The 1,100,729-nt window shown below is 47.6% G+C and overlaps 27 protein-coding genes, 4 long non-coding RNA genes, 6 other non-coding genes and 1 pseudogene across 93 annotated transcripts; 19 read left to right on the top strand and 19 right to left on the bottom strand.

Annotated features, from left to right (window-relative positions):
- The first annotated feature begins 30,634 nt into the window (after positions 1–30,634).
- On the top strand, positions 30,635–59,173 carry Doc2b (double C2 domain beta). Its single transcript, XM_006977529.4, has 9 exons — positions 30,635–31,180; positions 39,682–39,761; positions 44,415–44,489; positions 45,810–45,919; positions 46,009–46,135; positions 49,386–49,543; positions 54,298–54,379; positions 55,318–55,414; positions 55,881–59,173. The coding sequence occupies exons 1-9, from the start codon at positions 30,808–30,810 to the stop codon at positions 56,015–56,017; spliced, it is 1,239 nt and encodes a 412-aa protein (XP_006977591.2). The 5' UTR covers positions 30,635–30,807; the 3' UTR covers positions 56,018–59,173.
- A 2,527-nt stretch (positions 59,174–61,700) lies between these two features.
- Positions 61,701–76,121, top strand: LOC121831364 (uncharacterized). Of its 2 annotated transcripts, none has more exons than XR_013041752.1 (3): positions 61,701–61,757; positions 65,536–65,685; positions 73,569–74,306. It is a non-coding gene; the product is annotated as an uncharacterized LOC121831364 (long non-coding RNA). The 2 variants fall into 2 exon arrangements; XR_006074738.2 differs by lacking the exon at positions 61,701–61,757 and adding an exon at positions 75,989–76,121 and having other exon boundaries at positions 65,548–65,685; positions 73,569–73,619.
- Positions 64,009–103,293, bottom strand: Ywhae (tyrosine 3-monooxygenase/tryptophan 5-monooxygenase activation protein epsilon). 2 transcript variants are annotated; one of them, XM_076542909.1, is made up of 7 exons: positions 103,131–103,293; positions 100,213–100,853; positions 79,883–80,082; positions 75,420–75,526; positions 74,305–74,511; positions 71,448–71,584; positions 64,009–64,953 (listed from the first exon to the last, which is right to left on the bottom strand). In XM_076542909.1, exons 2-7 carry the CDS (start codon positions 100,274–100,276, stop codon positions 64,901–64,903), a joined length of 768 nt encoding a protein of 255 aa, XP_076399024.1. In that variant the 5' UTR covers positions 100,277–100,853; positions 103,131–103,293; the 3' UTR covers positions 64,009–64,900. The 2 variants fall into 2 exon arrangements, with proteins under 2 accessions (XP_076399024.1, XP_006977466.1); XM_006977404.4 differs by lacking the exon at positions 103,131–103,293 and adding an exon at positions 66,612–66,656 and having other exon boundaries at positions 100,213–100,390.
- On the top strand, positions 80,944–81,048 carry LOC121831841 (U6 spliceosomal RNA). The gene has a single exon (XR_006075445.1). It is a non-coding gene; the product is annotated as a U6 spliceosomal RNA (small nuclear RNA).
- Positions 103,294–117,513: 14,220 nt separating the features above from the next.
- On the bottom strand, positions 117,514–147,435 carry Crk (CRK proto-oncogene, adaptor protein). 2 transcript variants are annotated; one of them, XM_076542906.1, is made up of 3 exons: positions 147,054–147,435; positions 134,114–134,649; positions 117,514–121,075 (listed from the first exon to the last, which is right to left on the bottom strand). In XM_076542906.1, the coding sequence occupies exons 1-3, from the start codon at positions 147,292–147,294 to the stop codon at positions 120,938–120,940; spliced, it is 915 nt and encodes a 304-aa protein (XP_076399021.1). In that variant the 5' UTR covers positions 147,295–147,435; the 3' UTR covers positions 117,514–120,937. The 2 variants fall into 2 exon arrangements, with proteins under 2 accessions (XP_076399021.1, XP_076399022.1); XM_076542907.1 differs by having other exon boundaries at positions 134,284–134,649; positions 147,054–147,434.
- Positions 147,436–147,460: 25 nt separating this feature from the next.
- On the top strand, positions 147,461–152,230 carry LOC107401264 (uncharacterized). Of its 2 annotated transcripts, none has more exons than XR_013041751.1 (4): positions 147,461–147,694; positions 147,878–147,902; positions 148,729–148,853; positions 151,951–152,230. It is a non-coding gene; the product is annotated as an uncharacterized LOC107401264 (long non-coding RNA). The 2 variants fall into 2 exon arrangements; XR_013041750.1 differs by having other exon boundaries at positions 147,508–147,694; positions 148,729–150,194.
- A 5,155-nt stretch (positions 152,231–157,385) lies between these two features.
- On the bottom strand, positions 157,386–180,603 carry Myo1c (myosin IC). 4 transcript variants are annotated; one of them, XM_006977398.4, is made up of 32 exons: positions 180,384–180,603; positions 173,585–173,740; positions 173,376–173,491; positions 172,724–172,922; positions 172,562–172,642; positions 170,936–171,115; positions 170,756–170,854; positions 170,436–170,549; positions 170,283–170,354; positions 169,814–169,933; positions 169,612–169,694; positions 169,319–169,424; positions 169,132–169,212; positions 168,784–168,875; positions 165,863–165,957; positions 165,733–165,779; positions 165,554–165,634; positions 162,943–163,048; positions 162,725–162,842; positions 162,082–162,195; positions 161,928–162,004; positions 161,559–161,627; positions 161,376–161,460; positions 161,117–161,276; positions 160,475–160,558; positions 159,991–160,084; positions 159,841–159,896; positions 159,573–159,708; positions 159,420–159,490; positions 159,230–159,327; positions 159,034–159,133; positions 157,386–158,706 (listed from the first exon to the last, which is right to left on the bottom strand). In XM_006977398.4, exons 1-32 carry the CDS (start codon positions 180,456–180,458, stop codon positions 158,680–158,682), a joined length of 3,192 nt encoding a protein of 1,063 aa, XP_006977460.1. In that variant the 5' UTR covers positions 180,459–180,603; the 3' UTR covers positions 157,386–158,679. The 4 variants fall into 4 exon arrangements, with proteins under 4 accessions (XP_006977460.1, XP_006977462.1, XP_042138343.1 ...); XM_006977400.4 differs by lacking the exon at positions 180,384–180,603 and adding an exon at positions 179,516–179,693; XM_042282409.2 differs by lacking the exon at positions 180,384–180,603 and adding an exon at positions 179,512–179,656.
- LOC121831363 (uncharacterized) lies at positions 180,488–181,326 on the top strand. Its single transcript, XR_006074735.2, has 3 exons — positions 180,488–180,605; positions 180,689–180,936; positions 181,103–181,326. It is a non-coding gene; the product is annotated as an uncharacterized LOC121831363 (long non-coding RNA).
- Positions 181,327–182,227: 901 nt separating this feature from the next.
- On the bottom strand, positions 182,228–202,855 carry Inpp5k (inositol polyphosphate-5-phosphatase K). Of its 2 annotated transcripts, none has more exons than XM_006977397.4 (12): positions 202,352–202,855; positions 200,327–200,434; positions 199,927–200,035; positions 195,952–196,068; positions 195,444–195,619; positions 194,771–194,882; positions 193,681–193,790; positions 185,301–185,487; positions 184,347–184,484; positions 184,002–184,085; positions 183,774–183,878; positions 182,228–183,605 (listed from the first exon to the last, which is right to left on the bottom strand). In XM_006977397.4, exons 1-12 carry the CDS (start codon positions 202,402–202,404, stop codon positions 183,546–183,548), a joined length of 1,359 nt encoding a protein of 452 aa, XP_006977459.1. In that variant the 5' UTR covers positions 202,405–202,855; the 3' UTR covers positions 182,228–183,545. The 2 variants fall into 2 exon arrangements, with proteins under 2 accessions (XP_006977459.1, XP_042138344.1); XM_042282410.2 differs by having other exon boundaries at positions 199,927–200,028; positions 202,352–202,792.
- A 2,297-nt stretch (positions 202,856–205,152) lies between these two features.
- On the bottom strand, positions 205,153–249,040 carry Pitpna (phosphatidylinositol transfer protein alpha). Its single transcript, XM_006977395.4, has 12 exons — positions 248,853–249,040; positions 244,256–244,286; positions 237,847–237,995; positions 231,440–231,531; positions 226,702–226,709; positions 225,647–225,721; positions 222,375–222,458; positions 215,659–215,736; positions 215,403–215,513; positions 214,561–214,683; positions 208,559–208,626; positions 205,153–207,644 (listed from the first exon to the last, which is right to left on the bottom strand). Exons 1-11 carry the CDS (start codon positions 248,870–248,872, stop codon positions 208,582–208,584), a joined length of 816 nt encoding a protein of 271 aa, XP_006977457.1. The 5' UTR covers positions 248,873–249,040; the 3' UTR covers positions 205,153–207,644; positions 208,559–208,581.
- Positions 249,041–263,132: 14,092 nt separating this feature from the next.
- Positions 263,133–308,550, bottom strand: Slc43a2 (solute carrier family 43 member 2). Of its 9 annotated transcripts, none has more exons than XM_042282407.2 (14): positions 308,302–308,550; positions 307,311–307,526; positions 296,841–297,048; positions 295,442–295,497; positions 294,329–294,405; positions 278,538–278,630; positions 276,632–276,765; positions 276,325–276,527; positions 275,872–276,018; positions 272,420–272,558; positions 271,048–271,177; positions 267,214–267,287; positions 265,909–266,032; positions 263,133–265,472 (listed from the first exon to the last, which is right to left on the bottom strand). In XM_042282407.2, exons 2-14 carry the CDS (start codon positions 307,468–307,470, stop codon positions 265,311–265,313), a joined length of 1,707 nt encoding a protein of 568 aa, XP_042138341.1. In that variant the 5' UTR covers positions 307,471–307,526; positions 308,302–308,550; the 3' UTR covers positions 263,133–265,310. The 9 variants fall into 9 exon arrangements, with proteins under 9 accessions (XP_042138341.1, XP_076399017.1, XP_076399015.1 ...); XM_076542902.1 differs by having other exon boundaries at positions 308,397–308,459; XM_076542900.1 differs by having other exon boundaries at positions 308,386–308,454.
- A 7,175-nt stretch (positions 308,551–315,725) lies between these two features.
- On the bottom strand, positions 315,726–331,756 carry Scarf1 (scavenger receptor class F member 1). 2 transcript variants are annotated; one of them, XM_006977392.4, is made up of 11 exons: positions 331,434–331,751; positions 331,054–331,112; positions 330,713–330,814; positions 329,422–329,944; positions 322,722–322,940; positions 322,246–322,374; positions 321,243–321,346; positions 320,989–321,106; positions 318,528–318,649; positions 318,287–318,433; positions 315,726–316,978 (listed from the first exon to the last, which is right to left on the bottom strand). In XM_006977392.4, exons 1-11 carry the CDS (start codon positions 331,631–331,633, stop codon positions 316,134–316,136), a joined length of 2,568 nt encoding a protein of 855 aa, XP_006977454.2. In that variant the 5' UTR covers positions 331,634–331,751; the 3' UTR covers positions 315,726–316,133. The 2 variants fall into 2 exon arrangements, with proteins under 2 accessions (XP_006977454.2, XP_076399014.1); XM_076542899.1 differs by having other exon boundaries at positions 316,639–316,978; positions 318,287–318,396; positions 331,434–331,756.
- Positions 331,757–331,935: 179 nt separating this feature from the next.
- Rilp (Rab interacting lysosomal protein) lies at positions 331,936–335,223 on the bottom strand. The gene is made up of 8 exons (XM_006977390.4): positions 334,883–335,223; positions 334,717–334,810; positions 334,520–334,626; positions 334,245–334,430; positions 333,824–333,969; positions 333,343–333,465; positions 332,684–332,767; positions 331,936–332,403 (listed from the first exon to the last, which is right to left on the bottom strand). The coding sequence occupies exons 1-8, from the start codon at positions 335,102–335,104 to the stop codon at positions 332,259–332,261; spliced, it is 1,107 nt and encodes a 368-aa protein (XP_006977452.1). The 5' UTR covers positions 335,105–335,223; the 3' UTR covers positions 331,936–332,258.
- A 532-nt stretch (positions 335,224–335,755) lies between these two features.
- On the bottom strand, positions 335,756–359,192 carry Prpf8 (pre-mRNA processing factor 8). Its single transcript, XM_006977389.4, has 42 exons — positions 358,800–359,192; positions 358,152–358,320; positions 356,759–356,923; positions 356,391–356,609; positions 356,063–356,275; positions 355,821–355,946; positions 355,623–355,728; positions 354,897–355,087; positions 354,656–354,775; positions 354,382–354,571; positions 354,150–354,269; positions 353,917–354,051; positions 353,464–353,593; positions 352,961–353,157; positions 352,495–352,701; positions 352,217–352,380; positions 351,948–352,074; positions 351,642–351,834; positions 350,490–350,677; positions 350,088–350,326; positions 349,738–349,884; positions 349,341–349,551; positions 348,615–348,731; positions 345,816–346,063; positions 345,521–345,700; positions 345,196–345,331; positions 344,914–345,083; positions 344,629–344,758; positions 344,372–344,518; positions 343,885–344,045; positions 343,139–343,330; positions 342,506–342,743; positions 342,266–342,394; positions 340,626–340,739; positions 340,376–340,549; positions 339,918–340,111; positions 338,812–339,051; positions 338,576–338,717; positions 336,758–336,898; positions 336,511–336,650; positions 336,204–336,406; positions 335,756–336,075 (listed from the first exon to the last, which is right to left on the bottom strand). The coding sequence occupies exons 1-42, from the start codon at positions 358,897–358,899 to the stop codon at positions 335,921–335,923; spliced, it is 7,008 nt and encodes a 2,335-aa protein (XP_006977451.1). The 5' UTR covers positions 358,900–359,192; the 3' UTR covers positions 335,756–335,920.
- A 14,550-nt stretch (positions 359,193–373,742) lies between these two features.
- Tlcd2 (TLC domain containing 2) lies at positions 373,743–384,257 on the bottom strand. 4 transcript variants are annotated; one of them, XM_076542898.1, is made up of 6 exons: positions 384,025–384,257; positions 381,952–382,116; positions 377,839–380,430; positions 377,303–377,385; positions 377,019–377,101; positions 373,743–376,505 (listed from the first exon to the last, which is right to left on the bottom strand). In XM_076542898.1, exons 3-6 carry the CDS (start codon positions 378,066–378,068, stop codon positions 376,056–376,058), a joined length of 846 nt encoding a protein of 281 aa, XP_076399013.1. In that variant the 5' UTR covers positions 378,069–380,430; positions 381,952–382,116; positions 384,025–384,257; the 3' UTR covers positions 373,743–376,055. The 4 variants fall into 4 exon arrangements, with proteins under 4 accessions (XP_076399013.1, XP_076399012.1, XP_076399011.1 ...); XM_076542897.1 differs by having other exon boundaries at positions 377,839–380,737; positions 384,025–384,242; XM_076542896.1 differs by having other exon boundaries at positions 377,839–381,169; positions 384,025–384,235.
- A 7,428-nt stretch (positions 384,258–391,685) lies between these two features.
- On the top strand, positions 391,686–406,692 carry Wdr81 (WD repeat domain 81). Of its 2 annotated transcripts, XM_006977387.4 has the most exons (10): positions 391,686–396,226; positions 396,959–397,066; positions 397,313–397,503; positions 397,637–397,827; positions 398,763–398,928; positions 399,005–399,170; positions 400,868–401,554; positions 402,314–402,459; positions 402,762–402,941; positions 405,553–406,692. In XM_006977387.4, exons 1-10 carry the CDS (start codon positions 392,581–392,583, stop codon positions 405,871–405,873), a joined length of 5,802 nt encoding a protein of 1,933 aa, XP_006977449.1. In that variant the 5' UTR covers positions 391,686–392,580; the 3' UTR covers positions 405,874–406,692. The 2 variants fall into 2 exon arrangements, with proteins under 2 accessions (XP_006977449.1, XP_015851664.1); XM_015996178.3 differs by lacking the exon at positions 405,553–406,692 and having other exon boundaries at positions 391,721–396,226; positions 402,314–402,467; positions 402,762–402,935.
- A 1,552-nt stretch (positions 406,693–408,244) lies between these two features.
- On the top strand, positions 408,245–416,574 carry Serpinf2 (serpin family F member 2). 3 transcript variants are annotated; one of them, XM_006977386.4, is made up of 11 exons: positions 408,245–408,382; positions 408,864–408,968; positions 409,422–409,488; positions 409,659–409,697; positions 409,804–409,866; positions 410,135–410,336; positions 411,034–411,177; positions 411,326–411,529; positions 412,081–412,223; positions 414,579–414,783; positions 415,554–416,574. In XM_006977386.4, the coding sequence occupies exons 2-11, from the start codon at positions 408,958–408,960 to the stop codon at positions 415,961–415,963; spliced, it is 1,488 nt and encodes a 495-aa protein (XP_006977448.1). In that variant the 5' UTR covers positions 408,245–408,382; positions 408,864–408,957; the 3' UTR covers positions 415,964–416,574. The 3 variants fall into 3 exon arrangements, with proteins under 3 accessions (XP_006977448.1, XP_015851673.1, XP_042138334.1); XM_042282400.2 differs by having other exon boundaries at positions 408,350–408,429; XM_015996187.3 differs by lacking the exon at positions 408,864–408,968 and having other exon boundaries at positions 408,278–408,382.
- Positions 416,575–426,638: 10,064 nt separating this feature from the next.
- Positions 426,639–437,774, top strand: Serpinf1 (serpin family F member 1). The gene is made up of 8 exons (XM_006977384.4): positions 426,639–426,685; positions 430,309–430,396; positions 431,894–432,092; positions 432,623–432,778; positions 433,226–433,429; positions 434,310–434,452; positions 436,725–436,935; positions 437,399–437,774. Exons 2-8 carry the CDS (start codon positions 430,316–430,318, stop codon positions 437,656–437,658), a joined length of 1,254 nt encoding a protein of 417 aa, XP_006977446.1. The 5' UTR covers positions 426,639–426,685; positions 430,309–430,315; the 3' UTR covers positions 437,659–437,774.
- On the bottom strand, positions 429,700–504,602 carry Smyd4 (SET and MYND domain containing 4). 10 transcript variants are annotated; one of them, XR_013041746.1, is made up of 13 exons: positions 504,244–504,602; positions 498,911–499,056; positions 475,534–475,678; positions 467,693–467,782; positions 464,047–465,208; positions 449,328–449,510; positions 448,729–448,892; positions 446,013–446,145; positions 445,043–445,159; positions 444,793–444,916; positions 443,412–443,552; positions 437,884–438,089; positions 429,700–430,584 (listed from the first exon to the last, which is right to left on the bottom strand). XR_013041746.1 is itself a non-coding variant. In XM_006977383.4 (12 exons), exons 2-12 carry the CDS (start codon positions 499,042–499,044, stop codon positions 430,563–430,565), a joined length of 2,415 nt encoding a protein of 804 aa, XP_006977445.2. In that variant the 5' UTR covers positions 499,045–499,056; positions 504,244–504,570; the 3' UTR covers positions 429,700–430,562. The 10 variants fall into 10 exon arrangements, 8 of the variants coding, with proteins under 8 accessions (XP_006977445.2, XP_076399005.1, XP_042138333.1 ...); XR_013041749.1 differs by lacking the exon at positions 475,534–475,678 and having other exon boundaries at positions 504,244–504,572; XM_006977383.4 differs by lacking the exon at positions 437,884–438,089 and having other exon boundaries at positions 504,244–504,570.
- On the top strand, positions 461,552–461,654 carry LOC121831847 (U6 spliceosomal RNA). The gene has a single exon (XR_006075450.1). It is a non-coding gene; the product is annotated as a U6 spliceosomal RNA (small nuclear RNA).
- On the top strand, positions 500,023–502,975 carry LOC143266914 (uncharacterized). 2 transcript variants are annotated; one of them, XM_076542895.1, is made up of 3 exons: positions 500,023–500,938; positions 501,759–502,199; positions 502,490–502,975. In XM_076542895.1, the coding sequence occupies exons 1-3, from the start codon at positions 500,747–500,749 to the stop codon at positions 502,499–502,501; spliced, it is 645 nt and encodes a 214-aa protein (XP_076399010.1). In that variant the 5' UTR covers positions 500,023–500,746; the 3' UTR covers positions 502,502–502,975. The 2 variants fall into 2 exon arrangements, with proteins under 2 accessions (XP_076399010.1, XP_076399009.1); XM_076542894.1 differs by having other exon boundaries at positions 500,732–500,938; positions 501,759–502,975.
- A 23-nt stretch (positions 504,603–504,625) lies between the features above and the next one.
- On the top strand, positions 504,626–558,171 carry Rpa1 (replication protein A1). The gene is made up of 17 exons (XM_006977382.4): positions 504,626–504,778; positions 511,256–511,306; positions 512,251–512,329; positions 512,962–513,070; positions 525,630–525,718; positions 536,688–536,780; positions 540,324–540,456; positions 541,615–541,717; positions 543,326–543,394; positions 543,520–543,712; positions 543,847–543,986; positions 544,310–544,458; positions 546,907–547,039; positions 550,131–550,307; positions 552,412–552,519; positions 555,853–555,939; positions 557,180–558,171. The coding sequence occupies exons 1-17, from the start codon at positions 504,746–504,748 to the stop codon at positions 557,276–557,278; spliced, it is 1,845 nt and encodes a 614-aa protein (XP_006977444.1). The 5' UTR covers positions 504,626–504,745; the 3' UTR covers positions 557,279–558,171.
- Positions 558,172–591,276: 33,105 nt separating this feature from the next.
- Rtn4rl1 (reticulon 4 receptor like 1) lies at positions 591,277–662,776 on the bottom strand. The gene is made up of 2 exons (XM_006977381.4): positions 662,578–662,776; positions 591,277–592,744 (listed from the first exon to the last, which is right to left on the bottom strand). The coding sequence occupies exons 1-2, from the start codon at positions 662,588–662,590 to the stop codon at positions 591,420–591,422; spliced, it is 1,338 nt and encodes a 445-aa protein (XP_006977443.1). The 5' UTR covers positions 662,591–662,776; the 3' UTR covers positions 591,277–591,419.
- LOC143266913 (uncharacterized) lies at positions 619,514–840,244 on the top strand. The gene is made up of 4 exons (XR_013041745.1): positions 619,514–619,590; positions 730,303–730,480; positions 732,671–732,796; positions 836,290–840,244. It is a non-coding gene; the product is annotated as an uncharacterized LOC143266913 (long non-coding RNA).
- Dph1 (diphthamide biosynthesis 1) lies at positions 666,512–678,371 on the top strand. The gene is made up of 13 exons (XM_006977379.4): positions 666,512–666,607; positions 670,395–670,547; positions 670,649–670,712; positions 672,227–672,348; positions 672,893–673,050; positions 673,193–673,314; positions 675,042–675,110; positions 675,458–675,614; positions 675,740–675,840; positions 676,808–676,886; positions 677,284–677,430; positions 677,581–677,687; positions 678,231–678,371. Exons 1-12 carry the CDS (start codon positions 666,547–666,549, stop codon positions 677,668–677,670), a joined length of 1,323 nt encoding a protein of 440 aa, XP_006977441.1. The 5' UTR covers positions 666,512–666,546; the 3' UTR covers positions 677,671–677,687; positions 678,231–678,371.
- Ovca2 (OVCA2 serine hydrolase domain containing) lies at positions 677,790–678,870 on the top strand. Its single transcript, XM_006977380.4, has 2 exons — positions 677,790–678,015; positions 678,231–678,870. The coding sequence occupies exons 1-2, from the start codon at positions 677,832–677,834 to the stop codon at positions 678,728–678,730; spliced, it is 684 nt and encodes a 227-aa protein (XP_006977442.1). The 5' UTR covers positions 677,790–677,831; the 3' UTR covers positions 678,731–678,870.
- Positions 688,179–692,087, top strand: Hic1 (HIC ZBTB transcriptional repressor 1). 2 transcript variants are annotated; one of them, XM_006977378.4, is made up of 2 exons: positions 688,179–688,311; positions 689,780–692,087. In XM_006977378.4, exon 2 carries the CDS (start codon positions 689,800–689,802, stop codon positions 691,942–691,944), a length of 2,145 nt encoding a protein of 714 aa, XP_006977440.1. In that variant the 5' UTR covers positions 688,179–688,311; positions 689,780–689,799; the 3' UTR covers positions 691,945–692,087. The 2 variants fall into 2 exon arrangements, with proteins under 2 accessions (XP_006977440.1, XP_006977439.1); XM_006977377.4 differs by lacking the exon at positions 688,179–688,311 and adding an exon at positions 689,241–689,427.
- On the bottom strand, positions 692,855–946,134 carry Smg6 (SMG6 nonsense mediated mRNA decay factor). Of its 6 annotated transcripts, none has more exons than XM_006977374.4 (19): positions 945,995–946,134; positions 941,587–943,339; positions 940,783–940,975; positions 940,102–940,212; positions 936,082–936,188; positions 935,544–935,622; positions 925,573–925,683; positions 924,797–925,009; positions 884,209–884,270; positions 874,572–874,717; positions 822,134–822,250; positions 818,350–818,518; positions 807,139–807,340; positions 717,780–717,956; positions 713,855–714,001; positions 700,851–701,004; positions 697,822–698,033; positions 697,462–697,543; positions 692,855–694,621 (listed from the first exon to the last, which is right to left on the bottom strand). In XM_006977374.4, the coding sequence occupies exons 1-19, from the start codon at positions 946,080–946,082 to the stop codon at positions 694,491–694,493; spliced, it is 4,254 nt and encodes a 1,417-aa protein (XP_006977436.2). In that variant the 5' UTR covers positions 946,083–946,134; the 3' UTR covers positions 692,855–694,490. The 6 variants fall into 6 exon arrangements, with proteins under 6 accessions (XP_006977436.2, XP_015851652.1, XP_015851651.1 ...); XM_015996166.3 differs by lacking the exon at positions 945,995–946,134 and adding an exon at positions 945,516–945,656; XM_015996165.3 differs by lacking the exon at positions 945,995–946,134 and adding an exon at positions 944,215–944,423.
- On the top strand, positions 934,946–935,037 carry LOC121831873 (U6 spliceosomal RNA; annotated as a pseudogene).
- On the top strand, positions 944,419–967,478 carry Srr (serine racemase). Of its 13 annotated transcripts, none has more exons than XM_015996170.3 (10): positions 944,419–945,765; positions 946,216–946,383; positions 953,960–954,182; positions 961,976–962,147; positions 963,787–963,913; positions 964,099–964,202; positions 966,066–966,185; positions 966,279–966,353; positions 966,775–966,984; positions 967,230–967,478. In XM_015996170.3, the coding sequence occupies exons 4-10, from the start codon at positions 961,980–961,982 to the stop codon at positions 967,443–967,445; spliced, it is 1,020 nt and encodes a 339-aa protein (XP_015851656.1). In that variant the 5' UTR covers positions 944,419–945,765; positions 946,216–946,383; positions 953,960–954,182; positions 961,976–961,979; the 3' UTR covers positions 967,446–967,478. The 13 variants fall into 13 exon arrangements, with proteins under 13 accessions (XP_015851656.1, XP_042138326.1, XP_006977437.1 ...); XM_006977375.4 differs by having other exon boundaries at positions 944,440–945,765; positions 946,216–946,388; XM_042282392.2 differs by lacking the exon at positions 946,216–946,383.
- On the bottom strand, positions 966,608–980,227 carry Tsr1 (TSR1 ribosome maturation factor). 2 transcript variants are annotated; one of them, XR_013041741.1, is made up of 16 exons: positions 979,797–980,174; positions 979,253–979,700; positions 978,984–979,087; positions 977,870–978,089; positions 977,637–977,771; positions 976,796–977,220; positions 975,176–975,335; positions 974,648–974,805; positions 972,931–973,124; positions 971,844–972,006; positions 971,532–971,642; positions 970,400–970,532; positions 968,704–968,866; positions 968,138–968,278; positions 967,966–968,040; positions 966,608–967,866 (listed from the first exon to the last, which is right to left on the bottom strand). XR_013041741.1 is itself a non-coding variant. In XM_006977376.4 (16 exons), the coding sequence occupies exons 2-16, from the start codon at positions 979,347–979,349 to the stop codon at positions 967,688–967,690; spliced, it is 2,412 nt and encodes an 803-aa protein (XP_006977438.1). In that variant the 5' UTR covers positions 979,350–979,700; positions 979,797–980,227; the 3' UTR covers positions 966,608–967,687. The 2 variants fall into 2 exon arrangements, 1 of the variants encoding a protein (XP_006977438.1); XM_006977376.4 differs by having other exon boundaries at positions 968,704–968,820; positions 979,797–980,227.
- LOC121831926 (small nucleolar RNA SNORD91 family) lies at positions 970,201–970,292 on the bottom strand. The gene has a single exon (XR_006075521.1). It is a non-coding gene; the product is annotated as a small nucleolar RNA SNORD91 family (small nucleolar RNA).
- On the bottom strand, positions 971,330–971,420 carry LOC121831927 (small nucleolar RNA SNORD91 family). The gene has a single exon (XR_006075522.1). It is a non-coding gene; the product is annotated as a small nucleolar RNA SNORD91 family (small nucleolar RNA).
- A 258-nt stretch (positions 980,228–980,485) lies between the features above and the next one.
- Positions 980,486–1,020,606, top strand: Sgsm2 (small G protein signaling modulator 2). 4 transcript variants are annotated; one of them, XM_076542884.1, is made up of 24 exons: positions 980,486–980,639; positions 985,741–985,816; positions 999,199–999,361; positions 999,586–999,747; positions 1,000,021–1,000,088; positions 1,000,185–1,000,330; positions 1,000,590–1,000,724; positions 1,001,229–1,001,353; positions 1,001,847–1,001,914; positions 1,002,686–1,002,846; positions 1,002,997–1,003,123; positions 1,004,641–1,004,775; positions 1,008,523–1,008,676; positions 1,009,692–1,009,756; positions 1,009,840–1,009,985; positions 1,010,424–1,010,552; positions 1,010,830–1,011,012; positions 1,014,694–1,015,077; positions 1,015,329–1,015,453; positions 1,016,193–1,016,275; positions 1,016,431–1,016,540; positions 1,017,984–1,018,080; positions 1,018,670–1,018,837; positions 1,019,057–1,020,606. In XM_076542884.1, the coding sequence occupies exons 1-24, from the start codon at positions 980,583–980,585 to the stop codon at positions 1,019,143–1,019,145; spliced, it is 3,156 nt and encodes a 1,051-aa protein (XP_076398999.1). In that variant the 5' UTR covers positions 980,486–980,582; the 3' UTR covers positions 1,019,146–1,020,606. The 4 variants fall into 4 exon arrangements, with proteins under 4 accessions (XP_076398999.1, XP_076399001.1, XP_076399002.1 ...); XM_076542885.1 differs by lacking the exon at positions 980,486–980,639 and adding an exon at positions 980,950–981,110; XM_076542886.1 differs by lacking the exon at positions 1,004,641–1,004,775 and having other exon boundaries at positions 980,487–980,639.
- Positions 1,020,607–1,023,604: 2,998 nt separating this feature from the next.
- Positions 1,023,605–1,039,705, bottom strand: Mnt (MAX network transcriptional repressor). Of its 2 annotated transcripts, XM_015996164.3 has the most exons (6): positions 1,038,720–1,039,705; positions 1,033,094–1,033,688; positions 1,032,576–1,032,617; positions 1,032,298–1,032,409; positions 1,027,122–1,027,314; positions 1,023,605–1,026,931 (listed from the first exon to the last, which is right to left on the bottom strand). In XM_015996164.3, exons 1-6 carry the CDS (start codon positions 1,038,790–1,038,792, stop codon positions 1,026,102–1,026,104), a joined length of 1,845 nt encoding a protein of 614 aa, XP_015851650.1. In that variant the 5' UTR covers positions 1,038,793–1,039,705; the 3' UTR covers positions 1,023,605–1,026,101. The 2 variants fall into 2 exon arrangements, with proteins under 2 accessions (XP_015851650.1, XP_042138321.1); XM_042282387.2 differs by lacking the exon at positions 1,032,576–1,032,617 and having other exon boundaries at positions 1,038,720–1,039,250.
- Positions 1,039,706–1,041,554: 1,849 nt separating this feature from the next.
- On the bottom strand, positions 1,041,555–1,097,315 carry Mettl16 (methyltransferase 16, RNA N6-adenosine). The gene is made up of 10 exons (XM_006977372.4): positions 1,096,544–1,097,315; positions 1,093,900–1,094,027; positions 1,083,787–1,083,986; positions 1,079,652–1,079,792; positions 1,074,006–1,074,121; positions 1,070,699–1,070,841; positions 1,061,380–1,061,449; positions 1,060,010–1,060,099; positions 1,054,049–1,054,222; positions 1,041,555–1,053,923 (listed from the first exon to the last, which is right to left on the bottom strand). Exons 2-10 carry the CDS (start codon positions 1,094,025–1,094,027, stop codon positions 1,053,324–1,053,326), a joined length of 1,662 nt encoding a protein of 553 aa, XP_006977434.1. The 5' UTR covers positions 1,096,544–1,097,315; the 3' UTR covers positions 1,041,555–1,053,323.
- LOC121831849 (U6 spliceosomal RNA) lies at positions 1,056,786–1,056,891 on the top strand. The gene has a single exon (XR_006075452.1). It is a non-coding gene; the product is annotated as a U6 spliceosomal RNA (small nuclear RNA).
- On the bottom strand, positions 1,091,846–1,091,991 carry LOC121831922 (small nucleolar RNA SNORA48). The gene has a single exon (XR_006075517.1). It is a non-coding gene; the product is annotated as a small nucleolar RNA SNORA48 (small nucleolar RNA).
- Positions 1,097,316–1,100,729: the final 3,414 nt, after the last annotated feature.

The following is a 1,100,729-nucleotide window of genomic DNA, read 5'->3' as shown; positions in this document are numbered from 1 at the left end:
AAAAAAAAAACCAGAGCCAGATACTGGGGTAAATGCTGAGAGATCAGAGAGACAAAGGAACAAGCCACAGCTCCCCTCACCAACTCCACAAATCCTCTGACTGAATGTCTCTGATTCCTCAGCTGAATGGTCTCCAGCCAAAAAGGGGCTCAGTTCCTGTCTCCTCATGCCTTACATGCCTTTCTCTGCCCAGCCATATTACTTCCTTCCTAGTGCTGGGATTAAAGGCGTGTGACTCCCAAGTACTGGGATTAAAGGTGTGTGCCACCACTGCCTGGCTGTTTCTCTCCTAGACTGAATCAATCTCATGTAGTCTAGGTGGCCTTGAACTCACAGAGATCCAGATGGATCTCTGTCTCCTGAGTGTGTGCCACCACTGCCTGGCCCCTATGTTTAATCTAGTGGCTTGTTCTGTCATCTGATCTTCAGGTAAATTTTATTAGGGTACACAATATATCAGCACAGGGTCCCTGTTAAATGAAAGGGAGAGGTACCACAGGGTCTCCTAGCCCTGTGTGTCAGGGGCTTTGGAGCATCACACCCCCAGGATATGGGCTGAAAGCGTCTGATCCCCTCAGGGGTGAGAACAGAGGAATATCCCTGTAGGCAAGCCCTGGTGCCACAGATCTGTATGCTAAGCTGGGCCTCACCATGGAGACATTCTGTGTGTACATGTATGTGTATGTGTATGTGTACATGTATATGTATATGATGTATATGTATATGATGTATATGTATATGTGTTTGTGCGCACTAATGTGCCACACGCCAGAGTACATGAGCACGTATATGTGAAGGCCAGAGGTTGATGCCTGGTGTTTTCCTCCACTGCTCTCCACCTTATTTTTTGAGACAGAGTCTCTCACTAAACCTGGGATTCACCCATTAATTGGCTAGGCTGGCTGGCTAGCAAGCCCCAGCAATCCTCCTGTCTCTGCCTCCTTAGCACCGGGGTTACACACAGGTGCCACCACACCCCACTTTTAGATGTGTTCTGGGTCTGCATCCTCACACAGCAGGTACATTACCAAATGAGTCTCCCCTCCTCGCTAGCCTTACTGGCCAGATTTATTTTTTTTAAACTTGTGATTCATTGACTCATAAGTGTGTGTGTGTGTGTGTGCGCGCGCGCGTGCGCGCGCGCGCTTGTGAATGCCAGAACTACACATCCTCTATCACTGTCCACCTAGTCTTTTGAGGCAGAGTCTCTCTGTAAGCCTGGGCCTCTCATTTTCTTGTATAGGCCGGAAACGATGAGCTCCCAGTGATCCTCCAGTCTCCACCCTGCTCAGAGCTGGAGTTACAGGAGTGTGAGGAATGCCTGGTATGTTATGTGGGTGTTGAGATTTAACGCCAGCCTCACGACTCCACAACACTACACTGTCCAGCCTCCCCTACCTCCGACCAAGCACCAGGGGCTGCAGGCACTCATGTGCATGCCTATCTCTGGGAAAATACTTCGTTTTTGCTTTTTCAAGATTTCATTTTCATTTATGTGTACGTGTGTATGTCTCTGTGTTTATGCCATGAGTGTGTGGGCATCCAAGGAGGTTGGAAGAAGGTGTGGGATCCCCTGGACCTGAAGTAAAAGGCTGTTGTGAGCCACCTCACATGAGATATGGCTGCTGGGAACAGAATTGTGGTCCTCTAGGAGAGCAGTAAGTGCTCTTGACCTCTGAGCCCTCCCTCCAGCCCCTAGGAAAACACTTTGAAAAGCTAAACGTAGATAAACCTGGAAGTGCCTTCACACATGGCCACCAAAGAGACATTAGAATGAACAGCCTTATGGAAAAGCAGAGAAATGAGGTAGAGAGGGGATTCCCCAAGGGAAGCCCCATCGAGAGGCTGATGGATAAATGTGCTGTGGGCACACAATAGCCTCCCCTTACCTCACTAACCGCCCCCAGTGCTTCCACACGACCAATGCCTTACAGAAATGGATATAAGAGGGAGGAGACTGAATTTCTGTGACTCAGAAACTTGTATCTGGACCCGTGTCCACCCTAACAAAGAGTTTACTAGACATATGTCCACCCTGACATATAGGGCACTGGACCTGTGTCCATCCTGACACACAGTCCACTGCACCCATGTCCACCCTAACACAGCACTCACTGGACCTGTGTCCACTCTAACAAAGAGTCCACTGGACCTGTGTCCACCCTGATACAGAGTTCACTGAACCTGTGGCCACCCTGACACAGAGTCCACTGGACCCATGTCCACCCTAACAGAGTTCACTCAGCCAAAGCTGACTTCAGAGCCAGAGGTGCAGCAGAGAGCCCCTTACCCCCACCCCACCCCACCCCCCATCAGCAGTGTGAAAAAATCTTAACAAAATCTGGGAGGATTATCAACGAGAACTGCGGTGCACATTTGCATGAAATGAGACTGGAGAGCACAGCCAGCACCTGCCATCCTCCTGCTCCTAGTGTTGGGAGTTTGCAAAGATGCCGGATTTTCCACATGAAAGTCAGGAAAGCTCCAAGGCGAACTGAGGAGAGCTGATGGCCCTAAAGAACTGACACCTAAGAACACAGATCTGGGAGGCCAGCCTTTCCAGTCAGCTCATTCCCATGGCGCCAGGAGGTGGACCTTACTCCTCCTACCCTGCTTCACAGACAGAAACTGAGGCTGGGGGGCGGGGTTAGGCAACTTGCACAGAACAGAACAGCCAGCAGAAGGCAGAGTGAGGATCTGAGCCCAGAGCTTAAAATCTAAAGCTTCATGCCTTCTGCCCCTGTGATGAAACCCGAGATAAACAACTTAAAGGGAAAAAAAGTAGGGCTGGGGAGATGGCGGAGTCGGCTTGCAGGCATGAGGACCTGAGTTCCACTCCCAGAACCCACGTAACTGGAAAACAGTGTGTTTAGTAGACAGTGCTTGAGGATTGACATCCCAGTTGTCCTCTGCCTTTCATAGGCAGACGCACACACTTGTGCACTCACATGCACAGGCACACACACGCATGCACGAGCACACACACGCATGAGCACACATGTGCGCTTGCATACATATGCATGCACACATGTGTACACACACACACAGAGGAAGGGGTTATTTTGGCTCACAGTTGCAGAGGTTTCAGGCCATGGTGGAGTGGCCCTGTCATTCTGGCCCATGGTCAAGCTGAAAACCATGGTGAAGTGTATTAGTCAGGATTCTCTAGAGGAACAGAACTTATAGAATGAATGTGTGTGTGTGTGTGTGTGTGTGTGTGTGTGTGTGTGTGTGTGTGTGTGAAAAGGGGCTTTATTAGAATGGCTTACAGGCTCTGGTCCATCTAAGCCAACATTGGCTGTTTACTAATGGAAGGTCCAAGAATCCAGTGGTTGTTCAGTTCCCAAGGCTAGATGTTTCAGCTGGTCTTCAGTATATGCCAGAATCCCAAAGAAATAAGCTCTAATGCCATTTGAAGGAATGGACTTGCTAGCGAGAGCGAGAGCAAGCAGGCAAAGAGAGCAAGCTTCCTTCTCCCATGTCCTTTATAAAGGCGCCAGCAGAAGGTGTAGCCCAGATTAAGGTGGATCTTCCCACCTCAAAGATCCGAATAAGGCCGGGCGGTGGTGGCGCACGCCTTTAATCCCAGCACTCGGGAGGCAGAGCTAGGCGGATCTCTGTGAGTTCGAGGCCAGCCTGGGCTACCAAGTGAGTTCCAGGAAAGGCGCAAAGCTACACAGAGAAACCCTGTCTCGAAAAACAAAAACAAAAAAAAAAAAAAAAAAAAAAAACAAACAAACAAAAAAAAGATCCGAATAAGAAGTGGGTCTTTCCACTTCAAATGATTTAATTAAGAAAAAGTCCCTCACTGGGCTGTGGTGGCGCACGCCTTTAATCAGGAGGCAAAGGCAGGCAGATTTCTGTGAGTTCGAGGGCAGCCTGGTCTACAGAGCGAGTTCCAGGACAGCCAAGGCTAAGAAACCTTGAGAAGCCAAGACAGAGAAACCTTGTCTCAAAAAGAAAGGAAGGGAGGGAGGGAAGGAGGGAAGGAGGGAGGGAGGGAGGAAGAGAGGGAGGGAGGGAGGGAGGAAAAAAGAAAAAGAAGGAAAAGGTACTTCACAAGTGTACCCATTGGGTTTTAATTAATTCCAGATCTAGACAAGTTTACAATCAAGAACAGTCATCACATGGTGGGGGGGGGGGGTGCGCGTGCGTGCAAAGCTGCTCAGGTCATGTGACTGAGAATTGAAAAGAGAGAGAGGAGGCGCCAGGATTCCAGCAGCCCTTCAAGGACACAACTCCAACAGCCTAGCTTGCTCTCAGTAGTGCCAGTACTTGGGTACCAGGGCTTCAACCCATGAGCTTTTGGGGGAACACTTAAGAGCCAAACCATAATACTCATCTGCACCATCTCCTAAAGATTCTGAACTTGTCAAAAACTGAAGTCAGCCTGTGCAGCCTTGCTCAGTCCGCTGGCCCAGGGTCCGCTGGTCCAGGGTCCGCTGGCCCAGGGTCCGCTCAGGAGCCACCTAGCCTTCGGGAACCTTCTTCCCATTCTTGCCAAAGGCTTTGCCTTCCTTGGACACAACCTCCCCCACACCCAGCTGTAGATCCCAGCAGTCCACTGCCACCCCTGCCTCCAGGAGAGAGAGCCCTGTGGACCTCCACAGGGCACATGACTCTGGATTAAAAAGAAACAAACAAACAAACAAAAAATGCCCACTGGTCTCTGTCCTCAGCCCCTCCTCCTAGGTCTCCGATGTCCCCTCCCTCTCCACACACCTGCAGACAGCATCTCTCCTTTTCCCAGGTCCCTTTTACGGCAGAAAATGGTAACTGCCAGGCCTGGGTATTTCCAAGCTGAGAATTCAAACAGCTTGGGATGGAATGGGTTCCAACAGCATCAGCTAATGGAAACAACAGGATGATAAATTAGTCCAGGGGGAGAGTGATTTTTCCTTATACCCTGCTTGACTCAGAAAACACTGACCATACTAGAAATCGGAGGAGTCAGAGCCCAAACCTAGAAAAAGAGAAATACCAGCTTTCGGCCTACCACTGGTCTGCAAATATGAATGATAGCATGAGGTGAGGCCAGGCTGGGCACACAGCTGGTCCCCAGTAGACACATTCCCCCGAGAGGTCCCAGGCTCCCAGCTAAGTGATGAGGCTGGGGTTCAAGGACAGGAAGCTGAGGTCCCAATCAGTCCCGCTTGCACATGTCAACTCTTCCCAGCTCTGGCACTGACTCAACCTTAGACAAGTAACTTAACCTCTCAGAGCTCAAGTTTCCAGAAATAACAATAGTGAGGGCGACGTGAAGTAACCTATGACACACACTCAGGGTGGCACGCGGGAATGGCGGCTGTTGCCCGGCCATGTCACACCCTCTTTCTCTGCCTGCTCCCATAAGCAGAAGGGCACAGAAGAATTTCGGGGACTAGAGGGGCCATAGCAGGGGGTGAGGGGCAATACAGCAGGAAGAGGATTTGGATGCAGGACCCTGGGACCACGTAGGACCCCAGGCCCGTCTCAAAGGAACGGCTCCCACTCATGTAAAACACCATTCATTCTGGGGGACTCAGCCTGAACCCCCACCTCCCCCCAGCCACTATGTGCCTGAATGTTCTCTATTCTCTAAGGCTTTCAAAAAACTGGAATTTATTATTTCCCTCACCTGTTTGGATTTTGTTTGGTTTTATGATTCCTTTTCAAAAACAATTACATGGGGCTGGGGATTTAGCTCAGTGGTAGAGCGCTTGCCTAGCAAGCGCAAGGCCCTGGGTTCGGTCCTCAGCTCCAGGAGGGGGAAAAGACAAAATAACAAAAACAATTACTTTGTGTGTGTGTGTGTGTGTGTGTGTGTGTGTGTGTGTGTGCCGTTGTGCGTGTGCACGCTTGCTGTGTGTGTGATGTATGTTCATGTGCCGTGGCCTGCATGTGGAGATCAGAAGACAACTTCTAAGAGCCAGTTCTCTCCTTCTACTACATGGGATCTGGGGATCAAGCTGAGATCTGGTTTAGCAGCAATACCTTTTACCTGCTGAGCCGTCTCGCTGGCCCCCATGATTGCTTTTTAGCGAGTTTCGTGGAACTCTTCTTTCTTTTGTGCTAGGATTGAGCCCAAGGTCTTACACCCAGAGAGCCTTCATAGGAAGCTTTCCAAAATGAGCAAGGAACATCATTTTTCCAGTTAACATGTTTCTTGTAAATTTTAAGTTATTTTTCAGGTGCTTCAGAAGGAAGGGGACCCCTTTGTATCCCCCTACCACACACACACACTAGATAGTCCCAAGGAGCTGGAGCCCCAGGGGGCTCCTAAATGGATGGACCAAGAGGCCAGGCCCAGAGGGCCCCCCCTCCTCTGCAGAAGCCAGCACCCTTGGGGAGGCCAGGCCTCTGCTGGTGGATCTGAGATAAACAGGTCTGGCCAGGTCACCGCTCTGCAGCAAGACCACATTCAGGATCTGCACCAAGCTCTGCTCTGAAGCTGGTTCTTACTGCTGAGAAGCCTTTGATTCCTTCCCTTCCCAGCAACTGGCTGGCTTCCCAGGGCTGCAGTGGCCTTGAAGTTGACTGCTGGATAAGAAAAAGAGCTTTGCTCACTTTTGTTGTTAACTCCATCCAGGGTCTGAGCCAGAGCAGAAAGACCTCAAACATCCGAGGGAGGCTTCCTCGACTGGATTGTGTGGGCAAAACGCAGGTGTGAAAATGAAGGACGGAGCAGAAAGGAGAAATTCCAGAAAACAGAATTCCAGAGCACCCCAAAGAGGCTCGAACTTGAGGGGTTCCATAAGACAGCAAATTGCAGAGTTTAGTCAAGTCCCAGCCATGCTGGGGCTCAGTGCTGGGTTGATGCCTTGTCAACTAAGAGCTGGCCAGATAGCACAGGGGTAAAGGCTCTTGCCATCATGCCTAACAACCTGAATTTGACCCCCAGAACACAGAACCCACATGGCTGAAGAAGAGAACAGAGTCCTAAAAGTTGTCCTCTGACTTCCACATGCTCACAAGCACACACACACACACACACACACACACTAAATAAAAATTTAAAAATTAACTGCCAACCAAGAATATAAAAGCAGCTACCACCAGGTGTGGGGGTTCAGACTTGTAATCTCAGCATTTGAGAAGTCAGCCTGGGCTTCAGAGTGAGACCTTGTCAAAAAAAAAAAAAGGGGGGGGGGAAGAAAAATATAAAACCATAACCATATATAAAATCAACCTCATTTCAGGAGAAAAGGAGCAATTTGAGAAAACAGCTGTCTTAGTCTCTAATCTACTCCATTTCCTCTGCTTCTCCTGGATCTGTGTCTGGTGAGAAGGCACTTCATCAAAGGCCTGTCAGCTTGGCCCAGCTCCCCCAGGGCAGGACCACACCTTAGGAACCAGATGCCAGAATTCCTGGGTTCCAGATCGAGAATAACTCATTGGACAGTCTGGGCAAGGTCCCTGTCCCTGGCTTTGAACATACTCTTGCTGGAACAGAACTCTACAGATGCCTCCGTGCCTCAGTTTCCCCATCCTGGCAGTGGCAGTAGTCAGTATACCCACCTCCTGGACTCTAGAGCAGGCAGATTGCATGTGCTCACTCCATGCCTGAGGTGGTATTTTAGGGAGGCCCTACAGCCTTCTGCAGCTCTGTGGAGGTGAAGAGGCCACTGATAGGAAGATCTTTGGGTGGAAGTATGCAGGGCAGTGGGAAGACAGGCTGGGTCCCATTTCTGACAGCATGGAACCAGTCAATCCCTGAGATCACGCTAAGCTCTGTTTCTGAAGGCCCAAAGCATGCACCTGAGCAGAAGAGGGGACCCTACGGCCCGGCCCTACAGCTGGAAGTCACCCTTTCATGGAGAGACTCTGTCAGAGCTCCACCAGGGGACCCCATCACGTACTTAACACCAGCTCACACGTACACATATCCATACACTGAAGAACACACATGTGTAAGCATGTATATATGCACTGTGAATGCACACATATGTGCACACACACCACTCTGCAGAACAAAGGACCTCTCAACACCAACTCTGACTAGTTAAGTGTTTATAAAACAATTTGTGTATAGCTGAGTACATGCCTGTGCCTGTGTGGGCACACCTGTGTGGATGTGCATCTATATGACTATGTCTACCTATATTACATGCATGCCCATAATGCTGTATACAGGCATGTGTGTTTACACATATTCACATGGGTAAGTGCATTTGCAGATGTTTCAGTGAGTATAAGAATCCGTCCTGATGTGTCTTTCCCCATCCCCATACCCATCTATCTGATCACACTTTGTTTCCTTCTCTGTCAGGAAAAAAAGGCAAGTATGGTGGTGAGGCTGAGCCAAGAGGGATCATAAGTTCAAAGCCAGCCTAGGCCACATACATAATTCCAAGCCAACTTGGGTTATGTCTCAAAGAATAAAATAAAAGGGCCAAGCAGAGTGGCACACACCTATAATTCTAGCACTTGGGAGGCTGAGGTAGGAGGACTACTGTGAGTTCAAAACCAGCCTGAGCTACATAGCAAGTACCAAGCCAAACAGAGGCGGAGAAAGGAGAGAGAGAAAAATAGAAAAGAAAAAGAGAAGGAAAGGAGACTAGCCAGAGGTCAGCCACATTTGTGAGTCACACAGACTCAGTGTAAGTCCCAACTCCGCCACTACCTGTCCCTGGGGTCCTGAGCAGGCCACTCAGCTATTTAAGCCTGTTTCTCATCTGTGTGGGATCACAGCCTTTGCCGGGCCACCCTTCAGCAGTGAAAATCTGTGGTCCCAGGACTAAATCGCTGACTGGGGCTGGCCTGGGGCTCAGCATGTCTGTCAGTCTCTGGGAGGGTGACCTTGGGCAGCTTCTCATCCTCCTCTGTGTCTCCTGTCATTGTCTCCAAAACAGCACTTTTTCCAAGTTGTCGTAGGAGTAACTGAGGTAGCATAATGTCCCCCAGAGCATGGGTTGGCACCTACCAGGGGCTTCCTGAGGGAAAGGGATCAAGATCTGTCCAAAAGCACTTGAAGCAAAAGGGAGAAAATGCAATGCATCTGGCTGCCTTAGGAGAGAGAGATGGGGATGTTCTAAAACTGGATTGTGCTGACGGGTGCACAGCTCTGTACATTTGCCCAAAATCGTCCAGTTGTATACTTGGTTTACAGTGCATAAACTATACCTCAGTAGGGCAGCTTTTAAATGTCCACTTAGACACGGGAGAAAACACAATGTGCAGGGTAATCGGTGCAGGAGTGCTGTCATTTATGCAAAGTTCTAAACTATGCAAAACAAATTTATGTGTTAAAAATACGCAACTCTGCCTGGCATGGTCTATGTGAGTTCCATTACTGGGCCTGCCTCCTGGGGTAAAGCTGGAACACAAGAAGGGAAGTTTATATCTGTGATATTCTATTGTATTTATTTATTTGACTTTGGTTTTTTGAGACAGGGTTTCTCTGTCTAACAGCCCTGGCTGTCCTGAAACTTATTCTGTAAACCAGGCTGGCCTCAGACTCACAAAGATCTGCCAACCTCTGCCTCCAAGTGCTGGAATTAAAGGCGTGTACCACCACCACCCTGCATATTTATTTATTTTAAACCAAACATTCACTTTAACTTTTTAATTCTCTGCCCCCCACCTCCGTGTATGTATGTGTGTGTATCTATACAATTGTTTGGGTGGGTGCCTATACGGGCCAGAAGAGGGCATCAGATTCCCTGAAGCTAGAGTTACAGGTAACTGGGAGTCACCCAAATGGGTGCTGGGAGCTGAACTTGGGGCCTCTGGGAGAACAACAGGTGTTCCTCTCCATCTCCCTGTATTTATATTTTTAAATGGGCAGGCAATGGGCTGGAGGGATGGCTCAGCCATTAAGAGTGTGTATTGGAGAGGAACCTGAGTTTGGTTCCCAGCACCCACATCACAACTGTCTGTCACTCACGGCAGCTCCAGGAGATCCGATGCCTCTCCGACCTCCAAGGGCACCTACACTCTCTGCACATATCCACACACGTACACATAGTTAAAAAGAAAATAAATCTAACTTTTAAAAGACCAGGGATGCTAGGCAGAGGCATCACATAGATCAGAGTGTAATGTGAGGGACCAGTCGAGGGGGGAACCCAGGGTCTCACCTCATGCCTGGGAAGGTCACAACACTGATGTGTACCATGCTCTTCTACACATCTGAACTTTACATGATTCTGTATGCTATACAGCCTCAAAATGTTAGCTTCTGCCAGGGATGGAATCCGGGGCCTTCATATGCTAAGCACACACTGCCATTGAGTTAGACCCTCAGCTCCGCAGTTACAATTTTTTACGTTTAAAAAAAAAATCTCTAAAAGAGATGAATACACTGGTGTGGGTGGGTAGGTTTTCGAGTTTATCATGTTAGTCTATGTACTCTCGAAAATCAAAATTCAAAATAAATCAAACAAAATAATTGCCTTCTGAGATGAGATGAAGGTTCCAGATGGAATCCAACACCTTTGGGAGATTTATGTGTTTTTAAATGTTTATTGTGAAGGAAATGTCTGTGTTGAAAAGGGAAGGTAATTGGCAAGGAGCCCTGGCTAGGCCCTCCTTCCTCCACCACTGTGGTCCTGGGGCTGCCCTGGCTCTCTCCAGTGCCCAGGGACAGCCCGCCCATCAGGCTCCCAGGTGATGGGGGGTACCAGGCAGATGCTGCAGAAGGCCCTGAGACAGCCTCCCTGATTTCCCAGGCTCTCCACGTCTCGCCTGACGGATGACCCTCCACTCTGCCTCCTCCTTCCTCGGAATGCTGCTCTCTCCAAGGCCATCCGCTGGAGTGGGAGCGAGCTGGTGCAGGCAGAGAGGAGTAGGGCTAGCCCCAGGCTAGTGGGCCTCCGCAGGCCTCAACTCCCAAATGCCCTGTCTGTAATCCTGCAGCCTGGATCAGCTGCCTCCTACCACTGTGAGCTGAGTGCCCATAAACTGGGAGACAGCCAGCGCCAGGTCCCTGTCCCTGAGGAGCCTGCAGACACTGAGCAATAAACAGGAGGGAACGTGGTAGCTTCCTATGGCTGTCTCTGGCATCTCGAGGAGCTGGCCTTGAGCTAAGACATACAAAATGAGAATGGGCCACCTTGACGGGGGGATGTCCCAGGGGTGGGGAATTTGATGGTACAAAGGCCCTGAGCTTCAGTGCATGGACTTAGCCAGGCATGAGATGGGGGTTAGGAAAAAATAAACAGAATTAGATTCTTTCTAAGAACTAAGTGTTCTCTGGTTCTGTCAGAGGTGGCTACTAGAACCAGGGTGCCAAGGAAACAACCCCCAAAAGACCCCCCTGTGGCCTCACTGGCGTGGACTTCAAGCCCTAAGCCAGACAGCCAGAGTAGTGCTGCTCTGGGGCCCAGTGGCCACTAGCGTGGCAGTCAGAGATGAGGCTGAAATGAAGGATCATGAGGCCTAGGTCTGCAGCTGCATGCTGGCCATCCAAAGCATCCAGGTGGTGCATGGGGGCCTCGCGGGGGGCATCAGTGGCAGCTGGGGTGCAGCATCAGAAGGAAGCCTCCAAAAGGAAGTGGGAGGTAGCACTACTGAGGACAGAGGACGGTGTAGGCTGGGGTGGATGACAGGGAAAAGGTGGTGGAGCCCGGTTCCTCTCGGATCTGTATACAGGGGAGCAGGACCTCAAGGCAGGGCAGGCCTGAGAGCAGCGTGGGATCCCAGCCTTGCCATGAAGAGCCCCTAGGAACCCAGGTGGAGAGCTGGAATCACTACTGTGTGAGAGGATCCTGAGAAACACAGTATGGGGCATCCCACCTGTGGCCAGCATCCTGGTCCCCGACCTCCAACCTAGCTGCCAGCGGGGCACCCTGTCTCAAAGACTGCAGATCAAGGGACTGCCATGTTCAAGTATCATTTTGTATTTGTTGTTTTTTGTTTTTGGGGTGTGTGTGTGTGTGTGTGTGTGTGTGTGTGTGTGTGTGTGTGTTAAAACAGGTATAACATAATCTGGGTGTGGTAGCTCATAGCTGCAAACCCAGCACTCAGGAGACTAAGTGAGGCAGGGGAATTTCAGATTTGAGGCCAGCCTAAACTTCATAGCAAGACCTGGCCACAGGTAAATAAATGGGATAATATACTTTTTAGCTTAAGGACAATTTTATTTGTCTGTCTGTCTGTTGGTTTATGTGTATTATGTTTGCCCACATGAGCCTGTGTACCACATGCACGCAGGAGCCTAAGGGGCTAGAAGCAAGCATCAGAACCCCTGAAACTTGAGCTAAGAATTTGAAAGAAACCAGGCAGTGGTGGTGGTGCACGCCTTTAATCCCAGCACTCGGGAGGCAGAGGTAGGTGGATCTCTGTGAGTTTGAGGCCAGCCTGGTCTACAGAGCAAGTTCTAGGACAGGTTCCAAAGCTGCATAGAGAAACCCTGTTTTGACAAATAATAATAATAATAATAATAATAATAATAATAATAATAATTTGAGAGAAAGCAGGCAGGCAAACCTTTTGAGCTAGGCATGAGCGAGCCATCTGAGGCAGAATTGAAGGTAGCTCCTAAGGAAGAGTGAGAAAGCCTGAAGAGCCAGAGAAAACATGCTTAGGCTTTGGCCTGTAACCGAAAGAGATGAAGAAGAACAAGACTTTCCTGAAAATCAGGCCAACTCAAAAGAGCTGCATGGCTTATCATAACCATTTTTACATAAGCAGATCAGTGTGCTCACAGTGCTGTCCAATCATCAGCAATATCCACTTCCAGAACTTTCTAGAACCTTGCATTCATTAAACAACTCTTGGAAAACTATTGGTGGGTCTCTTCGTTTTTGCTTATTTTTTGTTAATAAAATAATGCATGCACACACTAAATTAAAATACGGTTAATTTTTGTTGTTTTTGTTTTTGTTTTTTTGAGACATGATTTCTTTGTGTAAGCCTTTGTCCTGGAACTAGCTCTGTAGACCAGGCTGGCCTAGAACTCACAGAATTCCACTTGCCTCTGCCTCCTGAGTGCTGGGATTAAAGGCGTGCACCACCACTGCCCAGCTAAATTTTTTAAAATAGTAAATTTAAAATTTTAAAATCTGAGAAACAAAAGGAACTTTAGTGCATCAAGAAATCAATGCGAGAGACATTCAGGCCCAGCGGAGGCCCACAGAGGTAGACGGGCCCAGCGGCAGCCCGCTGAGGTAAACGGGCCCGGCGGCAGCGGCCGACAGGGACATTCAGCCCCGGCGGCAGCCGGCAGAGACATTCAGGCCCAGCGGCGGCCCATAGAGGTAGACAGGCCCGGCGGCAGAGACAAGCAGACGCAGGTAGGCCTGCAGCGGCGGCCCACGGAGGTAGACGGGCCCAGCAACAGCCCGCTGAGGTAGACGTGCCCAGCGGCGACAGCCTACAGGGATATTCAGGCCCGGAGGCAGCCGGCAGAGACATTCAGTCCCAGCGGCGGCCCACAGAGGTAGACAGGCCCGGCGGCAGAGACAAGCAGACGCAGGTAGGCCTGCGGCGGGGGCCCGTGGAGGTAGACGGGCCCAGCAGCGGCAGCCGACAGGGATATTCAGACCCGGCGGCAGCCGGCAGAGACATTCAGGCCCAGCGGCAGCCCACAGAGGTAGACAGGCCCGGCGGCAGAGACAAGCAGACGCAGGTAGGCCTGCGGCGGCGGCCCGCGGAGGTAGACGGGCCCAGCAGCAGCCCGCTGAGGTAGACGGGCCCAGCGGCAGCAGCCGACAGAGATATTCAGGCCCGGCGGCAGCCAGCAGAGACAGTCAGGCCCAGCGGCGGTCCACAGAGGTAGACAGGCCCGGTGGCGAAGACAAGCAGACGCAGGTAGGCCTGTGGCGGCGGCCTGTGGAGGAAGACGGGCCCAGCGGCAGCCCGCTGAGGTAGACGTGCAGCGGCCGGCAGAGACATTCAGGCCCGGTAGCGGCCCCCAGAGGCAGACAGACCCAGCGGCAGCTGACAGGGACATACAGGCCCGGCGGCGGACCGCAGAGGTAAACAGGCCCAGGGACGGAGACAAGCAGACACAGCTTGGAACAGGGACGCCCCTAACCCCAACATCTGGGGAAGAAGCTATCTCCGTGGGTCAGAACCAGAACGAATCTGAACACTCCGTCTGAGGACAACCCAGGGCCCAGCTGCTGATCCTGTGAAACCCAACAACTTGGAGGTGTTGGTGAGACTACCCTGCTCAGCTGAAACCCATCTGGGAGAGGATTCAGATGCCTACAGTTTAAAGTCTGAAGAAACAAGATCAGCTGAGGAGTTGACAAATGAACAAAAAGTGACCTGAGAACACAGAAGAAGGCGCTACCCAGACACCAAACCAGATCACCAGAATCATAAGTATATAATTCACCGATCGAAATCAGCTGCCCCTGAAGAAATAGCCCAAAAGCACCAATTTAACCAAGAACCCCTACTAAACCAAGACTAAAAATTAGAACAAGAGAGGCACTCTCAGACACAGACACCACCTGCACCTCACAGAGGAAGAGATGAGTAGGCGCCAGTGCAAAAATACAGGCAACAACATAAAGACCTATATGGCAACATCAGAACCTAGTGATTCTACACCTGCAAGACCTAAACATACCATGACAGAAGAAACAGAAGAGATCAACCCTAAAAATGACATTAAGAAGATGATAGAGGCCCTTAAAGAAGAAATAAAACATTCCCTCAATGAAGAAATAAAAACTTTCCTTAAAGAGGAATTGAAAAACTACCTTAAAGAGGAAATAAAAACTTTCCTTAAAGAGGAAATAAAAAACTCCCTTAAAGAGGAAATAAAAACTTCCCTTAAAGAGGAAATGAAAAACTCCATTAAAGAGGAAATAAAAAACTCCCTTAAAGAAATGGAAGAAAAAACGAATAAAAAATGGGAAGAAATTAAAGAAAGCCAAGAAAAAGCAATTAAACAGATGAAAGAAACATTCCAAGATCTGAAAAATGAATTTGAGACAATAAAGAAAACACATGCTGAGGGAATGCTGGAAATAGAAATCCTGACAAAACGAACAGGAACTACAGAAACAAGCATAACCAACCGATTGCAAGAGATGGAACAGAGAATCTCTGACACTGAAGACACGATAGAGAAAATAGATTCGTCAGTCAAAGAAAACAATAAAGACAAAAAAGTCCTAACACAAAACGTCCAGGAAATTTGGGACACCATGAAAAGACCAAACCTAAGAATAATAGGGATAGAAGAAGGAGAAGAATACCAACTCAAAGGCACAGAAAATATATTCAACAAAATCATAGAAGAAAACTTTCCTAACCTAAAGAAAGAAATACCTATGAAGATACAAGAAGCTTACAGAACACCGAATAGGCTGGATCCAAAAAAAAAGTCCCCTCGCCACATAATAATCAAAACACTAAACACACAGAATAAAGAAAAAATATTAAGAGCTGCAAAGGAAAAGGACCAAGTAACATATAAAGGCAAACCCATCAGAATAACACCAGACTACTCAATAGAGACTATGAAAGATAGAAGATCATGGACAAACCTCATGCAGACACTAAGAGACCATGGATGCCAACCCAGACTATTATACCCAGCAAAACTCTTAATCACCATAGGCGGAGTAAACAAAATATTCCAGGATAAAACCAGATTTAATCAATACCTGTCCACAAACCCAGCCCTACAGAAAGCACTAGAAGGGAAAATTCAACCCAAAGAAGCTAAACACATCCATGAAAAATCAAGCAATAGATAATCCTACACCAACATACACCACAGAAGGACAACACAACACAACCAAAAAAATAACAGGAATTAGCAATCACTGGTCATTAATATCCATCAATATCAATGGTCTCAACTCACCTATAAAAAGACACAGGCTAACAGAATGGATTAGAAAACAGGACCCATCCATATGCTGCATACAAGAAACACACCTTAACTCCAAAGACAGACACTACCTCCGAGTAAAGGGCTGGGAAAAGGTTTTCCAAGCAAATGGACCTAAGAAACAAGCTGGTGTAGCTATCCTAATATCTAATAAAATAGACTTCAAACTAAAATCAATCAAAAGAGACCAGGATGGACATTACATATTCATCACAGGAAAAATCCACCAAGATGAAGTCTCGATTCTAAACATTTATGCTCCAAATACAAAAGCACCCACATTCATAAAAGAAACACTACTAAAGTTTAAAACGCACATCAAACCCCACACATTAGTAGTGGGAGATTTTAACACACCACTCTCACCAAAAGATAGATCTACCAGACTGAAACTTAACAAAGAAATAAAGGACCTAACAGATGTTATGACTCAAATGGACCTAATAGATATCTACAGAATATTCCATCCTAACACAAAAGAATATACCTTCTTCTCAGCACCCCATGGAACCTCCTCAAAAATTGACCACATGCTTGGACACAAAACAAATCTCAACAGATACAAAAAAATTGGAATAACCTCCTGTATTTTATCAGACCACCATGCCTTAAAGTTAGAACTCAATAACAACAAAAATTATAGAAAACCCACAAACTCATGGAAACTGAATAATACCCACCTGAAACATCAATGGGTCAAGGAAGAAATAAAGACAGAAATTAAAGAGTTCCTAGAATTCAATGAAAATGAAAGTACAACATACCCAAACTTATGGGACACTATGAAAGCAGTGCTAAGAGGAAAATTCATAGCTCTAAATGCACACATAAAGAAGATGGAGCAATCCCATACCAATGAATTAACAGCACAACTGAAAGCTCTAGAACAAAAAGAAACAAACTCACCCAGGAGAAATAGACGCCAGGAAATAATCAAATTGAGGGCTGAAATCAACGAAATAGAAAACAAGAGAACAATACAAAAAATCAATGAAACAAAGAGTTGGTTCTTTGAAAAAATCAACAAGATAGACAAACCACTAGCCAAATTAACCAAAAGGCAAAGAGAGAACACCCAAATTCACAAAATCAGAAATGAAAAGGGAGACATAACAACAGACAATGAGGAAATCCAGAGAATCATCAGATCATACTTCAAAAACCTGTACTCCACAAAAATGGAAAACCAGGAAGAAATGGACAATTTTCTGGATAAATACCAAATACCAAAATTAAATCAAGACCAGATAAACCATTTAAATAGACCAATAACCCCTAAAGAAATAGAAACAGTCATCAAAAGTCTCCCAACTAAAAAAAGCCCAGGACCAGATGGTTTCAGTGCAGAATTCTACCTGACTTTCAAAGAAGAACTAATACCAATCCTCTTCAAAGTGTTCCACACAATAGAAACAGAAGGAACACTACCAAACTCTTTTTATGAGGCTACAATTACCCTGATACCCAAGCCACACAAAGATGCAACAAAGAAAGAGAACTACAGACCAATCTCCCTCATGAACATTGATGCAAAAATACTCAACAAAATATTGGCAAACCGAATCCAAGAATACATCAAAACAATCATCCATCACGACCAAGTAGGATTCATCCCAGGGATGCAAGGATGGTTCAACATACGGAAATCAGTCAATGTAATACACCATATAAACAAACTGAAAGAAAAAAACCACATGATCATCTCCCTAGATGCTGAAAAAGCCTTTGACAAAATCCAACACCCCTTCATGATAAAGGTCTTAGAAAGAATAGGAATACAAGGAACATTTCTAAACATAATAAAAGCAATTTATAGCAAGCCAACAGCAAACATCAAATTAAATGGAGAGAAACTCAAAGCGATACCACTAAATTCAGGAACAAGACAAGGCTGTCCACTCTCCCCATATTTATTCAATATAGTACTAGAAGTTCTAGCTAGAGCAATAAGACAACAAAAGGAGATCAAAGGGATACAAATTGGCAAGGAAGAAGTCAAACTTTCACTATTTGCAGATGATATGATAGTATACATAAGTGACCCCAAAAACTCTACCAGGGAACTTCTACAGCTGATAAACTCCTTCAGTAAAGTGGCAGGATACAAGATCAACTCAAAAAAATCAGTAGCCCTCCTATACACAAATGATAAAAGGGCTGAGAAAGAAGTCAGAGAAACATCACCCTTTACAATAGCCACAAATAATATAAAATACCTTGGGATAACACTAACTAAACAAGTGAAAGACCTTTTTGATAAGAACTTTAAATCTCTAAAGAAAGAAATTGAAGAAGATATCAGAAAATGGAAGGATCTCCCATGCTCATGGATAGGTAGGATTAACATAGTAAAAATGGCAATCTTACCAAAAGCAATCTACAGATTCAATGCAATCCCCATCAAAATCCCAACACAATTCTTCACAGACTTGGAAAGAAAAATACTCAACTTTATATGGAAAAACAAAAGACCCAGGATAGCTAAAAGAATCCTATACGATAAAGCAACCCTTGGAGGCATCACCATCCCGGACCTCAAACTCTACTATAGAGCTATAGTAATAAAAACAGCTTGGTACTGGTATAAAAACCGACATACGGACCAATGGAATCGAATTGAAGACCCTGACATTAATCCATGCACATATGAACACCTGGTTTTTGACAAAGGAGCCAAAACTATACAATGGAACAAAGAAAGTATCTTCAACAAATGGTGCTGGCATAACTGGATGTCAATATGTAAAAGATTACAAATAGATCCATATCTGTCACCATGCACAAAACTCAAGTCCAAGTGGATCAAAGACCTAAACATAAATCCAGTTACACTAAACTTAATAGAAAAGAAGATAGGAAGCACTCTTGAACGCATTGGCACTGGAGACCATTTCCTAAATAAAACACCGACAGCACAGACCCTGAGCACAACCATTAATAAATGGGACCTCTCAAAACTGAGAAGCTTTTGCAGGGCAAAAGACACAGTCAATAAGACAAAAAGACAGCCAACAGATTGGGAAAAGATCTTCACCAACCCCACATCTGACAGAGGATTGATCTCCACAATATATAAAGAACTCAAGAAACTAGACATCAAAGCACTGAACAGTCCAATTAAAAAATGGGCTAAAGAGCTAAACAGAGAATTCACAAAACAAGAACTACAAATGGCTGAAAGACATTTAAAGAAATGCTCAACATCCTTAATCATCAGAGAAATGCAAATCAAAACGACTCTGAGATACCACCTTACACCTGTTAGAATGGCTAAGATCAAAAACACCAATGACAACCAATGTTGGAGAGGATGTGGAGCAAAGGGAACACTCCTCCACTGTTGGTGGGAATGTAAACTTGTACAACCACTATGGAAATCAGTATGGCGGTTTCTCAGAAAATTAGGAATCGAACTACCTCAAGACCCAGCCATCCCACTCTTGGGCATATACCCAAAGAATGCTGATACATACCATAAAGATACATGCTCAGCTATGTTCATAGCAGCACTATTTGTAATAGCCAGAACCTGGAAACAACCTAGATGCCCATCAACGGAAGAATGGATGAAAAAAATGTGGTACATATACACAATGGAGTACTACTCAGCAGAGAAAAACAATGAAAGCATGAAATTTGCAGGCAAATGGATGGAACTAGAAAAAATCATCCTGAGTGAGGTAACCCAAACCCAGAAAGACAGTTATGGTATGTACTCACTCATTGGTGGATTCTAGATATAAAATGAACAATCAGACCACAACCCATAGAACCATAGAGGCTATATATATAGCATGGAGGTCCCTAGGACGACTGTGGCATATAATAAATTTCAGTTTTACTCAATTATTGAAAAAAAATAGCCAAATGAATGGAAACACATGAACTATGAACCAAAGACTGAGGGGCTCCCAGCTGGATCAGGTCCTCTGAATAGGTGAGACAGTTGATTGGCTTGATCAGTTTGGGAGGCATCTAGGCAGTGGGACCAAGTCCTGTGCTCATTCCATGAGTTGGCTGTTTGAAACCAGGAACTTATGCAGGGACACTTGGCTTAGTCTGGGAGGAAGGGACTGGACCTCCCTGGACTGATTCTACCAAGTCGATCACAGTCCTCGGGGGAGGACTTGTCCTGGAGGAGGTGGGAATGGAGGGTGGGCTGGGGGTAAGGGGAGGGCGTGGGAGGGGGGAGAATAGGGGAACCCATGGCTGATATGTAGAACTGAATGGTATTGTAAAATAAAAAATATATATCACAAAAAAAAAAAAGAATGCAACAAACAAAAGCCAACAGCTAAAAAAAAAAAAAAAAAAAAAAAAAAAAAAAAAAAAAAAAGAAATCAATGCAGCTTCCACATCAGACCTACTGAACTCTTAAAAATGTCTTTTTCTGTTTCTTTTTCACTTACTTGTTGAAGGGGCCCACTTGAACTGCAGCATGTATGTGGCGTTCAGAGGCTAACTTGTGTCAGTCAGTTCTCTCCTTCCACCATGAGGGGACAGAAGTCGGGTCATCAGCCCTGCTTCCTCCTTTTAAAGGCTACATGATGTTCCATCCATACCGGAGAACTGTACTGTATTAGTCCCATCCATACTGGAGAACCGTACTGTGTTAGTCCCATGCTGACTTTAACTTGCCACATTCATCTACTGATACCACACACCCACCATCAGCAGCAGCAGGAATGAACTAGCACTAGTCAGAAAGACAAATCGAGTGTACATGAGACCCTTCAACAGCCCTCCAAACAGCTAAGATCTAAGTCTGATGCTCCGGTGTATAGGAGGACCTGGAGAGAGCAGTAGGAAGTGAATTGCTGCTGGGATGGAAGTGGTGGTAACCAATTTGGAGAGCAGTTTGGCACTATATCTCCAAGCTAAAGATGCACGAGCCTGAGCTGGCAAGATGGCTCAGTGGGTCGAGGTGTTTGTCAAGCAAGCTTGATGACCTGAGTTCAATTCCTGAAACCCTAACTCTGTGACAGGAAGAGAAGGGGACAGGTGTAGCTAGAGTTTTCCTGCCTTGCCCACAGTCAGGAAAAATCTTTGTCACCCACAAGTCCCACAGCCGCTCAGGCCCAACCAAGTAAACACAGAGACTTATATTGCTTACAAACTGTATGGCCGTGGCAGGCTTCTTGCTAACTGTTCGTATAGCTTAAATTAATCCATTTCCATAAATCTATACCTTGCCACGTGGCTTGTGGCTTACTGGCATCTTTTCACACTGCTTGTCAGGGTGGCGGCTGGCAGTGACTCCTTCTGCCTTCCTGTTCTTTTATTTATCCTCTCTGTTGGTCCCACCTATACTTCCTGCCTAGCCACGGGCCAATCAGTGTTTTATTTATTGACCAATCAGAGCAACTTGACATACAGACCATCCCCCAGCGCAGCCAAGTGCAGACCATCTCAGACACCTGCACTCAGGCCCATGGTCCTAATCATCCTCCATGCGGACCTGCTGGGTAAAGCCATGAGGAACCCGAGAACAGGCTCCCACAGGACATACAGAACATCCCACAGCAGACAGGTGTAAACACACTGTGTCCTCCTTGAAGATACCCAAAGGTAAGCCATTTCCAACCATGTCCTACTGGTTATGTGCTCCTGGGGAAGAGGAGCTGGAAACTCAGCCAAAAACTTCAGCTAACTGCCTCAGTTTCCCAAGCTGGTTTCTGCTGGATGCCACGAGAACCAGATGTGATGATGTCATCTCTGTCCATTGAAACTGATATTTTACTTGGATACCTCACCTGGGGAGTCACTCTGCCCTGCCGGGGGACTTTGGGAGGAACTCCAGATGGCCTTAATGGGCCATCCTCAGTTGGTCTCGGCTGAATATTTTGAGTACTCAGTGAAATATTTTCCTAGCTACATACTATTCATTATTTAGTCTTTTACCTTGGCTTGCTATATACTTACTGAATCACTCATTCAAAAACAAAAACATGGCTATTGTAGATGACTCTCCAAATTGTGCAATGTACCTGTAATGGCAGCACTCAGAGGCTGAGGCAGGAGGATCAGCAAGTTCTAGCAAGCATCCTGGTTGCTTTCTGCTCTGTGATAAATACCATGACCAAAAGCGACCTGAGGAGAAAAGGCTGCTTCTGACTTACAAGTCCCAATCACTGCCCATCACCGAGGGGAGCCAAGGCAGCAACTCACAGGCGCTGAGGCAGAAACCGTGGAGTTGTGCCGCTCACTGGCTTGCTCCTCATGGCTTGCTCCTCATGGCTTGCTCATACAGCCCAGGAAGGACCACCTGTCTAGGAGTGGCATCACCCACTGGGGCTGGGCCCTTCCACATCTAATCATCAGCCATGAAAATGTCCCCCACTGACTTGCCTATAAAGCAATTTGATGAAGACAGTTTCTCAGCTGAGATTCCCTCTTCCCAAATATGTCTAGGTTTATGTCAAGTTGACAAAAACAGCCAGCAGAGCCAGCCTGAGATATATAAAACTTTAAAAAAAAAAAAAAAAAGAAAGAAAGAAAAAGAAAAAAGAGCTGGGAAGATAACTCAGTCAGCATAAAACAATTTGAATTTGATCCAGCATCCACATAAAAAGCTGGGTGCAGTGTTAGGCAGTTATAATGCCGGTGATAGGGAGGTAGCGACAGGCAGGTCCTTGGGGCTCATCAGCCAACCAGCCTAGCCTAACCGGCAAGCCCTAGGTCCCAGGGAGAGACCCTGTCTCAAAGAAAACAAGGTGGATAGCTCCTGCAGAACAGTACCTAAGGTTGATCTCTTGCCTTCACATGCACACACACATACATATATGCACACACATACATACATGTACACACATACATATATGCACATATACATACACACATACATATATGCACACACATACATATATGCCCACACATACATACACACATACATGTATGCACACACATACATATATGCACACACATACATGTATGCACACACCAAAATTGTTGAATGAGGTCATGTACAGTATGATAGCACTTATATGAAGTTTTGAACCATACAAACAATACCAGATATTATTTATTTACATAACAAATATACAAAATAATTGTGTGGAATAACAGAATCAAATTCGAGACAGTCCTTGCTTTGGAAGAAAGCACTGTGATGGAGGAAAACTAGTATACCCGAATTTCAAATACCTTTGTAATTTTTTTTTTTTTAGACAGGGTTTCTCTGTGCAACAGTCCTGAGGACCCAGGTTCAATTCCAAGCACCCACACAGCAGCTCACAGCTGTCTGTAACTCCAGTTCCAGGGTACCTGACATCCTCATGCAGGAAAAACACCAATGCACATAAATTAAAAAAGAAAGAAAGAAAAAGAAAGAGCACTGGCCTGATGGCTTATAGTCATTTGTAACTCCCATTCTAGGGGATCCAAGGCCCTCCACAGATACCAGGTGAATACACATACATGCAGGCAAAACACCTATATATATATAAAATAAAAATCTTTTTTTGGCTTTTTTTTTTCAGACAGCATTTCTCTGTGTAGGCCTGGCTATCCTGGAACTCACTTTGTAGACCAGGCTGGCCTCAAACTCAGAGATCTGCCTGCCTCTGCCTCCCAAGTACTGGGATTAAGGGCATGCACCACCACCACCCAGCCACATTTGTAATTTTTTTAAAGTATGAAAATATAGATAAGAATGTTGATCATTTTAGTCACTTCAGTGGGTTGCTGTACGTCCAACCAGGGCCTACTGAATGCTAGGCTCACCCCCTGGCCCTGGGCTCCCGGCCACCACCACCCTTCACTTTAACTTAAGTATTTCAGTAGCATCACCCAAGTTCAAAGGGTTATGCCACTGTCCTTGTTACTCCTGAAACTTTCCTTCATCACATTCAAGCTCTGTACCGCTCACAATAACTCCCCGTTCTCTCTATTCTTAACTTTTTGTTGTTGGTTTTTTTTTTTTGTTTTTTTTTTTTTTTAAAGACAGGCTCTCATGTAGCCCAGGCTGGCTTCCAACTGGACATGTAGCCAAAGATGGCTTTGGACTTCTGGATCCTCCTGTCCCACATCCCTAGTTCTGTGATTACTAACATGAGCCAACACACCCAGGCAGTTGTAGTTGTTAAAGACAGAGTCTTTCCGCAGGTGGCGGCGGCGGCGGCGGCGGCGGCGGCGGCGGCAGCGGCAGTGGCACACACCTTTAATGCCAGCACTCAGGAGGCAGAGGCAGGTGGATCTCTGTGAGTTTGAGGCCAGCCTGGTCTACAGAGTGAGTTCCAGGACAGCCAAGGCTACACAGAAAAACCTTATCTCAAGGAGAAAGAAAAAAGAAAAAAAAAGACAGGGTCTTTCTGTGTTTCCCAGGCTGGCCTTGAACTCCTGGACTCAAGTAATTCTCCAGCCTCAGCCTCCAGTGTACCTGAGACAACAGAGACGTGCCACCACACGAGGCTCCTGTGTTTAGTTTTCCAGGGAACCGGAATGGTTTCTTGTGAAGGCGGCTGATGGGTGCAGACATTCTCTACTCTATATTCCAGGCATTTTTATATGAGAACACATCCTCTAAATTTAAGAAGTGAAGCATACTATAATTGAAAGTTACCGCTTGCATTGTTAATACTTTTGAATTGCATCATTAATCCAAAGCCATTTGCCTGGGGTTTCAAAATTATTAGTTTGTGTTTCTTCTTCCCCGTCCCCCACCCGGTGCTGGAGAATCAAATCCAATGCCTCACACGGTCTAGGCAAGCACCCTATCAATGAGTCACGCCCTCAGGCCCATTCGCCTGCCATTCTAGCCCACTTACAACACTGCAGTGTTCAATCCCATGCTGAAGACTCCTTGAACCAAAGCTTTGAACTCTAGAAACCTCTCACCTGGAAGTGATGTACTGTCCCAACCTAAGCCTTAGGCCACACCTTCCTAAGCCCTGTGGGTCATTTCTGGGGATTCCCAAGGACACACACTATGCCTTGTATGACATCTGGTCTCCTGTAGAGATGATCTGACTTTGGGCTGTCTCTCTTAGCAGGTAAACCTGCCTCTGTCCAGGCTGGCAGCCTATATCCTCACCAGCACAGAGAGGCAGAGTCCAGCCCTGGCTGGGATAGAGGGAGGGGCCTAGTCCTTCCCCACCTCTAACATGTGGGGGCCAAATATCAGGAAACCTGGCTGTGAGAGCCAGGTCTGCCTCATCGAACATGGAGCCAGGCCCTCCATCTCCCCAGGCCCCCAGTTCTGGGGAACAAGTGAGGTGAGAGGCTCCCAGCCCCACACTCTATGGGTGTCGCAGGAGAAAGGGAAGTCAAACGCCCTCCTTGGGCCATTTAGCCCATTACCAAAGCTCCTGAGCATTTGACATCTGCAAAACCTCATTAGGTAAGTGTTAACTTGTCCCCTCTGCTAGGCCTAGCACTTGGAAATGTACTGTGACGAGGGTGATATGTTTATGAGAATGTACATGATAAATTATCAGAAAGCCACATTTTAACGTCGCTTAGCACATCATTCACCCTGCAGCAGACACCAGCTAAGGGCACACGCTGAAGCTGACTGGCTGGGGCTAGCACTCAGGCTAGTGTGTGTGTGCGGAGGTACAAAGGAGGCAGATGCCCCCGAGAGTGCCTGGCTCCCAGTCTTCCTGACTCACCCTCCCTCCTCCAGACCCTAAAGAAAACCGGGGCTTCACTTCGAAGCCAGCCCCTGCAAACGGCAGCGCGGGCTAACGCAGAGGAGGCGCTAGGTAAACATTGGTTGGAATGTGGAGTCATGAATAAATGAACAGACAAGAACCCCAGGAGGGCACCTCTCCACCGGCCAGCAACAGTGTTTGGAGTTGCCCGGCAGGTCTCTCCTTTGAGTTAAAAATCCCCATTAATACAATGACGTCTATCAGCACAGCCTGGCAAGGGTTCCTTCAATCAGAGAGGGAAGGACAAGCCGGAGGAATAGGGGGTCAGGGAGGGGAGGCCGGGACCAGCAATGTCCTTTCCTCCCCAGATACAAGTATACTCGCTAGGGACACCAACCAAGGACATCCAGCCAACTGCTGAGTAGAGGCTATGTCCACAAAAATGCATGTCACCTGGCTGGACGGTGATGGCTCATGTCTTTAATCCCAGCACTCGGGAGGCAGAGGCAGGCGGATCTCTGTGAGTTCGAGGCCAGCCTGGTCTACAAAGCGAGTTCCAGGAAAGGCGCAAAGCTACACAAAGAAACCCTGTCTCAAAAAACCATTTAAAAAAAGACAAAGAAATGTATGTCACCTACAAAAAGGAAAGGCGTTCACTGTTCATTCTGGGCCAAGGAGATCAAAAAAACTCCTCACTCTGACTCTGCCAAGTTCTTCTAGAAATGCCCCTCCAGATGCCATATCCCATAACTCCTATCCAGCACGTACTTCCTCAGAGAGAACCGCTAAATGGGGAGAGGTGCTGTCAATGGTCTGTGTGACAGGTGTGAACTGTGGGGGAGGGGCCACCTGCAGCTTGAGCGTCACAGTATCAGACCATTAGCACCTCCTAAGCCAGCAATTCGCAGCCTTTGCTGTGCACAAAAATCATCTCGAGGTGCCTGGTTAGACACATCTGGCACTGCACACACCTATTCTGGGTCAGTGAGGGTGAGGTGGGGCCCTGGAATCTGCATTCTCCATAGACATCCATCAAGGCGGGACAGACAGCCCAGACATCCTTCGTGGAGTCTATTTTAGTTGTAGAGGACCTTTGAGAGAGTCTGTGTGGGGGAGCAGACTGTACTCACTGAACCTTGCGGGGGGAGGGGGGCGGGGGGGGGAGGCAGTTCTGCTGTGGAGCTGCCCACCCCCCCAGCAACATGATTGATTAGGCTTAGATCTATCCAGCTGCTTAGAGATCCCCACCCCCCTGCCAGCTGGTACTCGGCACTGGCAAGAACATTCACTTCTCAACAGGTTTCTGTCTGTGTCCTCACCCGGTCCTGGCAACAGACCGAGCGGCTAACTACATTCACCGGATAGAGAAACTGAGGCAGGCACATGGCGTAGGAGGAAGTCTGCACCCAGGAGACGAGTCAAGAGAGCCTGCTACCAGCCAGATAGTGTGCTAGGCATCTTCTGTCCAGATTCCCTTTAATCCCGGGACTGCAGCAACTCACACAAAGTCAGACACAGGGGCAGGAAGACCAGGACGCAAGTCTGTCTCAGTCCTAAGCCATGGTCTTTCCAGAAACTGGACCTCTCTCCAGAGGACACCACTTCAACACTCCCCGCCTCGTGGGTCCATCCCATGTCAGCAGAGCTCACTGGTGCTAATTCAGACTCAGAATGGGCCTCCATTCTGCCTGCTGCCAGAGTCTGGCCTGCACACCACCTTTCTTCAGTGGGTATCTTAGGCTCCCCTGGCTTGATGCTTTGTAAGCTAGGACCCCTTTCTAGACTTTTCCCAAAAGCTAGCTTCTACTGGGTCAAGAACCGGGGAGCTACTCACTCTCCTGCTCTCCTAGAAAGCCACTTCCTCAAAAGATCAAGAAGCCAGGAGGAAGGGCTGGAGAAATGGCTCAGAGGTTAAGAGCACTGGCTGCTCTTCCAGAGGTCCTGAGTTCAATTCCCAGCACCCACATGGTGGCTCACAACCATCTGTAATGAGATCTGGTGCCCTCTTCTGGCCTGCAGACTTACATGCAGTCAGAACTGTGTACATAATAATTAAATAAATGGAGAAGGAAGAAGAGGAAGAAGCAGCAGCCAGGAGAAACTGATCAGGCCCTCCTCTGTCCCAATCTCCCCACAAGCCCACGAGTCAGACTTTGACTTAAAAAGCACACAGGATATACCCAGGCTCCTGTGCCCAGTCCCACTTGCTAGCCCCTTGCCCACCTGAATCCTCACTTTCCCTGCTTGCAAGATGATGCTTCCCCTTTCTTGTTCTTCACTGAAGAAACTGTGGAGACTGTTCTGCAGCTGTATTCTGAGACAAGCAGCTGTATTCTGAGACTCTTGTCTCAGAATACATCATTTCACGATGCAGCCACCTCTTGCCACTTCTGGCATAGGGAAAGTCACAGTGTGCCCGTGTAAAGGACTAAGCCCCTTTGGTCATTCAAGAATGACAGCCCTGCTAAGACCAGGTGCCTCTGTCCCTCCTGGGACTTAGAATCTCAAGAAGGCTGAGTCGGCTCTCCCAGCACCCAGACTGCCAGGCCAGTTCACTGCCCTGTCATCCCTGAAGCTCGGTCCCCCACGCCCATCCCCACTCCATCTGGCTGTCCCCACCCCAGAAGCCTCATGAGGATCCTGGAGTGCAAGGCTTCACCCCTGCAGCCAGCTCCACTCTGAGCCGTTCCAGCTCTGCAGGGGTGAGGAAAGAGAGGGAGGGGAAAGGAGAATGGAGACATGAAAAAAACAAACAAACAAAACAAAACAAGCAGGCTGTATTGTTTGAGAAGGGGTCTTGCTGTATCGCCCTGCCTGGTGTAGAACTCACTGTGTAGACCGGGCTGCCCTCAAGCATGTGGCAATCCTCCTGCCTTTGTTTCCTGGGTGCTGAAATTAACGATCTTTGCCACCATACCCAGCCCTCAGTTAGATGATTTTTTTTAAGATTTATTTGTTTATTATATACACAGTATTCTGTCTGCATGTATGCCTGCAGGCCAGAAGAGGGCGCCAGATCTCATTACAGATGGTTGTAGGCTACCATGTGGGTGCTGGGAATTGAACTCAGGACCTCTGGAAGAGCAGCCAGTGCTCTTAACCCCTGAGGCATCGCTCCAGCCCCTCAGTTAGGTCTTAATTGCAGCTCTCAGCAACCAGCAGTCATCCTGAGCTGTTCTCTGTGCCTGGACCTCAATTTCCTTAGCTGTAAAATGGGAACAAGAATCTCTGGCTCCATGCTGGACAGCAAAAGAATCAGTGAGCTGGTGACTGGGGCATATGGCAGAGTAGGACATGGTTTCCAAAGACAGGTGGTCCCTCACGCACAACAGCCAGGCCCAGGAGAGTCAGCTGAAATCCAGTACTCAAGAGGCTGCAGCAGAGGACCAGAAGTTGAAGGTAAAGCCTGGGCTAAGGTGAGTACAAGACCAGCACAAGCATCTTAGTGAGACCTTGTCTCAAAATAAGAACTGTAAAGAGGACTAGGTACAAATTCAAGACCAGACTGGGACAGAAAGGGGTTCAAGGACTACTGGGCAACGTATGGAAACCATTTCTCAAAATAAAAACCCCGAGGGCTGGTGGTGTAGCTCAGTGGTAGAGTGTGCCTAACGTGTGTGAGACCCTAGGTTCAAGCCACAGGACCACAAAGAAAAACAGGAAAATAATAAAAGGGGGAAGAAAGCATGGAATTCTCCATCACTTCTTACCAGTGAGCCTGGTCTCTTAAAAGGAAGAGAAAAGAAAGGCAGCCTCGTGAAGTCCTTCATACCAGCCATCCTCAGTGCTAATGTGGAGCTTCACCACACTGCTGTGAAACTGGAACTAGTCCCATTTCACAGATGAGGAAACTGAGATTTGGGGGCTCAAATGATGCAACTGAGAGCAATAGAGGAGGCTCTCTCCTCTCCTATCTCCGGTCCTCACCTTGCATAAGACTCGTGGTTAACACCCTCATTCAGACTCAATAGAACAGTGGTCCTCAACCTTCCTAATGCTACGACCCTTTAGTACAGTTCTTCACATTGTGGTGACCCCCCCCAGCCATAAAATTATTTTCATTGCTACTTCATAACTGTAATTTTGCTACTGTTATGAACTGTAATGTAAATATCTGCTATTCGAGGCGATGGGTCGCGACCCAGAGGTTGAGAACCGCTGCAATAGAGCGCTACAGCCAAAAATGATAAGCCTCTCCCACACGTCAGTGAAAACCAGAGTAAACAGGATTCCATCCACGCCAGGCCAGGGCTCACTGGAGACGCACCTGTGCAAGCAGCAGCCTGTTCCCAGCACAGCTGTTCCCAGAAAGGCGGCAGGGATTTGTTTGGTTGCCTGGCCAGGGGAGGCGCGAGTGTGGGGTTTGCACCCAGACTCAGTCTCTACCCTTACCTGCTTCCCTCTCCCAATGCTGACCATGCCCTGGTCCAAGTCCTCACCCAACCTGTTCTTGTGGGTCTTTCAACTCACTCAGAGGCTGAATGAGGATCCCCGGTCCAGGTCACAGCAGCTCTCTCTTGTACCGCAACCTGAGGGGAAGTAAACAGACTGTGCCCGCAGTGACCTGGGACAGCCTAGGGTGCACATGTCATGCTAGGATGTAAACAGCCTGTTCCTGTCTTCCTGGGAGAGTAATCCTGTGGCCTGCCCACCTTCCTCTGCACCGGAGGGGGATTTTGAAGAGTTCATGTCCACATGCCCAAATGGCTTCTGTGGCTGCGGGTTCTGTTAGTTGAGCACAGCACGGAGGACTGTGTCCTGGGCATCCTTGGGAACGTGTTTCTTGGGTGTATGTGCCTGCTGGGGAGGTGCACTGTGCCACGGCATCTGCCACCACTGCATGTGTCTGTAGCCTGTAGCCCCAACGGGTGACCGTTTCCACTGAGTGTCTCTACGCGCGTTTGTGTGTGTCTGTGTGTGTGTGTGTGTGCAGTGCCCCACACACCTGCGCCATGTCCTGCAAGAGTGAAGGCAGCCCCTCATGGGCTGGCACACAGGAGAATGCGTGGCACGCGGGTCCCGGCTTGCGATGTGCAAGTGAGGGAAGGCTCCGAGTGGCCCTGCGCGTCTCCCGCGTGTGTGTGTGTGTGTGTGTGTGCACGCGCGCGCGCGCCCCGTGTGAGCGCGAGTGAGCGATTGCTCTCCCGGCTCGCTCGCTCCCTCGTTCTCTCCGCGCCCGCCAGCCCGCCCGCCCGCGCGCGCAGCCCGCACACTCACCGCTTGGTTGCTGCCGGGTGACGCGGGCTGGGCCCGCCCCCTGCTGCCGGCCCCACACTCACTCGCACCAGCCGCCGCCAAGCAGGCAGCATCCGCGTCAGGGCCGTCCGGGGGCCACGCCGGCGATGCCCGCAGCCCCCGCCGCGCCCCGCGGGACCCGCTGAGTTGTCCCCGGGCCGGGGTCACACCGGGCCGGGCCGGGCCGCGCGCGGCGGCGTTGCCTGCATGACCCTCCGGCGGCGCGGGGAGAAGGCGACCATCAGCATCCAGGAGCATATGGCCATCGACGTGTGCCCCGGGCCCATCCGGCCCATCAAACAGATCTCCGACTACTTCCCCCGCTTCCCGCGGGGCCTGCCCCCCACCGCCGCGCCCCGCGCCCCCGCGCCCCCGGACGCCCCCGCGCGCTCGCCTGCAGCCAGCGCCGGCCCCCGCAGCCCCTCCGACGGCGGCCGCGACGAGGACGAGGATGTGGACCAGCTCTTCGGAGCCTACGGTGCCAGCCCGAGCCCCGGCCCCGGCCCCAGCCCCGCGAGGCCGCCCGCCAAGCCCCCCGAGGAGGAGCCGGACGCCGACGGCTATGAGTCGGACGACTGCAGTAAGTTTTCCCAGTCGCCCGCCGCTCGCCCCCTCCCCGCGCCCGGGGCCCGGTAGGGCATGCGCCGCTGCCGCCGGGCACACCCGCACGCGAGAGCTGGGAAGTTTGGGGGCGACCTCTGGGAGCACCCCGTTTCCGGGCCTCCGCTCCCCTGAGCGCGCCCCGCACCCCTTCTCGGCCCGCGCGCCAGGAGCTCCAGCGCGGGCGGCGGCTTTTGTTCCCGGGAAGGGCGGAGCTGCGCCCCGGGAAGACACCAGTTGCTGCGGGCCGCGCGGTGGCTCCCGGCCCCAGAGCCCTCTGCGGGCCGCCCGGAGAGGCTACCGGGCGAGCTGGGGACCCTGTGGCGGCTAGGGCGGGCCCAGCGGCCCGCACCGCGCCGCGGCTTTGCTGGTGCGCGCGGGCCGAGGAGCAGGACCGCGGGCTGCTTGTCCTTTGGAAAAACCTTGGCGGTTCCTCCTCCTGCGTCCCCGGACCCCACCGCCGCGCTGGCCCTGGCCGCAGACCTTCGCCCACCTGTTACGCCGGCTTCCCCGGGGCAGGAGGGTCCCCAGCCGCGCCCCCTCCTCCAGGACTCAACCCCAGGGAGACAGCGGACAGCAGGGTCTCCCGAGCCAGGCCAGGAGCACTCTTGGCGTGTTGTGTGGTCCCTGGGGGTACCTGGCCCGGCCCACCAGGGACCATCCCGGAAGCCATGGAGGGAAGAGGTTGCAGCAGGAGCCCAATGGGTTTACTGGGGGGTGGGGGGTGGGGGTCACTTCATGGAAGGGCCCCAGCCCAGCTGTGACTCCAAGCTGGTTCACTTAGACCCAAAGAGCCAGCCTCAAAACCTAGTCATGGGCGCTATGGAATGTGGGGAGTGCGGGTCCCACACCAGCTTCCCCAAAGCAAAAGCAGCCCCTCCTCTGTACAACATCGGTAGTTTGTGCCTGGCCTGGGTGTTTCCCGGGGCCTCCGGGCTAGGGCCTGGCTTTTCCCCAGCATAACATGTGCCTCTCAAAGCTGAGGATAGGCGTTCACAGTGCCACCCTGGGAACAGATTCATTTCACTTCAGAGCCCATCAGCAGAGGTGGATCAAACCCCAGCTGGGAACAATGCCTTTTGTGTGTATTCTAGGCCTGGACCCTCTCACCGAGGCCCTCCTCCCAAGCATAGTGGCTGGGGAGCAGGCCTCACTCTCTGCTGTCCTGCAGACTGCGGGAAAACTGGGGGGGCAGAATTGATTAGAGTCCACAGAGCTGTGCCCTGGATTTACTCCTTTGCCCAGTTCCTGGCACAGAGTGCCAGGATCCAGGCTGACTGGCCCCTGGGGAGGTTCTAACCAGGACCGCAGTCAGCACCCTGGGGGATCCAGAGACATCCTGGGAAGGAAGGATAGAAAAGAGTTCCCATTTCTAGCCTTCTGCCTGCAGCCAGGGGAGTGAGCAGGTGGATGAAGCTTGTGCCTGAACTGTAGGCCACACTCCAGGTGCCATAGAGGCCCAGGGGATGACATATGGCCAAGAGGAGAGAAACCTAGTCATTTTGGTTATCCTGAAACCCACCAGAAAAGAATAAAACAGACCAGAAGCCCCATCTCCTGCCGGTCAGCTCCACAGCATTTTCCCAGTTCCGTTTCAGCAGCAGGGAGTGGTACAAACCCTGTACTGTACTGAGTCTCTGGGCTCAGCCACAGGTGTCCTAGCTGGGGACAGGCTCACAAGCTGGGTCCCAGATACAGCTTTCTCAGCTGAACCCGGGGGCTGGCCACACCCAGATCGCTGTGACACTGTGACACACTAACAAAGTGTAGTTAAGAGGCCTGGAGGTCGCAGTGCTGGGAAGTGGGTCTGGGGCTGAGCCAGGAGGTTCGCAGCGCATCCCACTGAGAGCGTGAGAACCGGGGCTCTCCTGGGTGAGGAAACACTGAGCAAGACCACTCTGTACCTGGTATCCAAGGCTGTGCACCCTCTGAGCTCATGACAACCAGATCCCTTGGAATAAGCCTAAGTGATTCAAGCCAGATGGTTCATTATGGCTTTAGCCAGGGTTATGCTATTTGCTGCTCTAATTATTGGATTATCTGTTCGGACAAGAAGAAATGAGGACGGTTGCTCTGTTGTCCAAGCAAAGGATAAAAACAGTTTGCTTCTCTGTGTTCTCCGCTTTAAAAACCCCTCCTTTGCCGGTCACCTCAAAGTGTGTGAGCATGGGCACATGAATACACACACACACACACACACACACACACACACACACACACACACACCTTTCATTCCTTGCTGAGCTTAGAAGGCCAGTGAAGGAGTCACAGCATTACCCTAGACCTCTGCTCCCGAATGTCCCAAGCTACTTGCTCCCCATCTGCAGAGGGAACCCGGACCCCAAAGCTGCAATGACTAAGAGGCTTCGGGTTGCAAGTACCATGAAATCAGTCCAGAGTAGCTCAGCCCAGCAGGGCAGCCAAGGTCCTGCTGCAGATACCAGGGTACACTGGAGCAGCCCGCCAGCATTCCTGGTGACGAGGCTTCTGTCAGTCCTGCCACTCAGCCAGCTCTTTCCCTCTTGAGCTGAAAATCGGGACAGATTTCCTCTCCTCAAGGGCATATGGGTGAGGAACATCAAATGTAAAACACAGTCACAGTGATGCTCTCACTCTCCATCAGCTGAGCAGGACCCTCATGATCCAAGGTGGCTGCTGTGGGTCCAGGCATCACATATAACAATAAGGTCCTAGATTTGATTTAAAAAAAAAAAAAAATTTTTTTTTTTCTACTCTCATGTCTAGGATCCAGAAAAATCTCTCTAAGAAGTTCCCAGGAGACCTGTCCTTTTGTCTCATTGGCTAGAGTTGTATCACGTGTCTGTATTCCCAAATGACTCACTCAGCTAGGTCAGGACCGGTGCCCACAGAGGTCTGGAGCAAGGGTGAGGTGGGGAACCATTGCTGGGTCTGCCTGGAAGGTTCTCCTGGGCATGGGCAGATTCCGGTTACTGATCTATGTGGCTTCTTCCTTCACCCAGAACTTCTGTGGGCCTCAGTCACGTTCTGCCCAGCCCTCCGTCATATTCTTTCCCATTCAACAGTGCAAGGCCAACTGTGTGTCGGGCTCCCTACAGGGGCCACGGAGAGCCAAGCATGGGCTGGACCACACACATGGTCTTTAGGCCGCTCACAGAAACCCAGCAAAAGGACCAGCAGGGAGTGGGGGGGATAGGGAGGCAAACATCCGCAGAGGCCTCGGCTCTGAAGCTGGGCGGGAGGGGAAAGACTAGCAGACTGAAAAGGGGTGTGTATGTGTGTGTGAGGGGGGAAAGGAACCAACGTGTCAGAAACACAGACAGGGAAGAGTGATGAGGTCAAAGTGAGCGCATAGGAAGGCTTGAATGCCGAACCAGGGAGGTCAGATCATGTCTGGGATGCGATGAATTGTTGAGCTGCTTGAAGCGAGGGGATGAAGGAGGTGGCTGAATCTGGGCTCTGTCTGCGGGCTCTGTGAGTGACGCTGTATCTGTCACTTACTCCTCGTCACCCTCCCCCAAAGTGCCCGCCTAGTGCGGCGCCTCAGCTTCCTCACCTGTGACCTGCTTTCAGATCAGGCTGGAGGACTTTCTATGAGTTCCTGCCGATGAAAACCAGCATAGTTATTGTATTTTTAGTGGATGTGTTTGTGTGATGTGAAGGGGTGTGTATGCCACAGCACACAGGTAGAGGTCAGAGGACAACTTTGTGGAGCCGGTTTTCCGCTTGGGCGTGGATCCCGCCCGGGGATTGAACTCGGGTCGTCAGGCTTGCAAAGCCAGGACTTCTACCCACTGAGCCTTCTTGTCAGCTATTTTAGAGGCTGACATTTTTCTTCCAAATACAAGACAGAAAGGACCGATTTCTGATTCCCAGGGGTGAATGGGCCAAGTGAGTTCAAGTGCAGACCAAGGTCACGCATGGCCAGCTGCCTGTCTGCACAGGCCCTGCTGGGGAACACTCAGCCTTGGAGGAAGCAACAGGGGCCTGAGCTTGATTCTCTCTGAATTAGCCCCATTAAAGCGCTATAATTATCAGCAAGCCGGTGACAACTCTCAGAGGCCCATTAGTGACCAACCTTCATTATGTTTCCAAAGATGTAAACTTTCATCAGGGCACGTGATCTGAGTGGCTCTGAGGGCAGGGCCCTCAGGATCCTGGGACTCGCGGAAAGGCACTCTCTCTTGTCCTTCGAGCCCCGCTATGGCCACCGCTGCCCCTCTGCTCAGGCCCTTCAGATTAGCAGTGAGTCCCTATCCGGCCCCTGCCCCTGCCCCATTGCTGAGGCAAGAAGAACCCAGGGCCCTGTTCATGTGAGATAAGGGCTCTACTGCTGAGCCATTTTTTTTTCCCCTAGCTGCATCTTCGGGACTTCAGTTACACAAAATGGTGAAGAAACGCTTTCAGGAAGCCACTAGGTTTTTAAGACAGAATCAATCGCCAGCTTTGCTGGGCCACCCTCACTGGGCCGCCTCCCCTCTCTGAGCCTCATTTCTACAAGTGAAAAGGGCGAACTGTGGGCCCTGTGTTCCCTGAGACAGCTCCTCCACACATGCAGTTTCTCAAATGGTGACCAAGCTTCCGATGACAAGGTAGAATTTCTTCAAGGACTTCAATGGCACTAGCTATTCATCAGTCCTTTCCTGACCACACACTAGGCACACTGCTCTTTTTTTGGTGGTGGTAACAGGTGTTAGTGTCCCAAGAGGCCCGTTCCCTGACTTGTCTTCTGGGGTTAGGACACAGGCAGACATCACGGAGTGTGTGCTGTAACGTGGCATCACACTAAATCCTTCCTGCTGGGAAGTGACTGGACACCAAAGCCATTTGAGTGGCTCCACCGTGAGCACTGACCATCTGCTGCTTGCCGGCCCCCTAGGTGCCTGAGGCAGTGTCCTCGGGGTGAGGTCATCAGGGAGCAGGTAGCCTGAGCTGGACGGCATGCAAAACGGACTGTCATGTGAAGCCACCAGCTCTGCAGAATGGTATTGCAAAAGCCCAGCTGGGCGGCTGCAGTCAAGGCTGTGGTGCTTTGTAGCATCCTTACCCTCAGGATACTCACCTGCAGCATCCTTACCCTCAGCACCTTCTCCTGCAGCATCTTCATCCACAGTATCCTCACCTACAACATCCTCACCCTCAAGATACTCACCAGCAACTTCCTCGCCCTCAACATCTTCACCCTCAGGATCTTCACTCACATCTTGTCCATGGCATCCTTACCCTCAGCATCCTCAGTTATGGTATCCTTATCTGTAGCGTTCTCACCTACAACATCTTCACTTGCTCACCTGTTGGAAGGGAGAGAGGATGCTGCAGTGTGGTCTTCACGAATGCATGCATGCATTTTCCACTAGGGAAGGATACTTGCAGCACACTCCCAACCTAGAATCTCTTAGTCTGAACACAATTCTATTATTATGAAAGAAAGAGCTGTTTGTGCTTCCAGAGGCAGGAGTAAAGGGAGGAGGCAGGAAAGTGAGGTACCACCTAGGAGCCCCAGTGGAGCAATCACCTCACCCCCCTCTATGTGGCTGTGACTGTGACCCACAGCAGAATCATTGTAGTCATAGCAATGACTCTGCTTATGCAGAGGAGCGTAAGTGATCGCTTCTATAGCATGTTCCCAAAGGCAGGGAGAAGGTGATCCAGTTTAGGGCAGACCCTTCCAGAAAGTCCTTAGAGGGGCAAACCCAGAGCTCTAGAAGCATCATCAGAGTATGGCTGCTGTTCCTGTAACCACCCGACAAGCCCCATGCGCCACAGGGTAGTTATAGTTGTCTCCAGGTTGCGCATGAGGAAACTGTCTGCAGTCACACAGCAAGGATATGCAGAGCGAGGATTTGAACCTGTAGAGGGCAACAGCAGGTGTCATCCTCCACACTCACAACTGCACTGTAGAAAGCGACAAGAACATCACCTTGTTGGGATGTAGGGAACCCGACACGCTTCCACATGTCTCTCAGAACAAAGGGAAGTGCCCCTGATGTACCTACCCCACGTCCCTCCAGACACAAAGGCTATCATGATGTGGCCTGCCTTTGTTACTAAAGGCAGACACAGTCCAGAAGTGTGTTCACTTAGAATCCATCTAAGATCCAGTGCAGGACCTTGATGAGGACAGAGGCCCAGCCCAGCCCGCCCTTCATCCCAGCATCACTTCAGCCATCAACCCCCATCTGCCAGATGCCTATGGTTATGATGTCCCCTCCAAGTCCCTCGTACTATTATCTGTTGGTTCCTGCTATCTCGGGTCAGGCATCGCTTCCTCCAAGAGGCCTCCCCTGGTGGCCCCGTTCACACTGGGGCCCAGAGTCCCTTTTGAAGCTCTCCCAGCTCTTGGCTCACCAGACAATATTGTGACCTGTCCAGCAGTTGGGAGCAAATCGGGGATTTGGAGATATCTAAGCATGTGTATCTTGCTGTCTGGGGACTTCAAAGGTTTCCCTCACTCAGACTCTTGCCCTCTTGCTGGGAACCCTCGGGACATGGCAGGCCACAGCTGTAGCAAGTGACTGTTCCTAAGGTGGCAGCTGAACCCAATTATTGCTGCATCCTCTGCCTGGCCCTTGGGACTTACCGATGCTCTTGAGAGACTTGGGGGCAACCGCATGAGGACCCAGCTGCCTTGTCGCTGCCCACTGAGGATCTCCCGGGGCCAGGAAGACCAGGGAGCTATATAGTGTCACTTGTCACCTGGGGCTCAGTCAACAGCCAGCCAGTCAGGCTGGTCAGGCCCTGCAGCCTCTCGGAGCTGTCCTCTGCCTTCTCATACCACTGTGTGTCGTTGCTCGTGTTGGGGACCCAACCCAAGCTGTCTGGTTCACCATAGTACCTCCAGGGGAAAGGACAGACTGCACAAAGTGGGGTTCGAGATCCCCTTTCTGAGCCACCTGCCTGGTTGCGATCAGGTTACCACTCGTGGGCCTTAGGTGATCCACCCGGAATCCCTGAGCCTCCTTATCTGACAGTGGCTGGATGGAGTCCCTCCGAGGAGGCTGGAGTGTTTCGTGGGGAGAGCCAGATAAAGAGGTTGGCATATTGTAGCTGCTCCGTTGTCCCGGCACCAGCCACTGAGCTGGATACAATAACATTCCTTATTGGTTAACTTTTCTTGCTGGGAATTGAACCCGGGACCTCTACTACGACTACTAAGCCCCAAAGTTAGTGAATGGCACACCCTTACACCTTCACCTGTTACCTGGAAGGAAGTTATGCTGTTAACACGTGCAGACATTTACTGTCTCTGGCAGAACTTGAAGTGTTTGTTTGATTTTGCAGTGCTGTGGATGAGCTGAAGGCAGCACAGGCTAGGCCAGTGATCTGCCGCAGAGCCACACTCCTGCCTGCCTGAGTCTTTGCTTTATTCCTGAGGCTTGTGGGTTGGCCTAGTGAGGGCCAGTTTTGAACCTGTGCCTCCACCCTAAGCCCACCGCCAGTGGTCCTCAGCACTGTGGATCTGTCCACCTCCTTAATCTCCATACGGAAGTCATCTGTGTAATTTAAAATGGCCTTAGTGCCATCCCCGTGTGGTTCCGCTAAGCCTTGCCGTAACCGTATTTTGCTTGCTTTAACTAATTCCAGCCATTTAGAAGCAAAAATGATTTTGCCTTTTAGTTTGTGCAGCAGCCTGAAGACAGAAGCTGGAGACAGCTGGTGTCCGTGGGGGCAGAGACTGTCACCTGTGCACCATGTGAGCATGCCAGGAAGCCAGCTCCTCCAGAGTCATGTTCACATCGTCTCTTTTTTAAATTAGTTATTTGCTTATATTTCTTTTATTTGTATGGTTATTGTGTGTGTATGCATGTCTGTGCACCACTGTAATGCCTGGTGCCCACAGAAGCCGGAAAAGAGAGTCAGATCCCCTGGAACTGGAATTACAGATGGTTTCGAGCCACTGTGTGGGTGCTGGGAATAGAACCTAGGACCCCTGGAAGTGCAGCCAGTGCTCTTAACCATTGAGCTATCTCTCCAGCCCCCAACATGCACATTTTCTGAGGACTATGATGGACATATTTGCCTTATGATTCTTCTTCCAAATAAACTTTATTTATTCATTTATTTATATGCTTATTTTTGAGCTAGGATCTCACTTTGTAGCTCTAGCTAACCTAGAACTCACTTTGTAGACCAAGTTGGCCCCCAACTCAAAGGGATCTATCTACCTTCCTCTGCCTCCCAAGTGCTGGGACTAAAAGCAGACACCACCAAATAAATCTTTTAATCTTGAAAACAATGTGACTGTCGGGCCCACGAGATGATTCAGCTGCCAGCTCTGGTGACCCAAGTTAAAGCTCTATACCCCACATTGTGGAAGAAGAAAACTGACTCCTGCAAGTTATCCTCTGGCCTCCACGTGCCTATCCTGGTGCACGTATGTGCACACACATGCACAAATAAACACACGTAAAGTAATCATAATGCTGCTATTGGAGCCACCCAGGGGAGGGCGTTGCTCCACCCATCCAGCTGGTGTGTGACCCGCATCTCCTTCTCCCGCAGCTGCCCTGGGTACGCTGGACTTCAGTCTGCTCTACGACCAGGAGAACAACGCCCTGCACTGTACCATCAGCAAGGCCAAGGTAGGCCCAGCGCCAGCTGCAGCTCACACCTCAGGACAGGGGCAGGGTCCTGCCTGTCCCTTCTGTCCAGGCTTCCTGGTGTCCCTGCTATGTGGGGTGCAGCTGCCCACTCCCCAGACTGGCCCTGCCCGGTAAAGCATGTGAGGAAAGGACTTTCAGAAGGAGACAAGAGTGGGGATGTGGAAGGCCAGGCAGCCTGGGAGGGGTCACTGCAGGAGGAAGGTGGGGGGCCTGTCTTGCAGAGTGTGTGTGGGAGGGGGGAGTTGATTGGATGCTACTGTCTCCGGATCTCCCCACTCCCAAGTTCCAGCCCCTAGGCTCCCTGAGCCCCTAAGCAGCTCCAAGCAGGGTGGTAGCCACTGCGCCTGAGCATCAGAGGCCCTGTAAGCCTTGCTGAGGGGAGTCAGGGACATCTGCAGACCGAGTGTGGCCTGGTCAGGTCTTACCCTGTGGTCCTCTGCGGATCTGCCCTTGAACCCGCGTCTGTTGCATGTTCTCAAGCACATTCTTCCCTTCACACTGCTCCCTCTGGGAGGAAGGTGCCAAAATTGATGTTTTCCCGAAAGGTAAGGGCCCAGGTGGCCAGTAGAGACCCTCGTAGAGCTGTGGAAGGGCCTGAGCCAGCCCAGCACACAGGGAGTAGCTGCCAAGACTAGACCTCACCCAGCATCCCTGCCCTGCAGCGTCTCTCTGTGCTTCTTTCTGGCCCACCCTGCCACTGAGGGGCTGCCCTTGGCTCTGTGCCTGCCTAGAGGGACAACCCACACCATACCGCTATCCAGCCTGTGGAAGGCCATGGGCAAGCGTGGGGTTGTCTCCATGGGGCTTGGGGCCCAGGTTGGGTACTTGAAGGCCCAGTCACTCCACCCTGTGTCTCTGCCCACTCCGCTGACACCTTTAGGCTGTGATAGCCTAGGGAACAGAGCTGAGCTCCTGGTGAGCCCAGCCTGGAAAGGTGGAGGCAGGCTGCAGGGCCAGGCAGAGCACCCCCCCCCCCCCCCCCCGGCTTAGCAGAGCTTGTCTGTGCTTGGGGACCAGCTGTCAGACCACTCTAGTGGAGCCCAGCTTTTCCTCCCCATCTCAGAATCCAGGGTTCCTGCTGCCTTCTCCCTGCTCCAGGTGTGTGTGTGTATGTGTGTGTCTGTCTGTCTGTCTGTGCCTGTGTGCGCAGATTACATGGGTGCTGGTGTGCACAGAGGTGAGGACCAGAGGCCTCTGAACCATGGTGGCCCTGTTCTTCTCTGTAAATGTCTACAAAAAAAAGGGACAGGCCTAGGAAATACTGGGGCCCCAAAGAAGATCCACAGAGTGTCAGCTGAAGCAGGGCCCACACTCAGTCTTTCGGGGAGTCCGCATAACAAGGATTCCCAGACTGCACTCACTCTCACTTGGTGTCTTAGTTAGTTTTCTGTTGCTGGGATAAAACACTGACCAAAAGCAGCCTGGGAAGGGTTTATTTCATCTTCCTGCTTTTAGTTTATCATCCAGCAAAGTTGGGGCAGGTACCTGGAGGTAGAAGCTGATACAGAGGCCATGGAGGGGTGCTGCTTACTGACTTGGCTCAGCCTGCCTTTTTGTTTGTTTGTTTGTTTGTTTTTTTTTTTTGTTGTTTTTTGTTTTTTTTCCAGACAAGGTTTCTCAGTGTCGTTTTGGTGCCTGTCCTGGATCTCGCTCTGTAGACCAGGCTGGCCTCGAACTCAGAGATCCGCCTGGCTCTGGCCTCCTGAGTACTGGGATTAAAGGTGTGCACCACCACCGCCTGGTCTCAGCCTGCTTTCTTATACATGACCAGGACCACCAACCCAGGGGTGGCACCACCCACAGTGAGCTGGGTCCTCCCACATCAATCATCAACCAAGAAAATGCACCACAGTCTTCCCACAGACCCATCTAGTGGGGTCATTTTCTCAATGACTGTAACTTGCCTCCAGTTGACATACAACTAACCGGGGCACTTGGTCACCCTCACCCCCAGGTGAGAATGTGTCTCAGTTTGTTATCCGTAAGCAGGACTCACCACGCACCCTGTGTGGCTACTGAACCATGTAGAAGTAGAGCACTGGAAACCTGGCATTTTATGTAACCCCGTCTTGCAGGGTAGTGCCCAGTGGATGTATCTATCCACAGGTGGACCTCAGGCACTCACCTCCGAGCAGTGCCCAGCAAAACCCCGAAGAGCCACAGTGCTAGAAGACCAGTGTTACTCCCCTACACCCTGGTTTTTCCAAGGCAGGGTTTCTCTGTGTCGCTTTGGCTGCAGTGGAACTCACAGAGATCCACCCGCCTCTGCCTCCTGAGTGCTGGGATTAAAGGCATGCGCCACCACCGCACCGGCACCGTGTTCCTTCATTGTGATAAAATATCACACATGTGAACTCAGCGGCGGAATGCCGAGATGGCTGCGTTGCGTCACCACTGACCCTCCCAGAGCCTTCTCAGCTTGCCGAACTGAAATTCCTTGCCCACGAAACAGCTGCCTGTCGCCCCTTGCCTCTCCTTGCCCAGCCCAAGCTGCCCCTCCCCACTGTCACCAGGGACCTTGTAGGTACAGAGTCATGCAGTTTCTGTCCCTGTGTACCAGGCCGACTCACCAACTGGTGTCTGTCCCCCCTCCTTCAGGCTGAGCACTGAGCCCCAGCTTTGACTGTCCAGAAGGTTCCACTCCCGAATGCCTAGCAAACAGCAAGCTCTGGGCGGTGCAGGGGCGACAGGAACGTGGTTTGAGGAGCGTCTACCTTCCTTCCTGTCCCCTCAGTGCTGGTAGTACTGTCGCACACAGCACCTCCCCTGTCCCTCTCCAGGACAGTGGCATCTGCTTTGGTCTCATGGGAACACAATAAGCTGACGGGATCTGCTGGAGACAGCCCCTTTCCCACCTCTGGCTGAACTCGGCCTCCTACCCCCTCTCTGGGTTCAGTCAGCTCCTGGGGCTGTGCATACAGGAGAGGTTGGGACCTTGCCATGCTGCAGGGCATACCCCAGACTCAGGGCCAGCAAGGCTGCCTGAGCTAGGGAGTCCCTGGAGGGACAGCCACCCAGCCTCTGGCTGAGCCCACCAGCCCTTGCTTCCAGCCCAGTGTGTGGCCCTCTGCTGTGTCCAGGGACCTGCCAGGTGGAAGGGTGTGGCAGTAACAAGGGACCACATCACAGGCTGGGGATCCGAAGGACAGAGCAGGCATCATGACATCCAGCAGCCCCCTGCCCTAGCCAGTCCTTACGGGTGCCCAGGCCTCAGAAGTGGGGCCTGCAGTATCTCTGGTTAATCTCCTGGCTCAAAGATCTACAAGAGAAAAGAGGAAGAGTGATAACATTGTAAACGTGACAAATGGGCGTGCAGGAATTAGAGAAATAAAACAGGAGCCGTCAGCTACCCCCACCGGATCCCCAGGACACCTGCTCAGTACTCCCTGGGGGTGAGGAGCTACCAGGTGAAGCTAGCTGGTGTGAACATCACCCTTAGCAAGGCACACACACTGCCTCCAGGTCAGGCCCCAGTAGCTCTGGGCCTGGCTTAAATCCCCACCCTTCCCCCAGCTGCTTGTCTGATATCTTCTGAGGGGGTGAGCAGGGGAGGGAGGTCCCACCCCTTAGCCCCGCATCTGCATCCCTCCCTGCTCTGTGCCCCTCAGACTGTGGGAATGAGTAACTCTTCACCCGTGATGAAGCTGACACTGTACTGTGCCTGGTCCACTAACTCGGCAATGCATGGGCCGTGCCCTGGCTCCCGAGCCTAGGCCTGGGGCCACAGCAGAAGAGAAGCCAAGGGTGGGTGCCCTGCCTGGGCCTGGGGCCACAGCAGAAGAGAGGCCATGGGTGGGTGCCCTGCCTGGGCCTGGGGCCACAGCAGAAGAGAGGCCATGGGTGGGTGCCCTGCCTGGGTCTGGGGCCACAGCAGAAGAGAGGCCATGGGTGGGTGCCCTGCCTGGGCCTGGGGCCACAGCAGAAGAGAGGCCATGGGTGGGTGCCCTGCCTGGAAGCTCCTCCAGGCCCAATGAGCTAGACCTGGGAGAAAGGTCTGGGGCACCTGGCCCAGGAGCTGAGCCATCCCTTCTTCATCCATCTGGAATGTGGGCCATGCACACCTCTGCTGCCTCCCTCGCCCCGTGGGCCTTCACTGAAAGGAGAAAACAGGATTCCCAGAAGGTTAGCTGAGGCCCTTGTGGGTCCCTCCCCTGAGCTGTACATTCCTGGGCTGGTGGCTGAAATCAGAGTTAGCAAGGGGTGCCATCTTGTGGAAGGACCCTCCATGGCAGGCAGCCTGTGACTTCCAGGGATACCAACTAGCAAACGCAGAGGGAAATGGCTGGCAGTCTCGGCTGGCCTCCCAGACTTGGAACAAAGGCTGCCACAAGAAACGTGAGGACGAGTATAGAGCCAAATCATGGAGACTCGGGGTCAGAGAAGGAGGTCCCAACAAGGAGTAGTGGGCAGGGAGACCGGCCTCCCCAAGTTTAGCGTGAGCTGTGTCTTCTGGGTCCAGTTGTCAAGAAGGTAGAGAGTGAAATGAGTCGGGGCCAAAGTATGGGGGAGGGAAGCTTACCCCACACTGTTTGGCCCTTGAGAACCTCCCGTCCTCAGGGAGATGGGAGATGTCTCGGAGGAGGCCCTTTGTGTCCTTGTTATCAACTCTCATCCTCTCTGGTCTCTGCTCAGGGCCTGAAGCCGATGGACCACAATGGACTGGCTGATCCCTACGTCAAACTACACCTGCTGCCTGGAGCCAGCAAGGTGAGGGCCTCTGCCCCAGACATGGTACTGGCTTGATGCTCATGGCCTCCCTGGGACCTCATGAGTCTGTTACGTATCTGCTATTTGGGCCTCGGGAATGTCCAGGTTACATTGCATATGAAGCCATTTGAAAATGTATATTATATTTAAAAAAAAAAAAAAAAGGACTCAATGGGGTCAGGTGTGACGGCGCATGCCTTTAAATTGCCGCACTCAGGAGGCAGAGGCAGTCAGATCCCTGTGAGTTAAAGGTCAGACTGCTCTACATACATAGAGAAATCCAGGCCAGCCAGGGATGCATAGCGCCTGCCTAAAAAGGAAATACTGTTAAACAGGTTTCTTGGTGGCAGGACCTGTCAGAGCCTTCAGTCTGCTGATTCTGTGGCTTCATGAAGGGGACTGAGTGGGTAGCATCAGCCTGGTTTATTTGACCACAGAACCCCTGTTCCTGCTCCCCTGCTGGGTGGCCCCCGCAAGCGGATGAAAACACAGAGGCTGTGGTCCACCCACAAGGCTTTCACTAGGAAAGCATGGGTCCCAGGCAGAATGAACAGCCTGCATAAAGGGAGGGATGGGGACATCAGGTGATCCAGGAACATGGTCCAGTTGTTGTTGGGAGTGGTCCAGTTGTTGCTGGGGACATGGCCAGTCTTGATAGGGATCTCTTTTGTAATGGTGTATGTGGTGGTGGGGAGCATCTTTGGTTAAGCTAATGCCTCTTAAGCTGGACACTTCACCTTCCTAATGGGAATGAGGCAACATGGCAACTTCCTACCCCATGCAGAACCACCCCATAGTCACCACCTCTACCCTGCTGTTGTCCCCGGGGTCTAGGGGTGGGATGCTCCTCATGTTAGCTTTCTGTAGCTACCTCAACCAATTTCCACAGCTTAGCCGTTTAAACACACGGTCGCCTTCCTGTTCCACGGGTCACCAGCCAGACAGGCTGCACTGACTAGACCAGAAGTCAAGACGCCGACATGGGCTGGTCCATGCCGAGACAGTCATTCCTTTTCTTTTCCAACTTCCCCAGCGGCAGCCCCTGCCCGGGGTCTGAAGCCAGCGGAGTTCCCGCTGTGCTGGTCCTGTCTCTCTTGGCTATCTTTTGCTGTCAAAGACCTCTGTGACCACAGGGGCCACTCACATGCCTCCAATAAGCTTGCTGTTTTTAAGTCAGCAAATGAACAGTGTCGGTTTCACCTCCTGCCTCAGGTCTCCCCCACTGGGTCAGATAACGGCTCCGTGGGTGGAGGGAGCAGGCCGGCCAGCTTTTTGGCCACACTCGTTCAGGACCAGTAAGATCTCTCTCTGTCTTTCCAGGCAAATAAGCTCAGAACAAAAACTCTGAGGAACACGCTGAACCCCACATGGAACGAGACCCTCACTTATTACGGGATCACGGATGAGGACATGATCCGAAAGACCCTGAGGTGGGTGAGGGCCCCCGTGCCTACACCCCACCCGGGGACACCCTGCCACTTATGAATTCCCACTGACTGTGGAAGCCACTCGCCCCCAGGATCTCCGTGTGTGACGAGGACAAATTCCGCCACAATGAGTTCATCGGCGAGACTCGAGTGCCCCTGAAGAAGCTGAAACCCAACCACACCAAGACATTCAGCATCTGCCTGGAGAAACAGCTGCCGGTGAGTGGAGGAAGGCTCCGGCACCCCAGCCAAACGGGAGTTTACTGAGCTTCTACCCTGTGCCGATGCCTGTGTTCTAGGCACCATTGCAGGGACAGAGAAGGGACTCGCTGCCTGTTGATGGGGCAGGGGCAAGGCTAATTGGTGGAGCAGAGAGCACAGTGGACGGAGCAAGCCTAGGAGGGGACGCCACAGAAGTGGCAGGGGATCATTTCACCCTCCATAGAGGTTGCTAAGCTAAGGTGCAAGCGGAGGGTTAAATCTAAGACCTTGTGTGCGTAAGCAAGCACTCTTCCACTGCGCTACATCCTCAGCCCCTTGAAAATTTTACTTTTGCAGATTTTAAATTTTTCGTGTGTGTGTGTGTGTGTGTGTGTGTGTGTGTGTGTGTGTGTGTGTGTGTGTACACACAGTGGATAGATGTATGAATGTGTAAGCCTGTGGTCAACATGGAACATCTTCCTCAATTGCTCTCCACCTCATTTTTTGAGACAGGGTCTCCCACTGAAGCCCGAGCTCACTAACTGGTCTGGCTAGCCACTGAGCTAGGATTCTGTCTCCACGCAGATTTGAGCCACTCTGCCCAGCTTTCCAGTGATGCTGGGGATCCAGACTTACACAGCTGGCACTTGACTGGCTGGGCCTCTCCCCACCCCCTGGTAACTGTCCTATGAAACAGTCTTGCTAAGTTCCCCAGACTGGCCTCGAACTCGCTTGGTCGCCCAGATTGGCAGTGAACTCTTGATTCTCCTGTCTCAGCTTTCTCGGTAGCTAAGAGTACAGGTCTGTGTCTCAAGGCAGGGCATGGCGATACCTTAACAGGTTCCCTGCCTGCTGGGCTCCGGCTGACCAAAGTGGGGGAGGGCGGGGGCTGGAGCCAAGTACCAGATAGAATGAGTGGGGGCTGGCTGGGGACAAAGGCGGTTCCAGGTCTGGGGCCTGGGCGCACAGAGGGAGGAGAGAGCCATTCACGAGGGGCAACGCAGTTGGAACATGTTTGGCCGTGAGATGCCCAGAGGAGACAGCACATAATTCTTTCTTAGACACTGTAATTGTTCGGTGTGATGTCAGGGCAAATCTGACCCCGGCTGCCTTCAGCAGCTGAGCCCTCTGACAGTCTTGGTGTGTTTCTCTCTCTTGCCTACCTCCTCACCACTCCCTCATCTTGCTTATAGAGGCTGAGGGGCAGGGAGTCTAGGGGAGCCCCAGTGCTCAGGGCCAAGACAAGCTAAGCCCTCCATTGCCCAATGCTCAGGACATGACTGTCTCCCCAAACCCTGAGCCACGGGAACAGCAGTGAGGAGGAAGTCCAGCATTTAACCCCTGTAAACCAGGCTTGGCAGGGTCTGGAGCCTGGGACATGGCCACTCAGCAAGCTAGGCCCAAGCCCAGCCCTGGGAATCCACCCCGAGCTGAGACACTGCCTACGTGCGTAACCTCAGATTGTTTTCTCATATCACATTCTCTCCACTCAAGTGCAGACGGGTAGAACCTTTGCTGGTGTGGTATGAGCCACTTGCCAGGGGTGGCCCAAATTTTCCAAATGGCCTGCACCCCTCAAGAAGGCACGACCAGCTCCTGTGATGCTTTATTGTCCATGAGTCCTGACCTCGGATATACACAAGACTCAGTGGGGCTGTGGTGGTGCAGGCCTTTCGTCCCAGCACTTGAGAGGCAGAGGCAAATGGATCTGAGTTCAAGGCCAGCCTGGTCTACTGAATGAGTTCCAGGACAGCCAGGGCTACACAGAGAAACCTTGTCTTGAAAAAAACAAACAAAACAAAAACAAAAAGCCCACGACTCTGTGCACATGAATGCATGAGTGAGTAGGAAGTGTATGTACACGTGTGCACACTGTGTGCAAGTGTGTACATGTGTGTGGATCTGGACACATGTGTGTTGTGTGTGTCCCTGGGGCATGCTCTGGCCATTGCTAAGCCTCCCGTGAATGTGCCGTGTTGCTCATTGGCCAGCTTGGAGAGACACACTGACCACAGGGTGACATTTGGGATAACCACTCTGGTTGTAAGGACATAGTTTGGTGGTTTTAGGTTTTATACTCTATATTACTTGTTCTAAGTAAATACTTGGTTCCGTGGTGGTCAATGAAGCAGTCTAAAGTATGGTCATGTCATCTGCCTTTGAAAACATCTCTGCTCCTATATATACACGCAGAGCCCAGAGTCACATCCCTGCACTGTTGGTCATTGGGTAGAGAAGGATGCCGAGGCTGCATTTGAATTCAGGGCGAGTGCGGGGATCAATTAGCCATGTCTGCTCTGGGCATTAAAGTTGGAGAAAGGCCTGTGGGTCCCAGGCCTCCATCCCTTCCTCATCTCACAGGACTCTCATCTCCAGGAAGGTTTGGACCTGGCCACATAGGGACTCAGGTCAGTCCCAGGCAGAGCACAGCTGCAGGCAGAGGCTGAGCCTGTAAAAGAAGGGCCTGGCAGGTCCTGAGGAGGCACCCTCAGGGGACATGGGCTTCCACCTGTGCACGTCTGGATGACTTTAGGGGAGCATGGGAAATGGAGAGGACTCCCGCTGTCAGGACATGGAGGGATGGGATGTGGAGGCCTCGAGCTAAAGTCTCAGCCTGAAGTAGGTCCTGGGTCTGCTTGGGAGGGGCTGGCCGTCTTCCCACCGGACTTCTAGCTGCCTTGGGGCTCAGAAAGTAGCAAAGCTCTGTCATTTAGGCTATTGGGGGGGCACCCTGCAGAATTCCTGGGAGTAGGCGAAACGGAGCAAAGACATGGAGGAGAGCTTCACTAGCTCAGAGCTGACGTCCACAGAGAGGCTTCAGTGTGAAGAAGGCCGAGCAGGCCGGGGCAGGCTTCCTACCCGGGTCATAAATGCATCAGGCCCTGCAGACAGGCCGTCTCTGTCCCCGACACTCACTTTTCCTGCTGTAGGCAAAAACAGCTTCCGGGGAGATGGAAGTGGAGGGGCCAGGCTGTGCTCCAGAAAAACTTTACTTAAGGACACAGACGTTGCCTGCCTGTCTCCCCTTGCTCCCCGCCTTCCTTTCTTTCCAAGCTGGAGATGGACCCAGGGACCTCACTTGTGCTGGGCAAGTGCTGCACCGCTGAGCTGCACCCCCAGCCCCCGGGTTCCATAGACCTTTGTATGTCCCAGCCTGGCTGAGCGTCGGCGAGTGGACACCAGGAGAGTGAGGTTCTGGACAGCCTTACTGCTTAGCCAGGAAGGTGGAAGCAGACCAGGACAGCAGAGTGACCACCCTCTCCTACAGGTGGACAAGGCAGAGGACAAGTCCTTGGAGGAGCGGGGCCGCATCCTCATCTCACTCAAGTACAGCTCCCAGAAGCAGGGCCTGCTGGTGGGCATCGTGCGCTGTGCACATCTGGCCGCCATGGACGCTAACGGCTACTCAGACCCCTACGTGAAAACGTGAGTGTGCATGCGCCCAGGCCTGTGCCTGGTTCCCCTGCTCTCCTGCGTGGCTGGAGCTGGAGCCCGGCATGACAGTCACTAAGAGGGTCGCCTCAGAGCAATGGGGCTCTGTTCCCCAGGGTGTTTTCTTCTGGGTTCCTTTTGTGAGTCTGGAGTTAAGGGCCAGCCATCCCATTTCACAGATGGGGAAACTGAAGCCTGCAGAAGGGGCACCCACAGGGAGAGAGAACAGTCCTCTCTTTTCGGTGATGGGAGGACATGGTCACATGTATTCCAGGCTGCCCCTGATTGTACTGTGTAGCCAAGGATGACCCTGAACTGGATGGAGATCACGCTGCCCCTACCCCCTGACCGCTGCAATTGAAGGTGTGAACCACCACACATGAACATGCAGTGCTGGAGATCAAACCTGGGGCCTAGGGATGCAAGGTCACTAGTGAGCCAGGCTCACAAGCAAGTTGGGGGAGGAGGCAGGGCCAGTGCCAGGAGCCAGGAGCCTAGGGGGGCCGGCAAGAGACCTTTGCCAAGTCTTCTTGTGTGTGCCCAGCCCTGTCTACCCTCCCTACCACTGACGGTAGCACTAAGGACAGACACTGGCTAGAGTTTGTACAGTGGCCTGGGTCCCACAAGGGTAGACCTGGCTGGGTCAGGCTGCACTCAGAGATCCAGGAGGCAGGCAGAAGCGGGTGAGCTTTTGGAGACGAAGGTGACAGATGCCAAGAACCCACCCTTGATGCCTGGAGCTCTTCACAAATGATGTGAGTTGTCACTGAGTTCACAGGAACACTCTCCAGAGAGGAGCCTTGGGGAAGAAGTCAGCTCGACTCACAATCCCTGTAACGTAGTTCCAGGGGCTCTGACGCCACCTTCTGGTCTCAGAGGGCACCAGGTGTACACATGCAGGTGCTCACAGATATACATAAAATAAAAACACAATTTTAAAATCTAAAAAAAAAAAAAAAGCCTTCTTCTGAGCACATGCAGACTTTTTCCTTGTCATTATCCCCTAAGCAACAGAGTAACGGCCATGTATGCAGCATTTCCGTGGCTTAGGTATCAATACGTGACCTAGAGACCACTTAGGCTGTGGCAGGTTCTGTGCAGGCGCCAGCTCATTTAATGTAGGAACTTGGGCATGTACAGATGTGCCCTGGAGTGCATCTTCCACAGACACTGAGGGCCACTGCACTTCTTGAACCACACAGTGCAATCCTGAGTGGAGACAGGGAGGCATGGAGCGGCAGGATTGGGAGGTCAGCGGGGTGTGTCGTCCCCCACCTGTCACGCTACATTTCTCTTGGGACAGAAATGAGATGCAGAACCAATATGGCATGAACATTTTAAACCGTGTTCAGTGCCAGTCTGCTGGGTGGACTCCAACTCCAGGTCATGTAAAGGGTGGCGCAGAACCTAAGGTCTTCCTTGGTGCTGACTTGCACAGACAAATTGACTGAAGCCCTAACAGGATGCTTTCACAGTTCGAGGCTCCTCCCTGCCTGAGACCACATCAACACTTGTTACCTGTCTCTGAGTAATGATGAGGAAAGGCTGGAGAGGTTAGTACAGGTGAAGTTTCTTCCTTTTTCTTTGAGTGATGGAGAGTAGGGATTGAGACAAGGTCTCACTATGTACCCCAGGCAGGCCATGAACTTGTAATCTTCTTGCCTCAGTCTTCCAAAAACTGGAATTCCAAGGGTGCACCACCAAATCCAACCCTGAGATGGTTGAATCTGAGGGTCTAGGACCAGCAGATACAGAAAGTCAGCTGTTTTGCTCTTACCCGAGAAGTTCCTTAGCTCCTGGCATCCTCTGGCCTGTTGTCTATCCCAGTAGCATCTCTTGTTGTTGTTTGTTTTTGCTCTTTTGGGATACTGACCCCCCAGCTCCCAAATAAATCACACAGGGAGGCTTATTCCTAATTCTAAATGCCCGGCCTTAGCTTGGCTTGTTTCTTGCCAACTTTTCTTAACTTAAATTATCCCATCTACCTTTAATGTCTCTGGACTTTTCCCATTCTCTTACTTCTGTAAATCTTACTCTTACCCTGTGCAGCTAGGTGGCTGGCCCCTGGAGTCCTCCTGCTCTCGCTACCTCCTCCTTTTTCTCACTCCTCCATCTCTCTTCTTGCTCCTCCCAGATTTCTCCCTCTATTTATTCTCTCTGCCTGCCAACCCAGCCTGTTTCTCTCTTCTGCCTCGCTATTGGCCATTCAATTCTTTATTAGACCATCAGGTGTTTTAGATAGGCAAAACAACACAGCTTCACAGAGTTAAACAAATGCAACATAAACAAAAGTTACACATCCTAAGATAATATTCTACAACAGTCACCTTCCCCAGATTTCACAGCAAACATCAGATGGATGCTGTCTCAGGCCAGGCTTCATCTGCAATGAATGATTTGTCCAAGGTTCACCCTCACAGTACATGTACTGGAGACTCCATGGCTGCATAGCTCTCGACATGTATGTAAAACATGAGTTCATTGTTCATCCGTTTGCCAGTTGAAGGACATGTAGGTTGTTTAAATTTTGCATGATTGTGTGTAAAGCAGCCATTGACATACAGTTCAGGCAAGGCTGTGCACACATGAAATCTCGGCACTTGGGAGGTGGAGGCAAAGGGTGAGGAGTTTAAGGCCAGCCTGGTCTACACAATGAGTTCCAGGGAAGCCAGGCTGTATAACAAACTATGTCACAAATACAAAACAAATCCGAAAGTGTTTGTGTGGACATACATTTTCATTTCTCTTTCTTACCACCAATCCTTGTTAACGTGTACTTTCTTTTTTTCTTTTTTTCAAGACAGGGTTTCTCTGTGTAGTTTTGGTGCCTGTCCTGGATCTCTCTCTGTAGACCAGGCTGGCTTCAAATTCACAGAGATCCTCCTGGCTCTGCCTCCTGAGTGCTGGGATTAAAGGCGTGCGCCACCACTGCCCGGCTAACATGTACTTTCTAATATGTGTTTTAACAAGGCAGTATTGTATATGTAACAGAACCTCAACTTGAACTGAGTGTGATGGTCACATCTGTAATACTAGCACTTAAGAAATGGAGGCAGGAGGATCAGGAGTTCAGGGTCATCCTAACTATCCTAAGAGACTAAAAAAAATAAAAGTTCATGGATGTGGAAGTCAGAGGACAACAGGACAACTTGTAGGAGTCCTTTCTCTCATTCCACTGTGTGTGCTCTAGGCAGAGGGATAGGGGAGTATCCACACTCACATGGGTGGGCTTGGGCAGCAAGTGCAAAGCGCCCAACTCTGTCCCACCAGCCAGCTCACAAATAACCACACAGAGACTTATTGTTAATTATAAATGCTCGGCCAGTAGCTTAGGCTTGTTCCTAACCAGCTCCTATAACTTAAATTAACCCATTTCTATCAATTTACTTGCTGCCACGTGGCTCATGGCTTGTTACCTCATCTTGTACATGTCCTACTTTCTCTGCATCTGACTGGTGATTCTGCCCTTCTCCATCCCAGAGAGCTCTCTCCCTGTCTGCAAGTCCCACCTAACCTCTTCCTGCCTAGTGATTGGCCATTTAGCTCTTTATTAAACCAATGAGAGCAACACATCTTCACCATGTATAAAACGATGGTTCCACAACACCCAGCAGCCTGCTGGGCCTCCAGTAAGGATTTTTAAACAACAGCACTCAGCTTTTCCAAGGCCAGAGTTTGGCAAAAAACCAGGCAAGAAGCTTGACTCTTGTTGGCGGGCCTTTGGGCATGCTAAACCTCGAGGAAACCAGTCATCCACTGTGTTGAGGTCCCCAGTGCCAACCACTGAGCAGAACACACTTAGCAGAAACAAGGCATTTGTCACACAGTTGTCTGTGCAGGGACAGGGTGGGAGATTCTACGAGAGTTCAGAGGCCTCCTGCAATCCCAGCCTGTGAATGACCTCCCTGTCGTGGAGAAAGGAGATTGAGCCTGGCTTCCAAGCACCACTCTTGCCAGCCATGTGACCTTGGGCAAGGCACTCCACCTCTCTGGGCCTAGGGTGGATTAAAGCCTATGGAGGGGCCGGGCAGTGATGGTGCATGCCTTTGATCCTAGCACTTGGGAGGCAGAGGCAAGTGGATCTCTGAGTTCAAGGCTAGCCTGGTCTACTGAGTAAGTTCCAGAATAGCCACAGGTACACCAAGAAACTCTGTCTTGGGGGGAAAAAAATCTAAGGAGGGAGGGGCACGAGTTTCACCATCCCTCTGGAGGAATCATCCCTGATAACGGCCAAAAGAGAGCCTTCCTCAAAGGCTCCAACAAAGGAATGATGCTTGCCCAGCTCCAAGGGTATGCTGAAAAATGGAATTTTACACTTAAAAAGAATGGAGTTTATGGTGTGTGAATTCTTAATAAATCTGGTGTTGAGGGGGTGTTTAAGCTCTTAGCTCTTGGGGCTGGAGCTAAGAATAGCTTGTAGAGCATTTGCCTTATGTGCAGGAGGTCTTGGGTTCGGTGTCAAGCACTGCAATGTCCCCCACCCCCACCCACTTAAAAAATAAAAACGACAATTCCTGAACAAGGGGCAAACCCTGCTTTACAAAACTGGCTTTCCTGGGGGGGGGGGTGTGCGAGCTTTGTAAAGATCAGATTTCCAGAGAAAACAAAGATACATCCTCTTCCGGGGACGCAGGTGTGCTTGGGTAAACATGCAGCCGCCTCAGTGCTGCCCACAGGTGGGCACTCTGCTAGCACCATCCACAGGCCACAGCGCTCCCCAGCCTGACTGTCCCCAGTTATCTTTCCAGATACCTGAAGCCAGATGTAGACAAGAAATCCAAGCATAAGACCGCAGTGAAAAAGAAAACACTAAACCCGGAGTTCAATGAGGTATAGCCAGGCTGGGGGGGCGGCGGCGGCTGGGCTTCACGAGGGGATGTGGGGCTCCCCTGGGCTGGGTGGGGGTCTGGAGGGACCTGGTTTCCAAAGGGGCACTGTGGGAACTGGAAAGTGATGAGTGGGTGGGGAGCAGCTGCCGGAAGCGCCCTCAGTCATGGTGGGTAAGGGCTCCACCGGATTGCTCGGCAATGGGGACGCACATGGGACTGAGGAACCTTCTAGAAGGTCTTGTTGATGGAGGTAGGGGTGAGAAAGAGGGAATGTTGAGCGGCTCCTGGGTTCCCGGGTCCCTTCTAGATGACAGGGTTGGGAAGGGAGGTATGAAGACAATGGGGAGACACTCTAGGTGGGATGTGAGGATTCAAGACACCCCAGGAGACGTGGCAGGACAGCTGTGAATACAGTCAACACAAAACCACAAACTTACTAACATTCTGTGGGACTTTTTTGCAGTTTGTTTGGAACTCAGTTGCACAGTTCTCAAACTTGAACTTGGTAGATGAGAAGGTCACGGCACAATGCCTAAAGGCCAGACAGGACAAGTGGGTGCCCAGGCCTTCAGAACAGAGGGTGGCACACAGGCTGGGGCTCTTCACTGAGCAAGTCGGGAGAAACACCAGAGTGCCTCAGGCCTGACTCAGCCCAGGATTCACAGGCAGAAGCCAGGGCAGCCCTAGAGGACAAGGGGAAGGATGACAGAGACTCTTCACTGGACGATTAATTGCAGCCAGGGTGTCTCACAGCATCTGGGGGCAGCTTCTGGAATGGAAGGGCAGGGGGGTGGAGGGTGGGGCCTGCTTAGTCTCCCATCAGGCAGAAGCGGCAGACTGGCTAGAGGCATCACACACTGACCCCTTCGACCCCTCAGCACATCACAGACCCCTCTCAGCCATGTGGCCTTGGCTCTAACACCCTCTTCTGGCCAGCAGGAGTTCTGTTATGAGATCAAGCATGGAGACCTGGCCAAGAAGACCCTGGAGGTCACTGTCTGGGATTATGACATTGGCAAATCCAATGATTTCATCGGTAAGGAACACAAGGGAAATGCTGTTTAGCCGTGTGCCTGTCCTGGGCAGATATGGGTCCAAGAACCACTCACCCCTAGTGCATGGGACCTCAGACTGTACTCGTGACAAGAGACGGGCCCAGAGAGGGAAGGGGCCCTGGGAAGGGCTCACAGCGATTGGTGGGGGACTAGAGTGATGACGGTCAGCACCTGAGGCTGGACTCAGAGCCCGAGTCTCTGGTGGTTGTTTCCGGTGCACAGTAGGCCACTGCAGCCCTCCCTTCCCTTTTCCGTCCCTAATGTGTGTCGCGGCACCCTGCCCCACACTGCTCTGGTCCCTGGCAGAGGAAGAATATGACATCAAGCACCGGGTCAGGTGGGCGGGGTGTGGCTGGAAGCCAGATGCTGTCCACCCACAGCTGGGCCGGAGGGAGGGCCCAGACAGAGTCACTGCATCCCCGGCTGCCCCTCTGGCCTCTTCCACAGGTGGCGTGGTGCTGGGCATCAATGCCAAGGGCGAGCGCCTGAAGCACTGGTTTGACTGCCTGAAGAACAAGGACAAGAGGATCGAGCGCTGGCACACGCTCACCAACGAGCTCCCGGGAGCTGTGCTCAGCGACTGACTGTCCGATCTGCTGCCACCCACCACGCCACCCGGCCCACACAGGCCCCGCCCTGGGCTTTCTCAACTGCCATCAAGGGCTGTGGCCCTCACAAGGGGCAAGGTCCAGGTTGTCTACTCGGACACAGCCACTGTAGCCCCCTGCTTGGAGGCCACAGAGCATCCAGCCCTGCCCCGTTGGAGGGACAAGAGGACACAACATTGGACCCGTTTCAACCCCCTGGGGCCCAGGAGGGCTGGAGCTGGGGGAAATTCTGGGCCTCAGCTCCGCCCAAAGGAAGGGCTATCTAGGGTGAGGACCTCTTGGAGGTGAGGGGTGGAACACATGCTGCAAGCTCAGAAGTTGGGGTACCCTGGCTGCCTGGGGACCACAGAGGAAGGACTATGGGCCGGCGGAGCCCAGGACTCGAGGACAGACAATGTAGCCAACTGGAGCTTCCAACGTCCTCATGCCTGGTATATTGATGGACAGAGCCTGTGAGCCTCAGGGGCGGGGAGTCCCTGGCTAGCAGAGGATCTGGTCTACACATAGCCACAGAGGAGTGAGGCCCACAGGACCAGCCAGTTGTCTGCAGGGGCTGTGGGTACTGCTGACCGCTAGAGGGTGGAGGGCAGGGAAGGCGTCTTGGCGGGAGTCGGGGTTCAGCGCAGCCTTGAGAAGCCAGCTGTGGCTCTGAAGCTAAGAGAAAGCCAAATACAGAGATTAGGAGGCCTGAGGCAGATGCCAGGGGACACAGACAGAGAGCCATGGGGGCCCAGGGTTGCTCTGGGGCAGCATTAGGTTTTGAGGCAGGAGCTGGGCTTGGGAATGTGTACAAGCACTCCAGGGAAACTGAGGTAGACTCTTCAAACCCAAGCTCTCCCATTTGATCTTGCTCCCAAGGGGGCTCAGTACTCACTGCTCCTGTTCTCAGCAGAAGCCTCTTTCCCGCAGCGTAGAGAAGAGAAAAAGGGACCCTACTAGCATGAAAAGGGGCAAGAGTTCCTCCTGCCTGCCCACCTCTCCCTTCCTCATCCCCTCAGCTCAGGCTGGTGTTGGGTCCCTCAAGACTCCATGGCATCCTAGACCTACCAAGACAGTGGGTTGCCCTAGGAATAGCGGTGGAAGTCAGCGCCTTGTTTGGAGGAAGGTGTAGGGGTGTGGCTTCTGCCCCCAGGAGCTGAGAGCTCTGGCCTCACTTTCTGGGGTAGGGTGCCACACATGTCAATCCTGAAGCGCCCAAATGTCTCCTGCCAACTGGGGCTCCAGGAAGACAGGAGAAACGGAGAACCAAGGAGTTCCATCACCATCTCAGAGCCCCATTTGTTGAACCCATCACTGGGTGACAGGCACGGAGGTCCCGAGAGGGAAGATACCCTAAGCCCAGCACCCTCCTACAGCTAAAATAAGGCCCCGGGACCACGGGTCATGATCCAATCCCAAGTGCTCCCCAGCCTTCCCCACTTGGCAGGGAAGAGGTCTCTGTCCCCCACAGCACCTGGGCACCTGTTGCTTATAGAGACTGGGTTTCCCTCTTGGGAAGGCTTTGCCTATGTTAGTGCACTGACAGACACTCTCTCACTGACTCTTCACCATCTTGGGGGGGGGGGCACAGTGGCTTTGTCAACCCACTTTACAAATGAAATGGTCTCAGAGAAGTTGGTAAACTTCTAGGGCCACCAAGCTGGGAGGGGCTGAACCAAGTTTTAACCCCAAGCCCTTTGAGGCTGAGGACTCTTTACCCTCCTGAGCCTCGGGGGCTTGGGGAGGTCTGTTACAGACGCATCTCCTTAGTGCCGGGCACCTTACCCTCGAGCTGGCTTTGAAATCATCTGTGCCATTTAGAGTTTACCAAAAGACCACAGCCAAGCCCTGGAACTCGGCTGCCCTACGCCTAGCCCGTGGTCAAGGGACTTAGTACCAAGGTTGGTGTTTTCCCCCCACAGCTAGAAATGGGAGCCTCTTGGGGCCCAAGGAGGGCGTTTCAACACACCTGGTTGAGCTGAGTAATTCAGTGTTTGGCCTTCGGGGTGCCCTGTTCTGAGAGGAGCCTGGCAGCCTCCCTGATGATACAGAAGTGTTTGTTAGACATTAGGTGACTGCCGAGGCCCAGCAAGAGAGCACGCTCAGGTGGGACAAGAACCTGGATCCCTCTGTTGTCCCGGGCAGTAAGTGGGCATGGCCTCAGAGATGGTCCTTGTGAACCCTGGGTGGGAGACAGGGCTTCTAGCCAGCTGGCTTACGTGTGAGTGCCCAAGCAGGAGCCCACTAAAGTGATGGAACTTTCCCGGGGTCCTGGCTGGTCTAAAGCCCCAGTGCATTCCATCTCTGTTAAAGCTCTCTGAGAAGTTGCAGAATCAGTTCATCCTTTCACTCCAAACGGGTATCTTGCTTCTAGTCCAACAGCGCTGCAGAGAGGAAATCTGATACCAAAAACAAAGGTCATTCCAAAGTCCTGTCATCCACCTAGCGTCCTGGTCTCCGCCGTGCCCGCCGCCACCATTACCATTAGCCAATCCCCGAACGGGCCGTCTTCCAACCCTGAGGCGGTGACCTCCTGACCTCTAGTGGCGAGAACGAGGAGCTACACCTCCGCGGCCGGCCCGCCTGCCGAGCCCGGACCAAGCATGTCCCACCCTGTCCTCCAGCCAAGCGAACCTCCCGATGCATGGACGCTGGCTGTCGTCGACGCGGCCTCGTGCACTGCTTACAGTTTTACTACCACGTGACGGCTGCGGAGTACGTCCTCAAACTGCAGCGCCACGACACAATTTTTGTACTTTTCGTCTGACCTTCCCGAAGGTGTCCTTTTTAAGTCTTATTTGTTAATATTTATAACGATATATAACTCAAAAGTAAATGGAAACATTGTACTGTGATCGCACTGGCCCGGGAGACTCCTTGGAAGATCTGGAGGGTACAAACGAGAGGGAACTAGGATTTACATGTCACGTGTACTCTTTGTTTTCTGAAATGGTCTCACTTGTAAACCAGGCTAGTATCCAATTTATGGTGATCCTCCTGCCTCACATTTACCCTTCACTAAGATCCCATTTGAAACAGGCTCCCAAGTTACAGATGGGGAAATCAAGGCTCATTAAGTTCAAATATATATATGGGGCTGATCAGATGCACTTGCCACACAAGCTTTGGGACCTGAGTGTGATTCCTAGAACCCAAATTAAAAAGGCAAGATGAAGCCGGGCAGTGGTGTCCTACACTTTTAATCCCAGCATTCCAGAGGCAGAGGCAGGTGGATCTCTGAGTTCGAGGCCTTCACAGTCTAGAGAGGAAGTTCCAGGGCTACACAGAGAAACCGTCTCAAAAAACAAAGCAAACAAAAAAGGGCAAGATACTGTCTGTTGTGGCGCACACCTTTAATCCCAGCACTCAGGAGGCAGAGGCAGACTCAGATCTCTGAGTTTGAGGCCAGCCTGGTCTACACATCCAGTTCCAGGACAGCCAAGGCTACATAGTTAAAAGACCCTGTCGCAAAAAAAAAAAAAAAAAAAAAAAAAAATCAGGATGTAATGTGACAAATTAATAATCCCAGTAACTCCTGGTGCCAGATGGGAAATGGAGATAGAAAACTGCCCAGAGCCTTCCTGCCAACTAACCTGGAATAAACACCTGAGAAACAAGGTGGAGGATGAGAACAGAAGTTATCCTCTGACCCCCACACACCTGAGCCAGCTTGCACACTCTCACAACCTGCCTCCTTCCCTTCCCCACCCTTTCCCTTCCCTCACTTAAACACACACAATAATTTTTTTTAAATAAGTTAAAATGTTTGTGCAAACCACACAGGGTTCAAGTCCAGATCTCCGGAGATGTGCGGCAGGATCGGTGTTACTGGCCAGCAGGAACAGGGCGGGAACAGTGTTAATGCTGGGTACCTGGGAAGATCATGTGGCCTCCCCAGATGGATCTGATGGACTTGAGGGGCCCAGAGAGGGCACTGGGGGTGGAATACCTGTTCCAGGTGGAGGGAACAGAGGCAAGCTTGGTATGGGAGGAAACTTCAAGGAGCCCAATGTGACCAAGTGGAATGGGCAAGGAATAGGGCAGAGTACCAGAGGTAGGCTGTGTACGACTTGAGAAAAACTGGCCAGGGACAGCTGGGTGCTGGTGGCGCACGCCTTTAATCCCAGCACTCGGGAGGCAGAGGATCTCTGTGAGTTCGAGGCAATCTTGGTCTGTGAGTTCCAGGTCATCGAAGGCTACAGGTAGAAACACTGTCTTCAAAAACCAAAACCAGGACAGGCATGTTAGTTCATGTCTATACTTGAATTTGGCTGAAGATGTGCCAACCAGATATTATCTCAAAGAACTTTGTTTCACTGATTCTTCCTACTGTTTCTCCTACTTCCACTTAGGTCTAGTGATCGGCATCCCTTCTGGGGATTTGCCCCTGTTGAATCACGTGAGACCTAACTACCCATGAACGGCCCTGTGCAATGCTTTCATTGTGCCCCATAGGTTTTGGCATGCTGGTTTTTTGTTTTGGTTTTCATTCAATTTTAGTTAACCTTTACATTTCCAGTGACTCAGTATTCCAATGTGTTGTTCACTCTCCAGTTTGTGTGGTATGGCTGGATGGAACAACAAACAATCCATACACAGTAAACAGACTGCTCAGTTGGTGAAGAGGTAGCTTTGCAAACACAAGGACTTGCTTGGCCACCAGAATCCATGTTTTTGAAAAGCAAGCAAGCAAACGCGCGCGCGCACGCGCGCACACACACACACACACACACACACACACACGCACGCACGCACGCACGCACGCACAAAATCTCTTAGGAGAGAGGCTGGAGATGGTTCCAAGGTTGAGAGCACTAGCTGCTTTTCCATAGGATCTGGATTTAAATCCCACCCAACAGCTCACAAATGTCCAATTCCAATGACGATGTGACTGTATGCATGTGATGCACAGCTATACATTCGTGCAGTCAAAACACTCACTTTTTTTTTTTAAGCAGGACTGTTGGGCACAGAGGAATATACCTTTAATCTCAATACTCAGATTAAGGCAGGAATTAAAGGCCAGCCTGGTCTACACCGGCAGTGGTGCACACCTTTGATCCCAGCACTCAGGAGACAGAGCCAGGCAGATCTCTGCAAGTCTGGTCTACACAGTGAGATCCACGACAGGCACCAAAACTACACAGAGAAACTGTGTCTCAAAAACAAAAACAAAACAAACAAAAAAAAGGCCAGCCTGGTCTACCAGCTAAAGCAACGTGACAAGACCCTGTCTCAAAACAAACTGACAAAACTGTGTTGCAGAGACAGCTCTTCCAGATGATGGAGATTCCCAACATCCACATGGTGGCTCACAACAGTCTGTAACCCCAGTTCCAGGAGTCCAACACTCTTCTGGCCTCTGTGGGCACTGCACACACACGGTACAGACACACGGACAAAACATCACTACACATAAAAATGCAGATGTAACTACGTTTCTGACTGAATTCAAAGTTCAGAGGACACTACAAAACCAAGAGCTCCAACTCTGGGCGACACCCTTGGCAACCCAACCCTGGGCAGTGGGAGTGACTATCCCTGCGGGCTCAGGACCTTCACAGCCTCCTTGCTTGCCTATCTCTTAGCATATGAGATCTCTCTCCTGACTTCATAATTACTTTGGTAGATTTCTCTGTGGCCTCATGTAATAAAGGCTGGCCTGTCCATTCACTATGTAGCTGAAGCTAGCCTTTGACCTGGGATCCTCGCTTCAACTTCCTGGAGTACTAGGCAGGTTGGTTTTCTCCTTATCAAATTTGCTTGGAAATGCTCACGGAGGGCTGGAGATGTAGAAGCCGTTTAGGGAACTTGTTCTTACAGAGGATTTCTAGCAACCACAGGGAAGCTCACAACTGCCTCTAACTCCAGTTCCAAGGCCTCGATCGGACTCCTTCAGGCTTCTGTGAGGAACAGGGACATACACAGAGGAGAAACACTCATACACATAAAACTTAAAAACAAACTTGGCCGGGCAGTAGTGGCACATGCCATTAATCCCAGCACTTGGGAAGCAGAGGCAGGAGGATTTCCTAGTTTAAGGCCAGCCTGGTCTACAGATCCAGTTCCATCCATAACAGCCAGGTGTAGAGAGAGAAACTCTTATTTTGAAAAAAAACAAAAAAACAAAAAATGTTAATGCTCATGCCTCTTTTTAGAAAGTTTGCTCGCTACAGGGAGTCTACACACTATGGACAGTGGCCAGGTTGGGGTCAAGCCTGATTGGTTCGTGCTGTCCACTGTGCAAACTCCAGGTTTTACCCTCAGCACTCCTACACCACTGCTGGTGTGGTGGCACACACCAGTACTCCCAGCACCTTGGAGAAAGAAAGTTCAGTCATCCTTAGCTGAATTCCCAAGCCAGCCCGAGTTACATGAGACCCCAACCTCACAACAAAACTAATGAAATTAAGACATTATTTCATCCTAACAGACTGTGTGGGGACTACCCCACAGAAGTATCAGGCTCTCGGGGATAGGGGTTGTTTCTGTTTTTGAGAGAGCTTTTTTTTTTCTTTTTCTTTTTCTTTTTTTCTGGGCAGCCCTGGCTGTCCTGGAACTCACTCTGTAGACCAGGCTGGCCTTGAACTCAAGAGATCCGCCTGCCTCTGCTTCCCAAGTGCTGTGAGATTAAAGGTGTATGCTACCACCACCTGGCCTCAGTTTTGATTTTTAAAGATACACTATTTTTAAAAAAATCTTGAGTATATACACCACATGCTTGCTGGTGTTTGTGGAGGGCAGGTGTCAGATCTGCTGGAACTGGAATTACAGGCAATGGTGAGTGACCAGTTCTGGGATTTGGGTTCACAGAATGTATTCTTAATCACCGGGCCATTTTTCCAGCCCTGTCTCCACTGTTTAACTAGATCAAGTCCAGGAGTCACACAGGCATTAGTGTTCGGTGCAGTAACTCTCTGAATGCCTGCATTACCTAAGTGCCTTAAAAAACTGTCACAAGGCTTTATGACTTTCTTGATCTGGAAATCGTATGCTGGCTTATAAAGTGATCAATCATCTGAAGACCCTCTTATGCAAAAGGAATTCACAAAGTCATTATTTCAACTGCTGGCATGTCCTAAAGATAAAACTAAAATCTAGCCTGTGAATGCTTTTAATCCTAACAATTTGGGAAGGTGAGGCAGAATGGCACCTTTGAGTTAGCTAGTCTATGTGACTGTGACCTTGCATAATAACCACGGTCCTCCTCTTTGAAAATCAAAAAGCTGGGCCCCATCATCCACTAAGTAGTACAAGAGTAGCGTGACATTTTAGAGAAAGTGAACCGTGGGGCGTGTTTTCCAATCGCAAACATTCTTTCAATCCCAGCACTGCAGAGAGATGTTTTCTGACTCCGGATAGTCACAAGCGCGCCGTGCTGCCCATGCCAACACTCACCAGTGCCTACTGCAGAACTGGATACACCTTGGGAGGGGTTCTGAGGACCTCCGGCCTTCAGCAATGGGAAGTAAGGGAGACCCACCCAAGTGCACACACTACCATCCACACTGCCTCTGCACAAACTATGCACATGTTGCAGATGTTTCTGGAAGGACGATCCTAACAAGGGAGGCAACTGCTCTCTTCTTACCACTGGCTTTGCAGTGAGGAGTGTACTTTTACTTTAGACCGAGGAGGGTTATTCTGACACACTGAACCTTATCTAGTTGTACACCCCAACATTACACAACAGAAAATGATCCATAGCTACACCTGTGTTCAATAGGATTGTTGTACTTTAATGATAAACTTAAACATAAATATTGTGTTGCTAACTCGTTTGAAAGACAGGACATGTAATCTACTGGCTTGGTTGTTCAATACCACATTACAAGCAGTTTCCCCACACCCCAAGTACATATCACTGGGAACAAATGTTTTATGGAAGATAAAATGGGGGAATATTTTCACATTCAGACAAACAATACTGTCAAATATGTTTGGACTAGAGATTTTATTTTAGAAGTATAAAGGATGGAGGCGTAATATATTTGGCATTTTTAATTTAGGTTTGTTTTATTTAAGTTTAATGTTAATTCCATGCTGTGTTTCAGTAAGAACAATACAGATTCTGTATCTGTGGCTCCAGTCAGATATCCAGTAGTACAAATTAGCTTCAAGTTACACATACTGAACAAAAGAGGTTGAGCGAGCGAAGGAGGAGGCGGGAAGGAGGCTGAGGAGCAGGGGAGGAACAGTTGAACACGCATGCAGGCTTCCATACCACCTTCAATGCTAACCTGCTTCAGAGGGGAGGAGTCGGCAAGAATGAGCAGCCCCGGATTGTTGAGCTGTTACCAGCACCGTGCTTTCCAGCAACACTTCAGCAGAGTTCCCAACACATTTACAGCAAAACCATTCCAACAAACCCCCCAACACCTCAAGCTAACACCCATTAAGTTGAAACATTGGTATAAAATTCAATTTCAACAATTAAAAAGGAAGAACGACAGCACATGTGCCTCCATCGTGTGATTGATCTTTCTTAGATCATCACCTAGAAGTCTAATGGCTCTCAAACGTCATTTCCATTTCTAATGATGATCTTGCCGCATGTGGCTGGAGACAATACAGTAATGCTGAAACAGCCTCTATGCAGTCCTGTTAGTGTCGTAAAGAACCTAAAAGCTGGGACCAGTAAAATCCACAGAAATTCACTCTTGCCTTTAAGAACTTCTGAAAACTGTTTGTTGTTTTAAAAAAGGGGGAGGGGAGAAAAAAAAAGAAAAAGAAAGAAAAACAACAGGGCAGGAACCTAAATTCTGAGACCAAATGTGAAAGTCAAATTTGGTGGTTCTCAGTGACAATGGGGAACTTCCAGGGGAGGGGAGGGGAGGGAGGGTGGTCAGAGATGTGTTCTCTTGTTGGCTTTATTATGTCTCACTGATTTTCATCTTCCACATCCTGCAGCGCTTCTTTATTCTGCTCTTCACCTGTAAGGAGGAACAAGGCACAATGACTTCACTGTCACATGCTCTAATGCTCACAAAGACACCAGTCCAATCCAAGAGTTCCTAGTTTTACTACAATGTTAGCAAACTCAGCAGGCAGAGCTTCTAACCTCACATCTGAGGTGCTTAAACCAAGAGCTGCCAACCACAGTCCTGAAACAGTCAAGTGTTAGAGGATGATAAAATTAAGACTTTGAAAGGCTCAGAAATCAAACGTCTCTGTTAAACAAGCATAAAGATCGCTCTTACACAGTGACCTTCAAGCCTTCGTGTGTTTCTTGGGCCAAAGAGTATTTTGCTTTTTACTTTTTGGGGTGGCAGGGGAGGGACAGACAATCTACTCACAAGCTCAACATCAGCTATCCTTCAAGGGAATAAAAGCTCCACACGATTCTACGGTGTTTGGGGAGGATGTGCTACTGTACAGGAATACTTCTTTGTGTGGTGGCCGGACAAGCCCAACAGTGGATTCTTTCCTTCAGGGTCAAATACCCGGTCACTGAGGCTATCCTAAAAGGGCGTTTGGGCCAGCTCTCATGCTCTTTCTCTTTTTCTTTGAACTAGCCTGCCAAGTTTCACATTTCAACTGCACTATGACATGCAAGAGAAAGCCAAGTCTACTCACTGGAGGGTCATCTACCTACTTATAAGCACTAATCAAGTCAGCCATAGTAAGAAAACATGCGAAGCTTTTGCTAAAAAATGATCCAACAGGTAAAAATTACATTCTTTTGTACATTATAATATGGAGAATTACTAGTTTGAATAAAAAAGCCCACTCAGTTTACCAGAGGGTAGGGTATATAGCATGTACTTAGCATCATGCATAATGCTCTATGTTCAACCCCTAGCAATTCAAAAATAAGAACACACATAACCACACACTCAGTTAACTGCTACTAAACCAATTTTTAAAATGCTACTAAACCACTAAAAAAAGAGAGCAGTCTAATAATAGAAACAGCTTAGATGATAAGCTTTGCATTTATAATGTGTAAACATGGAGCATTTATACTAAGGCCAGCTTTTAAACAGTGACGCATCACCACAGCAGTAAGCATCAAGTTAAGAGCTCTAAAATTTCTTGTAGTAAGAAGTTTGACATTGATGTGTGATTAACAAGTCAGGTCTTTATCAAAGCACAAAAGGTTCAAGGCCAGCCTGAACTACATACTGAGACCCTGTCTCAAAAATGAAAATTGCTTGAAGCACATGGAGGGTGGTTTAACTTGTAAGACAGAGAAGACATGCAAGGACAAACAGAACCATCTCCTAGGAAAGAACGGAGGGAGGCCAGCCCTCCAGAGCAACGCATCCAAGCTCACAGGCTTGGATGTTCAGTCTCATTTGTAACAGAACACACTGGCCAGTGTGCTAACAGAGCACAGGAACACACACAGGCTACTGGCAGACATGGCAAGAGTCTCAGCCACTCAGACACAAGTCATGAAAGTCACTGCATACATAAGGCACACCCAATAAATAGACAGGCAGGGAGCAGGCCATGGCTGCCTCCAGACTTAGCACCTGAGAAGGTAAACAGGTGAGGAGTCTGGGAGGACAAACAGGTGTACAGGCGGCAAGCGTGATTAGTGAGAAGAAAACAAAGCCGAGCTCCCTGCACCACAGCAACGACTTACAAAGTAGTTCTAAGGGAAAGAAGAGGTGGGCTTTCCTTTAGGAATCTACAGTCAAGAAGAGAGGGAGGAGGAGAGCAATCAGATGAGCACATTACAGGAAAACCAACCACAACAGGACAAAGGACACACCCACGAGTCCCGGGAGTCAGCCTTGGTCTTTCCACCTGAAGAAACCTCAAGAACTGACCTGTCCTTTACTCCTAAGAAACCTTTTGGAGGTTTTGCCCAATCCAGGAGAAAAAGGAGCAGACAGAACATACACCTTTCCTCTCTATGAAACAGTCCTTTTAAAGCCGGGCGGTGGTGGTGCACGCCTTTAATCCCAGCACTTGGGAGGCAGAGCCAAGCGGATCTCTGTGAGTTTGAGGCCAGCCTGGGCTACCAAGTGAGTCCCAGGAAAGGCGCAAAGCTACACAGAGAAACCCTGTCTCGAAAAACCAAAAAAAAAAAAAAAAAAAAGAGAGAGAGAGAGAAACAGTCCTTTTAACAGTGTGACCCCACTAAAGAATCTCTGTGCTTCACACATGTGCTGCAGCATGCACATGGGCGTGCACAAGCACACGGCACACATGCACAAATTTTTTCTTTAAAGGATTGTCTTCCTGGGCTGGTGAGATAGCTCAGCAGTTAAGAACACTGGCTGTTCTTGAAGAGGACATGGGTTCAGTTCTCAGCACCCATGTGGTGGCTCACAGCTATCTGTAATTCAAGTTCCAAGTGATCTGACTGACATCCTCTTCTGGCCTCTGCAGGTACCAGGCAGGCAGGTAGGCATGTAGTACACAGGCAAAACACTCATAAAATAAAACAAAATGTTCTAATAAATTAGACCAGTCATTAGCATCCTCTACAGGAAAAGACATACAAGTAGGTAGGTAAAAGAGCACATCATTAGACATTCTCAATTCAAACATTTAATAACACTATTTTCATGACCAGCAGTAAAATAAATGGGCTAACTTTAGCTAGGCGGTGGTGGCACACGCCTTTAATAGTAGCACTTGGGAGGCAGAGGCACATAGATCTCTGAGTTCCAGGCCAGCTTGGTCTACAGAGCTAGTTCCAGGACAGGCTACAAAGAAACTCTGTCTTGGAAAAAAAAAAAAAAAAGATCAACAAGAGTGCTCTAACTTAAGCTGAATGCTGGAAAACTGCTAATCCCATGACAGAAATGTTTCCACATGGAAGAACTCAGCTGTAAAATGCTTGCTATACATGCATGAGACCACATAAGAAAAGGCAGGTATGTGGTACACGCTTTGAATCTCAATGCTGAGATGGAGAGATCTCTGCAGAATTGGGGAGCCACCCTAGACAATCAGTATGACCCAGAGCAATGACAGACTCTGTCTGAAGTGTGTGCATGCACGCACACACACAAGGTGGATGGTACCTCTGGCCTCCATAAATACCAAACTCCCCCAACCCACAGAATTTTTAATAATTTATAGGGCCCAGTAAGATGGCCCATATAAAATGACACTGTCATGCAAGCCAGACAATATAAATTCAATCCTCAGAACCCAAGTAAAGGTGGAAAGAACATGAGCTAGGTGTGGTGGCACAAACAGAGGCAGTTTGTAGAACTGAGATTGAGGCCGGCTTGGTCTACACAGAGAAACCAGGAGCACACCTCACCCTAAGCTGTTATCTTCAGACTTCCACGTGCATGTACCCCATGCACACCAAAACAAAGTGAAGTTTAAGTAAATCGAGTTTAAATTTGTACAAATTATATTTCATTTATTTAATGGGGGAGGGCACAAGGTTTCACTATGCAGTCCGGGCTGTCCTGGAATTTACTGGTATACCAAGATGGCCTCCAGCTCAAAGATCTGCCTGCCTCAGCCTCTTAAGTGCTGGGATTAAAGGCAAATGGCTATATTACTTTTATTGATGATTAGTTCATCACTGATAATGATAGTTTACAGCAGAATTATAAAATTCGAGCTTTGTAAACTTCGTAACTTAGCAACATTTTAATGATGGAGCTCAAGTAGGCCTCAAATTTATTATACTTAGGAAAGTAATCTACCAACTGAAAATCTTAAAAGGCATTTTGGGCCGGGCGGTGGTGGCACACGCCTTTAAACCCAGCACTTGGGAGGCAGAGGTAGGCAAATCTCTGTGAGTTTGAGGCCAGCCTGGTCTACAGAGAGAGATCCAGGACAGGCTCTCTCCAGGACAGGCTGTTCCTACCTCTGTCTCGAAAAACAAACAAACAAAAAGCATTTTAGAGACTGGCAAGATGGCTCAGTGAGTAAGAGTTCTTGTTGTGAAAACAAGAAGACCCCCACTCCAAATATCTAACACCCACATAAAAGCTGGGCGTGACTGCAAATGCTGACAACCCACATGCCCACATCATTCTGTGCCTCCACATGTGCCTAAAGTACCAACACCGACGAGGGTACGTATATGCCCCCCCACACACACACACTAGTAAAATAAATAAAATGGCCTCTTTTTTTTTTTTTTTTGTGATTGTATTTTATTGAGACCAGGTTTCTCTGTGTAGCCCTAGCTGTCCTGGAACTTGCTGTGCAGACCAGGCTGGCCTTGAACTCGCAGAGATCCGCCTGGCCGCCAAGCTGGGATTAAAGTTGTGCACATCACTATAGTGGCTCTATCAAGATGGTAGAAAAATGTGTAGGCAGTTCGTATCATGTGTCTCATCACAACACTTGTCTTGTAATACATTAATACTTGATGACTTAGCTTTTAGAAGCTGAACCAAACAAGTTCTTGTATTAGTAACACAAGGTAAAGTAAAAAAAAATCAAACTCCATTTTGCCAGAGAAAGGAAATGGATAGCATTCATAACCCAAGCACACTTCCAAGGTCAATACAAAGCATGTCAATCTAAGCAGAAACTGTAGTTAGAAGTAAGTTATTAAATAAGTTTCTGCCTGAGTAGCACGCTTAACATGACTACAATTAAAACAGAAACTAGTTTGGTGGTAGCACACGCCTTTAATCCCAACACTTGGGAGGCAGAGGCAGGCGGATCTCTGTGAGTTTGAGGCCAGCCTGGTCTACAGAGTGAGTTCCAATAGCCAGGAGTGTTACACAGAGAAACCCTGTCTCGAAAAAACAAACAACAAAACAAACAAAAAAGCACAGATAAATTTTGTGGTGGGAGACGATTCAGTGGTTGGGGAGTGTTTGCTGCTCTTGCAGAAGGCATAAATTCTATTCCCATCGTTCATGTGGTGCTTAATGGCCACCTGTGATCCGAGTTCAAAGGGATCTGATGCCCTCTTCTGGCTTCCCTGGGCACTGGACATGCATGAGATGTTTATGCATGCATACTAGCAAAACACTCCTCATTAAAAAAAAAAAAAAAAAATCAAGAAATCTTGGGGCTGGAGAAATGGCTCAGAAGAACACTGATCGCTCTTCCAGAGGACCCAGGTTTAATTCCCAGCACCTACATGATGGTTCACACCTGTAACTCCAGTTCCAGGGGATCTGACCACCTCTTCTGGCCTCTGAAGCCTACAGGTACCCATGTGGTACACAGACATATATGCAGGCAAAATACCCCTACACATAAAGTAATTGTTTTTTTTTTTTTTTTTTTTTTCGAGACAGGGTTTCTCTATGTAGCTTTGCGCCTTTCCTGGGACTCACTTGGTAGCCCAGGCTGGCCTCGAACTCACAGAGATCCGCCTGGCTCTGCCTCCCGAGTGCTGGGATTAAAGGCGTGCGCCACCACCGCCCGGCTAAAGTAATTGTTTACTAAATAAATCTTATTTAAAAAAAAAAAACACTAATACAACCCTGTATCAAAAAATAACAACAAAACCCAAAAAAATCTCTTTGGAGAATGAAGAATAGTGAGCTAAGTGTTAGAACATGTGCTTAACATGCACAGGGACCTGGATTCTACCTACACACACATAGACACACACACCTTAGAAATCTACAAATACGATCAACTTCAACTTTTATATTTGAAGTTAAAAATTACACGTGCATGGCCCAAACAGCAATTACTCCCCCTCAAATAGTAACTTTGCAAATGAAAATCCAAAACCAGACAATACCAGAACTCTTAAGCATGGACCTAAGGACAGATCATTTTATTTCTTGTAGAACCCTAGAGGAAAACAGTTGCTTTTTAGAGAAAAAGATTTCTACAGAGGGATCAGGGTACAGCCAGAGGTAAATCATGTACCTAGCACCATGCAGAGATGTTTCATTAATACCTAATAATGCCATATAATTTTATAAACAACCTCTGCTAATTCCCTCCCAACTGAATTTCGAGAAGATAAAAGGAAATGATGGGGGCTAGAGATGTCTCAGTGGTTAAGATCACTGCCTGCTCCTCCACAGGACCCAGGTTTAATTCCCAGCACCCATATGAAAGCTTACAAACATCTGTAACTCCTGTTCTAGGGGATTCATCAGTGCCTTCCTTCTGGCTTCTGAGGACATTCATGCAGTACACAGACATATGTCGACAAAACCCTCAAACACATAACACAATTTAAGTTTAAAAAAATACTATAAAAAGGACATGTTTCCTGTCATTTTGTCGCTACAATGATTAAAGCAGTATGAGAACTAACAAATCATTATTAAAAGGCAAAACTTTTACAGCTTTAAATACTGGCATAATATTTCTACACACATCTGAAATTGTCAAACAGGCCTTGTACTTTCTATCAAGGGCCAAAATGGCACTTGGGCACCATTCCCTATAGAAGGAATAAACTTTAATTATTGCAGACAGGCTGGAGTGTGAATTATACACAAAGATTAAGAAAACACCAAAAGAGTTCTTAGAAGAGGCAACCACCGAAAGAGAAACATCTTGGCTTGCTTACCATCGCCCTGCATGTCTGAGGTCCAGAGTGTCAGGTTATCACGTAGCAGCTGCATGATAAGCGTAGAGTCCTTATAGCTTTCTTCACTCAGCGTGTCCAGTTCTGCAATTGCGTCATCAAAAGCTGCTTTTGCCAACCTGAAATGAATGCACCGTCAATACTCAATTTATAGCAAAGACAGCAACAAAGGGCTATCTCTCAGGTACTCTGGCAGCCCCACTGAAACAAAGGGACAGACAGACAGACAAATACAGAAAGACAACTTGGAGATTAAAGGCGTGTGCCACCACCCCCGGCTGCAAGATAACTTTGACTAGAAGTATGTTAAGACTCAGTATTTTTGTTCAGGTTGCATTTAATTCAAATAAAAAACTTTTTAAAAATGTATTTTTAGAATTCTGTATAGATGCACCTGAGGGTCAGGTGACAAACTGTCCCAGCTGCCTCTCTCTCTCCATCACATAGATCACAAGGACCAAACTCAGGCTAATCCAGCTTGATAACAAGCAGTCCTACCAACTCGGGCATCTCAAAGAGATGCTCATGTGCCTTTTTAAACATCTTCCTATACAAAGCAAGATGGGCCTTGGAACTTCAACCCTAGCCCAGAGTATTAACAAACTATATGAAGGCAAGATCTACGTTATATACCAGCTAGGGTGTCAAAGTGAGACTCTATCTCAAAGAAGTTATATAAATTGTCTCAGCCTTTCATTTCAAGTGATATTATTACCTGAGGCCTGCACCACCTCACCTAGCTTATTAAAAAAAAAGAAGTTTTTGTTTTTGTTTTTTTGAAATAGGGTTTCTCTGTGTACTCCTAGCTGTCCTGGAACTCACTCTGTAGACTAAGCTGGCCTCAAACTCTCAAGAGATCTGCCTGCCTCTGCCTCCTGAGTGCTGGAATTAAAGGCATGCACCACCACCCCATCCACGATTTATTATCATGATTATACGCATTTGTATGTATGTGTGCAAGAGTACAGGTGTCAGATGAGGCCGGAGGCATCAGATCCCCTGGAGCTTGGGTCACAGGCACTTGTGAGCTGCTTCATATGGGTGCTAGAAATAAACTCAGGCACCCCAAAAGTACATACTCTTTAAACTGAGCCATCTCTCTAGCCCCAAGGCACTAATTCTTAATACAATGTATATGAACTATGACAAATAGGTTAGACTGTGAAAACACTCTGTATAGTCGACCACCCCAAACCTCCACCAAAATATATGTGTGATAAAGATATTTTTCTGCCAGGCAGTGGTGGCGCACATCTTCAATCCCAGCACTGGAGAGGCAAAGGCAATAGGATCTCTGTGAGTTCCAGGCCAGCCTGGTCTGTACAGAAAGAGTTCCAAGGACAGCCAGAGCAACAAAGAAAAAACCCTGCCTCGAAAATCCAAAAAGTTTGAATATCTTTGGATAAAACAAATGTGGCATATACCTACAATGGGTAAAATTCAGAACCCACTCCCAAAGGAGAAGGGGGGGGAGATTTGTTTTGTTCAATGTCTCATGTAGCCCTGTCTGGCTCTGAATGCCTAGTTGTCCTGCCTCCATCTCCAGAGTGCTGGAATCACAGGGCTGTACCTCCACCCCCAGCTTTTAGAAGAGGAGGATTGAGACAGGATTTCACACTGTAACTCAGGCAAGAGTTTGGGTGAAGTGATGAAAACGACTTGAAATGGCTAGTACTGATGGTTATAAAAAATTGTGAACATATTAAATTCCACTCAATTACACACATGAAAATTGTTACAATATATTCTCTGTAGTATACATGTTTATCAGTACAACATTCTTTAATTTGCATTCATTATTTAAAAACTAGAAACAAGTTGATATAAAAATTGAAGAAAGGCCGGACAGTAATGGTGCACACCTTTAATCCCAGCACTCCAGAGGCAGAGGCAGGCTGATCTCTGTGAGTTCGAGGCCAGCCTGGTCTACAAAGCAAGTTCTAGGACAGGCTCCAAAGCTACACAAAGAAATCCTGTCTGGGGTGGGGAGAAAAGGGGGCTGGAGAGATGGTTCAGTGGTTAAGAGTACTGACTGCTCTTCCAGAGGACCCGGGTTCAATTCCCAGCACCCACATGGCAGCTCACAACTGTCTGTAATTTCAGTTGCAGGGGACCGGACATCCATGGCAAAACACCAACACACATAAAATAAAGGTAAGTAATTTTTTTTTTTTTGAAAAATGGGAGAAAAGGAGGTTGGCGAGATGGCTCAGTGGTTAAGCGCATTCATTTACTGCCCTTCCAGAGGATCCAAGTTCAATTTCCAGCACCCACAATTTGCTCACAACTATGTGATGCCCTGATTTGTTTCCTAGGGCCCATCATAGGAGAAAGAGAATCAATTCCTGCACGTACATGTAAACACACACAAAGTGCACAGTTTTTAGTGTGACAACAGTTTCATAAACACCAGTGATAATATAATTATATTAGAAAATATTTTTTAAAAATATGTTCATGATGGGAGGTGGTGGCACATGTCTTTAATCCCAGCACTTGGGAGGCAGATGCAGGTAAATTTCTGTGAGTTCCAGGACAGCCTGGTCTACAGAGTCAGTTCCAGGACAGCCAAAGGCAACATAGAGAAACTCTGTCTCAAAAAACAACAACCAAAAAAAGTTCACCAAGAATATTGTAAGCATTCCCAGGGAAGTGAGGTGGTCAATGTCTACAATTCCTAACAACCGAAGAATGAGACATGAGAACTCAGTATCAAAGGTAGGCGAGGCAAGCTATCAAGACCCTGTCGTAAGCCCCTCAAAAGCTGAAGGACCACACCCTAGTACATGATGAAAAAGGAAGTCGACTACAGACGGGAGGGAGCCCCTCCACCACTCACCTGCAGGCCCGGTCGGGGGAATTAAGAATTTCATAGTAGAATACGGAAAAGTTGAGAGCAAGACCTAAACGAATGGGGTGCGTTGGCGGGAGTTCTGTCATGGCGATGTCGCTAGCGGCTTTGTAAGCCACGAGGCTGTTTTCTGCGGCCTCCTTCCTGTCATTTCCTGTGGCAAACTCGGCCAGATACCTGTGGTAGTCCCCTTTCCTACGACACAACAGCAAATCAAACCACAATTAAAAATACTTCTTGGAGCCTGACAATTTTTCTCTAGTACATGACAAAATACAGTTAACAATTGAGATATATACTTCTTAGAAACTTTAAAAATGACTTCAGAATCCATCTCTTCTTTCCTTAAGGATTTCCTATTAAAAATTATTGGGAAATTCCCACAGAATATAACTGAAGCAAAAATCACCTGAGTAGCATAAAAGTGTCTCCCAAGAGCGGCACACGTTCGTTCGTCACAATACACATTTGTTGCTGTCACTGAGGTGCCAAGACACCTGGAGCTCTGAGCACGATGAGCCCCGACTACTCCTGAGCTATACCCAGCCTGCTAATTTCTCCAGAAAGTTAAGATTATACTGTGAACTTTGCAGCTTTAGCTAAGAGGAAGGAAGCCACAAAAGCAAAAGACCCAGGCAGGGCGTGCTGACATATAACCCCAGCATTTAGGAAGATAATAGAGGACTACTCCAAAGCTGAGGGCAACCAGGGCTACATGGATAGACCTTGTTCTCCAAATAAACTGGGAATGGTGGCACACACCTTACTTAATCCCAGGACACAGAGATCTATCTGAACACAAGGATCGCATGGGTCTGCCATATTGAGTTCCAGGCCAGTCAAGGATATAAACAGTGGGGTGGGGCTGGGAATGGTAACAGCGACCAAAAGCTAGGTATTTTGTACAATAGTCTGACAGTCTCAACAATGTTAATTCTTCATTAGTACTGTATTTGCTAATTAAAATTAAAACTTTTAAGTTTTGGTAACTAACCCTCCAATATTCAACTATTTTAAGTCAAAATTGAAAACCTACATTTAAAAAGTTATGGTTCTAAGGCTAACTTTAAATCTCACATTTTCCCTTCTAGTATAGAACCTACATTTTATAATAGAAAACCTTGGACTCGCCAGTGTTAGCTGCTGGAATGAGGTGTTTGTCCAGTACATCCAGAATGTCACAACAGATTAACTTGAGCTCAGTTTCAACCTAGGGAGGGAAAACATCAGATTAAGTTTGGCCATTCAAAAGTCTTGTTATACTCTACCTAAGCTTAATCTGAAGAGCCTAGTCTTAAACAGAACATCATATCTGTTTTCAAACTCTTTCCCCAAAACCTTAGGTTGACAGAAAACTATTCAGAGTAAACAGTCTCTTCCTCTTTAAACCATGCACACACCCACAGTTCACCTAAAGAATCAATCACCAGTGAGTCAAACAAGCAGTGGTAGCTCACGCCTTTAATCCCAGCACTCAGGAGGCAGAGCCAGGCAAATCTCTGTGAGTTCAAGGCCAGCCTGGTCTACAGAGTGAGTTCCAGGACAGGCACCAAAACTACACAGAGAAACCCTGTCTCGAAAAACCAAAAGAAAAAAAAAGAAGCACCTGTGAGTAATATGCAACGTTCTTCCTAAGTGCTAGGTACTTACATGAATTAACTTCCATTATAAGGTACCAACTGTAACAGCTACACTTTCTACATGAACTACACTTGGAAGTTACTAAATCCCAAGCAGCAGGGCACACCTGGAAGGGATTGTTCTTGGTATGATCATTTGAAGAGGGAGACTCGCCCTAAATCCGGATCATGAGGTCAGAAGATCCACCTAAACCACCTCCTGGGAGCAGCTCCCATAAAAGGACAAGGAAGAAGGAAGCTGGTGCTTTCTCAGCCCTTACTCTCGATGACAAGTTCATCTATCCCGAGTCATTTCTTCCCTAGTGCTAGAACTTACACTACGGGATTCCACCGGGGACTGAAACCTGGCAGTTCTCAGACCTCCCAAAGACTCCAGCACAGACTGGGAATGCTGAGACATCCAGTCTTGTGGACTGAACTACTTTTGAATCCTTGGCCATTCTGTCAGGACACAGCTAATGTTGGACTACTCGGGCCACAGCCTGTAAGGGGCTCTAATAAATCAGAAATGTGTGTATATTCATTTATTTTAAAGATATGCCCAAAAGCCATCAACTTAAAAGAACTTTAAAACAACAGGAGAGTGAACCAGGGAAATGTTAGGGTGCTGCCTAGAACAGACCAACACCCAGCACCACAAGTACATAAGGAGAGGTGGGTGACAGGATCTGAACTAAAGCATTTAAGACAAAGTCCAAAAAAACTCAAACCTAGACAGTTTGTCTTCAGTACTAATATGTTCCAACAACCACTTACTTCATTGTAGAGATCAGAACCAGCTACAACAGCAAGAGTCCAAATTAAATGTCAACATGGATCTCTATTGGTTTGTAATGACTAAAGCACATGGCATCTCTGAACACATTAGGGTTTTTGACATAGGTTATGTGAGGATATAATGAAATTTGTGACACAGTCATGGGAATATCTGATGTTGGTATTTCTAAAGAAGGGAATCTGAAATGCCAACAAAAATGAGAAGAACACAGGAGTGCTTATGACCTTCCTCAATTTCTACGGAAGCTAGGGTAAATGATGTTCCCATACCTCAGACTTTTTCTGAAAACAAGTGACATTGTGCTTTATATGAACGTTATATAACACGCTGGCCTGTGGAGCAGGCTTCTCTACTGAACCATAAGCTCCTAACTATTGTCAAAGCAACTGTAATAATAACACTGAGCCTTGTGCAAATTGCCCCAGGGCATCAGGCCACCTTGCCTGGAGTCTCTAGTCTCCAGCTTACAGCTCTTCCATCACTAGGGAGGAGAGGCAACTGGCCAACCTCACCAACATGTTCCTCCTGCTCTCCATTTCCTATAATTCAGACACTTTAGGGCATTCTTCCCTTTTTCTTCTGTAATCTTGACCTTAGTTCATTAAGACTGTGCCTCTCTGGTGGCTTTGAAGTTGAAATCGGGTCGCTATGTCGTTCTCCTACAGCCTTACTCCAAAGCTCTCCTTGAAACCTCCTACTCAGCTTCAACATCACTGCGTACCTCCATGTCCCTCTCCCTCATTCACAAAGTAACTACAGTCCACCTTCTTTCCAGTGACCTGATCCATCACCTTGGTATAAACAAACCACTGATCTAATCTCCTAACCTCCGCCCTGCAGTGGACAGTCCATCCCTGGCCTCCTCCTTTTCTTTCTAGTTCCTTAGTCCTACTAAGAAATTCATCAAGACTACTTCAGACTTTTGGCTTCATCTCCCAACTGACCAGTTTTTCCCTTGTCTCCTCATCACATCCTACAGTCTTTTTGTTTTGTTTTGTTTTGTTTTTCGAGACAGGGTTTCTCTGTGTAGCTTTGCGCCTTTCCTGTAACTCACTTGGTAGTCCAGGCTGGCCTCGAACTCACAGAGATCCCCTGCCTCTGCCTCCCGAGTGCTGGGATTAAAGGCATGCGCCACCACTGCCCGGCTTACATCCTACAGTCTTAACCATAATTTTTCTCCATTTCTTCATGCCTAAGTAACACCAAATTGTCTGTCAATCCATATTCTTTGTTCCAAGGTATCTGAGGGCAATGATAATCCCAACTTACCTCTGTAAGATCTCTGGCATGTTCCTTAAGCCAGCTGTATCTCCAGTTTTATTACCTATAAATTGGGTTAATAGCTACCTTTCCAGGGTCACTTATTTTCTTACTTCTTAATGTTGCTAAGGATTAAGCCCAGAGCCTTACGCATGCTGGGCAACTGCTCAGCATGAACTAGGAGGCTCCCATGTTTGTATATAAGTATACTTACAAACTATCTGAAATAACTTCATAAATTCTTTTAAGAGTGTTGAAAGCCCCAATAGTTTCTACTGTTTAAAAAAAAAAAAAACAACCAGCCAGGAATGGGGGCTCACGCCTTTAATCCTAGAACTCGGGAGGCAGAGGCAGGTGGATCTCAGTGAATTCGAGGCCAACCTAGTCTACACAAAGTGAGTTCCAGGACAGCCAGGGCTGTTACACAAAGAAATCCTGTCTCAAAAAACAAACCAGAATGAGTCTCCATAAAGACAATAATTCTGTTTCATCAGTATTTATACCCAATTATTTAGTACACAGAGGCATACAAGTATTTATCCAACTGGCCCATATGGGGATTGCAAGATGGTCCAGTTGGTGGGTGTTTACCACCAAGGCTGATGGCCTGAGTTCAAGCTCCAGGACCTGCAATTCACGAAGTCACCCTCCCCTCTACACGTGCACCATGGCACTCCCCGTGGACATGTACAAATAAATGCAAACACTGAAGTTGCCCTATGTGTTCACTAGGAGTCAGTGAAGTGCTTTACAACAGCCACAGCAGGAGCAACAGTTCCATCTGTTCTTCACTTGTGTGTGTGTTGGTTAAAACTTAATACCTGTGCTGGACACACAGCTCAATGGTAGAGTGTGCACTCCAAGCCTAATCCCTACACCCCTCCCTCTCAGGATACTTCCCCCTCTGCAGCTCTAAAACAAACAGTTCTTGGCTTTATTCTCAAATACTCTCTAGTCTGTAATTTCTAACCAAGGTTAAGTGAAAAGTTAAAAATACAAACTACATTTACTTTTGTACTTATGCAGTGTATATTAGGTAGTGACCTAAAATACCCATGTCTAACACAAATCACTTGAAGCTATAGGCCTGAGACTTAGCCAGATATCAAACTCAAACACACACACACACACACACACACACACACACACACACACACACACACACACACACACACACGTGTCTCCTTTCTCTCCCAGATAGCAAATATAAACATAAGAAGCAATAATTTAGGACATTCAGATATCAACAACTCTTATTACTTCTGCCACAAATGTTACTATTTGTGACAAATGAACACTACCCTGACTTGGATAAATGTCTTCTATGCTTTCTGACAAAGGGTGTAAGCAGTTTTGCTATCTGACATGGACCCTGCACTGTCGTCCAGAGACTTGGGGTCCATTTCCATCAAGGACAGAATCCTCTGAAACTGAGTAAAAATAAACTTCTTCTCTATGTACACTAATCAGTTCTAACAGATATACAGAAATTAATGGTACCCAAACCGTAAATTAGCCCAGTGTCATCTATATTTGAGAAACTATCATCTTTTAAAAAACACTGTATTCAAGCGGATGCCTTTAATTCTAACACTAGAGGCTGAATCCAGACTAGTCAACATATTGAATTCCAGGCCAGCCACAGTTCCAAAGATAGACTCTGTTAAGAGTACTGGCTGCTCTTGCAGAGAACCCAGGTTCAATTGCCAGCATCCACACTGCAGCTCACAACCACCTCTAACTCCAGTACCAGAGGAGCTGACACCCTCTTCAGGCCTTCAAGGGCACCAAGCACATACACGGTAGAGAGTGAGGCAAGGCAAAGTGCTCAACGACATTCAAAATAAAACAAGACAGTATCAAGTCAAATCAAATGGTAACATCTCACCATTTGCCGGTACTCCCGAATCATCTTTAGTTTGTCCTCTCCTCCCTTGTTTTCTTCCTTCTGTTCAATGCTGCTGATTATTCTCCAGGATGCTCTTCTGGCTCCAATCACATTTTTATATGCAACAGATAAAAGGTTTCTTTCTTCAACTGTCAGCTCCACGTCCATCCCTGCTACTTTCTTCATTGATTCCACCATTTCTATGCAGGAAATGGTAAAAGGAGACTATAGATTTAACATGTTTTGTTGACCCATCCCTTTCACGGTTATCTTTTTTCCCCCTGCAAAGCTAATAAAAAATGAGATAATTAGGGGAGCTGGAAATCCAGAAGAGGGAATGCATGCCTACAAACATAGCACAGAGGCTGATGCAGGAAGGCTGCCTTAAGTTCAAAATTCACTTTGAGCTATAAAAGTATAAGACCAGTCGGAGGTGATGGTGCATGTCTTTAATCCCAGCACTTGGGAAGCAGAGGCAGGCAGATCTGTGTGTTCAAGGCCAGCCTGGTCTACAGAGCTAGTTCCAGGACATCTAGGGTTGATACCCAGAGAAACCCTGTCTTGAAAAAACAAAAAAAGGCCGGGCGGTGGTGGCGCACGCCTTTAATCCCAGCACTCGGGAGGCAGAGCCAGGCGGATCTCTGTGAGTTCGAGGCCAGCCTGGGCTACCAAGTGAGTTCCAGGAAAGGCGCAAAGCTACACAGAGAAACCCTGTCTCGAAAAACCAAAAAAACCAAAAAAAAAAAACAAAAAACAAAAAAAGGGCCGGGCAGTGATGGCACACACCTTTAATCCCAGCACTGGGGAGGCAGAGGCAGGCGGATCTCTGAGTTCAAGGCCAGCCTGGTCTACAAAGCTAGTTAGTTCCAGGAAAGACTCAAAGCAACACAGAGAAACCGTCTCGAGGGGGGAAAAAAAAGGGTACAGGACCAGCCAAAGCTACATAGGAGGGTCCTGTCTGAAAACAAATTAATTAAAGGAAAGGTGCTCACTTAGCTAGAACACAAAAGCCCTGTTTAATCTGGAACACATATCCTTCCCAATAAAAAGTAGTTTACCAGGCTTGCTTCAGCAACACATATACTAAAATTGGAACGACACCGAGAAGATTAGCATGGCCCCTGAGCAAGGATGACACGCAAATTCATGAAGCCTTCCATATTTTTAACTATGTCCAAGGAGGAAGCGACCAAGAAATAAAGTTTCCCTCATGTCTGTACATAGCGGGCTGCCTGTGGCCTCAGGTGGATCAGCCATTAAAATAAAACAAGCCTTTAAAAAAAAAAAAAAAAAAAAAGTAGTTTAACAAAAATAACTTTATAATCACCAAAATAAATGAGTCAAATCAAGCATTGGAGTCAATCTCAGAAGGCCAAGCCATCAACAAGTTAAGATGTCAGGGAGACCTTGTTTAAAATAAAAATAATAAATAATAATAATAATAATAAATAAAAACTGTGCAACAATGGCTCATGCCTGTAATCCTAGAACCAGGAAGCTGAGATAAAGGATTTCTGAGTTTGAAGACAGTCTGTTTCAAAAAAAAAAAAAAAGTGGGAAGGGGACACACTATGAATTCTGCTGGTGTAACTTTTGGTAATTACTGTTACCACTAGATGGCAAGCAAAGAAAAGGGGCCAGATAATCTGAGATATTCCAAGTATAGCAAGAAATAATAAATACTGACACTTTAAGAATAATAGCCGGGCAGTGGTGGCGCATGCCTTTAATCCCAGCACTCGGGAGGCAGAAGCAGGCGGATCTCTGTGAGTTCGAGGCCAGCCTGGTCTCCAAAGCAAGTTCCAGGAAAGGCGCAAAGCTACACAGAGAAACCCTGTCTCGGAACCCCCCCCCCCCCAAAAAAAAGAATAATAAAGGAAAAACTGAAAACATATAAATACTGAGTATTATAAAGAAAGGGGGGAAGGGTAGTTTACAAAGGTCTTAATGACACTATTACCAAATAGACCTTTAGATTTACTAATTCAGGATCCCTAGTGATAAGAGCCAAGAATCTATACTTTATTAAAGTATAGGCATACAGTCATACCCTGAGAGTAATACATTAGCCAACAGTTATCACAATGAATGAAGCTACATTAAGCCAAATGCAGTAATAGTTCATGCTGTAACTGTAACCCCTGCAACTAGGATAGTTAGAACCTGTCTCACAAAAACAAAACAAAAATTAGAGTGAGTCTTCCAAATTAGCAATTTGAGTTTCATGTTCCAAAATCCACCCCTTTACGGCTGCTGAAATGACTGAACCTAGCCAGCCAGGCCTTTTACACACTAGATAAGCACTCAACCATTAAGCTACACCTCCAGCTTCCCACTGTGGTTTTGGACTGCTAATGATGTTAAGACTTTTGCCCCATGTTCTTTCTAGTTGCTATTTTGACTGCTCTCTTTGGAGAATGAACTGTGTTCAGATACTTGGGTGGACCACCTAATTTTTCATAAATTGTTAAGTGACCAATTATAAGTTATTTTTAAGATCCCAACCAATTCAGGCCCTTCACCAGCAAGAATGAGTCCAGGGTCTAACCTCCTCTGTCTACTGAGTGCTTTATAAAAACCTCCATGTCAGTTATCCTATTCTTTTACTACCACCCTACCTAATCTTAGTCTTCTTCAAAGCTGCACAAAAGCTGCCTGATCCCCAACTCTGGACCAACCTGGCCATTCAAGGATTCCTACTAACTCATTAACATAAAATTCCTCACTCAACATATCTAGCATTTCATGAAATCTCTGCAGCAAGGACTTCATCAATTCTAAATAAACATTTCTGTAGCAGGGTAAGGCTGTCATGTATCTGCAGCTGACATAATCAAAATTTCTGAACCAGAGAATTGAAACTCATGACTGGATCACTACTTGGGGGTAAACAGGTCTCCTCTTCCCACCATGTGGGTTCTAGGAATCAAACTTAGATTTTGTGAGACTTCATAGCAAGAACCTTTACCTGATGAGCTATTTTGCAGACCATGAACACATTTTCTTAAATTATTTTTTTGAGGGGCAGGGGAGTATAAGCTGGGTCTTGATAGGTAGCCCAGGCTGGTACCAAACTTGCACAAATCGTCTTACATTTGTCTGGGTGCTGAGATTAAAGGAATGCCCCCACTCCATTTCACTCTTTTTTTTTGTTTTTGTTTTTATGCAAGTGTTTTGCCTGCAAGTATGTCTATGAACTACATGCATGCTTGGTACCAAAGGCTAGAAGGCAGCATCAGATCCCTTCAAATTGGAGTTGCGATGGCTATGAGCTGCCCTAAGTGCTGGGAAGGCCGGGCAGTGGTGGTGCACGCCTTTAATCTCAGCACTCGGGAGGCAGAGGCAGGCGGATCTCTGTTGAGTCAAAGGCCAGCCTGGGCTACAGAGTGAGATCCAGGACAGGCACCAAAACCACAGAGAAACCCTGTCTTGGGGGGAAAATAAAGAATGCTGGGGGAAAGCAGTCAGTGCTCTTAACCACTGAACCATCCATCCAGGCCCTCTATGAGACTTTTGACGGCTTGAGGACAAGGAGTGCTGGCTGAAAATCACTAATGCACAAAAATTCTGAAACATAATCTCCACACATCAATAGGCATGTTAATTAAACACACTAGACCTGTTGTGTTCTGAGTCATTTTTCATTCACTGTGTGGTAAGTCTAATTAGATATCCACTACACTGAACAACTATCTGAGACAATTTTATGGTTTTAAGGTTGCTGCTAAGATTATCAAATGTCATTTGCCTTCATTTAATTTACCCAATCCTATACACAGATACCTTTTGTTGCTGTGCTGGGGACAGAAGCTAGAGCCAAGTAATCTACCACTGAGCTACCAACATCCCCAGAGCTCTCATCACTGAATCTTGGTTCTTTGGTCTCTCTCTCTCTCTCTCATTCATTCATTCATTCATTCATTCATTCATTCATTCATTCATTCATCTAACTCATCCACTTAAAGCACCTTAATGGAGGCACTATTTCAAAAGCTCTCTTCTCCATGTATTACTAGATCAGTCTTCTTAGAAGATCTTCCAACACCCAACCTGTGGTGGAGTGAGTTCCAGGATATCCAGGAGTACACAGAGAAACTCTGTCTCAAACCCCACCCACCCAAAAAAAAGCTGGGTGGTGATGGCACACACTTTTAATCCCAGCACTCTGGAAGTAGAGGCAGATGGATCTCTCTGAGTTCTAAGGCCAGTCTGGTCTACAGAGCAAATTCCAGGACAGGCAGGGCTACACACAGAGAAAGAAACCCTGTCTTGAAAACCAAATGAACAAAGAAAGAAAAAAAAATCTTCTGACACCCAGCAGGTTGGGTCTCTCTACACATCCCTGGCTGTCCTGGAACTCAGATCTGCCCCTCTCTGCCTCTGCTGGGATTAAAGGTATGCGCTGCACCGCCCAGCCCAAGATGATAAATCTTAACTTCTCCCAAATGGAAAAAATGTTCACCAACTATTTCATAATTTTAAAGACAAGAAAACTGAAGCCAAAGGTAATCTGCTTAAACTCCCAGCAATAAAACCAAACAACACAAGTCCTGAGTACAAGGCCAGCTGAGGTTACAGGAGACTGTGTGTGTGTGTGTGTGTGTGTGTGTGTGTGTGTGTGTGTGTGTGTGTGAGAGAGAGAGAGAGAGAGAGACAGAGACAGAGACAGAGACAGAGACAGAGACAGAGAGAGAGAAGAGACAGAGAAAGACAGGGAGGGAAAGACAGAGAATATGAGAATCATCATATATGGTGGTTTTTGAGACAGGGTGTCTTAAGAGTTTTCTACTGTTGTGAAAAGACACCATGACCACGGCAACTCTCATAAGGAAAATATTTAATTGAGGGGGCTCCCTTACAGTTTCAGAGGTTCAGTCCATTATCATCATGGTGGGAAGCATGGTAGCATGCAGGCAGATGTGCTGGAGGAACAGCTGAGAGTTCTACATCTTGGAGCCAACAGGAAGTCAACTGACTCACTGGGCAGTATCTTGATCATAGGAAACCTCCCCCATAGCAACACACTTCCTCTAACAAGGCCATACCCACGCCAACAAAGCTATACCTTCTAATAGTGCCACTCCCTGAGATTATGGAGGCCAATTATGGTCAAACTATCACACAGGGTTTCTCTGTGTAACAATTCTGGCTGTCCAGGAAATAGCTTTGTAGACTAGGCTTACCCTGAACTCAAAGACATCTGCCTGCCTCTGCCTCCCAAGTACTGGATTAAAGGCGTGCACCACCACCGCCCAGCAAAAATAAATATTTAAAAAAATAAAAATCACAATAATTGGGCTGGAGAGAGATATGGCTCAAAGATTAAAAGCATTTGCTGCTCTTGCAGAGGACCTGGGTTTGGTTCCCAAGCACCTACATTGTACATATACATTCGTGCAGACAAAACACACATATATAAAATAAAAATATATGGCCAGTGCTCTTAACCTCTGAGACATCTCTCCAGCTTTCATGTGTGTTTTAAGAGAGCCAATTAAGGGCTGGAGAGATGGTTCAGAGGTTAAGAGCACCGATTGCTCTTCCTGAGGTCCTGAGTTCAATTCCCAGCACCCACATGGTGGCTCACAACCATCTGTAATGAGATCTGGCACACTCTTCTGTATACATAACTAACTAACAAACAAACAAACAAACAAATAAATAAATAAATAAATAAATAAGGGCTGGAGAGATGGCTCAGAGGTTAAGAGCACCGACTGCTCTTCCAGAGGTCCTGAGTTCAATTCCCAGCACCCACATGGTGACTCACACCCATCTGTAATGAGATCTGGCATCCTCTCCTGTATACTAAATAAATAAATAAATAAATAAATAAATAAATAAATAAATAAATAAATAAATCACATTTTAAAGGGCTGTCAAAACCAGGTGGTGGTGGTTAATCCTGGCACTTGGGAGGCAGTCAGGCAGATCTCTGAGTTCAAGGCCAGCCTGGTCTACAAAGAGTTTCAGGACAGTCAGGGTTACACAGAGAAGCCCTGTCTTGAACCCCCCCCCCCACACACACACCCCAAAAAAAAACCCAGCTGTCAAATCAAGTATCATTAAAAATAGCAAAGAAAAACCAGGCACCAGGCATGGTGATACGTCTTTAATCCCAACACTTAGGTGGATCTGAGTTCAAGGCCCTCCTGGTCTATAGATCGAGTCCTAGGACAGCCAGGGCTATGCAGAGTATCCCTGTCTCAAAAAAAAAAAAAAAAAGCAGATAAACCATTACTTCTGACTTTAAGTCAAATGGACTGGTTTATGTTTTTTAAAAAATTTCTATGATTAATGGTAAACAATAACAAACCTATTTGAAATAGGCAAGTATAGATGCTTTTGGCAAAAAGCATTAGTATTCACTTGAACCTATTAAGTAATAACTACAATGAGGATGAGGGCTGGCAAAGTGGCTCATCTGGTAAAGATACTTGCAACAGATACCAGGTGACCTGAGTTTGATTCTTGGAAGCCAAGGTAAAGGTGGCTAGCGGAGGTAGAGAACTAACTCGACAAAGTTGTCATCTGGTATCTCCACATACACGTTTGCACATACCCACACTCCATTCATGCTCACAGGCACGAACATATAAAAAAAAATTAAGACCAGAATGAAAGCCTGACATTTGTTCATCATCTTGTATCTGTCTTCTTTACTTGGAAGAAGGCAAGGGATAAGTAACTGCCTTTAACCTACAGTCACCTTGAATACCAGGGAGAACAAAACCTCAGCACACGACCTCAGACCCCCAAAGTAGAGAGCACCCTAGAACCTTGTATGAACCAGACTGGCCCCCTTGACAGTGACAGAGAAGGGATTGCTCCAGAACACCTTGGAAACCACAACCAAGGCAAAGCTCAACCAAACCACACCCTCGTTTGCTGTGCTTGCCACTACCATAATTCTTCCTTTATTTAAAGGCCTAAAGGACAGGTGGTGGTGGTGCCCACTTTTAACCTCAGCCCTCGGGAGGCAAAGCCAGGCGGATCTCTGTGAGCTCAAGGCCAGTCTGGTCTATAGAGCAAGCTCCAGACAGCCAGGGCTACAGAGAAACCCTGTCATGGGGAAAAGAAAGGGGGCAGGGGTAAGAAAAGAAAAAGGCAACAGTGAGAAGAAACATGGGACCATGTGAACGAACAACGTAGTTATCAGTCAACAGGAAAGGAGGAAGATTCCCTAACCTCTGTTCATCTGTTCACATCTCAAAACTATATGCCTAAGACATCTATTGAAAAGAAGAAGGGCTGGAGAGAGAACTCAGCAATTAAGAGCAGTTGTTCCAGCAGAAGACCCAGGTTCAGTTCCTAGGACCCACAGGGCAGCTCACAGCTATTCCCCAACACCAGTTCAAAGGGTCCTGATACCCAGTCTTCTGATCTCCAGGCACACAAGTGGTGCACATACATACATATGGGCAAACACACATATGTAATTTTTTGTTTGTTTTTTTCGACACAGGATTTCTCTGTGTAGTTTTGGTGTCTGTCCTGGAACTCTGTAGACCAGGCTGGCCTCGAACTCACAGAGATTCACCTGGCTCTGCCTCCCAAGTGCTGGGACTAAAGGCGTGCGCCACTACCGCCCAGCTACATATATAATTTTAAAAAAATATATAGATGACCATATAGCTATAAGAATCAATTAAGTTCCTAAAGTTTTCCATCTAGCTATTTATTTATTGTTTGAGATGGAATCTTACCTAACTCAGGCTAGCCTTGAATTCTGCTATGTATTAATTAGGAGCTAGGCTCTTGCCTCTGCCTACAAAATGTTGGGATTATAGGCATGCATACATGACCGCTTCTTTTGTTTATTTAGAATTATTTTACATATATGAGTGTTCATGCTTGCATGTATGTCTGTTTACCACATGCATGCTTGGTGCCTGAGGAGTTCCAAAGAGAACACAGGACCCCCTGGAACTGAAGTTATAGATGGTTGTGAGCCTCTATGTAAGTGCTGGAAATCAACCCTGGGTCTTCCATAAGAGCAGCAAGTGCTCTTAAATGCTAAGCCATCTCTCCAGCCCATCTGTTTATTTTTAGAGTCAAGGTAGTCTGGAATTCTCTATGCAGCCAAGGATGACACTGACTCCTGACCTTCTGCCTCCACCTCCTGAATTAAGTCATTAGTCTTTTATAAAGCTTTTAGTTCAGCTAACTCTGATGCCTGCCTATAATCAGCACAAGTCAGGCAGAGGTTATCAGGAGTACCAGTTCAAAGTCAACCTGGGCCATATGGTAAGACCTGTGTCCTCAACCCCATAGATAAATTTAGGTATATACACAAAGCAAAACTTAGTCCAGGCACATTGTAGAGCATATGGGCACCCCTGAAGTTCCAGCTACTGGAAGGCTAGGGAAGACAACTTGAGCTCCCCCAGAAACATATATCCCCTCCAAAAAAATAAAAATAAAATAAATCAAGCCTAAGCAACATAGTGAGATCTCATTTCATCCACAACATAGAAGGGGCCCAGTGAGATAGCTTGGTGACCCGAGTTCAATTTCCACAGCTGGAGAAGAGGAAGGAAAGAACTTTTGCCAAGTTATCCTGACTTCCACATGTACACCATCATTATTGCTCATACATATGTATATATCATATACATACTCACACAAGTGTAAGAAAAAGCTTTATTTTTTAAATTACTTCTATGTGCGTGGCTGTTTTGCCTGCATGTATGTCTACATCACACACATGCAGTGCCCTTCATAGGCCAGAGGTGTCAGATTCCCTGGAACTGGAGTTAAAGACAGTTGTGAGGCACCATGTTGGTGCTGGGAATGGAATCCTGAGCTCCTAACCACCCACCAAGTGGACTCTCCAGTCCCGGGGGAAAAAATGTTAGAACAACACTAAGAGGCAAGAAAGTCTGAGGAAAGCATTTGTCTAGGGATCTTTTTAGAAGTCCCCTAGGTTCAATGCCCAGTACAGTAAAATTTGCAAATTCCAGATTGGAAAGGCTGAGTCAGGACCACTTGAGGCTAAGAATCCAGCCTGGGCAACAATGAGATTCCACTCAAAACTGAGCTTTTGCTCAGTGTAGATTACTTGTGTAACTAGTGTGTGCAAGGTCCTATGCCAATTCCCAGCACAGCAAACGGTTTGCAATCCCAGCAGCTAAGAAATGGGAGAGACAAGAAGAGGATTCCTGGAGCTTGCTGGCCACCCACCATAACTTACTTTATAAAGTAATGGTCTCTCAAAGAGTGGGAAGGCACCTGAGGAATGACATCTGAGGTTGTCCTCTAATGCACACATCAAAAATAATGTTCCAGTCTATAACTCACTGGACAAAATTTCTTTCAGAAAAGCAAGTCCTCAGGTGTAGTGACACACAAAGGCAAAAAGGATCTCCAGTTGAGGCCAGCCTATGGGACATAAAGAGAAAGAAGCGGGGTGGGGTGGAGTAGGGAGGTGGAGAGGCAAACAGAAGGGGAGGGGAAAGCAAGCAGGCAGAGGCAACTCATCAGTCCCTATGTAAGAAAAACAGGTCCTGAGACTAAGGAATGGCTGCCTTGCTCCCATTTCATGGCTGAGGTTCAGCTGCCCCACTTTCCACTGCCTCCTGGTGTCTCACCACTGGAAAATATACTCAACCAACACACTCATCTTCATATAAAAGCAGCAAGACTCAATGAAATTAAGCCAAAAAGCTGTTCAAAGTAACTTTATGTACTTACTGTGTGTGTATTCACTCATGTGCAATTTTACAAGTACATGTGGAGAACCTCAGCCACCCTCAGATGTCACCCCTCAGGAACCATCCATCTACCTTGGTTTCTCTCTCTCTCTCTCTCTCTCTCTCTTTTTTTTTTTTTTTTTTTTTGGAGAGGGGAGTAGGGCAGGGGGTAGGGCTAGGGGTTCAAGACATAGTTTCTGGGTAGCCATGCATGTCCTAGAACTCACTCTGTACTCCAGATTAGCCTAAACTCAGGGATCCACCACCAGGCTCCTTCCTCCTTGGTTTTTAAAAACAACTTCTGTCATAATCCTAGGGCTCAGCAATCAGGCTAGGGTGACCGGTCAGGAAACCCCAAGGGATTCACCAGTCTCTGCCTCCCCAGAGACGGATGACAAGCATACTGGAATGACAAGACAAGCAACAGACCTTTTGACAGGGTGCTGGGGCGTACACTTGGTGTCTGTGATTGCGTGTCAAGCACTTGACAGACTGAGCTATCTCCCCAGGCCCCCAAAGCAATTTCCACATTATAAAATTAAAAACTAAGAATAGTGCTTCAATGAGAGGATCAGCAGTTCAAGGCCGTGTAGGCGAAGAAGAAGCAAGTTCAAGGTTAGCCTGAGTGAGCTATGTGAGAGTCTCTTAAAACAGAGGAGGGAGGAAAAGGAGAAACAGCCTAGGTTTTGACTGGTATTTATAATACTGCACAAACATCAAGTGTGAAGTGGAAGGAATACCATCTTTAGAGTAAATAGACTAAATAACAGTAATGTTACCTATTTGTCCTCATTTAAAAAAATTTTTTTGGAGGGTGGCGGCTTGAGACAGGGTTTCTCTGTGTAACCCTGACTCTCCTGGAACTTGCTTTGTAGACCAAGCTGGCCTAGAACTCAGAGATCCTCCTACCCCTGCCTCCTGAATGCTGGGATTAAAGGGGTGTACCACCATCGCCCAGCTAAATCTTTATTTTTTTTTTTAGATTTTAAGTGCATGTGTTTTAAAATTACTTACTTTTATGTGTTTGTGTTCCTGGGTGTATGTATGTGCTCTCAGTGCATGTGTGACTGTGAAGACCAAAACAAGATGTCAGACGCCCTAAACCAGAGTTATGGCAACTGTCAGCCACTACGTGGGTGCTGGGAACCGGCCTGAACCCTCTCCAAGAGCAACAACTGAGCCCTGTCTCCAGCCTCTCACTTGAACACTTATCTGAAAAGCGAGCGGCACCTGCTTTACAGAGCTGCGTCTTGTTCTTGAGGCAGGATCTCGCTATGCAGCCTCAGCAGGCCTGAAACTTGCTCTTCAGACAAGGCTGCCCTCCAACTCAAAGATAATCCAGTCTCGGCTCCAAAATGTTTTGATTAAAGGCATGTTTTATCCTGGTTATTCAAAAATGTTTGGGCGGCAAGGGCAGATCGCTTCAAGTTTGAAACCAGCCTGGTCTTCTACATACAGAGTTCCACGTCAGCCAGAGTGACATAGTGGACCTCCTTCTATTGCTAAGGTCTCACATAAGCCAGGCTGGCCTCAGCACCATCAGAGCCCAGCTGGACTGTTTTGAGCCATGACAGAACAGCATTTAAGAGTAGTAGTTAAAGCCAGGAGGTGGTGGCACAAACCTTTAATCCTAGCACTAATCTGCCTCCTCAGGAAGCAGAGGCAGGAGGATCTCTGAGTTCAAAGTCAGCCTGGACAGCCAGGGTTACAGAGAGAAAGCCTGTCTTAGGGGGGAGGGGGAACTAACTAGCTTGTCTTACTTAGGGTTTCTATTGTTGTGAAGAGACACCATAACTCGTATGTTTTACATAAAGGAAAACACTGACTGGGGCTGACTTACAGTTTCAGAGGTTTAGTCCATTATCATCATAGTTATCATCATGGTGGGACGAGGCAGCATGCAGGCAGGCACAGTGCTAGAGAAGGAGCTGTGGGTTTTACATCTTGATCTGCAGGCAGCAGCAGCAGGAGTCTATGTCCCACACTGGGCATAGCTTGAACATATGAGACCTCAAAGCCCATCCCCACAATGACACACTTCTTCCAATAAGGCCACACTTCCTAACAGTGCTACTGAGTCTATGAGGGCCATACCTATTCAATCGCCACACAGCTAGTCAGACAAAATAAAACCAGCATCTCTGCTTCTTAACACCGTCCAGTTGATTAGCTGGTAGGCCAGCTAGCTCTACTGTCAGCAAGTACAATTTCCTTGACTTTTCCCAGTGCCACTTTGGAAAGGGTTCAATTTTTCTTTTTCTTTTTTTTTTTTTTTTTGTTTGTTTGTTTGTTTTTTGAGACAGGGCTTCTCTGTGTAGCTTTGCGCCTTTGCTGGGACTCACTTGGTAGCCCAGGCTGGCCTCGAACTCACAGAGATCCGCCTGGCTCTGCCTCCCGAGTGCTGGGATTAAAAGCGTGCGCCACCACCGGCCGGTCAATTTTTCTTTTGATCTATTTTGTTTCCTACCAAATGCAAAATTTGAAGCAAGTCAAAATTCTCAGAACTCAGAACTACAATATCTGTGGTAGAAGAACAAAGCTTAGTAAGCTTTTTTTTTTTGGTGTGTGTGTGTGTGTGTGTGTGTGTGTGTTGTTTTTTGGTTTGATGATTCCTTTTGTTTTTTTATGTGCACTGGTGTTTTGCTTACATGTATGTCTGTGTGATGGTGTCGGATCCTCTGAAACTGGATAAAGTTGTGAGCTGCCATATGAGTACAGGAATTGAACCAGCCAGTGCTCTTAACTTCTAAGCCATCTCTCTACTCCTGGGAAATTTTCATTTAAGTGAGAAAACTAGCCTGGGTATAGTGGCATGACTGGAAACAAGACCCATGTCTCAAAATAAAAATTAAGCCAGGCATGGTGACACACAGCAGAGGTAGGTGATCTCTGTGAACTGAAGGCCAGCCTGGGCCTACATGGCAAGTACCAGGTTAGCTGGGTATGGTGGAACACGCGTGTGATATTCCACTGCTTCAGCAGAGGTGACAGAGTGACTGTCACAAGTTTGAAGCCAGCCAAGCCCACAAAGCAAGCAGCAGACCATCCAAGAAGAGAGACCCTGTCATCGCCAAGAATAAAAAAATAGGGACTGAGAAGACAGCTCAGCCCATCAAGTGCCCGCAACACAGAGTGAGGACTTGAATTCTAGCTTCAAAACTTACACTGAAAAAGAAAGAAAAAAGAAACCCAGTAATGTCAAATGGCAAGTTCATACCAACTGTTCCAACACAATCATGAATAAGTATTTTTTTCCAATACATCCGGGTTTCATGATAAATTTTGAAGATCCCTTTGTCCTAACTTGCTTCTAGTGAGCTGAAACAAGCCCCTGGAAGTACTCTTGCAGGCCTGGCTGAGCATCAGCATTTACAGAATGAGCTCAATCCATAAAGTTACGTGGGCAACTCCATCTACCAACTTGGATGTAACAGTACTTTATTGTAGCAAACTAGCCACAGAAGGAATAACTACATTGTAGTGCTGCAACTGATACCTTCTGGAGGATTCTACTTTACATTCTATTAGGTTCTATTATCTCTGGACTATTTGAGATACTAATCATATGCCCACCCACTGCCCCTCCAAAACTGTTTCACAATGGTTATTTAAGGGCATTCATGTAGAAAAAAAAAAAAAGAAAAATATTTTAGAAGTACTCTGTATAGATGTGTGGCATTAGCTACAGCCCAGAAACACTGATATTATCAGCCAAAAAGGCCAGGCCTATAAGCCCTGATTGGCCTGGAACTCACTATGAGATCAGGCTGACCTCAACTAGCAGAGGTCCTCTTGCCTCTGTCTCAAAAGCACTGGGATTAAAGGCATGTGCCACTATGCTCAGCCTTAGCTAGGGTTTTGGGTTTTTGTTTGGTTGGTTGGTTTTGTTTGGTTGGTTTTAGTTTTTTGAGACAGGGTTTCTCTGTGTAGCTTTGGAGCCTTTCCTGGAACTCACTCTGTAGCCCAGGCTGGCCTCGTTTTTCTTATTCGGTTTTAAGACAGGGTTTCTTTTTAGCTCTGGCTGTCCTGGAACTCACTCTGCAGACCAGGCAGGCCACAAACTCAAGAGATCCACCCTGAGTGCTAGGATTAAAGGCATGCACCACCACTGCCCAGCTAACCAGGGTTTTCAAGAAAGATGGGAATCTTGGTTGGTACAACCTACCAGTAACCTAGTGGCTCAGGAGGCTGAGATAAGGAGGGCAAGTTTGAGCCTAGGCTGAGCTGGGGGGGGGGAGGGGGGGGATACTTCTTCACTGATCCACAGTACCAGGAGGAGGAGGAAGGAGAGAGGGATGTCATGGAACCTGAATGTGAATAGACTGCATAAATACCTTATTCATTATGCCTTAAGATGGGATTTTGAAGTCAAGATCAGATTTCTATAGAAAATGCTAAGATACTTTATTTTCAGGTAAATCATAAACATCAACAGGCTCTAGAGAAGTCACAAGCATCAAGATACCACTACCTAGCCTGTTGTGCTGCTGCTGCTGCTGCCTGCACTCAGGAGGCGGATCACCAATTCAAAGCCAGTCTGGGTTACACAGCATTTTCATTCATAGGAGACCCATTCTCAAAAGAACAGATACTACAGGGTGGAGAGATGCTCATGATTAAGAGCACTTGCTGTTCTTGTAGAGGCCCAGAGTTGAGCTCCCAGCACCCACATGGTGGCTCATAACCATCTGTAATTTCAGTTTCAGGGGATCTGACACCCTCTTGACCTTCAAGGGCACCAGGTGTGCACATGGTGCACATTCAAGCAGGCAAAATACCCGTTCACAGGAAACAAATCTTTAAAAAAATACAATTTGGCCAGGCATGGATGGTGTCACATGCCTTTAATCCCGGCACTCAAGAGGAGGAAAGCACACTGGTCCTCAGGTCAAGGACCACATGGTCCAGCTCAATGTACTATCTGACTTAGCTATATGAAGGAACTTTTTTTGTTTTGTTCTTTTGAGACAGGGTCTCCTATGAACATCAGACTAGAATTCTTAATCCTCCTTGTCTCATCTCCCAAATGCTGACTACAGGCCTGCACCACCAGCCTGGCAATGTACTACTCCCAACTCATTTTTCTGAATCACTAAAATGGAAATAACATTCTATTGGTCAATATTTTGTGTCAAGTAAAGAGTATTATGAAAATGGCCTGAATATTATAAAGCTTTAGAATTCATCCTTTATGCAGCCTGTCACTAGTTTGTATACAAACAAGTAGTTTTGAAATACAGGAAAACTAACTTGCAAAATCAGCCTAACAATCCCTTTAAAAAAAAAAAGCTTCAGATCACATCAGGGTACTCAAAAACAACTTTTAACACATGAATTTACTGAACCAAAATTTCAGTGAGTGTACCAAACAGAAATATTCAAACACTTCCTAGACCTGGGAAGTAGCTCAGAAGCAGAGCACCTGCCTATCGTGCCCATGGCCCTGGGCTCCCCAGGACCTGAGAATAGTGAATAACCGATTCTCTTGACCAAGCTGGCCGATCAGTTCTCAAAGGCCCATTTTCCTGTGCTTTTGCTTTTATTCCCCCAGGCAGCACATGAACCCAGCGCATTGCCTGTGTTGAGCAGGCACTCAATCACTGAGTCAACATACCATCACCATCAGCCTGACCACCTGAGTTCAAGCTCCAGGACCTACATGGTTGAAAGAACAGTTTTCCATTAATTGTCCTTTGACCTACACACACCACACAGCACATGCCGACCCACACGTAACACACATAGACAGCTGGGCATAGTTTCTAAAGCCTTTAATCCCAGCACTCAGGAGACTAAGGCAGTTGGATCTCTGTGAGTTCAAGGCCAGCCTGATCTACAGACTGAGTTCCAAGACAATCAGAGCTACATAGTGAGACCTTGTCTGAAAAAAAAAAAAACAAAACAAAAACCAGACAAATTTATTTAATAAAATTTAATAAAAATTAAAATAAACAGAATGCTTAGAGAACATCCACTGCAGTTAAAAAAAATCACTTCAAATACACAGCGATTCAAAAACAAATATGCACAATACTGTACAAAAAAATTAAAGTGTAGCTGTGGGGTGGTGGCAAACACCTTTAATCCCAACGCTCAGGAGGCAGAAGCAGGCAGATCTCCATGAGTTCAAGACCAGCCTGGTCTGCAGGACAGATATCCAGGACAGCCAGGACTACATAGAGAACCCTGTCTCAAAATAAACAAACAAACAACAACAACAAAAAAAAAAACCTGAAATGTACAAAAAGAGCATGCCTTTATTTTTGGAGGGAAGGAGCTGAGACAGTGTCATGTACCCACAAATTCACTACATGTAGCTGAAGCACTTGGGAGGTACAAATGAGGACCTCTGTGCATTCCAGGCCAACATAATAGACCCTACCTCAAAATAAATGAATAGATAAATGAGTGTGTGTTCTCCATCCTTCCCTAACTAGCACAGTATGTTCTTAGAAATGCGGCTTTGGTGTTTTAAACAGCTCTCAAGTCAATGACTCAGAACAGATGCATTTCTGGTGTGTCAGTATTTAGAGTGACCAGAGTGACTATGGGGGTGGGGGGCACACAAGCCACACCCCATAGGGCCAATTCTTTTTTTTTTTTTTTTCTTTCCTTTTTCAAAAGACAGAGTCTGATATCACTCTGGCTGGCCTGATGCTGTCCGCACCTGCCTCCTGGGTGCTGGGACTGACATGCCACTCCACCTGGTTATCTGTCTTTTTCAGACAGGATTGCATAGCTCAGGCTTGTCTGGAACTCCAAGAGCCTCTTCCCTTGTCTTCTAAGTGTAGTTTAAAGGGATTTGCCACCATATTAACCCCAGTGAGCCAATCCAAGCAGGATGAAAGTTATTAGGAAAGGACAAAAACAGAACTACCACACAAGCTAAATATTACCTATGTTGACCACTCTGATGCCTGAAAATAGGAAAAATACTCCAAAAAAGGTCAAACTCTGCTTGGGAGGCTGAGGTAGGAGGGCAATGGCAAGTTCAAGGACACCCTAGGCAACTTAGTGAGACTGTCTCATAGAGCTGGGTAGATATAGTTCCATGGTAGATCACTTGCCTAGCATGCACAAGGCCCCCAGTTCAATCCCAGCAACGCACCCCCTTAATTTTTCTATACTAATGTTTTAAATGTGTGAAAATTATGATTTGGTTGACTATAATGTTAACTTGATTAATATGGCTACAAGTATACAAAAATATCTCTTAGACTACTGACTTGTTAAAGAGATTACTAAATTAGGCTGGGTGTTGTGGAGCATTCCCCAGCACTCATGAGGCAGAGGCAGAAGGATCTCCGTGAGTTATACAGCCTGATCTATATAATGAATGTCTTCTAGGACCATCAGGACTCTTTAGAAAGACCCTGTCTCAAAACACCAAGAGAGAGAGTGAGAAAAACATTAAACTTACTGAAGTGAACACTCCTAGTCTCAAGCTTTGATATTTCCTATATAAACCCCCAAATGATTCTGTTCTTGAAACATAGCTTCTCACCTCCTCTTCCAAGACCATTAAATAATAATCTATATAGATTGATTTCAATTCCCTATGGAGAGAGTAAAAGATACTTTAGGTACCGGATTCTACATAGCATGCAAAATACAAGATAAACCTAGGACAGTAGCAAGAAAGGTCAGCTAAAAAGCCAACATTTACATGGAAGTACCCAAAACTCAGGATTCTAATGCATTCTTGCTACCCCTCGTATTTTCCTCAGTGGTCACTCTGTAGAACCACTTCTGTTACACAAACACACTGCATCAATGCAGTCGGTAAAGGAGCGATGCCGTTTCCTGACTGCCTTCCCGCCTCTCCCTTTCAACTGGATCCCTTCCTCATGCCAAATCACGGATGTGCTTCCTATTTCCTTCCCTCCTTTAGAGCCTGGAAGAGGACAGAATAACAAGTCAAAACCAAGTGGCTTGTCTACACTCCTATGCTCAATAATCAACAAGGCCAGGCTTGGGTCAAAAACAGTCAGCACTCAAATCGCAACTATGATTTAAAATTAACTTGGAAGCTACAATCATATAAGCTTCCAAATCCTTTCTAAAATGACTTTTAAAAACAAACCAAAAATCGTCCCCTATACCGGGGTGTGGAGGGGGGGAGGTGTTATCACATTCACACAAAGCCTTAAATCCCCAGTCTTCCAATGTACTTTTATGTTTCTTCCCAAGGACACTAGATTAAGGCAAAGAGAAACCTCCAATGCTAGCAAACTCTTCTGGTTATAAACGCACTAAAATGTAGGGCCAGGTAGGTGGCGGCGGCAGCAGCACACACCTTTAATCCCAACACTCGGGAGGCAGAGACAGGCGGATCTCTGTGTCTTCGAGGCCAGCCTGGGCTACACAGTGAGTTTCAGGAAAGCCAGGACTTTGAGAAACCCCGTCTCGGAAAACCAAAAAAAATAAATAAAAATAAAAAACCCACACTACAATGAAAGCTGACCTTGAGCTGCATTTATTTGTACTTTCCTCATCCTACCTTCTCCCACTCCCAACAGAAGCCCAGAACAGTGCAAACTGCAACTTCAGTCTTTAAGACAAAATTTAGTTCAGTATCTAACTTCCTACATTGGAGGTTCTGAGGCCCTCTGTTCTACTCTCCAAATGCTGGAACAGTAAATTCCAACAAGACTCTAGGAGGACTAGTTCAAAAGCTGCCACAGGACCCAAGTGGCATTCAAGGAAAAGGGTCTGACCTAACTTTTGGAAAACAAGTGGCTTAAGTCATCTGGAAAAAACCTGAGGAGCAATAGCACTTAATCTCAAACATGTCTCATCCCATCCTAGCCCCCAAACATTAAATCTCATGGACCTGTCTGCCATAGTGTACATGCCTTTAATCCAAGCACTCAGGAGAAATACAGGTGGATCTCTATGAGATCGGGGCCAGCCTGGTCTACAAACTGAGGTTTCAAGAGCAACCTAGTGAGACCCTATCTCAATAAATAAACAAACCAACCACAGGAAGCACATATGTGATTTGTCACTTTTTTAAAAAAAATACTAGTTTGATGGATATTGCCTAACTCAAGGTATCTAGGTACAAAATTAGGGGAAAGGACGGCATAAAAAATGCATATAAATTGCCTACAACTGACTAAACACAATGGATATTTCAATGAAATACTGAAGAAAGGTTAAATTCAAATTTGCACGAGCCAAGGATATAACTAATGACAGAAAGCACTGACCGAGCATGGACAAGGGCTTGGGTTCCATCACTCAGGGTGAGGCAGGTGTCAATGAACAAAGAGTAACTAGTAAAATGTGTACATAAAACCATTCGCTTAAAATAGATAAAACAGACCTAGAATGTATCTGAGTGAACACTTGTGTTGCATGCATGCAACCCTGGGTTCCAACTCCAAGCAGGCAACAATGAAGTCATAAAACAGGAAAAAAAAAAAAAAAGAACACGATGTCATAATTCAAAATCCCCAAGCCTCAACTTGTTCAAAATAAGTAAAATCCCCAAAGCCAAGCAACACGCCATTTTCCAAACTTGGGTTGCCAACCAAAGGAGTGTTACTAAACATTTTTCGAATGAACTATTTTTCAACAGGTCTTTCCATGTGTCACAATGCTGAGTGTGCATAGTAAAGTCATTTTTATTTTACAAACGAGTAGACTGAGGCACGGGCACTGTAAAGGGCCATCGGTACTACAGAGTCCTGGCAAGCTTGGTCTCCTGTAGTCTATTCTATCCATCAGAACTCGGTGCTTCTGAAGGTTGAAAAAAAAACAAAAAACAAACAAACAAAAACCCGCAGGGACTTGGGGATGTCCTGGGCAAAGAACACTCGCAGCCTGAGCGAGGAGGGTCTGCACCTCCCCGGATGGAGGCGAGGCGGCACGAGAGCCCCCGATCCCCTCCACTCCCGAGCAGCGCCGGCCTACGGGAAGAAACCCAATCGCAGCATCTCGGCGTGCCTCCACCCAAGGACGATCTGCAGTGATTTCCACGCGCGCCACCCTCACCCAAGACGGCTCCCCCACCACCGGGCCCGAGCGGCCGTCCGCTCCCGAGCCTTCTCTCCTTTGTGAGGCTCCGCAGGCCGCCGCCCCACACTGGGCCTCGGGGGAAAAGCCACCGCCCCCACCCGCCATATTTCCCCGAAAGGCGCCCGCGCGACGGCTCCCCCGGATTCCGCCCGCTCTCGGGCGGCCGCGGCCGCTCCCCGCACCGCCCCACCCGAGGGCCCTCCACTGCCCGGCCACGGTGCCCAGAGCTCCCGTGGGGGGACGGCGCGCCGGGGGGACGGCACCCGCCATCGCCTGCCTCCCTCCCTCCCTCCCTCCCTCCCCCGTCTCCCCCGCCCGGGGACGCGCCCTCCCCCTCCAGCCGCCATTTTACAACCAACTCCTCCACCCTCCGCCCCGGCCTGCGGGCTGGCGAGCGCCTGCAAGCTCGGGACACCGGAGGGGGGTCAGGTCCCCGGGCCCGGAGACTCCCGCCGCCTCGGGGGCCCGCGGGGCCAGGTCCGGCTTCCCGACCCACGTCCCGGAGCCGGGCTCGGCGGCCCTGCCGCCATTTTGTCTCCGGTCCCCGGCCTCCGTGGGCGGCGGCGGCGGCGGAGGGTCCGAGGCTTCCAGCCCCCCGACGCCCCCCCGGCTCACCGTCGTATCGCTCGGCCTGCTCTGCCAGCTTCGCCTGGTACACCAGATCCTCCCGATCATCCATAGCGGCAGCGGCTCCGGCAGGGTCTGCGCGACGGATGGAAGCGGATTAGCGGCTCCGACTCTCTCGGCGTCTCGCTCCGCGTCCGAGCAGTAAAAATGGCGGCGCCTCAATCCGGGACTTCCGCCTGCGCACGCGGACAACTGCTCAGCTCTATGGCAACCGCTCCCTGGCAACTGGAGCGCGGAGCGGGGGGGGGGGGGGGGTTGGGAGGGAGGGGGAGGAGAGGCGGGTCCGGGAGTTCGGCGCCAGAAAAGGCTGGAACCAGCCCGACGGACGGGCCCCTCCTCCGTCGGCTCAGCGGGCGGCCCCGCAGCGAGGCGGGAACTGCAACTGCGGAGAAGAACGGCCCCGGAGAGCCTGAGGGGCTGGAGGCGAGGTCGGCCCAGACGGGGCGAGGGGAATGAGCCCGGAGCCTGTCCCGTGGCCGCGGGTCGAGGACTGGCCTGCCGAGGAAAGACAGAGCGAGAGGCTTTTGATGGGTTCTTGCAGCCGCAGGCCTTCCTCATTGAAATCCACGCACTGTGCACTCCTGCACGGTTTTTCTCATCCGTACGCCTTTTTCAGGTCCTTTTAACCTCTGTGTAAAGAATTGAAAGGTGGGGGACTGGAGAGATGGCTCAATGGTTAAGAGCACTGGCTGCTCTTCCAGAGTACCTGGGTTCAATTCCCAGCAACCAAATTGGCAGCTCACGACTGTAACTCCAGTTCCAGGGGATCCAACACCGTCACACCAATGCACGTAAAATAAAATAAAGTATAAAGAACAAAAAAAAAAAAAAGAATTGACATTTGAGCAAGGGAGGGCTCCAGTCGTTATTCATCAGCTTTTCTTTTGCTCACACACTGTATTTTCTTCTCCCCTTCAGCCGTATTCTATCACTTTGGCCCATCATAGGCAGGATTTTTGTTTTAAAAAAAATAAAACCTGGTTTTAGCTGGGCGGTGGTGGCACACTCCTTTAATTACAGCACTCCAGAGGCATTGGCAGGCAGATCTCTACGAGTTCTCGAGGCTAGCCTGGTCTACACAGTTCCAGGACAGCCAAAGCTGCACAGAGAAACCCTGCCTCTGAAAAACAAAACAAAACAAGTCCCAGGTTTTGCCTTGGATGGTGTCGCATGCCTTTAATCTCAGCATTAAGGAGGCAGGAGGATCTCTGAGTTGGGGACCAGCCTGCTCTATAAAGTGAATTTCAGGTCAGCCAGGGCTATATTGTGAGACCCCCCATCTCAAGAAAAAAAGAAAGGAGGAGTGTCTCTGTGCGTGTCTGATTCAAGGGGAAAGGGGGAAAGAAAGTGGCATGCCTAGTTTGGAGCAAGGTGCACTAGAGGTGGAGTAAGGGCAAACTGACATTAATTAGCTAGAAATAAATAAATAACCCTCAATGGGCATTGCTTCTCTGGCAATGGCCATCATACTCTGCTTCCCAATGGATTTTCAACATCTTATTCTTAATATCTGTTGCTGAGCCGTGGAGGAAAGGGCCTCAAAATAAGTGTGGAATAAAAAGGTTGGAATCATTTGGGCAGTGGTGACACACACCTTTATTCCCAGCACTCTGGAGGCAGAGGCAGGAGGATCTCTGTGAATTCAAAGGCCAGCCTGGTCTACAAAGTGAGTTCTGAGACAAGCCGAGCTGTGGCACAGAGAAACTTGCTGTTTCGAAGGGGAAAAAAAAGTTGGAATCAAATTACCATAGGCCTGAGGTCACAAACCAAGAGGCGTGTGTCTTAGTCTGTGAATGGAGGAGAATTGTTATTTTGTTGTTGCTCAAGAGCTGGGGACAGACCCGGGGCTTCCAGCATGTGCTTTAACATTGAGTTATAGTCCTGGCCGGGGAGCTCATTTTGATGGTTCTGAGTGGAAGGTGACAGCACCATAATTACACTGAAGAAAAGCATTGCACATTTGCAGAAGTGATTCACGCCTATAATTCTAGCACTGTGGAAAAGGAGACAAGAACTGCAACAAGTTCTAGGCCAGCCTGGACTAAAATAATACCCTACCTCAAAACACACACAGAAAAAAAGAAAACATTTCAGTAAAGCAAAGCGGTAATTGAACAAGGATGGTAAATTATCATATTACAAAAGATAAGCAAAAGGTAACTGATGATGATAGCCTCTGGAGAGAGAGGAAAGGATGGACAGGAAGAGCAGCACAGAGAGGCCACGAGACCAGCTGTGGGAAATAATGCAAAATTTGATTTCCCATCTCTGGCCAGCCCAGTCTACAGAGCAAGTTCCAGGACAGCCAGGTTTACATAGTAAGACCCTATCTCAAAAAATACAAAGAATAAAGCCGGGTGGCGGTGGTGCACACCTTTAATCCCAGCACTCTGGAGGCAGAGCTAGGTGGATCTCTGAGTTCAAGGCCAGCCTGGTCTACAGAGTAAGTTCCAGGACATCCAGGACTGTTTAACAGAGAAACCCTGTCTCAAAAAAAAAAAAAATACAAATAATAATAATAATTGAATAAAGAACAGGACTCTAGGAAGAGTTGCTGGCTGATAAGATACAGAGGAAAACATTAGTTCTCTTTTAGCACATGATGTTTCTGAGGCTGCCCCCAAGGTTATGCAGGTAGAATAACAAGCATGTAATTGAAAAGGAGCATTGACAAACCCAGCATAGTGGTATACACCTGTAATCCCAGCACTGAAGACACCACAGCAGGAAGATTGGGAGTTCAAGACCACCCTCAGCTACACATCAAGTGTAAACCCTCCCTGGGTTTTGCAAGATGCATTTTCCTAGCAATCAAGATATTTAAGTATATTATATCACTTAGGTTATTATATCAGGTTGGTTTTGTTAAGATTTATTTATTGTAATTATGTATATAGGGATTTTACCTGTACAGAGGTGTGCATCATGTGTGTCCAGTGCCCTTGGAGACCAGAAGAGGACTTCCTTGGATCCCCTGGTAACAGATGTTGGTAAGGCAGCATGTGTGTGCTATGACTTGAACCCGGGTTCTCGGCAAGAGCTCTTAACTGCTGAACATCTCTCCATCCCCTGTAAATAGTTTTTAAAAATCGGGTTGGAAAAAGCAACTGAAGGTCTACAAAATAGAAAATGTAACTTTAAAAAATCTGGAGGAAGACAGGGAGTTTGAACAAAACCAAACAAATAAACACTCCCTGAGTTACATGAAACTGTCTCAAAATAGAAAGACAGACGGACGGACGGACCGCAACCCAAGAGGCTATCCAGGTGAAGCAGCATGTGTCCACAGTCCCAGCCCTTCAGAAGCTGGAGATCACTTGAGTTCAGAAGTTCGAGGCCAGTCTACAAAACACAGACCCTTCTTCGAAAAGGAGAGCAGCGAGGCTTTAAGGGAGGAGTCAACAGGATGGCGCAGGGGGTGAAGAACTTGGTGCCAAGAGGACCAGAGTTCAACACTTGGAGGCCACAGCGTAGAAGAGAACTGACTTCCTCATCCATGCCACAGCACATACGTGTGCATACACACATGTGCACAATAAATAAAATATAATAAACAAATACAAAATACGTAGAGGTAAAAGAGAACCAAACATAAAAAGTCAGGAAATCAGTTTTTTTAAGTTAAAGAATGATTTTTAAAATTTTTATTATCAGCTTGATACAGTACAAATTCTTATCCTAATAGTGAAATGTTTCATTGAGGCTTGCCCAGTGATCAAGTAAAACCAAAACTTACTATAAGCCACAGTCATCCTAGGGCCCCCCTGCTATATAGCCTCCCTGGTTCTGTGGGTTGCAGTCTGATTGTTCTTTGCTTTATATCTAGAATCCACTTATGAGTGAGTACATGCCATGTTTGTCCTTCTGGGTTTGGGTTACCTCAGTCAGGATGATATTTCTAGTTCCAGAATTTTAAGATTTCTGTTTTCATCTTCATGTATGTGCACCACGTGTGTGTGCCTGGTGTCCTCACCAGACCCCTAGAATTGGAGTTATAGACACAAATGGCTGTGAGCCATCGTGTGGTGCTGGGAACTGAACCCAAGTTCTCTGCAAGAGCAAATGCTCTTAACCACTGAGCCATCTCTCCAACCCCTTGAGCTACATTCTCTCTCCCCTGTGTGTGTGTGTGTGTGAATGTACAAAGGGGTATTTACACATGTGTACAGATGCACATGTGTAGAGGTCAAAGGTCAACCTCAGATGCTCTTTAGAAGCCATCAACCTTGAGATTTTAGGCTCTCCCACTGGGCTGGAACTCCTTGACTAGGATAGACTGGCTGGCAAACCCCAGGAAACCACCTGTCTCTGTGTCTCCAACTCACAAGCACGCACCATCATGCTCAGCTTTTTAGGTGATGCTGGGGATTGAACTCGGGTCCTCATGACTGTGTGGCAATCACTTTGTTGACTGCGCCATCACCCCAGCCCCATTTTTGTTTTTGCTTTGTGTATGTGTTTGTGGTGTGCATGTGTGTGTGTGCATGTGTATGTACACACATGGGTGTACATGCCTGTCGAGATCTGAGGTGACCACTGGGTATCTTGATCAATCACTCTTCCCCTTCTATGCTGCCGTAGTATCTCACTTGAACCCAAGGCTGGCTAATTCACCTAGTCTAGCTGGTGGGTTGCATTTGGAAGTTTGTTTCTGCCTCCTTCTCACTGAGATTACAGGCAAGAAAACATACCCACTTAGCTGTTTGTTTTTTGAGACAGTTTCTGTGTGTAGCCTTGGCTATCCTAGAACTAACTCACTCTATAGACCAGGCTGGCCTCAAACCCACAGTGATCTTCCTGCCTCTGCCTCCCAAGCACTGGGATCAAAGGCGTGCGCCACCACCGCCCGGCTAAATCTACTTTTAAAAGGTAAGAACTGACTGGGCAGTGGTGGCGCATGCTTTTAATCCCAGCACTCGGGAGGCAGAGGCAGGTGGATCTCTGTGAGTTCCAGGCCAGCCTGGTCTCCAAAGCGAGTTCCAGGAAAGGCGCAAAGCTACACAGAGAAATCCTGTCTCAAAAAACCAAAAAAAAAAAAAGTAGATTTAATTTAATTTTTATGTGGGAGTGTTTTGTCAACATGTATGTATGTGCATCACGTGTGTGTCTGGTGCTCAAAGAGGTCAGAGAAGGCATTGGATTACTGGAACTGAAGTTAAGGATGGTTGTTGAGCTATCATATGAATGCTGTGAAACAAACCCAGGTCCTCTGCAAGGGCAAAACAAGTGCTCTTTACCTGCAAGCATCTCCCTAGCCCACAGACTGTATTTACTTAAACAGTGAGCCCAAACAACCCCTTCCTTACATTGCTGTGAGAAGGATATTTTATCACAGCAGCATGGAAGGGAACTAAGGCATGGAGCATATCTAATACCCAGGCTTGACCCCTAGCACCACAGAAATGGGATGCCACCACAAGACTGTAATACCCATATCTGGGAGGCCGAGGCAGGTGGATCTCTGTGTGGATCTCAGTGACAGCCTGGTCTACAGAGGAACAAGTTCCAGGACAACCAGGGCTATAAAGAAAAATGCTGTCTCAAAAAAATACAAACAAAAAAAAATTAAAAAAAAATTTTAAAGACTGTAATACCAGCACTTGGGAAGTAGAGGAAGAAGGATCAAGAATTCAAGACCGACCTTGGCTACATAGAAGTTTGAAGCCAGCCTGTGTACCATGAAATCATGCCCCCCAAAAAGAAAACAAGGGCTTGTGAGACAAGTCAGCAGGTGAGGGCCCTTGCTGTCAAGTCTGATCATCTATGTTTGAGCCCTGGGACCCCACTGGTGGAAGGAGAGAACAGACTCCTGAAAGTTCTCTGAATTCTGTGCCAACTGTCATACATGCGCCTCCATACATGTAAATAAACGTAGTGTGATGGCACACAGCTTTAATCCAAGCACTCAGGAGGGAGAGACAGGTGAATCTCTGTGAGTTCTCAGCCAGCCTCATCTATATAGAGAGCTCCAGGGTAACAGGTCTACCTAGTGAGGCCATGTCTCAAAAATAAATTTTATGTGAAAAATCATACAGAGGCTCAGGAGATAACTCAGTGGATAAAAGTACTGACTTCTTTTGTAGCTCACAAGCATCCACAGCTCCAGTTCCAGGGGATGCTAGGAAGCACTCTTCTGGTCTCCTAGGGCACAGGTAGAGTGAAGACACATACAGGCAAGACACTCATATACATAAAATAGCAAAATAAATAAAAATCATGGGTCCATGTAAGATATCTTTTTAGGCAAGCCTGGAGACCTCATGGTAGATGAGGAAAAAAAGACTCCAACAACTGTCGGCCGACCTACACACACACACACACACACACACACACACACACACACACGTTATTCTCGTGCTCACACACATACAGACTCACACACAGACAAATGAATGTAATTTTAAAATAATCTCGTCAGAAGTATAGCACACTCCCGTGACCCCAGCACTAAGGATGATGAAGAGGAGATTCGAACCCGTGAATAGAGCGGTGGTTCTCAGCCGCCCTAGAGGACCCTTTAATAGAGTTGTAGTGATCCCCACCCATAAAATTGTTTTTGTTACTACTTCATAACTGTACTTTTTGCTGTTATCAATCATAGCGTAAATATTTGTGTTTTCTGGTGGCCTTAGGCGACCATAGGGGTCTTGACCCACAGGTTGAGAACCACTATTTATTTATTCAATAGATAAATAACAAATAGTTTATTCACCACTACATTAATAAATAAGTAGATGAATAAAACCCCAAAAAAGAGAGTTGGAGGCTAGCCTGGTCTACATAGGTAAAATGTTTCTGTTGTGACAGGGGTCTTACTGTGTAGTTCTGAGTGTTGTCAAGTCCACAGTGTAGACCAGGCTGGTCCCAAACTCACAGAGATTGCCTCTGCCTTTGCTGCCCGAGTGCTGGGACTGGTCAAAGGTGTGTGCTACCATGCCTAGCTGTGAAAACAAATCTTTTTTATTTTAAAGGTCTATTTTATTCATTTCTTTTGAGATAGGGTCTCACTAGATAGTGCTGGCTAGTCTGAACTCAATTTGTTGACCAGATTGACCTTGAACTCACAGAGATCTGACTGTTCCTGCCTCCTGATTATAGATGTGTGCCACCACACCTGACAAACTTTATTTAAACAACTAAGCCAAGTATGGTGCCACAAGTGTGTTCTCCCAGCATTCAGGCGGCTAAGGCAAAAGGATCTACAGTTTGAGGCTAGTTTGAATTAATCCTGACAAGGCACACATATAAATTTCTTTTTAAAAATAGAGCTTGGAGCCAGGCTATGGTGGAGCACACCTTTAATCGCAGCACTGGAGAGGTAGAGGCAGGTGGATCTCCATGAGTTCAAGGCCAGCCTGGTCTACAGAGCAAATTGCAGGACAGTCAGGGATATACAGAGAAACCCTATCTCAAAACATAAATAAATGAATGAATGAATGAATGAATGAATAAATAAATAAATAAATAAATAAATAAATAAGTAAGTAAGTAAGTAAGTAAGGCTTGGGGTATAATTTAATAAAAGACCAGCATGAGCAAGGTCCTGGGTTCAATGTTCAGGAAAGCAGAGTTTTTGGGGGGGTTTTGTTTGTTTGTTTGTTTGTTTCTTTTTTAACTTATTTATTTATTATATATGTCTGCCTGCAGACCGACATATATAATAAATAAATAAATTAAAAGAGGGCACCAGACCTCATTACAGATGGTTGTGAGCCACCATGTGGTTGCTGGGAATTGAACTCAGGACCTCTGGAAGAGCAGCCAGTACTCTTAACCTCTGGGCCATCTCTCCAGCCCCTTGGTTTTTTTTTTTTTTATTTTTTATTTTTCCAAGACAGGGTTTCTCTGTGTAGTTTTGCGCCTTTCCTGGATCTCACTCTGTAGACCAGGCTGGCCTTGAACTCACAAAGATCCGCCTGCTTCTGCTGGGACTAAAGGCGTGCACCACCACCGCCCGGCTGTTTTTTTTGTTGTTGTTGTTTTGTTTTGCTTGTTTTTTTTTTTATTAAGATGTATTTTCCGCTGGGTATGGTGGCTCATGTCTTTAATCCCAGCACTCAGGAGACAGAGGCAGGAGGATCTCTTGTGAGTTTGAGGCCAGAGTAGTCTACATGGTGAGTTCCAGAACAGCCAGAGCTATGTGGAGAGATCCTGACTCATAAAGAAATAAATAAACAAATAAATAAATGCTGTCTTTAATCCTAGTACTGGAGAAGTGGAGGCAGGGAACTGTTCCAAATACAAGACCAGCCTGGGTCACAAGTCTAGGACAGCCACCAGAAAGCCAGGCTGTATCTAAAGGTAAACAAGCAAGCCAACAAAAGTCTTAAGTACAGTCACATAATCGTGTGAGATACATTTTAAACTTCCTAAATTCTCTTTGAAAGAGATGGTAACACTGACACTTGGTAAACACTCTTTGGAAAATGAGATACTGAGATGTAGCAATGGCTGTGACTCAGTAACCCTACTCCTGGGAATCTGTGCTAAAAATAACTCAGTTGAAGCCAAAGACTCATGGAGATAACTTTGTAAGATTTTCCAATTGCTGCTGTAACTACCACCAACTTTGAGGCTCAAAACAACCCATATTTATCACCAAGTTCTGGGAGAGGACTAATAAAAAAACCTCACTGCCAAAAGTGGGGTTCATGCCGGAGGCTCTGAGAAAGAGCCCTTCCCTTCCCTCTTTAAATTTGGCCTTCATTTATGGCCTTGCTCTATCTTCAGAGCATCTTTTTTTTTTTTTTTTTTTTGGTTTTTCGAGACAGGGTTTCTCTTGTGTAGCTTTGTGCCTTTCCTGGAACTCACTTGATGGCCCAGGCTGGCCTCGAACTCACAGAGATCTGCCTGCCTCTGCCTCCCGAGTGCTGGCATTAAAGGCGTGCGCCACCACCGCCCGGCCCTTCAGAGCATCTTACGGCACATCTACTACCATTAGTTTTTGTGTTGGTGGTAGTTTATTTTTAAGTCAGGGTCTAACTATGTGGCTCTGGGTATCCTGGAACTCTCTCTGTAGACCAGGCTGGCCTCAAACTCACAGAGATCCACCTGCCTCTGCCTCCTGAGAGCTGGGAATTAAAGGCATGGCCCATTATGCTTGGCTTCATTAGTTTATGTATTTATTTACACATTCATTTATACATTCTTTGTTTTTCTTTTCTTTTTTTTGAGATTTAAAATAATCTGTATTTTATTTGATAAAATCTCAAACATTAGAAAAACAATAATATTTATATAAAAGTTATATCATTCTGAGCTCAATATCTCATCCCTTAAAATATAAAGAAAATTATGCAGTGATTTTGACAAAATATGGCTATTAATAAACTATTCCTGTCATACATTGTCTTCACCTTTTTACTTATTACATTCATCTATTGTCAAATTAATCCTATATCATTTAAATATATGATTTCTGTGTAATTCTGTTTAATACATTGCTATATATGTACATGGTTTTCCAAGGAAATTTTATGTCAACATAAATTTTATTTCTTGGTAAAATATTTCTAAAATAACACCGAGACAGGGTTTTTCTGTGTAGCTTTGCGCCTTTCCTGGAACTCGCTTTGGAGACCAGGCTGGCCTGGAACTCACAGAGATCCGCCTGCCTCTGCCTCCCGAGTGCTGGGATTAAAGGCATGTGCCACCACCGCCTGGCTGTTTATTTTTCAAGACAGGGTTTCTCTGTGTAGCCCTTGCTGTCCTAGAACTTGCTCTGCAGACCAGGCTGGCTTTGAACTCAGAGATCTGCCTGTCTCTGCCTCCCGAGTACTGGGACTAAAGGCCTGCGCCACCACTGCTTGGCCTTACATTTTTTTTGTTTTTGTTTTTTGAGTCAGGTGATTCTATATAGTCTTGGCTGGCCTGCCTGGAACTCACTATGTAGAGCAGGATGGCCTCAAGCTCAGCGATCTACCTGCCTCTGAGGCATTAAGGCATAACCCACCATGCTCAGCTTAAATTTTTTTTTAAAGATTTATTTATTTATTTATTATGTATACAGCATGTATGACTGCAGGCCAGAAGAGGGCACCAGATCTCATTACAGATGGTTGTGAGCCACCATGTGGTTGCTGGGAATTGAACTCAGGACCTCTGGAGGAGCAGTCAGTGCTCTTAACCTCTGAGCCATCTCTCCAGCCCAATTTTTTTTTTTCTTTTTTGATACAAGGTTTCTCTGTGTAGCCAAACTCAAGGGACTCACCTGTCTCTGTCTCCCGAGTGCCATCACTACCTATCTAAATGATTTTTTTTTTTTTTTTTTAAAGATTTATTTATTCATTATGTACACAGAAGAGGGCGCCAGATCTCATTACAGATGGTTGTGAGCCACCATGTGGTTGCTGGGAATTGAACTCAGGACCTCTGGAAGAACAGTCGGTGTTCTTAACCTCTGAGCCATCTCTCCAGCCCTAAATGATTTTTTAATTATGTGTTTGTATGTAATGTGTGTGTGCATGTGACCACAGGTGCCCAAAGAAGTCTGCTGTTGTGAGCCACCTGATGTGGGTACTAGGAATCGAACTCGGGTATTCTGGAAGAGAAGTATATGCTCTTCACCGATAAGCCATGTCTCCAGCCCCTATTAAGTTTTGACATTTTATTAGCGTGTATGTTCATGTGTATGGGCACACAGACTTGCAGCATTGAACGTGGCGGTCCAAGAACACCTTGCTGGAGTTGGTTCTCTTTTTATACTCGGTATGTTCCCAGAACTAGAACTCATATCACAGCCAGATACAATAGTGCACACCTTTAATTCCAGGACTCCAGAGGCAGAGACAGGTGGTCTCTGTGAGTTTGAGGCCAGCCAGGGACACGGTGAGAGCCTCTCTCAAATGGGGAGAGGGCTGGAGAAAGCGCTCAGTAGTTAAGAGGACTATCTGTTCTTGGAGAGGACCAGGGTTCAGTTCCCAGCACTCGCATGGTGGCTTGCAACCATCAGTAACTCTAGTTCCAGGGGATCCAATGCCCTTCTGTTTCCAAAGGCATTGCATGCATATGCATTGCATACACATACATACACACAGGCAAACCATTCATACACATGAAATTAAAAAAAAAATAACCAAACAACTCAGGTCATTTGTCTTGGCAGCAAGTGCTTTTACCTGGTGAGTCATCTTGTAGGCCCCTAATGACTTACTAATAGAACATCAGTAGCTCCCCAACCAGAGACTTCTGCAGCCACAGTCAGAAAGTGGCTGGTTACTGCTGTAACAGTGATGCCACTATTTCAGGCATGGCATAAACTATCTGTCAGGTTAGTAGTGTGGAACACAGAGTGTGGTGGTTTGAATAGGAATGATTATCATAGACTCCCGTGTGAATGCATGGCCCATATTGAATGGCACTATTAGGAGGTTTGGCCTTGTTGGAGGAAGTGTCTCACTGTGGACACAGGCTTTGAGGTCTCATAAGCTTAAGTCTGGCCAGTGTGACACAGTCTTTTGTTGTGTTTTTGAGACAGGGTTTTTCTGTGTAACAGCACTGACTGTCCTGGAACTCACTTTGTAGAACAGGCTAGCCTCGGAACTCAGAGATCCATCTGCCTTTGCCTCCAGAGTGCTGGGATTAAAGGTGTGCGCCACCACTGCCTGGTGTGACAGTTTTTCCTTCTGCTGCCTGTGGATCAAGATGTAGGATTCTCAGCTCCTCTCCAGCACCATATCTGTCGGCATGCAGCCATGTCCCACCATGATGATAATGGACTAAACCTCTGAAACTGTAAGCCAGCCCCAATTAAATGTTTTTCTTGATAAGAGTTGCCGTAGTCGGGGGCTGGAGAGATGGCTCAGAGGTTAAGAGCACTGGCTGTTCTTCCAAAGGTCCTGAGTTCAATTCCCAGCAACCACATGGTGGCTTACAACCATCGGTAATGAGATCTGGTGCCCTCTTCTGGCCTGCAGGGATATGCGCAGACAACACTGTATACATAATAAATAAATTAAAAAAAAAAAAACTTAAAAAAAAAAAAAAAAAAAGAGTTGCCGTAGTCATGGTGTCTCTTCACAGCAATAAAACCCCAATTAAGACAGGGTTCAAAGCTGAGTACGACTGTTGATGACAATTGTCGCCAGCAGAGGCAGGTTATCTTTCAGCACTATAAAAACCAACAGAAAAGCTTTCTTTTGATCCAGCTTCCTTTTACTGTGGACCAGCTTCGAAGCTTGTCTACACCTTTTCTGATTTAGTACATTTTGTAATTATTTATTTGTATGGGTGCATGCCACAGCATGCATGTGGGAGTTAGAGGGAAACTCATGGGAGTTGCTTCTCTCCTTTCATCCGTGGGTCCCAGGGATGGAATTCAAGTTGTCAGATATGGTTACCTGCCGAGCCATCTTCCTGGCCTTCTTGCATTGTGAATAGAAAGAAGGTGTGATTGAACCAGGCAGTCAAGGATAACCCAGAAGGATCTTCCTTGTGTCAACATTCAGATCACAGAAGCCACATCCTTTCCATCAGTAAGATAACAAACATCCTTACAGCTCCCAGGGGTTGGAATGTGGGCATCTTTGGGGGAACATTATTCTGTCTACCCCAGGGTAGATTTTGTTAGAGTGGCTGACAATATCATCATCACACACAACATGAGTAACATAAACTTCATTTTATCATCTAATATCAATCCCATGCTCAATTTCCTATGACTTTCTCAGGTGTTGTTTTTGTTTTTTTTATATAGTACATGTATCTTTATCTTTAGTGTTTTGCCTGCATGCATGTATGTGCATTATGTGCATGCCTGGTGCCTGCAGAAGTCAGAAAAGAGCATAGAAGTCCCTGGAACTGGAGTAACAGATGGTTGTCAGCTGCCATGTGGGTGCTGGGAATCAAACTCATTTCCTCTGCAAGAGCAACAAGTGCTCTTAACCCCTGAGCCATCTCTTCAGCCTGGATATTGGTTGTTGTTGAGACAGAGTCTTACGGTGTGGCCCTGTCTGGCCTAGACATTTTGTAAACCAGGCTGGATTTGAACTCCGAGATTCCCCGATACCTCTGTCACCCCAGTGCTAGGATTAAAGACATGTGCCATCATGCTGGGCTCAACTTTGAACTTCTGATTCTCCTGTGTCTACATCCCAAATGGTGGAATTAATAGGGCATGCTGGTAAAAAGCTTTAATCCTAGCATTTGAGAGGCAGATCTCTTACGAGTTTGAGGCTAGCCTGATAGTAGATATAGGACTATAAAGTGTCTCACTACAACAAAAAGAAACAAAAACACCACCCACCCAAACCCGACAATAAACAAATCAAACCAGCCAATCAAACAAGAAACCCAAATGCTGGGATTACAAGCTCACATCATCATACCCAGCTTCTACGTGACAAGGATCTCATCCAAGACCTCTTGTGTGCTGGGCAATCACTCTACCATCTCAAGCATATCCACTGCCCAACCAACAGTATTTTTATGATAGGCTCACGGGTTTCTTATTTTGCAGTACTGGGGACTGAACCCAGGGCCTCACACATGCTGTGCACACTCAGTATCCCGAAGCTGCATCACTGAGGTGTTGCTTACATCATACCACTCACTTTCCATACAATTCAAAGATACTTTAGTATACAAACTGGTATAACCACAGTTACAAGCTAGCTTTAAGTCATTTCTAGTATTTCAGAGGCCTTTGTTTGCTAGACATGGCGGTCATGCACATAATCTTAGTATGCAGGTGGTTGAGGCAGGAAGGTTACCATGACTTAAAAAGGCAAACTTAGGCTACATAAGTATGTGAGCCTCCAATAAGACTACTAAAACTACAACTAATGAGACGTCCAGATGGCTAATCGGGCACCTGCTTCCAAGCCTGATAATTTGAATTTGAGCCCCAGGACACACATGGCAGGAGAGAACCCCACTCCTAAAGTTGTCCCTTGACTCCCATATACATGTCACAGCATGCACAAACACATGTGCACACACATACACACAAAATGAAACAAAAGTTTGAAGAACACATCTGGCCAGGCACAGCGGCACACGCCTTTGATCCCAGATCTTGGGAGGCAGAGGCAGGCAGATCTCTGAGTTTGAGGTCAGTCTGGTCTATATAGTAAATTCCAGGACACCTAGGGCTATGTAGTGAACCCATGGCTTAAAAAGGGGGGCTTGGGTGGACCTGTGAGCACTGTGAAGTGGATGTGATCGGGGTGCATTAAGTGAAACTCCAAATAATATTATGTTTGTAAAAAATTAAAAATCTAAAAACTGATAACTACCCTACTCAGTCTTTGCCATATGCCCTAAGAAATCTGAATCTTAGCATAGATACATGCATGTCTGCCTATTGCCACTCAATTTTTTTCCCTTTGTTTCTTTTCTTTTTCTTTTTTCTTTTTTTTTTTTTTTTTTTTTTTTGTTGTTGTTGTTGTTGTTGTTGTTGTTCGAGACAGGGTTTCTCTGTGTAGTTTGGTGGCTGTCCTGGAACTCACTCTGTAGACCAGGCTGGCCTCGGACTCACAGAGATCCGCCTGGCTCTGCCTCCCGAGTGCTGGGATTAAAGGCGTGCGCCACCACCGCTCGGCCCATTGGTTTTTTGAGACAGCATTTCTCTGTGTTACCCTGGCTATGCTGGAACTCTGTAATCAGGCTGACTTCAAACTCAGAGATTTGACTGCCTCTGCTTCCTGAGTTTTGGGATTAAAGGTATGTGCTGCCACCACACAGCTGTCATTCTTGAAGCAACCTAGGAATCAACGTAGGTGTCCATGAATAGATAAATGGATATGAAAATGTGGTACATATACACAACGGAATTTAGGCTGGAGCAATGGCTCAGTGGCTAAGAAAAATGTGCTGCTCTTGTAGAGGACCTGAGTTCAGTTCCTAGCATCTATATCAGGCAGATCACAACTGCCTGTAACTAGTTCCAAGGGATTCAACACCCTCCTCTGGACTCTGGAAGCACCTATAAACACATGGCACTCACTCACACAGACACACACACAACTTAAAATAAAAAGTTTACAGGAACATGCATGAACCTGGGAATTACTGAGGTGAGCAAACTGAGGAAGACAAGCAGCCCATGTTCTTTCTCATGCAGATCCCAGGGGGTTCCTTTTTTGGGGGGGGAGGGCAGGGTTTCAAGACAGGGTTTCTCTGGTTCAAGACCAGGCTGTCCTAGAACCCCGAGATCAGCCTGCCTCTGCCTCCAGAGTAAGCACACCGCAGCAGCTGCCCCCACCAGCAGCAGCAGCACCCAGCTTTTACTTTCCAAGTATATGCATTTATGTGGGAGCAAGTGTAGGGAGAGATCAGAAAACTAGAAAGGGGTCCGAGGAGGGAAAAGAGGCTCTGAGAAAGGAAATCGTGGTGGCGTCAGTGAAAAACGTCCCCCATAGGGTTTCTCTGTGTAGCTTTGCACCTTTCCTGGAACTCACTTTGTAGCCCAGGCTGACCTCGAACTCAGAGAGATCCGCCTGGCTCTGCCTCCTGAGTACTGGGATTAAAGGTGTGTGCCACCATCGCCCGGCCTTATTCTTTGTTTTAGCACATGACTCTTGAAAATATTTGGGCCCCTGGCTCAGGTCAATTCTATCAACTCACCTTGGCATTAGGATATGGTCATGTCCATGACTATTACACATAGATGGGATTCACTAGGGTCCTACCCTGTTACTTTCTTTAGGATCTATAATACCAAAAAATACCAAAAGACCTAAATGATAATAGAAGAGATATCTCATGTATGTACGCATGTGCCTCACAGGTGTGTCTGATGCATGAGGAACCCAGAACCAAGCCTAAGTCCCCTGCAAGAGCTGTAAGTGAAGTTAACGACTGTGGCACCTCTCCAGCCCTGAATAATTTGAATCTATTAAGCAATTTCCATATAGTATTTGAGAACAGAGCATGTTGAACATAACCTTGATGCTTTGACAAGTGGGAGTCAGCCTTTTTGAGTGTGGCTAATGCTACAAACTCAAAGATGTAAACCAGTGGGGCTGGAGATGGCTCACAGCCTGAGTTCCATTCCCAGCAACTACAGGGCAGCCTACAACCATCTATAATGAGATCTGGTGCCCTCTTCTGGCCTGCAGGCATATACAGACAGAACACTATACATCATAATTAAAAGAAAAAAAAAAACTTTAAAAAATATACAAACCAGCCGGGCGTTGGTGGCGCACGCCTTTAATCCCAGCACTCGGGAGGCAGAGCCAGGCGGATCTCTGTGAGTTCGAGGCCAGCCTGGGCTACCAAGTGAGCTCCAGGAAAGGCGCAAAGCTACACAGAGAAACCCTGTCTCGAAAAACCAAAAAAAAAAAAAAAAAAAATATACAAACCAGTAATGAATCATTGTTTTTAATAGTTAGCAAGTAACAGAATTACCTTCCCTTCTGTGGAAACACACACACAAAGGCTGGGAAGTACCCACCCTTTTAAGAACAAACCACGAAGAACATTTTGTATTTCTGCAAAGGATCATTAAGTAGATGTGACTGAACCTTGTTTTTGAACTTCTGTAAGACCAGGGATGCTAGGGAAGCAGCTGAGGTGACCGACCTTCTGTCCACATTCTCCAGCACACCCTAGTAAGGAAAACATTCAACACCTGTATGGTTTTGTGGTGCTGGGGGCTGAAGCCAAAGCCTCATTCATATTGGGTATCCACTCTTCCCCTGAGGCCCAATGTCAGCCCTCAGCAACAGTTGACTCCTGGGAGGGAGCCAAGCTCTGTGCGAGGCTGAAATCTGAAGAAACAGAGACATTAATGACTCTTGCCTTGCTGGAGTTGTTATAGTTGAGCTAAACAAGCACAATAGTATGTAGCTATCGCCTGGATGGTGGTGGCACAAGTCCTTAATGCCAGGAGGCAGAGGCAGGAGGATCTCTGTGAGTTCAAGGCCAGTCTGGTCTACAGAGTGAGTGCCCGGACAGCCAAGGATACACAAAGAAACTCTGCCTCAAAAACCAAAAGGTGTCATTTGAAAGGAGCACCATGAAGGTAAACATAACATCTCTAAGGACGCTACATTTAAGCTGGAACCAAAAGTAAAGATGTGAGTGTGTGCGGTGGTGGTGGGGGAGGGGGTCTGGTCCACGGGGCACGTTGAAGACTGGCACGTTGAAGCTCACCGTCTTTACAGCCCAAGTGGGGGCAGAGCTCCTTTAGCTCCTGCGCCTCCATCTGGGCCTCTTCTCACATTTTTACTCAGGCAACCCCTCTCCACATTTATGAGGAGAAAACTTCATCCGAAGTTTCTTGAGTTACTAAACATGGGCCGTATGAACACTCTAAGAGACTATGTAAAGGAACCCAACGTTCAACACAGTAAACAAAAGTTGGACAGTTTATTTTGTCACAAGTTGAAATACACTTTATCTACCTGTGCTGTTAAACAGCTTGCATATGCCAAAGTTGGACCCCCCGAGGAACCTGCTTTAGTTCTACACTGACATACTCCTAAGTCCACAGCAGCAACTATGAGGTTGTGTTGAGTCTAAGGCAGTGTCATATAGGCAATAGGTACAATTTGTCCCTTGGGTATTTAGTAGATAGGGGTCTTGCTAGGTCATGCAGGCTGACCTCCAACTCCTGGATTCAATAATTCCACAGCCTGGGAAGAGCTGGAATGATGGGGACATGGCACAGCACCATGAAACTATAGTTCCCAATACTAGAGAGAATGATGTCAATTTGGAGTGTACACATACTTTGGGGAAGGGTGGCATGTACGATCTCCTTTTGTCGTTGTTGTTACCGTCAGAACCTTCCCTGTGCATTTGCTACTTACACTAATGGAGTACCTACACTAACATTCTGAAGCCTTCAAGCTCCCATCACACTGTCGTCGGCGTTGTCTTACACTCACATATACCCTTTTCCAGACGAGTCTGGTATTCTGTTCACAACCTGCTTCCTTTCGATTTCATAGACGATTTCCTTCATGTTCCCCTCACAGCCGTATCATCCTTTCTAGTGATCCCACACAGCATACCTAAGGATTAACCCCATCTTTAAGCAATCCACCATGTATGTAACAGTTTATATGACTATTGACGGGCAGTTGAGACACACATCTTCTATTCCTTAAAACATAAAGGTTTCACTCTTTTATGACAAATATTCCAAGATTATTTTCTCCAAAAGATCACCAAGCCAAACATTTGGCCATACTTTTATTTACTACATATACTATAAACATATACAATACATGCTACAAAAAAAAAACATTTTTTAAAATTTAACTGTCAAGAAAGTGTATAGTGTTATAATACAATGGCACATGTTCATATTTTATTTCAAATTGGTTTGCTTATCACCCATTTCAAACCATTAATAGTGAAATGTTACTTGTGGAAAATTAAAATTATCTATTTGCATTATTAATAAACAATTCCAACAAATTAATAAGAATTAACCATGTCAAATATTAGTATCCAAAAATGGGCTCTTGCAGAAGTGATTATATAAAACATAGCAGCCAATTTCAGTTTATTTTGCTCTGTGACAATGTACATATGCACTTGACTAGGATTCTAGCACTTGCTATTTTTGGAAGATATTTGTAAGAAGTCCTTTGATCTCTTGAGGTCCAATAACTGCTACACCCAGCCAAATTCAACCAACGGTTCGTGTAATGGCTCTGAACATTAGTCACTGAGGAGTTCTTCTGATCCCATCAACACCACACACAATGCAGACAGTACAAGCCAGCATCAAAGGCAAAGAAAATACAAACATTCAAATCAACTGTGACAAGGATTTTCTACAAGTAATTAAGATGCCATAATTTCAGGGACAGATTTTTTTTTAATTTAATTAATTTATTTATTTGTTTTTTGAGACAAGGTCTCACTTTGGAACTCTGACTGTCCTAGAAGTAGCTCTGTAGACCAGGCTGGCCTCTAACTCAAAGACCCACCTGCCTCTGAGTGCTAGGACTAAAGGCGTGTGCCACTATGCCTGGCTTAGGAAAACAAGATTTACTGTGCACTGGGATTTACAGTATCTATCTATACTAACTGAAAACTGAACCAAGTAGTCAGGTGGAATATGTCACATACTGCAGATCTGCCACTCAACATCATTGAGCACCTACTATGTACTTAGCACTGTGCCAACATCTCCAAAGTTGAGTTTTAATGTCTTTATTGATACCTTAGAGTGAGGTAAAAATGTATTACATTAGCGTCATTAGTTTGCCTGTGGTAATGTATGCAATCCTATGCCAACTGGTATCCCTGGTCATGTAACAAGCTTCTGCACTCTGCTCACTCTTTCATACAAAATTTCTACACACATGTGCTAAGCAATGTGCTAGTCACTGCAATACCATGATTTGGTGTATGTTCAAAGAATGCAAGTTCATCATATTAATCTATACAGGACAACTAAGAAGGTACATTATTTTTCTAAAATGAAGTTCAAAGCAACGTATAAGGTATTTCTATTGGTCATACCACACCAGAGACCAGCAAGTGTCTTTAGCACCCAAAAGTCTCATGTTACAGTCTAAAGAAACCCTAAACCATTTGTGGCCTCACAGGCCTATTCTCTGGAGCATCTGACCCCACATAAATCATTCTACACTTTAAAGGGTTTATAAACTAAATCTGGACAAAAGGAAAACCCAAATGAAGGCAATTTATAATGTAATGTACTTCAAGAACTATTTTGACCATGTAAAATGATACATAAGGAATTTATGACTGGCACAGTTTTCAAAGTACTAATCCTACCCCAATGCATAGAATTCTAATCTGCCTTTTATACAACTTGCACATGATGCAGAGGGCAGAGTTTGGCCCCTGATACCTTCTACAGGATACAATATGGGATTGGTCCTTCCACTCCAAGTAGAATCTGAGAACTCCTAAGTATCCCATTAGGATACTAGTAATCAGGAGAAATGGCCCTGCCGGATCCGTCCCATCAGCAAGGAGTCTCTTAGCTGTGGTAGCAGTGTGAACCTATGATGCCCCCTTGGGGGAAGGCAGAAAGCTGGGAGTTTCTCCACTGAGTGAATCCAATACTGGCTTAAAGCTATGCACTGAATAAAGTGCTCTGCACATCCTGCTTCTCATCTGGAATGAAGATATTCACTATCCTAAGAATCAGGCCACTTACAGGTACAGGGGAAGAGAGTAACAAGGAAAGAATCCAAGAAAAAGTATGAAGCATTGACTGGGAAGGAAGACAAATGACTCGAGTAGTGTTCTCAGAATCCTCAGGATTTGAAATGTCAGAATGAGTCATACAATGGTCATGGTCCATAAATGCAAATGCAATCCCACTGGGTAATATTCACACAGTGCATGATTACTTCATGGGAGTGGGAGGGAACAGTCTGCTGCCTTTTGATAGTATGGTTTCAGAATGAAAACAGAACCACTGAAGAAATCAGGGTAAGCAGTGTGTAACATTCTTTTCCTGACCATCAGTTTTCCACAGGTTGATCTATACTGCCAAAGAGAAAGGAGGCAAGGTATTTACCTCTTCTCATACACGCATGGCCACTACCACCAAAAATTGCCAATTCAGAAGTTAACCACACAAGCCCTCCAGTTTCGTACCCTGAATATGGTAAATACGAGTAAGAATGGAGTAATTCAGTCTTTAAAAAGATCACAGGTAACAGAATGCTTATATAAACTAGACTGCTTTTGACACCTGTAAGAAAATTGTATAGATGGCAATTGGGGGGAAAACCAGATTGTTCCCATCTGTCAGCCAACTGTTGAGCTATACTCAGCTGAAGTCCTCATCAGGATTCTGTTGATCCAGCAGACGGACATGTGTGAATGGGAAGTGACCACGTTTGCCATTACACTCCCCTTCCCACTGACCACTCACATTAATCTTCGTAACCTTTACCAGCTCACCGACCTGCAGGACGAGAATAAGGAGAGCACTTTATTTCCAGTCAAGAATGCAAGCTGCAAATCTCCATTCTCTGTTAGGCATACCCTGCCCATGTGATTGCTCTAGGGCTGATGTTATAGAAATGGCTACTCACTACCTCCCCAGCCCCAGCCACCAGACTGGTTACTTGTGGTTAATGCAGGCAAAAGGAAAGAGTGTTGTTAGCAGTGGAGAAAGACACTGAGAATACAGAAAAAATGATCCTAGAAAACGACACTTCCTGTGAACTCAGCATGTCTAGATGAGCTAATCTTCCTTTTCTCTGGTCTACTATTCTCAGCAATTCCCTACCCCACCCGACAAGCTCTGGCTTAGGGACTAACACCCAGTTCTTCTTGGGATAGCATGCACAGGTGGTAGCATGGCCCAACCCCCTACCTTAGCCCAACTCTCTCATACACACTGTGGCGGCCACTGCTTACACAGCACAAGGCAACCACAGCAAGCTCACTGCATTTGGACCCAGAAAATGAAGTGTTCTTACTATTTTTCAGCCCAGGCCAAGTCTAGAGAAGGTAGAGGCCAAAATGCCAAATCCTCTCAGTTCCCAGCAAATGTCAACCCTCAAATCTACTAGCTGACTTGCTGCTCCTTAAAACAGCATGTATTCATTACTCAATCAGGGACAAAGGAAACAAAGTCCATTAACTACTATAGCTATAACCAGCTAACTATCACCCCTTCTATTTATAAAATCAAATATAAAGTTTTAACAAGATATAGCTCCACCTTGCCATGAACTTAAGACAAGGTCAGTCTGATAAATAGATTCACTGAGGCAAAACCCTAAACAAACAGCACGGTGGTGCATGCTGTAATCCTAGCCCTGGGACACAGGAGGAGGAAGACGATGAGTTTAAAGCTATCCTCAGCTACATGGGAAATGGGAGGCACGTGTGCCGGACTACACAAGTCCTATCTCAAAAGAGAAAATGTAGAAAAAAAAAAAAAAAGAATAAATAAAACACAACAGAGGACCCTGACTAAGAAGCCAGATGGGGACCACTGTTTGCAAGTCCCTTGAGCTTCACACTGTTCCTGTCTTCTGAATCTATTTTATGGTACAATAGGGTATTTTAGAAACATTAATTTCTAATTCTCATAATAACCCTCCAGGATAAGAACATTTTTTTATTTTATAGACAAAATGGAGGATTAGGACAATCATGATAGTCACAAAGCCAATGATTTGAACTCAGAGTTCCGTGACACTGAAGCTCACTGTGCTATTAGATCAGGAACCTTGAAGCTCTGCTGTATGAGGCCTCATGGTAAGAACTTCTCTTGGGAGTTACTGCGTAAAGCCAACTCCTGTGAAGACCCAGGGACTCCTAGAGAACCAGTCTAATCGCACTAACAGAGAACACTCCTGCTTACTGGTTGGTCTGTAATTTCCCACGAAAAAATATGAAAACCACAAAGGCCTGATGTGTTTGTTCGAACAACATAAAAACAGAACAGGCCGGAGGGGAGTAACAGAAATAAGAGTAAGATACAAAGGGTGAAAAAAAGAGGGCAGCTCCAACCGCAGTGCCATGAGGACTGGGCAAAGGTGGGCGAGGACCACAGACCACACGCATCCAGGCCTAGACCCGCTAGCAACTATCTGGCTCCAAGTCAGACATCCAAGTTAGCTGACTGACGACCACAGATTTTCATATAGTCTTCAAGGACCCAAGACATTTAAGTACAATTTCACTTTTAGTAAAAGTAATCTTTGGCTAGGGTGCACCTCCATGATATGGCATGCACACAGCATAGACAAGGCCCTAGACAACTGACTCAAGGGAGCAGTCTAAAGTGCTGGAAATGTGTGAAACGTTGACTTGCATCATACAAGTGTCCATATCTGTAAATTCACTGAACTGCACATTTAAGTTCTGTATGTTACCAAATGATTTTACACCTCAGTAAAAAGTGGGAGGGTATCTGTCAATATTTTACTTAGCTTTTCCTAGGTGTTAGATCATCCCATCTGTCATCAGGCCTTTTCTCTTTTAAAGAGAAATGGGAAGTTCCTACAGAGCCAGGCATCACTAGAGGACAGAATTGTGTGTACACAATGTATCAAACAAGAGCTATCAACAGAGCCATCTTTTCTTCTCTTTCTTATTTCCTATGGGGTTGTTTTGTTTTGAGACAGGATCTCCTCACTATGTAGGCCTGCCTGCCTCTCCCACCCAAATGCTGGGATGAAAGGTGTGTGCTACGATGTCTGGCTTAAGAGCCCCCCCCCCCCCCCCCTTCTTCGAGACAGAGTTTCTCTGTGTAGCTTTGCACCTTTTCTGGAACTCACTCTGTACACTAAGCTGGCCTCGAGCTCACAGAGATCCTCCTGGCTTGGCCTCCCAAGTGCTGGGATTAAGGGCATGTGCCACCACTGCCTAGCATCAGAGCTCTCTTTAAGATATAGATTGCCGAGGTGGTGGAGCTCAGCTTTAATTCCAGCATTCAGGAGGCCAGTGGCAGGCACATTTGAGTTTGAGGCCAGCCTGGTCTCCAGAGCGAGTTCGGGACAGCTAGAGCTACACCGAGAAGCCTTGTCTCTAAAAAACAAAACAATAACAAAAAAAAAACTATATATTTTCATTCTCCTAATTTCACTCTACAAAGGAGACTCAAGAAAAACTGTATCTTACTCTTTTTTTTTTTTAATTATCTATTTTTATTTTATGTACATTGGTGTTTGTCATGGCTGTTACGTCTCCTGGAATTGGAGTTGCAGACAGTTTCAAGCTGCCATGTGGGTTCTGGGAATTGAACCTGGGTCCTCTGGAAGAGCAGTCAGTGCTCTTAAACATTGAGCCAGTCTCTCCAGCCCCCTGTATCTTATTCTTAAACACAAACTTCATCAATCAGGAGTGAAAGACAAACATCAACAAAATGTAAATTTTTTGTTTGTGTTTTGTTTTTCTGTGTAACAGCTTTGGCAGACTCAGAACTCACCAGGCTGGCCTCATACTCACAGAGATCTGCCTGACTCTGCCTCCCAAGTGCTGGGATTAAAAGTGTGTGCCATCACGCCCAGCAATAATTATCTTTTTTTTTTTTTTGTTTGTTTGTTTGTTTGTTTTTCAAGACAGGGTTTCTCTGTGTCGTTTTGGTGCCTGTCCTGGATCTCGCTCTGTAGACCAGGCTGGCCTCGAACTCACAGACCTGCCTCTGCCTCCCGAGTGCTGGGATTAAAGGCGTGCACCATCGCTGTCTGGCCGATTGTCATTTTTAAATGGAGGTACATATAAGTAGTCAGCTGGGCTAATAAAACTCCCTCAAGTGGCATCAACTACAAATACTTCAAAAAGACAATTATTAAGATAACCCTTTGTACCCCATAGGGTCATCCTCCTGAAATGCTTCGGGGCTCTTGAGGGCAAGGGCAAGGGCCAAAGAGAGCATGATTAAACTTAAGAGATAAGGGCTTCCAGTGAAGCCTCACAAGATGGGTTTCCCAACAGTTTGGGGGGAAGAGCAGCTGTCAATTCTGGGGTATCAAGAGCAATTCTTGCTCTGTGTCAAAAAGCCAGACTAAAAAAGGAGGTTTATTTGGGTTTCCTGAGCCAGTCAGGTGGCTCAGGCTGACTTGACACTCACACAGCCGAGGATGCACTAACTGCTGCTCCTCCTGCTCCTCCTGCTCCTCCTGCTCCTCCTGCCCAGACCTCCTCACCTCCCCAACGCTGGTATTATACGTATGCAGCACTGTGTCTGGCTTTTGTGCTATTTTATTTATTTTATTTTTGTCTGTTTGAGACAGGGTCTTACAGTGTAGCCCTGGCTGGCTTGATCTCATATAGACAAGGCTGGCCTCCAACTCTCAGAAGTCCTCCTGCCTCTGCTCCTCCCAAGTATAAGTGCCACAAAGCCAGTAGAATAAAGTATCTGCCCCAGAAATGCTATATGTTCTCTTTTTTGAGACAAAGTCTCACTATGCACTCTTGGCTGGCCTGATACTTCCTATGTTGACCAGGATAAATTTGTGATTATCCTCCTCTATCAGCCTGCTGGATACTGGAATCATGGATATAAGCTACAACCCACAGTAAAATGTTACAATCTTTTCTTGTTTTGTTTTTCAAGACAGGGTTTCTCTGTGTAGCCCTGGCTGCCCTGGAACTTACTCTGTAGACCATGCTGGTCTTGAATTCAAGAGATCCGCCTCCTGAGTGCTGGGATTAAAGGCATGATCTATCACCACGCAGCCAATTTTTTTTTTTTGGTTTTTTGAGACAGGGTTTCTCTGTAGTTTTGGTGCCTGTCCTGGATTTTGCTCTGTAGACCAGGCTGGCCTCGAACTCACAGAGATCCACCTGGCTCTGCCTCCCAAGTGCTGGGATTAAAGGCATGCACCACCACTGCCCAGCTCTCATATATTTTTTAAAATTTATTTTTATTTCATGTGCACTGATGTTTTGCCTGCATGTATGTCTGTTTGAGGGTGTTGGGATCCCCTGGAGCCAGAGTTACAGATAATTGTGAGCTGCCATGTGGGTGCTGCAAAATGAACCCCAGCCGTCTGGAACAGCCTTAACAGTGCTCTTAACTGCTGAGCCATCTCTCTGCCCATTATTTCAAATTTGAAATGAGCCGGGTGGTGGTGGCACACGCCTTTAATCCCAGCACTCGGGAGGCAGAGGCAGGCGGATCTCTGTGAGTTCGAGGCCAGCCTGGTCTACAAGGCAAGTTCCAGGAAAGGCGCAAAGCTACACAGAGAAACCCTGTCTCGGGAAAAAGAAAAAAAATTTGAAATGAGACAAATAAATAGAAAACAAAAAGTCAGTTAGAATACATGGTACAATACATATAATCTTAGAATGCTGGAGGCTGAGCCAGAAGACTCATTGCTAGCCTGGGTTACAGTAAGATTCTAGTCTCAACATTAACTACGAAGACAAACAAGAAATAAAGAGAAAGCCGGGCGGTGGTGGCGCACGCCTTTAATCCCAGCACTGGGGAGGCAGAGCCAGGCGGATCTCTGTGAGTTCAAGGCCAGCCTGGGCTACTAAGTGAGTTCCAGGAAAGGCGCAAAGCTACACAGAGAAACCCTGTCTCGAAAAACCAAAAAAAAAAAAAAAAGAAATAAAGAGAAAAAGACCTTCACACGGATTATCGAGACTCTCAAGAACTGTTAATTAAAGATGACCTTTAAATTCTGATCTTCCTGTTTCTACCTCCCAAGTACCAGGATAATAGGTGTGTACAACCAGAGGTTCTGATGACTTTTTCTCTTGATACAGCATCTTTCTAACCTAGTTGGCCTAGTATTACTAACTATATATTACTCTAAACTGGCCGTGAACTCAGTAATCCTTAGCTTCACAAGTGCTGACTTTATAGGTCAGCTCAGTTTCTTTTTCTTTTTGCTTTTCTCTTGGGGAGGGAGGGTCAAGGAGGAAAGAGCTTGCGACAGGGTCTTAACCCTGATGCTTCCCCAGTGTCCCGAGCTCCAAGGACTCTTTGACCACTGTTTGTTGCTCCATCTGGTCCTCTCCCTCCCGACTGATTCTCTAACATCCTCTAGAGCAAGCCTGAGGATGAAGCAGACAGTGACCTATAAAGGGGACTAAACAAGGCTATTGGCTCCCAAGAAACTTAATGAACTCGTTTGTTTCCTGGCTCTGTCCCACTACCAAAGTCAGCTGTGACCCTAGTGAAGACATAATTAAACCTAGAATAGTCTGGAAACAAAAGAATACCCATCTATCCTCACCAGAAAGTCTTAGTAACAATGAAAAAGAAACTGGAGTCCAAACAGCACTAAACTCTGAAATTCACTAACTAGGAGGCTATCAGGGAACTATGTGAGCTCCTTTGTGGGTACACCTCCAGGTGAATCTTTTCAAAAATAGGTTTTGTCCCTATTACCTAAAGGAAAGACAGCAACAACTGCCAGCTTTCCTCCAATTCAGACCTGCAGGACTCCTGTGAGCCCCGAGCAGGACATGCACACCAGCACAGGGACAGAAAAGCCAGGGAGAAAGAAACAAGAGAAGAGAAACAGCGGCCTCCGTGTGCCAGGGAGCCCAGAGGTTCAGAGCAGGTGTTTTCTCTCATTCTTCATGGTGTGTATTTTAAATTAGCTCTTTACACTGGCATACACATGGAGGCCAGAGACAACTTGACCATAGGTTTCCAGGATGGAACTCAGATCTTAGACTTTGATGGCAAGCGTCTTTACCTGCAGAATCATTTCACCCATAATATATTTTGAGACAGTGTTTCTCACTGAACCTGTGCTCACAATTTGGCATGGCCTAGCTGTGCAGTGAACACCAGGGATCCTGTGTCTGCCTCATCCAGCTGCTAGAATTAAAGGCACATGCTGTTGCTCCTTGCTCTCTATGTAGGTTCCAGGAATCCAAATTCAGATACTAAGTCCTATGTGGCAAGCGAAGTAAGCCATCTCCCCAGCTCTGTCCTAACATTTTTTAATATAACGAAGACAAACAAAAGAATACTTTAAGGGGGTTGGGGATTTAGCTCAGTGGTTGAGCGCTTGCCTAGCAAGCGCAAGGCCCTGGGTTCGGTCCTCAGCTTCAAGAAAAGAAAAAAAAAAAAAAAAAGAATACTTTAAGATTTGTCTGGGGAGAAAGTTAAGGAAATTATAGCAATCTAAGGAAGGAGTCAGCAAATCATGGCTTCTAAATCAAATCCAGCTTACTGTTTTGTAAACAGTTTGTCATTCCGTGTGTCTGTGCCTGCTTCAGAAGTTAGAGGACAACTCTGTGGAGCCGGTTCTCTCCTCCCCTACTGTAGGGGTTGGATGGCTCCATGGTCTCTATTCCTAAGGACTCCGCTCTGCCACTGTAACCAGAAGGGAGTTATAAACAAGACAACAAGTGGAGCCTGGTGGGTTCCAATAAAGCTACTAGTGAGCTAGCAAGACGGTAAGAGAGCTTACTTCAAAACCTTAGGGCTTGAGTTCAATTCCCGGAAGTCAAGTAAACGTGCAAGGAGAAACTCAGTTTGGTGGTGTACACGTTTAATCCCAGTACTCAGGAAGTGGGTAAATCTGAGTTCCTGAGGCCAACCTCAGAACTGTGAGTTCCATGCCAAGGGTACACAAATGATATCTAAATAAACAAAATCGAAAAAGGCTGAGAACCAGGCACAGTGTCTCACACCAGCTGTAATCCCAGCCCTTGAGAGGCTGAGGCAGAAAAGTTGCCTTGAGTTTAAGATGAGCCAGGGCTATAGTTGTGAAAATCCTGCCTCAAAAAGAAAAGGCTAGGTAGGGATATATATATATCCTAGCATGCAAAGCCTTGATTTAATCTCCAGTACCATTGAAAACAACAAAGCTGAGAGCTGGGCATGGTGGCGTTTACCTTTAAACCCAGAATTTGGGAGGCAGACAGACAGATCTATACGAGTTTAAAACCAGACTCGTCTACACATCGAGTTCCAGGCCAGGACTATATAGTGAGACCTCATCTCAAAAACAAACAAATAAATCCCTGTGTCCACAAAGAAAAGCTAAACAGAAGTAATTTTCTGGTCAGGGGGTGTATCACAGTGATAGAGCACTTGCCTAGCATCCATGAGAGGCCTGGGTTCAAATCCCCATACTACAAAATTGTTTTTCCTAAAAATTAGTATTATAAATGAGACCGGAAGTCCCCAAACTTTGTAGTGCCAGAGGCATGGCACAAACCATAGGAGTGCCAAAATGTGTTTTAAGCTGTTGAGGGAAACACAGGAACACTTGATCTGCACTGAGTTACTTGGCAGAGCTGGAGAGATGGCTCTTCCAAAGGATGTGAATTTAATTCCCAGCACCCACATGGCAGTTTACAACTGTCTGAGACTCCAGTTCCAGGGGATCTGACACCCTCAAACAGACATACATGCAGGCAAAACTCTAATGCACACTAAACAAATAAATAAATCTTTAAGAATAAAATAACCATCCAGGGCTGGGCAGTAGTGGTACACACCTTTAATCTCAGCACTGGAGGAGGGCAGGGCTCACCAGAGGCAGGCAGATTTCAGTGAGTTCCAGGCCAGTCTGGTCTACAGAGCGAGTTCCAGGACAGCCAGAGCCATGCAGAGAAACTCTGTCTCAAAAAACCAAAAGCAAACAAACAAAAAAACCATCCACCTTCCAGGCAGACATGGTGTCAGCACTGGAGACAAGCAGGAAGATCAGGATAAAGGCCATTTTCAACTACATAGGGAAATGAAGAACAGAGTGTGCTACATAAGGCCCAGTCTCAAAAATACCAAGGTATGAACAATGGTCACCAAGCCAATGAGTTTAGTCCCTGAGTGTAGTGGATACATGGTGGAAGGGAACTGACTCCCAAGTTGTCCTCTAGTCCCCACATGTAAAGTTATTACATGTGTGTATTCCTAAAAAGAAATATATAAATGTAGTCTTTTAAATTAAACAAACAAAGGGCTGGAGAGATGGCTCAGAGGTTAAGAGCACTGGCTGCTCTTCTAGAGAACCCAGGTTCAATTCCCAGCACCCACATGGCAGCTCACAACTGTCCATAGCTCTGGTTCCAGGGGATCTGACACCTTCACACAGACATACAATACATGTAGGCAAAACACCAATGCACATAAAATAAAAATAAATTATAAAACAAGGAAGCAAAGGTGAGTAGGATGTGACTATGAGCACAGTACAAAAATGTCATAAAGAAACCCATTATTTTGACTGATCACTCAAAAAAAGTGTATGTAACTTACAGATATAAATGTGAAGTGAGAAATGAGAGTGGAAATGTTCAACATGGTCACAAGGTACGATAAACTAGGAGGTGTCTAACTGATGTACACATCTCACTAGGTAAAGTATTAGTTATTCAATGCTAAACTAAAAATATCTTCTTTTAATTACATTTGCTTTTAAAAACAACCATTATGTAATAAAAGTACTTGAGACTGAATCCAAGCATAGTGAAAGGGGTCTGTAATCATAGCATTTGGGGTCAAGGGATACACCTCAGTGGTAAATCCTGGTCCAGACCCTAAGTTACTAATGAAACAACAAAAAGAACCAGTTATAAAGAACAAAAAAGTATTTAAGAGGCTAAAGCAGGATGATAATGTTCAAGGCCAGCCTAGACTTTACTGACTTTAAGATCAGGCTATGCTACATTAAAAACTCATAAAAAGTTTTTGAGTTCTCAAAAAAAAGTTATTATGAAGATACCAAAGACATTTTTAATATTTGAAAGATGGATTTGTTATTTCCAAAGTCCTCTGTGTGTGTTGCTAGGGATTAAACCCAAGGCCTTGTGCACACTACAAGAGCGCTCCAGTATTGAACCGCAGACCCCACGAAGGCCGTTCACTCTAGGACTCTATTAAATAGAGTCTGGCTTACACACCAAGATTCTGTCCTAAAAAGCAGGGGTGGGAGCCGGGTGGGGGTACAAACTTTAATCCCAGCATTCGGAAGGCAGAGGCAGGCGACCCTGTCTCAAAAAAAAACAAACAGAAAATAACAACAACAAAAGACAAAGGGAGGGCGGGGTGTGGTGACACACAACTTGAATCCCGGATTTTGGGAGGCAGAGCCAGGAGGACCAACCTGGGCTGCATGAGACTCAGCCAGCCTCCAAAAAAAAACTAAAAAGGGAAAAAAAATCATCTTAAAAAAAATGTTGTCATTTCTGTGTTTTCAAGGGCTTAAGATCCCCTTGGAACTAGACTTCGAGCAATGAGCTTCCTGATGTGGAGAACCCAGGTCCTCTGTAAGAAATAAAAATGATCTTAACCAATGAGCCAAGTCTCTAACCCCCACCACCACTAATGAACTTATTTGAAAGCAAACAAAAAGACCACATCTATCTGCGTCAAGGAGGACTGCAACACTGCTAGGAAAACAAAAAGAGACTGTATCTCTGGATTCAACATCTCTAATGCCTCCAACAGTCTGAATGTCACTCAACCCTACCCCAGGAATCAGGGACAGCATCTGATTATGTAGCCCAGGCTGGCCTTAAACTTGAAATCCTCTTACCTTCACCTCCATCATGCTGGGGTTTACCATCACACTTGATTCAACCTGTTTGCCTAGGAGTTTTTTCCCTACAGCAAAGGAGAGTTAAGGTTCCTTCCCACTGAAGAGTTCTCATATGCCAACTGTTTTTGTTTTTAAGACAGAAACTTTGTTGCTCTGACTGTCCTGGAACTCACTATATAGACCAGACTAGCCTTGAACTCACTGAGATCCAAATTCAGAGATTAAAAGCATGTACCACCATGTACAGCCTAAGCTATTTCTTCAAGCATGTAAGAAAGGTGTTTTAAAGCCGTTTTAGGGTATCTGTTTTATATTGAAAGAGGCCCTTTTTAGTAATAAACATATATAACTCAAAACTAACTAAAAAGAAATTTTATGAAATCACACCAGTTTTCAACTCAAATCTTTATCCCCCAAGATTTTTGTAGTATTTCATAGCAGAAAAAGCAGTTCAACCACTTTTAAGCACTGGTGCTATTAATTAACAGAGACATCCTTAGAAATAATCTTTCACTGGCCTGGAAAAATGGCTCAACAGCTAAGAGCATGTGCTGTTCTTGCAGAGGATCAACATTCAGTTCTCGGTACCCATATGATGACTCACAACTATCCATAACTCCAGTTTGAACCTCATACATACATGCAGGCAAAATATTCACACAGGTAGAATAAAATCAACAAATCTTTTTTTTAAATTGGCAAAGAAGTGGAAAACAGAAGTGAAATTGACACAGTCACTATCCTCTTCTGGGTATGCAGTGACCTGGTCCAGGAACGCCGTTTTCCCACTCCAGTCTGTTAATAAGATCCACAATCAATGATAAGTGCCCACACATGCTAGATGTGAGCATCATCCCTCAACTTCATGAGCTGAAAAACTTGCTTTCTTTATCTTCTAAGCAGTGTGACCTAGACAACATACACTCCATTTCTCAAAGCCAAGACATGAACTTTAAAGTTAAGACATAATTTCAAATACAAACTTCAACAGGAGTGTGATGGCTCATGCCTATAATCCTAACACTTGGGGGCTTCTGCAGGAGTATCATAAATGGGAAGACAGCCTGGGCTACATAGTGAGCTCCAGGCTAGATTGGGCTAGAATGAGTCCCCATCTCAACAAAACAGAACATTTTAAAAAGCTGGAGGCGATGGCACATGACTTTACTCCTAGCATCCTCTCTGTATGTTCAAGACCAGCCTAGTAAGTTCAGGACAGCCAGAGTTATATAGTGAGACCCTGCCTCAAAAAACCAAAAATTATGAATAAACCAATAATACAGTTTTCAGTTAAACCTAGGAAACTCAATTAACTTAATTTACACACCCACTAGATCAGAAATGAAAATTTCAGGGCTGGTGAGATGACTCAGTGGTTAAGAGCACTACCTGCTCTTCCAAAGGACCAAAGTTCCAGTCCCAGCACCCAGGGCATCCAATGCACTCTTCTGGCCACTGGGCATATGATATATAGACAGATGGAGGGAGAACATCCATACACATATAATAATTCTTTTGGGGGAGGTTGAGACAGGGGATCGGTCTGTGTAGCATTAACTTTCCTGGAACTCACAGAGATCCGCCTGCCTCTGCCTCCCAAGTGCTGGGATTAAAGGTGTGAACCACTACACCTGGCAAATAAGAAGAGTAAATTAAAAAAAAAAAAAAAATCAATCAAATGCATTAACATCAGTCTGGTTCAAATAAATTTTTGCTCCTTCTGTGGACTAAGAGTCTCACTTACAGGCAGCCCCTACCCCAACTGTAAGAACACAACCCAAAGGAAAGAGAAGAAGCAAGTCACCAGAGTACTGTACCCCTTCCCCGCTGCTGTATTCCCATAACCCCAGGCCATGCTTATGGGAGCTGGCTACCTATTCACTCAAGTCAGTCCATGGGTAGGCTCTGAAAGACGGGCCAGCAGGCCGCCTCTGCATTCAAACAGGTAAGAGACAGTGCTGAAGAGGAACAAAGGGATAAATGCAATGAATGGCAGGTCACAAGAAAGGCTACGATGGGTTAATCCCAGCACTCGGGAGGCAGAGCCAGGTGGATCTCTGTGAGTTCGAGGCCAGCCTGGTCTACAGCGTGAGATCCAGGAAAGACGCAAAGCTACACAGAGAAACCCTGTTTTTTTTTTTTGTTTTTTTTTTTTTTAAAAAAGTCATTCAACTGACTTCTCCATTCCAACACACTAAGCAAAAAAGACAATTAAATCTGTTTTCTGTAACTCACTCTCTTATGTTTATGGCTCAATTTACATCTGCACACCACTATTTCCTCCCTATTCTGTGTGTGTGTGTGTGTGTGTGTGTGTGTGTGTGTGTGTGTGTGTGTGTATGTGTATATGTCACACTAGCCACTAAACCCAAGGCCTGCTCAAGGCCAGCATTCAGCCTTTCCTGATTCATGTCAAAAATAATTAATAGTAAGGCTATCCACTACAATAAAAGCAGCTTTTGACTGAACTTGGTGGCACACACCTCTAACCCCAGCATTTGGGAAGCAGAAGCAGGTTGTTCTCTTTGAGTTTCAAACCAGCCTGATCTACAAATTGAGTTCCAAGATAGCCAGGGCTACATAGACACCCAGTCTCCAAAATAGAAAGAAAAAAAATTATGAAAAAATCCCACTTAAGTATATTGCTACATATCACTTATTACATTCTAATCTGTGTGAACCCATCTTGTAGACAGCGACAAACAGAAAGCAGGAAAGAAGTTAGGATAGAGGTGAAAAAAGTTACTTCATGTTAATTCCTATGAATTCAGGTGGTTATTAGTCAAAATAGGTTTAGTAGATCAATCAGAACATTCAGTTACACAGTTTTAAGTTTACTCATTGCAAAATAGGTTTTCTCTAAAAGAGAGAAAACCCACATAAAATGTCAAAATCAGTATTTAGTGGTTTGACATCTACAACATCACAAAGCTGGTACCGCATCAGCATTCCTACAAAGCTGTAAGAGGTCTGAAAGGGAGACCCTGTAGCAGATCTCGTCTTTCTACATTTTGCACATTATGTACCTCCAAAGCCAAGGCTGTCTTGTCGTAGGCATTAGGGACTCGCTTCTGGATAACCCTGGCATAAATGGGCCCATTCTGGAGGTTAGGGAGCGGAGTGTTGACGCTGGGTTGGGCATAGGGCCCAGGCTCCGGCCCACCCAGTGGCTGTGGGTGGGAACCCTCCTGGTTACCTCCAATCAGAGCCGATACTGAGGCGGAGGCAGGTCTATACTTCTCCACGTAAGGGACTGGAATCATCCCCCTCTTTCCTTCGCTGTCCTCTGCATTCCACCACTGCTCTTCAGGCTTATCCCGGATTCTCAGGATGTCTCCTTTCTTAAAGGGAAGATCTTCTTCATCATTCCCATTAAAGTCAAAAAGGGCTCGAACATACTCTGCCTCCTCCTGCCTGAGAATCACTCCACTACCCTGCCTGGATCTGGAAACTGGTTCTATCAATGTTGTAGTGTCCAAATAGTGTATTTTGTAGAATTCCAGTAAAGCAGGCAATGAATCAAATTCTTGATCTCCTATTCGGAGCCGGGAGGGACTCACTCCTGGAAAAAACAGAGCAAAGTGTCATTTGAAGGTATACTACACTGCATATGAAACAGATTTTTATGTATTTCTCATATATATCTAGTCAATATTGGATACAAAACCCTTTCTTCACAGTGCAAATGGGTATCACCCTTTAACACTGAGTATCCTCTTCCAGGGGACCCAGGTTCCATTCCCAGCACCCAAATGGTGACCTCACGACTCTAACTCCAGTCTCAGGGGTCTAATGCCCATTTTCTTGACTCCTTGGGCACTTGGCACCCACATGATGCACAGATATCCATGCAGACTAACACCTATGCATATAAAATAAATAAAATAAGCATCCTCTGGAAAAAAAAAAGACAGCCATGACAGGCCAGGCCACTGGGTTCGCCAAGATAGTACAACACATGCACTTGTTGGTCATTCTCCCAGTGTTCTGCTGCTACCCCATAAATAAAGTAACCAAATGTACCCTACAACCTCAGGAAATACAGCAAGCTCTCCTTTTGGGGGGGATGGGGGGTTTGAGACAGGGTTTTTCCTTGTAACAAATTCGCCTGCCTCTGCCTCCGAAGTGCTCGGATTAAAGGCATGCACCACCATGGCTTGTTTTTTTGGGTTGTTATTTTGAAACATGGTCTGTGTAGCCTTGGCTGATGTGGAACTCATATAGACCAGGCTCCCACAGAGCCATCTGTCTTTGTCTATCAACTGCTGGGATTAAAGGCGTGTGCCCTGGCCTCAAGCTGTCCTTTTTAATAGGTCCATCCATGCAACTGCTGCCGCATGAGATGAGAAAAACTTGGAACCTACTCTAAGGTCATACATCACCATCACTACAATGTACAATTCCGAAGATGGCATCAGGTTCCCTGGATTTGAATTACAGATGGCTTTGTGTGATGACATGTGGGTGTAAGGAACTGAACCCAGATCCTCTGCAAGAGCAGCAAGTGCTCCTATTCACAGAGTCTCCTCAGACCCAAAGATTTAAGTATGAATGTGTGTCTGTGTGGAGGTATGTGCACGCAGGTACCTATAGAGTTCAGAAGAGGGATTTGGATATTGGATATCCTGTAACTGGAGTTAGAGGTAGTTGTAAACTGCCTGGTGTGAATGCTGGAAACTCAACTAGGGTCCTCTTTAAGAGCAATGTATCTCCATCCCAAGACCATACTTTAAAAACAAAAAGTAGCCAAGTGGTAGTGGTGCACCCATGCCTTTAATCCTAGTGCTGGGGATGGGAGTGGAGCGAGGCAGAGGCAGGTGGATCTCTGTGACTTTAAGGCCAGCCTGGTCTACAGAGCGAGATCTAGGACAGCCAAAGCTACACAGAGAAACACTGTCTCACAATCTTCCCCTCCCCCAGTCCCTCAATCTATTCTTTGGAGAAAGGAAGATCAGGAGTTCCAAGGTCATCTTAAGATGCATATGAGTTTAAGGGCAGCCTAGCACATGAGATCCTATCACAAAAACATGAAAAATGGAACTAAGGAGATGGCTTTATTGGGAGAGTATTTATCTAGAATTGCATTAAGCCCTGAGTTTGATACCCAGTACCACATAAACTGGTATGGTGGTACACGTCCATAATCCTAACACTCTGGAAAGTACAGGCACAAAGATCAGATGTTCAATGTTATCGTCAGCTATATGGGAAGGCGGGGAACAGCCTGGGATACATAATAACTGTACCTCTAACCCTCCATCAATTTCTGTTCAATCAATGATCCGAGAGAAAGGACCTAACAGGAATACTTAAAATACTATGCCACAGTTGGGTGGTGGTAGTGCACACCTATAATCCCAGTACTTGGGAGGCAGAGGCAGGAGGATCTCTGTGAGTTCAAGGCCAGCAAAGTCTACAAAGCGAGTTCCTGGACTGCCAGGGCTACACAGAGAAACCTGCCTCCAAAAACAAACAAACGAACAAAATAAATAAATGAAAAAAAAATTCATGACAACAATATGTGTATGTCATAAATACAGAGCACATTTTTACTGAGTCTACAATTCAAGAACAGTAAGTGAAGATATATCAGCTCAAATGAAACAGTTTAGGGATGCAGTTTAGAGGGCTTACATAGTCCACCTACGTAAACACTCTTCAGGGAAACTGCAACATTAACTCAACAGTTCTAAGGATTGGCCTACAGAGATGATTTTTGGAAGCTTAATTAATTCTTACTTATTTAAGAAAAAAAAATGCAGGCAGTGGTGGCACATGCCTTTAATCCCAGCACTTGGGAGGCAGAGCCAGGCAGATCTCTGTGAGTTCCAGGCCAGTCTGGTCTACAGAGTGAGTTCCAGGACAAGCAACAACAACAACAACAAAAAATTACACGTAGAAACCCTGTCTGGAAAACAAGAGAGAGAGAGAGAGAGAGAGAGAGAGAGAGGGGGGGGGGGGGGAGGGAGGGAGGGAGGGAGGGAGGGAGGGAGAGAAGGAGGGAGGGAGGGAAAGAGAGAAAGAGAGAGAGAGAGAGAGAAAGAGAGAGAGAGAGAGAGAGAAAGAAAGAAAGAAAGAAAGAAAGAAAGAAAGAAAGAAAGAAAGAAAGAAAGAAAGAAAGAAAGAAAGAAAGAAAGAAAGAAAGAAAGGAAGGAAAGAAAGAAGAGAAACTGGAGCCACCACTGCTGGCTGGTTTTTTTTTTAAAGTATTGTGTATGTGCATGATGCATGATTGTAATCAGGGGACAAAGGCAGAGTCAGTTCTTGCCTTCCAGCTTTATGTGGGCTCCAGGGGTCAAACTCAGGTTGCTAGGCTGTGGACAAACCCTTTGTCCACTGAGCCATCCCACCACCCAGTGGCTGTTTTTTAAAACAGGGTGTGTGAGTCACCATGCCTAACTTTACATATATTTTTAAAATTTTTTTTAGATTTATTTATTATGTATACAGTGTTCTGCCTGCATCTCATTACAAGATGGTTGTAAGCCACCATGTGGTTGCTGGGAATTGAACTCAGGACCTCTGGAAGAGCAACCAGTGCTCTTAACCTCTGAGCCATCTCTCCAGTCTCAATTTTTTTAAGTATTTGTTTTGAGACAGGGTCTTCACTATGTGGTCCTGGCTGGCCAGAAACTCACTATGTAGACCAGGTTGGCCTCAAAATCATAGAGATCCAGTTGGTCCTGCCACCCAAGTACTGGCATTGAAGGCATGTGCCAAGTCTAACCTATTTATTTGTATTATTACTGTATATGTGTGCAGAGGTCAGAGGACAACTCACAGAGGTTGGTTTTCTCTTTCCACCCTACTGGGCCAAGGTCTCTCTTTTTTGCTGTGCCTTGTAGTCCAGGCTACCTGGCTCCTGAAATTCTCGCTGCCCCCATGTCACTTAGGAGTTCTAGGATTACAGGTGTGAGCTACTGGATCCGGCGCTGTCACATGAGTTTTAGGGAGGTAACTCGGGTCACCAGTCTTCTCTTGGCAAGGGTTTTACCACTGAGCCACCTCACATATTATTAAAATTTTTTTGAAATTATAGACCCTGTGTGTGGGTTCCTGTTTCTGTCTGTGTTTGTTAGTAAGAGGACAATTCTAAGGGGTAGATCTCTCACTGTACCATGTAGGTCCCAGGGATTGAACTCAGACCACCAGGCTTGGTGACAAGAGCTTTTATTTACCTGCTGAGTCATCTCATCATACATTATTCTTTTTTTAAGATTATTTTGCCAGGTGGTGGTGTCTCAGTACTAGGGAGGCAGAGGCAGTCAGATCTCTGAGTTCAAGGTCAGCCTGGTCTACAAAGCGAGTTTTAGGACAGCCAGGGCTGCACAAACAAAAAAACAAACAAAGATTTGTTTTTATTTATATGCATGTGCCTGTGTGCCATACCAGCTATATATAATAGGTGCTTCTTGAGGCCAGAAGAGGTCAGATCACCTAGAGCTGGAGTTACAAGTGGTTGTAAGCACTCTGATATGGCTGCTAGGAGCAGAACTCTGGTCCTCTGGAAGAGCAGGAACCAATCTTAACTGCTGAGCCATGTCTCTGGCCCCTGTGTGAATTATTCTTTTTTTTTCCTAAAGATTTATTTATTTATTATGTATACAGAGGAGAGCGCCAGATCTCATTACAGATGGTTGTGAGCCACCATGTGGTTGCTGGGAATTGAATTCAGGACCTCTGGAAGAGCAGTCGGTGCTCTTAACCTCTGAGCCATCTCTTCAGCCCTCTGTGAATTATTCTTAATCAACATACATGCTTAACTCTAAAATTAGGGAAAGGGGTAAAATGAAATTCTACTTCCAGCTTTAAGCAACTGTGAACAGTGTGATGAGTAAGAAACAAAGGATAAGCTTCAGAAGCTCCTCCAGCACACAAGTGAGATGTGGGCTCGAACAGCGGATCAGCAGTTAAGCATGCATGCTGCTCTTGCAGAGGATCAGGTTCCCAGAAACTGCAACTCTAGTTTCAGCAGATCCAACACCCTTTGCTGGCCCCCAAGGGCACCAGGCACAAAAGTGGTGCATATGTGTGTGTGTGTGTGTGTGTGTGTGTGTGTGTGTATACACATACATACATATACATACATACACACACACACACATACACGCAAAACACATAAATCACTTAAAAAAACACATCAAAGTTTAATTCTTTTCTTGTTCTAATGCTGCTAATGCTGCATGGTATAAACTGGCCTTTTTCTTTTGGCTTGGCAATCCCAAACTAACAAAATACAAGCAAAGCGGTAAACAAAACCTTTGACACACTTGACCTGCACACTTCTATGGTGTTAGCACTACAATAATGGAGGGATGCCTAATTTGACTACTTGGCAATCAGATATATGGGGCAGGCAAATTTCACTGATTGCAACCCCAGAAGGAAGAAAAGGAAAAGAATGCACATAAGTCACAGATAAGCCCAGACCTCACCACAGTTATGAATTTGGGTTCCTTTTCCATCCTTCTAACCACAAACAGCCAAAGGCAGGAAACAGAAGGGAGGGAAAGGAAGGAGATACAGTCAGTCAGTCTGGAGGACAGAACCAGCTACAGAGCCTATAGCTTCAGAGCTACCCGGGACTCGGAAAACTTCACCCACTCCATATCAAACCTCGTGAGATTCTGACTGTGCAGTGCAGACATTGAGATCGAACCTAGGTCCTCACAAATGCTAAGCAACTTTCATTTTGAGAAAAGTTCTTAATAAATTGCCCAGATTAGCCTTGAACTTACCATGTAGCCTAGACAAGGCCTCAACTTGTAATCCTCCTGCCCCAGCCTATCAAGGAGCTTGAATTATACAGGCTTACATCACTAGGCCCTGGCTTGAGTGTGCAGTTATGAATTAACATATCAAAAAATAAGTATTAACGGGTGTGGTGGTAAGCGCCTGTAATCACAGAATTTAAGAGGCCGAAACAGACTATCCTAATTTCCTGGGCACCCTGGTCTCCGAATTGAGTTCCAGGCCAGCCAAAGATACGTAGTGGGACAAGTAACAAAATAAACTAACAAAAATAAGCAAACAGTTGGATTCTTTTTTTTTCTTTTTGTTAAGTGCTTCTCTGCTATCTGTAAAACCAATTACTTTTAAGCTTTTCAAGCCTCAGGTCACATCAATTTTTACAATGTCATTCCCCCAAAGAATTCATAACACCTGAGGGCACTGTGCTAAAACTGGCTAGGTAACTTCTGGCAAGATCACCAAGAGCTGCTCCACCATCAACCCTTCCAAAATTACACAGCACTTCCTCTTTCCTTCATTACTGTTCCTTTCTTCCTCCTCCTCTGCCTATAGCATTTACAGAAGTTGCTTAAATAAATAAATAAATAAATAAATAAATAAATAAATAAATAAATACCCAATACTGGTCTAATACAAAGGCTGCTGCCTTCCATTTAACAAGGAATTCTGAAGACTAAGGAGGCCTGGCATGATAACATGTGCCTATAACCCCAATATCTGGGAGGCGGAAACAGAAGTATCAGGAGTTCAAGATCATTTTTGGCTACATAGGGGAGGTTCCAGGCCAGCCTGAGCTACATGAGACCATTTTAGAAAATGTAACAAATATTAACAATAAACAAGGGAATAAAGACTATGCAAACAAGCCGGGCGGTGGTGGTGGCGCACGCCTTTAATCCCAGCACTCGGGAGGCAGAGCCAGGAGGATCTCTGTGAGTTCGAGGCCAGTCTGGTCTACAGAGCGAGACCCAAGACAGGCACCAAAACTACACAGAGAAACCCTGTCTCAAAAAAAAAAAAAAAAAGACTATGAAAATAAAAATCTTCTAAACACAGTGGATATTGGCATGGTACTTTACAGATTCATGCTTGATGGAATCAGATTCTCATTTACTGGCTGTTACAACTGCTATCTAATTCCTTCTGTGTGCCTCAGTTTCTTTGTAAAACAGGCCAAGCACCTCTCTAATAACTTCTAAAGTGGCCAGTGCCATGCACAGAGGGGGAGACAAGATGAAGAGACCAGCCTAATCTCAAGTGAAACCTCTCCCGAAAGCTAACATAACAACAACTCTGCCTTTAAAAAAATGAGCGGCGGCGGCCAGACAGCAGTGGCGCACGCCTTTGATCCCAGCATTTGGGAGGCAGAGACAGGCTGATCTCTGAGTTTAAGGCCAGCCTGGTCTACAGCTAGTTCCAGGACCACTAGGGCTATACTGGCAACCTAAGTTTGATCCCTGAAATCCATATACCCATTGAATGAGAGAACCAGCTCTCACTCATCTCCACACATGTACCTCAGAACATGCAACCCACCATATGTATATCATGCAAACACACATAACAATAAAAATTTACAATAAATAAATTTTATTAAAAGGCTGGGAGTCAGCAAGATGGCTCAGTATAGGTAAAAGCATTTTCCTGACAACCTTAGTTTGATCCCTAAACTCATTGTAGAACAGACTCCCACAATTTTCTCTTTGATCTCCATATGGGCCCTGTGGCACTCATATGCCAGGATATACACACAAAATTTTTAAAAATGTACAAAAAAGTATACCATGGATTCTAAACAAGACGAAATTTCAGCTTCATCCTTCCTCAAACCCTTTCAATTCCTTAAGAAATTTCAGGCTGGGATGATGATTCAGTGGGTAAAGCTTGATGCACAGGCACAAGGATCTGAATTTAGACCCCCAGCATCCACAATGAAAAACCAAGCTTTGTTTCTGTAAACCCAACACTGGGAGGCTAATGCTGAAGAATCCCAGGGGCTCATGAGCCTACCAGTCTAGTCATTTGGTGACATTCAGGAATAGTAAGAAATCCTTTCTCGAAAAATTAAGTGACAGCCAGGCGGTGGTGACGCACACCTTTAATACCAGCACTTGAGAGGTGGAGGCAAGCAGATGTCAATGAGTTCAAGGCCAACTTGGTCTACAGAGTGAATTCCAGGACAGCTAGGGCTCCACAGAGCAACTCTGCATTGAAAACAAAGTGACAATCAATAGAGGAAGATGCCCAACACCACCTCTAACCTTCATCCCCAGGCACACACAAACACATGCACATCACAGACCCAACTCCAAGAAAACTTCAATTCACCCAAAAAATTCTTTGAACTACACTTGTGACAGAGAAGACTCCACACTATCTTGATAACTCTCAAGAGCAGAACAGTTGGATAGGTCCGACAAACTCAGAATTCTCTCCTGGAAATCTGCAATTCACAGGAGCACAGTAAAGCTGGTAGCAAGTCTTACAGTGAATAAACCTGTTCTATCTGACCATGGGATTTTTTTTTTCATGAAGTCTCTCAGTAACTACTAAAGAACTCTGGAGAGAAGCAGGAGAGATGCTCAGCAGTTAAGAGCACACGCTCCTTTGCAGAGGACCTGGGTTCAGTTCCCAGCATCCACATGGTAGTACACAACCACCTGTAACTCCAGTTCCAGAGGACCTAATAACTCCTTCTGGTCTCAGCAGGCACTGCATGTACGTGGTATATTTATATACTTGCAAGCAAAACAATCATATATGTAAGATAAAAATAAAGAAAATCTTAAAAAAAAAAAAAAAAAAAAAAAAAAGACAAGAAAGAACTTCTCTGGAACCATTAGATTAGAGGGATACCCTGACCACCCATCTCCAAAGTGAGGTAAGATGATCACAGCCTTGTATTAAGATGATCAGTTTGTATTAAGTAAACACTCTTACCAGTAAGCTACATCCCCAGCCCAAGGAAAGCTCTGAGGCTCCCTCACCCTCGAGGCAACAGGTGGAAAGCTTCAATTGTGCAGCTAACAACAATTACAATGCTGTTCCCACGGACCAGACCCAAGGCCCTTCACACCTCCAGCACTCCACTCCTTTCTACTCAGCAGGACTCCCTAAGTGGTCCTGTGTTTACCAACCACACTGTGCATGCCAGAAAGCCTCTCAGAACTGCCTTCTAACATCCTTGTATTTTCTTTTTTCTTTTTTGGTTTTCGAGACAAGGTTTCTCGATGTAGCCTTGGTTGTCCTAGGACTCACCCTGTAGATAAGACTAGCCTCAAACTCAGAGATCCACCTGCCTCTGCCTCCCTGAGTGCTGAGATTAAAGGCATGAGCCACCATGCCCTGCACATCATTATAGTCTTAATAATTATAACCTGGGTATTTACTTAATATGCCTTCCACATTCAAGAATTTTATATATCTGAATCCATTTACTCACTGCAATAGACCACCCTATGAGGTGTTGCTATTTTCCGACTTTCACAGAAGAAACCAAAGCAAAGTTTAGGGGAAAAAAAAAAATCACCCAAAGTGAGTATGAAGTGGCAGGTGGGACTGGAGAGATGGCTCAGCGGTTAGGAGCAATGGCTGCTCTTGCAGAGGATCTGGGTTCAATTCCCAGCACCCATGTGACTATTCACAACTGTCTGTAACTCCAGTTCCAGGGAATCCAACAACTTCACAAACATACATGCAGGCAAAACACCACACATGAAACAAAAATAAATGTAAACACATAAAATAAGTGGCTGATAACTAACTGTCACTAGAATATGTATGTCCAGTGTGGTGGCCCACACCTTTAATCCCAGGCAGAGGCAAGTGGCTCTCTCTGAGTTTGAGGCCAGACAGACTTATAAAACGAGACCCTGTCTTTAGATTACACACACACTTTATTCAAGTTTGGTTTTTTGGCCTCCAATTCACTACATAGGCAGAGATTATTTGTACTGTGAACTTTCTACCTCCACCTCCCAAGTGCTGAGATTACAGGTCTGTGCCACTAAGCCTGGTCTGTGTGATGTAGGGGACTGAAATTGGAGCCTCCAGTCTTACTAGAATAAAGAATTCTATCAACTGAGGTACACTCCCAGCTTCTCATTCAGTTTAGGTCTCTATCAGTCAAAATCTAGTCTTTACTGTTTCAAACAGAAGAAACTAGTGGATCAACTGTTCCAGGTCTTCCCAATAGGCTCCTCTTGAAGCCCAACCTTACAGAGCATGACCAGTCAACTTGAACAAACTTTCCCCTATGGCTCTGGGCAGAGTCAAGATGCTCCCAGGCTATAGCAGCACAGGAGATGATCTGTGGGAGCTAAGGATCTATGCTAAGTTCAATAGAGTCACTGAGCTGGGCCTAATGGCTCAGGCCTATAATCCCAACATCAAGGCAGAGGCAGGATCTTTGTAAGTTAGACGTTAGCATTGTCTATATAGTGAGTCCTATGTAGGAACGACAAAATTATCCCATCTCAAACAAACAGTTATTGGGATAAGGTGACAATTCCTGGCCTACCTTACAGAGTGTGTGTGTGTGTGTGTGCGCGTGCGCATTCATGATGTATGCATGAATTATGCCGGAGTGGGAAGGTCATAAGACAACCCTTAGGAGTTGATTTTCTTACTCTACCTTGGGATCCAAGGATCAAACTCAGATCCTCGGACTTTCAAGACACGTGCTTTTACCTAGTGAGCCATCCTGCTGGCTCTTATTTTTATTTATTTAAAATTATGAGCTGGGTAGAGGCAAGAGGATTTCTCAAAGTCAGCCTGGTTTACATAGACAGTTGCAGGCCAGTTAGGGCTGCACAGTGAGCCTCTGTCTCACAACAAGAGAATGGAGTTTCCTGTGTGCACTTCAGGGATCCCAAACAAATAAACAAAGAATAACAAAACTATATAATGAAGGGTTGGGTCAGTTCTCAGTTCACACTGTCTAGCTCAAATTCTGGTTTAGTTATAGACTGAATGTATGACCTTACAAGTTACTGAATTTCTAGTTCCTCATCCGAAAACTGAATATTTTAGTAAATGGAAATTGCAGTACTTCACTCACTATAACGTTACTGACAGCCACTTATATAAGACACACAAAGCACTCAGCAAAGCATATGGCATACCATAACTAGTCAGTAAGTGTTAGCTATTAATATTATATATGCCTCTCTAAAACTCAGGTAATTCCTGTGTGGCTTTTAAAAAAAGAGCTTAATGGGGAGAACAAAGATTAAGCAACCATCATAAAGTAAAGACAGCAAGTGAACTGACTGCCCGTAGAGAAAATGGGGTACTTGATGAAACAAAATGCCACAATGCCAATGAACTTTCCACACCTCACCCACAAACTGGCAAGCTCCTCGCCTAGGCCAACCATGTATTTTGAAAAGGTGGAGCTGCTAAGATATAAAACCACAATGACCAGGTATAGAGAAAAATCAAACTAACAAACCTGCCTGATGCTATTCCCAAATTTTGTAACAAAACACACACAGAGAAAGCTGAGGACTGAAATTTTTACCCCACTATTGGGAATAAAACCCAGGCTGCCCAAATGCTAGGAAAATAAACTACCACTGAACTACATCCCTAATCCCACCCACTAAGCTTACTTTTTATTTTGAGGCAGAGCATTACTAAGTTCTCCAGGATAGCCTGGAACTTGTAAAATCATCTTGCTTCAGCATCCTAGGTGCTAGGATTAGAAGCATGAACTACGAAATGGGGCTGAGAACTGAATTTCAATGAAAACATACCATCCTAGTATGGCACTTAACACAAAACAATAGATTATCTTGCAGATAGCACAAAAAATAGAATTTATCTTATTTAGGGCAAACATGCTATATTAATATTCCTATCTTATATTATTAAACCTACAAGACTTAGAAAGACCTAAATGTGTAAACTAAAAAGATCTCAATACTCACTTTTTCCCTTAACTTGTGTGCTAACAAAAAGAACTGTCTATCCCACCTCCTCATTTCTGGCCAAACTGAGTTAACTTAAGTCAGGACTATCCTAAAAGGGCAGGTCTGCTAAGGTTAGCCAAGGAGTCTTCATTCATGAGACTGGCTCAGATCTAGGAGGAAAAGGCTTGCACTTCAAACATCCAGAAAGCAAGAAGCTTGGTGCTATTACATACATACACAGACAAAGGTCACTTTGCAACTCAGAAACCTCAAGTACTAAGTGCATGGATTTCCTTAACATTGCCAAGACAACTCCAATAACATGGGCAAGACAGTTAGAATTCAATGATCCTTGACAAGGAAGACCCAGTGGTATAACCAAAATTCTTCGTGTTATCTTCCAGCCACGTCTGTTCTTGTATCCTGGAAGACTTTGACCACAGTACCAACTCACTGAGCAAGAAAAGATCCAGAAGTACATGACTGACACTGACTGTTTAAACCCAAGGAGAATGACGCTCCACTCACTTCCACGGTTGTTCCCATTGGCTTATACCTGGTTTATTTTCTGAAGGAAAAAAAAAAAATCTTTCTTCCACTAATCACTTTGAAACTAGAAACTCTAGCTGCAGCAGGCAATCCTTTGGACACTTAAAACCTCTTGAACACAGTTTGCCAGCTGGGTTTCAATTACGCTGGGCTGGTCACAGAGGCTTTTTTCTATTACCAACTCACTTAGTTCACCACCTTCGTATTCCACAAGGGAAGAGCACGGTAAAAAGATTTTGGAAAAATGCCCAAGAAAGGAAAAAACCAACCGGCTTCCTGAGGGTGTCTCCATCCCTCCCAGCCAGCCAGTACGTGGTGACTTCCTACCGAAGGCCACCAGCGCTAACACTGCAGGAAACGTCTCAAGCCTAAAAGCCACTTGTAGAATTAGCAGATCCATTCTGGGCACCTCTGCCAAATTATGTCCCCGCAACATCCCCCATTAACTCTTTGTCCCCAAGTTGCCCAAGTTGCTCGGCCCTGCCCTGCCCTTGGGCCTGACCCTGGCGCTCAGCCCCACCCCGGGGCCGCCGCAGTTCCCCTTCCCCGGCTCCCAAGGCACACCCAGAGGCCTCGGTGAAGCAGCTCCTCCTCCCCCACAATCCCGCTTGTCGGTGGGAACCAGCTGGAGCTGAAGGCAGCTCCCCCGCCAGGGCCACGGCTGCCCTCTCTGCCCACGTCTCTCCTGCCGAAGCAGAACCGAGTTCCACGGCCCTCATCCCCGCCCGGAGCCTCCCGCCCGTCTGTCCCTCACCCGGCGGAGGCTGAGCGGGCGACGGAGGCACTGGAGGGCGCGGGCCGCTGCTGTTGATGATGTAGTGGGAGACACGCGAGTTTTCGGAGACGCTGAGCACATAGTCCCCGGGGCTGGTGCTCGAGTCCCGCACCAGGAACACCCCGTGCCGCTGGCCCTGCAATAGCGCCACCGCCTCCTGCCGGCTCAAGCGGCCCCAGTACCAGCTACTCCGTTCCTCCGAGTCGAAGTTGCCCGCCATGGCCGCCTCCGCGCCTCCACGCTGGGCCGCCGCCGCCACGCGCGCCCCTCCAGCCCTGGCGCCCGCCGCCCAGCGGACCGGCTCCGGTGTCAGGCTCCCAGCAGCGCCCGAAATGGCGGCGGCGGCCGCGGGCCTTCCCCACCGGAAATGACGCGCTCTCTACCCGAGGGAGGCTGCCGGGAAGGGGACCGCCGCCCGCCATTGGGAGAAGGGAAACGGAGTCCTTGGGGCCCGCAGTGCGCATGCGGCTTCATGGGCGTCGCCTCCTGGTCCAAACTCTGACCGCCGAGGATGGGGAGGCGGAGTCTAGGACTAAGGGGCGGAGCCTCAGTCTCTTGGCTGAGTGATCTGTGTTGGACAGATTGGTTGGTGGTGAAGGTCTTTCGCCCAGGACCTACAGGTAGCAACTCCAATACAAAGACTGGAGTAGAAAAGACGGTGTGGTTCCAAGATGTTAGCCTCTGTCAAAGCTCCCTGACAAGCTGTTTTGTTTTGTTTTTTTCTGTTGTCTTCAGTTTCCCCCGAGGCCAGCTGAAGTTCGCGTTATTCAGTAACAGTCATAGACATTGCATTTGCCTTGCAGGTGCAGTGGTGACCCAGACTGGGCCGTAAGTCACCGAATTCACAGACCAGTGGGAGGAACCAGGAAACAATTAATGACAAAGGAACGCCCAAGGCTGTGATGGGGAACAGGGATACAAAGAAATCGACTAAGTAGTCTGTAGAGGGATCCAAAGGACGGGGTAAAGGGACTCAAGACTGTAATCCCAACACTTGGGAAACTGAGACCGGAGGATTACTGCGAGTCTGAGGCCCTACCTTACAAAACCTAAACAAGCCGGGTGGTGGTGGCGCACACCTTTAATCCCAGCTCTCGGGAGGCAGAGGCAGGCGGATCTCTGTGAGTTTGAGGCCAGCCTGGTCTACTGAGCGAGATCCAGGAAAGGCGCAAAGCTACACAGAGAAACCCTGTCTCAGAAAAACAAAAACAAAAACCTAAACAAAGAACAGCAAACCGGGGTCCACAGATGAGGAGGCACAGGTTGGATGGTGGGGTGTTGAATGGCAGGTGAGGAAGGTACTCAATGCAAAGAAAGCAAAATGCTCAGACAGGCAAAAGAATGGAGTTCTCCCTATTGACGTTCCCATGTCTCCCAGCCAGGGCCTTCTCAATTTTCAGCTTTAGCGATGGGTATCTCCTGCTCTTACTCCCTGTGATCATGATCATCTCTCTCAATTTTCTTAAATGATTTTTTTTTTAAAAAACAGTGTTTCTCTGTGTAGCCCTGGCTGCCCTGGGACTCACTCTGTAGACCAGGCTGGCCTCAGACTTAGATATCTGCCTGCCTCTGCCCCCCAAGCCACCAATGATGCCCTGCTTGAAATGAAATCTTACTCTGTAGCCCAGACTGACTCAAGATCCTTCCACTCCAGCCTCCCCAGTACTGGGATTACAAGAGCACAGCACCATGCCTGGCCACAATTGCCGTGATTCCTGTGCACAGCCTGCCCGAGGCTGCTCCGGAGGCTAGTTTGCCGGATGGCACTGCAACATCAATGTAAGTTTTCTAAATACCAATCTGCTGTTACCCTGCATAAAACTTTGAAAAGCTTTAAAACTTCCAGTTTAGGGGCTGGAGAGACAGCTCAGTGGTTAAGAGCACTGACTGTTCTTCCAGAGGACCCAGGTTCAATTCCCAGCATCTACATGGCAGCTAACAACTGTCTGTAACTCCAAGATCTGACAGCCTCACACAGACATACATGCAGACAAAACACCAATTGATGTAAAAAATAAATAAATAAAATTAAAAAAAAAAAACTTCTAGTTTAGCGCCCAGCATAGAATGGAGCTAGCCTCATCCTAACAGCTCCTACCTGAACCTCACATAATTTCACTGTCCAAGGGCTGCAGCCTCGGTGTGGTTTTCTGTGATCACCCTATCACTCCCTTAGCACTGCATCCACATTATTTCCATTACAGCTTTTACCCCTTGTCCTGAAAGTTTTCACTTACCGGCCCATCTGTGGCTCATGCTAGAATTCTTCAAAGGCCAGGCATCTAGCTAGGGAAGTCCCACTACTGGAGAGACTGAAGGAGGAGCCAGAGGCAGCCTGGGCAACATACTGAAACTGTACCTCAAAAAACCCAAATCTAGTCTAGAAAACCTAATATTTTTTAATAACATCTACAGGGCTGGAGATTTGGCTCAGTGAGTAAAGGTACTTGCCACCAAGCCTGATGACCTGAGTTGGATCCCTGGGAACCACAGAAGCAGAGAACTCTTGTGGGTTGTCCTCTGACCTCTGCATGCTCCACCACAGCACATGCATGTATACCCACGAACATCCACACCAATAAATAAACTGTAAAATAAATTGGGGGTGGGGTGGGTGTTTCGAGACAGGGTTTCTCTGTGTAGCCCTAGTGGTCCTGGAACTCGCTTTGTAGACCAGGCTGGCCTCAGACTCACAGAGATCCACCTGCAGGAATTAAAAGCGTGTGCCACCACTGCTGGCTTCTAAAATAAATTTTAAAATATTAAAAAATAATAATAACAGCTCTCCTGTTTAGTCAGGAATCACTACCAGGCATGGTGCTGGATGCTTTTCTACAGACCATCTCATTTTACACTCACCCCAACCTGAGGGGCTAATATCTTTAAATTGCCTAATTTTACAGATAAGGAAAGTGAAGCTCAGAATTGAAGTTAATTGTTCTGTTGAAGCATGAGTACATACAGATACCACAGCACTCATACAGAGGTCGGAGGACAGCGTTGTGAAGTTGGTTCTCTCCTTCCACTGTGAGGGTCCTGAAGATTTATCTCAGGCTGGGTGGGCAAATGACCTTACCCATCGACCCATCTCAACAGCCTGAATTTTCATTGTTTGTTCAGGTTTGTTAGGTTTTTGTTGTTGCTTTGTTGTTTTAGGGGGGATCTTGTGTGTGCACGTGTGTGTGTGTGTGTGTGTGTGTATGTGTGTGTGTGTGTGTGTGTGTGTGTGTGGTGGTGTTGTTGTTGTTGTTGTTATTTTTGTAAGGCAGGATCTTTCTGTACTCCTGGCTGATCTAGAACTCACTATGTAAACCAGGCTGGCATCTGCTTGGAGGATATCACAGAACAGAGCACTCTCCTTCCAGATCTGAATTCTAGCTCCTCACTTAGCAGTCGCAAATGTCAAGACAAGTGCAACCTGGGGGACAAGTTCTCTGGGATAGCGCTTGCCTAGCATGCTAGAGGCCCTAACTTTGCTCTCTAGGACCCATCTCAGCATGCTGGCACACACCTATAATTTCAGCACTTGAGAGTTAAAGACAGGAAGATCAAGGCCAACCTTGGCTACTTTATGTGTTTGAGCTTAGCATGAGCTACATGAAACCTTGTCTGAAAAACAAACAAGGCCCTATGTGGTGGAGGCAGATACAGGTAGAGCTCTGTGAGTTCCAAGTCAGCCTGGACTACGTAGGGAATTCCCGGCCAGTGTGGGCTATGTAGTGAGTCCCTGTCTCAAAACAGACAAACAAAAAGCCCTAAGCAAAAGTTATCCTTGGCCTAGTGGGGAGCTCAGCTCTTCCGTGGCGTGGCCGGGGCCAGCCCTATAAAAGACTGCAGGGAAAAGGGCCCTTCTGTGTTCTCAGTGACTCATCTTGACTTAGCTTAGTCACCAGGAACCAGCAGCAGAAGTCACTCAGTGTGAATGCTGGCCCTGGGGGAAAAGGACTATCTGCTGTCCCTGTTCAGGACTGCAGGGCTTCAAGGCAGGGCCTTACCCAGAGACTGTCTGAGAAACTCCAAACCTGCTTCCTACGATAAACAAAAAGGAGAGATCTGTTTTTGTTGTGTTTATTTGTTTAGACAAAGTTACACTATGTAGCCCTGGCTGTCATGGAACTTGCTGTGTACATCAGGCTAGCCTCAAACTCAGAGAGATCTATCTGCCTGCCTTTGCCTTCCACAGGACAGAGTATTTATTACATAGCCTCATGGCTTTCAGACTGGCCTACAATTCACTACATAGCTATGGATGACTTTGAACTTCTTTTGTGTTGTTGTTGTTTGGTTTTTGAAACAGGGTTTCTCTGTATAACAGTCTGGCTGTTCTGGAACTTGCTTTGTAGATCAGGCTGGTCTCAAACTCACAGAGATCTGCTTGCCTCTGCCTCCTGAATGCTGGGATTACAGGCATGAGCCACCACTGCCCAGCTTTTTTTTTTTTTTTTTTTTTTTTAGTTTTTTTGAGAGAGGGTTTCTCTGTGTAGTTTTGGTGCCTGTCCTGGATCCCGCTCTGTAGACCAGGCTGGCCTCAAACTCACCGAGATCCGCCTGGTTCTGCCTCTGGAGTGGTGGGATTAAAGGCGTGCGACACCACCTCCCAGCCGGAAATAAATACTAAAAAATAAAAAACTCTCCCCTAAACCAGGTGTGGTGGCTCATATCTGTATCCCTAGCATTCATAAAGCAGAAGCAGGGAGGATTACTGCAAGTTTGAGGCCAATTTGGTCAGCGTAGCAAGTTCCAAGTTAGCTAGGGCTAAGTAAGTAAGAGTTTCTCTAAAACAAACAACATAGAAAAATTGTTTCAAATAACCTTGGACTTTTTGATTATAACCTGTTTTTATGTTCAAGCTATCTGTGTATTATTTCTCCTGCAGTTGTACATAGAATGTTTTTACATTCAAGAAAAGAAAAGAAAAATCGTCGTCGTAAGTGCGCTGGCGAGCAGGCTCAGCAATTAAGAGCACTTGCCTTTGCAGAAGATCTGAGTTTTGGCTTGCCAACACCCACATGGTGGTCCACACCCATCTGAAACTCCAGTTCCAGGACATCCAATGTTCTCTTCTGATCTCCACAGGCATCAAGCATACATGTGGTGCACATACATCCTTGATGGCAAAACACTTAAACACACAAAATAAAATAAATTATAACTGAGCTGTGTGGGAGTCTGTCAGAGTCCAGCTCCGACCTGTGGAAGGGTTCTTGGGGGGAGCAGAGAGGAAGGAGGAAGTATTAGATAGAAAGAGAGGATAAGAGAGACAGAGACACAGGATAGCTTCGGGAGGGACCAAGTTTATTCCAAAGGGCTTTTTTTTTTTTTTTTTGGTTTTTCGAGACAGGGTTTCTCTGTGTAGTTTCGGTGCCTGTCCTATATCTCGCCCTGTAGACCAGACTGGACTCAAACTCACAGAGATCCGCCTGGTTCTGCCTTGTGAGTGAAGCAAGCTCAGGTTCTCTGATCTTGAGTAAGGTCTCACTAGGAAGCCTCTGTGGGCCTCCACAGAGCTGCAAGTACGTAGGGAAACACCATCAATAGCGAAGACTTAGCTGCTCAAATGTGACCTTCCTTGACAGGAACAATCTACAGCACAAAGCCAGGAGTGTAGGATCAGGAGTCGCCCCACAAGGAGAACTTAGCAGGTCCCCTGCTCCCTCTCCACAAGGAGAACTTAGAAGGTCCCCTGCCCCTTCCCCACAAGGAGAACTTAGCAGGTCCCCTACCCCTTCCTCCCTCTCCTCCTCCTCCTTTGGACCTAAGGAGCCGGAGGACTGCAGTCACAGTGGCCGTGTTGCCTTTTGCTTCTTGATAAGCCTGAGACCTTCCCTACAGAGGAAATGGCCTCCTTAGGAAGGGCTCCTGATGTGGATGCGTTGGGGCGGGAAGGAAGGGAGGAGGAAATGCAGAGGCAGAGGGGAAGGGAGGAGAGAAATGGAAGACGGTGTAGTGCACGAGCCAAGGGCACCAAAGCCTTTGAGTCTCTACTATCTAGTAAAAAAAAAAACCCAAACCAGTCCTTATTCTAGTGACAGAGAAGCAGGAGGTGGACCAGACGGCCTACACAGTCTGTCCTGTGTCCCCTAAAGCCACCAGGGCGGCCTCATACAGTTGCGTACCACACAGCTTGGAGTGTAATGCAGCAGAAGTACCTAAAGAAAGTGGTTTTCATGATAACAAAGAGGAACACATTCAGGACAACAGATACATAAAGCTCAAAATAAAGTATTAGCTCTCAAGGTCATAGAAAAAAATGTGTAGACTTTTAAATTAAAGTTCTCCCTGGGCAGTGGTGGAGCACACCTTTGATCCCTGCATTTGGGGGACAGAGCCAGGCAGAGCTCTGAGTTATCCAAAGCAAGCTGTGCATAGTGACCTTAATCCCAGTACTCCAGAGGCAGAGGCAGGTGCATCTCTGTGAGTCTGAGGCTAGTCTGGTCTATACATTGCTTTTTAGAACATCCAGGGCTGTGTAGAACTTCTGAACAACAACAAAAAAAATAAATAAAAATAAGGGAATGCCCCACCCGCCAAGTTCAGTCTTTTTATTTATTTATTATTTTATTTTACAATACTATTCAGTTCTATATAACAGCCACAGATTCCCTTGTTCTCTCCCTTCCTGCCCCCCTCCCCTTTGCCCCAACCCACCCCCCATTCCCACCTCCTCCAGATCAAGATCTCCCCCAAGGACTGGGATCGACCTGATAGACTCAGTCTAGGCAGGTCCAGTCCCCTCCTCCCAGATTGAGCCAAGTGTCCCTGCATAAATCCCAGGTTTCAAACAGCCAACTCATGCAACGAGCCTAGTACCTGGTACCACTGCCTAGATGCCTCCCAAACAGATCAAGCCAATCGACTGTCTCACCTATTCAGAGGGCCTGATCCAGTTGGGGGTACCTCAGTCAGTCTTTTTTTTTAATTTGTTTGGTTGGTTTGGTTTTTGTAACAAGGTTTCTCTGTGAAACAGCCCTGGCTATCTTGGAACTTTGGAGACCAGGCTGGCCTCGAACTCACAGAGACCCACCTGCCTCTGCCTCCCGAGTGCTGGGATTAAAGATGTGCACCACCACCGCCCAGCCTTCCTTTCCTTTTGTGCCCCCAGTGCTGGGGTCAAACCCAGGACTTTGTGTTGCTACTTAGTCTTTTACATCCACATTCCATCTCAAGACTACCCTTCTGCTTTTTTAGACAAAGTCTCACTACGTAGCCTGGGTTGGCTTTAAATTGGAGATCCTCCTGCTCAGCTTCCTGAGTGCTGGGATTACAGGTATGCGCCACCACGATCCCTACTCCCCTTAAAAGGAAAAAAGTAAATGTGGTTTTGCTATGTTATTCCAGCTATTGCTGAACTTTTGGGCTCAAGGTAGCTGGGACTAGGTAAGGACCACTTTTTTTTTTTTTTTTTTTTTTAAGGATTTATTGTTAACCAGGTGATGATGACACATGCCTTTAATCCCAGCACTTGGGATTAAAGCAGAGGCAGGCAGATATCTAAGTCTGAGGCCAGCCTGGTCTACAAAGTGAGTTCCAGGATAGCCAGGGCTACACAGAGAAACGCTGTCTCAAAAAAAAAAAAAAAAAAAAAAAAAAAAAAAAAAAAAAAAAAAAAAAGACAAAAAAAGATTTTTATTTCATATATACAGGTGTTTTATTTTATTTTTTTATTTTATTTTTTTTGGTTTTTCGAGACAGGGTTTCTCTATGTAGCTTTGCACCTTTCCTGGAACTCACTTGGTAGCCCAGGCTGGCCTCGAACTCACAGAGATCCGCCTGCCTCTGCCTCCCAAGTGCTGGGATTAAAGGCGTGCGCCACCACCGCCCCGCCGTTTTTTTTTGTTTTTTTTTTTTTTAAGATTTATTTATTATGTAGACAGGAAAGGGTGCCAGATCTCATTACAGTTGTGAGCCACCATGTGGGTGCTGGGAATTAAACTCAGGACCTCTGGAAGAGCAGTCGGTGCTCTTAACCTCTGAGCCATCTCTCCAACCCCTATATACAGGTGTTTTGCCTGCATGTATGTGTATTCAACTGGTATCTGTGGAGGACCTTGAATCCCCTAGAACGGGAGTTACAAATGACTATAAACCATCAGGCCAGTGCTTTTTTTTTTTTTTTTTTTTTAAATTTATGTGCATTGGTGGTTTTCCTGCATGAGGATTTCAGGTACCCTGGAATTGGAGTTACAGAGAGCTGTGAGCTGCTGTGTGGGTGCTGGGAATTGAACCTGGGTCCTCTGGAAGAGCAGCCAGTGCTCTTAACCACTGCACCATCTCTCCAGCCCCCCAGGTCAGTGCTCTTAAACACTGAACTATCCTTCTAGATCCTATTATTATTCTTATTATTTTATTGTTATTGTTATTTTGTGTGTGTGGGCAGTTGAGACAGGGTTTTCCTGTGTAATAGCTCTGGCTGTCCTGGAACTCACTTTTTAGACCTGGCTGGTCTTGAACTCACAGAGATCCACCTGCCTCTGCCTCCCCAGTGCTGAGATTAAAGGTGAGCTTGATGGTAAGGCAGACATTAAACAACAGCTCTGGGAACACAGGAAGAGACACCAAGAGGGTCTTAGTGTATGTACAGGGCTGGGAATAGAGGGGCTAGATCTCCACAAAGGACAGTAACATATTCCCAATGGTATCCTGTCTGTGGGACTGTTGAGAATAAGTCAGTTCACTTTGTTGCAGTGTAATGCATGCCCCCACCTTCTAGTAAAGTTACACAGGTGTCTTTTTGTTTTTTTGAGACAGGGTTTCTCTGTGTAGTTTTGGTGCCTGTCCTGGATCTCACGCTGTAGAGCAGGCTGGCCTCGAACTCCCAGAGATCCGCCTGGCTCCGTCTCCCGAGTGCTAGGATTAAAGCCATGGGCTGAACCTTTTTTTTTTATACCCAAGACAGAATTTCTCTGTGTACCCTTGGCTGTCCTGGAACTCACTCTGTAGACAAGGCTGGCCTCGAAATCACAGAGATCCGCCTGTCTCTGCCTCCTGAGTGCTAGGATTAAAGGCGTGCGACACCACCGCCCGGCCGATCAACCATTTCACTGGCCCCTGGTATATTCCCCTCCCACCACCCTCCCCGGAAATTAGCAAGGGAGGTATTAAATGTAGATATGCTCACAAGACCACATCGGGCCCCCAACAGTCACACACTGTGGGTACCATATTCTCTGGGAACTTGTGCCTTACAAGCCCTGGGTGAGCAGCACTAAGCCTCTCCTCAAGCCTGCCTCTTGACCCTGCATGCAGTGTGCCATGACCCTCCCCGCCCTCAGGCTCCTGAGTGTTCTACCACCCAGCGGTGAGCAGGTGGCTGCTTGCGGCGTTCAGTCTTGCCTTCTGCAGAGAGGAAACACAGGTTGTCTTTGAGGGAGTCAGCCCTTCCCCCATTTTGGTCCTTGCTCTTGGGTGTGGAGCATGCTTTCCTTCTAGAGGCAGGGCAGGCATAAGACCCAGGCCTGGCCAATCACCATGTTCTTCTAACTCCGATGACTAGCGGTCAGAGCATCCCGTTCACTCTAGTGCAGTGAAAAACCACCTCAGAGACTTTGTTAGAGAAGAAACATGTCCTGCTCCTGATAGGATAAAAGCCTGGAATTGATGGCAGTAGTTGTTCCCGCCAGTATGTGGGGGGTGTGGGGGGTTCCTTCAGTGGCACCCAGAGACGGTTAAGCCTAGATCTGGTCCCAGACATACTCCTAACAATGTCTTTTGGACACCTAGAAGCAGCCCTCCCGAGGACAATAAAATGGCCATTGCTGACAAATGCACTTTTCCACCCAAGCCACTTTGTACTAGGTTCATCATCCTGGGACTGGGGACAATCCTCTGAGCTACCTCAAACACCAGCTTCTTTAGGAAGTGCTGACCCCTCCCCTCCCGTCTGTCTTGCACCGGCATAGGCTTGTACTGCCCATGCTAGGCCTCCTCCATCCAGCCATACCAGATGGTTGTTTGTCCAAAGCCAGGGCCCTGTGCCAGGTTGATCGGCGTTTGGTGGACAGTCCATAGTACAGCCACTGGCTCCTCTCTCGTGTTGTTGAGACAGGCTCTTTCTACATAGCCCTGGCTGTCACAACTTGGTATCTAGACCAGGCTGGCCTAGAAGTCACAGAAATCCAGTCCACCTGCTTCTGCCTCTGAGTACTGAGATTAAGGTGTGCAATACCACACCCAACTTGGTTTCTCTATTGCTCCTAAGGGCTCCCTGTCTCCTTCTGCTGCAGCACCAGGTTCCTGGCTGCCTCCTAGGACCACTCCCCCACCCCCCCACCCCCCCCACCCCCTGCCCCCAGCACTCACAGGGAAACTGTGTTGGCAAACACATATTGCTTTATTTAGTGTTTCTCTGGATTGCAGAAGTGTCAGCAGTGGGCTGAGGACCCCAGAGGGAACAGAGGGAGCCGGGCAAACCCAAGGCCCTCTGAGGTGGAGAGAAGCAGCAGAAAGGGTGATGGACGGCCCTGCAGCTCCTCCAGGGCTAGCCCTGGCCCCATGCTCCCAGGTCACGGATGTGTCCAGGCCAATAAAAACCCTACCATCCTGAAATTGGGTCCAAAGTGTGTGTGTGTGTGTGTGTATGAGGAGGTTGCCATCCTAAGGCAAAGACCCAGGCAGAAGACCCCCTCCCATCTGGTGGCTCCCAAGGGTGATTGCTGGTCAGAGAGCCAGGTGCATACTTAAGACATGACCCTTGCTTTATGGGCCTCCCTGGCCCTGGGAAAGGCAGTGAGGTGTGCTGAGGACAGTGCTTCACTTTAGGATTTGCCCCAACCTGCTGCTAGGCAAGCCTTCCTTGTGTGGCTTGCCTGTCGCCAGCTGGGTGACTCCAGGGGCCTGGACTAGATGATTTCTCTGAAGTCTTCCAAACTTTAAGACTTTTCCCCCACTCCAGGATGCCCTCAGACTGAGGTGGAAATATTAAAACTTTTTTTTTTTTTTAAATGCTGGGGATTGAACCCAGGGTCTCACACATGCTTAGCACCAGCTCTACCACCGGGGTAATCCCCAGCCCTAAAAAGGGCATTCTTAAGGCAGGAAGATGGGGTAAGGTGGTCTCAGGCCCCAGGGGGAGGTCAGAGTGGGCCTGCAAAAGGTGCAGGTGGGTGGGTGGACAGACAGACAGACGAGGTGTCAAGGGAATAAGGAGAAGAGGCTTGGCCAGAGAAGAGGGCCCCACAGCCTAGCCCACCCAATCTTTTAGCTACATTCCTTTCCCTATTTGAGTCAGGAAAACACATCCAGTGTGTTTAGGGTAGGAAAATGGCTTTTTTAAAAAAATAGTTTCCTATAAAGCATCAAAAAAATCTCAGAGAAAACTTCAGTTAAAATTCCCTTCTCTCAGACATTTGGCATCAGCAGAGGGCTGGCCTGGTCTGCTCAGGCCCCTGCTTGTCTATTGCTGTGGCCCGGCCTGGCCCACTCCTGGGGTAGCTCCCTGGCCCCCCATCACCTCAAGAGAGGGTGAGCAGGAGGCAGGAGTTTGCAGGTGGGCTTTGGGGGTGTCCCTGGATCCCTGACTGGAAGCTCGAGTCTTTGGTAACTGGGAGGGGAGGAGGGAAGAAGCAAAGCATCGGGAGTCAGGAGGGGTCCACTGGTGCCTTCTTCATCACCGGGAATTCAGCCGAGGGGCCACCTAGTGGGGGAAGCCTAGTGGTGAGCGGAGGAACTGCAGGTACTTAGAGGCTCTGGGGAGATAGGCCTGCAGCAGGTTGTGGCGAGTTGAGTACCTTGAGGCCTTGGTACTGCACTTTTCTATTCCCACAGCGGTACCTACTGCTCTGGCCAGGGTGAACTGCCCCACACATGTGTCCCTGCACCGTCCCCATTGCCCTCCTTACTATAACCCTTTTATGGCCACCAGAGGCATGGGCAGGCATCAGGGGAGAGGGGACACGTACTCCAAGGAAGGCTTGGCCATCAACGGCTCTACCTTAGACCCAGGTCAGCAGGCCTCACTCACCACAGCCAGGTGGCCGTTCTTAGCCTTGGTGATGAGAAGCTCCGAGCCAGACGTGAAGTCGATGATGCCATCCCTGCCTGGCCCCCCTGCGAATGTGATGCTGGAGGCAAGGAAGAACGTGAAGACTTGCTCACAGAGACGGACCCCCGAGGCCGGGCCTTTCCCAGGGCCCACGAGCCACCCCAACGTGCTTCACCTGCCCTGGTTGATGTTGATATTGTTGACGCGATCGGCACTGAGGGCCGTCTTGGTTAGCGTCTCAATCACATGATCACTCTGCAGCACCACATCTCCCTGGTGAGCGAGATGCAAAGAACGAGTCAAGCCTTGTTGAGGGCTAGAGGACCCGCCCCCTCTCCAACTCCCAAGTCCCAAGGGGGGTGTACCTTTTGTTTATTGTCCTCACGCTGCACATGAAGCACAAATAGGCTGTCACTCAGGCTACTGACGGAGATTCCTGAGAGGGGAGGGCAGAGGTCAGGGAGCGACGGTCAGAGCAGGGCTCCTCCCCACCCCCGCAGGCCTCAACGCTGGCTGACCCGTTAGGTTGGTGTAGTCGATCCTCTGCTTGACTTTGGCGTCTTCCACGATGACCACGGCACTGGGCGTGAGCAGCAGCTGCCGGGAACGAGGTTTGTAGCCCTTGCGGTCATATTTCACCACTGGTACAGCGTACTAGAGACACACAACAGTGTGAGGAGCAGGGCGCGGACTGAGGAGCTCCAGGGACGACTTCCTCGCCCACGGCTCTGGCCGATGGGCAGAACACCGCGAGGGCTGCTCGAGTCGTGACGGGTGGGTTCTTACCTGGATGGGCTCAGAGCCCAAGGCCTGAAGCACCCTGGGGCTGATCTCTTCATTGCCTGTAACCAAGATGGGGAGAAGGAAGTTGGGGCAGGCCTGAAGGAGACGTCATGGTGCTGGAAGGCTCAAGGGGTTGAAAAGTGGGGGGCTTACCAAGACGTGTGCTAATGAAGAGTCTGGGGACACTCTGGGGGTAATTGTCCTTCTTGCCCTTGAAAATCTCACTAGCCACAGCCTTTTGCTGCAGCTGATGAGACAAAAGGAATCAGTGTCAATGGGCTGGGGACCCAACAGCTCCTCCCTTCCTTACCCACTGTCCCCACCAAAGAAGGCACAGAGCTCCCCAGGAGTTATGACAGGGTCCTCCTCCTCATCCAACACCATGTTGGTAAACACAGGGTACATCGACCATGGACACTGATCAGTGAGTGTAAAGCTGGCCCAATCAAGGCTCTGGGCAAGCCGGCCCACAACATGAGTTCTATTCCCTTCTCCAAACTTTCTGCAGCCTCCACGGCCTGTGAGAAGCCCAATGAAGGGCCTGGCCTTCTTCTGAGGCTCCAGTGTTGACCAGGCAAAGTGCCTGCTGTCCCCAGAGCCCCCACAACTAAATACTTGCTGCCCCTGCTCCCCACACCTGCTGCTTCCACTCAGGGCTGATACTCCGGCAGTATTTCCACACCATGTTCTTCATGCACAGCTCCCGTAGCAGCTCTGAGGCCTAGGGAAAGAGTCGGGTCAGACCTCTTTCCAGCCTGCCTCCGTTCCTACTGAAAACCCCCAACAGGCCCCTCAAGCCAGACAGCCCTTTGGAGTATTTTCTCCCTCGGGAACTCATTCTCTCTTCTTTTCTTTTCTTTTCTTTTCTTTTCTTTTCTTTTCTTTTCCTTTCCTTTTTCCTTTCCTCTTTCCTTTCCCCTTTCCTTTCCTTTCCTCTTTCTTTCTTTCTTTCTTTCTTTCCTTCCTTCCTTCCTTCCTTCCTTCCTTCTCTCTCTCTCTCTCTCTTTCTTTTTTTTTGAGACAGGGTTTTTCTGTTGCTTTGGAGCCTGTCCTGGAACTTGCTCAAACTCAGATCCGCCTGTCTCTGTCTCCTGAGTGCTGGGATTAAAAGTATGCGCCACCACCACCCGGCTGGGAACTCATTTCACGGCCCAGCTCTACTTCCTCTCCCTGCTGCACCCTCCCTGGCCACCTCTCTGGAGACATGATAAGGACACCCCCTGGCCCCTGCTAAGTGCTGTGATGGATGTCCCTAACTCAGTATGGAGAGCCCACAGACCTCTCTCAGGGCGGGTGGGGGTGTGGGCCAGGAGGTGTCCAGGACATTCCGGGGTAGTTGCCGCCTCAGGTTAAGTAAGAACGACGTGCGCACGTGGTCCAGGTAGAAGGCATTCTCAGGGCAGCGGGGTGCATGGCGTAAGATGAAGCCACGGATGAGTCTGGGGGTGGGAAGCCCACACAGCTGGGGTGAGAAACCTGGCAACAGGTCCCCACGGTCACCTTCATCCAGTCCCCCCTCACGGCACCCCAGCACTCACCGACGGATCGTCTGCGCTGCCCATTTCCTCTTGGCTGCCTTTCTCCGGCCCAGTGTGCCACGCCACCATGACTGGATACAGATGGCTGTGGAGACCACATATGGCTGACCTCTGTCTTCTCACTGTGGCGGCCCATCCATCCCCTAGACCCTGCCCCTCCCAAAGACCCCTGGGACCCCACACCTGATCGCTTCACTCGGAGGAATTTCTGCCGCCAATGAAAGCCCCTCCAGGCTGCCTGGATCTGGGTGGCTGTGGTTGGGGAAGAAAATTAATGGTCAGAGCTCAGCACCCCTAGGTGAGGCCTGGCATGGTCAGTGGCATGAGTTACGTTGAGGAAGGAAGGGTCTGTGAGAGGCAAGTCAATGGAAGACAGCGGATGAGTGTGGGGCTGGGTTTGGACTGGGGCGGCTGGCGGCCTTTCTTTGCTGGGGGCCAGGAAGGAGGAAGGACAGCTGAATGAGGGTGGGCAGGTTTCCTGGGAAAAAAGCCCAAAGGCAGTCATTTCCATTCCCCAAGATCCCCACGGGACAGCAAGGGTGAGTCTCTCACCTAGGCTCTGCCGTCGGACCTCCAGGGAATCCTCTGTGGCAAACAGCGTCTTGGGGAATCGGATGAAGATCTTAGTCCTGGGAGGGAGAGCCGTGATCAGCCTCTGGGTACCAGCTCCTTCATCCTCCAGGCCCCGGGAACAGGTCCCACTCACCGGCCCATTTTGTACTCTTCTGGCTTGTAGCCCAGGTGTCTGACCAGCACTGCCACCCCATCCTGGGGCCGTCCTGCCCACGTGGGCCACGTCTCTGGACACAGTGACTTGTACCTGGGGATGGGGAGAGCGGGCATGTACTCAGGCAAGCCCAAGCCAGTGCGCGCTCTGGAGGCCCCTTCTGCTCTGCTGGGTGTCTATAGGGGCTTTCACTCACTGGTACATGGTACACATGCCTGAGGGTCCCCATTTTAAAGGTGGGGGACTGAAGCATTCCCATCTACCTAAGGCAGAGATGGGATTCATATCCTGGTTCATGTCCCTCTGAATAACTACAAAACCACAACATCTCTGAGCTCCTGTCACCAGTTTCTGGTGGCAGCCTGTCAACGTGCTCCTCCTGTGTGCCCCTCACCAGGGGCTTCAGGACGGTGGGGTTGTGTGTGTGCACCTTGTATCTTCTTTTCCAAGACTAACACTAGGCCCATAGCATAAAATGGCTCCTGGCCTGGATCCCATCGCAGCTGAGGGCCTCTGAACCCTCGTATCTGAACTCGAGCCATGAATGCCCCTCCTCCCTCGCCGTTCCAGAAAGTTCTGATCCTCCCCCCTACCCCATTCGCGGTGGGCTGACCCCACCCACCTCTGTAGGAAAGCCTCATATTTGCGGCGATAGGCGAAGCCGGCTCTGCGCACGCGCAGATTCTCCATAAGTCCCAGGTACTTCACCTGGTGTCGGATAAGCACCTCATCAAACCGACCTGGGAGGAAGACAGCGGAGGTGGTCCTCGGGCTGTCACTGGAAGGCAGCGTCACCACCCAAGAGGCACAGCTCACTGCTCCCGGGGCCAGGGAACCTACCAGGCTGTTTGGCATCATTTGGCTTGATGCATCGGATATAGGCAGGCTCCTTAGACTTCAGGATCTCCACGAGCTGCAGGAGGCTCATCTTGAACTGTGTGGCAACCTGGTGAGCCAAGGGGGTGTAGGTCGGCTGGGGCTGGGCGGAGGCCACTCATGCCTGCACACACCGCCCCTCTTCTTCCCATCACTCCTACCTCACGACAGAAAGGGCCACACTTCACCTTAGTTCCTTTTAGCTCGTTAGAGACCTCAGCTTTTCTAACCCAGCTCTTTGCAACGCCACACCCCACCTCTTTTTTTCCCCCTTTTCCTTCTTCCTAGTACTGAAGAACAAAGTCAGGGCCTTATGCTTATTAGGACAGAATCCCGCCACTGAGGTACCCTTCCCCCCTTATTTTTGAGATAATTGATCACTCTGAGGTAAAGTGCACTGGGGACAATCTGGAAATGAGCCCAAAGGGAGATGGTGTTGGTGGGAGACAGCAGGAGAGAAAGGCAGTTCAAGCAGACGGAGGATGGCTAAGCAAGGGCTTGACACCCAGGGAGCTCCAGTCCTTGCAAGGACTTAAGGAAGGCAGAGGCAGCGCAGCAGAGAAGAGGTCTACCGGAGAGACTAGACTTTATCTTTAGGGAAACAGGGCCAATGAGGAATTTGGAGTCAGGGAGCAGCAATGGATGTGTATGTCTGGTTATTTCCACAGCATTTGTGTGGAAGATGGACTGGGAGGGGCTGGTGGGGAGCTAGGAGACTAGAGAAGAGTTGGTTGACTGGTTCATGGGGACTGACCTGGACCACTGGTTATAGGGGCAAAGGAGAGGGAGTTGAGCATTATTCAGGCCACAAAAATCCACATCACCCAACTGGAGAAGTCCCTGGCCCGAGGGACCAGGTGGAGAGTGATCCCTGTCTCAAGTCAGGGACAGAAGAGCAAGGGGCTTGGCCACAAAAGGGTCCACTTGGGGACATCACTGGATACAGAAACCAGAGGCATGCTACAGAGTATGGGTATGGAGGGTCTGCAGGTGTCCTGAGTATGGAGATACTGGCCTGTTGTGGAATATCCCTTTAACTATGTAAAGATGTGTTACATTTGTTTATGTTGCAGACTATTGCTTTAACTATGTAAAGATGTGTTACATTTGTTTATGTTGCAGACTATTCCTTTAACTATATAAAAGTGTGTTACATTGGATTACATTGCAGACTATTCCTTTAACTATGTAAAAGTGTGTTACATTGGTTTATGCTGCATTTGTTTAACGATGTAAAGATGTGTTGTTTTGCCTGCCTGAATGGCCAGTAGCTGGGCAGAGGAGGGATAAGCAGAGCTGGTGGGCAGAGAAAATAAGTAGGAGGAGGACTCTCGGCTCCATGAGAGAAAGAGAGGGAGATGCCTGCGGTCAGCTAGCCAGCCAGGCCGCTACCAGGCAGCCAGACACCAAGGAAGCAGTGAAACTAGGACACACAGAATGAAAGAAAGGTAAAAAGTCCCGAGGCAAAATGTGGACGACGAGGATCAGGTTAAACTAAGTTACAAGAGCTAGCAAGAAACGAGCCTAAGCTAAGGCCGAGCGTTCCTAACTAATGATAAGTCTCTGTTGTGATGGGAGCTGGTGGGCAGCCCAAAGAAAGTCTGCTACACTGGCTGGAAGGACGGAGTCAGGACAGCAGAAGCAGGGTCCTGGATGGGCACCACAATGTCTCTGTGAGCCAGCTGGAAGTACCCCGGGCCTCTCTCCCTCCTGACCTGGAGCTGTGAGGACCTCTTCTGGCTCAGCCCAATAGTTGTACCTCTGGCCTCAGCTGGCTGAAGGTCCCCTGCATCTGGCACCACTGGCCACATCTGCCTTTTCCAGCCCCTCCTCCACTAAATTGTTCTTTTCAACTGTCTGGCTTTCCTTGGCCTCTGTGTGGATGTGGATGGTGGACACACAGGTACGCTGCCTACAGAGCCCTCCTACAGGTCTACTTGACAAGCACTTACTCATTCTCTCGCCTCAAATGCTGCCTTTGCCTTGGAGCCTTCCCAGATGCCTCCCCCACCACCCCTGCAGGCAATTCACTCCCTCTTTATAGTTCCCAAAGCACCCATGCACCGGGCTGTGAGAGCAGCTATTTGTTTGATTCCTCAGAGCTGAGAGATGTCTGCTGACTAGATAGATACACACAAGTGCCCAGGCAGGCTGGGGTACCGTGGGTACCCATACAGAGAGAAGCAGGCAGAATACAATAGTCTACATATAGAGAATGGTGGACACACGGGTATGCACTTAGAAAGACAAGGGCTAGCAAGGTGGCTCAGTGGCCAGTCTGACACCCCCAGTTTGATCCTGGAGACATATGCCGTGGAAAGAGAGAACTGACTCCAATAAGTTGTGTTCTGAACTCTACTCACACCATGGCACATGTACCCCCACACACATACATACACAAATAAATAAATGTAATAAAAAATTGGAGGGAAAAAAAAAGCCAAAGACGGTTGTGAGAGCAGACACCCAGGTACGTGCCCACGGGTGTACACACGCTCCCGGTCACAGTGCCATCTGGGCTCTGGTCTGTGCTTGGGCACACACACACACCACTCCAATGTCATAATCTCCGCACCGTCTCTGGTCGCTTCTTGTCACTGAGCTCATTCCTGTCAAAGCACTGGCTCATGATGGGGTTCATCGAGCTGCACATGGTCTGTGAGGCAGAAGAGGGGTCAGGGCTGAGCAGAGAGTCGGAGAGGCTTCCGAACTGTGGGTACCCAACCCACCTCAGCCCGCCTGTGTCTTCCTCACCTCCTTCAGGTTCCGGAAGAGAAGGTCATTGTTCTTATCCAGAAACCCTGCGAGGGGAAAAGAGACGAAGGGTGAGGGAGTGCCCGCCCCCCCCACCTGGCCCCATGGGACCCAGCCCCAGGATCCTCACCAGTGACACTGTAGGTCACCTCTCCAGCATAATGAAGAAGGCGGAACTCCCCTCGACCTAGCGATTTCCTGGTCTTCTGGTCAGCGAGTTTGTGCCTGAGGGTGACAGGGAGAGGAAGCTACCATTTCTGACCTGGGGCATGTCCCTGCCTGTTGACAAAGCTTTAGGAGCCATCCAGGAAGGAGCCAGCAGGCCCTGGGCTGTCCCACAGATTGCACACTTCGTGGCAGACTGTGCAGGCCTGAGGCCTGTTGCAGAGTTCACAGAAGTTCAGAACGGTAGACAAACTTGCCTAGAGGCCAGCCTAGCTCCAGGAGCTATGAGGAGGAACTTGGGCTTAGGCATGCCAGGCAGTCCAGGCATAGGGCTGATTTCATTGCCTCTGGCCTCTGCCCAGCTGTTTAGAGGGAGGTAGAGCTGCCCTCTCCATTTTCAGAATGGAATCTGTCCCAAGAGATTATTTAAATTCTAAACATGCTTGTACCCTCTAGCCCATTTTTTTACTTTGAAGAACTATTCTGAGCAACTACCCAGAGATGCAGGTGAAGATTGAAAGCCTCAAGAAGAATGTGGTGGCCTTGCTCTCACATCACAAACCTGGAGGGTGAGCTTCTGGGTAGCTCAGTGGTAGGATGCTTGCCTAGCATGTGTGAAGCCCTAGGTTCCATTGTCAATACCGGGGGGGTGGGGGTGGGAAGCAAGAACAAAAACCCAGTGGGGTGGTGGTGGCACATGCCTGTAAAGCAGAGGCAGGCAGATGTCTGTGAGTTTGAGGCCAGCCTGGTCTACATAGCGAGTTCCAGGATGGCCAGGGCTACAGAGAGAAACCCTGTCTCAAAAAACCCAAACAACCACTGGGCGTGATGGCGCACAACTTTAATCCCAACACTCAGGAGGCAGAGGTAGGCAGATCTTTGTGAGTTTGAGGCCAGTCTGGTCTACAGAGTAAGTTCCAAGACAGCTAGGGCTGACTGTTATATACAGAAACCCTGTCTCGAAAAACAAACAAATAAACCAAAAACAAACCCTGGAGAAGCTCACTGGGGCCCTCAAGGCAGGGTGAGAGCTGCAAAGTCCCCATGGGTCATAGCCCTCGAAGGACATATTTTGGAGAAATTTTTCCACTTGATACAGGAAAAGCCCTAGAACATAACATTATCCTGAGCCTCATACACAGTAAGTTCCTGACTTTGGAAAAAAAATGTATAGGAACAGGCAGGAAGGAAATGCCTGGGATTGTTCACAATGATGACCTCTGGGAAACAGGGTCACAAGAGGCTTTGCACACATTCCAACTCTCTCTAATGAGCAGCATTTTCGTAATTATGTGAATTTTATTGTTCAGTGTGATGGTACATGCCTGTAACCCTAGCACTCCGGAAGCAGAGGAAGATAGGATCAGGAGTTCAAGGCCATCCTTTACAGTGAGTTCCAGGCCAGACTGGGCAACATGAGACCCTGTCTCAGAAAATCAAAACCAAGCCGGGCGGCAGTGGCACACACCTTTAATCCCAGCACTCTGGAGGCAGAGCCAGGCAGATCTCTGAGTTCGAGGCTAGCCTGTTCTACAGAGTGAGTTCGAGGATAGCCAGGGCTACACAGAGACACTTGGAAGAGAAAGACTAACCAGTACCAGATACAGTGGTGAAAGCCTTTAAGCCCAGCGCTCCAAAGGCAGAAGCAGGTAGATCCCTAAGTTCCAGGTCACCCAGGACTACAATGATATTTTGCCTCAAAACAATAGCCCCCCTCCCCCCCAAAAAAAAATCCCTTCAAATGTTTTCCCTGCTTCCTTCCTTCCTTCCCTCTTCTTCTTTTTTATTTTTTTAGTTTTTCAAGACAGGGCTTCTCTGTGTAGCCTTGTCTGTCCTCATTCTGTAGACCAGGCTGGCCTTGAACTCACAGAGCTCTGTCTGCCTCTGCTGTCCCAGTGCTGGGATTAAAGACATGCACCACTACCACCGCTGGGCTGGCTGGCTGGTTGGCTTGCTTCCTTCCTTCCTTTCAAATAGGACTTCACATTATAGCACAAGTTGGCTTCAAACTGCAGCAATCCCCATCAAGCACAAGCAGAAACAGTTTTTCATGTACTTGGCTTTGTTTTTTTTTTTTGTTTTTTTTTTTTTTTTTTTTTTTTTTTTTGAGCAGGGTCTCTCTATGTAGCCCTGGCTGGCCTACAACTTGCTCTGTAGACCAGGCTGGCCTGAAACTCACAGACATCTGCCTGCCTCTTCTCTGAAGTGCTGAATTAAAGGCATGCATTTCATGCTTGGCTTCATGTACTGTTCAACAAACAATGCTCAGGACTGTTGAGTCCAAAAGCCTTGGGACATTCATCCCAAGCTCTCCAATCTAAATAGATAACATAACCGTGACCAAATGAGTAAATCTTTCTGAGTTTTGGTAAGATACAACACAAGAAGCATCCTTATGGGGTTCTGTAAACTAGGAGGTGAGGGGTAGGGGTGCCCAGTTTGTGTGCTGAGCTTCCTCACTTTACAGAGAGTCCTTTTGTCTTTTGTTTTGTTTGTAGACAGGATCTCAGGTGGCCTGGAATTTGCTATGTAGCCAAGATGGCTTTGATCCTGAGGCCTCCTCCTCCCAAGTGTAGGACATTCCTTATATAGAAAGCAATTTACAAATGAGGGAGCTTAAAAACAAACAACTTAGCAAGTTTCATTCTCAGAAAAGGAGGAAGGTCCAACAGTGGCCTTTCGTAACTGCCAACATCACCACTTTCTCCGGTGATTAACTTGTGGCTGGTGGTTTGGTTTGGTTTGGGTGCTGGGGACCCAAAAGGAGTCCTGTGCATGCTGGGTGTGCCTTCTACCACTGAGCTATGCCTTCAGCCTCACAGCTGGTGTCGCCCCTATGGAGGGACCCCGGCTGAACCTGAGCCCCGGCCCCAGCAGCTCACTCACGTCAGGAAGTGGGGGTGGTGCTTGACAGTGTCCTCCAGCTTCTCCAGGAAGGTCAGGTCTGTGGCCTCCCCAGGACGCAGACACTCTTCATCCTGCAGAGCAGAGCAGGAGGTGAGGGATTTATTGGAAAGGAGGTGATCCAGAGGCCATCATGCAAGAAGTCATAGGCACAGGAGAAAGGGGCAGAGCTTAGGGAGCCCTGACAGAGAGCCTGCGGCCTGGGCCAGTACCTCACCTTACCCTGCCCAGCCCCACACTCGGACCCAGCCAGCGGACACACTTGGGACAGAAAGGAGGGAGGTTTCCAGGCTGTCTCCCACCCTGAGGCTACAAGAGCAGAGGATGTACCAAGATGGAGATGATGCCCTTGAACTTCTCCTCGACCAGGTCACAGATGATCTTGTTGTTGAAATACTGGACAGGTTCCCACTGCACAGAATGAGAAGGGCATCGATCACCGGGTCCCCCCCTCTCTCCTGGGAGCCCCAGTGCCTCGCTTCCCATGACATGCAGGGTACCCCAGGCATGCACGTACCGCAATACCCTCTGCCTCGTATTCCTCCTGCTCAGACTTGAGCGTCAGCTCGATGAAGAGCTGCTGCAGCTTCTCGTTGCAGTAGTTGATGCAGAACTGCTCAAAGCTGAGGGACAGTGGAATAACCCGCAGTAGTGCCGGGGACAGGGAATGGACGGGAGCAGGTACAAGCAGCAGGGCTGAGAGATGCCAAGCAGGGCCATGGCTGGGAATGAGAGGCAGGGCACAGAGGAGGGGGCCAGAACACAGACATTAGCAGACAGACTGGCGAGGCTCAAAAGTGCAGGACTGACCTGTTATGCTGAAAGACTTCGAAGCCGTAAATGTCCAGGAGCCCGAGAACGGTGGTGCTTCGCCAGCTGGGACTCTCGGCATCCTAGGGCCAGCCAGTCAGCAGACAGCATGGGTCCTCATGGTCTGCCCCAGCTCCCAGCTACAGGCCTCCCCGCCCGCCCTCCCTGCCTTCCTTGGAAGCAGCATGGACTGAGTACTCACCTTAGAGGCCAGTGACCTGTTGATCTTTCTGACCAGCCAGGAGAAAGTGCGGCTGTACACAGCCTTGGCGAGAGCGTCCCTTGCGTATGCAGCCTGTTCAAGGTTCAGGGGGCTCAGGAGCTGCCGCAGAGGATAAAACAGGAGGTGAACGCCACAGACACCCTTCCTTCTGTCCTACCTCCCCTCAGACCCAGGCACCAGATAAAGGAGTCCTTACCACCCCGCCTCCCTAACTCCATTAAACCAGAGAGTGGCGGTGCTATTTAGGACATCATAGGGAAGCTGTATAGGGGTCTCATTCTTGGAGGTGGGAGCCCTGGCCAGCTCACTGCACCTCTCTCTAAGCCACCTGCATCACGCCCCTCCGGCACTACTGAAGACCCTGAGTAGACCAGCAGAGAGGAATGAAGGGACGAGGCTCCCTAGGACGGCTCACCTCTCCTGTTTCTGTGGCCAGTCTGAGTCTTACCTCTTCCCCCTTGGCGATGATCTTCCTGTGAGTCAGGGCTTCCCTCAGCATTGTGCCTTCCACGCCAAGGAGCTGCCAAGGGTGGGCACAGTGAGGGGCTGGTTTCTCTCACCTCAGCTGCCCCTGTCCTTGCCCTCTGCCCGCCACACTCACCCTAGTCAGATACTTGAGCTGGTTCTCAGTAGTGACCTGGGCATTGCTTTCCTCGTCCGCAGCAAAGTGGATGTTGCCCAAATGCAGGACGCTGGCCACGATGCTTAGCAAGTCCTGAGGCGGCAACAGGGGCGTGTGGTGGTTATGAGGTCAGGGAGGTCAGGGCCGCCCATGAGGACAAGTAGGAGATGCTCAGATCCCGCAGGGAATGGTTGGTAAAGCACTCAGGAGGGGAAGGGAACTCCAGGTAGAAACGGGTTCCAAAAGAAGTGGGTGAATTTGGGGTGGGAGGGGAGGGGGGTCCACAGAAGCGCCCTAACCTCCACTTCATCCTCGGTGAAGTCAATGACTGACAGTGCCTTCCTGACGACCTTCCAGTCACTCTTGTCATTGATGGAGGAGACTTTGGCACACTGGCCCTGGAGAAAGAGCAGAGCTGGCAGCCGGCACTGGTGCTGTGCCCCCCTGGGTGGCACCCACCCGGCCGGCTAACTGCTCACCTTCACCAGGTACAAGTAGCTCTGGGGGTTCCGTTCCAAGCCCAGACGACGAAGAGTCTCCTCCTCACCCCCCTCCAGTAGCTGGTAGAAGACGTGGAAGTTCCGCTCCCCATGATTCTGGTGTACCACTCGTGACTTTTCCAGGAGGTAACTGAGGATGTGGCCTCCCACAGGGGCACCCTGTGGGTAGGGTGGGGAACAGGGATGGTCAGCTCGGTCAGGAGAAAGGACCCATCTTCCTCTTCTCTCCTGCAGTAGACCTGGGCTCTAACTCTAGCTCTGCTACTGGGTAAGTGGGCTCAGGCACCCACTCTGGCCTCAGTTTCTTCATTTAAGAAATGGAGACACAGCTCTCACCTCTGTCAGCACACACACATGTGGCGCGCACACACATGTGGTGCACACACACAGATTTAAGGGACAGCGAGAGAGATTCAACTCTATCCACTTCCGAGTCATACTTGTATGCCTGCCAGGCACTCCAAATTTAACAAGCCTGCCCGTGCATTCCAGCTTTTTCCTCTCCCACACCAACTCCAGCTCGTGCCCGCCCATCTCGATCAGTGGCAGCTCTGTAGTGCAAGTTCTTCGGGAGGGAAGGCTGTGGTCCTCCCAGAAAACTTTTTTCCCACCTACTTCCTATATCTAAACTAGCAGTTGATCCTGCTGCTTTAACCTTGAAAACACCCAGAATCTAACCTCTGCTCTTCACCTCCATGACTACCACCCCGATTTGAGACGCTCATCTGTCACCTACATTATTACATCAGCCTCCCAACCGGTTTCCCGGCTTGGCTGGGTTCCTCTATCATCTACTCCCAACAAAGGCTAGAATGACCTTTTCAGTAGGAAAGTTGCATCACGACCGGCTACTATTCAAAACCCTCTCATGATTTCTTTTCACTTAGCTGAAAAAAAAATTTTTTTTTTTGCAGGGCTCTCTCTGAGCATAGCTTTCCATGTAGCCTGTGTTCTTAATATGATTTAACGTCCTTGTTTTAATTCCCACACTAAGGCAGGGGGAAAAAAAAATCTTTGCAAAGACCTAAGAGACCCTGGCTGTCTGCTCCTGTTTTCCTGGTACCTTGCTTCCTCCTGCGGCCTCTGGCTTCACTGTAGTCTTTAAACACACTAAAGACTCCACCTCTGCAAAGCCTTGGACCGCAAGGCTACCTGGCCTCATTGCCCCAGGCATCCGCTGCGCTTGCTCCCCACTCCCACCGAGTCACTGCTGAAATGCCACCCCCGAGTGAGGACTTCCCTATCTGCTTTAGAACTGCAGACCCAGGTGTGGCGGTGCAGCCCTGTAATCCCAGCTACTCAGGAAGATGAGGCAGGACAGTCGGGAGTTGAGGAGCAGTCTGGATTACAAACTGAGACTATCTCATTAAAAAAAAAAGAAAAAATTCCAGCAGCACCCCCCTTTACCTGATTTTATTTACTGCTAAGTTATTATGTTTCTGTTTATCACCTATCAGTCCGGGAGACAAGATCTGCTTGATTTCACTGCTCTAACCGTAGCCCCCCCCGAAGAGTGCCTGGCACACAGTAAGTCCTCAACAAATACCGAACCTCCTGAATGGCACACCCGACCCCCTTCTAATGCTTCAACACACCCACAGGTACCTTGAAGTCAAACTGCACGTCCATGTACTTCCCGAACCGGCTGGAGTTGTCATTTCGGAGAGTCTTGGCATTTCCAAAGGCCTGGGAGTGGATGGAAATGTGAGGAGAGCCGGGTAGTTTCTTCTCGTCCTACCCTCTCCTCAGCTGCTGCCATGCCCTCACCTCCAGCACCGGGTTGCTCTGCAGCAGCCGGTCCCGAACGGCACCACCCCGCTCGGGGGCCGGGCAGGTCTCCGCGTAGAACTGTAGTAGTCTCTTGGTGGCCTCCGTCTTTCCCGCTCCACTCTCTCCAGAAATCATCACTGCCTGGTCCCGCCGCTCAGTACGAAGCGCCCGGTACACGGTGTCAGCCACTGCAAACCTGGGGAGAGGTTTGCCGAGAGTTCGCGGGGGTGGGGTGGGGGGTGGGGGGGCACCTACATCTGATTGGACCCCTCTTATAAAATGTGGGGGCGGAGGGGTGGACCTCCACAGCTGAGGATGGGGGCCGAGCTCACTAGCACATGGAAGTCTGAAAGGATCACTCCGGGTGGGGTGCTAGCCAGGTGCAGCATGTTACAACAGTTAAAGGAATAAGTCACGAGGGGGAGCTGGGGTTGGGAGCCTGGGGGGGGGGACGGACAGGACCCAGAGACTCATCTATGAGAACCGAGGTGACTCTGGGATAAGCAATCATGGGATTCCTCACAGCTGTGAAGGGTGAGTCAGTCACCCAAGGCAGGGGTCAAGAATCATTTCGGAGTGGGGGTTGGGTGGGGTCATCTTGCATGACGATGGGGGAGGTCACTCCTGGGAAGGTGAGGGGATCACTCACAGGTGGGGAGGCACTTCATAGAAACTGACTCCACGGTAACGTTCCATATGCTGCCTACTGTAGATCTGTAGGTCTCGGTAGGGGTTGACGGAGACCAGGACGGGGCCGATGTAGGTCTGGGGGACAGAGAACGGTCAGCAGCTTGTCCTGAAGGCTCCTGGTGCCTCCTTCACCCCAGGTCTGTTGCCCCCAGCACCACCCATTCTCACATAAATGAGGTTCTCCCGGAATCGCCTCCGCAGGTTCTCAATGAAGGCAGCCTCACTGGTGAAGTTCTCCAGCAGAACAAAGTCCTGCACCCCCACCCGGTCCCGGGCGGTCAAGGCGCTCTCCATGGTCACCCGCACCCCGTCACTGCCCAGGGCCTGTGGAGAACCAGCCACGAGACAAAGTCAGAGTTTGCAGGTTAAGGCAAGGCCACGTCTCCAACCCCGCCTGCAGGATGTGGAAGGCAGGGACACTTGGCTACAGAACACATTTGGGACGCACGATTGGGTCACACTGCGCACATGGGCCATGCACAAAGCCCACAGGAGCACCCGGGACCCGGCAGACACAGAACGAGTGCATGGAATTCAGAGAGGCGTAGTTTCGTGTGGAGAAAGGTGGGTCATGAGAATGAGCTCCTGAGAACGGAGTAAAGAATGCTGTGTTGACCTTGGACAAATCTCCTTTCTCAGGGCTGCTTTCCTTCTCGGAAGAGGAGTGAGTTAGTTCAGGTGACCTCAAATCAGCTATGTGTTACAGGTGCTTTGGAGGACAAATAGTTCAGGGTGAACTATGCAGGCAGGGACAGGCCATTTCTCCTGCTCCTACCGACCCCAACTCCCCAGGGGTAGAGCTGCTTAGAGACCAAGCAAGAGCCCATCTCCCAGGAGAGGGTTTCCCCATGGGCCACCACCCCAGCTGGACTTACCACCCACCCCAGGAGGGGGGTGGCCTGCCCTCCCTCAGCTGGAGCCACTCCCTGAACTCCAGCTGCTCGGCTCCCCACAGTCCCTCCCCGGTTGAGAAGCCTCAGGAGGTGGGGGGTTCTACCAGGGGAAAACCCAGCTGCCACCCAAGGGTGGGGCAGGAACAGGCTTAGCTAGACCCTCACGCCATGTCCAGGGATGAGGTTTCCCTTTACGGAGGGTCTGCAGGTTCCAGAAAGTGCTAAGAGTCAATGAAGAGGAAGGTATTGGGTGCAGGGAGGTCACTAAGTCTCCCCCGACCCTAGTAGATCAGGAGCTCTCTGCTCCTCGGTCACCCCTAAGAGCCCGGGGCCTGCTTCCCTCACACCTGCCCACCACTCACCCACCCAGCCCGAAGCTGCTGTCAAAACCACGGCCGCAGCCACCGCCCCCTCGTCCTCGGGTGAGGAGTCTCAGCCATCACCAGGGGCGACCCGCATGGCCCTGGGTCCGAGCGTTCTGCAGCCTTCTCCGCCTCGGCCTCCTGCCCTAGCAACTTTCAGGGACGTTTTCCACCGAAATTCCTGGGCCGCGCCTGATGCCTGGCTAGCCCAAGGAGGCGCTGCGGGCCACCGAGCGACACCCAGGACCCCCATCCCACCCTGGCCCCTGCTCACCGACGCCCGGTAGCGCATCCTGCCCGACCTGGCGCCCCGCTCCGCTGCCCGCGCTCTCGGTCCGGGCTCGGTCGCGGCGTCAGCGAGGGAGGGGCCGGCCCGCCCCCCGCACCGCCCCTCGCAGGCCCCGCGGCTTCAGGGGCTCGGAGCCCTCGACCCCGGGGTCCCTCTGCAGCCGGCCGAGCCCGGGCTGGGTGGGAGGGGGCCGCGGGACCTCAGAAGGGGGCGCGCGAGGGGCGGGGCCTCCTGCGTGCCGCGGGCTCCGCCTGAGTCAGGTTTTCCAGGAGGAACGTCGTTAGTTCCAGGGTGGGGCCCGGAACCCGCGCGGCCGCCGCGTCTACACGGCCCCGGAACTCACTTCCGGGCTCGTGTCTACAACACGGGGCCGGACACCCCGCGCGAGACCAGGGCTGAAGCCCGTGGGTCACCGAGGAAGCAGGATTTCCCTCCCCACCCCCAACCTCGAGTCCCGGGAAAGTTAAAAATAGAACGAAATGTCCAAATACGGCCGGCGCGCCTGGACAGGCGGAGCCTCTGTGCGGGACACTGTCCACCCCCATACCCACTCCGGGAGGACCAGCTCCATTCTTGAAACCCCTAGGAAAAAAATTGTTTGAGACACAGTCCCACTACGTAGCCCAAGCTGGCCTGGAACTCAAGAGCCTCCTGCCTCAGCCTCCCGGGTGCTGAGATTACAAACCTGTGCCAGGATGCCCGGGGAGAAAATCTCTGGAAAGGTCTCCTGCCCAGCAAAGAACACAAGCCCTAGGGCCAGGGACGGCAGCAGGGTGCGATCCCTTTTTTTGCGCAGCATGGCCCCTATAGAAGCCTGAGTTTCCTGGGTGGGCAGCCACCTTCTGACTTCCTCGCATTTGCAGCCAATACCTTTATGCTCCATCCTCAACATCCTTCTTTGGGCTCAGTGCCCCAAGGGCTCCTCTCATCTCTCTTCCTTTCTGGTCCCTCTAGATCCCCCCATTCTCTCTACCCAGGCTGTCTCCCCAGTCCAGCTTCCAGCTGGCTCTCTGAAGGCACCAGCCCCTTTTAGGTCCGAGCTGTGTGTGTGGGGTGTGGGGGTGGACTCTGGCTCAGTTGCCACCACTTATGGCATATTGATGTCTAAGGGGAAAAAAAAACAAAAAACATCAAGTCTCTTAACTTCTTAGGAGGCAGACGGTTCGTCTTTAAAATGAGGCTAATACCTGCCAAAGGAATTGTTGGGTTGCCTGAAATGAAGCACTTAGGCACCACCGCCCAAGCCTTCAACACCACTACCCTCTTCCTCTTTCTCCCAGCCACGCTCCTTCTATACACATGCTTGGGGGGTGAGTCCACTCTTCATGTCTAGTGGGGAACCCCCCCGCCCCGTGCGCCTCTATCTGTCACTTGCAAAGGGTTCTCAAGTGTCTTATCTGTTTCTCGCCCGATGTTAAGAACCTGAAGCATATACCGAGGATACAGACTTGTTCTAGGGAGGAAAGGTAGGGTAAGGACCCCAAAGCGCCAAGGCGCCCCACCCCTTGGACGGGGACTCCCTGGGGAGACGGTGCGCCTGCGACAGGTGCTGGCTGCAGCCTCGAGGGGAAAGATGGTTCATTACTTCACGAACAACAGCTCAGGCTGAGCCACAACCCAGGGGTGGGGGAGGCGTGAGGCGCCAGCTGGGAAATGGGGCCCTTTGGAGCGGGCCAGGGGAATGGGTGCCGCAGGTGATGGGTAAAAAAAAAAAAAACAGGGCAGGGGAAGCGCCCTCTGCGATGCCCCGGCTTTAAAAGCATGGAGAGGATACGACTTTCAGCCCACCCCAGAGCTTTAGAAGACTTGGGGCGGGAGGGTTCCGAGTACCCAGCAAGAGCAGGGCTCCTTCCCCTCCCCCTGTGGCGGCCTCAGGGAGCTGCGGCTCGGGCCAGTGGAGTCTGGGTGGGAGGGGCGGGGCGGAGGGGGAGGGGCTTCGGGGCCGCAGTGCCCGCCCCGCCCCGCCCCGCCCCGCCCCGCCCCGCCGCGTCAAGCGGCTGGAATGAGGGGAATCCGCGTGCGGAGGGGTCCGGCGGGCTTCACCCGTCCCGAGCGGCGCAGCCGCATTCCTGGGATGCCCGCTGGCGCCCCCGCAGCCACCGCCCCGCATCGGAAGGAGGGCGCGTCGCCGCCGCCCTGTGGGCCTGAGGCCAGCCACAGTCCGGGCAACCTCCCCTGGCCTGCTCCACCTCTCTGGGCAGAAGCGTGAGTCCAGAGAGGGGAAGTGAAGTGGGGAACCCAGGGTGGGAGGGACACCGCCATGCCAGGCGCTTCCTGCGTTCTGAGCTTATGTCACTCCCGTCGGTGCCCGGCGCCACACCATGAGTTCTGTGTTATTATTATATTTTAGAAAGGGGAACTGAGACTAGGTAGGTGAGATGCCTTGTTCAAGATTTCTACACTTCTAGGACGGATGGAACCGGAACCCAGGACCCCTAATACTACTGCTGGGCTGCCTCGATCCCTCCCAACAGTTAACAGGACTGCGCTGACAGTTTTCCTCAGGGACCTAGCACAGGGACCTGTGTCCTATGATTACTGATATATATGCTTTAGGGGTGGCAGCTGGGGAACAGGTGACGGCCACTGGGCCTCACAGCATGGCCCTGCGCTTAAGGTTGGCTGCAGGCTGGAGTACACCATATACCAGTGAGTGACCCAAGACTTAGTCTGGAAAAGCACCTCTGGTCTCCTCCTACCTGGGCAGATGTGTACTGGAACTACAGGGAATGGGATTGACATTCTGGGCCATTCAGTGGCCCTTACCCAGTGCTTCCAAGCCTGATCTCTGGTGGAGTTAAAAAAAAAACAGCCACAAATGTTCCCGAAACCCCCAGGGCTGGAGGAACTGCTTTCAACAACCCTAAACTGACTTCCACTGAGGCAAACATGGCCTCTTGGAGCAGGGGAAACAAAACCCCAGCCTGCCTGGTAGCTCAGTGTTGGGCACAAGGCAGACACTCTTGTTCTGTCCCACTCTATAACCTAGGCTGACCTGGGACACCACAGTCTCCTGCCTCAGCCTCCCTAGTGCTGAGACTACAAAAGTACACTCCCACACCTGGCTTACTTTAGATTCTCGAATCCATTTTAGGTGTGGGCCCAGGTTGCCCCATCAGGGAGTGTTAGAGGCTTCAGGCTTTGGGGAACTGTGAGGGGAATGAGGACAGGCAGGGATGGGGAGGGTTTTACTCACAGGACCCACCACTCGAGCTCCAGAACCGTGGATCTTTGGTCCGCCAGAGACCTTTATCTGTGAGTCCAGCAAAAGCTAACAGAGCACCTTGCCCCTGAGAGTTTTCACATTCACTGTCCTCCCAGAGAGTGAGGGCAGCATCTCCAGCTGGTAATCATGACCTGACATTCAAGGCCGGTCCTCCTCCCTCCATCCCTCACACCTGTCACCGCCTCCTAAGACCTCACTCCTGCCTCTCCATCCTGCTCCTCTTCTGGACCAACACAACAGCCTCCTAACTGTTCTTCCCATCTTCCTCCCACCAATCAAAGCTCTGGCCTATGGCATTTACAAATGCAAATGTGACAGTCTCAGGTTAATGGAAGGGAGGTTGGCAGAGCACAGCTGCCCACGTGCAAAGCCTGCCCTTCACACTCACTGCTTCTGGTCAAACCCTTGCGAACGTGCTCAGTTTACTCCACTGCTCCTGTATGAATCTGTGACCACACAGGTAGTCCCCTCCAGTCCCTTCTTTCTCCACACTTTCCCCACTACCACACACAGTCAAGAGGTGCTGGTTGTACCACTGCTGCCAACCACCAACCACACGGAACTGCATGCGTCTGTGGCTTTGCACCTGCAGCTTCCTTGGCCCAGCTCACTCGACCTCCCCACCTCACTTAGTCATCCCCGAAGAATCAGCTTAGACATCACCTTCTCCATAGCTCCTTCCTAATTTCCCCCAACACACAGCCTCCTCATCGTCTGTTTCCTTGTCAGACTCTGCCGGGAGACGGCTCCGGTCTTAGGCAAGCACCCAGCCAGGCACTCGCTGGAGATTCAATAACCCCAGTGGTGGGCGCCTGCATGAATGAATGAATCTCAGAAGCCAGGAGTGTGAGCAAGAGGCTGGCGCGTGCCGGAATTGAATAAAACAGTGGGCCAGCCATTCATTCCCCCATTCATCTCTGAGCCCCGCACCCGCCTCATTTCTACAAACGGCTCGCAGGGATCACTAGCACGCCTGGGCTCCGGGGGCGAAGGACGGGAAGGGGCGGGGCTCGGCCAGTTTCTCCGGAACCCAGAGCAGGGGCAGGGAGGGCTGCGGGAGTGGCCCAAAGGGAGCACCGGGAGCCTGGATCCTGCGCCCGCGCTTTACCCGCGAGCGTCCCCAAGAGTCTGATCCCCAGTGCCTCCGGGTCCTGGGATCCTGCACCAGTTGGGCTGAGCGGATCTTGTCTCAGCAACACCCGGCCTGAGACAGCACGACCACAGCTCTGGCCGCTGAAGGCGCCCAGCCGCCTGCCCCTTCCTCCGGCCAGCTGGCCGACGGAGGCCACCCGGGACCCTGTGGCCGCTTCCCTTCCCACGCGTACCCACCGGCTCGGCTCTTCGGGTGTTCGGGCGGGGGCTGGGCTGAACGGTGTGGCCGCCTCGGGAGTCCGCGGCCCCGGCACGCTCTCCCCGCCCAGGGCCCGCTAGGGGCCGGGCCGTCGCCTATCGTCATCCCCCGCAAGGCCCAGACTCAGGCGCGCGCGCGCGCGCGCCCTTGGGCCCCGCCCCGTGTTGGTGGCCCTCCCCAGGGCCCGAGCCGGCACCCGCCAAGGCTTGGTGCTGCACTTCTCTACCAACCCGCAGGACGAGACGCGTCATAGTTACACTCGCGCGCGCGCACACACATTCCTCCGGTAGAAGACCAGACTCACGCTGTAGTGCTCGGTGGGCGAGAACACCAGATGCGGTTCTCTGTCCCCAAACGAACTAGACCCTCATTCCACTGCCTTGCGTGCTAGGCCAGCCCTTCCCCATTTCTGATTTTCTCTCTGCCTTCACCAACCTTCTCGTTCCATGCCGCTTGAGTTGGGCAATGCCAGTTCTGCGTGTCCGGCAGGGAAAGAGAAGACACCAATTGTACTGTGCGCCTGCGACTTTTATATGTACTCGTCTTTTGGCGTTAGAGCACTGTCATCTTGCTATCTATGTTGAGTTTCCAGCTAAGCCCATTTAGGTTCAGGGAGCTGGCGGAGGAATTCAAACCCAAACCTCCGCTTTGAAAAAATTCCTTGTAGTAGCCCACAATTCCTTATCCCTTCTTTCCACTTACTCCTTCTAATAGTTTCTGTCCCCATCAAAGATCAGAACAGGTCCTCACTGCTCATCCCTTTCCAGATGGATGTACTGGAGGCCGCCCGGTCCAGGAGAGACCCTACCACCATTCCCCCCAGCCCACAGTATCATCCCAGCTTACAAGTTTGCCTGGCCTGTGGGGATGGACCACGCGGATGATCTCCCCTGTTGGTATCAGTTCTACTTGAAGTGCCATTCCGCTGTGTGGAGCCAGCCTGCAGGACGCAGAAACTGCCCAGCGTGCCACTGGCTCACACTGGGATGGCCAGTTGGTTCTGCTTCAACTCCAGCCCCAGGGGATGTGGCTGGTCCAGCTTCTCAGGACACAGCTGGAGCAGTCCAGGTCTGATTGGGAGGTCTCTTGGCCAGAGGGTTGGGGCAGGAAGAGGAGGGGCTGAAGGATGGAGGAAATGCCTGTTGTCTCAGGTAACCAGAGGAGCTGATGCATCCACCCATGAGGGACCCTGGGTTCCAGGTCAAAGGTTAGGAGACAACCCCCGCCCCCAACTCCTTTCCCAGCAAGTCCTTGGCAGGGCCTCTCAAGCTGCCCTCTCAGATCAGCTCGAGTGCGGAATAACCATTCCTCTAACCAGAGGCACAGCTTTCCACAAAGCCGAGAGGATCCTTTATGTGGCATTGCTCCTCAAGTCCCTTCAGCTTGGCCGCCTCTGAAGGTAGTGAGCCTTACCCTCCTTTCTCTTTCTTTTCTTTCTTTTTTTTTTTTTAAGAGTTTGAATGTTGTCTAGGCTAGTCTTGAACTCCTGGACTCGAGATCCTCCTGCTTCATCTGAGTGTTGGGAGGACAGGCATGTGCTGATTACTTGTTTGTTTTCGAGACAGGGTTTCTCTGTGTTGCCCTGGCTGACCTGGCACTCACCCTGTCGACCAGGCTGGCCTCGAACTCAAGAGATCCAACTGTTCTCTGCCTCCCAAGTGCTGGGATTAAAAGTGTGAGCCACCACTTGACTACACCTTGTTTTAGAGGCCGGGGCTGGTCCTGCTAGGCAGAAGGTGGTATTAGAAACAGCAAGAGGCTCTGCCCATCTCACTGCTGGAGCCTCAAGGTAAGTTCCTGGGTCCCTTGGGTGTGTACCCCCTGTTTATTTTCAACTGTACTCGCCCCCCCCCCCATACACACACAGTGTTCCTGTTTTTCTGTCTTCATTGTTGCTAAATCACAGCTGACATTTTCCTGGCCTGGGATTGAGCTCTGGGTCTCCAGCCATTCCTTATAGGAAATGAGAATGGGGAAGTCAGGGGGAAACAGACTTTTCCAGGAGAGGCTGGCATGGGAGGGGCGGAGGACCCCTGGGACTATGCTGACACTGATGATCGGGCACCTTCCTTTTCTCCCTCAGCTTCCCCCGCCCAGGAAAGGCCTATAAAGCTTCCTTCCTCTGGGAAGCACATCTATCCAGGGCAGGCTCATCCCAGTGGCCACACAATGGCTCTTATCAGTCGCGGAGCCAGGCAGAGACCCAGCACACACCAAGTCTCACATATTTCCTGTTTCCACCCAACGGGTCAGGGGTGGGCCCAGAACAGCCATATCCTGCCTAGGACCTGAGAGGGAGCAATCCCCTTCCTTTTTCCGCCTTTCAATCACAGCTGAACTCGCCCTTCTCAGTTGAGGAGGGACCTGCACCGGGACATTAGGACAGTGTTTCTAAGTGTTGGAGGGGTGGAGGTGAGCTTGTGGAGGCGGGTTGGGACCCCTGGGCCCTAGAGCCAGCCCCAGGGCTTCATGAGTCAGAAGAGCGGTGCTATCAGCACTAGTGGTGTTTTTGAAGGGTTTTGGCAATGGTTCTCTCAGTGACTTGTCAACAGGCATATCATTTATATTTTCTAGATAACCGAGACTCCTGTGGGTAAGAGAGAGTAGGATGGATCACAGATGCAGGTCCAGTCTCTAGGCCCCATGCCTATATTCTGGTCATGTCCCCCATCAAAGGAGTCACATACAAGTGTAAAAGCCACATTTATAATTATCCCTCAATGTAACAACTCACACAGAACAGACAGCTATGGCTCACTAGAAGCCTGGGGGTGGGGTGGGGTAATTCTTTTTTTTTTTTTTTTTCAGAGCTGAGGACCGAACCCAGGGCCTTGTACTTTCTAGGCAAGCGCTCTACCACTGAGCTAAATCCCCAACCCCATGGGGTAATCCTTAACACTCGGTGGCTGCCAGAATAGAAGACAGAACCTAGAGTAACTGGAGTGACTCTCGGTCTCAGGTCACAAGACAGATGTGAGAATTACAGAACAAGACTCCCTGAGTGTCTTCCCTTGGGAGAATGGGTGTTGAATCATACTGGCAGAAGGCGATCGGCAGGAATAGGGACAGGCTATATCTACATGGCACCTGCAGAATGCTGAGGCCTCTTGCTGCTAGGTCCTTCAAAATGTCCTGAGCACAGCTCCTCTGCTGTTTCCCATCTAGGTCCCAGTAGGGCCCAGAGAGCAGAGCAGTGTTTTCTCTATGACTCATGATAGGAGTGGTAGCAGATGAGCTTGATCTAAAGGACCACCCAAGAGGAATGTGGCTGTGGCTCCTCCAACATCTGTGAACCCCTTGTAAAGGGCAGGTTGGGGACATGGGGCCTCACTTACCTGCAAAAGCTAATCTGAGTCTATGCAACCTGCTCTGCTTCGGCCCTAGAACTTCCTGCTCAAATTCCACGTTACAGGGTAGAGGTAGGTATACCCTCACTCAGTAGTCATGTGCTTCAGCTGCAGACAGGATCTCAGGGCCTCTGCTCATCCACATGGGGACAACTATGAGATGCCAAGACTTTGGGAACCCAGTGCTACTTGTTCCACCCAATTTATGGGGCCTGTACAAATGTGAACATCCCCCCATCCCAGGCCCAAGGTCCAGGATGGCGTGATAGGAATGCAGGCCTGTGCCAAATGGGGCATGTGCCTGGCACGGCTACTTGGGTGTGAGAGGGAGTGTTTGTGTCAGGGGAAAGGGAGAATAAAGACCTGGCATGCAAGCTAGTGGTCTTTTTCATATGCAGTGGACTGTCCCCAAGTCTTCACCATTGACACACTACTTTGTTTCAATCACATCTCAGTAACAAAAACCTGTATTAAATGGCTAGTTCATCTGGCCTGGAGAGAGCAGAAGAGTCTGGCTGAGCTCCCCTGGGAGGTGGGGAGCTGGAGGATACTCAGCTGCCTCCTCAGGGGCTGGGCCAGACCCAGCGCTCCTGGCAATGCTGAGGCAGAGCTGGCTTCCAGCTCTAGCCTCCGCCCTGGATTCATTCACTCCCATCTGGGCTCAGATCTGTGGTTCAGGCTCACACAGTGCGTCATCCCTCAAAAAGTAGCGAAGCGGGATCTGCAGGGTAAAACAGGTAACAGAAGAGGTAAGCAGAGAGCTCTTACCCACTTTCCTAATGCCCCCACTACCCAACAGATACAGCTCCACAGGCATAGGATGCCTCCCAGGTCTGTGATCTCGAGTCCTTCAAAGTAACCTTCCCCTTTTCCCGCCAGCACCCCTTACCTTGAAGGGTTGACTTATCCCTACTATAGAGTGCAGATTGTTGCTATAGTAACAGAGAAGAAACTGGTCCTCACTTTCAGGGACATCGCTGATGTTGATGTATACCTAGGGCAACAGGAACAGTGTCAGCCCTAGGGCCCTGGCCCTTCCCAGTATAGCAGTAAATTAGCCAACACTTCCTTCCAGAAGACAAGAATATTCAGTCAAGTCTGCATGCTGGAGATGTACCTGGTTTGGGTTGTTGCTACAGGAGACTTGGTTGTCGCCAACCCAGACATAGGAGACATAGTCATTAATGTGGCGCATCCCTACCTGTGAGTAGAGATCAGGCAATCAGTCAGTGGTTGAGGAGGGTAGGAGGGTATGAGAGCTGGAGAAAATCCTCCTGAGAAGGTGGGCTGACTGCCGGGGCTGGCCACTGCACTGCCTTTCCTTCCCCAACGGGCCCTAAATTAGTAAGGCTCTCTGGAATGAACAGGGGTGAAGTCCTCAGTGGTCTCTGGCTAGCTCCCGTGAGCCCCCATGGTGGACAAACTACGGATGAAGGACTCCCTGCCAGGCTGGTCACATCACCTTATACAGTCCGATCCAGTCCCAGGGACTGCTGAGGAACTCCGGAGTGCTGGCGTAGCCGATCAACATGTCGTTCTCCATGGTCCACAGGCATTCAGGCATCATGGTGACCAGTGGGACAGACATCAGGGGGTTCATCTAAACACAGGGGCGGGAGGCCGGCTGAAATCCTCAAGGCAACTGCTCCTTACTGTTCCTTACTCTTTCCTTCTAGAGTGCGGGGGGGCAACACAGACCCCCAGAGCACTGGGCATAGAACTTTGCTAAGCTAGTCTAGCTGACCCTAGCTGACCAGCAGGAAAGAGGAAGGCCAAAGGGGCTTGTCAGAGGGAGCATTTGCCCTGTTGTGGGAACGGGTCTAGAAGCAGGCAGACAGCCCAGAGCTGAGGGTGAGGGTGGGGAAGAGGGACCTGCTTGAAGAAAAGCGGTCTGGAAGCTGCTCTTTCCCAAGGTTTTTCTCTCCAAGGCCCCAGTGCAGTTCTGTGGGGAAATGCTGTGGTGAGAACAGCTGTAAAAATGGGGAACGGCCAGTGCTGAGGCGGAGGGAGCTGACGGTTAAATGTGGCCTGCACTGCCTTGTTATTAGGTGGCAAGATAGAAAGGATGGAGAGAGCTCCCTCTGCAACTTGATCTAGATACAATTAGGACAGATAAAAGGAAGTTCTACTTCACATAGTAGGTAATAAGCATGATGGAACTCATTAACCTCAAGGGAGAGCACCCAGAGGAAACAGAAGCCTCTTCACAAAGGGCCTGAACACGTTTTTGACAGAAAGAGCCATCAACAGCTCCTCAGAAACACTGGGATACCTGATCTGAGAGGAAAGGCAATCATGTCTTTCTACAGGTGTCTCCTGCAGACTGCCTGACATTACAGCTCAGCCCTAGAGGGTTTGGAGGTGTGGCCCGGCACAGCTACCCCTCTGCCAGGTTTTGGCAAGTCCAGAAGTTCACCTCCAAGTTGAAGGTCCCAGTGACAGGCTTATGGTCACTGATGGTGTACGTCATGTGGCTGGTGTAGCTCTTTAGCATCAGCGAGAAGTAGGAGGTTGGCAGACTGGAGACCATGGGGCTGACCTGTGGCTGCCGCTTCAACCTCCACAGGATGCGGTCAGTCCATGCAGGCTTGCGTTTTTTCTCACTGGGGTAGACAAAAGAATGGGAGGAAGAGGAGCTGTCGTGATGGCAGAAATGTGCCTCCTTGTGCCTGCTTCAGGGTCTACTAGCAGTCCAGGACTTCTGGGCTGCAACTGGAGGAAGCCCGGTGTGGCAGGGCAGAGTATCCAGCAGAAGCAGCAGGAACTGACCAAAGACCCTCCGCCTAAGCCCACATTTTTATGAACTAAACTCTGATTCAGGAATATTTCATTCAAGGCACTTCTGAAAAAAAAAAAAAAAGAAAGAAAGAAAGAAAGAAAAAAAGCAGAAAAGGACCTAGGTTGGGTTTTGAGGTTGTAGAGACTCAGACATGATTGGGGAGTGCTTACCACAGGCTTGTGGTTAGTATGGCTACCACTCACCCTTTACGGCAGGGAGACTGAGTCTTAGAATGGGAGTAACTTTCCCAAAGAGTTACTAAGTGGTATGTCCAGGACTCTAGGCCAAGCAAGCAGCAATGACCGCAGAGCACTCGCTCTGAGCCACCAAGCTAACCCTCTGAGGCTCCAGCTTCCTCATCTGCAAAATGGAGATGGGAACAGTTGTTACCTCACGGGCTGCTAAGATGACAGATGAGCTGAATCACCTCTAGATCTAGAACAAGCTTCTGCATGAAACAGGCCCTCTGTAGAACTCGGTTATTGTGGTTAGACAGGGTCTCCTGAGTCCAGACTGGCCTCAAACTCTCAGTAAAGGTGAGGATGACTTTGAACTTCTCATCCTCCGGCCTTCATCAGTGCTGGGAGTACAGGTGTGTGCTCCACGCCCAGTTTATGTGGTGCCAGTGACCAGCTTAGGACTTTGTGTACCTGCTAGGCAAGCCTTCTACCAACTGAACCACACCCCGCGCTCCCACTGTGACTCTGTTCTCAAAAGTCATCACAAAGTGCTCGAGGTTCTGAATTCAAACCCTTATAAAACTCAAAACCGTGTAAGTAAAGTATGGCAGCATGCATCCGAAAACCCAGTGCTAAGGAAGGTGGAGGCAGGCAGACCACGGGAGCTCACCGGTCAGCCAGTATAACTGAGTTGGTGAGCTCCAGGTCAGTAAGCGGCCCTGTTTCAAAAAATGAGGGGGGAGCCAGGTGTAGTGGCACACACCTTTAATCCCAGCACTCGGGAGGCAGAGGCAGGCTCATCTCTGAGTTCGAGGCCAGCCTGGTCTACAGAGTGGGTTCTAGGACAGGCATGGCTGTTACACAGAAAATCCCTGTCTTGAAAAACAACGACAACAAAGCTTTCTCCCTCTGGTGACAGAAGCATCTGACCCCATCCAGCTCCACCAGCAGCTCCTGGGTTGACCACTCACTAAGCTCATCCTCCACATAGGGACACAGGCGGGGGCAGGCCCTGTGATGGTGAAGAGAGAGCCTGGGAGGGAGGAGAGCTGCTACTTCCTTCAGCAGAGGATCCCTTTGCCCACAGCAGTAAAACCTCATCTGATGATTCTCTACTTGAAAATCTTAAGCGGCCAGCCAGATGCCTCAGCCTGTAAGTGCTTGCAGGAAAGCCTGAAGGCCTGAGCTCCATTCCCAGAACCCACGGTGGATGGAGAGAACAATTCCTGAAAGTTGTCCTCCAAGCTCCACGCCAGCTCAGTAGAATGTGTGCATCGTCCGCGCACACACACAATACTGTTTTTACTAACTAGTCCAATGGTCTGCTGTCCCTTAAGCAGCAGCACACCCTTCAACAAGTGAGGGTGATACCATGGCGAACTCGGCTCTGGACTCAGAGGCCTATGGCCTCAGGCAAGTGAGGTCACCTCTCTACCTCTCAGTTTCTTGAACTTTGAGATGGAGTGATAACAGCACTTACTTCAAAGAAGCTGAGGCGTCAAGGAGTGGCCACAAAGTGGAGACTCTGGCTAAACCATCTTCTGCTTGTTAGGTCCTAAGGTTCTCTCTAGATTCTCACTCCTCTGGTTTTTTTGTTGTTTGTTCAGAGTCAGGGTCTTACTATGGACCCCTGCATGGCCTGGAACTCACTATGTGGACCAGGATAGCCTCGAACTCACAGAGAAATACCTGCCTTTGCCTCCCCAGTGTTGGGATTACTGGAAAACTACCCAGCTAATCTCTCCTTAGTCATCATGAACATGAGATGCCCAGTGAGGCTTACAATTTGTTAAGAGACACATGAATGTACTTCTCCTTCAAAGCACAGCTTCTCCTCAACTCTGAGATGGTTAAGAATCCAGACCTGGGGCTGGGGAGAGATGGCTCAGCTGTTGAGAACACTGGCTGTTCTTCCAGAGGACATGGGTTCAATTCCCAGCACCCACATGGCAGCTCACAACCGTCAATAACTCCAGTTCCAGGGGATCCAACACCATCACACAGACATACATGCAGGCAAAACATCAATGCACAGAAGAAATAAAAACAAATAATTACAAAACAAAACCCAGCCCTTCTATCATGTTAGTGTCCTCAATCCTGAACCAAACTCTGCCTCCTTCCTCCTCAGTACTTCTCAGCCAGCCCTTCTTTAACATCTGCATTGTTCATCTTTTCCACCAAGGTTTACCATATGGCAGGCAAGCAAGATTAAGAAGCAGTGTCAACAGGGCACGTGTGGTGGTGAATGTCCTTTAATCCTAGCAGAGGTAGGTGGATGTCTGTGAGTTCAGGGCCAGCCTGGTCTATATAAATTACAGGCCAGCAGGAACTATACAGTGAGACCCTATCTCAAAACAAAATAAAAACAAAAATCAACCTATCAAGCCAGAGTCAATGAGACTGTTTTAGCAGCGCTGGGTAGAACCCAGGGCACATGGCCGAGAACTATCACTGAGCCACACCCCCAGTTCCTGGAGCTTGTTTGACAAACAAGACAGGAAACAAAAGACAAATTAAATGTTATTGTATCTGCTGTTCAAGTTCTACATTTCTTATAATTTGAAATGGATCCTTAGTGTACTATGCACTGTGACATCTGTCTTATTGACTGCTCTAATCGCTCCTAAAATCCTGTCTTTCATCTTTTAAAAAAAGATTTTTATTTTATGTGGATGTCTGCATGTATTTTTATGTACCATGTGCATGCAGTGCTCACAGATGCTCTGGAACTGGAGTAACAGACAGTTGTGAGGGGCCATGTGGGTGCTGAGAACCAAACTCGGGTCCTCTGCAAGTGTAACAAGTGCTGTGAGCCTCTGAACCATCTCTCCAGTCCCCAGGGTCCTGTCCTACAAGTCACATTTTTCTAAAGCTGAGAGAAGCTACTCTGTCCTGGTGGAAGCAGGATGCTTGCCCATATCTGCTGACTACAAAGGCTGTGTACCTTCACTGTGCTTCATTCTGTCCCTCCCCGACTTCTGTGAACAGGTTAACTCCCTTCAGAGAAGACACAACTGTCCTACAGTGTAGGTCAACCTCACTAAGGCTTTCTAGCTGAATGGTTTGTGTATAACTGTTTCTCAAATGAATGAACGTGCCTTCACTTTCAGAAAACTAAAGCCACAAGATACTGCAAGATTCTCTAAAGATTCTAAAAACCAAACCAAAAACCACAACAACCACAGAACCAATCTACTGACCCCAGAATAGCCGTGGCACATGGTACTCTCTGCTCAGTTTCTATGTAAGAGAGCACTTTGCACTTCAGCTCCCTATACACAGCTCCCTATTCACAGCTCCCTGAAGTCTGGAGTATGGTTAAACTGGTCATGTGCTTAATGTGTCCGCGACAGTCTTGACTAGCTTTGATCATAATACCCTCTGCTCCATGCCCATTCTGCATCCATAATGGTTACTGTAACAACACCCGTTGCAATCCCGACTCTAACAGGATTTCCCGCCCTGCACCCAGCCCCTGCACCCTCCCCTGTAATGGAGCTGACCTCGTTTCTCATTACACTTTGGCTCAGGACACTGCATGGCTGATGAAAGCTGAACTCTATGCTCTGCACAGAAATCATTCACAGTCACTGCGCACAGCGAGACAGACACAGAAGTCACCTTCAATCACTCAGGACAGCCACACAGGCCAGGCTCTTGTTCCCACAGGTGCTACTCATGAGTGCTGCTGCTGGACTAGAGAGCCTGGGCCTCTTCTCTCTAAACATTGCTGTCTCCTCCTCCAGGATGCTCTCCTAGGGCTGAGGTATACAGAGCTCAGAGGCAGAATACTTGCCTAGTCCATGTGGGGCTTTGGGTTCAACCTCTCACTGCAAAAACCAACCAACCCACCCACCCCCTTTCCTTGACAAACAGAATTGACCCCTCCTGTCTCTGGCTGCCAGCTTCCTTTGGCACTTCTTCCAGTTCTGGAAACATACTGGCTGACTCCTAATCAAGCTAATCATGACTTTTTGGCTCTCCCTGCCATTGGTGGGTCCCTTTGCTAGTCTGGCTTGAATACTTTTCTCAGGCTCCTGATTCAAACATAAGCTAGGCAGTGTCTTTATACCTGGGATGAACATAAATTAGATCCAGGTTTTGCTCTGGGTAGCAAGAGGACAGCAATGGTTCACTGGGGTTTATTTTGTTTGGCAGTGTTCGGTATCAAACACATGAAGACTCTACAACCGGGCCAGATCTCCTGCCCTTTGGCTTTTGAGAGAGGACCCTATTATGTAGCCCAGGATGGCCTAGAAGACATGAATGATCCCTATGCTTCTGCCTCTCAAGTAGCTGGGATTATATTTTATTTGGTTGGTTTTTTTGTTGTTGTTGTTGTTTTTAGCATGTGTATGGTGTATTTAGGTTTTCGTGTGAATGTATGAATGTGTGCAGAGCCAGAAGTTGGTGACAGTCTCTCTTCATTGCTCTTCATCCTGGTTTTTTGTTCGTTTGTTTTTGTTTTGTTTTGAGACAGGGTTTCTCGGTATAGCCCTGGTTGTCCTGGAACTCAGAGATCTGGCTGCTTCTGCTTCCCTAGTGATGGATTAAAGGTGTATGCCAACATGCTAGGCTTTCCATCCTCTTTTTGAGGCAGGATTTCTCACTGAATCTGGCAGTTACCATTTGTCTGGTCATGGTCTGGCTGGTGAATGAGTTCCTGGGATCCCTGGGGTTACAGGCATCCACTTTAAAATGGGTGCTGAGAATCTGAACTAGGTCCTTACGTCTGTGCAGCAGCACTTTACCAACTGAGCCCGATTACATAGCACGTCCAAGCTCAGTGGCACTCCAGAGCAGTGGAGCTTCCTGGCACTGTTGTCCGAACTGGTGTGCCTGCTTTCCAGGCGGGCTCAGCAATGTCCACCACAGGAAGTGTCCACTGTTCCTGCCGAGACATCTCTTTATGGGCTCCAAGTACCACTGAAAACTCATAGCTCTGCAGCAGGCAGACCTAGATTCACATTCTTCCCAAATCACAAAGTCTCTTCCTATTGCCTTAGAAGTACCTGACATCCATTCTCCTTATTTAAATTTACTTATTATTAAGGACTGGTAGTTGGTGGTGGCGCATGCCTTTAATCCTAGAACTCAGGAGGCAGAGGCAGGTGGATCTCTGTGAGTTCAAGGCCAGCCTGGTCTACAAAAAGAGTTTCAGGGCACATACAGAGAAACCCTGTCTAGAAATACCAAAAATAAATAAATAAATAAACAAATAAATAAAATAATAAAAACAATAAATTTACTTATTATTAGTGTGTATGCTTGCCATGGCATGCATGGAGGTCAGAAGACAACTTGTGGGATTCCCTCCACTGTGGGTTCTGGAGACTGAATTCAGATTCCTGCATGACAAGCACTTTTATGCACTGAGCCATCTTACCAGTCCTCCTTTTTTATACAAAGTGTATGTGAAGAATGAAGTGATGCAAGGTTTTTTGCACAATGCCTGGGACATGGTAAGAGCTCCATGTCAGTCACAACGAGCTAGTATATAGTAATACACATCTGTCTCCTTCTTAGTGGTTTCTGGTTTTGTTGTTTTGTCTTGATTCTCCCCTTTTGCTCGTGCTGGACAGACTGGCTATGAATTACTGGGGTGGGGTGTTCTGTTGAAGCAACTCAGGGCTTGATACATGCTAGGCAAGTATTATCCCAGAGCTACAGACGCAGCCCTCCACTGAGATGAAGTACCATAGGTGAAAAAGCACTAGCAAGCCAGAGAAGCAGATCTGAGCCCTGCTCCCCCACGAGCTAAGCCACCTGAGGGCTGTACTTACTACCTAACCACCCTGTCAGACCTGGCCAGTGCCAGCCCGGAGCCAGCTACCTGCAAGGACTTCCAGTCTGCTGGCAGGCTCTCTGCTATGCCCTGGGGGAATTATACCCTACGTGTCAAGGATTGAACACAGGGCCTTACAGGAGCTGGCCAACTCTTCTCCCACTGAATTACAGGTCCAGTTCACACTGAGGTCCTGAGGTGCTGGCCTCCAAGGCCCCAGCCAGTTCTCGAGGCCTTCCGGATTCCACGTTGCTGCTCGAGTTCGATGAACAGCTGTAGAGACCAGTCTCCCTGCAGCTGGGACCACATCAGCCAGCCAGAGCCTGTCCTCTTACCTACTTCCCAGCCTGCTCTGCTGCCAGGCTGCTGTTTCTGGAGCGCACCGCCTCTTCTTGTGGGGACTGCCCTCGCCACAGCCCTTCCCTGCCTTGCTCCATTCTTGAAATGGTGCACCTTTTCCCTGTCCTTCGTAAAGACATTTGGGCTATCAAGCCATTCCCATACATGAAGCCCACAGCTACCTTTTGCCCTGGCTTGCTGTGGAGATACCTATTTCCCTTTTAACAACAGCCACTTTGCTGGTCTCGGTCTCTCTCTCTCTCTCTCTCTCTCTCTGTCTGTCTGTCTGTCTGTCTGTCTGTCTGTCTGTCTGTCTGTCTCTCTCTCTCTCTCTCTCTCTCTCCAATAGTCTTACCCTAAACTGGTCAAGAACCTGCTGCCAGAGCTATTCTTGCTCTCTTAGGTTTCAGTAGTGACCTGGCCCTTTCTCAGCTTCTTATAAAGTTCTTCAGGAAGACACCACCCCACCTTAGAGACCAATCTAAGTAATAATCACAGATGTCACCCGTGCTCACTGGGTACCAGGTCCTGGGTTAGGCAGGTCTCAGCCAACTCTGAGCCCCATGAGTTATGTATACTGATGACGCCCATTTCATGACTGAGAAGCTCAGCGCTAAACCACCGTGCAGCTGAGGACAGCAGTGTGAGGAGCAGCTCGGTGTACCTCCTCTGTACTGTTCTCTGGGAACTTCACTTTTTCCTTCCTTTCTTTCCTTTGGGTGCGTGGTGTTTTTTTTTTTTTTTTTTTTTTGTTGTTGTTGTTGATTTTATTTTATTAAAATATTTATTTATTTATTATGTATACAGTATTCTGTCTGCATACACACCAAGAGGGCATTGGATCTCATTATAGATGGTTGTGAGCCACCATGTGGTTGCTGGGAACTGAACTCAGGACCTCTGGAAGAACAGCCAGTGCTCTTAACCTCTGAGCCATCTCTCCAGCCCTGTTTATTTTATTTTTACTCCATGTGCATTGGTGTTTTACCTACATATATGTCCGTGTGAGGGTGTCAGGTCCCTTGGAACTGAAGTTAGAGACTGCCATGTGGGAGCTGAGAATTGAACCTGGGACTTCTGGAAGAGAAGCCAGTGCTCCTAACCACTGACTCAGCTCTCCATCTCTGGGTGGGTGGTTTTTTTAAGACAGGGTTTCATGTAACCCTGTCTGGCTTTGAACTTGTTAGGATGGCCTAGCCTGCACCTCACGAGTGCAAATGTTACAACTGTGCAAAACCATGTCTGATTTTCCACTATTTTTCATTTCCTTGTATGGTATTTGACACACTCAGAGTCTGGGGCAGGGAAACCTAATGTGATAACTACCTTAGGTAACACTTTTGTACCCTTGACGGGGGACTAGAAGGCCCTGGAAACTGTAGGTAGGGTCTCTGGGATGCTCTAGTGCCTTCCCTCCTAAGTAAGGGCTGCCTCTGCTCTTGCCTATGCCCTTCTCCTTCATAACCTTTGACCCTATCCTCCACTCTTGCCAACACCAGTCTTCCCTTCCACTCTCAGAGCAACCTGGGAAGCTCCCATAACCAGTGCCCAGGGAAGGGCAGGACAGTCCACACTGAGAGCTGATGGCTGGATCCATTCCTGCTTCCCTGATACCTCTGTTCAGTGGCACACCCGGACCTCTGCCCTGTGCCCAAAGCTGGCTGGCATACTTAGACTTCCAGAGCCTCCTGGGCACCGATTTCCTCCTCACCTGGTGTCATAGTTGTTGGAGTGCCTATCAAACTTGTAGGTGGGTGGAAAGAGCAGTGGACCTTCCTGGAACTCCCGGAGCAGCGGGTCCCGTCTCTTGGCAATGGAGAGCTGTAGATAAAGACACAGTTCCCATGTTCCTCCAGTCCTGATACATGTCAGCACCGCCCTCTTCTTGTCACTGCTTCAGCGACCCCCACAGCTCCTGAAAACGGGACTTCACAGGACCAGCAGAAGCAGCTGGTGGCCATTTTCCCTGTCTATCCTTTCTCAGTGGAGAACAGACCTTGATTTCCAACTGTCTGGGGGTCACTAGAAGGCTTGTGTCGGGGACATAGGAAAGGCAACGCCCCAAAAGGGGTGGCATATTATCTTCCAGAGGTAACCAGGCTTGGGACACGGGAGGCAACAGGGATACAAGTAGGCTGATGCATGTTATAAGGCCAGTGCTGGCCAAAGCTAATCTGGACCACCACCACCACCACCCCCCCACCCCCCACCCCCCACCCCCGCGCCTTGTTTTTAGGGGGATGCTAGGATTTCACACGGTAGCTTAGACTTGGCTGGAACTCGTGTAGCCAAGGTGGCATAAAATTACAACAATCCTCTTGTCTTAGTCTCCTGAGTCCTAAGATTACAGGGGTGAGCTGCCAATGGCCAGCCTGGCTCCCTATTCTTGAGCATGCTCATGGTTTCACGAGGTGAAGATCAGTACTAACAGTATGGCCACCCCACCTCCATGTGCAAAACCTGGCTGGACTCATCTTCCCACCCAGAGGGAAGGGAGAACAGATCCCAGCCAACTGGAGCATTGCTGCTCTCTGGACATTTCCCAGACCTCCATGACAGGTTCAGATCACACACACACACGCACGCACGCACCCCTCCCTCTGCTCACTTCACACACACACACACACATACACACACACACACACACACACACACACACACACACACACCCCTCTGCTCACTTCACACACACACACACACACACACACACACACACCCTCTGCTCACTTCACACATACACACACACACACACACACACACACACACACGCACACACACACACCCCTCTGCTCACTTGGTACCTGGTCCTTCTCCCACAGCTCACGGTAGCACTGTCTTGTTATACAGTCCTGAACAAAGAGCAACCCAAAGTCCTCAATGCGAAAGTTCATGTCTCCAAACCACAGAATGAGGCTTCAGGGAAAAAAAAGGAGGGCACCTGAGGGTTTGTGATGAGGTCAGTGAAAGGTACAGGCCCAAGGGCTGCTGGGGAGGAAAAAGCTCAGGGGCGGGTAAGAAGCTAGACTCTAAGACAGCAGCAGAGATGAAGGCCAGGCAGGACATGCTCGGGACCAACAGGACAGTTCTTGGCACCAATGCTATTAATTAAGTCAAAGGACGTGCACCGATAAAGCTATGGCAAATACAGAGTGGCTCTAGCCTGCTGCTCCCCAACTGGCCATCTGGACAAGCTGAGAAACAGCCTCCGTGGTGAACTCAAGAACCACAAGGGGCTTGACCTAGGATGTTTACAAGTGTCTGGGGTTTCCAGGAAGGACAAAGAGGCCAGAGGAAGGTAGACATCAGGCAGGCAAAGCTGGGTGGTACAGCAGATGGGTGGGACATCAGGAAAGGGGTTGGGAGGGCCGGGAGATGGAGCACTACTGACTGGCAGTGAAGAAGACTCAGCAGTCAATGCTAGCCTGGGCTGGCGTGGGGGAGGGCAGGGGTGACAGTTTGCAGCTGCAGGCTCACTCATGGTCCAGGATGTTGGGAATATCATATCCCTCAAAAGTCTGACTCTCCAAGATCCGGTCAAAGTGCTCCAGCCGCTGCTCATTGTTGGACATGTGGGGAGGCAGGTGGCAGTTGATGATGCTGACATAGTAGCCATACAGCTTCAGGCAGATGTTGACTCCCCCTTTGTTCCCCTGGTAGGACAGGTGGGAAGAAGGGTGGATTGTATACACATGCCCCTTTTCCCATCCTAGGTCTGAGGGGAGGCAGTCTCACCTCCCCCAGGATCTCAGCCATAGACACCCAGCTTCCCAGCTAATTCTTCCATGCACAAAGCCCAATACCCCAATCTGGGATCTCAGGAATATCCAGGCCCTGCTGGGATGGCAGGGTTTGGGTCGGGGCATGGGGTAGGTATGCAGGGTCCTAGGCTACACAGAGTATCCAGACTCAGTTCATCCCCCGATTTGCTTAGCTCCAAAGCATCCAGCCCTTGTCAGCGCAGATGAGAGAGCTCAGTCCTTACCCAGTACCCGTAGAGGCCAGTAGGGGTAGATTTTGTAGAGATGATCTGGATGTAGGGCAAATGCTGATACTTGGCAAAGACCAGTAAGAGAAGCCCCTGCATACGGACTTGGGAGATCTGCAGCAGAGGGCAAAGGTCATTCATTAAACTGCAAAGGCCAATTGTATCCCTTCTAAGACTGACTAGGGGGACTTTTAAAAGAGTCTGGAACCACATGCAAAGCCTGCCCAAGAGTCTACAGAACCCAGGGTGCGTCTGAATTTCATTCTTTTCCCTTTTCTCTCTCAGCTGTCCAACAGTGCATTCTGGGAGCTGCAGTTTCAGTTGCTGCTTACGGTCCTGGGGATGGAGGAGAGAGAACGGGCTTCTGGGGGAGCTTGGCACTAGAAAAGCACTACTCTTCCCCCCCAGCCTATGCACAACTGGGTGCTCTTCTCACAATGCTGTCCTAAGAGCCTCTGTATACTCCCCCATCTCTCAGCCTCTCTTCTCACAGATGAAGCAGGAATAATACCATGCCAGATGGATGTGAAGACATTATTTGTTGGCTCAGTGATATCTGAGTGTCTGTATTCAGGTGAACACTGTAGAAGTTATCAGGTGTGCTATTCAGTTGATTTCTACCTTATTCCTTTGGGACAGGGTCCCTCATTGAACCCGGAGCTGGGCTGGTGACCAGGAAGTTCAATGATCCTCCTCTGTCCACTCTCCCATAGTGTTAGAGTACATATGGCCGTGTTTGAATTTTCCTGTGGGCTGGCTTCTGAACTCACATCTCCAGGCTACTGCAACACATGCTCTAACCATTGAGCTCTCTCTACATCCCTCCCCTTTTGGAGACAGGATCTTGCTAGGCATCCTAGGTATACCTGGGACTGACAACCCCCTGCAAGGCCTTTTGAGTGCAGTGCTGGGATTGCAGGTGTGTGGCCCCATACCCATTTTTGCTTAGGGATTCTTTTTCTTGATGCAGGGTCTCTCTGTGTTGCCCTGGCTGTCCTAGAACTTGCTCTGTAGACCAGGCTGGCCTTGAACTCAGAGATCTGCCTGCCTCTGCCTCCTAAGTGCTGGGGTTAAAGGCATGCGCCACCACTACCCAGCAGCTTAGAGATTCTTAAACATAAGCAAAAACAAGAGAGAAGCTTCTAGGGTGCTGTTCTGAATCTTGAGTTGACCAATGACAACTCAAATACAAAAATCCATTGACTCTACACTTACTGCACCCATCCACTTTTCTTCCTCCCCCTCTCCCCCCAATGCTGAGGACCAATTTCAGAGCCCTATGCATGCTGGGTAAGCATCTGAGCATTTTTCTATACATGTCCTAGCCCAGTGAAAAAGCACCATGAAAATGGGTGTGTGTGTGTGTGTGTGTGTGTGTGTGTGTGTGTGTGTGTGTTACACAGAACTAGAATGCTAGACATGTGGCATACACTGTGATCCTAGCACTTAAGGGGGTAGAGGCAGGAGGATCCGGAGTTTAAGGTTAGTCTGGGAAACAGGAGACACAGATGCAGAAATGTAAATAAATAACTTCAGACTCTGTGGCTGAATGTCCACGAAGGCAATGTACACGGGATGGAACTGAGTGCTGAGGACAGGCTCCAGAGCTGGGGAAAGTACCTAACATCCATGGAGAGGCTTAAGCTTTCCCCCAGCTTCAGCAATCACTGTCCCTGACTTGCTGATGTAGGACTGAGATTCCGGAGGCAGGGGAACTAGGAAGACTGTTTTGGGATTGCCAAAACGCCTACTATTGGTGGCTGCAGAGGTGGGGTGGGAAAAGGCCATCCCTAGTGACCCTCTCTCTCAGGGCTGGACTGTCTACACCACCACTCCAGTAGCTGTTTCCGGAGCGTGAGGTGCAAAGGCCAAGGAGGAAATCTCGGGGTGGAGAACTACACTGGGGCCTTCCAGGAATTATGAAACCTGATCCCACAGTCCAAGAGCAGCCCTAGCACAGTGGAAGAGTCAAAGTAGGGGGAACCCCAAACTCAGTACTCAACAAAGGAGGTACCGGAGCCTGAGTCCTCTGAGGTTGCTACAAATGTATATACTAACCTACCCTCTACCCTAAGTCTTCAGGTTTTTGGGGGGTGGGAGTAGGGGGAGGGTTAATAGGAATTGAATCTCTGACCTAGCTTTAAGTGTTTTACCACTGACTACATCCCAAGGTTTCTATTTTTCCATAGTCACAACTATCTATGACAACAGAAGCCTGGGCAGGACTATATTACGAGGGACCAAATCCCAGGGTCAGGACAGAAACCAAGAAACTGGTAAAATTCAGGAGAAGACTGCATTTAATCCTAACTAACAGAGCAGGTTTGGGCCACTGGGCTTCAACACAAAGCCCAGTCCACTTTGTGAGTGAGCAGCAGGAAGTGGGAAAAGAGCAGGGAGTGAGGGCAGGGGCAGTTGAGACCAGGAGAACGGGTGGGGCTGTGAGGAAAGGCCAGAGCCTTCCAGGGAAAGTCCAGTGCAGAGACCAAGGAGGAGGGGCTAGAGGAACCGGCAGGGGAGGACCAGACACTGGACAGCAAAGAGGTCCCCGAGTTCTCAATCCACAGCTGGTCGATTCCCCCAAGGGACTGACTGCCTGTACATAGGGCAGGCGAGGGGTCTGCTTGGTTCCTAGACTTAGGCTAGCTCCCCATTTTAGGAGGCCACATGAGTAGGATGGCTTGTGTCCCTGCCACAAGCTGAGCTAATTTCCTTGGCTCCATTCCACCAATCCCTTGCCAATTAGTCAAGGCTCGAGGAGGCATGGAGTCTTGGGAATAAATGAGCACTGAGAGGGGAGGTTCTTCTCTCCATTAGGAAATAGCTCCAAATCTCCTAGAAGAGGCTTCTCAGTTTGGTGGGGGTGGGAGTTGGGGTTGGGGGGACCAAGGGTTCTGGGGCTGGCATTATCAAGTCTCAGGAGGACTAAGCCTTGTATTTCTCCTCAGAGGGCCACACAGCTGTTGCTCCAGCATCCCTGAACCAATCAGGTAACAGAATTAATACTGAAGAATAAAACTTATCCTAGAAAGGGAATGGAGAGAATTCCAGTATTTCCAAGCAGCTGTGAACTGGGCACTCTGAATAGGTGTTTGTGCGTTCACTGTGGGTGCAGGCAGAAATAAAACCCAGTGACCTAAAGCCTTCCTGCCATTATCCTATGGTTTAACTGGTCCCTCAGATTAAGAACTGCTTTCCGGACGGGCGGTGGTGGCGCACGCCTTTAATCCCAGCACTTGGGAGGCAGAGCCAGGTAGATCTCTGTGAGTTCAAGGCCAGCCTGGGCTACAGAGTGAGTTCTAGGAAAGGTGCAAAGCTACACAGAGAAACGCTGTCTCAAAACAAACAGAACTACTTTCCATTACACCTGTCTTCCCCTCTCCTAACTTCCAGGCCCATTAGAACTTGATATTCATGTGATATCAGCAGGTTAGCCTGGGGATTACCTGTCAGTCTTAGCACACACTCATAGAGCAGTAAAATATGATTGTTTAGAGCATGGGTTAAAAGGTTCAAAAGATCTGGATTCAGATCCCAGAAAGCCCATGTAATCTCTGAGCCCTGGCTTTATCTGTAAAGTATTTCAATTTCAAGAGTTAAGAGTGTAAAACAACAGATACCAAGAGCTTATTTACAATGTCTAACACCAAGCGAACACTCCATAAATTGCAGCAAGTACCACACTCATAGAGTTTACGCTGGGCAGGAAGCCCTGCTGCATTTCTACTAGGAATTCTCCCAAGGTGATAAATATCCAGGTGTAAAGTCATAGCTCAGCCTGAGGTACCCTGGAACACACAAGGCAGGCTAGAGTTCCAGGGAGCCAAGGGTAGCGTGAGCTTTAAACCTTTTAGTGAATGGGAAAGAGCCTGAAAAGCTAAGTGAAAGAAAGAGAAACACACCAGACAAGCAATTGGGAGTCAGTGAAGGTGACACACACATTCCTCCATTGCTCGTTAACTTTGAACTTACCTTGACAAAGTTCAGAGGGGAAAGCATATCCATGAAGAAACTGCTCCATGGGTCTTCAAAAGCAGCATCGGAAAGAAGGCTTATGAGTCCAGAATTCATTTCCTGCAAACTGACCATTCCAAGTCAGAGGCTCATCCTCTGGCCTGGAGGACACCGCTTCTCCCATAGACATCTGGTACTGACCTCATCATACTGTCAGACCCGGTTCTGATGACCAAGATTTCTCCCTTCCCTAGCTGTATGGGTGTTGATCTCCAATCCATAAACATTGCTGACTCAGGACAAGAAACACAAGGCTAGACCCAATAAGGATGATAGCCCCTCACCTTCAGACTCCAAAACGAAGGGAGGATGGGTTACATCAGTCCTCCACAGGGATAGAGGGCCTTCAGATACCTACCCAATGATATATATGTCCAGATTCAGGTCTTTGTTGTTCAGTTGAAGCAGGTCACTGAGGTCCACAGTGGGGGCTGCTGAGGCCACATTCCATGTTATAACATGTATACTGTGGAAAGGATATTAAAGAAAGTCACGGAGAAAAGAGGCTAAGGAATGGACAGGGGCCTAGACCTGTTAATGGTTCCCACTTCAGTGATCATGGGAAATGTGTCTACATTTTTGTTAGTCTGTTGTTCTTGAGACAGAGCCTCATGATGCAGCCCGGGCTGGCCTCCAACTCCTTAAGTAGATCAGGCTTGCCTGGAGCTCACAGGGATCAGCCTTCCTCTGCCTCCTAAATTCTGGGATTAAAGTTGTATACCACCATGCTCAGCTTGTTTCTGCATCTTGTGGTAGGAAAAGAGGAAAAGGAGCAATGGACTATGAAGCCTTCCCCTTCCCCTTCCCCTTTATCTCCTGAATCAGGAATCTCTTCCCTTGAACTGGTTCCTCTACTCAGGTTCACAACTGCCCAGACCCCAGCAGCACCTGACACACAGTGCCAAAGGGAATGCGAGAGGTGTTTTGGCCAGGAAAAGGAGCAAACACATGATGAGTTGGACAGCCATTGGCCCTCCCAGCTAGGTACACCCCACCCATCCTCTACGGCTCAGCAGCTCCGTACTTCCTCTCCTCAACCTACGGGTTCCGCAGAGCACCTAGAAGGCATCAGAGGTTGACAGTACCTGATGGTAGGCCTCAGAGCTACAAGAACAGGAATTTCAGAAAGAACAAAACAAACAGCATATTCCCTTCCTCACTCCTACCCTACCAATCCCCAGAGTACAACAGATTCTACCAAGGCCGTCATGGAGCCTAAGTACAAGTTTCTAAGTAACAGGCTTTTCAATCTCTATCTCAACAGTCTTCTCTCTACAGGGAAACATCATCAGTTGGGGAATAACATTCCAATCTCGGCTCGCTACAAGTCCCAGACTATCAGGAGAAATAATCAGCAGCTCTCAAATACCACACATCCTAAACTGAAGTTCAGGAGAGTCAACACTTGGAGAGCCCTTGAGTGAGCATATTACTATAGCAACGCTCCAAGAAGCCCACACTGTGCCCAGGACAGAGCAAGCAGGAGCTCAGACTCTACAGAGATAAAGCCTGTGAGTTCCAGAAATACCGAGGCACTGAAGCACAGGACCCTGAGGATCCTGAAAGGGAAGGGCAGGCTGTTCTAAAACATCTCTTGTCCATCAGACCCTGTTCTTAGAGGTACATGTTCTAAGAAGTGTGGCTTGTAAAAAAAACATTTCTTGGCTAGCTTAAAGCAACTTCCTGCCTCTCCTTATGAATATAAACAAAATAATACAAAAGCCACCTTTTCTCAGGCCCTCTGGGAGACTGCTACTTCGTCTGTTTACGGTCTCCCCCTGCTGACCAACAGAGGATTAAGGCAGGTGACCCTTTTACTCAATGGCTCTTGTATTCCCAGGCCCTTAACTCGAAGTGGATAAAGAAGGAAATTCGGGATTTGTCATCCCCGTTCACAGTTTTGATGATTAGCAGCAAATCCGTGCACCATGAGTTCCGCTCAATAGGACGATTAGCGGTGTTCCTCGTGATTCAAGATCAAGCATGAGCCCAGGCTCCACTTCTCTAAAGGATCTTATCTAAATCTGATTTCTAGAGATCATAACCGGATCAAGAAGACCCCATGAAAAGTACGAACAAATTTTCTATTCTACAGCTGAAGGGACGAATGTCTTAGACGCTTAGTAGGCTAACACTGTGCTCCAAAAACCAACTGGGCACTTGTTTGGGAAGCATCTGCAGTGACCAAGGCGGCAGCCCAAGTTTAGGGCGGGTATCAGGTCTAACGGCCTCTTCAACACTGGCCTGGAGGACTCTGGCGGTCCAAACTAGGGCGGCCCTGTAGGCCTGTCCTCTTGGTCCCACTGCGGTTTGGTACCCAGCCCCACAAATCAGACAGGATCGAAGACAGCGAGTACCGACCGGCCTACAACTGCGTCCTCACCCGAGTACACTGCCTTTCGGGGCGCTCGGCCTCCGCAGGCTCGCAGCCGACATTATTCCCACGCCGTGACCCGGTCGGCTCGTGTCTCCGCGCTCCAGTCCGTGCGGGCCGGAGCAGCCCTCGGTGGCCGGTATCAGCTGCACTCTTCTTCCCTCCGGGTTGTTTTTCTTCCGGATTCTGACTGTGCGCCTCGGCTTCCGTAGGGGGCGGATCGTGAGCGCCCAGGACTGTGGGGTGCGGTTGGGGCACAGAGGCGGGACTCCCTAGCAGGGAGGAACACCCAGAGGCGGAGCGGAGACGGGCTCGGAGGCGGAGAGAGGCGCGTCCTGCGTGTCGTCCACCCCCGGCGCCACACGCCCCGCACCGACCGACGTACGAGTGGGCGGCGGCGCGGCCGCCCGGGCCCCGCACTCCCAGCCTGCCTCGCGCCAGGGCGCAGGCGGGAGGAGCGTTGCGGCGGGAAGTTGCAGTGGCGCGCGGCCTCGGCTGGCTCGAGACGGTCCCGTGGCGTGCGGTCCTCCCTGCCGTCTGCCCACCCTCGGAATCGGGGAGTGGGCAGGGTGGGGACGCCCAGGGTAGTCTGTCCGGCCGCCCGGCCTCCCTCACCCTACACTTCAAGTAATTTCCGTGCTGTTCCGTGGCACCCTCAGGAGGGTCACAGAGCGCTTGCACCCTTTTAGGTGACTAGCGGGTCGTCGTTTTGGTTTTACTTTCCCGGGCCAGTCTCGCTGTTAAGTCCTGGAGCTTGTTATGCAGACCAAGCCGATCCTCCCACCTCAGAGCCGAGATTACCTGAGTGCACCACTACGCCCAAGTCAAACCTAGTTTTGCTGAATACAAAGCACGTTTTGGGATTTGGGCTCGGAAAATGAGCCATCAGTGAATGAAAAACAAGTCGTTGCTCCTATATGGTGTATATTCGACTGATCATGATTAGTTAATCTGACAAACTCACCGGTTTATTTCCTCTAGGTCTTTGGTTGTTTTTTTGTGGGCGGGGAGGATTGTTTTCAGAGTTCTGACTTCCCCCCAGGAAAACGAAGCTTCATGAGATTCACACTGGAAAGCCAAGTTAAAAATCCTGCTCTTGCCGGGCGGTGGTGGCGCACGCCTTTAATCCCAGCACTCGGGAGGCAGAGGCAGGCGGATCTTTGTGAGTTCGAGGCCAGCCTGTGCTACCAAGTGAGTTCCAGGAAAGGCGCAAAGCTACACAGAGAAACCCTGTCTCGAAAAAACCAAAAAAAAAAAAAAAAAAAAAAAAAAAAAAAAAAATCCTGCTCTTTAGCCCCGAACAGTGGTTCACACCTGTAGTACCAGCTACTCAGTGATGCCCCGTCTCAAGAACCCACAAACATCCTGCTACTTTAAATGTATGTTCTGGAACCAGGCATAGTGGTGTGTAATCTAATTCAAGGACGCCGAGGCAGGATGATTACTCCCCAAGTTTTGAGGCCAGCTTGAGCTGCTTAGAGTTACAGGACATTAGGACTGTGGTGTGATTCTTTCTCGACCTGGGTTTGGTTCCCATCACCCACATAACCATCCTAACTCCAATTCCAAGGGATCCGAGGCCCTCTTTTGATCTCTCTGGGTACCAGGCATCCCAGTGGGGCACATTACTCTCAGAGAAAAATAAAATTAAACAAAACAGCAGTCTTGTTACTGTTGCCTGTCCCCACTTGCAGTGAAATTAGTAAACCTGGTCTAGTATTCTCTTTAGACCAGGCTGATCTCAAACACAAGAGATCCATCTGCCTCTGCCTCCCAAATGCTGGGATTAAAGCCCTGCAGCACCATGGATGGCCTTTAAACAAGAGCTTTATTCTAATTATGCATGGGGGGGGGGTATGTGGACAGGAGCGCAGGTACCTGTGAAAATTTGAGGCATCAGATCCCCGTGGAGCTGGAGTTACAGGCAGCTGTAAACTGTAATGCAGGCGCTGGGAACTAAACTCAGGTCCTCTGAAAGAGCAGTACATGCTCTCAACTGAGAGCCATCTCTCCAGCCCGTAAGTGCAATTTTCTTTTTTCTTTTCCAAAGCCCAGGCATGCTTTCCCTGATGCTTTGGGTTTTTTCACTCTTTCTACCCAACCTCTTCACCATGTGGCTGCTCCCAGAAGGTAGAGTTTTCTTTGTCTTCAAATAGTTGCCAAGATTTACAGCTTGCCTGCCCTGTTGTTCTTCCCCAAAACTAATAAAATTGTCCACAACTTAAAAACAAAACAAAACAAAACAGAATAATGGTTGGATGGTAGTGGTGGACACCTTTAATCCCAGCACAGCACTTGGGAGGTAGAAGCAGGCAGATCTCTGTGAATTTGAGGCCAGCCTGGTCTACAGAGCAAGATCCAGGAAAGTCAGGGATACACAGAGAAACCCTGTCTTGATAAGCCTGAATGAATGAATGAATGAATGAATGAATGAATGGAGAAGCCTGGATAAATAAATAAGTAAATGTATTGCATAGTAGACCAAAGAAGGAGACAAAAGCCAAAATGGCTAATTGAGAAATGCATTGTTGCATAAGTAAACTGAACTGACAAGGGAGTATTTTGACTTTTCTTCATGCTTGTTAGGTACTACCACTGAGCTATGCCCCCAGCCTGAATCCATAATGTAGTGATTTTTTTTTTTTTGGACAAGGAATACTTTATTTACATAAAATTATTTTTCAGAGGTACCATTGTATCTTTTCATAATCCTATTCGGGTAAATTGGGGACACATGAGTAGGAGCTTTAAGGATAGCTAAATTGAAAAATGGACATAGGAACATCACTAATAAGCTGGACTCCAAAGAGCTCTGTCTAGGATTTTATTAGACTGCTTTTTTTCCCAATATACCTGTATTGGAAGATTGAGACAAAAAGGCACAAACTCACATGAAATCAACACGGTAATCTAGTCAGTTCTACAAAGTGTGGTTTGTAAAAGAAGCAGCACTAAGAACCACCCCAAGTTAATTCAGGGCCCAGCAGGGACTGGAAAAGGAGAACTTAGGATACACACATGCCCACAACACTGACCCTGTCCTGTCCCTCCCCAGCGCCTCTCTACAAGGAGGCCAGAGGCCAGCAGGCCTTGTGCAGAGACAGCAAGTGCTGCTTTTATTTGCTGTAGGACCTGGAAGTCTAATGGGAGCAGCCAGTCTGAAGGGGCATGACACCCTCGGGTATTATCGCCAGACCTGAGCCCTCCGAGTGCTAGTCAGTTTTTGGGGGTGGGGGAAAGGGAAAGGGGATAGTTAAAAGCCAACAGTTGCCCAGCAGCAACACCACCCATGGACTGGGACAGACCAGGGACACCCCTCTTTTTGTGTTTGTTTGTGTGGGCAGGAGCCCAAAATCCAGGCTGATCTCAGCAAATTCTAGTTGGTAACATTTGGATGCTTTCAAATGGGAGCAACAGGTGGGGATGCTGGGGGAGCCAGAGGAAAGGCAGGTGAGAGCAAGGCTGGACCGGAGCTGATATGACTGATATGTGTGGATCTCCAAGTGCTGAAAGAGACAATTATCTTCTGAGCTCACACACATAACAACTGCCTGCTTAGAGTCGCAGTTCCCTCCAGATAACTCACATCTGGACTGCAACCTAGTTCATGAAGAAGGAGAATCTTTAAGCACAAATATGACTGACAGGTAATACAGAGCTTGTAGGGGAACATTTATGTTCTTCTCCATTAGGAATGCCTCTTCTCCAACTTTCCCATACTACTAGCAGTTGAGATGCTAATCACCAACCCAGATGCCCCAAGAATGTTCCTAAAGACTCCACAAGGTGAGGAGACTAATACAGAGGAGATTTCTGTAACAGGGACATCGCCTGGTCTCAAAAGGACCTCAATGAGGGTCAGAGCTAACTATTCTGAGGGGCCCCAATCTGTCCACCCTTGCTCCAGGAGGACCACAGGGAAGCATCCAATCCACATGTCACAGGTGCAGTCCTGTGAGACACTCCCTTATTGCACTTAGAAACGAGTAAGGCAAGCAAACTGACCAAAAACAAGATCCATTACTCCGTCCTTCTTCCTCCCTAATAGACTTGGTCTCTCTCTAACGGATACCCAGGTTAGCGTGGGCTTGGATCACTACAAGGCTTAGGACATGTCCGGTGACACAACCATATCACACTCTCCCACCAGGAAGGCATACTCAGTTTCTGCTGATCTAGAAAAACTAGGAGGCAGGCGTTCAGTAGCTTCTACTCCCCCAGAGCCTGGGCTTCACCAGCCTGCTATGGTAAGAGTTCTAGGCTGCAGTCACGGATTGCTTTTGATTGTCCAGCACAGAACTCAGCACGGGGCAGGATGCCCGAGTTCTCGATCTGCAAACTCCTCTCCAGTGACTGGAAACAGGAAGGGACGTGTTTTGCTAGGGGAAAAAAGCTTTTTGCATGCTTGTTTTGTGCAGCATGAAAAGACCAGGACTCTTGCATCCTACCAGCCTCAAAGAGGACAGGGACCTAAGAAAGCACAAATAGGATTATTGCTGAGTGGCAGCACCAGCCCAAAAGGGAAGAGGAGCATGGACATATAGGCTCCTCGGGTCTGACCGGAGTCTACAGGCCATACTGGACAGTTCTCCAGGTGGGGAGTGATAGGTTTCTTGTAGGCTCTGCAAAGAGATTCAGATAGAGTGGGCAACAGGAGGGCTGAGAAGCCGAGATATCTAAGAATATTAACCAGAGATGCAAGGACTCAAGGGGGGTTATTTATTATTTGCTAAATTTCCTTAGACTGGCTGGGCCTTTGGGTACCTTCTCGGTGCTTAGAGAGATTACTAGGAGCAGAGGTCAGGGTTATGAAGCCATGGTCTTATTGTGTGGAACTGGGGCCAGGCATCTGTATTTTTAACTGCTCCTTTCTCCCCAAGTGAATACTCAACCTTGCCAAAGATCTGCCCAGGAAGCAAAATAGCTCAGTTTATCCCAAGGCTGAAATAAGTGAGCTTAAATAATCATAGCACAAAAGGCAGCTAATTTAAGACTAAAAATGTCACTTGGAAATAAAGGGGGGAGGGCACACAGAAATGGGTCAGGACACAATGGAGAGAGGGATGAGCTGTAAATACAGCAGCGTACGCCATATATCTTAGAGGATCAGGCTCCCGCACACACAGGCTTTGTAATACCAGACGGTCTATTTGTTCACAATGTTAAAGGGCATCTAGAAACAGCTACAGTAGGGATTGAAAGTTGCCTGAAGAATGAGCACAGAAAGGCTGCATCCAAAGACGGCCTGCCACTCAGGAGGGTGGAGCTGCTGGGCCTTCCTGTTGACCACTGTCTTGCAAAACTAGAAAAGAAATAGAAATTGTTAAGGAAGCAACAAGGGAAACAAAAGCATGCAGTAAATCATGATGAGCGGAGGAATTTCAGGGGGAAGGACGCCAACTGGTGGAGGCCCTGGGGAGAGGGGGTGCGGAGGCCCTGGGGAGAGGGGGTGCGGAGACCCTGGGAGAGGGGGTACGGAGGCCCTGGGGAGAGGGGGTACGGAGGCTCTGGCAGTGACTGCAGAACTGGCATCTACTTAACCCTCCCCTCCCATCTCCCAGAAGCTGCTTAAGCACATGGGTTAGACTGGGGGTGGTGCCTGCCTAGCACGCACATGGCCCAGGGTTTGTTCCTCAGCACTGGAAGAAAAAGAACCATAGAACAGACGGAGAGCAGAAAGGCCCTAGGTGTCCTTAGGCTTTTGGTGCTAGAGGGAACTGTCTTTGATGAAGTAATTTCCTCACAGCCTGACTAGGGGCAGAGCCATGTTTCATTCTGTGCTGCAGAATGAGTCTTGGGAGTATACAGGCACCCTAGAGAAGAGCCAGCATTGGGATCTAACAGAAGGACGGGCCTTAGGAAAAGCGACGGGTAAAACAAGGACACCCCACCCTGGCCCTATGACCTGGTAAAAAGTCTTCCAGCACCTTTGATGAAGACAGAGCTACTTGAACTGTGCTTCTACTGCACACACGCCTCTTGTCTCCACCCTGCCATGTCCACCTGCATGGGTCTTTATAAAACATGCCCCTGAAAGCTAAGAGCCAGAACTCTTTTCTGTGGAAACCTAGGAGTTCAGTCGCTAACATGCCGTCACCGCCATTACTAGAGTAAAGGATGAGGAATGAGGTAGATTTTCTCAACCACAGTGAGGTCCCAAGGCCCTGAGGACTGTATTTTATGACATGCACGGCGGAAATGAAATTCAGTACATACAGTGCAGAAGGGGGTGGGTAGCATTAGTCATCGGCTGTCATTCCTTTCACGGGGTCCTTTTGTCTCATCTAGAAGAGAAAAAGCAGAAAGAGATTGAAAACTTGTGTTGCTGATGGAACTCCACCATAAATGTACCGACTTCTCAGACCTGCCAATAGATAGGACAGGACATTGTGTGTATGCACACAAAGCAAAAATAATAGAAGCCAGCTTTAATCCCAGCACTCGGGAGGCAGAGGCAGGTGGATCTCTGTGAGTTCAAGGCCAGCCTAGTCTATGGAAACCCTGTCTTGAAAAACAAACAAACAAACAAATAATAGAAGCCTGCATAAATAATTGCCGAGACCACTCCATTTATAGTTCTATCACAGTCCTACCATCTACCACAACTTAAAGATTCACTAATGCTAAGCCAGGACCTATTTTCTGGTGTTTTTATTAATTTATTTACTTACTTACTTAATTTTTAATTCCTACTTATTTTTATTTTTGAAGCTCAAGGACAATTTTATTGGAGTTTAAGAGAAAAATATACTATGGGTTACATGAAGACCCTGGCATGCCAGGAGATGGAAAGAAAATCATGCCTTTTAAGTTAAGTACAAAATAGACTGCTCATTTTTATTTTATGGGCATGAGTATCTTGCCTGCTTGTATGTATGGACACCATGTGTGTACCTGGTGCCCAGAGGCCAGAGACAACGTTGGATCTTGTTACAGAGGGTCCCAAACTGCCATGTGGGTGACGGGACTTGAACCTCGGTCCTCTGCCATAGCAACAAGTGCCCTAAACCACTGAGCCATCTCTCTGGCCTCTAGACTGCTTATTAAGAAAGGAAAAGGCACTCAAGAGTGGGAGTGGGCTAGAGAACTGAGGAATTAGCCCCCAAAGCCTATTAGTTTTTAAAATTAAAATTATCTTGTGGGATGTGAGGCTGGGGAGTGGGGCACGTGCATGTCATGGCACACATGTGGAGGTAAATAAAGAACAACTTTCTGGAGTGGGTTTCTCCTTGCATTTTTATTTGAGTTCCAGGGACTGACCTCAAGTCATCCGCCTCTCTGTTTCTATTAAGATGAAAAAAACCAGAGGGAGCTTCCTGGTGCTGGAGAGCTGGCTTAGCAGTCAAGAGTACTTGCTGCTCTTGGCAGAGGACCTGGGTTCGACTCCCAGCACTCACATGGCAACTTGTAACCTCTATAACTCCAGTCCCAGGCGACCTGAATTCCTCTTTTGGCTTCCAACAGGCACCGTGTGCGCTTGTGGTACACATACATACTACGTGTGTGCAGGCCAAACTCTCATACACATAAGTCAATCTAAAAAAACTTTTTTCAAAAAGATGCAACTTCCTGTCAAAGAATGTGGCCACTTCCCTTCCTGTCAAGGGACAAGGGGTGCTACTGAAATAACTCACTGTTCTCATTGTTTTAGACTTCTAGTAAAATGTCCTAAGAATGCTTATTTCCTGTTCCTTGAAGCCTATATGATAGGCTTTTGTCTTGTTTTATTTATTTATTTTCCGAGACACGGTTTTTCTGTGTAACAGCCCTGGCTGCCTGGAACTCACTTTGTAGACTAGGCTGGCCTCAAACTCACAAAGACCCATCTGTCTCTGCCCAGTGTTTTTATTTTTTGGTTTGGTTTGGTTTTGAGGGTCACTGTGTAAGCCTGGTGGATGGATTACTCCCATGTAAAACCAATGATGGTGCATGTCTTTAATCCCAGTGTCACAGGGAATGTGAGGCCCGGGGAGCCTGCTGGGGGATGAGGGAACTAAGACGACTGTGATAATTTTCACAACCCCATCTCCCAACTCAGCTTTTTATTATTATTTTGGTTTTCTGAAGCAGGGTCTCATGTACCCCAAGTTGACCTCAAACTAAGAATGACCTTTAAATTCTGACCCTTCAGCTTTTGCCTCCCCCACTGCCAGGACGACAGGCATGTGCGACCACGCCTGTCTCTGGCTGCAGTTTTTGTTTGATACTTAAATATCACAATAGTCCTGAGGAATTAAACAGTATTTAACAACAAAGCTACTACTGTGTTTTAATATATTGGCTGGCATTCCAGATGGTCTGCTCTGGGTACATCTCTGTCAGTGGAAATGAAGAGCTTGCCTCTGCAGAAGCTATGGGAATCTTTTTAAAAATATATACTGCGTGCGATGGCTCAAAGTGAGGTCAGGTGACAGGTGGTGAGAGTCAGCTCTCTCCTTCCATCATGCATTGGGGTCCCAGGGACGGAACTGCGGTCATCAGGCTGCACAGGCCCTTCCTTATGGAGCCATCTCACAGCCAATGTCAAAGTTGGACGTTCTCTTTGGCTGCTCTGAGTTAGGTACAGAGTGGCTTCTCCTTATCAGCCTAACCCTGAAACACAAACCCACCATAACTCAAAGCTTTGAACTCCAGATGTGGTGTCTGCTAGACACTTCAATACAGAGATTTGTGTGATCTCTGGGTAACATCCAGAGGTCAGAACCTAAACTAAAACTGATAGGGAGCTAGCAGTCAGCAACCAGAAAGGGTCAGGCGATGCGCCTGACCCACATACAAGGAGACAGCGACGTAGCCTCTCACGTAAGACACATGAGCAAGGATGTCGTGCAGCCTTTCAGCTTACCACACGGGGCCAACTTCAGAAGGGATGGGTTGTAGAGAGACAAGAAAAATTATGGGACAAGTGGAGATGACCCATAATAGGAAAGAAAGTACAACAGAATCCTTTTGGGGTTTTTTGAGACAGGTATCTCTACATAGCTCTGGCTGTCTTGGAACTCTCTACGTAGACCAGGCTAGCCTTAAACTCACACGTCCACTTGCCTCTGCCTCCCTGGTACTGGGATTAAGGCCGTGTACTGTTATGCCTGGCTACTACAGAATCTTTTTTTTTTTTTTTTTTTTAAGATTTATTTATTATGTATACAGAAGAGGGCACCAGATCTCATTACAGATGGTTGTGAGCCACCATGTGGTTGCTGGGAATTGAACTCAGGACCTCTGGAAGAGCAGTCGGTGCTCTTAACCTCTGAGCTGTCTCTCCAGCCCCTGCTACTATAGAATATTAATCATGCTGTGAACCTAACTAAATGTTTTAGAGTCCAATAAACAGAAAACAACTTCTTACAATGTTTTAAATGAGTTACCAGTCTCAATGCACACAGAGCATTAATGGCCGGGCCCAGGGGCGTTACTCCGTGCACTACGGTGTATCCTGAGACCCAGCCTCACTTGTCCTTGACTACAAATCTAACCACCGCCTGGACTTCTGGGTTCATGCTGCCAGGGGCGTCTGGTGACATAACTGATGTTGTCATATGCCAGTAATACTGTAAGAGCTCATTAACTATTAGCATCTATTAATAAGAGCATACGTAGTACTCAGGAGGCAGTGAGTGCCACAGAGGTCATCAAGCAAGCACAGGCTGGTGGGGAAGCTACGTCAGGACCCCAAGTGTTGGATACGGAATTGGACCCAATGACTTTGTCAGGTGTGATTCTACTTTGGTCATTCTGAGCCTCATAAGAGAAGGCAAGGCAGTAGAAGAGGCAGAAGAAAAAGAGGGGGAAAGGATCAAGGAGGGGAGGGAGGGAGGGAAAGAGAAATTGCTTTCTTACAAATAGTATTTCCTGGAATTTTTCTTTTTAGAGAGAAACAAACAAACAAACAACAAACCAATCCCTAAACGAATCTCTTAATACCTTTTTTCTTAAATCTTATTCTCACACAGGAATGATGGTGCCACCTGCAAAAGGACTAGATTTCTGACAGTGGTGACTGTGGCCCCCGAAAGGTAGCCCCACATGCCAGAAGGACAGAAACGACTCCGAAGTGTTGTTTTACACATATATACATACACATATGAAATAAATAAATGTAGTTTAAGGGGGTGTGACAACAAAACCTCCTTAAAAAGGACCTGTGCTAAGAGTAGTATGCATTGGTGTAAAGAGAACTGACATGAGACAGGGGGATGAACAAGAAGTAACAATGCAGGCTGGAAAGACGGCTTAGAGGTAAAGGGCACTTGCTCTTGTACAGGATCTGGGTTTGATTCCCAACACCCACATGGCAGTTCACAGCTACCTGTACCTCCAGTTCCAGGGGATCTGATAACCTCATCTGGTCTCAGACACCAGGTGTGCATGTGATATACAAACATATATGCAGGCCAACACTCATAAAATACAATACAATAAATAATCCACCTAGCTGGAACCCACCTTTAATCCTAGTACTCAGGAAGCAGAGGCAGGCGGATATTTGTGAGTTGTGAGTTCAAGGCCAGCCTGGTCTACAGAGCGAGATCCAGGACAAGTATCAAAACAACACTGAGAAACCCTGTCTCAGGGGAAAAAAAAATTAATTCCAAAGAGGTCCCTTGCATTGACACTTCCCCTGGAGGGCAGTGAGCATCTCAGCTACCAGCACAACCCTCTATAGAATGGAGGGCCATTTCAAGAGGACCGGGCACATATCAAAAGCCCCAAATCTGAGGACTACCAAGTTTGAGATGTGAGGAAGGCAGACCCTAAGATCATCTGGAGACTTCTGCCAAGGATTAGAGCACAGCTCTTTTAATTTATTTATTTAGTTATTGGTGCTGTGGATGAAACTCCAAACCTCACCCATGCCAACAGTCAAAGAACATACAAAGATTAGTAAATGCTTCCATGAAACCCAATTACTTTATCCTGGCCATTGCCAGGTAGGGGGAGGGGCTAGAACATTCCCTGCCAAACCCCACCTAAAATCTTCCTGCTGCTCCACTTGCTAACTTTTTGGGGTGGGGTGGGGCTGGGGTCATGACTAGAGTGACCAAAAGATTCAAGCCTCTTTCTCACGCAGGGAGAATCATCAGTTACTTCAGTCTATAACTTCCTGAGGACCCTTACCTAAGAACCAAGGACTGTGCCCCAATTCCTGCCACTTGCCTGTATATGTGACTGAATGAATCACCAGAGCATCCACCTTCGGCAGGAACCAACTTGCACACACTTACTACCCGTGAGTCAGCCCAGGAAGAACGTCATCCCAGAAGGTGAAAACAGCTCCCTGGGAGGCTCTAGAAAAAGGCGGGCTTCTGGGCCCAGGTTCAACCCTAGGCCTGCACTGTGAGGTACTGAACATCTGTGTCCCCTGCCCCAAGGCACCTGAACCAGGCCCTCAGCTGAGGCCCGGCAAGAGAGTGGGTGAGGCCGCTGGAAATCACATCCTCACTGGACATGCGGTCAATCAAAGAGCAACGGATGGAGCTACAAGAAATGGGAGCTCCCTGCCTCAGGAGAGCGGAAGGACTCCGCTGGCATGTGGCCCCAAGTCAGACAGCACTGTCACCAACAGGTCACAGCACAGCAGAGCTGAGGTCTCGGGTGTCCCCTGCTTTAGCTCACGATGCCTCCTCACACTGCAAGACAGCACGTGGACAAATGCAAAGCACGGTGTCTGGTGGTTCACTGAGCATCTCCGAGGGGCTCTCTCGGGGAAGCTTCCTTAAATGAGGCAAGAGTGCGGGTCTTCAGGCTCCCAGAGAGCAGACTGCCCTCCTCCTGGGATCCATGCCAAGCTCAAACACAAAAATCCTCCAACCTGCAAAACGAGCTCTCAACCACACAGAACAGTTGGCTTCTGCATGTGCTGCGGCTATCCCCTCTAGGTAGCCGGGTGAGGTGGGCGGTGGTACTGGCAGATCAGCCTAGCCTGCCTGACCCCAGGGTCACCTCAAGGTCCACAGCCTAGCACCATCCCCCACACTGAAGACTCACTGCAGCGGCTGTATTACTCCCTGGCATCAGGCACAGACGACCATATTTGTCTCTGCGGCTGTGCCAAGACCTCAGCCACACTGTATTTCCGAGCACAGGCTGTTCTCCTTATAGTTCCCACACTGCCTAGCAGTAACCTTATCCACAAGAGTTAGATTTGTCCTTCAAACAACAGGGTAATGGTGCTCTTAGATGTGTCCAAACACTAGTCTCCTTAACATCGCACTCACCTCATCCAGCTGTCTCTTCGTCTCTTCCTCCATCCTCCGAATGTCATCCATAGTCAGATCAACCCATTTATCGAGCCAACAGAACAGCTGCCTGTGAAAGTTTGTAAACAGACGCTTCTCTTGCTATAAAAAGAGGGAAGCAGTCATAACCCAGAAGGTGAACGCTCCTGCTACAATACAATCCCTCTCACCAGGGTCTCTATTAACACCCACAGTTTAACGGGGAGAGGGCAGGATGATGGCTGGCTGCCTTCCTGGACCAGACCCAGGTCAGTGACCTCTGCCTTCCTGTGTCTGGCAGGTAAGTGTTGCAGTGAGGATGGCTGTCCATCTCACAGTTAGGCCCCCCGTCTCAAATACTGCCAAGACAGGCAGCTCATGGGATCTGGCCAAGCCAAGGCCCCTAACAGCTGCCTCAATTCCTACGGTCTCTGGTGCCTCCGGCCGGGTTAGGACTAGGCAGCAGCTGTGAGACGTGGTTCAGACTGTAATTCTAAGATGTGAGAAGTTAAAGGCTTAGGTCTGTCCAGTTCTGTGATTCAGGACACTGTGCCTCTTGGCTCACAGCACCTCTTGCCTTTTGGCCCCAAAAAAGGAAAGTGAGTTTTATTCATAGTCCAACCACAGCAAATCCTTTCCCGCTTCCTTCTTTCACCTCAGTTTCTTTCCCTGTCACACGTGGTGCTGTAGGTGACAGCTTGAAACCGTAGGACAATACGCTCAATGGAAAGGAGGGACCGAAGATTCCAGTGCTAGCGACTGAGGAACAGGTCACAGCTCCTGAGCCAAACTGCTCTCCCCACACACAGACAGACACATGGGAGCCCATCCTGCAGACTTACCTTATGTATAAAGTTTTCCACTTTGTTCTGCAAGCCCCACCACTTGAACTTGACCGTAACCAGTTTGTATGCACACATATATGGGCAGTCTTTCTGATTTACAAGTTCTTGCTGCATTAGAAAGATACCCAGAGGCAGGCTGGTGACTAGAGAGAAAGACCCCAGGCTGTCCGAACCCCACTCACACCCTCCCTTCATGAGGAGAGGCCCGCCCACAGCATGCCCGGCCCCCTGGTGGTAAGGGTGCAAACTGTACCTTCCAATTTGGGCCCAAAGGTCCCCGTCCTGTTTTGACAGATTTAAATTTTGCTGGGTCTTCTTCGGCCTTGTAGTCCTGATAACAGTGGAAATGGGGTTGGAAGAGAGAAAGGGAGGGGAGGGAGGATGAGGAAAGAGCAAACTGATCCTCAGAGAGCATCGCACAGCACTTCTTTTCGGTTTGCTTTGACACAGGTCTCTCTATGCAGCCCTGGCTGGTCTGCACCAACTAATTAGATCAAGCTGACTTCGAACACACAGACGTCCACCTGCCTCTGCTAACATGCCCAGCTAGAGCAGTTCTTGAAGTTACTGGTGTACTTTCTGGGAAAATGTTAGAGCAAGATAAGAACTGTGCTGGAGATAGTTTTATGTTAACTTGACACAAGCTAAAGTCATCTGAGAGGAGGGAACCTCAATTAAGAAAATGCCTCCAAGCCTGGTGGTCGTGGTGCATGCCTTTAAACCCAGCACTCAGAAGGCAGAGGCAGGCAAATCTCTGTGAGTTCAAGGCCAGCCTGGTCTACAGAGTGAGTTCCAGGATAAGCCAGAGCCACACAGAGAAATCCTGTCTTGAAAAACAAAAACAAAGAAAAGAAAGAAAGAAAAAAGAAAAAGAAAATGCCTCCATAAGATTGGTCTGTAGGCAAGCCTGTAGGGCATTTTTTTTAGTGATTGATGGGAGAGGGTCCAGCCCATTGTGGGTGGTGCCATCTCCAGGCTGGTGGGCCTGGGTTCTTTAAGAAAGCAGGCTAAGCAAGCCATAACGAGCAAGCCAGTAAGCAGCTCTCCTCCATGGCCTCTGCATCAGCTCCTGCCTCCATGATCCTGTCCTGTTTGAGTTCCTGTCCTGACTTCTTTCAATGATGATGTGGAAGCATAAACCAAATAAATCTTTTTTTTCCCAAGTTGCTTTGGTCATGGTGTTTCATCACAGCAATAGTAACCCTAACCAAGACAAACTGTTTACAATTGCCTCGAAGTAGAGGTCTGTGTGGTTTTCCCTGCCAGGGCTCGCTTACAACTTTAGCTATGGAAGTGTCAGCAGACTGTCTGATCAAGCAGTGTGAAAGTGTTAAAGACAGAGGCTTTTCAACTTAGGTGAGCATCCAGATTACTAGGGGAGACTTTCAAAACACACATTTCTGGGCCATGCTACTTAAACCCCAGAGACTTAGAACATCTTCAGTTGAGGACAACATGAATTTTTCTTTTAAAAATTTATTTTATCAGCTGGGTGGTGGTGACACATGCCTTTGATCCCAGTACTCAGGAGGCAGAGGCAGGTGGATTTCTGTGAGTTCCAGGTCAGTCTGGTCTACAAAGCAAGTCAACTAGGGCTGTTACACAGAGAAACCCTGTCTCAGGGGGGGAAAAATTTTATTTTTTTTTGGTTTTTCGAGACAAGAGTTTCTCTGTGTAGTTTTGGTGCCTGTCTTAGAACTCACTCTGTAGACCAGACTGGCCTTGAATTCAGAGATCCACCTGCCTCTGCCTCCTAAGTGCTGGGATTAAAGGTGTGCGCCACCATCGCCTGGCCAAAAAAAATTTTTTTATTTGAGGCCAGAGGAGGGTGTTTGATCCTTTGGAGCTGGAATTACAGGTCCTCTGTGAAAGCAACAAGCACACTGAATCACTGAGCCATACCTCCATCCTTTTACTTCTGAAATTCTTTTTTTAAATTTATTTACCTTTATTTTACGTGCATTGGTGTTTTGCCATGGGTGGCTGGTCCCCTGGAACTGGAGTTACGGACAGTTGTGAGCTGCCATGTGGGTGCTGGAAAATGAACCAGCAGCGTTCTCTAGAAGAGCAGTTAGTGCTCTTAACCACTGAAACATTTCTCCAGTCCTTAAATTTTTTTACATTTACTTATTTGTGAGTGTGTGTATGTCTGTCTGTCTGCATGTCCACAGGTGGAGGAGGGCAGAGGACAGCTTTTCAAGAGATGGCTCTTCCTCTTATTACGTGGATCCCAGAGACCAAACTCAGGTCCTTGGGCTCGGCGAATCCCCCTATTGAGACATCTTGACAGCCCGCATTGTTCTTTTATATTGTAGCCCAAGATGATCTTGAACTTGTGGCAATCTTCCTGCCTCAGGCTTCAAAGTACTGGGATTAGCAGCATGAGCCACCACACCTGGTGATTTTTCTTCTTACACATTTCAGGAAGCTGGACACAGTGGCGAATGTCTGTAATCCAGCACCTAGCATGTGGGGGCAGGAGGATCAGGAGTTCAAGGCCATCCTTGGCTATATAGAGAATTCAAGGCACACCAGGGCTACATGAGATAATATTTCAAAATAAGTAAATAAATAAATAAGTATCTTCAGATGATTCTAAAACATAGAGCTGAGAACAACTAGTCATCATTCTTAAAACTTCCTAGTTTAATCTTCTGGTTTGTTTTAATAACATGAATACTGGTGTGGACACTCCTTTGAGAAGGCCACAGCTCTTTACTCAGGTAGGTATTACTTTCTTCTCTTAGTCCCTGTAGTAAAAATCTACAATAAAATCTCTTGTAATGACTCTGACTCTGCTTCATAAAATCCAAGTTTTAAAAGCAGCGGTAAGTCGGAGTGGCGGGTGAAGGTGTTTGCTGGTCGCCAGTTCTAACAGACTAGTTGCATCCTGGGATTGCTCAGGGACAGGATGGAGCTGGCTCCAAAAATTGCCCTCTGACTCCCACACACCTGCCGTGGTAGATAGATGCCATATTTAATACACAGAGACAATAAGTAAATAATAAGTAAGTAAATGATCAAAAACAAATTTAAAAATAAAAAATAATTACTGGAAGTATTCAATGTTTAGAATGTACCCTCTTGTGTATTACTAGGCCGGCTTCATTTAATATTATCTGTTCATCTAGTTTGGATTTTTTGTTTATTTGTTTGTATTGCTTTCCTGAGACAGCTCTGGCTGTCCTGGAACTCACTCTGTAGACCAGGCTGGCCTCGAACTCAGAGATCCTCCTGCCTCTGCCTCCTGAGTGCTGGGATTAAAGGCGTTTTGGATTTTGTTTTAGAGGCAGAACCCAATGTAATCCAGATTGGTCTCAAACTTTCTACACAGCTGAGGATGGTCTTGAACTGCTGAGCTTCGTTCTGTCCCTTCCCAGTGATGACCAGGAATTACAGATATGAACCTATTTTTTTTTTTTAGATTTATTTGATTTTTAAATGTATGAATGTTTGCCTACATGAATGTATGTGTACCACATATGTGGCCTGTTGTCCACAAGAGGTCAAACTGCTCAGACTGGAGCTACAAAAGACTTTAAGTCACCATGTGAAACTGGGAACAAGTGTATTAACCACTGAGCCATCTCTCCAGCCCCTTTACTTATCTATTTTTAAATGGAAATTGATTTTTTTTATAATATTCTCTTGATGAATTATTTCTTTTTTTAAGATTTATTTATTATGTATACAGAAGAGAGTACTAGATCTCATTACAGATGGTTGTGAGCCACCATGTGGGTGCTGGGAATTGAACTCAGGACCTCTGGAAGAGCAGTCAGTGCTCTTAACCTCTGAGCCATCCCTCCAGCTCCCGGAAAATGATTTTTAATACACACACACACACACACACACACACACACACACACACACACACGCACATATTTGTGACAGGGTCTCATTATGTAGCCAATGTTGCTCTAGAACTGTATACATAGACGAGATTGGCCTTATATTTTTAGAGCTCTCCTGGGATTAGAGGCATGCACTACCACATTCAGCTGAAATGAATTTTTGTTTTGTTTTATTCTGTCCCCCCCCCCCCAAGGCAGGGTTTCTCTGTGTAGTTTTTGGAGCCTGTCCTAGAACTCACATTGTAGACCCAAGCTGGCCTCAAACTCACAGAGCTGCACCTGCCTCTGCCTCCCTCTGCTGGAATTAAAGAAGTGTGCCACCACTGCCTGGAAAATTTTTAATTGATACATTAAAAACATTAAAAAAAGTACCCATCTTTACAGTACCATGTAATATTTGATACATTTATACATTCTGGGATGTATATATCAGGTTAAATGTATCTACTCAAACATATATTGTTTCTTTATCAACATTCAAAATATTTAAACTCCACTATCATCCCTACAGCCATTCTACTGTATAGCAGCAAAGCAGAGCTTACTCCTAACTGCAAACTGTACCATGGAGCAACCTCTGCCCTTCCCTCAGTTACAGTACAAGCCATCCTTTATGTTCAGTACACAAGGCTTTAGTTTTCAGTTGTCCTATTCTACTGTCTAATGTGGGTTCATTACAGCAGCTACTCAACAAAAATAAAGATCATAAATCACACACGAGGAAAATTATTACTATTTAGTTGAGACAGAGTCTTGTATAATCCAGGCTGGTTTTGAACTTAATATGTAACCAAGGTTGGTCTTACACTTCTGATCCTCCTACCTCTACTTCCCAAGTGCTAAGATCAAAGGTATATACTACCACATCTGGCTATATTATTACTTTTTTTCCCTTTTTAAAAAATATTTATTATGTATACAGTGTTCTGCCTGCATGTGTCCCTGCACACCAGAAGAGGGCACCAGATCTCATTACAGATGGTTGTGAGCCACCACGTGGTTGGTTGCTGGGAATTGAACTCAGTTCAGTACCTCTGGAAAAATAGTCAGTGCTCTTAACCACTCATCGATCTCTCCAGCCCCCTATATTATTACTTTTTAAAGACTTTACTATCTTAAAAATTGTGTGTGTGTGTGTGTGTGTGTGTGTGTGTGTGTGTGTGTGTGTGTGCGCGCGCGCGCGCGTGCAGGTGCCCTCACAGATCAGACCCTTCTACAGCTGGGATTGTAAGTGAGCCGTCCAATGTACAAGCTGGGACGCCAACTCTTGTCCTCTGCAGGAGCAGCATGTGCTCTTACCACTAAGCCACCTTTCTAGCCCTTTACATCATCATCATCATCATTTTTATTATTATTTTGTGGGGTTTGTTTTATTTTTTTTTCAAGCCAGGGTTTCTTTATGTAGCCTTGGTTGTCCTGGAACTAGCTCTGTAGACCAAGCTGGCCTCAAACTCAGAGATCTGCCTGCCTCTGCCTTCTGAGTGCTGGGATTAAAGGTGTGCGCCACCACCTTTGTTTGGTTTTTTTAAAGACAGAGTCTCTCTATGTAATCCTGGTTGTCCTGTAAGTAGCTATGTAGACCAGGCTGCCCCCAAACTCACAGAGATCCACCTGCCTCTGCCTCCCAAGTGCTGGGATAAAAAGGCGTGCATCACACAACACCTAACCAGGTTTATTGTTTTTTACTATTCCCTCCACTCCCACAATAGAGATGGAAGTTACTCAAATTACATAGTTCTTATTACTCTAATATTTGTGAAATATATTCACATATTCAGTTTGAGAAAACTCACCTGGCCATATATTTATGATGTATTTACTTTGCTATGTATATTGTATTTCAGTAAAAAGGGTTGTTTTGTTTTTTGAAAGTCTCACTAGAAGCCCAAGCTGCCCTAGAACCTAATCATCTTGCTCCAGACTTCTGAATAATGCGATTCTAGGCATGTGCCATCACCCTGGATATGCATCTTTTTGGGAATGCCCCAATGAAAACATCTCAGTCATGGCTGGTGAGATGACTCAGTGGTAAAAGCTCTTGCCAAGCAAATCTGATGACCTGAGTCTGATCCTCAGAACCCATGGTGGAAGAGAACAACTCCAAGAGCTATAATCTGACCTCACATGTGTGTATTATACAGACACAATAATAATAAACAAAAATAAGGTTCAATATGTAAAGGTACTTGCCACCCAAGCCTGGTGACCTGAATTCGAGTCCACACAAAGGTGGAAGGAAAGGACTGATTCCATCAAGTTGTCCTCTGATCCCCCCATTATGGGTGTGTATACACGTATGAGTGAGTGTGAGTGCATGCATGTAGAGGTCAGGAGACAGCTTGAAGGAGTCCTTTCTTTCTACCACATAGCTAGCAGGGATCAAACTCAGGTTGTTAGGCGTGCGTATGAGAGTTTTACCTACAGGCATGTATGTGTACCATGGGTAGTACCCATGGCAGCCGAATCCAAGTCTTCTGCAAGAACAATAAGTGCTCTTAAGCCCTAAGTCATCTCTCCAGCCCCGTGGCCCAGAGAACTCTTAACACTGACTTTAGAAATAGCCAAGTCAGAAAACTTAGTGAGACCCTGTGTTACCTGAGCAGTCCAGTGGTGCAAACCTTTAATACCAGCACTCAGGAGGCAGAGGCGGGTGGATCTCTGTAAGTTCCAGGCCAGCCTGGTCTACAACATGAGTTCCAGGCCAGGCAGAGCTACACAGAGACCCTGTCTTGACAAACTAAAAACTAACAGAACAAACAAATAAATAAATAAAACTGTTACCAGGTATGGTGGTACACAACTTTAATCCCAGTACTTGGGAGGCAGAGGCAGGTAGATCTCTCTGAATTCTAGGCCTACCTAGACAACACAGCGAGACCCTTCTCAAAAAGGAAAACAAACAGTAACAAGAGTGCTGGGCATGTAGTTCAGTGGCAGCGTACTTGTCTAGCACGTGGGAGGCCTGGATTAACCAGCAGTACCATAAAAACAACAACAATAAAACAAATGATGCACACCAGAGAGAACTTCCTTCTGAGCCAAGCTGGGTAACGTTCCCTGTTCCTTTCACATTTACAAGTCACTTCTGCACCCCTAAGTCTTAAGGAGCACCTACCTTGCTAAGCACTTGGCTTCGATCAGCAATGTCTATATATACAGCTTCCACGTGTTTCCATGTCTCAGGCTCCAGTTTATGCACCTGCAAGAAAACAGGCGAGCACTTGTTATGCACGTGCAGCTCTGTTAGAGACAGACGTCCTTACCTGAAACGACAGCCAGAGACAGATCTCCCCACACCACTGGTGGGACATTCCTACTAGTAAAGAATTATTCAAGGGTTAAACATCTACAATCTGAAAACCCAAAACGATTCCAAATCTAAAACATGGCATAGTGAGCTGCCATGAGGCCACAAATAGAAAATTTCACAACTGATTTCATATGGTGGGCTACAGTTAAATGTAAGCAGGCTAAAGTGTCAAGTAAAATACCTTCAAACTGTGTATATAATGTATATATAAAACACAAATGATTTGTTTATATTTGGGTCCCTCCCCCAATATATCTTGTTACTTGCATACCTCCCAAAATCTAAAGTCTGAAAGCATTTCAGATAAGCACGACTTAAGCTTACAGTTGGTACAGAGTTATTCAAATGTGCCAGAGATTGGACAGCAATGGGATCTGTCTTTAGACTCAGTTCACTTCAGCAGGCTCCACCAAATACCTGCACTGTTCCCACTGCACCCTGGGAGAGGACTCAACACCCCTGGATTTGCTGCCTTTTCACAAATTCAATGTACAAAAGGTTACAATAAAGAATAACATTTCTGGCTGGCCGGCGGTGGCACACGCCTTTAATCTCAGCACTCGGGAGGCAGAGCCAGGTGGATCTCTGTGAGTTCCAGGCCAGCCTGGGCTACAGAGCAAAATCCAGGACAGGCACCAAAACTATACAGAGAAACCCTGTCTTGAAAAACGAAGAAAAAAAAAAGAGTAACATTTACTTTAGCTCATCTCCCACCCCAACCTCAACTCTAGTAATAGACAATACAGTCCGTGTGCAGATTTTCCTTTAATACCAACAATAGCATATATATATATATATGGGTTCATAGATGCTCTTCTTAGCTTTATTTCATTTTTATTCATATGTATGTGTGTGTTTGTGTGTCTGCAATGTGGGTGTGTGGGGGAGCCGTCAGGGGCCAGAAGAGGGTGTTGGGGCCCTCAGCTGGAGACACAGATGTTGTAAGCTACCCAGTGTGGGTACTTTGAACTGAACTCAGGCACTGTGGAAGAGCAGTAAGAGCTCTTAACCAGGGGCTGAAGAGATAGCTCAGTGGTTAAGAGCACTGAATGCTCTTCCAGAGGACCTGAGTTCAGTTCCCAGCACCCACATGGCAGCTCAAAACTGTATGTAACGCCAGTTCCAGGGGACTCAAAACCCATGGCAAAACAGTAATGCACATAAAATAAAAATTAAAAAAAAAAAAAAAAAGAGCTCTCAATGGCAGAGCTATCTCTGCAGCCCCGCATCTCATCTTTTCTCTCTTCTTTCAGACGAGGTCTCTGTTCTGTAGCCCTGGCTGTCCTGGAACTCAATGTGTAGACCAGGCTGGCCTCGAACTCAGAGACCCGCCTGGCTCTGCCTCCCTTTTGAGTGCTGGGATTAAAGGTGTGTGCCACCGCCGCCCGGCTTTTTTAATTTCTTTTTCAAATTTTTTTAACATACTCGATCCCTAACTCCTATTACCACCCTTTGCATCCTCCCACCCCTCCCACCCAACTTGGAGATTATTTCTTCTTCTTTCCTCATCCAGTGCAGTTTGTGGACTACTGGGAGTGGGGGCTGCCTGCCCCACTGTCTGGTCAACCTGCCATCTTTAAAGAAAACTGGCCGGGCAGGGGTGTCTCAAAAAAGAAAAAAGAAGAGAAAACTGAGTCTATGTGATGGCTATTCTTGGTTATCAACTTGATTACATCTGGAATTAACCAACCCCAATGGCTGGGTACCCCTGTGAGGGATTTTCTTTAATTAAATCATCTGAAGTGGGCAGGTCCTCCTTTAATCTGGACCACACCTTCGGTGGCAGCCTATCCAAAGGACATGAAGAAGGAAGCACTCGCTCTTTGCCTGTTTGCCCTCTCTTTCTGAGGGGCAATTAGAGTGAAAGTCTACTCCTTCACCGGCACTAGAGTCTACTTCTTCAGGATTCCCACGGATACTGACCACCAGCTAAGTCATCCAGCCTTGTGGACTGAACAACTCCTGGATGCTCAGACTGACTGGACCACAGCCTGTAAGCCCGTCTAATAAACTCCCTCCCCTTTTTTCCTCTCTCTCTCTGTCTCTGTCTGTCTCTGTCTCTCTCTCTCTATTCTGTCAGTCCTGTTCCTCTAGAGAACCCTGACTAACAACATGCTCTCACTTTCTCAGTAGCAATCAAATGCCAATAGCTCCTCAGTTAGTGGAGGGATGGGTTTGTTTGCTTGCTTGCTTTTGAGACATGAGAACAGAACCATGTAAGCCCTGACTGTCCTGAACTCTCTCTGAGGACCAGGCTGGCCTCAAATTCAGAGAGCTGCCTGCCTCTGCTTCCTGTGTGCTAGAATGAAAGACGTGTGCCATCATGCCTTGCTAGGGTTTCTCTGTGTAGCCCTGGCTGTCCTAGAACTTACTCTGTAGCCCAGGCTGGCCTTGAACTCACATAGTTATGCCTGCCTCTGCCTCCCGAGTGCCGGTATTAAAGGCGTGCGCCACCACTGCCCGGCTTCCCCCAGCTTTCTAATGGTTGCACGGTATGTCACTGTTTGGCTGCACAATCTATTGGTGCCCCACTGATAGGGTCTTTCATTGTTTTGGATTTGTGCCAAATCTCCTTGTATGCGTTATTTCACAGGTGAAAAAACAGTCTCACACATGCCTAGATGTAGAATTGTGAGTTGAAAAGAGCAGGAATATACTTTAAATTTGGAGAAGTACTGCAATTATAATTTATTTATTTACTTGGCTTTTCGAGACAGGGTTTCTCTCTGTAACAGTCCTGGCTGTCCTGGAGCTTGCTTTGTAGATAGAGCAGGCTGGCCTCTGCCTCCTGAGGGCTGGGATTAAAGTGCCGGCACAATTATGATGTTTTAAAGACATCGTTCCTGGGTATCGGAAACTGCATTTTAGACCAATCCCAGCTCTACAGGAAAGCCCAGCAAAGAATCTTAGAGATGACATTCTGCAAATCAATGACAGGAAACTGCACTGTAGGGCAGTCTGGAGAAGCCTTTCTAGCCAGGCAGAAGAGAAGCACAGAGAGGACCCCGAGGCAGGAGGCAGAGGTTACAGGGCGGAGAGATCTGGCAAGGGCCTGGGGCTCGAGAGGTGATACTTACATTCTCCTGGGTGCCAAGATCCGGCTTGTGCCAGGTTTCAATTTTAATCAGAAAGTCTTCTTTCATGTACTCATTCTGGAAGAGGGAACAAATACCTAAGGTCGGAGCTAGAGGGTCACCACTCCCATAGCTGGGGGGTCACACAGCCTGAAGTCCTGGGTGGCCCCAGAACTAGGTCTGCCTCGCACAGATGATCACCCCAAGTTTACAGAGGAAGAAAATGAAGTTCGAAATCTTAGGTGACTTGGCTGAGGCCAGAGCTATCGTACAGAGAGGCCCAAAGCCCCTCCTTGTCTGAGTTTAGAATTCAGTGTTTAACCAGTCTTCCATACGACTTCATGCACAGAATGCAAATGTACCCAGCAGCCCACAAAGTCTGTAGCTGAGGAAAGTCTTCACGCTGGCCCCTTTCTCTACATCAAGTCCTTTGCTGAGGCCAGCCCTCTATGCAGATTTGGCCCCCTCCCTTGGTGCTTTTCAAAAACTGTAACACCTGTTTAAAAAACATTTAATCAAAGGAGCTCCATGAAGGAGGAAAAGAGCCCCTTGTTCCCTGGCAGGGATCAGTGCTGCAGCAGGGACAAGCACTTGGCGGACTGTGCTGAAGAGTGAGAGCTGGGGGATAAGGGCTGGTTCTGGAAGAGCAAGCTTGGTGATGTCACAATGTTGCCAATGGTCAGTGCTCACTGGAGTCAGCAGATGCCCAAATGGGACAGGAATGTCACATTCAGGCTGGCTGAACTGAGACGTCTGTACAGCCCTGGATAGGCATGACCTTAGGGAACAAGGGAGAGCCTCAATTCATTCTGTACCTCAGAGACTCAGAGTCAGGTCTGACCTGGCCAAGCCACCATGAGTCAATGCAGTTAAAGCACTGCCTGGCAAGATCCTCGTTAAGACTGAAACGCTTGAGCCTCGACACCCCCAGCATCACCGGAGGGGAACGAGAACAGCCAGAACATCTAGTGCAGGTATGCCTTTATTTCTCCTTTTCTTACACATCATCTAGAACTCCAATCCTCCTACCCCCACCCCTCCCTGCCAGAAATACTTACTGTAATAACTGCTCCGAGGCAAGGACATGGAAAAAAGAAAGAAAGAAAGATTAATGAAGAGACCATGAAGAGCAAAGACTTCTCCACTCCCCATGGCTTCCTCCATACTGACCTCTAGCCCCAGCTTGCATTAGGAAAGCCTCAGTGCATCAACCCCTCCTTCCCCCAAATTCATTCAAAGTCCCAAGGGACCAAATCTGGGATTTAATTAAGATGACGCCTATATGGGCTTCTTCGGACTCTCACTGATAGAACAAGGGAAGGGTGGTCTCTGATCAGCTGACGCCCTGAGGCCCAATCAATCTCCCATGAGAGAATCACTTGGGTGCCCCCACCCCCGGGGGACACAGAGCAGGGTCTTCCAAGCCAGGCTGTCTTTCTGATGGTCACCTCTTTCCTCACACTGTAACCAAACCTCGAATGCTCTATGCTCCTGCCACTGTAATGGGATCCCTCGGAAAGCACAGGTCAATTATTTATCAGAGAAAATGACTGCATCTTCCATGTCACTGGGGAAGAGCCCAGCTCTCCTCCGACAGCAGCTCAGTTCATTCTGTACCCTCCCCTGCGTGCAATCCCAGTTTCTGGTAATGCATATGCTGTTTCTGGAGTATGCAGAGGGCCAACAAACTCCATCACCCCAAAAAACAAACAAAAAGGTAAGACTAACACTCATGCCATGGAATCGGGGAGCTTACGGCACAAGGGCTATAAATTACCTTGTGCACAAACAGCCCAAGATTGTCAGGAATTTCCCCGAGCCCAACCAAAGACACTGGAAGCACCAGATTAGGATTAAACTAGCAACTCCTCTATTAGCACCCTGAGAAAGTCACTGGGGACAATAGAAATAATGGGTACAAATATGCATCCAAAGACGCCAGTCTGGCAGAGACTCTCATGTTGCCATAGAGACAGTAGCTTCAGGCTGACCTGGTGTGATGACCCTGGACATTAAGCTTCTCCTACCAGCTACCATATTTGGACTCCACATTCTCTAAGACACCCTCTCCTAGTCTGGCCTCTGTAGGACACAAGAATCTGCTGCCTTGACCAAGCTGACTGACTGCACCATCACACTGTGTTTTCCTACTTTAATTTCTTTTCTATGTGGAAGATTCCCAAGGAAAGACCGTCCTGATCAGCAAATAGTGTCTAGTTTGACCCATAATTCTGTACTTCACTACCACTGCAGAGTCGGATGTTTGAGGTTTTTATGTTAGTATGTGAGCCACTGAGAAACAGATCCACCACATTCTGAAAAAATTGGGTTTCTAAACCCCGGAGGGTGAGGACCCTGCTCTCAGCCTTTAGTATCAACTCAGGTGACTAACTTCCCTCTAATCCTATCCAATCTCCCTTCCCTCCCAAACGTCTCTGTATCCACATCAACTACACAGGAAAATGGGGTTTTCCCAATAAGACTAATAATGCATCTTAGAGGGATTTTTTGAGACAGGGTCTTGCTATGTATGTACCCCAGTCTAGCCTTGAAGTTGTGACCCTCCTGCCTCATCTTCCTGAATGCTGAGTTACAAATATTTACTGCTATGTCCAGTTTCTTAATATGATATTTTAAAAGCCTGATTTAGTGGTACCATCTGCTACTGAGGAAGAAGACAAGGGAACATATTTCTCCTCTTCACATTTTCATTTCTCAGCCTGACCTATGGGTTTCAGGAGAAAAGAGATGGAAATAAGTGAGAGAACAGTAGACTTGATGATGATGGAGCACACTAAATCCCTTTTCACCGCTCCCAGAATAAGGCTGGAGCCATCCCAAAGGCAGGGGGGTGGGGTGACTCCACACTCCTTTCTCCAACTCTCCTCAAACTTAGATGTACTCAGGACAAACTAAAATGCTGCCACTAGTAATCTCTGTCCCGCTGGCCTCCAGGGAGGATGAGAAGGAACCCCTCATCTGTTCTATCTCGTATTTTAAAAGAGGAGGTACCCAGATGAACAGGTCTAGGAGTCGGCATCCGTATCGAGTGGATCCCACTAGGAAGCTGGTGCTCCTAAGAAAGTACCTCCCCCCCATCTCTTCATGGAGGATTCTTTCTTGTGTCAAGGATGGATGTGTGAACTAGCGTTACTGCGCAGGAAACTGCCATGCCAGATGCAGCACATTCTCCCAAGGGTTACACAGCAGACAACGCATCCCTCAGCACAAGCTATGTACCCAGAAACCCATGCTACGTCTGCCTCAAGCTGACTACGATTCTTACAGCGCATGCTCAACATGACTATTAGACATCAAGGAAAGTCACCTTTGTCCCTATGCCAGACACACCCTGCCATACTCCACTTTTTTTTCCTCCTTAATTTACTGTGCTGGATCAGATCCAGTGCCTTGGGCTGGAGTAAGCACTTTACCAGTTAACTACACCCCCAAACCTGATCTGGACTATCAGGGGTGGTTTACAGGGTAGGGATGGGAATGTGAAGGGACAGACGTGAAAAACAGAGTCTTTCTACATAGACAGACTGGCCTTAAACTTGCAGAAATCCAGCTGTCTGTCTCCCAGGTGCTAGGATTACAGGATTGTGCCACCATACCTAGTTCTTGCATACTGTTTTTTAAAATCATGAATCAAAGCTCAGCATGGTGCTACAGGCCTATTATCCAAGTACTTGGAAGGTATGAAAAAAGGAGGATTAGGAGGAGTTCCAGGCCAGTCCCAAACTCTTCTAAGACCAGCCGGGGCTACTTAAGACCACCCTTCAAACACACACACACACAACTAATTCTAAGCATGTAACAGTTTCCTGTCCAGTGCATACAGAGTAGGAAAATTTGCATTTTCAGCTACAACAATGAAACTGTCCACAGCCTACGGACCACCACTGATTGTGTATCTCCTGATGAAAGGTCCTTGAACTTATATAGGGCCATGGAAGCCTGGAGTGGGCAATGACTTCAGTTACTCCCAAAGTCCACAAGATAAGGACACACCTGGGTCACATAAGGATTACATGCTTATCAGATGCAATCTAGAGAATAAACAGCCAGGGAAGCAGTACCGGTGAGCAGAGACTGGCAAGACTAAAGCCAGACAGTCTGTGCCCACAATGGAAAGCTAGCAGGAGGAAAGAACGCTGACCTTGGAGGTGGCTTCAGTGGACATTTAGGGTTCCCTGGCATGTGAATCAGTGCCAGCATAGTCTAAGAAACCTACTCCTAAGCCAGGGGTCATGAGTCACACCTGTAACCTCACACAAGAGGGCTGCTACAAGTTTAAGGCTAACTGGGGCTATACAGAGAGTTCTAGGCTGCTGAACTACAGGCTGAGACCCTTCCTGAGGAAGGAAGGAGGAAGAGGAAAGGGAGAGGGAGAGAGTTGAGGGGAGCTATCTCTAGATAGTCCCTCAGACCTCAGAATCTCAGAAAGCTGGGTCCAGGCTACTCAGAAAGAATCCCAGAATGTGTTCTAGAATAGAAAGTATCTCTACAGAGACTCCAATCTTGCCTTCCTTTCTAAAACTGAACCAGAGATGATTCTACCCCCCTGCTACATAGTGAATTTCCTATGTAGACCAGGCTGGCCTCAAATGCACGAAGATCCAACTGCCTCTGCGTCTTAAGTGCTGGGATTAAAGGCATGCGTCACCAAGTTCAATGTGCCTCCCAAATATTTCCGATCTGTAGTTTATAAAATTCATGGATGCAATGCCCACAGACACTACTGGCCAGCTATACATTCACATGATAGGCTATTATGCTATTATAAATATTAAGAAACAACAGGGGAGCCTGCATGGGACCAAAGTAGGCCCGCTGCATGTGGGTGACAGTTGTGTGGCTTGGTCTGTCTTGGGGCCCCTGGCAGTGGGACTAGGATTATCCCTGGTGCATGAACTGGCTTTCTGGAGCCCATTCCCTATGGTGGGACACCTTGCTCAGCCTTGATGTAGGGCGGAGGGACTTGGTCCTGCCTCAACTTGATAGCCAGGCTTTGTTGACTCCCCATGGGAGGTCTTACCCTCTCTGAGGAGGGGATGGGAGACCAGGGAGAGGGGGGAGAACTGTGGCTGGTATGTAAAATGAAATAAAATTTAAAATTAAAAAAAAAATAGAAACAATAGGGTGCTGGAGAGATCGCTCAGTGGTTCAGAGCACTCCATGCTATTTCAGGGGAACTGGATTCAGTTCCCAGCACCCACAAGGCAGCGCACAATCACATGTGAACCTAGTTCTGGGTGATCCAATGCCCTCTTCTAGCTCTGTAGGCACCAGGAGTGGACATGGTACAAATATATACATACAGGCAAAACAACATACACATTAAAAAATTAAAAATAATTTTGAAAAAAATTAGCAATTTTTTTGCCAGGTAGTGGTGGTGCACACCTTTAATCCCAGCACTTGGGAGACAAAGGAAAGCAGATCTGAGTTTGAGGACAGCCTGGTCTACAGAATGAGTTCCAGAGCCAAGGCTACACAGAGAGACCCTGTCTTGAAAAGCAAAAACAAACAAACAAGAAAATCAAAATTGTCAAACTAACCCCAAATGAGAGGAGTTTGTTCTGTGCTGTCTCTGGCTGTGAATATCAACTTAGCTAAGTAGTACGGATAACACCGACACACGCTCCTGAGCCTTAGGGACCCCCCACCCCCATCCCTTCACCGGCTTATTCTGAAAAGTAAACACAAACCCTGACTCACCCACCTCCGGCTCCCTGTCCACTTCTGCCCACCTCGGGCCCAAATCTCAGCTCTGGGCAGCTCCATACTCACCGGTTCTGCAGTAAGGGTAGGCATTCCAGGCTTTCTCATGTATATTCAGGGCTCCTTCTGGGGCCAGCATTCGAACAAACGTGGGTACTTTGCTGTAGTGAGAAAAGAGGTGATGAGCAAAAAATGGAGGCAAGAGAAAGCAGCTAAGTTTGCACAGCAGTCCTCGGCCCCTGCTTTTTCAGTGTCCAAAGCTGACATGCACATTTCCTGAGATGAGCAGGCTACTGTGCTGAAGAAGCCACCTGCCCGCCAGAGCCTGACACCTCGGCTTGACCAGCACCTGCTCCGCCACTCACCATGAACAAGAGCTTCTGAGACCCTGGGCTGCCTGCTGCCATTTTTCAGACATTTCTTTCTCATTATACTCATCCAGAGCCCACTGGGAAATCAGTACATCCAGGGTTCGACTACACTCACCAGCTTAGGTCTCCCACTGGTGGGGCCAGCCGACTAAATTAGAAGCAGGGTTCCAAGGGCTGAGAAGACAGCTAAGTCAGTACCTCCCTGAGTCTGGAGCCCCAGCACCCAACATAAAAAGCTAGGTGTGGGATGGAGAGATGGCTCAGTGGTTAAGAGCGCTGACTGCTCTTCCAGAGGTCCTGAGTTCAATTCCCAGCAACCACATGGTGGCTCACAACCATAGTGAAATCCAGTGCCCTCTTCTGGCATGCAAGGACACTGTATACATAATAAATAAATAAATCTAAATAAAAAAATAAAAGTTAAAAAAAAAAAAGCTAGGTGTAATAACACTGGTGACCCCAGTGTTTGGGGCTGGGGACAGAGAAGGGGGATTCCTAAAGACCACTGGACAGCCAGTCTAACCATTAGTTCGTTTAGAGACCCCACCTCAAAAGTGAGGGGGCTGGGAGTGGTAGCACACTCCTTGAACTGCAGCACTCAGGAGGCAGAGGCAGGAGAGTCTGAGGCTAGCCTGGTCTACAGAGAGAGTTTCAGGACACCCAGGGCTACATCTTTTAGGTGATAGAGGAAGGCACCCAACATTGATCTCTGACCTTCACCTGCACACACACATAGTAATTATGATATCAAACCACCTGGTCTATTTTCCCAAGTTCTCAGGGAACAGGGCAGCCTCACAGTCACCTGCCTCCCAGGATAAGTATTTTCTTCTCCCTTCCCGCTTCTCCCCTGCCCCCTCAGTTTTGTCTCTGTCTCTTCCCCTGCCACAGAGTCTCACGTATCCTACACTGGCCTCAATCTTCCAACCCTTCTGCCTCTACTTGCCAATGTTAGCATTACAAGCACATAACAGCACACTCAGTTTATGTGGTGCCAGGTATCAAACCCAGGGCCTTGACCATGCTAGGCAAGCATTCGGCCAACTAAGTGACATACACAGCCCTTCTTTCAAAACAAACAAAAGTCTCCCTCTGTAGGCCAAGTATGCAGAGTGCTTTCTGTCAACTTGATACAAACCTAGACGTATCTGGGAAGAGGGGCTCTTGATTAAGAAAATTCCTCCAAAAGACTGGCCTGTAGCCAAGTGTGTCAACATTTTTCTTGATTGATGGCTGATGTCACAGGGCTCAGCTCAATGTGGGTAGTGCCACCCCTGGGCAGGTAGTCTTAGATGGTATACGAAAGCAGTCTGAGCAAGCCAGTAAACATCCTTCCTCCATGGCCTCTGCTTCAGGGGCTACCTCCAGGTCCTTATCTGGAGGTCCTGCCCTGACTTCTCTTGATGACAGACTATAATCTATGAGGTGAAATAAACCCTTTCCTCTCCAGGTTGCTTTTGGTCACGGCGTTTATCACAGAAAACAAACAAACAAACAAAAAAAAAAAAACCAAACCCTACCTCAGATCCAGGCTACCCTTGAACTCACTATGTAACCAAGGCCGACCTTAAACTTAGATACCCTTGTCTTTTCTTTTCTTTTTTTCTTTCTTTTTTTTTTTTTGAGACAGGGTTTCTTTGTGTAACCTTGGCTGTCCTGGTACTCTCTCTGTAGACCAGGCTGGCCTCAAACTCAGAGATCCAGCTGCCTCTGTCTAGCCAGTGCTGAGATTACAGGTGTGCACCACCACACCTGGATAATAATATTTTCTTCTATTCAATTTTTCCACTGTTTTTAAAGGTTCATTTATCACCTTTATGTGTATTAGTGTTTTCCTTACATTATTTCTGTGCTCCATGTATGCCCGCCCAGGCCATAAGAGGGCTTCAGACCCACTTGAACTCGAGTTACAGATGGCTGTGAGCCACCATGTGGGTGCTATGAAACAAACCCAAGTCCTCTGCAAGAGCAGCCAGTGTTGTCAGCCCCCGACCATCTCCTCAGCCCCCTCTATTCAATTTTCCTCTCATGTTACAGAACAATATGTATGGTATGTACCTAGTTTTCTCTAAGTACATAAATTCCTTCCTTAGTCCGCCCCCCCTCAATGTCACTGGGATGGGTCTCACATATGCTAGGCAAGTACCCAAGCACTGAGCTCTGTGTGTGTGTGTGTGTGTGTGTGTGTGTGTGTGTGTGTGTGTGTGTGTGTGTGTTACTGGGATGGGTCTCACATATGCTAGGCAAGTACCCAAGCACTGAGCTGTGTGTGTGTGTGTGTGTGTGTGTGTGTGTGTGTGTGTGTGTGTGTGTTACCGGGATGGGTCTCACATAAGCTAGGCAAGTACCCAAGCACTGAGCTACATCTGCAGCCCCACCTTTCTTAGCTTTTAGATGGGAGCTTACATAATCTTCAACAGGCTCTAGCAAATTCGTCACCTTTATTCACGCCTCCAGCCTAAGGGCTAGCCCCACAGCAGACAAGACTCCGAGCCCCCAGAGCAAACCTCTGTGAGTCTTTACACACCAATCCACACTCATCTAGGTAACCGTTCTGTGTGCCAGGCACTGGATCCCCAGGAACCAAATGGTCCAGAGGCAGAGTAATGACAGTCCTGGAAGACCGTGCTGGAATAGGGTGAGCACGGGGCTCTCAGGGGAAGGGCACTGTAAAGGCATGGTGAGGGAGGCCAGTCAGAACACATGAACACGTGGTGCAGGGGTGTGTGGGACGTCAAACAGGACCACAGTGAGGCAGAAAAGGCAGGGAAAGGAGTTACTGCAGGTCTAGGGGCGGAGTCACAGGGGCGTGGAAATAAGTGAGGCAGCTGCACTTCATCCCCAGGACAAAGGGAGGCTTTCCATCTACGGCTTTCGAGAAGACAGCAGCACCGCTCCTCCAGACAAAACGTTCACCACAGAGAACTGGAAGGCGAGAGAACAGCTAGAGACTGCGGGAGGAACTGACGCCAGAGAAAAGGAAAGCAATGTGGATCTTAGCCATGTTAAGGGGATGGAGGAGGGATCAGACCTCATTCCAGAAAGGCTTTCGGGCCAGGGATTCTCCCATCTTCCTGTTCACTTACTGTGCCCAGCTTTTACATGGGTTCGGGAATTTGAACTCAAGTCACAGGCCTGTATGAAAAGTTCTTATGTGTATGCATGCATGTCTGTGTGGGTATGTACACGTGGGTGCAGGTGTCCACGGTGGCCAGAAGACACTGGATTGTCTAGAGCTTGAGTCATAGGCAGTTGTGAGCTACCTGATGTGGGTGCTGGGCACCAAACTCAGGTATATTCTACAAGAGTAGCTCGTGCTCTTAACTGCTGAGCCATCTCTCCAGCCCTACTGAGTCTTTTTTTGTTTTGGTTTTTGTTTTGTTTTTCGGAGACAGGGTTTCTCTGTGTAGCTTTGGCGCCTTTTCTGGAACTCACTCTGTAGCCCAGGCTGGCCTTGAACTCACAGAGATCGCCTGCTCTACCTCCCAAGTGCTGGGGTTAAAGGCGTGCACCACCACCGCCAGCTCTGAGTCATTTCTTAAACAGTCTGGTTGACTTCCATTCAAGTTGGTAAATGCTCACAGATGGTTTCAAGGCCCTTTGGGTCATGGTTTGCTATAAAATTGTTTAGATTTGGGATTCAGCAAATATGTGTGGTTTACTATAAATTCCAGTACACAAGTGAGTTCCAAAGTTATTTGAAAATACTGGGGAAAAAAATTGCCGGGCGGTGCCTTTAATCTTAGCACTCAGGAGGCAGAGCCAGGCGGATCTCTGTGAGTTCAAGGCCTTGTCTACAGAGTGAGATCCAGGACAGGCATCAAAACTACATGGAGAAACTCTGTCTCAACAAACCAAAAGACAAACAAAAAAAATCTTTCAATAAATTAAAAGGGGAGGGGTGGCTAGAGAGGTGGCTCAGAAGTTAAGAGCAAGTGCTGCTCTTCAAGAAGATTCAAGTGTGGTTCCCTCCAAAGGTGTGTCACACACACACACACACACACACACACACACACACACACACACACACACACACGATACACAGAAACATAAATAAAAATAATAGGGTATCTGGGCATGATGGCGCACATCTTTAATCCCAGCACTTGGGAGACAGAGGCAGGTGGTTCTCTGAGTTCAAGGTCAGCCTGGTCTGCAGAGTGAGTTCTAGGCCAGCCACTATATTTTTGTCATCTTGGAAAAAATATTTAAATGTTGACTAGAGATGGCTCAGTGGATAAAGGTACTTGCTACCAAGCCTGATGCCCTTTGTTCAATCCCCAGACCTACGTACTGGAAACGAGAAAAACAAGTCCTGAAAGTTGTCCTCTGACCTCAACACACATGTAGTACACTCCAGAACTAACACACACACACACACACACACACACACACACACACACACACACACACACACATACACAAATGTAAAAAACAGTGGTAAGGGGCTGGAGAGATGGCCCAATGATTAGGAAACATTGTTTTTGTAGTTTGGTTCTCAGCATCCTCATCAGAAACCCATAAGAGCCAGTAACTACAGCTCCTCCAGGGGATCCAAACCTTTCTTCTGGCCTCTACAGGTATCTGCATTCACATACACATAATTCAAACAAAATAAATATTAAAATGCCATAGCTGGGCATAGTGGTATAGACCTTTAATCCCAGCACTCAGGAGGCAGAAGGAGGAGGGTCTCTGTGAGTTCCAGGCCAGCATAGTCTACAGAGTGAGTTCCAGGACAGTCAAGACTGTTTCACAGAGAAACCCTGTCTCAGGGGGGAAAAAAAATCAAACAAACAAACAAAAAAGAGCCAGGCAGTCATGGTGTACACCTTTAATCCCAGCACTTGGGAGGCAGAGGCAGGCTGATCCCTGTTAGTTCGAGGCTAACCTGGTCTACAAATTGAGTTCCAAGAAAGGCACAAAGCTACACAGAGAAACCCTGTCTTGAAAAACCAAAAAAAAAAAGAAAGAAAGAAAAAAGAGAGAAAGGTACTAAACTTTTTCTGGCATCTGATTCAACAAAATTAGAATTTAAATACTATCTGACCTAACAACTACACTTTTTACTGCATTTACTACAGATTTATAAATATATCAAAAGAAGTATGCAGAAGTAGTTCTGCAGGAGTCTTAAGCATCTGGAAATTACTATAAACTATATCTCAGGAAAGGGCTGCTCAAACAGCTTACAGCATCTGGACAACAAACCCTGAGCTGGACCTTCTTAATTATGTTACTTATTCATTGGGAGGTTTTGGTTTCTTTGGTTTTGTTGGTGCTTGTTTTGCTTGTTTGTTTGTTAGACATTTTGTAGCCTAGACTGCCCTGGAACTAGTTACATAGTTGTAACTGGTCTCACACTCACCATCCTCCTGTCTCAGCTTCCCAGGTGCTGAGATTCTGAGCAAGCACTATCATGCCCGGTTCTTCTGCATGCTTTGAAAGAATAAGGTGCCAGGCGGTGGTGGTGCACGCCTTTAATTCCAGCACTCAGGAGGCAGAGGCAGGTGGATCTCTGTGAGTTCCAGGCCAGCCTGGTCTACAAAGCGAGTTCCAGGAAAGGCACAAAGTTACACAGAGAAATCCTGTCTCGAAAAAAAACCAAAAAAAAAAAAAAAAAAAAAAAAAGAAAGAAAGAAAGAAAGAATAAGGCAAGAGGGGCTGGGGAGAGAGCTAAGGGGCTGAGCACAGCCGTTAAGTGGCTGAACCCCAGCAACCACCCAGGCAGGAAATGCTGTGAAAGGCAGCTATGATATGAGAGATAACTATGGAGGAAAGAACAGGGTGATTAGTATGGTATGCTCAACACCTAATAGAGGAAACCAGTGCCTGTTTATACACACTCCACACATACTCCTGAACTCAGGACAAGGAAGGGCCCACAAGATGCCAAAACAGCTCAAAGTAGCTTTTAAGGACGGAGAGCGTGATCGGACTGGAGCTACTTTTTTTTTAATAACAAAAAATCTTTAAGTAAACAAAGAAGTACAACCCATAACCAATCCGAGAGATGAAGCAACTTGGGCTGCCAGTTTATAACCTGGAGACACTCCCAATTAGCCAATACCCCCATATTCCCGCCCAGCCACCTGGGGCACGTACCTCTGTAAGTGGTAGATCTTGTGTGTGTACTGGCCTTTCTCGCCGTCATCCTTCTCATACGGCTCGTTCACCAGGACCTCCACACCTTCCCCACCACCAGTTTCATTTTTACTGGCTTCAGCCACAGAATACAGCTGCCCCACTTGATACTAAAAAACCAGAGAGACAGGCATTATTTGCAACAGTTACACTGGAGTCCAGGACCTCCACCTGCGGTTCACGGTGGCCCTTGTCCAAGTCTTTCCAAAGCAGTGGAGAACTCTGCACCGCGGCATCTCTCCCTTTTTACTTTTGCTTCCTTCTACCACTTCTTTTCCCCCCAGTGCTAAGGATCGAACCCAGGGCCTCAAGCATGCTAGGCTGCTCAGTAAGTGCGCAACCACTGTGCCATCTCCTCAGCCCTCTGTTTGGTTTTCCTGCAGCAACCTCTCAAGTAGCTGGGACTGCAGACTCTCTTTACCCATCAGAAGTATTCAATTTCATCTTCCCAGTTTTACAAACCCACGAGTTTGAAGAGACCATAGACTATACTTAATCTCGCAGCACCACCCAGAAAACATTATAGAGTCCAAGGTCTCTTTTGGCCTGGACCCAGCTCTGGTATCAGACCCCAAAACAGGATCTGTTAGTTGCTAAAAAATCTCTCTATCTCACTTACTTAAACAGACCCTAAAGCTAAGCATAGCATCTCATCCTTGTAAGCACTCAGGAGGCTAGGGCAGGAGGCCTGCCGAGAGTATGATGCAGCCTGGGCTACAGCGAGTCCCAGGTTACCTCTGGCTACAGTGTGAGACCCTGTATCAAAAAACAAAACAAAACAGCCAGGCGGTGGTGGTGGCACACGCCTTTAATTCCAGCACTTGGAAGGCAGAGGCACTCGGATCCTTGAGTTTGAGGCCAGTCTGGTCTATAGAGAGTTCTAGGATAGCCAGGGCTACATAAGAGAAACCCTGTCTCCAAAAACAAATAAAAAGCAAAATGAAACCCAAAAGCAACAAGAAAAATTAATACATAAATGATCAGAAACCAAGACTCGGACTTCCTGTCCAAGAAAGTCGTCCAGTGTAGCCCACAACCTCAGGCAAAAACTGGCTCAGCCCACTTGCTTTTTCTCCTGTGTGGCTTTTCCTCAGTCTGCAGGGCCCTCAAAACCTCACAAACAAGACATCTCCAGATTTCCCCATTCCTGGTAGGTCAAAGCCATGCTCCTGCTTCCTGCATTACAGATCCCTCCCCCAGGCTCGGCTGGCTTCGTGCCCCTCTGCCTTGGCAGTTGCTAGATGGCAAAAGCCTGGTTTTCCTTTATTTGGGTCACATGTCACCCTATCAAGTCACCGGCCTTCTCTGACCCCTTGGGAGGCTTGGTGTGGACTGATGACTTAGCAGCAGTGTCCGGGCCACTCAACTCCTAATCCTAAGAGAAGTTATCTGGAGACGGAAAACATGGAAGACTCTGGGCACAGTGGCCTGTAATCTCAGCACTCAGGAGACAGAGGAGGCGGATTTCTGTGAGTTCAAGGCCAGCCTAGTCAACATAACAAGTTCTAGGACAGTCACGGCTACACAGTGAGCTCATGTTTCAAAAACAAAATAAATAAGTAACAAGAAAGAAAGAAAAGGAGCAGTGCAGAGAAAATGAGCTGTGACAGAGCAGGGAAGCACATTATTCCAAAAGATGCGTCTTCCTCATGGTCACCAAGGGCAAGAGGCCAAGGAAAAGCCATTACCCACCTGCTGGGGTGGACACAGAGCTTTCCTTGTCCTCTACACCCTCCCCTGAACCCCTGGTACCCCAGGGCTAAGACTAGGGGTGTTCTCTCCCAAGGATTAAAATCAAGTGGCTGCAGCTCTGGCCTCCACCACTGACTCCACTGTGAGGCACTGTTGTGAGCATGAGCAGGTCTGCTCGTCACCCCGGGAAGCCCTCTCACCTCAGCTCCCTAAGCACTGCGAGGAAACTTCTAGGGACATCTAGAAGAAAAGGCATAGTTGGCTGCTTACCACAAAGCCTAAAACGCCCAGCACAGAACGCCAAGAAAAGGCCCAGGTAAGTGATCAAGCTCGGCTAATCCCATCAAGAGGAGCATCTGAGAGAGTGAGCCAGTTACCTAGATCTTGCTAATCCTGAGCAATGAGTGCTGCTTTGGGGGCTCATGGACCCCACGCTAGCCCCTGTTCCTTTCCAGTCCTCTCACCTGCTGAGACACACTTGAAACCCACATCAAGTGGGTCCCGGTTTGGCTGAGCCAGACTCCTCATAGGAAGCTGCAGGAACTCTGCTCTGGAGAGTCGTGAGGACACGGAGTGACTGACTCAGCAAATCCGAAAGGGCAGGCTGGGGAGAGGGCCTGCAGACAGGACTAGCTGCAGCTTTAGTGGTGCCCCTTGGGGGAGGGGCCGCGCTGGCAGAGACCTTGGTCTTCAGGGATTCCCTTCAGCTGCAGGAAATCACAGGGCGGGCCCTAAGAGGATCAGTCTGCGTGCTGGCCTCTTCCCCTTTAATCTCTCTTGATATGCTGATCCTTTAATCCCAACGAGACAAGTGAGGCAGTTTTGTTAATCCAAAGAGGTAAAGAAGACAGATCTTCACGTCACAAGGTCCCCTCTGGCTGGTCCTGGGAGGCTGCCAGACTCAGGATTGGTGGCAGTAAGGGTGGGGATCAGACCACAAAACCTGATACAGAGCCCCAGGGAGACCACCATTCCAACTTCCTCAGCCTGAAAACCATGTTACCTTGCCCTACAGAGTTGCCCCCTCTTCCCATAGACTAAGTCACTCATGACGCAAACCAGAGAGTCTGCCACTGGGTAATCAGTGAGTAGGAACCGTGGGGGAGGAAATGTGGAGCAAAACCACTGAATGACACACATAATAAAAACACAGTTAGGCTCAGTGGCCCACACCTGGGATCCCAGCACACACGAAGCTGTGCAAAGGGGACTGCCATGAATTTAAGGCCACCTTGGGCCACATACTGACCGCCAGGCTAGCCAAGAATATACAGTAAGACTTTGTCTCAAAAAAAAAAAAAAAAAAAAAAAAAGCAAGAAAAGCAGCACTCTGTTGACCCGCCCATACAGCCCTGTCAGGCCAGGTTCATGAGGAATGATGCCATGCGTCTGCCTGTCCACACAAGGTGGGCCAGGAACCGCTGGTGGACACACCCATATGGAACAGTGCTTTCTTGTCTGCTACAGGATGCCTGGAAACCCGAGGCAGTGTTACACTAAAGGTTCTGACCAAACAAGCTAATTCTGCCCCCAAATATCGATTCAGGTCATCAGCATGACCATAAAGCTATGACCTTCTCCTTTCCTTTTTTCCTCCCCAAATCAGAAGCTCTAAGGGACTCAAGTCTCCAGTATAGGAAGTGAATCTACCAGTCACATGATGCTGGGCCGTTCTCATGGGAACGATGAGTCAGAAAGGGGTTACTGACAGAGACGCTGTTCCTTACTTCTTCACTCTCCCCATTCTAGAATTTTCTAATCATCTGGAACGAAGGTTCAAGCTACCAAAGGAGCAGCGTCACCCCTGCAGCCCTGCTGCTTTCCTGTCAATGCCTTCTTGCTAAGAGCAGGCTGACCAGCACCACACAGACAGACAGACTCTGAACCAGCGTGCACTTGCCAAGCTTTGGTCAGGCTCTGTCTCACCACTTCCTCCATCCCGCAAAAACAACGCAAGCTAAAAGCTGCCAGCCGAGGATGTTCTCAAGGTGGGCATTTCCCCATCCTTCCAACCGTGGGGCCAGCAGGAGCGGTCAGAGCAGCAGAGGGGTGCTCCCAGATGACTCCAGCCCCGTTCTGCAGCACACTCACAGTCTCAGCCACTGGCCCATCAAGAGACTCCCCACAAACTGATCCATCGTACCTGAAATCCCACATGAAGTCAGTCCCACACTCCTGAGGGACTTTCTGATTGATCCTGCACAGCAGTGAGACAGCCATTGGACCGCCTAAGTTTCAAGGTAAGGGACACAGAGGCCTTCTGTTAGGAAACCATGTTACATGCCCTTCTTGTCTGTTTTTCGAGACATGGTTTCTCTGTGTAGCCCTGGCTGTCCTGGAACTCACTCTGTAGACCAGGCTGACCTTGAACTCATAAAGATCTGCCTGCCTCTGCCTCCTGAGTGCTGGGATTAAAGTCATGTTCCACCACCACACAGACTTTTTTTTTCCACTTTAGAATAGGTTCTCACTATGTAGCCCTGGCTAGACTGATATACGTAGGTCTGTGTGTAGATCAAGATGACCTTGAACTCAATATTTTTTAATATTGACAGCAAGGCCCTCAGAGGAAGTGGGTTGACTCTCCCAAAGCTAATACCCAGGCACCTGGTTTTATCTCAGTTGGTTCCACATATCACAGCATCTATCTATTATTTTTTCCTTAGGTTCCTCAATGTATATATGTGTGTCTGTCTGTCCATCTCCTCCCTCCTCCCCACTACTTATTTGTTATTGTTTTATTTATTTTCTTTCTCAAGACAAGGTTTCTCTGTGTAGCCCTGGCTGTCCTAGAACTCACTTTGTAGGTCAGGCTGGCCTTGAACTCAGAGATCTGCCTGCTTCTGACTCCTGAGTACTAAGATTAAACTTAGGCACCACACCCGGCTTTATTTTTCTTTCCTGTTTCTTTTTGTTTGTTTGTTTTTTGAGACAGGGTTTCTCTGTGTATCGCTGGCTGTCCTAGAACTCACTCTGTAGACCAGGCTGGCCTCAAACTCAATGTTCTGCCTGCTTCTGCCTCCTGAGTGCTGGCATTAAAGGCGTGCACCACCACTGCCCAGCTTCTATTTTTTAATTAATTAATTTACTTGATTTTGAGATGGAATCTTGCTATATATGCTTAAGCTAGCCTCAAACTCTTTATGTTAATTCTTCTGCCATTGGCACCCAAATGTCTCTTTTATTTCTCAGACCATGTTCAAGTTCACATCTGTCCCTCTTTCCCAGATCTCCGTAGCCTTTCTGAAGGACTCAGTACTCCACTAGAGACAATCCTCTCCGAGACCAATGCATGGGCATCACTCATGGGGGTGATTTGTCTCATCTAAATGCTCCCACAGGGCTGGAGAGATGGTTCAGTGGTTAAGAGCACTTGCCCACATTAGAGGACCTGTGCTTGACTGTAAGCACTTACAATGGGCAACTCACAGCCCCTGTGACTCTAACCCCACATATATTACATACACATACACACAAAGAGAGAAACACACACACATAAAAGCAAATGTTTAAAGAATGCTCGGGCTCGGCTAGCCTGCTTTCATTTCTTGGAGGTCCAGCTTCTGTGTGGAGTGCAGGAGTTTCCTACGGGCCCTACAGGAAAAAGAGAGGGTGCCAACAACTGGGGAAAAAGAGAGGGTGCCAACAACTGGGGGTTCAGGCTGGCCTTCGTTTCACTGGAAGCTGGGGTAGAACTGTGGATTCAGGAGAAAGTCGAGAACAAGCTTGGCCAGGAAGGGAGAAGAGGAAGTTCAGAGGAAGGGTGGGACAAGGGAGGCTCCATGACAGCACTCTGCTATCCAAGAGACAGCTCTGAGTCAGCAGGGCCTATGGACTTTCTTGTGGCGACTATTGCTGCCAGCTCCACAGGCACGGGGCTGTCAGGCCTCGGAACCATAAAAGGACGGGACAAACCAAGCCCATTTGTCATCTTCTGCCCGCCGTAAAAGGAGGTTTCGGTGCCTTGGTCTTTCCAGCAGCCACCTAGCATGGCTGGGGACTCAAGACACTTCTGGTCTTGCTGGTTTGCTTCTTAGCAGAGAGCACCATTAACCAGAAAGCCCTGTCCTCAGCCTAGTCATGGAGGTCCCACACATGCACACTGCAGCTATCAATCACATGTCCCGCGTAGTTCAGTCCCAGCAGACCCAGAGCTGCTTGTCTCTGTTCAAAGCTATCCAGCAAGCCAAGAGCTTGAGACTGGTTGTACTCAGGTACCAGATTCACCACAGAAGTGCCTTCCTATCTATCTATCCATCCATCTATCTATCTATCTATCTATCTATCTATCTATCTATCTATCTCTATCTATCTATTGTTTTGGTTATTTTGTCTGTTTAGTTTTTTTTTTGCTTTGTTTTGTTTTTTGAGACAGGGTTTCTCTGTAGTTTTGGAGCCTGTCCTGGGACTCGCTCTGTAGACCAGGCTGACTTCGAACTCAAGAGATGCCCCTGCCTCTGCCTCCCGATTAAACAAAGGCATGCGCCACCACTGCCTGGCTAGAAGTGCTTTCCTTTAGTAGAAGTAACATCAGGAGTATCTGAGCTGAGCCTCAGTTATCTCTCTATTAGAACATAAATGAAAGCTATACCAACAGTGGCCACTCGCAGCCCAACTAAGCAATGTTCGCACGTTCTTATGAACAACTATGGATGAGGCGAGGGGAAGCAGGACTTACCTCATCTACTGACACAGGCAGGATGACTCGACTACAAAAGAAGAAAAGAGAGCATCAAGTCCAGGCCCGAGAGCACCACCCCAGCACAGGCTCCCATGCTTTGCTGCATCCAACCCCCCACTCAGTGACAAAAGCCAGCAGGGACTGGCCCTCTGGATGCTTCAAGGCTGGGGTCCCCCTTGTCCTGGAACCCCGTTTAGAACCCTGGAGTTCAGGGCCAACCTGAACTTCCCACCCCCTGCTTTGCAGCCCACTCGCTCCATCTTCCTCCCCTGCTCCCTCAACCTCTCTTCTCCAGCAGGACTTGCTCGTGCATCTAGTAAAACAGAAGCTAACAGAGAAGGCTCATCATGAGGACTCCGAGGCAAAGAAGGCGGCCCCGGGGATGTGCATCAGCAGACCCAACTTCCCAACATCAGCCCTCGGGGTCCAACCAAGGCTGTGAAGGGGACAATTCCCTAGAGGCTTGGCCAACCCTAGAGCCTCAAGTGCCACCCCCTCTGCCCTCTGAAGGATGGTACAATGCAACTCCTCATGCAGCTCTGAAGAGGATAGCCAGCTCTGACCTCCAGGAGCTAGCCAAAGGCACTCCAACCCCTCACTCTCTTTCCTCCTGCATTTTGCCAGCCTCCAGTTGCTGGAAGGTACCACGAATAAGCTGATAGAGGGCTGGGCAGTGGTGGCGCACGCCTTTAATCCCAGCACTCAGGGAGGCAGAGGCAGGTGGACCTCTGTGAGTTGGAAGCCAGCCTGGTCTACCGAATGAGTTCCAAGACAGCCAGAGCTATACAGAGAAACTCTGTCTCCCCTTCAAAAAAAAAAAAAAAACAACTGATAGAGAACTCCTGACCAGCAGAGTCCTCAAGAGGGTCAGAGCTCCAGAGAGCTGAGAGGACCGGAGCCACTTCCCCAGGTGGCTTACACTTGTGACAGACCAGTGCTGACCCCCAGTTCAATACTGGTCAGAGAGATGAGAAGAAAAGCCTCTTGAGCCGGGTGGTGGTGGCGCAGGCCTTTAATCCCAGCACTCGGGAGGCAGAGCCAGTCAGTTTGAGGCCAGCCTGATCTACAGAGCAAGATTCAGGAAAGGAACAAAGCTACACAGGGAAACCCTGTCTCAAAAAACCAAAAAAAAAAAAAAAAAAAAAAGAAAAGAAAAGAAAAAGAAAGGCCTTGACTGGTCTAAAAAGTCAAGCCACCCAGTACTGAGGAGGCAGAGGCAAGTAAGCTCTGTGAGTCTGAGGCCAGCCTGGTCTACATAGTTCCAGGCCAGCCAGAGATACAAGGTAAGACCCTGTTTAGCAAACAAAGAAAGCCGGGTGGCAGTAGTGCACACCTTTAATCCCAGCACTTGGGTGGCAGAGGCAGGTGGATCTCTGAGTTTGAGGCCAGCCTGGTCTACAGAGCAAGTTTCAGGATAGCCAGGGCCACACAGAGAAATCCTGTCTCAAAAAAAAAAAAAAAAAAAAAAAAAAGAAAAGAAAAGAAAAAAAAAGAAAAAGAAAAAGAAAAAAAATCCAAGTAAGACAAATGGAGATAGGCATGGTGGCACACACCTTTAATCCCAACATTCAGGAGGAGGAAGCAGGCAGATCTCTGAGTCTAAGACCAACCTGGTTTACAGATTTGAGTTCTAGGACAGCCAGGGCTACAGAGAGAGACCCTGCCTCAAGATAGATACATAGATACATACATACATACATACATACATACATACATACATACATACATACATACATACAATAAGACAGTCACTGGGCCTTTAATCCCAGCACTCGGGAGGCAGAGCCAAGCGGATCTCTGTGAGTTCCAGGCCAGCCTGGTCTACAGAGCAAGATCCAGGACAGGCACCAAAACTACACAGAGAAACTCTGTCTCAAAAAAACAAAACAAAACAAACAAACAAAAAGACAATCAAGAGCCAAAGCTAAGACTCTCACTTCTCAGAGCCTTTCTGGAACCTGCTGGGCCCTCGGCATCTTTGTGCCCTGGCTTAGTAAAGCATGGGCATACTCTTTCGAGGGCCAAGCATGGCTCTTTGCTCCAGGTTGCAAAATAGCTTGCTAGTCCCTAGTCCTACAACGTTCTCCTGGGCAGCAAGAAAACACACAGTGAGACCTGGGGAAAACATCACAGGAAAAGCCAGGCATCAAGCAGAAAAAGCACCAGGGGGGGAAAAAAGCTCCAAGTTCTTTACTGTCTGCTAACTCCCTTCCGATACTCCCTTTATAGAAAGCCAGCGGCGCAGAGAAGTGCTTCCAACTTAGAGGGCAGAATTTCTGCACCCTCAGAAAAAAACTTCCTGGAAAACAATATGCCTTTTATCTTCAAGAACACAGCAAAAATCACATCGAAGAATTTGCAGAAACCAAATCAGGGAAAATCCTGCTGGAGGAAGTGTCAGAAAAAGCAACAAGGACAACCGTCAGATCCAAACCTCCCCTCCAAAGAGACTAGTTCCAGCTAGTGCCTTCAAGGATGCTCTGAGCCTGCTTCCCTTACAGCCGCACACCCAGACATTTCTCCCTTGCTCCCTCGGAACCTCAGCCGCCATAGGGGACACCTGGGAAAGGAGAGGGCCACAGAGGCCCAGCTGGGCCAAGACTGAGGCATCCTCACCATGGCATGACCTTCAGTTGCCTCCTCCTCAGAGCTGCAGAGCTGCAACCACGGCCCCTTGCCTGCCTGTTTCGCATCCTGCCCCCTCCCCAGGGGTGGGCACAAGCCCACTAGGAAGGAAATTCAGATGCAGGTTCTACATCACCAGCACCGTGGGCCTCTCCCTGGCCAGGCTTCAAGTGGGGAGGACAAAGAATGGGAGAAGAATGCCTGCCTCCCAGATTGACTTCATCTCTTCAGAAGGGTCCTTCCTTCCCCTGCCTGGCCTTTTCAAAACTCTACAACCCTACAGACTGTAGGATTCACGTGGGAATTTTTTTTTTTTAATCTGAAAAGTGAGACAAGCTCATTCGTTGGGACAGTGAGGATTAAAATACGCAAAGTGCACCCACCATGTTCTCCTCGGAAAACACTGGCACCCAAGTGCTCTTGTTCTTCACCTCATAAAGCTCCGAGCGCTGGCTGGATTAACACTGGACATGGAGAGAGGCGACAGAGCCTCCAAATCATGGTCTCCGCCCGCCAGAGTCAAGATGGGGTGACATCTGACTCTCTACTAGTGGGTCATTCAAACGACACACTATGACATCTGAAACACCTCCAGGGGCACATGGTGTGAGGACGACAAAGTGCCCTCACTGGCGAGGGAGAGTCCTCTGCACACTCAAGAGTTTCACAAGTTTCCCCGTACTTGGCCAGTTTCCGTTTCTGAACTTCTGGGGCTTAGGTCCCAGTGCTGCCCCCTTGCCCTCTCCTTTGGGGGACCTTAGTTTCACAAGAGTCTATACACACACATCCAATCTCGCCTGGGATGGTCACTTGGAACCATGATCCTCAGGAATGGGTCACACTGTCCGAAAGGTTTAGCAATCCAAATAACCCTACCTGTCAGCCAAGCCCCTGGGTTTCAGGAGCAATCATCTAGCAAGCCCTGCCTGTCCTCCAAATCAATAGCTCCTCACCCCCAAAACCAAACAAACAAACAAAAAAACTGTGAGGATCTTCTCAATTCCTCCAAGCAATTTCCTCATCTCTTTGTACCCAGACCCAAATCCACTGGAGACTGGATGTCCCCATCCTGGTCCCCACCACCTCCATATTCATTCTTATACTATCGTTCTGGATGGTCTTGTGCCCTGCTATAACTTCCTGCCCTTCTCTATCACCGAAACTCCTTCACATCGCTTCAGAACCTGCCCAGTATTTTCCAGACTCCCCATTCAAGGGCTGCCAAGTCCTAGGCAGGCGTCCCGAGCTTTTATCAAAAGCCGCCTCTTTTGCACCTACTACTTAGGTACCGTGCCACTCCGGCCATCCCCACCCAGCCAGCCCTGTTATCTCAGTCCCCTAGGCTCTTCCTCCCTCCCCATCACCCAAGCCCGGCCTTGACTTAAGTCCTTTTTTCTGCAACCAATTATTACAATCCTTCCTCTGCTGCCTAAGGCAGCCACTGTCCATGCCCCAGGTTCCGCCTCAGCACTCCTCACCACCACCTCAACTCCATTCCAGGAGCTAGCTCCCTTATCTGATCTTCCCTGCCCCTTGGTACATACAGCTCAGCCTCAAACCCCTCCCCACCGTCAGCCAACTCACCGGCGCTGCCTGCCCTTGTCCCACTGCTCCTTGGTCCCTTACACTACTCAGTCTGCCCCTCCATCCCTCCTTGCGCCCACGGTAGGGTCACACCACATCCAGCGCTCTCCATTCCTCGGGCCCCTCCTCATGCCCCCTCTGGCTCTCCCTGTCCCCTTGACCCCTCCTCAGGCCCTGTCCGGCCCGCACCGGTTCCTGGCCTCCTCTCTGGCCTATTCGACCCCACCTCAGGTGCTGTCTGTCACCCTCTGGCCCCTCCGCCCCTGCTAGGCGGCCCAACAGCCCCATCCGGTGTTCTCCATCCCCCGGCAGGCGATCTGCCTCCGCGGCCGTCATCTCGACCCTCCCTTCCGCCTCGCTTCCGCACAGCCGACCCGACACTCACTACTCCTTGAGCAGCACCATGTCGCTTCGCGGCTCGGCGGCTGCCAGCTGCCAGCCCGGCCTTCCGCCCGCTTCCCGGCGGCCGCTCTCCCGGTGGCCCGGCCCGGCCCGGCTGCCTGTGCGCCTTCGTCGTGGTCTGCTCTGTCTCTGCTGCTCTCGCTGCGGTCGCCGCGCGGGCTCCTGCCGCCCTGCCCTGGCCTCGCCACCTCCCGCGCCTCTGCCGACGCCGCCCGGAGCTCCGGTTCCGCAGCGCCGCGCGGGGGCGGGGCGTCTCTGCGGCAACCAGAGCGTCAGACGCAGCACTGCGCGCTGACCTCACGCGGGGCGGGGCCTTCCCGAGCCCGCCCCTCTACCCTTAAATGGGCCGTGGCTCCGGGTCTATGTCAGCGTCCTAGCTGGGTCCCAGGCGGTTTTGGAACTCAGGAATTAAAGGGACACGTCTGGTGTGAATGCGCCTCTGCAGCAGGAACTGATGCGCCTGAATGCCTGGACTTCGCGAGAAGGTGTGTTGAGAGTCCAGCGTGTCAAAAATAAAATGAGGGGCTTGGAGATTTAGTTCAGCCATGAAGCACTTGCTTAATTTGGATGCACACACACACACACACACACACACACACACACACACACACACACACACAAATATAAAAAACAAACCCCAAACAAAAGTGTGTATGTGTTCTCTAAATACTTGACTCCACAACTCCACCAGAAAGATACTGTTTACTGCCCTCATTTACAGGAAAGAAGGCAGCAGAAGAAAGATTTGCTCATTATGGCTTCTTCATGATTTTTTTTTTTTCTTTTTCTTTTTTGAGACAAGGTCTCACTATATAGCTCTGGCTGTTCTGGAACTCACAATGTATACCAGGCTGGCCTCGAACTCACAGAGATCAGCCTGCCTCTGGTTCCTGAGTGGTAGGTGTAGCTGAGACTCTAGCCTGGTGTCTTCTCATCCATCCAATAAACATTGGCTGAGGGTCTGCTGTGCATCTATCTATCCTGGATAGAGAGAACAAGACTGGTACTATCTTGCCTTTAGGGGCTGGAGGTCAAATGGAGGGGAGGCAGGTGATGGCTGAAGGTAACAGGCATTTAGAATGAAAGGGGCTGCCAGGCCTGTAACCCTAGCTATCTGGGAGCTCAGGCGGGAGGACGAAAGTTCAAAGCCTGCTCAAACAACTTAGTAAACCACTGCCTGGTGTAAGGAGAGGGCTGAGATACAGCTCAGTGGTCGGGCACTTGCCTAGTATGCAGGAGGCCCTCGGTTCAGTCCTAGAACCACAAGAAAATGACACAGGAGGGTATCTGATGTGTGTGAGGAATCCCAGGCAAGCCATTCCAGAAGACAAGACTTATGGGTAGATAGATCTACGAGATGCTGGGGAGTGAAGAACAGAAAATAGTGAGCAGATCTGTAAAGGCTGCAGTCAAGGAGAAGAGGCTGCATTTGGGGACTTGTCCTAGTCTGGTTTTCTGTTGCTGTGATAAAGACCACAACCAAAAGTAACTTGGGGAGGAAAAGGGTGATTACATCTTTGAGGTTAGAGTCCATGATGAAGGGAAAACAGGGCAGGGACCTGAAGCAGAGGCTATGGAGGCATGCTTGCTTACTGGCTTACTCAGCTGCTTTCTCGTACAGCCCAGGACAGCCTGCCCAGGGGTGCTACCCCCCACAGTGAGCTGTGCTCTCCACCAATCATTACTCTAGAAAATGCCCTGACAGGCTTGCCTACAGATAAATCTGATGGGAACATTTTCTCAACTGAGGTTCCCTCTTCACGGGTGACCCTAGCTTGTGTCAAGCTGATACACACACACACCAAAAAAAAAGAAAGAAAGAAAGAAAGAAAGAGAGAGAGAGAGAGAGAGAGAGAGAGAGAGAAAGAAAGAAAGAAAGAAAGAAAGAAAGAAAGAAAGAAAGAAAGAAAGAAAGAAAGAAAGAAAGAAAGAAAGAAAGAAAGAAAAAGAAAGAAAAAGAAAAGAAGAAAAAAACTGACCAGCACATGACTAGAAAAGATAACTGGAGCACTGAGTTTGGAGGTGGAGAGCTGGGAAGGGCTAGGTTCCTGGCGGGTGATGGCAATGTGGGTTACAGGCCATGGGAGAGCATTTGAAGATTTCAGCAGTGATAAGAGATTTATGGCTGGGCGTTGGTGGCGCACGCCTTTAATCCCAGCACTCAGGAGGCAGAGGTAGGCGGATCTCTGTGAGTTCGAGGCCAGCCTGGTCTACAGAGTGAGTTCCAGGAAAGGAGCAAAGCTACACAGAGAAACCCTGTCTCAGAAAAAAAAAAAAAAAGAGAGAGAGAGAGAGAGATTTATGATATGAAGCTTCCCTCTGAATGCTGGGGGCAGGGAGAGAAGGAAGAAGAGAGGGCTGTGTCAGGACAACAGTGACAGACAGGGACACCAGTGAGGAGGCAGTTGCAGAAGTCCAGGGAGAATTCAGGGCAGGGGAAAAAAAAAAGGCCAACAGTAGTGGTGCACGCCTTTAATCCCGGCACTCGGGAGGCAGAGGCAGGTGGATCTCTGTGAGTTCGAAGCCAGCCTGGTCTACATAGTGAGTTCCAGGACAACCAGGGCTACACAGAGAAACCCCGTCTCAAAAAAAATAAAAAGGAAACAAAAAGAAAAAAAAAGAAAATTGAGGCTTGTTGACAAATTGGCCAAGAGGGCAACAGGGTGAGAGCAAGGGAGGAAGTGAGGAAAACTGACAAGGTTCAGGCCTGGGAGCCTGAGTGACTAGTACTGCATTCAGGGAGAACGCCAAATGGGTTGGCAGACAGGTGGGACTCACTGAGAGCGGGGTGCTTGAAGGGTATATGGGCGGGGCAGCCAGGCAACTACCCAAGATGGTGGCTCAAGAAGGAACTGGGAAACAGGTGTCCAGACGGCTACCCAGCTGTGACGGTAACCAGGGCCGCCCTAAGTGTCCCATGGATTGGCCATTCACTCATCAGACTCTGGCATGAGCAACGATAGCTCCAGAAATCCAAGGCAAGGACCCTGAGAGAGAGCCAAGATCCAGGGAATGGCCTGACCCCTGGTCCCCCAGGCCTGCAGCCCGGGGTTCTTTCTCCTCCACAGCATCAATGGATAGTACTCTAGAAAATGCTGGCTCTCTCCAGGAAGTAACCAGATCCTGCCCCCGCCCCTGGGAACCTGCAGTCTAGTTAGAGAGACTACATTTACTCATTCACTCAATAAATATTGATTGAGCACCTGGCCCTGTCCTGGGTCTTTTTCGAGGCACTTAAGACACAAGGGATGACCAAGCAAACAAGATCCCTCCCTGAAGGGAGGGAAGCGCAACACAAACAGACAGAAATGGCTTGCGGGAGAGACCCGTGTGAACTGGGTGACTGGTCTTGGGGGCAGCATTAACGGTGATATTTAGACAGAGGAATTGGTGCTAATTGGCCGATAAAGGCTGAAGCATGAGCCTGGAGGACAGTGCTGCACAGGAGGGGAACTGAAAACACAACCCAGCATCAAGGCGGGAGACGGAGCTGCCCTGGCAGGATGCTTGCCTGGCACTCACCAAGTCTTGAGTTCAGTATCACAGAAACCAGTTCTGGTAGCTCATGCCTGTAATACACTTCTGAGACAGAGACAGGAAGAGTAAGGTCGTCCTCAGCTACCCATTCAGTTTGAAGCTGGTCTGGGCTACACAAGACCCTGCCCAAATAAATAAGTAAATAAAATAAATAAATTAAAATAATAAATTAATAAAAGAAACCAAAGGGCTAGAGATATGGCTTAGCTTGGTTAAGCGTGCTTGCCACATTCCAGAAGACTGGAGCAACTATGTCAGCACCCATGTCACCCAGCACCCACGTCACCCAGTACCCATGTCACCCAGCACCCATGTCACCCAGCACCCACATCACCCAGCACCCATGTCACCCAGCACCCACGTCACCCAGCACCCAAGTCACCCAGCACCCACGTCACCCAGCACCCAGCACCCATGTCACCCAGTACCCACGTCACCCAGCACCCATGTCACCTAGCACCCATGTCACCCAGCGCCCATGTCACCCAGCGCCCATGTCACCCAGCACCCAGCACCCATGTCACCCAGCACCCATGTCACCCAGCACCCACGTCACCCAGCGCCCATGTCACCCAGCGCCCACGTCACCCAGCGCCCACGTCACCCAGCGCCCACGTCACCCAGCGCCCATGTCACCCAGCGCCCATGTCACCCAGCACCCATGTCACCCAGTACCATGTCACCCAGCGCCCATGTCACCCAGCGCCCATGTCACCCAGTGCCCATGTCACCCAGCACCCATGTCACCCAGTACCCATGTCACCCAGTACCATGTCACCCAGCACCCATGTCACCCAGCACCCATGTCACCCAGCACCCATGTCACCCAGTACCCATGTCACCCAGTACCATGTCACCCAGCACCCATGTCACCCAGCACCCACGTCACCCAGCACCCATGTCACCCAGCGCCCATGTCACCCAGTACCCATGTTACCCAGCACCCACGTCACCCAGCACCCACGTCACCCAGCACCCATGTCACCCAGCACCCATGTTACCCAGCACCCACGTCACCCAGCACCCATGTCACCCAGCACCCATGTTACCCAGCACCCACGTCACCCAGCACCCATGTCACCCAGCGCCCATGTCACCCAGTACCCATGTTACCCAGCACCCACGTCACCCAGCACCCATGTCACCCAGTACCATGCCACCCAGCACCACATCACCCAGCACCCATGTCACCCAGTACCATGCCACCCAGCACCACGTCACCCAGCACCCATGTCACCCAGTACCATGCCACCCAGCACCACGTCACCCAGCACCCATGTCACCCAGCACCCATGTCACCCAGCGCCCATGTCACCCAGCGCCCATGTCACCCAGTACCCATGCCACCCAGCACCCAGCACCCATGTCACCCAGCTAGCCACCACCTGTAACTGTAGCCTCCTGGGGATCTGATGCCTCTGGCCTCCTCCTGCTCCTGCATGCCCATGCACACACACACACACACACATAGACACATGCACATAATATTTTAAAATAATTTTAAAAAATCAGGGGGCTGGAGAGATGGCTCAGAAGTTAAGAGCACTGGCTGCTTTTGCAGAGGTCCTGAGTTCAATTCCCAGCAACGACATGGTGGCTCACAACCATCAATAATGAAATCTGTTACCCTCTTCTGACATGCAGGGATATATTGCAGGCAGAACACTGTATACATAATAAATTTAAATAAATAAATCATGAAAATAAACAAAACAGCAGGCGGGAGTGTCACACTCTTTTAATCCCAGCACTCGGGAGGCAGAGGCAGACGGATCTCTGTGCATTCAAGGCCAGCCTGGTCTACAGAGCTAATTCCAGACATCCTGGTCTACACAGAGAAACCCTGTCTTGAAAAACCAAAAACAAATAAATTAAAAATAAAAGCCAGATGTGGTAACACAAACCTTTAGTCATGGGCACTTGGGAGAGAGGCAGAGGCAGGTAAATCCCTATGAGTTAGAGGCCAGCCTGTTCTACATGGTTCTAGGCCAACCAGGGCTACACAGTGAAAATGTCTCAAATAAACAAACACCACACACACACACACACACACACACACACACACACACACACACACACACCAGAATATGTGAAGATTCCTCACATACATCAATTTGAAGTAGTCTGTGACAAAGGTGACCATGGATGACAGGAGGGTCAGTGCTGGTTAAGATTTTAGGAGGTGTCAGACAATGGCAGTACACGCCTTTAATCCCAGGATTTGGTAAGCAGAGGCAGGCAGATCTCTGAGTTTGAGGCCAGCCTGGTCTACAGAGCAAGTTCCAGGACAGCCAGGGCTACACAGAGAAACCCTGTTTAAAAAAAAAAAAAAAAAAAAAAGATTTGAGGAGGTGTGGAGGCAACTTGAGCTGGGGTAGACTAGGAAGGTCAGCCTCTGCAGAGGGAAAGCACTGGAGCCACGGCTGGCCTCCTGAGTTGGGGGCAGAGGCCAGAGCAGCACATGCTAGTTGCAGCCAGTGGAGAAGGAGGAGGTAGCCCGCAGACAGGACTGAGCTTGGGACTTTGGGTTCCCTTTGTGAGGTTCGCTCTGATAAGGGAGCAATCAGGGGGCCTTGCGAAAGTCCTAACTCACCGTCCAGCTTGAACCTGGGAGGCTTGCTATTCCTCCTTGTCTCTTTCCTTTCTCCAAGCACTTCAAAGTCCCCAGGATAGGTCACCCCACCCTCCCTGCTTTACGGTGTCTACTTGGAAGGCAGATTCTGTCTTCGGAATCCACGGTGCTGTCATCACACTTAGCAGGATGAATCATTTCCTCTCTCAAAGATTTGCTTATTTATGGGCATTGGTGTTTCGTCTGCATGTATGTCTAAGTAGGGTGCCAGATCCCCTGGAACTGGATGGAGTTCCAGTTTTGAGTAGCCATGTGTGTGCTAGGAATTGAACCCGGGTCCTCTAGAAGAATAGGCAGTGCTCTTAGCCACTGAGCCACCCCTCCAGTCCCTTTTTTATTCTATTGTAATTTTATTATTATTATTAATTATTAAAGTTTTGCATTGTAGGGGCTCAGTGAGTTAAGGTACTTGTGGCCAAGCCTGACAACTGAATTCTCCCGGTTGTCCTCTGAATTCCACACGTGTGCTGTGTGTGTGTGTGTGTGTGTGTCCGTCCATGTGCCACAGTGTGTGAGTAGAGGTCAGAGGACAACTTGTGAAAGTCCTCCCTTCCACTGCATGGGTCCCTTGGACTGAATTAAGGCTGTCAGACTTAGCAGCAAGCCACTACATCCACACACTCATCTCACCAGTTTTTTTGGTTTTCATTTTTCAAGACGGTTTCTCTGTGTTTGCTTGTTTTACACATTTTGAGTTGTGGGATTTTTCTTGTTAATTTGTCTATTCTATGTAGCCAAGGCTAATCTCAAACTGACTGTGTAGCTAAGAATGACCTTGATTTTCTTTTCTTTTTTTTTTTTTCTTTTCTTTTTTTTTTTTTTTTTTTTTTTTTGGTTTTTCAAGACAGGGTTTTTCTGTAGCTTTGCGCCTTTCCTGGAACTCACTTTGGAGACCAGGCTGGCCTCGAACTCACAGAGATCCACCTGCCTCTGCCTTCTGAGTGCTGGGATTAAAGGCGTGCACCACCACCGCCAGCTGACCTTCATTTTCTAATCCTGTCTCCTCTACCTCTTGAGTTAGCATACTTGGTTTATGTAGTGATGGAGGTTGAATCCAGAGCTTTATGCATGCTGGGCTAACACTCTAGCATCTCAGCCACATCCCCAGCCTCTGAACTCTGCTTCCTAAATCACTTTTTTTACCCTGGCAAGCTTGGTTCACCCAGGCATAGTCCTTCAGATGCAAGGATCACGGATCACACTGTTTTCCCACTGCGCCCCAGTCTTTACAGCTTCCTCCCAACATACATCCCTGGTGCCTGATGCCTGGGAGTCCCAGCCCCAGCACTTTCCTACCTGTGTGACGTTGGGTTAGTTACTTAACCGGGCTGTGCCAAAGCTCTTCATTCATAAAATGAGGACAGTGGTAAGTGTTACAAATGGGCTTACAGGGACTCATTAGAGGAGCCGGTGCATCAAAAGCAGGTGTGCAGCATGGGATAGGAGTTCATGTTATTTTTATTATAGTTTTTTTGAGACAGGTTTCTCTGTGTAGCTTTGGAGCCCGTCCTGGAACTTGCTTGGTAGACCAGGCTGGCCTCGAACTCACAGAGATCCGCCTGCTTCTGCCTCCTGAGTGCTGGAATTAAAGACATGTACCACCACCACTGCCTGGTAATTTTTAATTATTTTATTATTTTCTGTGTCTGGGTGTTTTGCCTGTATGTACGTCTATGTACCACTGTGTGCCTGGTACAGAGTAAGTCAGAAAAGGGCATCAGATCCCCCAGAACTGGAATTACAGACAGTTGTGGGCTGCCATGTGGGTGCTGGGAATCAAACTCTGGTCCTCTAGATGAGCAGCCAGTGCTCTTAACTGCTGAGCCATCTCTCCAGTCCAGAGCACTGACTGCTCTTCTGGAGAACTTGAGTTCAGTTCCCAGAACCCATGTCAGGTGAGTCACCTGTAACTCAGCTCCAGATACTTCTAGCCTCTGAGAGCAACAGAACTCGAATGCACATATCCACGTACAGACATACACACCTACACACAATTAAAAAGGATAAATGTTATCTTCAAAGATTTTTAGCCAGATGAGGTGTTGCATGCTTTTAATCCTAGCACTTGGGAGGCAGAGGCAGGCAGATCTCTGAGTTCAAGGCCAACCTGGTCTACAAAGTGAGTTCCAGGACAGCCAGGGCTACACAGAGAAGCCCTGTCTCAAAAACATTTTTATCTTGTGCATGTGTGTGTGCCTGAGTATGTGTAGCATATACATGAGTACAGGTACAGGGGGGGGGCAGACAAAGGTGTTGGACCCTTAGGACAGGAGTTATAGGTGGCTGTGAGCCACCTGATGTGGGTGATGGGAAATGAACCCCGGTCCTTGGCAAGAGCAGCAAGTATTCTTATCCGCCGAGCCATCCCTCCAGCCCCTATTTATTTCCGAGACATGATCTCACTATGTGGCCCTGGCAGGCCTGGAACTTGTTAGGTAGACCAGAGTAGCCTCTCTGCCTTTAAGCACTGGAATCAAATTGTGCACTCCCACAATGAACTCCATGTTATTCTCATGGGGCAAGAGTGTTATGAGGCAGGATGGACCTTACTATACATCAGAGCTTCTTCTGCATACTTCGACAGGGAAGAGAAGGGGCTCTGGTCTCACTTGTCTGTTTCTTTGCCTCTCTCTGGCTCCATCCATACCTCCCGGTCTTCACTCCTTGTCACTACCAGACACCCCTCCCCTCTTCTCCTTTCTGTCTCCTTTCCTTCCTTCTTTCCATCCGTCCGTCCTTCCTCCCTTCCTTCCTTAATCTCCTCTCTTCTCTACACCTTTCTCTCTCTGGTCTTACCCATCTTTGTATATTCTCTCTCTCTCTCTTCTCTTTTGTGGTTGCTGGGAATTGACACTGGGTCCTCTGGAAGAGCATCCAGTGCTCTTAGGTGCTGAGCCATCTCTCCAGGCCCCTCCTCTCTGGTTGTCTGTCATTGTGACTGGACTCATGGGAGCATACCTTTAGCCTATGTTTCTTTCATCTTCTCTTTATCTCCCTGCCTCCCTCCCTCCCCCTAAGCCCTTGCCCTTCATCTTTGTGTCTCTGGAGCTCATGGCTCAGCCCGTGAAGTCTCCCCGGGGTTCACAAGTCTGGCTGGCCCTTGCTTCACTACCTCAGTTACAGCCCCACCTGTAACCCATCTCTGCCTATCTTGGGCAGACTGTGTTTCACTGTTTCCATTTTCTGCCCTGCCTCTGCCTAGCTGGCTAGGGTGTGCTGGTCTCCTGGCCTGTTCCCCCCACTCCTTCTCTCTCTGGCTTTAAGACAAGGCCTCCCTCTCTAGCCCAGGCTAGCCTCAGACTCATGATCCTCCAAGCTGCTCCTCCGGCTCCAGCTGCTGGCATCACGGGCGGGCACCACCACGCCTGGCTCTGTCTCTTTAAAGATTGGGCAGCTATTTCACACCAGTGCCATCTGAGTCCCTGGAGGGATAGCGGTGACCAACAGAGGGCTCCTGCCAGCTCTCAAGGAACATTCACTCTGGTGGTAGACAGACACCGGACAACGAGCAGACCAGGCGGCAGGTGGGACTCGGTGGTGAGGCCCTTCGCCGGCTTGAAGCCCTGAGTCCTGTCCCCGGTACTTCAAAAAGAAACAAAATGAAAACAAAAAACCCCTATTACCCATGACTCAACTGATCCTACTGGGCACAGGAGTCCGCAGGCTGGAGGGCAAGCTGCTGAGAATCCCTGTCACTAAATAGGGACCTTGTGCCCCTCAGGAATTAGACTCAAGTGTTTAACCCATTTACTGTCTTTGAGCCGCATTCGTTATGAGCCAGGCTAGGAGAGACAGAAATAAATAGAAGCAATTAAAAAACAAGACAAACAAACAAAAAAACCCTTGTGATGCTGGAGGGAGGCACCATCTGCTCAGCCTGGTTTGGGCAGGACGGAGGCCCTGGTGTCCCGTGAGGCAGGGGGACCCTTCACCTGCCCTCTCCTCTCACACGGCCCTATATAGGGTTAAAACAGATCTGCGCGGTTGTGATATTTTTCTTTAAAAACTTATTTTGAGCTAACATTTGAAAAGGGCGATATTTTATGTAAAACTCAGGATCCCTAGCTTCTCAGGGGAAAAAAATATCAGACGATCTGGCCCCATGGGGCGCATCTCCACCTGACAGGAACTGGCTTGCCTCCCTTAAGTGGGGGCTGCTGTCTCCACATCCTGGTTCGTCCTTGAGGCCGAGATCAAAGTCAAGCTGCTCCCGCCTGGCCACAGAGCTTACCCTGTGGTTCTGCTTATCCTGGAGAAAGAGAGGTCTGTGTTGTCTCCATCCAAATCGGGGTGGGGGTGGGAATGGTGATAACACAGACCGGGCAGGGGCAGAGGCCACCTTCGACATTCGCAGGCCTCCCCTCCCCTCCTAACATCTCTGCCCTGCATCACTTCCTGAGTGGTCCCATCCCTCTGACTGCCCCCTCTGCTGGGTTTCAGGGCCCCTCCCTCACAGGCTGCAGTGAGAACCATGCTTCTTCACACTACGGGCAGGGAGTCTGAGCAAGCTTGGTGTGATCCCGGCAGAAAGAGACATGGAGCCACAGGCTTTCTCAGCCACTCACAGCATACATTTATTAAGTGCTTACTGTGTGCCAAGGAGGATGTTGGGGGCTAGGAACGGTAAAGTGACAGGGAAGAGCCAACGTCAGCTGATGAGTCATCAGTGACGCTATGTGACCCTGGTGAACATAAGAAGAGCACACCTTCAGGCCTCGCTCTAAGGCTTGGGCTGGCCTTTGACACGGCCTGGATTCTGACCTGCCTCGATGCTCCTAGAACAGAAAGGGATGCAATGGACCTTTCCTTCCTGCCTCCAGGTGTTACAACACACAGGCACCCTTATGCATGTCTCAACACAAGGCACACCAGAACATCTCAGAACACACACATACATACACACACGCAGATGTTACAGCACACAGGCACCTTACACATCTGCCTCAACACAACATATCCCAGAACATACACACACACATCCCAGAACATACACACACATCCCAGAACACACACACACACACACACACACACACACACACACACACACACACACACACACAAGACCCAGCCAAGCAGTCATTTTAAAAGCTAGTACAGAAGGGCGACCCCAGGGCTGGGACTTTAGACCTCAAGACTCTTTGGCCAAGCCTCTTACCAAGGTGTGAAAGACGAAATGGAGGAGTGGGCAAGGGGAGACCTTAAGGCTCCACTGTAGGAGTTCTGAGGGGAGGGGACCGGGTCAGTCATCTTGTCAGCGTCCTGTTACATGAAGGAGGGGCGCCTCGTTCCCTGTACTGGCTGCCTTTCTCCAGGGCCACAGTGGTGAAGTCTCTGCCTCAGGCTGCTACACACACTGTGTTCATGGGATTTAGCTACAGGTCCCCTTAGCCACACTGTGAGGGCACGGATGCCTCCATTTCATTGTAGGAAACGACGCTCAAGCTTTCCCGGAAAATGAGGTGTGGCTGCTAACCTCTGTGCTTCCCTCAGAGGACGGTCAAGGTTAGGAAGGGACCCAAGGTCCTATCTTGGAGCTGTCCATGTAAGAATGACTCACTGCAGGGACCAAGGGGCACAGATGGTGGCTGTGGGGGCAGGGCCACGACGCCCTCCCAGAGGACACGGACTCTCCTGAACACTCAGGAGACTCACACCCTAGGGCTCAAGGGTGAGTTAGAGCCACGAGGATACAGTCTCACCTTGACCCTCAACTCAGGGAAGGGCTACAGCCCCAAGATAAGCAAGCTCCCCTGAACCTCGCAGGCCGCCACGATCCGTGTGTGAGGGAAGTAGCCAATACACTTAGGTTGGGCCCTGGTCACTTACACAGCCAAGGAACCTCACTGCCTCCAGAGCCCATGGGAACCTATCTTAGTGCCCTCCATCGGGAACAGCGCCGAGGCTGTAATGGACCCTGAAGCCTGGCTCTGTGGAGACACTACAGAGCTCTGAGCAGGACACCCTCACCACAGGCTGTCATAAGCTTGTCCCCACCCATCACCAGTCACTCCAGATGGTGTGTCTGCCTCGGTTCACACAGGTTGACAGGAAAGTACAACAGATCCCACTGAGCAGGGCATGTCGGTGTACACCTACAATCCTAAGCACTCAGGAGGCTGAGGCAGGAGGATGGCCAGGTCAAAGCCAACTTGAGAGACAAGTGGGATCCTGCCTCAAAGCAAACCAAGAGGATTCGCCTTCCTCTACTTAGCTGAATGTGTTTGTGCTACTGTCTGGGAGGGGGGGGGGGTTCTGTGCATATGACTGCAATACTGGGTATGTGTCCTTTTGACTGCCCAGGCTGTACAAGACCATGATAAGGGTTTACAAACAAATGGGTTTTTTTGTTGTTGTTTTTTGGTTTTTCGAGACAGGGCTTCTCTGTGTAGCTCTGGCTGTCCTGGAACTCGCTCTGTAGACCAGGCTGGCCTCGAACTCAGAGATCCCCCTGCCTCTGCCTTACGAGTGCTGGGATTAAGTGTGCACCACCATCGCCTGGCTGTGTACAAGTTTTGACAAGAACTTCTGGATGTGGGCATGGGGACTCAGAAAGTAGCCCCCAAGGGCCTGTGCTTTGTCTTTGACCTTAACGAAGATTGGAGCCAGCTGTGAAGAGGCCCCTGCAGAGCATGATGAGGGCGGAGGCCCAGGGGACGCCGTTCTTCATGAGTGCCTAGACCACAAAGGAAGGGCTTCCAGAGGTGCAGCGAGATCGGCTCTGCCCGTCCTCACCAAGTGAAACCACAGGCCGGGCATCACTTCCTGTTCCTTCCACCTCCAGAGCTCACAAAACTAGGGGAAAGATGAAGGATGGGGTCAAGGGTGCCTCTGCCTGTGTCTAGCCTGTGCTTCTGTCCCTATCTCATGGTCCTTCTCTTGAGGTTCAAGTCATCAGGGAATTATTCTTCCAAGTACCTGTCAGCCTCCATGGCTCAAATGACCCTTGTGCACACAGCTTGCCCCGTACCTGAGAGAGCTTTGGCTCCAAGACACGGCGGCCATTCTGAGCTTGCATCCCTTCTCTGGGTTTTGCTCCTCTATTGAAAGGCTGGCACCCCTCGGACGGTCTGGCCTAGGCGGCCTTGGCTGCTTTAGTGACTGAGAGCCACATGAGAGTCCTTGTTCTCACTGTGAGCAAGTTACTCTCCCTCTCTGGGACTGTTTCTCCAAGCATTTACGCCACTCCAGGCTGCTACCGTGATTCAGAGACACTAGGAAAACACGTCGACTTTGTGCCAGGTCAGGGCGGAATGGCCCTTGACCAGGGAGTTCCCGACTCATCTCGCCTGCCACACACCGTTCCCTGCTGACGCCTCTGAGCCTCAAACAATGTTGGCTCTGGGCTCTTTTCCATCTGAACGTCTAGTTTCTCAATCCTAGGATATCCCCTTAAACTGTCATGGTCAAAAGGTGTGGCCCCTCGGTGTGGCCGGGGCAGCTCGTGTCATGTCTAAGCAACCTCAGTGTGTCCCTAGCAGGGAGGGGCTTGGTCAGTCAGCGACCCCTCAGGCCACTTTCCTCCTCGCTTGTGCATCTGAACTGCTGGAAGGCACCAGAACCAAACCAAGAAACCGGTGAGACCCACAGCCGACAGTCTTTTTGCTTTTTTAAAAGATGGCTCTCCTGAAACCCTGGTTGGCTTCAGACTTACTATGTGACCAAAGATGACTTCAACACTTGATCCTGATGTCACCACCTCTCAAGTGCTGGGTCAACAGGCATGTGCCACCATGCCCAGTTTTATGTGAGCATCAAACTCAGGGCTTTGTGTAAGCTAGGCAAACATGCTACCAACTGACCTATATCCTCACCCTGCCCTGGAGTCTACAGAACCTTCTGCAAGGAGCCACTGTGTGACACACGCAGGGAGGGCGTGGCTGCTGTGACCAGTCACCCACCACTCAGCCGCTTGTCACAGTCTCGTGTGGGAAGCACGGTCCCAGTTCAGGCTGAAACAGTCCTTTCCGACCGATGCTGGCATTACCGGCTTGTGCCGGATTTCCACAGCTCTACCAATCCCACAGCAAGGCATAAAACTTCCAGTTTTCCTCACATCCCTGTAAACACTAGTGGGTTTTCTTTAAAAAAAAAAAAAAAAAAAAATTTAAAGACAGGGTCTTATTGTGTAGCCCAGCCTAGCCTCAAACTCACAGAGGATCCTCTTGCCACCACATCTGGTGTTACACCCCTTCTCAGACAGCTGCAATGTTCACAAACATGGGGGGAAGCTGTGTGTCCCCAAACCTGAACACTCAACACCTGACCAGAAACTTTCCAAAAAGAAATAGCGGGCGTCACAAACTATCGCTCTGATAGTGTTTCTGGAAAATGCCAACTCAGTTCTTCTGGGAAACAGAGCCTGAGGCCCTGTCCATGCTAAGAGTGAGCTCTACCACTGAACCATGGGAAGCCACGGCGAAGGGCTTCCAACAGCTCATTGTCGTGGGGGTATCATTTGAACAGACTGGAGTCAAGACTTCAGTTCGCTATTACCACAGAGCCTGGACTTGGCCTGTGTCCACCCTCACCCCATCCTAAAGTTATTTAGCCTATGGTTCTCCTGGTCACCACATGACAACCCCTGGGGTTATGAGTTGACAGGAAACGGTGGAGGTGAAGGCTTCTGGGTCAGCCTGCCCAGTTGGAACCGAGAGCAGAGGGACAGCCCACACTTCCCCACAGTCCCATCTCCCTGGACATGTCACTCAGGACACAGCACCCAGGTGCAGCGGGGTTTATCATTAGCAGACCATCTGTAGTCTCACTGTGTGAGACTGGAACTCTCCATGTAGACCAGGCTGGCCTCAAACTCTCGGCCGGCTTCAGCCTTCCAAGTGCTGGGATTAAAGCCCATGCCACTACAGCTGGCCTTTTCTTCCTGGCAGACTCTCTTGTCCTGCCTTTCCCCTCTCAATCTTAAAACAGGCACATATGTGGTCAACTGATGTGAGGGTCATCCATTACCAACAGGAAAATGGATTTATTGCTTCATAAAAAGAATCCTGATAAAACTTAAGAGAAAACCATAGCCTTAAAAACTAATCCACCCCTCTGGTCACCCCAAGAGGTCTCAGACAGGATCTCTAGGGGCTGTCAATGTAAGTGGATTACTGAACCAGGCAGGCCAGCTCGGCTTCTCCCACAAACAGCTCCTGTGCCCTGATAAGAGTCTGCCAGCAGGGGGCACTGTGACCACACGGCCACACACAAGGTCCCCATCATAGAGCAAGGCTGACTCTCCCATCTTGAATCTGCCTCAGGCCTGGCTGGCTTCTGGCCTGGTCCTTTCCCGCAAAAGCAGGCCCTGGGGCTCCCCTCCTAGCATGTATGCACACGTACACACACACACACACACACATACACACACACACACACCCTGATTACTCGCTAGCCCTCTTCCCCACTTAGGCCTGACTGACTCTCCATGCCCCTCAGCCTCGGCCTTATTTCCACCCCAGAAAAACAGCTGTGTGGGGGTGGAAGGGTGCCTCTGTGATGTCCCCTCGGTTCTCTTCAGGATGCAGGCGGGAACAAGGGTGGCAGTGGAGATGGACTTCCCCCACTCTGAGGAACAAGCCTTGCCCATGGCTCCTGAGGCTTTGTGTAACTGTTCCGTCCTCCATCCCTCCCCCAGTCTGCGGCAGAGGGGCTTCTCCACAGGCCTTTAAGGAAAGGGCAGGCCGGGGACTAGTCATGGGGGGCGGGGTGGGGGGAGCATTGGGACTACAAAGGGTTAGCACCAACAACAGGAAGCGGGTCCTTCCTTCCTCAGGCAGCCACAGACTGGCCGGGGAGGTAAGGGGCCAGGAGAGGGAGTGAGACGGTGCGGCCTTTGTCCTCAGGTAGGCGTGGTCGGTGGGCATGCAGCGCAGGGACAGGTAGTGTGGGGAGAGGATGGCAGACCCCTCTGCTTTGGCAAGAGGCAAAATCCAGATCAGCGAGGGAGAGCCTGCTCGCTAGGGGCTTCCCTTGGCTTCCGGGTACAGGCCCCACGGAGATCCAGGGCCCCAGAGTCCCTGGGGTGACCGCCAGGCCAGGCCAGCCTCGTTTCTGGCAGTGGGAGGCTCGTCTGTCTCGGGCCCTGTCCTGTCCCTCCACACCTGGCTCCACTGGCAGGGCCAAGGCTTGGTGAGGAAGAATGGGCTCCAGTGCAGTGAAGGGCAGGATCCAGGGAGCGCACGGGATGCTCTGGGCGGGAGATGGCAGCAGCGGTCAGTCACTGAAGCACAGGCAGGAGGCCGCAGCTCAGAGGCGCGGGTGGGTGGGCGGGCACTACACGAAAGCCTCCCGGTTGGACGAGCCATTGACCTTAAGGTACAGCTTGCTGTCTTCCCTCTGCTGCTGCAGCTGCCTCTCCAGCTGGCGCCGGTAGCAGATCAGGTAAAGTGGCAGGCAGAAGCCTAGCATGCTCATGACGAGCAGACCCACGTTCACCTGGGAGGGCGGGGAGGGGGCTGGCATGAGGAGCTGTCTTCACCACGGGGCAGCGCCCGCCCTCCCACACGCGCAGGTGAGAAAAGAAAGTTAAACAGGGAGGCTCAAGAGGTCCCGGGGCTGTCAGCCCACATTCCAGCATCTCAATTCCCTGCCCTCCACCATGTGCCACTCAGCAGCCCTCAGAGGCTGGGCTGGGCTTGGGACAACTCACAATCCCTGGACTAGAACGCTGCTGGTCTTTGCTGGTCTTTGGATGGAAAGCCTGGGATCCATCCCAGAATCAGGTCCAGAAAAGCCATTTTTCTCCTGCCTGGCCACCGCCCCACAAGGGACCCCTTTGGACTGGGTTCTGTCCAAAGCTCCCAAACTACCTCTTATCCTTGGGCCTCCCCTTTCCCAGGAGCTGAATGGAGAGACACCGGAATCTTCTTACCCACAGGGGGTCTCCTCCGAGAGGACCCATCATGGCCAGAAACAGCGGCTGCTGCAGGAGAGCAAAGAGCGCGCTGACCAGAGACTGGAGTCCTGTGAGGCTACCAAACTGTGTGGAAGGGTACCTGTTGGGGCAATGAGACCCGTCACAGCCAGTGCCAGTCACAGGCTTCCCAAATCCCTCACTGGCCTGGCTCGGGTATGCTGGTAACCGGGGCTGCACCATCGGTGCCTGTGGGAAGAGGCAGGCAGGACCAGCCTCAGGATGGTCGGGTGCCGGCCGGCCCCTGAGGCTTCGGACTCTGGAGAAAAGCCTCTCCCATCCTCAGACGTGCCCTCGGCCTGGGGGTGTAGGACTGAGCGGAGTGGAAAGCACGGTGCCAGCAGAGTCTGCGGCTTGGGAAACGTTCCCAGAAGCAGGTCGGAGGCTGAGCCTGGCTCTGCTGTCCCCCCCCCCCCCAAAGGCATTGCACAATCACGGAAACTCAGCATCCCAGCTCTTGCCCAGTGACTCCCTCACACTCACACCCTGCCAGGGCAGCCACAACTTCCTCCAAGCCTGGGGCAGGGGGATAAGGCGAGGGACAGGCGGACCTGGAATAATCCCTGTAAGATGTTGCTCAAGGGAGGGAGGAGTCCTGGGCTTAATCTCGGGGACCATGAGGCTCTGCTGCCCCCGAGGTATGAGGGAGCCCTGGGCAAGTACGAGCGGCATTCACCGTCACAGGCGGTGGATGACAGAACTTGGGTGTCAATTTGTGGGCCAAGCCCTGGGCAAAAGGAGGAACAGCTGTGTGGCTTCTTGGAAAAGATGTAGATGTCACTGCAGGCAGAGTTCAAGGAGATTGTGGCCGGCAAATGGGCCCTTTGAAGCCCTGGGTGAGGACAGCCCAGCGCTTCTGGGACCAGTTATCCATGTCACTGCCCCTACTGAGGACTATTTACACTTCAGTATTTAGCTTCCGGCAGCCAGAACCCAACCCTGTCCCGGTGAGCAGCCGGGGACAGTGCCAGGACTTGGCTGACCAGCAACCCCGGAGGCCCTAAGGCACTGACCCCAGCTGAGAGACTGACTTCGTGTTAAATGCCATGGCTTGTGGGCACCCAACTGTCTGCCTACCGTTCCCCCTGCTGTCGGCACGTATGGTGGCCTTTCCTGACACAGACAGCAGAAACCCTAGTACTCGTCCCTGATACAGGATGAAACATGCCAGAAGGGGAGGACAGGCCAGCTTCAGGGTCTCCATGCCACCAGCAGTCCCCTGGGGTCAGGGCCACCACACCACCCAGAGCTTCCAGGACTTACACAGCAGCATACAGGCCCCCTACTGCAGAGTGGATGAATCCTCGCACAATTGTGTGCAGGACGAAGGAGAAGATCTGGGGGAGGGAAGCGGGAAGAGCGTGAGCAGGAGACCCTCTGGACCCCCTCTGTCCTTTCCCCCTGGCTCCCGGGGACTCAGGCACAGGAACTAGCGCCACCTGGAGTTGGCTGCTACCAGCTCTCCAGTGCAGGGTGCTTTTTTGGAGGTGGGGGGCAGGGTGTTGGTTTTTGAGATGAGGTCTCACTGTGTATCCCTGGCTGGCCTAGGACTCTCCATGAAAACCAGGCTGATCTGGAACTAACAAAGATATGCTTGCCACTGCCTCCACAGTGCTGGGATTAAAGTCATGCACCACCACCATGCCTGGCCTTTGATAAAACTTTTTGTAACATTTAAAAAAAAAATTAGTAGTTACAGTCTGATAACCATATGCCTGTGCGCGCGCGCGCGCGCACACACACACACACACACACACGTATATATGCATACATATTTAATTTTATTTATGTGTATCAGTGTTTAGCCTGAATATGTGTGTATGTGTGTGTGTGTGTGTGCGCGCGCGCGCGCGCGCGCGCGCGCGCAATGTGTGTACCTGGTGCCAGAGTACAGAAGAAGGCACCAGACCCCTTGGAACTGGAGTTACAGACAGCTGTGAGTCACCGTGTGGGTGCCGGGAACCAAGCCCAGGCCCCTGTACAAGAGCAGCCAGCGCTCTAACCACTGAACCACATCTCTCCAGCTCCTCACTTTTGTAATTAAAAAAAGATTACTGGAGAGACGGCCCGGCAGTCAAGAACACTGCCTGCTCTTCCAGAGGACCTGGTTCAATTCCCAACGCCTACAGGGTGGCTCACAACTGTCGTCAGCAACTCCAGTTCCAGGGGACCTGATGCCTTCTGGCCACTGTAGGCACCAGGAACCGCACTTGGTACACAGACTTACACATGTAGGCAAAACGCCCAGACACACACAAAAAAACATCAAACTTTTCTCTTTAAAAAAAAAAAATGACATCTTTTTATTTTCGGTGTGCAAGTGTCACGGTGAGTGTGTGGAGGTCAGAGGGCAGCTTTCAGGGGCTGATTCTCTCCTTCCGCCATGTGGGTCCCAGGGTCAAAACCCCAGGCTTGGCAGCCAAAGTCCTTCACAACTAAGCCACCCTGAGGACCCTTTCATGAGTTTTGTAGCCAGTTGCTAAATGGTCATTACGAAAAATTAAATTACATAAACTGACAACTAAGAAACTAGCTGGGGGGTGGGGGGTGGGGCTGAAGAGATGGCTCAGCAGTTAAGAGCACTAGCTGCTCTTCCAGAGGACCTAGGTTCGATTCCCAGCACCCACATGGCAGTTCACACCTGTTTGTAACTTCAGTTCCAGAGGATCCGACATCCTCACACAAACATACATGCAGGCAAAACACAATAATCATAACATTTTTTTTTTAATTTCAAAAAAAAAATGAAAAGGAACTAGCCAGGCATGGTGGAGCACACCTTTGAACCCAAGCACTCAGGAGGCAGAGGCAGGCAGATCTTTGAGTTTGAGGCCAGCCTGGTCTACAAAAAGAGTTCCAGGACTGCCAAGGCTATTACACAGAGAAACCCTGTCTCAAAAAACCAATACATAACATAAAAATAAGAAACTAAAAGCTACACAAGAGAAACCCTGTCTAGAAAAACCAAAATAAATAAATAAATAAATAAATAAATAAATAAATAAAAAAATAAGAAACTAAATTGACTGCCTTAAAACAAAGGTAACCGGCCGTTGGTGGCACACGCCTTTAATCCCAGCACTTGGGAGGCAGAGCCAGGCGGATCTCTGTGAGTTCGAGGCCAGCTTGGTCTACAGACCGAGTTCCAGGACAGGCACCAAAACTATACAGAGAAACCCTGTCTCAAAACAAAACAACAAAACAAAGGCAATCAATGATCAGAGTTTATCAATTGCTAATTCTTTCACCAGAATGACTACTGTTTGTTCTGAAGGTCTCTTCCATATATTGTATATTATCAGCCATGGCGAGAGCATGCATGATGGCTTAAGATCCCCTTACCCAAACCTAAGAATCCATATCTATGTGAGGATTTTCCCAGAGGTCTCCCTGCCTGGTGATGCAGCCCTACTGGCAAGTGGCTGTCTTTCTCTGCCTCGTAAATCTCTACCACAGGTTTTGAAAGGCCTCTTCCTGTCAGCAACCTCTGAGAAGGCCTTGTTAGTTAGTGATCCCTGAGAGGCACTAGCCTGCCACCCTAGGGCCAGCCCTGTGTCGGTCCCTTGTTTCATCAGTACGCATCCCTGCCATCGTGCAGTAGCAGCGAGGACCTGCTGCCGGGACTGGGGGTGGAGGGGCCAGGGCCACTCCTGGCAGGCTCAAAAGGCCATGCAGACGTGGGTTTACACAGCCCCGTCTCTTCCTTCGCATGCTCTGCTGCCTTCACAACTGGCCTTCAGTGAGAACTGAACTAAACAAAAAGTGGACAGCTGTCTGCAACTGAGCATCGTCCCTCACCTGGACAAGATGATCATGACAGGGGTCTGTCAGTGTCTCCCCCCTGGAACCGGTGCGAGTCTCCCAGGGCTCACTCTGGTCTGCACACCCAGCATGTATGTATGACAGTACCTGTGGGTGTGCACACCTGTGTGCACAACGTAGCTCAACACCTGGCATCTTGTAAACAAAGAGCCTCTTTATTTCCTCCTGGAGCTGGCGTGAGACATATCTGCACTTGGGTTACACCCACTGGGAAGCAATATTATCAGGTGCATCCCCCCTTCACCTTGTAAACTTGGGTCCCAATAGACTGCTAGAAATGTCTTCACAGACCCAAGGGTGGGGCCAGGCAGGTGCAAAGTCTACTTGGCTTACAAACTCTAGCAAGTTAGGCTTCAGAACTCAGAAATCTTGTGCAAGGCGAACATGATGGTGCATTCTTGCAATCCCAGCACTTGAAGGGCCAAGGTAGGAGAATCAAGTCTGAGGCCAGCCTGGGCTACACAGAAAGACTCTGTCTCAAAAGACACAAGAAATCTTGTACAGCCAGGTGGTGGTGGTGGTGGTGGTGGTGGTGGTGGTGGTGGTGGTGGTGGTGGTGGTGGTGGTGGTGGTGGTGGTGGTGGTGCACACCTTTAATCCCAGCACTCGGGAAGCAGAGCCAGGCGGATCTCTGTGAGTTCGAGGCCAGCCTGGTCTACAGAGCAAGATACAGGACAGGCACCAAAACTACACAGAGAAACCCCATTTCAAAACAAAAACAAACAAACAAACAAACAAAAAACCAACAACAACAAAAACCCTGCCAGAAAAAGAAATCTTGTACAAAGGAAGTAAGCCTTTGAACCTTGACACCCAGCCAGGACCTGGGTCATTCTCTGTTCTCTCTAGGATAACAGTCATGTGGACACTGTTGTCTCTGCCACTAAGAAGGCTGGGATTACAAGCGTGTGCCACCACACTCAGCCTTGGCCAAATCTCTTTAGCTATCAGATTTCCAGCGTCTGAGAAAATGCAAAACCGCACAGTTCCAGGAAACAGACGGTGGTGGTGGTGGTGGTGCCCATGGTGTGCAAGGCGCCCAAGGACAGAGAAGAACAATGTGCCTTCCTGGAGAAGAGTCCTACGAAAGAAAAATTGGTCTTCGAGGCTCACCGTCCTCTTCAGCCCAGAGTTGGGGAATAGAGGAGGCCAAGCAGGCCTCCAGCAAATACTGGCAACTGGCTGAACTGAATGAATGAAGTCACATGCACGTTTTAGCCTCTACACATCCCTCATCTGTGTCCCCTCCCCTACATGGTCTCTCCCCAGACCTACCTGTAGAGGCAGATTAGGAATGAGGCAGGTCACCCCAAAGCCCACGAGCAGCACATTCGTAAAGGCAAAGGCCCGCATGGCATTTGTAACTTTCTGGACCTGCCTGTCTCGTTTAGGCTTCTTTTCACCTCTGTGGAGAAAGAGCACACAGGACTTGGGGTGGGGGTGAGGCTCCCTGGGGGAAGATGGGCCCCCCAAAAAGCCAGATCTCAGGGATCCCAGGATGTGGACTGATGCACGTTCCACGGGCCACTCCACCACACTTAGATCGGCACTGGGGACGCTCTCTGGAATGCCCTCTCACCCTCTCAGCTGGGCACGGGCTGATTCAGGGGAGGCTCTCACAGCCCAGAAGATGGCGGCGTCACCCCGCAACCCTGCTCAGTGAGCTCAGCTGAGGGGGAGGGGGAGGAGCAGAGCGTGCCGCAGCGAGGGTGCAGCCAAGCTTCGCTGCACCTGTATCTTGCAGGAAGCTGGTAAAAGGCCAGATAATAAGCCAAATGAGGGAGCGAGCTGGTTTCCCCTTGGGGGGCAGGATGGGGTGAGGAAAATAAGTACACAGCAGATGGAACCAGGGTGGCAGATAGCCTTCTGGCTCGAGGGCCTAACCTAGATAACAGCCTCTGTAATTATTTCCCTGTGGATTAACTCTTACTGATTCCAGCCACGCCACCCACACTGAAACCCCCATGGATGATCACAAAAATGAACGGCAAAGGTTCAGAGGAGGGCAGCGATTCCCAGGCCCACCACTTTCTAACTATACCCCCTCTGTAAGAGGACTCCAACACCGAGCCCTTACCCTCTCCATCTGTAAAATGGGTACAACACTAACACATGTTGCATCATGGTACTGAAGCTGAAGTGAGCCATTGTGTGTTAAGTGCTCTTGGCACTGGGCCTGATACAATAAATAACAGCCTATCACATGCTGGGAGTTGTAGATGAGAGCACTTAACTCACCCTCTGATCTTAGAGCCCAGCCCTTCCATAAAGCAGGCCTCCAGAGCCTTGGTTAATCTTTAGAATCAGCACGTCATTAGCACACCTGGTTGGAAGAGCTTACAACGCAAGTAGGTAGAGTGAACCCCAGCGGCAAGGGGCTTCAAAATAGCCCCCTTGTGCGGCCTGTGCCAACGACGTCAGTGCCAGGCTGGGGTGCTGGGTTTCCCTCTCCTCTCGTCTACCTCAGGAGCTCCCACACTTCAGCACGTCAGAGAGTTTCCACGGAGGTGGGGACAGTGGGTGCGGGGCTCTCGGGGGTCCTGAGCGCACTTCGGCCCCTCCTGACCTAACACGCAGGATAACCCGGTTGTCTTTCTCTGGGGGCCGAGAGTGGGCTGTGGTACAGAGCGGGCTGTGGCCTACGTACTGGGTGCTGTCTTTCTCCTCGGGCTCTTCGGAGGTGTCTTCACACTCTTTCAGCCTCCAGTCCATGATGTAGCCGATGACAGGTGCTGTCAGCAGGCAGAGCAGCTGGAGCGCGCCGAAGATGGAGGTGTAGAGGGCAACTGGGAAGAGGGATGGCATGTCACGGGAGCTGCCCACAGCCCCGGGGGACAGCTTGAGTGGCATCTGCAGGCTCTCAGAGGTCTGACTTGGAGCCCCCTGGTCACAGTGGGCTGAGGGATCTACAGACCTTCTGAAATCAAAGCTAGCACAAGGGCCAGTTTTCCTGTAACAGCTAATGAAACCCTGCATGTCACAACGACGACCCCTCCCCCACACCACCATTTCAAGAAGCCATTCTAACTTGGAAACCACAAAATCACCAATGCCCATGACCGGGCTTTATATGGGACCGACCATCATTTTCTGTTTCCAGAAATGGACCAGGAAGGCACCGTTCTCAGGGACTCTGACGGCAGGGCTTCCCATCTTCAAAGAGACTTAACATCGTCAGGGATGGGGGACGAAAAAAATAGTTGACCACTAAATGTTCCACCCTCACCCCGCCAGTTTGGTCAAGAGGGACGTTTGGAATTTGAGAATGGACGCCCCTGGGCTGATCAGAGAGGAGCTGCATGGGGTACTGCAAGGTTCCCTGAAACAATCTCCTTGCTTACCAGTCGCCATCACTTCATCAAGAAAGCAAAGGTAGAAAAACAGAAAGGAGACGTCAGTGGTACAAGCACAAAAAGACAGGAGATGGGCTAGACCAGGCTAGACCAAGGCCAGGCAGGACACACTCCCCTTCCCAGGAGACCCCCTAGAGCACCCAGTGAAGGCCTTGCCCACTCCAGCTCCAGAGATGGATTGAGAGAGCCCAGCCCAGCCGACATCCTCCTGGCTGCTGGTTACTCATCACTGGCAGGCTGGTGAGTCAGGCCTGTGGCCCTGGCTAGGCACCCTGACGGGGGAAGTGGCGTGCTGAAGACAGAAGGCCTGGCAGCATCAGCGCTACCATGTGGCGCTGTGGGGACGCCGCTCTGTCACTGTTACCCCCTGCTGCACTCAGAGAGAAGGAAAGGTCAAAGGAGCCATGCCAGCCGCACAGTCATCTGACACCACACTTCTCCCTAGACAGCCAGGCTTCTCCCTCGCTGGCTCCCTGACCCTAGGGCAGCCCTTCCGAGCAGAGGCAGGTCTGTGGATGCTGGCTGCCAGAGACTGGGGGGAACAGAGCTCCTGCCTGCTAGCCTCTCGACTTCCTCTCCCGATTCCCTCTGCTTCTGGAAGCTGTTTTTGTTTTGTTTTAAGAGTCTCGTTGTACAGCCAAACTGACCTCAAAATCATAATCCTCCTGCCTCAGCCTGCCTAGCACCTGAGATGACAGGAGTGAATCGGGATGTCCATCTTTTGTTTGTTTTTCTAACACGGTTTGTGTAGCCTCGGCTGTCTTGGAACTCACTCTGTAGACCAGGCTGGCCTCGAACTCAAGAGATCCACCTGCCTCTGTCTCCCGAGTTCTAGGATTAAAAGTAAAAGTGCGGCCACCACCTGACATTGGATGTCTACCTTAAAATTGACCTTTTTTTTTTTTTGAAGTCAAGTTCTCACTACGTGTAGATCTGGCTAGTCTGGAACTCACTGTGTATATTGGGCTATCGAGCTGACCTTGAACTCACTGAGATTGACCTGCCTTCATCTCCCAATGCTGGGATTAAAGGACTGTGCCACCATATCTAGCAAAATCAAAAAGAAAATTAGGGCCAGGGAGATGCCTTAACAGCTAAGGTGCTTGTCACACAAGCCCCACACCCGAGTTGTCTCTGAAATCCACGGGGGGGGGGGGGGGGGGGCATTGGGTGCTCCTCAAAGTTGTGCTCCGAGATCCACATGCGCAACCAGCGTCTTTACCTGCTAAGCTGGTCCCAGCCAAAGACTTTTATTTAAGTGACATACCAAAGATTAAGCTGGTGTGATGGTAATTCCAATACTTGGCTGAGACAGGAGAACCCCTATACAGTGAGACCAACCTGGTCTACTAAGCAAGCTCCATGCCAGCCTAGGCTACCACATCTCAGAAAAACAAAAATGTTTTACCGCACAGGGTGGTCCACTATGTGGCAGTCATAGGTACAGAGGCTGAAGTAGGAGGGTGGCTTGAGAGTCGAGGCGAAGCAGCAAGCAAGACCCACTCAGATACACTCTCTTTAACCCAGGCAGGCCTCCAATTTGCTACGTGACCTCGGGTGACTCTGAACGTCTGATCTTCCTGCCTCCACCTTTGGAGCGCTGGGGTGATAGGCATTCACCACCACATCATTTATGCGGTACTAGAATGGACCCTGGGCTTCATTCATGCTAAGAAAGCACCAGCAAGTGAGCCACATGTCCAGTTCGAGACCCCACATCTTAAAACAAACCAACCAATCAGAAAGATTCCAGGGGTACAGAGTCGGAAATTACCACTGGACCCAACAAAGCTAAAGGTCCTTTTCTCCCGGAAGGACCCCGAGGCCACTACTGTGCCCCATCATGATTTCTGCTCGTTACAGTCAGCGTCTTTCCACTTTCTCTCTCTGCTGGGGAGCCAGTAGGTGCCTGGAGCTTTTCCCTCTGTGAAGGCAGGCCTTCCTGTCCCTGTGGAAAACTGGTATTTGGCTCCTTGCAAGGACCGCGTTATCTTTCCCTCGGTAAAAACAAGTTAGCCAACAAAAGAAATCGGCAGGCTGGCGAGGCCGCCAACAAAGACGATTTGCCCAGTGTGTTTGTCCTGCTTGCTCAGGATGACTAAAGCTGAGTCAGCCAGGCCCTGGGGAAGTACTGACTTTCTCCGCGCAGCAAAGCCCCTCGTCAGCTGAGGACCTGCTGCTGTTTTCCTGTGGGTTATCAGTTCTGTTTCCCAGAGTGAACAAGCCTCAACTGGATTACTCGTCCCTGGGAAGCCTCTGTTTTCCCTGGTTCCCAGGGCGGGACACTGGTCCTAGAATGGGCCTCCCCTGACCCAGAGTCCTCTGCCAGGACAGAGGTCCTTCCCTCAGCCCCCAGGTTACCCAAGCACCAAGCCAGTCCCTTCAGCTCAGGGATGTGACTGGGCTGGGCTGGGCTGCTGTCTTCTGCTCTGGGCGGTGTTTTCGGTACAGACACAGCCCTCAGCCCTCCCCCCTGGCACTGGAAACATACGCCCCACACCCTAAACACATGAGCTATTTCAGTCCCTCCCTCCTCAGCCTGGAAACCCTGATGGGGACGTGAAAGAAGAGCCAGGCCGTCTGACGACACAGCCCTGACAAGCCAACAGGGCCTCGGACACTGCCCTTTCACAGCCCCGCTGACCTCCCTTCAGTGGGTGGGGCTGGTGGGCTTCCCTTGGCTGGTGAGGGCGTGTCAGCACCGCCACACCCCGAGGGGGGACATCGAGGCCCAGGCGACACTCACCTGTCTTCTGGTCACCGCTGACCAGGAACTCAAGGATGCTGTTCATGGCCCCCATGTAGAAGATGAGCCGCAGCTGCGTGACGCACATGGTGACCAGGCTGAGCAGCAAGATGGGGCTGAACACGCTGTGCATGAACGAGGGGGCTGCTGTGGGGAGAAGACACGGGGCTCAAGGCCAGGAAACGGGGCCCATCCAGGGCCCGGGGAAGGGAAGAAGGCCCCACGCGCAGGCCGTGCGGTGAGGTTCGCGGTGTTGACGCTCATCAGCAGATTCCCTACACTCAGTGGCGTGTGTCTGTCAGACAGGACAGGTGGTGCCTCTGCCCCTTTGAGACAGAACAGGAATTCAGCAAGAGGACACCCAGAGAGGCTCAGCCAACGATTCCCAACCGAGGGGGCCCTGGGCTCACCCCCCCACCCCGCCCCGGAGGGCGAGAGTCGGGCGTCGGGTACCTGCGGCGTCGGGCTGGCACTTCACCTCCAGGTCGACAGTGGACAGGCACAGCTTGTGGCCCTCCTGCAGCGCGGCCTGTTCCTTGGCGCTCCTCATGGAGCTGCCCACGCTCAGGCGGCGCCCCACCGTGGTCACCTGCTTGTAGAACTGCTTCCCTGTGATCTTGTGGTCGAAGCCCAGCCAGCTGAACTTGATCTTCACCCTAGAGGCCACAGGAAGGGGGGGGGGTCTGCTGCTGCTGCTGCCACCCGGAGACCCTGGCGGGCGGGTGGGCGCGAGGGCGGGGCAGAGAGCGCGCCCACTTACGAGTAGTCCATGTCCTCTGGTCCTGGGAAGGGCTCTAGCGGCCAGTTGAAGAAACAGTTGAGGAAGACCAGGCCGGAGCAGCCAGCCCAGACCACCAGGATGACAACGAAGGAGGCCCCAGCGTCGTAGATGAGCTGTCCGGTGAAGGGACAGAGTTATCAGTGGGAGGCCAGGATGGGCAAGGGACAGCTGGGAGCTCCTTTTTGTGCTGGGCTGTATGAAAAGGCACAGCCTTTTCATGCTGAGCTGCTTGGCCGTCAGAAACCCTGTGTTCTGATAAGCCCAACCTTTCTGTCCCTGGAATCCAATTCGAACCAAATGTCACTTTTTTTTTTTTTTTTTTTTTTGCTTTTGGAGACAGGGTTTCTCTGTGTATCCTTGGCTGTCCTAAAACTCTCTCTGTAGCCCTGGCTGGCCTCAAACTCACTGTGGAGTCTTGAACTCTTATCCTCCTGTTTCTACCTCCAGAGTGTTGGGATTACAAGCAGCCTGGTCATTCTGCTGTTGGACTCACTGACTGTCAGTCAGTCTAGTTCCCCAAGGACAGGAACCTGGCAGCCTCATCCATGGATGTTTCTCTAGCCTTTAAGAATACAAACGGTAGATGCTCCAAGATACTCAGGAGACCAACCAACATAGCTCCTTCAGCAACTCCACGGAAGGGCGCTTTGGCCAGGGTAGGTGGTGATCCTGGCAGAGGACAGACTGCTGTGCATTTTAGCATTGATTGTCGCCTTTTTTTTTTTTTTTTTTAACTAGGAACTGAACTTAGGGCCTCCTGTGTGCTGGCCAAGTGTCTACCAGTAAGCTTTACCCAGGGCCCTTACAAAACTGAGAGACAAGCCAGGCAGCGGTGGTGGTGGCGCATGCCTTTAATCCCAGCACTTGGGAAGTAGAGGCAGACAGATTTTTGTGAGTTCAAGGCCAGCTTGGTCCACAGAGCTATTTCCAAGACTGCCAAGTCTACACAAAGAAACCCTGTCTCAAAAAAAACAAACAATAAAACTAAAAAACAAAAACAAACAAAACCAAAAACCTGTGAAACAATTATTGACTAACTTGCCCAGGTTACCCTTGAACTTATTATCCCCTCCTGCCTCAGCTTCCTTAGTGGTTATGATTACAGGTTTGTGTCCCCAGGCCTGTCTTGATCGTCCTCGGTTCTCCCCAGACCCAGTGTGAGGGTCCCCTAAGTGTCCTAGCATGTAGCTGCTCAGCTCCCTAGGATGGAGCCCAGCATGTAGGAATATACAGAAGACAGGGAGTGTCAGCTTCCTCCACCGTCCAGGAGCAAGAGAAAGGTCACAGGATGGCTGGCCCGATTCCTGCCACCCGCCACATGGACCCCAGGCTCCCAGCCTGCATCTGTGGCTCCCTTTCATCTTCACAGCACCCCATCCCCCTAAAGTCAGCTTCACCTTGATGCCAGTGCCTCGGGAGGGAAAAGACCCTGGTGACACCCTGGGTGTCAGAACAGGGGAGATTGTAAGCCTAGGCTCTTCCTGGTCCCATGTGACTTCCACAGGCTCAGAATCCTGCCTGGGAGGGAAACAGCTGGACTAACTTGGCGGCCAGCAGAGCTCTGGCTAACTGAGAGGCTGGAGACCAGAGGGAGGCCAGCTCACTCACCCTGCTGTCCCTTCCCCAACCAGCCTGTGGTCACACACCACAGCAGGCCACTCAAGCCCTCCCCTGCTGGGCCCAGCGGGGTTTCTCTTCTCACTCCTGTGGTGCCAGGTGCATCCTGCCTAGGTGGGAGGGGCAGTTGAGGGGCATCCCTAACAACCATAATGCTTTCTCAGAGAGGCTGCAATGGCCTAGGCAGAGGCCTCTGCCTAGATGCTGGGAGAAAGCATGAGGTGGAGGGATGAGGGTGGGGGATCACACTGGCTGACCACACTCTCACCTTGATTCCTGGGAAGGTAACTGCTGAGGAGGCGTAGGATCCAATCATCAGGGCGATAAACGTAGATCGAAGATCACCGAACATATTGGGCAGCTGAGGGATTGGATGGAGGGAAGAAAGGCTTAGGTCACAGGTGTGTCTCATCTTTTGACACTGTGACGCAACACTGTCATCTGCAAAACGCATACCAGAGAACTATGCAATCGTCCACAGGAATGGCAAGAAGGCCTCGTTTTAAGTAAGCCTAGCACTCTGTGCTGGGCTGCAATCATGGCTGTCCTGGGCTGAGTAGGACTAGCCTGAGGGAGGAGGGGAGCGAGCACCTAACAACGGCCAGACTTCCCAGCTCACCGCTCTCCCTCTGTGGGATTCGCAGCACAGCAGACGAGGCAATTGTCACTAACTGCAAGTTTTCCTTTCCGGACAGAGATGAGAAGGGGCAGAGGTAAGGAAGAAATCCAACTCCGGAAGAAAAGACACGGCACTGTCTGCACACTCCCCACCACGCCTGACAGGCCAGGGCCCTTACCGTGTCTGCCCTGTTGAAGGAGGTATCAGAGAGCAAAGCTGTGGGCCGTAGGCTCCCCTCAAAGGGAAAAGGCCCGTTAAAAATAAGACTCTATTTGGGGAAATGAGTGTCATCTTATAAATAAAAATATCAGAGTCCCAGAAAGGACCAGATGTCAGCAAAAGCTGCTTTCGGTTTTGAGAGTGTGTTTCTGGAAGGCGCCCACCCCAATCCTAACAAGGCAGGTGGCTCCCCCATGCCTGCCTCTGAGTTTTTCCATGTGAGTAGAAGATTCTCCCCAACTCAACACTCTAGCCTGGGAGTCACCTGGCAGGCACCTCCAGAAAGCCAAGATTAGGAAGGCCCAGGTCTGTTTTTAACGTGAGCGCCCTGAGCATGGTACAAAGCAGACGCGGGCTCATCTGAAATGATTTCAAGGCCAAACCTCAACGGCTCTCAGGCCTGGTAAGACACCACAACACGAGCTGGAGCTGCCGCTCAGCAGGTAAGAGCACTTGCCCTTGCGGAGGACCTGGGTTTGGTTCCCAGCACTGGCAGGGTGGCTCACAGTCACCCTTAACTCCAACACTTTCTTCTGGCCTCTGTGTACTGCACACATGGTACACATACATATGCACAAAAATGCATATGGACAAAAAACGCTCATACACATAAAATATCTAAAAAAGGAAAAAAAAGTATAACGTGTTGTTGATTGGTCTTTGGTCTTTTGGGGGGCCCACCACCCAGTTCCCAAATAAATCACACATGGAGGCTTATTCTTAATTATGAATGCTCAGCCTTAGCTTGGCTTGTTTCTTGCCAGCTTTCCTTAACTTAAATTATCCCGTCTACCTTTTGCCTCTGGGCTTTTCCCCTTCTCTTACTTCTGTAAATCTTACTCTTACTCTGTGGTTTGCTGTGTAGCTGGGTGGTTGGCCCCTGGAGTCTTCCTCCTTCTCCAGCTACTTCTTCTCTTTCTCCCAGATTTCTCTTTCAATATATTCTCTTAGCCTGCCAGCCCTGCCTATCCTTTCTCCTGCCTTGCTAACGGCCATTCAGCTCTTTATTAGACCATCAGGTGTTTTAGACAGGCACAGTAACACAGCTTCACAGAGTTAAACAAATGCAACATAAACAAAAGTAACACACCTTAAAATAATATTTCCCAACACCATTTACACTGGGCTGGTGAATAGAGCACAGGGAATAAAGGCTTTTGCCATCAAGCCCGACAGCCTGAGTTTGATCCCAGGATCCACAAGGTACCAGAGAATTGATTCCCAAGTCATCTTCTGACCTCCCAGAGTGCTTCCCTGCCTCCACAAAATTAAATGAAATGAAAGTGACCACTACACAGCCATTGACGGACCCCAACACACGGGACAAAGTACACCCTCCCCACAGCTGGGCTCCCATCTCAGGAGCCCGTACCATGTCTTGAAACAGTGCCACTGGTGCTGGGGACTTTCTGAGAGTTATGTCCACACGTATCTCACTTAATTCAGCCAGTGTGTGTGAGACTAAGCTAGGCTCCTTATTCCTTTACTTCCTGGGGTCATTTTTTTTTTTTTATCAATGTGACTGCAGCCTGAGCACAGAGGCACACACCCAGAATCCCAGAACTCAGGCGGCTAAAGAGAGAGCATCTCAAAGTTCTAGGCCCGCTGAGGCTCATAGCAAGACCCTATCAAGATGAAAGGCCATTCCTTGCTACTAAAATGGGGGTAGTTGGGAAGCTATGCCTGTCTCTCATGATTTCTGCCTATTTTTTTGCTCACGATTAAATAAATAAGCAATGAACGTTACCAAAAAGATTTTAAATGCCTATGCTCCAAGATAGGCAGAAGCAGGAGGATCACTACAAGTGTGATGCCAGCCTGGTCTACATAGTTAATTTCAGGCCAACTAGGACTGCTACATAGAGCAAGATCCAGCCTCAAGAAAACAAAGGGAAGATGCTGAGCATAACATTGCAAGTGCTGATCCCAGCACTTGGGAAGCAAAGGCAAGTAGGTCTTTGAGTGTTTGAGGCCAGCCCAGGCTACAGAATGAGACCCTGTCTCAGTAAAATAGATAGATAGATATGACAGATGGATAGATGGATGGACGGACGGACGGACGGATGGACGGACAGAAATACAGAATTCAGTGGGAAAAGGCACCTTCTACCAAGCCTGACAACCTGAGTTCAACTCAAGACTCACAAGGGAAGGAGAGAACCAACTCTCACAAACTGTCCTCTGACCTCCAAAAGGGCAGGGCATGCTCACACAGACCCACTAGGGTGGCCATTCTAACAGGATGTAACAAGAGTTGGTGAGAACCAGGAGGAACTGGAGCGGGTGTAAGCTTCCAAGAGGAAAATGAAGCTGTATCTGTTTTGGAAACAGTTGCGCTTTCAGACAGTTAAAACAAAATAATTTCATAACCCAGAAATTCTACTGCTAGGTACATTCCTAAGAGAAATAAAAGTATGTGTTACACATGTATGTTTAGGACAGCATTCTACATTAAAGAAAAAAAAAAGAAAATAACCTAATGTCCACCCAGATGAATAGGTAAACAAAAGGCGATATACACATAATTACAAAAAGGAGAGAAAGCAAGTAACACAGGCAACCATAGGCGCAAACCTGGAAAAACAGTAAGCTAAGAGAAGCTAGGCACAGAAGACCCCACGTGGGCTGGAGAGATGGCTCCTTCCAGCACCTACGTGGTGGTTCCAGGGGATCTGATGCCTTCTTCTGGACTCCATGGGCACTGCATGCATGTGGTGCACAGACACACATGTAGACAAAACCCCTTTATAGATTAAAAGCAATGTTATATATGTGTCCATTGTATGGAATGTCCCAAGTTGACAAATCCAAAGAGTGGAGTAGTGACAGGCAAAGGCCAGAGACCACAGAGAGGATGGCCAGCGGGCACGGGATGACTGTTTGGGGTGATGATGCAGGTGATTGAAACGATGACTACACACCTGTGTGAATACACTAACCCTCACAGATAGCACACATGCTATGTGAGATGAATGTGAATTATAGGTCATCGATTCTTTTCAGAATATTAGTAAGGAAGAGGACTATTTTGGGGGGAATCACAGGACTAAAAAGGACCATTAACAAATCTGTAAGTTTTATGGTATGAGGCCAGGGTGAGCAGCCAAGTTTCCTCCCGAATTCTTAGCACACCAAAAGCGTTTTCTTGCCATTCTAGACTTTCTGGGAAGGGTAAGGGGGACAAGTGAGGGACATAGGAGACAAAAGAAGTGTGACATGGCTAAGTGTGCACAGACACACCCAGGTGAGCATGAAAGGTAACTGTGCTCGCTGCACACCTTCCTGGAAGGGACACTCCAGTTCAAGGCCATCCCCGGTTCCCAAACACACGTGTTCACGCAGCAAAGCATGTTTGGAGGAAAGGCATCCATGGAGCCATGGAGGAAGAACTCAGAAGGTTACAGCTGCCTGTGTGGAAAGGAGGAAGTACACCTGCAGGGGATTCTAGACCAGTCAGGGCACGTGGAGAAAGGGAGAGATCAGAGGGATGAGAAGAGCAGGCAGAGGCCAAGCGACAGTTCTCCTCCAGGCAGGATGGAGCTGGGAACTCGGGCATGAACTCATGCACACAAAGCTATTCTGCCCTTAGGGAAAATTCCCCACATCACAATCAGCCCCGAGCAGAACCTCTTCAATGGAGCTAGGAAATGCCCCCAAAAAGCAGACCACATGGTGGTTTGTCCTTTTGTCTGCCTTCACGCCAAGGCTGCCTTAACGTTCCCCCAAGACAGCGGCTTGAGATGAGCATGCAGCCTGCTTTGATCTCCTCACACGAGACTCAGGACAGGGACAAAGGACTGCTCCCCTGTTCCTGAGGAAACAAACCATTTGCCCTGTGCAGGATTGATGGCATTAGGTGAGCTGTCCTTCCTGTCTACCTGCCTGGAACATTCCTTTCCTGATTTGTTCTTTTGAGACAAGATCTCCCATGATCTTTCAATCTTGCTACCCAAGTCTCTCAAAGTGCTGGAATTACTGGCATGGGCCACCACACCCAGCCTCCTACCTGGAACAGTGTTAACAAACCGAGAAAATCCATGTTATTTTGGTCAGTATGCCATTCTTAGGGCAGCACAGAGCCTCAGGGTAAACCACATTAGACAGCTTCCCACCAACATCTCTATCTTGTATTTTCAATTATGAATATTTTTCCTAATTAGAAAAGGAATGCATGTCTATTGTAAAACATTTGGAACAAAAAAAAAAAAAAAAACAACTTATGGATGAGTTGGGCCTTTCCTTCCACCATGTGGGTCCTAGGGATTGAACCTGGGTCACCAGGCTTGGCAGCAAGCCCCTTTACCCACTGAGCCATCTCACCAGCCCAACATACTCTTCTATAAACTTTTTCTTTTTTTTCTTTTTTTAGGTAGTTGCACTGTGTTGCCAATGCTGGTCTTGAACTCCTGAGCACAAGTCATTTTTCTGCCTTAGTCTTTCAAATAGCTGGGACTACAGGTGTATACAACTTTCTCTGTATAGCAGCTCTGGCTGCCCTGCAACTCACTCTGTAGAACAGGCTGGCCTCAAACTAAGAGAGTTTGCTGCTCTGCTCTGCCCCCAGAGTGCTGGGACTAAAGGCGTGCGCCACCACCACTTGGCTTCCTTACTCCCTTTTTCTGGTTAGTATTTTGCTTTATTCTATGCGTGGGTGTTTTGCCAGCATGCATGTCTATGCACCACTTGCATGCAGGTACCCAAGGAGGCCAGAAGAAGGTGGTGGATGCCCTGAGGCTGGAGTTACAGACGGTTGGGAGCCGCCATGTGAGTGCTGAGAATCAAAGCCAGGGCAGTCCTCTAGAGGAGCAGTCAATGCTCTTAACTGCTGAACCATCTCTCCAGCCCCTACACCCTGTTTTTCCGCTTTTGTTTGTTTTTGACATAGGGTTTCACGTAGCCCAGGTTAGCTTCAAACTTGCTATTAGGGGCTGGCGAGATGGTTTTCTGGCACCAGCTCCCTAAGAACTAGGATTACAGGCATGCGTCACTAACTTTTCCCTTCTAACCCGATATATTATTATAAAGTGTTTTCTAAAACTACTTACTGTCCCTTTCTGACTCAATCTGAAATGACTGCCTAGTATTTCCTTATCCAAATGGTCTATAATTTAGGAAACCATATCTCTGGCTTTAGACCTTAGGTCCTTTTACATTTATTCATAAAAAGATTCAGAAGCCAGGAGGTGGTAATGCACACCTTTAATCCCAGCACTCCGGAGGCAGAGGCAAGTGGATCTCTGTAAGTCTGAGGCCAACCTGGGCTATAGAGTGAGTTCCAGGAAAGGCTCCAAAGCTACACAGAAAAACCCTGTCTCAAAAAAAAAGGAAAGAAAAAAAAAAGATTTCGGTCAATTTTGGGGGCTCGGGGGGCAGTACCGGGACTGTAATGAAAGGCCTGTGCACCTTAGGCAAATGCTCTATTACTGAGCTACATCTCCAGCCTTCCTCTTACTTTTTCTTTCTTCCTTCCTTCCTTCCTTCCTTCCTTCCTTCCTTCCTTCCTTCCTTCCTTCCTTCCTTCCTTCCTTCCTTCCTTCCTTTCTTTCTTTCTTTCTTGTTTGTTTTTCGAGACAGGGTTTCTCTGTGTAGCTTTGCACCTTTCCTGGAACTCACTCTGTAGCCCAGGCTGGCCTCGAACTCACAGAGATCTACCTGGCTCTGCCTCCCAAGTGCTGGGATTAAGGCGTGAGCCACCACCGCCCGGCCTCTTACTTTTTTTTTTTTTTTAAACAGAGCCTCACTAATTCATCCAGGCTGGCCTTGAACCCACTGCAGCCCAGGCAGGCCTTTAACTTACAACCTCCAACCCCAACCTCCCAAGTCACTAGGGTTACAGGTCCTGGACTGCTAGGCCTAGCTAATTTGCCAGGGTCTTAAAAACCAGGGTCTTAAAGTACTACCTGTGATGGCCTTGAACTCATGATCCTTCTGTCCCCGCCTCCTAAGTAGCTAGATCCTGAGCTATCACACTCAGCTCAACAATAATCTCAAGGATGAGAGTGAGTGCAGGTGCCTTTTAGCTCTTCAAAGGACAGTCCTCAAAGGAAGCACTGTTACGGAAAAAGGAATGCATACTTCCTTGGGATTTACAATGCTGACCAACTGCCTTCCAGAAGAGATGCGCCGATTGATAGCCCACCAGCAGCGTGTGTACCTTCCTCCTCTGCCACTCCACCAACACTCTGGTAAAATGCGCTTGCCTGGTACGTGCCAGCGCCCCACATCCAATCCTCGGGACCATGCACTCAAAACACACACTTAGCTGCATATATGGGTGAAATTAATTACTGACAGTTGATCTGGAATAATCTGGATAGTGGTATAAATGAAAAAAAAAAAAAGCCCTGCTTATGCCCTTCTACAAAGATTCCTTTCTATATTCAAGACAGGCATGGTCTGAGAGCATCGGTTTAGTGGGAGAGTGCTTGCCTAGCATGTGTGAGGTCCTCGATTTAATCTGCAGCACTAAAAAGGTGTTTTTGAGGAAGAAGGGCTGGAAGAAGGTATCAGAATATAGAAAGAATATCAGCAAGGCACAATAATATAAGCATATAAGCATGTCCTGATGTAACCTATTATTTTGTATACTAAAAATTAATAAAAATAAATTAGAAAGTAAGTCATTCAATATGTTGACATATTGTAAGTATGCTTTTCTTTGTAATCTAATTTCCTCTTAGTATATAAGAATTTTTTTTTTTGTACTTTTTGTTTGTTTGTTTGTTTGGAGACAGGGTTTCTCTGCAGCTTTGGAGCCTTGTCCTGGAACTTGTTGTATAGACCAGGCTGGCCTTGCTTGAACTCACAGAGATCCACCTGCCTCTGCCTCCCAAGTGCTGGGATTAAAGGCGTGTGCCACTGCCCTCCTCCCCCGGCCCTTTTTCATACTTTTTTAAACAAAAAAAATTAACAAAAAGCCATATTTGAAATAGGTGATCAAGCCGAGTATAATGGCACAGTTCTGTAATCCTAGAACTTACGTAGTGAAGACAGGAGAATACGGTGCATGAGGCCCGTCGGGGTTAAATGAGTTTAACTCTGTTTCAAAAACGTGGGGAAAGGGAGAGAGCAAGATAGTCCAGGTGTGTTTGGTTTAGGGACCACCGAGGACCATTGAGGAGGACCACTGAGGACCACCGAGGACCACTGAGGACCACCACCCTTGTACTGACTGAAACTGTAAGGGGGGCAAGGCTGACCTTGACTCATGAAACCCAAGGCATAAACATCCCAATAGAGCGCTCACAAGAGGGTAAGGCCCAGAAAGAGAGGGTTTCCCTGTGGTACTGGTTACCTTGTACCTAAGTGGTAACACTAATTGTGCTTTCTCCCTCAGCCTGGGAGAAAGCTGTCCTGCCTGCTGGAGCTCTCCCTCATTGGCTGGCTCAGGGGCAGCCTGCTCAGATTTCACTCCCATTAAATAGTATGTATACTAAACAGCAACTATTTTTAGCACCTGCTTCCCATAGCATCTTTAAAACCCTGAAAGCAACTGTCTAAATGCTCCTTGTCATGTTCATTCAGCGCATACAAAACTTTCCGAGTCTAAGCTGGGCACGGTGGTGCACACCTGGAATCCCAGCCCTGGGGAGGTAGAGGTGGAAGGCTCAGAAATTCCCAGCCATCCCCGGCCAGCGTAAGTTACACGGGACCCTATCTTAGACCAAAACACCCAAGAGTCAAGGAGCTCCCTCCCCTCCAGCTAGTAAAGGACAAATACAGGACTCGAATGTGCAGCCAGATCAAGGCCTGGTACGGACGGCACTTGTGTGTGGCTCGTAAGCCTTTCTCCTCACGTCATCTCTCTCCCTTCCGTGTTCCTTATTAAGCGTCCTGTCCGATTCCAGCTCACGGGGATTCTTAATATCGCTTCAGACGCTCCTCTTACACCTACCAGCCTCAGCCCTCAGCTGACCCCTGGATCCAGGACCACACCACCCAGGGATGTGTCTGCATATGGACTCGCCCTGTTCCTTCCAGGTCTGGGTCCCCTGTCTCTCTGGCCTTGTCTCTCCTTGCTGACTCTCTCCTGCCTCTGTCCAGTCTCAGCCGACAGAACGATGCTGCGGGACGGCAGTGAATGGAGTGAGTGTTAAGCTGACCGCCTTAGCGGGGCCTCGAGGGCCTGCTGGAGGGGAGAACCAGCTCTGCTGCCAACTGGGAAGCTGGAGCCGAGCTGCGGTGCCAGGTGCCAGGGGAAACACTCCGCAGGAAGGCATGCTCCCAGGTAGGGCAGTTCAAGGCCCTCTCCCAGCTCTTGGTTTCTTCTCACAGTCGCTTTGCTGCCCCTGTTCTGCTGGGCAAAACCTGTCCTCCACGCCTGGGCTCCTGGGCCTCATGTAGGCCTTCCCTGGGCCCGATGACTCACGCTCCCTGGGTCCCTCAGCTGTACCGTAAACAGGCCCAGCTGTGCCACATTCCCAGTGGGGAAAACAGCAGCTGCAGGCCGCCGGTCCCCTGGTGTTCAGGCCACTGGACAAGAATCCCCAGAGGCCACGGCCAAAAACAGTTCGGACCTTCTTTCTTAGGGACCCTTTTTTTCACAGGAACCCTCAGGGGAGGCTGTGGGGTGACACTCCTTGTCATATCCGAGGCCTCCTGAATCCACTCGCCCTGGGGATAGATACACCCAGACTCTCTATGAAGTCAGAGCCGAGCAGTGGGTGGAGGCTAACATTTCTAGGCCTGTGGTCCTTTACAGAGACGACTCTTGTCCCCAGGTGGCTGGTACACACACCCTGAGTTCAGTAAGGAGCCAGTCTATCTTGTCCAGACTATCTAACCAGGAGCTAGTCTGGACAAGCGGACTCGGCAAAGCTGGGCTGTTCCTTAACCGAAACAGGCAGGCACCCCTCAGCACACATCACCGGGAAGGTCCTTGCGGTCACCTTTCTGCTTCACTGGTGCAGGGGTGGGGAGGGAGAACTGCCCTCTCCCAGCCGCCTCCCGTTCCACCTGCCAGGCCCGGATCCCTGCCGACACCCCCACTGCCTCCTGTCAACCCTGGCACATGTCACGTGGCGCAAATTCATGAGGCAGAACCCCTCTGATGGTCAATTTTTCCCAGGCCAATGGCCATCAGCTGACTGTTTTGGCTTCCCAAGGTAAAGATGGAAATAGGAAATCAGAGCCTACGTGGGCTCTGGTACCAAGAGAGTCTACCTGCCTGGCACCTGGGCTCTCCAGGTAGGGAAGCCAACGAAACCCTGCCTGGCTGTAGAATGGGGCTGAGCAGGAAGGCTGCTGGGTACCCCCACCCGCTCACAGGCGACCATTTGCTTCCACACCTCCCTGGGGTCTTTAAGAGAGGGATGTGCATTCTGATCTCTTCAAACTCCAATCTAATTCCCTTGGGATCATTTCTTGCTTGGGTTTAAAGCCAAACTTCAATGAATAAAATGGGAAAAGCCCACAGAGAGATATTTTTTTTTTCCCCTGAACATTTTGTAACCACTTTTCTGTGAGGGTTTCAGACCAGAGCTCCCCATCCCGCCCACGCTGACAAGGGTCAGGGTAATGAAGTGGAAAAGATATGTTCACAATTTTGGCTGCATCTGCTCCCATCTCTAAGCAACCCAAGCCCTGGATTGTGGGGTGGCGGCCCAAAGACGCCGGCCGGTGTTTGTGCTTCAGCCGATGGAGCGAGCTAAAGGGCTGAACAAACTAGAGACATTAAGCAAACAGACTGGAGTGTGCTGACCAGATGTCCGGGGGAGGCCAAGGCTCCACACCACGGGGTGTGCCTGCACGGTGAAGAGGCGTGCACCTCCCTCAGGGATGCCCATGCCCCGTGCTGCCAGAGACCCGAGAGAACCAGCCCTGACGGTTAGATCGCCTCCGAACCTCCACACTAGAGGAAAGGAGGACAGGGTATAGACTCCCAAGGCTCTGTGACGGCGGAGGGTAGGAGACGAGGGGGGGGGGTCTGTGAGGAAAAGGCATTTTGCCAACTTGGGGCCCCTTCTCCACCGATGGGTGTTAACAGCCCACAGCCCAGGTCATACAAAGCCCCTTGGGCCTGAGAAAGTCCCCACATGAGGGTTTCCCTGACAACACATTCCCCCACATTCCCAGGTTATCAAGGAGCCATTCTCTGTTTAAAAGCCCTTGTAGATTTGATTTAGGGAGTTCTAAAGGCAACCTTGAAGACTCCTTTGTCCCCAAAATGAAAACACGGACGGGAGACACAAACAGAAAGTGTCATTGTGCTGCCAGTGCTGAGTCTCTGGGAGCCGGTCCTGACAGTTCGGCTTTTTAAAGGCCTGGGCTGTGTCAGAACCAGATTCAGCTCTGCTCAGCAGAAAGCCAGGGACGTCACCTAACAGCTGGAGTCCGTCCTCAACAACCCGCTTCTTATTCCCTTTCAGGGTTTAGTCTCATGAGAGATCAGGTCCTGTGGGAAGGCTCATAGGACAAGGGAATGTCCAAGGAGAGCCCTCCAGCCTGGGGGCGGGGGTGGGGGAGGGGTGGAGATGACTACAAAGGACTTAGAAGGCTAGCCTGAACACCCAGAGGGTACTGGGGGGTCTGTGGGGGTGCTGACCCTCTACCCTCAGGTGGAGAACAGTGGAGCTTCTTGGAACTTCTAGACTGAAGGCTGGCAAATGTTTTCCATAAAGAGCCAGACAGTAAACATTTCTGTCTTTGTGGGCCATATGGTCTCTGTCATAACAGCCCGACTGCCACTGCGGCATGAAAGTGTCCACAGACAACACGTGAGAAACCCCACATGATGTTGTTTAAGCCAGGCCTTGTTTATAAAAATGGGCAGAGGTCTGCACCTGGCCCTGGACAGCGGTTCACTGACCCCTGCACTCTAGATAAAGACAAAGAAGTCAGAGGACAAGTCCTACACCTCCCTGTAAGGATGGAACCCTCCTACCAAAGGCTTTACACGGTACCTGCTCACCACCTAGCCAGGTACCTGGAGTGGGTGGGAGAGCCAGGAGCTACCAGAAAAACACACACACACACACACACACACACACACACACACACACGATGAAAGTAACCAATGTGCAAGCCAATGCCCCTGGGCAGAACATGGACACTGTTTGCTTGGGGGCTAAGTGTGGTGAGATTGTGTTCCCCAGTGCATAGTTTTTCTGGAGCCTATTCACGGACTATATAGAAATCTAAAAACCCAGGATTTTTACTCCTTCAGAGAGATTGTTTGTATTTCAAAGAGTTTTGTTGTTGTTTGTTTTTTGAGACAGGGTTTCTCTGTGCAACAGCCCTGTCTGTCCTGGAACTTGCTCTGTAGACCAGGCTAGCCTTGAACTCACAGAGAGTGTTGGGATTAAAGGTGTGCGCCACCACTGTCCCACTTCAAAGAGATTTTACAAAGTGAAAAGAAAAAAAGAAGAAAATTTGATAAATGATGCAAAGCAGCAATTCACTGAAAAGACACAATTACTAATATAGAGGTGACAGGCGCCAGGGATGGTGGAACACATCTGTAATCTTAGCACTTGCGAGTTGGAGGCAGGAGGATCAGGAGTGAGGGCTAGCCTGGGCTACACAGAAAGTTCAAAAGCAGCCCGTGTTACATGAGACTCAGTCTTAAAAATAAAGAAATAACAAATAAAAAAGAGGTAAGAGACTGTTTTGTCTCACTTATGATTAAAGAAAAGAATTTTAACTATGGCATATAAATTTTCACTGTGTCAAATTGCCTGTTTAAAAGATGAAAGAGGCACCTTTTTATTCCTAGCACATAGGAAGCAGAAACAGGCTCTGTGAGTTTGGGGTCAGCCTAGTCTACACAGCAAGTTCCAGGCCAGCCAAGGCTACATAGTGAGACCTTAAAGAAACAAAACGAAAATAAATAAGTAAAAGATGAAAGAGGACCAGCAGGATGGTCTATTTAGTGTATAAAGGCATCTGAGACTAAGGAAGTTCCTTCCCCAGAGAGAACCAACTCAGAAAGCCATCCTTAGACCTCCACATGAAGCTTCCTGTGCCTGTGCCTACAAACACACACAACAATCAAATCAAATCAATAAATAAATGTAAAAAAAAAAAAAAAAGCTAGAGATGAATGCAAACCGTGGTGGTGCACTAGCTTTGGAGCCAGTCTGTCCTGGAACTCACTCTGTAGTCCAGGCTGGCCTCAAACTCACAGAGATCCGCCTGCCTCTGCCTCCCGAGTGCTGAGGCTGAAGGTGTGCGCCACCACAGACAAATGGATGAAAAGCACCACGTGGGGAGTTCCTCCTAAGACATCCTATACAGTCTGCAGTGCTGGTGCATGCTTTCGTCCCTTTCTATTTTAAAACAACAACAAAATAAGAGAAGTCAAAAGGATACTTATGTACTTAGGAGTTTATCAGTTTCTTTCGTTCCTTTGTTTTTTGGTTTTGCCAGACAGTGTTTCTCTGTGTCATTTTGCTGCCTGTCCTGATCTCACTCTGTAGACCAAACTGGCCTCGAACTCACAGAGATCCGCCTGCCTCTGCCTCCTGAGGGCTGGGGTTAAAGGCGTGCGCCACCACAACCCAGCAAGTTCATCACTTTTTCCTAAAAGCACCTTGGACGTCAGCTTCCACCTTCACTGTAAAGGCTTCTTTAATGTGGGGAGACAGTGAGAGGGAATATGAACGGGCAGCGAGGTAAATATGTGTGAAAATGTCACCATGGAATCTACCGTTCTGTATGCTAACCAGAAAGAGTAATGAAAAGGAAGGGTGCACACACACAAAACAAAGGCGTGCTTTTCTTCTTCAATGTTCTTGTTTTGACTTGTGTGTGTGTGTGTGTGTGTGTGTGTGTGTGTGTGTGTGTGTGTGTGTGTGTGTGTGTTTGAGATAGAATTCTGCTATGTAGCTTAGGTTGACTTTAATCTTCCCGAGAACCAGGATTGCATGCACATCACTGTATCTGCCCTACAGGATTTCTTTCCTTTTTAAATTTAATTTTAATTTGAGACAGAGTCTCTCTGTGGTTCTGGCTGTCTGGGAACAAAATGTGTAGATCAAGCTGGCCTCGAACTCACAAAGATTCTCCAGCCTCTGCCTGAGTGCTGGGATTAAAGGTGTGGGCCACCACAGCAGGCTGTATAGGATTTCTTAGAAGGAACTCCCCACATGGTGCTTTTCATCTATTTGTCTTTTGCTGTTACTGTTTGAGGCAGGGTCTGGTGGAGGCCATGGTGGCCTTGAACTTCCTATGTAAGTGAGAATGGATGCTGTTACTGTTTGAGGCAGGGTGGCCCTGAACTTCCTATGTAACTGAGGATAACCTTGAACTTCTCCTGATCCTTGCTCCTACTAAGCGTAAGGATTGGAAGAACATGTTATCATGTCTAGCTGTCCTTTTTATTATTTCAGGGGTACAGAGTGCAAGGTCTCATCCTGTGGCCCAAGATGGCCTCAAAGTCACAGCAATTGTCTCACCTCTGCCTCCTGAGTGCTGGGATTACAGGCATGTACCACCACACCCAGCTCTTTTTATAAACGCAGTGCTGGGGTTGGTAACCAGAGTCATGTGTGTGCTGGACAAGCACTCTGCCACTGAGCTACACCCCAGCCCGGATTCACCCCACACTTCACCATGACTAAGCATTGCTCTGCACTCTGACGCCTGAGCCTGAGTCCCAGGACCATCTCAAAGTTCTACCCCTGAAATTCGGATCTGCCCTAACAGATGCCCAACATGACTCCAATAACAAGGGCCGAGGGCGATGAGGCCAGGTTTTGATTTTTCATCTTGATTTTAAAAAGGTTAGTGGTTTTCATGCTGTCCAGGAACAAACAGAACCACACATGACTCCTGTTTCACGTTTACATAACCCAGTGGGATTTGTGTACTTTTCACAGTGTGAACATATTTCTCACTGTTTCAACATTTGTTTTCCTCTGGGATTATGAGAGGGGAGAAGATATCTATTTTGATTTTAAATGTATCTGATTTTAAAAAACCAAAATAAAAATGCGCTGACAGGCCGGGCGGTGGTGGCGCACGCCTTTAATCCCAGCACTCGGGAGGCAGAGGCAGGCGGATCTTTGTGAGTTCGAGGCCAGCCTGGGCTACCAAGTGAGTTCTAGGAAAAGGCGCAAAGCTACACAGAGAAACCCTGTCTCGAAAAAACCAAAAAAAAAAAAAAAAAAAAAAAAAAAAAAAAAAATGCGCTGACAGATACAAAGTAAACCCTGAGGGCACCAGCACAGGTGGAGTAACAGCACCTGGGTCTGTGTGTCCCTCACCCTCGGACACCCACACCCAGGGCTCACCACACACGCTGCCTACACTGGGCTTTTTTTACAGAAGAGAATGCAGTGAACTTTCCTTGTCCGTGGACATAGGCCCAGACGGGTAATCCTCGCTGCCAGGGAAAGCACAGGAAAAGGGGGCGGAAGATGTGGGCCCGCAGGCAGGTCACAAAGATGCCAGCACCTCTCCAGGCTCGTTTATCAAAGGACCAGAAAGGTCCCAGAGCGCTCAGGGCAAAACCTCCACAAAAGGCCTCTCAGCCCTCAAGCGTAATGGGAAATCAGAACCAGAATGCAAACAGCAATGGCGGTAGTGTATCCCCAGACCTTCAGAGGTAAACTGAGTCAATAGATGTCCCTGTTGATAGAAGCCTGGCCGGGTAAGTCTGCAGTCTTCCCTTGGGGAAAGATGTTTCTATTCCTTCCTTAACTTCCCTCAGCCCCGCCTCCAGCCATCCTCCCAGCTTAAAAAGAACCCATTTTGTGGCATCCTGGTGGTCCTGCCAAGAGCACACTCCACATTCCAAGAAAGGGTTCCACCTATCTGGCCAGACATCTGTGCCCTAGCCAAGAAGAGTGCCACAATGCTGCCACTCAGTTCCAGGCACCTGCAAAGGTTGGGCTGGCTGGGTGGTTCCAGGACAGGCTTGTCCACAAATGGCACTGTTAGCCAGAGTTCCTGGAGAGCCTCGGGACAGCAGCCATGGCAGATGAGAGACAACATGGGCAACGGCCCTTGTTTTCCCTGCTCCTGTCTTCTGGGACAGGGACCTGCTCCTTCAGGCCAAAGGCAAGGCCAGAGGCAGCTGCAAGGCACCCTGGGAGTCACACCTGCCTGCTTTGGAGCCAATGAGAATGGCTTTGCTGTCAGGCCCAGAACCCTTGGCCCTGTAATGCATGGGACATCCAAGCATATAGGGGAACAGAAAAAAAGGACTTGGAAACCAACAAATATGCCTCAAATCCATTATTCCCTCAGCTGAAAACGTTCCCTAACAAAGCAATACTTACTGTTAATGAGGTGAACGTCATGCACATCCCCCCAAAGCCATTCAGAGCCAAGGCGATGAAGATGAGCACGGAGAGGGCTGTGGACAGACAGAAAGCCGTAAGGAGGGGACACAGGAGCAGTGTTCCATACTGAGAAGGCTACAGATGAGCTAAAAATAAAGGACAGGCCATCAAGGGTGAACGACGCCTGGAGAGCACGCTCTCCCTCACCCTCGCCCTCCTGCCTACCTCATGGAGCTTGAGTTCTAGAAAAAGACGAACGCCCACTCTCTTTCCTGTTAACCCAGCAGCATTCAAACGGCCCCAAAAAGCTGCTCCAGATAACAAAACCCCAGGTTCCTGAAAATCAGCACACGAGCCTGGCCCAAACGTTAGTGAAATCCAGGTCTTATTTTGGTGTTTTAAAAGCCCTTAAACGCCTTGACTGGGGATGGGATCCAGGTGTTTCCCGAGCTGTTTTTCAAGGGCTGGCCCAGGCTGCCGGGAGGGCTTGGCTCAGCTGGGTGTGGTGTACCATGCCTGTAATCCCAGCCTTCAGGCTGAGCCAGAAGGACGACAAGTTTACGGCGAACTTGGACTCAGTCTCAAGTGTCCAAGTGCTGGGGATAGTTCCTCAGTAACAGAGCACTTGCCTGGCATTTGCAAGCCCTGGGTTCAATTCCCAGGACTGAAACAAAAGAGGAGGAGGAAGAGGAGATGGCCCAACCTACCACTTCTGTACCACGGAAGGCCATGCCCTGTAGCTGGCCTGCTCCATAGAGCTTGTCTTTCAAGTGGCATCAGTGAGGCTACCACGGGGGACTGGGTTGGTGGCTTGGGGATGAGACAGGAGCCTCACAGACCCTGAGAACATCTCTCACACTTCTGCTTGGGGTGATTATTCTTCCTAGCCATGCAGTTGAAAGAGCTAAATCCTAGGCAAAACACCACCACCAGAAAGCTGGCCCGGCCACCCGTGAGCTAAGTGAGTAGGGGGCTAAGAGGTATCCCTTTTGGCTTGAACAGGGAGCACCAAGCCTAAGATAGCATCAGAGAAGAGGCGGGCCAGTGAGCACCCGTGGATGACAGCACTTCCCCCAGCGTCGGGAGAAAAGGGAGAAAAGGCACACTCACAGTCTGGGCTACTTGCTCCATATGCAATCAGCAAGCAGGAGACGGCAAAGCAGGCACTGGAAGCAAACAGAAAGTGTACTGTTGATACTACGTTACAATTGCTGTGACTACATAGTTATGTGGGGGTATTTACTATGTGTCACTTCAGAACATTTATAATCACTACTTAACAATTCTAGGGAGACCAGCGAAGTATGCCTCATGAGGCATGCAAGATCATCCAGGAGGAGGATGGTCTCTTAGGATTTATTTTCAGTGCTGAGAATTGAACCCTGGGTCTTTTGTGCTACACAAATGCTCTACCACTGAGCTGCGCCCTCAGCCTCATTTCATACTTGTTAACATTTCATTCATTTTGCTAGGCGGTGATGGTGCTTTCCTTTAATCCCTACCCTTGGGAGGCAGAGGCAGGTGGATCTCTAAGTTTGAGGCCAGCCTGGACTATAAAGTGAGTTCCAGGACAGCCAGAACTACACAGGAAACCCAGCCTCAAAAACAAAAACAAGGCCGGGCGGTGGTGGCACACGGCTTTAATCCCAGCACTCAGGAGGCAGAGGCAGGAGGATCTCTGTGAGTTCGAGGCCAGCCTGAGCTACCAAGTGAGTCCCAGGAAAGGCGCAAAGCTACACAGAGAAACCCTGTCTCGAAAAACCAAAAAAAAAAAAAAACCAAAAACAAACAAAAAAACTTTATTCATTTTAATCAACTGGGTAACTTTATTCTTACTTTTTTTTTTTCCAGTGCTGGGGATAGAACCCAGGGCCATGCACATTAGGCAGAGTTTCATGTGCAGCAATTCTCACCACCCCCTACACACACACACACACACACACACACACAGGAGGAGGAAGAATGATACATGTATACCTAATCTACATTTGCATATATTCATACATGTTGAAAACTGTTTTCTTCCTGGAACAAGTTTAAGACCAAAAGTCTTTGGAAACCCATGTTCTTTTCTACTTTTACTTTTACTTTGCCGTGTACAGACACACACGTGGTGGGTGTGTGCATTCCATGGCATGAGTGTGGTGGTCAGAGGGCACCTTGCAGGAGTCAGTTCTCGAGCTTCCACCATGGGGGTTCCAAGGACAGAACTAAGGTCGTCAGGCTAGGTGGCAGTGTCTTTACCTGAAGGGCCATCCTGATGGCCCCACAAACTAACCTTAAAGACCAGACAAGCGAGTTCAGTCATCACAGATGGGCGTGAGGCCTGCGGCTTGCATGTAGAACTACTGATTGATTCTACGCCAGGGAGTGGAGTAACCCTGCCTCAGGCAGGCACTTAGGGAGCCCCACGGTGCACCTGCTCGCACGTTCCAAGGTTGCCTACATCAGGGAATGAAGCTCAGGGGATCACCTATCCTTATCCTGGCCCCCAGGCACCCATACTGACCTGCCCAGCAGCCTGAGCTTCCTTGGACCATACTTGTCCATGATGATGCCCAGAGGCAGGGTGATGGCACTGAGCAGGAAGGAACCCACGGTGAACGCCAAATTCAGAATCTCATCTTGGGCTTTGCAGCTGAGCCAGCCATTCACCAGGATCACCTCCTCATGATCTGGCTCTGCCGTGCTCCCGACGGTGACATTGGTGACATTCTCTGTGTGCAAAAAGAATGAGAACGTGGCAGGCATTCGCAAAGACCTAAGAGTCAGATGCACCCTCAGAACTGTGCCACTGAGAGAGCTCGTCCTGGGAGCCTTGAGGCTCCAGCAACTGACAAGACAGGGCTTCTTCCCCCAGACCCCCACAGCAATCATGCAGATGTTTTCAACATTTGTAGAAATCACAGACCATGCCAGGCGTTGGTGGCGCACGCCTTTAATCCCAGCACTCGGGAGGCAGAGGCAGGTGGATCTCTGTGAGTTCGAGGCCAGCCTGGGCTACGGAGTTCCAGGAGAGGCACAAAGCTACACAGAGAAACCCTGTCTCGAAAAACCAAAAAAAAAAAAAAAAAATCACAGACCAATCAAAGAATCCAATAAAGAAAGTCATTCCTCAGAAAACACAGAGGCTCGTCCACAACTTCAAGGGCTTCATGTGTCCCTTGACACCAACCATTAGACCCAGATTAGGACTCCCGTTCTCGAATGATGGTGAATGCCTGTTGTCTAAGCAGGAGGATCAGAGGTTCAAAGTCATCCACAGATAATGAGCCTGAGGGCAGTCTAGGCTACATGAGACTGTGTCACAAGGGAAAGTTGGTGGTGGGACAGGATGGCTCAGTAGGTACAGACACTTGCTTGTCCTAGAACTCACTCTGTAGACCAGGCCTGCCTCTGCCTCCCGAGTGCTGAGATTAAGGTGTGTGCCACCACTACCCAGCAAGAGTTTTCTTTCTTTCTTTCTTTCTTTCTTTCTTTCTTTCTTTCTTTCTTTCTTTCTTTCTTTCTTTCTTTCTTTCTTTCTTCCTTCCTTCCTTCCTTCCTTCCTTCCTTCCTTCCTTCCTTCCTTCCTTTCCTTTCCTTTCCTTTCCTTTCCTTTCCTTTCCTTTCCTTTCCTTTTCTTTTTTGGTTGGGCTTTTCAAGACACGGTTTCTCTGTGTAACCTTGGCTATTTTTTTTTTTTTTTTGGTTTTTTTCGAGACAGGGTTTCTCTGTGTAGCTTTGCGCCTTTCCTGGGACTCACTTGGTAGTCCAGGCTGGCCTCGAACTCACAGAGATCCGCCCGCCTCTGCCTCCCGAGTGCTGGGATTAAAGGCGTGCGCCACCACCGCCCGGCTAACCTTGGCTATTTTGAAGAATACCTTTCTTAAAAGAAAAAATCCAAGGCCAGGCAGTGGTGACACATACCTTTAATGCCAGCTCTCAGAGGCAGGTGGATCTCTGTGAGTTCAAGGCCAGCCTGGTCTACAGAGAGAGACCCTGTCTCAAAAAACAAAACAAAACAAAAGAGTGACTTCCATTCTAGAGTATCCTATACTCTACACCCAATAACAGTAGCTCAGGGTCCAACCTTGGCTGTGGAGCCCCAGGCTATCTCAAGCATTCTCAGTAGCTCTGTCCACAGCAACACACGCAGCCAGTGTGGAGGAGGACTTAGGAAAGATAAGCTGCTGGTCTCACCAGAAAACCTAGGTTTTCCACAGCCAATCTGAGCAAACTGGATGGGCCTCTTCGCCTCTACTTCTAAATCACAGCACAAGTCACGTGACAGCTTCCACCCTCGACTTTCCATACCTCCAGCTACCACACATTATAATTCAGAACCAAAGATTGGACTTCTTGTTTTGTTTTTGAGGTACTGGGGACTGAACCCAGGTCCACGGGGACATAAGGCAAGCTACCTACCACTTAGCTGTACATCCAGCTTGAGTTTTTGTTCTGTGAACAGCACACAGTTATTTTTCTCTCGTTTATCGAGATGTACCGTTCTTAGTTCTCTTACTGGAGCCCTGGGTTGCTGGCCACCCCCTCCCATGACCACATCCAGAGCCTGCCCCACATCCAGGGGGCACATGAGTAGCCCCTCCAAAGTTCAACCAGATCCAAAAGAACACAAAAAGGGAGGGAGAAAGAAGCACTGCCCTAGCAGGAGGGGTGGGGGCGAGCTGGGCACGGGACGGAGGGTCTCCTCCCTGGGACCCACTCTTTACGTGTTGCTGACTACTCCTGAAGAAACAAGCCGACTGATTAGCTTAGAGGCTCCACCAAACAGCCAAGGATTAACTGCCCGCCTCCCAGGTGCAGCCCTCTGTTGCCAGGACTGCTCAGATGAGGACTACAAAGCCTTCCTAGGCCTCTAAGAGCCCCACAACTGAGAAGAAAGCACTTGGAGTGACAATGGCATATGCAAGCTCTGAGCAATAAGCCGTGGTAGGGGCAGGCAGAGACTAGGATGGCAGGAGCTGCCTGGGTTCTAACTTCCCTGCCCTGCTCCCTGCACTGCGTACCTTTACAGGTGGGACTTGATCCGGATCTGTCGGTTCCCTTATCTGTGAACTAGACATAGTATAGCGGATCGTACATACCTCTAGAGCTCTGGGGATGATCCCGAGAAAAACCAGCTGGCATTCTAGAGCTCCCCACGGGCATGCAAAGTGTTTGGTAAATAACTACTGTTATTGCTAGTGTCAGTTATGCTGGGACTCAGGATGGGGTGATTTAACAGGATGGCAGCTTCTCACAGTGGAACACAGTGCTGGTCAACGTGTGATAGCGTGAGTGTGTGTTTCGTTGCCCACTGGGCTGAGTCTGAGGCTCCACACTGTCTTCTGTCTACTGTGTCGTGTCGCATTATCTCAGCGGGCCCTTGCCACAGTGGCTGTTTACTGAATGAGTGGTAACAACGAACCAGATTCCAGGGGCCAAAGGGGTCAAAACGGGGGAAGGAAACAGGACATGTAGAACCAAGCTGACCACAGAGGGACTTGGGATAACAGAGCCACAAGTTAACAGCCTGAACTCACAAGCAAAACCTTCCAGGACAGACTCCCAGCCCCGCCACTTTGAGTCCCCTTTCCAAGACATCTTCCACACTGACAGCCCAAACACACGGCAAACAGGGTTCTCGGGGCCATTGGTCCCGTGTGTTGCTGTGTCGGGCAGGTGTGAGGCAGCTCCTGCAAAACAGGAACCGGCCCTGCAGTACGGGGAGCGGGAGCGGGCCTCCACCCAACGGTGAGCATTTCCAGGCAATCGTGCAGGTTTGACAGCCAGCACAGATGAGGAGTGGGCAGGTGGAGGGGAGCACTCCCGCCAGGTGGAGGGGGAGCACTCCCGCCTGAGAGACCTGACTGTGCAAGCCAGTGACTTGCACTCAAGAACTTTAAGTGCCGTGGGCTCTCTGAGGACACGGAACAGGGGAGGAGGGAGGTTGTGGGGGTGGGGGGCAAGGCCATCCCAGGGGCTCACACCACTGAAATGACAGCTTCAGAGACGCAATGCTTTCTGACCTCCAATGGCACCAGGCACACACGTGGTGCATATAAATACATTCAGGCAAACATTTATACACATAAAATAAAGTAACAATTATTATTTTTTTAATCCTAAGATAGGCCAATAGATGACTAACAGGTAAAGACGCTTGCCACCAGGCAGGACAACTTGAATTCAATCCCTAGGACTCACACGGTTGAAGCTGAGAACCAACACCCACAAGTTGTTCTGACTTCCACGTGCACACCGCAGCTCACACACACACACACACACACACACACACACAGTCCACAGCTCACACACTCTCCACAGCTCACACATACACCACAGCTCACACACACCACAGCTCACACACAACACACCGCAGCGTGTACACACCACACACACACAACTAAATGTAATTTTAAACATTAAAATCCAAAGGCACTCTCAGTCTCCTGATACGGTAGAAGTAAGGACGAGGATGACCATCTGAAGTTATCTGACGATCTGTTCAGTCTACAACTAGGCACAGGGCCTCCGAGGAGAGAGGCTGAGGTAGAAGTAAGGGCCTCCATCCTTCCCTCCTTCATGCGGGAGCCCCGATACCCAGGAGCAGGGACCAATGCTTCAAGCCACCTGTATCTGTTCTTAAATCCTTGCCAATGGGGCCACCAGGCCTCTGCTCATCTCCCTCCAGAAAGTGACGTCTAGTCACAAATTATCTGGGGTTGGGGGAGCAAAGAGCCTCTTTTCTCTGTCTAGGGAGCAACTTGAGTGCCCCTTACGTGGGGCTGAACCTTCAGGAGTCTGGAGTTCTGTCAGCAATAAACAGCCCCCACACACTGTCTTGGTCCCAGCAGATGCCCAGTCATCCCCAGGCTGCCCAGTCTTCTCCCACCTGGCCACAGAAAGCCGGGAAAGGGACAAACGGATACGTCCCTAGGACATGTCAAGCCCCAAGGTGTCCCCTGCTCAGTCTAGAGTGCAGCCATCGCCAACTCAGCTCAGGCCAGCCTGTCTGGGTCCCACCTGCACTGGTATTTCACAGGTGCCTCGACCGACCGTGGGGTGGTCTGAGCAGCCAGGACGCGCGCACGCTTGGCCAGGGAGGGCTCAACCAGAAGACAGGCGAGGAACTGGTGTGCCAGAGTGTGCTGAGAACAGGGCTGCCGGGCCAGGAAGAGAGAACAATGCCCTGTACTGTTGGCTCCACTCAGAAGACTCACAAACAAAATCTTAACAGCGGAGGCCGAGGAGGCAAGAGAGTTCTGTGACCCCACTCAGGGCTCCCCTTGGCTTCTCTAGGGTCAGAGAGAGTCCTCCCCTCACCCCAGGCAAACAGAGTGAGGAACTCCAGAATATCTCCCTGATGGGGACGAGGGACCAAGAGGCACATGGCTGGAGTCAGCCTCTGCGTTCCTCAGCAGCTCTTCCTCAGGCTGGTGACTGAGCCCCTCCCCTCCATGGTGCTGACCACGGCCGGGCCAGCCCTCCTGAGGGTACCTGCCCCAGCATCCCCTGCCTCTCTCCCATCCTTAGTCTATCCGGCAACAGGAAGCAGCATCTCAGCCCAGCAGGGGAGATGTGGGTGAGAGGTCGCCTAAGCCACGGAGCAGGCAGGACACAGGACACAGTCAGAGCGCCACTGGCCCCAGCAGCAGCAGCAGCAGCAGCACCCTGCTGTGGACAGCCTGTGTCCTGGCCACCGTGTTTGGTAGAAGTCATTCCTTGGGCCGCTGAGTACCCTTCTCACCCTGACCCCATATTCCACAGCACTGTGTGTGGAACTGCAGGGCAGGCGTGTGTCCTGAGGAAGGTCGTGGGGAACCAGGCTCTCAAGGCGTCTGTCTGTCAGGGCCCGAGACTATGATTACGCTGTCCTTGTGGGTTAGAGGCAGTCTGGAAGGTGGAGACAACAAAGCTGGGAAAAAGCTGGGCCCCACCAGACACTCTTCCTATCACCTAGTGAGAACGGGGCTGTTCCGTGGCTTTCCCACAAAGCCACGGAAAGCCAACCCATGCCCGACAGGACCTTCACGAGACACTAAGACAAAATAGGCCAGCAGATGTCAGGGAGGGAAATCAGGTCATGGGAAGGGTAAGGGTGGTGGCAACAGACAGGGCGCTTCTTTTGTGACACATTTTCTGAGGCTGTGGGTACCAGCTTTTAGGCCTCTTACTGTTTCTTTGGGAATTTTTCTGAAATCAAAATAAACTAGGGGTGAGCTATAACTGTAGCCAAGTGCCAAAGCGATTACCTGGTCCGAGTGAAGCCCTGGGTTTGAGTCTCAGCATTGAGAAAACGAATAAAAAAACATACTGGGGTGAGAGAAGTAAAAACAAGCCCAGTCTGGTGGCACACACCTACAAGCCCAGCACCTGGAAGGCCGAGGCACTTCCAGGCCATTCTAGTCTACATCGTGAGTTCCAGGCCAACCAGGCTTACATAATAAAACCCTGTCCAAAAAAAGAGAGAGAGAGAAGACAGGATGAGTCAAGAGGATCATGAGTTCAAGGCCAGCCTGAGCTATATAGTAAGGTCCTGTCTCAAAGAAAAATAGAGACAGTCGTGCTCATAAGCAATAAAAGTCCAAAGTTAAGTTTCCAAATGCTATCCATCACTGGCTTGGAGGTGGGGATAAAAGCCCGTAAAAGGGAAGACCTTGGAGTAGCACAGATTCTCCCTGTCCACGTCTCAAGTCTGGCTTTGCGCTGCTTCCCGGGGGACAGCAGCCCCTCTGCCCTCAGAGGCCCAGAGTCTTGTGCCTTGCTGTCAGGGTGAGAGGTCCTGCCAGGTACCGACTGCCGGTGAGGGCCAAGACCAGGGAACTGAGGCTGGGGGGTAAAGCACCCCTGTGCAAACAGGAACATTAGCGTCTGGTCCGCAGGACCCGTGGAAAAGCTGTGAGCTCTGGGCTCAGCAAGAGACCTGCCCCAATGCATTTTTAAAAGAGGACAGGGACCGAAGAATCCTCATGTGGCCATAAATGTGAGAGCATGGACATGAACGTGCGCAACAGGGGTCCGTCTTCATGTGCAGGGCTGGGCTGAACTCCTCTAGCAGGGGCCACGGAGATTTCCATCTTCATAGTCCTCATTCCGCCCACACCCAGCATATGGCAAGCCTTCAACTGTTCAAGAGCCTCGGAGAGGTTCACTGAATTCTGGCAGGCCGCTGCCTCCCTGGCCTCCTCCAGCCTTGAGAACCAAATCCCGTTTTCCTTCCTCCCGGCCCTTCCACCTGCCCAGTCATCTCCCTGCTGTACCAGTCTTTTCTGTCTTCCCCTCCAAGGTGTACGGCATGGCTCTCCTCCCGCTCCACCACATCAGCTCACCCTCCCTCACCCTCTAGGCTTCTGCCTTAACTTTAGGAAGACCTCCCACCTGGGGACAACCAGATCCCCCCACCAGGGTCTCACTCCCACCACCCTCCACTTTACGGAGTCTGTGTGTAAAGACTTGTTTGTGAGGAACCCCTAGTCTCACTCATCAATAGGGTTTATTAAGCCAGATGTGGTGGCACATGCTTTTAATGCCAGCACTTGGGAGGCAGAGGGATCTCTGTGAGTTCAAAGCCAACCTGGTCTACATAGTGAGTTCCAGGACATTCAGGGCTACATAATGGAGACCCTGTCTCAAAACAAACAAACAAACAAACATAATGTTTACTGAATGTGTGAGCTAAATAAGAAGAAACAATATTCACAGATACCCCTAGCCCAAGCTGCCCCTGTCAAAATCCACTAAAAGGCCAGGTGTGTTGGCACACACCTTTAGACCCAGCACTCAGGAGGCAGAGGCAGGTAGATCAGCCAGCCCAGTGGACACAGTAAATTCCAGGCCTGCCAGAGTTCTATGATGAAACTCTGTCTCAAAAACAAAACAACAACCCAAAACTCCACCAAAGAACAAAAGAGAGCTGGGCAGTGGTGGCACGTGACTTTAGTCCCAGCACTTGATCTGTGAGTTTAATGCCAGCCTAGTCTACAGAGTGAGTTCCAGGACAGCCAAGGCTACATAGAGAAACCTTGTCTTGAAAAACCAAAACCCAAAACCAAAACAAACAAACAAAAAAGAACAGAGAAAATGAAGAAAGAGGTTGTGTCAGGTGAGTAGCTATGGTGGTCATATAGGGGCCAGAGGACCCAGCTTGGGAAAGCCCCCCTTTTCCAGTACTACACACCCAATGGTCCGCACCAGGAAGACAAGAGAGGTCTCTAGTTGCCATTACCAGGTGAGTAGTTACAAAACTCATGAAACGCCCAGCCCAGCTCCCAAGCACTAGCCCCTGTCCAAGCTGTGACAGGCCAAGCGAATCTGCGGGGCAACAGAGAGGCAGGGAATTCCTTTCCTTTCCCCACAACCATTGAACTGGAACCCAACACCACATCTGTAGCCAGATTCTGGCTAGAGTCCCAACACAGTTCTGAAAACCTTTCAACGGGTTCAGGCAAATTTCCCCTGGTGAACAAACTCATGCCATCAATCTTAAAAACAACAAAAAGCTGAGATTCGCATCTCAATCAGCTATACGCAGGTCAGCTCTTTAAAGGTCTAAAGCAATCAGCTCAGCCATCCACTGAGGTGGACAATGTTGGGCCACAGAGCAGATCTTGACCCTAACCTAGCCAGGCACTCCCAGTCAAGGAAGCACACAAGTTTCTGGTCCCAAAAGTCAACAGGTTACTCAGACTCCAAGAAGCAAGGAGACTAGAGAGATAAGCTTCACGGAATCAGCAGGCTTTCCCTGCTGAGGATGCTAGGTCAGCGCGTTTGCCAGATAATCAGAAAAGCCAAAATCAGACAGAGGAGCAAAGGCACAGGATAAGAAGTTGATGTTCAACCCACAGTCCTGACCCTTCCCCTTCCCTCTGGTTCACAGGAATGACCTGTCAAGTCTCCCGGGCACGTAAATACCAGCTCAGCGCTATGCGGGCACAGTCTCTGGAAGGGAGAAGGTTTCATCAGGAAAGCAATTTCCAACCCCGTGGTGCCCCTACCGTCCAAGAAATTGTGTAAGTGGACAATTTGACTTCACCAACACCGAGAGTCAAAGAAAAGAAAAAAGGAAAGAAAGAAAAGAAACTCTGACCACAACAGTCCTCTGGTCTGGATGAGACACTAAAAGTGTTGTCTGAAGAGGGTGATTTTTTTTTTCTTTGTTTTAAACTCCCAGTGCACCCTGCAGCAGAGAGAAAGACCATTCACCCCTACCTATTTCTTCCCAAGGGGCCACTAATTTCCTAACATCTCTTAAGCAGAACAGAAAGCTCAGTCAGGGAACAAGGTCTGACTCTCTCATCTCAAGATTTCTTGCTGATGTGGAGAAACACCCGCCAAGAACCCTTAGGCTATTAGGAAATATTTTTGAGTGCTAAAGGCTAAAGGTTGGTTATAAACGATAGACTTTCTGCCCTCTCCCAGATGGCCTTTGAATCCCCTCCCTTTCTCCCGCCCTTCCCCTCTCCTGCTAAGCTCTGTACGTACACTAAGACTCCTCTGGGCAGGTCAGAGAAGGGAAAGGAAAATTGACTCAGAGTTACAGGGAGTGGGAGCGGGTCCAGAGCTTTCTCTTCCTGCTAAGAACGAGAGGCTGGGTGATGTCGCGTAGGCTTGTGATCTCAGCACCCAGGAGAAGGAGATGAAAGGATTACAAATTAAAGGCTAGCCTGGGCTACATAGCAAGATACTATCTCAAAAAGAAAAGAAAAGGGGGGCAGTGGTGGCGCACGTCTTTAATCCCAGCATTCAGGAGGCAGAGGCAGGCAGATCTCTGTGAGTTCGAGGCCAGCCTGGTCTACAGAGTGAGATCCAGGAGAGGCACCAAAACTACACAGAGAAACCCTGTCTCGAAAAACCAAAACCAAAACCAAAAATAAATAAAAGAAAGAAAATCACACACACACACACACACACACCACCTTTAGAGCAGGGTGGTGGTTCACAGAGAAACAAACAAACAAACAAAATCACCTTTAGACGTGGCACTTGCCCCTGGGCTTGTCAACCTCATGAACACTCACCCGGTGGAGGAAAAGAACCATCAACCAGGAGTCGGCAGCCTCTGACTCTTCACACAGTGCTCTGCCCCCACCCCCACCCCAATGAATAAATACAAGAAAATAATTTAAAGAAAAAAAATAAACTAAAACGGCTCTGTAAATAAAAAGGCATGCTAGCAGTGACCTAAGGAGTCAGATCCGGGCCGCCTCCATCCAAGTGGACTCAAGTCCGGGGTGGGACACAGCAACAAGGACAAGAGGCATTCCTTACAGGGATGCCTAAGGAGGAGGGAGAGGTTAGTAGTGCCTGGGCCCTACGGCTGGGCTGACTCTCCTGAGCTGCGGCAGTCAGGGTGGGGGGACAGTGGAAGATGAAGGGGTACCCCCAGGCCGCCTTCAGACGGCTAAGGGAGCTAACCCAGCATCCTTTTCCTCACTGCTCCCCCTCCTCTTCCTCCCTACTATGTTTTTGGAAGCCACGGAGATGTTCTCACAGTTCAGGAGAGGAAATGGCCTTTGGAGAATCATAAAGCAGCAAAAATAGACAAGAAATTATATCTTGGCAAGCCCTTAGGAGACTCCATAATGGCCTGACTTAAAAACATGTACATCTAGATGAACCTTCCTTCGGGTGGAGGCGAAGCCACTTCCTCTCTCCTGCTGCACCCCGGCCGAAGAATCGAGTTCCTCTTTCTCATGCATGTTTACTGCAAGGCCCCAGAGGGCTGGGAGGCGAGCAAGGCTCCTGACTGCACGCAGGGTCCTGACTCTATTACTCTGCAGCTTGGGCACATGGAAGACTGGTCCCAGCCTCAGTTTCTCCATCCACAAACGGGGACGATGATAATAACATGCACCCAGAGAGTTGGACCAGGATCAAACGGGCCTTTGGGCATTGGCGCAGCAAGCGGGCATTGCTTAGCTCCTCACCACCCCCCACCCTCTCCCAAAGCCCCACTCTGGGAACCTGCCGCCCCTGACCGAGGCATCCTTCTCACCTGGCTTCGTACACAGGTAGGAGTAAAAGCCCTCCGACTTGAGCATGATGAGCAGCGAGCCCCATCCCAGGAGGACTGCCGAGAAGAGGAGGTTTTCCAACACAGCCGTGCAGGCCATCCACCAGCGGCGCCGATGGGCAGTGGCCAGGGTGGGCGCCATGGTGCGGTGTAGCGGCGGCGGCGGCGGCGGCGGCCCGGCTCGGGCTCTGCAGACACCTGCGCACAGACCTCAGCTTCAGCGGTGGCTCTCTACCCAACCCGTGTGGCCGCTGGCGCACAGCGACCAGACTGTCAATCCCGAGGAGCCCAGGCTGTGGGTGCACGCCGCAGAAGAATCGAACCCCATCTTTGTCTGGGACCTGGGCCACCCTGAACCCGCGACGGGCCGGTACCACTACCTTCGGCTACGGTGGGGCCCTGCGGACCAAGTGAAGAGGCTTCCCACTCAGTTCACTCGGAGGTAAACTGAGGCATGGCAGCTGGGAAGGGACTGACGCATGCTCAAGGACGGGGAGCTGGTCCTGGCCCCAAGCAAAACTGAGTAGCTAGTATGGGGGCCGTACAAGGAAGCAGTTTGCCGTAAGGGCACCTGAACAGAGGCACACCTGAGAGCTGCCACTCCCAGGGACCGACCGGCTCCCGCCCGCCCGCCCGCACTGAAGACCCTTCCCTAGAGCTTGTTCCTTCAACCACAAGATCAGCGCAGGGAGCTCCGGAACGGCCCGCCCACGGCGCCTTTATTGGCGGGACCGCAAAGGAACTGCTGCGCCATTGGTCAGGGTCTAGGTCGCTAGGCGCTACCGCCACGCGAACCCCGCATGGGAGAGGCGAAGCCGGTTCAAACCGGCGGCGCGAGCCGACCGCGCGACCCCCGGGCCGGGCTGCTCCCCTAGCGATTCGCCCGTTTCCATAGACACAGGCCCCGTCCCTCCATCCTCCCGCTCTCCCTTTACGTCTCCCGCCCGGTGCCTTCCCTCTGAGAAGCCTGCACCTTTCCCGCTAGCCCCGGCCTGCGAGCCGCTTCAGGGTTCCCGCACCCTCGTCGGGAGCCCCGGATCTCGGGAGTCGAGCTCACCCGGCTCCTACCGGTGTGTATCGGGCCCGCCCGGCGCCTTTTCTGTCCCCTTTATTTCCAGCCCTTTTATTCCTACCCTAAGATGAAAAACACTGCTGCCCGTTGATTGGCTGAGCGGGGCTGGAAACAGGCGTCGGCCAATCAGCAGCTACCCGCCCGCCCCCCGGCGAGCAGAAGCCGGTTCCGGCCGGACTTGGGAGACAAACAAGAGGAATGGGGGGGCTGGGGGGCGGCTTGGGCAGGCCCGGCTCTACCCAGTGGAACTGGAGTGCCCCCTCGACCCGGAGCCCCCGCGGGCATCGCCCCACGCGCTGCTCGGAGCCCTCTTCCCGGTCAGATCCCTGGGTCAGCATTTCAGGGAGTCTTGGTCCACCCTGAGCTGGGCTCCAGCCCCGTGTCGCTCGCTCGGCCCGCCGTGTAGACCCGGGTCCCCACCCGGAGAGAACCACGGTTGGATGCTCCTGCTCCGCGAGCCATTGCTGCCCTTTTGTGCGGCGCTTGCCCGGCCCGCTCCTCGGGCTTTGTCCGCGGGTTCCTCGCTGCCCTGCCCCAGTTGTCCTAGCCAGGCGCTGTCTGCGGGTATCGGCAACTCCCGACCCAGGCAGGTCCTGGTGTCGGGTACCGCATCCCTGCTAGATCTCCCGATTCACCGGCCCCTTGCCCCCAGGTGCCTCCTGCCTGGCCCAAAGTCGGTGTCTTTTAAGGATCTGTAGTCCGGTTTTAGGACCGAGACGTCCCTGGTCATCCATCCAGACGCCACCGTCCCCATCCGGTGCCCGTTTTTCTCGGTGCCCTCGGAGACCAGTGTTCAGACCGGTCACCTTGGTGCGCCCTGCCCTCCCTCCCTCCTTCCCTTTTCCCAAACGTCTCTTTCATGTGGCTGACACACTCACTCTGCCACCCCTGTGGGCTGTGGGCAACTCCGGGCAGCTGGGTCTAAGTCTGGCTTTAGAGAGCGAGCGCCACGGGTCGCTAGGGGTCTGGAGGGCTCCAGCCTTTCTGTATCATCACCAGAACTGCACTGCCCCGAGGACCTGCCGGTGCGGGAGGTGAAGCCTCGGCTCGAGCGGTTCACTTTCCGCTATGTCTCCCTGACCAGAGGCCCTAGCCTCCCCTCGGAAAACACTCGGCGTCCCTCAGATTCTCCATACTTCAAGAACTGACTTGCTTTAGGGCTGTGGGAATCCCCCCGAGCCTGGCTCTGCTTCCCTCAGTTCAAGTGCGCCCCCTGGTGCCCTGAACCTTCGCCAGCCGTCCTGCCAGCCCATGCCTTGGTCTAGGCTTGTGCGTGGGTTTTGGGGGTCTGATGACCCACTGTGCAGAATCCCACAAGCTCCAAGTTGGACCTGCCACCTGCAGATACACTCAGCCCTTCAGCCCTTTCCCTGAGCCCTCTGCCTGAGGACTTTCTCCAGACATATCTCTAAAATGTTTTTCTTAAAATTGTGCCCCCCTTCTTCCTCAGATAATAATAGTACTATCTATTTTTTTTTTCTGGGGAGGAGGTGTTGAGGCAGGGTCTCACTATGTAGTTCTGGCTGTCCTGAAACTCACTATGTAGACCATGCTGGCCTCTGCCTCCCGAGTGCTGGGTTAATAACATCTAATGAAGTTAGACACTGTGAATTTACCTCTTCAACAGAAAAGTTAGATAATCTACTGTGAGTCTCCGCTTCCCTCCCCCTCCCCCCTCTCCCTCCCATTGCATCAGTATAGCCAGGCATTCGGTTTATCTAATCTGCCCATTTCTGTCCCTGGGACGCAGCTATTCATCCAGCAATCTCTGCATCTCATAGCCGCCTCGCAGGGAATTGTGGGGAATGTAAACCTGACCTTGATAAACCTGACCTCTTGCTAGATCCTGCAGAAAGCCTCCACCATTTGTTCGGCTAGATAAAATTCAAGTTCCCCAACTGACTCACCCATGCTGCTTTCTACACAGCAGCCTTTTCCTCCTCCTGCTCCTGGGTGCTCCAATCCCGTGGAATTGCTCGGGTTCTCCATTTGCTCTTCTCTCAGAACTAGGGGCCCTTTCTTGGGCAGCACCTCCTCTGGGAAGCCTTCCCTAGCCACACTCTGTATTGCCTGTAGCTCTTTTTGTCTGATGTCTGTAATGCTTTATAATATGTATCCCCATTTTCCTCTCACTGGAAACTCCTTGGGGGCAGAAATGTCTTAGTCATTGGTACTTCTAGCCCTTCATACTAAAGTAAACTCGAGCTGCTGTACAGGACAAGTTTGTGGGATGGAACACGAGCAAGGGAAAAGTAACAGGTTCTAGGACACAAGATCACGCACCACTGGAGGATTATGGTAGTGTCAGTGATGATTACCTTTTATTGATAGCTGGACTTTTCCTAGGTGCTTTGACATCCTCTGTGTCAACCATCCTAGATATAGCCATTATCCTTATATTCCAGATGAAAGACTGAGGATTTAGGTGGCTTTCCCAAAGCAATGAAACGTGAAAGAAGTCACTGTTGAGATGGCCCAGGTCCATCTGAATGAAACTTTTTGTTTTTAATTTGGGAGTGCCGAAGCTAGACTAGGAGGGTTCTTGGCAAATTTGTAAGCCAGGAGTTGCAGTCCACGAGTGCAATCCCAGCACTTGGGAGATAGAGGCAGGCGGATCTCTGTGAGTTTGAGGGCAGCCTGGGCTACAAAGCAAGTTCCAGGACAGCCAGGGCTACACAGAGAAGCCCTGTCTTGAAAAAAAAAAAAAAAAAAGAATAAAGTCATACTGCCTGGCTTGAGACCCTGAAAGAAAGAAAGAAAAGAAAAGAAAATTGTAAGTCATGTCTGGTGGCTCACACTTATAATCCCAACACTCGGGAGAATGAAACAGGTGGATTGCCATGTGTTCCTGGCTGCCCGGGATATGTATTGAGTTCCAGGTCAACCTGAGCAATAGAATGAGACTGTCTCAAAAACAAAAAGAATTTAATATAACCAGATAATATGTAGAAAAAATGCAGTCACTTTAAAGGTCTGAAAAGAACCTCAACCTTAGAATGAACATAGAAATTCAAATAGTAACAAGACCTCTTTTTTTTTAAAAAAGTTCACCGTGTTTTGTCTAATGTGCACCACATGCATGCATTACCCAAGGAGGCCAGAAGAGGGCATCGGGTCACCTGGAACTGGAATTAAGTGGCTGAGTGGCCAAGGAGGTGATGGGAACCAAACTTAGTCCTCCTCAAAAGCAGCAAATGATCCTAACCATGGTGCATGCATGTCTGCGCACCAGGAAAGGGCATGGGATCCCATGGGACTACACTTAGAAGATTGTGAGCTGCCATGTGAGTGCTGGGACACAAAAGATACTTTTCTATAAAGGGGGAGGTGGTGCTGGGTATCAACCCCAGGCCCTTACATATGCTAAGCAAGCTCTCCATCTTCGAGTTACAGCCACAGTCCCGATGATGGGATGATGGTTTTGGGTTTGGTTTTGTTGTTTGTTTTTCTGAAACAGACTTTCTCTGTGTAACCCTGGCTATCCTGGAACTCATTGTATAGACCAGGCTGGTCTTCAACTCAGAGATCCACCTGCCTCTGCCTCCGGAGTGCTGGGATTAAAGACAAGAGCCAGCACCACCCAGCTACTAGTTTTGGTTTTGTGTTTGTTTTTCTGTACTTTTCTGTTTGCATGCATGAGTACACATACTCGTACATGTTCATGTGTATGCACCTTCATATGGAGGAGGCCAGAGTTCCGTATAGGGTGTCATCTTAATAGCATTCCACCTTATATTTTGACCCACTGTGTAGACCAGGGTCTCTTATTGAACCTGGAGCTTCTAAAGTAGGCTAAGCTGGCTGGTCTGCAAGCCTCAGGGATCCCTGTCTCTGCCTTCTCAGCACTGGAATTAAAGATGCTCACATTGTTCTCAATGCTCCAACCACCACCGCTTTGGGTTTTGTTTTTCTGAGATAGGATCTTTCTATGTAGTCCAGGCTGGCATGGAATCCTCCTGCCTCTGCCTCTGTATGGGTATGCACCAGCATGCCTATCATTTTTGAATGAATAAAGAACATTTTTTGTTGTTGCTAGTCTAACTTGGGATGTATGCCTGTAATCCCAGCACTTCAGAGTCTAAACATGAAGATCCAGAGTTCCAAGCCAACCTTGGCTATCACAGTAAGACTGTCTCTAAATACTGAGCTACTATTTTTAACCTGTCAGATTTTGTGTGAGGGAATAAGTACTCTCATCGTTTTTTTTTTTAGGTTTTTTTGTTTGTTTGTTTGTTTGTTTGTTTGTTTGTTTTTGGTTGGTTGGTTGGTTGGTTTTTTGTTTTTTCAAGAGAAGGTTTCTCTGTATAGCTCTGTCTGTCATGGAACTCACTCTGTAGACCAGGTTGGACTTGAACTCTGAGATCTACCTGCCTCTGCCTCCTGAGTACTGACATTAAAGGTGTGTGTTGGCCGGGAGGTGGTGGTGCACGCCTTTAATCCCAGCACTTGGGAGGCAGAGGCAGGCGGATCTTTGTGAGTTCCAGGCCAGCCTGGTCTACAGAGCGAGATCCAGGAAAGGCAACAAAACTACACAGAGAAACCCTGTCTTGAAAAAAAAAAAAAAAGTGTGTGTCACCACAATCACCCAGTACTCTCATAATTTGTAAGAATACAAACCCATACGGTGTTTTGGAGGGCCATTTGGAGTGAACATATACATTTCTTAATGTTCTTATCAAGTGCTTAGCATCTCACTCCTAAGCAAGTGCTTTAATATACTCTCAACTCCACAGTATCATTTTGTATTGAAACAATTAGAAACAACTACCCAAGCCAGGTGGTGGTGACACACACCTTTAATCCCAGCACTCAGGAAGCAGAGGCAGGCACATCTCTTGAGTTCAAAGCCAGCCTGGTCTACAGAGTGAGTTCCAGGACAGCCAGGGCTACACAGAGAAACCCTGTCTCAAAAAACCATAAGAAAAAAGAAAGGAAAAAACAAAATACCAAAAAACAACAACAACAACAAACAAATAACTGCTCATGGACAGGAGGGGTAGCTTATGATCTGTGTTATTTTCACACAATGGAATTCCATGTATTTTGTTTTTGAGACAAACCTAACTGGCTCCAACGTGCTATGTAGCCTGAGGATAACCTTGAACTTCTGCTCATTCTATCCCCATTTCCTGCTGCTGAGGTTAGGGTCATGGACCACCACATCTGTTTTGTTGTTGTTGTTATTTGTTATTGTTTCTTTAGTGCCATCACATTTTATGAGAAAACTTTATATTCACTGACACCTAAAAATAAAGCTAAGTATGGTTACACATGCTTTTAATGCTGGTACTAAGAAGGTAGAAGCAGGTGGATTTCTGTGAGTTCCAGGCCAGTCAGTCAAGGTACATAGTGAGATCCTATTTTAAAACAAAACCAACCAACCAACCAACAAACAAAACCCATAATTTGTAAGACAGCAAAAGGGGTGCTTTTCACCATGTATCCTGAGACAGAAAGCGAGGCTGGCCACGTGGTCCGGTGGGTAGAAGCACCTGCCCACAGCCTCGTGACCTGAGTTCCATCCCTGGAATCCACAAAGTAGCAAGAGAGAACCCATATCCAATAGCTGTCCTTGAAGTAGCATTGGAAAGGGTACATGCACAGGAACACACACACACACACACACACACACACACACACACACACACACACACACACACACACATAGTCTAGAGAGCTGGCTCAGGGATTAAGAACACTTGTTCTTGAAGAGGACACAGGGTTTGACTCCCAGCACCCACAGGGTGGCTCACAGCTGTCCGTAACTCCAGTTCCAAGGGATCCACTTCCCTTTTCTGACTTCTGAGGGTACCAGGCACACACATGTGAACAGACGTATGCAGGCAAAACACTCATATACATAAATCTTAATTTTTATTTTATTTTATTTCATTTTGGTTTTTTTTTTTTTTTTTTTTTTTTTTGAGACAGGGTTTCTCTGTGTAGCTTTGGAGCCTGTCCTGGAACTCTCTAGAGACCAGACTGGCCTCGAACTCACAGAGATCCTCCTGCCTCTACCTCCCGAGTGCTGAAAATAAATCTTAATTTTTGTTTTGTTTTGTTTTACGATACAAGGCTTCTCTAGGTAGTCCTGGCTGTCCTGGAACTCACTCTGTAGACCAGGCTAGCCTTGAACTCAGAGATCTGACTGGCTCTGCCTTCTAAGAGATGGGATTAAAGGTGTGCCCTGCCACTGCCTGGCATTAAAAGAAAATCCAAAAGAAAAAGAATTTAAAGAGAAGTTGGGATCAGTGATATAGTTTGGCAGTATGTAGTGGGTAGCCGTTCCAGCTTTAACCTGGAAATACCACCCTCTTTGAGACTTTGGTAACTGTCACGCCTACAAGACAGAGATGAGAGAGGACCCTTGAAGACCCGGGATCTGGATGGGGGAGCTCTCTTGGTTCCTGGACCCTGGATGCTGGAGGTAGACTGAGCAGAGTTCTCCAGAGAACACCGCCGGACTGTGCCACATCTTTCCCAGACCCTGTAACCTATCCCTTCACTTGTAAGTTACCGCACAAAATAAACCTCCCTTTTAACTACGTGGAGTTGCCTTAATATTTTAACCAATATCAGTAGGGCGGATGCTTGGTATAAATGAGGCCCTGGGCCTAGTCTCAATACAGAACTGAAAATACAGTAATGGGAGAGCAGGAACTATACTGTGGCCTGTGCTTGTTACTTACTTTATACTTTCATATATCAGGCTTTTAAAATGTTTGATTGTTTTTTCATATGTGTGTGTGTTTTGCCTGCATGTGTGTTCTGTAAGCTGCTTCATGCCTCCTGTCCTCAGAGGCCAGGTTCTAGAAATCAAACCCACATCCTCTGGGAGAGCAGTCAGTGCTCTTAACCACTGAGCCATCCCTCCAGAGCCACATAGCAAATATTTTAAAATAACGTATTTAGCCACTGTGCAGAAACCAGTTTTAAGAAATACTTGTTCCATTGGGCTGATGTGTAGTTCAGTTGGTAGCACGCTTGCCTACCATGCCTGAAGCCCTATGAAGCAGAAAACGAAGGTTGTACAGGCCAGCCCTTGGGGGATAGAGGCAAGAGGATCATAAATCCGAGGACGTTCCCAGCCACAGGACAAGTTTGAGACCAGCCTGGGCTAAATGAGAGACCCTGTCTCAAAAAGGGATGGCTAGCAAAGTGGCTCAATGGTTAGAAGCACTGGGGTCACAGGCCTGGCAACCTGAGTGCCATCCCCCAGACTCACAAGGTGACAGACAGGAAGGAACTAACTCCCAGGACTTGGCCACTGACCTCCACATGAATGTTGTGGCACTACCCTCCCACCAAATAAATGAATTAATAAATTTTCTAAGAGAAATACTTGTTTAATCAATCTTTATCATCGGACATTTAGGTTGTTTTCCATTTCAGAAAAAAAAAAAAAAAAAAGATGTTTTGAAGTGATGGAAAGAGCAGTCTTGGGACTGAATCCAGGACAACAGAGGAAGAGCCCTGCAGCTACCTCCTTCCGCTCACCCCATTCCACAGGGTCTCTATCCAGGCCTTCCAGCCCCATCTGGGGACACTGCCAGGGCCAGACCCACAGCCAGGTGGCCTCTAACCCTTGCCTCTCCCGGGGCACAGTTTCTGCTTCGTCTGTCGCAGCCTTAGCATCCGTTCCGGCACAAAGCCTGATCTGGTCCATAACAGTTTCAGCGGCTTCCCCTCTCCACATCCCCATCCAGTCTTTCCATTCACCAAATGCGGGGTCTTCAGTGCTTTGGTGGCACAGACCTGAGTGCAACATTCTCATAGAGGGGCTCCTCCGGCTCCTTCTCTTTGGCCTGCCTCTGGGAACCCTGTCCCAGGGAGCTGTTCTCCGAGACTGGCTCCTGGACGGTCTCTAAGCTCTCAGTACCATCTCCCGGACCTCTGGATGCTTCCTCTGGCCTAACCTTGGTATACTCTATGGTTCCAGAGAGCATGGCATCTGGAGCTGAGCCAGAGCTCTGGGAGAGCCCAGGGCTGCCCAGGTTCCGACCCGGAGATCGGCGTAAAGGCTTAGCGATGGCACTCTTGACCTTGGGTGCCTTCTGATCTTTCTGGTTGTTTCCCAAGCGACGGATGACAGACCAGACAGAGCCCTCGGGTTTCTGGGGTGACCCTGCCAGCATGTAGATCGTGGCCACAGAGCCTGAGCCCTCCTGGATGCTGCTGCTGGTGGTTTCCACACAGTCGGCCACTGTCTGGTTACTAGGTGGGAGTTGGTGGTGACTAGTGGTGGCCTCTCTGGGGCTTGTGGCAGTAGGAGCATCCTCCTCTGTATTTGCTTGCTCTAGGCCTGCAAGCTCCTCGGCCTCCTGCCCTTCAGGACGTGACTGAGCACCTCTGGAGAGTCTCTTGGGTTTTCGGATGGGGCTGGAGAGATCCCCAGAGCCTCGGCCATTCTGTGACGTAAACTTAGTACCTTCAGCAAAGGAGACGGATGGCCTCTTGGCCCGAGCCAGGCTGGAGGTGCGAGGGATGGGGAATGGTGTGGAAGCATCCTCAGGGGCAGGGAAGGGGCCTCCAGGAAGGCTGGCCGTTGGCGACTCTTTTGGGGCCACAGAGACCATTTCTGGCAGGGGAGAAGACAAAAAGAGCTTGTGTAAGGCTAGGCATGCTGCTCTAATCCGTTCTACCTGGAGCACAAAAGCCCAGAATCTTCCCAGAGGCCTCACGAAGTGGCAGGGAAGAGTGAGGCAGGGAGGGGCTGGTGCAGTGAGCTGCAGGCCTTCCCTCTCTTCTCTCTACCCCTCCCTGCTTTGAGCCACTACGGCACAGGGTCCCTTTTCTCCAAAATGCCATCACTACGGCCTCCTCATCACTTGCTAATTCCTACTGATTCTTCTAGACTCACTACAGCTATTACTAACAGACACGTTCCTTAACCCGGGCTACCCCAGACATGGGTAGCGTCGGGGTTCCTCTTTTTTTACCTGTCCCACTAAAGCAGGACTATTGTGACTGTCCTCTGAGCCAAGTAGCTGCCATGTTGGAGTGTTGAGCTGTGTCCTTGGAAAAGGATTATCCCTGCTGCTTATGTCCTCTTATGGAGGGGTGGAGAGGGTCAAGAGACCCTCACCTCAGTATCCAGCCCTTCCTACTACCTGTTATGTGCCTGGTTTTTTGTTTTTGTTTGTTTGTTTTTTAGCTTAACACCGATGCATGGGTTAAATGCATGTGGCCTCTGGGGAGGGGCTAGATTATGTAGGCTGGGGAATACACAGGAGAGGAGGACTCCGTCAGTATGGCTGGGTAAGCCCACATCCCTATGGGTAAAGGCTTTCTAGGTATGGCCTATTGCAGGGAGGAGCACTCATACCCTATAGATAAACCCTCATTATATGGAAAACAAATAAATTTGTTGGCTCCCAGAATAAGCTTTGGTGGCATCTTGCCTCAGTTTGTTGTTGAGACCTTAATTTTAGAAGAAGGGGTAGATATTGCTTATGTTTTCCCCCAGAAGGAATTTTAGGACAATTCTATCCTCTATTGTCTGGTAACATTTTTTTTTTTTTTTTAAAGATAGGGCCTCTCTACATACCTCTGGCCATCCTGGAATTCACTATGTAGACCAGGCTGGCCTTGAACTCACCTGCCTCTGCCTCCCAAATGCTGGGATTAAAGGCATGCGCCATATGCTCAGCATGACTTTTCTTTTTACTGCCCAGCAGACCACAGGCTGGGGGAGGACAGGACTCTCCTTTGTTCTGAATTTGTTCTCAGAGCCAGAATCAGCAAATGGAATAAGCAGGAAACACATTCACTTAAGAAGCACAGACAGCTCCGGGATGGTCCGAGATGGGCCAGGTTGTGGGGGTGGGGGGCTGCTGGAACGGGGGGGGGGGTGTTGCTGGGGTGGGGGAGGGGCTGCTGGCACTACCTTCTCGAGGCGGCATGAAGTTGGCGTGACCTTCGTCTTCTTCTCCGGAGTCAGGATCAGAGGAGAAGGAGTCATCAGAGGCCCAGCCGGCAGAGGGCGGCTCGATGAAGCTGTGGTTGAAGGGGACTTCCGGGTCGTGGTGAGAAACTGTAGAGGCTCCAGGTCAGGTCTGCGGCCGCATGGGAAGCCTTGCCCCTTCTAGGCCCTAGACCCCTGACCCTGACCCCCAGTGCCCACTTACCTGTCACCCAGGGTAGCTTGTAGTTACTGAGAGAGCCACAGGACAGCGCGGAGCCCAGGCTGGTGAGGGCCCCCCACACCTGCTGCTTCATTCTGAACAAGGGAGCTCCAGTTCTCTCTGGCCTGAGAGGATGGCAGAGGGAGGGTGATCAATGTACAGGACCTAAGGGGGCCCGGGCCAGACTGACAGGGTGTGACAGGTGACTACATCCACTTCAGTGGCCCTGCATTGATGATAGAATAAAACCCAAACTATGGAGTGCTGCAGAATGTTTGTTTACACTGTGAAGGCATGTGTCTTTGCCAAGGTGTCTTCTGGTTGTTTTAATAAAGGGCTGAATGGTCAATAGCTAGGCAGAAAGAGGTTAGGTGGGACTTCCGGGGACAGAGAGGACTCTGGGAAGAAGAAAGGCAGAGACACTAGGAGATGCAGAGCAAGCAGGATGTGCCGGAGGAGGGTAACAGCCACAAGGCAGAATGTAGAATATACATCATTAATATAAATGAGTTCATTTAAGTTATAGGGGCTAATTAGGAACAAGTCGATCTACAGATCGAGCTTTCATAATTAATAAGAAGTCTCTGTGTCATTATTTGGAAACTGGTGGGTGGGACAAAGGAAGATTCGTTACAATGGAGCCCAAAATCTAAATCACAGAAGGCAACATGGCTCTGGAACAGTTGTTCTAACCCATGGGTCGCAACCCCTTAAACAAACTTCTATCTACCAAAATACTGATATTACAATTCATAACAGTAGTGAAATTACAGTTATGAAGTAGCAACAAAAATAATTTTATGGTCGGGGGTCACCACAACATGGGGAACTGTATTAAAGGGCCACAGCATTAGGAAGGCTGAGAACCACTGCTCCAGAGCCAGGCACTAAACATGTTGGCTCTGATTGCACTTTCCTTGGCCTCCGTGGTAAATCTGACAGACCATTGGCAGTACTAGGTACCTGCCGTGGTTTCTCAAGAATGTAGCTTTTTGTGACTTACCATCCTAGCTGAGTCCCAGGAACTGACCTTTGTTTCCACTTTACTCCCCCGCCCCCCAAACTGGAGTGACAGCTTGTCAAATTTCTCTGACAGCTTTTGGACAAGTCCTCATCTTCAGCCGGGCAGCGGTGGCACGGAAGGCTGATCTTGTGACATCGAGACAAGGGTCGGGGCATAAGAGAATCCACTCAGTTCAGAAGCAAAGGGAAGAGATCAGATCTCAAAACATCAGGAAAGCCTGACACGGTGGCGCACGCCTTTAGTCTCAACACTTGGGAGGCAGAGCCAGGCGGATCTCTGTGAGTTCGAGGTCAGCCTGGGCTACAGAGTGAGTTCCAGGAAAGGCGCAAAGCTACACAGAGAAACCCTGTCTCAAAAACCAAAAAAAAAAAAAAAAAAAAGTCCTCATCTTCTTCTGGGGGTGGGGGATGGGCTGCTTCTCTACCCTCAGGCTATATGCCCACCAATGAATGCCCCACAGCACCGAGGATAAAATCAAAGATTAGGGTCTCGTATGGTGGCACATTCCCTGAATCCTAGCACTCAGGTGGCCGAGGATGAGGATATCCAGTTCACGATAGCCTGAGCTACACAGTGAAGTATTTTCTCAAATACAAGCAAGCAAACAAGGCTAAGGTGTAGCTCAGCAGCAGAGCTCCGGCTCAGCATGTGCAAGCCCTGGCTATGATTGCTAGCATGATGGAGGAGGGAGAGCACTGGACAGAGAGCAGTGAGCCAGGCAGGGCCTCCCTGTGAGCCACGGGCAGCTGAGATACCACGAGTCTCAGTGGCTTAGTAAACTGAGGAAAATGATCCTCTCACCACTGCGTTCCCTATTCCAAACTCCCATGATGTGGTGAGTGTCCACGGGGCCAAGAGAGAGGAAGGACAACGCAACAGATGAACACATCTCCCGGCCGGGGCCTCCCGGGGCCTGAATAATCCACCCCTCAGGCTGTGGTCTCCGCAAAACCACAGCTCAGACTTTTTCTCTTCTCTCTCTCTCTCTCTCTTTTTTTTTTGAGACAGGGTTTCTCTGTGCAGTCCTGGCTGTCCTGGGAACTTGCTCTATAGACCAGGCTGGCCTCGAACTCACAGAGATCCACCTGCCTCTGCCTCCCAAGTGTTGAGACTAAAGGCATGTACCACCACTGTCAGGCTTTCCTGATGTTTTGAGATCTGATCTCTTCCCTTCGCTTCTGAACTGAGTGGATTCTCTTATGCCCCGACCCTTGTCACGATGTCACAAGCTCAGCCTTCCGTTGCGGGTCCGACTTTGAGTCCCCAGCCACTCAGTAACCCCTGCTCATGTCCATGTGACTCAGACACTTCCTTGTCAAAGGTTTCTAAGGGACACAAGCGGTTCCAGGCTTCAATCTGTACTAATGATTGCTACCTGAAGTGTGACAAGTTCAGGCCTTCCCCACCCCAAAAAGAACACACAGAACGGCCAGTGTTTACCTGTCCTTGGGGTCCAGTCGGTTAGCTGAGTAGCAGTAGACACAGCCGATGATACCCAGGAGGAGGAGCAGCAGAGGTACCAGGATGCCCGCAATGAGGGCGTTTTTACCATGACGGCCTAGGGACACGGGAGATGGTTACATATTCAGTGCCCTCAAGGATCCTGTCTCTGAAGTGGGTCCAACCTTCCCCCAGAGGAGACTCCTGAAGACCGTGGGAAGGACCAAATGCTCCCCCATCTTCTCTCCACTTACCCAACTGGCAAGCCCCAGACACAGGGTGGCAGAGCCCCTCTGGACATTGGCAGGGGATAGAGCAGTTGTTTCCATGGAAGCCAGATGGGCAGGAACTATTGCAGCTAGGGTAATCAGAAAGGCAGGCTGAGGGTACCACAGGCAGGGTAGATCTCTGGGTACCTCCCCTGGCCCCTGCCAGGACGACCCCTCTGACTTCTAAGTCACATGCTAAGTGGCCCTGCAGTGTGGAGAGTCACAGTGTGGAGAGACTTTGGGTAGGACCCACCTCTGACGACCCTCATCCCTCAGTCTTAATGTGGAGAAGCAAGGCACCGTGCATCAGGACCTGTCCCGCCCCTAATGCCCTGGACTTCCGTCCTTCCTCTATAAAACTAGTCTTCTCACTTGACGCTGTGTGTGGTCCTTTAGATGGACACCTGACTGGAGATGCTGGCTGCTTGACACCCAAAGTACAAGAGGAACAACATGGGGTCCGGGTCCGACCCCCAAGTAAAGTCTTCATCTGAATAGTGAGCCTCCACCCCCTTTTTCCCTGATTTTTTCTTCCCTTTAAAAATTCTTTTTATTGTTTTCTTTTCTTTCTTTCTTTTTTTTTTTTTTTTTTTTTTTTTTTTTTTTTTTTGGTTTTTTGAGGCAGGGTTTCTTTGTGTAGTTTTGGTGCCTGTCCTGGATCTCACTCGGCTGGCCTCAAACTCACAGAGATCCACCTGGCTCTGCCTCCTGAGTGCTGGGATTAAAGGAGTACACCACCACCACCCGACCTACTATTTTCCTTTAAAACAAAACAAACAAACAAAAGTCTCATTTACTTCTTAGTCTTTTTAGATTAACCTCTGACTTTCTTCAGAAGGCGCCACCCCACACAGGAGAATTAACGTCTTAGGGTTGGAGAGAGGGTTTCTGGGAAGCAGAGAGGCTCAGTGAGGGATGTTTAGGAAACCTTACACAGAGGCCTGACCTCATCTCCCATAATTCCCTATCCCCAAGGCCTTGTCCTTACCTGGTCCCCCAGTAGCCAGCACTGCAGACACACTCCCCTGTCACCGCATCGCAGGTCCCCTGAACACAGTCCGGGCACACAGAGCTGCAGCCCTCCCCGAAGGAACCCAGGGGACACCGGTTCTCACATCTGGGGCCACAAAAGGGAAGCAAAACTCAGCACTGGGAGGGCAGAAAGGCCCTACAACTCCCCAAAAGGTCATTCCCCTGCAGCAAAGCTCTAGTATACACGGCCTGAAGCTGGAGCCAAACCCAAGTGGGTGACAATTTCCAGGTCCCTGAAGGGAAAAGGAAAGGATGGAGGGGGAGGCAGCTAGATGTATACCCTTCCCAGAGCCCCTCCGAACCCTCTCTGCACCTCAGCAGGGCCGGAGGCTGTCCCTGCGTTGTGTGACTGTGAACACCACTCTCCCAGAAAAAGCAGCTGAGAGGAAGGGTCTAGGAGACAAATGTATCCCGAGGAAGGTAACCCCTCACCTGTGCCCTAGCCAACCAGGGTCACAGCGCCGGCAGTACCCGGTCTCTGCATCACAGGGCTCTCCAAGCGAGCAGCGCGGGCACTGCTCCTGGCACCTCTCACCAAAGGTGCCGGGAGGGCACGGCTGCTTGCACTGTGTCCCGTTCCAGCCCGGCTTGCACGACTCACAATTGCCCGTGACTGGAGAACACGTGGCATTCGGCTTGCAGTGGCCACAGCTGGCAAGACAGAGGGTTCATGGGCTCAGTGGGGGCAGACTGGGGGCCATACCTTCCAACCTGTCAAGTTCCCACTGCCCACTCAGGCCTCGAGACACTGGAGAACATCCAGGTCCCAGATGGATGAGTCAAGCTGAAGCCGCACCTGTCTTGTACGTTGGAAAGGTCAGATGGATCATCTCCGAGGGCTCACAGGCCTCCGCCTCACTCCTGAGACCCCTGTTCTGTGACTCACCCTTCCCTGGGTTCACAAGGGATGCCAGAGGCTACCCGCCCAGCCCCGGCAGTCAAGTTACCACGCCCCCTCTACCTCCCTCTCACTCATCTCTCTTCCTCCCCTCTCTCTGTCCTGTTTCCCATACCACACAATCTCTGAGGCTAGGACAGAGAGGCTGGGGACAGGGACACATGCCACATGAGGAACTGCTTAGGAGGCTGTGAGAGGACAATCACTTGAGCACAGGAATTTGAGACTGGCCTGGGCAACACATAGACACCTTGTCCTTTTTTCTTTTTTCTTTTTTATTTTAAAGGTATATTAGTTTAACTATAACAGAAAAGTCTACAGACTCATTCTTCTTCTTTTTTTTTTGTTCTTTTTTGTTTGTTTGTTTGTTTGTTTTTTGAGACAGGGTTTCTCTGTGTAGCTTTGGAGCCTGTCCTGGAACTCACTTTGTAGCCCAGGCTGGCCTCAAACTCACAGAGATCCGCCTGCCTCTGCCTCCCGCGTGCAGGAATTAAAGGCATGCACCACTACCGACCAGTGACTCATTCTTCCTGAACACACACATGGTACAGCCCTGGTGGCCAGTAGAAACCCTGTCTTTTTTTTTCTTAATGTGTATGGGTATTTTTGCCCACATGTATGTCTGCACACCACTTGCATTCCTGGTGACCACGGAGGCCTGAAGAGGGCTTCAGATCCTCTGAAACTGGAGTTACAGATGATTTGAAGTCATCATGTGGATGCTGAGAATCAAACCCTGGTCCTTTGCAAGAACAGCCAGTGCTCTGAAGTGCTGAGCCATCTCTCCAGCCCCTAAGACTCTGTCATTTCAAAAGATAAATAATGCTGGCTATAGTGGCACACACCTTTAATCCCAGCACCAGGAAAATCAGGTAGCAGGGCAGAGGCAGAAGCAGGCAAGATCTCTGTGAGTTTATATATAAGAATGTACTTATAATGAACTTCTTGTACTAAATAGTATAATATGATCTATATAATTAGGCCTTCTCTCAGAAAGAAATACATAGGCAGCTGGGTGTGGTGGTGTATGTCTTCAGGTAGGCAGACCTCTGTGAATTTGAGGCCAACCATGTGCCCATTCCAGGCCAGCCAAGGCTGTTACACCAAGAAACCCAGTCTCAAAACCAAAACCAAACACAAAAATACATAGGCGCCAGAGAGATGGCTCACAGTTAAGAACAATTGTAAGTAGTGGCTCTCAGCCTGTGAGTATCGACACCTTTGAATGACGATTTCACAGGGATCGCATATCAGATAGCCTACATATCAGATATTTACATTACAATTCATAACAGTAGCAAAATTACAGTTATGCAGTAGCAACAAAATAATTTTATGGTTGGAGGTCAGCACAACATGAGGAACTGTATTAAAGGGTCGCAGCATTAGGAACCACTGTTGAGAACCACTGTTGTAGAGGAATAGGGTTCAGTTCCTAGTACCCACATGGTGACTTACAACTGGATGTAACTCCAATTCTAGGGGACCTGGGGTGCCTTCTAGCCTCTGCAAGCACTGGTGTATAGACAAACGTGTTGGTAAAACACCCACATGCAATAAATAAAAATAAAGATTTTTTTTTTTTTTTTTTTTTTTTTGGATTTTTCAAGACAGGGTTTCTCTGTGTAGCTTTGCGCCTTTCCTGGATCTCGCTCTGTAGACCAGGCTGGCCTCGAACTCACAAAGATCCGCCTGGCTCTGCCTCCCGAGTGCTGGGATTAAAGGCGTGCGCCACCACCGCCCGGCGATTTTTTTTTTTTTTTTTTATTAAAAATAAATAGCTGGGCAGTGGTAGCGCATGCCTTTAATCCCAGCACTTGGGAGGCAGAGCCAGGAGGATCTCTGTGAGTTCAAGGCCAGATTCTACAGAGCGAGTTCTAGGACAGGCTCCAAAGCTACACAGAGAAACCCGGTCTCAAAACACCTAAACAAACAAACTAATTAATTAATTAATTAATGGACCAGGTGGTGGTGGCACACACCTTTAATCCCAGCACTCAGGAGACAGAGACAGGAGGATCTCTGAGTTTGAGTCCAGCCTGGTCTACAGAGCAAGTTCCAGGACAGCCAAGGCTACACAGAGAAACCCCTGTCTTGAAAAACCAAAATAGATAATAGATAGATGATAGATGATAGATAGATAGATAGAAAGAAAGAGCAAATAGAAACTATTTCATCACGATAGTTTTAGGATTAACTCATCTTAATTTTCCATTCTGCTAGTAGGAATTTGATTCTTCTCTCCAGATATTTAATCACCTGGGATTCATTATCAGGGAGAAGAGGTGACCATAAAATCAGTTTAGCTGAGCTGGGTGTGGTGCCTTCTGCTCATAATCCCAGCACTCAGAGGCAGAATCAGGAAGACATCTGCAAAGCCAACACCAGCCTGAGTTACATAAAAAGTCCCTGTTGTTAAAAAAATTCAGTTTGACTGATTCTGATTAGCACTCAGAAAAAAAAACAAAAAAACAAAAAACACTACAGCTGGGAGAGGTGGCCAGGACCTGAACCCCAGTGCTCAGGAAGCAGGTCTATCTGGGCTATGGAATGAGACCCTGCCTCAAAAACATCAAAAAGGGGGGGGGGCAGCTAGGAGGGTGCATGCCTGTAATCCCAGCACTTGGGAGGTAGAGGCAAGGAGCGTCAGGGGTTTGAGGCCAGCCTGGTCTACATGAGATTGGAACCCACACAAGGAGCGTCAGGGGTTTGAGGCCAGCCTGATCTACATGAGACTGGAACCCATACCACACCAAACCAAGCCAAAGACAGAAAGGAGAAAAAGAGAAGAAAACAAACAAACAAAAAAGGCTATAGTAATTCTTATTTTTTCATAGTAAAGCCTGAGTTTTATGTTGTCTGGTTACATTTTGACTCATTGTTTCAAATACAGCAGGTATTATGGGATATAATGTCTTGCTCTACATTTTCCTCCCTGACTTTCTGGTGATGGGATTGAACCTAGGGTTAGTGAATGTCAGGCCAGCTCTCTACTACTGATCTGTATCCCTGAACCCATTCCTTTTTTTTTTCTTCTAAATATAGTTTGTTGCTACTTTGTGGGGAGGAGAATCATTGAGACAGGGTCTTCATGTAGCCCAGGCTAGCCTCAGACTTGCTATGTTGTTAACGATGATATTAAAGGGATCCTCCTGCCTCTAGACTGTTACTACTGATCCTACATAATCTTGCTACCTCAGTGTGCAGCCCAGGCTGACATCAAATGGTGCTGGCATAACTGGATGTCAACATGTAAAAGATTACAAATAGATCCATATCGGTCGCCATGCACAAAACTCATGTCCAAGTGGATCAAAGACCTCAACATAAATCCAGTTACACTAAACTTAATAGAAGAGAAAGTAGGAAGTACTCTTGAACGCATTGGCACCGGAGACCATTTCCTAAATATAACACCAGCAGCACAGACACTGAGCACAACAATTAATAAATGGGACCTCTTGAAACTGAGAAGCTTTTGTAGAGCAAAAGACATGGTCAATAAGACAAAAAGACAGCCTACAGAATGGGAAAAGATCTTAACCAACCCCACATCTGACAAAGGACTGATCTCCAAAGTATATAAAGAACTCAAGAAACTAGATATCAAAATACTGAACAATCCAATTAAAAAATGGGCTAAAGAGCTAAACAGAGAATTCTCAAAAGAAGAATCTCAAATGGCTGAAAGACATTTAAAGAAATGCTCAACATCCTTAATCATCAGAGAAATGCAAATCAAAACGACTCTGATACACCACCTTACACCTGTCAGAATGGCTAAGATCAAAAACACTAATGACAGTCAATGTTGGAGAGGATGTGGAGCAAAGGGAACACTCCTCCACTGTTGGTGGGAATGCAAACTTGTACAACCACTGTGGAAATCAGTATGGTGATTTCTCAGAAAATTGGGAATCGAACTACCTCAAGACCCAGCCATCCCACTCTTGGGCATATACCCAAGGAATGCTCAATCATACCACAAAGATACAAGCTCAACTATGTTCACAGCAGCACTATTTGTAATAGCCAGAATCTGGAAACAACCTAGATGCCCGTCAACTGAAGAATGGATTAAGAAAATGTGGTACATATACACAATGGAGTACTACTCAGCAGAGAAAAACAATGACAGCATGAAATTTGCAGGCAAATGGATGGAATTAGAAAATATCATCCTGAGTGAGGTAACACAAACCCAGAAGGACAAACATGGTATGTACTCACTCATAAGTGGATACTAGATATAAAGCAAAGAACAATCAGACTGCAACCAACAGAACCGGGGAAGCTACATAGCAGGGGGGACCCTAGGATGACTGTGGCTTATAATAAGTTTGGGTTTTACTCAATTACTGGGCAAGCCTCAATGAAACATTTCACTATCACTATTAGGATTAGAAATTATACTGTATCAAGCTGATAGCAGAAAAATAAATACATAAATAAATTAATTAATTAAAAAATATATGTAGTTTGTTGCTACTTTGTGGGGAGGGGAATCATTGAGACAGGGTCTTCATGTAGCCCAGGCTAGCCTCAGACTTGCTATGTTGTTAAAGATGGTATTAAATGGATCCTCCTGCCTCTAGACTGTTACTACTGATCCTACCTAGTCTTGCTGCTTCAGTGTGCAGCCCAGGCTGATGTCAAATATGAGACCCCTATGCTTCTGCCTTCCAAGTGCTGGGATTATAGGCCTACCCCAACATAACAGGCTGGGCAGTAATTTTTGTTTGTTTTTCTTTTTGGAGAGTCTCACTTATGTCATGCTGGCTGGCTTGAACTTGCTATGTAAACAAGGCTAGGAACTTGCAGCCTCACAGGGAATCCTCTCACCTCACTCTCCTGACTGTAGGGATTATAGAGATAGATAAATATAGATATAGATAGATTTTATTTTTGAGACATGCTGTGGAATGTCTTTCTGTATGCTGTGAATATGTGTTACTCCCATTGGCTAATACATAAAGCTGCATTGGCCTATGGCAGGGCAGGATGGAGCCAGGAGGGAAAATCCAAGAGAGCTAGTGAGAGGAGAAAGGGGAGGAAGGGCAGACGCCAGCCGCAGTCCAAGGAGCAACCTGTACTGGGACGCAGGTAAAGCCAGGAACACGTGGTGATACACAGATTAACAGTTATCGGTTGAGTTAAGTTGTAAGAGCTAGCTAGTAAGAAGCCTGAGCCATAGGCTACATAATTTGCAATTAATATTAAGCCTCTGAGTGATTATTTTATAAGCGTCTGTGGGATGGGGTGGGGTGGGACCAGAGAAACTTATGGCTACAGAGACAGGCTCTTACTATGTAGTTCTGGCTGGTCTGGAACTATGTGAACCAGGCTAGCCTCAAACTCAGAGATCTGCCTGTCTCTGCTCACCAGAGCTGGGATTAAAGATATGCACTACTATGCTCAGCAATATATAAATATGAAATATAAAGTACAATATACAATATATATATATATATATATATATATATATATATATATATATATATATATATATATATATACTGTATCAGCAGTTCTCAACCTGTGATCATGACCCCCTTAGGGGTTCAACAACCCTTTCACAGGGGTCACATAGCAGATATCCTGCCTATCAGATATTTACATTACAATTCGTAACAGTAGAAAAATTACAGTTATGAAGTAGCAATGAAAACAATTTTATGGTGTGGGGGGGTCACTCCAACATGAGGAACTGCATTAAAGGATCGCAGTATCAGCGAGGTTGAGAACCACTGCTCTGTATGCTTGAGTATCTATGTGGAGGTATGTGCACATGAGTGCAGTTATCGGCCAGTGGAGGGCAACAGAGGTAGGTGCTGAGACCAACACTCAGGTCCTCTGCAAGAGCCGTCTCTCCAGCCCAGTGGTTTTCACTTTGTTGTTGTTGTTTTGTTTTTGAGGCAGGGTTTCTCTGTGTAGCCCTGGCTGTCCTAGAACTTGCTCTGTAGATCAGGCTGGCCACCAACTCACAGAGATCCTCCTGCCTCTGCCTCCTGAGTGCTGGGATTAAAGGTGTGCGCCACCACCACCTGGCTTCTACTTTTTAACATTAATGGGGCTGAGAGAAGTAGGCATGGGTAGACGTAGATACATTGGGTTTTTTTTTTTTTTCTTTCACTCCTGCCTTATATGCATTTTGGAGATCGCCTGAGAGACTCCCCTCCACACACCTGTCTTCTTTCTTGCCCCCCCCTGCCTGCAGCTCCCTGCCCCCCTCACCTTTCTCTGCACTGTTCTCCGTAGCGGCCAGGGCTGCAGGGCAGCTCACAGCGGGCTCCGTGGAAGCCAGGAGGGCAGGAGCAGTGGCCGGAAGTAACGCTGCACTGGCCTCGCACACACTGGCACCTCTGGTTACACTCAGGACCCCACCAGCCCTGCAGGCAGCTGCAGTAGCCAGAGTCCTGATTACAGGGCGAGTTGTGACATCTGCACTTGAAGCTGCAGCGGCGGCCCCACCAGCCAGGCGGGCACAGGCAGGCTCCGTTGTCCTGGTTACAGCGCGCTACTGGGTTGCATTGGCAAGGACGGTTACATGCGGACGACCACCAGCCGGCATCGCAGTGGCACGCGCCTGTCTTTGGGTCGCACCGTCCGTGGGGGCCGCAGTTGCAGGGGAATTCACAGCGACCACCCCAGTAGTTAGGCTTGCATTGGCACACACCAGTGTACGGCTCACACTGGCCATTGGGATGGCAAGGGCAGGTCTCCCGGCAGTCAGGGCCCCAGTACTGGCCTGGGCAGCCTGTGAGGTTAGCAATGGGAGATAAGTGGGTTTAAGCCTGGGCACAGGTCCTCGCCCTTCCCCTTCCTCAAGGAAAAGGACAAGGGCCTGCTCTTCAAGAGCCAAGGACAGACCCTGGGAACACCTGGCAGTCTCTTCTCCTGGGACTCAGCTCATTTCCGGCCCCAGATTCAGATGATAAAACTCAGCCTTGGCTTTTAACGTCTATTTCACATTCCAGAACACAGATCTTGAGTTTGACAGGGATGTGTCCAGACTCACAGGTGGATGGGATTTCATTCATGTCCCTTCCCCCTCCCTGCCGAGGTGTCCCCCTACCCTTGGTCGTCACTGACACCTGGATTTCAGGTAGAAGATGCCCACCAGGATGGCAGGAAAGTCCATGTGTCCCCTTTCAACCCAGGGATTCGTGGTACCTACTACTCACCCCTTCTCGGGAGCCTAGTCCCGGCTCCGGCTACCCTCCACTCAAGTATGGGGTGTAGTCAGCAGGGATCGTAGACCTATGACCCCCCACCACCTCTGTATTTCTTCTTACTGAGAAGTTAGAAGCAAAGGGTACCGATAAACGGGGTCTTACGGCGGTGGGTAAAACCAGGCCACCCAGGGCATCTCCTCTGACGCCTGCCCATTTCTGAACCTGTTTCCTCCGCGACCTTTGGGGGATTTTGACCTTACACCTCTACGTTTACATCTCTGTTTGCGTTGCCCACTTCCTGGCCCTCACTCGCTTCTGCCTAACAACTTCACCCGGCCCTCGAAACTCACGGGAGCTGCATTGGGCTCCGAAGAATCCAGGTTTACATCGGCAGAGACCTGGCTTCACGCACACCTCGTCTTTCCTGCAGGCATCGGGCCCCTCACAGATGGCTGAAAAACACCCCACCCAGGCTGGAAAGGACTGGGGCACAAACAAGGGGCAGCCCTCCTCTCCCCCCCACTCCTGGGGCTCTGCTCCCTTCAAAGCCCTCCTCTTCGTGCGGGAGAGGGGCATGTGTCACAGGGTGGACACCGCGTCCAGGGCTCAGGAGGGGAGCTAGTGTAGGAAGAAGGGTTTACTGGGTCATATCCTTCCTTTCTTTGGCTAGGGGACTGTCCTGGCTACTCACGGATGGTGCATTCCCGATCTTTCTGCCTCCAGCCTGGACAGCACTGGAGCTCGGAGGGGCTGCAGGGCAGAAAGGGGACATCAGGGTCCCCATAGCGTGGGTCACAAATGCTGGCTGCGGTGTGGGGGTCTTCTCCAGCCCCACTTAGGATATCTAGCCCTGATGTCACAGACCATAGTCATAGTATCCATGTTCCCAACCCCCTCTTTTCTCCTTCCCTGACCTCCCCACCGTCTGCCCTGGCCAGTTATTGCCTGCCAGGCTGCCCCTCGGAGCCCCTTCCTTCAGGCCCATGACCTCTCACTCGCCTCTTTATTTTCCGAGATGACTCAACCCTAGTCAGCCACCATCTCTACCGGTCAGACTCCCACAAGACCCACCTGTCGCCTCTACAGACGTGCTGACCGGCTGGGTCTAGTGTGGATCCCTGTGTCCCCTGAGTCCAGAGCAGCAGCAGTGGGACTACCAACCCTAGTCCCATGGCGACCAGTGCAGTAGGAGGGTCCGGTTTGATCTGGTCCCCACAGCGCCCAACCCCCTCCCGGCTTCCTCCCAAGGCTTTTCCTGAGGAAGCCAGCATAGGGGCGGGCTGCTATGAGGTACCTCCCTGAGAAGGCCGGCAGCTGAACACTCAGAATGAAAGCTGATGGTGGAGCCTGAGTGGCCTTAGCCTAGAGGAGGCCAAAAGATCGAGGCCGCGGGTTCCCTAAGTATTGGAGACAGGCAGAGTGCTGGGGTGAGGGTGGGAGCCATACTCCCGAAATAAAGAGACGTTCCTCATCCTCAAAGAGGCTCCACGGAGACCTTTCATGAAACATCACCATGCCCCTGTTCCTGGCTGGGCTGGGAGGTAACAGACCACCGACAGACAGACAGGGAGCATTTTTAGGGGTATTATGGGTAAAAGCTTTATTGCACTGATCACCTGCATAAGCCTCAGGGAGGGAGGCAGGCAGCCCTCTGTCTCTCAATGGGCAAAGTGGAGCTCAGAGACACTGTTACCTCTGGCTCTGAAGTGTGGGACAAAGATATCAAGAAAGGGAGAGAGGCTGCAATCCCATCATGCCTAGTGCAGGCTAGGTATAGAGGGGAGCCTCGTCCTTGTTTGAGGTCACACATCTGGACACAACTGGAACTCAAAGTTAAGCCTCTTAATAGCCGAAGTCCTCGGAGCAAGATGTTCATCGGAAGCAGAGAAGGACTAGTCAGGAGTTGGGGGCTGGAAGGCTGCCCACGGGTTCCATGTGGGGTTGCTGTGGGGTCTCTTCTCCTTCCTGTAGCCTGCTGGGAGCTGTGTTGCTGGTCTCAGTTTCAGGGGCCTCAGTTTCACCCCGATACCATAAGCCAAAGCTGGAAGGAAAACCAGGAGAGGTGTCAGGGTGCAGGCTGAAGGCAGAAATGTCTGTCATGGGTATAGGCTGAAGGCAGAGATGGACGGGGAAGGGAAGGGGCTTCGGGGGGAAGAGGATGGCACATGGTCACAGGGATCTGAAGGTACTTAGGGCAAAGGGGCAGAGGGAAGACAGATCCGGGAGAGCAATGTGAAGGCAGAGGGGCAGAACAGATGGGTGGAGAAGAACCAGGCAGGCCCCTCCTCCACCTCCTCCTGCCCTCCCCTCCCCCAACATACAAATTCTGTATTCTGGATCCAGGAACTAGAGGAGCATCATCCTTGTCATTGGAGAGCAGAAGCCACGAGTCATCCTCATCATCACTAAGATAAAGACAAAAGGGCTTAAGGGACAGACACTGTGAGTCCAGCTCATGTGGAGCCTCCTGAAGGACTTTTAGGAGCGTCAGGGGGAAATGGAGTGGCTACAGAGGCCTCAGGGCGGGAGAGGGGACACGGAGGAGACACAGGACATCTTGAGGCTTTCACTTTCTAGCCTGGGCACCAGGAAAGCCACAGCTTCCTTTAATAAAGAGACCCAGCCAAGGAAGGGAACAGAAATGAACGTGGAGAAGTGGCATTAACAGTTTCTTCAGCAGGCCGGACAGCAGCCAGGGCAAATGGGAGCCGCGGGTTCCAGAGGGAAGGATGGACAGGGGAGGAAAGGATGGACGGGGGAGGGAAGGATGGACGGGGGAGGGAAGGATGGACGGGGGAGGGAAGGATGGACGGGGGGAGGGAAGGATGGGCGGGGGGGGGAAGGGTGGAGGGGGGGGGAAGGATGGACGGGGGACAGCAGGGTCAATGAGGTGCAGGGCATGGCTAGGCTGGGTCACTGGGCACAGTAGAACTGCAGCAGGCAAAGGGTTCCTGCAGTGGGTATGGAGACAGGATCTTACCTGCTCTCTGCTTCCTCTGGTGTCCCTAACATCTTGGCCTTGATCTTCTTCCGCTGTCTCTTGACTGCCACCTTCATGGCTTCAAGGAGAAGCCCAGGGACCCGGTGATCCGTGAGCAGCTCTCTAAAGAAGGGTGTGGAAGGGGGAAGAAAGTGGGAATGCCAACAGTAGGTTTCAGTTGAGTACCTGAGCTCTGCTCTGTTTCCCCGGGAAACACCTGCTAACACCTCTGAACTGAGCTTAGATGGCCCCTCCTCAGAATACTTCTGGCCTGCTGCTCCGGCTTGCTGGCCCTTGGTGCTGCCCTGTTTGAATTAGGTTCCAGAAGGGCAGGGACTATGGAATTTATTTCTTTCCAGTGCCTGAGCAGGACACTGGCAAATATCACTACTGACTCTATAAATGATTCAAAAAAAAAAAAAAAAATGAGGTGGGGTGACCTGTGGCTCAGGAACAGGGTTCCTAACTTCTGGCCCCTCACCGCTGGAAGTAGGCCAATTCCTCCTTGAGCAAGAATACGTTGGCTTTGAGCTCATTCCGCTCCTGAAGGATCTGCTGAAGCTCCTCCCGGCTGAAGCCACATTGAACGGCCTCTGGAGGGTGCTCTGGCCGCTGCTGGGTATCCACCTGTGCAAGGTCAGGCATGGTCAGAGGGCAGCCTCTCTTAGCCCTCCCCTAAATCCCAGCGCTCACAGTAATGTTAGCCGAAGTGTCTAGTAGGAAACCTTAAGGAACAAGGTTGCTGCTGCAGTAGGTGGTGAACTACTGCTGCAACAAAAACTCTGTTGCTGCCTTCCGACTTCCTGCAGACCTTCTCTATACTGCACGGCACACCCAGGCCTGGCCCAAGCGCTGGATGCTGTGAGCTCTGGGATGTATGCTGACTCCGCTCCGGCTCTCACCCGGTCATCTGGGGTTGCCGCTTCAGGCTTCAGCCTCTGTTCTTCCGCCAGCTGGCTGGAGCCATCCTGAGCTATTTGGCGTTCCCTCTCCCGGTCCTGCGCTGCCCTGAGTTGGGTCTGCACTGCGGCCAGCTTGTGCCGCAGCTCCGAGTTGACCAGCAGGAGGCGCTGCAGCTGCTCCTGCAGCTGGGGGTGGAGCGAGAGAGCTAGTGGGCGGGGCTCCGAAGCGCGCCACGGCTCCGCCCCCTCCGTGCCCGCCTCCGGTCGGCCCTCACCGCCTCGGTCTCTTGGCTCCGGCGCATTAGATCTCGGCTGTGTGCCCGAAGCTCGTCCCTCTGTCGGTCCGTCACTTCCTTGAGCTGTCGCAGCAGCGCGCGCTCCTCTAAGGAAGGGGTGTTCTTAGCACGGGTCTCGGGGTGCGAAGGCCCCGGGTGCCCCTAGCTCACTGTGCTCCGGCGGGACCCGCACTCACCCTGCGGCCCTGAGCCCAGCTCCCGGCGGAGACGCTGGTTCTCCTCGCGCAGCCGCCGCAGCTCCAGTTCAGCCTGCTGCGCGGACACCTGCAGCTGGGGGGACCGGGGGACTCGGGGTTAGGGCCTGCTGGCTGCCAGGGGTAAGAGGAGGGGCCGGTGACTCACCGAGTCCGGCGCCGGCCCCACGGCGGCCTTTTCCAAGAGCTCCAGCGCCCGCACCACTAGTGGCACCAGCCCAGCCGCTGCGTCGGGCCCGAACCGGCGTGCCAGCTCCTGCAGCTCAGTGCCCAGGGCCCCCGCTAGATGGTACACGAGCTCAGCGGCTGACCCCGCGCCCACAGCTGAGCCCTGGCTGGGTGGCCCGGGCGCTGCTCTCCTGGACTCCATGTTTCCTCTCCTAAGGCCAAAAGCCGCCCCTACCCTCAACTGGGGCAGGAAAAGCCAAACAGTTCCGGCCCAGGAAGTTTAGGGCCCTAAGGGGCGGAGTAGAAGTGACAAGGGAGGAGCAAATGGAGAAAAGGGCCTTGGGGTGGGAGAGTGCCCTGGGCCCCTTGTGCCCTGTTCTGGTCCACCTACAAGGTCACTGGATACAGGACGACAGCCAGCTTCCAGGCAGGTATCCAAGAGCTGAGGACCAGGGCTGTAAGTGGTCACTTTAGGCAAGCCCTCCCCATAGCGCCTGACCAGGCTCCACCCCTGGACTTAGCTGCCAAGCACTCCAGAGAGGTGAAAGACTGAAGGTCAGCAAACAGCCTCCACTGGACTGCAGGGACAGCCGCCAGGAACGACCAAGTTTACAGATGGAGTGGGCACCTCAACTACAGGACCAGAGTCCAAAAGTGATGTGGAAAACAGGTGGTTTCCAGGTCCAGAGAAACAGCAAATATGGTCATAGTAGAGTGTCTCTCTGAGTCTAGAGCCTCAAAGCCCTTAAGGCGAGGCCCAGTACCTCACTGTGAATTGCCCAAGCCAGTCCCCAATCCCCAAGGTTATCTACACCCAGAATTTGAACTCATAAGAGCAAGAAAACAAAAGCACTCCTATTTATACAAAATTTATTACATTTTGTTCAGGATTACAGTCTATCAACAACACCAGCACAAAACAAAGGGGCCAGGCTGCTGAATGTCAGCAGCTTGTCTGGGGAGGGTACGAGAGGCTCCAGCCTTTGGGACTCTGAAGCAGAAGGAAGCAAGGACAGGACTAGGCGTAGAGGTCCTCTCTGTCTGCAGAGTAGACCTCCCCCTCCTGCAGGAGGGCAAAGTTGAGGAAGTGGGAGGGCCTGTGGACCTCGTGGTAGAATTCCTTGGGGTTTGCCAGCTGCAGCTCGTATTTCATGTTGGGGTCATGGCGAACACCTTAGAGGGAACAGCAGATGTTAACAAGGGTCTGCCTGCCTCACCAGCCTGGCCTGGGCAGGCTGACCCCAAGAGCCTCCCCCTTCCCTGCTCACACCTCTCGTGCTGTCTGCCACACAACCACGTACCCATAAAGTTGTAGTTCCAGGAGGACTGGGCAGGAACCATAAAGAAGCCGAGGAATCGGTCTGACAGGAGCATCTGGACCCTCTCGTAGTGCGAGGGCAGGTAGCCTTTGGGGTTGTTGCCTTTGTCCGTGTTCTGTCGGCCCCACTCATAGCCACTGGGGGTCAGCTTGTAGGCTGTCAGTGTGCAGGAGCCTGGGGTGAAGCTGCGGGGAGGGGAAAGACAGGCTGAGAGCTCAGGCCACCAGTCCAGGTCCTGACCTGCAATACCTGCCCTCTAGTATTTCCACTCAAGGAGGCCCACACCCACCTGCAGGTGATGATAATTGTCTTCTCGCCATCCCAAGATGGGTTGTCCGCCATGATCTTGGCATGAGTGGTGACATCTTGGGGTGACAGCTGGGGAGACTCATTGGGCTGAGTGTGGATCCAACCTAAGGGTTCCATCTCCTGCAGGCAAAGAGCAACACAGAGCTGTTCACCCCATCTGCAGACAAATGCCACCCATCAGGGTAACCTGGCAGTAAGTTCAATTCCCAGGCTCCACCATCACAAACCTTGAGGTACTCATGCTGGGGCAGCTGGCTGGGCAGGTGCACAGTCTGGTGAGTGCCCCACTGGGGCACCATCACAATACAGCGGATCTCCTTCACCTGAGGGTTATCTGGAGGGCTCACCCCGTACAGGTATCCTGCAATCTAGAGATGAAGGGATCAGAAACTATTCTCAGTACCAACTCGGAATGCCAGAATTTCTTCCCATTCCCAAGAAAAAGGTGGTTTTTCAAAATACAGTTAAAAACCTCTGGGGCAGATCATCCGGTTACTTGTTTAAAATGTTACACACAAACCTCATCTCAAACTGTCCCCAGGATCTGGGAGAATCAAACTTGGGTCATTATGTTTGGTGGCAAGTGCCTCTCCCCTCTGAACCCCAAACTTCTTAAAAATTTATCATTGGAGCTAGAGAAATGGCTCAGTAGTTAAGAGCACTGATTGTTCTTCCAGAGGACCTGGATTCAATACCCAGCACGCACACGGCAGCTCACAACTGTCTGTGATTCCAGTTCCAAGAGACCCGACAACCTCATACAGGCATGCATGAAGGCAAAAACAATGCATATGAAAAAACTAATTTAAAAATATTTAATGTACTGTTTTATGTATGTGTATAAAAGAGGACTTGTGCACACTAAGTGTGAAGGTCAGAGACAAGTCTGTGGCCTCCTAGGCTCTCTCCTTCCACCTTTCCAGGCTTCAGGGGAACCAAACTCAGGGTGTCTGGCTTATGTGAGGCTCTTTACCTACTGAGCTGTCTATCTCACCAGCCTCGGCTTGGCTGGTTTTCTTCTCAAGAAACGGAATCCAGGGCCTTGAGCATGCCAGGGAAGTTTTCTGCGACTGAGCTTTCTCTACAGTCTTTTTCTTTCCCCTTTAAATTTCTCTCTCTCTCTTTTTTTTTTTTTTTTTTTTTGAGACAGGGTCTCACCAGGTAGCTCTGGCTGTCTTAGAACTCACTATGGCCTCGAACACACACGGCACTGTGTTACAAAAGATTTTCTTTCTTTTTTTTTTTTTACTTTATTATTATTACGTGTGTACCTGTAGATGAACGCATGCCATGGTGTGCATGTGAGAGTCAGGGGATAACTGAGGAGCTGGTTCCCTCCTCCCACAGTGGGATTTGGGAACTTGACTCAGGTTTTCGGCTTTGTGCAGCACACGTTTATCCTCTGAGTCATCTGCTGTCCAAGGGTTTCTGGGTTTTTAGTTTTAAAACTTTTAAACATATACCTATTTAGTGTGTGTGTGCATGAGTGTGCATGCGTGTCACACTGGACATATGGAGGTCACAGGACATTTTACAGGAGTCAGTTCTCTCCTCCTACCCTATAGATTCTGGAGCTCAAAGTGTGGCCAGCAGACTTGGCCGCAAGCACCTTCGCCTACAGTCGTTTCACCAGCCTGACATTTTCATGCAGGTTTATAACGGGTTTTCAGTTATTTCTTTGAGAAAGTTTCATTTGGTACTGGCTGGACCACAGAAACTGGCTTTGAACTCCTGATCATCCTCTACTTCTCAGGAGCTTGGGTTAAAGGCCTGTGCCACCACACCAAACTAAGATACAGCTGTCTCAGTTTGTAGTGAAAGCTGGCCTTTAAACTTACAGCAGTCCTCTGCCTCAGCTGTCCAGGTGCTGAGATTAAGGCATGTACCACTAGGCCCAGCTGAGTTTAATGTTTGTGCTGCCTTTTTCAAGTTATTCATTCATCCATGAATCTTGAAACCAGCACCTCAGAGTTCCTGGGACTATCAAGTGAAATTACACACAGACTAAGTGGGCTCACACATGGCTCAGCTGTGCGCTTACTCACTTGGGCACGCAGATCGGATATGCAGATGAACTTCTTGAGCACATTCTTGGGAAGAATGTAAGTGTAACCAGTTTCCTTGATGTCATCAGATGAAACGTAAATGTGATTGGTCCGCAGATGCAGGTTGGCAGCAGAGATGGCCCTACATAACAGACAGGAATGTCAGCATCTCAGCCCAAGCACATCCGGCAACATGGATGGCCTGGCCACCCCTACCTTCTTGCCCCCCACACTACCTGACTCTCCATTCAGTCTTGGATGAGAAGGTCTGGGTCTCGTAGTTGCTAGTGGTGGAGGTGATAATCTCATCACCATGCTTGTTGACAGTCCGAGTCTGTGTGGCAGTGAGCTGGGACTGTTCCTTGGTCTGCTTCTCAATCTCAGCTATCTGCTGCCGCTGCTGTGACGGTGCCGAGATCTCCATTCCTAGGATGATGTCTCGAATTTCTGACTGGGTCAGTGACGCCACATTCACACTGTGGGGACACGGTAAGTTAAACAGGATCCCTCCCCAGTCACTTTTGCCTTGATGGCAAAGGAGGACCAGGCAGGCAGAGCATACTTTGCCAAGATAATCCTCAAGTAACGTTTCTATTTTTAAGGGCAACTTATGGGAGGTTTCTCCTCCACCTGTGGGTTCTAAGAATTGAAGTAAGGCCCTAAGTCTTGGTAGCAAGCATCTTTATCCCCTAACTATCCTTTGATGAAATGGAGATATAGTGACACTGTGAAGAATTACCACATCCCAAGCAGCACGACACAATACACACATGTACTTTTAGCTACTCAGCATCTGTAACTTACTTTTCTTCAACAAAAATTGCCCCCATACAGGATAACTCTCACAAATGGAAACCCCAAATTGGGTGTAGGGATACACACTGATAATCCAGCACTTGGGAGGTTAAAGCAAGAGTAGTGTTGGGAGTTCAAGGCCAGCCTGGGATACATAATGAAACCCTGTCTCAAACACAAGAGAAATTAAGAGAGCAAGAGCAAGAGAATGCATCTGTTCAAAATGGCATCAGTACCTTCACTGAGAATAGTGGTCAATAGTGAGACTGGATATTGACTTCATTTTTTCCTAAGTACCTCTGAGATGCTATTTTTCTTTTGAGACATGACCTCATGTGGCCCACCTCTAACTCATGTACTTAAAAATAACATTGAATTCCTGATCCCCTTGCCTCTACCTACCAAATGCTGGGGTTATAGGCATTACCAAACACAGCTAAAAAATCTGAGAAACTTCTATGGTTTAAAGCTCAAAACCCCAGAACCTCTACCCCGAGCGGCGCACCTTGCCCTGTCTGCACTGTGGCACCTGACCCTCCCTGCTCACTTGTTTTTCTTGCCGTAGTCGGCCAAGATCAGGTCCTTGAGCTGCACCTCCACCTTGATCCATTCCTCGTCAGTCAGTGTGGGCCAGATGTGGTGGGGTTCTGTGATGGTGGTTTTGTCAGGCTTCAGGATCACCTTGGCCCTATCATTGTTCACGTGTAAAGCACGAAGAATCAAGATGAGCCGGGAGAAAGCCTGGGAGGAGATGTGGAAGAGTGTGAGGTCATCAGCCTTATGGGTATTTCCCCCCTTACCCTGTCCTCATGGGAAAGCAAGCACTATTTCCAAATTCTTAAGGCGCCAACCCCTCACAAGTCAAAAGGCCTCACTCTTTGTACGCACAGCTCAAGAATTTGAAAATGACCTCATCAAGTGTCTTGTGGAGATACTGAGGCACAGTATCTTCTCTCTGTTCCAAATCCACCCCAGAGAGACCCTCTTCCTAAGGAGTCAAATTACCGTGTAGGAGGAGATAGTCTTGAGCCAGTCATCGTAGAGGTTGAAGAGAACCATCTGAGGCTCTGTGGCTTTAAGGATGAGATCCCCAAACTTCTCCACCTTAAGACAAGCCTGGAAGGGGAGCTGGAGCTCGGATCCTTTGATCACAATGTTGGGGAAGTCCAGCAAGTGTACCTAAGGCAGAGTTCAAGGTCAGGGAGAACGCCCAGAGGGCTCGGGCCTACTTTCGTCTACCGTGTTCACCTCTCACCTCCAACGGATCCAGCATGCCCTTCCTGGTGACGATGATCTGCTTAGGCTGTTCCTCCACAGGCAGAGATCGGATCAGGGCAGCCACTTCCTCAGCTGTCTTCCACTTGGCCAACTAACAACCAAAACAAAACAAAGCTGAGTCTACCTTCCTCAATTAAATAGAAAAAAACATCCTAATTTTGAACATTGACTGTTTCTATAATGAACATGAACACAGTTGCTTAACTTAGTAATTAGAAAAAGGTACCTACATGCTTAATGATGAATTATAGTTCAGAAACAGCAAAATAAGACAGGGGCCAGAGCAGAGTTTGGTTCTCTCACCCATACCAGGCAGCCCACAATTAACTGCCTCTAGCTCTAGCTGCAGACCCAATGCCTCTGGCCTCCGTAGTTCCTCTCCCCTACATGTAACCACACACACACCCCACAATTAAAATAAAATTATATTTATTTTTTGGAGACATGACCTCACTCTGCAGTCCTGGCTCGCCTAGAACTCACTATATAGACCAGGCTGACTTCAAAGTCATGAAGATATACCTACCTCTGCTTTTCTTTTCTTTTCTTTTTTTTTAAACTTTTATTTATTATGTATACAGCATGTATGACTGCAGGTCAGAAGAGGGCACCAGATCTCATCACAGGTGGTTGTGAGCCACCACGTGGGTGCTGGGAATTGAACTCAGGACCTCTGGAAGAGCAGCCAGTGCTCTTAACCCCTGAGCCATCTCTCCAGCCCCCCTACCTCTGCTTTTCAACTGCTAGGACTAAAGGCATGTACCAGCATGCCCAGCCTAATAAGATAATTTTCAAAAAAATCTAGGTCTTGAGTTCAATTCCCAGCACCCACATGGTGGCTCACAACCATCTGTAATGAGATCTGGTGCCCTCTTCTGGCCTGCAAGGATACATGCAGACATTATATAATAAATAAATAAATCTTAAAAAAAAAATACTAAAGCTACATAAAGAAATGAATCTTGATAGATAAGACTGCGGTGAACCAAGTAAAAACAAGAGCTCATTCTAGAAAGAAAAATATGGACAAAGCCCTAGAAGTGAGATGAGCATTGAGATTTTGGGAGAGTAGGATTTTGGAATAATTATTAAGAGGACTTGTAATTATCATGCTATATGTACTATAAATATAGAAAAGAGAATCGTGACTGGGTAGGTACAGCCCAGCCTGGCATCAAATGTCCAGGAAGCCAAAGGGTATACATTCCCTTTATAAAGAAGGCCTTCACACGCTTGGACCTCCTCTAAGAGCGTGAAGAACTGACTCAGAGTCGGGGGTTTACCAGGCAAGTGTGAGGCCACAGTCTGGATTCCCAGCACCCACTTAAATCTCAGGCACGGGCACTCATAACCCTAATGCTCAAGAAGCCAAGTATGCTGACAAGCTCTGCAGATTCACACAAAACATGTCTCCGTCTCTTTGACTGTGTGCAGCCCTGGCTGGCCTCAAACCTACGGCAATCCTCTTCCCTCTGCATCCGAGTACTGAGATGGCACCACACCCAGCAATGCCATCTCTCAATAGAGAAATAGGTATGTTTTATCACGTTCCCCCTCCCCCTACCAGGAATGAGAGGCAGCAATGTTCATGGCCTCACTATTATTTTTGCGGCTTACCTGACCCAAACGCTTCTGTCCGGCCCACACAGATGTGTGGATTATCTTGAGGAAAAGCTGCCCTGTGCGTGGGTTGAAGATGAAGATGGCCCCATTGATGGGTTTGGTTGTCAAGTTCCCCTCAAAGGTCTAAAGAACAAGTGTATTAGTTAGCATGGACTGGACATAACCAGCCCAACTTCATTCATCCAGTGGGTACACATGCTCTCACAGGCATTTGAAGTCTGCATGCTCTCTCACCTTGTGGATCGTCACTCTGTAGACATTGGTGTCATCCACAAACCAGATGATCTGGTTAGAGAAGAGTTCACCATAGTTCTGAGAGGACAGGTAAGGTTCAGTGGGCTCAGAGGAATACAGCTGGAGTCCTTTGCGGATCCGTTCCCGTAACACATACAAGGCAGGGTTTGCCTTCATGATCTTGGCCATAGCCTGCTGTATGAGAGGCTTGCTGCCTGGAAACCAGTTTCCATAGGCACTGTGAGGATGAAAGGGTCACAAGAACTTAAACATAGGCCAAAGGCTCCAAGGAAAAGGTGAAGGGACAGCAAAGGGACGGAGCCGGTTGGCCTGCTAATGCATGTACATCCGAGAGAGAGTCAGTGACCCAGGAAGAAAAAACCTCGTCTTAGCCAGGCAAACTAAAACTGGTGTAAATGTTAGCTCATGCTAACGGGTAGGGTGTGGTGGGACACACATTTAGTACCAGCACTTGGGAGGCTCAGGCAGAGAGATCTCTGTGAGCTTGGGGCCAAGCTGGTCTACACAGTGAGTTCCAGGCCAGCCAAGGCTATGTAGTGAGACTGCTTCAAATGAAAGAAAACACAGAAGGTACAGGGCTAATGGAAACCCTGCTTCTGAGCCCTGGCTTACCTGTGTAGATTATAGGCCAGGTCGATGGCGATGAGCACACCTGTGGGCGAAGGGTAGATGCTCATGTTGTCTGTGGTATAATCCAGGAACTTGGCCCGGGCGTAGCGCTCAATATCATGGGAATCATAGTCCCCCCAGCGTAACTGGATGTCAATCCAATACTTCTGTGTAGTTGTGCTGTCCATCACATCCCTAAGGGCGGAAAAAATTCAAGTTTCCAGGAAACCATAGCATAAGCAATGTCTCAGAATCATAAGAAGTCCCAAACACTGCACTTAAATCTCAAAACCATCTCCTTTCTCATTTGAGGTCAGCAAGACCCTTAGCCAGGGTGGTGATGGCGCACGCCTTTAATCCCAGCACCCAGGAGGCAGAGGCAGGTGGATCTCTGTGAGTTCGAGGCCAGCCTGGTCTACAGAGTGAGTTCCAGGGCATACAGAGAAACGCTGTCTCAAAAAATCAAAATAAAACAGAAAACAAACAAAAAAGATTAGTAAGACCCCAAGCAATTGGCAGCTGTGACTGTTGGTGGGTTACAGGGTAACACTGCCTCCAAGTTTAAAAGGATGTCAGAGTTGGGAACGGTGCCTACTCTTGTACAGCACTGCGGGGGAGGGGACAACAGGATTATAAGGTCAAAGCCAGAAGAACAAAACGAAAAGGGCATGGCTAATCCCTTAAGTAACATGGCTATCATAGTAACATAAAGTTCCTGGGTACCTAAAGCTGGGCCACAAGACACTTACTTGGAGTCTGCCAGCAGTGAGGGCCGGGAGACATTCCACTTATAGGAAGCGAAGAGTAGTATATCAGCACAGGAAGAGTTCATCTTGTACGATTTTCGGGGATGGATTGTCTCCTTCTGTACTGTTTCAATTTCCAGAGCATCCAGTTCCTGGTCAAAGACCTGGAGGGAAAGATGGAAGATTGGACCTCATTACAGAAACCCATTTACAATGACAACTGATAGAATTTTTATGAGGCAATAAGAGTCTAATCCTTAATGTGTCCAGGATAAATTTCCCATACTCAAAAGAGCAAGCTGGCTGGGCATGGTGGTGCATGATTTGAATCCCAGCACTTGGGAGGCAGAGGTAAGCAGATCTCTATGAGTTTGAGGCCGGCCTGGTTTACGTAAGGAGCTCTAGGCCAGGGTCACATAGAAAGACTCTCAAAAAATCAAAACCAGCAAGCTAATGTAACTCTGATCTCTCGGCTTCCACTGCTACCCACCTGACATAAGTCCATCACGATGCTCTCATGGATCTTCTGCCACAGGTGAGCTCGGAATATCTGGATAAGAGAGATCTTCAGTGTGGGGATCTTGCCATGCATGAAGATTCCTGTCAGGTCCAGCTGTACCTGGAAGCCTACGTATACCTGCCAGGAAAGAGAAATAACATTAGAGATCAGAGAGGCCAGTTCTTAGGACAAAATGAAGGCCACAGAAACACCTTTTCTTATCTCCCATGTTGGACAATCACACTCACATTGGCTCGATTGATTGTTGGGGACCACCAGAGGGTGAATCTACGATTAGGAATCTGGTTTAATCCTGATCGCTGAGCATTGGTTAGCTTCTTCCACTTCATGGACTCCTCAAAGCCACTGGCTTTCTCCCTGAGGGGCAGAGGAACCAAATAAGAAGACGCCCATGCATCTCCCCTAGATGGCTAACCCTCACAGGATAACTGAGAAGCAGCAGACCACTAAAGCCCAGTAGAAGGAGCTCAAGTGGTTGTGACGAGTCCCTGTAAAGAGGACAGAGTCCTTACCAGAACAGACCTTCCCAGGTAGGGAAGTAAGTGCCCTTGAAGAGAGTGTGCTCCAGAATGCCCTCCACACCACCCAGGGCCTGAATCATGTCTGTGCGGTAGTTGTTGAGGTTCCAGAGCTTGCCATCATGCCGCTGATGTGTCCACCAGAAGGGGTTCTGCTTCAAAACCTAGACAGTGCAACAAGGATGGTGAAGCTTTGGGTGCCCACCACCCCAAGTGACAGAGATGCCAAAAGCTATCCTGATTTAGAGAAATCCATCCATTCACCACTCCATATACCTGGTACTGCTTAAAGTCAGTTCGGACACGCCAGCCCTTGTCATAAGCCAATGTGTGCCGGTCCTTCTGGAAGAGAGTATTGATCCTTGGAATGCCTCGATCCCATGAATCTTCTAAATCTTCTAATGTCAAACGTCTGCCAGAAAAAAATAAAGTCAACATCCTTTCTCATGCAAAGAGAAACATTCGACATTCTTTGGCCAAGGATGAGTAGAATCAGTCTTAACTCCTAAAAACATACTCTGCCCATGACCTCCATGTAAGACTCACAGTGTTGTGATGCAACCCCCAGTCCTTAGATTGGTATATCCTCTCAGATGCCCACCTGTTCTGAGCAATAGCCTCCTGTCTCTTGAGTGCATACTCAGCCCAGACCCTTTGAGAGTCAATGAACTCGCTCTCCCACGGCTGTATGTAGCGGTACAAGTTGGGAATCAGTTGGTCTTCTTCATGACTCATTCCTGAACGGAAGTGTGTGATACCTACATCTGTTTGCTTGGACCACCTGTTTTGGGAAAATCAAGACAAGGGATAAAAGTAAAATCAAAAGTAACGAAACACCCACTCCCCTCGGAGTCTACATAATGAGACTAACACGAAAGTTGCGAAGCAAGCCCTACCTGAGGTCAGACTGGGGGATGAGCACATGGCCCATTGAGAGCATGCCAAGCCCACCCAGCTCTTTAGGGGTGTAGAACACAACAGGAGGAAACCGACTTGGCATCTTGGAGTTCAATCCAATCTTGATACGTGTCTGGATCTTGTTTTCACACTTTACCAGTAAGTCTAGGAGTTCCTGCGTATTTACCACGGCCTCTCGAAAGTATGTCATAAGGCCGATGAGAGCTGTGTTCCACTTATTCACAATCTAAAGTTAGTGGGAAAGAGTAAATGCCACATGAGCAATGCAGGCCTTCCAGATCTAGTTAGCTACATCTCTAGTACAAGAAAGCGTTGATCTTAAAAACTAAACAAACGCCGGGCGGTGGTGACACACGCCTTTAATCCCAGCACTCGGGAGGCAGAGGCAGGCGGATCTTTGTGAGTTCGAGGCCAGCCTGGGCTACCAAGTGAGTTCCAGGAAAGGCGCAAAGCTACACAGAGAAACCCAGTCTCGAAAAACCAAAAAAAAAAAAAAAAAAACTAAACAAACAACAAACAAACAAAAACAACGAGGTTGCTAGTTCACACCCACCAGGATAGAAATAATCGAGAGAAAGAGGACTGGGCCACTGTGATGGTTGGGGGGAGGGGGGGTAAAAGGACTGTTATCAATCCTGAAGACTTGGGCGCAACCCCCAAAACCCACAGAGTTGGAGGAAAGGACCCACTTCTGCCTGTAATCCCAATTCTTAGGAGGCTGAGTCAGAAGGATCAAGAGTTCAATACCAGTCTGGATTATCGATAAAGTTTGTCTCAAGTAAGCAAACAAATAAACAAAGGAATAAAGTAAACAAGTTCAAATCCAACATTATGCTCTCATAATCTCTAAAAGCACTCTGTAAAATAATATGGCTAATTGACTTACTATATGCACTCTTTCATTCCTTTTCACAAAAGCCCCCTGAGCTAGAACTACGGTTACCCTCACTTTACAGAGAAGGGGGAGAGGGCGAGGGTCTCAACAGACCCGACAATCCAACTCGACTCTAGATGTTAGAGTCATGTACATTAACCATGATTGGGAGGTACCTCCCTCGATTCCCAGTCACTCCTCCATCAGGCTCTGAGCAGTGCAGAGACAGGAGGGTTGCTGGAGCTCACTGGCTTCCAGTCAAACCCCAAGCTCTGGGGTAAGAGAGCAGCACAGCACCCCATCCTCCCCAAGTCTGTCTGTCTGTCTGTCTCTCTCTTATACACACACACACACACACACACACACACACTCTCACACAGAACCTTTTAAAGGAGGGGCAGCAGGAATGGGAAGAAAACAAAAAAGGGTAAAAAGAGATAAACACGGTTATAACACATTGTACACACAAGTGAATTATACAAAAAAAAAAAAAAAGAAAAGAAAGGAAAAAAAAAAGGGAATAAAAGTAAAAAGCCAAAAACCAAAACCAAAGGCCTGTCTTGACGTACAGCTCCCTCTTGGAGGCTTCTAACTATCTACTCCAGCACTGGCAAACTGTCCTTACTGTCTCCACTCACCTCCCATAAAGTCTCATCCACACCATCTGGCTTCCATCCCAACTAGTTCTGAAATAGTTCTAAGGTCAGCAATGACGTCCTCACTGCCAATTCCACTGGCTCCTATTCATCCTTATCTAACCAAACTGTTCTAGGCAAGCGACGCTGTTAAACACTTGCTCAATTCCAGACACCAGTTCCTGACAGCCTTGACTGCCCACATCCCAGCACTGTCTCGGTTCTGCTCAGCACACCTCAGCGCTTCCCATCATCCTAACCTGCCCTTCCCGTCTCACTCTCCACTCATCCTGGGAGTCTCATGAGTCTTGAGCTTTCAACCTTTACACCACGAGACTCCCAGATCTATCCCTTCCCCACACCCAGGGGAAATGACAGTCTCTCAGGACATGTTTGGTTCTAACACAGGGACTGTTCCTGGCATCTGATGGGGAGACGCTGGGGGTAGTGCCAGACAACACACGACATGGCTGAAAGTGTCCATGTCATGAGTGTGTAACATTCCTTTGGCCAGGTGTGCTGGAACACACCTGTCACCTCATCACCCATAGAGAAACTGGGCACAGCAGCACATGCCCAAAGGCCAGCCAGTCCAGAGATGAAGGCAGGAGGAACACTGAAGACCAAGACCAGCCTAGGTAACACAACAAGACTCCATTTCACCATGGGGGTACAAAAACCAAGTGTGGTGGTGCATACCACACCTGGATTCTCAGCAGTGACGGGCTGAGGCAGGAAAGTTGTCTCAACTTTGAGACCTGATCCACAGCGGCCCTCGTCCCACAAATAAACCACCCAGAACTGACATTCTAAACTACTACACAGTAAAGAGGCCGGGCAGTGGTGGCACATGTCTTTAATCCCAGCACTTGCGAGGCCAGCCTGGTCCAGAGTGAGTTCCAGGACAGCCAAGGCTACACAGTGAAACCCTGTCTCAAAAACCCCAAAACCAAACAAAAACAAGCCTAAGGGAAAATGCAAAATAGATGCTTTTGTTAAAATTAAAATCTCTTACTTTTGCCTTAATCTAAAGTCACCAAAATAAAATAAAATCCTCAACCCCCCACAGATGCAGTCTGATCAATTCTTGTGGTGAATTCTCGGAAATAAAGCCCAACTGACCCAACACTCTAGGTTGCCCTGCAGAAAGCATGGAGATTACCACACTAGGCAGAGCTGGGAAAGAGCAAGCTCCACCTGGGGAGGAGTGGAAAGGGAGGGGGACGGACTGAGAATGGCAGGGAAGGGAGGCTTAGGGACCTACAGACCTTGGTAAAGGTGGTGGAGCCAGAGGCCATTAGGATCTGACGCACTCGGTTATGGAAGCGCTGCATCGACTCATCATCCACACGCAGGAAACACTGTGCTGTCCGTTCCTTGGTAACCTAAACCATAGAGTCAGTGTTAACTTGTCCCAGAACTTCCAGAGGGGCTGGCGACATGGCTTAGAGCAGGCAACGATGCTTGCTAGCGAGCCTTATTTCCTGAGTTCCATCTCCAGAACCCACAGAGCGGAACTGACTACAAGCTGTGCTCCAACCTCCACCCAAGTACCATGGCAATAAACAGAGGTGAAAAGAAACATGGTAGTGCATGCATTTAATCCCAGTAAGCACAGGCAGGGATGGATCTTGGTGAATTCAAGGCCAACTGGTCTATATAGGGAGTTCTAGGCCAGCCATCACTATACAGTAAGACCTTGTCTCAAATAAAATAAAATAAAAAGAAAGAAAGAAAACAGAGAGAACAGGCCATGGTGGCATGTGCCTTAATCCTAACCTGTGGGAGGTAGAGAGGCAGACTGGTCTCTGAGACAATCAGGGCCAGCCAGGGTTACAGAGAAACCCTGTCTACACAAGCAAGGATTAACTGTGATCACCGCTAAGCTCAACCCACCCAAGGCTCACGGAGCTGATAATAAGGTATTTCTGTTCTTCACCCCAGTGATGCCAGAGTTACAGGGGTGGTGAAGTGATGTCCTTTCTAGGCTCTACCTCATTCTGCAGGTTCCAGACCCCATCCTTGTGGGTGAATTCTTCATAGCTGGTACGGCACTTAGGCAGGATACGGCACTCAAAGCCACACATGTTGAACAGTAGGTTGGGGTTGTCTTTGCTGTACACAGACACAAAGCTGTTCTCCCACTGCACTGTAGTCACTGATCGTGGCAGTCGGTTCTTGATGTCCCAAAACACTGCCCGACCCCTGTCCAGAGAACACATAGAAATTTCAGTCTGTTGAACACATTTGCATTCAAAGACCAGACAGAAGACACCCCAACAGGTCTATATTCCTCCTACCCAAGACACACACAACCTCCTCAATATTAATTGCTTTCTGGGTCCCTAGGATTGGTGTCCTTTAACTCTTACAAACCCAACTGAGACTCACAAGTTGACATCATGCTTCATGAGGCGCATGCGTGCATCTCGGGGCCAGCATTTCTTATTATTGTAGCCAACAATGTTCTCATTATTGGGGTCTGGATGCTCTGTCAGGTAACGCTGGATCAGATCTCGAGCCTCATCTGCCGTGAACCTACATTAAGGAAAGGTATATGTTGAGGCCCAAATACAGTAGGACCCTTTGAGAAGGCCAGCTCCATGGGTGGGGACCTCATGCCACTCTAGACTTCGTTTCACTTTACAGCCCCAACTCAGTCACTAGTCAACTAAGCCAAAGAGCCAGGCAGGGCATGCTTCAGTATTCTGCAGGCCAGAGGATCTGTCCGTGTTCTTTACCTGAAGAAAATGTGGATGCGATCAATGTATCTACAGAAGAGGCGGATCGGGTGCGCAGCCTCAGTGGCTATGTCCTGGAAACTGAGAAAGTCATTTGGCATCTGGGGAGGCCCAGCCATCTCACTGGCCCGGTGCAATCCCAATACAAGCAAATCCATCACCAAGCCATAGTACTGTACAATGAACGAGGCAAACTGCAGGCCTCTGATGATCCCATATGAATTTGTATGGTTCATGTCCTAGGAAAAAAAAAAAGAACCACAACTATTAACTAGGGCTAAGGATGGCTGTGTGTGGCCCAGGTGCTTCAGAGTCCACTCTCCTTCATTCTCCCTCAGCAAATCCTAACTCAATGGGTCAGACAACCCCTTAACACATTTTTGCTACTTCTCCAAGACGGACCTTATAGTTAATGACAACATTGTTCTTGGCTGTCATGTAGTCAGCTATGTTGTGGTCCACAATGAGTCGCAGCAGCCTATTCAGCAAGGTCAAGTCGATCTTTTCATACATCTTCTCAAAGCGGGACTCCAACATGACATTGCACTCGCCCTCACTGGTCTCCCACACATCCTGCAAGTTATTGATACCTAAAAAAAGCAAAAAGACAGAGCTATTGCTGATTAGAAATTCCTTTTCAGGTCTAGTAACCACAGCAGCTTTCAACACATTCCAAAACCCTCTGTCATCCATCCATCCATCCATCCATCCTTCCATCCATCCTTCCTTCCATTCTTCCATTCATCCATCCTTCCATCCATCCATCCTTCCATTCATCCATATTTCCATCCATCCTTCCATCCATCCTTCCATCCTTCCTTCCATCCATCCATCCTTCCATCCATCCATCCTTCCATCCATCCATCCATCCTTCCTTCCATCCATCCTTCCTTCCATCCATCCATCCATCTTTCCTTCCATCCTTCCTTCCTTCCATCCATCCTTCCTTCCTTCCATCCATCCATCTTTCCTTCCATCCTTCCTTCCACCCATCCATCCTTCCTTCCTTCCTTCCTTCCATCCATCCATCCACCCTTCCATCCATCCATCCACCCTTCCTTCCTTCCATCCATCCATCCATCCATCCATCCATCCATCCATCCATCCATCCATCCACCCTTCCATCCATCCATCCATCCATCCTTCCTTCCTTCCTTCCATCCATCCATCCATCCATCCATCCATCCATCCATCCATCCATCCATCCATCCATCCATCCATCCATCCAGGCTGCTACAAGTGTCAGCTTTGCTCAACAACCATACTATTCACTTTTTTGTTTGTTTGTTTGTTTGTTTTTTCAAGATAGAGTTTCTCTGTGTAGCCCTGGCTGTCCTGGAACTCACTCTGTAGACTAGGGTGGCCTTGAACTCAGAGATGTGCCTGCCTCTGCCTCCCAAGTACCGGGATTAAAGGCGTTCGCAGCCACCACCAGGCAGTATTATTCACTCGTATCATGAAAAAGCGTCAAATGACTATGCAGCCTGGGTAGGAATTTTTATATAGAACTTAGTTCCCCCTTTCTCTGTGGGATGCTAACCCCGACAGTTTTACCTTGGCACCACTTGTAAACAAGCAGCGGAGGTGGTTCTGTGTCAGCAGGCTTGATCCAGGGCGGGAAAAGACGGCGCTTATCTGCTTCATACCACAGGTACTGGTCCAGGTAGGCGTCAGTTATTTTCTCCAGTGGCTCTACATCATAAACTGGCACCAGGTGGCTATAGAGATCCATAAACTCAATGCCCACCTGTGGGAGAAGGAACCTGGCTCACATCAATTCACCTAGTCAACCTGGCACCCTCTAGATGCCAAGAATAAATAGCATAGACCAAAAGAAAGCTCAGAGAGCATCTCACTCACTTCTTTAAAGGCTCTCTGTGTGAGGAGGTGACGCTTGATGCGGGACAAAGCCTCATGGGGGTTGTCGTAGGCTTGCTCGATCAGACCCAGCTCCTCCCTCTGAGACTGGTTTAACCTAGACTTCACACTAACAAAGCAAAGGAAAAGGTGGATGAGAAAACCCAAGAAGATGCTACACCAGAAGGATGACACCTTTCTTTGGACTCTGACCACAACGCCATTCCCTCCCCGTTACCCTCCCAGCGGGAGCCCTCCCCTCCACTCCTCACCTATAAGCTTCCTTGAGGCGCTCCAGAGCTAAGATGAGCAGCTTGGTGTCGTGCTTGTAGGAGAGTGGGGGGAATGGGATGGGAGAGAATCTACGGCTCTCCAGCCAGTGCACAGTGGTAGTATACACTGCCACTGCCTCTTCTGCCGTAATGTACGGACCATCCTGCAAGGGGAGCATGAAGCTAGTCTCCCACTATCGTCCAAACCAGTACAAAGCAGGACCCCATCTGCAGCCCCCTTACCACCCAGTCCTCACACCCGGCCTAGCTGGCCCAACCTTCAGGTAATTGTGCTGCCGCTCCTGCTCTGCCTTTAGGTACAGGCGGGTGAGACGGCCCAGGTTCTTTTTGCAAACAGTCTTGTCTACAGTCGCCCCACGGCGGATTCGTTCACGGTTGTAGTGGGCAGTATTGGTCCACCAATCAGCCTTGGCCTTGACGTACCGAAGAATCATATTCTCAATAGGTGTTGGCAGTCCTGGGACCTGAAAATACAAACACAACGGAAAAGTAATAGGAGCTGAGCACAGTGTTTCACCCCTGTGTTCCAGCATAAAGGCAGATAGATCTCTTGAGTTGAGGCCAGCCTGGCCTGCACAGTTACAGGTCAGCCAGGACAACACAGTGGAACGGTCTTAAGAAAGGAGGGGTTGGGAGCGATAGAAGGTTGACATTAAAGGTGCATTAATCCTAACCTCGGGAAGAGGAACGGCTGTGCCTCCTTGGAGGCGGAGGAAGGCCTACCTTCCAGGGAATGTTGGCCTTCCAGCAGCGCCAGGCCTCACTGAGATGCTGCAGAATTGTCCGGGCCTTGTTCTGTTTGATGCCTTCAGGCATCATGTCCAGAATGTCATGCATCACAGCTGCCCTGAGCTCGAGGTCAAAATGGGACTCCACGCGTTGCTTTGTTACTGTCTTCGCCACCCCCTTTGAGTGACGGCCTACGAGTGAAGAGGCCAGAGATTCGATCAATAAAGAGTAACAAGTGTCCATATGCTCCCCACATGCAAAAAGACAAGCCACTTCAGACAGTCACAACCATACTTGGGAGGAACTTCTGCTGCGAATGCATGAGAGCTCACATCCCACAGAGCAGCCCCAGAACCACACTACTAGGTCAGACTCATCTGAAACAAGCGAACTTAGAAGCAAGACTAGACGACAAACGCAGACAAAAGCAGGGACAGCAGGCACCCCTCATCTACCCGTGAAGCAGTGAGACGCCATGGGTAGACAAAGTCACTTACCTTCAAACTGCCGGGCCAGAAGGTTGCCCAGCCATCGCTCTAGCAAAGGGGTAATTCCACGCATGAAAAACAGCCAGACTCTCCAGCCAGCAGCCCAGAAACCACAGCCGGGGCCTTTCCCTACAGGGCCCTGCAGTCAAGCAGAAATCAGACACATAAATGAACAATTCTTTTACAAAAAGATAGAGGTGGAGAAGGAAGAGCCACTTGTCAGGCTGCTGAGGGGACAGGGTAAATGTTCTGGAGTCCACAAACTCTAGAACAGGGAAGCGTATGAGAACTTCAAGGAGAAAGTGAGGCTCCTGCATGGAATGAATCAGTGGTAGGTTTGGGGGGAAGTGCTGAGATCCACTAAGTATGGTAATGACACAGTCAAGCGATTCTCTCCAAGGAGGTCCCGGGGAAAAGGCCAAACAAGGAGCAGTGAGAAGGCAGGCAGAGGGCGGCTCTCACCGTGTTGAAGCGGTAATAGATGAGATGTTTCAAGTCCTTGCACATGCGGATCTGGCGCATCAGTTTGTATTTGTAGCGATACATGCCAGTCAACTGGCCCACGTGGGCGAATATATACTGCAATCCATCTGCCAGCTGCAATAAAATCACCCTCAGACTTAGAGCCTGAGCCTGCTCCACAGCCTTCACCCTGCCTCCCCAACTGGGCAGAGGTCCGGGCAGCATGGCCTCACCTGGAAGGCATCCACATTGCCCAAGCGATACTGCACATGACTGTCCACAACCAGCTTAGTTAAACGCAGTACCTCCCGACACAGATGGAAAGCATTTCCAAAACGAGATTTCTTTCTTTCCTGAAAAGGACAAGAACAGAAAGAACATTAATGACAGTGGCCACAAAAGGAGGTATGCCACAGTGCCACCCACCCCTAAGCCCAGCGGAGCCCCGCGGTCTGATGCCGGCACCTTGGTGGTGAGCGTCTTGACAGGCTTCAGGTTGAAGTTGTAGTCCAAGTGCAGGTAGTTGAGGTTCTTCCGGTGAATGAGGAGGTTGAGCATGTTGTAGCCCTGGCGGCAAACCTGCAGCCCCACCTCCACCCAGTCTAGCTTTGTGGACTGAAAGAATTTGGTAGCTTTGAACGAGCGGAACAGATACCTGGGTGAGAATAAAGGAGAGAGTTAAAGCTGGCACATGACTCGTCTACAGCGGAAGTTGTAGCAGGGGCCTCCAGCACCTTACCTCTTCTTCTGGGCTTTCGGGGGCCGATGTTTGAGGGCATTCAGCACATAGTACTTCAGCAGCTTCTGATAGGAGACTCGCACCTTCACAGGCTGCCCAGCAGGACAGTGCTCCCGATACCTGGTTAAATTAGCCCATCAGAGAATTGCCCACCTCTCCTTCCAGACACTCTGGGAAAGGCTGCATGCCCATCCAGATGGAGTCTTTTCTCTACTACCGACCCCTTAGGTAGAAACCTTACCAGTTCTTGACAAGGGGTATGTCCAGGGCCCGGCGGGTACGACCAGAGCGTAAGTTAAAGGGTCGTGGTGCCCACAGCAGGGCAATGCCATTGGCTGTATTGTCTGTATAGAGGGGTGTGTCCTTCAGGAAGGGCTCCACAAACTCCGGAAGTTCAAATTCCTCATCATCATCAGGCAGTGGTTCCTGGCTCTGAAAAAGAAATCCTCAAGGGTTCATTTTCCACTCACTGAGCACAGACTTGAGATGAGCGGAAAACTCTCTGGGATGAAGCGTAGTAACTACACAGGTCACGAAGACTGGGATGCCGGACAAGAGAAGCCCTAAAGAGCCTGGCAAAGGAGCCAAGGGAGCCAAGAACAAGACAGGCCTAACCAGGAAACCAACCCTTCCGCTTTCCACTAAAAGCCTCCCAGAGAGCTCCCGTGCCATACCACGGGAGGTGCCCGCTGCAGCCAGTTCCCACCAAGGGCCAATGAGCTCAGGGAAGGAGGCCTGAAACCCCAGCACTTAGGAGGAGGCCAACAGACGGACTGAGAGTACAAGACCAACCTGGAACTACACAGTAATTCTGTGCCAACCTGTACTATGCGTCCAAAAAAAAAAAAAACAAAACAGTGGGGTAGAGGTTGGTGAGGCAGAAAACGTGCCTAACATGCACCAGACCCCAGGCTCATTCAGGACTCTCACACCCCCGCACCCCCCAAAGCGTAAGATTTCCTCTTACCTTGACTGAGTGTCTATGAGAGATCGGGTTGATCAGAGGATCAAAGTAGAAAGCTGGCAAATCGGGATCCTCGGTCTTGATGAAGACCACGTTAGGAGTGTGGTACCTACAGGGAAAGAAGAGTCAGCCAACCGTCTGCTCTGGCCCAGACCATAGCCGGCTTTCTCCTGTCTAACTGCTGTGTTCCAGGCACCTTACCAGGTCAGGTGCACATGGTGTGGAAGGTTGTTATACAGGTAAGGAAAAGCAATCTTGTACTCAGTACGAATAGGCTGGCGGATGATGATCTTATTAATATCATTGAATTCATTCCAGTCTTCATCCCTAGAACCGGAAATCAAGTGAGTAGTCTAGTTCCATTGCTAGCCAAGGATCTTAAGGATAAGGATTAGATTTTACTACATACAAAGTGCCTAAAATTGATATTCTCCCCAACTTACTGTAGGTTGATGTCTCGAACCAGAGGTTCAAATTTGGGTCCTCCAGGAATGGCCATATTGAGTGCCTTAGAGGTAAAGAAGGCCTTCAGATCAAACAGGTAGAAGTAGTTGTCATCCACCAAGTCAGTCAGAAGCTGATTGGCCAATCGGTAGAGAGTGGACATCATAGGCAACGTGAACTGCCAGCGTTGGTAAGTGGAACCATTAACATACCTAGGGAAAAGATGGAGGGCCCATATCAAGTAGGCATTGAGCCAAGCCACTTACCTACTTATTGCCTTCCCACAGCTATAGTTCCCAGAACTCTCACGGGATCAGTTCCACTCACTTCCTACTGTCTCTCAATGGCTGGTGGTCATAGAACCAGTCCAACACAGGGGCATCCTCCTCAGGGTCCAACTCCAGCTGAATGGCTTCCAGTGGCTCGACATCTAAGATGTTGTCAGCATAATCCAGGGGCGGTTCCTCATCATCAAAAGGGGGGAACCGCATCCTCTTGAAATGCCTCCTGTCTCTTTTTTCTCGACGCATCATGATCCACATTGACCTAGAAGGCAAGACCATCATACAACAGTTTCTACCCAGATCCTCAGCTGCTGCTGCCACCATCCCCACCCCTAAACACCATACCAGCCGCCACCACCCACCACCACCATCATCCACTGACGCCACCCACTGGACTTCAGCCCTTCTTACCCCCACTGGGAGATATAAACTGGCTCAATAACCCAGGGAATCTCGTTGACAAAGGAAATGGCTCCAGTGATGTGGTACAGAACAGGCACATCCCGAATCTGCTCCCAAGGCATGGGCATGTTCTCTAGGAGCTTGAGAACTGCATGAGGCATGTACTTGAGGGCTCTGTAACATTGGGAAGAGAGACCATTAGAAATGACGAAGTGTGCTGTTACTTGACCCTTGCTGACATGCCAGATAGTTATCACATGTTCCACAGAAAATGCTGCCTTATAGTCCAAAGCCCCAAATTAAGACTCACGTCCTACGTGACTAGGAGTCCTGCCTTCCCAGCTCCACCTTCATCTGGTGCCATTAAATGTCTTAGTTCATAGTCCCGGGACTCAGCCTCTAAATGAACAGCTGTCCCTTTGAAGGCACCTTCCTTATGCCCTTCATGTAAATACCATTATATCCCCGATACTGCAACCATCTGATGCTCCCTATCATGCCACTCAATGGTATGCTCTTAGAGGAGAGGATCAATACTGTCTGCCCACAGCTATATCCAGAGCACCAAGAGCAAGATCCAGTAATAATAGTAATGATGTTCACTGTTGTTTGAGACAGGGTCTCACCACAGAGCCCTGGATGGCCTGGAACTCACTATGTAGATTCACCTGCCTCTGTCTCTCATGTGCAGGGATTAAAGGCCTGTGCTGCCACATCTGGCTTTTGCTGATGTTTTGAACAGAGCTTCTCATGGAGTAGTCTGAGCTGGCCTCAAGCCTGTGATCCTCCTGTCTCTGCAACCCAGAGATTATAGCAGTGTAGAGGCGTATACTTACGTGGCTGGTTAAGAAATTATTTTTGAAATAAAACTTCCAAGGCTTCCCTACATCAATTCATTAACTAGCCAAATTTTTGTATCCAAATGGAATGCTAAGAATCTCTGCAGCTTAGGGTTGAAGAATTAACAGTAGTACAGAGATCCCAGGAATTAAACAACCTAAACCCCCAAATTCTGGTGACTGAACGAACATTTTACAATGAGATTACCAGGGCAAAGCAAAACAATGGCCTAAGCAGAAGATGTGAATGTTATCATGGAATTCCAATGGTCTCCCTCGCCTTACTCTTACAATCATCACTAAGTGAGGTCAGGAGCTATGTTCCACGCTGAGCATGGGGGCATCTGCCTTTATTTCCAGCACCTGGGAGTCAGGGGCAGCGAGATCCCTGAGGTCAGCCTGTCCTGGTCTCCAGCCAGGGCAACAGAGAGAAGCCCTGTGTGTGTGGTAGGGTGTCATGTTCCCAATGATCGTCCCTCTATCCACCACTGTCAATGCAGGAACAGAGAAAGGAAAGGCGCCAAACTCCACGTGAAATTATGTCCAGGATGTTGCTTACTTACCCCAAATAGACCCTTTTGTCATGGCGGAACTTCCTGTTGGTCATGTCTCCATGGTCTCGAATGATCTTCCTGACATGTTCTGGGGGCATGTCTTCCTTCTGAGCATCCACAAACCCAAATTTCCGCTTCTCTGCATAGCGCTTGGCCTGCAACTGCTGCCATTTTCGAGCTACAAAGGCACCTCAGTTTAAAGGGCTGCACGCTCTCACCCTAACTATCCCCACTCTCGCCCCTACGGCAACCCCCGGCATTCTGTGGGAAAGAGGCAAACTGCCCGCCAAGTATCTTCCCATTTTACTCTCCCAAACCACCTGACATTTCTGCTATAGATGTTTAGGAGGGAATACTGTCTAATTCCTTCATTGTAATGCAAACCCCATAAGGGAGTGGTTTTGTTTCCACTGCTGTAACACACACACACACACACACACACACACACACACACACACACACACACGCATACGCACACGCACACACACACTTAGCGCCTGCAAATAACAGTTGCTTAGGTGCTTCCAATCTTTCAATGATTTGACTGAAGGTACAAAAATTAAACTCGGCTAACGAGGGAGCGGACCCCTGATTGACCCGCTTACACGTTCCGGCCCGCGCACGCGCGGTACCACCCGTCCCGTTCCCACTCCTTACCTTTCTCCTGCAGCTTCTCCTCTGACATGTAGTCCGGCAGCGGGGCCAGAGGGCCGGGAACCGGGTTACCCGGCCCTCGGTAAGGAAACACCCCGGCCATGCCGGAAGAGTCGGGGAAGGAGAGGGAAGCCAAAACTAAGCCGCTAGGCCCGGGCCCACAAGGGGCAAATGGAATGCGTCCGGAGCCACCCGGCCTGCACGCTAGCCGGGCTGAGCGCTCGCGGCCTGGGCCTGACGCAGCTCCTCAGGCCGCTCGGCCCACCCGACCGTCTGCAGCCCAGCCTCGGACGCCCGCCACCCACCTGTCGCCCCTCACTCAGGTAGCGGCTCGGAACGCAGAGCAATGGCGGAAAGACGACGTCCGCCCCGCGTTCCCAACTCCAGGAAGTGCGCAACCGGGGTCAGAAGCTCACCCAATAGGCGCAGAGATGCTCTGAAGGATTGGCGAGGAGTCCAATGGACGTTGCAGCCCGCGCCGAGGGGGCGGGTATAAAAGTGGATGTCATGGCGAGGGGTGTGGCCAGGGTGGGCTCGCGCCCCGCCTTCCGCCAGTCGGATCGACCTAGGAGGCTTTTAATAGAATTGATGTTTTAATTGACTGTTGACATTGCTCCCGCAAAAGGCAAAGCCATTACAATTTTAAGAAGTTTGCTTATGATGCACATTTTCCCTGTATTTATTCTCATGAATTCAGAGCTGATATGTAGTACTGGCTTCAACTCAATGAATCCTTTGTTCTTCTATGTGTTCATTACATTATCGTTAGAGTTCCTACTATGTACCAAGGAGTCAAACAATTCTTGGAAGCCCAGGGCAACAGGAAGGTTGACAAGAATGCAAGATCTGGACTGGGAATGTACCTCGGAGTGCCTGTCTAATTGTACAGGAGACCCTTGCTTCTTATCTTCTCTAGCACCGAATAGACCAGTGGAGCATGTCTTTAATCCCAGCACTCCTGCGGGTGGAAGGCAGGAGAATCAGACATACAAGGTCTGGGACTGGAGACATGGCTGAGTGATTAAGAGCACTATTCTTCCAGAGGACCTAGTTCGATTCCCAGCACTCACATGGCGACTCAAAACTGTCTATAATTCTGATTCCATGGAACTTGATACCCTCTCCAGGCCTCTGTGGACACTGCACACACGCGGTACACATAAATACATGAAACCAAACACCCATGCACATAAAATAAATTTTTTTTTTCTTTTTCAAAAAGAAATTCAAGCCGGGCGGTGGTGGCGCACGCCTTTAATCCCAGCACTCGGGAGGCAGAGCCAGGCGGATCTCTGTGAGTTCGAGGCCAGCCTGGGCTACCAAGTGAGCTCCAGGAAAGGCGCAAAGCTACACAGAGAAACCCTGTCTCGAAAAACCAAAAAAAAAAAAAAAAAAAAAAAAGAAAAGAAATTCAAGGTCATCCTCAGCCGTGTAGAGTTGGCTACATGAGACCACATCTCAAAAACAAAACATAAAACCAAATATTCTTTCTTCCTTTTTTATTTATTTATTTGTATTTTTAAATGTTTTGCTTTTGTGTGTGTATGCACCACATACATGCCTGGTGCACATGAAGGTTAAAAGATGACATCAGATCCCCTGCAAAAGCAACAAATATTATTAACCCCTAAGCCATCTCTCCCACCCCCTAAAGATTCTTGTAAAGCTTGTAATGCAGTGTGATGGGCACTGGCAAGCAGGGCATGCTAACATGCTTTCAGGGCAAGGGTTTTTCAGCTTAATGCTTGCTTATTACAAGTGAGGCCCTAGAGTTAATGGCTGGCACTGCAAACAATGAAATAAACTAAAAAATAAAATAAAAAATCCTGCCAGTCATGGTAGTAATCCCAGTACTAGGTTGGCAGTAGCAAGTGAATCCCCATGAGTTCAAGGCCAGCCTAGCCTACATAGTAAGTTCCAGGACAGCCAGGGCTACACAGAGAGACTGTATCAAAAATAAAATAAAATAAAAATCCTCCCTTGGAAGATGGAAGGAGTTAGCCTAGAAAAATTAAAAATGTTTTAGGGGGATTTCATTGGTTGTATATTTCTTCTCTTATTTCTCCTTCCTCTATCTGGCAATGATCGCTTTAACTCATGCTATAGACAAAAAGTTAAGTCAGTATGAATCGTAGACCTAAAAGGGCTAAAAAAAAAAATCTTAGAAGAAAGCATGGGAGCAAGACTGGGCATGTATTGTAGTAGACCATTTCCCAGCATTGCAAGGAAGGGGCAGGCATTTTAGACTGACAGAGGTATGTGGATGAGAAGGGTTTGACCTAAGCAAATGAACAGAAACAAAGTAATTCCAGACAGCAGAAACTGCTACAATACAACTCTTTTGTTTACTTTCTTCTCTGCAATGTTAAGAATTGAAGCCTGGCGGTGGTGGCACACACCTTTAATCCCAGCACTAGGGAGGCAGAGGCAGGCAGATCTCTGTGAGTTCCAGGCCAGCCTGGAGTGAGTCCCAGGAAAGGCGCAAAGCTACACAGAGAAACCCTGTCTTGAAAAACAAAAACAAAAAAAAAAAAAAAAAAAAGAATTGAAGCCAGGTAGTGGTGGCGTGTGCCTTTAATCCCAGCACTTCAGAGGCAGAGCCAGGCAGATCTCTGTGAGTTTAAGGCCAGTCTGGTCTACAAAGTGAGTTCTAGGACAGGCTCCAAAGCTACACAGAGAAACCCTAGCTTGAAAAACCACCACCACCACCCCCCAAAAAAAGAAAGAAAGAAAGAAAGAAAAAGAATTTAACTCAGACAGGCCAGAAAGTAGCGCATGCCTTTTCATCCCAGCACTCTGGAGGCTGAGGCAGGCGGATCTCTGAGTTCGAGGCCAGCCTAGTCTACAGAGCAAGATCCAGGACAGGCTCCAAAGCTATACGGAAAAACAACAAACAGATAAATAAATAAATAAATAATACAAAATAAGGAATTGAACCCAGGACTTGACACAAACTGGAGAGACTCTCTACCACTGAGCTATGTCCCCAGCTTCCTGGAGTGAATATGCCGAAAGAGTAGTTCCCAACACTGGGGAAGCAGAGGCAGGAAGGTGGGAAGTTGAAGGCCAACCTGGGCTACATAGCAAGACCTTCTTAAAAGAGGAGAGCAGAGGGGAGGAAATAAAAGGCCAGGAGAGGGGGCAGAGCAGAGGAGGGTGGGGAGAAATGGCAAAGAGAGGGAGAGAGGAGAGGAAGGGAACAAATTTAGGAAATCACTCTGTAGAAAGAGCCGGCAGATGAGCCTGGCAATGGTAGCGAGTGTAGCTTGAGCATTATCATGGTCACCATAGAGAAGTCTTTGTAATGACAGTGACTTTGTGTTAGACATCAGTCCACGCTCTGTAAAGTTCCAACAGAGTCTGTAGTTTCATTAATATTATAGTGTGACCATCAGTTTTCTAGTCTGATAGTCACACTATGGTTATGTATAAGTGTTCAGAAGCTGGAGAGATGGCACTTGTTGATTTTGCAGGGAACCTCGGTTTGTTTCCCACCACCTACATGGCAACTCATAACAACTTGTTACTCCAGCTCCAGGCAATCCAACACCCCCTTCTGGCTTCCCCAGGCACCTGCATTGCATGTGCTGACATACATACACTCAGATGCTCACACATACTCAAACAGTAAAAACAGATACATCTTTTAACAGTGTAAAACTTTTGTTTGTTTTGATTTTTTTGTTTGTTTTTTTGTTTTTTGTTTTTAATACAGGGTTTCTCTATGTAGCCCTGGTTGTCCTGGAACTTGCTATACAGTTCAGGCTGGCCTTGAACTCAGAGATCCACATGCCTCTGCCTCCCAAGTGCTGGGATTAAAGGCATTCACCACCACTACCCTGCAAAAGTGTTAAACTTTTCAAACTAAGTGAATAGTGTAGAAAAAGTCAACATATTGGTTTTTTTGTTTGGTTTTTTTTTTTTGTTTGTTTGTTTGTTTGTTTTTTGTTTTGGTTTTTTGAGACAGGGTTTCTCTGTGTAGCTTTGCGCCTTTCCTGGAACTCACTTGGTAGCCCAAGCTGGCTTTGAACTCACAGAGATCCGCCTGCCTCTGCCTCCCGAGTGCTGGGATTAAAGGCATGTGCCACCACCGCCCGGCGTTTTTTTTAATTATTATTATTAATTTTTAAGTTGAGAGCTGAAGAGATGGCTCAGAAGTTAAGAGCACTGACTGCTCTTCCAGAGGTCCTGAGTTCAATTCCCAGCAGCCACAGGGTGGCTCACAACCATCTATAATGAGATCTGGTACTCTCTTTGGGCATACATGCAGGCCTAACACTGTACACATAATAAGTAAATAAATCAAGAGAAATCCTAAAAAAAATATTTTTAAGTTGATACTTTAAAACTGTAAACTGTATTTTTATTACTATGCCAAGAAATGTCTTCACACACACACACACACACACACACACACACACACACACACACACCTGTACAGTCTTCTGAACCACATTACTAATACAATTTCATTCCATGGAGTTCATTCACTTAAAGTGTTTAATTTAATGAGTTTTAATGTCTGTTGAGTTATTATCATTTAATTCTAGAACATTCTCATCATTCCAGAAAGAAATATTGTAACCATTAGAATTCTCCATTTCTTCCTTAGCCCCAGGTTTCTGTCTTGGAGTTCACATATTCAATATTTCTTATAGATATATTGTTGAGCAGTGAGGTCTTTTGTGACTGGTAAAAGCTTCTTTCACTACACATAACATATTTAAGGTTCATACTTGTTTTCACACGTATGTCTTCTTTAAAGAAATGTCTATTCATAGCTGGGCAGTAATGGTACATCTTTAATCCTAGCACTTGGAAGGAAGAGAATTCACAGAGGATCTCTGTGAATTCAAGGCCAGCCTGGTCTACAGAGTGAGTTCCAGGACAACCAGAGACACACAGAGAAACCCTGTCTAGAAAAAACAAAACAGGGCTGGAGAGATGGCTCAGTGGTTAAGAGCACTGGTTGCTCTTCCAGAGGTCCTGAGTTCAATTCCCAGCACCCACAGGGTGGCTCACAACCATCTGTAATGAGATCTGGCACACTCTTCTGTATACATAATATATAAATTTTTAAAAAACAACAACAAAAATATCTATTCAGAGACAGGACGTAGTATCATATACCTATATTATTAACACTGGGGGACAGAGGCAAGAGGATTGACATGATTTTTTTTAAGGGGGTAGGAAGAGATGGCTCTTCCAGAGGATCTAGATTTGATTCCCAGCACCCACGTGGCTGTTCACAACCTTCTGATATCAATGCCCTGTTCTGGCTTCCTTGGGGACCAGGCACACACCGGGTCCACAGACATACAAGTATTCAAACAAACACAGAAGGTAACAAATAAAAAGGAAAAAAATTGCTCGGATCCCTTGCACTTGTTTGATGAGACTGTGTTCCAGGCTGTTCTCATCCTCATGGATCCCTCTGTCTCCACTCCCGAGTGCTATAATAACAAGTACACACCACCATGTCCAGCTCTGCACTTTTTAAAAAGAGACTTCATTTACTTTATTTTTCTGGGATAAAAACCCTATGTGGTGCCCATAGATGGAGCCTGGGTCCTCTGGACAAAGATTCTGAGGTAGGTTTTCATAAGATGATGGGTGAATTCCTGCTAAGGAGACTTGGTAAACATAGTCTCTTAGCAGAGGTCAGGGCCAAGATAATTATCAGAATTCTTTTCTTTTCTTTTCTTTCTGGCTTTTTTTTTCCCTTTTGTTTCTTGAGACAGGATCCCATACAAACCAGCAAACCAGACCTGCCTCGAATCCTCTATGTGGCCAAGGATATCACTGAACTTTTGTTCCTCCTGCCTCTACTCCCAAGTGCTGGGATTAAAGGTATGCACCACTACAATCAATGTATCCAGTGCTGCGATTGAACTCAAAGCTTTGTATATGCTAGGTAAGTGTTGTACCAGCTAAGTGACATCCCCAGGCTCTGGATTAGAGGGGTCTGTATTTCTGTATTCATGATTTTTGTGTGTGTGGTGCTAGGGATTGAACACAAGCCTTGCTGTGCATGCTAGGCAAACATTCTACCTCTGAGGTACAGACCCAGTCTCCTCATGTATTTTTTTTTTATATTTTTATGTGCGTTGGTGTTTTGCTATGGGTGTCAGGCCCCTGGAACTGGAATTATAGACAGTTGTGAGCTGTCATGTGGGTGCTGGAAACTGAGCCTAGGTCCTCTGGAAGAGCAGTCAGTACTCTTAACCACTGAGCTCTTTCTCTGGCCACCCCCCAGCCTCTTTTTTTTTCCCCCAAGACAGGGTTTCTCTGTGTAGCTTTGCACCTCTCCTAGAACTCACTTGGTAGCCTAGGCTGGCCTCAAACTCACAGAGATTGGCCTGGCTCTGCCTCCCGAGTGCAGGGATTAAAGGTGGATGCCACCGCCACCACCACCCGGCTTCCTTTTTTAAACCTTTTATTTCATGTATTTTATGTGTATGAGTGTATACATGTATGTATGTACACTCCATGTTTGCCTGATACCCACAGAAGACAGGACGTTGGATCCCCTGGAACTGGAGTTACAAACAGTTGTGAGCCACCATATGGGTGCTGGGAATCAAGCCCAGGTCCTCTGGAAGAACAAGTGTTCTTAACCACTGAGCCATCTCTCCAACCCCCTCCTTTTCTTTTGAGATTTATCTGTTTATTATTTTATGTGTGTATGTTTTGCCTGCATGTATGTATGTGCACCATGTACATGTCTGGTATTTGTGGAGACCAGAAAAGGGCATTAGATCTCCTGAAAAGTAGAGTTACAGATGATTATGAGCACCCATGTGGGTGCTGGGAATTGAACCTGGGGCCTCTGCAAGAGGAATAAATGCTCTTCATCCCTGATCCATCTCTCCTGTGTACCAGCCTTGACAGAGTCGCATTAAGCTTTCCAGGCTGCCCTTTGATTAGCTCTGGAGCCCAGACAATCCTTGAACTCGCTATTGTCCTCCGTCAGCCCACCCAGTAGTTTGGGTTTCAGGCCTGTGCCACCAGACCCAGCTCCTTTTCACTTTCTCGGTGGCGTTTAATGACACAGCATTTCTAATTCATATAAAGTCCATCTTGTTGGTCTCTTTTATCACTTACGATTTTGGTGTCACAATGACTGGAACTCATCATCTAACTCAGGTCACAAAGGTCTCAGCCTCCAATTTCTTTTTCTATGTTGGGGGTGCTAGAGAGAGAACCCCAAGACTTGCCCAGGTCAGCAAGTATTTTTGATTGGGTTACACCCCCACCGTACTCCTGATTTCTTCTAAGATTTTTTTTCTTAGTTTTGGCTCTTACTTATAGGGCTATGATTCACATTAAGTTAATTTCTGGGAGTTGAGGATTTAGCTCAATGGTAGAGCATTTTGCCTAACAAGCGCAAGGCCCTGGGTTCAGTCCTCAGCTCTGGAAAAAGAAAAAAGTTAATTTCTGGATATAGTATGACACAGGGATCCAAATGTCTTCTTTCACGAGAATGCTGGCTAGTTTTTATGTCAACATAACACAAGCTAGAGTCATTTTGGAAGACTGAACCTCAGTTGAGAAAATGCTCCCACCAGACAGGCCTGTGAGCAAAGCTGGGGTGCATTTTCTTGGTTGGTGACTGATGTGGGGAAAGCCCGGCTCATTCTGGGCGGCACCATCCCTGGGCTAGTGGACCTGGATGCTATAAGAAAGCAGCTTGAGCCGGGCGGTGGTGGCACACGCCTTTAATTCCGGTACTTGGGAGGCAGAGCCAGGCAGATCTCTGTGAGTTCGAGGCCAGACTGGTCTACAGAGCGAGATCCAGGACAGGCACCAAAACTACACAGAGAAATCCTGTCTCAAAAAGCCAAAAAAAAAAAAAAAAAAAAAAAAAAAAAGAAAGAAAAAAAAAAAGAAAGCAGCCTGAGCAAGTCAGTAAGCAGCGTCATGGCCTCTATCAGCTCCTACCTCCAGGTCCCTGTCTTGTTTGAGTTTTTGCTTCTCTCAGTAATGGTCTGTGCTGTGGAAGTGTAAGCTGAAATAAACACTTTCCTCCCCAGGTTGCTTTTGGTCATGGTGTTTTATCACAGCAGTAGAAACCCTAACTAAGACAGCCGGCACGATTTATAGGAAAGGCCATTCTTTTGCTATTGAAATACCTAGATTCTTTTGTCTGAAATCAATCAACTGACTATGTGTTTATTCTTACTTCAATGCTAGTCATTGATGTACATGCTTGCCTTTATATTCTCGTGATTTTTGCACATGCATGTAAAAATTACTTTCAGTAGAAAAGTTACTAATCTAATTTTTAGTTTTATTTATTATTAATGTATGTATGGGAAGGACATCCTTTCCACGGCCCACATGGGGAGGTCAGAGGACAACGTCATAGAGCTTGGTTCTTTCCTTCCACTGTTACATGGGTTCCAGACAGTGAACTCAGGTCCTCAGGTTTACGAGGCAAACTTCTAACAGGTCCTTGTCTATTTGGTTTTGTGAGGCTGAGAATTGAATTTAGAGGCCAGCAGTGGTGGCACACACCTTTAATCCCAGCACTCAGGAGGCAGAGGCAGGCAGCTCTATGAGTTCAAGGCCAGCCTGGTCTAAAAGCAAGTGCCAAAACAGCTAAGGCTACACAAAGAAACCCTGTCTTAAAAACAAAACAAAAACAAGAAAAAAGGAGAATTGAACTTCGGAGTACTTGAATGCAAATGCTCTATCACTGAGCCATAATCCCAGCCCATAAAAAGTTAATGAAGAAATAGAACCATGGGGCTGGAGAGGCAGCTAAATAGTTAAGAACTCATAATCCTCTTGCAGGGGACTCAGGTTCAGTTTCCAGCACCACAGGGCAGCTGCCAACCCCTGTAACTTCAGGGGCTCAGACACTGTCCTCTGACCTCCTCAGGTTTCTTTGTACACATAGCGTACATTCACACAAACACATACAACCAAATAAAAATAAAACCTAAAAAGAAAGAAAGAAATTGAACACTAGGTCTGGGACTGTAGCTCACTGGTAGAGTTTGCTTTCTATACACAGGATTCTGGATTCAATCCTCAGCAACACACATACACACAAAAAAAAAAGAAGAAGAAGAAAAGAAAAGGAAGAAAGAGAAAGAAAGAAAAAGAAAGAAAAAAGGAAGGAAGGAAGGAAAGAGAAAGAAAAAAGAAAGAAAACTGGAACCAGGCAAAGTGGCGCACCATACTGTGGCTGTTTCTTCTCAGTTAGACTTCACCATTCTGGTTATGAAGTAGACCAGCTGTGATCATTCACATGAAATCCTAGTGAAAAATCACAAGGCTCACTCACCCACCCTCAAGGTCATACAGGAGGTAAACATTTGCTGGGCAAAGTGGTGGAACTCTTTGGCAATGCATTTTTTTTTTTCCTAAGTCATCCCCGCTGGGGATGGAGTTCCTAGAAACATAGATGTCCAAGGTTACCCGTGCTCTTATAAGCAGCCCTGAAAACATGAGGTCACCAAGGTGGCCTGGAACAGAACCCTTTCTTTGGTTTGTCGATGTCCTCTTTATCTGGGGTGGATAGACATAACAAAGAGAAAAGACAAAGTTGGGCTGGCGGGATGACTCCATGGATAAAGGAGCTTGCTACCAAGACTCAGTGACCTGAGTCCCACCCTTCTGACCTACACAGGAGGAGGAGGAAACTGACTCTCTCAAGTTATCCTCTGAACTCTACACACGTGCTGTGGGTGCTCACACACATGGGCGATGACGCTCAGGCTTCCCCTCAGCAAATAAATAAATGTGATTAAAAAAAACTGTAAAGAGAAAGCAATAAAGTCTCATAAAGCTTGTGGAAAAGATTTGCTAACAAGGACAGACTCTTCTGTTCATGTTTCCTCCTCACAAGGAGGCCGATTTCAGCCTGTGTCGTAGCACATGTCTGTATTTTGGGCATGGAGGGTTCAAAAGTGCCCTGGACTGCACAGTGAGACTGTGTTTAAAGGTTGTTCACTGACTGAACTGATTCTTTTCGGATGCATTTCCGCATCACATTTATAGTATTTCCCAACTAAGAAGCACAGCTCCTCTTGGGCCTTCAGTGTCAGGAGTTACTGATTCACCTTCCCCTATAGAAAAGGGACAGCGCCTGGCTCAAAACAAACAAACCAAACAACAAAAAACTGAGGGTGAGCTAGCCCTACATCCGTTCATAGTTATGCAAAAATAAACTTGGTTTGTTTGAGTCAAGGTCTCACTGTGTAGTCCTGGCTGCCCTGGCTTTGTAGACCATCTGGCCTTGACCTCACAGACATCTGCCCACCTCTGCCTCCAGCGTGTTGGACTAAAGGTATATGACATGGCTCAAAAATTGATTTTTTTATTTACTTATATTGTTGACATGGGGTCTTTTATAACCCAGCCTGGCTTCAAACTTGAGAGATGGGGATGACTGGACCTTCTGCCCCTGCTGCCTGCCTTTCTCGAGGGCTAAGCTTACAGCCCTGCACTACCACGCCTGGTCTATGTAACTGTGCAGCTGTAGGCATGGAGTCTAGGACTTAGTGTGTGCCAGACAAGCACTCTACCAATCAAGCTACAACCTCAGCCCAGTTATTAACATCATCAACATTTCAGTCATGTTGGGAGAAGTTGGGAGTAGATGGGAAGCTGGAGAGGAGGTGTGCCAGTACTCAGGGGCCTGAGGTGAGAGATTTATTTCAAGTTTGGTACTAGCGTGGCTACAAAGTGAAACTCTGTCTCAAACAGAGAGAGAGAGAGAGAGAGAGAGAGAGAGAGAGAGAGAGAGAGAGAGAGAGAGAGAGAGAGAGAGAGAGAAGCATGAACTAGTTAATAAACTTAGAGAGCTAACCAAAGCGAAAAGCAGATAGGACCAAGTGTGAAGACAGACAAAGGGAGACTCTTGGAATCTACAGGCCACTCGGTGAGTTTCGCTTTTATCTTAAGGAGAAAGCTACCCAGGATGCACTTCACCCGTGTATGAACCTGTCAAACAACAAATTCAATAAGTGTTAAAAAGAACAAAAGGGCCAGGCAGCGGTGGCGCACGCCTTTAATTCCTCACTCAGGAGGCAGAGCCAGGCGGATCTCTGTGAGTTCGAGGCCAGCCTGGTCTACAGAGCGAGATCCAGGACAGGTACCAAAACAATACAGAGAAACCCTGTCTCGGGGAGGAAAAAAAAAGAAAAAAGAAAAGAAAAGAGAAAAGGAAGGGAGGGATATATGTCAGTGGTGGAACCCGTGCCAGGCTCTGGGTATCCTGTTCCTGACACACAGGCACTCACAAACACACCACTGGACAGTCTAAAGCAGGGAAAGACGTGATAGATTGACTTTCTAACAATCACAGACTGTGTGGAGAATGTCTATAAGGCTGCCATTGTCACCAGGCTAGAACTGATGGTTATTCAAAGGAGGATGGGATAGCAGAGATGGAAAGGGGGAGGGGAAAGGATGTGAGAGCCATTCTAAGCCTGATGATTAACTGCACATGTGTGTAGGGTCTATAGGGAGGGATAGCTAGAGGAGGCCTGTGCTCCTAATTTACATAAGGAGTTTAAGGTAGTTGCTATGTGCAGCCTGGAAGATTCTGGAAAGGGTGCAGGCTTGGGTGGAAAGGTACTGAGTGAAGTTCTGCCATCCCCTTGGATGTCAGGATGCAACAAGCCTACCCTCCGTAGGCAGTCCGCTCCTTCCCAGGCTACTGGGCCTTTGGATCACCTGTCTATATCCATCATTCTCGTTCTGTCCTCTGAGTGAATCCCACTTACCCAATTTAACAAAATGCTGACTGCGGGCTCCTGAGGCCAGGGCTCGGGCTCATTTACTCATTATTATACCTCGCCCTGTTTGCTTGGGACCTAGTGGGTCCTTTATAAATATTTGCTAAAAGGGGAACACTTGGAATGACAAAGTAAGACGACGATGACGCTTCCTTAGATCACAGTACCGGGTAGCTGTGCTGGACAGTTTGTAAATATTTTAAAAACCAATTCAAAGTGGATCAAAGACCTTAATTTGAAACCGGAAACACTGAAACTTCTAGAAGAAAACATAAGGGATACCCTTCAAGATATTGGTGTATGCAAGAACTTTTTGAATAAAACATCAACAGCACAGAAACTAGCCATCCTCAACAGACATGACTACCTGAAAATAAAGTTGCTGCACAGCAAAGGAAACAATAATTTCCCCCCATTTTCTGTGTATCCCTGGCTGTCCTGGAACTCACTCTGTATCCCAGGCTGGCCTAGAACTCGCATAGATCTGTCTGCCTCTACCTCCTGAGTCCTGGGATTAAATATGAGCACCACCACCACCTGGCATGATTTTTTTTTTTTTTTAATTTTTCAAGACATGATTTTTCTGTGTAGTTTTGGTGCCTGTCTGGGATCTTGTTCTGTAGACCAGGCTGGCCTCAAACTCACAGAGATCTGCCCGGCTGTGCTGGGATTCAAGGCATGCACCACCACTGCCCAGCCCTGGCATGAATTTTTACGATTCATTATACAGTAAAGAAATACTGCTGCAGCTGCCTTAAACTGCGCAAATTTCTCTCTCCCAACTCCCTAGGGTCCCAGGCATCACTTGGATTACTGTGGGGGAGGGGCACCTTTGGATTGGGCAAAGATTTAGATTTAGGAGGAAGGAAGGGCAGGAGGTTGGGGCAAAGTATACTCAGACAAGTGGCTGAAGGGAACAGGTGAGTCTGTGGCACTCCAGCTCCAAGGGCTTATCTGGCCTCCTCTTGCACTGCCTGAACTTGGGATCTGCATGTCTCTCAGCCACCAGGACTGGCACCATCGGCTGGTGAAGGTCAAGGAGATGAAGTAGTTCTCTCAAGGGCATGAGCAGGTGGGGCTGAGTGAGAGGGCAAAGATTAACCGAGAAATCTGAGGCTGGAGACATGGCTCAACAGATAAGGCACTACTGCTCTTGTGGACGAACTGAGTTTCATCGCCAGCACCTCACTGACTGATTACCGTTGTTCATGACTTCATTTTCAGGGGATGCAACCAACCCCCTCGTCTGGCCTCTGTGGGCACCAGGTGCACACATGAAGTACACAGATATAAGCATGCTAATATTCATACACATAAAATAAAACTAAATAAACCACGAGCCAAGTATGGTGGTACACCCCTCTAATCCTAGCTCTTGAGAAGCAGAGGCAAATGGATCTCTGACATTTGAGGCCATCCGGGTCTATAGTGTGCATTCCAGGAGAGCCAGGGCTACATCCTACATATATACACTTATTCCCTGGAATGTCAGATGTTATCCCAAGGTTTGTGTTTTCGGTGGTGGCAGGCAGGGAGCCCTTTCCAGGGACCCTCATGTTATCCTCTAAGCACACAGGGCTTGTACTCTTATCTCTGTAGAAAGAAAGACTCCCTGAGACTGAGAGTCACGTCTGTGTCCAGATCCTGAAGAAGGTGTGTGGTGATCTACCAGACCCAAGGCAGATACTGCTCAACAGTGCCAACATCAGTGGCTGGCATGTCTGCAGAGGAAAGCTGGGCAGAGACTGCAGTCTTGAAAAGTGCAGAAATCGATAGTTGCTGACTGGTCTGGCTGACTTTCAAAGTGAAACATCCTGACGTGGAGATGCCATTCGGAGGTAATTCATCTGAACGGACTGGTCTTCCTCTCTCCACTCTTCCATTCTGGAGCTCTTCACTCTCAACTCTACTCCTCCTCACTTAAGTAAACCTGAGGGGTTTTCCCTTGAGTTTCATTTTTTCCAGAGTCTTTGCTGACCATTCTCCCCCTACCCCCCTCTCTCCTCCTCTCTCCCTCTACTCTCTTCTCTGTTTTTCTGTAGCCCAGGCTGGTCTTGAACGTATCACATACCCGAGGCTAGCCTTGAACTCCTCATCCTTCTATCTCAGCCTCCTAAGGGCTAGGATTACAAGTGTGTCCTCAGGCCTAGTTAGATTTGCTCTTTTAAAAATAATTTTTAATATTAAAACGTCCTCACATTTCTTGGTGTATTTCTTTATTATTTCTTGGTGGTGTGTATGTGTAGGTACACATGTGTGTGATGTGCCTGTGGAGGTCAAGGGATAACCTGAGGGAGGCGGTTCTCACTCTTCACTGGGTGGTCAGTTTTGGTAGACGGCACCTTGATTCTGAACCACCATCACAGGCCCTGGGCTTGCTCTTTTTTTTTTTTTTTTTTTCAAATTCTTACATTTGTGTTGTTTTGTTTTGTTTTGTTTTCCCCTTTGGGGAAGGAGGACTCACGCCATAGTGCACATGAGGAAGTCCGAGGAGAATTTGTGAAAGTCTGTTCTATCCTCCCATCATGTGGGCCCTGAGGATCAAACTCAGGTTATTAGGCCAAGTGTGGCGCGTGCCTTTAATCATAGCACTTGGGAGGTGGAGGCAGGCGGATCTATGGAGTTCTAGGCAGCCAGAGCTAAAAAAATAAAATAAAATAAAAGACAATAGCAAAAACAAACAAAAAACCTCACGTCATCAGTCCTGATAGCAAGTATCTTTATCTACTGAGACATCGCCCTGGCTCTGAGGTTTGTTTTCTGGGCATGGAGGATCTAATAACACTTCAGTTATTTGTAGGTCACAAAGAGAATGTGCTAGCCTGGCCTGGTATGCAGTACACTTCCATACTCACAGGACTAGGTCCTAGGCGGTACAGGCAGGAAGATCAGGAAAAATTCAATGCCAGCCTCCACGACATCCAATACAACTTCCCCACCCCACCCCCAACACACAACAGCAACAAAACCCACAAAACAAGCAGAAAGAGAGAGAGATAGAGAAAGAGAGAGAGAAAAAGGGAGAGGGGGGAGGGAGGGGGAGAATCGGAGGGGAAGGAGAGGCAGAGAAATCAGTAACAGGAAGCCTTCCCAAGTCAAAGCCTCCACAACCCACACCATATTGCAAACCAGGATACCACTGGAGCCAAGAGAAATGACTCAAAGCAATCACACTCACAATAGACTAATGAAATCATTTGCATAGCAATTTATTCCTGTATAATAAGGATAGTGTTCTGAGACCTAAAATCTCAATGTTCTCTCCCCAGTGGCGCTCCTCTCCTCCGCTGGAAGACAGTCTTTCAGCAAATGACTGGGCAAGCGTGGAGTCAGTCTCGAGGACTACTTCACCTGGCCATGGTATTACCCTGGTGACCAGACCCATATCAAACAAATCACCTGCCAAAACCCACATTAAAAAAAAAAAAAAAAAAAAAGGAAAATTCTTTGTGCTGGGCATTGAACCCAGGACCTCAAGAATGCTCCGTCATGCTGCAGCTGCCATGTCCAATTTTTTCTGCTTTGGTTTGTGTGTTGAGACGGGATTTCATGTAGCCCAGGCTGGACTCCTGATCCTCCTGCTTGTCATTCCCAAGCACTAGCATTATCAGCATGTGCCAGCCACCTTGCCAGGCTCCAGTCTTTGCTCGTTATTTTCTCTGCTTTGCTCCTGTTTTTCTGACTGCAATGGAGCTCTCATGCAACATTCTCTCTTTGCTTCTCATTCTCTTTCCCCCCTCCCTCCCCATCCCTTCTTTCCTCCTTTCCCTCGCTCCTTCTGGATGTTGCCTCGTTGCTGTACATGCTGTCCCCACCCCCGTGGTTCTCCTCTGCCCTGCCCTATCCTTCTGTCTCACTGCACCTCTGAAGACTCAACCCCTTCTTCCCCCCAGGCTCTGCCTCCCTGTCGCTGTCAGCCTGTCTGCCTCTCGCTGCAGCTGCCCATCTCCAGCTCAACTCGTACTTCCTGTTTCTATACAGCAACCCCTCTCCGGCCTCTGCCCCTGCTTCTGGGTCCCCTCTCTGATTCCCCCTCTTCTCCATCTCCACCTCTCTCTTACTCTGTTAGTTTCTCCATTGGCCACTACCACCTCCGTCTCTCCTGAGTCTGCTTTCAATGTTTTGATGTCTAGACTAGCTGGGCCTTTCTCTCTTGGGGTCCCTTTCTGTCCTCTTTTATTCCTGTTTTTCCTGCTTTCTTGGTGATCATTCCATCAACACTATGATCTGGCTCCTCTCAGCTTCTTCAATATGTAGAACAAGCTTTTGTAACAAGCTTTTTGTTTGTAACAAGCTTTTTCAATATGTCTGCTGAAGCTTTGGTCTTCTTGCCCTCAAGTTCTCACTGCCTGGCTTCTCTATGGGGTTTAATCTTTCTCTCTTCTACCGAGACCGCTATCTGTGCACATCTGTCTCCCTCATCCTCTTTGTCTCTCTCTCTCCCTCATCTTCTTCTTCTTCTTCTTCTTTTTTTTATGGTTTTGGTTTTTCGTTTTTCAAAACAGAGTTTCTCTGTGTAGCCCTGACTGTCCTGGAGCTCACTCTGTAGACCAGGCTGGCCTCAAACTCACAGAGCTCTGCCTGCCTCTGCCTCCTGCATGTTAGGATTAAAGGTGTGCGCCACCACCGTCCGGCCAAGGGGTTATCACTTTACTGTTCAATACAACAGTAACCCTAATCTGCTCCACAGTTCCTGTAACCTGGACGTTCAGACTAGAAAGGGAGGAGACCTGCATGCAATAGGAGACTAGCTGTGGAGATAGGGAGGAGAGAGCCTTCAAAGGACTCCAGAAAAGGGTCAGTCAGATATCCTGCCCCTCTGGCTCTTCTCCCCTGCTGGCCTCTGCCTCAGTGCTCAGCACAACCCAGAGCCTTCAAAAGCTTTGCACTGGGTGATCACACTGGGTATCCAGTCCAGATGGTTCAGTCTCTTCTGTGGCTCCTTGCTCTGTGCTGCCTTAGGAGAGACACCATGTTCATCTAAGAATTTACATTTCTTTAAAAAGGTCAGAAGATACGTAAGTATTAGAAAGGCTGTGTGCAGCAGAGTACGGTTGAGTACAATCCTAGTACTTGCAGTCTGACCCAGAGGATGGGAGGTATCAGCAACAACTGCACTGGCCTGGCTTCTGTCTGTCCCTGGCAACTGCCATGCCCATCCCTCCTGGCAACAGATAATGTTTCTTGGGCTCTCATCTCACCGCCAGAATTTGATCATAAATGAGGTCTCCCTGACTCTAGAAGGACCTCCTGTCCCATTGTCTGTCCTTACGCTGGAGCAAAGGAATTCACTGAGCGGTAATCTAGGTTCCCACGAAGCCACTAACATTCACATTTCTTCTTGGGTCTTGGGAAGGGGAGAGAAGTGAGTTAGCTGGAAAAGGTCCTGAGATGCTGATAATACAGTCTAGCCCTTGCTACACAGTAGACTATGCAGTGAAGGCTACCATCTCCTCTTCCCGGCCCCAGCCCCCCAGGGCTGACAGAAGAGGAAGCCTCTGCTTCTCTAGTCTTTCAGACTGAGAGTGGAATTGTTCCTGGTGACAGGCTCACCATCATGCGTCTTGATCTGCCGAATCTCCTTGTGCACGACGATAAATGAGTTGGGCCGAGACTGCAAGACATCCCTGATCAGGATTCGGATACCCAGTGAGATGCTCATGGTACCCACAGTGACCAGCCCAGTTATACAAAGGATGACCATAGCAGGAGGCACCAGGTAGTGCTGCCGAAACAACCAGAGGGTCATCCACCCTAGAGGTAGAAGGCGGAAGAGGGCCAGAGTGGTCAGGGTGGCCCAGCTGGTTACTCTGAAGGCCAAGGACGAGGCCTTATGGGAAAGCAGCAGCAGCTTCCGCAGATGCAAACAGATGGAGTTCAGCTCCAGAAGCAGAGATACCATGGCGAAGCCCACGTAGTGGCCCGACAGAACGGCGATGCTGAGGCAGCTCACGACCTGGGGGTGAGGTTCAAAGTCAGACCTTTGCCCGACCTGTGCCCGCCAAGTCCCGCCAGCCTAATCTCTATACTGGGGATGCACAAGCATTTTGTAGGACTCCCCCCAAACCTGACCTTTCTGCGGACCCTTATCTAGGACGCATCTAGGAGCAGCCTTCACCCAGAGCCTGTCTTACCCTGGAGCTACGCTATTTGCATAACACACTCCAGCTTCCATTCCTGGCCTTTTCTGCCTCATTCCCACATCCTATACCATGACTCCTCCCTCTCAGCAAAACTCTGTACCCGTGTTTTCATGACCAGCTGGATGTTTGTGGGGGATCCAAATTCCTTGGGTAATAATGCCCAGACTCCAAACTGTGGCTAGCAGCCAAAACCTCCCTCCAGTTCAGTCCAAGACGGGGAAGATAGGTTTTCAGGGGACTTGGTGGGAAAGTCAGAGGACAGAAGGCTGAAGGGAGGTTGGGAGTGCCTCCTTTCTGTCTGTCTGGCGTCTCCCTTTCAGTCTCACCACCACATGGTGACAGAGAAGGTCCCAGGCCTGCGCCAAAGTCTGATTCCACAGCATGTCAACTCCATCCGCCAGGAAATAACCTGTGGGCATGGGGGAGGATTGTGCATCAGCTCCTCGCTGGTGCACAGCCTAGAGAGGTGTCTCAAGTCCCACTTTTCCCAGGTCTTTAATCCCTCACAGCAAACCTCCAGCAACATCTGCTCCATTCCAAAGCGGGGGAGGGACCTAGAATTCCCGTTTCCACGCTGCCTTCCGTGGCCCAGCTTTTTCTGTACACTCACCCACTGATACCGCTACCAGGACCACTGCCCACGGTGGGTGGCCATGAATCGGGTCGGTGACCATCTGAGGATAAAGCCACAGCCTGGGGAAGATGGGGGGGCTAAGGTCAATTTCTCCAAGACCTAGATCCAGCCTTCCCCTGGGTACTCCACCCGCCTGCAACTCAACCCAGCTCCAGACTTGGAAGACCTCGAATCTATCTATTCTAAGAGGTACCCACCCAGCGTTCCGACCTCAGTCTTCCACGCCCTCATCTCCACCCCCACCCCTCAGTGCTTCGTCAATCTCTAAGTTCCGCACCCGACCAGCGCCCCTGATCCAGAGAGTAGGCTATGCATCAGCGAAACGAAAATGTTCCGCCACATCCAGCTGTCCTGAGTAGATTCCGGGGTGGGCAGCAGCTGCAGTCCCCAGTGCAGCCCCCGAAATGACGCGAAGGAGGCGCCAGCCACAAAGAGTCCCCAGGATGCCATGGTCTGGCAGGTCAGCTAGGCTTCAGTTTGTGTCTTCGATCCCCGTGCCTGGTGGACCGGACCTCACAGTGCCCCGGCGAAGTCGGGATCTGGCTTTTCCACGGAGCTGTGCCGGGGGCTTCCTCGCCTGCCTTGCCTTGCCAACCTGTTGTAACTTTCCCCTGCTTGTCCACGCCCCTATCCCTCGGCAGGGCAGTGATTGGTTCAGCTGTGGGGCCACCGCCCGTGGAGCCATCGAGATGATGGCGTCCCGCCCCTGCCTGGGGGTAGCCGGTTGGGGGCTCCCGGGCATCAAGTCCGGCAACCGAGCTCAGACCCCCTTCCTGCACAACACTAGAAGTCTTTTCCAACGCCGCGAGTCTCCAAACCCCTCAGAGTTCCAGAAAGCGATCTAGTCTAAGCCTTACCTGACAGGTCTGGGGCTCCGCCCACTAACTTTCACCTTCTGCTCTGGTTTCCTCATCTCTCACCTACTGGTCATCCTTACCCACAGCCCCAAAGGCTAGAGCAGCCAACCCCTGAGGGCCCACGCCTTGCACCACCTCACCTTTACCTGAGAGCATGGCTAGCTAGGCAGAGGTGCCCTCGGCCCACCTGTCATTCTCTTACATAGTACTTCCCAAACCAAAGAGCGCTCCCCACTCCCTTTGGAGCAGTCTTAGGGGATCTCTTCCCAAGTTCCCCCCCCCCATTGGGGATCTTTATTAGGCAGGGAAGGCAAATGGGAATCACTACTACCACATACCTGAAATGCATCCTCCTTCCCTCCCCAGGCCTCAAGAAAAAGGCCGACCCAAGAGATAAACACCCACGGTGACAACACTATAAGCCTGTTCCGATTCGAGACTGGTTTGGCTTTAAGGAACATCCTCTCCAACCCCAAATTCCCTGGAGTGACTGGTTTGAGCATTTTCCTTCTTTCTTACTCTGAGCCACACCTCCTCAGCTGGCTGACAGCCAGGAGTCGGAGGAATGCTTCCTGTATGCAGAGCAAGTGGGTGGATTCAGCCAACTAAAGAAAGAAGTTCACAGGGCTGACTTCAATGTGGTGAGCACCTGCTTCGCTTGAACAAGGCCCTGGGTGTGATTCCCAGCAACACACACACACACACACACACACACACACACACACACACGTTCACGAAGCAATAGGTGCCCCAAACAAACGTTTTCACCAAGGCATTAGGTACAGCCCATCCTCCTACATCCAATTCTCTGAAGTTTAAAAAAATTACCTCAAGGACTGACGAGATGATGGCTTTAGTGGCTAGGAGCATTTGCACCTCTTCTAGAGGACCTGAGTTCAATTCCCCACATCCACATCAGACAGCTCACAACAGCATGTAACTCTAGCTCCAGAGAATGTGATGTTCTCTCCTGGCTCTGCAGGCACCCACATCAGGTGCCCATACCCCCACACAGACACACAATATAAATCTTTTCAAAATTACGTAGAGGGGATGAAGAGATGGCCCCGAAGTTAGCACTGGCTGCTCTTGCAGAGGACCTATGTTCGATTCCCACCACCCATGTGGTGGCTCAAAATAGTCCAACTCCAGTTCCAAGAGGTTCTAAGCCCTCTTCTGGCCTCTGGGAGCACCAGGCACAAGAATGGTGCACATACATGCATGCAGGCAAAACACTCATACACATAAAAAAGTAAAAATTTTAAAAATCACATTTATCTTTTGCTATCATTTATTTAACATGCAAAAGCAATATACAACTAGTATAGAAAACTTAGAATGACGGGAAAACAAGGGGGAAATTCACAATTGCTCTATCCCACCATTCAAAAATAACCACTCCTAACATTTTGAGTCTACTTTGAGTCTTTTTTTTTTTAGTCTATGTATTACAAGTATGCACTCATATTTTAAAACAAATTGTTTAAAGACAAAATTAAAGTCACAAAACTCACACTTTTTATAATCTCTTTAATATTCAAAGGGCATTTTTCTTTCCAATCAATTTTTCTTCTGCAGGACTCTGGATGGCTGTGCAGTACTCCACCACTGGGATGAATATAATTCACCCAAGCAACCCCCCACTGCGAATTTTCATGACAACAGAAAAAGAATAGATTTCCAAACAGCAAAAAAAGAATGGATTTCCAGACATTATCCCTGAGATGAGCATTTTATAACCAAACTCTGATTTTAAGATACATTTCTGGAACACAAAATTACAAGGCCAAAAGACATCTCTTACAATGTTTGACGCCACTACCCACAACGTATGGGCGTGTTCCTTTGGCCTCTATTGACCTCTTATACCATGATGAGGGGACATGCTTTCAGCAATGTCAGCCTTCTTTTGATTGTTTTTTTTTTTTTTTTTTGAGACAAGTGTCTCACGTAGTCCAGGCTGGCTCAGAACTCACTGTGTAGCAGAGGATGACCTTGGATGTAGGATCCTCTTACCACCACCTCCAGGGTGCTGGGATTATAGGCCTGTGCTGCCACACCCAGCTCTAGGCAATGTAAAGACAGAACCAGGGCTCCGTGCAAGCTGAACAAGCATTCTCCCACCTCAGCTAGAGCCCCAGTCAAAGCTATGTTTTTCCAGTGTCACCCATTTGAGTCTCTCTTTGAATTTGCTCTGTATTTCCTTTCAGAGGTGGCTCATGCTCCTCCAGGGTGGTTATACAGAAACTGCAGGGTAGAGAAGAGACAGGACCATACTTCATTATGGGTCTTCATCTCCAAGGGAGGCAGGTCTGGAGAGGAGATGGCTGGAAGCTTGTCTTTCACGGAGGCTGGCTGTTCTCTTTCCTGGTGTTCACCAGGCTTCTGTGTGCCCCTCGGACCAATGTCTGGGACAGGCCCCTGTGGCGGCTCCAGGCCAGGTCCTTCACTGGTCTTCTGCCTGCCTCTGTGTTTCCGGGCTGCCCTTCCTCACCTCTGAGGCTCCATGTTGGGTGAAGATAGCAGAGCCATGACCCAGTGCTGGAGAGACGCACTGTGGCCAGTGGCGTGAAGAGGGGAAGGCAGGGTGGAGGGACAGAGCAATCTTCTTGCAGGGTCCGAGCAGACTCGGCCTCCCCACCCGCCTCAGCTGCAGGCCCTTACACATCCTACCCTCATCTCAGGCTGCAGCGGGGCTGGCCTCTGTGGTCTAGTCTCCCCTATGACTCAGTTTCTCATAAATGAGAATAGGCTAGGACGACTCCTCCTTCTCCTGCCCAACAGAACAAACAGCTTCCTGTAGCCCCTGAACCCCATCTTCTGGTAGGGAGACTGGGCCAAAGGTGAACCACAGCCCGAGCCCAAGCCCAAGCATGTCTCAGGAGCTAGAGGCAGCAGAAGGAGGTCCTATCGTTACAACCCGTCTCCCCGATGGCTGGAGGAGACAATTTCTGGCCTGCACAGCACTGAGCTGAGTCTTACTATCCTGGAAAGCAAAGGCAGAAAATAAATGGCAGTGGCTGCTGGGGCCCAACCAGGAGCTGCAGTCTTTACTTGGGGGTGGAGGGGAGACCTTGGGTCACCCCTGTATGATGAGAAGTCAGCATAGGACTAGCCTCCCACTACACCGGTCTTAACCCTAACTTTTCCCTCCACCCCATTCCCCCAGAGCTGGGTGTGTAGTCCGGGGGTGGGGGAGGAAGAGCAGTTTACAGGAAGAGCCGTCTTGTTTCCACCCACGGAAAGAGAAGAGCCCGGGCTCTGAGTCAGCACAGGTGGACTTCGGATGCCCTCCTGCCTGCTCATCTATGGGACTCCCCATTTCACAGATGGAGAAGTAGACAGGTGTAAGGGTCCCCACAGAGGTAAGTACCCCTAAATCCAAAGTCTGGACCAATCTAAAAGATACAGAGAAAGGTAAACGCATGGGTGACCACTTAGATCAGAATTTTGGTGTCACCTCCCCGGGAGAACATTTACTTTGGGACCTCATGTGAAAGGAAAGTTGGGGCAGAGGGTGCGAGATAAGAAGGGCAGGCCTACAAGGAAGTCTTGGTAAACAGGTAGGCAGACTTTCCTTCCATTCCTTCCCATTGCCACACAGAGATCAGCTAACCTTGGGGAGGTGGGGCCACCTATTCCCCAATTCAGTCAGGGCCTTTAACCTGGATCTCTGGCTGGGCCAGCGCGGGTAAGGGCTCCCCGGGGCACCTTTCCTTAAAGCCATCACTCCGGCTGTCCAGCCCTTCCCAACCCCAGTTCTGTCACCTTCCGGAAGGTAGGCAAAGAAGCTGCTCCTCCTCTTCCTCCTCGAAGCCAGGGGCAGAGGGCAACAGTTCTTCAACTGGCAGCTTTAGCTGGGTCAGGACATAAAGCTTGCCACTGAAGAACTACTGCGGCTCAGCCAGGTGAGGGTGTGGGAGGCACAGGTTCCTAAACGGGAGGGAGAAAGACAGGAGAGCTCAGAACAGGGCTGGGGGACACCCACTAGCTCTCCATGACTTTCAATACCTTCTAATGAGGGGTTCTTGAGTGAGAGGCAAGAGGCTTCTAAATGCACGTCTCTTGCCCCGCTTTACAGACCAGGAGGCACTAGCTACCTTGGCAACCGGCTGAGGGCTCCAGCATCTTCAGCATTCAAAGGGCAGGGTCTAGAACCTAGGTCCCAAGTGAAAAAGTAGATTGATTGGCTCAACTGACTTGCTCTTAGTGAGTTCAGCGGGAAGGAGGGTCGGTGGAGGATTAGAATGGGGAGGAGGGCTAGAGTTTGGAAGGTCGGCGGGGGCTCTGAGGAGTATGAGGGAGAGGACAGCTGACCAAAGGCGGGAGGGGAGGGAGGTATGGGCAGGGTGGCTGGGCAGCTTCCTCAGGACTCTGAGATGCCAGGCATTCCGCTTGCACATTCCGGGTACATCTGGTATGAATTCCAGGCTGTCTGCCGGCCCCTCCACGTCTGAACTTTGTTCCAAGTTCCAAGCCCCGCCCCCACAGTTCCAACGCATGAATCAGCAGGAAAAGCCGGGGCCCTGCAGCATGGCCCAGGGAGGGGGCTGGGGGCGTGGCAGGCTAAGAGGGCTGTGAGCTGGAGAGGGTGGTTCCGCACAGTCAGTCCAAGGGCACGGCCACTGCCAGATTGAGGGGCCAAGGAGATTGTGCCTTGGGATTTCTATATTCAGGGAGTGGAAAGATGATGGTGGGGTGGGCGATTTTCAAATTCCAAAAAAGCCTCTTGGGAAGCATAAACTTTGTGGTATCTTCCTTCTCCTAGGTGATCACTTTCTGTCCACTCCTCTCTCTGCCCGAGATGGCTCTGTTCAGCTACAGGGTTCATTGGCTGCTGAGAGTTTGTGCCAAGCAGGTGCCCTTGGCTGCCGGGCGGGGTGGGCCCAGGGCACTGACCCTCTGACCAGCTGCTCCATCAACCCTCTGGCACCTCGACAGCTTCTAGCCTACTCTGACAGCCAGGATGACAGGCCAAATGAGTTGGAGGCTGAAACTAGGGCCAGAGGGAGGTGGGGACGTTAGCCTAGCCGGAGGCCGTGGGGAGGGGCCAAGAGTTGGCCAGGAGGTGGGGAGAGAGGGAGCCCAGCGATGACTAACCCAGGCGCCCCACCCAGCCAGCCGGCTTCCCAGGCGGTCATGGCCAAGCCGGGGCTAGGGGCCTCACCACCGGACATACTGGGGGGAGGTGCAAAGGTGACCTTCTCTCTGTCCAAGACGGCCAGTTAGGCTGGAGGGGGGGGTTGGGGGTAGAGTTTCCAGGCCCTCCTCCTGTCCGCCCCCCCAACCTCCGCCCAACCGCGGTGAAACCCTAACCTTTGGGTTGCATAAGGCCTCTGCACCGCCGCCCCCTACTCCTTTCCCCTCCCCCCTTACATAACATCCCCGGGAGGGAACGAGAGGAGGGGCTGGCCCGCCCAGCGACCCCTTCCCTGCCAGGGACTTGAACTGGCCCTGACACAGTCAGTGCCGGTAGAAGCAATGCACCTCCTTCAAACTACTCGCTCCCCCAGATTCTCCCCAGGCTAAATGGTCAGCTCCCGGATCCTCAAACCAGAGGGCGTCGGGGTTAGACGTCCCCAGCCCTCTGGTCTCTCATCTTTCCCCCCCAATTACCTCTCCAGACCTTCTGCCACGATTCCTGACCGAGACTCTCTCTTTAAACGTCCAGGCACACTACTCGGGCCAGTCCAGGTCCCTCTCCCGGGAGCGTCCCCGTCCCCGCCGCCCCCTCTCCCCTCCCCCAGAAGGGCAGGGTGTGGTCGCCAGGACCCTACTTTTCCCCATCACCCTGTTACCGCGATTCCCCCCGGAATGACCGGGTCCCCAGATCACACCCACCTGATGCTGGGTGTGGGGGTTGCTGAGGACAGGGGAGCAAAATCACTGCGTCCTCTCCGCACGGCCGACCGCTCTGTCTCTTCCCATCGCCCAGCACACACCGGCTCCAGTCTCCGATCAGCTGGCGGCGTCGTGACGCACGAGCTGCGAATGCACCGCCCAGGGCCAATCACCGCCCACTGCTGGGCAACGTGACCACACCCACTCGGGGGGGGCGCCAGCACCTCCGCTTACTCCCGCCCCTCCCGACGTCTGGGCTCTGATTGGCAAGGAGGCCACCCCCTTGCCTGGAGGAACTTCTCTAAGCCACGCCCAACAACTCACCAGCTGGCCAATAGCTGAAAAGGTGTGGCTAGCCCTCGGCCTAGGCAACTTGCTTAGACCAGTTGTCTACGTCAAGCCATAGTTTAAAGAGCAGAAGGAAGTGAGGGCGTGTGTTTTTGCAGTGCATCTTGGTCAATGAAGTTCTTACGGTGACACCCGGCTTCCCAGAATGCAGCGCGCTCTGTGAGTTGGCATTTTTAAACTGATCTCTGAATCGGTCGCGGGGAAGTCCTTAAAGGGCTACAGCCCCTCCTTCTTGGAACTTCTTTTAGACAACCTCAGAACTGATTCACCAGCCTCCACAGAAGGCCTAAGTTAAGGAAGGTGGAGCTCGCAGAGCAACAGGATTGGGCAGACCTGAAGATGGAAGTCAGCCACCGATGCAGCAGGACTCCCGAGGGCTTCGGGGAATAGGGACGACTGTCACCCGCGCGGCCCCTGTCTTCACTGCAGATCTAGTCTACCCTTCGTGGGTCTAGTGAGAGGAGTCATTTCTAGTAAAGGTCTGTCTCGTCCTGGTCCCCGAAGAGCCACGGCTTCTCAAGGGGCAGCTTCCTAACAAAGGATTTATAGCACAGCTCTCACTTTAGAGAGAAGGCGTCTGTTTAGAAATTAGGGGATGATCTGTGGAAAAGTAATGCAGCCAGAAACCCCATTCTCTGATTTGCACCCATTCAGTCCCGGCCTCCAAAGCGCTTCACTGACTCAGACCTACTTAGGGAAGTGATTTCAAAGGTGGAGACCAATGAAGAGGCTGCTCCTTCCCCAGGGGCCAATCAGAGCCTGAAGAGCGGGGGGTGGGCAAAAACTGAAATGAACCCAATGACTTGGCAAAAGCTGCTGAATTGCTTATTTAAAGGGACAAGCCTGGGACCACCTCATCACTCCCTCCTCACCCTCAAGGAGGAACTTGTGGCCCGGGGTTCATGACTTTTGCATCATATCCAGATTGAGGGTGCCGGCAACTGAGGCGGAGAAATGAGAGGGGAGCCTGAGGTAGCTCCTGGGTCAAGTATGGGCTAGGTGACTGCGAACGTTTCTTCAGACTCCTAAGTTCTGCGTTCAGGACATTGTGCCTTTAAGGGGACTTCCTGCCTTCCGCCCCAGTAACAGCTGATTGTTCGACCCCAGGGGACGAATCAGCCTTTACCACATCCTCCTCCTTTTAGCCTGTCCTTCTCCATCTCCTTTGCTCAGATCCGCCCCCCCGTCCCCCCCCCCCCGTGCCCCCATTGGGTGGTAAGGGAAGGAAATGGAACCCCAAGCATGGAGGGTGGAGGGTTATGGATTTGTTCTTTCAGTGATCTTTTCTCCATCACTCCAGGATTGCCACCTCCCCCAACATCTTAGTATTTCAGAGTTCTGAGGAAATTGGAACCGGAGATACTTCTTGTCAGCACTGTCAGTTTGGTGGGGAGGCCTGTTATGGTGGCTAGCTGAGTGTGGGTGCTCCAGTAGGCTCCCGTGGATGGTACAGGGAAACCGAGTCCAGGCCGAGGGAAAAGGAAAGGTTGTGTAAAGTAAGCCTGGTGGGTCAGAACCCTGTTTCCTGTGCCAGCTGCCTGGTTCTCACTGTTTCCCTTCCTGGGTCAGGTAGCTGGTGGAGTCCTCTGCCTTTGCCTGCTTCCTCCACGTCTAACTTCTTAGGGGCCACTTTAGTCCACCCCCTCCCACAGCTAATGTGCCAACGTTTTGTTAGCTCCGGTACTGCAGGTGGAACACACGGGTCCTAGAAGCCAGGGTCGTCTTCTGGGAACTCCTACGGGAAGACCCAGGTAAATATGTTACCCCGGCTCTGAGCTGGGAGTCAGGGTCACTCCAGGACAAACTTAGTGTGAAGTCCCGGGACTGACTTGGCAGGGCTGGGGGAAATTGAGCAGGGCTCTGGCCAAGCTTGGAAGAAAGAGGCGTTTCAACAAGCTGCCCCATTCTCCATTCTCCCTCGCACAGGAGCCCCATTCCCTGTTCACTCAAGACCCCTGGGGTGGCCCTTCTGTGGGTTATTCCTCTCTAGCCTCCTCCCACCACCTCAAGGCCAAGAGCATGGGCTTCAGGCTGAGATTGCTCAACCTTAGCACTATTGATAGGTTGAGCCAGATAATTTCTTATGCACATGGCTGCCCTGTGCACAGTAGGACGGTCAGCACTACCCTGGCCTCTATCCTAGATCCCAGCAGCATAGGATCCCAATTATAACTAACAGAAGTGTCCCCAATTTTCCCCTGGGGAGTCCAAATCGACTCTAGGTGAGAAGCACTGAATTAGGCAAACTTTCCATTCCAGTGCTGACTGGCAAGTGAGCTTAGGGATGATATTTTCCTCCTCTCCAAAGCAGTATAAATCCTAAAGGATGGTTTCGGGTAGGGTTTTAAGAAGACATTGTTTGAAACCTCTTAGTGCAAATTCAGCGGACCCACGGTTGGCACTTTCTTTGCCAGCTTCTTTCTTGCTGACCTCACTTGGCGCGGGCTGGTGGCCCACAGGCAGCTGCGGTTTCCTCACTGCCGAGCCAAAAGTGTTCTTCTGGAAACACGGTATGAAAGTAGGCAAAGGGGAGTGACTTCATCCTCGGCCCCAGATTCCCCAAAGCCCAAGGGAGCCTGAGCGGGAATTCAGGAGCTAACAGGTGACGGAGAGGGGAATTGGGAGACAGTTACAGAGTGTTATTTAATTATTATCAGTAATGGTAGTAGTGGTGGGGCCTTATTCACGTAAAGCAGACCACGTGACCCTGAGTTGTAACCCCTGTACTCCAAAGCCTTACTTTTCAAGCTGTGCCTTGAATGTCTGTGCATCAGAGCTATCCAGGGTGCGTGACAAAAGTCCAGGCTCCAGGGTCTCGCTCCATACTAAGTCAGACGTGCACCTTAAAGTTAGTTCAGTGGCAGAGCACTTGCTCAGCTAGCATGCAGGAAGCCTTGGGTTCAATCCCCAAGATAACAAAGCCAAGATGTTTTATAAAGTTCAGATAAAAGAAGGTGCAGTGCCCTAGAAGCCAGGTCCCACCCAGCCTTGAGAGGACACTAGAGGTAAATTTAAACACATTCAAGATCATTATTGTAGTATACAGCCAACACCACTAGAGGGCAGAGCACACAGACTTAGAGAAAAGCAGTTTTTGTTCAGTTTAGATAAGCTGAGACCAGAGCAAAGACCTTTCGGATCCCGTTCTGTTGGTACCAAGGCACAACAACCTTTGGATCATCAAAACGGACCCTCACAGACGGCAGTAAGAAGGCACACTTGTTACCTCAGCGTTTCAGAGGTGGTGGCCTGACACACGCCTTTAGTCCTAGCACTAGGGCAGACCTCTGTGTTTGAGGCCAGCCTGGTCTACAGCATGAGTTCTGGGTCAGCCAGGGCTACACAGAGAAACCTTGTCTCAAACCCTGTCCCCCTCCCATCCTGAAAAAAAGATTAGGGTCTGGAGAGATGGTTTAGTAGTTAAGAGCACTGGCTGTTCTTCCAGAGGACCTGGGTTCAATTCCCAGCATCCACATGGCAGCTCACTGTCTGTAATTCTAGCTCCAGGAGATTCAATACCCTCACATAGACACATACAGGAAAACATCAACTCATATAAAATAAAAATAAATCATGAGAGACAGAGAGGGGCGAGGGAGAGAGAAAAAGGGAGGAGGCTGGAGGATCTTGAATTCAAGATTCACCTTGGGTACATATTAAGATTCTGATTTGGGCTGGAGAGATGGCTCAGTGGTTGAGAGCACTGACTGCTCTTCCAGAGGACCTGAGTTCAATTCCCAGCATCCACATGGTGGCTCACAACCACCTATAATGAGATCTGGTGCCCTCTTCTGGCCTGCAAGGACACATGCATGCAGACCACTGTATACATAATAAATAAATCTTTAAAAAAAAAAAAGATTCTGATTTAAGAAAAAGGTTCTTTCCTGGGTTCCACACATACTTCCAAGGTGTGTATGGGGGGGGGGTGCTTCAAAAAGCAAATGGACAAACAAAAATCTCCTGTCCTTTGGTTTCAGGTTCTCATATCTAACCTGAAGATAGAGAATTCCCATGGGCCATCTTGTTTCTCAACTGAAAAACAATAATGTCCAAGTACAGGAATACTAGTTTAATTAATTAAAAGAGAATATAAGCTCACTTGCCTGCATATTCTCTCTCTCTCTCTCTGAGACAAGTTCTCATTATGTCACCCAGGCTAGCCTGGAACCTTCTTCATAGACCAGGCTGGCATGGAACTCACAGAGATTCTCCTGCCTCTGCCTCTGTAGTGTTGGATTAAAGGCAAGCACCACTATGCCTGGCTCTTGCTTTTCTTTTTTAATGTTTGTGAATATTTTGATTGCATATGTATGCGTGCACCCTGTGAGTCCCTGGAGCCCACAGAGGCCAGGGGAGGTGCCAGACCCCCTGAAAGTAGAGTTCCAGATGGCTGTGAGCCAGCCAGTGTGGGGGCCAGGAACCAAACCCACGTCCTCTGTAAGAGTAACAAGCAACCAGGAAGCCATCTCTCTAGTCCCTAACATTGACTGAAGTGAAACAAAACTTACTGTTTGGAAGGAGTCTGGTGGAAGATCCACCTCAACTCCCCTCCCCATATCCTTCCCTAACACCACCCCTTCAAAGCCTGCCAAACACAGCTCCTCCCCCAGAGAGGCTACAGGCCACTTCCACAGGGTATATAAGCAGCATCCCCGAAAACAGACACATGGTTCTTCTTCTCTCGGTCTTGTGTAGTCGGTGTCGTGTCGTGTCCCGTGTGTCCCCCTCCTCTCTGCAAGGGCGGGGAATCACCCTGAACACTTTACCCATTAAACCTGGGCTTTCCAATTCGGTCTGATTCCGTTTGCTGCGTCAGTGGAGAGGCCTTCAGGAGGCCTAAAACTTATCACTTTTCCCCATTAACTTCATTTTATTTTTAGACTTCCTAAAAAAGACATTTTTATTTTATGTGAATGGGTGTTTTGCTTGCATGTTTCTCTGTGCACCACATGTGTGCAGTGCCCATGGAGGCCAGAAGAGGGCGTCATATCCCCTTGGAACTGGAGCTACAGACAAGTTGTTAGTTATGTGGTGCTGGGAATTGAACCGTGGTCCTCTGAAGAGCCCTCTTAACCACTGAGCCATCTGCCCAGCCCTTAACTGCACTTTACAGCTGCGTAAAATGATGCATGGAAGTAACTTAAGCAGATCCAGTGCGGGTTCCAGGGCTTGTCCTGCTGCAGTGATTTATGGATTGTCCCGTGTGTCTAGTGTGGCTCTCTCCCTGAATGCTTACCGAGTTGCATCAGAGCCCTCAAGAGGCAGGTAAGATACAGCCAGAGTGGCCCTGCCTTAGTCTGTATGATGTTTGAAAATCCACACACTAAGTCATACTAATCTTCTTCAGTCATTTGTAGAACAAATACCAACTAATCTCTTGACGGTTCACCTCAGGGCCCTTTTAGAATGAGAGCCATTATCATTTGTGCATAGTCTGAGATCCTCACAAGCCAATCAGGTCATAGGGATGGTTGGCCCAGCAGGCTGACTAAACATCCCTTTTCCTGAGTCTCATCTCATCCTTGAGGACAGCTCATCTGCGATATTTTCTTCTCTGTTGTTGCGATGGGGCACCAAGACCAAAGGCAGCTCCAGAAGGAGAGTTTAGCCAGGAATGATGGCACATACCTTAGACCCCAGCACTCAGGAAGCAGAGGCAGGAGGATTCCTGTAAGTTTGAGGCCAGCCTCAAGTCATTGATAAAGCCATGATGCTCCATCTGTGAATAACTGTGATCCCAGCACTTGACGGGAGAAGGCTGGAGAGTCTGAAGTCCGAGGTCATCTTCATCTACATAGCAGTTTAGGGATACGAGACACAGTTCAAGTCTCTCATGGTAAGGAAGTCCTGACAGCAGGAACTGGTTAGCTTCTTCATCCTAAACTGGGTATGAAAGTAGCTCTTGCTTTTTGTTTTTTGTTTTTGTTTGTATTTTTCAAGACAGAGTTTCTCTGTAGCTTTAGAGCCTGTCCTGGGACCAGGCTGGCCTCGAACTCACAGAGATCCACCTGGCTCTGCCTCCCAAGTGCTGGGATTAAAGGTGTGCACCATAACTGCCCGGCAAGGTTCCCCAAACTTGAGTTGGTGAAATGGTCCATCAGGCAAAAGAGTTTGCTGCATAAGCCTGATGATCTGAGCTTGAGTCCCTGATCCCATGGTGTAAGGAAAGAACCGACTTTCCAGTTGTTCTCTGACCCCCACATGTGTACTTAGGCACACGTGCAGCTGCTCACTCACACACATGCACTCTCACACACAGTAAAAACAACAAACACACCAGAAAGAGAGAGAGGGAGAGGAAATGAAATGAGATATGTAAAGCTTTTGGCAGGTGGCTAACTCCTGGTAAGCACTCCACAAATGGGAAGTTACTACATATAAGGTCATGTGATCAAGCACATCTGGGGTTTCCAGCAGCCCCTGAAGAAGGAACAGATGGAATCTATCATATCTAAACCACTGGCGTCTTTTCTTTGGGCAGTCTTTCTCCTTTTTCTCCTTCTTCTCTCCCCCTTTCTTTTTCGAGTTGGGTCTTGTATAACCCTGGGTGGCCTAGAAGTCTTTACTCAACTACATTGGCTTTGAACTTACAACGATCCTCTGCCTGATCTGTCTTATTTATTTTGAGACAGGGTCTCACTATGTAGCCTTTGCTGGTCTCTCACTCTGTACACTGAACTGGCCTTGAACTCAGAGAAATCTGCCTGCCCCTGCCTCTCAAATGCCAGGATTAAAAGTGTGTGCCATCACAACTGGATTTTAATTTTTTTTAATTTTAATTTTTTTTTGGTTTTTCGAGACAAACCGAACTGTGCAGTTTTGGTGACTGTCTTGGATCCCGCTCTGTAGACCAGGCTGGTCTCGAACTCACAGAGATCCGCCTGGCTCTGCCTCCAGGGTGCTGGGGTTAAAGACATGCACCACTGCTGCCCGGCTGGATTTTAATTTTTAAAACCCATTTATTTTTATATATGTGTATATGTGTGGGTGTGTGGGTGCTTGTGGAAGCCGGAAGAGGGTGTCAGACACTGCCCGGTTTAAGTGCTTTTAAAGGCCTGAATCTCAGCACCAAACTCTTAGGAGACTCAACACACACACACACACACACACACACACACACACACACACATACACGCCAGAGCACACAAAGTGGTTTTATTGCTGGCCTGCACACACACACACACACACACACACACACACACACACACACACACACACGCCAGAGCACACAAAGTGGTTTTATTGCTGGCCTGGCCTGTACATGAGCCAGAACGAAGACCTTTGGAGGGAGACCCACAGTTTGAGCACAGACTCTCTGGTTTCTGTTCCTTGTTCTGTGCAGAACCCTGCCTGGAGCCATAGTAGCACCTGCAAGGCTGTGACCACGCTAGCTGGTTCTGTGCCATCTACATTTTCAACAGGAAGTCTCAGGAGAACGTTCTGCCTCTGTGCCGGGGCCACTTCCCTACTTCCCAGAACGTTGTGAGGGCCAAGTGGGCAAGTTACTAACCAAGTAAGTTAATTTCCCAATTACTAATCAAGTAATTGGAAAATTAAACTCCTTGTTTCGCTGAGTAGCATGGGAACGCTGAGAGGGTGCATGTCAAAAGGTCTGGTTCTGCTGCTGACACTTGGCTGAAAGGCTAGCATTTCCAAGATGAGCCTCGCTAGATCCCTGTCTCAGAACCTGCAGGAGAAATCAGAAAGGGGAGAGAGGTCCGGTGCCCTGTTCAGGATGGTCTTCCTCTGCACCTGAGAGCGGGTGGATTGCCAGGGTGGTTCCATAACCAAGCGAGGCTGGGACGAAGCCCCAAAGGAGCAGCAGAAGATATGATGTCTTGATTCGTTCGCAAGGGTGGGGGCAGAAGCCGGAGGCGGGGTCTCCCCGGGCCCTTTAGAGACACGTGCGGTTGTTTCCGTGTCTGGGAGATCACATGACCCGGATCAGCTGACCCGTCACGGTGGCGCTCAGCTCTGGTGCTCCGCGCTCCCCGCCCCGCTGCGCCCCGGGGAGCGCAGGACCCTGCAGAGGGGTAAGAGAATCCTCAGGCCTCCTCTCCTTTGTCGCTGCTTCGCCCCGTCACCTGCACGCCAGCCCTCGCTCCTTGCCTCTCCCAACCTTCCCGGCCTGGCACCCCGGAAGCTACTGCGAGGAGGGCCGGGGCCAGGCTCAGCCTCGCGCTGCCCCCAGGGGGCCAGGACCAGATGGCCCAGGGGAGCAGAGGGCGGAAAGTGGTTCTTACAGCAGGATCCGAGGGCTGGTCTCCATCCTCGGGACCCGACATGGAGGAGCTGCTCCGGAGCGTGGAGCGAGACCTGAATATCGATGCCCGGCAGCTGGCCCCGGCGCCGGGGGGCACCCACGTGGTGGCCCTAGTGCCCGCGCGTTGGCTGGCTAGTCTCCGCGAGCGCCGGCTGGGACCCTGCCCCCGGGCCGAGGGCTTGGGTGAAGCGGAAGTCAGGACTCTACTGCAACGCTCGGTACAGAGGCTGCCCGCGGGCTGGACGCGAGTGGAGGTGCACGGGCTGCGGAAACGGAGACTGTCCTACCCGCTGGGCGGAGTCCTGCCCTTTGAGGAGGGGTCCTGTAGCCCTGAGACTCTCACTCGTTTCATGCAGGAGGTGGCTGCCCAGAATTACCGGAACCTGTGGCGCCATGCATACCACACTTACGGGCAGCCCTATAGCCATAGCACTGCCCCCTCTTCTGTACCCGCTCTAGACTCTATAAGAGAGGCTCTACAGAGGGTCTACGGATGCGCCTTCCTGCCAGTGGGTGAATCCATCCAGTGTTCATCAAATGTCAGAGACGGCCCGTCTCGGGGCAGCCCTGCCTGCCCCAGCCTTTTGCGAGCCGAGGCCCTGCTGGAGTCGCCAGAGATGCTGTATGTGGTACACCCTTATGTTCAGTTCTCCCTGCACGATGTAGTTACCTTCAGCCCTGCCAAGCTGACCAACAGCCAAGCCAAGGTGCTTTTCATTCTCTTCCGTGTCCTCAGAGCCATGGATGCCTGTCACCGCCAAGGGCTGGCCTGCGGGGCCCTGTCTTTGCACCACATTGCTGTGGATGAGAAGCTTTGCAGTGAGCTCCGGCTGGACCTGAGTGCTTATGAGATGCCTTCTGAGGATGAGAACCAGGAGGTCTCTGTAGAGAAAAATGGGACAGGTGTGAAATCTGAAAAAGCGGAGGCGGGGAGACCTGCGTGTTCCACCTGCCAGAAGGAACTCAAGGGCCTTGTTCTAGACTGGGTCCATGGCCGCATCAGCAACTTCCACTACCTCATGCAGCTGAATCGGTTGGCAGGCCGACGCCAGGGGGATCCCAACTATCACCCAGTGCTGCCCTGGGTGGTGGACTTCACCACGCCCTATGGGCGCTTCCGAGACCTGCGTAAATCCAAGTTCCGACTCAACAAGGGAGATAAGCAGTTGGACTTCACCTATGAGATGACCCGGCAGGCCTTTGTAGCAGGGGGTGCGGGGGGTGGGGAGCCACCTCACGTTCCTCACCACATCTCTGACGTCCTCTCTGACATCACGTACTACGTCTACAAGGCTCGGCGCACACCCCGCTCCGTACTCTGCGGACATGTCCGAGCACAGTGGGAGCCCCATGAGTATCCTGCCTCCATGGAGCGCATGCAGACCTGGACACCTGATGAGTGCATCCCTGAATTCTACACGGACCCCTCTATCTTTTGCTCCATCCACCCTGACATGCCTGACCTGGATGTGCCAGCCTGGTGCAGTTCTAGCCAGGAGTTTGTGGCTGCCCATAGAGCCCTGCTGGAAAGCTGGGAGGTATCCCAAGACCTGCATCATTGGATTGACCTGACCTTCGGCTACAAACTCCAGGGCAAAGAGGCGGTGAAGGAGAAGAACGTGTGTCTGCACCTGGTGGATGCCCACACCCACCTGACCAGCTACGGCGTAGTACAGCTCTTTGATCAGCCACATCCCCAGCGCCTGGCGGGGGCTCCTACCCTGACGCCTGAGCCTCCACACATCCCCCGGCTCCTGGTCCAGCCCATTCAGGAGGCCACAGGCCAGGAAGACATTCCAGGACAACTTATCAATGGGGTGGGCAGGCTTGTTGTAGAGGCCGCTCCTTGTGAGACAGGCTGGACTAGAGATAGGCCCATGACAGGGGAAGATGACTTAGAACAGGCTACGGAAGCTCTGGATTCTATCTCCCTCCCCGGGAAGGCAGGTGACCAGTTGGGCTCTTCCTCCAGCCAGGCCTCACCTGGCCTGTTGTCTTTCTCAGCCACCTCAGGCTCTCGACCAGGCCGCCGAAGCAGAGCTGCTGGGTTGGACCCTGGAGAGGGCGAAGAGGGGAAGATTGTTCTTCCTGAAGGCTTCAATCCCATCCAGGCCTTGGAGGAGCTGGAGAAAATGGGGAACTTCCTGGCTAAAGGCCTGGGGAGCCAGCTGGAGGTACCCCAACAGCCTCAGGTCCAGCCACCCGTGCGCCTACAGAGCCTCTTCCATCGAGACATGCAGGTGCTGGGTGTGCTGTTGGCTGAAATGGTGTTTGCCACCAGGGTCCGGACGTTGCAGCCTGATGCGCCTCTGTGGGTACGGTTTGAGGCTGTTCGGGCTCTCTGCACACGCCACTCCAAGGACATCCCCGTGTCTCTGCAGCCGGTGCTGGACACACTTCTGCAGCTGAGTGGACCCAGAAGTCCCGTGGTGGTGAAGAAGGGCAAGCTGGACCCACTGTTTGAGTACAGGCCTGTTTCCCAGGGGTTGCCTCCCCCCAGCCCAGCCCAGCTCCTCAGCCCCTTCAGCTCCGTGGTCCCCTTCCCTCCGTACTTCCCAGCACTGCACAGGTTCATTCTGTTGTATCAGGCGAGGCGTGTGGAGGATGAGGCCCAGGGACGGGAGCTGGTGTTTGCTCTGTGGCAGCAACTGGGTGCAGTGCTGACTGACATCACTCCTGAGGGCCTGGAGATCTTGCTGCCTTTCGTGCTGTCCCTCATGTCTGAGGAGCACACGGCTGTGTATACGGCCTGGTACCTGTTTGAACCCGTCGCCAAGGCCCTGGGCCCCAAGAATGCCAATAAGTACCTCCTGAAGCCCCTCATCGGTGCCTACGAGAGCCCTTGCCGGCTGCATGGCCGCTTCTACCTGTACACCGACTGTTTTGTGGCCCAGTTGGTGGTGAGGTTGGGCTTGCAAGCCTTCCTCATCCACCTGCTGCCCCATGTCCTTCAGGTACTAGCTGGGGTGGAGGCCTCCCAGGAGGAGAGCAAAGGCCTGGTTGGAACCACTGAGGATGAGGAAAGCGAGCTCCCAGGGTCCAGGCCTGGCTCCTGTGCCTTCGGGGAGGAGATTCAGATGGATGGGGAGCCTGCTGCTTCCTCAGGCCTGGGACTCCCAGATTACAGGTCAGGCGTCAGCTTCCACGACCAAGCCGACCTGCCGGACACAGAGGATTTCCAGTCTGGACTTTATGTGGCCGAATCTCCACAGCCCCAGGAGGCGGAGGCCATGAGCCTGGGCCAGCTGAGTGACAAGAGCAGTGCCAGTGAGGCCTCACAGGGCGAGGAGCGGGGTGGGGAGGATGGGGGCGCCCCTGTGGACAAGAACAGCCTCAAGTCAGGTGACAGCAGCCAGGACTTGAAGCAAAGTGAGGGCTCCGAAGAGGAGGAGGAGGAGGAAGGCTGTGTGATCTTGGAGGAGGAGGAGGAGGAGACGGATGAAGTCACGGGGACATCTGAGCTCGCTCTGTCTGACACAATGCTGTCCATGGAGACCGTCGTGGCTCCTGATGACGGGAGAGACAGAGAAGAGGAAGAGGAGCCCTTGACAGAGCAGACGGAAGGCAAAGAGCAGAAGATCCTCCTTGGTGAGTCCTTGGGGCCTGGGAGATGTGGGTCAGCCACTCCCCATTTTAGTGTTTCCTGTGCCGCGCATGGGTCCGCCCCATCCCATGGTAGCACAGACGGAGCTTACACCCGAGGTCAAATGGTCTGTGATACAGTGTAATGTGTGAGTGGAAAGGGGGGCTTAGATTTAGCTTTCAGACGTCAGGGAAGGCATCTTTAGAAGAGACACGTTGGGCTAGGGGTGGAGCTTAGTGGTGGAGCACTTGCCTAGTATGCGTGAGGCCCTGGGTGCTTATCTCTAGCACCAGAAAAGTAATTAAGAAGTAAAAGCAAGCAATGGTTGAGGTGTAAAATTGAATGGGAACTGGCAATACTAGGTGTGAAACGGGAAGAGTATTCCAGACAGAGGGAATAGCCTGTGTGCAAGACCTCGAGGCTCTCAGAGTTCCATCAGAGGCAGTGACAGGCCAGAAAGGTTTACTGAGGAGAGGCCAGAGGAGTGGCACCCAGGGGCCAGCCTATATTCAGGGACTTGGGAACATTGCCGTAAGGACGACCTTCCTGCAGGTCTCTCCTGACAAGCCATTTTCCCATAGGTCAGCCTTTACCATGGCTCAGTGGATGGGCCCAGTGTGGTCAGGCTCCCTAGCAGAGCTCCTGCCAGAGTTGGCTGGGCGGGCTGTGCTGTAGCCGGTGGGGTGGGAAGGGTGTTGAGCGAGTTATCTCGCTCAGAGTGTGCTCCTGCCCTGCAGATACGGCCTGCAAGATGGTCCGCTGGCTCTCCGCCAAGCTCGGTCCCACAGTGGCCTCTCGCCATGTGGCCCGGAACCTGCTGCGCCTGCTGACGTCTTGTTATGTGGGTAAGGCCCGTGGTTAGTGCCGGAGACCAGATTTCCTCCCAGGCTTCTGCCCATCCTTAGCCCTCTCCAGGGGATTCCTTCCCCTAACTTCATATCGCTTCCGGGGCAGGTCCTGTAAGCTGCTGCTTTTCTTGGGTTGGGAGAGGGGGCGATCCCAGTCTAGAATGAATAGCCGTTGCCCCACAGTCTGAGAAGGCCGACTTCCCTCCTGCCCTCCACCAGCTTCTCAAAGCCCTTCCTTGGCAGGCCCCACCCGGCAGCAGTTCACTGTCAGCAGTGAGGAGAGCCCCCCTCTGAGTGCGGGCAACATCTACCAGAAGAGGCCGGTGCTCGGGGACATCGTGTCGGGGCCTGTGCTCAGCTGTCTCCTCCACATCGCCCACCTGTATGGAGAGCCTGTTCTTACCTACCAGTACCTGCCCTACATCAGCTACCTGGTCAGTTGCTGGTTCAGCAGGCCTGGGGTGGGGGAGGCTAAGGCCCCAAGGGACTGACCCCCAACCTCTGGGGTCCCAGGAGGTCTGTGGGATGGCCTGGCCCTCATTTATTTATTTTTTTATTTATTCCCAGGTGGCCCCAGGGAACAGCTCAAGCCCCAGCCGACTGAACAGCCGCAAGGAGGCAGGGCTGCTAGCGGCGGTGACGCTGACCCAGAAGATCATCGTGTACCTCTCCGACACCACCCTCATGGACATTCTGCCCCGCATCAGCCATGAGGTCTTGCTGCCTGTGCTGAGCTTCCTCACATCCCTTGTCACAGGGTAGGCCCCTGCTCCATGGGAGAGCCACCTGGCCGAGGGGTCCCCAGGAGGAGCTGGGAAGCTCAGGGGAAAGGAGATAATAGTGGTCTTGGTGATAAGAGTTGTGGTTCCAGTCCTGTGTGTGGTGGCACAGGCCATCAATTCCAGCACCCAGAGGAGGGGAAATTTCTGTGAGTTTGAGGCCAGCCTGGTCTACATAGTGAGAGCTCTAGGCTAGCTAAGGCTACATAGTGAGACTCTGTCTTAAAAAAAAAAAAAAAAAAAAAAAAAGAGCCGGGCAGTGGTGGCGCACGCCTTTAATCCCAGCACCCGGGAGGCAGAGGCAGGCGGATCTCTGTGAGTTCGAGGCCAGCCTGGGCTACCAAGTGAGTTCCAGGAAAAGGCGCAAAGCTACACAGAGAAACCTTGTCTTGAAAAACCAAAAAAAAAAAAAGAAAAAAAGAAAAGGAAAGAGTCCTGGCTCTGGGTTGTTGGTGGGGCTTGGTGAAAGGACTCTTTCCCAGCCTGCAGGAAATGCTACATTTGCGCTCCAGCACCTTAGAAAAACAAAAATAGGAGCTGGAGAAATGGCTCAGGGTTTAAGAGCACTGGCTGCTCTTCCAGGGGACCCAGGTTAGATTCCCAGCACCCATGTGGTGGCTCACAACCATCTGTAACTCCAGTTCCAGGGATCTGATGCCCTCGTCTGGTCTCAGTGGGCACCGCATGCATCGGAACAGACACATGCAGGAAAAACACCCATACACATTTTTAAAAAAAGGAAGTTCCACGTTCTATCCTGACTCTAACCCCGGGAAGCCACACTGTTTTCCTGTGCCTCCATTTCCTTATCTGGTGTGAACTGGTCAGCCTCACAGCTCCTTTTGTTTGAAATTCTTGGTGGACTGGTCAAGTCCTTCAGGGAAGGGCTTGGAACTCACGAGCTCTGTTTCTAGGTTCCCAAGTGGGGCCCAGGCCCGGACTGTCCTGTGCGTGAAGACCGTTAGTCTCATCGCCCTCATCTGCCTGCGCATCGGGCAGGAGATGGTGCAGCAGCACCTGAGCGAGCCTGTGGCCACCTTCTTCCAAGTCTTCTCTCACGTGCATGAGCTCCGGCAGCAGGTAGGCAGGGTGTCTGGGCTGGGCAGGCCAGGCCAGGGCTGTGGACTCGCTGACTCCCCGGGCTTCCCGCCTGCAGGAGCTGCAGCTGGATCCTAAGGGCTGTACTGAGGGCCAGCTGCCAGAGGCCACCTTCTCTGATGGGCATCGACGGCCAGTGGACCCCACCCTGATGGAAGAGCTGCAGAAGGTGTTCACCCTGGAAATGGCGTACACGATCTACGTGCCCTTCTCCTGCCTGTTGGGTATTGCCCGTCACGTTCCTTTGCACAGCGTTGGTGACCACATCGCTTCCCTGGGGCGGGCCCGATGCTCTCACTTCCAGAGTCAGCAGTGGGTTCTTTTTTTTCTTTTTGGACACAGTGTTTCATTTAGCCCAGGCTGACCCTTAACTCTGGATTCTTCTGCTCTTACCTGTCCACTGCTGACATTATAGGCATGTGCCAACACTCATGGTTCTTGATTTTGTGTGTGTATATGATGTGTGTGAGCGTGGGTGCACGCATGCCCTGGCATGTGTGGAAGTGAGAGAAAAAAGTTAGGAGTTGGTTTTCTCCTTCCACTGTGGTTCTGTGGATTGAACTCAGGTGCTGAGTCTCGGCGGCAGGGCCCTCTGCCTGATGAGTCATCTCTAGCTCTTGTTTTTATTTTTTAAAGACGGACTCTTACTGCATAGCCTCATATTTTCCATCCCCCTGCCTCTGCATCTACCTCCTGTGTGCTGGAATTACAGGCATGCACACACACGCACACACACACACACACACACACACACCAGCTCACAGTAGATTTTAAGCACAGTGCTTTCAGAATCAGACCAAACTGATTGGGCCTCAGACCCCAGTTTCCATGGTGATGATCTTAGTTAGGTTATTTGTTTGTTCTGGGTTTTTTTTTGATTGTTCGAGGCAGGGTTTCTCTGTGTGTAGCCCTAGGCAGGGTTTCTCTGTGTGTAGCCCTGGCTGTCCTGTAACTCACTCTGACTGGCCTCGAACTCACAGAGATCTGCCTGGCTCTGCCTCCTGAGTACTGGGATTAAAGGCATGCGCCGCTGCCGCCACCGCCGCCGCCGCCGCCGCCACCACCACCGCCACCACCACCACCCAGCCTAGTTAGCGTTTCTGTTGAACATCATGATAGAACATGACAACCAAAAGCAACTTGGGGAGGAGAGGGTTTATTTCCTCTTACAGCTCTCAGGGTCACATGCTGTCACTGGGGGAAGTCAGGGCAGGGACTTGAGGCAGGAGCTGAAGCGGGAGCCGTGGAAGAACACTGACTTGCTCCTTGTTCCTCATGGCTTGGTTCAGCCTGCTTTTTTGTTGTTATTGGTTTTTTTATTTTTCATTTTATTTTATTTTTTATTTTTTTGGTTTTTTGAGACAAGGTTTCTCTGTGTAGCTCTGGCTGTCCTGGAACTCTCTCTGTAGACCAGGCTGGCCTCAAACTTACAGAGATCCACCTGCCCCTGCCTCCCGAGTGCTGGGGTTAAAGGTGTGCACTGCCATGCTGGGCCATACAAGTCTGGGGACTTGGGGAATACGATGGTCTCCAAAGGAATGGACAGCCTGCCATTTTTGTGGCCTTCCTTATGGGATGGGTGCTGTACTGGGTTTCACTCTGAATAGGATGCGCCTTGCCGTTGTATATGCTATTGTTCCCACAGAATCCTAAGCTCCAAGAGGCAGGACACATCTGTCTTAGTCATTCTGTGTTTGTTGCCAGTATGGTGCCTGGCATATGTGTCTGTCTCTAGAGAGACAGCGCCTATGTCTGTGTATCGATAAAGGAAACTGTTTTTCGGGGGGAGGAAACTGAGGCTCAAAGACAAGGACGTAATTGCCCAGAGTAGCCTAGTCAGTACCTTAAGCCCTGCTCCCTTAGGTGGTAGCAGCCGCCTGTCATCTTCCCTGATCTTGGGATCTTTCCCACTCCCATGCAGGTGACATCATCCGGAAGATCATCCCCAACCACGAGTTGGTCGGGGAGCTGGCAGGATTGTATCTGGAAAGCATCAGCCCGAGCGCTCGAAACCCAGCCAGCATGGAGCCCAGTGTGCCTAGTGCCGGCCCTGAATGGGACCCCCAGAGCGGGAGCTGTCTCCAGGACGATGGCCACTCGGGGACCTTTGGGAGTGTCCTGGTTGGAAATCGCATCCAGATCCCTGACTCTCAACCTGAGAGTCCTGGGCCCCTGGGCCCCATCTCTGGAGTGGGTGGCGGAGGCCTCGGCACCAGGAGCGAAGATAACGCCCTGAAGCGGGAGCTGCCCCGGAGCGCCCACGGGCTGAGCGGGAACTGGCTGGCGTACTGGCAATACGAGATTGGTGTGAACCAGCAGGACGCCCACTTCCACTTTCACCAGATCCGCCTGCAGAGCTTTCTAGGCCACACAGGGGCTGTCAAATGTGTGGCTGCCCTGAGCAGCGAGGACTTCTTTCTGAGTGGCAGCAAGGACCGGACCGTGCGCCTCTGGCCACTGTACAACTATGGGGATGGGACCAGTGAGACAGCCCCCCGCCTCACCTACGCCCAGCACCGCAAGAGTGTCTTCTACGTGGGCCAGCTTGAGGCACCGCAGCATGTGGTGAGCTGTGATGGGACCGTGCACGTCTGGGACCCCTTCACAGGTGAGCGGGCCCAGGTGAGGCCTCTTCTGTGGCTGCTTTACTGTGCCTGAGCCAGGCCGCTGGGAATGGGACCCTAGTGGGAAGTGTATAAGGGCGTAATTTGAGGGGGAAGATTGAGTGAGGTGGGAGCACAGTTAGGGATTAGAGACGGTGGGACCTGAGTTTGAATCCGCTCCCCCAACTTACCCTCCAGCTGCTCTGCTGCTGGCAGCATCTGCTCTCCACCTGTGGGGATCCAAACACTTTGGTTAGGAGAGGATGTGCTTAGGGCTGGCTCAGCCTCACCCGCCATCACTGTAAAGAGGAATGTGAAAGGAGGCGGAGGGAATAGAGGAGCATCAGTGCTAGCAGGTTCGAGCATGCTGTATGAAGGGGAGATTGCTTTGGGGGTGGGACCCTGGCATGGCTATGGAAGCCAATGAATGCATATGAGAGTGCCCTGGAATCGTTTGCATTTTCTTTTTTTTTTTTTTTTTTTTTTTTTTTTTGGTTTTTCGAGACAGGGTTTCTCTGTGTAGCTTTGCGCCTTTCCTGGAGCTCACTTGGTAGCCCAGGCTGGCCTCGAACTCACAGAGATCCGCCTGGCTCTGCCTCCCGAGTGCTGGGATTAAAGGCGTGCGCCACCACCGCCCGGCTCGTTTGCATTTTCTGTGGGTCACTGGGGAAAGGGATGCAGGCGTGGGGTGAGTCAGGGGGCTTGAAGTAACCAGGGCTCTTTGGTAGTCACTGGGTCCCCAAGTGTACTGTGCCCTTTTCCAGGGAAGACCCTTCGCGCCGTGGAACCTTCAGATAGCCGGGTGCCCCTGACGGCTGTGGCCGCCATGCCTGCCCCCCACACCAGCATCACCATGGCCAGCTCGGACTCCACCTTGCGCTTTGTGGACTGCAGGAAGCCTGGCTTGCAGGTCAGGAGGTGTGCAGTTCCCTGTACTCTAGCTGGGGGTCTCTAGGAGCCTGTCGGGGGAAGAAACTCCAAGAGGACTCCAGCAGGAACACGGCAGTGGCAGCCCTGGAGGGGGTGGGGGGGTGGGGGGCTCTGGGATGGACTGGAGTCCGGGGACTTCCCCTCCATGGGGGGAGGGGGAGGGTCAGGCCTCCCGGCTTTGTGGGCTCCAGTGGGGTGGGCTGCAGTATTGTGCGGGTGTGTGTGTGTGTGTGTGTGTGTGTGTGTGACTGGCATTCGAGCATAGTCTACCTCTGTCTGCAGCATGAGTTTCGCCTGGGCGGAGGGCTGAACCCTGGGCTTGTTCGCGCCCTGGCGGTCAGCCCCAGTGGCCGGAGCGTTGTGGCTGGCTTCTCCTCGGGCTTCATGGTGCTGCTGGACACCCGCACGGGCCTGGTTCTACGAGGCTGGCCAGCCCACGAGGGGGACATTCTACAGATCAAGGTGACTGCCTGCCTTAGGTCCCTCCCTTCACTTCTGCTTAGAGCCTGGCCCGAGCGAGGACAGGCTTATGCTGATAACCCCTTATACCTACTCAGGGACATCCGATGGGTAGGGAAGGTGGCCCTCGCAGGCCAGCTCAGGAGCCAGCTTGCATAGGAGGCAGGCTAGGGCCAGGAACCAGGGCTAGCCCTGACCCTGCTGCTCCACAGAGATGTTCTAATGAGTAACCCTTGTCCATATTTGCCTTGCTTGGAGGATCAGGGGTCGCGCCCTGTCCGTGACCCAGTTCAGGTTAAATAAAGCTCAGCCTGGAGGCTGTTTACTGCCTGGAGACCACTGAGCAGAGTCCATGCCCCCTGCTGGGCTGTCCTGATGGGGGCAGGAGCAGGCCCAGGTGTGGGCATCATGTTCCCGCCTTCTATATTCAGTCACAGGCCTCAGGGAATGCTCAGGAAGTTCTGGGGCTGCTTGTGGGGGGATTTCTCCCAGCCCCTGGAACTCCCCTCCCCAGCATGGATGGAGGCTAAGGTCATGCTCCTGGGGAGTGTAGGCTGCCCTCAGCTCCGTCCAGAGCCCCGGGGACATTCTGAGAAAGTGTCAGGATGGCTCTGGGGTCATCCTGTGTCAATTCCAGGTCTCTTTGAGGCTTCTCTGGACCTCAGTGTTTTCCCATGTGAAATGAGGATGGCGCCAGGTGCTCTTTCAGAAGATCCGAGTCTTGTTCTCAGCATAAGCATTGGGTAGCTCCAAACTGCCTGTGACTCCAGCTCTAGGGGATTCAACACCCTTATGGCCTCTGTGGGTACCTGCCCTCATATGGCATACATGCATGATTATGCATTGCACACACACACACAAGCACGCACACACACACACACACAAGCACACATACACACACACACAAGCACACATACACACAAATAAATGTAAAAAGAGGAGAATGGCAGCATATACCTCACAGGTTGTTAGGTAGATGCGGTAATGCAGGTGTGTGTGTGTAGCACAATGCCTGCACAGAATTGTTGGAATTTTTTTCTTTATTTTTTTAAAAGATTTACATTTATTTATTTGTTTTTTTGTTTGTTTGTTTGTTTGTTTGTCTGTTAAGCAGTCTCTCTACATAGCCCTGGCTGTCCGAGAATTCACTATGTAGACTAGGCTGGCTTCAAACTCACAGAGATCCCCCTGCTTCTGCCTCCTGAGTTCTGATATTAAAGTTTTGCACCACCACACTCAGCTATTTTATATATAGAAGTGGGGTTTTTGTTTGTTTGTTCATTTGTTTAGTTGTTTTTTTGTCTTTTTTTTTCAAGTTTTATTTATTTATTTATCATGTATACAGCATGTATGACTGCAGGCCTGAAGAGGGCACTAGATCTCATTACAGATGGTTGTGAGCCACCAAGTGGTTGCTGGGAATTGAACTCAGGACCTCTGGAAGAACAGTCAGTGCTCTTAACCTCTGAGCCATCTCTCCAGCCCTGTTTTTAGTTTTTTTGAGATAGAGTTTCTTGTGTAGCTGTGGCTATCATGGATCTTGCTCTGTAGACCAGGCTGGCCTCAAACTCTCGGAGATCTGCCTGCCTCTGCCTCCAGAGTGCTGGGATTAAAGGTGTGCACCACCATCACTTGGTTTATGGGAGTGTTTTGCGTGCTTGTGTGTAAGTGAACACTACCTTCATCCAGTGCTAGCTAGCAGAAGTCAGACGGGTGTCAGATCCTGTGGAACTGGAGTTACAGATGTGGAGTTACAGATGGTTGGGAGCCACCATGTGGGCGCTGGGAGTTGAACCCAGGTCATTTGCAAGAGTTAGGAAGTACTTTCAACTTCTAAGTCATCTTTCCAGCCCCGTATACTCCCCAACCCCACCCCCCAGCTGAGAACCATCTACCACTGAGCTAAATCCCCAAACCCGTCTTTTTTTTTTTTTTTTTTTTAAACAGGGTTTCTCTATATAGTCCTGGCTGTCTTGGAGTAGCATCAGTTCTTAAATGAGAGTAATGATTAAAATTTTTTTGTTTTTCCCTTTTTTTGGTTAATTTGTTTTATTTGTGCTTTAAGATAAAGTCTGACCCTGAACCCCCTGGTGGCCTGGAGCTTGCTATGTAGACCAGGCTGGCTTCAAATTTATTCTCAGTGTTGGACTTATGGGCTTGTGCGATTCATGGCAATCATCTTGCCCAGACAATGATGATTATGTTAATAACATATCTAATTTTTCTTTCTTTCTTTTTTTTTTTTTTTTTTGGTTTTTTGAGACAGGGTTTTTCTGTGTAGCTTTGCGCCTTTCCTGGAACTCACTCTGTAGCCTAGGCTGGCCTCGAACTCACAGAGATCCACCTGCCTCTGCTTCCTGAGTGCTGGGATTAAAGGTGTGCGCCACCACTGCCAGGCCTAATTTTTCTTTTGAAGACGAGATCTCACTGTATATCTCCCCAACCCTGGCTGACCTAGGGAAATCACTGTGTAGACCAGGCTGATCTGAATTCACAGAGATCTGCCCTCTGAGTGCTGACATTCAGGGCATTCTGGAATGGTCGTGAAGTTTGATGTGTAGACAGGATCCCCAGGCCACTACTGAAACTGTCTGTCTGCTCCCACACTCTACAGGCCATCGAGGGCAGCACGCTGGTCAGCTCCTCTTCCGACCACTCCCTGACTGTCTGGAAGGAGCTGGAGCAGAAGCCAACTCACCACTACAAGTCAGCGTCCGACCCCATCCACACCTTCGACCTGTACGGCAGCGAGGTGGTCACTGGCACTGTAGCCAACAAGATTGGCATCTGTTCCCTGCTTGATCCACCCTCTCAGGCCACCACCAAGCTCAGTTCCGAGAACTTCCGTGGCACACTCACTAGCCTGGCCTTGCTGCCCACGAAACGCCACCTCCTGCTGGGCTCGGACAATGGCATCATCCGCCTCCTGGCCTAGGTCCAGGCAGGAGTTGGCTGAGGGCAGGGGTGAGATGGCACCCCTTAGGTCCAGCTGCTCATTCTTGAGCTCTCAGCTCCCTCTAAGCAAGCCCCAGGCTCTGGGTACCCACAAGGCCTGCCATCTGGAATCATGCGGCTCCTGAATCTCCAAGGCCATGAAGTCGCATCATTCATGAAACTCGGGAGATGCTGTTCCTAACCAGCAAGAAGAGGAACAGGGAAAAGCATTATGATCCCCGTTGCTCCCCAACTCTGCCTTCTGATTCACATGGGGACGGGGAAGCTCCAGGACATGAAGGGAGATTAGCCAGCTTCTTTTAGCCAAGCTCTCCCTAGTCCTATCTCCCGAGGATAGGAAACTGCTCCTATCCGGGGTACTGATGGTACCTGGACTCTAGCCTAAGGAGGGCTGGCCGTGACCTAGGAGTTTAAGGGCTTGGTGTGGGGTTTCAGTATTCACTCAGCCAGGTCTTCCCAGTATGGGACCAGAAAAGGGGGCAAATGGGGGAGTGGGGCCAGGGAAGAGGAGGTTCTGGCCCCAGCTGGTCCAGGAATGAATCCATGCCTTGCCTTGGTACCCTAAACCACAGTGTTTGTGCCTTGAGCCAGGGAGGCAGCCCGTGGCTCCAGCACCCCTGGGGAGAAGGGGCAACAGGAATCATCTCTGCATCTCAGGTCCCTCCCAGGGGATGAGAAGATCCTGGCATCTCTTGAGTCCCCATTTGGAGCAGAGAAGAGGTCTGAGGTATGCCCCCAGCTGCCTCCTCACTGTCTGCAATCCATGTAAATAGGATCAATAAATTCTTTGGAAGAGCCATGGGGCTGAGTGAGGCTGTGTTGTGTTTTGTTTTACCCAGGCTGGGCTCAGTTCTGCCTCAGCCTTCCAAGGAGCTGGGGTTACTGGTGTGTGTCACCATGTCTGGCTTATGGCTTATCTTTGATTTTTTTGAGATGGTCTCATGTAGCTCAGACTGATTTTAATCTTGGGATGACCCTCCTGCCCAAAGCAAAGTCCTGGGATTATAGGCATGAACCACCAGGCCCAACGTTTAACTTTTAGAGACTTTTTTTTTTAATGTGCATGAGTGTTCTGCCCACATGTATGTATGTGCATCATATGTGTGTCTGGACCCCGTGGAGGTCAGAGGAGGGTATCATATTCCCTAGAACTGGAGTTAATGGATGGTTGTGATCAGTGTGGATCCTGAGAACTGAACCTGGATCCACTGCGAGAGCAGTCAGTACTCTTAACCACAGAGCCACCTCTCTAGTCCCTATGCCCAGGTTTTTTGTTTTTTTTTTTTGTTTTTTTTTTTTTAAATACAAGTTCTAAGCTAGGTGGTGGTGGTGGTGGTGGCGGCGCGGCGGCGGCGGCGGACGCCTTTAATCCCAGCACTCAGTAGGCAGAGGCAGGCAGATCTCTGTGAGTTCGAGGCCAGCCTGGTCTACAGAGGGAGATCCAGGACAGGCACCAAAATGACACAGAGAAACCCTGTCTCGAAAAACCTAAATAAATAAATAAATAAATAAATAAATACAAGTTCTTTGTAGCTCAAACTACTGGCCTTGAACTTGGTGTGTAGCTGAGGTTGACCTTGTCTTCCCAATCCTCTTACCTTTCCCCTCTAAGTGCTGATACTGTCTATAGGCCTGTACCACCATGCCTAACACTTTATCCTGATGGCAGTAGGGCCAGGAAAGCCAAGACCTGGTCGTTTCCAGGGCTGTGGAGAGCAGAGCAAGAGGGTAGAGAGGGAGCCATTGTCCTCTGGTTGCCTTGGATGTGGGGCAGCTGGTCTGGGTGGCCTCGGGCAAGATTCCAGATCCCTCATCCTTGGGGAAAGTAGGGAAAGTGAATGTTGCTGCTGAAGAGGTGGACCCTGGGAGGGCCTGCCTCTGCTGAGTCTCATCTCTCCACCCCGTCTTGGGGCCTAGGCCAAAGGTAGCCAACCAGAATCCTGGGCTTGCTCCAGGCTCCTGTGGCCTCCCCTTCCCTGAGGCAGCTGTGATGACGGTCGGTGGTGGGAAGACAGGAATTTGGGGACAAGGAATCTGATTGTGACTCTGGTCCCAGTTCTGTGCCCTTAGTCAAATCACACAGCCTCCCCGAGCCTAACTGGCCGTGGATCATCCCCATGCTGAGGGGTCATTAGAAGGCTTACCAGGCCCCTGAGCATCCTGGATCTACCCTCTTGCCTAGCCAGCCCCAGCCTCTTCAACTGTCTGCTCCTGTACCTCCCTTCTCCAGGCTCGGGCAGGGTTCTGGGTGACTGTCTTAGGATCAGCAGTCCTGATGGGAAAGGGGCTTCTGGCCCCCAAATCAATGTTTAACGGGATGTTTCGGGTCAATATTTACCAGCCGGGAAAGCAAGCTGAACGGGGGTTGGCTGAGAGCAAAGGTCCTGTGGGAGGAGAGAGCTGGGCCCGGCTGGCCGCAGCAGGCAGAGCGTGGGGAACAAGTGGGTCCAGGAGAACACTGTGTGCTGTAGCAAAAGCAGCCTGACGAGGTAGGATGGAGGGGTGCCGCCTGCGCCTGCTCGGGGAAGCAGAGGAGGTGGGGAGCTGCCCTCTCAGCAAGGGGTCTGGCTGAACTTAATCAGGGAACCTGAAGTTTCACAGCCGCCTAGGGTGGCGGGGAGCAGAAGTGTGGGCAGCTCCAGAAGTCCCTCTAGACCCTCCAAACCTAGAGGCCTGTTGTTGTCAAGAAGAATCATTGACCCAGGCTAAGGCTCTTGGACATCAAGGTGGGGGCTGGGGACCACAGAAGGACCCTCCAGAAGAGCTGGCCTGGAGACAAGGCCTGGGGAGGGCTGGAGGACAGGAAGCCTTTACTGGAAGCCCTAGGCTAAGGCTTGCACAACCCCCTCCGCCAGCCTGGCTTCCCCTAAGCACCCTGGAGCAGACTTGGGGGCAGAGCTGGGATGAGGCCTGTGGTTCCCATAAGTCCAAAGGTATCTGGGCCAGTCATTCATTGGGTTCTGCTACTAGGTCAACAAAGCCGCTTTCTGGCTGCTCTGCCACCCCAGCTGAGCTCTCGGGACCTTCGGGTAGGACCTGGGCAGCCTGAGAAAGGCTGGAAGAAATGAACGACAGGTTAGATGGATTCTCTGGGGTGGGAAGCCTTCTCAGCTGTGGATCACTGAGGGCCAGGCATCATACTCAAGTGTTTACAAAGGCTCTTATTTTTGGTCCTCAAACTCTCCATGGGAGGAGGAAAGACTTCTGCCATGATTTTACAAGACAAGGTAAAGCCCAAAGGCATTAAGGGAAGTGCCACAGGTCCTGTGGCAAGAAGCAGAGCCCAGATTTGAACCCAGGTCTCATCCACAATGCGAGGCCTAAAGAATGAAGACTAATTGAGAAACTATGAGAGTGAGGGAAAAAATCATGGCAATCCAACCTCTCGGGATGGGGACCACGGCTAATATGTTTTGGGTGTGAGCCTAAGTTCTGTAGCCTGATGGGGTCAGGGAGCCCGTGGGTAGCAGTCTGCTGCCTGGCGTTTGAGCGTGATGTGGGAACTAACCCTTCCTGTTCTGGATACAGGATCATGGCGCGACTCTGGGGGCTCCTGGTGCTCAGCTTGTCCTGTCTGCAAAGCCCCTGCTCCATGGTGAGGCTGGGCTGAGGTCTGGGTTGGAAGAGGTCAGTCAGGTTGAAGAAGATGCTGGGCAGGGCCGCGTTTGGGAGAGGCCAGAAGGGTAGAGAGGAAGAATGCTGAGTCCAGGGAGGGGTTGGCTCTGGGGGGCTCACTCCCTGCCTTGGTCACCCTTTTCTCCACAGTTCTCCCCCGTGAGCACTACGGATCTCCTGGGCCAGCAGGTACACAACAGTGAGGGCTGTGGGGGAAAGAGCCCAGGGGTCTCACCTCAGTCTTGGGCCAAGTGGGGACCTCTGGGGAGCACCATCTACTTCCTTCTTTCTACAGCCAATGAGCGAGCAGGCCCAGCAGAAGCTGCCTCCACTTGCTCTCCTCAAGTTGGGCAGCCAGGTACAATCAGGAGGGGCTGGGAAGAGTAAGTGGGTTCAGAGGGAGGAGGGCCAATCAGCAGGAGTGGCGGGATGGGGGAGGGGAGACGCGGTCACAGGACTGATGTTCAGGGCTTCAGAGGGCATAGGGTGGGAAAGACCCCAGATGACTCTTCCTCTCCCCTCCGATCTGGGACCAGGCCTTGCGGCCCTGTGGCACCAGGAGTGTGAGGGAGACACAGAATCTGAAGCTGCCCCCTTGACCTTTCACCTCTGATCTGTCCTTGTAGGATCTTGGTGGCCACGCTACCCTGGAGAGGTCCCCAGGAGTCTGCAAGAGTCCCCCCACTGCAGAGGAGACTCGCAGGCTGTCTCAGGCCATGATGGCTTTTACTGCTGACCTGTTCTCCTTGGTGGCCCAGACATCCACCAGCTCCAACCTTGTCCTGTCACCGCTGAGTGTGGCCCTGGCACTCTCTCACCTGGCACTAGGTACGGGGGCAGCAGCACCTGTCCAGAAGAACTAGGAAGTCGCAAGGACTTGAGTGCTGCAGAGGCGGTCCATGGGTGGTTCCTCCATCAGGGACGACACATGGCTGTTTGGTAGCATGCAGGTGCCCAAGCTGTCACCACCCTCTGTGAGTCAGGAATCCGGGGATGGCCCGAGGATGTGGTGATTGACAAATCCCCCTCGTTATGTTAGCACAAGAATTTGACAGCTGCAATATCTTCCCCGGGACATGAGTGTCTCACTGTGGGAGACCGCGGTCCAGGGAGGGAAGGTACCTCGAGTGAGGTGACATTGCCCAGCTTGTCAGCAGCAGAAATGGAAGCGGAATTTAGCCGGGCAGTGGTGGCGCACGCCTTTAATCCCAGCACTCGGGAGGCAGAGCCAGGCGGATCTCTGTGAGTTCGAGGCCAGCCTGGGCTACCAAGTGAGCTCCAGGAAAGGTGCAAAGCTACATAGAGAAACCCTGTCTCGAAAAACCAAAAAAAAAAAAAAAAAAAAAAAAAGAAAACAAAAAGAAAGAAAGCGGAATTTGGGAGTCTGGTAGCTCAGTGGATGTGGGAGGGGAGGGCAGCAGTGGCCTGTGGTCACGTTCGTCACGGGGATGTGAGAATGTGGGAGCGGGCCGTGGGGCAAGCAAGAACCCGTGGCCTGGGCCTCAGCCCACTCGGTCCCTGTCAGGTGCTCGGAACCAAACGCTGCAGAGCTTGCACCGAGCGTTGCACGTGAACACAGGATCCTGCCTTCCCCACCTGCTGAGCCATCTCTGCCAGAATCTAAGCCCCGGGACAATCCGACTGGCCGCCAGAATATACCTGCAGAAGGGTAGGTGGTGATGGCCGTCAGCTGCCCAGGAGCTGCTCTGTCGCCAGGGAACAAGGGTGAGGGAGGGGGGCTTAGCCTCGGGGAGGCAAAGCACTGGTGGCCGTGGAGGCCCCGGCCCTGGGATGAGCTTGTGACTCACGGTGTGCAGGGTTTCCCATCAAAGAGGATTTCCTGGAGCAGTCGGAACGGCTCTTTGGTGCAAAGCCCGTGAAACTGGCTGGAAACCAGGAGGAAGACCTGGCGAACATCAACCAATGGGTGAAGGAGGCCACGGAGGGGAAGATTGAGGATTTCCTCTCTGAGCTGCCAGATAACACCGTGTTGCTTCTCCTCAATGCCATCCACTTTCACGGTGCACTGTTCTTCTTAAGCCCCTCACCCTGACAGCCCCACCTGCCCTGTAGGCTGAGAGGGGCCGCGTAAGCTTTGCTCTGAGGTTGCTAGGCCGTGAAGCAGGGGATTGCCTGGGCGTGTGAGGAGGAAGCTCAGAGGCTGGCTGAAGCTGTGGAGGACAGACTGCCTGAGAGAAAACTGGGGCTGCAGAGGGACGGAGAAATGCAAGCCTAGATGTAGGGAAGATGCCTAAGTTCCACTGGGTGTCCGCACTGGGGGCGTGGCTTCACCTTCGTTTGTTTGTTTTTCAAGACAGGGTTTCTCTGTGTAATGGCTCAGGCTGTCCTGGAACTCACTCTGTAGACCAGGCTGGCCTCGAACTCAGAGATCCACCTGCCTCTGCCTCCTTAGTGCTGGGATTAAAGGCGCGTGCCACCACCAGCACCAGCACCAGCACCAGCACCAGCAGCAGCTTTGGCTTCCACTTCTTGTTTCTTGAGTGGATTCTAGCTGGGATGGGCGGGAGGCGGGTCGTATATTACATGGCTCCTGCCTTCTGCCTGGCTGCAGGTTTCTGGAGGACCCAATTTGACCCAAGCCTCACCCAGAAAGACTCCTTCCACCTGGACGAGCAGTTCACAGTGCCCGTGGACATGATGCAGGCACAGTCGTACCCTCTGCGCTGGTTCCTGCTGGAGCAACCTGAGATACAGGTCACCCTGGCTTTCCCAGCAAACTAGGCCTGGTGTTGGGAGGGGATAAAAGGCTGTGCAGGGACCTCAGGGGTGAAGGGAGTACCCCATTTTCTTTGTGGTCTGGCCTCTGGGGATATGTAGTTCTGGAAGGGCCTGTTATGCCTGAACCCAGGTTCATTTGCTCAAAGAAAATATACAGAGCTTTTGCAAATGCCAGATATTGTGGAGATGCTGTTCTCTGCATTGGAGTCTTAGGGGCTCTCAAGGAGACCAGGGCCCTGCTCCTACGGGAAGGTAAGAGTTCCCACGAGAGCTTCTCGGCAGGGAGGATTCTGCCAGGTTGGGTTTACTGCTCCGGACATTCTGATTGGATGGAGCTCTGCACCAAGCTGTCTCAGCTAAGGCTTCCCTTGCTTCTAGCCTCACTGTGGCTCCTTGGCTGGGATACTCACCTTTGCGCCCATCATCTGTGGCTGAGATAACAGTATGGGCTAGTTTTGTTTGTCTTAGGGTCTGGCAGTCTTACACAGGCTGGCTTTGAACTCATGATCCTCCTGCCCTAGCTGTCTTGAGTGCTGGGACCCCAGGTGTTTGCCACCACGCCTACTCACCAACTTGGTTGGTTGGTTTTAGTAGGCAAGCAGGGCACAGCACAGTCAGTTCTGCAGGAAGGAGCCATGTGGGCAGCTTGGCTTCTCTCTAGCTCATGTTGAGAGAATGATGGCCTGGTCAGCCCCCCTTAGCTTCTCGTCTTCCTGTTGCTCCCTCCCTCAAAGTCCTGTCTACCCACTGTTTCTTCATCCTCTGGCTCCATCTCCCCATCCTCCTCCGGCCAGACCTGGCACTCATCTCCCACTGGCAGAGGACCTGCCTGCAGGCCTGTGCTGGAACCTCAGGGAGGCATGGCTTCAAGAGTCTTGAGCCTGGTGGTTTCCATTCGGCTGTAACTGCAGTAATTCTTCAAAAAGGGTCTTGTGACCCGAGTGTGGTGGCTTACACCATAATCCCGGCACTCAAAAGATTGAGAGTTTGAAGATAGTCAGAGTTACATAACCAGACCCTGTTGAAAGAGGAAAAAAAATCGCATTCCAAATCTTGGCATGTACAGCAAACTCATTGGGTGAAGGAGAAAGGTGAGAGAGGCAGGATTCCTTCCTACCCTTTCCAGTGGCTCCTCTCCAAGGCATTTGGAAAGCCAGAGGCCCCCACCTATCGTACACAGGGAAACCTGAGAGGCAAAGACAGGGAGGTCCATTGCTTGTTTGTACAGCTAGCTGATAGCAGATGGAGAACTGGGTTTGTAGGGAAGACACTGCTAGAAGATTCACCAGTATGGTTGGACACGTAGCTCAGCTGAGTACTTGCCTGGCATGCACAAAGCCCTCTGTTCAACCTCTGTGGGGCACATCTGTCATCCCTAGCGCTTTTGAGAAGGAGGCAGGAGGATCAAAAGTTCAAGGTGGAGAAATGAGTCGTCAGTTAAGAGTACTTGCTGCTCTTTCAGAGGACCGGGGTTCGATTCCCAGCCCCCATGAGGCAGCCCACAAACATCTGTAACTCCAGTTCCAGGGGATATGATGCCCTCTTCTGCACTCTGAGGGCACCCCAAGTCCAATGATACATAGACATACATCCAGGCAAAATACCTATACACATAAAATAAAAATAAATCTTAAAAAGAAATTCAAGATCATCCTGAGTTACACAGAGTTTAAGGACAGCCTGAGATACATAACCCTGTCTAAAAAACAAACCAAAATGAAAATTGGGCGTGATGTTATAGCTTTGTAATCCCAGCACTCAGGAAGCAAGCGAAGCAAGAGAATCAGAAGTTCAGTTATCCTTGGCTAAATAGTTTTTCAAAGCCAGCTTGGGATTCATGAGACCCTATGTTCAAAAACTGGGTAGGGGGTGTGATGGCACACATCTTTACTCCCAGCACTCAAGAGGCAGAGGCAGAGGCAGAAGAATCTCTGTGAGTTCAAGGCCAGCCTGGTCTACACAGTGAATTTCAGGACAGCCAAGGCTCCACAGAGAAAGTATGCCTAGAAACAACAACAAAAAGACGTTTTTTTTTAAAAAAAAAGGTAGAAAGTAATTTAGGGAGACAACTTGTGTCAGCCTACCTCTGGCCTTCACACACACATGTGCAAACACACAGCCATACAGACGTGTGTATGTGTATGCACACACAGAGATTTAAAAGCATTATCCCATTTGGTCATGGCACCTTGCAAAGGGCCAGTGAGAGTACTCCATTTTGCAGGTGAAGTGAAGGCACACTGAACTTGAAGTCTCAGAAGTACAGAAGCAATTTTGGCCCAGCCCCCAGGTTTTGTCTGGCCCTCATGTTCTCTCCTTTCTTATCTGTAGGTGGCTCATTTCCCCTTTAAGAACAACATGAGCTTTGTGGTCATGATGCCCACTCATTTTGAATGGAACGTGTCTCAGGTACTGGCCAACCTGACCTTGGACACTTTGTATCATCCCTCACTGCGGGAGAAGCCCACTAAGGTGCGGCTGCCAAAACTCCATTTGAAGCAGCAGCTGGACCTGGTCGCCACCCTCGGCCAGCTAGGTAAGTGGGCTGGGGATAGGGTGGCCCCAGGTGGTCTGGCAGGGCGTGGGAGGAGAGGCCTCCAGCTGGCCGTGTATCTGAGTCAGAGGTAGCCTAGCATCCTGGATGGGAGCCATTGATATGCTCCCGTAGACCTTCTGTCCTGGCATGGATTGGAATGAACTACTCTGTTGCCTGAGCACTACAAAGAATCCTGGGTAAAGAGTTCAGGGTGGGCTGGGCAGTGGTGGCACACACCTTTAACCCAGCACTCGGGAGGCAGAGCCAGGCAGATCTCTGTGAGATCGAGGCCAGCCTGGGCTACAGAGGGAGATCCAGGACAGGTACCAAAACTACACAGAGAAACCCTGTCTCAAAAAAAAAAAAAAAAAAAAAAGAGTTCATCGTCTAGCTTGGAAAGGGGTGAGGAGAAGCTGGGGTCACTGTGTTAAATGCTGCAACTACTCTGCATTTAGTTGTGAATTCACCGTGTACAAAGTACTCAGTCTAATGGAGTGAGTGGACACATGCAGACTCGGGTACTTTCTTTAGTGTGAGTGGTAAGTCAGAGTGTGTCTCTCCAATTCACCTCAGAGAATATCAAACTGGTACCCAGTGTAGACTTTGATTGAAAAAAAAAAAAGTTTCTAGAAGTGGTGTCTAGGTTGAGACTTGAAGGTTGAACAGGTGCCAATCAATCGGTGGGTTCAAGTGTTCTCTTTGGCCAGGGTGCCAGACAGGTCCAGGCAGCCTGGGGGCAGCACTGACTCACCATCTGTTGCTCTGAGCAGGCCTGCAGGAATTGTTCCAGGGCCCAGACCTGCGTGGGATCTCTGACCAGAGTCTGGTGGTGTCTAGCGTACAGCACCAGTCTACCATGGAACTCAGTGAGGCTGGCGTGGAGGCAGCCGCAGCCACGAGCACCGCCATGAACCGAATGTCTGTCTCCTCCTTTGCGGTGAACCGACCCTTCCTCTTCTTCATCATGGAGGACGCCTTAGGCATGCCCCTCTTTGTGGGCAGCGTGAGGAACCCCAACCCGAGTGCACAGCCCCAGCCCCAGGAACAGCAAGATTCCCCCGACAACCGGGTCTTCCGGCATGAAAAAGCTGACTTTCCCGGAGACAAGACCTTTGGTCCTGATTTGAAACTTGCACCCCCCTTGGATGATGATTACCCCCAGTTTAGCACCCCCAAGTGAGGAGGGGCCCTGGGCAGCAGCATCCTGAGTCCCCGTCTGGATCAGCCTCTCAACTCCTGTGACTCTTTCCAACCAGCTTTGTGGGATAGGGTGGGGCCTGGGGAGGCAGTCTCCGGGGAAAGGAGCCATTCTCCTGCAGTAGCTCCTGGGGATAGGAGGTGGGGTGGGATCTGGGAGAAGGCAGGCGAAAGGAATCTTCATTTCTTCCAAAGGAGTTCAGAGGGTGACCTTTTGTGGGATGGGCACTGGTGGATACAGTTCCGGCTAGAGGTGCAGGCAGAAGCAGCAGGCCACCTTTAGACATGTCCCCAGACACCCTGAGCTCAGACGCTGGCCTTGGAGTTGTGTTCCATGGCTGGAGGTTGACCTCCTCTGACTCTGTTGGACCTTGCTGAAGACCTCCAGGCCCCCACCCATGTCCCACCACCCCAGTCACCCCTCTGGTCTTTGGAGATACCAACACTGCCAGGACCCGCTTCCTTTCCTCTCTCTTGTCCTCCTCTTCAGGAAGCTCAGGGGCTGAGGCAGGGAGGGGCCTCTTTAGCTCCCAAGACTCTTTTGTAAAGTTTTTGTAGTGACTTTTATGCCACCTGAATAAAGAATGAATGGGCCGGGCTGGTTCGACGTCTCGGTTCTGGGCAAGTGGATGTGGCTGGGAGGCAGCCAGAGGGCAGATTGCGCTGAGCCCTCTCTGTGCCACGTTTGGTCTCTGGCCACATGCCAGTCCTCTCTAGGTCTACCTTCATGCCAGCCTGGCTCAGCTCTTAGCCTTTCCCTCTGTGTGCGCCTCAGGCAGCCGGTAACAAGGACGGCTCAGAACTGGCAATTAGGGAGCTAACGGGTCTCTAATTACACCCCAGCTGCTTTGCCAGGAGCAGGCGCCCGCCAGCCGGGGGCAGGCTGACAGCTGGAGGCTGGCAGTGTCTGAGGGTTGGGGGGATGTCGTTGGGGATACCTTGGCACCGGACTGGCTACTTCCTGTGGGAGAGCAGGAGCTGGAGGCAGAACTGGTGTCCATGTGGGTGGTGATGGCTGCCCTCTGGGGCAGGCACATCTCCCTGCTGGAATCTCCTGTGTGAGTGCAGGGTGTCCATGTGGCAGTAGCCCTCTGGAGCCCTAATGTGCCGGGGTGGGGGGCGGGCAATGAGGGTGGGATAAGAGACTGGTGTGGGATCCTGATGCTGCTAAACTGCTTCTGCGTGCGTGCGTGCGTGCGTGCGTGCGTGCGTGCGTGTGTGTGTGTGTGGCGGGGGTGGGCAGATATTACACTAGGGGAATATGTGGCGTGTCAGAGGGTGAGGGTCAGAGGGCAATGTCAGAGGACGAGGGCCCTTAATTGAGACTTGAACAGTGGCGCAAGGAGCGGGCAGGGCTAGGAGGGAAGGCCTATCCAGCAGGTGACATCGAGCAGAAGCTGAAGGAAGTGATGGAGAGCACCTCAGAAGTTTCTAGAAGAGATCTGGAGGGCTGCTGGGAAGAGGAAAAGCAAGAGCGGAGGCCTGGGCTGAGCGCATGCGCAGAAGTTCCGGATGAGCTGGGCGTGGTGCTGGGGAGCAGGGGAAGGGAGTCCGGAGCTGGGGGAAGAACACGAAGGGCTCTAGGACCGTGCAAAGACTTTAAGGAAAACATTTGCTATTCACTTTTTTTTAAAGCTTTTTGAGACAGGGTTTCTCTGTGTAGCCCTGGCTGACCTGGAACTCGCTCTGTAGACCAGGCTGACTTCGAACTCACAGAGAACCACCTGCCTCTGACTCCCGAGTGCTGGGATTAAAGGTGTGCGCCACCACCACCAGGCTTTGCTGTTCACTTTTATTTTGTGTGTACAAGTATTTTCTCTGGATGTATCTTTGTGTGTCACATGTGTTCAATGGCTATAGCCCGGAAGTGGGTATCGGATCCTCTGGAACTGGGGTTACAGGGTTCTGAGACACAATGTGGATACTGGGTGTTATTTCTAAAAAATGGTAAGCGGCACTGGTTACCGTGCGGAAAGGTCATGAGGCACAAGCCACGACAAAACCTAGTATCAGAGCTTTATTGGGGCGGGGGTGGGGACAAAAGAACCAGGCCTGGGGAAGAAGCATGTGCAGAGAGAGAGAGGGAGAGGGAGAGGGAGAGGGAGAGGGAGAGAGAGAGAGAGAGAGAGAGAGAGAGAGAGAGAGAGAGAGAGAGAGAATGGGGGGAAGAGAGAACAGAGAGGAGGGGAGGCATCTGTGTCCAGCTTTTTTTTTTGTTTTTTGTTTTTCGAGACAGGGTTTCTCTGTGTAGTTTTGGTGCCTGTCCTGGAACTCACTTGGTAGTCCAGGCTGGCCTCGAACTCACAGAGGTCTTCCTGGCTCTGCCTCCCGAGTGCTGGGATTAAAGGCGTGCGCCACCACCGCCCGGCATGTGTCCAGCTTTTTAAGGATTCCCGTGAACATGTGCAGGTGGGGTTATGGAGCTACGCCACACATGTGCTGATTGCGTGACCACGCCGCACACGTAATCACCAGCGCGCACTGATGACGTAAGACCCCTTGCTTAGCTGCTGAACTGCGCATGTGTGGCCATGCAGCTGGAGTGGCGGCAGAACCCTAACACTGGGACCCAAACCTGGGTTGCTGTAAGAGCAGCCAATGCTCCTAACTTCTGAGCCATCATTTCCTCTTTCTCCTGCCCCCACCCCCCACCCTGTCCTGGAACTAGCTCTGTAGACCAGGCTGTCCTCGAACTCACTGAGATCCAACTGACTCTGCCTCCCTGAGTGATGGGATTAAAGGCGTGTGCCTCCACCGCCAGGCCCCCCTGACTTTTTAAAAAAGGATTTTTATTTTATTTTTAATTATGTGTAGGTGTGTGGATATGTGTCCATGAGTATAGTTGCTCCCAGGGGACAGAAGAGGGTGTCAAATGCCCTGGAGATGGATTTACAGGTGGTTATGAACCACTTGATGTGGGTGCTGAGAACAAAACTCCGGTCCTCTGTGAGAGCAGTACGCTAACCACTGAGCCACCTCTCCAGTGTGTGTGTGTGTGGGGGGGTATTTTTTATTTTAATTTTTACATTTAGTTTGCTTGTTTTTTTGACTTTTGGACTTTTTTTGTTTTTTTGCTTTGTTTTGTTTTTTGAGACTAAATCTCACTATATGGAGCCTTAGCTGGCCTGGAACTCATTTATGTAGACCATGCTGTCCTCAAACTCAGAGATCTGCTGACCTCGGCCTCCCAAGTGCTGAGATTGAAGTCGAGAGCCACCACACCTAGCAATTTACTTACTTTCTTATTTATCTATTTATTTATGACTCTGTGTGTGTGTGTGTGTGTGTGTGTGTGTGTGTGTGTGTGTGTGTGTGTATGCGCCACGGTACACGAGGAGAGGTGAGATGGGAGAACAATTTGCAGGGATCAGCTCTCTCCTTCAACCATGTGGGTTTCAGGGATCAAACTCAGGACCTCAGGCTTGGCAGCAAGCTCCTTCACCTGCTTATCCATCTTGCTGGCCCTTTTCCCTGGCTTTTAATTTTGTATAAATGAATCATAAAGTCTTCTCCTCTTTCCCTGTGCCCTGCCCCAGCCTGGCAGTGCTGAGGATTGAACCCAAGGCCTTGCCTAGGAGGCAAACACCCCACCACTGAGCTATGTTTCTGCTCAGTTTGTGTTCTCTTGCATCTGTCCGGTTTCTTGCCCTCGGCCTGTGTTGTGCCCAACAATGCCCCTTCACCCCAAAGCCTTTGACTTGGGAGATGCTGGATCTGAGCTTGGCTCTGGAAGGCTCCTGTGGCTTCTGGAGGGAGAGGGATGAGGTGGGAATAAGAAGCTGGTTGGCAGGCCCACCCAGGGTGTAGATCAAAGCTGTAGAGTGGTTAGACCGTGGGAGGGAGGGAGGAGAAGGGAGTACTGGGGATGATGGGATTTGGCCATTTCCAGGTTTCCATTGTAAAGGAATGGGTAGGGGTGGTGCCTTTGGCTGAGCTGGGAAGCAGAATGATTATGGGGTGGGTGGTGGATTTGCAATTTAAACATGTTAGAATGAAAATGTTATGCTAATGCAGGCCAATCCCATGCCCCATTTTGCCTGGAAAAGTTTGGGTTATTTCTGTCATTTGAGCTAATTAGCAGCATCCAGTCTTGCTGTTGGAAGTGTCCTATAAGTTAATTCCTGGTCTATAATGTGGATCTGGTAGGCAAGGAATTGCTAATGATGGTTTTGAGTTTACCCATTTTAAATATCAAGGAGTTGCCCGAATGCTCTGGTAAGGGATGGGAGCGTATATTTGACAGCATAGAGATGCTTTATGTCATGGAACCAGATGCTGGGGGGAGCTCCTGCTTAGCGTGTGCAAGGCCCTGGGTTTCATCCCCAGGGGGGCTGGAGAGACACTGGACTGGAAAAAAAACCCTTAAGGGGAAAAGATTTAATAGAAAGGAAAAGGGTCCCAGGATCAAGCAAGCAGCGACAGAGATGGGAGCAAACGGAAACCGTCGAGAGAAAGGACTCTGAGAGGGAGGAACTCTGCTCTGCTGCGTGCTGCTGTAGGATGGAGGTTTCCCTGTGGCAGTCAACAGAAGTCACCCCTGCGGTGACAACAGCAGTTCCAGAGAAGATGGGAGGAGAAACCATGTAGACATAAGAGCAAACAGCTCACAGCTGGTGGTGGTTCCTGTGAATAATTCCTTGTATGCTCATTTTATTCTTTGGTTGAGTGGGGGATGGAACCTAGGACCTCATAATATGCCTCTAATCTCAGCACTCGGGAGGCAGAGCCAGGCAGATTTCTGTGAGTTCAAGGCCAGCCTGGTCTACAGAGCAAGATCCAGGACAGGCACCAAAACTACACAGAGAAACCCTGTCTTGAACCCCGCCCCCCCCCAAAAAAAAGAGCAAACAGCTCTTTATATCATGGCTGTGAGGGAGATGGACAGTGACTTTGGGGGATATATCATAACAAGGAGACGTGTAGATAACCAAAGTCTATTTTTCCTTCCTTTCTTTTCTTTTTTTCTCAATGTTCAGATTGAACCCAGGGTCTCGTGCATGCTAGTGAAGTGCTCTGCACTAGGCTATACTCCCAGTTCTAGAAGAGGTCTTTAAATGTTTTATGCATTTTCTTGTTTGTTTATTGTGTGTGCACATACATATGCCTTAGCACACATGTAGAGGTCAGGGGACATCTCGTGCGAGTAGGCTCTCTCCATGTCGTCTGGCTTGGCAGCAGGTGCTAACCGCTGTGCCCTGGAAGCACAGACCTGTCTGAAGCCTTGAGTGACTTCTTGGAGCAGACACTGGAAGGAGGGTCTGAGAGTTTGTTGGGTGAACTTTGGATATTGTCTAATGTCCTGGAATCCCACAGAACCAAGAATGAAACCATGAGGTTTCTTCTCTCTTCCAGTAGAGGGAGCACTCTCGCCAGAGCCTTTGGCAGCCAGTGGCTTCCAGAGTGCTTTCCCATCATGCATTTGTGGTGGTTGGCTTGGTGGGAGCCATGGTGTAGAGAGAACCGTCTTTACCAATTCCCTTCTTCAGGTGCAGCCCTGGGAGGCATTGGCACTAGAGTATCGGCAGCTGGATTGAGGTCACTCTAGAAGCTTCCTTTTTTTTTTTTTTTGAAACACTGGGAACAACGCCGCTATAGTGTTCCTGTGAATAATTCCTTGTATGCTCATTTTATTCTTTGGTCGAGTGGGGGATGGAACCGAGGACCTCATGCATGCCAGGCCAGCGCCTATGAGAGCGAACCCTCCAGGCCTGTGGGAGGCTTTTGGTGTACGCACTCAGAAGTAGAATACTGGGCTTTAGCTGCGGGCTTATCCACCTTCAACTGCCAGGGCCGCCACACACAGTCACACACAATGCTCGTACTTACTGTCATATTGTTCTTCAAAGTTGTCATAGGAACACAGACTTGTGATGAGCAGAGTTCCTTTTCCACACCCACACCAACAGTGGTGGTGTCACGTGTTTACATCTTCTCAAGCTGATGAGTATGCAACATGACTTCCTTTGGTTTTAATTTGCATTCCTTTGATTATCAGCAATGCTAACATTTTTTGGGGGCCCATTTTTGTGGGGGTGGGGCTTTAGACGGTCTCTTATTATTTTCCCCTGACTGTGCTGGAACTGGTTATGCAGACTAGGTTGGCCTTAAACTCATAAAAATCCTTCTATTTCTACTTCCTGAGAACTGGGATCAAAGACACCATGCCTGGCTGAGAGTCTTTTTTAAATTTTTATCTATCTATCTATCTATCTATCTATCTATCTATCTATCTATCTATCTATCTATCTATCTATCTATCTATTCATTTACTTATGTTTCAGAGCTGAGGACCGAACCCAGGGCCTTGCGATTGCTAGGCAAGCGCTCTACCACTGAGCTAAATCCCCAACCCCGAGAGTCTTTTTTTTTTTTTCCCCGAGACAGGGTTTCTCTGTGTAGTTTTGGTGCCTGTCCTGGATCTCGTTCTGTAGACCAGGCTGGCCTCAAACTCACAGAGATCCACCTGGCTCTACCTCCCAAGTGCTGGGATTAAAGGTGTGCACCACCACTGCCCGGCTGAGAGTCTTTTAATATACTAAGGAAGTGTTGTACCACTCAGCTCCATTTCCAGCCCCGTGAAACTTCTTTGTATACATTTATTGGCCACTTGGGATTCTGCTATGAATGACCTGGCCTTACTTTTCTCTTACATTTTTTTTTTTTTTTTTTTTTTTTTTTGGTTTTTCGAGACAGGGTTTCTCTGTGTAGCTTTGCGCCTTTCCTGGAACTCACTTGGTAGCCCAGGCTGGCCTCGAACTCACAAAGATCCGCCTGCCTCTGCCTCCCAAGTGCTGGGATTAAAGGCGTGCGCCACCACCGCCCGGCTCTCTTACATTTTTTAATTTAAAACTTGTTAGTTTTTTAAAAAGATTTATTTATTTATTTCATATGCATTGGTGTTTTGCCTGCATGTATGTATGTGTAAGGTTGTTGGATTCTTGGAACTGGAGTTACAGACAGCTATGAGCTGCCATGTGGGTGCTGGGAATTGAACCCTGGTCCCCTGGAAGAACAGCTGGTGATCTTAAGCACTGAGCCATCTCTCCAGTCCCTAAAACTTGTTAGTTTTATGAACATTTTGTTTGAGTGTATGTCTGTGCACCACATGCATGCCTTGTGCCCACAGAGGTCAGAAGAGGGCACTGGATCCCCAGAACTGGAGTTACAGAGTTGTGAGCCACCATGTGGGTGCTGGGAACTGAGCCAGGTCCTCTGCAAGAGCAACTAATGTTCTAACTGCTAAGCCATCTCTCCACGTCTTGAATCGTTTCTGGTTTTCTCATTAGAATGTTTTGGTGTGGTTGCTTTTTCTCTAGTTTTTGTTCGTTTGTTTTGAGACAGGGTTTCTCTGTGTAGCCCTGGCTGTCCTGGAACTAGCTTTGTAGACGGGCCTGACCTGGAACTCACAGAGATCTGTCTGCCTATGCTGGGATTAAAGGTGTGTGCCACCACTCTGGGCTCCTCTTTGTTTTATGGTACCTTTGCTTGAAGAGAAATTTCTAACTTTAATGTCGCATTTATCATCAACCTTTCCCTTATAGTTTGCACTTCTTTGGGTATTATTTATCTTATTTTGATTTTTAGAGATAGAGTCTTGCTGTGTATTCTTGGTTGGCTTAGAATTCTTTATGTAGGTCAAGCTGACCTTAAATTTCCAACACTTCTCCTCCTGTCTCCTGAATGCTGGAATTATGTGTGCCACCACACCCAGATAGTTATTTATTGCTTGTTTGTTTTGTGTGCTTGAATGTCTATGTGCATGCCATGGAATGCATGTGGAGATCAGAAAATTACCCGTGGAAGTTATTTCTCCCCTTTTACCATGTGGGTCCTGGGGAATCGAACTCATATCATCATGCTTATTTTACTTGTTGAGCCATCTCATAGACCCTATGTTTTTCTTTCTGAGAGGGTCTCATGTAGCATGTAGCCCAGGTTGGCCACCAACTCTTATGGAGGATTGCCTTGAACTCTTGGCCATACTTCCTCTACATTTCAAGAACTAGGATTACAGGTGTGCACCATCCTGTCTTGCCTATATTTGCTTTTTTTTTTTTTTTTTTTTTTTTTTTTGGTTTTTCAAGACAGGGTTTCTCTGTGTAGCTTTGCGCCTTTCCTGGAACTCGCTTTGGAGATCAGGCTGGCCTCGAACTCACAGAGATCCGCCTGGCTCTGCCTCCCGAGTGCTGGGATTAAAGGCGTGCGCCACCAACGCCCGGCCTATATTTGCTTTTTAGAGCATGATATTGCTTGAAGAATATGCTAGGCGTGATGGGGTACACCTTAAATCCCAACACTGGGGAGGCAGAAGCAAGAGAATCTGTGTGAGTTCCAGGCCAGCCAGGGCTACATAGTGAGGCCTGGTCACCAACCAACCACCAACCAACCAACCAGGGAAGATATCGGTATCAGCTCTGCTCAGAATGTGGCACTGGGTGATTGGGGAGATTAACTGAGAAATTTTCATCTTTTGTTGCTTTTGACTGTGTGTGTGTGTGTGTGTGTGTGTGTGTGTGTAGGCCAGAGGACAACTTTGTCCAGTCAGCACTCTCCTTCCACCTAGAGTCCCAAGGATTGAACTCTCGTCAGCAGGCTTACTACGCTTCAAGTGCCTTTACCCCTAACACAGCACTCTGTCTGGAGTCACTCCGGTTTTTATTGAAAGGACCTGGACCCTGACTGTTGACACTCTCCCTCTTATAAAGCTGAACCTTGCCCAATGCAAAGTCGCACTGGCCCAAGCTCTGCTTTCGAGAATGCTCACAGAGTCCCCTAAATTTTCTCTCTTTTGAGCCTCCCTCTTTCTTTCTCTGAATGGTTACCAGGCTTTCTTAGTCAGCCTAAAAAATACTGGCTATATAGGTTTAGAAAGCAACATTTTTAACCAGAGCAGCTGCAATACGAAGTATTCCGTAACCTTTCGCTTTCTGGATCAGATTCCATGCTACACAGTGGACAGTTCAATGTGCACGAACTTTGTTCCATGAGCAGGAGTAACAAAAAGACTGTTCTTTAAAAAATCATTGCATTGATTTACGTAGTGTGTGTAGGGTGGTATGTGCACAAGCCATGGCACACACATGGAGGTCAGAGGATCACGTGTCGAAGTTGGTTTTCTCTTTCTGTGTGGGTGCTGGGGAGAGAACTCAGGTTTTCAGGCTCAGTGGCCAGCACCTTCACCTGCTAAGCCACCTCGGTGGCCACTTTTTCTTTTCTTTATTATTTTATGACACAGGACTTCATGTAGCCCAGGCTAGCCTCAAATTCACTGTGTGGCCAAGGCTGGCCTTGAACTTGTGCCACCACCTTCCAAGTGTTGTGACTCTGGGCACCACACCAGTTATTCAGTATTGGTTACCTCCAGGCTGAGTGTGTGCAGAGTTACAGGAAGCAGGTGAATTTCAAGTTTGGAACTGGGTTCCTTCCATTCCCAAGATCTCTCATATAGATGCAAATATTCCAGGTCCCAAATCCAACACTGTTTTTTTCTTTTCTTTTCTTTTTTTTAAAGATTTATTTATTTATTTATTACATATACAGTGTTCTGTTTGTATGTATGTCTGCAGACCAGAAGAGGGCCCCAGATCTCATTACAGATGGTTGTGAGCCACCATGTGGTTGCTGGGAATTGAACTCAAGACCTCTGGAAGAGCAGTCAGTGCTCTTAACCTCTGAGCCATCTCTTCAGCCCCGTTTTTTTCTTTTTTATAGTCCTAAGTATTTCAGGTCAGGGGATTAAACCTGGAGTCCCTAGTCATTGCTTATGTTAATGCTTTAGTTTTGAAACTACATTATGAGTTCTAACACCCCAGGGCAAGCTGAATGCAAGTGTTCTCTCCTGTGCAGGCAACCTCTAGTGTGAGCCCCCTCCCAGGATGGGTGTCCGGTACACTCCATTTCTTTCTCTGGTCAGATGTTTCCTCCACTGTCCCTCCTTTTCATTTTAAAGGTTTTATTTTTTATGTGTGTCAGTGTATGGGTATCTGTACGTGTGTGATACCTGAGGAGGCCAGAAGAGGGCATCGGATTCTCTGGAGCTGGAGTTACAGGAAGTTGTGAGTTCCTGGTGTGGGTACTGGGAACAGAACTCAGGTTCTCTGCAAGAGCAGCCAGTGCTCTTAATCGCTTAGCATCTCCCCAACCCCCACCGTCCTTTGTAATCTTCAGAGAGCCCAGAACTTCACAGCAGACAGGCTCAGTGCCATCCCTTCATTTTCCAGGAGATGAAGAATTATCTGGCTCTCCAACTGCAGGTAGAGCCAGAGCTAACCACCTGGAAAAAAACCATTGTCTCTACACCGACTCACTTTCTCTCCATGCAGCCTGCCCCTCAGCCAACCCTTTCTGATGTTCAAGTTGAGACTCATGACCTACCCCAGGCTGGCCCAAGTGCCTTGAGTTAGCCACCCTGTTGGAGGGGCCCATCAGGGAAGATGTGGTGGGTGAGGAGGGGGATGGGAATGCATGGTCTTGGGGACACAGGATGGAAGGGCAGCAGTGGGTTAAAGTTAACACCACACAATGATGCAATCACAGACTCCAAATTGAGTCAGGTCACTTTAAGAAAGGAGTAGCTGTAATCTGAAGCCTGCTGGACGCTGGGTTGGGAAGCAGCGATCCACTCCAGGGCTTGCTAGAGCCCCCTCAGGGTGCAGGCTGAGAGGGACCCAGACTTACTTCAGAAAGGAGCTGCGGTGGACCACAGGTAAGGCGGCTCCTGGTCTAGCCTGGGGAAGACAGATGGAAGAGGCCCCCTGGCTAGAGGGACTGGGAGGAGCAGGGGCACCCCAGAGAGCAGAAAAGAGGGGTGCAAGGAGGTGGAGGTAGGGATACAGTAGCCTCTGCAGTTTAGGGAGCAGGGTGAACAGATGAGAGGGAAGAGGGAGTTGGGGGACAGAGGGCCGGGATGCTATTATCCCCATATCCCACTGCAGCAAACGGAGAGACTGGACAGGTTTTGAATGGAGGTGGGGAACAATGTGGTAGAGGTGGGAGGTGGGGGGCTAAGCTCTGGGTCTGGTCCCAACACGGCCCCACAGGGGCTATCATCCTACAGGCAGGGCTCTCCCCGAAGTCGCTTCCATCAGCAGTGAGCAAGGAAGGTGGTCTTTCCTGCAGACCGACCTGGCTCCACTCACTCGGATTGCTGCTTTTCACAATCAACTGGTGCTTATCCCCCCCCCTCCCCCCCGCAAGGAGCAGCTGGCTGCCTGAGTCCTGCTGGGATGGGATGCCTGCTAGGTCCTCTCTCTGTCCAGCTACCACCGATTCTCTGTGAATGGGAGACAAATGAGGTCACGGCCTCTTGCAAACAATAAGCACCCTTTAGCCTAGCTGGTGTGTGGGGTCTGGCTGTTCTTCTGCAGCCTTTTAACCTCCCGGGGAAGCCACAGCAGGGAGTGGTCTGGGTCAAAGAAAAGAGACAGACTTTCCAAGTGCCAGCCACCGTCTGGACCTTAGCTGCCCATCAGTTCAGCCCCCAGGCTGAGGGGGATGGGTGGGGCCCAGGGAGTTCTGGTTCCAGGGCTGGCTTTTCTGGGGTGTTGGGGAGGTGCAGCTATGGGGTGTTTCAGGTTCCAAGATTTCAGAAAAAAAACAACAACAAAAAAAGCTGCCCCGGAGGTGAGTGGTGTAGATGAGCCGGCCAGACTGGACCCCTGGCACAGTCCTTGAGGCAGTGGAGAGGGAGGTGTCCTGCCCTGCACTGTCCACATGTCCACTGCCATGTGGCTGGAAGGCTGCTTGGCTCTGGGAGGAGGGAGCAGAGGAGGAGGAGGAGGAGCAGCGTGTTTGTCTCCCAGCTGGGCCTAATCAGAAACACATGTGCCGGCTCCTATTTGTCTTCCCAGCTCGGAGGATTTGAGTCCACAACACCCCAGTTTCTGTGCCTCTTGATTTGGGGCAGACCTTGACTCAGAGGGGAGACTCTTGACCCTTCCCCATGCCCTCCCCCACGGTAGCCCAGGAATTTGGCTTGGACACTGCCCTTTGGACGGGATGGCATCATTGTCCCCGTGCCCCTGGCTAGTCAAAGCTGCCTACCCGATCCACAGTTACTGCTCCCAGGACATTGTATGTGTCCCGTGGGGCCCCTGCTGCAGACAGACCCGCACTTTCTGTCCTTAGGGTCTCCATTTCCTTAATTCCTGTAACTCCTGTGGCTTCGGGTGGAGAATTCAGACACTCCACTAACACCTGTCCCTGTTTATAACTCCTGGGCCAGCATTGGACCCCGTGTCTCCCCACGCCTACTATTCCCCACCTCAGCTTCCGTTCTCAGCCTACCCATTTGGTAACAGTGATCTTAGACCCTGGAGGAACTCCAGGAGGTCCCATCTGCAAGTGCATCTCACTTACTTCCTGGAACAAGATGCCAAAGGTGACCATCTCCTCCCTTCTGTCAGTCAGTACCCACCCAGAGGGACCAGAGGGGGCTTTCTGTGCATCTCCCATAAATCAGCAGAGGGAGGCTGCTGCCTACGATGGGTGGGGCTGGGTGGGGAGGGCTAAATCTGCATCACTTTCTCTCTTGTTCCAACGGGTTTTCTCCCCAGCAAGCTGGGAGGCAGCGCCCCTGGGTGAGAACACAGGGGTCCCTAGAATTCCCACTGGGAGATCTGATGAAGGGTTAGGAAGAAGGAGGCTGTTTGTGTTGGTGGTGCTGCCGGAAGGAAGCAGGGTAAACTTTCTCTTGTTGGCCCTGACGGGCTGCAGTTTTCTAGTGGATTATCTGACTTAATTTTCAGGACCTTAGCCAACGATTGCAGATTGCACGCTTGACTCTTCAGATCCAATTTGTTCTGGGAAGTCAGAAAAGTTGGTGATGTATGGGTGGGGGGCAAACACATGTGACAGGGTAATGGTGGCACTGAGGGGCTCTTCAGGGTGTGTGTGCTGGAGGATGGGTGGGGGACACGCTAGGACAACCAGTGGTCTTTTCCGACTCTAGGATGAGCTTCCCTGTGGCCCTCATTCCCACCCCTAGATCTGATTCCAGGGGAGCCCAGGAATGATTCAGGAGGACCCATAGCCCAGATTTCAATTTTGCCCTGTGGTCTCCAAGTGCCAGACTAGAGTCTGGGCAGAAAGGTCGCTGCTTAGGGAAGTGGTGGGATGTGGGAGGTCCCACCAAAAATGAGTGTTGTTTAACCTGCAGGAAGGCAGGCTCTGGGGTTTAGAGCTGTTTCCACGCTAGTGAGGGGAAGAAATGGCCTTCAGAAGAGAGGTCAGTGAAGGGACAGCTGAGATCTTCCCAAGCCCTGGCACTGCTAAGGGCTGCTAAGATACTGTCTAGGCAGATGTGAGTGTGCACACCTGTGATGTCAGCACTTGGGAGGCAGAGGCAGGAGGACCACACATTCAAGGCCAGCCTAAATATAGCAAGACTGTCTCAAAAAGGGGGGGAGGGAAGAGAGAGAGAGAGGGAGAGAGGGAGAGAGGGAGAGGGGTTATATAATTTAACCCTCATAACAGTAGGAGGGACTTGTTCTTTGGATAGCTATGAAGTCAGGCTTAGGTCTGGCAGTGTGGCCCTCGTCCACACCCTCTTAACTAAGCACTCGGAGTTGTTCTAGAGATGGAAGAATGGGGTTGACGGCATGGTGACACACACCTGGAATTCCAGCACTCGGGGCGGATGGGGGAGGACAGCTGCAGGCAAGATCCTATCTGAATAAAAAGGGTCAGGGGCAATAAATAGACTGAGTCCTTATCATAGGCTTTTTTTTTTTTTTTTTTAAAGATTTATTTATTTATTATATATACAGTGTTCTGTCTGCATGTCTGCATGCCAGAAGAGGGCGCCAGATCTCATTACGGATGGTTGTGAGCCACCATGTGGTTGATGGAAATTGAACTCAGGACCCCTGGAAGAGCAGTCAGTGCTTAGCCATCTCTCCAGCCCCCTTATCATAGGCTTTTAGCCGGAAAACTTTTGGTGGATAGCAGGGCTAGACGGATAGATGTTCTGTGAGTCCATAAAGACCTGGTTCTGCTCCCGTTCTGAGACAGGGTTCCAATCCTACGAAATGAGCTGGCTGTATGCCTGCAAGAAAACGCCTCCGTGTGTGTGTGTGTGTGTGTGTGTGTGTGTGTGCGCGCGCGCGCGCGCTAGACCATTTCTTGGGACCAGAAAGCCTACTGCTGGGTCTTCACTGCTCTGACGCTTAGGCTGGAAGGTGGGTCTCCAGCAGGAACCACCATGGAGGCACAGCTCACGGTGAAGCGGCGGGTGCAGGCCAGGGACGCCAAGCCTGGGGCCCCTGTCAAGGGTGGGGTGGCAGCGCAGGGTGTGGGGGAGGGGAGTCACCTGTCTTGTCTCCCTCGTAGCCCCGGGATGCAGGCCTTGGTGCTCCTCCTCTGGACTGGAGCCCTGCTCGGGCACGGCAGCGGCCAGAATGTCGGCAGCAGCCCTGAGGTCAGTAGGGCGGGTAGGTGCGGGCAGCAGGTGTTCTAGGCCCTCCTCGGCCGGGGGCGGCAGAGGAGCCAGCACAGGGAGGCGGGGCTAGGGCCGGGGCGGGCTCTGGCCTTCCTTTCTCAGGTCTTGGTTTCTCTAGCAGCAAGGTAAGTATTTGCTTCACCTTTCAGGGTATGGAGAAGCCTCTGCTGTGTGGAGGAAGTAGGGGTAGGGTCACACAAAGGACATTGGGTATATCAGCTACAGAGCTGGGCATTGTGGGTTCTGAGTTCGGATTAGGGCTTAGTGACCTTAGGCAATGCCCTCTTACCTCAGTCTGTTTCCTTACAAGGCCATTATGGCCGTTTACTTATTCCTCACCTACTAACCACCTGCCCCTGCCCCTGGAAATGATATGCAGGAGCCCAGGCATGCTACACAAGTGCTGTATTAACTGAGCCCTACCCACGGACACTTACTCTGAGGTTGGTAGGTATGGATAGAAATATAAAAATCCCAGCACTCGGGAGGCAGAGGCAGGCGGATCTCTGTGAGTTCAAGGCCAGCCTGATCTACAGAGTGAGTTCCAGGACAGCCAGAGACACACAGTGAGACCCTGTCCCAGCCCCGCCCCCCACTCCCCACCCCACCAATAGCAACAGGAACGGGAGGTGTCAGCACTTGCCCAGCATATGTGAGAGCACGGGTCTGCTCCCCAAACCTGGGAGACAAAAAGGAGCAGAAAGTTCCCCACAAAGCTGCTAGCTAATAAGGAAGTAGTGGACACTGAGAAAAGGCGAGAACACTACACACTCCCTTCAGGTATGGTCAGAGAAGATGGCTTGTCAGGAGAGACAGGGGGAGTCTCACAGCAGAACTTAGGCAGACACAGAACAGTCTGAAACGGTGAGCAGGAGAGTGTGGTATGGCCTAAGGACAGGTTTCTCTGGTGATGGTGGTGGGGAGGTCTCCAGAGAGAGAGAAAGACAGAGACAGGCAGACAGACAGACAGATAGATAGACAGAGAGACTGTTTGTAGGCCAGAAGTCAACCCAGAGTCATTCCTCAGGGGCTGTCTGCCTTGGTTTCTGAACCAGGACCCCTCCCTGGTCTGGAACACACTGACTAGCCCAGGCCGAGCGGCCAGTGTGCCCCAGGGACCTGGCCGTTTCTTCCTCCCCAGTGCTGGGATTACAAGCATGCCCCACCACGCTCAGCCTTTTTGCGTGCTTTCGGGGACTGAACCCAGGTCCGCATGCTGTCAGGCCAGGACTTGACCTAGCTCCCCAGCCCTCCCATTTTTATCGTGAAGTAGGCCAGGCTTCCCGCTCTCAGGTCACAGTTCAGCCTGCCAAGCCCTGAGTGTTGCCTCCCCCCAGCACAGAGGTTATGTACAGCTAGAGAGCACACACTCATTCCGACCTTAGACTAACGGCCCCCAGGCACCAGAGGACAGCCCCAACCCAGAGGCGACGCCATTCACTGCGCCTTCCCACTGGTCCTTGTGTTCTGACCCAGGGCTCCCCAGTCCCCGACAGCACAGGGGAGCCAGTGGAGGAGGAGGACCCCTTCTTCAAGGTCCCTGTCAACAAGCTGGCAGCAGCCGTCTCCAACTTCGGCTACGATCTGTACCGCCTGAGGTCCAGTGCCAGCCCAACTGCTAACGTTCTGCTGTCCCCACTCAGCGTGGCCACAGCCCTGTCTGCTCTTTCTCTGGGTGAGTGACAGTGGAAGGCGGCTGCAGGTGGACCTGGATTCGCCCCCCTGAGTCTCCTGCGTACACTGCCAGGGAACAGGAAAGGGTCGGGGGGGGGGGGGGGGGAGCTGCAGCTCTGGCCAGGTCCCGGCGAGACACACACACACACACCCTACCACTTTATCAAAGTGACACTCAATCCTGGTTCCTTAAGAGGACTCCTATTGTGTGCTGGTCATTTACCCCGGTTCTAGGGATACAACTGTCACAAGCAGGCCCGGGGTCCCCCTCACAATAGTGTAGATAACGATGGGAGAACTTGAGGGAATGCATCCCACCCTTCTCTCTCTGTAGGTCTGATGCCTTGGCCTATTTTAGAGACTTTTCCTAGCGATACAGTCATTATTCCCCTGAAGCTCTTTGTCCACCTAGAATGTCTGCAATATCAGCCTCCTCAGGCTCCCAGAAGACAGGACTAGATGTCTAACACCCTGTCCTGCTGTGGGTCCCCGGGGCAGTTATGAAGGCTGCCATCCTTTCCCCCCTGGCAGGAGCTGAGCAGCGAACAGAATCTGTCATACACCGGGCTCTTTACTACGACCTCATCAGCAACCCCGACATCCACGGCACCTACAAGGAACTCCTCGCCTCTGTTACTGCCCCTGGGAAGAGCCTCAAGAGTGCTTCCAGAATTGTGTTTGAGAGGAGTCAGTAGCCACCCCCACCCCGCCCCTCAGTCTATGTAGCCCAAGCTGGCCCCTGCTTTCCAAGTGCGGACACGCCATCATGCCTGGCATGTGGCTGCTTTTCTGGCCTGGGTCATCTGTGTGCTCCATGCTGGGGTTCTGTCTAAACAATAGACTGTGTGTGCTCAGGCCAGGCCTGGCACTGGTGGGCAGGAAAGGGCCTGTGAGACCACAAAGGAGCAGAAAGAGGAAGTGGGCTGTGGGAGACAGCAGGAGGGTCTGGGGAGGGCAGGAACATGAAGGGGAAGGCAATGGGTGGAATCCATTGTTCCCTGTCCAGGGTTTGGACAAGCCAGCAGATGCCCCAGCAAGTCGGGGAAGATGCTGGGCAGGAAGCTGGGGTCTGGCAGGCTTTCAAAGTGCTGGCTCAGCTCTCATACACTCATCTTTGATCTGCTCCCTCTCAAGAGCTTCGAGTAAAATCCAGCTTTGTTGCACCTCTGGAGAAGTCATATGGGACCAGGCCCAGAATCCTCACCGGCAACCCTCGAATAGACCTCCAGGAAATCAACAACTGGGTGCAGGCCCAGATGAAAGGGAAACTCGCTCGGTCCACCAGAGAAATGCCCAGTGCCATCAGCATCCTCCTCCTGGGCGTGGCTTACTTCAAGGGTGAGGGCTTCTCCACTTCTCTTGGGCCAAGGGAGGGCGGTAGGTGTGTGTAGTGTGGTGGTGAACATGAACGCAGGTGCAAGGCCAGAGGAGGCTATGAAAACCACCTGGGCTTGCTTCTCTGCTTATCACCTACAAGCGTCTCTGAACTATGTGACGAGAGAAACATCTGCGTGGAGCTGGACACAGATCTCTGATTTGAATCAGACCAGGTTTAATCATGGCTGTGCCCTGTGAGTGCAGAGTCCTGTCTAAGTTTCTCCTGCGCTGCCTGTCTCCTCAGCTTTCCTGTGAGGATTATACATCTACTTCATACTCTGTACAATATATGCTGTCTTATTCTCACAGCAGCCCAGTACCACTCCTGGGCCTGCCCTGTGCTCATGAAGCTGCTTCCAGTTACCTATTAACTCTCTTCTAGGCAGCAGTAATGTGTCAGGAGACCCTTCCACAGGCCTCATAGGAGGTCTGCTTTATTCAGAAAAGGGCTTATTGAGGCAGGAATAGTTTGACCAGTTTCCCTCTTAAAATGTGACCATCTTACTGAGTAGCAGCAAGAGTGGACGCCTGAGCTAGAGGAAAGCCTGGGCCTTCCTACTCCGAGCACACAGGAGAGGAGAGCAGGCACAACCCAGCACGCCAAAGACCACCTTAAACAAAAGAGCTTGGTGATCCGAGTCAAAGTGAGAACACCCTCTTATTTTCGTCTGAGTTGGCGTGGGGAAGAGAGCTGGATCCTGTGGTCTCTGTCACACATGCTGGGACCCAGCAGCTCCTGTGTCCATGACAGCTCAGGGTTGTTTGGCCAGTGGAGACACAACACGGTCCTCTGGCCTTTCCCGTGACGGCAGCTCAGGAAGCTCTATGTGTTTCCTTCCAGGGCAGTGGGTAACAAAGTTTGACTCGAAAAAGACGACCCTCCAGGATTTTCACTTGGATGAGGACAGGACTGTGAAAGTCCCCATGATGTCAGAACCCAAGGCCATCTTACGATATGGCTTGGATTCCGATCTCAACTGCAAGGTCTGTAGGGATAGAGGGGTGGGTGGGAGGAGTCAGAGAGGGCCAGGGTGGGAAAGGAATGGATGGCCGCTGAGAATGGCCAGCGATCTAAAGTTTACTGTGTGACTTGGGGCAAATTAGTAATGTTTCTGGGCCTTTCCTTTTTCCTCCTCCTCTTCCTCCCCGCTCCCTTCCTTTGGTTTTCAAGACAGAGTTTCTCTGTATAGCCCTGGCTGGTCTGGAACTTGATTTGTAAACCAGGCTGGTCTCAAACTCACAGAGATCCACCTGGCTCTGCCTCCCGAGTGCTGGGATTAAAGGTGTGTGCCACCACCACCTGGGGTCTTCCTTTTCTTGAAGCGGAGTGAGAGGCAGTTATTCTCCAGGGTTTGTTGTTAGGATCAAGGTCACAGAAAATGGGTTTTCAAAATCTGGCACTCAGAGCTGGGGATGGTGACACACACCTGTAATCCCAGCAGTAAGGAGGCTAAGGTAGGGTCATCAAGAGCCCGGTCTGAGCTGTACTTTGAGACCATCTCAGAAAACAGAAATAGGCCAGGACAATGGCTCAGGGGTTAAGAGCACTGGCTGCTCTTTCAGAGGAGCCAGGTCCAATTCCCAGCACCCACATGGCAGCTCACAACTGTCTGTGACTCCAGTTCCAGGGGATCTGACACCCTCTTCTGGCCTCTGCAGATTCCAGGCATATCTGTGGTACACAGACAGACATTCAGGCCACTACTCATACACAGAAAAACCAAACCAAACCAAACAAACAAAAGAACCAACCAAAAAATGACAAGGCACTCATTGGGATGTCCCACAATGGTAGAACACTTGCCTAGTATGAGCAAGGCCCTGAGTTTAATCCTTAGTACTGCCAGAATGAAACAAAGAAAGAAACTTAGCACCCAAATGTTGATTTATTCATTCATCTCTTTCCTTTTGTCTCTTCGAGACCGAGCCTCATGTAACTCAGGCTGGCCTCAAACTTACTAGCTGAGGATGACTTCGAACTCCTGACCTTCCTGCCTCTACTCCCAAACGCTGGCATTGTAGGCACGTGCCACTGGTTAATGCAGTGCTGGGGATCAACCCACAGCTCCATGCATGTCAGGCAAGTGCTCTACCAACTGTGCTACGCCCCAGCCCAAAGCTGTCTTTTCCTGACAGCTCCTCTTTTTAGAATCAAGAGCCAAATTCTGACAAGTTGTCACGAACGTCCACACTGACATTCTAAGACTCTCAGAGTGCATCTGACTTCTCTCAGTTCCAAATCAGTAGTCACTAACCTCTTCTAGGCTATGGTTTCTTCAGAAATCGGACAAAAGGGCTTGAAACAGTAGGATGTGGTGGCACACTTTAATCCCAGCACTTGGGAGGCAGAAGTAGGTGGGTTTCTGGGAGTTTGAGGCCAGCCTGGTCTATATAGAAAGTTCTAGGGCAGCATAATGGAGAGATCTTGTCTCAAAAAAAAAAAAAAAAAGCCCCACTAGAGTTCTGTCTGTGGTTGCATGGGGCTCTGGGAAGCCCTGACACTGTGCCACGGGCCTTAGGGTCTGCTTTACTGTTCGTTTGTAGCCCAGGGCTCTGCACAAAGCAAATGCTCAGTAAACGCTGGCAGGTAGTAGACTCTGGGAGGACATTCAACTCCAGCTCCTGAGAACCAGGTCCTGGTTAGTGTCACCAACCTGACACAAGATCATTTAGAAGTGGGAACCTCAAATGAGACAGTGCTCCCACCAGGCTGGCCTCTGGGCACACCTATGGGGCATTTTCTTGATTAATGATTGATGTGGGAGGGCCCAGCCCACCATGGACCATACCACTTCTCAGCATGTGGTCTGGCTGGTGGAAATCAAGGCTAACAAGCCTTGGGGGAGTCAGTCAGAGAGCAGTCCACTGTGGCCTCTGCTCCAGCTCCTGCCCTGAGTTCCCGTGGTGATGAGTGTGACCTGAGAGTTCTAAGATGCAATAAACCCTTTCCTCACCAAATTGCTTTTGGTTACATTTTATCACAGCAATAGAAACTCCAACTAAGATAAACCACAAGCTAACATTTTTTCATCAAATTTCCGTTGGTATTAAGCTGAGAAGAAAACTGTGGAAGAGAGCCGCTGCACAGATTAGGGCTGAGGCTGGCCGCAGGACTAACTCAGGGCTGAGGCTGGCCCCAGGACTAACTCAGGGCTGAGGCTGGCCCCAGGACTAACTCAGGGTTGAGGCTGGCCCCAGGACTAACTCAGGGCTGAGGCTGGCCCCAGGACTAACTCCCGCGCTTCTCTGTTGTTAGATTGCCCAGCTGCCCTTGACAGGAAGCATGAGCATCATCTTCTTCCTGCCCCTGACGGTGACCCAGAACTTGACCATGATAGAGGAGAGCCTCACTTCTGAGTTCATCCATGACATAGATCGAGAACTGAAGACCATCCAAGCCGTGCTGAGCGTCCCCAAGCTGAAGCTGAGCTATGAGGGTGAAATCACCAAGTCTCTGCAGGAGATGAGTATGTTTGAAGACCACTTTGCTCCAGGGGCTGGAAATGAGGCTGAGTCTTTCAGTGTTTCACCTTGCTGACAGAACTTTGTAGGGAGGCTCTTGGGCACTTGCTACATTACTATGAGGGAGGGGAACACAGAACCACTGTCCCATCAGATGTAGCCCTTGGTCCTATGAGCACGTACCCTTAACAGCCCAGAAGGCCGTCTCAGGCCCGGTCTGTTTACCTTGGTTTCTCAGACAGCCTTGCTGGCTCTATGCTCCCAGGTAGGCCCCGGGCCTGTAGCAGCTCAGAGCACCTCATACCCCACAGGGCAGAACGGTGCTCCACTCCCAGCTTTCTTTCCTGAGAATCATCTTACACAAACCAGGACTGTGAGTGAGTGTGTGTGTGAGTGTGTGTGTGCGTGTGCGTGTGTGTGTGTGTTGGACAAGGAGGGTTTTAATGGAATCTCTCTCAATCTCTACAGAGCTGCAGTCCTTGTTTGAGTCTCCTGACTTCAGCAAGATCACAGGCAAACCCGTCAAGCTCACCCAGGTGGAACACAGGGCCGCTTTTGAGTGGACTGAGGAGGGGGCGGAAAGCAGCCCTAACCCAAGCCTCCAGCCCGTCCGCCTCACCTTCCCACTCGACTATCACCTTAACCAGCCTTTCATCTTTGTCCTGAGAGACACAGACACGGGGGCCCTGCTCTTCATAGGCAAAATTCTGGACCCCAGGGGCACTTAATGCTTCTCCTCAGTGTTTTCCAGAAGAAAACCCCTGAGGGACGGCAGATTACACATTCCAGGAAGGCTGCCCTATAGCTTCAATGTATCCTTTGCAATAAACGAGCTTTCCCTGAATTTTCACTGCTTTCTTCCTTCTGCGTGGAGCTGTGTTTAGTATGGAGAGAAACTGGTCCTTATGAATTGACCGGGTGATAAGTGGCCCTGCTTAACTGCAGAAACTCACCATTTTCTGCTCCAGAGCGTTGGTGAAGGAGGACTCACACCCGCCCTCACACACAACTACACAAGCTGGCTGGGGCGCTTCTCAGCTTTCTCTCATTATAACACCTTCCTGGGGAAATCCACAGCTGCTTTAGAGGTCCCAGCTCATGATGGGGCTCCTTGCTCTGGGACATGGGATGAGCAGTCTTGTGACTTGTCTTTTATGACCTGGAAGCAAAGAGAAAAGAGGAGACCAGAGATCTCCTCTAGGTCCAACCTCCTTTTTTTTTTGAGACAGGGTTTCTCTGTGTAGTCCTAGCTATCCTGGAACTCACTCTGTAGATCAGGCTGGTCTCGAACTCACAGAGATTCGCCTGGCTCTGCCTCCTGAGTGCTGGGATTAAAGGTGTACACCACCGCCCAGCCTTAGGCCCAACCTGTTAATAGTTCTACTATGTTCTGGGACCACGCTTTACCACATGGGCCCTAGGGGGACTCACAATCTAAACCGTAGCACATGTTCCTGAAGAACCCAACTAGGTTTACTTGTGCATTTATGTGTGTTTATGTAGGTATGTGTTTGTGCATTGGGTCATGTAGGGGCCAGAGGTCAATCTTGGGTGTCATTTCTCAGGAGGTGTCCACTTTAAAAGTTAAAAAAAAAATACATATATTATTGAGGGGCTGGAGAGATGGCTATGGGATTAAGAACCTCTTGCAGAGGACTCAGGGGTGGGTTCCCAGCTCCCACGTGGTGGCTCACAACCCTGTATAGCTCCAGTTCCAGGGAATTTGATGCCCTCTTCTGGCCTCCATAGGCACTGCATGCATGTAGTGCACAGACATGTATGCAGGCAATAATACCATATCCATAAACATTTAAAAATCATAGCCGGGTGGTGGTGGCACACACCTTTAACTCTGTGAGTTCCAGGCCAGCTTGGTCTACAGAGTGAGATCCAGGACAGGCTACACAGAGAAACCCTGTCTCGAAAAAAAAAAAAAAAAAAGTCATTATCTGTATGCATGCATGATGCGTGTGGGTGCCACAGCATGCATGCATATGGAAGTCAGGGGACAGTTGTGTGGAGCTGGTTCTCTCCTTGTACCTTTATGTGGTTTCTGAGGACTAGACTGGAGTTGCCAAGCTTGTGCTGTAAGTGTCTTTTCCTGCAGAGACATCTGTTACCTCTACCCACCCTGTTTTTTACGGACAGTCTCTCACTGGCCTGCATCAGACTAGGTAGACCAGGTTAGCTGGCTGGCCAGTGAGACCCAGGGATCCATCTGTCTCCATCTCACCAATACTGGGTCACAAGCATGTGCCACCACATCTCACTTCTCTTCACATGGGTTTTGGGGGTTGACCTTGGGTTCCTGTGCTTGGAGGACAAGCTAAATTTTAACAATTGGGCCTATTTATTTATTTTTTAGTTTTTAGAGCCAGGGTTTCTTTGTGTAGCCCTGGCTGGCCTAGAACTAGTTCTATAGACCAGGCTGGCCTCAAACTCAGATATTCACCTGCCTCTGCCTCCCGAGTGCCAGGATTAAAGGTGTGAGTCACCACCACCCAGCTTGTGTGGTTTTATTTTTTAACAAGGATTGATGTTTATTTTTAGTTACACGTATATGTATGTGTCTATGTGTAGATATGTGCATAGTGTGTAAGTGCTTGCAGAGGTCAGCAGCATCAGATCCCCTTGAGCTGGAGTTACTGTGGTTTTGAGTTGCTGGCCACCAGGAGTGGGAACTGGAATAGCTGGCCACCAGGCTAGGAATTGAGCCTGGGCTCCCTGCAAGACTAGCATATGCTTAACTGCTGAGCCACCTCTCCAGCCCTCTTATTTATAGGCAGGGCCTCACTATGTAGCCCTGGCTGGCCTGGAACTCATTATGTAGAACAGGCTACCCTGAAACTCAGAGAGATCTGCCTGCATCTGCCTCCTGAATGCTGGGATTCAAATTGTGTGCCACCATATCAAGCGTAAATGCTGTTTCATTTTATCTCTCTTTTTATTTACTTTGAAAGATTTATTTTTAAGCGTGTATGTGTGTGTGTGCAGCACAAATTCTAATTGGTCTTAATAATAAAAACCTGGAGTCAGATATAGGGGTAAATGCTGCAAGATCAGAGAGACGAGAGAGCCAGCCACAGCCAATCACCTCTTACCTCGCCAACTCCTCAGCCTGAAAGAGACTGCGCTCCTGTCTCCTCCCACCTTATTACTTATTACACACCCAGCCATGTCACTTCCTGTCTCCACCTCCCGAGTGCTGGGATGAAAGGTATGTGCTACCACTGCCTGGTTCTGTTTTTCTTTAGACTGGACCAATCTTGTGTAGACCAGGCTGGCCTCAAACTCACAGAGACTTGTCCACCTCTGCCTCCTGAGTGCTGGGATTAAAGGTGTGTGCCACCACTGCCTGGCCTCTATGGCTAACTAGTGGCTTAGCTCCGCACTCTGATCTTCAGGTAAGCTTTATTTGTGAGATCACAAACAAAATATCACCACATGTGTGTGCACGCACACTTGAGTATCTGTGTAACTGAGTGTGGGTGCCCATATAGTCCAGAGGTGATGGATCCCATGAACCTGGAGTTACAGGTGGTGGTGAGCCATTCCGTGTGGGTGCTGGGAACTGAACTGAGGTCCTCTGGAAAAGCTGTATGTGCTCTTAACTGCTGAAACAGCTCCTCAGCCCTTTTATTTTTATTATTTTTGTTTTGTTTTGTTTTCCATAGTTTCTCTATGCAGCCCTGGCTGTCTTGGAATATGTGCTTTGTAGACCAGGATGACCTAGAACTCAGAGATCCGCCTGCCTCTGCCTCTTGAGTGCTTAGACTAAAGGCATGCGCCATCATGCCCAGCTCAGCCTTTTCATTTTTGGGACAAGATCATTTGTAGCCCACACTGCCCTCTAACTCTTGACCATCCTGTCTAGCCCCCTGAGTGTTGAGATTATAGGTGGGTTGCTACCATGGCCAGCCCATGCTAGATTTTAAGGCTGGCACAGGAATTCTCAAGCTAAGGTTACATGAAACAATGAGAGATTTATTTTTAGTTTTTATTTATGTGTATGACTGTTTTACCTGCATTTATATTTATATATTTATATTTTATGTGAACCATGAGCATGCAGTGCCCACAGAGGCCAGAAGAGGGCAATGGACCTCCGGAACTAGAATTACAAATGGCTGTTAGCTGCCATGTGGGTACTGGCAAACAAACTCAGTATTTCCAGAAGAGCAGTCCACTGAGCCATCTTTCCAGCCCTGAGACACATACTTTATAACTTTAGGAAATAACTATTTTACAAAGCATTTAAAAAAAGCTTCCATAGATATATATAAAATAAGGCTAATATGTAAAAGTCTAAACGTCTACTATACATTTACATATTTTATGTAACCGAGTACATATTTTACAGAGGTAACAGGCTCTTAGGAACAAAACACACAGTATGTGTTTAGACTGGAATAACAATAGAACCATCTGTATGACTAAACTTTTTTCCTGAAAAAACCCTACCAAAAAAATCTTACAGGTTGGGGCTGGAGAGATGGCTCAGAGGTTAAAGGCACTGCCTGCTTTTCCAGAGGTCCAGAGTTCAATTCCCAACAACCACGTGATGACTCACAACCATCTATGAGATCTGGTGCCCTCCTCTGGTGTGCAGGCATACATGCAGGCATAACATCGTGTGTACATGTATAAAATAAATAAATAAATAAACCTCAAAAAGAAACAAACAAACCTCTTTGTCAGAGTAAGTTAACAGACAGCAGGAGAATCAAATTTTGACCACTCTCCATTCCACAGATGTCTGACTGCTAACTATCTTCCGTCACCCAGCTTCCTGGAAAGCTGCTGTCAGGCATCTTCAGGGCTATTTATTTCCTGATTGTAATGCCATGGCAACTAACAGCCACTTCTTGGGCATGGCCAGGGTGGGCAAGTTCTCAAGAGCAGTGCGTACAAACTTGGTTTTCTTTCCCACTAACTCATCTGAACACACTGGTCACCAGTGATAATGTAAAGAATCAGTCAGAAAATCCCATAGTTACCTGACCCTGGGGTCTGGCCCACCACTACACACCAGTGAGGAAAGGGGCAGGCTCCTTCCCTCTGTCTCAGTTTGAAACCATAAGCAGCAAAGTCTACAGCCTCAGCACTGGGGGCCGGCAGGGATCTGGGGACACAACCATGAGCCACACACTCGACCAGTGAGCCACACCCCCAGCTGCCTATGGAAGGTTCGGCAGACTCTTGATTCTCTTCTTTGTACCCATTACTTTTAAAGCTAGTACTTGGAAGGCTGAGGCAGGAGGATGACATGTTTGGAGCTAGACTGGCTTACAGAGTGAGAGCCTGTCTTCAAATAAACAAACCGAGTCATCTACTTCAGGTTTGCTAATAAATAACTCAGACAGGAGGTGTGTGTTATAACGTCATTCCTTCGCGTTTGACGTTTATTAATACCTGGACAGTGAGTCTGCCAAGAAGGTTCAATAAAAGCCAGAGAATACAATTAGAAAACTGCGGGGCTGGAGAGATGGCTCAGAGGTTAGGAGCACTGGCTGTTCTTCCAGAGGACCTGGGTTCAATTCCCAGCAACCCACATGGCAGCTCACAACTGTCCGTAACTCCAGTTCCAGTCCTTCTGACACCCTCATACAGACACACATGCAGGTAAAACATCAATGAATATAAAATTAAAAAACAAAAAAGAATTAGAAAACTGGTAGGAAACAAATTCAGAGTTGCCATCCCAGGAAGAAACTGCCCAACAGTAAGACAGCCCCATGTTTATTTCTCCATTCACAGATTACACACCACTAGTTTTAAGGAAGAATTTAGGGAAGCAGGATACAGTAAGTGTACCTGTGTATCTCTTGAGGTAGAGTCACACCGATTTCTTGCTGTGTGTTGTTTTTCAATTACAACACAAGACCAAGAGTTGAGGTTCCCACTGGAGTGGTACACAGCACTCATTACTACCAGGAACCATGGGAATGTTCCAGGGAAACAGACTCATCATTTAGTGAGATGAAATGAAGCCAAAACCCTAGGCTAGTGTCAGCTGCCTGCAGATCATCTGCGGCCCTTGAAAGCACTCAGCTTCCAGACGCTGGTGTAACTCTTTTTTTGTTTTTTGTTTTTTTAGAGACAGGGTTTCTCTGTGTAGTTTTGGTGCCTGTCCTGGAACTCACTCTGTCACCCAGGCTGGCTTCAAACTCACAGAGATCCACCTGCCTCTGCCTCCCGAGTGCTAGGATTAAAGGCGTGCGCCATCACCATCTGGCTGGTGTAGTCTTTTCTGGGGATGGGGAGTTTCTATCAGAGGGCAGGCAGTCAATTCCTGCAAACAGCAGCCGTCTGCACAGTGCTCCTGACCACCATGTTTCCCAAGTGCTCCCTGCCATCAGGACACAGCTCAGGACAGCTGGGCAGGGCCTGTCCTTTCTGATGACAGCTCCAGACCAACAGAGCCTTTTTACCGCATGTGCCAGAGTTCCCTCCCTCCCCGTGGGCTGGATGTGTACTCTACCCCGAAGGGATGAACGGCAGGTCCAGTAGACAGGATTTCATCTCCCGGAGCTCCTGGACCTCATCACTCTCGGGGCCACAGTGCACCGACAGGATCTTTTCCGCTTTCCGGATGGTATTCAGAGCCTCAGGGACTGCCAAGCTGAACAAAGGGAAGAAAACTGGTCAGTTCACTCACTCACTCAAAATGAAAGCCAACTCCTTTCTGGACAGAGGACACAAGGGTCAAGTCCATTCCATCCTCCAGATCTCATGGAGGGCACAAAGGGTCTACATTCACCACGCCTTCCAGGATCTTACCATCTTCAAGGACAGATAAGAAACTTTCACAAGCCTACCGCAAAGCAGAGTTTGAGAAAACTCTGTGTGTGTGTGTGTGTGTGTGTGTGTGTGTGTGTGTGTGTGTGTGTGTGTGTGTGTAGACTCCAGGACCCCGAGAAAGACAGGCACGTTTTAAAACCTTAATCAGCATTTGTCCAGAGGTGCTCACTTTAGGGTGCCCACGTCTCACCTGACTGACTCTGTGTCCTTCCTTCTCTCTGACCAAACATGCTGTTTTTATGTCGGGGAGCAGGTCTAAGCTAGCACTTTCCCTTATCAATGTACACTAATGAGTTTTTAATCCAGCTGGAGGTACGCTACCCCCACAGACACATTACCAGTGGGGACGTGTTCCTCTTCCAGTGATCTCAGCGGCAGCACTGGGCGAAGGAGCAGCGGGCACACCCACTCCGCTCTTGTCTTGCGTGTGCAGTGGAGGGGTGGAACCCAGGGCCTCGGGATGCTAGGCAAAGGTGCTACCGACGGGGCCATTCCCCCAGCTGCCTTTTTAACCTTAAAGCAGGGATTCTCAACCTGGACGTAACTCGGGGACGCCACTGTGGAGGCTGTCCTGTGCACTGCAGGTGGAGCCTTCACCCACTAGATGCTGGCAGCACCCCCTCCTTCATCCCTAACAATCAAAACTGTCTCCAGACATTGGCCAGTGCCACCCGAAGGCAGCGTTCCTTCTGCTGGAAAACAACTGCTTTAAAAGGAATAGGATGCAAACCAGGGAAAAGGCAGAGGTCCTGGGTTGACAGTGGCTGGGAAGCCAAGGGAGGTGTGATTCAGCCAAGAGGAATGCTAGCGGGCGGGCGGGTGAGGCTGCCTGGAAGCCCTCCCTGGGAAACTCAGTTCAGATCTGAGAGCTTTCTCCACTTCTCTCAGGAGGAAAGTCAAAGCTTCAAGTCTGTCAGTGAGGCAGAGGGCAAGGCTCTGTCCTACAGAGGAAATAGAAGAGCTTCAACATGCTTAAAAGCATTGTAGCAGAAGTCATTCACTGAAGTAACTAGTAAAACGCAGAACAGTACGTGCCCTGCCTAGGAAGAGGAAAGACCTACCCATTGAACAAGACTTGGGCCAGTTTGAAGAGCTCATGGCCAATTTCAATGCTGGATGGCCCATGGCGAGCTTCAACCACACGGACACTCTTCTGGACATGGGCAGCAGACTTTCGCCAGTCTCCTGTGGGAACAGTCTCATTTCAGAAAAGAACCACCATCTGCCCAGGGCTCTCAGGATGAGGAAAGCAGAATGGAGGGGGAGCCAAAGAGACTGAGCAGGGCCACAAGTGAACACGAGGCCACGTACCTAAGGCAGCGTAGGCCTGGCCCAGGCCATCTTCAATTTCCCCCACAGTGGTGTGCTCTGCTGACAAGAAGCTCTCGGCAGCCTCCCGGCATCCCAACAACTGTTGAACAGCTTGCTCTATTGAGTCAAAGGAAAAACACCTCACAATAGACACAGACCTGGACACTGGAGCCCAGATTACAGGTTCTCTATTGGCTGGGCCAATGTGGAAATACCCCCTTATTTCCCCGAGTCAACAACCCAGCATTCCAGGAAAGCTGTTGTTCCTTATGTTTTCTCTTTCAGTAGAAAAGGGTGCTAGATGAGGCCTCTCCACATTTACCCCAGGCTCCCAATATCCACTCTCCAGTACAACCAACCCCACAGCCCACACTACTGCAATCATTACTTCTCTTGACTCTAGGCTAAAGGTCAACTTCAGAATCTTGGCTAAAACAGGTGAAATGGAGTCCTACCATGTCAGGGTCTAATAGCAAGTTTCACAAATCCCCTTCTGAAAAGAAGAGCTCCCTCCCTCTCTCTCTCTTTGTGCCGAGGCTAGCTATGAAAACTCTGTCCTGAGCCACAGCACCAGCTCTGAGCAGGGTCCACCGCGGTGGCTGAGGGCAGAGCCATCTTCCCCAGACGGATTCCTCAGTCATCAGGCGGAGAGTTAAGATAAATGACATGGGACTTTGGGGCCACACAACGCTCATGGAAGTCAGAAAGTCTTCCTGGTGCTCGAGGTACTGGAACTACCTATAACAGCTTAAACTATAACAGCTTAAACCATCAGGCACTCTTTCAAGGACACTGGACTACAGCTGGTTAGGGTTTGGTCTCCCTGGCCTATATGGCCATCTTGTGGCTGGTGCTGGGATAATGAAATTCAAGTCCTCGTTCATTCACTGAGGACTAGTCTTGAGTGCAAGGTGACAGCAGAATGAACACAGGGAAGATGCTGGAGAGCAGAAGCAGGAGTCAGCCTCACCTAGTTTACCATTCCGGAGGAGCTTCTGGGCCCCGCAAACCTGCTGCTGAAGGTCCTGGAGGCGGGAGATCAGGTGGTCCTTGCTGACGGATTCTGGGCAAGATTGGTTGCTGCAGCTCAGCACATCATTTCCCTGTGGAAGCCGGTTCTATCTTTACTCTAAGCCAGAGCAGTTACCAGCATTGCATGCTGCATGCACTGAGCTACAGGGCCACTGACCTGATGGGGAAAGAGACTCCTGCACTAACACATTGCAAACAAGGCCTGAGTGAATCTGTCTAAGAGCAATTCTGGTGGGAGCAGTAGCTGATCCCACACCGAGATTTCATTTTGGGACAGAAACAATATAGTCTGTAATGCTTTCCACCTCAGCAGCCCCCCCATCTCTTTTGGGGAACAGGTCTTTAGATGATGGACATATGTATACTAGTTATTAAAAAAAAACCAAAAACCATAAGAAACCCAGTCATAGAAGGTGGGATGTGGTGACGCACTGCTATAACAGTAGCACTTGGGAGCCAGAGGGTTTGAGGCCAGCCAGGGCTATGTAATGAGCTCTAGACCATCCTTGCGGGGAGGAGGGAAGAGGAAGAAGAACCCGAAGAGAAGAGAGATACGGCTCAAAGGACAGCATCATCTTATTAAGAATCTACTGGAGGGGCTGGAGAGATGGCTCAGCAGTTAAGAGCACTCACTGGCTGTTCTTTCAGAGGACCCAGGGTTCAATTCCCAGCACCCACCTGGCAGCTCACAATTGTCTGTAACTCCAGTTCCAGGAGACCAGCCACCCTCACACAGACATACATACAAGTAAAACACCAATGCACATAAACTAAAAATAAATAAATCATTAAAAAAATAATCTAGGGGCTGGGGATTTAGCTCAGTGGTAGAGCACTTGCCTAGCAAGCACAAGGCCCTGGGTTCGGTCCTCAGCTCTGAAAAAAATAAAAATTAAAAAAAAAAAAATCCATTGGAGAAAGCCAGGTGTAGTTCTAAAGGCCTGTAAAAACCCCAGTACTTGGGAAGCTGAGACAGGGGAATCTCAAGTTTGAGGCCATTGTGGACTATGAAATGAATTCTAGGCTAGTTGGGTGTGATGGTTTAAAAATGGCCCCCAAAGGGAGCGGCACTATTAGGTGTGGCCTTGTTGGAGGCAGTGTGTCACTGTGGGGGTGGGCTTTGAGGTCTCTTTTCTCAAGCTTCAATCAATGTGACAGTTGACTTCCTGTTGCCTCTAAGTCAAGATGTAGGGCTCTCGGGCTGAAGAGATGGCTCAGAGGTTAAGAGCACCGACTGCTCTTCCAAAGGTCCTGAGTTCAATTCCCAGCAACCACATGGTGGCTCACAACCACCTGTAATGAGATCTGGTGCTCTCTTCTGTATACATAATAAATAAATAAATCTTAAAAAAAAAAAAAAAAAAAAAAAAAAAAAAAAAAAGATGTAGGGCTCTCAACTCCAGCACCATATCTGCCTGCACGCCACCATGCTCCCCGCCATGATGACCTCTGAAACTGTAAGCGAGTCATCCCAATTAAACGTTTTCTTTATAAAGTTGCCATGGTCATGGGTCTCTTCACAGCAACAGCAAACCTTAACTAAGACACTGGGGATACACAATGAAACCCCATCTCAAGAGAGCAAGAGTGGGGGGCTAATACAAAAGGGTGCTCGGCCCCAGCATGGCGGTACACAACTTTAATCCCAGCACTCGGGAGGCCGAGGGCAGGTGGATCTCTGTGAGTCCCAGGCCAGCCAAGGCTATACAGCAAGACCCTGCTAAAACAACAAACAAAACAAAAAGTGCTAGGTAAGACCTCATATTCACCCTTGGGTTTACGATTTTAGCTTCTGAACATAACGAATTCCACTTCCAGTATTCCTAACAAGAATGCCATCCTCTGGTAGTGGAGAACATTTTTCATCTGGGCAGGACTGTCGAAGACTCCAGAGTCTATGCCATTTTCTGGCAATAGCAGCTCAATTTCTCTAAGGATCTATGCTCCCTCTCCCAAGGTCAATGCCCTTAGCTGAGGGGCTCAGATGTGGTTCCTTCCTCTGGGTCAAATGGCTGAAGGAAAACTCTCTGGGTCGGATTTTCCCAGTTTCTACATCAATGATACACAATAAGACTTCTGGTCAGACTGACTTTGGACTGGCATACATTTTCACCCTATTGGGCTGGGTGGACAGGAGGCTGAGGTGGTGACAACCATCTTGTCACCATACGAGAGGAGTGTGTCTGGTGAGGCTAGCACAGAGAGAATGGGGTTGAGAAGACAAAATCTGGGGGCTGCCCCTAGATTAAGCCGTATCTGAAACTGTTCTCTGGAATGTTGTTTTATTCGATGGGGCCTCACTTGAGATTGGCCTCAGACTTGAGATCCTTCTGCCTCAGCCTTCTGGGTGCTGGGATCACAGGCGTGAGCCAACTACCAGGTCTGATACAGAACTTGTGGTGATTTATTTGAGCAAGTATATTTCTAGTTTTTTTTTCTTCCACTGGGTCAAAGTTAAGATTTTGTGTCATTTGTAAGGAAAACATTATTAAATCCCACCTGACACTGTGGCTGTTCTCAGGATCGGGCAACATGTTTAGATGGCTTACTGAAATGGAAGCAATAATAGTGCTCTCAATATACCCCCAGTGGTTTCTCTTAGCCACTCCTTTGGGCTGGAGCACTGGCCTCTGGGAACAGTAGGGAGGACGTACCTGCATGAGCGCTCTGCACCTGCTACAACAGAAGGCTTCCCACTTGGGCTCTGAGGCCGCTCTGAGCGTCTCAGTGTGACAGGCTGGACAGCTGCAGTCAAAGAAGTACTGGGAACTCAGCTTCCGCCGCCTCTCGGCGACACCCATCCGGCTCTCGTGAGGCCCTGGAGAGAGATCACCCACAGTTACTCTCACATCAAGAGGGTCAAAGACTACTCAACAGAGGGGCTGGGATGTTCGTCATGTGACTGAACTGGAAGAACTGGGCTGGGGTTCTGGCTCAGTGACAGACACTAGTATACATGAGGCTGGGTACTATCCTATCATCTCAAAAGAAACAACAACACATGGGTAGAAGTGGATAAGCTTCCAAGCTGCGAGGGCAGGAAGAGAAAGAAGCCGAGAAGATGCTCTTAGCCTATCTTCAGGATATGCAGTCTACAGGAATTCAGCATCGAGAGACATGGCTCACTGCCCTCAACGGACCTTTTTGTTATGGCCAGAAGACCTTTTTTATTGGCCGAAGGATGCATTGCCTTTTCCAGGAAAAACACAGAGGATGGGGCAGCGCAGGGCAGCAGCAAGAAAGGCTGGCTCACCATAGCAGTGCACAATCTCCTGTCCCCTTCTGATGGGCTGTGCTGCCCGGACGGTGGCGACAGTGCCAGCGAAGGACACACTAGTGTTGGGGCTGCAGGAGTGGTTCAGGAGGCTGACGACAGGGAAGACGCCCGTGGCAAGGCGTACCTGCCTGCTCCTGGTAACGATGCTCTCTTTAGACCCTGAAAGTGCAAGGACAGAAGGAAACATGCATCAGGACATTTGTCCTGTCCTTACATCTGTTCTCAGAAGATGAACTGAGCAGCTGGGCCCGAGGCCCATCTGAGTCATGGCTCGGCAGCCGGATCCAGTATAAATCGGGTGGAACATGACTCATAGCAAACTCTGGTCCCCAGGAAGCAAAGTGAATGAGTCCATGAAAAGTCCGCTGGAGCCTAACCATTATGCCTGTGTGTCACTCAAAAATCCCAATATTAGAATTTATAAAAAATAATAAAAAAGGGATTATCAGTAGGGAACTTTCTAGAGTTTCATAATGTTCACAGGATGCAGAACCATAGTACCCCTGGGATTATCTCCCCAAGATTTTTAACGTCTGGGTGCTTTTGTTTAACTGGTCTTTGGTTAGTTATTGGAATAAGTGTCCTAGTTAGTGTAGCATATTTTATATACTTACACAGACTTAAGTGTGTATAAAACCCTCAGCCTTCTTTATCCTGCCCTTTGTCTAACCTTTTCGGAAACTGCTCTGCAGTCTCATGTAAGCAAACTGTCTGTATTGTTTTACTGAAGGCAGTCTCACATCCCAGACAACCTCTCTGCAGTACACTCAGCCAATTCAGACAACTGCAAATATGGAAGGAAGAAAAGGGGCCTCTAGGCAGTCAGGCGTCTGCATGAACATTCATGCAGACGCGAGTTGTTCACACTCATGTGCACAGCTATGTTCGTGTCAGGTTTCTGTTGCTATGGCAAAATCAATTTTAAAAAAGCAAAGGAAAGGTAGGCTGACTGATGCATGCTTGTAATCCTAGCATTTGAGAGGCTAGGACAAGAAGATAAGCCTGGGACCCAGAACTGATCCTGGCTCAGACAAAACAAAACAGAATCAAAACCAAACCCAAACCCAACCAAAACAAGCGAGAGAAGAGGCACTGGGGAGCTCTCCTTCCACTGTTCCCTGCCTCCCCAAAGTTAGCGGTGGTCAAGGCTCTAGCAAGAGGATCTGTGGGTGACAGGTAAGATCCAAACTCTAACAGCCTACGTGCTCTTCAAACAAAATGCTAACTGATTTGTTATGCGGTTTCTCAGGCCAAAGTTCAGAAGCAGATAACTACCATGTGGGGATATATGGCAAGGTTTTCTGCCAAAGGGAGACAGGCAGTAATAGACTAGAGGGGGCAGAGAACCCCTAAGTGTGACACAACAGTCCCAGGACAAAGAAAACCCCATCCCACTCCAATGTCATCACACGGGGACATTCCACTTGACCAGAGGCTCCTAGAAGGACTGCAAACCTACAAGGGCTTTTCTAATAGTCAAACATATGCAAGGAGTAGTATGATACATGTAAAGTTGGCTACCCGGAAAGGCTTCAGTTAAGATCACAGCCTCAGTTTAAGCAGGAGGAAAATCCTATTTCCAACAACCTGGTTGAGATGTGAAAACTGGTACTTAAAGGGACACGGTTTTCTAAAAACCTGGGAAACTCAGATCACTGTGCTGTCACGGTACATGTGCCAGGAATCTCAACTAGTTGTTTATCAGAGAAGTAACTGGTCTGGATACAAATGTAATGAACAGAGAAAACACCACGAACCATCATGTAAAAATGTTCTACAAAGGAAAAATTAAATATCAGAATTATGTTGTCTCTCTGCAGACAATTCTATTATCTGTTGCTATGGGGGACAAGCACAGAACATGTAAATACAATTCGCAGGGAATCCAAATGACTCAATTTTAGTCAATAGTTGTACAAACTGCATTAAAATCTTTCATCAGAGCTTCTCCTAAGTGCTCAGCTGATTTGAGTCCCTCTCCTCGCCTCCAATGCCTAGCTTCTGGAAGATGTGCTAATGAGCAGTGCAAATGCTAAAAGGTAGGCAGCAGGAAGGAGCAGTACAGGGCACGAACAATTTGTCATCTGAATAATCAGCGTCTGCATAATTAAAAGTTGACTTGCATTCTCAACTACTGATAACTGGCAGTCTGTATTAGAACAGTTGCTAAAATTTTCTCGGGAAAAACTGATTGCGCCACAGTGAGTAATGTGAGTTATTTATAGACCATCCTCGAGCAGAAGTAGGCTCAGGAACTGAGTGGGTGTTGGTGTCAGAGTTGAATGTCTCTCTAATTATTTCTAAAAAATTGAGTATTGATTTTTAAAAATTACTCAATATTTTGCATTAGTCATCTATTAGTGGAGATAATAGGAAGAGAGGGTATGTACGCACCTTATCAACCGAATTTAATGGGTGACATTTTGTATATAAAAATAAGTGTGAGTGATTCTCTAGCAGGAGTGTACCTTGGGTTTAAAAGCGTTCCCTGGTACATTTCAAATGGGACTCAAGAAGAAGGAAAACAACAGAAAGACTCATTTGCAGCCGGGCGTGGTGGCGCACGCCTTTAATCCCAGCACTCGGGAGGCAGAGCCAGGCGGATCTCTGTGAGTTCGAGGCCAGCCTGGTCTACCAAGTGAGCTCCAGGAAAGGCGCAAAGCTATACAGAGAAACCCTGTCTCGAAAAAACCAAAAAAAAAAAAAAAAAAAAAAAAAAAAAAAAAAAAAAAAAAAGAAAGACTTATTTGCATGTCTAGGACACAGCTGCCCTGATAAATAGTCTGTAAATGAGAAGTGTGTGGAGGTGACCAGGACCAAACTGAAATAACCCAGAGGGCAGTTAGCTGATTCCAGACCACACAAAGCCTCATCAAGGCTTGTTAAGACATGAATCCAGATGCAACACAGATGTGCCCTTCCTACGGGGACAGAACCACACACCCCTCTACCAAGAATATCATCAGTGGCCAGACCTATCCCTGGAGATGGGAACAGAGAGAGGTTTTTGAGGAACTTTGATTAAAAAGAATTTATGCAAAGATAATAACATACATTTTTACAGGTTTTTGTCAAAGTCTATCCTAGTTAACGCTTTAATCCTTCTTCTGTGCCACTAATGAAACAGCTGCTAATGAAATTCAATGAGAACACTAAACTGGGAGGTGTTGGAACCCCAAAGAAACAATAAAAAGGGATATAACGAGATTAGAACTATGAATAGACTAACAGAATTAGACAGTAAGAAAATGAAAGCGAACATTGCTGGTGGCATGTAACTGGTACGACTCACCTGGAGGGCAAATTTGCAGTATGTATCAAGCGCCTTAAACATGTTCCTATGGAAATATTCTTAGCACTTAGATTGTTTCTATTACAAAAACCAATTAAAATTACAAAAAGAATACATGGTAGTTATGCAAAAATTAGAAACTGAAAATGACAGAGACAAAGACCGTTATCTAAAGTCCAATTAGCAGGTCCAATGTTTGGATATGTTGTCTTTGCAGTGGCCCTTCTAGTTCTATGTATGGAATTATTACTGTTATTATTTGGATAGGATCTTGCTATGCAGCCCAAGCTGGCCTTGAGTTCACCATCCTCCTGCCTCAGACTCGAGTGCTCAGATTGTAGGCATGGAGCATCATACCTGGTGGATGGAACTTCTAACATAATTTGTGACAAGGACACATGGTGATTTGTAAGTTATTTCTTTTCATGTAATATGCCATGGCCGTTTAAAAAATTGATCTACAATGCACTAAAAATGTAAATCAAAAGCAAACCAAGTATCTTGGTTGGGGCTTTTACCGTTGAGATAAAACACCATGACCAAAAGGTACCTGGGGAGGAAAGGGTTTATTTCTTCTTACAACTCTCGGTGACATGCCTTTGCTAAGGGAAGTCAGGGCAGGAATCCGAGGCAGGAACTTGGAGACAGGAACTAAAGTGGAAGCCGTAGAGGAGTGCTGCTTCCCGGTTTGCTCAGCCCTTTTTTATATACACCACAGACCACCTGCCCAGGGGTGGTACCACCCAGTGATCTGTGCCCTTCCACATCAACCATTGATCAGACTTGCCTACAGGCCAATCTTAGGGAGGTATTTTCTCAATTAAGATTCCTTCTTCTAAGACATATCTAGGTGTGCACCAAGTTAACAAAGACTAATCAGGACATCAACAAAATGACTGCCAATCTCACAGGCAGAATGGCATCTCGATTTAACTTCTATAGAGTGGGTATAGACTGACCATTTTTATCATGATAATGTGCTTGCTCATGTGTACTTATAAAAATGTCATCAAGAGGCTGTGGGTGTAGCTCAGTTGCTAGGAAGCACGAAGCCCTGTGTTTGATTTCTGACACGCATACACCCAGAACAAAATAAATATATACAGACTGCATGATGTCACAAGTTAAATTCTGCTGGGCATGGTAGTGCATCCCAGCATGTGGGACATGCAGGCAAGAGAGTCATGAGCTCAAGACCTTCCTCAGCTATGTAAATGAGTTTTAGGCCAGCCTGGGCTACCAGGGACTCTGCCTCAAAAATTTATTTCCAGTTAAGTATTATTATTTTATGTTTATAAGTATTTTGCTTGCATGTATGCAGTACCCTCAAATCCAGAAGGTGTCAGATCCCCTGGAAAAGGAGTTACACACGGTAGTGACCTGCCATGTGGGTGCTGGGAACTGAATCCAGGTCCTCTGAAAGAGTGGCCAGTGTTTCTAACCACTGAGCTATCGCTAAAGCTCCTTTTAGTTAAATATTTTAAAAAGCAGGAACTTCTAGAGCTTGAGGAGATGGCTTCGTTGGTAAAATACTTGCTACATAAACATGAGGCCTGAGCATGCAAGTAAAAATTAGGCATATATTTAATTTCTTCTTAGACTTATCTGTTTTGTTATCTGTGTGTGTAAATGGCATGGGTGTGGAGGTCAAAGAACAACTTTGGGGAGTCGGTTCTCTCCTTCTACCAGGGGAAACCCTGGGATCAAACTCAGGTCATCAGACTTGGCAGGAGCAAGCTCCTTTACCAGGTGAGCCATCTCGCTGGCCATTAACAGGTATATATATATATATAATACTCTGACTACTACACTTCTTTTCCACTTAGAAATCAATGTTGTACATCTTTCCTTGTAGACTGCCTTTTGTTTTGCTGTTTTTGGCAGACATCACGCTCATGGATTCCTCTTCCATGGTTTGCATCCATCAATCACCCAGTGGCTAGCTTGGTTCCTGGGTGGCTGTGGTAAGCAGGGCTCTAGTGAGACTATCTGCTGAATTCTGACTGTGGGGATGGCCCTCCGATGCCCTGTCAGTGAGAGAGCAAAACCTACTGCCTTTTCTTAGCAATTCATGGACTTTTCTAAATGTTTACTGGTGTCTCCATAGAACAAAAGACAAGACATGAATGCAGGGGAGCTACAAACGGGAAAGGAGATCTATACTTCAGCTCTCTCTGGGTATACCACTTCCAGGAACCGCCACATGTTCAGCTGTCCAGAGCTCTTCATTTTTATTCTTCAAAATTATTTTTCTTTGAGACAGGGTCTTACTGTATAGCCTTGGACAGCCTGTAATTCACTATGGAGACCAGGCTGGCCCCAAACACACGAAGATCTACTTGTCTCTGTCTCAAGTGCTGGGATTAAAGACATGCACTATCTTGCCTTGTTTATTTTTTTGAGACAAGGTCTTGCTATATATCCTACACTGGCTTTCAGTTTGTAATCCTTTTGCTTCATTCTCTCAAATATTGGGATTACAAGTGTGCTGCCATCATGTCCACCATTGAAGATATAAATATCTATATCTTTTGGTGTGTGGATTTATTTGTGTGGTATGGAGCACGTGTGTACGTGTGGAGCCTGGAGGTTGATGTTGGGTGCCTTCATCAAATGTTCTCAGCTGTCTTATTTTTTATTACTAACATGTATCTGAGAGTATGGGTACACATGTGCCATGGCATACACGTGGGAGTCAGCTCTATCCACCCGCTTTCACATAAGCTCCAGGGATGAGACTCAGTGTGTTAGGCAAGTACTTTTACCCCCAGGACCATCTTGCTAGTCCCAACTTACTGTTTTTGACAGATTTTTGTCTGAATCTAGGATTCACTGACAAGGGCTAGGCTCACTAGGCAGTGAGCTCCAGATGTCTGTCTGCTTCTCCACACCCTAGGGTTACAGACACACATCGCCAACGCCTAGCTTTTTACATGGGTGCTAGTGATCTGAACTCAGGTCCTCATCTCTCCAGTCTCTTAGAGGCTCCTAATTTTTAAAATTTAATAAATTATTTTTTGAGACAAGGTCTCATGTAGCCAAGGCTGACTTCAAACTCATTTATATCGCTGAGAAGACTAAACTTTCTCCTGTCTCTACCTCACAAGTACTGGTGCGCACCACCATGTCCAGCATGTTTAACTTCTGCCTCTCACAAGCTCCATATGCATTTGTTTGGTTTTGCTTGAGAGGGTCTCAGAGTGCAGTCCGGTACTTGCTGGCCTCTGCCTGTCCTTTGGACAGATCCTGTCACACAGCCCTGACTGGCCTGGGATTTGCTGCAGACCAAGCTGGCCTCAAACCTGTGATTATTCTCCTGCTTTTGCCTCTTGAGTGCTGGATTAAAGGTGTGTACCGCCACCCCCGAGCATCCTAACAGACTGCCGCTATATCTCCAGTCTGTTTTTGCCCCCAGCTTTGAATTTGTGGTCCTCCTTCAGCCTCCCCAGTACTGACTATAGGTGTGCCTAACTGTTCCATATTGGCTGTATTTTTAACATCCATTCCCTTTAAAACTTTATTATTGCTATGATGTGCGTTGGTGCACGTATGGAGGTCAGAGGCACTTACATGGTGGCTCACAAACAAACATATGTACCTCCAGTTCCAGGGGACCCAATGCCCTCTTCTGTTCTCCTTGGGTACTAGGCACACAAGTGGCACAAAACCATATAATAGCAAAGTACCCAAACACATGAAATAATAAAATAAAATTTAAAAAATTAATAGAGGCTGGAGAGGTAGTTCAGAAGTTAGGAGTACTTGCTACTCTTTCAGGGGACCTGGGTTTGGTTCCCAGCACCCACTTGGTGGCTCCCTACCAACCGTCTGTTACTCCAGTTCCAGGAAATCTGATACCCTTTTTCTGGCCTCTTTAAGCACTGCATGAAGGTAGTGCACATACACACAGCAGACAAAACACCCTTATATATAAAATAAATAATAAAAATATTAAAAATAGGGGCTGGAGAGATGGCTCAGAGGTTAAGGGCACTGGCTACTCTTGCAGAGGTCCTGAGTTCAATTCCCAGCAACCACATGGTAGCTCACAACCATCTGTAGTGAGATCTGATGCCTTCTTCTGGTGTCCAAGCATACATGCAGGTAGAGCACTTGTATGTATAAAATAAATAAATAAATCTTAAAAAATATTAAAATAAAATAAACAGGTAGTGCACACTTTTTTTTTTTTTTTTTTTTTTTTTTTTTTGGTTTTTTTTCGAGACAGGGTTTCTCTGTGTAGCCCTGTTTGTCCTGGAACTCACTCTGTAGACCAGGCTGGCCTTGAACTCACAGTGATCTCTTTGGAGGCAGAGCCAGTCTGGTCTACATAGTGAGTTCCAGGTTAGCAGGGCTGTCTCAAAATTTAAAAAAGTATTTTTATTTTATACGTATACTTTATATTGTGTGTGTGTGTGTGACATCCACGTTCTTTGCAAGAGTAGTACATGCTTTTATCTGATGAGCCATCTCTCTAGCACCTCCCCAGTCTGTGTGTCCGTGTTTGTGTCCGTGTTTGTGTGTGTCCATGTGTCTGCCCTAGGAAATGACCTAATTCGAGAGCCGCTTTCAACTGTATTTCTGGCAGGCTCCTGTGTATCCCAGGCTGGCCCTGAACTCTTCACACAGTGTAGGGTGATTGATCTCCTGTTATCCCCCACGTGCTGGGATTCCAGGTGTGCTCTGCTCTGCTCCTTCTTCTTTTCTAAAATTATGGTCAAATATGCCTCGTCAAAGTTTTGAAGAACTTATGAGGCCTGGTGGCAAATTTCAAAGTAAAAACAAATAGGGCCTGGGCTGTAACTCCGTGTTGAAGTGCTTGCCTGGCATGGGTAAGGCCCTGGGTTCAATCCGTAGCACTGAAAAATAATAATTAAAAAAAAAGTTTTAAAGAACTCACATGACACACGTGTGTATGGAGGTCAGAGGACAACTTCCCCGTCAGTCTTCATCTTCTCCTGAAACGGGTTCTCTTTGTCAGGGCATGTATGTTGCACTGTGTGCATGCAGTGTCCGCAGAGGCCAGAAGAGGGCGTGGCATCACCTGGGGCTGGAGTTACAGGGAGCTGTGAGCCACCATGTGGGTGGCTGGGAATAGAATTTAGGACCACTGATCTATCTTGTCAGGTCCTAACAGAACTATTTTGATAACTTGATTTTTTTTTTTTTTTTTACAAAGTGTTTTTCTACTTCTAGAACAATTAAGGCAATTTGTATTTTCTAAAAGTCGTGTCTATGTAACATTCTTAAATTTAGCATCCTAAAATTATGTAATTTTAAAAGAGGAAGCTGCGTCTTGTTATGTTACCCAGGCTGTCCCAGAGCTCCTGGGCTCAAATGATCCTGACTAAACCTCCCAAGTAGCTGGACTATGGGTGTAGACAAGTGTGCTGGTGTTACTTTGTTACAAGCCTGCCTCAGCTTCCTGAGTGCCTCGATTACAGCTGTGTGTCACTATGCCTGGCTGAGTTCAGAGCCTCACATGTGCTAGGTTAGCGCTTTACCCACTTGACACATCCCTAGCCGCTGACCCCTTCAGGCTGCCTTTGAATTCATTTTGGCTCAGGCAGGTCTTGGGCTCAAGATCCTCCTGACTCCGCAGCAGCCAAGTGCTGCTTCTTTTTCAATTTTCATGTATTTATTTTTATCTGCATGGATGTTTCCCTTGGATTTATGTGCACTCCATGTATTCCTGGTGCTCAGAGGCCAGAAAACAGTGTTAGATCCCCTGAGAGAGTTACAGACAGTTGTGAGTCACCATGTGGGTACTGGGAATTGACCTCAGATCCTCTGGAAGGGCAGCCAGTGCTCCGAACCATTGACTCACTTTTTTAGTAACTGGGAATACAGAGCCTGCACTACCAGCCCTGACTACAGAATTCTCTGACATGAATGAGTATGTGTACCCCTAAGTATGCTTGCTGGGCCCAGAGGCTGACACAGCGTGTCTTTCTAGAGTGTGCTCTACCTTATTACCTTAGTTTTCGAGATTAGGGTTTTCACTGGTTCACCTATGGTCACTGGCTAGAGGGGAGGAAGGAGGAAGTGCCTTGGATCTCCTGCCTCTGTCTCCTACTGGTGGGATGACAAGAGCATGCAGCTTTTTCTGTGGGTGCTTCAGATCTGAATTCAGGTCCTCACACCTGCACAGCACACACTACTCACTGAGCCACTTTCCTGGTATAATTCCCTAGCTAGAGAATGTTACTCACTGAGCCACGTCTCCAGCCCCTATCCAGAGACTGTTAGGTTTACCAGATCTCAGTCTATATCAAGAATCTTTAAACTGTGGTCTGTGGGCTAATTCCTACCTGTTGCCTATTTGTGTATAGCCTGTGGCCTAATAATGGTTTTCATACTCTGTGTGTGTGTGTGTGTGCTTGTGCATTTGTGCCTGAGTGTGGGTGTGAGTGTACACGTGTGTAGGGAGGTCAGAGGACAACCTCTGTGTCAGCCTTCATCTTCCACCTTGTGGTAGTTTGAATGTAACTGGCCTCCATAATCTCACAGGGAGTGGCACTACTAGGAGGTGTGGCTTTGTTAGAGTGGGTATGGCTTTGTGGAGGAAGTGTGTCACTGTGGGGGCAGGCTCTGAGGTTTCCTACGCTCAGGATAGTGCCCAGTGAGTCAGTTGACTAACTGTTGCCAGCAAGATGTAGTAATCTCAGCTCCAGCACCATGTCTGCCTGCACGCCACCATGCTTCCCATCATGATGACAATGGACTGAACATCTGAAACTGTAAATGAGCCACCGCAATGAAATGTGTTGCTGTGGTTGGGCTGGAGACATGGCTCAGAGGTTAAGAACACTGGTTGCTCTTCCAGAGGTCCTGAGTTCAATTCCCAGCAACCACATGGTGGTTCACAACCATCTATAGTGGGATCTGTTGCCCTCTTCTGGTATAAAGGCATACATGCAGATAGAGTACTCATACACATAAAATAAATAAATCTTAAAAAAAAAAAATAAGGGGGCTGGAGAGATGGCTCAGAGGTTAAGAACACTAACTGTTCTTCCAGAGGTCCTGAGTTCAATTCCCAGCACCCATATGGCCAGCACCCATATGGTGGCTCACAACCATCTGTAATGAGATCTGGCTCCCTCTTCTGGCCTGCAGGGATACATACAAACAGAACACTGTATACATAATAAATAAATAAAAATAAGGGTTGCCGTGGTCATGGTGTCTCTACACAGCAATAGAAAGCCATAAGACATACCCGAAACAGGTTCTCTTTGCTGTTCAGTGCTGTGTATGCCAAACTAGCTGACCCATGAGTTTTCAGGAATTGCTCTATTTCTGCCTCCTATCTAGTTAGAGGAGCAGTGAAATTACAGAGGACCTTACTTCACCCAGCTTTAGGTGTTTCTGGGGATCCGAACTCAGGTTCTCAAACTTGTATGACAGTATTTTACTCACTGAACCATTTTCACAGCTGGGTTTTGTTGTTGTTTTTTAAATGTTTAAGTAGTTGAAAATAAACCAAGAATAAATCTGAATATGGAAAATTGCAAAAATCGAGATCTCAGTGTCTATAATGCACTTGGACGGAAATCAGGGCGGGCTCACTTTTGTGACTGTGCATTGCTCACAGCTGTTTTTGGGCTACGCAGCAGAGGTGCACAGCTGTAACAAAGCATTCGGCCTGCAAATCCTGAAATGTTTATACCATCTGGTGCTTCATGGAAAGTTTGTGACTTCTGATCTATGAGATCCAAGTTTTGATAGATAGATACAGCTACCAAATCCCCAGGTTATTATGTAATCTTGGTTTCGAGATCCTTAATATATTTGCCCAGTCAAAGTCAGAACGGCACACTAAATTTTCTTACAACAAAGGAGTTTTTGCCAAGCTCCTTCTTGTACACTTAACCATTTTTGTTTTATAGATACAATCTCTGTTTCTGAGAGCTACCACTGATAATATATTTCAGTATGGAAAGTCTCCTTCATAAAAATAAAGTGTTTTGATTTATTATATATCTTACTTTGAGTTCTGCTATTTCATATTAACACCAATACCCTGGTTTACTTGTGATTCTTGACATGCCCAAATATTGTTACAGCAGTCACTTTTGTGAATGGAATACAGAAGAATCTTAATTTTCTGTTTTCTGATTCACTTAAAAAGAGTGCTTAGCCGGAGAGTCTAGCTCATTTACTTTCTCCCGACCCCCACCCCCCGACAGCATCTCACTAGGTAGCCCTGGCTGGCCTCGAGTTCACAGAGATACACCTGCCTCTGCCTCCTGAATGCTGAGATGAAAGGTGTGCACCCATGCCTGACTGTCCATTTACATTTTACAGGACAGACCCATTTTCACTGATTACCTTTTGCTTTGTGAAAATACAAGATGGCTCAGTGGGTAAAGCACCTGCCATGTAAGCCAGATGCCAGATGCCCTTAGCTTGATCCTGGTGCCCATGCTAAGTGGTGGCTGGCATCTGTAAGCTCAGCATGCTTAGGGCAAGATGAGAGGTAGAAATAGAAGTGGAATGTATGAAGTACAGGGGCAGAAACAAAAGTGATTCTGCCTCAAAAACAGATAGGAGAAATTCAACTCCTAAGAGCTGTCCCCTAACCTTCACCCAGCCTCTCTGTCTGTCCTTCTCACACTCCGAAGTTTAAAAAGTTTCCCCCCAGAATGAACGATGGTTTATACCATTTCAAAAATTACTAGTACACTGTTTCACTATGTGAATAGTGTTCTTAATTTAAAAACACAGAGGACCTCAAAAATATAGGAGCAGCCACTAATATGCAGCGATTTTGGATATTCCAATATTCGTTTATTCTGTGTGGGGGGAACACATGCCATGTGTGTATGAAGGTGAGAGGACAGCTGTGTAGAAGCAGCTGGTTCTCTCCTCTGCCATGTGGTCCTGAGAATATAACTCAGGACCTATGCTCTCAGCACATATACTAAAAAATTAGAATGATATAGAGAAGATTAGCATGGCCCCTGGGCAAGGATGACATGCAAATCTGTGAAGTGTTCCATTTTTATTTCAGCCAGGTGGTGATGGTGCATGTCTTTAATCCCAGTACTTAGGAGGCAGAGGCAGGTGGATCTGAGTTCAAGGACAGCCTGGTCTACAGAGTGAGATCCAGAACAGCCAGGGCTACACAGAGAAACCCTGTCTCGAAAAACCAAAAACCAAACCAAAGAGAAACAACTCAGGTCCTCAGGCTTAGAGACAAGCACTGTTCTAGCAGAGCCATTTTTCTAGCACAGATTTGGATGTTTTTGTAGCAGTGGTTCAAAGAGGGAAAGAAGGGCAGAAAAGAAAACAGAGACTAACTTGAGATGTGGTTTGATAGGACCATGGGCCATATAAACGCTAGTTTTCAAATTCCATTACTTTAAAATGGGCAAAAGATCCATGTCCCAAAGAATGCCTACATACTGTATAATTTGGCAGCTGAATTAAGATCTGTAGACATATACACACACAAAAAAAGGATAGCAAAATCTGGACGATATCACATGAGAAGTCTGAAGAGTCTAAAGTTTAAAGCTTCTACAGTTTAGTTAGGCTAACAGTGTTAATCTGTCAATAAATCCTAGGTTTTATCTCCTTTCTTCCCATTTAGCAGAGAAAAGAAGATGAGATGGCCCAGCAGTTAAGAGTACTTGCAGGCCCGGCGTTGGTGGCGAATGCCTTTAATCCCAGCACTCGGGAGGCAGAGCCAGGCGGATCTCTGTGAGTTCGAGGCCAGCCTGGGCTACCAAGTGAGCTCCAGGAAAGGCGCAAAGCTACACAGAGAAACCCTGTCTCAAAAAAAACCAAAAAAAAAAAAAAAAAAAAAAAACCAAAAAAAAAAAAGGAGTACTTGCTGCTCTTTCAGAGGACCTGGGTTTGATTCCCAGCACCCACATGGTGCTTCCTAAGTTTCTGTAACTCCAGTTCCAGGGGATCTGATGCCCTCTTCTGGCCTCTACAGACACCAGACACACATGTGGTACTCAGACATACACAAAGCACTCATATATATAAAATAAACCTTTTTGCTTATTTGTTAGTTTGAGTACGTTCTGTCTATATGTAGTCTTGGCTGTCCTGGAGCTTGCTACGTAGACCAGGCTGGCCTCCAATTCACAGAGCTTCCTGCCTCCCTCCCAAATGTTGGGATTAAAGGCCTGTGCCATCATACTAGGCAAAAAACGAAACAAAACAAACAAAAAAACTTAAGCAGCACTTTCTCCCCCACCCCCCTCATATATTTGTGTGATGTCTGTGCATGTCTGTGTGTGTGTGTGTATGAGCTTGCCCATGGAGGCCAGCAACTGATGTTAATTAAGGATTTTCCTTGATCACTCACTCTCCATCACACACACTGAGCTTGGGTCTCTCCCTTAAGCCCAGAACTCACCAATCTGGCTAGTCTGGTTAGCTAGCTTGCTCCAGGGACCCTGCTGCTCTCCACTGTGCTGGAATCCCAGGCAGGCTGCCACACTTGCTCAGCGTCTGCCTGGGTCCTGGGGATCCGAACTCCAGCTCTCAGGCTTGCAGAGCTAGTGCATCCCCCACAGAGCCATCTCCCCAGGCCTCAACGGCATTTTCTGACAAAATGAAGACCACTCAATAAAAACACTGGAGATGGCGGAGGAAGGAAAAGCATGGGGCCGCCGAGCCTGACCACCTGAGTTTGGTCCCCAGGACACACATGGCGGGAGAGAACTGACTCCTGTGACTGTGACACGCACAGCACAGAGAAAATAAATAAAAGTTTAAAAATATTTCAGTCTTTAAATTTTAATTAATTAGATTATTATTATTATTATTATTATTAACTTTTGGGGCAGGATCTCACTATGTATAGCCTTGGCTGATGGGGATCTTGCTATATAGACCAGGCTGACCTTGAACTGAGAGATCTACTTGCCTCGGTCTCTCAAGTGCTGGGATTAAAGGCGTGTGCCACCATGCCTGGCTCCATAAGTTTTTTTTTTTTTTTTTTTTTTTTTTTTTTTTTTTTTTTGAGACAGCGGTTTCTCTGTGTAGCCCTGTTTGTCCTGGAACTCACTCTGTAGACCAGGCTGGCCTTGAACTCAGAGATTTGCTTGCTTGGCCCCTAATTGCTAGGATTAAAGGCGTGGGCCACCACCAGCTCTGGCTCCTTAAGTTTTTAAGAGACAGGGTCTCATGTAGCCTCATGAGACTAACCTCAAACTTGCTATACAGCTGAGGCTGTCCTGAACTCCTAACCATTCTGTCTCTGTCTCCCAAGCTTGGATTACAGAAGTGCACACAAAGCGTCTTGATAGTACAATGATAATATAAGTCAGCTGCCTTTTCCTCTCAGGTTGATGACTCACTCGTTTGACGCTAGTCTTCCTTCATAGGTCTTGCCTCCTTAAACACGAGCTCTAGAGAGACCAGTGGTTTCTGCCTCACCTGTGTGCCACACGGATGTTATCGCCTGGGCATTGCACTGCAGTTGCAGCATGTGTCGCAGCATGGCCAGTCCCCAGACAGTCACGTCTGCACACAGTCCTGGAGTCACAACTCTTCCCCTGGAGGCCTTGAAGCTCCCGGTCTGGGTTTGCAAGCTGGCTGCTCTGAGCTGCCTGCAGAGTGCAGAGACACTGACGGCACAGATGAATTTGTGTTCCGCGCTGTGTTTTTCAGTGTGAGGCAAAAGGCTGAAGACAGCATTATAATTACTTTCATACTTCCCACTGGCACTGCATCCAGGAACTGGGGTTTCACCTTTTTTGTAGTTCTCTTCACTCTCCCCCTGATTTGAATAATCAAATGTCTTGACCAGATTCTTGTTTCCAGGTGAACAGACGTCTTTGTTACCGGTCTCATCACAAAGCACCCCGACAACTCCGTCAACATCTTCAAATCTGGTTAAAAGAGTCATCCTCAGGGCCACATGGCAGAAGACCCCAAGTGTGAGAAGCAGCGCCCCCAGAGGACACTCTGTGCTATGGTAACACTCCCACGCCTCCTGCATACATTCCTGGCTGCAGTACCGGGCATAGCTGCAGCCGCCACACGGTACTGTGGCCAAAGTGTGCTTCAGACACCGGTGACAGTAGAGGTCTCCATTGGTGACCCTGGTATCCCACTTGTTTTCTAGGCCATGATGCAGTGGTGGCATTTCTCCTGGGTTAAGGACACTTACGAAAGCATCCTCCTTCACCAGGAGCTCTCCTGGGAGAATGTCTTTTGTGGCAACTAGATGGCGGCCTTTCAAAGGGTCTGTGTGTAAGCTGACAGAGTGGGATGCCCCAGAAATCTGGCTGTTCTCTTCCCCCAGGGCCATATCCTCAAAGGCTCTGCTGAGAGCTGCTGGGAAGGTTTCTGGGAGGGTCTCCTTGTCCTGGATCTTCACTTTCAGATGATGGAGGCTCCTCTGCAGAATGTGATGAGAGGAAGGTACCAGTGTTGGCTTGGCAGCGAGGCTGCTTTCAAGGTCAGTGATGGTTTGCTTCGCCTCCTGTAGTCTCCCCAGGTTCACCAGGCATTCTGTCTTCCGCAGCATCATCTTGGGTTGCAGTCTTTCAGGATACCCATGCATTCCTGCTCTCACTATGTCTTTAAGACATGCCTGAAAACAAAGGAAATTCCAGATGACTCTTGATGTCTGCTCTTCTCTATGTCCTGACAACTGAAAACCACAGGCACAAAAAGGGTCATCAAAGTGGACAGTTTCAATCGAGAGCTTAGGCCTCAATTTACATCCTCTGCTCTGCTTCCTGATCTTTCCTTTTTCTCTCTTCCTCCCTCCCTCCTGCTTCCTTCCCTCTCCCTTCCTTTTCTTCCCCTCTTCCTCTCCTCATTTCTTCTTTCCTTCCGTATGCTGGGGACTGCTGATTTCAGCACCTGTGTGACCTTTTCATTGAGTGACTAGTAATACTTGTTGAGAGTATTATATCTAATTTTTCTCATTAATCAGTTCTGGATTTTTTGTTTGTTTGGCTGGCCCAGAACTCTCTATGTAGACCAGGCTGGCACAAACCCACAGGCCTATCTCTGTCTCCTGAGTCCTGAGATTAAAGATGAAGCCTGTCTCACTGAGACCAGCTCAATAGCTCTGTTTTTTTTTTTTTCAAGATTTATTTATTTTTTATTATGTATACAACATTCTGCGTCCATGTAACCTTGCACACCAGAAGTGGGTGCCAGGAATTGAACTCAGGACTTCTAGAAGAACAGTCAGTGCTCTTAACCTCTGAGCCATCTCTCCAGCACCCTAGTTCTGTTTTTTTTAAGAGCAAAAAAAGTCTTAAAAAATTAAAGGGAGTCAAGGCAGACCTTGCCAGGTTTGATGGTGAACACCTTTAATTCCAGCATTCTAGAGTCAGAGGACAGTGGATCTCTGTGAGTTTGAAACCAGCGTGGTCTACAGAGTAAGTGCCAGGACAGTCAGAGTCAGATTCTTGGATCTTTTTTCTTTAGAGAATATTTTGTTATTTTCTATGATCAAACCCATGTAGATAAGACTCTGAATATTTAATATAGTGTATTACTTCTATATAAATGGAAAAATTAAGTTTAATGTGTCTAGACCAATATGGCTGTTGATTTCTGTACAATGCCAATTTAACATGGTAAACTGGGATGTTGTTTTCCAAAGTTGACAGCACAGCCAAAGCTTCCCCAAATTCAAATTATATATTTATGTATATATATGTATACATACACACATATACACACTTACAGATATAGTAAAAGTCAAATCATAGCAGTATGTTATGAATTAATAGCAACAGCAGCAGGTTTTCCTGGTTCTGTAGCCATCTGAACAAAATCAGAGACATCTTGCACACTCCATTAAAAAACAAAACTATATATAAATATATATATATACATATATACACACACATATATAAAATATATATATAATCCCAGATTACTGGATTTTTGTTTTTCAGTTTTCAGTAGCAGCTCTGATTGGACAGTATTAACTGTGTAGCCCAGGCTAGCTACAAACACATAGTGTGCCTTGTCCATGCTAGGATTACAGTTGTGTACCACCATGCCCAGAGAGATTCTTGCTCTTCTAGTTTACTGTGAAGGGCAGTGAGTGTGAACATGTGATACTCCAACAGCCCTCAATTCCAGTGAGTAACTGCATTTATGTAGAATTCCTACATGGGTGGGATGATATTTTAGAGCTTGTCCTTAGGCCTTTCTACTACACATTTCAGAGGCTTTGGGTATCTTCCAAAAACAGATCTGACTTTTGTTAGTTCCTGACTTAAGCTCCAAGGACACAATGCTCCTCTGTTGTTTCTGTTCTTGCTGCAGCCATTACGGGTTGAGAAGAAAGGCTTCGCTTTCATACTCTCCATGCTTACTGCAGAAGAGCTGTAAGAAGAGGGATAATCTTTTTTGTTTGTTTGTTTGTTTTCTCTGTATAGCTTTGGAGCCTGTCCTGGAACTCGCTCTGTAAACCAGGCTGGCCGTGAACTCACAGAGATCCACCTGCCTCTGCCTCCCGAGTGCTGGGATTAAAGGCATGCACCACCACCACTGCCCGGCCAAGAGGGATAATCTTAAGCATTCCTTACTTATTTAATTTTTTCTTTTAAACTGCTATTTTATGTGTATATGTTTTGCCTGAATATATGTCTGTGCACCACATGCCTGCATGACACCTGGTACCGGCAGAGGCCAGAAGAGGATGTCAGATCCCCTGGAAATGGAGTTATAGCCCACGATGAGCTGCCATGTGGATGCTGGGAATCAAACCCAGGTCCTCTGGGAGAGCAGCTGGTGCTCTTAACCACTGAGCCGTCCCTCCTGTCCTCATGCCCGGCTTATTCAGAAGAAACAAATGAACAAGCTGATATCTTGACATACTTGGAATCTAACACACTATTAGCAACACATCTGGCTGATTTAGACATTGAGAAGTGCTGGCCTCTTGTATCCAGTCCATCCCTATGGACAATGCCATAGCTTTTTCTAGTCAACTAACACTATTGTTCATGGTCACCTGTGGGAGGTGACATGAGTCAGAAGAAACAGATAGGCCCTCGTCTTCCACTGAAGACACAGGCAGGACCCCAGGTAACTCAATACTCACTTCATACTGCCCCAGATGGAAGAGGGCTGCAGAGCGATTGGCATAGCACAGTGAAATACCCTCGGTGTTAGGCCTTGAATGCGACACTCCCTGGAAAACAATGAGCTGGTCAAAGGGACAAATGGGAAGTAGCATTTCTAATCTTTTCTGATAATGAGGATCTACTACTAAGACAACGTAATTGGAAAAAAAAAATACTGAACCTTTCTTTCTGTTTCAGCTACTTCTCTTTCATTTTTTCCTTTTAGCAAACCTCTGAAGATCAATGAGAAAATGAAGATTCAACGCTGAATACAGTAGCATCAGACACAGTTTCTACCACATCTACCAGTTTGTCTAGGCTGACCTTGAACTCACTCTGTCACTCAGACAGACCTTGAGTTCATGATCCCACAGCCTCAACTTCCCAAGTAGCTGGGCTTGCAGGCCTGTGCCAGCAGGTCCAGCGTAAATGGACCAAACTCTTAACGTAACAAATGAGTAATAACTCTGGAAGAAACCATGAAGAGTCCAGAGTAAAGTTGGAGGAATCCCTTTCTAACTCCAATAAAAACCCAGATGTTGCTGGGTATGGTGGCACATGCTTTAAAACCAGCATTTGGGAAGTGGAGGAAGGAAGATCAGCAGTTCAAAGCCAGCTTCTGCTACAAAGTTTGAGGCTATGCTTGGCCGTGTGAAACCCAGTCTCAAAAATATTAAGGGAGAAAAAAAAAAGAGAGAGAGAGAAAAAGAAAGAAAAAGAAAAACCACAAAAACAAAACTCTAGAAATCATAAAAGGATAATAAACTTGAGTCCATAAGGGCTGGAGATAGAGTTTAGTGGCAAGGTGCTTGCCTACCATATGGTAAGCTCTGGGTTCCATTTCTAGTATTATAAATATATATACACATACATGTATATATATGTGTGTGTGTGTGTGTGAATATATATCATATCTTATATACATATGTATCCTTCACAAGACAAATTAAGGCAACATCAAAACGTAAACACATATTATAAACAAAGAGCTAACTTTTATTTCACGTTTCAAAAGGTCAATAACAAGTCAACTGATAATAAAAGTATGCAAAAGATGTTTTTTGTTTGTTTGAGACAAAGTCTCTCTATGTAGTCCTGGCTGTCCTGGAACTCACTATGGAGAGTAGCACTGGGATTAAAGGTGTACACTACTTGGGAGGCAGAGGCAGGCAGATCTCTGTGAGTTCTAAGCTAGCGGAAATACTTATCCCCATCAAACTGTCAAGGAAAAATGAGACCAAGAGCAGACTACCTGACAAAGGAGCAGGAGAACAGGCACTCTCATCATGTTGCCAGCGGTAGTATAAACTAGTCTGCTAACTAGTGATACAATTTAGAAATACTTAGAAAATGTTTTGGGGTGGGGTGCTAGGTTTAAAAGCCAAAGCTTCATGCATGCTAAGTAAGCATTATAACACTGATCTAGCTGGGGCGGTGGTGGCACATGCCTTTAATCCCAGCACTTGGGAGGCAGAGCCAGGCAGATCTCTGTGAGTTGGGAGGCCAGCCTGGTCTACAGAGCCAAGATCCAGGACAGGCACCAAAACTGGGTCTCGAAAAGCCAAAAACAAAAACAAAAAAAAACAAAAAAACAAAAACAAAAGCAAACAAACAAACAAAAAAAAACCACACCAAACAACCCCCCCCACCACTGATCTATGCCCTTAGTTCTAAAAATATATTATATATGTACATATGTATATTTTGCTTGGTTGTTTGTTTTTCGAGACAGGGTTTCTCTGTGTAGCCCTGGCTGTCCTGGAACTTGATCTACAGACCAAGCTGGCCTTGAACTCAGAGATCTGCCTGCCATGTGCTGGGCTTAAAGGTATGGACCACCACTGCCCAGCTATATTTTCTGCATTTGTGTGTGTGCATGTGTGCACCTGCACTCATATGTATCATGGCATATGTATCGAGGTCAGAGGACAGCTCTCAGGGGTTGGTTTGCTTCTGTTATCTTGCAGAATCTAAAAATTGAACTCAGGTTATTCAGGCCTTTGCATAACTGCCTCTATCCAATGAGCAATCTCACTGGCCCACCTAGAGCTCTTAAAATAATAATAAAAAAGTTATGTGTAGCCGGGCGTTGGTGTGCATGCCTTTAATCCCAGCAATTAGGAGGCAAAGGTAGGTGGATCTCTGTGAGTTTGAGGCCAGCCTGGTCTACAGAGCGAGTTCCAGGACAGCCAGTACTACACAGAGAATCCCTGTCTTTAAAAACCAAGAAAAAAAATGACGTGTATGCATATACACCTGAGAGCAGTGTCTGAGGATCTGTTAGAGCTGGAGCTACAGGAAGGGGCTAGGAGCCAAAGTCATGTCCTCTTTAAGAGCAGTACATATTTTTAACTGATGAGCCATCTCTTCAGCCCCAACCTCAAATTATCAATCCTCCTGCCTCTACCTCCTAAGGGCAGGGATTATTGGTATGATAATCATGCCCAGTCCAGTCCTATTTTTTAATCTTATTTTTCTTTCTTTTTTTTTTTCTTTTGAGCAGGGTCTCTCTGTGTAGCCCTGTCTGTCCTGGAACTCACTATGTAGATCAGGCTGGCCTCAAATCCAGAGGTCCACTTGCCTCTCCCTCCTGAGTCCTAGGATTAAAGGCGTGCACTACCACCACCTGGTTCTTTATTTTTGACGGACTAGGATCTAAAAGAGCTGAAGAGGGGCTAGCAATATAGCTCAGTGGTACAACTTGTGCCTAGAATTCGTGAAAACCCATCTTTGTTTCCTAGCACCATGCAAAAGAAAGGGGGAGGGGTGCATGAGGGACAGGACGAGTGCAGAAAAGGAAGAGGACAGTGAGGGAGGAACAGGCACAGTGACATGCAGTACACACTCGATGAAGACGTCCCAGTGAAGCTCACACTTTGTATATTGAAAAACCAATGGGCTGGGCGTGGTGCTGCACACCTGTAATTCCAATACACGGCAAATGGCGGCAGGAGGATGAGGCTTAGCTGCGTAAGAGTTTGAGGCCAGCTTGGGCTACTACGCTGCCCAGACTAGCCTTGTCTCCTGGAGTCATGGTCCTCCTGCCTCAGTTCCCAAGTAACTAGAGGTTACTGCCACTTTGCTGGCTGTTTGTATTCCCCTATCTCTATCTGCCTTATATACAGTGTATGTAACAAGGCCAGCTTACGGGGATGTAAATGAGGTTGGACTAGGGGAAAGAAAAAGAAAGCATACTATATATTCTTGCAACTTTTAAAATGTAACTATATGAACACATTTCCTAGCCTCAATTAACAAAATGTTAATATGTAATACTAACCAGCATTGCTTAAGATATGGAGAAAGGAACATTCTCATTCTGTCAGAATAGATGTTAACTGGTTCTTTCCTGGAGAACAAGCCAGGCTCAGCATCAAAGGCTTGAAAACCCTCCCTCTGACCCAGCACTCTACCCTTCTACTAATTCATCCTACACAAAAATCAGTTGTACATACATATTTATACAGAGATGCTTATTATAGCATCATAATGCCAAATAATATGCCAATATTAGATGTTAAATTAAGTACATTTCTTCTCTGTAATAGAACACTGAGTTAGCTATGGAAAATGACTTAGAGCAGAAAATTTAATACCATGAGAAAATGGGTACAATAAATTGTTGAAGGGAAAGAGCAGGTTACAGAACAGTAAGTGCAGCATTATCCCAATTTTATAAAAGAAAAACACATTCTCACACAAGGAAGGCTGCCTGCCTGGATATAGGCAGAAATGTTAACAGTACTTATCGCTGGTTATGACTTTTTTTTTTACTCTTTATACTTCTCTATATTTTCCAAAGTAACATTTATTACTTTTACAGACAAAAACAACAAGCATTACTTTAAAAGAAAGAAAATAGCAGCTCTCTATAAAATTACAAAGTACCATAATCACCAAAATGCCAGCTTCGTGAAACAGGAAGCGCTTCTCCCTCTGCATCCAGCCAACCTTCATCTTTTCCTCCTGGAGACAGGGTCTCATGTAGCCCAGGCTGATGTCAAAATCATTCCAGAGCTCATTTTTAAAGTTTATCTTATTTTTAGAATTATGTGCATGTGTGAGTGTGGGTGCCTGTGGAGGCCAGAAGAGGGTCTTGGACCCCTGAGGTGGGGTGAACCACCATACGCCACGGTCTTTGCAAGAGCCAGTGTTCTCCAGCTCCGAGCATCTCTCCGGCCCCGCCTTTCTTAGCTTGCCTGTTTTCCTTGAACAATTTTCCATGGGGTCATGTTTAGGATGTAAAGGCACAAAACTGAAGCCAAATACTTTATCACACCATGACAAAGTAGGGCTTTTATGTTTGCAGAATGGCTGTTGTGGCTTTGATAGTTTTTGGAAAATTAATTCCAAGTGTTGAATATTGACTTTTAAAAAAAAATAATGTATTAAGATTTATTTATTTTATGTATATGGTGCTCGATCTGCATGTACACCTGCATGCCAGAAGAGGACATCAGATCCCACTATAGATGGTTGTGAGCCACCATGTAGTTGCTGGGAATTGAACGTAGGACTTCTGGAAGAGCTGCCAATGCTCTTAGCCACTGAGCCATCTCTCCAGCCCTGAATATTGACTTTTTAAAGGTGCAGAAGGGCTACAACACCCCCAGTTCCAGCGCTGGGAATCAGGCCTCGGGCTTCATGCATGCTAGGCAGATGTGTACCAAGGAGTTACACTTCACTTTCACCCTCTGACACTCTTCCTCTCTCTTAAGACAGGCTCTCAGACAGTTCACTAGCCTCAAACTTGTTACAAAGCTAAGGACCGGTCTTCAACTCTTCATTTTCCTTCCTCCCTGAAACCTGGATTACAGGAGAATGCCAACATGCAAGGCTCACTCCATTCTTTTACTGTATAAGATCACAGATCAAGAGTCTGACACAGCCGGGCGGTGGTGGCGCACACCTTTAATCCCAGCACTCAGGAGGCAGCGCTAGGTGGATCTCTGTGAGTTCGAGGCCAGCCTGGTCTACAGAAGCGAGATCCAGGATAGGCTCCAAAACTATAGAGAAACCTGTCTCGAAAAAGAAATCTCTGAAAAAGCAATAGAAAGAATTTTCTCAGGGCACCGTGGAAACAGGTCAGTAAGAGTAACACAGTTTTAAAAGCCATGACTTTGCTTCAAAATCTAGCTCGGTGGGGCTGGAAAGACGGCTCAGCAGTTAAGCACACTGGCTGCTCTTCCAGAGGACCTGGGTTTGATTCTCTGAACCCACATGGTGGCTCACAGCAGTCTGTAACTCTAGTCCCAGGAGACTGACGCCCTCTTCTGGCCTCCTCAGGCACCAAGCACGCATGTGGTACACAGACATACATGTAGGCAAAAACCCATATACATAAAATAATAATTAAAAAATATAGCTTGGTCATAGTTAGTGTAATGTAAACTATCTACTGACTGCCACTAATAGTAATAAGTTAACTAATGGACCAGGCAGAGATTGCACACTCAAGAAGATCTCTGTGAGTTTGAGGCTAGCCTGGTCTATAAAGAGAGTTCCAGGACAGCCAGAGCTATACAGCGTAACCCTGTCTCAACAAAAACAAACAAACAAAACAAAACAACAACAACAAAAAGACAAAACAAAATATGTTAATTGATGACCAACTGTTGTGGAATATTAGGTGAAGATATGTTACATTTGTTTATGCTGTGGCACATTTGTTTAATGATGCAAAGATGTGTTGCATTCTTTTATGTTGCATTTGTTTTAATTCTGTGAAGCTGTGTTACTTTTTCTGCCTAAAACACCTGTTTGGTCTGATCAAGAGCTGAATGGCCAACAGTTAGGCAGTAGAAAGGATAGGCAGGGCTGTAGGCGGAGAGAATACATGGGAGGAGAAATCTGGGAAAAGAAGATGGGGAGTGAAAGGAGGAGAGGAGGGCGTCGGGGTCAGCCACCCAGGTACACATCATGTCGCGGAGTAAGAAGTAAAGAAAGGTATATAGAATAGAGAAAGGTAACAGCTCAGAGTCAAAAGGTAGATGGGATAATTTAAATTAAGAAAAGCTAGCTGGAAATAAGCCAAGCTATGGCCGGGCATTCACAAGTAAGACAAAAAATCTCTGCATTTATTTGGGAGCTGAGTGGTGGGCCCCAAAAGAGTAAAACAACCAACGAAACCTAGTCTGGTTGGGCTATGGCAAATCCACTTATTTTCTTTTTTGACTTTATTTATCAAGATATGGTCTCACTACATAGGCAAGGCTGGCCTGGAGCTTGCTATGTAGATCATGCCAGCCTTGAACTCATAGAGATCCACTTGACTCTGCTTCCTGAGCACTGGAATTAAAGGCAAGTGCTACCATGCTCAGCTTAAGTTATTATGGTTGTAAGCTAGCATGTGGCTAGTTTAAAATCTAGCTGTTGCTGGGTGGTGGTGGCAGCGGTGGTGGCACACCTATAATCCTAGCTCTCGGGAGGCAGAAGCAGGAGATCTCTGTGATTTCGAGGCCAGCTTGGTCTACAGAGAGAGATCCAGAACAGCCCTGGCAGCTACATAGAGAAATCCTGCCTTGAGGAACTGGAGGGAAAAAAAAGGTATACATATACATAATAAAGTATTTGCTTATAAAAACAATCTAGCTGTTCACTAAATTAGGACTATTAAGCTAAAATTTTCAACAGTTCTTCAGATAAAAATGGCATAAAATTCAGTGAGAACTATCACCCGGCAAAGCAGGGCAAAGAGCCAATAAGCTTGTGGCCACTGAGTCTGAAGGAATACGGGAAGAATCTTCCAAAATTCAGGATATATAAACTACCCTTTGTTTGAGAATATAATCAACAACAGATATAGTGACCTATTGCTTTTTATCAGCTGTTGTCCTGGAATGTGCTGGTTTTCATTCGTTCATTCTAATGATATTCAATACTTTTTTTCTTTTTAGATGTTTTTCTTGCTTAGTATAAAAAGACTGTAATTTTTAAGAACTATGCATCTCTGATTTGACCCAAGATCAAGTTGGATATTGAGTAGTCTATTCCAGGGCAGATTTCCTAAATGAAAGCACTTGTCCTTTCAGATTGTTTGAAGTGTTTCCAAATGTCTACGATAATTTCAACAGAAGTGTAAATGATGTAGACAGGTTATGTAGCCCTTGTGGTAATAACGCAGATTGACTGGGTCAGATATTAAGCAGCGACAGTTTGCTCTCCTCCTGGCTGTGAGGAGGTGGAGACCAGGCAAGCAGAGCCTTTTCCTCTGGTACAGTGTGTGAAGCCACAGGAAGGATCATCCCATAAGGAAAGCTTAGGAATATGGCTTTTGCAAAGACTTAGACATAATACTGTAACTTTAGGTTGTACTCTGTACTCTTTCAGTGGAATTATTTAAGCTCTTTAGTGACCTTTGTTCTTCTCACTTAAAAGCTAAAATGTAGTATATATTGTATAAAATGGAAATATTATAGCTTAGGGAAACTGTACATAAGGCATTGACAAGTTAAAGAGCATTTTTATTATGCAGTTGTAAAACACCAAAAATACAGAATCTTCTTTGATATGTAACACACTAAATGTATTTTGTACAGCATCTGATTTAAAAGGTGCCTTATTAAGTTTACCATTAATTGCTTTGTTCTATATACAGATTATGTCCAGTGTATCATTTTTCAGTAAATAACCTTATTTTAGTATACTTCAAAAAAAAAAAAAAATCAACAACAGAATTCTATCATTTTCCCCCAAATCCAATCCAAAATGTCGATTAAAACCAAACCAAACCAAACCCCACCGACTATGAAATTGGGTACCAGGACTCTAACTTCTGCAGGGCATGCCCTGTGCAACCGTGGGGCTGCATGCGAGTTACCTTAGAGTACAGCACTGCAGCGCCTGCATAGTCCTTCTCCTGGAATTTCCTGTTTCCTTCTTCTCTGTAGAAAAGGGGAGCATCGGGGTCCTTTTCCACCAAGTAAGCACTAGAAAGTCGCTTTAAAAACACCTCATCTTCAGGTCTTTGAAGTAAGAGGCAAACAAACAAGAAGGAGAAGTGTGTTATTTCGAGTGAGGCTCTGGAATCACTGTACTTGAAACTGCAACAACCGTCTAGGAGCAGTGCACACAGGCCTGTGCGCACTCTGTAATCCAACTGGAGCGTTCCTCCTGGTCTCAGAGACACAGGGACAGGGGTAGCCATTTAGAGCTGAGAGCGCTGGGGTCTGACGCTATCTCATGCTTAGCGGTCAGTCAGTCATCCCTTGGATCACACATCACAACAAAGCCTGGGTCTAGAGAAAGATACAATACATGGAATCTTTGCACCAAGGAGTGCTCTCCAGTTATACTGTCTTGAAGACACTGAGGAGGGCTGGGGAGATGGCTCAGCAGTTCGGCACATATATACTGGTCATCAGAGGACCCAAGTTCACTTGGTGCTCACATAAGATGGCTCACAATCATCTGTAACTCCAGTCCCAAGGACATCTTACACCTCTGATCTCTGTGAGTACCTGCACTTGTGTGCACACCCACATACAGGAACATACATATAATTAATAAAAACAAAACAAAACAAAAAAAAATACTGAAGATTTGGGCATGGTGGTGCAGACCTATAATCCCAGCCATCAAGAAACTGAGGTAACAGGATTACCACAAGTTGGAGGCCAGCCTGAGCAAGACAATAAGGTTTTTTTTCTTTTCTTTTCTTTTTTCTTCCGAGACAGGCTTTCTCTGTGTTGTTTTGGTGCCTGTCCTGGATCTCCCTCTGTAGACCAGGCTGGCCTCGAACTCACAGCGATCTGCCTGGCTCTGCCTCCTGAGTGCTGGGATTCAAGGCATGTGTGCCACCACTGCCCGGCAAGTTTTTTTTTTTTTAAACACACACACACACACACACACACACACACACACACACACACACACACACATTAAAAGTGTGTATGTGTGGGCAACTAGATGGCTCAACTCACAAGGGCACTTGCTGCCAAACCTGACAACCTGAGCTTGATCCTGGGATCCAAATGATGGTAGGAGAGAACTCCAAAAGTTGTCCCCCTGCCTCTTCCTTCCCAGTGCTGGGACTCAAAGGCGTGCACCCCCACTGCTGGCTATCACTGCTGTCTTTGTTTTCTGTACATTATTTTGTGTGTGTGCCTGTACGAGCATATAACATATGTCATAGCATGCATGTGGAGGCCAGAGGACAACTTTCAGGACGTGGTTCTCTCCTAGCACTGTGGGTCCTAGGGATCAAATTCAGGTTGTCACACTTGCATGGCAGGAGTTTTCACCCCCTAGCCAGCTGACTGTCCCCACCCACTCCCTTTCGTTCAGAAAGGGTCTCACTCTAATCTCCACTCTGCCTGTGATTCACAACAATTGTTTCCTCTTCTCTCAGCTTCCAAAGGGCTGGGATTCTGGATGAGCACCATGACTAGCTCCATCACTGTCCTTCTGCATCATCCCAAACTGAAATACGCCATTGCCTTGTCACTCTGCCTTCTCCCCAGTTCCCTGTAAATTCTTTACATTCTACATCATTTGTCTAGTGTGGGTTCTTGAAATCTTTAAATTACATTTTCATTTATGTATTTATTTGTATGTATATGTGTTCCAGGGTGCATGTGTGGAGATCAGCGGACACCTTGTGGAGTTGGTTTTCTTCCTCCACTGTGTAGGTCTCAGGTCTTAATGTTTAGTCCCGAGTGCCTTTACCCACAGAGCCATCTTGCTGACCCCTTAGAGGTTTTTTTATATAAAGAGAGCATGTAATATTATGAGGGAGTGGATGAAGTCCTGAGTGAACGTGTTCTGTTGACATGGCTTTGCCTCAGACCCATGGAAACTGGCAACACTGTTCTCTGGTCCTGGCTGTGTCCAAAAACTAGCAACAGAGCTTTCTCCTTTGGGATGACAGCAACCTGAGACTGGTCCTCTACAGGCACTGCCCGCCAGGACTAGCTAACCTGCTGCTTATGCGGTATACACGAAATGGGCTGAGTGTTCACGTTGTGGTAGCAGATGCCTTCCATTAGAGAGCATAGCCCACCTATTCCAGCCTTTCTGTACATGTCTATCCTTTCTTCGGGTTTCCAGAAGCAAGCCTTGCTGGATGGAGCATATTTGTCTTTTTTGTGTGTTTGGCTTATTTTACTTGATAAAGTTTTCAAGGTTCAACATGTTGCAGCATGTCCCAGAATTTTACTATTAAAAAAATGGTTGAATAATATTTCATTATCCATTCAGGTGTTGGTACATTCATGTGTGTGGTGGTTTGAATAAGAATGGCCCTCACAGGCTCATATATTTGAATGCTTAGTCATCAGGTAGTGGTTCTGTAAGTAAATTTGTTGTAGGTACAACTTGAGAGGGATCGGAGGTGTAGCCTTTTTGGAGTAGGTGTGGCCTTGTTGGAGGCAGTATGTCACTGAGGGTGAGCTTTGAGGCTCCAAAAACCCAAGTCAGGTCCTGTGTCACACTCTTCCTGCTGCCTGCTAATGCAGATGTAGGACTCTCAGCTGCTTCTCCAGCACCATGTCTGCCTGCATGCCGCCATGCTCCCTGCCATGATGACAATGGACTAACCCTCTGAAACTCTAAGTCTGCCCCAATTAAATGCTTTCCTTTATAAAAGTTACTATGGTCATGTTGTCTCTTCACAGCAATAGAACACTGACTAAGACAACATGGTTTCCACTTTTAACTACCGTGAATAATGTGTCTATGAACACTGGTGTGCAAATATTTGCTCACATCCTGCTTTCAATTTTTTTGGGTATAAACCCAGAAGTGGGATTACTGGATCACACAATAATTCTCTAACTTTTTTTTGTTGTTGTTGTTTGTTTGTTTATTGAGACAGGGTTTTTCTGTGTAGCTTTGCGCCTTTCCTGGAACTCTCTCTGTAGACCAGGCTGGCCTCAAACTTACAGAGATCCACCTGGCTCTGCCTCCAGTGCTGGGATTAAAGGCGTGCACCACCACCTTTAATCTAACTTTCAAGCAATTTTCCACAATGATTGTATCATTTTATATTCCCACTGGCTATGAGAAGGGTTCCCATTTCTACACATCTTCACCAACACTTCTGGCTTTGTTTTTGAGTAGCAGCTGTCTAATGACTGTGAAGTGGGATCTTATCTCAGGGTTGATTTGCATTTCCTTGATCATTAATGTTGGAAAGCATCATTTTACATGTTTATTGGCTGTTTGTGTATCATCTTCTTCGGAGAAATGTTGATTCAAGTTATTGGCCTGTTTTTTAATTGGATTTTTAAAAATTGTTGTTGAGTTGTGGGAGTTCTTCATTAACTCTGGACATTAATACTCTGATAAAAATGATTAACAAGTATTTGCTTCCATTTTGTGGGCTGTTTTTATTCTCTTGGTACTGTCTTTTGATTCTTAACAGTTTAATCTGGATGAAGTTCAGTTTATTTCTTCTTTCACTGGCCATGCTATCGACACACTGAGTAATCACTGCCACACCCAGCCATGAAGACTTTCTTTTTTTTTTAATTTTAATTTTTTTAAGACTTCTTTTTTTTTTTTTAAATTCATTTCACATTCCTACCACAGATCCCCTCTCATCCCTCCTCTGGCTTCCCCCTAGCCTTCCCCCTGACCTACCCTCCTGTCCCCTCCTCCAAAAGGGTAAGTCCTCCCATGGGGAGTCAGCAGAGCCTGGTACATTCAGTTGAGGCAGGACCAAGCCCCTCCCCCTGCATCACGACTGTGCAAGGCACCCCATCATAGGTAAGGGGCTACAAAAAGCCAGCTCTCATGCACCAGGGATGGCTCCTGATCCCACTCCAGGAGCCCCTCAAACAGACCAAGCTACACAACTGTCTCCCACATGCAGAGGGTCTAGTTTGGTCCCATGCAGGCTTCATAGCTGTTGGTCTAAAGCTCATGAATTCCCACGAGCTTAGTTGAGTTGTCTCTGAAGATTTCCCCATCATGATCTTGACCCTCCCTGTTCATAGAATCCCGAAGACTTTCTTTTAAGAGATTCACAGTTTTAGCTCTTTAAGTTTTTAAATTCTGTTTCACTTCATTTTGTATATGGTATAAAGGTCTAACTTCATCTTTTTCCACATAGTTTGTAACTAGTAACAAAGAGCTGAATTCCAGCTTCCTCCAGCCTTAACTTCTGTCACGGGGCAATTTCTTCAGAAAACAGCCTCCACCTTGGGGGAGTTCCTTAAACACAGATGCTCCATGGGAGGTGAAATAGCTCAGGAAGCTTGTAAGCTCAGGGAGTCTCTGAAACGGCCTGGACTCACTAGGTCCATCCTTTCCCCAAGCATACAGAAGCTGTAAGGACTGGGGAGAGAGAGACACTGTCACACCAGCTAAGCCTAGCTGTCTGGAGGAGCCCGACCCGTGGGTCTGCTCCAGACACACCTTGATGACCTGTCTGTAGTTGTGCAGTGAACTCTAGGTTTCTAGCTTTCCTGAGCTTTCCATGCTGGAGTGCTGTGGAATGTCTTTCTGTAGGCTGTGAATATGTGTGACTCCCACTGGATAATAAAGAAAGCTGCACTGGCCTATGGCAGGGCAGGATAAGGTTAGGTAGTGCATGCAAACTGAAGACAAAACAAAGAAGAGTGGAGTCGAGAGAGACACCAGCCACTGAAGGAGCAACAAGATGTCAGCAGACTGGTTATGCCGCAACCATGTGGCAACACACAGATTTATAGAAATAGGTTAATTTAAGATGAAAGAACTAGCTAGCAAGAAGCTTGAGTCATAGGCCATACAGTTTGTAATTAATACTAAGCCTCTGAGTGATTATTTTATAGCCAGGCGGACTGACAAACATTCTGGCTACGCGGGAGTGGGCTTTCAGTGATGCAGGAATAGTCACTCTCATTCTCTGTCTTAGTTAAGAGCCACACAGACCAAGGCAACTCTTATAAAAGAAAGTATTTAATTGGAGGCTTGCTTACAGTTTAGATTATGATCACCATGGCGAGAAACACATAGGCATGGTGCCAGAGTAGTAGCTGAGAGCTCTACATCTTAATCTGTAGGCAGCAGGCAGATTAGGCAGATTCATTCTCTCTCTCTCTCTCTCTCTCTCTCTCTCTCTCTCTCTCTCTCTCTCTCACACACACACACACACACACACACACACACACACACACACACACACACACACAAACACTGGGCCTGGCATGAACTTTGGAAACCTCAAAACCCAACCCCCTAGTGACATATCTCCTCCAACTGGGCCACACCTACTCTAACCAGGACACACCTCCCAATCCTTCCCAAACAGTTCTGGGGACCAAGCATTTAAATCTATGAACCTGTGGGAACATCCTCATTCTAACCACCTCCCTTCTCCTTCTCTCCTCCTTCCTCCCACTCTCTCTCACCCCCCTCTAGTGAGACCAAGAGAAGAAAAGTCTCTTAATGGAGACAACTTGCAAAGTGGAAAATCCTTGCCTTGGCCTTCAACTAAGTACAAAGTAAGACTGAAGTAATAATTTAGTAACTAGCATTCATCTGTATTTATATCTATTTTTTCTCTATCCATTTCAAAGTCAGTCCAGGATAGATGTGGTAGTACACACTGTTAATATTGGCATTCAGGAGACAGAGGCCAACCTGGTCTATATAGCAAGTTCCAGGCTAGTCAGGGTTACATAGTGAGACCATGTCTCCAAAAAAAAAAAAAAAAAAAAAAAAAAAAAAAAAAAAAAAAAAAAAAAAAGAAAGAAAGAAAGAAAGAAAGAAAAGAAGAGGAGGAGGAATAAGAACATCTATGTTTACCTTTACATATTTTTAGGCTTCTGCTTGGAGTGACCAGATTTTCTTAGATAACAATGTTCTGTTTGAATGTGACAAGTCCCCCAAAGGCTCATGTGTTTGAACATGGTCTCTAACCGGTAATACTGTTTTGGAATTTTGTGGCAGACACCTGTTGTGTGTAAGGCCTAGCTGGCAGAAGCATGTTCCTGGAGTTTTCTCCAGTCCTGCCCAGTCCCACGGACCCCACAACCGCTTATAAAATAATCACTCAGAAACTTATATTAATTAATCTGCTCGGCCATTAGCGTAGGCCTACCACTGACTAGCTCTTACACTTAAACTCAGCCCATTTCTGTTAATCTATACGTCGCCGCGTGTTTCGTGGCTTTACCTGCTGCCTTTACCTGCCGCTCCCTGGACGGCAGGCCGGCATCTCCCCCAGCTTCCACCTCCCAGCCCCTCTTCTGTTTGTCTCGCCTATCCTATACTTCCTGCCTGGCTACTGGCCAATCAGCGTTTTACTTATCAATTAATCATAGCAACATATATTCACAACATACAGGTCATCCCATAGCAGATGTACATATCATCCTTACATTATATAAGTGATTTAAGAACAGAGGAAGAGACAGGAAGCTCCTGATTCATCCTGAGACCACCACAATTCTGATTCCAAGAGTAGACAAAAAGAACAGAAGAAATATGTAGGCTAATATTATTTATAACTATAGTTAGAAAAATCTTACTTCAACAGATGAAGAAAAATGGTCATTTCTCAAGATATTTTTAAAAGTTTGATAAAGTTCAATGTGTATTTATTATAAAACTTTAGCATTAAGGAATATAGGGCAGAGGAGAGAGATGGCTCAGTGGTTAAGAGCACTGACTGATGTTCCAGAGGAACCAGGTTCAATTCCTAGGCCATCTGGTGTCTAATCATGCCAGGATTAAAACAAAAGAAAAGAAAAAGAAAAAAGAAAAAGGAAGGAGGAATATAGGGCAACTCCCTTGAACTGCAGCAAGCTGCATGTTATAAGCCTATGGTAACTATCCTAAATGTGCATTAGCAATTACCACAGCACAGATGTGTACTTGTGCTATCAAAGGTGGAAAGTAAGAAGTACAAATACTGGGTCAGAGGATTACTATGAACAGATATCATTACTTAACCTAAAAATGCCAAGGAGATTGGCATAACAATGAAATAATGTTATAGTACACCAAGCAGTCATTTATACAGCAATTTCTAAAAAATTCAACCTTTTATTTATAACCCCTAACCATCAATTATAGAATGTAATTGGGGGAAAATGTTTATACACAATAACAACAAAAGAAACCTTACAAGTAAAAATAAATCTAGCAGGAAATGTGCAAGACCTATATAAAGAAAACTATAAACCTTTACTTACGGACATAAAAGAAACCCCAAGTAAGTGGCAAGACAATCTTTTCCTTGGATGAAAAAAATCTAATATTGTAAAGATGTCAGTTCTCTGTAAATGAATCTATAAATTTAACACAATCCCAATCAAGAGCCCAACAACATTTTTTATGAAACTCAACAAGCTAATTCTAAAGTTCACATGGGGAAACGTACACGACATAACAAAGGTTCTGAAGAAGGGTAGTGACTGCATGTGTGCATCTTGGCCTAATTATATAGCTAGGAAGTCCCATTTGTACTGGAGGGCTCCCTGATTATTATTATTATCATCATCATCATCATCATCATCATCATCATCATCATCATCATGTTTCTCGAGACAGGGTTTCTCTGTGTAGCCCTAGCTGTCCTGCAACTCTCTTTGTAGACCAGGCTGACCTTGAACTCACAGAGATCCACCTGCCTCTGGTTCCCTGCTTTTTGAGTGCCCCTTCCCTCCTACTTACTCCTAAATCTCAATGGGGAAACTGTACCTGGAGTAGAAACAGGACTGACCTCCAGATCACACCAGGTTTGGACAATCAGAAGGAACTGCATGTCTCTGACCAAAGGGATATGTGGGAAATCAGAGTTAGGCTAATCTATTGCCATGGCTAGGCAAAGCTGAGCACGCCTTTACTCCCAGCACTTGGGAGGCAGCGGCTGGAGGATCTCTGTGAGTTCAAGGCCAATCTGATCTACATAGTGAGTTCCAGGACAGCCAGAGCTACATAGTGAGACCCTGTCTTAGAAAATAAAATAAAGCCTCCCAGAATTTTTCAATGAAACTATCTCTGGGGTTAGTAAGCTAAGGGGGTGTGCCCTGGGCTAAGAATGGGTACAATATTACCAAATGTTAGATGTTGAAGAAATATGAAGTCTGGTGGCATGCTCTGAGCCTTTGTATACAAGCAGCCTGAAAAAACATCTGCTTTTGAAAATGTTAGTTTCATAGTTACAAATATCAAATTTGGGTTGGGTTTCTGTTAACCTAATGCATGCAGTGGAGCACGCATTAATCCCAGCACTCAGGAAGCAGAGCCAGGTGGCTCTCTGTGAGTTCGAGGCCAGCCTGGTCTACAGAGTGAGCTCCAGGACAGGCACCAAAACTACACAGAGAAACAAAAAACAAAAACAAAACAAAACAAAAATCTAGAAACAAATTTTTAAGTACACAGGAATTTATTTTCAATAAGTATGGCATTTTGGAATATTGGGGACAAAGTGGGCCATTCAATAATGCTGTGGAAAAACTGTCTTGTTCAAAAAAAAATTTAAAATATCATCCTAATTTGGTTCTCCATTGCTGTGATAAAACCATGATAAAGGCCACCAGCGGAGGAAAAGGTTTAGTTGGTTTACACGTCCTGATAACACTAAATCATTGAGCAAAGTCAGGATAGGAGTTCATCAAGCTGAAATCTGGGGCAGGAACTAGAGCAGAGACCACGGAGGAAGGCTACCTACTGGCTTGTTCCCAGACGTCTGTACAGCTACCTTTCTAATACTTCTCAAGATCACCTGCCCAGGTGTAGTGCTGCCCACTGTGGGATGTGCCTTCTACAACAATCAGCAATCAAGAAAATGCCCCACAGACATGTCCACAAGCTAATCTGATGGAGGCAATTCCTGAATTCAGATTACCTCTCCCATATGTCTAGGTATGTGTCAAGTTGATGAAAAACTAACCAATCATACACAACATTAATTTCAGCTGTGTATGTGTATCGTGACATCACATTATAGACCTGTGGTGGTTTGAATGAGAATGGATTCCATTGCTTAGTCATTAGGGAATGGAATTGTTCCATAAGGATTAGGAGGTGTGGCTTTGTTGGAGGAGGTATGTCACTGGGAGTGGGCTTTGGGGTTTCAAAAACCCATGTCAGACTCTCTGTCTCTCTGCCTCTGTCTTTGTCTCTCTCCCTCCCTCCCTTCCTCCCCTGCCTATAGATATGGATGTAAAGTTCTCAACTACTTCTCCAGCACCATGCTTGCCTTTGTGCCGACATGTTCCCCTCCATAATAATGGACTAAACCTCTAAAACTATGTAAGCAAGCCCCCAGTTAAATGTTTTCTTTTATAGGGGTTGCCTTGGTCATAGTACCTCATCACAGCAGTAGAACACTGACTAAGATAACACTGCAGATACACATAATTTTTTTTTTTTTGGAGACACGATTTCTCCGTTTAGTTTTGGTGCCTGTCCTGGATCTCACTCTGTAGACCAGGCTGGCCTCGAACTCACAGAGATCTGCCTGGCTCTTCCTTCGAGTGCTGGGTTTAAAGGCGTGTGCCACCACCGCCCGGTGATACACATAATTTTTAATCTATCAATTATGCCAAAAGAATTGGAAAATTTTTGGAGGGATTAGAGAGTTAGAAGTATAAAACTATAAAAAAAGTTAAAAGAGAATACAATTTTATAATCTTGATGTAGAATAGATCATTATAAGCAAGACATATAATTCAGAAGCTGTAAAAAAAAAATGACAAGCCAGGTCTGTGGTGCACACTAGCAATCCCAGCATTTGAGACTGAGGGAGGACTACCATGAGTTTGAGGTTAGCCTGAGCTATATGACAAATACCAGTTCAGCAAGGACTATACAAAAGCTGGGGTTCTGGCACATAGTTTAAGCATTGGAGAGGCAGATGCAGAAGGATCACCATGAGTTCAAGGTCAGCCTGGTCTACATAGCAAGATCCAGGACATGTTTACATAGAAAAGCTCTGACTCAAGCAAAGAGACTAGAGAGACTGATCAATAGTTAAGAGCACCTGTTGCTCTTGCAGAGGACCTGGGTTCAGTTCCTAGTATCACAGGATAGCTCACAATCATCTGTAACTCTAGTTCCAGGGGAGCCAATGTCCTCTTCTGATGACTGTAAGCACCAGGTACATATGTGGTGCCCAGATATACATAAAATAAATATTTTTCTTTTTTTTCTTTTTTTTCTTTTTTTTTTTTTTTTGTGAGACAAGGTTTCTCTGTGTAGCTTTGGAGCTGTCCTGGAACTTACTCTGTAGACCAGGCTGGCCTTGAACTCACAGAAATCTGCCTGCCTCTGCCTCCCAAGTGCTGGGATTAAAGGCGTGCACCACCACTGCCTGGCCATAAAATGAATCTTAAAAAAAAAATTACACTTGGGCTGGAAAGATGGCTCAGGGGTTAGGAGCACTGGCTGCTCTTCAGAGGACCAGGGTTCAATTCCCGGCACCCACATGACAGCTCACAACTGTCTGTTACTCCCGTTTCAGGAGATCTGACACCTTTACACAAATGCAAATAAAATAAAATTAAATAAATTATTTAAAAAATACACTAACCCCCCCATCCAACCCAAATGACAGAAATGCTTGTGTAAAAGTTAAAACAACACACACACACACACACACACACACACACACACACACACACACACACACACAATCTGCCAGTGTTCAAGACCCTATACAGTATTGTGTAGTATTTGCATGTAACATGCAAATCCTTCCTTATTCTTTACAACCTTCTACATGTGCGGCGGGGCGGGGGTCGTGTGCTGGGGACCAAGTCCAAGATTTTATGTATGCTAGGTAAGGTAGGTCCTCTACCATTGGCCCCCATGTTACTTACAATACCTGAGATAGCATAAATGCCATCTACACAGTTGTTATGTTGTATGGTTCAGTGACTAATGATAAGAAAAAGAGCCTATATATGATTAATACAGATGCATCCTAAGGCTACCTATACACAGCACAAATGCTATAGCAGATGTAGAGAATCGTGCTTGAACACTGACTGCCGGAGAGCGAGCATCTGTGGAGAGCAGGAAGCTTAACTGGGTGTACCTATGTATCATGTCAGGTACACAGATTCAGTACAGCATGTGATGCAATTCAAGCTTGGCTTTGGGAGGGCTTGCTGGGATTCTTTTTCCTGCCTACTATTTTCCATCCAAGGTCCTGTGGATATAGATGGCTGACTGTACAATGAAAGGTATCATAAATTTTAAAGGAGATTTAAAAATCTGGAAAAATTAGTAACATACATAGTGAAGCATAGCAAATATTTAAACTGCCAGACTTATAGATAGATGTAAGATGACTCTGTAGCTCAGTGGACAAAGGAGACAAACAAGTAACTCACAGAAGCAATACAAAAGAGCTTAATGCCAGAAAAAGATACTACTTTACTTGTGATCAGAAAACTGTCGATTAAATATTTGCCTTTGTTCTTTTCATATTTTGTGCTTCTAGGGACTGAACCCAAGGCCTGTTGCTCTGGAATGTTGGTGAGAATGAGGGAAACATCTCTCACACATTATGGTAAGGTGGTAAAGGCTTTCTGGTGGACAATATGGCAGTAGCTGTTCATTTAAGACGCCATAACCACAGTGGAGCAATTCTCTGTCTAAGAGTCTATCTTAATTTCCTAAGTATGTGCTCAACACCACACATAAAGATTGTTTACTGCAGCATTGTTTGTAATAGTGAAACAAAACCAAACAACAAGAAATACTTAACTGCTCATCAGTAGGAAAAAGAACAACCAAATTGGGACATAATTATACTATTCTAGTTATGTCACACGGCTGCTAAGAAGATTAAGGTGTGATGTTGAAAAGCCCTGCAGAACAATGCACACAATATAATCTAATGGAGAATAAAGAAAGATATAGAATGTATTTTTGTACAAACATATGCAAATACACAAAAGGACGGGACAGCTCTTTGACTATGTATCTTTGAAAAGAATGAGAAGAATGTGAAAACTTTCCCCAAAACTCCTGAGTTGGAGCCTTGGTCCTCAATGCAAAGTCCAGGGACTGTTAGGAAGTGACTGGATCAGGAAAGCTCTGACCTAATCAGTGGATTAACTAACTGATAGATTGATAATCTGAAATTATTATTGAGAGGCGGCAGAAACAAGGTGAGGCCTACCCAGAGGAAGTTGGTCACCTGGGGTACGCCCCTGAAGGGTCTACCTTGTTGTTGGTCCTGTGCTTTCTCTGCTTCTTGGCTGCCATGCAGTGAGCAGCCTCTTCTGCCACAAGCTCCTCCTACTCACCCGATACTCTGATTCCATCACGTTCAAAGCCATGCAGCCAGACGACTCTGTTTGAAACTGTAAGCCAGAACAAAGCTTCTTCCCCCGAGTTTTACCAGGCATTTGCAACAACGAGGAGAAACTGAGCAACATAGAAAAGCGGGGCTGACTGTGGGGCTGCTTCGATGTTTACCCACGGATGGAGTTCAGATGCTCCAGAAGTGGGTTAGAGGAGGTGTCTAAGAAGTGGGTTCCAGGCTACGGAAAGACAGACTGCTATAAACGGAAATGCCTGGTCTAGTCTGGCGAGAGCTGAGAACAGAATGCTGACAGAGCAGACAGTAAAGGCCATGCTCATGAGGTTTCAGGTGGGAATACGTGCTTTCTTGGGAACTGGATTAGAGGCATTCCTGTGACAGTGTGACAAGGACTTGTCTACCTTTTGCCAAGAGACTTTGTGGAAGGCTGAGTTAATGGATTAATCTACTGGAATGAATTTTAAGGCAGCCCAGGCTCCTGCTTGAATACTACTGGATGCATTTAACTGGATTTATATTAAGAACTGGGAGGAAGAAAGCAGAGTAGAGAGGACAGTTTTGGTAGAAGAGGGGTTCTTGATATACAACTTAGTTTTACAGTTAGCTTTGTGTTGCTGTGACCAAAATCCCTGACAGAAGCAACTTCAGAGGGAAGGTTTCAGGAGGTTTCCATTCGTGACAGCAGGAAGATGAGCTGTAATTGCGCAGCACGATGGCAGGAGGGCGTGGAAGAGCAAGGCGTTTGGTTCCCTGTGTGATGGATCGGGACACAGAGCTGCCTACACCGTACAGGCCCACCGCTACCAGCCTACCTTGTCAGCCAGGCCTTGCATCTTAAAGCATCCACAGTTTATAAAAGAACACTACCAAGGAAAAAAAAGAAAGGAAGGAAAAACAACAACAACCACCACCACCACTACCCGCTAGGAACCAAGTGTCAAACCACCAGTTTGTAGAGGAAAAAACCACGAGCAACAAATCACAATGGGGGTGCATGTCAAGATATGGATAAGGAGGGCTGGAGAGATGGCTCAGAGGATAAGAGCACTGGCTGCTCTTCCAGAGGTCCTGAGTTCAATTCCCAGCAACCACATGGTGGCTCGCAACCATCTGTAATGAGGTCTGGTGCCCTCTTCTGGCCTGCAGTTATACATGCTGTATACATGATAAATAAATCTTAAAAAAAAAAAAAAAAAAAAAGATATGGACAAGGAAGGCACAGTCATTCAAAAGATGAATACTGGCTGGGTATGGCTGTGTACACCTTTGATTTTAGCACTTGGGAGGTAGAGGCAGGTGGATCTCTGTGAGTTCAAGGCCAGTCTAGTCTACAGAGTTCCAGGACAGCCAGGGCTACACAGTGAGAGCCTGTCTCAAAAAACAAACAAACATAAAAAAGGCTCCAGGTTCAATCTCTAGACCCCCAAACAACCACACAGCTCTCCCCAACCCCAAACAACCACACATCAAAACTGGGCTGGTGAGATGGCTCAGCATGTGAAGTGCTTGCCAAAAAGAGTTGACAACCTTAGTTTGACCCCTGGGACCCACACAATGGGAGGAGAGAACCAATTCCCACAAATTTCCTCAAGCTCCACACATATGCCCCACAAATAGAGACTAAAAAAAGAACTCTACAGCCACACATAGGTTATGCATGCCTATACACCTAGCACTCTGGAGGCTGAGGCAAGATCACTGTCAGTTTGAGACCACATAGCAAGTACTATGCCAGCCAGAGCTACATAGTGTGAACCGGTCTTAAAAAAGCAAAAACAAATAAAACAAAAATCAAGCAACAACAATAACAACAACAACCCAAAAGAGTACTTTGTAGTAAAAACAACGACAAAAATGTTCCTTTGAGGATATTTCTGGAATCAGCAATATCCTACCAAGTGCTCAGGGGTGTATAAACATTTGGAGGCTTTCCCTGGAGAAGAGAGCCCAGGGTACACTGCGCTCAGAGATGCCCATGAAGTTGTTCATCCCAGATTCTCGTTTATATGCTATTTTTGAGCATTAATATATACTAGTCCCTGAGCTCACAATTTCATATACTTTCTAAAATGTCATTCAACCAATATTTATTAGCATTTAGCTTTTTGTTTTATTGGCTTTGAGGAAAAGTCTCACTCTGTAGCCCAGGCTGGCCTCAAACTCTTTACCTTTTTTTCCTCTTTAATTAATTATTTTCATGTGCATCACGTGTATACCTGGTGCCATGGGAGGCCAAAAGAGGGCATCAGATCACTTAGAGCTTGAATTGCAAGCAGCTGTGAGCTGCTGTGTGGGTGCTGGGAATTGAACCTGGGTCCCCTGCAAGAGCAGCCAGTGTTCATAACCACTAAGCCATCTCTCCAACCCCCTTCAAAATTTATTGTGTGTATGGGAGTTTTTGCCTGCATGTATGTTTGTGCACCACCTGCTTACATGGTGCCCTCAGAGGCTAGAAGAGGGCACTGGATTCTTTTCTGTTAGGGTTTATATTGCCGTGATAAAACACCATGACTAAAAGTAACTTGGGGAGGAATGGGTTTATTTTATCTTACAACTTTCAGGTCATACTCCATTACTGGGGGAAGTCAGGGCAGAAACTCAAGGCAGGAACCTGGAGGCAGGAACGGAAAGAGAAGTCATGGAGGAAAGCCACTTACTGGCTTGCTCCGCCTGCTTTCTTATACACCCCAGGACCACCTGCCCAGGAACAGCACTACCCACAGTAGCCTGGGCCCTTCCACATCAGTCAAGAAATCATCTCATTGGTTACCTACAGGCCAATCTGATGGTGGATATTTTTTCAACTGAGGTTCCTTCTTCTCAGATGATACAAGCTCGTGTCAAGTTGACCTAAAAACTAGCCAGCATAGATCCCCTGGAACTGGAGTTATAGATGGTTTTGAGCTGCCATGAGAATTCCATGATGGGAACTGAACCTGGGTCCTCTAGAAGAGCAGCAAATGTTCCTAACTGCTGAGCCATCTCTCCAGCCCCTGGCCTCAAACTCTTGCTGCTCCTGTCTCAGCCTCACAAGTATTTGGATTATAAGTCTATGCCACCATGTCCTACTTGTCTTATTTTTAACTTCATTTTACTGTGTGTGTATGTGATGTATGAATGTGGGCATCTCTGTGTGCAGGTGAATATGGAGGCCAGAGAATGATGTATGGATATCTTCCTCAATTGTTTATTCATCTTATTTATTTATTTATTTATTTATTTATTGGTTTTTCAAGACAGGGTTTCTCTGTGCAGCTTTGCGGCTTTCCTGGATCTCACTCTGTAGACCAGACTGGCCTTGAACTCACAAAGATTCACCTGCCTCTGCCTCCCAAGTGCTAGGATTAAAGGCATGTGCCACTACCACCCGGCTCATCTTATTTTTTGAGACAGGATCTCTCACTGAACCTGGAGCTCACTTTTTCAGCAAGGCTACCTGTGAGTGAGACCCTGGGATCCACTTGTCTCTACCCCACATCTAAGTAACATCTGAGGTTACAGATGCATGTGGCCATGTCTGGCTTATTTTAGCTGTCAACAACTGGATCTATAATCAACTAATAAAATTCAAGCTGCTGGTATTCTTCAGAGGGATTTTCTTACAAATTTAATTTTATACTTATGAATGCTTCACCTCCTGTATGTATGTATACATTCCATGCCCGGTGCCCACAGATGTAGCTAGAGTTTTCCTGCCTTGCCCACAGTCAGGACAAATCTTTGTCACCTGCCACTCCCACAGCTGCTCAGACCCAACCAAGTAAACACAGAGACTTATATTGCTTACAAACTGTATGGCCGTGGCAGGCTTCTTGCTAACTGTTCTTATATCTTAAATTAATGCATTTCCACAAATCTATACCCTGCCACGAGGCTCGTGGCTTATCGGCATCTTTTCATGCTGCTTGTCAGGGTGGCGGCTGGCAGTGTCTCCTTCTGCCTTCCTGTTCTTTCTTTTCTCCTCTGTTAGTCCCGCCTATACTTCCTGCCTAGCCACTGGCCAATCAGTGTTTTATTTATTGACCAATCAGAGCAACACATTTGCCATACAGAACATCCCACAGCACACAGAGGTCAGAAGATAGTGATGGATCCCATGGAACTGGAGTAACTGATAGTTGTAAACTACCATGTGAGTTCTGGGAATGGACCCACATCCTCTGCAAGAGCAACAAGTGCTCTTAACCATTGAGCCATCTCTCCAGGCCCCTGTGAGTGAGTTTCTTGATCAGATCATTAAAAGGGAGAAGACTCACACTAAATGTGGACAGTACCTTCTAGTGGCCACCCAGATAAAAGGTTATGGAAAAGGAAACTTTGCTGTTTGCCTCTTTGCCTTCACTCTTGCTGGCAAGTCCATCTGTCCTGTTGTTGAGGCATTCCTTTGCTGATATTACAAGCAACTTCTTCCAACTTCCAACCTAGACTGAAGACCAGAAGCTCTCTAGGAATCCTGAAGGCCTTTTAGCTGGGTCAGCTGAGACATCCAGCCTTGTGGACTGAGCAACTACTAGATTCTCAGCCTCTCCAATGTCAGACAAGCCACTGTTGATCACCCAGACCATATTATGTAAGTCAATTTAATAAACCCCATTTTAATATATATACTCAGTCAGGTACTGTGGTGCACGCCTTTAATCCCAGCACTGGGGAGGTAGAGGCAGGCGGATCTCTGTGAGTTCGAGGCCAGCCAGGGCTATACAGAGAAACCCTGTCTCAAAACAAAACAAAGAAACAAAACCAAAAAAACAAATCAAAAGCCATATATTTATTCTACCAGCTTTGTTACTTTAGAGAATTCTAATACATGTAGGTACTAGGGTTTTGAACTCAGTCTTCATGTTTAAGCAGAAAGTTTCCTTCTGCTAGGATTAAACCTGAAGTCAGCCTGAGCTACATGGACAGACCCTGTCTTAAAAACAAACAACCCCACAAAACTCAGTATAGCTTGTTTTTCACTGATCCTTGGGTGTGGGCCTCCTGAGCTTTAGTTTGAGAACCTAGAAAGAACTTTCCATTTCTTTAGGCCTCAAGGTTTTGGTCTTAGGGGCTCTGAACATGGATCTGTGGCTTGTCACATCACAGACATTCAACAGCTGGCAAGTGTCTTACAGAGAGACTGTGTTTGCTGCGGTGTCCTTTCTGGCAGTGAGATTCTGCTTCTCCACTATTAAGACTGAAGACTTTACTCCACCTTGTTACTGGACTTTCTGTTCCTGAGCACTGGGGAAAACGGATTCTGTATTCGGGCCTTGAATTTGCTCATTTGTCAACCCACCAAACCAGATCCAAATGACTGCCAAGACTTCTGCCAAATTCTGCTTCTTCCAGGGTGGTCACTTTGCTGGGCTCATACTTAACTCCTTGGTCTACAATTTATCCTCAGGAAAGAAAATAGCTAATGATCACTAAGAAGCAGTTTTTCCCTTCAGAAATTTTAGTTTATCTAGACCTTGCTGCTATCTGATGTCTGTAGAATGTGTTCGTTACAGTAGAATTTTTTTAGTTGCCTTGGGAGTATTGCCTGCTGTGACCTAGCATATCCCACCTGGAAGCAGAAGTCCTATTTGCCAAATGTGAAGAAATTTGCCAATACATACTGCAAACACAAGATCTGAGAATAGATTTAATGTGTAGTGTAATGGAGAAGGAAAGTAATCAGCTAGTTTCTAGATTGTAACTGGACAGATGTTGGTCTAGTTCAATAAGAGACTCTACAAGATGATCTGATGTAGGTTGGGGGGAATATCATGAGTTAGTTTGTTCTTTCTTATTTATGAAGGCAAAGTCTATGATGGTCTCAAACTTGGCTTTGTAAATGACCTTGAACTTGTGATCCTTCTTCATGTTAGCATTATAGACATGTGCTACCAGGCCTAGCTTACAAATTTGGTTTTTCAGTACAGAATAGCTCTGTGATGGTTAGCTTTAATAGTGAACTTGACATAACCAAGCATCATCTGGGAAGAATCTGAATGAAGGGACTGTCTATGCTGGGGTGGGCTAAGGGCATGTTGATAAGGGATTATCGTGATTGTTAATTGATGTGGAAGACCCAGCCCACTGTGAGCAGTACCATTCCCTGAGCAGGAGGTCTCAAGCAGTATAAGAAAGAAGAGAAACAGGCAAGCAAGCCAGGATCCAGGTGCTCACTTTTTCTCTTTTCTTGATGGTGGATGTGATGCTTTAGCCTCTGCCTTGACTTCCCAGAAATCATGGACCATATCCCAGAACTGCAAGGCAAATAAACCTTTTCCTCTTCCAAGTTGCTTTATGCCAGGATATTTTATCACAGCAATAGAAACGAAACTAGAACAGGCCCTAAAATTTCCAGGTTAGGAACTGAACCAAAGGCTGTTGTAATTCACCAGGATAGGGACCACTGGAAGGGAATCTGATTTTGTTTTGTTGTTGTTGTTGTTGTTGTTGTTGTTTTGGTTTTTTGAGACAGGGTTTCTCTGTATAGTTTTGGTGCCTGTCCTAGATCTCGATCCTGTAGACCAGGCTGGCCTCAAACTCACAGAGATCCGCCTGCCTCTGACTCCTGAGTGCTGTGTGCCACCGCTGCCCAGCTGGGAATCTGATTTTAATGGTAAAAATCATGTGTTTGTTTCTGGATATGCTGAATTCTTAAGTATCTTTTGAGATTTTTAAGAAGTTAGCTAGATTTATAGATTTGAGTCTCAGAAAAGAGGTCAGGGCTTGTGATACATTTTAAGGACATTTCAGAGAAAACTGATGTCACTGGTCTGAATGCAACTAGTTCAGTTGAGAATACAAAAGAGAAGGGAGCCCAGGCTAATCTTGAGGAACTCCTGTATTAAACAATCAGACAATCCCCCTCTTTAACTTATATTCCTGCCAATGCATCAAATATTCAGATGATTCTTGCTGCTTACTACATTGTTCTGTTAGTAAACCAGACTGATTTATCTAGACAAAATTCTGCCTATGATCCATACTTTCATCAGTCCCCTACCATTTTTGAAATTCTGTAAAGGGAATCCACAGCTCCTGTAGACTGCGTTAGATATTTTTCAGTTTTTTTCAAATTGCAGGTCATGATTCAATGGGTCATGAAATGAATTTAGTGGGCTCTGATTAGCATTTCAAAATGAGGTAAACAGAAGGCAAACTGTCACAGTACAGCACATGCAGTGATCATCCACACATGCTTGCTTGGAGACCTAGCCAGTTTGACGGCTCTGAATGCCACAGAGCTCTCCCAGGCTTATATCTCTATCCCAGGCCTCTCTTAAATTCCAAACGTGTTTAGACATTGCCATGAGTATCTACTGGACACATGCAACTCAAATATGAAGTGTGGGTCTTCTTCCCCTGTCTGTGGTTCCCAGATGTGGCAATGTCATCCTTCTCTCTGGGGCCATGTGTACTTTTCACATTCTACTCCACAAAACCTCATGTCAAGAACTGCTATTAAATCTACCTCAGAATCCAAATGCTTCTTCCTACCCTAATTACAGTCATCCTGGCCTACATCCATCTTCTCATCGGGGTTACTTTGGTGGCCTTTCAGACATCTCTGCTTTTACTCTGGCTCTTTCTGCTGCCTGGCCTTAACACAGCAGACAGAGTGAGTCTTTACAACAGGGCTCAGGACCAGTGAGACTGTTCAGACCTAAATCACTTCCTGCCAAGTTTGATGATTTGAGTTCAATCTCTGAACCCGAGTGGTGGAAGGAGGGAACCGACTCCCCAGCGTTGCCCTCTGACCTCCACCTGTAAACTGTGGCATGTGCGTGTATATGCCACACACATACACAAAAGTAAAAGAAATTTCAATAGAAAAATCATTAGAAAGAAGAATCAGGGCTCAGCCAACTTTTCATGTAGAAGGCTAGAGTATTTAGACTTTGCAAACCTAGAAGAAAATTTTAATCTATTACAGTTACTCATATAACAAGCAGATTTCTAAAATCTGTTGACAAAATTAAAAATATAATAGTAGAGTATAATTTTTGTAATATAAGTCTACTAATGACAACAATGAAATCATTGTTTCTAATTAATTAATTTTATTATTATTAGTGTACGTGTGTGCATTCATATTCCACAGCATGTGTGTGGAGGTCAGAGGACAACCCTGCAGAGCTGGATCTCTCCTTCCACCTTATGTGGCTATGGGGATTGAACTCAGGTCACCAAGCTTGCATCTTAGGTAGACAGGCAGGCTTACATCCTAGGAAGCAAGCTTTACGTACTTAGCCATCTCACTGGCCTTTTTTTTTTTTTTTTTTTTTTTTGGTTTTTCGAGACAGGGTTTCTCTGTGTAGCTCTGCACCTTTCCTGGAACTCACTTGGGTAGCCCAGGCTGGCCTCGAACTCACAGAGATCCGCCTGGCTCTGCCTCCCGAGTGCTGGGATTAAAGGCGTGCGCCACCATCGCCCGGCTCTCACTGGCCTTTTTTTAAAAAACAAAACAAGCCGGGCGGCAGTGGCACACGTCGTTAATCCCAGCACTCGGGAGGCAGAGCCAGGCAGATTGTGAGTTCAAGGCCAGCCTGGTCTACAAAGTGAGATCCAGGACAGGCACCAAAATTACACAGAGAAACCCTGTCTGGAAAACCCAAAACCAACCAACCAACCAACCAACCAACCAAACAAACAAACAAAAAAACCATGTCATTTTGCTTAATTAGGGTTCAAGGCCAATACTCCTTATCCTAAATCAACTACAAATGTCTATCTGGCAAAACCATCCTTAGCTGTGGTCCTAAAAGGGAAACATACAATTTTAATAACTTGACCTTGCAGGCTTAGTTTGCTCATCTCTGCTTGAAAATACAGTCAGCTCACTCACTCACTCTTCTCTCAAGCCTCCGCCAACTAGCTTGCTTTTCAACAGACTCGGCAGCTGAGCAGCTCAAAACAGCAGCCATTTATTACCTTCGCAGGGGTCAGAAGCCTATGCAGGCTGCCTCTCTGCCCAGGTCCTCACAAGGTGAGAATCCTCTTTGGAGGGTCGGGGAAGAGCCTTCCCAGGCTCACTGGGTTGCTGGCAGAAGTCAGCTCCTGTGATTGATTGCTTCCTAATGGCGTGGTCATTACTTCCTAATGGTGTGGTTTGTGCCCGGCATGTTTCCCGGCACCCACTGTGCCCATTACCAATGTTCCCTCACTCTCAGCTCACGCTGCTGTGATCCAGACTAGCTTTCTTGCTGGTGCTCGGACCTACTCGGGGCACGCACACTCACATCCTTTCCTGGTGATCGCTGTCATTTTTGGGGCACACACACTCACATCCTTTCCTGGTGATCGCTGTCATTTTTGGGGCACGCACACTCACATCCTTTCCTGGTGATCGCTGTCATTTTCGGGGCACGCACACTCACATCCTTTCCTGGTGATCGCTGTCATTTTCGGGGCACGCACACTCACATCCTTTCCTGGTGATCGCTGTCATTTTCGGGGCACGCACACTCACATCCTTTCCTGGTGATCGCTGTCATTTTCGGGGCACGCACACTCACACCCTTTCCTGGTGATCGCTGTCATTTGACTTCTTTTGTTCCAATTTTTATTACGTGTCCTGCTGAAACAACCCCGCCCCCTTTATTTTTTGTCTTTGAGACAGAGTCTCACTATATTGCCCTTGCTGGCCTGGAACTCTCTACATAGACCAGTCTACCTGCCTCTGCCTCCAGAGTGCAGGGATTAATATTACTGATTGCCACTGAGCAATCAATAATAGTTACTGAACAAGTGATCACGTGGAGCTCAGCCCCAACTGATACATTGACAGCACAGCTCTTGAAGTTAGGGCTCAGGGAACAGGAGGAAGATGGGTGGAAAGATTTTAAGAGCCAGAAATTCTGCTGTGAGATCACATCTCCCAGAAATGTCGGGAAGCTATGAAGTCTTAACAACATGGCTGCCTAAACAAGACCTGGATAAGGATGACACCAATATAAAGGTTAACCTGAAAGGGGAAAAAGTTCTCACAGGGGCCCAATGTCAGACAAAGAACTACAAGAAACTAAAGAATGTTCAGAGTGGGAGAAACAGTCTTCTCCAGGGATACCAAGTCCCAGTTGGTTATCCAATACCAAGTGGTCTGTCCTGCAATCATACACATACAAGTAACATCATATGGATGGCATAGATCGTATTTATTATTTATTTATTTATTTATTTATTTATTTATTTATTTATTTATTTATTTATTTATTGGTTTTTTGAGACAGGTTTTCTCTGTGTAGCTTTGGAGCCTGTTCTAGATCTCACTCTGTAGCCCAGGCTGGCCTGGAACTCACAGAGATCCACCTGCCTCTGCCTCACGAGTGCTGGGATTAAAGGTGTGTGCCATCACCGCCCGGCTAGATTGTATTTATATATTAAGAAACACACACACACACAAACACAACTACAACTTAAAAATAAAAGAGGCCATGCATTTGAGAGAGGGCAAGAGCAAGGTGGGGAGGGGTACATGAGAAGGCTGGAGGGAGGAAACGATGCGATTATATTTTAATTTCAGAAAATTAAAAATAACATTCATTGAATAAATGAAACTTGGGTTTCCACTGTTTTCTACATATGCATATGTTTACTAGGTTGTGATATAAAATGTCTAGCTTACCAATGAATATTGTCCATAGAATCTGAAAATTACTGGGGCTAGACGATATAATTTCTCGGGTTCTTTCCCAACGAATTTCTTTGGGCAGCTACACAATCTGCACCATATAGCCTTTGAGTGACAAAAAGGTTTACAGCCTCAGGACTACAACATGACACTAAATTACTGAACTATAATACATACCGAAAAAGGAAAATAGTTATCCCTGCACATTCTATCATCACAGACTAGGAAGAAATGTGAAAACAGATTAAGAACTGCTTAATGCCTCATAATATAAAAAACATGAAACTACTCTTTCCAGCAGAAAAAGATGTAACTTCAGATCAAATGACGAGAGAGAACGCATTCCAGATCAAAATTTCCCTAGCGTTTCCGTCCACTTACTGAAGGAGGGAGGAGGAGTGAAGAAAGACGTCGCTCAGCGTCTCTGCTGTAGAAACTGTGTCCCGCACAGCCTTCGGGAGTAGAGCCCACTTGTCAAGAAGGTAGGCTTTCCACTCGTCCACAGGCAGGTCCATGCCGCTTTAGTTCTGCCAAGTTAGAGAATAAGGATTCAGCTTTCTACAAACGCACAATTCTAGAAAATCGAGATTTCATATAGCAAGTGAGAAGCAACCAAATCAATGTCTCGGGTCTTTTTCTATAGTTGTTGATACGCGGAAGGAGATATAATCGGTGGTACCAACTCACTGGACATCCTGTCACTCAGAATATTCTTTGGAAGACTGTCTAAGGAACTATGGTAGGTAGTGGTTATATAAATATGGTATTTGATTTATATTCCAGTCCTTCGAGACCTCTGTTTACTCTAGTTGTCCAAGGCCTTCGCCCCAGCAACTATGAAATTAAAATTTTAATTTCGAAGATGGTTCAGTTTTCTGTTTCAATCTCCAGATCTTTCAGTTCATAGACTCGGGGTTTTGTTGTTGTTGTGAAAGACCCCCGCTCCATTATGAGGACATGGGGCTTTGGGCCAATAAAATGCTCCCCCCCCCCGCCTTGACAGAGATAGCTTGGCCAGCCATCCAGCCTTGAGAGAGATAACTGTGGTCGGCGGCCTTGGGAGAAAGACAGTTGAGTCGAATCAGGATATTTTATGGCTGGCCCCCTGGCCTTGAGAAATAAGCAGCTGGCCTGGACAAGGCCAAATCAGCCACACACATACGACCCCAAGTTCACCCTGGCTTTCTTTGAAACAACCAATAGGGACCCTGTAACTATGCTTCTCGCTTCTGTAACCGCGCCTCTGCCCCTGGGATCCCATAAAAAGTCCCCCTTGCCCTAAGAAAGAGCGCAAGTCCTCCAAGAGACTTCGCCCCAGGTACCTGGTCTAAATAAACCCTCTTGCTTTTGCATCTGATCTGTGGTTTCGGTGTGTTCCTTGGGTTTGGGGTCTCTCCCGGAGGAAGATCTCAGCCAGGGGTCTTTCATTTGGTGGCCCGTACGGGGATTGAGACCCCTCCCTGGAACCACCGACCCACCATCAGGAGGTAAGCCGGCCGGCCTTGATTTATGTCATCCCTGTCCAGTCTGAGGGTTGTCTGTTTGTCTGAGTGTTAAATGTTGTTTGTTTGTCTCCGCGCCTGCGTCTGATAATCTGTCTGTGTCAGTGGATCTGAAAGGGGGGACCGACGGGTCTGGACTTCGCCACTGAACCCTGGGAGACGTCCTAGGGGAATCTGGGAACCTGGAAGACGTTCCACGGTTCATCTGAAGTGCCCTCTGTGGCACGGTCTGCCCTCCGGGGGCACGGTTTAAAGACCCCTCCGGGGGCACGGTTTAAAGACCCCTCTGGGGGCACGGTTTAAAGACCCCTCTGGGGGCACGGTTTAAAGACCCCTCTGGGGGCACGGTTTTTCTGGTTTTGCTTTCGGTTTGGAACCGAAGCCGCGCAGCGAGTGTTAGTCTTATTTATATTGGTCTGTCGTTTTTTGTTTTCTGTTTAACCGTTCTCCTCCTAGAAACAGCCATAGGACAGACTGTCATCACCCCCTTGAGCCTCATGCTTAAACACTGGTCAGACGTAAAGACAAGAGCCAACAACGAAGGAGTCGTAAAAAAAAAATAAAATAGATCACTCTTTGCGAGGCCGATTGGGTTAAAATAAATATAGGATGGCCTCGTCAGAGAACCTTTAACCTCAGTCTTATTTCACAGGTGGAGAGAAAAGTTTTTGCTTCCAGTCCCCATGGCCACCCGGATCAGGTCCCATACATTGCCATGTGGAGACTCCTGACAACAGAACCTCCCCCATGGGTTAAGCCGTTTCTCTTCCTCTCAGCCCCCCCCCCCCCCGACAGCGCCGGAGGGACCGGCGGCTCCTGCAGCGGCCCCCAAACAGCGGAGGATGAGTTTCCTGCTTCCTCCCCAATTGCCGGTCGCCTACGAGGAAGGCGGGACAAACCAGCAAAGGTAGGGAACACCTACCTCTCTATTGCCAGTTGCTCTTAGCGGGTCTCCAAGGGGCTCTAGACCCCCTACCGATTCGGCTCAGGTTACCAGAAAGAGACGCCGGCAGCGCGTTTTTAAAAAAGACTTAGAGAGACATGGAGGGAGAGGAAAAACAAACAAAAAAGTCCTGGCCACTGTAATGTCTCAGGGACAGGTCAGAGAGGGAGTTAAGACGTTAGGACGGGAGACTTAAAAAGGACACTGCTTGACAAAGACAAAGTGCTTACTGTAAACAGAGAGGACATTGGGCTCGTGACTGATCAAAAAAAAAAAAAAGCCTCAAGGGTCTCGGAGACCTAAGCCAAGGGTCCTCAATCTGGAAGATTGGGAAGGTCACGGCCAGGAGCGCCCCCCCCCCCAGCCCAGACTAACTCTCAAGATGGGGGGGCAGCCAATGACCTTCCTAGTGGACACCGGGGCTCAACATTCAGTCCTGACCCATACCGGAAGCTCTCTCAGTGACCGCACAGCTTTGGTCCAGGGGGCCACAGGTAACAGGAGGTATCAAAGGACCACCGAGAAAAAGGTTCAGCTGGCATCTGGACAGGACCCAAAGGGACCCCCCCTACAAGTCCTAGCCCTTTAAACTGTTTGTGGACGAGAACTCAGGCTTTGCAAAAGGAATGCTGGTACAGAGACTGGGGCCATAAAAGCCCGGTAGCTGCAGGATGGCCCGCCCCCTGTCTGTGCGGGGTAGCCGCTATTGCTGTTTTGCTCAAGGATGCAGGAAAACTGACTTTGGGACAGCCATTAACTGTGTTATCCTCCCATGCGGTGAAAGCTCTGGTCCAGCAGCCCCCAGATCGAGTGGTGTGCAGACCAGTTGTCTCCCTCAACCCCGCAACCCTGCTGCCTGGCTCACGGATGGGAGCAGCTTCCTCCAAGAAGGAGAACGGAGGGCCGGAACAGCTGTCACCACCGAATCGGAGATAGTTTGGACCTCACCACTGCCACCTGGAACATCGGCCCAAGAGACAGAGCTGATCGCGCTGACCCAGGCCCTCCGGATGATGAAAGCCCGGAGGACCAGGAACTAACAAAAGAAAATGGGGGCGGAATGGAGCCCCGAGCGACAAGCTTACATCATAGATGGACAGAGGCCTTGCCTACCAAGAAAAAGACCGCTAACGTGGTAACCAAAAAACTCCTAGATGACATCTTTCCCAGGTATGAAATACCCCAGATATTGGGGTCAGACAATGGGCCCGCCTTCGTCTCCCAGGTAAGTCAGGAGGTGGCCAGGCTACTGGGGATCGATTGGAAACTTCATTGTGCATACAGCCCCCAGAGCTCAGGACAGGTAGAACGTGCAAATAAAACCATTAAGGAGACTTTAACCAAATTAACGCTTGCAACTGGCACTAGAGATTGGGTGCTCCTACTCCCCCTAGCCCTTTACCGAGCCCAGAACACTCCTGGGCCTCATGGCCTAACCCCGTTCGAGATCATGTATGGGGCTCCCCCACCAATTGTAAATTTCCTTTACTCTGATATCTCCTCTTTTGCCACTAGCCCTCCAACTGATGCAAAAGACGGTGTAAAAACCCCTGCCTGCCGGGAGCAACTGAACCGCCCGGTGGTGCCTCACCCATTCAAGATTGGGGACTCTGTCTGGGTCCGACGCCATCAATCTAGGAACCTAAAGCCGAGGTTGACGGGACAGCGGCTTGGGTCCACACGTCGCATGTAAAGGCTGCCAAGGAACCCGACGAAGCTGAGGGCACCGAGACATCTAGTTCAACGCTCTCCAAACCCACTAAAGATAAAACTCACCCGGGGGTCCCCTTGATCCCCCTAATAGTCCTCCTGACATTGGGAGGGGCATCACCAGAGAGCCTGTTTCCCTGACGCTGGCCCTGTTACTGGAAAAAATTACCATGGGCGGAATAGCTGCTGGGGTAGATACAAGACTGCAGCCCTTATAGAGACCGGCCAATTCAGACAGCTCCAAGTAGCCATGCTCAACAGAAATGATTTAAAAGATAGTTCCAAAGGTCACCATGGTTTACGACCCTTGTCTCCACCATTATGGGCCCCCTAATCGTCCTCCTGCTCATTTTATTGTTTGGGTCATACATCCTCAACAGATTGGTGCAATTCATCAAGGATAAGGTTTCTGTTGCCCAGGCTTTGATCCTAACCCAGCAATATCAGAGGCTCAGACAGTCAGAGATAGAGTTAACCCCTTATTCTCCATCCTAAAATGAAAGATTTCATTTGGTACAAAAGAAAATGGGGGAATGAAAGACCCCCGCTCCATTATGAGGACATGGGGCTTTGGGCCAATAAAATGCTCCCCCCCCCCCCCCCGCCTTGACAGAGATAGCTTGGCCAGCCATCCAGCCTTGAGAGAGATAACTGTGGTCGGCGGCCTTGGGAGAAAGACAGTTGAGTCGAATCAGGATATTTTATGGCTGGCCCCCTGGCCTTGAGAAATAAGCAGCTGGCCTGGACAAGGCCAAATCAGCCACACACATACGACCCCAAGTTCACCCTGGCTTTCTTTGAAACAACCAATAGGGACCCTGTAACTATGCTTCTCGCTTCTGTAACCGCGCCTCTGCCCCTGGGATCCCATAAAAAGTCCCCCTTGCCCTAAGAAAGAGCGCAAGTCCTCCAAGAGACTTCGCCCCAGGTACCTGGTCTAAATAAACCCTCTTGCTTTTGCATCTGATCTGTGGTTTCGGTGTGTTCCTTGGGTTTGGGGTCTCTCCCGGAGGAAGATCTCAGCCAGGGGTCTTTCAGTTGTTTTGTTTTTTTTCGTCTTGAGACCTGGTCTTCTTCCTATGTAGCCGTGGCTGGCTTCGAACTCACAGAAATCTGTCTGCTTCTAACTCACAGAAATCTGTCTGCTTCTAACTCCTGAGCGCCACCACGCCAGGCCCCATAATTTTTATTTTTGAGGGTCTGACCTCGAATTTACGGTGTTGTTAAGGAAGACCTTGAACTTTTGCTGCCTCCACATCCCAAGGGCTGGTGTTACAGCAGACAAGACGATAGGTTCTCCAGTACTTTGGCATGGGCGTTCGTGCTTTTAGGAACACCACCACTACCCTCCCTCGGAACCCACCTGACAAATTCCCACACATATTTGACTCAGTTTAAACGGCATCTCCTCTCTACAGCCTCACTGATCCCCCCCCCACCCCCGGGACTTCACCCCACGTGTGGCCCATATCGCGTCTCCCTTGAGTCTGGGCTCGACGCTGCCACAACGCCTAGGTCGGACTACGCTCTTCTGAGGGCGGGGACTGCGTCTGATTTACCTGGTTTATCCCACAGCGTCAAAGCTCTGGGGCTGGCACGGGCGCCGGGCACGCACCGCGTGGATGGATGAAAGGACTCAGGTCACTGCTTTGACTATATTTAGCAGCAGAGTTACCAGGGCACAGCTCCGATGGCCCCCTGGGCTGCCACGCTGTCCCCCACCCGCCAGACGGGCGGGCAAACTTCCGACAGCTGGCAAGTGACCGGCTCAGCGGCACCGCGCAGACCCGGACGTACTGCGGTCCAGCGCCCCGCCCTCGGCCCCCGCCATCCCGCCACTAGGCCTCGAACCCGGCCTCGGGCGGGTCACGTGCCCGGCCCGCCGCGCGGTAGCCAATGCGGCGGCTGCCGGCGCCCAGGCCCGCCCCTCGCGCCGCGCGCACGCCGGGGGCGGGGGCGGCACGCACGGAGGCTCTGGCCAATCGGTGAGCAGCCCGCGGGACCCCGGCCGGGAAGCTCGGGCGGCGCTGGAGCGCGAGCGCGGGAGTTAGCGGTGCAGCCATGGTGGGACACCTGAGCGAGGGGGCCATTGCGGTAAGGAGACGACCCTGAGCGGGGCCGATGGCTCTGGCAGCACCGGCCTGGAGCGGTGCAAAGCAGACGGGGCGGAGGGAGCCGCTGTTGAACGGGAGAGCGTCGGGGAGGAGATTGCGTGGGAGCCCGGAAAGCCTCCCGGGGGTCTCAGTGGTCATCCCCCTCCCCACGAGGCATCCTGGTTCCCGTATACAAGCCCGCATTTCCTCTACCTAAGAAAACAAGACAAATAAACATGCTCCTATGTACCTACCTTCTGCGGCCTCCCTTTTCTCCCTTTCCCCATCACCTCCAAACTTTTCTAGAGTTGTTTTCGGCTGTTTGATTTCTTTGCCTCCTCTTGACTCTTTACTCCTGTTAGACTTTTTCTCTGATCACGGGAGAAAACGTTGGCTGAAGTCGCCAGTGGTCTCCCAGGTAGCCAAGTCGGAAGACGTTTTTCAGTTTTCAGCTGACATTGTTTGGGCTTGTCGGCCACTGCTTCTTTCTGCTAACACTACTCTCTTGGGTTCTGTGACCTACGTTGGCTGCTCTTTCCTTGTCAATTTATTTGCAAGTTTTTGTTGACTCAAGGCCCTCTGTACACTAGCCCTCATCTGCATGTCAATTGCTCATTAATTTCTTCCTGCTGAGCTACCTTCGATCTAAAGGATTCTCTCTGCCCTCTGTTCTCAAAGTCATCTTAAATTGAACATCTCAGAGCAAATTCATGATGTCCTTAAGTCTGAATTTTAAAAAGGATTACATGTGTATATGTGTGTACATACACGAGTGCATATGCTTGATGTGGGGATGCAGAGAGCAACTTCGTGAAGTTGTTAGTTCTCTCCACACTTCTCTGTGGATTCTGGGGATTGAACTCAGGTATCCAGGCTTGCACAGCAGGCCTCTTTGCCCACAGAGCCATCTTGCTCGCCCTCAGTTTGAATTTCTGGATGTCTCTGTCTCAATGAATTACACCATTATTCCTTAATTTATGCTAGTTAGAAACTAAGGAATCCTCCCTACATTTTGCCTCACTGGGTGCCTAGTCCTGTCAACAACTGAAGTATATTTTAACTCCACACAGATCTCTGAGTCATCTGCTTCCCATCCACACTGCAGCAATCATTTGTTGTCTGAACTAGTCAGATCTACTCAACACATGCACTCCCCTTGCAGGCCTTGTCTTTCTGTTTTTCTCTTTTAAAATATCTTTCCCTGGAGGCCATTGATCATTGTTTCTATTTCTTTTGTTAACAGAATGTTCCAGTTCAGCTCAGTTTTTACTGGGTTGGTTGGCAAAGTAACTAGACTGAATCCATTTATTTTGAGTTTTTGTTCCCTTGTTATAGTATGTATGACGTTGGGCCACTTTCTGAACTCTTCCCCTTGTCTGTAAAATGAGGGTGATGCTGAGTACCCATTGCACAGGACTAGTTGGAGGATTGGGTTTCCGAAGTCCACGTCACAGGTGTAAATGTGCATTTATTATTTGACTGCTGTGAGTTACTTTGTGTTTCCTACACTAAGTTTTAGAGACTGTGAGGCCTGTCTCTACAGAATGAAACAGTGGAAAGAGAGAGGGACAGAGGCGGAAAGCAGGAAAGAAGCAGCTTGGAAGAAAAAGAGGAGGAGGAAAAACAGTTGTCAGAATCAAAGGGATATTTGTATACACTAGGGTTGCATTAATGTTGAAGCTTGGGATATGATTTTTGAATTGTCCTGACTAACATGGCTACCACCTTGTACCCTTAAGACAAATTACAAATGATTCTTTACTCTTACAAAGAATGTTCATAGGGTTATTTAAATAATTTGCTAAGTTTTTCTTAAATATAAACATTTTAGAAAGAAAGCTGTTTCAGACATTGGGTGAAATATTACTTCTTAGACTTTGTTTATAAAGTTGTAGGATTTTTTTTTCTTTTTTCTTTTTTTTTTTTTTAAGGTTTTGATCATAGGTAAAAATGTTTTTTGTTTGTTTGTTTGCTTTTAAAGACCATCCAGGCTGTTCTGGAACTGGCTTTGTTGACCAGGCTGACCTCGAACTTATAGAGATCACAAGCTCCGCCTCCCGAAATACCACCATGCCGGGCTCCATAGTGTTTTAATATGTGTTTATGGTGATGGAGTATGGAGATCCCTGGATACCTGACAAAAGTGTCATTTTAGCACAAAAGCATCAGGCCCCACTAGCTAAGCAAATAGCAGAAAGTAGAGGTATTGGGGGAGAAGTTACCATAAAATGAGCTTATGCTTGGAACTATGGTGATAAGTAGGATAAGTACAAGACTTTTATTGACTTGCTATCCCTAGGGGTGGAGATCAAACCCAAGACCTCAATCACGTAAGCTAGGCAAGCACTCTACTGATAAACTGTACCTCTGGCCAGCCCATCATGTCTGTCTTCACATAATTCAGCTATAGGAGGAAAAGGCAAGGAAATTAGTATTTTTATGATTTCCAATGTCAGTTATTTTTTTTTAATCAATGTCACATTTTACAATCAAAGGTGTTAAAATGGAAAGAGGTATAAACTGCCTGTTGCCTTATTTGATTGCTTTGTGAATTTTTTTATTAGGAATGTTACTTGAAAATTTTAATGTACTTTTAAGAAAGATTTATTTATGTATTATATATATATGGATGTTTTGTCTACATGAATGTAGATGCATACCATAGGGCATCAGATTCCTTTATTATAGACAGCTGTGAGACAACATTTGAGCGCTAGCAATTGAACTCAGAGCCTCTGGGAAGAGTGGCCAGTGCTCTTAACCCCTGAGCCACCTTCCCAGCCCCAATTTAAAGTACTTTTAAGTGTATGTGTTATGATATGTTCCAAAGAAAAATTTTCCTTTGCCTATTTATGATACATTTTAAATTAAGAACAATAAAGTAATAACCTGCATGTGGTTTTTAAGTTAAACAGAACAGAAAGGTACTTAATGAAATTATTGACCTTTGCTTTACCCTGCCCAGTGGTTTTTTTGTTTTGTTTTGGTTTTGGTTTTGGAGACAGGGTTTCTCTGTGTAGCCCTGGCTGCCCTGGAACTCACTCTGTAAACCAGGCTGAGATTAAAGGTGTGTTACCACCACCTGGCTGACCCAGTGTGTTTAAAACAGGGTCTTGCCATGTGGTCTATGACCTCTACCTTACTGTGTAGCCCAGGCTGGCCCCAGGCTGGCGTCCACCTGTGGTAGTCCTCCTACCTCTGCCTCCCTGAGTGGTGGAATTACAAGTGTGAGCTACCACACCCAGGCCAGAAATAACTTCTCAAAGGAAAACTTGTCCACGGGGGCCTGCAAGATGGCCCAGTGGGTAACGCACCAAGCCTGAGGATCAGAGATTGATCTCCCGAACCTACATGGTGGGATGAGGGGACTGACTCCTGCAACTTGTCTGAGCTACACGCACACAAGGAATAAAGATTAAAAAACAACAACAGTCGCCCCGCTGGGTTCCGTGGAACATTTCTGTAAACCAAGTTAGCCAGAGGTTGAAAGGTCGAGGCCAGTTTAGGCTGCAAGATCCTATCTCAAAAAGGATAAAGAGGAAACAAAAGGCCCAGAGATGTAGCTGAATTGGTAGAGCGCTTGCCTACTTGGCATAAAGCCCTAGATTTGCTCCCCAGCACTGTACGGAGCAAACTTATGTGGCCTTTGGTCTGGGTCGGTAAAGCCAGCACTTGAGAGGTCTCGGTAAGAGGATTGGTACTTATCTCCATAGTGAGTTCAGCACCAACCTGGCCTAGGTGAGACCCTATCCCAAAAAAGTACAGAAAGGAGGGGGAAGATTTGTAGTTTCGGTTTTGCTTTGGTTCCCTTTTTTTTTTTCCTTCTGAGAACAGTCTCATTATGCTGTTCAGATTGGCTTTGAACTCCTGGCCTCAGTTGTTTCCTGTGTCTGCCTGCCAAGTAGCTGGCACTACAGGCCTGTGGTATACTAAGCCCAGCTTTATTTTTATTTTTTTGGCTATTGTAAATGAAGATGCTTTGAACATTTATGTACAGATCTTTATACATATTAATATTTAAATATATCACATAAATTATTCATAATGTATACATAAATTATGTAATATGTATTAAATTTTTTGTATATATAAAGTAATCCAGATATTTGCAGATAAATATCTGGGAGTGTGATTGCTAGGTCATATGGTAACTGAATGCTTAATTTGATAGAAATCTCCACCTTTTCCCAAGTGTTTATGAAAATTCTCGTCACCAATGCTTAGTGCTACTCATCTCTGTCCTGATGAATGTGTAAGTGTAATGCTGGCTCTCTGGGATCTCATCTGTATTTCCTTCATTAGGAATGACATTGACCGTCCATCATTGTCTTTGTTGTCCATCTGTATAGCTTGGGAAGTGTCCACATCTTTTTGAGGTCTTGAATTTGGGTTTTTGTCTAGAATGTAGTAGTATGTGACTGTTGTCCCAGCCAGAAGCTGGGGGGTCAGGAGCTCCAGGCTAGCGTAAGCTACAGAACAAGAACAGGTCCTGGAAGACAAAAACGTGGCAGGATTTATTTCGTATATGTCTTCTGTTAACTGTAAACATAAATCTCACAACTATTTTCTCATAGGCTGTGCTGCCTTTTCATGGAAGGTTTTCAAGGTCAGATGCAGAGACTCCACACTGACACAGGAGCTTAACCACTGAGCTACACCCCCACTTACCCTCCCACTTTTAAAAACACTTGTTTCCGTGAGTGTGTGTAACCAGGTGCCACCGAACACGGATCGAGGTCAGAGGACTGCTTACACGAATTGCTTCTCTCCTACCAAGTGGGACCCAGGGTTTGGATTTTAGGTCACCTGGCGTGGCAGCAAGCACCTTTACCCCCTCAGCCATCTCATTGGCTTTCAGTGACACTCCCCACACACCCAGGGTCTCACTGTGTGACCATGGATGGCCTCAGGCTCACAGAGCTGTCTGCCTCTGCCTCCTGAGTGCTAGGATTGAAGGTGTGCGCAATGGTGGCTGGAGAGAAGGTTCAGTTAGTAGCACTGGCTGTTCTTCCAGAGGCCCCAGGTTCAATTCTTAGCACACAAAGAGCTGCTCACAACAGTCTGTAACTCCAGTTTTCCTTCTATGAATTACACTTTTGTACTCTAAATTTTTTACTTATTTCTAGGTTAAAAATTTTTTGTCCCATGTTTTTCTCCTAAATTTCTAAAGTTTTAGATTTGCTTTCAGACTCGTGAACCATTTCAAGTTAACTTTTAATTAGTTAACTAACTAGTTAGTTTTTTTTACAAGTGTGTGTGTGTGTGTGTGTGCGCGCGCGCGCGCGCGCGCGTGCGCGTGCGCACGCACGAGTGCAGATCCATGTGCATATGTGTGTAGCCCTGAATTCAACCTTGGGTGTTGTTTGAGACAGGGTCAGTTGTTTGAGAGCTGCAGTTTACCAAGTAGACTAGGCTGGTTGACCTCCACTGAGCCCCAGGTTTCTGCTTGTCCTTACCTCCCCAGCTCCCCAGCTCAGGAATTACAAGCATGTACCACCACGAGTAGCATTTTAAAACACAGGTTCTGGGGATCCAACTCAGGTCACCAAGCTTTGCCAAGCATTTAGCAAGGCCTTGGGTTTACTTCTTATGCATGGTGACTTGTCAGACCAGTTTTGTTCCACTGAGGTACTTTGTTGTGTTTGACAAAATCCACTGAGTATGTAGGTCTGTTTCTGGAATCCTGTGTCACAGCTTAACCTGGTCTGGAGCTCATGATCTTCTTGCCTGAGTCTCCTGAGTATTGAGATTTACAGGCATGTGTAACCATGCTCAGCTCTGTCTCTGTTAGCATGCATTAGTCATTTGGAAAACATTGGCTCATTACACTTTATGGATCTTCCATTTTTGATGTTTTATTTAATTAGAAATTCACATTCGTACTGAGTGTGGTGGCACTCACCTGTACTTCCAGCACTGGAGGCTGAGACAGGAAGCTCTCCAGGTCAACTAGAGATACATAGCAAGAATGGTCCCTCTCCCGTTATGTTAATATCACACTGATTTCATGAGAAGAGTCTTGAGTATTGGGCGCTAGAAGCAGGAGGATCATGAGTTCACAGTCATCCTTAGGGACTTAGCAGACTTGAGGCCAGCTTGGGCTCCATGATTTGTCCAATGATAAAATTAAAACTTTTCTGCTGGATACCTCTGACGGGCTCTTTTAAATTTAGTTGGATTCTCTTATTGTTATTGTGGTGTCTTTCCGCGCACGACAAAGCACATGGAGGTCAGAAGACAGCTTCCAAGAGTGTGTTCTCTCCCTCCACGGTGCCTTGGATCGAACCTGGGCTCTCAGGCCTGTGCAGCGCCACCTTTTCCCACTGAGCCGCAGGATGGTCCTGGCGAGGCAGGCCCTTAGGATGATATTTTCTCTAGTTTATTCTAAATAGCAAGCTCTCCTAAATAAATACAAATTTTAAGTTGTTTTTCCTTTTTTTTTTTTTTAAAATAAGAATCTGTTTTTTTTCTTTTTCAGGCCATAATGCAACAGGGAGATACATCCATAAAGCCCATCCTTCAAGTCATTGTAAGTAGCTGCATGTGTGGGAAGCCGAACAAACATGTTTCAGCTCATCTATAATTAAAAATCGCATGTGATGAAAGACACAGAGTTTTGTCTACTTCCCAGAACACATACTTTCTCTCATATGGTGCACACACACACACACACTCACACACTTTTTCTCCCCCATTTCCAGGACACACTCACACTCATTCTCTCTCTCACACATATACCCCCCCCCCACACACACACATACACACAAGTAGATACTAAGATTTTTTTGATGAGCTTTCCTACTTAAATGTTTTTTAATTAATTGATCCATCATTTAGGGGGTTCTAAAATGTAATGTGAATTTCTAATATCATTAGAAAAGAGACTGCAGGCAGGCTCATTCCTGTAGATTCTGAGACAGTAGGTGAAGATGAGGACACCCCACCCCCACCCCCACCCCCCTGGGCCAGTCACCTTCAGACTAAGCTGGCTTCTTGGTCAGCTCCCTTCACAAGTTTCCCCTGGCCCCCTTCAGGCCAGGTCAGTGTCTGCTCTGCCCTGAGATCATTCTGTCCGCATGTTGCTATCCTATCTGCTTCTGTGAGATCCTGCCGTGAGATCATTTTCTTTCCATTTTTAATTTTACCTTGTGTTTTCAGCGTGTTCCCTAAACAGTTCCTTGTGTGTGTTAGGTGCCGGGTTATACATAATTTTGAGATACAGGAGAGAGAAAGCACCATTATCGATACTTCCGTTTATTTCGTTTTTAATAATGTTAGTGGAGAGAGTTTGGTGAGAAAAATCATCAATCCAATTTTCTTTCATTTGTATTTAGGTGTCAGGAGGATAGGCAAGCAGTTCATCTTGTCTTAAACTAACGGCAGACCCTCTCTCCTGCCACTTAGGTTTACTTACCCTTAGGGATTAGGCAGACAGCCTGCTTAATGAATCAACTTTTCTGTCAACTTTTCTAGAACATTCGTCCCATTACTACAGGGAATAGTCCACCCCGGTATCGACTGCTTATGAGTGATGGATTGAACACGCTGTCCTGTGAGTATGATGAATAAATCTAGGCTGTGGGAATACTTGGATAACAGCAGCACACCGTTCCCTTTGATTGCAGAGTTTGAGCACCTGAAGTCCACACAGGCTGTGGGCTTTGTTGAGGGAGACATGCCTCTGGCGGAGAGCCTGGCTGACAATACACTGGATGTAGTGGGAAGCTGCCATTCAGCTTAATTAATTTCCTCTAACTGGTGTTGTATGTTTTCTTTGATTAATTTCCCCGAGGATAGTATTGACATTTTGTGAGTGTGATGGGTGAGCCATCCTGTGCTTAACTTTTTCAGTTTTATTTCTGTTCTAGAATCTTCAAAAAGAAGATTTGTGGTGGTGGTGGTGAGGTGGCTTCTAGACTGTTTGCCTGGTGTCTCTAGTCACAGCACTAAAGACCTAGAAAGGATTGCCTTCATTTTCCCCAGGAAACTGATAGTAAAAATGATCTGGGATCTTTGAGGAATAGATAATGTTTAGGAGTAGCCCAAGATTTTAAGGCGGGGCAGATGTCCTCTCTGCAGAGTCCGAGGGGCTTTAAACAGCTGTATTTAATGCTTTTCCTTGTGATCAGCTTTCAGATTAAGACAGGAAGGGCTTGGAGCTGAAGTCCTCTCTTTGCCTTGCAGCTTTCATGTTGGCCACACAGCTGAACCCTCTTGTCGAGGGACAGAAACTGGCCAGCAACTGTGTCTGCCAGGTCAACCGATTCATCGTGAACACCCTGAAAGATGGAAGGTACGCCTTTTCTCTCTCGTTCAGCTGTGGAACAGGAACTGACGTGGGAACAGAGAAGGTGCCCAGTGGTCAAGTTGAGGAAGGGAGGGTGTGACAGGGCAGCGGAGCGCTTCAGCTGAGCTCAGTGACTGACTGTGACGTCAGGGGAGACATACAGAAGAAACAAACTGGAGATCCCTCAAAAAAAGATTAGAATGCACAATTCTACTTCCTCCTGGTTTCTTTTAATGACGAGGTCACTTGCTACATCAAAAAGGAACATTTAGTTATACAGTCTGGTTCCTTTTTTGTGATCTTGAGTCTTTTGTAGTCAGTGTGTTGAGCTGGTGTAGGATATGGTTAAGTACTTGCAAGATGTTATATGCTAGAAATACAGCATGAGCAGAACTGTTATTCCCCTTGCTAAAAAAATGACTTACTTTTAAAATAGAAAACTTTATTTTATTTTCGGAGCTGAAGACCAAACCCAGGGCCTTGCGCTTGCTAGGCAAGCACTCTACCACTGAGCTAAATCCCCAACCCTGAAAACTTTATTTTAGGGAGAGTTTTATATACTTTTTTTCCTCATTTTTTATTTTTAATAATAGATTGCACCCAACACACATGGGAATCAAATATAATAAACATTCCAGTGTTGGTGAAATTATGTTATAATTTATTTGTTATAATATATATATATATTTTTTTTAAAGATTTATTTATTATGTATACAGAAGAGGGGTGCCAGATCTCATTACAGATGGTTGTGAGCCACCATGTGGTTGCTGGGAATTGAACTCAGGACCTCTGGAAGAACAGTCAGTGCTCTTAACCTCTGAGCCATCTCTCCAGCCCGTTATAATATATTTTGATGAACGTTATATTACATGTGTGTGTGTTTTAAGACTTATTTATTTTATGTATGTGGATGTTTTGTCTACATGTATACCTGCACACTAGAAGAGGGCATCAGATCCCATGAGACTATGGTTACAAACAGTTGTGAGCTGTCATGTAGGTGCTGGGAATTGAACCCAGGACCTCTGGAAGAGCAACCAGTTCTCTTCACAGCTGAACCATCTCTTCAGCCCTATCCCCTATATATTTTGAAACACTTTTTTTCAATTCATATTAACTGGCTATGTCTGTATTCTAATTTTAGCATTTAGCCTTTCTGTTGTCAATTTGGGATGTCTTTTATAAAATTCAATTTAGGATTTGGTAAGTTTATACTTGGTGTTAATTTTTTAATTCTTTACTTTATATTTGAGGCAAGGTCCACTGTTTTAGCCCTTGCTAGGTGGAACTCATCTGTAGCCCAGGCTGGCCTCTAACTCCCAGAGATCTGCTTGTCTCTGCCTCCTGAGTGCTGGGATTAAAGGCGTGGTTGTGGACAGCTTTGTGGGTGTTGGGTAGCCGTGAGCCTCTCTAGTCCAGCTCCTTTTTGTGTGCTCAAGTACGTGTGGGTTGACTGTGGTTTTGCTTTGCTTTCTTTGTTTTGTCTCTGTCATGAACCAATAGTCTGTTTTTATGGTGATTTTTAAATCTGCATTTGAATTGACAGATATTTCAAAATAGGTCAGTTTTGTTACCACCCTCCCAAAATAAAGCAGCTCTTAGTGATCTGTGTTGTGTTTTTTGTTTTCTGTATGGCTGAGGATAGCCAGGAAGGACCTCATGCCTCTAGGCAGCAGTGTACTGCTGAGTTACATCCCAGGCCTCATTCTTTACAGTCATTATTTATTCAGGGTACCTGTAGATTGTTTCTAGCTTACCTCATCTTGTTTGTTAATCTAGTTCTTTCCCTCCCTCCCTCCCTCCCTCCCTCCCTCCCTCTTTTCTTTCTTCCTTTCTTTATCTTCACTATGTAGCCTGGTTTGTAACTCACAGAGATCTGCCTGCCTCTTGTCTCCTGAACACTAATTAAAGTCATGTGCTACCACAACTTGGCAGTTTCCATTTTCTTAAAGTCTTTTACAAGCATCTTTTAGCAATTCCTATAGGAAAATATGGTGATATTTTATTTGTATTAACATGTTATTTGTATGTTAATAAATAAAGTTGCCTATTTTGTGAATGTTAAAACTCTCTCATCTTTAGTGGGCTGCAGAGATAATAACAGCTCCATTGATAAATTGCTTGCTAGGCAAGCATGAGAATCTGAGTTTGTTCTAAAGAGCCAGGTACAGTGGCGAGAGCTCATAATCCTGGGCTGGGGACAGGAGGAGGAGGTAGGTGGACTCTGGTACTCCCTGCCTTGCTAGCCTAGCCTTCTGCAGAGCTCAGGTCTCAAAAAAGAAAGTAGGTGGCTGGTGAGGTAGGTCAGTGGGTAAAAGTGCTTGTTGCCAGGCCTGAGACCCTCAGTCCCCATGACCCTCATGGTAGCAGGAGAGACTGGACTCTCCAGAAGCTGTCCTCGGAACATTGTGTATGCATGCACATGTACACAGTAATAACTGCATAGTGTTGAAAGGGAAAACAGGATTGGCATTAGGAAAGTACCTCATTGGGTGAAGTATTTGCCTAGCATTCACACTGCCCTGGGTGTGGTTGGTAGCACCATATAAACCAGGTCTAGTGGTGTATGCTTATAATCCCAGTATTCTGGGGTAGTCAGGAGGATCTGAAAATCAAGGTCATCTTCATATAGCAAATTCTAGGCCAGCCTGGGCTACATGAGTCCTTGTCTCAAAATAAACCAAGGAAAAAATCAAGGTGAATGGCTCCTGAGTATTGATGCCTAAGGTTGACCTTTGACCTCCACATGCATGCACACATGTCCTATACAAAGGCACTCAGACACAGACACCTATGCATCCTCACTCACAGAAGAACCTGTGATCTAAAAATGCATGTTAGGTTCTCAGTGAAACCAGTGTACTTGGAGAACTTCAAGTTTATAGTTCCCATTGTGTGTTCCTCGTGGTCCTTCTAGAACTGTCCAGTTAGGTCAGTCCCTTGTGTGAACTCAGCTGGCTTCTTGGTGCAGTGGAGAAACACAGTGAGGAACACACACGAAAATAACAATGTAAAGTTCTGTAGCAGGTACACATCAGGAAGTGTAAGCTCTGCCCTCCCGGGGGTGCCTGGGTTTGTACCAGCGCCCAGAGACACTTGAGCGGTGTCGCTCCGGGTCATTAGGACTGACTGCTGCCACATCACTAGGCAATAGGAATTTTTACCTCTGTTGTTAATCTGACGACACTCATCTACGCTGTGTACTGTAGAAGTCTGTTCACTTTCCTGTGTGGTCTAGCAGTATGTTTACTGTGGTAGAATTTTCTATTCTTAGGCCTCTTTCATGTTAGGGAACATTCTATTAATCTGCTAGTTTGCTGTATGTCCAGCCGTTTCTGTCAGTTTTGATCTGGTCTCTATAAGCTGCCCAGGCTGGACTTTAATATGCAGGGTTTTTGTCCCTTCACAGCAGCTGGGATTATAGGTCGGAATCATTGCCCTTCGCCAGCAGACCTTGCATTACGGATAACTGGCCCGTGATCTCCAAAATCTCAAACATGCAAACAAATTTGTTTCTATTTTTGGTGTCAAATGTTGTATTAGTTAACCTTTCTCATTGGAATGACAGAAATACCTGATAAAAGCAACTTAGAGAAGGGGTTCTTCTGGTTCACGGTTTGAGGGTACAGTCCTCACGGCAGCTAGAGTCTTGATTCGGTCTGGGACCTCAGTCCATGGAATGGTGTCACCCCAGTTACGGTGGGTCTTCTCAATCTAAAGACCCCTCCTGGGCATAACCAGAGAGTTGCCTGCTCTGGTAGATTCTGTTGGGTTGACAGTAACAACTGTCAGAAGTGTCATATTATTCTGGCCTGTTTTTAGGTTTTTGAGCTGACTGTTTCGGTTTATCTTTGGCTCTTATTTTAATGAATTCAGTCTATTTTATGACTCCCTTCTGGGAAGTATCACTCTCAGCTTAGGCGTCTGGCTTACCAGGTTCTTTGTCTTTTGTGTGTCTCATCCCTTTCGTTTTATACATTGCCTGTTGAATTGTTGCTCTGTCGTTTCTTCTTATTTTGTTCACGATTAATAAGGACAGTTCTGCCGGTGCGTGTTCTGCCATTGTCTAGGCAAGACACATCTTGCCAGCCTGCCTGCCTGGGATCTCTTATCTTCCACTCCGGGCTATCTCAAGTGCTGCAAGCGGTGCTTCTGGCTCCTAGGACATGGTTGAGGGGAGGGTGGAGAGCCTTTCTGGGGTGGACTACAGTCCTTGCCGAGACGTGAAGAAGCTCCTCTCTCTCCACTGAGTACAGTTCCGCTCATGACTCCGCCCTGACTCACACCACAGCATGGCGAATGGCATGTCTGTGTTGTTTTATACTTCTGTTGAGAGCGTGTGCGTGTGTGTGTGTGTGTGTGTGTGTGTGTGTGTGTGTGTGTGTGTCTGACTGAATTTATCTATTCCTTGCCTTTATGGTAGCCATCCAGGTTTATTCCTGACTTTTTTCTTGAGGGTGGTTTCAAGACAGGGTTTCTCTGTGTTACAGCCCATGCTGTCCTGGACCTTGCTTTATAGACCAGGCTTTTCTCTGTATATGATTTATGAACTTTGTATTTTAAATTTTTGGAGTTTTGATTTTACTTGTTAATTGTGTTTGTGCACGCGCATTTGCTATGGTGCACGTGAAGAAGTCAGAGGACAACTTCTGGTTCCCTCCCCTCAGTTTTCTGGGGGTTGGACTCTGGTCACCAGGCTTACACAGCAGGGCTTTACCCACTGAGCATATTACCAGCCTGTTTTAATGCTTGTAAATTAAAAAAAAAAAAAAACAACTGTGTGTGTGTGTGTGCGTGTGCACTCCCTTCCATGCTTTTAGAACCCCATGTCTCCTCTGTAGCTCTCCACCGTATCTTGATAGTCTCTCACTGACCCCGGAGATGACTGGTTTTTTGCTGGACTAGTGGTCTCTGACCCTTCTAGACTGGAGTTACAGGCACCACCAATCTTACCTTTCAGATGGGTGCTGGAGATCCGAACTCAGGTCTTTATGCTTGCACAACAGGTACTGTGACTCACTGAGCTGTCTCCTTAGCTGATACTTTGTCCTTTAGCAATTTTTTTGAGATGTATTTTTTTCAATTTTATATGTATGGGGGTTATGTCTGTGTACCCTGTGTGTGTCTGGTGTCCATGGACTCCAGAAGACGACATTGGATCCTCTGGAGTTGTAGATGGTTATGAGCCATCATGTGGGTGCTGGGAATCAAACCCGGATCCTCTGGAAGAACAGCCAGGTCTCTTAACGTCTGAACCAACTCTCTAGCACCTGATACTTTGTCCTTTAATTTTTATTTACAGAAATAATAAACCAAAAATAAATAAATAAATAAATAAATAAATAAATAAATAAATAAACCAAGCATATTAACTCTGTTATCTGTTTTACCCATTCTACCATGGTCTATTTGTATATGTTATTTTGTGGTATCAAATTGAAGACATTTTCAAAAATCTGTATTTGCATTTGCCCATTTCCCCTTTATGACCTCTGTATCATAATGCTGAAGAAGCTTTCTGACCAAATTCTTCTCTTTCTTTCTTTCCTTTTTTTTTTTTTTTTTTGGTTTTTCGAGACAGAGTTTCTCTGTGTAACAGTTCTGGCTGTCTTAGAACTCACTTTGTAGGCCAAGATGGCCTAGAACTCACAAAGACCCACCTGCCTCTGCCTCCTGAGTGCTGGGATTAGAGGTGTGCACCACCACGCCCAGCATTGATCAAATTCTTGACCATATTTTAGTACTTCAGGAGAGGTTTATTTTAACCTATGACATGAGTACAGAAACTTAATTTCCAAATGGGCAGCACATAGAGATCCAGTGAGAATGTTTTGTTCTCAGTGTGATGGGAAGCCATAGGCTTTGATCGAGTGTTTTAAAATTTTTACTTTATTTTATTTCTGAGAAAGGGTCTCATCTCAGGTAGCCCAGGCAGGCTCTGCGAGGTGCCGGGCATTGAACGCTTTGTGTAGGAAACTGCATGATCAGGCCTTGAGTTGTGGGTGTTTTTAACTTTTTTTTCCACCAGTGCTGGAGATTGACTGGGGGCCTCACACATGGTAGACAAGCACTCTAGTACTGTGTCTTCCATGCGTTGTAATCTTTCAAAGGTTGTGCAGAGGTACTCTGACAGGGCTGGCTGGGTGTGGTTCAGCCGGTAGGTAGTATGCTTGCCTGGCATGCGTGAGACCACATCCACCCAGGTATAGTGGCACACCCTGTAACCCCACCACTTGGGAGATGGAAGCAGGAGGTTTGGAAGCTCAGAGTCATCCTCGGCCATAGTGAGTATGAGGCCAGCCTGGGCTGTTATTCTACCAAAAGCCACAAATAAAATGAGGCACACAGACACAAAAATAAACTGTGATAACTGTGTGGAAAATTGATAGTTGGTGGCAAACACAGATGAAAAGAGACTGGTAACTATTCTGAATCTGTCACTTTTCCCTCTGATCTGATTGGATGTTCATGTGTCACTGACAGCGTTTGAAAGTCTGAAATTATTTGGAACACTTCACAGTGTTAAATAGTTACCATCACAATTAATTTTAGAGCATTTTTCTTACCCCCTTAAAGACACCCTATACCCTTTAGCTGCTAGCCCCAAATCTCTGAATCCCAGGGAGCACTGATCTTTTCGTGTCTGTAGATTTGTCGACTTCAGACATTCTGTGTAAATGGAGTCAGGTAATACCTGGTCCTTTGTGACACTTCTTCATTTAGAATTTTCAGGACTAAGATGTATCGCTGCTTCATTTCTCTTTGTGGCTGTAAAATTCTGTTGTGTAGACAGATCACATTTTGCTTATCCTTTTTTTTTTTTTTTTTTTTTTGTGGTGCTGGGGTCAGCACACATGCTAGGCAGAAGCTCTACCTCTGAGCCACATCCCCAGCCCTCTTTACTTTTGATTTTGAGACAGTGTCTTGCTAAGTTGCCTTGGCTGTCATTGAACTTGAGAGCCCTCTGCCTCAACCTTGCAGTTAGTTGAGATTATAGACCCGGGCCACTAGGCCCAGCACCCTTTGCTTATCTGGTTTTTCAGTTTCTGGGCTGTTGGGTTGTTTCTGTGTGCAATTTGAATAATGCACCGAAGATTAATATACAAGTTTTTACATGATTGGCCCTCGTCCTGTGGGTTTCCTGTGGCTTCTCAGTCCATATAATCAACTGATCAGAAGTGTGTTCAGGGGAAGTGTTGCATCTGAAATGAGCATGTACAGCCATACTCGTATTGTGCCCTAAATAATACAGTATAACATAATTTGCATCATGTTGGGTATCGTAAGTAATCAAAGATGTTTAAAGCATATGAGAAGATGTGTGTTAATGAAATGCAGCAGCTGCCTTGTTCCATGCACAGATTCTCCTGGGAGTGGTATCTTGGTGACTTGGACGCAGGGGTGACTGTGCCTGGGAGAGAAAGTGCTGGTTGAAATGCTGACTTTATGATTTAACTTTATGAGGATTCACCAGGCTACTTTCCCAAACCACTATACCCATTGCCCGTCTCACCAGCAGGCTGGAGTGGATAATCTGCACATCTTTCACAGCCCTTATAATTATGTGCTGTGAAAATACCATCTGTAGAATATTTTAGTGACTTTTGGCAGTTTTCATGTTTTCTCTTCCATATGAATTTTAAGAGTTATATCAAGTTCAAAAACCAAGCAGAGGTCTTGTTTGAATGTACATAATTGCATTAAGTTGATATACTTTGACATTAGGTCTTTTCATCCAAGAATATGATATCTTACCATTGAAAACCTTGGATTTCCTAGACAGTTAGCTCTTTATTGTAATATGTATGTCATTTGTTTCTTTTTGAGGTTTTTTTTTTATATTTGTGTATTTGTGCAGGGCACATGTATGTAGGCACACATGTGCTATGACATAATCGAATGTTTTATTATTGGGAGAGGCCATGTGTGCCGCACATGTGTGTGTGTGTGTGTGCGTGCGCAAAGTTCTGAAGACACCTTTCAGGAGTTAGTTCTCTCCTTCACTGGCTGCTGGGGATCAAACGCAGGTGGGAGGCCCACCGGCCCTCTCAGCAGGCCTGTTCCTTTGTTTTTAACGGTTCTGAATCCGTTAGCACCATTAAGACCATGTTGGCAGGAGTGTATCAGCAGAGCCCTTCTCTGTCCCTGGACAGTAATGGAAATGCCTTTGGTTTCTGTGCTCAGCATCACTTATCTTGTAAAGTGCGTAGACTTTATCATGTCAGGACTTTTTCTAGGTCCTTATATTGCTCGGATTTTTATAGGAATGGCTCTTGAATTTTTTGAAAAGCTTTTACTACAGCTTGATATAATCATATTATTTTTAATCCTTTAATAGTATGAATTATTTTAACCGATTAATATTGAACTGTTCTTTCATTCTTACATAATAAATCCTGCCTCTAAAAAATAATCCTCTTAGCTTCCTTTCTCTTTTTTCAAATCTGTTTTATATTTTGCATGATTTTGAACATTTATAAAAGTAGACAGAACACACAGTGGAATTGAGTCCCCATATAGCTCTCAGTTAGATCATCACTTGACATCAGGTCCTGCTCGATCCATATTTTTTCCACATATACTCTAAATAATTTTGAAGTAAGTATCAGATACATTATTTCACAGGTAGATATATTTTAGTATTTTTATTTACATGATGAACTAGTTTTGAAAAATAAGTACTGGGCCTGAGGAGACAACTCAGTAAAGTGCTTGCCTGACAGGCATGATGTTGGAATCCCTGCCACCCACATAAAAAGCTAGGCATGGTGGCACTGATCAGTAGCCCTGATGGATCCCCAGAGCTTACTGGCAGCAAGTCTGCCCAGTTGGTGAGCTCTGGGCTCAGATCCTGGTGGAAGGCTGGGCATAGTGGCACACACCTTTGGTTCTAGTACAGATATGGAGTAGAGGAAGGCAGATCTCTGAATTCAAGGCCAGCCTGGTCTACATGTCAAGTCAAGGATAGCCGAAGCTACATAATGACACTTTGTTTCAGAAAACCTAAAAATAAAAATGTAAGGCGGAGGGGCTAGTGAGATGGCTTATCAGGTAGAGGCACTTGTCACCAGGCCTGAGATGTGAACCTCCCCCGGAATCTCCACTTTTGTGCCAAAGCACAAGTGTGTCTGTGCAAACACACACACACACACACATACACACACACACACACACACACACACACACACAGAGTAAATAAATGTAAAAAGCTGGGCGTGGAACATGCCTTTAAGCTCAGCACTTGGGAGGCAGAGGCAGGAGGTTCTCTGAGTTCAAGGCCAGCCTGGTCAACAGAGTGAGTTCCAGGACAGCCAGGGCTTCTTGGCTTCTTAGAGAAACCTTGTCTATGAATGCAGGAACGAAGGAACGATTGAATGAATGTAAAATAAACTGTGGATAGTAATAGAAAACACCCAGCTTACTGGTGTCTTGACCTCTGGCTTGTGCACATACATGTGCAGGACATGCACCCACATGCACATGTACTCACACACACAAACATGCAGTCATTCACACAGCACATCTCCATGCACACAAAAATGAAAACCAGGTACACCTAAAGTAAGTAGCCAGCTGTGTTCACGTTCCAGCTACTCATATATGAATGTATAAAGGCGTACGTGTGTGTCTGTATACATTCATATTTGAATCAGAATCCAAAGTAAATTAGCACAGCAGTAGGTTGGTGGTCTGGGGGCCTTCTAACACCCGTATGTTCCTCCTCGCATCTTTTCCCCTGACTCTTTATTTTCACGATACCAGGTCATTTGTCTCTAATCCTTACATTTGCCCATAGTCTCTATTTTGCTGATGGTATCCCTGTAAAAGTTACCTGTGTTCTCTGTAAAGTGGACTTGGTGCATTATTTTAATGTGCTGTTGTATTCATCTTGCTATATTTCATTTAATGTGTATATGTATTACAAGATGAAATACATTTTTTAATACTTTGTTTTAATTTTAGATTTTTTTAAATTAATTTTATGTTTATGAGTGTTTTGCCTGCATGTATATGCATCGCCTGGTGTCTGTCTACAGAGGGCAGGAGAAGGTGTCAGATATTCTGGAACTGGGGTTACAGATGGTTGGTTGTGAGCCACCATGTCGGAGCTGAGAATCAAACCCAGCTCCTCCGGAAGAGCAGCCACTGCTTTTTACCTCCTGAGCCATCTCTCCAGGCCCCAAGATAAGATTTTTTAAAGACTTGTTTTTATTATTTAATTGTGTGTGTGTGTGTGTGTGTGTGTGTGTGTGTGTGTGTGTGTGTGTGTGTGGTTATGCGTACATGCATTTGTTGGAGAAGTGCCTTTGGAAGCCAGAGATGTCATATCCCCTGGAGCTGGGGTTAAAGGAAGTTGTGAGCTGCTAGATGTTGGTGCTGGAAACCAAACTCAGGAACAGTATATACTTTGGATTGCTGAGCCATCTCTCCAGCCTAAATTTTTTGTTTGTTTTTAATGTTTCTGTTTTGTCTTAGTTTTGGTTTCTGGAGCATGGTATCATATAGCCCAGACTGGCCTCTAACTCACTGTGCATCTGAGGTAATCCTTGAACTCCTGGTCCCCTAAGTGCTGGGATCACATGCATGTTTCAGCACATTTGGCTTAGCAGGGAGTTTTAACAGATGGTCTGTATCCAGGCCATAGCAGATCGTTTTTTGCAGGCTTGTTTTGTTGAAGTGGCATGACCATGATGGGATAACTTGATAAAGGCAGCACGTGCTGAATAAGCGGAGGTAAAGTCCAGCATTCGGCATCCAGACCATCCAAACAGTAAAGCATGGGTATTGCTTAACCTTTGCTCTGGACTGCCCTTGGCGTTGCCACTAGTGTGGCTTTCGTTCAGTCCACTGTCCTTCCCCGCCTGTGGTTATGTTCCCTTCAAAGTCCGTTTCTCTGTTGCAATTCTTTTTTTCTTTTCCCAGGTTTCATGTGTGAGTACATGTAATGTGCATGTATGTGTGCGTGCGTGCGTTGACATTTGTACATGACCACGCAAACCCAAGATTTGGGAGTCATCATCCTTAGCCACTTTTTTACTTCTGAGTTATTCATGGAGGCGGGGTCTTAGTCAAGCCCAGAGCTCTCCATCCTGGCTTCTCTTGCTAGCCAGCGTGCGCTGGGGTTACCCTGTCTCAGAGATGGAATTAGAGGCGGACTGCTGCATCCACCCGGCATTTGTGTGGGTTTTGAGGCATCTGAACTCCAGTGCTCACACTCAGTATGCTCAAGCACTTCAGCTACTGAGCTCTCTGTCTCCTTCTATCGAGAGTTCTTTTTCATCTGCAGATGAAATCATGACATCTTGTCTTGGTAGGTATTAAATGACATCTTTGGGCTGGTGCTTAATTAAACACTGTAGCTGGCTACCTGCCTTTATTGAAAGTGCAGTCTAGGAGAGAAGGAAAGCAATCGCTAATTAATACAGAACTTAAAACTAAAAGAAGTGTTCTGAAGGAATGAAATCATAGCTGCAGTAGGACAGAGACCCAGGAAACGTCTTCTGAAATACTTGGGCTGGGGGTTGGAGGAGTGGAACTCTGCGGTAGAGCATTCGCTGAGCATGAATAAGTCCCTGGTTCAATTCCAAGTTTGAGATAAGAGCAAAAAGTGCATATTAGATGAAGCAGAATGAGGGGGAAAATGCACTCAGAGGACTCTGTAGGCTTGGCAGCAGGACGAAGCGCAGCTCCTGCCAGGAACTGAAAGAAAACAGCTGGGCTAGAGGGCAGCACGCTTGGAAATGCCGAGATGAGCTGGAGGGAGGTGGCGTGGGATAGCCAGGCCATAAATATGCCACATGAGCACCTTAAAAAGAAGTGTGTGTGTGTGTGTGTGTGTGTGTGTGTGTGTGTGTGTGTGTGTGTGTGTGTGTGCGCACAAGTACCTGTGGAAGCAGAGGTGTCGTTCCCTGGATGCCATTTCCTTTTCTTTTTGAGATCGGTCCCTGGAACTTCCTGGTTATGCTAGGCTGACTGCCCAGCAACACCAGGGCTGCTCCTGTCTCCGTCTCCCCGGCACTGAACTATAAGCATGGGTTGCCACATCTGACTTTCTGTGCGGGTGTTAGGGATCAAACTCAGCTCCTCTTGCTTGCACAGCAAATATTTCACCAACTAAGCTATTTCTCAGCCCCCAGTAACTAAATTTTTTAAATGTCTACTACCATAATTACTTTTCACTGGGAAAAAGTAATGGTTTAGATAAGGTCATGCTTCTAAAAACAGGTCACCTTCTTGTGCTGTAGGATTTTGTATTTAATAATCTAAATTCTATCAGTTGCTCCAGGAAGCTAATGGCACGTAGCAAGGTGTACTGTTTTAATTAAGAAGCTAGATGGAAAATGAATACCCTCATAGTCATTAGAAACAACAACAACAAATATTGATGACGTGGGGACCGAGTGAAGGAAGTATTTACCTAGGAATTAACACTTTTCAACTTATTCAAGAGTGAGAAAAAGATGATAAAGCATACAGCTTAGCCAGACAGTCATTAAACTTCTTAGCTCTTCTTAAAGCTCCAGAGTTCTTTATTCTAACTTGTGTCTGTTTGTCCTTGCAGGAGAGTAGTTATTTTGATGAATGTGGAAGTTGTAAAATCAGCTGAAGAAGTTGGAATAAAGATTGGGAATCCGGTGCCCTATAATGAAGGTAAAATCCTCTTTATAGGTTATAGCCCTCAACTGGATACTGCTTTAGAGATCCAGAGTGCTACTTTGTGACTTAGTCGTCTTAATAAAGTGGTGATTTGGGGGGCTATAGACCAGGTTACTGTTTTGTTGTTGTTGTTGTGGTTGCTTTATTTTATAATTTTTTGTTGGTTGGGTTTTTCTGTGTAGTATTGGCTATCCTGGAACTCAATCTGTAGACCAGGCTGGCCTCGAACTCACAGAGATCTGCCTGCCTCTGCTCCCCGAGTACTGGGATTAAAGTAAAGGCGTGTGCCATCATTGCCCAGCTTATTTTACTTTTTTAATACTGAAGATACGATATATAAATAAATAGGGAGAAATTTAAGAAAGAATGTAGTGGTCATTCTGTGTAAGAGTTGACTGAAATAACCTAGAACATTCTGATAATGCAGGATTTATATGATAGCTGTAATGTGAGGGAGCCAGGTGCATTCTTCTGTGTGTGGTTCGTGAACATGTGTGTATTTGTACATGTGTGTACATGGAGGCTAGAGACCAGAGTTGGTGCCTTCCTCTATTGCTTGCTACCTTGTTTCTAGAAAGACGGTCTCCTTCTGAACCTGGAACTCCCTGAACTGGAAGCCCCAGGGATCTCAAGGAAGGTACTCATGCTTGACTGGCAGGTTCTTTACTGCACCAAGCAACTCCCCAGCCCCAAGAAGTGTCTTCTTAGGAGTTATCTTGGGCAGACTTACGGGGTTTGGTTATTGGTTTGTTTTTGTTTTGAGATTTTCTTGTTTATTTAGTGGCCCTTGCTGATTTTATGCTCAGTTTTCCTGTTTCAGCCTCCTGAGTGGTGGGACTGCAGATGGGTTTCACCACACCTGACTCAAACCCTGTGTGGCTGAGGATGGCCTTCTACTCCTCATCCTCCTGCCTCTACCTCCCAAACACTGGGATTATAGCCTGGGCCATCATGGTGGTTAACAGCATTTATCCCTGATGGCAAGATTATTATTTTTTGTGCAAGTTGGAGGCCAGCCTAGACCACCAGAGACCCAGTCACCAAACCAAACCAAACCAAACCACTCAGCTTTGTGATCTGTGTCTTGATCTTTCCAGGCAACCCTTGGCCTTATACCATTAAATACTGTTAAAGCTGGGTGAGGTGGTTCATGATTGATATCCCAGCGCCCTACAGGTTGAGAAGGAGTTTTTGTTCTTTTGGTTTTTTGAGACAGGTTTTCCTTACATATCTGGCTGTCCTGGAACTCACTTTGTAGACCAGGTTGGCCTTGAACTCAGAGATCTGCCTGCCTCTAATTCCCAAGTGCTGGTATTAAAGGTGTGTGCTACCATGCCAGGCTTGAATCAGAAGAATTTTGAAGTCAACATTGACTGCATAGTGATTTTCAGGCTAGCCTGTGCTACAGAGTGAGACCCTGTCTCAAGCCCTTCCTCTCAAAAATTTAATTGTGAATTTAAATCTGTTAGTATGTGTGTGCATGTGCATGTATGCAGCATGTATGTAGAGGTCAGAGGGCAACTTTCAGGAATCTGTTCTCTCCTGTCCTATTGTGGGATCTAGGGATGGAATTCCTCGGATCATCAGGTGTTTGAGTGCTTGTTTCCCATCCAGCCTCTGCCTGGGGTGCTGGGGTTACAGTTGTGAGCCACTATGCCTGGCCGGGAGGTTCTGGCTCATCGGGTTAAGGAAGTTTTACTTCTTTTTCTTGTTTGCTGACATTGTTGTGAAGAATGAATGGTGAATTTTATCAAATGCCTTTTCTGTATCTATTAGTAATCAAATGCCTTTTCTATTTTAGTTAGCTAATATAATGAATTATAATTATTGATTTTTATATGCCAAAGCAACCTGGGCTTCCTGGGATAAGTCTGGATTTGTGATACGTTATCCTTTTCACATATTTGGATTCACATGTTTGCTTTGCTGAATCCACCTGATTTAATTTTGTTTAGTATTTTTTTGCATCTCTGTCCATGAGAGATTTTTTTTTTAAGATTCATTTATTTATTATGCATACAGTGTTTTGCTGCATGTATACCTGCAGGCCAGAAGAGGGCACCAGATCTCATTACAGATGGTTGTGAGCCACCATGTGGTTTCTGGGAATTGAATTCAGGACCTCTAGAAAAGTAACCAGTGCTCTTAACCTCTGAGCCATCTCTCCAGCCCGAGAGTTTTTTGTTTTTTGTTTTTGTTTTTTTGTTTTGTTTTGTTTTGTTTTGTTTTGTTTTGTTTTTGGCTTTTTGAGACAGGGTTTCTCTGTGTAGCTTTGCGCCTTTCCTGGATCTCACTCTGTAGACCAGGCTGGCCTTGAACTCACAAAGATCTGCCTGGCTCTGCCTCCCGAGTGCTGGGATTAAAGGCATGGGCCACCACCGCCCAGCAAGATTTTTTTAAGATTTATTTTTAATCATGTTTGTGTGTGTCTGTGCCTGGAGAGCATAAATGTTAGGTTCTTTGGTAAATTACAGGCAGGTGTGAGCTGCCTGAGGTGGGTGCTGGGAACTGAACTATGGTCCTGCAAGCGTAGTTATTGCATATTCTTAGCCACTGAGCGCACTCCAGCCTGCTCTGAGTAATTTAATCTGTGGTTCCTTGGGTCAGTTTGGTTTTGGTGTCCAAGTAATCCTGACCACACAGGGTGACCTGGAGAAGATTCATTTTGCATTTTCTAAGTTGATGTAGAGTCCCTGCTATTTCTTCCTTAAATGTTCGGTTGAATTCACTAGTGATGTCTTTACCCAGGGGCTTCTCCAGACTTCATTCTGCTGTCTCGACCACCACTTTGCCACCATGCCTGGCTCATACAGCAATGCTAATGCAAGTGTATTTGGTGTATAAATGTGGAGATTTTCTAAAGATCTTTTCTGTTAGTGATAATTTAATTCCCGTATGATAAACAACAGCTGTGTGTCTCTAATTCTGTTAAATTAATGGAGTCTTATTTCTAATTGTGCCTCAGATTATGATACTTTTTGGTAAGCTGTGTCTGTACTTGAAGAGAGTGCACATAGTTGTGCAGCATTTCAAACATCAGGACCAAGGCCTGTTCCGAAGTGTATGGTCTTTAGAATCACGGTCCTTTTGATGACCACCTGTTATGGAGTGCCTTTCTTTACCTGCCGTGATTGTTACATTGGCCAGACCACTGCACTTTCTCATCATGGATCATCATGGATGCCTTTTCCTGTAGTCTTGTTTTAATCTTTAGCATATAAAAGATATAAAATGTATTTATAGCTTTAGCACAACTTTATGTCACATTTGAATTTTTTAAGCAGTATGTAGGTCTGTCTTGCTTTTGTTGTCCAATTTGGTAATTGCTGCTTAAAAGTTTTCTTTTACAGTTATTTGTCTGTGAGTCCATTTTAAAAACAGGGCCTCGGGGTTGGGGATTCAGCTCAGTGGTTGAGTGCTTGCCTAGCAAGTGCAAGGCCCTGGGTTCGATCCTCAGCTCTGGAAAAAAGAAAAAAACAAAACAGGGCCTCATGAGCCCCTCCACCCTGTGTGTTAGAATTTTGACTGGCATGGTTTTGTGTAGGCAACCATAGCTGCTATGAGTTAATGAGAGCACAGGTCTTGTCCTGACCAGAGGACACTGTTTTGTCCAGTTCCTCCCTGACCTCTTCCCTTTTCATGATGTCCCTGAGACGGGGGTGGTGTGTGTGTGTGTGTGTGTGTGTGTGTGTGTGTGTGTGTGTGTGTGTGTGTGTGTGTTGGGGGCGGGTTATAAATGTCCCATTTGTGGCTGAGCATGCCACTGATACTCATTTTCTGTACTGTGCCCTTCTGTGAGTTCCTGTTGCTTCAAGAAATTCGAATTGGGGGCCAGAAAGATGGCTAGGCAGTTAAGAGCTCTGTATGCACAACACTGAAGACCCGAGTTCTAGTCCCGGCAGCCATGTGACGTGCCTGGTGCCCACACACACTTACAACATTGGCTCCAAGAAAGGTGAGCCATGAGGATTGCGGGGACTTGTTGGGTCGCAGCGTAGCCAAGGAACAGGACCCCCAGGGTTGGCGAGAAACCCCGCCTCAACGTAATCGGAAGTGATAGCACCTCTGTACAAATTTGGATGGACACACACACCCCAGTAGTAAGTCTTAGACAAACAGAAAGGAAAGTTATCATTTGGGATTTCCAGGGCAGATTTCTTATATAGCCAAAGTCTTCATTTCAGAGCTTTACGTTATTGTGAAATAGTGTTTAAGTATGTAAGTTGTGTGAATGAATCTATTGCAGAATTTTACATATATATTAGATATTATCTTCTTTTCATATTGATATGTTTGACTATCATGTTTGCTCATAAAATTATATAGTTTTAAAAATTTAAAGTTAACGAAAAACAAAGAAAAAAGGTAAATATTAAATCTGGTGGTGGTGGCGCACACCTTTAATTCCAGCACTCCGGGAGGCAGAGGCAGGTGGATCTCTGAGTTCCAGGGCAGCCTGGTTTACAGAGAGAAACCCTGTCTTGGAAAAAAGAAAAGGGAGGGGAGGGGAGGGGAGGGGAGGGGAGGGGAGGGGAGGGGAGGGGAGGGGAGGGGAGGGGAGGGGAGGGGAGGAAAGGGAAGGGAAGGGAAGGGAAGGGAAGGGAAGGGAAGGGAAGGGAAGGGAAGGGAAGGGAAGGGAAGGGAAGGGAAGGGAAGGGAAGGGAAGGGAAGGGAAGGGAAGGGAAGGGAAGGGAAGGGAAGGGAGAAAAGAAACTTAAGATGATCATATGTCGGGCTTGGGGATTTAGCTCAGTGGTAGAGCGCTTGCCTAGCAAGCACAAGGCCCTGGGTTCGGTCCTCAGCTCTGAAAAAAAAAATGACTTAAAGTCTTCAAAAACAGTTTGTTGGCCGGGCGGTGGTGGCGCACGCCTTTAATCCCAGCACTCGGGAGGCAGAGCCAGGCGGATCTCTGTGAGTTCGAGGCCAGCCTGGGCTACCAAGTGAGCTCCAGGAAAGGCGCAAAGCTACACAGAGAAACCCTGTCTCGAAAAACCAAAAAAAAAAAAAAAAAAAAAAAAAAAAAAAAGATGATCATATGTCTGTGTCTTTTACTGTGTGTGTGTGTGTGTGTGTGTGTGTGTGTGTGTGTGTGTGTGTGTGTTTTGCCTGCATGCATGTAAGCATACCATGTGCATGCAGTGCTCTCTGAGGCCAGGAGAGGGCGTTGGCTCCCTGGAGTTGGACTAGCAGAGGCCCCGAGCCTCCATGTGAGTGCTGGGCTCTTCACCACCGAACCCTCTCTCCAGCCCCATCTCTTTAACACGCATTAATGTTTGTTTTAATTTGGAGTAGGGCTGCATGACTTTGAAATCCAGACTCAGGAGTGTGTGGTGAGAGTCTCACTTCTGCCCACGGCATCTTGCACCCACTGCTGCTCTTTCTAGAGAACACACTTTAAGGTTTCTTTATCCTTCAGGAGCTCCTTGCCAGCTAACCAAATGCAAATGTTCCTCTTACACCCCACATGGAAAAAAACAAAAACAAAAAAGAGAAAGAATTTGGTAGGTGAAGAGCAGTGTGGTGCAGGTTTTAGTTTTTATTTTGAGGGAGGCCAATCCTTTAAAATGTTGAATCCCCCTTTGCTTTTGTTTTTTTGGCCTCTGAGCTGGATGTTTTTTGTTGTTGGCCTGTTTTCTTATGTGTTTGTCTTTTTGTTTTGTTTTGTTTTTCGAGACAGGGTTTCTCTGTGTTGTTTTGGGGCCCGTCCTGGAACTCACTTTGTAGCCCAGGCTGGCCTCGAATTCAGAGATCCACCTGCCTCTGTGCGGGGGGGCCCCCCCCCCCCCCCCCCCCCCGACTGCTGGATTATAGGCGTGCGCTGCCGCCGCCGCCCGGCTCTTCACAATTTCTAAGAGTTCTTTTAAAAGTAGGGAGTGGTGTCCTTTGGTTCAGCTGTGATATGAGTTGTAGGCTTTTTTTTTTTTTTTTGGTGTGTCTTTTTTTTTTTTTATTCCCTTTCTTCCACCCCCTCCTGTGTCTCTCCTATTATTCCCTCTCAGATTCCTGGCCTCTTTTTCTTTATTATTGCACCCACATGCACCCCTAAATGTGTAAGTGCAGCTAACTACCTGAATCCAAGTTGTAGATTCTTTGTGATTTGCTTCTGATGTTTTGCTGTGTGGTAGTTTTTTGGCTTGTTTATTTTATTTTATTTTATTTTTTTAATGAGTATGGTAGTTTGAATGTAATTGGTCCCCATAATCTCATAGGGAGTGGCATTATTAGGAGATGTGGCTTTGTTGGAGTGGGTAGGGCCTTGTGGAGGAAGTGTGTGGGACAGGCTTTGAGGTTTCCGATGCTCAGGATACTGCTGAGTATCTCAGTCAACTTCCTGTTGGCTGCAAGATGTAACACTCTCAGCTCCCGGAGCACATCTGCCTGCACACCACCATGCTCCTAGTTGTGATGAAAATGGACTGAACCTCTGAAACTGTAAGCCAGCCCCAATTAAATGTTTTCTTTATAAGAGTTGCCGTGGTCATGGTGTCTCTTCACAGCAGTGAAAACCCTAACTTAAGACTGAAGTTGATACCAGGGACTGGGGTGTTGCTGTGGTAGGTTGGACCATGTGTTTGTCTGGAGGAATTTGGACTTTGGTACTTTGGGACATGAAAGCAGTTCATGGGCCATACTAGTAGGAGCATGGAAGACAGAGGTGCTAAGAGTTATTTGAAATGCCAGGGACTCACTCAAGAGGTTTCAGAGGGGGAAAAGGGGGTTTTAGAGATTTGGATTAATTAATTGATTAATTAATTAATTAATTCTGTTGGCAGAAGAGATCTCAAAATAGCCTGGTATAGACTCCATTGTATTAGTGATAACTCTAATGAAGTTTTTTTTTATCCCTCCCCACCCCCCTCTAATGAAGATTTATTTTAAAAAAAAAGAGCTGAGCAGGGTACATTGAAATGCAAAATATACATTTTACTACTGCTGCCATATTGAGCAAAGACGATGATTCAAAGTGAGAAATAAAACTGCAGACAGTTCCTGCTGCGTATACTTCAGGGATGGATGGTTTTAAGTCTGTCATACTTGGAACTGTGTTTTTGTCAGTGTGTGTCTGTGTGCAAATCCTTTGTGTTTTCACTATTGGTAACAATAGCTTGCTCAGATCAAAATGTATTATACAATACTTAGTTTATTATTCATATTGCAATTATATTCATCCTGATCATGTCCCTTTTCTGTCACCAGGAGCTTAGATATATTGCACTGATCCTTTCATTCTTTTTTGTTTATTTTCAGTGGTTTGGGAGTTGAGACAGGGTCTCACTACATAGTTCTGGTTGTCCTGGAACTGTATAGACCAGGCTGGCCTCGAACTCACAGAGATCCGCCTGTCTCTGCCTCCTGAGTGCTGGGATTAAAGGAGTGCACCACACTTCAGGCTCTGTCTATTCTTGGTATTTGTTAGGAAAGTACTTGCTTGGGAAGTTAATGGGTTTGTTTGAATTTTTCACTGCCCCCAGCCCACTTGCCTTACTAGATAGTAAAAATGATAGGTATGAGTGCGGGTCACCCGAGGAGCACAAATCTGCTCTCAGCTGGTTTCTCTTCCTGGCTCTGAGCCTGTGTGTAGCCAGCCAGAGCTAGAAAGCTGAAGAATTACTGTGTTGATCTAGCCTACTGGAATGGCTGGATTTGCTGGCGGCACAAAACGGGTTATTATAAATGGAGCCTACATTATTGCTTTGTAGAATCCTTTTGGCTTTTAGAAAGATTTTTTTCCTTAGCTATGGACTGATTTATTTTCGGTCTTATGGGCAGATGCTGTATTACAGTGCATTAATTGAAAGGCAATTGTTGCTATTTAGAATGCTCTGGAATTCTTGCCATCATTTGGTTCAGGGCTGTGTCTTGTACCAGATTTGTAAGAGATAAAGGTTACTCTATTAAGTGGATTAGTAGCTTTTCCTAATTACCATATCTTATGTTCTATATAACTAGAGTTATTATTGCCAGGATTGGCTGTTTACAATTTAACCACATGATGGTGAAGTGCGTGAACTTAGCCAGACAGAGCTGAGTAATACTAGCTTCTCTCTCCCCCACCACGGTAAAGGATGAAGAACTGTCTCCATCTGTGACAGTTACTGGGAAAATGCACTTAACCCTTGCTCCTTGTCCAGAGTAAACACTCCGGAAAACAGCAGTAGTAGTTGTTACTGGTGTCTCGTGTATCAGACTAGCCTCAAACTCATTGTGTAGCAGAGGAGGAGCACCTTGAATTTCTGATCCACCTCCTTCTACCTGCTGAGTAAGGACTGGGATTATAGGTGAGGCACCACCAGGACCTAACGCATGCTAGGCAGGTACTCGATCAATTTAGTAGCCTAACCTCAAATAGTTAGCAGGTGGAGACTTGTTAGTTATATAATAAACACCAGTGACTGTCGATGTATTGTGTTCAGCTAAAAACTAGAACTAATTCATATAAAAGTGAAAAATGTATATGTTAAATAGGTACATGTGATGAATATTTTTTTAATTGTAGTAAAATATACACTTACTGTTTAACTTTCAGATGGGGGTCAGCCTGTGTTACCTGTGCTGGCCTCGTTGATTTCTCTTGCCTCAGCCTCCTGAGTAGCTGTGGCTACAAGCGGGTGCTGCTGCAGCTGACCATTTACCGTTCACATGCGCAGGAGCCTTAAATCAGTTCATTGCTCCAGCCCTCCATTTCCACCTCTGCCTTGTCTCTGGTTACTCTGTTTTCCCTTCTGTCTCCGACTTAGAGTGTTCTACAGTCCTGAGTGGCAGTTACTTTGTATGTACATACATACATACTTTGTCTGTGTTACATACATGGGGTGGGGGGAGCCAAAGATCCATGTCAGGTGTCTTCGTGGTCACTCCCCATCCTGGTTTCCGAGACAGGCTTTCTCAGTGAGCCTTGTTTGTCAGTTGGGCCCCCTGACTGGTGAGCTCTGGGATCTACCTGTCTCTGCCTCCTCCGTCCACCTGCACTTCTCCCACACCCCCCATCTAGGGGTTAAACTAGGGCCTTGTGCTCACTCTACCAACCGAGCCGTCCCCTCGGCCCGCGGTCCTCAGTTATCTCTTTATAGAAATGGAATGTGTGTCCAGTGACCATGTCCAGTTCAGTCAGGTGTGTGCCGCAGCAGGCATGGCTGGGAATGAGACTTCCTACTTCAGAGGATTTAAGGACTGGAGAAAAAGAGAGGCCTGTGAAATGCCTCAGTCCCTAGGACTCATACAGTGGAAGGAAAGAACTGACTCTCAAGAGGTCCTCTGACCTCCATACAGGTACAGGCACGCGCGCGCGCACACACACACACACACACACACACACACACACACACACACACACACACACACACAAATATTGTTGAAGAAGGACAGAATTAGCTGGAGGATAGGAGGTCACTTTTAAAAATATGTCTTATGATGCGGGTAAACATACACTCTTCTAGCCGCTTTCCTTCAGTGTTTACTGAGCAACTTACCTTTTCCTTGCTGATTTTAGAAGGCTTCATTTAAGACTTTAAAACTGGGCTGGTGGTGGCAAAAACCTCTAAACCCTAGCACTTGGGAGGCGGAAGCAGACCTGCTGGTCTAAAGAGCAAGTTCCAGGACATCCAGAGAAACCCTGTCTCCAAAAACAAAACAATTAAACTGTTTCTCACAAGATGCATCGTCACACAGTTTTCCCAGGCTCAGTTTTTTGTGACTGTGAATTCGAGGGGAATGGAAAGGTGCAGGGTTTTGTTGTCTGTGGCCCTGTGCCCTTTTCCTATGTAAATAAGGAATCTCGGTTTTTATCTTCAGAGGAAGAGCTAAAACATAATCAGTTCTATTTAATCTTTTAAACTTTATGCTAAATGTATTTGTCTCTAATGGCACAATTACATCTCATTTCCCCGTGCCACTTAAGACTAATTTTGGCAAAAATGAACTAAATGGGTGTGTAACATGCCTGGTGAGTAGGATCTTGGGAAGCCCAGCAGGAGCTTGAACTTGACAGTTGGAGAGGGCATAAACACAGTGGCAGGGGGAGATTGCCCACCTGTGCTCACCATTTCTAATATTTTAGGGCACTCCGGGATGTGTTTTTTAGCTGCGCTTGTAAGCTGCAGGCGCCCTGGGTGAGCAGCCCAAATGAGGATGACTTTGGCCTTCAGACCAATCACAGAGATGAAATCCAACTCCACAAATTTGTTATTTTAAAACATAGAGGTATGCAGTTTACAACTTTAACGTTCTTCAACTTCATAAACATTTGTATAAAGGGTGAAGGGCAAATACATACTCTCGCGGTGTGGCGTTTCTTATTTTCTGCTTGAGAGACATGTTCATTTCCCTCCTTTTTATCTCCCTGTTGCCTTGACACGGCTGCTTCTGAACTCGTTCTCATCTCTCCCCGCTGTGACAGTTCACTAGCACTTCACGGTACCGGAGACTCTTTCAGCTCGTATTTTCCACCAGCTGTCAGTTGCAGAATAAGGCTGCTTTGTCTGGGGGAGGGTGGAGTCCTTTCTCAGCGTCTCCTCTTCCTTTGAAGCTCCAGCACTTGAGGGACAGTTGAACTGCTTTTAGGTTTCCTTACCACCCAGCTTTCTCTTCTGATGGATCCTGCCATGAGCACACTATCCTGTTGATGACATCGATTTGTTGCTATGGAAATAGTGGTGCTATCACAAATTCAGCCCAGTGACTTTACTGCGGGTTCTTGCAGGAGAAATGGGCAAGGCTTTAGGGAAAACCTCATTAAAACTGAAAGCTGTCAATTCTGAACAGTTGAAAGGTAAATGGAAGCAACCTTTACTATACACAAGACAAAAAAGCAAGCTCTTTGCAAATGCGTGGTGTGTAGCTGGACATCCAGTGTGTATTCTGACCCTCTAAAAGCTGAAGGAGTGGGGTTTCCTAGGGTACTTACCCTCACACTGAAATCTCTTGACTGGGTTTGCACTGAAACGGCCTTTCTTTGGATTTCCAGGACACGGGCAGCAACAAGTAGCCCCTTCACCAGCCTCAGCAGCCACACCACCAGCCAGCAAGCCCCAGCCGCAGAATGGGAGCTTGGGAATGGGTAAGAGTTACTCAAGGGTATCCGAAGTGATGGGTCAAGATCAAAATAGTGTTTTAAAATTTACTCTAAGCTGGGTGGCGGCGGCGCACGCCTTTAATCTCAGCACTCGGGAGGCAGAGGCAGGCACATCTCTGTGAGTTCAAGGCCAGCCAAGGCTACACAGAGAAACCCTGTCTTGAACCACCAAAAACTAAATAATAATAATAATAATAATAATAATAATAATAATAATAATAATAATAATAAAATAAATTTACTCTGAGACTGATCAGTTTTCAAAGTTCTCTTTATGGTTCAGGCACAGTAACCTAGGCCAGCACTTAGAGGTAGACTACGGTAGGGGGATCAGGAGTTCAAGGTCATTCTCCACTACATAGCAAGTTCAAGGCCAGCCTGGGTTACATGAGACTCTCAAAACAAACAAACAAAAATTTCCATTCATGGTAGGCTGCAAAGAATAATTCCAATTAAGTTCTTACTTTTTGCGGTGACCATCCACTTGTTTGATTTGGTTTATCCCCAAGTTTCTCATTGGAGGCTCTCAGGGTTTTTATCACTTCCCTTGAGACAGAGTTGGTCCTGTGGGCCGTGGCTCCTATGTTTTCTCCCTTTTAACTTTCTCTGTAGCAGAGCTTGATGGGATTGGTGTACTTCCTGGCCTTCGTTTTTAGGAGCCTCTCTGTCTGGGATGCCACCCTTGGAAACTGTGGTCCGTAGAAGATGGCTGAATTTACTTTCAGAGTTTGTTGTTACTGGTTTTTGTTGCCACATCATGCTGCCTTCTTCCTTTTCAACTCTTTCTATTTTAATTATACTTAAGATTTATTTATTTATTTGTTTGTTTATTTATTTATTTATTTATTTATTTATTTATTTATTTATTTATTTATTTATTTTGCCTGTGAGCGCCAGTGTGCAAGTGGAGACCAGGAGACAGCTTGCTGGAGTCAGTTGTGTGTCCTGGGGATTGAACCTAGGTCTCCAGGGTTGGTGACGGGCACTTGGATCTGCTGAGCCATCTCCCCCCCCCCTTTTTTTTTTTAATGCACGTTCCTTAAAAAGTAGAGTTAAGATGCCACTGAGTTTCCATGAGACTTTGAGGACATACAGGTTTCCCTATCAGTCCTCATTGTTTTTAGTTAATCCCTGTAATATGTAAACCTCTCACCTCCCCATCTCCGTGAGTTACACTTATACTCAGCTCTGACACTGTAAATGGCTGAAGGAGATGATGAAATGAATTCTGTAAAATGATAAGTGATTGAAAAGCCCCTTCTTTGGCTGAAATTCAAACAGTGAATCACTCCTCCCTCTCCCTCCACAGACTTGTCCTATTCATTTGTATTTCTTTGCCTGATACTGAATTTTTTTTTTTTTGGTTTTTTCAAGACAGGTTTTCTCTGTGTAGCTTTGCGCTTTTCCTGGATCTCGCTCTGTAGACCAGGCTGGCCTCGAACTCACAGAGATCCACCTGGCTCTGCCTCCCAAGTGCTGGGATTAAAAGCATGCGCCACCACCGCCAGGCTGAAATTTATTTTTAATCATCAGTTAATGTTCCCTAAACTAGAAGTAATAGAAAATGGACTAGATGTATGTGGCAGGTGGCTCCCTGGTATAAAAATATTAAATGAATGAATGGATGCTTTTGTATCTTTAATGAAATTGTGGGGCTGGTCCCTCACCATTGAACCCAGTACCCTGTGGGTGCTAGACAAGTGTTCTACCACTGAGCTATATCACCAGACCTGAAATGGTGGGATTTTTATCTTATGTGTATGTGCACACACAGGGACATACTCTTTCTGCTGTGTGTGTGTGTTTCCTGTATCATCTTAAAGGAACATTGTCACTTCTGACTCCCCAGAGCAGAAAACTTGAGAATCTGGGAGTAGTGTGGTCCATGCCGCACTATGTGGAAGCTCAGGAAATGGATTCCTTCTCTTTAGCCAAACTCTGTCTTTTTTTTTTTTTTAATTTGGGGCCTGCAAGATAAGCTCAGCTGGTAAAAGTGCCTGACCATCCTTACTGAACCTCCAGAGCCCACAGCGGAAGGAAACAGTCAACTTCACAGAGTTGTCCTCTGCCCACATATACCCCCATCCCCATAGATCCATCAAACACACATGTATATATCATAATAGTAAATTTTTTAAATCATTTTTTAATGTATTTATTATGTATACAGTGCTCTGTCTGCATGTATGTCTGAATGCCAAAAGAGGGCGCCAGATCTCATTACAGATGGTTGTGAGTCACCATGTGGTTGCTTTGAATTGAACTCAGGTCCTCTAGAAGAACAGCCAGTGCTCTTAACCGCTGAGCCATCTCTCCAGCCCTTATTTTTATTTTTATTTTATATATTTTTTTTTTTTTTAATTTTTTGATACAGTGTTTCTCTGTGTACCCCTGGCTGTCCTGGAAAACTCTATAGACCAGGCTGGCCTTGAACTTAAATACCCACCTGCCTCTGCCTTCCAAGTGCTGAGGCTAAAGGTATTGCCACCATACCCAACTATAAAAAGTCTTTTTAAAAGGCCAGGCATAGTTCAGCACTTGGGCCAGCCAAGGCTACCTAGTGAAACCCTGCCTCAAGAGGTTTAGGGGCCGTGGAGAGATGAGATAGCTCAACAGTTAAGAGCATATATTGCTTTTCTAAAGGACCTAAGTTTGATTCCCAGCATCCATATCAGGCAGCTCACAACTGCCTGTAACTCCAGCTCCAAGGGATCTGATGCCTCTGCAGACACCCAGACACATACGCACGCACGCACGCACGCACGCACGCACGCACACACGCAAAAGGTAAAGTAAATCTTTCTGAAAAGCATTTTGGTATAGGAGGAGGGAGATTATTGAAATTAGATTTTGGTTTTCGGAAGCTGAAGCTTTCTAGATAATGATGTGCATAGGCAGGATCTCATTTGTAAATAGACATTGTGCTCTTGCTGCATGAAGAACAGCTGTGTCGTGGAAAAGGGAAGCAAGGAGGTCATAGGACTGGGCTACCCGTTTGTATTGTGACCAAAAACTGGCACTTAGTCTCTGTTCCCACCCTGTAGATTTCATCCTAGACTTCCTACCCTGGGGCGGTGTTGGGAAGACACATTGGTGATAGGTGTCCTTTACTGGCTCCTTAGCTTCGAACCTTTCCCGTGGCATGGCCATAATGAGAATTGATTTCAAACTTAAATAAAGTAATGGTTGTCTGACAGGGGAGGTGACTTACCGGATAAAAGCACTTGTTTTACAATCATAAAGATCTGAGTTCAAATCCTGAGAACCCACATAAAAGCCAAATGTAGTAGCGATAGCATCTCTAATGACAGCACCCTTGGGAGATCAGAGGTGGAGACAGGACAATCCCTGGAAGCTCGGGGAGCCGCTAACCTGGCTTATGCAGTGGAAAGAACAAAGAGAACCTGTCAGATTATCATCTGACTTCCACATACGTGCCGTAGCATGTGCACCAGTTAGCATGCACACACACTTACACTTCAAGAAATAAAAACAAAATGATTGCCCTTTCTCGGTGTGTTTATACAGGTTCCACTGCAGCTAAGGCTTATGGTGCCTCAAAGCCATTTGGAAAACCTGCTGGAACTGGCCTGCTACAGCCTTCAGGAGGGACACAGTCCAAAGTGGTGCCCATCGCCAGCCTCACCCCTTATCAATCCAAGTGAGTTGTCGCATGGGACAAGCGTGGGACCTGTTACCAAATGGTGTGCTCTTGTGTGACTTACGTGTGAACTTCTGGGTCACTACCACAAAGGATGTCTTTCTTATTTTTCTGAGCTAAAGAAGGATACAAATTGTGCAACCTTTAACACTTTTATCAATCTTTGATTGGCAAAAATAGCATTCTGCCACAGCCTATGGAGGTTTGTCATTTTTGAAAACTTTGAGGTTCAAATTATTTACAGATTAAAGAATCATCTGGTAGGCTTAGGAATAAAATTATATATACTTTGTGTTAATTCACATTTCATCTCGTATAAATCGATGACTTTTAGTCCAACACTTGTTACTATAATTTAATTTGGCTAAGGTCATCTGTCCTGTTTGTATTAACCACATTAATATGCCCCAAGCATGGATTTCTTTGATAATACTTTTTTGCATTAAAAATTAATTAAAGCATTGAGCATTAGTGGGCTTTTTTTCCCCTCCAGAATTCTTTAAGATATGTTCTTATTTATCCTACAATATTTAGTAAAATAGGGGAGATAATTTCCCCTGCAAAATTCTAAATAAGGAAATCAGTGTGCTCAAGTTCTGTTTTCAAGATGGGCACCAGGCTGAGATTGGGGTTTAGGGACTCCTTTTTTAGTGGCTTCTCTCTAGGGTCATGCCACTTTAGGGTGCTTTCTTTTGGTGGCCTGTGAATGTCATGCCTTGTAGGCTTGAATTTATATTTGGCATGCATTGGAAATGAGGCAGACATTTGATAGTGATTGTGTTAGTTCCTGTAATTGAAAATAGTGGCAAAATATAATTGCTGGTATAACTGCATTTTTTTCCCTTGGAACCCTTCATTAAAGGGATATTGTTGCCTTGGTGATGTTTTTTGAGGAAGGGAGAGGGTTTATAAATTTACTTATTTGACAGGAGAATGAGCTAGTGTTAAACTACCTGATATATTTTACTGTTTGCTTATTCTGTAAACTGTCAAACCTGTATGTCATCTTAGGGTTTTAATTAGCTGGATTAAAATACAGCTAGTATTGACAGATGAACTGTGCATAAGAGAAGAAAGGCCACAGGGAGATGATTTCTGCTGATCTCTATTCCGAGTAAGAAAGACTACACACACTACTGTCATCTGTTTGGTTTTTAGGTGGACTATTTGTGCCCGTGTCACCAACAAAAGTCAGATCCGTACCTGGAGCAATTCCCGAGGAGAAGGGAAGCTTTTCTCTATAGAACTCGTAGATGAAAGTGTGAGTATGTGCCATGTGGGAAGGTGTTGGCCTCTAAGACCATGAAGTGCCAAATGCCAGTTCGCCAGAAAGAAATATGGTTGTCACTGTGGTTTTCCGTCTATTGTAGTTTGTTTGTTTGTTTGTTTGTTGTTTTTTGTTTTTTGAAGCAGGGTTTCTCTGTGTAGCCCTGGCTGTCCTGATACTAGCTCTGTAGACCAGGCTAGCCTCAAACTTGGAGATCCGCCTGCCTCTGTCTCCTGAGTTGCTGGGATTAAAGGTGTGCAACACCACCATCTGGCTGTTGTAGATTGTTGATGCCATCTCAGGTGTAGGGCTAACCATCAGATAAAGCACTCCTCAAGGAAAGCTTTTGTAACGATAGAAGTCAGTAGGCAGCTCTCACTACGTTGCTGGAGGCTTAAAGTCCTGGGGTGGGACACCTGCTGCAGAACGGGGCGTTTGCCTCCAGCAGAAGGCGGGCAGCAGCTGCTCAGCTGTGACTACTTTGTGGATGTGATTTCTGACCATACACACTCCTTATCCTTTACTTAAAGCAAAATGCAGGGGCTGGAGAGCTGGTCTTCCAGAGGACCTGGGTTCAATTCCCAGCACCCACGTGGTGGCTCATAACCACCTCTGATTCCTGTTGCAGGGGTCCAGCATCCCCTCTTGGCCTCCCTTCAGGCATCAAGCATACAAGTGATGCACATAGATGTGTGGGTGTCAGCAAAGCACCCACACATATAAAATAAACAGATGACACTGTGAGGTCAGAAACTTGGCTCTCTCTCCCTCCTCTTCCTCTTGTTGTGGTGTGGCATGGCAAGTATCTTAACTGTGATGGCAGATTCGGGATCGGAAACTCTTTTCCTGCAGCTTGTCTGGATAAGATTTCAGCCATTTCGTCAAGTTTCTTACCCATCTGTAACATATTGCCTGACAGAAAAGTAACAGTGAAATCAAATCGAGAGCACCTTGAAAGCATGACTTGTTAGAGCGTTTTTGGCAGCAGCTCCTGACTGTGAAGTACCCCATCATTTAGGTTGCAGGCGTGAGAAAGACGGACTGCTGAATCATCGGGGTTCAGCACGCTTTCCCGTGGGCTTGGAGCCTGTCATTCAGGATCCAGAACTTCTTGTTTTCATTATTGGAATATTAAACTCTTCCTCTTAAAAATGTTTTAGATAACATTTTAAAAATTATTTGAGAGAGAGTGTGAGTGTGTGTGTGTGTGTGTGTGTGTGTGTGTGTGTGTGTGTGTGTGTGTATGTGTAAAGGCTCGAGAACAACTTGGTGGCCTTCCACCTCTACATAGGTTCCAGGGATTGGGGTGGCCAGGTTTGTTTGCACAGCAGGGGCCTCCCTTTATCTGCTGGGCCATCTTGCCAGCCTCCTTATTTACATTTTTAACTGAGATGGTTCAGTCATATCCATGGGCTCAGCTAGGTGAACTTCTCTTGTTTTATCAGAACTGATAGCTTGAAAGTGTGGCTGTGTATGCAGGTTTCTGGAATGTCTGCAGCCCTCTGGGGTCTCTTTACACTCGAGTGCTGCACCAGAGATGTTATCTCAGTGCTGTTCAGTGTCGCGCAGCACAGTTCCAGTGTGCTCTCCCTTGCTTTGCAGGGTGAAATCAGAGCGACTGCTTTCAATGAGCAGGTGGACAAGTTCTTTCCCCTCATCGAAGTGAACAAGGTAAGACCGCGATGAGTGGGAGCCGACATCAGGCCAGTAAGGGCCGTGAGCACAGTGGGCAGGTTGCATTGTGGGAAGGGTTTTGATGGAGTCACCAGCACTCCCTGACTTGGCCTCTTTTGCAGGTGTATTATTTCTCGAAAGGCACCCTGAAGATCGCTAACAAGCAGTTCTCGGCTGTTAAAAACGACTATGAGATGACCTTCAATAACGAGACTTCTGTCCTTCCCTGTGAAGATGGCCATCACTTACCCACCGTTCAGTTTGATTTCACAGGGATCGGTGACCTAGAGAGCAAGTCTAAAGACTCACTTGTAGGTCCGTCCAGGGTGGAGGGCGAAGCGTGGTGTTTGGGGTGGTGCCCAGCTAACACACTTGCCGGGCACCCCCGGGGTGTGTTTGAAGAGGGGCCTTGAACTGTGCTGCCACACACAGGCTGTTTCGTGTTTCAGACATACTCGGGATCTGCAAGAGCTATGAAGAGTCCACTAAAATCACAGTGAAGTCTACCAACAGAGAAGTTGCTAAGAGAAACATCTATCTGATGGACATGTCAGGGAAAGTGGTGACTGCAACTCTCTGGGGAGAAGACGTGAGTCCTTGCGTCGACAGTCTGGGGGTGCTTGTCCCTCTGGGCCGTGGGGCTTTAGCTCCAGAGGGACAAAGGGTTGTGCCGTCCAGCATTTACTTGAAATCCTTTACTTGTGTGAAATGATCGGTTACTTCAGCTTCCCGCAGGGGAATGTCCCTTACTCTCCCTCAGGAAGGAGAGATAGATAAGTTTCATGGAAGTCTGAGCAGCTTCGTGAGTGTGAGGTCTGTCTTACAGAGTCCACATACATCGACAGTATTCACTGCTGCTGACTGTTCTCCATGAAAATGCCAGTGATGCTTGCTGTGTGCTTTGCTTTGCAGGCCGACAAGTTTGACGGGTCCAGGCAGCCTGTGATGGCTATTAAAGGAGCCCGGCTCTCTGACTTTGGTGGGCGGAGCCTCTCTGTCCTGTCGTCTAGCACTGTCATTGTGAATCCTGACATCCCAGAGGCCTATAAGCTTCGTGGATGGTAGGTTTCGTGGACCTCGCTAAGCGGTCACTTGGGCTCAGGCTTTGAGAAGAGCTGATTTCCACCAGCATGTGAGCTTCTGCCGAGCCTTTGCTATGGAGTGCAGTGGTTCCTGTATTTCTTGGAGGCATTATGCCTTCTGAGATGGTGGCCTGAAGCCCTTAAACTGACAAACCCATAATCCCCGATGAACCTAGAGAGTCAGAGAAAGCAATTAGAATGTAAGTACTGCGTGCTGACCTTGATCCCCGAAAGCCGGGTACGGCAAGGCTTTAGCAGCTGCACGCTGGAGGAATGTGTCCAGAGCATCTTTTGCTCCTAGGTTTGAGCTGTGGGCAGCTGATGTGGGGGTAGAATGTACTTTTTCACTCTGTGGAGTCTCTGGAGCTGGTCACATCTCCAGTGATGTGTATTCGCTGGTCTCGTACAAAGCATGGTGGGAACAATGGGCTTTTTGTTGGCCTTACATCGTTATTCCCAAAGCACTCAAGAGATGAGGAGAGCTTGTTAAAATCCCCACACCGTATCTAGTTTTTTAAGGCATTAAAACTCTGCCTTAGAAGAGCACTTCATCCTGAGAATGTCATGTGAAGAATTGATGTGGGCAAAGAGAATACTTTACCCAGCCCAAGCTTAAGTCATTTGTATAGCTGTAGTCTGCGAGGGGGGAGGGGAGGAATAGGGGGCGGTTTCCATGGAAGCTGTGACTTAGAGTTTAGGGAACTCAAGAAATAGCTTATATTTTATGCTCCTCATTTTTGTTTTGAGTTTGATATACACCAGTAACAGTAATATTTGATAGAATAATTTGATAGAACATCTCCTGGAGTATCTGTATCACCTACTCCACCCTTGTCTACATCCATCTATTTAACTGTGCTGAGAGCTAGCATTGCATTATATGACAGAATCCCATAATAGTCTAACTAGGAACAATCATGTTGTTGGTTTGTTTTTGTTGGTTGACTTTCTTCCAGGCTCTGAGCACAACTCCAGGTTAATTGCATGCCCACATTAAGGTGTTCATATTTCACTGTCAGCAACTGATCACAGAAAACACAGAAAGGCATGTCTGTCCCCTGAACAGAATATCCTGTCATTGATCTGTGAGAAATCCAGTGCACACACTCCACCCAGACAAACATTAGCAACGTTTAGATCTTGGCACTGATGGGGTGGAATTTTGTTAGAAGAAGGGCTGCCCATCTCCTTGCTCTGTTTACTCCTGATGAGCTGTCTTTGGTGGCAAATGTCTTGGTAAAGTTTTGGAAACTGTAAACTTGTGCGGCTAGTAGTGAAGCAGATTATGGACTCCATCCCCTGTCAGATGTGGCTGCTTGCCTTATGGTCAGACGGTGGCGACCTGTGGCCTAGGGCAGCGGCCACTCTGGGTGGTCTCTTTTTTTTTTTTTTTTTGGTTTTTTGAGACAGGGTTTCTCTGTGTAGCTTTGCGCCTTTCCTGGAGCTCACTTGGTAGCCTAGGCTGGCCTCGAACTCACAGAGATCTGCCTGGCTCTGCCTCCCGAGTGCTGGGATTAAAGGCGTGCGCCACCAACGCCCGGCTGGGCGGTCTCTTTTTAGGGCGTCAGTTCTGTATGTGGCTAGCATACAGTTACCTACCACTTGGGTGTTTGATATATTTGTGTTTTTTTGAGTCAGGGTTTCTCTGTGTAGACCAGGCTGGCCTGGAACTCAGAGATCCGCCTGCCTCTGCCTCCCAAAGGCTGGGATTAAAGGCGTGCACCATTGCACCCTGCTCGTATGTTTTTAACCTCAGCCTCACTGCTCTGCCCCTTGCATGTTCTTGCTGCCTTCTGCCTGGTCTCTCTTCCTCCACGGTAGCCAGTGGATGGTCAGGAGGCTCGGCAGTGTAGTGAACTGACCTCGGGTCCATGTTGGTCTTTGAACAGAGTGCAGTCAGTTTTAATAATAATGTTATATAAATGAATTTAACCTTGGTATTTGCATAAACAAATTCTCACTGAAAAAACGAATCTCTAACAAGGCAGATAATGCCTTCTGATGAAGTACGTTGAGTTCTATGACTGATTAGGCTTAAAAGATTTTCCGCCATGAAAACAGTTTTGGCTGACTCATGAAACAGAAATGTCCCTTTTCATCTGATACATTTCAGTGATTGAGGTGAAGGCTCGAAGCCCGGGGACTGCCAGTATTTCTTCTGTTGCTGACTTTGGTCACAGTGTTTGATATGCAGCCCAGTTTGGGGAAGGGGTCTGTGGCTCTTTGGCATTGTTTATACTGAAGCTGGGGGGGGGGGTCCATCAAAGCCAGTGAGATCAAAAGGAAGGCCATTGCATTTCTTCAGTGGACTAAGGTGTGTCGGGCCCCAGGTGAGGGTAGAGCGCTCCTGGCTGGTATATCCACACAGCACATTTGAGAAGGATGCAAAGTTCCTGTCACCATTGCTTTTTTTTTTTTTTTTTTAAGGTTCGACTCAGAAGGACAAGCCTTAGACGGTGTTTCCATCTCTGACCTCAAGAGTGGAGGCGCCGGAGGGAGCAATACCAACTGGAAGACCTTGTATGAGGCTAAATCGGAGAACCTGGGCCAGGGTGATAAGGTACCTTACATCTCACTTCACAGAACACCAGAAAGCGAGCGACAGAGGGTTGTGTTTTTAAATCTGCTTTCAGGTACTAGCTCAGGGCTGTGTTCTCATCTGGGACCCCAGAGCCTTGGTAGCCCCAGAGCCCTGCTCCAGAGCGCCAGTTAACTGCTTCTCGTTGGCGTCTCTCAGTCACTGCCGGTGTAGAGGCTGTGTGTGCTGAGGGGTGTGTTGTAGCCTCTGGTGTGAGGCAGAAAAGTGGGAAGAGTCCCTGGATCCTGAGGAAATGGTGATGACCAGACTCTGCAGTGTAGTGTGAACTGACCTCAGGTCCGTGTTGGGTTTTGAGCAGAGTGTAATTGAGGCTGTCCGGCATCAGGCAGCTCCTCTGTGTTTCAGCCTGAGTCGTAGGTGGAGAGCCACTGCTCTCCTGCCAAGGACGGGCTCAGGTGTTTGCCTTTCGTTGCAGCTTCTATTTCAGTGTTTACTTAATGATCGTCTTCCTCCCTTGGCCTAACCTGCGTTCTGTTGGATATTTGAATCATTTATTTCTATTGTGTCCCTAAATATCACTCGCTGCTGCGCTTTATTGTCGTCATATACAGTGTGGGTTTTCTTCCTCACTGTCGCGTCTCGCTGTGCACGCGATCCGTCATTGTCATCCACAGCAACTTATAATACTATTACGGAACAGCTTGAGAATTAAACACTGGCTGGCTTCTGTCTCCCTTGTCACCCAGTGGCTCTCTGAAACTAAAGACAGACAGTGTGCGGTCAGAACGGAGCATACAGGACACCTGTCTGCGGCTCAGGCTTTGAGTCTGCCTCTGACCTGGAAATACAGAGACACTCTTTAGGTGTTCTCCTAAGATTTATTTCTCTACAGCTTCTCTTGACAATTTTTTTAAGTTATGTTTTATTTGGGAGTAGGGCATGCATTTTCCACTGCAATGTATAGAACTCAAACTCAGCTCTCCCTGTGGGTCCCAGGGACCAGACTCACGTCATCCGGCTTGGCAGCAGGTGCCTTCACCCTTGAACCCCGGCACATAGGCCTAAGCTTTCCTTCTCCTCAGTGTTTTTACTTTACGTGTATGAATGTTCTCCCTGAATGTGAACCAGATGAGTGGCTGATGCCCGAGAGGTTCAGAAGAAGGCATCAGATGCCCTAGACTGGAGTTATAGATGGTGGAGAGCCACCGTGTGGGTGCTGGGGAACTGAACTTGGGTCCTCTGCAAAAGCGACCAGTGCTCTTAACGGCTGGTCATCTCTCCACCCCTCAAGCCTTCTTATGTATTCAGTTCTGTGGAGCTGAGGGTTAACCCCACACCTCGTGCATGCTAGGCCAGCTCTTCCACTGAGCTTCCCCCCGCAGCCCTAAAGCTCTCTGAACTAGGCACTAGCACAGTCTTTTTAAATGGCCACATTGTTTTGTCCCTCTGGTCTGAGACATCAAGTAGATCCAGTGTGAGCCAGGTATGATGGCAAATGCCTTTAATCTCAACACATGGGCAGCAGAGGCAAGTGGATCTTTGAGTTCGAGGCTAGCCTGGTCTGTAGAGAGAGTTCCAGGATAGCTAGAACTAATTTTTAAAAAAGCCCAGTGGTTGGAAGCCTAGCTCTGAATTCAGGGTATACCTGGCTTCTGCAGTTACTTGACATTGAACCTGAACAAAGAACATGGACCACGTGAGAGCGTCTGTGTGGGGTCCAGAGGAAAGCAGGTATACAGAGCCCTTCACCTGACTTAGTCCTTCTGCGTTCCTTACCAGGGACACCTCTGTTTACAAGGTCTTGGTCATGGGTACTTAGGCATTCTCTTGAACTTTATTCAGTCCAGGAGTTGCTGGCCAAGGCTGTGAACTCCTCACTGTCTGTCATTGTCAATAAAATTTTATTGTGCTGGGTGGTGATGGTGCATGACTTTAATATTGGAGGCAGAGGCAGGTGGATCTCTGAGTTTGAGGCCAGCCTGATCTACAGAGTGAGTTCTAGGTCTACACAGTGACAGCCAGGGCTACACAGAGAAACCCTGTCTCAAAAAAAAAAAAATGGTTTTTTATTGGATCATCTTCCATTTCATGTTATTGTCTGTTGTCTTCCCCGCAGCAGCAGGTTGAGGAGTGTGCCAGGAGAGACTGACTCAAGGGCTTGTTGGGCCTGAAGTTTTTCTCTGGCTTGTTACAGGAAAAGCTCACTGATCCCTTCAAATAGGGGTAGAAACCACTGTCATTGTATAGAACGGTGTGCTTGGCCAGCAAGGTGACTCAGTGGGTCAGCATGCCTGACCCCAGCCCGGCAGGACACATGGTGAAGGAAGAACACCAGCTCCCACGAGTTGTCCTCTGACCTGCACGCACATCATACAAAACATACATAGACACACAAAAGAAATACGTACATTGTTAAAGTACTATGTGCTGGCAAGATACTTGGCTGTCAAAGGTTTAAAGGCACTTGTCCTGCTATCCTGGAAACCTGAGTTCCCTAGAACCACAGTGGAAGGAGAGAACTGACTCCTGAAAGTTGTCCTCTGGTCTCCACAAGCACACCATGGCACGTGTTCACCTGCAATAGTATACATGTGATCATCATACACATGGAGATACACATATATAACAAATAATAATCATAAATAAAAATGAATTATGTGGCCAGGTGTGGTGGCTCAACACTCTGGAGACAGAGGCAGGTAGATCTCTTGAGTTCAAGGCTAGCTAGTGAGATGCTGCCTTAAAAAAAAAAAAATGTGGGGCTGGAGAGACAGCTCAGAGGTTAAGAGCACTGGTTGCTCTTCCAGAGATCCTGAGTTCAATTCCCAACAACCACATGGTGGCTCACAGCCATCTATAAAAAGATCTGGTGCCCTCTTCTGGCCTGCAGGCAGAACACTGTATATATAAAGTGCCTGAGTGCTGGTTTATTGCCTCTGTGGGTTTGCATGTAGCAAACACAGAGTGAACAATTCTCCGTGACCGGTCTGTGAGCATGGGAACTAGAGTACACGTGCACTTGCCACTTGCAGGTAAGGGCAGCCTCGAGTGGCCTCTTCCAGGCCCCAGTGTACCTTGCTGATTCGGGTCTCGTGATCCTTTTCTCCTGTAGGCGGACTACTTCAGCACCGTGGCGACGGTGGTGTTTCTTCGAAAAGAGAACTGTATGTACCAGGCCTGCCCAACCCAGGACTGCAATAAGAAGGTGATTGACCAGCAGAATGGGTTGTACCGCTGTGAGAAGTGTGACCGGGAGTTCCCCAACTTCAAATACCGCATGATCTTGTCGGTGAGTAGAATGGTTAGTGAGAAGCCTTATTGTGTTCATTGATTGGCTGTCACGGGCAAGACCCAGGGGTGGGGGTGGGGTGAGGGGTTACGATAGAACCCAGGTGGGTCGTGATAAGGAACTCACTGTTCATGTGAGGGAGCTTACTGCTGCCCTGTAAATAAGGAAGTAGGGCCTTTGCCCCGGCTGAGCAGCACTATTCATACTCCTGAAGCTTCTTATGCCCAAAAGTTGCATTGAGCTGCCCTGACGAATGGCAGCCCTCTGTGATGCTGTGTGGTCACAGTGTTCCTGGCGCTTGCCTCCTTACTGTTGTGAAGATGAATGAATTTGAAATTGCATTTCTGGAGAGCAGTAATTGTATCTATACAACCAGCGCCTGTGGTATTTTTCTTACGGATACTCTGTTTTTTTAGAGGAGTGTGCCCGGGTACGATTGTTGCTCTTTACTCGGCTTTGGTTTGATTTGACAGTAATGTGCCACAGCCTTAAAAATGTTCCTATTTCCTGATACAGAAGCCACCTACAGGGAATTTATTCTGAAGCAATAATCAGCAGTATTACAGCTGTGTGAAGGTGTTTACTTTGTAAAGTTGGAGTCAGCTTAAATGCCCCTCTGTTCTGTGTTACTTCCTTTAGTGAAGAGCCACTGTAGTGAGTAGAAGACTACAAAGACCTTAGAATTTACAGCTTTTAGGCTGGGTTTGTAGCACATGTCTGTAATCCTCGTACTTGTAGGTGGAGACAGGAGGATTAGACATTCAGGGTCATCCTCAACTACATAGCAAGTTCAAGGCCAACTGGCTAGCTTGGGCTACAGGAGATCAGGTCTCAAAGAAATAAAACAAAACAGCCAGGCAGTGATGGCGCACACCTTTAATCCCATCACTAGAGGCAGAGGCAGGTGGATCTCTGAGTTCAGGACAACCAAGGCTACACAGAGAAACCATGCCCCAAAATGAATGAATGAATGAACGAACGAACGAACGAACGAACGAACGAACGAACGAACGAACGAACGAACGAAAGAAAGAAAAAACAAAGCAAAAAGAATTTGGGGGTGGGGATGTGGCTGCCAGTGAAGTGGGTACAGAGCTAGGGTGAGAAAAGAAAACCAAAAAGAACACCGTCAGGATGAGGACTGGGTGCAGGTTTAGTTCGGTCCTGGAGCTCACTGGACATCAGCCTAGCCAGTTCCTGAGCTCTGTTCAGTGAGAGACCCTGACTCAAAAGACGATGTGGACAGCAACAGTAGAAGACAGTGTCAGTCTCCTCCGGCCTCTACCACATACACATAATGCAACACACACTGTAAATTTAAAAAAAAAAAAAGTGTAAATGTGAACTCGGCCCTTGGGAGGCTGAGGCAGGAAGATTGTAAGTTGGGCCTTCTTAGACTGCACAATTAGGCTTTGTGGTTTTTTTTTTTTAAATAGCTGAGCATGGTGGCATATGTCTACTCAGCACTTGTGTGTATGGGAGGAGAGTTCAAGGCCAGCTTTGACTACATAGCAAGTTTGAGGTCAGATTGGGTGGCCTTATATGTGTCTCAAAAATCCAAAAGATGCCAGGTGTGGAGAGAGAGAGAATAAGAAAGTAAAATAGAATGAGACGAGCTCACTCTCACTGTTGGGAGCTCATTCGAAACTTCCGGGGCAAAGCCATTGGCATTTAGACGGAGAGCACAGTCTCATGTGATTTGTTGGATATTGTACTAACAGTGAACAACAGGGTGGCTGAAACGGGATGCTTCTTTTTTTTTTTTTTTTTAAAGATTTATTTATTTATTACATATACAGCATGTTTGCCTGCAGGCCAGAAGAGGGCATCATTACAGATTGTTGTGAGCCACCATATGGGTGCTGGGAATTGAACTCAGGACCTCTGAAAGAGCAGCCAGTGTTCTTAACCTCTGAGCCATCCCTCCAGCCCGGGATGCTTCTTCATGTAAGGGGAAACCATCCAGTTGAAGCAATGAAAATTGGGGGCTGTGTGTGTGTGATGGCAGTGTCTTTTTCCCTTGGAAACAGGAAAAGGTCATCTCCTTGGTGTATCTTCCTTTTGTTACTTATTGGCCGAAATAATAGAGAGTTGTGTTTTTTAGGTGAACATTGCAGATTTTCAAGAGAATCAGTGGGTGACGTGTTTCCAGGAGTCTGCGGAGGCTATCCTTGGACAGAACACTGCCTACCTGGGGGAGCTGAAAGAGAAGGTTGGCACGGGTTTATTAATACTGTGATAGTGCACGTGGTACGCCGCTGAGCTGTTTACTGCTTGCTTGTTCGGGTGTTGTGTATGAGTTCTGGTACTGGGCGTCTCACCGGGGTAACGAATCGGGGAACATGAAACAGCTTTCCACAGAAGCTCAAACCACATGTGTCCCTGTCACTGTATCTACACATCAGAGCTGGGGTGCTGCAGTCTAGAGCTACCAGGTGTCTTTGGAAATAACTCAAAGTTTGGCTGTGCTTTTTAACCTAATAAACACCTTTTAGGAAAGTTGAGTCAGACCTTGGAGTAAGTGCACATCCAGGGTACTTGTATTTCAGGTTGTCAGGTGGGATTCTTACAAAGTGACTTTGTTTTAAAGTTCACTTTACATGCCATGCTGATGATTCCTGCCTGTTGTCCCAGCACTTGGGCTGAGGCAGGAGGATCACCAGAGTTCCAGGCCAAGCTAGTTTACGTAGTGAGTACAAGGATAGCCTGGACTGCATAGCAAGACCCTGTCTCAAAAAAAAAAAAAAAAATTATATATGTGTGTGTGTGAATGAGTTGGGACCCTTGAGATGGCTCAGTGAGCAAAGCCCTTGCCATGCAAGCCTGAGGACCCCTGTGAAGGAAGCTGGAGGGAGAACCAACTCCATAAAGTCGGCCTCCGACCTCCGTGTGCACCTGCGGCATGCACACCCACACAGTAAAAACAAACATTAAAAAAAAACAACTTATTTCACCTTTACTAGTTTGCCTTTTTATGCATTCGATTTATTTAATGCAGAGAATGGGTTACTGATTTTGCCAAACATAAAGATACTTGCTGAGTTCAAGACTAGTAAGAGCCGTACCTTCAGGGCCGTGGAAACTGGCATCTGTCTAACAGTGTCCTCTTCCCCTCCATTTCCTCCATGTTGGTTGGACACTTGTAAAGGCCACAAAGAAAAAGAATTGCTATTTGTTTTGATGTGCTTTTCTTCCTCTTTCTGTCCTCGGTTCTGTTGGGTTCTGCCCTTGCCTCCTTTTTAAATTATCCATGAGGTCTCTGAAAATAGGCCCACGAAGTCCTTTTACAGAAATAAGTGGAATTGACTTTTAAAGTGCAATAGTCTTTTATCTGTTTTGCCTGGTCCTCTATTTTCATATCAGATTTTCAGGCTCCGGGCAGCCTTTCAGGATTTTTATGAGCTTATTATAGTTGACTGTTCTTAGCTGGTGAATGAGGACATACAGGACTTCCCTCAGGAACCATGGTGCTCTGGGAGTGTGCATCCATGCTTCCCTTAGCCCTAAAGACTAATGGCATCCAGCTCAAGTTTTTGAAGATTTAACCCATTATTTTGTTTATATGTTGAAAGTCCAAGGAATACTTTTTTTTCTCAAATAACATCTTCAAGAAGAAATCTGTGTGATAAAGCTATTTTCATACCCGTGTGACCTACAGGGGTACTTAGCTTATATGAACTGTTAGTTTTATGTAAAGTTTTAAGTTCATGTGTTTTATGCCTCAGCAGTCTGAGGCAGGAGAATGCCAAGTTAAAGACCAACTGGGCAACTTAGTTAAAAACAGAGGAGGGCTGAGCGTCCCGGTTATATCACCCCACCATACCCCAAAGTAAAAAACCAGCTTTTAAAAAGATTACATTAACCAAATCAGATAGCATTCAAGGAGTGTGAGAAGAGGAAGGCATCCTCCAGCCGCCTCCTGGCATCGCCCACTCCACCCATCTCCTCCACCTGCTCCACATGGCAGTAGCTGCAGAGGCTGAAATGAACGTGTTTCTTCGTAATGCTTTTCCCGTCCAATTCTCTTGTTTTATTTTGAGATAGGGTATCACTCCAGGTCTATGCCAGCCCATGTAGCTGATGCTGGCTTCATGCTCATTATAGTCCTCTAGCCTTGGCCTCCAGAATACTGTGATTGCAAGCATGGGGTGCCATGCCTAGCTTTCCCAGCCTTTTCTAATTATTTTAGTGTTTTTATTATTATTATTATTATTAATGTTAATTGTTATTTTTTAAATTTGAGACTGAGTTCTTAATATAGTCCTGAGACTCACAAATATCCACCTGCTTCTCCAGTGCTGGAGTTAAGGACTTGTGCTACCAGGCCCAGCTCCTACTCAATTTTATTTTATTTTAATTGTTTGTTTGTTTGTTATGGTTTTTTGAGACAGGGTTCCTCTGTAATGGCCCTGGCTGTCATGGAACTCTCTTTGTAGACCAGGCTGGCCTTGAACTCAAGAGATCTGCCTGCATCTGCCTCCCTAGTGCTGGAATTAAAGGCGTGCGCCACCACTACCCACTCACTATTTTTATTATATTTGTGTGTGAGTGTTTTACCTACATGTATATATGTGGACCACTTTCCTGCCTGGTACGTGAGGAGGCCAGGAAGGGCATCAGATCCCCTGGAACTGGAGTTACAGGTGGCTGTGAGCTACCATAAGGGTGCCAGGAAGGGGACTTTTGACTTCTCAAGAGCAATATGTACTCTAGCCACTAGGATATCTCTCCAGCCTCCCCTACCCACTTCTTAATGCACAGTGAGCTGCTGGGTCTCAGGTTTCTTCCCCCACAAGTATTCCAGATCTTAATTGTGTTTCCTAAGAATATTTAAAAATTCTTAATTGCGGCAAAATGAACATAAAAATACCATTATGTGTTGTTTTTCTTTTTCTGTTGGAACCATCTTGAAGTACATGGTGGCATTACCACATTCACAGTCTCAGGCCCCGTCGTCCACATCTTTCCATCTTTCCCTGTCCCCCTGTCCCCCTGAGCGGCGTTCTCCGCTCCTCCCGTCCCTGGCACCAGCGGCCAGGGTTCTGCTTCTGTGGATTTAATAAAGTCTGTTCTCAGTTCCACGCAGTCAGCCAGCTAGGGATCAGAAATATTTGGGGGATAAATTGCACATTTATTGACCATGTGCAGATTATGTTTCCTTATCATTGTCCACCAACCAAGCCATGTAATGCTCACATGATATTTACATTTGGTATTAGGAGTAATCTACAGGAGATTCACAGCATACAGGAGGGTGTGCATGGGTTCTGTGTAAACAACCTTTTTACATAAGGAACTTGAATATCCCTGGAATTCAGTGTCTGATAGAGGTAGGTTCCCAGGTCCAGTCCTCTGTAAATACTGAAGGGAAAACAGTACTCCTAAGTAAAGTGTTTTTAGTAAAAGTCTACTTAAACAGTTTTATGTAATGAAACACCTACAAATTAGTCATTCCTAAGAAATTGCAACCCTCCGGGGTGATAGTTCTCGGTATTTTCAGCCGTCTAATAGGATTCTCCAGCAGTTGCCATGTATTGTTTTACAGAACGAGCAGGCGTTTGAAGAGGTTTTCCAGAATGCCAACTTCCGATCATTTACGTTCAGAATCAGGGTCAAGCTGGAGACCTACAATGTAAGTAAGGTTACTGGGGTGGAAGGCTGTGATGGGAAGTCCCTGTTTGCTGACCACAGCAGCGCTTCAGTGTTAGTGACAGGGAATTACCCACAGGTTCGAGACCTCTGGCCTGCACGCTCATGGAATCTGCCTGCACTTGGGTGCTGTTACCAACTTGTGTGCAGGTTTGGGAGGCGCCTCAGGTTTGCCATCTTGTCTGAACACTGGGGAGAAGATAGTATGGTCTTTTCTATTACAGCCTTAAGAAAATGATGTGTGTGGACTCTTGTTTCCCACAATTTAGGTTCTAAAAATCAGTATATTAAACAGATACCACATGCAGGTAAAAGTACTTCGATGAGTCTTTAAATTAACCCTAATGTCATAGAGTTGCATAGTTGTAATAAAGATCATTTACTGGACAGTCACTGTCCTGGCCCCTGTCCATCTATTATCTCTTGATCCTGTAGCACCTAGATGTAGGCATATAGAGAAGGAGTCTCTGAACCTACCGTCATGGAGCAGAACCAAGATTCTAACCCAGGCGGTCTGACTCCATCCTTATAAATGTCAGCTCATTTAGTAATTACTAAGCATGTAGACACATGACCCCACCCCCACCCCCACCCCGACTTGTGTGCTGCTGGGTGTCACCCTGTTCTGCCTCAGAGGTGCTGTTTAGTTCCTGGAGACAAGCCGAATGAGAATTCTGCCAACTCTCCTGCATCCACCAAGTTCACACATTCTAAATTACCTTCAACTTAGCTATTGGGTGGTTGTGGTAACGGAACGTTGGTGGGATACAGTGTCAAGAAGTTGGGTGGGTTAAGGAAGACTGTGGGGTTATTCTCTCTCCTCGTGGTATGGACAGGGATGGTGAAGGGCAGACCGGCAACCTTGCCCTGAGCTGAAGCAGAAGCCTGCTGCTGCGGGTGCTTTTTCTGGATGAAAGTGAGCTTTTAGGGCGGGTTAGCTAACTGCCCTGGGCCCCCACTGCACCCATATAAAGACAGTAGAGCCTAGAGTCTACTTCAGTGGGATGCTAGGTCTGAGCACATGGTGCCGAGGATGGGCAGAGGGTCTTAGAAGGAGATCTGCCCACTGACCCACCATCTCCAGATTTTCATAGCACTTTCTCTGGGAATTTCTAAATTCCCCTTCTTCCTGCTGGACTCATTGAAGCCACTGGAGCAAAGGAGGTTATCTCCACTGCTCCATGCCAGGCTGTACCACTCACAAAAGGCTCTTCTTTTCAAAGGATGAATCTCGAATTAAGGCCACTGTGATGGACGTGAAGCCCATCGACTACAGAGATTATGCCAAAAGGCTGATCATGAACATCAAGAGGAACATGTGATGTGAGCACGTACTGATGGCCAGAGCTGGAGAGTAAAGAACTGAAGTAGAATGGCTTTCTTCCCACCCGTGTGACAACCCTGTGACAGCCTCACAGTGCAGAGCCCCTAGGGGACACTGGCAGCCTGTCCAGGCCCCTCTTGGGACTCATGGGTCGCCAAAAGACAGTGTGCTCAGAGGGCTGTGTATAAACCGTCAGCCGGCACTCAGCGGGCCTAGAGGTAGCATAGCACCAGCCCCTCCCCCATCTTCAGGCTTTTGTCGGATTTACTAAGATTTTGTTATCTTCAAACAGGAATTATGTCACAAGTAATCGACCCTACTTCGTTTGGATAATGAGATGAATTATGTAACTTGGGGTTTGCTTTTCCAGTGGTGGTACCTTAGTGTCTTAGGTTCCTCCTGGGGGGAGTGAGACTGGGGGAGAATCCAGGTGTTTAGGGGGCGTGTCTCCCTGGAATCAAAGGCTTATTACTCTTTGCAGAGGTACCACATGGTCATTAATGCTTGGAATAGCAAAAGGGTAGAATTATTAATAAAAAGCCTATCGTTAATATCTGAAGACCATCCTTCCTTCGGGGTTTAATAGATTTAATAGACTGAGTCAGATGGGTCTGATATTAATCAAAATTGTCTCTTCTGAGGACGGCTGATAAGCATTGACTTGCTGTCCCCTAGGGACATCCAGGCAACTACAAAGCATTGCTTGAGTTTTCACTTCAATTAATGTTGCATTTGGTGGCTGGATGCGCCATCTTTACCTGTACATTTTTTTTTTCTTGCATTCATATATTTCATTTTTGATTAAAGCTGTGGTAAATAGGGAAAATTTTAGAGAGAATTCCTTTGTTTCCCTTGCTTTGTTTGAATAAACGGTATATCTTTGCTTGTGAATCCGACTTTCTTTGACTGTAAAGGGTTCTTGTAACTGGAAAGCAATTAATTAGCCTTCGTAATAAATAATCACTAGGGAGAGATGTTAACTCATTACAAACTCAGATTAGGCTGAGGCCTGGAGATAACTCTTACTAATGTTAGCACCCCTGAAATGCATCTTTAAAGGAGTGAAAACAGAAAAGGAAAAGCCATTGTGCCCAAGAATGCTGACGATCTGGCACTTTGGGGCTTTATTGATGTTTACACAGCAGCCCAACACCAAGCAGGCTTTGAAATGTGTAGACAGTGAGCGAGGGAGAAAACAGTAATTATGCTACTAGGCTTTTCATTCGGCAAGAGCATGCTTGCTCTGTGTGTTCCTAATCATATTAATTATCTATCTGGTTGCCGCAGCCCACCTCTTGGCATTTGCTGCACATCTCTGCCAGGATCCAGGCAGCATCGCAGTCCCCCTGCAGCTGCAGGCCTGACTTTTCACGTGCGCCCCTAAGCTTGTGGTGACTTGGTGGGGCCCAGGGTCATGGCAGGCACCCAGTGTTTCCAGTGCTTTTCTTGTTGCTATGGCAAAATAGCATCAAAAGCAGCTTACGGGAGGAATGGCTTCTTCTGGCTCACAGTTTGAGGGTACCATCTACCGTGGTGGAGAGGGTGGGACAGCTCTGGCTGTGTTGTGTGTGAGGCAGCTGGTCACATGACATCTGTTGTCAGGAAGCCACTCTTTCAACCCCCGTGCGTGTGTGTGTGTGTGTGTGTGTGTGTGTGTGTGTGTGTGTGTGTGTGTGTGTGAGAGAGAGAGAGAGAGACAGACAGACAGACAGACAGAATGGCCAGCACATGCCAGGGATCCTCCGGTTTCCGAACCCCAGTGCTTTTTAATGCGGGTTGTGGGGATCGGGCTGGGTTCTAACACTTGGAAACACTTTGCCAACTGAACTTTCTTTTCTTTCCTCTTTCTTTTTTTATTCAGTCTGGAGCCCTGGGCCATGAGTGCCACTCATACTCAGAGTGAGTCTTTCCTCAGTTAAATCTCTGGAGAGGTCCTCACAGACAGTCTCCAAAGTTATCCCAAATCCAGTCATGTGGCTTTAAATTGACAACCACGCCCTGTTTTCTCCTTAGCTGGCCTGCTTTTGAAATATGATCTTCCCTATGTAGCCCAGGCAGGTCTCAGGCTTGAGTTTCCTTCCTTGGCCTCTCACACACTAGAAACACAGGCTTCTGCCACTGTCCCTGGCTTGTCTTGTTTTGCTGGGGCAGAGTCTTTATGTGGGTAGCTTCAAGCTCTTTGTATAGCCCAGGCTGGCCTTGAAGTCATGATCCTCCTGCTTCTGTCTCCAGCTGCTGACATTACAATCCTGCACCACATTCCTGGCTCTTCGATGTTTTCTTTTGGAAGGGACTAACAGCCCTAGGCAAATGGCTGGCCTTGCTGAGAACAGACAGACAGACAGACTTTGATTTCAGGGACACAGACTTCCTTACCTTTCCCTCATCTCAAGAGACAGGAATTGAGTTGCGCTTGATGCTCTGGCTGAAGCCTTGACAATTTCTGTGGAGGCCCTTTCTTTCTGACCTTGCTTATAAAGCGCTGACTAGAAAATCACAGTCTTCAGCACTGTTGGAGATTGACAAATTGCAGGTTAGAGATGGTGATCTAGCCTTCAGTCCAGTAACCAGTCTTTCGTATTGCCTACTCCCAGCATTTCCTCCTCTTCCCGGGGCAGGACTGCCGGTCAGCAGCCATGCAGCCTGAGGGCGATGACTCACCGGGCCACTCCAATAAATCTAACACATCTGCACAGCTAACATGAGAAGCACAGAGCTCCATGGGGGGTGGGAGGGATGGACTCCCTCGTGGGATGATGTCTTAACAGAATCCCTACTAAAAAAATCAGATCACCAGCGGAGTGGTCTCAGAAAGTGGTTCCACTGTTAACGCCTGTGAGAGTCCAGGTCCCGAAGGACCTGCCAAAGTAGATTCTGACCCACAGCTCCTTGGCTTGCTTGGACAGTTTATCTGGAAAGGCTGTTTGTGTTCTGATTTTCATCTATCAGTTAGCGATCAATTCCTAGTTTTTGTCCACCGCGAACAAGCGGTAAGCAGTTGGGGGTGGGAGTGTCTAATCATCTTGCCTTTGTTTTAAATAGTTCCTGAATCCCCTCCAGTCTCATTGTATAAGAGGCAGAAAACGGAAGGTACTGATCTGATTTCTGTCCATATTTCCAGTGTTTTATGCCCTCCATTAAAGCCTTGCTAATCTCCAGTGTGCTGTTCTGACATTTGTGAACTTCAGGGTCAAAGGGTCCCCCCCTTCCTTCCCCCACCATTTTTTCCTCTCCTGAGTGGCCTGTCTTTGAAAAGTATAAATAATATTGATCGTGGTATTTAATACACGAATGAAACCCATCGCTATTGACTACATAATTAATATACTGTCGAAAAGTGAAGTTTGGCAGCCCCATGTCTAAAGGTTTATATTGACTTGTGTTTCTGTAGTGATCTGCCTGCCAAAGATTTATTTATAGAAAAAAACCAGTTCCTCTCCCTCCTCGGCACCTGTTAGAAGGACTGTCCTTCCCCTACTAGGTGTGTGTGTGTGTGTGTGTGTGTGTGTGTGTGTGTGTGTGTCTCCTTTCCCTTTTTCTTCCTACCTAACATGGTTTGGAAACCTTAGTCTTAATCCACTCTGTAGGTAGTAGCCTTTATAAGCCACTGATTTTATAAAGCATGACTGGAAAGAATTGCTTCCTCTAAGAGAAAGAAAGAAGGAAGGAAGAAAAGAAAATGACCAAAGTCACCCATAATCCTAACAGCCAGCAATAACCACTTGCCTAGCTGGCCACTGCTTTGTATTTGTGTTACTTTTCCCACCGCTGTGATAAAACACCATGACCAAAAGCAACTTGAGTACGGGTTTGTTTTGGCTGCCGGTTCTAGAGGGCCAGATGTCCATCATGGCAGGGAAAACATGGCCGCCGAAGCGGGAAGCTAAGAGATCACATCTCAGCTGCACACAGGAAGCAGGGAGCTGAGTGGAAGCAGAGCAGAGCTGTGAACTCCCCAAGCCCACACCCAGTGACGTACTTCCTCCTGCAAGACTACCCGGTAAAGGGTCCACCAGCCAGGCGCCAAGTGTGCAGATACATGAGGTTTTACGGGACATTCCTTATTCAAACCAGCACACGGGTGTGTATAAATTGGAGTTGTGGGCCGGGCAGTGGTGGCGCACGCCTTTAATCCCAGCACTCGGGAGGCAAAGCCAGGCGGATCTCTGTGAGTTTGAGGCCAGCCTGGGCTACCAAGTGAGCTCCAGGGAAGGAAAGGTGCAAAGCTACGCAGAGAAACCCTGCCTTGAAAAAACAAAACAAAAAAAAATTGGAGTTGTGAATACGGTTTGGTGATGGAGCCTTGCAGGCACGCATAGGCCCTGGGTTCTCTCCTTAACACCACATTAAAAACAACATGAGGTTAGGTTATCTTATGTCCTTCTGTAACATTCTCAGCACTCCAGAATAGGCCTTTTTTTTTTCTTCTTCTATTTCAATAAAAGTGGATCTGCATTGCTTCAAGTGGGTTTGGCTGTGTGGATGTGTAAATTTATAGGACTGAATCATTCTTGCCAGCTGCTTCTACTTTTTGGCTCGTTAGCATAAGCCTGAGTTCTGATGGGCCCGAGCAATGCTTTGCAGCCCTGAAGGTCCGTCCGTCCGTCCGTTCAGGGACGTCTTGCTCCACGAGGTTCTCCGTTGCTCTGGTCTGGCAGTGAGTCTGTCTAAGCCTGTGCCCCATCACAGGCGGGCTGGCGGGCGGGCGGGCAATTTGAGCAGATCCTTAGACGCAGGTAGATTAATGCAGGAGGATGGGGAGAGAGGCATTGGAGCCCTCCATGATTTATTTCATCCCACTTAGTTCTCGGACATAGGTGGCAGCCACAGAGGCCTTAACCTGGATTTTCTGCCATTATGGGAGAAACGGCCTCCCAAGAACGCATTTGACCTGCTTTATAAGTCAGCCTCGTTCTTTAAAGCTATTAGTGATTCTTAAATCTCCAAGTTATATTTGTGATGGTGGTTCTGATTAAGTAATGGAGCAAAGGGGAGTGTCAGTGTCTTCTTTACCGCCTTTAGCCTCCTGCCTGCTGTTCTGGATCCTAGGGATCAAACCCAAGGCCTCACACCTGCCTGCCACACATCTGCTGAGGTATACACCCTCTGAGAGGATTTATTTAGATCAAGATAGCTGTTTTTGGTTTTGAGACAGCTTCTTGCAATGTAGCCTTACCTGGCCTTGTAACTGGTTTCCGGCCTCTGCCTCCCCGGTGTGGAGATGACAGATGTGCCATATCACACCCAGCTAAATCAAGATTCCCTGTCCCCAAGAACTCTGGTCAGTTTGGAGCAGGACTCTGGTCATCACAGTCGAGTCCAAATTGAGTAGATGTCCAGGTCCCTGGGGACTGGGATCATCAGCAAGAACTTGGGGGTGGGGGAGGGGCAATGGGTTAAGAAAAGCTGCAGACTTGATTTCGGGTCACGGACCGTCTGTCTACACGGAAAAGCATGTGCCACACCTAACTCACTCCGCACTGGCTATTGACAGGAAGCTGCGTAGATGCCATGTTGAATAGAAGGTGCTGAAGGTATATGGCCCCTGTGTAAAGAGTGCTTGTCCATGGGTAGCCTAAGTGGTCCTTATTTATATTAACTGTCCCTAGGCCCTAGGTGACTTGTCACTGGAGCTGTGTCTTGGTGCTGACTTTGGGAGTATATTTGAGACTTGGAATCATCTAACCACCTGGCCGTTTCCTACCCTTTTGCCAGACTCTTCAGAGCTGTGTCCTTGAGACCCTACTGCCCCACAGCTGTTGATAAATCTCGAGAGAACACCGAATTTGTTGCAGCCTTGAGTAAACCACCCAAAAAACCTAATCCCACCCGCCTCGTGTGAAATATTTATAGTCAACTCAAAAGTGATTGTGTAAACTTTTAATAATAGTGAGCCGTTCTCCCAAAACTACCTGCTCCCTAGTGGATTACCCAGTTGGTAATTGGAAGTTTGTGCCATCATTAAAAATGACAGCTTCTTCAGATAGCTCGCTTGGAGCTTGTAAAATGCAGATAACCCAGCCTATATTTAACTTGTGTGTGGTGCAGCTTCCTTTCGGTGGTTAGGTAACCGATGGGCTGGTGCCTGTGAAAACAGGAGCGTTCACTGCAGGGAACCGCGACTCTGTACTCATGAATGCCCTGCCCTGAGGTGGATCCAGAATCCACTTTAAAAAATGAAGCTCCGATCGGCCTCTCATCCCCGCTCACCATTGACACTGCTGCTCATGTCGAGATTTATTTATATCTTCAGTCAGCTGTGGTGCAGAGGTCATTTCTATTGGCCTAAAATTTTGGAGGCTTGCGGACTTGCCTAGGGACGCAGAGCTCTCTGCACGCAGGCCTGGAGTGCAGGGCTGGGCTTCTGCAGCTGCTGCCGTGATGCTTTCCGCTCCCATCACCACTTCCACGGGCCCCCTGCACCATGTATTTATATATTTATATTTAAATAGGTTTATAAGGTACATCTCCATAAACAATGGGCTTCTAATGGGCTGTCCAAGCAGCAAGCCTTCCATAAAGGAACCACTAATTAAGAAAAGAAAAAGAACATGGTTTGCCTAGTGTAGCCTTGTGTCAAGACTCCCATGATGGTAGCATCCTCCTTTATAGCCAAGATAGTAGTATTCTTTTGTCTCGTATCAAGAGTTAGACCAGCAGTTGGGGTGTTGGCTTGTGTTCCCATCCCTCTCACAATTTCAGGAGGTTTGTTCCTGTGGACTTTTGTAAAAATCCTTATTAAGTTACTCTAAGGATCAGACCTCCGCCAAGCCATCCTGGTTGAAAGCCTAGCTGTGGAAAAGCAGGTCCATTTGCAGTATAGGCACGGACAGGCTTTCCGGGAAGATGCCTGTCAGTCAAACGGGGGCTCATGGCGTGAGGGCCTGAGCCGCGCTCTCTGGGCTCTATCTGAGGGCGAATTGAAGGTGTTAGCAGGCTTAACTGGGCAGCATCACAGCCTACGTGCACAGTCATATGCTGCGTGTGCTCCTAATGGAACCTTTAGCTCCCAGAGCCAAGACTCATTTCGTGGGTTATTAAAGTGCCGGTGACTAGGACAAGGAGAGCCCTCTTAATTAGAGAGCAGCATTCTTGCATAGTTAGTCGTGTTCTGTTCGTGGTATAATTGTCACAGCAAATTACCAGTTAGGTTAAATATTGAGCTGGTAACTCTCGGAGCTTCAATTATTTGCTCCACCCTACCCGCCCCACCCCTCCCTGTCCCCGCCATCACCCGCTATCCTGCACTTCTAACTTGATCTTCTGCCAAGTGGTAGCTTTTAAGTGAGGCTTAGAGAAGATACACTTTACAGCGGGAGCAATAAATCCGGCTTTGGGCGAGTTATAAGATGCCAGGAACGTCTGCAGGAGGGGCAGGTGCAATTTTTTGCTTGGTGCGTGGTGGGGGGGGTGTTGCTGGGTCATCTAACTCCAACTCTAGAGCTACCAGGTCCATCAGTCCATCTAACCTGGGTGTCTCCCCTGTGAGCACGCCACAAGAAGTGCAACGGAAATAGAAAACTTGATCCTTTCTCTCAGCTTTAATCGAAGAGGAAAAGGCTCGCCAGCAGAACACTTGATGAACAAGTCATTCCGAGGAGCGTAAGTACGTGGCGTGGGAAGAGTCCAGCGGAGGGGGTCTCGCAATTTACCAGCTGTCATTGTGAGGATGCAAAGCATGCACCGGCAGGGGAAGAGAAACCCATTTCAAACCAGGCCAGCTTACTGAGCGGGAGAATATGAATCAGGCACAGGTGATACCGACGAGATTGAGTGGTGGATCTTTGTAGAGAAATAATAAATGAGATTGCTGAACACCAGGAGAATGGCCTAGACCTTGATTTCTTTGGGGCTTAATACTTAAGCCCTAGGGAATGCAGGTCTCTCTGAGGGTCCTCTGTCGTCAACTGGCCTTTTGGTTGCTCTCTGAGCTAGTGCTCTTGCAAACCAGGTACCCCGGCAGATTGCTCCCGTGAAGTTGCCTCTGCTTAGCCACGGAAAGCGCAGAGGAGATCCTGCAGGGGATGTTATTGGAGTGTTGTACACTCAATTCCTCACAAGCTTCATGCTGAGCTGCTCATTTCCTTTGGACAAAGATAGACTGGCTCCCTCTCTTGTTGATGGAATGAAAATTCTCTTGCATTATGGCTCATGTGATAACTTTGGTGGCGGTAGTATGGGATAATGAAGAGCCTCTTAATGGCTCTAGTTAAACCTGGTGATATCACTCTGTCAAACTTCAGCTGACTGTGGGAATCCAACCTACTTTCATATTCCTAAATGTCTAAAACCCGCCATGGGCATCTTAAAAGCGCTAACAAGGAGGCAGGCCTCATCTGTCTGTTTCCGGGCATGTACCTATAAACCAGCGCTCATTTCTTGATCCCAGAATTGTGCCTCTTCTGACTGCTGTTTCCCCAACCCGAGGTCAGCTTCTGCCCATGGACTTGAGCAGTTGAAATGATTTCAGCCACATCACCCATCTCGGGCTTCTAGCCACTGGCATGCTGGTTTAGCACCCCCAAAGGAAGAGAACTCATTTTATTCTGGAAAAGGGGAAAATGAATTTGCTTCAGGAACTGCCGAGGCCTAATTAGTCTGCAAGCAGGGTTTGCTGTATAGAGCGCATGTGCACATGTCTGCCTGTGTGTGCATGCGTGTGCCTGAGCTGCGACAACACGTGCTCTCCCAGTGATGGCGGCGGCGGCTGTGTGCGTGTGCTCAGGTTGGTCTACCTCTCTGGACATGGCCACCTTGCAAACCCAGAAACCACACCACGTTGGCTCCCAGATGAAGAAGTAACCAAGTGGGGTGGGACAATCAAGGGTACTTTTCCATTTTTATGAACCAGTGGGGAAATGGGGTCCACGAGTTGAGGAAGAGGAAATGGGAACAAGGGAAGTAAGAATCGGGAGGGAAAGAGGTCATTTTAATCTAAATTAAATAATGGAGATGGTGATTATGAACAGCAATAAGAGCCTTGATTCGGCAGCCAGAACTACAAGACCATGACAAATGGCTCTCTGGAGAAATGGGGCTGCCTCCTTGCCTGGAAGTCAGGGAAGGGGTCTCTCCTCCAACCCGGGGCGGGAGGCAGCGCCCGTGGCTGCCTGATTTAGCCTGGAAGTTAAAATCGCTGAAGCAGTTTATAGAAACACCAGAGTGAACTGCCGCGCACAATCAGTAGGCAGGATCCAAGATGATGGCATAAATGTTTCAAATGTGCTCAGGGTAATTAGTTTTGAATTACCATGTGCATATTTTAAACATTTAAATGATCATCCCAGGTTTTCGAAAACAGTTTCACGAAGCTTGATGTCGCTCCCCCTCCCAGCGCGGCCTCCCCACGGGAGAGCATCCTTGAGACTGTGCTGGGACGGAGCCAGGTGAAGCAGAGCTGTTCTGCGGCTCCAGCCGGGATTGGTGAGCGGCGGGAGCCATGCTAAACCCTCGGATAAAGGCGGATTAGGGCCTCAGCCCCGGGTCCTGGCCCAGCTGGCTCACCCTGGACGTTCCTTCCGCAAGCCAATGTCATCTGTGCCTGTTTCCAAAACGATTGGTTCAGCCTTTAAGATTTCCATTGTGCATGAAAATGCAATTCCAGTTTGAGTAGTTCCCCCGCCCCCATCCCCACCCCACCCCCACCTCCACCCCCACCCCACCCCCACCTCCACCCCCACCTCCACCCTCACGTTCCTCCTCCTCCTCTCTCTTATTTTATAAAGCTTCAGACTGCTGGGAAACTTGAAAATTGACCAGCCAAGTAGGAAATGCATTTGGTATTTTAAAACAATGACTTTGTCCTCCAGTCACTTTGGGGACAAACTGCCTTGGAGCAACTCAAGTCTTCCCAGTATGCAAATAGCAGTTTCTAAAATCCCAGGTTCGGGAAAGCAGTCAGAAGGTCATAGAGATCCTCACCACCATTCCTTAGGACCTTCCTTTGCTGCGACCGGAGTCCACTCTGATATCTTACAGAGCCCTTTTCAACCTCGGGAGGAGCAGTTTAAAGTCAGGTCTGTAACTTTAGGTACCTGAATTTAGAACAGCCGCTAGGACAATGCTGCCCAGCTGCCTCTTTCTCCCTGTAATACGCTATTTCTCCAGCAGGTGGAGCTGGGAGATAAAAACTACAAGCCTGTGCCGGATTCCTTTGAGTGGGAGCTATCTCTGCTGAGATCCTGATTGAATGAAAATTGTTCATTATGCAAACTGTCTGGTTCAGTACACAGAGGCAGCCCCCAGGCGCAAACCCCAAGTAGTTGCTTTTTCTCTCCCCAGATTAAAACATATGAACTGCTTTGATGTAATCTTATAACAAAGCCTAATAGAAATTTTATTTCTTCTGAAGTTGCCTGTCATTTCTTATTGCCCCCCTTCCTCTGTCCTATTAATACCCTTACAGTCAAGGATATGCTGCTCTGAGTCTGGCTGTATTTGAGGATGAGAACGTTGTGTTTTCCTCCACAATGGTTTGAGTTATTTAAATATAGCTACACGGCTTTGGATATGTTTAATCTCCTGGTTTTCGCCCCCACCCCCACCCCGTTGCCATTTATCATTTTAATGGAATGCTACAGAATGCCACATTATGCAATGTGTTTAAATTGATAAATTATATTAGGAAAATATTGGATAGGAGTTCTTAATGGTAAGTGGGTTTTTGTGGAAATATTTTCTCATTAGCAGATCAGCTCCTTGCAGGGTAGAAATTCTAAGGATTTGGGAATAAGCTATATTTATGACCTATTTGGCTAATTAAAATTAAAGCATAATTTTAGCATGAAGTTCCTGCAAGACTTTGCAGAGAGGGTGGAGAAAGAAACTTGCCCAAATCCAGTTACTTTTAAATGTCAGTTGCCATAACAACTTCGCATGAGCCATATTTTTTTACTTGAAAATTCCTTTTAGGATTCGGTTGCTATAATAATTTGCCTCAGCTCTTTTTAGGAGGCATATTTTCCTATTTTCCTTTTGTGATCATTTCAAAGCTTTCATTACTGTAACAAAAAAAAAATGACCATGTAAACCTCAACTCTCCATTTTTCCATGTGCAAGAGCAGAGTGGTCCCCAAAATAGAAATGTGGTCTGTGGAGAATTCCTTTCCAGGGCGGGCTCTCCAGGCCAGAGGGAAAGGCGAGGCTCTGGGGATCCATTGTTGCAGCAGCCAGCTCCTTCTGGCCAGGAATGATTCAACCAACAGATCTGGTGTTTTCTTTTTGAGACAGAGTTATTCTATAGCCCAGGCTAGGCTCAGACACAAAATAATCCCCCTGCCTCAGCCATCTGAGTCCTGAGATTCACGAGCATGAGCCACCACACCCCAACAGAATTTTCGAAAGTTATTTTATGTGTTTGAGTGTTTTGTCTGCACCGCATGTTCCTGGTGCCTGAAGAGGCCAGAAGAGGGCAACAGATCCCCTAGGACTTGAGTTACAGAGTCGTGAGCCACCATGTGGGTGCTAGGAATAAAGCCTGTGTCCTCTGGAAGAACAGCTAGGGTTCTTAACCCTCCTCACCATCTCTCCAGACCCCTCAACAAAGGATTTAAAGCGTGACTATTAAGCTTTCCTGTGTCGTTGTAGAGTTTGGGGTTGTGCCAGGTATTGAACTCAGGTCTCCACACATGCTCGGCCAGGGTTTGCCTCTGAGTTGACACCAAGCTGGTGCCCTGGACATTTTGCATAAGGCAAGGACCTAACCAACCCTCTCAAGAAAGGATGGGTTATTTAACATCTTATTAACATCGTATGAAGCCCACTGGAGTCTTTCACCTCTGAAGTGTATTGTCTGGCAGAGTCGCTGGTGCTGGACGACAGAGCGGAACAATCCCCAAACTATTTACTTAAAAGCAACCCGGCAGCAGAGCTAAGTTCAGCGCCCTTTCTTCTACCAAGTGGCCCTAAACCTTAGTTCTTTAGACAATATGATCTCAGAGAAGCACCTGTGACTGAGACCTGTTCTGGACACGGGCACACGAGAGGGCACAAGAGCCCTGCCAGCCCTGCAGACTCTCCAAGGCAGCTGCGATCTGAAAGCTGTGGTCTGAGGTAAAGGGCTTGTAAGTGGGAAGGACATTTCATTTTCAGGTTTGTGGCTCCATCTCGTAGGTGGAGCCTGACTGCTCCTGCTCGTCTCCTGTGTCCCTGGTCAAATCCGCAATTAAGTCTCACCAGCTTTAGGGACACAGTAGGTCTTCATCTTCGGATCCAAGTTCTCTCCTCTCCTGTCTTTTCTCCTCCCTTCCCAACTCTGGTGGGTTTTGAGTGGCCATCCTTTTATTTTGAACATTTATTTATTTATTTGCATGTGTAGAGTTCAGAAGATAATTTTCTTTTTCCTTTTCTTTTTTTTTTTTTTTTTTTTGGTTTTTTGGTTTTTTGAGACAGGGTTTTTTCCCTGGGTAGCTTTGCACCTTTCCTGGAACTCACTTGGTAGCCCAGGCTGGCCTTGAACTCACTGAAATCGGCCTGGCTCTGCCTCCTGAGTGCTAGAATTAAAGGTGTGCGCCACCACCGCCCGGCGTCAGAAGATAATTTTCAAGAGTTAGTTCTTTCCTGTGGTTCCAAGGATGGAACTCAGGTCATCACATTTGGCAGCAAGTGCCCTGACCCACCGAGCCATCTCACTGGCCCCTCTTGGTTTTTTTGATACAGAATTTCATGTTGCCCAAGCTGCTTCCCTTGAACTCCCTATATAAATGCAAGGGTAACATTGAACTTCTAAGCTCCCTGAGCCTTTATATCCCAAGCGCACAGCTGGGATTATAGGCGTACCACCACACCAGGCTTACACCATGCTGAAGATCAAATCCAGAGCTTGTGCACACTTGCTGAGCATTCCACCACCTGAGCTATATCCCTAGCCCGAGTGGCCATTTCTTTTCAAGTCTGAAACTGAATTGGTTGGAGAGAATTCTGTAGGGAGGGTAGTTGGAGGAGAGAGAAGACATGGTGAGTTTCCTGCTTCAGTCCTTGGAACCTACTTCATCTCCTGCCATCCTGTACGGTGAGGATGACATCTGTTTTCCTACCCCAAAGGATGGAGGAAGTGAAGGTTGGATGCAATGATTTGTAAAGAGGACGCACAAAACACTTTGTCATCATACAGGGGATAATAACCACAGCATCTCCCCTCTCCCCTCGGGTCTGCCCTCTGTGCTGTTACCTGAAATCAACTGGAGTCCGAAAATATCCAATGACACATTCCAGGAATCACATGTGAGTCTCACCTGCACACCGTTCTGAGGAGTAGCTGAATGGAAGCACCACAGGACTGCCATGGGGTAACTAAGATGGGTACTCGGTGACCGCCAACAGATGTGGCGCTGTGGCACGGACAACCAGGGGCATTGTGAGATCTAACCATGCCACTAGGAATGACTTCCCAGGGACCGGGGTCAGTAGTGACCTGATGCTGAGTCACGGTGCCTGTATCATCTGCTCCATCTCATCGAGCGGGCACTGGGTCATCTGGAGTCACCCAAGTGTTCGTGCAGGACACCACGCTGGGAAAGAGTCAGCCACACTTGTGTAGATCTTACAACAATATGGTCTTATGATTGTTCCATTACAGTCAATATCTCTCTGTGCTTAATTTATGATTCTGATCTTTACATGGTTATTTATTTTTATGTATATGAGTATTTGTCTGAGTGTCACGTGTGTGTGCCTGTTGCCCAAAGAGACCAGAAGAGATTGTCTCGTCCCTTGGAACTGGAGTTACAGACAGTTGTGAGCTGACATGTATGTGCTGGGAATCCAACCCTGGTCTCTGAACTTTTTTTTTTTTGGTTTTTCGAGACAGGGTTTCTCAATGTAGCTTTGTGCCTTTCCTGGAACTCACTTGGTAGCCCAGGCTGGCCTCAAACTCACAGAGATCCACCTGCCTCTGCCTCCCAAGTGCTGGGAGTAAAGGCGTGCACCACCACCACCACCACCACCGCCCGGCTTCCAACCCTGGTCTCTGAAAGAGTGGCACTATTAACCTCTGAGCTATCTCTTCAGCCCATGATTTTATCTATTTTTCTATCTATCTATCAGCTGTTTATTTTGAGACAGGGTTTCTCTCTGTAGCTCTTGCTGTCCTGGAACTTACTTTGTAGACCAGGCTGACCTTGAATTCATAGATATTTGCCTATCTCTGCCTCTTAAATGCTGGGACTAAATGTGTGTGACACCAGGCTCAGCTAAATCTGATTTTTATAATAAGTAGGTATGTATGTGAGAAAACATAATATGTATGGACTCAATATTGTCCACAGTTCCAGGCTTCCCTGGTCTATTTTTTGTTTTTTTCAGGGTCAAAGTCTTACGCAGTCCAAGATGGCCTTGTATTCTCTCTCTGTAGCTTCTTTTTTTGTTCGTTTTGTCTTTCAAGACAGAGCTTCTCTGTGTAGCCTTGGCTGTCCTGGAACCCACTCTATAGACCAGGCTGGCTTTGAACTCAGAAATCCACCTGTCTCTGCCTCCCCGACTGCTGGGATTAAAGGCGTGTGCCGCCATCACCTGGCTGACCTTGAATTTCTGATTCTCCTGCCTCCACCTCCCAAGTACTAGAACTGTAGGCATGCACCCTGTACTGTTTAGGGTGTGAGATATGGAGCCCAGGGCCTCATGCTTGCGAGGCAAGGACTCTTAAGTAAGCGACATCCACAGTCCCTGTGGGAGGCCTTCAAACAGACCCTGCCCCCCATAAGAGGGATGACTACTCTATTTTCTCCTCCGGGCAAGCTGTCTTTGGAAGTTGGAACTCACATGGGAAGGAATCAACCGGGCTGAAACACGAATGAGCTGTTCTTTTCAACCCAGCACTGTGCCTTCGGAAGAGGCTTTGATGAAGGTTTGCATCTGTTTGGGGATGCTCAACATTTTGATTGTTCCATACACGTCCACTGAAATGTAATACTTGACATTTCTCCAGAACCAGTTGTGTAAGGTTTTTTTTTTTTTTTTTTTTTTTTTAAAACCAAGTGTAACTGAACTATATGTTCAGGGAAATGGAAATAAAACATTGCTTAGTTTAGATATGAAGCTGGCTTCCACTTCATCCTCACCCTGCTTTGAGGACACCCATCTTCTCCCCCACGTCCTAGTCCCTGGGCATAGGAGGTAGACCACTCCTGTGCATGAGAGGGAGGTGGCGTCGGCAGAAGCAGAGTGAGAATTCTTTGGCCAGACAGCCTGTGTTCGAATCCCACGCCTTTTATTTGCCTGACTGCAGAATTTGCCCAAGGGCAAAATAGGGATGGTATCCCTGCCTGCCTTGCAGCCTATTACATGGATTAGAAGTAACACTCAGTACTGAGCCTAAAACAGGGTACGTTCCAAAAAAAAAAAAAAAAAAAAAAAAAAAAAAAGGCACTGACGACTGTTAACTCTGCTCCCAAGGACAAAGCACCCCTTGGTGGATCTGGCCCAGCTGCAGAGCCATGGACTACTGCAGGGCTATTTTCACAACCTCCACTGATTAGCATGAGGCAGCTTCTGGAGCCTGCTGGTGACTTTCATTTCAAGGGCCCCCAAAGGCAAATCTGGGACAGCAATGGTTGGCATTGCTCTGGGACAGTGGGTGGACAGTGCTGCAGCCAGGCCAGTTCTGACTCAGCCACAGAGAAAGTTTTTCCAATGATCAGAAGCAACCAACGACATATAAAAGTGGATTCTCTCTGTGTCTGTGTGTCTGTGTGTCTGTGTGTGTGTGTGTGTGTGTGTGTGTGTGTGTGTGTGTGTGTGTGCATGAGAGAGAGTGTCTTGCTATATAGCCCAGGCTGGCTTTGAATTCCTCCTTAGTCTCCCAAGTGCTGGGATAGTGGGTATATGCCACCACACCTGTCTTAATAGGTTGCTTTAGACTATAATGGTCATCCATTAGAAAAGGCTAGAAGCTGGACACAGTGGCTCACAAACATAATCCCAGGACTTAGGAGACTGCAGCAGGAAGATTGTGTGAGGCTAACATGTGCCATATAGCAAGACATTGTCTCAAAGGAAAGGAAGAAAAAGGCCGCGAATATAGCCTACGGCAGGGTGCTTACCCAGCAGGCATGAAATCTGGAGCCTGATTTCAAGCACCAAATAAACTTGGGGTACGGTGGCATACACCTGGCCCAGGACTCTGAATAGAGGTAAGAGAATCAGAAGCCAAAAGCCATCCTCAGCTACGTAGTGAGTTTAAGGCCAGCCTGGGCTACATCCCAAAAGGAGAAGAAAAAGGGAGAAAGGCAGGAAAACATTTATAGAGCCTTGCTTGGTCCCGGTAAGCACCAGTTTTAGGTGAGAATGGATGTTCTCCGTCTCAGTGATGGGATCTGTATTTGCCTTTGGTCCCCTCCCTGGGGTGTCTTGTGGGCACCGTGCTTTGCCGTGACCTGCCTCTTTAGAAACCACCTCAGAGAAAGGGGAGTCCGGGCTGAGGAACACTCTGAAACAGCAAAATGGCTTTGGAAAGCAGAGCCTGGCTTTGCAGATCCAAAGTCATAGGCACCCGCAAGGACCACTGGGAAATTCTCACTGGCAGGCAGGAAACTCAGTGGAGGTCTGAGCAGATACAGCAAGCCTTTGTACTGGCGGTAGATCTCCAGATGACTTTGTTACACAGTGAGATGAATGGCAGGTCCATCAAAGGTATGTCTCGAACCTATGAGGTGACCTTATGTGGAAAAATAGGTCTTTGCAGGTGTAACTATGTTAAACATCTTGATTTTGGGTGTGCTGTGTATTTGACGTGTTCTTATAGAATGGGAGATAGGACACACAGAAGGTGAGGTATGAACAGGTATTGAAATGATGTATCCACAGGCCACACACAGGTTGTCAGCAGTGCCGGGAGCTAGGAGAAAGGGCAGATTCTCCCTCAGAATTTCATTCTTTAAATTGTGTGTGTCACCAGATGGCAGCACTCAGGAGGCAGGGGCAGGCAGATCTCTGAGTTTGAGGCCAGCCTGGGCTACAGAACTAGTTCTAAAACAGCTAAGGCTACACAGAGAAACCCTGTCTTCAGAAAAACAAAACAAGTGTGTGTGTGTGTGTGTGTGTGTGTGTGTGTGTGTACCCATGGAAGAAGGGCATTGAATTCAGAAGCTGAGTCATAAACAAGTGTGTGTGTATGTGTGTGTGTGTGTGTGTGTGTGTGTGTGTGTGTGTGTGTGTGTGTGTGTGTACCCATGGAAGAAGGGCATTGAATTCAGAAGCTGAGTCATAGGAAGTTGTAAGCCACCCAACATGGGTTCTGGGAACAGAACATAGGTCCTCTGAAAGATGAATAAGCACACTTAACTGCTGGGCCATCTCTTTAGTCCCTCCCTGGGAGTTTTTAAATAGCATGTCTAACCTGTGGTCCATGAATGTGTCCCAGGATAGCAGCCCAACACATTTGCAGACCACAACATCATGTCACAGTGTGAAAGGTTGAACACCCAGGAACCAAGCCTGCCACAACCTGGATCTAGATTTCTGGTCTCAATAGCATGGATTTCTGTTTTGTTTTGTTTTGTTTACTCTTCTTGTGGCCATTTATCTGGACGACCATAGGGAACTCATACAGCCTGTCCTGCCATCTTGAATTCTCTCTGGCTAGGTCAACAAGGGGGAGCCATTGTACTTGCTGGCATTGGGACCCCTGACTCCCAGACAGAATACCCATCTCATTGCCCAGTCCTTACTCTTTTTTACTCTCAAATGTATCTTGCTCTTGGCTTGCTTCCCTGTCAGGTACAGTCGCATTGTGTGCTTAGTGGCTGGGTTTCTATCCCTTAATGGTGTCTCAGCAACAGCATCAGGGAACACAGGGTCATCATCGCAGGATCCAGTTCCTGTGTGGAAAAGGCACCAACAGGAAGGACATATTCGGAAACCACCTTACAAAGTGGCAGGAGGGGAGGAGACTCACAGCCCACAGCTCTCAGCCAGATGTTGCCAGCAGCGACTCTAATCTGCTTTGACCTGGACACAGCTGTTATCACCTGCTTTCTTGAGCATCTCACTCAGAACCACAGCGGCCAAGGACCCATTATCATCGGCAGTGAGTTTTCACTGTCTCATGAAAGACACTTTCATGAGAGTTGGCACCACATTCTGCTCCTTAGTGGGTATCGTTCCCGGAACGAAGTTTTTCGTTAACGAGTTTGGGGGTTTTGATCTTGAAAAGCGCTGGGGAGACAAGCTGGCTGGGCTAGCGGTGGCTTGCCTTCAGAGGCGAGTGTGAGCCAACACTGTGTTCTGGGCGCAGAAGACCAGCCCAGGAGGGGTCTGGAAACGGGCCATATGAGGGGAGTGGCAATGCTTGGTGACCCCACCTTACCCTCTACGGCCCACACAGAGCCCCTGCTTTCTCCCAGGAGAACAGCGGAGCTCCAGGAGCCCCTTCCTGCTTTTCAGACTGAAGCTGCTGTCCTGGTGAAGACCAGGATTAGCATGGAAATAGAGACATCATTCTTTAGGGGACCTCTGTCGACATCTCCCTCTCGCATCAGCATTGGAGAATCAGTCCCTGGGTTGTGCTCTGAGGACAGATGACCCATTCATCCTGTCTCCTGGCAGGTGGCGACTCAAGGAGCTCTTGTGCTGGACCCCGTTACCACAGGGTCATGTAGGTGGGCCATCATGGACTCTCTTGGCCAGCTCGTCGCCTGAGGAGCAGGTCCAAACCTAACATGAACTTTTCAGGCTTTCCCCTTTTCAGTCTTTTTTTTTCCCTTCCCTCCTTTCTCTTGCAAGCCTTCCACCATTATTTTCTGTGTAAGAGCAACAAGCCCCGAACGCTGCTGGAAGAAGAAGGTCTGTCAAGTGCCAGGAGAGAAGTGTGTGTGGGGGGGGAGATCCAGAGCTGCCCGGCAGCAATTACTGGAAGGTGTGTTCCCACCCTCCCCAGCTCAGCAGGTGAGCCCTACCTGTGCCAGCCTAATTGCCACCCGTCCACGGCCCTGCGTGGTAACAAGGAACTCGAACACCAGGACACTCTTTAAATGACGCAACATTTAAATAACATCCATTTACCTTTCACGCACCTCTGCTTCGCTTCTTAATTACGAGCGGCATCTGATTTCCGAGGAAGCCTTTTACCTATGGAATTCATTTCCTCATCCTCCCCCATGGGGAGGCCGCAGGCCCCCCCCCCCCCCCCCCCCCCGTGTACAGTGGTTTTCGGGTGACAGACTGATGGGCCAGAAGGTCTTGATCTGTAAGGCCAGAGAGAGGCTGGGAGAGGGCTGCTGTCTTCACTGGAAAGGCAGCATGCTTAATGGAGTCCTCGGCAGTGGAGAGGGAGGGGTGCTGATGCACAACACAGGGAGCTGCGGCATGAAGTGTAAATATGATGATTGTTGTCTCTTTCACGGGAGGTAAATAAATCAGCTCCGTGTAGACTCGAGAGGTGGCTGGTGATGCTGTGTACTTACATGGCATCGCGAGTCTGGCCTCTTCAGCGTGCTTCAAGCCTTGATTCATTATGCTTTCCACCAGCCCACCAGAGGGAAGGAGATGGGGAGAATTATCATCCCGGCGAGAAACCCAGAGGTTAAGAGACAGTAAGTTGGGAAGAAGGCGCAGCCTTAGCAGCCCACCCCGAGCTCCCGCCGCTAAATCGCGCCCCACTTAGATACAAGTAATTGCCAGGTAACCTATTTTTCGGGGTCTAATTTCAGCATATGGGGGCTTTGGCTCCTCTGTATCTGAAGACTGTATGAGCAGGAAAAAATGATTTTAATCATTTCCGTGCTTGTTTGGGGGCTGAAGGGTCCTAGAGCAGGCAGGCGCGTTTAACCTGTCCCCACTCCCGCGCGTGCGCGAATGAGGGAGGGAAATGCACTATCTATGGAATCATGAGACCTAGAGCTTTCCATTTCATGAAAGCATGGATCTGACATTGTTTCATCTTGAAGGATCTGTTGCCCAGGTGTCCCCAGGAAGGAAGGACTCAGCCCGAGGGATGCCCAGAGGCGGTTTCACCTGCAGGGGCTGCTCAGCGGCTGAGGTTTGCAAATAGGTCAGAAATGAAAGGTTCCTCTCCCCCCAGGTCCAATTCTCCTTGGTTGTGGAATGGAAAAGCTGGACCCTGTTAGAGTTCAGAAGGGTAGGCCGTGACTCCCCGGAGGGTCCTCCCATCCACCCTCGCATCTGCAGTCTGAGGCTCTCCTCACCCTAAGCCTTACAGTTTGGGCGGCATCTGAGAATGGGAGTTGCAGGCTGAGTTTCCACCAGAGCTCTGTCACACAGGTTACCAAGGAGCCATTGTACAGAGGAAACTGCCTTCAGTGTCCCCAAAGACCAATTTCCTCCAGGCCAGCATGTATGGAGAACCCTCTACCAGGTCCCAGCTGCCTCTCGGAGATGGCAGCGAGGAGGGATGGATGCAGACACAGCACCTCTGGGCACCCAGGGAAGAAGGTGCCTGAAGTGTCTGGCTCCTCATAGAGAGATGGCGTAGCTGGGCATGGCTGCTTGGCCACCTCTTCCTGTCCCTGCTGGATGGAGAGAGAAGGGGGATGGGCTGTATGCAGCTCTCCCCTGTTTACTTAGCCTGAAGCCATAGCACCCAGACTGGGTCCCAGCTATATTGGGCAGGTTCTGTGGGACCAGTAAAGGCACACAGTTAATGTCGTCGTTACAGGGACCTTGCCACCGTTGTCTTGACCTGACATTCCCTGTTCTTTTCCATCCCTCTCTTCCTCTTTCTCTCTCTCTCCCTCCCTCCCTCTTCTCCTCCCCCTCCTCTTTTTTCTCACTCAGCCTCTCTGCTGAATTCTGCATTGACATCAGCACTTCCAAAAGCAACAACAGAGGAAAGTAGGTCACTGGCAGTGCCAGATCAGAGCTGGCCCTGGGTGGGGGCTGAGTCTGGGGTACAGCCCAGCTCATGGGGAGTGGAGGGGCAGCCCCCAAACTCTAAGCCTGCTGTCTTGCGGGGCACTTGGTCCCTCCTCCCCATACCCTTAGGGGAGGTGGTGGCATGTGTGTGCAACCTGTTTGTGGACACGTAGGTTCCCGGATGGACCAGGTTGGGGTTTCTGCATTGTGAGCAGCACCCCCTCCCCCACTGTCCCTCTGGTCCTAATAAAGCATCGAGAATCAAGAGACTTGGGGTGCACACACCTCGTCTTGAGAGTGGGAAGCCAGCCTCCAGAGACCACATGCTCATTGACACACATGTGTGCACAGGCCCATGACGCCTGTTCCCCTCTTTCTCTAGGGCTTTCTCTAGAATATTGCCTCTGCTCTCTATGGCCATGGAACTCCCGCTCTACTTGAAAGATTACCCAACACGCTAATTGGGACTCCTGCTATGATTAAAAAGAAATTTCCGATTAGAGCCACCATGCCGTAGAGCTTGGGAAGAAAACAGCTCTTTAGAAACGCAGCGGGGGCAGACTTCGAGGTTGTGTTGTGGTTTGGGTTTTTTTTTTCCCCCTAACTTGGAAAGAACCTGCATCTCCCTGACATTTTCGCCTGGGCCAAGTCCAGGGCAAAGACAGTGGCCAGGTAAGGCCCAAAGCATCAAACCAGGGCCCATCTGGCAAGAGAAAAAAAAATGGTAGCCTTACCCCCTACTTTTTCTTGGGAGGGCTGTGGAGGAGCTGTTTCTGCTAGATCCCGCCCTGCCTGCACCTTTGGCCCCCTGATTGACAGATGTCACGGTCGGTCTTGGTCAGCCCTTGCCTGGGATAAAGGTTTTCTGAGCAGCTAGGCTGAGCAACACATTTCAATCTAGCGCCCTGAAGCGATTAGCTCCTAGCGCTGGCAGGTCCCCAGAGAGGCTGGGGGAGGGGAGGGCGGGAGCTGTGGTCAGTCAAAGGCAGACACTTCTGAATGGTTCCACGGCTAAAGCCTAGCTCATCCCTGCTTCCAGATTTCATTAGCTTGAGGAGGGAGGCCCCACGGCATCCTTTCGCCTCTCCTGGGCATCCTACCCTATAAGGTAGCATCAGAGTGAGTCCCTCCATCTCTTTGCCACCCCAGCCAAAAGCCCTCTACACCCAACCTCTAGTTAAGATTTTAAAACTTTGACATTGAACCCACACCCTTCTAAAAGAGAGCCATTTGACTTTATGTAAATAAAGCATCTCCTTAATATCGGCTTCATTAAAAGACCCAAGAAAAGAGCATCGGCGTTTGCTGGTGGAATAGTATAATTGTCTTCAAGGGTAATTGGCTAGTTATTGAGGATAATTGTCTGCAGATGATGGGGAGACAGGTAAAAGGGGGGAAGGAGTCCAGGTGTAAGGGCTGGCTCCAGCAAGCAGCCCTTGCTTTGAATGGGAAAGGCGAGAACTGCACAGCCAAACCCCCCAATACCACCATTCACTGAGCGTGGGGACCCCACAAAAGTAAAATTCCAGCTGGGCGGCAATGGCGCACGCTTTTAATCTCAGCACTTGGGAGGCAGAGGCAGGCGGATCTCTGTGAGTTCGAGGCCAGCCTGCTCTACACGGAGAAACCCTGTCTCAAAAAAACCAAAACCAAACAAACAAACAAAAAAGAGTAAAATTCCAGAAATAATTTGGAGGGGCACCACACACACACACACACACACACACACACACACACACACACACCTCCAACTAGAGAACTCGATTCGCAGCCACCGATGTACCAGTGCCATTAGTTCAGAAGAGAAATTCTTTTAGAACATCACTCTTCCCCCAACCACATATAAAGATGCACTTTTGGAATAAAGGATTATCTTTAGATTGAATAAATCTGGCTTAATGAAAAGCCCACTGCATTAGTGTTTCATTGCAAATCAGCAGAAACCATAATCACAGGCTCCCCTTGTCTTCAGACAAGCGAGCGTTTGGAAAACACTGGCTGGAGCTTTGACTCCCCAGTTGCATGGCTGGCATGGTTGGGAAGCAGAGGGCCTGGGCTGGGATTCCACAGTTGCCTTCCAGTTATCTTTTAATCCTCCTCCTCCTTAGTTTCCATTGTGTGAGGGGGAAGGGAAGAAGACAGATCTGAATCAAACTGGACCCGAGAGTAAAGATACTCACCTGTATTCCTAGCGCGAGGGAGGCTGGGGCAGTCAGAGCTGAGTTTAGTTTATATGTATTTGTGTGTGTGTGTGTGTGTGTGTGTGTGTGTGTGTGTGTGTGTGTGTGTGTGCGCACCCCAGAGCATGTGTGGAGGTCAAAGAACAGCCCTCAGGAATTGTCTTCTCCGTCCACTATGTGGATACTCAAATCAAACTTGCATTGTTGGGCTTGGTAGCAAGTGTCTTTGCCCAGGGAACTCTCTCCGAACCCACGGCCCAGCATTTCACAGGGGTGCTGACCATCCAAATTTGTGTTCTTTCGCTTACATGACAAGCACTTGGCCAACTAAGTCATTTCTCTAGCCCCACCCTAATTCTCTTTGGTGCTGAGTTTTTAGTCTCCCTCAGTCCTAGGGGTCAAAACTAGAGCAAGGCACAGGCCTGACAAACCCTCCGCCAAACCTCTCCCTCCTCTTCCTCCCCCTCCCTTCCTCTCCCCTCCTCTTTCTCCCCACTCTCTTTCTCTCCATTCCTCTTTCTCCCCCCTCCCTTCCTTCATTCCTTCGTTCCTCCTTCCTTTCCTTTGTTTTTGAGACAGGTCCTTACTATGCATCCCAGGCTAACCTTGAACTTGTAATGAAGCCCAGGCTGGCTTTGAACTCACAGCTGTCCTCTTACTCCCGCCTCCCAAGCCCTGAGATCTTAGACCTATGCTACCACACCTGGCTGATTTCTCAAGTGAACAAAAACAATGAGAAGAAAACAAAAATTCCTAGAACAGTCATGGGTTCATAAACGCTCTGAAAAGAGACTCAAAATGGATCACGAAAAAACACTTGAAGCACAAAGAGTTGATGAAAGAAAGAGACAGACAGAGGGAAAGGCTCAGTAGGTAGAAGTCATTCATGCTTAACAACCTGAGTTCAATTCCCGACCCCCACGGTGGAAGGAGAAAACCAATTCCCGAACATTCTCCTCTGACCTCCATACATGTGCTGTGGCATGTTCATGCTTATACACACACCAACAAACAAACTGGACTCTTGGAGAGGAAAGCGCTAGAAATGGACCTGATTGTAGTGGTCCCTGCAGGCCCTGTGGCCAGCCATTTCCTCTTCCTTTTGTGGTTTGGGGATAGACCCAGGCCTGACACATCCAGATCTCACCATCAACTCGGAGTCGGCCTTTGCCCCTACTTAATTTTACATGGTGGCCGCCTCGTGGTGTCCTGGAGGAAGAAGAATGTGCCCAGGTCTTCTCTTTCTTCCCTACTCTTGATATCTATTGAAAATTAATCCAAGGTCTCATAGAAATAATGATCTAGCCTCGGCTACCCAGAGATGAGAGAAACCTTGGCCTGTTGGGGATTTCCTGTCACTTTTAGTGGGAAAGAGGGGAGAATTCTTGCCAGCTCTTTCTGTCACCTGAGTTGGAGGTCCTGGTGATGTGTTTGGGGGAGTTTGAGGGTCAGAGCAGCAAAGAAAATGTGTAGGGAAATTGAGACCTGGGACCTTGGGGCTGTTGCCAAGACATCTAACACTTTTTCAGTTCCCAAAGCTGTGAGTATGAGAAGCGCTGGGTTCCCCAATGTATGCCTGCCGGTCTTACCCTGGGTCACATAGATGGGCAGGTAGTGGTAGTCTGGGTGTGGAAAACTGTCCACTTGGGGAAGGAGAGGAACGTGGGTCTGAGTAACCAGTAGACCTAATTCTTTATATCTGCAAGTGGGGGGCACAATCAAATCTTCCCACTGGGGTGGGGGTCCTGTTATCAGGTTGTATCTACAAGGTGGAGGGTCTTTCAAATCGGGACACACTATCCGACTCCAAGTTGCTTCTCATTTTTCCTTGCCAGTGGCCTCTTGGAGAGGAAATGGCTGAAGAAGCGGAGCTGCAGGAAGACAAGGCCATGGCCTGGCTGCAGGCTGTCTCCGAGTCTGAAGAGGGTCAGCAACTCTGAGAAATGAAGCTATTCCTGAGTGAGAAGGCCAAAGAAGGAATAAGGCAGAGGGAGAGCCCCTGAGGAGACTGAGGCCAGAGTGAGGACCCTGTGTGAAGCTGGAGGGGAGGAAGATGATCAGAGGAATTCAGTAAGACTCGCCCTCCACATCCACTACACATGAGACAGGGGGATGTCACCTGTCCGGCAGAGTGGAGAGACCCTCACCTGTAGTGTAGTGTAGAGGGGACAGAGAAGGCCGGCACCCGGACAAGGTTGGGGTTGACGGGCAGCTCCTAGGGTGGGCTCTCACAGCTGCTGTACCCCAGAAGTATACAGCTAGGCGGACTGCACAGCAGCTTCCAGAATTCCCAGGTTCCACTCTGTCCCTGCTCTGTGCAGGTAAGACCCACTTGGGGTGGATTTCAACCCCCCACCCCCCCCACCCCCGCCTCGATCTGGTCACAGTCAGCCAGAGTGGGGGTGGGGCCGATCTTGTAAAAGAGGCTGGTGAGGACATCTGAAAGTCTGTACCCTCCACTAGCAAAGTGCCAGACGCTCGGTGACACTTTAAATGTCTCAGATAAAACAGTGAGAGACTCTCCTGGTGGCAAGCAGGACGAGAGGTCAGGGACCTCAGTGCCTCTGAGGCTCAGACACCAGGATAAAGAATAAAAACATCTCAGAGACCCCTGTGACCCCCTCGTGCGGGGGGAGAATGTCAATGTGGCCCAGCTGGCCGCTGGAGCACAAAATCTCAAGGCCTGTACAGGGTAGGAGCCTTCCACTGCTGGGACATCAGATAAAACCCTCAGGCCCTGGATTAGGGATACGCCTTGGCTCAGGCCTCAGCCCTGATCTGTCACCTCATTACACACACACACACACACACACACACACACACACACACACACACACACACCCTTTGAAGATAGTCACCAGCCTGTGAGGAAGTGAGACAAAGCCTCCATTTTTACTCATCCCAAGTGATACCTCTGTGACCGATCCCTGTGTCCCTCTCCTGTTGACTACCCTTACAATCCAATAAAAGGGAACTCAGCTTTCTACCAGCTTCCTCCTCGCTGGTAGAAATGTACCCCGAGTGTGGGGGCCTGCCTTGCTCACCCAGACACCCAATGGCCTGGCTGGGGCTTTGCACATCATCGGGGCTCAGAGCTGTTGGTTGCAGGAATGCCCCACACTTGGCTGCATGAGGTCCAATGACAGGACGTTATGCCGGTGCGTGCATGCCTGCGTGCGTGCGTGCGTGCGTGCGTGTGCGTGTGTGTGTGTGTGTGTGTGTGTGTATGTGAAGTGAGCAGAGGGTCTGTATGTGCATGCGCGCGCGCGTGTGTGTGTGTGTGTGTGTGTGTGTGTGTGTGTGTGTGCGCGTGCACAGGTGTGCATGTGCAAAATGCCTCTCTTTGGAGCTCTCCTGTCCATCTGCCTCTTACTGGCCACACAACTGCCCCATGGAGCTGTGCTTTCTCTTTCCAAGTGCCAATGTGTGGGTATGTCCTTCATCCGGTGCCCTTCCTTTGCTAGCCCTCTGTCCCTGAGAACATCTTCTGTGTCCTTGGGTTGACAGAGACATCATTGTCTTGTCCATGACTGCTCCCCAGAATGGCGGCAGGAGGATGTGACAGAGGCATCGGGACACAACATCTCCATGTTTAGGTCTTGGGCACTGCCATTGTCGCTTCCTTCCCCCCAGCAGCTCTCCCAGGAAATGGTACTTACAGAGATTGAAGAGTTTAATACATGTCTCACTGCCTCTCTTTTCGCAGGCCCCCCAGAGGGAGCAGCAGAAACCAAGGCTGGCAGGGGCTCTAAGCTGCCTGGGCAAAGGAGCAGGGGGTGGCATCGAGCCTTAGCCAATTTGGAAAGCACCGTGACCCAAGCACATTCTGCAGCAGTAATGTCAAATTCTGCCGTTCAGGCATGCCATTGATGTGCACACTGCCACACAGAAACCAGTGACACAAAGGCACAGCCTTCTCCACCCTCCTGGTGCTTAGAAACTAACGGCTCTAATGAGAAATGAGAGCTGAAAGGAGCCGGATGGGAGGCGGGCCACAGCGGTGCAGGCTGGCGCTGAGTGTTGGAGGAGGCTGACCCAGTTCTTGTAGAGGTAAGGGGCCCACTGAAATGTCACTTAAATTAGCTACCACTCCCAACACTAGATCTCCTTTGTCCCCAAACCTCATTGCATGAAATGGGAGCCCTGTCAGTGAGCCCCACAGTTACATTCTGGTTTCTTCTTCTCTGGGGCAGCCTCAGGCCCTGCACCCACTGGACTTTGAGAACCATAAACCAACCACCCTGGTTCCAGAAACCCTCTTGAAAGAGGTGAGGACAAGGAGGTAGAGGGGAGAGAGGAGGGAGAGAGGGAAGGAAGGAAGGAAGGGAAGGAGAGAGAGAGAGAGAGAGCACGCATTCACCATGAAGAGCCCTCTTTTCTGGCTTTTTGACTGCACTGTGAGTTATTGAGCCAACAATAGATGTTTATGTATTTTTTTTAGAGCTCGTATTTATTAACAGCCTGTAAGGGGGGAGGCTGGGAGATTTATATGGGAAGTGCAGTGAGTTAAAAGGGACAATTAGAGGAGCAGAAGGAGACACAGAGCACAGAATTGTAAAGGATATTTTAACACCCATCAAAGGTTCTCGAGGTATTTTCCAAGTAGGCGGAGGGAAAAGAAAATTGGCCCATTAGAAACTGATAGTCGGGGATCGGTGACATGGATGGAGTAATGAGTGGCTGATGGCTTGAACTCCTGCAAAGGGAAGGTGAAGAAAGGAAGGAGACAGAGCAGGAGTTGATCAGCTGGAGTACGGTCAGGAGGCCCAGGGGTGTAAGGACCCAGTAAAATGTGCACTTGCCTTTCCTTGATCAAAGAATGTACATCCAGCTAGGTGTGGTGGCAAAGGGCTGATATCCCAGTACTCAGGAAGCTGAGGCAGGAGGATCACCATGAGTGTAAGCCCAGCCTGGGCTGCATAGTAACACCTTGTTTCAAAATCACAACAGAAAATAGAAGGGGGGGGCGACGGGGGAGGTAGAGAAGGAAAAGAAAAGGGAATACAGAGAAGCTGTATGTGGCAGTACAGACCTGTCATCCTAGCACTCAGGGGCTAAGGTAGGAGAATTATGAGTTCAAGGTCAACCTGGGCTACATGGCGAGACCCTGTCTCAAAAACATAAATAAATGAATAAGCCAAAACATAGCCAGGCACAATGGTGTACACTCATAGTCCCAGCACTTGGGAGGTAGAGGCAGGAGGACCAGGAATTTAAGGCCAGTCTGGGCTACATAAGACTCTGTTCCCATCCCCATCCCCCACACACAGAAAAAGAGAGAGAGAGAGAGAGAGAGAGAGAGAGAGAGAGAGAGAGAGAGAGAGAGAGAGAGAGAAACACAAAGAAAGGGCCTTCAGCTGTTGAACACCACGCTTGCTAACGTGATGACCGGATCCCTGGAACACGAAGAAGAAGGAAACTCCAGAAAGTTGTTCTATGACCTCCACACGCATGCTGCAGCATGTGCCCGCTCCAACCTTGTGCACAGACATACCCACATCAGAAAAAGAAGAAAAAGAGGTTTTTTTCAAGAAAAGAAAGGCTGGCTTCTTCCACATCAGCATAGAAGAGAAACTAAGCCCCTATTAGCCAGGTCCTTCCCAGTCCAGCGAGGTCTGACTGACGCAGTCGGGCCTAACCCAATGGACTCAGTGTCTAGCACTCATCTCTTGAGTCTATTCTGATCCACAGAGAAGCCTTCCTGGCTCCCCTACCTCCTCAAACCTGCTCCCAAGCTTCTGGGCCCCGCTGCCTGTGGGAGTACCAGGTGATTTGCTAGGTGAAAGGCAACACACGTCACGTGGAGTTCTTGGTACTCTGGTAATGCACATGCCTAGCAGGAGGGGTGGGGCTCAGAAGAGGGAATCCTGGGATTGCCTGTGGCTCCCTGCAGCTGTGGTGTCTGGCCAGCTGAGGGAGGAGCCATGCCATGAGGGCGGGAAAGCCTGGAGCACTGACTGTGGATGCTAAACGGTATGGGAGACACTCTGAGCTTGGAAGCAGCAGGTGTCTGGGAATGGGACTGTGGCCCAGGCAGATTTCCAGTGAGCACTCCAGTTTGCTGGCACAGGGAAGGATCTGGCTGAGCACAAGAGGCAAGTGGTGATGATGAAACCCACAGTTGAGGAACAGTGGTAAGGGTGCCATGGGAGCCCGTGTGCTTACGATGAGGCTGGGGAGTGAAGAAGAGCTCGGGCAGGGGAGCCACACATTCCCTCTGCTTCCGAGCAGAGTCAGAGGCCCAGAGGGGGACTCCCTGGGCCCTCCTCTTGCTTAAATAGTCTCCCAGCACCCCAGCAGACAGCATTCCATCCTTAGCTCATAGCTGTTTGTAGAGAACTCAAAAGTTGAGCTACTGTGGGCCTCCAGCCCGCAGCCTGGCAGTCTCCCACCTTCTTCTCTGGGTAACTCTCTTTCTTCAGAGACTGGTACATCATCATCTCCTCCTGGACCACCTCTCTGACTCTCCTACCCCAGCTGAGCCTCTTGTTTTGGAAGACTATGCTAACACAGGTTCCAGTTCTGTAGAGGTCGAGAATGCTCGGGAATGTTAGCGCCTCTCAGCGCCTCAGAGATCCTATCTTGTCACTTTGCTGTCCCCAAAGTAGAGACAATGGCTGGTCCATGTGTGTGTTGAATGAATAATGAAGAACCATCCAAGCCCTTGGGTCATGGAAGAAGCTTGTCTGAGGGTACCAGGGACCACCCCATGTCCCCTCATGGCTGACTCTGTCCTCTGTCGCTGTAGAATAGAAGGCTGCCGGGGAGGAGGTGAGATAAAGGAAAGAGATGATCTCTCCTGGGGACAGAAGTCTGTTGCTAGAGTGCGTGCCTAGTCTGCACGAGGGTCTGAGTTTGAACCCCAGCACCATATAAGGCAGGCGTGGAGGTACAAGCTTGTATTCCCAGCACTCAGGAGGTACAATCAGGAGGATCAGAAGTTCAAAGTCATTCCCAGCTCCACAGCTAGCTTGAGACCAGCCTGGGCTACAAGAGACCCTGTCTAAAACAAACAACACCACCAACAAAACAGAAGAAGGCCATCTGGCAATAATAGTATTAAGTAAAGTAAATCCATCTTTAAAAAAAAATATATTTTCTTTCATTTGTATTTTTACATTTTATAGAAGCCTATAAAATCATGTATGTGTGTATGTGTGTATGCATGCATGTATTTTGTATGATATGAAAGTAGGGGGCTAGAGAGATGGGTGGCCCAGCAGTTAAGAGCACTGACTGCTCTTCCAGAGGACCCGGGTTCAATTCCCAGCACCTACATGGCAGTTCACAACTGTCTGTAACTCCAAGATCTAACCCCCTCACACAGACATACATGCAGGCAAAACACCAGTGCACATAAAGTAAAAATAAAATAAAATTTTTAGAAAAAGAAAGTACAAGTAAAATTGTCTAAGGAGACAAAGGGGACCAATGAGAGACAGGAGAGGCAAGAAATGGGCATGCATGTGTGTATGTGTGCGTGTGTGTGCATGCGTGTGCGTGTGCATGTGTGTTAGGAATATGCTTAACACACAAAATACACTGCACAAAAGCTTTGGGGTACGGGGATGTCAGGAACATGTTCATGTGTACATGTGTGTGGGTGCAATGTATATGCTGTCCATGTGTATGTAGGCCAGAGGTTTCTTCCTCAATCCCTCTCTGCCTAGTTTTCTTTTAATATTATTCTTATCACCATTAGCGTGTTATGCACTGTGTAAGTGTGGGTGTGCTATGGCACTCAGAGGTCAGAGGAGGTCTTTGTAGATTCGGTACTCTCCAACCACTTTTACGTGGATTCTGTGGACGGAACTCAGGTCAAGTTCGCACAGCCAGTGTCTTGTCCGCTGAGCCATCTTGCCAGCCCTCCATCTTAGTTTTTGAGAGAGGGTCTCTCACTGAAGCTGGAACTTGAGAGTTTCCTGGATGGTAAGTCTTAAGGATCACCCTGTCCCTGCATCCCGTCCCCAGTGTCGGGGTTACAGGAGTCCCCTGTGCTGAGCTTTCTTACAGGAATGCTGCAGACTGGGTCCTCAAGCCTGCACAGCCATCGCCTTACCAACTGACCTATCACCTTAGGCCACCAGAACACTCTTCGAAAAAGTCCGTCAGGCCAAGCGTGGGTACTTTGGGAGATAGAGGCAGGAGGATCAGGAGTCCAAGGGCAGCCTTGGCTACATAGTGAGTTCAAGGACTTGTCTCAAAAAAAAAAAAAAAAAAAGGCAGAGGAACTAGTCTGTTCCTTATTAGGGACAGGAGGGGGTGACTGAAACCTTTAAGGGAGCAGGACTCCACAGCACCCTGCCCTGAATGGGGGACGTGGCTGGGCTTGCTGAAGAGAGTCATTTAGAGTCAACTGGTTCTGATTTTGGAACAATGGTGTCGTTCTAACTGTGCAGCACACGAGCTGCTGAGTGACCACTGATGTCATCAGCAACAGCCTTCATTCCTTCTACCTCCTGGGGGAGAGAGCTACTAAAAATACACCCAGTGTCCGGGGCCCCACTGCCCAGCCTGGAAGGCCTCGGCCACGGGGATTATGCTGGCACACGTCGGCAGAGCCTTTAGGAGACATAACCGTTCTTCCGGCTGACAATCGCTTCTACCATATAGGACTTGCTAAGTCTTTTTTTAAAAATTTAATAAAGTGCTCAGACTTTTGATTTTCCCACTGAGGGCCTTGCTGCCTGGGGTTGAAAATGAAATCAACAACATAACAACTTGCTTGAATTTTAAGGGACATGGGCATCGGCCTGGGTAAGAGCAGGCCAATCATCAGGCTCGGTGGCTGGGTGGTTAAGTGTTCGTTTTGTAGCATGAGGCCCCCTTCCATGAATGCACTGAATCTTGGACTAAAAACAGCCCTCTGCTCTCCATCTGTGATGCCAGAGTGGCAGACATAGCTTCCAGGTCCTTGCCCTCTGCTCTCCTGGTCAATTCCTAGACGTGTGGGAAATGCTTGAGGCTCAAGCACTGGCTCTTGCCTTTCCGCTGATGCCCAGAATCAGCCACTGTGGCTCTTTGGAAGCTTGGAAGAATCCAGGACCCTTCTGCAGGGGAAAGACATAGAAACAGTACTGAGCTGGGCAACCAGCATGTGGAAAGTGAATTGTGTTCTATGCTGGTGAGGGAAGAGCTCTATGTGTGTGTGTGTGTGTGTGTGTGTGTGTGTGTGTGTGTGTGTGTGTGTGTGTGTGTGTGAGAGAGAGAGAGAGAGAGAGAGAGAGAGAGAGAGAGAGAGAGAGAGAGAACAAGAGAGCATATTCTTGTGTGTTCCCATGAGTCATGTGCCCCTGTTCCCTATGGCTCCTCCTGCCAACAAGCATGCTGTGTTCTCAGAGTCAAGTCTGGCCAGGCTCGCCCACCCCACCAAAGCCCAGGATCTGCCACCCCATCAGGAATTCAGAGTTATGAAATGAAAAACAGGGTTCTTGTCCAAGAGAAGTTTTTATTATTATTATTTTTTTCTCTCTTAATTGGATTCAGCATTTCTTACTGCTCACACAGGCTGTCTGGTAGGGGATTCAGGTTTGTGCAAAGCGCAAGAGATTGTGCTTTCCGGAGACCTTTGGGCCAATAGCCCCGTTCCCTGACTGGGCTTGCCTGTTGTGTTCCCTGCATACTGCTAGTCTGGGCTCTGACCCCCACGTCTGGTCCTCTGACCTCTGCCTGTCCTGGGGTATATCCAAAATGACCAGGAAGAACAAGATCTCTGTAATGTAGAGTGCCTGAGATGGTTCCCGAAATGCCCTCACCTGCTAAGGCCACTAGGTTCTTCTCCACTGCCAAACTATCCAGGGCCCCCAGCAGGTCACTGGCCAAAGAGCCTATGAGTTAAAATGGCAGCTAAGCCTCCCATGAGGTCAGAGCTCAGAGCCTCCCTGGCCTGCACAGAGCATCACTGGCAAAACGCTAGAAGGACATTGTCCATCCGACCTATTGGACTAACACTGTGGATGCTGCCTTGGCTGCTGGCTCGAAGACCCCCAAAGCCCCTCTTCAGCTGCTCCACCTGACTTGCCTCCAGCACCCTGACATCTGACGAGCTACTTCCCACACCTCACCCCAACGCCAGCAGCTTCTACAGTAGGGGTAGTGGGGTGCTTCAGGGTGCCAGACAGGCATGTGTTGCATATAAAAACAAGGTGATGTTCTTAAGTATCTAAGAATGTTGGTCCCCTGGAGTGATTCTGTTTCTCTTCCTCCCCAACTCTTCCCACCGACACCTTTGCCCCAGCAAGCCCAGGAACTATTGTTGCCAGCTGGGGTTCTCAAGAAAAACGCCACAAGTTTTTTTTTTTTCTTGCTAGAAAGTACCAATACAATCTGTAGTTGAGCAAATATAGGTTCCCGTATAGTTTATAAACATGATAAGACGTACAGTTTGGTAAGGAGTGGGGTGGGGCCTGTGCATTTGTATATTTATATTTATATATATATATATTTATATTGTGTGGGTGTGTGGGTAGGGCGTGAGAATATATATATAAGTGGACATAGGTATAAAGCTGCACCTTCTGTGTGACCCTCAATGCGAGTGAAGTTCTAAATGTCATCCTCTGGCCATCTTTCCTTTGGTGATTGGTTCTTGGACCCCGGCAGGTCTGCCAGGACTGCCTGAGACATCAGGAATGAGAGGCATTACCCCCACGGGTAGGGACTGAGGGTGGCATAGGGTTGGACTGGGCAGGTTGACTAAGTGGCCTCAGGCAAGAGCCCAGACTGCTCTGAGATTGCTGGCTGCCCCAGCCGGTGAGCCTTGTCCTGAGTCCTGCTCCTTCCCAAAGCAGCAGGGTCCGTCGGCCCTTCTTTCCCAATGGCCAGGATTCCACAGAGCCCAGCTTCTGCAAAGGGCACGTGTCCTGTCACTACTGATGATTCGCCTCGCGTGCCTTTGACCACTGTGCCGAGTGGATGCTGTCCGTAGGTGGGTGCTGGGCCAGGACAACCAGGTGAGATGTGCTACCCCTCCTGTCTAGAGCTGTACACTTCGGACTTACAATTCACCAGGAAGGGTCCAGACTGTGGCTGAAGGCTTTAGCAGCCTTTTCCTGAAACCCAGCAGATCTTCCACATAGAAAAAAGAAAAAGAAAAGAAAAGATTCTGTTCCTTGCTGGACATGTGGCAGTGCTGGGTAATGGTGCCCTGCATCCTCAGCGGAGAGTGACTGCCAGCCCCAGGATCCAGGCCAGGAGTGAGGCCCCCAGGGAAGCGCCCGAGGAAGCCTGCTGCACCCCACTGGGGGCACGGATGGGGGTCCTGCGGGCACACTTGCCCTTCCTCTTGGGTCGTGCGGTAGGCATGATATCAAAGCTGAACTTGTGCTGGTAGTCAGGGGCGTAGTCCTGCAGTTCAGGAAGCTGTTTCCCAGTGCTCATCTTGGAGACCTGGTTTCGGTTCCTGTGGCTGGTGCAGTTCTTGCCTGGCTTCTTGTAACCTGACCTGGAGCCAGGCAGATGGCCATGTGGGTAGCCTTTGTCCTTGGAGGTGCCGTGGGATGGATGGTGCTCCTTGCGGGCAGCCCTGTCGGAGGTGGTAAGCGTGTGTGACTTGATCTGGTGTGGAGATGCTGGTCCTGTGCAGTTCCGGAAGTCCTCAGCCCTCAGCAGCTTCAGATCCTGGCCTTGCCGCAGCTCAGGGGTGGCACAGGGGACAGCGGAGCTGGAGCCTCGGAACCTCCGCAGCCATTCCCACAGGGAACGCGCCCGGCAGCCACAGTCCCAGGCATTGCCATTGAGGCGAAGGAACTCCAAGGCCGCCAAGGGGGCCAGACAGTCACCCTGCAGCTCAGTGAGGCTGTTGTTAAAGAGGAAGAGGGTGGTCAGCCTGTGGAGGTCATGGAAAGCCTTATGGTGGACCCACCGGAGCTGGTTCTCATGCAGCAACAACCGGTCTAGGTTCACCAGGCCCCGGAAAATGCCCTGGCCTAGGCTCCAGAGCTTGTTGCCGTGGAGAAACAAGTGGCTGAGGTTGACCAGGTCCACAAAGATGTCGTCTTGGAGGTACTCAATGTGGTTGTCTTGCAAGTAGAGGTACTGCAGGCTGTGCAGGCCCCCAAAGATGCCTGCGGGCAGAGCACTCAGTCCACACTTATAGAGGTAGAGGGCATGGAGCTTCACCAGGCCCTGGAAGGTCTCGGGTGCCAGCGTCCGCAGCTGCCGGTTGTCTCCAAGGTCTAGCTCCTCCAGATGCACAAAGCCCTCGAAGGTGTTGGGAGCGATGAAAGTGATGTTGTTGGAATAGATCCAGAGGGTGACCATGGCGGGGCTGAAGTGACCCTGCTGGAGGAAAGTGATGCGGTTGTTCTGCAGGAAGATGCGCTCGCTGTCCTCTGGGATGCCCTCCGGGATGACGGCGAAGTTGTGTGCCTGGCAGCTGACAGTCATGGGCGCGGGGTAGCACACACAGTCTCGAGGACAGCCTCCACCCAGGGGTAACTCCCCAGCCAGCAGCAGCAGCAGCAACTCCACACAGCACCCTGGTGGGAGAGAGAGAGAAGAGCTATGAGGGCTGCCCGGGGAAGGGGGAGATGCGGGGAACAGAGGGTGGAATGGGGACTGGTGAGGGACCCTCTTGGCCCACAAGGACTCTGTCTTCTGTACTGTATACAGGGGTCCCTTAGGCTAGGAGGCCGGACAGGAAATTTGGGGCCAAGGCCCACATTATCTCCACACCTCTTGGGCTCTGTCCCGAAAGTCTGGAATCCCCATCCAAACATCCCTTCAGGCTGTCAGCCCTACTGCTGAGTGGAACGCACCCACGAACACAGCATGTCAGCCTCCAGCTCGGGTCCCGGCCCTTCCACTTGCTCACCGTTAGCTGCTTTCACGAGTAATGACTCTTAACAAAGCAAATATCCCATCTGGAGTCCTGAACGATCACTTTATTCAAATGATTCCTCAAAATAAGGAAAGCATTGCGTTCATGATACCAAAACATACCTCAGAAGATGCCTCATTCACATTGTGTTCCAAACTTCAAATACGTAACACACACACCCCATCCGTGCCTCAGTTCCCTCGTTTGTTAAATATGGTTCACAGAGCTGAAAGGGTGTACAGAGAAGGCGTGTTTCTGTGAGGGACTGTGAGTGACACCAGGGTTGACACATGAGGCTTCCCTGGGGTCTACGACACTGCCAGATCGAGGCTGCCCCCCTCGGATTCACCTTCTGGCCCTCTGCATCTCTCCGCCATGCTTGAGCTTGCCCGGCTAAGGCTGTAAAACCAGGCCTTGCCTCTTGACTGTCCAGAGCATTTCCTCTGTAGCTTCCCTCTAATTGGGCATTAATTAGGCATTCGTTAATGGATCCTTAAAATAATTATTTTCGGATGTGTCCAGCCTGTGGTCGGGTAATAGGCCCACGCTCATTACTGAAGCAGCCTCATTATGGACGATTGTCATTACCTGCCTTTTTCCAGGGTCACAGCTGCCCCAAGTGGCCCAGCAGGCGCGTCAAGAAGATGGGGACAGGCTCCAGGCCTACAGACGGCCACCCTGAAGGGCCAGGCAGCCATGACCTACCCCGCTCAGCTAGCCTCTTGCTCCTTCTTTTCTGGCTTGTTCAGCTAGGACTCTTGGGAGAGCCAGGGCGCCTAGGGCATAGGAACTGAGTCTTCTTGCTACCAGCTGTGCCCAGATCATGTGGGATGAAAGAAGCCACCCTGCTGACCAACCTGCCCACCCGGGAACCCAGACCCACTCCTGCCCAGGCCCAGGGGCTGCCCAGGTTCCTGGCCAAGCAAAGCAGGTCTCCACCTTGACTGCCATCCCAGTCAACCCCCCCCCCCCCCCATCCCATTCCCGACAGAAACAGCATCGTAAGTCAGTGACAGCTCCCAGCTGTTGGGAGTTATGGGTTCCCAGAGAGTGGCAGCTGCTTCTCATCCCCTGTAATCACCCGGCTTCAACTGAATGTTTCCAGCACATAAAAATCATCGCACATAATTTAGTTTTTGCATAATTGGGTTCAGTTGCGTTTTCAGAGCAATTACGACCTTAGCGGCGGCAGTGTCTGCGCAGCATAGGACCCTTTCCGGGTTGGGCCATACTCTGCAGGTCCTCGGCAGTGCTGTCACCCCGCCACCAGACAGCATGCAGGCCACAGCCACCTCTGCTCAAGCTCCCTCTCCAGAGCATGTCTAGGAGATGTTACTCTGGCAGCCTTCCTCCTTGGAGTCCTGGGTGTGGTCTCCAGCCTTCCACCCCCTGGTCCAAGAGCTCCTACGCTGCAGAGGGCGGCAAAGTTCCAAATCCCAGCCGGCTGGAGGGTGGCCTGCCCTGCGCCATCAGCATTCAACCCTCCCTGGCTGCACTGTCCACAGGCCCCCTCTGACCTCCTCGCCGGGCTCGCACCCTCTCTCCTGCTCAGGCCTTCCCAGAAGGCCATTCTTGCCAGAACCTTCCCCAAGGAGTGGCCCTATCCCCGCCACTCTGAGAAAGCCCAGACTCTAGGTTCAAGGACATGCACCATGCTTGGCTCACATTTTAGGCTGAAGGAGACACAGCAGAGCCTCCACTGGGGGTCCTGTGAAAATAAAGCATTTCCTCCCTGGCCTGCAGCTGCAGGCGGGTAGGGGCTGCGGTGGGCTTAGCGCTAATGCCATTCGACATTTGTACAGCTCATCGGAGTTTACAGAGAGCTCTGCCTGCCCCCTCAACCTGTCCCGCGCTGTGTGTGCTCTCCCACCCACTGGGGCTGCTCTGTCTCTGTGCACCCCTGAAGAATCTGGGGGTTCCTTGGATAACCCTAAAGCAGGGGCCTCCAGGGAATACCAGTGCACAGGGGAAACCAGGCCAGGGCTGGTTTTCAGGGGAAACAATCAAACTGCACCAAAGCTCCGCTGTGGGATTAGTGACCAGTTATGAATGCACGGTGGCAGGTGGACGAGTCGGAGAGCAGGGCAGGGTGGAGGCAGGATTGGGGTTTTCCTCAAAGAGGGCAACAGGAGGACAAAGGACTCTAGGCAAGACCTGATGCAGGACCAGGCTCAGTTCCCGCGTTACCTCAAGGAAGGACAGGATCTCATCCTAGGAGGTCGAAGGCAGCGAGGCCAAGGACTGTGTGGGGCAGTCACTTCCTGCCCAGTGAGGCATACTAAGAGGATGCAGGCTCAGGGCAGCTGACCCCTGCCCTTTACTGTTCTCCCACATGCCAGGAAGGCTAGCCTTCCAGGACCTCCAGTCTCTTCTAACGGGAGGGTGTGTTGAGGGCCCAATCAAGTTTACATCCGTGTCTTTAACAGCCAGTGGTGTCACTCCAAGCCCTGGGATGAGCTGTCCCAGCCAGCCCTGGCCACTTTTGGACCCCCTGCCTGAACCAGCAGGTGCCAGTCCTGGGACTGTCACCCAGCAGGTTTCTTCCCGGGGAGGCAGTCACTGCATCACCGAGGCGCCTTGTGTGCCCCCTCCATGAGGCCCTTGGGAGCCCTGCCCCACTGATTGCCTGATTAATGTACCAACAATGAGGAGGGAGCCTTTGCTGTGCATTTTAAGATTGCAAATTAGCAGGAACCCACGTCTCTGCGGAGAGGCCCCGCACCTCTCCTGCCAGACTCCTCAGGCCCCTCCTGAGTCGGGGCTGCCTTCTGCTTGAGGGGGCGGAAGGGAGAAGACCCAGCCCTCCCTGCCTTCTTCTCCGGGGGATGCCCTTCACTGCGTTCTGCTTCACTACTCCCAAACCTCCAGCCTCCCACGCGCACTCGCTCCCCAAGCGGCTGCATAACCTCATTCATTCCTTCTTCCATTCACACTTGCCCCCGAGTCTGGGAAAGTCACAGAAGCCAGTGTCGGAAGAGCCTGGCAATGAGCATCATGGTCCATTTGCATATGGGGGTGGCAACGCCAAGGTACCTACCTTGGGAGTATAGGAGGGATTTAGGAAGGGGCGTAAAGGAAAGCCTCTGCCACCCCTGGGCCATGAGTCAGCATTGTTTGGTCACTGATCCCCTATGTGACACCCCTGTGTGGTCTATTTGACCTGTGAACTAGGCTGAGAGAGATCCTGCTCTGTGCAGCCGCCTTAGCTGTGAGGGGAGTCTGCTCACATCTAAGCACAGAGGACATCCAGGCAAGGGAGCTGGCAGTGTCCTTGGGTCAGCCTGCAAACTCCAAACTCCTTCTGCCGAGCTGAGCATGGACAGCCACCTCGCCAGATGTGCCTATGAGTGCTCCCACGGGAATAGACCTGGTGGGGTGGGCGGCAAGGCAGAGGCGGCGGGATAGCATGTGCAAAGGCACTGAGGCACAAAAGCGGGCTGTGGTTTCCCACCCCTCTGATGGTGCAGAGCCTCCAAGGAAGACTCGGCTGGAGAAACCCAGGACTGGGGTGGTCAGAGAGCTTGGCACTGGGACCAGCATCAACAGGGCCTGTCTGCGATACCTAGGCCACACAATCCAGTGTAGTAGGGACCCTGCAGTACCCCAGCCACCGGAAGTAGTAGAGGAACTAATGAGGAAGATCGGACTCTGGGAATAGGGCCTTTAAACTGAAGCTCTCACAACCCTGTGGGGGCAGCATCACTCACGCAGGAGAAAATGAGGTGCCCAGAGCATCAGTGGCTGGCCACAGCTGGAGAACACAGTGGTGGGACAGACCCTGTCTAGTGCCCTTCAGGCTGGGGCTCTCGCTTCAGCTTCCTGCCCAGGAGCGGGCAGAGCAGCCTCAAATAGGGCTGGTCAGCTTTCTCAGGACAGTGTACCATGCTGGGGGCTGCCCGCCCGCGCTACCCACTCGCCCTCCCTCCCCTTGAGGAGGGACACCCCCATGGCTGGTTTCCCCATGGTCCCAGGGCAGGTCAGTGGGTCTCTCGGAAGCTTGCAGGCTGCTCGGCTGTGTAGCCAGTCTCTCTGGCCTTCAGCCCTCCCTCCCCTGCCCCCAGCCTGGCCAGATGCTCTTCTCTTAGCAATCAATGCTAACCGAATGCTCTCCGCTGCGTGGATGGCGGCCTCAGGCCAGGCCGGCTGTACTCCTGGGGCTGCTGGCGCCTCGGGCCACTTGGCACTTATGCCACTGTGTTCTAAGCATAGGCTCCTTCCTGGCTCAGCCCTGAAGACAAGGAAGCTGGCCAGCGAACAGCTGGGCTCCCCTCAACAGCCTCCACTGCTGGGCAGCATGGCCGGCAGCCTCCTACCCATGGCTGCGAGAAGAGCGTGGTGGAGCCAGAGGCCGGCCGGAGTTGAATCCTGGCTGCTCCTTTTAACGTCTGAAGGATCCTCATTTTCCTCACCTGCAAAATGGGACAATCACTGAAAGCCGAGGACGGGCCCACAGATGCTGGCACCGCCCACCGCTCCCACATCTCCATCTGTCTAACTGGATCCATCCAAACCAAGCTCCTCTCTTCCTCCATCACAGCCTCCACTGGCAGCCTCTCCATCCTGGGTGAAGAGGACCCGCTCACTTCAGCGGCTCAGGATCAACACCTCAGAATCGTAGTGGTTCCTTCCCTCAGCCCATACTCCACTGTCTGGAAATCCTGTTGGTTTAATTTTAGAATTCACCCAGTGTATACCCACTCACTGCAGCCACTACTGCCATCCCTTGCCCGGACTGTTGCGGTTGCCTCCTGGGTGGGCCCTCTGTCCCCACACTCACCCCTACATCTCCTTCAACAGTCGCTAAAGAGGTCCAGGGAAAGGCCCAGTCAGAATATGCTGACCCTCTGGCTAAATCCTCCACGGCTCCCATCTAACCCTAAGATGCTCCCAGGTTTAGAGCAGGCCAGAGGCGCTGCTTTCCCTGGCTACACAGACCTCACTGTGTCCCTCCCATATGCCAGGCACTCAGCCGCCTGCCTTTGCCCATGCTGTTCCCTCCTCCTGGAACTGTTCCCAGTATGTCTGCAGGGCTTCTCCCCAGTGAGGGAGGCCACCCTTCAGCAGCTGATCTTCAAGGTGCTTCTTCCCTGGTACATTTGATTCTACAGCACGTGACTTCTAACACACAACATAATTCACTTGTTTACTTTCTGTCTTCTACCGTTCTGTCCTGATGAGTGTGTTTCCTGCACACAGTAGGTGCTCATTAACCATTCTGGGAGAGGGAAGCACCTTCCCAAGTCTCTGCAGAATTGAGTGATGACACTTAGAAAGCCCTAGGCTCAGAAAACCCCCAGCCCAGGACCTGGCTCATAGTCGGTGTTCAGTAAACACTAGCAGTAATTACTCCTGGGGAGACGCGGGGCCCCAGGAGGAGCGCAGAGACTCCATCAAGGAAGTGATCAGATGATAGAATAGCTCTGAGAAGGACCCAATACCAGGCCTTTCCTGGAGCAGGGGGACATAGACAGCTTTGCCCAGGACTGGGGAGCTCCCCAAGGTACAGGACTTTCAGCGATAAACTGGAATAGTCCCAAACAAACCAAAACAACTTAGTCACCCTAAAGGGGGGGCCAGGACCAGAGCCTTTCAAACAGAAATGTCTGGGTTAAAGAAGAGGGGAGGCCAGATTTGGTCGCACACACCTTTGATCCCAGCACTTGGGAGGCAGAGGCAGGAGGATCTCCGAGTTCCAAGACAGCCTGGTCTACAGAGCAAGTTCCAGGACAGCTAGGGCTATATAAAAAAAAACCCTATCTCAAAAGACCAACCAACCAACCAATCAACCAACCAACCAACCAAACAAACAAACAAACAAACAAACAAACAAATAAATATCCTAGAGCAGGGGAGGGACCATGCAAGTGTACGTTAGTATAATATCACACTGTGGCTCAGTACCTGTAGTCCAGAAGTCAGAGCTGGACTCGCCAAAGCATAAGCATGGGCTGTGGACATTTGAGCATTGTGTTTATGTGCATGTCTGTGTAGAGGTCTACCTGAGGTGCTCATGTGCTCACATATGTTGGCCTGCATGCTTACGGATGTAGACATAGTTCATATGCAAGGCATTTGCATGTACCTGAGCACATGCATATAAGCTCATATCTGTCTCTAGAGACCGTGGGTGACAGCCCAGGCCCCTTTTATCTGGCAGCATCTCAGGCGCAGCACCCCCTGGGCCTGGGGGTGGCACTGAGGTGTCTCATCTTGGTCCTCACCTCCTCACACTGACCCAAACACCCTCTGCAGGTTCTCCCAGCACCGGGATCCCCCTCAGGCTTTTGTGGGCCTGGGCTGGTCCCCTGGAAACAGGCCTGGCTGCCAGCACCATGCTAATTGGACCAACAACTTCTCCAGAGAGCAATCTGGGCTCTCCCATACCCTACCCACCAGGCCTCACTTCCTTGCCTGCATGGGTATGCTGTAGGGGGTGGGGCTGGACACTACCCTGTGCAGCTCTGTATTAAGGCCCTGCCCAAACTTATGACCCACTCCAGTGGGAGCTCATTTCATCTCCAGATGGGCCACAAAATCTCCCCGAGGCCTTATAGGCCTGGGAAGCCTAGTGAGCCTGGCTGGGCACCTAAGCTTCCTGGGCCTGAGCAGGCTGCATGGGAGATTGTGTTCACTGTTATTGTTAGCAAAGGATACTGTTCCCAGACTGCCAAGACATCCTGGCAGTATTCACCCCAATTCAGGACTGTCTCAGAATCCAGAGCATATGCTGAGAGGCACTTAACTCAGGGCTAAGAGTCCCTGGAAGGCATCCTGCTTTCTGCTCTGTCCTTTGTCCCAGTCCATCATCCCCACCTGTGCCTACATGTCTCTGTGGGAAATGCAGGGCTTGTGGACTTTCTTTACCTCTCCCAGCATCCCTCACCCACACTCCCGGCTCATAATGTGTGTCCCCATGTTAGTCAACCCTACTGCTCGGTTTGGGGGCCCTCCCTCCCTTTCACCACCACCACCATCAACAACCACCATTTCTTCCTCCTCCTCTTCTTTTTTAACAGGATCTTACGTAGCCAGGGAAGGCCCTAACCTCCTTTTGAACACTTGATCTTTTTGCCACCACGTTCTGGAATTTCAGGCATGTGCTGCCATGCCCTGCAGGCAGGGCCTCATGGTTCTGAGCATTCATCCTTCCCAGGAGGTTTCTGGGACTTGCCTCCTGCCTAGGAACCTTGTGGAGCCAACTCCCACTCCCCACAAACAATAGCAAACTGTAGGTGCACCTGCAACCCGATGGGTAAGTGACAATATATTCTGGGTGTGTGTAGGGGGGCGGGGCCCTTTGAAGGGGTTGGCAACTATCGATGGAGATGCCAGAGACATGCAGGGGGGTGGTACTCCCACACCCTGAGCAGCCGATGCCTCGGTGATTTGGAGAAGAAGCGGTTCTCTGCCAGGAGCCCTTGTTTCCAGCCCCAGAGACTCTCCTCCCACTTTCCTGGTTGTCTGTGAAAAGCATTCAGGACTGATACACAGGCTCTGAGTATATCCTATACCTGCTGACCATCCTGTTCTGCACCTGTCCCCAGTTCTCTCCATTTTGGGGAGAGGATGGGCTCATGGTTGTCTCTGCAACATTAGGAGACACAGTTCCTTCACTCATGGATCCTCCATTGTGGGGAGCAGGGGCTGAATTAAGTACAGGAAACACAAAGAAGGGATTAAGATTCAGATGAAAGAAGGGCTCTCTTTTAACTATGGGCTCAACATCTGAGTTGCAGCCTAAAGGCTAAGAATGAGGAACAAGGGCTGGCAATGTGGCCTACTTGGCAGAGTGTTTGCTTAGAATGCATAAAGTTGTAGGTTCAAATCCCAGAAACACATGAACCAAGTGTGGTGAGGAACACCTGTCATCTCAGCACTTGGGAGGTAGAAGCAGAAGGACCAGAAGTTCAAGGTCATCCTTGGCTACATAGCAAGTTTAAGGCCAGCCTGGGCTACTTGAGACTCTGTCTCAAGAAGAGGAAAAAGAAAGAAAAAAACAAGGAACAAGGATAGACTGAGGAACAGCTTCTCAGTCTGGTGCAATACCCCGGGGGCAGGACTGTGCTTGGTATAGATGCAGGGGAGGGAGAAGGGATGAGGTGGGAAAGGTGGGAGCCAGAGGCTGAAGGAGAGGCGATGTGACTGGATCTGAAGAGGACAGGTTGGCACAGAGCAAGGCAGGCAGCAGGGAGGCTCGTGGCTACAGTCTGTGAGAGATGTTGTGAGGTCCCAGAGGCAGAAAGCAATGAGCAGCATAGAGAATTGTTTGGGATGACATCCAGATGAGCTGCTGTGAGGTATGGGAGGACCAGGAGGACCGGGGTGGCTTTACCAGGGCCACTGTGAGCCTGAAGGAGCCCAGAAGCAGGCTCGGGGACGTGTGCAGTCTGAGTGGCCTCTCAGAGATGCAGTTGATACCGGAGAAGGCAGTGCACCTGGGAGCCATTGGCATAGAGATGGCACTTAGTCCGTGGGAATGGATGAGGTCATCTAGGACAGTCAAGAGGGAAGATGCGGCATTGAATCCAGCGGTGTGTGACAGTTTGGGAAGAGGGCAGAAGCAACCTTGGAGAAGATGGCGTCCCTGAAGCCCGGGGTTTCCAGAGGGAATTGATGTGCTAAGCATGAACTGTGGACTGAAGCGACTGATTGATCAGCTATGGAGGGGGACCAGTGGCAAGCTCACGTCTAGGAGGTCCTGGGAACCAAAGACACAGGACAAACAGGGATGAAGGGGGGTGAGGAAGGCGATGCACTGGATCAACCAGGACATGGGAGGATGTGTGGAGAAAACAAGTGTCCCAGAATCTCCATGGCGGCCGGCAACAAAGGTTTGCCAAAGATGAGGGAGGGCTCCACGTGGGAAGCCAGGTCAGAAGAGCATCCTTGACCTAGAACACTCCCTGGAAAAGACACAAAGACAGGCCAACCACTGGCTCTTTCTCTGTTTGTTTCAAGGGACAAGCATCATCCCTACTCACATTCCATTGGTCAACATCATACATGTGGCCCTGCCTGCCATCATGGGACAGGGGTGACTCCTCTTGGGGGAGGCAGGGAGCAAGGAGTGTCTGTGGGCACCAAGAGCACCACTCACACAGGAAGCTCTGACGTTAAGTGGTTGGAGAAACAGGAAGGACCTTGTGGGGGTGTGGGTCAAGGGCAGCTATTTTTTCTTTTTTTAGCTTTTTAAAATTATAGTTTTTATCTCGAATCGCTGCACAGTAATTGTACATATTTATGGGGTACAGCCTGACATTTCAAAACATGTATACAATATGTGATGATCAGGGCAATTAGTACACCCATCACCTCAGATGTTTATCATTTCTTTGTGTCGGGAACATCCAAAATCCTCTCTACTAGCTGTTTTGAAATTTACAATTAATTGACAACCACAGCTACCCTACTGTGCGACAGAACATTAGACGTTACTCCTATCCAACGGCACTGGGCACCCATTAACCATGCTCTCCATCTCCCACCCCCTCCCAGTGTTTGTTTTTTTGAGATGGAAGAAATAGAGCCTGTTCACATGCCAACAAGCATGATTCAGGAGGAGAGAGACTGTCAGAGGAGAAGCTGAAACAGGAGGACCAAAAGGGCAGAAAATAGGGGGAGATCTGAGGAACGCCTGCTCCGAGTCATGGGGGGCCATGGCATACACAGACATGACGACAGAGTTAGCCTCGACAGATTCTACTTTCTCCATGAAGCAGGAGGTAGAGATTGGAGGTAGACATGGGGTGGGAGTCCAAGGCGAGAGGGGGAGGGACATCCGGTGTCGTGGGTGAGTCAGCTCCTCTGGTCACCTGAGGGCCCTCTGCAGGAGCGCCAGCCGGCCTGATCTCGGGACTTTCTCTAGTGATATTAGCTATTAAGTGTGGCACGAGGCAAGGGAGAGTCACCCAAGGGTGGGGTTGCCGGCGGCGAGTCTGCGCCGTTCAACCAGGAGTTTGGAAGTATTTGCAAACACGCCTTTCTGATCGTCTTCGATCCAAATGCTTCCTGCCACCTTTTGGACGCTTGGGCTCTAGCTTGTGTTCTAGGACAAAGGACAACTAGACTCTCCAGGCCCCACCCCTCCTTCGACTCCCACATAGAATCTGCTCACATCCTTCAGAGCCCAGATGAGCACCTCAGGTACTCAGTGTCCAGCTGCTTCCCCATCTCTGCTGACCTGAGTGCTGCATGTTCTCCAGGGACCCACAACGGCTCATCCTCAGGCCCCAGGCCTGGGAGACCTGACCCAAGTCACATTTAGCGTGGGCTTCCTGAGTGGTCTCCAAGGCCTCTTTTTACCTATCCAATTTCCCTTTAAAGTTGTCCATCACTATTTACTTTCATTTTAAAATAATACTTGCCAGTTGTGGGGAAACGTAAAAGGTATGGAAGTAAAAAGGAGGGGGGGAATCACTCCATTCCCATTACCCTGACAACCGTTGACAGGTCCTTGCTGAACCTTCAATAGTTCCTTCATTTATATAGGGCTGTATAAAATTTAAATAAAAATTTTATTTAAAGAAATAAAGTTGAGATTGTGTTATATATGCAGCCCTCTGCTTCCACCCGGCTGCTCAGTTCTGTACTGAGGATCCTGAGGGAGCCCAGTGGGCAGAGTGGTCCCTGCCCCGGGGCAGTAGGGAGTCAGCTCTCATCAGTCAGCCAGGGCCAGTTACCAGGGTATGCCATAGAAGGAAGAATGATGGAGTTAACAGGCCAGATTCCTGGAGACTGCAGATGATGCCGCTTTATGCCATTATTATTTATTTATCTCTGAAACATTTACGTCTCTCATCTTTCACTGCTATAAATTATCATGGCTGAGCTGGCACTGTGGTACAAGACCTCGAATCCTAGCAGCTGGTGGACAGAGGCAGGAGGATCTTTAATTTGAGGGTAGTCCGGGCTACATAGTAAGTTCAAACCTGAGCGACATACCCTGTCTCAAAAACCAAACAAAAACTCACGGCAGGGCCCGAAGAAGAGATGGCCCAGCTGTTTAAGAGCTTTGGCTGCTCTTCCAGAAGTCCTGAGTTCAAGTCTTAGAACCCACAAGGTGGTTCACAACCCTCTGTAACTCCAGTTTCAGGAGATCTGACACCCTCTTCTGACCTCCAAGGGCACCATGTACCCATATGGTACATACACATGCATGCAGGCAAAATACCCATATACATGAAATTAATAATGAAACACATTTTAAAGTAGCTGAGCGGTGGTGGTGCACACCTTTAGTCCCAGCACTTGGGAGGCAGAAGCAGATAGATCGCTGAGTTCAAGGCCAACCTGGTCTACAGAGTGAGATCCAGAACAGCTGGGGTGGGGGGTGGGGGGAGCCAACAAATTTATGGCAGAATGGTGACTCATGCCTCTAGTTCCCAGTACTTGAGAAGCAAGACTATCAGAGCCCTAGGCCAGCATGGTCTACATGAGATCCTGTTTCAAATTAAAACAAAACAAAAAAAAAATCATGGCAGAAATTGGTGATATTTGTTGTGTCCTGGGAGGCAAGGCTGATGGGAAGCTGTGGGGCTGGGGTGAAGGAAGCTACCCTCTCTATATGTCAGGGACTCTTGATTTATTACTGCATTGATGTTATCTATTAATTCTTTAAGGTCAGTTATATTAAGTTAAATAACACTGAAATCAACATCCAAATCCCTGATCTTTCTTTGGACCAATTTCATTGAGCCCAAGTCCCCTTGATGAACCCTGACAAGTTATCTTCTAGAAAGTTTAGCTTACAGCCTTTAGCTTTGAGATCTGCATGAAAGAAGTCCCCAGCTTCGGGGACTTTGAGAGAGTCGGGACTTTCCACTGGTTGTCTTCTCATCCGGTGAGCTACGCGGAGGAGACAAGGGCTTTGCCTTGGAGACTGGATCGAAGCATGTGTTGAACCACCTCTGTGCCTCCTAGGGGTATTCACATCCACTTCTTGACTAGCCCTCCCCAGTCACCGTAAAGGTATTTATGTCCCCATTTGACCAGTAAGAACAATGAAGCTCACTACACTACAGCCATTTGCCCAGGATGGTAGAACTATTATGATTCAAACAAGATGGATCCGGCATCCATAATGAAAGGCCAGACGGCTCTTTGGGGCATTGCTCACTCAGAAACCATCTTCCAGCCGCCCGTCTCTCGGACTTTACTCCTGCTCCCCTGTGGACAGCCTTCCCCCTCCCCAGTCTCCATTACTTACTTCCACTCCTTAGGCTTTGGACTCGGGAGGCTGGAGAGAGGACAGGCAGATAGATAGGGGAGGAAGTGGAGATTCTGTGTAATACCCTTGTCTGTATCACAAAACTTGTCTTAAGTGCCGGCCCCAGGGATTTGCTGGAGTTGGCACCGCAGAGGTGGGGCTGTAGGTCAGATTTTAAATTGGACTAGTAACCCCCAGAGGGATCCTTGAAAGAGGTTGCTAAAGAAAGAGTTTCCGGCGGGGACTCGGTGGTTGGGGCGGACAGTGGCTGCATGCAAGGCTGACCCAGCCAGGTCAGGCCTGCTTAGCAGGGCCTGGTGGTGACAGGTCTGGGTTCACAGGGAAACCGAAATCTTTTGCCTTTTTCTCCCAGTAATGAGTTGGTATAAAAATGGATCTTGAATAAAATCGTCTGCAGTTTTCAAATTTCAAAAGTGCATTAGTCAAAATATATCAAATTTCCATGTACTGGCTTACCACCTGCTCTAAGTGGGATCCCTTTCAGCTGGAATATATTGAAATATGAATCACTCCCCGGGAAGCAAAGGGGACCAGAGTGGGAGTAAGGCCCTCTTAGAACGTGCCGAGTCCTGGGCTCCACTGGATCCCCCACAACCACCCTTCACTCAATAACATTTATTTCCTGGGTGGCCCAGAACCTTGGCCACTTCCCTCAATCTCAAATTCCTAACCCAAGCCCTTATGCTCCGTTCAGCCTTTGCCGCAGAAGGGCAGCCTCAGCCAACTCATACCCTCCAGCCTTTAATGCTGCTGTGAGCACTCAGACGCACCAGGAAGGCGGGCCTGTCATCCCAAGGCTCCATCCAATGGCAATTTGTCTGCCTTTGCTCACTGGTGTTTGTGTGAGACAGGATCGCACATAGTCCAGGCTGCCCTTACCCTCTTGAAGCCCCCGTCCATCTTGCTGGCCGCTGCTCAGAGTGCCGCTCTTCCTTGATCTCATCTCTATGGGTCCCTATTCTCCAGGACTGAGGCCCAGCAGTCACACCAATCCCCAGTGAACTCACAGGAACATTCTCAGCACCATCTCCATGGAGTGAGATCTGATGCTAGCCCCGAAGTTCCCAGTGGTCCACTAGACTGTCCACTGACGTCACCACGTGGATAGCTAACCAACAGTCAGGCCCACCACATCCTCAGCGTGTTTCCTAACAGGCTTCCCCATCCCAGAGGCTGACGAAGCCGTTCTTTGGGTTGCCCAGGTTGAAAAGGCAGAGGCTAGTTCCCATTTCTCCCTTTCTTTGATCCCCTAGGTCCCACCGGTTTCCCCTCAAAATATACGCCCCCACATTACTCTGTTCCCACACTCCCCCTGGTCTCTCTCCCTAGACCGTGCGACGACTTCCTTAATGGATCCCCTGCTTTTAGTTTCGCTCCCTCACCACCACAATCTACACCACAGCCAGGAATGTTTTCAAAAACGGTTAAGTATGGGACTGGGGTGCAGCTCAGTGGCACAGCATTGGCCTTGCATATGCCACGCCCCGGGTCTGATCCTCAGCACCACAAAGTCAAAAGGAAGCTATACTCATGCCACTCTTCTATTTGGAATCTTCTAGTGGCTTCTTCCCCTTCATCACAATAAAATACAACTTCTTATCAGTCCACCATGTTCTCACGACTGGCCCAGCTCCTCTCCAGCACCATCCTGAGCCTGGCCCCCGCACTAGCCACACCCCTGACACTAGTCACACTAGCCACTCTTGGTCAGAGCGAGCTTGGGTGCCTTGGAGGTTTGGCTTTGCTTTATGGTAACGTCCACACACACTTCCTACACACGTAAACCGTAAAATTTGCCATTTGAACGCACACAGTAGTGGCACGCGGTGCACTCACAGCATTGTGCCAGCCACCACCATTATCTAGTTCCGGAATATTTCCCTTACTCCAAAGGGAGACCACATGTCCATTAGCAGTCACCCCCATAACTCCCTCCCCCAACCCCTGGCAGCCACGAATCTCCTGTAAGTCTCTGTGGATCTGCCTGTTCTGAACAGTTCATGCAATCCGAATCACATAACATTTACTTCGGAGTTTTAACACTGGCTGTTTCTACAAGGCCACGTGTTCCAGGCAGGGGCCTTTGTAGGGCCATCTCTGTTTTGGCAGCCAGGGCTCAGATCAGACATCACCTCCCCGTCTTAGAACACCTCCCTCCGGCCCCCAGCCACTCTTGATTTCATAAGAACCCTGCTCCATCGATTCTCCTTTCAGCACTCCACACTCCGAGAGTAGCTGGTTTAATTATTTGCTTATGTGTTCCCTGTCCCCAGGACGGTGCTGGGCCCTCAACAATTACTGGTGGTCTGACAGAGCCAACACACTGTCTATTGCTCTACACAGAGCCATCCATGGCACTAGAGACCCCCAGATGAGCAGAGAGGAAGCAGCACTCTTGGAGCCTGGAAAAGTAGGGAGGAAAGCCTATTCAGACGCAGGTCAGCCTCAGCAGGGGTGCACAGGGGACTGGAGAGGACTTTTGAAACAGAAGAAGTACCTGGGCAAGTCCAGAGGTTGGGAGAGAACATGCCAGTTGACGGCTGTCAACCTGTCCCATGGCTTCATCTGCCTCCTGCACAGAGGAGGCGACATCATAGGTCTCAGAGTTGGGTTGATACACAGAGAGGATGGAGTCTCTTTCGTTTGCTTCTTCTCCACCCTCACGCCCCACCCCCAGCCCTGGTCCTAACATGTGCACCAGCTCACAGGTACAGAGAGAACAGACCAGGTCCTGGCTGCTGCTTTTACATCATTCCACAAACAGCTTTGAGAACACACTGGAAGATGGTCAGGGAGGAGGATGCACATCACAGGCAAACCACAGCTGTATTCTAGGAGTCAGGGAGGGTGTCAGTCTTTGGAGTTGCTTTCCCAGGAGATCCGCAGGGCCAGGAGAGGCCTGGGACAAGCCCACCCCCACCCCATCAGCTCTCCTTATCTTTCTCGGCCGAGCCACCAGCTCCTCTGGGCACAGAGATGTCTGTGAGCCCACTGCTCATTTCTCCTGATTGAATCAAGCCCAGCTGCTCTAGGCCCTGTGGCTCTGGGAGTCCAGCTGAGTTCCCAGGAGGAGAGGCCCTTCTCCAAAGCCAGAAGGCTCAGAAGGGCAAATTCAATTGTGTACAAGGCAGGAGCCATTAACCTGTCTGTGGACTGCGACACCTCACCTCACCCCCTGCTCCCTTCTCCCAGCAGGGCCTATGCAGGCCACCTCTATGGAATCCTAGCCCACCACCTCCTGGGTGGGCCCCTCCTCTCTCGCCTCTGTTTACGGTTCCCCTCACTCAGGCTCCTAGGACCAGAACGGAGTTTGAGCTAAGGAGGAGAAGAAGCCCATGGAAAAGTGACTGGTACATCTTGTGGGCGAGAGTGGAGCCATTTGAATACAGAATTCTGGCATCTCAAGTGCCCAGCTCATGATCTAAAGCTGTGGTCTCCAGGATCATTGACATATGGCTATTTCAGCTTGGTAGCGGTGGCTCACACCTTTAATCCCAGCACTCAAGAGGCAGAGACAGGCGGATCTCTGTGAGTTCGAGGCCCTCCTGGACTACAGAGTGAGTTCCAGGAAAGGTGCAAAGCTACACAGAGAAACCCTGTCTCAAAAAACAAAAGCAAAAACAAACAAACAAACAAACAAAAGACAAAGCCCAAAAATAAAAAGAAAGAAAGAAATGTAGCTATTTCAAAGATTTCTCATGATTAAGAATGTACAATGTCTCTTGATTATGTGGAGAGATTTTTTTTTTTTTTTTTTTGAGACAGGGTTTCTCTTTGTAGCCCTGGCTGTGCTAGAACTCACTTTGTAGACCAGGCTGGCCTCAAACTCACAGAGATCCCCCTGCGTCTGCCTCCTGAGTTCTAGGATTAAAGGCGTGCACCACCACCACCCGCCCAGCCAAGACGATTTTTCTTAACTTTAGATTTATTTAACGTATGTGACTGGAGTTATGGATGGTTGTGAGAAACCGCGTGGGAGCTGGGAACTGAACCTGGGGCCTCTGACAGAGCAACAAGTGCTCTAAACAGCTGAGCCATCTTTCTAGCCCCAGGAGAGATGAAATATTTTAATACATTGGATTAAATAAAAACATTTTAAACCTGGACTGTGGTGGCACACACCTTTAACCCTAGCACTTGGGAAGCAGAGTCAGGCAGATCCCTGAGTTCAAGACCATTTGGGAAGCAGAGTCAGGCAGATCCCTGAGTTCAAGAACAACCTGGTCTACAGATTTTAGTTCCTGGACGGTCAGGGCCACACAGAGAAATCCTGTCTAAAACAAACAAACAAACAAACAAATAAATACATGGCTTTCATACACACACACACACACACACACACACACACACACACACACACACACATACACACACACACACATATTTAAGACAGGGTTTCTCCATGTAGTTTTGGTGCCTGTCCTGGATCTCACTCTGTAGACCAGCAGGCTGGCCTCAGACTTAGAGAGATTCCCCTGGCTCTGCCTCCCGAGTGCTGGGGTTAAAGATGTGTGCCACCACGGCCCGGCTGACTTTCATCTTTTGTTTTTACCTTTCTAATGGTCCTACTAGAAAGCTTAAGTCATCAGCTTGCCTTCTATCAGACAGAGTCCGTGCTGAGGAGGGCACAGGCTTGTCACTGAGGCCTATGGTCTTTTGAGGTGAGAAAGAGTAAGAAAAGGTCTTGTGCGGGTGGGGGCACCTCTAAAGGGTGCTCCGTGTCCTGGAGGCCCCTCAAAACTCTCTCTGTAGGCATTAGAAAGCCAGAGACTGTCCAGTAGAGGGACCTGCCCCATGAGGACCCCTGAGACAGGAAGGGGTGTGGCCTGGAGAGGAAAGGCTGTCCAGATACTGCTCTTTCCTCCACCGTAGACAGTGACCACAGGCCATTCTAGATGCTGCGGTGACCACTTTAGTGGCTGGCACTGTTGCGGGGGCGGGGGTGGGGGCATCAGGAAAAGGACCTGTCCAGGTACAAGAACCCAGGATGGAGAGAAAATGGAGACCCTAAGACAGCTGGAGTCGTGGGTCGCCAGCCAGGGGTGCCCCCGAGCTGAGAAAAGGGAAAAGCCAGGAAAGCAAGGACGGCAGGGGGAGGGTGCCGTTCAGTGGCGGATGGCTTGCCCAGCATGTGAAAAGTCCTGGGTTCTATCCCCAGGAGAGGGGAAGAGAGCGCGAAGAGAGGGTGAGAAGGCAGTGCCTGGGCAGGGCAGACCTGATGAGGTGAGGGTGCCCAGCGGGGGTGAGGAAGCCCACCAGAAGTCTCTGCCTGAGAATGAGAAAAGAGAGGGCAGAGGAAACAGCCCGCGCCACCCGTGGAGAGCTCTGGGTAGCGCCGCCCGTGGAGCGCTCTGGGTAGTGCCGCCGTGGAGGAGAACTCTGGGGAAAGGAGGGGTGTCCTGGGACTGCTGGGCAGGCTGGGGCCACAACTGGCCTTTCCTTGTCCCTCCATGAAAGGGTGGGATAGGACCCCAAGGAAGTCTGGGTAACCCTCAAGGACCCAGAGGGCGTTGGCTTAGGGTGGTGCAGGTCTGAGGTTCTCCTAGGGCTAGTCTCTGAATTCACCTTCCTAGTGAGGCCCCCTGGCTACCCCCTGCTCCCCTGGCCTGGCCTTGACCTCAGCCCTGCCTCACAGGTGAGTTCAAATCTTAGTCCCCAAGAGCATCTTCTCCGCGTGGGCGTGGCTCAGCAGCCACCCCCCAGCCTCAATGGAAGACTGGCTTCCTCCAGCCCCAGCCCAGGAAGGGATGACTTGCTCCATTTCCCACTTTAAAGCTGGAGGCAGGCTTTCAAGCTCTTCACTCTGGCTCTCCCACCTCCCACTTAGGAACAGGCCTGCTCGTTTATGCAGCCCAGATCACGGGCATCTCTGGAGCTAATGAATGATCCGCACCTCGGCTCAGGTCAGCAGCCCCTGCCAACTTCCTCGGTCCCCCTCTTGATGGCTCATTATTCCAGCATTCCCAGGAGACGGATGGAATTTTTTCCACCGTCACCTAATTACATTCCAACTCAACATGAGACGTTGACATGTGTCCAATCCACACATGATTCCCAATAAGCCTGAGAATGTTCCCACAGAGGGTGTGAATGGGGATGTTTTAATCTTGAAGTGTATGTGGAGCTATTTCCTGGGGAGAGCTCCAAACGAGAGCCCCTCTCCTGTCAGAAGCCAGCAACCCTACCTGGGAGCTATGGAAATAGGTTGTAAGGCTGTGACAAGGTGGCCGGAAGTCACTGCCTCGAGAAGCAGAAGGGGGCTGTGACAAGGGGCCTGTCACTGGGACAGGAGGAGACTCTGATAGTCTCTAAGGTATACCCAAACTGTGCAGGGGCTCCTAGACAGGAGTCCTCCCCCATGCTAAGCAGAGTGTCTCAGTGTGTCCCCGCTCTGAGGAATCCTTGGGGTGGGGAACACAGGGTTCTGTCTTTAGAGACCTGTCTTGTGTGGCCCTGAGGCTCAGGTACATCACCGTCCCTAGCCAGGGGACATGGATGTTGGGTGGCAAAGGTTCTGGCTCCTGTTCTGTCTCTCAGTAATGAGAACTAGAGTTACTGCCTGCCCCTAGTTCATCTTAGCTGGTCCCAGCTTTCTACAAGCCCAGTGCCGGCTCCACGGCTTCTTCTTGTGCCCAGTGGCCTTTCCCACTCTCCTTCCATCCCCTGAGCTCACCCTCCCCTCCCCTGCATCCTCACTCATCTTTCTTCTCGGAGCCCCAGATGGAGTCATGCAAGAAACAATTTGGTGAGGTGGGCAGGTGAGGAGGGGGTACAGGCGGCAGCCTGGAAACCAGGCCCATCCAAGGCCTTGGGTTCTAGCCACTGCTGTCTTGGAAAGGGTGGGACTGGGGCTCTGGTTATTGCGTCCTTGGATTTGCCAGAGGCTGGCATTACGGATTTCTACATACAACCAGTTAACACTGTATTCAACAAATAAAGAAAACAAAAACCAAACACCGTGTGGGCAAACACCACTCCACCTATAGTCTGGATTCTGCCTGAGGCCATGCTTGCCAGACAGCTGCCAGAACTGTCTGCTGTGCCCCCTGGAGCTCACAAGAGGAGTGTGTCTCCCCCTCCCCCGCTACCCACGGCTCCTTTGCAGTAGGCCTGCTCCGGTCACTCCCATTGAACAACAAAACCCTGCTGAAAGGGAATCTCAGGGACTGCCTTTCTCCTTCACAGGAAGCTAGCTGACTTCCTCTCCCGCCTCTCCAAGCCCTGCTCACTGGACAGAGCCGGCTTCTCATGCACAAACGCCGGGTTGGTTCCGATACCCCGTTTCCAGTTTCTATCTTGCCTCAAGTGCCCCTGAGGTCAAAGCCCCCTTAAAATCTCCTTCTCCCCAAATTCTTCTGCACAGCTCTCTCCTAGAGCTGGTCCAACTTTTCTGGACATTCCTTGTCAGTCTCTGTCACAGGTACCGTTCCCATTTCTCAATTACCAACAACCCTCTGGGCAGGGCTGAGGGCGCCGTATCCTGTGTATACACCGATGACAGCAAAGCCACCTCCCTCTTACTCTCCAGATCTATAGCAAATGGTTTGTATGTGTCCTGTGGGGTCTCCCGGCCTCACCCTCTCTTCTAAGTGCCTCCCTCTCCCCGGGCCATGTTCTAGAAACCACCAGCAGCTTCGTCTTCCAGGAACGTGGGACTCTGCATTCTCTTGGTCCCTTGAGTACAGTCCACAAGGCTCAGTAAGTAGCTTGTACGTCTGGCACTTTCTCCTGACAATACAGCTGTTCCTCACTCATCTCCTGCATTTGCCCCATTCTCCTCCACCTTCTCCCAGTGTTTCTAAAAATTGGCTTGGCTGACATCACTCCCAATATCTGTGACCCTCCCTTCAGGAATATATCTAACTCTCTGCTCAGTACCCTAGACTCAGCCAACATTCACCAACAGTATCAACACCCCAATAGCAGGCTGTTATGGCACATGTGCCCCAGAGTTCTGTCCTGTCTGTAGCCTTGGGTCATTCTGTCTCTTCCATCTGGAATATTCCTCCCCTCAGCCACCTGAATAACTATTCTTTTGTTGCTGTTTTTTTGTTTTCTGAGACAGGGTTTCTCTGTGCAGCCATGGCTGTCCTGGAACTCACTCTGTAGACCAGGCTGGCCTCAGAGATCCACCTGCTTCTGCCTCCCAAGTGCTGGGAGTAAAGGCATGCACCACCGTGCCCAGCTTTAAATAACCATTCTTTAAACTTGGCCCAAGCCAAATGCGTTCTCTTCCTTTTGGGCCTACCCAGACACTGCATGCATTCAACATGGCCTCAAGACTGTCAGTTTCTGTGGAGGTATCTGTAGACAAGTGAGAGACTAATTAGACAAACGAATAAATACTGCCAGACCACATATAAAAATAACACTCGGACCCACAGTCTGCGGCAACCAACGGGGAAGCTGCCCAGTTCTCTGCAGTGACCAGCCTAAGAGGCCGGCTGGATAGCTGGAAGTTAGACTGCCAGTCTACCAAGCAACCCAGAAAGCCAGACAGCTGCCTTGTGATGATCGGCTCAAACCAGCCAGGTCTTGACTAAGTTCCTCCATTTTTGTTCCAGCTTCCAACTTGGGACAGTTAGAGAAACGGAACATCAACTGTATTGGGTTTCCAGCTTCAACCTCACCTACCTACCTTCTCCATGTCAGCTGCCTCCAACGAGAGCTGATCTAATGCCTTTCCCACTCCTCTGTCTGCCTTTGGCTCCGACAAAATGCAAGCGACAGCAGCTGCCCCCTGGCTACAACCCGCTTTGAATAAAAAGCTTTTATTCTTTGATTTGTTATTCTTCATTTATTACTATACATGTAACAAGCCTTGCTGAAGGTAGCGGTTTGTGATGCTTTGAGTATGGCTTGTACCCACCAAAACTCATGGTGAGACCTGGTCCCCAGTGATGGCGGCAGTAGTCTGTGATAGGAACAGCTCCGGTCATGAAGGCACAAGTCTCCAGGAAGGGCTAATGCCTTTCTCATGTAGCTGAGTTCTTGCTGTCACGGGACTGCGTCGGTCACTCCAAGCACAAGTGGTAATAAAGCAAGCCAGCTCTCAAATTCTTTCAAATGTGTCCCCCTGCCTTTCCGCCGTGAGTCAGATCATCATGAGGCCTTCTCCAGAAGCCAACAAGATACCAGGGTCCATGCTCTTGGATTTCCCAGCCCTCAGAATCATGAGCCCAAACAAACTTGTTTCCTTCATAAATTAACCAGTCTTGGGTAGTCTGTTACAGAAATAGAAAATGGACTAAGACAAGGCTGGAAACAAAACTAATCCATTATCTTAAATAGACTCAGCAGGACAGCTGTTCCCGCTGGGAGTGTCCCATGTGGCCGGCCGCAGTCAAACGGCAGCAGAGTCTGAAGCCATCTGGGCACGGAACTAACGTGCAGGACATCCGAGCCTGTCATCCTTTCCTGTGAGGTTCTTCTCTCAAAGTGATGTCTGTCACAAAGCTGGCCTCTTTGTCGTGGCTCCCAGCTCCCCAAAATACAGAAGTAAGGCTGCTCCTATTTCTTTGTTTTGTTTTTGCTTTTTGAGACAGGGTCTTTCTATATAGCCCTGGCTATCCCAGAACTCACAGTGTAGACCAGGCTGGCCTTAAACTCACAGAGATCTTCCTGCCTTTGCCTCCCAGATGCTGGAATTAAAGGTGATTGCTTCCACCGCCCAGCTCCTTATTCCTGTTTTGAGACAGGATCTCACATAGTCCAGGTTGTCCTCAAACTCACTATGTAGCCAAGGCTGGCCTTGAACTCTGGACCTTCCTGCTTCCACCTTCTGAGCGCTGGGATCACATGGAAGGCTGGCACAACACAAGGGGGATTGCCTGCCTTCTGAAGGCTTAGGGCCAGAGCTGTTTCAGCCTCACTTCCATTCATGTCAGGAGTTAAATCAAGCCACGCGAGCAGGTGTGTGGTGCTGTAAGCCCAGAGCATGGGGGGACTTAGGTACCAACACCGGGTGTTTACATCAGCCTGGGCTGGAGAGCAAACCCATGTCTCCAAAAGACAAACAGGGTCTGGGAAGAACCGTCAGGGAGTAACTAACCGCACCAGCTGTGTCGGCACGAGGCCCTGAGTTCAATTCTCAGCACCCACGTTAGAAGCTGGGTGTGGCTGGGTGCATACCAGTGTCTAGTGGCCCTGCATTGTCCCAGGCGAGACGAGCGGATCCTCAGGGCCTGCCGGCCAGCCAGTCTAAACGAACTGGTGAGCCCGAGGGGCAGTGACAGGCCTGATTTCAACAGAATGAGGTAAGGGGCGGTGGAATAGGACTCCAGTAGCCTCCTCTGGCCTCCACATGCATGAGCACATGTATGTGCACATATACCACACACACACACACACACACACACACACACACACAATTAATCAATTAAAAAGTGGGAGATTGGATTCCACCCTCCTGTTTTTATAGCAGTGAAGTGGAGGCAAGAAGGTCAGAAGTTCAAGGTCAACCTTGGGTTATACAGACCCTCTCTCACAAACTCAAAACCAACTAACCAACCAACCAAGCAATAACAAACAAAAATAATAGGCCAGGCTGCCTAGTCAGCCCAGATTCAGCCCAGGAAGGGACCTCACAGAGACATGAGTAGGCACAGGGTGGGCCCTTTTCGGAGATTGGCCCTGGCACATCTTCCTTTCCCATTGACACCGCGGAGTTCTTGACTCTGCCCTCCACGCCTGGCAGGGGGCCCGAGTGAGCAGATTCTCAGCAATGCTCCAAAAGCTGCAGGAAGGAATGAAAGATGGCAGAACCAACAGATGGACAGAGGGCTCCATGCAGGCTTTCCTGCCTGCAGGCCCCGGCACCACGTTTAGTTCACATAAACACTGCTCTCCGCCGCTGAACGCGCCTCTATTTTTAAACCTCTCTAGCAGCGAGTGGTACTCAACATTTTCTCAATCAGGGACCCCCTTAAGCAATCCCACCGCAGGAGACCCCCGCACTGGAGAAGACACCACAGTCACTCGCAGCTCTGGAGCAGGTTAATGACAGACGCCCTTTACTGGACCCTCACTGACAGCCCGTGGAGGGAAGTCTCCACTACCCGATGCGACACTATCGTGTTCTTCCGCTTCCAAACCACGGTCTTAGCTCCGTTCTTGAGGTGGGAAAGACAGTGTTGATGAGGTTTAAAAGAGCAGAGATGGTAACACACACCTTAATACCAGCACTTGAGAAACAGGGGCAGGAGGAGCTCTGTGAGTTCAAGGCCAGCTAGGCAAACATAATGATGAGAGGGACGGGGGTGAGGAGGAGGAGGAATTAGAGGGTAGCAGAACCTGGATTCTGAGAAGACAGGTTTGAAGGCAAAGCCCAGATGCGGGTGACCACAGCATCACACAACTTCAGAGGCTTGGGAATACTCTGGAATACATGTACCCATGAACCTCAGGTTAAGAATTCTTTATTGGGGGCTAGAGAGATGGCTCAGTGGTTAAGAGCACTGGCCGTTCTTCCAGAGGACCCAGGTTCAGTTCCCAGCACCCACATGGCAGTTCACAACTCTCTGTAACTCCAGGATCCAATACCCTCACACAGACACACATATAGGCTAAACACCAATAAAACAAAAATAAAAAAAGGATTATTTCTCTAGCCATGCAGTGGTGGCACATGCCTTTAAACCTAGCACTCAGGAGGCAGAAGCAGGGTATCTCTGAGTTCAAGGCCAGCCTGGTCTACCTACTCCCAGGACAGCCAGGCTATATACACTGAGCTGAGGGCCAACCTGGTCTAGATAGAGAGATCTTGTCTCAGACAAAGAAAGGTTTCTTAGCAACCGCATTGCACTTAGGAATGGCCGGTAACTCCAGGTCAGCAGCATCTGTAGCCCTCTTCTGGCTTTTTGGGGTACTGGGCACACACGTGATTCATATACACACCACAAAATACTCATATATATATATATATATATATATATATATATTTATATTTTTTTTTTTAAAGAATTTCTTCTCACACCTGGGGATATAACTCCACTGGTAGAGTAGCTGCCTAGCATTCATGAAGTCCTGGGTTCAATGTCTAGCACAACATGAACTGGCACAGTATTACAAGCCAATAATCCCCAGCACTTGGGAGGCAGAGACAAGAGAACCACAAATCTTTGGATAAAAGATGAGTTGGAAGCAAGCCTGGGCTACATGAGACTTTTCTTTTCTTTTTTTTTTTTTCTTTCTTTGTTTGTTTTTGGTTTTTTGAGACAGGGTCTCTCTGTATAGTTTTAGTGCCTGTCCTGGATCTCGATCTGTAGACCAGGCTGGCCTCGAACTCACAGAAATCCACCTGGCTCTGCCTCTCGAGTGCTGGGATTAAAGGCATGTGCCACCATCGCCTGGCCTTTTCTTTTTTTAATTTTTATTTTATGTGCATTGGTGTTTGCCTGTATATATGTCTGTGTGAGGGCATCAGATCCTCTGGAACTAGAGTTACAGACAGTTGTGAACTGTCATGTGGGTGCTGGGAATTGAACCAAGGTCCTCTGGAAGAGCAGCCCATGCTCTTAATGACTGAGCCACCTCTCTAACCCCAAGACTTTTTCTTATACAACAAAAGAATTTCTTCCCAGGCCAAGTGTGGTAGCGCACACCTTTGTCATCACTATACTTAGGGCCTGAGACAGGAAGGTTGGGAGCTGTCATCCAGCCTGGTCTATACAAAAAGAAAAATTAAGTTTTTATAAGGAATTCCAAGCCAGGCATGGTGGCATACACCTTTAATCCCAGCCCAAGAATAGAAGAGGCAGGAGGAGCTTTGTGAGTTCAAGGTCAGCTTGGTATACATAGTGAGTTCCAGGATAGTCAGGCCTATATAGAGAGACACTACACACACACACACACACACACACACACACACACACACACACACACACACACGAATTCCAAATGAAACACGATATGGTAGTTTATGCCTGTAATCCTTGTTCTGGTGGGAGCTCCACCTCAGCCCCTGGCACCCTGGCATCCACATACCCAAAGAGTCTGGAATGTTCTGGTGGAAGGTCTACCTCAACTCCCCTCCCTCATCTCTTTCTCCAAACCCACCCCCTCAAAGCCTGCCAAACACAGCTCCTCTCCCACAGATGATCAAGACCACTCCCACTGGGCATATAAGCGGCATCCCCAAAAACAGACTCATGGTTTTCCGGTCTCTCTTTCCAGTCTCCTCTCTGAGGGACCGGAGAATCACCTGGGAATGCTTTACCCATTAAACCGGGGCTTTTTCTAATTCGGTCTGATTTGGTCTGATTTGGATTGCTGCATTGGTGGAGAGGCCTATTGGGGTGCAAAAAACTTTCAATCCTACCACCAGGGCAACTGAGGCAGAAGGATTGTAAGCTGAAGGCCTGCCTGAGTGAGTGAGTTTAAGCCCAGTCTTAGCAACCATTGAGATCCTGTCTCAAAAGAAATAGGAAGAAAAGAGGGAGGGGCTGGAGCTCCAGCTCAGTCCTGTGTTTTCTCACAGCTCTTCAGGTCCTACCTGACTGCAAGGCCCCTAGGGCTGCCTGACCCTCCCCAGGGTGCTGCCTGACCCTCCCCAGGGTGCTGCCTGACCCTCCCCAGGGTGCTGCCTGAACCTTCTCAGGGTGCCGGTTGTTCTCAGAACCCAATGCCACTCCTTCATCTGGCCACAGGCCCTTCTCACTGGGACGCCTCCCCTGGAATGCCCTCTCTTCTCCCTTCTCCATGTTCAACACTTCCTTCTCCCTGGAGCTTTCCACCGCCCTGAACTCCCTCACGGCTGCTCCATCCTCTTCTGTTTTGGGCTTTATTCTCCTCTAAGCAAGTGTTATCTCCCAGCCTTAGCTGTGGACCCCATGGGAACCACGATCCACTCCACAACTTTCTCACCTTCCCGTTCCCAGACAGGCTGCCGCCACATTATTAGTGTGGGACCTTTCCCGCATCTGTTCTCATCTTCAGGTGCCTGAGTCCTCAAGCCCAAGACTGAATGGGACTCCAGAGTGCACAGGCCACAGAGGGGGTGACAGGACCAGACATGTCCCCTTCATGCAGAGAAGGAGCCGCTGAGATTCGGAGGTTTTTGTTTGTTTGTTTTTGTTTTTGTTTTTTTCAGAGCTGAGGACCGAACCAAGGGCCTTGCGCTTGCTAGGCAAGCACTCTACCACTGAGCTAAATCCCCAAACCCTTTTGTGTGTGTGTGTGTGTGTGTGTGTTAGACACATTTATGTTATTGTATGTGTTTGAGTGTTTTGCTTGCATGTGTACCACATGTGTGTCTGGTGCCTAAAGTGGTTAGAGAGGGTGTCAGAGTTGGAGTTACAGGTGCTTGTGAGTCACCATGTGGGTGCGGGGAATCAAACCCAGGTCCTCTATAACAGCAACAAGTGTTCCTAACTGCTGAGCCATCTCTGCAGCCTAGGGAACCAATTCACCTGCTGCTCAGTGGGACATCTCATCATCTCTTTTGTTTTCTCAGGAAATACCATGTCACACAAGAGCTGCATTGTTGTTTTTGTTTACCCACAACAATAAAGACTAAAAAAAAAATGTGCTAATGTCTGGAGGATGGACAGCCTCTGCGGGAACTCACACAAGAAATACCATCCTTTTTTGTCTTCTGAGTCTGTGTGTAAGGGTGGTTCACCTTCCATGCATACAGAGAGAGAGAGAGAGAGAGAGAGAGAGAGAGAGAGAGAGAGAGAGAGAGAGAGAGAGAGAGAGAGAGAAAGATTTAGGGAATCCACATGACTAGTAAATATCAAGTAAAGTAAAGAAAACATTGTCATTGCCAGGGCTAGGCCTAAAGGGACAAGAAGTCAGTCACCAGAGTACAGAAACTTGTGGAAAGGGACCCTGACAAAAGCAGGGACCTTTGACCAGGTCTGAAGCCAGCATTCACTCCATTCTACCTCTGTTCACCTGCCAGGGTCTCCCACTGGCTGGACCTGAAGCCAGAGGGCAGAGGCTCATTAATGCCATTGGAATAGGTTAGCCTCCCAGGTCTGGTGCTCTTTGGAGAGGACTGATGTCATTTCCTAGCACCTTCAACAGCTGGCATATGGCAGAACTGGTGTCTAAACTCCCCTGGCTCAGAGGCCAAGTGTTGAGGTTTCCCATTATCTCCAAGAGGGGGAAGCCGAGGAGGCTAGGGGTCTGTGCACAGCATGGTGTGACAGTTCGGCTTCATTGTCCATTTGACTGGCTCTGGAACCACTGAGGAGACACACCTCTGGATGTACCTTTGAGGGAGTTTCCAAAGAGCTTTAGCTGAAGGGAAGCGGAGCCCATAAGTTGGAGGTCTCAGGCCAAACAAAAAGGAGAAAAGGGAAGAAGCTAGCTGAAGCCTGGCATCCCCCTTACTTTACTTCCTGGCCTGCACCTTGGACCACGCCTTTCCTGCCACCAAGCCTTTCCGGTCTTGATGGATGGTTTTCCTCTGAACTGTGAGGCAGAATAAACCGTCCCACCCTTAAGTTGCTTTATGGCTACCAATACACCTGGGTTCCCCTATCAATCCTGAGGGTTGACACCTGCTCCCAGCCCCAAGCTGGGGCTGACGCCTCCCCTTACTGTATAGTTCCGAGCACCAAATGGACTTTCTGATTCTTTGAGAAGACACAGTGTGGGAGGTCAAGGAAGTCCCCAGTAGCGGGGAGCTGTGGTCGTACAATTAACCTAAAAGCCTCTTATTAGCATCTTGGCCTAAAAGGCCCCACACACCCACACAGAAATCACCCCCCACCCCACCCCCACCCCCCGCCACCCTGTGGCTTCCAGCTTAGGGCGGAGAAAGGGTTTCAGCAAAGATGTGGGTTGATGCTCACTCTGAAGTTCAGAGCAGCTGCAGAGTGCACAGCTCCCTTGGGGGCGAGGGGATTAGGCTGCACCTCTGTGACAGGAGCTCAGAGAGAGCTAACACCACATCATCTCAGCAACCCCCCTCGCCATTTGCAGATTTATTAAATCGAGAGCCAATTCTGACACAGTTTCTTTCAGGCAACTCCACCTTGCAGGTGTGCAGAATTTATTTGAGATAAAGAAAAACCATTAGAGAGAGAGAGCGCTCACAATCTTCAAAGCCCACCTCTGAGACCAGAAAGAAATAAAAACAGTAGCCCGTACAAATGTGCAATTAAGTTTCCAAATACTTGGGAGCCATGAGAAACGCCAACCCCGCAGAGAACAGGTCTTTAAGGCAATTTTCTTGAACTCTATTCAGCACTCACTCAAAATGCCTTTTAAAAATAACATATGATTTTCCTCCCTCTCCAAATGCACCCTTGTTCTTTCTTTTCCAGGTAAGAATGAAGCCAGCTCCAAGCAGTCACTCATTTTGATAAGGGATGATGGCCTGTGTCTCCAGGAGGGCAGATAATAAACCCAACAAACACCCCTGGCCAGTAGTACAGGAGTCTTGCTGAGATGTGGGGAGGCCAAGGGGGTCTTTGCCCACCGGGAACAGGCCCATGCTTAAACTCGGCTTTAAAGAGGTATTTGCCCAGAGTCTGGGCTGGGTTCAACAAATCCCACTCTCCCCAGGTGGAGATTTAGTTCCCTGCAAGAAGGAGAAGGATTCAGTTCCGCTGGAAGATTTGCTAAGAATAAAAGGTTCTCCTCTCTGCATGAGGCTGAATGAGCTACAAAGAGGCATAAGAGGATGGAGCGCTGTACAAGCACACAGCAGAGGGAGATGGGCCACATCCTAGCCTTCCCACGGCAGCAGTGTGACTCTGGATAGGTGGCTGAGCGTTCCCAAACCCTCAGTTCCTAAGCTACAAGATGAGAGTAACCCAGGGCTGCCGGGAAGCTGTGTGGTTTAGCTGTGAAAGCATCTAGTGGGTTCTGTTCCCACTGCAGCTGAAGCTCACATCACTGCCCCAACTGGAGACTGCCCCCCACCCCCACCCCCTCCTCCACCCCTACCCTCACCCCCTCCTGCCCCTTCAGGGCTGACACCATGTATGGAGTCAGCACAGGTCATGGTTGACAGCCCAGCCTTTGGATAGGGCTCAACTTCCAACCTGGTCATTTAGTGGCTCTCTGTCCTTCGCCATAGCCCCTGGGATCTCTGAATATTCCACATCTTCGTCTGTGAAATGGGAACACTAAGGACATGAGATCCGATGCATGCAAAGTGCTTAGCTAGTGCCTGGCCCATCGTAAGTGTCAGTGCGTAATAAGCAATTATTTTGTTATCATTTATAGCTCCCTTAGATCAGCCTCCATGTGCTAAAATTTAATAAGGTTTTGCTTCTTTGTATTTATTTTTACAGTTACTTTCTATTTATGGTAAGTGATACTGAGTCTCCATTTACAGAAGTGTTATCAAGTTTCCTTTTTGGATACATTTATTTAAGCTAAAGTGGGTCAATCTACAGAAAAAAAAAAAGAAGAGAAAATATAGTGCAGGTGGTACACAGATGGGTGAGACACTGGGAAGATGTGAGGCAGGAACCTAAATGTTGGGGAGCCCCCAGATAACCTGTATAAAGCCAGAAGGCAGGCAGACCCAGAGTGTGTCCCACTCTCCCAAGGCCACAGCAAGGTTGTCCCGAGGCTAGTGACTGTGATGGTGACCTTGGAGCATGCTTTTCCCCACCTTTAAGGGTTCTTCCCGGATTCACTATTTCGCTTCAGACCGAAGTCCCTGCTCCCCTGAGGGTGACTTTCCCAACCCCAGAGAACTGTGTACAGCCCTCCAAGCCCCTTGCCTGCCTGCCTGCCTGAGACCCCTCAGGTAAAGACTCCTCGGATCCCCAGGTGGATCTGGCCTGAATCCCAAGGCTGGACTGGGGACTGGAGACCAAGGACTGTGTGAGGTGGGGTTTCTAGGGAGGGGTAGCAAATGCTTTCCTTGTACAACTTCTAAGGAAAGACTCAGAGCAGCTAGGAAATAAAAACACCCTCCTGGCTCTCGCCAAGGTGTTACAACTCAGTCCCAGTTGCCTGGCAACCGCGCAGGTGCACGATAGGACAAATAGCGTTCCCAGGGAGCCAACCAGCGCCTGCGGGGGCCGGCCCAGGTGGGGGCTGGCGCGGGGGCGTTGGCCTGCATCCTGCATCCCGCATCCTCACGCGCACCCCACGACCTTGCGGCCCCTCCTAGAGGGAACAGCCATTGCCTCAGGAGGTCCAGATGGGGGCGGTTTGCCAAGCCCTGCTGAGCTGCGTTTAGTCTCACCGTACCCCAGCCTCCTCTGCCGCCTTCAGGCGTCGGCTCAAGGGCTAAGAAATCAGTGGCCGAGAAACTTGACCCAGTGCACCCAGCTCCCACCCGACTCCCGCTCAAACCCAATACTGCTGAGCACCCAGAGAATGGAGACAGGTGACATTCCTCTCTGGGACCTGGGCTCTCTTTGGTAGATTGATGCACTCTCGCCTGTCCCCAGAGGAGGAGCTAATGGAGCGGAGCCCTAGGGGAGATATCTGGTGGACTCTTGCAATAGCCATCAAAGCGGAAGCATCCAGGTGGGTTCTGCCTAGAGCCTCCCAGCAACAGCAGCCAGGAATAGCGACTCCGAGCTCGGGCTTCAAATTAGACCTGCCTTTGGATTCCAGCCGGGACTGACTGGACTGGCTGTGTAACCTTGAACCCTTCCCTTAACCTCTCAGTCTGCTCATCCATAAAATGGGGGGAAGCAGGGCCCATTTTTATGGGGCTCCTGTGACGACCGAGGGCAGCCATGCGCTTAGAACCCTTAGCACGGAGCTTAGCAGATGTTTGCTCTTGATTCCTGACCGAAAAACAAACAGTTCGGTTGGGATGTGGAAGCTGTGGCCATGGCGCAAGCCACACAGTTGCTGGAGAGACTCCCACTCAGACAACCGTGTGTCTGAAGCTCCCTGCCCCACACCCGGTAACCTGTGCAGGTGGGCTCTCAGACAGGGGCCCTGGTGAAGGATGGGCTACCGGCCTCCCCCATGGGTGCCCAGGCAGTACCCAGGCGTAGTACTGTGTTTGCTGCCTCCGGGCACACACACAGCAATCCAAGGGAAACAACGCAACTCAGAGTAGTGTGTGGACCTATAACCCCTGCGCTTGGGAGCAGGAGGACGTAGAATTTCAGGCCATCCTGGGCTATGGCCAGGCGGTGGTGGCCCACGCCTTTAATCCCAGCACTCGGGAGGCAGAGGCAGGAGGATCTCTGTGAGTTCGAGGCCAGCCTGGTCTACAAAGCGAGTTCCAGGAAAGGTGGAAAGCTACACAGAGAAACCCTGTCTCGAAAAACCAATAAACAAACAAATACATAAATAAATACATTACTCAAAAAAAAAAAAAAAAAAAAAAACAAGCAAGGGGTGAGGATGTAGTTCAGTCAGTAGAGTGATTGTCTAGTACGCAGGAAGCCCAGCATGAAACTGGGCATAGTGCCATGCCCTTGTAATCCTAACACTCAGAGCTGGAGAGCTGGCTCAGTGGTTAAGAGCACTGGCTGCTCTTCCAGAGGACTTGGGTTCAATTCCCAGCTCTCACTATGGTAGCTCGCAACTATCAGGAGATTTGATACCTTCACACCAATGCATTAATTGGTTTTTTTAAAGAGCACTTATTATTCTTGCAAAAGATCTGGGTTCAATTCCCAGAACCCACACGGAGGCTCATCACTTCCTAACTCAAGCACCAGCCATGTATGGTGTACAGACATACACTACAGGCAAGGCACTCATACACAAAATAAATCTATAAATAAATGCAAAAAAAAAAAATTCCCTAGCACCCAGAAGTGGAGGCAGGGGGATCAGATCATCCTCAGCTGCATAACCAGTGAAGACAAAAAGAAAAAAAGAAGGAGGGGGAGGGGATGAGATGGCTCAGTGGGTTAAGGTGCTTGCCACCAACCCTGATGATCTGAGTTCTATCCCCAGGGCCCACATTGGGATGGAGAGAACCAGCTCTCACAAGTTGTCCTCTGACCTCCACATGTGGACATCCACACCCCACTGCTCTAAATACATACATACATACATGCACACACAAATGTTGAAAAGGCTGGGCATGGTGGTGAGCACTTGGAATCCTACTGGAGAGGAGACAGGTAGACCTCGGCAGCTTGCTGCTCAGCCAGCACAGTCTAATCATCGAGCCCCAGGCCACCGAGAGACCCTGTCTCAAAAAATAAGATGAAGCAAATCGTGATGACACACGCCTTTAATACCAGCACACAGGAGGCAGAGCTCTGTGAGTTTGAGGTCTACAGAGTGAGTTCCAGGACAACCAGGAATACACAGAAAAATCCTGTCTCAAAAAACCAAAAGGAAAAAAAAAAATCCATGGTTGGCTATTTTCCTCCAGACACATGTTCACACATAGACTACACACATGTGCACACACATATACATACATGATGGTTTACAATTATAATTCCAGAATTTATAATGCTGAGACAGATGCATGGCTGTGAGTTCCAGGACAACCTGGACTGTAGAGTGAGCCACTGTGTCGCTTGGTAGCTCAGTGGGCAGAGCGCTTGTCCAGCACACACAAAGCCCAGGTTTCACTCTCTAGCTTCAACCAGATGCAGTAGCACATGCCTACAATACAGTATTTAGGAGCTGGAGGCAGGAGGATCAGACGTTCTAGATTGGGGGCTGTGAGATTGCTCAGAGGTTAAGAGTACTGGCTACTCTTGCAGAGGACTCAGGTTCAATCCCAGCACCCACACAGTGGCTTACAACTGCCGAAAACTCCATTTCCAGGGGATCCAATGCCCCTCCTTTTTGGCTTCTGTGGGCCACAGGCACACATGTGGTACACAGACATACATGCAGACAAAATGCTCATGCACATAAAGTAAAAATTAATAAAAGAAGTTCTGGATTACCCTAAGCTACATAACAAGTTTGAGGCCAGCCTGGAATGCACGAGACTGTCTCAAAAAGCAAAATGAAGACAAGTAAAAACAGAAGATTAATAAGTGGGTCAGCTCAACAATCCATCTAAATCCTTATCAGTAGTACAACTTATCAGTAGTAGTTCCCAGGGGATGAGGACCGGTCCCCTTTCCTAACTTCTTTCTGGAGCCACCCTAGACAGAAGGGACAGGGAAACAGTGATGGGACAAAGGATTCCAGATGAGCCCTGCCTGAGCCTCCCGCTCAGGGATGGCTGCAGTCATTATGAGCAGCCGACGCCCAGCAGCTCCCTGGAAACCTTCCATCCAGGGTACAGGCCAGAACTTACAAGCGCTAGTAATGAGTCAGAATCTGCCTTGGTGTTTTCTCTTTGTTAAGCTTGTCTTTTCAAAGGCTTTAGGGAAGTGGGACAAATAGGGTTGTCTCTGTCCCCTCTTGAAGCTACCTCACCTGCAGGGTGACTGACCAGAGCCCATCCTGAAAGCTCCATCATGTCTTATACTGACCATGCTTCCAGAAAGAGACTCCAACAGGCTGGAGAGACCTTTCAAGACAGGAAGAGTAAAGATTTACAGTACCAATCCCAGGGCCAGCCTGTGCTCCGCACCACACCTGGAAGACCCCAAACTGACCAGCCCAGGAAGTGGTCATCATCACTATTTTCTAGACAGCGAACTCGAAGCCACAGATGCTGGCAATCAGCAATCGGCAAAGCCAGAGAGCTAGACTGGATCCTTCATCTCAGCTTCTTGCTCTGGATAGTGTTTTTCCTCACCATCCAATCCCCAGCACAGTGCCTGGCACACAGTTACAACCCAGCGAATACCAGGAGGAGTAAAGCAGCTAGAGAGGCAGCCCACAGTCTCCACACCCCCCAGCTGCACACCCCCCCAGCCTGGGGCTGGAGTTATGGGAAGGCCGCTCACAAATACACCGCCCTACCTCAGATGCCCTGTAGGGGGCCCTCTCCTCTTGCACGGAGGTGGATCCAGCCCACAGGGCAGCCCTGAAAGTGGAGTAAGGGGGCACAGCTCCGGCTGAGCTGAAGGAACAGGGAAGAGGGCGCCTCACCAGGAGTCAGAGAAAAACCTCAGGGAGAAGGCAACACCAGGTCATTGTTCACTGACCGTGGGTCCCCCTTTGTGAGCTCCTTGGAGGGGAGCTGCTCTTCTCATAGTTCTGTATCAGTTACCCAACAGCCAGCAACCAGAAAACCGGGCAAACATCTAGGTGGAAAGGGCACAGTAGGCCCTGGGAGGCCACTGAGTGAGAGAGCTATTCTGAGACCCCGTGCTCCCAGAGGACCTGTGTCCGGTAACGTCATCTTATAGGATGACTACATGGTTCTTCCGTTCTTCCCAAGGCCTTTTACCTAACTCGGGACTCATGCTTTGCTATATATATATATATAGAGAGAGAGAGAGAGAGTTTTTCTTTTTTCTCTGTGTAGCTCTCTGGCTGTCCTGGAACTCACTCCGTAGACCAGGCTGGCCTCAAACTCAGAGATCTTCCTGCCTCTGCCTCTCAAGTGCTGAGATTAAAGGCATGTGCCACCACTGTCAGGTTTAGACTTTTTCATAAAAGCAACACACACACACACACATGCAAACATACCCACATCTACACATGCACACACACATACACACACACACACACACACACACACACACACACACACCATTTTTAGGCTTCACAAAATCTCCATCTGGCTAGTTACAAAAATTCGGAAATTGCTTTGCTGGGTACCCCACCCTGCCATTCCCTGATGGCACCTGTGAGCTGTTTTCCCTGGCCAGAAAAGCAAGGAGTGAGCTAGAATAAGTGTTGTCCAGGGACCCTGAGGCCAAGGAATCCCAGACCGTGTGTTTAGGCCAAGAGGCAGAGGCATAGGCAGCGGTCCCGGTCCCTGGCAGTGCTTGGCTCACAGTACTTACCTTAAGCCCCTGACCCTTGTGCCTCCGTTTCCAAAGCACTGAGAGAGAGCCAAGCATGTGCCATCCCACCTGAGGAGGCCTGGGCTGGCCTCTGACTCCTTCCTGACCTTCTTCCAGCTTTTCAGTATTTCCTACTCTATATACCACCTCAATTGGTCCTAGGGAACTATGGGTGCCTGAGACTGAGCATCCGGGCTTGTGGGAGCCACAGAATCAAGGAGACCAGGTCAAGGCCTTGCTGCAGGCCAGACAGATAACTGCTGACAGCCAGGAGGTACCCTCCCAGCTTCTAAGTACCCTCACTTCCCCAAACGTCCACCGGATTTTTCCTTAGGAGTCACCCACATTCCTTCCAACTCCAGAATTCTGATGGTTTCTGCTACTTTCATCTTCTGTGACCTGCACGCTCCTCCGGACCCAGGGGACAATCAGGAGGAGACTCACTTATGCTGAACACCCAATTACAGGCAACATGTGTATATCAGATTGGCTTCTCAATTCCCCCAGAGAACTCTGGGCCAAAACTCTTTGCCCTTCAGTGAAGGTTTGGGGTAAGTAGTGGGACCTGGATTCGAACCTGAGTCTGTCGGGCTGAGCAAGCTGGAGTGCTTACCATCCAGGCCCTCATTCACCTATGTGTCTACTCCACAGCCACTGGCACCCTCCTCCTCACACCCACTGTCAACTTAGCCTTAAAAATAATATGGGTCTCTGCCTCTACCTCTTGTACCTGTTGGCCAGAAGCCATGTGCCTCCCACTCTGTCCCCAGGGCCTGCTAACCACCCGGCAGAAGGGAAATAAAGACCCTATTCTCATCCATCTAGATCAAATCCCACTGATCCTGGTGCCTTCTGGGGCCACTGCTCCATCAGAGGACAATTAATGACTGTGGTTGATTACGGGACACTTATGCACGGAGCGGCATAAGCCCGGTTTTCATTCCCAGCTTAAAAGCCCAGATTAATCGCCCTGGGCTGGTTCTGTCACACACAGGGATATATTTTCTTCTTGGAATTTACAAGTAGTTCCATCTGAGAAATAAACAACCGGAGATAAAAATTACATTGTCACAGTGCAGGTGTGATAGATGTTGGAAGCAAGGCGTTGTGGTCGCTGAGGAGGCAGTCCGCCAACGGAACACGCCAAATGAGACCAGGAGGAGCCCCAGGTAAGGGGAATGAGATACTGATGGGATCCCGGCTGCACAGGAAGCTAGGAATCTCTGCAATTTACATTTCATCGCTGTAAATCATAGAGTTCCCAGGCCAGGCTCCTGCAGCCAGGGGGAGGGGGAGGTGATTGACAGGAGACTCCTGAGGCTGTGCGGCCCCTCAGGCTGAGGGACTCCAGGCCTGACAGGATAATAGGACATCCCCAACTGAGGAGCAAGCAGGAGGTCCCTTGACTAGAACCTTGATGACTCTGTCTGTGCACAAAGACACCAACTACCCGTTTTGTCTCTACCCCTACTAGTTAATGGGAACCAGGCCTACCTATGAAAAAGTCACCTAGATGGCCACAGTGAGACCATGTGTGGTAATAATCAGCATTTATTGGGCATTTACTAAGTGTTCACTGCTATGTGTCCTCAAAGGGATCATTCTGTATTCATCTCCATGACAACCTTATAAATTAGCATTGGGCCAGGTACTGGTGGTACACGCCTTTAATTCCAGCACTCGGGAGGCAGAGGCAGGTGGATCTCCGTGAGTTCGAGGCCAGCCTGGTCTACAGAGCGAGATCCAGGACAGGCACCAAAACTACACAGAGAAACCCTGTCTCAGAAAAATAAGTTAGCTCGAGGGGCTACAGATATGGTTCAGTGGTTGATTTTCAAGCTTGAGGGCCTGAGTTCGAACCCCTGGCACCCATGCAGGGGTGGAGTCAGGTGGATCCTGAGAGCTCACAGGCCAGCCAGCCTCACTGAAACATGAAGCTTCCGTTCAGTGAGAGACCCTGTCTCAAGGCAATATGGGCAGAGAGACAGAAGAATGGTTCTTCTCTGGCCTCTGCATGAGTACATATGAGCACAAACACTGCACACTCAAGAGTGTGCATCACACACACATAAACCATGCACATTTGCACATACATATACCACATGTCACACACATATGCACACACACACACACACACACACACACACACACACACACACACACACACGAATAGCAGTATTATCCACTTTTTGTTGTTTTGTTTTCTATTTCCTTATGGGGGTTGTAAAGGCTCTAGGGCAGAGGGCAGAGAACAACTTTAAGGAGTCAGCTCTCTCCTACCACACGGTTCCAGGAATTGAACTCGAGTCCTCGGGTTTGATGGCAAGCTCCCTTATCCACTGAGCCATCTCACCAGACCGTTTGTTCTTTAAGACAGGGTGTCATGTAGCACAGGCTGGCCTCAAGCTTGGTATGTACCTGAGGATGACCTTGAATTCCTGGTCCTCAAATTCTGGGATTACAGGTTTATGCCACCACACCCAGCTATGACCTTAGAGATGAAAACGTTGAAGCTGAAAGAGGATAAATGTCTTGATGGAGGTCCCTGGACAGATTTGGAAAGTGGTGCCCCAAAAGATATGTCCACATCCAAATCCCTGGATCCTGTGAATGTGACATTATTTAGAAAAAGGGCCTGTGCAGATGTAATTAAGTTAGGGACCTTGAGAAGAGATTATCCTGGATTACCCAGATGGGCCCTAAATTTAATGGCAAATGTCTCTGTTAAAGACAGAGAAGAGCCGCGTGAAGACCGAGACTGGAGAGACATAGCCAGAGAATGGGAACAGCCACCAGCGCTGGAAAAGGCCGGAACAGATTGTCCCCAGCGCCTCCGGTGGGGGCACGGCCCTGAAGACATTTTGATTTCACATTTCTGGCCTCCAGAGCTGTGAAAGAATAAATCTCTGTGGTCTTAAACCACCAAGTTTGTGGTCATTTACAGCAGCCGTAGGAAACTACTAGAATCCCACAGCTGACAAATGGCAAAGCCGGGCTCTGGCAGGCTGACCCCAGACTCAGGCTCTGCTAAGGCAGAAGCCTAGGCTCCATCCTGCCACCACTGCGACCTTGAGGAAGTCACTTAGCCTCCGCTTTCTGGAGTTAGGCAAAGTCAGTGGTGTGTCTCAGGGCTGCCGCCCCAGATGAGAGGACTGCTGGGTAATAAGGAGTGAACAGGTAAGGCTTAGGAAACTGCCTGACAGCTGGGCATGGTGGTGCAAAGATCCCAGCACTCAGGAGGAAGAGGCAGGCAGATCTCTGTGAGTTCGAGGCCTGCCTGGTCTACAGAGTGAATTCCAGGACAGCCAGGGCTACAAAGAGAAACCCTGTCTCCAATTCACCCTCCAAAAAATGAAGAGAAAATGTATATGTGCCTCTGTGTGTGCACACATGAATGTACCTGCACATGCGCCCTACTGTGTGTGTGGAGGTCAGAGGAAAACCTGTGGAAGTTGGTTCTCTCCCTCCACCCTGAGGGCTCCAAGCATCAAACTCAGGCCATTAGGCTTGGCAGTAAGAACATCTACTTGCCAAGCCATCTTGCCAGCCCAGGATTCTGCTCTTCATTTGACAGAAAGGGAAAAAAAAAAAAAAAAAAAAAAAAGGAACAGCACTGAGCCATCTCTGAACCCCCGTGGAACTATAATTTTCAAGGCCAGAACGTGTGGGCACACAGAATGCAGACATGAGTTTCCAGACATGCACACATGGATTGTCTCCATGTAGAATGCCCCCAACCTCTCTGACCAGAGGTAATTAAGACCTAATTAAGGCCTCTCCACAATGCTTGATCATCTCCCTCAAGGCAGCTGGCTTGCTCAACAATAAAGCCTCAGCACCGGGAGTGTACCTGGCACCCCGCTGGTGTCATTAAATATTTGCTGAATGAGTGAAAGTGGAATGTTGTCATCACATCTAACTGGGGTCCTGACCTGTCTGGAGGGTTCAGGGCCACTTCCCAAAGAAGCGTCCTGTGAGTCTCCCAGGTAGGGGAGACTGACCCATGATCAGGAGGGAACGTGGTGTGTGAAGTGAGTCTGAGGGAAACTGGAACCCTGGGGCTGCAGAGAGGTCAGGGTTAAGAGCACTTGCTCCTCCAGTGTGGCATTTGAGTATTTGCTCCCCACAGCAGACCTGCCTGGGGAAGCTTAGGTGTGGCCTTGCTGGAGGAAGCATCTTACTGGGGACCCGGCTTTGAGGTTTCAAAAGCTAGCCTCATGCTATTCCTGAGTCCTTCGCGCTCTGCTTCCTCTTGTGGTTAGGGATAGGTACCTTCAACTTCTGCTCCCGCCAGTGTGCCCGACGTGGTGGACTTTTTGTTGTCTTTGAGACAGGGTCCTACCTTGTCTGGCCTGAAGCTTGCTATGTAGTCCAGGCTGGCCCGGAACTTACAGAGTGTTTGAGGACAGAGGCTACCCTGTCTTAAAAAACAAAACCACTTCCTACTGTATATATAGAAGTCTTTAGGTCTGGTTAATTTTGGTATATAATTTTTTTTTTTTTTTTTTTTAGGTTTTTTTCAGAGTTTCTCTGTATAACAGCCCTGGCTTTCCTGGAACTTGCCTTGTAGACCCAGGCGGGCCTCAAACTCCCAGAGATCCACCTGTCCCTGCCCCCCACTCCCACCCCTTGTGCTGGGATTAAAGGCATATGACACACATTCAGGAGGACTGGGTGGCTCAGTGGATAAAGGTCCTTGCGGTCAAACCTCCTGCTTGAGTTCCAACCCCAGAATCCAATGGTAGATGGACAAAACGGACTCCCACATGTTGCCCTCTGACCTCCACAGGTGTGCCATGGTATATGTGTCCACGTGTGTACACACACACACACACACCAAACAGATGTTTAAAAAAAAAAACAATTGCAGGGGTGAGGGAAGGGTGGATTCTAAGAGCCGAGAGAAGCCACTGAAAGATGAAAACATCAGAGTGCTCCTGTCAGTCAGATGGTCTTTTCTAACTCCACAACTGTGGTGTGGAGACTGGAGACAAGAGAAGGAACACACACACCAATCAGGAGTCTGCCGCCATGTTCCAAGCAGGAGACGCAGCCCTGGTCGCAGGAGACATGCACAGAACGGGGTGGACTCGGACGCCTGTGGTGGACGATGACGGCCGTGGCAAAGATGAGTCAGTGAACGCTCCACAGACAACCAGATCCCTTGCCGTCCTAGATTTGGACACTTCTATTAATGTGGTCAAAAATTATAGCGGCTTTTTTAGGGGGGCAGGCACATCAAACTTTCTGACTCACTGTGCTCACAGGCAAATGCTTCCTCATCATAATAACCCTTCCTGGGACAAAAAGTCTTTTCTGCGAGCAAGCGGTCAGGAAGAGCCTGGAGCCCAAGCCAAGTGGCTGCCTTGAAGATTCCAGAAAGGAGTGAGGAAACATTGCATGCCAACTAAGGCCACCAGAGAAGCCTGGAGTGGGTTCATTTTAAAAAGGACAGCCATGGGCTGAGTACTCCTTCCTCCAGGCTAATAAATTATTTTCTTTCCCCCCCATCCTCTTTCTCTCCTTCTTCCTTCCTTTTTGAGATAGGGTCTCACTATGGTACCCTAGCTGACCTGGAACTCACAGAGATCAACCTACCTCTGCCTCCTAAATGCTAGAACTGAAGGTATACAGCACATGCCCAGCTATTTTTTTATTTAGATTTATTTTTATGTATGTATGCTTGACCTGCATGTATGTCTGTCTGTGGAGTGCATGTCTGGTGCCCTTGAAGGTCCGATGAGAGAGTCTGAGGCCCTGGAACTGATGCTAAAGATGGTTGTGAGTCACAATGTAGGTGATGGGAACTGAATCCAGTCCCTCTATAAGAACAGCAAGGGCTGGAGAGATGGCTCAGAGGTTAAAAGCACTGGTTAAAATTCCAGAGGATCCAGGTTCAATTCCCAGCGCCCACATGGCAGCTCACACTTGTCTGTAATTCCAGTTCCAGGAGATCCGACACTCTCACACAGACACACATGCAGGCAAAGCACCAATGAACATAAAATAAAATAAATTAAAAAAAAAAAAAAAAGACAGCAAGTGCCAGGTGTGGTGGCGTACATCTTTAATCCCATCTCTGGGAGACAGAGACAGGAGGATCTCTGTGAGTTCAAGGCCAGCCTGGTCTACATAGTGAGTTCCAGAACAGACAGGACTATTTAAAGAGCCCCTGTCTCAAAATAAATGAATGAATGAATGAATGAATAAATAAATAAATAAATTTTAAAAAGTATTCTTAACCACTGAGCCATCTCTCCAATGTCATCGTCCCCCATCTTAAAGATGTGGTTGTCTTGCCGGGCGGTGGTGGCGCACGCCTTTAATCCCAGCACTCGGGAGGCAGAGCCAGGCGGATCTCTGTGAGTTCGAGGCCAGCCTGGGCTACCAAGTGAGCTCCAGGAAAGGCGCAAAGCTACACAGAGAAACCCTGTCTCGAAAAACCAAAAAAAAAAAAAAAAAAAAAAAAAGATGTGGTTGTCTGAATGGCTGCATATACATACATCATGTGCATGCCTGGTGCCCTCAGAGACCAGGAGGTGGCATAAGATCCCCTGGAACTGGAGTGATAGGTGGTTGTGAACCGCCACGTGAGTGCTGGGAACTGAACCTGGGTCCTCTGCAAGAAGATCAAGTGCTCTTAACTCACGAGGGCCCACTCCCCACTCCTTTCTCAAAGTTCAGGCTTCCCTGAAACTCAGTGTGTAGTCTCGCCTAGCTTTGAGCTCATGACAATCCTCCTGCCTCAGTCTTCCACATGCTATACTGCTAGGATTACAGGCATGGGACAACCCAAGAGTTTATGCTAAGAACTGCTGGGATACAAAAAGGAAAAACCGGAAGTAGCTCTTGGGAGGTAGATTAAAAAGTTCAAGGTCATTATGAGCTACACATCAAGTTGAAGACCAGCCCATGCTACATGAGACTCTATTTGAAAGAGAAAAAGGAAGGAGGAGGAGGAAGAAGAGCAAGAAAGGAAAAGCGGCTCATAGGTTAAGAGCGGATACTTCCAGAGGACTGGAGCTTGACCCTCAGCACCCACATCCGGTGACTCATAACCCCCCAAGACTCCAGCTCAGGGGATCCAGTCCTCTGACCCCTGAAGGCGCCTGCACTCACATGCACAAATACACACACAGACCCATAATTAAAAGTAGTAAAACTGGGCTGGAGAGATGGCTCAGTGGTTAAGAGCACTGGCTGCTGTTCCAGAGGACCCAGGTTTAATTCCCAGCACCCACATGGCAGCTCACACCTGTCCGTAACTCAGTTCCGGGGAAGCTGACATCCTCACACCAGTGCACATAAAATAAAATTAAGTTATTAAAAAAATAGTAAAACTAACTCTAAAAAAATTATATTAAAACTAAACTTTAAAAAATGAGCCAGTGAAATGACTCAGTGGGTAAAAGCAGACAAGCCTCACAAACTGAGTTTGATCCTTGCAGCCCACAGTGGCAGAAAAGCACCGCCTCCCAAAAGTCATGCCCTCACTCACATCACACACACACACACACACACACACACACACACACACACACACACACACACACACCCCACCCCACCCCACCCCACACCACACCACACCACACCACACCACACCACACCACACATAAAGATCAGGTCTAGGGATGTAGTTGTAAGTGGTCAATAGAGTCCATGACCTACCTAGGTGTGGGGGCTGCTAAATTGTTCTTTTCCAGCCAATGCTGAATACACACAACAACATGTAAGTCACCGCCATATTTAGTGGTGAATTCTGTATGTCTATTTACAAGTTCTTGTGATAAAATCAAAGCACCTAATATTCAGAACAAAAGGAAGGAGAGAAAGGAAGAAGAGGGAAGAGGAGGGGTAGTCAGAAATAGAGACACAAAGACTTCTGAAAGAACAGCTTGCTCTGTAGACCAGGCTAGCCTCAGACTCAGCCATTCCCCTGCCTCTACCTCCCCAGTGCTGGGGTTACAGTGTGAGCCTCTCTGCCTGGTTTCAGATGCTCTTCTGAGTCACAGTGCTTCCAAAGCTGGGTCTTCCGCTGTCACTCTGTCATCACTCTGTCCTGCTTGCTCATGTGGCTGCTCCGCACTGTGTCCCCAGCAGACACAGTGCCCTCAGCCCCCCATTCTCCTTCTTTGGACAGACAGAGCTCCCTCTTTGTGGAATGAGCCACATGGAGCAAGAGGCCAGCCTGCATTTGGGAAGAAAGCTCCTCTCTAAGTTCCAAGAGCACCGACCTGTGTGGGCTTTGGATGCGTGACCTTGGCCAATTAGTCCCTTGCTCAGTGTAACCAACCGAGCCACAGATTCAATTGGCTCTGCAAACATTTCTGGAGCACCCGGGTGCCAGCCGATTTCTGTCTGCTCTGTGAGTGCGATGAAGCTTGTCTCTGCAGATTGGAGTTATTTGTATTTTAAGGCAAAAAGGTAGGTTTTAAGTACCTGTAAGAGGCAGTAATGATGCCTTTGGGAGGGGAGGGCATGGGCTGAGGCTGAGGGAGAAGAGCTGGGAAATGGCCTGTGAGTCAGAATAACACAACCTGGCAGGAGACAGAGATGAGAAAGTGGACAGAGAAGCCAGAGAAAGCCTGGGGACTTTCTTTTTCTTTAAACCCCCTACCACTTGCTCTTTAATCGGAAAAAAAAATAATGCATTCACATAGTAAAAAAAAAAATTTTTTTTTTTCACACAAAAGATATATAGTGAAAAGTAACTCTCCTTTCCTCTCTCGGCCCTCTAGTCCCCAGGATCTTTCTTCAGAGGCATCCCACTGTTAACAGTTTCTTTTGTGCCTTTCCAGAAAACGTCTATCACATACCAGTAAATCTTTCTTTTTTAAAATCCAAATGTTATCACAGTGTATTAGCACTGCTTCTCACTCAGCAATACGTCTTGGCACACAGCCCGCAGCGCGCGGAGCCACCCATTCCTCGGATCGCAGAATCCCGGTGCTCAGGGTGCTTATTTCTTACCAGTCAATAGCAACCCCACCCCACCCCCCACCATGGGCGTTTAGGCTGTTTCCAGTTGTTGATATGATGATGATATTCCTCACACTTTCCTATTGGATTTCTGCTCACCGGTGCAAGGGTGAGGCCCCGCTCTATGGAGAGAGCTCCAGCTGTGACCAGGGCTGAGAAGTCCTCTTGGAGCGGCGCTGTCTCTCCAAGACAAGTTCCCAACCCCCTTCCTTGCACCCTCATGACATGTGACCACATCACAGCGAAGGAAGAGTCTGTTTCTGGATTTAGAGAGTCAACTTGTGTACTGGGGACCCTGTTAAGGGCTAACGGTGCAGCATCCTCAAGTTGTGGGCTAAGAGAAGGAGAGAGATCAAAGTTTAATGATGTAATCAATGCCTGGCTTATCACACATGCTCCATCAGCACAGGCTTCATCTGGTACTATTATTGCCATTACGATCCAGAGAGAGCCCTGCCTGGCCAACGGCTGAGAAAGCTCCCAGTGCTGGTCTGTGCATCCAGTCGCTCCAAAGCCACCGAACTGGGAGCCTGCTCAGCTCTTGGAACCGGACAAGAGCTGAGACAGGCAGTTCTCACTTATCACGGCTTGGCATCTGGAACTCCCAGGCCTTTGCCAGCGCCTAATAAACACCATACTTCATCCTTTGCCATTGTCACCCACACATCCCCTGACGCCTGCTGACGACGGGTACCACTGCACACAGTCAGCATTTCACTCCTTATGACCTGCTTTTTTTTTTTTTTTCTCTCTCTCTCTCTCTTAAATGAATGCAGCCTGAATGACATCACTGTGAGATAATGAAGTCACAGTTGTGTGTTGAAGGTTGGGGTGAGTAGGGTAAACATATAAAAAAATACGTATGAAAAAATTAAACTGGGTATGGTAGTATAATCCTAGCACTGGGGAGGCAGAGGGTTTGAGGCCAGCCTGGGCTACATAACAAGACTGTCTCAATGAATCAATGAATGAATAATAAATTGTCTTCGTTTTGGGAGTCAATCAGACCCGGGTTCAAATCCTGGGCCTGGAATAACTCTGACCTTGGGAAGTCATTTACTTTCTTTTAGTCTTAATCTTATCACCTGTTAAGTGGGCTAAGAGCTTGTTCTAATAGGGTTGTAGTGAGGAGTAAGAAAGATAATGAATTATTTAAGAATTTTTTAATAGATGGGCCTCACTCCAAAAATGACCTCAGTCGGCCGCCATAATGTATATAACGAGCCCAGCGCAAAGCAGCGGCTCAATAAAGCATCACGTTCCTTCCGCCTCTGTCAGAGTGGTCACTTAGAACCAGGCCCCTGTCTCAAAGTGACGGCACCAGGATAACAGCCCTGGGCCTCCTGGGAGAAAACAGGCCCGGCTCTTTAAGGGTTCACTTCATTCTGAATCCAGATGGTTTTTTAAATCCCAACAACACAAGCAGCCCACATTCTGAAAATCCCTTTTCCCTTTATTCACAACACAGCTTCAAATTACTTTTGGCCTTTTCCAAAAAAAAAAAAAAAAAAAAAAAAAATTCCAACCCACCCTCAAAGGTCAAGGATTTGACAATCGATGCTGTAAGAGGAAAAGGATGTAAGATCTAAAGCAGTTCAGGATCAACTCTTCTGAGATGAAAGAAAAGCACACACATGCACACATACACATTCACACACAGGAACATACACATGCACATGTAAACATACACACATTCACACACAAGAACATACACACATTCACACACAAGACCATACACATGTATACATACACACATTCACACACATGTATATACACATGCACTTGTAAACATACACACAGAGACTCATACACACAGATTCACACACAGACTGTCTCACACATGCACACATATACACATAATACACACATACACAGACTCATACACATATACACACACAAACATACATACAAGCAGCTGGGCATGGTGATGCACACCTTTAATCCCAGCACTTAGGAGGCAGAGACAGGAGGATCTCTATGAGTTCAAGGCCAGCCTGGTCTACAGAGCAAGTTTTAGAACTGCCAGGGCTGTACAGAGAAACTCTGCCTCAAAAAAACAAAGCAAAACACATGTACACAGGAAGACACACACATACACTCCCACCCCGTCCCCACACCCCTTTAAGTCAGCCCATTCCTGGAGACATTTGCATTGGCCCCTCCCTATGGGCAACTATACCTCAGTACTCCCAGTCCACGGCCCGAGTCTAGTCCCCAGCCTCCAGCATAGCAGCAGAGCCAGCTGGGTCTGAGAAGTATGGGCTCCAGCAGGATTCCCAGACAAGATGCTTAGAGGAAAATGATGGCCAGGGCTGGAAGACCGAGTGGCTGTTCCTCCTTTTATGGTAATGAGAAAGGAGTTTGGGGCCTTGAAGCAGAGATGGGGTACCTTGGGAGCAGAGTGAGGGTTTCCTCCGTGTCTGGTCCCATTGTTTTCATTAGGAAGAGAATTGCTGTCTTGTCTGCCTGGCCTCAGAGCCCACCGCCAACTGATCCTCCTGCCTCAGCCTCCCAAATAGCCAAAAACCAATTTTGTAATAATGTAATAGCATGATCTGAAAACCCCCAGCAGAGGTCACTGGGACAGTCAGGGAGCAAATGGCTTAAATATATATGGCTTTACCTCAGAGTGCTCAAGGGCCCACGCCACCCTCCTGGCCATCTTGGTAGCTGTTCCCTTCACACTGCATCAGCATCTGGGGAGCAGAGAGAGATGAATGCTGTGTCCTTTCCCCCACCTTCACTGGGACCCTAGCTCATTCTGGGTGGGTCTTCCCTTTAACCCCACAAAGAAGCCCAAGCCCTGTCTCCAAGGTGATTCCAGATCTAGCCAATTTGACAATGGAGATGAAGCATGACACAGATGAAACTGTGGTGGTCGGCACACAGAAGCATCTGCCGCACAAGCCTGACAAACTGAGAGCGGTCCCTGGAACCCAGTGTAAGTAGAAGAAGAACCATCCATAAAGTCATAAGTGGTACCCCACCCTGCCACGCACGTGTACAATGATTATATATAAAGATGGCAGCCGCCATTCCCAAGACCTGTGACTTTTCTGTTCCTCAAGAAAGCCTGGAACCCCACTCTGAGCTTGCAGGGATGGAGGAGCCCCAGAGCAGCTGAGTTTTCATTTAGAAACTCAGATCGACTGGGAGAGCCTCGAACTGGCTCTTGGGGACAAGAACTTTGACCTTTTCTCTTTTCCCCTCCTGAAGCTAATCACCCGAGTGAGGGGCTCTCGTAGCTGGAGGTCCCACCTGTGGGAAGGCAGTAAAGCACAATGGTACTGCCAGCCCTTGGCACTGAGGAATCCCTCTGTACACCGTCGGCCCTCTCTCAAGGCTTGCTGCTAGATCTACAGTCGGTCCAGGACAAGTCCTTATCCTTCTGCTAATTGGTTCACATCGATTGACCTTACAAGTGGGTCTAATGTATGGCTGGTGAGAGTCGGCCTGCATGCCAGGCAACCCATGCATTTAGCTAGCTGCCGCTCAAGCAACTGAACAAGGCACATGAACCCGAATCTCTCAGGAAGCTTTCTGATAGGCTACAAAGCTGTATCTCCATCCCTGGACTAGATCACCTGCCGGGTCAACGGTCCTGTTTAAAGGTCTCGGGTCCTAAGAGGCAGTAGAGATAACAGCAGGACAGATTCCTTGGGGCGACAGAGTGTGTGCTCAGCCTGTGACAAGAGTCTCCTAGCTGAGCTGGCTCAGGCAGCCACAGGAAGAGGGGTTGAATCCGAGCGCTAGCAGAGGAGCAGCCAGGCAAATGCACACACACACACACACACACACACACACACACACACACACACACACACACACACACTCCTGTGACCTGGCTCCCACTTTTCTTTGGCCTCACATAGATCTCAAATGTTTCCCAGGACAACGGAGTCCACCTCACCCAGCCCATCTCCCAGGCTGGGTGTCTCTCCCTCTGAAGGGGAGCTGATGTTCAGTCTCATGGTTACCAGTCTCTGAAATGAAAACCCGTTAAAGACACCAGCACACACTGGAAAATCTTGCCAGAGTATGGGGAACAGCGGATCTCCCCAGTGTCCCCTTGGGGAAGACTGGCAGCTGGCCAGGAATGCCTCTCAGCCCCCCAGGGGGAACCGGCAGCCACCCCCAGCTTTTCTGGCTCTGTTAATAAGCCTTAGCTGAGACCCGAGCCCCCTCCTCGGGGCTTGATCCTTGCCGCTTTGCCTTATCAGCAGTGCCTTTCACAAGCACTTAAATTCATGAGAGAAGGGAAAAAGTGAAATCAGATAGAAATGCAGGTCTGTTTGCTGTTTTCTCCAATGAAATGGTTCTGAGTAAACAGCAGACGCCTTTGATGAAATCCCAGCAGGCTTAAACAATAAAGCTGGTTACAAACTCAATCTGGCGGAGATATCAGATCTGAAATTGTTTCAAAAAACATGTCAACATTTTCTAATGCTCCTGGAAAGGAAAAAAAAAAATGCTTCCTGGGCTGCCCATCATGGAGTTTGGGTCAGGGACACAGGACAGTGGCCACGCCAGCCTTGGTGTCTGCTCAGACCTACCATCCATGGACTGTGCACTGAGAGCAGGCTGGTTTTGGCTGGGCCCTTCCAGGGTAGGAATGGAAACGCCACTTTACAGACACTGCCCCAGCCAGGCACAGCCTTCCTCCGGGTTCCCACTAAACCATCCCCACCAACCTGTGCCCTTCCCTTCCCTCTCTGCCTCTTTTCTCCACCCTCCTGCCAGCGGAAGCTTTTAAACAGGTAAATCAGGCCACGCCATTCCTTTGCTTAAAATCTCTGCCATCACACAGCACTTAGAATGAAATCCAGACTCCTCCCTCAGCCTACCAGATCCGTGGAGACTGCCACTGCCTACATCTCCCTCCCCGTCGCTACATTCAACCTCCCAGAGCTCTTCCCAATCCTGGAGCAGGCTAATTTCTTCCCTGCCTCTGGGCCTTTGCACTTTCTACAAAATTTGTCAGGGATGATTTTTCTCCCAACCCACCGTCATCCTGACCACCTCAGTTCTTTCCCCAGCCAAGCACAGTATCATATTACATTTTATTTTTTACACTAAATGCAACCACTTTCTGAAATCATCTTTTGGGTTTAGTTATCAACCATCTCCTTTCAGAACGCAATGTCTGCAGCTTGGATTGGTGTGTTTCTAGGCCGGCAGCCTGTGGCCCAGCGCACAGTAGGTGTTCAGTGATTACTATGTAAATGGAGCAGCTAGGATGTCATCATCCGGTTTAAGTCTCTTCTGGGCCAGCGCAGAGCAGCTAGAAGCCAGGAACCCCGCGGGTTTTACCTCTCTCTAGGGGTCTCTCCCTGCCTACCCCTGCCTCATCCATAGCTCCCCGCATTAGTCCACTAGGCCTTAAAGATCAGGTCCGATCTTAGGGCAGAGGCTCAGGCATCAACCAGGGATGGGACTTCTACTCCCTTGACTGACCCCACAACTTGCTCACACTTGACCTCTTCGCCGGGGTACGCCAGTGGGGGACTCATTCCTGGACCTTCTTGGAAAAGCGACAATGCGGGTGGCTGCGTCCAGTTAGGCTCCCAGACCTGCTGCTTGGGGTGGACAGCGATGCCACCCCCCAGGGCACAGGGAGCCCCACCCCACCCCCACCCCGCCCCAGGCCGCGATCGATTCCTGCCGTTCCCGGCCTCATTACCGCGGAGAGCAGCCGGGGCTGGCAGAGGAGCCAGACGGCTGCGGAGGGGGCGGGGAGGCCTGCTTGGCTCCCTGGCCCGGATTAAATATTTACTATGTTTTGTTTGGCCTTTGGGGGAGGGGCGGGGAGGGCTGTCGCATCGATCTGGAGCTGCCGGGCCGGCCAGGGGCGAGGGCCATGGCAGGCCTGGTGCCCCGAAGCGATGCTCCCGAAGTGGCAGCCCGGCCCCCTACACACACACACACACACACACACACACACACACACACACACACACACACACACACACACACACACACACACAGGTCACCAGCCGCGCTGACAGATTTGGGTTGCCGCACTGCTTGATCGTGGGAATCCGGAGTCCCATTCTAGTTTCAGCTTCCCGACCTGGCTCAGGACGCTAAGTCACCTCACAAGCTGGCTCTCCCAGGAATCCTAACAGCAACCCGGACGGTGTTCCCCTCCCCTTTTTACAGAATTGGGCTAGGCACATGCTGGGAACTAGGGCCTGCTTCTAAACCTCCAGGGATCTGGTCACCAAGGTCGCCCTGGCACTTTCCTACTTGAGGCTACACGGCCTGTTCGCCCGCCCGGCGCGCTCTGCCCCACTAGGCCGGGTTTGCAGCCGAGAAGTGGAAAGGGGAGTGTTCTTGCTCCCACAGGGTTCTGTGAGTGCTCTAAAAACACCTGCTGGGCGTGTACTCAGATAGGATCCCAGGGGCCTTTTACAAACATGCGCGCACGCGCGTGCACGCACACACACCTCTCTCCCATGCCAATTCCTAGGGAACCAGTTAACACTTGGCACAGGAAAGACACAGCTCAAGCCTCATGGAGTGCAATCAAGCGGCCTGACCCTTCCCGCTCCTGGCACTGTGGGCAGCGGCTACATTGGGTGGATAGATAGTCACCCTACAAAGCCGCTGGCACCCCATTAGGCACACTCTTGCCCATCCTTGACCCCATCTGTACACACATGTGCACACAGGCCCACACATTAAGGCGTGGCTGCCCAATCTCACCATGTGTTTGCACTTATATACGCATGCCCGGGGTGGTGGTTCACATTTACAGTTCTGATGCTCCGGAGGCAGAGGCAGAAGAATTGAAGAGTTCTAATCTAGTCCTTGTCTCAAAGCCCAAAGCCAAGAAACCTGTTCATAATCAGAACTGCCCCATCCATCCCCATGTCCCTGCATATATGGTAAAACACAACATTCCCCTGCAATGATACACACACACACACACACACACACACAACCTCCATCTCCCATCCTTCTCCTACACACTTGTGCACACTTATACACTGCCATGCCTACCCCTACCATATCCCTACACAGTGTCTACAACACACACACACACACACACACACACACACACACACACACACACACTCAACGCGTGCGCACACTGACTGCGGGGCGGCTAGGGAAGAGCTGCAGCCTCCAGCCCTGCTCCTATTTAAAGAGAAGCATTGCTGGAAAAGGAACAAAAGCAAAGCCAGCTATAAATAGCCACCTCCCTCCTGCTTTTCCTGCCCTCAGGCCGAGCCTTGCCTCTTCTCTCCCGCCTAGGGCCCAGAGTAGCCAGGGCAGGCCTGGGGGGTGGGCAGCAGGGCCCCAGAGGCCATTTGGCCGACCAACTGAGCAACGGAGCGGACCAGGGGCTTTGGGCCTCGGTGGGCGCAGGGCCATAGCTCCAGGCCACCTGCAGCCTGCCCAGGGTGCCCATGCCCAGCACAGAGGGAGGGAGGCCGCCCGGGCCACGGCTGCTGCATCAGCAGAACTGCAAGCTGCCAGCTGCGGTGAGAGGGAGTCAGGAGCCAAGCAGCAGCCCTGGTGCCCTGGTACCACATTCCTGGTCAGGCCAGGTCTTTCTTGGTTGGGTTCCTGAAAGCTACCACCAAAGATGCTGGGTTTTCAGAAAATGGCATGGGACCGGGTGTGGTAGTGTATGCCTGTAATCCTAGTACTTGAATGGTGGAGGCAGGAGAATCAACCCTCATGAGTCACAGGGTGGGGGGTGTATTTGTACCTATAATTTTCAGCACTTGGGGTTCCTAGCGCCCACATGGTGGCTCACAACCATCACAACCCCAGTTCCAGAGGGGTCTGATGCCCTCTTCTGACCTCCATAGGCACCAGGCACACACATGGTGCGGTGCACATACCCACATGCAGGCAAAACACTCACGCACATAAAATAAATGCAGCACTTGAGACGAAAGCCTGGGTGAAGAGGAGGAGCTCAAGGCCAGCGTGGCTACATAGTGAGTTTAATGAAACCCTGTCTGAAAAAAACAAAACTAAACAGAAAAGAAAGTAACGTGGGCACAAGAAGTGTCAGGGCCAGCGTGGTGGCTCAGCCTTTACCCAGCGCACCCAAGGAAAGGAGACAGACACAGATGGACCTCTGTAAGTTTGAGGCCAGCCTGGTCTACTTTGCGAGTTCCAGGCCTCTTAGGGCTACACAGTAAGACCTTGTCTAAAATAATAATAATAAATAAAATCAGTCCAGGAGGATGAGGGGAGATACTTCCACCAGTCTTAGGCAGGGTCCTAAATACACCTTCTGGCCTCGACTCCCTTTTGGAGGGCTGTTAGGAAAGAAACTGAAGCAAGGCAGGGCCTCGGAGCCCCGGTGGGTCATGGGATGGGGGAGATGACAGGCTGCCCTCTTAAAGCTGAGAAGATTCAGTTAAGACAACAATAGCTGTTTCATTTATTCTGCGTTTACCATGTGCCAGACACCAGGCTGTCTTCTCCTTGTTTGATCCTCTGTGAGGTTGGTTCTGTTTATTTTTCCATTTTACAGATAAGGAGACAGAATTAGAGGCTTTATTCTAAGGACACACAGATTTCCAAAATGCTGACCCAGGGTGCAAAGCCGAGCTGCAGCAGAGACCAGAGCGGTCTTCCTATGTCCTGCTGGGGCCTAAGGGGGCCTGGCTCTCAGGCTAGCCCTCAGTTACCAGTGGACACTTGGTCTGCACTGGGCTGCTACTCCCCAGTTAGCCCAGGCTAGACGGGTTACAGGGAGGGAAGACCACAGGGGTCCTTCCCTACTGAGCTCCTCACCGAAAATCTGCTGCCTCAATGCACACCCTCCACCCCAGTCCCTGGCTTCCTGAGGGGCCTCTCCATGCCAGGCCTGGGGGAGGGGAGGAGATCGTGCAGGCAGACCTACTTTCAAGGCTTTAATCCTTTTTGCTTAAAGGATTTTTTTTCTTTTTTTTTTTTTTGCTTGGGGAAGACTTGGTCTGATCAGAGGAGAGACGAAGGGAGCTGACAAGCTCTGGAGGAGGATGGGGGGTAGGGAGGAGAAAGAAATACATATTTATTACCCTCAATTATTAAAAAACAGATAGTACCAGATCTTAGGTCCTGGTAGACACTCCAGCAGCATTTGTTCAAGGACTATTTCTTTCCTGCTTTTTTTTTTTTTTTTTTTTTTCTCTTTTTGGCTAATTCTGTCGAGATGGTAATGCGGTTAGCTTATTAGTAAAACACCCGGCCGGTTCCCAGTGGGACGGATAGGTCAGTCAGCAATGAGGGAGGCCCACAGGGCCAGTGACCAGGGAGGGCCCTATTCTTGGTGTAGGGAAGGCACAGATCTCAACTCAGCAAAGAGCGGGGGTGGCATGGGGCGGTGGGGGTGGGGGTGGGGTGTCTGTGCCCTCATTTTGGACTCCCTGGCCATTTCTGTCCCCAGTGCTCTCTAGGACAAACCCTTCATGGGAAGCAGCCTTCCCACAGGGTGGCTCTTCTTTTCAAAGGGACAGCAAGAGACAATCAATGGATGCCAGCTTCCTTTGTTGGGGAGGTGATAGCTAGCTTTCCACCTGGGCTGCTGAGAGCGTCACAAGGGGCACTGTCAGCTCCCAGGACACACCTTTCTCCTCCAGAAATGTATCTACCTGATGAGAAGGCAGGTCATGAGCTCAGACAAAGATGTGAGACTCCCCCGCTCCCCATAAGGGATCAGAAGCCTACTGTTGCCTGGTCCTGGGGACTGGCAGACAGGCCTCTTTGTTGTAGATTCTGTAGCAAGGTGGATCCAGGGCCGGGCAGGCCCAGGAAGAGAGGAGAGTGAGGAGATGGCTTGAGAGGCGAGTACGGAGGAGGACACACAGTAGGGCCTCGGTGCAGGGCTGCTGAATAATTCAAAGGTGGCACAGAGAGCAGGATTGTAGGGCGGCCCAACCTTCACCAGGAAGGCAGTTTAGTCAGCCCGCTTGGTGTCCATCCCCAAATCCCCAACAGGCAGGTGCCACTCACTCCATGGTTTTGTTTCATTTTGTTTGAGACTCTCATGTAACCAATTCTCGGTTGGTCTGTGCCGGCCCTGAGATTCCAGTCCTGGCTACTCTCAAGTCTCAGCTCTGGATGACAGGCAGCTCCACTTCAAAGGACAGCCAGGGGAGGGCAGAAGGAAGACAACACAGAAATTCTTCAGGGAAGGCAGTCACTGCTGCTACTCCTCACATGGAAGGCAACGCTCACCGCTGAGCGCCTGAGTCAGGCCACAGCAAAGTGCCCAGAGCTTTGTTGCATGAGACATCACCTTCAATCTTTCCAACTCTACAAGGTAGGTACTACTACAACCCCATTTCATGGATGAAGGAATTCAAGTTCAAGAAATAAGGTAACAGCTGGGCAGTGGTGGCACACACCTTTAATCCCAGCATTCCAGAAGCAGAGAGGGGAATCTCTGAGTTCGAGGCCAGCCTGGTCTACAGAGCAAGTTCCACAACAGCCAAGGCTACACAGAGAAACCCTGTCTGGAAAAAGAAAAAACAAACAAACAAAAGATGTATTTAATCTTGTTTTGTGTGTGAGTCTTTTGCTTGTGGGTATATATATCCCCTAGAAGTCGAGTTACAGGCAGTTGTGAGCTGTCACGTGGATGCTGGGGACCAAACCCATGTTCTCTGGAAGAGCAGCCAGTGCTCTTAACCACTGAGCCATCTCTCCAGCTCTGTAGCAACTATTTTCAATGCTGTGTGACTTTTGGGAAGTCATTATAATTCTCTGAGTCTGTTTCCTCAGCTGAGAGATCAGCTCCCTCTCGTACCAAATTCAAAGAATTTACAGTTCCCCCATGTATCCCAGGATGACCTGAACTTGCTATGTAGAGAAAGGTGACCAGAACTGCTGACCCTCTTGCCTCTATTTCCCCAAGTGCTGGGCTGAAAGGCATTTGCCTCCACATCCCATTTGTATGGTGCTGGAGATGGAACTCAGTACCTTACGAATGCTAGGCAAGTACTCTACCAACTGAACTACATCCTCAGCCTAAGATCCTAAAAATCTATCAAGTCCCTCAGCGCAAATGAGAAGCAAGGGACATGTTCCTCTTTACACCTCTCCTCAGAACTCTTCTATAGTCACAAACCACCCAGCATCAAAGAAAATGGACGCCTTTGTAATCGCCCTCTTGGGTTCCCCAGCAACCTTTTTTACTGGATACTAAGGCCATGGTTATGGTGAACACACACACACACACACACACACACACACACAGAGAGAGAGAGAGAGAGAGAGAGAGAGAGAGAGAGAGAGAGAGAGAGAGAGGGAGGGAGGGAGGGAGGGAGGGAGGGAGGGGGTGCCTTTTCCTGATTCTGGCTTTGGGTTCTTTTTTTTTTTTAATTTATTTATTTTTATTTTATGTACGTTAGTGTTTTGCCATGGATATTGGGTCCTTTAGAACTGGAATTACAGACAGTTGTGAACTGCCATGTCAGTACTGGGAATTGAACTCAGGTCCCCTGAGCCATCTCTTCAGCCCCCTCTGGCTTTGGGTTCTAACTGGATGCTGGTGAGTCACAATGGACGTCACTCCCTTCCTATGATGGCCTTCATCCACACAGCTCCCTGCAGAGCCCCACCTCCTTTCTCAGAGGTCACGGCCAAATCTCTCAGATGTTGGCCACGATGTGTTCTCTAACAGTGGCCCTGCAAATCTCCAGGGACTTTGCATGGCATATTATAGAACATTTACAGCCACTGTAACTTAGACTTCGGCCAGCTGTGGTGGAACACACCCAGCACTCAGGAGGCAGAGACAAGAGGATTTCTCTGATTTCAAGGCCAGTCTGAACTACGTCGTGAGTTCTAAGCCAGCCAGGACTACATAGTGAGACCATGTCTCAAAACAACCAAAGCTGCAGTAACGGGGGTGAGTGGAGACGGTGGTGGCACATGCCTGGGACTCAGCCACTCAGGAAACACAAGAGTCACCGGCGGCCAGGCGTTTGAGGCCAGCCTGGGCTACATACTGAAACCCCTCTGTCAGAACAAAAACAAACAAAAGGCTTAGCATGGCTGAAAGAGAAAGGTGTTTGGGGTACAATTAGTTGAGACGGGCACATCAACAGGCTGTAGGAAGGGCCTGCAGGAGGAAGCGCCCGTGCCCGGCAGGCCGGGCTTCCATGTTGCTCCCCAGGCTGAGAGATTTCAGTGATTTTTCTCCTTTTCGAAAGCCTGTGGTTTCTCTACCATGGGTATGTACTATTTGGCAAGTTCAAAAAAATTACTCTGTGGCTGTTGAGCTAACCAACCCTCCTCCTCCTTGGTACTTAAGGGTCTGCAATAATAAACTCCTGCCAATCTATCTGACCACTAATCTGCTACCACCGATCTGCCACCTGGTGACATGCAATGCTCGTCTTGTGCTGCCCACACAGCCTTCCAGCCTGCTCTCAAAGTCTGGCCAGGTGAGCTGGAGAGGAGGACCCGCCCCCTCCAGCCACCTGTCCCCACTTGAAACCAACCACCTGCCCTGACACCTACAGCTTCGTGTACCTTCTCTCCAGCCGGTGGCTTCTCCTCAACGTGGGGCTTTTCCCGTCAGGCTGGAGAGTAGGGACTCCATCCAGACTATTGCCTGCTCCCTTCTGTACCAGAGTGAGATTCAGTTACCCAGGAAATGGCAGGGGATGTACCCAGTGGCAGAGTGCTGGCTTAACATTCATAGGGCCTTGGGTTTGATCCCTAGCATGGCCAAAACCCAAACCAAACAAAGCTAAGTGGGGATGATTACAATGCACGGGGGCTCAGGCCTGACCAACACTGTCAACTGAGACAAAAGCATGAGCAGCCGGTGACCAGATAAAACTGTACAATAGCTCAGTTACATGCATATGCTTTGCAATAGAAAGGAAGGGCTATGGGACTCAACCTCTGACCACATCTTGGCCACAGAAATAGCCAAGGAAAGAGTCTGACCCTGAGGCAAGGGGCTCTCCAGACCCCCCAAACCTCCCTCACTCCATCAGGACTGGCACCTAGATCTCCCAGTCCCTGTCCAATGTGACTGATAAACTTGGGATGGGCCTCAAGCTCTGGTCCTCTCCAAAGGACTGTGAAACTAACTTCTCAGGCCATAGCTCAAAATGCTAGCTCTGCCCACATCCCCAGAGCAGGCAGCTACACTAGCAGGCATACCCCTGCCTCGGGGCTTTGTACTTTGCTGTGGCTCTCACTGTGGGGAGAGAGGCCTCTTCCCGGGTTGAAGCAGCTCTGATCACCTACGGAGCTCAGTCTTTCTCTCTGTTTGGTCCCAGTTCCAATATCACCTTATCAGAAAGGCTTCACAGCCAATCTCTCTAAATCAAAAGCTCTCCAGTTACCTTCTATCCTTTAATTAACTCTGCAGATTTTCTGCTAAGCACTTAGCCTTACTTGAGAGATTATAGTCAGTGGTTTATTACCTGTTCCCCACCTCCACTGTAGTGTATGCTCCACAACAGCAGGGGGCTGGCCTTATTCCTTGCAGCATCCCCTGCCCAGACAGCAGCAGGCCACCAGTCAATACCCATTACATCCGGCAAGGTATGGTGGCTTGTGTGTGTCTGTAATCACAGCATTTGGGAGGACTGTGGGGAGTTCAAAGCCAGCCTGGGCTACATTTTGAGGCTAGTCTGAACTAAGACTGACCCTGCCTCAAAGCAAAAAAAAAAAAAAACCAAAAACCCAAAGTCCCAAGAGTTGTGACATCCGTATTTGTGAAATGGCAGACAGTCCTCCCATACCCTTCTTGCCTCAGCCAATGAAGAGAAAATCTGAAGGTAGCCATAACCCATCACATGTCCTGACAAGAGCCGTGGCCTGGCTGATTCAGTCTGAGTCTCTCTTCTGGTAAACACAACTGCTAACGCTAACAACAGAGCACGAAGCAGTGCATTATGGGAGGGGAAGCAGAAAGGCCGACTTGAAGGGTAAGCCTCGGGTAGCCGAATTGAGCCATAGGCAAGACGACAATCCAGGGAAGTCAAAAGCAAGGTCAGAGAAGGTGGAGCAAGCTGGGCAGGGGAGAGGCCAGGAAGGGAACTACAGTGAGTCTGTATTCAGAGCCGCCTTTCTGGAGGCTTGGGAAGCAGAGGGTGCTCATCTTGCAACACTCCCATTGCCAACGAGCTTCCATTCCGCAATCAAATGTGTCCTCCAGGCAGCAGCACCAGGGGCAGCGGACCAGTTACAGGCAGAAGACAGCCACCTGCAGCCAGCCCCTGGCCAGCCTCTGCCCCACCGTTGGATTGGGTGATAAAATGCGCCCCTCGGCAGCATCTCCCTGTCTGACCCTGTGCAGGGCCGCCAGCCAGCCTCTCTCCCTCTGCTCAGATTTTCTACTGTAACCACAGGCCTGGGCAGCAACCCTGAGGCCACCTGTGAGGAGAGGAGAGCATCAGTTCAAAGGAGCAAGTCATTTTCACAGACTGGCGAGAAAACAAAAGAGCAGTCTTCTCACCCCAGGCACCACCTGCGCTCGGCTTCGGATAGCAATTTCACCCCCTCGGTTCGGTCCAGCCTCATTTAAACAGTTCAGATCTCGGAAGCCCAGCGTGCCCACCAGAGATTTTCATTTGCCACGGAATCGATAGTGCAAATTTTGTTCCAAAAAAAAATCTGCCGAGCCCAAACCTAAACTTTTCCAAGGGAGAGTGTTGTTTCTTTTTTCCCCCACGCAGAGCCTGTCCTGCCCAGCCGCTCTCTATGCCTGGGAGGAGGAGGAGACTAAAGGAAGGCGCGGTGAGGCTCTGGGCTCGCACAAGCTATCAATTCCTGCACACTCAATCCTCCTGTGACTTGGAGCTAATTAGACCTGGCCTTGTTGCTTTTGGGGGTGAAGGTGGGGGCTCACAGCAAACACCCTAGCACCCTGCCTGCCCTACAGCTTCTCCTGGCTCCAGAAACGGCTTTTTTTCTTTTTTTTTTTTTTCCTGAAATGCTCTAAAGTTAGCCAAGAGTCTGAAATCCCAGCTAGAGACCAAGACGGTAAAAAGGCTAGAACCAGGAAATTCAAAGCCAGTGGGCAACATATTGAGGCCTGTCTCAAGGAAACAGAACAAAAACCTTGAGGATTTCATGATTTAATCTTATGGCTGCAACATAATGAAAAAGTTAAGTTTTCCTGCTGAGTTGTTTGTATTTGAGCCTATGTGTAGAATCAACTACTATTTATTAGCGGGTCACCTATTCTATGGATGCACTACATAAGCTTTGTGCAGGAGGCTGGTTTAGTTGGATCCTGGTAGGAAACAGAGTATCCATGAATTGAGTATTTTTGTTTGTTTTGTTTCATTTTCCAGACAGGATTTCTCCGGTGTAGCCCTGGCTGTCCTGGAACTCACTCTGTAAACCAGGCTGGCCTGGATGGAACTCAGAGATCCCCCTGCCTCTGCCTCCTGAGTGCTGGGATTAAAGGCATGCGCCACTACCGCCCAGCCTTGGATTGAATAGTTTGATGAGTAGGAACAGGAGAGTCAAGAAACCCTGAGACACACACTGGGGCTCGGGGAGGGAAACGTGTTCTTACTGAGCCCAGACACAGCGCTGGCAGGAACTGGGCGGCAGATGCAGCCAGGGCCTGCTGCAGTTCAAGCCTGGACCCGTTCAGCTTCCAGCAGCCTCCCTTCCATACACACACACACACACACACACACACACACACACACACACACGCACATACACACACACACACACACACACACACACACACACACACACACACACACACACACACCGCTTTGCCAGAGGCTTTCTGTAGCAATGAAGCTCCTGGCTTTGCTCAACCCTAGACAAGGCCAAAAGCACCTGGGCATTCACACCTCTCCAGAAGTCTTGCTTGGCCCTGAATGCTCCAGGTGGGGGATGGGAGGGTGGGTAAGAGTGTAAACCCACCAGGCTTCCCCGCTTTCCTCTCTGGACGAGATAAAGGAGATACACACTCTCTTAGCCTGTACCCTAAAGTTTCCCCGGGGAGTTTAAGTCCTGGATGGCCACGTGGGAAGCTGTGTGACAAGACGTTTTCTTTGGCTTCTTGCCTTCTCTCTGTCAGCTCACCACTGGCTCCTGGCATTTCCCAGGATCACTTCCCACAGAAACTACCTGCTGGAATCTTTTCGGGCTGCGCTTTTGGGAAAACCTGTGGGTGGCTTTTCCTGTGGGGATACAGAGAAGTCATGGCGGCCTGCCTCTACTTGAACACAAGCCCATTGTTGACCGTGGACAGCCAGCCTTGAGGGGCAGACAGTAGTGAATGGGTTAGAAGGACAATGGGGAAGGTAGTGGCCAGTATTCTCACGGAACCGAACCGGCCATCGGGGACAGAAAAGTCATTACTATAAAGTGGGAAAAACGTCAGCACAGGGAGATAGAAGACCCCTCCCTGGTCCAGGGATACATTCCCAGGAAGCTGTTCTGGTGTCAGCGGCCATCTGAAGAACAGGAGTGTAGAGGAAAGCAATCAAGGGTGCTCTAGGGGCTAGGCGTGGTGGTGCATGCCTTTAATCCCAGCCCTCGGGAGGCAGAGGCAGGCGGATCTCTGAGTTTGAAGCCAGCCTGGTCTACAAAGCGAGTTCCAGGATGGCCAAGGCTGTTAACAGAGAAACCTTGTCTCGGAAAACCAAAACAAACAAACAAACAGAGTATTCTAGGCAGATTTATTTGTGCAAATCCTTAGAGATGAGGGAGAAATATGATTCAGTAGAATGGAAAGTTTTTGAGCAGATCCTGGAGCTTAGAGTTCAAAACAGGGAGTGGGGAGAGGCAGCCCAAGAGTGGGGGGGGGGAGGAGTGGGGAGGGCTTGACAGCCAGGCTAGGGAGTCTGGGCCATCCCCTGCAGGAGAGGAGGTTTTTAAGCTGGTAAGTGACAGAGCATCACTTGGTCCCCATAAATATACACAATCCTCATGTGTCGATGAAAAGAATAAACTAGAGAGACAAGAGCACATAGCACTGTGGAGTCTTGCCACAGTGAAAAGCCTACTCTGGGTGAAGGCGGTGGAGGAGGCAGAAGAGGCAGCTGGGTTGGGTCTAGGGCAGCAGCAAAGGAGGAGGAGCGAAAGCACTCCAGGACTCCACGCCATGACGGCTCATCATCTGGGACTTCCGGTTCCAGGATTATGGTGCGTGGGGAAAAGATGGTTTCTAGACGCCAACATGGAGGAAAGAGCAGCTTGCAGAGAGACAAGGGCAGGAACAAGAGCACCAGGGATGTTAGACTTTGAGGTACCAGAGAGGCAACAAGTGAGGACATCTGAGAGTCCCCTGAGTGGACTGTGGAGGGCATCAGAAGCAGCAGATTCTCTGGGATCAGCAAGTAGCCATTGCAGATGGGGTGGTTGGAAAATCCTCCAGAGTAGAGGGTAGGGAGAGAGACACTTCCCAGGCACTGCCCAGGGAAGCACCTCAGCGGAGGATGGCGAAGATGAAGCTGAGAAGGCAACTTGGGGAGACCGGGGAAGTGGTCATTATGGAAGTGGGGAGACAGGACAGCCAACAGAGTCAAGGGGCCACGGGGTGGGGGTGGGGGTGACAGACAGGGATGCTGCTAGCACAGATGACCTCTCGTAGGACACCAGGATGGGAGAGCCGGAGCCAAGGGGTCATAGGGTGCAAAGTGAAGAGAGGACACAAGCCCCTCACTGCAGAGCCTGCTCTCAGTGATCCGGGGAGAAGGAGTATTCTCCCTGTTAGCACACCAGTGACCTTCCAGTGTGCAAAAGCTTGCTAGGATGGATCTTATGGAATTCATAAGTCTCTAAGCTGGAGAAGCAGGCAGGGAGGTGGCAGGAGGAAGCGTCTCCCTTAGCCCTGGCCAGGGCTCCAGGCTTACGTTGTGTATTCCTCGCTCTGGCAAGGGAATACATGGGAAACATTAAATAATGGGAAACATTAAAGAACACTGTTCTACGGCTGAAGGCTATCAATCTAGCCATATTAGAAGTGGGTAAACTGAGGCTCAAAGAGGAAGAGATGTGCCCAGGGTCCTGGTGAGTCAGACACAGAGATGGACCTGCACCCAGTTCCAGGACTCCAACTGTGAGATTCTTCTTCCCACAATTCCACAGTTCCCAGAAAGAAAGGGGTGTCACCAAGGCCACAGCCAGGGTTGTGAGAGGGCTGCAATCAGCTCGGGGGGTGGGGTGGGGTGGGGGAGACAGGAAAGTACACACGCAGTGGGTCACAGGCAGCACATGCCAACGAGAGCCCAGGCTGTCCCCCACACTGGTCACTGAGTGACCTCCCCAGGCTCTGTGTCCCCTGAGACTGGCCAGTCCCCGGCCCATCTCGCCACATGCTCCTTCTTTCCCAGAGCCTGCCCAGACAAGTCCATGAATAGAACATTAAAGGCAAAACCTTCTAACGGAAAAAGCAGCTCCCTGGTAGGAGTCGCCCCACTAAATGTCAAACGCAGAGCAAGGCTTCCTGCCTTGTGTGCTTCTCGCTAATGGAGGCACCTTGGCCTCCACATCCCATCATCCAATCGCCCTATAAATAAATCATTGTAAGAAGAATGCCAATTTTTCCCCCAGGGCCTCATGAATCTCTCTACATAAGCCCATGTAAAGGCCTCCTTGGCAATCAGCTGGTCACGGGCCCAGAGAGAGCCCTGATCATTTGGAGGCAACAGCAACTCTCATCCCACCTCCACGGGTGGGGGGGTTGGAGCCCGGCTTTTCCCCTGACTCAGGGAAGACTTTCGAGTTCTGTTTCCTGTAGACTAATCAAATTGTCACCATGATGCTCGCACCCTCTGGAAAGAAGCCAGTAAACTGCCAAGAGGCTCTGTCTCCGGGGGCTGCAGTGGCCTGTCCCCTGGCAGACGTGTGATGAGTCGTGCCCACCCACCCCCTTATAGGGCGAGCCACACACCCACTCGCCAAGCTTTGTCCCCAACATGTGGCACACCACCACACTGGCCCACCCACTCTGGGGCCCCCAAACGAGTGGCTCACCATCCTGTCGTGGCATCCAGCCACGTTAGTGGATGGGAACGTGGGCGCTCACATCTGTGCCAGTGCACTTGGGGGTGGGGGGGTGTGCCGCTTTGCAACAGTGGACTTCTGACTTGCACACTCTGAGAGCCTGCTGCATGCTGGCCAGGTGTGTTTCTGTGTACGCGGGCACACACACACACACACATGCACACACACACACCGAATTGTGCCAACCTTCTTGCTGTGCCAGCACAGAAGCCCCCAGAGTGACTCCTGTGAATTAGATAACAGGGGCTATTTGCAGTTTCGTCTCCAAACTTCGCTGACTGACCAGGCAGTCATCACAGACCCAGAAGCACCCATTGCATCGCTTAGATCAGATGCCTCCTCGGCTGAGTGGAGGGAAGCCTCCCCTCTGAAGTGGGATTTCACTCTTCCACACCCCAAGACTCAACTAGACTCTGCCTTGCTTGCTTCGTGTGGTTATTTGCTGAGGCTGGAAGGGCACAGAACCGCCCCTGAGTCCGGCAGGTGTCATCCTGGCTGGTAGGCTATGGCTGGATCATACAAAGAGAAAAGCCAGCACAGGCGGAAGCATCTGTCTCAATCAGCCTGCAACCGCCCGGCCAGCATGTTGCTCCAGAGACCATCCACCCACCCGTGTGGGTGTGGCTGTGTTGGCCAGTCCTGTTAGCATGGAAGGGGTGCCAGGGAGAGCAGCCACGGGAGAGGGCTGAGCGCGTACGGCCAGCCCACGTAAGCAATGGTCTTGGGCCGTTCTCGGGAATATGAAGCCATTAGGAGAGCTCCTGGCTAACTGTCCTGTGTCTGCTAGCATGAGCCAGAGCAGCAGCAGGAAAGGGCCACCTAGACTCGAAGGGGGACATCAAATAGAAGATACAGGAAACAGAGGTTCAGGACTCTGGGTCCCAGGCACGGAGCTTTCCCGGGGAAACTACCAGGACACAAATTGCTCATGAGCACCCCACAAAACAAATGTCACAGACATCAAGACAGATGGGCACGTGAGACGGTGGCGCTTAGGGGTTGAGAGGGTGAGAAAAGAGTGTGGGCCTCTTCACAGAGCCTTGGACTACTACAGTCAGATGCATCAGGAGGCTAGCTGGGAGGACACAGGCCCAAGGACCACACGAATCTGCCTACGCCTCAGTTTCTCCTTTTTACTCTTATCTTAATTGTGCGTCTCTGTGTGGGTTATGTGGATGCGAGTCCAGGTACCTACAGAGGCCAGAAGGTGTCAGCTTCCCTGGAGCTGGAGTTACAGGTGGTTGTGAGCCATCTGATGTGGGTGCTGGGAACCGAACTCGAGTCCTTTGCAAAAGCAGTCCTCGCTCTTAACCACAGAATCATCTCTCCATCCCCAGTCTCCCCATCTTGAAAGTGAGAATAAGCGCAGCTGGATCTTGCTGGTAGCTGTGGAGACGGCGCAGTGTCGGGCACTTAGCTTGGCCCACATGAGTGTTAAGTAGATATGAACAGCTGTTGCTCATAGGAGGACAGTGGTCGGCCCCAGGGCAGCCAAGTGAGCTAGGAAGAATAATCCACGCCCTGCTGTGCATGTCCTGGTGGCATCCGAATCTCTTCTTAGCCTTCTCCTTCAAAGCATGCTCTGAAGATCCAAGGTGGCTTTGCCTTGCTCTGTGAGAGCCAACCCAGGCATTCCCCCATTTCACTTTCCCTCCCATATCACTGGTGATAGACCCAAAGTCTCGTGCATAGTACTAAATAAGTGCTCCACTACTGAGCCATAACCCCAGCCGTGTGTGTGTGTGTGTGTGTGTGTGTGTGTGTGTGTGTGTTACACACCTACGTATTTTCCTATGTAGTCCATACTGACCTTTCACTCTCAATCCTCCTGCCTCAGCCTCCTGGGTTCCTGATTACATCCACGTGCCCCCATACCCAGCTAGCTCCCTGACTCACTTCAGCCAGGGTGGCCTGGCCACCACGCTCCAGGGAAAGGGCTGCTTCCGGCACTCGGTGCCGAGGTCCTGCCTTCTGCTGTCCCTGGAGGCTCTGTTCCCGTTTCGCCAGCTATTTTGCTTCCTTGGCCATCTGTTCCCTCCCTGTCATCTCCTCTCTGCTTTAACCTTAACCACTACTTCACTGCAGATGGTACCAAACAGACCCGTTCTTGACATCCTTCATGATGCCTGCCCCCCCCCCCTTCTCAGCTCCTCAGCATCAACTGCTCTGTCCTTTCTCAGACCCCATCCCAAAGATGTGTCTAGAGCTTAGAGGTGGATTCACTCCACAAGTGCCCCCTATTTGGGGCCCATCTGTTGGCACCTCCGCTCAGGTTAAGAGGGCAAACACCTACCCTTCCCTGCCTTTCCCTAATGAGACTTCGTCTTGTCACACTTAGCCAAGAACCTCTCCTGGCTCTATGCACATTTGCTGTGGTTCTCTATCTGGTCTCCATAGCAGTGCTGAACCCTCTGAAGGGATAGAGGCTAGAACGTGGAACAGAGCCCAGGAGAGCTGGGGCTCATCCCTACAGTGAAGGAACAATATCCATGCCAGAAATTTGGGTCCTAGACAGTTTCCCTATAGAAAACAGACCTAAAAATTCTGTACCAAAGAATTGACCCCAAGCTGTCAACAACTGGATCAAACACACTGTGTACCTTGTCCAAGCTCACCACTGTCCTTACCTCACTTCTTGTTGGGCATGGCAGCACTTGCCTTTAACCCAGGACTCTGAGAGGCAGAGGTAAGTAGATCTCTGAGTTCGAGGCCGTCCTGGCATACATAGTGAGTTCCAGAACAGCTAGGGCTACACAGTGAGACCCTGTCTTAAAACACCACCACAAAGCAAACCGAAACCCCGCACGTTACTTCTGGCTGCAGAAGAGACCATGTCTCACTACTTTACTTAGCAACCTCCTCTGCCTCTCCTCTCTGCCTGGCTGTCCCTAAAACTTCCCTTAGCTCTTCTCTTCTGGAGTAAGGACCAGGAGCTATGAGGAGAGGCACACAGTTCCAGGGGGTTGAGAAAAGGAAGCATTTGGGTGAAGTTAGTTCCACCAGGCTGAATCCCCAGATTGGGATAGAAAGAGGTTGGGGGCATTGGAGTTCCACTTCCATGGCTGAATTCGGACTAAAAAAGTAAAACATCTCAGCTCTTTCTAGAAAAGATCTCATATTTCCCCTCCACATCTTTTCCCACAGCAGAAAAGAGTGTCGTTGCCACCCATGAACATTTTCTCTCTTCTTTCCATCGGAGCGAAGAAGACCCACGCTGCCACAATTCTGGGTCCTCCTGTTCTCAGAAGGATGTGGTGATGGAGCCGTGCACACCCGCCTTGAGGAGGCCCTCACGTTGCTAAGGGGACTCTGTGAAATCCACACAGCACCACACCGTTGTCTCCCTCTGCTTCCCTTATTCCCACGGAGGAGAAGCCCACTCGGCTACCCAGCCAGCCAGCCCATCTAGATATGGACACCAGGAGAACAAACGTGCCTTACTGGGTTGCAGGCCTTAATCTAGAACTTGCTGAATTATTTAGGGATGGCATTAACTTATAAACGAGTGTGTTTGACTGATTTTGTGGTTGATGTACAGATAAATTCTAATGAAAGACAGCTACACGATTTTAAATTATTAATTAGACTGCCACTTAACAAAGCCTGTTTGGCACTCTATTTCTTTGCTTAACAAGACAAAAACTTTAAGGAAAGGGCTCTGTTATTAGCCCAGGGGCTCTTGATTTGCATTTGGTTTTTATAGCTCTGAAAATGAAAACCATAGACCCTGACCTTATGCTTGCAACGCTGGAACAGCGAAACCCCAGCAGGCTGCCCTTCCTTCCCGGAGCAGGCTGCATGGCTCGGGGCCTTGCTTGCCCTGACGCTCTCATCTCTCTTGACCAGAGGCTTGCTTTTTATATCCCTGCTTCTCTCAGGGTAGACTATGAGCTGGAAACACCGGCCGAGCAGCTGCAGAAGCCTTCAGATACCAGCCCTGTCAGCAGCTGGATTTCACTGGGGGGCTTCTGGTTCACACAGTGGTGGCCAGTGGAGTCCGTTTATTAAGAGATAAAGATATCTCCCCCAACCCCCCCCCCAAAAAAAAGGCCTGACAGAAATAGCTTTACTAGGGCAATCAGAAATCAGAGAGATGACGCTTATGGTCTAGGGCCTGTCCTTTCCCCCTCTAGGAAGAGTACTTTGTCCTTCCTTCAAACCCCCTTCCAAATCATAAACTATTAAACTCACCCAGGTCCAGGACCCCATGTAGGATTCTGCACCAGCCAGGCAACCACCTTCTCAAATCAACCTGTAAACCTTGCTGTTTGGAGCCTTTGGGAACAATTCCACAAAGGGAGACTTCAATGGCCACCTGCCTTGGCATTCACCCGAGGCATATTTTGGCTTTCGGCACACACCTACAATCCACACAACGCATCTGAGCACCCTCTACATGTACAGAGGAGACAAAGCCATGGTATCGGATCAGCGGCCCAACGAGAAAATTGCCCAGAAAAGGACCAAACAAAAGTCAATTGCTCACACAGTATCCCAGGAGCAGGCTCCAGGCCACCCACGCCCCCACTCAGCCTTGGCAAGGGCTTCTCTGCTCTGTTTCCCTCAAATCAACCCAGGTGTGAACTTCAATTGATGGAATCTCTCTAGCCAACCTTTTCTGTGCAGGAAGGGACAAACAACCCAAGTGGCAAGCACACATGACTACTAAGCCTCCAGTGGCCACCTCTTGAGCAGGGAAAGGAGCCTTCTCCCAGGGAGCATTCCCCAGAATGCACTGGGGCTTACCTAGAGCAGGGCTTCTGGCTAGCAAAGATACCAGAGAGCTCCTCCCCGGGCACCTAAACCATATAAATAAAGTGTGTGGGCTGCTTTGTGGCTCATTCTTAACTGTAAACTGCCAAAAGACAAAAGACCCAAAGGGAAATGAGATGTCAGTTCTTCCCCATTATCTCCATCACAGACCTGCAGCCCAGACATGGCAGCCTTTTAAAAATTGCCTGGGAAGCCTTCCCCCACTAGAGCGAGTCTACATGCTCTATGCCTGGGCCTTTCAGACTCCGCTGTCTTCAGCTCTCCAAAATCACCTTCCTGTGCAGACACACTGGTCAACACTCCAGCACTGCTGAGTGCCTGAAATGACTTTCCATGTCTTTCTGCAGAGAAAGGAACTGGGGTGTCCACAGCAAAGCGTCTCCTCTAACTGCTGCAGAGACTTGCCCCACACCACAGCGAAAGGCTCTCCGCACTGTACCGACCCACGTGGAGGGCACAAGTCATACACAAGTTTGGGACTGTTCTTACACGATGGGGCAACCAAGCCTCCACGATTGCCTGAGGCTGGACCACCACTCAGCCTTTCCTGCTCATACGGAAGGCGTGGCTTCTTCACCCACCTGTCTGACCTGCTTATCTGGCTCTCCCCGGTCATCGGGTATCTGCTTCTGTCCGCCCATCATGGGGCTTCGCTTCCCCTACCTCTACCACCTCCCCCTGCCCGTTTTCTCCTTCCCCATCCTGCTGTGAGGTCAGAATCCTGTGCTTACGACACCTCGGTCTGTTGCCATGGAAACAGGGGCGGATTAAGGCTGGAGCGCGGAGCGCAGGGATCAGGCCCCTCCGCTACCTGAGCTCCCGCCTCAGCTAGCTCCCGCAGGGCGGGAGCAGCCAGCAGCAGACACCGCGGCTCAGCAGCCGCCGGGCCCAGGCTAGGGACAAGGGGGTCCCAGAGGGGCGCCACAACCAGCCCACTGGGACCTCGGAGCAAAGAGACACATGCAGAGGCGGGGAAGTGAGGGTGACGGGTCCGCGGGCTCACGTGTGGTCACCTGCCCTTTCTGGGCCGGAGGGACAGCACCCAGAACGGCAACCACGTGGGGGCGCGGCAGGACTTCCCCGGCACCCGCGCCAACTTTGCTGCGCTCCTGCTGCCGGGGAGTCTGGGCGAGGTGGTCGCCGAGCCAGCGCCCGTCAAGTTGAGCCTGGCTCCGGCCGCGCAACACCGCCAGCACGGCCTTCGCTGTCGCGTCCCTCTGATCTAGGCATTAGGAAAGTTTGAGGAACCGGACTTCTGGCGCTCGCCACTCCCCATCCTCGGTCTCTGAGTGCTCAGGGCTTGTCCCTGGGGATAAGGCTAGGATGCTAGGAAGATGCCGAGTTAGGACCTGCGGTGAGCGCCGGGGTCGCGCGCTGACTGACCGCTGGCTGCACCCGAGTGCGGGTGGTACCCGGCGCCGAAGCAGCAGAAGCAGAGGCGGATGCCCGCGCAGGGGATGGAGCATGCAAGTGCAAAACTTTATAATGGCAACAAAGCAAAGGTCCCCGGAGACCAGCTCCCTTTTTACCAAAGGCTTCTAGGCTGGTCTCTGAGCCCTCGAGACAGACCCCTGGGGCCTGGCCACTCGATCCATGAACAAACCCCGTGTTTCGCAACAGGCCACCAACGGGATCTCAGCTCCAGCAGCAGGCGCACGGCGGGTGTCTGTGACAAAAGGCAGCCAGCTAGCAGGGGGCTGCTTCCGGGACCCATTTCCCTGGAGCTCGACGGTTCGGGGACTTGAGGCTCTGCCCGGTTCCATTCAACTCCAACTTGCTCCCACGGTTCCCACTCACCTTTGCGAAGCATGTTGGCCGCGGGGCCGCCACTCCGAGGTCGGCCTAGGCGCGCTCCCTCCTGGGGTCCAAATTCAAATCCCTGGGCGCCAGCTGCAGCTAATCCGAGCGCGTCGAGGCGGGGGCAAGCCGGGAATCCGCTTGTGCCCGGCGACCCGGTCCCGCAGGGGCATGGTGAGCCCAAGCCCGGCGCCCAGGGCACCGGCACCCGCTAGCAACCGCGGCGCTACCAACCAACCCGGTGCGCTCGCTCAGCCCGGGGCGAGTGGCTTGCTCCGCCGAGCAGGCGGCCTGATTGTGCCGCCCCAAACACTTTGCAGGCGGTTTTGAGGGGGGACGCCGCCCCCTGGCCCGCCGGCCGATGTCCCCTCTTCCCCGCCCCCTCGGGCAGTGGCTGCTGCAAAAGGGCGCTCGTACGCACAGCCCAGCTCCGGGGAAAGCGCCCGGCGCGCGTTTGCAGGACCAAGCGATCTGCCGAGCGGGGCGCCTCCCTTCCTCCCCCCGGCTTCCCCCACCTCTCTTCCTCCTCCCTCCCTCCCTCCCTCGCTCTTCAGCTCCCTCCCTCCCGCTCTGTTCCCCGCCCCCGCTCACGGAGCGCCTCCCATACAAAATTTATGAAAGTGCTCTCAGCTCGCGGTGCGGAGCGCGGTCCTATTCCCAGGGCAGCAGCGCTCAGCCGTGCGGCGCCGCCTCCCAAGGTGTTTTCGCTGCACCTGCCCCCGGGGACGATCCTCGGCCCGCGTCCGTCCAAGTACCTGCCCTAGTCCTTGGCCAGTCGTCGGGCCACTAGAACCGCCCTCCCCGGCCCCGCAGGCTTCTCCGAGCACGCACCCGCAGCCCAGCCCCCGCCAGCTCGCCCTTCGCGGCTGGAGGTCATGGAGAGAAGCGGCTGGAAGCGTGTACCCGCCCGGAGTCCTGATCACAAGTCCAACACCCTTGTCCCGTCTCCTCCCTGACCGGTGCCCCTTCCTCCTGCAAGGCTCGACGGCTCTTCCCTGCCTGCCCAGAACAGCTCTGGCGAAATAGCGGTTTCCCCATGCCGAGTCCAAGACACTGTTCTTTTGGGGGAGATGTGCGGGACAGCTAGCATTCGAGGAGGTCCAGCTGAAAATCCTATAAGGAACTAATGCGAGTTCAGGTGGACTATCTCCGGCTGGAGGGCCCCTGGTCCCCACTGGTTCTATACAGACCCCGCCCGTGCCAGGATTCTCCAAACCGGGAGGAGGTACCTCCTGGAAAGCGGGTCCTGTAGGGGCCCTCTGGGCCAAGTGCCGAGAAGGTTCAAGCCAGCAGAGATCCTAGGTGGAGGCCGGCACCCCCTACTGGCCGGAGATAAGAAAGACTCTGAAAAAGGAAAAAAAGACTGGGCCAGGTCACTCATTGAACACATACATGTGTTATACTACGTGGAAATTCTGCTAGTGAAAAAGAGAAGGTCTTTGTCTTCCTGAAGTTTACATTCTATTAGGACCAATAAGAAAAGTCCAGATGAGATGGTAGTGCCTGGAAGAAAAACAAGCGGGGGGGGGGGGTTGCTCAGGAGCTGACCTGGGGTGGGGTTCCCGGTGGGGATGGAGCCAGTTTGACAGCAGCCATCTAAACAGAGATCTAGTACAAGTCCTCTGTGGACTCTGTGATAGGAAGATCAAAAGCAAGGCCATTATCATTCAGGCACTCAGTGCCCTAAGGCTTAAGCTCAGGACACAGGTCTCAGGACGATCAAAAGCATTTGATAGGAGAGAAGAAAGACCCACAAGCTAGGTTCAAACACAACAAAAGTTACAGCGGGAAGGGGCTGACTAGCAAGCGGCACCAGGTATGAAGGAGAATCGGAAGAGGTGCCCCTGAGGTCTGGGTTCAACAGGTTGAGAGGGGAGGGCACCCAGGGAGGATGGGACGCCAGGAGGGACAGAATGCACAAACGTTTGAAGATCCGGAGGAACCTTATTTAGGACATTCCTCAGCTTGGTCCTTCTAGGCTTGGGAACACAAAGTAACAGTCCCTGCCAGCTGTGGGGCTCTCCTGACCCTGCACCGCCTGAGTCCTGCCAGACTGAACTCTCCGACACTGAGCGCTGTGGAGGCAATCCAGAAAGCTAAGGCCCGGAGAGGTTAAACAGCTAGCTCAGAGCACCCAGGAATCAGAGACAAAGTGTGGGCGCCAATGAGGGCGTGTGATCGATCCCCTTTCCCACCTCCCCATGCCGCCTCCCCAGGACCCCCTGCCCCACAAACTCCAATATGTTGGGTAAAGCTGGGCGGCATGAGTGTGAGAAGCTGTTATTTTGGGATTCGGGAGGGCTGAACGCTGACTTGGAGTCCAGCCAGGGGATGGGGGTGGCTGTAGGTGGGTGCTGTGGTGTTATGGGGGAGGGGGTTACACTGAGCCCGCCTTCTCATCAGGCAGTGATTACTCAGACTTCTGAGTAACCCAGGAGGGGAGACCCCCATGGACAGACGGAAATATCCAAGCTGAATGGCAGCTTACCATTGTCCTGCACGGCCAGGTCTGAGGGACACACTCATGATTGATTGGAGCTGTGGTGTTCCTCCGTAACACCTGGCCTCATAACGGGGGCAGAGCTGCTCATTAGAGGTGGAAGCGGTACAGCAGTGTTAGGAGATGGGCATGCCTCTGACCAGGTAAGGCCCTAGGGGATGAGGCAGCTGTTGGGGAGAAGCCACCGCGCCATTGGTGACCATCTTTCCACCGTGGAAGTTAAAGCTAAAGCCAGAGAGGAAGCTGTCCACAGGGAGACTAGGTTTTGGTAGGTATGCCAAGGGGGCAGAGCGGGCGAAGGAGCTCAGACCCTGCACTCGGAGGGGTTGGGGATGTCCAGAGAAGCTGGAAGACATGGGAAGCCCAGGCTGAACTCTTATCAAGGTGAAGAAAGACTGTGTAATGATGAACACATCCTGAGCCAAGCCGTCCCTGTCCTCAGAGTGGCAGAGACTGGGGGGCACTGACCCTTTCCACCCCGTCCCTTGGCTGCTCACTCCCAGCCTGCCTAGCTATCTCTCCTCTAGCAGCCTCCCAGGCAAGGCCTGTCCCTGGCTGCTTGTTTTTACATCTCTCTGCACCTTAATTAGGGGTTTCCAAGCAGGGAGGGCCTCCAGGGGAGCCTTAGGCCACAGAGCTGTCTTAAAGGGACAGCTGTGCTCAGGGTACCACTGCAGAAAGAGGAGGATGGGGGGGGGGGGCGAGTTCGGAGTCCTGGTGACCACTGCTCTGTGGTGCAGACTGCGGAGGGTCAGCTCTGCGGGTGCTTTGTTCTTCCAAAGGTCAAGGCTGTCTCATTGACTGCTCTGCCTTCTCTTCGGGGTCCCAGGAGTGCTGTCCACCGATCAGAAAAAAAAAAAAAAAGGCTATTGCCTGAAGGACAGTCTAGACAGGGCAAAGGCTTGCCAGGACCCAGAAGGTTTAGGGAATTGGAGGCCTCAGGCTGCCCCATCCTTCCATGAAAGCCCTTTCAGTTTCCAGGCTCTTTTGAGTGCCAACTTCTCCCACGTCAACCCTCCACACGGTGGGCTCACAGCAATCCACACCAAGCTTGCAGCCTGGGAGCTGGGCTGGTGGGCACTAAGGCTCCATCTTGTTGGGATAGCAGTCCTCTGAGGAAGAGAAGGTGTTCATGTCAGCTGCTGCTTAGCAGAAAGAACGAGGGTGAGGGTGGGGAGCAACTGGAAGGCCCGGCAGGTCGGCAGAACCAGGCCAGGAAGAGCATGGGGACAAGGTCGCTCAGAAGGCAATTGCAGTGGTCTGAGACCACTAGGGGACAGCTTGAGTCCTGAGAGTCTAGACCTTTTGGACCCAAGGCAGACCATTGTAGCACCGCCCACATCTCTCTTTAGTCTCCGCCCTGCGCGAGTCCCCGCCCTTTGCTGGCCGCTCGGCGGTCGATTGTGCTGCCTGGGTTCTCCGCGTTCTTCCAGCACTGCCTTTTTGGTCCCCACGTGGGTCCCAGAGTGATGGCGGCGCTGGTTGTGTCGGAGACAGCGGAGCCAGGAAGCCGAGTCGGCCCTGGCAGAGGTGGGTGCAGCAACGCTGTGGCCTCCAGACCCGGTCAGGGACAGGGCGGGAGGTGACCCCTTTCTCCTTGAGACCCGAGAGTCTCATGCTGTTAGAAGTTCTGGGCTCCCACCACCGGAGCCCCAGGGACCAGTCTTTCGGGACGTGAAGAGCTGTCCCTCCTGGGAGTTTATGATCCTCAAGGCGAAACTACACCCTATCCGGGTTGGCAGACTGACCCCGGAAGAGTGACGGATAAGAGGGATCGGGGGAAGGGACGGTGGTGCGTTTTACAAGTAGACAAGGAATGCTTTCATTTATGCCAAGAGGCGCTTGGTGTCCTTCACTAGGCAGCGCCCACTAAATGCCAGCCCTGTGCTAGGTGTAGGGTCTAGAATACTCCCTTGACCTAAGGATCTCTACTCACCTGGGGGGCGGGGGATACTGATGCACACAGAAGATGACAGCCTTGGTAAAGAAGGAGGTGCCTCCTGCTCCTCACGCCTGCACGTGCCATGTCCAGAAAGACCTGTTTAAGATATTCTGCGGGGAAGCCGGCGAGTCTAAGCTAGTTTGTTCAAGGCCATGAAAACAACTGACCAAACGCTCTGACAGCGATAGTATTTAAATGTTGTCTCAGGGCCCCAGCCTACCAGGCTATAGAGTTCTTCAGGGTTCCCCTCCACCACAGTAGATGCAAGTACGGGTCTGGGGGGGGGGGACCCCTTCTATCACGGGTGCCCAAGCAGAAGTTCTGATACATAACACAGGCTCTGTAGTTATGGGATGACTAAGTTAATTTCTTGTCGTTTCACATCTCCAAACTGTTTGGTCCCGAGTGAGATACTATACTGGGGAGAACAGGATGTCCAGGATAAGCCCTTGCTGATGAGCCTCAGTATTTTTTTTAATCAGAAATTGAGTATTTTTTTTATTTAGTTTTTTTTAACACATTCATTTTTATTTATTTTACATTACTTATGCTTATTTGACGGTATGTGTCACAGTGCCTGTGGGGGGTCAGAGAACAACCAGAAGAGTCAGTTTTCTCCATGTGGGGCTCAGGAATGGAGCCCAGGTCCTTGACCTTGGAGACCGGCACCTTTACCCACTGAGCTGTCCTCTTCTGCTGGCTTCAGTATTTTCTGTTTTCTTCAAGGCCTTATTTGTATACCTCTCTGCCCAGGCTAGAGTGTTACTCCGAAGGTGTAAAGTCACTCTTCTTATCTGTCCGCTGATGGTACTAAAGTGTATTCTTTCTGGCCTTCCTAGGTTGAACATAAGGGCCACAGACTAGGGAACTTGTTAAGTGAATTCAATATATGGAGCTTATTTCCCTTTAATTAAAAAAAAAAGTTGTTTTTATTTGTTTGTTTATTTTTACTTATGTGTACGTGTGTCACCCGTGTGGGTGCCAGAAGAGGTCGGAAGATCCTGTCAGATTCCTCTGGAGCTGGAGTTACAGGTGGTTGTGAACTGCGCAATGAGGGTGCTGGGAATCAAACGCAGGACCTCTAGAAAAGCAGCTGGTGCTCTAACTACTGAGCTGCCCCGCCCCCAGCCCCGCCCCCAATTGTGGCTGTTTTGATACTCAATATGAGACTCACTGTAGCCTAGACAAACCACCATGACCACCACCAACAACAACAAAATTAAAAAGTTACACACACACACACACACACACACACACACATACATACACACGCGTATACACACACACAGAGGAGACAGATACTGGTGATTGAACCCAGGGCCTTGTACATGCTAAGCAAACAGTCTGAGTTATACAACCAATCCTTTTCACTTTTCATTTTGAGACAAAGTCTCAATTAGTTGGCTCAGGCTGGCTGTGAACTTTTGATTTTATTTTCCTGCCTAACTTCCCAAGTAGCAGAGATTACAGGCCTTCTGTACCATGCCCAGTGTGTGTGTGTGTGTGTGTGTGTGTGTGTGTGTGTGTGTGTGTGTAGGCCAGAGGTCAGTGTCAGGTACCTTGCTTTCTCCACCTTCTTCTTTTTAATTAAAAAAAAATTTTTTTTTAAGCCAGGCATGGTGGTACTCTTTTAATCCCGGCACTTGGGAGGCGGAGGCAGGTGGATTTCTGAGTTTGAGACCAGCCTGGTCTACAGAGTGAGTTCCAGGACAGCCAAGGCTACACAGAGAGACTCTGTTTCAGAAAAAAAAAAGAATAAAATAAACATGTGTTTGTTATGTACATGTGCAGCAGCACATGTGTGGGGATCATGACATCACTCAGGGGTCCGTTCTCTTTTCACCATATTGGTGCAGAGAATTGAACTCAGGTCCTCAGACTTAGAGGCAGGCACCTTTATGCTGAGTCATCTTTCAGTCCGCCACCTTCATTTTTTCTTTTTAATATTTACTTATTATATATACATTGTTCTGCCTTTATTTTTGCCTGCACGCCCGAAGAGGAGCAGCCAGTGCTCTTAACCACCGAGCCATCTCTCCAGGTCCTTCATTATTATTATTATTATTATTATTATTATTATTATTACTTTAAGATTTATTTTTTGCTGGTGTGGCACACGCCTTTAATCCCAGCACTCGGGAGGCAGAGGCAGGAGCATCTCTGTGAGTTCAAGATCATCCTGGTCTACAGAGTGAGTTCCAGGACACGCTCCAAAACTACACAGAGAAACCCTGTCTCGGGGGGGGGGGGGGGGGGGGAAAGAGAGAGATTTATTTTTTATTTATGTGTGTGTTTCTTGTATGTACACGTGAGCAGGGACCCCAGGAGGCCAGAAGTGGGTGCTGGATCCCCTGGAGTTGGAGTCACAGGCTGTTGTCATAACAAGTGCTCACAGCTGTGAGCTGGCTCTCCAGCAGCCCACTTTCCCTTTCTGATGCAGTCTGCCAGTGAAACTGGAGCTCATTGATTTGCTGAGGCTGGCTGTCCAACAAGCCACAGCACTGGGATTGTAGGCCTGCGTGGTGACCAGCCTTCTCCTTTTTTGGGGAGTGGGGGGGTGTCTTGGTTTAAGACAGGTTTCTCTGTGTAACAGTGCTGTCCTGTCCTGTCCTGGGACTCACTCTGTAGACCAGGCTGGCCTCGAACTCACAGAGATCCCGAGTGCCATCACTGCTGCCTGTGTGTGTGTGTGTGTGTGTGTGTGTGTGACCAGGGTTTTTTTGGTGTGAGTGCTGGGGATCTGAACTGAAGTTCTCATGCCCATGTGATAAGCGCTTTACCTTTTCTTCACCCTCGATGTTTGTGGGGTTTTTTTTTGTTGTTGTTTTCTGAGACAGGGTCTCTCTATGTCACTCTGGATGACTTGGAGCTCGCTATATAAGTCAGGCTAGCCTCAAATTTAGAGATGGGTTTTTGGTTTTTTTGAGACAAGGTTTAATGTCCTTGCTGGTCTTGACACCTGATTCTCCTGCCTCAGGGGTACACCCCACTACGTCCAGCTTTATTATCCTTTTAAATGAGGAGGGGATGAAGGCATGAATTAGTCAATGTGGGCCAAGTCCATGGGACTTCTGGGTCACCAGACTCACTCTCCTTTGCTTTTTAGTCTTTTCTGTGCCGTTGCTAGTCCTGAGGAGTGAGCCATACCCCTATTTATGACTGCTAGTAATCTCCCGGCATAGAAGTAAATTATGCAGGTTTCCCCCTGGTTTGTGGGCTGTCTCTGTCTGTAGGATGAATTCAGTTGAAGCAAAAGCTGGGTGGATGTCCTTTGTGTGTGGAATCTGGGCCTTCGGTCTAGAGTCAACAGATGAAGTGACTCTGGCGGCCTGTGGTCTAGGGCAGATGCAGACTCGGGCTTTATGTTTGTTCTAGGTCGCGTCTCTCGGGGTCGACTGGCCAATCAGATCCCCCCTGAGATCCTGAACAACCCCCAGCTGCAGGCTGCCGTCCAAGCCCTGCCTTCGAACTACAACTTTGAGATCCCCAAGACCATCTGGAGGATCCAACAAGCCCAGGCCAAGAAGGGTGAGCCCCCAAAGGATGGAGCTGGGGTGCCTGCCCAGACGCAGCCATGTCCCTGTGTCCCATTTCTGGCCGTCTGCCTTCATGTCTTCTTTGCCTTGCAGTGGCTTTACAGATGCCGGAAGGCCTCCTCCTCTTTGCCTGCACCATTGTGGATATCTTGGAAAGGTGAGGCTTGGGCACTGGAGAGCCAGCTGAGTCTCTGCCCAGTAGTTATGCCTGCTGGCACCGTCTTGTCTTCTGGACCATTGGCTAGCCTCTGAGCCTCTGACAAGCGGATGCGCACAAAGGGAAAAACTCAACACAGAGGTCCCTTCCCCGTATAATCCGGACAAGTGCAAAGAAGTTAGTTCCAGTTTCTAGGTCAGAACAGGTGGTAGCATCTGGGAGGAACCTAAGTGGGTGAGGGTCTGGCTGTCAAGGGTGGCGGCAGAGAGTGGGGGGTGAGGGGCTGGGGAGTGGAAGAGGGTGGGTGCATCTTCTTCTCAGACTCAGTTTGGGTGGGAGTAGGCATGGGTGGCAGAGGAGAGAGATGCCTAGGGAAAGGTATTCCATTCCTCTCCCCCTCCTAAGTTTCTTCATGACAATGAGCCATTGCTGGGGGGGTGGGGGGAGCAGCCTGCTCTCAGCCATCTGGAGCCAGCATGAGCAGGGGAGGGGGGGGATGAAGGAAGGGGAGGTCATCTCCTGCTGAGAACCTCCTACTTCCCTGCTGCTGCCCTCACCCCTCTCCCCCCCTGCCACCACAGACCCACTTCCCGCTCCCACCCTCTTGCCCCTTGGGGATGCTCTCTGGGGCTCAGGCCAATTTGCATACATTTTAATCTATAAAAAATTAAGTGCTCTGGCTGACTCAGAGCCTGGGCTGCATTCTAAGGAGCTGAATAATCGGCTTCTGTGCACAGCCTGATTTGGGGAAGGGGGTGGAGGAGGGGGCAGATTGGCAGCGGTTCAGCTTCCCCCACTACACCCCAGAGGAGGAATGGGGGAGCCCAGCCACAAAGCCAGCATCTATGCTCAGGTATGGCCTCTCCCGGGAGAGCTCAGCCTCCTGCTCTGTCCCAGCGGTGAGTTTAGGGCTGCAGGGTCTTTCCTACCCACCCTGCCCCCCAGTGATTCAGGCCTGGCAGCAGATCTCATAACAATGTGCTGTCCAGAGCCCACTCTTCCTGATGCATGAGGAGTGTGGGCAGCGCCATGTGCTGTGGGGGAGCTGTACATGGGTCCTCCCCATCTTGGGGGCACCTATGGCCTTGCCTAAGGGTGGGTAGCTGGTGGGGCCTGGGGAAGGTGTGCCCATGTGTATCCACACATCCATGCCCACACAAACAACAGTACCAGAGCTTGTGGGGGGCTGGGGGGTGGGGGGGAATCTTTCCCTGCCCTGGGAAGGGTGAATCAGTCTCGGGGTCCACGTTGGACTCTGCACGTGCACTTCTATGGGGTAGGGAGGGGTCCTGCTTGCAGTCTAGGGCTGGACAGGGTGCTGCAGACATATCCTCACACAGCAACTGTTCCAGGAGCCGCTGCCAGGGCCGAGGGAGGTGGCAGCTGCACCCTCCTACTCTTGGTTGGCAGCTGCCAACTCAAGGACTTAGAAGATGTGGGTCCCGAGGCACCTCCAGAGTTAGGACTGTCTCCTTGTGTTGCTGGGCCATTGTTTCCCCACCCCCACCCTCCAGGTTCACAGAGGCGGAAGTGATGGTGATGGGTGATGTGACCTATGGGGCCTGCTGTGTAGATGACTTCACTGCAAGGGCCTTGGGAGTCGACTTTCTGGTGCACTATGGCCACAGCTGTCTAGGTATGGTGGGCTGGGACACCAATCCTGGCAGGGAGGCAGGCTGCAGGCTAAATCTCCATTATGGGTTCTTCTTGTTATATCTATTTGCAAGCACAGAATCCATTCGGGTTTCCAGGATGGCTTTGGCCTTTCTGCTTGGCTGGTGACTCTTTCCTCTGGATTTGGCTGCCTTGGAAATCCTGCTACTGTCTCAGATGTGCATGTTGGATGTTTTTGTTTGTTTGTTTGAGACAGTCTTACTCTGTAGCCCAGGAAGGTCTGGAACCTAACAGCTGTCTTCCTGTTTTAGCTTCCCAGGTGCTAGGATTACAGGTGTGAGTTACCACACCTGGCAGATGCAGGTGTTTGAAAGGCTGTTGATGGTAGAACAGACTGGGTACCCAGCTAAGTGATGAGAAAGAGTTCCAGGAGACTGTGATCCACCCTTCTCCCCTAGTCCCTCCCAAGTCAAAGCCACTGTCCTGGCCACTTTTAAGATTGGGACTGGGCCAGGCTTCCTGCTCCTCCTGCTTTTTAGAACACTTTTTTGAACTCTTCTCTGTAGTTCCCATGGACATGTCAGTCCAAGACTTCCGTGTGTTGTATGTCTTTGTGGATATCCGGATAGATACTACCCACCTTCTGGACTCGGTCCGCCTCACCTTTACCCCAGGCACTTCACTTGCTCTGGTCAGCACTATTCAGTTTGTGTCAACCCTGCAGGTAAGTAGATGAAGGACTGCTAGCTTCCCATGGGGTAGAGAGGGTACTCCAGGGTGCTCCTGGGCCTGGTGTTCTGGGCTCTTCCTCTCTGGCCTTGGCTTTCTCCCAGCTACTTGTTTCCCGTCCTTCCTTATCAATACAGGCAGCCGCACAGGAGCTGAAAGCTGATTATCATGTCAGTGTCCCACAGTGCAAGCCCCTGTCCCCTGGGGAGATCCTAGGCTGCACATCCCCTCGACTACCCAAGGATGTGGATGCTGTTGTGTAAGTTAAAAATGGAGGCTAGTTTGTAGAGACACACAAAACATACTCAGGGAAGGAGCCTGAGGCTCCTGGTACAGGAAAAGAGGCTGAGTCTGAAGCTCCTAACCTGTGTGCTCAAGGTCACCTTGCAAGATGGAGCCCAAGTGGGGACCACACTTCAGGTTGACTGGAACCTTCCCGTGTTCCATCCTTCATCCAGAAGGCTATGCCTAGGGTGGAGACGGAACTCCGAAGGCCTGATGGGGGGATTAGGATGGGCAGAAATGGAGGGAATATAATTGGAGAAGATGGATGGGCACGCCCAGGCTGCAGCCCCATTAATTTAGCATCCGGACAGCTAACAAGCAGGAGCAGCGTGTCTCCTGCCGCCTAATTATTTTAGGTAATGGAAATGCTTAATGTTGTGTGAATGCAGCCAGCCTCAGAGCCGACAGCTCCTCTGGAGGGGAGTTCTTTCCTAGCTAATGGCAAGAAAGGTGGGAGGGGCGCTTGACTCAGTCCCGCCCCGGGAGCTTTGGGTACTGGTCCTGCATAGGATATTCCTGCCCTTAGCCCCACTTCAGGCCTTCCGTAGCCCCGACCTGGCAGCCCTGTTCCCTGAGGGCCATTGCCTTGTACGTGTGCCAGTATAATGGATGCTCTTCATCCGGGGCTTCAAGGTGTGTGTTGAGGGAGATACCCTGAGTGTTGGCCTGTTCTACAGAGTGAGTTCCAGGACAGCCAGGGCTACATAGAAACCCTGTCTTAAAACAATAACAACAACAAAAAGAAACAAAAGGACATGAGTCACTATACCTGGCTTGAGCAAGTGTATTAGGGTCCTTAGACCCTGGATGTTTCCTGTAAATGGCGACAGTGTGGGTGTGTTTTACTTAGTTCGGGCCTGGCAATCAGAAGACCAGGAAATAGCAGCTCTTAAAGCTCAGCATTGGGCCGGCGCTGGTTTGGTTCAAGAGCAGCCTCTGTGCACCCTGGAGCCTCCTCCATGGCCTCTATAACATAAGTTAAAGTTTTGTATGTCTTTATTTATTTACTTTGGATTTCTGAGACAGGGTTTCCCTGTGCAGCTCTGGTTGTCCTGGAACTCACTCTGTAGACCAGGCTGGCCTCGAACTCAGAGGTCCACCTCCTTCTGCCTCCTGAGTGCTGGGGTTAATAAAGGTGTGCGCCACTACTACTTAGTGGGTCACCACCACCCAGCTTCTTTAATTTTCCTGTATGAGTGTTTTGCCTTCATGTATGTCTGTTTGCGACGTGTGTGCCTGGTCCATGTGGAGGTCAGAAGAGGGCATCAGGTCCTCTAGCATAGGAGTTACAGGTGGCTTTGAGCCACAGTGTAGGTGCTGTGAATGGAACCCAGGTCCTCTGAAAGAGCCATCTCCAGCCCTGAGTATAGATAACATCTTGAACACAACTTCTTATGTCTGTGTTGATCTTAATAAAAGAGAAACTGTCCCTCAGCTTTCAAATTAGGCTCTCCTGGGCCCAGGCGGCCTTTCATTGGCCCTGGTACTTCCTTTACTTTTCCCACAGAAGCCTGGACACCCAGCTAGAAGTGTTTCCTAGGCATCTAAGTCCAGGTCCTTACTTACATATGGGAGGCCTAAGGTGCATTGAGGACTGTCTCAGCAGCATGGGTGGCTGAGGACTCAGTCATCTGGACCTGTAAGCCAGGGTACCCCCTGTGCTCCCCCATACCACACTTACACACTCTCTCCTCTTTGTAGGTATCTTGGAGATGGCCGCTTCCATCTGGAGTCTGTCATGATTGCCAACCCTAATGTCCCTGCTTACCGGTATGGGCTGGGGAGGGCTGGCCATCTGAGGCAGGGTGAGAATCTCTGCCCTGGAGGCCTGCCACAGGCTGTTCCACACTCCCTGTTCACTAAATGCAGCCATCCCTAACTGAGGCACCTCTGGGATTTAGACCCGGCACTGCTGTGGCCTACCTGGGAGTCATACCACGCCCCTAAAACTCTGCCTTGCTCTCCCCCGCTCTAGCTGTGGTGGGGCTGATCTCCTCATTACAATCCTTATTCCTGCCTGGGGCCAGATTTCTTAATTACTTGCTTAGGTCCTGTGTCAGGAAACCTCTTGGCCAGGGTGGCTCTGGCTGTCACAGTGACCCTGGCACCTTTTCCAGGTACGACCCATACAGCAAAGTCCTATCCAGAGAGCACTATGACCATCAGCGCATGCAGGCCATTCGCCAGGAAGCCATTGCTGCGGCACGCTCAGCCAAGTCCTGGGGCCTTATTCTGGGAACGTTGGGCCGACAGGGTAGTCCCAAGATCCTGGAGGTGAGAGACTCAGCATCAGGAGGAGGGGGCTGACAGGAAAGTAGCTGGAAAACTCTGTCGGCCAAAGTATCTGGCTTTGGCTCTTTCATCACAGAGACTCCAACTGGGCCTCCTTCTTCCAACAGCACTTGGAATCTCGGCTCAAAGACCTGGGACTTCCCTTCGTGAGGCTTTTGCTGTCTGAGATCTTCCCCAGCAAGCTCAGTCTACTTCCCGGGGTGGATGTGTAAGTTCCCGCACCTTGCCTATGTAGGGTGACCAGCTAAAGGGAGCTTAGGAATCAGGTTCTGCCTAGCACAGACTTAAGGCTACAGCCAGTGGGAATTGCATGTGTTGTCCTGACATTTTAGTATTTATCAAGCACCTGTCTAGCAGGGGCCCCCCTTGACCATGGGCCACCTGCATTGTCTGACCATCATAGTAGTCTGTGGGATGAGTGTGTGTGAGGGTACTGTGTACAAACTTTGGTTCTAGGGGAGGTATCTACCCACAAATGAACTACCCCCAGAAAGCTCTTAGGGTTCTGGGGAGACAGATGGCTTATGGAGTAAAGGTCTGATGATGGCTTGAGCCTGATTCACTTAAGGGGAAAGTTTTCCTTTCCTTTTGTTCTTTTTTCTTTTGATTTGTTGAAATAAGGTTTCTCCGTGTAAAAGCTCTGGACATCCTGGAACTTGCTTTGTAGATCAGGCTGGCCTCGAACTCACAGGATCCACCTGCCTCTGCCTCCTGAGTGCTGGGATTAAAGGCGTGTGCCACCACTGCCTGGCTGGAAATTTTTTTTTCTCCAAATTTTGCATGTGTGGAGCTCTAGTGTCCACCCTCAGGTGCTATCCCCCCTCTCTCTTTTCTGAGACACAGTCTCTCACTGACCTGGAGCTTGCCAAGTAGGCTAGCTTGCAATCCACCTGTCTAGGCCTCCCTAGTGCTGGGGTACAAGTGAATATGACACACACAGACACACACACTATTTTTATTTTATTATTTATTTATTATTTATTTATGCAATGGTTCTGGGAGTTAAGGTCAAGACCTTGGCTTACAAGGCAAGCACTTTAGAGTTAGTTATCTTCCCAACAGTATAGTACTCCTAACAATAGAATCAATACATCCTGTTGACAAATGGTCATGTTCTTCAGTGTGGTACCTCAGAAAGAGGTGGCCTCCATGTCAAGCCTGACTTCTTTCCTTAGGTGGGTGCAGGTGGCGTGTCCACGCCTCTCCATTGACTGGGGTTCAGCCTTCCCCAAGCCACTGCTGACACCCTACGAGGTAACCACCACATTGGAAAATCCGCAGGAGAGTGGGCTCTGTACCTCCCGTCAAGAGAGGGGTGTGAGATGGCTGGCATCGTGAGCACATTCTGGGGTTGGCCACCATCTTCTTGTGTAGCCTTTTTTGTTTGTATTTAAGGACTGGTCCTGATACTTGGTCTATACTGTTGGTAGTAGCCCAGGCTGGCCGCAGTTTACGGAGTGCTGGGAGGCAAGAGCCGCCACACCTGACTCACTGTGTAAATGAGTCTCACCTCACATTTCTTTTTTTTTTTTAGTATATATTATATAATAATTATATCCTAAGAAGAATACTACCTTTCTTAGGCTGTGGTCAAATTTACTAATGCAGAGGGAAAAAAAAATTCTATCTTTGTCTTGTTTTTCTTCTCTAGGCGGCCGTGGCCCTGAAGGACATTTCCTGGCAGGAGCCCTACCCTATGGACTTCTACGCCGGCAGCTCCTTAGGGCCGTGGACAGTGAATCACGGTCGGGCCCCCGGTCCCCGGGATGGCTCCCGGGGTGTCGGCCAGCCGGGCAAGGTAGGCGGGGACTTCACCGAGGGCGGAGTTGACTTAGGCTGACTCCCCAGCGACGTGAGCCACGGCCGCCGCCCTGAGGACGCCCAGGAAAGTGCAAGTTTGCCGGGTGGAGGTCGCAGTAGTGAGACCTGGATTTGTGGGCCACCTCAGGTGCAGCCGGGGTCAAGAGGCCCGTCCCCAGCCCAGGCCTGTGAGGGCTGCCGCTGCGCAGAGCAGACGACCGCACCGCCCGCTCCCTGAGACGCCGCGGGTCGCAGGTATTTACGGCCACGCCCCACCGTTTTGTCTCGGAAGCCCCGCCCTCTCCGAGTCCCCGCCCCCTGGGTGTTGCCCGCCCGGGCCCCGCCCCTCCCAGGTTCCACTTCCGCCCAGGGAAGGCCCGCTTCCGGTGGCTCTGCGGCATGGCTGCGCGGCGGCCCCTGCGAGTGCTGTGCCTGGCGGGCTTCCGGCAGAGCGAGCGGGGCTTCCGCGAGAAGACCGGAGCGCTGAGAAAGGCGCTGCGGGGCCGCGCAGAGCTCGTGTGCCTCAGCGGGCCGCACCCGGTCCCCGAGGCAGCAGCTCCCGAGGGCGCCGGGCCAGACTCCGGTGAGACAAGCACCGGGGCCTCTCGGTTCTTCTCACCCGGCCCCGTTAACTCGGGTCCAGCCTGCGCTTCCGGATTTCCTCCTTTATCTCTGTCCGGTATCTCTTCCCCTCTCCCTACCAAGTCTCCTGGTCCCGTCTTTCCCAAGCTCTGCCCCCTCTCTTTCTCCCTGGCCCCCTCTAACCCTGACCCTGTGCTCTTCTCCATCTGCTTCTAGGGCCCTGTGCTCCGGAGGATCAGCCTCGAGGCTGGTGGTTTTCTGAACAGGAAGCAGATGTTTTCTCCGCGCTGGAAGAGCCTACAGCATGCAGGGGTTTGGAGGCGGCCCTGGATACGGTGGCACAGGCCCTGAACACGCTGGGACCTTTTGACGGACTTCTTGGCTTCAGCCAGGGGGCTGCACTAGCAGCTTTTGTGTGTGCCCTGAGTCAGGCAGGCGATCCCCGCTTCCCCTTGCCGCGATTTACCATACTTGTGTCGGGGTTCTGTCCCCGAGGCCGTGGCTTTAAGGAATCCACCCCGCAGAGCCCCTTGTCACTGCCTTCGCTTCATGTTTTTGGGGACACTGATCGAGTGATCCCTTCTCAGGAGAGTGTGCAGTTGGCTAGCCATTTCCTTGACGCCGTCACCCTCACCCACTCTGGCGGTCACTTCATTCCAGCAGCTGCAGCCCAGCGTCAGGCATACCTCAAGTTCTTGGACCAGTTTTCAGAGTGAAGGATCAACAAATGTCTCTGCACTGCGCCCACTTGCTCTTGCAGCCAGTTGTCTAATGCCTTCCGGTTGTTAAGCTAGTGGACTCTCCACTGTGGCACTCTTACCGTGGCTAGTTGAAAGACAACTATCAGTTCTCAGGACTCACATAAACCCTGTCCTTTACTGGAGCAAAGAGGAACAGGCAGCCTTAATAGACGTCATTTATGATAAACATGAGAAAGAAGGCCGGAAAGCCCATGAGAGGAAAGTGATGTGCAAGCAGGGGCCGGCACCCTTGCGATTGGCCCACAATAAAGTGGTTTAAGATTCTGAGTATCTTTTTCCTGGCACAGACCCCAGGGCAGCGCCAAGCTAGGAATTGCTTGCAGTTCCGAGGCCCCCCCCCCCCCCCATTTTTGTTCCACTTTTGGTGGAACTTACTTTTTAAATTTTTGTGTCTTAAAATTCTGCTTACTTATTTTGTGTATGTGCGTACACAAGCCATGACCGTGTGGAGGTTAGAGGAGAACCAGAGGGCGTTGATTCTCTCCTCCAACCATGTGAGTCCAGAGTGGAACTCTGATTATCCGGCTTGGCAACTCATGCCTTTACCGGCTGAGCCGTTTCACCATCCTTTGGTGGGAGTCTTAAGTCCCAGACCAAAGAAGCCGGAGGTCTTGGTGACAGAATCAGTTTTTACGTCTGAAGAGGCTGGGGAAAGAACACTTGGCAAGGCTCTGCCTGAGTCGTCAACTTTTAGGCTTCCTAGATCCTGGTACCTGAGAATCTGGAGTTGGTTTCTTTTGGTTCCTGGCCCTGCCTGTCCTTTGCTTTCTCTTCCGTACCTTCTCAACTCTGAGCTTGAAGGCATGGATAGTACCAGATGTTGGGTAGAGGCCAAAGACAGCACAGGATAAACTGCCTTTTCCTAAGGATCTGCGGGGTGGGGGGTGGGGGGCGGATTCTAAGGTGAATGCTATTCATAATCGATTATGCTAATTATCACTGATGTGTTGAGAAAGCCTAAGTAGACTGGCTGTTTTACCCGTGGGGAGTGCAGTCAGCCCAGGCACTGTAAGGATTGCCCTCTTGCTGTTTTCATTTTTCAGTGCCCATTCCAGCCACACATGTAGACACACTGCCCTCTGATGTCTGCCTCTGAAAGACAAACATTGCTTTTTCTAAGACACCACGAGGTCCTACCTAGTCCCAAGCCACGGTGTCCTCTAGGGGGCAGGAGTTGGGGCTGGCACAAATACTCCAAGTCATTCTTTAACAATCACACTTAAGCCAGGCACTTGGGAGGCAGAGGCAGGTGGATCTCTGTGAGTTTAAGGCCAGCCTGGGCTACAGAGCGAGATCCAGGAAAGGCGCAAAGCTACACAGAGAATCCCTGTCTCAAAAACAAAAAATGAAAAAAAACAATCACACTTAAGGTATCCACAGTTACATGTTCCTTGACCAAGAAGTGTTTCCAAGTATGGACTGGAGGGGCTGGAGAACTGGCTGGGTGGTTAAGAACACAGGCTTCTCTTTCAGGTGACCCAGGTTCAGTTTCCAGCCCCCACATGGCAGTTCACAAACATTTGTAACTCCAGTCCCAGAGGCTCTAACCCCAGGACCCAGGCACGCACACGGTATATGCTTCAAGTCAGTGACCCAGAAATTCCAGGGTGGTGGCGCATGCAGGCAGAGGTAGGAGGATCTCTGACTTTGGGGACAGCCTGGTCTGATAGAGAAACACTGTTTCAAAAACTGTTTTTGAACATGACTAAGGCAAGGCAGAGCCTGGCCAGGTGTTCTGTACCCCCAACTCCTCAGATGTGGTCTCTGGTTGAGTCCCCGGAGCCTCTGGACTGAAGACTCCACCAAAGGGAAGGTGAGATGGCTCAGCTGGTAAAGGCGTTGACCACCAAAACAACAAGACCCCCATACACACCGAATCATCTAAAAAATGTTACCAAGAAAAAAAATAGACCTGATTATCCCCAAAGGCCCAGCTCACTGGCTCTAGAACTTTTTCAAACAAGGCTGGGGTGGGGAGTTGGTCTCTCTGCCCTGCTCTAGTCTCCCAAGGGTTGCTTCCTTGACAAACAGATGGGATTACTCCTCTAAACCTACTGGCTTTGGTCCGGTAGTATTCCTTGCTTTTCTGAAAACAGATGGAGCTGCAAATCTGTACTCGGATCCTCTGGCAGTCATAGGCTGCCCCCTTTAGGTGGACTCCAAGTTGGGGAAAAGCATCACTTGCACTCCTGGGAATCCTATAATAAAGATGCCTGTGAGTGGTTTCTAGGCCCAGCTTACAGGAAAAGGGGAAGTTCAAGCATATTATGTGAAACAGAGGTGCTCACACATGGAGTAAAGATTTCTCCTGAGGGTCAGGATGGCTCTGACTCCCAACTAGTACAGTGTCACCTTATCGTGCAGACTGGACCCCAACACTACCACATGCACATCCTGTGGGCCACTTACATGAGGGACATTTGTTAAACTTACAACTCCTAGAGCAAAGTCTAGATCTACTTGACAAACTGCTGCTGGTCATTCCTGAGGTAGGCATTTGAAAACTACAGCCTAGGGTAGAATTTTAAATCCCTGGTAAATAAATACGTTATTGGGAAAGAGCCTCTCTGTGACTCAGAACCCTCTGGGGAGGAGAGAAAGCAGGTCCCCTGAGGAATCACTGCTCTAAAATTTTCAATTTAGCTGGGTGGGCATGGTCGCTCATGCCTTTAATCCCAGCACTTGGGAGGCAGAGACAAGTGACTCTCTCTTCAAGGCTAGCCTGGTCTACGAAGCAAGTTCCAGGGCTGTTACATAGAGAAACTCTGTGTCCAAAAACAATTTTTTTCCATTTATAGCCCAGGCAAATAAGGTCCTGCGGCTAGAAACACTTATTGAGAAATAACTATACCTGACAATGGGATAAGTATAATAAGTCCATCTATTTTTGAGACAGGGTCTCACTGTAGTCCTGGTTAGCCTTGAACTCACAGAAATTCATTTATTTCTCTGTCTCCCAAGTTCTGGGATTCAAAAACATGCACCACCATGGCTTAACTCATTTATTTTTGGTGGCATGAGTCAAACCCAGGACCTTGGGCATGCTAAGCACAGACTGTACCACGGAGCTCTATGCCCAGCCCACCCCCTTATTGCCTAATTTCATTCTGTAATGTCATGAAGTAAGTACTGTCATTAACCTAATAACCGAGTTTTACAATTGAGGAAACAGTCACAGAAAGGCTAAGTACATTACTCAAGATCGGATGATTCACATTCTTGCCTGTGGCCTTCAGTGTTCCCCTCTCCCTTGTTTTGAGACACAGAGGATCTCACTATATCGCCTAGGCAAGCCTGGAGCTTCTGGGCTCAAGGGCTCACTTGCCTCAGCCCCCGAGTAGCTGGGACTGCGTGTACATACCACTGCTCCTGGCTTTGGTGGTTCCTCTGCTGCCCCGTAGAAAGCAATCAGAAACTACCACTCACTACAGGCTAAATGCACAACTTGGGCCTCAGCTATCTAATCCGTAAAGTAAGTCGGGGAGGAGGGCATGGTTTACACGAAATGCTTTCTAGGATACCAAACAGTCGCCGCATCATACAGTTAACCCACGTTCTTCTGATGGGTTCACTCTGCAAAAGATTCGTCTCCCTTCCCTACCATTTGTTTTATGCCTCGATTACACCCAGCATTTCTAAAGCTCCGAGGAAAGGCAGTTATCCTGGCGGAGTCTCTCAATAGCCCTAGACACAGAGTATCCCCCTTCAGCCTCTGTGGTACTCCTTTTTTAGGGCATGTTGGAGAAACTCGAGTTGGATACAGACCAACTGAAGGGATAGTGTTGGATGATGTGTTTGGACAAGGGACCAGGTGAACTTGCTGTCCCGTAATTTGCTCTGTAGACCAGGCTGGCCTCGATCTCACAGAGATCCTCCTGCCTCTGCTCCCCGAGTGGTGGGATTAAAGGTGTGCGCCACCACCACCTGGCAAGGACCCTTTTAATCATCTTCCGTGGCTCAGGGGAAAGTTGGGGGCCAGAGTCATAGAGAGGCTGTAGCTCTATCAGGAAATGGATTCTTTGTCCTCTGTGCTCTGCCCTCTGCCTGCTCACATGGGGGTTTCTGGAAGAAGGGTGTGATAAACTTCCCTCTCCACTCCCTTTAACCTTTGCTGGCCAACGTGTGTCTTCTATCCTTCTTGAAGGACTCCTGATCTCATCTGTCCTCCACCCCCAGGAGATAAGAATCCTTATCCCAGAACAACCCATTTCCTCGCCACCATTAGGTAGCAGATACCTCGACTGGAAAGACTGGACAGTCACTGAGAAGGATGGTCAGGCACTCGGCGGACCTTGCTTGCTTCTGTGCCGGGGTGGATGCGCAGCAGCCTCGCAGGCCGCCTCTCTGAGCACACCTCCTGCCACCCCCTCAGACACATCGGATGTTGCGTCGCCGCCCCGCCTCCTCTTGCTCTGCATCTGCCCAAACCAGGGCTGGCAGAGCTCGGCGTGGTGGGGAGCGTGGGCGTGCTGCGGGGCGACCATGGCTGTAGACTGTTACCTCCGGTTCCCACAGTAACAATCGAAAGCCACGGTTGCCCTGGAGACGCGGGGGCGGGACCGTCAGGCTGACGTCAGCACCGCGGGCGGCGGGGGCGGCGAGGGCTGTGCGAGCGTGTGCGGGACCAGCGCCCACCGCGGCCCGCGGGGACCTGGGAGACGGGCTGGCCCGAGGGAGGCTCCTGCGCTGCATCAGCACCGCGGACAGCGGCGCAGGGAGGCGCGGAGGGGCCCGGGGTCGGCGGTCCTGGGGCGGGGCCAGGCGTCGGTGGCCGTGACTGGAGACTGTTACTGAGGGAGGCCCGGGCAGTAAGCAGTCTAGAGCCAAGGTGCCGGCGCACTGCCCGGGCGGGGATGTCCCGTCGCCCGCGGCTGGGGCGCTGCTGCTTCTCACCTCCTCCTCCCCCTCCTCCTCCTCCGCCGCCCAAGCGCGCGCGGGCAGGCACGCGACCGTTGACGTCAGAGCCCTGTGACGTCAAAGATGTCCCAGCGGGGAGGCACTTCCGGCAGTGGGGTGGCGGTGGGGCCGGAGCGGGGCGGCCTGGCCGAAGCCCCGCCCCCGCCTGGTCCTGAGAGGACAGCTCCGCTCGCTCGCAGAGGCGGGAAGTCCTGGGCGCAGTGGGACCGACCGCCCGAAGGGACGGGACGGGACGGGACAGGGAGGGGGCGTCTGGGCAGCATGCGGGGCGGGGGTCCCGAGACGGTCGCAGGGCCCAGGTGTGCATCTGTCTGTCTGTCTGTCTGTCGTGGGCGCCCTGGCTCAGTCCATCGGGGCCACCTAGGCTGAGTCACCGCGCTGCGGACAGGGAGCGAAGGAGGGGGCGCGTCTCCTGGGACTCCAGCACCGTCTCCCCACTTTCTCGGGCAGGATGGCGCAGGAGCCGCTCAGCCTCGGGAAATGGGGTCGGGGGCTCGGTCGGTCTCCGCTCCGTGTTTCTCCAGAGTGTCTGCGTCTTCATCCGGGGGGCCGGCAGGTGCTGCACACGGTTGGGTCAGCCTCCGGCCCCCCCGCTTCCACCGAGCTGCAAAGGAGCCTTCGTGCCTCCCACTCTGTCCCCATCCTCACCCCGGAGCGACCCTCCAACCCTCGGCCCGCCGGTCCCCTCCTTGCCCTCCCACGGTGTCGGTGCCCCGGCCCATCTCCGCCCGACCGTCGGTGGGTCCTTTCTTACCTGGCGGGCCGCGTCGCGCCAGTGCCGCCTTGCCCTCCCGCAGCCCGGCCGGCGCCGCCGCTTTTATAGGCGCGCGTAGTACTCGTGCGGCGGCTCATTCATGCGGCCGCGGCTCCTACACACTGACGCGCTGCCGACGTCAGCAGGGAATTTAGGAAACGGGAAAAGAGGCTATTTATAGTGGCGAGCGCGCGGGGGGGACAGGGGGGGGCGGCGTAGGGAGGACGGGGCGAAGCGACGGGGAGCTGGGAGCGGGAGGAGGGTGTGCGCGCGGAAGCAGGATTGGGCAGTGGGGGTACGTAACCCCAGGCTTGGCCTCCAAGGGGTTAACTTTCCGGAACTGCAGGCGGCGGCGGGCTGGAGGAGGATAGTGCGGGGAGGGTGCGGCCCCTTCGCATGTTTATTCACTCTCCCCTTTGGGCCTTGGGAGCCCTGGGGGGCTCAGTCCTCTCTCGCCTGGACCTCGGGGGACCTCACTTGGTAGCCCCCAACCACATCCCTCGATTCCTAGACCCGACAGCTCTGTGACGCCAGAAGATGCCCCGCGGTGGTATCACACCCCCGTATGGCCACTGTGGCGTCCGCTCTCTCCCTCCTCTGTGTCTCTGTGTCTCTGTCTCTGTGTCTCTGTCTGTCTGTCTGTCTCTCTCTTTCTGGGCCAAGGAAAGGAAACCCCAGCTGTCTCTCTCTGTGTCTCTGTCTGTCTGTCTCTCTGTCTCTGTCTCTCTCTGTCTCTGTGTCTGTGTCTCTCTGTCTGTGTCTCTCTGTCTCTGTCTCTCTCTGTCTGTCTGTGTCTCTCTGTCTCTGTCTCTGTCTGTCTGTGTCTCTCTGTGTCTCTGTCTCTCTGTGTCTCTGTCTCTCTCTCTCTCTCTCTCTCTCTCTCTCTCTCTCTCTCTCTCTCTCTCTCTCTCTCTCGGCCAAGGAAAGGAAACCCCAGCTAGAGGCTGGGGAAAGGGGGGTGGTGAAGCCTGGGAGTCTTGGAAGGTTTCCTGACTGGGCGGCAGCGGGAAGGTGTTAGTCGGATGGTGGAAACCACAGGGAAGGTAAGGAAGTTGAGGAGAGCAGCCTGGACTTCAGAAATGAAACTATGGACGTGTCCAGAGCATCCCCAAAAGGAAGGGCTAGCCTGACAAGTGATGGGGAGGGCAACCTGGCAGTGCCCGGCACTGGTACCGAGGGACCACCTCAGCACTCATTGGTGTAAAAGGCTTAGGCAGAGCTGTAAGAGAGGGAATGAGACTAAGGGAATGCATGAGACTGCTGGGCTTGGAAGAGGGCGGCAGGGAGCCCTTCCTAGAGGAGTGAGAATTGGCCAAAAGGGCTTATGCCATGTGGGGCAGTTTTCCCGGAACAGTCCAGTACTATCTCTAGGCACTAAATGGGGGCGGCACCAGGTTGACCTGGGGAGCTGAGGAAGGAGGGGAAAGTGGAGTTAAAGGTGATGCACATCTGCCTTTAATCCCAGCGCACGGGAGGCAGACAGGTCTCTGTGAGTTCGATGCCAGCCTGGTCTCCAAAGAGTTCGAGGCCAGCCATGGCTACATAGTGAGACCTGAGGACGGGGGTGGGAGGGAGGAGGGGGTACACGGAGATGCTTGGGCGGGACTCTGTGGTCCTCCCCACAGCGCTGCAATGACGACTGGAGTAGGTGGGGTATGGTGGAGAGGGGATACGAACTGGCAGTGGACACAGTGAACCGCGTGCGGGCCAGCCAGCCGAGAGCCTCCGCTGCGTAAAAGACACACACAGGCTGGGGGCTCCTTTCCAGACTCCTACCATCTCTCCCCATTAAAAGGAGGAAAATAAAAACAGACACACCCTTGCTTGACGTTTGGCACTTGGCCTCCGATATGGTGGGAGACCCCTCTTTTATCTGTCAAAAGCCATGGCTGGGAGCATTTCTGGTGAGCCTTCACATCCCAACACTCCATTGCACTTCCGCTTCAGCCCGAAAGCGTACCCCTCGACCGAGGTACCGTGTCTGCTGCTCCTCGAGCTCAGAAATTGCGGAGCCCACTGTAGGACCGCACGCAGTGCGTGTCTTGTCTCGTGGGGAGCTACAAGGCGGTGTGGGGCACAGATGGACACGGAGCAGACCCCGGAAACCTGGCCAGGGGCTGGCTTGACTGGTCTGGACCTTCGGAAGCCAAGGCCCGGCGCAGAAGTCGCCGGCCGACGAAACGCAGCCTCTAGGGGGCGCCCAAGACCTGGGTGTCTCACTGGTACAGCCGAGTCTGCGGCCCCGGGCGAGTGACTCAGCCACCACCACCTCAAGCGGGGGCGTGGGGGCTCGAGGACAGCGTGGGGTGCGGCGAGCGCGGCCCCCACCCGCCTTGTGGCCCCGCGCGGTTGCTAAGCTCTCCAAGGCCTCTGAGAGATGAGCTCCTGGGAACCTCATTGGTTACCATAGTAACTGCGCCCCAGCCTCTCCGGCTTGGCCACGGAGGAAGGAGCAGCCAATAAGAAGCTGTGGGCGGTTTGGGGGGACCCCCCCCCAGTGGTGTAGGCGGGGGTCAGGAGGTGCGGGGAGGAGGCGGAGCGTGGGCCACTGAGGCGCGGTGCTTGCAACGGTGCTGGTGCCTCCGCCCAGCTGCGCAGGGACATTTCCGGGGAGCACCCCCGAGCCGGTGCACGGTGCCCTCCCCTCCTGGAAGAGGCGTCACCCACGCGAATCGAGCCCGTGTGGCGTGTAGGATCTTTTGGGAGGGAGTGGGTCTCAAGCTGCCCGCTCTCGTGATATTTCCCAAACGGTGGATTGGTGGGGAAAAAAAAAATCACTTAGGATCCCTCAACACTGCTTAGATGAGGGATGTGGGGGTTGAGGGGGCACGTCCCAAGGGGCTCTCTCTGTCCAGCTATTTCCAGCCGAGGACCCTCGGTTCCTTCTGGAGACCCTAAGTGCAGGGGGCGCTCTTTGGTAGAACCGCTACCCTGTCTCACAGCGGTGTTCTCCGTAGCAGCCTCCCCAGTAGCCCAAGAAGTTGGGACTCCCGGAGGGGGCGGGCTGCCTGTGTAAACATACGCTCCATCGAGTGTCACCGCTTGGAAGCGTTCGAGTGTCGACGGTTTATGATGTGCATACTGATAACATGTGCCTGAGGGAGAGCTGGGATTTTTTGGAGCCGGAGTCCAAGCGGATAGTGGTGTTCAGAAATGCCTAATAAAAGCCTCTCCCCATCTCCCATTTCTCTCCCCCCCCCCACGCCCGGAACTGATCATCTCATTTAGGATTTCCAAAACTGCCCTCTCACCACCTACTGTCTGTCACTAGTGTTCCACCCCCCCCCCTTTTTTTTAAAGAGAGGGTCTCATGTAGTAGAGGCTGACCTTGAACCCCTGGTCCTCCTGCCTGCAACTCCCTGGTGCTAGGTTTATAAGAGTGAACCATCACACCGGCTTCAGAGTTCCCTTTCTGAAGACAGAACTTTTTCTGACTTGACCCCCATATTACATAGAAATATGTACTCGGGAGCACGAAGCTCAAAACCCCAGGGTTTATGGGACTCCCAGGTCCGAAAGCTGGGTCCCCAGGTGGGCACATCTGGAAGCGGGAACCTGCAGATCCCCGGCTCCGCATCTGTAAGCCTCCAGCCCAGGTGTGCGCCAGAGGTCGCCGCCCGGCCACACACAATCCCGCGCGGCCGCGAGGTGGCGCCATGGCCGCGGCAGCGCCTGCCGGTTCGGGCCGCTCCAGATAAGAGTGTGCTGAAAGCGCGGTGGGGCTGAGACGCGACCAGGACGCGGGGAGGACGGACCGGCAGGACAGACCGACCGGGGGCCCGGCGGGCGGAGGGCAGCGCATTGCAGCCACGTCCCCCCTGGATCCGCCGGCAGCCGGGCCCGGGGCTTCCGACATGCTCCCCAGGTGGGTCCTCGAGTTGGCGACCGGGAGGGGCAGGCAAGGGACCCGGGACGGGCTGGTCCTCGCGCGTGGGCCGCCCGGGGAGCATCCTCAGGCGCGGGCGCCCGGCTCGGGGCTGGCGTTTAGGGCTCTGAGTGTCTTTCCTAGAGGACTCGGGACGGCTGGGCCGCGGCTCGGCGCCGGGTTCACAGCGGGGTCAGCGGTCCCGGGCCGGCTCTGCCCGCACATGGGCTGGGGAGGAGAGGGGAAGGCAAGGGGAGCCGGCGGGCGGGGCTGGCAGGGGCGCTGCCCTGGCACAGCTCGGCGCCTGGCAGCGGGGCGGGTGGGGCGCAGGCTAGGAGCTGCCACAGCCTCGGGGAGGGAAGCCGGGCTGGGCTGCGGCCGCAGGTAACGGGCCCGCGAGGCCCTGCGGGCCAGGCGGGAACAGGGGCGGGCGCGCTCGCCGGCGGGCAGGGCGGCTCAAGACTAGGCGTGGGTCCCCGCCGTCGCCGGGCTGCTGAAATTGGGGGCCTAGAGGAGAATCTGGGGGCTGGGTGGGCTAGGGCCGGCGCGCTCCTCCCGCCCTGTCTGAAGTTGGGAAAAGTTTTCCCCCAAGTTTGGGGCGGCAGAGTTTCGGGGGAGACGGGCCCGAGGGGAGCTGGGGGGGAAGAGATGTCGAGTCGAGGCCGGCCGGGGCTGGGTCCGGAACGCGGGTGGGGCGCAGGCCGGGGTCAGGGCCGCAGCCGGCTGTGCGTCGTGCCCGCCCGGGGCGCTGCCCCCTCCCTCCCCTGGGAGCTGCGTGGCTCCCCCCTCCCCCCCACCTGCTTCCTGCCTCAGCCTCCTGCCCCGATATAACGCCCTCCCCGCGCCGGGGCCCGGCCTTCGCGCTCTGCCCGCCACCGCAGCCACTGTCTCCTCTCCCCGCGCCGGGCCGGCCGGCCCAAACGGAGGCCTGACAGCCCCCGGCCAGGGCGGCGCCTCGATGGGCATCGCGCTCCCGTCCTCCTTATCACTTCCCCGAACTGGGGCAACTTCTCTCGAGGCGGGAGGCGCTTCTCACTCGGCTCCTTTTCTCCCCACTTGGGCAAACTTTTCGGCCCTGAATGACTTTTCCTGAAGCGGACATTTTACTGAAATCGGGTAATTGTCTCCGAAAGGGTCATTTCGCCCGAACAGTTTTCTCCCTGGAAGTTCCCAGCCCCCCGGCTGGAGTGGCCAGCAGCACCTGGGGCTGGGACAACTTAGGCTAACCTGGCCTCCTCCTCTCCATCCCCAGCCTCTCTCCTCCTGCTCCTTCGGTCTGGGGCCAGCGGGCCTAGGTTCCACCACTCCCGGAGGCCGCTGAGCCTCCTCTGTTCGTGTCCAGGCCTTGGTGCTCCATGCTCCTGCTCAGCCGAGGGGAAGGGGAGACGGAGGGGAACAGTGCTGGGCTGGGTGCGAGCGGCCAGGGCACGGCGTAGCTCTCACCCAGCTGGTGTGTGTCCCCCCGCAGGAGAGTGTGCTGGGCAGACGATGCTGGACACGATGGAGGCGCCTGGCCACTCGAGGCAGCTCCTGCTGCAGCTCAACAACCAGCGCACCAAGGGCTTCTTGTGCGACGTGATCATCGTGGTGCAGAACGCCCTCTTCCGCGCGCACAAGAACGTGCTGGCGGCCAGCAGCGCCTACCTCAAGTCCCTGGTGGTGCACGACAACCTGCTAAACCTGGACCATGACATGGTGAGCCCGGCCGTGTTTCGCCTGGTGCTGGACTTCATCTACACCGGCCGCCTGACGGACAGTGTTGAGGCCGCCGCCGCCGCAGCAGTGGCCCCGGGGGCCGAGCCGAGCCTGGGCGCGGTGCTGGCCGCCGCCAGCTACCTGCAGATCCCTGACCTCGTGGCTCTGTGCAAGAAGCGCCTCAAACGCCACGGCAAGTACTGCCACCTGCGGGGAGGAGGCAGCGGCGGCGGCGGCTATGCGCCCTATGGGCGGCCGGGCCGGGGCTTGAGGGCCGCCACGCCCGTCATCCAGGCCTGCTACTCGTCCCCGGCCGGGCCGCCGCCGCCGCCTGCCGCCGAGCCCCCGTCGGGCCCCGAGGCCGCGGTCAACACCCATTGCGCCGAGCTGTACGCCTCGGGCCCGGGCCCAGCAGCCTCACTCTGCGCCCCGGAGCGCCGCTGCTCTCCGCTTTGCGGCCTGGATCTGTCTAAGAAGAGCCCGCCAGGCTCCTCGGTCCCCGAGCGACCGCTGAGTGAGCGCGAACTGCCTCCGCGCCCGGACAGTCCTTCCGGTGCGGGGTCCGCAGTCTACAAGGAGCCACCGCTCGCCTTGCCGCCGCTGCCGCCTTTGCCCTTCCAGAAGCTGGAAGAGGCCGTACCGACTCCAGACCCGTTTCGAGGAAGCGGCGGCAGTCCGGGACCCGAGCCCCCCGGCCGCCCCGACGGCTCCAGCCTCCTCTACCGCTGGATGAAGCACGAGCCAGGCCTGGGTAGCTATGGCGATGATCTGGTCCGAGATCACGGCTCCCCAGGCGAGCGCCTCGAGGAACGCGGTGGGGACCCAGCCACCTCACCCGGGGGCCCCCCGCTCGGCCTGGTGCCCCCACCACGCTACCCGGGCAGCCTGGACGGGCCAGGCACAGGCGCCGACGGCGACGACTACAAGAGCAGCAGCGAGGAGACCGGTAGCAGCGAGGACCCCAGCCCACCCGGTGGCCACCTGGAGGGCTACCCATGCCCGCACTTGGCTTATGGCGAGCCTGAGAGCTTTGGTGACAACCTGTACGTCTGCATCCCATGTGGCAAAGGCTTCCCCAGCTCGGAACAGCTGAATGCACACGTGGAGGCTCACGTGGAGGAAGAGGAGGCACTGTACAGCAGGGCAGAGGCTGCCGAGGTGGCCGCCGGGGCCGCCGGCCTCGGGCCCCCCTTTGGTGGTGGTGGGGACAAGATCACTGGGGCCCCCGGTGGCCTAGGAGAGCTGCTGCGGCCGTACCGCTGCGCGTCCTGCGACAAGAGCTACAAGGACCCGGCCACGCTGAGGCAGCACGAGAAGACGCACTGGCTGACTCGGCCCTATCCGTGTACCATCTGCGGGAAGAAGTTCACGCAGCGCGGAACCATGACACGCCATATGCGCAGCCACTTAGGCCTGAAGCCCTTTGCGTGCGACGCGTGCGGCATGCGCTTCACCCGCCAGTACCGCCTCACGGAGCACATGCGCATCCACTCGGGAGAGAAGCCGTACGAGTGCCAGGTGTGCGGTGGAAAGTTCGCTCAACAGCGCAACCTCATCAGCCACATGAAGATGCACGCTGTAGGTGGTGCGGCCGGCGCAGCCGGGGCGCTGGCTGGCCTCGGGGGACTACCTGGCGTCCCCGGCCCCGACGGCAAGGGCAAGCTCGATTTCCCGGAGGGTGTCTTTGCTGTGGCCCGCCTCACAGCTGAACAGCTGAGCCTGAAGCAACAGGACAAGGCAGCTGCCGCAGAGCTGCTGGCGCAGACCACGCACTTCCTGCACGACCCCAAGGTGGCGCTCGAGAGCCTCTACCCGCTGGCCAAATTCACTGCCGAGCTGGGACTCAGCCCGGACAAGGCGGCAGAGGTGCTGAGCCAGGGCGCGCACCTGGCCGCGGGACCGGACGGCCGGACCATCGACCGTTTCTCTCCCACCTAGAGCGCCCCCCGCAGGTGCTCCCGGCGCTACCCGGCGGCCCGGGGACAACTGGTAGCAGCGGCAGCGCCGCAGTGGTGGCCCCACCTTTCTACGCCTCACCTGGCCTCACTGCTTTGTGCCTTAACCCGGGGGAGCCGGTGGGGAGAAACCTCGGGACGGGGGTGGGATAGGGGAAGGGAGATTTATATTTTTGATATCAGCTTTGACCAAAGGAGAACCCCGCCTCTCCCTGTGGTTCGCTGGCCCCCTCCCCCGGCTCCGTGCTGCTCTTGGGGGAGGGGTGTCACTATTCGGACGCTCCCAGCCCTACCTCCGGCCCTTGCGACCACACCCATTCTCACTGTGAATCTCCCCGCTGGGGTCGGAGCATTGGGCACAGTTGGGGAGAGGGAGGGGACTGAGCCGGCCGGAGGGCCTCCCCGCCCCCGGCTCCTGCCCAGCCCGGGACTGATAATGTGAAGTTCCTCATTTTGCACAAGTGGCACTAGCCCCAGGGCCAACCCTTCCCTTCCTGACCCACCAGGGTGGGCAGGTCTGGAGCCAGGGATGACAGCCCTGGCCCACCTGTCTCCCCATCTGAGGTCCCCTCCTCTCCCTGGGGCCCCATCATATTTATTGCATGCGCCCCAGGTGGCCCCTATCCTGAGCCCGGCTTTAGCTGGGCTGGAGCGAGGTCTCCTTGGTTCCCGTTCTGTCCTTTTGTATATTCCCTACTCTGTACACAGGCTCTTCTGGAGCCGCTTCCATTTTCTATACTCAACCAAACAGCAATAAAGCAGTAACCAAGGTCCCTAATCCTGTGGCTCTCTTCTGCCCTGCACCGGGGTGGGTGGCTGGGCCCCAACACAGGTGTACCGGCTCGAGTCTGCCTCCCCTCTTCAGTCCCAAAAATAGACCAACAGGAGGTCAATTATGTTTCATAACTAAAATTTATTAAGGAAACAAAACCAGGGTTTCAAATGGGACAGAAAGAAGAAAGATGTTCTCCCCACTTCCCCCCACGCCCAGGCAATGGCCTTCAGAGCCAGGGGAGAGGACCTCAAAGGGGGTAGTAGCCTGGGCCTTACAACTCAGAGAGGCGGTCTTCTGAGCCCTGGGCACTTGTACCCCCAAATCACTGTCCTGGACTCTCCTGGACAGCCCTATCCTGGTCAGGGTCCTGAGCCTGAAGAGGGCAGGGCACCCTTGGTGAAGCATTGCTCCTCCAGATGGTCCATCAGGCAGTGGGCTGGGATCCTGTTGAGACTGACTCCTACTCCACCCCAGACTGCCTTCTCCATCCCCTTCACCTGGGCTGGACTGAAGGCCTTCATTCCTGGTAGGGAGTCTCCAGGTGAGGTTGTGAACAGAGAGGCAGCAAGAAAAAACACAACAAACCCCTCAAAGGCTTAAGGGTCCCCGTCCGCTCTTCCAGGCAGAGAAGCAGAGGACAAAGCCAGGGACAGGACAAACGCCCCGGGCCCTGGGCCCACCTCTACCCCTGGTTCAGCTCTGTCTGCATGGAAGCTTCTCAGAGGTGTGAGGAGGGTTGGGAAGGAAGGAAGGAAGGAAGGAAGGAAGGAGAGCTGGGAAAGCTTCCTTGGGTTCCTGTCACAGGTGGCAGGGGGAGATTCAGAAGGAGAAGCCCCACAAGGAACTGACGTGAGGAAGTTGAGGGGCCTTGGGGTGATGAAAGGGGTCAACTAGAAAGGGAAGGCAGACGAAGAAGGAACAGGAAGAGTCTGAGGAAATTTCCCCAAGAGGGTACTAGAGTGAAAGGAAGGCAGTATTGGGAGCCTATGCAGGGCAAGGCCACTCAGGAAGCACGGGCCCAGGACTAGATGTCCTTCCCTCTAGACCCATGGCTGCCCAAGGGGAAACAAGGGCAAAGTGCAAGGACAAGGATTGATGTGGACAGGAAGAGAAGAGTGTGTGAGTGTGTGAGTGTGTGAGTGTGTGTGTGTGTGAGTGTGAGTGTGTGTGTGTGTGTGTGTGTGTGTGTGTGTGTGTGTGTGTGTGTGAAGGACTAGGGCTGCTATTATTGACAGAACCCAGTGTGGGTCCATAGGGATCTAGGCCTCAGGGAGGTGGGACCCCCTGGGCACTCTCTTCCTCTCAGACACTCAGGGCAGTAGTTCTGCAGACTGAGGGCTCTATCATTTCGCTCGCATCCGATGGAAACTCTGGAACCTCTGCCCCACAGCCACTACAGAGTGGCTGGCTCCCCGGTGAGTAGGCCTCCCTCCAGCCCTGAAACCAGACAGGAGGGAGAAACGCTGAGGGCTTGGCGGCCTAGCTGGCTTGTCCACCTGCTGTCACTGTAGCCGGTCACCTCCCTGCTAAACTTGGCAGCCCAGGAGGGTCCCAGCAGCTTCCGCCTGACCCTCGGGTGGGGCTCTGTGAGGAGCAGCTCCCCCACAGCACGGCCACGGCGTGAGGTTGGAAGAGGATGGTTTATTGTCTGGGTGGATTGGTGGCTCAGGCACGTGGACATCTTCCGTGCTACACTGGGCGCCTGGTGGCCTCTCAGGAATGGTTCCATGGGTGTGGGCCCCAGTGTGGCCCCCTCAGCCCACCTGGGCCCACGTAAGGAAGGCTGGGATGTCCCTCACGGGCACATTCCTTGTCAGCGCCTTCACTCGCAGGTTCCGGTCATCAGTCAGCAGGACCACCTCCCGCAGCAGGCGGATGGGCTCCTCTGTGGGCACAGAAAGCAGATGGGCTCACTGAGGATAAAGTGTCAGATGGCACTTGGTGTCCTGAGGGGATGTGGCCCTGGAGGGCAGCCCTTTTTCGTGCAGCTAGGCACGAGCTGGGCTGCTGCCGTCAACTCCGGCCCCCGACACAGGACTCTGCTTGGTGCCTGAGAGTCCTCACACTGTCGGCATCCACAGACCTGGCTTCCGGGGTTCTGAACCAGCGGGAAGCAGCCCCTTGCCACTGACTCCTAACTGGACTGCTGGCCCTAGGTTTCTATTACCCACCCCCAACACATTCTCTCCTTCTAAGGCTGGGGTGTGCGTATCAATGTTTTATGTTCGCAGAGGTTAAACATCCAAAGACGACTGGAAAGTGGGAACCGTTTACGAATATGGGGGGAGGGGGGAGCTCCAGGGAGCTCTCAGGAGAGGCTGTGCTAAAGGGTCTATTAGATACGTTATCTACGGACATCTAACAGTACACTGCCTTGGGCCCCAGGGAGCTCTGTGCTTCTAGATTTCCTTATGCACGTCTGTAAATACACACACTGGCATATGTATAGATCCCCCTGTAATACTGAGATCCTGTTTGCCACACTTTCTTTTTGCCTTTTATATACTCAAAAATCACTCTGTACCAGTACAAATAGCCTTCGTCTTTTTAGATAACTTTTCTAGCAGTCTCTCTCTGTCTCTGACTAATGTACAGGAGAGAACTTAAAGTGGGGCCCAGCAATCACTCAAGTGATACTCCAAGTCCTGGGCATGACTGCTTGGGTGGCAGGTCTGCCCCTAAGGCCGGGCCTGGCATTTCCTAGTGGAGGTCTGGCAGAGAGCAGAGGCACAGGAAATGTCCTGTGGTGTTCGGGGACCGCTAGGGCTGGCGGGCTGGAGGCCTGCAAACATCCATGTCTGACCTGAGCAGTTCTGGGCTTGCCAGCTCCAGGCGGGGAGGCTGAGAATTGGCTTTCAGCCTAGGGAAGAATTTGGGGATGAAGAGGGAGAGGCTCATGGGGCTGATGGTGGCGAGGAAAGGGAGAGGAGGAAGGAGAGGGCTGTGTACAGAGGGTGAAGAAGGTGGTTCCTGAGTGAGGGAGGTCTAGGACACTTCTGTTGCCTGGGCCTGGAATGTGAGTGTGTGGTGGGGCAGTGGTGTGGGGTGCGACATGGGGTTCCCAGCTGTTGTCTGAGTCTGTCTGCAACTCCACTGTTCCTGCCCTGGGCCTCCGACCAGAAGAGTCCTAGGCCCTAGGTCAGCCAGCAAAGGCCCAGCACTGCTGGCAGGGGTCTGCAGGGGTTTCTGTGGATACTTCGAGACATTTTTAACAATAAACATCCTCTGTTTTGACACTGGTAACTTCACTTTGTTAGAAACCAGAGACTGTCATCTTGTCAGGCCCCATCCGCCATAATCCACATGATTTTAAAATTCAACATCGTTTACACATAAACATTTGGTGACGGTTTCTCTGTGAATCTGACAAGTTAATCTGCTAAGAATTCACACTGACAAATGGGGTTTGATTACACCAGCCGTTGCTGATGTAATTTTGATAGGGGCGGTCCCCAGGATGGCAGTGGATTTCTGTAGGCTGTTTGGGGGTGATCTGGGGGGTGGTGGGACCAGTAGAGCCTTGCTTCCAAATGCATCTGGGCTAAGAACAAAACAGTTTGGTGGCTGAGGATTACTGGACCTTTGCAATCCTGCTTCCCTCTAAGAAGCTGCCCTGGGGCAGGTCATAAGCTTCTCTGGCTCAGCCAGGATTCTAATTTGTCAGTTGGACAGTCCAGGTCCGGCCCTCAGGAGAGTCCATGTGGCAGCCCCTCTGTGGCAGCAGTGGTGGATTCCTGACTAGCTCCTCGTGGAGAGACGCAGGCATGAGAGAGGGCTGTACTAATGTGTGGGAAGAAGCCGCTAGAGGACAACTCCTGGGTTAGCCAGCAGGCCAGGACTAAGGGCATGAACAGAGGAGTTAGAGGAACAACAGAGCTATAAGGAAAACCATGAGGCTACACAGGTGTGAGCAGAGACCCGCTTATGAGAATTACTAGCTCAGCACATGATACCGGGCTAGGAGGGTTAAGATTCCCTTCCACAAGAAGAAATGTTGGGATCTTGAGACTCAGTAGCCAACTCTTCTGTATGTCACTGGAACCACAGGGGCTGTGCAGGACACTCAAAGCTGAGAGAGACACTTGAGAGTTCTAGGGAGACCCAGAGGTGGGATTCTGCTCACCAAAACTTTTTAAAACTCAGCCATGGGCTCAGTCTTTAAGCTCTCCCCTAATTCCAGCTCTAGTTAACCTGTACAATGCTATAGCTCAGTGCAACTGAGATCAGGAAGAAAGACCGATTCTTGGCTAGGGGCAACCCCCATTGCAGGCTTGATATGGGTTAACTCTCAAATAACACTCTGAAATGGCTAGGGAGGTGAGAATGGCCAAGAAAAAGTGTGCCCACTAGAGGCTATACTCCCCAGGAGACCATGGCCAGAACAAGCTATACTGAATCATAACATTCTTGCTGTCAGAAGGAACTCACTGAGGACCCAAGAAAGGAAATGGCTGCAGACTGAGTGGGGAAGCTCACTGCCTAGAGCAGGGCTACCTGGGTTAGTGAGGCTTGTTCCTTGTTGCCCTCAGATCACCTGACATTCTTTGGGCGTCTATGATAGGAGATCTAACCTCTGGGAGGGTGGACAAGATGGCCTCAGGCTTGTCTAGGCCCTGTATTGACTTCGCAGGCCAAAGTCAGCAGAGGGGCTCTTCTTAGGGACTATGGATGGGTAGGGTAAAGTAGAACATAGGGATGGAAGGCCAAGGAGAGGCCAAACTGTACCTTTGCTGGTGGGCATGTAGTCCTTAGCCTTGTCTTTGCAGTAGTGTAGGCAGCAGGAGAGGATCAGGTCGTCGTTGTTACCCTGGAAGAAGACAGTGTGAAAAGCACCACTGGGCAGGAGGGGGCGCCATGCAGAGGCAGAGGCACTTCCAGGGCTGTCCTGGAGTCTTACTCAGGCAGGCTCTGGCTCTGCTTGGCTAAGTTTAACTGTCCTCAGTGATACAGGGAACTCTCCCCTCCTGGGCCTTGATGGTGGCTACCCCTTGGGTGCCCAGGTTCAAAAGCCTTCTTTTACTCCTTCCTTTCAGGAACACTTTTTATATTGGACCATGGGCTTTCCATTCTTCCTGGGGGTCTCACCAGCTGTCCAGTGATGTCCTCACTGCGGAAGGCGATGGATTCAAGTTCATTGCCACGGCTGGTCAAGGCCCGCAGGCAGGAGTCCCGACTCTCAAATCTCCGTTCGAGGAACTCGATGGATTTCCGGGCCTTTTCTTGTACTACACGGGCATAGCCCCCAGCCCGGTGGTCTGTCTCCTGCCCTTTGGCAAGGCCATCCAGCTCATTGATCACTGATGAGACAGAGTTTACAATCAGCAATTATGCCCGCCTTCGCCCCGTGGTCTCTGCCCGCTTACTTTCTCAGCCAGGCACCTTTACAGACAACAGAGGCCAACCTCTCCACCGGAGTTTTCCAATGAAGCTATGGCAGGAGAGGCGCTTGTGGGAATAAGAAAGGGCCCAAGACTTTGAGGGAGCCTCAGCTCCTATCTGCCTCTTCCTTGGAGCCCCATCTTCCTCCCAGGAGGAGCTTACGAGACTTTCTGGAGCTGGCATTCCTTAGTTATAGGATCAAATAAGAACACAGCAGCAAAAGGGTGAGTGAGGTGCCTGTGCTCAGCTACTTGGGTCTGAACCACAGCAGTCTAAAGGGGGCAGAGGACAGGGAAGCCACCAAGGAAGAAGGACAGCCAGACTTACTTTGCAAGGACCCTGGTATTTCATGAAACCATAACCTTGGCACATTACCTCCTTGATACTTGGTGTGTGTGTGTGTGTGTGTGTGTGTGTGTGTGTGTGTGCGCGCGCGCGCGTGTGCCTGTCTGCCTGTCTATGTGTCTGGAACATGGCTTCATTTTCTGGTGAAGATTCTTTCCAAAATTCCAGCCAAAAGCCTGAGGTCAAGTGGGAAATATGCACTCCTTGGGGGCTTGGGGAGAGTTTGGGGTCTGAGGCCTCTCCTTAGTATAATGATTCATAGCTTGGGGAGTCGGCATGAGCATGCTGTTCCATGGTGAGCCTGGCACTCATTGTCTGGGTATTCAGAAACATTTTCTGGAAAAGGCCCATATGGGAACTAACACACACACACACACACACACACACACACACACACACACACACACACACACACACACACATGTTTTTAGCACCATGAAGCTGCATGGTCCACACAATGTGTGGCAGTGGTGGATGGGTGGTATGGTACAGCAAACAGAACATCAAACAGGAAAAACTGGTATTCTATCCCAAAATCTGCTTTCCTGCTTCCAAACTAAACAGGCTTCAAAGGGGACGCTTGTTTGTGCTTCTGCACCAGGCGGGACTTCTCAATGCTGGGGTCAGACCTAAAGAGCACAGAGCAGGTTCAAGAGCACAAGACACAAACAGGGAAGGCTGTCAGCTTAACCCTTTGTTGCTCTGGTCACAGGGCAGGAGTCCACCAAGGGAAGCGTGAGTGAACAGGAGCTCCCTCACAGCCCGAAGTGCAGGGATCTGCCTAGCTGACACAGGGTCAAGCGCCTGGTCCGTGGCTGCAATACTGCTGTGAGTTGCTAGGACCCTTAGTCATTGACTTTGCTCTCAATGTATCCTCGAGGTTTTCTTATGCTTGTCCCTTTCCTACCAAGTCTGGACTTCTCTACCAAACTGAGGCTCTTCAGGACCGAGGGCCAGAGCTCTGACTTTGCTGTCTTTCTCAGGAACAAAGAGGCTAAGCACCAGTGACTGCTGCCTAGGAAGGCACAGGAGGTACCGTCTCAGTCTGGGGAGGCAACCTGGAGACGGCAGGGAGCTTTCTTGGTCATACCAATTACTGAACATCTATCTAGCAAAAGTGACCAATCTACTTTCTTTTTCCTAACTAAGAACCTCCTGGGAGCAAAGTCCAGCGATAAAGCCTGTAAGCTAGTCCATCCAGGACCCAGAGAGGCAAGCAGAAAGCTCAGGGCAATGTGTGGTTCTGCTGCTCTGCCTTCTTTTGAAGTGCAGCAAACCTTCCCTTAGGTCTAAGGGCCTGGGTTTAAGAGGTTCTGTCCAGGCCACATGGGGAGGGGAAGGAAGACAGGGAGGGAGGACTGCTTCAGTGCCAACATTCTCAGGTGGTGCTAACGTGTTTCCCACAACCCCCCAGGGTTCTACAGGCTCTGCAGGGGCGGATGTTTCCTGCCCTTTGTTTCCACCCCCATCTGGCACTAAGGCACTTGGGACTGGGAGGGAAGGCCCAATGGAACATCTTGGCATGGATGTCAGAGGTGGCTGTCAGGCAGACTGCCAGTCTGGTGTCTTTTCCAGAGAATAGGGTTCTCGAACTTGCTTCAGATGGCTGCTAGGAGAGAGGCATTAAACATCTGGGCTTTGCAATCATCTTACACAATCCTTGTCGCCACAGCACAGCCATCAGCTATAGAAACTACATCAGCTCTATTTGACAGGTACCTAGAGACCAAAGCATAACCCGAGGCTGACCCATCAGGAAGCTCCAAGAACTAAGGGTACCCAATAGTCTCCAATGAACACTACAGCTAGGAAAAGCAGGCAGGCTAGACCCCGAGATGCTTCCCTCCACCAGTACCAATGGCCCAAGTGGTAGGAATTGAAAGGCATGAGCCAAAGGTCATGCTCTGGAGGGTTCCTGTCAGTCTGGCCTTAGGGTGACATTGGCCAGAAGAATGTTACCTCGAACTAACAGAATGATCATGAAAAGCTACAAGACAATCAGACCAAAGGCATCTAACCACTTCAAAATCCTCCCAGCCTCCCTGCCAGACCACCCAGCAGCACTGCCGTTATCTGCCAGGGCTGAGTGTTTACCAATAACGGGAACCAGCTTTGCTGTTTGACTGCAAGCTTTATAAGGAAAAAACAAGGGCTGGGCTCTTGCAGCCGCTGGTTGCTGGGACACGGGAGTCCATTTGCTCAAGCAGTTTAAGCCATGGATCAGCCATAATAATTTGAACTACTCTGATTATTAAACAATTTTTCTTGCCCCATGCATTCCCTGCAAATCCTGTCTTACACATGAACAGCCAGGTCAGCCTGCCTGGCTCCGGGCATGTGAAGAGGGGCTGTGCACGTGCAGGGCTGCTGTGTCTTCCCACCCAGCTCACCGATGAGGGGCACCACCAGGATGTACTTCCTGCTCTCCAGCAGCCGGGCCAGACTGGCCAGGTGGTCAATGAAGCCGTTGGTATCTGGTACGAGGAACAAGGGTCTGATCTCCAGCTCCATCTGCCTCATCTGACTCTGGTCTTCCAAAACAGCCTACAGGGACACAGAATGTGAGGGAGCAAGAGAGTGAGCAGGCGGGTGAGCCAGGGCCCTGACTCAACAGTGTGTAAGCATCCTGCCCCCACACATCTCTTCCCCCTCCAGAGGCAGAGCCACCCCTTCAGGCCTGAGGGACAGACCCACGGCTGAGCGAAGCAGTGCAATCAAAACCAACACAGACCAAATGGCCCAGGGTGGGATCTCCCTTAACCTTGGCTATCACGAGGAAGGACCCTGATGGTATTGAAAATAAGTTTCTGAAAGGATCTTAAGACTAGAAACCAAGAACGTAAGAAGGGAGTAGGTAACTCAGCTAGGAAAGGGGCCCCACATGCCAGAAGCAGCATGCACACAGGCACCTCTTAACCTGACACGCAGGAAAATCCCTACCAGAACTGATTGCTCGCTCCTTCCTTCCTTCCTTCCTTCCTTCCTTCCTTCCTTCCTTCCTTCCTTCCTTCCTTCCTTCCTTCCTTCCTTCCTTCCTTCCTTCCTTCCTTCCCTCCCCCCTTCCCCCATCCCTTTTTAAAATGAGACGGGACAGTGTGGTGGCGCACGCCTTTAATCCCAGCACTCAGGAGGCAGAGACAGACGATCTCTGTGAATTCGAGGCCAGCCTGGGCTACAAAGTGAGTTCCAGGACAGCCAGGGCTACACAGAGAAACCCTGTCTCAGAAACAAACAAACACACAACAAACAAACAGTAGATAACACATTGTCCAGTGTGGTGTCACATGCCTTTAATCCCAACACTCAGAAAGCAGAAGCAGACAAATGTCTGAGAGTTCCAGACTAGCCAGAGCTACAGAGTGAGACCCTGTCCTTAAAAAAAAAAGATACACGGGTTGGTGAGATCTGATTCCTACAAATTACTCACACACATGTTGTGCAAGTGCTCAAACACAGACACACAGTGTAAAAAAATTTTAAAAAGAGGCTATTAGCAGAATACTTATCATTTCCTGCAGCAGGGGTATAAAGATGAAGTTACAGCCCAACTCATGCAAAGAGCAACCATCAGAGGGGTCACAACTGCTACCACCTTTCCTTGCTTTGCACAGCATTTCCTAAATGTGGGTCTTTTTTGCTCTCTGCCGCCTTCGCCTTCTCCTCCTCCTTCTCCTCTCTATATAGTTCCTGTCTCTCTATATAATCCTGGAACTTGATATATAGGCTAGGCTGGCCTTGAACTTGGAGATTTGACTGCCTCTGCCTCCTGCTGGGATTAAAGGCACACTACTCCCAGCATTTTTGCTCAACTTTTACCCCTTTGCCACAATCCTGTTTAAGTAATACTATCATTGACTTCATTTTACCTTTAAATTGACTTTATTTAAATTGGGACTTTTTGTTGTATCCTATGCAAACCAAAATGCCATAAAAAACAAAGCTGAAGTGTCCTACCCCATACTACTCAACAATCACCTCTATCACCAGCAGATCTGTGCACCAATCACTCTCACCCTTAGAAGCCCACAAGCCAAAAACTGTGTGCTACAGGCTTTCACATCTCTGGGAAGCTCTGTGAACATCTGCAAAGCCCAGTGTCTTCTGGTCTGACAGTCTTAATATGGGTGGCAATGACCTGCTGGGATAAGTTTAGGGTATATTTATCACTACAGAGTATATTCATTATTGTGCTATTTCCTCTGGGGACCGTGGCCAGGAAGCAAACTGGTCGGCTGGATCTATCTGCTCTGGCAGATTCTGTATAGGGAGCTAGCCAGTACCAGTGGGAATCCAGAAAAGCAGGTGGGCAAGTCCCAGTCCCCTCACTCCCTCTTACGGTCCTCTGAAACACGGCAACTGCCAGGACACAGACCCAGAAGCAGCAGAGGAAGTACATTTGCGTGCCAACTGAGATGGGGCCCACGGTGCCGGCCTGGCCACCAACAGTCAGCAGGAAGGCTGCTCGGGCTTCACTAAGTGACAGTAAAACTGAAAGGACATGCCTTCAAACCATGGGGGTGGCTTTCCGTGACCTGCCAGGGACCTTTCCCTATGAGTAAGTTGTTGTTGCCACTGCCACCACAGTTGGCGAAGACACAGGCCACAGGACAGTGGCAGCATGAGAAATGTGGCAGAGAGGCCCAGCCTGCTGAAATCCTCCAACTGATCTCACCTCACGAGGGGAAAGTGTCAGCCACCTTCCCAGGAGTTTTGGGTCACTGTTGCTCCCCAGAGAGCTGCCAACAGGACAGTAACACACTCATCTTGGCTTGGGCATTCCGAAGAACAGGAAATGGTTTTGCTTAGGTTCAGCAAATACTCTACTGTCCTTTTTCACGCCGAGGAGCAGCCCTTTTCCAGGCTTCTGTTCTCCATACAACTACCAGAATGCTTTTCCTGGAGCCCTGGGCTCCAAATCTCTGTCTTTCTGGGAGAAAGGACATAACAGGCTCTGGCACATGGCCCATGAATGATAGGACACTAGCACCTATAGTAGAGAGGCCTTAGTCTTAAGGAAGTACCACATCTCTGTTTTCCTATTTTGAGACATGACATACAGCCTTGGTTAGACTTCCATTAAGGAAGTTGCCGACTGCCACTTTTCACTGTGGATGAAAGATGGGTTCCCAAGACCTTGACCATTACACCTGTATGCTGGTGGTAAGCAGGAGGGTCATTAAGCCAGGCAGCCAAGGCAGGCGGGGGGGGGGGGGCGCGGGGGGGGGGGGCGCGGGGGCAAAGTGAATCTACTTGGTGTTTGACGACAGGACAGATGTAAAGCCTAGAGTAAGGTTTGGGGAAGCATTAACTTCCTTGAGTACTTGGAGTCCATGGCCAGAAAGGTGAACTAGCCATAGCTTCTCAGAAAGGTAGCAGATGGTCCCCTGGGAATGGGCCAGGGCCAAGCTGCGTGTGGTGGTCAAAGCTGGGCTGCCCTCATCCGGTCCCAGGGACGCCTGCAGACAACTTCCCCTAACCTGGCTCTGCCCAGTGAGTCACCACACAACTGCTTCCTGTTCCCCACATGCCCTCATGGAGTCTCAGGAGATTAGACAAGGTTGCTGCCTCTTCTCCTAGGGTACCACTGGGGTTGGTGGGTGAAGGGAGTCATACCTGGGTCACAAGATTACTTCAGCACCACTAAAAAGAATGGCAGATCAAGAAGGCTTAGGAGTCAGGCTCTGCGATGGGTGTCTGCGTTTCCGGCCCTTTCTGAGTGGCGCTGTATGTGTTTAGCATTTGCCCTCCCAACTTTTCCAGATTTTACCCGTCAGATTCCTGGCAGCTGTGCACGGCGCCTGTGCCGGCCGTCACGTCCCATTCTGATCTCTGGGTCGCACGGTGAGAGAAGGACACAGGATGCGCAGGGAGTGAAAAAGTGATGTCGATGGGGAGAGTGCCAAGTCCCCGCTCACAGCCATGGGACGCTCAGGGAGAGGGGGAAGCATGCTGCTGTGGAGTTCAGAGGCCGGTAGTGAGATTTATTTTTGTTTGTGTGAGTAAAAAGCTGCAGAAGCCTCTGGTGGGAGTGAGGGGGGTGCAACTGGAACGCTGAGATTCAGACAGATCGGCCTGGCCTGGAGTCAAGAGTGCTGACCCGGAAGGAGAGTTCCACAGGAGCCCTCTGACTAGCTCAGCCTGGGCCACACTGGTTCTCAGACAGTGCCCTGGGAACCTCAGGAAAGTGTAGGCACCCAAGGTGGGTGTGGTGGCAGAAAGGAGGACCAGGAGTTCAGGATCATCCTTGGCAGGAGACCTTGTCTCAAAAAACAAAACAAAACAAAACAAAAAACCCAAAAATAAGCAAACTCGTAACCAAGCACAAAGAAGACTTTAAAAACTTTTTAAAAAAGTAGATACTCTGAACCAGACTTATGGCAATAAGGACTATGTTGGCATGAAGTGTGCAAGGGAAGATTAACTTCAGTTTGGGAAAAGTGCTACGCATCCAGCTATCTCTGAGGAACAGGAGCTTCCTGGAGCAAACTGACAGCCAACTGAGACAGACACAGTATGCAACTGCCTAAGATGCTGGCGGCCGCATCTCTAGAAAGGCTCCTTTACAAGTGAAGTTCCTTCTACACAGTGAACATGGATTTTGTAATGCTAACCCACTGAAAATTGAGACACAAAATTACGAACAAACAGCGGGCTGTGGTGGTGCACACCTTGAGTCCCAGAGCTTGGGAGGCAGACACAGGCAGAGCTTTGAGTTTGAGGCCAGCCTGGGCTACAGAGCGAGACACTGTAGGACAGAGTCAGGACACTCAGGGCTGTTACACAGAGAAACCCTGTCACAAACAAACAAACAAACAATGCAACTGGTTGCCACAGAAGGTACACAACAGACCAGGAAACAGGCAGACCCAGCAGAGGATTTCCTAAGTCTTCCTTCTGCTTAGAAGATCCATACAGTGTGGCTGTTTTCTTTCCTTCAAAGAATGATGGAACCATGTAGGCTCTGTGTTCTTCATTACTCTGGAGACAGAGTAATGCCACTGCCAGAAGTGAGAGGATTTATATATAACACAGCAAACCTCTACACTCAGCTTGCATGTAAAAGTACCTTACTTGGTGCCTGGCACACACACATTAGTGACAACAATGACAATTTCTACTATTCTTGTACAACTCTCTTTTACATTCTGTGCATCTGAGTGACCATCAAAGATACCAGTAACTGAGAATAGGGAGGGAGGCACAGTAGTATTTATTTCTTTTTAGGAACTTATTTTTATTATTTTCAACTGTGTGTGTGTGTGTGTGTGTGTGTGTGTGCGTGCACACACGCGGGCATGCATGTATGTACATGTGTACAGGTGCCTGGGGGGCCACAGGTGTTGGATCCCCTGGAGCTGGAGGCATAGGTGGTTGTGAGCCTGTGGTTGCTGGGAACTGAACTCAGGTACTCTGGAAGCGCAGTTAAATGCTCTTAATGCTGAGCCGTCTAGTCCCAAGAGTATTTATTTCTATTTTGAGACTTACAGCTGTTGGGTACAATGGTATGTGCATGTAGTCTCAACTACCTGGGAGACCATTTGAACCTATCCATGAGTTCAAGGCCAGCCTGAACAGCACAGTGAGATTCTCTTTTTATGCACATGTGATGTATGTATGTGAGTTTATGGATACTTGTGCCTATGCATGTGTATACAAAGTCCACAGAAAGACATCCACGTATCTTTCTGTATATTTTTCCACTTTGTCTGGAGACAAGGTCTGTCTGAAGTTGAAACTTGATGTTTCAGGAAGGCTGGCTAGCTGGCAGACTCCCAGGGTTTCCCCCTGTGCTAGGGTTTCAGGCACACACAGCCATGTCCTGTTTTTTCCATGGATGCTGGGGATTCTAACCCAGGTCCTCATGCTCGCAGGGCTAGGGCTTTAGCCAGCGGGTGATCTCCAAAGTCCCGACCTGTCTCTTAAGAGAAAAATGATACTTCTGATTTTCATTATTTATTTTCTAGACAAGGTTCCTTTTTGGTATCTTTGGGTGTCCTGGAACTAGCTGTGTAGACCAGGCTGGCATCGAACTCACGGACAGCTGCCTGCCTCTGCTTCCTGAGCTCTGGGATTAAAGGCCTGTGCCATCCACCCCTCAACTGAGCAGTACTCTTAGTTGTTGAACAATCTGTTTATTTTTGATAGGGCTTCACTATACTGCACAGGTTTGCCTCAATCTTACGATCCTCTTGCTTCAGCTTCCCGAGTAGTAGGGATTACAAGTATACTCAACTGTGCCTAATAATACTATCTATTTTTCAAAACTACCTGGATCATAAATGAAAAAAAGGAAAAGAAAAAGTAAGAGTGGTGAGATAATCATTGGCAGAAACCAAAGGGAATGGATAATACACTGGCTATTGAAAGCGAGAGAACTTCCCCCGAGAAGCTCTTAGAATCCCTTTTCTGGATGTCCAAAAGCACCACAGGGATGAACAGATGCTTAAGCCATGTGTGGACATGCTCATAATCCAGCACTTGGAACGGGGGAGAGTGTATGAGGACTGTCCTGAGCTTGAAACAAGATACAAGTAGAAAAACAAAGTAAAAAGAAGTGTATTTTTTTTTTTTCCTGGAGCCGAGGACCTTGCGCTTGCTAGGCAAGGGCTCTACCACTGAGCTAAATCCCCAACCCCGTGTATTTTTTTTTTTTTTTTTAAATTATGACTTATTTGCCTGAGACCCAGTGATGGGTCTCTGCAGGATGTGGTGGCACACACCTTTAATCCCAGCACTCAAGAGGCAGAGGCAGGCAGATCTCTGTAAATTTAAGGCCAGCTTGATCTACACAGAAAGTTCTAACTTACACAGGACTACATAGCCTCTGTTGCTTAGGCTAGTTGTGAAATCTTGAGCTCAAGTTATTTTCCCAACTGAACTTCTAAACAGCTGGGATTATAGTGACGTCAGGACTTAACATAAAGCTCATAGGGCCTAATTATTATAGGAGCTCAATGAACTCAATCACAATCTAAATAATACTTTAAAGAAAACCCAAAGGAGTTAAAAATTTTGCCTTCATGAATGGGTTGTGTACCACGTGCATGTATAGTACCTGTAGAGGCTGTAACAGGGTGTCAGATCCCCCTGGAACTAGAGTTACAAACAGTTTAACTGTCATGTGGGTACTGACTGGGAATGGAACCCATGTCCTCTAGAAGTGCTCTTAACTGCTGAACCATTGCTCTAGACCCTAAATTTTAATAAATAACTCCTGTTCTGAAAAAGCCAAATAAGTATATACTCTCTCTTTTTTTGTGGAGAATGAAGGGCTAAGCATGATACTTCTGAGCTTGCTAAAAGCATCGGTCTAAAGGTTTCAGTCAAAGGTTTGACCATTCTGGGATTCTGGGGGAAGTCGGAAGAACCCTGTGGATGCTTCGGACGCCAATGAGGTGACAGCAGCTTGAGCCAGCTGGCAGTCCAGCACCATGTGATGCAGAGGCTGAAGTAGGCCTGGGCGGTGCCTGCCTACTTTCCTGCCCAGGGGCGAACGTGCCCCTAGACTGGTAGTGTACTGGCTCCCACATTGTCTCCGACAGCTAGGAGCCAGGGCTGAGTGTCTGCTTTCCGCTAGCTTCCATACAGGTGTATGTGTGGGTGGGGGAGGTGCTCTGTGCATACCCCATTGTTCCAGTGTCCCCCGCCCCTCTGGCTGGGTGGCAGTGTGAATGGGCTGTAGCTATATTTAGAGTGAAACTCCTGGGGCTCCCACAAAGGAGTGACTGCATCTTCAGGAGGGTGGGTGGGCGGGAAGGGGACAGGCGAGTGAAGCTATTTTCAGAACACATGTCATTGCTGGCTACAGAGCAAGACCATGGCCATAATGCAGAGGGAAACAATAGCTGTGGCCAGAGGAAGAGCCTGTTATGTTTCAGGTGGGATGTTTGCAACTGCTCAGGAAGCCTGACCCCGCCCAAGAGCAGCACAAATCACAGGAGAGCCTCATGGAATCAGGGGAGGAGGCAGGAGATTCACAGGGCCAGGACAGTATGAGGTGCCAACAGGCCATGCCTCACGCCTGGAGGAGGATTTTTAGTGACTGCTTGGCCCTAGGCACCTGGTTAGGAATGAAACCCTTCTGACCAACTTTCCAGACCAACCACATACCTTTTGCTAAGAACTCTTGACATCTCCCAAGAAGGGCAGTACAAATAAAAACACAGGCAGAAAGCAGTAAGGTATACAGGACCAGTACAGTAGGAAGCACATCATAGGCATCAAGGCAAAGCCTGGGCTAAGCCAGAGCGTGTGGTCTCAAAGCCTTAGGTGGGTGGACTTGGCACCCCTCACATCTAGGGGCCTGCCTGGGCTCTGTAGCTCCAGCTGTACAGGCCCTGAGAGCTCCCCACACCCCTATTCTGACCTCCAGTCGGCCCCACTCACCAGTCTCTTTGCAGTGCCGGAAGCAGGGAGGGACAGGCTGCAGAAGGAGGCCAGGCCTCACCTCCCCCATCTCCACAGATGAGCTTGAGGCCCAAGGGTCTATGTGGGAGCAGGGAAGTGGAGGTGTGGCTACAGCCCCAGATCACACTTGGACTTTATAGCCATCCTGGGGCGAGGGGGCTTTTGTTCAACCCCATCTTCATATCCCCTTCCCCAAACATGTGTGGTTCCTGTTTTGCTGCATCTGTAAAAGGCACTGGGAGCTGGGGACCTGCCTTACACCTCTCGGTTAACACCCTGGAGACTGATGGAGTTCAGAGCAGTGTAATTTACAGCCCATCTCTCCGATCTTAATTCACTGGATGCTCCTCTCTTCCTTATTGTATTAGTGTGACCCAGGTACCTGCCAACAATAATGGTCTCTCCAGCTAGGAGCCTCTCCCCTACTCCCAGGACAATTTATACCTTTTCCTTGGGATTTTCCCCCTTAAATTAAACAAAAAGAGGAAAAATAGAGAAGGTTAACACGGGTTTGAAGCACCGAGGCCCCGTGGTTCTGGGCAGGGAGCCAATGGCCTGAGGGCACACACATGTGTGTGCTCTCCCAGAAGGGCCTTCACCGGCCCTGTTTTACAGCTACCTCGGCACAGACTCCAGGGTTCACGCATATGGCCAGACAGATGTGTCTGGCTTACGTTCAAGGCTGGAAAATGAAGAATTATGGAAGTGAAGGGCCCCGGGCATTAAAAAGAAGGGGGAGGTAAAAGGGGGAATTTTTCCTCTGCTGAGAAATCCTCCTGTGGCTATGGGGCTGGAGGAAGGAGGCTGACAGGAGGCAGGGCCGCCAGCAGCAGAGCATGTGGGGCCTGTTCTTAAAGGGCCAAAGCAACCTCCTCTCAACAGAACTGTGGGACACAATCAATGGCCCTGGAAGTTAGACCTTACATTAGACCTCCAATTTTAGGACTGCTTATTGCTTGCATGGCCAACCTGGACAGTGTGTCCTGGCCAAAGAAAGAATAGTTACAGTCCATGTTCTCACAGCATCTTCCTCCCTTTTAGGAGGGTCTCACTATGTAGCCCAACCTATATACTCAGGCTCACCATACAGTCCAGCCCTGACCTTGAACTTGTAATCTTCCTGCCTAAGCCTCGTGAGCATCAATACATGAAGTATTACCTTGGCTTATTTGTACCTGATCTTTCAAAACCAATTTCCTACTTATTTAATCAATGTATTTATTATGTATGGTGGAGGGAGTAGTCACATATGTCAGCATGTGCACAGAAGTCAGAAGACAACTTTCATGAGTCAGTTCTCGCCTTCTGTCACGTGGGTACTGGGAACTGAACTCAGATTATCATGCTTGGTGGCAAGTGCCTTTACCCGCTGAGCCATCTTGCCAACCCGTACTTTATCTTTTTTGTTTGTTCATTTTTTGAGACAAACTCTCACTATGTAGCTCTGGATATCTTGGAATTTGCTTTGCTGACCAGGCTGGTCTTGAACTTAGAGCGACCTGCCTGCCTCTGCCTCCTTAAGTCCTGGGATTAAAAGCGTGTGTTACCACATCCAGTTAATACTTGATCTTTTAAAAGACCTCACTCACAAGCCCAATCACTTATTTAAATAATAGCTTCTCCTAGGGCTTTGGTGGTGTACACCTTTAGTCCCAGCACTCAGGAGGCAGAGGCAGGTGGACCTCGAGTTTGAGCCAGCCTGGCCTACAGTGTGAGTTCCATGACAGCCAGGGCTACACAGAGAAATCCTGTCTTGAAAAACAAACAAGAAAGAAAGAAAGAAAGAAAGAAAGAAAGAAAGAAAGAAAGAAGGAAGGAAGGAAGGAAGGAAGGAAGGAAGGAAGGAAGGAAGGAAGGAAGGAAGGAAGGAAAGAAAGAAAGGAAAATAAAATAAAATAAAATAAAATAAAATAGGGCGGTGGTGGCACACACCTTTAGTCCCAGTACTCGGGAGGCAGATTCAGGCAGATCTCTGTGAATTCAAGGCCAGCCTGGTCTACAGAGCAAGATCCAGGACAGCCAGGGCTACACAGAGAAACCCTGTCTTGAAAAAAACAAACAAACAAACAAACAAAAAACAAAAAACAAAAAACAAAAAACAAAAAAAAGGAAAGAAATAGCTTTTCTACTGCATGGTCTGTTCTTAAATCCACCCCTCACTCCCCACCCCTCCACCCCCGTCCCATAACATACACACACACTTTTGTGATTCCAGCCATCAGGAGAGTCAATACTCAATACCACTTGCTAAACTGAGCTGAGAACATGGTCCCTGATTCCTAGGAATTGCTAGTACAGTGGGGGGAAAGGCCCACAAATAACTGTAACATGAGACATGATAGCAGTCCCACAAATGATGTATAACTTACACTGCAAGAACCCTAGAGCAGAGAGGAACTCCTCCTAGGGAGATCAGGGAAGGTTTCACTGGGGAGAAGGAGTTTCACTGGGAAATGCAGGGAAAATAGAATTTCAACAGGTAACAGGAAATTAGGGCAGAAAAAGAGCCCTTTGGATTGAGAGGCAGATTCAAGGACTATCTGAGAGTGGGAAAGGGCAGGGTGGGTGTGGAGCAGTGAGCAGAGAGGAAAGTTAATAGCACTATCTGGGCAGGAGTCTTAATGCCTGGACAGGCACTTTATACACACTGTTGCTCATCCTGAAGAAGTCCAGCAACTATGAGGCAGGTGCTGTGTTGAGTTCATTTTACAGATTCAGAAAAAGGCTCAGAGAAGTCAATCTCTTTGCCCAGTGTCTAATAGTTAATAACGGTTCACAGGGAGTGTGTTAATGGGAAACAAAGTAGGAAAAACACACTGGGAGCAGACTGGAAGCCTAAAATGTCATTAGAAGGAATTAAACTTTATGTCACTAGCCAACCAAAGGCACTGATGATTTCTAGCAGGGGAATGGCTGTATGGGAAAAGAACTGAGCTCATGGTGTGGCTGGAGCTTGGTGGCCAGATTGAGCACTATGTTAAGTCCAAGAGGGGCCATTCACAGATTATAAAGTCAGTGGCACCCTCTGGAGCTATACAATGCAGGACTAAGGTTCAACAAGTCCCTGATTTAGGGTAGCAGCAGCAATGGGACATAGGAGAGGAGGGGTGAATGGACAGGATAGGATAAGAAATTGGATAGCAAGGGTAAAAGGTCATGGTAGAATTTAAGATGATGTTCTACTTGCTACCATTAATGAAGTCAACCAAAAATTTCTGTTAAATACCAATTCAGCTTGCTAGACTTAAAAACAATAGAAAGGATGGTGGAGTTAAATAAAAAAAAATGGTGGGGGCTAGAGAGATGGCTCAGTAGTTAAGAGCACTGGCTGCCCTTCCATGAGGACCCAGGTTCAATTCTCAGCACCCACATGGCAGGTCACAACCGTCTGTAACTCCAGTTCAGGGGAGCTGACACCCAAGGCAAAACATCAATTCACATAAAATATAAACAAACAAACAAACAAACAAATAAATAAATAAATGAATGGTGGAGGAAGCCTGGAAAGGTAGCTCTGACTAGCAGAGAAGAGGAAAGAGGCTTAAGGACCCAAAGCTATACATAAGTTAACTATAATGGGGGCTATGTTTTGGAGTTTTCTTTCTTTCTTTTTTTTTTTTTTGGTGAATAGGTTTCATGTAGCTCAGGCTGGCCTTGAACTTGGTTTACAGCTGAGGATGGCTTTGAACTCCTACTTCCACATCCCACATGCTGGGATTACAGGCTCATGTTACCATGCATAGCAGGACTAAATTTGGTAAAAACAGGTCCTGGCAGTAATTTCTGTAACAGTTGAACTGACAGTCAAGACATGGAGGTGGTAACTAGAGGTAGGACTTTTTTCAAGACTGATGGTGAGAAAGAAAAGGGCAGGAAGAGAGACTTAACGATGATGCTGTTCTTTGGGCCACAAAGAGGTTTACAGTCAGAGCCATGGAAGGCTTGTGTAGGTGGCCACATTACAACAGGCAAGCATGTAGAGGTATACTGTATGCTGGATCCTAGTAGCAAAAGGACATGGGCATGTCTAAAAGACCAATTCCAACTGTTGTCATTCCTCTCCTGGGGCAGGGTAACGAGAGTAATCTCAGATAAAGGGACCACTGTGGGCTAAGCATTTGGAGGCAGTGTCTCATGCAAGCCTCTGGGGACAGTAAGAGGGAAGTACTACCATTCTACTTTGCAGAGGAAGAAACAGGTCCTTCAAAGTTAAATAATTTGCTCAGTATTATAAGCCTAGGTAAGTGTCAGCCCCTGAATTATATCAAGTTTGCTTGGCTTTCTGCACTAAACCCTATGTTTAAGAGAAGAACAGCATGCCAAGAGTGGTATACTTGCCTTTGGAGGCACTTTTGAACTCTGTGAAGACACACATGCCTAGAGAGAGACCTAAAGGCATGCTTGGAGAGGCAAGGAAAGGGGTTTAATGCTCCCCCATGTACAAAGTCTATAAAGGGAGCATAACTTGCGTGGAGAAGTAAGTATTCAGTACAAGGAGACAGATCTGGGAAAGCCATAGAGAAAAACTTGCTAGAAATGAAGGCTTGGGCTTCCGGGACAGCTGACAGTGGGGTAACCCCTAAATATAGATTAGGTAGCTTCTCCCTGGGAGAATCTGTAGAAAGTACTCTGTCCAAAGGGGGCTCTCCCATTACCTTGGGAACCCAGGTAGCCTGTGGCTATGGCATCCTAATCACACAAAAAGGAGTGCCCTTCATGAATATCTACATAAGGTGAAAGAGAACTCTGAGTCTCTTAAATTGCATGAAAGATTGTACGTGTGGTGTTGACAGAGGCTCACAGGAAAAGTGATGCTCATCAGACACTGAGAAGACCCTGCCCTGCCTTAGAACTCACAATGAGGGGTGCACAGTTTGGGTGCAGAGGTGGGGTATAACAAGATACCCTGCCACTCCCTGCTCACATCATTTCATGGTGTGTAGAGCCACACCCTCAATGGGAATGGGTTTCTCCAGTTAGGCTTCACCTGGATCTTTTCTTGGCGACGCTGCTGCTCAGCTATCTTCCTTGCTAGAGCCAGCTTCTTGGCCCGAAGTTCCCTGATATCATCCTCGCCCCCACTGCCTTCAGCCTCTGAATCTTCCTCAAAGTCTTCAATCACCACATCTTCTTCCTTGGGTAAAGGAAAGACACAGACAAAGGTAAAGAGCAGAGAGTGAGCCATGGTACCTAATGGGTCCATTCTATTTGTTTAGCCCCACCCCACCCCCACCCCATGCTGATGGGAAGCGCTCCTTGCCAAGGGTTCCCTGGAATATGTTGGCAGGAGCTGTCACTCTTTCCCTTAAATTGCACCCTTACATGCTAGAGCTTTTCCTTATACATTCACACCTACGACACTCATAATCACATATGTTCACTTGCATGCTTGTGTTCACACTCCTTTGTTCTCCTTTGTACACACTCAAACACAAACTTTGGACCTGTTTTCATTTTGAAATTATAAATGATTCAAAGAGTAAACTATGGAGAAAGTTGAACTGCCCAATTTAAATCTAATTCCTGCTAATAATGTGATAAGAATCAACTCTGGCCAACATCTGGGAGCTAAGCAAGGAAGTTCCCTTGCCCCAGACAGCATCAAGAGCAGATGCTGTAGCTCTATAGACCTTGTCTTGATTTCTTTTAAGACCACAGCCTGGAGATGTCAGAACTTCTGGGCCCCATTAAAAAATTCACATAACATGGCTTTGCTTAGCTGCCCTCCAAGGGCCTAGGCTGAGTAAGAAGGAGGTGGCTGGCTAGCTTAAGGAGCCTCCTTGCCAGGCTGATGGAGCCTTCCCCAGGGATGGCACTTCCTCACTTGCAGACTCAGTTCTCAGCAACCACTGCTCCCCGGGTGGTCCTAGCTCCATTCCTCACTCTCTTACTTTTGGCCTTGGTCAGGAGAGAACATACAGCTGCCCAAGAGTTTCCTTTGAGGGACAGGACTAGCAGGGGAACACAGGGAGTGAGTCAACAGGCGAAGGAAGATTCCTGCAATTCTAACAGGATGATAATAATGACTACACTGACAGCCACTGGCTACTCAGTGCTTTTTATGGGCTGTATACAGGGTTATGTGTTTTCATGCATTAACTCTTTTAACTCTCACGACTCCTTTAATTCTCATAATTGCACATAGCTATTACCACCACCCCCTTCTTATTTTTGGCTTTCTAAGACAGAGTTTCTCTGTGGAGCTCTGGCTGTCCTGGAACTCACTCTGTAGACCAGGCTGGCCTCAAACTCACAGAGATCAGTCTGTCTCTGCCTCCTGAGTGCTGGGATTAAAGGAGTGCAGCATCATCACTGGCCCATCCATGCTTTATAAATGAAGACATTTAGTAAAATAGCCTGCTCAGAGTCAGAGGTGGCAGGAAGTAGAGCAAGGAATCAAACTCAAGTGAGTCTGACTCCATGTCTGCTCTTACCAATCATAATGAACAAACCTGCAGTTCTGAATTGAGAGAGCAATTGCTGCTCAGATCAAGCCCTTAATGGCTTAGCTTTGTCAGGCCTGGACCTATTAACACAGACTGGGATTCTCTTGGTGAAAAGTAGTTAATAAGTGTAAGTAAGGTGATGAGGAAGGGGGGGGGGGTCTAGGGAAGATGGGTAGTTTGGCAGTATCTCCAAGAACTACAAACTATCCTGTTACAAAGAAAGATGTTCAAGGACACCCCACCGCCACCACACACCTCTTCCAATTAGTCTGCAGTTTGGGGAGATGAGAGCTACAGATAGAATCTGTCATTGTCCTGAGAGGTGTGAGGGGTCTAGGACACTGTCCACAGGCACCGTTTATTTGTCAATACCTGGTCATGGGAAGGGAGAGGATTTCACATCCACTTCCGTGCTCGCAGGGTAACCCTGCATGGAAGCAAGTACAACAAGATGTCCGCTGGCCCCCAGAGGAAGAGTGTCCTTGCCTGCTCTCACCAGAGATGGACAGTTAGCACTGGTTTAGAGTGAGCAGGACTGAGGTCAAAGGCGGGTCAGAGAAGCTTGTCTGAGGTTTGCTCAGCTCTCATAGCAAACGAGGAAGTGCAGGGTTATGAAATTACACAGAACAGGGTAAGTAGGGTTTCCCAGGGACCACTGACATAAAGGAACCCAGGAGACTCGTGGGAAAAGGAAGAAGTGGGCAGCCTGGTGTGGGTCACGAACCTTTGCCTGGTCAATAAGCCTCAGAAGGAGACTACTGTGGCACAAGTGAATCTGGCACCAGAAGTGGCCTGCTCCTTCTAGGGTGCCTCTTTGCCTAGCTAGGCTTGTGCTGCCAGTTCCACTGTTCAGAGACATCTCTTACAGTCATGCTGGAGAGCTGGCTTTTCTCATTCTCCACTGCCTACTTTAGCCTTCCAGTGTGGCTGAGATAAAGGAAAGAGGCACGGGCACCATGGCCCTGTGTTTCCCACACTGTGTCCAGGGCTGCAGGAGCACTGTTCTGCCTGCTAAGGTTTGGACATCCCAATGGCTCTGGCAACTCCCCTCTCCTCCCATGCTGACAGCTCATTCTTTCCCGTACTCCCTGCCCAGGTTTCATCTGGAGAGTCTGGAGTTGTGGGCTTAGCTACAGCCCTGGAACCACCTCTGTCCTGGAAGCTGAGCCCTGTGTCATCAGGCATGGGGTGGAGTTCTCCAGCTATCCTAATGAAGTCAAGCCAAGACTGCTTCTCTGAAAACTCTGTTCCAAAGGTGGCCCCTCTATCACTGCCTGAGATCCTAAACGACAGCTTCCAGCTGACATCTGGCTTCCTTGGCCTGTTGCTGATTTCATCCCTGTACCCCGCCCTGCTCCACCGGGCGCTGGAGACTGCTGTGGGCCAAATGACTGTGTTGGCCTATGGGTGACCTGGCCTCTGGCTAGAATTGCTTCCGTCCCTTCCCTCCATCCCATGTTTCTTTCTACCTAAGGCCCCTGTCTTTAATACTATGGGGTAAAAAGAAGGAACGAGCCAATCTTCAGGCAAAAGTGAGATGTGTGTATGGACCCAGACAGAGTTACCCGCACCCAGACAGACAGCAAGGAAGCTGACAGGGAAGCTCAATGCACACATGTTCCATCTCCACCACACAGTCACATTTACTCAGAACCCCAGACCGCAGGAGGACTGGCAGCAATGTTCATTGAAACTGACACACAAACTAGGCACACGCAGATGACCATCAAAGACCATCCCCAGAAAGACATGCATGCACCTAGGGCAACTGCCAAGGAGGCCTGCAGGGCGGGGACACAGGTAAGCATGCATACATAGTGTGGCCATGCGCGCTCTCTCTCTCTCTCCTCTCTCTCTCTCTCTCTCTCTCTCTCTCTCTCTCTCTCACACACACACACACACACACACACACACACAGATACGCACACGAGTCTGGAGTGAAGCAAGGGCTACAGGAAAAACCAAGGGCAAACAAACAAGAGGAGAATTCCTTAATCACATCAGGATGTGCAGGAGGGAGGGAGGGGGGGAGGAAGAGAGGGAGAGCAGGCCGGGGGAGGGGTGATTTTCCACATGGGGCCAGCAATGTCAGCTCTTCCTGTACGGAGGCTGGAGTTCAGGCCTGTGCTGTGCTGAGCTCCACACATCTATAAACTTGATCCTCAGCCTGAACCCTAACACCCCTCTCTCTACTGCCTTTCCTAAGCCTCCAGAGCTGAACATTATTAAACTCTTTCCTCCAATGCAACATTAAGAAGAAGCATCTGGAACTCGTCGATGGAGGCAATGGGGTGGACTGGCAGGAAGGGGCACCAGCAGAGTGCACTCTTGAGAAGTCGGCTGTCATGTCACCAGACACTGAACTAGGAGGTTATAAATAACCCCAAGGAGAAGCTCCAGCCTGGGTATGGGGCATGGGGGAAGGGGAGTCTTCCCTCTGCCACACGGGCTCTTCCCGAAGAGTACCTCATCTTCCAGTTGTTTTCCCTCTTGGCTTCCCATTTCCTTTCCCATGGTGTCTGGGACGGGTGCCACTGACACATATTTTCCACCCTTGAATGCCAGCAGAGGCTCTTCTTGTCCACAAAGGGCTTCCAGAAAATACTTCAGTACTGTGACCCTTTTGCAGTCAGCTGCAATAACCTACAGGGCGAGAGGGAGAGAAGAAAAACAGCATTTCTGAGAGGGAGATGAAGATGAGAGACTGTTGGCTGCAGGGCACATGAGAATTGTGTCAAAGTTACTGGGGAGGGAGGCAGTATGAACAACGAGTGTGCGTGTGTACGGAGGCAAGCAAGGACCAAGGTCTTCTGAAGGAAGGAAGTCACCAGGGCCCTGCTTAGGTCATCCCTGGGGCAGCAGACAACCTCAAGACCAATGCCAGGTGCCCTCAGGGCTTGTGCTTTTCTTTTACTAAAGTCCTGTTAGGAAAAAACAAAAGCAAGAAAATCATTCCTTCTAAGCTCGGAAGAGCGGTAACAGGACGAGGGATGGACTGCTGCAGGCTGGCTACCCTAGATCACAGCTTTCCAGCACCCCTGGTGCCCCTCTCCAGACCCCCTCCAGGACAACTTGCAGACTGAAAGATAAGCTTCCCTGGCGGCTGCATCTTAGTCATTCTGAACTCAGCTGGATGGAAGCTGCCTGACCTGAGAACTGGGCAGGGAATTATCAGGAGGAGAAGACTGGGCAGAGCAGGTGAGTTCACCAAGGTTCTGCCCTGTAGGGTTCACGTGAGTTGCTCCCAGGTTGCTACAGCAGCACAGCAGCACAGATGACAGTGCTGTCAGAGAAGCTGTGGCTGATTTAGCTGAGGTGTGACTTATGATCCTGAGCAACTGTCAGACTGGTAAAGGTCTCCCATGAAGAAGTGTCCACAGTCACCTAGCCTGGAATCCTCCCTGCAAGACCACATATGCACGTCTCCACCTCTCTCTGTGCTCGTGCTGTGTGTGTGTGTGCTGTCCTCCTCCTCCTCCTCTTCCTCCTCCTCCTCGCTGGGGCCTCCCTTCTTACTCTCTGGCTTCTGGGCCCTGCTCGACGTGCCCAGAATAGTAGAGGGCCATTTCTACACCATAATAGTCAGACACGACACAGAGGGTAGCCCCTTCAGCAGTGACTCCAGGACACACTGCACGACTAAGACCCATTTTGAAATGTTATTTTACTTTATGTGCTTGGGTGTTTTGCCTGCATGTATGTTTCTGTAACACATACATGCCTGGTGCACAAGGAATCCAGAAGGCAGCGTCAGGTCCCTTGCAAATGGAGTTACAAATGGTTGTGAGCCACCACGTGGGTGCTGAGAATGGAACCCAGGTCCTCTGGAAGAGCAGTCAATGCTCTCACCTGATGAGTCAAATCTCCAGCCCCACTCACCCCTAGACCTATTTTAAACCTCATTTCTGAATGTGAAAGGACAAGTGCAGGGCTGTTGTAGAGACTGGACTGTCTAGGCTCATCATTTCACCGCTGTACATGCCAGCTCCTCCACTCAGAAGGTGCCAAAGATCACATTTTGTACTTCTCACGTTTCCCTGTCAGGGTGCTATGAGAATAAAATGGGCACACCACAGGCTCGTGGAAGAAGACTGGTGGGCACAGAGAAACTCACTGGAGACCACAGGAACAGATGATACAGGATGAGCCATGTCTTCCAAGACAAGGTGTAACGAATCATCACTCTGGCATATGGCTGGCCAGGGAGAGTGCATGCACACCAGTCATCTGTGCCACAACTTCATTCTCTGCCATCTTCTCCCCTGCCCAGATGCCACTCACCTGTGGCTATTGCCACCATAGTAGCAGGCTAAGTATCTGACCACCTCCATGTAAGAGGCTTCCCTGAAGAGTCTTAGAACCTTTTGAGCTTAAGGGGCCTGATCCTGGATACCTCCCTGAAGGTCCTGCCTTGGGTCAGGGCAGGTAACCATGGTTCCATCGTGTGTATTGAAACATGTGATGAGGAAGGCTACAAATACAGAAGCAGGGGCTAGAAGGCATTAAAGAGCAGAGCTGAAATGAGTAATAGCCTGGCAGGCAGCACGCACAGTGGCCTGCCTGCATCCCCAGTCTCTCACTTGCAGAGGAAACTTCTGCATTTCCACAAGACTGCCAGTTTCCTCTCTGTGGTCTAATTTTAACCACCTTGTCGTTACAGTGTGTGTCAGCCACCTGACCCCATTATGACCTCTGACCTTATGCCCCAGCTACTGCTTGCACTATGGAGAATTATGTAATGGATCCAGGACTTTCCTTTCTGGCATGAGATTGCTGCCACTGAGTGGGGTGGAGAGGGTAAAGGAGTGATGAGAAGAGAGAGGAGTCTGCAATAGTGCTTGGCTCACCTGGATGTGAAAGGGCCACAGGAGCCCCAGTTCAATCTGTAGCAGAAACCTGCCCAGGAGAAGACAGTGTCTTATGGGTGTATGCTCACACAAGTGGGAAGAAACACCTCTATCATTAAGGCAGGCCCTGGGTGGGTACATGGCTCAGGAAGCAGTGTGATTCCTGGCCAAGAGGGAGAAAGGCCACATGTGTGGACGTGGGACTCCTGGAGATGGGGATTTCCAGGGCACAGCAGGAGCTTGGGGCGCAGACATCCTGAGCCTGCCTGCAGCACATCCTTAGAGGTTCAGTGGGACTATCATGAAGAAAGACAAGCGAAAAGAACTCCCACTGCTCCAGTTTTCATTTCCATACCTTTTAGAATGAACCTAGTTTGCCTGGAGTTTTGTCTGCTTTGGTCATTCATCATTGCCCTGAAGGGCAATGACACTACTGTGACTGCTCAAAGAGCTCTGCTCCATTGGGGTAGCCTGATTTGAAGTCAAGAAGTCCAAAAAGGATTCTACCTGTTTATACAGAGATGATTTACCCATATTTTGGGAGAGTGTTTTCTCTTCATTGTAATCCAACCACGGGAAGAACAAATAAAGTTGGACACAGTATTCTTGGGTTTTTAAAGTACAGTGTGGCAGTGAGAAATGTATTCAAGCTATTTTGTAAACTGGGAAGACCATAAGCAGAACATCTAGGCCTTGCCCAAAGATGCAGGGAAACCTATTTCCAGCCTGCTGGGCTGACTGTGAGAGCATTCTGCCACAGGGTGGGAGGAAAACAAAGCTCTCTTGACTCTGGATTCTACAGAAGGCTCTTGGGAATATTCCCCCACACAAAGGGGCTCTAGTAATTGAATCAGAAAGGGACAAAACAACAAAAAAAGTTTAATATGTTAAGGGATATATCAAGATGGAGAAAGCCTTTCAAACCTCTTGCTTTAAAAAGCAAACTCCAGGATGATCTCTGCTCAGCAATGAAGTTTCTGGCAGGAGAGGGGTTAAAGGTTAAAGGGGTTGTAGGTTCTCTGCTTGGAGAGGAGGGAGTACCGAAGAAATCCATAATATAATCCCCACAGTAACACCTTCCTGAGCACATTTTTCCATTTTATATCAATGAAAAGCAGAGAATGTAAACGGTACGTCCACTGCAATTTGGGCAAACTCTCCATTTTTCTGAGGAGAAAGTTGGGTAGGACAGAGTTTCTCTGGGTTGTGAGAGCAGGGCTGGACTGGGGCTAAAAGTGGGTAAAGGGCTGCTGGACTGAGGACCTTCTCAGTGGTAGCAGTCCTTGCCCTTCTGGAGGAAGACTTACTTTGTGGCTGACTACCAAGAACTCCAGAGTTAATGGACCAAACTCTGAATGAATCATTCTTGCTTTGAAGAGAAAACTGGGGTTAGGTCAGGGAAGACCTGAAAGAAAAGCACCCTAAGAAAGCCCCTTCCTACCTCCCTGAAGGTTGTCTAAAGCAGCCCCCATCAGCAGCAGGAACCGAAACCCTAAGCTTCAGGGCTCCAGCTATCTATCACCCCATCAGGTCCACACATACAGAACACCAAGCAGAAAGGAAAACTGAAAGCTTGATGTGAAGAGGTGATATCAGTGCCTGTTCGGTCCCAGGCTCAGTTCCTTAGAGAGAGATAATGTGAGCAGGTAATGAGGTGGGGACAGGGGCTAAGAGGCAGGTCCTGAGAAACACACAAGAAAGCTTTAGACTGACACAGGAGAAGCTTGGTGTACAGTCTGGGGTATCTTACATGGGGAGATGGACAAGCAAAACTAGTGAAAACTGAGTAGCGGTCTACACGGAAAGAGCAAAGGAACTGATGCTACTTTATGAAAGGTGGAAGACAGCAAGAGATAAAGAGGACCAAGCACCAAGCATCACATACTGATGTAAGCTGAGTTCCAAGATGCAACACCTCACAGCAGCCTTGGGGAAGGGAGAAAACCTGGACCAGGCAGGAAATAAGAGGAAGGGTTGGAATGCTGACAGGCCTCTGGAGCAAACTCCTGAACGAAGGCTCAGCGTGTCCCAACAGCTAGTTATTTTGCAACATTTCTTTCACTAGACTTTTGGTTAGGGGAATCAGAACTTGCACCACAAGCCAGTTTTTTTTTTTTTTTCCTGTCTTAAAAGTCCAACTTACCATCGTTCCTTTGGTTAAAACAAAACAAAACACACACACACACACACACACACACACACACACACACACACACACACACACACACACGGGGGTTTTCCCCTGCAAACTTAAGTTTACAGGTTGTTTTTCTTGTTTCTCTAAATGGAGCCAATTATTCTCACATTTGTTGAAGCCTTCAATCAAGTTTTATAGCTTGTTAATTTTACAAAATGTCCTTAGAGCAAATGAGATGCAGACAGGAAAAGTGAAGTCTTGCTGAGATTATTAAGAAACCTTAAAATAGACTCCAAATCTACCACCAAGGCTGGTAAAATACAGGCTGCTTGGCTGGCTTCTGAGGTCAATTAGCAATGGGTTAATTATCATCTTTAATAAGCCAAGCCTATAGGACTGGCTACAAGAAACTGAACTCACACAAATGTGTTTCCACGAACCAGGAACTTGTAGCTATGTGGGATCAGCCTCACTTCTGTAGCAGCCAAGGGTGGGTCAGCTTGAGAAGGGGGTCTGCCAATGAAAATTCAGATACAAGAAATAAAGAATCCCACACAGGGAATCCTCTGGAACTGGGAGGACAGAGGAAACAGTTTATTCACATTCCTAGGGGGAGGGGCTTCCTGGCAGGGAGCAGACTCAAGAAGCAGGAGGGAAACTGGCCACAGGATGCACAATCACTATGAAGACAGAGGCAGTAGTTTAGGACCAGGAGACACACACTCATAGTCTGAGTCAGAAGAAGCAGGTATAAAATGGAGAGAGGGTCAGGGGTCGGAGGAGTGAGAGAGGAAGAAGCTGGACTTGGGCTGGGTGACCAAGATGAGACAGAGAAAAACCAGGAGTCCTGTACCAGACACATGGCTAATAACTTGGGCATACAGTGTCTAAAGGGTCAGTCCAAACAGCCGCTCTTTCCTGATCCCTACCCCAACACAGACTCATTTCTCTGCAATAAGCCAAGCACAGGCCACTTCTTGGTTACCTCTGATTCTAATGGCTATATCTAGCCCTCCCTAGACCCTATGGTTGACCTGTATAGGTGAAGAGCGGGGTCAACAGGTCACACACAAAGTGCTAACAGCACTAGTCAACCCACAGCAGCTGCTGCATCCTTGACCTGGGTCCCTTCCCTGTTTTTTCAGAGAAGGCAGAGTGAACTGTCAGCAGTCAGGCGGCACAGATGTCTGTCTGTTCTCCACACCCATCCGTACCACATGCACACACACATTCATGGCAGCAGCAAGTCTCCTAAAGGCTGACAGACAAGAAGTGGCAAGGAGTGAGGGGAAGGATTGAGTAGCAATAAGGTTGCTAAAGATTCAAAGGTGTGGGAACTTGACCACTGAGAAAGAGGTACTAACTGCCACTTCCTAGCTGTGCCTCTAAAGACAAGTTACTTTCTCAGAGTCTCTGTTTGCTCAAGTTGTTTCTGATGTACAAGGTATAATGCATATCAAATATTTAGCAAGGTGCCTGGCCCAGGAAGTGCCTTAATAAATGAGTGGTTGTTACGTTTTTCTTCCTCTCTGCTTCATTCTATTCAGAGGTGCCTTACACCACTGAGAAGTTTAGAAGCTGGACTCAGGCAAGGCGGGAACAGGGCTGGAGGACACCTGGCTACTGACACTGCTGTTAAGTCTTAACTCACAATTAAGGTGCTAGACTTAGGCTGCTGAGCAGGTAGGCTGGTGGAGAGAAGGTCCAGCCTCTCTCTAGCAGTCCTTTCTCTCTTCCTATTCTCCAAAGACCCGGACCTAACCACAGGCATACATGCATTCTACAGGACTCTGGAAAGGACCTAAGTGCCTGGGCAAGTATGCCACTAGTAATAAAAGCTATCAGAAAAAAAAAAAAAAAATCCAGCCTTAAGCCAAAATCCTGGCCCATTATAGTGGTGTCAAGGGTAGTAGATTTGCCTTAAATAAGGCTCAGCAGGATCTTTGCCCCAGGTATCCTGATAGAGAAAACACCCTTTATTGAATTTTCAACCCACCTGAATTTCCTGGTCTTTTCTGCTAGGCACCTGAGCTTCCTGGGCAGAATATGGCTTACTCTTCACAAACTTTCCCCAGGGAAAGTAACTATTCACTCAGAGCTCTGAGCTCCGCTGTTCCAGCAAGGTGTACTCTCATCAGCTAGGGCACCACAGACGGCAGACTATAGGCAGCAGTAGCTTGGGCTGCAGTCCAATCCTGCTTCCCCTGCAGAGTGCTCCAGAGCAACCACCCACATTGGCAGGGGTTGGGGCGGAAACGGGTACTGCCAACACAATCCTTTCAGGTCTGGCTGGCTTCAGCTGGTCTGAAACATGGAACACAGGCACTGGGCCCTCTCTTACTGAACCAGCAGGGGAGGCTGCAAGCTCAGCCCCCGGGGAAGAGAGTCTTCATCTGTTGCCACAATGAGTGAGTTCTGGACAGAATCAGGCTCTAGTCCAATGGATCTCAACCTGTAAGTCGTGACCCCTTTGGGGAGGTGGGGGGAGGGTGTCAAATGACCCTTTCACAGGGTTGCCTAAGATATATGCATATCAGATATTTACATTACGATTCATAACAGTAGCAAAATTACAGTTATGAAGTAGCAACAAAAATAATTTTATGTTTGGGGGTCACCATAACATGAGGAACTGTACTAGGGGGTTGCAGCATTAGGAAGGTTGAGAACCACTGATTTAGTTACTCTGAGCCCCATTCTTATTTGCCTTCCAGATAGCTAGATGCAGGGCTCCTTCACCAAACCTGTTCTAGTTTTATTTATTCTGTGTGGGGAGAGGATGTCCTTTTTGAGTCATCTGTAGCATTTGACAACACAGGCAACATTCAATCAGCAAATATTTATTAAGTGCCTACTGTATGAATAAGTATCATTGCTTGGGACCTGGGATTCAACAGGAACTGCAAGGTCCTTGTTTCAGTGGAGTAAGGGTCATATTCACACTAGGTAAAAAGACTTAGTACCTACAGCACTCAGGTAGGTAGAATTCTTATTCCTCTTTCCTCAAAGGAGGATATATGCCTTACAGACACAGAGACAAATACACTGCTGCTTTATGTCTTTCAGGCTGATGGGTTGTGAAAAGTCAGGACAGAGACCTCCCCTAGGCCCAGCCTTGCTACAGAACAAATTAGACCCTCTCAATGCTTCCCTATTCTGCACAATCATGACTTCCACATAGGTCACCACTACTGTACTTCTATTACTTCCTAACCCTTGACTCCAGGCTCCAGGCAATGACCCCTTCCCCCACTGCCATTTGCTCCTTCTGTGACTTGGCAAATTTTACAAATGATTCTCCAGGCCATACTGACTTTGCCTATGCAATCACTTCATCCCTTCATTTTCCTTTAAGCTTGATAAAGTAACTTCTTTCCTTCCTTCCTTCCTTCCTTCCTCCCTCCCTCCTTCCTCTCTTCCCTTTGAGATAGTCTCACTATCGAACACAATTTGGTCTCATACTCATGATCCTCCTGGTTCAGTTTCTGAAGTAACTGCTTGTTTTTAAAGTCTTTCTTTGCAAGAAGCCAATTGGTCTTTATCTATCCTGCCCTGCTAGCTCCCACCCATAAACCTTTCCTAAGAACTTATATCACATGCCAGGAGCTATGCTAGATATCCTGAGTACCTAAGACAGAACAAAATTCACAACAATCCTTGATCTCACAGGACTTTAGTCTAGTAAGGAGTCCCACAGAAACCTAATAGCTATGTGTTAGCCCTTCGGTACCTACAGGCCTATGCTTGTTTATCTTTTCTGGTCCTATTTACAGTTCAGTTCTTTTTCTTTTCTTTATTCCTTTTTTTTTTCTTTTCTTTTTTTGAGACAGGGTCTTTCTACCTAGCCCTGGCTGTCCCAGAACTCAACTATGTAGAGAAGGCTAGCCACAAATTCACAGAGATCAGATTGCCTCTGCCTCCCGAGTGCTATGAGTAAAGGGATGCACACATGCCCAGCTCTAAGTAATTTTTATTATCTAAATAAACAGTTTTTGTTTTTTCTCAAATAATTCTGTGCCCGACATAGTGGCTCATGCCTTTAATCCCAGCACCCAGGAGGCAGAGGCAGGCAGATCTCTGTGAGTTGCAGGACAGCCAGGTCTATGTAGAGAGACTCTGACTTAAAATGATTTATATGCCTATTAAAAGAAAATTCTGTGGGCAGTGGTGGCACACACCTTAATCCCAGTACTCGGCAGGACTCCAATTCTCTGTCCTCCTGCCTCAGCGCTAGGATCACTGTTGTGTACCACCACACCCAGCTTTACTTCTTTCAACAGACTAAACGGCATTACTTTTGTTCTTTAAAAAGTTGTTGTTAAGCCGGGCGGTGGTGGCGCACGCCTTTAATCCCAGCACTCGGGAGGCAGAGCCAGGCGGATCTCTGTGAGTTCGAGGCCAGCCTGGGCTACCAAGTGAGCTCCAGGAAAGGCGCAAAGCTACACAGAGAAACCCTGTCTCGAAAAACCAAAAAAAAAAAAAAAAAAAGTTGTTGTTAAGCTTTTTAAAAGCAAATCACAATAAAAAATTCATAGAGATCTCTCTACTTCTGAGTGCTGAAATTAAAGAAGTATAACATCTGGCCCCTTTTTATTATTTTTGATTTTCGGACAGTGTCTTATGAAGTTCAACAAGGTGGCCTTGAACCTGCTATCCAATTCAAGGCCCTGAACTTCCAATCCTCCTGCCTCAGCTTAAGTAGATGGGACAAAGGCATGCACTGTAGCACATCTGGCTTACTGTCACCATATGCTACTTCTGCTGTAGCTAGTGAGTATTTTTTAGATGGAAATGTATCAACTGAGAAGGTACTTACTCCCTCTTAAGTTCACATGGTCCATAAACTTGGCCAGTTTGCTGATACTTGTATTTTTCTCCCATTAAGACACCTGATTTTTTCTCCTAAGACTCTTGAGGACAGGTATGTGTACATATGTACACAAAGTAAACTCTACCTGTGGTATCTAACATACGCTGTGGGTGCTTTGAAAACATGGATGACTGATCATGGCAGGCAGGAGGCATAAAGGAGAGGGTACCAGCAACACTAGACAGACACAAGCACTCTGAAGCTGTGAAACACAGACCACTGGGCCAACTCAGAGATGCTCCTCTGCTGGGGTGCTGCCTGTGGAAGGGATGCAGACTTGCTGAGTGATGGGTGTCCTCTGTCAAGCAGCCTGTAGAGCTTCTAACGTGAAATGAGCCCTCAAGAAGCAGAGCTCTCTTGGGCACATCTTACCTTGTCTTTAACTTGAGGCTGCTGCTTCAGGGCAAAACATGACACACAATGCACTGAGACAAAGGGTGAGAGAGACAGTGCTCTCCAGAGCAGCTTTTTTTCCTTTTTGGTACTGGGTTTGGGACTAAATTCATGGCCACACACATGCCTAGTATATGCTCTGCTACTAGGCTACACTCCTAGTGTTCAATGTCATGTTCTGAAAACCAACCAACCAACCAACCAACCAAACTCCATCATTATCTGGGAAGACCCCATAACACATTTAAAAATATGGATAGAGAAGTTCCCTGAGATAAGGGCTATAGTAAGCCATTTTAAATTGGGTTAAATGGGTCAGCATTAAGTTCAGTCCTGATTCTGTGACCTATTGTATCTTGCAATTCGAGACAAGATACAATGTGCTAACAAAAATCTGTCATAGTTCAAGATAAGGCATAAACAAAGTAGCCAGGTGTGGTGGCACATGTGCTTGGGAGGCTGAGGCAGGTGAATTTCTGTGGGTTTGGAGCCAGCCTGATCTACATTGCAAATTCTAGGATAACCAGGGATACATACTAAGTAAGTTAAGACCCTATCTGGGTTGTTTGTTTGTTTGTTTGTTTTTTGCTTTGGTTTCTTGAGATAGGGTTTCTCTGTGTGGCCTTGGCTGTCCTTGAACTCACAGAGATCTGCCTGCCTCTGCCTTCTGAGTGTTGGGATTAAAGGCATGCACCGCCATGCCCAGCTGTGAGACCCTATCTTTAAAAAAACGCAAAACCAACCAACCAAGGCACCTACCCACTCACCCCCACTACTACCTAAAAAAACAATCAAAGGACTAGCATATGGGGAAAGACTGGTAAGTATTAGCCTCCTTATTTATCTTTCAACACTAGAAATAATTTCCATTACGACCACTTGCATCAGGTTGAAGACATGACTCAGTAGTTAAGAGTACTTGCTCTTGCAAAGGACCAAGATTTGGTTCCCTGCACCCACATGGCAGGCAGCTCACAACTGTCTGCAATTCCAGTTCTAGGGTATCTAGCACCTTCTGGATTCTAGGGGCATCAGGCACACACACAGTGCACATTCATACATGCAAGCAAAACACTGATACACATAAAACCAAAATAAATAAATCTTAAAAAAAAAAAAACACTCTACTCTATCAGAATCATATACCAATAAGCCTGTTACAGAGCCTGGTCTACAGAGCGAGTTTCAGGACATCCAGGGCCCAACGAAGAAAACCTCCCCTCCCCGCCCCTCTCTCTCTCTCTCTCTCTCTCTCTCTCTCTCACACACACACACACACACACACACACACACACACACACTGAGCACTCCTAACTGCTGAGCCATCTCTCAAATTCCTGAACATATACATTATTTATTTTTACTTTATTTTGCATGTATGGTTATTCTGCCTGCATGTACACTTACTATGTAGACCAGACTGACCTTGAACTCACCAGAGGCCTGATTGTGCCTCCTAAGTGCTGGGATTCAAGATGTGTGTAAAACCATACATGATTTATTTTATTTATTTATTTTTATTTTATTTTATTTTATTTTTTTTTTTTATTTTTTTTTTTTTTTGGTTTTTCGAGACAGGGTTTCTCTGTGTAGCTTTGAGCCTTTCCTGGAGCTCACTTGGTAGCCCAGGCTGGCCTCGAACTCACAGAGATCCACCTGGCTCTGCCTCCCGAGTGCTGGGATTAAAGGCGTGCGCCACCACCGCCCGGTTATTTTATTTTATTTTTAATCATGTGCGTGTAAATGCGTGAAGGTGTACTCTAATGGCAGATATCCTAGAGTTACACAGAATCCTGAGGCACCTCACATGGGACTGAACTTGGGTCCTTTGGAAGAGCAATACCCACTCTTGACCACTCAAGTCATCTCTCCAGCTCCCCTTAAGAATTACTTTAGTTGGGTGGTGGTGGAGCACACCTTTAACCTCAGCACTCAGGAGACAGAGGCAGGCGGAAATCTGTGAGTTCGAGGCCATCCTGGGCTACAGAGTGAGTTCCAGGACAGGCTCCAAAGCTACACAGAGAAACCCTGTCTCGAAACACCCCCCCCCCAAAAAAAAAATTACTTTAATAGCCAGGCAGTGGTAGCGCACACCTTTAATCCCAGCACTCAGGAGGCAGAGGCAGAGGCAGGTGGATCTCTGTGAATTCAAGGACAGCCTGGTCTACAGAGAGAGAGTTCTTGGACAGCCAAGGCTACACAGAGAAACCCTGTCTCAAAAAACAAAAACAACAACAAAAAAAATTACTTTAAGACATTACTTACTTTCATCTTGTGTGTACACAGTGCATGTTTGTGTATAGAGAGGTTAGAGTTGATATTTCATGTCTTCCTTTATTGCATTCCCCTCCCCCCACCCTTTTTCTCTTTTTGAAAGGCAGAGTCTCTCATTCATCACAGAGCTCACTGACTGGCTAGACTAGCTAGTTAATGAGTTCTGGGGATCTACCCGTCCCTGTCCCACTCCCAGCACTAGGGTTATACATACAGGCCATTTGGCTTTTACATGGATGCTGAGGATCCAAACTCAGGTCATCATGTTTGTGAGACAGGCATGTCACTAACTCAAGCACCTTCCCACTTATTTTTTAAAACCACGTCTCATATCCCAGGCTGGTCTTGAATTTGTTGTTATGTAGTCAAATATGACCTCCCAAATGTTGAGATTATTTTTTTTAAGTAATTGATATATTTTTTATTTTATGTGCATTGGTGTTTTGCCTTTGTGTATGTCTGTATGAGGGTCCCCTGGAACTGGAGTTAAACACAGTTGTGAGCTGCCATGTGGGTGCTAGGGATTGAACTCGGGTCCTCTGGAAGAGCAGTCAGTGCTCTTAACTGCTGAGCCATCTCTCTAGCCCTGAGATTATTTTTGTATGTGTCTGTGCATGTGTGTGTGGGTGTACTCTTGTGCATATGTGTATGGAGGCCAGAGGATGATATTGGCTGTCTTCCTCAATTGCTCTTCACGGTATTGTGTGTGTGTGTGTGTGTCCCCGTGTAGAGGTCCAAGGGTGACTTTGGGTGCCTTGCTTTTTCACCTATATGCCTTTGAGATGGGGTATTTCACTGAGCCTGGATATAAGCTGCCCCAGCAATCCTTCTCTGTTTCCTACAGCTCTGGGTTTTGTCTGTCCTGGGGATTCAAATCAAGTCCTCATATTTGTGTGGCAAGTGCTCCTACCTACTATACCATCTCCCTACCCTCTCTCTACCTTAATTTTTGAAACAGAGTCTTTCACTGAATGCAGAATGCACAGATTAGGACAGACTGGTTGAGAATTACTGTTTCAAAGGCTAGAAGGTTAGTGAGGCATGGTGGCTCATTCCTGCAATCCCAGATCTTGGCAGGCTTGAGGCAGGAGGACCAATGTGGATCTGAGGCCAGTCTGGACTACAGTGAGACACTGTCTCAAAACAAAACCAACAACAAAACAATTAAACAAATAAAGAAATAGATATTGGAAGGTTATGTTGAAATAGTCACAATTTCAGTCCATCCTTCAAACTACAACTCTATTTTAGCTAAGGTGTATATAATCTTACATTACTTTCTCCTTTCTGTGGTGCAGGGATGGAACCTAGGTTTCAACTGTGCTAGACAAATACTTTGCCACAGAGATACATGCCTACATTATTATTTTTCTTACCTTTTTTTTTTTTTTTTTTTTTGGTTTTTTGAGACAGGGTTTCTCTGTGTAGCTTTGCGCCTCTCCTGGAACTCACTTGGTAGCCCAGGCTGGCCTCGAACTCACAGAGATCCGCCTGGCTCTGCCTCCCCAGTGCTGGGATTAAAGGCGTGCGCCACCACCGCCCAGCTTGGTCCATTTTCTTTCTTTCTTTTTTTTTAAATAATTTAATTATTTTTATTTTATGTGCATTGGTGTTTTGCCTGCATGTATGTCTGTGTGAGGGTGTCAAGTCCCCTAGAAGTAAAGTTATAGACAGTTGTGAGCTGCCAAGTGGGTGCTGGGAATTGAACCCAGGTCCCCTGGAAGAGCAGTCAGTGCTCTTAACTGCTGAGCCATCCCTCCAGCTCCCCATGTTTTTTCTTATAATCAGAACATTTAAAATTTATTCTCGAGCACTCTATACTACTACTACTACTACTACTTCCTCCTACTCTTCTGCTGTGGGATGTTCTGTATGGCAAATGTGTTGCTCTGATTGGTCAATAAATAAAACACTGATTGGCCAGTGGCTAGGCAGGGACTAACAGAGAGGAGAAAAGAAAGAACAGGAAGGTAGAGGGAGACATTGCCAGCTGCTGCCAGGACAAGCAGCATGTAAAGATGCTGGTAAGCCACGAGCCATATGGCAAGGTATAGATTTATAGAAATGGATTAATTTAAGCTATAAGAACAGTTAGCAAGAAGCCTGCCATGGCCATACAGTTTGTAAACAATATAAGTCTCTGTGTTTACTTGGTGGGGTCTGAGCGGCTGTGGGACTGGCGGGTGACAAAGATTTGTCCTGACTGTGGGCAAGGCAGGAAAACTCTAGCTACACTCTTCTATTTATGATATGTGGATTTCAAAAACAAAAGCAATAAATATTCAACCAACCAACCCAAACCCCAATGCTTCAGATTCCTTTCACCTGAGGTGGTCTCCCCTCCACTCCCCCACCTGAGGTTTTTGTACCCTTTGGTCATCAACTTTCCATTCCTCCCAGCCCCTAGTCTCTGATACCCATAATCACTATTGTACTCTTTGCTTCTATGAGTTGTATCTTTTGTTGTTTGTTTTAATGGTGTCAAGGGTTGAATCTACGGCTTTATGCCTGCTAGGCAAGTGCTCGACCACTGAGTCATATCCCTCATCCATTTCTGTTGTTTTATATTCCACATATAAGTGAGAATCCATGGGATCTTTCTGTGCCTGACGTATTTCATGTATAATACTTTCCCATCCAGTTCCACCTATGTTATAGTACATAAAAGAATTGTTTTTCCTTTTAAAAGCTGAATGATATTCTGTTGTGTATGTACATCACACACATACAACCTCTTCCTTTTGTGTGGTGTATGCACAGATGTGCTAACCTGTGTGTGCTCACACGTATGGAGGCCAGAGTATCCTCTATTGTGCTCCACCCAACACTACTGTAGTGTTTTCTTTATCCATCCACTGATGAACAGTTAAGTTGATTCTGTAACTTGGCAACTGTGAAAACTGCTGCAGTGAACATAGGAAGGAAGGTATCTTTTGAACAGACTGGTTTTTAGATCTTTTGGGTAAATATACAAGAGTAGGATTGTTAAATGGCTGTCCATTCTTCAAAGTCCTTATGATTATGGACCTTGCAGAGGAGGAAAGGAAAGACAGGATGCTACCAAGTTTGATGTTGGAACTCAGCTATCAAGGGTGCAATGCCAAGAGCTGGGCTTAGCCCTCTAGAAGAATTAAAAGCTCACAATTTGAACCGATAGCAAGAGGCTGGAGATGATTCTAGTGGAGAAAAATGGTTCAGGTTCTTCTCATATCATAAGCCACTCAAGAAGATACAGAGGGTTTGAAGCCAATATTAGCATAAAGTTCTTCTCTGGCCAGAGCAGAGGAAGCAAAGGTGGATCAGTATATACAACTCCAGGATGGAAAATTTCTTATTGGTGTCAGCTGGCTTTCTGTGTGGCTTGGAAAGACTTAGCCTGATGTTTTCATCACCTGTTTAGTGTTCTGGAGACTCTTGTCAGTGGCCTCACTGAGCTTGCTCCAGTGGGCAGAAGAGAGGGGCTGGTTCATGCACTGTGCGCATGAGTGAGCTGTTTCTTTCCCATGGCTGTCTCCAACATCCCACAACTCTTTCTGGGCCACATGGAGAGCATAAGCCAAATGAGTCCCACAGGAGACCAGACAGGCTTTTAGGCTACCTTCTCATCAGATCTGATGTCAGGAGGGACCCTTAAGAAGAGCCGAGATAAGCCAGACATGGTGGCACATACTTTTAATCCCAGAGGGAGGCAGGTCTCTGAGTTCAAGGCCAGCTGGTCTACAGAGCGAGTTCCAGAACAGCCAGGGTTACATAGAGAAACCCTGTCTCGAACTGGTCCCACCCCCTCAAAAAAGGGCAGAGATGCAAAGAGGCAAGGCAATCTCTGGCAAACAGTTCACACTTCTGTGTGTACCAGCAATACCTCAGAGAGGAGGCAGGCTTGCCGTCCAGGACAATCATCATAAAGCTCAGAAACACTTGGGTATTGAGTGTGAAGCTAGTCCACTGTGGAGGTGGAGGGAAGGGGTTCTATGCAGCCAGTCAGCACTGTACTTGACCTGCCTGCACTTTTCAATGGTCATAGTTTCTTGGTGGCTATAATATCCCATTTCACTGGAAAGCTGGGGTGTGGGTGAGGTAGTGAGTGCAGTGGCTAAGCACTGTGCTATTTGATAATCACAGTAATCTTCTAAGATCAAAAGAAGAAACTTAATGGCAGAGAAAACGAGGATCTAAATCGGCGATGAAGCTGGATTCAAACTCAGAGTTGTCTTATTCCAAAGTCTGTATTCAGTCCTATCATTATGTGGCCTCTCAGGGAGGAAACAATGCTCCTGCAAAGGGCAATAGGGCACTCGTGGAGGAAAAGAGCTACTTTATGTCATCACTTAAAGGCTACAACACTTTCCCTAGCTCAGTGATAGCCCAAAGCACCCAGGACAAAAAGAATAGTTATGAATAGTTAAGATTTTGATGAACACAGACCAAGTGGGTGCTAAGCTAAGTTACATGCAAGAGCAGAAAGTAAATAAAGATTAAAAACTTTTCAGGGTCCCCGGCCTAAAAGAAGCTTTGTCATTCAGATTCATTTTATTTTCCTAGATACAATATGGTTGAGACTTAGCTGACCAGTCAGCGAGCTGCATGGATCCAAGAACCTAGTCCTGGCTGGATGCTAAGACAAGACGTACACAGGTATCTCTCAAAGGTCTTTGCACTTGCTACACACCAGACCATGGCTCATGGTTTGTTTCCTGCCCTGTCATGCTAGAGTTCAAGGAAATCAGCTGCCAGTATGCTCTTTACGGGAGGGAAGGAGGGAAGGAGGGAGGGAGGGAGGGAGGGAGGGAAGGAGGGTCCTTCAGGGAAATTCTGTTAACCAAGTGAGAGAGACTACAGTAGTGAACAGCACACACTATCCTTCTTTGGAAACTTCAGAAGAATCTGCTTACAAAAGTTGCAGCTCTAAAGAGTGAGAAGGAAAAGAAAGAGATATTCTAATCTGAGTCCCACAAGAAAAACTAACTCAATGAGGACAAAATTAACTGGACCCATGTGATTCTAACAGAAGGAGAGTGGGAAAATGGAAGGGTAAACTTGTATAGCCCACTGCAGTCACAGCAGACATGGCTGTCACATGAGTGACAGAGAGAGCGATGGGAAGACGATGATGGGGCAGACAAAAAGCCTGCATGGCCTTGCCGACTGGAAGGGAAGAGTGAGGTTCTGGGTCCTGTCTCTCCACAGGACTTCCAATAGGCATCCTGACACCCCCACCTCCTAGTGTGCTGACAGTTAGGAATACTGCCTTTCAGGTCAAGCAAAGCAGGGATCTAGACCTCTTAGAAGTTCATGAAGAGGTACAGTCAGGTCTCAAACCATGAGCCTGAACAAACAAGATGGCCATTTCCTATGGGTTTTTATGCTATAAAAATTGGGAGAAGCCGGGCGGTGGTGGCGCATGCCTTTAATCCCAGCCCTCGGGAGGCAGAGGCAGGCGGATCTCTGTGAGTTCGAGGCCAGCCTGGGCTACCAAGTGAGTTCCAGGAGAGGCGCAAAGCTACACAGAGAAACCCTGTCTCGAAAAACCAAAAAAAAAAAAAAAAAAAAAAAAAATTGGGAGAAAGCTGAAAGCTGGTCAGTGGTGGCGCATGCCAGTACTCAAGCGGCAGAGGTAGGTGGATCTTTGAGTTCTAGGCCAGGCTGGTCTACAGGGTGAGTTCCAGGACAGCCAGGGCTGTTACACAGAGAAACCCTGTCTTAAAACAAAACAAAACAAAACAAAACAAAACAAAAAAACAAAACAAAAAAAAAAAATGGGGGGAAAGTTTGCCAACTACAAAGAGCTCTCAATGTCTTCTGCGGAAAAATGGAGCCTGTAGATGGTTCAGGTTGACTTGTAAATCTAAGTGAGAAACAGTTGCAAGCTGCTAGAGACTGACAGTGCTGAGGACCCCTCTCCTCCTTCCTCACCACCTGAAAGCCTTTCTGCTCCCAGTCTGTGGACTTCTAGGGAAATGATGACAAACTCATCTTGAACCACCACAGCAAGAGCAGTCTCAGACTTTGGCAGCTTCTTCTGGACCTCACTTCATTGTGCTGTGTTCTTGAATAGCTCTGATGGAACAAGCCATCTGTGAGGGTTATTTAACTTGGAGCTGGAAGAGGGTGAGGATGTGGAAAAAAGAAACCAAGCAGCCAAAGGATGGGGCCAGAAAGAGAAGGCAGGTGGCATGTTCACGGGACTGTGTGCCAGGCTTGAGTGGGGTGGGACTGCAGAAGGAATGGTGTGGAAAGGAGGCCAGCAATAAAAAGGCTGGAACGCCCACAACATGGTTTCATTTCCAAAGTGGAGTTGTGTTCCTGCAAGGGCTGTAGGCCCTGGCTCGGCAAGTTTCCGTCTCTAGGACAATCCTGGGGTGCTGTACCTGTGAGCACACCTGCTCTGCCTTCTGAAAAGTCACATAAGCCAGGCTCACTTCTGGGCTGGGCCTGTATGTTAGCCTACACAGTGAGTCTAACAGGATTTTGCAAAAGCAAAGACACAAGGCAATGGCAATAGCTAAAAGGAGAGAGAATGGAAATGTTGGAAGGTATTTACATGAATTCCAGAAAACAGCAATTAAAATTTCATGTTGACCTGGGAAGATACATCGCCCTGTTGTGTGCCAGGATTGTAACAGCCCTTTGAGGGAAGAGTGTGCTGTTAAGGGAATTCCAAAGTACTGTTATAATCCTAACAGAAATCTTCCACATCGAAACACATATTATGACCTGTATTTTTAAATCTACACATCTCTACCTATTTTCTCATTTAATCCTTAGTGAAATCTTATAGATTAACCACTGTCATCCTTATGTAGCCAGGCTGGCCTGGAACTTGATTATGCAGCCAAGGATGACCTTGAATAAACAAACAAAAACCGTATCAGTTGATTAATTGGGTTCTGGGTAAGAAACTCAGAACACCAAACCTGTGAGGATACCTTGTGTCTTTAGAGCAAAAGCAGGTAGACGCAGCCCTAGAGCTGAGGAACAGCTTTGACCTTGGGCAGATTTTTCAAGTCCACAGCTTTCTGATCAGCCTTGCATTGATGTCATCTTGACATTTCACCCTGTCCACGTCAAAGACCTTAGATTCCTGACATCTGGGCTCCCTCAGTATCATCTTTTTGAAGTGAACACCAGTGAAAGGTTTGAGGATTCTTTTTTTTTTAATCTCACAGTTACCAGTTTCTGGTGTCTTCTACATCGAGGAACTCTGTTGAGGGACAAGTAGCAAGCCACTGCCCAGCTGCATTGGGAAGTCCATTTAGTGATGCCTGGTGAGGATGCTCAGCAGCCCTGTGATGCTTGGGTAGGATAATGTTAACCAACTGGGTACTTCATTCTTGTCACCACTAAATGGTTCTGTGACAACAGCAAGACATTCCCCGACTTTCCCTCCCAACCTTGGTTTAACAGCTGAATACTTTCTCTTATACAGGACCTTTCTGGAACACACGGCAGTGAGGAGCATGTGCCAACTGCTCTAAGCAGGCCAGGGGTTCAGCTGCAGTAGGCGTCCCCGTCCTTGGTTTGAAACGGTGAGGCCCTGCACCTGCACCATCACCAGCCTCCTTGGCTGCAGTTCTCTTCTTAGCTTTCCACCGGCCATCTTGTAAGGTGGGAAAGAGAACTAAGGTCCAAGCTTCCAGTCTACAGGTGATGAAGGGAGGTGTCTATCTGACCTTGAACTCCTGGGTTCTCCTGCTTATACCTCTCGAGTGCTGGGATATGGGCCTGGTGTACACACCAGACCAAGTTGATTTGATTTATTTTTGAAACAGTGTCTCACTAGTAGCCCAGATTTGCCTTGCCTCAGTCTCTTGAGTGTTGTGATTTTAGGCACTTATCACCTTGCCTGGCCTATCATTCTTACTTCATAAAGAGTAACTGAAGCCCAGACCAAATGAACAAACCATCTAGAATTTTCTTATGATTAGCATGGAGAATAACGAAGATTCTGACCTATGTCTAGAACAGGAAGACATTTTTCTGGAGGTCAGTCTAGCAAACTGGCATGAGAATTGATGGCGTATCTTGTCTGATCCAGTCCTGATCACCAAGCCTGTCATACATCCTCATAAGATTGAAAACACAGTCCAGGAAAACTTCATTAGACTATTTCCTTGTTCTTTTTTTATTCTGGGATCTGGGGATTGACCTATGCCTTTTTCATATGCCATACCACAGTGTATCACTGAGCTCAACCTCAGACCTATTTCTGTTTCTTTACTCAGTATTTGCTAGTCAGTAGGCTGAGAACAGGCTTTGCCATAGCAACCCACTATGAGTGGTGCTTGCTTGACCTTAGAAGCACACATTAGAAGGGCATGCAACATCTCTAAACCATTTTGCAGTGTAGGTTTAGTGCTATATACTGATAGGATAGAAAGAGTAAAACTCTACCAGTCAGTATTAGGGAAACCCAACACAGCCTTGGTTTTTTAAAACCAACAAGACAGAACTATCAGCTGCCATGTTGGCTGAAGCTATGCTTGCAGGTCCTAACAAAGCAGCATATTCAATATGAGCACCTCCTCAAAATCTGGCAGCACCCAGTTCTAATCAGCAGGTCAAACTGTGCTGCATAGTAATATATAGCTGAAAAACACACTACATTATAAAAATGCACAATATAAAAGGCAGAATTTTAAAAACAGAATCTCAGGTTTCTAAACCTTTTGTTCCATAGCCCTATGGTCAATTTCTGGTGTCTATTTTAGAGATATTTATGCATATATGTTGCCATATGGGATTAACTAAGGGCTCCCTCTTTAGCCTCCATGAATGTATTTAGGTAAATGTCATATATTTATACATACACATAATACACATACTTAAAAGCACATCACAGAGACTATCAACATCATATATGAAGTACACTTCCTACCAAATGCTCCAGATCATCAGCAATGAAGCACTGGAGCACATTCAGAAAAACCTAACTTGTTTATTGTACCAGAGAAGGATGGATAGAACAGCTTGATAAAGACAGCAAAGAAATCAGATAGGAGAAAGATGTGCAACAGACTCCTCAGCTAGGAAGAGTGTCAAAGGACCAAAGGCTGGGCAGAAGAGATTGCATTCACATATCAGAAAAGCGTGTAATAAGTGCGTTTGTGCTCCAATCTTCATGGTGCTTAGAAAGAGCTCCGTATCAGCGCAACCAACGTCTGGAGGGTCTTTGTAGTGCCAATCCTAATTGGTCTTAATAGTAAAAACCTGGAGCCAGATATCGGGGTAAATGCTGAAAGATCAGAGAAGTAAAGGAGCTAGCCACAGCCACCTCGTACTTTGCCAACTCCTCAGCCTGAAAGGGTAAGCTCCTGACTCCTCCTGCCTTATATTCCTCTGTCCAGCCAGCCATATCATTTCCTGTCTCCACCTCCTAGTACCAGGTTTAGCACTGGGGTCAAAGGCATGAGATCCCAAGAGCTGGGATTAAAGGTGTGTGCCACCACTGCCCGGCCTGCTGGTTCACTAGTGGCTGGCTCCACACTCTGACCTCCAGATCAGCTCTGATCTCCTAGAGCACAGACAAAGGGTCACCACAGCTCTTCAGCAATGTCAAAGGCCAGGAACAGGGCAACTTTTTTCTATGAAAATGAAACTTTTACTTTGTGTAAGTCAGGTATCTGTGCATCTGAAGCTTATTTATCACCATCAGTGCCTGTCTCCATATCAAGGACTACACAGTTTTCACAACGTAGAAAGTAAGATATTTGAGGTATTTCAGGTTGATCTCACAGTCTGGGGGGGAGGTGTAACTTGACCCTTTCTAGACTCTATTCTAAGCATTCTGAGGCACTTCACTTCGTGCATTCAGTAAATATTTATTAAGCACCTGCTATGGTATAATAGTCCGTATTTAAGGCATCAGGAATACAGCAGTGAACAAAACAATTCCAGAACAGGCTCCAAAGCTACACAGAGAAACCCGTCTCACACACACACAAACACACAAACAAACAGAATCATATAAACAGATAGTGAGTGGTAGGACTTACTACATGAAGGACAGGACAATACAGTGAGAAGGAGTATTGGCATCTACACAAGATAGACATGGAAAGGTCTGAGGTGAGATGCTACTGATCAGAAGTGCAGGAGTGAGCCACAAAGCAGAAGGGACCCCAGTGTCCTTTCTGGGCATCAGGTACCTGGAGTATCAGGAAGCAAGGAACCTGGCTTTTAAAGCCCAGACGAATAAGAAGAGTTTATATAGCTTACACACCCTCCATGCAGTTTCTGGAAAGCTTCCATCACAGATGAGAGTTTTATGTTGAATTTTAAGTTTGACCACAACTATTTAAACTTCCCTGGACCACAAATACAGTATCTTCTTGTGGTTTTGCTGGCACCAAGTATATATTTACAAATTTCTATATGTCTGCCTGTTATTTAAATTTCTTACAGAAGTGCCAACATCTTTAGCTGTGTGTTACCCCCTCTTCATTGGTAGGTAGAACCTCAATCAGGGCTGATCTTTAGGGAAAGGTAATGTCTTTACAAGTAACATTCAGGGCCCTCTTAGTTAAATATTTTATTACTGTGTTTTTCTTCAAAACATATCAATGGAGAACCCATTCCACACCCATGTATCTGCATTGTAATACAAAAATAAAAAGGTTTACTATGCTTTTCCCCACTAGGGATAACAATAAAATTTAAAACTAAAAAAAAAAAAAAAAAGACAGGATCTTGTTCTGTAGCCCAGGTTGGCCTTGGCCTTGATGTTAAAACTTCCTGCTGCTAGGACTGTAAGTATCAGAATCATGCCTTGTTAAATAAATCAATCTTCACTTATATCAAAAAGCAATAAACAGGAAATAGTAAGCAGGAAACGTAAGGTATAATGATCCCCAAACTTCTAAACTGTGCTTTATTTTCATATCAATTCCTGAAATTATGACGTGCACAAAAATTGAAAGAACATAGGAATACTCCCTACTCTCCAGCTTAACCTTTGACAAGCTGGCTTTGGAAGGAAAGGGCTTTGGCACTACAAGACCATAAAATACTCAAATTGTTCCTTGGGCTATTCCTAAATCCAGGGTCATTTTTTTCTTTTTCTTTTTCTTTCTTTTTTCTTTTCTTTTCTTTGTTTTCTTTCTTTTTTTTTTTTTTTACATAGCTGCCACAAGGACCATGTGGCATCCGTATCTAATGAGGGCACTCAGGCAGGTCATATGAAACCCGGGAGGGTCAAAACAACCATCCCTACTCCATTCTAGGAATCTGTCATTGTCCTAGTCTTGTCTTATTGTCCTCACTCAGACCCAGCAGGGGGTGGGGCAGCCAAGTAGCAAAATGGATAACCAACATAGAAAGATTTAAAGAAGACATCTTCATCAGTCATTGGACTGTTTGCTCCTAAGTTTTTGCTTTTACAGATAGGGTTTGTCTGGGTAGCGTGACTGTCCTGGAACTTACTCTGTAGACCAGGCTGGCCTCAAACTCAGAGATCCATGTGCCTCTGCCTGCTGAGTGCTTAGATTAAAAGTGTGTGCTACTATGTCCAGCTCCTCTCCTGAGTTCTAAAGGAGGGTAGCAGAAGTACTTGTTATAAAGTAACAAAGCATGTATATAAATCCAAATAAGGCAGCTATGGAGATGGCTCAGGAAACAGCACTTAGTGTGAAAGAATGAGGACTGGAGTTCAAATCCCCAGCACTCACAATATAAAAAGCTGGCCATGGCTGCAGATGCATGTAATCCAAGTACTTTGGGAGGCAGGATCAGGAGGATTGCTGGAAGTTGTTGGCAAAGTGTTTTAAAACCATACAAATACATTCTAAGTGAAAAACCCATTTTAATAAAATGAACAACATCCTTCAAAATATTTAAACTGGAAACCTAGGAATTAATTGTTCTGCTTCTCACTTGGAAGAAGCCAAGGTCTAACCTTTGGTCATCCAGAGTCAAGGTTCATCTGACACCAGATACTTCACCATGCTTCCCAAACTTGACTGAAATGAAATTAAAGTTTTTATGTGAGGTAAGTGATGGTGTCAGCCCCACATCTGTTCTGGCCCCAAGATGGAACCTCCAGAGTCTAACTTCAAAAACAGTGATGATGACATCGACCAGACAATCAGAGACTGGATGTTCGGATGACAATGAAACTGACCATTCAGAACAGATAGGCCCAGACTAAGGTGGTACCTCTGCCCTGATCATCAGAGCCCACAAGGTACCACTGCGGGGGCGGGGACAGGAACACACACACACACACACACACACACACACACACACACACACACACACACACATTAAACATTAAAAATATCAGAGCTGGCCAGGCGGTGGTGGTGCACGCCTTTAATCCCAGCACTTGGGAGGCAGAGGAAAGATCTCTTGTGAGTTCAAAGCCAGCCTGCTCTACAGACTGAGTTCCAGGACAGGTAAAAACAAAAACAAAACCAGAGTTGTCTGCCTGTTTTTGTGAGGAAAGGCTCTACTTATGTACTTAGTCCAAATTAGCTTTGAATTCATGATGCTCCTGCCCCAGCCTCCTGAGTGCAGAGATTATAGCCTTGTATGAAATATTACTCTGGATGAGATTGTCAACATCACTGAACAGATTCCACATCGATCTTTAGCCAGAGAATTTTCTGGAAGCATTAAATTGTCTGGAGACTGTGGAATCTAAGGGCTGCAGTGCTGTCGTCGGCCACCACCCTCATGACATAATAAACGGCGTCAACAGTGGTGCAATGGATTGCCCGGCCCCCTAAGTGCAAGAGAAAATACTTCAGCAAATGACCATCTAACAAAAGTAAAGGACGGAGATGAAAAACATCCCCTCCCCATCCTGGGGGCGGAACTCAGGACCTTTAAGCATTTTAGGCAAGGACTCCACTACTAAGCTATGCCCACAGGAAGCAGCACTGACTTGTATTTGGAATGGTTCAAAGCCTCCACCTCACCCCTTTTCCAGTTTCTACTGAAATGTCTGATGAAAAGGTAAGAGATTTGCTACAAGAGAAACTGCAGATGGGGACAGAATGAGGAAAGGGACAAGTATGTTCTACCCATAGAGGAGGGCTTGAGAAGAATGCACATGAGGCCTTAGCAGCAGCCCCTAATAATGCCCTCAGTCTGGAACAAGTAAGCCAAGAGCCAAGGCTTGCTGTGATGCAGGGCTTTGCAGTAGCTACTGAAGAAACTATCAATCCCTGCCTTATAATTAATGTGTGTGTGTGTGTGTGTGTGTGTGTGTGTGTGTGTGTGTGTGTGTGTTGGGGGGGGGCGGGGAAAGCAGATGAAACAGAGAGAAGACAAAACTGAGGCTTCCAATGAGAGAACAAATACATACCAGACTAAGAACACTAAACTAAGCCGGGTGATGGAGTCATCGCACACCTTTAATCCCAGCACTTGGGAGGAAGAGAGGCAGATGGATCTCTGAGTTTCAGGCTAGCCTGGGCTACAGAGTGAGTTCCAGGACAGCCAAGGCTACACAGAGAGACCCTGTATCAAAAAGCCCAAACCAAAAACAACAAAAAAAGACAACTTAAGGAAAAACATGAACCGAAGTCAGAAATAGGTACGCCAGAGGAATTACTGAGATGGCTAGTAGCAAAAGGAAGGGAATTATATCATCGCCATTCATCAGGGAAATGCAAGTTAAACTCTGAGGTTTAGGGCTGTAAGGATGGATCAGGGACTAAAAGCACCCGCTGTTCCTCCAGAGCACCTGAGTTTGATTCCCAGCATCCATATCAGATGGTTCACAACTACCTTTTAACTTTAGTTCCAGGGGATATCTGCCTTCCTCTCCAGGCCTCAGACATCACCCAGACATGTGGAATGAACTCAAAACACACACACACACACACACACACACACACACACACACACACACACACACACGAATAAATAAAAATATTTAAAAAGATTATTCTATAAGCCCATCAGAAAGAATAAAAGAAGTTTTTGAATATGTATAATTAACACTCTCAAACACAAGCCGGGCAGTGGTGGCGCACACCTTTAATCCCAGCACTCAGGAGGAAGAGTCAGGCGGATCTCTGTGAGTTCAGGCCCAGAGTGAGATCCAGGACAGACACCAAAAACTACACAGAGAAATCCTGTCTTGAAAAACCAAAACAAACAAACAAAACCCTTCCAACACTGGAGCCAGACAGAGCCACTGCGCACTCACTCTGCAATTCTTGGAGCAGTGCTTTCTAGAGTTATACCACTTCTTTTCTGTCTTGTTTGTATTACTGGGACCTGAACTCAGGTTCTCCCACATGTACTCATGTACTGAGTTATAACAGTCTTATTTTTACTTAAAATATTTTTATTAATTCTTTGAAAATTTGATAAATGCACATAATGTTTTTGATTATTTTTACCCCTACTTCTCCCTCAACTCCTCCTGGACCCAACCCACTTCCACACCCTTCCAACTTCACATCCTTTTTATTTTTAAAAGATTTAGTTCAGTGTGCGTGCGTGCGTGCGTGCGTGCGTGCGTGCGTGCGTGCGTGCGTGTGTGTGTGTGTGTGTGTGTACAATTGTACGTCTATATTCAAGTGCACATGGATGCCAGGTGCTGGAATTACAGGTGGTTGTGAGACGGACGCTTGATTGAGTGTTGGGAAATGAACTCGGGTCCTCTTCAAGAGCAGCACATCTCTTAACCACTGAGTCATCTCTCCAGCCCCCAGTATCCCCTTTCTTTCTTTTCTTTAAATGACCTTCCTTTCACTTTTTATGTTTTGAGTTTTGAGAAAGGGTCCAAGGTGGCCTTAAACTTCCGATTCTTTTGCCTTAGCCTCTCAAGCAGCAGGACTCGGGTTACAAGCCTGAGCTATTGGGCCTATCTTAAGTATACTTTATGACCTACACTTCTGGTATATATCAAAGAACAATAAGAGTATATAGTCAACAAAGACACATACAAAGTATGTTCATGGTAGCATTATTTATAATAGCCCCAAATTGCTAAAACAAACAAATGTTCAACAGAATAAATAGCAGAATACTATTAAAATATTACACAGCAATAAACAATGTATTACTCTAACAAACAACAGAATGGATGAAACTCAGACTGCTGGATGAAAGAAATACAAAGTATATGTACTTTACGATTCAACTAATATGTAGTCCAAAAAAAAAAAAAAAAAAAAAAAAAAGATAAAACTAAGAGGCAGTGAATGGGGTAGAATAACGTGAGAGAACCAATGAGAAGTGGCATAAAGGAACCCCCTGCTGGGATGTAAGAAATATTCTGATCTTGATCATGGCAGCAGTTAGTATGAACAGAACATTATAAAAAACAAGTGGGACGACAGGAGTTTGAAAGTAGCATGGGCAACACACACTTTGAGTCAGTCAGTCAATCAAATGAACTGAGCTTAAATTGACTATATTACTCTCTGAAGGTTAAGGCTCAATAAAAAAGGTAAAAAATCAGACTGACTACATTTCAATCTGTAGTTATACAGAGAAAAACAATTAGAAAAACATCCACAAGAAATGTGGTGAGCAGTATTTAAAGAACAGGAAAACTGAATTAGTCAAATAAATGACTTTTTGGAACTTCTCCTACAAGACAGAAGAAAAACGCAGATGAGCACAATGGGGCAATTTCTTTAAATGGAAGACATTTCTTCCATGTGACTCTACAAATGAGAAGTGTCACGATATCAAAGGAAAGGTGGTATTTGGAGGAGAGAAAGACAACAAGAGCACTGCAATCAAGGTGACAGAACAGAGCTGGAGTATGAAGTGACAGAACGGTGACAGAAGTCTGTCGTTCCTATCCTGGGTCCTAAGGAAAGGAAACCCAAGCCATACCAGAGGCTGGCCAGGGGCACGGGTGACAACAGATGGGCAGCCCTGGCTCCAAGAGGAACCCAGGGTTCGAATGCAGCACAGGGTTTGGTCTGGCTCGGTGCAACCCGCATACTAACACTGGAGAATGGACACCCTGCGCTTCACCCCACAGCTCAGAGCCATGCAGCCACGCGGCACACTGAAAGTTTTCTTTGTGTTTGAGATACAATGGGGATCCGAACACCAACCTGCCACAATGTCTAGGTGGAACCGCCAGGAGAGAGTCATGACCAGATAATGGCCATCTGAGTGAAATAGCTGGGAATGTCAGCTATGGAGGGCACAGGGGTACAGCAACAAGTGCACCTTAACGCCTGTGGATGACTGACTCCATAGAGAACTCTGAGTCAGTGGCAAGGGACTGTTCGGCCGCTAGAGCCAAGTGGTTGCCAGAGCCAAGTGGTTGCCGTAAGGGACAATGAGAGCACTGACCTGGCAGATGGTGTGATTTCTCAGCCTTCTTCCCATAGGATGTTTTATTACTGGGTGGGGTCCAAAAGTGTTGAAACCAGCAGGGGAGTGCCTGGTTCTCTTGGTTCTCCTCTGCTGGTGCAGGACTCAATGTTGTGTGTGCTACCTCAGCTCCTGGACACGGGGAGGTGCAGGGGTGGGGCCTCTGGAATGAGTGGAAACCTTCTTGGTTCAGAGCTCATAAAGTTTACTGTGACCAGTTCACTGGGCTCTGGATATGCAAAGGAAGCTAAAATGAAGGTCACTGGTCCTCAGATGCTATTCTCTGAGCCAAACTGCTGCTGTCTTCATGAGGTGAACTGTGCCTACTTGTAAAGAATCTGCCACTGAACCGGGCAGTGGTGGCACACACCTTTAATCTCAGCACTCGAGAGGCAGAGGCAGGTGGATCTCTGTGAGTTTGAGACCAGCCTAGTCTACAGAGTGAGTTCCAGGACAGCCAGGGGGAAAAAAAAAGAATCTGTACTGGCTGATTGATCTGACTGTGGATTGCTGACATTCCCTCCTAGGAGGATAAGGGAGAATCAATGGACTCTAGCCTGACACTCTCCAAAAGCCATTTGTATGCAATTTTGCCCTAACTGCATAGGGTCTCGAGGAGCAACTAGAGGTTGGAGAAGGCTAGATGGGACTGTGATGGTTCATCTTGGTTGTCAACTTGACTATATGTAGAATCAACTAAACCCCAGGCAGTTGGGCACACCTGTGAGAGATTTTCTTGATTGGATCATTTGAGGTGAGATGACCCACCTAAATTTGGGTCACACCTTCTAGTGGTAGCCCATAGAAAAGGACGGACGGATGGACAGACTCTCTCTCTCTCTCCCTCTCCCTCTCCCTCTCTCTCTCTCTCTCTCTCTCTCTCTCTCTCTCTCTCACACACACACACACACACACACACACACACACACACACACACACACACACACACACTTCCCATTCTATCAACTGTATTCCTTAGAGAACCCTGACTGATACAGGGACTACATTTATGTGGCTATAGGAAAGCCATCATCCATGCTGGGTGTGGCTTTCTGGGATGATCCATGCTCTTTCTATGTTCGAACCCATGTTCTATAAGTATGCCCAGTAATCTCATTGGTTCCCCAGGGTGAACTGTGATGGAATCATACTTTGATTTGTTGTTAGGACCTCAGGAGAAAAGGTAGACATCATTCGTATCTCTTCAGGAATGGAATTTTCATATCACAGTCCTTGTTGCCAACAACTACCCTTGGTCAGCCTAGCCTTTGGCCCGTCTGCAGCAGTAGCCAGTGTGGCAGGAATAGAGAACTACAACAGACTCCAGCTCAGACTCACTTCCCTACAACAGAACTGGTAGACTCCAGTATTAGAGGACTTGGGAAGAAGCTTCTCCAGTTTCTCTGTCCTTGTTAAAAGACAAGCCTCTTGTAGCCCAAGCTGGCCTTGAATTTGCTAAGCAGGTCTGAATGAAGAATGATCCCGATTTTGATCCTCCTGCTTCCAGCTCTGGAAGGGGTAGGATTACAGAAGCATGCACCACACTCAGTTGAATGGGATGCTGGGGCAATGACTGCTAGGCAATGACTACCAACAGAGCTACATTTTTTAAGTAAAAAATAATGTTTATAATATTCATAGGTGTGTGGGGGCACAAGAGGGAGGGGATATTTTGGTCAGGATGTATTGAAAACAAAAATAAATAGGGACTGCAGAGATGGCTCAGTGGTTAAGATCACTGGCTGTTCAATTCCCAGCACCCACATGGCCGATCACAGCTGTCTGTAACTCCTGTTCCAAGGGATCTGATGCCCTCATATAGACATACAAGCAGCCAAAACACCAATGTACATAAAATAAAAATAAATAGGGGCTGGGGATTTAGCTCAGTGGTAGAGCACTTGCCTAGCAAGTGCAAGGCCCTGGGTTCCGTCCTCAGCTACGGGAAAAAATTTTTTTGATAACATTTATAGGTGTATGTGGGTCCAAGTGCACCACAGAGCATGTATAAAGTCAGAGGACAACTTGTGGGAGTCACTTTTCTTTTTCCACCATCTGGTCCTGGAGATGCAACTCATGACCTGAGTCCTGGTGACAAGTGCCTTGACCTGCAAAATTATCTTGTGGGCCCATAGTCTTTATTTTGTAATCCGGTTAAATTTTTTATTTAAAACAATTTTCTTGGTTTTTCAAGACAAACTTTCTCTGTGTATCCCTGGAACTCACTTTGTAGACCAGTCTGGCCCTGAACTCAGAGATCTGCCAGTGTCTACCTCCCAAGTGCTGGGATTAAAGACCTGTGTCACTACCATCCAGCTTAGATTTTTTTTTTCTTCAAGACAAGGTTTGTCTGTGTAGTTTTGGTGCCTGTCCTGGAGCTCACTCTGTAGACCAGGCTAGCCTTGAACACACAGAGATCTGCCTGCCTCTGCCTTCTGAGTGCTAAAAGAATTTTTTAATTGGACTTTTTGGTCTCGATTTTACTTCATATTCTCCCCACCTCCCCTTTACTTGACTTGTTTTGACATTTGGTGCTAGTGGTTTATTTTCTCTATCTTGAAAGGTACCAAAGATAGAGCCCTCAAGAGGAAGTTGCTTATTAGAAAGAACCTGACAAATAATCAGAAGAGAGAGCCAAGCCACCCCAACAGATGAGCAAACAGTGATACACAAGAAACTCGAGCTCCGCAAGCAGGCTTCCTGTCTCCAGCTCCCCAGGGCTGGGATTACAAGCACATGTCATCTTACTGACAGAGCCAGCTCCTTAGGCCTAAATGCTGAATTCTACAAAATAGCTTCTCTTTTAAAATCCAGAAGACTTTTAAAAGATTAAGTGTGGGAAGGCAAGACAGCTCAGAGGTCAAATAGAAGCACTGCTGTGCAAGCGTGATGATGACCTCAGTTTGATCCCTGGAAGTCATGGTGGAAGGGAATCATGGACTCCTGAAGATTGTCAGTGAGTGTGCTGTGACATGCCTGTGCCTGCACACATACACAATAATAAAATTAAGATCAGAATTCAGTGTAGTTAATAATGTCCATCAGGCCTGCTCCTTCTCTACATGGTGTGCTCCTACTCCCTGCTTGCTCAAATTATACTTTTGGCTGATTGAAAAAAATGTTATTAGGACATATTAAAAGAAATCTAATGTGGAAATAATTAAGGTTAGGTTTAAAAAAAATCCACCAAGATAAAGATTATTTAGAAAACGATCAATACTGGGTGGTGATAGCACATGCCTCTGGTCCCAGCATGAGGCAGAGACAGGTGGATTTCAGTGAATTTGAGGCCAGACTGGTCTACAATGAGAGTTCCAGGACGGCCAGGACTATTACACACAGAAACCCTTTTCCAAAAAAAATCAAACAAACAAACAAACAAATAAACAACAAAAAAAATAAGAAAGAAAAAGAAAACAATCAACAGAATAGTACCACTACCACCCCTGCCCAGATAAGGTTTCTCTATGTAATAAACCTGGCTAGTCTGGAACTCACTCTGTAGTCCAGGCTGGCCTTGAACTCTGAATCCCAGAGATTTGCCTGCCTCTGCTAGTATTAAAGGTGTGAGCCACACCGCTTGGCTAGAATAGCACATTTTTAAATGAACTAGAATGTGGCCAAAGTATTAGTAATGGCACTTCAAAGCCATAAAGATTAAACATATATAAACTAATAGAAAATGAGCATAGAAGATGCATCATAAGTAGAAAAAAGTTATAAGGAAATGGAAGAAAAGGAAGAAAAACAAAAATAAATACAAAGTGAACTGATATAAGGGAACATTTTTGAAAAATTAAGAAACATATGTTGCTATAAATTTGAGAAAATATAAATAAAATTAGGGATGAAGAGAGGCCATAATAATCTATACTTAACATTTCTTTGGGTTTTGTATGAGACAGGATCTCACTAAGTAGCCCATGTTGGCTAGGAGTACAATACTATCCTGCCTTAGTTTCCTGAGTGCCAGAATTACAGGGAGCACCAATCTGAACCTCATTCTTACTTTTCATTAACTAAGGGATTCCAAAGTAGAAATATTAAAATAACAATAACAACAAACCCTCTCAGATGCTTTGTGAGGAGGCACACGCCTTTAATCTCAGCATACAGGAGGCAGAGACAGGTGGATCTCTATGAATTTGAGGCTATTCTGGTCTACATAGTGAATTTCAGACTGGTCAGGGCTATAAAGTGAGACTCAGTCTCACTATGTAACAAACAAACAAATAAACAAAAGACTTGACACCAGAATTAATAACCTTGAACTAGAGTTATAGTTCAGTGATCAAATGCTTTATCTAGCACTAAAAGGCTTTGTTCCTAGCAGTGTAAAAAAGGCAAGTGGAGTAAGGAGGATGGGGAGAGCAATGGAGAAGAGCGATGAGAACCAAGTCTAATGACTGTATGTGTGAGGCTGCTATGATGAAACCCATGGCTTTGTACACTAGCCTAAAAACTAAACCAAACCTGGAGACATGGCTCAGAAGTTACAAGCACTGGCTGCTCTTGCAGAAGACCCAAGTTTGGTTCCTAGCATCCACATGGTGGTTTACAGCTGACTATAACTCTAGTTCCAGGGGATCCAATGCCCTTTTCTGACCTCCTCGGCCTCCTGCATACATGTGGTACACATAGATACACTCAAGCACACATGTACACATAAATAAATTTATTTTTTCTATTTAAAACTATTGTAAGCTGAGTTGTCTTTATTTATTCAGTCAACTAATATTTAGGAATGGCAGGGATGGGATTTATGCTCTACGTGCCAGGGATTAGAATTATAAATAAAAACTTTTTAAAAAATACTTTCACAAAGGGATAATAAATAAGGAAAACAAAGCCAACATTCAGTTGATGAAAATGCTAAGAACAAAAATTAGCCCCAGTTCTTAAGAGGCAGTGTCTGTGACGAGTATTCAGGCCAATCATCCGGGAAGTAGCTCAGGTAAGGCTGACCTCTGAAGAGATATCTGATGGAAGTTAGAAAGCAGACCACGCAGTGGGATAACAGTGAATGGGACAGAGAACAGAAATGCAAAGGCCTAGCGGCATGAGCTGTCATGACTAAAGAATAAGTAGGCCAGAGAGAACCGAGTGAGACGTACATGTGACCAGAAAGGAAGTGAGCTTTGGTAGGGACTTGGTATTTTTTTTCTCCCAAATAACATGAAATCCTCTAAAAGAGTATAAAGTAAAGGTGTTCAGTATTCCAATTTACACCTTAAGACATTACCCTGGCTGTAGTCTTGGGACCAGACAGAGGAGAGGAACAATGAGAACAAGATGATAGCCAGGAGGAAACAGCACTGCAGACAAAGTGGTTTCTGTGCACACTTCAAAGGCAGCGAGCGCACTGCTCACAGACTGAAGATAGGGTGTGCAAGTCTAGAGTGGCACTCAACAGATATTCCTCAGGACACAGAAACAGAAACCTGCTTCTCAGTTCTGAGACCCAAAGAAAAAAAGAGCAAAGCAGAAAGATTAGTCCCAGTTATGGACATGGATGTATCTTAAGTAAAATAACTTGAAGATTATTAAAATACAATGATAATGACTCCCAGAAAAGGATAGTCATTAAGAAAATGACATGGGTTGGGGATTTAGCTCAGTGGTAGAGCACTTGCCTAGCAAGCGCAAGGCCCTGGGTTTGGTCCTCAGCTCCAAAAAAGAAAAAGAAAAAGAAAAAAGAAAAAGAGAAAGAAAAAGAAAAAGAAAAAGACGCACATTAAAGAAAAAAAAAGTAAGTGAGACAGTCTCTGAGAAGCCATGCTAAACTTTCACAGCATATTTTTTCCTAACCTGAGCCAATAAATTAAAATAGAAAGATACTCCCTTATTTATGCTAGATATGGTCTTTAAAACAAGTCACTATGCTAATGTTTAAAATCCTAAAGTACCCTACTAAAGCATGAGAATGATTATTAGCATTATTTAACACAAGTTTCAGGTACATGGTTTGAAAAGGAGACAACTGGCCAGACACAGTGGTAAAGATTTATAATCCTAGAACTTGGGGTTGATGGAGATAAGAAAATCTTTGAGTTCAAGGGCAAGATGGGCAGCAGGGCAAGTTCTAGAACTTCCTGGGCAACTTGGTGAGATCCTGTTCTAAAACGCCCAAGAAAGACGACAGGTATGGTGGTATACACCATCCGTCCCAGCACTTGAAAAGTAGCGGCCAGGCTAGTCTACAGAGTAAATTACAGACCAGCCAGGACTACATAGTGAGATCCTGTTTCAAAAACACCATTAAATAATATTTTAAAAATGTTGTGTTTAACATTACATGCCTTTAATCCCAACATTCAGGTGTATTTCTGTGACTTAGGCCACCATGGTAGACATACCAAGTTCCAGGCCAGTGAGACATTGTCTTAAAAAAAAAAAAAATTCAAGGGGTTGGGGATTTAGCTCAGTGGTAGAGCTCTTGCCTAGCAAGCGTAAGGCCCTGGGTTCAGTCCTCATTTCTGGAAAAAAAAAATTCAAAAAAGAAAAAGACAGTGTTGTCAGTATATATGAAGTCAACATACATAGAAAAATCCACAAATCCAGAGAAGAGCTAAAAACCTAGAATGAGTTTGACATGATAGCTGGTTTAAAAAAAAAACACTTATGGCTTAGTGGTTAAGAGCACAGATTGCTCTTCCAAAGAACCTTGGTTCAATTCCCAGCACCTATATGGCAGTTCACAAACTGCCTGTAACTCCAGTTCCAAAGGACCTACAGGCACTGCATGCACACGATGCATAGATACACATGCAGGCAAAACACCCACACACTAAACTAAAAATAAATTTTAAAAATCATTTAGATTTTTCCAATTACTAGTCCATTTAAAAATTCTATTCAGGGCTGGAGAGATGGCTCAGTGGTTAAGAGCACCGACTGCTCTTCCAGAGGTCCTGAGTTCAATTCCCAGCAACCACATGGTGGCTCACAACCATCTGTAATGAGATCTGGCGCCCTCTTCTGTATACATAATAAATAAAAATAAATCTTTAAAAAAAAAAAAAGAGCACTGGCTGCTCTTGCAGAGGTCCTGAGTTCAATTCCCAGCAACCACATGGTGGCTCACAAACCATCTATAATGAGATCTGGTGCCCTCTTCTGGCCAGTGTATAAATAAATAAATATATATATTTTTAAAAATTCCATTAAAAAAAAAATGGCCGGGCGGTGGTGGCGCATGCCTTTAATCCCAGCACTTGGGAGGCAGAGGAAGGTGGATCTTTGTGAGTTCGAGGCAAGCCTGGTCTACAGAGTGAGATCCAGGAAAGGCGCAAAGCTACACAGAGAAACCCTGTCTCGAAAAAGCAAAAAATAAAAATAAAAATTCCATTCATTGTAGCAAAAAAATTAATGAAAATGTGACAAAATATGAACATATGGATATACAAAAACTACTACTACGTGTTCTAATAAGAAAATCTAACCTCTCCTTCTCTATGGGGATGTGTGTGTTTTTACATGTACCATATGTATGGAGGCCAGAGGTTTATGTCAGGTGCTTTCCCCAGCGGCTCTCCACCTTTTAAAATTATTTGGTTTTTATTTATGTATGTGTGTCTCTACAAGAATGTGTACCACATGTACCAGTGCTGAAGCCAGAAGAGGGTGCTGGATCCTCTGGAGCGGGAGCTGCAGGCAGCTGTGGGCCGCCAGACACAGGTGCTGGGAACTGAACTCGGGTCCTTCCTCTGAAAAGCAGCAAGCGTTAACCACTGAGCTGTCTTTCCAGGCCTCCACCTTATTTTTGAGATAGTGTCTCTCCAGGAACCTGGAATTTACCAATTTGGCTACATGAGGCAAGCCCCAGGGACCTTCCTGTTTCCACCCAACCACTGCAATAGGATTACAGGAGTGTACTGCTGCACTCATCTTTTTCCTTGGGTGCTGAGATTCAAACTCAGGTTCCCATACTTGGATGGCAAGCATTTTTATCAACTGAGTCATCTTCTAAACCCCAAAGCTTTTCTTTTTTTTTCTTTTTTGGTGAGGGTTTTCCAGGACAGAATTTAGGACCTCACATAGGGTAGGCAAAGTACTCTATCACTGAGCTATGTAGTCCCAGCTCTTGTTTGTTTATTTTTCAAATAAATTTGTAAAGGGAATGCAATTCCAACTGAAATGCACAACTGTATATTTGATAGATTTCTGGGTTACCTAGGTTACACACTTATTAGAATCTAGCAAAGGTACACTTAATATTTATGCATTCTACTAGAGGTAAATTTTGCTTTAAATTTTAAAATTTTAACACTAAAAATACTGAACTCAACACTACATATGTACGCTAAAGAATTAAGAAAAAATATACGGATGATATATATAAAAAAAAAAAAAAAAAAAAAAAGGGTAGCCAGGGAAGGATCAGATAAGGCAAAGACAGTGAAAAGTTTGACAGAATAGAGGTGTCCAATTAACTAAGCTTGCTAGAAATTTGCTACAAAATAAAATGCTGGAAAATCAATTATATCATTAAAAACTGGACAATGACCAGATGTGTTGAACATGGCTGGACTAGAAACAGAAAATCTGCCTCTATGCTTACGACCTTCACTAAAATACTGCCAGGCGTGGCAGTTGTTAAGGAAGAAGAGTTTAAGGAAAGCAGTGTTGGAATGCTGGCTTTGTCACCTGGAAACGGTTGTCAGCTGCTGACCCCTAACACCGGTTCTTCTGTAAATCTCCAGTCTGAAGGTGAGAGATGCTGCACACGTAGAGCCAATTTCAATAACCTCGAGGCAGGACCAGAACAAGAGACACATATTTGGCTGAGGGAGAGGGTGGGGAGGGGCAATGTCAAAGCTAACTCAAATGGCAAGTCATAGCTCAGGCTCCAATAGTTCTGTGTTTGGCCATCAGCTCCATACATTGGCTAAAAACCCAGAGAAACTAGACAATTTCACCAGTGGAACCAGCCAGAACACTTGAAATGCATCCAGTAAACAATAAATGTTTATCTGGGCAGATAACCTGGCAGATAGCCTCATCCTGATCTTAGCCGACTTGAAACCCCACAGCAGGATATGGAGTGCAGGGGGCCCTTCTCTTTTGCCACATGGGTAGGAAACAGAGATGGAAGGTGGTCCTAGCTTCTACCACAAGAGAGGCAGCAGGACGCTATTCTCTACTAGTGCCAGCTTTCCCCCTCCTGGGTGATGGCCAAACTTCCTAGCTGTACACAGAGGGTGGGGACAGAGAAGTCAAGCCAGCCAACACTAAACAATGCCACCGCATAAAGCTGGCTGTTACACCACAGCCCTGAAGGTATGAGGAGCTCTGGCGTGTTTGGCTGCTGCCACAGGAACCACAGTGGCTGAGGGCTTCCCCAGGCCTGGGTGGGTGGCTCATCACTGACTGTGGCCACACACACAGGCTCAGTCGCCACCTCTGTCAGTGGCAAACAGCTGCTGAGAAGGAAGAGCAGACTCAATGGTACTATGCACTGTACAGCAAAATCACCGCATTAGGAGACTCAATAATATTCTCAAGAACTCAGGGAGGAACCAGGCAAAGAGCTGTGAGAGTGCAGGAGGCAGCTGGAAGGGCTGGACTGAGTGGATTGACAACTGACTACAAATGGTTTTACTACTGGTCTGAAACATACACATTCCCTAATTGAGGGACTGAATTTTGGCACTGGCTCTTCCTCCCACCTCTGCTCCTGCCCGCACTCTTGGAAGTGGAGCAGACAGGAAAACAGAACCCAGAGTTTGCCTAAAGGGAAAAGTTCAGCTCCCATTCAGTAGACTACTGCTGAGCTCTCCTCCAGAGAAGAGCATGGCAATTGTTTTAACAAAGGTTCTCTGCTCTGAAACAGTACCAAAGTTAAGCCCAACAGAAAAATAAGGGTGTGGGTCTTGGATGGAGTCTATCTGTTGTTTTTGTTTTTTGAGGTGGGTGTGCCAGCCAATCCATTTTTTAACTTCATTCGCACTTATAGCTGCTGTATAATCATTTCCTGAAAACACAGTAGGAAGAGAGTGGTATTTACTCACCCCACCCTCCATCTAACTCTACCCCAACAACCCAAATATGTGCTTTAAACCAAGAAGAGGCCAACCTCTTGCCTTTGGCAACCCTGAAGGCCAGACATTACCAGCACTCCTGTGAACAGCTCAAGGCTCCACCCACAGCAGACTGCACATGCTGAAACCCAAGAGGAGTATTATTCCAGTACAACCACCCGGGAGGGGAGAGCTGAGGAGCTGGGGTGGATTGGTTGGGACACTTGTAGGTCTGACACCAGAACACCCAAGTGGTAGCACAGGCATTTTGGTACCATGGTGACTGATGAACTGCAGTGTGGGAAAAGCCAAATGTTATAATAAAAAAAGCTATCTCTGCATAAGGAGAGAGGAGGGTGGAGCAGAGATGCTCGGGTGGCAAGGTGAAGTCATCTTTAGGGGACTGGCTCACTGCCAGGCTAGTCCAATCCTGGGAACACATGGGACACTCAGTTTCTTTTCTTTTTTTTTTTTTTCTGGAGACAGGGTCTCTCTATGTTCTGGAACTCACTCTGTAGACGAGGCTGGCCTTGACCTCACAGAGATTTGACTGCCTCTGCCTTCTGAGTGTTGGGATTAAAGATACGTGCCACTAAGTCAGGTGGCATTCAGTTTCTTTACAGGAGAAGCACATGCATGTGACTATGGGAGACAGGACACAGGAGTCCCACTCCTGTCTAAACTGGATTGGCGGACTTCTGCAGCAGAGTTAGAAGAAAGCATTAATGGAAAACACAGCAAACTCACTGCTTCTGGCGGTCAAGGCTTACAGCATCTTCTTCCTGCTGTGTTCTGATAGCCTCTGCAAGCTAAGATCACATTTCACTTGTTAGTTTTCCTATTTACTCTCTGAGAAGATGTATAGCTCTCCCCCAGGAGTCTCGAAGGACATGCTAGGGAGGAGAGTGATGCAATAGCACTGTAAACCTTGCAAGTGTGTGTGGTGCTGGGGACTGAACTGAGCCCAGGGCCTTGCATGCTAGGCAAAGGCTCTACTGCTGAGCTACATGCTAAAACTTTTCTTTTTGCTGTTGTATTTTTTGTTTTGTTTGGTTTTTCGAGACAGGGTTTCTCTGTGTAGCTCTGGCTGTCCTGTAACTCACTCTGTAGACCAGGCTGGCCTCAAACTCAGAGATCCGCCTGCCTCTGACTCCTGAGTGCTGGGGTCCACCATGGACTGGCCTTGGACTTAACTACCTGAGTTTGTTTCTCAGCACTCTCATTACATAGCTCACAACTGCCTGTAACACCAGCTCAAGGGGATCCTACACCTCTGGTCCATGTACATATATCCACCTAATTAAAAATAATAGAGGAGGTAAAGTCTTGCTGAGGGAAGTAGATCACATGGGGTGGGTCCATGAGATTATCTTGTCTCAGGTTCACTCTATGGTTTCCTTTTGCCAAAAGGAATAAACAGCTCTCTTCCACATGAACTGAACTCTTTGAAACAGTGAGCCAAAATAAATCCTTCCTACTTTAAGGAGATTTCCTAGCTTAATCACCAAATGTTCTCATTTCTAGTTATTTAAACTTAAAACTCTGTAGAACTGTTCAACCTCCTCTTTCTAATTCTACACTAAGCCACACTGCTGTGCTGTGCTCACACCCACCCTTTCTTTTGGTTATCCTTTGCCAGGAATCTAAACTAGATTCTTAGCTACTTCTGAATTGCTCTAGTATAAAGAATAGTACAAGGGGCTGGAGAGATGACTCAGAGGTTAAGAGCACTGTCTGTTCTTCCAGAGGTCCTGAGTTCAATTCCCAGCAACCACATGGTGGCTCCCAACCATCTGTAATGAGATCTGGCACCCTCTTCTAGCCTGCAGTCATAAATGCTGTATACATAATAAATAAATCTTTGAATCTTTGAAGGGGAAAAAAAAAAAAAGAATAGTACAAGCTGGTGGTAGTGGTGCACGCCTTTAATCCCAGTATTCAGGAGGCAGAGGCAGGTGGATCTCTGTGAGTTCGAGGCCAGCCTGGTCTACAGACCGAGTTCCAGGACAGCCAGGGCTACACAGAGAAACCCTGTTTCAGAAAACAAAAAACAAACAAACAAACAACAACAAAAACAACAGAAGAGTACAACATACATAGCTGATATCTAAATAATATGTTCAAAAGGAATAAGTGGCTGGTAGGCAAAAACATTTAATAAAATAAAAACACATTCAACAGGAGTCAAGAATATATTTATTGTGGAGGGTTGGAAAAGCACAGGCTTCTTGAATGAAGCATTGAGTTTGGTCATTAACACTATAGGAAGTAAAACACAGAAAAAAAATTAAAAGTCTAGCTAGGTGACCATGCTTTTAATCCCCTCATTCAGGAGGCAAAGCAGGCTTATTTGATTGCTGTAAGTTTAGGTTAGAAGTTCCAGGATAGCCAGGCCTACATAGTGAGATAGAGATGTGGGCGAGGAGGGGAAGGGGGAGGGAAAGGATAATTTAGGAAGGACATAGTAGTTTTCATGAAAAATTTATTAATGCATATCCTTATAGTATTAAATTTTAAATACGATGTTATATAAAATATAAAAACAGTAAAATTTATATTAGTTATTTATGATTTAAAAACCTCAGCAAAACATGTTTTTTGGGGGGCGGTTTCTCTATGTAACAGTCCTGGCTGTCCTGGAACTCTGTAGACTAGGCTGGCCTTGAACTCACAGTGATCCGCCTGCCTCTGCCTCCCAAGTGCTGGGATTAGGGTTGTGCACCACCACTGGCGGCAGTAAAACACTCCTAATGATGCCACTCCACATGCAGTGCATTTTTTTGTCTTTTGGAGACCTAGGGTGGCCTTAAATTCATGATCTTCCTGCCTCTAGTTCCTGAGTGCTGGGATTACAGGCATTACAAAGAAGGTAAAGATTACCTGTTACTGTAGCCACTACTATTGAGTGAGACAGTTCTGTTAGGTTGTTAGATGTAAGACTAGGAGAAAGAAAAACAGACTTTATACTCGTGCTCCGAGCAGTAGTTAACTAGACAAAGTAAGGACAACTGTGCTAGGGTTTATGAAGACTATAAAACAGCTTGAATGGCATAAAAACAGACCTGAATAAATTAAGAGTTTCCTGTTATATCATGTTCATGGAACAGAAGACTCAGTACTGTAAATATGGCAATTCTCAAATAAATCTTTGAAGATAGTACCTTTACAAACAAAATCTTGACACAATTTTTGATGGAATTTAAAAAGTATTTTTATTTGGAAAAGGGGCTAGAAATAGCCAAGAGCCACTTCTATAAAACATAAAGAAAACAGGGGACACTGGACTGACTCATAATCCTCTTTCTTGCCCCAGCCTCCTGACTGCTGGGATTGTAGGTGTATATATTGTATATACCTTCTTGGCTGCCCTACTAATTTCAAAGACTTCAGAACCAAGGTAGTGGTACTTAATCAGTGAAATACAACTGAGAACTAAGAAACAGATCCATATGTAGGAATATCCAGTTTACAAAATAGTTTCAAATGAAACAAATGTAAATATATATGGTAAAACTGAAACTTTATTATTTTTGTTGTTTTTTCGAGACAGGATTTCTCTGTGTAACTATCCTAGCTGTTCTGGAACTAGCTCTGTAGACCAGGCTGACCTTGAATTCAGAGAGATCTGCCTGCCTCTGTCTCCCAAGTGCTGGACAAAGGCATTCACCACCACTGCCTGGCAAAACTAAAACCTTCATTCCCTTTAGTTTTGGAGGGTGCTAGTGATCAAACACAGGACCTTGCACATGCTAGGCAAGCATTAAGTTTCTTTTTGTTTTATGAAAAACTGAATTTATTCTTGGTAATATTTTAACCTAAAAACAAAGTGATTAACAGGGGGGCAGTGCTGGAGAGACAGCTCAGTGGTTAAGACTACTGGCTGCTCTTCCAGAGGGCCCAGGTTTGATTCTCAGTACCTATATTGTGGCTCACAACCATATATACCTCCAAACCCAGGGCTCTAAAGCCCTCTTCTGATCTTAGAAAACCAGGCACACATGTGGTACACAGACATATATGCAGCCAAAATATCTATATATATAAAATTAAAACAATAAAATTTAAAAACAAACAAACAAAAGAAGATATAAACTAAAAAAAAAAAAAAAAAATCAAACCAGACATTGTGGCCCACAATGTAATGCTAGGTCTGTTGAGAGGGTCAGTTCTGTCATCCTTAGCCACATAAAAAGTTGAAGGCCAGCCTGGGCTATTGGAGGCTCTATCTTAAAAACAAACAAAAACAAACCCCAAACAACTACCACCACCACCAAACAAAAACCAAGAGATCAAACAATGAAGTCTAGAACAGAGATAAACATAATCCTTTTAACCCATAAAATTATAAGCTTAGGCTTCTTATTAGGGCAATTGTTTTTTCTATGCAATAAAAATTTAAAGCTAGGAGGTGATAGTGCACAGCTTTAATCCCAGCCCTTCAGAGGCAGAGGCAGAGGCAGGTGGATCTTTGTGTGTTTTAAACAGAGTTCCACGTCAGCCAGGGATCACCAGAGGGACCCTGTCTCAAAAAACCAGAACCAAATCGTGTTTGCAATAACTATATTTTAGTGATCTTATTTCAATTAAAATTGTCTTCTCAAGAAAATTTTCTAACGTACTCAGAGGGACTAATGTAATAAATACATTTGATATTATTACCTAATAATACATGTTAGTACTGTATACCTAGAATTTTTTTTGGAACTCACTCTGTAGACGTGGCTGGCCTTGAACTCACAGAGATCCACCTGCCTCTGCCTCCCAAGTGCTGTGATAAATTTGTGTGCAACCTCCTCACGGCTTTACTGGGGATCAAACCCAGGAACTTGTATGTTAGGCCAGTGCTCTAACACTGGGCTAATAAACTTCTATTTGAGGAACACTTTCCAATTCCTTTCAGACAGGGTCTCTCATTGGTCTGCAGCTCAACTTAGGATAGACTGGCTGACCAATGAACCCAAGGGATCCAGCTTTCCAGGGCTGGAATTGTAAGCATGAGCCACCATCCTTCCCCTTTGAAAATACACAGAACATGGAAACTCATGCATTTGCAGGTATCGAGATATGAATGTGTCTCCATAATCTCAATGTGAGATAATCTTATAACCTAGCAGTCCTCCTTTTGTCTTAGCACCCCCTTCCTTCCTTACTCCAAGTCACTGTTTCCTTATATTGCCCAAGCTGATCGAAGATTCCTGGGCTAAAGTGGTATTTTCACCAAAGCCTCCCCAGGCAGTTGGGACTACAGATGCTCACCACCATGGCCTTCTTCTTAAAAAAAAAAAAAAAAAAAAAAAGTGTGTGCATGTGTGTATACATCTCATTTAAATGGATGCAAGTGCCATGGAGTAAATGGGGAAGTCAGAAGACAGACTTGGGCATTGGTCTCTCACATTCTTCTTCCTTATAGCTTCTACATGTGTTCTGGGGATCAAAATCTAGGTCATCAGGCTTGTACAATAAGCACTATTACCTGCTAAGCCATCTCCTGGCTCTCTCTCTCTCTCTCTCTCTCTCTCTCTCTCTCTCTCTCTCTCTCTCTCTCTCTCTCTCTCTGTCATATCACATCACATGTCTTCTAGCACTCTCCACCTTATTATTTTTATTTGTTTGTTTTTATGTATGGGTGTTTTGCCTGTTACATGCCTGGTGCTTGCAGAGACTAGAAGAGGACACTGTACCCACTGAGACTGGAGTTACTGGCATTGGGAACCACCATGTGGGGGCTGGCAACTGAACCTGAACCTCTGGAGAACCAGTCTATACTTTGAGCTACTGAGCTCTCTCTCCAACCTCTCCACCTTATTTTTTGAGACTGGATCTCTTACAGAACCTGGAGCCCACTAATTTGGATGGATTGGCTGGGATCCTTTTGTCTCAACCTCCCCAGTACTACAATTATAGGAGTGTACACCATACATATCTTATACATGTACTCTGAGGGATTCAAACTCAGCCCCTTGTGCATATGCAGTAAATGTTTTACTTACTGAGCTATCTCCCAATCCCTCTTTTCTTAAAGGCATGCATACATTATTACAAACAGACTCAAGTATTGTTGATAATGGTAAATATATACATATATATACATATACATATATATATCCATAAGAGAACAGATTAACAAATTGTTATATACTCATATAACTGGGAAATAATATGTGAATCTAAGTGAGAAGACACAGAACTATACACAAAAACATGGACAAATCTAAAAATTGTCAGATTCAGTATGAAGAGCAAAACAAAACGGAGACAGAAATGGTATGAATAAGCGCACGCCTTTAATCCCAGAACTCGGGAGGCAGAGCCAGGCTGATCTCTGTGAGTTTGAGGCCAGCCTGGTCTACAGAGCGAGTTCCAGGAAAGGCACAAAGCTACACAGAGAAACCCTGTCTCAAGGGGAAAAAAAGAAAAAGAAAAAAAAAAAAAAAGAAATGATATGCATGTAGACATATAAACATGCAAAGTAATACTTTATTATTTATGAATATATACATGTTAATAAGATGCACAGATGTAGTGAATTCGGAATATTGATTACTTTTAGGAAAGGAAAAACAATTAACAGGACCTGCAGGAGTAACACAAAAGAGTTCTAAGTTTATTTAGGATATATTATTTCTTTTAAAGCTAGGTGAGTAGAACTTTAAGAATCCTTTTTTCTTTCTTTCTTTCTTTCTCTCTCTCTCTTTTTTTTTTTTTTTTTTTTTTTTTTTTTTCGAGACAGGGTTTCTCTGTATAGCTTTCGAGCCAGTCCTGGAACTCACTCTGTAGCCCAGGCTGGCCTCGAACTCACAGAGATCCGCCTGCCTCTGCCTCCCGAGTGCTGGGATTAAAGGCGTGTGCCACCAACCCCCGGCAAGAATCCTTTTCTGATGGACTACTGAAATGGCTCTATGGGGAAAGAGGCTTATGGCCCTCAATCACTAGAAGCCACATGGTGGGAGGAAAGAACTGACTCTTGAATGTGAAGAGCCTGAGTGAATCCTGCTGGCTTTCCAAGAACACAAGAGGGGTTTGAGAGATGCACTTTTCCAGAGGATTTGGCTTCAATTCCTAGGTCCCACATGGCAGTTCATAACCATAACTCCAGTCCCACAAGATTTGACACCTTTCTTCTGGCTTCCTTGGGCACTGTATGCACATGGTGCACAAATATAAACTCAGAACACTCAAACATATAAAAAAAATAAAAATAATGGGCTAGTGCTGTGGGATGTTCTGTATGTCCTGTGGGAGCCCTTCTTGGGTTCTTTGTGGCGTTACCCAGCAGGTCCGCATAGAGGATGATTAGGACCATGGGCCTGAGTGCAGGTGTCTGAGATGGTCTGCACTTGGCTGTGCTGGGGGATGGTCTGTACGTCAAGTTGTTCTGATTGATCAATAAATAAAACCTGATCGGCTGTGGCTAGGCAGGAAGGATAGGCGGGACTAACAGAGAGGAGAAATAAAAGGACAGGAAGGCAGAAGGACTGACAGCAGCCTCCGCCATGACCAGCAGCATGTGAAGTCGCCGGGAAGCCACCAGCCACGTGGCAAGGTATAGATTTATGGAAATGGACTAATTTAAGCTATAAGCACAGTTAGCAAGAAGCCTGCCACGGCCATACAGTTTGTAAGCAATATAAGTCTCTGTGTTTACTTGGTTGGGTCTGAGCGGCTGTGGGACTGGCGGGTGACAAAGATTTGTCCTGACTGTGGGCAAGGCGGAAAACTCTAGCAACAGGCTAGAGAGATGGCTCAGTGGTTAAAAGCATTTGTTAACCTTGCACAGAATTTAGGTTAGATTCCCAGTACCCACATGGCCACTCACAACTGTCTGTAACTTCAGCTCCAGGAGATCTAAAACCCTCTTCTGACCTCTGCAGGCACCAAGAATACATGTGGTGCACAAATATGTGAGAAAAGCATTCATACCTATAAAATAAATATATAAATATTTTAAAATTAAAGTAAGTTTAGTTAATAAAAACATGAAAATTAAAAAATCTCAAAAAACAAAACAAAACAACCCCACTCCCAGTATGCACACACAAGAGATATTCCCTGCTCCTTGTGCTACTTTGGGATTTTGCCAGCAAGAACGTCATCATTAGATGTAGCCACTTGACCTGGGATCTCCAGACTTGTGAACCAAAATAATTTTTCTTTAAAGATTACCTAGTTTCTTTCTTTTTTGTTTTGTCTTGTTTTTATTTTTTCGAGAAAAGATTTCTCTATGTAGCCCTGGCTCTCCTGGAACTAATTGACTCTGTAGACCAGACTGACCCTCAAACTCAGAGATCCTCCTGCGTCTGCCTCCTGAGTGCTGGGATCAAAGTTGCGCGCTATCACCTCCTGGCAGAAAGATTTGTTTTTAAAACAGATTTATGTTTACTCCTTTTATTTATGTGAATGTATATATGTGTGAATGTATGCCACATGTGTGTAATTATCTGAGGAGACTAGAAGAGGTCATCAGATCGCCTAGAGGTGAGCCCATGTGGATGCTGGGAACTGAAGTTAATCCTCCAGAAGAGCTGTCTCTCCAGCTTCAGCAAAGACTTATTTTGGCCTGTGTTTTCAGAACATAGTTGGCAAGCTCCACTGTAAAAAACGTAGTGAGGCACAGCATCATGGTGGAGACTGGCTGCTTGCCTCACAGCTGCTGAGCAGCAGAGATGGAGCAGACGAGCAAGAAGCCTGGACAAGATACACTGTAGCATGAATCTTAAAAAGTTCTTATTAATAAAATCAAACCGGAGGCCAGGTATTGGGGTGAATACTGGAAGGTCAGAGAGATAGAACAGGCCACAGCTACCTCATCTCGCCAGTTCCTCAGCTGGTCTTATTTCCTCAGACTGGAAGCTTCTGTGTCCTCATCCCAATGGCTCTCAGCTGAACTGCTCCTTACAAGGCTGAATGCTTAACCAGCCAAATGCTTCTAGTTTCTGGTCCTCACACCTTATATATCTTTCTGCCATCTACCATCACTCCTTGGGATTAAAGGCTCGCTTTCTGGGATTAAAGGCGTGTGTCACCATGCTTGACTGTTTCCAATGTGGCCTTGAACTCATACAGATCCAGAGAGATTTCTACCTCTGAAATGCTAGGATTAAAGGCATGTGCTATCACTGCCTAACTAGTGGCTTTTCTGTTCTCTGACCCCAGATAAGTTTATTAAGGTACACAATATTTTGGGGAACACAATACCACCACAATACACCCTTCAAAGATTTGTCCTTGTGACTGACTTACTTCCTCACCAGGTCTTAAGGTCCAATTGCCCATTCACCATGAATTCAATCACAATCTTTTTCCAGACCCACCCTATCCTCCGTAGTCTGTACCTCTGAACTACTTACCATTAACATCTGCTGTTGTGTTGCTACTTTATTTGATCCCCACTATAAATCACACTTTATAGATGAAAAAAAAAATCAACATTTAGAGAGTTATATTTGAGATCATAATGCAATAACAGGCCAGAACCTAGGTATCATTTAGTATTAGGCTTAGGTATTAAAGGAGCTAAAAAGAAAAAAAAACTTGGCCGGGCGTTGGTGGCGCACGCCTTTAATCCCAGCACTCGGGAGGCAGAGCCAGGCGGATCTCTGTGAGTTCGAGGCCAGCCTGGGCTACCAAGTGAGCTCCAGGAAAGGCGCAAAGCTACACAGAGAAACCCTGTCTCGAAAAACCAAAAAAAAAAAAAAAAAAAAAAAAAAAAAAAAAAAAAAGAAAAAAAAACTTATAGAAGATCAAGAAATTGATCACTTTGGAAAGATAATATCCAATATCCTGAAAAACACACTAATAACTTATCTTACTTAGTGCTTCCATTTTCTACTCCTTGATGTCTCCTCCCTCTGATGCTGACTCATCCCTAATGAAGGACGTTAGCCATTCAAATCTCCTCTTCATACCTCTCCTCATAGCCTCCATGATATTATTAACAAGTTTTATTTTTAATTAAGAAATACCAGAGTGGGAATTGAGGTGGTTCATCAGGTAAGGATGCTTGCTGCCGAGCCTGAGGATCTAGTTTAATACCTAGGATATATATAGCAGAAGGAAAGAACTGACCACTGCAGGTTGTCCTGTGAATCATGGCCACACTGGCTACCCCCAGGTTACATAAATAAATATAAAACTAAAAAACAAAAACTGACTCAGAGGGCAAAAGCACTTGCTATGAAAACTTGATGGCTTGAGTTCCTTCTCTGGAAGCCATGTGACATTAGGAAAGTTGTCATTCATGCCCCCACAGTGATGCATGTACAATATGCATACACATATACCAGAATAATCAAATCATGGTAATTAACACACATAAACAATATATCTCATCCTTTTACCATTTTTTTGTTGTTTTTCTTCAAAATAGTGTTTCTCTGTATATATAGCCCTGGCTGTTCTGGAACTTGCTCTGTAGACCAGGTTGGCCTCAAAAATCAGAGATCTGTCTGCCTCTGCCTCCTGAGAGCTGGGACCAAAGGCATGCAGCACTACCACCTGGCTCCACTTGATTAAGAATACTTAAAATTCATTATTTTATAAACGATGATCTGAAATATGAACTTTTTTTTTTGCCGCCCTCCCACCCCCCCAAGACAGGGTTGCTCTGTGTAGCCTGGAACTCACTCTGTAGATCAGGCTGGCCTTGAACTCACAGAGATCCACCTGCCTCTGCCTCCCTAGTGCTGGGATTAAAGGCGTGTGCCACTACACCTGTTCTTTCAGTTTTTTTTTTATTTATTTGTTATGTGTACAGTGTTCTGTCTGCACATATCTCTGTAGGCTAGAAGAGGGCGCCAGATCACATTACAGATGGTTGTGAGCCACCATGTGGTTGCTGGGAATTGAACTCAGGACCTCTGGAAGAGCAGTCAGTGCTCTTAACCTATGAGCCATCTTTCCTGCTCCTGTTCTTTCAGTCTTACTGAAACTTTTTATACATTTTGTGTGACCACACACGCACGCACGCACGCACGCACGCACGCACCTACCCACCATGGAACCCACGTGGAGGTCAGAAGACAATTTGCAGGAGTTGGTTCTCTCCTTCCACCATGTGGGGTCCAGAAATCAAACTCATGCTGTCAGGGTTGCTGGCAAGCACTGTTAGTTACCTGCTGGGCCATCTTGCAGGCCCCATACTGAAACTTTCCCTTGTACTTTTATCACAAAACAATGTCCCAAGAGAACTGGCCATGATGGGCATGTTCAATACCTGAGCTTGACAGCACAGGCCTTCAATTCATGTGGTGACTGACCACTTGAAATGTGGCTACTGTGATCAAAGAACTGAATTTTAAATGGTACTTGATTTTTGTTTTGTTTTCTTGTGGTGCTGAGGATGTGAGGATGGAACCCAGGACTTTATGCCTTTTTTTTTTTTTTTTTTTTTTTTTTTGAGAGACAGGGTCTCACTGTATAGACCAGGCTGGCTCTACCTACCTCTGTCTCCTAAGTGCTGGAATCAAAGATGAGCGCCACCATGCCCAGCTTCCTTTATGCTTGTTAGGCAAGTGGTGTATCAATGTGCTACACTCCCAGAACAATTAAACAAACAAAAGTGGTTAATGGTTATTATTGGTTACTCACAGTCAGCAACAGAGTAAGCATTAAGAAAGAGAAGCAAGCAGGGTGGTGGTGGCGGCGGCGGCGGCGGCGGCGGCGGCGGCGGCGGCGGCGGCACACTCCTTCAATCCCAGCACTTGTGAGGCAGAGGCAGAGGCAGGCAGATCCCTGAGTTCAGGCCAGTCTGGTCTACAGAGAAGAGAGAGAGAGAGAGAGAAGAGAGAGAGAGAAGAGAGAGGAGAGAGAGGAGAGAGAGGAGAGGGAGAGGGAGCAAATTCTATGTATGTCTTCATTACTATCTAATCTATCTCTCTTCTTCTAAATATTCTAAGCCAACCTGCTCCTTTCTTGCCCATTCCTGAGGTGATCCTAAATTCTGATGTTTTTAAAACATCCTTGTTTAAATTTTAAATTTTCCTTGTTTAGAATCTGATGCACTTCTTTCCAAAGGAACAGACACATATGCTTATCACTCCTTTAAAACAGCACCAGTATAACAGGATTTATGGACCACACTGAAAAATGTATAAAGATGACTTTACTCTGAAAAAGGCCAGCATAATTTTTGGCTGCTCACAAATTTGCTATGTGAATGAGGATGATCCTCCTGCCTCCCAAATGCTGGGATTACGTTATAGTTGACTAGTATAAAGGATAATTCCATGTTATCCTTTTTGATAAAGTACTATATAACCAATATAAAATTTTAAGTCTTTTTTAGTTAAATAAAATAAGAGGGGAATCAGGCATGTTCTGCTTCTGGGAAATCAAATCTAAAAGAAATGGTTTGAATCGTGTTAAGTGATCATGGGAGCTTCAAGGCATAGAAAATAAAGCTGTCTAGATAAGCAACCAAGTCTAGAGTGCTCACATACACATGTGAACTGTAATAGCAGGAGTTAGGAGGCTGAGGCAGGAGGACCTTAAATTCTAAACCACCTTGGGCTCTTTAGTGAGACCCTGTGTCTGTCTGTCTCTGTCTGTCTGCCCCCCCCCTCTCTCTCACGCGCGCACACACACACACACACACACACACACACACACACACACACACACATCAATAAAATAAACACCCCATAAACTAGATAAGCTAGTAGCTTTATGATGAAGCTGAGGAAGTTTGTTAAAATAATGATGAAGGTAATTTGCATCCTAGGGAAAAGCTGTTACTTCTCAGCAGTGCTAGCCAAACCCCAGGAAGGGCACAGGGTGGACAATTCATTGTTTTGTTTCATCTGCTTGGACAACCCAGGTCATTAAACTAAAATCTGTGTATTTAACTCAGGAGTGGGCATTAAACACCATCCCCAACACTTTGGGCTTTTTAAAACAGGATCTCATAAAGCTTTGAGGCTGGGCTTGAACTCATAATCTTATTGCTTCTACCTCCCAAGTACTGGGATTACTGGCATATACCACAATTCCTGGTTGGGCAACTTCTTCTAGTTTTTTCTCTCAGACTTACAGACTGGTGGGCAAGATAAAAACTACTTCAGATGAGGTCAAAGGACACACCTAGAACAAACACCATGACCTGATGGCTCTCTGGGCTGTCACTTAGGTGCTCATGTTTTAGATGTGAGCAAAAGTGTAATTCCTTCAAAAACCCTTGATGTGACTCCAAGAGATGATGTGACAGCACTTGATGCAGATTTCCCTCAAAGGCATATTAGTGTGACCTTTTCAAATGCAAATAGGCTTACTCAGTACAGCTATCGTGTTTCTTGGGTAAGAGTTTAAAAGAAAAGGCAACATTCCCCCTCTGACTGAGCCATGGCCTGTGACCAAGCCTGATTGAGAAAGGAGGGCTAAAGAACACCTAAAGAATGACCCCTGTGAGCTTAAAATACCAAGGGATTTAATTTGGATAGACTCTAGCAGAAACCGTCGTAAGCTTTACAGGGTCTCTTGCTGGTCTGATCACTGTGATGAATTTTGGTACAGCCCCACTGCACCTTGGCTTGAGTACTACTGACTCTAATGGAGAATAGAAAAATCCCTTGTCTCCAAGTCAGCTCTCCAATGTCTATAGGAATGTCTGTAAACTATGTCACTGAGCTACACTTCATTACTTCTCACTTGCATGCTTCCATGAGCAACCCATGACACCAGACACTGAGGATGCCAATCCCAAGTCTTGGAAAGCTCTCTGTTCACTCCTGGTAAAGATGTTCTACCACAACAGGTAAACGCAGAAGGTAAGAAATTAAAAACATGCGATTTTAGAAGAGACTAAGATAAGTAAAGGTTCACAGTGGTTGAGATGAATAAAAACAACAAAATGAAAGTTTAGATGCTTTTAAATATAAAGGCCAAGGAGACAAGAACCAGAAATTCAAACATGCCTAGATTAGGGAGCTTGTCCCCATCTACATGAAGTTTATCCCAGACATCTAAATAGTCATGTTTTAAAATCAACAAATTTGCTGGTTTTCAGCTGCCACTGACTGGAACCCCCAGTGGCTCTGGCCCACAGTGCAGGCAAACTGTGCTCAGCCAGACCAGATGAAGACATGCAGCCGGAAGACAGCCAGCCAGCCAGCCTGACCAACCACTACTTCAGGAGTCTGAGCAAAATGCTACCCCAATTACAAGAGTAGTAGACCAGATGCTTTAACCCTAGCCACACAAGGCTGTACCACTGACCCATCATCTTAAGCAGCAAATTCTGGGAGTAAGTGGTCTAGGACCCAAGAGGATTCCCAGAATGAGAACGGAAGCCTATGAGCAAGTTCAACAGGACCTTTGGTGCCCTCCAGCCTCTCTGTCCATAGCAGTTACAAATTCACATCCACAGACACATATTTTTAAAATTTGATATAATTATCTCCTAGAAATTACTGTATGAAGCCTTCTGGGATCTAAAGCAATTAAGTGAAGATAAATTTCTTTCATGGAGCAAGCTGTCAAAGGATGAAGCAATTTCATTCCCCATTTGAAGTGGAAGCTTTGGGTCATGCATGGTTTATTTGAAACAATGCCATCACCTAAAGCTGCTGATCTTATCTCTAACTCTGTTCTCCATTTCAAACTGCTGGAGATATGTAGCGTGGCACTGCCTGAAGTTATGACATTTGGCTCAAGGCCAGGGAAAGAGCAAGCCAACTTCTCTTCTAGGTTTCAAGCAGAAGAGGACAAAATTATATTAAACGAAGATAGCTACATACGTGAAGTCTGCTAAACTCTAAAAAGGAGGAAGTATTCTCAAGCTGCTTGTTGAGTGTGCTGAAAGACGCACCTTAGTAAGACGAGGTAGTGAGAGAATAGGTGGGGGCCCCCCCTCTAAAGGGTGAAACACATGCCACAGAAGCAGATTCTTCTCTTCTGGGAGACACTAAACCTACCAACCAAAAAGCAAAAAACCCAGTGGAGCTTATTTCACAAACATCCTGATACATGGGAAGCATACCAGACTGGGAATCCATCAAGAGGTTCTAATTCAAACACTGTAGGGAGGCTATGCCTGACATTTAGTGAAATGGTTCCCTTAAGAGTGTGTGTGTGTGTGTGTGTGTGTGTGTGTGTGTGTGTGTGTGTGTGTGTGTGTATGTTTATCTCTCTCTCTTTCTCCATCTCCCATCTATTTGTGTGTGTATGGTGTGTGCCAAGCATCCATGGAGAGGCCAGGGGACATCCTGTATGAGTAGGCTCTCTTCCTCAATCATATGAGTCCTCAGAGTTGCTATAAGTGCCTTTACCTGCTGAGTCATCTCACTGGCCCTGGCACTTTATTTTTCTGAAAATCCTTTGTAATCACATATACTATGAAGTCAGTTTGTTTGCAAGTGACTTCAGGTAAAACCCATGCATGTCATTCCATGCCTGAGTATGATTTTTAGCAGAAGATTGGAAGACACTTGAATTGACTTTCAAGTGTCAGGACACTGGGATCATCAGAGGAGTTTGTTAAACCAGACTGCTGGGCTCCAGGGCCCAAACTTTCTGATTCATAGGGGTGTGACAGAGTCTAAAACAGAGTCAGTTCTCAGGGGAATCAGGTGGTACTAGTGGCACACCATGAAAAAAACCTGAGATACAGAGGAATTGGGAATCGGGCCAAGGGAATGATCTAGGATCTCGGTGTTAAAAATTGTTTGTGGGGACTGAAGAGATAGCTCAGCAGTTAAAAGCACCAACTGCTCTTCCAGAGGACCCAGGTTCAATTCCCAGCACCCACATGGCAGTGCACAACTGTCTGTAATTCCAGTTCCAGGGGATCTGACACCCTCACAAAGATGTGTATGCACATGTAGGCAAAACACCAATGCACATAAGAATAAATAAATTATACATACGTGTGTGTGTGTGTGTGTGTGTGTGTGTATGCTTGTTTCAAAAAAAGGATTTGAACAAATTGTTTTTGTTTCTCAGTTTTACTAGCCACACTTCTAGTATTCAGCTGTCACAGATCACTAATGGCTGCCGTATGGAATGATGCAGGAATAAAATGGTTCCTTTGCCACAGAAAGTTCTATCTCACAGTACTGGTCAAGAAGCTATCTGAGGGGGCTGGAGAGATGGCTCAGCGGTTAAGAGCACTGGCTGCTCTTCCAGAGGTCCAGAGTTCAATTCCCAGCAAACACATGGTGGCTCACAACCATCTGTAATGAAATCTGGTGCCCTCTTCTGGTGTGAAAGCATACATGCAGGCATAACACTGTATACATAATAAATAAATCTTAAAAAAAAAAAAAAAAGAAGCTATCTGAGCACATGCTAAGGGTGTTGCTCGCTCATCTTTGATCCCAGCCCTCAGGAGACAGAGTTTGAGGCCAGCCTGGTCTACAAATTGAGTTCCAAGACAGCCAGGGGAACATAGTAGAGAGACATGTCTCAAAAAAAAAAAACCAAAACCAAAAACAAAAACAAAAACAAAAAAAAAGGCAGGAAGAACAAAGCAGGAGGAAGAAGAAAACAACAGGCCTCCCAACTCTACTATTGAACTGAACCCAATTTCATAATTATGATCACTGTGTACAATTTCCTTTGCAACGGTACAGTCTCCTTGAAACGTGTTCTTTGGGTAGAAGGAACTTCCTCTAGCTAAGATATTTCCCCTAACATGAGGGATTGAACCCAGGAAAAGATTTGCATGCTAGACAAACATTCTATAATTAAGCTACAACATCAGCCCAGGATGGTTAGTGAGGATAAATCTTCCTTTGTTTTAAATGCCTTCAGAATACAAAAGCACAAGTAACAAAAGGAAAAGAGATTAATGGACTTTATCAAAGTTTACAACTTCATCCGGGTGTGGCGATTTATGCCTACAATCTGCTTGGAAGGCTGAATCAGGAGAATTTCAAGTCTGGGACTAGTCAAACTTTTGACCTTATAAAACAACAACAACCGAAAGCCCACAAACAAGCAAGCAAACAAGGAGGTCTCTGAGGTCCCCAAAACAATGCCTGTAATCCATGCAACTGCCAGTGCTGTTGGTTGTCTACAAGACCTAGATGGTAGGACCTACTGGTGAAGACCCCACACGGTCTGTTCACAGGGCACCTGAAATCCGGCACAAGCTTCCTCTCTGATGGCTAGCCCTCAGTGCCAGAGGCACTATGCACACTGCTGAACTGTCATCAACAGTCTCACTCCGCTGTGGATCGATCCTGCACGATAAAGTACTGATCAGCCAGGCAGGCAAGTGCTCACTGATGCAACAATTTTAAGTTTGTTCTGGGGGTGATCAACTGCTCTCTGATTGGATTTGGGATCCACTTCACAGGAGGGAATTCAAAGCTGGTATGTAGACTCAGTCAAAAGCCTGTGGCTGGGAAAGTCATAAGACTTAATGGGGGAAGCTACTGCTATTATTTTGTTAAACAGACATAATTTGCCCACTAAATTGCCTTCTAAATTTCTATGCTTAGGTCCATAGATTAACTAGTCAAAGTGCCAACAGTGACTAGTAAGTGCTCAGCCTAAAATGGGACAGTGTCATCACATACATTTCCACCAAGACTCAGGGAACATTCAGGGTGTGTGTGTGTGTGTGTGTGTGTGTGTGTGTGTGTGTGTGTGTGTGGTGTGGTGTGTGTGTGTGTGTGTGTGTGTGTGTGTGTGTGTGTGTGTGTGTAGCTGGAGGAAAGGGTGGAGTGCTGGGGAAAGGAATGCTGTCTTTTGGGCAGACAGCTGTGATTGCCTATCAACATCTGTCACCTCCTCCTGGGGATTTTTCATGGTTAACCAGTTAATGGTTAGTCAGTGAGGGAGAGATTATTTTACTCAGGGCTAAGGTACCCATGCTCCTGTAAATAATCTCTCACCTATTTTACTATAAGCAACCCTAACCAAACTCATTTTGTCATTAAAAAAAATGAACAATCTCCTCTCCAGAACATGCCGCCAGATGTGGTGGCACACACCTTAAATCTCAGCACTCAAGGAGGCAGACACAGGTGGATCTCTGTGTTTCAGGCCAGTCTAGTCTTCTGGTATATATACTGAGTTCCACGACAGCCAAAGCTACATAGTGAGATTCTGTCTCAAAAAAACAAAACAAAACAAAAACACCCAAAATACAAAAAGTAGAAAGGAGACAAACTGGGAAGAGAAAGAGGATCAGCAGGCATAGGAAGGGACAAGAAAAGATAATGGGTGTGAAGATGATCAAGATGCATTAAATACATGTATGCAAAAGTCATAATATATATATTATATATGTATATATGTATAATATATATATAAATATATAAAATTCTAATAAGAAACTAAGAAATAAACTGTAATGAAGAGACAATTCTCTAATGAAGATATGCAGCTAGGAAGAGGCCAGGTGCGGTGGTACGTACCTTTAACCCGCCCCCGCCCCCCAAGCACTGGGGAAACAGAGGCAATTAGATAGAGACTAGCCTGGTCTATATTCAAGTTCCAGAGCAGCCAAGACTTCAGAGAGACCCTGACTCAAAAAATCAAAACCAAATAGCCAGTAAGCACATGAAAAGATGCTGATCATTAATTGTTGAGAAATACAAGTCCAAATCACAACAGAGGAAGGTGGTCAGAGAAATGGATCAGTAGAAAAGAGCACTGGCTCTTTTTCCAGAGGACTTGGGTTTAATTTCCAGCACCTACATCATGGTTTGCAACTGTCTGTAATTCTAGTTTCAAATAATCTAATACACTTTTCCAGCCTCCATAGGCACCAGGCACGCATGTGGTGCACAGACATACATGCAGGCAAAGTGTCCACACGTAAAATAAAACAAAAATGAGGGGCTGGAGAGATGCTCAAGTGGTTAAGAACCCTTGTTACTCTGGCAGAGGATCTAGGTTTAGTTCCCAGCATGCTGATGGCAGCTCACAACCATTTGTGATTTCAGTCCCAGGGATCTGACATCCTCATCTGGCCTTCACAGTGACTACATATATGTGGTACACAGACAGACATGTAGGCAAAAGATGAAAAATAAATATCTTTATAAAAAAACACAATCTGGGTGGTTTTAATCCTTTAATCCCAGCACTTGGGAGGCAGAGGCAGGTGAATCCAGGACAGACAGACTGTTACACAGAGAAACCCTGCTTCAAAAATAAATAAATAAATAAATAAACAAATAAATAACAAAAACAAACAAACAAAAAACCACACACACACAATGAGACACCAGTTCACTTATACATAGATAGCTATAATCAAAAAGGTATGTGACAAGAAGTGTTGGTAAATATATGGAATAATTTAACCCTACTTAATTGTTGCTAAGGAGAATATAAAATTTCAGAGCTGCTTTGGTAAATAGTCTAGTCTAGAAGTTAAACACAAAGTTTTCATAAGACCAAACATTTTCACTTTTAGATATGTATCCAAGAAAAATGAAACAATGTCTACACAAAAACTTGTAATTAAATGTTTATAGCAACTTTTTTTTTTTTTTTTTTTTTTTTTTTTTTGTTGGTTTTTCGAGACAGGTTTTTCTGTGTAGCTTTGGAGCCTTTCCTGGAACTCGCTTTGTAGACCAGGCTGGCCTCAACCTCACAGAGATTTGCCTGCTTCTGCCTCGCAAGTGCTGGGATTAATGGCATGTGCCACCATTGCCCAGTTCAGCAACAAAAAGTAAAAATAACTCAAATGTCCATTAACTCATGAACAATCAAGACATGGAATTTCCATAACATGTACTATTCAACCATAGAATGTAATAGATTATTTTGTTGTTGTTGTTGTTTTCAAGACAGGGTTTTACTAGATAAGAGCCTTGGCTGTCCTGGAACTAGCTCTGTAGACCAGGCTGGCCTTGAACTCACAGAGATCTGCCTGCTTCTGTCTCCCAAAGACAGAAGGGATTAAAGGTGTGTGCGTGCCATCACTGCCGGGCTTGGAACAGAATTTTGATACATATCACTACATAATGAACCTTGAAAACATCACAATGACAGAAACTACAATATAGTTTGTATTGTACAAATAACAATATGATTCCATTCACATGAAATATCCAGAAGAAGGCTGTGGTTTGTAGACAGTTGGTAGACTGCTGGCCTAGCATGCTTGAAGGTCTCAGTTTACCCTCCCCCCACCCTTCCCACAGCACTGCATGAACTGGGCATAGTAGCTTATTCCTGAAATCCTGAGGTAGAGGCAAGGGAGTAAGAAGTTCAAGATCATCCTTTGTACACTGAGAGTTTGAGGCCAGCATGGGTTACATGAGACCTACTCATGTAAGGAAGGAGGAAGAGAAAGAGGAAAAGGGGGAGGGGGTGAGAGAGAGAGAGAGAGAGAGAGAGAGAGAGAGAGAGAGAGAGAGAGAGAGAGAGAGAGAGAGAGAGAGGGAGGGAGGGAGGGAGGGAGGGAGGGAGGGAGGGAGGGAGAGAAAGAAGGAGGGGGAGAGATAGAGAGAGCACAAGCGCATGCAATCCATCAGAATAGGCAAGTCTTTGGAGACTGAAAGCAAGTCAGCGGTTAGGAGAGACAAAGCAGTAATGAAGGATATATTTTCTTTGAAGTGATTAAAAAAGTCAAAACAGTGAAATTAGTGATAGTTGTACTACTCCATGAGTGTACAGAAATTATCGAACTGTATACTTTAAAAGGATGAACCCTGCCCCCTCAGGGTTTTTCTGTGTAGCCCTGGCTGTCCTGGAACTTGCTTTGTAGACCAGGCTGTCCTTGAACTCAGAGATTCACCTGTCTCTGCTTCCTGAGTGCTGGGATTAAAAGTGTGTGCACCCCACCCCAGGATGAAGTTTTTTTGTTTTTTTTTTTTAATTTTTATTGCTTCTTGGTGAACTTCACATCCACCCCAATTCCACTCAACTCTCTGTCCCTCCATATCTGCCCTCCGATCTTGCAATATTCCCCAAAAAGGAAAAAAATAAATCTCGCAGTGGAAGCTTTAGTGTGTCACATAGTATACAAAAGGATGAACCTTAAGTGCTGAAAATTCTATCTCAATAAATCTGTTACATGGTCGACTGAGAACTGACTCTTATAAGTTGTCCTCAAACTTCACACACTAAGCATGAACATCAACACCCATCACACAAAAATAAACAAATGTAATTTTGAAAAGGTTAAAAAATAAACAAGCTGGCTCAGGGAGTAAGGCTGCCTGCTGCCAAGCCTTATGACCTGTGTTCAATCATCAAAATCCAGGGATGGATGTAGAGAAAGTTTTCCTCTGACCTCCTCATTCACATATGCTAAATCAATAAATGTGGTAATAAAGAACACGGGTAGAGACAGGTGAAATGCTCAGTAGGTAAAGGGTTTGCTGTGCAAGCCTGACAACCTGAGTTTGGTCTCTGGAGTCTGGATACAGCCTCATGCATCTGTAATCCCAGCACCCCTATGGGTGATGGGATGTGGAGACAGGAAAGCCACCCAGGAGGCTCTTGGGCTAGCTAGCCAGGAGTACAAAGTAGAGCAGAGACAAGAAAAGACCTCATATCAAAACAAGGTGGAAAGAGAAAACTGCTTAAAATTGTCCTCTGACTCCCAAAAGGCCCACATGCACACATACAAATCCTAAATAAAATTGCAAAATGAAAATGAGCAGCATCAATGTCTATGTGCAAGTCTTTGGGTAGACACAAGAGTTTGTTTCTCTTGATATCTTTGCTTTAAAGCATAGATTTTCTGGAAATGACAGGTATTTTCTCTCAGCATATTCAAGGTTGACTTCCATGTCTTGTATCTATAGAAATTCTTTGTGGCCTGATATGAAGTTATATTTCCCCTAGAGAAGATTTTTCTTTGCTTCTGTCAGTGTGGGATACTAGTTAGAAGTCACCTCAAACTACGTGTTCAAGGCTCTTCAGAATACACAGGCAGTGCTGAGACTCAGAAGCCACTTGAGGGTTAGTCCATGGGCACTAACTCTCCAATGAAGCTTATCCTGCTGCCCCCAGTGAAGATCTAGAAGGACTTCCCATGTGAATCTTCATGAGGTGACTCCCATGCTTTTCATCTGTTCGTCTCACCCCAAGAAAGCTTTTCAAGCGAAAGCTCCAGGTTTCCAGCATTTGACAGAAATTACAGGGTAAGTGCCAGCTCACTTGGGCACTCACTTTTCTTATTTTAGTTCTTAGGATCTAAAGCTGGACTTTGTGGCTCACTCCTCTAATCCCAGCACTCTAGAATTTGAGGCAAGAGAATTATCATGAGTTCAAGCCCAGCGTGAGCTAAACAGTGAATCCCAAGCCCACTTTTGTCTTATGAAAACAAAACGGGGGCTGGAGAGATGGTTCAGAGGTTAAGAGCACTGACTGTTCTTCCAGAGGTCCTGAGTTCAATTCCCAGCACCCACATGGTGGTTCACAACCATCTGTAATGAGATCTGGTGCCCTCTTCTGGCCTGCAGTCATACATGCAGGCAGAACACTGTATACATAATAAATAAATGAGGGGGGGGAGGGAGGGAGGGGAGGGGAGGGGGAGGGAGGGAGGGGAGGGGAGGGGGAGGGAGGGAGAAAAGAGAGGGAGAAAGAAAGAAGGAAAGAAAGAAGGAAGGAAGGAAGGAGGGAGGGAGGGAGGGAGGGAGGGAGGGAGGGAGGGAGGGAGGGAGGGAGGAAGGAAGGAAGCAAAACAGAACAGAACAGAATCTGTAGACTCTTGTTATGCCAGTTCAGGAAGCAAGAGGTTACAGTCAGCATTTCGGTTATGTTAAATAAAGAGGCTCCTTCAAAGTATCTAATCCTACCATAGTAGCAAAGATGAAAGACACCATTAAGCTCTTTGTATCTTAAACTCCTCAAGTAAATATGGGGAACTAGAGTAGGGTGTGGTGGCATAGACCTTTAATCCTAATACTCAGAGGCAGAGGAGAATGGATCTCTGTGAGTTCGAGGCCAGCCTGATCTACAAGTGAGACCCTGTTTTTAAAAACCAAAATAAAACAAACAAAACAAGACACCCCCCCACCAAAAACAAAAAACAAAAAACAAAAAACAAAAAAAACAAAACAAAAAAACAAAACCCAAACAACAATAAAAAACTGGGGGAATGAGGTTACAGATTGGGATCAGATATAACTGTATTTAAATCCAATACTGCTCCTCCGTAGAAGCGTAACTTGCACAAGTCACCTTGTAAGCTTTAGTTTCCTTACTCCATAAATGGAAAGAGTGACATCACATCTCCCCAGGCTACTGTGAAGACAAAGGGAAACAACCTGGGCTAAGGGGATAGCCCAGCAGTGGAGCAAACCTGTGCATTTAGCATTATGAGGCTCCAGCACCACTGATAAAAAGGAGGCTAAGGCAGAGGGTTTATGAGTTCAAGGCCAGTGTAGGCTACACGGTAAGATCCTGTCTGAAAACAAATTAGAAAAGCAGAGGAAAAAAATTCATCCAAGTGTTTTAGACTGAAGGTGGAACACAGTGAAGACATAATTTCACAGTTGCTATTTTTATTACTACCATTACTATTATCACCTTAGAATATGCCCATGAGCCAAGAAAACTGGAGGGTTCTCATGTGTTTCCATAAATAAGCTTTTAGAAAAATTCAGAAGGTCAAAGTAAAAGAAAAAAAAAAAGTAAAAAGACCTTTGTAGTTCTGCAAAATTAAGCATCCCACTTCAAACTAACCCAGTAAAGCCAACGAACTATGTCGCAGAGGAAGGAGGGGCTGGGAGATGGCTCAGCAGGCAAAGGCCACTAAGTGAGCTTTGGTACTATCACCCCAGTTCTTATGTGCAGTGGGAGGCAGAGACAGGGGAACCCTACAAGTTCACAGGTCAGTTCATATGGAGTATGTCGCTCATTAACGGAAGCAGAAGGGAAGAACTGATTCCTGAAAGTCATCCTAGGACCCCTAATGTGCATGCCCCCACTCTCATACACATATAAATAATACATAAAAACTAAAATTTATTTTGAAATAAATAAAATGCAAAGGAAAAACCTGTTTTCTCCTTTGGTGGCAGCACTCAAGTTTACCTAACAGCACTTCTCTAGTTCTAAAAATGGGCCATGCGCACTGAGATCTTTTGGGAAGCAAAGCTGCACTGGGAATACTGCTGAGTCGGGCACGGTGGTAGATGCTGGCAATCCAAGTACTTGTTAAGTAGGTTCAGGATAAGCATCAGCTCATAAAAGGCCAATGTGGTCTATGATAGACTGTCTCAAAAACCCAAAAGCAAGCCAAAATAAAAAACAACCCAAACAAAAACAAACAAACAAGCAACAACAACAAACCCCCCACCCCAAACCCCAGCACATTATCTTTGATATGAGAAAGAACTGAAATCTCAATGATAAAGTCTTGCTGAAGTCCCCATTTTCTTCCAAAAATTTCCAAAGGAAAATGCAGGTACATATTTTGGATCAGCAGCCAGCCATATGGAGGAAATCTCATGCCTCACCATCCATTCTGAGCTCAACTAGGCATTTATGTGGATACTGTGAGTTACAGAGGACAGATTCAACTTGAAGTTTGATCAGTGCAGATCCTAACTTTCTGCATCTGTTCCTGAGGTGAATGATGCTCATACAAATCTTCACTGTGTTTCACATCTTTTAGTTTTACATCCTCCCTCCTTCCCTAAATATTTTCTTTTCTGATACAAAAAAACAGCAGCACAATGAGTCTAAATTATATAACTAAGAAAAACAATGTGTGTGGAAGCACACAGTTCCAAATCAACCAAGTTCCATGTCAGTGAAACCTGGTGAAGTGTGTGAAAAGCCTGACCATGGTGCCTGGCACACAATAAGTATAAACTATGTACTTCATGTGCAAGTCCACACCATCTACACCTCTAAACAAAGCTGCTTTGGCTTTGTGGTCATACTGCAGCGGAAAACCATGTCAAGGATTTGACCCTTGACTGAGTTCAGAGGAGACAACCCTATGCTGGAGATGAAGAGATAGGAAGAAGTAGATCAGCTGTGCTCTGCTCCCCTCACCTACCAAAGAAGCCTTGCCGTCAGGTCTGATAAAGTATTCTACCAAGAGTGGACTTAAAGGGCCAGGATGATATTATCTATATAGCATTTTCATAAATGTTTACAAGGTATTTTCACAAGCCTGATCTCCTTTTATCTGTACAGAAAGCTATTTGAGTTGGGTAGGACCATTATAGCTTTTCTTGTTTTATTGAAAAAGATAAAGGAATCCAGGGAGGTTATATGAATTGCTGAAAGCCACACAAGTTGCCTATAGTAGAGGTAGACTGAAAGTCATATTTGCACTTTACCTGGGGGGGGGGGGATTCTCAGACAGTCCCAGGCAAGTTAACTGAGAAAGCAGAAATAGTATTTTTTTTAAGACTTATTTTATTTTAAATTGTGTGTGTGTGTGTGTGTGTGTGTGTGTGTGTGTGTGTGTGTGTGTGTGTGTATGAGTATGCAGGTGCCCAAAGAGGCCAGAAGAAGGTGTCAAATCCTCTAGAGCTGGGGTACAGGTGCTTATAAGCCACCTTACATGGGTGCTGGGAAAAATTGGTTCTCTGCAAGAAGAGTAATTGCTCCTAACTGCTGAGTTCTCTCTCTAGCCTCAGATGTATTAAACAAGGACTAGGGGTAGAGCTTTGTAGGAAAGCATTTAATTACCATGTGCTAGGTCCTGTTATTTCACAGAAAACACATTAAAAACATATGTAATGAAAAGATGCTCAAAGTCAGTAGCTTTAAAAAATTAGAACTACCTCCTTCAGTCCTGTCCTTGGGAAGGTGAGGCAGGAAGATTTTTCTGAGTTTGAGGCTGGCCTGCTCTACACAGGAGAGCTGCAGTACAGCCAGGGCTACACAATGAGCGACCCTTTCTCAAAACAACAACAACAACAACAACAAGTAAAACCAAAGACACATACACAAACAACAACAACAAAGCCTACAAGGAATAAACCAGAATCATTTCACATTTATTAGTAAAGTATTATTAAACAAAATCAAAATATAAACAAACAAGGGCTAGAGAGGTGGCTCGGCAGTTAAGAGCACTTGTTACCCTTGCAGAGGACCTGGGGTTTTGTTACCAGCACCTACATGATGGCTCACAACCATCCTTAATTCTGGTTCCAGGGGGATCCAATGTTCTTCTGATCTCCATGGGTACCAGGCACATATGTGATGCACATATACACATGTAGGCAGAATATTCATATACATAAAAAAATCTTAACCTGTAACAATAGACAGATGAATAACTAAACAAAGTGTTATATATACCTACAATGAAATGTTATTCCGTCTTAAAAAGGAAAGAAATTCTGACACGTTTCACATTAAGGATTAGCCCTGAAGACATACTAAGTGAAATTAAGTCATTCACAAAAAGAGAAATATAGAGTTCAAAGCATAGTCAGATTCAAGGAGGGAGAAAATAGAATGGTAGTTTCCAAGGGCAGTGAGCTAAGAGAATGAAGAATGGGTAGAGATGCAACTGGAAAAGATGAAAAAGTCCTGAGATGGATGATGGTGATGACTGTATAATAATATAAATTTACTTAATGCCATAGAGCTGTGCATTTTCAAAAGTTAAGACGCTACATTTAATGTTATACATGTTTTGCCACAATAAAAGAAGAACATACTTTGAAGAACTAGACTAGCCAGATGTGGTGGCACATGCATTTAATCTCAGCACTAAAAAGCCAAAGGCAAGAAGATCTCTATGAATTCTAGGCCAGCCTGATCTACATAGCAAGTTCCAGGCCAGCCACGGTTACATGGTGAGACTCTGTCTCAAAAAATGGAAAAAAAAAAAAAATTAGAATAATTTAGAGGAAAAACTTCTTTCTAGGTCCTTAGCTTCTTGAACTGTCTGGTACAGGCACTTCACAGCTTTTATATTGATAAAAAAAAAATTAGGCTATCAATGAACAAGGGCTTCCCTGTGAGCCTGGGATATTTGAAGAAGCAACCTAGGCAGGCTTTTGGCTCTCCTGGACACTGTGGTCTGAATCTCAGTGTCAAAAGTCAGCTCTGTCTACCTAAGACCCAGAATTAAAGGGAGGAACCATAAAGGGTTCCTTCTGTTGTCAGGCTATAGAAACCCTACAGGAGCCAGAGCTCTTACTTCTGGAATACTAAATAAAAATGGTCTTATATAAAAATATGTCAGTGGTAAAACATCAAAGGCCAACATTCAGCGCTATGTCCACTCAGTTTTAATGTTCTCACAGAGACAACCCAACCCAGTCATGCTTTGTCTCCAATGGCAGAACTGCCTGCTTTTTTTTTTTTTTTTTTGAGACAGGGTCTCACTGTGGAACTCATAGAGACCAGATCAGCTTTAAACTCACAGAGATATACCTGCTTCTGCCTTCTGAGTGCTGAGATTCAAAGTGTATGTCTCTCACCTGGCATGAACTCCCTGGTCTTTAATGTTTAGTTTAGTTTGAAGCCTAGAAAAGATATAGATTGGATCTTGGGAGGAATGTCTTCTTTGGCCTACTATTGTACTAAAGGTTTAATATCAAAGTGTTGAATGGATATTGCTTAATGATTGCTAATGTGCTTATTCATATCTCAAAATATTTATATATTTATGAGGATAGGGAGATGGCTTAGTTTGTAAAAAGCTCGCCACTCTGGGGAGGTAGAAAGGCGGATCCCTGGAGTTTGTTGGCCAGAGAGCGTAGCCCCAGGTCCCAGTAAGAGATCTTGTCTCAAAAAATAAGGTGAACAGCACACTAGTTGACTTCTGGCCTCTGCATGAGTGCAAGCACGAACACATGCACATACACACAACAACAAAAAGAAAGAAAAAAGGAAGAAAGCGAAGAAAAAAGTCATACTACCCTCAAAATAAACAGAAACTCCACTCAGGGCTGGTAATCTCTCAGTTGCTTATATTACTGTAGTCTTTAAATGCCACAGTGGGAGTGATTAGCTACAATTCTGATGGCTATCTTGAGCCATCCTTTACATTGTACTTTATATGCTGTTTCCTGAATCAGGATTTTTTTTGTTTTAAAGATTTATTTATTATGTATTCAGTGTTCTGCCTATATGTTTGCCTGCAGGCCAGAAGAGGGCATCAGATCTCATTATAGATGGTTGTGAGCCATCATGTGGTTGCTGTGAATTGAACAAGGACCTCTGGAAGAGCAGCCAGTGCTCTTAACCGCTGAGCCATCTCTCCAGCCCAAAAGATGTTTTCTTGTTTGTCTAGTAAGATATGTTTTTAAAAAAGGGTGGCTGAGAGGTTAAGAATGTGTACTGTTTTTTGCAGAGGACCCAAGTTCCATTTCCAGCGTCCATGTCAGGAGGTTCAAAACAAGATCTAACTCGAGCTTCAGGAGATCTGATGCCCTCTTCTGGCATCTGTGGGCACCCACACACATGTGGCACAGAAAGAGAGGACGAGGACACGGGGACACACACACACACTTTAAGAAAATAAAAAAATAGTTGCAAAATGGTTGGGCATTGGTGGTGCATGCCTTTAATGCCAGCACTCAGGAGGCAGAGGCAGAAGGATCTCTATGAGTTCAAGATCATCCTGGTCTATAGAGCGAGTTCCAGGACAGGCTCCAAAGCTACACAGAGAAACCCTGTCTTGAGAGAGAGAGAGAGAGAGAGAGAGAGAGAGAGAGAGGGAGGGAGGGAGGGAGGGAGGGAGGGAGGGAGGGAGGGAGGGAGGGAGGGAGGGAGGGAGGGAGGGAGGGAGGGAGAAATGATTGGTCTAATTAGGATAATTATTCTGAAGCCATTTTAATACTGTTTCCCTCGACTCTCAAGCCCAGAGCTCACTGAGTGTAGAAGATTTCTTTTACTATCCATAACCCATCTGTGACATTTGCCTTCCACCTCGACCTGTACATGTGTTTCCTACAGAGGGCTGCTCCCTCAAGTGAGATGTGTAAGGCTTCTGTAGATGGTGGGGAACAAGATGGAACAAAAATGCTTCACACCTGGCTCCCAAATTACAGGAACGCTGGACTGGAGCCAATATAAGCTGGCACAGCACCAGCTGAAATGGACATCAATTAATGAGCCTGTCATCTTTCAAGACTAGAGTTTTTTGTTTTTTCATTCCTCAATCTGCACTGCTCCACAAACCAGCCACGGCACCCCGGTAGGGTTTTCCAGATGGGACCATTTCCCTCAGATTCCACATTTGCAGACTTACTGCAGAACTTGTTCTTAACCCTCCCTCTGTTTTTAAGCCGAGGTGATTACTCCACACTGCAGTTTTTTGTTTTCAGTTGGATTTATTTGTCCTTAGTAAAAAGAGAAAATTATACCTTCAAAACAAGATAAAAAAAGCTCAGAGTTGCCTAAAAGCTAATTCTTGTTTACTAAAAGGCATTCTAAATAACTCAGATTAGTAAAGGGTCAGAAATTCTTCTCTGTATACATCATTTCTACTGGGGTCAGAGGCCAGAGAGCCTTGACCAGACAACTTTATCCTGGAGAAATGGACAGTCCTCCAGTACTTAAGCAGGCCTTCTCTGACCACAGCAGGCAGTGTCAGTGATCCACATACACAGAAAGGAAAAGAAATTCTTCGGATGTCTAGTCAGAGGCAAATGCTGTTTGAGAAAAATTCCTCAACAGGGACCAGCAATTAAAAAGTGACAGGATTCACTTGGAATGATGGTACAGCACACACCTATAATCCTCAGAAAGCTAAGGTGAGGGGATCATGAGTTTGAGACCAGCCTGGACAAACACAGAAGTAATAAAATTCCACATTGTGTCTTTTCTCCAACGGGCAGAACATGTTTTCTATGCCTTACCTAAGTGGGCTGCTCTGTAGACAGAATTCCAAGGACCATGAAAAGACCCATGGTAAATATCCCATCCACGTTTAGTGTATATTCTGAGAACTGGATTTCATTGCCTAAGGGGGCTATCTACTGCTGCCATTTGTTCTCCTGCAAAAGCCCAGGTGGCAGAGAGAGCCCTGACTGAGTTCAGCCGATGCTCGTTTCAGAGTCCAGCTCTTGAAGCAGGTGGCTCCTTGGAGGTATCACTTTAGGACTTAGGAGTGATTACAATCATAAACAACTTCACTCTGGGACATACTCAAACAAGAAGCTTGCTTATTCTGTTTTCTTGACCTGCCTGTCTGGAGTTGATGACAACCAAGCCAACTTCAAGGTAAAGCCCAGAACCAACAATAGCAGTAGGACAGGAAATAGGGAGTGGTTGAAGAAAGCTGCAGAATTCCATCTACACTCTCTCTTCCCCCTTCAAATTTTAAATAAACACCTTCAAAAGGGGTGCACCTTGCACATTTCTGCTGACTCAGGTCTCAATTTCCTTACTTTCCTCTACCAAGAGCCTGGAGCCTCCAGGTCTCAGGATTTAGTCAGTCCAGTCTCTGAAGGACATGCCATAGCATCCGAGAAAATATTTACAATACGTATTTATCTGACAAAAGACCTTATCCACAATATAGAAAGACATTTTAAGAATCAGTACGAGGGCTGGGTTTGTAGCTAGTTTGTCAAACACTTGCCTGGCAAGCAGGAAGCTCTGGATATGATCCCCAGCACTACATATATCAGACATGGTGGTACATGCCTGTAGTTCTAGCACTTGGGAAGTAGAGGCAAAAGGATCAGAAATTCAAGGTCTTTCTTGGCTACACTGTAAGTTCCCAACCAGCCTCAGCTACATGAGACCATGCCTCAAAATAGACTTAGTAAACAAATCAATGGCCTTGAACTCCTGATCTTCCTGCCTCTACCTCCCAAGTACTGAGATTACAAGTGTGTGTCACTAACACAAACCACCAACAATCTACTATTAAAATCTGAAAAAGATGTAACCAGATATTTCAGCAAAAGAGACATACAAACAGCAAGTAAACATATGAAACAATGCTCAACATCCTTAGCCAGGAGAGATATGCAAATTAAAACCATGTATGAGAGACCTATCACAATGACTTGAAGAAAAACAAAACAAAAACAATCTTCCAAATAACTTCATAGTGCCAAGTCCTGATAAGGATGCAGAACTACACTGATGTGGGAATATAGGATGGTACAGCCACTCTGGAAAGGAGCTTAACAGTTACACTTCCACTAACCATCCATTCCATTGTTAGGTACTCATTCAAGAGAAATGAAAACAAATCCACATAAAAACCTACTCATAAATACTTAACAGTTGTTCTATCCATGACTACCCAAAACTACAAACAGCCTAAATGTTCACTAACCAGTAAACGGATAAACAAGTTGTGGTATAGCTATACAAAGCTTGGCAATAACAGAAAGAATCACTGATAAAAGTAGCAACGTGGATGATTCTCACATGCATTATAACATATAAAAGAAGCCAGACTCAAAAGCTGTATATTGTTATGATTTTGTTTAATCACATTCTAGAAAAGGCAGAGTAATAGAGACAAAAAACAGATGAAAAGTTGCCTAAGGACTGGACGTAAGGAACAGGGTTGTGTGTGTGAGGGATTTTGGGGGGTGAGGAAGACACTTTATATTTACGTTGTGACAGTCGCGTGACTATGGGTGTTTGTCAAACTATAAACCAGGGATGGCAGGATGGCTCGGCAGGTGAGAAAGCACTTGATGTGCAAGACTGAGGACCTGAGAGTTTGATCCCCAGAATTCAAGGAAAGAACTGATTGACTCCTGGAAGTTGTCACATTCATACTACGGTATTTGTGCACTTACACGTGAACACACACACACACACACACACACACACACACACACACACACACACACACGGGGAGGGGTAGTAAAATACAAAATAAAAAAAAAATGAACTGGAGGAAGAGGGACCAAAACGAAACGCCACAACAACTGTGACTCTTGATCCTTGGGGAAAGGGATGAACTAGAGGACATAACCCCATTCTGAGGATGGAGAACACTTGGAGATATAGATAACTAGTATGACAGGGCTGCACCTTGAGAGCAGAGGTAAACCAGATCCACTTTCTATTAAAATGAAAGGAACTTTATGCTCCCAAATTTTCATTGTTACAGAGAGAAAATAACCCTCATTATGCAGATAAAAAGATACTAAGGCCCAGTCTCCTCCTCCCCCTCCATTTCCTGTTCCTTTTGAGCAGCAGTCTCGGCCTCTGCAGACAGCAACTCACGAAAACTGACCTCATCAGGGAAGTGAGAGGCTGGGCTTGAATGGGTTAATGTCTACAGAACCTAATAAAAACAAATCTTCAGATATATGTTTAATAAACAAACACCTGCTAAGCAATAATTTAAAGTATACTTGAAGAAATACCATGTTTTTAGGAAATGCAGTTAAAAACATAAAGTTGTGCAATGACAGCTTTTTTTTCAAGTCACACAATTTTTTTTGTTCAACAAGGTTTCACATAATTCAGGCTAGCCTTAAACTCACTATGTAGCAGAAGCTGTTCTTGAACTGATCCTCCTGCCTCCACATCCCAAAGTGGTAGGAGTACAGGTAGGCACCACCACACCTGGTTATATATGTAACTAGTGTTAAGGTTTAATATCATTGTCTCATGAAACAATGGAGATAAGCACCCCTAAATCAATAGTTTGAAAGAAAAATATACTATGTACAGTGAGGTCATTCAAGCATGGGAACAGAGTAAGCCGTACAGATAAAGATGTGTCTTTTTTTTGTTTGTTTTTTCGAGACAGGGTTTCTCTGTGTAGTTTTGGTGCCTATCCTGGATCTCACTCTGTAGACCAGGCTGGCCTCGAACTCACAGAGATACGCCTGCCTCTGCTTCCTAAGTGTTGGGATTAAAGGCGTGCGCTACCACGGGCCTGGCCTAAAGATGTGTCTTTAGAGCAGTCAGTCAGTCAGTACTGGAGAGCTGAGAAAGCCATGGTTTGAGATGAAGAACATATTCCCTCTTCTACAGCAGTGGCTGATCTCCACACCTCTGTCTCACAGCAGAACCCTTCTAGAATTTCTTTGGTGCTTCAAGAGAGAAGAAGGAATACATGGGAACTGTAATTAAGTTTGTAGAAACTCAGCACACACCTTGAAGAGCACAAGCATTTGGCCTAAGCACTTGCTCACATACAAATGCAGAGAAAGGGCTTTTCATTTAAATGGAGGAAGCTGCCATGTCCACGTCTATAAGCAAAAGTATTAATCATCCAGCGTCTGGTTTTAATCCATATGCTCCTGATCCTGCATCTGAATGTATTGTTATCAGGGGAAGGAACATTTCTGCTCAATCTTATTTGCCAGCCAAAAACCTGAAAATGTGAAAACCATATTGGTAAAGTACCTTCTTGGGGACCCAGAAAACTGTGAGCTAAGTTGCTGCTTTTTTATTTGTTGTAGCCTCCCCCTCCCCCACCAATGATGAACAAATGTGAATTTCAGAGGAACTGGGGGAGGTTGGGGGGGAGCCTCAAGTTGAGAAAGCTCAAGTTACACGTCTTTTCATATCTTGGAGTGACACTATCCTCAGGGAAATTAGCACTTTCTCTTCTGCATTTCCCAAAGGGGATCCTGCCAAACAACCTGACAGACATCAGCCTGTCAGATGCAAGCTTGGGCACCCAGGTGTATCCCTCACAAGCATTTACAAATGAAATGGCAAGCCTGAACAGCAAGCTTGATTTCTTCTGGTTTGTGCTTTGCTAGCAGTAAAAGCAGGATCCAAAAAGTATCTATAATCTAAGCATGCTTTTCTCACTGTGTATGCTGGACATCCTTCCCCTGTTCAGGCTAGACCACAAAGGGTCCCAATGCCCATATGTGCGCTTGAGTACCTTCAAAGAAAGCCATTAGTAACCACCTTTGTAGACTCACTCCAAAATACCATGACAAAAACTCTGGCAAGATTGGGGAACAGCAAGAGTATACGAAACCAGAGTGTGCCTGAGCCTCCCAGGAGAATAGTGCTAGTGTTGGTAGGGAACAGACTGACAGACAGAGCAGACAGACTCTAACCAAGCCTTGCTCTGTTTTCAATGCAACACAAATGTTTTCCATTAGAAGTTCTCTGCCCCACAAACACTCATACATGCGGCTATGAAATCCACATACTTAACTTCTGCTTTTTTGGCAGCCTGGCCCAAATACCTCTCCTGTTCTTCTGGAAGAGAGTAGAGATGAGAATGAACAGATTCCAGTATCCCCAGCACAGGTAAGTGGAGAGAATCAGAAGCAGGCCTAGGAAACATAAAGTATGACGGAGCAGCCTATAGCATGGGGAGAAACAGAACATTCCCTTTTGCTGAAACAAGTCTTGTCTGGATCTCACTGCATCCATACTTCAAGTATAAAGTTTGGCTTTACTTTCCAGTAAATTATGCAGCTGATCTTCATCAGAGGTGTTGACCAATATCAAAAGCAAAACAGGCAAAACCACTCAGAACACTTACTATAAAATCTGCACAAGTCTAGTATTAAGCCATCAGGGAATGCAGGCTGATTAGTAACCCGTATTTCAAACACTCCGGAAGAGTACGCACTTGTAAGCAGCAGCTTCACCACAAACTGCACCGCCACGAGGGGACTCAGCTCTGCCCATTTCAAGTCAAACTGTGGGCACATGGTTGTTTCATTAATCCCTTTAAAGAAAGACTAGGAGGAAAAACAAACGAGAAGACTTCAAGAAAAAAAGTGGAAAAGTAGATGGCATGTAAGAAATCCAAAGGAAATCCCCTATTCCGGCAGCATTAGAGTTCCCTAATTTCACAAGAGCAAAAGACATTCCCGGCCAGGGAGATGGCTCTGAGGGTAAATCTGATCACCACCAACCCTGCCGACCCGAGTTTGATCCCTAGGACCCACATGGTGGAAGGAGGCAAAGACTCCTGCAAGTTGTCCTCTGACCCTCCCACCACGCTGTGGCAAGCACCCCTTCCCCCACCAAATAAATAAGTGCAATAAAAATTGTTAAAGGAGGCCCCTCCCCCACTCCTTGTTAAGCAATTGCTCAACCTACGTTCATTGTGCAATTCCAACCTTCCAAAGCCTTTCTGCTGCACATATGTAAACCACGTTTCCTTTGCACTCCAGAATTGAGAACAGTTTTTCACTTTTCTCTTTAGTTGTGGAAGTGCATAAGAAAAAAAGTATTGCTAGATAAGCATTACTACAAATAAGGCTTGTACATGATTTCATATATGATTTCTGAGTTAATTGGTAGTTAAAAACATTTGAATTTTGTCTTTGGCAGCCAAAGATTAATGTTTTTAGTCACTAATGATAATGGTAACTAACACACACGGCCCACAAAAACATCAAACTCTAAAAGCCTTTGTTCTACATGATGACCAGACTGGAATACATGCAGCAGTTAAAAATGGCAGTGCCCACTTTAGATGGAAAATTCTAATGGAAGGCTGGATATCATAGTGGGATCTGTTAATTACAAACTTTCTTTTTAGAGAAACCAAATTAAACAGACAGCAAAAATAATAGGTGTATTCAGAAAGAAGCATGACTAAAAATCCAAGTGGTCAGATAGGCAGACAAATTTGCCTATATAAAAATCTCAAGTTGTGACCAGTCTGGTCTACAGTGTGAGTTCCAGGACAGCCAATGCTATATAATGAGATCCTGTTTTAAAAAAAAAAATCCAGACAAGAAAAAAATGAAACCCAGCAAATAAAAACAAGGAAGAGAAAGAAAGGGGGGGGGTGGAGAGAAAGGAAAAAAGGGAGGGAGAGGAGAAAGCAATGAATATGAAGAAGAGAAAGAAACTGAAGAAAACCACTCTATGGAACCAGAACATATACATATAGAATTCCAAAAAGGGGACAATAGCACAGAAAAAAAGAATATCTGAAAGATATTCCAAATTTGATGATAAAACATCAACCTGCAAGTCTTAGAGGCCCAGTATAAAACTCAAGCAAAGTAAATCTAAAAATAAATCCTCCTGACGTCTATCTCAAACTTCTAAAAACTAAAGTTAAAAAGAACAACCCCAGAGCTTCACTGATAATTCAGTCAGCAGAATGCTTGCTTTGCAAACCCGAGGGAGGACCTGAGCTCCAGCCCAGGACGGAGGTAAAATGCCCGGGGGTAATGGCATATGCTTGTGATTCCAACCCTGGGACGGCAGAGACAGGGGGCTCCCTGGGTTTGCTGGTCAGCTAGTCTGGTATAACTGGTGAGCTCCAGGCTAACAAGAGACCCTGTCTCAAAGGAAGGGAAAAGCAAGAACATCTGAAGTTGGTGTTCTGGCTCCAACTCACAGATGCACACACTAACATTCACATGAGCACATAAAAAACAAAACAAAACAAAACAAAACAAACAAAAAAACCCAAAAAAACAAAAAACAAAACAAAAAAACCCAAAGGAGTCGAAATAAAATATTACAAAGAGGGCCACAAGAATGACTGCTAACTCCTTATGAAAAACCAGTGGAAGTTAGATGATAATACAATTACATCCTAAAAGTGTGCAGAAAGAAAAACAAAAACAAAAGTCAATAATTATATTTCCAATAGAAAAAGCCATAAGGTTAAAAAAAAAGGTGTTTATTTATGTGTGTGTATACCTGTTCATCTATATGTGTGCCATGTGTGCAATCAACCACAGAGACCAGAAGAGAATGTCAGATACCCTGCATGGAATTACAGAGAGCAGTGAGCCCCTTGATGTGGATAATGGGATCTGAACCCAGGTCCTCAGCTAGAGCAGCAAGTGGCTTTTTTTTTTTTTAATGGTTTTTCGAGACAGTGTTTCTCTGTGTAGTTTTGCTGCCTGTCCTGGATCTCGCCTTGTAAATCAGGCTGGCCTCGAACTTACAGAAATCTGTCTGGTTCTGCCTCCCGAGTAAATGGATTAAAAGCATGCGCTGCCTGGCTCAGCAGCAAGTGTTTTTAACTATTGAACCATCTCTTCAGCCCCAGAAGCCAATGATGAGAAGAAATAGATATACTTTTAAACAAAGGCTATGGAATCTGAACCTGGTGATGGCTGCCCATAATCTTAGCACTTTCAAAGCTGTATCTAGAACCATCACTTTGTGTGTATGTGTGTGTGCATGTGTGAAGGTGTGTGTGTGTGTGTGTGCGCGCGCGCATATGTGAAAACAAAGTCAGAAGTGAAATGTAACACTAGAAGTGTTGGAGAAAATCTCCATGACCTTGGGAATAAGGTAAAAATTCCTAAGACAAAAAAAGCTATTAAATTGTAAAGGAGAAATTTAAAAATTGAACTTTAGGGGGCTAGAGATATGGCTCAGAAGTTAGGAGCACTGGCTGCTCTTTCAGAGGTCCTGACTTCAATTCCCAGCAACTGCATGGTGGCTCACAACCATCTATAGTGGGATCTGATACCCTCTTCTGGAGTAAAGGCATACATGCAGATAGAGCACTCTAAAATAAAAACAAAACAAAACCAATCTGAACTTTATTAAGAGCAAAAGAAATTGCTGTTTTGACTATGTAAAAAAAGTAACAAAAAGAAAACATAATTATGAATTAAAATATTCACAGGGTATATCTGACAAGTATTTGTACTCAGAATATATAAAGAACTTTTACAACACAACTAAAAACAAAACATAACAATAACAAATTGTGTTTATAATGTGCCAGCAGATCTAAAAAATTCCCAAAGAACACCACACAGTTCCTAACGTGCAATGATTCAATTAAGATTTTTTTTTTTTGATGATGATGAGCAGCAGTGGCATAGGCCTTTAATCCCAGCACTCAGGAGGCAGAGGCAGGTGGATCACTGGGAGTTCAAGGCCAGCCTGGTCTACAAATCAAGTTCCAGGATAGCCAGAGACAGAGACACCCTGTCTCAAAAAGAATTTTTTGACATTATAATAGTATGAGAACAGACATATTCTGTAGAAATTATTTCAAATTTTGAATTGTGATCTTTTCCCCAGCCAAGGATAAAGTAACTGGCAGTCTTCAGTGTGTGGTGTTGTTAAGATTTTGCTATTTTAGGTATATCAAGTGTATTTGGCTTGATATACCTAAATCTAATGAGTGGCTCAGTGATGGTAAGACTAATCACCTGAACTTGATCACTAGGACTCACATGGTGGACAGAAAACCAACCTCTACATGCATGCTGTAACACTCATACCTTCTCAAAATAAAATGTAAAAACAAAACAACAACAGAAACCTCCACCAAGAAGAGATACTATTTCTCACTTAATAGCATGGATAAAAATGATAAAGATTAGAAATACCAAGTGGTAGTTGGGCCTCATGTATAAGCTTATAATCATAGCATTCAGGAGGCTGAGGTAGAAGAATCTCCAGATCTGAGCTAGCCTAGGCTGCATATGGAGACTATCAAATCAAAACAAAACAAAGAAAAAAGATATAACCAAGAAAACCCAAGTGGGGGCTTGAAATGGCTCAATGGTTAAGAGCACTGCATATTCTTACATAGGACTCAGGTTCAGATCCAAGCACCCACAGTTCAGTCTCTGTAACTCCAATTCTAGGGGATCTTATGCCCCTTTTTGAACTCTGAGGGCACTAAGCACATACATGGTACCCACATATACATGCAGGAAAAAAAAGCATACACCAAAGTCAACCAAAAACTGTGCTTTAAAATGTAACTGAATATCTCTAAAATTATTAAGTATTTTCATAAAAAAGTTAATGGCTAGGGTAGAAAGAACTGGGACAGAATGTTTACATCCACAGTTTTATTCTAATGATAATGTGTCCTTCTCTTACCAATTTCATTGTTTTGTTTCTGAGATAAAGATTCACTATGTAACCCCAGAAGGCCTGGAATTTGCTATGTAGACCAAGCTGGCCTTGAACTTACAAATTCACCTGCCAGCACTGTGATCAAAGTTGTGAATCAAACATTGGCCTGTTTGTTTCTTAAATCACACTTGTTTGTTTGGCGTCAGGAGGTAGTTTACATATGCCACAATACAAACTTGCAAATGTCAGTTCTCTCCTGCTATTCAGGTCCCTAGGATCTAATTCAGGTAGAGCACCAAGTGCCTTTATCTACTAATAGGCTCTGTGGATTTAACTCATCATCCTCCCAAGTGCTAGAATTATAGGTGTTTGTCAACACATTCAACTTGAAAGGTTTCAGTGTGTGGGGTATGGGGGGAAAGAAGGAGGGGTGGAGAGAAAGGGAGATTTATAGCTCAGACAGGTCTGGAACTCGCCTAATCCTCCTGCTTCTGCCTCCAGAGTACTAGGATTACAGGTGTGCACCACGACTGACTTACCAATTTCATCAATTTATATGTGTGTGTGTGTGTGTGTGTGTGTGTGTGTGTGTGTGTGTGTGTGTGTGTGTGTTGGCCAAAGGCTGAGGTTTGGTGTCTTCCCCAGCTGTTCTCACTGAACTTGGAGGTTCTCTGATTGATTGGCTGGACTGGCTGGCCAACAAGCCTCAGGGATGCTTCTGGCCCGCCCCACTCCCAGCACAGGATCACAAGCAGGCAACACACACTGCCATGTCCGGCTTTTTGTGTTAACCTGGAGATCCAAATGCAGGCCCTCATGCTTGTACAGCAAACACTGATGGAATCATTTTCTCAGCCTCAAGTTTATTTTTAATCGTGGCCGATATTTATTAAGACTAGAGCCAAGAATTGTTTATATGCATGAATGTAGGCAGGTTTTACAGGTAGGGTACACAGCTGACTTTCGGGTTTTATCTATCCATTATCCACATCAGCCAACTGCAAGTGTAATTACTTGTTATATACAGGCTGTCATGCCTGCAGAGTCCAGGATACAGGTTTTCTGTCCCTTAGATGTTACACTACCAATACTCTTCGATTTTGTCCTTGGAACACACTTCTAAAATGACATAGATCATCCTAAGAACACTTCTTGGATAATTCTCAATGGTCTGTTTAAAAAAAAAAATCAAGTTTTTCTCCAAAGATTCATATTCTAGATACTCAGAAATTTTTAAGATTTAAAGACACTCAACCCAGAAAGCCAGAGGGAAACTCAATTCAAGTTCTTCATATGAACTCTTACTTCTTTGTATTGTTCTTAAGAACAATTCTGGAAGGTCAGATTATCTCCCTCAAACCAGATTAATGGTTCCCAAGCTCCTGGTGAGAAACCAAGCTTCCAGAGGTAATAAAACTGTCAAGGTCTCAAGGACTGGAAGCACCAAGTTACTGTTTGTCTAACCACGCACTTCTGAGCACATGCTTTACACTTAGATTGCCAGGATTTGAATCTACCATGCCTAGCCATGCCATCCTGGCTTAATATTATTCCAGGGCTTCTGGGAAATTTTAATGAAATAATATAAAGCCATAAGACAGTACTAAATACATGAAAGCACTAAATGTCAGCTGTATGGCTCAGAGTTTTTTTAGGAAAAGAGACTATCCAGACCTGTGACTCTTCATATACGTTCAGGAGAAATATGTTCATAACAATCTGAGGAAATTTTTTTTTTCTAGAGCTCAGAAAGTTACCTAGCAAAAAGAGTTGAGGTATATGAGTTCTCGGGTGGCATTTTCTGTATTCAAAAGTTAAAGCCAGAATTGGTAACTACTACTTATAATCTTCTTATAAATTTCCCTAATATTCCTGGAACCTTTATTCTTACCTGGTTCAAAATCTTTGCCTTGTAGCTACAATTTTAGCAGCTATCAAGTCCCTAAAAGCAGTTGTTCTTAATATGTGAAACCTGTAACATTAGCATGGCCTAAGAATGTGTCAGAAATACAATTTCAGTCTCTCCTCCCCACAGTGAGGAACACTCGTGTGAGGCTCAGAAACTGGTGTTTTGACAAATTGTCAACATGGTTTTAATGACTGCCAAAGTGTGAGAATTACTAGCCTAGACCCAAAAAGAACACCTTGATATTTGACCTACCAAAGACATAGACATAAAAAGAGTCCCCAGGCTGGAGAGATGGCTCAGAAGTTAAAAGGTTTTTGTTGCTCTCACAAAGGACCTAGGTTTGGTTCCTAGCACCCATAAGGTGGCTCATTTGTAACTCTAGTTCCAAGGTATCTGATATCCTCTTCTGAGACCTCCATGGCCACCAGGCACAGATACATATATGCAGGCAAAACATTCATTAACATGGAGTAAATAAACACACACACACACACACACACACACACACACACACACACACACACGAAACAAACAAACAAACAAAAAACCATTCTTGCACCCGAGGAATTAAATTTCTATATTAGGCAATAACTGATACAATCTGAAAGTACTGGAGTAAATCAAGATGATAATAATTCACAAGTTTACAAAGGCGTCATAAAAAGGTAGGTAAGTACAAAAAAAGATACGAGAAACAGAAAGGTTCATGGAGAAACATCTACAATATACAGTACAGCTCAGGGGGCAAAGCTACCTTTCACCAAGTCAGATGACGTGAGTTTGGTTCCAGGATCCACAGAGTGATAGGAGAGAACTGATTCCCACTAGATGCCCTTTGACTTCCACATCTACACTGTGGCATGTGTACCTCCCATACAAAATCAATAAAACAAACAAGAAAAATGGTCAGTGCCAGAAAGCCATTTATGAAATAGATAATGTAAAGTTCCTCATCTAGAGTGAGAAAAGCACCCCCCAAATAAATCAATCAATCTGAGCTTATAATGTTTCTTTGCTATAAATCATAGATTTTCGAAATACTATATAAGTTTATATCTAACAAAGACTCTGGATCAAACAGACAAAACAGAGAAGGAAACATACAGATCATAGTTTGTTTCTAAAAATTTGGCTAAAGTTATTTTTCTGTAGATATCTATGGACTGATAGAGCAGTGTAAGAGAAACCATCTCAAAGGGTAAAACAGAAGATCTTAAACAGTATTGTGTAACAAAGGAGCTTTTTCTTCCTTTTTTCCCCCTTCCTGTTTGGGTTTTTGTTTTGTTTTGTTTTGTTTTGAGACAGGATCTACATAGCCCTGGCTGTCCTGAAGCTCATTATGTAGACCAGGCTAGCCTCAAACTCAAGAGAGATCTACATGCCTCTGCATCCTGAGTGCTGGGATTAAAGGCACACACCACCATACCTGGCTTTGCATGTGTATTTGTGTACGGATGTTTTACCTGCATGCGTGTCTGTCTACCACATGCATGCTCTACCTAAAGAGATAAAAAAGAGTGTTGGAGTTAAAGATAGTTATGAGTTTTCATGTAGGTACTGAGAACTGAATCCAGATCTTCTGGAACCAGTGCTCTTAAATGCTAAGCCATCTCTCCTGCTTGGAGTATTTCTTTTCTTTTCTTCTCCCTCCCTCCCTCCCTCCCTCCCTCCCTCCCTCCCTCCCTCCCTCCCTCCCTCCCTCCCTCCCTCCCTCCCTCCTTTTCTTTCTTTCTTCTTTCTCTTTCTTTCTTTCTTTCTTTCTTTCTTTCTTTCTTTCTTTCTTTCTTTCTTTCTTTCTTTCTTTCTTTTTCTTTCTCTCTCTCTCTTTCCTTTCTTTCTTTCTTTCTTTTTTTTTTTTTTGAGACAGGGGTTCATGTGTCTCAGGGCTAGCCTTAAACTATCGTTGAGGATGACATTGAATCTCTAATCCTCCTGCCTCCACCTGGGATTTCAGGCTTGGAATATCATGACCAGTTTTATGTGGTACTGGGGATCAAACCTAGGACTTTATACATGCCAGGTAAGCACTCTCCAACTGAGCTACATCCACAGTGGGAATAATTCTTTTTGCCTATATAGAGAAAAGTGTTACACCTCTTCCTTCAACAGTTCCCCAAATTCTCATTTTATTCAATATAAAAACAAAACAGCTACATAAGACTAACCAAAGATGCTGAGTATGGTGGCATGTCTGTAGTCTCAGCACATGGGAAGCAGATGACATTTTTGACCATCTTAGGAAAAGTTACAAAAAGCTAAATTATTCAGGCTTGATAAGGAGGTTAGAAAGCAGATACTCTTGTATTCTACAACCAATATACATAAAAGTCCTAAAATTTGGCACAATCTCTATGGTCTAGAAATTCCTCTCAAAAAGTTTATCCTTGTAAATTAATGAAGACATATATAAAAATATGTATAAGGTTGCTTGATATGACATCACTGATAAAGTCAGTAACTTCCTAAAAATAAATGACCAAGGGACTAAACAAAATTTTATGATATGTGATATAAATTATACAATCATATACATTTATTTATAGGAGATAATTAAGTTTTGTGTTTACTTGTTCTGGTGTTTTGAAATAGGGGGAGGAGTATCTCACTATATTCTCAAAGTTGGCCTTGAACTCCTGGGCTCAATTGATCCTCCTGTCTCAGCCTTGCTAGCAGGCTGCACTGATTTTTATTAAGCTTTTTATATTCAAATTTCAACATGCACTCTGTATCTTTTTTTCTAATACTGTTCTCATCACTTTCCACCAGGTGTCTACCTATAAAGCTGCTGGAATTTCAGTGAGAAGATACATGGGAACAGCTTATTACCATGCTGCTTGGAACACAATCAGTGACTGAAAAACAGTGACTTTTGACATTATCGTTTCATTACTTTCTCTGTAACTTGGCAATATATTGTGTCAGAGGGGACACAGCTGTGTTTATTTGCTTTTAAGATGGCTATTGATAGGATGGCAAGATGACTCTGCAGGTAAAGGACTTGCCACCTAAGCTGACAACTTAAGTTCCATTCCCAGGACCTGTATGGTGGAAGGAGAGAACTGACCCGACAGTTGTCCTTTAACCCTCACAGGCGTGTTGTGGCGCGTGTGCATGTGTGTGTGTGTGTGTGTGTGCGCGTGCGCATGCGCACGCGCGGATGGATAGTGCTAATGTTCAAGCACTCTCTACTATGTTTCAGACCCTAGGTGTGGAGCTGGGCAGTGGTGGTGCACACCTGTAATCCCAGCACTCAGTAGGCAGAGGCAGGCGGATCTCTGTGAGTTCGAGGCCAGCCTGGTCTACAGAGTGAGTTCCAGGACAGCCAGGGCTACACAGAGAAACCCTGTCTTGAGGGGGGGGAAAAAAAAAAACCAAAAAAGTCCTGGGTGTGGCCGGACAATATTGGCGAATACTTTTAATCAGGTGGATCTCTGTGAGTTTGAGGACAGCCTGGTATACAGAGCAAGTTACAGGACAACCAAAGCTATACAGAAAGACCCTGTCTCAAAAAACCAAAAAAAAAATTTTTAATTTAAGTTAAATAAAAAAAATAAATAAAGACCCTAGGTGTGATTCCTACCCCCACCAGAAAATAAAAACATGAATAAACAACTAGAGAGAGAAATTCTTATTCTTTTTAAAGCTGATAATAAAAATATTATACACACACACACACACACACACACACACAAAAGTAGAGTGCTGTAATGGATTCAACATATTCAAGAAGATTCAAGTAGGATCAACATTTGGCTTCCCCATCCCATTTATATTGCCACCTACCTCCAGTCACCCAGATAATTTTGAGGTAAATCCTAGTATACATTAGAGATGTCTAGGTTTTTTGTTTTGAATTTGTTTTTGTTGATCTGTTTTGTTTTTAAACAAATTATCATTCCATAGTCCAGGCTGGCCCTGATTTCTTAATCCTCTTTGTGGTGATATTGTGTTCCCCAAAATATTGTGCACCCTAAACTAGATACAGAGGCTAGAAAATGGTGGCACACACACTTTTAATCTTAGCACTCCAGAGTCAGAAATCTGTGTGGATCTCTGTGAGTTCAAGGCCACACTGGAAACAGCCAGGCATGGTGACTCACGCCTTTAATCCCAGGGAGTGATGGCAGAAAGCAGAAAGGTATATAAGGCGTGAGGCCCAGAAACTTAGAGCCTGGTTAAGCTTTTAGGCTTTTGAGCAGTACAGTTCAGCTGAGACCCCTTTGGATGAGGACACAGAGGTTTCCAGTCTGAGGAAACAGGATCAGCTGAGGAATTGGCAAGGTGAGGTAGCTGTGGCTTGTTCTGCTTCTCTGTGATCTTCCAGCATTCACCCCAATAACCGGCCTCAGGTTTAATTTTTATTAATAAGACCTGTTAAGATTCATGCTCCACCTCTTGCCTAAGCTTTCTGAGCACTTTGATTTACAAGCATGTTCCACCACACATAGAACATGGAGCTTGTTTTATTTATTATTATTATTTTTTGGTTTTTTGAGATAGGGTTTCTCCGTGTAGTTTGTTTGGTGCCTGTCCTGGATCTTGCTCTATAGACCAGGCTGGCCTAGAATTTGCAGATTTCTGCCTGTCTCTGTCTCCCGAGTGCTGGGACTAAAGGCATGTGCCACTGCTGCCCAGCTTGGTTTTATTTTTTGCATGTTGCCTAGGCTGGATCTGAACTTAGCATATAGATTCTCCTTCCCCTCATTTCCCAAGCTACCATGCCTGGTTCAGTCCACAGGTTTTGAAATCCTGAAACAGGGTTTTAATTTTTCAGTTCTTTACCAGCTACTTTGCTTTGGTTTGCAGAGGTTAGCTATAAAACCTCTGCATAGAAGTGCCTAATGGCCACTCAGTGAATGTAAGGATGGTTTTGTTTTTCCCTGGTGGTTGGTTCTAGATAGGCTCCTCCCCCTCATCACTACCTTCCCCTCTCCCTTCTGGGTGACTTGGTACTTGTAATGAGTCACCATGGCCGTCTATACCTGAGCGATTCTTACTATCGACTGTTTATTTCAGGCAGAATACTAATCCTTCAAGATGTTCAACACACTGAAAAGATCAAGAGTGGGGCTGGAGAGTACTGGCTCAGTACTCAAGTCAGGTAGCTTACAACGGCCTATGACTGCAGCTCTCAGGGATCACCTTCTGGCCTCCACAGTCACTTACACATCAGTGTCATATACACACATACATAAATAAAATAAATCTAAAGAAGATCAAGGATGAAGCAAGCTTGAAAAGTTTACAAAGGCTATTCCTGCAACATATTCTGTAATATAAAAGATACAGGTCATTCAGTAATGCATTCTGCTTATTTGACTGAAAAAGCTTTCATTTTTTGATTGACTTATTTTCTTTTTATGTGTATGAGTGTTCTGCTTGCATGTATGTATGTGCACCACTTATGTGCTTGATGCCCACAAAGGACACCAGATCTCCTGGAACTAAGGATCTGGAGTTATGGATGGTTGTAAGCCACCATGTGGGATCTGGGCCCAGGTCCTCTGCAAGAGTAACAAGTGTTATTATTAACCACCGAGTCATCTCTCCTGCTCACAAAATTTGTATTTTCATCTACAATTTACAACTCAAAAAAAACTAGAGTTTCACAAGACTTGCTTGGGAATGTTCAGACCAAATCAGTGCTCATAAAGCAATGTGTTCACAGGAACATTACCCTCTCAAGAAAACAGCAAGAGCTACTCACAAGTCTTGCAGGCTTTAATCAGTTCATGTGGCCGCTTACATCTATCCATATCACAAATGATCTTCCAATCTGGAATCTTTGCCCTATATGTTTGGAGCACTTACACTGTGTGGGCAATTATGTGCTCAATGAGCTTCTGCTGACTGCTGAGCATACAGGTTGGACCAAACATGACTAATCTCAACCACTAATAAAATCACTAATGTTGCTGCAACTGAATCCTTGAGATATTTTACATTTCTTAGTAATAAGCTACCAGAGGATTGAGAAAGTGCCTATCAGATTTCTAAAACGTCAGGAGTTCCTAAAGATTCTCTTTGACACATGACACATTTATACACATCTTTTAGGTTAGCCGTGGAGATGACCTATGTGAGTTCAGCATCATTTTTTATTCCTCCCTTGAGCCTCTGGCCCCTCTTTTATAAATGCTTAGGTAGATTTACTGAGAAGAAATACTAGATAGGGGAATCTAGTTCAGGGCATAATATATGATATACGATTGATTCTTCATGCCATGGAAAACAATACACTGGAGTCAAAGGCAAAGGTAGCATTTTTATGTAGGAAAAACTGCTCCAATAATGTGACAACTCTAAGGAAGTGACAGCGACACACCCATTTGGTCCAAAGCATTTCCAGGTTAGGACAGGAATAGTTGCAAAGACCCTGGGGCATGAGTGCTTGGCCTGCTTGAGGAACAGCAAGGATAACCAATAGGTAATGTGACCAGAGCCCATCGTGGGGACAAGGAGGGCATGAGGAGCTGAGGTCAGAGTGTAGCAGGGTGGAGGTATTGTCAGTCAGAGAGGGGACTGGAGACTATTACTACATTTTTGGCTTTTTACTTCAAGAAGAAAAGTTATCATAATGTTTGGAAGTAAAAATCAGTATGATCTCCTGACTTTATTTTTTATTTTGGGGATGGGAGGTTGTCACCAGAGATTGAGCCCAGGGCTTTATGCACACTAGGAAAGCTCTTCTTTCACTATGAGACAGGGTCTCACTAGGTTATCCAGTCAGTCTCAAGTTTGCTCTGTAGCCCAGGAAGGTCTTAAATTTGTAATACCCCTGCCTCCACCTCCTCAGTAGCTGGGATTACAGGCTGGTACCACCAGACTCATCTCTGATGTTCTAAAAAGGTCACCGTAATTACTGTGCCAAGAAACAGACTAGGGACCAGAGGAACTAATTAGAAAGTACTTCAATGAATAGAATAAAGGTGTGCAAAGTAATCATATCTGAATGTTTTTTTTTAAATCTGCATACATTGTAAAGATAAAGAAGATACTAATTACTAACGATTTAGATATGAAGGTCTGAGAAAAATAAGAGCAGAAGAACTCTAAGATTCTGAAATGAGCAACCAAGTCAATGCTGCTATTTATTTCAAGATGGGAAAGAATGAAGGAAGACCAAATTTAGGAACCGGTAAGGTGAGATGTAGAGATGCTATCTCTGGAAAACCTTCTCACAGTCTTGAAGTGAGTTGTTACTGCCATCTGGGCAGCTTGTGGCCCCTTCCATAGGGTAAGGGTGCACAGTTGACTGCATTCTTCTCCATCCAGGCCAGCAGTAGATTTGGTATCTAACACTACATCTGGGAGCACCGATGAGCTGAAAAAAAAAGGAGGCTAAGGAAGCCTAAAGCTGGCTAGGACTCCTTCCTTGTTCTGCACTAACTGGCAGCCAACTCCTAGAAGGATCTTCTGGAATCAAGACTACCTAGTAATCAAAAAAGATGATTAGAGGAAGAAAGAAAGATAGATGGACTGATTACCACCAACACCGGCTAAGGCAAGCTATTGATACTTAGTTTCTCTTTTAACTCAACATCTTCCTCGGAGGTGTAAACACTTCTTAGCTGTCTTCAGCCTCCATATATGTATTATTACCACCTTCTGAGACCAGACAAGTAGAGCAGAATTTTATCCTCTTTTTTTTTTTTCTGCAAAGGCATAAAACAAGTATTCCTTTTGGGATAGAAAGGTTCTCCCAAGAACCATTGGTTATTAAATGAATCCAAAGAGGATGACTTTTTTTAAAGATTTATTTTTATTTTACGTGCTTAAGTATTTTGCTGCATGCATACCTGTGTATAGGTACCCATAAAAACCAGAGAGGCTATTGGATTCCCCTAGAATGGAGTTAGTGATGGTTGTGAGCCATCATGTGGGTGCTGGGTATCAAATCCCAGTCCTCTGAACCACTGAACCATCTCTCTAGCCTGTTTTTTACTTTTGTTTACTAATTTTCTTTTACTTTCAGCACTAAGGTTTGAACCGTAGGCCCTTACAGAATCTAGGTAAGTTTTCAACTTTTATTTATTTATTTAAGATTTATTATTTATTTATTTATTATGTATACAATATTCTGCCTGCATGTGTCCCTGCAGGCCAGAAGAGGTCACCAGATCTCATTACAAGTGGTTGTGAGCTACCATGCGGTTGCTGGGAATTGAACTCAGGACCTCTGGGAGAGCAGTCGGTGCTCTTAACCACTGAGCCATCTCTCCAGCCCAGTTTTCAACTTTTAAACTATACCCCCAGGGCTAATTTGGTTTTTTTTGAGACAGGGTCTTCTATTGTCCAGGCTGACCTTGAACTAGCTTATACAGCTGAGGAAGACCTTAAAGTCCTACTACTCCTGCCTCCACCCATGAAGTCATCAAGGGATTACAATGGTTGCCACAGGGCAGTTGAGTATGGATTTTGACATGCCCATGCCTAAAACCTTTCTCTACTTAAAAGAAATTTAACTAAATTCACTGCTTAAAACTAAAAATATCAGGTATATTCTCTTGGGTTGATAAAGAAATCTTGGCACTTAAAAAAATACTAAGTAAGCTGGGCGGTGGTGGCGCACGCCTTTAATCCCAGCACTCGGGAGGCAGAGGCAGGCGGATCTCTGTGAGTTCGAGGCCAGCCTGGGCTACCAAGTGAGTCCCAGGAAAAGGCACAAAGCTACACAGAGAAACCCTGTCTCGAAAAACCAAAAAAAAAAAAAAAAAAAAAAACTAAGTAATCATAAAAAATATTCCATATATGATTCTCAGCACCACATAATGATTTTCATGTAAATATATTAAAATATTATGTGAAAAACAACAATAGTACATATATGACTCCAAGGTTTTAATTTTTGCTGTACATTTATTTTTCTAGTGTTGAGGATCAAACCCAGGAACCTGATGCCTGGTAGACATCCTCAGTGCTGCTTAATTTTTTAAAAGACTCTGTATGAATAAATTATATTAATATATAAATACAGTCATTTAGACAGCACATATAATAAAATCTCTCATAGGCCAAGTATGACAGGTGACACATGTCTTTAATTCCAGCACTCAAAAAGCAGAGGTAGGAGGATATCTGGACTCTATGCCAGCCAGGGCTATATAGTGAGACCCTGTATCAAAAATAATAAATGCCGGGCGGTGGTGGCGCACCCCTTTAATCCCAGCACTTGGGAGGCAGAGCTAGGTGGATCTCTGTGAATTTGGAGCCAGCCTGGTCTACAGAGTGAGATCCAGGAAAGGCGCAAAGCTACACAGAGAAGCCCTGTCTCGAAAAACCAAATTTAAATAAATAAATAAACCCCATATATATAGGTCATGTTTGGAATTCAGTTTTCACTTTCTACCCTGATGTGAGAAATTGAACTCGGGCTTTGAGCATGGTAGGCAAGTACTCCATCCTGGAGTCATGTCCCCAACCCTGGAAGTCAGCTTACTAATTGAAAAAAACAAAAAAACAAAAACCAAAAAACTACTTCTGTTTCTATTATGTATTTCATCTTGATCAGAAGACTTCTTCCTCCTTTGTGTGATGATATATATCTTGGGAGATTTAGACAGGATGATCAGAAGTTTAAGGCCAGTCTTTGCTATACAGCCATTTTGAGGCCTGCCTGGGCTATTCTGAGACCCTTTCTCAAAACACCAAAACCTAAAAATAAACAAACATTCATAAAAAAAAAAAAAAAGAAAAAGAAAAAAAAAGACTTCCTCCTGCGAAGCCATTCATGGACTCTCCCCGAAGGCCTCTGCCCCAGGGAGAACAATGTCCCGGACTCTGAAGAGCCAGGCACAGCGCCTTACTTAGTACAGGGCACTGCTGAATCCCCAGCTGACAGACCGCCCTACTCTCCACCTGGCTCAAGAGCCATGGTTAAATGGGAAGCTCCACAGTCCCCACCAGGGCAACAGGGAACGGCCTTTGTTTTCTATAAACAGACATGAAAAAAGTCCGGTTAAAACATCTTTAGAGGAAGGAAAATAGAAACCAGGCAGTGGGGAATGCTTCATATTCCTAAAAGCTTTTTTTTAGTTAACACATGGTGTCTGCTCCTCTCTAGTCACCTATTTATCACTCTCCTCCTTAGAGAAGGGAAAGAGCCTGGCTGCCTTCCTAGTGCCGAGTTTTGTGGCTGGGGAAGGAGGGGAGGGAAGGAAGGAGGGTGCTTTAAGCATGATGCAAACCATTTGGAGCTGAGTGAGAGCACTGCCAACACAAGCTGCACTATTTAAACAAGTGAGGAAATGATCGTATATACAACATGCCAGTGAGCGTTCTCTCTCTCCCTACACACACACACACACACACACACACACACACACACACACACACACACACACACGCACAAAGGAAGTTGAGAGGGATTTTTTTCAGGACACAGAGCTGGATGTCAGCGGCTAAAAGGTCGATATTTTCCCTTAACACCCTTCTCAATGACTTAATCATGTTCCGTTTGCACAAAAAACTTCCCAAGAATAAAAAAGTCTGGAGAATTAAGAGAACGGGTAAATGGGGAGGGATGTTTGGCCTGAGGCTGACCTTATCCGAGGTTTTCTCCACGTAGCAGGGGTCCTGAGGGGCAGCCAGCAAGGGGACAAAGCCAGAGAGGAGCCGATCCTCTTCCAGGATAAGAAGGGTAAGGTCATCATCCGGGTCCTTGTACAGTGGCACCTCAGACTGATTCACTGCAGTCAGTATGTTACAGAAGTCAGCCAGTGTTGACCACACATCCACAGCAACCCTGTGAGAAACAAGACGAGAAAAGAAGAGCAGCTCTAAAGAGATCAGTGAGAGTGATCTTAGTGCTTTGGGAACAGAAAGGCACTTGCAACAAAAGCTGTAGGGCTGGAAGCCGCCAAGAAATGCTATCAAAAACGCAATATGAAGCTGTGCCCATGTGAGCCATCTGGGTGTACTGCTCTCTGTAAACCTGAAACTGATTAGGAGAGTTTTTAATCCTAACCAGAGAGGAGGAAAAAGAATTTTGAGACTCAGTTGTCTAATGCAGGTCCTGTCACCTTTCCAGACAGTGTGCTGAGACACTTACTCCAACACTCTAGCTACCCAGTGCCCAAGGCAGCTCCCAGAAGTCCCTGCTCCTGCATAGTCAACTATCTGCCATAGAGACACACACTGGGCACTAGCCTCTCTCCTTCAGCCATAGCCACATGGGGAGCAGTCACACTGTGTAGTCACATGGGTTTCCTTCTTAGAAATACTTTATATGTATTCTCTATATGAAAGCAGTAAAATGAATCCATATCCAAGATGATCCCCCTCTGCCTGTCCTGGCAGGATCTGCCCGGGAAGGGAAAGCCTCTTGCTTCCTTCACCACTACCTTGGTTGTCCCATGCCGTCTTCATTCTCTCACCTGTACATTCAACACAGGATGACTAACGGTTCTGGAACATCCCAGTTTTAGCACTAAAATGATCACATCCCACAAGCCCTTAGTCTGACACAAACCAGGATGATTGGTCACCCCAGTCCCACATCACCAGATTCTGGTTGAACCTGAGAAGAAATGCTCAAAATACAAAATCTATCTCTCCACTTAAAACTCCAAGATAGAACTGACTTTCTCCAGAAAAGATTCTAACCCAGGAGAGTGGAACAGGAGGTACCCTACAGATGCTAAGGTGTAAGATGTTAAGAGAGTTGTAAAAAACAGACAAAAAACTCTTCAGGAGAGATGGAGAACTAAGAGGCAATATACCAAGAAGTTCCAAGTGTCACCCTGAGATCTCCGAGGGGTACTGTCCATGAGCTTACCTGGTAGGGAGGGGTCTCAGACCTAAGCCATTCATTCCCTACCCCCAGATGACAGGAAAGAGAGCATGCCAGGAATATACTAGGGGAGAATGGGGACTAGGGAGATGTATGAGGGACTGTCTCACCGGCTCCAGGTGGAAGGAGGCTGAACTAGTTTATTTGGTGTAATCACTACACTAAGAAAAGGCAATGAAATGAAACATCTTGTTTTCAAGAGCGTCCTGGGAACCAGGCGGAACACAGTCCCATTAATCACACAACGGCACATAATCAACACACGTGTACTGCAGAAGTAACTGACTTCCCAGGCTTTGCCCAGGAAAAGGAAAACGTTTGGGGAGAATCACCAGAGGGACGAGTTTTCTAAAGCCCCTCTGCATGGACACCAACAAGCAGACTCATTCACAAAGCTCCATCTTTTGGCTCGGCTGAGTTTGACTGTCAGAAATGTTTAAATATGGAAAAAAATAAACAGTTGCAACACGTTTCTGTGCAGAAATCTGCCTGGGCTCCTCTGTGATGTAATGGGAAACACGGCACTCAGGCTACCAGCTGTAGAATAAACAGAACTTTGAGGGTTAAAAGGAACTGAACTTTCCACGACCCCATCTGCAGAGAAGAAAATAATAAGAGGAATGATGCACTGCCCCACAGCTCTGATAGTTTATCCTCCGGTCCGGCTGCAGAGACAAGCACCGGATGTGATAGGGCTGCTTAGGGCTGCCTCTGAGGTTAGCGCTGCCCATGGGAGACACACAGGGAGGCTCTTCCAGTTCCCCGCTTCCTCCCCCAGTGCCCTGCTGGCCACTTGAGCCCACTGCCTGAGTATGATCCCACAGCCTGGTGAGCTTTGGCCAACAGGCACTGCTCGGCTGCAGAGCAGCAATTTGGAAAATAAACAGGAAAAACGCCAGTGAGAAGGAAGAAGGTGAAAAGTCTCCCATCTGAATTCTTGGCTTGGAGGCCCTGGTTGGTGCTATACAGGTCAAGGCTGCTTGAGGACATAGTTAGGAATGGGGGTGTGGGCAACAGTATCCCCAGCCAGAGAGAGGCGGCAGAAAATCACCCACAGTTTCCTCAGTGGGAGGCCCCACATCCCTCTCATCCTCCCACCCTTACCATCTTGTATCCAAGAAGAAGAAATATGTGGTACCATGTGGTTCTCATTACCATGCTCTCCTGTCCCCTAAGGCTCAGATAAACCAAAACTGACTCCTCCCAGAGACGGCTTGCCACCACTAGGGACCCCTGCCCATGCGTATCTTTTGCCCATTACCACCCACCTTGTGCCAAAACCTTATGACACACTGCAGTGATAAGGTGGATGAGAGTTCTTACCCCTGTTGATTTTGTAAGAAAGCGGCTGGTGCCAAAAGACATAGGAAGTGCCCTGAGTTCCCAAGTCAGAAATATAAATAAAAGTGTTCCAAGGGTCAAGCTAGACTGATCAGAATTAAGGGGATATATAAAAATGCTTCAGTGAAAAGTCAATCCTGCAGTCAGTTCAGCCTGATCTTGTTGGTACCCATGGGCCATCCTGTGACAAAGATGTGGGAAATGGACAATCAGCAAACCAACGACAACCAAAGGGGAGATCCAAAAGCCCAGGTGAGACGCCTCAACTAAAGAGCTAATCCCTGCAAGAGGACGATGAGTCTCTGGAGGCTTACTTCGACTGTGCCACTGGGCTGAGGTCAGTTCCATGGCTCAACAGTTTCCTGTCAAAGTACAAGGGGGACAGCTTGGATTTTTCCCATGTTTCTTCCTTATCCCAATAAGACATGCCACCTAACCTTCACCTCACAGCAGCCCTTGGGCCCCAAGGTGAGTCAAGCTTGGTGGAAGAGAACAAAATCAAATGCTATGGCTAGGAAAGCTTGAAGACACTTGAGAATACTGTGGGGTTCAGTTAATTCCCTCTGCCACCCATTCCTATTCAGCTTTTTCTTGAGAATGGGACTGGAGGGTAACAGGTGGGTAGGAGGGTGGGAAGGTGGGTGTGGGGAATCTCACTATTTAGTTCAAGCTGGCTTGAAACTCACCATGTAGCCCTGACTGGCCTCAAAGCCTCAGTGATCCTGACTACTGGGATCACATGTGTATGCTCCTATGCTTGGCTAAGGCAAATTCTTCTGGATTGTTGTGGTTCAACTTGTATTTTGGGGTTGCACCATAGCCCACAAAATCTCACTAAAGTTAGGGTACACTCTTCACCAAGCAGACACAAATCATCCAGAGACTATGAAACTGTGTTCAATAAACCCATTTATGGCTCCCAGAATGGCGGCAAGGGAGTCTCTCAGCAGCTGGGGTGTGATTAGTGTGCAGGGATCAGCAGTTGCAGGGTGACCCACTGGCCCAACCTCACAGAACACACCACACACCAGGAAAGCAGACCCCTGGCTGGAGTCTGAATGCCAGATCCTAGCCTGTGACAGACCAGCAATGACTAGTTAGAGGTATGCACTCAGTACCAAGGTTCACTACAGACATGCATTCACTTACTTCACCAGCAAGGGAAAAAAATAAGAGTTAATTTACTTTTTATTGCCTCAGAATTCCAAGGTTTAATGTAGCTGTCAGTTTGAGTGCAGAGCAGCTGCTGGCCGATACAATGCAGCCCAGGCAGGCCAGCCCAGGTGACTGGGGAAACACATTTCACAGAAATGAACCAACACACACTCTTGGCGGGTTGTTTGGAGGATATTGACTTGGGGAATCAGATTAACCCTTCAGGCTGGGGTTAGTTCTGCAAATAGCATTAGAAAAGCTCTTTGGTCCAGGGAACTAAGAAGCTTTGCTCTCAGGTGGGCCCACAGTTTTCCGTGTATCTAAAGTTCTGGAGTTCTCTCACAGAAGATGCTATACAACTATGTGCCCTGCAAGACTAAGGTGTGAAACCTATGGGGCATGGTATACCATAGCCATCATCTCCTTGCCTGATGCTCAGAAGGAGAGCCAGTTCTGCTATCTGCCAGGCAAAGAGTCAGGTAGAACTGTTCCTAGAGCTCCAATAGGCAGGACTAAGGAAAGGCAAAAGGTTGGAATGGTCTGGCCAGGGCTCAGTCTTTCTGGAAAGACCAAGGACGACTAAGCAGTCACACACTTCTTCATATTTTTACTGGGGGGAATAGGCTGACTGGTGATTAATATCAAGTACAATGACCCCATGTTACAAGCCTGCAGGGGCCTGTGGAGGTGGCCATTTCCTGTGTAATACCAGCTTGTTTAAACACTAACATTCAAACTCCACAGCTGCAGAACAAACCCGGAAAGAGTTGAGTGAGAAGAAGCCCTGCATTGTGTTTCAGAGCTATGGAAGATCAGAGAAGTAGTACAGATGGGAAACGAGTTGGGTTTTGGGTTCCTGGGGTGAAGAGATCTGGAAACAGCCAAGGTGGTACAAAAGTAGGCACAAGGAAGCGGAAAGCCCACTCAGTACAGATTCATTGAGAAAGGGGGAAAAAACTATCAATCAAATGCTTGAAGATGTGTATTATCTGCTTTAAAAAATGCATTTCCTTTTGTTGGGTTTGGGAGCCCAACCCACTGTATTAAAAGACAACATAAGGCCCTGGTTGCCCTGGAATACTTCTCACTCAATTGCAGAAAACAGCTTGTGTGAGCAGCTAGCAGCAGAGAGGGATCTAAACCGAACAAGTTAAAAGAATAATATTTGGGCTTAAATGTTAGTGAGTTCTGTCAAAAGCCTGTCTGCAGTAGGATCAGTAAATGGTTCTGGAACCTCAGTGCTAGGAACTGCAGTAGGCTCTGTGAAAGGGTGGAGATGTAACTCCCTCACTGAAATACAGGAACCACAAAATTTGAGTTTCAGATGCTGCCACGATACAAAGAGATCACTATTCCAGGAGGTAAGACAGGCCTCAAGATACCATGCTCCATAGGACCTAGTTGGAGACTATCCCTTCAACAATCTTAGTTCATACAAAAGAAGTCAACTGGGTACTTTGAAAGAATACCCAGTCTTCGATCAGTTCTGTCTAGCAGAGCTGTAGTACAGCAAGAGATAAGCTTTTCCATGTTTCTAGGCAGTGAAGCTAGAACTCTACAGTCAGTAACAGGTCACTGTAACCTCAACCTAGGATTTGTCAAGTACCAAAGAGTTTCTCCTATTGTCATATCCCCAAACTCTATCTAGGTCATAGCCTTATTTGATTTCAGTTCTCTCAAGTCATACTTGTATGTATAGCCTCTGTCACATCACTATGGTGTGTTAAACCCATCAGCACTGGGTTTGGGAATAAGTAGCCCCTAGGGGATCCTGACATCTCCATGGCCTGAGTAGAACCCTTGGCGGCCTCCCTGGTGCGGATTCTCACGGTTCCTGCCTCTTCAAGCTTTTAGCTGTAACCACTCCAACACGTCTTCTCAGTTTAGCAAACACTGGACCCAAATAACCTTAGCCCAGTGCTGCAAAGTCTCTCCCTGGGGTCAGCTGCTGTGCCCTGCTAGGGTCAGACTACAGCCTTAGACCAACACCCCTTCCTCTCACAGAGAGTCCTGTGGGAGAAGTGGGGAGAAGACAGAGGCTCCTACCATGGGAGAGATCATGTGTGCCCTACACTCAGCACTTGGAGGAAGAGGAACCCCTTGGTGCCAGGCTGCAGTGCTGACGCCCCAAACTGGAGCCAGGGAGACTGGGTGGGGAGCCAGGGTAGCAAAGGGGCTTCCCACAGTCACCAGCACTTCCTTCAGGGAAGTGCTGATGGACTATTACTTAGTGACCTCCTAAAATGCTCTTTGGGAAGACATATTAAGTGTCCTTGAAAGGCTGCCGATTAGATTTGGGATTAGTTCTCATTCAAAGCTGCCTATGAGGGTACATGAACTAGCTGCTTCTTTAACTCAAGAATTTCTATCTCATCTACAAGGCCAACATATGTGAGCTCCCAGAAGGCACGCCCCTTTTCTCTCTGATGATGGAGCCTCGGAGGGCTCTCTAGGAGTTTTTTCAAGTATGCTCTGCAGACTGTATAGGACAAGCAATGGAAAAGCAGCAAGTCCAGGAATTTCTAGATTTTTTTTTAAACAGTACTCCAATCCAACAGTGTGATAAATGCATCCGAGCTACAATTAGGAAGATATATAGCATCAGAATGCGAAGGTCTGGGCAGCCTGGTGAAACTCGGGCTCTCCAGAGCCCCAGCTATGTTTCCCATTATGTAACCCTGGTCATGGGCAGACAGCCAGACTCCAAATGAAAAAGAGACTCTGGCTTGGCACTGGTTCTATTTTCCTATCCTCATTCGGGGTCAGCACAGTGTCATACAGCTGCAGAGAAAGCTCTGGGGATTAAACCTGGGAAAGCCTCCAAGACCAGGACCTGGGTTCAAGTACCAGCTGAAAGCAATAAACCAACTGCCACAGCTGGGCTAGGTTTGGATGTTCTCAAAGTCCCCTGACTCTTTCACTTACTGAGAACTAGAGATCAAGATGAGGGAAGATTTGGCTTCAGCAGAGACTGTGAAATGAGGTAGGTTGTCCCACTGCCCTGGCTCTGCCCAAGGTCCTGGGATACAAGGAGTTCCTATGTCTAGGTTCATGTTAGACTGCTGCTCAGCTTCTCTTCCCTCGGCTGACATTAACACCTTTCCTCATGGTCACTTGGTGAAGCAGAAAGCAGCTGCCTGCCTTTCCTGCCTCAAAAAAGCCCTGGTGTAGAAGAACTGAGGAACTGGGCTAGTTGACAGTCAAGTAGGTGGTCCCTCCAAACACTAAAGTCTGTTTTAAAATGACCAAAACCCTCTATACTACCTTTTACAGTGGTCAAGGAAGTCACTTGCCACAGCCCACTACAACATTCCTGCACTAAAAATCTCCTGGGATACGAAACCATTCTATTACACCTCCTAACAGATCCTTACCTATATGCTGACTCCAGACCTACCAAATGCCACTGTGGGGAAGGAACAAGTGGCTCAGCAAACATTCCCTTATCAGCTCCTTAGGACTAATGAGATTCTGTCACTGTCGTCCTAAGTGTTCCATATGTGCCTGCCTAGGAACAGCAGATCTGACCAGAAAGAAGAGGAACACAGGCAAAGAGGGGAGAACCAAGAAGACCAATGGTGAGCTTTGGAATCTCCCACGACAGTTGGAGACTGTATGCCATGAATATCTAACCATACAAGGAAGGAGGGCAACAAATGAAGGAGATGAGATGAAGCATGGGTCCAACAGGTCACAAGGATCATCTGGGAGTGGACTGCCTAGAGGAAATGCAAGAGGAAATATAGACTATCTGGTCACCTGATCTTAAGATCAGAGAAAGCTGTCTTTTCAGAGAAGAAACATAAGTGAGGACCAATGAAAGCACGCAAAGGGGGCCGCATTAAGTGGAAGCCATTTCCTTTTTCCTCCCTGGAGAGCATTCCTAACCTTTCAAAATGAAGATCAGCAAGAAGGAACTTTCCAGAGTCATGGGTGTTATGGTTCTGACCTCTAGACAACTATCTAGGGTATGTCATTCCCTATGGCCTCAAAAGAAGACTTCATAAAAGCCATGTCTAGTGACTCACACCTGTAATACCAGTACGCCAAGGTTAAGGCAGAAGGATTGCCACAAACCTGAAGCCAGCCCAGACTACATCATGAGTTCCAGGTTAGCCTGGGCTATAAAGCAAAACCATCTCAAAAACCAGACAGACCAAATGAAAAAAAAAAAAGAAGAAGAAAGGTCTCCATAGAGGATGGATGAGTACAAGACCAAGTCTGAAAGGCACAGAGCCACCAAAGCTTGCCAATGATCTCAATGGGAGTATGCAGGTAGCCAGTTATAGGATAATCTAGAAAGGAGGAAAAGTAAAATTCTTAATCCATTTTTCCAATGCTCAGATCATAAGGCTAGAAAATGGAAGTACCTTCAACATTAGTCAGACCAGGTTAGCTCTGCTGAACTTAGTCCTTATATGACCATGCCTTGGGGTCAGGCCCAAGGACAGCAACTGCTACTTGACACTTAAAACTTGCATTCCAGAGACAGTCAGCTGCTGCTCCTGATTGGGGAGAGGGGAAAGGGAGAGAAGAGAGAACACAAGAACAAGAGGACCTAATTCCTGACCACACTGACATTTCTCCTGCCCAGATTCACAAGAGTGAATATCCATAGCCACAAAAACTTATTTACTGGGAAGTCACATCCAATACAGTAGTGGGTCAGATTTGTTTTTTTCTGTGAAGAAGTCTTAACAAATGAAGCAAATAGGATTCACATGTCCCAGTCCCTTCTAGTTCTACTGGAAATGTACGTAGTTTGGATCATATGTACAGCTGCAGCCTGAGCCCTTGTCCAAAGACAGCAGCAGCACACAGAACCAGCAATGGACCATTTGCTCCAACATCCAAAGGGAAAACAGGATCAGCACCTCAGCAAATGAAACTCAGTATTTCCTGTGTAAGCATCACATTTCCAAAGTCAAACAAAAGGCAGAGGGAGGGAGAGAAGAATAAAGGGAGAAGTACTACAGAAGAATTAGCAAATTTGATGGCCCAGGACATGGGCTGATCATAGCTAAGGGATCTGTGGATGTGGGCTGAGGTGACCCAGAAAGACTCAAGCTCCAGGGACAGATGGTCTGCTTCCTTGTCCCTGACAGAAGAAAAGACTACTCAGTGGCTCTTCACACATCAAAATCAGTGGCTTAGATACTTAGAAAATTGTCTCTTTTCCTAGCTACTTTTCTCCAAAATTGCAAACTGCCTAGTCCGCATTACAGATTAATAGCCTAAAAACTGAGACTGTACATGCTAACTCTTCAGGGATCACTGCTGAGAAATAGCTGCCCCTGGCCAGCAGGTCTGTTAGTTCTTTTGTGTGGCTCCAGCTGCCCAACTCAGGGTTCAACCCTGCTCATGAGACTTCAGTCTGGAACACATTTGGAAACCTGGGAGGGCTCACAGGAAGCAAGTGAACTGTCTGAAGCTGGGAGGACTGTCTACACAGTTATAAAGCTAGAGCTAGGGAGGGACCAGAGAAAGCAGGAGTTCGGGGGTGCCTCTGGGGGGAGGTGCAAGGAAACAATTTGGAAGGAAAGTAGGAGAAGAGTCAAGACTACACAGCCCACACAGAAAGTTCAGTGACTACTGAGCAGAAATCTCTGTGGCAACCTTCCCTCTGTGGGTCACCCATGAGTCTAGGAAATACACATGGCATGGGAGCCAATCCAGAGAAACTCCCCTCTTGGATGCCCAGAGGCAGCCGCCGAGGTGTCCATACTCTACCCTCTAGTGTAAAGAGCTCTGGGCATGGATGATGAGGTACTAGGTACATACATTTGTTCCAAAACACACAACCACACAGCTACAAAGCTCCCAAAACCTAAAGCAGCTTTACACAGGTAGACAAAAAAGGCAAGCAGAAACAAGTTGGGACAAGTAAAGACAGACGGGGAGATATAGGCAAGTCCTCATATAAAGACAATCAAATTGACAAGTATATCATATCTGTGTATAAATATGGACAAGGGCATGAGCTTTCAAGAACATATTGAGGTGCTGGAAAGATGATGGCTCAGTGGTTAAGAGCACTTATTGTTCTTGCTTACAGAGGACCCAGGTTCAATCCTCAATGCCCCACATGGCAACTCACAACTGTCTTTAACTCCAATTCCATGGGATCCAATCCCTTCTTCTGACCTCCATGGGCACCAAGCACACATGTAGCACATAAATATACATGTGAGCAAAACATTCATACACATAAAATAAACAAATGCATGAATAAATAAATCTAGAAAAGAAAAATATATTGACATAGATCCAGACACTGGAACAGATCCCTATGGGGATGGATGAACCCAAACACAGATCCAAGGACACACACACACACACACACACACACACACACACACACACAAAAAAAAAACCAACAACAACAAAAAAAATAGACATAAATGGGCATAGGCTCAGGTTGGAACACAGCATATGGATACAACACATAGAGCCACATACTGATATACACAGACACATACAGGCAGCCAATGACAGGCATGTTGAATTGCCCCTAGACAGACAACCACATAGAAGTAGAAACACACAGAACTTCATACTTGGTACAGATAGACACTAAGACCCACAGATCCACAGACACACATGGACAAATGGGACCCTGACTGGCAAGGCTAATAGACTAAATCCAGACACAGACAAAGAAAGAACACACCTGGTTGTACAACACTCTAGATGTAATTTATGCCAATAAATTTTTATGTAAACATAAAAATTGTTAAAATATCAAATTCCATTATATGTTTTACTACTATTTTGAAACAACAAAACCCACAAAAAAACGCCCTATAAACACACAGATCTATATAGACCATCTACACAGAACCACACATCCTTAGACATTGCAATACACCTCACACCAACAGTTACCCCTAGAGACACTACACAGAGACAGGGGAGAGAGCAAGGTAAAGAGACAGAAAATGCGTGGCTAGAGAAGGGAAAGAGAGATGCACCCACTCATCCCTCAGCACACATTATATGCCACAAAAGAAGGTGAAAACACTGAGTACAGAAGGTAATCAACAGAAATGGGACCAGTTAACAAAACTGAGAAAGAGAGAAAGAGGCAAAGTCTCCCACATGCTTCAACATATATCCAGCCCCCAAGCATCAGCTGTAAAGATGGTGAGCATAAACACTATGAGGTGAGGATGAGAAAGGAGGAACAAGGACAAAGAACAAGACAGAGAACTATGGAACAAGAGAAAAGAGGAGTGGTCAAGAGAAAGGAAAGGACTAGGGAATGGGCCAAAATAACCTAAAACATCAGAGACAAGGAAGGTGCTAAGGGAACGGAAAAACCAAGGTTCAAAGGAGGAAGAAATAAGGAAGCTGTGATGGTTAGAAGGAAGCAGACAAAGACTAAGAACTAGGTGGGTGAGGTGGTGAGGGAGAGGGACACAGTAAACCACGGTCACAGTACAGAAGGAACAGGCAAGCCAACTTACTGCAAGGGCAGATCCAAAGATGTGGGTGGAGGGTTCCAGGTGTCTGGGTAACCAAGCATCCAGTCTGACCAGACTTTCACACTGGGGAGCAGCTCCTTCAGGTCCGGGACGAAGGAAGACACCTTGATGTCATCTTGGTCATCTTGGTCCTCAGGAGAGGACAGCTGAGCTGCAGAGGCAAAGTATGAGAACTGGGCCCATGTATGCTATGGCCCTTCTGGCATGTTGGGATAGCAGCCAACTCTTAGCAAAGGGAGACTAAGTTCATAGGAGAGCTGGACTCAAAAGTGAGGCCATAGACTAGCACTTTGGGAACCCTGAAAGTAGGACAAAGAGAACCAGTGAATTGGCTTTCCTTTGGAGACACCTGCTTCTGTTTCACCTCAAGCCAAGGACAAGTCTCCACTCTAGCCTCCAGCTCACTCTCTTAGCATCCCTTTTAGCACAGTGCCAAGATGTCACCAGAGTTCCTGCCACAACTGCAAAACTTGAACTTAATCAGAAGGAAATATCAGAAAAAAACCAATCGCAGAACATTCTACAAAATAAATGGCTTGTACTTCAATAATGTCAAGGTTATGAAGGACAAAGAGAGATAGGTATTTAAATGCAATGTGGGATCCTGGATTAGAGCCCAGAGCAGAACCCACCCCCCACCACTGCCCAAAGCACATCATCAAAGCTGGGCCTGAGAGTACAGGCTTGTCACTCCAGTATCAGGAGGATAAGCCGGGAGAATTTTAGGTCTGAAGTCAGACTGGGCTACAGAGTGAATTTAAAGGCCTCTTTTTCAACAACAAACATTATCAGGGAAATTCATACACATTAAATGAGACCTACAGACTCAATAATAGCACTATATCAACACTGATTTCCTAATTTAGTTGGTTTTTTGTTTGTTTGTTTTATTTTTCGAGACAGGGTTTCTCTGTGTAGCCCTGGCTGTCCTGGAATTCACTTTGTAGACCAGGCTGGCCTCGAACTCACAGAGATCCTCCTGCCTTTGCCTCCTGAGTGATGGGACTAAAGACATGTGCCACCACTGCCTGGCTCTAATTTTGTTTTTTAAATTGACTTTGTTTTTAATTGTGTGTACTTTTGTGTGTCTATATGTGGGTATCTGCATATGACTGCAGGTGCCCTTGGAAGCCAAAAGGACATTTGGATGCCCTGGAGCTGCAGGTGGCTGTGAGTTGCCCAATGTTAGTGGTGGGAACAGATCTATATTTTCTACAAGAGTAATACGTAATCTTAGCCACTGAGTCTGACTCTAACTCTGACTCCCTTGTAGATGTAACCAACCATCTTATTAAATAAGAAACACAGAACCAATGTAAAAGAAAAAGCCAAGAGGTCAGAGCTCAGAGCTAAAATCTCACCCTTCCTCCTCCGGTGGTCCTAGCTCTCCGAAAGAGACCTATTTCCTGTGTGTATGTCTTTTCATAGTCTTTTTGTTCTACCTTCTCATTGGTTGTAAACCCAAATACGTGACTGCCTCGTCACTGCCTGTATGTACGGCCCCCCAGGTCTTAAAGGCATATGTCTCCAATGCTGGCTGTATCCCTGAACACACAGAGATCTACCTAGCTCTTCTACCAAGTGCTGGGATTAAAGGCGTGTGCCACCACCGCCACACTCTTGCTATGGCTCTATTAGCTCTGACCCCCAGGCAACTTTATTTATTAACATACAATCAAAATCACATTTCAGTACAATTAGAATACCACCACACTCCCTGGTTTTGGTAATTGTTCTTATTTGTTTGTTGTTCTGTTAGGGATATAACCCAGGCCTCGTAAATACTAGGCAAATACTCTACCATTGAGCTACATCCTCAGCCCCCAGATTCTGGTAACTGTTAAGATATTGTCCTTGCTGGGTAGTGGTGGCACACACCTTTAATCCCAGTATTTGGGAGGCAAAGGCAAGCAGATCTTTAAGTTCGAGGCCAGTCTGGTCTACAGAGAAGTGAGTTCCAAGACAGCCAGGATTACACAGAGAGAAACCAGTGTCTCAACAATAAATAAATAAAAATTTTAAAAAGTCCTTAGTGTAAGGAAACAAAGTCAGTATTTAGATCTAAAGAGCCACCATACTTGCCATTAAAGATCAGGTGGTTCAGAACAAAAATAACAACTGTGCATGTATAGGTGTGAAAAACAGTAAGCCTGATTTGTGTCAAGACATGGTAAAAAAAATAAAGACATGGTAAAATATTAACTAGCTGGGAGTCTAGAAGAAGCATATATAAAAGTGCTTTGCATTATTCTTTTCAACTTTATTATTATCGTGTGTGTGTGTGTGTGTGTGTGTGTGTGTGTGTGTGTGTCTGTGTCGCGCGCGCGCACACATGGACATCATGGGACAAATTTGTGGAGCTGGTTCTCTCCTTCCACTTTTAAATGGATTCTGAGGGTCAAACTCTATTGTTAGGCTTGTATGCTTTAACTACTGGGCCATAGTGCTGGCCCTGTTTTTGTTTTTTGAGATAGGGTATCATGCAATACAGTCTGGTCTCAATCTCTCTATATAGCCAAGAGTGACCTTGAACTCCTAGTCTTCAATTCTCTACCTTCTAGGTCACTGGAGTTACAGGCATGAGCCATTAAACTCAACTATTCTGTAACTGTGAGACTGTTTCAAAACACAAAGTTGTTCCTAACCCTGAACAAAAGCAACTCCAGAAGCAGGAGGCATCCCAGCACTGGTAGAATGAAATCACAGAGGGAGAGGTTTTGCTGCTTGTCAGTACTGACACAGGAGCTGAGAGAAAGGTATAACCTTAGTTGTACCTTTCTTAGCTACAGTAATCTAAGGTACAATTCTACAGTAATATAAAGGATCTGGCATATGTCTCAAGGGTAGGGATAGTAATACCCACGTAGTCCAGTGAGTTCAAGACAGTGGCCCACAGTGAGTATAGCAGCTACCACATATGAAAAAGACACAGGAATATAAAAGCATAGAAATATAAATTGTGAAAACACAGGGAAACCTGTTAGTCTTTAGCTGGGGAGATAAGAACTTGGAAGAGAGGACTAATGACTCGGCCTTCCGATCGTGGTACTTGCTGTTGTTGGGGGTGAGGGTGTCTGCCTGCATGTCTGTCTGTGCACCACTTGCAGTCCTGATGTCCTCAGAGGCCACAAGAGGACGTCAGATCCCCTGCAACTGGAGTTACAGATGGTTGTTAGCTAATACGTGGGTGCTGGGAATCAAAGAGGGTCCTCTGGAAGAGCTGCTCTTAACCACTGAGCTATCTCTCCAGTTCTTCTTCAGGTCTCTTTAAAGATACCTGAACATGTAAAAGGTGTGGGGGTACATGCCTTTAGTTACAGAACCGAGGAAGCAGAGGCAGGTAGGTCTTCTGTAAATTCAAGGTCTGCCTGGTCTACATAGAGAGTTCCAGGCCAACAAGAACTACACAGCAAGAGAGACCCTGTCTATAAGTGAATGAATGAATGAATGAATGAATGAATGAATGAACGAACGAACGAATAAAAAAAAAGCCAAGAAACAAAAACCCTACATAAGAGCCCATAGGTAGAATGAAATTCTTTACTAAAAAGAAAAAGGGAAGGAACAGAGCCACAAAGAGGAAAGAAGGCCTGATAGGCCATTAGACTACAGACATGCATGGACTGGTTAAGGCAAGAAAAGGAAGAGGGGAATGCTGGGAGAAAGAACCAGAGAGCAGGGAGAAGACTGAGCACCAGCACTCTCAGGTCCATCTGGACAGTGTTGGGCAACTGGAAAACCCAATAGCCAGGGCCCTCCTGCTTACCTTTGGCAGAGTCCTTAAGTAGGCATGTGCAGCGCTGTACCAGTAGAGAAAACATAGCCAAGCCCAAGGATGCAGCTTGTTCCTGGATCACAGAGCGACACTCCTCTGAGAAGCAGTCTGCAAAGGAGCAAAGAAAACTCCATCACACCCCAGGGTCCAAATGCCACCTTGCTGCCCTACTGAAGGCTCCCTGGCCACATTGCTCAGCTTCTTTTTCCCCCTCTAAAAGTACAGGTGATGGCAGTAATCACCCTCTTAAAGTAGATTTATATGACTTTGTATTATATTTGGAGCACTTACTAGCATGCCCTACACACAGATAACTGTTTGATAACATCACATGATCCCTTGAGTAAGTCTTTTAAATTTTTATTTTATTTTTTTAATTAAAAACCATGTATCAATTATTACACGGACTTAAAAATCAACACAAATCAATTTTAGGTACTTTTTGAGAACACAGTATGAGAAATTTCTAACAAAGAAAGTGTATGTAAACAGGCAATACCAGAAAGATAATTTCATTTCTAGAATGCTCAAAGGTTAGATAATTGAAAAGGATGTCTACAGCCATACTACCCTGAATGCGCCCAATCTCATCTGGTAATTGAAAAGGTGTAAAATAGTGCATAACTAACTCAGCTGTATCCTGTATTTTTCATTTTATTTTACGACATTTGAATTCATTGATAATTTCATCCATGTATATAAAGTAGTTTGAGAAGGCAGGGACAGAGAGGACTCTCTGTCCTCTCTCGTCCCCCCAACCAGTCCCTCTAAACCCCTAATATTTCCCCAATAAGTACCCCTATTTTTATATCTTTTATTTTTAAACTTTCTTTGCGTTAAAGTTTTATTTTATATGTATGTTTTGCTTGCATATAAATATGTAGACCATGCTCATGCCTAGTGCCTGGAGAGGCCAGAGAGGGCAATGGATCCTCTGGGAGTGATGGACAACTGGGAGCCCCGTCTAGGTGCTGTGACTCCAAACCCAGCCCCCAGCCCCTTTCGTGTCTTGTTGTTGTTGTTATTGTTTTTATTTTATTTTATTTTATTTTTGATACAGGGTTTCTCTGTCAAACAGTCCTGGCTGTCCTGGAACTCACTCTGTAGACCAGGCTGGCCTCAAACTCACAGAGATCCGCCTCCCTCTGCTTCCTGAGTGCTGGGATTGACGGCATGCGCTACCACCACCCGGCTCCCTTTCCTGTCTTTTAAAAACATTATTTATTCTTTGGTAATTTCATATATGAATGCATTTAGATCACATGTACTTCCCATTCCACCCTCTTCTCTGCATGAGGACAGGTGTGGGGTTATTTAGTGGAGTATAAGCAGTTCCTTAAAGGCTACACCACTGATGAGAAATGATGTCCCTCACCTGTGTGAATTCTTCATCATATCACTTCCCTAAGCTTCATTAACTCAAAGTGGACAAAATGAGCTAGAGCTATAGAGTCTCTGCTTTGGTTAGCTACTGATAATATAAAACTTTGGTATCAAGACATTATTCTATCAGCAGGAGCGCAATCAACAACAGATTTAAAACTTATCTTCTCAGATCACCAACTCTGGTTCCAGGCCTAGGTCCTCTATATTCCTCATCCTAAGATGGCACACATGAGACACAAAAGCACATTAACCTACTTTTGATGAATGAATTAATTTTATAGAGAACAATGCTTATCACATAATGTATTGATCAGTGTTAGCTTCCCCCCCCCCTTCCCCCGGGGTAAAAAAGTAACTCTGGCTCCTAATACTAGCACCCTCATCTCTCACTCTTACATCCTGGCTTTAATTTCCTTCTAGCTTTAGGTCACTGAAAGGAGCCACTCTGTTGATGGGCAGAACTAGTCTTTGATAGGAGCTACATAATACTCCCATATCTCTGCCTTTACCTACATATTATTGGTGGTCTCTTCAACAGACATTTCATCCAGTTTTGAGGGCAATCAACAACATACCAGAAGCAGAAGTCCAACTTCAGCCTCAGAGGAGGAGACACCCAGCACGCACAGGGAGATGGACATGGGGGCAAGCTCACTAGCTTTAGCAGCAGTGAATCTGTTAATCCCCTCATTAACACAGAGAACTCCAAGTATTAAAAGGGTAATTATCCATACACTTGACCTCTGTCCCTATCTACATTTTGTCCTGTCAGCTTGCTAGTCTTGCCAGGGACCTAAACTTCAGAAAACACTGCACAAGCATAGCTATTCCAAGTCTTCCCAGGAGCAAGGATGACTGGAGCACACAATGCCTACCCCAACCACTTTCAAAGTTCTAGATGCGAGAAGCCAGCTACTGCTCAGAAGGGCTCAGCTTATTGAATAGCATAAAGGGAGCAATCCTATTGTGGCTTTTCCACCATCTTCCAGGTGTCCAATAGTCTCAAATGTCATCCTCTAAATTTCCAACTCAACTGTGGCAGGCAGTAAAGAAGTGGTAACAATCCATGAGATTAAAATAAATCACCACTCCCAGCCTTCTGCTACAGATATACCTTTGTTTAAAGAGAAAGGAAACAAGAGAGTAGGTGAGATGGCTCAATGGGTAGGGGGTACTTGCCACTAAGCCTTACAACTTAGTAGAGTTAGATTCCCCAGATCCACATAGTGGAAGGAGAGAAGTAATTCTGGAAAGTTGTTCTCTGGCTCTCACACCTGCATTACAGCATGTGCACCCACAGGAATGCACAATGTGTGTGTGTGTGTGTGTGTGTGTGTGTGTGTGTGTGTGCGCGCGCGCACGAGTGCACGCGCGCGCGTGCGCGCACGAGCAAGCGCGAGCATGCACATAAATGTGTGCACATAAACGTGATAATCTTTAAAAAAAAGACAGAAAGGAAACAAGCACGTATGAACCAAGAGAAGTACAGATATGAACAGAGGAGAGGAAGATCTCATCCCAAGAAGAGCTGCAATGTCTGCTCCTGGAGCCATAGGCAGCAGCACTGCCAATTTCATTCTATCTTAGTATGGATTCTTGTAAGCCACTGCCAGCAGCCTGTCTTTACTAAGCAACAAATCCCAGATGAAGGAATTAAGCCAGGACAGAGGAAGCTGGGAGAAGATGAGTAGAAGCCACAGCGTGGTAGCTTAAACACTTACTTGATCAAAGGAGTATCTCCTCATCAACTAGACATCTTAGGAAGAAGTCACCTGCAAACTAAAGGCTACAGGGATGGAAGGAGATGTTTTTGCTACTGTAGTTTCTTCTCAATAGAGATAAGACTGGCCAGAGGGAGATTACTTTCTCCAAGCTCATCTCTACTTTTATGATAAACAGCAATCTCAGACTGGATTACCTCTCAGAGTTCAGGGTGGGAGCTAGGGCACTACAGGAAGAACAAACTGCTTCAGAGCAACGGTATCTGTGGCCTCTGAAGAGTCTGGGCTGTCACTGCAATAAGGTATAGAAGCAGGCGGATACCAACAGGAACCTCTGGTGCAGAACTGGAGACTAGCCGGAAGGCAGTTTTGCAGCTGCCTTGCATGGTTATGTCACTTGAAGCTCTCTATCACCATGCTTCTTAGGCAAAGGCTCCAAAGCACACTGCTTGCTCGTTGGGTGGGCCAACTGGTAAAGAGGTACAAACTAGGGAGGTAGTATACCCTGATTAAGCAAGTAAACATATCCAAAACTATCCAAGAATGGCTGAGTCTTGGTGAGCCCTAGACTGGCCTTGCTATCTGACAACACTTAACAAAGGGCCTGCTCTCCACAGCTTGGTGGTATGACAAGCACATACTGAGTGTCTGTGGTGTGGCAGATTCAGCAGAGAAAACAGCTACAAATAATTGTTTTTTTGTTTTGTTTTGATTTTGTTTTTTGGGTTTTTTGTTGTTTTGTTTTGTTTTTATTTTTTGTAACTAAAGGAGCTCTTAGTAGGTTGAGTAAAATTATCATATACAGGGGTTGGGGATTTAGCTCAGTGGTAGAGTGCTTGCCTAGCAATCTCAAGGCCCTGGGTTCAGTCCTCAGCTCCAGGGGATGGAGATATATATATATAAATATATATAAATTTTACCCAAGTAACCATGTCAACCATGGATCCAATAGATTATAAGTGAAAATGTACTGAGTGTGTAGTATACTCAGGATGTTCTTGGCCTCATATAGATACCACTCTCTGTAAGTATTCACTCTTATGAGAGTGGGTAGAAAAATAGCATCTAGAGTCCAGAGCCTATCTACTTTAGGAGTAGGAAACTGGGGCTAGTCTGATGAACATCCATATATATCCCTGAAGTTGGGCTGGGTCAGGCCAGAAAGTGATGTGGGTGGGGAGGAAAAGGCATTGTTTGCCTTGATATTTGCCTGGTTCCTCTGGCTTTGTGTCAGGTAGCAGAGGCTGACATGAGCTGAGGAACTCATTAACATTGTGAAATAGCCTTTCCCCTTCTTTCCAAAAGCAAGCTTTCTTAAGGATTTAGGGGGATGGTTTTGGCTAAGGACATCAGACGGAAATATTTCTTACCAAGTCTGCTGAGGTCTAAAGTTGGTTTTGCTCCTTCCTACAAGTGGGCAAGTGACCATACTTCCCAGTGCTCCTGTGGCCAAATACCTGCTCAGGAGGAAATGTTCTTCTTGCTCCTATGTAACAGGGAGACTTTCTCATTTTTCTGAGAACATATTCATGGAAAACATAAACCAACTGTCGTCAAAGTTGTATGAAATCAGGAAATGGGGCGGCCGGGAGAAGGCTGCCATGTGGCCGGATGTTATGTATTTCTAATTAGTGCTATACATCTTTCAACAGCAAGTGTCCTTCTGCTGGAAACACAACACACTGCCCTTGTTATTGTAACTGTCAGAGAAGTGCTTAAACAGATAATCTCCAGGAAAAGTGATAAACACGTCCCCTCTCCCACCAGTGCGTGTGTGCAATGGTGCTGCCAAAGCAAAGCTGTGCCTGATGGCTCCAGGATGGCAAAGCATCCTCCTGCAGGAAATGGGAGTGAGGCAGGAGAGGAGGGGAGGGGAGAGGAGGGAAACAGAGCAGAGGCAGGCCCACCTGCTTGGACCTGTAAGCCCAGCCAAGAGACAGTGACTCAGACTCACTGCTTTTGATCAACTCCTGGGAGAGGGTACCAAGTCTTTGTAAGGGAGAGATTTGGAGAAAACCCTAGTAGCGGGATGAGGTTTGGCTGGTCATAGAAAAAAAACCTGCCAGCAATGAAACCAGCAGAATTCTCTTAGTACACATAGCCAGCTTCCTGGCAAGAGGATGGGGACACTAATGAAAGAGTGACTCAGGGTGAGCGATACGTAAGTCTGCTACCCTGACAGCAGAGGGAAGGAGTCAGAGGGCACTGGATTCACTGGCGATTCTATCACAGACAAGCAGCTATCTGCCTGGCTGCCTTCCCAATAACTAAAGAAAAAGGCAGCTGACCACTTCTTCACTGATTCCCTTCCCCCCATCTACTCTCAGGGGAAATGAATGGCCAGCCACCTCCAAACTAGCACCACCTGGAGGCAATCTGTTGGCTCTTTTGTATCTTTCAGACATCAGGCTGCTTCTCTCATGAGTCAGTCACCAGTTAGATGCAGGGCTGGCATAGTTCCTGTGCAGCCCACCAAACCTCCCTGTCTACAGGAAGTGGGCAGGAAGAGTACCCCTCTGCTGTTCCCTGTGGCAGCTGCTGGCTAAAGAGGAGGTAGGAGGAGGCAGTAAGATCCCAGATCAAAAGCAGAGATGTTCTTGCCCTTGGGGCATTTTATTCCCTCAAGTATGAAATGAATGAGTCAGAAGAATGGAACACTGACAGATCCAAGCAACATACTCATGCACAGTGGTGGAAGAATTAGATGAACTGAGTCTAAGGCAAGCTGTGATATATCCCTAAACAGGGTACAGTAAAGAGAATAGACAGAGGGACATGGAAAGTAACGTTTCCTCCTGATGAGCCTTCACTGGCATACCTGATGCTTCTGTTGGGTCTTCTAAGACTGTAAAACACACACACTCTCTCTTTCTCTTTCTTTTCTTTTTTTATTTTCTTTTTGTTTTTGGTAAAAGTTCTTTTCAAAGTGGTAGATGTAGGGGAAAGACCATCTAAACTTTCTACTAAAATGACCTCCCCCATTATTTGATAAAATAAGTTTATCTAGGTGTGCAATTGTAGAGATAGAAATTTAAATAGGATTCTGCCCGTGGGAAGGTGATAATCCAATGAGGAATAGTCATAGGGGAATCAGGGAAATAGATGCCTTTTGTCCCTGAAAAGAAAGGAAAGTCATTTCATCTACTATCTATGGAAGGTTTCACGGAAGAGACTATTTCTGGGCTGGGCTGTAAGATATGGACATTAAAAGAAATGGATATGCAGGAAGGACTGTGTATATTTTATGAGTGATGCAGGTTGGAGCACACAAAATACTCAATGAACTCTGCCTATAGCATAACAGGAGCCAAAAAATAGAGCCTGAAATGCTGAAACATGGACTTGACCTCAACAGACAGTAATGGAACACTTGCTTGAGATTCCTGAAGGAAGCTATGTTGGCTATTTTGTGAAGACTAATCTAGTTAAGGGTTGGGTGTAACGGTTCTGGGGAGGAGTACTTGCCTCGTGTGAGGCCCTGGGTTCAATCCCAGACACAGTCATACACACACCATTAACCTAGTAAAAACACTTACAATAGGTTAGGACAGCTAAAAAAAAAAGGGGGGGGGGTTATGGGGGCAGTTAGAAAGCTAACAGCATGAATTCATTTGAATTAAGAGAAATTATATAATTATGTGGGTAGGGCATAGTAGAACATGATTATAATACCAGATTTAGGAGATGAAGGCAGGGGGATCAGTAATTTAAGGTCAATTTCAGGTACATGGGCCAACCTAGGCTCCAAGAGACATTGTCTCAAAAACCACTAAGAAAGAAAATTTGTAAAAAGAGCATTTCCTAACCCTTCTAAGCAGCAAACAAGTGACATATGCAAGTCTGGACAGTCCTCTAGGAGGAGGGTGTGGGAAAGGGAAAACAAAATGATGTTGGGGGACGGAAGAGATGACTGCTGGAACAGGAGACTGCCAGTGTGGTACTCTCCTCCAGCTCCAGAAGAAAGATAACCCTACCAAAGGAGATTCGGGAAAGGGGCAGAGGCCCAGGCCTGCAAACACGTGGAGACAGGGGAGTGTAGCTCAAGGAGTGACACCCCCCCACACCCACACACTTGGATCAGGGCCAAATTCTGTCTTCCCAGAACAAAGACACTTCAGAGGGTCAGAAATACTTGAGGAAGAGCTGCTGGAGTAGGCCTGGGAAGTCTGACCTGGCTCTCCCTGTGGAAGCCATTAGATATTCAGCACTTCATTTGTTTCCAATTCTTAGAGGATTGCAGCTCTAGGCTGTGGGGTGAGAGGCTCCTCTCTGACGTAATCAGGAAGCAGCTGCAAAATTAAGGAATCCCTCATGACATCATAAAAAGGGTCGATGGTTTACTGAGGAAAGTATAAAAATTAATTACATATCCCCACATGACTCCTTTCTCCTAAATCTCTATATAGGCCCCTTTACCCTCACACATTCTCTATCAACAACACCCAGAAGCTCCTCAATGGACAAAATACAAAAGGGTAAAAGCCCTGAGAGAGAACGTTCTCTGATGCACAGTGTGTGCCATGGATTTGGAACATAATAGACAAAACTTTACCCTAGCATTTTATGTATGTGGCATGTTTCACCAACAAGATTATAAGCTCCTTGAGGGCAAAGCTATGCCAAGATATTATACCCTTGACAACCCAAACCATGAAGAGGCTCAAGAACTGTTCTGCTCATATCAAGCAGGCACACTTGCTTTCTCACCTGCAGGCCTAACTATTCATGGTACAACTCTACAACAGCTAGGAGTGATGTCTAAGACAAACAGACCTGTGTTGTAATATCTAAGACACCGTGAGATCTGCACTAGACAACACACAGAATTTAAATACATTATCTCAAAACTTTACGGAGCATTTGTATAGGGGGTATTATTCCTGTTTTGACATCGTACAGAATAGGTACAAATGACAGATCCACAGACACAAAGCTAGTACTACTAGAGCTGGGACCTCAATTCGAGTTTGTCTGCTCATGTGCCCACACTGTTTCCATATCGGGTTATCTCCTCCTCCTCCTCCTCCTCCTCCTCCTCCTCCTCCTCCTCCTCCTCCTCCTCCTCCTCCTCCTGCTCCTCCTCCTCCTCCTCCTCCTCCTCCTCCTCCTCCTCCTCCTCCTCCTCCTCCTCCTCCTCCTCCTCCTCCTCTTCTTCTTCTTCTTCTTCTTCTTCTTCTTCTTCTTCTTCTTCTTTTTTTTTTTTTGGTCCTTTTGGTTTCTCCAAGTCAGGGTTTCTCTGTGTTGTCCTCAAATTCAGAGATTCGCCTGCCTCTGCCTCCTCAGTGCTAGGATTAAAGGCGTGCTCCACCATCGCCGGGTTCCTTATGTGGTTTTCAAAGGCCTGTGACTCAAACTCCCCAGGTCAACTGTGCCTCTCTCCTTACCTTGTACACAAAATCCAGACCACTCCAACTACAGTTCTACATAAATAACACTGAGATGATGACAATGTGGAGATTTTAAAAAGTTACCATTTATAATAAAATAAAATGGAACTCTAATGAAACGTGTAGATTTTCTTTTTTCTTTTTTGGTTTTTCGAGACAGGTTTTCTCTGTGTAGCTTTGGTGCCTGTCCTGAACTCACCTGGAAGCCCAGGCTGGCCTTGAACTCAGAGAGATCTGCCTGCCTCTGCCCCCCCAAGTGCTGGGATTAAAGGCGGGCGCCACCACCGCCTGGTGAATCGTGTAGAATTTTTATGCTGAGAATTACAAAGTGCTGATGGAAAGCAGTCAAAGGCGATCTTGATAATTGGAAATATTTACATCATGTTCATGGATTGGAAGATCCAATGCTACAGTTGTCAATTCTTCTGTAAACTGTACCTTCAATGCAACTATGATTAAAAAAAAAAAGTCTTCATGTCTTTAATACTAGCACTCAGAAGGCAGAGGCAGGTGGATCTCTGGGAGTTCAAAGCCAGCCTAGATTACACAGCAAGTTCTAGGCCAGTCAGGGTTATATAGTGAGATCCTGTCTCAAAAAAACAACCAAAACAAAACCTCATGAAAGTGGAGACAGAAAGATTAGACGTTATCTCAAGATACAGAAGAAAGGAATATAGAGCAATGATTTCCTAAATACAGAATCTCTGATCTGTGTGATGGAAAAACCCCACAAATGGACAGTAATATCAGGACATAATATCATGAATGTAATAAATCAATAAAATTAATGTAATTAATGAATATCAAATATAATTATTGAATGAATACTGTGAATGTAATCAATGAATACCACAAATGTAATTAATATTATGAGTGTAATTAATGAATATCATGAGTGCAATATAAATAAACAAATAAACAAACAAACAAATATTTAAAGAAGGAACCTTATGAAAGATTTCTGTAGACAAAGATGAGCAGAGAAGCTTACTCTAAACTTTGTATGGGAAGGCAAAGGGCCAAAACAGCAAAAACAGTCCAGCAAAGAGCAAAGCAGGAGAAAAGATGAGTGGCTCCTGGTGCAGGCTCCAAGGAAAGAAATGGTTTTCTTTTCTACTCTTCCTCCCCCATCTTTTTTCCTTTAGAATTTTTGACATTGATTTATTTAATGAGTATGGATGGGTAAGTTTTGCCTGCACGTATGTCTATGCACTTTGTTCACACCTGGTGTCTGTGGAGGGCAGAAGAGGGGGTCAGATCCCCTGGAACTGGGGTTGAAGACAGCTGTGAGCTGTCATGTGGGTGCTGGGAACCGAGCCTGGTGCTCTGGAAGCTCTTAACCAAGGAGCCATTCATCAGCTCCCCTACCCCCCCCCCCCCCAGGCATTTTTTTTTTTTTTTTGTGATAGGGTCTCACACAGATATGTAGCCTTGGCTGGCCAGAAACTTACACCGGCCCTCCTGCCTCTACCTCCTAAAAGCTGACATTAAAGGCATGGGCCACCATGACTAGCAGAAAGTATTTCAAGAAATAGTGCTGAACCAATTAAATATTCATATATCCTCCCAAAGAGGCTTAATACAATTCTATACCTTATACAAAAATACCTCAAAATTTCCTTGGACTAAGTGAAAAATTCTAAATCCCTGCTTCTGCTTCCTGGCTGCAGGGATTAAAGGTGGATTTCTAAGACTTGAATATTAAAGCCCCAATCCAGAAAAGGAACAGCTGATAGACCTGACATATAAAAATAAAAACTTTGGGGTTAGAGAGATGGCTCAGTGGTTAAGAGGATTTGCTGCTCCTGCAGAGAACCCAGGTTTACAGCACCCATATGGCAGCTCACAACAGTCTGTAACTCAGTTCCAGGGGATTGTGTCAATCTCTTCAGGTTTCTTTGGGTACCAGGCATACACCTACTACACAAACAAACAAACATGCAGGAAAAACATCCATATACATTAAAAAAAAAAAAGGAAGAGGAGGAAGATGATGAATGACAGCCACACTATGGGCCTGGCGGGATGGCTCAGTGGGTAAGAACACTGAGCTCTTAAGAGTCTGCTCTTCTAGAGGACCCGGGCTCAGTTTCCAGCACCCACAAGGCAGCTCACAACTATCTGTGACTCCAGTTCCAGGTAATCTGGTGCCCTCTTGCTTCACGAGATCATGCATGCACATGGGGCTCAAAAGCTCACACAATTACACACATACATTAAAAAAAAAAAAAAAAAAGATAAATAAATTAAAAATGAAAACCTGGGGCCGGAGAGATGGCTCAGCTGTTAAGAGCACTAGCTGCTCTTCCAGGGGTCCTGAGTTCAATTCCCAGCAACCACATGGTGGCTCACAATCATTTGTAATGTCCTCTTCTGGTGTGCATGAAGACAGAGCACTCATGTACATAAAATACATAAACAAATAAATTAAAAAAAAAAGAAAACGTTTTACTCTACCAAAGACCCTGTGGAAAAAAATGAGATGGCAAGTTATAGAGAACGAATATGTATTTAAAACTCTATCATCTACCACATACCTATACTAGACTAGGAAGTACCTAAACTACATAAAGAACCTGCAAAACTTAACAACAAAATAAACAGTACATTCATAAATAGAACAAATATTATATATTAATGGAAAATAAATGGAAACTAAAACAATGAAATATTACATCTATCCAAATGGCTGAAATAATATAGCAACACCACGATAAAGTTAGATGCAAAGAAAACAAAATCATACTGCCATTCTAAAAAATAATTCGGCAGTTTCTTCCAAAATAGTCCTTATGATATAACACTTAGCAATTTAACTCCTATGCTTTACCTAGAGAAATGAAGACTTATACACAAATGTTTATAATATTTTTATTCATGACAGTCTAAACTAGAAATAATCCAAATGTTCTTCTACAGGTGAATGAGTCAAGAAAATTGTGGAACATCCATGCCATAAAATACACTCAGCAATAAAAAGGAATAGACAGCTGATATATACAATATGATGGATAGACCTTCAGAAAATCACACTTATTGATACGCCAACTTGAAAAAGTTATACACTATAACTGGGTGTGGGGTGGCACACGCCTGTAATCCCAGCACTTGGGAAGCAAAGGCAGGAGAGTAAAAGTTTAATGTCATTCTCAGACACATAGCAAGTTCAAGGCCAGCCTATGCTACATAAGATCTTGCCTTTAAAAAAATTAAGATGGTTATACCTTGTGTAATTCAATTCATACATTATTAAAATAATGTAGTTACTGAGATGAAAAACAGATTCATGGTTTTAAGAGTTGTTAGCATTTAGGGGCAGAAGAAAGAGGAAAATTCTAAATGAGAACAATGACAGAGCCTTGTAGTAATACAACAGTTTTTCACATCAATTTTGGAGTAGTTTTATGAAAATACAATTGTGATAGTAAACCATACAAAGCCATACACACATACATCCACGTGCCTACACGTACATGAGCACACACAAATGAAAACACAGGTACAAGATGAATAAAATTTGTAGATTATGTTATAACTGATATGTACTTGCTATGTACTGGGAGAAGTGGTGAATAGTACATAGGCCTATTTGTAGGTTTTCCTTTTTGTTGTTGTTCTGTCTAGTTTGTTGTTGTGAAACAAGGGTCTCAATATGGAGCCTTGGCTGGCTTCAAACTCACTATGTAGACTAGGCCAGCCTTAAACTCACAGAGATTTGCCTGCCTGTCTCCTGAAGCTGGTATTAAAAGTGTGCACCACCATACTTTTGTATGTTTTCTCCTGTTTTTTTAAATTTTATGTATATGAGTGTGCTGCCTGAAAATGTCTATGAACTACCAGCATGCATTACACACAGAGGCCAGAAGAGGGAGTCAGATCCCCTGAAAGTGAAGTGGTTATGAGTCACTACATGGATGCTGGGAATTAAACCTGGGTCCTCTTATAAGAACAACCAATGTTCTTAACTGCTGAGCCATTTCTTGAGCCTTTGATTGGTGTGTAGCTATGTAGCTCTAGGTGGCTTCTAATTCACAGATACTGCCTGTCTCTGTCCCTCAGTGCTAGGATTAAAAGCATGTACCACCACAACTATGCCCAGTTCTTTGGACATTTTAAAATAACTTCCTGTGAATCTATAGTTGTTTCTTACCAAAAAGTTTAAAACAAGAAAACAAAAATAAAAGGCAAACAATCCCCCCCCCCAAAAAACTTATATATGATGTCACAGACTTTTCTCAATATGAAAAGGTAATTTACATATTTAGAGGACACTTGAGCAGTGGTTGGTAACCCTGTTTGGATGCTCCCTGGTTATTATTTTGGTGGTGTGTGGCCTGAGATATGAAATGATCTAGATGTTCAGGCATTCGATCCTTCCATGGCCCAAGCAAGACATTGTCAAGTGCAACAGCAAAGAGTAAGATAAAAGGGAAAGTTCACTCAAGACACTTAGCAGTCCACCTGACTCGTAGGGCCGACAACAAGAGAACTCCTTCAGCAAGGATATGATTCATCAGATCAGTAAAACCCACGTCAAGCACACACAGTGAAGGTGATGAGAAAGTGAAGAAAGACGACAACAACAACCATTGCAAAAGCCAAGTGGACTGTTCAAACATGTCTTGCTTCTCAGAAAAATAAGAAAAGTGCAAATCTCAAGCCAATGGTATGTGTATTTTTTCAAGAAAAGGCAGTCAGGAAGAAAAGATGGTTAAAACAGGAGTCTTAGCACTATTTTCTTCATAAATGAAAACTGCTTGTGTATTTTTATTGCTTCTTTGCATCATTACTCAGACAGATACTAAGATGCATTTTTAAATTGGTAGTTCAGCTATAATCCTCTGTTAAGAACAGCAATTGGCACTGTATCTATAACATTACACATAAAAACAAACAAAAACCAGCAGGTTTTCATCAAAATATAAAATGCTTACTTTTCAAAAGAAAAAGGAAAAGACAAAAATGTTCTCACTAGAAGCTAGGCTTTAATCACAACACTCAGGAGGCATAGGCAGGCAGAAATTAAGAGTTCCAGCCCAGCTTGGTCTACATTGTGAGTTCCAGGCCAGCCAGAGCTACATAATATTACACTGTCTCAAAAAGCTATATCTCTATATCGCTATTTAAATATATATGTATATTATACAATATATATGTTGTAGAATATTATTTTAAGATGTCTTAGTTTTCTTTATGTTGCATTTATTTAACTCTGTAAAGTTGTGTTGCTTTGCCTGTCTAAAATACCTGATGGTCCAAAGAAGAACTGAATGGCCAATAGTGAGACAGGAGAGAGAAATAGGTGGGGCTGGCAGGCAGAGAGAGAATAGAAGGAGAAATCTGAGAGGAGATCTAGTAGCCAGAGGAGGAGGACCCCAGGGTCCAGCCACCCAGCTACATAGCAAGCCATGGAATAAGAGTGAGATTTACAGAAGTTAAGAGAACAGGAAAATCCCGGAGGCAAAAGATAGACAAGACAATTTAAGAAAAGCTGGTTAGAAACAAGCCAAGCTAAGGCTGGGCACTTATGATAAAAAATAAGCCTCCATGTGTGATTTATTTGGGAGCTGGGTGGTGGGACCCCCAAAAGAGGAGAAACAACAACATTTTGTCACCCAATGTGGGGCTCAAATTTCCATAGTGCCTGAGAAAGTTTAAAAACAGAAAGAGAGAGGAAAAAAGATGGCGGAGACAAGCAGACGCAGGTAGGCCTGTGGCAGCGGCCTGCGGAGGTAGACGGGTCCGGCGGCAGCGGCCGACAGGGACATTTATGCCCAGCAGTAGCTGGTGGAGACATTCAGGCCCAGCAGTGGTCCACAGAGGTGGACAGGCCCTGCGGTGGAGATAAGCAGACAGAGGTGGACGGGCCCGGCGGTGGCGGCGACGAAGGCCGACAGAGACATTCAGGCCCGGCGGCGGCCTACAGAAGGCGACAGGCGGAAGTAGGTCGGCGACTCGCGGAGGTGGAAGGGCCCGGTGGCAGTGGCCGACAGGGACATACTGGCCCAGCGGCAACCGGCAGAGACATACAGGCCCGGTGGCAGTTCGCAGAGGTGGATGGGCCCGGCAGCAGTGACAAGCAGAGGTAGGTAGGCCCACAGTGGCTGCCGGCAGAGTCATACAGGCCCGTTGGCCTCCCGCAGAGGCAGACAGACCCAGCGGCAGCTGACAGGGACATACAGGCCCAGCAGCGGAGACAAGTGGACGCAGGTGAGCCTGTGGCAGTGGGCCACAGGGGTGGACAGGCCCGGGGAAGGAGAGGGGCGGACACAGCTTGGAACGGGGACGCCCCTAGCCCCAACACCTGGGAAAGAGGCTATCTCCGTGGGTCGGAACCAGGGCGAGTCTGGGCACTCCGTCTGGGGACAACCCAGGGCCCAACTGCTGATCCTGTGAAACCCAACAACTTGGAGGTGTTGGTGAGACTACCCTGCTCAGCTGAAACCCATCTGGGAGAGGATTCAGATGCCTACAGTTTGAAGTCTGAAAAAACAAGATCAGCTGAGGAGTTGACAAATGAACAAAACGTGACCTGGGAACACAGAAGAAGGCACTACCCAGCCACTAAACCAGATCACTAGAATCATAAGTATATAATTCACCGACTGAAATCAGCTGTCCCTGAAGAAACAGCCCAATAGCACCAATTTAACCAAGAACCCGTACTAAACCAAGACTAAAAATTAGAACAAGAGAGGCACTCTCAGACACAGACACCACCTGCACCGCACAGAGGAAAAGATGAGTAGACGCCAGTGCAAAAATACAGGCAACAACATAAAGACCTATATGGCAACATCAGAACCTAGTGATTCTACACCTGTAAGACCTAAACATACCATGACAGAAGAAACAGAAGAGATCAACCCTAAAAATGACTTTAAGAAGATGATAGAGGCCCTTAAAGAAGAAATAAAACATTCCCTCAATGAGGAAATAAAAACTTTCCTTAAAGAGGAAATGAAAAACTACCTTAAAGAGGAAATAAAAACTTTCCTTAAAGAGGAAATGAAAAACTCTCTTAAAGAGGAAATAAAAACTTCCCTTAAAGAGGAAATGAAAAACTCCATTAAAGAGGAAATAAAAAACTTCCTTAAAGAAATGGAAGAAAAAACGAACAAAAAATGGGAAGAAATCAAATCAAGCCAAGAAAAAGCAATTAAACAGATGAAAGAAACATTCCAAGATCTGAAAAATGAATTTGAGACAATAAAGAAAACACATGCTGAGGGAATGCTGGAAATAGAAATCCTGACTAAACGAACAGGAACTACAGAAACAAGCATAACCAACCGATTGCAAGAGATGGAACAGAGAATCTCTGACACTGAAGACACGATAGAGAAAATAGATTCGTCAGTCAAAGAAAACACTAAAGACAAAAAAGTCGTAACACAAAACATCCAGGAAATTTGGGACACCATGAAAAGACCAAACCTAAGAATAATAGGGATAGAAGAAGGAGAAGAATACCAACTCAAAGGCACAGAAAATATATTCAACAAAATCATAGAAGAAAACTTTCCTAACCTAGAGAAAGAAATACCTATGAAGATACAAGAAGCTTACAGAACACCGAATAGGCTGGATCCAAAAAAAAAGTCCCCTCGCCACATAATAATCAAAACACTAAATACACAGAACAAAGAAAAAATATTAAGAGCCGCAAAGGAAAAAGACCAAGTAACATATAAAGGTAAACCCATCAGAATAACACCAGACTACTCAATAGAGACTATGAAAGCTAGAAGATCATGGACAAATCTCATGCAGACACTAAGAGACCACGGATGCCAACCCAGACTATTATACCCAGCAAAACTCTTAATCACCATAGGCGGAGTAAACAAAATATTCCAGGATAAAACCAGATTTAATCAATACCTGTCTACAAACCCAGCCCTACAGAAAGCACTAGAAGGGAAAATTCAACCCAAAGAAGCTAAACACATCCATGAAAAATCAAGCAATAGATAATCCCACACCAACATACACCACAGAAGAAACAAGCTGGTGTAGCTATCCTAATATCTAGAGAAAAAGGATGTTTCAAAAGAGAAGTCTTGTGGCAATGCCTCAGTGGTCCAGGTAACTACCAGAACTCAGAAAAGTTGGTTGAACTTGGGATTGACTGGGAGACCAAAGATTTAAAAAGCAGAGGATTCTCTCAAGACACAAGTTGTGTGATAATAGTGTGTTTTGTGTGTGTGAATGAGAATTTGTATGAGCATATTTTACCTACATTACCTTTTCAGGATGTTGAGAAAGATGCATCACAAGCACAGGCTGGAGGCTGGGTGCTAGATGGTTTTGAGGAAGAGGTCTTGGTGGACTCTTTCATAGAGCAAAGGGAAGCAATGCCTTCTGGGAAATGAGCTAAGTTTTAATCTAGTCTTTAATCTTTAAGATTAGAAGTCAAAAACAAAAATATTAAGGAAAGGAAAACCTAATTGATCTTTGAAGTATTGTTATGTGGAATTGAGTGGGACTTTTGAGGCCTTTCTTCCAGAAAACAAGGACTTGGCTGTCAGGCCTATATTAGGCCTAAACCTTGGTGTCATGTAGTTGTACTTAAATCATTTCAATGGAAAGTGTCTTAGTGATTGGAATTTCTAGTGCAGTTTAGAGTTCTTCCATTTGAAAAATGTGATATTTGCATGGGATTGTTTGAATCTTGTTTTCTAGTCCCTCCCCATCACCACCCTCATAGTCTGAAGGTAGATTTTTCTCTTGATAAAGGAACAAAAAAGGTGAACATCTTGTTTGTAAACAGGTATCTAGTAACTAGTGGTAAACTTGAAACAGTAGAATTCTTTAAAGCCTAATTCTAGGTAGCCTTAAGAAAATGTATCTTAATTATTTTTGAACCTGTATTCACCTTGTTTTTTTCAAATATCTTAAGTTATATTTTCTCTTTCAGAGATGCTTCTTATTTGGGGCTACTTTTTTTTTTTTTTTTTTTTATTAATTGAGGCATAATTCATAAAAGGGTATATTGTTTTGATGAGACTTTTTACAACTGTGACTGGATGTCTTTCTTTAGTCTTCCAAGAAGGGCCATTTTACTTTTTTAGAGTTACTTTTTAAAGTCATGAGGTCAACAACTTGGACTACTATGCATGTAAGTGCTAATGCAAATTAAAGCCCAAGTTGACCTCTAGCTGCAGGTCATTCTATGTTGACAGTGAGAGAACACTTTGCCTGTTAGGATACTGTTACTCGTAGACTGAAATGCTGAAGAAACCCCTTCCCCTATTTTGTTTTTTGCAAAAATCAAGGTATATTCTAGGGTTTCCTGGTTGATCTCAACAGATAAACTGAGATGATAGTCTTAGTTCAGAAATGATCGGAATGTAGATTTATAGTCTACGTGTACAGCTGGCTAAGTGAGATCGCTTTCACAGTTCTTCATGTATCCCATTGGCTCCCCATTAGTCACTGAACTCTTAAAACTGGTATTGTAACATTATCACAATGTTTTGCACCAATTTTATAAACGTTACAGTGCAATATGTGTTCCTTTTCTGAGGCAAACCAAAGTATATTTCTCAAGGTTCTGCTGCTATCAGCAGCGTTGATGGAGGATTCTTTATACATTTGTAATAGATAGAAATAAACCAGAAAAAAAGAAGAAAAAAAAAGTGGTGGAGGAAAAGGAGAACACTGCAAGAATACTCAAAAGGGCTGAGAGTTGCAAAAGCCAAGAATGGCTTTGCATAGTAAATGGAATAGACCAGTTCTGAACTATAGCTTACTTTTCCTGGTTTGGTCTGACAGAATGATTGAATGCTTTTGTACAAAAATCAGAGCCTTAAAAACAAGGGTTTGGTGAGATTGTAAAATGGTGTGCCACTTTGGCAAAACAGTTTGGTGGTTGGTCAAAATGCAAAACATTGTTACTCTGTTACTCAACAATTCTACCCTTAGGAATATATCCTCAAACTACTGAAAATGTGCACCTATGAAACATGTACATGAAGGTTTACAGCAGTGTGTTGCTAATAGTAAAAAAGTTAAAACAACTCAAATAGCTATCAAATACTGGAGAGAAATAAAATGTGGCTTATTCATACAATCGAATATTATTAAGACATAAAAATGAGTGAGAAACTGACAGATTAAATGACTTTGGTGAACCTTCAAAAAAAAAAAAAAAAAAAAAAAGAAAGAGAGAGAGAGAGAGGGAGGGAGGGAGGGAGGGAGGGAGGGAAGGAGGGAAGGAGGGAGGGAGAAGGAAGGAAGGAAGGAAGGAAGGAAGGAAGGAAGGAAGGAAGGAAGGAAGGAAGGAAGGAAAGAAGGAAGGAAGGAAGGAAGGAAGAAACGGCTCCTTTAAGAGTTTCTGCCTGCTGACAAGACCTTGAGCAGCCAGTATGTTAAGTAGGAATAAAAAACTAAGTAAAACTGCCTGCCACAGTGCAAGCATCGGCATTCTAGAGCTCTAGGAAGGCTGAATGAAGTTCCTGGTCAGACAAACCTCCAAATGGCCACAAATTTCATGCTTGGTTTGAACAACCCATGAAACAGGTGGAGCCAGCTGAGAGCCAAGTGTGGAGGATCGAGGTGTAGGTTAGCAGTTTAAAGGTTTGCTCTTATGGTCAAGAATGGCTGAAGGAATGCAATAAAAGAGGTCCAGACAAAAAATCTTCTAAATAGGTCACAGTGTGTTTAACAATATGCATAGGCTTAAGAAAAGAAAAAGAATATAGTCAAAGAAAGAAATGAATAGTTTAAAAATATAATAAAGTCTTTAAAGAGGAAGTAAAATATGAAAGAAAAAAGTCCTGCAAGATGGGAAATTCACAAGGGTCTGGATTCTGTATGTTATTGTGTTGATTTTGAATTTTTTTTTTTTAACTGTTGAAAAGCCAAGGAGAGCTGCAAGGAGACCTGGAATTTAAGGAGGGCTGCTGAAATAAATCAGCCTATACACTTCAGTAATGCCTTAACTTCTAAAAAGTCAAAAAATATATTTGTCAAATGGAAATGAAAAATGCTCTGAGGTTTTGTTTCCACAGGAAATGAGAGGCTGTGGATTCCTTCAGGGTTAATATGGATCAGGTTTGATCAGGTAAGACCTCCTGAAACTTGACAGGTGATATCTATCAGGAAGGTTACAGCTGATCTTCCCAGGACTTAGCCATTCTCTTAAATTTTTGCTCTGGGACCCCAAAGACACTTTGTCCACAGACAGCAGGAAGTAGTGTAGAGAACACGACATCCACATTCCCAAGAGGGGTGTGGGAGGCTTTTGATTATTTGGTGGGTTATGGATGTCTGTTATCATTTAGAGGAATATAGTATATTGATACAAATTTAAAAAGTTATTTTTGTTACACTGTATATATGTTTCTACTCTTGTTTTTTGTATACTGATAAAAATTTAAGGTTACTTGTGATACAACATATTGTATATATGTTTCTAATCTTGTTTAGGGTATTGTACCTATGCAGTTTATTTAAATATGTAAAGTAAAATGCTAGTTTTTGAAAGCTGTTATTACAAACTTTATAGGACAATCAGGAAACAGGTTAGTGGTTAATCATTTATAACAATCAAATTTGTAGATATGTTAGTCATGCTTTCCAGATAATATAGACATGTTTTAGATAAACAGATGGTCTTCAAACCTTTCAAAGACCTACAGAAAATGTTTTGGTAACAAAGATTTTCATGACAATGAGACACATCTGTTTCTGGCAGCACCAATTAACTTCAGAGATGATGGGCATCAAAGAAACTCCTTATGGAGTTTGCTTTCAATGTGGCAAGGCTAGCCATTTGGGCAAGAAGCTGCTCTTGCCTGGACTGCTTGACAGTATGTTGTAAAAGTAGACATGCAGGACCTGCAGGAAAATGACCACTGAATTTTGCCAAAACAAAGCAGGATGGTCCTTCAGGGTTCCTGCTTCACAGAAGAAACTGCCAGATACTCTACAGGACACACAGGAAAGTGACTGTTGAACTTTGCCAATGTAAGGCAAGACAGTCCTTCAATTTTCCTGCTTCTCTGAGAAGTCTGCCTGATTCTCAAAGCCTGTAGGCTGAAGATGGATGCTCCAACACTGCAGGGGAACTTTGAGTGACTTTCCAGGCAGTTAGAAGTCTCTGTCATTTCTGGAGTTTTGGAAGTTGTTTGTAATGCACTTTTTGTTTACTCAAATAATATTGTCCTTCTGGAGTCTTTGATAGAGTTGAAGTCTAGATAGTTATAGTTGCAAGTTTTCCTTAGTTATGATAGAGTATAAATTAGGTATAAAACTTCAGATTCATTAAGATAGGATAGCTAATGGAGTATTTTCTTTTAATTTGCCAGATACAAATGAACTGGAATTCATTACATTGTAAATGTAATCTTTGCTTGATAATTGTTCTTATTGTGTACAGTCCTATTATGTAAAAATTAAAACCTTTCTTTTTTTTTTTTTTTGTTTAGACACAAAGGGGGAAATCCTTCTCTGGTTACTTCTCTTTCCATGTGCTTCTATCACCCATTGGTGTGCTAATTGTTGATGCCTTTTAAGCCACAGCTGTCCAAATTAGCAATTGCAACTGTACAGCTATCAGCAGCAGCGGTTAGGCCACCAGAGACACAGTCTGAGAAATGATGTTCCCTCAGGTACCTGACTCTTTCGAAGCTATGAAGGGAACTTAACTAAATTTCAGTCCCTCTAAAGAACTCAAGAATCAAAGGTTAAGGTGGAATTCTGCTCTTCAGAGAGGCTAAATAGCAAGTAGCTCACCTCCACTCCTTGCTCGAATCCTCCAAAAAGCCTGAGCTTATCCTCCTTAAAAACCCTTCTCCACCTTGCTCCTCCTTACCCGTTAGCTAGTTGCTGACTCAGTCTCCAGACTGCAGGTGAATTTTTTTTAATCAAACACATCTTTGCATTATTAAAAAAAAAATGTTCCAGAGCATAAATAAAAGAAACACACCTTAAAATAATATTCTACAACATATATATTTCCCAGTGTGTATACATAGAATCCAGGTCAGTGTCAGATGCCTTTCCTCTATTGCTCTACACTTTATTTTCTAAGACAGGATCACTCACTGAGCCTGGAGCTTGCAGTTCTGTTACATTTGCCAGCCAATGACTCCCCTAGAATCTGCCTGTCTCCACCCTCCAGCACTGGAGTTACAGGTATGTGCCACTGCATTCAGCTTTTACGAGGATGCTAAAGGTTGAAACTCAGGCCCTCATACATGTCTACCAAGTATTTTACCTTCTGAGTCATCTCTCCAACCCCTAGAACTCTTTTAGCTTAAATAACAAATGTAAATTTGATAAATAGATGGAAAATGCTCATCATTTTTTTACAAGGAAAAACCAAAACAAAGCCTGAAATACAAATGCACAACCATCAGGATGGCTATAATATATAAAAGATGGACAGCAAGTGCTGGCCAGGATATCCAACAACTGAAATTCTCAGTTTGTTTGTTTTATGTTTTTTATTTTTCGAGACAGGGTTTCTCTGTGTAGCCTTGGCTGTCCTGAAACTCACTCTGTAGTCCAGGCTGGCCTCAAACTCACAGAGATCCGTCTGCTTCTGCCTCCCAAGTGCTGGGATTAAAGACATAGGCCACTACTGCCTGGTGAAATTCTCAGTTTTGAGATATAAAACAACATAAACACTTTGAAAAACACTTGCAGTTTCTAAAGGGACAAAACATATCAAATAACCAAGCTACTGCATTTCTAGGCATTGACACAGAGAAATGAAAGCTTATGTTCATACAAAGACTTATAATGGAATATTCATACCAGGCTTATTCCTTACAAACACTGGGAAAAAATGAAATGTCTATTTCATTTCTATATATAACACATGAGTGAATAAAAAAATATGGTATGCCCATATAAAGAAGACTACTTAACAATAAAAGAAAAAATAACGAATCACTCCACAGTGATAATGTTCAAATCATCATATAAAGAGAACACAGTATCAATTTCTATTTATATAAAATTCTAAGGTGGTGTGATGTATATAATCCCAACTACTCTGGAGGCTGCAGCAGAAAGATCACAAGTTCAAGGACAACATGAGCAACTCAGCCTCAAAAGAAAAAGAGGATGAAGTACAGCTCACTAATAGGGCACTTGCCTCATATGCACAAGATAAATCTATAAAATCCAAACTAATCTACGTTGATAGGAAGTAATTCAGTGGTTGCTGGGGACTAGAAGGAGAGTTCAACAGAATGAAGTACAAAATCTACACAGAAACTTAGCATCCAAGTTTATCTTCATCTTGATTACAGCAATGGTTTCACAAAATGTATACATCATCTCAAAATTCATTAAAATTGTCCACATTAAATATATGCATTCTAAAACATACTAATTATACTTTAACTAAAAAAGCACTAAAAAGATGGGCTGGTGAGATGGCTCAGCTGGTAAAGACACTTTGCTACCAAGCCTGAGGACCTGAGTTTGATCCCCAGAATCCACATGGTAGAAGTAGAGAACTTACTTCCCAAAGTTGTCCTCTGACTTCCACACGTGCATCATGAAGGGCATAGACAGGTAAACACACACACACACACACACACACACACACACACACACACACACACATACACACACTAAACGTAAAAAAGTTTTTTTTTTTCCTGAGACAGGGTTTCTCTGTGTAGCCGTGGCTGTCCTAGAACTCGCTCTGTAGAGCTGGCTGGCTTTGAACTCACAGAGATCTGCCTGCCTCTGCCTCCCAAGTGCTGGGATCAAAGGTGTGTGCCGCCACTGCCCAGCAAGAATTTTTAAAACATTAAAAAGGTACATTAAAATTGAAGCATGGCAAGGCATAGTGATGCATGCCTTTTAATCTGAGGATTTGGGAGGCAAATCTCTGTGAATTTGAGGCCAGACTGGTCTACATATTGAATTCCAGGACAGCCAGGGATACACAGTGAGACCCTGTCTCAAAAAAACAGAAACAAAAAGTTAAGGAATGTAAAATGTTGTGGTTGGAATGAGAATAGCCTCCATCGACTCATATTAAATGCTTAGTCACCGAGGAACCGAACTGTCTGAAAGCACTGCAAGGATTAGGAGGTGTGGCCTTGTTGGAGGAGGTGTGTCGCTGGGGATGGGCTTTGAGCCTATGTCAAGTTCAGTCTCTGTCTCTGCCTGTCTCTCTGCCTACAGATCAGGATGTAGCTCTCAGCTATTGCTCCAGCAACTGCCTGCATGCTGCTATGCTCCCTAACATGATGATAATGGGCTACACCTGAAACTAGGCCAGCCCCCAGTTAAATGCTTCCTTTTATAAGCGTTGCCTTGGTCATGGTGTCTATTCCCAACAATAGATCAGTAACTAAGACATAAGGGCAAAATGTTTGAAGGTGAGGTCCTCAGTTTCACAGTCCAAAATCAATACCCAAGATCAAGTAAGTATGTGGTGACTTCATCCAATCCCACCACTGTGGCATACCTAGCTTTATAGTAAAGATGAGGTCAGGAGAATAACAGCTAAATAAAGCAATCAGGCCCAAGGAAGAGAGTGAGGAAGAAAGCAATAGATGAAAGTGATAAGCAACCCAGCAAGATGCCAGTAAGTCTCTTAACCCAAAGGGTCTAGAATGGACACACATACACCCCCTTTTACAGCCCTTCCAAATTTGTATGCTGGCTGACAAATTTGTCAATTCTGTCTATCCTTGTGTTGGGCTTATTCCTCACTTTGGTGCTTTCAGGAGATGGGAGAACCTTTAAGAAGTGGAACCTCATGGAGGTTTCACTGGAGGTATGTCCACTTGGTTCCTTCTTTTCTCCTTTTGCACCATGAGGCTTTGCTTTGCCATTTACTTCCTATCATCATGTGCTGCCTCATCACAAGCTGCCTCATCACAAAGTGACAGGGTCAGCCAACCATGGATTGAAATCTGTGAAAATGAGAGCTACAATAAACTTCTCCTTTTAAACTGACTGTCTCAGGTATCTTCTGTAATAGAAGGCTAATAGAGTCTATAAGAACTATAAAAACCTATACACACTGCTTGAATTGTTTATAGTACTAGGTATTAGAGTCGGACCAACAATGTGCCAAGAAAAGCTCTACACTGAGCAATAGCCCTATCCTCTTTTTACTTTTTATCTTGAGACAAAGTCTCATTAAGTTGCTCCGCTGGTCTTGAGCTCACATTATAGCTAGGCCTGGTCTTTAATGCACAATCTTGTTGCTTCTGCTTTGCCAGTACTTTTTTTTGAGACAGGGTTTCTCGGCGTAGCTTTGGCACCTTTCCTGGAACTCACTCTGTAGCCCAGGCTGGCCTCGAACTCACAGAGATCTGCTTGCCTCTGCCTCCCGAGTGCTGGGATTAAAAGCGTGCACCACCGACTGGCCTTTGTGAGTACTTTTAACTAGTTTGACAATCCTGTAATCTCAGCACTTGGGGAAGAAGAGACAGGATTTGATCATGTTTTCCCTTCCCCCAATTCCTCCATAAACTCTTGTTAATTGAACTGAGTAAGACAAATAGCGTGCAGAATACCCAGCTTCTGTACAATGTCTTCAGCAGCTTCTGGCCTAAGAAGGCAACACAGAATCTCTCTCGATGCTCTTGGGCAGAAAACACCCCTGTTGGCTGATAGGGGAAGAAAAGCTGAAAATGGTGTAATACATAAAGCTACGTGAGCCAAGATGTAATGCAGCTGTCTGAATAATTTGGAGAACCCTGTTCTAAAAGCTTCTTACTTAAACAGTATTCCTAGGAATCTAAATCAACTCCTGGAGTCCTTGAGAAGAATCTCTGTCTTTACTGACCAAAATGTAACCCCAGTCAAACACCTAAACCTGAATCTCATACAATTTTAATTAAATCACAGGTTTAAAAGGGAAAAGCAAGGCAATCATGTACAACACTAGCAATATCACATACTTTGAATGCCAATAAATGAGCTCTTCTTATCAATGACATTGTAAAGAAAATAAACTGGCCCTGGTGGCACATGCCTGTTAATCCTAGCACTCAGGCAGACACAGCAAGATTAGAAGTTCAAGTTCATCCTTGACTACATAGCAAACTTAGCCACCAGAGATCCCATATCAAAAGAAAAGGCTGAGCCACACAAACAAGTGTTACTTGACTGCTAACCTTGATTACAGTAAAGAGAAAGACTGGCTTTCTGTTCTCCCATGCCCAACAGAGCAATGCAGTATTTTTCAACAGCTCACTGACTTGCACTTTTTCTTCTGGGTGTGAATGGGAATTCCCACATCTGCATCTGCCTCAATTCTGCCTGCCCAACAAGCAAGTCAAGGCCAAAGCTTAAAGTGCCACAGACTTCCCAAGAGCCAGTGTGGCTGTATTTCCTGTAGAGATCTAAAAACCTGTTGAGGTTCCAAAAGTCAGCACCAATTTTCAAATCTGATCAGGATCTCTGAAAGTCACAGTTACCATACAGCTGAGTAAAATATTTCTCATAAATTTAACGCCAGCATGTCTGTGTTTGGAAACTTTGAAAATACATGTTGTATGGTTTACTGCACTGGAAAAGGTGCCAAACAGTTTCAAAGGAGGGGAAGTGTATAACTGTTTCCTTTCAAATGCATTTTCCAATGGGATCCATTCAGGGGAAAGGCTGGAACTAACTAAAACATTATTAAAAACTGTTATGGAAAGAGACAGAGAGATGGAAAAAGATAAACCCCCCAAAAGTGAAATATAGAACCAAGGAGAAGACAAGCAATACAGGAGAAAGAAAGGGGACCTGGCCAGAGAGACAGGTTGGAGAAGGGAATGGGGTGAGATGGAGTTTTGTCTGGCAGTTGCTGTTCGTGGTTTCATATTGTTGCAGATCAATCGATCGGGACTGCGGCGCTGCTGGCCCAGTGGCATAAGACAAACCACAGAGCTGGCTTCAAGTTCAGCATTTGCGAACTGCTGACCTTCAGTTTTCAAACCAAAAATATTCTTTGGGAAACAGTAATACCAAGTTCAGTCTAACCCGCCAGCAAAAGCAGGGATTACTAACCTGAAGTAACACCCTATTCAGTTACATCAGGCACTAACACTTTGCAAGCATCAACTAGGAAGGAAGTTTGCAAACCTGAAACTACTCTACCAAACTAACTCCAGGTTCTGACTCACCCAAGTGGCAATAATAAGTAGAAATACTAGAACAAGTGACATGCTGTTCTGGAAGTTGCTTTAACAGAACCCACTCAAACGGGAAAGCTGGTCCTCACCTCCACTGCCGGAGATAAAGCAATTCTTGTTAAGGTCACGTGTGCACAACTCCCATGGAATGTTTAGGGCAGGGTTTGGTGCTGCCTCACAAAGCCACTACATCAGCCACTACATCTCCCCCCCCTGCCCCCCCAGTTTGTAGGAAAGATTCTTTTTTGTTTGCTCCCCACCCCACCCCCACCCCTAAATACCTCTAGCTAGAGTGTTAAACTGCATCAGCTAAACTGAGATACTTGTGAGCACAGAAGAATGTGACATTAGAAACAGGGCTATTCTCTGGGCAAACCAGAACTTTTAGCCTATTCTAAGCCACTGTAGCTTTTCGATATGAAATCCTACCTCAAGAAAATCTATTTTAAAAGGAAGAACAGAACTGCTCCTTATCAGTGCCAAAGTATTTTCTTTTTGAGCTCCTCCAATGGAGAGGTAAACAAATCAATCAAGTTAACTGCAAAAACTAACAAGATTGAACTGACAATTGGGATTTTAGAACTCAAAATTCCAGGCAACAGCTTCAGGAGGAAGGGGAAATGTGCCACAGATGGAGCTGTTGGGGCTAATCTGCAGCCTCCCGGTGCTAGGCCACTTATGCCTCAGCCAGCTTCAAACAGTCTAGGGCGGGCAGACCTTGGTGCAAGCTTGCTGAGTTCCAGGACATCATTCTTGAGGGTGTAATAACCATGGGCTGTAGCACACATGTTGAGGGATGAGGGAAAAAAATAAACAGAGAGACAAAAGAATGAGGATGCACTGCCAATTTCAATTGTGCAGCTTTTATTTTTAAATGCTTATCAAGCTGAGAGAGAGCAGAGTTCTTGGAAAACAAGGTTTCCTTTTTTCCAATGCCAGCGTCAAGCACCCTCAAGGACGGGCACTGCACAGACTGTAACAACAAGGACCGCGGCTCTGCATTCTCCCAGCAGCACAGTCCTCGGCGGGTCCCACGCTGCTCTGAGTGCTGCTCAGCTGAGAACTCCAAATAACAGGCCCGTTGCTTCTGTTAAAAACTGCTCTTTTTACAATTTTTTAAAAACTAATCTGGAAACTGGCTGCATTAGAATTACAGCCCATCACACATCAGCTCTCTTCACTAATAAAATAAATGTGTAAAATGCCTAATTATTACTTTTACTGAACTACAGTGCTTAGGGATCAAATACAGGAAGCTGAAGGCTCAATCAGTTGTTAGCTAGAGGGTAAGAAGGAGGGGCCAGAGAAGCCCTATAGTCGGCAGCAGGAAAGAACATTAGGTCTTCATGCAAGCCTCAAGAGCCCATGCCCAAAAAGAACAAAAGGGCACTAGCCCTGTTTTTGTTCTGACCAGCTCCACAAGAACTCATGCCATCGTGGCACACTGGGAGGCCTGGCATGAGTTATCCAGGCCTAAGCTGCTTGCACCCCAAGACAGAGACCTGCCTGAGGGCGGCGTTCAGCAGAAAGCCTGGAAAGTGTGACCAGGAGGGAAACAAGTAACACATCTCCCTCCCCACCCCCAAACCCTGCCAGGCCCCTAAAGGAGCTAAAGCAAGGACAACAGAAGCAAGCAATAATCATACAAGACGTAGGTTGTGAAGGTGAGTGGACCACAATCAGTTCTGGACTGTGCCTATACTGAATCCCAGAACACTGATCAAAATACTGGAAATGTTACTCACAGGATGAGCCAGTTAGTCGTTCCTCAGGGCTGGTGCTGAGAAGTCTGATTAGAAACTGGCAGTCAACTTCTAACAAGCTCATTTATAATAAAAGGTACGCATTAAACAAACTTTCCTAAACCTATAACAAATAGTAAGGGGGTGAACCATGACTGTCATTCTTGTTTTGTTTTTAACCAGTGCCAAGGACTGAACCTAGGGCATGATGCATACTAGGCAAGTGATCTGCCACTGAGCCATTTCTCCAGACTGTAACTGTCATTCTTAATCATCCACAGACTCCTCCTTGGCAGATCCTGCCCATCCCTTAGACTTCCACAAATGTTTTCTCCTTCAGGGCACAGGAGAAACCAACTTCTGCCAAAGCAACAGCCTCAAAAAGAACCCCAGTAAGAAGCGCTGCAAAGGCAGGTGAGTTAAGCCTGTGGTGACATCCCTTCTGGGGATGACTAGACTGGAACACAGTAATTCACAGAGGCAGAGGGTCTGCAGTCACTCTGCATGCCACATGTCCAACCCTTAAGAAGTGAGGAATGCTCTCAACAGGAAAAACAGAGCAGCAAATGCTATGCTACCAAAGCCACAACTCCATGGGTCCCTGGAGCCTCTCAAACTAAGCTGCCAGCTAGGGAGCTAACACTAGCTTTGGATGAAACAGCTCTGGGAGAGTAATTAATTTTTTTCTTAACTAGGATTACATTAATTTTCAAGCACTAATGGAGTCCAGCTGTAATGGGAAGAGTGGCTGCTGATGCACAAAGGCACTTGTGCATACAACATTACACACACACACACACACACACACACACACACAGAGAGGGAGAGAGGGAGAGAGGGAGAGAGGGAGAGAGAGAGAGAGAGAGAGAGAGAGAGAGAGAGAGAGAGAGAGAGAGAGAGAGAGAGACCTATAAAAAGGATCCACTATAACAGGATATTTTTAGTTTCTACAATGCTGCACTAAAAATACAGCCCCGGCTGATACATCATGGCAGAACTATTCTCTCCTTGTCCCTTCAGGAACAGTTTAAAACATTTATTTTTGTTTCTTTTTGTGATGGTCAGAGTAGAGAGAGAAAATAGCAACTCATTGATAAGAGGAAACGAGAGAGACATGAAAAATTGAAAACTACCTAAAAACTCATGGAGAGGTTTATTTTATTAGTTCTTAATAAATATCTTGCAGATTTCCTCAGGAAATACACCAGATCACATGTAAAATAGTTTGATACTGATGTCAACTGCATCAACATATGAAGTCTATTAGGGTGAAGCCGCAGCAGGGTGATCAGCGAGCTGAAAAACTCCACAGCACTTGGGGAGGGGGGGATCTCACGGCCTTCCAAATTCTTCGAGAGGTAAAAAAGTCAGCCAAGACACAGAGAGAGAAAGAGAAAAAAAAAAAGAAAGAAAAAAAAAATCCCACATCCTGCTTTCAGCTGCCAGCAATGTGAAGTGCCCAGAGATTAATTCTACGTCTGGCCTGGAAATGTGACTTTAAAGCATGAGGGAGGGGAAGCTGGGGGAAGGGGGTGAGGAGGGAAGAGGAGGGCAGGCTAACTGAGGCTGGCAGCAGGCCACCAACCCCCTCCCCAGCCATGTTTCAACGTAGACAGAAGTAAACCCCAACAGACAGCAGCGCCTCAGCCTGCCAGGGCCTTACACCAGCTGCAGTGCATCTCGCTTTCCCCACTCAGCCCCAAGTGCAGATGTTCCCTGCACATCACTTCCGCTAGGCTAGGCTTTCTCTTAAAGGACTAGCACACAGATGTAAAGGTATTTCCCTTCCCTGGCAACACACATCTGCCTTTAGGAGCCAAGAGGAAGCCCAAAATGCTGAGAGCAGGTATCCCTGAGGCCAGAAGATCTGTTCCAATTTCCTTACAGAGCATCCTGGGCTGAAGAGCACTGGTAATCCTGAGCCTGGGGTTCAGATCCCAACACCACATAACAGACCAGGTGACCCACAGACACCTACAACTCCAGCTCTGAGGGTCCACACATGCATACATATCCACAGACAGAAAAATAAGTTGTGGGGACTAGAAGAAGCCCAGAGTGAATGTGTGCTGTTGACATGAATTGGCTATGTCAAAGACCTCAGGCCAACAGGAATATTGTAAATCCCCCTCACTTCCCAGGGAAGGGGTGGGTGGGTGGAGGTGAGGTTTAGAGGGAAATGGCAAAGCCTTTCTCAGGGGTCTGAGTATGGATACCGATACCAGGTGCAGAAAATGTCCACCATAGCTCCCCTCCCATATTTACAACCTGAAGACTGTTCCCCTACCTACATGGACTGTTCCTAGACTGGCTAGCCTGTCTCCTTGATCCTTCTGTATACCATAAAACCTGCCTTCTTGTTCAGCTGTATGCAATAACCCACCTCCCCATTCAAATCTATATAATAAGCACACTGAGCTTCCAGGTGCTGTTTTCTCCATTGGAGATGCCAATCCACCTGACCCCAGCTTTCCTGTGCATGTAATCTGTGTGTCTATTTTTTTCTTCATACCTCCACCGCTCCAGTCGGTCTGTTCCTGGAGTCATGTTGGACATAGTAATAAAGAATTTTAAAAACTCAAATACAAACAAGGAATTACCAAAGGGGGGCTGGCAAAGATGGCTCAGTGGGTAAAAGTTCCTGCCACGCAAACCTGGCCACCATGTTTAATTCCTAGAACCCACATAAAAGGAGGAAGAGAGAATCGACAACCACAAAGTTGTTCTCTGACCTCTACATCAATATAAAGGCACACAATCCCACCATAATAATAAATAAAACTATCAGTGAATATAGCAAGTATTTGTTATACTTCCTATATGCTCAAATAAGTTGATGTAAAAAACATACTAGGCTATATAAAAAGATAAGACTGTATAACTTTAAATGGTTAATAAAATTTGGGAACATTTTTCATTCTTACTAAGTCAACAAAATGTAATTTACAACAAGACAGGCTGGAAGACAGTTTGGTAGTTACTTACAAAATTCAGTATCAGCCAGGCAGTGGGGCCCACGCCTTTAATCCCAGCATTCGGGAGGCAGAGGCAGGCAGATCTCTGTGAGTTCGAGGCCAGCCTGGGCTACCAAGCGAGTTCCAGGAAAGGCACAAAGCTACACAGAGAAACCCTGTCTTGGAGAAAAAAAAAAAAAATCAGTATCAGCTGGGTATAGTAATTACATGCCAATAATCCTAGATTGCTGAAGCAAGAGGGTCAAGTTTTCAAGGCCAGCCTAAGCTACAGTGAGACACTGTCTCACAAAACTGGAGCTGAGGAGATTGCTCAGTAGGTATGAGCTCTTACTCTGCAAACAGAAGGACCTATGTTCAACTCTCCAGCCCTCACATAACACACTGGGCAAGGCGGTCATGCCTGTAACTACAGCATTGAGGGCAGAGACAGCCTGAGCTCTTGTCAAAGCAGAAAGCTTCGGGTTCAGTGACAGATCCTGTCTCAGGACAGTTAAGTTGGAGGGTCACAAAGGAACACACCCAATGTCCTGCTCTGGCCCCCGCATGTGTGTGTTTCAGCCAGCTGCACACACACACACACCCATGTGAATCATACACAAACATACAGCACACCCTCAAAAGACTCCAAAACAAAAACTAAGCTACTCAATATATGGACCAGCTATCAGGCTGCCAGATAGTCAATAAAATAAATAGTAAAAAACAAAACAAAACAAAAAACCAACAACTTAGGTCTGCAATAATAACCTGTACATGCATGTTTTAAGCAACTATACTTAGAACTGCCAGTACATAAAAACAATCAGATGCCTTCCAGGAGGTGAATTAATAAACTGTAGTATATTCAGACAACAGAATGTTCATCATGGGCTGGGAAGGCGGCTCTGTGTTTAAGAGCACTTGTTCCTCTTTCAGGGGATCCAGGTCTGGTTCCCAGCACCTACATGGAAGTTCACAATCTTCCATAACTCCAGATCCAGGGGATCTAATATCCTCTTTTGACTTCCACAGGCACCCAGGTACACCCATGGCATGCCCATGGCATAAGCAAGCAAAACACTTACACAGCCAAACATGGTGGTGGACATCCTTTAATCCCAGCACTCAAGAGACAGAGATAGATTTCTATGAGTTCAAGGCCAGCCTGGTTTACACAGTGAGTTCCAGGCCTACCAAGACTACACAGTGAGACCCTGTCTCAAAAACAAAACAAAACAAACACAAGTGTCTATCAGTAACTGAAAGAAGGCAGCATAAAAAGGACATATAGCCGGGCGGTGGTGGCGCCCACCTTTAATCCCAGCACTCGGCAGGCAGAGGCAGGCGGATCTCTGTGAGTTCAAGGCCAGTCTGGACATAGAGGGAGTTCCAGGAAAGGTGCAAAGCTACACAGAGAAACTCTGTCTTGAAAAACCAAAAAAAAAAAAAGACATATAGCATATGATTCCAACTACATGACAGTATGAAAATGACAAAAACATAGAGGGTAATATATAGAGCTACTCGCTTATCCATACTCACTGCTACTTTTTTCATAAAAGTAAGAAATTAGAAATAACCTAGATGCCTATCAACTGGTGAATGGATAATAAAAATGTGGTACATTTAAACAATGGAATATTACTCAGCTGTTAAGAAATCTGGGGGTAAATGGATAGAGGTAGAAAAAAAAATCATCCTGAGTGAGGTAACCCAGATTCAAAAAGACAAATATTGCATGTTTTCTCTTATAAGTGGATGGTAGCTTTTAAGCATTTTTTGTTGTTGTTGTTTTTCGAGACAGAGTTTCTCTGTGTAGCATTGGTGCCTGTCCTGAATCTCATTCTGTAGACCAGGCTGGCCTCGAACTCACATCCCAATTGCTGGGATTAAAGGCATGTGCCACCACCACCTGGCTAGCTTTTAAAAAAGCTTTTTTTTTTTTGGTTTTTCGAGACAGGGTTTCTCTGTGTAGCTTTGTGCCTTTTCCTGGAACTCACTTGGTAGCCCAGGCTGACCTCGAACTCACAGAGATCCGCCTGGCTCTGCCTCCCGAGTGCTGGGATTAAAGGCGTGTGCCACCACCGCCCGGCTATAAAAAGCTTTTAATATGTGTGCTATAATCAGAATAACCACAGAGGTTAGGTACCTAGCAAGAGAACTGGTGGGGGGGGGGGGGGGAGGAGGAAAGAATCTCCCAGGGAAGGAGAGATAAAGAGGAAACTAGAATAGGAGGATTAATATAAGGAAGGAGGAGCTGAGAGAACATGGTAAAGAAAGGATTATAGAGAGGTAACAATAAAAACTTTCTGAAAAACCATATCTATATATATATCTATATATTACTGTAGAAGCTTCTTAAATATATACATATATGAAAGGAATTTAAATGTAGTCACCATTTAATGGGGGGGGGTGTCAATGCCCCAACTAGACATCTTATGCTACCAAAATAAAAACCTTCAGTGCCTGGAATGGGTTACATCTTGTTAAACCCTTGGCCAAAGGGGTTCCCATTAAACATCACAAGCTATTGCCAAGGCTATTGGTTGCTCTCCAGAACCTGATGGTAAGGCCCATTACTGAAGACAACATTCACTTATGTCATCAAACATGGAGAGGCTGAGCACGTGTTCAACTACAAGTTTCAGCCCTACTGATTAGCATTCATGGTGCTGGAAGGTACTCTGCATAATACTAAAGGAGAAAAGTAATTATCACTATCACCCAATTATAAACCCTATAACCTACAACCACGACTTGCCTTCAAGATATCCTGGTGCAATGGTAGCATGAATATTGCGAGAGTACCACTTTTTGAATTTAAGGTCCACTCTATGTCATGGAAACCCATACCTGACACTGCTAATGTGGCCAAGAACCTGAGACTAGATAGGTCATGGGCCTAGGGGAAAACCTACTACTATTATTCTGCTACAGGAACACAGCAATAAAATGACTCCTAATGATATACTGCTGTACCCACAGATCCGTGCCTCACCGAACCCTCACCAGAGAAACAGCTTTTTGCAGTAGTTAGTAAAACAAAGATCCAAACTGGACAATACGCAGGGCATTCAATCTTAAATGGGATGTCTTTATCAAAGTCCTCCACTCAAAGCTCAGGCGTCTGCATGGAAGGGCAGTCAAAAAGATTTCTAAGAGCGAGAGGTGGTGGATAACTCCAAGAAACCATGTCTTCTAGACACAACAGGAGTGATGCACATAGGAACTCACAGAGACAGTGGCAACAGGCGCAGACCTGCACTGGTTCAAGGTGGATAGGGTCCCAGCAATGAGAGAGGGGAGTGGACAGGGGGTCCCACCTCTAACCAGGAAGCTTTTCGCAATCGGTATCTGACAGCAAAGGAAAAATCAGTGTTTTTCCAATGGAGTGCCACTGGGTATATCAACCATACTCTATCTAGGGTAGGCCCCATGCCTAGGAGGAGCTGGCCAACACAAAATGAACTCAGGTTTTCTTGTGGGCTTTTTGTTTTGTGTTATTGGTTTTTTGTTTTGTTTTGTCTTATTAGTGTTTTGTTTTGATTTTTGTATTTATTTTTGAGAGAGAGAGAGAACACACAGATTAAGTTGGGTGGGTAGGGATGTGAAAGGATCTGGCAGGAGTTGGAAAAGGGGAAAAACATGAAAAAATATATTATGAAAAAACACTTTAAGTGAAAATAGGAGGAATAACACTGCTTCAATTTTGAAGAGAACAATGTAATTAAATCTTAGAAAAGTATGCCAAAATAAAGTTCTGTTGAAAAAAATAAGCAAAATAAATGAACAAATAAATATTCTAGACAGGTGTGGAGGGACATATCTTTAATCACACCACTAGGAAGGCAGAGGAGATGACCTTTGTGAGGTCAGCCTGATCTACACAATGAGTTCCACAAAAGCAAGGGCTACACAGACCCTGTCTCAAAAAAAAAAAAAAAAAAGCCAAAGGTAAATAAGTAAGTATTCAATAAAATAAGAAATGTGATCTGCTGCTTAGGTGCAGGTCACATCAGTCAGAAGAACAGAACAGAGCCTGGCATAATTGTCATTAGAGAGGCTTCTTCCAGCAACTGATGGGAACAGAGTTGCTGGAAGAAGACGCAGAAACCCACTGCCCAACATTAGGCAGAGCTCAGGGAATCCTGTGGAGGAGGAGGAAGGATTGTAGGAGCCAGAGGGATCAAGGACACCATAAGAACATGGCCCACAGAATCAACTAACTAGGGCTCATAGGGGCTCACAGGGTCTGGACCAACAATCAGGGATCTTGTATGGGTCAGACCTAGTACTCTACATATATGTTATGGTTGTGTAGCTTGGTCTTCTCATGACACTCCTAACAGTGGGAGTGGGGGCTGTCTCTAACCTGGTTTTGGGACCCCTTTCCTCCTATTGGGTTGCCTCATCCAGCCTTAACATAAGGGGAGGTGCCTAGTCTTACTGTAACTTGTTATGCCATGTTTGGTTGACATCCCTGGGAGGCCTGCCCTTTTCTGAAGAGAAACAGATGGACAAGTGAATCTGGGAGTGAGGGAGGTAGGGAGGAGGGACTGGAGGAGAAGAGGGAGGGGAAACTGCAGTCGGAATGTAATATATAAAAGAAAAATGAAAAAAAAATGCAAACATAAATTTTAGGTATAAAATGTTAATTACAATTCTGTACATGGAGGCACATGCCTATACTCTGAGCACTTAGGCAGCTAAAGCAGGAGGAAGAAATCCAAGGCTAGAACAGACTATACAGAATGACCCTGCCTCCAATAAACAAATATCACAATTGAAGAATTTACACCCTGAATACCCATAAACAATAAAAAAATAGAACCAAACATCTTTTTAAAAATTTTTATTTATTCTTATTTTATGTACATTAAGGTTTTGCCTGCATGTATATCTATGTGAGGGGGTCAGATCTTGGAGTTACAGATAGTTGTTAGCTGCCATGTGGGTGCTGGGAATTGAACTGGGGTCCTCTGGAAAAGCAGTCAGTGCCCTTAACTGCTGATCCATCTTCTCCAGCCCCCAGAAGCAATCATCTTATATATCATTTTAACTGTGTGGAAATTTTTAAGTATGTACACAATATGGAAAGAACATCATAGACAGGAAGTTGGCTTAGAGGTGTCTTCCACTTTGTTATCTTTTTTAGTTCTCTAAATAATTTTTAAAAATTAGTTTATGTAAACTGGATAGGAATACTCTAAGGTTACAGTAGAAATATGGTAACAACACAGAAGAAGAGATAAAAGTATCAGGCAAATAAAGATGAAAATAAAAGATTAAAATCTGAGGAAACTAGATAAGAAAAGACATACATTTCCAAAGAAATTTTACTTCCCAAAATCCCAAATACACTGGCTCAACAATTAATGGCAAATCCAAAGCACACTTAATGTGTCCCCCCAACCCCCAAGCTGAGGACCGAACCCAGGGCCTTGCACTCTACCACCGAGCTAAATCCCCAACCCCAATGTATTTTACTTTAATGTCAGGATATAAAAGTATGCAATTGGAAATTATATTTTTAGGAAAATAACCTTAACAAAACCCAACAAAGGACAGTAACAGTAAGATAATTAGTAATAACCTAGTAAACAGGGGCTAGTGAGATGGCTCAGTTGTTAAGAGCACAGGCTGCTTGAGGTGGTATTGTGTTTCCCAAAATATTGTGTACCGTAATAAACTTATCTGGGGTCAGAGACAGAACAGGCACAATATTAAACATGAGGATAGGCAGTGGTAGCACATGCCTTTAATCCTAGCATTCCAGAGGCAGAAATCCATGTGTTCAAGGATACAGCCAAGCATGGTGACTCACACCTTTAATCCCAGAAAGCCAGCCTTTAATCCCAGGGAGTAATGGTAGAAAGCAGAAAGATATATAAGGTGTGAAGACCAGAAACTAGAAGCATTTGGCTGGTTAAGCAAGCATTTGGCCTGGTTAAGCATTCAGGCTTTTGAGCAGCAATTCAGCTGAGACCCATTCTGGATGAGGACTCAGAGGCCTTCCAGTCTGAGGAAACAAGACCAGCTGAGGATCCAGCGAGGTGAGGTAGCTGTGGCTTGTTCTGGTTCTCTGATCTTCCAGTGTTCACCCCAATAACTGGCCTCAGGTTTGATTTTATTAATAAGAACTTTTAAGATTCATGCTATAGCTGCTCTTCCAGAGGACTCAGGTTTGATTCCCAGCACTTATACGATGGCTCACAACCATCTGTAACTCTAATTCCAGGGGATCCAAAACCTCTTCTGACTTCCATGGGCAGCAGGCACACACGTGGTACACAGACATGTAGACAGGCAAAACACCCATACACACAAAATTAAAATAAAGGTTAAAAATTTTTAAAAGATGGAGCTGGAGAGATGGCTCAGAGGTTAAGAGCACTGACTGCTCTCCCAGAGGTCCTGAGTTCAATTCCCAGCAACCACATGGTGGCTCACAACCATCTGTAATGAGATCTGGCACCTCTTCTGTATACATAATAAATAAATCTTTAAAAAAAAATTTTTAAAGATAACAAACTAGCAAACAAATGTTACTTCCCTTTCATAGTTCAAACCAACTTACTAACAAACAAGTGTTTGACTTGAACATCACACATGTTCACTGAAAACTTACAATGAGCCAGTTACTGTTCTAGATGCTCAATACACTACTAAAGACAACAGGTCAAAAAAAAACGATCTGCAGGGAGCTTATGTTATGCATACTATTAGAGGAAAGTAAATAACAAACATACGCATGGTAAGTTGTAAATTCTTTACCATCTGGCACAGAAGTGAGCCCAGCCGGAAGATCAGGAGTGTAGTGTGGAAGCAGAAAACAACACTGTTAATAGTATAGTGGCAGCAGGCTTCACAGAGGTTACATTAAACAAACTACTCAGCTGGACATAACATTCCAAGTAGTGAAAACAGGTAATGAGAAAGTCTACAGGTCTAAGAGTCCCCACTTATAAGAGGACCTGCAAGACCCCAATATGACTAGAGCAGAGTAATTAAAATGGAGAAAACACAAGTGAATAAGGTAAAACTGTGCAGCCACAACTGAAGGGAAGCCACAGGAAGGCCTTGTAAATAGGCTACTCTAATAAATGAAATAGAAAGCTAGTAGAGATTTTGAACAGAGTGACATGATATTTTTAAGGGAATATCTGTCATTTTTAAAGGAATCACTGCTTGACAAAAAAGAGGTTTTGTATATATCATGTATGTCCACATGTGTTGCGTGCCTGTGTTTACAAGGAAGAGAGGAGGGTCAGTAAGGTTGACTGGGGTTGGAGGGAGGTGCCTGAGACCAAGCCTGAGGATCTAAGTTTGATCCCTGGAAACCACATGGTAGGAGAGAACTGACTCCTACATAAGTATCCTCCATAAGTACCATAGTACATTTGAGGACGTGTATGCATGCACGCATACATACACACTAAAACTACAATAAAATTTTTTAGGGACTGAAGAGATGACTCAGCTGCTAAGAGCACTGGTTGCTCTTTCAGAGGACCTGGGTTTGATTCCTAGTACTCACATAGCAGTTCACAACGATTTATAATTCCAGTTTCAGGGAATCTGAATCCCTCTTCTTGATTCTGAGGGCACCAGGCATGTATGTGTACACAGACATGCATGCAGGCAAAACACCCATACACATAGTGATTTTTTTTTTTTAATTTTTAAAAATAAGTGATCAACAGGAACAATGAGAGGTCACTTAGAAGTTTCAAAACCCTCTACTTATTTTCCCTCCCACATTTAAAAAGATTTAACCACAATGGATAACCAGGACGTGTTTGCAAGGAAGGTTTTTTTGTTTTTTTTTTCTTCCACTGAGGAGTCTTGAAGAATATGGCAATGGCCTGAGTGTGTACTCTTAGCAGGCATCTCAAAAATAATGGTTACCAAACATTTCCCTGTGCTCACTGCCCTGACATGAATTTTGGGCATCACCCTCTCTCAGGGGAGAGGTGAAAAGAGGTTATGCAGAACAGACAGTGATAACAAGGTGATGTCACAGATGTGTCTCATAGAAGTCTCCAGCGAGTTCAACTCATAATCACTCTACGGTGATTTCCTCTGCCCTACCAACGCCAGCTGGAGAAGAGAGCAGAGAGCTGACACAGCCTTCAGCCTTGGGCAGGCATTAGGAGATCTTTTTCCCTCCAGTCCCCTGGCAGCCCCTCCTCTCTTTTAACCACTGCTGCTTCCCTCAGAAGCCAAAGTGTGAAGAGCACGTGTCTGGATTTTAGAAGCTGCCCAGCAGTTGGACTCCCGGCAGCGTGTCAACAGCTGCATCTGCTGTTGGCACTTGGGGCAAGGGATCACACGGGCATTTTCTGAACATAAGCTCTAAAATGGGAATCTTAGATCTGAAGGGAGGACTTAACCAAGCTAAAAAGCTCCAATTACTGTAAATACATTCCAAAACATATGACTGTCTGCCTTCTGAAAAAGGAATTGAGACATGCAAGCAACCAAACAGCTCTAAGAACAGCAGCAGTCAAGAACAAAAGCACAGAGTACCCTGACTAATGGAAAGGATTTTATGGGCCAATAGGGTTCAGCAGATATGTAATGTAATGTGGCTGAAACAAGAGAGCCCTCTTTTCCAGATCACTAGCTCACACTCTCTTGGCAATAAATGATATCCATCACATCAGCTGCAGGCTTGCTTCTCCTTTGCTTTCCTGTACCTTTTTCCTCACCCAATTAGCTCTCAGAGTAAGTGTCCCCTACACCAAACTGTAGGGGAAAAATGAAAATTATGAACCTGATAATTTCATCTGCCATAAGACAAGAATATAGATGGGCAGAAACTAGAAAAAGACGGAGGAATCTACATACTCTTGCCTCTCTGGATATGGATGCTCCAGTCAAACTGCTTATATTACAGCTGAAGAAACAGAAGCTTAAGCTCAGTGAGTTCTAGACCACCCTGTGCTATAGTTAGACCTTATGATTTAAAGAAAGAAAAGTAAAAAGGAATTGAGGCATTTTCTATGGTAAAATAAATATCCAGAACCACTCTCTCAATAACACAAGAACCTATTCAGGAAAAAGTACTTTCAAAATCTTCTTAGCAAGCACTGATGATAGCCAGGTGTAGTGGTGCCTATCTTTAATCCCAGCAGCACTCAGGAGGCCAGCCTGGTCTACAGAGCAGGTTCCAGGATAGCCAAAGCTAACAGAGAAACCCTGTTTTGAAAAAATACCATAAAGCTGGGGTTCTACAAGGCTATATCTAAAGCATCCCACTTCAAATTATAGTCTCTATTATAAGCATTTTCAAAGAAATAAAAGATAAGCTCACAAGTATGCTCAGAGAACAAGAAATCATACAGAAAAATCAAAGCATAATTACAAAAAGTCTAAAGATAAAATATATGTATTATATAAAAATAAAAGATATATGTAATAAAACTTAAACTCTCAACAGAACATATTTAATAGCAGATTAAACATAGTTAAGGGATAGTTTGATGAACTAGAAAAAAAGAGTTAAGGGGCTGGGCAGTGGTGGTGCACGTCTTTAATCCCAGCAGAAGCAGACGGATCTCTGTGAGGTCAAGGCCAGCCTGGTCAACAAAGTGAGTTCCAGGACAGGCTCTAAAACTACACAGAGAAACCCTGTCTCAAAAAAAAAAAAAAAAAAAAAAAAAAGAGTTTAGGAAATCTAAATCTCACACACACACACACACACACACACACACACACACACACACACGGCGGGGGGGGGGGGGGGGGGGGAGCGGACAGGGCGGATATGAAAGAGAGGCTTAAGAAGCATCAAAGGCTATGGAAGTCTAACATATGTCCAATCAGAGAAAGCATGGGAGATGCAGTATTGGGTTGGGGGAGGCAGCAGACGACAACTAAGAATATTCCAAAACTGGTAGAGAAAAAAGAAAATCTAAAGACACATGAAACCCATCAAATTCCCAACAAGAAAATATAATCCAAACCTAGACAAACCACTAAAACTGAAGTTTCTTGGTATTTTTTGTTTTACATTTATTAATTTATTTACTCTGAACAGAGTGTACATGCCATGGCACACACGTAGAGATCAGAGGACAACTTGCAGGAGTTGATTATCCTTCTACCATATGAGATCTGGGGACTAAATTCATGTCTTCAGGCTTGGCAGCAAGCACCTTTATCTCTGAGTCTTCTCACTAGCCTGAATCATTTTTTCTTTAAACATGAAAAGCACAGGGGTGGGGGTTGCTTTTAAAGAAGAAATAAAGGAACAGATAGTTGACTTTACTCCGCATAGTGGGAACCCAGCAACAGTAACAGTTCCTAAATGGCTATAGAAAACTTAGAATTCTGTTACCAACAATCACAACTTTTTAAGAAATGAGGTAAACAAAGCCCTTTCCAGGAAAACAGAAAACCATGTTTTAGGCTGGGCAGATGGCTCAGTGGGGCTGAGGACCAGAGTTTGTATCTGCAGCATCCACATAAAGGCTGGGCATAGCAGAAGGCATCTGTACCCACAACACTAAGGCAATGGAGGGGCCAGTTGGTCAGCCAGTCTAGATGAAACAGCAAGCTCCAGGTTCACTGAGAGACTGTGTCTCAAAAAATAAGGTGGAGAATGATAGAGAAAGAAACCCATCATCAACCTCTGGCTTCTACACTTTCACACACAGTAATATACATATACCTGCATACACACGCACAAATTAATAAAGAGAAGATAAATTTCTCATCAAAGATCTTCAACTAAACAAATTTTAAAGAATATAGTCAGAAAAGAACAGGAAGAGTATGAAATGGAAAAAAATGTATTTAATAAAAATGTGTACCTACCTGTAATTCTGGAACTTGTGAAGCTTACACAGGAGGATAACAAGTTTGAATCTAGCTAGGGAAACAGAGAAAGGTCTTGTCTCAACAAGGAACCAAACAATGAAGAACTTGTCTTATAGGGTTTGAAAGTGAAAAAGATACGAGAATATACAAAAGGAAACAAAGGAGCAGAATTCCAGTGTTCTGTGGTCCTTGCTTTGTTAAGGAGAATAGGAAAATGATGATTTTTATTCTTGAGAAGGTAACTATATGTAGTATAGTTACCAGAATAATAATAATTTTAAAAAAAGAAAGAAAACTTAGAGGAGGGGTTATGAAGTGAAGAAAAATAAAACAAATCTACCCAAAAAAAGGTAGGAGAGGCTGTGGAAAGAGCTAAATGGAAGAGAATTTGTCAAGATACACAATGTTCTGGATCCTCACCACAAAAATAAAGAAACACAGGTAAGAACAGAGAAAAATAATTGGAACAGGAATCACTGGGATAAAGTATTTGCAAAACATATCTGATAGAGAACCTGAGTACAGATTTTGCAAAGGGCTCTGACTAATTAATTTCACTTGGTTTTTTGTAATGGGAAAGAGACCTAACATTGCCAGCAAGATGCACAAATAGCAGTTAAGCACACGAGAAAACATTCATCAGGGAAACATGATTTCAAAACGAACACACCTTTAATCCCGGCACTCGGGAGGCAGAGGCAGGTGGATCTCTGTGAGTTTGAGGTCAGCCTGGTCTACAGAGTGAGTTAGAGGACAGCTAGGGCTGTTACACAGAGAAACCCTGTCTCAAACAATAACAACAAACAAACAAACAAAAAACTGACAATATCAAATACTGTTGGCAAAGATATAAAGCTGAACCCTCAAAGCCTACAGCAAGAGTGTTAAGTATCTAACCATCAAGGCAAACAGAAGCAGTTTCTTAATACAATTAGATATACACCTTTGTGTTATCTAGCTAATTCACTCCTAGAAATTTACACAAGAGAAATAAAAATATGTCCATCAAAGGCATCTATACATGTCATAATGGCTTAAAACCAGAAACAATCCAAATATTAACAGATGTCAGAATTTAAAAAAAAAAAAGCAGGTCTGAAAGATGGTTTAGCAGGTAAAAGTGCTTTCACCCATAACCAGGGTGAAAAGAGAAGCCACTCCAGAAAGTTATGGCACATGCACACCCACACTCATACATCACACACCTGACAATAGTAAATAAAATGTTTAGATGTAGTATCTCTCTACAACAGAATATATCCAGTAATATAAAAATATTAACACATAGATCAAGTATCAATCTCAAAAACACCCCCAATGAGCCTGACACAAAAAGGCAAATATTAAATGATTCCATACATGTGAAACTCTAGAAAAGACATCGCTAACTATAGCAAAAGAAAGCAAATCAGTGGTTGCCTAGGGACAGAGGTAGAGCCGAACAAGACAGACTCACAAGAATTATATGGGATGACTGGAAATGTGCTGTATCATAATTGTGATGATTAACTAGTTACTTGGGTATATATGTTAACCATGCCTAGTCCTAGCAAATATTTTTACAAGTGTTCACCATCCATAGTCATCAGGGAAATGCATATTAAAACTACTTTAAGATTTCATCTTACCCCAGTCAGAATGGCTAATAATAAGAAAATGAAAGATGGGGTTGGAGAGATGGTTCTGTTCTTACAGAGGACCTGGGTTCAGTTCCTAGCACCCACAATCACAGCTACTCCTGTCTCAGAGGATCCAATGCCCTCTTCTGGCCTCCTTTGCACTGCAGGCATGTGGTACACAGACACACATGCAGGCAAAACACCCACACACATGAAATAAAACTAAATCTGAAGAAAAAGAAAATATTAGTTGACCATGGTAGCTCACACCCTTAATCCCAGTACTCAGGAAGCAAAGGCAGGAACTCGGTGAGTTCAAGGCCAGCCTGGTCTACATAGTGAGTTCCAGGCCAGCCAGGATAATACGGTGAGATCCTGTCTCCAAAAAAAAAACAAAAAACAAAATGAAAGATATCAAATGTTGGCAGAGATGTGGAGAATGAGGAACCTAAGGAACACACTCTTAGTGGGAGTGGAAACTGGTGCAGCCATTATGGAAATCAGCATTGCAGTTCCTCTAAAAACTAGAAATAGATCTACCATATAACCCAGGTACAGCACTCCTGGGCATATACCCAAAGGACTTTTTTTTCCTACTACAGAGACATGTTCTCATCCATATTCATCACTGCTTTATTCATAATAGTTAGGACATGAAAATAACTTAGATGCTCATCAGCTCATGAACTGATAATGAAAATGAGGTATCTAGATACAATGCTATTTTATTCAGCTGTAAAGAAAAATAAAATTACAAAGCTTCTTGGTAAATTAATGGAGCTTTGAAACATATACTCAGTGAGGAAACCCAGACCCAGAAAGACAAATGTTGCATGTTCTCACTTACATATGTATGGATCTTAGCTTTGCATCTTTAGATTTGTGTGTTTAATTCAGAAGTACCTGTAGAATCCAGGAAACTAGAAAAGAACCACTGCTGAGGAAGAAAAAAAGATCTAAAGGAGGAAGGACAGTAGAACACTGGAGATACGAAGGGGAAAGGAGGAATAATAGAGTAATGGGGAGAGCTTTAAGTTGGGGGAGGGATGAAGAGTAGGGTGAGGGGCAGGACTGGGGAGGGATAACTAACACTAAGAATATCTGAAAAAAGCACATGGAAACACACACACATTCATACTGATTTATTTATTCATTCTCTCATCTCTCTCTCTAAATCAAATAGAACAGTTGAATTGGAGTTACCCTATATAGCAGATTATGCTCATTCCAGAAGCCACAAGTTGCCACATGCAAAGCCCAGTGTCAGGTGTGGGGTACTTCCCCTTGAGTTGGTCAGAGGTGTCCTGGAGACCCCCAAAATAATTCAGGCTATTGCCATTGCTCGTTTGCCCACCAGAACTGAACTGGTGAGGCCCTGTTGCTAAAGACACTACACATACTGGCCACAGGACATGGAGAAATAAAGTTGGTTCTGACTAGAAACCGCCCTTCCTGCTGGCTAGCTTTTAGGGCACTGGAAGGTGTTATACAGTCTGCTTGGGGGGTGGGGGGATCATCAACAGTTTTAACCAGCCATAACCTCGTGAACTACAATAAAAGAGTCATGGCAAGATTGGTGCAACAGTGGCGAATGATATGGGGGTAACAATCAATTTCTGATTGGACCTAAGGTCCATTCCACAGGAGGAAAGACATGCCTGATACTGTAGGCCTGGGGGGGGGGGGGTGAACGCACTACTGTTTCTCAGCTAAATGAATGTAATATTCAAGTGCCCTCTATAAATTCCTATGCCTATTCCCAGAGACACATATTAGTTCAGATCTCACACCTCATTAGAGAAATTTCTTTGTGCACTGGAGAGTAACACAGAAACCTACAACTGCTCAAAGTGCAGAGAATATGTGTCAGTGGAGTGTTCAGTTACAAACAGAACATCTCCATCATACTTCCTACCAAAGCTCAGGAACCATCAAGGAGGAGGTGGGGAGGGGGAAGATTTGAATAAGAGATCAGAGAGGACCATAGCAAAACAGTACCTTCTGGACTTTACAGCACTCTGCACTCATGAACTCACAGCAGCTCTAAGTGCCTGCATAAGGCCTATAAACAGTCAAGCCAGTCAACATTCTAACATAGAGGGAGAAGAGGTTGACAAGCCCCAACCCCTAATTATTGAGGAACTATGGACAGCTAACAGCCTCTGAAGAATAGAGACTCAATTTTTTTTAAGGGTGTGGTGCCTGGTAAGTTCACCATGGCCCATGCCCAGGAATATATGGGCAGCTTAGATTGGATAGGTTATTAGGAAAAAAAAAAAAAAAAAAAAGGCTGGGCAGTGGTGGGGCACACCTTTGATCCCAGCACTTGGGAGGCAGAGGCAGGTGGATCTCTGTGAGTTCGAGGCCAGCCTGGTCTATAGAGCTAATTCCAGGATAGCCACAAAAAGGCCACACACAAAATCAAAAAAAAAAAAAAAAAAACATGTCTCTAAAATCAAAGACACGAAGTTAGGGGAGTAAGAAGGTAGGAAGTAGAAGCAGGAAGAGTGGGAATGAATATAATCAAAATATATCATGTGACATATACAAAATATAGTATATGACATATAGTCCTTACGTATAAATTTAGACTTCATAATTAATTTTTTCCTCTTGAAATAGGCCTTTATGTATTTCTATCAAAAAAAATTTAGGTCTGGCCGGGCGTTGGTGGCGCACGCCTTTAATCCCAGCACTCGGGAGGCAGAGCCAGGCGGATCTCTGTGAGTTCGAGGCCAGCCTGGGCTACCAAGTGAGCTCCAGGAAAGGCGCAAAGCTGCACAGAGAAACCCTGTCTCGAAAAACAAAAAAAAAAACAAAAAAAAAAAAAAAAATTTAGGTCTGTTGAAAAGTCTAATATTAAATCAAGCTTTAAATACAGATTTGAAACTAGAAATTCAGATCAATGACAGAGTGTTTACCTACATGTGCTAGGCCCTGACTCTGAGTGCCAATACTGAAAATTACTAAACAAATGGGGGGGTGGGGTGGAAAAGGTGGCTGCAAATACTGCTGCAAATTTCCCCAACAGTATTTCTCCTTCAGTATATGTCTTTCCAGGAGGAGAAAAAGATGCCAGATCTTTTTCTTGAGAAGTAATAAAATGGTAACAAAAACTAAATACACCACTTATAATCACTGCCTAACAATGGGATATGGCACCTTTGCATGACACCAAACCAGCCATGAACACCAAACCACACTGTTATCGTCAGGTAAAAAAAGACCATTTCCTTAACAGATATGATGCTAGAGTAAGCTGAATTTTACTGGCATGACTGCATTTTCTCATTTAACTTTTCATTACTGCTTTTCCTTCCTCAGCCTAAAGCAGTAGATTCATCCTAACAACAAGAAAAGGCACTGAAATTCAGAGCTGGAAAAATAGGTGAGTGCCTTGAAGTCAACTTCTTTGACTCTTGTCCTCTTTTCCAGGGAACTTTAGCAAAAGGCATGATCAGATTGCCAAGGGAAAGGAGTCTGCTAAGGAGCCTCTTGACAAGAGGCACAGCTTACTGACGCAGCCTCCTCCAGCCTGCCTTAGCACACCTAACTCATTCTGACCTTGATATTCACACAAAATTTTGGCCATGCTAGCTTTCTCTCTTTAATTTACTCTAATTTGAAGAGTCCTGGAAATGAAGGCCAGTAGTTCTATTACAGAAATCTACTTCTCCATGACTCTCACTGAGAAAGAGCCCAAGGACTTCTGGCAACAGGGAAACTGGAGGAGTAATGAGAGGGGCAGTTGACACAGCTCAACTCAAGTCTAACCCCTTATGAAAGGTGGATTTCCTCTGTACAACTGTTCTGTCAAGCAGAGGATTAGACACTTCATACATTCTACTTGAGTAAAAGACTTAGAAGTGGTTCAGTAGAGAGAACAACCTGCTCTTCCTCAAGTCTTAGGGACGCTGAAAGACAAATTCTGACTGTGAAAGGAACTTCTCAACCGGAGTCAACTCCCATATATAACTAATGGCATGACATGCCTACAGGTTAAACTCTGCTAGTACCAGGTAGACAGTTATAGTTCTAAATCCCACAAGACATCCATATAGCACTTTCTCTAGCTCCTGCAATTCAGGAATATTAATAACATAAGGCATGCATATGCTGGGCATGATGATGCATAGCTGTCATCCTACTATTGAGGTGAAGTAGGGGTATTTCAAGTTTGAGACCAGCCTGGCTACAGAATGAGCTGCAGTCTCAAAAATCCAGAAACCAAAACAAAAGCAAATACGAATGATCTTGAAAAGAAAGCCAGTCTAGCTCTACCTCAATTCTAACTCCTAAATGTTTTCTCAGAGCAAGCAACATTAACAGCACACAAGAAGTGTCTCTTGGGTGCCCTCTTGCTGCTGCTACCAGGGTTTTTTTGCAGGGCTGAAATGGAGACATACTCTATGAACTAGCAGAGAAGCAAAAAGAAAAGGCCAGGGCACAGAAAAGGGAAGTTATTCCAGTGGTGGCCAATGAGTAACATCCAGTGATTTATAGGAAATATAATCCAATAATACAGTAAAATAAAACAGTGTGCCTGAGATGGTTTTGATTCCAACAATTATAAAACATACTTTTGAAAAGGGTGGGGGTAACGAGGAGAAGTCCAGATTGGAGCAAATTGGGCACAGATGGGGGATGCAAAGGTTTCCATGATGCCCTACCACAAATGTTGCTTCAGTTACTCTTCTTCAAGAAAGTAGTTTTATTTCCTTAAATTACAATTTTTTTTTGAAGAAAATTAAAGTTCTTGGAGTACTTGTGGTTTAGTTCAACTGTTCACCCTCTAGCCTCTTATCAGCCACTAGTGAAGTGAATACCGAGACACACAAGACAGCCCTTTCTCCTTTCAGGCTCAGAATGCCTTGGACATTGTGACATCACTCTAGGAACCACCTATTTAGACACCAACTTTGGACACTGGCCAGGTGGAAAATACAACTTTCCTAGATCCATGGCCTTCCTCATTCATGCATTCAACAAATACCAGTGTCTAAGAAATACCAGCCTCATGCCAGAACCCCTAAATATCCCTGTCCTGACCTCACATGTATCTGTCTCCAACCATCGCACCGAGAGTCTTAAGATTTTTTTTTTTTTTTTTTTTTTGAGACAGGGTTTCTCTGTGTAGCTTTGCGCCTTTCCTGGGACTCACTTGGTAGTCCAGGCTGGCCTCGAACTCACAGAGATCCGCCTGGCTCTGCCTCCCGAGTGCTGGGATTAAAGGCGTGCGCCACCACCGCCCAGCGAGTCTTAAGATTCTAAGCTGTCTATATCCCACGGAGGTAGCACAGGGCCCATGACAGAGGAGGTTAGTCTCCCCACATCCTAATGTAGAAAAGGGGAAGGACACCATTCTCTCTGCCACAGTTTTGCCCTCTACTTTAGTGTCTGCTACCACATCCACAGTTTTTAAATATTCCATGTCTACAATGAAAGCGTATTTAAAAAGTAAACATAATAAAGTGTTAGCAGCAAATCATTTCCACCCCTGGCCCACTGATGTAAAAAGAAGGTAGTTATCACAGGGGGAGCACTGGACACAAAAATGACCCATGATGGCATTGTAGCACTAGAGGCCATCAGCAAAGGACATACTTTTTAAGGAAGACCATCTCTATTGCTTTCCAAATCATAATCCTGACCCCACATCTATGGAGATGGCTCTGGCACAGACCAAAAGGATCTAACTGCTTGGGGGCTCCAAGATCACCTCTGCTTCAAGCTGGAATTCTCTTCTCCACAGAGCCCAGGAACTGACATATGCAAACAACCCACCCAGAAGGACACATCCAAGAGGGAAAGAAAAATGATGGTCCAGATGTTCTGTAATTTGCAATGACTGCCAAATCGCCATGGACCCAGAGCACCTGGGAGGCCAGGCTGCGTCAGGCCTTGCTTCCTGGTTTCAGACAGCCAGGGACCTGTGGCTGGGTGGTGACTGTGACAGCCTGCAGGCTGGCCGGGAGAGAACCAGTTAGAAGGGCACCAGCTGAGAGGACTTGGGGGCTGAACACACAGAGCTTGATTTATCACTTCCTTACTCATAAAAATGTGATTCAAAGTGCTGCTGATTAGTGAAGGATTTAAATCGTTACCCTCTCCCCAACCCCCTTCTCTTCCACCCCCGGCACAGATGCTGCTACTCAGCCACAACACCCCCTTCTTGCCACTGTCCGTGCAAGCACAGCACAGGGGCCCAGAGATGATGACTCATGTGCTGGGAAATGGAAAAGTGCATCTTCCCACCAGCCAGCCCTGCTGAGTGCTCTGTTCACCCCTCTCCCAATGGCAGCCCACACAGTGGGGTCTGGATAGCCGCCTCAGCTGCACACCGGGTACTTGGCAGCACGTCCGCAGAGCTCTGTGTCCCAGTTGAGTGTTATATCCTGTGGCCTGGGCTGTTTTTCCCTGAACCACCCTTGGAGCCTGTGACCACCTCAGCTTAGGCTCCTCTTGCCTCATGGAGTTGAGAGCCAGGCCAAGTGCAGTACAGGGAGCAGGGCCATTGGTCTTTCCTTGTCATTCCTGGCTAGAGGATCTACCTCACGACCAACTACAGAAAAGCCCTACAAAAACATCTTGGCCACAAATGCTGAACGCTCCTCCTCTATCCTCACCTTGCTTTCAACCATATTTTCTTAGTCTTTACTTAACAACAGCTTCAAGAAAAAGACTCACTGGTGGTCCATGGTAAGTCCAGGGAATTGCTTTCCACACAGAACCAACAGCAGGAGCTGTTGAAAACAAGCTCTACATTCACACCTACAGAGGCCACAGGTCAGTTGTTGCTCAACTGTGTGCCCCAGCTCTCCTGCTCACAGGGCACTGGGGGGGGGGGGGGGTTGGTTAGGAGAGCAGAAAATGAAGAGAGGAACAACTGGAGGCCCTAGTCCTGGAGCCCAGTGAGCAGACAGTGTCACTCTGTGGCTCTGGTTGGCCAGGAACTTGACAAGTAGACCAAAATTAAAGGTGGGTGCCGCCACACCTGAGCGCTTCCTTCTTGGTCTTTAAGACTGCACAGGGTCACCAGGCTGCACTGCCAACTATTTCCTTCTTAGAAACCAATGTTTGCCGTAAGACTCCGGCCCGCAGCCCTACTGAAGCAGCCACCTCAGGATAATTGGCTAGGTTGAGAAAGGCTCCTGGACCTCTGTATCTTGCCCACTGCTGAAAATTCTGGATGCTGTTATCAGTCAGCTTGATGGGAAAACGTCTTCCAGGATTCAGATGTGATTGAAAGCCCAAGCAGACTAGCTAAGGAGCTCCTCAAAACCTAGGAGAATCCCTGTCTTTAGGGAAAGTGTGGCACACTCACTCATAAGGGAAGTGTCCCACCAGCAGCAAGTTGAGCATAAATCCCAATACAAACAAGAAGGGAAACAGATGGACTGCAAGGTGAGAGAAAAAATCTCTGAAAAAAGGCACAACTAAGGAGCCAGTGGCACTGTCTAGAAACACTAGATCTGCTTTATGACATAGTCTCCATGGGGCAATTCCTACTTCCTGGCATTGCAGATAAGAATCTGACCAAACATTCTCTGTTGATGCTCTGGAATGACTCCCTGGCAACATGTTGTAAAGAAATACAAAATAATGTCACTCATACTACATATTTCTATCAAGTCAAACCACATCAACCTTACCTAAGTAAGGTAGAGGGAGGGGAAGGAATCTTAGGAACATCTTTCAAATGTGACATACTCATCAGAACATTTAAAAACCCTACCAATCTGCCCTTCCCTCCTCCTCTCCCCACCCCATACCAAAAAAAAGTGTTCAGAAAAACACTTCAGAATGCATACCAGTACACTAGCCAAATTCTGGGGCTGATGGGTTTTATGCTTCCAGATTTGAGTCACCAAAGCTCATCAATTCTCTGTTCTTACTCTCTGGCAGGGTCCCATAAGGGATATCCCATAGGGAACTAGACTTTTCCATATTGAACAAACAGGGTACATGAGTCCAGAAACAGCAATTCCCAATCCCTGCCAAGCACACGGTCTCCGGAATGAAACATTTCAGCAATGCCTCTCCCTTGGGAGAGGAGCTGGGTCTGCAGCTTCTAAGAGGCCTTGCTGCTGCCATTAGCATGGCCAGATGTGCAACAGCATCTCTAGATTTTTAAATTAAACTTTATACTCATAAATCTCTCTTTTTATCCCACCCAAGCACTAGAGTCTTACAGAATTCAGAGACTAAAGATCCAAGAAGGAATAGTGGGGAGGTGTAGGTGTGTGTGTGTGTGTGTGTGTGTGTGTGTGTGTGTGTGTGTGTGTATGTGTGTATGTGTGTGTGTGTGTGTGGTGTGTGTGTGTATGTATGTGTGTGTGGGGTGTGTGTGTGTGTGTGTGTATGTGTGTGTGTGTGTGTGTGTGTGTGTGTATGTGTGTGTGTGTGTGGTGTGTGTATGTGTGTGTGGTGTGTGTGTGTGGTGTGTGTATGGTGTGTGTGTGTATGTGTGGTGTGTGTGTGTGTGTGTGTGCATGTATGTGTGTGTGTGTGTGTGTGTGTGTGTGTATGTGTGTGTGTGGGGTGTGTGTGTGTGTGTGTGTGTGTCTGTGTGTGTCTGTGTCTAGCTATGTCTGTGTGTTTGGGGGCAAGAGTAGTGATAAGGCAGCATAGGAAAGATACTCAATTCAACTCTGTCTAGATGGAGAAACTGGATTTTCCTTACCTTTCAATTGGGAGTTATGTACAGCAAACATGTTGATGGTCATAAGCTGTAGCATACGGGTACTTCCAATAGGAGATGGGCTATGTTGCAGCAACACTTGGAACTCCTTAAGGACCTTCTCAGCCACTGCAGGGAATGTCTCCATCCTACAGATATAGGGAGCCCATTATTGAGTCATATCCTTAAAAGCACTTGGAAAAATGACTCCCCCTTCCCCAAGCAGAGAACTAATACCTAGGAAGTTTCTTTGCTACTCCTACAAAACCTTCCTGGTAGCCTATATTTTTTAACAAATTGAAGAAAAAAGAAAACAAAGTGTTCAAAGTTTAGGGATGAAAACAACTTAATTAGTGGATAAAAGGCTATATAACACTTTGGCATGCTATTTCTTAACCCACAATATTAAATGGATTAAAACTGACATAGAGTTTCTCTTTGAAACAGGTTTCTAAATAATGAGCTAATTTCCTTTAAGTTCTAACACCTACATCTTCCCTAAAAGTCTCAGATACGAAAGCTGTACTCTATAAAAGGAGTCTCATCGAGTTTTTTGTTTGTTTGTTTGGTTTGTTTTTTCGAGACAGGGTTTCTCTGTGTAGCCCTGGCTGTCATGGGACCTCTGTAGACCAGGCTGTCCTCGAACTCACAAAGATCCACCTGCCTCTGCCTCCCCAGTGCTGGGGTTAAAGGTATATGCCACTACTGCCCAGACATGTAAAAGATTCTTTACTGAAATAACTACTTTAGAAATAACACATGGTGGCTCATGCCTATAAACCCAGCACTTGAGTGGCCGAGGCAGGAGGATCTCAAGTTCAAAGACAGTCTAGAATACACAGCAAGAGCTTGTCTAAAATTTAAAAACAAAAAGAAGAAAGGAAGGAAGGAAAGGAAAGGACTTAGACATTGCTCCGCCTTCGTAGGTGCCATCATACTCACTGCCCACTCATTGGTCCCAAACTTCCCCCTGAAGAACCCCAAACCCAGGGCCCCCAATGGGCTGTTTTCCAACCTTCCCTGTGCTGCTATCCTCCCTCTCACAAGCCCTCTGCTCATCAGGGTCTGTATGTTTTCAGGCCAGTGGAAATACAATGCCCTGGCCAACTGCCACTCCCAATACAGGAAGAGCCTGTAATGTAGGGAGGCAGAAATCCAGCCAGTGACCTAGGGCTCCTAAGGAGAGGTCATTCAAACTACTGCTTGCCAAATGTGGCCACTGGATCCTAAACAGTGGTGCATGCCTGGAGCTCCTTTGGCAACAGGAGTAAACCACAGCTGAAATCCTCTGAAATAAAAAGCAAACTCAAACTTGGTGCTAGAGAGAGAAACCAGGCACACAGGCCTTAGGGCTATGCTGCACAATTCGTGGTCAGCAAAGTATCTTTTACTACGCCGCCCCCCCCCCACCATCAAATTGCTTGTGGTGCACTGAGGGGTGCAGTGGGGAACAGTGCTAGTCTGGATTAATAAATAGCTTCTGGAAAGCCAAGGCAGGCAAGCTTTCTCAAATCCTGGAGAAAGGTGGGGTGAGTTTCACCCCAACCTCAGTCTTTATCGTTGAACAGCATCCTCCCCAGATAAGAAAACCCCAGAGCTTTACGGAATTTTGGCGCTCTTTATACCTTGTTTTTGGATGGCAACTCATACTGCTGACCTTCTGGTGCCCAGAAGTCATGCCACAGCTCCAGGTCAATCACAGTTTACATTCCAGTTTGCCTCTGCTCAACTGTCCTCATTTTCACTGGCACAAAACATGCCATGCATTGGCTTCCTGCACCACCCCCATGCCATTTTAAGTGCCTGCTCCAAATCAAAACAAAGCAAAGCAAAACAAAACAAAAAAATCTTCCCTCTAAAAAACTTCAGAGCTGCTAAAACTCTTGATAGACTAGGAATGGCAGGGAGTGATGTTTGTGGCTGGACTGGATCCATTTTTCCCCATGGGCTCTAACAAAGGTTTCATTTTAAATCCTGACACTGTGCAGCACTCTCTCTGGATGGAAGTGGGGAGGGGGCTAGTACTTCTCATTACAAGAAGAGCAGAGTTCACTCTGCAAGAAAAGCTGCCACGCTGGGCAAGTTTCAAGGCCATGTGTCTCCGTGTTGAAAGGCAGGAGAGAGCCAGCACAAAATGACAGGACAGAAGTGTCACGTGGGACATGTGTCTGAGGAAGCCTCTTCCCTGGGGTAGAAACTGAAACAGATCCATTAACACTCCATGGGTCAGACTAAAGTCTGAAATGAGTACAGGTCAAATGTTCACATTCTTTTTTTTTTTTCAGAAACTTAAAAAAACAAAACAAAAAACTCCACCTCCCTTTGATTAGTACATCCTAACTGAAAGAATCAATGGGTAAGAATGTAAATTAGCCTCATACATCAAATATAAGAGAACATGGCCCTTTCAGAACTCAGGAGGCAGAGGCAGGCGGATCTCTGTGAGTTCAAGGCTAGCCTAGTCTATAAGGTGCATTTCAAGACAACTAGAGCTACATAAAAAAACCCTGTCCCAAAAAACAGAGAGAGAGACAGAGAGACTGAGACAGACAGACAGACAGACAGACAGACACAAACACACACACACACACACACACACACACACACACACACACACACACACAGAAACTGAGAACTTATTGGGAGTGGTAGTGTTACTCAGACAAAAATCAGTGTTAAGCAAAAAACAAGGAAAGAAGGTGACAGTTAAAAGTCCCCTTTCCAGAGGCAGGGAAGATCTCTATGAGTTCGAGGCCATCTTAGTCTACACAGAGAGTTCCAGAACAGCCAGGACTGTAATAGAGAACTCTTGTCTGAAACAAACAAGAACCAAAAGGTCACCTTTCCAGGATTCAATAATGAGACTTCTGTTTCCTAGATTTTATTTATTTATTTATTTTATTTTCGAGACAGGGTTTCTCTGTGTAGTTTTGCACCTTTCCTAAAACTAGCTATGTAGACTAGGCTAGCCTCAAACTCTTAGAGATCCGCCTGCCTCTACCTCCCAAGTGCTGGGATTAAGGGCGTGTGCCACCACCACCTGGCTATTTCCCAGATTTTTAACCAAAATTCTTTTTGATTTTGGTTTCAAACTGAAAGTAGTTTCACGTCATTTTCTTTGAGAAATATCTTTACTCCTTGTCTACATATTACATAAAAATTATATTAAAACTGACATAATAATGGTACATAATTAATATATTTTTAAGTGCATGTATTTGTAAAACACATGCAAAACCCAAAGCTGTATGGGGTAGTACATGTCTCTAATGTTAGCACTGAGAAGGCTGAGGCAGTAGCTGAGTTTGAGGCTAGACTGAGCTATTACATAGTGAGATCCTGTCTAAAAACAAAACAAATAAACAAAAATGGGGGATCCCACAAAATTTTGTTTTTACAAATACATAAGTATCAAAAAGGCCTTAAAGTACATATAACCCAACGCCAGAGTTCCCTCTTTGGAGAACACAGTGTGGAGATGGGGGTGAGTTGGGGCAGACTTGAGAGAAATCTTTACCTTAGCTATCGTTTTGTGTTTTCTAGGAGTTTTTGATGGTACTTACGAAATAATCATAAAATTTAAGACAAGAAGAAAGAACATGAACAACAACAATAAAGGAGGAAGAGGAGGAACAGAGAAACTGTCAGAAGCACCTAAAACACCCAGATACCTGGGGGCCAGGTGGGTGGCATTTAGCCCCTGGGAACTTGATAAGCTGGGGCTGGAGAGCTGCTGTGAGTTCAAGACCTGCCTGGGCTAGCTGGAGTTCAAGAACTACTGGACTACAGTGTGAGACAAAATAACAAACAGACAGACAGACAGCATCTCCAGCAGCACTGCCTGTAGAGCTGCTGCTGATGATTCTGTAATCATGGGAAGGAAACTTCAACACAGATCCAGTGATAACTGTAAAACAGTTTAATATGGTTCCGTACACACACACACACACACACACACACACACACACACACACACACACACACAGTGACTACAAAATATACACTGAACATTAGTTATTCAGTTATCACTGGCTATTAAGAATACGAGTAACTTAGATGAGCGTAGTGGCCTTTAATCCCAGCACTCAGGAGGCAGAGGCTAGGAGATCTCTGAGTTCCAGGCCAGCCTGGTCTACATAGTGAGTTCCAGGCCAGCCTGGTCTACATAGTGAGTTCCAGGCCAGCCTGGTCTACATAGTGAGTTCCAGGACAGCCTGGTCTACACAGTGAGTTCCAGGACAGCCTGGTCTACACAGTGAGTTCCAGGACAGCCTGGCCTACACAGTGAGTTCCAGGACAGCCTGGTCTACACAGTGAGTTCCAGGACAGCCTGGCCTACACAGTGACAGAAAAACAAACAACACACAATATGAGTAACTTTCTATTTTTTCTTTTTGCTAAGTTTTCTAAATATTTTATAATCAACAATGTATAATAAAAAAGTTTCTTTATTATGAATACTTCTGAGTTTGGTATTTAAATACATTTAGTAATTTCACAAATAAAATCAAAATACTTTATTTTTAAAGAATTCAAAATCTAAAATAAATACATGGGTTTTAAATTCCAAGACCTTGGTGCAAATAAAATGACCAGCCAAGCAAGCACAAACTAAAGTGGTAACTTTAACTGAGGCAATAATAGGAAACAAAAATTTCCAGTTGTCCCCATTCAAGAGTCTCCTCTACAGGTTCTGACCTCCTTCAGTTGAAGCCAAGTGCAGGGCTGCTCTGCTCCTTACTAGAAAAGCATCTTCTATCTATCAGAAGCCTCCAGGCAACCCTGACTGATTCCTCTTCCAGAGTCCAAGAGGACTCAGTTCCTGTTCTTTCAAACCTAAGAAGACAGATAATCTTCAGAGCATGCACTTCACTGACTTAGGTAGCTAACCTGGGATCTCCTTGTCTCACTTGGATGGCAGTTTCAAAAGACCGATGTTTCAGACAACACTGGGACCCAGACTCAAGAATGCCTCAGACAGTGACTAACAGGGCAGGCCCAACCCCTCAGACGCTGAGGACATAGCTGGGCTAGACAACATTCTCTACAGAAAAGAATCAGGCTTCCTAACTTGATTCTCAACTTCTTTTTTTTTTTTTTTTTTTTTTTTTTTTTTTTTTTTTTGGTTTTTCGAGACAGGGTTTCTCTGTGTAGCTTTGCGCCTTTCCTGGAACTCACTTGGTAGTCCAGGCTGGCCTCGAACTCACAGAGATCCGCCTGGCTCTGCCTCCCGAGTGCTGTGATTAAAGGCATGCGCCACCACTGCCCGGCTTGATTCTCAACTTCTTAATTCTCTAAAGGCTTTTTTTTTTTTTTTTTTTTTTTTAACTTAAATTATGTCACAGGGTTGAGATGAGAGAAAACATCATATTGCTATAGAATGACTCTCAGCAATAATCTATTTAAACCACTGCTAGGAGACTGAAGTGCACAAAAATCTTCTGACTTGTTTACTCTGGAGGCCTAACTACCCATTGTTTTTACAAAAAAAAAATTCTTGGTGTTTAATCTCAGTGAAACCAGGTGATGTCAACAGCAAGCAGACCTGACTTGCACACAGTAGGCATTCAAGTATATACTATACAGATACAACATAAACCCCAGGCACAGAGAAGACCTAAACCAAAGGACTAGTGTCAGGGCTTTTCTAGAAAGAGAGGTGCAGCATGTGCCTTCAGCTGGTCTCCATTACAATCTCCGCAGTCTTAACTTGTTTTCAGCGCCTCCCACATTTCGCTTCTTCTTGTTAATTAGGCATTGGTCCATGATGTTATATGTAGCTTGCACTTGCTGCGTTTCTAGGCTTACAGAGTTCTACTTATGTTTTTCACTCTTTAAAAGATTTTTTAAATTTGTGTGTGTGCGTCTGTGTGTCCACAGAGATGTAAGTTAAAGTTACATGGGAACTGGGACTGAACCGAGGTTCTCTATACTCAATAAGCCATCTCTCCAGCCTTTATTCTTTTTTTCTTCCTTTTTAACAATAGGAATGTTACTGCTGTTTCTGTCTTGCTGAATTAATGTTAAGCTCAATTTCCTCTTATCTCAAGAACAGTATGAGAGGAATATTCATGCAGGGACTGAAGTATGCCTAGAATTGATAGACATTTTCTTCATTGAAAAGGAGCATGTTTCATCTTTTATAAAAATAAAATTGGTGTTGGGCGGTGGTGGCACACGCCTTTAATCCCAGCACAGGGGGAGGGGGCGGGGATTGGCAGAGGCAAGCGGATCTCTGAGTTTGAGGCCAGCCTGGGCTACAGAGTGAGTTCCAGGAAAAGGCTCCAAAGCTACACAGAGAAACCCTGTCTCAGAAAAAAAGAAAGAAAAAAAGGAAAGAAAGAAAAAGAAAAAAAAACAATAAACAAACAAACAAATAAAATTGGCTCAATTATCTCTTGTGCCCCACCCACCCACAGGTTTTCTCTGTGTATCCCTGGCTGTCCTAGAACTTGCTCTGTAGACCAGGCTGGCCTCAAACTCACAAAGATCCACCTGCTTTGGCCTCCCAAGTGCTAGGATTAAAGGTGTGTGCCGCCTGCCACCACCCAGCTTCTTTTTTAAAAATTGTGTGTGTGTGTGTGTATGTTGGTGCACATGGGCCCCAATGCACGTATGGAAGTCAGAGGATAAATTGCAGGAGTCAGCTCTCTCCCGACCATGTGGGTCCATAGGACAGAACTCAGTCATCAGTCTCGTAGCAAGCAGATTTACCCTCCGACGCATCTCACCAGCCCTAGATTAACCAACTTTTCGACAACAGATTTTACTCTCAAAAACAGAACAGGGGATGGGGATTTAGCTCAGTGGTAGAGCGCTTGCCTAGCAAGCGCAAGGCCCTGGGTTCGGTCCTCAGCTCAAAAAAAAAACAAAACAAAACAGAAGAGATCCTGGAAATTAATCTAGGCCAGAGTAAACCACCTGAGACAAAGGATATAATCTATTCCTTTTTAAAACCCTCCAGGGAAGGAAATTCCCAAACATACTCCTTCTATAAAATTCTTCCTTTTCTTCTTTTTGTTTTTGAGATAGTCTCATATGCATGCCAGGCTGGCTAAAACTTGCTTTACCACCTCTTGAGTGGTAAAATTACAGGTGTGTGCCACCACATGCAGTTTTTATCAGTGCTGGAATTGAACTCAGGCCGTACTGAATGCTAGGAAGTAAACAAACCAACTGAGTTACCACCTTAGCCCTCATTGTCCAGCTGTTTAATTCTTACTGTGGCTCTTTACCAAACTTGCTCCAAAATATCTGTGCTTAAATATGGTAATTTTAAAAGAGGGAATAAAATATAATTAACATTTAATCTGATAAAAACTTATCCTAAATATTCTTACCATACATTCTGAAGTAAAATTTAAATAAGCTTTCCGGTTCTAAGTTTCCAGTGAACAAGAAACAATCTAAAACTGTAGTTCTCCACAAGGGGCATTATGGCTCCCAACAAACATTTGCCTGGAGATATTTTTTTTTTTTTTTTGTTTTTCGACACAGGGTTTCTCTGCGTAGCTTTGCGCCTTTCCTGGGACTCACTTGGTAGCCCAGGCTGGCCTCGAACTCACAGAGATCCGCCTGGCTCTGCCTCCCGAGTGCTGGGATTAAAGGCGTGCGCCACCACCGCCCGGCCACCTGGAGATATTTTTAATCACAACTTGGGATTGGAGTATGTGAGTATCATATAGTAAAAAGATGCTACAACACAGACTCCCAAGGCTCTAAATGTTAATAGCACTGAAGCTCATGAACCTTGACACAGACAGTGTGGTCCTAAAGAACAAATCTAAGAGGGGAAAGGGAGAGCCAGATGTAGCTGTGCATCCTGTAATCCCAGCATTTAGGAAGCGGCTGCAGAAAGATCAGAAGTTCAATACCTGGGCTACAGGACACTCTGGTAGCAAGAAATTAAGGAAGGAAGGGAGGGAAGGAGGGAAGGAGGAAAAGAGAGAAGGGAAAAAGGAAAAAGAGGTGAGTGAAAGGTAGTAAGAGAAAAACGAAACACGGCAAGAACTATACAAGCTAAAGAAGTAAGAGAACCATCCACTGTTAGTACTTCCTGCGATCCTGTTCTTTCCCTAGTTACATCGACCATGGTAGCTACCATCGTAACTGCAGCTCTGGCACTCACTGGTGAGCAGCTTGGCTCTACTGTAACCTACTGGAATACCACATACTTTTCTCTGGTCTTTCCCAATCCATCTACTTCTTACAATCCTTCATTTCTTCATTCACACAATTGTTAACCAATCACTCAGGATACAGCTGAGCTAGACCAAGCTTCTGCCACTGGAGCACATGCTGATAGTGCCAGGAAGAAGTTAGAAACAACTAACACATGTAGCTAATTTTTCCCAAGTAAATTTATTTCTAGTAGGAGAGAGTCTTTATCTTTTGAAATTTTTTCCAATTTTCCCAAGTCATTTCAAAATCTAAAATATCCTTGAAATGACCATAACTGTCACTCTTGCCCAAGATGATGCCAGATGAGTACATGTGAAACATACTGCTACTCACAATCCACAGGGCGGTGGTTTTTCAAGCAGGACAAAGCCTTTCAGCATCTCAAGAGTAAATACAAAGTATGTGGGAACTGAAATGACTCCTACTTTCCCAAACCATAGCACTACAGATAAACAAACTTACTTAAAAGTTCATGGCGAAAAGTAAAAGGGAAATAGGAGATTTGCAATATGCAGCCAATCACCTGAAAGGGCAGCTCTCAATAAAACTTCTAATTCAGAAAAGATTAAAACCCACCAGGAATCCTAGTATGCTGGTCCACTTGGGAATTCCAGCACTTCAGAAGCTGAGGCAGGAAGGTCACCAAATTCTAAGACAGCCTAGGCTACACAGGAAGACCCTGTCTCAAAGAAACCAAAACCAATCGAACAAAAATCAAGCAGCAGACCTGTGAAGGGCTGCTACGTCTTCTCTTCAATGTCCTTTACCCAGGGAAGTCCTACACAGAGACACTCAGCACACATCTCCTTTGACAAGAAGGCACCATCAAGCTTTTGGATAATGAGTTTTACTTTGTCAGGAAAAATTTCTGATGCACCAGAGGAACACTCAAAATTCTTCCCAGGGATTTAAGGGGGAAGTACTAAGCTTCTGCACACACTGCCTTCCCTGGGTCTTCCCATGAACAGGTAAATCCATGGAGGATTTGGGATTTACTGAGATCAGCAATGTGGCTCAGGGGACGGGGCACACAGAAAGGGGGATGGGTCAGAACACAGAGAAAGGCAACAGTTACTCTTGCTTTTGAGGAGAAATACAGAGATAGTTTTCCCCAAGGAAGACCCTGGCAGCTGCCCCCAGGGATGCAGCATAACTGACTCAGGCTCACTGGGGGCTAACCGGAAGACAGCAGCGACAGAAACCCAAGGGGACTAGGAGATGGGGCTGGGAAAACTGTCCTTAAAGAGAGTTTTAGGAAAGAAAGAGAAAAGAGAGACAAAGAGAGTGATATCTCTCAAACTTCATGAGCACAGTAGGAAAGAGAGAGAAGGGAAGGTGGAGGCCTCTGAGAATTCACACCCTGTGCCCTCAGTTACAAACACAGGCTAGTTGCTAACAATATTAAATTCCAAAATGACTTGTAATGTAGGGAAATAAAATAAACATCCTGCACACTTACCCAATCCGGGTAAACAGCTTCCCATGGGCATGGAGAAAACTGAGGATGAACCTTTTGTTCAGCTGCATGGGAAAAAGGGAGAGGAGAAAACAATTAAACTTTCCCCAGTTTCCTGTTACTGAATACAGTCCCCAGTGACACAATAACCTGGCCAGGGTCTAAAGGGGTGGGCACTGGGGATGGGAACCAAATGGACATGCCCAAACTCTCACACAGACCCAGGGCACATGCCCAACAGCTGCGGTTCAGCTGAGCCAAGGTAAGAGAAGGCTCGGTGAGTGGACAGCACCCTCTGCTGGCAGTGGCACCCCTGTGCAGAAATGGAAAGCGACTCTGAACTGAGCCGATTACAGAGGGAGATGCCTCCTTTCTGTGGAATCCAGAAACCACTACTAGATCCATAATAACAGAAACAAAATTCTGACAGGAATAGAGTAAGTGATTTTAGAGAAACTCCTGATCCTACTTCTGAGCTATTTTTCTAGCTATATAGGAAATCAGGTCTCTGACAACTAAGGTTAAGGTATTCACCACTAAGGTGGTGCATCAAATACTAGCTTTTGATACTGGAGTTCTGGTCTGGTTCTGGAGCTGAAGATTAAAGTCTACAGAGACCAGGCATAAAGAAGGCTGACGGTGACAGCAGGAACCTCTGGTACTTACTCTCCAGTCCCAACAAATGCTCTAATGAAGAACCAAGCTGGAAAGTGGAATATGGGTTTTTATGTAAAATCTTCTGGCTTTTTTAAGTATTAGCTAAAAAAAAAAAAAAAATTATCTGAACACTAGGTAAGTCCCAAGCCAGCCACATGTAGCATATGAGCCACCAGTTTGCAATCTTGACTCAAAGATTCTAGAAAATCTAACTCAGTCAAAACAGATCATTCCTTTGGGCAAAATAAAGAAAGTAGAGACAATGTAAACAACCCCACTATCTTCCCTGATCTCCTAGAAATAATATCCTATAGTCTGCCAGGGTTGAGACTGTTGACTTCTGTTGAGAGTAGTGGGGCACGTCTCTAATCCCAGGACTGAAGCAGAGGCAGGCAGATCTCTGTGAGTTCAAGGTCAGCCTAGTCCACAGAGTGAGTTCTAGGGCAGCCAGGGCTACATAGTAAGACCCTGCTCAAAACTTATAAAAAAAAATTTAAGAATGTTGATTACAAGTGGGAAATTAGTGGGTCAGCAAGATGGCTAACAGGTAAAGGCGCTTACCACCAAGCCTGGCAACCTGAGTTCAATCCCCAGGACCCACATGGTAGAAGAAGAGAACCAACCAATGCCCACAAGTTATTCTCTGATCTCCAGATATACAATCGAGTCCACACACATACATGCACTAAATAAATAGATAAATAAATGTAAAAATAAAAAGGTGACTACTAAAAAAGGAACAAATCCAATAGCCCTGGATAGTATACCTCCAAAGAATAAAAACTTCTGGGTCATCACCCTGCAGAACAGACCACCAATAAAATTATGGAATTCAGAAATAGGGCTTCAACATCAAACTTGGTGAATAAGCTTCCATTTTTATTTTTGCCGTAAGTGAATTACCCTGAAGAGCTATTAAAGAGCAAAATAATGATGTGTGTGGTTTAAAAGCTATGTCAAGCTATGTCAAGGCCAGTGACAGTGGGAAAGATTTTACCAACTATTTTACCAAAATTAGTAGCAAAACCTTGAACAGAGTACAGTTCTCAAGATCTTGTAGGAGAGAAGGATGGTGCAAACAGAGACTGTCTTCCCACCAAACAGACTTGAATTTAATTCTTCCCAGACCATTTATTTATCTGCTGTGAGGTATCTTAGCCAATTGATCCAAATTCCCTAAATTCCTTCCCCTTCCCTTCAGATCCAGTCTTGCTATATGGCCTAGACTGGCCTTGAATTTGCAATTTCCCTGCCTCCACCTCCTCAATGCTGGAATTCTAGGCAAGCATCACACCCACCCATCCTGTTCCTTAGAACTTTTCTATAGGTATGAAATCATTCAAACAGAAGGATAAAGATACATACATGCACTCTATTCCTATTTAGCTTAGTTACTTCTCACAGCTATCAATCACAAAATCCTCTATAAGTTGCTTATATTTACATGTAGGAAAAGAATTATTAGTAGTTCACTAATCCAAGCCTAAAGTTATCCCTTGAGCCCTAAGGCAAGCCCAACATACAAGCTGCTTTAAAAGAGGAGAATTAGAATTTGAATCCAGGTCTTCAGACTCTAAGTACAATTTTCCTTCTCTTAACCTCAGGAAAACACTTGTGAACTGATTCAATAGGGAGTGAATGAGAACAACTGAAAAGCAATACAATTCTGCTTTTTTAATTTTTTTACTGAATGGATAGGAAACAGTGAACCGGAAAGCTCCCGGAATAAAGTGAAACCCCCAAGTGATTTTGGAACATCCTGCATTACCCATACTTCCTAAAGGGACTTCCTTTAGATAGACAAGTCTACCTAATCACTTGAATCTATATTTACTACTATTATTCATATTTTGTTGTTGTTTTTCCCCCGGGACAAGGTTTCTCTGTGTAATCCTGGCTGTCCTGGAACTCCCTCTGTAGACCCGGGTGGCCTCAAATAAAGGTCTTACTGGCATAATTTTTCAACTAAAGGAAATAAAGGTAATTTTAGAAAACTTTTTTGTTCTTTTGTTTGTTTGTGTTTGTTTTTGAGACAGAATCTCACTATGTAGTTGTCCTGGAAGTCACAGGGCTCGACCTGCCTCTGCCTCTGCCTGGAGTCCTGGGATTAAAGGTGTATACACCATGCTAGCTTTTTTTTTTTTAAGAGAACTTTAATTTGAAAGTACATATATACTTTCTCCTGACCTTGAGAACTAACGTTCTATTTTCAGTCTCAAGTATCTGTTACCCTAACTTTTGTTCCACTTTGTTATCACCAAAACCACTTTAGTTAGGAAAGGAAGTAAAAATGTGGGTGTATCATAGAGGTAAAGAAAGCATGCTACCCAGAGCCAGCAGATTTGTTACACATTGATCAAAATAGGTCTTAAGAAACAGTCACAAGTGACTGACACAATATGAAGTCAGCTAGTACTGAAGCAGGATCTTTGGAGAACTCTAAAAACAAAAAACACAGATCAAACCCAGGGCCTTGCACACAGGAGGCAAATTATCTACTACTGACTGTACTGGTCCTTAGTCTTCTGAGAAAGGGTCTCATTAAGTAGGTAGTTCAGACTAGCCCCCAACTTTTAATTTTCTCTGCAAGGATAAGATTATGGATGACCCTGGAGAACTCATAACTGAAACCAACTTTTTCTGAGTCAGGAAAACTTCAGTGTGAGCTTTTCTCTCCAACACATTACAACAGCCTGACTTCTATTTCTGCAACTTGTTTTTATTTTTTATGTGTGCATGTCTGTGCAAGTATGTGCAGGTACCCTAGGAGGTCAACTAGAGTTACAGGAATTGGTGAGTTCCCTGACACGGGTTCTAGGAACTCAAACCCTCTGGAAGAGAGTCAAGCACTCTGGAACTCACTACAGACTACTCAGCTGTCTCTACAGCCTCTCTCCCCGGGTCCCCTTTTTTGAGGCAAGGTCTCACTATGTAGACCTGACTGACCTGGAACTTGCTCTATAGAACAGGCTGGCCTTGAACTCAGAGATCCACCTGTCTCTGCCTCCCAAGTGCTGGGATTAATGGCTTCCTAAATGCTGAGATTAAAGGAGTGTACCACCATGCCCAACTTTCTGCAACTTATTTTAATATACAACTAAGCAGAGAGAAATGTGAAGTTATCTGCCTCTAAGTCATTCTTATACATCTGTCTACTATTCACCAGAAACTAAAATTGTCCCTAGAGATACTATAGACTCCTAAGCTTACCCCAAACAGATACTAATGACAGTAGGTTCATGGGTAGGTCTCCAGAATGAAGTCTGTCTGCCATCAACTGGGATTCTGAGTTAAAAAACAACATTTTTAGTTGCTCCTCAGCTGTACTTTGGTGTACTGTACAGCTATACTGTCACCCCTCCACACACACATACACACACTATAAAATGAAGTTTCCACTAGTGACATTACCTAGCTCATAAATAAAAAGATTAAAATGCAAATAAAAGGATTCTAAAACCAGGTAAGCATGATGTTACACACCTGTTGTCCTTGCCCTGCATGAGTAGAAGCAGAAAGATCATGAGTTTAAGGTTATCTTTGGCTACATAGCAAATAGGCCAGCTGGCTACATGAAACCCCAAGTTAAATAAAGTAACAAAGAAATACAGTAACCAAGAAAACTAAGTTGAACTAGTACTTTAAAAATCATCTCCTTAGCTGAGAGTAGTAACTCATGCCTTTAATCCCTATACTTGGGATGGAAAGGCAAGTGGATCAATTCGATTTTGAGGCCAGCCTGTATCTACATACTGAATTCCAGGACAGCAAAGACTACACAGTGAGAGCCTGTCTCAAAAATAAAACAGAACCACACAAAACAAAACAAAAACCACAGAACTGTCTCCTTGGCATAAAGTGTTAATCCCGGAACCACTGAGTACTTACTAGTCTTTGAACCATCATCAAAAAATTATCCTCAGCTACATGGTAAGTTTAAAGCTAGCCTAGGTTACATAAGACTGTCTCAAAAAACAACCAAACAAGGCCGGGCGTGGTGGTGGCGCACGCCTTTAATCCCAGCACTCCGGAGGCAGAGCCAGGTGGATCTCTGTGAGTTCGAGGCCAGCCTGATCTCCAAAGTGAGTTCCAGGAAAGGCGCATTGCTACACAGAGAAACCCTGTCTCAAAAAAACAAAAAACAAAACAAAACAAAAAAAAAAAACAACCAAACAAACAAACAAAAAAAACTGGGGCAAGTAAGGTAGTTTCTACCTGTAATCCCAGTACTTCCAGGCTAAGGAAGGAGGGTCATTGTCATGGATTAGATGCCAGTCTTCGCTAATGAGTCGAAGCCAGCCTGGGCTATAGTATGAAACCTTGTCTCAAAAAACAATAAAAAAATATTTTTTCTTGGGAAGTAAATGTTTAATACAAACCATAGAAAATATTCCTTAAAACTGTAACTAAGTACTTTGTTATCCCTGGAGTGAGAAAGAATACCTGCTTGGTGGCAGCAATTCAATGTCATACAAGGGAGATTCTAAAATGCACCCATTTCAATTCCACAGAATTGTAAAGAAAATCATTTTGAGGACAATAAGAGTATTTAGAATTCAAAGGTGTATTTTTTTAATGTTTTTTTCAGAGGAGCATAAATTATCACTTTCTTGTTTTGAACCTATTTTCACAGGTATCAAATATTTTCAGTCATTCAACTTTTCAGTGATTGGAAAGGGGATACTATCCTCAGATATGAGACAACACTGGTAGAAATCAAATTTCAAGAGTACCCATAAGTAAAAAGTCCAGGGCTTTCAGAGCTGTCAATCAAAGGCCGTTCATTTGCCTGTGTAAAGGTTGAGCTCACAGGAAGCAGAGGATGTGAGGGTATCTGCAATGCTGTCTATTTGTCTCCTTCAGACTTGTGCTTCTAGGGCAGCAAAGTAAGAGGCTTACAAGCCAAGAGGATAAACAGGTAACAAACCACCTGCCAACCCAGCTATGCTGTAAAACCTAAAACAAGGCCTACCAATTCTGAAGTTGGCAGGAGGCACTAGGATTACCTTGCTTGCTTAGACAGGGAATGTCTTAGAAAAGGAGAGATCTAAGGAAGTCATAAAGAGAGAAAGAGAGCCCTGGCACACAAAATGTTCTCAGCAGTATGACAATCATTAGTAAAAAAATAAAAGTTATTTAGTAGTAGTATCAGAATTCTTTTTTTCCTTTAAAGACAGGGTCTCACTATGTAGCCCTCCCTGGCTGGCCTGGATGGAACCCAGAGCTATGCATACTCTTGCCTTCTAAGTGCTGGAATTAAAGGCTTGCCCTACCACAACCAGCCTATTTTCAGGATTCTTTCTAGGATACAGATAAGAAGCTCAGGTGAGCCAACCTGCATGACTTAAATACCTGTACGATGAAAAACAAAAACAGATCAGTGGTTAAGAGCATGTACTGCTCTTCCAGAGGACCAGAGTCCGATTCCCAGAACTACCTCAGGAGTCATTCCAAAACTTCTGACCTCCATGGGCACACTCACTTAAAAATAATAAAAACCTTAAAAAAATTGAGAATGGAACCTGAGTTCAATCCCCAGGACCCACATACTAGAAGAAATGAACCAACTCCTACAAGTTGTCCTCTGACCTACACAGAGAGAGAGAGAGAGAAAATAGATAGGTAGGCTGGCTGATTTTTTTTTTTCTTTTCTTTTTTTTTTTTTTTTTGGAGCTGAGGACCGAACCCAGGGTCTTGCACTTGCTAGGCAAGCGCTCTACCACTGAGCTAAATCCCCAACCCGGCAGGCTGATTTTTTTAATCAATCCATATATTCCTTATTTGAAGCAAAGAGCCACACCAATGCTAAGGGATGCAATGGTCAGGGATGGTGATTACTCCCCACCCACCGTTACTGCTGATCTGCTCTAAGAACGACAGCTCAATTAGCTATAATTAAGCACCAGCTTCATGCAGATGACTGGACCTGAGCCAAAAGAATTTAAAATTTAAAATGGGCCTTCTAAAACAACCTTTTCTGGACCAGTGAGATGGGCAATGGGTGAGATGGGCAACAGATAAGAGGTGCTCACCACCAAGCTTGACGACCTGAGTGGGATCCCTAGTGTCTGCATACTAGAAGAAAACAATCGACTCCCCACAAGTTGTCCTCTGACCTCCACACACACACATGGCATGTGTGGTCCCCTAATAAACTAAAATGTAATTTTTTTTAAAAAGTAAAACTACCTATTCTAGTTAACGAATCCCTTGAAACAATGATTCTCATCCTTGACCTGTAGTTTAGCACTGCCTCCACAAAGTCTTATAAAATATTAAAACAATTTACTATTACTTCATTATCTCCCTTAGAGCCAGTACATGCTGGAGAGGAACTGGGTCAAATGTCAATTCAGCAGTCAACTCCAGAAAATCCAGTTAGCAAGCATAGGGCTTGCTGAGCTTAAAATTATATAGCCATGGAGATGGAGGATGGCTTAGTGGTTAAGAAAAGGGACTACTCTTCTAGACCACCTGAGTTAGAGTCTCAGTACCCACATCAGATGGCTCATAACCATTCCAACTCAAGCAGGATGCAACTCCTCTGGTCTCTGAGAACACCTGTACTCACATGCACATGTCCACACATGCACACAGATACACATAATTTGATTTTTGTTTTGTTTTGTTTTTTGAGACAGAGTTTCTCTGTGTAGCTTTGCGCCTTTCTTGGATCTCGCTCTGTAGACTAGGCTGGCCTCAAACTCACAAAGATCCACCTGCATCTGCCTCCCTCGTGCTGGGATAAAGGCGTGCGCCACCACTGGCCAGCGAAGTATTTTTTTTAAAAGAGTACATAGCAAAATCTCAGATCAGCCTGGACTACAAGAGACTTTGTCTCAAAAAAGAAAGAAGGGAGAAGGTGAAACAGGTCAGCAGGTAAAAGCACTGGGCACCAAGCCTGATGACCTGAGTTTGATCCCTAGGACCCATACAATAGAAGTTGTCATCCCTAATACACACACACACACACACACACACACACACACACACACACACACACACACACACACACACACGAGGGAGGGAGGGAGGGAGGGAGGGAGGGAGGGAGGGAGGGAGGGAGGGAGGGAAGGAGGGAAGGAGGAAGGAAGGAAGGAGGGAAGGAGGGAAGGAGGGAAGGAGGGAAGGAGGGAAGGAGGGAGACAGGCAGGCCAATGGCCGGCCGACCAAAGATATGTGACTGTTCTGTATTAATTGCTTGTGTGTTTATCACCAGGAAAAAATGGGACAGAATGGTATGAACAACCAATTCTAAAGCCAAGCTAAAGACCCACACTCAAAGTGTAGTTAAGACACTTATTTACTTTGTAACCATATGCAAGTCACATCAATTTTCCAAGGATTTTTCTTCACCCATAAAATAAGAATTATGAGTGATTTCATAACCCCCAGTGTATGTATATCACCTTAGTAATTTTTTTTTAATTTTATTTTTTTCCATCTCTAGAGAGGGTTAAAAAATTGTTTCTTTGTGTCTATATGAAGTATGTACCTGTATACACATTCCTGTGGGTATGCACAAGCCATGGCACATGTGTAGAGGTCACAGGACATTCTTGGGTGGTGGCCCTCACTATCTATCATGCTCAAGACAGGCATTTTTGGATGCAAACACCAGGCTAGTTGGCCCATTCTCCTCTCTCACTGTAGAAGTGCTAGCTACTATTACATACGCTTTGATATCATGGCCAGCTTTTATGTGGGTTCTTGGGATGTGAACTCACATCTTCATGATTTTACCCATTGAGGTGTCTATCCAGTTTCACCTGAGCCACTTTCATTTATTTATTTATTTATTTATTTTTGGTTTTTCCAGACAGGGTTTCTCTGTGTAACAATTCTAGCTGTCCTAAAACTTTCTTTGTAGACCAGGTTGGTCTCAAACTCACGGAGAACTGCCTGACTCTGCCTTCCAAGTGCTGGGATTAAAGTCATGTGCTATTACTGCCCTACCACTTGGGCTCTGTGTGCGCGCGCGCGCATGCCTACCTGGCTCTGCCTCCCAAGTGCTGGGATTAAAAGTGTGTCCTACCACATTTGGCTCTTAATCAGCATTTTTGAAAGTCTTCAAGTTTTCATGCCGGGTGATGGTGGTGGCACACACCTTAATCCCAGCACTCAAGAGGCAGAGGTAGGTGGATCTCTGTGGGTTTGAGGCCAGCCTGGTCTACAGAGTTAGTTCCAGGTCAGCCAGGGCTACACAAAGAAACCATGACTAAAATAAAATTTAAAAAAATAGTTTTCACATCTCGGGGAGAAGGAGATGGGGTCTCATGATTTAGTGGCCCCATTAGTGATACATTATTTTAACGTCTGTCTGAAAAATATCTAAAGGGGCTGGAGAGATGGCCCAGCAATTAAGAACACTGACCACGCCAAGCGATGGTGGTACACGCCTTTAATCCCAGCACTTGGGAGGCAGAGGCAGGCGGATCTCTGTGAGTTCAAGGCCAGCCTGGTCTACAAAGCAAGATCCAGGACAGTCACCAAAACTATACCTGTCTCAAAAACAAAACAAACAAACAAACAAAAAACAAAACAAACAATCAAATTAAAAAAAAAAAAAAAAAAGAATACTGACTGCTCTTCCAAAGGACCCAAGTTCAATTCCCAGGACCCATATGGCAGTTCACAGCTGTCTGTACTTCCAGCTCCAGGAGATCTGACACCTTCACACAGACATACATGAAGACAGAACACCAATGTACACAAAATAAAAACAAAAAGAAAATGCAAAAAAAAAAAAAAAATCTACAGAATATTTCCTTGTCTGACAAGTCCATGAACTTGATTCAGACCTGTCTGGAAATGCTGTACTCCTGTCAGCATTAGGGGTGAGGCAGAAGGAGCATGAGGCCAAGGTCTGATTGGGCTATAAAGTGAGTTCCTGGCCTGCCTCAATTATGGAGCAAGACCATGTCTCACATAAATAAACAGATATAGACAGACAGACAGACAGACAGACAGACAGATAAATAAGCAAATAAATAAAATCTATCTTAGGCCCAGAGGTGGTAGAACATGCCTTTAATTGTAGCACTCAGGAGGCAGAGGCAGGAGGATCTCTTTGAGTTTGAGGCCAAGCTAGTTCCAGGACAGTCAGGACTGTTACACAGAGAAATTTTATCTTGAAAAACAAAAAACAAACAAATAAACAAATAAAACCAGGCATGGAAATGTGTATCTATAATTCCAGTGTTGGGGAGTCAGAGGAAATTCTTGGGCAAGCTGGTCAGCAAGTCTAGATGAGTCAGTGAGAGACCCTGTCTCAAAGACAAGGTGGAGGCCGGGGGTGGTGGTGGTGGTGGTGGTGGTGGTGGTGGTGGTGGTGGTGGTGGTGGTGGTGGTGGTGGTGGTGGTGCACACCTTTAATCCCAGCACTCGGAGGCAGAGGCAGGCAGATCTCTGTGAGTTTGAGGCCAGCCTGGTCTATAAAGCAAGATCCAGGACAGGCACCAAAACTACACAGAAAAACCCCCATCTCAAAACAAACAAACAAACAAAAAAAGACAAAGTGGAGGGCTGGTGAGACTGCTCAGCAAATGGGCTGTGGCACAAGCCTGACAAAGTTCAATTCCCAGAACTCACATATAAGATGGAAGGATATGATTCCTTTAACTTCCACGGGTGTGTCATGGCACACATACTCATCATGCATTCATGCATGCACAAACACATTAATAAATAAATAATCACATAAGGGAGCAATTGAAGACACCCAGCACCTAACTCCATCCTCCATATACATACATGTGCACTGTACACACATGAGCATGTATACATACATACAACGTACACACAGAGAGAGATAATAATATAACTAACTAGCTGGGCACTGGGACCCTCACCTATAATACCAGCACTGAGGAGGCAGAGGTAAGAATCCTCAAGAACTGGAGGTCATCCTGCTCTACATAGCAAGTGCCAGTCCAGCTAGGGCTACACACTAAGCGCTTGTCTCAATAAATAATTGAATGAATGTTCCCAAGCTCATTTGCATTTATTTACATGTTGTCTATGGATGTTCTACCTCAATAAAGACAGAGCTGAACAGCTGCAACATAGGACATATGGCCCACAAAATCTAAAATACTTATTATCTGGTCCTTTCTAAAAAGGCCTATTGATACCTGGGCTAAAATATAACAGTGGTGTCTCAGCTTTTCTAGATACACAATGCCTGAGGATTACTACACATACCTTGGAAATAGTAATGACTCTCATGTGCTAGGAAGCGAAGACAGGTAACAATGAGGAGTACAATTGAAAGAACCCTTCTTCCCAGGATATTCCAATACCATCCACCTCTCACTACTTTAGGAAAACTCCTCATTTACAACATTCCTTCAAAGTACCCAAAACTAGAGTTCTGTCTGGATTTCCACTTTAGAAGCTACTACAGAGTGTCAGGGTGAAAAGAGAAGACAATTAGGCCAGATGCCTCCTGAACATCTTTAAAAGCATCCCTAATCAAGGTAAAGTATCGGATTAAGATTTATGAGTCCCGGGGCTGGAGAGATGGCTCAGAGGTTAAGAGCACTGCTTGCTCTTCCAGAGGTCCTGAGTTCAATTCCCAGCAACCACATGGTGGCTCACAACCATCTGTAATGAGATCTGGTGCCCTCTTCTGGCCTGTGGGGATATGTACAGACAGAACAATGTATACATAATAAATAAATAAATAAATAAATAAATAAATAAATAAATAAATAAATAAATAAATAAATAAATAAATCTTAAAAAAAAAAAGATTTATGAGTCTGGTTTGGCAATCTGTAGCAACCTACTGAAAAGTGCCACCAAGCTTAAAATCTCAAGGTATCTAGAAAAAGAGAGAGAAAGTTCAGCCAAAGGGCAGCACTGTTGCTCTGACTGGCTTACTTTCTGAATGACTTCTCTTTCTGACTCATCTCTCTCAATGTCTGGGAACTTTCATGCCTATTTATGCCAAAGAGTAGAGGAGCTGAAACACCTTGTGTCTGTGCTGTTTTCAGGCAGGGAACCAGAAAAAAGGTTCCTCGTGGGCACAAAACACAAACCTATCTTGTAAATCAACAAGAAAGATGGTGAGGTCTTCTCATACTGTCAACCTATCATACTGTCAGTAATCCATTCACTCACCACTCAACAGAAACTCACCAGGTATCCTCTGTGTACTAACCACCACCCATAAACTGTGAAGAAGGTAGAAATCATGACGGGGAATAGGATGCTATGGGTATAAACAGCAGAAGCATTAGAAAAATTGTCTCAAAGGTATCCTTAGTTTAAATCTGAAGTTTAAGGCAAGTAGTTGGTACTGGAGGGGACAAGTAGTCTTGACTCAGTGTGTCATAAACAAAGAAAACAGTGTAAGCAATGGTCCCAAGAGTAATATATTGCAGACTACCATGGCAAGGTGAGTGACTCTACAGGAGGGTAAGGCAGGCAAGGATAAGCTGTAGAAGCCCCTGACAAAGAGTTTGATCTTAGGGCCCATGAAGGGTCTTAAACAGGTAAGTGACATGAGCAAAGCTGTATTTCTAAAGGTCATTCTAGCTACTAAAAAGGTTAGGGTCTTGAGGATGGGATGAGGGTTAAAGGCAGGAGGCTAGGCTGTTACTGCATTCACCCAGTGGCAATGAACTCAGAGGAGAAAGTGAAGACAGGACTGGGTATGATCACTCCACACAAAGACAACTATGACACCTATCCGTAAGTCCAGTAGCTGTAGTTCCACGGAGCCATCAGCAGAAGCCCAGAGCCATGGAAAAGTCTTCAAAAAGACACAAGATAAATATAACACTGAAATAATTTTCTCAAGATTTACTTATTTTATTTTAAATGCATTAGTATTTTGTTTGCTTGTATGTATGTATGCACATCATATGCATGCCTGGTACCCAAGGATATCAGAAAAGGGCATCAGAGTCCCTGCAACTGGAGTTACGTACAGATTGTTGTAAGTAGCCATTTGGGTTCTGGGAACTGACCTAGGTCCCCTAAAGGAACAGCAAGTGCTTGTAACCATCTGTCCAGTCTCCTTTTCAATGTCTTTACATGGCCTAGCATGGTACTTATATCTTAAAACACATATACTAAGTAGCTGCTGAAAACCTATTACAGATTTAACAGATTGAATATGTTGTCCACATAATACACATGGATGTGCACACACACACAAAGCTACAATAATAAACAGTACACTATTAACATTAATGCTGCAGGGAAAGTGCACACTTACCACTGTCTGTAACCATCTCTGAGAACATAAACGATCTTTCCTGAGGGTAATTAGGCAAAACACAGACAAAGATGTTTAAAAGAAAAGAGTTCTATCAAGATTTAGAATCCTGGGCTAGAGAGATGGCTCAGAGGTTAAGAGCACTGGCTGCTCATCCAGAGATCCTGAGTTCAATTCCCAGCAACCACATCAGGTGGCTCACAACCATCTATAATGAGATCTGGTGCTTTCTTCTAGCATGCAGGCATACATGCAAACAGAATACTATATATATAATAAATAAACCTTAAAAAATAATTTAAAAAAGATTTAGAATCCCGATCTGTAGTAACAGTTTCATCTGCTGTGTTTCAGTCCAAATGACGGAGCTAAAAAATGAGCACAATTCACATCAAAATAAAACCCCAACTTGGGAGACAGCTCTGTCAATAAAGGCACTTGAGTACAAGCCTAGCAACATGAGGTCATCCCCAGAACCCAAGTAAAGGTAGAAAGAGCAAAGTGAGTCCACAAAGTTGTCCTCTGACTTCCATAGTGCACCACAGCATACACAACACCTTCCACTCCCATCATGTATGCTCTAACTACATAGGGGTATTAAGCACTTTACAGATAGTTAGTGTGACTGAGTTTGTCACTAATTAAAACAGCTATTACATTTCCTGGACATTGTGACTCTAGTCCAGTGGTTCTCATGGGTTGCCTAAGACCACCAGAAAACACAGATATTTACATTACAATTCCTAACAGTGGCAAAATTATAGTTATGAAGTAGCAACAAAAATAATTTTATGGGGTTGGTGAGATGGCTCAGCAGTTAAGAACACTGGCTGCTCTTTCAGAGGTCCTGACTTCAATTCCCAGAAATCACATGGTGGCTCATAACCATCTATAATGGGATCTGATGCTCTCTTCTAGCATGCAGGTATATATGCATACAGAACACTCATACATAAAAAATAAATTTTAAAAAAAGAAAAGAAAAAAATCAGTAGCCTTCCTATACACAAATGATAAAAGGGCTGAGAAAGAAGTCAGAGAAACATCACCCTTTACAATAGCCACAAATAATATAAAATACCTTGGGATAACACTAACTAAACAAGTGAAGGACCTTTTTGATAAGAACTTTAAATCTCTAAAGAAAGAAATTGAAGAAGATATCAGAAAATGGAAGGATCTCCCATGCTCATGGATAGGTAGGATTAACATAGTTAAAATGGCAATCTTACCAAAAGCAATCTACAGATTCAATGCAATCCCCATCAAAATCCCAACATAATTCTTCACAGACTTGGAAAGAAAAATACTCAACTTCATATGGAAAAACAAAAGACCCAGGATAGCTAAAAGAATTCTATACGATAAAGTAATCTTTGGAGGCATCACCATCCCTGACCTCAAACTCTACTATAGAGCTATAGTAATAAAAACAGCTTGGTACTGGTATAAAAACCGACCTACAGACCAATGGAATCAAATTGAAGACCCTGACATTAATCCATGCACATATGAACACCTGGTTTTGGACAAAGAAGCCAAAACTATACAATGGAAAAAAGAAAGTATCTTCAACAAATGGTGCTGGCATAACTGGATCTCAATATGTAAAAGATTACAAATAGATCCATATTTGTCACCATGCACAAAACTCAAGTCCAAGTGGATCAAGGACCTCAACATAAATCCAGTTACACTAAACTTAATAGAAAAGAAAGTAGGAAGCACTCTTGAACCCATTGGCACCGGAGACCATTTCCTAAATATAACACCAACAGCACAGACCCTGAGCACAACAATTAATAAATGGGACCTCTCAAAATTGAGAAGCTTTTGCAGGGCAAAAGACACGGTCAATAAGACAAAAAGACAGCCAACAGAATGGGAAAAGATCTTCACCAACCCCACATCTGACAGAGGATTGATCTCCACAGTATATAAAGAACTCAAGAAACCAGACATCAAAATACTAAACAATCCAATTAAAAAATGGGCTAAAGAGCTAAACAGAGAATTCACAAAACAAGAATCACAAATGGCTGAAAGACATTTAAAGAAATGCTCAACATCCTTAATCATCAGAGAAATGCAAATCAAAACGACTCTGAGATACCACCTTACACCTGTCAGAATGGCTACGATCAAAAACACCAATGACAGTCAATGTTGGAGAGGATGTGGAGCAAAGGGAACACTCCTCCACTGTTTGTGGGAATGCAAGCTTGTACAACCACTATGGAAATCAGTATGGCAGTTTCTCAGAAAATTAGGAAATCGAACGACCTCAAGACCCAGCCATCCCACTCTTGGGCATATACCCAAGGAATGCTGATTCATACCATAAAGATACATGTTCAACTATGTTCATAGCAGCACTATTTGTAATAGCCAGAACCTGGAAACAACCTAGATGGCCGTCAACGGAAGAATGGATGAAGAAAATGTGGTACATATACACAATTGAGTACTACTCAGCAGAGAAAAACAATGAAAGCATGAAATTTGCAGGCAAATGGATGAAACTAGAAAAAATCATCCTGAGTGAGGTAACCCAAACCCATAAAGACATAGTATGTACTCACTCATAAGTGGATTCTAGATATAAAATAAAGAGCAATCAGACTACAACCCACAGAACCATGGAGGCTATATATATAGCATGGAGGTCCCTAGGACAACTGTGGCTTATAATAAATTTCGGTTTTACTCAAAAAAAAAAAAAAAGAAAAAGAAAAAGAAAAAGAAAAAAGAAAAGAAAACGCTGAAGTAAAATAATAATAATAATTTTATGGTTGGAGGTCACCCCAACATGAGGAAATGTGTTAAAGAGCCACAGCATTAAGAAGGTTGAGAACCACTGGTCTAGACTGTGAACAACTCATTTTTATAACCCAGGCTGCATGAGAGATGGCTGAGGAGAGCTGGCTACAAAGTCCCTCTATCATTTCTAGGCTGCCATGTGGCAAGAGCAATGCAAACACTAGGAGCTCAAACACAGCTCAGTGGGAACAAAGGGCTGAAGGGCTGTCTATGCAGTGCTCTATTATCTGCCCAGCTCTGTAACCCACCCATACAGAAGGCAGCATGTCCTCACACCTGATTTAGCTATTGGATTTCACCTATTAGATTCTTGGGCACAGCCCCCAACCTAAGGTCACATTGAACTCACAGAGCTGGTTCTATACTATAGAGTCAAAAATACTTGCCAGGTGGTAGTGTCGCATACCTTTGATCCCAGCACTCGGGAGGCAGAGGCAGACAGATCTCTGTAAGTTCAAGGCCAGCCTGGTCTCCAAAGAGAGTTCCAGGACAGGCACAAAACTACACAGAGAAACCCTGTCTCGAAAAAACAAAAAACAAACAAACAAAAAACCCAAAATAACAAGTTCTATGGACTCTTTAATACATAAGCAAAGTCCTAAGCACTTTATACGCACTACTCCTTCAACCTTCAATTGTCCTCTGAGGTTAAGTACTACTTTCCAGGTTACAGATGAGGAAATGAAGCACAGAGAGGAAAATGCCCAAGGAAAATGAAAATAGTCTGCTCCAAAATTTGGGCTCTTAATCTTCAGCAGAACCAGAGGACACGGCAGATACTGATGTAAAGACCAAAATCTAACAGAAATCTCAATTACAACCCTCTAATAGTCTGCAATGTCATTCACTGAGAAGTTTTGAAGATTAAGGGAAATGAGTATGCACAGTCCAGATACTATTATACAGGTTGGTGGAAGCACTGAGCACTCGAAGAAAACATCCCGCCGGGTGGTGGTGGTGGTGGTGGTGGCGGTGGCGGCGGCGGCGGCGGCGGCGGCGGCGGCGGCGGCGGCGGCGCACTCCTTTAATCCCAGCACTGGGAGGCAGAGGCAGGCAGAGCTCTGTGAGTTCGAGGCCAGCCTGGTCTACAGAGCAAGATCCAAGAAAGGCGCAAAGCTACACAGAGAAACCCTGTCTCGAAAAACCAAAAGAAAAAAAAAATAAATAAAACATCCCTTAAAACCAGCGGTGGTGATGCACACCTTTAATCCCAGCACTCGGGAGGCAGAGCCAGGTGGATCTCTGTGAGTTCGAGGCCACCCTGGTCTACAAAGCGAGTTCCAGGACAGGCTCTAAAGGTACACAGAGAATCCCTGTCTCGAAAAACCAAAAACCAAAAACAAAAAAAAAACAAAAAAAAAAAACCGAAAGAAAGAAAGAAAACACCCCTTAGGTATGGAGGTACCTATCTGTAACCCCAGCACCTGAGAGGTAGTAGAGGCAGGAGGATCAAGAAGTTGAAAGTCATCCTGGGGTACATAAGACCCTGCCCTCCCCCAAAGGAGGAAAACCAGAAAGAGGGAAAAAAGACCATTTTCCACAGGAATAAAACAGCAACAACAATGAAACAAATTTTTAAAAACCCAAAAATTTTCTTGGAAAAATTCACAATCTGATGATTAATAAGGAAAAAGTTCTTCAAGAGTCAAAAAATGTAAGTATACGTACATGCAATATACAATTCTGATGAAAACATCTGCAAACACGATCTCTGCCCACCCACCTACCGTAATACAAGGAAACCACTGAAGCTCTGAGGAAAGGGAGAAGAATGAACCTAAGAATCAAGGGAGAATGAAGCTTTAGTCTAAGGCAGATGTGGTTACAACAATCATTTTAGTAACTACTCTGCTGTGGGCACCAAAAAGCAAGTCACCAGCATACAGGGAGCGCTGGCAACCTCAGGCAAGCTTCACACTTAAGCAAGGCACCAAATAAGGGAAGGATTCTGGCACATCAACTCTAGGAAAAGTGTTTCGAGTTAAAAATGGCTATTCAGGTTTGGATGTGAACTTCTGTATCTGCTCTTTATCAACAGAGGCAACTCTACCTCACGGGCAGCTAACAGCAGAAAGAGAAAACTCAGAAACAAAATGGATCACACAGGATAACCACAGGGCCTGGTACAGCCTGCCATTTGCTTGCTATCAAAGCCAAGGCTGCAAATATGGCAATGCAGAGCTCAGACCCTACCTGACCTGAAGTCAGCACATCTAGGAGCAGGCAGGCCATGATGTCTCTCCACACCCCCACCCTCAGCCATAGTTCAGGATAAGGTGAAAAAAACCACAGCACTGTTGGGGTGAGACCCAGTTTCACTGTAACTAGAAGTAAGGCTGCTTTCGGCAAGGGCAGTTTAATGGGCTGTTTTATCAGGTTCAGTTCTTACTTTTTCTGTGCTATTTCTTAGACCAAAACTAACAATTCAAAAGAACATCTCCCCCACCTCGCACCCGCCCCCCTCGTTCCTGTTACTGTACTGCTCACTCCAGGCTAGCTGGCCCTCACGTTCACAGACCCTTCTCCTGGCTTCACCATCCATCTTGCTGTAACAGTGCTGGGATTATAGGTGAGTACCACTGTACCAACTTTTTACAGAGGTTCAGGGGACTGAACTGGGCTGTTGAGCTTGTGGCTAGACCTTTTATTCACTGAGCCATCTTCCTGTCCCCCTCCATTCTCATCTCTCAACGATCAACTTTAACATGCAAATCAGAAAGCATAAATATTAGCTGTTTCTTGCTTTATTTGCAATGCCCACTCACTGCCACCATTAAATATATAGGAAATATTTAAGTTCAATGCTAAGAGAAGAAAAGAGTGAAAGTGATACTACTATAAAGCCACAAGGACACTTTATGACAACTTATCAACTTGTACAGCACTCATAAAAATAATGCTTCTCTGCTATACACTACAACCTTTTTTTTTTTTTTTTAGATTCACAGCCTTTTATTTAATGTTTAATGTTTAATTTAAAAGCCTCTACTCTGGAGGCTGAAGAGCTGGCTCATTGGTTCAGAGTGCTTGCTGGATTTGGTTCCCAGCACCAACATCAGGCAGTTCACAACCACTTGTAATTCCAGTTCTAGGATGTTCAACACCCTTCAGGCCTCCATAGGCATCTTCTACATGTATGTGTTAGGACACATAAACTCATACAGGTACCACATACACATAAATAAAATAATTTTAAAAACTTTTATTCTGATACTCCCATGTGTCCATTCCTAACCAAGACTTCTAATTCTGAGGCAGCAGAAATGAAGGTGATTATGCCAAAAGTTTGGAGTTCCCCTTTGAAGCAAAAAGCTGCACTGGAAGGGATGGAAAAATGGTTCATCGGTTGCTGCTACTGCAGAAGACCTGGGTTTGGTTCCCAGCACCCACAAGGCAGCTCACAGTTGTCTGTAACTCCAGGTCCAGGGGTCTGATGCCCTTTTCTGGCCTCCACAGGCTCTCAAACACACATGGTGCACACACATATAAGCATATCTATCTTTAAAAATAATAATAATTTGTTAAATACTAAACCTCTACCTATTTTAGACACAGAATCCAGAAAAGACATAAAGAAACTTGCTCATGGAAACATTAGAAATTTAAAAAGGCATTCTAAAAGACCTGACTCTTTGCGTGCTCTGGCCTCAAGTACATCATCTTAGGGCACCAAGTCTTCTGACGTATGTCACTTATAAGGACTTTAAAAGCCATACTGTTCTCCAGATCTGTCCAGAAGTCTAAAGGAAAACCTGCCAAAGAAATTCCTCAGAGAGAATGTCAACTGCCTCAACACAGTTTGCTATACAAATTAGGACCTAGCATCTCAGAGATTTGTGGCACACGTCAGCTCAAAATTTCATTAGCAACTTAAGCCAGAAACTCTCCAGAAAAATGCAAATCCACAGAGAGCCTTGTCCCAACTTCTTTTCCCTTCTGCTTCAGTAGATGCAGTCCTACTATGCATGTAAAAGGCAAGAAGAGGACTTACTGTCGATGGTTACAACACAAAGCATAACTTATTCCTAAGCCAAGCTGGGTTTGACTCAGAAAGCTTCCCAGAATGATGGAAGGCATGACTTCAGGGTGAGTCAACCTTAGTTAATGCACAAAGTAAAGCAGAGAACTATTTAAAGGATTCACTTCTAAGACTGGGCCAAATCAATCTACTTTGTGACGAATCCTGAGTTTCAAACAAGCGATTAGACTTCATCAATGTGGACATCTGTACCATGATCCAAGATATTCCAATGACAGATGCTCAGTGAGAAATCTAAGAGGCAGCCACCCCTAACAGGTTTTCCTTTCTTCTTCCCCTTTTTCATTTTTTTTGTGGGGTAAGTATACTAGAGCACAGAGCCAGAGCCTCACGCATGCTGGGCAAGTGCCTTATCACTAAACTACTTGGCTACATGGTCAACTTTTTTGTTTGTTTCTGCGATAGCATCTCACTATGTACACCAGGCTGGCCTCAAACTCACAGAAATCTGCCTACCTCTGTCTCTTGAACTCTGTAATTAAAAGTGTGTGCGCCTCTCCAACCGTTTTCATTTTCTAGGGTTTTTCTTCGTTTTTTTTTTTTAACACAGGGTCTTAAGATGTAACTGTCTGATCATGTAATTACAAGCTTCCTGTCTCAGTCTAAGAAGCTAGCATTAGAGGCTTATAACACCATGCCAGGCTTCCATGCAGGTTTTAACTATAACATGTTTTTTATCTATATTGTTCCTTGCTGTCCACATCCGCTTTTGTAAAAAGTATGTGTGTCTGTGTGTGAATACGTGCATATGAGTGCACTGTCCTCAGAGGCCAGAGGGTGGATTCCTCTGGAGCTGGAGTTGGTGGTTATGAGCAACCTGTGTGTTCTAGAAACTGTAATTGGATTCTCTGCAATAATACTAGCTTTTAAGCCGGGCGGTGGTGGCGCACGCCTTTAATCCCAGCACTTGGGAGGCAGAGGCAGGCGGATCTTTGTGAGTTCGAGGCCAGCCTGGGCTACCAAGTGAGTTCCAGGAAAGGCACAAAGCTACACAGAGAAACCCTGTCTCGAAAAACCAAAAAAAAAAAAAAAAAAAAAAAACTAGCTTTTAACTGCTGAGCCCACATCTCTAGCCCCCCACATCTACCTAAAGAACCTCTTGAAAATTAAAAGCATAGACTATCTTTCTGCTATTTTTCTCAGATGACCCTTAGTTAACCTCTATAACCTCTTTCTCCCCTTTATGACATTGTATCTATTTATGTTATCATATTTGCAATACTTCATTCTAAGTACTTATAGATCTATTTCTCTAACTATAACATACTTCTGAGGGCAAGACTAACATCATTTACTTCCCTACATGTAGTACCTAGAACAATAGACTACAAAAGTACTAGTTTAATATTTACAGAAATTACCTAAATGGGGAGGGAAAAATGGTTCTCTCAGAAAGTATTAGCTAACCTTAAAATAGTTTTTATAACTGGATAAGTAGGTCAAAGGGTAAAAAGAAAAATACTCATTCACAACCCAAATACATTCCAGCAAGCCCTTTACACTTATTAGAGGAAGTTTCCAGTTTAGTTAAGCTCTAACCTCTCCACAATGAAAGGATTACTCTGAATAACAAGTTCATGAATGCACTTAACTAACTATTTAACACCAAGAGCATGAAATTTCTCCCATGATTTCCACAGGTGGCACCATGAAAATCAAAAACTATTTGCTTTAATACAAGGTGAGTATATACCATGTACAAATGAATAAGTAATACTATCTGTGACCAATACATCGGTTACTTAGCTCTAGGGCAGTTCTAGTCATAAATAACAGAACAAATGTCTAATGGTTCTTATATTAGATGCTTAATACACTTAGATCCACAGACAAAAAATAATTTAAAAATCATGGAGATACTTAAAAATAGAAGTGTTTTTAATTCCTTCTGATCTAGTCTATACACTAATTCTCAGGAGGATAAAACTGAGCAGTAACTTCAATACTAAATATTTATGAGTAAAATAAAAGGCTTCCAAGATGGGAAAAACCCGGAGTATCCCTCAGGAGCCAAAAACAGTCCACAGACTGGAGAAAGACCACAAGCCAAGAAAACAACTATTTCATATTCTTCTTAGCTGAAACATCATATCCAAAATGGTGAAAACAGAGTAGACAGATGAAGTTCTGGAACATTTAAGAGCAGAGCAGAAATGCAGAACAAGAGAACTATGGCTATATCTCCCCAAGAGTAAGGTCAGAAACAAAAACCAATATAGGAAACCATGAGCAAGGCAACAAAGGGGAATCAAGAAGGCTGGTGAGGTCTCTTACCCCACACAACAAGCAGTGTTATTATATAGTCCTTCCTACATCACAGCTGCAGACTGAACAGGGTCCAATGTACCGGACTCACTCTTAGAGGAAGACTCTTCACAAACTAGAAGCTAGATCCTAAGGGACAATTTATAGTACACCCTCACGTCCATGCCAGCTGGCTGCAACTCAGCAGCTGATTGCTCCCTTGTCTAACTTGGTAAGGAGCCAGAGGAGGACTTTTCATAGTCAATGCTCCCATGCTGGAAATTCTCTAGCGCCAGAGTTCTGGCTTAAGTCAGGATATCAGGTTATTCATGAGATGCCAAAACTATATCTTTACATTGGCTTTGAACAACTCTCTCAAGTATACATATTCCATACAGATTCCCACAATCCCCAACATCATCTGGACACTAAAGCCAAAGACAGCAACTTCTCACAGTAGAAACAGCTTTTTAAAGTATGAGTAACATCAAAACAAACTTTTCATAAATTATAAATCCATGTCACTGACTCTTAAAACGGGCAAGTGGACAATACACTCAATAAATAGTTTCCTTAAAATCTACTCTACTTTTTTACTTACTGGGCACTCTCCCTTTTTTACCAGGTACTCAAATTCTCCCTCCCTATTGTTGACTTATTCTATGAAGATCAAACCACAAGTCAGTTTCTCTAAGAGGAAATGATGAACAAAGTGTGTGTGTGTGTGTGTGTGTGTGTGTGTGTGTGTGTGTGTGAGAGAGAGAGAGAGAGAGAGAGAGAGAGAGAGAGAGAGAGAGAGAGAGAGAGAGAAGGGATCAAACCAAAATTCATGGTTCTCAACTGGAATAGCACTCCTCCTCCCAGAGTGTTTGAAAGTATGTGGAGGACACTAATGGCATCTAGTGGGCAGTGCCAAGAATGGTATGGATCTTGCCGTGGCAAGTGTGCAGAATGAACCGTATGATTACAAAGGTGCAAAACCTTTATTAGCAATGTCCTCTTTTGTTTTTCAAGACAGTTTCTCTGTGTAACAGTCCTGGCTGTCCTGAAACTCACCCTGTAGACCAGGCTGGCCTTGAACTCAGAGATCCACCTGCCTCTGCCTCCCATGTGCTGGGATTAAAGGCATGTGTAAGCATGCCCAATCAATAATATATATAATAACTGGTTCCACACTTAAGACCACTGGCTATTAATGAGCTGGGTTTAGTTCCTAGCACCCATGTGGTGGCTCATAACGATGCATAACTCTAGTTCTGGGGGATCTGACACCTGTTGTGGATATCTGTACACTGTGTGAAGGTGTATTACTGTGATTGGTGTAATACAAAGCTGAAGGGCCAGTAGCTAGGCAGGAGGTATAGATGGGACTTCCAGGCAGAGAGGAAGTAGGAGGAGAAATTTAGGCATATAGGGAGATGCCAGGAGACAAGGAAAGGAAAGGGGAGGTATGTGCAAGACGGAAGAGAGGTAACACCATGTGGTAGAATGTAGATTTTAAAATATGGGTTAATTCAAGTTATAAGAGGTAGTGGGACAAGCCTAAGCCAAGGCTGAGCCTTCATAATTAATAGTAAGTCTCTGTGTCATTATTTGCAGGCTGGTGGTCCAAAGAGAAACTACTACTACAGACACCCTCTTCTGGACATTCAGACAAAATACCCATACACATAAAATGAAAGTTCATTTAAAAAATTTACTGGAGCTAGAGAAGTGGCTCAGCTGTTAAGGGCAGGCACTTCTCTTGCATAAGATCTGAGGTTGGTTCCTAGCATACATACTAGACAGCTAAAAACTGCCTACAAATCCAGCTCCAGGATTGGCAACACCTCTGGCTTCTGCCAGCATCTGTACTCACATGTTCATACCTATACACACAACTACAAATAATAAAAAATATTTACAAAAAAAAAAAGTCTTAAAAAGACTAAAAGCTTAACTAGCTAAGAACTGGGGCTGGCAAGATAATTCAGCAGGCAAAGAGGAACATGCTCTTAAGCCTGACAACGTAAGTTCAAATCCCTGGGACCCACACAATGAAGAGAACCAACTCCCACAGATGTCCTTTGACCTCCATAGACACACACAAAATAAGAAAGTAATAATTGGAGGGGGGGGGGACGACACGACGCCTTTAATCTCAGCACTCCAGAGCCAGGCAGATCTCTGTGAGTTCGAGGCCAGCCTGGTCTACAGAGTGAGATCCAGGACAGACACCAAAACTACACAGAGAAACCCTGTCTTGAAAAAACAACAACAATGTCTTGAAACAACAACAACAACAACAAAATAGTAGTAATTTTAATTAAGACTCAAGAATTGAAGAATGTGTCTCATCACCCTTTCTCTTCCTCAGTGCATTTTAGCTGCTTCATGTTTTCTTCTGAATGTTCACTTTCAAACACATTACTGGAAGAACACACAACCCCTGTCCTTCCTCCTCCAGGATGTATTACTCCATACTTGTTGTGCGTGCCACTCAAAAGACTTTTCTGTACAATTACTACCATTAACATTTTCTAAAATGTCTAAACTAAACCAAAGCTTGGAAATTCTGACTGGTATCTGGGTCCTGACTTTCCGGATGGTGACTGAAGGTCATGTGGGGTGGAAAGTGGCCTGTGGGTAACAGAATACACACATGCACGCGAACAGGATATGTTGGTAATCTGGCTTCCTGAGACCTAGTAAGTTGTGAGAGTTCTCACCATCACGCTTGGAGAAGATGAAAAACCTAAAATTGGGAAATGCTGGATTAAAGAAAACGCCAACTCTTAGCATCTGATCTGGCTAACTGTCTGGGAAGGGTACCTTTCCCCCACGCCGTTTTACTTGTCAAGACTGTGAAGTGAGTCAAATGAACTGAAGCGTCTTCACAGTGTGGAAGCTGGGCTTGCAGCACAGCTCATGTCACGTCGCAAGCCCAGAAACACAAAGAGTGTGGTTTTGGTGTTTAACCAGCCTCTACTGCACCCTGGCACTGTTTCTTCCCCCAGAGAACTTTAGAGGAAAGAAATCAACCTCCTATCTTGAAATGAACAGCCAGGATAAAAATAAAGCCCTGAAGTGGTTTGGTGACCGAGGTCATACGGGGTGCCACAGGTCTGAAGGTAGGGCCAGTGTGCTCTGAGAAACTTCAATGCAGTCAACCGCAGAGAAGAGCTCAGCCCCACAGTCCAACATGGTCTAGGAAGCTGCCCTAGGCCTTGTTAGGAGTTGCTCCTCACAGAGCATTTTATATCCTCTGAAAATCCTAGGCCCTGATTCTGACTTTGACAGCAACCTAGCTGAGCTGTTCCTATAGCCTATGAAAAGCAGAGCCAACCTGGAGCCTTGTCATATAGGAGGCTGCCATGAACTCTTGTACGCTTACTGCCAAATCTCCATTCACAGAAGCGTACTTTAAACTTGCTCCCAGGGTGAAGGAATATAGCATGAGATTCACACACTAGAAAAGTCAACTAGAGACTGACAGGAAATCAACTCACGCAAGCCCGGAGAAAAAAAAATCTGATACTCAATTTACAAATATGAAGCATGGCATGGTGGCGTACGCCTTTAATTCCTGTACTTGGGAGGCAGAGGCAGGCGGATCTCTATGAGTTAGAGGCCAGCCTGGTCTACATAGTAAGTTCCAGGACAGCCAAGGCTACACTGTAAGACCCTGTCTCAAAAAACCCAGACCAAACAAACAAACAAACAAACCTAAAACAAATAAAACAAATATGAAATCTTTACATCCATGAAGCCAAAAAATTAATCTTTCTCTGCCATGATCACATAATTATGGGGAACAAAACAACTGAGTTATCAGAGATGAGACATTTGCCTATTAGCAAACACAGAAGTGCAGTTCTTCTTGAACATTCTACACTGCCCAGAGTAAATGAGGGCAAATGCATTTCTGCCCCTTCACATTGGCAAGAGCTCTGAAACTGCAAGCCTAATGCATCATGATGTATGCCCAACATCTAGAATGCACTCCAAAATGTGCCAAGTGATCCTGTCTAAGGAACAGGCTTTGAAACCAAGGCTTTGACCAAGGGTTGTCCTGGGGGATGGAGGAATAACCCATGCTTGTCCTGGGGGAGAAGAAGGAAGAAGGCATTGCTATGTGCCACCCACACATGGCAGCTTTCTTTACATTGTGGCAGTGGCAGCGGCAACAGAAGCTTAGCATACAAACTGCACAAGAGACACTGAAAAGCAAAACAAATAATGGGTCTGAAGAAAATATCAGTACAATTTTTTTTAATTGTAAAAACTCTCAAGAAAATTCAGACTGAACATGTACAAACTCTATACAAAGGCTGCCTAGCTCTAAAAAAAAAAAAAGCACAAAACATTCGAGCCAGATCCACATGCAAATTTTCAGGCAAGAACTATGATTCTCAAACCTTAGGAACCAACATTATCATTACTACCATCTTGCAGATGAGGAGGCTGAAGTTCAGCCAGCTTTGGACTGGTCGTCAGACCTCATAGCTAACAGCTAATAAAATTAGGACTTAAAATCGGGGTTTTCTAAGCCTAGACTCTTAAGTAACCTCTGTATTACCCTGACTCTGACAGGCAAGATACTAAATAAAATTAAGCCAAGTTACCAAAATACCATGCTCTTGAGAGATACATTAGATTGAAAGGAACTATTCACAGAAAACTCACCCAAGTTCACTGGTAATAAAGCGGGAGGGGAGGGGACTTATTACTTACTTATTTTAATAAATTTGGGAAATGTGGCTACTGGGGGTGTTTTCTTTGGGACGATGGCTGACTGTCCATGTATCAGTGGATAGCCCCAAAGCTACGCACATATGCAGCACTAATGGGACTCAGTAGAATTAAAAACAAGAAGACATGAGATTGGAAGGGAGATGTGGAGAGAACCCTAGGAGGACTTAAGGAGGGGAAGAGTAGAGGAAGAATATAATCAAAATATGTTATAGACATGCATGAAATTCTGGGACTTAAAAACCACTATATTAAAAATATATAACACTTCATGACTTTAGTATCTTTACACAGGGGTCATACTAATCTCTGTATCACTTGAACTGCATTATATGAACTACAAAAGCCATAAAATTTAATTAAGGTAATTTAAAAGGTTAAGGAATCAACAATGCAAAAATGACAAGTAAGCAAGAAATTTGAGAAACATCCGCAAAAATGACAAGTAAGCAAGAAATTTGAGAAACATCATTTCCAGAATCTGGAAACATTAGGGAGACCAGCTATGATGGCTGATCTGTGAATCTGACTAGACTGAGAGATGCCAAGGTGCTTAGATTACTAAAGCACATTTCTCTGTGTGTAGCACACGTGGGCATGTACACATATGGATGATTATTTCTACACAGAATAAGCTAAGCAGGGGAAATTGTCCTGAGTAGACAGCACCATTAGATAGACAAAACACAGAGGAAGAGGAAGCCAGCTAACACAGGCATCCTTCTCTCTGCATCCTGGTCACCATTAGGTGAGAGCAGCCTCTGCTGCATGCTCTGGCAACCATGATACTATTGCCTTGCCTCAGCCCAGAGCAATGATTCCAGACAACCATAAGTTGAAACCTCTAAAACCGTGACCAAGAAATCTTTCCTCCCTTTAAGTTCTCTCAGGTATTTTTCACAGTGACAAAAACTAACACATCAGCCCACTGACTTCCTCCCACAATACCACAGCACCAATTGAGAGCAGGCTCTAGGGGAAGGTTCAGCTTCATTCCACCATTCCCGAATTTTTACACTGTCCTTCTTCTGACTTCCTCAGGCACTGGAAATGTATGTGGTGTACATACATACATATAGGCAACACATTCATACACATAAAAAATTTTTAATTTAAAGAAAGAAACCTGAAAAGGGTTGTTTTTTTTTCTTTTTTCTTTCTTTCTTTCTTTCTTTTTTTTTTTTTAAAGTCCTAAGCAGTTCCATTACAACCTTTGCCTTTAAGTGTGAAAATTACTTCTGGTGCTGTAATTTAATATCCTTGATTAATTCACTGACAGCAACAATCCTATGTTCAGATAATAAGTACTCCTGTCGTCTGAAACATAGCTAAGGAAGAGCCACCATGAATGCCCAGCACTCTCTCAATACTGACTCTGAACAGCTTTGTCAGCAGGAGGATTCTAAACAGGACTCTCAATAGGATGCCACTTGCGTTGGCAGGTCCTTCCCAAGCTGGATGTTCAATCCAAACCACATCTCAAGACTTAAAACCAACAGCCCACAAGCTAACCCTCCCACAACCACTCAGAGAAGAGCCATCCAAAGCCCACACCTGGCAGATTGAGAACAAACTAGTTGGAACATTTTATCATTACTAATAACTACATTAAATTAAACGTCCTGTTTATTCATGTGCCCAATTTCTAGTCGTTTATGATAGAAACTCTAGGAATAGCTAAAGGAGACTATTCTAGTAGGGCTGCTAATACTCAAAATTGAACAGCTAATATTAACAAGCAATGCACAAAAAAATTTAAGTTATATAAATTAAATACATGACATATGGTGGGGCATGGTGGTGTAAGAATTTAATTCCATCACTAGGGAGGCAGAGAAGGCAGATCTAGTGAACTCAAGGTTAGCCTAGTCTACAAAGCAAATTCTAGGACAGCCCAGGGCTACAGAGACGTCTTAAAAAACAAAGAGAAAATACATAACATATATGTTTGTAAATAAAATATACAGAACATACAATGAAAGAAGCCTGATGAGAAGATAACAAGTGCAAACAGTTCTGTACAACACTCATGGCAAAAGTAGAATGGGGGGGGGGGGAGCTGGAGAGATGGCTCAGCGGTTAAGAGCACTGGCTGCTCTTCCAGAGGTCCTGAGTTCAATTCCCAGCAACCACATGATGGCTCACAACCATCTGTAATGAGATCTGGTGCCCTCTTCTGGCATTCAGGCAGAACACTGTATACATATTAAATAAATCTTTAAAAAAAAAAATGGAACACAGGACACAGCTCAGTGGTAAGAGAGCTTGCCTAACATGAGATCCTACATTAGATTCAGCACCACACAACACAACACAACAAGAACAAAAGATGAGAAAAACAGGAATTTGTTTCATCATGACCAAGTGTACTGAGGAACATTTTGACCATTAACATACATTTTGTGCTTGCTTATGTGTGATTTTGCTCACAAGAAATACAGGTAAGCACATGTGTCTATTCTCAACACTCAGAAGAAAGGGAAGATCAAGAGTTCAAGGCCAGCACAGGCTCAACTGGGACACTAGAAATTTTCTCCCGGTGAACAAAGCTGCGCAAGTGCACATAAAACACGCACACTGACTACAAGCGTGCCCACCTCCTCCATTCCACACCTGACCACCTCGCTGAAAGCCACGCCTATACACGTCTGTTCAACATCTGCCCTTCTGATTTCACAAAACCCTCCAGAAGCTCACTACCACAAGGAAACTTTCTTTTTACATTACTTAATGTAGTATTTACATATTTATTAAGTGTTTAACACATAGAAAATTGAACAGCTGCTTTTAATTAGGTTCTTGTCTCTTTTTTCTTCAGTATATCACTGAGTAAATCAAGTGTTGGGCCCCCAACTCCATTTCCCCATAAGCCTTGTGTTTTGTTTTTTTGGGTTTTTTGTTTGTTTGTTTTTTTGAGACAGGGTTTCTCTGTGTAGCGTTGGAGCCTGTCCTGGAACTCACTCTGTAGCCCAGGCTGGCCTCCAACTCACAGAGATCCGCCTTCCTCTGCCTCCCCGAGTGCTGGGATTAAAGGCGTACGCCACCACTGCCCAGCTAGCCTTGTGGTTTTTATTGCACAACTTTATACAGCATAGTGATTTCCAGGAATGTTTGTGTTGCATTACAGCAGAACTGACCATATGTCTAATTGATAATTCTAAAAAGCAGATTATTGTATATAGATTAGTTTTGTTAAATAATGTATTTCAGGACTAGGTCAGGTAGCAATGCCTATCATACATGATACCCAGGGTTCAACTGACAGTAACACACATACACATACACATACACACACACTGCTATTTCATGGTTATGAAAGCATGTGTTTACATGCGCAACTTATAGACTATTAGAAAAAGGTCTAAAGTTATATCTACCAAATACTTCACAGTGTTGTCTATGGAGGTAGGAATGTAAGTGATTTTTTCTACAAACTATGTATGCATTTTTATTTGATTTAGAGATGATGAATTAACATAACTTCTTCAATACAAAATATTTCCTTTAAAAAAACAAATACTGCAAGACTAGAGAGAGAGATGACTCAGAGGTTAAGAGTACTTGCTGCTCTTCCAGAGGTCCTGAGTTCAGATCATGGCACACACTTCAGGTAACTCACAACTGCCTGTAATACCAGTTTCAGGGAAACTTGGTAATTTCTGGCCTCCACATGTACCTGCACATGCACACACAGACACATACACCTACGACGTTTCTTAAAAAAAAAAAACCTACAAATACTGCTGGCTGGCACTCAGTGCCAGAGGGTGGTATGCAGGGTACTGAAGGAGAGCTGCCATCAACAGTATTGCTCAGCTGTAGACCCTTTGTGCTACACTATCATGAGTCTGCTGGTGAAGCAGTGAAGTCTGTTATGAAGACAGTCAATCATTTTCCGACTGGATGTGATGTCCACTCCACAGGAGGGAATGCACATATGTATTATGAACCTATTCAAAAGCCTCTGGCTAAGGAGTTATTAGGCCCTAGTGGAGAAGTTACAGATGTTGTTTTGTTAAGTGGACACAATGTGCCGGTCAAACTGCCTTCTAAATATTTTGTTTGTGTTGGGGGTGGGGGTGGGGGGTGGCACATACCTTTAGTCCCAGCACTCAAGAGGCAGAGGCAGGCAGATCTCTGAGTTTGGGGCCAGCCTGGTCTACAGAGCAAGCTCCAGGACAGCCAGGGCTACACAGAGAAACCTTGTCTTGGGGATAAACAACAACAAATGTTTGTGCCCATAGCTCAGTGCTACTGTCAGCTTTAGTCAGAGGTTTGTGTTTGTAGCAGGCTATTGCAGAAACATATAACTGATCAAGTGCTGAGAATAAATGTTGAAGCTGAGCTCTAACAGGACATCTATATCATCCTCTCCAGGGCTCAGAGAACAGCTCAACGGGAAAGCAGAAAGAAATTAAAGAACCCAAGAGAGAGGCACAAGGTGTTGTTCAAAGGACAAGGAATTGCACTCTTGAACTCTGAGCAGCTCTGGTTATCAACACACTCCAAAGAATGGTCTGGTTAACATTCTGCCATGGACTGGGGAGGGAACTGGAAGCCACATCTCTCCCTGAGGCTATAATCACAGTTAATGGATGCCAGGAGAAGAGACATTTACATTTTCGTCACAGATCTAGCCACTGGTAAGGTATCCATGCTCCTATAAATAACCCCTCATCCATATTCCTGCAAGCAATTCCTAAAAAACTCACTGTCCAGGAAGCAACGAAGGGAAGAAGGTGGGCAGGAAGGCAGAAAGAAAAGACAATGGAAGGGAGATGGGAAGAAGAGCAGAGGAAGCGATAAAAGGGTTATTATAGAGGGAAACATGAACAAACATATGCATGTATGAAAAAGTCATCACGAAACCCATTAGTATATATAACATGCTAATAAAAATAATAAAATAAGCCGGGCAGTGGTAATGCATTCCTTTAATCCCAGCACTTTGGGAGACAGTCAGGCAGATCTCTGAGTTCAAGGCCAGCCTGGTCTACAAAGTAGTTCCAGGACAGCATGAGCTGTTACACAGAGAAATCTTGTCTCAAAAAAGATATAATAATAATAATAAATTGTTTATTTTTAATTATGTTTACATGTATATGTGCATGTGTCAGTGACTATGGAGACCAGAAGTGTCAGATTCCTTGAAGCTGAAGTTCCAAGTAGTTGGGAGTCACCTAATGTGAGTTCTGGAATTTAAACATGTGTCCTCTAGAAGACTAACAAGCACTCTTAACCACTGAAACACCTCTCCAGCCCCAAAACCTTCGACTTTTAAAGTCTTCATATGTTATCAAAGGAGAGATTCCACATCTATCTGAAAGAGCTATACAAGTATTGCTTTTTTTAGCCAGGCAGTGGATGCACAGACCTTTAATCCCAGCACTCAGGAGGCAGAGGCAGGCGGATCTCTGAGTTCGATGCCAGCCTGGTCTACAGAGTGAGTTCCAGGACAGCCAGGGTTACACAGAGAAACCCTGTCTCAAAAAACCAAGAAAAAAAAAAAAGGTATCTTTTCCTTTTCTTTTTTTTTGGTTTTTAGAGACAGAGTTTCTGTGTGTGTAGCCATGGCTATGCTCTGTGTAGATAGATAAGGCTGGACTTGAACTCAAGAGTGCTGGGACTACAAGTGTGACTCAATTTTCTTTTTCTTTCTTTCTTTTTTTTCCATTACAAACCCCTTCATGAGATTTAAACAAAAACACCTTGTGATACTGAATTAGGAAATGTAAGAATCCAGCTCTATTCTACTAGTCTACCTTAAAAATGTAGAGAAAAGGCCATTTTTCTTAGTATGGGGGAATGTTTTATCTTTTGAGGGTTTTTTTTTTTTTGTATATTTGCATGCTTTTTTTTTAAAAAAGAACTGTCATTAAACATTTAATGAGGTTATCAGTATTATTAATAAATAAACGTTTATTTTTTGAAAAATAAATGTTTGTTCCACTGGAAGGTCACTTTGGTCATTACATGGACCTGATTAAGTCTCCCCAGATGCCCTCAGTACTTGACTTCCAAATCTCAATACTTACAAGCTCTGGTCCCTGCTGCTTTCTCTTCCTTCTTCCCTCGGATACCCAAGATCTACTGACACCTACTTAGGGTCGTTCCATATAGGCACTGCAGACCCAGCAAACTGACTGGACTCTTACGGAGTCTTTAATCCAGCAAGGGACAGGTCTTGGAAACAGTAAACAGTAACAGTAACATCCAAACCAACATCTATTATCATTATCTTTTGTTTTGTTTTATTTTTTGAGACAGTGTCTCACTAGGTAACTCTGACTGTACTGGAACTATACAGAACAGGCTGGCCTCAAACTCAGATTCTCCTACCTCTGCCTCCCACATGCTGGAATTAAAAGCATGTGCCACCTACTTCACCAATTAGAAAAGTAACAACACGAGGATTAGGGAGCTGGGGGATTTAGCTAGCTCAGTAGATTTAAGTGTTTACTGCGCAATTACGAGGACCTGAGTTCAGATCCCAGCCCAGGCAAGGCAGAATATGTACTCGTATATAACTCTACCTAGGGTTAGGGACAGAAGGAGACAGAGAGAAAAAGACACTTGACCTGACACTGACCTCAAGCCTCCACACCGGCATACACACATCATACACTCACAATGAGAAATAGCTAATCTTGGGTATTAGAGAAATACTCCCTCGGGGTGGAGGGGAGTAGAACTCTAGGCTGAGACTTCACAGATAACATGAATGGGGCTGAGACTGGCAAAACTAGTGAGAAGTACACTGTGTCGGAGAGAGAGTATCACCTGGAGGTGCTGGAAGAAGACTTTGATACTGTATCGTGACCTTTCAAGATACAAGGGTGGATATAGGCGGGGTCAGATGCTGAGGGGCCCAAAAGAGTGTGCAAGACGTTTAGACTTGATTCGAAGACAAACTAAAGACTTCAAAGACAAGCTATGGAGATGGCTCAGGAGGTAAAATGCCTACCATGTAAGCATGAGGACCTGAGTCTGGGTCCCCTGAACCCATTTAAAGGTGGGGACAGTGGGACAAGCCTATAATCCCAGCATCAAGAAAGTGGAGACAGGCAGGTCCCTGGGACTCACTGGCCGGCCAGACTAGATGATCAGGTGAGCTCTAGGTTCAGTGAAAGACTCTTGTTTCAAAAAAGGTGAAGAGTAACTGAAGACACCCAGTGTCAACTCGGCTTCCACCTGTGCAAAGACTTTCAAGAAGAAAATAAAATCACCAGAAATGTGTATTTGGAAAAAAAAAAAATTGAAGTATTTTTGGAAGCTCATTTAAGGGTACATCTTAAAAGGTAAGATCTGCATGGTGGTTCATTCATGCCTTTAATCCTAGCTCTCAAAAGGCAGAGGAAGGAAGATTTCTGTGAGTTCCAGGCCAGCTTGGTCTACATAGTGAGTTCCATAACAGCCAGACTACATCGAGGATCCTTGTCTCAAAACTTCAATAATAAATGAGTTCTGTGAAGGATTACAAATGTGGGAGACAGTACACGGCAGCACACGGCAGCACACGACGGTACACGGGGGCAGCAGTGAGAAGGCAGAGGTCATGAATTCCAGTGCATTCACGACAGATGGAGCAGTGCCCGGTACTGACTCAATGTAGAAGAGGAAGGAAGCGGTAAAAGACAGCTGCATCTCTGTCAAGAACTCCTCTCACATCTGATCCCCAGCCATACTCTAAGTACTCAAGGTCCCTGGGCCCATGCTTTCAGGCTCTCACTGCAGTGCAGAAATGCCCCAACTCTGCACTTCACCCTCCCTAAGCATGCCCAGAGCAGGGACACTGACTGAGCTTTGTCACAACATTTGCCACACTGCACTGTAATCACACACAGTGGAGACTGTTCAACGTGGGCACATATTCTAAGAAAAGCACTGTTAGGCAACTTCATCACTGTACAAACATTACAGAGTCTTACACAAACTCAGACAGCAACCTCACTAGGGAGGTACCAGAAGGCAGACATTAGGAAATGGGTAATACTGAAGGACCACCATTGTATTTGTGGTCCATCTCTGAGAGAAATACCACTGCATAGCACCTGACAAAATTTAGGTTTCTGTCTTCCCCATGGCCAGTGCTTCTAAGGTTAAAAATCAGCATTAGCTGCTTTACTAGCTCCATACTCAATAACTAATTATGAAGCTGTGTGCCACTATGAGCAGAAAAGGCAAGCTAAGATTTTGGAACCTACTGCAAGAAAGGAAAAAAATAAATAAAACACCACAGAAGCTGACTGGGGTCTGAGACTGAGGCAGAAACAGCCATGTGGTTTCCACAGTAGATAAAAATGACGTCAAAAGTACAAGCTTCTTCCTCAAAAATGCTAATAGTCTAGAAAGAAAATCCAAAACTCAAAGATGTAATTTTTTTTAATTAAAGAATTTTTACTCATGATGATATATAGGCTAAAAACACAAAATAGCTACCCAAGTAGTTTAGAGAACAAATTGTCACATTTTACTCTATATATACTTACAACTACTTGGAATTTTTACTTTGGAAGATATTCATGTATTTGAATAATTCAAATAATTGGACTTGGGAATGTAACTCAGCAGCAGAATATTTCTCTACCACATTCAAGACCCTGGGTTGAATCCCAACAACACACACACCATTAATATAATTAACAGAGCTGGGCATGGTAGTGTATAATTATAAGGTCAGCAACTCAGGAAGTAAAAAGAGTTCAAGATCATCCTCAGCTACATAGGAGTTTAAGGTCAGCCTAAGCTATGACACTCTAAGAACAAAAACAAAAGGCTGGGAGCATCTGCCAGGAGGTGGTAGCGCACACCTTAAATCCCAGCACTTGGGAGGCAGAGGCAGGCAGATCTCGGTGAGTTTGAGGCCAGCCTGGTCTGCAGAGTGAGATCCAGGACAGGCACCAAAACTACACAAAGAAATCCTGTCTCAAAAAACAAAAACAGGGACTGGAGAGATGGCTCAGAGGTTAAGAGCACTGGCTGCTGGTTGCTCTTCCAGATGGTCCTGACTGAGTTCAATTCCCAGCAACCACATGGTGGCTCACAACCATCTATAATGAGATCTGGTGCCCTCTTCTGGCCTGCAGGCATACATGCGGACAGAACACTGTATACATAATAAATAAATAAAACAAAAAAAGAGCCTCTAAAGGATGGTTCTTAACTGAGAGGCATGGGGGTTGGCCCGGCTCACTAGCCTAATCCTCACCTTTCTTTAAAAAAAAAAAAAAAAAAAAGGCTGGGAGCATAGCTTAGCTTGGGAGAATGCTTGCCTACAACGTACAAGGCTCCAAGTATGATCCCAAGCACTATTTAAAAACTAGATGGGGTGGCCCACACCAATAGCCTATAATACCAGCACTTGGGAGGTAGAAACAGGAGGATTATAAGTTCAAGGTTGGGCTAGCAAGATGGTTCAGTGGGTTCAGTGCTTGCTGCCAAGCCTGACAACAGGAGTTCAATCCCTGGAACTTACATAGTGGAAGAAGAGAACTGACTCATGCAGGTTGCTCTCTGACCTGGTGTTTACAAGTGAACACACACAAATAAATAAATGCAAGAAAAAAAGGACTTAAGTCTATGTGGTGTACATCTGTAATCCTGGCACTAATACTGTGAGAGACTGTCTCAACAAAGTAGAAGTTGAGAACCACCTCTTAGAAGGTGACCTATGACTTCCACAAGCTAACCATGGCATGAGTGCACACACATGAAAACTAAATAAAATTAGGGCAAGTGAGACGATTCAGGGGGTAAAGGCTTGCTTGCCATCAAGCCTTACAACCAGAATTCAGTCCCAGGCTTTACATGATAAGGAGAGAACTGATGCTCTTCTGACCACACACGCAACATGGCACATGTGCACACACTCTAAGTAAGTGTAAAAAGAAAAAAAAAATTAAAAACAGGCAGCAAACATGATTCAGTGGTTAAAAGCACTTGCTATGCAAGTATGAAAACCATGTAAAAGTTGGGTGTGATCCCAGATATGCCTAGAACCCTAGCACTGAGAGGGCAGAGATAGGAGACTCCCTGGAGTTTACTAGCCATCAACCTTAATGAATAACATGAGCTCCAGGTTCAGCAAGAGACCCTACCTATGGAACAAGGTGTGCTACAAAGACACCTGACATCCTCCTTGGGCTTCAGGGTATACTCAAGTGCACACATGCACATGCACACATAATACACCTCACAAGAGTATACACACAGAAATAATGAAGTCATGGAATCAGTGGTGACAGCTCACCTGCTGAAATTTACTCCCTGAAACATACATTGTAAAACCAAAGTTGCAGTGAGAAAAGGCACGTGCTGTGCAAGCCCGACCACCTGAGTTTGATCCCTGGAATCCACCTAAGGGTGGGTGGAAGGAGAGAACTGACTCCACACATTTGTCCTGACTGCCATTTGAGGGCCATGGCATGTGGGCCCACATATCAGGCACAGATATACATATATACACACAATAATAAATAAAATAAAAAGTTAAGCAGCATAGTCCTATCCAAAAAGACAACGTATTTGTTAGTTACAAAGGCCTTCAGTTTAGGCCGCAAGATCCAAACAGCAAAAGCAGCAGTGAGGGATCTAATAGCCGGAACCAAAACACAGTGCTGGAACACACGTTAATAGGGAGCCCCATGGTATAGGAAGTTGGGAGTTCCATTATCAATTGATACTTTCCAAGTTGTCCACAAAACAGCTAAAAAACTGAAAGGAAACAGGAAGATAAATGGAAATTTTAAATTAAACCCGTAAGAGTTGTACACAGTAGCTCATACCTGTAATCTAGTACCCAAAAGGCAGAGGCAGGAGGATTGTCATGAGTCAGAGCCCAGTGGGCTACAGTATGAAATACTGTTTCAAAAATCAATACAGCAAGCGAACACCAGACATGGTGTTCCACCAAGGAGGTGGAAGCAGGAAGGTCAAGAGTTCAGGGTCATTCTCAGCTACATACTGAGTTCAAGCCCAGCCTAGGCTACAGGAGACCATCTCCAACAAGAACAACAACAAAACCTGAGATGTTCTCCTATCCTACCATTTTTAACCGGTTCTTATTAGAAAACCATGCTTTCAACTTGAAGAATAAACAGAAAGGCCCTTCCCTAGTGTGCACCTACAAATGCTGCATGTTTACCTGTATTCCCAGGTAAACCAGTGTACCCCTCTCCCTAGTTATAACAAGGATTCTTTGCCCTCTTGCCTGGCTAATGCCTGTAGAAGTAACCATCTTAAATGCCTTCACCTGTCCTCCAGGTCTTGTGCCCTTCTCAGATTGTTAAGGATCTTTTTCAGTTCTTCAATTTATTTATCATCCATTCTTTTTTCTTTTTCTATTTTTACATGTGTGTATGTAGTGTATATATGTGTATGCATGCTTGCAAGTGGGTGTATGTTCTTGTGATGCTGGTGTCTGGAATCATCTTCAACTGTTCTTTTACCTTATTCAATGAAGCAAAGTCTCTCAAATCAAACCCAGAGCCTGTCAATATAACTAGTCTTGCTAGCCAGCTTGTTCTGGATTTCTCAAGACTCCACCTTCCAAGGCTGGAAGTACAGGCAGGCTGACATGTGCACCTGGCATTTCCCTGAATTATGGGTACTCCAACTCTAGTCCTAACACTTGTACAGCAAGTGCTTTGACCACGAAGCCATCTCCTCAGCCTTCACTCTGCTTTTAAAATCTTTTTCTACATTGTATTTATTTTGTGTGTGTGTGTGTGTGTGTGTATGTGTGTACCATGGCACATATGTGGAGGTCAGAGGACAATTAGTGAAAGTCAGTTCTCTCCTTCCACCATGTTGGTCCCAGGGCTCAAACTCAGGTTTCAAGATTTGGCTCCAAGCACCTTTACCCACTGCGCCATCATACCAACTGTCATTCTGTTCTTGTTCTGGAGAAAATGAGTCAGATCTCATTGTATCATTATTATCTAGCAAGATGCCTTCAAAAATAGTCTTTTCAGGGGCTAGGAATACAGTCCAATAATAGAAAGTGTTTGGCTAGCAAGCACACAACCCTGGGTTCCATCCCCAGCCCCCAAAAGAAGAAATAAATACTTTGATCCAATCCACTCCCCTCATCTTCAGTCATCTGTTATCGTCTGATTATCTTTACTCTGATGTCCTCTCCCACAGAATGACAAATGCAACAGGTCTAAAATTAACTCATTATCATGGTCTTAAAACCTGGTCTACCATTATATTCTACCATAAGAAACATACCACCATCTATTTGGTTTTATTTAGTGTAGGGGGAATAGTATTGTAGGATTTTGTTATTAATGTTTTTTGAGAGGGTTTAACGCTGTACTTACTATGTAATTCAGGATACCCTTAAATTTGTAGAAATTTTCCTCCTCCGCCTCCAGGTACAAGGCTTACAGGTGTGGCCACCTGGCACTACTCCCTCAATTTCTAAACTAGAAACCTAGGTGCCACTCTTGACTCCCTCTTCTCTCTGACCTCCCCATGTCTAATCAAGACCTTTGGATTTATTTCTTCCCATCTCTGAAATCATTTACTGGTTCAAATTCTTCTACAACTAACTTGAATTCCTCTCACTGAACAATGAACCGGACTCCTGCATTTCACCCCATATTCTTTCTCCCTAACCTTAGGAATCTACATTGAGCCAGGCATTTGCCTGGGACAGACTTATCATTCTCCTTTCCTTCCTCTTCTAGCTAACCTCTATCCGTTCTTCACACTTCAACTGACCAATGACTACTGTGCTCCCAGAAAATCAGGTACACGTCTCTAAACAAAGTTCATTACACTTAAGCCTAAGTACTTGCTCATTCCATTAGAATGCTACCCTGAAAACAAGGGGATAGTCCGGTGGCAGTGGTGGTGTATGCCTTTAATTCCACCACTTAGGAGGCAGAGGCAAATGGATCTCTGTGAGTTTGAGGCCAGCCTGGTCTACAGAGGGAGTTCCAGGACAGGAACTAAAACTACACAGAGAAACCCTGTCAGAAAGAAAAGAAAACAAGGGGATATGCTATTTTCTGTATCATTAGTGCTGGGCATACTCTAAGTCATAAGAGGTTACCTCATAAAAGGCTTGGGGGTAGCAAGATGGCTCAATGGTTAAAAGCACTGGCTGCTCTTGCTGAGGACCCAGGTTCAGTTCCCAGCACCCACAGTGGCTCAAATATCTCTTTAATTCCAAGTCCAGGGAATCTGACCCCATCTTCTGTCCTCCTCGGGCACCAGACTCTCATGTAGTACACAGACATACTGCAAGTAAAACATTCGTGAATAACATAAACAAATCTAAAAAAATCATAAATGGCTGGTGACAAAACAGATTAACCAACCTACCCATGATGCTTTAGTTCATACTCTAAATAGAAGGCCAACCAAGAAGGAAGCATTAAGTACAAAATCTCAGCAAATCCTCATACATATTGCTGATGCCCAACTCAAAGCAGCAAAACAATTTCTAATTCTACATTTACTAAATTCTACAGTGCCACATAGTGGTGAGTAAGGGAAGCACACACTAAAGATAAAGGGATCAGTGAGAACCAAGGAGGAATTAGGGAACCTAGAGTTGGTAGTAGTATTCTCCAGAGTAAGTGGGAAGGTGCTAGGCATGGGGGCTCACCCCTCTATGTCCAGCATTTGAGAGACTGAGGCAGGACGACTGTCACAAGTTAGAGACCAGTCTGGGCTACATAGTGAATACCAGGCAGGCCAGCCTGATATATAGAATGAGATCGTCTTTCTTTAAATAAATAGATAAATGTCTTAAAGCTGGGAGCTGTCTATGCCTTGGCCCCAGATTGTACAGAATTGTTTGACCTGGGGCAGCCAGACTTACTGAGCTAGTCTGGCTCACTACATCATTCTAAGGAACTTACATCACTGGGACTCAGGCTGCCCAGACCATTCTCCTGCTCAGAATCCTTCCCAGACTCAGTGCCCTGGGAGGACCGAGAATGGGATGGATGAATCCAGATCTCCAGGCGAGTAGTGTCATCCCCAACATGCCGGAAAGTAGACTTCTTTCCTTTACGCCACTGCTCAGGACTCAGTTCAAGTTCCTCATGCTGCTTCTTTTCCATCTGTTCAGCCTGTACAACAGACATACAAGCTCAGACTCTCTGAGGTCAGCCAACAAGAAAGCCCTCCATCATGTGTTTGTTGCCTAAAGACTATAAATGCTAAAGACTGCAACAGTACCAAAGTGACAGAGCATCATCATCTGTGTTGCCCAATAGGTGTTATTAGTTCTGTGAATGAGATGCGTGGAACAGGGACACTCAAAAGGCCCAGAAAGCTCTCCTAAAGATCTATTTCAGTGTCCTTCCTTCCTTCCTTCTTTCCTTTCTTTTTTTTTCTCCCTTGGTTTTTTGAGACAGGGTCTCTCTGTAGCTCTAGCTAAACTAGCTCCGTAGACCAGGCTGGCCTCGAACTTCAGAGATCCGCCTGCCTCTGCCTCCCAAATGCTGGGATTAAAGGCGTGCACCACCACAGCCTGGCTCAGTGTCCATTCTCTACAGGGGCTGACTGAGAAGTCACCAGTGAAGCCCAGTGAGACTATGTAAAGATGTCTTTTAGCCATCCCTAAACACTTTGGCACAGAGGGCGCTGCATTCTTCTAGGGAGGAACCAGTCCACCTGCATTCTTACTCACCTTTCGTTTAGTCTCTTCAAATAAACTCATGAGACTCTCCTTGGCCGTCAGGATAGGGTTGCTAGCTGCTAAACTGCGCATATAATAATATACAGCATCAAGCTTCCTCCTCTGTGGAAAAAAGCCAGAGACACTTGGTCAATTGACTTTCTTTTTTCTTCCTTTAAAAAAAAATACTGGCAATTGCTGGGCGGTAGTAGCACATGCCTTTTGATCCCAGCACTCAGGAGGCAAAGGCTGGTGCATCTCTGTGAGTTTGAGGCCAACCTGCTCTATAGAGCAAGTTCCAGGACAGTCAGGGTTATACAGAGAAATTCTGTCTTGAAAAACAAAAACCAACAACAAAAATACTGGTGATTGAACTTAGGGACTTGTACATGTGAGGCATATACCCTACCACTGAATAACCTTTTCTAGAAAATTTACTTTGGGCTGGGGCGGCGGCGGTGGTGGCGCTCGCCTTTAATCCCAGCACTTGGGAGGCAGAGGCAAGTGGATCTCTGTGAGTTCAAGACCAGCCTGGTCTACAGAATAAGTTCCAGGACAGCCAGAGCTACACAGAGGAACCCTGTGTCAAACAACAACATTATATATACACGCATACATATATGTGTACAGCAATTATGTTTTGTTTTTAGAGAATGTTCAACTCTCTTCACTTTGCTTATTGTTATTAGTCAGTATGCTCTAATGAAATCATGAATAAAATTAGGAGCTACAGAGACCCAGATTCAAACACTAGCTCATCCAGGATTTGACTGAGATTTTGGAAAAGTTAGGTGACAATCTTCCTAAGATCCCATATCCTCATTTTTTTTCTCTTTATTTATTTTATTTTATTTTTTTAAGACAAGGTCTCACTATGTAGTCCTGGCTGGCCTGGAACTCACTAATAGACCACATTGATTTTAAATGCACAGAGATCAACCTACCTCTGCCTCCTGAGTGCTGGGATTAAAGGGGTGTGCCAACATACCTAACCTAAAAAAATGTCATTATATGTATTTATTTAGTGGTGAGGGGAATGCCTAAGCCACAAGTGCATGAATCAGCACATTTGTGGAGGTCAGGGACAATTTTCAGGAGTCAGTTCTATTCTCAACCATGTGGGTCCCAAGGATTAAACTCAGGTAAGTCAGGCTTAGAGGTAAGCACTATTACCTACCTGATGAGCTGCCCTGCTGGCCCATCCTCACTTTTAATATCAGAATACTATTATTCTTATCATTATCCTTGAAGCAATGTCTTTAGATTTAGAGACAGCATCTATTATCTATAATGTGGTGATGATCACATGCCTTGAGCTTCTGTACATAATGAGGCCAGTTGTTAACAGTTTTTAAAATTAATAGGTATGTTGAATATTCTATGGACATTATTGAATAAACTCAGCAAATTAACACTTCATGCCTATTTTATAACCAATTGGGGAAAAGAATAAAGGAAGCTGCTAGGCATGATGACATGTTTTTAACCCCAGCAGAGGCAGGTAGATCTCTGTAAGTTGAGGGCAGCCTTTTCTACACAGCCAATTCCAGAACATCTAGAGCTATGTAGATAGAACATGTCTCAAACCAACAACAGCAACAAAAGGAAGCTGAGCATAGTAGCATGAACCTATAATCCCGGCCATTCTAGATGCAGCAACGGGAAGACTGAGCCCAGGTGTTCGAGGCCAGCGTAACAACATAACCAAGACCATACTTCAGAGAAAAGGCTGAAGAGTGGCTCAAAGTGGGGCTTAGGACACAGAGTTTCTGGATGCAATTTCACATGGGAGGGAGGTGGGGAGGGAGGGAGGGAGGGAGGGAGGGGGGGGGGAGGGGACGGGACGGGACGGGACGGGACGGGACGGAAGGAAAGAAGGCAGGCTGACAACAACAAAAGCACAAAGCAGAGTATCTGACTATCTTAGTATCTCTCCTACTTCATATACATTTTCACCATTCCCCATTAATACTTCAAAACGTGAAAAAAGAAAAAAACAACAACAATCTTCTTTCTCAGCATCTACTTACTCATTCTTCAAAACTTTTGGTTTTTTTGTCTCGTTTTGTTTTTCAAGACAGGGTTTCTCTGTGTAGCTTTGGTGCCTGTCCTGGATTTTGCTCTGTAGACCAGGCTGGCCTAGAACTTGCGGAAATCCGCCTGGCTTTGCCTCCCGAGTGCTGGGATTAAAGGCGTGCGCTACCGCCGCCCAGCTCAAAACTTTTATCTAGTATTTATCTAACATGGTTATTGGCCAGGTTTTAAGGTCAAATGCCTAAGTTTGAATTTGGTCCCACACTTATTAGATACTGTTAACCAAAAGAGATTTTCTTATTTGTAAAATGCTGATATTTGCACACATGTAATTCCCGTATTAAGTTTCACAATCCATACAGCTAGCACAACATCTAGAATATCATTATATTCAGTAGCTATTTTTAGTATTACTCCAATTCACACTAATCTCTGCTTATACCAATTCACTTCACTTGAAGCTATTTTATTGACTCTACTTTTCATATTTAAACATTTCTGAAACTGAGATAATACCTGAAATCAGTATTCACAACTGTGGCTGGAAGTAGTGACCCAGATCTGCCAAGGTGAAAAGACCAGAATTGTTCAAGATTTGCCAGGCAGTGGTGACACACACCTTTAACCCTAGCACTCAGGAAGTAGAGGCAGGTGGATCTCTGTGAGTCTGAAGCCAGCCTTGTCTACAAAGCGAGTTCTAGAACAACCAACACTACATAAAGAAACCCTGTCTTGAAAAAGAGAAGATTTTGTCTCAAAAAGAAACAATCACTGTGCCATATTATTTCTAATTTATTTCTTTTTAATTATGTGTGATATCATGTGCTGTAGAGAGGTAATGTACACATGAGCGCAGTAGCAGCAAACGGCAGAAGAAGACGTCAGAACCTCTGGAACTAGAGTGACAACAGGTTATAAACCATCAGATGCAGCTGCTGAGAATCAATCCTGATCTGCAAGAGCAGCAAAATCTCTTAACCCCTAGACCAGCAGTTCTCAGCCTATGGATCTCTACCACTTTGGGGGATGAATGACCCTTTCACAGGGTCCCATATCAGATATCCTGCATATCAGATAATTACATTACAATTCATAACAGTAGCGCCGGGCGTTGGTGGCGCACACCTTTAATCCCAGCACTTGGGAGGCAGAGCCAGGCGGATCTCTGTGAGTTCGAGGCCAGCATGGACTACCAAGTGTGTCCCAGGAAAGGCGCAAAGCTACACAGAGAAACCCTGTCTCGAAAAACCAAAAAAAAACAAAAAACAAAAAAACAAAAAACAATTCATAACAGTAGCAAAATTACAGTTGTGAAGTAGCAATGAGAGAAGTGTATTGTTGGGGGTCACCACAACATGAGGAACTGTATTAAAGGGTCACAGTGTTAGGAAGGTTAAGAACCCCTGCTCTAGGCCATCTCTCCTGCCCGTGTGCCATATGTATCTTAATTTGCAGTTGTTTTTTTTTTAAGTTTAACACAAAATAATTGGGTGTCTAACAATTAAAGAAGTTTGTCTTAGAGAAGAAACCACATCATTTATTTTATCACTTATGGCACCCTAAAAAGCACTACACACAAGCATGTTCTCAATAACTGAAATTCACTGAATGATTAGAGAAGACAGAAATGTTGAAAAATGTTAATAGATAAGAAAGATGTGAGGGAAACCAAGGGGGAAAAAAACTCGAAGGAAGCACTAATCTGGGTCCGAAGTCTGTGAAAGAAAAATAACAATTTAATCAGAAAGGCAAAACCCATGGAGGAAATGTAGCAAAGCTGTTTGAGCAACAAGCAATATGAAAAGGAAGTGAAGGACAGGATTTCTTTATCAATGGCATCAAGAAAAATTATTTAGGAATAAATTTAACAAAGGGATCCTAACACTTTTACTCTTAAAAAAAAAAAAAAAAACTACAAGACAGTGCTAAACAAAATTAAAGACCTAAGTAAACAAAGAGATATCTTGTTAGGACATTAGGAGATGAAAGTACTTCCCAAAGAAACCTACAAGTCCATTATTTAATCAAAATCCCAACAGCTGCTGCAGTACAAATACAAAAAGCTAATCCTAAAACCCATACAAACTTCTAAGGGACCTCACACAGTGAAAATAATCTTGAAAGAGCTGGAAGGCTAACATTTTCCAGATTTTTATCAGACACCTACAATAGTTAAAAGAATTATGGTACTGCTGTAAAGCAGACATGGACAAATAGAATAGAACTGACAACTTACAAATAAACTCATATATCAACTGGTTGTCAAGCTGCATTAAGACCTTTGTAATCTTAGTACTTGGGAAGGAAGACAAGAAGGATAAGGCATTCAAAATCACCCTCAGTTAAATGGTGAGTTCCAGGCCAATTGGGCTACATGAGGTCCTGTCTCAAATGCTGCCCTGCCTTAAAAAAGTATTAACACCATTCTAAGGAAATAGGATAGTGTCTTTAACATACAGAAATGTAGCTCTGCAGAGCACTTGTATAAGGCCCTGAAAGGACACTGTAATGGTTAATCTTGATGGGATTTGGAATAACCTAGTACATACACCTCTGGTCATGTCTGTGAGTATGCTTCCAGCAATGCTTAGTTGAGATAAAACTCATCCTGTATGTGGGTGTCACCATCCTATGAAAGGAGGTAAAAGTGTCCCCAAACTGAATGTAAAAAGGAAGAAGCCAGCAGAGTACCAACATTCACCCCGCTTTGCCCCTAACTGTGGACGCAATATAAGCAGCTCCTGCCACATCTTCTCTGCCACAATAGGCTATACCCTCAAACTATGATCAAATAAACCTTTCTCTCTTAAGTTGCCTCTTGTTACATTCTAGGACCTAAAATATCTGAAGAATTCATAAAACTCAAGGAAAAGGGTAGCTCAATTTTTAACATTTTTTTTGTTTTGTTTTGTTTTGTTTGAGACAGAGTTTCTGTGTAACAATCCTGGTGGTTATCTTGGAACTCACTCTGTAGACCAGGCTGGCCTTGAAGTCACAGACATCCACTTGCCTCTGCCTCCCAAGTGCTAGGATTAAAGGTGTGCACAACCACTGTCCAGCTGTTTTATGTGCATACATGCCTATGTACCATGTGTATGCCTGGCATCCTGCTGCAAAGATATTTGATCACACTGTGAACCCCAAGATTGTATTATTTACTGGAAAAACCTGTTTCTAGCTGTGGTGTGACTCAACTCTAGCACATATCTTTAATCCAAGAGCTTTCTGCTTGACTATTGTAAACAGAATTAAATAAAGTTGGGGCTGGAGAGATGGCTCAGAGGTTAAGAGCACTGACTGCTCTCCCAGAGGTCCTGAGTTCAATTCCCAGCAACCACATGGTAGCTCACAACCATCTATAATGAGATCTGGCGCTCTCTTCTGGTGTGCAGACATACATACAAATGGAACACTGTATACATAATAAATAAATAAATCTTTAAAAAAAATTAAATAAAGTCAACCCTAAGTCAAGAGATGGAGCAAGCAATCAGTTGACAGGAAGTGAACATAGGATTAAGAAAAAAACAGAGAGTAAGAGGGAGTCAGGAAGACTAGAGACACACAGGAAGTAGAAGGGAGGGACATTCAGTTTGAGTCTTGTTTGAGACAGCCTAGGAGAAGGCAGGAGGCTTCCAGGAGGCAGGCTGAGGAGGAGGGTCGGCTAGGTGCTTTCTCTGGCTCTCTGAGCTAGCAGGCTTTCACCTCAGCATCTGGCTCCCAAGTCTTTATTGGTAAAATCTAATGATTGAGATTTTGTTAAAAGCAACAGCACCCATGGATGATATAAGAGGGAACTGTAGTTAAAGATGGCTGAGAGCTGCCAAGTGGGTACTGGAAATTAAACTGGGTCTTGTGGAAAAGCAGCCAGTGTTCCTAACAACTGAGCCATTTCTGTAGCCTGATAATCCAATTTTAAAATGACAAAGGATTTCAATAGATGTTTCTCTAATAAAATGTAAATGGTCAATGAGCACACAAAAAGTTGAAAGGATTACATATATGTGTTTCAAGGCGAGAATGCTTTCCTAGTTAAGTATAAGGTCTTTCCCAAGAATTTATATGCAGTTCCTAGTTGATGAAGATTCTTTATCAGATTAGCCACTTGAAAAATACTCTTGTAAACAACCCTAAAGAAACGCAATGCATCACAAAAACAGAAGACAAAAATAACTTACGAAAGTAGAAAGAAAGCTAGTTGAAAAGAGGAACCAATAAAAAAGGGTTGGGCACAGAGGTTCCTGTCCATATCCCCAAACACTACAGAAGCAGGAGAACTGCTTCAAATCAACGTCAGCCTTGACTACATAGTGAGTCCAGGCCAGCCTAGACTCAGACTGAGACCTGTCTCAAAGAGAGCCCTATACAGTGGCATACATCTCTAAATCAGCACTCCTACACTGAGATGGGAGGAATGGTCAGAATTACCCAGAAGCTTGTGGGTTGGCTTGCAGAAATAAGAAACCACCAGACACCTCCTTTCTCAACAAGATGGAAGAGAATTGACTCCCTTAAGTTGTTCTTTACATACACGAAATCACTCGATTGTACTAACACAAATGCACCAAACATATGAAAACACACACAACTAAAATATTTAATGAAAAAAAAAAGAATGAGAAGGAGGTTTTTTTTCCTCCTAAGAGATGCTTTTTGTTGTTGTTGTTTTGAGATAAGGTTTCTCTGTGAAGCCCTGGCTCTGGTGGTAGTATGCTTATTTATCATACATAAAGTCCTAGGCTTGATCTCTAGCACCAGATAAAAAATGAGTATGGCAACACAAGCCTGTAATCACAGCACTGGGGAAGTAGAGGCAGAAGATCAGATTTAATGTCATTCTCAGCTATATGGCAAGTTCAAGGCCAGCCTGGGCTATGTGAAATCATGTATCACATTAAAAAAAAAAAAAAAAAAAGCCAACACAAAAACAAGAACAAGAGCCTGGTACAGTGGCACATGGCTTGCAATCCCAGCACTTGAGAGGTTTAGACAAGGATTGGCAGCCTGAGCAATATAGCAAAAATCCTGTCAAGAAAAGAAAATTAGGCAGAAAGAGGGGGAGGAAGGAAGGACCAGGGAGGGAGAGAAGGAGAGACTGTCTTTTTTTTGCTGATAATCACATTAGCTGCTTCTTGTCCTTGATATCTTAGTATCTACTGTTGCCCTCCCCCATCTTTTCCTCTCCCTGCAGCTTCCTGTCTGGAATCCTCTTAGCTCCCAAGGTCCATTTCTTCTGATTAGAACCACATTCAAAGGAAGTTGGTAAAATCTAGAAAGGTGTGACCAAGTGCTTACTGTGTGTTTACTAAACAGCCACTTTAGATGAAAATTTAGGAGTATTAGGAGATCTGGGGCCGGGTGGTGGTGGCACACGCCTTTCATCCCGGCATTCGGGGGGCAGAGCCAGGTGGGTCTCTGTGAGTTTGAGACCAACCTGGTCTACAGAGCAAGATCCAGGATAGGCACCAAAACTACATGGAAAAACCCTGTCTCGAAAAGAGAGAGAGAGAGAGAGAGAGAGAGAGAGAGAGAGAGAGAGAAAGAGAAAGAGAAAGAGAAAGAGAAAGAGAAAGAGAAAGAGAAAGAGAAAGAGAAAGAGAAAGATCTGGGCAAGCAGGGTATGGTGGCTCAACCTTTAATCCCAGCATTGGGAGACAGAGGCAGACAGCCTCTGTGAGTTTGAAGCCAGCCTGGTCTACAAATTGAGTTCCAGGCCAGCCAGAGCTACTCAATGAGACTCTGTTTCACAAAAGACTTCCAGGAAAAGAAATAATATCTGAATGCTGAGGACTGGCTGAGGCCCTTAAGGGAGGGAAGTAAGAGGGTCTTGTCTTCTTCCTAGAAAAGGAAACAAGGTAAGATGCAGAGTAACAAGCTGTTGCCTGGCTGCAGAATAATGTTCCTTTAGGAAATTAAATGCAGTAAAGTGGAGGTATGAACCAAGTCAACTAAAGTGTGGGATCCCCGACAACTCACCTCAAAGTAAGGGAGTCAGAGCCTGAAGAGATAGCTCAGTAGATAAAGACACTTGCTACCAGCCCTAATGACCCACATTTGAACCCCAAGACCCACATGGTGGTAGGAGAGAACCCACTCCTTCAAGCTGCTGTGATCTTCATATTCAGTGGCACTCACACACACACACACACACACACACACACACACACACACACACACACACACACCCCCCAAACAAACAAACAAATAAATAAATGTAAATAAAAAATAATAAAAGAGAAACAAACGAAGTGGTAGTAGAATATTATTTTTAAGGTGTGTTACTTTTGTTTATGTTGCATTTGTTTAACTCTGTGAAGCTGTGCTACTGTGCCTGTCTAAAACACCTGATGGTCTAATAACTGAATGGCCAATAGCAAGGCAGGAGAAAGGATAGATGGGGCTGGCAGACAGAGAGAATATATAGAAAGAGAAATCTGGGAGAAAGGAAAAGAGATAGAGGAGTGAAGGAGAGAGCAGCCAGAGGAGGAGGAGGACTCCAATCACCCAGCTACACAGCAAGCCACGGAGTAAAAGTAAGATACAGAAGAGAAAGAACAGGAAAAGCACAGAGGCAAAAGGTAGATGGGATAAGTTAAGTTACAGAAAGCTGGCTAGAAACAAAGCCAAGATAAGGCTGGGTATTCATAAATAAGCTAAAGCCTCTATGTGTGATTTATTTGGGAGTTGGATAGTTTGGCTCCCTAAAAGAGTAGAAAACAAACAATGACAAGGAGTCTGAGGATGAAAGACAAAAGAGGCTGTGCTTTGGGCTACAGGATCAGAAGAAATCAAACTCCCGAGGAGTTGATGCTATTAAAATTGTATCTTTCTTTTTCTTTTTCTTTTTTTTTTTTTTTTGGTTTTTCAAGACAGAGTTTCTCTTTGTAGTTTTGCGCCTTTCCTGGAACTCACTCTGTAGCCCAGGCTGGCCTCGAACTCACAGAGATCTGCCTGCCTCCCCCCTCCCCACCCAGTACTGGGATGAAAGGCGTGCACCACCACCACCTGGCTTCAAAATTGTATCTTAAGGGGCTAGAGATTGCTCATAGGTTAGGAATACCAGCTACTCTTGCAGAGGACCCAAGTTTTGATTCCCAGAACCCACAACAGTTTGTAACAAGTCCCAGAGGATCTAACACCCTCTTCTGGCCTCCAATGGCACTGCACACACATAGTGCACAAACATATAGGCAGGCAAAACATTAATATGCATAAAATAGAAAATGAAAAACAAATCCCTGTTTTAAGCTAGATATGATAGTACATGCCTTTCAGCCCAGTATCTGAGAAGAATGCAACTTCAAAGCCAGCCTGGGCTACCAAGTAAGACTCTGTTAAAAAATAAATCCAAGTACTCACTTCAGTAGCACATATGCAAAAACTGGAACAGAAGAGAGAAGATTAACATGGTCCCTGCATAAGGATGAAGCAGCCCATATTTTTAAAATAACAGACACATAAATGTGTACAGTGCTTGCTGCCAAGGCTGTCCATTAAGTTCAGTCCCTGGGATCTTCATGGTAAGATAGAAGCAACTCTCAACGCTATCTTCTGACCTCTACATGCATCCTTCACACACTAAATCAATCAACAGAAAAATGTAATAGTACAAATTTAATCAATAGTTTAAGAAACTCATGTGATAGGACATGCCTGTAATCTCAGCACTTGGTAGGCTGAATCAAAGATGACAATTTGAAGTCTGGGCTATGCAGTGAAACAAAATTCTAGCTCAAAAAAAGGAAACTGGCCAGACAGTGGTGACTCACGCCTTTAATCCCAGCACTTGGGAGACAGAGACAGGCGGAGCTCTGTGATTTTGAGGCCAGCTAGTCTACAGAGTAAGTTCCAGGACAGACTCCAAAGCTACAGAGAAATCCTGTCTCAAAAAACCACAAAAAGGGAGAAACTGCCTAGAAAACAGTTCCATTATCCATGGGATTTCTTACCGTATACACTGCCAGTAAAGCCAGTTGGTTATAGGGACGCCCATTCTTAGGAGCAATATGCTGGGCCTTCAGGTACCAACTAGAATAGAAAACAGAATGAAATGCTAACTCTTTATCAACTACTCTTTCCCAATCCATCCTCACAGCCCTTCTACTTAAGTCACAGACTAGAAAGTTAACCAGATATAGCCCTCGAGTGGTAAAGCACAATTAAAGGGACCGATGAAGAAATTAAGGACAACTGGCGCCGGGCGGTGGTGGCGCACGCCTTTAATCCCAGCACTCGGGAGGCAGAGCCAGGCGGATCTCTGTGAGTTCGAGGCCAGCCTGGGCTACCAAGTGAGTTCCAGGAAAGGCGCAAAGCTATACAGAGAAACCCTGTCTCGAAAAACCAAAAAAAAAAAAAAAAAAAAAAGAAATTAAGGACAACTGTAGGGCACTCCATATGGGAGGCAGCTCAAGTGGCTGGATGTCTTACAATGATTCACTTAAAGCCACACAGGGAAGAGAAATAATGAGCAAAGAGGTTTAAAAGTACCTGCGTGCCTTCCCATAGTTCGCTGTATCATTGGCTTGCTCCCGATACCTAGAGATATCTCCTTGGCAAATCATACAGCGTTGAGCACTGATCAAGGCATATTTTACCTACAGAATAGACAACAATTGGTTAGTAGGGTACCCAAGAAACACAATTCAATGCCAGAAGAAATGGATGGAATCTAAATGACACTGACAGTCCTCAAAACAGTCAAGTTTTCAACCTGATCCTGACTGCTAAAAAACCACCACCAAGATAAAACAAAATATACTGAGAAAATACAGCAGTCGAAGAGAGAGTGGTAATTCTTACTCTGAGTCCCACACAAATGGGAAAATGCACTTTGAAACTAAGAGTCAAACAATCTGTGTGGTCTCAAGGAAACTTTTGGAATGCCTGGAACTAGGTTTCCTCATCTGCATTTAATACAAATTTCAGGGCTGGAGACCAACTCAGTTGTTAAGAACACTTGTTGCTCTTGCAGAAGACCAAGGTTCAGTTCCCAGCATCCACATGGTAGCTCACTGACATCTGTAACTCGAGTTCCAAGCAATCTGATGCCCTCTTCCAACCTCAGTGAACATCAGGCACACATACATGGTATATAGGCATACATGCAGGCAAAACATTCATATACATAAAATAAATAAATCTAAAACTAAAAATTTAAAATACATATTGTAGGCACAATGGAGAGTTGGATCATAGGTAAAATATTTGCTACACAAACATGAAGACCTGCGTTTGGATCCCCAGCACTCACAGATAAGCTGAGCCTGGCCTCATGCACCTGTAGGTGGGGGAAGAGACCCAGAGGATGACTGGTACTTGCTGGACCATCAGTCTAGCCAAAGTGGTGAGCTCCACATTCAGTAATATACCCTAACACAAAAAAGGCAGCAGTGGCACATGCCTTTAATCCCAGCACTCGGGAGGCAGAGCCAGGTGGATCTCTGTGAGTTCGAGGCCAGCCTAGTCTACAAAGTGAGTTCCAGGACAGGTTCCAAAGCTACACAGAGAAACCCTGTCTTGGAGGAAAAAAAATCAAATCAAAACAATCACCCCCACCAGGCATGGGAGCACACACTTATAATCCTCATTCTGGAGCCTGAGGCAAGCAGATCTTGATTTCAGTCAGGACTACACAGTAAATTCCAGGGTCCCAGGGTATCTGACCTACACATGAGATTCTGTCTCCAAAAAATCAAAACACCAAAAAATGTTGGGACAGAGTACACACCCTTTTTGGTTTGTAGCATTGGCTATCCTGGAACTCAATAGATCCACCTGTCTCTGCTCCCCAGGTACTGGGACTAAAGGTGTGCACTATCCCCTCAACCATTAACCAGCTAGAGTGCACACCTTTAATCCTAGCACTTGGAAGGCAGAGGGCAGATATAATGAGTTCTATATAGAGAATTCTAGGCCAGCTGGGTTATTTAACAAAACTGTTTCAATAAAACCAAAAATAAAATAAAGTCTAAATCAAAGCTTCTCTTGACCTTAAACTTCTAGCTACCCACTCTCCTTGCCTCCCAGACATGATTCTTATAAGCATGAGCTACATCATGCTTCACCTCTCAACATAATGTAGCTTCTACCCTTTCAACAAAAACAACTCCTACCTACAGGCAGTACTCTAGCTACTGCCCAGCCTGTTGCCCTTTCCCTATTCTGATTTAAAAAACAAGATAAGGTCATTCGATCCAATGGACATTAGTATATTTAAGAGAGAATGTGTGTGTGTGTGTGTGTGTGTGTGTGTGTGTGTGTGTGTGTGTGTGTGTGTGTGTGTGGTGTGTGTAAACTGCATCTTTCCTTTATGGCCATTCCTCTAGGCCCTAAACTGGGAGATAACCTAGACTGTTCATGCCTCCAAACATAACCTTCACACCACAAGGGCTAGCAATTTATTTCTATTTCCTTTTTTGTTTGTTTTGCTTTCTGGTTTTGGAGACAAGGTCTCCTATAACCCAGCCAGGCCTCAAACTTACTATGTGGCTAAAGATAACCTTGAACTTCTGAAGACCCTCCTTGCTCCCCCTCTCCTACATGCTGGGATTATAGGTGCACACATGGGTTTATGTGGTGCTGGAGCTAGAACCCAGGACTTTATGCATGCTAGGCAGGCAATCTACCACCTGAGCTCCATCCCCAGGCTTTTTTTTTTTTTTTTTTTTCTGAGACAGGGTCTGACTATGTACCACTGACTGGCTTTTAACCTGAGGCAGTCCTGCTGCCTCAGCCTCCCAAATGCTGAGACTATAAGCACAAACCACCATGCCTAGCTTCCTACTCTGTCTTTTCATTTCCACCTCCACTACATCTCTCTTTACCTTAGCCCATGCCTCTAACCTAACTCTCCTACATTCACCCTTGCTTAACACCTATCAAATTAACAATTTACAAATTACCCATTTGCTGAAAAGCAATCAATGGTTCCTAAACGATTAAAGAATAAAGTCCAAATCTTCAATATGACATCTAAGGGTTTATGATCTATTGTTTCCTACTTCCTTAGCTTTATCCACTGAAATAACCCTAACTCCATATTATCAACACCAACAGAATGAACTTGAAGTTTCCCAAACACCTGGTACTTGCTCACTGTGCCCTGTATCTAACTACTCCTCCCACCCTTCAAACTCCTACTTATATTTCAAGAGTCAGCTTGGCTAGAAATATACCTCTGGGGTACAGTTCTTGCCTAGTATTTCATGAGGCCAATTTTGATTCTCAGAACCACTTTTAAAAGTCTCTGAAAACAAGCTGGGGAGTGGTGGCGCACGCCTTTAATCCCAGCACTTGAGAGGCAGAGCCAGTTCGATCTCTATGAGTTCGAGGCCAGCCTGCTCTACAGAGTGAGTTCCAGGAAAGGCACAAAGCTACACAGAGAAACCCTGTCTCAAAAAAATAAATAAATAAATAAATAAATAAATAAATAAATAATAAATTTTTTAAAAAGTCTCTGAAAAGCCTTCCTGGAGTCCACTGAGCCTAAGTTCAATCACTCCCCTCTGTCCCTCTACTATGCCGTACTTACTATAGTGCTTATTTCCCTCCCCTCTTTGTGCTTTGTTCTCCATTTTATTCTGTGTGATGTGCAGCTACATATGCACATTTTACATGTGTATGTGTGTGCATGTGGAGGCCCAAAGTTGATGTTATGAATTATCCAACTGCTTTTTATTTTTTACCTTTTAAAAATTTGTCTGTTTGTGTTTTGCCTGCATGTATTTATGTGCATCACTTGCATGCCTGGTACCTGCAGAAGTCTAAAGAAGGCATTAGATCCCCTGGAACTGGAGTTACAGATGGTTGTGAGTAGTCATGTGGATACTAGGAACAAAACCCAGGTCTTCTGTAAAAACAGTTAAGTACTCTTAACAACTGAGTCATCTCTCCAGACACCTTGTTTTCTTTTGAGACATGATCTCACTTTGTAGTTCAGATTATCCTAGAACTCACTATGTAACCCAGAATGGTCTTGAACCCATGGCAATCCTCCTGGCTTTATTTTCCCAAGTATTGGGATTACAAGTGTGAAGTTCATCATAGCGTTTATGACATTACAATTTGTTTGCTTTTTATTTTTGAAACAGAATTTTATATAGCTCAGATTTCCTTGGAAATTAATGTTAGCAAGGCTGACCTTGAATTCCTGATACACGATTACTGACACATGCCACAGTGCCCCACTTATGATAGTTTCATCTATCTGTTTCCCTATTATACTGTATCTTTTACTATGATATACTCAAAACCCAGCACACTACCTAGGCCTTAACTAGTACTAGATAAATGCTTACTAAATTGATGAACAAATTTTTGTTTGTTTGTGTGTTTGTTTGTTTGTTTGTTTGTTTGTTTGAGACAGGGTCTCTCTACACAATCCTGGATGGCCTGGAAGTCACTATGTAGACTAGGCTGAACTCTCTCTCCCTCCTAAGTACTGGGATTAAAAGTGTGCATCACTTCGCCAGGCCTAGATGAACAAATTAAAGAAAGAAACCAGCTTACTGTCTTTCGTAAAGGCTTGCTTCGAATGGCAAGTCCATCCATGTAGTCCTCCAGTTTGAACTTGTAAGTAACTTGTAGTTTCTGAAGCAAACTATCAAAGAAATCACTACCCTATAAAGAAAAAAAACAAAACAAATATCTGAATCAATCAGTTTTTTTCCAATCTATTTACCAGATATTGGAGCAAATGACCCTTTCACAGTTCCATCAATGTCCAGACATCCTATATTAAAGGAGTCACATACAGTAAGTAGCTAGAGGCCATCAAGTAAGCACACCACCAGTTTATGGTATAAGCCTCCCATGTTTTAAAGATATGATCCATTCACTCCTCCCTCTTTCATTTCTCATTTTTCCCCTCTCCCTCTCTCATTCAGAAAGCTTTCAAGCTCAAACGTAACTCCAGGACTGGAGATGTAGCTAAGTAGTAGAACTCTTGCCTAACATACACGAGGCCCTGGGTTCAATCCCCAGCATTGGGGGAGGGAAAAAGGGCACTCCACCTGTCAGTAAGTATAGTCCAAAAGAAGTAATACAGGTAGACCATGCCCAAATGTAAGAAAAAGATATGAGTTTTGGCAATATTTTCCTCTAAAACATCTCAGGTAGAAGATACAAACTAAAAGATGCTGCAGACTTTATCCTGAGGATCAAAAAAAAAAAAAAAATTATAATGTTTACCTCATCCAAGAGCTCCAGGAGTCTGTTCCGAATCTGTTCTGGGTTCTCAATATTTGGATCCTTGAGAAGCTGCCTGAATTTCTCAATCACCTGATAGAAAGCATTCTTCCACAGGATCTGATCTACATTCTGATTGTCAGAGAATTCAATATCTAATAGAATACAGCGCTCATACAGCTGCAGTAGTTCAGTTCTGGAATAAAATACATATAATGTCTAGCTCCAATACATCACAAGGAAGGCTAGGCCCAAGATATGAACGTCCTGCAAACCAGCCAACTCACTCCTGACAAGAAATCTGAAATGTAACCAGGTATCCTACTCATACTGGGTTCTATTCTGCACAACAGAATATCATTCCAAAGACATTTATGCCTAGGAAAACAGCACATGTGCACACCTACATTGAAGAGCTGAAATAAGTTCTTTGGTACAAGTTGGAAACTGGCATTCTAGAAATCCCATGTTCCCTTAAAGACACGTTTTTTTCCCCTTAAAATCAGAAGTATACTTATTTCTAAGACTAGAATGAAATCTTCTTTTCCCAACTGCCTGTTCCTTATAAAAACCAATGTAAAAGGGCTTCAAGTGTGGCTCAGTGGTAGGTCACTTATTCCAAGGGGCTCTAAGCTCTAGGCTTAATGCCCATGCCCAAGTGGGGTGGGGAGGGGCAGAGATCCCTGTGGAAGGGAGGTAACACTCAGGGGCTTACCTAAGAAGTCTCTACCTTCCTCAGCCACAGGAGCCTTACAACTGTCCGTTTCCCTCTAAGCAAGATAGTAAGTAGGAAAACACACACAATACCTGAGCTGAGCCATCTTCTCCATGCCCTCAGTACTGATGCGGTCCCTGGAAAGCAGGTTGCTAAGCTGCAATTCCTGGTTGTCAGCCACTCGGAGAAGCCTATGTAGCTCCTGCTGCTGCATGTTCCGCACGTGCTGCTCTATCTCCTCAGGGCTCATGGTACTGGCAGGGAGAGGACTACATACATACTGTCCTGAGGGGGCAGGATAGCCTGGGTAGTAAGGCCCTGGATACATGCCATTTGCAGGGCCCACCGGGTACTGCAGAGGGCTATAGCCTGTATAGGGATACTGAGAGGTAGGGCCTGGTGTCCGAGGGTAGTAATAGGGGTTGTCAGAGTTTTGAAATTTATAGTAAGATGCTTGGGCCTGACGTGAGTCACCCCAAGATGTAGGGCTGATTTCATCATCAGTGTCCAAGAAATGTAGCTGGGGTGTTTGGCTTTTCAGAGCAGGCTTCTGATCAGGATTATTTGGGTCCCATAGTCGGCGGGTAGTGCCTCCACGGCCCCAACTCCGAGATCCCTTAGTACCAGATCCAAATAAAAGTCGAGGTCCCAAAGGTGTAGACTCTGGAGAGCCCACTGAACTGACAGATAGGGCAGTATGGGCTGGCAGAATCAGAATGCCGCGACCACGACCTCGAAGTTCTTGGTTCGGGTTTTTGAACTCCTGCTTCTCAGAGCCCTTGCCCCCACTGCTCGGGCCTTTGTCAGACTTTATTCTTTCCACACTCTCCCTGGCTGACCTCACCATGGGGGAATCTTTACTCATGGTTTCTGCATCAAAAGTGACTCGAAGGGTCCCTCGGTTTTCTTTACCGTTGCTTTTCTGTTCACCCTCGCCTCGGCCAGACCAATTTCTTTCTAAATGCTTCTTCCTTTCTGAGCTCCTCCTGGGCCCTAAACCATCAGGCTCATCAACTCTGTCCTCATCTAAGGAATCAGTCGAGGACATAGACACCTGCTTCTTCAGTCGTGGCCTCTCCTTGGTCCGATCCTGGCGCCGTCGGCGACATCCACTATCGGCCAGGCCAGCTCCCTCAGCACTATTGTTGCTACCAGCTGAGCTGGTACTACAAGTGCGGTAGCGGTTCCTTCGTTTGTCTGATCGGGAGTACCGCTTTACAGAGCCTGGTTTCCCCTGGACAGAGTCGTCATTCACCTTCTTCATCCCCTCCCCCTTCTCCATCTTTTTTCCCTTTTCTCCCTTGGCAGTTCTGGCTCGGTCATTAGTTTGGGTCTTTTCTGTCTCAGCCTTGTCTGGTTTATTCTCAGCTTCTTCTTTTACAACTTTTCCCTTACACTCACCCTCTTCAATCCTCAACTGCTCCACTTGGTTAAGAATTTCTTCCTCATCTGCCCTGCTAGCTGACTCTTTGGTTACGGTCTGCAAACGCCTTCCAGGCTGATAGATCTGCAGGTCAGGTTTCTTAATTCTCTTGATGATTCTTAGACTCCGGTCCTCTAGTCCACCAGTCTTTGAGAAATTCTCCTGTGCCTGGCGATTTTCTGGATCTGTAGGACCATTTTGCTGTTGGCTGTCCAATTCCTTGCAAACTTTAATAAGCTGTGTATCATTCACAACAGAAGAATCTCTGTCGTTCACAATCTCATCCTTAAATTCCTCACTCCCAGAAGCCTCCTTAGTTTTAGGTCTGTTCCTTAGTCGAGAAAGTCCAGGCTTATAGATTTCCAAATCAGGGCGCCTATTATCTTTGCGCTGCCTGGGTTCCTTTAATTCCTTCATGTTTTCTAGTATGTTGATAGGAGGAAACACAGAAGAAAAGAATAATGGGAGAAGAGAGGGAGGAAAAGTTGTCATTCTAGTTACATAACCACAATAACATCAACAAAAAATGAGCAAGAATTACATACCCAAATACTAATATTGGTGGGCAGGGAAGAATGTTTCCACAAAGACAGAAAATTGGAGTTGTGTTCAGTAACCAGTGAGGCTAAGAATTTAACTGTGTTAGAGTTACATGTACTTGAGTTATGGAAATGGGGGGGGGGGTGGTTAATATTCTCTTGACCTACCCAAGTCATACTTATATATTCAGATCTCAAAGACCCAAAACTACTTCATTATATCAGAATCAAAGATCTCTAACATGTTCAGCCATTAACTATCCTGTCCATACAGCCTACAAGTTAACTCTTTCTTTTCTCTTTCTTCTTTCTTTTTCTTTTTTGGGAGTCAGGGTCTCACTATACAGTCCAGAAAGATGTCAAAATCACAGTCCTCCAGCCTCAGCCATCCAAGTTCTGGAATTGCAGGAGTGTATAATCACACCTAGTTTAGTCTCTCCTCTCCTGTCTGTAACATTTTTCTAGGGTGGCTAAATTATTTTACTATTATTAGGAGGGGGCTCAGTGGGACAACATTTGCCTAGCACACAGGAGGCCACTAGGGGTAACCCCTAGCATTGCACAAACATATTTACTGGAATATATGTTTTATGTATTACATCAATATATTTACTTACTACATTACATATGTAAACATATATTTACACATACATACATGTATTTGAGGAGGATCTCTGGGAAAGTAACTGCAACTCCAGTGTGGGAACCTGAGCAGGGCAAATCTACAACTTTAGGATACCAATACCCCAATCATATACCTCCTACTGAAGCAAACAGGAAGCAGTTCCTTTTACAATCTTCAACTCCACTCATCCTCACCAACTCTTTAACAAGAACCAGCAGAATCATTTCAAGAAAATACTGCCTAGAATACTGAGACTAACTGCTACTATGATGATAGAATATACGGGGAAAAAAGTTCCATCAGAGGAGCTTTTCCTAGGCACCAACGGAAGGATTGTGACATGCTCTCAAAGCACCAAAGGACGAAGGGACTCAAGAACACCAGAACCGAGGCCAGTTCATGCCTACAAATCCTAGCACCTAGAGAGTGACAGCAAAATCAAGAGTGCAAGGCCGTCCTCAGCGACCACGAGTTGGGAACCTACTTGGGCTAGATGAGATCCTGACTCGAAAAACAAAGGAAGAAAGAAAAGAACAAGAGTAGAGGAGTTTATAAACCACTCTCCAAGCTCCACGAACTTACTGAATGATAAACAGTTTTTTTTTTCCCGTAAGTGTCTGCTGCTCAGAGTGGAGAGACAACTACAAATAATCACTAAATGTTTAACAAGACAGTGACAGGAAATGGTGAGAATATTACCCAGTGCTCAAGTTACATACAATCCTAGAACCTAACTATAACATAAACACAAGCTGAAAGCGGGTATTTATGCTCCGACATCGACACCCACTTGTGTTAGTAGGGAGAGAGAAAGGAAAATGAAGTGAAACTGACATTTTAGATACTGCTTTGGAAGTTGGGTGTGGTGGCACATGCCTGAAGTTCCAGCACTCGGAGGCTGAGACAGAAGGATCCCAAACTCAAGGCCAGGCTGGGTTACACAGTAAGTTCCAGGCCAGTCTTGGCTACAAGGTGAGAGGCTGTGTCTCAAAAGAAAAACAACAAAAAGATACTGCTGCTCTGGCCAAAGTTTAGCCTCTCCATCAATACGAGCCAAGATAAAGCCGATGGACCTCAGCACCCTCCGTCAACTTTTAAACTTAGTTTGGGGGCGGAGCCAGGGGAGGTGGTGACTACTATTTTCCAGAGCAGTGAGAGAAAACAACCTGCTTAATCCGATTCAGCTGGCCAAAGCACAGTAACCTCACGGATTCTAGCCACGATCCTAGAAGAGGCACCAACTGTAACAGTCATCAGAAACAACACTGACGAAGGAAGGGGAGTGAGACACTAAAATAGTTCTCGCGCTTTTCTGATGCGCACGGAGACTGGCAAATGAAGCATTCTCTCTGACCAGAACTGCTCTCATACACGCCAAGACCCAAACAAAACAGAGGCAGCTCCCTGGGGTCCTGGATCCCTCCAGTGGCGTACCATTGGAAGCCTGCCTTCGGGGGCGAAAAGTTGAGCAAGGAAGTCCCAGCCTGTTAAGCCTTTCTCCTCAATTTCTCCAGCTCCTCCTCTCCGACTCGGAACGGAGGGCTACGGGGGTACGCAGACGATTCTTTAGGGAACCCTCTGTCCTGGGGCCTCTACCGGACCCCAGCACCCACGCCACTTCGTATCTCCTCACGACTGAATCCAGGGGCCGGCGACAGAAGGGGGAACCACCACAGCCGCGGCGGTGAGCAAAAGGGTGGAGGCAGGAACTCGCGCTGGGCTTCTGCCCCGCAAGGCCCGAGTGAGCAGAGACCCAGCCCGCAGGCTCCCAGGGGCCGCCGCCTCAGGCCCCGGGGCGCACTGTTGGGGGAAGGGGCGGGGGCTGCGAGCGCCACGGACGGGGCGGGGAGGAGGCAGAGGAGAGGGAGGCGGGGCGGGCAGGCCCGGCCCAGCAGCTGGGCGGCGCAACTCACCTCTGCTCCCGGCCTGCGGAGCCAGAGTGGCCAGGATCCCTCGCAGCTCGGACGCGGAGATCCGCACACGCTCCAACCCCTCCGCCATCTTCGCGGCGGCTGCTTACAGCTGCTGCGACTCCGCCACCGCCGCGCGCAGCCAGGAAACCACGACGGACGGGCGGCGCGCGCTCACCCACTCCCACCCTTTTCCCCGCCCCCTCCTGTCGCCCTCCCCCAAGCGACGGTGGCCGCACTGGGAGCAAAAGCATCCGGCACGTCCAACGAGGGCCATGCCGGAGCCTGCGCTCGGCCCCCGCGGGGACGGCGTGTGCGCGTGCGCTTGCGCAGAGGTGTAACGCTGGAAGGTAACGCTGAGGCTTTGGAGGTGGAGGCGCGGCGCCCGGAAGGTGAGGTGAGGCGAGGTGAGGCGAGGGCAGGTGCGGCTCGCCCACACCAAGTGGGCATCCGCGCCTAGGGATGCCGGTATTGCTGTGGTGGCCACAGACGACACTGCTTTTGGTCTAGGGCTCGGGTTGACGGAGACACCCCACAATCCGGCCTCCTCCGATCATTTTAGGCCGAAGGAAGCCTCCTTATAATAGGCCTGGATTGTTGGGGCTTAAAGGTCTTTTAACAACCATTATTATTATCCCCATTTCTGATCAGCTGAACCTCAGAGAATGGAAGCGGTAAATTGCCGCGTGTGACAATTGGTTGTACCAGAATATCAAAGTCCAGGACTAAGTTCATCCCTAAGACTTGCTGGAGGGGTTTGTGTGGAACTAAAACAGAAGGAAATTATCATTCGACCTGGCAGTTTCTGTAACACGGAAATTTTTTTAATTATGGTTTTAGAACTCAGGTTTATTCTCCCCGCTCTCCATCTTTCCATCTTTAAATATTCACTGAGGCTAGTAGAGGTAGTTCATTCCTGTATTTGAGAGGCTGAGACAGGAGGATGGCAAGTTCAAGACCAGCTTGGACAGCAGCACATTTGAGGCCAGTCAGGGCAGCATATTAGAAGACCTTACCCCGCCCCCCCCCAAAAAAAAAACAACAAAGAATTCATTAGACTCGAAGATTGGAGCTTTAGCCTCGTTAACCATGAGCTCCTATTAAAAACTGGGGAGGAGAAACTCCCTACCCAAAGGATGCCTCTCCACCTGTTGCTCCTTCCTTGGAACTTTAGACCCTCAAAAAATAGTAACCAGTTATTCCTTGATCACAGTATAAAAGATTTGATCCTGAAAGAACTCATTCAGTTCCTGTTTTGTGACAGATACTTTGCCATTAGAAAAGAAAGACAGTGACTGGGAAATATTTCAACGGCTCAAGGGGTTATAATTAGAGTGACCAGAGCATATGGCAGCCTTTGCCCAAAGATTTGAGAAAAATAGGAAATAAAAAAAGGCCTGGCATGATGGCACACGCCTGTAACTCCAGCACTTGGGAGGAAGGTCCAAGTTCATTGCTGTCCTCCACCATTGAGTTCAAGGCCAAACCAAAGTACCTGAGGCCCTGAGTAAGCCAGACATGGTGGCACATGCCTATAATCCTAGCACCAGGGATACAGAGGCAGGAGGATCTCTTCAAGTTCAAAGCCAGCTTGGTCTACATAAGTGAGTTCTAGGCCAGCTACAGCAAGACCTGTCTGAAAACAATAACAACAGGAAAAAAATTTTAAACCCCTACTTGAAGCTGATACACATCTCTAATCACATGACTTTGGATGCTAAAGCAGGAAGATACAAGAGTTCCAGATCAGCCAGAGCTTAAGGTCTTCCTTGGCTATGTTCCAGGCCAGCTTGGATTACATGAGACCATACCTTAAAAAAAAAACAAAAACAAAAAAATCCCTAATGCCACATACACTAAGTGTGGTGGCAGAAGCCTGTAATCCCAGCACTTGCAAAGTACAAGGAGAAGGACTCAAAGTTCAAGGTCGTCCTTGACTACATAGCCAGTTGAAAGCCAATATGGGGATGGGGGCAAGTAATCTACTTTCCAGTTGAAGACCTCAGTTTGAAGATTGTTTGGTTTTGTTTACTTTTGTTGAGGCAAGGTCTATTGTTTCCAGGCTGGTCTTGAAGTCCTTATGTAGCAAAGGGTAGCCTTGAATTTCTAACACTCCTGAAAGATGGGATTACAGATGTGGTCCTATATTGATGTGCCGGGTTGATGTCGTTCTGAGGATTGAACTAGGGCCTGGTACAGGTTGAGCAAGCATCCTACTGACTGAATTATCTCCCTAGCTCCAACTTTCATTTATTCATTTATTTATTTTCCAGTCTATAACTCATGATTTTTTTTTTTAGGATTTTTCTCACTTTTAATCATATGTATGTGTCTGTGTACGCATACATGCACGTGAGTGCAGTACCTGAGGAAGCCAGGGGGCATTGGATCCCCTCTGCAGCTAAAGGTACAGGTGGTTCCAAGCCACCTGATGGGGGTTCTGGGAACTGAAGTCCACTCCCCCACAAAAGCAGTACTTGTTTTTATTTTTTTGGTTTTTCGAGACAGGGTTTCTCTATGTAGCTTTGCACCTTTCCTGGAACTCACTCGGTAGCCCAGGCTGGCCTCGAACTCACAGAGATCCGCCTGCCTCTGCCTCCCCAGTGCTGGGATTAAAGGCGATTTTTTTTTTTTTTTTTAAAGAAGGGAAAATAATTTGAAAGAAGAAAACTTCCCCAGGACAGCCATGTCCAACTTAATTCAGTACTGTCTATGATCAGACCAGAGAGCCTCTTAAGTATTAAAACAGAACTCAGAAATTTACCAGAACTCAGGGAAAACACAACAAATACATAAGGATGAGTGATTATGGAGCATGGGTCCAAAAAATTAATAATACAAATGCCAAAATATGGTAGCTGGCTGAGGAAGAGTCAACAACAGTCAGGTTACAGAAAAAAGCTTTTTTTTTTTTTTTTTTTTTTTTGGTTTTTCAAGACAGGATTTCTCTGTATAGCTTTTACTGTCCTAGAACTCACTCTTTTTTTTTTAGTTTTTTGAGACAAGGTTTCTCTGTAGCCCTGGCTGTCCTGGCACTCACTTTGTACACCAGGCTGGCCTTGAACTCAGAAAGATCTGCTTGCCTCTGCTTCCAGAGTGCTAGAATTCAAGGTATGTGCTGGCTGAAAAAACCACCTGGCTGAACAGCTACTAAATTTTGAATTTTCATATTTAAAGGACTCATGAAGTATCAAGTAAAATAATGAAAAAGACTCCCAGCTTGGTGGTAAATGACTGTAATCCCAGCTACTCAGGACACCAAGGCAAGAGAATTCCATCCTCAAAGCCAGCAACTTAGGAAGACCGTGGCTCAAAATACAATAATTTGAAAAAAGGCTGGGCCTGGTACATGCGTACCTGTAGTTCCAGCTCTAGTGAGGCAGGGTAGAGGCAGGCAGTTCTCTGTGAGCTCGAAGCCAGCCAGCTTGAGCTACAGATTAGGAATCTGGAGAGAGAGAGAGAGAGAGAGAGAGAGAGAGAGAGAGAGAGAGAGAGAGAGAGAGAGAGAGAGAGAGAGAAAGAGAAAGAAGCTATTACAGAACAATATATGTTATAGTTCTATGTGTAGCAAAAACAATTTTATGCTTATATAAATTTCTATATTCCAAAAACTGGAATAGGGCTGGAGAGATGGCTCAGTGGTTAACAACACTGGCTGCTCTTCCCAAGGACCCAGGTTCAATTCCCAACACCCACATGGCAGCTCACAGCTGTCTGTAATTCCAGTTCCAGGGGATCTGGCACCCTCACACAGACATACATGTGGGCAAAAACACCAGCGCACATAAAAATTAATTTTAAAAGGTGGAATATATGCCAAACTCAAAAGTAGAAAACAGGTGCCCTGACAGTAGACAGTGGAAAACTCTCTGTGTATCTGTAATGTTTTAAATTCTTAAAATAGGGATTTGGTCACATAATATGTAGGTAATACAAAAACAGTAAAGCAGATTTAGATCACGGAAGATGATGGAATTCGGTTTTTAGAAATTAAAATTGGAGGCTGGGGAGATGCCTCAGTGGATAAATGCTGAGCAGTCATGAGGCCCTGAGTTCAGCTCCTGAGAACCCACGTGAAAGCCAGGCATGGGGGAGCATACCTTTGACCCCAGTGCTGGCAGGGAGAGACAGTGCATCTCGGAGGCCTGCTGGCTAGCAAGTCCATGGCAAGCTCCGGGTCCAGTGAGAGACCTTGCCTCAACAAAATGAAATGGATGCTGGCAAAATGGCCTTTGTCTCTGAGCCTGACCATCTGGTTTCAATTCCCAAACCTACATAATAGAAGGAGAGAACACATATACACATAAATAGATAAATAAACATTTTTTTAAATTTTAAATAGCAAACTGACTCAGCATGTAAAGGTGCTTTGCCACCAAGCCTGGTGAATTGGATCCCCCAAACCTACACGGTAGAAGTAAACCAGCTCCCCCGTGTTGTCCCCTGGCCCCATACATATATGTGCTGTGGCATACTTGCACCCACACAGATAAACATTCAAGATAAATTAATAAAAGTTGAAAATTAAAAAATAGAGAGCAATAGAGGAGGACACCAGCTTCAGCCTTTGGTCTCCACATGCGCACTCATGCATACACCCACACAGTTAAAATTGTACAAGTTACATAAACCAGAAGCTAATAACTACAGATTAAGCAAAGAATTCTAACTACTTTTAATTTTTAAGAAGTAAATAGGCCAGGTATTGTAGTGTGCGTGTGGCGTGGTGTGCATTGTTGAAAACTGGTGACTGCGGAAGCATTGCTGACACCCGGTCCCAAGTCCAGCCAGAGAACCAGAGCAAGAGGCCAGAAAGAAGACTCAGCGGTGAAGAGCACTGGCTGCTTTTCCAGAGGACCTGGGTTCAATTCCCAGCACCCACAGGGCAGCTCACAACTGTCATACACGTATCATACACATGGTACACAAACACACATGCAGGCAAAAAGTCCATACACACAATATAAAAATAGGTGAAAAAATTAAATTAATTAGGGACTGGAGTTCAGCAGTTTCAGAGCACTTACTGCTCTTACAGAGGACCTAGGTTTGGGTCCCAGCACCCACATGGTAACTCCAGTTCTTCTGTCCTCCATGGACATCAGGAACACATGTAGCATGTATACATACCTGCAGGCAAAACACTCATACACATAAAATGAAAATAAAAAAAGTATTTTAAAATAAATTGATAAAAATAAATTAGTAAGAGCCAAATATGGTGACACACACTTATAATCCCAGCACTCAGGGGGGGAAAGTAGGCAGATCTCCATGAGTTCAAGTCCAGCCTGATCTACATAACAAATAATGAGGTCAGCCAGGGCTGACCATATGAGACACCATATGTATTAATGAGTATAATTTTTAAAAGGAAACTATGTCTAAGACCTTTGGGGTTGTTTTTGTTTTCTATATAAAGTTCATGAGTTCTTTACAAATTAAGATGATGAAAAACAGGCTGGGACTATAGCTCAGTGGTAGAGTGCTCATCTAGCATGTGTCAAGCCATAAGTTAAATCCCAGCACCTCAAAAACATAAAAGAGAGAGAAAGAAAGCAGGTGGTAGTCGCACCCAGCACTCAAGAGTTCAAGGCCATCCTGATCTATAGAGCGAATCCCAGGACTGCCAGGGCTACACAGAGAAACCAAGGAAGATAGAAAGAAAATAGTGCATGACGGAATTCATGAGAAAGCATTAAGCCAATATAAAAGAAAATTTAGAGCCTTAGTGCTTTTAGTATTAAAAAAAAAAAAAATCAAAACTAAAGGTTGGGGGATGGGAGCTAGAGAGGTGGTTCAGCACCTCTCTAAGAGCACTGGCTGTTCTTCAGAGGACCAGAGTTCCATTCCAGTCATTCACATGGCAGCTCACAGTTGTCTGTAACTCCAGTCCCAGGAAGTCCAGCATTCTCAGGGCCTCTGTAAGTACCAGCCACACATCTGTTGCACAGACATGATTACAGACAAAACACCTATATACATTAAGTAAATAAATTTAAAGACTGGGGATGTACTTCAGATGATAAAGTGCTTGCCTCCCATACATGATCTCAGACACCATATAAACGAAACACAGTGGTGCATGCCTGTAATCACCGCACTTGGGAGGTTGAGGCAGGAGAATCAGGAATTGAAGGTCATCCTCAACTATAGCTAGTTTAAGGCTAGGTACTGTCCCAATACATTTAATTAATTAATTAAAATAAATAGCTAGGGAGATTGCCCAATCAGTAAAGTGCTTGCTCTTCAACAATTGATAGCTCAATCAATATAGATATATGAACCTGAGTTCAATCCCCAGCACCCACTTAAAAAGCTAGGAGTGATATCATGAGTTTGTAATGAAAGTTCTGTGGAGATATAGACAGCTGAATCTCTGAGGCTCACTGGCCAGCTAGGTTTAATCAGTAAGCCTCAGTTCCCAGTGAAAAACTATTGTAAAAAAATAAACTATAGTGGCCTGGAGAGATGGAGCAGCAGTTATGAGCACTGGTTGCTCTTCTAGAGGTCGTGAGTTCAATTCCCAGTAACCACACGATGGCTCAAAACCACCTGTAGTGGGATCTGATGTCCTCTTATGTAATAAAGTCATACATGCAGATAGAGTACTCATCCAAATAAAATAAACAAATAATCTTAAAAAAACAAAAACAAAAACATATAGCCAAAGTGAATAACTCCTGAGAGATGACACCCTCGCCCAGGGTTCACTCACACTCACATGCACATGAATACACCTTTACGCATGAACACCCATGGACAAAAAGAAATAATGTGTATTTATTTGTTTGTTTATTTATTTATTTTATGTCCTGACCACAGTTTCTCCTCCCTCCTCGCCTCCAAGCCCCTCCCCCCACCTGCCTCCTGTCTCCCCTTCCCCATCTGTTCCTCCTCTGTTTCCGTTGAGAAAAGGGTAGGCTTCCCATGGATCCTCACAAAACAAGGCATATCATGTTTGCAGTAAGACTAAGCACCTTGCCTTGTATTAAGGCTGGGCAAGGCTACCCAGTATAGGGTCCCAAAAGCCAGTAAAGAAACAAACAAACAAAAAAAGTAATTATGGGCTGGAGAGATGGCGCAGTGGTTAAGAGCACTTTTGCTTTTCCGAGGACTTAAGCTCAGTTCCCAGCACTCATGTAAGATGTCACACAACTGCCCATAGGTCCAGTTCCTAATGGGTAGGACGTTCTGTCCTCTGCAGGCACCTACACACACACACACACACAGAGAGAGAGAGAGAGAGGGAGAGGGAGAGGGAGAGAGAGAGAGAGAGAAGAGAAAGAGAAAGGAGGGAGCTGGGCATGGCTGTGCACACCTTCGGTCATGGCACTTGGGATACAGAGACAGGCAAATCTCTGGATTCCAGACTGGCCTGGGTTATATGAGTTGGAGGAAGCCAGGGCTACATAGAGAGACCACCATCTCAGCAGAAGTTTAATTACAGTATTTATCGTGTGAGCTCACATGTGGGAGTCAGAGGATAACCTGCAGGAGTCAGTCCACCATGTGGGTCCCAGGAATGGAACTCAGGTTGTCAGCCTTGGCAGCAAGTGCCCTTACCAGCTCAGCCATCTCTCCAGCTCGCTCCCTTTTTCTTCTGAAAACTGCCTTTCTTTCGCGCCTACTCGGAAGCTTGGTTTTGTTTTTCCCTCCACCGTTCCCTCTTACACTGCCACTTCCCATCAGAAGCAGAGAATTGAGGTAATCATACTATTTTGTTCACACTGTCATTAACAAGGCCTTTCTCATTTTCTCTTTCTTGCTCATTTCAGTTCCCAGTCATCCTTCATCACTCCTTCTTTAGTGGTTTTAACGTGCTTAATATATGTCTTTAAATATACATGTATCCTTGCATAATATATAATGTTTTATGTATGTATTTTAAATGTACATAATTGATATTGTGTTACAAATCTCATGCTGTTTCTTTTTCATGTTTCCATAAATACTTCTATTACGTAGTATTTCCTAAATGACTTTACACCCTTTGCCACACTGGTCCTGGGCCAAGATGGGCCAAAGTCCTTACCCAGAATTTCTTGAACTGAAATTGAGAGAAAAATCCCTCTTCAGTGTGGAAGCCATAAAATGTAAATCACAGGAGCATTCAGCAGCCATGTGTCCTGCCGTATGGAGCCAGCTGGTCTGCTGTGAAAAGGAAGCCGACATGCCAAAGGCAGCAGAGGTGAGAAACCGTGAGAGTCATGGAAGCCCCCAAGCTCCTGGTTGCCGTGCTGCTGAAACGCCATATCCCCTCTGGTTCGTCCAGCCTTCCTGAGATTCTGTGAGCCAGTGAACCTGGAAGCTCTCATCCTTTGCCTAAGCTATCCAAGTGAGGTTCTCTCACTTGCACACTCTATCAGTCGGGGTTCTCTAAGGAACAGAACTGAGAGAATGAAATATGTATGTATGTAAAGGATATGTAGTAGACTGCCTTGTAGGCTGGGGTGGCTAATCCCACAATGGCTGTCTGTTGGCAGAAAAGGCAAGACTGTGTATGGTAAGGTTTAGTCCACACTAGGTTGGAATCCCGAAGAAGCTGGTTCTGTACCGATGAGAGAGCGCTTCGGCAGCAGGGCAGATGGCGGCAGGAGTAAGGGCGAGCGGGTGACTAGTAGACGCCTCCTTCCTCCGCGTCCTTTTCTGTGGACTACCACCAAAGGTGTGGCCAGACTTAGGGTAGGTTGTCTCCCCTCAAATAGGCCAGACAAAACCCTTACCAGGCATGCCCAGCTTCTTGGGTTTTAGTTGATTCTAGCAAAATCAAGTTAACAAGGAAAACTAGTCATCACACAAGCTAGAGGCCTGAGTATAACTGCTATTATCTTTTTTTCAGTTTGTTTCAATTGTGGTAAAATATACATAAAATGTATCATTTAACCATTTTTAAGTGTATGCTTTTTCTTGTTGTTTAATGTATCTTGTTACATACGCAAACCCATTTATACCCATTAAACAGCCCTCCACTGTCCTAAACCCAGCCGGTCAACTCCTCTTCTTTCTTTGAATTTGGTTACTATGGGTATCTCACGATTGGAATCATGTAGTAGGTTATCTCTGCAAATAGCCTATTTCCCTTAGCATAATGTCCTCAGTGTTCATCTATGTTACAACATGTCAAAATTTCTTCCTGTTAAATATGAATCTTCCATTTTATGTGCATATTACATATGTGTAGACATTTGTCTGTCAGTGGCCACTGGCTTCTTTTGGTTACTATGAATAACGCAGCTCTGGACATGGGAGTGCAGAAATCTCTTTGGTTGTGGGGCAGTCACCGGAGAAGACTGCTTAGACATGGGTTTAAGCCAGTAGACCGTCTTATGAGCTGGTTTGTGACTACCCTGGGTGTTTGGGATCCCAGTGTGGCACTGAGCCTTCTTTAGGGTAAGCTTGTAAGCACAAAACCATGTCCTGGGTTGACATACTTCATCAGTTAGCAAGAACAGTTAGCTGAAGCAGAACTACAGACTAGTTAGTATTTTTAAGGAGACTTTCCCAGGGCTATGGACTTTGATGGATTAGGCCTTTGAATATTGTCTGCATGCTGTGTTTTACAGCCTCAACAGTAATTACATCATGGAGTCAGTTGTGCAAAGGTCACTTTCATGAAAAACAGCTTGTTGGTCTACCTCTAGGAGTGGAGTTGCTGGTTCAGGGGATAATGTTATGTCCATCGTTTTTAAGAACTAGTATAGTGTTTCCCATAACACCTTGATTGCTTTATATTCTGACCAACAGTACTCCTGCTTCCTCTCTATCCTGGTCTAATGCTTATGGTTAGAGGTGGTGCCCGTTGTAGTTTTGACTTGCATGTTTCTAATGATTAGTGATTCTGGGCATTTTTCATGTGCTCATTGGCCTTTATATAGCTAATCTAGGGAGATTTCAAGTTTTTGAAGGTTTTTTTGTGTTTTCATGCAGCATTTCAAATACAGGGTATCGTGTAGCCTAGGCTGGCCTAGAACGCACTGGGTAGCCCAAGGATGACCTAGAACTTCTTATCCTCCTGTCTGTACCTGGTGCCGACCTGTACCTTCACCTTGTTTTATACAGAGCTGGGGAACAAACCTAGGGCTGCTACAAGCTACTAGGTCTATCTGAAGGACATTAAAGTTTGTGTTTACATAAAATGATTTTTTTCTATCTCTACTTTTGCCAGTCAGCCCCCCTTTGCCCCTCCTGTGTACTGAAATTCCTCTGAATTGGGCTCCCTGGTTACATTTTGTCCTTTCCTTTTCCTTGTATGCAGTTAGTGGTTTTCTGAAAATGTTGGTGTATCCCTGTAACCCCATCCCATCCCTTGGAAGAAGGAAACAAAATAATCATGAATTCAACACCAAGACCAGCTTACCCTACAAAGGAAGACTCTGTATCCAAAAACCACAAAATTTTATTACATATATATGTATTCTAACATGGCACTTACCTGATCAGGGCTTAATAGCATTCCATGACTCTTAAAAATGTGGAAGCTGAGTGTAGTCATATACACCTGTAATCCTAATACTTAAGAAGTAAAGACAAGCTGGGCGGTGGTGGCTCACACTTTTAATCCCAGCACTCGGAAGCAGAGGCAGGTGGATGTCTGTGAGTTCTGGGCCAGCCTGGTCTACAGAGTAAGTTCCAGGACAGGCTCCAAAACTATACGGATAGACCCTGTCTCGAAAACCACCCCCAAAAAAGAAGAAATAGAGACAGCATCACCAGCAGTCTGTGGTCATCCTTAGGCTACTACATACCAAGTTTCAGGCCATTGTAGGCTACCCAAGACTGTCTTTTAATTAATTAATTAATTGATTGATTGATTAAAAAACAGGAAAAAGCAAGCAAGAAGGAGTGTCAAATGCAGGCTTGCTCAGCAGCAGGTCTGTTTCAAGGGCAAGACCTGTCCTGGAATGGATTGGCCTGGACCTGCCTGCAAGGGACTATAATCATCACACGGGCCCACAGATGTTTAATGCTCTACTTTATTGTTTTCCCCCTGAGATAGGGTCTCACTGTGCAACTCTAGCTGGCCTGGAGCTTGCTGTATAGACCAGACTGGCCTCTGCCTCCCGCGTGCTGAGATTAAATGTGTGTGCAACCACACCAAGAGTAAATTTCTTGTTTCGTTTTATTCTGTGTGTATGAGTGTTTTGCCTGCATGTATGGATGTGTACCTGGTGCCTGAGGAGGTCAGAAGAGGGTCTTGGATCTCTTGGAACTGCAGTTACAGACAGTTTTGAGCCACCATGTGGGTGCTGGGAACTGAACCCGGAGCCTCTAGGAGACCAGCTAATGTTCTCTTTTTTTAATTTGGTTTCTCAAGATAGGATTTCTCTGTGTTGTTTTGGTACTTGTCCTGGATCTCGTTCTGTAACCCAGGCTGGCCTCTAACTCACAGAGATCCGCCTGGCTCTGCCTCCCGAGTGCTGAGATTAAAGGCTTGCGCTACAGCCACCCGGCTCTAGCTAGTGTTCTTAACTGCTAAGCCATCGAATAGCCCCTGCCTTTTTTTTTTTTTAAAGATTTATTTATTTATTATGTATACAGCATGTATGACTGCAGGTCAGAAGAGGGCACCAGATCTCATTACAGATGGTTGTGAGCCACCATGTGGTTGCTGGGAATTGAACTCAGGACCTCTGGAAGAGCAGTCAGTGCTCTTAACCTCTGAGCCATCTCTCCAGCCCCTAGCCCCTGCTCTTTCTCCTGGATGGTTTTGATAGCTTACTTTCCAACTGTGAAGAAAAACCCCAGGGAATTATTGTATGAGCTATGTTCATCTTTGCAGATTTGAGTTTCCCTAGATTTGATGCAATGAAAGGTCTCTCAGGTTCTGTGTGGTAAAAGAGTCCCCAGCTCTCAGACCTGGGATAGGCTAGAGCCTGAAAGCCATGAGGAAGACATAGCTGTCCTTGCTTCTGTGAGTTCCCACACAAGACTTCCCTTAGTTGCACTAAAAGAAACTCTTCAATTCCTGTGAAAGCTGAAAATAGCACAGCCAAAGAAATGTGAGGACGGAAGAGCAGTTGAATTTAAAGATACTACTTGGAAAACTACCTTAAGCCCTATCTAAAGTTAGAAAAAATAAAAAGTTAAGGGACATCAGCTATAAAACAGCTAGGACTTGGAATACAGAGGTGGCTCAGTGGCTACATCAGGGGGCTCACAATCACAGTCTGTAACTCCAGTTCCAGGATTCATGTGGTTCACAGAAGCTCTCGCAGGCATACCTATACACATAAGTAATGCATCCTTTTAAAACGAAAGCATCTAGGACTATGGGGAAGCTCATTGATAGAACATTTGCCCTGAGCCCTTAGATCCCATCTGCAGCCTGGGGGGGAGGGGGGGAGTGGGGAAAACACTTTAAAAGCTAACAAGATAATCTAGTAAAGTGTCTCATTACATAATAAATATGCAGAAAGCTTACTCTTCATGTATATTATCAGCAAGTAATCTTAAAATTTCATGGCAGTGGCTGAGGAGGTGGCTCAGGAGTTAAGAATACTAGCTGCTCTTCCAGAGGACCCAGTTAGATTCCCAGCATCCACATGGCAGCTCACAGCCATCTGTAATTCCAGTTCCAGGGATCAGATTCCTTCTTCCGGCCTCCCTGGACACCGGGCACACTCATAGTACATATACATACACCAAGGCAAAAACTCAAAAAAAAATTTTTTTTAATGATATAGCAGGCTGGAGAGATGGCTGATTGGATAAAGACTCTTGGAGTGGAGCCTGACAACCCAAATATAGTCCCCAGGCCTCACATGGTAGAAGAAAAGAACCAACTTCCAAAGCTGTTCTCTGATGCCACAGCACTGGCACCCACCCCAACACACAGGGGGTATAAAATTTAATGAAAAGCAATATAGCGAGCCAAGCAGTGGTGGCGCACACCTTTAATCCCAGCACTCAGGAGGCAGAGGATCTCTGAGGCCAGCCTGAATGACAGAGTGAGTTCCAGGATAGCCAGGGCTACCCAAAAAGACAGAGCAATATTAAGTGAATAGACCGCATTTAGATACTGTTGTTAAAGTAAGAACTGATACAATCAGCTTGGCAGGAGATGTCAAATGTCACAAAACTGACATGTTACTACACTAACATGACACTTCAGATGTGCATGCTTTTAGATACAATTATGAAAACCCTGAGGAAGCTGAGCCAAATGGAGCAAGAAAATCTTTGATTCTAACCATCATGTAATGTATGTATGTATGTATGTTTTAGAAGCTATTTGAAAAATGATTGATTGATTGATTGATTGATTGATTGATTTTTGGTTTTTTGAGACAGGGTTTCTCTGTGTAGCTTTGCGCCTTTCCTGGAACTCACTTGGTAGCCCAGGCTGGCCTTGAACTCACAGAGATCCGCCTGCCTCTGCCTCCCGAGTGCTGGGATTAAAGGCGTGCACCATCACCACCCGTCTGAAAAATGATTTATTAAGATGGCTTGAAAGCCGGACGCAGTAGTGTAGTCCTGGAATTTCAGCCCTTGAAAGATAGAGGTAAGACAGTCAGGATTTCAAGGTTATCTGCTACATAGTGAGTTTGAGGCTAGTCTGGTCTACATGAGACCCTGTCCCAAAAACTGAACTAGCCCCTGTGAGCACCATTCCCCGGCCCCTGTCTGTCCCTTAAGGTTTGAACTCTTATTCTGTGTTCACTTACTACTATCAATACATTAGATGGGAGGGGGTACAGTGGGAACTCCAGGCTTGGAGAACTAAGTGGTCAGTTTCAGCTTTAAAAGAGTTTATTTTAAACTTAAAATTTATGTGTCTGCAGCACAAGCATGAATCTAGATGAAGGCATCATCCCCTGGATATGGGTGATTAAATTCTCATGCTGGCAATTGCGGGTTGCTACACTTTAACTCAGTGAAGATTAATAAAGTTTGGTTCTCTTGGCAAAAAAATAAATAAAAGCCGGGCGGTGGTGGCACATGCCTTTAATCCCAGCATTCGGAAGGCAGAGGCAGGCGGATCTCTGTGAGTTCAAGGCCAGCCTGGGCTACCAAGTGAGTTCCAGGAAAGGCGCAAAGCTACACAGAGAAACCCTGTATCGAAAAACAAAAACACACACACAAGAAAAAAAAAAAAAAACGAACTAAATAAAAAGCAAAAACATGGTAGGACTGATCGAGGCATGGTGGCTCGTACTATAATCCCAGGGATTGGGAGGCCAAGGCAAGAGGACTGCTGTAAATTCAAGGACACCCTGGTATATACAGTGAGTTGTAAGCTAGCCTGGGCTACAAATGAATAAAATTTAATAATACAGCCAGGCTTGGTGGCACATGCTTGTAATCCTAGCATTTGAAAGAAGAAGGCAGAATGATCAGGAATTCAAGGTTATTCTTGGCTACATATGAAGTTTGAGGCCATCCTGGGCTATATGAGACCAAAAAAACCCTGTAAACCAGAACACAGGCCCATGCTGTGATTCTGGCAATCAGGAGATGGAAGCAGGAGGGTTGTGAGTTTGAGGATCATAGTGTGAATTACATGCCATAATCATCCAGAAAGTAAAAACAAGATGGCTGATTGTTGGGAGTACTCGCTGCCACTCCTGGTGACTTGAGTTTAGTTCCCAGCAACCTACCAGGCAGCTCCACACTAGCTCCAGAAATCCACTGGCCTCAGTGGGCACATGTGCACGCGTACCACACATTCACATAGACACATAAAATTTTTACATCTCTTTTAGTATATGTGCTGCTGAAGCAAGCACAAAATTTTTACATCTTTTAAAAATAAAACTCAGCCAGGCAGTGGTGGCACATGCCTTTAATCCTAGTACTTGTAAGGCAGAAGCAGGCAGATCTCTGAGTTTAAGGCCAGCCTGGTCTACAAAGGGAGTTCCAGGACAGCCAGGTTGTCAGAGAGAGAGAGAGAAACCCTGTCTCAAAAAACCAAGGGAAAAAAATGTTTTTTCTCAAAATAACTTATGTTCATTTATTTACTCACTGTGTAACCCTAGCTAATCTGAAACTGACTCTGTTGACCAAGCTGGCCTTGGACTCACAGAGAGATCTACCTGCTTCTGCCCCCAGGGTGCTGGGATTAAAAAGCATGTGCCACCACTCCTGGATACATTTCTCTGTGTGTGTGTGTGTGTGTGTGTGTGTGTGTGTGTGTGTGTGTGTGTGTGTGTGTGTGTGTGTGTGTGTGTGTGTGTTGGCCATGCTTCCCAAGGCACATGTGTAGAGGTCAGAAGGCAACTTGAGAGAGTCACTTCTTCCATGGTGTGGGTCCTGGGGACCAAACTATGGTCATCAGGCCTGGCAGTAAGTGCCTTAAGCTGCTGAGCCATCTTACTAGTCCCAATATTTGTTAATTTTGAAATAAAAATATAAGCCAGGTACAATGGCACACATGAGTAACCCAGGAATCAGAAGGCTGTGACAGGAGGATCCATTGGGGGTTTTTTTGGTTTTTTTGTTTTCTTCAAGACAGGATTTCTCTGTGTAGGGCTGGTGCCTGTCCTGGATCTCGCTCTGTAGACCAGGATGGCCTCGAACTCACAGAGATCTGCCTGGCCTCGCCTCCCAGTGCTAGGATTAAAGGCGTGCGCCACCACAGCCTGGCTCCCTTGGGTTTTATACCAGCCTGGACAACATAGTGAAACTTGAGACTCTGAAAACAGAAGATGTAATGGCACAAGCCTCTAATCCCAGTACTTAGGAGGCAGAGGCAGGTGGATCTCTGTAAGTTCAAGGCCAGCCTGGCTATACAATGATGAAAAGGCACCTGTAGCAGTGCCAAGAGGTGTGAGTGGAGGCTGATAACTTCAATTTCAGTAGGGACAAGAATACGTACTTGTACTTCAGCTGTAAAGAAGTTCCTCTGAACAGAAATCCCAGCATGCTAGTAGTGGGAACAGTTCTGCATAGCACCTCAGCCCCCAGCTAGTCTCCTGACTCAGTGCTTTGAATAGACATTGTTTGGCCTGTGCTTTAACCCCTTGTCTTGTTCCTGGGTTTCAGAACCATGTCTGCTCAGTACTGCATCTCCTTTGCTGATGTTGAAAAAGCTCATACCAACATTCGAGATTCTGTCTACCTCACGCCAGTGCTCACAAGCTCCATTTTAAATCAAATAGCAGGGCGCAGTCTTTTCTTCAAATGTGAACTCTTCCAGAAAACTGGGTCTTTTAAGGTAACAATCCATTTTGTTTGTCATACTGTTTTCCAGTCTGTTTGTTTTATTCTCCTGTCAACTAATGGGGTGGCTGGAAGTAAACAAATGTCTGTTTGCAGTTGGAAACAAAAGGTTGCACCGTTTTCAAGTCCTGGGTACCAGGTTTATAACGTTGATAATGTCACTTCTTTCACACAACCTAAAGTCCCTTATAATTATGGTCCCATGAATATTGTCTAAATAAGTTAAAGGTATGCACCATCACACCTGGCTGTATTTTTGTTCAGCTGTACAATGTTTTTGTATTTTAAACAGAAGAATCAGAAATAATATTGTCCTTGGCTACATAGCATATTTAGTGACAGCCTGGGCCACATGAGATCCTGTCTTCAATTTTTTATTTTTATTTTTTGAGACAGGGTTTCACTGTGTATAGCTGACTGTCCTAGAACTCACTCTGTAGGCCAGGCTGGACTTGAACTCAGAGATTCACCTGCCTCTGCCTCCCAAATATTGGAATTAACCCAGGTAAATTTTTTTTTAACAAAAGTAAAGCAGTTATAATAATTTACTATAGTGAAAAATACTCTTTAAACTTGGTATAGTTTTAAGTGTACAATGTTTAGTTTACAGTACTATATAGCAACATCTTTAGATCTTCCCAGATCTATCTTCTGTCCCACAAGACACTCACTAAATGTTCTTTAGGGGGATGTGGTAGCTCATCCCTGTAATCCAGCACATGGGAGACTGAAGCAAGAGGGTTAGCAGGAGTTCAGAGCTACTCTGGACTACTGGATTAAGTTCTAGCCCAGCTGAGGCAGCAGAGTAAGACTCAAACAGAAGTGGGCACGGGTGGGAGTTAGCTCAGAGGTTAAGAGCACTAGCTGCTCTCCCAGAGGTCCTGAGTTCAGTTCCCAGCAACCACAAGGTGGCTCACAACCATCTGTAATGAGATCTGGTGCCCTCTTCTGGCTTGCAGGGATACAGGAAGGCACAACAATGTATACATAATACATAAAAAATCTTATTTCTTTTCATAAATAAATCTTTTTTAAAAAAAGTGGGCACGGAAGCCAGAGAAATGGTCCTGCAGTGGAGAGTACTTGTTCCTACAGAGGACCTGGGTTTCAAGTACCCACACAGTGGCTCAAAAACATTTATAACCCAGTTCCAGAGAATCAAACAGGCTCACACATCATATACATAAATTTAAAAAATAAAGGGGAAAATGTCCTGTGTAAGTATTATACCATTTTACCTTTATATATTTTTTCTATTTAGACAAATACCATTGTATTGCAGCTGCATGTAGTATTGCTCAGTATTTCTCCCCCTCCCCCCCTTTTGGTTTTTCAAGACAGGGGTTCTCTGTGAAACAGTCCTGTCCAGGATGTCCTGGAACTCACTCTGTAGACCAGGCTGGCCTCGAACTCACAGAGATCTGCCTGCCTCTGCCTCCCGAGTGCTGGGATTTAAAGGCATGTACCACCACTGCCCGGCATTGCTCAGTATTTTTAACATTCTTCAGTTTATTGCTTAGGAGCAATAGGCTCTATCACATAGCCTGGGTGCACAATGAACAAATGAATTAATTTCTCTGAACACGTCCCCATTGTTAAATGAGGCACCATTTATAATTCACCATCTCTTCCAGATTCGTGGAGCCCTTAATGCCATCAGAAGCTTAATTCCTGACACTTTGGAAGGGAAGCCCAAAGCTGTTGTTACTCACAGCAGTGGAAACCATGGCCAGGCTCTCACCTTTGCTGCCCGACTGGAAGGTACTTCATTTCCTCGGGGTGCAGAATAGTGTCAGAGGAGTGGGGAAATACTCTAATTTCAGTAAGCGGGAGGACAGCTGGGGAAAGGAAGTTTCCAAAGGAATCCGTTTGCTCATAAGGCAGATGATCCAAGTGTCTATCCTCGAAGCTCCTCACACTATCTAATCATGTTCTTCCCCTCCCAGGGATTCCTGCTTACATAGTGGTGCCTCAAACGGCTCCCGACTGCAAGAAACTGGCAATTCAAGCCTATGGAGCCTCTATAGTGTACAGTGAACCGAGTGATGAGGTAAGGAGGGGCGTGTTCAGGTCACAATAGCTTCACCTGACAGACTGTCTGCCTCCCTTGCTGGAGGCTTCTCTTTGCCTCAGCATGGCCAACCCTTTCCCCATCTATCCTTTCTTGATGTCATTAGTCTCAGCTTAATACCACTAAAGCCAGGCATGGTGGCATGTGCCTGTTCTAGAGTTCAGGAGTAAAAGACAGAATGGCAACTTCTAGACCAGCCTGAGCTACAGAATAAGACTTTTTCTCAAAAAATTTAGCAGCTGGAGCTATATGCCTGTAGTCTCAGCACTTGGGAAGTACAGGCAGGCAGATCAGGATTTCAAGGTCATCCTTGGACCCAAGTTCTAAGACTAACCTGAGGACAGACAGACATGGGTAGATTTTATTTTTTGACAGGAGTCTGTCTACATAGAGCTGTCCTGAAACTCTATAGAGACCAAGATGGTCTTGAATTGAGAGGTCCACCTGCCTCTGCCTCCAGAGGACTGGGACTAAAGTCATGTGCATCATGCCCAGTCAGAAATTAAATTTTTCTATGTGCAGTTGTGTTTTGCCTGCATGTATTATGTCTGACGCTGTCAGATCCCCTGAACTAGAGCTACAGACAGTTGTAAGCTGCTGTGTGGCTGCTGGGAATTGAACCCGGGTCCTCTGGAAGTACATACATACATACATACATACATACATACATACATACAGTGCTGTTAACCATTGAACCATCTCCCCAGTCCCAGAAATTAAAAAAAATTTTTTTTTTTTTTTTTTTTGGTTTTTCAAGATGGTTTCTCTGTGTAGCTTTGCGCTGTTCCTGGAACTCACTCTGTAAACCAGGCTGGCCTTAAACTCACAGAGATCCGCCTGCTTCTGCCTCCCAAGTGCTGGGATTAAAGGTGTGTACCACCATTGCCCAGCCAGAAATTAAAATTTTAAAGAAGTTTCACTATGCTCTAACAACCCAATTTTCCTCCCTGGACATCAGTGATTTTGTCTAACACCAGTTTCCTGGCCTCACTCCCCATTCCAGTCTTCCTCAGCTCAGCAAATAGCAACATTTATCTTTCTAGTTTCTCAAGAAAAAAAAAATTCTTTGATAAATTCCAAATACCACATCCAGATAATCTGTCCTCTCAAATTACATGCACACGGGCCATGGTGGCTGGCGAGTAAAACACCTGCTGCCAAACTTGATAACCCAAGTTTAATTCCTGGACCTAAACAGCATTAGGACAGAACTGACTCCCAGTCCTCTAACGCCTGCACACATGCCAAATTGGGTATGATAAAATCTTAAAAAGAAAAGCCAGTTTTACAGTCCAGTTCCTTAACAGCCTCTACCATTACCACCCTGGTCCCATCCAGCATAAGTTCTCACATAGACTCAGTACCCTAGTTTGTCTCTGCTTCCACCCAAGCCCCCTATAGTATGTTTTCAATAGCAACCAACTTGTCCATTCAGACTGTTTTCCACCTCAAAGTTTGAGGATTGTTTTTGATTTGGTACTGGTACCTTGTACATACCAAGCACTCACTCACTATCCCCAGTCACCAAAGTTCCTAGGATGATCTCACCATTCCATCTTTCTGCCAGACCTCCTATATTATCCTCTCCCTTAATAGTTCTTTAGAAAAGCCAAATATTTCTACCTTGTATACCTTCAAACATTTTTTAAAAGATCCATTGCTTGCTGTCACTTAGAAGCCCCTCAGCCACCCAATGAAAAATCTATTTTTTCTCACAAGTACTCAAACATTCCATTTATTTATAAAGAAATATGAAAAATTCATTTTCTTTGAAGTGTTAAGCGACTGAATTATATTTTTGGGGACTCACTATAAGTAAGCTATATTAATGCTACCTTTCAGTCCAGGGAAAAGGTCACTCAAAGAATTATGCAAGAAACAGAAGGCATCTTGGTCCATCCCAACCAGGAGCCTGCAGTGATAGCCGGACAAGGGACAATTGCCCTGGAAGTGCTGAACCAGGTAAAATGCCATCATCCTATCTAGCCACTAGTAAAGTGGTCTTGCTGGATATATAAAACTTTATTAATTGGGCTATTTATAATTTTACTACAGGTTCCCTTGGTGGATGCACTGGTGGTCCCTGTAGGGGGAGGAGGAATGATTGCTGGAATAGCCATTACAATTAAGGTGAGCCAAGTTAAAGGACTTCCTGGATTAGGAATGTAGGACCCACATCACACCACACTGTGGATAGTCACTTACCATTCTACCAAATTACCATTCTTTCATGGCCTCCTTTGTTTCACTGTCCTTTTCATCTATGATATCACAGCATGAAAGCAGTTGACCATGGGTGGCATCCTCGCTCCTTCCCAAGTCCACCTCACTACACTACTGTTCTCCCCAAACTACCAGAACCAGTCATAACTTAGACAATTAAGTCACTTATCAGATACTTTTATTAAAATGCTTCAAGGTCCGATTTCCATTTCCATATATAAGGAAAGACCCTTCTGTAACACAAAAAACATGTGTTGTACATTATGCCTCCTTTAGGTCTGCAGGCAAAGGCTGCCAGTCGGTATACAGCCTCTGTTCCTCTTCACAGGCCCTGAAACCCAATGTGAAGGTATATGCTGCCGAACCCTTGAATGCAGATGACTGCTACCAGTCCAAACTGAAAGGGGAGCTGACTCCCAATCCTCATCCTCCAGAGACCATAGCAGATGGTGTCAAGTCGAGCATTGGCTTAAACACCTGGCCTATTATCAGAGACCTTGTAGACGATGTCTTCACTGTCACAGAGGACGAAATCAAGGTAAGACTGGGAGGAGAAAAACAGCAAGTCTAACTTCGTAGGCAAAAGAAACTATTATGAACAGATAATCAACCAGGTGACCGGTGGCACATGGGCACCCGGACAGTAGCAGAGCTAGGCCCCCAAGTTCTATATGCATACTTTATTAGCAAGCACATACTCATCGCAACAAACCCAAACATCTATTTCATTTGGTGTCCAGCGCTATTTGTTCCAATCATCCTTCCTCCTCTCTGTACCAACAGTATGCAACCCAACTGGTGTGGGAGAGGATGAAACTGCTCATTGAACCCACCGCTGGCGTCGGACTGGCCGCAGTGCTGTCGCAGCATTTCCAGACAGTCTCTCCAGAAGTGAAGAACATCTGTATTGTACTCAGTGGTGGGAATGTAGACTTAACCTCCCTAAGCTGGGTGAAGCAGGCTGAAAGGCCAGCTCCTTTCCAGACTATTTCTGTTTAAATTCATGAGGGAGAGGTTGTCTCTAGATGAAAATTGTTTTCCGTCTTTGCTTTTTATAATTGTTTTCAAAATCCTAATGGAGTATTTCAGTAAGAGTTAGAATTTGGAGACCAAGAAACAGTGTAAACCCCACTCAGTGGAGACATGAGCAGCTGACACAGAAAAGCACAAACTGCCTAGTCACAAGCCAGACTCCCACCCACAGTCCTGACCGCAGTAGAGACAGAATCACACTGACTCCATTACTCCATGTCCACTTCAGAGGCTGTTGAGGAGATCTCACTTTTCACCCATGGTACTGGTTCTGGTACATATGGATCATAAGTCCATTTGGGGAAAACTCGCTTATAGAGGTTCATTAATACTGTATCCTGAGATTTTAGCTTCCCATCAAAACTGCACTTCATATGGCCATGGGTACCTAGAAGGAAAACAGCAAATTGGTCCAAGTAGACACTTTAAACAGTGAACTTTATAGCCCAGTAGTCCATTGGTAACACCAGGGAATCCCATCTCTTACCTAGAGGCTCCTTGATGTGTCCCCTGCGGCCCCACTTGGTTCTCAGTTCCACAGGCTTAAACCACATCACGTCCTCTTAGAATGGAACAGAGACACAAAATAAAACCCCCAGCATCAAGCCAGTCCTCCCACCACAGGGAATCCGACCCCACTCTCCTTCACTCGTGCCTACCTCTGTTGAAGAACATGTAGCGAACTACTGCCATCTTAGTAAAAATTTTGAAAGGATGGCCACTCAGAACAACTCTCTTGATGACCATCCTGTCTGGATCCACTGATAACAGATGACCTGTAGCAATGAGGCTGTGCATTCCTAGGAAAGGAGAGCCACTGTTAATCTACAGGCCAAACCCTTCAGCTACTGCTCTAATCTGGTGTTTGGGTTCTTTGAGGGTTTCTCTGCGTAGCTTTGCTCTAATCTATTTTAAAGACCCACTCAAGATTATCTTGGAGAAATGCACCGTTACCTTTCTGAGGCCACAAGGACTACTGAAAGATATTTCTATTGAGCCAGTCCCCCCAAACCCACCTTAAATATAATACTCCAAGCAACCCCTAATGAAGTGTGCCAACAGGTAAGAACTAGTTATCACCCTGGGCTTACATACCCCCTCAGTGAGTTTGAAATTGGTATTTTTGAAAAACCACCAGTATACCTTACAGTTAAACCCCAGGTTTAATTACAGAAAAGTAATGGTCCTAGTAGGTTCATTATTTACCATTTGGAAGTCAACATACCATTGCTTCTCTGCTTGAAAAGTAGCACAGATGCAGGAGGAAAAGTGATTGGCGCAAACACTGTCACCACTAGGGCCGCATCAGCAGTCAAGAATCTCTGAAATTTATGTTTATCAGCTTCCAACGGAAGGGTCCCAAATAAATAGAAAGAAGAGCGAAAAGCCTTTTGAGAAACCAGAAAGCAATCCAAAGGCTGTTAGGAGCTATGGTGCTGCCACACATAGCCCCACCTTTTAAAATTATAGTAAAGGAGATCAAGCATAGGGCTGTGTACACACTAAGTGCTCTGCCATAGATCTGCGTCATAGTCTCAGCCTAACTGTAACTTAATCAAAAGCAGTGGTGTTTAAGATTCATGTTTTTGTCTGGGTATATCCTCATGGTGTGTGGGTGTGCATGTGCAGGTGCCTCTAAGCTGACCAGTGTGGCTACTGGGAATTGAACCCAGGTCCTCTGCAAGCCCCAGTCTGTTTTGTTGAGACAGGGTTCATGGATTACAATATACCTTCCTCCATCTCTCAAGGGCTAAGATTACCAGCTTCATCTTGTGTTTCTCTACACTACTAACTCTCAGACTTTTTTTTCCCTGAATTAATACAACTAAAAGAGAAAACCTGGTCCCATCAGTGATTTTTTTCAACTGGAGACAGAATCAGAGCTTAGACTATGGCTGGCATTGAAAGAGTCCTCCAGGTGATCTGATCTCACTACAACCAATACTTTTACTCAGACTGACTGTGCAGCAACCTAGAAAGCCAAGCTCTTGTGTGCTGGGTACAGGACAGTAAGCTAGCAGAAAAGCTCTGTTCATCTGTAACACAGCTGCTACATTCTTAAAATAATAAAAGCTTTTTATTAATACATTTTGGTTTTTGGGGGTGTGGGGGCATATTGCTACAGCACTAGGGTAGAAGTCAGGGGACAGTTCTCCCCTTCCATCATGCAGGATCAAGGCACCCACTGAATGTAGGTCCTCAGGTTCAGCTCCCAATTACTTTCTATTCCAGCTACTCAGGTACATCAGTGTGCCTTCCTAACACCATGCCAGCTGGGCATGGTAGTGTACCCCTCACCATAGTCCACCATTCTGAAGATCAAGGAAGGCCAGCTTGGGCTACATATTAAGACCGTGTCTCTCAACTCTCACAAGACAATCATACACAATATAGTTAGATACTTAATAACAAACAGGCATAATAATAATAATAACAATAATAATACTGGGAGGTAAAGGTTGGAGAACCCAAAGTTCAAAGCCCTCTTTAACCCTGTTTCAAAGAGCCCCCCCCCAATCAAGACATGCCATGTTTCAGTAAAACTTTGTTTACAAAATGATGTGATAGAGGAGAAAATTTACCCAGAGCACCAATTATGCTGTCACCATCTCTGTCTCCTGTCACTGAAAGGCAAGTGAGCTATAATACTGTTCAAAAGCAGGCAACACATACTCCTAAAGCTACCAACTCTGGTTTAACACCTACTCTGGAACAACACTCAGAGCAGAGAAGCCTCAGTACAACACAGTTTGCATCACTGGGATGCTTCAGACAGGTTCAGACATCTTGAAAGAAACATCATCGGCTCCTACGTCATTAGAGTACTGAAACTCGCTCACCCAGAGACTTGCGAGTTTCACACTGTACTCCACCTTCAAGCCTAAGACAGCAGGCGACAGACCCCAGAGCTTTGTGCTAACCTGCTGTGTGCTGAGAGAATAAAGGTGAGGCTCGGAAGCGCCTGAATCCACAATGGAAAATCAATTCTTCCTTGGCCTTCACGGGTTCTGTGTTGCCAGGGTTCCGACTCACCACCATGTTCAATACTGACATCTGAGGACCAAATAAAAAATGTTTCATAATCTAGGCATACAACGGCCTAACCTGAAAGGCAAGCCAAACAAACATTAGTTTTACTCTAAGAACTGACTGTGCTAGTTAATGACATCATACAGACGTCATATAAATAATCCTTTTTACCTACCACCAACTGACATTACAGGTGATACAGGCCTTATCAGTGCTTCCACACACATGTCTAAGCTAACTTACTGGTCCACTTCTAACATTATAAAAGCTAAGCCATAGTGAATGACCTTCACATTGCCCGATCACCATATAGCCTCCCAACCATAATCATCCAAGCCTCCACAACCTTTACAGAGCTGTCCCACTCCTAGTGTGCATGACTACTGGCCACCTAGAGAACAGATCTTTACACTGGCATAAACATTTACTTTTAAGACTGCTAGCCCCAGGCAGGAGAGATGGCTCAAAGGTTCAGAGCACAGACTGCTCTTCTAGAGGTCCTGCGTTCAACTCACAGCACCCACACGGTGGCTCACAACCATCTATATAATAAGATCTGGTGTCCTCTTCTGGCCTGCAGGCAAAAACACTTATACAGTATACATAATGAATAAATCTTTAAAAAAAAAAAAAAGCCAGGCGGTGGCGCACGCCTTTAATCCCAGCACTCAGTAGGCAGAGCCAGGCGGATCTCTGAGTTCGAGGCCAGCCTGGGCTACAGAATTCCAAGAAAGGCTCAAAGCTACAAAGAGAAACCCTGTCTCAAAAAACCAAAAAAAAAAAAAAGACTGCTTGCTACCATTCTGATCTAAAAAAAACATACTTAGGGAAGTCTCAGAACCACAGACTGCATCACTGAGATGCTTCAGACAGGTTCAGACATCTTGGGCTTAACCATCATTGACTTCTCTCTATTCTGATTCCTCAATCAAAATGGTAGCCTTTCACCCCAATGAGCAAAATGTTGTACACCTTGGAAAAATATTTGGAACTCTGCCATTTCCCCACAAAACACTGATTTACCTTCTGTTCATACGGTAGTAAAGAAAATGCAATCAAGGGCGCTCCTTGCCTGAAATACTTAACCACTGAGACAGGGACATCAGAGACATGGAGTGTGACATACCAGCCAACCTGCCAGAAAGACGCACAAGACAATCGCAGGGTTACCCTTAATGTCCCAATAGTGACAAACCTTTCTCCAAATACACGCCAAGTGTCATCATTCACAGATGTGTCAACCACCCAGATTCACCTTCTCAGTTAATTATCTCTGATCCCTCTTTGTTCCCAAACGAGGAAGAAGACAAATTACAAGGTGGACAAGGCAGATACCTCAGCTCCTTCGGCTTCTTTTTCCTCAATCTGTTTAAAGATTCTTTTTCTAGTATTAATAAAATTCTGAAACTGAAAGATCCGAGCATAATCTCGAGGAAGGTTTTCCTTAGGGTCCCAAGGAGATGTCCTGAAGCTCTTGAGGCCTCTATATTTCTGAAATCTAGAACACAGGTTTTTAAAGAAAGAGGTTTAGATGGTGCTTCGTAAGACTCACCTCACATGGTCAATGCTCTAGCTTTTTCAAAGTATTTTTATCTAGGAAAGTAACTCAGTGATATAATGCTTAGTTAGTATACACACCCTGGGTTCAATCCCCAGCACAGCACCACAAACCACACATGCCTTGAAGTCTTTTATATACCTGTAGTACAAGCACTGGGGAGGCTGGGACAGGATCATGTGTTCCATGTCTGCCTGAGCTACAAAGCGAAACAGTCTGAAACTAAAAATTACTCAGTAGAAATCAAAACATCCTAATGAGTTAAAACTGGGCAAGGAAATATACAGGAAGATCCAGAATACCTTGCTCTACGTGAGACCTCAACTCAGGCTTTCCACAGGAGACAGATATATAGTGCCCGCCTGGTGCCTATCAGGGAATGTGGTCTTCAACCTGCCTTAGAACTCTAATACCCAACACGGACACTCGCTTTTAGTCAGGCTTACTTCAAGAAAAATCACCTACATTTTCTTGCCTTTTTCCCTCCCTTGGTTTTTCAAGACAGGGTCTCTCTGTATAGTCCTGGCTAACCTAGAACTCACTCTGTAGGCCAGGCTGGCCTCAAACTCAGAGAACCGCCTGTCTTTACCTCCCGAGTACTGGGATTTAAAGGTGTGTGCCACCATTGCCTGGCCTTCTTACTTTTATGAGCATTTATTCAAAACACACACTCTTACTTCCCCAAATTCATTCTTTTGAGCATTTACTCCTGCAAGGAATATTTGCTAATTAACCTAGGTATGTCTGTTTCACTAGGGCCCTCTGAACCTTGACTGTGTTGCTGCTTCTCAGATAGCATGTTAGCTCTTCAAGGACAAGGACAATATTTTTTTTCATTTGCTTCCTGCTCCCAATAGTACTAACCGAATTCTAGCAGCCACATCACGGGGAGTATCAATTTCATCTGGAAACATCTCTTCCAATCTTTCTTGTTTATATTTCTCCAACATTCTCTCCTCAGCCTCTTCATCTACTTTCTCGTCATAGAGATCATCACGCACAGACTCCCCTAGAGTCATAGTTTCACATTCCTCCTCTTCCTCCTCACCACTCTCATCCTGTAAAACGAGGGATCACAACTATGCATTATGAAACACACTTGTAGTCTTAGCATTTGGGAAGGTGAGGCAGGAGATTCATTAGGAGTTTGATGGCAGCTGGGTGACAGAGTAAGAAAAAAAAAGTAACAACCCCAAACAAGGCAGAGGACATAGCTCAACTGGTAGAGTGCTTTCCTAGCACACATAAAGCTCTGGGGTGGATCCCCAGTACTGCCTAAAACGGGGCAGATTTCACATGCCTGTACATCAACACCTGGGTTCAAGGTCATTCTCAGCTAGAGTTCTAGACGAGCCTGAGATTCATAAGACTATACCCCCAGCCCCCGCCTCAAAAAAAAAAAAAAAAAATCATAGCACCAACAAGGTGGCTCAGTGAGTAAAGGCACTTGTTTCCAAATGACCTCCTTTCTAGACCTGAGTCCTATACAGAGAACTCAAATATGGAAAGGGAGAAATGACTCAGTAAGCTGTCCCTGACTGCCTCCCACCCCCCACCCCCACAAGAAAGCCCTGGGTATAGTAATAAAACTTGGGAGGCAGAGGAAGGTGGATCTCTGTGAGTTCAAGGGCAGCCTGGTCTACAGTGAGTTCTAGAACAGAGCAAAATAGTGAAACTCTATCTCAAACACCTCCCTGCCAAAGACATACACCCTAAAAACAATATGGGGGGTGTGGTTCCTAGGGGTGTGGTTCATATGGTAAAGTACTTCCCTAGCATTTGTGAAGCCCTGGTAATTGATTCCACATCAAAAACTAAGACACAGGATGCCAGAGTATCTCTATAATCCAGGCAGTGGGGACGTAGAGGCAGAGGCAGGAGATTAAGCTTAGAGTTCAAAATCATTCTCTGATACATACTGAGTTCAGGGCTAATACATGGGATACATGAGAACTTGTCAGAAAAAAAGGACAAAACTACCCAACAACAATAATAAAATGATGTGCCAAAGCCTTCAACAACAACAACAAAACCAAAACAATCAATCAATCAACCAAAACAACAAAAACAAAACTAAAAATCACATGCCTATGATCCTAGCTCTGGGAAGATGGAGGAGGGTTGCTTGAGTTCAAGGTCAGTTATGGGCTAATAAGACTATCCTAAAAAAATTGCAGGTATTTCAGCAGAAACCTACCCATCTCTACCCCAACAGCAACCTCTTATGCAGTCCTGCTGGGTACAGGCACCAGGAAGCCTAGTGGGCTCTAACATAGGATTTTTTGTTGTTTGTTGAATCATGCTTCACATGGGCTCTGGGAATTCAAACTCTAAGTCCTAACATTTATGTGGCAAGTACTTTCTTTACACAAAATAAACTAACAAGAGAGGAAGTCATAAAAACATCCTTTCCGTAATTATAGCCATTCTTTTTTGGGGGATTTTTTTGTTTTGTTTTCTTTTGTTTTAGACACCATTTCTCTGAAGCTTTGGAAATTACAGCCACTCTTAGGCAGCTGGCTTCACATAGCCACATTTCTGAAGTTGTACACACAGGCGGCCCGGCGGCCCGTTTTCTTACCTGAGACTCCTCTTCCATAAAACCTTCATGTTGCAGATCATCATACTCATCGCCTTCCTCACCACTCTCATCACCTTCGTCCAAAATCCATTCAGCCTGGTAACTGGACGTTCCTTTAGGGACCTTCTTTACCACCCTGGAACGTTGCTTCAGTAAGTCTGTGAAGCCCAGACGGTTCATCAATCCACACTATTATATACTAATTACACTTCCTTCTGTATTCTCACCTGTGCAGACACTGCTGCCAACGTGAGAAAACAGCAGTCACACGAGAACAGACTACCTCCAAATTTAATTCAGCTGCCTCGGTTAGCAACCAATACACAGCTAAATAAACCCTGTAATGGACTTAATATCATTTATTATTTAAAAAGAAGAGCCAAGTGATTTTGAGAATGGAAGCAGAGCTGTGCCCAGTGTTTGCTTAGTACAGTCATGTAGTATCTGAACTCCAGCCACTTCCTCATCCAGCCCTTTAAGCAAGCAGTGACCAAGTAAAGAACTACTAACATGTTTGCTACCACTGACCATTTGCCTCATCCAGTTCCTCCTCAGTAGGCCAGGTTTGCTCCCCTTCCATTGGATCTGGAAAAACCTCTGTTTGTAAAGTTTCCTGTTGATCAGGGTCTGCTTTCATCAGAACCTTAAGGTCTTCTTCCATGTCAGCTACAGCATCTGTAGTACAAATCTAAACCAAAAGCAGGTAACAGCCTATCACACATTAACCAAGTCTGGTAAATCGAACAGTAACCCAAGAGATCCACAAATTAAACAGAAAATCAAAACATACCAAAATTTCCAAATGGCTGTCTTCTAGCATTTCAACTCTGCTCCCCTGATTAACTCTTGAGATCATTTCTAAGAAAATCTGACAACACTCTCCTACCTGTTTATTACACTCCCTTTCAAACTGCTCTCTTCAGAATTCAAATCAACCCTGCATGATGTTGCACACCTTTATCTCAACGCTTCATTGGCAGAAGCAGGCTGATCTCTGCAAAGTTTGAGGCCAGCCTGTTCTATACAGTATGTTCCAGGCCAGCCATTGCTACATGGTGAGGTCCAGTCTTTAAAAAAAAAAAAAGTTCAAAGAAATCCTCTACTCCATCACTATACCTAGGTTCACATAGTCCCCAAGATATTCTTTCACTCTGTGAAGTTCATAAGCTAGTCATTCTTCCAAACACTTGGTTGACTGTGCTCTCCTATGTAGCTTGCTAGTGTACTCTCAATTTACACAGGTCTGCACCTGCTCCTACACATCTGGTACTACACATCTGCTACTACGTTACTATACATATGCTACTACATGCTACTATATTTCTTAAATTCACAAGTGTTCGTTAATTTTTTCCCCAATTCAAATAAATTCTGAGAAAAGAGTCCACATCTGCCACAAAGGCAGAGCCAACTGTGCGGAATACATAGAAAGTAATGGATAAATACAACTGATCAACATTTCTAATTGTCTATTGCCTTACATTTCAAACTAGCAGTCTCCTCACTTGCCTAAGTGTGCAAAAACTATCTTCTCTGAAAATTAAATTTTCCATCCTGTGCCAAGTTATATATACAAATATACATTCTTTTTTAAAAAAAGGGGGGGGGGCTTGGGGATTTAGCTCAGTGGTAGAGCACTTGTGTAGCGAGCACGAGGCCCTGGGTTCGGTCCTCAGCTCCTAAATAAATAAATAAATACTCAAAAAAAAAAAAAAAAAAACAGAAGCCAGGCAGTGGTGGCACACACCTTTAGTCCCAGAACTTGGAAGGCCAAGGCAGGTGGTGGATCTGTGTGAGTTCAAGGCCAGCCTGGTCTACAAACCAAGTTCCAGGATAGCCAGAGCTACACAGAGAAACCCTGTCCTGGAAAACAACAAAAAAAAAACAAAACAGTCTGGGCCCCAAACTCAATAACCTGAGTCTAATCCTCTGGGCCCACAAGGTAGGAGAGAACCAACCCTGGCAAGTTGTCCCCTGCCCTCCACACCAGTAATATGCTCCCTCTCCAGCATACAAACATAAATTCTGTTTAAAAAAAAAAAAAAAAAGTTAAAGCCAACAATTTTGGGCAAGGAATGTAGCCAAGTAGTAGAGTGCCTGCCAAGGCCTGGGTTCGATTCACAGGAATGAAAACCCTATCCACCTTACCTCCATTGCCATGTTCGGTTTCTTCTGGGACTGAATCACTTTAGGATTTAAAGGGAAGGGGTCCACAGGGGCATCTATCTGATTCATTTGGAAATCACCATGTCCAACAATATGTAGCAAACTATTTACATTCAGAGTCCTTCCGCGAACATAGCCTGAGATTTTCAAGGTGCCCACTAAGTTGCTCTCCTCACTAGGCACAAAGTCAGCAACATGGGCAAACAAGTAAGCTCGCCGATCTCGAAAAGCAAGATGCCGCTGCTTCTGGTTCGCCAACTGTCTAAGGAGCATAGCTGCCTGCTGTGGCGTGTCCAGCAACAGGACTTCATCCTCGGAAAAGCGTTTCAGCACTATTTTACTTAGCTTCTTCTTGGCATCTATGTGTTTCTTTAGTGGGAGGCCAGAAAACCCCTGGACAGCAAGCGCTGAAAGAAGAGAAAGGAAGAACTTAGTGACGGACTGCTTCACTACTGGAAAATTCATTTCCAATCACAACAACCCAACGGTCACTGGGAAACTCAAGAGTTGGCTAACACTAATGAAACGTCAAAATGAAGTACATCTTCCCAGTTTTTCTCTGGGCAAGAGCAGCCCAGATACAAAAATTCTCTAAGCCAGATGGTGGCGGCACATGCCTTTAACACCACTGTTTGGGAGGTAGAGACAGGCAGATCTCTGTAAGTTAGGTCAGGCTGGTCTACAAAGTGAGTTCCAGGACAGCCAGGGTTGATACACAGAGAAACCCTGTCTCAAAAGAAAATAATAATAATAAGTTGTTTTAAAGTAATAAAAAAAAAAAGCTAACTTTCTTTGCTGGTCTCCAACACTACAACACACTTACTGTAGGTGGGAAGGCCCTGAGCAAAGAGGCAAGACAGACAGTAATCCCCAGTGCTGTCCCAGCCCTCTAGTGGATCCAGGAGGAACAGGATGGTATCAGCAACTTTCGCCATGTCTAAGACAGTATGCAGATCCCCTGGAAACAAGAAGACACAAAGCATAGGAGGTAGAACATTATAATCAAAACACAGAACTACTTAAACATAATGTCAGAAAAATACTGGATATTCTAACCTGGTCTTGCATATGTGAAAAACCAGCGACGCCTCACTACTTGGCTTAGAAGCATAAAGCCTTGGGTGCTTCCGAATTCATTCACGTACACTGTTCCCAAGACTTCATTCTGAAGTAGTGTAAATGCCTCTGGGAGGGAAATCCTGTCGTGCAGAGGCACCACGAGCACCTGATGAGGAGGCCCATCCTTGCTGCCCAGCTGCCTTTTCTCTGCCAGAACCTGGCAAAACAAAGGTTCAGAGACTATCTCATCCATTTGCTTCACTATTACATCTTCAAAAACACAGATGCTGCCTCGCCAAAGCACAACCCCCAACCTCTTTGTTGGCTTGTAAAAGTAGCAAGGGAACTTTAACGTAAAACATTAGAAAACTTCAGAATAGCTGGGTGTCGTAGGCCAGGTCTTTAAACTGAGTGCTCAGGAGGCGAGCACAATCAACCTACTTGAGAGTTCTAGGCCAGCAAGGGCTGCATAGTGAGACCCTTTGCTAAAACAAACAAACAAACAACAAAACAAGCCGGGCGGTGGTAGTCCACGCCTTTAATCCCAGCACTCTGGAGGCGAAGGCAAGAGGATCTCTGTGAGTTCGAGGCCAGCCTGGTCTACAGAGTAAGTTCCAAGACAGGCTCCAAAACTATACAGAGAAACCCGGTCTCGAAAAAAAAAAAAAAAAAAAAAAATACAACAACAACAAAAAAGCCCAGTAGTGGTGACACACGCCTTTAATCCCAGCACTTGGGAGGCAGAGGCGAGTTCGAGGTCAGCCTGGCCTACAAAACTAGTTCCAGGACAGCTAAGGCTGTAACACAGTGAAACCCTGTCGGGGGGAGGGGGGGAGAGAAGAAAAGGAAAAAAAGAAAACATGATAATCAGAATACCCTGCAGAAGAACAGCAGGCCAAATAAATGAAGCTACCCAAGAAAAGCATTCTCTTGTTAAAGGCCACGTATACACGCTGTCAGGTTTGGCAGGGCCTCGGAGACTAAAAAGAGCACGGCCTGAAGGAACCCTGGGTTTACTCTCCATTTTCGGGCCATTTCTAGTTTGAGGTACTCATTACCCAAGTAAAACCATTCCCACGCCGCACCGTGTCCCCGCCCCCACTCGTCTCACCGCCTCCCGTTTCTGCTTTCGCAGCTGGTTGGCACGATGCCTCTGGTCTACTCGGCTGAGCTGCTTCTTCGCCTTCTTGCACAAGACTTTCGGTCCTACACGGCCTGGAGGGCAGATCAGAAGTGGCCATGTTCTGTTCCGCACCGTGAGGCTGACCAACAGGAACCTTTCTGCGCTCCTAGCAAAGAGCGCTTGGCAAGGGTCCCAAGTCTAGCCTCGGTCTGGGCACGGCTAAGCAAGCCGCCCTCCTCCCTCCTCCGTCTACTCACCCTTGCTGCCCACGTGTGCGGACCCACCACCGCTGTGCCGCCCGCCTTTATGAGCTTTATTCTGCTGCTTCAGCGGGCCGGAGCGGTGAGCCGCCATCGTGCGGGCCACATGCAGCCGAGGAAGCACTACTTCCGGGAGGAGCCGCGCGCTTCCGGCCCCGGGGCAGGACCTCAGTCCCGGACGGACTCGCGCGCCTTCTCGCGAGGTTTTTTCCCGCTAGCCAGCGAGCCCGGGGGTGCCTGAGTCCCCGCAAATACGTCGTGGCAACTTTTCCCACGCTGCAGTCCACTGACGGGGGCCGGCTGAGAGGCTCCGGCCCTTGACACAGGGACCTATTTTGCGAGCATATTCCAATTTTTGCACGCTAAAGTGGTATCACGTGGGAAGAAATAAAAGTCCTCCTGTCACGTAGATTTTGCACGCCGCGCTCTCCGGTCCCGTTGATTTCTATAAGGTGATAAAGTTTTGTAACTGAGTAACCGTTTCTTCCCCCGATTACTCTTGATTTCCAACGCGAATCACTTGACATGGGTTTCGCCTCACCCTCGCCGGCTCCGTCCCAGCCGGTCTCTTAACTCCACCTCGTGCCCCCCTCTTCCCACCAATCTGCAAGATGAGCCAAGCGGGACGTGAGACCCTGCGGAGGGGGAGCGCTTCCTCTTGCGCTCGGGCTCCGGTTCTCCGTCGCTCGCGGCTGGATTCTTGCTGCTTCTCTCCCACAAGCTCTGCAACTAAGAGCGAGTGACGGGCCACGGGATTCGGAGGAATGAGCAGACCAGATTCGAACCACGGGAACCCAGGGCCGGGAACCCTGGGCTCCTCCCTCGCCCCTCTCCGAGGGGCCAGAAGTCGGGAGCAGTCACCGAGGTTGAAGCCAGCCCAGACCCAAGCAAGCCCCCTTTCCAGAAAGTCCGCCGCTCCGGGCCGAGGAGCTGCCTCCCAGCGCTCACAATGCGGGTTCGCGCCCTCGGGGCGGGAGCCTGCCCGTCGCCATGACAACCGTCCCCGCGGCGCGCGCCCGGGCCCGACGCCCCCAGGCGTCCGCACCCGCCCTGACCCCCCCCCTCCCCTCCCCAGTCGCGGCGCACACACCCCCTCCCTGCCGGCTGTGGGAAGGGGCCGGGCCTGCTGCCTGACGTCTGCGGGGCTCGGAAGATGGCTGCGGAGCTGAGCACCGGGCAGTGGCTGCGGCGGCGGCGGGCGGGGAGCGCGGCGGGCGGGGGCTCCGCCTCACGCGTGGGGCGCTGAGCCGGGAGGCGCGGAGGCGGCGAGGGCAAGCGGGGGATCGGGGGGCCGCCGGGCGCCGCCTGCCCGCGCACCTGCCGCACCATGGGCAGCGCAGAGGACGCAGTCAAAGAAAAGCTGCTGTGGAACGTGAAAAAGGAGGTACGGTCGGGGGGCACGGACTCGGGGGGCTCGCGCCCCTCCCGCGCTGCCCCAGGAGCAGAGGGGGTCCCGGTTCCCACGCCCGGGGCCGCCAGCCCACCGAGCCGGGGGGGGGGGGGCGGGGGAGACCAGGCGGGGGCGGGGTCCGGGGCGGGCTGGGCCTCACGCCCCTCTCGGCGCCCGGGGCAGCGCCCTCGCCCAGGGTCAAGCAGGCGCCCTGGGGCTTGTTTGCTTCGCGGGCCTCCCGCTCCCCGCCCTGTGACGGCAGCAGCGCGGGGGGACCGCGGTCGGGGGAGGGGTGGCGGCGATTGCAGGAGAACCCGAGTTGCCCATTCATTGCCGGTGCTGCCCGGGGGAGGGGGCGGGGTCCCCCGGGGTCCCCGCGGGCCTGCAGCGACAGCGAGCCGGAGGGAGAACTAGGGGGCTTCGCTCCCTGGTGCCCTACACCGCCCTCCGGTATTCCTCCGGCAAGTGAGTCGTGGCTGGCTGAGGGTTCGCCGCACACCTCCCTGCCGCTCCCTCCACGCCCACCTCCTTACCCAGGAACCCGGGTATTTTTAAGAATGGTTTTTAAGACTTCGATTGTTTTTCCTCTTTTGAGGGAAATCCTTCAGAAACAAAAAATGTTTCTCTCGACTAATCCCCTTTCCCTTGACCCTGCTTAAAGCTCATTTCAATTTCGGGGGTTGGGGGGGGGGAGGGTTGCCCATATGAATGACTCACCAGCTTGTGAGAGAGCCTGCAGTGTAGATGAAATGAATGAGGCCTCCCTCTCCAGCCTGCCTCTGTAGCTAGGTCTGCCAGGTGTGAACTACGTGAGGGGAAGGAACCTGTCTGCTTGATCACTATTATATATCCAGGGCTTGGCCCACTTGTGGGCACTCTATTTGGTAAACATATCTGCTGACCTTGGAAACTGAGATCTGGTGGGAAAGTCTTGAAGAGTCCAGACTTAGTTCTGTGTGAACTTGAGTAAAGTTATTTAAACTCTTTCAAGTCTTGCTTTCCTCATCTCTTTTTACAATAGGATAATGCCATTTATTCTCGGATATATAATGTACTATATTTCATTCACCCTTAGCGTCTCAGGCTTTGAGAAGACTGAGCTCTCATTCTGCATTAACCATTAGCTTCTGTGAGCAACTTCAATGCTTTTGCTGTGAAGTGGCCAAGGGAGGGTTTCTTAGCGCCAGCCTTGTCCCCAAAGAAAAGAGAAATCTCAGTGATTATCCCCCCGGAAGAAGACAGTGTAAAGACAGAGCTGGGGGAAAGTAGGTGTACAAGAACTATGTGCGTGTTGCTAGTATTATTTGAGACCCAAATTTGAGAATTGATTAGGTATATTGGGAAATACTTTTGAGAACATGATTTTCTTCCCAGTACTTAAAGACTATTTCAAGAGTGATTCCTTTGAACACTGAACGTGTGCCACAAGGATGTATCTTCCTGGCAAAGGCTGACCTGCTCTGAACTCCACGAATTTCCCCCATAGTGCTTGGTTTACAGAAAGCCATACTCTCTCTCTCCTAAAAGAAGAGACAGCTAAGAACTGTAGGCAAGCTTGTTCTTACAGAGGACCTCTGGATTAATCCAGAAAGAATCAGCAGGTCCTCCTAACCCCATGTGTCCCTCCAGCTGCCTCAGGTACCTGTAGATATTTAGTTGTGAGTTTCTGCAGTGACCCCCTGGGAAGTAATCGAGGAAGCTTTTAACAGCTTGCAGTGCAAGAATCGATCAAATCTGATCCTCATTTATGTAACCACTAACCATGAGCAGTCCCAGCAGGAAGGAACCTCCAGGTCCTTCTTCCTCCGTAGGCCTCAGGTGTTCTGCCACTCTCCATATAATACAGTGCATGTTAAGAGAGGACCTTGGCCTGGCATGGCTGTGTATGCCTTTAATCCCAGCACTCAGGGCAGATGGGTCTCTATGACACCCAGGCCCAGTCCGGGCTACACAGTGAGATCCTATCTCAAAATAAATAATAAGTAAATAAAACACAACAGAACAGCCTGGGAGCCCAGGCACCATCAGGACACTGCATCCTGTCCAAAGGATACAGGCAAGGACTGCTGCTGCTGTACATGGGAGCATGTGCCTATAACCCCAGCATCCGGGAGGCGGAGGCAGAAGAATTACAGGAAGTTTGCGCCAAGGCTAGTGAGTTTGAGACCAGCCTGGGCTACATAGTGAAACCTTGTTTCAAAAAATAAAATAGAGAGAGCTGGAGAGCTTGCTCTGTGGTTAAGAGCACTGTCTGCTCTTCCAAGTTTGATTCCCAGAAGTAACATGAGGGCTAAAGATGTTAGCTCCAGTTCCAGGGGAGCTGATGCCCCTTTGTAGCCTTTGCAGGTAACATGTAAACCTGGTGCACAGACACACATGAAATACGAATAAAGATAAAGAAATCCTAAAAAGATAAGGCCTGTCCCTGCCATGGTTTACTTTCCTGTGTGTTTATATGTTTTGTATTTTCGTTATACTGTGGTAGAGAAAACCCATCTCTGATTCCCAGTGTCGGTTATTTGTCTCCTGGCAGATTCCCCGTGGAATCTGGCATAAGTGCAACTAGAACCTTAACGCTTGATGGGAGTGTAAATTGCTACAGCCACTTTGGAGAACATTTTGGCACTATCTGGTAAAGCAGAATATATGCATCAGAAATCCCTTGCCTAGAAACATAAATTTTAAAGAGCCAGCACATATGTTCACCAGAAGACATGTCCAGGTGTTCACATGATTCATAACAACTCCCAGCTGGGAAATACCCACATGCCAGTCAACTACGGTATCTTCACACAATCTACAGCAGTACACAACAGAGACGAATCTCACCAACGTTCAGTCAAGGCAAAGAAACAAATCACAAAACACTCCTTACTGTTATTTTAATTTTTTTAAGTATAAAACTTGCAAAACTATGGGCTGGAGAGATGGCTCAGGGGTTAAGAGCTGGGCTGCTCCTGCAGAGGACCTAAGTTCAGTTCCCAGCACCCACATGGTGCTCACAAACATCTGTAACTCCAGTTCCAGAGCATCCAGTGCGCCTCCTCCACATATGTACATACACTTGGGCACACACATATACACATAAATAAATTTTTAAAAAACGTACAAAACTAATATAAGAACTCAGAGGTTGGGCCTGGTGGCACAGGCCTGTGATTCCAGCAAGGCAAAAACAGGGCAAATGAAAGTTCAAGGATTGCATGGGTTATAAACTCCAGGCTGCCTTAGGGAATTTAGTAAGATCCTGTCTCAAAAAAATAAAAAGAGATCTGAAGCTGGACTACGTGGTTCATGCCTTGATCCCAGCACTCAAGAGGCAGAAGCAGGCAGATCTCTATGAGTTCAAGACCAGCCTTGTCTCTATAATGTAGTGAGTTCCTGGCCAGCCAAGAGCTAAATTGTGAAATCCTATCTCAAAACAATAACAAAAAAAGGTCTGAACACTAACTCAGTTCTGCTTGCTTACCCAGTATGCACAATGCCCTGGGTTCAGTTACCCCTCCCCACACACACACACATAAAGAATAATAATTAAAATTTAAAATAAAAGAAGCTGGACAGTGGCAGCACACACTTTTAGTCCCAGCACTCAGGAAGCAGAGGCAAGTGGATCTCTGAATTCAAGGCCACCCTGGTCTACAGAGCCAAGACTACACAAAAGCCCTGTCTCAAAAAAAAAAAAAAAGATAGTGGGTATTTGAGTATTCATAGGAAGAAGTAGTGACTGGGGTAGGGGAGCTAATAAAGCAAGGTGCTCTGGCAAACTGGTTATATGTTCTATTTCTTTTGTTGCTTAAGACAAGGTGTCCTAACCCAAACTAGCCTTGGACGTGCTGTGTAGCCCAGGTTGGCCTTGGCCTTGAACTCTTCTTTCAACTTTAGTGTGTGGGTGTGTGTGTGTGTGTGTGTGTGTGTGTGTGTGTGTGTGTACAGGTACACACATGTCACAGTGTATTTGTGTGGGTAAGAGAACAATTTGTAGAGTCTTCTTTCTTTCCACTTTTACATGGATTCTGGGACTTGAGCTCAGGTCATCAGGCTTGCTCAGGAAGAACTTTTAACTGATGAGTTATCTAGCCAGCCTGGGCCTCGAACTCTTGATCCTCTTGTCTTCATCTCCCAGCAGTTGGGATTTCAGGCATGTACCACCCCATCTGGCACTTGTTCTGTTTCCTACTCTAAAAGTATGCAGTGTGTGAGAACTCACCAAGCCTATGAGATTACCATATAAGCTCATTTTTATATGTTTAATGAATAATAGTAAATAATAAGAATATCTTTTTTGTGGTCCTAGAAATTAAACCTGAGGACCTCAAATGACAGGCAAGCATTCTACCATAGCACTCACTACATCCCCATCCTATAAGTGCCTTTTGGGGGTTGGGAGTTGAGACACGGTTTCATGCTATAGCTCAGGCTCTAACACACTACAAGCCCAGGTTAGCTTCAGACTCAAACCCCAAAACATCAGAGTTTTAGAACTTAGCCAGAAGGAATGAGAGTTGGTGAGCCATGGATGGACCTACTCCTAACCTCAGAAAAGGAGAGGCAAGTTGTTTGTCTTCATCCTGTCCTGAGCCAGTCCACCTCTCGAGGACAGTGTGTCTACCCAGAAGCCCTTCTCCAGCTGAGTGTGGATGAGCAAATAGCCTCCCATCCTTGTTTTCTAGACAAGAAGACCCTTTTGTGGAAACTGGGATGTCCACACTGGGTGGTGGGTTTGACCAAGCTCAGGGCAGGCCATGTGGGGGAGCACTGCTTTCTCCACCCCACACCCCACACCCCACACCCATACCCCCGCCTCCCGGCTTTGTCATCCTTACAAGTACCTGAAAAGCCAGACCAGGAGGTCACAGCCAAGCTGTTTACCTTCCAAGAGGAAGGAATTGAATCTAGAACCTAGTGTGTCCAAAACCTGCTCAGCCACTAAGATACACCCTCAAACCCCAGGAGTCCTTTGCTAAGGAGGAAAATGAAAAATAATAATGCTAGCCTAAGGATGTAGGTCAGTGATAGAGTGTTTGCCCTGGGTAATCAGTAGCCCAGCAAACATAAATAAATTAAAATAATGAAGATGCCCATTTATTCACAGGTGAAGCAAATCATGGAGGAGGCTGTCACCAGGAAGTTTGTGCATGAAGACAGCAGCCACATCATTGCTCTGTGTGGTGAGTAAACACCTTACAGTGACGGGACATATGTGGACTTAGGACTGAGCACTTGGTCCTGGGACCTGGAAAAGATGAGTCCTCTGCTTTAGACCCTCTCAAAAATGAATGTGAGTCCCAATCATCACAGACTCTTTTGAAGTCTGTTTGAGCCCCATCCCAGACCTACTGAATCAGAGTCTTCAGGTGGCATGAATTTGTGTATTTTAGTATCCTAGGACAGTAGGTCCCAAATTATGGTAGCACCAGATGCACCTGGGAGCTTGTTAAAACATTCACAGCCATGTCATACCTGGTGTCCCACGCCTGTGATCCTAGCTATTCAGAAGGCTGAAACAGGAGGACCAAAAGCTGAAGGCTTGTTTCATCTGTGGAGTGCCCAGGGCCAGCCTGGGAAACTTTGTGAGACCTTGCCTCAGAATAAAAAAGAGAGAGAGACGGCTGAAGAGATGGTTCAGCAGTTAAGAGTCCAAGGTGACACACACCTCCTTTAATCCTAGCACTCAGGAGGCCTGGGCAGGTGGATCTCAGTGAGTTTGAGGACAGCCTAGTCTAGAGCGAGTTCCATGACAGCCAGGGCTACACAGAGAAACCCTGTCTCAGAAAACAAACAACCAGAATCCTGGAGCTGGGCATAGTGGTGCACGCCTTTAATCTAAGCACTCAGGAGGCAGAGGCAGGCGGATCTTTGTGAGTTTGAGGCCAGCCTGGTCTACAGAGCGAGATCCAGGAAAGGTGCAAAGCTACACAGAGAAACAAAACAAAACAAAAAAAAACCTTTCCCTGAAAGCTGTGGATTTTGGAACCACCCGTCTTATCTGTCCCTTTTCACTCTGGGGAAGGATTGGTACTTTGGGGATGTTTTTATGTGCTTTTGGCTGCCACATTTTTCTAGTTGCTCCATTGTCCTGATTCCCCATGTACTTGGTTAGATGCAGGAGAGCATGAACATAGGCGAGGAGGAATAACAAGAGCTTCTGGCTATAGAATGGAGTGGTGTGGTGGAAAATCATCTGTAACATGAAACAGATGTTTGACGTTGTATGAAAAAGTTTGTATCTACACAGTTTTCTTTGATTTCCAGAAATGTTGCCATCTTCTAACACCTCCTAAGGAGAGGAGGGTACCAGAGCCTAACATGTCCTAGCCTTGTTTTTTATTGTTATTACATTATATTTATTTCACGTGGTATGTATATGTTCATGTGTGCACCGCAACACATGTGTAGGGTTCAGAGGACAATAGTTGGGAGTCTGATGTCTTTCCACGGTGTGGGTCCTAGCCATCACCCTGCTTTTGGCAACAGTGAGACAGAACTGCCCTTCCCATAAGTCCAGCAACACTCCAGACATTAGTCTCTATGCAGCAGAATGGCAAGGACAAGATAGACAGTTCCTGCCCCCAGGAAAATACTGACAGACAGACAAAAATGCATGAAAAGATGTGATAATATGTAATGACCAGATCTATGGAGAACAATAAAACAGTTACAGAGGGTGACTGGGAAAGGCAGCCAGCGAGCAGAGGCAGTGAAAACAGGGCTTTGAAAGCTACTGGTCTTCCTAATACTAAAGCCATCTTAGATGAGTGATGTTCTCTCTCTCTCCCTCTCTCTCTCTCTCTCTCTCTCTCTCTCCCCCTCTCTCTCCCTTTCTCTCTCTCTCTCCCTCTCTCTCTTTCTCCTCCCTCTCTCTCCCTCTATCTATCCTTGGCTGACCTTGAACACTGAGTCTCTTGATCTTCCTGCCTCAGCCTCCCAATTACTAGTACCATAAGCACTACCACGCCACACCCATCTTGAACTAGTTTGTTGATACCTCCAGTATGCTCCTTTAAAATTAGAACAGTGATCTCCACCTCAACTGTTTGCGGGGGATTCAGTTTACATCTGTGAACATGCCTAGAGTTGTAAGAGCAGAAGATGTTTTTTTCTTCCCCTTTGGGTGTCAAGGCCAAGGCTAGATTTGCTGCTGCTGCTGCTGCTGCTGCTGCTTCATAGAACCCGTGCCCTGGGAAAGAAAAAAGAACAAGCTCCCTAACGTCATGATTATTAGCCTAGAAGCATATTAGAATTCTGGCTTAGTGCTAGGCTTTGTCAGAGCACACCCTGTGGAAAGCTATCGTGTAGTGAGAACAGCTTGTGCATGGGTGCTGTGTGTGGGTAGCCAGGGGAGAACGGGGAAAGAGGGCTGGAGGGAGGCCAGCAGGAGAAAAGCACGAGGACCTCACAGTCAGCCTGTTGAGGTGAGAAGCACCTGCCAGCTCTCCTGCAGCTGGCCTGGGATTCCCTGTCCCCTGGAAGCTCTGGACCTCCTGTCTAAGGCTCTGGGCTCTTTCATCGAGCCGGAAGATCACACTCCAAGAGAACGGTTTTTCTTTGAATCATTTTTGATTGTTGTAGTAGACAAAGCCTTCAAGTTTCCAGGCTTTTAAACTGAGTCCAGGAGGAGGAGCCATGTCCTGCTGGCCTTCCAAGGCTCCTAAGAGTCATTGATGCAAACATAAGTGCCACAGGATCAGACAAAAAAGTTTGCAAGTGAAGCTGCCCAGATGTGAGGCAGTAGGCAGTGTCAGGGACTGAAGTGACCCAGATGTGAGGCAGTAGGCAGTGTCAGGGACTGAAGTGACCCAGCTGGAACTTGTTCCGTGTGAAGAGGGTCCGTCCCGACTGAGTTGCTGGGCCGAAGGAATTCAGGCCCAGGCTTCTCATGGCCTCCCACAACTCTGGGATCTTGTGTGTGTTGGTGAGTATGTTAGCATGTTTGTGGTGTGTGTTGTTGTTTGTAGGTGTAGGTATGTGTGGAAGCCAGAGGTCAACCTCAGATGTCCTCAGGAGCCACCCACCTTGTTTGTGGGGATAGGGTCTCTTCACTTGGGACTGGAGCTTACTGATTAACTAGGTTGTCTGGCCAGCAATCCCCAGATGGAGTGTGTGTGTGTGTGTGTGTGTGTGTGTGTGTGTGTATACATTAATGCATGCATGCATGTGGAGCGGGAAATCGTTGCTGTTGTTTTTGAGACAGGCCTCACTATGTAGCCCTAACTGGCTTGAAACTCACAATCAAGACCAAGCTAGCCTCAAACTCAGAGGGATTCTCTTCCTGCCTGTACCTCCCAAGTGCCGGCACTAGAGGCATGGAAACCACACCCATCTCATTTAGTGACTTTTTATTAAATTCAAGTCAGCAACTCAGACACCAGCTTTTAAAATCAAGCAGTTCTGAGCCGGGCAGTGGTGGCGCACACCTTTAATCCTAGCACTCGGGAGGCAGAGGCAGGAGGATCTCTGTGAATTTGAAGCCACCCTGGTCTACAGAGCAAGTTTCAGGACAACCGGGGCTACACAAAGAAACCCTGTCTTGGGGGTGCAGGGAGGAAAAAAAAAAAAAAGAGCTTAAGGTCTGGCTGAAAGATGGCTTATCGGGTAAAACTGCTCATTGCCAAACCTGTGACCTGAGTTTTATCCCCAGAACCCACATGGTAGGAGGAGAGAAATGCTCCCCTGGGCCCCACATGGTAAAAAGTGAGTGTACTGCCTGTCCACACACAAAAACACCCACTAAATAAGTGTTTCAAAACATTTTTGGGGGGTGGGGAGTTCAAGATAAGGTTTCTCTGTGTAGCCTTGGCTGTCCTGGAACTCTATCTGTAGACCAGGCTGGCCTCGAACTCACAGAGATCCACGTGGCTCTGCCGCCTGAGTGCTGAGATTAAAGGCGTGCACTACCACCGCCTGGCATTTTAAAACATTTTAAAGAAAAAAGATTTTTTAAAAATGTTTTAAAGAGCCCAAGGTCATCCTCATGGATACAGTGGTTTAGAGGCCAGCCTGGGTTGCAGGAGACTCCATCGAAGAGACTTACTGCTGGACTGGAACTCGTCGGTAGAATACTTGCTTAGCATGTCTAAGATTCTGGATCCAGTCTCCAGTTGAATCGGATTAACGCTTCGTATTTTTTCTGTGACTTTGTGAACAGTTCTTCTGCCTCCCAGCCCTGACCCCACATTGACTGGTATATCCTGCTGCCTCCTTCCATGCTGGGAGGAAGGTGCTTTTAACATGCACTAGACAGGGCACTCTGAGTCAGCACTAAACAGCAAATTGTCTCAAGTTATGCCCTTGAACCTTGCATCTGAAATAATAATGCATGTGCTTACAAACAGTTATTTTCTCGCCATCAAGAGATTTGAGTAATTGAGGCATCAGCCCATGGAGCTCTGTTTCTCTGAGCCTGACCTCCCTCTGCAGTATCTTTCTATTTCCTCTATTCTTGTTGATTACTACGATTGTGGGACAAGGCCTCACTGAGTATCCCTGGCTGGCCTGAAGCTCACTATATAGACCAGGCTAACCTTGGACTCACAGAGATCTGCCTGCTTCTTCTGCCTCCTGAGTCCTGGGATTAAAAAGCATATACTATCATGCCTGGCCCCAGGACTAGTTGTTTCATGTGTGTGTCTGTGTGTGTGTCTATGTGTGTGTCTGTGCTGGGGATTGAACCCAGATCCTGAGGCAGGCTAGACAAGCCATCTACCACAGAGCTATACCCTCAGCCCTGTGGATCTTAACTTTAGGTGGCTGAGAGGGGAGTCTGGCGCTGAAGAGCAGTTCTCAGACTCAGTGATCTTCTCACACCATCACCAGCTGCTAGGCATTGTGGGTGGGGCCTGGGCCAGCCCTGTCTCCTCAGTCATCAGCTTTCCTGGGCCAACCTCAGGGTTGCTTGAGGCTGAGGATGAGCTGTAATGGGAGGTGGGGGTAGAGCCTGGAACTGGGAATAACATGGGGCTTTATTAACCAGCTCCCTGTTGCTAAGCAGCTTTCATTAGCCAGTGAGGTCTCCCCTGCAGTGAGCTCCTTCAGGGAATGGCAAAGAGATACTAATAAGCTGGGAGAGCAGCAGGTGCTGCAGGAGGTTGCATCCCACCTGGGAGATTGCAGCCGGAGATGTTTCTGCACGGTGAGTGATTCAGACTCCAGGCAGTTGCTGGCCTGGCTCTTTTCAGCAAAAGGGACTCCTTCCCTCCCGCAGCCAGTGAATAGCTTATTATCAGACTGACTAGCTTTTGCTTTCACCCAGAAACGAACAAGTCAGGTAGCTTTTCAGCTATGATCAGGTAGGAAGACAGATGTCCAGAGCAACTGGTTTCCCTCCCCCGTGCTAGGGCATAGCCAAGAACACATATGTGCTTTGGCCCGTTGCCAAGGCTCGAGTCAGACAGACCACGGTTTGCGTGCTGCTTGTGTCTTACTCATAGTCAATGACTCATTTTCATCTCTGAACCTACCCGCAGAAGGTAGACTTGAGCATTGGAAGAGCTACTTAGGGCTAGGTGTGGGTGGTTAGCTCAGTGGTCAAGCTCAAGATAAAAAACCCAAAAGAGCTGCACATGTAAAGCGTGTAACATAGCGTCCAGTGACATCTTATCTGGAACCGTCTCGGGAAAGCCTCAGGCACACCCTAGAAGTCCATCTAGAAATCCACATTTCTGGCAACCCGAAACATCTAGACAGTTGAGGAGATCCGAAATCTTGGCACTCGATCAGGAAATTGGATCATATTAAGTAATTGTTATTATAGCTGGACGTTAGGATGCACACCTCTGACCCTAGCACCCTGTTGGGGGTGGTAGAAACAGGAGGACTGCTGCACGTTTGAGGCCATCCTGGTCAACATAAGTTCCAGGCTAGCCCGAGTAACACTGGCTCTAAAAAGAAAGAGAAAATGTGTTTATTATTGTAGGTTCAATAAAGGTATCTGTACTTGTGTCAAGAGTCTAAAAGTTACCTCAAATAATCCAAAGATAGGAAAAAATTGGTTGCATATGGTTTAGCTGAAACAAAATGTGGCTGGGACTGTTAACTATTTAAGTGGACAGTGGGTATATGGGGGTTGTTATACCATCCTCCTGACTTTTGTGTATGCTTGAAATTTCCCTACCAAAAAAAAAATGATTTTCTTTTTTTTTTTTTTTTTAAAGATTTATTTATTTATTATGTATACAGTGTTCTGCCTACATGCATGCTTGCAGGCCAGAAGAGGGCACCAGATCTCATTACAGATGGTTGTGAGCCACCATGTGGTTGCTGGGAATTGAACTCAGGACCTCTGGAAGAACAACCAGTGTCCTTAACCTCTGAGCCATCTCTCCAGCCCCATAAAAAAAATGATTTTCTAAAGAGAAGGATAAGCTAGGATATGCAGCTCAGTGTTTGAACTCACATCTGTCCTGGTGCAAAGATTGTGCCTGGGGGTGGGGGTGGGGCTACCCAGGAGAGGAGTCCAGAGGACTCGATGGGACATCGTAGAGGAGCTGCCTTGTAGAGTCACAGCTAAAGTCATCTGACTGGGCTCATGGGATCCAAAGACTCTAGGAGATGGTGGGTCTCTGGCCACTGGGTGAATGCGCTCAGCCTTTGTACATGGAGGAAGAGGCTGTCTCTCACCTGGTTCACCGGGAAGGTCCAGTGTCCCTGCAGGGCAAAGAAAATGAGTATGTGTGGCATGATTCTCATTTCCCTCACCATGGTTCCAGAAAAATGAGACCAGTTCTTTCTCCTTCACGTCGGAATCTATAGGGGAATGTTGCTCTTCTTTGGGGAGTTGAGCAAATCTGAAAGCCCCCAGAGTTGAAGTAAAGTCAGTAACACCCTTGCAAGCTGAGGGAGATGTGTCCCAAATCCAGTGGGAATATTCACTGTGAGTGCAGGGAGCTGCCATTACCAAATACAGGGAGGAAGTAGGGAGGAGAGAGGCCCGTGGTGCCTCGGGAGGCCTTTCTGCTCCTCCTCCTTCACCTCCAGCAAAGCTCTAACTTCTGGAAGCTCGGAAGTTCCACTATGAAGAGCCTCCCCTCTTGCCCTCCCCTTCCAGCCAGGCAGCTCCACCTGTCCCCACTGTTCACAGGCCTGAACCAGTAGCCCCAAAACTCTGCTCTGAGTGTTGCCCCCACAGCCCCAGGACCAAATCAAACCACCTGTGGATGACTGCTCTCCCCTCACTTTTCCTCCTCGGATTCTCTATGGCAACTACAACCCAACTCTCCCACTGGACAGATGGCGTTAGGGAGAAAGGTGAAACTGAGCCAGAGAGGGTGGGTCAGCTTCTCGCCACAATTTGCCTTCCCATCCTCAACTCCTGGTCCTTAGGCCAGCCTCCTGCCATGCTGTGTAATTGTGAGTGCTACACCCCGGGCCCAGCCCAGCTGGGCTGGTCCCCTGAAAGCCCTTTAGGAAGTCCCACGGTTGCCAGGACTTTTGACTGCTGAGCAGAGCTGGGAATATGAATGTGTATGCACCCGAGACACAAGGTGGACTGGTAGACCTTCCTGGCGACTTCCCTGTTGATGAGGCCCCTGGCTTAGCTTCGGTTCATTTTTGTGAACTCCTGAGACAGCCAGGCTAGTCATGCCACTCAGAATTATTTCTCTGGTTCCTGCCAAGCTCAGGTTACCTGCTGCTGCCCGAGCAGGTACTGACTAAGTATGAGGAAGCAATCCATTTAGAGCTGGTGAAAGAGCGGGGACTATGGACCGACTGGCATTCTGGGGTTGATTCTCTCCCCAACTGGAGAGGGCCTCCAGCATCACCTCATGCTGGGAACCCTTGGTGGTCACCTACTCATCATTATTATTATCTTGAACTGGTAATATATCTGTCTGCTAATAAAATCAAAACCGTGAAAGGAGCACTCCCAGGATCTTACAGCTTCCGGGCACCATTCACCACCTCCCACACAGAGCACCTTTGGTTTGAGTGTGTTCCCATCTCGGGGGCTTTGTTATTGTTTTTAAATCCTGATAGAGATGTGAGCTGAGCACGGTGATACACACCTGTAATGTCAGCACCTGAAGTAGAAGCAGGAGGATCTGAAGTTCAGGGGCGTCTAGGCTACATGAGCCCCTGCCCACCCCACCCCCTTTATTTTGAGACAGTTCACACTGAAACTCACTCTGTAGCCCAGGCTAGCTTTGAACTGTGTCATTTATCCCTGCCTCTGCTTCCCAAGTGCTAGACATACAAGCAGGAGCCACCACCCCTGACTCCTCCCCCTTTTGTGATTGACAGGTGCCATGCAATGATCCAGTGCTGCACCTTGCTCTTGGAAGTTCCCCGTTAGTTCCTAGAGAGCATTTCATTGTTGCCGAGAGCTGCACACTGCTCACCTGTGTGAACAAACCGTATTTGCTTAGCCTGACCCTCACTGCTGATGGACACATGGGTGGTTTCCAGTTCTTTGCTATTACAGCTAATGGTGCCCTTACATCGTAGGAAAAATTCCAGAAGAGGGATCGCTGGGTCAAAGGTTATCTGCACCTTTGATTGAGAGTGACAAATTGCTAAATAGGAATGACATCATCTAACCCTCCCACCAGCAAGGTAGTAGCAATCTAGTATCCCTCCACCTTTTGTCATACTGCCCCACCCCCATCCCCACCCCCACCCCCCGCAGGTCTCCATAATCTACACTGTAGCCCAGTGTAATCAACCCTCCTGCCTTAGTCTCCTGGGTAGCAGGGATTACAGGCTGGTGCCACCAGATCTGACCCAGTGTCTCCACTCTATAAAGGACGGACCACTTGGAATGGTTAAATCAGTATGCGATGGGTCGAGTCCAAGGCCAGCAGGCTCTGTTAGCACTGTGCTCTCCAGCCCCAGGTAGCGTTCGCTAAGCTCCGTAACTTTTAAGGCTTTGAAGGACCCAAGGAGCTCCTCAGGCTGGTCCAGCCTGTGGTCTTCAGCTTTCCTTAGGACAGTATCAGACTTCAGTGAGTGTTCATAGCAAGATGCTAGAGTTAAATTTAGCTGTTCTTCTGCTGTCTCTGAGCTTCCCTCTCAGTGTGACAGGATGGCGGACCATGGAGAAGGGTGTCTGGGATCAGCTGACCAAACTCTAAAAGCCACCCGAAGATGAAGATGGGGGTGAGGGTCATGCTTGTTAAGTCTTCTCTCCCTCTCTAACTCTGTTGTCCTTTTTTATTTTGTGGGGGGTTTTCCCCGTAAGTCTTTTTGTTTTTATTTTCTATTTTTTAAATTTATTTGTCCAAGCCTTCTATGTTGGGATTTATTGACTAGGACATGTTTTTCTCATATTAAATGAACCAAAGATGTCAGGGCTGTCACCTTATGGTGTATCCACATGGTGCTAGGATTCACTGAGACAAAGGGCCCTGGAGCCTCCATGGCTGATGCCCAGAGCTCCGACAGCTCACTTAGCAGGGGGGCGGCCTTACAGCTTGGTGCTTCAGTCCTGTGGTAGTCTGTACGGCCTCTACAAAGATGTGGTGCTCTGGTGGCAAGTTCCAGGCAATGAGGACCTGGAGTTGCCTGATGTCCTTGGGCATGAGGTCACACAGGTCACACCTGAACTTGCCCCTGGGGAATGGGGCTTCACAGTGCCCTGCTCAGTCTGTCTGGGGAGCAAATTCAGAACAAGTTAGAATCGTGTTTGGGTTCCTGCTCCACTCAAAAGTCCCAGAGTGTGGGGCCAGCAGGATGGCTCAGCAGGTGAATACATGTACTTGCTGTCCAGTCTGAGTTCGACTCCTGCAAGCTGTCCTCTGACCTCTACACACACTAAATAAGTGTAAAAAGAATAATTTTTTGAGACAGGGTCTTACTACTTAGCCCTGACTGGCCATGGAACTCACTGTGTAGGCCAGGCTGGCCATGGAACTCACTCTGTAGACCAGGCTAGCCTTGAATCAAGAGATTTTGCTGCTTTGGCTTCTCGAATGCTGGGACTACAGATGTGTCACCTTGTTGGGCAAAATAAATAAAAAATAAATTTAAGTGTTATAGCAAAGATTATTAATCTTTTTGGAGTCTGGACCCTCTCTTAGAAGCTGGAAGCCACTGATTCCATACCCTGGGCACAGGGGCACTTAAGCATTGTAAAACAAACTAGAAATTTACATTCAAATTGTACATAATTTCAATGCATTTGGAGCCCAAAAAAACCCATCCACAAGCCCCTTCAGGTAGTAGTTCTCTGTTGTGATTATTATTATTTTACCTCCATGCTGCACAGGATACTCTAGTTTTGGCAATCACTGATTTGGGAGCGTATGGAACTAGGCCAAGAACACCTGGCCTCACAGGTCCCTGAAGACTGTCAGGGTGAGAAGGATTCCTCCTTCCCCAGACGTGGCTTGGCAGTTTGCCTGAGTTTCCCAGAAGGAATTCAGGAGCCATGGTGCGAACCAAGCGATGGGCGTGATGTTTGGGCTTCCCTCAGCAATCCCTCCTTGTGATAATTGCTGAGCTCTGCTTCTGCTGGCTCTCAGGAGAACGTGTTCCTGTGCTAAGAGGCTGCTGGCGAGGGGGTGAAGCCAAATGGGGTGGCTGCTCCCCAGCTCCCAGCCTGGCTGCGTTTGCAGTGGCTTGGGGAAGGTGGGAAGGCTAATAACTCATTATCCTCGCCATTAGTCCCGTCACTGAGGCCATGACTCCCTGCAGGACTGGTGCCACCTGCTGCCACTCCGGCTTTGTTCAGTGTGGCTGCTTTTCCCTTCTGCACAATGAGAATTCAACGTCAGGGAATAGCGAGCGCCCCCCCCCCCAACACAGAGTTGTAGCTGCAGCAGCCCAGATTGAAAGACTAAGGCTGGAAGACACCCCCCTGGACACCCCAGGGCCACACAAGATCCCCAGAGAGCAGGCTTAGCCACGAGGTGGAGCACATGAATGCTTAAGTCAAAGATTTCCTGTATGCTTGATACATCTGTGAGACCGTGTCTCTGTACACATGTGCACAGATGTATGACCACCCTGGGAAAGAAAAGATGTGCCTTCTAAAACAAAGGCCTCCAAGGCTGGAACAAGAAGCCTGCCTGTTTCCCTCCCCTGGGAAACGGAGCTGGCAGAAGACCTCGAGGCCCCCTCCCTTCTTGACGGCAGTCCAAGAGGAAGACAAACAAAAATCCTTTATAGGAAAACAGTAACTGCTACTAGCTGCTTAAATGGAGAGAGAAAAACAGATGAAAAAAAAATCTACTTGAGAAGTAATTATTTGCCACACCTCTTGGTGCATGCCTATAATCCCAGCACTTGGGCAGTGGAGACAGGAAGATCTCAGAGTTCAAAGCCAGACTCTGCTACATAGAAAATCTGAGAAGAGTCTGGGCTTCATGAGTCTTTGCCTTTAAAATAAATTAGTAGTTATTTCCTAGGTCCAAGTTTCATGTGCTGATTGTGCTAATCAGAACAATCTTGGGGCTGGATGGATGGCTCAGACAGCTAGGAACACTGGATGTGCAATCATGAGGACTAGAGTTTGGTTCCCAACACCGATGTAACCAGCCAGGCATTCCGAATGTGCTTGTAGAACATCTCTGAGACAGCGGAGTCAGGAGAAGAGCTTTCAGCCTAGTCTAGTCTCTTAGTGTTTCTATTGCTATAAAGATACACTATGACCATGGCAACTCTTAAAAAGGAAAACATTTCATTGAGGGCTGGCTTAACAGTTCAGGGGTTTAGTCCATTGTCATCATGGTGGGAAGCATGGCGGCATGCAGGCAGACACGGTGCTGGAGAGGCAGCTGAGAGTTCTACATCTGGATGAGCAGGCAGCAGGGAGAGAGAGAGACACTGGGCCTGGCTTGAGCATCTGAAACCTCCAAGCCCACCCCAGTGATACACTTCCTCCAACAAGACCACACTTCCTAAATAGTGCCACTCCTGTGAGCCTGGGGGCCATTTTCATTCAAACCATCACATCTAGAAAACATGAGCCTTGAGTTCAAGGAGAGACCCTGCCTCAAAGGAATAGGTGAAGAGTGATGGAGGACATCCATCTTCCTCTTACGGCTTCAACACAGGTATACATGGTCAAGCTAAATAACACTGAAGGAAGGAAGGAAGGAAGGAAGGAAGGAAGGAAGGAAGGAAGGAAGGAAGGAAGGAAGGAAGGAAGGAAGGAAGGAAGGAAGGAGAGAGAGAAAGGAAGGAAGAAAGAAAGAAGAAAAACCACGCTTTTAATCCAAGCACTCATGAGGCAAAGGCAGGTGGATCTCTGTGAGTTCGAGGCCAGCCTGGTCTACAAAATCAGTTCCAAGACAGCTCCAAAAGCTACACAGAGAAACCCTGTCTCGAAAAAACAAAAACAAAAAACCTTAACAGGGCATCAGTTCCCCATATCAAAGAAAACATCACTTTTATCCACCTCTGGGGCAGCCCATGATCCTCTGATGTATCCAGGTCCTACCACACTGAGGGTGAGGGTCAGGAACAGACATGGACTCATGGGTAAGGAAGTGGTTTCACATGCCGTCTCGTGTGACATCACACAGTCCTAAGAAGTCTCCCTCACTGCACGGGTGACAAAGCTGTGACTTAGTGCATGACGTCAATTGCCAGGTTTCCCAGAAGCATGGAGTCACTATACCAGTCCGAGACCCTGGGCTGTCCACCTCTTTGTCCCCGCACTGCTTAGTTCGGCCTCAGCAATGGCCAGGCACTGCCTACCACACATGTGCACCATGTCTTCAGAGTCTGTACATGCCAAGGGCAGCTCTTTGCTTTTCCCTGCCAAGTTCCTTCCTGTGGGGTCTCGGTGGTAAGCAGGGATCCAGAGGGAGAGATTAAGTGTGGCCCCTGAAAACATGAATGAATTAAGAAAGTCCTTCAAGTGCTGAAGGGGGAAAACACATCTCTCACTCCCAACTGCTGTGCTCATAAATAATCCAGAGACTACTGTGAGGGCTGATCTCTGCAGAGGCTTCATCAATATTTCAGCTTCAGAGCCTTGTTCCTAAGCAACCACATCACCATGCTCTCCAGAAGGGCTGCTGGGCCATGTGCTCTCTGCATCCTCGTCCTGTAGGCGCTGCCTCTGTTGGTCCCTGTGGTCAGGTGGAGACATTCGTGTCAACTCCAGTGAGCAGCTCTGCTCCTCACAGCTCACTGGGATGCTACCGCATACAGAAGGCATGTGTGCACCAGGCAAGGGAGAGAAGCAGCTAGGCACGTGACAGCCCTCACAAGCCCACCATGAACGTGGGGCAGAAGGGCAGGATGGAGAGCTTTGGAGGGAGGTCAAGATCTATTTCTTTGGCCTAGCCCCAGTTCAGCACAATTCACAGCTTGTCCCGGCCCCTGCCTCTCTGCAGGCGTACAGTATTTCCAAGGCAAGAGGGATTTCTCCTTCCTCGGAGGGCTTAGCACTTTACCCGAGTTTACCAGAAGGAATTCAGGTGTGAACAGGCATGATGTTTGGGGTTCCCTCAGCATTCCTTCCTAGTGGTACCCGCTGAGTTCTGCCTCTGCTAGCTCTCAAGAGAACTCATCCTTATGCTGAGAAGCTGCAGGGGGAGCGGAGAAGGCCAGGTGGGGTGGGTGACCTCCAACCCAGGCTCAGATGCTGTTTGACTTTGTGTCCCAGGTGCTGTGGAGGCTTGCCTCCTGCATCAGCTAAGACGCCGTGCCGCTGGCTTCCTGCGCAGCGACAAGATGGCAGCTCTGTTCACCAAAGTGGGGAAGACGTGCCCCGTGGCTGGAGAGATTTGCCACAAGGTGCAGGAGCTGCAGCAACAAGTGGAGGGCAGGTGAGGCCCGAGCCCGCCCTCCAGATGGCCCTCTGCTCTGTCCTGGGGTTGACCTCAGCGGGGGCTTCCTGGCCTCTGAGGGGCTGGCCATTTGTGGGTTCCGTATCCTGTCTCCCCACTTCAGCTCCTTATCTCGGCCCAGGCACTCTGAGTTCCCGTTCTCACTCCAGGCCACCACTGGGGCCTGTGCTCCTTGAAGCCTCCCTCCCCTCTTCTCTTTGCAGGAAACCCTCCGGAGGCGGCCAGGAAGCCCTTCGGAAACAGGGCTCAGGCAGCGGGAAGGCCCCAGCTCTCAGCCCACAGGCCTTGAAACACATCTGGGTACGCACAGCACTCATGGAGAAAGTTCTGGACAGGGTTGTACAGTACCTGGCCGAAAACTGCAGGTGACTGCTCACCCCCCATTGGTCCTCTCCTTGGTCCACCTCAGCTCATCCCCTCTCCATGCTGAATAGTCCATGGCGGTCTGTAGGCATGCCTCCATCCCTCTTTTGGCACCCCAAGAACATAGACCACAACAAGAACCCTATAACACTTCATCCTATTGACTCATTCTTTTCTGGTGACTGACATGAATCTGGTCTGTGGGTGTGCTTCCCCTGAGTGAGCTTGACCATCCTGGCCCGGGTAGTCACCCTGTCTCTGTCTCCTCTTGGCAGCAAGTACTATGAAAAGGAAGCATTACTGGCAGACCCTGTGTTTGGCCCAGTCCTGGCCTGTCTCCTAGGTGAGCTTGAAAACTTAAAGGCCTGTGTTGGCTCAGTGGAGTGAGGAGTGAGCGAGGAAACAGACCCAGCTAAACTAACCATCCCTGTCTCCATAGTGGGACCCTGTGCCTTGGAGTACACGAAGCTCAAGACAGCTGATCACTACTGGACTGACCCCTCTGCTGACGAGCTAGTCCAGAGGCATCGTATCCGGGGTCCCCCTAATCGACAGGACTCCCCAGCAAAGCGCCCTGCCCTGGGGGTTCGTATCCTCCTCCCCACCTCCTGTGCTCACTTATTCAGACTATGCTTATGGGCCGCCAGGTATTAGCCACCCAAGAGGACTTCCTGTCTATACTAGGGCCTGCATAAATGCCAGTAGCCCATGCCTACTGTCGATTAGAGAGCAAAGGGTGACAGAGTCAGCTAGAGAGGCCTGTGGTACATGGGAGCCTGAAGATTCTCCAGTCCTAAGAGCAGTTGCCCAGGGTGGGGGCCTGAGCCGTAACTTTGCCTGGCAGATCCGGAAGCGCCACTCTAGTGGCGGCACTTCCGAAGACCGGCTAGCTGCCTGCGCCCGTGAGTACGTGGAGTCCCTGCACCAGAACTCGAGAACTCGGCTGCTCTATGGCAAGAACAACGTGCTGGTGCAGCCGGTAGGAATGCTTTGTGCCACCAATCTTCCCTCGCTGCCCTCTTGAGACCTGCCTTCCCGGGACCAGAAGTTTCCAGCCAGTTTCTCCGCTACAGAACTTGACCAGAGAGAAGGGACTGTCACCCTGCCCATCCCTTATTGTCATATGACTCGTGCCCAGCTTGGAGTTGGCAGGAGACAGGGACGACATCTGCCCTGGCTAGCCGAAATCCAGGCTGTCCAGGGCTAGGATGGCAGCCAGCAGGCAGAGTGAATGCCCAGCATGGGTGTGGCTGGCCAGCGGCATACCTGGCACCCAGGCCAACAGGACAGAGCCAATGGCACTAAGCCAACTGGGAAGAGACATTCAGATAGAGCTTCTCTCTCTCCTTGCTCTGCCCAGCTTCTAGCCCCAGGATCCCCATTGCTGGCCTGGTGTGCTCCCTCTTGGGCTCATTCTCACCGGCCATCTTACGAGATTCTCAGGCCCATACTGTCTGTCTTCTGGTGTATCTCTTCCCTATAGAAGGAGGACATGGAGGCGGTCCCTGGCTACCTCTCCCTGCATCAGTCTGCAGAGAACCTGACTCTAAAGTGGACTCCCAACCAACTCATGAACGGAACTCTCGGGGACTCTGAGCTAGAAAAGAGGTAAAGGTTTTACACTTGCTCTCAGGAAGCAGGGAAGGGATGGAGCCTTGGTCCCAGGGAAGGAAGGGATGGAGCCTTGGTCCCAGGGAAGGAAGGGGATGGAGCCTTGGTCCCAGGGAAGGAAGGGATGGAGCCTTGGTCCCAGGGAAGGAAGGGATGGAGAAACAAAGCAGACTCCAAGGGCCAAGCCTTACTCCTTATTCAATGCCAAGAGTTACTGGGAAAGGCTGCCTGAGTGATTCCCAAGCCCTCTGAGGCTGAGCCATGCCTGGCCGTGGAGGGGTTTGCGCAAGCCAAGGGTGGACAGCTAAGACTGCCAGGCTGTGTGCCAGGCTGTGTGCCAGGCAAGCAGCATGAAACTTAGAGGGAAGGGCTGGCCGAGGTCACTGCCTGGCTGCGGCTGCCCTCTCTTCAACATAGTTTCAGGGGGTGATAGGACCAGTTGACAGAGGCAAGTCTTAGGGGACAGTGACACCCTGTGGTTCCTTTTCAGTGTTTACTGGGACTATGCCCTGGTGGTACCCTTCAGTCAGATCGTCTGCATCCACTGCCACCAGCAAAGTGAGTCTGCTCGTCTGAAGCACGCGGGGGGGAGGGGGGGGGACAGGGGGACGACACACGCCTCCGTGCTGTTGTGCACTGTGCATGGGGCCTGTCAGACTTCCTGCGTCCCTCCCAGTGCTGGGAGTCAGACTCGGCGCTGGACAGGCTCAGCACGTGTTCTGCGCACGCCCAGCCCTCCCGCTGTCCTTAGGCTTTCAATTTTTAAATTATTATTTTAAAACTTTATGTGCGTGCATGTTCCGCCTACATGTATATATGTGCACCATGTATATGCCTGGTGCCCAAGGAAGCCCAAAGAGGGATTGGCTCCCCAGAACTAGAATTACAGATACCCGTGACCAACCATATGGGTGCTAGGAATTGAAGCTGGGTCCTCTGTAGTAACACCAAGTGCACTTACCCACTGAACCAAACTCTCCAGCTTCATTTTTTTGACATTATTTAGTGTATACACATGTGTAAGTACACATGTTGACATCTGCACCACAGTGCACATGGGGACCTGAGGACCGTTTGCAGGAGTCACTTCTCTCCTCCCACCCTAGGGTTGGGAATGAAGCTCAGATTCTTAGGCTTTGCCTCAGGCCCCTTTACCCGCTGAGCCATCTAGCCAGCCCTCTACTGTTCCTATTAGTGCACCACCCAAGGCATGTGCTAGCCTGTCTACCCTCCTTCCTAGCCTGGGCAATCTCACCAGTCGGGCCAGGGTGATGGGTTGGGAGATCAAGAAGGGCCCCAGCCTCACTCGTGGGCATTCACCCCCACCAGAGAGCGGTGGCACGCTTGTGCTGGTGAGCCAGGATGGCATCCAGAGGCCGCCACTGCACTTCCCACAGGGAGGACACCTGCTGTCCTTTCTGTCATGTCTGGAGAATGGGCTGCTGCCTCGTGGACAGCTTGAGCCCCCGCTGTGGACCCAGCAGGGAAAGGTACCTCGGCAGGGGAGGCTCTGGGTGCAGGGCTGGGTGAAGAAAGGCCTCCTCTCTTCCTTTCCAGCAAACAGTTCTCAGGAACAGGTTTGGGTGGGACCTTGGGTGGGACGGTGCACTGGACGAGCTGACCACCCACTCCCTCCGCAGGGCAAGGTTTTCCCCAAGCTACGGAAACGCAGCAGCGTACGTTCAGTCGATGTGGAGGAGTTGGGTGTAGGACGGGCCACAGACTACGTGTTCCGGATCATCTACCCTGGGCACAGGCACGAGCGCAGTGAGTGTCCCCACGTTCCCTGTGGAGAATGCTCAGGGGATGTGGGAGCACTGTGCTCCCACTGGCCAGGCCAGGCCAGGTCAAGGCCAGAGGTTCATCACTTACAGCCTCCCCGCTGAGTCTTTCACAGGTCATCCCTGTCTTGTGCCTAGCTGTCTTCCCCCAATCACCCTGAGACTCTCAGCTCCGCAGACCCAGGCATCACCATACAAGCTTCTTAGTCATATTTCATGTCATGATGCAGGAAAAAAAGGAGACTAGAAATATGAATAGAAGGTGGGGAACTCTGCGTTCCTCTTCAGGCTGAGATAAGCGATGGCGAGCTCTCCACCCCTCTCTGGCCCCACCGCCCAGCCTCCACAGATCAGCCTGGGCACGGGAACTGCACTTCTATGACAGTGCAAGTTCACGTCTAGAGCCAAGTCCTCAAGCCGGCTCGATACAGGAGCAGGAACTGCATCTGAAGGGGGTGGGACCCGGATGTCGAGGGCTGGGGTCCTGGTGCACACCTGGGCCTCAGGGCATCTACGGCTAAGTACCTGCCTCATCGGTGCTCTTTCTGCTCAGTGATGCTACCACCTGCGGGGTTCTCTGCACCAGACTTGCATTTCTTGAAGATGAGGTCAGGGAATCTGTCAGTCCACAGTGATTGCTGCCAGCCAGACCACCTACCCCTCCCTGCGTTTCCTAACTTGTGCCAGAAAGTTGTCCACAGTTACATGTCTTTGTCGATGGGCAGATGACCCAGACTTCATACAGATGGCTATGGCACAAATGTTCCAAAGAGGCTTGGAGGACCTGGGCTTGGGGGACTCCATTCCTGCCAGATGTACCAGACAAGAGACAGCTACAGCCAGGATGCTGTAGGCTGGCATTTCACCTCAGACGTGGCTTGGTTTTGACTTGCAGCCTCTGTTTCGCTCCTTCAGTCCATGACACGTTCCATTCTGGTCACATCATTTTAAGGACCTCTTCCCTCCCTGGAGTGTGAGCCAGGCATCAGGAGCTGAAACTCAGTTGAGTGACTCCCGCTCCTCAAAGATGGCTCTGAGGGGACCCTGGAAGAAGAAGGTTGAATTTATACTCTAAACTGAGGGACTTGGAGTCATCTCTAAGTTAAGTTCAGCTTGACCATGACAGCAGCTAAAGAAAGATGGGATCCATCTGGCCAGAGTCCTAGCTGGCCTTAGTCAGGGTTGGTGATCTCCTAGGCGCGCACGCAAATGCATGAACACACACGCACACACACGCACACACCTTTCTTCTGTTCTTCCTAGAGAGGATCCCTCCAAACAGTGGAGCTCTGTAGCCACCCCCCAGCCCCAGCCTCCCATCCTCTCCTGATAACCTGCAGAGGGTCCTTAGACAGCCCCCTGCCCCCTTCCCTCCTCTGTGCCTTGCAGGTTCAAGGTGATCCCAGTCTCCATGCCTTTCACCTCAAGGAAGGCAGTTGGTCTCTCCTGCCCAGGGACTAGGGTCCTCATGCCTCTGCCTCTCTCGCTATTTTCTTTGAGCAGTCACTATTAACTACCACCACCTAGCGGCCAGCCGTGCGGCCTCGGTGGACGATGATGAGGAAGAGGAGGATAAGCTACACGCGATGCTCTCAATGATCTGCTCGCGGAACCTCACAGCTCCCAGTCTGATGAAAGGTTTTTATCCCTCCCACCCCTGACTCACCCCGTCCTCCACCCTCACCCCCCTGGGCCCACTTGCCACCCACTGCAGGGGCTCACACAGCAGTGTTGGCATTAGGGGACTTGCCCGCAGGGCCATCTCCTTCCGTCAGAAGGCAGATGAGTGAGGACACAGGGAGGCCACACAGGTACTGGCAAGAAGAGAGGATGTTCAGAGCAGATGGCTCTGGCTGAGGAGGGGGCTTTATGCGGAGAGAGAAAGAGAGCCACTGGGGGAGGAGGGCTGGCTATCTGATGACCCACCTCTTAGGGGCCTGAATGGCTCCCAGAGCTTCTCCCCAGTCCTGCCAGTCATGCTGACGGATGCCAGACAGTGGTCTCTTTCTTTCTCTCCTGCTAACAGGAAAGGCCAGCTGCAGCCCTGTGCTTCTAACGCTGACTTAACAAGACAGGGGTCAAGATAGGAAGTGGACAGGTCAGGTGAGGGGTGAGGGTCACCATGAGGAGAGACCCCCCAGGATTGGTCTTCCCAGCATGCATGAGGGCTGGAGTGCTTTAGCGTGCAGACCTGGTACTTTAGCATGAAGCTAGATGTACTTAGCACAGGGGGGCCAGGGACTGGTGCAGGCTCCCAGCAGCAACTTGAATTCCTGCCCCACATGGCCCTGGTTCACTGTATGGGTTTGAGCAAGTATCTCAACATCGCCAGGCTGTTTTCTCACTGGTGCTAGGTGCCAGGCCAGTGATGTTACCCAGGTGTCCTGTACTCTGGACCCCAACATCCATGGTGGGAGGATCTCCTTCCCTAGAAACAACACGGCCCAGTACTGTCTCAGCAGTCATCTGCCCACCAAATTCTTTTTACCACGGAGCTCTCTGGTGAGAAGGAGCCCCACTCTTTGAAAAGCCATCGGCCAGGGGCTCTGTGAGGGTAGACGGGCTCCAGGAAGGCTGGACAGAGAAGCAGAGACGAGGCTAGCTCTTAGATGCCAGGGAATTCCCCAGTCCCCACCATGTCTATACCAGTCGATCGGTGCTCACTCTTACAGAGCGAGGCTGATAGATCTGTCACACTCCTTACAGAGATGCTGTCCCTTCTAATTCTCTCCTTACACTTCTACAGAGTCCTGCTCATGGGCACAGCCGAGTCATTCCACCAGTAGTAATGACTCCTATTCCTGCCAGCCAGGCCCATGGCTCAGAGCACACCCAGCACCCCTCAGCCAAGCCTGCCGGCTGCTCTTCTTCCTGCCACAGGTCTGCCTTCCTTCCCAGTCCTGTAGGCCATGGAGTACCCGACTCTTTAGGTTCCAGACACACACACACACACTTGCCAGCTAGCTCTTTGCACCGTGGACTTGAACAACACCGCTTGTTTACTGGTTAACTGGCCCTGAGTAGTGTGGGACGGTTGAACTTGTTACCCCGAAAACCGGCCTCTTGGCCACTGACTGCTGGGTGGAGTGGTACACACACCTGTAATTGCAGCACTTTGTGGGTGGAGGGAGGCGGGTCTAGGAGGTCCAGGTCAGCCTTAGCTACATAAGGAGTCTGAAGCTAGCTAGCCCAGGCAACTTGAGATCTCAGAAGAAAAAGGAAATCCCACTGACTAGTATTAGGACTGAGGTCTCCGAGATCAGACAGATTTCCAAGCTCATGGAGTTCAGAGGCCTTGGAAGTAGTCTGGGTATCCTTTTATAGAATTTAGGGATTAGATGAACCCACAGTGTACCCCCTGTGCCCCCAGTACTTGGGGGAGAGGTACAGTATGAGGAGAAGATGCACAGAGAAGAGGGGAGTAGGGCTGAGCTCCCTCTTTATCCAGTCCGTAATGACAACACTGTTGAGTTCCGCAGTCCCTGCTTTTTCAGGCCGGCAACATGCTTGACTTGTGCATGTGATTCAAGTGGCGGGGTGTCCAGGTCTCTTCCCTTCCCCCTCCGGTTCCCGCTGCCCCCTACAGAGCAGAGATGCTGTTCACTCTAATTCTGCTCCAGGCCAGGCACCTTTCACTCGGAGTCCTAGGGGCTGTGGGGTTCACACCCCTCGATTATTTGCTTTATACTCTCCTCATGCTCAGAGGAGAGAGCAGAGTCAAAGCTGACCCGGCAGACCCCGTCCAGCCTGTTGCCTCACCAGTCAGTCACTCACCCAGTCACTCCAGAGCTCCAGCTGTCTGCACTGGGTTGTCACAGTGTAGAGTGTGCAATGCTGGCTGGTTCAGCTCCTTCCTGGAGAATTAAGGTGAAGAGCATTGACCCAGGAGATGTGCCTTGGTTGGGCCCAGCTTTCTGGGCATGAGCTTGTTTCCCTCTGTGCCCATCCTCCACCCTCTGCACCATCCCTGCCTGCTGCCTGCTGTCTGCCTGGCTGGGCTGACTCCTCCCCACCCACCCACCTCTACCCCTCCCCCGGCTCCTCCCACACCTGGCCTCCTGCCTGCTGCAGGAGCATGAGCTAGGCCCCCATCCCTACTACCTGCACTTGGCCTCTCCCGCTCTTCCCCAGGTCTTCAGCATGGCTTGCAACCCCTCACTCCCAGAGCCGCAGCCCCCCTACCAAGTAGATTCCCTTAATTTACCTCCCGGTGGAGCTGAAGGGCCAGATGCTGACACAATCCTCCTCATGGGTCTGGGGGGACAAGGCAGGGCCGCCCTTGAGGGACTGGAGGGAAATCAGCTCAGCCCTCTCCACCAAGGCACACCCAGAGCTGGAGTCTGGCTGTCCAGAAGCACCAGGCCTAGGCCTCCAGACTGGGGGGGAGTCAGGGTCTCTTGCTAGATTTACCTAGAAAACCACTGCTGACCAGACCTCAGCACACAGCTCTCTCAGTTCTTCCCTCTTTGTGAGCCTCCTCCCTCACGGCGGTAGCAGTCTTTCGCTTTTCACCTTCACTGTGGTCCATCTCTGTGGCTCCTGGCGAATATCCACCCTGAACAGTGTTCTGCCCTGCTCTGGCCCGAGAAACTTTGAAGAGTCTTGACTCAATTCTAATTGAGATCAGCAGGGGTGGCTGGGACAGCTCCACCTACAGACGGACAGACATGCCCAAGGATCTGTCTGTGATGCTCCACCGTGGCATGCTCAGCTATGGCTGGTGTGGTGGATCACTGGGTCCAAGTACCCAGGCACCACTTCTACCCTGCCAGCCCTGGGAAGTCCCCCCCATCCCAGCTCACACAAGAGCTACCATGCTGAGTGCCCTCAGAGGAGGCCTCGGGGTGTCTGGTCTGGGCAGGAAGCACTGTTCCTACTTAGCCGCTGGCCACCAGATCTTGGATAGTCAAGGATAATGAGAAAGACAGCTTGAGACTTCCTCAGAGATGTTGGTCATTGACACTGAAGCTTCCAGACACATTCTTGAGCATCTCAGAAAGAAACAGGCTGGGCCTTTAAAGGCCAAGGCTAACTGGCAGCATTTCGGGGAGTGGAGGCCTTTGCTCTTCTAACCTTTCCTCTAGGAAAGCATGTGTTCTCTGCTATTGACGGAGGTGGGCAGACAACTCACCCACAACTCAGTCCGAGTATTCCGTTACATGGAAAGAGCACACCTTCCGTCTTCTCCAGGGCCAGGGAAGCTGGGCAGTGTCAGGCACCCTCCCACTCTCTCCAACTCTGGGTTCTCAACCAGGCAGGCACCACCTTGTGAATTCCCACCAGTGGGTGATGTCGTCTGCAGCTCTGGGCAGAGGTGGGCGTGCTACAGGGCACTTGAGGGAGGAAGCCTACCCGGCATTGACCTTGGCCCCTCCCTGCCTTCAGATGCTGGTGATATGATTGAGATGCAGGGGTTTGGACCCAGCCTGACAGCCTGGCACCTGGAGCCCCTGTGTAGCCAGGGCTCCTCCTGCCTCTCCTGCTCCTCCAGTAGCTCCCCGTATGCAACCCCCAGTCACTGCAGCTGCGTTCCTGACAGGTGAGTCGGAAGGACGGGAACTAGCCCCCATTCATGCATGCCAGTGTATCCTCCTCTCCTGACAGGCCCCGCCGTCAGCTTGTCCGGGTAGCTCTTTAGACTGGACAGAGCTGGATTCAAATTCCATTTATGCTACCTGCATGACTCCAGCAAGTTGCGGAGTCTCTGTGAGCCTCTGTCTTTCCTTTTTGTTTTGTTTGTTCTGTTTGAGACGGAGTCTCACTATGTAGCTCTGGCTGACCTGCATCTCACTGTGTAGACCAGGCTGGCCTCCAGGTTACAGAGATCTGCCTGCCTCTGCCTCCCGAGTGCAGAGATTAAAGGCCTGGCACTTCTGTGTTTCTAAACCTCAGTTTTCTCCCCTGCAAAATGGGGCAATACCACCTCCTTCCTAAAGCCGGTAAGGATCATGTGAGTGCCCAGGGTGGTACCTCCACATAATAGATACCATACTCTGCTCCCCTTCCTGTTAGGAGCATATCCCACTGTCAGGCTGTGTGTCTGGGAACACTCAATACTATCATGTATGAAGGCAGCATGGGAACAATTTGGGTCCATTGACTGAATATTCTCCTTCACTAGTCACTTCATTTTTAACCTGCCATTTCTGGTGATCCTGAAGTGTCTCCATTTATACATAAGGAAATCAAGATTCACTGGAGTGCCAGGTGGTGGTGGCACACATCCTTAGTCTCAGCACTTGGGAGGCAGAGACAGGAGGATCTCTGTGAGTTCTAGGCCAGCCTGGTCTATGAAGTGAGTTCTAGGACAGCCAGGGTGGTTACACAGAGAAACCCTGTGTGTGTGGGGGGGGGGAGGGGGGTGTTCACTGGAGCAAAGTTAGCTTAAGTGGGGGCCCCCAATAGCAACGTCAAAGATGCTGGCAAGGTGGGAGCCAGTCTTATCCTATCAAGTTATCTATCCCACTCTCCACACAGCCCCCTGAAGCCGCAGTGTCCGCCCTTCTTACCGGTGGGCTCCAGTCCCCTCCCTCTGAGCCAGGGTGTTTCCACAGGTTACCTCTCAGGCTGCTGTGCGAGAGCATGAAGAGGCAGATTGTGTCCCGGGCCTTCTATGGCTGTGAGTGTGTGGTGAAGGGGGCTCTGAGGGGTGGGGGTGGGGAAGTGCCTCGGTCACAGCCCCCCTCCCCCTCCCCGCTGCAGGGCTGGCCTACTGTCGCCACCTGTCCACGGTGAGGACGCACCTGTCTGCGCTAGTGCATCACAACATCATTCCACCCGACAGGCCCCCCGGGGCCACAGGTGGCCTTACCAAGGACGTGTGGAGCAAGTATCAAAAGGACAAAAAGGTGCGCGCTGGGCTCCCAGGGCAGAGGCGTGGGGTGGGGACCCGGGAGGCAACAGTTGTATGTGGCTGCCTGCTCTGAACAGAATGGTCGTTTGCGGTAAAGCATGGTAGGGAGTTGGGCAGATAGGCAAAACTGATGCCATGGGGTGACCTGCATGGTAGATGTATGGCTGAATCTCATATGCATGGGAAGGGACTGGGCTGGGAATCCAGTCTACTTCCATATTGATCTGAGATCTGACAAACTTTGCGAGGAAGGAGGTGAGACAGATCTCTTATAGCTGTAACCACAGAACAGGAGAATGTGGTACCCCAAGCAGGGTGTCCCTGGGCTCAGGAAAGCCACTAAAACACAGGCTCAGCTCTCCCTGGGATGTGGCTTGGCTGCTGGGCCACAGTAACTGGAGGCTGCATAGTCTTTACCCTCTGGATCCCTCAGAACTACAAGGAGCTGGAGCTGCTGCGGCAGGTGTACTATGGTGGTGTGGAACATGAGATTCGCAAGGATGTCTGGCCCTTCCTGCTCGGCCACTACAAGTTTGGCATGAGCAAGAAGGAGATGGAGCAGGTAAGGGAGCCTGCTCCTACAGAGCCAAGGAAACAGCAGCTGGGCAGGTGACCCCAGAGAGGGAGTCTCGGAAGCCTCAGCCCCTCCTAGCTAGAAACAGCAGCGGAAGATGGTAATGGAGCGGCCCCATGGCCCTCACCTCAGGGCCTGCTCCAGTCCAGCCATCTCAGCTCCTGCGTCCCCTCTAGGCTGAAGTTCCAGTACCTGCTCACTCAGCTCCGAGGGAGGCATGCCTCCGGGCACCCTCCCTCATGGTCATGGTGTGGTCTGAGCACAGGTGGACGCAGCAGTGGCAGCGAGGTACCAGCAGGTGCTGGCAGAGTGGAAGGCCTGCGAGGTGGTGGTGAGGCAGCGGGAGCGGGAAGCTCATCCAGCCACGCTTCCTAAATTCTCCTCGGGCAGCAGCATCGACAGCCACGTGCAGCGCCTGGTGCACCGAGATTCGACCATCAGCAATGATGTGAGCCATTCTGGGGGAAGGCCTTGGTGGGGAGGGCCGATGGGCCCACGGATCTCTCAGGCACAAGGGTCCTGAGCATGGGGCCAGCTCCCAGTACTGGCACTTAGGTCCTGCACAGAGGCTTCCTGTGTCAGTGTCTTGAAATTTCAGCTGAAGAATGGGCAACTTTGGGTGCTTTCACCAGAAACCAAGGCGTCGCTTTGTGCTGCATTTGAATGGAACAGTAGGGGAATTAAGTCTTTTGGGATGTGGGGAAGCTTCTCCCTCCTTGTAGAGAAAATGTGAGGCAGTCATGGGTTCCCATGAGTTCCAGTACTGCATCTGCTTCTGGGGAGATCAGTGTTTTTGAGCAAGAGTGCCCCATATCTGGCCTCTATTTCCAAACTTCTCCATTCCTGTGACTCTGATCGAAGAGGCTTTATGGGAAGTTATTGGCCAGAGAACCGAGGAGCGCTTAGAGAGCCATTGATGTCCACTGGCAGGGCCCTTTCTCTGCAGTTTTCTGTCACCTTGTCCAAGTATCTGCAGAGGTAGGTAGAGCACTCGGGAATGCTCTTCCTGCCGCCACTGCTGCCTTGAGAACAGCAGGCAGTAACCGCCGCCGCCGCCACCATCCCACCCACATCTGAGTTTCTTTTTCCTGTTTCTTTTCCTACCTTTCTGCTTTCCTCTCCCTAGCTCCTCCTGTCTTGAACTGGCCTTAACGGTCATCCTGCCTCAGCCTCCTTAGCTGGGATTACAGGCGTGCTCTGCATACTTACCTGGAATAAGCTGTTTTTATTCCTGTATTTATTATTGAGACAGGGTCTCCCTTTGTAGATCTGAAACTCACCACGTAGACCAGGCTAGCCTTGAACTCATAGAGATCCACCTGCCTCTGCTTCCCAAGTGTTAGGATTAAAGTTATATACAGCAATGCCCAGCCCGTAAGTGGTTCTGGGTTGGTGTTTTTTTTGTTGTTGTTGTTTTGTTTTTTTGAGGCAAGGTTCTCTGTGTAACAGCCCTGGCTGTCCTGGAACCCACTCTGTAGACCAGACTGGCCTCGACCTCACAGAGATCTGCCTGCCTTTGCCTCCTGAGTGCTGGGATTAAAGGTGTGCATCACCACACCAGCTTGTGGTTGTGGGTTTTGGTTTTTGTTTTTGTTTTGGTTTTTTTTTTTTTTTTTTTTTTTTTTTTTTTTTTGAGACAGGGTTTCTCTGTGTAGCTTTGGCACCTTTCCTGGAACTCACTCTGTAGCCCAGGCTGGCCTCAAACTCACAGAGATCCCCCTGCCTCTGCCTCTCAAGTGCTGGGATTAAAGGTGTGCACCACCACCGCCCGGCTCCTAGTTCTGTTTTTAAGATTTATCTATTTTTATGTGTGTGAGTGTTTTGCCTGCATGAATGTTGATGTGCCACGTGTGTGCCTGGTGCCTGTGGAGGTCAGAACAGGACATCTCTCTGGAACTGGAGTTATGGATGATTAAGAACCACCATGTGGGTGCTGGGAATCTACCTAGGTCCTCTGAAGAGCAACAGGTGCTCTTAACCACTGAGCCATCTCTCCAGCCACCATTTTGTGATTTTTTTCCTCCTTCAAAATTGTCTTTTTTTTTTTTTCAAAATATGACACATAAATGTGAAGCCCATTACTCTGTATGTCAAACTAATAATATTAAAAAGCCAGACGTGTCTCACATCTGAAATCTCAGTACTCTAGTGGTAGAGGCAGAAAGATCAGGAATTGAAGGCCAGCCTTAGCTACATAGTAGAGTCAGAGCCATCCTGGGTTACATTAGTCCCTATTTCAAAGAGAGAGAGAGGGAGAGAGAGAAAGGCTTTTTTAGATAAAGTTTGCTCTTTATACTTTACTAATCATGAATGTTAACAGAGAATATAAAGTAGAGCAAGACTTAAAGAATATAACTCCAGTCAGAGAGAGAGCTCAGCAGTTAAGAGCACTGGCTGCTCTTCTAGAGGACCCGAGTTCAATCCCCAGCACCCACATGACTGCTCATAACCATCTGTTAACTCCAGTTCCAGGGCATCTGATGCCCTCTTCTGACCTCCATGGGCACTGCATGCATGTGATGCACAGACATACATGTGGACAAAACACCTATATACTTAAAATAGAAATAAATATTTTTAACTGTCTAAGCTAACCGGACACCCTCTCCATCCCCATGTGCGCTGTTCTTCACCCTGATGAGCGTACTTTGTGCTCTGCCTTTTGTAAAAACCTGTCTCTGGGAGGGTGAGACGCCTCAGCAGGTAAAGGCACTTTCTGCACAAGTCTGATGACCTAAGTTTGATCCCCAAAATCCACTTACAGGCAAAAGGAGAGACTGACTCCACAAAATTGTCCTCTGGCCTTGTGTGCATTACAGCACATGAATCACTAACGCACACACCACACACACACAGTAATCATAAGTACATGAAAACAAGTCTGAGCCCGGCAGTGGTGTGCTCTGGTAATCACAACACTTGGCGGCTGAGGCCAGCCTGGGCTACCGAGTTTCACAAGTATGACTTTACCCAGTGCTTCAGATTTCTTAGCCAGAGTGGAGACCTTTAGCATCCCTTTGACTACATTGTCCAGTTAGAAAAAGGAAAGACAAAGGGTGTGTGGCGTGTTGTGTCCCCTCGACTAGTCTGTGTGGGCTTCCGGCAGTCAGTGGAGGGTTCCCTTTACTTCTGCACTGTCTGAAGACTAACGTGACCGACTTGGTATTGCTACAAAGGTTTCCTGTCTCGTCTGCTCAACATTCGATACCAGCAATAAAGAAATGGCCTTTCCTAAACCTGCAGCTAATTCTCCCCTCCATGCCCCAGCAGCCACGTCAACACACTAGGCAGCTCTCCCGGGATCCTTTGTGACTTCAGGTCTTTGCAGAAGGACGATGAACTCAAACTGGCTACCAAGAGTTGGAGCCTAGGGGCCAGAGACACCTCAGCTACTGAGATCACATACTTCGGGGTTGGAGAACATAGTGTTTTTGTAGGGGACCTGGTTTGGTTTCTAGTGTCCCTGGCCTCAGCAAGTGCCTACACTCAGGTGTAAAACCCAATATCCAGACACATAATTAAAAATAGAACCATAAATCTCTTTAAAAAAAATAAATAAATAAAAAGGCCAGGTGGTAGTAGTGCACACCTTTAATCCCAGCACTTGGGAGGCAGAGGCAGACAGATCTCTGTGACTTCCAGGCCAGCCTGGTCTGCAAAGTGAGTCCCAGGACAGACTCCAAAGCTACACAGAGAAACCCTGTCTGGAAAAAAACAAAACAAAACATGGATGGTGGTTGCGCACGCCTTTAATCCCAGTCAGTATTCAGGAGGCAGAGGTAGGCAGATGTCTGAGTTTGAGGCCAGCCTGGGCTACAGAGCGAGTTCCAGGACAGCCAGGGCTTCACAGAGAGAAGAAAAAGCCAGGGGCCTCTGCTCCCCTTCCTGTAGCAGTCCCTGGAAGCTGTGGGGTGCACTGCACAGGCACCACCTGTCTTCGTTTTGCCCCAAGCCTTGTTTCTTCTTTTGATTGGCTGGAGTAGAGGCAGGTTTGGGGCCCAGGGACTGTGGTGTTGGGGGTTGAGGGTGGAAGGACGGAGTCGGAAGAAAACTCTCCTTCCCAGCCTGTTCTGATCCAGGGAAGACCCTGGGGTGTTGGATGGAGTGACCATCTGTTTACTTCCACCAGGTGTTTATCTCTGTGGAGGATCTAGAGCCCCCAGGGCCGCAGGACCCCGATGATTCCAGACCAAAGCAGGAGCAGGAACCAGCAACGGGGACTCCAGGCACAGCTGCTGCCGAGCAGCAGTCAGTGGAGTTCGACTCCCCAGACTCGGGGCTGCCTTCCTCCCGCAACTACTCCGTGGCCTCCGGCATCCAGTCCAGCCTAGATGAGGCGCAGAGTGTGGGCTTCGAAGAGGACGGCGCTGGGGAAGAAGCCCCCTCCGACGGGCCAGCCCCTGCAGCCCACACCTTCTCGGAGCCCCATGATCCAGGCCAGGAGAAGCTCGCACCTGCCAGTGAGCTCGAAGCAGGGGAGGAGCTGGCAGCCGTGTGTGCTGCAGCCTATACTGTACGTGGGTGTTCCCTGGTGCTCCCTCGCACTACTGTCCGTGGCTCTGGAGTCCTGACACCCTAAAACCTGGGCACTGACTGCAAGGGGTGTGTGTGGCTATCCTGAAAGGGCTCTGAGCATCACTAAGAGGCCTCTGTTCTCAGAGCTCTGGGGTCCTTGTTGGCTGGGTTTTCTTTGGGGACCACCTCTTGCCCCCAACCTAGGAGAGGCTGGCCAGCCTCACCTCTGAGAGACACCCACTTTTCCAGATAGAATTACTGGACACCGTGGCCTTAAATCTGCACCGCATAGACAAGGATGTGCAGAGATGTGACCGAAACTACTGGTACTTCACGACCCCCAACCTCGAGAGGCTCAGAGACATCATGTGCAGGTGCCATTGGGGGCGGGCAGACTGTGGGAGATGTGGGGCCCCAGTCCAGGCCACGATTTCACCTATGTACTGTCTCAGGTCTCCTTGCATCCTCTGTCTGGAGCAGTCCCTGCAGCACCCCATCCCACTGCATCCTCTGTCTGGAGCAGCACCCCACCCCACTGCATCCTCTGTCTGGAGCAGTCCCTGCAGCACCCCACCCCACTGCATCCTCTGTCTGGAGCAGTCCCTGCAGCACCCCACTGCATCCTCTGTCTGGAGCAGTCCCTGCAGCACCCCACCCCACTGCATCCTCTGTCTGGAACAGTCCCTGCCGCACCCCACCCCACTGCATCCTCTGTCTGGAGCAGTCCCTGCCGCACCCCACCCCACTGCATCCTCTGTCTGGAACAGTCCCTGCAGCACCCCACTGCATCCTCTGTCTGGAACAGTCCCTGCCGCACCCCCACACCACCCTGCATCCCAGGGTTCTTTCAGACACTCACCTGTTTTCACTCCCCTGCCCTTCACACCAAACTGTGGCGGCCTTCTGTTTCCCTCACCAAGTCCTCTCCTGAAGTGCCTTGGGGACAAGGGTCATTGGTAGTTCCCTCTGCCTCACAGGGTAGAGCACAGTGAGTGTTTTAGAATTGTGGAAAGAAAGGCTGACTCGTGGGGAACAGAATGTTTTAGGGGTCATGTCTATTCCAACCCCCAAGAAAAGAGAACGCACAGTCACAGTGTCCCCCTGGCATTTCAGCTTCGTGTGGGAGCACCTGGATGTGGGCTACGTGCAGGGCATGTGTGACCTCCTGGCCCCTCTCCTGGTCGTCCTCGACAACGGTAAGGGGTGGGGTGTGGGCTTCCCAAAATGGACCTGGGTTCAGAGTGACAAGATGGGAGGGAGGGGATGATGCCTGGGTCTAGTGTGGGACTGTTACCAGTCCACCCTGGTGTCTACCCTGGTGTCCCGGGGCCTCACTCCCGTCTCATCGCAGACCAGCTGGCCTACAGCTGCTTCAGCCAACTCATGAAGAGGATGAGCCAGAACTTCCCCAATGGGGGTGCCATGGACACCCACTTTGCCAACATGCGTTCCCTCATCCAGGTGAGTGCTGCAGCGGCCTGAGGGCTGGGCATGGCTAGACCTGCTCATCAGCCCCGGGGAGGCTAGAGACGGCCTTTACAAGGGAACTATGTCTGAGGGGCTGGCCTGGAACCTGCAGCCATCCGTCCACCTCTGCTTTGAGTGCTGGCACATTGGCATGTGCCACAGCCATAGCTGAACTTCCTTCATTGAAAAACACTGCTGCCTGGCACATGCTGTGTTCCCAGCACTTGGGAGGTGGAGGCAGGGAGGTCAAGGCCAGCCTGACTACAGCAAGTTTGAGACCAGCCTTGACTCTATGAGAAATCTTAAAATTAATTAAATTAGTTCACACACACACACACACACACACACACACACACACACACACACGCATGTATTAATAAAAGTAGCTGGGTATCACAATTCATGCCTAAAATCCCATCACATGGGAGTCTGAGGCAAGATCCGGATTGCTGTGAGTTGAAGGTAAGCCTAGGCTACAGAGTGAGAACCTGTTTCAAACAACATTAAAAAATAAGGGCTGGGGAAATTCGTTAGCCAAGGAGCTGGTTTGATTCCCAGGACTAATAATCTTTTGTTTTTAAAGCCACATAGTGGCTTATGATCCCAGTGCCGGAAAGGGGGAGACAGGTGGATCCCTGGGCATTTCTGGCCAGACAACCTAGTCTACTTGAGTTCCAGGCCAGTGAAAGACCTTGTATCTAAAAGGTAACCAAGATAGGTGACTAGCACCAGTGACATGACACCTGAGGCTGTCCCCTGGTCAGCACACACACACACACACACACATCACCTGGTCAGCACACACGCCCATGTTCACCCACGAACACTTGCAGGCACATATATACAAACCCTGCATTAATTAGTTGGAGCTGGGGAGATGGCTCAGCGGTTAAGAGCACTCGCTGCTCTTCTAGAGGACTCATGTTTAATTCCCAGGACCCACATGGCAGCTCACAACTGCCTATAACTTCAGTTCCAGGGGATCCAACACCTTCACACAGACATAGATGCAGGCAAAACACCATTGTGCATAAACTAAAATCATTTTTTAAAAAGAATTAATTAATTTAAATGTTTAAAAATGAAGGCTCTAGTTGAGGTAAAATGCTGGCCTAGCACAGGAGAAGCCCTGGGTTTCATCCCCACCACCACATGGAAACACTGTTATCTGTGTTAGAAACTGAGTAGCAGTGTGCACATGCTTGTGCCTGTGTGTGCTGGTGAGAGGTAGGCTTGGTGATTAAATCAAATGCCCAGAAATAACTGCATAAAGATGCAGCTGGGAGAGGGAGACGGAGGGACAGATGGACACGGACAGTGGGACGCAGCTGCCTGTGGGTGGGCGTGGCAGTGCAGCGGAGTGGCTGGGCACCCCTGGGTGGCGGGAGGGTGCCAGAGAAGCAGCTCTGGTCAGTGTCTCTCCCTCTCCACCATGAGATCTTGGACTCGGAGCTGTTTGAGCTGATGCATCAAAATGGAGACTATACCCATTTCTACTTCTGCTACCGCTGGTTCCTGCTGGATTTTAAAAGAGGTAAGAAGTGGGTGGGTCTGGGCATCGTGGCACATGCCTATAATCCCAGTACTCCAGAGGCTGCAACAGGAGGGTTATCAGGAGTTCAAGGCCAGCCAGCGTCAGCTACATAGCAAGATTGTCTTTAAAAAAAAAAAGTAAGATCATGGGACTGAGGCCAGGCAGCAGGAGAGCCCTCTTCCCGAGTCAGTGGTCAGTGGTATTCTAATGACTGCGTACTGCACTGTGTGTCCTGCCCCTGCCCCGCCTGAGTTTTCCTAAGGGGGTCTGGGCCCGTGTTTCCTCCCGCCTGTGAGGCAGTTCCATGGCACAGGAAGTATGCTTCCTTTGTCACAGGTGATGGTCTTGGAACCTTGTTCAAACTACAGCTTCCTTGAGCACTAAAAGTGGGAAGTGCCACAGTCTTCGGAAATAACCAAAGAGACGGGCAGGGTCTGGGTCTGGGGTAGGGGCCAGAACAGGCGTTCTGGAGCCAGGCTCAACCAGGCTGTATGCAGTGGGGAGAATCCAGCCGCTGAAGCTGACTCCCATGTGTCTCCATCAAGCCCCGTGCTTGGGACGGTAAGTGCCAGCTCCTTACTGTCCCCAGAGTTGCTGTATGAGGACGTGTTCGCAGTGTGGGAGGTGATCTGGGCAGCCAGGCACATCTCATCAGAGCACTTTGTCCTGTTCATCGCCCTGGCCCTGGTGGAGGCCTACAGAGAGATTATCCGTGACAACAACATGGACTTCACTGACATCATCAAGTTCTTCAATGGTATGAGGTGATCCAGCCATCCGGGCTCCCCCACCCCCACCCCCAGCAGGGCATGGAGGCCAGGTCCTGGACTGTGCAGAGGTGGAGGGTTTTCAGGAATTCTAGGGTTCCTTCCCCACTGGCAGATGTCAAGAGCATAGCAGATAGAAACTAAGCAAGGTTAGGAGGCACAGGGCTCCTCACAGCCTCTCCACAATTGTCCATGTTCCCCCCCGCCAGAGCGGGCTGAACATCATGACGCCCAGGAGATCCTGCGAATTGCCCGGGACCTCGTCCACAAGGTGCAGATGCTCATGGACAACAAGTGAGAACCTGCCACCAGGGGCTGCAGACTGGAGAGCCCAGGAGCAGGCCCTGCACTCCAGCAGGGAGAGGCGGAGGTCACCATAGCCAGACTGCCTCACCCAAGTCAGTCCCCTGCCCCGACCCCGGCCAACCCTGCCCACTCAGCTGTGTGACCTGACAAAGTGACTGTGAGCCTGGGATGCATGGGCAGTGCTGGCCCTCCAGGGCCAGTCAGGGTCAGGATGCCTGCAGATCACAACTGGGTGGGAAGGGTTGGCCTCAGGGGAGGGGCTGCCTTGGGGACAGCTACCCAGTTTCCCTCTCAAACAACAGAACTGCCCCACCCGCAGCCTCCGCCTGGACTGTTTCCCAGTGTCTCTTCAGTCACCCTGGGGCCATGTAAGGTTAGTGGGGTCCACGTGGCCTCAGCCTCATCTAGCAGGAGGTGCATGGGGCAAGGAGCTCTGTGCCATATCTCTCCTGAGACCTTTTGTCGTCTCAACTAGCTGCCTATTCAGGCATGTGTCCTGGGGCCAGGAGATCTGGGCTGCCTTCCAGGCTCTCCCGAGACTTGGGAAGCCAGATGTGGGCCCTGGGTGAGAGCAGTCCACCTCAGCAGCACTGCCATCGTCTCTGGCCACCAGAGTGACCCCCGGAGCTCCGCACCCACTGCAGTGCACCCACTCATGTCTGTACAGTGTCACCCTCCACACCCTGCCCTTGCATTATGCACTAGAGATCCCCAGGACTGCGCGTAAATAGCACATTTACCCTCTGCAGGGTATGGAGGGCAGTGGGTGTGGTTGCTCTCCAGAGGGACCCCAGGGAGACTCTGTAGGAAAGCGATCCTGTCACAGCCTGGTTCCAAGGACGGGCCTCTGAGCTTCAGGGTGCCCATTACCCGTTCCAGACATCTGTGAGTTCCCAGGACCAAGGGAGGTGGGATTGCCTGGGTATTCTCAGTTCATGCCAGCTCCACTTTCCACATGCTTCTCAGGGTGCTGAGAGGCCTGGAAACCCAGAAAGGCCCTTGGAGGAGTTTGCAGGGGTGTCACCAAATGGATACCCCTTGACCCAAGGCCTAGACATGCTGCTTGTTAGTTTTGTCATCTCCGCGCCCCCCCCCCCAAGCACAGCCAGGCCTGGAACCTGCCCAGAAGTCACCAAGGTCCACAGACGTCCTGCATTCGGAAAACACGAGAAAGGGCCAGCCGCCGTCTGCATCTAGCACATGCCCTCCCTTTCCCGTCCTGCACGGCCTGTGTGGGGCCAGCCCGTCCTTGCTGTTCATGATCCTTGGCCTCCACCAAGCATGGTGGCCAGTGTGTGCCTGCCTTAGTGACTCTGGTTCTGTGAGGAGCAGAGTGTATGGGGTTTGGGGTTTATTTTTGTTTTTCATCTGGTTGGTCGGTTGATTTTGTTTTGCTCAGAAACCATACTCTTCAGTATAATAGACCAATAAAATGCGTTTGGTAATGCCTGCAGCTCTGATGGCTACTTGTGGGACTGGCTGGACACAGGACACAAAAAAAACATGTCCTTCCATGACCCAGCAGTAAAGAGTGACAGCTTCCAAAATAGCAAGAATGGGATAAGAGAACCAAAGTTCTTCCTAAAGAGGGGCCTCCACGTCGTGGGCTAGATAGAAAGTCAGTTGCCCAGAATGCCACACACCTCACCCCCAGAACCATGATCTTACCTCGGGTTGACCAGCAGAGCCTCCGGCCTGTAGTTGGGAGTAAGTCTTTGGCCTCCCCATGTCCCCACCAGCGTCCCAAAACTTCAGTCAGCTTAGCAGAGTGAGTAGACCTTACTGAGGGGTGGCACGAGCCCCCAGCTCTCAGCCCTCTGAGGGTATCTCTGAGATGTCCGGCTCGGGCTGAGGGAAGTGGCTGGAGGGTACAGCTCCTGTGGCTGCATGGAAAGGACCTGGTCAGGACCCTCGTGTCCTGCCTTTCCCTGCCCCAGAGCGCTTCTGGTCCTATCTTTAATAGCTCCCCCTCAGTCCTGCTTTGAGCCCTGTGGTCTCCTGTCAGCTCCTCAAAAGCTAAGGGTTCTAGTCCACAGCCCTAGCAGTCTGGCCCCAGCCATAAAGACGACAACAGGCTACGCCGGGCAGCAGTAGCGCACACCTTTAAACCTTTAATCTCAACACTCGGGAGGCAGAGGCAGGCCTGGGCTACAGAGTGAGATCCAGGACAGGCACCAAAACTACACAGAGAAACCCTGTCTCAAAAAACAAAACAAGCAAACAAACAAAAAACCCACAGGCTAATGGCCAAAGGTGGCCAGGAAAAACTGAGACGTGAAGCTTGTACAAGGGAACTTGGTAAGCCCTCTGGGGAAACCCCCCTCCCTCCCTAGCAGGTTCTGTGGCCTGGGTGATTGTTGAATCCTGCTATGACCACCTTCACCGAAGGCCTGGTGCACCAACCTGAGAGTGACCTGGCTGCTCCATACCCCACCCTCCCTGGTCCACTTAGACTGCTGGCTGGGCATGTAGACCCTACAGGAGGCTCCATGTCCAAAAGGGGTCTCTGGAGGGTTAGGCCAGCCTTCTGGGACATTGGGCTTCATGGACACAGCCTCATTGGTGAGTAAAAGCAGGAGCCCTGAGGGTAAGGAATCCTGCTGTTCATCCTGAAGACGCAGCCCCATATATCAGGTGATATTCCCAGGCACGGGCTTGATTCTGTTCCCAGTACCCAGTACCCAAGTTCCCAGACACACTACCAAGACCAAGAGAGCACTCTCCAACTGTTAGCCCTAACCCTACCTTTCACCTGCTACACGAGTGGACAGGACAAAGCTCTTCTCGACACTACCAGCAGAGAGCGCCCACACCTCATGAGTTAGAAGAGCCGATGAGGCTGGCAGTGGGAGATTGGAACTGACATTTCTTAGCACTGGCCCCTCCAGAAAACAAGAATCTGGGTCATTTATGGCCAGCATTTTCTTCCTGAGGGTAAGGACCCCACACGTACACTTTCCTAGGAAGGAGACTGAGGGTGTTGTAACCAGGGAGAAGCCTGGCACAGCTACCCGCTCCTTGATCTTGTTCCCCACCACTTGCCTCCAAGACGGCTTTGTCTAAGGCTAAGCTGGGGAGAGAGACGGGGTCAGAAGTCGTCTGTGCCCAACTGAGATCCTGACCTCCAATCTCATCCAGCTTCATAGAGTGGAATAAATTGTCAGGACCCAAGGTGGCTTTGGGAAGCTCATCACCATCTGTACCCAGGTCCTGGGGGTTAGCCTCTGCTATCTATTCCCCACTCTTTTCCCAAAGGCTAAGGGAAAATTTCCCGAGGTGAGTGAGCAGAACTCAGAATTGTGGTCCTAACCAATGAGGTGCAACTGCTGGACTTTAACAAGTCATTAGCCACTTCTCATTTGCTCAAAGGGACTAGCTCTTGCCTTATTTACTCCAATTAAACAAGATAATGTTTTGAAATTATGAAGTATACAGCCTTGTGTAAGCTTAAGGAAGACCTAGAACTGTAGTCTCAAGCTTGAGGCATGGAGGGGGGGCACAATTGTGAGGCCAGATCCTTCCTAAAATTGTCTAGTGGCTGCTCCCCAAACATTTCAAGGTAGTTGGGCAGTTGTGGCCACGCCTTTAATACCAGCACTCAGAGACAGAGGCAGGTGAATCTCTACAAGTTCAAGGCCAGCCTGGTTTACAGAGGGAGATCCGGGACAGCCAAGGCTACACAGAGAAACCCTTTCTGAGAAATAAACATCCCAGGGTAAGGGCAGACCATCCCCTGATGTTTTTGTTTAGTTGGTTTTCTAAGACAGGGTCTCTCTATGTATCCCTAGCTGGCCTGAACTTGCTTTGTAGACCAGGCTGGCTCAGACTCAGAGACCCACTTGCCTTTGCCTCTGGCACACACCTCTAGTCCCTGCAGAGAGAGGCCTGCACCACCACACCACGCCCAGCCTGCTCTAAGGGTGTGTGTGTGTTACACCTGCAAGTCTGTCTGTCTATCTGTACCTCATGTGTGCCTGATTCTCCAGACGCCAGCAAAGGGCATCAGATACCCTGGAATTGGAGTTATAGTTTGAGTCACCATGGTCCTCCAGAAGAACAGCCAGTGCTGCTGAGCCATCTTTCCAGCCCTTTACAAGCTGTTTAAAAAATAATTTTATTTACATTTATTTGACTGCTTATTGATGTGTGCTGATCTGTCACATGCATGAGGTGCCCATGGAGGCCACAAGAGGGAGTCAGAGCCCCTGGAACTGGAGCTACAGGCAGTTGTGAGCCACGTGATGGGGTGTTGAGACCCACACTGGTTCCTCCGAAGTGTAGCAAATGCTGCCTAAGCCACCTCTGGAACTCATTACCAGGTTTTAAGTTCGTAACTCAGGCCACCACCCCATTTTCTTCATTCTCTTGCCTCAGCCTCCAGCTAATCGGCCCCGTGAGCCTCTGCCTCTCGGAATGAAATGACCCAGATGCTGCAGGCTAGCAGCCCCACGTCAGGTTTCAGTGCAGATTTATTTCAGTTTTATATTTTATTCCAGGCAAGTGCTTATTACATGGATAGTATTCATGTCTCAATACCTAAAGTCTCAGAGCATGAACAGCCACTAGAATACAGTTCAATAGTAAAAATACAATATGTACAAAATTAGGGTTTTTGTAGTTTTTTTTTTTTTCCCACACAGCAGATGTACCCAAACACATAAAAATCTCTACAGTCTGGGGTCGCTACAATTCATATTTCAGGAAACAGAGACACAGTGACCGAGTCCTCACTGTAAACAAGGGCCACCTCTTTGGGGACTGGGAGTGGGACCCTGGGATTGGGGGAGAAGCAGCTGTTCCTAGAGAGAGGCTATGGTGACCCAGCTACCCTCCAGGCATTCTCTGCCCTTCTTTGGCCCCCAGGGAACCACTCCCCCCTTTTCCTCCCCGAGGTAAAGATCCCAGGCAGTGAGCCACTCCAATCAGCACAGGTAAAACACGCATGAGAGGTAAGGTGTGTGTGTGTGTATGTGTGTGTGTGTCCCAGGCTGGAAGGGATAGGAAGGGAAGGGCCAGGCGGTCCCACAGGGTGAGGACAGATGTGGTCCTAACAGCTCTCAAAGGGGAGATGCCCAAGAAAGGGCTGGGAGGTGGCTGCCCACTTGGGCACACAGCAGTCACAAACAACAAAAACAGCAACAACACCCATCATCACCAATCTGGACATCGTCATTCGGCACTAGATCTGGAGGAACCCCTGGTGGGGGGAGGGGGTGGATGATGAGGTATCTGTGCAGGCCTGCAGGCCAACACGATGGTGTGAGCTCTGGAACTGGCCTCAAGACACAGAGAGGGACAAAGGGGGTGGGGTGGGGGCAATTCATCACGTGGTCTGACTGTGCCAGCACCAGACCCTGCTCTGGCACAACAGAGCAGAGTGGAGGTGGCCCCCAGAGGCAGGGTGTGGGTAGGGGTGGCTGCAGCCACAGGAAGGCAGCCAGCTTGTGGGGTTAGGATTTCTGCGCTGGGATAGGGACCTGGTCCTAGCCACCATTCCCTACCCCAGGAGACGTAATAAAGTGCCCTGGAGGTCTCCAGGGCCAGAAGGACCTGTGAGTTCTTAAGCATCTGAGGAAGTCACTATTTCAAGGGAGAATGTATTCAAGACCTTCACTGGCCTCAGTGCCCTGCTCACATGTCATCTGAAGGACCCTGAGCCCTCCTTCTGGCCCCCCAACTTACCCCAGTGCAAGCTTCACGCCTAGGGACACTTGCTTCCTGCCCCACACCGAAAGGCCATTGGTGAGTGTCCAGTGGGGAGCTGAATGTGCACACGTGTAACTGAGTGTCTGACACAAGGCCACTTAGAATAAATATCCACTTAAAAAGAGAAGCCGAAGCGGCCTGCGAGCGCAGAGGCAGGAGACACAGCATCCCTAAGCACAGGACTCCTCACTCTTGCCAGTCCTGACGAGCCTTGTCTTAGCCCAGCAAAGGCCCTTTCCACAGTGGACAGTGCAGCACCCACCAGGAAGGGGCCTCAAAATTGCCACTCAAAGCGGGAGATGGGAAAAGCCCCGGGATTTCAGCTCGCTGATACCTCAGCAATGCGGCTTAGTTCCCAGAACCACGGCTGGTCCCTGCTTCCCAAGCTGAAGGCAGGACCGAAACCCAGAGGCCTGGGGAAGCACTGGGCAGAGCAAGGAACCAGGACAGAGAGTGCCAGGTCCAAGGATGGAACCTCCCGGGCCTCGCAGGTGGGAGGCAAGGCTGCCAGACCCACCTCCCCAGCCCGAAGCTCAGCCTGCTCTGGAGAGGTCAGGAGCCCAGGGGCAGGTGTGGAAAACTTGACAACAGCCTACATTTTGTTTATTGTTGGTTGAGACTCATTTTAAACAGTTTCTACTGTGACCAATCACAGTGACTCCATCCAGGTGGATCCGAGAGCCCCAGGCCCAGGTATTCACCTGTCTTAGCCTGACTCCAGATCTTGGGATCTGTCAGCTGTCCTCAGAGCTGGGCCCCTCTCCACCCAGTCCTCACTTCTCTGGGGCTCTGTTTCCTACACAGAAGTCCCAGAGGACTCTGAGGCTGGGGAGGGAGGCCGGGAAGCTCAGCCACCTCACCAGACAATAGCAGCAGCAGCACAGGAAGGCAGACCGGGGAAGGAGAAGCCAGAGAACACAGCCACAGCGCAGACTTCGGGGTGGACAAGGTAGGGAGGCAGGAGTGGCACCAGGGCTGGCACCAGGCTGGGCAGGCAAGTACGTCCACCAAAGCGTCCTCATGTCTACCGAGTCCTAGTGCGGCAGGACAACTTCCTGCCTGCACCCAACTCCCTGGAGGGCCCCTCCCCTGGCTCAGAGTCTCTGCACCCCCTTCCCCTAGGAGGCCTGGGGGTGGTGTGGGTGGGGCGGGCCTGGCTGGAATGTGTGGAGCTGGTGGGTGGGAGAGGGGCAGTCGGGTCCCCCTCCCCTGCCCCCACTGGGGGCCTAAAGGGCCTCATCCTCAAGCCAGCTTGAGTGTGCTGACAGGAAAGGAGGGCATAGTGACCATAGTCACAGGGTTGAGCACTGTCTGGCCCACCAGCTGGGGGTGGTGTACCACCTGGGCCCCCACGGCTGGCTTGGCCATGACAGCGGCCGGAGGGCCCAGCCCGGCTGTGCCGTTCACTTGCTGGTGCGAAAGGGTGTGGGCGATGTGGCTCACTGCCACAGGCTGGCTCACCGCCACAGGCTGTGGGTACAAGGGCAGCTGGGAGCCGAGGTGGGCCACATGGTTGAGGGTGGCCGGGTGCACTGTGATGTGGCCAATGGGGGGTGTGGCGGGTGCCAGCTGCACAGCAGGGCTGGGGGCGGAGGGGGCGATGTGGGCGATGTGCTTGCCCCCCGGGCCCTGCAGAACGTGGTTCACAGTCTGGATGACTGAGGCGTGGGTGGTGGCCGTATGGGCGATAACTGTGGAGCCTCCTCCAGCCGTGGCCACAAGATGGGCTGGAGCGGGCACTAGCGTCTGGGTCGGGGTGGCTGGGGGGGGAGGAGGGGCTGGCAGAGGGGTTTTCTGCTGTGGCGGCGGCTGCTGTGGCTGCGGCTGCTGCTGCTGCTGCTGCGGTGGCGGTGGTGGTGGCTGCTGCGGCTGCTGCTGCTGCTGCACAGGGAGGTGGGCAGGAGACAGGGCCACGGAGTGGGGATGGGGGTGCGGGGGAGGAGGCAGAGGCGCAGAGGCGGGGCTGGGGGTTGGCAGGGTGGATTTCAGCAGCTCCAGCTGGGGTCGATGGTTCAGCTTAGGTGGGCCTGCCCGGTCTTCCTCCATATCCTCGTCTATGTTGTCCTCGCCCTCTGTCAGGGAACACAGGGCAGGGGGCGGGTCAGAAGAGCTCGGGGAACAAGTGGCTGGAGGCCAAGGTGTCCTTGGAGGTCAGTATGCTGGAGCTGGGACAGATGGCCTCTTTTCCAGCAGGGAAAAACCTCAGGGAAGCTAAGGACAACATTTGAGGGTGACAGGACCAGCAGAGGGGCCGAGGCTCACCAGAGGCTGTGGAGGTGGAGGCTTGGTCATCCTCAGGCTGGCCTGTCTGCCGGAGCACACGGTCAATCTCCAGTACATCCATCCACTGGCTCAGCTCATGCTTGAGCTCTGCCAGGCGCTGCTGCGTGGCAATCTTCTCCCGTGCCAGCCGCTCCATCTCATGCTCATATTCTTTCTCCTTCCTCTTCAGGGACTGGGGACAGGGCAAAGGACAGCAGAGTGCCCTTAGCAGCAGCCACAGGCTCCATGGCCCTCAAAACTTCTGAACCAGTGGCTCTCAACTTTCCTAAGGCTGCGACCCTTTAATACAGTTTTATGGTTGTGGTGACCCCAACCCTAGAATTATTTCATTGCTACTTCGTAACTGTAATTTTGCTACTGTTATGAACTGAATCATAATGTAAATAGCTGATCTGTGCCCCCCAAAGGGGTTGCGACCCACGGGTTAAGAACCACCATTCTGCAGTGACCAAAGCAGCTGGGAGACCACACTTGCCTCCTCTTCCATCACTCTGCCCAGTGAGGACCAGCATCTGAGTCACTGGGCGCCTAAGCAGGCACCCACCAAAAGCTAGCACAGATCCAAGTCCCAGGGGACCCTTCTGCACACCACCCTGACCGGGTCCTCAGGGACTTCAGTCTCAACCCACCTCACTCCCGCAGCCTCCACTATCACTCAGCTCACTCTGTTCACTCACTGAGGCGACAGTGACCCTCCTTGGTTCCCTCCTGCAATGACCGACACTCCTCTCTACCACCGCTCACGGTTCCCTGCTTCCTGGTCCCTGGAAGGTTTCTCGCTAGACTGACAGCCCGGTTCCCATCACAGGCTTCTACCTGCCTGGCCCCAACGCCGGACCCGTTCCTCCCCCGACCTCAGCGGCCCCTCAGCTACCCATGCTTCCTCTCCAGCTCGCAATTCACACTGCCCCCCACTCAGGAGCGGCCCACAACCCTCCAGACCTCAGAGGATATCGAAACTGAAAAACCTGTGCTGTGCCCTACTGGCCAACAATAAAGGATCTTGGGGAGTTCCACAGTACCCCAGGTCTGACTGCACACCTCTAGGGAGTTTTCACCTCAAGGTCCAGGCCAGCCCTTCCTCACCACAGATATCCCTGCTTCCCTCAGAACACAGGAGGGTCTTCCTTACTGACAATGCCTCTTCGATACTCAGCCCCGCCCAGTCCGAAGCCTCACTGCGTCTCCTCTGCATACACAAAGGCCAGCTCATGCCCCAGTTTCAGCTGCCTTCTAAAGTAAAGTGCCTGCCTGCGTGATCTCCAGACCCCGACACTTTGGCCCACCTCTTGTCTCCCAGCCTAGGAAGGTCAGCCCTGCTGTGTCCATCAGTCAAGGCAGGCACTACCAGGGCTGACTCCAGAGTCCATTTCTCAACCTGCTTCTGAACATCTAACTCCAAAGCATGGGGTCACCGCAGGTGCAGAGGCCACAGGCACCCCACACACTAGCTTGTCTGAACCCTGCCTTGCTGTTCCCACATGGATCCCTGCCTTCACTCCCCGACCCCGTGTGTGGGGTTCTGTCTGTCTGTCGGTCTCCATGATACTTACTTGCAGGGGAGGGGACACAAGTCACGTGCTACAGTGAAAGTCACGTCAGAAAACAAAAGGGTTTTTCTCAACTTCTCTACTGTAGGTCCCAGCTGACATGCTTGGCTCCTTCACCGAGACCCTTCACCAGCCCACCCCTGGCCTCTTGACTTCTAGACCACACCCAAGTCCCACTCTCCTCCATTATCCCTCCCCAGCCCAAGGCCTTGTCAGCATACCCTCCTGCCTCAGTCTCTCCCAGTGACCCTACTGCGTATCTGAATGGAGTGTGTCGCTAACAGAATGGAGTCTGTCCAATGGGGCTTCATTAGCCCCGGCTCACTGGACCACGGGCTGTTCTACAGCCAGTTTACATCCCTGACCACATCAGTGACCAGTAGCATGCTTACTCAGGCCGCCAAGGATCTATAAGTCTGCCACCCTCCTATCAGGGTGTCAGCCTCTACCCCATCTTCCCTTCATCAAAGGGAATGCAGACTCATGATCTAGCAGCAGCTCGGCTGCTTCTCCCGGCTGGGTACAGCATCACATCCAACCCCACTTCCCCACACTCCTCCAGTGGCCCCAAGCTCTGGACATTCCTTATGCGGTGAGCAAAAGCTTCACACTCTCAACGCCTGCAACACCAGGCCCAGAGCCGTGCCACGCCGGCCTCGGCATACCTGTCATTAGTTCCACGCCACAGTCCCCCATGTACCACCCCACTTCAGTTTATCCTGCTTCTCCTATTTCTGCTAGAAACAGTAGGAAAGACCTTGTCTTTATCCTAACACACATGGCACCTCTGTGTCCTCTCACCTGGCTCTGTCCCTGAGAGCTGCACATGACATCAGAGGAGGCCACATCAAGCACAGGCCCTGGGTGACTCAGTCCTCACTTGAACCTTCAGACTGTTGGCTCCAAGCGCCATCCTCAACTCTATCCACTGCTTGTAGGGAGGCTAGACTCTGGGTGAGGGGGCCCAAACACCCCCTTTCCACAGAGTTCAGCCCACAGGCCTAGAGACCCCTGCAGACCTCCCCGAGTCCACCCATAGTCCACATGGCTCCACCTGTTTCGTGGTGCTAGCAATGAAGTCCACAGCCGCAGGAGTGCTGGGCAAGTTCTCTTCTGAGCTGAAGCTCCCTGTCCCCCGGGCTTTGTTTCAAACCCACTTATTTTAGGTGTCGATCTGGACACATGTCTATTATTCTTGTCTCCGTCCACTTCACTGTGGCCTTCTTCAAGTCCTTCACTACCCCAAGCAACTTTGGAGACCACCTCGACACCCTCCTCTAACACCCCCTGCCCTTAGACAAGACAAGGCTGTACTATGCAAGCCCAGCTGGCCTGGAACTCAGATCGGCCTGCCTCCCCTGCAGAGGCATCAGGCAGGCCTTCCTCCCCAGCCCTTCTCTTGTGAACACACCACCAAAGCCCTAGCTCCCTAAGGCCCAGAGCCAACCTCCAACCCTCTTCTAGTGCCTGTTGCCTCTCTGCAAGACAAGTCACCCTCCTACCATCTTGTACATCCAAGCATACCTCTCCCTCGTTCCTGCTGAAGAAACCACCACTCTGTCCTGTGCTGTGCCTCACTCACCCAGATGTAGCTGTCCTACAGGCCTCTGCAAATGTCCTTTCCCGAGCACTTTCCTGACGCCCCAAAACAGATCCCGCCACCCCACAAGACACAGTCCTTGGAACGTTCACATTTAGGATCTGCTGCAGGTCCTAATTTACCAGGACAAAACTCATCCCTTTTTCTTTTGGTCTCTGGTCCTCAGAAGCAGACCCAGGGCATGACCAAAAACATTTAATGAAATAAATGGGTACCACACCGGGTTTCCACAATCTTTTTTGTTTGGTTTTTCCAGAAAGGGTCTCTCTGTGTAACAGCCCTGACTGTCCTGGAACTCACTCTGTAGACTAGGCTGGTCTCAAATTCACAATGATCCGCCTGCCTCTGCCTCTCAAGTGCTGGGATTAAAGGCCTGAGCCACCCATCACCCCGCTGGGTTTCCCAAGTCTTGTGACTTCTGTTTCTGCTTCCATGATCAGCACCAATCAAGCCTTCTCACGGACAGCCTGGGGCCCCTCCACTTCCTCGTCAGTTGAGGCCTGATTCTAAGGGAGCTTCCTTCAGCGGCTTCCACAGCAGCGAAGATATTTTCAAATCCACACATTATGCAAAGCTCCCTTCCCCAGGCACACATCTATAAAAAGACACTTGTCTTGCTCCAGCTCCTTCCTACCTCGCAGTCACAATCCTATTAATATTTAGAGACCGCAAAATTTTTTTTGCATAAATTCCAACTCTTCTACCATCTCTATGGTACTATTTTTTTCGACTTAGCATCACACCAAATGAGGAAACTGATACTCAAAGGAAATGTCACGGCGTCACGGCAGAGGTGTGCTAAGAGACTGCTTTGATAAAAACAAGTGAATTACGCCCAAGCCCAAAGTCAGTAAAATTATCACGGAAATAAGCTCCAGGACACTGCACAGCCTGCGCCGGGCCCCTTGGCCCCGCAAGCGAGGCCCCGCCCCTCCGGGGCACGCGCGCACCCACGCGGACCTGCCCGCTGCGTCACCGCGGGCGGCCGGCCGGCCCCGCCCCCAGCTGCCGGGAAGCTCCGGGAGGCGGGCAGGGAGGCGGGCAGAAAGGCGCGCGCATCGGCTGGCGGCTCAGAGGCGCGGCCTGGGGCCCCGAGCACCAGGTCCGGTTACCTCCAGGTTGTGACCGAGCTACGGAAGCCCCGCTGGAGGAGTACGGGCACCCCTCCCACGGAAGCTGTGATGCAGCCTCGCTCCCGCGAGCATCCCGCGTGGGTGGACGGAAACCCCGATGCTCGCCCTGCACCCCCCTCCCCCGTGCACTCCCCGCGCGCGCGCGCGCACCACCGCCGCCGCCGCCGCCGGGAGCGCTAGGTCCCTCCCATTCCCCAACGGTTTGGTCTCCCGCGCCGCCCAGCCCGGCCGCGCCCATCCCCCCCGCCACCTCCCGGGCACGCGGAACCCTACGCGGTTTCCAGGGCGACAGCAACTTCGCACTGCCGCGGAGAGGGCCGCCAGTGCCCGCGGGGAGAGGCGACATCACCAGCGGGGGACCCCCTTCCCAGCACTCGCGGGAAGGAAACAGTTAAGGCGCAGTGGCCCCGCGCGGTCACCCGGGCAGCCTCAGGGCCCCACCCCGACCGTAGTCCTGAGCGCTGCCAGGCGAACGCAGACACCACGTCCCTCCCGATTCATTCCCGCCCCCCGCCACCAGTGACCGCCCGAGTCCGGGTCTCGCCCGGGCACTGCGGGTTGGGAGGTGCCGGTGGGCCAAGCTGCGTGCCCTGGTTACGCGCGGGCCGAGCAGACGCGGTGCGTGGGGGAGGGGAAGGCCGAAAAGTGCACGGCCGCCGCCGCCGCCGCCGCCCTCTCGCGCAGGCGCCCTCCCGCCCGCCCCCTCCCGGGCTGGGAGCCCCGCTGATGTCAGCCGGGCCATGTGCTCAGCGCCCGCGTGGAGGCGGGCGGGGGAGCCTGCCGGCAGCAGGAGGAAACTGGCGCTGCGGCCGTCACGGCAGCGCCCAGCCCTGCCTCCTCCCTCCCTCCCTGCCTCCCTCCCTCCCACATACCTGGATGTACCGCAGCGCCGTCCGCAGCACGCTCAGATTCGACGTCTTCTTGTCGTCCACGTTGGGGATGTTGCGCTTCAGGGTCTCGAAGCATTCCTTCAGATGGGCCCTCCTGGGGAAAAGGGGTGAACGCTGGTCAGCCAGCGCCCCGAGGGCACAGGGGCAGGAGGCCAGGCCCGGGGCAAACACAACAGAAGCTCTGGGGGGGAACCCCGTGCTGGGTGGGTGAGTCCGGGAGGGGCGGGCCCAGAGTCACACTCCCAAGTGTGCACACACACCTGTTTTTCTCCAATTTGTTGTGGACTTCTCTGGTTCCGATCCTGAAACCCAGACAAATAGGAGGCTCAGGGAGGAAGGCCCAGATCCGGCCTTCCGGACCCACACCACCCATACCCCCCACTGACCAGGTGTCCTAGGCTTTTTTGTCCCCGACATTCTCTCGATAAACTGGAAGTGTTGGCCCGGTGTTGGGCCCATCCACCTCCTGGAGGGGACCTCTATGATCAAAACCTATGGCCCCTGGAACTCTGCATCCCACTGGTCCAACTAAGGCAAGGGATCCTGCAGGGGTTCTAGAATCGACCTCCGGCAATGGCCTGGAAATGCCTGCCGTGGTCTCCAGCGTTGCCGCTAAGAACAACCATCAGCAGGATAGTGCCTTATTACGAGAGGTATCTCTAAGTGGCACGGGACATTCCCCAGCGGGGGCTAGCTGGCCAGGGCAGCTTCTCTTGCACTCCCGGCCCATGCTGGACGGTCTCCCATCCAACCGGCCCCTCTGCCGCGCCCCACTCACCCCCCAGGCCGCTTCTTTTGTTCACTGGATTTGGCTTCTTCAGCTGGTGCCAACTTCAGGGTCCCAAGCGTGGGCGGGGGCGGCTGCTGGGGAGCCAGCTGAGGCTGGACTCCAGGGTGTGGCGCAATGGTCAGGATGGGCGTAGGGAGGGGCTGCAAAGGCTTGGGGCTGCCAGTCGGTGCGACGACGGTGGTGGTGGTCTTCGGATCAGGCAGTAGCGGGGCAGGGGCGGGCACCTGCGGCCTGGTGGGCAGGGGGGCTGGCTCCTTAATGCTGAGTCCAGGGGTGCTGACCAGGGCCGGCTGACGAGGTGCCAGGGGCAGAGGCTGGGCCGCCGGGGGCAGAGGTGGAGGCGGGGGCAGGGACTGTGGGGAGTTGGTCACTACAGGAATAGGGATGACGGTCAGCGGGGCAGGGGCGGGCAGCGGCGGCGGCGGCGCGGGCGGTGGTGCCGGTGGCGACAGGGGTAGCGGGGGAGCCTCGATGCGGGGTTCCTCCACGGGCAGGGCATGGGCCAACCTGGCCAGGCTACTTGCCCTCTTCTGCTCCTGCTCTCTCTCCCGTTCCCGCTCCAGGCGAAGGCGCTCCTGCTCCTCTATGCAGAGAGAACACACGGGGGTCTCAGCAGAGCCCAGGGTCCTGGGCCCCCATCTACGCCTGTCCTCCAACCCTAACTTCGTCCCATCAGGGCTCAGTGACATCCTGCCCTGCCTGACACACCAGACACAGCAAGGCAGCACTAACAGACACCAGCCTGGCCCCCTGCCCCTGGGGACCTCACGTCCTGGGGCAGGGAGTGGGGCAGCAAAGGAACGGGGGTGCCAGGCTGGCTTCGGGGAAGACAGGGGTTCACGAATGGGATGCTGGGGGCCCAGCAACCTAGAGCTGGATGTGCAACTAGATAGGTAACCAACAGGAGTATCCAGAAGGGCATAAGGCTAAGGTGTGCACAGGGATGGATGAGGTCTGGGCTGGCAACAGGCCAGACCACCACAGGGGCATGGGGCCATCCACAGAATTGACCCGGCACCTGTTGGAGAGCGGGCGGTACCTCTGTTTCACAGAGAGACCAAATGATTCGCCGAGTTACACAGCAGGTCTGCTGCCCAGCCAGATGCCCTGTTGCTCACTGTAAGCTCACTAGGTGTCCTCTCACATCCACACCCCCAGTTCTCACAAGAGCCCCAGGTTACAGGGCAAACCCCTCACATTTACTTCATGAGAACACGGCCTGCTAAGCCAAAGGCCCCAACTTTTCCTCCGAGAGCAGTGAGTCCAGCTGTTCTCCCAACATGTTAGGACCCATGTCTCTCAGGCCAGGCTGTCCCTTGTCCAGGACCACTTACAGCAGGAACAGCACAGTTTAGACAGGCGGAGGCAGGCAGAAGGGAGGACCAGCCAGGTAAAGGCAGCAGAGGTTGAGCAGGGCCACTGAACTCAGGCAACCTTCATGATCACATCCCTCAGCATCTCTAGTGAGACCCACTCAAGAGCGGGACCAAAGTGGGACCGGCCGCTATCCAGGAACCGGCTTCTCTCAGGCCCCACCCTAGGCTCCCTGGCCAGGGCTTTTGTTCAGGGCTGGGTCACCATCTCCCAGGTAAGGGAAGCAGCCCAGACCCTTCTGCTTGTGGTGTCAAAACTGTTGACAACAGAGGGCGGACACACCCTGAGCAGGATCATGTGATGTGGGGCTGGAGCTAACTCCTCCCTAGGGAGGAGGGGCACAGTCCCCTCAGGTCTTCCTAACCCAAAAGACCCCATGGTCTTCTGGGCTTGGAACAGCGTAAGGAGGAGCCCCACCTCCAGCCCCACAAGACAAGGAAGGAGCCGAGGAGGAAGCTGAGGGAGGAAGTGTTTGGAAGGAATCATAAACTGTTTCCCAGCAGCCCGAGTTCAGGCCTCTTCCCATCTCCCCTGCCCTTCAGGAAGGGGAGGACAGGCTTACTCCAACGAAGAGGCCTTGCTCACCCGGGCGGGTCTCTCTGTCAGCACTTGACTTAGGTTCCTGCAGCTCCCCACAAACCACAGTGGTAAAGAAGCCTGTGGAGTTCCAACTTCAGAGCCCTTCCTCTGGCTGGCCTGGAACAGATCTGGCCCACACACTTTAAACTCAGGGCCTAATAAAGCTCCTTTGACTGATCCAGTTTTGTTTTTTTTAAATCTTTATTTTGTGTTAGTGAGGGCACACACAGGTCAGAGGACCACTCTCAGGGTCTCAGAGGTTCTGTCTCTCCTCCCACCATGGGTTCCTAGGATCGACCTCAGTCAGGCTTTCTCTGGCGCTGCTTGCTCACTGGCCTGGGGACAAGTGTTTTAAGTCACCACAGGTGGAGGGGCCCAAAGCCAGGTACTGGACTGGAAGCTAAGTCTGTACTTCAAGCTCCTCTAGGAGACAGCAACCCCCTCCCCCCTCCCCCCTCTCTTCCAGAGCCACCACGAAGCCACGCTTCCCAGATACCAGGAAGGACTCACTGAATGAGCTCCACCACACCCAGCATTGTCAACCCTAACCGGACAGCAGAGGCTGCTCCACGACCACCCCAGCCCCCTAGAGCTTCCCTCCCCTGGTTCTGCCTCCTTTCCTACCCAGGGTCCCCTCCCAGTGACGGACAAACTGTGCTTCTTAGGTCATCTTACGGAATGTTCTGACCCACAGGTGTCCTCCTCTCACATGCGTGCACACCCACACCTACCTCCTCCAGGCTCCACCCAGGCACCAACCCGGTGAATTAGCAAGACCCTCCGGGCTGGGAGAGCACAGGCCTTGTCTGCCTACAACCTTGCTTGCTACTGTGGTCTCATGTGTACAGGACTTCCCCCCTTCTGGATGCCACCAGAGCTTGGCACAGAAGGCAGGCTCAGAGCAGGGCAGGTGCCGGGCACCTCTGCACACACCAGCCAGCTCCCTCCCATCAAGGTAGGAGACCATCTCAAGTCATCTCCACACAAGCTGGCAAAGGCCTGCCAAGTCCTCCTCCGGGCGCCAGCACGGCCCTGCCCTTCCCTCTCTTCTCCCTCACAACTGCTTACATGTGCGGCACATCCTTAGGTCGTCTGTCATGTGAGCAGACTGGTCTGCAAGGCTTGACCTTGCCTTGTAGGTGGGAACGGAGAGGCTAAGAGACTCCCTGCTCAGAGCTGGTTATCTGAAGTAAGTACCTCCGTAGGGGCAGTTCTGCTCGACATGCTGGTGTCAGCTACAGGGCAGGGGTCTTAACCCGTGGGAACCAAATCTGGCCTTCTCTGTACTCGAGGCCGCCTGGGCTTCCCAGTACCCACCCATCTTCTAAGACTCTGTGATCCATTATCAGGCAGCTGAGGCCTGGGAGCCGAGCTCTGCTTCTCCCCAGAGCTCCATCCTCGGAGGGAAGAGAAGGGCCGTGCAATTCCCTCAGAGGGCTTTTCCTACGCTCTTCTGCAGAGCTGGGACCCCCAACCCCCTCCAGCCCCCTCCACCTGACCGGTCAGCTCTGGGCTAATTGAACAAGTGTGAACACACGGCTGTAGAGGCCTTCTCGCTGTTCTAGATACCCCGGAAGGTTAATGTGAAATAAGAGTTCCCTAGGGGCAACAGGAGGGTCGGTCAATCCTGTTCACCTCTCTCAGACTGCCTGGTCCACAGTGGGGTATAACGGGTACTCCTGAACTGCACCGTGTATTGATGGTAGCGGCGGGTGACTCGTTCTCTCCAAACTCTTCAGGTCGCCCCCTGCCCACATCCGCCGCTGAAACCACACACTTGTCATTCTGGTTAACCACCAGCACTGTCCACTGCTTGACCCTGCTCGGGGGCCCAAAGCACAAGGGGGAGGGGCGCGAGGGTCGATGATACCCCAGAGCAGCTGCTCGGCACCAACCCGAGCACTGGTCTTGCACGACTCCAGTGACTCCTGACCTTGAGAGGCTGGTGGCTGTGACGAGGCCCCGCAGCTCCTCCGCCCCTTGCCGGCTAGCTACCACTCCGCCCGCCCGCCCGCCCGCCCGCCCGCCGGAGCGGAACAAGCTGCAGGCGCGCGGGCGCGAGCGCGAGCGAGCACACACACAACACACGCACACTACTACCTCCTGCATGACTCATCATTGAAGCAACAATAGGCAGAAAGAAAGGAAAGGAGGGCGAAGAACTCTCTCTCCACCACAACACTGCCGGCTGAAGGGTTCTGAGGAAGGGCAGGGGAGCCAGGGATCCCCGGGAACTGCACATACATTGCAGAACGGGGGCCCTCGCAAGCGTCTGGGAAGCTGAGGTCTTTTCCCTTCAGCCTCTCTTCCAGCAGCACTCGAAGGCTAAGGACCACAGCCAAAGGGGGTGGAGGGCCGGATCATAAAACCGGCGTCCGTCCTCTCTGAGGGCGAGCCAAAGTTTGCCCTTCTCACCCTGACTTATTGCAGGGTGGCCGGGGTGTTGCCAGAAGGGCTCGGGGACACCGTTAGTGGGTCAGTGAGAAGACGTGAGCTGTCGATGTCACCCTGAGATTCTGAGGGTTTCCCTCACTACAGGATCACAAACAGGAGGATCCAGCCAGAGCCAAGGTGAACGTAGCTCCTCCTACCCAGGGCAAAGGCTCTCCCTGGGAGACGGCCAGCAACCGGAGCCCGAGCCCAACCCGACTCAAGGCCCCTCGCCAGCCCCGCCCAGGCCCCGCCCCCGGGCCAGCGCGAGGCTGCCAGGAGGGGCCGGGCCGCTCCGTCCCCAGCGGGAGTGTCCCCCGTGCACGTGGTCGGGGGCGGGACCTGCCTACGTCACCAGTCCGTGTAACCAACGGGCTTGGGACGCAGGCACACGCAACATTCCAGCCAAGAGCGGGTTTGAAACGCGCAGACACGCCACATTCCACACCGGCTAAAGCAGGGCAAGGCAGGGGGGCCTGGGGGCTGCCCCCAGCGACCCGCGGGACACTCACATGCACCCAATCAGCGCAGCTTCCAGCCAAACCTAGACGTGCGACCCAGCCCAGCTCTGGGAGGCGGGGTCAGGCGGGGCTGGCCAAGATCATAAGACACGCGATGTCATTTCATTCTGCAAAGGCCGCCTCCGCCCGAAGCAGCGCGTAGATCTGCCGGGAGCGTTTCCCGCACCCTCCTGCCGGGGCCAGGGAATCCGGAGAGCTGCTCCGCGTAGAGTATTCCCCACCCCCACCCAGTTACGCACACGCCCCCTCGTGTGCTGTACAAACACCCGTGTACACGTCCGTTCATCCGCTCTCTCCCGGCTCCGATCACACATCTTGATGCACACACGCACGCACACGCGGGTCTGCCACCCCCACACATCAACATCCCTCTCCCCATCCCCCGGTTCACACATCCTCAATGGTATCCAGGGCGCCGCCCGCCCACACCTAAGGAGCCCCCCACTGAAGGTGTACCGGGGGGTGCCAGGCAGCTAGGGTGGCACCCGCAGAAGCTGGGTCCCTCTTTGCATGTTAATGGATTCATTAATTATTTTCACTGCTCGCATCACTCCTTCGGGACGGCAGCTCTTGCGGGGAGCCCGTGCTCTACCCGGCTTTTTAGGTCGCGCCGTAGAGGGACCTGCCTGCTATTTCCAGTGGGTTTGGGGATCGGGGTCACTGGCCTCCCCTTTTGCCCAGTGCCCCAGGGGCCCAGCCGGGCCGCTCACCACGTGCTCTCTGTTGTTGCTGCGCTTGCCATTCCAGGAAGCGGGCCGCCTCCAGTAGCGTCTCTATGCTCATCGCGCCGAGAGCAGCCGGGGGCGCGCCGGGGCCGAGGCTGCGGCCCGCGAGCCAAGCACAGGTCAGGCTGGCGGGCCGGCAGGAGGGAGGGATCACCTCCGGGGGGCGACAGGGCTGGGCGGCGCAGCGCACTCCTCAGAAAAGAACGGGGGAGCACGGGGAGAAAAATCAATGTCTCCCAAAATATTTGCAAAATAGGAATTTGCAAATTAAAACAATTTTGATGCAAAAAACAAAAAAAGGCGGCACTGCCTTCTTCCTTCCTTCTTCCTCTTCCTCCCTTCCGATGCCTCCCGCCCCGCGGCCCCCGGAGTCCCGCCGACAAGAAAGGGCTTTGCAACAAGATGGCGAGGAGGCACCGACACACACAACAAGGGAAGGAGCCGCGCTGCCCCCGGCCGCCGCCCCCGCTACTACACCGGGGCCGCAGCCAAAGCCCGGACCGGAGCCCCCGCCCGTAGGGCCGCGGCGTCTCGCTGAGGGCGGGGTCGCGCCAGGAGTAGCCCCGCCCACCGCGCGCGCACACGTGGCTTGGGTGGGGGTGAGAAGATGGAACCAGGCTTCCGCGCTGTTTCCGCTTTCCCGCCTTGCCCCTCCCTGCTCCGCGGCCAGCCACAAGTTAAACGGGGGTTGTTGCGTGCTTGAGGCATTCACGACGAGCTCTGCTTTGCTGCGAGAAGGAACGGGAAACCCGAGGCTTCTGTGAGCTGAGACAGCGGTAGTACACGTCAGGGGAACCTACGATCCGACCCTTAGGTCTCCCCGCCCCATGTAGACACGACCTAAATCCTGCAGCCGTCCGGTCTGTCGCAATTCCCCCGGGATCCGCCCCTGGGCGGAGCTGACAGCAAGCAGCCCGAGTATTGACAGAGGGACCGGGGAGCTGATCCCGTTCCGGATTTTGTCTCTGTTCCTCCCCCCGCAGTGCGTTCGCATCCTATTAGGCTACATCACCAGGCCGCCCGCCAATGGGCGGGCAGGACAACACGGCATGGAGCAGCTCCACATGGACACCCCGCGCCGCCAGCCTTCTGTTTAAAGGGCCAGTGTCTACGGGGTCGTTTTAGCGGGTGCGGATAAGGCCACCGGGTGAACGTAGGGTGAGACACCTACAGGGGAATTCCGCAGTCCTGCTCAGGCCCATCCCCTGCTTTGCATCACCCTCCCATTCAAAACCAAGTGTTCCTTTCCTCTCCCTGAATTCTTTGTCCACTCGTGTCTGATATGGGCGGAGACTGAAAACGTGCCGTTCCAAAGGACAGCCTTCGCTGTGGTGCCGGGACAGCAGTGGTCAAAAGGCGAAGCGTCCACAGCCCAGGCCAAGGAGGCGTAGTCTAAACCAGGAACAACAACGTGGAGGGCGGAAGCTGCGCGCTACCCGGGCTGCCGGCTGTGTGCGGGGCGGGGTCGCTGCCTTGGGTTGGAGGCGCGCTCTCTCCTAGGCTCGCCAGCCAGCCTTTATCCTGGCTCTAGGGTTTAGGACCGTCCTTGGGTACAATCAAAAAGATCTTTGAAGTCAGCTTGCCCAAATCATTGCACTTCACAGATAAGAAAAGGGACGATTCCAACTGCTCCTTGTGCCGTGAGCAACTAACTCTTCCAAGTCAGGTCTGAGGCTAGACTTCTCTCACCACCACCTCGTCCTGTACCCCACGCCCCGCAAAGAGTGAAGGAGTATTAAACTACTGTGCAGAGAGGGGTCTGATGAGGACAACAGAAACGTCCCTATACCTAAAACCCAACCACACTGTTTGGGTTCTTTGGTGGAAGCCACACAATCTCCATTAACATTGAAAAGCACAGGACTATTATGGGCACCATGGAGATGATCCGATCCAATTCTGTTGTCCCAGTGCTAGGCATAAACCCTTTCCTGTCATTGTCTCAAACTCTTTGATAAACCAGTGCAGGGAGAGTGGAGACATACCAGTGTTTTCAGGATCTCGGCTCCACCACACAACACCGAAAGCAGGCCTTTGAGACCTTAGAGGCAGGCCACCTTGACAGCCCAACCCACCCACACCGTGCCCTTAAGTGTATGTATGTATGTATGTATGTATGTATGTATGTATGTACCTGCTTCAAGGGCTGCCACAATGGCCAGGATCACAGAACAAAAGAGGCTTAAGGGTCTGTCTTCCCCTTAAGGTTATCCTAGAGGGACTCCCTGTACAGCTGAATGGAGCTTTGATGTTGGTATGTTGAACTGTGTGTAGTATGTGGAACTGAGCATGAATCGCCCTTCCACAAATGTCTGGTGTCACCGACTTCATGAAGCTGGAGTAAACCATGAAAGCCCAGTCCTCTGCAGGGTAAGAAGCCTTTTCCTAAGACTAAGACGATAGGGGTGCTAGCTCTAACCCGGTTCCCCTCCCTGGTGTCAGCTACTTGCTTTGGGTGTGGCTGGGTCTGACCTACTACAGAAAACGGCGATGATACAGATGCAGGTGGTGGGAGGCCTGAGATGGCACTACCATTTTTGCATGGAACCAGCTCCATAGCCTTCACTCAGACTGCTACTTGTCCTGGCCCAACACCTGGACTTTTCTACTGGTCAAAGCCCAGTGCTTCTACTCTTGTGAGGGGCCAGTTCTGTGACACAATGACTCTTCTGAGCAGTATTTTGAAAGCACCTCTCTTCTCAGGGGAGAGGAAGCGAAAGTGGGGTGAATACAGACTTGATGGCTGGCCTTTCCCTTGCCCCCAATACCCCATCTGCTCCAGAGCTTAGCAGAGATGCTTGCTACTTAAAACAAACAGCCTTACAGGCTTCACATGACGTTTATTTGGGTCACATGGGGACAGCAGCCAGGGGATGTTAGGAGAAGCAAGGATTTAGAAAGGCTTTTGCTGGGCTTGTTGTTGCCTTTAGGAGCCTAAAAGTGGCCACCAGAATTTCTCATCAAGCAATGTTTCTGGAAGTTCAGGAGTGGACAGTGGGAGTGAGAGACACCTATAAGGAGGCACAGTAGAGAGAAATGAATGGGAGGGCTGTTTTAACATGTTTCAGTTTCCTGTTTTAATGGGTGGAGCCAGGGTATAAGTTGGCGAGCACATTCATTCAAGAGAAAGAGTCTTTTTGATGTTTCAGCACAAGCTTAGCAGGTTTGGAGAATGATGCCAGAGCCAACCATCTCCTAATACTTATTCTTCAATCTGTTACGGCTTCCGGGTGCTGAGGATGTCTGGATCAGGAGGGCAACCGGATCTTCCACCACTGTGCACTTTTTCAAACTTCTTCCTCTTGTCTTGTGCACCTCAATATCTAATCCACACCCCACAGTGCACCCTCCTTCCACGTCTACACTGGCTGACTTCCTATCTTCTCACCATTCATCCCAACAGAGTCATACATTGACAGCTCCAAGTACTATGTGAAATCACTTCCCTGAACACTTCCAAACAATAAGATGTGGGAAAGAGTATGGAGCTAAACATACGGATATTCACAGTGGATCCCAGGAGATGCCCCAACCTTTCAGCCTTGACCTGGTACCTTTTACTAGTGGCTTTAGGTAACCTTTCACCAGTCATAATTAACACAAGGGAAACATCCAGCTATAAGATAGAGGACATCAGACAGCTATGCCCAGGGACACACCAGGTAATGCTCATTTAACAAGCACGTGCTAGACAACTGGCTAAGTATCTTTACAGGCAAGGCCAGGTGATCTTTGGTAAGCGGAGTGGTGTAGGAAGTGAGAAGGTGGCATTGACCACTACATTCCTACTGGGCAGGGTTCATTTTCCTCTCCCATACTGGATGCAGCAAGGGATAACACAAGGACACCAGGCACCGAACGAAGGGCTATGAAATACTAAGTCAGGCTCCCAGGTCTTAATTTCTCCAAAAACATAAAAAGAAACCAGTAGCCAGGCGGTGTTGGCACATACCTTTAATCCCAGGACTCGGGAGGCAGAGGCAGGTGGATCTCAGTGAGTTCGAGGCCAGCCTGGTCTACAGAGCAAGTTCCAGGACAGCCAGGGCTACTCAAAGAAACCCTAGCTCGATAAAACAAAAAAAGCAGTCAGGCATGGTGGCTCACCTACAACCTCAAGCAGAGGGATGGTTTCCCAATTTCAAAGCCTGCTTGAGCTATAGAATGACTCCGTCTCCAAAACAAATCAAATCATCAAAGAAAGTGAGGGCACTTAGAGCTAGACAACACTGAACCCAAGTCTTTGTTTTGTTTTCGAGACAGGGTTTCTCTGTAGTCCTAGAACTCACTCCAGACCAGGCTGGCCTCAAACTCAGGGATCTGCCTGCCTCTTGAACCCAAGTCTTAACAAAGCCATCAGGATAATTCTAAATTCCTGACAGGTGTACCCTGCAAGGTTTCTGACCAGTCATCAATGAAGTGGGTTCCCCAGGAGTCTGTACTTCTCCTTCCCACTTCTCAGCACCCACCAAACAAATTCAGTTGAGTTTCTCCTTCTGCCTAAAGTACTTCCTCCCAGCACGGCCTCACTGGATGTCACAGCTGAAGAGTAGTGACTGCAGGGTCTAAGAGCCCAAGAAAAGGTATCTTATCAAAGGTCACCAAGCTGTCAAGTTGTGAAGTGGCCTGATCACCTTCTCTGTCTGCCAGTCTAATCTGGGCAAATACCATCTATATGGGGTCCAGAGTCCCTGCCCAGTCTCCCGGAAGTGGGTGAACAAGGGAAGAAAGCACACATGCATGTGCACACACCATTGCTAGAAACAGATAATCATTAACTTTGCCTAGTGCTCTCCGAACACAGGTTAGTCCGTGAGTGAGAATGCCTTGGGGGAACCTCTAACTGGGCCTGGGAAGGTGACAGGAGAAAAGGGTAGACTTTTATCCAGGCACCCACCCTGGGTGTGAACACTGAGTAATAAAGAAAGAAATGCAGTTCAGAAACAAGAAAGGAGGAGCTTCATACTAGGCTCTTTCTTTGAGAGGCCAGGGGCAAGCCTTGCTGTCTTGTCTCGAGTTGGAGCTATGGGTGCCAGGGGGTGGAAGAAGCTGATCCACTGGAAAGGCATAGAAGCAGGAGTACTTCAGACATTCCTTTGAAGGAAAAAAGATGTGGCTTCCTGGGAGTCGATTAATTCAGGTCAAGGGAGTGGGGCTGGGCAGAGTTATGAGTAAAGAGAGGTGGAGTCGTGCAATGTGAGTCAAGAGCCAGCTGGATCACTCGGGTGTGGAGATGTGTTGGGAGATAGGAACTCCTCTCAAGGCAGAGGGCTGGATGGCAGTCAGTGCCTGTGAAAGGTCCCATCCAAGTCATACCCAAGAGGCAGGCAGTGGGATCAAGTATCCACTAGGCAGTTCTGGAGCCACTCTGCAGAGCTTAGTGGCCACAAGCTAGCTTGAGTTTCTACTTCCAGGTTGGGGTGGGGTCAGGTGAGAGAATATAGATCTCTATTCCCTAGACGGCCCTGCTTCCTGTCCCCACTAGTGATCTTAGATGGGGCTTTATTGGCCATTTCTGAAGCCAATCTGTAATAACTGCACCACTGTCAAAACAGATCCTTAAAATGGATCCCTATAAATTGCTAAGTGTTGTATGAAAAAAATGAAAATAAAACAAGCTATAATGAAAAATAAGCAATCATTTTCTACTCCAGAACAATGGAGTTTTCTACTCACAAAAGCAAATAAAACAAATATAAAGGCCCAGTGTGATGGATTTGATTATCTCTAGACATTCCTAACTGTAAAAATAAAATCATCATTAAAGGTGGGGAAGAAATGATAAAATGGAAGGAAGTCTTACAATGGGAATTTGCAGTTTTCAATACAGACAAAAATCTAGATTTAAAGTAGTACATGCATGAAATAATAGCACATGTGTAGCTGAAGAGACCTTGTCAGTCCCAAAATTAAATTCAAACAATGGAGCAATTTTTTTGGCCTATCAATTGATGAAGAATGTTTTAAAAATAGCCTTCTAGGGCTGGAGAGAGAGCTCAAAGGCTAACAGCATGAGCTGCTCTTGCAGAGGATTGCGTTTAGTTCCCAGCATTCCTATCTAGCAGCTCACTCCAGCTCTGGCCTCCTAGGGCACCAACACTTACATGCACAGATTCAGACAGACAGACAGACAGACCTAACTAAAAATAAAATGAATCTTTAAAAAAAAAATCAGCCTTGGCCGGGCGGTGGTGGCACACGCCTTTAATCCCAGCCCTTGGGAGGCAGAGGCAGGCGGATCTCTGTGAGTTCGAGGCCAGCCTGGGCTACCAAGTGAGTTCCAGGAAAGGCGCAAAGCTACATAGAGAAACCCTGTCTCGAAAAACCAAAAAAAAAAAATCAGCCTTCTAAAACTACCAAAGGTATGGCAAAAACAAACAAACAAAACCCACTTATTCATGGAAATGTACTAGCTTTTTTTTTTTTTTTTTTGTGAGCAAACTGGGGAAGCAATTTTCTGCCTTGGCAACTCCAGGTGAATTTATCCTACAAAAAGAAAACTACATTAAAACTTTGATATAAAGACATCTGGTAAAATGTTATTTACAGCAGTGAAAACCCTTTTCAGGGCTATCTAAAGCTCCAACTAGGAACGACCAGCCAGGCACAGTGTGCTTCCAGCACATCAGAGCAAGGAAGGAGCAGGATGTGGGCACAGAACCAGCAGAGGCTGGCTTCAGGCAGGGTGGTTACTAGCAATTCTTATTTTCACAGCTTCCCTGAAGCAGATTATTAGCCTTCTATTCAGAAAGAAAAATAATAAATAAATCACAATATACTGCTAAATAAAAGATTATAAAATTATAATTAATGTACAATATGATTGACCCCACAGTTGTTTAAAATGCATATGCATACAAACATACTAAGACAACAAAATGTTTATATGAAAACTTATTACAATTATAAAATGAAGTTGTTGAAAGGCTGGAAATGTGGTAGCATGCCAAGGCTGTGGGCAGGAGGGGGAATGTCCCTGGAAGGGACAGCTGCCTTCGCTCTGTTCAGGAAAAGCCACCCTTTCTCTGGGATGTCATGGTGTTTGACTTCCCCTGAAATGAGCCTGTGGCACCATTTCCCGCTCTATTTTCTTCTGAAAACTCTCCTGTACAGGTTCTTTTCATCTCACTGCACCGGATCTAAATCCACCCTGCTGTCCAGCAGATGCTGCCTACGCTGATAATCCAAGTTCAGAACCGTCTAGATTAGGGCACAATGGGGGTTAACTCACAGAAGTGGGTGCCAGTACCCTGAATTAAGAGAGAAGTACACATAATAGACTTATGGATACAATCCTTGGGGATTAAGGAGTAGGAAGGGCCCCATTAAGAGGGTAGGCAGCAACCAAACTTCAGAGGTCAAGTGAGCAAGACTAGGAAAGATAAAGGCAGAAATAACTGTTACTTGGTGGACATCACCGACTGATGTTTTACTACATTTTGTTTTTTAAAATAAAGTGGTGAGTTACCACAATTCACAATTAAGTAGGATTCAAATAAACCTAGATTTTTGGCTTCCCTCAGAGCACCCAACACCATGGTACCACTCAGCTCATCAGCAGATGAGAAAAGCCACTCCTTGCTAGTGAGTGAGGGCTGGAGTGCCCCCTTTCTTGCTTGACTCCTGCCACACGAAGGAAGAACAAATTCCTCGTTGTAAATGAAGATCCAATACAAAGCCCAGCCGCACACCCAGCCTTAGCCGACAAGGCAGGATCCCGGTCCACAGAGCAGGGATCCTATCTCAGACCAGGCTGACTCCCCCTCTACTAGGAAGAAACATCAGCCTCAGCCACAGTCCCGAGGGTCCCGCTCTCCAGTAGGATGCTCTTTTTGAACAGTTTGGGGGTCCACTATAGCTACAGCATCCAGCCAAATCCCCAGCTGGGCTTCCTTTGCTTTCCTTCTGAACCCCAAGGCCACAATTCCTTTTGAGGGTCAGCCTCACCTCTGTGGTTCCCAAACTAGTTTCTCTCGCCAACCTGGGAAGAGAACTTATGATTCTCTTGACAGCCCTACCTTCTCTGGCAAGCTTACAAAGCACATGCGTTTTGTGTAGTTCCACAAGTGAAATATTTGGAACTGCAGTGTTTAAAACAGAACAAAACCTCCCTTCTATTATTATACAATTAAGTATTGTCATTACCTAATTATCAGTTATTTCACATTGATTCTGGTCCAACGGGCTTTCACCAGACACTTTATTTTGTGGTTTCATTAACTAGTTAATTATCTACATTACTGCCAAATACAAGATTCGGTGAAGATTTGGTGGCATAAATTAAGAACTAACTGTATGTAATTTCACTTACTAAATCTCATTCATTGATCACAGAAAATGATACTACCTTAAGTGCTGAACTATGAAGGGGTAAGACATGTTTGTTCTGGCTCCCCCGTGTTATGGAATTAAAGTCTCTTCCTGCAGAGGCGGAGCAAAGGGACCTGAAAGTACATTTTTACCATTAGTACATTATTTGTCATAGAATTTCTAGATTTGGCAATAGAGCTCAGCCTTAACTTCTTGGACCAGAGTTCAAATCCTGCCTCTGTACCTCTGCTCAGTGAATAACATTAGTGCAAGTTACTTAAGCTTTTGAAGCTTCCATTACCTTCAGCTGCCACACGACAACACCACATCACCTAAAGGTTACTAAATGAGACAATCTTCTGTAAAAGACGGAAACCAAGGTTAGCTCCTAATGTCTCCACAACACAGAAGCTGGCTTTCACTTTGGGTCAATAGGTAGTACTCTATTTAGTACTATTTAGACAGGTTTCTCAATTGAGTCCAATGGCAGGAGACTTTCTGGCCAAAATTCTAAAAGGCTACACAAAGTAAGGAGAGAAGACAAATCGCAAGTGTCACTGTTTCTGAACTCCCCTAGATCCGGAGTCCTTCTCTCCCTGGCATGGTGGTCTCACTCCTCCCTCAGCCGAGTAGGTCGCCCTCAGCTCTCCCGAGGCCAGCCCAGTCCGACTGGCGTCCTATGTAGGAGTGGGGTAGCACTGCAAACCCCGGGCTGAGGAGCTGCCCGGCCTGTGCTCTCTCCCACTGTTCACTGCCCTGGGGTGAGCAGAACCGGAAGCACACGCTGCCCGCCCTCTTCTAAGCATCAGCTCCACGGCACCTCTGTCCAGTGTGGCTGGATTTCCGTCCTCTACCTTCTTTTCTTTCCAGTTTCCCTGTTGCTAAGGAGTACCCATGATCCTCTACCTCCCAAGGAGAGCCCAGAGACCCAGAGATTTCTGCTTGGACCAAGACAGGCAGACAGACTCCATCTCAAAGAGGTAAAAGGTCTTCATTCAGTCACAACATAGCTTCCCAGAGTAAAAGCACAGACTCACAAAGGCAGCATTAGCTGTTCCAACCAGCAATTAAAGAAATGAACCGCTGTTTTAGTCATTTGAGTGAGTCACAGCAGATCTTTCCAGAACAGAATAGGATCTCAGGCATGTGTAAATTCTATTGCTATGGGTGCCCTGAGCCAGGCGTTTTAACACTACAGTGATATTCACACAAGGCATATGGGATGATTAGCATCTTTCAAAACCATTAATGCCCTCCTTCAAGAGGTAAAAGCCGACTGTTCTATTAATGAACATGACAGCAAATGAAATCTGAGCAGCAAGTTCCCTAGAAACAACGAAGTCACATCCCTCTCCTTAGGGCACCCCTGGCTAGCACTTCTGAGACTTTACTCAAAGAGCAATAACTGAGGTTTTGCAAACGGGGTAGAAGGGTCACTGCAGACCTTCACTCTGTACCATAAAGTAAACAGGGAGCATTTCTCCTTGAGCCTACAGCCATACAGGGCAAGTCACATGCATGCTCTGACCTATACAGAAACATCCTTCTAAGAAATAAGGCCCGGCTAGTTCATATAAACATAAAACAGAGAACCGTCACAACTTTTCACATGAATAACACATCACATGCATGTTAGCCTGCCAACAAGATCAAATACAAAGCAAAATGAAAATGCATTTCTCTAGGAGATCTATATCTTACTAGTCCTAAAACAAAGTTAAAAAAAAAAAAAAACACCTAAAGGACAGGCCCAATATGTGTACATTCTAGAATAGAAAGATGTGACCAAAAGAAAGGTTGGTCAGGTGAAACTATAAAAAAAACACAAAACATAGCCAGGGGGTAGTGGTGACACACACCTTTGATCCCAGCACTTGGGAGAAAGACAGGCAGGCTGATCTCGGTGAATTCAGCCTGGTTCACAGAGCAAGTTCCACGACAGCCAGGACTATACAGAGAAACCATGTTTCAAAAAAAAAAAAAAGTATAAAAAGTACAGGTAGTGATTTTTTTCTTCCTTATACTTTCATTTTAAAGTTTTTAAGTGAAAATGTACCATCATAAATACTTATCTGGGTACAACTGAGTATTTCTAGAAAGTTCCACAGACACAATTTCATCCATTCCCATTCTCACAATGAAATTCAGGATCGCGATGGAAGGGGCTGCAGGTGCCCCCGTGTGGCTTCAGAAGGAAGTGCTGCAAATGAGAAAGACCAAGGGGCTCCCACAGCCTGTCTCTCTTGCCCCCTCTCCCTGAGACAGGGTCTCCTACAACTCCCTCTGGCCCTGAACTCACAATGTAGACAAGACCAACTCTGAACTCAGCCTTGAACTGCTGACCTCCTCCTTCCACCTCCCAAATGCTGATCACAGGTGGGGTCACCAACCCAGCACTCACTTCCTTCTCTTCAAAGTGGGGGGAGGGAGCCCAGGGATGTAGCTCAGTTGGTACAGTACCTGCCTTGCACTAACAGAGCCCTGGGTTCAATCTCCAGCACCACAGAAGACCAGGTATGAAGGCAACATCTGCAATCCCAGAAACAGGGAGGTGGAGGCAGGAAAACCATGAATTCAACGCCAACCTTGGCTACCTTGAAAGTTCAAGCCCATGAGCTTCATGAATGAGACCCTGCTTCAAACACAACCAAAATGAAATAAAACCAAATGGCCGTGGATGGCTTCTGCGTGGGATGTTTACATCTTTTCCACACCTGGCATTTGACTCTTCCTGTCAGACACCAGAGGCTTGGATTTCCACCAGGAAAAGAGGTTTTGTTTTCTAAACTCTATTAATCGACCAGAACCCTTAGGGTTAGCTGAAACTCTTCCTCCTCCTCCTCCTCCTCCTCGGAGCTGCCAACAGGGAGGGTGAAGGAACCAAACCGACAAACCCAAGCCGATTCTAAACAAAAGCACCTTGTTCCCTCTGGAAAACAAGTTCAGCTCTGTCCCCACTCCAGCCATCGGGGGATCAGAAGCCAACCAGAGAGCAGAACAGAATTTAAGATAATACCACAGAGATTCAATTTCATATCAATCCACCAACACCAACTTGACCTCCAGACATGTAAGCAGAATGCCACTCAACACTGTGACACGTGAGCAACCAATTTCTTTAAAAAGCTTCTCTTCAATTACAAAGCACATGTGTAATATGTCCGTTGAAAATGTTTTCAATGTCATCTCAAACAATGTTAGAAAAAAATAATGTTCAAATGCAAAGGTACTCACGGCTTTAGTTTTTCAAAGACTGTGGACACCACTCTTGTCAAACTTTTTTTTTCCCTTCCCATTCTAAGATCATTATCTTAACACCTATACAACCTGCTCCATAACAAATCTCAACCTTAGGGCTGAAACACATATAGACACAGATACAACTTTTGCATCTCCATTAATGTTCTCTAAGAATCTCCAGGAACTAGACTTAAACAAAGGTCAACACTGTGCCTGAAGGGCATTTTGAATGGGCAAAAGTGTATGAAAAAAAATATACAATTATCAGGGGGTGGGGATTTAGGCCCTGGGTTCGGTCCTCAGCTCCGAGAAAAAAAAATACAATTATCCAAACATGAAAAATTTATAAGTTAAACAAACAAACAAACAGAAAGTCAAAATTCCAACATCAATACAATCCAAATGAACCACACACACATTTGTACCACCGACATGAAGACGGGGAGAAAAGAGAAAGTACTAACACAGCTGTGAGAAGGCTGACACCCTGGGTAACTGGTGTGTCTGTTTTGTAAAGCTAATGACTGAATTCAGGACCTTGTGTTTGCTAGGCAAGTGCTCTACCACGGAGTCACATCTCTAGCCACTTCTGTTTCAAAATCATTGAACATCTGCCAATTTATGATGAGGAAAACATTTATTGATTATTTATTGAATATCCACCAGGTATTCTGGCATTTAACTGCCACTGAACTCAGAGATCCTTAGATTTTATCAAGAAAACTGATGTGGGGACTGAGGACATAGCTCAGTTGGTAGAGCATTTTTGTCTAGCAGAGTCCTGGGCTCAATAGATCATTAGCACCACATAAATCAGGCTTGTACTGCCAGCACTCAAGATAAAGATACTGGAGGAAAAGGATATTAAATTCATCTCAGTTACACATGAAGTCTGAGAAGACAAACAACAACAGGGCTGGGGAGATGGCTCAATGGCTAAAAGAATGTACTGTTCTTGCAGAGGACCCAGTTTGGATTCTAGGACCCACATCAGGTGGCTCACAACTGCCTGTGACTTCAGCTCCAGGGGATCTGATGCCTCTGCAGGCACCTGCACTCACATACACAGACACAGACATAATTACTGGATGTAGGCAATCTAAGGCCTGCATTCAATCTGGGCATGGTTGTGCCCCTGAACACTGTTTTCTTCGTGCTGTCAAATGAACGGATGGGTTACAACAGTGCTGCTTTTCCTCAGTTGGTTTCTGGTTGCTATGTCACAGATCAGATCTCCAGGGGGAGGGGGTGGGGAGAAGACACCATACTCCTAGTCTCTGGAAGACCATGGCTAAAATGTTCTTTCCCAGCTTTCAACCCCACTGCACCATTTGCATTTCCTTTATTAAGCTATGCCCCCAACACCAATTTCTGCTAATCACAGCCACCTTTCAAAAAGGGAGCTTAACTACTCAGCACAAGTCTTTATGGGTGCCAAAGAGCTCAAGCCCTATACGAGAGTCTGTCCATATAGAACCCTAGGCTACTAGTCAAGAATCTAGCACAACAGACCGTTTCTGAGACAAAAGAATGAGACAGAAAAGAATGAGACTTCCAGAGTATCAGAAAACCACATTCCCATTACAAATGTGTTTCAGACATTATTACCCTGGCCTCGGATAAGCAGATAAGTAGACAGAAAATCCACCAAAAAAAGCAGAGTTTGGTCAATAAATTAGCTGGCCACATCAAAGATTCCACTTTACACCACACCAATACCTGTTGAAAATATAATCCAGGAGCCGAGCAGTGGTGGGTCATGTCTTTAATCCCAGCACTTGGGAAGGAGAGGCAGGTGAGTTCAATCTCTGTGAGTTCAAGTCTACAGAATGAGTTCCAGGACAGCCAGAGTAAAACAGCGAAACCATGTTTTGAAGGGGGGGGGGGGGGGGACGGCCTTCATACATCTAGGTAAATGTTCTACCACAAAGATACACCCCTACACCCTACCTAGAACACATAGGACCTTACTTAGTTTCTCATTTGTCACATCAACTGTTTACCCAACTCAAGTAACAGCAAATATTTCCCCAATTCCAGGATTCAAACAGGATGAATAGTTTTCAATTCTGAAGTCTTATATTAAAAACCAAACACATTCCATTCACGTTACTAAAAAGCAGCACGACTGCTACAGAACCATACTGTCAGTGGGCTGGAGGAGGGATCAGTGGTACATTTTGATGTGCCTCAGCCCCATCCTGCTTCCTCAATTCTGCTTCTGACATAGGCCATGTCAGAACAGCAGCAACTGAGGAATGTGCTGCTTCCCTATGTTCCCAGACTGGCCCTCTCCTTAGTCTGAGATGTCTGTCTGTGACAGCCTGGCCACCTACCCCAGGCTAGTTCCTTTCTGAGGACTGGCTCAATCAACTCTAGGTACCTGAGAAAGCAGGTGTCTTGAAGGCAACGATGAGCATTCCCATACCTCTGCTCTGCTCTGCTGCCTCCATTAACGCCATACCTCTCAGTGATGGACATGTTCTAGGCAGTGCCTCTGGCCTCAGGGAATCCGTGCCAGGCTGAGATGAACTACTGGAGTAGGATCTAGTTCCTCCTAAGTTTGTCTGCTGTTACAACAGTCACAATTCCTCCTGAGCCCCTGTACCATACATACGACTCCAGATATCTTTAAGAGGGGAAGGGTTAAAAACTGATTCATTTCTGCTTTTCTTTTTTCTTCTTTTTATTTAGACAAGTGTCTTTCTCTGTAGCGTAGGCTGACCATAAATTCACAGCAATCATCCTACCTCAGCCTTCAAGTATTGGGATTGTAAGTGTTAAGAGACCACATTCAACTGCATTTCTGCTTTGTAACATGATTCCACATGGTGTCACTAATGGACCAATGCTGAAATTCCTCTGGCTTCCCAATGAGCTTTACCTCCAAAGCTATTTTATAGATTTTTTTTTTTTTTTGTATTGATGTTAGATGTTAGGGACTCAACCCAGGCTGCCTTCTGAATATTAAGCACATACCGTCATTGCACCACATCCTTAGCCCTATACAGACACTTTTCTAACTGTAGAAGAAATAAAGAATTAACTAGCAACAAGCCTCAAAATTTGGTTACGTATGTAGGTACAAAGTTGGTTCATCAAATCCCTGTTCTGGCCCTCAACCCAATGCATTTCAACTAAGGCGCCATCTACTTCCTTCTTAATGTTGATTAGGCACTTAAACAGGTAATGTCCAGCTGCTTCGTCCAGGCGGTCTCCCTTCTCAGAAGCCTCTCCGTCCTGGGCTCCATTGCTGGAGCCTTTACAACTTTCCATGACCCCCATCCCTCCCCTTTCCTCACTCCTTTCATCCTCCATGGCTTCTGCAGTTTCCTCCTGGCAAAGTGACTCCTGGCTGAGGCAACGGCCACCGACAGTGGCCGATTCACCTTCGGGTACAGCAAGGCCACACAAGGCACTCTCCTGGTAGCATGGGGCTATGTCCTGGCTACCACTCAGCTCTTTGGGAGTGGACTTTCTCTCCTCCAAGGCTAAGAGAACATCCTCAGGAGCTCGGGGCACCTCTCTTAGTTGTCTCACTCGCTCTCTTCTCTTCCGCCTTAAATGAATCCAAGAGTTTTCTACGGCTGTCAGGAAAAGGCTAACTTCTTCTTTTCCACAAGGAATTCGTTTATGGTGGACCTATGCGGAGGAAAAATCAGAATTTTATAGGAAATCATCTGTCACTGCTTACCAAACTCCTTCAATTAAAACAAACCGTAAAGGTCATTATGGATAAGTACTTCATCAATATGCTTGGTACACACCTTCAGATCAGTGAGGATCTTTTCTATCCATGTTGTCACAACTATTATGCCTTCCACTGTCTCAGAGCCCAGTGACAAGGCTTTGAGGGATAATTCTTCCATCACAGACTCCAGCACTACAAACGTAATGGGTTTCCTCGGCTTTTCTAATCTTCTTCGTTTACTTGGAGGTGACTGAAAGAAAAAAGAAGAAAGTTACCCCAACAACGAAATACAGTCCACTATAACGGGCACTAGGAAGGACATTTCCAGGACTTCTGTTCCCAACCACAAGGCATGAAACACAAAGGCTTTTGCACGTGTTATTTCCAATGCTGGAGACAGCTCTGGAAGAATGCTCTCCCACGTCCTCTACTTTACAAAAAGAAAACTGAGACACAGGCTATGTCGTTATAGCTCAGTTACACCACTAGTAAAGACAGAATCAGGATTCAGACTCCAGCTACAAACTCTTTCAACCCTATCACTTGCTCAACTCTGGCTCCCAGTATGGATACTCTCCAAGCACTAGATAGATGGCCTTGTGTAACTGTGGTGCCCCAAGCAGGCCCACACTGAACTGCACACAGGCAGGGGTGACAACCCAGTTTGCAAAGTGTTTGTCACACAAGCCTGAAGATGTGCACCTGATCCCAAGAATCCACATTATTGAAAAGAAAGTATGGTGGTACACTTAAGGGCAGTGAAAACAGGACTATGCCTGGGGTTCACCGGCCAAGCCAGCCTCACTTCATCAGGGAGCCTCCCAGGCCAATGAGAAGCCCTATCTCAAAAAGCAAGGTGGATGGCTGCTGAAGAATACTAGCTGAGGTAGTCATCTGCTTCCACACCAAGAATACTACTACCACTATTACTACTACACAGTAAGGCTGATTAGAGATGGAACTCAATGGTAAAGCACATGCCTAACATAAAATCATCAACTGACAGTTTGCTTGAAATTAAATATGCTAAGTGGTCGGCAGGGGTGGAGAGGTGATGGCGCATGCCTTTAATCCCAGCACCTGGGAGGCAAAGGCAGGTGGACCTCAAGTTTGAGGCCAGACTGGTCTACACAGCAAGTTTCAGGTCAGACAGGTATAGAAAGTAAGACCATACGAAAAGAAACACTTGCTGAGGCTTGAAATACAGCCGTTTACAAAAATCACAGGCCAGGAATGATCAGAGCCACTGAGAATCACATGGGTGGAAGAAGCTGGGCCCAGACTGTCAGCCGAGGATACCAGCACCAATGAGAACACTACATTGAAAAGCTAGGCCACAGGAGTCCAATCACATCACACTTTCTACCTAGGACTTAGGCAGGTCACACTCCACCCACTAGAGGGACTAGAGTTCCACTTAAAACACCAAAAGTAACACAATAGTAATTAAATTATCCTTTTAAAGTTAAAACTTTCTACAAGATACACTTAAAAAGTTACAATTTGGTGTCGCAGGCTTTTAATCCCAGAATTTGAGAGGTAGAGGCAGGCCTCTGAGTTCGAGGCCAACCTGGTCTACAGAGTGAGTTCCAGGACAGGCTACACAGAGAAATCCTGTCTTGAAAAACCAAACCAAACAAACCAAATAAAAGAAAAGAAATTGGTATTAAACCCAACTCCATAGGCCCTGGCACTAGGACAAGTTTGCACCTTATTACAGATACTAATACAGAAAATTATTTTCCCCAACTGAAGTAATTTTGTTGTTGTTGTTGTTTCTGAGGCAGGATCTCACATAGTCCAGGCTGGTCTCAAAACTCTCAAGGATGAGCTCAAATCTTCAATCCTCTTGCCTACCATATTAGATAGTACCAATCAATTAAGGGGCCACGGAGTATACGCTAGTAAAAACTCGAGCCAGGCAGTGGTGATGCATGCCTTTAATTCCATCACTTGGGAGGCAGAGGCAGGCAGATCTCTGTGAGTTCAAGGCCGGCCTGATCTACAGAGTGAGTTCCGGGACAGGTTCCAAAGCTACACAAAGAAACCTTGTCTCAAAAACAAAAACAAACAAAACAAAACAAAACAAAAACCGAAAAATTTCATGGCCACAGAGGCAACCACTATGAGAAAGAGAACTTATGTGTGGGACAATACAAAGAGACTGAGATGGAGCCAAACTGTTTTACTCAGAAAAAAATGATTTACTCATTCTTCTCTACTATTCAATATGTAACTTTCTTTTTTTTTCTTTTCTTTTCTTTTTTTCTAGACAGGGTTTCTCTGTGTAGCTTTGTGCATCTCCTGGAACTCACTCTGTAGCCCAGGCTGGCCTTGAACTCACAGAGATCCGCCTGCCTCTGCCTCCTAAGTGCTGGGATTATGTACAGTGTTCTGTCTGCCTGTATGCCTGCTGGCCAGAAGAGGGTACCAGATCTCATTACAGATGGCTGTGAACCACCATGTGGTTGCTAGGAACTGAACTCAGGACCTTTGGAAGAGCAGCTAGTGCCCTTAACTGCTGAGCCATATCTCCAGCCCAATATGTAACTTTCAATACAGCAAACAGAAACTCTTCTACATCTACTCTAGAAAGTTTGTATCTATATTCTGGATATTATATCTATAGAAAGTATTGCCGTTGTTATTTTTGTGATATGAGGGATGGAACCTAAAACTATGTGCATGCTAGGAAAGCATTCTATCACTGAGCTACATGCCCAGACCACAGACAGGAACTCTGACCAGAATAGTAGACTTAGGGGAACTCTAATTTTTCCCAGAGGAGAAGCTGTTGGGATGATTCAAAACAAGTGCTCACTTTGGCAGCACATATACTAAAATTGGAACGATACAGAGAAGATCAGCATGGCCCCTGCACACAGATGACAGCAAATTCATGAAGCGTTTCGTATTTAAAAAAAAAAAAAAAAAAAAACAACCAAGATTCTTCAATAAAGACTGCACAAAGAGGTTATGGTAGCCAGGCTCAAGAAAAGACAAGAGTCTTGGTAAGCAGAATGAATATCCAAGTGTTTAAAGTCTGGGCTAGAAAATCAGACTGGGGCTTGACTTTCTGCAGCCTCCAGAGGCTGGTATTGCTGTTCACACAACTGTTCCCTGGTTTAATGAAAAAGAAACAGTACGTGTATTCAAATAATGACAACTAGATGCAGTACATCAAAGCTTCCAAAACCTACTGATGTCCTATTCACAGGGCTGTGCCTCAGCTTAAGGCCTAAACTATTCCTTTAAACATTCAACAAATCCTTCTTTAGGATAAACAGCCAAGGAAACAAACAGGTAAATCTTGGTCCCTAAAGTCCAGATTAGCTCCAACTGTTTCTTTTTCTGAAATGCTCTCATCCCTATCATTCATCCCAGCACTTATGAATGTACAATTTTTTATATACATTGTTTCAGCTGTGTTTTGCTTTGCTACAAAACTAACACTTAAGAAACTGTCTTTTCTGATTTCTTTGTTATTACCACAGCAAGGCTCATACTTTGATTCTGCTCAAAGCTCAGTCCCTAATCACTACATCTGTTTTACAGCCTAATTTAGACCTTGGTAGAGTTCTGATTCACAAACCATTTTAAAGTTTGGTGTGGTGGCACATACCTACCTGTAATCTCAGAACCAAGAAAAAGAGGCAGGAAGAACACCATACCTGATCTACATAACAAGTTCTAGGCCAGTCAGCACCAGAATAGTGAGACCCTACCCCTAAATAAATAACTAAAAACCAAACCAACAAAAAACTCAACTCTCACATAAGATAAGCAATAAACCATCCATCTACTTCCCAAACTATTTCTTCTTTAAATTTATTTTTAGTGCACTGTTACATGGAGACTGAAAGAAGGTATGGGATTCCCTGGAATTGGACTTGTGAACTGCCACATGGGTGCTGGGAATCGAACCTGGGTCTGAGAGAGCAAGAAGCAAGTGTAACCACTGAGCCATCTCTCCAGTCCTGTGCACACTTTATGAACCAGGGTTCCTGAGCAGCACTCACATCCAGAGTACACCATTTACTAGAGCTATGTGTCACCCTCTACCCTTCCCCTTCAACCAACACCAACTTCCTAAAGCAAACCAGACCTGAAGCAGCACCTTGTCGACTTAGAGAACTGGGATAGGGGTTCTAAAAGTGACTTGCCAGCATCCTGTGAAACCTACTCCTTCCCCATGTCCTCATCAGTCAGAAATGATGGTACAAAAATTCTACCAACATTAAGTAGGTTGTCTTTTCGCTGCTAAAATGAGTCTAGACAACAGCAGTGGGCTCAGTGTAAGCACTAGAATTAATTGAATTAGAATTTTCAGCATGCAGCACCAACAGAAACAAGTCAGTAGGCCTGAGATAAGTGAAGACAAGTTGCCATAGGAACTTGTACATCACGATAAAAGGCAGGGTGGGAGTGAGGAAGTAGGTCAATATTCTTGCTTAACCAGTTCTATTCTGTGTTCCTCTCTTGAGTGAAACTGCATTCTAATCCTGCCCGACCCCACCAGGAGCAAGAGAGGAATGTCAGTCATGAGTTTTCCAGAAAAAACGGTGACTGGGGGAATCTAAGAAGGAAGGGGAACCAAGAGGAAGGTCAACCCAAACTCTCCCAAGAGTAACCTGGACCTACCCACAGGGAAAGCAGTCCTTCATCAAGGGTGCCAATGCTAAGAAACTGTTGCTGGGTTACTACAAATCAGAAGCTGTCACCCCCACACACACACACACACACACACATCAGCAGTTGAAGTGCAGCTAATGGAACACTGGGGAATGCATTATTAGCAGCTTAGGGATGACTGCAGCGGTGGGAAGGGAGAAATACTCGGTAGCATGGGAGGAATCTCAGGCCCCTAGCAAGAGGCATTCCTTGACGGATGGAAACTATGCAGGCTACAAGATACCCTAAAAAGGAGAGAGGGAGGCTCATAGATTCCTTTTCTAAGTAAGCTGATTTTGAAAAAACATAAATAAAAATAAACCGATTTTGTACAAAGACACTGCCCTTTAACACTAGTATCTGTGATGACTCCCTCATCCAAGAAGGCGAACAAGAACGTGTCTGGATTATTGTGGGGAATGTCAAAGTCCGTTATCAGCTCTTCCCAGCTGTGTCAAAAACTGTGGGCAGCGGGTTAAGAAGACACTCTTGGAAGCAGGTGCTGCTCCCCTTTCCCACAGCTGTTTGTGTCTACACAGGCAGAGCTCAGGGCATTGCTAATGACTTCAGCCATCTGCTGTGTAGGTCCTAGTGGTCTAGAAAACAAGAGAATAATATTTGAGGAGGAGGAAGCTATGAAAAGCTGAGGCATCTTTTTAACTAGTAATCAAATTAAACACTAACCTCTGGGTACCCTACTGCACAGTCCAGAAGCAAGTCTAGACTCCCATAGAAAGTACACTCTAGAGAGGCAATTTCAATCCTGCAGAACATCTAGTTGTGGAGAAAGAATTGGCTCAGCTTCAAATCTGACCCTCGTGTTTTCAAAAACAAGGCAGCATCTGCAAACCATTCCTTGGCACTCCCACATACATCTATCTACCTCTCTGTCTACAGCAACAGAGAAAGACTCAAAGACAGCAACATCTAGAATAGCTCTGGAGACCAAAAATGGTCAAGTCATTGGAGGAGGTGGCCCCAGAACAAGCCTGCTATATGGTGTAGTGGGTATTGCCTCCGCCAACTGAGAAATCAGAACAGGAAAAAGAAAAATGATTGCAAGCACAATGACAGCTTTCTAGCAGCTTAGGAAAGCAGCAGTGGCCAGGTAGAGAAACAGACTGAAGAATGTCCACCAGAAGTTACACTGGCCAGGCGTTCCTACAGGCTATGCTGCCTACACTTCTAACTTCTAAATGATGCTAGGATTAGCTCTTGTTTACAATTTCCATTTTGCCATAAACATTTGGAGAAATGGAAATTCTCCAAATGGAAACCGTGACAGTACAGATTGAGTTCATTTATGATCTGTGGAAGCTTATCATGTGAGGGGCATTTGGAGAAGCCAAATCAAGCCTTTACTTACCGGTACTGTGACGTCATCATAAAAACTCCAAGCTAAGGCCCATCGCATTGTCCTGCCTTGACAGAACTCCGTGAAGGTGACTTTAGGAACCTGAAACCAGTAAACGCAGCATCTCATATAAAAGTTCTGTTTGATTTGAGAGAGGGTCTCAGGTAACTAAGGGTGACCGTGAACTCCTGATCCTCCTGCCTCAACCTACTGAGTACTAGCAATCAAGTGCATGTCACCATGCCCACCTTCAAACTAAAGTCTTTCTAGTAATGATTCTGGCTGCTAACTCTTATGGTTGTTTTTTGTTAGTTAACAAACATTATTAAAAAAAAAAAAAAAAAGGTATATACAGCTGATTATCTCTATACAGAATTTTTACCTCTCATAAAACATTAAAATTTATAGATGTCTCAAAGGTCAAACAACAAACAGCTAAAACAGTTCTTTAGAGTCACTGTAAAATGGTTTAGGTACTTTTTCTTCATTTCTTTGACAGAGGACTTGGCTACCTGGGCCAAACTGGCCTTCTGCTTGGAATCTTCTTGCTTCTACCTCCCGGGAGCTAGAATTACAGATGTGGACCGCCTTAGCAGTGTGGGGTTGAATACAGGGCCTCAAGCGTATGCCAGACAAGCACTCAGTGCTCCTAAGCCTGTGTTTACTGTTGTTTTGAGACAGGGTCTCACTCTGTAGCCCTGGTTTGCCTGGAACTTATTATGGAGACCAAGGTGGCCTCAAACTGAAACCACCTGCTTCTGCTTCATGAGTGCAGGGATTAAAGACATGACCACGTCCAGCCTTTGTTTACTTCTTTAAACACAAGAGCCAATCAAAGTCTGGCCATAAGCAGATGTATAATCCCTTTCATTTATCAGATTTCAATAAAGAAAAAGTAGCCAGACGGTGGTGGTGCACGCCTTTATTCCTAGCACTCAGGAGGCAGAGGCATGAAGATCTCTGTGAGATCCAGGCCAGCCTAGTGACAGAGCTAGTTCCAGGATAGCCAGGGATACACAAAGAAATCCTAAACAAACAAACAAACAAACAACAACAAGTAACTAACTATTCTGTAGTTTTTAATATCTTTAACAAGAAATACTGGGCTAGAGAGATGGCTCAGCAATTAGGAGCAATTCTTGCTCTTGCAAAAGTCCCAGCTTGGTTCCCTGAACTCACAGGGTAGATTACAACCATCCATAATGCCAGAAGAGAATGTGGCCTCTTCTGACTTTTGTGGGTACACATATACCTGCAGACAAAACATTCATACACATAACATAAATACACGTTCAAACACATTTAGCTTTATGTATAAAGAAGGCTGCCCTACTGAAACTACATTCTAAAGCACACACCTGAATGGCAGTGACAAAGCTTACCCCTTGGATTCTGAGCTCTTCCTTCAGTGGAGCCAGGCTGCACTTCTTCCCCAGCATACAGCTATACCACCTTGGGAAAACATCAGACAAATGAAAAGTGGTTGTAAGCATCGTTCATGAGAACAGCAGCAAAAAATATTGAGTTAAGTTACAAGTAACAATAACAAAAATTGCACAAATTAGGTAAATACTGAATCACATAATGGAAAAAAAGAAGCCCAAGGCAACCTAAAAAAATAATCTTGGCTGGCAAATGGCACAGTGAATGAAGGCTTGAGTTCAATAACCAGAGCCCATGGTGGAAAGAGAGCAGCTGCTCTGACTTCCACACACTCACCATGGCACCACATGTGTGCACACACAAGTAATTAAAAAAAACCTGCCAGGCAGTGGGAGCACACCTTTAACGCCAGCACTCAGGAGGCTGATGTAGGAAGATCTCTGTGAGTTCAAGGACAGCCTGGTCTACATAATAAGTACCAGGCCAGCCAAGGTTGCATAGTGAGACCTAGTCATTTAAAAAACAAAAAACAAAGAACAGGTAAGTAAGTAAGTAAGTAAGTAAACTGCTTGGTTTTCCAATGCTTTAAATGTACCTATCTGGACAGAGGTCAAAGAAGATGAGCTCCATCTATCATACATAGGACAAGGGCCACATGGTTGTAGGGCAGACATTAGTCAACAACACAAAGGCAGGACCTGCGGAGATGGTTTTAGAGCACTTGCTGGTCTGGCAGAGGACCCAGTTCAGTTTCTGAGCACCCAGATGGTGGCTCATAACCACCCACGAACTCCTATTCCAAGGGATCTGACTCCCTCTTCTGGCCTCCACAGGCCCTGCACAAACATTGTGTACATACATAAAAACAAGAAAAAACTCAAAATAATTCTTTAAAAAATAACAGAAAGGCATACAAATACCCTCGCACTATATTAAGAAAACACAGAATCCTGCCTGAACTTGTGTTGTGAACTGCTCTATGCCAGCCAGGTAGTGGTAGCTCACACCTTTAATCCCAGCACTTGGGAGGCAGAGCCAGGAAGATCTCTGTAAATTCAACTCAATTCTGATCTACAGAGTTGAGTTCCAAGACAGCCAGGACTATATAGAAAATTTCTCTGAAGGAGTGGAGAGAAAATAAGGTGAACTGGTTGAAGGGTGAAAGTGATGTATATTGGGCTGGAGAGATGTCTCAGTGGTTAAGAGCACTGACTCTTCTTCCAGAGGACCTAGGTTCAATTCCCAGCAACCACATGGTGGCTCACAGCCACTTGTAATGAGATCTGGTGCCCTCTTCTGGCCTGCAGGGACACATATAGGCAGAACACTGTATACATAATAAATAAATATTTTTTTAAAAAAGTGATGTATATCATTTTTTCTGATTATTCTAAATAGCCTGAAAAATAATAACGGATATAGGATTGTGCTTCAGTCAGATTAGCTAGCATGGGAACTGCCTTCTACTGTTGAAAGTGATGAAACTCTGTCTAAAAGAAAGAAAGAGGAATGAAGGGAACTGCAGACAGCAAGTCCTACAGCTGCCAGAATGTAGTGCACTAAGCATCTTTCCAGTTTCAGTACAGGGAAAGGATCCTCAAACAGCACAATAATCCTGCTGAGCTGATAGGTGAGAGTTGAGAAGATAAAGCGGGTAGGATCTGCAAAGCAAATCAAGGGGAAAAATTCAAGAAGAAAGGAAATAATTAAGATTAGATTTTTAAAAAAATCAATAAAAAACAAATTATCAGGCTGGAAAGAGGTAACATCATCAGAGAACATCACAGAACCTACAAACATGGTAAGGGGCACAGAAAGGAGGGAAAGCGAGGGCGATTGGGTAGGAAGAGAAAGAGAGACTGAGACTCTCTCTCTACGTTCAGGCTAGTCTCCAGCTTTCTGTGCAGCCTATGCTGACCTTGAACTTCTGATTTCCCTGCCTACAGCCCCCACCTTACTCCCAGTGTTAGGATTATAAGCATGTACCACCATGCTGGGTCTATTCAGTGCTATGGGCTAGAGATTGAACCCAGAGATTCATGCATGCCAGGCAAGCACCCTACCAATGTACCCACATCCCTAGCCCCAAGAAAAATTACTTATAAACAACTTTTTTTTTTCCTTCTGGTTTTTTGAGACAGAGTTTGTCCGTGTAATTCTGGTGCCTATCCTGGATCTCGCTCTGTAGACCAGGCTGGCTTCAAACTCAGAGATCCTCCTGGTTCTGCTTCCTGAGTGCTAGGATTAAAGGTATGCACCACCACCGCCTGGCATAAACAGCTCTTGCTATACAATCTCACAACTAGTTCAAACAAATTCCTTGAAAGACACAAACTACCATACTTACTCCAGAAGTACAAACTCAAATTGTTCTTGTATTACATCATCAATTAAAGAAACTAATTCAGCCAGGAAGTGGTGGGGGTGCATGCCTTTAATCCCAGCACTAGGAAGGCAGAGGCAGGTAGATGGATATTTATGTTTGAGGCTAGCCTCTAGAAAGTGAGTTCCAGAACAGCCAATGCTACACAGAGAAACCCTGCCTTGAAAAACAAGGAAGGGAGGGAGGGAGAGAGGGAGGGAGGGAGGGAGGGAGGGAGGGAGGGAGGAAGGAAGGAAGGAAGGAAGGAAGGAAGGAAGGAAGGAAGGAAGGAAGGAAGGAAGGAAGGAAGGAAGGAAGGAAGGAAGAAGGCCAAGTACTTTGTTGTTAAGTACATTTAAAGAAAATGTACAGTCTGGGTATGGTGATGCAAACCTATAACCCCAGCACTCAGGAAGGGGAGCATCAGAGTCAAGACAGTCTCAAACCCACAGTTGGACTATATGAGGCTGTCTCAAAAAAGGTGGGATGGAGAGTTCTTGCCAAGCATGCACAAAGCCCTGGACAAAGGCGTGCATACCTTTGGGAGGTAGAGGTAGAAGGATCAGAAATTAAAAGTAATCCTCTACTAAACAGTGATTTCAAAGGCTGGCCTGATGCATGAAAACTGTCTCAAAGACAACTACAGGCACCCTACCTTGTTTCTAGCTTCCTATGTTCACATGCCTAACCACTAAATGCTGGCTTCAATCTCAAGAGACACCCTGTGACAACTAATCAAAGTGCAAGTAGAACAAAAAAGAACAAAGGAAGATCTCGTTACCCAAGAGACTTTGAACCCATTACAGAATTTTAATCATGAAAGTAGTACTCTACTCATTACAGCATTGCAAAATTCCTCTGAGATGCTAAGTTTCAAGAAAAAATTATTTTGAAAGAATTTCTGGCCTGTGAGCTGCAAGATTAATACAAATGACTCTCCTATACCCTTCACCCAGATTTACTAATTAGCAAGTTCCCCCATGTCTTTGGTTACGTATGTTTTCTAAACTATTTGGGAAGTAGCCATGAAACATTCCTGAATCCTAATATTTCAGCATGCATACTTTACAAACAAGAATCTTGCCTTTAGCTGGGCAGTAGTGGCACATGTCTTTAATCTCAGCCTTTGGGAAGCAGAGGCAGGTAGATCTCTGTGAGTCTAAGGCCAGCCTGGTCTACAGAGCAAGTTCCCAGGACAGCCAAGGCTGTTACACAGAGAAACCCTGCCTGGAAAAACTAAAAAGAACCTTCTTTTTGGTAACAACATTGAACAATTATCAAAATTGGACAAAATGTAACATGCACATGATATTATGGTCTGGACTGGAGCATAATCCAGTCTGGAGCATGTTCACTTTCACAACTACCCGAATTTTCCCTGCATACACACTCCAGTGTGGGGTTGTGCACTTCAGGCATCTGTCATGTCTCCTTAGTCTCCTCAGTCTGGAACTGTTCCTTGATCGTCTTTTACTTTCACGTCAGAATATGAGTTAGATCTGAGTACCTGTTTCTGTTGTGAGGACACAGGTTTTCAGATCAGGAGCTCATGGGGTGGGTGGGAGCAGTCCTTCTGGCCTCTCCACTTTACACTTCCCACAGTCCTCTTGGAAAGTCAGTACTCTCTGCAGAGACGCTCTGAAACTATGCAAATACCCTGTTCTTTGCTGTTTTTCAATGCTCGGGATTAAACCCAGGGTACAAACATGTACCACACACGGTATCACTGAACTACAGCCCAGCCAATATCTGATTCTTTAAATTTCCCATTGTTGATTTTTCCCACAGATCAATTATTATTATGACAACTGACAAATGATGATCTTTCTAACGACCCTGTTTATGGACTTTAGTCATTAGAATTCTACTTTGTAAGGAACAATTTTTACTTGAATTGCCCCCAACTGGGCTTAAACTAGGTCCTATGTCCTAATATATGACATCTGGGGCAATCATTCTTGCAAAACGAGATATCATAGCCTTATGTTTATTTGGACCCAGCTCTGCCAACAATTATTTGAAAGATTACCAATCTGCAATTGTCATTATGAAGACTGACCCATGGAAAACGAAACAATAAGAAATTTGAGGAACATTGTCTCATTTCAGTAGGGAAAGGTTAATAAGAAAATTCTTTAAGGCAATTTTTAAATTAAGTTGTAATGCAGAAAAGCAAGTTACAAGCAGAAGCCTGGGGTGAAAATGGCTACGAGCCCAACACCTTACTACCTATAAATAGACTGCTAGAACAAAGGCCTCCAGTCACCAGAGCAGCCGAATGTTCTGCTTCATCTCAAAAATTCATCATTTAAACTGACATAAGTTCTAAATTGTCATGGCTAAAAATAAACTTTTACATTTTCCCCCTGCAATCTTATATAGCACAGGGTGGCTACATGGTGCAAATGTGGTCTATTTAGAAACGAAACTGCAGTACAGATCACTGAGATAGTGGAAGTCTGAAATTAAACTTTTAAGTCAGAGAGTTTCACTCATAAGTGAAACCAAGTTGTACAATTTTTACCCTTTAAGTTCCTCTCAACTGCTAACCAGAATCAAGTGGAAATGAACTAAGCTGTTACTGAGCATGGCTTGGGCCTTCTGAGTTTCTGTGTGACTTCAGGAGCAAGAAGAAAAAAATAATATTTAAATGTTTAAAAAGATTTCTTTCACCGGGCAATGGTGGCGCACGCCTTTAATCCCAGCACTCAGGAGGCAGAGGCAGGTGAATCTCTGTGAATTCCAGGCCAGCCTGGTCTACAGAGCAAGCTCTAGGACAGGCTCCAAAACTACACAGAGAAACCTTGTCTCAAAAAAACAAAAACAACAACAACAAAAAAGATTTCTTTTACATGTACAGGTGTTTTGGTTACAAGTATGTATATCATGTGCATGCCTGATGCCTTTTGAGGTCAGAAGAGGCCGTTGAGGCGCCTGAAATTGGAGTTGTAGATAGTTAGGAGCCACCAGGTGGGTGCTGGGAACTGATCCTAAATCCTCTAAGAGAGGAACAAGCGCTTTAACCACTAAGCCAGTTCTCCAACCCAAGAAAAAATAGTTTACATGGATAAAAGAGGCAAATGGTAGGGAATACTTGGAAATTTTTTCTTTTCTTTTCTTTCTTTTGTTTAAAGACAGGGTCTCATGTAGCCAAGGCTGGTCTTGAACCTCTACTTCCCAAATGGTAGAATTAGAAGGCATGTATTCCACACCTAGCTAAGGTACTTGTTTCTAATCTAAAATCTTCATAGCACCTTAGAATCTACACCTTGCTCAGCAGTCTGAATGCGGAGTTCATTAGTAGTATGAACATGACAATGACCTCTCAAACCTGCCAGAGCCCTATGTGGACAAATGAACACTTTCTATAGCAACAGAGGCACAATGGCTCTTCCCAGCCAGCTTAGACCTCTTATTCAACTTTGGGGCTGCAACAGACCCAGGTATAAGCAGACCTGGAATACACTAAATAGCTTTCTATTCCTTAGAATGTTCATTTAAAACTTAAACAAAACAAAAAACCCTCAAGAAAAATTTCATTAGTTTAAAAGAAAAAACCCCAGGGCAGGCAGGCAGTAAACCTCAGCAGTATCCCTGAGAAGGAGAAGAATTCAGAGGAGCCAGACTTTGTGAAGCTGCATGCCTGTGGCCAGGTAAGCCACTGGCTAAAACTTGTTTTTGTAGTTCACATGAAGATTCTATGGATATAAATTTAAAATTTGAAAGTCTCCTAAAAAGTAACAGCCCCATTCCCACTAAACTGTAGCCTAAGAGAACCTATGTTTTCTCCCATTTTGTGGGTTGGCCCAGCCCCTCTAAAAGTCAACACACAACCAGACATGGTGGTAATCGTCTCTACTCCAACACTCTTGAGGCAGAGGCAGTCAGATCTCTGTAAGCTTGAGGCCAGCCTGGTCTAGACAACAAATTCCAGGTCAGAGCTACATAAATGAGACTATCTCAAAAAAAAAAAGGGGGGGGGGTGGCTGGAGAGATGGCTCAGGGGTTAGGAACACTGGCTGCTCTTCCAGAGGACCTGGGTTCAGGTCCCAGCACCCACATGGAAGCTCACAACTGTCTGTAACTCCAGTTATAAGAGATCTGACACCTTCGCACCAGTGTACCTAAAATAAAGTTAAGTAAATTAGAGGGGGGGGGGGGAGGGAGGGAGGGAGGGAACAACAGCCAGCAGATGACAAAATGGTCATAGACTACAATGATCATATATATATATACCTATTTCTTCTTCAAGTTTCAGTGCTCTATTGACTTTCTTTAAATTTACTTCTTTAGCCAGGCATTAGCAGCGCAAGCCTTTAACCCCAGCACTCGGGAGACAGAGGCAGGTAGATCTTTGTGAGTCTGAGGCCAGCCTGTCTATGAAGTGAGTTCCAGGACAGCCAGGACTGTTACACAGAGAAACCCTGTCTCGAAAAACAACTTACTTCTCTAGACTTTCCCCAAGGCTCAATTTAGCCTGAGCTTCTTTCTCCTTCAATAGACTCTAATATGTCTTTGAAGAAATCAATTGAAGCAAACCATACTGACCATAAGCTAAAGGGTTCAGTCATGTTTTGGGCTTCTGTAATGTTTTAAGTTTTCTGAGAGGCAGACCACCAATAAGCTATTTTCCTCTTTTTTGTTTGTTTTTTCAAAACGTATTTATGTGTACTTGTGAGAGTCTGGGAGGGTGGGTTCCTATGTACATATGAAGAAGCCAGAAGAGGGTACCAGGTGTCCTCTATCACATCGCACCTATTCCTTCAAGCAGGCTCTCTCCCTGAACTGGGAGGCAGCAGGTGCTTTCTTGCTAGGCTAGAAGCCATCACGGCACTGTGAGCCTTCTGTGGCTCTGCATCCCTCACAGCTGGGGTTGCTGGTGTGGTTCTTCTGAGGGGTCTGGGACAAAAGCTCTGGTCCTCGTTACTACACAACTGAGTGCTCTGAACCGCTGAACCATCTCTACACACTCCTCAAGCTGCTTCCACAGTACCTAAGTAGTTCACACTACCAAATCAGAATACTTGTGGATTTGGAATTTTCTAAATTAAGCATCATTTTTAAAGACAAAGTCTGTCATACACACCAGTCTGACCCAGCCCTCTTGCCTGCCTATGTAAATGCTAAGATCACAGGTATACCCTTGTACCTGGCTAAAATAAGCAGCTTTAGACACAAATACAAAAGGGGGGGGGGGATTATTCCCTACCTAGTAATTCCACCTCTGGGTAAACAACCAGGAGAATTTAAAATAGGATCTTGAAAATCTATCTGTACACCCATGCTCATCCTACCTCACTGAAGCGCCAAACAATTTTAAAAATCAACACATGTTGCCATGAGATGAATGAATAGATAAAATGTAGTTTACACGTGTAACGGAATATTAAAATTGGCTATGGTGGTTCACACCTATAATCCTAGGAGGCAGAGACAGAAACAACACCACAAGTCAGCCTGAGCTACACAGGAAGTACCAGTCAGGATTTTTATCAAGACCTTGTTGAAAACAAACAAAAACAGAACACAACAACAACAACAACAAAAAACCCAAAACAGAAAAATATTTGCCTTTTTTCAAAAGGACAGATTCCAACATAGATGAAGCATGAAAATATTATGCTAAATGAAGTCAGACAATCACAAAAGGACAACAACTGCATGCCTTCACATAGATGCGCGAGTCAGAGCAGTTACATTCAAAGACAGAAGACAGTGGCTGGGGCTGCAAGAGAGAAGTAACAGGGCTGCTGCCTAACAGGGACAGCTACCGGTGCAGCTCTGGGAAACCACAAGCTCTGGCCCTGCATGGTGGCGCATGACTTGGATCACAGCATTTGCGTGGTAGAGGCAGGTGGATCTCTGTGAATTTGACTGAGGGCAGCCTGATCTACAGAGTAAGCTCCAGGATATCCAGGGCTATGTAGAGAGACCCTGGTTCAAAACAAAATGAAAACCGAAAATACTAAGAGGTCTGAAGATTAGCTGCACAACAATGTGAATGTCCTTAACACTACTCAACTACAGACTTGATAGTACAGTGTTTGAATGCACTGGCTGTTCTTCCAGAGAACCAAGGTTCGATTCCCAGGACCCACATGAAGTCTCACAATCATTTGTAACTCTACTCTAAGGGATCCAACATCCTCTTCTATCTTTCTAGGGCCCCACACGTGTTATACATACATGCATGTGTAGGCAAAACACCCTATACATTAAAAAAAAAAAAAAAGATTTGCTATATAAGGATGAAATGTAGCTTAGTGTTGGTGTGTGCCTGCCAATGTGAGACCTTGAGTTCACTCTCCCCAACATGCCCTCTTCCCTCAAGAAACCTTCTAAAAATATTTGATAGTAAATTTTATGTTTTTACCACACACAAAAATAAATACAAGTAAACACTTTCTCTAGTTCACAAAACTCAACCCTAACCCTAGAACTGAGAGCGCCACTATCACATTATCTACCCTGTCAACAGCATGTGGCAGGGGGCAGAGTGACATGAGACAAGCCGCTCTGAGTACCTAACACTGCTTGATGACAGGTGTGTTGTCCAAAATAATTAGCTTTTAAAACACAACAGCCCTGACCCATCTCTGGAGATGGCTGGTAATCTGTTTTCTTCATTAAATTCCTGACAGCTCAATGTCCTCACATCTGTCACTGTTTAGGAAACTGAGTCCAAGAACCTCAACTGCTTCAAGGACTAGGCAACAAAATGATTCTGGTTCATGGGGCAGATGTGCACCCATCTGTTTTCTAATCAAAAGCCGTATTTGAGTCAGTTTTGCTCCATCCCAGGATCACACTAATGGAAACAATACAATCATTTGGGACTTCCCTCCCTTCATCTGTACAGTCTGTTGGACATTACTTATTCTTCAGTCCCAGTAATTATTTTTCCTTAAAGTGACATAGTTGCTTTAGGATCACACGAGACAAATATTTCTACTTACCTTAATCTTTTTTTAAGTTGTAAACTGTCATGGATTATCCTTTTAACAAATTCTAGTTCACCTCCTTCAGCCATGATTTCTGTGATGCCCCCAGTATTTACGGAACTAGGTGGAGGTCTTCGAGAATTCCGAGAGTTCACACCCTGAGCAACAACAAAAGCCATGGTCTTTGAACATAATCTAGCTATTATTGTGCTACACTGAAGATTTAAAAGGTCACACAGCCAGCTGGGGCTGTAGTTTGGTGATAAAGCACTTGCCTAGCATGCACAAGGCCCTGGGGATTAAATATAAAAACATTTACCTTTTATATAGCCCAATCTGTTGCTTTTCCTTTATGCTTTGTCTTGATACCATGGCCAGGAAATCTACCCAAAGATTAAATCAATATTTACTTATGTTTTCTTCTAATACTTTTATGGGTTTTTTTTATATTTAAGTATTTAATCCATCCTTACCTCACTTCATATGAAAAAATTAACTCAAATGAATCAATGGCGTAACTATTAAGAGGTAAAACTATAAAACTTCCAAGAAGAAAACATAAAAGTAAATTTTCATTAACTTGGATTAGCCAATGGTTTCTTAGATACAACACCAAAAAGCATCAGAACAACACAAAATAGATAAATTGTATTACATCAAAACTAAAATCAGCTTCACCGTAAAGGATACCATCAAAAATTGAGGACAAACCACAGGGTATGGAAAAATGTTTGCAAACACTGTAATTAAAGGGACTTGTTCTAAGTTGTGTAAAGGAAACTTAATAGGAAGGAAAGGAACCCAATTTTAAAATGGACAAGGAGGGTGGGGACGCAGCTTAATCGCACAGTGCTTGCCCAGTATGTGCAGGGCCCCAGGTTCAAAAGTCATTTTTGTTGCAAAACAAACAAAAATGGGCAAAGAGGACAGGGCTGCTGATCAGCTCAGTGTAGAGAGGTTAGCCAGAACTGTGAGGGTCTAAATTATAGCCTCCAGACTGGAAAGGGGTAGGTAAGGCGGGGTCTAAATGGCATTATTCCATGGAAGATGAGCAAAGGAACACTATCCACATGAAAAGATGCTCAGCTCAGCCAGCCTTCAGGGAAACTCCACCCCACACCCACTGGGGTGGCATGCCAAAGCTACAGATGTTAACAAGTGCTAAGGAACTGCAACTGTGGCTGCAACATGAGCAGCTGTCAATGCAGAAAACTGTCTGGCAGGCCAGAGACAACTTATTAACACCCGCCTCAAATTTAAAAAGACAGTAAAACAAGGTAATTGGGGGCTGGAAAGGTGGCTCAGCAGGTAAGAGTATCAGCTGCTCTCAGGACTGTGCCATCAAGTCTTCCCAAAGCCCTATCTGTAGTCTTTGAATGTAGAGAAACAACACTTTTAATAAATTTTATTGCAAGGTATGGTTACTTTTTTTCATAAACTTACATGAAAGCTAAATTTTTAATTATTTTAAGTGTACTTAACTTTATTTTCTAATCAGGAATGTTAGTGTTTCTAATAAATTTCTACCCAAATGCCCCCCACTTTGTCAAAAAAATTGTATTTGAAGATTTATTTATTTTTGAGCTGAATCTGATGATGCAAACCTTTAATCCCAATACTTGAGAGGAAGAAACTTCTATGAGTCCCAGGCCAGCCTACATAGTGAAACCCTGTCTAAAATAACAATAACGCCGGGCGTGGTGGCGCACGCCTTTAATCCCAGCACTCGGGAGGCAGAGCCAGGCGGATCTTTGTGAGTTCGAGGCCAGCCTGGGCTACCAAGTGAGCTCCAGGAAAGGCGCAAAGCTACGCAGAGAAACCCTGTCTCGAAAAACCAAAAAAAATAAAAAAATAAAAAAATAAAAAAATAAAATAAAATAAAATAAAATAAAATAACAATAACAATTTAAAAACTTTTATGTGTATTGAGTGTTTGCATGCATGTATGGTACTACTGGTCCCCAAGGAGTCCAGAAGGCGTCAGAGTCCCTGGAACGGAACTTAAGTTACAGACAGACTGTGAGCTGCATGTGGTTGCTCAGAACTGAACCAAGGTCCACCGAAAGAACAGTAAGTACTCTTAACTACTGAACCCCTCCAGGCCCTCCACTGAATTTGTATGTTTTGTTTTTGTTTTTGTTTTTTGTTTTTTTGAGACAGGGTTTCTCTGTGTGTCCCTGACTGTCCTGGAACTCCATCTGTAGACCAGGCTGGCCTTGAACTCACAGAGATCCACCTGCCTCTGCCTCCTGAGTGCTGGGATTAAAAGAATGCACCACCACCAAAGCCTGGTAGAATTTTTCAAATGCATTATGTTTTGGTTGTACAATGCTAAGGTTTTTGTTTTTGTTTTTACCTAGGGCCTATCACATGCTAGGCAAACACTGTACCATTGAGAAATATTCCTAGCCCTCTTTTTTAAATTTTGAAATAGGGTCTCACTAAGTTGCTTCAAATAGGTTTAAACTTACTCCAAGTTCAGACTAGTCTGGAACTTGCAATCCTCCTGCCTCAGTCTCCCATGTACTGAGAATTACAGACCTCCACACATCAGCTCATTTTAGCCAAGTTTGTTCAATATCTAAAAGGAAATACATTTTTTTTCACTATTTAGCCATTTATTTACTACCAAATGACAAAAAACCAGTAACTTTTTGTCACTAAACTGATAAGCTCAGTCCAACAGAAACTGGAACCTATCTTGGTTCAATTTTAAAAGTTCAAGGTATGGAGGCTGGAGAAATGGCTCAGTGATTAAGAACACTGGATGTTCTTCCAGAGGACCTGGGTTCCAACCTCAACACCCACATGGTGGCTCACAAACATATGACCCAGGGGCTAGCCTCTGAAGGCAATAGGCACACATGTGGTGCACAAACACTCACAAAGGCAAAACACTCATACACATAAAATAAATAATAAATTTACATTTTAAAAATGGTTTTAAAGTTCAAGGTTTAGGGAAGAAAGAGATCTCTCTTTACCCTCTCTCCCCCTAAGTATTGCCTAACCACAACCAAAAAGCCTAAGAAAAGACAGCAGAGAGCCAGGACAGAGTCAAGGGAAAGGTAGAAACAAAACTTCAGCTTTTACAATACTATGAACGCCTTGATCAAACTGTTCCTGAAGCCTAAATAACTGGACTTCTCAACTACATAAATTAGCTTTATAAACTATGAAGTCCATCTGTACTGAGTTCATAAATATCTCAAACCAAACAGCATTCTGAATTATACCTACTCTAAAGAAAAACTGCCTTTTGCTCGTATCTTTGCAAATGAGGTAAAATTACTAAGTGTCCAATGACTTTAAAGAGCTTTACCTGGGCTTCCAATTGGTTAGCAAAAAAGGGAGGGTTGCACATGCAGAAGTCATAGATTATCTCAGACTCTTCTTTAAGAGCATCCATTAGGAGTGTCTTCTGTGGCACTTTTACCACTAGGGCAGAAAACAGGAACTGTTAGTTACTATTTATTTTGTAATGGCTTTAAAATAAGTGTACAAAATACACAACAGAGGAGGAAAATAAAGACGAGCATGTGTATATAAATTCCTTCAAACCACTCCTAGTATGAAGCAAAACTGCATAGAGAATTAAGTAGACGCATTAACCATATCAATGCTCCCCTTTACAATATGTGTTAACACTACTAGGGAAAATGTTATTTCTTTTATAAAGAGGCATACTACAATCTGCTTAATAAAATAAAATGTTTCTTCCCTGGAACTCCCCCTCCTCTTAAGAATTCTCACTTTTCTGTAATAATGTAATTTATGTTCATTTTGCTAAAAACTAATTATAATTAAAAAATTAATAATAAGGAGCTGGAGAGTGATTAAAAACACTCATTTTACTTGCAGGACCCATGTTTCGTTCCTGCACCCACATGGTAGCTCATAATCACCTCGAACTCTAGTTCCAAAGAAGTCAACACCTTCTTCTCCTATCAGAAGGCACCAGGTATGCATGTGGTGCACGGACATATATGTAGGCAAAACATGTATTCACATAAAATAACTCTCCAAAAAATCTAAAACTATGTCAATATATAATGGTCATAAAATGTAAATGATAACTAGGTGGAGTTGGCCTAGTTCTAGCAAATATCTACATACTAAAATTAAGATAATTTAACAGGGAATCGTGGCCCAAGCCTATAATCTGAGCACATGGGAGGTAGAAGCAGGATAGAGAAATCAAACATAGCCTGGATTACATATTGTAACTTTTTTTTTTTTTGGAGACAGTCTAACTATGTAGACCAGGTTGGCCTCAAACTCACAGATTCGCTTACCTCTGCCTCCCTAGTGCTGGGATTAAAGGAGCGCACCACCACCACCCAGCTAACCCTATGTATTTTTAAAATAAAATATACTTTAATAAAGAATAGGATAGTGCTCCCCACATCAGTCAGTAAAGTGCATGCCACACAAACACAAGGACTTGAGCTAGAGCCTTAACACCTACATAAAAGCTGGGCATGGCAGTTCACCCTGTAACCTCAACAGTAAGGAGACAAAACTACAGGATCCCTGGGGCTTTCTGGACAGGCAGCCTAGCTGAACCACTGAGCTCCAGGTTCAGTACAAGACCCTGTCTCAAAAAATACAGTGAAGGAGCTAGATAAATGGCTTAATGGTTAAGAGCATTCACTGCTCTTCCACAGAAGCTGGTTTCTACTCCGATCACCCACATGGTAGCTAACCACCACCAGTAACTTCAGTCCCAAGGGAATCTGACACTTTCTGGCCTCCGAAGGCATTGCACATATGTGGTGTTAAGCAGGGACATAGACAGAGACAACACTCACACACATAAAATATTTTTTGAATTTTTAAAATAAGCCAGGTGGTGGTGGTGCACACCGTTAGTCCCAGCACCCTGGAGGCAGAGGCAGGAGGAACAAGGCCAGCCTGGTCTACAGAGCAAGTTCCAGGACAGGCTCCAAAGCTACACAGAGAAAAAAACCTGGTCTCGAATAAATAAATTAATTAATTAATAGGTTTTAAGTGTTAAAGTGATTGAATACCCTGATGTAGACTTTGGGAGGCTTCCAAAGGTACATGCACATATATACCTGCTCACACAGAAAAAAATAGTGACTAAGTTACTTCATAAATAACTGTTTTTTGGAGAAAGGAGAAACTGCAGCAGGGATATAAAGTAAGTACGTAAATGAATGAATGAAGGAATGCATACCTTCTTTTTATAATTCATGGTAGCTACAGTCTAGGAAATCGCCAGGAACACTGAACTAGCAAATACAAACTCCTTTGGGAAGTACAGAGCTAGTACAGTTTCTGAAAGCCTAATACATCATCTACAGTGTGTTTTGACTTAAAGACAATTCATTTAATATGCACTGCTGGTCAGGTGTAGTGGCACAAGCCTTTAATCCTAGCAATCAGGACCAGATGAAGGCAGACCTCTATGAGTCTGAAACTAGCCTGGTCTACAAAGAGATTTCCAGCCCGGGCTAGGAGTGTGGGGCAGGGGTGAGAGGGAACTATAAGAAAGAGCTCAGTAGTTAAGAGCACTGGATGCTTTTCCAGAGCTAGGGTTCCATTTCCTGCATCCACATGGTGGTGTATTGTCCGTAACTCCAGTTTCAGGACATCTGACTCCATCTTCTGGCTTCCTTGGGCACTAGGCACACATGTGGTGCAGAGACATACATGCAGGTTAAATACCCATATATTGCTGACTCACTATAACTCACCTAAGTGAAATGTATTTTCTCTATGGCACATACAAACACAAGACACTTGAGCACTGCTTAGGGGTCATTTGAAATGGCAAAGTCCCTAAGAAGCAGCATAAAAATGCATTCAATGAGGCCAGGCAGTGGTGAGGCACGCCTTTAATCCCAGCAGTCGGGAGGCAGAGCCAGGCGGATCTCTGTAAGTTAGAAGCCAGTCTGGTCTACAGAGTGAGATCCAGAACAGGCACCAAAGCTACATGGAGAAACCCTTCTCGAAAAACCAAAAGGAAAAAAAAAAAAAAGAGCACTCAAGGAATGGTAACCCTAGAAAGCAAAAGCAATGCCTGTTCACAACAAAACACCATGAGGGCAGACTACAACCCTGCTGACCTCAGCCAGGAGCACAAACTGGAACTCACCCATCCTCCAGTGGAAAGATGGAGCCACTCCTGCTGACAGTTCTCTAGCCTCTACACACGTGCTTTCAGCTGTGTACCCACCCTCCCTAACACACAAATAAGCTGATGAAAGGAGAAACTAAAACAAAAGCAAACAAACAAAACAAAAAGACTTTCAAATCTGGCTATTAACAAAAGGATTCTAAACTTCAGGTAGAGCTCATGGCTGCAATCCCTACTCAGAGGACTGAGGCAGGACTAGACAGAAAAGGAAACTATCTTTCATTAGCATACTGGCTATACACTGTTCAAAATCATTAAATGTCTATCTGCTTTTGTAGTACTACAGGTTGAAGCTCACAAATATGAAGCAAGTACTGTACCAATGAACTAAATCCCCAGCCCTTTTGATATTTTTTATTTTGGGACAGATTCTCACTAAGTATATAAACTGGTCTTGAACTTGCTTTGTAGATCAGATGAACTTTTTTTTTTTTTTTGGTTTTTCCGAGACAGGGTTTCTCTGTGTAGCTTTGCGCCTTTCCTGGGACTCACTTGGTAGTCCAGGCTGGCCTCGAACTCAGAGATCCACCTGGCTCTGCCTCCCGAGTGCTGGGATTAAAGGCATGCGCCACCACCGCCCGGCTCAGATGAACTTTAAATATTAGATCCTCATACCTCAGTCTCCCAAGTAGTTAAGATAACCTGTGCTACCAGGCCTGCTTTAAATTTATAGTGTAAGTACTCCTCCTGATGTTCATTTTCCAGTAACTGAAAAGGACAGGGCTCTCCCTAGCTGCTATGAGCAAAAGAACTTAGTCAGCACCAGACATCCTGAACAGTGTTCCATAAATGTATTTAGAAAACTATATAACTGTCATAAGTAGTTGCCTCAGCTCTGAAGGCAGAGCCACAGGCAGAACTGCTTAAAACAGTTATATTAGACTTACACTGTGTTATCACTAGCCTTGAGGAAATCTAGATTAGAGCTTCTTAGAATTTTAGCACTCACAACCCCCTTTGCCTGAGATTTCTTGTTTTATTTTGTTGGTTTTTCAAGACAGGATTTCTCTGTGTAACAGCCCTGGCTGTCCTGGAACTCCTCTGTAAATCAGGCTAGCCTTGAACTCAGAGATCCACCTGCCTCTGCCTGCAGAGTGCTGGGATCAAAGACATGAGCCATGACCGTCCAGCTCGGGTTTTTTTTTGTTTTGTTTTGTTTTTTGTTGTTGTTGTTTTCAAGACAGGATTTCTCTGTGTAGCACTGGCTGTCCTGGAACTCGCTCTGTAGACCAGGCTAGCCTCAAACTCAGAGAACTGCCTGCATCTGCTTCCCCAGTACTGTGATTAAAGGAATGGGCCACCACTGCCCAGAATCTGAGAAAGTTTTATGTGATTCTAGGTGTACAGGTCTATAATACAGATACGTAATTGGGCATGATAGTCCAGGTCTATAATCCCAAAATTTCAGGTCACCCTCAGCTACACAGTGAGTTTAAAGCCAGACTGGAATACCGATACACTGTCTCCAAAAAAAAAAAAAAAATTTAAAGTGGGAGTGGAAGTGTAGCTCAGTTGGTAGAGTGATTACTTAGCACACACAAAACCCGTATCAATCCCCTGCACCACATATAGGTATAGACACCTATAATCCCAGCATTTGGAAGGTGGAGGCAAGATCAGCCAAGTACAAGGTCATTCTCAGCTACACACGAGTTCAAGGCCAGCCTACACTGTCCAAAACTCACAGGTACAAAAGTACATTTTCTGATAAATCATAAAGGAGCATAAAGCAACTATTTGGCATAAATATAACTTTTCCATTCATTGATGGTAAAAGGAAATTTGAAGCAGAAATGGATATGCTATGCTTATTTATTTTCACATAAACATCTTGGATATGTAAAAATATATTCATAGAACATCTTCAAGGTTTTTCAGAGGTGACCAATATTTTGATCTTATAACTATCAATCTGAGAGTGCTACTTTGCAAAAGTACATAGCATAAAATGGGAAAACATCTCAGAAACTCTTGGAAATTCTGTTCTTATCCCATACTAAAATTCATTTGAACAACTTTCTAAGGAATTTAAGTCAGCAACTCAATCAGCATTTTTTGTTGTTTTGGTTTTTGTTTTTTATTAACTACTGCTGCTACTATTAGAGACAAGGTCTCACCATGTAGTTTTTACTATTACTACTACTATTAGAGACAAGGTCTCACTGTGTAGTTCTTACTATTACTACTACTATTAGAGACAAGGTCTCACTGTGTAGTTCTTACTATTACTACTACTATTAGAGACAAGGTCTCACTGTGTAGTTCTTACTGCTACCACTACTACTAGTAGTACTAGTACTAGTACTACTGGAAACAAGCTCTCACTGTGTAATTCTGGCTGGCCTGGAATTCACAGAGATCCACCTGCTTCTGCCTCGGAACTGCCAGGATTAAAAGTGTGCACCACCACACCTGGCTTTTGTTGCTGTTGTTGTTACAGATTTATTATTCTCTTTGTATGTATGTTTACCTGAATGAGTTTATGTACATCCTGCCTATGCAGATGCCTGTAGAAGCCAGAAGACATCCAATTTTCTGGAACTCGAGTTACAGGCAGTTACAACTGATGTCAGGCATGGTGATACTCATCTTTAATCCCAGCACTCAGGAGGCAGAGGCAGGAGGATCTCTGAGTTCAAGGTCAACCTGGTCTACAAAGTGGGTTCCAGGGCATCCAGAGCTACAGAGAAACCCTGTCTCATGACAAACAAACAAAAAACCCATAGACAATAGTAATAAGACATTTTAAATTAGAGAAGTTTTAATAAACAAAGCTTGAGGGGCTATTTATTCACAAGAACCAACCTTTAATGAGATCAGATAGGTTATTCTGTTCCACATTTTTCTTTGCGTAATTGAAGCACATATCATCCACTTCTGTTGCCAGGAAATACCAGCCATTTAAGGTTGCTCCAAGTAAGGGATAGATGCAGGATGCCCCAGTACCTAGTAAATAAAAATCCAGCACATTCCACATATGAGCGCTGAAGGTGAGAACAATAAAATCCTTTTTCTTCTTAGGAATTCTTTCAAGTCTCCACAGCAGAACTCACAAGTGAGGCTATTCTGCGCTACTGGGCTTGCTCCTCATTTCACTCGTGAGTCTGACCCCTAAGTACAAATTTCCTAGAGGACAGAAACCTTCCTGCCCTTCTGTTCCATGCTGTGTGTAAAATGAAGTACAGACAACTGGAAGCCCAGGAAAGCACAGCTTATTAACCTAAAGTGGCTAAAATAACTAATTTTATAAAATTTGCTTATAAAAGTCTTTATGTCCCATACAAAACAATTTCCTCAATGCAATGCTACTTATTAAAACACCATAGTAGTATCTTAAAACAAATCAATAAGCTGGGAATAGCGTCACACACCTGTAATTCCAACACATAAGCTGCAGAGGCAAGAAGACTGTGAGTCTGAGACCCTGCCTCAAAGAAAAAAGAGGAAAACTAAGAAAATATGCAGATAAACACAGTTTATTCTTGAAAAGCAGAAGTGTGTGTGCATGCGTGAGTGTGAGTGTGAGTGTGTGTGTGTGTGTGTGTGTGTGTGTGTGTGTGTGATTTCTATGGCATCAAATGGCCTGACTCCCTGTGGTCTGTGGTTGTGTACAATGTCAGTCGTTGACTAGCCCTAGCACAGGTTCAAGAGACATAATGAGAAGCCAGTGCTTCATGGGGGGGGGAAATCAGCTTCAACAGCCAATATTTGTTCCTAAACTTACATGAAGAGCCCCTACCCTGGACTGGTCTACTTTCCCCTCCAAATGCTGCCTTTACAACCACTAATAAATCTTGACCAATTAGATCCCAATGTGTATATCCAAGGGAAGGAAAGCTAGGGTTTCCTGAGGGCTACAGTCTGGACCAGCCACTCCAGGGCTGCTTTCCCCTGACCACAAACTGATTCCATTGTAGCTCTGCAGGTTCGGAAGGTGCTCCTAACCCAGAAGCCCACTCATCCTCATGACCTATTCTCAACAGGTTGGGAATCAGAGACCAAAATTAATGGTTGCAATCCTTAACCTCTTTGCAGCCACAGTTATTGTCTCTTGGCCCTGGTGCTGTTAGGTAAACACCTCTTTGAGGATTTGGGAGATAGAAAGGGATGAGGATACCCAGCTCCTCAAGAGTCAATTGTTTAGGCCTGGGCATTATGGAGAGCTAGAGTGTTTTCACCTCTCAAGAAAAAAAAAAAAAAGGAACCTTTTTTTAAATTTTGTATCAAAGGGGGAAAAATAAAATGCAAGTAAAAGAACAATCCTCTTACCCTCCTAAGATTATTCTCTAATCCTCAAGACCAAGAAACTTGCATCCTGACATTCTGATATCCTCAAAAAACCAAACAAGATTTTAAGTGGGTAATAATCTTTATAATGATAAATAAAAATGGAAAGCATAGTCACAGAATTAGAGCAAGCTGATGGAGTCTGGGGGAAGAATTTATATAGAACCCTAATTAGAAAGAATATGATTTCAGCAAGCATTGCCCCTTGCGAAGAGCTAAAATCCATTAACCTCGAGTATCCCCAAGTGCTACTTCAGAGGGTTTGGGGCATAACTGAAATGCAATTAGCACCAAATAGGCTAGGATCCCTTTCCCCACTTCCTCCCTAGTTATGGTCTCACTGCATAACCCAGGCTAACACTGGCCTGGAACTTGTCATCCTGCTCTGTCATACCCCAAGTGCTGAGATCACAAATACCTGCTACCACACTTTTCAAGACAAGCTTTTAGCTTTCTAAGACCTGTCAGCCATCTTCTACCATGAACAAAAAAGTAAGAGCTTTAAGTGAACTCCATCAGGTCTCCAGTGCTTAGATCACATGAAGCACTTAGAATTCAAATGTCAAAAGAATGCCTTTATCCAACAACTTCGCTAGGCCTTGAGAGATTATTTTAACTAGTTTGCAATCTAGTGACAGTCTAGTATTATAACCAAGAAAGCAACCTTTCATAGATTGCAAAGTCAGAGAAAGCAGGCTTTAGTTGACAAGTATAATATAAACGGGAACCAACAGGACAAAGACGGGAAGTCTGAGGCACAGCAAATAACATATACAAAAGACTAAAGGTCTAGAAAACAGTGTGGAAAAGAAAAAATCATGTAAGCTGAGGCTTAGAGAACCCAGGGAAGAGGGTAAGAATCAGACAACAGAAATTCTGATGGGCCAAGCCAAGGTTTTAATCCCAGCACTCGGGAGGCAGAAGTAGGCAGATCCCTGTGAGTTCAAGGCCAGCCAGATTTACAGGGCAAGTTCCAGGACAGCCAGGGCTATACAAAGAAACACTGTCTCAAAAAAAAGAAAAAAAAAAGTATTTATCACAAAAGCAATATAAGGAACTACTAAGAGAAGATGTGATCAGATGTGGACACATATACATCTTTTCTGGACACAGTGCCAACAATGAAATGTAAGAGCAACTGAGTAGAGATGTCAGCAAAGCAGCCGAGAAGCTGTTCTGTACACATGGAAGAGAGGATGATGAACTAGACTGGGATAGTGGCAGTGAAGATGGACAGTAGTAGAAGTCATAGGAAGCTCACAGATGGTGCCAGAGATAGGATCAGGAGTTCAAGAATATGCTGAGCTCCAGGAGATCCTGTGTCAAAAAGTCACAAATAGGGCTGGAGAGATGGCTCAGTGGTTAAGAGCACTGACTGCTCTTCCAGAGGTCCTGAGTTCAATTCCCAGCAATCACATGGTGGCTCACAACCACTTACAATTAGATCTGGTGCCCTCTTCTGGCCTGCAAGGGCACATGCAGGCAGAACACTATACATAATAAATCAATAAACCTTAAAAAAAAAAAAAAAAAAAAAAAGCAGGTGGTGGCGCAAGCCTTTAATCCCAGCACTCGGGAGGCAGAGGCAGGCGGATCTCTGTGAGTTCGAGGCTAGCCTGGTCTACCAAGTGAGTTCCAGGAAAGGCGCAAAGCTACACAGAGAAACCCTGTCTCGAAAAACTAAAAAAAATTTAAAAGTGGTGGAATGCTTGCCTAGCAAAGCCAGTTCAAACCCTAGTGGCACAAATTTTCAAAAGAAAGAGTGATATGTAAGAGAGAAACAACAACAGGAAGTGGGTACGCTAGCTCACCCCTTTAGCCCTCACTGCATAGGCAGTTGAGTGAAAGGACTTCTGGAACTCGGGAAGGTGAGAACAGCACGAACAATAGCAAGAGTCTACTCTTTAAATAAACAAATCACAGATTTTGTGATCAACAGTCTTATCGAAAATAAAGAAAAAAGTGCTGTTATAGAATATCAGCTGAAGATGTATTGCATTTGTTTATGCTGTGGAACATTTGTTTAATAATGCAAAGATGTGTGTATTCTTTTATGATGCATTTGTTTAACTCTGTGAAGCTGTGTTGCTGTGCCTGTCTAAAACAGCTGATGGTCTAATAAGGAGATGAACAGCCAATAGTGAGGCAGGAGACAGGATAGGCAGGGCTGGCACATAGAGAGAAGAAATAGGAGAAATTTGGGAAGAGAAGATCAAGAACGGGAAAAGGAGGAGGCCAAGCACCCAGCACTCAGGAAGCAGAGGCAGGAGGATCTTTGTGAGTTTGAAGAAAGCCTGGTCTAGAGTGAGTTCCAGAACAGCCAGACTGACACAGAAAAGCCCTGTCTCAAAAATAATAATAATAATAGCAATAAAATAGAGAATTGTTTAATAACAGAGTAGACCATGCCCAACAAACACAGACATTAAGGTGGAAATTTGAAAGCTAAGTAGACAAGAGCCTCTCTCTCCTTCCACACTTCTCTTACCCCCTTTGCCCCTTAACTGACAAGGACACTCCAAGAGAAACCAATGTCCATGTGTAACAGGTAAAAGCTTCTTTCCCAACAACTACTAGAAGAGCTTAGAAGGAGACTGAATGCAAAACCTATGAAAATTACTTTCAGCCCCCAAAAGAAGAACCCTAAACTTACCTATGTCGATTCCTCTTCGAAGAGTACTTTTATCAGAATCCTGGTGCCCAATCAGATCTTCTACCCAGTGAATATAGTTGAGTCTCAAGGGAACTGTGGGAATTAGTCTCTCTAAAGGAATATCAATAGAAAGTCCAAAGTCTTCTCTTAGGAGAGTACAAGTCAGAGCTCTGACTGCTTCAGGGTCTTTGAAATTAAGACTAAGGAGCAGAGACAAAGACCAAGTGATTAGTATGTACCACTGGGCTGCACTAGCTCGTTTGCCATATCAAGCAGCGACACTAGCAACCCAAGTCCATTTGAATTTCCTAACGTTCAACATTCGGCACAACAGCAGACACACAGGGGTGCTGGACACCTTCAGAGTCTATGAGCAATCAGCAAGTTATCCACCAGAATGGCTGCATCCACACATGCACCACAGCCCAGAGGTTAAAAGGGCCTCTGTTCCAATTCCTGTGTGTTTCCCGCCTTAGCTGTAGGACTCTAGACAAGCCATGCAGACACTTCTCTCAGCTGTTAAGGGTAAGAGTACCAACATCAGTGCCATGTGACAGTCTCTGAAAAGAATACAGCTCTTGATACTGAGTGGTTGTTTTTTTTTTCTTTTTCTTTTCTTTTCTTTCTTTCTTTTTTTTTTTCTTTTTTTTTTTTTTTTTTTTTGGTTTTTTGAGACAGGGTTTCTCTGTGTAGTTTTGGTGCCTGTCCTGGATCTCGCTCTGTGGACCAGGCTAGCCTGGAACTCACAGAGATCCTCCTGGCTCTGCCTCCTGAGTGCTGGGATTAAGGGCGAGCACCACCACTGCTCAGTGCTAGCTATTTTTTCTTTTTTACTATCACCAACATCAATGAACCTAATACAATTCTTCAAAACCTCACTCAAAAAATGGGAGAAAAAAAAAAACAGCATAATCTTCAGTCAGGTGTGGTAGCACACATCTTTAATCTCCTCACTTGGGAGGTAGAAGTAGGCAGATCTGTTAGGTTTGAGGCCAGCCTGGTCTACATACAGGGTTCCAAAGCACTGCCAGGGTACATAACAGAGACCCTGTCTCAAAACAAAATAAACAAACAAAAAAGTACCAGGCCTGGTTTGGCACATGCCTTTGATCCCAGCACTCAGGAGGCAGGATCTCTGTGAGTTCAAGGCCAGCCTGGTCTAAAATCGAGTTCCAGGACAGCTACCGATGTTACGCAGAGAAACCCTGTCTCGAAAAAACAAAACCAACTCCCTCCCTCCCCCAAAAATTCACAAAACTTAACAAAATATTGTATTTTACTCCTGACAGAAATAAAAGTCTATCTTACACATTCAGAAATCCAGTCAAGTAAGACACTAAATATATTCACATTCTATTCCACTATACTGGCTAATCTAATATCCCATCATACTATGTGTAAAGTCTTAAATTTTGAAATGTAAAATTTTAGAAATTAAGGAAACCTAATAACCTAGAAACACCTTCTAAAACAAAATTTGAAAGTGTCTTCTGAAGCGCATACCCAGAAGCCTAAGCCCTGCCTTACAACTTCCCAACGTTGCTGTGCAGTCGAGCTGTGAAAACCGATGACTGCAAATCCAGGGGACTCAGTAGGACCAGCTTCAAGACGACAACTTTGGGAAAGAGATACGAACTAACCAAATGACACAAGGTCTTACACCTGTGGACAGTGACAAATCTTCCACGGCTGAGCAGCTACTCAGGGGCCATGTTCTGAAAGAGCACTGTGCCAGAAGGCCACCACTGTGCCAGAAGGCCACCACTGTGCCAGAAGGCCACCACTGTGCCAGGCTGGCCCTGAACCTGGAATTCAAGACTCAGGAATCCTGCTTCTCAGGCAGGGGGATTACAGGAATACACCATTGCATCAGGCATTTACAAGGATACTAGGGGAACAACTAAGGTCACTGTGGTTTAAAGAAAATGGCCCCCAGAGGGAGTAGCACTATTAGGAGGTGTGGCTTTGTTGGAATAGGTGGGGCCTTCTTGAAGGAAATGTGTCACCAGGGGGTGAGCTTTGAGGTCTCCTATGCTCAAACTTTGCTCAGTGTGACACTCAGACCACTTCCTGCTGCCTGCAAGATGTAGGACTCTCAGCTACTTCTCCAGCATGTCTACCTGCACACCATCATGCCCCACCATGATGCTAATGGACTGAACCTCTGAACTGTGAGCGAGCCCCAACTACATGTTTCCTCTGTAAGAGCTGCTGTGGGCCTGGTGTCTCTCACAGCAATAGAGACCCTAAGGCAGTCGGCATGTTTGCACAGCAAGCATTTTCCTGACTCAGCCATCTTTCCAATCCCCAACTTTTTTCTTTTATACATGCAATATGGTCATTATATTATCTAGGAATGATACATTTCTGTAATTTTTTCCATTAAGTGGTCTAGAAGGTGTATTTAATCCTAGCAATCTGGAGGCAGAGGCAGGTGGATCTCTGGGAGTTCAAGGCCAGCCTGGTCTACAGAGCGAGTTCTAGAACAGCAACCAATACGCTGAGAAACCCTGTCTCAAAAAATAACAAAAAAGGAGGCTGGAGAGATGGCTCAACGGTTAAAAGCACTGGTTACTCTTCCAGAGCACCCTGGTTCAATTTCCAGCGCCCACATGTCATTTCACAGCTGTCTGTAACTACAGTTCCAGGGATCTGACACCTTCACACCAATGCACATCAAATAAATTTAAATAAATTAATTTTATAAAGGGGGGTGGGCTGGAGAGATGGCTCAACTGTTAAGAGCACTGCCTGCTCTTCCAATGGTTCTGAGTTCAATTCCAAGCAACCACATGGTGGCTCACACCTATCCATAATGAGATCTGTTGCCCTCTTCTGGCCTGCAGGCATACATGCAGACAGAACACTGCATACATAATAAATAAATAAATAAATCTTTTTGTTTTTTTTTTAAAAGGAACAAAATTTTAGAAATTAAAAAAAAATTTTCTCTCTCTCTTTTTTTTTTTTTGGTTTTTCGAGATAGGGTTTCTCTGTGTAGCTTTGAGCCTTTCCTGGGACTCATTTGGTAGCCTAGGCTGGTCTCTAACTCACAGAGATCCGCCTGGCTCTGCCTCCCGAGTGCTGGGATTAAAGGCGTGCGCCACCACCGCCCGGCTCCAATTTTATGCTAAGCATAATTGAAGCACGCCTTTAATCCCAGCACCCAGAGGCAGAGGCAAGTGGATCTCTGTGAGTTTGAGGCCAGCCTGGTCTACAAAGTGAATTCCAGGACAGACAGGACTGCTATACAGAGAAACCCTGTCTCCAAAAAAAAAAAAAAAAAAAAGAAGAAAAAACCACATACACACCCCATTATCACCACCAACAGCAACAATTAAAGAGAAAGAAGCCATGAATTTGATAGAGAACAAAGGGTGCATAGGAGGGGAAAGGAGGAAAGGGGAAATGGCATTATTATACATAATTTAAAAAATTTATAATTTTTGGAAAGTACCTCCCTGTCTCTCTCTGAAGCCCCCACACACTACAAATACACAGGGTTGGGGTATAGCTCAGCAGTAAAGTGTTTACCTAGCGTGCACAAGAAACCTGGGTTTGACCCTCAGTTGTATAAAACTAAAATCTATGGTCAAGCATGGAAGAATATACCTGCAATCACAATTAAGAGGGAGAAAGATCTTTTCAAGCTCAAGGCCATGCAGGTCTACACAGTGAATCCCAAGCAGCCAGAGATACAGATCAAGACTCTACAAAACAAGACTCCTTAAACATACAAACATACTCTCTCATTCTAATAGACTACAGCACATGATTTACTAATGAGGAACTATAACCTATCACCAAAAAACACTGCATATGAAGCAGAAGGAAGACCAATGAAGGGAATAAACAGAAACCTATGAAAACAGATTCTTAGATTCTAATAACAAAACTGACTGTTCATTTTTTAGTTCTAAGAAAAGGCAGATAATATCCAAGTGTTGGAAATCCTTTGTAGGGCAAAGTCTAGTCACCCAACTTCACTACTTAAATATCTAGGTCACATTAGCACCCTGGGACACTGCGAAACCTGAACACAGGCAAGATCTGTTTTTATTCTCATTTCCAAGATCACAGGGGGAACTAAAATTAGCTCTCACGTGAAAATTAGCATTTATTCATTCCATCAGTCCTTGTTGTTTGTTTAATTAACACATGCAGCTTCACAAAACAGCCTATTGTCAACAGACTTCTGATTGCCCCAGAATGATCCCCACTCTGCTACAAATGAATACTTTATTTGTATCATCACTGGAGATGAGTTTTAGAATATGCATTTCCACTATTCAAGGATGACCTAAGAATCATTCTAATACAGCAGAAGCTGATCCTCAAGTTCGTCAATAAACACCAAAGCCTGTCACAGCCTTGTTGCAACCCTGGTCTGGGTCACTGGATCATCAATGAGATGATACTAGTTTTCACTAGTCACCAAGTACAACTAACCTTCCGTGTTGGTCTTTGGTTTAAAAACAGAAAAGTTAAATGTCACACTGTGTTCAAGATCAATTAACAGAGCTCAAACAAACAACAGGCTGTTGCTATGGAATTGGTTACTATGAAAAAGCAAAACCTAATTAAATTGCAATGATCTGATACAATTTCGGTAGGAAAAAACAGACATCATCACATCCTCAATACTGGCCATCTCAACCCTATTAGGCTTCCTAACAATAGGGGATATCTACCTTTAATCAAATGTTTATAATATGCTATCATTGTGCATAAATTATCACTAACCTTTATGACAGCCATACAAAACTACATTTTTTTTACCTACATTTAGATGAGGAGACTCAGTCTCTGTAAAACCAGAAAATTACCTAAAACCTCAGTTGTCAAATGCCTTCTTTAAGACTGTTATTTGGACCTGAAGAGATGGCTCAGCCACTAAGTGTACTTGCTGCTCTTCCAAAGGACCTGGGTTCAATTCTCAGCACCCACATGACAGCTCACAGCCACCTACAATCCCAGTTCCAAGGGACCCAACACCCTCTTCGCCTCCATGGAAACTGCATGCACAGGGTACACAGGCACCCATGCAGGCAAAACGCCCATACACATAATTAAATTTTTTCTTTAAAAAGGATTAAAATGGAAGAGGGGGTACACACCTTTAATCCCAGCATTTAGGATGGCAGAGGCAGGTGGTTCTCTGTGAGTTCACAACCAGCAGGGTCGACAGAATGAGTTCTAGGGCAGCCAGACTATACAGAGAAAGCCTGTCTCCAAAAACCAAAAATAAACAAACTGACACTATTAAAATGAAGTGCCTGCACTGGGTGTGTAACCAGACTGTAACCTCAGCACTCAGAAGACTGAAGTAGGAGGATCTCAGTGAATCTGAGGCCTGATGAGGCCAGAATGAGTTTCAGATCACTCTGAGCTAGTGAGATCTTGCCTCAAGAAAATCTAATTTGCCTAGAATACAAGAGGCCCTAGGTTTGAACCCCAGGACTGCAAAAATAAATAAATAAAAAAACTCGCCGGGCGGTGGTGGCGCACGCCTTTAATCCCAGCACTCGGGAGGCAGAGCCAGGCGGATCTCTGTGAGTTCAAGGCCAGCCTGGTCTCCAAAGTGAGTTCCAGGAAAGGCGCAAAGCTACACAGAGAAACCCTGTCTCAAAAAAACCAAAAAAAAAAAAAAAAAAAAAAAAAAAAGAAAGAAAGAAAGAAAGAAAACTCAGGAGTCTAAGGAAGGAAAAACAGTTCAAGGTCAGATTGGGCTACACAGCAAGACCCTGTCTCCAAAGAGACAGAGAGCAAGCAAGCAAACATAAATCTGGGGAGTGGAAAGACAAGAGTGTGCATTGCTCTTCCAGGACCTGAGTTTAGTCCCAGCACCTGTACAGGTTGGTTAACAATCACCTGTAACTCCAGCTCCAGGAAATCTGACATCCTCTTCTGGCCCCCTCAGGCAACGTATTCATGTACACAAACCCACAGATACACACACACACAACTAAAAATCAAATCATGGGATGGTGGTGCAAACAAGGAGGCAAAGGTAGGTAGATCTCTGTGGTCCAAGGCCAGTCTGCTCTACAGAGCTAGTCCCAGAACAGCCAGGGCTAAGCAAAGAAACCCTGTCCCAAAAGACCTAAATAGACAGACAGACAGAATCATGAAAAAAGGTAAATAGAATCATGAAAAAAGGAAAGGAACATTTTATCAATACAGGGAATCCTGACCTCTGACCTAATCAGGCAGGAAAGCAGTCCTGCTAGAAGCAGCTAGGTCTCTGACACAGGAGAACAGATCTCCCATCTCCTATACCTATATATAACAAATCCCTTCTGCATATGCCATACTGTAGTCTGATAGTGCATGAATGAAGCATAATAAATTGTGTTCTTTTTTTAAAGTTTTTATTTTTATGTGTGTTAGTGTTTTTGCCTGCATGTATGTCTATGTGAGGGTGTCAGATCCCCTGGAATTAGAGTTACAGACAGCTGTGAGCTGTCATGTGGGTGCTGGGAATTGAACCCAGGTCCTCTGGGAAAGCAGTCAGTGCTTTTAACCACTGAGCCATCTCTCCAGCCACCATAAATTGTGTTCTTTTTCCTGTAAAAATAAATATACTGTCCAGCAAGATAGCAGATAAAAGCGTTTGTCACAGCTGAGCAGTGGTGGTCCACGCCTTTAATCCCAGCACTCGAGACGCAGAGCCAGGTGGATCTCTGTGAGTTTGAGGACAGCCTGGTCTACAGAGCGAGACACAGGACAGGCACCAAAGCTACAAGGAGAAACCCTGTCTCGAAAAACAAAACAATAAAAAGCATTTGTCACACAAGCCTGATGACCTCAGTTCAATCCTCCACAAGCAATGATGGAAGTAGAGAACCAACTCTCAAAAGCTGTCCTCTGGAGGGCTGAAGAGATGGCTCAATAGCTCTGCTTTTCCAGAGGACCTGGGTTTGATTCCCAGCAACCCCATGGCAGTTCACAACCATCTGTAACTCCAGTTCTGAGCCCTGTTCTGGCCTCCACCAGCACCAGGAACACACAGTTTAGACACATGCAGGCATACACATAACATAAAATTAAAAATAAACAAAAATTTAAAAAGTTAGTAGGGCCAGGTGGTGGTGGCGCACGCCTTTAGTCCCAGCACCCAGGAGGCAGAGGCAAGCAGATCTCTGTGAGTTTGAAGCCAGCCTGGTCTACAGAGTGAGATCCAGAACAGCCAGGACTACACACAGAGAAACCCTATCTCAAAACGGCCCCCCAAAACAAGTAAAATAAATAAATAAATAAAAAGTTAGTAGACATTAAAAAAAAAACAGGATATGACACGGCCAGTCTTGTTTTCAAGTATGTTTCCATCCACTCTCCTTTAAAAAAAAAAAAAAAAAGAGCCGGGCAGTAGTGGCGCACGCCTTTAATCCCAGCACTCAGGAGGCAGAGCCAGGCAGATCTCTGTGAGTTCAAGGCCAGCCTGGTCTACAGGGCAAGATCCAGGACAGGCACCAAAACGAGAAATCCTGTCTCAAAAAAACAAAAACAAAACAAAGTCCACGCAACAGCATACTTCTGCACACGCTCACATCATACACACACACACACACACACACACACACACACACTACTCTCAACTTTAAAGAAAACTGCCCTAGCCTGAGCTCCCCAACACCAGAGATAGGGTAAAAGCAGCAGCCACACAGGCCTGGGGATCTGAATCCAACCCCTGGATGCCACAGTGAGAAGACCGACTCCTGAAAACTGTTCTCTGACCTCCACATATGTACCACAGCACACAAACACACGGTCATATATAAATAAAATTAAGGAAAATATTAATGATGGCCATGTCTTTTTTTTCTAGTGATTTGTTTATTTTTTATTTTTCCCTGCATGTATATCTGTGTGAGAGTCCCAGATTCCGTGGAACTGGAGTTACAGATGGTTGTAAGCTGCCATGTAGGTGCTGGGAATGGAACCCAGGTCCTCTGGAAGAGCAGCGAGTGCTCTTAACCCCTGAGCCATCTCTCCAGCCCCATGTCTTCTTTTTTATAGGCACATTTGTGAGGCAAAATATTTTTAATTCTTTTTTTTTAAATGTGTCCTACATGAAACAGCTTTGGCCACCAAGCCAGGCATGAAGCTAGGATGAACAATAGACTGTCATCTATCTGCTCTGCCCCTAACTGATATAAGAACACCACCAACAACAAGATGTCTCTTTGCCCATTGCCAGGGGGGGAATTCCTTATATCTATTATAAAATATACACTTTGAAGGGCCAGCAAGAAGGCTCAGAGTACAAAGGCAGTTGCTGCCAAGCCTGACAGTTTGAATTTGAACTGCAGACTTCACCTGCTGGAAGGACAAGACTCCCACAAGTTCTCCTCTGATCTCCACATATGCTGTGGTACATTCATACAGACACACACACAAATGAATAAATAAATGTAATTAAAAACTTTTATTTGTAAAAAATTATTTTTTGTGTATGCATTTTGCCATGCATGCATGACTGTGTACCACATATGTATACTGCCCTCAGAGACCAGAAAGAGGCATCAGATCATCTGGAATTGGAATTAGAGACTATTGTGAGTTACCAAGTGGGTGCTGGGAACCAAACTCCAAGTCCTCTATAAAAGCAGTAAGTGTTGGCCCAGCGGTGTTGGCGAATCTCTGTGAGTTCAAGACCAGCCTGGGCTACAGTGAGTTCCAGGAAGGGCTCCAAAGCTACATAGAGAAACCCTGTCTCACTGTCTCAACACCCGCTCCCCCCCACGCCCACCCCACAAAAAAGCAATAAGTGGTCTTAACCATAAATAAAATTAAAAAGAAACTAATTTTGCAGACTAGGTATGGTGGCAGGCCAGCCTGGTCTACATAGTCAGTTCTAAGACATCCAAAGCTTGTATAGACCTGGGCTGCCCAGGAACGAATTCTGAAGACCAGGTTAGTCTCAAACTCAGATCAAACAAAAGTTTAGTCCCCAGCTTGGCACAATTGGGAAGTGTTGGAACCTTCACAAGGTGGAGAGTGGGAAGGTATTAAGTCATTAAAGGCATGCCTCCAAATGGGCTATGAGATCCTGTCCCTTCTCTTCTCATTTCCCAGTGGCTAAGTGGTGAACTGCTTCTTAGGCACATCTAGTTACGTTGTACTGCCTCAGCAACAAAGTCACCTTATCTTAGAGTAAAATCTCCAAAACTACAAGGCAATATCAACCTCTCCTCTTCCTACATTGGTTTCTATTTGCTAAAGTAATGGAAAGTTGACTAATATATAAAACTATGAAATAAAAGCCTTAAGAACAGTGTTGGGGTGGGGGTGGCTGGAGAGACAGCTCGGTGGCTAAGATTACTTGCTGACTAGCCTGGCCTGGTCTTACTGTGCATGTCACCTCGGGTATAAAACACTTACGTTCTCACATTCTCATACCATTGTCGTAATCTCTGCCCTTCTTTGTTTTTCAGATAGTCTCAAATAGCCTCAAGATCATTATGTAGCCAAGGATGTCCTTAAATTGATCTTCCTGCCTCCACTTCCCAAGTACTGGCATCACAGATGTGTGCTCCACCACACTTTAGAGATAGAACCCAGGGTTTCATGAATGCCAGGTCAATTCTGTAACAACTAAGCTATATCCCTGAAGCAAGCTTTAACATTCTAGTTTACTTTCCTACTTCACATCAAAACTAACACTTTGTTTATTTGTTTGTTTGGTTGGTTGGTTTTGGTTTTTCAAGACAGGGTTTCTCTGTGTAGCCTTAGCTGTCCTAGAACTAGCTCTGTAGACCACGCTTGCCTCTACCTACCAAGTGCTGAGATTAAAGGTGTGCACATAACAAGACATTTTGCCATTCACTGAGCACTGATCACACAGAGTACAATCCTAGTCTCAGTTACTTTGGCATCTCTGTTGTAGAAGCAGTAAGTTGGCCACTAAGAGACTTTCCAGACTTGATAGATCTAAAAACTTGACCCCCAGGATGGATAATTGGGTTTGTCCAAGGTCATATAAGACATTCCACGAAATGCACATGGTTAACACTCAGGTCTTCTGTTAGTCTAGCTTGCTTCCTATCACATCAAGTCCACTCAGATCACATTAGAGTGATGCATATTAATAACTTTTCATGTGTTACCTACCTTACTCTCCCATTCAGATTTATCTGAATATGCTGCTTAAAATCTGGATATTTGGATGCCAGATATGCGAAGTCAGGTGGCTTGTCCTTGTATCTATTTCTTGCATGCATTGATTTGCTTAAAGCCATCTTTAAAGAGAGAGGGAAGAAGGGATGTGAGAAAGATATTTAGTTTCAAAAGCATTGGTGGGACAGGAGTACACACATGTCTACAATACCAGTACTTGTAAGGCAGAGGCAGGAGGATCACAGTAAGCTTGAGACCAGCCTGGGCTACAGTGTGAGACCCTGCCTCTAAAACAAACAAACACACAAATAGTAAGGCAAGGAAGCAGTGCTCTTAAGTCCAATTTGCTGCCACATGCAGGTCCCTCAATAAACCTGTTTCCTCCCCCACTAAGGGGATACAGCTCATCATTAGAGCACTTGCCCAACACACTCAAGGTCCCAGGTTCAGTCTCCACAAAAGGTGGAAACACTATAAAGCAGTTTTTACTCCCTAGCATTCACATGCCTCTTACAGATCTGGTAAAAAGGAGCATAAACTGAGGATAGGCCCCAGGGCCCAAGAACATCAAAGGGAAATTTTTTTTCATGTAATTCCGTAGAGCAACAAAAAGAAAGGCACTCCTCTAACAAGGTCAAGAGACAGTGATACACAGGACTCTGTAACCCATTAAAGAGGGCATGGTCGACAGGTGTGTACTCTGAACATATGTGCAGGTCACTGTCTACACAATTTACTAGGTCATAACAGATGCAGTCAATAAAGTCACTCCTTTCATTAACTTTTGGAGAAAAATTTTTTTTCACTAGGAATTTAACCCAGTGTCTCACACAAGCTCTACCGAGGAGCTGCTACACCCCAGATAAACTAACTTCTGGATTTCTAGCTAGCTAGCTATACCACTCCTCAAAGTCAACTGGCTATCAGCTCTTACCTAGCACTGGTATTATCACTTCTCACCCAGTTTACTCTGCTCCTGCCACACTGAACTAGTAGCCACTTCCGAACAAGCCAGGCACACTCATGCCTTAGAGCTATCCATTTGTATTTGTCTTTACTGTCTTTGTTGCTCTTAGACAAGGTCTCCAGTAGCTCAGGCTGGCTAGGAACTCACTATATACCCACGGCTAGTCATAATTCCTTAGCCTCCTAAGCGCTGTGATTCCAGAGTGCATCATCAGACTGAACTTGCACTTGCTGCTATTCACCTGCCATGGTTTGCTCTCCCCACTGAAATGTACATACACTGAACATATCCCCACCTTGTGAGGTCTTTGGTCAAATGTCACCTCATTAATATCTTTCCTGAGCACCTTACTAAAACATCCAGTGACTTGAGCACACACTATCACCTTCCTAACTCCTGTTTTTTGAGTTGACTCACGTGACATTCATAAATGTTTGCTTTAGTTTTTAAATTTTTCCCTACAAGTAAACTCCATGAGGAAAAACTTTGTTCACTGAGGTACCTCAAGTGCTTCAAAGAGGATCTGAGCCCGGTGGCAATGGTGGCGCACACCTTTAATCCCAGCACTCAGGAGGCAGAGATAGGAGGATCTCTGTGAGTTCGAGGCCAGCCTGGTCTACAGAGCGAGATCCAGGACAGGCACCAAAGCTACAGAGAAACTCTGTCTGGGGGCCGGGGGTGATTCGGGGGACAGACGACGACCAGGATCTGTAAGAATAGGTTCTGTACTATTTGTTGACTGGGAAGAATATGAAGTCGCCTAGAGATGTAGCTCAAAGTGAAAGACCATTTGCCTAGCACATGCAAGGCACTAGGTTCAGTCATCAACACCATGAAGCAAATGACTATGAAATACTTTCCACTGTATGGGCCACTGAAATGTAACATTCTCTTTCTGAATGGGCAGTTGAGTCTCAACAACAAAAAAAGGCTCATCTGAGTGAGTCCAAAAACCAAAGACCTTGAAGGTAGCCCTCTTCATCCTTAACACTCCATGCTTCTTGGTTCCCCTTGACTTTTACCTCTTCAGATACCATTTCTTCTAGTGAATAGCCTATAGGATAGTCTAAATTTGGCTTTTAGAACTTCAAACTCTGGGAGGGCTGTACAGATGGATCAATGGCTAAGAGTACTGTTTGCTCTTCCAAAGGGCCTGGGTTCGATTCTCAGCACCCACATGGCAGCTCGCGACCATGTGTAACTCAGTCCCATGGAATCATCCTCTTCTGGCCTCTGTCGGCACTGTGCACATGGTGCGGGCGTACGTGCAGGCAAAACACCCATTCATATAAAGTAAAAAACAAATGAAAACGTGTTTTTAAAAAGAACAACAAACTCAATAGATGCCTCCCACCACGACCACGACACCTTCGTTCTCTACCCATGCCCCCCCGTTACAAATTTGATTATTTTTACCTCGAGTCCTGCCACTTCTCTGGCTCACCCACGCCTTCTTCCCGCCTGGGTTTCAGGGCTCTCTAAACATCAGCCTAGGCTCGGGGGGTGGTTGGGGGGGTCTCTCCTTCAACTCCTCCCACCTACCCACCCTACCGCCCTCACACACCCGCCCCGGGTCCCCAGAGGAGCCGAGAACCAGAGGATAAAAGCCGGTGAGCCGCTGCTTAAGCGACTCATGAGCACAACCGGATAAGGGATGTGCCAACCACGTACCTCGTAGGCCAAGGTAGCAGCCTGACGGCGTGTGTGGCTGGGGCCTGCACAAGCCCCGGGTCCTAACCCACGCACACAGCCCAGCGCCTAGAAACGCAGATGCTACGCTCTCAGCGCGCCGCCATCTTGTGAAGCCACTCCGCGCCGTGATTGGACAAGCCACTCTCGCGAGACCTAGGGTCTAGGCCGAAGGAAAGAGGAACTGTCGCGATACCCGGGGTATGGTGCGCGGTTTCACCGGAACGTGGGGGCGTGGTCATAAGCCGAGTCCTTTTCGGTGACCCATCGGGAAGGCGTGCTCTCCAGTCTGCCGGACAGCTCGGCCCTTTTTTTGTTGTTGTTTGGTTGCTTCTCGTTGAGCTTTGGTTAAGACGGAGCTCGACTGTTGTCCAGGCTGGCTGTGGAATCCGAATGGCCACGAACTCGGGACCATCCTGCTGCCATGGCCTTCCTGACTCAGTGCTGGGATTACAGGTGTGATCCCAGCTAACTGGAAACTTTTTTTAATAAGTAGTTTTCTTCATCTCGCTCCAGGCTTACTAAATCATACTCTCTGGGCTTGGGCGGGGAAAAGGAGGGCTAGAAAAGGAGAATCTTGGGTTTGGTGCAATTAATACTTATTGTACGGTAAGTCTGTGTGATGACACACATTGAGTAGTTACAGATACACCTGTGAGATGGGCAAAATCATAATAATAACAACTGACACTTAGAAACAGCTGTGGGGCGGGGGCGGGGAGATGGCCCTGCAGTTAAGAACACTGGCTGCTCTAACAAAAGACCCAGGTTCGATTCCCACCACCCTCATAGTGACTCAAAACCAGTTACAACTCAAGTCCCTAGTGCCCTCTGGAGGCATGAGGCCTGTATGTGGTGCACAAACATGCAAGCAAACACATAAAAATAAACCCTTTTTTTAAAAGGGAACTGCTTTGGCTAAAAAGCACTGGATCCTCTTTGGACTCAGTAAAGGGATAAAATCCTGGCATCTTGTCTTCATTTTGTTATCTATCACCTTTAGGCATTTAATTGTCAACTTTTACAATGTTCTGTTCCAGACTGCCCAAAAGGTGCTTCAGCTGACATAAATCGTCAGTTTTGTATTGCATTCCTGGAACAGCAGGACTGATCAATAAATACTTTTCTTATGAAGTAGTGCTAGGCCTCAAAGGACAAGACTCCCTCATCTACACACGCTAGGGGCAATAATCTGCATAGATAAAGCTGTATGCGCGTGGCTGCAAGGCAGAAAACTAGTCTACTGTGCCTGAGGCCACGAGTTCACTGCCCACCTCCCCTTTCCCTTTTTAGCCGGTCGGTTGTGGCGCATGCCTTTAATCCCAGCACTGGGAGGCAGAGCCAGGAGGATCTCTGTGAGTTCGAGGCCAGGCTGGGCTACAGAGTGAGTTCCAGGAAAGGTGCAAAGCTACACAGAGAAACCCTGTCTTGGAAAACCAAAAAAAAAAAAAAAAAAAAAAAAAAAAAAAAGCTGTATGCTGCAGCAGGAATAATTGTCTTAAAGGAGCCCAATTGCTTCCCTCAAGCAATAAGGACTTTGAGCCCCCTTGCAGAATCAAACTGAGATCATAACCAACTAGACCACTTTGACCTTGGCTACTTAATTTTCTATTAGCTTTGTAAATAGCCCCCTCAATTGTCCCACCCTCAATTCTTCGTTTATCCCTAACCCTGAGTATGGTGTCCTAGGCCTGTAAATCCAGCCTTTGGGATATTGAAGCTGGAAAATGAGTTCATCCTGTTATACATACCAAGTTCAAGGCCAGCCCGATCTACATGAGACCCTGTTCAAAAAGCCTGTGTACACTAACATATATATATATATCACATATCATGTCACAGCTATAAAATGTGGCCTGGAGAGATGGCTTGCCACTTAACACTTGGTGCACAATCAAAAAGTCCAGAACTTGGACCCTACCATCCACATAACAAGCAAGGGATACCTGGGGCTTGCTGGCTTCCAGCCTAGTTAAAAAAACATGACCCTCAAGCTCAAAGAGAGACTTTGCCTTAAACAAATAGGGAGACAATGTGGGTAGGTAGCTCACAACAGCCTCTAACTCCAGTTCCAGGGTACCTGACACCTTCTTCTTGCCTCTTCAGGCACTACACTCATGCATGTCCCAGAACACAGAACCACATAGACAAAATTAAAAATAAAATACATCTTTTAGAAAAGCAGAGCTGGAGAGGTGGCTCAGCAGTTAAGAATGCTGTCTGCTCTTCCAGAGGACCCAAGTTCAATTCCCAGCACCCGTAGGGCAGCTCACAAGATCTGTAACTCCAGTTCCAGGGGATTCAATGTCTCTGGCTCCTCCACAGGCACACAGAAATACATGCAGTCAGCCAGGCAGTGGCCAGGACTGTTACACAGAGAAACTCTGTCTCAAAAAAAAAAAAAAAGAAAGAAAGAAAGAAAAGAAAAACATGCAACCAAAACACCTATACACATAAAATGAAAACAAATAATAACTTTTTGTTTTTTGTATTTGTGGGGGTTTTTTGGTGGGCAGGGAGTTGAAGACAGGGTTTCTCTGTGTAGCCCTGACAGTCCTGGAAGTTGCTTTGTAGAGCAGAAGACAGGGTTTCTCTGTGTAGCCCTGACAGTCCTGGAAGTTGCTTTGTAGAGCAGGCTGGCCTCAGGGTTAAACCACCACGACGGGCTGTAAGATAACTTTTTAAAAAATATGTTGAGCACTTTATTATTTTTGTATGCATGGTGTTTTGCTTGCGTTTGTCTGTGCACCACATGCATGCAATGTCCATGGAGGCCAAAAGAGGGTGTGGGATCCTCTTGGAACTGGCGTTAGAGACAGTTGTGAACTGCCATTTGGGTGCTGAAAATTGAACCTGGGTCCTCTAGAAAAGCAGCCAGTGCTCTTAACTACTGAATCTCTCCAGGCCCTAAAATTATTTTTCTTTTTTTTTTTTTTTACAAAGAAAAATAGTATTCCATTGGAAGACTATTCCACTCTGTAGCTGGCTAGGCCCCGATTGGCAGGCAGCTCTTCTCAGTCCCTCTTCTACCCTGTGAGAGGCAGTAGAAGCAGGGGAAAGAGCCGAGGAGAATGGAAGATGCCGCATCCTTCTTGGAAGAGCTGTTGGGAGGGTGGCTGAAGCTGCCTGGAGATGACCTTGGCCTCACCTCTGTTCTAGCAGTCCCCAGAGCAGCAGCTCCCCAATTGGAACGTGCCTGTCACCTGGGGAACTCATTATGCAGAAAGCACAGCGCCCGGAGAGTCTGAGTCAGTACTTGTCTGCAGAACCCTGTCAGATTCTGATAGAGGTCCATCTGATGTCACTGGTCTTGCCGTGTGGACCACAGAGAGTAGAGGCAACGGTTTGGGGTGGAGCACAAGAAACAGGTGCGCAGGAGGATCCTGTGGTTCTGATGGACACATGAAAAGACCGCCATGACTGACATTTTCTCCCCTCCCTGGTGCTCAGAGTGATCAGTTAGGGCTGCAGGGGTAGAGAAGGTCACCTCTGGAGATTCACTGGGGCATTTAAAAGGGCATGGCTCTGGATGAGAAAGATGAGAGCTTCCCTTTGGTCACCAGCAGAGATACCCAAAGTATCAAGACTTCAGGAGTATGTGTTGAGACAGGAACACTGGTGGGGGCTGGGGGGCATAAATTGATCCACCAACTCTGGAAAGTAATTAGACCCCATAATTTTATTCCCAGGTATATGTACCAGAGAAACAAATTTTCTTTTTTCTTTCTTTCTTTTTTTTTTTTTTTGAGAAACCATACTTCCTTTATTAGAACTTAGAGAGGTACAGTGTCTTTTCTCTATGGCTTCTGTTCAGGAATCTGGCAGATCCTTGCTGCTAAATTTATTTTTTATTTTTTACTATTATTAAGAGATTTTTCTATTCATTTTACATACCAACCACAGATTCCCCTGTCCTCCCTCCTCCTGTCCCCCAGCCTTCCCCCTAACCCACTCCCCATTCCCACCTCCTCCAAGGCAAGGTCTTCCATGGGGAGTCAGCTGGTACATTCAGTTGAGGCAGGTTCAAGCCCCTCCTCCCTGCACCAAGGCTATGCAAAGTGCAGAGAAACAATTCTTACCCATGGGCTCCAAAAAAAACCCTAAAGATCCAGGATGTTCTTAGCAATATTGATCAAACTAAAAGTCTATAACGAATACTAATACCCTT

Source organism: Peromyscus maniculatus, chromosome 8 (assembly GCF_049852395.1).
Source record: "Peromyscus maniculatus bairdii isolate BWxNUB_F1_BW_parent chromosome 8, HU_Pman_BW_mat_3.1, whole genome shotgun sequence".
Classification (NCBI taxonomy): domain Eukaryota; kingdom Metazoa; phylum Chordata; class Mammalia; order Rodentia; family Cricetidae; genus Peromyscus; species Peromyscus maniculatus.
The sequence above is the reverse complement of the archived record's forward strand: the minus strand, read 5'-3'. Positions and strand labels throughout refer to the sequence as shown.

Excerpts from the sequence above, each read along its gene's own strand:
- Pitpna (XM_006977395.4), bottom strand. The coding sequence starts at position 248,872 with ATGGTGCTGCTCAAGGAGTA. Across the intron at positions 231,532-237,846 it reads AAGATCTACCACTTACAGAG|CAAAGTACCCACGTTTGTTC; the intron begins GTACGTGCCCCA and ends TTCTCACTACAG. Across the intron at positions 222,459-225,646 it reads ATCTTGGCACCCAGGAGAAT|GTGCATAAACTGGAGCCTGA; the intron begins GTAAGTATCACC and ends GTTTTCTTGCAG.
- Rilp (XM_006977390.4), bottom strand. The coding sequence starts at position 335,104 with ATGGAGTCCAGGAGAGCAGCGCCCGGGCCACCCAGCCAGGGCTCAGCT. Across the intron at positions 333,466-333,823 it reads GAATTGGCCTACTTCCAGCG|AGAGCTGCTCACGGATCACC; the intron begins GTGAGGGGCCAG and ends ACCCTTCTTTAG. Across the intron at positions 332,404-332,683 it reads GGATCCAGAATACAGAATTT|CTTTGGCTTATGGTATCGGG; the intron begins GTATGTTGGGGG and ends TTTTCCTTCCAG.
- Crk (XM_076542906.1), bottom strand. The coding sequence starts at position 147,294 with ATGGCGGGCAACTTCGACTCGGAGGAACGGAGTAGCTGGTACTGGGGC. Across the intron at positions 134,650-147,053 it reads GCCCGCTCAGCCTCCGCCGG|GAGTGAGTCCCTCCCGGCTC; the intron begins GTGAGGGACAGA and ends TGTTTTTTCCAG. Across the intron at positions 121,076-134,113 it reads AGACAGCCTTGGCTTTGGAG|GTCGGTGAGCTGGTAAAGGT; the intron begins GTACATAATGTG and ends CTCGTCCTGCAG.
- Hic1 (XM_006977377.4), top strand. The coding sequence starts at position 689,391 with ATGACTTTTCCTGAAGCGGACATTTTACTGAAATCGG. Across the intron at positions 689,428-689,779 it reads GGACATTTTACTGAAATCGG|GAGAGTGTGCTGGGCAGACG; the intron begins GTAATTGTCTCC and ends GTCCCCCCGCAG.
- Serpinf2 (XM_006977386.4), top strand. Across the intron at positions 410,337-411,033 it reads ACTCTCTCACCTGGCACTAG|GTGCTCGGAACCAAACGCTG; the intron begins GTACGGGGGCAG and ends GGTCCCTGTCAG. Across the intron at positions 412,224-414,578 it reads TGGAGCAACCTGAGATACAG|GTGGCTCATTTCCCCTTTAA; the intron begins GTCACCCTGGCT and ends TCTTATCTGTAG.
- Wdr81 (XM_006977387.4), top strand. The coding sequence starts at position 392,581 with ATGGCCCAGGGGAGCAGAGGGCGGAAAGTGGTTCTTACAGCAGGATCC. Across the intron at positions 396,227-396,958 it reads AGAGCAGAAGATCCTCCTTG|ATACGGCCTGCAAGATGGTC; the intron begins GTGAGTCCTTGG and ends CCTGCCCTGCAG. Across the intron at positions 397,504-397,636 it reads TGCCCTACATCAGCTACCTG|GTGGCCCCAGGGAACAGCTC; the intron begins GTCAGTTGCTGG and ends ATTTATTCCCAG.
- Prpf8 (XM_006977389.4), bottom strand. The coding sequence starts at position 358,899 with ATGGCCGGGGTGTTTCCTTACCGAGGGCCGGGTAACCCGGTTCCCGGC. Across the intron at positions 355,729-355,820 it reads CACCATGTGCACCTGACCTG|GTACCACACTCCTAACGTGG; the intron begins GTAAGGTGCCTG and ends CTTTCCCTGTAG. Across the intron at positions 348,732-349,340 it reads TCTGGAACCTGCAGAATGAG|GTTACCAAGGAACGGACAGC; the intron begins GTAGAGCCTAGA and ends TCTATGGTTTAG.
- Tsr1 (XM_006977376.4), bottom strand. The coding sequence starts at position 979,349 with ATGGCGGCTCACCGCTCCGGCCCGCTGAAGCAGCAGAATAAAGCTCAT. Across the intron at positions 974,806-975,175 it reads GGAACTGGATGAGGCAAATG|ACTTACTGAAGCAACGTTCC; the intron begins GTCAGTGGTAGC and ends TGGGCTTCACAG. Across the intron at positions 970,533-971,531 it reads TACTACCGTATGAACAGAAG|ATGTCAGTATTGAACATGGT; the intron begins GTAAATCAGTGT and ends TTTGGTCCTCAG.
- Dph1 (XM_006977379.4), top strand. The coding sequence starts at position 666,547 with ATGGCGGCGCTGGTTGTGTCGGAGACAGCGGAGCCAGGAAGCCGAGTC. Across the intron at positions 670,713-672,226 it reads ATTGTGGATATCTTGGAAAG|GTTCACAGAGGCGGAAGTGA; the intron begins GTGAGGCTTGGG and ends CCCACCCTCCAG. Across the intron at positions 673,051-673,192 it reads AGTTTGTGTCAACCCTGCAG|GCAGCCGCACAGGAGCTGAA; the intron begins GTAAGTAGATGA and ends TTATCAATACAG.
- Mnt (XM_015996164.3), bottom strand. The coding sequence starts at position 1,038,792 with ATGAGCATAGAGACGCTACTGGAGGCGGCCCGCTTCCTGGAATGGCAA. Across the intron at positions 1,033,689-1,038,719 it reads GCAACAACAGAGAGCACGTG|AGGAGCAGGAGCGCCTTCGC; the intron begins GTGAGCGGCCCG and ends CTCTCTGCATAG. Across the intron at positions 1,027,315-1,032,297 it reads CGGCGCTGCGGTACATCCAG|TCCCTGAAGAGGAAGGAGAA; the intron begins GTATGTGGGAGG and ends CCCTGTCCCCAG.
- Srr (XM_042282392.2), top strand. The coding sequence starts at position 961,980 with ATGTCTGCTCAGTACTGCATCTCCTTTGCTGATGTTGAAAAAGCTCAT. Across the intron at positions 962,148-963,786 it reads AGAAAACTGGGTCTTTTAAG|ATTCGTGGAGCCCTTAATGC; the intron begins GTAACAATCCAT and ends CATCTCTTCCAG. Across the intron at positions 963,914-964,098 it reads CTTTGCTGCCCGACTGGAAG|GGATTCCTGCTTACATAGTG; the intron begins GTACTTCATTTC and ends TTCCCCTCCCAG.
- LOC143266914 (XM_076542894.1), top strand. The coding sequence starts at position 500,747 with ATGTGGAGACTCCTGACAACAGAACCTCCCCCATGGGTTAAGCCGTTT. Across the intron at positions 500,939-501,758 it reads GGCGGGACAAACCAGCAAAG|CTCTGGTCCAGCAGCCCCCA; the intron begins GTAGGGAACACC and ends ATGCGGTGAAAG.
- Smyd4 (XM_006977383.4), bottom strand. The coding sequence starts at position 499,044 with ATGGACCTGCCTGTGGACGAGTGGAAAGCCTACCTTCTTGACAAGTGG. Across the intron at positions 475,679-498,910 it reads CACTCCTCCTCCCTCCTTCA|ACCTGAAGATGAGGTGTTTT; the intron begins GTAAGTGGACGG and ends CTTACTTCAAAG. Across the intron at positions 448,893-449,327 it reads GGAGATTGTGCACTGCTATG|GGCCTCACGAGAGCCGGATG; the intron begins GTGAGCCAGCCT and ends ATCTCTCTCCAG.
- Rpa1 (XM_006977382.4), top strand. The coding sequence starts at position 504,746 with ATGGTGGGACACCTGAGCGAGGGGGCCATTGCG. Across the intron at positions 511,307-512,250 it reads AGCCCATCCTTCAAGTCATT|AACATTCGTCCCATTACTAC; the intron begins GTAAGTAGCTGC and ends CAACTTTTCTAG. Across the intron at positions 547,040-550,130 it reads ACCTGGGCCAGGGTGATAAG|GCGGACTACTTCAGCACCGT; the intron begins GTACCTTACATC and ends TTTCTCCTGTAG.
- Serpinf1 (XM_006977384.4), top strand. The coding sequence starts at position 430,316 with ATGCAGGCCTTGGTGCTCCTCCTCTGGACTGGAGCCCTGCTCGGGCAC. Across the intron at positions 433,430-434,309 it reads GGGCGTGGCTTACTTCAAGG|GGCAGTGGGTAACAAAGTTT; the intron begins GTGAGGGCTTCT and ends GTTTCCTTCCAG. Across the intron at positions 434,453-436,724 it reads ATTCCGATCTCAACTGCAAG|ATTGCCCAGCTGCCCTTGAC; the intron begins GTCTGTAGGGAT and ends CTCTGTTGTTAG.
- Slc43a2 (XM_042282407.2), bottom strand. The coding sequence starts at position 307,470 with ATGGCGCCCACCCTGGCCACTGCCCATCGGCGCCGCTGGTGGATGGCC. Across the intron at positions 276,766-278,537 it reads TTACCTTCCCAGGAATCAAG|CTCATCTACGACGCTGGGGC; the intron begins GTGAGAGTGTGG and ends TTCACCGGACAG. Across the intron at positions 266,033-267,213 it reads GGGGGCCTGTATGCTGCTGT|GTACCCTTCCACACAGTTTG; the intron begins GTAAGTCCTGGA and ends TTGCCCCAACAG.
- Tlcd2 (XM_076542898.1), bottom strand. The coding sequence starts at position 378,068 with ATGCCCGGGAGCCCCCAACCGGCTACCCCCAGGCAGGGGCGGGACGCC. Across the intron at positions 377,386-377,838 it reads CTTCGCCGGGGCACTGTGAG|GCTGTGGCTTTATCCTCAGA; the intron begins GTCCGGTCCACC and ends CATCTTCCCCAG. Across the intron at positions 377,102-377,302 it reads CCTGGTAGCGGTATCAGTGG|GTTATTTCCTGGCGGATGGA; the intron begins GTGAGTGTACAG and ends CCATGCCCACAG.
- Scarf1 (XM_006977392.4), bottom strand. The coding sequence starts at position 331,633 with ATGCTGGCTTCCTCAGGAAAAGCCTTGGGAGGAAGCCGGGAGGGGGTT. Across the intron at positions 331,113-331,433 it reads CACGTCTGTAGAGGCGACAG|CCCCTCCGAGCTCCAGTGCT; the intron begins GTGGGTCTTGTG and ends TCTGCCCTGCAG. Across the intron at positions 318,650-320,988 it reads CGACTGGACCCCAAGGACAG|GCCAGAGAGAACTGGAGCTC; the intron begins GTAAACACTGGC and ends CCATCCTCTCAG.
- Myo1c (XM_006977398.4), bottom strand. The coding sequence starts at position 180,458 with ATGGCACTTCAAGTAGAACTGATACCAACAGGGGAGATCATCCGCGTG. Across the intron at positions 169,425-169,611 it reads GAAGTCTTTCAGCATAACAG|CTTTGAGCAGTTCTGCATCA; the intron begins GTCAGTCCTGCA and ends ACTGTCCCTCAG. Across the intron at positions 160,085-160,474 it reads GCCCTGAGTGGAAGCAGCAG|CTGCAGCAAAAGGCTGTGGC; the intron begins GTGTGGGGAGCA and ends TTGTCTCATCAG.
- Smg6 (XM_015996165.3), bottom strand. The coding sequence starts at position 944,305 with ATGATTCTGCTGGTTCTTGTTAAAGAGTTGGTGAGGATGAGTGGAGTT. Across the intron at positions 884,271-924,796 it reads GCAGCCTGAGTCCCAGTGAT|CTGAACAAAAGGTTCATCCT; the intron begins GTAAGTTCCTTA and ends TTTCCCATGCAG. Across the intron at positions 694,622-697,461 it reads CTACATGCCCACCAGCAAAG|AGGAGCCCATCCGCCTGCTG; the intron begins GTACAGTTTGGC and ends CTGTGCCCACAG.
- Doc2b (XM_006977529.4), top strand. The coding sequence starts at position 30,808 with ATGACCCTCCGGCGGCGCGGGGAGAAGGCGACCATCAGCATCCAGGAG. Across the intron at positions 46,136-49,385 it reads GCCTGGAGAAACAGCTGCCG|GTGGACAAGGCAGAGGACAA; the intron begins GTGAGTGGAGGA and ends CCTCTCCTACAG. Across the intron at positions 54,380-55,317 it reads TAAACCCGGAGTTCAATGAG|GAGTTCTGTTATGAGATCAA; the intron begins GTATAGCCAGGC and ends TCTGGCCAGCAG.
- Ovca2 (XM_006977380.4), top strand. The coding sequence starts at position 677,832 with ATGGCTGCGCGGCGGCCCCTGCGAGTGCTGTGCCTGGCGGGCTTCCGG. Across the intron at positions 678,016-678,230 it reads GGGCGCCGGGCCAGACTCCG|GGCCCTGTGCTCCGGAGGAT; the intron begins GTGAGACAAGCA and ends ATCTGCTTCTAG.
- Ywhae (XM_076542909.1), bottom strand. The coding sequence starts at position 100,276 with ATGGATGATCGGGAGGATCTGGTGTACCAGGCGAAGCTGGCAGAGCAG. Across the intron at positions 74,512-75,419 it reads AAGGTTTTCTATTATAAAAT|GAAAGGGGACTACCACAGGT; the intron begins GTAGGTTCTATA and ends GTTGTGTCGTAG. Across the intron at positions 71,585-74,304 it reads TCCCCCGACCGGGCCTGCAG|GTTGGCAAAAGCAGCTTTTG; the intron begins GTGAGTGGTGGA and ends CATTCATTTCAG.
- Inpp5k (XM_006977397.4), bottom strand. The coding sequence starts at position 202,404 with ATGTCGGCTGCGAGCCTGCGGAGGCCGAGCGCCCCGAAAGGCAGTGTA. Across the intron at positions 185,488-193,680 it reads TCCAACAACTATGACACCAG|TGAGAAAAAACGCAAGCCTG; the intron begins GTGAGGAGGAAA and ends TGTCTACCCCAG. Across the intron at positions 183,879-184,001 it reads GTAGCAACAACCCAAACCAG|GTATACATCAACATCAGCGA; the intron begins GTACATCTCCAG and ends CTGTTGCCCTAG.
- Sgsm2 (XM_076542884.1), top strand. The coding sequence starts at position 980,583 with ATGGGCAGCGCAGAGGACGCAGTCAAAGAAAAGCTGCTGTGGAACGTG. Across the intron at positions 1,015,078-1,015,328 it reads TGTGTGCTGCAGCCTATACT|ATAGAATTACTGGACACCGT; the intron begins GTACGTGGGTGT and ends CCACTTTTCCAG. Across the intron at positions 1,016,541-1,017,983 it reads ACATGCGTTCCCTCATCCAG|ATCTTGGACTCGGAGCTGTT; the intron begins GTGAGTGCTGCA and ends CTCCACCATGAG.
- Mettl16 (XM_006977372.4), bottom strand. The coding sequence starts at position 1,094,027 with ATGGCTTTAAGCAAATCAATGCATGCAAGAAATAGATACAAGGACAAG. Across the intron at positions 1,083,987-1,093,899 it reads AATCTGAATGGGAGAGTAAG|TCTTAATTTCAAAGACCCTG; the intron begins GTAGGTAACACA and ends TCTGCTCCTTAG. Across the intron at positions 1,061,450-1,070,698 it reads CAACTTAAAAAAAGATTAAG|GTGGTATAGCTGTATGCTGG; the intron begins GTAAGTAGAAAT and ends TGTTTTCCCAAG.